Source organism: Schistocerca nitens, chromosome 9 (genome assembly GCF_023898315.1).
Source record: "Schistocerca nitens isolate TAMUIC-IGC-003100 chromosome 9, iqSchNite1.1, whole genome shotgun sequence".
NCBI lineage: Eukaryota > Metazoa > Arthropoda > Insecta > Orthoptera > Acrididae > Schistocerca > Schistocerca nitens.
The window spans coordinates 394,763,102-395,906,420 of NC_064622.1; the positions used below are offsets into that span (position 1 = coordinate 394,763,102).

The window sequence follows — 1,143,319 nt, forward strand, 5'->3', positions numbered from 1 at the left end:
ATTAAATGCTTTTAAAATCAAAATTCACACTGAAATGCTTCAATAACGCAACCTTTTATGTAACAAAATTGAAGAATATATGGAAATTCATATTGAGGAAGATAATTTGATAGTAAAGGAGCAAGAACAAAGATTCTATTTCTTCGTATGCTATCTGTACACATTTGGAGGAAAAAGAACAGGACTTAGTAGATCAAAAATTTCAAGAGAGTGCATGAACTTTAAATAATGTACAGCTTTCTAGGGATGAAGTAAATCATCCAAATACTGAATTTAAATGTTGTGAGGTGAGTTAGCTAGAACGAGTCAAGAAATCACAGAAAGTCAGTGTAGAGGGAAATCTTTAGATACAAATACAGTATTAGAACTACAATTAGGCAGTAGGCCAAAGCTATACAAGAATTTCCCAAAGTTTAAACCTGACCAAGATGTACACCCAACATACTTCTCTTGAGTTTTTTGGAGACCTTTATGTCAAAAGTTGGAGGATTCTCAAAAAATAGATTTTGTATTAAGTTATCTACTAGAGGGTGCTGCTGAGTGGCTGAGTGGGAGAATGCTCACTTGGAAGTCATGGAAGGATTTTCAAGACAAATTTAGACATAAATACCAGTCACAAACAATACAAGAAGAATTAACTTTAGAATTACTTGATCGATAGCACTACAGTAGTTCGTGGGGGGAAGTTTTCAAAAGTGTACTGAGTGACATTTAACATGATCTAAATATTTAGACAACCAACTGGACGAAATTCATTTAGGTAAAGTATTAGTGAGATGGCTGCCCTATTATGTAAGCAACAAAAAAAAATGTGCCATGGTTGGGCTATTGTAAATGAGTTGTTATCATTTGTGGAGAATCTAGATACCATGAACGATGAAAAGAATAGTCAAAATCAGGAAGATATGGGTCATGAAAATAGTAAGTTTAAAAAAAATACGAGAAGTACATTATTGTTAAGTGACCAAATATCTGGGAGGAAGGTCAAAACAACAACAACATGACTTTAAAATATGGACAGACAAACATTTAATAATAATGACAAAAAAGAAGGGGCTGCAATTGTACAACCATTTACGTCAACCCAAACAATTTTAGGGATGGAAAATGATCGATGTCCTGGTCAAAGGAGTGTGATGCAGGATGCATCAGATTGAATATAGGCCCATGTAGAAAAAGACTTATGGCTTTTAGTGAAATCACACTGTTAAAAAATTGCGACAGATGAGCGAGATAGAGATGTACCATAATTACAAAACCAATAGTGAATTGTAAAGTAAATGTATACGTAGACTTGGGAAGTGAAATTTCCATTATATTAATCCTCATCTGATTTTTTAAGACAGAAAAAAGTTTATCTGGTACTTCCTTATATGTAGAAGGCATTACAGAAGTTAAAGCTAAACAGATCAAACAAGAAGTACAAATACCGATAACACAGAATAATTTTACATTTATGTAGACCTGTTTAGTAGTATCTAATGTGAATCTGGAATTGCTACTGGGGATGGACTAGCTGATGACATACAGAATAATCCTTGATTTCTGTGAACTACTTTTAACATGTAATTGTAGAGACAAAATATACATAATACCATTTAAAGGAAACACTAATGGTAATACAGATGGAGATAACATCTGCTTAATAGCAACTAGTATGGTTATAAACTTATAGAGTACATTTGGAACACAAGGTGAACAAATTAAAGCTAAAGCTTATGAGTCTGAATTATTGAACAATTTACAAAAAGATGGTTTGTACAAAATATTACTAAAATGCACTTCAGTATTTTCAGATAAGCCTGGTTTACTGGGTGATTGATTAAATATTTAGTTTTAAGATCAAGGATGAAACTCTTTTCTTTTGTAAACAATATTCTGTACCCTTGAGTCCACACCCAACAATATGAGAAGAAATCAATAAGATTTTGGTTGAAGGAATAATAGAATGTAGGGTGAGTGTATGTAATGACCCGTTACTGGTCGTGCATAAAGCCATAGGAGAAGTACATCTGGTATTGGATGCATGGACTCTGATTCTATGTTTTCACTTTCATACTTCTCAACTTTGAGGACCAACTCTGAATTTCCTCTTTCCATATTTGTATGTCTCTATCATTGAGACCCTTCCCTATTTTTCATGTCAATAGCAACATTCATCGTGGAATGATAATGAAGTTTACTTCAGTGGACTGGCCAAGGAATGTACACATGAACACACACACATGCAAACTGTGTATAATCATGTACATGGTCTCAAGAGAGGAGTAAATGGGCCAAGTGTCAGAATAACAGAAGGATAAGAGGAACAAACTAATGTGTAGAAGGAAAAAGGTTTTGGAGAAGAGTAGTGATGGAAAGAACAATCAGGTAGGAGAACTGTCTGGTGAAGATCAGGAGTCTGTAGGAGTGTGGTGAGAGATGTAGAGGTAGGAAAAAGAAAAACAGAAGGGAGATGTACTGGAGAACTCAAGATAAAAGTAAAAAACACATGTGATGCACTTTATGGGAGTTTGTGGGTGAGTTATCCCAGAGAAGGGATAATTTCCAAAGTAAGCCTGTTCTGCAATTCCTGTTTTCAAGTTAATTTTATTCCCTCTCATTTTTCTATATCACACTGCCTTTACAATTTTCACTTCAACAAAGCCAAAAATTACATTGTTCTTCCAAAAAATAAAAACACATCTGATCACATCTGAGGCATGCCCTCTACTATTTCGCTCTGCGGTAGTAACAATATTCCACAGGTTTTACATATTCTCTTGACAAATGAAATTCTACACTCCTGTTTATTGACACATTCCTGGGGTCAGATACATCACATGATCACACTGACAGAACCACAGGCACATAGACACAGGCAACAGAGCATGCACAATGTCGGCACTAGTACAGTGTATATCCACCTTTCGCAGCAATGCAGGCTGCTATTCTCCCATGGAGACGATCATAGAGATGCTGGATGTAGTCCTGTGGAACGGCTTGCCATGCCATTTCCACCTGGCGCCTCAGTTGGACCAGCGTTCGTGCTGGACGTGCAGACCGCGTGAGACGACGCTTCATCAAGTCCCAAACATGCTCAATGGGGGACAGATCCAGAGATCTTGCTGGCCAGGGTAGTTGACTTACACCTTCTAGAGCACGTTGGGTGGCACGGGATACATGCGGACGTGCATTGTCCTGTTGGAACAGCAAGTTCCCTTGCCGGTCTAGGAATGGTAGAACGATGGGTTCGATGACGGTTTGGATGTACCGTGCACTATTCAGTGTCCCCTCGACGATCACCAGTGGTGTACGGCCAGTGTAGGAGATCGCTCCCCACACCATGATGCCGGGTGTTGGCCCTGTGTGCCTCGGTCGTATGCAGTCCTGATTGTGGCGCTCACCTGCACGGCGCCAAACACGCATACGACCATCATTGGCACCAAGGCAGAAGCGACTCTCATCGCTGAAGACGACACGTCTCCATTCGTCCCTCCATTCACGCCTGTCGCGACACCACTGGAGGCGGGCTGCACGATGTTGGGGCGTGAGCGGAAGACGGCCTAACGGTGTGCGGGACCGTAGCCCAGCTTCATGGAGACGGTTACGAATGGTCCTCGCCGATACCCCAGGAGCAACAGTGTCCCTAATTTGCTGGGAAGTGGCGGTGCGGTCCCCTACGGCACTGCGTAGGATCCTACGGTCTTGGCGTGCATCTGTGCGTCGCTGCGGTCCGGTCCCAGGTCGACAGGCACGTGCACCTTCCGCCGACCACTGGCGACAACATCGATGTACTGTGGAGACCTCACGCCCCACGTGTTGAGCAATTCGACGGTACGTCCACCCGGCCTCCCGCATGCCCACTATACGCCCTCGCTCAAAGTCCGTCAACTGCACATACGGTTCACGTCCACGCTGTCGCGGCATGCTACCAGTGTTAAAGACTGCGATGGAGCTCCGTATGCCACGGCAAACTGGCTGACACTGACGGCGGCGGTGCACAAATGCTGCGCAGCTAGCGCCATTCGACGGCCAACACCGCGGTTCCTGGTGTGTCCGCTGTGCCGTGCGTGTGATCATTGCTTGTACAGCCCTCTCGCAGTGTCCGGAGCAAGTATGGTGGGTCTGACACACCGGTGTCAATGTGTTCTTTTTTCCATTTCCAGGAGTGTATTAATTCACAAATGAAATCAGAAATAAACATAATAAATAGCATTAGATTGCATCATTAATAATAGAAATTTTAGGTGTGCCAAATATTTCATAATTTTAAATGTTTTTGAAAGAAAATAATTTCAGCTGTACATACAGAGCTAGTACACATCGATTGTAACAATGAAAATAAAGTAATTTCTTTTTATGGATTTTAGTCTGAAATATAATGCATCGTGTACAAAATTATATAAAATTCTTTTAGAAAAATGGCTGAGATAATATTAACCTATTCAAAATTCGAAAAAAAAAATATTTTTGGTGCGGACTACTTCTGTTGAGGAAAAGCAATGCTAGAGGAGGGTGTCCCTTTACAAAGGGCAGTTTTGAAAAATGTTCGTGAGTGTTATTATGTGTACAAGGGTGGACACCCTGGAGAAGGGGGCATTTCCTCCAGACTGATTAAATAAAATTGTTAAATTTAAGTAATTTACCCATTTCTGAGGGGACAATGAAATCTCACAGTGCTCTGACATTTGATCCTAGAGTTCTAGTTAATGTTTGTCTTCACCAAGAAAGAAAGAGATTTTTGTGATAAGTGATAAGTGATAAGTGATAAGTGATATGTTAATGGTAAAATGAAGCACAAAGAAATACTTACTGCAATGATAAACTTAAAGAAAAACTGAAAGTGATAGTGAAGCTATTGTGTCTGTTTATGTAACACTTGTGTAATAATTAAAGTTGAATGTGTGGTCACAACAGTTTTTCTCTTAGTGGAGGTATATATAGTGATATATCTGATTCCTTGAATGAGAGCTATCATGTCCTTAAATATATATGTAAAAAAAAAAATGTTTGTGGCTGAGAGTAGTCGATAAATGGCAAGCACCCCACTGTTGGGAGGTATTTCAAATCGTAGGTGCTGATACCAGAGCTAACAATGCAGTGAAAGCAGTCAGATGACCATATCTGCTGAGATGGAGGTAGGACTTCCATGGAGCAAGTGGTGCAAAAAAAAAAAAAGCTACATGAAATATAAGAACGTGAAATGGTAAATGAAAATAAAGTAATTTCTTTTTATGGATTTTAGTCTGAAATATAATGCATTGTGTACAAAATTATATAAAATTCTTTTAGAAAAATGGCTGAGATAATATTAACCTATTCAAAATTCGAAAAAAAAAAAATATTTTGGGTGCGGACTACTTCTGTTGAGGAAAAGCAATGCTAAGTTGAAGTCAAGTTGAATATCAGATCTGTTATGTACATAGTACAGAGAAGCAGTATATGAGTTGGTAGCTGTACTCATTTATCATGTATTGAGTTGTAATTTTGAAGATAATATTAGAAGGTGAACTGAACCTCACTTCTTATTTATGTGGTGGAGTGAACGATAATGAGAAGTTAATTTTCAGCAGCTTTGTCTCCAGCCTGTAAGAAAGTGAAGTCTGAGCCAAGATTGAGGAAGACGGCACACGGATTCAGGGCACAGACTAGCTGGACTCTTATTAACAATACTTAACACTGACTGAATATTCAGTAAGCAACATTCGTTGTACATAAAAGGATTGTTCAAGTGGCTACTTATTTAAGTGTTTGGTGCATGAGGTGAAGTAAAACAAACCACCATGCAGCCCAGGTCCACCTGAAACACTTCAGGGGCATTCACCTCTAATGTTTATCCCATACCAAAGTGTGACAGAAATTCTCAGGGAACATAATTGGGAATGTTGTAACAAAGATGTAGTTCTCGCAAGACCCCATTCACTAAATTTAAAGAATCTGCGTTCTAAAAATCTGTCAGAACATTATTCTGCCACCAACATACATTCTGTGTGGGGACGACATACATCCTCTGTGGGGATCCAAGGTAATAATATAAAATCAAATGATGGAAAACACAGGATGGAATAATGACGATTACGAAAAGGATAGATTGTTACTCATCATGCAGTGGAGATATTGAGTTGCAGACAGGCACAATAAAAAGACTACTAAACACATAAGCTTTCAGCCAAAAGGTCTTCATCTGAAATAGACAACATACACACACATTCACACAAATCCAGCTCACACACACATTACCACTGTCTATGGTTGCTGCGGCCAGACTGCAAGCAATTGTGCATGATGGGAGAAGCAATCTGGGTGGCAGGGTTAAGGAGGAGGCTGGGCCATGGAGGAGGAGGGAGAGGGAGAGCAGGGTATGGGTGAGGGATGGTAAAATGCTGTTTGCGGGAGCATATAGGGATGAGGTCAGTTAGGAGGTTAGACCTACAACAGGGAAGCAGGGAGGGGGGTAAAGGAGAGAAGTTCAAACACCATGGGTGCACTTGTGGAATAGAAGACTGTGTAGTGCTGGAGTGGCAATGGAAGGCTATTGGTGAGTAAAGGACAATGACTAACCAAGGCTGAGATCAGGAGGATTACAGGCATCAGGCATGACAGATATATTGCAGATAGGGTTCCCGCCTGCACAATTCAGAAAAGCTGCTGTTGGTACTAAGGATTCAGATGGTTTAGTCTGTGAAGCAGTGATCAAAATGAAGAATGTTGTGTTGGGCAGTGTGCTCAGCAGCTGGGTGGTCCATCTGTTTCTTGGCCACAGTTTTTCAGTGGCCTTTCATGTGGACAGTGAAATATGCTCACTATTTTTATATACTTGAATTTAGCATATTTCGTGACAGCACCCACTTTTCAATGGATGTATATAAGATGATATTGGACTTTTTTGTGTTGCTTCAGTTGTCTAGTGAAAGTGTGATTCCATAATGCTCTTTCGTCAGCTGTGGAAATGTCCTGGTTCAAGGCGTTTGCCTCATTTTTTGTGCTTCAAATACTATTTTTCCAAATGTGCTTCCTTCTTGATGTTTATATAAAAAAGTAGTAGAATAACTCATTTTTGCTGGTCACTTGCAAATTATTATAACGGGGACTTGTACATTGTTCCACCGTCACACACTGAGTGTTCACTGCCGACTGACTATGGTCAAAGACGACTCCAGTGTCAAAGACATTTCACACAACACACAAGCTTCCACTTGTAACCAGTCTCTTTGATATTATTTGTCACATCTACTAATATTAATCAATATGCTGTCACTCTTGAACATATAAGCAAATTAGCATAAAATAAGGCAAATTACAATTCACAAAAAATATTCTGACAAAAATATAAGAAAACATTTACAATTTGGTATCGACAAATCCGGTAGAAAATAACACATCTCCCAGATCCATTACAACAGGCAGCTTGTCATGTCCATGTAGAATGAAGCACAGTGGTTGCAGCTTAGCTTGTAGAACACATGACTGGTTTTACAGGTAGTCCTGCATTTGATGGGATAGGTGATGCTTGTGACTGGACTGGAATATGGGTAGTGAGAGGATGTATCTGACAGGCCTATTACAGGGATATGAGCTGTGAGGCAAGGGTATGGGAGCAAGGGTTGTGTAGAGATGGACAAGGGTATTGTATAGATTCAGTGAGTGGCACTGTGGGAGTGGCAGACAGGATAGTGGGTAGGACATTACTCATTTCAGGGCATGATGAGAGATAGTCTAAACCCTGGCAGAGAATGTGATTCAGTTGCCTCATTCCTGGGTGGTACTGCGTCATGAGGGAAATGCTCCTCTGTGGCCAGTCAATGGTATTTTACAAGCAAGTGGGTGAATGGAGAGATAAGGCAAGGGTTGGGGGGTGATTATGGTCTGTGAGGACCTCAGTGAGACCTTTGGTACATTTTGAGAGGACTTGTTCATCACTACAGATGTGATGGCCATGGGTGGCTAGGCTGTATGAGAGTGACTTCTTGGTATGGAATCAGTGGCAGCTGTCAAATTGAAGGTGTTGCTAGTGGTTGGTGAATTTGGTATGGACAGAGCTACTGATGTAGCCATCTTTGAAGTGGATGTCAATATTGAGGAAAGTGGCTTCCTGGGTTGAGGAGGACCAGGTGGAGTGAATGGGGGATAAGGCATTGAGGTTCTGTAGGAATGTGGATAGGGTGTCCTCACCCTCAATCCAGACCACAAAGATGTCATCAGTGAATCTGAACCAGGTTGGGGTTTGGAATTCTAGGTGATTAGGAAGGATTCTTCTAGATGGCCAAAGAATAGGATGGCATAGGATGGTGCTATGCTGGTGTCGATTGCCATATCCCAGATTTGTATGTAGCTAATGCCTTCATAGGAGAAATGATTGTGGTCATGGTGACCAGGAAGGAATTGTAGGTTTGGAATCCATTGGGCACTGGGAAAGGTAGTGTTCAACAGTGGCTACACCATGGGCATTAGCGACATTAGTGTAAAGAGAGGTGGCATCAGTAGTGACGAGCAGGGCATTGTGTGATAAAGAAACAGGCATTATGGAGAGTTGGTGGAGAAAATGATTGGTATCTTTTATATAGTAGGGCTGGTTGTGGCTAATAGGCTGGAAGTGGTGGTCTATGAGAACAGAGTCTCTCAGTGAGAGCACAGTAACTGGCCACTATGGAGTGTACTGGATGATTGGATTTATAGACTTTGTAATGCATGTAAAAGGTAGGAGTGTGCAAAGAGTGGTAAGGGTGAGAGGGGGGAGGGGAGAGAGAGAGAGAGAGAGAGAGAGAGAGAGAGAGAGAGAGAGAGAGATTCTGGGAAGAGGTTCTGGGATGGACCTCAGGATTTGAGGAGAGACTCGAGATCCTGCTGTATTTCTTGAATAGAGTCACTGTGGCAGGGTTTGTAGGTGGACAAATCTGACTGATGATGGAGTTGTTCTGCCAGGTAATTCTTACTATTCAAAACAACAGTAGCAGAAACTTTGTCAACAGGTAGGATAATAAAACTGGGATCAGATTTTAGGTGGTGGGTTGCAGTTCTTTTTGCAGGTATAAGGTTAGCTTGCATCTTCAGGGATTTGGAGAATGATAGTGAGGCAAGGTTCAAGTTTAAGAAATTCTAGAAAGTTAAAAGGGGGTGATTTGGGGGTAGTGGGGGTGAATCACTGTTGGAAGGAGGGGTGGTCTGAGTCAGGCATGGTTCAGTATTGGGCTGATTCTGATTGGCTGCCTGTGAAACCAGTCATGTGATCTACAAGTAAGCTGCCACCACTGTGCTTCATTCCATGTGGGCATGACAACCAACAAGCTGTCTGTCTATATAAATGGCCACCAACAAACTGTGATCAAGAAACAGCTGGACCACCCAGTTGCCAAGCACTCTGCCCAACACAAAGTTCTTCAGTTTAATGACTGCTTCACAGCATATGCCATCTGGATCCTTTCTACCATCACCAGCTTTTCTGAATTGCACAGGTGAGAAGTCTTCCTGCAGTATATCCTGTGTTTCCGTAACCCTCTTGGCCTCATTCTTTGTTTGTCATTGTCCTTCAGCCACTGGTCCCCTTCCCTGTTCCAACTCCAGCACTAAAAGGCCTTCTAGTCCACAAGCACTTTTACTTCTCTCCTTTCTTGCCCTGCCCCCCCTTCCCCCACCTTACCCTGCCCACCATCTAACCTCCTGACTGCACCTAGCTGCCCTATCCTCTCTCCACTTCATCCCTGTATGCTCCCACAAAAAGCATTTTATCATCCCCCACCTGTAACCTGCTCTCCCTCCCCCTCTCCTTTCTCCCACCATAAGATTGCTAATGTCTCTGCTATGTGATAATATGATAAGAGAGATAAGAGCATATTACAGAGGCATAAAGATAGTCCTTTTTCCTGTACTCAGAGTATGAATGGAAAAGGAAAGAAAACTGATAATATTGGTACAATGTACTTTACACCATGTGCAGGCCTATGGACTGTGTATGTAAATGTAGATTATTTTATGGCAGTCTATCTGAACATGAGATGTTTTAACACTGACGTGCAGGGCAAACAATTAACACAACATGGTATCCAAACTGGAGTACCCCAGGGAAGCATCTTGGAGCCCATATGGTTCAACCTGTACATTAATGACACAAAACATGACATCAATCATCTACGCAGATAACACAGCCATCCTAGTGCAAGATTGGAAACCATCGAACATAAATTCACGAATACAGATGGCACTCAGAACTGCTGAGCCTTGGTTGGAATGATGGCATATTAGACTAAACGCTGACATGTGTGAAGCAGTTCTGTTCACATGCAGACTGAAACTACTGTGCAAACATCAAAACTGTAGACAGGTAACACTGCATACATGCCCAATATGTTTCCAAGAGAAAGTCAGATATCTCGGTGTCTGGCTGGACCGGAAACTTACATGGGGGGACCACATCAAATATGTTGCCAACAGAGTGCACGCGAGGCTCAAACAACTCTACCCAATGCTCAGCAGGAAAGTACACTGAATAGGAGGATGTCAAGTTCCATATACATGGCACTGATGACATACGCAGCTCCCGTCTGGGAATATGCAGCTCCTACATGCCTACGCCGCCTGCAGATCATACAGAACAAAGTGCTATGCATTATTAGCAATGCTCCACACTACATACACACCATGGATCTTCACAATGAATACTGCCTTGAAATCCTCAAGGAAGTGTTCAAAAAACACGCCACATGACTAAACAGGAACTCAAGACACTCGAACAATCCTTTCATCCTTACTCTGGGAAACTATGATCACAACCATAGGTGGAAGCATAAGCTGTCAAAGTCACTACTAGCTAGAGCATAACCACCTATGGTAAGCTAACATACACCCACAAGTGAGAAACGTCGGCAAGCCCCTGCATATCAGTAACGTTGACTGGATATGCCAGCTGCTATTAAAGCTGATCAACAGGCTACAGCAGGGAAACTGACAAGCTCGCACACTGAGGCACAAACAAATTGCCAACATTACCCTACAATCTGATATATGACCTATAGCACACAAAATGATGATGAACGTAACTTTTACAGATATGCTGATGATGACCGAAAGATCAACACCAGCACCCAGTGGCAGCCGCCAAGTAACAGCACCACACAACGTCAAAGGTATCGACCTGCTTGATACCCATTAATAACAAAGTCTACCCTTACACGAGCTATCACAGGCAGAAAGGAAACCACTACTGCTCTTACAAACTGACCCAACTATCGCAGAGGATTTTTTCCCTTGGCTCTTGCCTTGAGACTTTTTTCCCTCTGCCCTTCAAACCACTCCCTTTTTTCAACTTTTGACCCAATCTATCTCCAGATGAGCACATATTAATGGTCAACCTTCACCAGATGTATACAAACATCACAGTACCCATGTCCTGTAGTGAAAACTAACCTTTTTGCATAGATGGCAGTAGACCTTTTAAGTTGGCCATCATGCCGGTTTGGGCATGCAGGTGTTCCACATCTTTTGAAGGAAAAAAAAACTTTTGGAAAAAAACTGTCCTAGCTTTCAGAACTATTTCCGTCCTCAGGGAGATGAGAGGGATAGCTGGGAAAGATTCAAAAGTAAGGACAGGTTGTTCAGATCCCAAGATTAGGGGGACACATATGTGGTCAAGACAATGAGATATCCTAACCTTATCTCATTCAGACTGAAAAGCAGAAATTTTCTCTTCCTGTTCCGCTATCTTCCTTTCTCTTCAGTACATCCTGCAAAACCAATGGAATAGTGTCATTTATTACTCAATTCCCAAAGCACTACAATCATCTCAATGGAATGAAACTACCACATCCATCAAATTGAACCCCACATCAAACAATTGTATGGTAATTCAGACAGTTTCACTCACAGCAAATAATGATTTGACAAAAATAAGTAAATTTAATTACCGAGAAATGGAAAAACACTTACAATGGCCCAGTCACAGGCTTACCAAAACAGCTAGCTCAGATGATACCTGAACAGGCCTACAGCTCTGTCATAACAAACAGTTTAAATTGAACACTGGCAATGAAACACATTAAGTAATTTTATACAAGGAAGAAAACTACTTAATAGGACCAGAAATACACATTTATGGTCATACACTAATGAAATAGTGCATGTTAAATTCCTTGGGCTCTATCTGGATAATGCACACTTGTAAATTATCTGAGAAGATCAGTTCAGTAGATGAAATTCTTTTATTTATTTTTCAGCCTCAGATTCAACCTATCAGGAAGTTACCATTAGATGGTATACATTAAAATAAGTAAAAAAGGAGATAAAAAATACTAGAAAACTAAGTTACAAAACTAAATCAAAACAACTTCTATACACAATTAAACAATAGAAGTCCATTCTGCCTGAGGCAGAAGAACAAATAGAAAACAACAAAGAACAAATAAAATATTTTCATTTACAAAATGGTCACTGTGTTCCTATAAGGCAGTATTTCCAAACTGTATTATTTCTGTATGTTTGCCCTTGGAAGTATCACTCATTGATGTTGATGTAAAGACAAGGATGTTGACTTAGTTTCCACATTTTCTCTTCTGGTTGTCAAATGAAGTATCTTCTGGGGCAATAATCAATAATTTTGCTGTAAATAGTAAAAATTAGTTTCACCTCAACTGTGAGTTCCACAGTGGTAATATGAGACATGAAAATAAATTTCATGCAGAGTTTGCCTCTTTATCTAGGGATCAAAATGGAATTATTTAATTTGGTGTGAAGAAATTACCATCCAACACAGAGTGAGAAAGTTGAAAAAAAGTTTTAAAAAATACCTCATCATCTACTCATCAAAATTATCCAGTTAACTAGATTTAATGATTTATCTTTATTGTTATCAAATTAGCAAGTATCAGTGACTGTACTGAAACTGAAATGATTGTATGGCATTGTTGGCCGGGATGTCACAGTCGGGTTCGGCCGCCAAGTGCATGTCTTATTTCAGTTAGCGCCACATTGGGCAACTTGCAGCTGATGACAAGGATGAAATGATGATGAGGACAACACAATACCCAGCCCCTGAGTGGAGAAAATCTCCAACCGTGCCAGGAATCGAACCCGGGCCCAGTGCATGGAAAGCAAGCACGTTATCACCCAGCTAAGCAGGCAGACAGCGACTATACTAAAGCTGCATAATAAGTAGTAGCTTATTGTAAACAGGGATCTCTTTTCTTTGAAATATACTAAAAATGAATTAACTGGAACCAGAAAAAGAGGGGTAATTACTAGCTAGTTAAGTCCCTGTACAGTTAATTGAGTCTGTGTGCTATGCAATAACCAGCTCCAGGTGAATTATTGTTTTTCCTCATCTTTATCCAGCTTCTTTTCTCTTTCAATATTATTGTCTTCAAGTTTCTTCCCTTTATTTGGCCCTTCTGTATATTCCTTCCATCTCCCAGCATTCTCTTTTTTCTTAGTAATGGCTTGCCATCTGAGCTCTCGGAATCCACACAGTAGCTTCTTTTTTCTATAAACATTCTTTTTATTTTCCTATACATAACTTACTTGACTTTACTCCTTTGGTCCCTTTGTGGGAATGGGGATCCAGGAGAACTCATCATTTGTATCTGCCTTTGACTGTTTTCCTCAATTCCAACCAGGTCTTGTCAACTCTCCCTTCTCCTTCCAGTGCCCTCTTGCATGTACCTCTGGACCTGTCTCTCTTCCTTATTCTCTGTGTATTCCATTTGGGTGCCTTCTTTCTGATTGCCCTGTGTGCACATCTATCTACATTTTCTCTCATTTATCTGTTCTTCTATATGTATCTGGTTGTTTTCTGCCAGAGTACCTCATTACTTATTTGTTTGGCCCCCAGATGTTCATGATGCAACTGGGGACACCTGTTTATGAGGTTCTGTAACTGTGATGTTATATTCTTGTCCAATTTCCAACTTTCACTAACATGTAGAAAGACAGTCTTCACATTTATGTTAAAATTGAATGTTTGTTTGTTGCATGTGATATTTCTCTTTCACCATATTGGATACAAATATCTGAAGGCAGCATTTGCTTTACTTATGCAATTCTTCACATCTGCTTCAGCTCTATTATCTTCTGTCGCCAAATTACTAAGGTGCAAGATTGGGTTGACAGTATCCACCTGTTGTTCCCCAACAAACAGAGGCTCTTCCATGTTTCCAGAATTTACTTTCATTTCCTTTGTTTCACCTATATTTATCTTGAGATCAAGACTCTCTACTTCTTTTTTCAGAGAGCTTCATTTAGCTTTCATATCTATTTTCCTTTGATCTAATTAAATCATGTCATTTGTGAAATCCAAATCTCCAGACATTCATGGATTGTCACTAGATTCATCTTCTCATGCCTGCGGTGACTCTTCTCATAACTGAGTCAATGATAAGCAGAAAATACACCCTTGCCAGACTCTGTTTGTTGTCTCTACTGATTCAAGAGATATCCCTTGAGTAGCACACAACATTTGTACATAGCCATCATACAGAACTGTGACGATGTTTAAGATTTCCTGCAGTACACCATATGTCTGCAACACTGCCACAGCACTTGATGTTTCACAGAATCAAAGGACTTTTCAAAATAATGAGTGCTAGGTATATTGTTGCTTGGAATTCTTTACCTTGCTCTTGATGATCCAAGAGTATTAATAAGATCAACACAACTGTGTTGTAAATTTACAAGTGAATCTTTAATCCTATTTAAGATAATTCTGGTGTGGTCATTACTGGGCACTGGCAGCAATTAATACCATACCATTTGTTACAATCCTATATGTTTCCTTTATCACCAACCCATTTTTCAGCTCATTTGGGGATTTATCTTCAAGCCAAATTTGCTTCAACAAGGAGTGGAGCATTTTAATCCTAATTTCTATATTGGCAATTAAGAGCTCCAGTGTTACATTGTCTAGGCCTGGAGCCTATGCATAGAATTTCATCCATTGTAGGACAATGCAGATTTATATTTTAATCCACAGTGATTTTACTTTGGGACATCTCTCACCTGTTTCTCTTGGTTGTCTTCACAATTTAACAGCTCCCTTAGATGGCCCTCCCATTTTTGTAGATGCACCTACTGGGTTTGCTATCATCCCATCCTTGCTCTTAACTGGTCCTTCACATCTAAAATTCTTCTCTGACAGCCACAGCTCCTTTATATTCTTCTGTCATTCTGCCTCTTCTGCTAACTGTGCCTGATCATCTGTCCATTTTCTTTTGTCTCTCCTTGTCCCTATCTTCACTCTTCTGTTTGCCTCAGTGTATTCTTCATGCACATCAGTTTTCTGCACTCTCATCTTACAAAGATTTTAGTTATTTTCTGCACTTACTTTCATTCTACATGTTATCAGTGATCCATTTTTCTTTTGATGTGTCTTAAATCCTAAGATGTTCTCTCCAACATCTAGATCATGGTCTCCAATTTGTTGTTAACCTACTTCAGTTCCTCCCTGCAAAAAGTTTTCTTCATAGATGGCCTGAAATGTGATTTTTAGTTAAAGGGCAAATGTTTCTTTGATCTGTTGGTCTTTTAATCTTCCCACATCTACTTTTTGTGGTATATGATTGAACTTGGATCAATTTAGCAGCATCTTCAACCTGAACTCTGCCAAAACTAGGCAGTGGTCACCTTCAACATCTGCTCCTGTTATTTTTCACATTTAACAGAGTGTGTCAAAACTTATGACTTACAGCTATATGATCTATTTGATTTGCAGTAATATGATCTGGCAAGACCAACATTACTTTGTAGCAGTTACTAGGTGGAAACAGTGTACCACCAATGGCTAGGTTCCATGTATCTGTCAGCAGTTCACCATTTAAATTTATGCTCCCTGTGTGGTGGAATTCATTATGTGTCAAAGACCTTGATTTTCTGAATTTGCTTTGGTGTTCAAGTCTTCCATTAATTTTTTTATATCTGTATGTTTAGTTTGTCTGCCTCCATAGTTGAGTGATCAGTATGACTCACATAAGGGACTCGGATTTGATTTCCAGCACCACCAGGAATTTTTCCTGGGTAGGACTGCTGGTACAAGCTGCACTTTGTCCCGTGAAGCCAATTGATGGCAGTTTCACCAGGAGATCAGTTTGCTGATTATGTGCCCCTCCATACTGCATCCAATGACACCACTGGCAAAAGATGACAGGACAGTCAGTCAGGCTCATTTGGACCATCTAGGGCCAGAGTGCGGAACCTTAATTTTTTAATGATTAGTTTCCCTAAGGACTCCTTTTAGCTCTATGTAAAGTGCATCTTTTATCTCTCTTTCAGCCTCTTAAGTAGATGGATAGTATTGAATTACAGTGATATTTCATAAATTTGTTTTCATGTTCACATGACTGGTTTCCATTCTAGTAAGCTCTTTTTGCAGTTTTTAGATAATAAGAGCCCTAAACCATTCATGTGCATTGTGTTCTTCACCTGTCTGCCCTGCATAAAGCAGCACTCTGCCCATTTGTGTCTTATCTATCCACATTCTGGCCATCTTATTTCACTTCACCCCAATATGTCCAGTCAGAAGTTCTCTATCTTTCTTTTGATGCATATCAATCTTTATGTCTCTCTCAATGTTCTTACATTCCAAAATCCAATATGGGTTTCCCTTTTGCTGTGGCTCACATATTCATCTTGCGTGCATTATGAGCCTATTAAGAAAGAGGAAAGACTCAAGGTACACAGATACTGGAGTCCCATTATTCAATGAAATACTATTGGAAGTAGCAAGAGGAGAAACACAGTGGTAATGACCAGGAGAAAGCCGTCAGATGTTGGCATAGAAAGTACTTATAATCTTTGGGTATGGTTTTGACTCCAGTCCCCCACCAGCAATGGAGGATGAAGCTTAGACAATGCCAGCCATTTGTGCTGACAAAATATCAGAAAAATCACAAACCAAATGACAGCTGCAGAATATGAGACAGAAGCCAGTAGGCAATACATCAACAAGTGGCCATGAAAGCCTCACTAATTTTAATTAAAAAAATCTTTATTTGGTATATTGTAATGTATTTTTATTGGTCCTGTTGCTATAAAAGCAGGTGAAAGTGATTTCTATGCATATATATTTTAAATATGTAGCCATACAGGTGCATGTGTGTTTGTATGTACGAATATGTAAGTGTAATCTGCAACTCTGAAGAAGGATTTATCCAAACAGTCATGTTTGCAACCCTATCGATGACTCAGCACCTCAACAGTTTGGTGAGTTATTACTTTTACTCCTTAAATTATTTATTTTCTACCAAGTAATTTATGAGTGAGTATAAACTTCATTTAATGAATAACTGTTTTTAATTTGTCCTCAAAAAATATATTTCTCACTATTGAATAATTTTCAAAAATTAAAATGTTTTGCCCAACCTTACATCTACAATGATTGTGTTGGAATCAATTTTCTTGAACTTCAATAAGTCTGAAGATGAGAGGAGAGGGATTAGCACATAACTGCTCTAGTAGTGGTGAAAATAATTATTTAACTTATCTTTCTTGTCAATGCCCATCATAGTTTCTTCTATCACTGGCACAGAAGTCTTGTGACATATTCTTCTGCTATGTGGAAGAAAGAGGTTTTAAGGTGTTTGCATCTGATACATTAAAGTCAATAACAAGATGTTGTTATCATTTGTATTCACTTTTAAACATTTTTATTCCACATTTGGAAATACTTTCAGTCAAATGACACATCATTCAGTGCTTCTAGCAACAACCATGTTCAGCTTGCAATTCGCAACTCGCAAGTTACTTGCTAAGAAGAACAAATATATTACATTACAAAAGGGTCTTAAACCTGACAAATTACTTGCATGTTAACAATTCTTACCAATGCTGTGTTGATAGTTAGTACTGAACAATTCTAATGTCAATAACTTTGAATGTAATTACAATTTTCAAATGAATCAGAAGTATAAAAAATAATTATATCACATTAATAACTTCTATGTTAAGCCCATCATTTGAACATAATTATTTCTTATATCTGAAAATTAATAAAATAATATTTCACTATCTGTTTGCTCAAAAGCTAAAGTTTATTTGACTTCAGAAAAATGTATGTGTATTTTGTGGTCTGATTGTCTTGTGTATCAGATGCTCTAAGTGAAACTTCCTGGCACATTAAAACTGTGTGCCCGACCGAGACTCGAACTCGGGACCTTTGCCTTTCGCGGGCAAGCGCTCTACCATCTGAGCTACCGAAGCATGACTCACGCCTGGTACTCACAGCTTTACTTCTGCCAGTACCTCGTCTCCTACCTTCCAAACTTTACAGAAGCTCTCCTGCGAACCTTGCAGAACTAGCACTCCTGAAAGAAAGGATATTGCAGAGACATGGCTTAACCACAGCCTGGGGGATGTTTCCAGAATGAGATTTTCACTCTGCAGCGGAGTGTGCACTGATATGAAACTTCCTGGCAGATTAAAACTGTGTGCCTGACCGAGACTCGAACTCGGGACCTTTGCCTTTCGCGGGCAAGCGCTCTACCATCTGAGCTACCAAAGCATGACTCATGCCCGGTTCTCACAGCTTTACTTCTGCCAGTACCTTGTCTCCTACCTTCCAAACTTTACAGAAGCTCTCCTGCGAACCTTGGTTCACAGCAGTACTGCAGCACTGACACACATCACTACAACTCACAACTTCATGCACCAAAGTTGACATCCCAGCCACAGCAGCTAAGATGTGTACCTCAATACATCTAGTGGTGGAATGTCGTACTGAGACTGGCTTGACCAGTACAATGAAATTCTTGAATATTTTGGATAGCACCTCATACAGGGAAGATCAGTTCATGTGCATACAGTGTAAATGTCAAAGGACTTGTACTACACCTCAGATTTGTGAGGAAGTAAATAGTATGAACAAGGTTTGAAGCGGTACGTAGCAGCCGAAAGCCATTATTATGAAAACAAAATAAGGTGAAATGAGTGCAAGTGGTACAGCAACATAAAAACTGGAGTGTACAGCAATGATCCAATGGGTTTTTTATGGATTAATTTAAGTTTGAAGCAGTAGTTGGAAGCCATTGTCGAATGTTTGCTCGTCGACTTCATGGAGAACATATGAAGTGCCATTGTGCGATGGCAATATTGAAGTGTCGGTCTCAGTGTGGGGATGTTTTGTGGGTGGTAAAGTTGGTGATTTAGTGAGAATGAATGGAACATTAAAGAAGGAAGGATATCTTGGTATACTGATCAACAATGCAGTTCCATCTGGCAAGAGAGTTATTAGTCATGGGTTTTTTCTGCAGGAGAACACTGATCTCAAACACATTTCTGAATTTTGCAGAGGGTATGTCAACAGAAAAGAGAAATGTGGAGAACTGAAGAATATGATCTGGCCAAGTCAGTCAACTGACTAAAATCCCATTAAACTCTTAGGGGAGGAACTTGACGGGGAGGTCAAAAAACTGCAGTCATCTAATGTTGAATATCTATGGAATAATTTAGAGACATGTTGGACTGAAATATCTGCAAAACACCACCAAATATTGTCTCCAGAATTCCAAGCTGTTCTGAGGGTAAAGGGTGGATACTTTGAAGAGGCTAAAGTCTAAACCATAATGCATTGCACGTAGAGACAACATTTATTTTGTTACTCTATTTAGTTTCTATGGAGTGTTTGTCCATTGAAATAATGTACATAGGTTCTTTTCATAGGTGTCAAAAACTTTTGACCAGTATTGTACGTGTTAACAAATTCCTTTTATTTTATCCCTCCCTAGGAGCCAACATTATGCAACACAGATGTGTCCTGTGGGCTGCTTTTCTCCAGGCTGCTGGTGATATGACAGCAGGAGATGCAGGATAAACAATATGCCCACAACGTAAGCACACCACATTTGTTGTGAACCACATTTCCTGTAGCCACCACAGTAACGTGTGACACTGGCTTTGCTGCTAGCTGCACAGTAGTTGCTACAATTAATGCTTTCATTGCAGGTGCCAGTTCTTCTACCACAGATCATATGCTCACCAATCTCATGGCAGCATTCTTCTGCCAGGTGGCTATAAAGAAAACCACACAGCCAGCCAGAGATATTTTGCATCAGGAGTCACCCCACACCAAGCAATTACCAGTCCCTCAATCAGAGCTGCCTTCACCCCAGCAGCCCTTCACATGGAGTCGATTTTGAGCCTTTGCTCCCTGTCTCATCCAAGTTCTTGACACTGCCTACCATCGTCTTCTCTCAAAGCTGCATGTCCGAGTCTTTACTCCACACCTTATTTTTGAGTTCTCCATACTACCACTGACACCTTCGCTGCAAGCCGCATCCAGAGTCTTCAACCTGCATCTCGTCTGAGTTCCCCACACTGGGCCCAGTTTTATCCACACTCACAGCCTGTCACTGCACAACTCCCTGTCACTACCAGGCCATTTGAGCAGTCACTGTATCCCACTGACAGAGCCCATTTGTCCACATCATCCACAGCAGCAATGCTACCTCCATCTGGCTACAAGCTCTGCTTTACCAGCACCCATCTCCTAGACCGTTGTCAAGCCCTACTGCTCTCCTGCTTCTCCTACATCAGTGACTATCAGTAGATTGGAAGTGAGTAGTGCGGAGTCAAATCAGAATGACTGTTTTGTTGTATTTCATTATTGAGAGTAAACAAAGTTCATTTATTCTTGTTAGCTGGAGTGTTAATTGGTGTGACTCTGTCAGTCATGACACAAAATTTATGATGAGGACAGGATTTCACGCTGCTAGTGACTGTTACACTTTTTCATACTTGCATGCCTGCCCAGTGTAGCCCCCCACCTCAGTACACTACTTAGGAGCGTCACAAGACTTTTTCTTCTCTCTCACCACTTACGTAACTCTCGTTTCAGTATGGCCCCACTGCCATCAACTGTATTGATATAGCTGCTGCTGCTACAGCACATGCCACAAAACAATGTACTTCTACAGAAGTTATCCTCCATGCTGCTCATCACCACGAGCAAAGCAATTGCCATTGTTCCCACCCAAGCTTGTCAGCACCCACAAGATGTCCCATCAGTGCATCAACAGCTGGTCAAGCCTGTCAATTCTCTGGCAAAATTCCACATGTCCATCACTTCCAGCTGAACCCATCACTTCCCCACCCGCATCCCACTGGGCTGTCAATTGCTTTTGTAGCCACCCCCCTGGATGCTCAGGTGTCACGTTGAGCTTCTGCAGAGGCACCTTCTCCTCTGATGCCACTGGCGAGTTCCAAGTGACCGGTTGCCATTGCCACCACCGCCACACTCCGCATGCCTGTCCCCTCACCATTTTTCCTGCATTGCTTCCTCCTGCCATATGCCTTGATCAAGCTGTCATTCCCATTTCCTGTTCTTTCCACTTTCATTTTCCTCCAGCATACATTAGTACACTCATGCAAGTATCAACATAAATGTCTGGCCTGCCCTTGATCTCATCACTGTTGCTGCCTTCCAATGGCTGGCTTACATTCCTTCATGATGATCTTGCCCAGGTCCCTGATCATGGAATCCCTTTCTTCTTGGTTGCATCAGTGCCAACTGTAATGTTACACAGGTGATACCACTGCAGGAGATACAGGATAAACAATATGACCACAATATAAGCACACCACATCTCCTGCACCACCATGGTAATATGTGGCACAAGCTTTGCCATTAGAGGTGCAAGACTTGCTGGAATTAGTGCTGCTGTCCTTCTTCCACAGATCAAATGCCAGCTTATCACCATGGCAGTATTCTGCTGCCAGGCTATAAAGGATGCTGCCCAGATGACCATAGCCATTTCACATTGGGAGTCACTCCAGACCAAGCACTGTTTGGAATCACCAGTCCCACAACTGGAGCTCTCTTCACCTCAGTGCAGTCCTTCACTTGGAGTCATGTCCAAGTCTTCACTTCACATTTTGTACAAGTTCTCCACACTGATTGCTGACTTCCGTACCCTGAGCCATGTCCCAGTCTTCACTCCATGCCTCTTTTGAGTTTTCCATACAGGCTGCTGACATTTTTGCTCTGAGCCATGTCTGCCGTCTTCACTCAGTGTCTCATCAGAGTTCTCCATACTGGACATAATGTCAGTCATACCTACAGCCCATCAGTACGTGACTTACATTCACTTCCAGATCACACCAGCCACATTCACGGCATGTCTGAAGGAGCCTATCGTTCCACATATCTGCAGCAGCCACACTACCTCTGAGCAGCTATGAGTTATGCCTCACCAGGATCACTCTCCTGAAGTGTCCTTGAGTCCTACCATTCTACCCCCAATACGGCCTCACTGACATCACCTTTGTCAGAATTCTCCCCGTGTTACAGCAGTCACTATGCGTGGATTGTAGTCAAGTAGCGGTAATTCAAGTCTGAATGACTGTTTTGTTGTATTCCATTACTGAGAGTAAATAAAGTTCATTTACTCTTGCTGCCTGGTGCATCTTAATTGGCATGGACCACTTGGCGACAGTACAAAATCTTTTTTTTTACAAATGCTTTCTATGCCAGTCTACACATTATAATCACTCTACTTCACCCGTCATCAGTTACTTTGTTGTCGAACTAGCAAAACTTATCGACTACTCTTAGTGTCTCATTTCATAATCTAATTCCCTTGGCATGATCAGATTTAATTCTGCTACATTCCATTACCTACATTTTATTTTTGTTGGTTTTCATCTTATAATATCGATTCAAGACACTATGTATATATAATAAAAATACAAAATGTAGACTAGCAATGGCAAGAAAACTATTTCTGAAGAAGAGAATTTTTTTTACATCATGTGTAACGATTAATGAGTTAGGAAGTCTTTTCTGGAGACATTTATGTGGACTGTAGCCTTAAGTGAAAATGTAACATGGACGATAAACTGTTCAGACAAGAACAAAATAGAAGCTTTTGAAATGTGATGCTACAGAAGAATTTTGAGGATTAGATGGGTAAATCATGTGACTAATGAAAAGGTACTGAAAAAAAATTGGGGAGAAAAGAAATTTGTGGCATAACTTGACTAAAAGAAATGATCATTTGACAGGGTACATTCTGAGATATCAAGGAATCACGCATTTAGTATTGGAGTGGCAGAGTGGGGGAGGGGGGGGGGGATTGTAGGGGAGACCAAGAGATGAATACAGAAGAAGGTTCCAAGAATGAAGGTTGCAGTAGTTATACAGAAATGAACAATATAGTAGCATGCAGAGCTGCATCAAACCAGTCTTCAGACTGAAGACCACAACAATAATATCCATTCCATTCATCTGCTCTTCCCTTACTTGCAGCCTTCCCCACTGGTAGTGCAGAAATTACTGGAACCAATAACAGCAGGAACAACAACAGCTTGATTGGCAACTTCTGGAACAACAGCAACAGCAATTGGTCATACTATAACAGCAAATAACATTGTTGTCTATCAGGAAAGAGATGGCTCCAACAGTCCTGTTATTTCTTTCATTCCTAGACAGTGTTGATGGATTAGAAATGTACTTACAGCACCTCAACCAACGTAAGCAGTGATCGGGTCGAAAACAATTGTTACATATTTGTGCTATACCAGAACAGTAGTATTGATAAAGTAACATATCCAAATAGTGTACAACATTTATTATTTAAGACCAAGGAATAACTAACTACTAGAAACCTAAAGAGTAGGCATATAACACTGAATGTATAATCATTGGGTTCAAATTAATGATTGAATATAATAGAGGGAAACATTCTACGTGGGAAAAATATATCTAAAAACACAGATGATGTGACTTACCGAACGAAAGTGCTGGCAGGTCGATAGACACACAAACAAACACAAACATACACACAAAATTCAAGCTTTCGCAACAAACTGTTGCCTCATCATGAAAGAGGGAAGGAGAGGGAAAGACGAAAGGATGTGGGTTTTAAGGGAGAGGGTAAGGAGTCATTCCAATCCCAGGAGCGGAAAGACTTACCTTAGGGGGAAAAAAGGAAAAAAGGACTGGTATACACTCACACACACACACATATCCATCCGGACATACACAGACACAAGCAGACATTTGTAAAGGCCAAGAGTTTGGGCAGAGATGTCAGTCAGGCGGAAGTAAAGAGGCAAAGATGTTGTTGAAAGACAGGTGAGGTATGAGTGGCGGCAAATTGAAATTAGCGGAGATTGAGGCCTGGCGGATAACGAGAAGAGAGGATATACTGAAGGGCAAGTTCCCATCTCCGGAGTTCTGACAGGTTGGTGTTAGTGGGAAGTATCCAGATAACCCGGACGTTGTAACACTGTGCCAAGATGTGCTGGCCGTGCACCAAGGCATGTTTAGCCACAGGGTGATCCTCATTACCAACAAACACTGTCTGCCTGTGTCCATTCATGCAAATGGACATCTCTGCCCAAACCCTTGGCCTTTACAAATGTCTGCTTGTGTCTGTGTATGTGCGGATGGATATGTGTGTGTGTGCGAGTGTATACCTGTCCTTTTTTCCTTTTTTCCCCCTAAGGTAAGTCTTTCCGCTCCTGGGATTGGAATGACTCCTTACCCTCTCCCGTAAAACCCACATCCTTTCGTCTTTCCATCTCCTTCCCTGTTTCCTGATGAGGTAACAGTTTGTTGCGAAAGCTTGAATTTTGTGTGTATGTTTGTGTTTGTTTGTGTGTCTATCTACCTGCCAGCACTTTCGTTCAGTAAGTCACATCATCTGTGTTTTGAGATATATGAATGTATAATCAAACACAAATGCTTCAAACACTGTGTGCTGTCACTACAATCATCACTGCAATGCCCGATCACTACATCACTTCCCTCCTAGTGTCAACAATATTTGATATTGAATCAAATGTGGTGTCATGCTCGTGTGATCACTTGCTTCATGGAGCCTGCTACAGTACTTTGTGAACTGCCATTCCTTGAGCATTGTTGTGGAGTAACATCTGCTGCTAAATCTGTGTGTTTATCGTTGGTTGATGGTTGTGGCTGGTTTTTAATGAGCTGGTTGCTGGTAGCTGATGCTGCAGTATTCCAAATGGGTGTGGTATCTGCTTTACCTGTGGCAGTGGGTGAGTTGCAAAATGTGGGCTACATGCTACAGGTGAACTATGGAGACTGTTGTGGGAATACCCACAATGTCGACCTTGAGTGTCTTTTTATCTTTGTTGAGGATTGTGCGCAGTCAATCATACTGAGATTGGAATGGTTTGTGTAATGTTTCCTGCTGAATAAAGACTTGCTCATAAATTGCTAGGTCTTTGATAATGAAAAGACAATAAATGAGTTGGCCCCACGATGCAACAGGGCAGAGTTGCTGGATTTGTGTCCACAGCTGGGAGACAAAGTTCAACACACCAACATAGTCATCAGGTGTATTCTTGAGGAATTTGCGTGTTAGTCATAGTGTTTGGCCATATACAGTGCAAGCCATATAAACCTTAACTATTTTAATGAGTCATAACATTTGGAGAAATAATGGGTTACATATGAAATTTCAGAAGATGATAATGCACAATTGGGAAAATATATATACACATACAAAGTCCTCACAGCAGATGTTGAAAGTGTCCTCCACCAGCATCAATGCACAACTGTACTTGTTTCACCATATTCCACAACATTCTGTGAAGTGTATCCTTGCCAATGTCACTTATTTCGTGTGTAACAGCCTCACAGAGTTCTGCAGTTGTCTGTGCTTTGTTATTGCACATTTGGCTTTTAAGTTACCCTCACAAGAACAAATCTGGGGGGTTAGTCAGGTGATCAGGCATAACAAATTTTTTGAGATTATTCAGTCATCAAAGAAACTGGTTACAAATTGCACGATGGAAGCATTGGATATGTGATACATTGCTCCATCTTGTAAGAAAAAACCTTCTGTAAGTTCAGTATCATCCAGCTGCTCCACAAATGTACTGAAGATTCCCATATAAACTGTAGTGTCTATGGTTATATCACAGAAAATGAGGCAAAAAATCCTCAAAGCTGGCAACATGCACCACAATCCAACCCTTTCATCAAGCAGTGGTGTTCTGTGAATGACATGAGGGTTTACACAAGCTCAGCTTTGTGTGTTGCTGTAACCTGGTAGATGGAACTGTACCTCATCTGTAAACTAAGTTATGGAGATTATGTCTATACATTGAATAAGAAAGCCCTGAAACCACTACAGTAATGCATTCTTTCGTCATGATTTGTTTGTAGCAATGATTGCATCTTGTGCACTCTGTATGGTCACAGTGCCGATTTCTTCACAGTTCTCTGACATATGCCATGTGAAACGCCTGTCTCCTGGCTCAATCAATGCATCTTATTTTTCCTTGGAGAGTTCTCCAAGCTCTTCAAACATTGTCAATAACTTCTACATTCAGTGATGGTCTATGCTAACAACTGTCACTGTTTAGTACACCAGCTGTCTCCAGTTTCCTTACAATCAATAAAATTGTTACCTTTGTAATACTCATCGGAGGTTCAAACGATGTATATAAAATTGAAACTGCAAATGCTACACGTTATCTTAAACAGTGTCTGAAGAACCTCACGCATACAAACGTGATAATCGTGAACACACCACATCGGCACGATCTGGATAACCAATCATGTGTAAATACAGAAATACAAAAAGCCAACTATCAGTTTGCCAAAATCTGTAGACGTTTTAAAAATGTTAAATGTGTTAATATAAATAATATAGGTCATAGATTCCATACACAACATGGACTACACTTAAACAGTATTGGGAAAGAATATCTGGCGAACATGATAATGAAGGAATTAAAACTACTTCAAAACACCTTCAACACAAAAACAACTGTTATACCACTATCAGTAATAGAACATTCCACAGTACAAGAAAAATCAACAAAGGCAGTCATCTCATCAGCAGTAGAACTGACATCAGCAGAACCTTCACCACCACCACCAACAATAAGAACAGGAGACACAGCAACAGTGGGACAGACAACAGCAAAGCCAACAACAGCAGTAACACGAGAAATGACAGTACCAATGGAGAAGCCACCAGCTAAACCACACCCCATCAGAAGGAGCCAGAGGACAAGAAAGTACATCACTCCAAAGGAGGATTTTTTATGGTTCAGCACCAAGAGGAGAAAAAAACTGGGACAAACCGGCGCAAAGCATCAGTCACTATCAACAAAATGCAAACGAAAGATACAGGCAAGGTAAGCTGTGCTCGTTTCTCAGTCTTTCATCAAAATATACAATCTGTCAGAAACAAAGTGCAGCAACTAGAAGTGGAACTACAAACTTTAAACAGTTCAGTCACATGCATTACTGAACATTGGTGTAGAGGAACTGAAATAACATTAATTAATTTAAAGTCATATATACTAGCATGTCATTATAGTAGAACCACCATTAGAGGTGGTGGATCATGTATATATGTTAAGCAAGGAATTGCCTATAAAATTAGAAATGATATTAATTCTGTAAGTGAGGAAAAACACATAGAAATATCAGCCATAGAGATAAGAAAGACAGATGAGGCACAAAGGTTAACTATAATATGTATTTACCGTTCACCCAGTGGTGATATAGATACTTTCACTGCAAAACTAATCCAGATTCTAGACATGGCTTCGAATCCTAAAGGGAAGGTTCTCATTTGTGGAGACTTAAAGATAAACACACAAAACCCAGATAGATTCTGTAACTTATTCTTGAATATATTGCGCTGTTATAAGTTATCACCATTAGTTAACAGAGCCACGAGGATAGTCAAAAACTCATCATCAACAACTGATCACATCATCACAGACATAGATAAAGAAAAATGTGAAATTATTGTAGATAAACTTGACCTTTCTCATCACTCCTGTCAAATCCTAAAATTAAACATAAATATAGACAATACAACTAAAACATACACATACAGAAGGGTTTTCTCCAAACCAAACAGATCAGAATTTTCCAAGCAAATAAACAGTATAACTTGGGAAGAAGTGTATGCTGAAACTAGTGTAAATAAGAAATTTTCTAAATTCATGTCACTATTTAAACTCAGATTTGATGAAGCATTCCCAAAGGTGCAAACTGCAGTACACTCACACAAAAGAAATACCTGGGTGACCAAAGGGATAAGGAAATCCTCTGCAACACTCAAACAACTGAACAGGTTAAAAAACTACCATAGTGATCCTGGTTTCCTAAACTACTACCACACATACAAAAGAATATACAGAAGAGTATTACGAGATGCAAAAAAAGCCCACAGTGACAGTATTATAGAAAAGGCAGAAAATGAAATTAAAGCAGCCTGGACTGTTACCAAACAGGAAACAAACAGTAATAAATTAAAAACAGTAAACATTCAAATTAAACATAATGGTGCTATTATACATAACCCAAATACACTAGTAAATACTGTAAAAACAGCCTGAACAAAAATTGAACTATATGGATAACTCAATGTTACTGTTACTGACTTCTACAGAAGAAGTAAGGATGGTTGTGAAGAATCTAAAGAATGAAACATCAGCAGGTTTAGATGAAGTGCCAGTGTGCTTACTGAAGGACTGCATTGACAGCGTACAACATCCTTTGGCACACATCATAAATGAATCTTTCACTGCAGGCTGCTTCCCAGAAAACTTAAAATGTGCAAAAGTCCTGCCTCTATTTAAGAAAGGCGATCCAGAAAATATAGAAAACTATAGGCCCATCTCATTACTCTCGTCCTTTTCCAAGGTAATAGAAAATATAATGAAAAAGAGACTAATGGATTTCCTAAACAAGTGCAACCTGCTGTGTAAAGAACAGTTTGATTTCAGGCCAGGAAGAAGCACAGGTTCAGCAGTAGCTCACTTCACAAATTTTGTCTTAGAAGCACTTGATGAAGGTGAACATGTAACAGGCATATTCCTTGACCTTAGCAAAGCATTTGACACGGTAGACCACAAAATACTACTAAACAAAATGGAGGCACTAGGAATAAGGGGAACAGTAAATAATTGGTTTCAATCGTACTTGGAAAATAGGGTACAGTGTGTAGAGATCTCACACACGAAGTTCAGCAGATTGACAGAACACATTTCCAAACCAGAACATATTAACATAGGAGTCCCTCAGGGAAGTGTGTTAGGGCCAATACTCTTCCTAATATTTATCAATGATTTTCCCCAGAGTGTCAAATATGGGGAAGCAATACTATTTGCAGATGATAGCAGCATCCTTATCAGTGATGAGTCACCAGACAAATTGAGAGACAAAGCTGAAGAAACTCTCGATCATGTATGCAAGTGGGTAGTAACCAACAAATTAACCCTCAATATTAAAAAAACAAACAGTATTAATTTCCACATAAATAAAAAACATAATAGCATAGGCCTAAAAGTTAAAGATGAACTTATAGATTGTGTCACAAACACAAAATTCCTAGGAATGCATGTTGACTCACAGCTTAACTGGACTGACCATATTGCAGCACTAGAAAAGAAAATTGCTACTGCTTGCTATGCACTCCGGATAATTATGTCGGTATGTAATAGTTCATGTGCTAAGACTACATACTTTGCATATGTGCATTCAATAATTAGTTATGGCATAACCTTCTGGGGTACAAATGTGCAGAACATACAAGCAATTTTCAAACTGCAAAAGAGGGCTGTATGAATAATAACAAAAAGCAGCAAGAGAGCTCACTGTACTGATTTATTCAAAACCATGGGAATCTTGACAGTACCATGTGAATACATCTTTCAGACTGTGATATATATAAAGAAACACATTGACCAGTACACACAAAACAGATCTATACACCAACACTGGACTAGATCCTGCCACCATTTGCATCTCATACGAAAAAACAAAACAAAAGCCCAAAATAGTTTATTATTTAATGGAATAAAAATGTATAATAGACTTCCAGAGGATATCAAAGCTGAAACTGGAATACATGCCTTTAGGAAAGCTGCAGAAAGTTATTTAGCAGATAAATGTTACTATACTGTCAAAGAATAATGTAAATGACATGTGTTCACCTCAATTCATGCAAGAGTACCTTTGTAAATTTATATTTATCTGTAATTAAGATTGGTGTGTATTTGTTTTGTGTAATCCATGCAAGAATACATTTGTAAATTTATATTTATTTGTAACTAAGATTGGTGTGTACTTGTTTTGTGTACAAACGATTAAGTTGCACCATAGAAATATGTACTACCAGAAGTACTATTATGTATATACTCATTCCATGTATACAGTTGACGACATCCGTACAACACAAGTTGTCTACAGATGAATAAATAAATAAATAAATAAAAAACAACATGCACATTGAATTCTGTCCAGGGTGCCTGTTGTGTTGTAACCATTGACTTTGGTTTCCAATACATTTTCTAAAACCCACTCTTAAAGCATGTACTGCATGTTTCTACCAGCTAAGGACTCCAAATGAATCATTAATTTGCTTGTTATTGTCATGCATCCTTAACTACACAATCACAGACTTCACAAACCACAACCGACATCGATATGACTGAATAAAAGCAGGGTAAAGAATCACAGCATTATACTGGACAAAGGCCTAATGTGCAGAAACAACCACCGCCATGACAACAACACACAGTACTTCTGATTCTCCCAGAGCTACTGCAATCATTAAAACAACTTTCCTGTTTCTACAAGCTTTCAGAAAGAAATTATGACCCACTGAAGTAGTTCAGGTTTATATGGATCACAGTCCACAAGATCAGCTGCTGTACCTATGAGGTCTTCTTTAACAGATATACGAGGTGCAACAATAAAGTAATGAGGCTGATTTTCTTTGCAAGATGTGGAAATGCTGCAGGCTTTTGTAGGCACAATATCTTTGACCTTGGTCTATAAGCTGCTTCTAGTCCAAGCAGCACACTGATGCAACTACTCAGTCATGAGTTGTGCTCTAATAAGTTAACACGTGTTTGTGTCTCTTGTCACGGAAATGGAACCACATAATATTGTGCAACGGCATGCAATTTCTTTCTGCATTAAACAGGATGAAAATACGACAGCAACTTACAGTAAGCTTCAGAAGGCTTTTGGAGAGGAGTTTATGTCAAGAGCTCAAGTTTTTCGTTGGCATAAAATGTTTAGTGAACGCAGAACGAATGTTGAAGATGAAGACTGCAGCAGACGACCATCAACCTCACGGACGGATGTCAACTTGGCCAGGGTGCGTGAACTCGTATGATCTGATCAAAGATTATGCGTGAAACTGATTGCAGAAGAACTGAATATCAATCGAGAAATGGTTCGTCTAAAAATAACTGAAAATTTTGGTATGAGAAAGATTTGTGCAAAAATGGTACCCAAAAATCTCACACCACAACAGCAAGAAACATGGAAAAATGTGGCAGCCGATCTGTTAGAGCAAACGGAAATAAATCCAGAATTGTTGAGCTGTGTTATCACTGGTGATGAAATTTAGTTTTTTCAGTACGATCCAGAGACAAAACCCCAAAGTTCGCAATGGTGTTCAAAGGTTTCACCCAGACCAAAAAAAGCTCACATGTCAAAGTAAAAAGTGAAATGCATGATTGTGTGCTTCTTTGATTCCAAGGGAATTGTTCATAAAGAGTGGATCCCTCCTGGACAAACAGTTAATCAATATTACTACAAAGAAATTTTAGAAAGACTTCGTAAAAGAGTTCTTCGTGTCCGTGCCAACATTGCTGATAATTGGATTCTGCATCACGATAATGTGCCATCCCGTACTGCTCTGTCAGTATAGCAATTTTTAACCTCAAAAAAAAAAAATCAGTACTACCACAGCCACCTTATTCACCACATATCACTCCGTGCAAATTTTTTCTATTTCCAAGAGTCAAAATGGCGGTCAAGGGACACCATTTTCAAACAACACAAGACATCCAAAAAGCTGTGACAAGGGTCTTGGAGGATATTACAGAAGATGAGTTCAACAAATGTTACCATCAATGGCAGAAGCGAAGGAAAAAGTGTGTGCTATCAAAAGGGAACTACTTTGAAGGAGACAACACTAAACTTGAATAAAATGGTGAGCAACATTTTTTTTTTTCCACATCAGTCTCATTACTTTATTGTCACACCTCATATGGCAGCTGAGTAGCATGAAGTGTAGTGTTTTCACCCTATGAAAAGAGTCATGTATCTTAATGATGCCTACAATTGTCAGTGCAGTCATTCCACAAGTCCATTTGCTGCAGGGTGGTAAGCTGTAGTGTGGATACATTTTGTGCCTAACACAGTGGTGAGTGCTTGAAACAAATATGACTTAAACTGATGGCCTGGATCTGTGGTGACACAAAGAGGCACACCAAAATGGGCAATCCATCCTTGAAAGAACGTGGTTGCCACTGTTTCAGAATTTATGTTATTCATAGGGAAGGCTTCTGGCCAAAGCAAAAAGTAATTGATCACCATAAAGCAGTAAGTGAAACCTTCAGATGGTGGTAACAGTCTGATTATGTTTAAATGGATGTACTTGAGTCATTGATTAGGTGCGGCAAACATGCTACATTGTGCTTTGACTGTCGAGTGATTTTATTCCTCTGGCAAAGAAATGCACTTTGCACAAACAGCTTGCAATCCTTGTTAATACTCAGCCACACAAAAGTGCACTTCACAAGATTTATTACGCTTTGGGCCCCCGAAAAGGCCAAGTTATGCAAGGATGTCATGGGTTGATGTTAAAACTGCAGGGGAACAAATGGTCATGTCTTCACTGTTGGGACATCACATTACATCTCTATGTTCCCCAATGTTACTGGGATGTGTTGGAAGTCCAGGTTGGTTCATTGCTCCAGTAGTGCACATAGTTATGGTTAAAGATGTTGTGGCTGTACAAGAGCTTCGTAGTTGATTGTGTTTGTGAGTATTTCAACGTAAGAGAGAGCATCCACTGGAATATTCAACTCACCTACACACATTCATAGATAACATGCATCATGAATTGGCTCATGTAACTTAGGTGGTGTAACTGGTAAGATGATGCCTTCTCAGGCTTCTGATGAAGCAAATATCACTGGTTTGCCATTGGTAATCAAAGTATTCTGCTGCCCCTTGAGCATATGGCAAAACTCTTTTATGGCAGCATGCAGTGCATAAAACCTGTGATCATATCTTGACCAGCCCTGCTGTGCTGGTGAAAGCTTTTGCCTGAAAAATGCAAGAGGTTTTGAGCACTGCTCTATTTGTTGCTGTAGTACAGGGCCTATCACCGTTGCTGGTGTATCTCCTATCACAGCAAGGATGGCCTGAGTGATTGGGTGCACTAACATTGTAGCTTCAGCAACGATGGTTCTCACTCTTGCAAAAGCTGCTTCAGTCTTGATGGTCCACAAGACTTCTTCCTTCAGTTTTGGAACACCAGTCAACATGCCATTTAATGAACCTGCCAATTATGTGTCATTATTTATGAAATGACAGTACAAATTTATAATGCCAAGCAATTGTTGCAGTTCCTGGACAGTAGCCAGCTGTGGGTATTTGCATATGGCTTCCACTTTCTCTTGTACCAGCCAGATTCCTTGGTCATCAATGGTGTATCCAAGGAATAGCACTTCTATCACTCCAAATATGCACTTTGAAGAGAGTGTGAATGGAAACAGTTGAAGATTTGGCACAAATTCTCTATGTGCTCTGATTCTGAAGCAGACATCACCAAAATATCATCAATAAACAATTAACAGAAATCAAGGACATGTGTTATTTCATCCATGAAATGTTGGAACATTTGTGCAACATTGCTTAGTCCAAACTGTATTCTCATAAATTCAAAGAGGCCAAATGGAGTAATAATGGCAGTTTATCTATATCTTTGGGTGTGACGGGTATCTGTTGATATGCACACACTAAATCAGTGGTAAAAAAGATGCATTTTCCACGTATGTTGTGTGTGAATTCCATAATTTGTGGCACTGAATACCTATGTGGGACTGTCCTCGCACTGAGTTGTCAATAGTCACTGCACCGACTCCAACCATTGTTATTTGATATGGCACATAATGATGTCACCCAGCTACTACCTAAAGGTCAAGAAATTTCTTGTGACAACATACACAAAAATTCTTGCTTCGCTACTATTAACTTCTCAGGTGTCAATTGATGAGGCTACTTGTAGATCAGAGGTCCTGGGGTAGTGAGTATATTGTGCAATGTAGTATGTTGTACAAGTATTAGGCTGTAGGATGGGTGTATGTTACTTAAGTTCTGGAAACTGCTTGAGAAGCTCTACATACTACAGTTCATCTGCAGTAGTACATACAGTAATACTAGTGACACAGCATAATCTTCCATGGCTGGTTAAACTGGTAGTAGTTTCAAGGAGACTGTGATATCAGAGGTTTGGTAGAAGGCTATAAAATGACAGTAAACTTTATTTTTTTATTTATTTATTTATTTAGCATCCAGTAGATCACACATGTGATATAGGATTTGTCATTTGATTACACGTAACACATAACAACACATACACATAATAAATTGACAAACATATACAAACAGCAAACAAATTACATACACATAGTACAATAGTAGTGTACAACAACATATTACCCAAAAAACAAAAGTACATGCTCACAATGAAAATTTTTAGATAATGAACTATGCCTTATACACAAAACTTGTTACGGATATACACAAAAATGTATTACGGATAGTTAACAGATTTTTCCTAAATTTCATAATTACAAAGTTGAAAACATCATAGGCTACAGGTTTCAATTCACAGTCTGAGACAGGTATTCATTTACACTGTAGAAGCATTTTTCCATCAAGTATTTTTTTACTTCATGCTTGAAATTATTTTTGCCTTTCAATTCTTTAATTTGAGATGGAAGTGCATTTAAAAGCTTTATTCCTAAGTGGCTAACATGTTTCTGACTTCTAGTTTTTGCTACATAGGGAATGTGGAAGTCTTTACAATGCCTTGTATTGTGATCATGGTAGCTTGAGTTGGTTTGGAGATCGCAGTTATTTTTACTTATCGTTTCCAGGCATTTGAAAATATATATTGATGGTATTGTAAGTATCTTTAGTTGTCTGAATAAGGGTCTACAGTGAGTTTGTGGTGGGCTGTGTGTCATGATACGAATGGCTCTTTTTTGCATAATAAAAATGTCATTTAGTCTTGACCTGGTTTTTCCCCAAAAACTTATGCCATAGCTTGCAACTGATTGGAAATAACTGAAATACACTGCTCTAATACATTCTTTGCTGCATACCTTGGATATTATTCTTAAGGCAAAACATGCTGAGCTAAGTTTCTGGGTAAGATACACACTGTGTTCATTCCAGTTTAAATCTTGGTCAATTCGCATTCCCAGAAACTTTGTAGTGCACACTTTTTCTATTTGTTTGCTATCCAGCATAAGGCACATATTTTCCCTTTGACACTTGCTTCCATACTGAATAAAGTTTGTTTTCTTTGTATTTAATGTCAGCTTATTTGAATAAAACCATGACTGGATGTATGAGAGCGTTTTCTCTGCTGTAGTACACAATGATTCTTTTATATCACTAATTATGATACTCGTGTCATCTGCAAATAGTAGAATTTTGGCTGAGCTGTCTGGTGCCCGTATATCATTTATATAAATTAGAAATAACAATGGGCCCAGAATGCTGCCCTGTGGAACACCTATTTCAATTTGTTTTGGTTCAGATACGAGTTTAAAATTGTGAAGATTGTTGGATGACCTCAGCTCAACAACTTGTGACCTGTTTTGCAGATAAGATTCAAACCATTTTTTAACAGTACCCCTGATGCCTATTGCTTCAAGTTTCTCTAGTAATATTACATGGTTCACAGTATCAAATGCTTTGGATAAATCTAGATTAATTCCAACAACCTGTTTATTTGACTCCAAATTTCTTACTATTTCTGTTGTGTAGTCCAATATGGCTGTTTCTGTACTGTGCCCTGCTCGAAAGCCATGTTGACTGTTATTTATTAGTTTATATTTTTCTAGATATTTTGTAACCCTGATTTTCATTAATTCCTCAATTATTTTGGAGAAGGCTGGAAGGAGAGATATAGGTCGGTAATTTTCTATTTTATGTCTGTCACCATTTTTGTATAGAGGTATCACTTTGGAGATTTTAAGTTTGTCCGGAAATATCCCTTCACTAAGGGACAAGTTTGCTATGTGCACTATAGGTTTGACAACACATGGAGCAATTTTCTTAATTATTGATACAGGTACATCATCCAAACCAGAGGACATTTTGGATTTCAAGCATTTAATGACTTTTAGAACTTCATGCTCATTTGTTGGCATTGCCATCATGCTGGTATTTACCATTGGAGTTGTCACTGTTGGTTGTTGCATAAATTTACTACTTAAAGTAAGGGGAATATTTACAAAATAATTGTTTACATAGTTTGCCATGGCATCTTTTTCTATGGGAATATTTTCATTATTTTTAAGATTGATTTCCTGTTCTTTAGTTTGACCCCCAGTTTCTTTTTTTACCATTTTCCACATCATTCTGGACTTGTTACTAGCTTGCCTTATTAATCTATCATTACTTAATAATTTTGCTTTTGCTAATACTTTGCGGTAAGTCTTTTTGTATGTCCTCACATACTCAACAAACTGCTGATCATGACATGTTTTTAACTTTAAACTTAGTAATTTCATGGTTTCACTTGACTTTTTAATTCCGGGTGTAATCCAAGTCCCTTTGGATCCAGATGATCTATAACTAAAAAGCTTTTTTGGGAAACACATTTCAAAGTATGTCATAAAAGTGGAAGCAAATATATTGTAAGCATCATTTGTGTTTGTTTGAGCCAGGACCTCTGACCAAACTGCATTTTTTAAATTATTTTTGAACTGATTACAATTTTCAGTAGAGAAAAATCGTTTGTACTCCTTTTTATTTTCCTCCTCCTTGGGAGTTGCAGTGAGATTAAAGGTTAGTGCATTATGATCTGATAATCCTATATTCACATTTGTAACTGCAACTTCACGTGTGTGCACATTTGAGAAGATGTTATCTATTAGGCTTTCACTGGAATCTGTTATTCTAGTGGGAGCTGATATGTGGGGGAACATGTTGAAGCTTTTTAGTATGTCTAAAAACTTGTTTTTTACTGGACTTTGGACCAATAGATTAATATTAAAGTCACCACAAAGAATTATGGTAGAGTTCTCATTTGAGAAAATGTTGAGCATTTCTTCCAAATTCTTAAGAAAGACTTCAGTATCTCCAGATGGTGACCTGTATATTGCTGCAACAATTATTTTCTTCTTTAAACTATATAACTGAATGGTTACTGCTTCAAAATCCTTTTCTATGATTAATGGTTTAGCCTCGTATCTTAACTTAAATTTAAGCTTGGGATTTAGATAAATGCATACACCACCACCTTTGGCATTTTGCCTACAGTACTGACTGGCAAGTTTATATTGGCTTAAGTTTATGCTGTTTAGTTCACTGTCCCTGCACCAATGTTCCATAACACATAAACAATCAATATGGTCACTGTTTGCTGCTACCTCAAGTTCAAGGTACTTGTTTTTAAGACACTGAATGTTCAGACTCATAATTCTTAGCTGATTTGAACAATCCAACTGACCTGTGACTTTACACTCTGTTGATGCATTTTCTCTTACACTGCTAGAAGATTTCATACCTTGTTGTGGATTCCTCTGCTTGCAAACATTTCCCTGTTTCCCTGTTACGTGCTGTTGTTCACTGTTTTGCCCCAGCAAAAATCCTGACTTCTCAAGGGTGGCTGCCTTCTTCTGGTGTGATGACTGCTCCTATTTCCACTGCTGCCTAAAAAATTTTCTGTGTGTTTCTTGTGTGTGGCTTCTGTTCGTTGGTGGCAATCAGCAGGTGAGTTAACTTCTGGAGCTTGTATAGGCCTAAGTTTTGCTTCATCCACATCTGTCCCCTTCGGTTTAAACCATTTCGTAATTTTCGTTTGGCTGACGACTTGATTGATTGTTTTTTGCCTAATCGGTTTGAACCACTTGGTAATTCGCGTTTGGCCGATGGCACAGCTTGTAACTCGTATAAAACACTTCTTAATTTCCGTTTGTTTGTCACTTATTCTTTTTTCTTCACTCTTCTTCGAAATGCGAGTACATATTTTTTCGGCTAGTAATTTCTTTCCTGGCGTATTTTAATGAAGTCCATGGACTGTATGGAACCTTCGCTCCAATCTGTTTATGTCTACAATATCGACATTCTTAAAGTTAGTGCATATTTCAGTGATACACTCGTTTGCAACATTAATTTCGCACTGAGAATGTGGTGTCCCACATATGCCACTATGAAATGCCACTTGAACTTACATAATAGGCCTATATTGAGAAACAATGCCACAAAACTGTATGTTTGAATCAAAGATCTGTTGGTGGCAAAAAGGCAGCAGCTGTCATGGTTGTGGCAAGGCAGACAAGCAGCTGGATATACCAACACCTCTGCTTCTGTGTCTACCAAGAACTGCTGCTTCATGTATCGCTCTATGATAAATAAGCAAAAGCTTCCATTAGAAGAACCAGTCGCCATCATCAAACTGACTCCCTGTTGCATTTCACATCTCACATGGGAGGGTTACATTTTCATGATTTCGAACCAAACTTCTTATGGCACCAACAGATTTTTGTAGTTGTTGGGTGTTCTGCATTTTGTCAAGGACATAATGTTTGTAAGGTGGGAACTTGTGCCATAAGCTTGGTGATTTCTGCTTGTGTAGATGTGAGGGCCACTACAGGATGTTGCCCATCCATAGGCCTACAGCTGCCTGTGGTAGGATACATCTCTGAAATGCGGTCCACAGTCTGAGTGAGTGAGTCTAAATCACTGGTGCACACTTTTAATATTTTCTGCACTTCAGGTCATAGACACAACATCCCATAGTATATTGTCATTGGTGGCGTTTCCTGCGACCATCCAAATGTGACAAAGCAACTGTGAAGTCATGCGATCTCCTAACTCCTCTGTAGACAATTATTTCTTGTATTATGATGGGCACATGATTAGTTGATCATTGTGTACCAATCAGGGCTTGGCAGCACAGCCAGAAAGGCTGACACCTCTGCAGCCATGCCCTCGTTCAGTGCTGTGACAACATAGCTATACTTAATCTCATCCACTGTTACCTGTACCAACACAAACTGCACAAACCATAAAATAGGTCTTTGCTGGCAGTATGGTGAAGGTTTAAATGATTATCTGCTGACTACTGTACCTATAGGCAGTTCAGTCATAGGTGGTGTGTCCCTCATGGGGATATGACAATGGAAACCTAAGAGACATTCAGCATGATATGGCTGATGCAGTTGTTTCACATGTCAGGCAGTCGAAACAGTGTGGTTGCTTTTGATCATATTGTGTATTCTGATCACACTGGGGTTACATATGTTATATATCTACACTATACTAGGATGGTAGTGCTGATAAAGTAATGTATTTCAGATAGCCTAAAACATTTATTATTTAATACCAAGGAACAACTAGCTACTACAAAAGCAAAAAGTAAACATGTATCATGGAACTTATCATGTAAATACTTTGAAGACTGGTGTTGTCACTAAAATCATCATTGCAATTCTCAATCACCACACAGTCATTTTTCCTACCCAATTTTGATTCCACAAGGAACTGTTGTACACATCAACTGTAGACTATTATAAGGAAGGACAGGAAGACAGCAGTCAGTCACAATTCCATTGGTTTTTCATTATTCTTGCATATGAACACTTCAGCTATAAGTAACCATCTTCAGTGCATCTGAATGGGTTATAATCCAACAAACTTGTAGTAGTATATGTCGCCATATGACATTAATGGTGCATGCCACACCAGTAACATATGTAGTGACATGTACTGCTGCAAGTTTGTTGGATTGTAACTCATTCAAATACATTGAAGATGGCTGTTTATAGCTGAAATCTGGATATTCAAGAATAATAAAAACCAATGGGATTGCTACTGACTGCTGTGTTCCTATCCTTCCTTATAATTAACAATATTAGGAAGACACACACACACACACACACACACACACACACACACACAAGCAAGCACACCTCACGCACACATGACCGCTATCACTGGCAGCTCCAACTATGCTTGCTTGTGTGAATGTGTGTGTGTGTGTGTTTCCTTTGCTGAAGAATGCTTTGGCTGAAAGCTATAATATGTAACAGTCTATTCATTGTGCCTGTCTGCAGCTCAGCAGGTCATCTTTTTACTGTGTAGCAGTCTATCTTTTCAGTAATATAGTTGATATTTCAAACTGGAGTTTCCTTTCTTATAATCATTTTTGTTTTTGTGGTCTTCATGTGTTTTTTTTTTTTTTTCTTTCATGGTCTTCATATGGTGTGTTGGTATTGCTCCATAAATTGTCCCCTGCAACAAATCTTGATAGTTTCACCTTGATTGGACTTTGTAAAATGTTGTCGGATCATTATGGGTGTCAATCCACAGTGGAGTATGCTATGTTGGAATTTTACTGGCATTGTAAATGGGAGTCAGAATTCCATAAGGACTGGGTCAGTGACCATCAGGGCCTAGTCTCCATTGTGTTATTTATATGCTCAGAAGAGACATGTTACAAATCATATGTTGACTTTATTATTTGCTCAGAAATATTCACCCAGTAAGGAAATGTGCACACAGGCCTTACAGCATTCAGACCCTTCTTGCAGTGAGGTACTTAAAATAGCTCCAGCTTTCAAATTCACACAGGAAACTGAAAGCCAGTGGAAGGCTCAGTCCATAGTGTCTGCCATCACCACCACTGTGATGGTCATCGGTTCCCATAAGCACAATATGAAATCCAACATGCACTCAGGCCACTCCAGTAAAGGTGCATGGTGCAAAGTGCAGCCGTTATCTACTCAGGTATATGCCCCCACAATCCCCTCTGGCCACTGCTATATGTGTTTCCCAATGTGTGTCCCAAGCAGCAATCAATCAGTGACAGCATAGTGAGGAGGAGCAGGCCAGATAGTATTTTACTTTAAACTACATTGATACTTCACAACAACAACAAGACAATGACATGGTTATGTTATTGTGGCTCCTCAAACGGAAGAAGAAGAAGAAGAAGAAGAATAAGAAGAAGACTAACAGTATTTTTGCTGCATGTGACAGTGATGGGTGTTACAGCATTTTAATTAAACAATTGCTTTCTGAATGACGACACACAATTCAGACTCTATTTTAGAAAAAAACATCAGATAGTTTGCACGTGTTTTGCATCTTATAGAAAGTGGTATACAAATAAAATCATACAACCAGTTGGTGCAACCCATCAGTGACATTGAAAAATTCGCAATGACACTAACTTTTTTCTCAATTCCACAAATTTTTGGTTAAAATTATTTAAAACAAAATTTTTCTTATTCTCACAGCTGTAATGGTATACCTGATCATACTGACTTTACATAGCATGGGAATTCATGTAATTCCTCATTTCTTATTAAGAGTAAATGTTTTCAAACAATAATTGAAACATTTCCTCTTACATGTTCTCATATTTCTCCTTTGAAGTGAAGACAGTGACATGTTTGGAAGACAAGTATTTATTGACACACTTGCATATTATCTGGATGTTGACTTTGGCATAATACTAAATTTCTGGGACAAAAGTCCTTGCTACCTCCCCTAAAATTGGTAAGTTCACAGCAATGAAGAAACAAAGAATATAATCAAGCAATACTTATTAAAAATGCTAGCTGCTTACAACATTTAGTAAGTTAGTAAAAAATTATTTTTTATTAAAAATAAACATATAACATTCCTAATATCTTCAGTCTGAGACTTCTCATTTTCCAGCTGCATGTCCATCACCAAACTGCATATTCCTTTTTTTTTTTTTTTTTCAACTCTGCTGAAATAGTGGGGTAACATGTCCTCACAGTTACATCCATATGTATAGGATTAAAACCATGTCATCTTCCTTCCCAGTTGCCTCTAGGTATTTTATTTTGCTTTCTTCAAATGCTTTTTCCCTTTCAATCTGCTATGTTTTATCCTCAGAACTTGTCGTCTTCCTTTTACATGGGATGAGGATCTTGATTCATCTGCATGGAAGTTGTGTGTCCTTCTACTGGAGCTTTATTCCCTTTCAACTCAGACTTTTCCAGATTAAGAGATTCAACATCTGTATTGCCTCAGAAATCAATCACCAGGTCTGAAACCGTACAGTCAATCTTTACTTCTGACTGAGACAGAGAAATATTCGAAACAGATCTGAACAAAACATATCTTGTTGTAACTTGTTACATGTTTCAATAACAGGTGAAATTTATTATTTGGGCTGGCAAAGAAGCAAAAACTATTGACAGGTGAAAACAGCATGCTTAACATCAACAAATTTACTTACTGTGTTTCAGGAAAGCTAAGTGATCATGCAGGACACATATCTTTGGCTTTACAGAGGCATTTGAGCCTGTTCCAAGGCTTCTTTCCTGTTTATTTCATTGATATGAATCTCAAATGTTTCTCCATCTTTTTGCACATTTTGTCTGAAATACCATGCAAATACAAGTTTCTTAAAAATAAAAGTTCACTGACTTAACTACATTTGTTCAGGTTCTTGGCAGCAGGAATTTCTTAAACATCAGCAGCATTTTCCATCAGAATCTCTGCAGGATTCTCTAATAGAACTGTGAAAGAAGTACTGTTACCACTTGTCGACAGACTTTCTCTGATTTTATTTGTCAGTTTGTTCAACAGAGAAATTTTTGCAAGCATAGGAATCTTTGAACAAACAGCAATCTCCCAACTGTGACAGTGCTGTAAATGACAAGTATAGAAGGATGATTTGCCCACCTAATTCTGGCACCATTTATCACGATCACCATGAGTATTTTTCTACTATTCTCTTGGCTATTGTCAATGCAAACTATTAGCTTTTTTGTGAACAATGAATCATATGGAAAAGGAGACAGTGGAATCTTACAAAAATCAGAAATAGGCAGCTTACTTAGCTGAACATCATTTTATCCTCCTCCGAATGACCTTCCAGTTTTTTATATTTTGACACAATACACCATTATAGGTGACACAGCACTCCATTTTGCTAAGCACATAATGAAACTGCATTCAGAAAGCAACAGCAGAATTTACAAAAGAATTTTCAATTACAGATCGTGTCAGACAAGAAGAGTCTCAGAAAACTATTTTGCACATCTTGCCCATGTTTTTAGAATATCTTGCAAATAAATTGGTGTGAATGTAACAAGCTAGTTTTTAGACCATGTTGCTTGCACAGTCTGTTGAGAGATGCCTACTAAAATGCTTGTACAGCCACCCAGTGGTAGTTTCTGACAACTGTAAGGTTTCATTATTAGACATCAATTTACTGTTTATTTCACAAATGAAGGTTCTATTCCCTGGCAATACAAACATTTATGTATGAGCTATTAGTAGCTGTAATAAAACCAAATGATAAGTAACATACTAAAATACAGGGTGTTCCATGAGGAATGGCAAATATGGACATGACAATGGCTATTCCAAGCAAAAAAGTCTAGTAAACATGAACTCTAAAATGCATACCTCAAGGGCTATGCACACTTCATCACCGCTACTGTGAAACAAAACTCTTCACTTCAGAATTCTTTGCATTTCATATTTTGAGAGGAGGTAGGATGGACCAAAACAAGAAGAAAAGACATCCCTAAAATGTATACCTTAAGAAAACGAGCATTTGTTCATCTTCTCTACTTTGAAACATGTCTCTTTTACTGAACAAGTACGTATATATTTTAGAGCCGATATTTACTGAGCATTTTTTTCTTGATTTTGTCTGTATTATCACTTCTCAAAATATCGAAATCAAAAAGCTTGCAGTAGAAGAGATTCATTTCACACCACCATAGATGAAGTAGTGTTCATAGCTCTTGAGCTATGCATTTTAGAGTCCATGTTTACTGAGCTTTTTTGCTTCCAATGATTGTTCCTGTCATATACCTGAAAACTGACCATTCCTTCTGGGACACACTATGTGACAATCTTGTTTTACTTAGATTGCTCATTTTGTAAAGTACTTCTCTGTTTCAGTTTTTATCATCACAAATAAAAGAGTAATGTGAAAATAGAGTGAGTGAGTTTATTTCCATCTTTTTTTTTTAAACTCAGTCAAATTTTTTGCTAGTATAAATCATTCTGAATTTCCTGAACTGCAATGAAATAAACTGCAATTTATTGGAAAAAATATACAGTGTATTTAATTTCCCGACAGCTTCAGTTGTTTACCATTTTCTTCCCAAACATTATCTTGGAATAAAATGTCCTTTTACTTAGGATTCTTCAAGCCATAGAGACACTGTTGTTGCAAGACTAACTCACACAGTATTAAATCCTGTGAATGGCTCATTTCCAGGTTTCTTTGGCTTGACATCTTCCAGCAATGCTACGCAAAAGGTCTGAGATACACTGTTTCCATAGCAGCATGGACCAGTGTTGCAGTACTGTGACAGCGGCCACACCAGACATGCATTGCTGTCCAAACTCAAACTGCATGTACATGGCCAGGCAGCCCCTATCATCACAGGGTGTCTCGACACAGTCATAGGTAGGGGGTGAACCTTGGAGAAAACACACACCTAGGCCATGCCAACTTCCTTCTCTTAAGAATGACAGGCTAAAGGCACACTAACAGGGTGCTGAATCTCTATTCAGATGGATACTGTTGTGGTGTCACCGCCAGACACTACACTTGCTAGGTGGTAGCATTTAAATCGGCCACGGTCCGTTAGTATACGTCGGACCCGCGTGTCGCCACTATCAGTGATTGCAGACCGAGCGCCGTCACACGGCAGGTCTAGAGAGACTTCCTAGCACTCGCCCCAGTTGTACAGCCGACTTTGTTAGCGATGGTTCGCTGACAAATTACGCTCTCATTTGCCGAGACGATAGTTAGCATAGCCTTCAGCTACGTCATTTGCTACGACCTAGCAAGGCGCCATTACCAGTCACTATTGATGCTGTAAAACATGTACCGTCAAGAGCGATGTTCACCAATTATGGATTAAAGTTAAGTATTCCAGCAGCTACGTACATTTTTGGCTATTCTCATTTCCGTGTCCTGTTCCAGACCTCACGCCAGCCTGTGTGAGCTTAAACGCGTGCCTTTCGGCTTCCTCCTAGTGGATTGGCTGTCTTGCCTAACCACAACAAGTGGTGACGAGGCCACTTCGCGTTCGTAACTATACTGCCCTGATTTACTTGTGTAATGGCTTCGCCACAATCTCCAGATGTACTGTCCGAATTTTATCGCTTACAGAATCAGCAGACGCAGGCCTTACTGGATGCCCTTGGACAGCTCGTCCAGGGTCAACGTGCAATGCAAAAAGATGCGGCAGCCGCCGCTCCACCGCTACCGCAGCCACAACACGCAGTTGCACCACCTTTTCGTCCTTTTGATGCTGCACTGGAAAGCTGGACGGAGTGGTCACGCCAATTTGGATTCCATCTCGCCGCCTACAGAATTCAAGGTAATGAGCGGCAGCCTTTTCTCCTTTCTTGCGTCGGAGTGACCACGTACCATGTGATAGTCAAATTATATCCCCGACGCGACGTAGCAACTCTGTCCTACGACGAAATGTTGTCTGCATTAGATGCATATTTCAAAGAATCAGTCAATGTAGTTGCAAAAAGGTATACCTTCTTTCGTACAAAACGTACGGCAGGTCAGACTAATCGGGAGTGGGTTGCAACCTTGCAAGGCCTTACTAGGGATTGTGCTTTTGAGTGTGAATGTGGACTCCCTTATTCAGATACTATGGTACGTGATGTAATTGCACAGAACGTTTCTGATGTTCGTATAAGGGAACAGATTTTGAAACTAGTCAATCCCTCCCTTCAACAAGTGATGGACATATTGGATCGGCAGGACACACTTGACGTTGCTCAGGAATCATTTGAAACTTCGCCACCCGTGTATCACGTTAACCGGCCCTCCGGGCGAGCTGCATGGAACAGTAAACAGTCCTCGCGCCCGGCCGTGCCAAAGCTGCCTGGCTCTCAGCCATGTGTCCCGCGCCGGCATGCAAATGCAGTGAAATCATGCCCGTGGTGTGCTACTAGACATTCGCGTGAGAATTGCCCGTCCCGCCAGGCTATTTGCTTTTTCTGTAATAAAAAAGGACATGTTCAAAGTGTTTGCCAGAAAAAAGCTCAGATCGGACACTCACAACCATTCCAGGCCCTTTGCTTAGCGCCGGAATCGGAATCGAACCAAGAATACTCAGGCTAGTGAACCTTCGCCCATGGAAATTCATGTAGTTCATTCCACTCCGCCCAGTGCCACTCTCTCTAACAGTGAATGTGTTCGTCCTACAAATAGTGTGCGTCGACATCGCCGGAAATCCCGTCAAGTCGCAAGTGATTCTGTACCAGTGCCAGTTCACGTTGCACGAGACAGTCGCTCTTGTTGTCAACAGGACAATAAACTTTTTGTAGACTTGGACATTAACGGCAAAGTGATACCATTCCAGCTCGATACCGGAGCTGCAGTTTCACTGATCAATCACGACACATACAAACAGCTGGGCACACCTCCGTTGCATGCCACAAATGTTAAGTTATGTAGTTATTCAGGACAAGCGATCCCTGTGTTCGGACAGTGCAGCCTTCTTGCAACATACAAAGGACAAACAAAACTTGTGTCATTGTACGTCCTTCGTTCTTCTTCTGCAGTGAACTTGTTTGGTTTCAATTCATTACAGTTGTGTAACTTGTCTATAGTAAATCAGGTCCTATCAGTGAATCAGACTGTGCCTTCAGACAGTGTTTCTCCTCTATGTGAAGAATTTGCAGACATTTTTGCACCGGGCCTTGGTTGCGCTAAGAACTATAAAGCACATTTGGAACTGAAAGTAAACACGCAACCGAAATTTTTCAGAGCGCGCAATGTTCCCCACGCATTGCGTGATAAAGTCGCAAAAACATTACACGATTTGGAATCACAAGGTGTGATTAAACGTGTGCAGGCTTCTCTCTGGGCATCACCCTTAGTAATTTTGCAAAAACCTTCCGGAAAATTGAGACTTTGTGTGGATTTCAAGGCAACGGTGAATCCCCAACTAGTGACTGCCACTTTTCCTTTACCCCGCCCAGAAGATCTTTTTGACAAACTGTGCCCGGGTAAATATTTTTTGAAGTTGGACCTAGCAGATGCGTACTTGCAAATACCGGTGGACGAAGAATCCCAGCGCGTTTTGGTGGTTAACATGCATCTTAGTTTGTACCGATTTAAACGACTGCCATTCGGGTGTGCATCCGCCCATGCATTGTTTCAGCAATATCTACAAACTGTTTGTGCGTCGGTACCTACTGCAGCAAACTATCTGGACGATATTGTGATCTCCGGAAAGACGAAAGAAGAACATTTAGCCAATCTCAGAACATTATTTCAGGTCTTGCGACATAATGGTCTTCGCTTGCGGACGGACAAATGTGTGTTTCTTGCTCGTGACTTACCCTATCTGGGACATGTCCTCAATGCCCAAGGCATACATCCCAGTCCAGAGCACCTCCGTGCCATACAAGACTTGCCTTCGCTGCAGAATTTGAAGCAGCTACAGAGTGTGCTGGGAAAAATCAATTACTATCATAAATATGTGCCACATGTTGTTGTTGTGGTCTTCAGTCCTGAGACTGGTTTGATGCAGCTCTCCATGCTACTCTATCCTGTGCAAGCTTCTTCATTTCCCAGTACCTATTGCAACCTACATCCTTCTGAATCTGTTTAGTGTATTTATCTCTTGGTCTCCCTCTACGATTTTTACCCTCCACGCTGCCCTCCAATGCTAAATTTGTGATCCCTTGATGCCTCACGACATGTCCTACCAACCGATCCCTTCTTCTAGTCAAGTTGTGCCACAAACTTCTCTTCTCCCCAATCCTATTCAATACCTACTCATTAGTTACGTGATCTACCCACCTTATCTTCAGCATTCTTCTGTAGCACCACATTTCGAAAGCTTCTATTCTCATCTTGTCCAAACTGGTTATTGTCCATGTTTCACTTCCATACATGGCTACACTCCATACAAATACTTTCAGAAACGACTTCCTGACACTTAAATCTATACTTGATGTTAACAAATTTCTCTTCTTCAGAAACGATTTCCTTGCCATTGCCAGTCTAAATTTTATATCCTCTCTACTTCGACCATCATCAGTTATTTTACTCCCTAAATAGCAAAACTCCTTTACTACTTTAAGTGTCTCATTTCCTAATCTAATCCCCTCAGCATCACCCGATTTAATTTGACTACATTCCATTATCCTCGTTTTGCTTTTGTTGATGTTCATCTTATATCCTCCTTTCAAGACACTGTCCATTCCGTTCAACTGCTCTTCCAAGTCCTTTGCTGTCTCTGACAGAATTACAATGTCATCGGCGAACCTCAAAGTTTTTACTTCTTCTCCATGAATTTTAACACCTACTCCGAATTTTTCTTTTGTTTCCTTTACTGCTTGCTCAATATACAGATTGAATAGCATCGGGGAGAGGCTACAACCCTGTCTCACTCCCTTCCCAACCACTGCTTCCCTTACATGTCCCTCGACTCTTGTAACTGCCATCTGGTTTCTGTATAAATTGTAAATAGCCTTTCGCTCCCTGTATTTTACCCCTGCCACCTTCAGAATTTGAAAGAGAGTATTCCAGTTAACGTTGTCAAAAGCTTTCTCTAAGTCTACAAATGCTAGAAACGTAGGTTTGCCTTTTCTTAATCTTTCTTCTAAGATAAGTCGTAAGGTTAGTATTGCCTCACGTGTTCCAACATTTCTACGGAATCCAAACTGATCTTCCCCTAGGTCGGCTTCTACCAGTTTTTCCATTCGTCTGTAAAGAATTCGCGTTAGTATTTTGCAGCTGTGACTTATTAAACTGATAGTTCAGTAATTCTCACATCTGTCAATACCTGATTTCTTTGGGATTGGAATTATTATATTCTTCTTGAAGTCTGTGGGTATTTCGCCTGTCTCATACATCTTGCTCACCAGATGGTAGAGTTTTGTCATGACTGGTTCTCCCAAGGCCATCAGTAGTTCTAATGGAATGTTGTCTACTCCCGGGGCCTTGTTTCGACTCAGGTCTTTCAGTGCTCTGTCAAACTCTCCACGCAGTATCTTATCTCCCATTTCATCTTCATCTACATCCTCTTCCATTTCCATAATATTGTCCTCAAGTACATCGCCCTTGTATAAACCCTCTATATACTCCTTCCACCTTTCTGCCTTCCCTTCTTTGCTTAGAACTGGGTTGCCATCTGAGCTCTTGATATTCATACAAGTGGTTCTCTTCTCTCCAAAGGTCTCTTTAATTTTCCTGTAGGCAGTATCTATCTTACCCCTAGTGAGACAAGCCTCTACATACTTACATTTGTCCTCTAGCCATCCCTGCTTAGCCATTTTGCACTTCCTGTCGATCTCATTTTTGAGACGTTTGTATTCCCTTTTTGCCTGCTTCATTTACTGCATTTTTATATTTTCTCCTTTCATCAATTAAATTCAATATTTCTTCTGTTACCCAAGTATTTCTATTAGCCCTCGTCTTTTTACCTACTTGATCCTCTGCTGCCTTCACTACTTCATCCCTCAGAGCTACCCATTCTTCTTCTACTGTATTTCTTTCCTCCATTCCTGTCAATTGTTCCCTTATGCTCTTCCTGAAACTCTCTACAACCTCTGGTTCTTTCAGTTTATCCAGGTCCCATCTCCTTAAATTCCCACCTTTTTTCAGTTTCTTCAGTTTCAATCTGCAGTTCATAACCAATAGATTGTGGTCAGAATCCACATCTGCCCCTGGAAATGTCTTACAATTTAAAACCTGGTTCCTAAATCTCTGTCTTACCATTATACAATCTATCTGATACCTTTTAGTATCTCCAGGATTCTTCCAGGTATACAACCTTCTTTTATGATTCTTGAACCAAGTGTTAGCTATGATTAAGTTATGCTCTGTGCAAAATTCTACAAGGCGGCTTCCTCTTTCATTTCTTCCCCCCAATCCATATTCACCTACTATGTTTCCTTCTCTCCCTTTTCCTACTGACGAATTCCAGTCACCCATGACTATTAAATTTTCGTCTCCCTTCACTACCTGAATAATTTCTTTTATCTCGTCATACATTTCATCAATTTCTTCATCATCTGCAGAGCTAGTTGGCATATAAACTTGTACTACTGTAGTAGGCATGGGCTTCATGTCTATCTTGGCCACAATAATGCGTTCACTATGCTGTTTGTAGTAGCTAACCCGCACTCCTATTTTTTTATTCATTATTAAACCTACTCCTGCATTACCCCTATTTGATTTTGTATTTATAACCCTGTAATCACCACCGAACTTCACTAATTCCCACTATATCTAACTTTAACCTATCCATTTCCCTTTTTAAATTTTCTAACCTACCTGCCCGATCAAGGGATCTGACATTCCACGCTCCGATCCGTAGAACGCCAGTTTTCTTTCTCCTGATAATGATGTCCCCTTGAGTAGTCTCCGCCCGGAGATACGAAAGGGGGTTCTATTTTACCTCCGGAATATTTTACCCAAGAGGACACCATCATCATTTAATCACACATGTGCCACATGCCTCTTCCATTTCAGCTCCGCTTCATCGCTTACGCCGTAAGGGTGTTCCGTTCGTCTGGACGACGGAATGCGAACGCGCCTTTCGCCAGTTGAAATCAGCATTGCTTTCCAATACTTGCCTTACGCCATTCGATCCCTGGAAGCCCCTTTTGTTGATGGTGGATGCATCGGATTTCGGGATCGGTGCTGTGCTTGCGCACAAAGATGGTACGCACGATCGCCCTATTGCCTTTGCGTCCAAATTGCTCTCGTCTGTGCAAAGACATTATTCACAGATCGAGAAAGAAGCATTGGCTCTCGTATTTGGTGTTACAAAGTTTCATGATTTCTTGTATGGTCGTCCTTTTACCATTATCACAGACCACAAACCTTTGACATCGCTTTTTCATCCGACCAAGCCTGTACCTCCACGTACAGCGCAGAAATTCATTCGCTGGTCTATTTTCCTCTCGCAGTACCGCTACGATATCTTGTATCGGTCCACTGCTAAGCACGGAAATGCTGATGCGTTGTCCCGTTTGCCTGTTGCTGAGGATAGAGCATTCGATTCCTCCGAACTTGCTTGCATGTTCATTGATTCGGAAACCGATGACGTGGTCGAATCGTTTCCGATTGATTTTCGTCATGTAGCTACAGCCACAGCTGCCGACCCTGTCCTTGCTACCGTTCTGCGTTTCGTTGCTATTCAATGGCCCTTGTCAAAGTCACGGATCGGGGATCCGTTGGTTCGTCGATTTTTTGCTCACAAGGAGAGACTTTTTGTACGACATGGTGTTTTGCTGTTGCGTTCTGATAATCAGTCTAGGGTCGTGGTCCCACGTTCGTTACAGTCCTCTGTCTTACGGCTTCTCCACCAAGGACATTGGGGTATAGTGCGAACGTAACAACTTGCTCGTCAGCACTGTACTTGGTTCGGAATCGATGCCGCGATTACGAATATGTGCTCTTCTTGCATGGTGTGTGCCGAATAACAATCAGCACCACCGCGGAAATTCTTTGCATGGCCAAAAGCCATTTCCCCTTGGCACTGCTTACACATCGATTTTGCTGGTCCCTTCTGGAATGCTCGATGGTTGGTTCTGGTCGATTCATTCCGTAATTTTCCTTTTGTTGTCCGGATGTCTTCCACGACGTCATCTGCCACCATCCAAGTGTTATCTGCTATCTTTTCCACTGAAGGTCTTCCGCAGACTATTGTTTCCGAAAATGGCCCACAATTCATGTCCGCAGAATTTCAGTCATTCTGCAAGGCCAATGGTATTCAACATCTGACATCCGCGCCGTTTTCGCCTCAGTCAAACGGTGCCGCTGAACGATTGGTCCGGACTTTCAAGTCACAGATGTTGAAGTTAAAAGAGTCGCATTCTCGGGAGGACGCGTTATTGCTTTTTTTGTCCTCGTATCGCTCTCAGCACCAAGATGGTTGCTCGCCGGCTGAGTTGCTCCACGGTCGCCCTCATCGAACCTTGATGTCTTTGCTACATCAGCCGCATCAGGTTCCTGTGCAGCGGCAGACACCTGCTTTTGCTCCAGGCGACGTCGTCTACTATCATAACTATCATGGTTCACGGCGTTGGCTCGAAGGACGCATTCTTCGCTGTCTCGGCCACGCTATGTATCCGGTTTTGGGGGCCCCTGGTGAGGTGCGATGGCGTCTCAACCAGCTGCGCCTCTGTCATCGCACGGGATCTGCCGCTCCCCATCTGCTTTCAGCGACGGTGCCGTCCGGTCAGCACCCTGGGGACCCAGCTACTGGCTCGCCTCAGCCCCATGTGTTACAGACGATGCCTTCCATTTTGCCCGATGGAGGTCGACCCTTTGGCCCCTCCTGTCTCTCTACGGGCACATACACTGCATGTTGACATGAACCCTGGAGCTGGTTTTCAGACGTTTCCTAGCTCCCCTCGGTCTGAATGGCAGGGCGCGGGTGGCACAGCCTCGCCTGTTGTTAGGCTCCCCACCTCGTCGCATATGTCAACATGGGGTCCTCCCCACGGCGGGCGGAAGCCTTATGCCACAACCGTCCGCCGATTTGCGGGGGAGGAATGTGGTGTCACCACCAGACACCACACTTGCTAGGTGGTAGCCTTTAAATCGGCCGCGGTCCGTTAGCATACGTCGGACCCGCGTGTCGCCACTATCAGTGATTGCAGACCGAGCGCCGCCACACGGGAGTTCTAGAGAGACTACCTAGCACTCGCCCCAGTTGTACAGCCGACTTTGCTAGCGATGGTTCACTGACAAATTACGCTCTCATTTGCCGAGACGATAGTTAGCATAGCCTTCAACTACGTCATTTGCTACGACCTAGCAAGGCGCCATTACCAGTCACTATTGATGCTGTAAAACATGTACCGTCAAGAGCGATGTTCACCAATTATGGATTAAAGTTAAGTATTCCAGCACCTACATACGTTTTTGGCTATTCTCATTTCCGTGTCCTGTTCCAGACCTCACGCCAGCCTGCGTGAGCTTAAACGCATGCCTTTCGGCTTCCTCCTAGTGGATTGGCTGTCTTGCCAAACCACAACAGCTGTCACATCCTCTTCTCTTATAAATTGTACTAATATGTTGCTTTAGGTTCTCCACTGCTATAAACAGTTTTGCAGGAGAGTAACTGCATATAGTGTTCATAACATTCATTTGAAAGGGTTTTTTTTTTTTTCCAACAGATGTCTCTTATGGAAACGTTTCAAGGAAATTCATTCTTAGCCATTACTTCTGGTAATGCAGAAAACATATCTGGGTCAGATGCATTCAAATAACTTGGCTTCTTCACTCCATAAAATGTACTTTGGTGTCCATGGAGATTCCATCCTGCTGCCTCATATTCAGATATGTTCATTCTTGTATTTGGATGGGCTACAAATGTAGCAGTATTAATTCATTTAAAACCAAGGTTCATGCCTCGCTTCTCACAAGTGAGGCCAGTACTGTACATCCTAAGGGACACAGGCAGAATTCTGCAGGTTGAAGGATCTCAACATGATTATTCTTGTCTCATTAAGCCAGTGGGTTTCTCCCCTCATAATAGTAAAGAAACTGGATGGCTGTCTCCAATTAAGTGGCAATTTTAAGGGCCATTAATGTCCAGGGCATCATGGATACTTTTCCAATTCCTCAATTGTAAGACCTGTTATCCAAGTTGAAAAAGAGTGACTATTATACTAAGGTTGATTTGTTAGAAGTGTAGTTGCAGTTACTGTTACACCCGAAGTCTTGGGACCTGTTTGTTGGTGCTCAAATCTCATTTGGTCTCTACAAGTATAACCAGCTGTTCTTTGACATTTCTAGTACCTCAGCAGATTTTCAGCATTGTTTGAAACAGCTGATACAGAACACTCCTTCATGCTGCAATTATTTGGATGACATTAGAATGACAAGGGCGTCCACCAGTGAACACCACTGGAACTTGCAATCTTTGTTTTCTTGATTATCTGCAAGGCTCAAATGTAATCTCTAGAAGTGCAATTCTTTTCAACAGTCCATTGAATATCTTGGATTTATAGTCAGCAAGCAGGGCATCCATCCTACCAAGCAGCACATCCAAGCAACAGAGAACATGCCCAGGTGCCAGAACCTCAAGGAACTACAATCTCTTATAGGAAAAATTATCTATTGCAGCCATTTCATTACCTATGTCACAAAAATATCCTAATCTTTCAATGCATTGTGGAAAGAAGTGGTTATATTCAAGTGGTCTCCAGAATGCCTTGTCCCTTTTTCACTGGGGAAGTCTCTTCTTCTTGCCACAGATGCTTCATAATATGGCATGGGTGCAGTGCTTTCCCACAAGGAAGCTAATGGCTCCAAGCATTCTATTGTGTCCATTTCCAAGACACTCAACACTGTGGAGTGCCACTTGCTCATAGACTGAAAAAGAGGAATTGACTACCTTTTACAGGTTCGTGAATTCATAACTATCCATACACTGTCAACTCCAGTTACTGACAAAAAACAAGCCACTGATCACACTGTTTTGATCATGTTGTATCCTTCCATCAGGACAGCACAACAGCTGCAATGATGACCATTGTTCTTATTGGTATATAGCTATGATGTCATTTATAAGCCGACAAGCCACCACATGAATGCCAATGCTTTAGCCAGGCTTCCAGCAGACCTGGATCCTAAATTTGGCACCCAGGAAGTCATTATATTTTTGCTGGGTTCTTGTTCTTCATTGACCCTTAATGATTTTCCTATAGATGCTGCATTGGCGATGGCCCAGACGAGGGTGGACACTATTCTCTGTACAGTTACCAAATGGATTAAGCAAGGTTTGTCTCAGTATGTACCCGCAATGGAACATAGTCTACTCAAAATATTTGTTACCTTAAAAGAACATGATCTGCCTCTATGAGGGTGTTCTCCTTCTGCAAACAGAACACAAACAACTTGTGGTCATTATTCTCTGGCTCTGCAACCCAGAGTCCAGATGTACGAGGGCGGTTCAGAAAGTAACCTCCGATTGGTCACAGTGCGGGTTGTGGGGGGAGTAGCGACGCCATCTGTGCGTTCACGCACTCAACAGGTCAGTCGACATCAAGCCGTGGTCGAGTGAACGTCGTACCTGCGCTAGTTTAGTTTTTGTGGCAGTTTGAAATGTGTGCTGCAATAGAAAACCCTGCCAAATGTGAAGTGCGTGCTGTCATAAGGTTTTTTACAGCCAAAGGATATTCTGCAGCAGCTATTCATCGTGAGCTTTGTGCCGTGTACGGACCAAGAGTTATGAGTGAAGGAGTTGTTCGTGAATGGGTACGTTTATTTAAAAGTGGATGAGAAAACGTTCATGATGAAGAGAGGAGAGGTAGACCATCATTGGTGACTGACGAACTCGTTCAGACAGTTGATGCAAAAGTTCGTGAAAATCGACGTTTCTCAATGTCGGAGTTGTCTACTGGTTTTCCACAGATTTCTAAGACTCTCTTGTACGAGATAGTGACAGCAAGATTGGGTTACCGTAAGTTCTGTGCTGGCTCCAGGCACAAGCGGGTGATTTTTATGCAGAAGTAATTTCAAAGCTTGTGAAGAGATACGATAAGTGCCTCAATCGCTATGGAGACTATGTAGAAAAATAGTGCAAAGATGTAGTTGTAAGATGTATATATTAAAATATTTTTATTTAACTTGGTGTATTTTTTTAAATCAACCGGAGGTTACTTTCTGAACGGCCCTCGTAGATCACTGCAGTGTACCCATATGAAACAGTTTCTGTGATTAACAATCCAATGAGGAGATGGAACAGGTGGTGCAGACCTTCAAAGAGAAGATGAGTACCCTGGGAAAATCCACCTCATTGAAGGATGCCCTCACCTCATTTTTGGCCACCTGTAAGGCTGCTGCTATTGCAGGCAAAAGCCTAGTGGAAATGCTGCGTGGGAGACAGGCCTGGACCTTTCCCCTTTTGCTCTTGCTGCCATTCTTTCATTTGTCCCAGTCTCTAGCCTGTCACTGGTATCAAATAGGCATCTTGTGTGGTCACAGTTGTTTGGACACCATCAGACCTGGGTTCCAGCCTTCATCTGAGGTCCACACGGCTCCCAGAGGTGTGAAGTCTGTGCCATCAGAAGTAGTCGCACCCCAGGACACAGACGGTGTGCTCATCTGGTCCATACAACCTGCAGGCACAATCACCTCCAGTCCTCCATTGGCACTGCTGGACCACAGTGACCAGTTAGTCCTGGATTGGACACTGGCAACTCTGACTTCCTCTGGAACAACACCAGCAACTGCAGACCTGCCTTCCATGAGTGGAAGCAGGGCAAATCCACTCCTGGTCACCACCTTTGGGGGGGGGGGGGGGGGGGGCAGGAGGTGAAGGAGGGGGAGGCTGCAACTCTCTCTGACAGCGACATGGAGCGATCACGGCTGTCGGAGACTGACCCTTAATTATAGCTGGCACCAATGGTGGCACCCTGATCTGCAAGCAGCCGTAGCAAATGGCACTCTGGGAAGCCAAGTCCCCAGATGGCAGTCGTGTCACTTCATGACCACCAACCAGCTATAACCATGTGCCCGCATCATTTTGGGAAACCGATTTGGTCCAGATTTATGGAGTCTGGAGGGCTTGGCCAGAAATGAAAGGGAGAGAAGAGAGAGCTCAAGATGACCAAGTGTTTAGAAAATATAGCATTTTTTGTGTGGGTCAGGCTTGACAAAAGCTATTTATGTAAGTGGAGTCACCAGGCAGTGGTTGGCACAGCAGAAAGAGTACAGAATGGTAATTTGAGGGTCATGGGCTCCTTTGATAGGCATAAACTTTTTCTTATTTTCAATTTTTGTATTACTTACATTCAATACTTTGTATTTATTAATATTTTCACAGAATGTTTTTGTAGAAATACTAAACAGCCAGTCAGTCACAAATTGGCAGTTTTATTAAAACTCCTTTACCATAATGAGATTTTCACTCTGCAGCGGAGTGTGCGCTGATATGAAACTTCCTGGCAGATTAAAACTGTGTGCCCGACCGAGACTCGAACTCGGGACCTTTGCCTTTCGCGGGCAAGTGCTCTACCAACTGAGCTACCGAAGCATGACTCACGCCCGGTCTCACAGCCTTACTTCTGCCAGTATCTCGTCTCCTACCTTCCAAACTTTACAGAAGCTCTCCTGCGAACCTTGCAGAACTAGCACTCCTGAAAGAAAGGATATTGCGGAGACATGGCTTAGCCACAGCCTGCGGGATGTTTCCAGAATGAGATTTTCACTCTGCAGCGGAGTGTGTGCTGATATGAAACTTCCTGGCAGATTAAAACTGTGTGCCCGACCGAGACTCGAACTCAGGACCTTTGCCTTTCGCGGGCAAGTGCTCTACCAACTGAGCTACCGAAGCACGACTCACGCCCGGTCTAGGAGTGCTAGTTCTGCAAGGTTCGCAGGAGAGCTTCTGTAAAGTTTGGAAGGTAGGAGACGAGATAATGGCAGAAGTAAGGCTGTGAGACCGGGCGTGAGTCGTGCTTCGGTAGCTCAGTTGGTAGAGCACATGCCCGCGAAAGGCAAAGGTCCCGAGTTCGAGTCTCAGTCGGGCACACAGTTTTAATCTGCCAGGAAGTTTCCTTTACCATAGTTTCAATATTTTTAAAAACATCCTTTTCAGAAGGTACTGGATTAGGTATTGTGGCAGAGGTATGTTAAAATATAACCAAAAGGCATCAGTCAAATATAAAATTTCACCTCCATAATAAATTCAAACATGCACATCATAGTTGTCGTATGGTATTTCATCACCCATGTACAACTAGTGCACTAGTGTCACATGCACAACACTTACACTATAGTGCAAGCTTCACGTACATGATCCCAGTGGACTAGCTATACATTGTTGAGGAAATACCAATTGACAACAACCATGTTGTACATATTTTATATTTGACTGATGCCTTTTGGCTATATTTAATGTATCTCTGCCACAACATGTGATTCAGTTGTCTGTCTTCCTGAAGAAAATGTTTTTATAAAAAATTTGCAACTGATTGGCTGTTTACTATTTCCACAAAAAGATTTCATTCTATGGTTGCTGCTCCAGCCATATACAAAATTTTAAAATTCCCATAAAAGGCATGAAAAGTAAAAGTAAAGGAAAATTTGGGATTATAAATAAATTTCAAGGAAGGGATTGTGTGCTTAAATGAGAACTTCATGTACAAATGTAGATAGTTTAATTAATTTAGAGTTGATGATTTACAAGTGCTGGCATGACATTCATCTTAAGAGCAAGGGACGCAGAAATTGTCTCAGCATCTTGACACACATTATAAAATTTGTGTTTCTACAATTACATGGTTGTTTTACAGCCCTTGTAGGAAAAGAAACTTGGTTTACATTCAGGAAAGGTTCTCTTTCATCACACAGTTTGGCATTTGTTTGGAAAGTTATTTGCAGAGTCCTTATGGATGCAGCAAGTACAAACCTTTCTTGCAAATTTATTTGCAATGCTAAATTTTTCTTTGCCTTTCCTTTTTCATGTCCTTTTATTAAAAATATTAATAAATACAATATTTTGAGCATTATTTCATTTTATTTGCAGTCTAAGTAATGTAAAAATTGACTCTAAAAACAAATAAGAAACCTTCTGAATAGAGATTCAATCCCACAACCTTTTGATTGCTATTCCATACTCTTTTTGCTGCAACTGTCACTAACTGCTAATTATGCTAATACAAATGGTTCATGCCTCACCCAACTCCATGGAAAATGATATTGTTCTGAAATGACTGGCCATCTGAAGCTCCTACTTCTGTCACTTTCATTTCTGGCCAAGCCCTCCACACACAATAATTTGGACAAAACCAGTAATGACAAATATATGCAACCCTCATGTCAGGATATGCATTCTCTCACATGATTTCTTACATGGAACTGTCACTTCACGAGCCACAATCAGTTGATTACTTTGGTTTTGACTCCAGACTATACATGGACTTTACTTTTGGCAAGCTACCTTCTATTTACGTGTTTGTATTAACTGTGTGCAACTATTGAGTCAGTGTGTTCCACCCAATAAATTGTGCTCATAATTGCAGACTTCAACATCAATGTTCCAAGATTCCTTTTGTCATTATTTTTCCCATGCTGAATATTGAGGTTAGGGCAATAGTTCTGTAGTTCCAAAAATGTCTAATTTTCCCTTCTTCTGTAAAGGTTTGACTTCAGCCAGTTTCAACTTGTCAAGGAATGTACAGTCTTAAAGAATACAGTTTATTAGATGAACTAGTGGTTTCACTAGTTGATGTTTGCATTTCTTCAGTAGATATAGAGCATGGCAATGTTTTTGTATGCAATAAGTAACAATATATTGGAGTTTTCACTCATAAACTATTGACCCTTTAATAGCTCAGTAATCCTGAAACTAGAAACTACTTGTTGACCCTCTAGACACAGGTTGTGTGACTGGTTCCACTACTGCTTTTCCAGTCAGGTTAAATTGTTCATCCTCTGACATGGCAGGCATGTGGACTGGACTGTAAAAGAAGATATCACCATAAGGCGAGTGGACTGTTTATTATAGGCAGGAAAAATAACCCTGCAAGCACACAAAGTGCATATTCAGCCAGGGAATAAAATGCTATAGTGGTTTGAAACTGCAATCAGGATTAGTTCTGAAAGAGGACAGTGTAACACAGTGAGTGAAAGATAGCATGGAATAGTGCACAAGAAAGCAAAAAAGAATATCAATGCCAAGAGGCCTCAGACTTTATGAAGGGAAGTGGATGGGAAACATCATCAAGACAGTGGAGGTGCAGCATAAAGTTGGACAAAATAGCAACAAAAGCAGTTACTCGCGAGTGCAGCAGAGGAGCACTGAAGTCAATGTACACAAGGACCCTGAAACTGGTGTACCTGTGGGCAGACATCAGACCCATAAATACAACACACTGTGCCTATGGCAGACAACTGGAGATAAGTGAATTTTCTTTATTGCGTGCTTGTGTTAAAAGATTCACAAGAATGGAATAGAGTGACAGTTCTGTAAAAGTGAAAGAAGGGGATGAGGTTCAGTTCAATGTGAGTGCCAGTGTCACTCGAATAAGCATTCCTGAACAAAAACCAGCAGGTGATCTAATAAACAGTGATTCTTCAGTTGATGATGTACCTCAGTTATCTCCAATTATGAGAGTAGAACTGGAACAAAATGTTTCAACATATGCAACTATGGGTGATAGTTGAACTTCTGACAGTAATCAGTTGAATGATTTTACTTATTCTAGTCTGTTTGATGTTAGTCAGTGTAATGTAAATGAACAAGAAACACGGGAAGCGGTTACCAAATTGATATGTTGCCTAGAAAGCAAACAGAACAGGGACTTGTATTGGGGGAAATAAACCAGTAAGCTTGCAAGAAATTTTTGCCTCATTAATGTTTAACACAAACAAAAAATTTTCAAGGGTAAATAAAAATACAGAGCAGCAGACTAGTAATCTTGATAAAACTGAATAATAGTCTGGTAATCTTAATGAGAAAATTGAACAACAGACTGGTAATCTTAATAAGAAAATTGAACAACAAACTGGTAATCTTAATAAGAAAACTCAACAACAGACTGTTAGTATTAGTTATTTGGCTGGTGTGCTTAAGAAATTTAAATCTGAAATTAATGTAAAATTGGAAAACCAGGCTGTGGAATTAAATAAAAGTGGGAGAAAGATTTGCAGTTGTTTGACATTAAGGTTGATGAAAGAATTTCTCAAGTTGAGAAAAACTGTAGGAAATCCTCAGAAAAAGTAAAAAGTGAATTAACAGAGACAGTGAAGAAGATAGCTACTGGGAGCAAGCAAAGGCAGATCAAATTAAAGAGGATGTACATCAAATTGAGCAGAAAGCTGCTGCTGTAGATTTTGTATGTGAAAAAGTCACAAAGCTTTGGACAGTAAAATTAATACCAAAAGTGCAAATTGTTTGAAATCTGTGAAGGCTGTGTCTGATCATCTGGAAATGATAGAAACTAACACAGATCATCTGACTAAACAGATCAAGAATGTAGAAACTAAATTACATGAATATGATAACAGACTGAGTAAGGTAAAGCATAATGTTAGACAGAATGAGATTTTCACTCTGCAGCGGAGTGTGCGCTGATATGAAACTTCCTGGCAGATTAAAACTGTGTGCCGGACCGAGACTCGAACTTGGGACCTTTGCCTTTCGCGGGCAAGTGCTCTACCAACTGAGCTACCCAAGCATGACTCACACCCTATCCTCACAGCTTTACATCTGCCAGTACCTCGTCTCCTACCTTCCAAACTTTACAGAAGCTCTCCTTGCCCACGAAAGCCAAGGTCCCAAGTTCGAGTCTCGGTCCGGCACACAGTTTTAATCTGCCAGGAAGTTTCATAATGTTAGAGTTGGCACTGACAGTGTTGGGTGTAATTTGGTTACAGAATCATCAAAAGTTGCTTCTGTTACAAATAGACAATTTTTACATTTTGATCCAATGAGAAATCTGCATGAAAAAATCTGGAATGATTTTGAAAATGCTTGTCTAATCTGTGACTAATCAGAAAAATATTTGTTTTATTCTTGAGTGAAGTTAGAACATGAGGTATGACTGCCACTGAGCAATATGATACACTAGGAAAATTTAAGAAAGCCTTTTTCAAAGAAAAGTGGAATAAAAAAAGCAAATAGAGTTGCAAAATAGTTTCTAATCTGGTGAAAATTTTAATCCTACAAAAGAGAGTGTGAAAATATTTGCTTTAAGATGAATTACTAACCTGTTATATTTGTCTAATAAATTAGGGCCTTAACAGATTATCATTTGCTCGGGTGGAAAGCTGCACATGAACTGGTGCAACAAAATTACTGCTGCTCCCAGAGACAATGTTAATAAGTTTATTAATTATCTGGAAATGGTGGAAAAATTGTTGCAAGAGGAGGAGTAAGCTAGTTGAAACTTCAGGCCCTGAAGTGAATTGTAAAACTACAAGAACGTAAATGTAAACAGAATGAGCATGTTCCATAATAATAATAGTGGGAGAGATGCAAGGGGTGGCATCTTGCTATGGCAAACAGACCAATTAACAGAGAGCAAGGACCTGTGCATAGATTTCATTCTCCAAGCCATGATGACAACGATTTTCAGAACAAACAAGAGGTGAGGTTACAGGTAGAAAATGAAGTAGAATCACAGAGTTTGGGAAACAATTTGCAGAATGGGGAACTGTAATGCCCTTGCATAACATGACATCAAAATATGAGAAGTTGAAAGTAATGGCAGGAGTAATGCAACTGAAGTATATGAGATTAATGAAGTCAGAATATGCATGTTTAATGGTGGCTTGGAAGAGTTTTTTAATAGGAAAGAACAAAGTAAACATTGCAGTACAAACAGTTGGTCAATAGTTTAAAAGAAAATGATGAAGCATATGATATATAGGAAAGTGGGTACAGTGAAATCATGATGAATCTACTAATGAAGAAGGGGAGAACATAGATGAGGGACTGCAGGAGCAAGATGAGAAAAGGGTGGAGGAAATATTGGAGGCAATTAATAAAGATTTATGTACAGCAATGGGAGATATGCAGCCAGGTGACGACAATAATGGGGGGGGGGGGGGGGGGTTTCAGTTAATTAGTGAGATTTTGCAGGAATGTGAAGAGAATGGGGAATTTGAAGAGTAAATGCAAAAATTATTTACTGTGAAAAGAGAAGAGGTAGATTTGGAGAAGTGTTTTGATCTGTCATTGATGGACAGATTGACAAATGTGAAAAGGATGGATAGTGAGTGAATATATGTGTAGTCTCTAGACATGGGGAAGGTTTTTATAGAAAGGAAGTTGTACATGATTTACCAGAAGCAGATTGAAATCAATAGTCATAGGGAAAATACAGGACAGCCAGTAAATTAATTTGTTGGGACAGGGTAAAGAAGTCCAGTGTTTAGCTGACAGTGATAGTCACTTTTGTGTTAATAGCAATGTTTAGATGCATTACCTAATAAGGAAGCATGAGTAATAATGCCTGTTATTGGCATACAAATAATTGCAACTACTGGAAAACTTAGGAACCCAGTTAATCTTGTAGTGATGATATTAACAAAAATTGGATACAGTTCTATCACAACTTTCTGATAATTCTGAGCTTCAGCGCTGACATTTTTGATTGGAGCTGACTTTTTTAATAAATATGATGAGAAGTTAGATTTTAATGAATATTCTGTGCCTTTGGAAGTAAGATGGAGAAGAGCTACTACACAATTTTCCAGCGAAAAGAAATTAACAGCAAAGGAAAAGGGCAATATTTCTGTACGATATTGTAGGAAAAAGGAAGAATTGGAGGGGTATAATGAATACGGTGAAGATGGGGGTGGGTCCAGGGGAACTGCCAGCACTATCTAGTAAAATAGAGTAAAAACGTAGAAGACATTCATGAATTGGATGAACACCAAAATGAAGAATGTTATTGGACTGTTAAAGAAGATACACAGTTTTTCAAAAACGTGTACCACTTGATGAACAGCATAAATAAGCTGTGAGTGACTTAATTCAAATATGGTAACTGGGAGATCATTGAGAAAGCTGTTAGTGCATATAATAAATAATCCTTTAATGGTGGTAATTAAGAAAAGATGGATCTATAAGGTTGGTGTTAGACACTAGGGCCTTAAATAACCAGAAAACACTGATGAGTTGTTGGAAAAATTTAAAGGGGTGAACACTTGGTCCCCTTTTATTTCTAATATACATCAGTGATCTGCCCCAAAGCATTCAGGAAGGTCTACCGGTAATGTTTGCTGATGACACCAATATACTGTTTCCATATCACTGTCATCAACTCAACTCCACAATTGCTGCTACAAATTGTAGTCTGGTAAACTGGTTGAACAAAAACAAACTTCTCCTAAACAAAGATAAAACAGTGTATATAAATTTCCACTCAACACAAAAGGTATTGTCTGTGATAGATGATATCAGGATTGAGAATGTGCCCATCCAGTGAGAAAGAGCCACAAAATTCCTTGGAGTATGGATAGATGACACACTACAGTGGGACATACATAAAGATAAATTATTAAGTAAAATAAACAGCTTGTGCTATGCTTTTAGTATTTTCAGTAAAATCTGTGATATCAAAACACTAAAATGTGCCTACTTTGCACTAGTACACTCAATAATTACATACTGCATTCCTTTTTGGGGCTTCTCCCATAAGAATGTATTTATTATGCAGAAGCGAATAATTAAGACAATGAAACAAGTACCCCTGTCTTCCACCACTAAACATCTCTTTAAGGAGCTCAGTATTTTGCCAGTGCCTTGTATCTATATTCATGAAACAGTGTGTTTTATTCATGAAAATCTCCATATATTTACAAAAAATAGAGATGTTCACTATCATAATACTCGTCATTACAATGACATATTTATAACTGATCAACAGCTACATAAAGGGCACAGTAGTGTAAGGTACAGGGGAGTACTTCTGTACAAGAAGCTACCTGAAAATGTCAGGTCTTGCTGAAAGGATTCAGATCCAAAATAAAGTCAATCCTACAGAAGCACTGCTTATATTCAGTGGAAGAATTTATGAATAGTAATCTAAAACAATTTTTGTAATGTATTTTACTGCATGTGTTAAAATATTACTTTCAACTGACTTATTTGACTCTATTCACAGATATAACTGTTCCATGTTCTGGCTCATCTGCACTTATGATAACACAATGTAAATAGTGTTACTCTGTAATCATTATCTGATGACTGTATGTAACATACCAAAAAAGTTATGATTTGCTATGTACAGCATATAATTTATATAAATGTACATCTTAAGAATGTCTATACTTATGCATGTAACTGAATACCTACAAAATAAGTGTATTTATGTATCAAAGCATGTTAAATGTAACTTATCCTACATCTATGTGTAATAACACAACACGATTTCTGGATGAATAAATAAATGAAATGAAGTTCTTTACATGAATGGATGTAACATGTTGCTATTGGAACTTACCATTAGTTAGTGAATCCACAAAGTATATGGCATTTTTGTTTGACTGTCCATGTTATCAGTACAAAGTTGAACCATTTGGGCTAAATATAAGTGTTTGTGCTTTTGTAAGAGCTAAGTCACAGGTCTTAGATGATGGATTACTAAGGCAAATAACAGTCTATGTTGACAATGTTTTAATGTCTACATTAACTTAGGAAGAAAATTGAATGTTGTTAGACAAAGTTTTGGAAAGGGGAAATGAAATTAAAATTAGATAAAACTGAATTTGTAAAAATGGAATTGAAATTTTTAAGACATATCATTACTGGGAAGGTAATTCTTCCAGAAAAATGGAAGCTATAGGGGAATATCAAGCTCCTACTTACAGAAAGAAGTTGAAGGGTGTATTTGGTTTATTCAGTGTCTATTGACATTTTGTCCCAGAACAGTTATTTAATGCTACATGCTTAAGAAACTTGCTGATGAAAGGTGTACCTTCAGTGAAATGTCAAACAGTGTTTGAATAGCTCAAAGAAGTTTTCCGTAACAGTACAGTACTACATCGTCCAGACTTTGCTAATGCATTTTGTTTAATGGCAGGTGGTACGTTTGTGGGTATGGGATTGCCAAAGAATAGTTTCCATTGGATAAAGAAGAGGATGAAGAAGTACACAAGACAATACCCTTTCCAAGCAAAGCATTACAGCAATCTGAGAGAAATTATTGCAGCTCAGAGCAGGACATGTTAGCTATAGTTTTTGCCTTACAGAAATTTTAAGAATATTTATTGGGGCACAAAGTGATTGTGTGCAGTTATCACAGGGCACTGACTTTCTTACAGATGTGCAAACTTAAGCACCAGACATTAACAAGATGGGGTTTATATTTACAACATGATATCAAGATAAAATACATTAAGGGGCCTGAAAATGTAGTCACAGATGCCTTATTGAGAAGTGTAGAGGATGGTGATGAAAATGAGAATACATTGTTGTTTAAGGAAGGGGTGCACATGTGTGCTGCAATGATGAAGGTAGATGAGAAAGATCAACTGAAGAGGGTCTGCAAAGAATTATGGTGGGAGCAGAATCAGGATGATAGCATCAAATTAGTTAAAAGTTATTTAAATGATTAATGGAAAATCTCATATAAAGATGTGAAACAAATACTAACAAAGAGATAGAGGGGCTGGCCAGTACTTACCTCAGCTCAGTACAGCCGATAGGTACACAAAAAACAGAACTGAAAATTTACGTTCCTAGCTTTCGGAACAAATGTTCCTTCATCAGGGAGGAGAGAGGGGAAAGAAAGGGAAGAAGGGAAAGTGGATTCAGTTACTCATAACCCAGGTCATGAAGCAACAGGGAAAGGAAAACAGGGAGGGTAGCAAGGATGGAGGCATGGTTGTCAGAGGGAAGCCAAAGATATTCTATATCTATAGAATCAGTCTTTCCTTCTCATTCCGTCCAGTAAGTCAGATCAGTAATTATTGTGTTGGGGATGCTAAACTTTAATAATCATTTGTTTACCATTGCCTCTGCCAATGTTTTTGCTTGTTGATTGAGAACTGCAACCATCACAATGTAATGTGAAAAGTGGTCTACATTCATTAACACACAGCAGTTACCTGCTGATATCAGGTCAAATGGACCCAAAGTGTCCATTCCCATCATTTTAAACGGCCTCCAGTAATCTTTGAAGCAGTATTTGTTGATGACTGCGATCAGCACAATGTGTACATGACATGCAACCCCTCCATACTGATCAAGTCCTGTCTCCTTGTCCTCAACCAGTCTTGTTCAGCAATTCAACAATCATCCTCTGTGAGTTGCTTACACATAATTGTGTGCTTCCTTCAATACTTTGTCCCTGTGGGTACGATAATGTGTGCCCCAAACTTTGTCATTCTAAACAATAACCTATTGTGCATAGTGAAATCCAGCTGTGTACTAAATAACTGGCAGTCCACATCAGTGGTCTGCAGGAGAGATGCTCAGTAGCTCGGTACGGGCTTTTGTTAAAGTTTCGAGAACATACCTTCACCGAAGAGTCAAGCAATATATTGCTCCCTCCTACGTATATCTCGCGAAGAGACCATGAGGAAAAAATCAGAGAGATTAGAGCCCACACAGAAGCATACCGACAATCCGTCTTTCCACGAACAATACGAGACTGGAATAGAAGGGAGAACTGATAGAGGTACTCAAGGTACCCTCCGCCACACACCGTCAGGTGGCTTGCGGAGTATGGATGTAGATGTAGATGTAGATGTAGATGTAGATTTAGATGTAGATGTAGATCTCTTGCTACTCTGCAAGGTTTCTGGAAAGTGCTCGTACAACCCTGATTTTCCTGCACAATTTATTGGCTTTACTGTGTCTCCTTACAGGTTTGTGTATTATCCCATAATCAAATTCATTTGACTTCAATGCCCAATGAATTAATCTGCCTGAAGAATCCTTCAACTTTAATAACCATTTTAATGCCACATGGTCCATTATAACTTCGAATTTCCTACCTTACAGGTAACAGTAAAAATAGATAATACCAGGTATAACACTAAATATCTCCTTCACCATGGTTGAGTAATTCTGTGTAGCTTTATTCAACTGCTTTGATGCATATCCTACTAGATGTTCTTGTCATTCACATCCTGACTTAGAATGCATTCTATCACCTGCTTGCTTGTGTCACAGCAAGATAAACTCTTTCCTGTAATTCAAAAATATTAATATAAGGCTAACTGTTAGCGTGTCTTTCAATTTCTCAAATGCGATTTTGCAGTCAGCTGTCAACAGGAAATTCACACCCATTTTTAACAAATGAGTTAATTGTCTAGTATTACAGCAAACCATTTCACAAATTTTCTATAGTAATTATATAGGCCTAAAATGATTGAAGTTGTTCCACAGTTTGCTGTGGTAAGAAATCACAGACAACACATACAGTCCTGGGTCAGTCTTCATGCCATCTTGGCTGATCATATGACCTAGATAGTTTATCTTTGTGGATGCAAAGTGATACTTTTCAGTAATTCAGTAATTAAATGTGCCAAACACAATCTTCCTCCAGTATTGCTGCTCCAGATATTAGGAAAACAAAATAATATAGTGTATACAGATCATATACTGTTGTGTCTTCAGTCTCCTCAGCACTCCATCTAATAACCTCTGGAATATGGCTGCTGCATTCTTAACCCAAAATAGCATCTGTTGATATTGGTAATATTTCCATGTAATAATAAATGTGGTTTTTGGCCAGTCTTCTGGAACTATTTCCAACTGGTGATACCCACTCTTTAAATCCATCTTTCTTGGAGAAGTATTTACATTGACCAAAGTTGTCCAATGTTTCTGCTATACTGAGTATAGCACATGTATCTATCACCATTCTTGCATTCAGATATTGGTAATCATAACAAAACCTGTATTTCTTCATATCATCTCATAATTTATTTGGCATGATGACATTGGTTTCCCCACGTGGACTATCACTTACCATAATGCCATTTTTCAACTGTTGACTGATAAATTCCTCCATTAGCTATTGCAAGTGCTGAGCTATTCTGTACAATTTATTGTAGACAGGTGTGTTACACCCTGCTGAGAGTTTATTTTATGTCGCATGTGCCCACTAGGTCCAGTAGAACTGAACATACCTCCAAATCATATTAACACAATCTCCACAACTGTCCTACCTTTCCCTTTCAAATGCTGTAGTTTCTTGTGTAATGCACATGAATTGACAGTTTACTTGTGACAAAGAGTTCCATTTGGTGTGTCTAAATGATCCTCATCCAAGACATCCAATTGGCAGTCAGTAATCCTTTTATGTAAATTGAAGGAAAGGTGCAGGGGAGAAAGGAAGAGAGAGGGAAAGAATTCATCATGTCAGCTGCATCAGTACTTTATAGGGAGTCAGCAACAACAAGTGAAAAAGTGTGCTGGACTCAGATTCAAACCTAAGATCTCCTGCTTACTAGGCAGTTGTGTGAACCATAGCATCACATGGACACAATCTTTATTATAACCAAAGGGTGGTTGGTTTCCGGTTCTGCTGAATAGATCAGGTGCCACTATACACAGGAGGTGGCTACATGGGTAGCAGGGGCTGTGTGGCACAGACTGGGTGGTTTTTTTTAGGTTAAAGGGTCTTGGGAAAACACAAGAAGGGCTTCAGTCACAAAGGGTGCAGGCCAAAGACAGGAAGAACGTAGGTACAGGAACTATCGGTATAACAGTTGTAAATTGTCATAGCTGTGTTGGGAAAGTACCAGAGCTCCAAGCACTAATAGAAAGCACTGATGCTCAAATCGTTATAGGCACTGAAAGCTGGCTAAAGCCGGATATATGCTCAGTTGAAATTTTTGAGAAGAACCTAACGGTGTTCCGAAAGGATAGGATAAACACGTTTGGCGGTGGCATGTTTGTTGATGTTAGAAGTAGTTTATCTTGTTGCAAAATTGAAGTAGGTAGTTCCTGTGAGTTAGTATGGGCAGAGGTCATTGTTGGCAACTGGAATAAAATAATAATTGGATCCTTTTACCGACCTACCAATTCAGATAATACAGTTGCTGAAAGGTTCAAAGAAAACTTGAGTTTGATTTCAAACACAAAGCCGACTCAAATGATTTTGGTGGTGACTTCAATTTACCCTCGATCAAAAATACATGTTTAATTCTGGAGGTATGCATGCAACATCATCCAAAATTGTGCTGAACACATTCTCTGAAAATTATTTCAAGCAGTTAGTTCATGAGCCCACACAAATAGTAAATGGGTGTGAAAACACACTTGACCTCTTAGCAACAAATAATCCTGAGTTAATAATGAGCATCAAGATGATACGAGGATTAGTGAACACAGGGTTGTCATAGTGAGATTGAGTATTGTAACACCCAAATCCTCCAAAAATCAACACAAAATATACATATTCAAAAAACCAGATACAAATTCACTTGACGCCTTCCTCAGAGACAATCTCCACTCCTTCCAAATCGATAATACAAGTGTAGACCAGATGTGGCTTGAAATAGTATCACAGAAACTGAGAGATTTATACCAAATAAATTAACAAACGATGGAGCTGATCCTCCTTGATACACAAAACGGTCAGAACACTGTTGCAGAAACAACAAAAGAAACATACCAAATTTAAATAGCCACAACTCCCCAAGATTGGCGATCTTTTACAGAAGCTCAAAATTTAGTGCAGATTTCAATGTGAGATGCTTATAACAATTTCCGCCGGCCGGGGTGGCCAAGCGGTTAAAGGCACTACAGTCTGGAACCGCGCGACCGCTACAGTCGCAGGTTCGAATCCTGCCTCGGGCATGAATGTGTGTGATGTCCATAGGTTAGTTAGGTTTAAGTAGTTCTAAGTTCTAGGGGACTGATGACCTTAGAAGTTAAGTCCCATAGTGCTCAGAGCCATTTTTATAGCAGTTTCCACAACAAAACTTTGTCTCAAAACCTGGCAGAAAATCCAAAGAGATCCTGGTTGTATGTGAAATATGTTAGCAGCAAGAAACAATCAGTGGCCAGTGCCTTCTCTGCATGAGAGCAATGGAGACAGTGCTGCCAAAGCAGAATTACTAAACACAGCCTTCTGAAATGCCTTCACAATAGAAGATGAAGTAAATATTCCAGAATTCAAATCAAGAACAGCTACCAACATGAGTAGCATACAAGTAAATATCCTCGGAGTGGTGAAGCAACTTAAATCACTTAATAAAAGCAAGTCTTCTGGTCCAGACTGTATACCAATTAAGTTCCTTTCAGAGCATTCTGATGCATTAGCTCCATACTTAACAATCATATACAACCGTTCGCTCGACAAAAGATCCGTACCCAAAGACTGGAAAGTTGCACATGTCACACAAATATTCAAGAAAGGTAGTAGGAGTAACCCACATAATTATGGACCCATATCATTAACGTCGATATGCAGCAGGATCTTGGAACATATATGGTGTTCGAACATTATGAATTACCTCGAAGAAAACGGTCTATTGACACACAGTCAACAGAGGTTTAGAAAAACCATTCTTGTGAAACACAACTAGCCCTTTATTTGCATGAAGTGTTGAATGCTATTGACAAGGGATTATAGATTGATTCCATATTTCTGGATTTCCGGAAGGCTTTTGACAGCGTACCACACAAGCAGCTTGTAGTGAAATTGCACGTTTATGGAATATCATCTCAGTTATGTGACTGGAGTTGTGATTTCTTGTCAAAGAGGTCACAGTTTGTAGTAGCTGATGGAAAGTCATTGAGTAAAACAGAAGTGATTTCTGGTTTTCCCCAGCCCTTTGTTGTTCCTTATCTATATCAACAATTTGGGAGACAATCTGAGTAGCCATCTTAGGTTGTTTGCTGATGATGCTGTCATTTATCAATTAATAAAGTTGTCAGAAGATCAAAACAAATTGCAAAACATTTTAGAAAAGATATCTGAATGGTGCAAAAATTGGCAGTGAGCCCTAAATAACGAAAAGTGTGAGGTCATCCAAATCAGGGCTAAAAGGAATTCGTTAAACCTTGGTTACACGATAAACCACTCAAATCTAAAGGCCGTAAATTCAACTAAATGCCTAGGAATTACAATTATGAACAACTTAAGTTGGAAGGAACACATAGAAACTGTTGTGGGGAAGGCTAACCGAAGACTGCGTTTCATTGTCAGGACACTTTGAAAATGTAACAGATCTGCTACGGAGACGGACTACACTACACTTGTCCATCCTCTGTTAGAATACTGCTGCGTGGTGTGGGAACCTTACCAGATAAGACTGACAGAGTACATCGACAAAAGTTCAAAGAAGGACAGCACATTTTGTATTATCGCGAAATATGGGAGAGAGAGTGTCACTAAAATGATACGTGATTTGGGGTGGACATCATTAAAAGAAAGGTGTTTTTCGTTGTGACAGAATCTTCTCACAAAATTCCAATCACCAACTTTCTCCTCTGAATTCAAAAATATTTCGTTGACACTGACCTACATAGGGAGAAACGATCACTATGATAAAATAAGGTAAATCAGAGCTCATATGGAAAGGTATAGGTGTTCGTTCTTTCCACATGCTATATGAGATTGGAAAATAGAGAATTGTGAAGGTGGTTAGATGAACCCTCTGCCAGGCACTTAAATGTGATTTTCAAAGTATCCACGTAGATATAAATGTAATTGAATGGACTATCTTGGTGCGCCTCTCACCCTACCCCACTCCCACACTCCCACCTATCTGCATTTCCCACCCTGTTCCCCTTGCTTTGAGATTCTCACAGGAGGTTGAACATGATTGTGCATTTGCCCTGAAGGTGGTGGTTTCATAGCACATTGAGATGAATCAATTATATGAATGCATGCTATTTTTTGGTCAAGTTCAAAAGAACAGACACCTTGTTGATCCACAGCTATGCTATATATTATGTAAACTGAAGCTGGTGTTGGGGGAAGGGGAGGAAGAAAGGAAAGAAAATGGAAGGAATTTGTAATGTCAGCTACATCGTAACTTTACACGGAGTCAGCGATGATGAGTGAAAATGTGTGCTGGACCAGAATTCGAACCCAGGATGTCCTGCTTACTAGGCAGTTGCATTAACCCCTGCATCACATGGACACAGTGTTTATTGTAATTTGCGCAGACTATCTCGGTACATCCCTTGGCCAACCAACACTCCCATCTAGCATAAGCTATCCACAGTGACTCTTGCTTGCTGCTCTGAGATGCCCACAGGAGGTCGAATTTAATTGTGCATACACACTAAAGGTGATGGATTCATAGCACATTGTGGTAAATCAGTTATATGAATGTGTGCTGTCTGTTCTCTCGGCAACATTCGGACATAGGTACAAAGAAATGATATCAACCCTTACAGTGGATTGTAGCCCACCAAGACTCTGAGCACTGATGTGCCTCATGTCCATAACAATTGCAAGTATTACAAGGCAATTTTTGACCCACCAAATTACAGTACTGGCATGGAACTAGACATAAATAACACCCTCTACAATTTCCTCTGAACTGAGACAAACTGACTGGTCCCTCAGGTTTACAAATTGTCCCTTCATGTCCATATGCATATCACTTCTGTCTATCAAGACCAAGTACAAAACAAAACAAAAAGGCTATAAAAATTTTGCTGTCCTTTCTTTCACATGGATACGGTTATAGCACTGTAGCATGTCAGAATACCTAAAACAATTTAGACTATAGATTAATGAATCTATGTTCCTGTCTCCTATCATTTTCTTTTGTTCAGAGTTTATCCATAAGTTGTTCTAAACGATAGTAGAATTTATCAACAGCTTTGGTTTGTGCTCCATACAGACAAACTATTATAAAACTGTTCTTACCTAGCTTAATTTTTCACTCTACTGACTCGAAGACCATCTCCAAAGCAAGTTCATCTACCCAATTTACTTTTTTTTATTTTTTTGTCATTACAGGCTAACTGAGTAACATACCAAGATAACTATTTATTTCTCTTTTCCTTCCTTTTTTTCCAATACATTTTCTCAGAATGAGCTCTTTTCCTCTCATCTGACCATTTGACACTAGTTGTTTTTCTGTTTGTTTTAGCTTCTTGAAAATCTTTGAATTTCTTGAATTCTAATCTGAACTTGTCTCTGTTGAGGAAGGTGTTCTGTTCAATCTGCATTTCCTCTAAGTCCTTTTGTGTCTTGCCTTTCCACCCATTTTATTTGTCTGTTTTCTGTTTTGAAAGAGTATGTGGCTTTTCTTTGTTAATCTGTCTTTCTCCATTCTCTCTGGATGGGCATATACTGTAATATGTCTTTTCCTGATATCGTCTATTATCTTAGGGTAAAATGAGTGCAATTTCTTATTTGGCTGCAAAACCCAAATTCCACCTTTGTTCTTTATTGGACCAATTTTTTTATTTATTTATTTTTTTTTTTTTTTTTTTTTTTGCAGAATTCTTTTTTAAATGTTTTCCAGACCTTCTAATGCCCTTTTGTATCCAGATAAAAGTAGTGTTTCCAACCCATAGAGGACTTCTGGTTTTACAACTGCATTATAATATCTTAATGCTTTCTCTAGAAAAACTTTTTTATTTACTGTTTTGTCACTTTCATGCATGTTTTTTTCATTTGCTCAATTCTGATTTCAACTGATTCTTTTTCACTTTCTATGTTTAAATTTTCAACTAGATATTTAAAGTCATCCATTTTCTTGAAATTGCCATAGTTGGTTTTTAAAATTCTTCATGAGTTACTTTCACTTGTCTGTCTTTCCAAATAATTTTTGCAGACCTGTCCTCTCAGCTGTTTCCTTGAGAGGTTCTAGTCTTTCTTTGCATTCTCTGAGGCACCACCTATTATTACGAGACCTTCTATAAAGGCCAAACAATTTACTGCTCCTGTCGATCTACCAAACGTTATTTAATTATTAATTTTTGCTTTTGTTCCTCTATTTTCCAGTTTCTTATAACTTTTTCAAGTATATGGTTGAATAATAATGCTGACAAGCCATCCTCTTCTCTGAGCCTTGATACAGTTTGGAAGGGACTAGAAGCTGTTCCAAGCATTTTAACTCTAATACCGTATTTGTAAGAATTTCTTCAGTTACTTCCAGAGTTTTCCTATCTACCGCAAATTCCTACAGGGTTTTGAGAAGGAAGTCTCTGTCTGTTGAATCATAAACCTGTTTAAAATTAACAAATGTTAGCACTATCTTTTTATTTGATATTTTCATACACCTCATTCTTTGTTTAAGGTTTAGAATTTACTCTGGACAGGATCTGTTACTCTTAAATCCAGCGTGATAATCTCCAATTTGTTTATCTAATTGAGGATTTAATATGTATCTTTGTCATACTGGTTTGTTTCATGATTTTACACTTTCGAAAAAATGTCTGTGGATCCCAATGGGTAGGATCTGAATCAACGCCCATTCCTCTCAGCTCTTATTATTGTTCTTATTATATCTGAAGATGGCAGAATGATCAATTTGACATTCAACCAAGTTGGGATTTGGGGAAATCCATATTTTTTGCTTTCTAGGTAGTTTTTTGAAGTGTGCTGTCGTGATTTTAAGATCGAATGACTTACATGTATCTACTAATGTTGAGTCATTTGTGTTAGGCTTCTTATCAGGTGGACAGTTTCCAATACTTTTGGGAATGATTTCTCCTTACCCAGTTGGGCACTGTAGTTCTCCATCATGATTATGATGTTGGTTTTGTGAACTTTCTACAGCCTGTTTTCCTGATCTTCCTAATAGTTTTCTACTTTTTCTTGTCTTCTTCATTTGTTGGTGCATGGGAATTGAATGTTAAGTAATATTTATTCTTTCGATTAATTGTTGAAACAGAGAGGCTTTCACTCAAGGAATCAAAATTGACATTTCGGATTATGCTTTTGTGAACTGCAAAGGCTGTTCCTAAAATTATGAAATTTGAGTTGGTAAGTCTAATTACTGGTTTACCTTTAAAAATTCGATAGTTTTCTCTTGCTATTGTTAGATTATCAGCACATCTTGCTTCTTGGATGGCTGCTATCAGGATGTTGTTGGTGTTCAAAAAGTCTGTCATCTGCTTGAGTTTCCCAACTTTGTAGAGGGAGTTAATATTCATGGTCACAAATTATATATCCTCTTAAGTTTGAGCTACAGGTTACAAACGTTTTTGGGATCTCTGGCTGTTGTATTTTTACAATAAAGGTTATTTCTAACGTAAATGTGTACGTCACCACCCTAGCATGCCTCCCTACAGTGTAAACTCACAATTTTATTACAATTTAATTTAAAACTATGGATCTCTTCAGTGCAGCACGCGAATTAATTCACAACATGTAAGTGCCACGTACCCTTTCATCTTCATGGGTGGATGCTGAAAGCTGTTGTACACTAGAACTAGACTTCGTTAGCTTTGACAGCTGTAAAATATTTCCGGGCCTCTCGAGAAGCAAAGGAGGAACTCTGCTTCTGAGTTGATCCCATATTATTACTAAATTGCAATTCCTTCATCTGGATGACAAAAGGCCTTGCTGCTCACAGACACTTATTAACTTTTTTGCTGTTCATGCCAGGAGGAGGAGGGAGGAGATTAATGTTTAATGTACCATCCACAATGAGAACATTAGAGACACAGCACAAGCTCGGATTAGGGAAGGAAATAAGCCATACCATTTCAAAGGTTCCATCCTGTCATTTTCCTGAAACAATTTAGGGAAATCACAGAAAACCTAAATCAGGATGGCTAGGTGCGGGTTTGAACCGTTGTCCTCCTGAATGTGAATCCAGTATGCTAATCACTGCATCACCTCGCTCAGTCTGTTGCCAGTAGTGTGCTTGCTGTGCATGGTGGGTCGTGCCTCATATCAGTTCTGGTTGCGCTGGCCATTTCTGTTCCTTCCACAACACTGAAAATCGTCTACAAACAAGAGGTGAACTCCCTCTCTGTTGTCATATCCTTAATCATCACTGTAAGTTTCGCTTCTGGAAGGTGAGCACAGAGAATGGAAAGAACAATTTCAGCACCCATGAGATGCTTAAGGTAGGATTGGTAATAGCAACAGCGTCCTCATCTGAAGTTCAAAGAAGATTCACTTCATTCTCACCATCACTACTTCTAAGTAACCTTTTTACTTCCAAGTTTGATAATCCATACATGCACATCTGCAAAATGCTTCACAACATATATAACTATAACCCTGAATGAAAGACAACTAACAATGCTTCTTCTGCCATCGCTAAGCAATATTATGAACAGTCCACATTTTAATGTTCATTAATAACATGATATTAATGTAGCTAATAGTATGAATAACAGCTTCATGAACCACTATCAAGATCAAGTCATGTATTCATGTTTCGCTAAAACATATATATCTGATATAAACATTTCCAACACTATTGACTCCTGTCACATATGTTTGTCGTTAGCACAGAGTATGCGAAATTTGCACCAGGTATATACACTCCTGGAAATGGAAAAAAGAACACATTGACACCGGTGTGTCAGACCCACCATACTTGCTCCGGACACTGCGAGAGGGCTGTACAAGCAATGATCACACGCACGGCACAGCGGACACACCAGGAACCGCGGTGTTGGCCGTCGAATGGCGCTAGCTGCGCAGCATTTGTGCACCGCCGCCGTCAGTGTCAGCCAGTTTGCCGTGGCATACGGAGCTCCATCGCAGTCTTTAACACTGGTAGCATGCCGCGACAGCATGGACGTGAACCGTATGTGCAGTTGACGGACTTTGAGCGAGGGCGTATAGTGGGCATGCGGGAGGCCGGGTGGACGTACCGCCGAATTGCTCAACACGTGGGGCGTGAGGTCTCCACAGTACATCGATGTTGTCGCCAGTGGTCGGCGGAAGGTGCACGTGCCCGTCGACCTGGGACCGGACCGCAGCGACGCACGGATGCACGCCAAGACCGTAGGATCCTACGCAGTGCTGTAGGGGACCGCACCGCCACTTCCCAGCAAATTAGGGACACTGTTGCTCCTGGGGTATCGGCGAGGACCATTCGCAACCGTCTCCATGAAGCTGGGCTACGGTCCCGCACACCGTTAGGCCGTCTTCCGCTCACGCCCCAACATCGTGCAGCCCGCCTCCAGTGGTGTCGCGACAGGCGTGAATGGAGGGATGAATGGAGACGTGTCGTCTTCAGCGATGAGAGTCGCTTCTGCCTTGGTGCCAATGATGGTGATATGCGTGTTTGGCGCCGTGCAGGTGAGCGCCACAATCAGGACTGCATATGACCGAGGCACACAGGGCCAACACCCGGCATCATGGTGTGGGGAGCGATCTCCTACACTGGCCGTACACCACTGGTGATCGTCGAGGGGCCACTGAATAGTGCACGGTACATCCAAACCGTCATCGAACCCATCGTTCTACCATTCCTAGACCGGCAAGGGAACTTGCTGTTCCAACAGGACAATGCACGTCCGCATGTATCCCGTGCCACCCAACGTGCTCTAGAAGGTGTAAGTCAACTACCCTGGCCAGCAAGATCTCCGGATCTGTCCCCCATTGAGCATGTTTGGGACTGGATGAAGCGTCGTCTCACGCGGTCTGCACGTCCAGCACGAACGCTGGTCCAACTGAGGCGCCAGGTGGAAATGGCATGGCAAGCCGTTCCACAGGACTACATCCAGCATCTCTACGATCGTCTCCATGGGAGAATAGCAGCCTGCATTGCTGCGAAAGGTGGATATACACTGTACTAGTGCCGACATTGTGCATGCTCTGTTGCCTGTGTCTATGTGCCTGTGGTTCTGTCAGTGTGATCATGTGATGTATCTGACCCCAGGAATGTGTCAATAAAGTTTCCCCTTCCTGGGACAATGAATTCACGGTGTTCTTATTTCAATTTCCAGGAGTGTATGTTGCAAGCAGTTAAAGGATTAAAACTTCAATCCTCTGGCTGCCAGGCTACAGAATGGTACTCACACATGCCTGGTTACAGGCTTGCCATGCAATGAAGAGTTTCTGCCTGAAGCTCAGAGGTGGCCTCCCAGTAAAGAGTCTGGGAGTAGAGCTAGATCTAAAAGCATTGTTGGCTAGTTTAATTCCCTCAAGATGATGGTAGCTAACCATCCACAAAAAGGCTAATACATTTTAAAATCTTTGAGGACTTCACTTTTAAACCAATCAAGGATGGCTTACAATCATAATTCCAGACACACTGCTGAATATTCAACACTGACACAGTATTACTCATTCTCAGAACTGAAAAAAATTAAAAATGAAACATGAAAAGTTAAGAGGGATGCAACAAGATTTCTGAGTTGTGAGTGCAAATCATGATCACAACCTATTTATCCATTTTTCCAACTGTAACACTGCATAACGATACCATAATACATGATCCCCAAAAAATTGCAAACTTTGTAAATCGATACTTATTTGTGGGGACTTCAATGTAGATTCTCTGAAAGAGGGTAATAGGAAAAATGACCTTGAAGTATTACTCGGTTCTTTCAATTTGACACCCGTTATTGATTTTCCTACTCGGGTGGTAAAGGATAGCAGCTCACTGATAGATAACTTCTTTATAGACCAAGATAAGTTTAACCAGATAAATGCTCAGCCTGTTGAGAATGGTCTTTCTGATCATGGTGCACAGCTAGTTACAATATATGACATAGCTCCATTCAGCAATACTAAACAGTCCTCCAAAGTAGTACGTTCAGTCAACGATTTAACAATTGCAAATTTCAGGGAAAGCCTACAGCAGTTAGACTGGCATGAGGTGTACCGTGAACCTGATGCCAATTTAAAATATAATTTATTTCATGACATTTTTGTAAATGCATTTGAAAACTGCTTCCCCAAGAAAATAGTTAAATATACTCGTAAGAAACCTTGTAACAAACCATGGCTTACTAAGGGTATAAAAATATCTTGTAACCGGAAAAGGGAAATGTATCTGACAGCAAGAAAGAGTAGTGACCCAGAAACTATCAAAAATTATAAAAACTACTGTGTTATATTAAGAAAAGTTATTAAAAAATCCAGGAGTATGTGTATCATGTCTGAAATCAGCAACTCTGATAATAAAATTAAAACAATTTGGAATATTATTAAAAGAGAAACAGGTCAACCAAGAGCAGAGGAAGACAGTATTACCGTCAAATTGAATGAAAACTTTACGAGCAAAAAGTCAGAAGTTGAAAATATTTTTAATGATCATTTTCTAAATGTTGTGGATATAGTAGGATCCAGGTGTTCATTAGAAGATGCTAGGCTGTTAATGGAAGAGGCCATACCTATGCAATTTGATACAATTGAAATCTCACCCACTTCTCCCTCTGAAATTAGGAAAATAATAAACTTGCTTAAAAGCAAAAACTCACATGGAATTGATGGCATTTCCAGCAAAATACTAAAAGCTTGTTCTCAATAGATAAGTAAGATTCTCAGCCACCTGTGTAATAGCTCTCTGGGACAGGGCATTTTCCCTGATAGACTGAAATATGCTATTGTTATACCTTTGCATAAAAAGGGGGATAGATCTGATGTCAACAATTACCGTCCAATCTCCCTTCTAACAGCTTTATCCAAAATTTTTGAGAAAGTAATGTATTCAAGAGTAGCTTCACATATCTGTAAAAATGAAGTACTAACAAAATGTCAGTTTGGTTTCCAGAAAGGTTTTTCAACAGAAAATGCCATATATGCTTTCACCAGTCAAATTTTGAATGATCTGAATAACCGAACACCACCCATTGGGATTTTTTGTGATCTCTCAAAGGCTTTTGATTGTGTAAATCATGAAATTCTGCTAGACAAGCTCAAGTATTGTGGCATGAGTGGGACAGTGCACAAATGGTTTAATTCGTACCTAACTGGAAGAGTGCAGAAAGTAGAAATAAGTAGTTCTCGTAACATGCAAAGATCAGCACATTCCTCAAACTGGGGAACTATCAAGAATGGGGTTCCACAAGGGTCAGTCTTGGGTCCTTTGTTGTTCTTATTATATATTAATGACTTGCCATTCTATATTCATGAAGAGGCAAAGTTAGTTCTCTTTGCTGATGATACAAGTATAGTAATCACACCTGACAAACAAGAATTAACTGATGAAATTGTCAATACTGTCTTTCAGAAAATTACTAAGTGGTTCCTTGTAAACGGACTCTCACTGAATTTTGATAAGACACAGTACATACAGTTCCGTACAGTGAATGGTATGACGCCATTAATAAATATAGACCTTAATCAGAAGCATATAGCTAAGGTAGAATATTGCAAATTTTCAGGTGTGTCCATTGATGAGAGATTAAATTGGAAGAAACACATTGATGATCTGCTGAAACGTTTGAGTTCAGCTACTTATGCAATAAGGGTCATTGCAAATTTTGGTGATAAACATCTTAGTAAATTAGCTTACTACGCCTATTTTCACTCATTGCTTTCATATGGCATCATATTTTTGGGTAATTCATCACTGAGGAATAAAGTATTTATTGCACAAAAGCGTGTAATCAGAATAATAGCTGGAGTCCACCCAAGATCATCCTGCAGACATTTATTTAAGGATCTAGGGATATTCACAGTAGCTTCTCAGTATATATACTCTCTTATGAAATTTGTTATTAACAACCAAACCCAATTCAAAAGTAATAGCAGTGTGCATAACTACAATACTAGGAGAAAGGATGATCTTCACTATTCATCTTCACTATTCAAGATTAAATCTAACTTTGGCACAGAAAGGGGTGAATTATACTGGCACTAAAGTCTTTGGTCACTTACCAAATAGTATCAAAAGTCTGACAGATAACCAACAAGTATTTAAGAAGAAATTAAAAGAATTTCTGAATGACAACTCCTTCTACTCCATAGAGGAATTTTTAGATATAAATTAAGAAAAAAACAAAAAAATTATTAAAAATAAAAAAAATTAAAAAATAAAAATAAAAAATAAAGAAAAACAAAAAACACAATAAAATAAAGTTGTTATATTAACTTAAGTATGTTGTTAAATTAACCTAATTATGTCATGTATTGGAAAATTCGACTCGTTCCACATCATTACGAAATATCGTATTCATGATCCATGGAACTAGTATTAATCTAATCTAATCTAATCTAATCAGCTACAATGGAAATTTGACAACACCAGCCTGCGCAGGCACTGAACTACACTGAAGAGCCAAAGAAACTGGTACACCTGCCGTAGGACCCCCATGAGCACACGGAAGTGATGCAACACGAAGTGGCATGGACTCGACTAATGTCTGAAGTAGTGCTGGAGGGAACTGACACCATGAACCCTGCAGGACTGTCCATAAATCTGTAAAAGTAAGAGGGGGTGGAGATCTCTTCTGAAAAGCACGTTGAAAGGCATCCCAGATATGCTCAATCATGTTCAAATCTGGAGAGTTTGGTGGCCAGCAGAAGTGTTTAAACTCAGAAGAGTGTTCCTGGAGCCACTCTGTTGCAATTCTGGACATGTGGTGTGTCACACTGTCCTGCTGGAATTGCCCATTGGACTGCACAATGGATATAAATGGATGCAGTTGTTCAGACAGGATGCTTACGTATGTGTCACCTGTCAGAGTCGTATGTAGACGTATCAGGGGTCCCATATCACTCCAGCTGCATACCATTACAGAGCCTCCACCAGCTTGAACAGTCCCCTGCTGACATGCACGGTCCATGGATTCATGAGGTTGTCTCTATAACTGTTCACATCCATCTGCTCAATACAATTTGCAATGAGACTCGTCCGACCCAGCAACATGTTTCCATTTATCAACAGTCCAATGGCAGTGTTGACAGGTCCAGGTGAGGCATAAAGCTTTGTGTCATGCAGTCACCATATCAATGATGTTTTGTCACATAGTTTGCATGCTGACAGTTGTTGATGGCCCAGCATTGAAATCTGCAGAAGGCTTGCACTTCTGTTATGTTGAACAATTTTCTTCAGTTGTCATTGGTCCTGTTCTTGCAGGATCTTTTTCTGGCCACAATCATGTCAGAGATTTGATGTTTTGCTGGATTCCTGATATTCACGATACACTCGTGAAATGGTAAGGAAAAATCCCCACTTCATCCCTACCTCAGAGATGCTGTGTCCCATCGCTCGAGCACTGACTATAAAACCACATTCAAACTCACTTAAATCTTGATAACCTGCCATTGTAACAGCAGTAATTGATCTAACAACTGCACCAGACACTTGTTTTCTTGTATAGGCATTGCTAACCACAGTGGTGTATGCTGCGTGTTTACATATCTCTGTATCTGAAGACGCATGCATATACCAGTTTCTTTGGCACTTCAGTGTATGTTCCACACACAATGATGCTGCAATGCACCACTGTTGAAAAGCTAACCAATATTGTGTACAACCTAAAAAATAAAACCTGTATTGGCCCTTCCGTGCACACCATAAATTAATCCTTCACCACAGATTGCTTCCCAGACACTTTAGCATACAAAGGTCCTGCCTCTACGTAAGAAAAGTGACCCAGAAAATGTAGAAAATTGTAGGTCCATCTGTTTACTGTCACTGTTCCCGAAGGTAATAGAAACCATAATTAAAAATAGACTCATGGGGCACTTAAATTACAATCTTATTAGTAAAAAAACAGACTGGTTTCAGTTCTTGTAAAAGCAGAGTTTCAGTATCTCAATTTACAAACATTGTACTGAAGGCACAAGACAAAGGAGACGATATATCAGGCATTTTACTTGACATTACTAAAGCCTTGATACAGTAGACCACACAATTTTGCTAAATAAACTGGATGCACAAAATAAGATATGTGGCTATTAAATACCATGATTGCACACCACCTATTGTGCAGCTGCATGGAGGGATGTTGACACTGGAATTCAACTGACTGAACCTTCAGAGCAGCCACAGTTTGTTTTGTCTTTCTGTCTGCTTTAGAGCTTTGGTAGTAGTATATTGTTCTGTAGCAGTGCCATGAGCAGGGTACACTTCAAAATCGAGCAGCGCATTAATGCCAAATTCCTCACAAAATTAAAAAAGTCACTAACAGAATGCTTTCATATGTAAAAGAAGGTATTTGGTGGTAAGGCTACGTCTGTGCGGAAGTTTTTGAATGGCACGGTTTTCAGAAGGTTGGGAAGATTTAAGACCATGAATGTCCCTATCAATCTGTGAGCTCAAGGACTGAGGCAAACTTTCAGAAATGAATGAAACTGTGCAGATTGACTGACATCTGAGCACTCGGATGATTGCAGTAATGGTGAACATGAACAAAGAGACAGTAAGACAAATTTTGCTTAATGAATTGAATGTGACACAAGTTTGTGCAAAACTGGTTATGAAAAATCTCTCTCAGGAACAAGAAGATAATTGCTCTAACGTCATGGAACAACTCAACAAAAAACAATACTTGCTCCAACATGGATCTTCCATCAACCAGAAACAAAGCATCAACTGATGCACTGGAAGAATCCCATACCACCAAGAATGAAAAAGTGTGAGTGAGCAAGTCAAAACTGAAGTCAACACTGATCATTTTCTTCGCTATCAGGGGAATTTTCCTGATTGAATAGGTGCCTGAGGGCCAAACCATTAATCATAAATACTACAAAGAAGTCATAATCAAGGTGAGGGAAAGAGTAAAGAAGAAAAGACTGGATTGTGGAAGAACGATGCATTGGTTCTGCATCAGGACTATGCACCACCCCACAATGCCATATCTATGAAAGAGTTTTTAGCAGACAAGAGCATTCCTGTGCTTGAACATACTCAGTATTAACCAGATCTGGCTCCTTGTGATTTTTATCTGTTCCTAAAAGTGAAAAATGTATTGAAGGGAAAATATTTTCAGTCTGTTGGAGAGGCAAAAATAAAAACTTAAGAGCTGTTGAAGAGGGTGACAATGGATGGCCTACAGCTTTGCTTTCAACAATGGGAGAAGCATGGAGTGGTGCATAGACAGGGGAGGGAAATATGTTGAAGCGTATAAAATTTAATTGTAATTTTGTTTGCAGTAAATCACACATCTGGCACCAGCCTTGTTATTTAGCTGCCACACATCTTGTAAGGATGGGTAGTAAATAAGTAGTTATGTTCATACCTCAAAAACTGAATGCAGTGGGTGGAGATCTCTCAAACTTCAGTCATACCATAACATTCTAATCCAGAATATGTTAATATTGAACCCCCTAAGGAAGTTTGTTTGGTCCAATATTCTTCTCGATATGCATCATCATCGACACACACACACACACACACACACACACACACACACACACACACATACACACACAAAATCTACCTTCTCTGCCTGCTGAGGCCAGATAGCAGCCAGAAATTGTGGTTTTCTTGTGTGTGTGTGTGTGTGTGTGTGTGTGTGTAGGGGGGGGCTTGTGTGGTCTAATTCCAATGAAGACCTTTTCCTTTTCTGCCGAAATCTTACTTGCTTGACAATCTTTTTGTTGCGCCTATCTGCAACTCAGCAGCTCTGCTATATGGTTAATAGCAACTACCCTTTTGATAATATTATCATTAGTCCATTCTGGATTTTACATTGTCTGATTGTCCCCAGAGTGTCATACATGGTCAAACAGCACTGTTTGCTGATGACAGTAATGTTACAATCACCAATGAGGCACCAATTACACTAAATGAAAAAGATGAAGAAAAAATTTTTAAAAAGACAATATTAATTTCCGAATATACAGGAAACCCAACATTAACAAACTAAAAGTGAAAGATGGGCTCATAGAATGTATATCAAGAACAAAATTTCGAGGTGTGTATGTCAGCGGAACAACTAAAGACCCTCAGGAAGTGAATAGCTTCAGCATGCTACACACTTAGAATACTAAATTCAGTGTATGATAGCTCGTGCAATAGAACAACGTATTTTGCCTATCTGCAATATATAATTAGTTATGGCAGAACATTCTGGGAACAAATGAGCAAAATATACAAACAATCTTTAAGCTACGAAAAAGGGGGCTTTATGAATTATAACAAAAAGTAGCAAAAGAACTGACTGCACTGAGCTGCCAAAATCCAGGGGAATCTTGACTGTTACATATGAATACATTTTGCAAACAATGATACAGTTAAAGAAATAGATTGACCAGCATCAATGAACAGGTCTGTACATGAAGATGGGGCCTGACCCAACAACCACTTACACCTCAGTAGGAAAAACAAGACAAAAGACCAAAATAGTGTGCTATATCATGGAATTAAATCATAAAAGAAATTCCCATAAGTGTTAAAAGACAAAAGCGAAATGTATGCCTTTAGGAGGACCCAAAAATGTTCTATTGAAAAAGCATGTTTATACCGTCAAGGTTTACCTGCAATGATATTTGAATTTTATTGACAATTATGCTAATGGTTTTACAGTATCTTCAATAGAATAGTGAAATATGAGTATCAATATGCAGAATAATGTATGTATGTATTTATGTGTCTGCAATTCTATATGTTCATGTATTTATGTTTTTATTGACAACATCCATAGAATTTATACTGTCTACAGATGAATCAATAAACAAACATACTGCTGAGGCTGGAGCAAGAACAAAAATGAGAAAAATCCACAAATAAAGAATAATGGACTAGTCTCCTTGTTGGTGATAACAGTAAAGGTTGGGAAAAAATCCTCAAGAACACTATTCCCTGGTTCAAAGTGGTTGCAGATATTTTCACAAGCCATTTGATGATGCTATACTTCTAAGTACTATTGAATGCTTTCCCAGAGTCAGTAACATTTATTAAGTGATTCCCAAGACTGTTGTATAATCCTGCCCAGCAGGAACATATTATCAGTTATGGAATGATTTCTTCTGAACCCACATGAAACTGGCAAAATTGCTACATTAATTTCACATTTAAAGCTTTCATAGTTTAAAAAGAACAAGACTTAAATTTATCACTCACCAATGATTATGAAAAATTATAGAGGAATCATTCTTTGATAAAGTAATGATTTCACACTACAGTTTTAAATCATTAATTGTGGACCATTATGCAATACATTCTCTTGGATACAAACTTCCAGCTGTTATCAGTACAACGGAAAACCAGCCAAAGTTGCAAATTTCACTTTTTTTGGTCACTCGATGACTAGTTTTGGGCCGGGATCTATTTTCAAAACATCGTAACATAGTCAAAAATGGTATTTCCGAAAGTGATGATTTTTGAAAATAAGGCCCCCAGCCTGAAACTAGTCATTGAGTGAATAAAAATGTGAAATTTGCAACTCTGGCTGGTTTTTTGTGGTACCCATTCTCTTAGATGAATATAAAAGAGAGAATGGGAAGTGTAACATATGAAGAGTGGTTGACAGTTACAGATATCATTTCAGTAACCTGTGGTTCCTCTCCGGGGGACACTGTCCGTGCCAGTGGTGAGGCTTGTGTGTTTGCATAAAGCTGAGGGCAATGCCGGCTGTGAGAACCTATGGTCGGTAAGGTCTTGGCTGATGGACCAGATTAAGTGTGTCCCACAACAACCTGGCATCCCACATCCATTCCTTGTTCTTTCCCAACTCCTCAATACCCAACCCAAGGTGTGATGCGATCCATGCTGAGGGGTGTGTGGCACATGGGAAGATGTGTCATGAATGGAGCCTCAGGGAGACTGGGCGACCTCCCTGAGTAACTAGCCTTGCACCACGTAGGGTTTCCATAGTGCGGTCCGATTACATCCCCAACTCTCGTTGAACCAAAATGGACACAAAAGAAAATAGCAGTGCTGAGGGACAATTTGAGACCTCAGACACCCAAACATCGGGGCTGGAACCATTGGAAAACGTGCCCTCAACTGAACAGGGGGACAGACCTGTTCAAGAAGTGGGAATGGTTACTAAGAAGTTCGACCACATCAAGATCAAATACTTGTCTGGGGCTCAGAGGAGGAAACTTCTTAGAGAACAAAAGCTAAAGGAAGGAAAAGAATGGCTCCCTAAATAAAAGTGGAGGGAACTAAAAGGGCTTGAGTCCAAGACCTCCAAGAAAAGACTGTCCCAGGGCAAAGGGGGTGCACAAACTCCTTCTACATTGAGGGCAGCCAGTAAGAGAACAAGGGAGGAATCTAAGACTCCCACTTCTCAGGATAAGCATATCCAGAAAAAGCTGAGGCAAGAAATAGAGAAACAGACTTATAGTACTGCAGTCTAGGTTTTTAGGATGGTGGTTATCCAGCAAGGCTATCCACTGGTCAAGATCACCTTGCAGATCGTGCAGATGGCTCTCTTTGAGAACATTAGGGGGGCGGGGGGGGGGGGGGGGATGCTGGTCCAGGTCCTAAATTCAGGAGAGCCTACCTGGATCACGGTGCTCTTACCTTTGTCTGTGAGGGGGTGGGTACAGAGGAATGGCTTAAAGAAAAGGTGCCCTGAATATCATTGTGGCAGGATGTGAAGCAGCTGGTATAGACAGCAGCTGAGCTCTTCAAGAACACAAAGATATTAATCTGAGTACCAAAACTCATTAAGGATACCTCTCCAGAGACTCTGATTGAAATAAGAGGGTCTCAAAACCTGAAATTCTCAACAGAGGACTGGAAGGTAATCAACAGGTTGCACCAAATGGCCAAACTCTTGTGGTGGAAGTCGGAGAGAAGTCCCTGAAGGCAATGCGGGAACAGGACCTGAGACTATTCTTAGGGTTCTCGCAGGTTGTCGTCAGGGTAACGAAAGACATCAGAAGCGACAATGGCGACAAGTTAAGTGGCCACTGCTGCCCTGAGTCCTTTTCTGGGAAGACAAGAAGTGGACATGGCCCTCATTCAGGAACCCTATTTATATAAAGGGGGAGTATCAGGCCTCGGCGGCACTGAAGGTAAGCTGGTTTATGCTAGAAATATAAGAAACTCCAAAACGTGCATTTATGTAAAAAATGGAATCCCCTTCATGTCGATGGCAGACTTTTGTTCAGGGGACTTAGTGACCATCATGATGCGACAACATGAGGAAGGTATCATGAGGGAGTTTGTAATGGTCTCAGCATACCTTCCTTATGAGGACAATGCTCCTCCTTCTCAGGAGATGAGGAGACTGACAGAAGCCTGTGCACAACAGGGCGACCAAGTATTGCTTGGATGCGACACTAATGCCCATAAATTAGTGTGGGGCAGCACCGACACCAACAGTAGAGGTGAGAACCTTCTCGAATTTCTTCTAGCTAATAACTTAGCAATCCTCAATAGTGGCAAGGAACCTACATTTAGGAATATAAGAAGGGAAGAGGTAATTAACATAACCTTCAGTTCCACTCTGATGGGTAGTTATGTCAAACAATGGCATGTGGCTTTAGAGCCATCATCATCAGACCACATGTATATTAAGTTCGAGGTTGAATTGGGCATTAGACAGGCCATGTCCAATAGGAATCCCAGGAAAGTAGACTGGGAGGTACAGGAGGGACCTCGAATCAAGCCTATCAGAAGTCAGTACTTCGATAAGAAATCCAGTAGAGTTTGAGGAGCTAGCAGAGGCAGTGACCTCTGACATCATGGCCTCATACCACAACAACTGCTCAGTCACTAAGAAGTGCACGAATAGGAATGTATCTTGGTGGAACAACAACCTGGAATCACAGAGGAAACAGGTACGAAGACCGTTTAACCTTGCGAGAAGGAAAGGACAATGGGCAGAATATTGGGAGGCCCTTATCAAATACATTCTTGCAATCAAGCAAGCAAAGCAAATGTCCTGGAAGGTGTTCTGTGAGGAGGTAGAGGTATGGCTGTTCAGGCCAGACTTCACAAAATCCTCACTAGGATACCAACTAATCCAGGAGGTACTTTAAGGAAAGAGGATGGGGAATATACAACAGCACATGAAACACTGGAACTACTACTCACGACTCATTTTCCTCAATGTACTCTGACAGACAACATAGACCAGGACAAGATCCCTGTGAGATATTGGTTTTCAGGTATTCAGAGGGAGAACTGGGAATCTGCCAGAGAATGTGTTGGCCATAGTAAAATCCAATGGGCAGTAGGAATATTCAAACTGTTCAACTCACCTGGTCCAGATGGAATTTTTCCAGTGCTCCCACAACAAGCAGGAGCGAATTTAATAAGAATCCTATGCAGGTTATTTAGGGTTATCCTAGCAGCAGAAATCAGTCCTAACGTCTGGAGGGAGGTGAAGGTTGTCTTCATTCCAAAGCCAGGGAGAACTGATCATACCAAGGCCAAGGATATGAGACCAATCAGTCTGTTCTCTTTTCTTCTTAAAACATTAGAAAAAACTGGTCAACATGCATGTCAGGGAGAGGAGGTTAACTAGGGCCCCTCTACACATAAACCAACATGCATACCAACCAGGAAAATAGTGTGAAACTGCACTCCACCAACTTGTTGTAGCTCTGTTCTCCATTAACTCTTCCTCCATCTCTTAAAAACCACTGAATATGTCCATCCATTATCTAAGAGTGGAACTTCGATTTTACATTCTCCACTTTTACACCATAAATTTGTAGCCTCTATGAAAAACCGGTAAGATCAACACTAAAAATACCCCCATTCCACATTTCTTCCTAGTAAGGTTTACCTCAATTCTAAGTTCTTACTCAACATCTTGCTTGGCTTCATCCAGTTTATCTTCCTATTGACATTTGATGTGAGTGAACAAGTTATAAGTGAAACTTCCTGGCAGATTAAAACTGTGTGCCCGACCGAGACTCGAACTTGGGACCTTTGCCTTTCGCGGGCAAGTGCTCTACCATCTGAGCTACCGAAGAACGACTCACACCCGGTACTCACAGCTTTACTTCTGCCTGTATCTCGTCTCCTACCTTCCAAACTTGACAGAAGCTCTCCTGCGAACCTTGCAGAACTAGCACTCCTGAAAGAAAGGATATAGCGGAGACATGGCTTAGCCACAGCCTGGGGGATGTTTCCAGAATGAGATTTTCACTCTGCAGTGGAGTGTGCGCTGATATGAAACTTCCTGGCAGATTAAAACTGTGTGCCCGACCGAGACTCGAACTCGGGACCTTTGCCTTTCGCGGGCAAGTGCTCTACCATCTGAGCTACCGAAACACGACTCACGCCCGGTACTCACAGCTTTACTTCTGCCAGTATCTCGTCTCCTACCTTCCAAACTTTACAGAAGCTCTCCTGCGAACCTTGCAGAACTAGCACTCCTGAAAGAAAGGATATAGCGGAGACATGGCTTAGCCACAGCCTGGGGGATGTTTCCAGAATGAGATTTACTGGCAGAAGTAAAGCTGTGAGTACTGGGCGTGAGTTGTGCTTCGGTAGCTCAGATGGTAGAGCACTTGCCCGCGAAAGGCAAGGGTCCCGAGTTCGAGTCTCGGTCGGGCACACAGTTTTAATCTGCCAGGAAGTTTCATATCAGCGCACACTCCGCTGCAGAGTGAAAATCTCATTCTGGAAACATCCCCCAGGCTGTGGCTTAGCCATGTCTCCGCTATATCCTTTCTTTCAGGAGTGCTAGTTCTGCAAGGTTCGCAGGAGAGCTTCTGTAAAGTTTGGAAGGTAGGAGACGAGATATTGGCAGAAGTAAAGCTGTGAGTTCCGGGCGTGAGTCGTGCTTCGGTAGCTCAGATGGTAGAGCACTTGCCCGCGAAAGGCAAAGGTCCCGAGTTCGAGTCTCGGTCGGGCACACAATTTTAATCTGCCAGGAAGTTTCATATCAGCGCACACTCTGCTGCAGAGTGAAAATCTCATTCAAGTTATAAGTGGCCCAAAAGACAGATGGTTCACACCACAGGTGGTGGCGGAATTAAGGGAATGTTGTAGGCCATTGTGGAGAGGGGAGATGTGAGAGAGGAAATGCTGCTGTAATCCACAGGAAATAGCCCTCTGCATCTTCTTGGACATCGAAGGGGCTTTTAGCAACACAGCCTTCGAATCCATGGTTAACGCAGCAGAGGTGCATGGCACAGAGACCATCATTTGCAGGTGGATTGGAGCTATGCTTAGTGGTAGAAAGGTAGAAGCCACTATGATGCAAAGAAAAATAGTGATCAACACCACCAGAGGCTGTCAACAAGGAGGGTTCATGTCCACTCTACTGTGGAACCTTGTGGTGAATGAACTCATTGTAGAATTAAACTCTAGACAGTACTTTTGCAAGCGATATGCAGATGATCTCGTCATAGTAATATGTGGCAAATTTTCAAGTAGTAGGAGCTATGGCACTATGAACATTGAACATTGTGCAAAATTGGTGCAGGAAACAGGATCTCAGGGTCAGTCCTAAGAAGACTGTTATAGTACCATTTATGAGGAAGCAGATCCAACACAAATATTGGAATCTCAAGCTTCTACCAGTGAAGGGGTAGTGAAATATCTAGGGGTAACCCTGGATCAGAAACTATCATGGACCCCTCACATAAGGAGCACCTGTTCCAAGGCGAAAGGTACTCTAATGAGTACCAGAAGAGCTCATGGTAAAAACTGGGGCTTACGCCCCAAGAGTATGTACTCGATATACATCATGTTAGTAAGACCTATGATCACTTATGGGGCTAAAGTGTGGTGGAAAAAGTTAGAACAGCAGGTAGCTGCTAAGGTGCTTGCAAAGGCACAGAGATTGGCCTGCTTAGCCATTACAGGCGAAATTAGCAGCACACCCACTACTAGGGTGGAAACCATGCTGGACATTCCCCCATTACACCTGTAGGTAACGATGGAGACAGCAGCTGGAGCACACAGATTAAAGGCTGGCGAAAACTGGAACTCAGTGGGGTATCCAGGATCTGACACTAAAATACTGAGTGAGGCAGAATAGGTATGGTTGGGGAAATCCCGGCCGACTATATAACTTCCAGCTGCTTCAACATGCCTTTCAATGAAGAAATTTAAAGTAGAGAGCTCTGGGAGAACAAATTTTGACACCATACTGGGGACATAGTCTGGTTCACTAACGGTTCGAAAACAGACCAAGGTGTTGGGGCCAGGGTATATGGAGTGCAGCCAAGGCTGAAGAGTACAATCTCTCTAGAGAAGATGGCGACTGTGTTTCAAGCAGAAATATTTGCTATCAGTGAGTGTGTGAAGGAGAATTTGTCGGGGTGCTACAGAGGTTGTAGCATTTTCATTTACTCAGACAGCCAAGCAGCCCTAAAAGCACTGGCAGCCTCTGTAACAAGATCAAAGATCATGGCAGAATGCCACAAAGTCCTTGTGGAGCTAGGGGAAATCAATAGAGTAAACCTATTGTGGGTCTGTGGTCACTCAGGGATTGGTGGTAATGAGCAAGGTGATAGGCTGGCCAGCATAAGGGCAATGACACCATTTACTGGACTGGAAGCTGACCTGACAATCACCAAAGTGATGATCAAAATAAAACTACAGGACTGGACTAGGAGATAGTGTATAGAATATTGGGCTAAGGTCCAAAAGCAAAAACATGGCAAGGTATTGATGCCGAAGCTATGTTCTAAGAGAAGTGTCTCAATCCTGAGCTTGAACAGAAGAGAAATGTAACTCATGGTTGGACTATTGACAGGCCATGGGAATTTCAGGAAACACCTACACAAAATCGGGATAATAGAAGAAACCCCAAATGTAGGATGTGTGATGTGGGCGAGGAAACCGCATCACATTTGATCTTCGAATGCGAGGCATTGGAAATTAAAAGACACAGAATATTCAAATCAACCAGACCTGAAGAAATTGTGTCTACCAAAGCACTGGTAAAGGACCTCCTTGCACTGTTCAAGGGCATTGGTTGGCTTTACTAGAGACATGTAGAACGATACTGCACAATAAACTCAGTTTCAGTGTGGGCAGCAGTGGGCTTGACCAATGTTGTTTTTGCTTCCCTGATAAAATCAAATCAAATCAAATCAACCTGTGGATGACTGAACATTACATCTTGTTGATGCATTTATTTAAACATCTACTTTTGTGATTGTTATGTTCTCCTTTGTATGGTGCAGTGTGCCCACACCAGTTGCATAATCAGCAGGCACAACCATTCAACAAGGCTGACAGTGACAACTGAGCTAAAGGGGAATTGCAGTCAACAGAACTACTTTGCCACGCCTTCTGCAGACACCAATCATCCGCCAGAAGTCATTACATCACGAGGAGAACCAAAGAGCAAGCAGCTCATCAGCCTGATCAGCGGCAACCATTCACATGGATTGAGTTTATTCATCCGTATGATAATATAACCAGCTCTGCTGGGCCTCTACAGTCAGTTCACGGCATGAAAATTCAACAGCTGGAGTCCACACTAAGAAGCCAGAAAGTAACCGTCTACAGCAGTCATCAGTGAGTGGTATCGCTGCCAGTACTTTGGACCTGCAGGAAGTCATCTCGGAAGATAGCTTGGTTGATAGTGATGTGTAAAAGGAACTATCAAACTTGTGGACTCAGTCAGGTTGCGGACACAGTTACTGGAAGTTAACTGTTCCAGGAAGCGCTACTTGTATTCAGTTATACCAGAGTTCTACATTCCACTTGAGTTTCCTAATAAATGCAGTTATTGTACTTGGACTATTTGTTTGCATAATTCTCTGACACACTACACTGGTGCAGACATTAACAGATGTTCCCACTTATGAGTGTGTAGTCTTGCCTACAATAGAAGACCAACTGCTTACATCGGTGGCAGTTGGTCATTGTAACACACCTATCAACAACAGAGGCACAGTCAACATATACAGGGTGTTACAAAAAGGTACGGCCAAACTTTCAGGAAACATTCCTCACACACAAATAAAGAAAAGATGTTATGTGGACATGTGTCCCGAAACGCTTAATTTCCGGTTAGAGCTCATTTTAGTTTCGTCAGTATGTACTGCACTTCCTCGATTCACCGCCAGTTGGCCCAATTGAAGAAAGGTAATGTTGACTTCAATGCTTTTGTTGACATGCGACTCATTGCTCTACAGTACTAGCATCAAGCACATCAGTACGTAGCATCAACAGGTTAGTAGTCATCACGAACGTGGTTTTGCAGTCAGTGCAATGTTTAAAAATGCAGAGTTGGCAGATGTCCATTTGATGTATGGATTAGCACAGGGCAATAGCCGTGGCACGGTACGTTTGTATCACGACAGATTTCCAGAATGAAGGTCTCCCGACAGGAAGACGTTCAAAGCAATTGATCAGCATCTTAGGGAGCACGGAACATTCCTGCCTATGACTTGCGACTGGGGAAGACCTAGAACGACAAGGACACCTGCAATGGATGAGGCAATTCTTTGTGCAGTTGACGATAACCCTAATGTCAGCGTCAGAGAAGTTGCTGCTGTACAAGGTAACGTTGACCACTTCACTGTATGGAGAGTGCTACGAGAGAACCAGTTGTTTCCGTACCATGTACAGCGTGTGCAGGCACTATTAGCAGCTGATTGGCCTCCACGGGTACACTTCTGCGAATGGTTCATCCAACAATGTGTCAATCCTCATTTCAGTGCAAATGTTCTCTTTACGGATGATGCTTCATTCCAACGTGATCAAATTGTAAATTTTCACAATCAACACATGTGGGCTGACGAGAATCCGCACGCAATTGTGCAATCACGTCATCAACACAGATTTTCTGTGAATGTTTGGGCAGACATTGTTGGTGATGTCTTGATTGGGCCCCATGTTCTTCCACCTACGCTCAATGGAGCACGTTATCATGATTTCATACAGGATACTCTACCTGTGCTGCTAGAACATGTGCCTTTACAAGTACGACACAACATGTGGTTCATGCACGATGGAGCTACTGCACATTTCAGTCGAAGTGTTCGTACGCTTCTCAACAACAGATTCGGTGACCGATGGATTGGTAGAGGCGAACCAATTCCATGGCCTCCACGCTCTCCTGACCTCAACCCTCTTGACTTTCATTTATGGGGGCATTTGAAAGCTCTTGTCTACGCAACCCCGGTACCAAATGTACAGACTCTTCGTGCTCGTATTGTGGACGGCTGTGATACAATACGCCATTCTCCAGGGCTGCATCAGCGCATCAGGGATTCCATGCGACGGAGGGTGGATGCATGTATCCTCGCTAGCGGAGGACATTTTGAACATTTCCTGTAACAAAGTGTTTGAAGTCACGCTGGTACGTTCTGTTGCTGTGTGTTTCCATTCTATGATTAATGTGATTTGAAGAGAAGTAATAAAATGAGCTCTAACATGGAAAGTAAGCGTTTCCGGACACGTGTCCACATAACATATTTTCTTTCTTTGTGTGTGAGGAATGTTTCCTGAAAGTTTGGCCAATACCTTTTTTAACACCCTGTATACAACAGTGATGCTTGTGCAGTGTTGGTTTTGCTATCACTTCAGTGTTGGCTGCCAGAGTGCCATTTCAATTCAAAACACGACATTGAAAGGGATACATAATTTCAGAACAACTGGATCTGTGATGTCAAGTACGGCTCGTAGAGGTGATAAAATTGTCAGGATTATAGAAATTTCCATGACAAATAGTCTATATAGAGATTAGTTCATGTCCGTCAATATTATAGTGCTTGTGACTCCGCCCCAAAACACACACACCTGTTTGTCACCTTTACACTTAGATCTTTTATAAACAGTGATTTTTTAATTATGGCAGAATGAGTCACTATGGCAATTTACGTTTGCTAAAAGTGCTGATGTTCTCATTATGAACAAAAATGTACTTTCCTACTTGTCAAGGAAAAAAGAAGTTCTGAAATTTGTCACAATTTAATTTTCAAAAACCTGAACTAAGACCTAACACTGCAAACACATCATTACTACATCAACTTAACTGAAGTTTAAAAGATCATGAGAATGTAACACAGAACTCACTATGTAACATGAAAACTCTGTGCTAGTTCTTGCTGCAATAAGAAGGTGCAACTTACCATTACCCAAGAGAATCAATAACTGTACTGATAAAATATCTCCTATTTATTCCCAGTTTCAAAATTTAGGGATGTGAAATTGAAATAGCCTGCTTCATGCCCCCCCCCCCCCCCCCCCAGCAACTTTCATCACCAAATATTTTAGCATGTGATTGTTTTCTGTGAGGTTCCTAGAACGTTAACGTCAAACTATACTCTTTTTTGACCCCAGGTGCAATCACAATAAAAATTCTAGTTATTCCAATTATTAGGCCTCATAGAACAGTGAATAAGAGTTAATTACTAATTTCTTGTAATATGGGTCTACATTTTGTATTAAAAAACAGAAAAATTATTTCCGAGTACAAAAGTGCTTGAAAAGGAAATGCAGCCATTCATACAATGGGATATATGAACAGTTGCATCATACTGATTGGAATTATAAGGTACTCCTTAAAATGATACTAATTCCAAGTCATCCAAAAATTACTGACGCTTTAAATGCCATCAAGCTCCTATGTTGAAATCTGTATACTCTGTTGATAAACAATGCACACAATATTTCTATATCCATAGACAAAATTTAATTAAATTTTGTACCTCTCCATCCACCTTCATCCTCCCCCCTCCAAACATACACATTTGTTTAAATTGCTACAACATTGTTAGAAAATATACCAACAATTTGATACATCATATACTTAAGGAACACTCCCTCAAATTGTTTTCTGTTTGTTTTCCATGCACATCTGTAACTCAGAATTAAGTGACAAACTGCAGTCACTTTTATCACAGGAATATTTAAATAAGAATCTCTCTACATCTAGCACCTTACTGAGTAATAATTGAGTTATACAGAGCAAGTCAAAAGTCACACTACATGCTGTTATATCTCAGAAACCCTGCAGGAATGGGGAAACCAGAATATTCCAGTAAGGTGTGAGTGAGGTGGTCTATCTTTTCTGGTATGTACCGAACATGTGCGCCATCTGGAAATCAGACATCCTAAATCTAAGTAAGGTTTTATTTTATTTTTTTTTTTTATCAAATAACATCAACATTTTCTGACAAGTTCATTACAGTAAACAGATTTGAAGTAGCTGTTAGAGTTCAAAAGTTAAAACACAGTTTGGCTGGAATTACAGGCTGGACTATTCTCCAGAAAGGACAGTCATTAAATGTGTCTGACATGGTGTCTCTCTCGATCAACGCATATCTGAAGGAGCTGAAGCCAGTCAGCATGCACTTGAGATGGTGTCTGTTTCTTACTTCCTCTGCATATACCAGTTCTTTAAATGACCCCACAGATAAAAGTCAAATCATGTGAAATCAAGTGATCTCAGTGGCCATTCCACAGAATCACATCACTCAATCCAATGACCAGGAAATTGACCATGTAACCACTGACAAACAACTGCTCCATAGTGTGGTGGAGCCTCATCCTGTTGAAACTACGTGGGGAAGATGCCATCTTCATTTACAACTAAGGGAAACACCACTTATTGCAGAATTTACAGTAGCATTGCACATTTAGGTCCTGGTCAATGAAAATGGGTCCAATTACATGGGTACACCATATTCCACACCACACAATAACCTTTACATAACCAATTACCTTGAATGGTTCCATGCAGTGTTGATTCACTCCAGTATCTGTGGCTCTGATGGTTAACTTCATTACTGACAAAAGAGTTTGCCATCTTCTGAAAAAGAGGCATCTTGTTGAACTTGCTCTAGGCCCCATTTGCAAAACTGCATACATCTATCTGGGTCATCCTCTGTTAGATGCTGGAGTAGCTAAATCTTGAATGGATGCCACTGAAATGCATGAATAATTCATACGATCAGTGACTGACTCATTCCAATTTCTGCTAACAAACGTTGTGTGCTGTGGTGTGGGCGATTCACGTAGGATGTCAAAACCATTGTTGAGGTTGTCTGATTAGTAGCACCTTTTGGTCAGCCACCTTGTGACTTGTCAGCCACAGTTCCAGTTTCTCAGAATTTTGAAATTAACCCCCTAACAGTGTTGGGTGAAACTGGAGGTCTTTCTGGGTGCAAGTTGTTAAAATCTGCCTCTATGACACAGAAGCTCCATTCTCCAGATATCAAAATAACCTCAGTTCTCTCCTCTGCAGCCAACGGCATTTTCAGTTAACTGCAACAGCAAAGTGTTGTAACTTTTGAACCATAACTGCTACTTCGCATCTAAATGAACTTTTCAGAAAATGCTGATGCTATTTGGTAAATCAGACTACCACTTTACATTAAAAAAAAATGACTTAGATGTGAGATGGCTGTTTTCAAGATGGTGCCCACATTCGGCACACACTTTAAAAGATAGACCACCGCACTGATAGCTTAGTGGAATATTCAGGTTTCCCCATTCCTGCAGGGTTTTTGACATAACAGGGTGTACTGCGACTTTTGATTTACCACGCACATGAGAACTCGTGCATCTTCACTACAGAAAAGATATAACGAAAACGTTATTTTAAGGAAGAAGTGCACAAGATATTGCTACAATTGTTTAAGTTTCATTTAGGCCCCCTATGGGCCACATATGACAATCTTGATGTCATTTTTTATCATTAATCTCTTTTCATTGTGATAGCATAGCTTCATTGTTCTGGTGATTAGCTTATCCTTTTTCCTTCATCAACTCTTCCTCCATCTCTTAAAAACCACTGAATATGTCCATCCATTACCTAATAGTGGAACTTCGATTTAACATTCTCTGGTTTTACACCATAAATTTGTAGCCTCGGTGAAAAACCGATAAGATCAATGCTAAAAATATCCCCATCTAACATTTCTTCCTGGTAAGATTTACCTCAATTTTAAGTTCTTACTCGACACCTTGCTTCGCTTCATCCAGTTTTTCTTCCTATTGAAATTTGATGCAAGTGAACAAGTTATAAGTGGCCCAAAAGACAGAGGGTTCGCACCACAGTTGGTGGTGGAATTACGGGAATGCTTTAGGCTATTGTGGAGAGGGGAGAGGTGAAAGAGCAAATGCTGATGTAATCCACAACACAAGTTGCAACATTTAGCTTCACTGTGAAATTGTGATACAACTACTGCTAGGTTGCTGTGGTAATGAAAAAACAAGACAGTCAACACAAAGTGTTCTGGACCGAGCCAATATGTGCTGAAGGGGCTCAGCCACCACCTTTTCTTTTGCTACTTGTAATTCGGCTTCATTTTTTGCATGTATTTCCAATGTACTGTATTCAGCAACAATATCAATTATCAAACCTTTTAATTTCAAACACTGAATCTTGAGGAATATGCCCGGTCATAATCGAGGAAACGTCGCACATTTCCGCCTAGTGAACTCTGATTGGCTGATGACTTGTTAAGTCACTGAATAGTCAGCACAGCCACCACACCACACCACACCACACTAACACACGTAAAATGAGCTCACCTACTGGATGTGTGGCAATGGCCTTGCCGCAGTGGATACACTGCTCCCTGTGAGATCACCGAAGTTAAGAGCTGTCGGGCGTGGCCGGCACTTGGATGGGTGACCATCCAGCCGCCATGCAGTTGCCATTTTTCGGGTTGCACTCAGCCTCGTGATGCCAATTGAGGAGCTCAGGAATAGTAGCGGCTCAGGTCAAAGAAAACGACCGGGAGAGCGGTGTGCTGAGCACACGCTCCTCCTATCCGCATCCTCAACTGAGGATGACACGGCGGTCGGATGGTCCCGGTGGGCCACATGTGGCCTGAAGATGGAGTGCTTTACTGGATGTGTGAAGACAGGGAGTGACCCTTCAGCGACAGGAGTGCAGGTAGGGGTGCTGAAAATATACTTTTCGTGCAGATGATGTGCTTTGACAGAGATGTCACACGGAAATAGAACAAGGATATTGCGATAGCACATTTTAAAGACTTTTGTGTTCAAATCAAACATGATACAGTTGCTACAACTACACGCACTACTCATGTATATACTTTGCACCACACATGGTAGATCATAAAGATTCCCAGCAGTGATAGAGGGCAATAAGCAAAACTGTAGCACCTAAGCTCTCTTTCAAATTTACATTTCGCACAGTGTACAGAAATTCACTGGGCTGATTTCTAATAACCTTGTAACATCAATTGGGGAAGTAAACTCATTTTTTCATATCTCTGTTTCTCTCAAGCCTAAAATAACACTTTAATTGTGGCGAGCATATCAAGTGTGGCTCACAAGAAAAGCATTAAACAATAACAGCAATGGTGACAAAGTATGTCAGTAAGCAGATGTCCACATTTATGTTTATGGTTTAAGCACTTAGCTGCTGTGGTGTTTTTGGTTTAGTTCAGCATGTTCATCCATTTTTCCTTTTTTCTGAGTGAGCACAAAGAATGAGCTCTCAAAAATGTGTTTTGAACATATAATCTATAGTTGTAGCAAGTCGGAAAACAGTTCAATTACCTTGTATCCAGATACGTGTTTCAATTTTTTGATCAGTTTTTGCTTGTTACACCTGTGTGATTTTTTAAAGAACTTATGTGATGTAATTCATTACCACAAGTAATTGTGTAAGCACTGTATCGTACATTTAATTTCCTACACTCACATTTTATACAAAGTATTGGAGGGGATTGTGATTTTTAATCTATATGCAAATTACTTGTGTTTTTGCTCATTTTGGGGGTTTTAACTTTTCTCAATTTTGAGTTTTTTTTAAGTCTGGACTGCACAAAAACGTAAAAAGAGGGGTTTCACTGTATTTACGATTGTTCAGTATGTTCTCTTCATCTATTCTTAACTTGATGAGATCAGTTATTACTTTCTGAAACGACATTGGCTATTTTCTTTTGGTTGAAAAAGCTGGGCCGGCCGCGGTGGTCTCGCGGTTCTAGGCGCGCAGTCCGGAACCGTGCGACTGCTACGGTCGCAGGTTCGAATCCTGCCTCGGGCATGGATGTGTGTGATGTCCTTAGGTTAGTTAGGTTTAAGTAGTTCTAAGTTCTAGGGGACTGATGACCACAGCAGTTGAGTCCCATAGTGCTCAGAGCCATTTGAAAAAGCTGGAAAATAGCTTGTTATCAACCATACTTAATTTAAAAAAAAACCACACAAAACAGTCTTCTTTTTCCTGTCAGCGCTACTACTATTATTTAAGCCACTACACCCAGCCTACAATTATCCGAGCATTCTTCTCTCTCTTTTTCTAATATTGTACAGAAAAGGAATAAAGCAGACGACTTCACTGAAAGGCAGAAGCACTGCATCAGTAGGCACACAAATGAAAGGTATGGAGCATACATTCAAAAGCCAGCTGTACCTGTTGTTTGTGTGCCTATCGACAACACAGAGCTTTTGTCTTTCAGTGAGGTGTCTCCTTTATTCCTCAATAATTCGTGTTTTTCTAATACCCCTCACATCTCATTCTTTCCAATCATGGCCACTGTTTTGCTGGAGTTTGACAACCGTATACAGATATTTGAATTTAGATCCACATGTCGCTACTTTGTTGTACATGTCCTTAACTAGCTGATAAGCAATTCCAATTTTCCTCATATATGTTGTTTTATCAGGACCTTGTCTGATCTGGTTTCTCGTATTATTTCTCCAAGATACTCAAGCTCTTTACCATCTAGATTTTTTTTCTGTTCAACTCAGAGCCAAATGGGATTTCTTTGGTGTTGATCACAAAATTCTTAAGTGAGATTTGTAGCTCTGTTGTTTTTTGCTATCTTTGCAACAGCTCACTTATTTCCTTCTCTATTTCCAAGTTTTTGGTGAAGAATGAAATATCATGTGCCACACAAATTATTCTATACCAATCTCCCCTCTTTTAATTTAGAAAGATTTTTAAGCTTCAATTCCTTCCTTTCTCTCATCACCTTTTTCACGACACTATTAGTATGGGTCTCAGCGATTTCTCGTCTCATTAAGCCTCGACATCAAATCTGAGATCTCTTCTATGCTCTTAATCTTTGATTTGGTGTTGGTAAGGGTCTATTTCATGAGACTCCTTGTTCTGCTATCCAGCCTTGTCTCCTATAGAACCCCACAGTCCAAACAACATTTGTACCAAGAGTAAAGACTTCCTTAAAATAAACAAAATCTGCTACAAACCTTACGTCATCCCATGATAATCATCTTTGTGATGTTCTTAAGCTTATGATCTGTCCAGCATATTATCTATCTTTCAACAGCTAATTGGTACCTGTGTAGCTGTTTATCAAGTTTTTCTCCTACCCTTGTTAGTAAGTGCTTTAGATAATAATTTATACATTCTGAAAGAAGGGAAAATCCTATATATATATATATTACTTACATCTTTCTTGATCTCCCACATTTTCCGAGAATGGCTGATTAATAGTGTGCTTACTGGTGAAGTGTTCAGCTATGTTGTTGATTTCATTTCGACAACTAGCCCTGTTGTCTTTTCAAGTGCTGCAAGCTGTGCTGTTGTGCATATTCACCACCTGGACTCCAACCCAACTATGAAATACTGTTGGTGTCATGATGTTATTTATAATGAACTTCTACTCCCAGCACCCACTATATGCTTTGATGCTCCATTATGATCTATCAATTTTTCTAATTTCTTTATTTCAAATTACTATTTATGTTGTCCCAAAAACTTAGCATTTGCACTGCAATTCTGGTCACACTGTTTTTCATTTAATAACTACAGCACATTTGAGGCATTGCTCAGTGAAAGCAGACTTGCTTTAGTGTCAGTCATGTGTGTCACTAAAGTTCTTGCACCCTCCTCAATATTCTGCCCCCACCCCCACCACGAGACACCACATATGCAAGGAATGCAGAATGAAACTGACTTTTCAGGACATTGATTGTCTTCAACATTACAAAGACTATCTCTGTTCCATGAGCAAAATACACTGTGCAACATGTTTCTGTGGCAGTCTTAATCTTTACAGGGATTGGGCCAGAACAAGGCAGATATGCAATTTCTTTCTTCTCTTTTTCTTTTCATCAATGTCGTTGATTTTGCATCAATGCTCACTAAATTTGTTGATGTGAGTACCCATTCCTTTAAAATAGTATTCACAGTGTGGTGCAGTTTTTCTCACCCAACAGAACAGGAAAACCCTGAGAGAATGTATGTTTCACAAAATAACAGTGCATCAAGTGGCATAGCAGGAGCCAACAGTCGAACTCCGCTATAAACAGCAGTTCATTTTGGAAAGTTCTGCACTATGCTACATTCTTCAGATGCAGCTTTATTATTTTTCAGTTCCTGAATAATTTTTGGCTACTCCCTGGATGTCATGTGGCATTGAGACAGGTATTGTTAGGTGAACCAACAGTTGAGCAGATGGACACACAACAACAAAAATATAACAACTATTTACAAAAGAGAGATGCTAATGTTTCTTTCACGGATACTATGTGAAACGGTTCTCAATAAGTACAATACATGAAACCTATTTTCATTTAAAATTCAAAGTTAATACCAAACTTGTCACAAACATAAATGTATATTGACTGAAGCCAACAAGACAATCTGACAACTTTAAACAGGTTGCATCACTGCACTGAATATGTGCGTAAGTCATATTTAGTTTAACACACTACCATTAAAATATACTTTAGTTATTTCTAAAAAGTAGGGCTTTACCACGAACACGGCCTTCAAGCTTCTCGTAATCTGTCCTGATTTTTATGTATTTCCTGGTTGACAACTCCTAATTTTCATTCTTAGTACTCAAAGCATAGGGTAAATAACTGATATTTTTCATCTGTGGTAAGGACTGATAAAAACCTCTGGTATTCTTTTTTTCTGGAAATTTATTTTTTATTGACTTTTTCTTGCCCAAAAGTCTGTGCCATTAATCTCCTTTCTGCAACCCAAGGAAAGTCAAAATACCGCTTTCTTAATCTTATCTCTATACACTATTGTACTCATGAATTCACTAAGAGATGTGCCAGATATTCTCTTATAATTTTCATAAACCTATGACCAATTTTGAAAATTTGTTATTCATATTCTTTGCAAAAACTATTTACTTTGTATTTTTCATCTCTCACTCTCTTTCTTTGCTCTGTATCCTGTTCATATCACTAATGACTGTGGAAAATCCCTTTCAGGATGCTAGACACTGCGTGACCATACACTGAAGTGTAATGCAAGTCTTGGATCACAAAACTGGAACTGAAGTTGTAAGTTGCAGAGCTTTGTTAATTATTACTCTGTATTAATAAATAATTGTGTTAAAAACAGTCACATAAAGTTTGACTATCTCAAAACTTGTATGTTCACCCTAAGAGAAACCACTAGCTACAGCTTTGCTTTAGTTTGGAACCAATAATACACACAAGTGCAAAATCAGAAAACAACTGTGTAATTCTGTTTTTTCTATGTGTACACGATGGTACACATGTCATCGTAGCATAGTTGCAAACTATATATGTTGAACAATACTAATATTGTGTCTTACTGCCTTTCTTTCTTCTATGAGCAGTAAGAAATCTGACACATTGTCAGCATGTATTTTGCAATAAAATATGCAACATTATTTTAAAGCTACAAATAAAATTACTTCTTACATTCACTCACTTTCTCTCTAAGCATGGTGGAAGATGCTTTTTTGCAATTTCTGAAATTAAATTTACCTGTTTTATACAGTTGATCAAACCATGGCACACACTCATCTTATTTGTTGGATTGCCAAGGGAAAAAAATTCTTCTGCAGTGTGTCTATCCTATTTCAGCAATTTGGATTTCACTTTGAATGCTAAATAAGTGATGTCTCCTACAAAATTACTCGATTACCATCATTGCAAATAAATATTTCATCTTCTGCGTTATCTTTCTACTGGTAGATTCCACTTGTGCACAGAGACATCACAAATTACAGTATGATTCAAGTATTTCAATGTTTATTAGCTACTGTGTGGATATACATCGGAAAGCATTGGAATCAGGCTGCCATGTTACAAATTCTGTAAAATCCCATAAAGGGAAATGATAAAGGAAAAACTGAAACATCAGTGTCAAATAAATACATATATAAATTATGTAATTTGTACAAGTTTCTTATGTACACAAGCCATTTCAATACAGCACTCTGTTTCATATGCACGCTGAAGAGAGTATATAAAAAAAACAGACACTTACAAAATATTCACAGATACTGTAATCCCTACGTTCTTACTTTCTAATATCTGCACAACCCAGATATGTATTGAAAGATGGTAAATCATTCTTACACTATACAATGAGAGAAACATGTAGCAACATTCCTGATATGGCAATAATATGTGCCTTTGGTAACAAATTATTTGGTTTAAAAAAACTCCCAGTTTATTCTTTTAAGCTGCAGTTCACATTCAAAATAACTCAGGAACTACAGACCCACCAACATAAGAACACTTCGGTCTTCCATAAATAATGGAAGATTCCTCATTTGGAATGTTTTGAATGCAATACTTACAGTAAAAATGAGAAATTAAGTACACACACATTTTACATACACTACTTCGTCATTTGCTTGCACTTGAGAAAGCTCATACACACCATTATACAGCCTAATAAAAGAAATAATAATGCATCCATAAGGACACAAAAGCTCTTTATATTATCTGTGGTCTATGTATTCATTCAAAATTTTATTAAATTTTTCTGGGAACTGAAAATTCTGAGAAAACTCTTCAAAGGAACAGATGCTATTACATACAATGATTGAGGAACAGCTTACAGAACTAGATTTTGAAAGCAGGTTTTATATGAGCAGATTATGAACTATATATTTTATGAAGTAATTTTTACTATGTTTGCTAAAAATTGGTAAATGATAGCACAAAATTTAAAAGAATGTCTCCACAACAAAGTAACTTACGAGTACAACGAAAGCTACTTCCTATAACTGTAGTTTAAATGCTGAAAAAATCACGTAGTTAACGTAAATTTAGCTCAATACAGGAAAGTATACATAATATCAAATTTATAAATGATATTACTGCTCAAGACTACCACAGACTAACACTTGACATCTAAAGCTAACACTAATCATGACAGCAGCTTCCTCACTGTGATGTAACTAGCCATTAATCAAACTGTAAACAAGAACAACAAAATTTAAAAAGAAATTAAAGCCAAGTTCTACATTACAAATAATTTGTCACATAAAATAATCTGTAATTCTCTTTCCACAATGCAATGGATACATCACAGTGCATTTAAATTCTTTAAATTACGAGAAACAAACACGTTATTTATAAATAAACTTCTTTTCTACTTCTATATTAATCTGGAAGTGCAATAAAGCTTCAAGTACAAAGGCGTGAGAACGTTTCGCATTAAGACGTATGCACATGGTCATCAAATGCAGTTATTAATAACACTTCTGGTACACAAGGTTTTGCTCCCAATTTCCTTCATTGGGTTAGTAAAACTTTTACAAATTTGTTTCCAAAACATAAATGACAAAACTGTGAACTGCAAAAACGATGGCAGCACAGTTTATGGCACACACCATTCTAGCAGAAATGCTGCACAGCAGCATTTGAAAACCAGTAAAAGCTGGCCTCTCCGAGAGATACTGCACAAGGCAAGCAAAGGCAAAAGGCTGTTCCAACTATGGAGTGCAGGTAGCCACCAGTAGACTTGAAAAACCTCCAGGCCTCCCCTCACTCCCATCCAGCTGAGCAATTGGTAAGCACTGATTCTGGCTCCAGTTCCAGCACTGCTACTCTGAGGGCGTGAGGTCTCTGTCATCATCGCCTGCGGCAAAACTGCGTTCCTCGCCTTCGGTGAGCAGCAACTGCTGCAGAAGCTCGTGCAATGGGTCGAACACTTTTCTGTAACCAGCTTGTGTCAGATGTAGGTAGTCATACATATCATGGTGTGAGATCGTGCCATCAGCGGCAACAAGGTCCTGCCCTGAGATCAGCATTTCACATCGTGGCTTGCCATGCAGTTGTTGGCCCAGCAGCTTGTTCACTTGCGTATTGCGTTCTCGCAGTGGGTTTGGATGCTGTCCACGAGGTAAAAGGTTCTGTAAAATACAATAAGAACAATTAGGCATTATTGTGACTGCTTTCTCTATTCTAATGAGTAACCTAAGATTGGCATTGTTTACTGAAACATCAGTTCTAAAAGTAATCTCTCTCTCTCTCTCTCTCTCTCTCTCACACACACACACACACACACACACACACACACACACACACACACACACAATGGTGAGAAGAAACTTTCCTTCTCATAATATATTTAAACATAGCACTGGTTTACAGTGTCTTCTGTTAACACAGTACAGCCGAAAGTTGAGTTCACATTACTTCAGCAGTGGATATTCTGCAACACAACAAGAATTTAGGCTTGCTATCTCAAATGATAAATGATGGCTTTTCTAATTATTAGAAGGGAACTAGGAAGAGCATAAAATGATGCTATAATTAGACATAAGCAAGCAGAAAATTCAACAAGCAAATCAGAATTTGGAATTACTCAACTAGTTATTGTAGCAAATTAAAGCCTACAACATTTTTCTAATAAAAATGTATTTGGTTAGTGATAAATTTATTTCAGACAGAAGAGAGGGGGTTAATAAATCAGCTAGTATGTTCTGAACAAAAAGGTTGTGAGTAGCACATTTTTTTCCAATTATACTGACGATCAGATCCATAAGGTTACAGATTTATGACGTATGCAAAATATGGCTTTACAGAGTAACCTGAAGGAAATTCAACAACCTGTGAGGTAAGAGAAATGCTCGTTTGAAGAAGGAAAAAGTCCTATACATTTGGTGCACATTGGTGTGTTTACGGGTGTTATGTGGTTTCTGTTTACTAGAATCTTAATAGGTCAGTCTAACAACTAAGAGGATCCACTGGGAACACTAAGTTCAGACCCTCCACATTCTACTACATGTATGAGGCAAAATAACTGCTCTTTCAGTAATCGATGGATAGGCTGTGATAGTATCATTACTGGCCAACACACATCTGCAGATTTAACACCATCATATGTAGTAATATTTGGACAGAAATAAAAGGATGCATAGCAATAGAAATGCAGTGAGGCAATCAATACAACATGTTGTTCTGAGAGTCCAGAGGTGCACTGAAGTTGACAGTGATACATACATACTAACATTTACAATACTAAAAAAGAGAGAGAGAGAGAGAGAGAGAGAGAGAGAGGGAATAAATAAAAAGAAAGATCTAAGCATTTTTAGCTCAACATTTTGCAATCACAATGACTTGACAGAGTGCGGGCATCAGGTCATCAAGGGTTCATCTTACAGAGGGTTGATGATGTGGGATAACCCATTTCTGCAACTTGTCTTCGACCTCCCAACCTCATTTTTGAGCCTGTTCAGTGTTTTCCACATGGCCCATTCTTTAGAGAGATTCAAGCCCACATAGATGCTTACCAACAATCATTCTTCCTGCAAATTCTTTGTGACTGGAACGAGAAAGGGGGGAAATGACCGTGGTACAAAAAGTACCCAAAGCAAGGTGGCTTGCAGAGTATAGATGTAGATGCAGTGAAACTAGCAGCAAGATTTTCCGACGGTGTTATCCAGTGGTGTTCTGATCCATCTTCCACATTAATAGCTGGGAACATGTCTAGTTGACATTCTGGAACTTTTTCTGGACATCAGTCACAAAGGAGGAAGGAGGTGACCATACAATGGGTGTTTATCAGAGGTACACACCTTACACCTATCTCTGCATGCAGTTCTCATGCCTGATGTCTGGGAGGGTCAATTCCAGCTAAGTGGTAGAGTTTATCCTGCAGTTAGGTTTCAGACATTGAGTTATTAGTCTACATGAATCATTTAGAGCAATATCCACTTGTTAAGCATGGGTAGAATTATATCAAACAGGACTAGCATATTCACCTGCAGTGTAGCATAATGATAAAGCTGTAGGTTTAATTGTTTTTGCTGGTGCACCCCAGGATATTCCAATAATTTTGTGCAGTAGGTTGTTTCTTGCGGATACTTTTTGTTTTACATTTAGTCAATGCTGCTTATCCAAGCCACTTGAAGCATCCTGAGAGCCCGCCATTTCTCAGATAGAATGTGAATTCCTGTGTTTTGCTGGGTTTGGTATCCACCACTATTAAATCTCTGCACCAAGAGGTGGTGGGCTCCATTATGCGCGGCTAATAAACTCATCGTTGCAACAGTTCTCTATGCGCGGCTCACTGTTAGCATCGCAGGCTGCCTTCAAGCACGCGCACTTCAAAGAACAGTGATTGGCCACCCAGAATATACAGCAACCCCAGCTGCCGGCTCCATTGACTATGGAGCCTTACTTAACGCCACCATCAACGTCAACAAACCAGTTCTCATCGTGTTATGTTCTCCTCCTCAACTCTGAATCGCTACACTACAATGGACTGTTTCATCTCTTGGACTGGTGTACCTACTGCTCAATTTTGACCCGGCAGTTCTCTGGACTTAGAATCTGGCTGCCATACTGCAACTTTGACTTCCATGTTCACTTGGCTTAATATGTCAATGGACTTACGATTTTTGCCGGAATTCCACATTTCACTTGTACTGCCTGGACAGTGGTATAACCACCATCAATTTACATTATTTTCATAAAGTGTTCAGCTACCACTTGGTGACAGAATTATTTGTATCAGTGTTGAGTTAACCAACTGTACAACTGTGACAAATTTATTGTGTTACTCCTGGTTGTAACACTGGGATTTGGTTTTAACTAGTTCTTTATCTAATTTCTCTGAAGCAGCATTACAATTTAGTTCCACCTGTTCAAAGGTCTCACTCTGGGAATAGAGGGCGAGGTCATCAGCATACATGAAACTTGCTGTGTTATTACACAGGGAGTGAAAAACCTTCTATTTTGAATGAGACCTTGAATTATTCATGTGAGATGATAATCTTTACTTATTCCATACATTTTGTGCAGGAGCATTTGATGGTTTATTGTGTCATAAGATGCTGTTAAGATCAATGTTACCTCAGTGGCTTTTTTGCCTCAGAGCCGACTTCAATATGCTAGGATAGATTTAATACCAATGCTGTATAGTCCTAACCCAGCCTAAATCAAACTTACTGTCTGATTAAGAGAAATTCAGCTGCTTCTAAGAGTCTATTACGGATCATTCATTCACAGATCTTGTAGAAACGACACAGAAGTGAGATTGGTCTTTATCTCCTTTGGAATGAAATATAAAAGAAATTAAACGAAGCACTTCATAATGGTGATACATTTTGCAATTGTAAATCAGGAACTTCACAAAATAAAATCACCTCACAGAACATTGAATTTTCCTCTTGGCACGCTATGAATTACTTTCTGTTGTATGTAACTGTAACACTTGGAAATGGACTTGGCACATTAACCAACAGATTTTTACAATAAAAAACTTCAAATGTGTTAGCAAGGAGAAGTTAATTAATTCAATGTTTTGTCTAAACTAGTGCATTGTAAAAGTGGAGAACAACTATGAACTAAACTTAACACATTGTAAACTTGGTGAACATATTACAAAAAACTCTACGGTAGAATTGTAACTTTTTTTTCACTCATGTTATTTCAGTGATAGTAAAATAGGAGCTGATATAAAACTGGTAAATGGAGCAGTCTACAGCCTGTCAAATATCTGGAAAGTTCTGAAGCGAATACCACGAAGAGGTTCCTTCATCTCCAGAATAAAATCAAAGTCCGGGGAGTATGGTGGATGGTACAGTACTTCCCAGTTCCATCGACTGAACAGAGCAGCCACAGCTTGCGCTGTATACGCCCACGCATTGTTGTGCAAAATGATGGGTGGGTTGCGCAGAAAGTGTCACCGCTTCTTTCGCAAAGCTGGTCACAGATGACGCACCAAAAATAAACAGTAACACTGTGCATTGAAGGTCTGCTGTGGAGTAACATAATGTGTTAGGATACGACCATCAGAGTCGTACACGAGAATCACCGTAACTTTCACCTTACTGGGACTCTGACGCACCTTTCGACTTTTGTGGCGACTCATAATGATGCCATTCGTTGGATTGGCATTTCCGTTTTGGCTCGTATGATGTGGCCCATGTCTCATCGAGTGTTACGATACGGAGTAATAAAGCCTCCCCTTCGCACTCATAGTGCTCCAACTGTGTCCGAGCAGCGCCGTAACGCACCCATTGCTGCATTTTCGTCAAGTCATGCGGAACCTATCGTGATGCTATTTTTCGCATGATCAGGTGTTCCTTCAGGATGCGAAGCACTGTCATATGTGCTAATCCAGTTTCATACGTGAACTCACGAATCATATGGCATCGATCACTGTCCACTAATGTGGCAACAGCATGCACTACTACTTCAGAGATGCTAGGACGACCTGCCCAATGCATGTCTGCCACAGTTTGCCAAACTTCGATGAAGGCTTTTACCCAACATGACCCCATTCTGTACGGCAATGCTAATTCCCTGCACGCCTCTTGAAGATCTTGATGACACTGTCGGGCTGTACGACTTCTGGTACTTTCAATCTTGATCCAACTCCATTGTCCCTGTTTCAAAAACATAGTGACATAGTTATGTTAGACCGCTTGCTCACAAGTGCCCATGTTTCTCTTGATTGTGCGCACGCCAGTGATGTGGGATGGGCGATTCCGTTAGCTTGGAGGTAATGTAAGTATGTCAACAACATTTGCTATCAGCGACAATAGTAGATTCCATTGCATAGTGTCTCCACAGCAGTGTTGCCACTATTTAAGTTCCAACCTATATATTTTGTCAGTCAATTTCTTTTCGGCCCTGTCTGATGTACCACTTCTTCACTAGTTAATCTACCCATACAATCCTCAGCATTTTCCTGTAGCATCTCATTTCTAACACTTCTATTTTCTTCATACCTGAATTGTTAATCGTTCACATTTCATGTCCATCCGAGGCTACACTCCACACAAATATGACAGATACTTGTAAACTAACCTCCGATTAGCTATTAAAAATAAATAAATGACTGAAACTCCATGTAGTTTATGTAGTTGGAACAGGAGACGTTGAAGGTCACGTTGTGTGTGTCAGATCTCTGTTTTGTTTGTCAGAGTGTCAGCAGCAAGAGACTGAAATGGACGATGTTATGTCAGTTGCAAAGTACATTAAGTCATTCGCTTCCTGCAAGGAAGACGTCAATGCTGCCATGATTCATCACTGATTGTGTCATTTGTATGAGGATGGAGTTAAAAGCAATGATGATGTGAGAGTGACACCGAAAATTCAAGTTTGGCTGACAAATGTGCATGATGAACTTTTACAACATGTTGAGGAAATTGTGCAGGTGAAACATTAGTTTGCAATTTCTGAACTTTCGGAAGATATGTCCCAGATGTCAAGAACAACCCTCTTTAACTTGATCAGAGAGATTAGGTTATAACAAGTTTTTATAACAACTTTTGTGCATATTTGGTAGCAAAATGGCAGAAATTCACAAAACTGAAAGAAAAGGTTTAGCTTTTATATTCTTTCAGCACTACCACAAAGAGGGAGACCAATTTATCAACAGAATTGTGACTGCGAATGAGATATGGCTGCAGCATGTGATCTATGAAACTAAAACAGTCCAAACAGCAAATGACACTAATGCTCCAAAGTCAGGTAAAGGTGAAGTCTGTTGCACAAGCCCATGACTGTGCTATTGGACTGGTATAGTGTAGTCTTTCTTTATTGCAGCAATAGAAGTGGACCTGGGCTATCCAGCGGGAATGGCAAGGAGAAATGTTCTCCCTTATCCAGGATTGAAACCAGGACCTACAGGACCAGAGTCTAGTGCTCTACCTGACAGATCAACCACATCACTTATTTCTTCCACCAAGCCCAAAACATTCAAGCAGATGCTGTCAAACTGCAAAACAATGGTTAAGGTCACAAAGAAATTTCAACAACAGATTTGATGGAGTAATGTGTATGACTACTGTGGCATTAAAGGTTTTATTGTAAGACATTCACAAAACTCTGAAGGTCAATCCAACAGAAACAGCACGAGTGATCATCCTTCACAACAATGCATACCCCATACCGCAAATTGAACAATGGAAGAACTCATAATTTTTGGTTGAACGATTTTTTAACATCCACCCTATGGATAATGATGATGATGATGATGATGCACGGCCCATACAAAGCCCCAATTTTCACACAGTCCAATCTAGCCACTGTCGTGAATGATGATGATGAAATGATAAGGCCGTCACAAACACCCAGTCCCCGGGCAGAGAAAATCCCCAAGATGACTAAAAATCAAACCCAGGACCCTGTGATCCAGAGGCAGCAACGCTAGCCACTAGACCACAAGCTGCGGACCATCCACCATACAGTCTGGACTTTTCATCTCTTCCCCGAGATGGAGGACTGACTGGTTATTCTGCACTTAATGACCAACCATGAGCTCAAAGACAATGTCAACAAATGGCTGAAGCATCAGGGGTCATCATTCTTACACACACACACACACACACACACACACACACACACACACACACACACACACATTTACTTTTCCTGCTTTTTAATAACCAATTGGTGGTTAATTTATGAACAGCCCTCCTACTTTCAGAAAATACTTCCTAAATATTACGTTAAAAACCAATGTTAACACATTCATCTTTACCAGAAATAATCTTCTTGCTACCGCGAGTCTGTATTTTACATCTCCTCCACTTCAGCCATTACCAATTGTTTTGCTGCCCAAATTACAGAACTCCTCTTTCACCATTAGAGTTTCTTTTCCTAATTTAATTCCCTTAGTAACACCTCATGTAATACAACTGTTCAAAATTATCCTTGTTTTAATTCTTGTTGATGCTCCCCTTGTAACCTCTTTTCCATGCACTATTAGTTCTATTCAACTGATACTTCAAGTCCTTTGCTGTCCCTGACAGAACTACAATGCCATTGCCAAAACATTACAGTTTTTATTTTCCTCCCACAGCTGTAAATGCCCTTTTTAAATTTCTCCTTTATTTAGTTTTACAGACTGAATAATATGGATATAGGCAGCTACAAACCTAGGTCACTCACTCCTCATTCACTGCTTCCCTTTCATGTCCTTTGACTCATATCTGCAGTTTGATTTCTCTGCTACTTTCAGAATTTAAAAACTTTTTCTGGTCAGTACAGTCAAAACTGTTCTCAGAGTCAATTAATGTCGTAATTGTTGGTTTGTTGTTCTTCAGCCTACCTTCTATAATACGTCTTACGGTCGGCATCGCCTACCGTGTTCCAACATTTCTCCAGATCCTAATATCACCTTCCCTATTCTCCTATTACTTCTATTTCTTCTATAAACAATCTGTGTTAGTAATTTTGCAACCAAGACTCATAAAACTGATGATTTGGTAATATTCACCTTTTTTCTTTGGACGTAGAATTATTACATTCTTCTTGAACTGAGAGGATATTTCGCCTGTATCATTCGAGGCCTGTTCAAAAAATTCCCAAACTTTGTCCACAAAATTTTTCCATGCTTACCTTTTACTTATTGTGCATGGTCTCCTCCACAGTTGATATGCCACTCCGAACACCATTTCCACTTCTGGAAACAGTCTTAGTACACCTCTTGCTGGATCGTACAAAGTGCCTTCTGTGAATTTTCTTTTATTTTGTCTATCATTGCAAATCATCTTCCTTTCAATGGGGAAATTAAAAAAAGTTCGCAAGGGCCAGGTCTGGAGAGTAAGGAGAAAGAGGCAGCACAGCGATTTCATTTTTTGTGCAATAGCCATGCACCAACGGGGATGAATGTGAGGGTACATTATCGTGATGCAGGAACCATGAACTGTCTCATCACATTTCAGGTCATTTCCTTCTCACATTTTCTCGCAAATGTTGCAACATATCCTGATAGTACCACTAACAGTTTGTCCCTGTGGCATGACCTAATGTTGAACTCACCTTTCAAGGTCAAAGAAAACTATCAGTGTTGCTTTGACATTTGACCTGACGAGCTTTTTTTGGTCTTTAAAAATCTTTTCCTGACCCTTTGTGAATACTGAACCTTGGTCTCAGCATCTTAACCATAGACCCACTCTCATCACCAGTTATGATTCTCTTAAGGAACATCTCATTCTCATTTGCACAATCCAAAAGCTCTTCACAGATTGCGAGGCGGACGGCTTTCTGGTCTTGGCTCATGAGCCAAGGGATGAACTTGGCGGAAACATGATGCATTCCAAGATGCTGTGCCAGGATTTCATGACATGACCCAGCTGACATGTTACATTCTTCTGCAACCTATCGGACGATCAGTCTTCAATTGGCACACATAGTTTCATTGATGTTCTTGACAAGAGCGTCGTCAGTAGACATCAAAGGGCATCCTGAACGTGGGCTTTCATCAAGCCTGTTTTAAAACTGTGTGAACTATTCTTAATGCTGAGTACGACTTAAGCACTCATCACCACAGGCTTCCTGCATCATTTGGTGTGTGCCTGTAAAGTGTTTCCTGAGTTTTACACAAAATTTAATGCAGATGCGTAGCTCCTCTGACTCTGCCATCTCCAAATTTGGGAACTGTGCGACATGATGTTCTACTCAGTACAGCACTGAACAATAACTAACAGCCATACAACAATGAACCCCCCCCCCCCCCCCCCCCCCCGGTTACACATGTGCAGGTATGCCAACCACATTTCGCTCCAACCCACAACTGGTGCAAAATTAAGAATGTTCCATAATTTTTGGAACAGACCTCATATATCTTCCATACTACGTGAATGAGTTTTGTCCAGCCATATCTTCTCACACATCCAAATAATTCTGAAGTAATGTCACCTATACTGAGAGCATAGTTTCAAATGGTCTGCCTAATGTGTTGCAAAATTCTTCTCACAGTATGATTCTCTCATGTTCATCTAGTCTCTCTTTACTTTCTACAATATTGTTTACAAGTTATTTTCTTTCATATAGCCCTTGTACAAATTCCTTTCATCTTTCAATGTTCTCTTGTTGGTTTAGTACTGGCTTGCCATCTCTGAGTTCTTCATATTTATATAGCTGCTTTTCTTTTCTATGAATGTTTCTTCTATTTTTTAGTAGCCAGCATCTGTCTTTCCCATAGTTGTGCATGCTTTGATAGTTTTGCATTTCTCCTGTGGTAATTCTCCATAGGCCATTTTGTATTTCCTGTCAACTTCATTTTTTAGATAACTGTATTCACTTGTGTCTGCTTCATTTGCTCCATTTTTGTATTTCTCACTTTGTTAAATGTAACATCTCTTGTTATTCAAGGATTTATACTGGGCCATGCCTTTTACCTATTTGACCTTCAGCTGTATGCACTATTTCATCTCGGAAAGCTAATTATTTGTCTTCCAATGTATTCCTTTCTACTCTTGCAGTCAATAGTTGCCTAATGCTGTAATTGGTACCCTGAACAACCTCTGGTTCTTTCGACTTATCCACGTCTCCTATCCCTCCTTAAGTTCCTACCTTTCTGAAATATCTTTACTTTTAACCTGTCAACAAAGATAATCGAATTTTGAAGATATAATGTAATTAGATAGATAAAAAAAATCTATTCACCAAGCAGCGGCAGGAGAAAAGTAAATGTGCTTGCTTTCGGAGCCAGTGGCTCCTTCTTCCGGCTGAAGGATTGAAGGGGAAAGAAGAGGGGATGAAGGAAAAGGATTGACGAGGTTTTAATCTGCAGTTTATAACCAATAAATTATGGTTTGAGTCCACATCTGCTCCTGGAAATGTTTGGCAATTTAAAATTGATTCCGATATCTCTGGCTTACAAAGATTTTATCTTTCTGAATCTTTTAGGTCACTTCCATGCAAACAACTTTCTTCTGTGATTCTTAAATCAAGGGTCTGCAATGAGTAAATTGTGCTCTATGGCATATTCTACCACGTGACTTCCCTTTCTTTACTTTCCCCCTGTCCATTTCTCCTATTTTCCTTTTTTTTATTCCTCTTCTTACTACACAGTTACAGCCCCCTAACATTAGTAATTGTCTGTCTCCTTTAATGAATTGAATAATTTATTTTACCTTAAACACTTTTTGCTTTTTTTATTTGTTTAATTCTTCAGATCTAGTAGGCATATTTGCACTACTGCAGTATGTCTTGGCTTTGTGTCTATCTTGACTATAATAATGCATGCACCACACTGTTCATAGAAGTTCATTTGCACTAATATTTTATTATTCATTATTAGTACTACTCCAGCAATGCCCCTATTTGATTGTACGCTTATAAACTAAACTCATCCTGTTTTTCCTGCCACAGCACTTTACTTATTCCAACTTTTTACAACTTTAAAATGGGAGATATTGTGAGAATTGATTACAAAATAGAAAAGCAACTATGATAGCCAAGTAGTGGAAAACAATTTGCTCCCCTACTAGCAGCAGTGTATTGTACGTCGCTGGAGCAGCAAGGGGTACCTAGTGACTGGAAAAATTTGCAGGACATTCTTGTTTTCAATAAGAGTCATAGGGCAAATGCATGTAATTTTAGGGCTAATTGTGGAGTTTATCTCTTTTACTTTTAAGTATTATGACATTTTTGCAGAACAAAAATCTCCTACATAATAATCAACATGAATTCTGCAAACAGAGATTTGTGAAACTCAGTTCGCTGTCTTCTTCCATGAGATCCACAGTGCTGTAGACATCAGTGCTCAGGTTTATACCATGTTCCTTGGCTTCAAGTAGGCATCTGACACTGTCCTGCTTTACAGTTTGCTGAAAAAAAATACGAGCTATTGAGTACTGGGCCAGAATCGCGATCAGATTCAAGACTTCCTTGCAGAGAGAACTCAACATGTCACTCTAATTCGACGAAATCAACAGAGGTTAAGGTAATTTCAGGAGGACCCCAAAGAACTGTGATACAAATGTTATTGTTTACAATATACTGTGGTATAGCACATCAATTTGGTGTACTGATGGGTTACACAAGCATCTACCAAACTGACGAATGATGATCACCACTATAAAAAGTTTGTTTAAGTAATGAATTGGTGTAGCTTGCTGTTCGGAATTGTGTTTTATTTATGTGCATGTATTCTGGAGTGGATCGGCGCAGTGTTTTTGCTAACCAGGACAATAGCAATCTTAGTATATTCGTGGAACCTGCCGCTTAGGCAGTTTATTCCACATGATCAGGTCCTGCCTTGGAGATACAGTTGAGCCACGGAAGAAGAATGTCCACGACAATCCCAATGATATCACAGGGACAAAGGAAAACTGTTGTATTGATGTTCAACTGGCCAGCTAACTTATATGAGAGTACAATATACAATACATTGTTTCTGAGTAGTGACTTATTTATTTCAAGAATTTGGATATTGGATTGTACTCATAACTTCAAGCAATAATCAAAGTACTTTGAGAAATGAAGTCTAACAGAAAGATATTGGCAAGTGTGAAAATATAACAAGGTGATCAAATGAATAACAGGAAATCACAGCTCACCTCAATATTTCAATAACCAGTCAAAGGACCAACGCAATACATAAATGATCCAGCAGAAAATGTTCACAGGTTTTGGAGTTGCTTACAAGGAGGTAGCAATGGCAGAAGACAGCAGTGACTTGGGCAAAAGGACCTGCATAGGACTGACGAATGGTGCAGGGAGTGGCAACTGACCCTGAAAGTAAGTAAATGTAACATACTGTGCATACATAAAAAAAGAAATCTACCACGGTACAACTACACCATTGGTGACAAACTGCTGGAAACAGTTTTTACCATAAAATATCTAGAAGTAACCACCCAGAGCAATCTTACATGAAGTGACCACATAAAACCAACAGTAGGAAAAGCCAATGCTAGACTGAGGTTCATAAGAAGAATCTTAAGAAAACTTAACTCATTCAAGAAAGACAGGGCTTACAAAACAGTTGTTCAACCGACTGCTCATCATCTTGGGACACTTATCAGGTAGAACTAAGAGAAAAGAATAAGAACATTCAACAAAAAACAGTGTGTTTTGTCACATGGTCGTTTTATCAGTGCATGAGCATTTCGGATATGCTCAACAAACTCCAGTGGCAGATGCTACAAGAGACACATACAGGGTGGCTGCTTAAACTTTGGAAAAAAATTCACTGAAAAGTCTAGATGTGAGGAGGAAGATAGTGCCAAAAAGCTACTGATAAATTAATAATGATCAAGCGGGGGGGGGGGGGGGGAGTAGAGAGTGGAGGGGGGGGAGGCAGCATACCACAATAATGACTTTCCTTTCCTTTCCTTTTTCCTTTTTCCTTTTAGCTCAGCTATAAACCATACCAGCCATGAGCAGTGGTATAACCGCAGCTTTTTAAACATCAATGATATTCACATAATTAACACATTTTGAAACACTTTAATGGCAGAAAAATTACAACACCAAAAAGTAATTAATGTCAAGTTATGAAATTTCATTTGACTTGGTAACATATTTAAGGGATTAACACTGCAAGATCACAGGTTAATGTAAGCACCAGGTAAGCCATTACAAATGTGAAATGCTGCTACATTAATAATCGGTATAACCTCCAGAATGATTAAAGAAATCATACGAACATGCATGTGTTGGATTGTACCAGTGCCTGATGTCAGTTTGTGGGATAGAGTCCCATGCCTGCACTTAGTTAATACAGAGATGGTTAATGCTGTTTGTGGATGATGATGGAGTTGTTGTCCAATAATGTCCCATATGTGCTCGATTTGAGAGACAGATTTCAAATCTGTGTCACAGATATGAGACACAGATCAAGCAAAATGTTGTAGGGTGTGTTGGGTTACAACAACTGTATGTGGGTGTTCACTATCTTGTTGGAAAACACTCCCTGGAATGCTGTTCATGAATGACAGCACAACAGGTCAAGTCACCAGACTAACATACAAATCTGAATTGCCCTTCAAGTAACCGATTTGTAACAGCTTGTTTTGTCACTGTGGTGCCAACTGCTGCTCAAATTGCTGTTGCAGATGTGGTACGATGCATCAGAGCCATACGCTAAACAAGATGTTCTCCCTCTCGGCAGTGCCACGTGGCCATCTGGAGCCAGTCTTCTTGCAACTGTTTATTCTCATAACCACCACTACCAGAAATCATATACAGTGGCTACATTCCTGCCAAGTCTTTCTGCAATATCACAGAAGAAACATCCAGCTTTTCATAGCCATGTTACACAACCTCATTCAAACTCAGTGAGGTGTGGATAATAGCATCTTTGTTGCCTTAAAGGCTTGGTTGGTTGGTTTGGGGGAGGGAACCAAACAATGAGGTCATCAGTCCCATTGGATTAGGGAAGGAAGTCGATTGTGCCCTCATAAAGATTATACTAGCACCAATATTATGTGACTGGTGCAAAATTTCTATAGGCATCATCTTCCAGATGTAGAAACACGCCTACCAACTTTCATTTATGTCACACAACTCCTCCTCGATGTTGCAAATTTTTTTTTTAAATTTTAAAATTTGTAATTTATACAACTCAATAAAATTCAGTTTCAGTGCTAGGTTAAAAACACAGAATTCCTTGAGATTTTATGAAGTTTCCGAAATTTCCAGGTAAAATGTAATTTCCTGAGAATTCCAGGATTTTCAGAGGAATTGCCACCTTAGGCACTGTGCATCACAGAGTGGTTTAATACTGAAATACCGAGCGAGAAAATTCTGGGAAGAGTCAGACAACATGATACTTCCTCCCACATACGACTCACGAAATGACCACAACGAGATAATTCAAGAAATTAGAGGTCTTCCTACAAACATCCTTCGCAGACAGCATTCGTGAATAGAACACACCACCCACCATCAGGTGGCTTGTGGAGTAGATGTAGTGGCTAGGGTTACTTCATGATGATGGACTTGGTCCAACAATTTTAAAGCCAAAGGTGTAGAGATACCATATATATCCTAATTAAAGACTACGTTTTCTCCTGAAATTTCAGTGCCCTGAAGTAGAGTGTCACCTTTTATTCAAGGAGTATAATGTGGAATTTTTCTTTTTTTTTTTCCACCAAATAGAACCCTGAGCTTCCATTAAGATGTAACTCTACTCTCTACCATGCCTACCACTTTAAACTCGAATGTACAGATGCACTTTGGTCAGTGTTGTACGATAGCAGGAAGAGTTTGTTGTAACAAAAATTTTCAGCAGTGTTGTTTGACTTTGGAGACACACATGTAAACTGCGTAGAATAGTGTGTAATGGATTGCGTTTCAACATTGAAATTTTAAACAGCATGCAGGAATTACTATGACACAAATTTCAAACTCATGGTTGTTCAGCATGCACAAGCAACAAACAACTGTGCTGCTTCAAGGAAGTGTGGAGCCACAGAGGCCAATGTTTGGAGGTGACAAAAGATGTCTGAAAAAACTCGGAAAGCTTTCAGTGGCTCACAAAGCAAATGTTTAAAAAATACTGAAAGGAATGTAGTGGCATTTGCACACAAGAAATTTAAAGAAGGAATGGAAGTTTCCTGTGATATCAAACGAAATAAAGCACATGAGCTGGCACAGGAACATTCTATCCAATTTGAAGTCAGCTTTTGGCATTGTACAAGGATGAAGCGACACAATGGACATGTGATACAATACTGAACATCCCTTGCTGGGCATCTTCCAGCATCATATGTGGAGAAGTTGGTTGAGTATCAACGACCTGTTACATGACAGAGTGAGGAACACATTTACCTCTTATGGCAAAACTGCAACACCGACTAGACTGCTGTTTACTTTCGACAAGCCATCCCGCATAACAGTTAAAGAGGAAGATGCCAAAAATGAGCTGATTCGCAATACGGGCAATGGGAAATCACAAATCACTGTGATGCTGTGTATGCTTGCTGATGGAACAAAGATGTGACCCTGCATCATCCTCAATCACAAAACTATGCCCAAGGAAAAGCTGTCCCCTGGTGTCATATTTCATTGCAACAGGAAAGGATTGCTGTTTCCAACCTAAGTGGATGGTGTGTTTGGATCATCCTTCACAGAAACTGCACTCATAACACAACAGCAGATCCCAAGATTTCATATGGTTGGTTGATTGCTTTTTCCTTTTTCTTTTTCTTTCTTTTTTTTTTTTTTTTGGGGGGGGGGGGAGGGGGGCAGAGCATGATCTAATACGGCATAAATCAAGGAAGGGACAACACAAACAGCACAGTTCAGTCAACAGGAATGGATAACGTGTGAACAAAGAGGGGAAAGAGGACTTCGCGGCAGCTGGAAAAAGAAAGAACAGTGGGAGCCGGGTGGAAACAGGGAGAGCGGATGTTGCCTAGAAACGCTACGCACGATGGGGCACCAGCACTGCCACCACCAACAATCTGTCCTGAGACCCACACAATACTGTACCATTATCATGATACAATGGGGTCAACAACAGGGAAAGAAGACACAAGAACAGGGGAAACAAAACAGTAAATCAGACTAGGCAGGATGTAGGGAAAAGGCAGGGAGAATCTGGCTGGTTTGGAGGCAAGGTCAAGGCCTCCACAACCAACACCTTCGCTAATTGAGGAACTCGAATTCCAGAGGAAAATTCAAGTACTTAAACCTGAGAGGACAAACCACTTTCACAAAGAAAACCAAGGACAGACATAGCCATGCGAGGGTCACTTGGTAACGCCCTAGACAAGGGAGGTGGGAGGGCATGTTTAGTGTGAAGGGCCAAAAGGCAGGGGCAGTACTGCAAAATATGGATCACCATGATGGAAGCCCCGCAACTGCGAAGGGGGACGAGGGGAGGCTCACTGTGGAGTAAAAAGCCATGGGTCATCCTAGTATGGTCAGTACAACGATGGCAAAGGATGGTATATTCCCGCCGGGAGAGGCAGAGGGAAGAACTACATGTAGTGGGAGTCTCCCTGATTGCACAAAGTATATAAGACAAGATGGTAGCCTCCCAAGAGTTAGCCAACAATTGAGCAAAAAGAGGTTTCATGTAAAGTCACAAATCCATCCCTGGAGGGATTGCGGAGAAGGGGTGGCAATTGGGGGGGGGGGGGGGGGGGGGGGTTGGTGGCTGATCCCTCAGCCAGACAATCAGCAAGCTGATTACCCAGGATACCTAAATGGCCAGAAAACCAAAGGAAATCAATCAAACAAGCAGTGTCACCAAAAACGTTGCAGATGGCACAGACCATGGGGTGTCAGGAGAAACAACAAGCAATAGCATGAAGGCCACTCATCGAATCTGTACGTAACAAAACTCAGGTGAATGGAGACTGTTTAATAAAGCAGAGGGAAGATAGATTGCCATAAATTCTGCAGTAAACACCCACCACACATGGCAGACAAGAGAATGTGTTCCATTCCAACAGAAGAAGGCATATCTCACATGACTGGATGATTTAGATCCATCAGTGTAAAAAATAGTGGCATCCTGAAATTCTGCTACGAGTATTGGAAAAAACAACGGAAGACCACTGGAGTGATGGAGGTTTTCGGACCCCGGAATAGATCAATCAGAATTCAGGGCCATAGAACCAACCAAGAGGGAGTGGTTGAGAGAGAATGTGTGGACGAAGAGAAAGAGGGGAGATGGGTGTTGTGGCAGGTAGAACCGAGTCGGAGTCCAACTGGTAAACCACCTGAAGGCGGGCAATGGGCAGGCAGGCGACGGCCTGAAGCCAAGAAAAGAATAGAATAGGAGGGACTAGCAGAGTAAGAATAGATAGAGATGCCATAGGAACCGTCAAATCGAAAGGGGGGGGGGGGGGAGAGGGGGAGGATACCAGTGTCAACCACAAAAGTATCGACAGGGCTAGTGCGAAAGGCTTAATGGATACCATGATGGTGAATCAGGTCCAAGAGAAGCAGTGTGGAAGGGGTAGCTGATCCATAAACTTGACAACCATAGTCCAGACAAGACAGAACTAATGTCCAGTATAGGCAGAATAGGGTCGAACGATCCACACTTCGAGAGGTGTGGGCAAGGAAATAATGAATAGTGAGTTCACGAAAACAGCCAACTTCCAGACAATGGATATGGGACTTAAAAGGAGAGAACAGAAAACCGTACGAAAGTGTCAACATGGAAGCTCGCCAGATGACATCGTGGAACTGAAGTTCTGCAGAGGCCACTGAGTGGGAGCTAGCCCAAATACAGAAATCATCCATACAGAGCAGGGGTGACCAACTGTCTGACAGAGGCCACAATTTCATTAATAGCAATGAGAAAAGTACACTTAATACGGAGGCCTGTGGAACGCCATTCTCCTGGGTCTGCAGAGATCTGAGAACAGCGCCAACCCAGACTCCCATCAACCGGTGGGATAGGAACTGACGAATAAAAATCGGAAGGGGGTACTACAACTCATAAGGAGGATGTGATGCTCCCAAGCAGTGTTGTACGCCATACGAAAATTGAAGAAAACTGGCACAAGATGGCGGCACTGAGGAAAGGCCTGCCGAAATGCAGTTACCAACTGAAAAAGATGATCAATCAAAGGCCGCCCGAAAGCTGCACTAGTAAGGAGATAAAAGGTCCCGAGATTCAAGGACCCAACTGAACTGAGGAGCTGCCATCCGTTCCAGTAACTTACAGGAAACATTGGTCAGGTTGACAGGCTGGCAACCACCAAGGGATGACTGATACTTGCCAGGCTTAAAGACAGGCACCACAATACCATCTCTGCATTGAGAGGGGAAAATGCCTTTGAACTAAATACGGCTAAACTCGTGGAGGAAGTACTGTCATTGTGGAGGACTGAGGTGTTGAAGCAATTGGTTATGGATGGAATCAGGGCCAGGAGTTAAATAGTGGGAAGAAGAGAGGTCCAGAAGGAGCTTCCATTCAGTAAAAGATTTATTGTAGGACTCTGCCTGACAAGGGGTCAAATATTAGCACAAAGATGCAGCCTGCACTTTCTGGAGGAAGGAGGCAGTTGATACCGAAGCCATCGCAAAATGGGTTATGAGGTGTTCTGTGAAAACTGATGGATATGTACAAAGGCCGTCTGGAAGGGCAAGGCCGAGAATAGTAGACTGCCGCTGACAACTTTGGAGGGTAGCCCACACACGTGACAAAGGAACAGAAGAACCTAGAGAAGACACAAAGTGTTCCAAACACACGTTTCCTGAGTTTGATTAAGTTAATGGGCTTTGGCGCTAGGATGTTTAAAGGTAATGAGACTGGGGGAGGATGGGTGTTGCTTAATATGTTGCAAGACACTACAACAATCACAGATAGTGGCGGCAATGACTGTGCTCCGCCATGGAACTGGCCAACGGTAACCGGGGCCTGTCAAGTGGGGAATGTCAACACTGGCAGCAGGGATTATCGTATCAGGCAGCAGGGATTATTGTATCAGACAGATCATAGACAGAATGAATACAAACAATGGAAAATCCAGGATGGAATGTAACAATACGAGAGAACGAAAGTTGCTACTCACCATATAGCGGAGATGCTGAGCCGCAATAGGCACAATAAAAAGATTCACACAATCATAGCTTTCCGCCATTAAGGCCTTTGTCAGCAGTACACACACACACACACACACACACACACACACACACACACACACACACACACACAAGCGCAACTTGCACACACATCTGCAGTCTCAGAGAGCTGAAACTACATTGCAAGCAGCAGCACCAGTGCATGATGGGAGTGGCGACTGGGTGGGGGTAAGTAGCGGAAAGGAGAGAAATAAAAATAAAAATAAAAGAAATTAAAAGACTGGGTGTGGCAGTGAAATGACAGCTGGGTAGTGCTGGAATGGGAACAGGGGAGGGGGCTGGATGGGTGAGGACAGTGACTAACAAAGGTTGGGGCCAAAAGGTTTATGGGAACATAGGATATATTACAGGGAAGTTCCCACTGGCGCAATTCAGAAAATGCTTGCGTTGGTGCAAAGGATCCATATGGCACAGGCTATGAAGCAGTCATTGAGATGAGGGGTATCATGTCTGGCAGCGTATTCAGCTACAGGGTGGTCCACTTGTTTTTTGGCCACAGTTCACCTGGGGGACTGATGACCTTAGCTGTTTAGTCCCCCTTAAACATCCCAACAACCACCCAACCACAGTTCACCAGTGGCCATTCATGCAGACAGACAGCTTGTTGGTTGTCATGCCTACATAGAATGCAGCACAGTGGTTGCAGCTTAGCTTGTAGATCACATGACTGGTTTCACAGGTAGCCCTGCCTTTGATGTGATAGGTAATGTTAGTGACCGGACTCGAGTAGGTGGTGGTAGGAGGATGTATGGGACAGGTCTTGCATCAAGAGGGGTATGAGCGATGAGGTAAGGGATTGGGAGCACGGGTTGTGTAAGGATGGACAAGTATATTGTGTAGGTTCGGTGGACGGCGGAATACCACGGTAGGAGGGGTGGGAAGAATAGTAGGTAGGACATTTCTCATTTCAGGGCACAACGAGAGGTAATCGAAACCCTGGTGGAGAATGTAATTCAGCTGCTCCAGTCCCAGATGGTACTGAGTTAACAGGGGAATGCACCTCTGGGGCCGGACTGTGGGAGATGGTGGGAGACTGGAAAGATAAGGCTCGGGAGATTTGTTTTTGTACAAAGATGGGAGGATAATTACAGTCAGTGAGACCCTAAGTATATTTAGAGAGGGACTGCTTGTCACTGCAGATGTGACAACCACAGGTGGCTGGGCTGTACGAAAGGGACTTCTTGGTATGAAACGGGTGGCAGCTGCCGAAGTGGAGGTATTGCTGGTGGTTAGTAGGTTTGATATGGACGGAGGTACTGATGTAGCCATCTCTGAGGCGAAGGTCAACCTCTAGGAAGGTGGCTTGTTGGGTTGAGTAGGGCCAGATGAAGCAAATGGGAGAAAAGTTGTTGAGGTTCTGGAGGAATGTGAATAAGGTGTCCTCACCTTCAATCCTGATAGCAAAGATGTCATCAATGAATCTGAACCAGGTGAGGGGTTTAGGATTCTGGGTTTTTAGGAAGGTTTCCTCTAAATGGCCCATGAATAGGTTAGCATAGGATGGTGCCATGCGGATGCCCATAGCCATACAACGGATTTGTTTGTAGGTAATGCCTTCAAAGGAGAAGTAATTGTGGGTGAGGATATAGTTGGTCATGGAGACTAGGAAGGAGGTTGTTGGTTTGGAATCCATGGGGCATCTGAAAAGCTAGTGTTCGATAGCAGTAAGGCCATGGCTCAGTATCTCCGCTATATGATGAGTAGCAACTTTCCCTCTCTTGTATTGTTACATAATCAATACAACCGAACAAAAAACATGGAAAACAAGCTGGGTGGTATATAGAAACCCATCAGCATGATAGAAAGCCCAGCAGGGTAACCTGTTCCTTGGGAGGTGGGGGGGGGGGGGGAGGGAAATGAGAGACTCAATGGGAAATAGTCACTATCACAGAGGTCACAATGTGGCGAACAGCGTAAGGAAGGAAGAAGAGGAGGGGAAGAGACTAAAAAAGCAGGTAAAGTGCTATATGCGACACTAAAATGAGTAGGGAAACCATTAATAAGAAGGCACAGATCATGGTCCACAAGAAATTGGTCACTGAAGATCCCCCGACTAGATGAAAAACCACTGCCAAGGAGGAGGAAGGGAGGTGGGACAGGGGGGGGGGGGGGGAGACATCTGCTGAAGGAGGGCAGTTAGGCCAACAGATGTAGGTGGCCTGTCTGGAGGGAGATACAGATTGGAAACCGTGACTGCAGAGTCCAAGTGGACGCAGACAGCAACTGCTTCCAATAGGGTACGAAGTGGGATCCATGTACCAACAATATCCGTATGGGCCAATGTAAAGATACCACCAGATGCCCTCAGAGGGGCAACCCATTTCCAACAGAAAGCACAGAACTCACAAAGGGTAAGTGAGTGAGCATCAGTAAAATGAGATTCCTGGGGAACTACGCAAGCTACAGAGTAAAAGGCAATAATGGATTGCAGCTCTGGGAGATGAAGTTAGTATGCTTTACAGTTCCACTGAATAAGTCAGAGAGGGTATACAAATGGGATGCAAATCGGCTGGAGTCAATCACACTGCCTGGTCACCAACCATCACCAACGAGGACAGGGAAACATCCATAAATAAGAGGTCAGATTCAGGTTGTGAGGGGGGAGATGGCAGCTCTGGGAGCACCAGGGGACCTTGTGCTGGGACTTGTATTTCTTCTTCTTCTTCTTCTCCTCCTCCTCCTCCAACTCCTCTTTCATATGTTGAGAATAACAGTGCACCAGTGCACAGAGGGTTTTTTTTTTTTTTTTTTTTTTTTTTGGGCGCTCAACTACTGAGGTCATTAGCGCCCAGTCACAATTGTTAGAGCACATAGAATCTAGTGAAACTCAAGGGGAGGGGGGGGGGGGGGGACACCAGAAAGTCCTGACAAAGATGCAGATAAAATAAGTAAAAAGGTTAGATGTCTTTGGACAAGCCAGTCAAAGTTATAAAACGAAGAACACGAGCAGCTTCTCGAGCGTCATCAGTTAAAATATCCGGTAAATTAGATGGCACGGACAGGACAACACGAGATTGACTAAAGCGGGGACACGACAATAAAACATGGTGCACTGTTAATGCCTGACCACAAGGGCACTGCGGGGCTGGGTCACCAGAGAGCAGGTAGCGGTGGCTAAACCGGCAATGCCCAATCCGCAACCTGGTCAGAAGGACCTCCTCTCGCCGAGATGGTCGGGAGGAGGTTGTCCAAGCAGTTGGGAACGGTTTTACTGCCCGGAGCTTGTTTCCTTCGAGGGATGACCAAGCATCCCACCACAACGACACAAGCCTCTTACAAACATCCCCACGAACGTCAGATGACGGGACACAATGGGAGGCTGGCCGAGGCAGGAGGACTGCAGCCTTGGCTGCAGCATCCACAGCCTCATTCCCAGGCACTCCTACATGTCCGGGAACCCACAGAAAGCTGACAGGAGAGCCATCATCAGTGGAAGAATGGAGACCTGCTGGATCCGTTGCACCAAGGGATGGACCGGATAGGGAGCTCCAAGGCTCTGAAGAGCACTGAGTGAATCAGAGCAGAGTACATACGATGAATAGCGGTGGCGGCAGGCATACTGAACGGCCTGATGGAGAGCAAAAAGCTCGGCCATAAAGCTGGAACATTGGTCGAGGAGCCGGTATTTAAAGGTGACGGCCCCGAAGACAAAGGCACAGCCGACACCATCGTCAGTTTTGGAGCCATCGGTGTAAATAAAGGTGTGACTGGCAAGTCGCGCACGAAGTTCGACAAACCGTGAGCAATATACTGCAGCCGGAGTACCCTCCTTCGGGAGCGGGCTGAGGTCGAGATAAATATGAACCGGAGCCTGGAGCCAAGATGTTTTTTTTTTTCTTTTTCTTTTTCTTTTTTTTTTTTTTTTTTTTTGTTTTAGGGCGCAAAACTGCTATGGTCATTAGCGCCCAGCCTGTGACTTAGGAAACAGTAAAAAAACCGAAACTGAAAATCAGCAGCAATGGGAACAAAGTCATAAAATTGGAGAAACTAAAAGCAGAAGGAAGGCTTAAAAATCCACTACAGAAAGGGGATGGTTGTCCCCAAAAAAAGCTTCAAATGACTGACGTCATTTCACTAGCACTAATAAACTGGAGAACGCGGTCGGCTGAGCGCGTGTCATCTGCTAAAATCAACGATAGATCAGGCGATAGCTGTAGACGGGCGCGTAACGGATTAAAATAGGGGCATTCAATTAAAAGGTGTCTTACCGTCCACAGCTGAGAGCAGTGGGGACAGAGTGGGGGAGGATCGCCGCTTAAAAGATGTCGATGGCTAAAAAGACAGTGCCCTATCCGGAGTCGAGTTAAAATTACCTCCTCCCGACGACGCGTTCGGGAGGAAGAAGTCCAAGCGCAAGGAAGAGCTTTCACTTCCCGCAATTTATTATTGGGAAGTGTTGACCAATGCGCATGCCATAAATGAGCAACTTTGCGACATAAACCGCTCCGTAGATCGGTGAAGGGAAGCGACGGAATAGCTGGCCGAGGAAGAGAGACTGCAGCCTTGGCCGCTATATCGGCCGCCTCATTCCCACAGATACCAGCGTGTCCCGGGAGCCAGAGGAACGCCACCGAGACGCCCCCCAGATGGAGCAAGCGCAGACAGTCCTGAATCCGGTGGACCAGAGGGTGCACAGGGTAAAGAGCTTGGAGACTGAGGAGAGAGCTGAGAGAATCTGAGCAGATAACGTACTGTATCCGCCGATGTCAGCGGATGTAGTGGACAGCCTGGAGAACAGCGTAAAGCTCCGCAGTATACACCGAACACTGGTCGGGAAGCCGAAATTGATTTGGGGTGTCGCCAACAATATAGGCACTCCCTACACCTAACAATGTTTTCGAGCAGTCGGCGTAAATAAATGTGGCGTCCGTCATTTGTGCACATAGAGCAGCAAATGCCCGACGATAAACAAGTGTAGGGGTACCATCCTTGGGAAATCGACAAAGGTCACGGAGCAGGCAGATCCGGGGACGGAGCCAAGGCGGTGCTGTATCCCAAGTTGTCAAGAAGGTTTTAGGAAAGCGGAAGGAAAGAGAATGGAGCAGTTGACGGAAGCGGACTCCCGGGGGTAGTAGGGAGGAGGAGCGGCCAGCATACCCTACATCAAATGAGGCGTCGAAAAAAAGGGCATGGGCTGGATTAGCAGGCATGGAAGACAGATGGCTAGCATAACGACTTAGAAGGACCGCTCGCCGATTGGACAACGGAGGTTCAGCAGTCTCAGCATAAAGGCTTTCCACAGGGCTAGTGTAAAAAGCTCCAGACACTAAACATAATCCACGGAGGTGGATAGAGTCGAGACGCCGAAGAATAGACGGCCAAGCAGAGGAGTAGACTATGCTTCCATAATCCAATTTCGAGCGCACTAAGGCGCGATAGAGGCGGAGAAGGACCACTCGGTCCGCTCCCCAGGAGGTACCATTCAGGACACGGAGGGCGTTAAGCGATCGCAGACAGCGAGCCGAAAGATAGGAAACGTGGGAGGACCAGCACAGTTTTCTGTCAAACATAAGACCCAAGAATTTAGCGACATCTGAAAACGGAAGGTCGACAGGTCCTAGATGTAAGGAGGGCGGAAGAAACTCCTTACGTCGCCAAAAATTAACACAAACGGTCTTACTGGGAGAGAAACGGAAGCCTGTTTCGATGCTCCAAGAGTGGAGGCGATCGAGACATCCTTGAAGACGTCGTTCAAGAAGGCTGGTCCATTGAGAGCTGTAGTAGATCGCAAAATCATCCACAAAGAGGGAGCCCGAGACATCGGGAAGGAGACAATCCATAATCAGATTTATAGCGATGGCAAACAGTACAACACTCAGCACGGAGCCCTGGGGTACCCCGTTTTCTTGGGAGAAAGTGCGGGAGAGAGTAGTGTTCACCCGCACCCTAAATGTGCGCTCTGCCATAAATTCGCGAAGAAAAAGGGGCAGCCGGCCTCGAAAGCCCCAAGAGAACAGTGTGCGGAGGATGCCTGTCCTCCAACAGGTATCGTATGCTCTCTCCAGATCAAAAAATATTGCTACCGTTTGGCGTTTCCGGAGAAAATTGTTCATGATATAAGTGGAGAGAGCAACAAGATGGTCAACTGCAGAGCGATGCTTTCGGAATCCGCATTGGGCAGGTGTTAAAAGACTGCGTGATTCCAGCCACCAAGCTAAACGGTAATTCACCATACGCTCCAAAATCTTACAGACACTACTCGTGAGAGAAATGGGGCGATAGCTAGAGGGGAGATGTTTGTCCTTTCCAGGTTTCGGAACAGGAACGACGATAGCTTCCCGCCATCGTCTGGGAAAAGTACTGTCGGTCCAAATTCGATTATAAAGGCGAAGGAGGTAACGCAGACTATGGGTTGATAAATGCAGCAACATTTGGACGTGGATACCATCTGGTCCTGGGGCGGAGGAGCGAGAAGAAGAGAGTGCATGTTGGAGTTCCCGCAAGGAGAAAACAGTATTGTAGCTTTCGCGATTTTGAGAGGAGAAAGCAAGAGGTCGCACTTCCGCTGCACGTTTCTTCGGGAGAAACGCTGGCGGGTAATTTGAAGAGCTCGAAATCTCGGCAAAGTGCTGACCCAACGAGTTAGAAATTGCGACGGGGTCCACTAATGTGTCATGCGCGACAGTGAGCCCAGAGACCGGGGAGAAACTAGGCGCGCCTGAGAACCGTCGAAGCCGACCCCAAACTTCCGAGGAGGGAGTGAAGGTGTTAAATGAGCTAATAAAGAATTTCCAGCTTGCCTTCTTGCTATCGCGGATGACACGACGGCATCGCGCTCGTAGCTGCTTATAGCGGATACAGTTGGCCAAAGTAGGATGGTGGCGGAAAACGCGGAGAGCACGTCGCCGCTCACGTAGTGCATCACGGCATGCCTCGTTCCACCAAGGAACTGGGGGGCGCCGGGGCAATTGGGAGGTGCGTGGTATTGAATGTTCCGCAGCTGTAAGAATAACGTCGGTAATATGTGTGACCTCATCGTCGACACTGGGAAAGTGACGGTCATCGAATGTCGCTAGAGACGAAAAAAGTGTCCAATCGGCTTGAGCAAACTTCCAGCGTCGCAGGCGCATATATGGCCGTTGACGCTGCAGTCTAAGGACACATGGAAAGTGGTCACTCGAGTGTGTATCATCAAGGGCGAACCATTCGAAGCGCCGAGCTAGCGGAACAGTACCGACCGCAAGGTCCAAATGAGATAAATTTGCCGTGGAGGCAGACAAAAACGTAGGGACCCCAGTGTTGAGGCAAACTAGATCTGCTTCGTGGAAGACGTCTAGCAATAGTGAGCCACGTGGACAAGGATGTGGAGATCCCCAAAGCGGGTGGTGGGCATTGAAGTCCCCAACCAGCAAATATGGGGGTGGAAGCTGACCAAGAAGATGAAGGAGATCAGCTCGTGCCATTGGTGTGGACGATGGAATGTATACAGTACAAAGAGAGAACGTGTATCCGGAAAGGGAAAGACGGACGGCGACAGCTTGGAAGGAAGTATTTAAACGGATTGGGTGATAATGGACAGTTTCATGGAGAAGAATCATGAGTCCTCCATGTGCTGGAGTGCCTTCAACAGAGGGGAGATCATATCGGACGGACTGAAAATGAGGGAGAACAAAGCGGTCATGGGGACGCAGCTTTGTTTCCTGAAGACAGAAGATGACCGGCGAGTAGGATTGTAAGAGGATCGACAATTCATCCCGATTGGCTCGAATACCGCGGATATTCCAGTGGATAATGGACATAGGGTGAACAGAAAATGGAGGAATGTGACCAAGGTCACTGTCAACTCAACGACTGCTCTGAGCTTGCGACCGACAGCATGGAATGGCATTCAGCCGAAGGCAGAAGATCCTGATCCATAGGTTGGTCAGGAGCAGCTCCTGCCACCAGCGACCGGCCGGTTGATCGGCCGCCAGTAGTGCGCCTCGGCGACACAGAAGACGGCCGAGGGCGACTTCCGCCAGGTGGTACTGTAGATGGGACACGCCTTGGCGGAGAAGGAGAGGAACTGGGTTTCTTTGTAGCCTTCTTGGAAGTATGATGTTTAGAGGAAGGAGGAACCGATGGTTGGGAAGTTGCCGTACGTAAAAACTCTTCACGAGTATGCTCTTTTTTCGAAGTCTTGGTGTCTGTCTTTTGGGCTCGAGATTTAGCAGAACTCGACGAAGGGTGAGCCAGAGAGTGGGCAGGCGAAAGTGGTGAGGTTGAACGGGCGATCTTTGCGCTGGCCGATCTGACGACCGTGGCACTAAAGGTGAGGTCGCAAGTCTGCGTGGCCGCCTCCTTTGTTGGCCGAGGAGAAGCAAGGACAGTGCTGTATTTTCCTTTCTGAGGCACGGTGGGCTGTCGACTGGCGAATAATTTTCGAGCAGCAAAGGTCGACACCTTTTCCTTTACTCTAATTTCCTGGATGAGCTTTTCGTCCTTAAAAACGGGACAATCTCGAGAGGAAGCGGCATGGTCACCCATACAATTGATGCAGCGAGGGGATGGAGGTGGACAAGCACCCTCATGGGCATCCCTGCCACACGTAACACATTTGGCCGGATTGGAACAGGACTGGCTGGTGTGATTGAACCGCTGGCACCGATAGCAACGCGTAGGGTTCGGGACGTAAGGGCGAACGGAAATTATCTCATAGCCGGCTTTGATTTTCGATGGTAGTTGAACTTTGTCAAATGTCAAGAAGACAGTGGGGGTTGGAATGATGTTCGTGTCAACCCTTTTCATAACCCTATGAACAGCCGTTACGCCCTGGTCAGACAGGTAGTGCTGAATTTCTTCGTCAGACAGTCCATCGAGGGAGCGTGTATAAACGACTCCACGCGAGGAATTTAAGGTACGGTGCGGTTCCACCCGGACAGGGAAGGTGTGTAGTAGTGACGTACGCAGCAATTTTTGTGCCTGGAGGGCACTGACTGTTTCTAACAACAGGGTGCCATTCCGTAATCTGGAACAAGACTTTACAGGACCTGCAATTGCGTCGACACCTTTCTGAATAACGAAAGGGTTGACCGTGGAGAAGTTGTGACCTTCGTCAGACCGAGAAACAACAAGGAACTGTGGCAACGATGGAAGAACTGACTGTGGTTGAGACTCAGTGAACTTACGTTTGTGAGCAGACATAGTGGAAGGTGAGGAAACCATTGCGGAAGAATCCCCGATGATTACCGGCGTCTCCGATGGCGCGCTCCTCCCTTGTGGGGGCCCTCTCTGAGGGCACTCCCGCCTTAGGTGATTGTTCACACCTCAGGTCACACCTCCTGACAAACGGACGGAGGGACCAATCGGCACTTTCGGAAGGTATCAGCTCGGGTAATCACCCCTCCCTGGGCCTGGCCGTTACCAGGGGGTACGTACGTGTCCTACCTGTCTACCCGGGGCGGGGAATTACGCATTACCCCGTCACCGGCTACGCATGGAAGTGCGTGGGTTGGCCTTCAGACACGCACAGGGAGGAAGAAAGAGAAAGGGAAAGGAAAGAAGAGAGGTCTCAAACGCCGCAGCGGAGAAGGTAGAGAGAAGAGGTGAGGAAAAGAGAAGGACAAAGGAAGGATGAAGACTTACAAGCAAGGAAGGAAGGCGAAGAATGTAGTATATGTACAAGCGTCCGTCTCCGGACGTAGGCACAAACCATAACCCCAGAGAAAGGGAAAGAAAGAGCCAGAGGTGAAGGGGGGGGGGGGGGGTTTGGCGAAGATGGGGGATGGGGAAGGATGCGGAAAGGGAAGGTATGCAGCCCGGAAAGGAAGGAAGGCCACATCAGCTCGGGGTCCCGTGCTCGCTACGCACGTATCCACAAAAGAGTTGTGGATCCCCTGGGGGGAGCCAAGATGGTGTCGGGCTCTCACCCTCTCTGAAGGTGGTAGGGAGGGCAAAATCCAATTGTCGAAGCAGGCGACGGAAGCGGACTCCAGTGGGCAGCAGGGCAGACACATACAACCCGTACTGACGGTCGAGAGAATCGGCGAAGAAGGACTGATAAGAGGGGTGGTCGGGCATTGACAACAGCCGGCAGGCATACCGACACAGCAGTACGTCGCGCCGGTAGGTCAATGGTGATTCGGCAGCTTCAGTATAAAGACTCTCGACGGGACTAGTGTAGAAGGCTCCGGTCGCAAGACGTAACCCCCGATGGTGGATGGAGTTGAGACGGCGTAAGAGGGATGGCCGAGCAGACGAAGCTCCCATAATCCAGCTTCGATCGGACTATGGACCGATACAAGTGAAGCAGGACAGTGCGATCCGCTCCCCAAGATGAACCACTAAGAACTCTGAGGACATTAAGGGAACGTGTACAACGGGCCGCCAAATAAGAGACGTGCGGAGATCAACAAAGTTTCCTGTCCAATGTGAGCCCTAGAAACTTAGTTGTTTCCACGAATGGGAGAACAACGGGACCGAGATGTAAGGATGGCGGAAGGAACGCTTTATATCGCCAAAAGTTGATACAAACTGTCTTCTCTTCAGAGAACCGGAAGCCATTTGCCACGCTCCACGAGTATAGGCTGTCTAGACAACGCTGAAGGCAGCACTCCAGGAGGCATGTTCTCTGGGCACTGCAGTAGATCGCGAAGTCATCAACAAAGAGAGAGCCTGAGACATTAGGGGGAATGCAATCCATAATTGGATTGATTGCGATGGCAAAAAGGGCTACGCTCAAGACAGAGCCCTGAGGCACTCCGTTCTCCTGGAGGAAGACGTCGGACAATACGGAACCCACACGTACCCTAAACTTTCGATCTGTTAAAAAGGAATCAATAAAAAGGGGCAGGCGACCGCGTAGACCCCACCTGTGCAAAGTGCAGAGGATACCTCCCCTCCAACAGGTATCATAAGCCTTCTCCAAATCGAAGAACACGGCTACCGTTTGGCGCTTTCGCAAAAAGTTGTTCATGATGAATGTCGACAAGGTCACAAGGTGGTCAACAGCGGAGTGGCAGCGACGAAAGCCGCATTGAACATTGGTAAGTAGCCGTCGAGATTCAAGAATCCAGACTAACCGAGCGTTAACCATGCGCTCCATCACCTTACAGACACAGCTTGTAAGAGAAATGGGGCAGTAACTAGAAGGAAGGTGTCTATCCTTCCCAGGTTTGGGTATAGGAACAACGACGGCGTCACGCCAACGCATGGGGACCTGACCAGTCCAGACGCGATTGTAGGTACGAAGAAGGAAGCTTTTGCCCGCCGGAGAAAGGAGTGCACAGAGGGAGAGCAGGCTTCTGTCAGATCCAGAACTGAAAGAGAGCAGGCGATCTTGGGTCACCCAGAATATGTGTCCTGTGGCCTGAGAGAAGCGGGGGTCCCAGGAAGGAGTCCCATCACTGGCAGGTGCTGAAGAAGGAAGACACTTCTTTGGCCAGGGAGGAGGAGACGAGAGGAGGATGGGGCTGGGGTAAGGAAGAGGGAGGACAGGGAAAGTGTGTAACAGAGGCAAAGGTAGAAGTCATGGACACAGTGTGAAGTCACTCAAATTCCTCATGAGCCTCAGTGTAAGACAAATTCTTGTATCCTCTTTTCTTACTTATAAGCCGAGCAATCTGGCAAGCATGGAGAGTGACAGTCGTCATGACAATGAACAAGCACAGGTGGCGGAACACAGCGGCTTGCCTCATGGAATGAGAGTCCACAGTCATCACATAGAGGATCAGCTGTATTTTGGGAAAGCATGTGTCAAACTCAAGCACCAAGAGCAACTCATGGGAGGTGAGACGTAAGGCTGCACATCACAAAAATAACACATAACCTTTACATTCTTTGGGAGTGTATCTCCCTCAAATGCCAGAATAAAGGCGCCAGTATCGGTATGATTTTCCTTATGACCTATTGGCACACGCCAATCAAAATGAACACCCTATCATTCCAGATTGGCCCGGAGTTCATCAGTTTGAAGGATGAGGTCCCTATGAAAAAGGACTCCCTGGACAATATTCAAATTTTGTTGATGTGTAATGGACACAGGGACACACCAAGATTATCACAACCACAAAGAGCTACAGACAGAGCAGCAGAAGTGGTTTTGATCAACAGAGAACCCGGACACATCTTACTGAGAGACACCATTTTGTCAAACTTATCTTCTATATTTTCCTCAAAAAATAATGGCTCTGTGGCAGTGAATGTGTCCACGTCCATCTTAGTACATACCAGAATGCAGGGAAAGTGTTTCACCCCAAGACAGTGAATCTGGCCGTCCTTCCAGGGTATAGCCACCGAAGAGGAGGCCGCAGGGTCATTAGAAGCAGCATTCAATGGTATGTTACCACTCGAAGAGATGGCCATAGAAGACTAGACAGATTTTTGGAGCTTGACACATTTTATATGCAAATTATCAGCCCTGCTATCACTCACTCTCATCAGGGGCTCTCCCCATGGGCACCACCCAGCCACTCCAAGAGCCGTCTGACACAGAGGCTGTTGTAGGGTGTTCCAATACTCTGGAATGACAAGCAACCACTCCTGTGGAGGCAATAGCTCAGATAACAGCAGTGTGATCGCTGCATTGTCAGAGGGCTTCGCTTGATGGCTACATACTACCCCAACACATGGACTGGCTACACATCCTGGTGACCTAGCGAGGCAGAAAGGACTACGGTGGGGAAGGAAGGAGTGAGAGGAATCCATGCTGTAGACACTAGGGAGGGAGTTCTTCCCCAAATGGCTCACACTACAGACATAAAATTTAAAAGTAGGGGGTCAAACCCCAAATGGTGATCAAAAAGGAGGGCAAAAGAGAAAAGACAAGGAGAATAAAACCGCAAGTAATAGAAGAAACCAAGTGGGTAGCTAGGTCGACATCAGTAAGAACACCGAGAGAGGGGAAGAAGGGGGCAGCAGGGAAGGAGCTATGAAGAGAAGAGAGGGGCACAGGGAAACAAACGCAGCTCGGGAAGGAAAAAAGTGGCTGCAATAGCTCAGGGTTCTGTGGATGCCATGCACAAGCTCACAAAAGAACCATAAACCCCCTTGGAGGACAGAAATTCGAGAATCCAGCATAATCTGTGGGCTACCATCCTTTCGAGCAGTTTGCGTAGTACAGTGAAAAGGCTAATCGGTCAGTAGATATCAATTGACATTGGGTTTTTGCCTGGTTTTGGGATTGAGAAGACGATATCTCGTCATTGCAAAGGTGAAACACCTTCTTGCCAAATACAGTTGAAGAAACCTCAGTAGATAGATTATTTGAGTAACATTCTGAGGCTTGATCATTTGGTTACAAATAAAACAGGACTTGTGGCTGAATCATGTGAAGAGTCAAGAGCCTGTAAAGCAGTTTCCAATGAGTGAAAGATTCATTTAATAATTTGGCGTGATGGGAGGGTGAACATTGAGAAGATACCTTCAACCTCTCACTTGTGCACTTGAAAAGTAGCCTGGTAAGAAGAGGACACTGACAACTTTGGAGACTGGGTCACAAGGTGTTCAACTAGAATTGATGTATTTGTGCAAATACCAGCACGAAGGAAGAAACCTGAAACAGTTTTTGATCTTTGGTGGCTCAGAGGGTTACGGAATTTGGTCCGCATCCGAGATGAAGAGGTGTATGTTTCCAAAAAAAAAAAGAGACTTAGCACTCTCAGCATTTTTTCTTACTGCATTTCATTAGAAAGTCGCCCTGAGAACACACACACTTAAAAGTGAGGACAGTGATATGTGAAGGATGTTGCCTGAGATATTGCAGGGCCCATGGCACCAGCCTGCAGCAGAGGGCGCCTGTAGAAAGGGAAGAGCAGCTCCAGTGGTGCAAGTGATCATGTTGAAGATGTCTCCCAAAACTTTTGTGATGCAATATGATGGGGGACTGAGGCAGAGGGGCATATGTAACAGCAGAGACAAACAACTGCCAGTTGGTTCTTTGAAGCACCCAACATGGTAATCGGTCAGTTAATTAGTGACAAGGAAGTGACAGGGTCATTGGAAAGTCGCAAGTATCATTGAGTAAACACCACTGAGTGAAGGGGAAGAGATCATAAGGTCAATAGCCAAAACGTGTAATGGACCACATTGAATTGAGAAGGAGTACTGTCACTGAGGGGACAAAGATCAAGAATGGAAAGAAACTGCTCAATCACAAGGCCGCTACCAAATAAAGTGGTGCTTCCCCACAGGGACTGATGCAGACTGAAATCCCCATGGTAATTAGGTGTCCTTGCCGGAGGTAAATAAAGTTTACAAATGGTGATTGCCACAGTCGTTCGCATTCACACGGCTTTGTTTCCAAAATAGTATGAAGGGGAATTCACTCATTGACAAAATTTTTGTAAACCAGATGCTCTCTCTACACCCGTGAAGTTCCAACGAAATGCACGGTATCCTCAAATATTTGGGAAATGGTTATCAGTGAAGTGTGTTTCTTGAAGAGCAACATGGATCACAGAGTACAGTGAGTAGTTCCCGAAGATAGTGCAGCAGGAGCTACGAGAACAAAGGGCGTATCAGCCCCATGCTCAAGTTTATTTTTGTGACTACAAAATGTTGATGCTGAAGGAGTAAATACAACAGGTACTGATGATGACCTTTCAATGTAACTGGACACCAACGATCATTTCTTTCTGAGCTTCATTACATGAGAGGCAATTTGTGACCTTCAATTCCTGGATTTCGTGGTCATTGAGTAGGTTTCAATGGACATGCAGAAATCTCCGCTGACAGCTTAATACATTCATAATTCTGATAAAAATTAAAATGAAGCATTAAGAATATTATACACTTACAATAACTATGAAATGCAAGTCCAAGAAATAAAAGTAAAAAACTAACACAATGAGATTTTAAATCATGTAAATAAAAATCCGTTTATGATACGACAGCAGCTCTTTGCTGTTATTACTTAACTTTTCTGCCAAAGCAGCAGTGAATGAAGTAGAAAAAAGATACCAAATACAAACAAGAGATAAAAGTCAATAGATATCAAAGGCTAAAATTCTATGACAAAACAGTCCTTGTGGTCCAAAAGAAGGCAGACCTTTAGGAACAGTTGAATGAAGCACCTTAATGCAGAATTTAGATTAAGGGTAAGAAAAAGTCTAGGAATCAGACCAATGAGAACAGCAAATAATTATACATGACGGTAGTATCTGTTCCCGAAAGAACAGTTACCGTGGATGACCATGCAGCTTTGCTAGAAATGAAATGATAATTAAATGGACACCCTAGCTGCAAACAGGCGTTGATGTACTTCATTGGGGACATGTTGAAAATGTGTGCCCCGACCGGGACTCGAACCCGGGATCTCCTGCTTACATGGCAGACGCTCTATCCATCTGAGCCACCGAGTACACAGAGGATAGTGCGTCTGCAGGAACTTATCCCTTGCACGCTCCCCGTGACATCCACATTCCCAATATGTCCACGCCACTACATTCGTAGTGCGCCTAATAGATGTTTGCCCATCATACTCATTACTCGTGGCAGATTAATCCACCAAGTCCCGTACGAGTTCGGGCATAGCGTGTGCGTTCGCACAAGAAGGTCAATGGCCGGGAAGCCATATTTTAACTATACATGACGGTAGTATCTGTTCCCGAAAGAACAGTTACCGTGGATGACCATGCAGCTTTGCTAGAAATGAAATGATAATTAAATGGACACCCTAGCTGCAAACAGGTGTTGATGTACTTCATTGGGGACATGTTGAAAATATGTGCCCCCACCGGGACTCGAACCCGGGATCTCCTGCTTACATGCTTCTTGTGCGAACGCACACGCTATGCCCGAACTCGTACGGGACTTGGTGGATTAATCTGCCACGAGTAATGAGTATGATGGGCAAACATCTATTAGGCGCACTACGAATGTAGTGGTGTGGACATATTGGGAATGTGGATGTCACGGGGAGCGTGCAAGGGATAAGTCCATGCAGACGCACTATCCTCTGTGTACTCGGTGGCTCAGATGGATAGAGCGTCTGCCATGTAAGCAGGAGATCCCGGGTTCAAGTCCCGGTCGGGGCACACATTTTCAACATGTCCCCAATGAAGTACATCAACGCCTGTTTGCAGCTAGGGTGTCCATTTAATTATCATTTCATTTACAGCAAATAATTGTCTGTTGTGGAAGATGCAGCAGAAAGAATTTTATAATATCCACTATCTGGTGAATGGAAGAAAATAATCCAAGGCAAGAAGAATTTATAAGCAAATTAATCCAGACATAGAAAGCTTTCCTTAACACAAGTGATCTAGTATTATCAAACAAAAATTCTATTTTTGATCTCTTATTACAAAATGTTGATATCTTTTTATTTCTAATCATTGCAACCACAGACCCTACATTTTTGTCTATTGTATAATACTTTACTAATTTCTGTATTTGTTTGTCTTGAGCACGGTACTGCTCTGAAGTGAAATGTGGAATGAGAGAAAACATGAAAAGAAAAAAATGGAATGATTTCATTGCATTGTTAAAAAATGAAGAAGAAAACTAAGCAAACAGATGATCAACAAAATGCCTGTGGTGGTTTAAGAATCATCTTGTCAATGTCATTTAATGAATGCAATTTTGTTATTTAGTGGTTTTCTATTTGATTTTATATGTATGCTGCTTGACTGTCAAAAATATGTACATCAGAGAGTTATTATTAAGGTAGGATAATAACATCTAAAAGAGCTGCCAAAAGCTGATGCTGCTGTGTTTTTGTTTCCATGTATGAGACCTAAGCAAGCAGACAATGGCGCAATCTAGCAATGCTGCAAGAAACCAGCCAATACATTTTTCAGACACCAGGTGTCAGACAGGGAACATCAACAGAACACACCCCCATCATTCCAACAAGATAAAATGCCAGAGAAGATCCCTCATCATTGGTGATGGCAAATGAATTAACCTTTGCAAAAGATTATTTGTGGAAAGTAGTTTATAATACTGGATATGATGCAACCAGCTGTTTCTTTTTTGTAAGCTTTCTTGTGGGTTAAGGTGTACACGTAAAAAGATGATATGTAACAACTGTGATTATTTATTTAACCGACTGGGCTTGACAAATAATTTTGGTGGAATATTGTAAAAGTAACTCGTGGAAACTGATAGAAAATCTTTATTGTAAAGTGTATTTGAGTGATCCAAATAAATGAGGCATTTCATTATAGTTTATGGGTTGGCAAATTAAAAAATATTTTTGTTTGTACACACAGTAAAATTTTTTTGAGATTATTAACACTATTGCAATTAGATATCTGCACACACATTAATGTGACTAGAAGTGAGGATTATACACATAGGTTTCTCCTTGACATACTGAAAGAGGGGAAACAATTTAAGAACTTTTTTCCCCATCAGAAACTTTCTGTAACCAACATAATACGTTGTATCAAAGCAAAAGATAATCTGAGGGTTTTGTTTAATCTTTTAAACTTTTGGTCTACCAACATCCAACTATGACACAGATGGGAGTGTTGGTGTGTACTACGCACATTAGATGTTTGTTTGTGATTAATCACTGCATGGTTATTTGGAGGTATTTTCAAACAACAACGTCACAATACGTTAGCACACTATTAAGTTAGTTGCCACAGCAATGAATTACTCTTAGATGCACACCCTTTGAGCCTCAGTATATAAATTCATTATACGAAGTGTTTGGTAAGGGCTTTTATTAAATAATCTCACAAAGTCAACTGCAGAAGAATAGAGAAGGAAAAGGGCCATCGTCTTACTGAAGGTACCCTCCATTATTTGATATAAGAAACATTAATTCTTGCTGGGATGATCAGATGGGGATTTGAATCACACCACTACTGACAAGGTGAGGTTCCCAGGAGCAGGAGTGACATTCTGAAACAACATTTGTTAGTCGTCGTCGTCGTCATCATCATCTTGAATAGTTTCCAGTGACAGACTGGGTCTGTTTGGATCATAAGCCTTGCTATATAGTCCAGTTTGCGCACCATCTTTTAGTGTTTGCTGTGGTTCAGGGGGGCTTGGTCAGGGCTGTCAGGTGTGACAGCCTTGGATGGTCTCCCTGACCACTGCAAATCGTGGAGCTCTGCCAAAGTGCTTTCTGATGATCTCACCCTCCATGCCCAGCGATTAACTGTACTTCAGTTGACAGCAGATGATCCATTGACTTTGCAGAAGCATTTGTAAATATTTCCCACAGTTTCTTTCTCTGCAGTGAGAAATTCAATGATGGCACATTGCTTATAACATCCATCAACTACAATGCCATTTTGAAACTGTCCTGCAGCTATGCTATCTACCGGAAGTGACGGAAACTTGGCACGCTCTCTCAGGAGACTTCAAATAATACATACAAGATGTTTAGCATTCATAGCATTGTTTTTGGCTGAGAAAAAAATGCAGTGCATTACTTTCTGGGCAACCCTCGTAGGTTCTGAAGAAAGGCAAGGAAAATTCCATGAAAAATCATTACCCAAAGAAGACACGGGTTGTGCAAGATATTTAGCAAGGCACAGAAGAACAGATAATTCTGTACCAGTACGAAATTCACACTTATTACTTGTGCCTGCAATTATAGTCTGAACACTATTATGAAAAGTATGCACATTTGTAAAAGGGTAGATCAACAGAGGATGAGCTGGGCAGAAACTTTTAGAGAAGATCCTCGTCCAGAAAGCTAGTTTCTTTTTTCTTTCCTCTTAAAAACAACTTCACTTACCTCTGAGTGCCCTGAAAAAAAGCCTCTGAATTACACTTCTGAACACTTCTTGCTTCCCCTCTCAATATTTCACTATCCTCTCAACCTGTACAATATCCTGAGTCATTAGTATGTCACTCCTGCTCCCGACCATGCATGTCAGCCATATTCCTGCAGGATCCAGGTGTAATATGTCTTAATATGTATGTCCAGCACCTACTCCCAACATGTCACTCACATTTCATAACTAATCATACAGTCTGTTCACAAGAAGGAGGACAAATCCTGAGAGGGTGGGGGGAGCACAGGAAGCAAGCTCCACCAATCGACTCCCTGTACATGGTCTATTGAGGTGTGAGGAGCAGTGAGGGGGAAACAAGCTGCACTTACATCATGCAGTCAGTGCTGGCACTACACTTGTGCCCATCGATCACTATGCTTGCAACAGCATATGTATGTTGCAGAACACTGTGCATGAAAATGGGATTTTTTTGGTGGTCAAACTTCAGGTTTTATTAGGGACAAGATGGTAGAGTCAAGTGTTTTGGATAGCCCTTGGGCTACATACCATTTATATACCTAACTGAAGGATCACCTTATTTCAGTATCCTACAGTACAGTGTCTAAGTACGAATATTATGCAATTCCTCTGTTTAGGCAAATGGAAAAAATAAGCTCTTTTTGCATCCGATGTGGTCGAAGACTCCAAGATGGCTATGCACAGCAAATAGCTCAAATTTTTATGTTATATTCCTAAGATCCAAATCTTTAACAACCTTTTTATTCATATCATTATCTTTTTCTGAGATACAAGGTTCAAAGTTATCCTACTTTTACACATAAAACACCTACATAGAATCTGATTTTTGGCGAAAACATTGTTTATACAAGGATTCAGCATGGAAAATATGCTGTGAAGTGTGTGTGTTGTCACCTGAGAAGCCCATGTTCTTGTACCAAAGTACATGCAAAATTTTCTTGCACCAAAAATCTTGTCTGAAGTGTAAAATTAATTTAACATAATTTCAATTTCACACAAGTAAACTATCTAAATTTTACTTACTAACACATTTCTATTCATATGAGTTACACACCCTGCTGCAGTAGGGAAAAGAAGGGAACCTGCAAAAAAATCGTCTTATCAGAGCACAAAAAGTATGAATATATTTCTGTTTATTTAAAAGATTCTAACTGAAAAGGAGGGTAACAGTTGCCTCATTCTACCTTGCTCAGCATCTTCAAAAATTTTGACATGTGAATGTATTCACAGTTTTTTATGCTGAGACAGAAGAAGATAGTAGCAGCAGGAAAGAGACAGGAAAGTAATAAATAGTGGAAGGTAGGTAGACAGTGGCTGTGTTATAGATAAAGCGAAGAGAACAATGGCAGTGAGAGAAAGAGAGGCACACAGTGGCATTGGAACATAGCTGACAGTGACAGAACAGTGCTAGGAAAAGAGTGAAGGAGATAGTGCTGGGGAGGGCAGTGGGGGTGGAAGAGAAAGAGAAAATGGAAGTAGGTGAGAGCCAGTGATAATGAGGGACAGGGTATATGACAATGAGGAAGAGAGAGATAGCGAAAGTGAGAGGAGACTGTAGTAGTACAACAGAACAAATAGTACTGTGGCTCTGCCACACGAGATAACGACAGAGACACACAAAGAGATAATGACAATGAGTTGGGCTAAATGAGTGAGTGAGAAAGGGCAACTGGGAGCGGATGGGTATGAGCAAAGTTGCTATGGAAGAAAGAGTCTTTTAAATAAACAGGAACTTTTCCCCCTTTTTGTTTGTGTTCCGATAGAAGCATTTTCCTGCTGATCAATATAATTTGTGCTCCAGTCAGTGTTGACAGAACCATCTACTGGCCACCGTACCAGCTGTCAACTGCTATGTGTTGTGCATCTATGAAAGAAAAACTGAGATTGGGGCAAAAACTGATAAAGGAGCATAAAAATACCGATAGCTTACAGGAGCCATGAAATAGAATTTCATATTTTCATGTTGAATAATGATGCTTGTTACTACCAATTCTGTACCAGTGCTCATGAGACTGTGATTCCTATAGTGATGTAAAAAAAATTGACATGTGACACGACTTGTAACCACATTCAGCACGCCAATTGAACAACTTATCCACTATGCTGTAGAGGAGTTTTGATAATCGTCATCGTTATTGTGGCTTTAGTCATGCAGTGAACCACAGGAAATTATTTTCTGTTGATTTCCCATAAACAAGGGCCCAACAGGGTAAACGATACCATACGTAGCTTTCCAAAAGGAAACTTGTAGTGGAAACAACAGAAGGAATTTTACAATCAACGATGGTGCTTTTACAAAAACACACAAACAAAATTGCCACTTTAAAGTAATTCAGACAAAGGGAAAAATAACTTGAAAGAACTGTCAATCTGAATTAAAATTTCTGGCAAAAAAGAGGCAAATTTCCCAGGATTATCTTTCCAAAATTTCTGAATTTTTGTCATAGTGCTCAAACTTTCTTCTACGAATGTCTTTGTTCATCTAATCAACTGAGAGATGGATAGACAACTCTTCTGTTTTCCCACTCATAACACTCAGTGACCCTATTAATTATTGTTCTTGCTCCATTCTGTAAGGTACTTAAATTTGCACTTCCCCTGAGGAGTGGAAAGTGTATTTGGTGCTGCCCATCACGAGCCAGCAACCAATTTGTCACTCATCACTAGAGGTATTAACTTGCAGTACAACACAACACTGCACAACAATTACTTTGCAAAGGCTACACAAGATTTCGTATTAAGATCAGAGATTGGCAGCTGTCAGACACAAAACACAAGCAAGCTAAAATCGACCAACTTCTGCTGAATTCTGCTGACTGAGAATTAGGGAGCCCTTGTTTTTCTCATTGTGAGCAGATTGTAGGGAGGGCCACCTGTGAGGTTGGACTGGATTGGACTGATGGAGTTAAAGTGAACAAACTGCGAGATCATTGGTCCCTCCATCCCATAATTGTCAAGCTGCAAATAGACCTCAGAGAGGAAGGAAAAATCTGGGTGAACGTGATTGTAAAGGACAATCAATAAAACTAAGAGACAGAAGCAAGAAGAAGTCAGAGAGGGGAAAGAGGTTGTAAGGGGGCCACCTGTATGAACAGGTACACCATCTACAAACTTTACTGCCATCACTAGTCTGTTCAAGAGCCAACCGAATCACCCAGTTGCAGGGTGTGTTGTCCACCATGATGAAGTCAACACCAACATCTGATTTACAAAACCACCTCCTGACCAAAAAGCTGTTCTGAACTGTACAGAATGACACTTTCAATATAGGCCCCATTCCCACCTCCCTGTCAGGGAGACATCTCAAATAGTCCCTGTGCTCCATGTGTGTGTCTTTTCTTCTGTTTCCAACCCACTGAACAATGCCACCACCATGCCAGCCAGTCATTCTTTTACTTTTATATTTTCTTCTAGCTCAGTACCTTCCTATCTTTACCTTTTTGTCTTACTCTAGACCATTCACCTCCCTCTTGTACTACTTTCTTGAAGTTCTCATACACTCTCCCCATCTCCTTATGTATGCCCAAGCTGCTCCCATGCACGCAATCATGTGTTAATACATTCATTTTCATCTCTCTTTCTACTTTCCAGTTATTGTGTCAGGATAGCAAGCTGTCTCCTCTATTCTGTAAGCAGAAATCTATTTTCATACAGGTTTTCACCCAAGATTAAGTTACTTATTACTTTTATTCTAGTGATAGTGTTGGTTAATTTATAACAAAATAGTACCACTACCACTCCATACATGACCCGACAGTAAGATCTGTAAATGGAGAGGTTCGAGTTGACATTTTTTACACTAATTATTGGTGGCTTGGGAGGAAAGCTACCATCCAAATGTGGGAGTGAACAAAGAAATCTATTTGAATCTCACTTTGAGTTGATAGCGACCTCCCAAAATAATCACAGCCTCTTCTAGGTGTGAAGACACAGTGGTAAACAATGAATTCCTCCATTCAGAAACATGATACACAGTGAACAAAGAAAGAATAAAAGTTCAGATATGTGATGGCCACATTATTATATTCAAAAATGCCAACAGTTCATTGTCACATTACTGAAAGGTAGTAAAGGGAAAACACAAGATTATGACCAAGTATTATTTTAACTATGATAAACAACTTACCAGTACGACAATGTAAGCCTCCGGTTGTTTCTCCTGTATTACATTCACAATTTCCATTATTCCTTCAACAATTTCTTCTGGAGCAAATCCCAAATTATTTGTTCCAACATGTAAAACAACAACCTGCACCAATCACAAAACAGTCAATGTTATTTTAGTTATCCATAACAACTCTCTACATGGATATACATGTTAGCATCGATGCTCCTGAAAATTCTACAAGGCGATGAAACTTAATTTCTCCGAGACTTTTAAGCACTATTACAAACAATTACAAAACTGAATACAGCACTATTAACATATGCCTTACTTCTTTTAATGAATCAAACTGAATACAAGCCTGAAGATGGAAGGACACTTTATCCTGAACTTATGCTATGGGGGTTAGGTGATAAAATTTCAGGCAGGAAGCGAAAAAACGTATATTTTCCACATTTAGTCCTGCATACACTAATCGAAAGTATCCAGACAAACATTGTCCAGTCACATTAATTTGACCATCTGCCACAAGCCTAAACAACAACTTTTTGCAGTGTGGACCACTGTCAAATTGCAGGAAGAGAGTAAATGATGTTCTGGAAAGTATCAACAGAGATGTGGAGCCATGTCAACTCCAGAGCCACGGCCAGCTGCATTTCTCAGTTGAGTTTGGCACGAACAGCCTAACTGATGTGGTCCCTCAGATTCTCGATTGGGTGAAAATCCAGAGAGTTTAGTGACCAGGGATTATGCCAAACTAATGATGGACATACACCATGAGCTGTGTAACACATTGCACTGCCCTGTACATAGACGCCATTGTCCCGAGGAAAACAACTGGGCATATGGGTGGACATGGTCTCCAAAGATAGATGCATACTTGCGTTGATCCACTTTACCTTCCAGAATAACTAGATCACCTAGGGAATCCCACAAAAATATTACCCGATCATAATGCTCCCTTTCTGGTCTGGTGCAATGATTGTTGCTGGGCGTTTGCTTTCAAACTTTCACATCATACACGCCAATGGTCATTTATCCCCTGGAGCAAACACGATTCTTGTGAAAAGGCTACCTGTCATCACCCAATGGACATAAAGTTGTGGCACTGGCTTGCATACTCTACTCTTTGTTGCAGATGAACAGTAGTCAGCATGGGTGATGAACCACGTGCTTGCTGCAGAGGACCATACACAGCAATGTTCGCTGAACAGTCATCAAGCAGACACTGTTGGTAGTCTCTTGGTTCATCTGGGCAATCAGTTGCTCAACAGTTGTGTCTATTCAGCTGTCTACACCTCCTAGTCATCGTTCACTCCTGACATCTGTGGCCCGTGCTACACCAGTTCTCTAGGTGCCCATTTTGGACTGCACCATTTTGCTATGCACAGTATATTTTAACCACAACAGCATGTGACCAATTTCCAAACTTAACTGTTTCAGAAATGCTTTCCAATGATCACATCCTTTGGAACATCTGGTAAGTCTCACTGCTTCCACATTATGACAATGACTGCACTGTTTTCCATGTCCTCCTGAAACAGTTTATGCACCTTCCACCATTAGTACTGCCAGCCATCGCTGAGTGATAATTGCATGTTGATACTGAACATAGTCAGTGATCACATTAATGTCACTGGACCATATATATTGCTGGACATTAATATGAGCTGTGAGATTTCTCAGGTTTTCTTGGCATGATTTATTAATAGTCTGTTTTCAGGTGAACTGCCAAGTTGCTGTTTCCATTTTAGGCACAATATTTCAATGACCGACCCAGCCATTTTTTTCAGGTGCTGCATGTTTTGCTGTGTACTCAAACCAAATGGTTAGCGTACAGTCAGCGAGAACACACAACATTATACTTGCAGCACCTGAGCAAGACAGCTGTCAGTCATTGAAATATTGTGATTAAAATTCACACAACTTGGCAGAACGCAAGTAAGCCCACTCTCAACATGGGGCGTGTCCACCGTTCGCCTTTATAATGGCTTCAACTCTGCTGGGGATACTTTCAATGAGGTGTGTCAATGAGTGAACAGGAATACCAGCCAACTCTTTCTCGGGAGCTGAATCCAGAGAAGGTAGTGATGTGTGCCACTCCATTTCAGGAATTTCGTTGTCCACAAACCATACCTCACAGATGCCACATTATGACAAGGTGCACTGTCATGTTGATACAGTCAGTCATCATTCCCAAACTGTTCCTCTACTGTACGCAATGAACAAAGCACTAAAATATGTTCATAATCTTTCATATTTAGAATTTTCTTAAGTGCAATAATGGGCCCATATCCTAAAAACATATTATACCTTAACACCACCTCCTCCGTATTTAACTGTTGGCACTGCACGTGATGGCACAGAATATTCTCCAGGCCTTTGCCAAATCCAAGCCCTTCCACTGAATTTCCACAAGGTATAACGTGATTCATCACCCCAAATCATTCACTTCCAGTCATTCACTAACCTGCGGTGTTGCTTTTCACGCCACTTCAAGTGTAGCTCAGCACTGACTAAGGAAATGTGTGGCTTATTAAGTGCTGCTTGACCACTGTACTCCATTCTTTTTCACTCACTATGCACAGGCACAGGCACTGTGCTACCTAAGACTACTGGTAGCACTTTGGCACTCGTGTAATTCCTTCTGTTGTTTTCATGCAATCTGTAGCAACCACCCTTCCCAATGCTCGACAGTCCCTAACCATCAGCACCTAAAGTCTCCTTAGTCTTGGTTCAGCTGTTAGGTTTGGTTTTGTTTTGCTTTAGGGCGCAAAACACAACTGGGGCCATACACACCCAAGTCAAAAGTATACAATACAAAGACAGAGAGGAGTTAAAAAATGACTATACATCAGTCCCAATTGACATAAGAGAAGAAAGCTAAAAACAAGTGCTTGGAGAAAGGGCTAAAAAAAAGACACCATACAGAAACAGAGGTCTAAAACTAAAAATTAAATGGCCTTCGCCATAGTGCTTTGGCAGATTAAAAGTAAAATGCGGTCGACAGCCCGTGCATCATTTGCTAAAACGGCCGATAACTCAGTCGGCAAAACCAAGCAGGAACGTAAAAGGTTAAAAAATGGACATTCCGTCAAGAAGTGGTTGACTGTTAAAACTTGGGCGCAATGTGTACAAAGTGGTGGGATAGAGCCACTTAGCAAATGACAATGGCTAAAAGGGCAGTGACCAATATGCAGCCTAGTTAAAATACCTACTCCCGGCGGGAGGGCAGAGAGGGCGTCATCCAAGCCACTGGGTGAGGCTTAATAAGCCAGAGCTTATTCCCCTGAAGGGAGGACCATTGGTGATGCCAAAGAGACACCACCTCCTGCCAGGCGGCAACACAGATCATTGGAGGGAATATCGAAACTAGCGGGCTGAGGTATGAGGACTGCAGCCTCGGCAGCAGCCTCATTTCCTGGCAGACCAACATGATCAGGAACTCACAGAAATATCACACTGGCTCCACCAAGAGTGAGCAAGTGACAGTTTTTCTGGACCCACTGCACTAATGCCGTGTCCTATGTGAGCGACAGAAGCGAGCAACAGTGCACAATAGCTTTAGATGACAAAACACAATCGCAGGTGTAGTTATGGAAGTGTCCTATGTGAGAGACATCTGTATCGCTGCCTGTCTCCTGCTGCAACTGGTGACTTTTGAATTCAAACGTGTTTGAATCTTGTCGCTGCAACACGCACGACAGAGAGCGACAGCCACGTGTCTTTTTGGCAAAGCAGTGAAGTAGACGAGACGGCAGCTATGAATTACTTAACATCCGATTTTAAGAAAACTACTCGGTGAAAAAATTGGTTCTTCCACATCTTATAGCTTGATATCTTTAAACGATAAAGGTCAGAATTTATTTTCATTACTCATCATAGTTACTGTGCTGCACAAAATTTAGTACATGGCTGCACGACATTTTTAAGAATTTGCAGAGGTAAAATCACACTGTGTAGACTTTCCATATAGTTCATTTAAGGCCATACATTATTACGTATAAAATGTAACCAATATGTCTAAATTGTATTTAAAACTGAGACCAGTATATTTCTTTTCGTTCTTGAGATATTGGTTATTATATCCGCGGACGGGTCGTTCGCGGCGCCTCTGAACCTTTCCTGTACTTCAGGAATCAAGTGGTCGAAAAAAATCATCGTATCTCATAAACAGTTCAAGATATCGAAGTGAGAAATTTTGGAAACGACAGCACACACAAACAACTATTTTATCATATGATTAACATGCAATACGTTTTTGTAAATGTGTGTGCAGAGCCAAAACAAGACTCCCTACAACTTAAAACATGAGGTTTTGTCCAAATTTTCATAGCTAAACAAAGGGAGATAAACAGGTAAACGGAGTATCAAAGTGACCAGCATGAGGTCTAGTTTGGCATGAAAATATTTAACTGCTTCAAAGTAATGAGAGTAATCAACGAAAGCTTAATCAATAAGCTGAGGAAAAATTGAAATATTTCACGAAAAGCTGCTGCCAAACTATGTAAATGAAATGTCAAAAATTTTATCTGTTCAAGACCTAGCTATTTTGACCATAAAAAGATACATTGGTGCGGTATTTGAATGTCAAAAAGGCTTCCTTAGAATCAAGTACATTAGGAAGGCAAATGAGGAGTCAGTCAAATCATGCTTTCTGAATAAAATTTGAAACTAAAAGATGAAAGAAATCAGTCAAATATTTTTTGAAATGATTTGTGTAAATACATGTTTAGATGCTCAAAATCATGAACAGAAAATAAGGTGCACCAAATGTTTCCCTAATATTTTTTATTTCATACTTTTAGACAAATCATTGTACAAAACGTTTGACTTTCTTTTCAAAAGTTCTGTAAGCTTCATTTTTACAGACTATTTAGAGTAATTGAAATGCTTGTCCTTAACAATGACTGCTGATGAATTATGTTCGCAACATCAAATATCTGTAAAATGCTCCTCTGCTCATTCACATGTATTCGAAGAATTTGACTGGTATTCTTCGTAATTGATATTTATGAAATTCTTCATGGAGATTGCTCCCTTTGTAAACTTCATGCACAGCATTTCTTTTCACTTTATTTTCTTAAAGTAAACCTAATTCCGTAGCCTTACTCTCCAGCCACAGTATTCTACAGGTTATGGACGCCATTTTATTGAAACAGATTGTTGGCTCTAAGCAGCCACCTTGTAGTGTGACACAGCTGCTCGAACACAGGACACCCAAGCTTTTCACCCGATGCTGCTGCTTGTCATTGGAGTGTCTTGTATCCAGAAGTCACTCGCGCTCGCTTGCTTCTGTCACTCACGTAGGACACGGCCTAAGGGACGGGCAGTGCACAGTGCACATAAAGTCTGAAGGGCACTGAGCGAGTCTGAGCAGAGGACAAAGTTGAAAAGGCTGTGTCATCAGATGTACTCCGTGGCCTAATACAGGGTGGGGAGCTCAGCTGTAAATACTGAGCAGTGTGCCGGAATCTGATATTGAAAGACACGGGTGCCAATGACGAAGGTACACCCAACCCCACAGTCAGTCTGAGAGCCATCAGTGTATGCGAGGTACTATCGCAAAGTTCCATGGAAAGGTCGTCAAACTGAATGCGATAGAGTGGGACTGGAGTAGTGTCCTTTGGAAGCGAATAAAGGCCAAAGTTAACATGGGTCATTTCACGAAGCAATTGTGGTGAAGGGTTCACACCCACAATGATAGTTGCAGATAGTGTGAAGTTAAGCCACCGTAGCAAGTGCCAAAATAGGATTCCAGGAGGTAACAGCAAAGAGGTACATGCCCCATTGTGGCAATCCAAGGAATCATCGAAGAAGGAGGCATGGGATGGGTGGCCATGCATGGCAGACAAACGGCATGTGTACCTGCTGAGTAGAAAGTCATGGCAGTAGAACAGTGGTAGTTCAGCAGCTTCAGCATACGAACTCCCAACCAGGCTAGTGTAAAAGGTGCCAGTGGCCAAATGGATGCCATGTTGGTGGATAGTGCTGAGACGGCATAAGAGGGATGGACGAGCAGACACATGAACAAAACACCCATAGTCGAGTTTCGAACAGACAAGGGACTGGTATAAAAAGAGGAGGATGGTTTGATCGACACCCCAGAAAGTACCATTGAGGACACGTGGGACACTGAGGTTCTGCGTACAATGGCTGCCAGGTAAGACACATGGGAGGACCAAGAGAGTTTCCTATTGAGCATGAGCCCCAGGAATTTCGTAGTTTTAACGAAAAGAAGGGCAACATGCCTAAGATATAAAAATGGTGGGAGAAACCAATTGCATTGTCAGAAGTTCATAAAAACAGTTTTGTCAGCAGAAAAGCAAAAGCCATTGTCGATGTTCCAGAAGTAAAGACGATCAAGACATCGCTGAAGATGCTGCTCAGTGAAACAGGTCCGTAGAGAACTGCAATAGACATCAAAATCATCAACAAAAAGGGAGCCGGAGATGCACAGCGGGAGGCAAGCCATTATAGGGTTAGAGGCGATATAAAAAGAGGATGACAATCAGGACAGAACCCTGAGGCACGCCATTTTCCTGGATAAGGATGTCAGACAAGGCAGAACCAACACACACACCTTCAAAACTCAGTCTTTTAAAAATTCCTGAAGGAAACAGGGCAGGCAGCAATGGAAGCCCCACATGTAAAGTGTATGGAGGATACCAGTTCATCAGCAGGTGCCATAGGCCTTCTACAAATCGTAAAACATGGCTACAGTCTAGGATTTCCGCAGATAACCATTCATGACATGGTTGACAAAGTAACGAGATGGTCAACTGCAGGACGCCACACATGAAATTCACACTGTGCATTTGTCAGTAAATTGCGAGACTCGAACCACCATACCAGCCAGGCATGAATCAACTTGCAAACACAGCTGGTAAGAGAGATGGGGCGGTAGCTAGAAGGAAGGTTTTTGTCCATACTGGTCTTAGGCATGGGTATGACAGTGGCTTCACGTCAACGTCCAGGAAATGTGCCCTCTGCCCAGATGCGGTGGTGCATGTTAAGCAGAACGTGCTTGCCCGCAAGAGAAGGGTGCTGCAACACTAGAATGTGGATGGCGTCTGGTCCCGGGGTGGAGGATCTGGATGAACTGAGAACATGCTCTAGCTTCCTCATAGTAAAGGCGGCATTGTAGCACTCACGATTCGGTGAAGAGAAGGGTATCGCCCAAGCCTCCTCTGCTTGTTTCTGATGGAGGAAGGCAGGGTGATAGTGGGAAGAGCTTGAAACTTACGCAAAATGGCGGCCCAAGGTGTTGGGGACAGCAATACGGTCCATGATGACATTGTCTGCTACTGTCAAGCCAGAAATTGGGGAATGTATCCTGGTCCCAGAGAGCTGTCCGAGCCTGGCCCACAGGATTGAGGAAGGGGTGGAACTGTTAAAAGAACTAGTGAATGAACTCCAGCTAGCTCTTTCGCTATCCTAAAGAACATGACAAGACTTTGCACCCATCTGTTTATAATGAATGCAGTTTGCCATCATAGGATGGCAGTCAAATATGCGGAGAGCACGTCTCCGTGCAAGAACTGTGTTGCGGCATGCCTCAGTCCACCAAAGGACAGGGACACAACATGGTAAAGAGGAAGTGCAAGGAATGGAGCATTCTGCAGCAGTAAAGATAATGTTTGTGACATATTCCACCTGTTAATCACAATTGGGGAAATACTGTTCTACGAAGGTCGTCAGGGAGGAGTAAAACTGCCAGTCAGCCTTAGTAAGTTGCCATTTGGGTGTGCACACAGATGGGGTGGGGGTCTGCAAATGGATATCACACAGGCAATGGTCACTGGAGTAGGTGTCAGAAAGAACGGACCACTCAAGATGATGGGCAAGCTGGACAGTGCAGAAGGATAGATTCAAGTGGGAATAGGTGTACAAGAAGTCAGAAAGGAAAGTGGGTGCTCCAGTGTTAAGGCAGAGGAGGTTAAGATGTATAAGGTCAGCCAAGAGGGCACCTCTCTGACAGGTCCTGGGAGAACCCCAAAGGGGTAGCAAATATGCGGGAGGTAGCTGCCCAATAAGCTGAAGGAAGTCTGCCCTGGAGGATCCTGCTCCATGGGGTCCACAGAGGCATTGGCTTGCTTCTGCAGTGGGTCTACGCTGAAAAACGGTTGGTGACGCACACCGGCGATAGGAAGGCAAGCCAGTCCAAGGTATCACGTGGCGACACTGTCAAAAAGGAGCTTCAAGTCAGCGAAGGAGAAGACCGTTTGCCTTTGGTGGACTTCCTCGAGCCTTTCTGCTTACAGGAAGACTCGGGTGTTGTTTGGCTGGAGGGACGGAAGAAGTCTTCACGGGAGTACTATTCCCGGACTACCGGTTGTGTAGCTGGTGGCTTCAGCCCTCGAGGTGAGAGAGTGATGGGAGGTGAGAGTTTGATGGCTTGTTGCACAGCTTGACGGGGGTATGGCGATGCTACCTTGACGCTGAGAGATTTTACAACCTCAGAGTTGAATTGGAGGCCGCATGTCTGTGTGGCCATATCCTTCATGGAACGAAAGGTAACAAGAACAGAACCATAGGCGCGAGACAGGAGAATGCAGGGTTTGCGGCTAACGAATAACTTGTGAGGGACTGGGTAAGGTACTTTTTCCTTTACCTGAATCTCTTGGACAGCCCGCTCATCAAAATACACATGGCAATCCCGAGAGGAAGCGGCATGGCCGCCATTGCAGTTGATACAGCAGGGAGGAGGAGGTGGCAATCGTCCTCTAGTGCATCCCTACCACAGGTTACATATTTGGTTGGGTATCAACAAGACGTTTTAGTGTGGTTGAAACGATAAGACAAGTTTCAGTGTGGTAGCAGCACATTGGGTTCGGAATGTACGGCCGACTGTGATGATTTCGTAGCCTGCTTTGATCTCAGATGGAAGCACCACTCTATCAAAGGTGAGAAAAAGAGTACCGGTGTGCATTAAGGAGGAATATACCTTTTTCATTACACAATGGACGACAATGACATCCTGATCAAAGATGTAAGATCAGATTTCAGTCTCAGTTAGACTGTCGAGCAGCCCTAGTGTAAATAACACCACAGGAAGAATTCACAGTTCTATGGACCTTGACAAGAACAGGGTAGCCATGGGAAAACAAGTGCTTGAGAATCAGAAGAAGTCTCCAAAAACAAAGTGCCATTCCGTGAACGAGAGCAGGATTTCACGGAACCGGCAATTACAGCAACACCTTTCTGAATAATAAACGGATTTACCGTGGCGAAGGACTGACTGCCATCTGTCATCAGTATGTGAGACCACAAGGAACCGTGGTGCAGCGGGAAGGGTCTTTGAATCATTAGCCTCATTACGTTTACGTTTCGTAGATGCTGATTGTAAAGATGATTGACTCATTGCGAGATACTGGCTCATTGTGAGATATTCCCCATGATTGCCAGCATCTCCAACAGTGCGCTCCTTCCAACTGGGGGCCCCCTTCACAAGGGGGTGCTACCGCCTTAGGTGATTGTTCACACCTCAGGTCACACCTCCCAAACACCTGACAGAGGGACCAATCGGCAATTTGGGAACGTCGCAGCTCAGGCAATCACCCCTCCTTGGGCCTGGCCTGTACCAAGGTGTACGTGTGTATCCTACCTGTCAAACCGGGGCTGGGAATTATGCGTACCCAGTCACCAGTTATGCGTGAGACATGCGGGCCAGCCTTCAGGAGCACACAGAGAGGAAGAAGAAAAAGAGGAACCTTGAACACTGTAGTGGAGGAATGAGAGGAGAAGGGAAGCAAAGAAAGGAAAAGGCAGCTAAAAACCATGGGGAGACTGTTCTTATGTCAGCGACAGACAATGCAGAACATTCCCAACAACACCCCAGACATGTTCCCCAACAGAGGGGAAAAAGAATAGCAATAGGATCGACACGCAGCACAGAAGGGAAAAAATGCTGCAAAGGCTGGGTCCCAGCATGAACCCACCAAAGAGTGGCGAGCCCTTGGGATCAGCTGCGGTTGTCCCTTTGCAGTTCCAGTTCACAATCACATCACCAACAGTTGACTGGAGAACATTTAGAAGGGTTGAAAAGTCCTTGATGGATTTGTTATTCAGACGACATCCTATGACTGGTCCACATTCAAAGTCTCTGAACTATTCTGACCAACCCATTTTGCCGTTACTACAAAGGTACAAAGGACACGGGCAAAAACTTACATAGAATAATAAAACCCATCATTATCTATAAAACGTAAAACTAAATTAGCCAATGAGGCATTGTCAGCTAAAATTAATGACAACGAGCCAGGTAACTGAAGAGTCTGTCACACGGCAGCCAAAGAAGGACAGGTCACCAAGATATGGGCCACTGTCAGCCAGGTGCCCCACCGACACTGAGGTGGGTCATCACAGCGCAGGAGGTAGCCATGTGTCATCCAAGAGTGGCCAATGCGGAGCCGACAGAGAACCACAGAGTTCCTGCGAGAGGCCCACATGGAGACCTTCCACACATTCGTAATTTCCTTAACGGCACGCAGCTTGTTGTGCGTACTGTGGTTATGCCATTCTGTCTCCTAAAGCCGCAAAACCTTGCAGCGCAATACTGAAGGCAGGTCAGTTTCAGAGAAGCCAATTTCCATAAGCGGGTTCCGCATAGCCTGTTTGGCCAGCCTGTCGGCAAGTTCGTTGCCTGGTATTCCGATGTGACCCGGGGTCCAGACAAACACCACTGAACGACTGGACCATTCCAGGGCATAGATGGACTCCTGGATGGTTCCTACCAAAGGTCAATAGCCTGTAGGCTGCCCAAGGAGTCAGTACACAGGAGAAATGACTCGCCTGGCCATGAGTGCATGTGCTCAAGAACACGAGATATGGCCGCCAGCTCTGCAGTGAAAACAATGCAGCCATATGGTATGGAGTGCTGTTCTATATGTCCTCCAAGAACACAGACAAAGTCAACATGATCATCGGCCATCGGTGTAAACCACTTCATGGTCCCGGTTCATGTCGAGAATCGAGAGGAAGTGACAGTGGAGAGTACAGGGTTCACTGAGTCCTTAGGGCCATGTGAAAGGTCCAGGCGAAGCCGTGGCCTAGGTGTACACCATGGAGGTGTTCGTGAATGAACTTCAAGTATAGGTGGTAAAGGCAAGGACGCCAGTTCGGAGAGAAGGGACTGCACACGAACTGCAATTATAAGCCCTGACCTGGGCCACCGATGCGGGAGATGAACCGCCGTGGGTGGGAAAAGGAGACGGTAATTCAGATGCGCAGGAGAACTACAAATGTGTGCAACATAACTAGAGAGCAATTGCACACGCCTAACCTGCAATGGCGGGACTTCGGCCTCCACCAGGACACTGGTCACTGGACTCTACCTAAGAGCTCCTGTTGCTAGGCAAACGCCACAGTGGTGCACTGGGTCAAGTAAACGAAATGTTGAAGGTGCCACCAAACCATAAACCACTGCCATAGTCAAGGCAGGATTGAACAAGCGCTCTGCAGAGCTGCAGCAGCGTGGAGCGATCTGCACCTCGGTGTTGCTCAGGCAGCCGAGGGCATTGAGTTGCTGCCAGTACTTCAGCTTAAGCTGACGAAGGTGAGGAAGCCAAGTCAATTGGGTGTTGAAAAGCTGCCCTAAAAATTGATAATGTCTCCACTCCAGAGAGTGGATCACCACTAATGCAAAGTTCTGGTTCCGAATGAACGGTACGACATCGACAGACTTTGTGGTCAGAAACTGAAAACCGTGGTCTAGAACCCACGACTGAGCCTTGTGGATGGCTCCCTGTAGGCACCTCTCAGCAACACCAGTACTGGTGGAGCAGTACGAAATGCAGTAGTCATCTGCATACAGAGAGGATGAGACAGACAGACAGCCCTACAGCTGCTGCTAGACCATAAATGGTCACTAAAAATAGATACAGAGCCCTGTGGCACCCCATTCTCCTGGATATTTGGGGAACTATGGGAGGCACCAACTCGGACATGGAAAGTATGAAGCAACAGGAAATTTTGGATAAAAATTGGGAGCGGGCCTCAGAGACACCACTCCTATAATGTGGCAAGGATATGATATCGCCAGGTTGTGTCATATGCTTTTCATAAGTCAAAAAAGACTGCAACCAGGTGTTGGCAACCAAAAATGGTTGCCCAGATGGCAGACTCAAGGGACACAAGATTATCAGTGGTAGAGCAACCCTGGTGGAAGCCGTCCTGACATGCAGCTAGTAGGCCACGTGACTCCAGGACCCAACCCAACCGCCAACACACCATACGTTCCAGCAGCTTACAAGGAATGTTGGTGAGGCTGATGGGCACACAGCTATCCACATCATGCGGGTTTTTACTGGGTTTGAGCATCGGAATGATGGTGCTCTCCTGCCATTGTGATGGAAAGACGCCATCGCACCAGATTTGCTTGAAGATGACGAGGAGATGTCGCTTGTAGTGAGATGGCCCAAGAGCAATGTCGGGGCAATGTGCAAGGGCACTGAGGAGCTGCCACTCTGTAAATGGGACATTATAGGATTCACTGTAAGTTGTAGTGAATGAGAGGACTTTACCTTCCAGCTGCCGTTTGAGAGTGTGAAAAGCTGGTGGTGATGATTTATGATGGAGGGCGCTAAACAGCAAGGTCATCAGCACCCTGAAAGGCTGAGGGTGGGGGGGTTATTCTCCGACACAGACTCGAGCAAAGTGCTCAGCAATCTTGATTGCGTCGATAGATAACACACCATTTATGTTAACACCGGGAACATCTGTTGGGGTCTGGTACCCGAAAATACATTTGATCCTTGCCCAGACTTGGAAAGGTGACGTATTGCACCCAATGGTCAAGACATGTCTCTCCCAACACTCTTGCTTCCGTCGTTTGATAAGTTGGTGAACGCGGGCATGGAGCCGCTGCTCCAGGGAAGGGTGCCGCTTATGCCGCTGTAGAGCTCGCCGACACTCCTTAATTGCTTCAGCGACTTCCGGCGACCACCAAGGGACTGCCTTTCGCCGGGGGCATCCTTAAGAGTGAGGGATCGCATTTTCTGCCACAGAAAGGATTGCTGTTGTCACCTGCTCAACCATCACAGCGATGTTCCTGTGTGGGGGAGATTCAACGGTGACAGCAGAGGGGGAAGTTTCCCAGACCGCCTTGTTTAAAGACCATCTGGGCAGGCGCCCGTGTTCCTGATGCTGCGGCAGTGACAGAGAGATGGGCAAGTGGTCACTACCACACAGGTCGTCATTTGCTCTCCAGTGGATAGATAGGAGAAGTCCTGGGCTGCAAATTGATAAATCAATGGCCAAGTAACTACCATGAGCCACACTGAAATGTGTGGCAGCCCCAGTATTTAAGAGGCAGAGGGCGAACTGAGACAGTAAAGTTTCAACATCTCTGCCTCGGCCAGTAAGCACAGTGCCGCCCCGCAACGGGTTAAGGGTGTTAAAATCTCCCAAAACTAGAAAAGGTTTGGGGGTTGATCAATCAGTGCAGCCAATACATTCAGGGGTACTGCACCATCTAGAGGAAGATATACATTGCAGACAGTTATTTCCTGCATCGTCCTTATTCTGACAGCCACAGCTTCAAGAGGGCACAGTTCACTATATACTGAGTTTAGGACAGAAACAGAAACTTCACCTGACACTTGATTATAGTCCCTCCAGTTCCTGTAATATTTCTAACCGCTGGGGAGGGCAGGGTTCCGCAATTCTGGGAACCAGATTTCCTGGAGGGCAATGCAGAATGCAGGTGTAAAGCTTAACAGTTGCCACAGCTCAGCCAGGCGGTGGAAAAAAACAGCCGCAATTCCACTGGAGGATGACGTCATTGTGAGACTGGGAAGGCATGGAACATTCAATGAGGCAGTTTGTGCCTAAGGGTCACCTGCTGCCACAGACTTATTGCATGAGCAGTCTATATCCACTGTGTCTGAGGGTCCAGCGAGATCTAGGTCCTCAGTGAATGCCAGAATCTCCACTTCATCCTCAAGTGCAGAGCTTGTAGGTAGCGGTGGTGTGGGTGCCACCGCAGTTCCCTTGGTCTTGGGGATCTTCTTTTTGGATTTCTCTCACTGCACCTTGGGTTTCCCTGGCTGGGAGGACTTCACTGATTCAGTCTCTGGGTTTGAGGATGAGTGTAAAGCCCTACGACTAGCTGCTTTTGGGTTCTTCAACCACTGGCGGGTGTCGTCTTTCCCACTAGCAGAAACCTGAGACCCCTTCCTAGCGAGGGGAGCTGAAGAAGACTTACACTTCTCTGGCTGAGAAGTGGGAACTGGTGTCTCCAATGGTTGGGGGGAGGGGGGGGGGGTGATGCTCCCAAAGTAGGTGGTGCAGGAGCAACAGGGAGGGAAGAGTGCCCCCCCCCCCCACCACCACCACCATCAAGGGGCAAGGTGTAGTCTTCAGGCTCTGATGGGTGACTGGGGACTAGGGTTGGCGGGGCTGATGGGGGCTAGAACTGTTGTAGCGGCGGCGTAAAACGATGTCACACGTACAGGATGTAAGCGTTCAAATTTCCTCTTAGCCTCAGTGTAAGTCGGTCCAATGTCTTTAACTCCATGATTTTCCTTTCTTTTTGGAGAATCCCGGAGTCACGCAAGCAAGGCGAATGGTGCTCTCCGCAGTTGACACAGATGGAAGGCGGGGCACATGGAATATTGGGATGTGATGGGCATCCGCAATCTCAGTATGTGATGCTGGAAGTACAGTCGGAAAACACATAGCCGAACTTCCAACATTTAAAGCACCGCATTGGGGGAAGGATATAGGGCTTTACACCATAGTGGTAGACCATCACATTGACCTTCTCAAGTAATGTTCACCCTCGAAGGCAAAGAGGAAGGCACTGGTGGCAACCTGATTATCCCTCAGACTTCAGTGGACACATCGAACGCTCTAAATTGGCGCGCAGCTCATTGTCAGACTGCAAAAGAAGGTCCCTGTGAAATATGATACCCCGGACCATATTTAAGCTCTTATGGGGCGTGATGGTTACAGAAACATCTCCAGCTTGTCGCAAGCAGGTACCGCCAGTGACAGGGCAGGGGATGCTGTTTTGATCAAGACTGACCCAGATCTCATTTTGGACAAGCCCTCCACCTCCCCAAACTTGTCCTCTAAATGCTCCACAAAAAACTGAGGCTTCATCGTCATGAAAGATTTCCCATCAGCTCTCGACATACAAGGTACCGGGGCAAATAAGAGCCTCTGCCATCCTTACTTAGCCTGACGTTCCTCCCATGGTGAGGCCAGGGAGGGGAACGATTTGGGGACGTACTTCCGTGCGTTGGATTGAGCTCGTGAATGCTTAGAGACTGTTGGTGTTTGACCACCAGCAAGAGATGATGTACTATACTTCATCGCATGTCATCCACCCTGATGCCACCCACTCCGACCAGGGGCCCTCCCCACGGGCAAAACCCAGCCGCAGCAAAGGTCACCTGGCAGGATGGCCATTGCTGGGAGTCCCGATGCCACAGAGTGACGGGAATCTACTCCTTGGAATATGTGGGGAGTGAACAGCGCAGGCATCAACAGAGCGATCCCTGTAAGGTCAGGGGGCTACAACCAACAGGGTACATTGCAGCCCCACCACAATGGACTGGCTACCGTGCTGGATATCAGGTGCAACCAAGCAAACAAGTCCATCATCATTATCAGTGTAGAAAACGATAGCGCACAGTTGATGGAAAAATATGCACCCAGGAGGGTGACCTCGCCTGACAGTTGGAGAATAAGCAAAAGTGCAGATCCACGTCGACGAATGATGCGATAGGTTGGTTGGTTGGTTTGGGGAAGGAGACCAGACATCGTGGTCATCGGTCTCATAGGATTAGGGAAGGATGGGGAAGGAAGTCGGCCGTGCCCTTTGAGAGGAACCATCCCGGCATTTGCCTAGAGTGATTTAGGGAAATCACGGAAAACCTAAATCAGGATAGCCGGACGCAGGATTGAACCGTCGTCCTCCCGAATGCGAGTCCAGTGTCTAACCATGATGCGATAGGTCTCAGCGCATGACGGACATGATGCACCATGTAAGGTGCCCTTCCCCAATTGGCTCGCTCTTTGAGAAAATTTTGAAAAATTGAGGTCAAACCCTACAGGGGCCCATCACATAAAGGTCAAAACGTGGGAGACTCCTTTAGTAGCCTCTTACAACAGGAAAGAATACCTCGAGCTTATTCTAACTCCCGGACCCACCCTGAGGGTAGTGATGGGTGACTTCAATGCAAAAGTGGGATAAGAAGAAGCCTTTAGAGAAACAGTAGGAAATGAAAGTCTGCATAAGGTGTCGAATAAAAATGGATGAAGACTTAGAGACTTTGCCATGGGCAATGCAAGGGTGGTGAAGAGTACATGGCTCCAGAGAAAGGACATAAGGAAAGCCACATGGCGCTCGCCAGATGGCACAACTTGTAATCAAATTGACCATGTGGTACACAGGGGACATGCGTCTGACATCCTTGAAGTTGATAGCTGCAGGGTGGCTGACTGCTATTCAGATGATTATATGTTACGAGTGAAACACAGACAATGCATAACCATCTATAGATCCTGAGGGAAGAGAAAAGCTCGGCGAAGATACAATGTTTCAAATTGAAAGAGAAGGGAGTACCAGAAAAGTACGACACAGAACTGCAGAAAAAGTGTAGGCTAAATGAAGCCAAGCTCTGGAAAACATCGAAGGGAAGTGAAGTATGATTACAGAGGCTCTACAAGAAGCTGCAGAAGTTTTAGGTTTAGAAGAATGGATGAAAAAGGCAGGATGGTATGATGAAGATCTTAAAAACACAGTGGAAGAGAGAAATGAGGCAAGGAAGAAAATTATTAACAGAACAACAAGATCTAACACAGAAGAATTCATGAAGAATAGGAAAGAAGCAGATCGGATTTGCAGCAGAAACAAACAAGAATTAGAGAGGAGATGGATTAGGAACTAGAAGAAGAGTATAATGATCAAGAAGTAAGAAAATTCTACAACAGAGTTCAGGAACTCAAGAAAGGCTTCCAACAACGTACGGTATTCTGCAGAGATAGAGAAGGGAATTTTATAAGAGGTGAAGAACAGGTTCTAGACTGATGGGCTGAATATTTCAGCGAGCTGCTGAATGTCATTACAAAAAGAGAAATTCTGGAAGAAAATGAAATAGAGGGTGACCAACTGTGGCAGAATGTTAGTCAGGATGAAAGACCTATACCTATACCAACAATAGAGGAAGTTAGGAAGGCAATTAAAAGCCTGAAGAATAATAAGGCTCCAGGTAATGACAACTTTTCAGCAGAGATGATCAAAGGTGGAGGTGAACATGTAACAAGATTGGTACATCAGCTGAGAGTGGAAATATGGGAAAAGGAAGAGATGCCAGACCAGTGGAACATGGCCATTATATGCCAGATTCGTAAGAAGAAGGACAAAGCAAACTGTATTGCGGTATTGCTTTAGTCAGCGTGGCGTACCAAGTATTAGCCACAGTCATTGCTATGAGACTTGCACCGATTACAGAAGAAATACTCAGAGACTACCAGTGCAGTTTCTCGACGGGGCAGATCAACAACTGACCACATCTTCACTATAAGGCAAATAATGAAAAAGTGTTATGAATATAACGTGGTTGTACACCAGCTTTCTGTAGACTTTAAGCAGGCCTATGATAGTGTTAAAAGGAAAAAACTATATGACACCTTAATGGAGATGGAATTCCCAAGTAAACTTATCAGACTGGTACAAATTACTCTCGCCAGCATAAAATGCCATGTAAGAGTAGAAGGAAAACTTTCTAAAGAACCTGAGATCAATCAAGGATTAAGATAGGGTGATGTAGTATCCACACTACTCTTCAACATCGTGTTGGAGAGAGTGATGTGAAGGACGGAGATTGAAAACCAAGGTGGCACTCTGTTTAACCATATGCACTAAAATCTAGCTTATGCCGATTATGTGGGTATGCTGTCTAGAAGCTTGAACTAAATGGAAGAAGGATTTGACAGACTGTAAAAGGAGGCAGAACAGTTGGGACTTAGAGTAAACAACACAAAAACAGTATCTCTTTGCTTCAAGGAAAAATGCTGCTGTTAAAGAGAAATATATTAAGTTGAACAGAGAGAATTATAAGAGATGTGAAAAGTTCCAATACCTTCCTGGGAGTGCTGGTTATGGAGGATAGCAGAATAAGAGAAGAAATAAAATCTAGGACTTCTGCAGGAATAGAGCTTACTGGGCCCTGATCAAGATCCTTCAGTCACATAGCCTAAGCAGAGAATCCAAGGTGACTGTCTACTGGACAGTTGTAAGACCAGTGGTAATGTATGGCTCAGAAACATGGGCAATGACTGTAGCAGAAGAAGAGCTCTTGATAAGATGGGAGGGGAAAGTATTAAGAAAGATTTTTGGAGCCCTGTATGTGGCGGGGCAATGGAAGATAAGGAGGAAGGAGGAACAAGGAACTGGAAGAACTGTATAGCAATCCTGACTTGGTGACTGAAATTAACTAACAGTTTGAGATGGCTGAGCCATGTAGAGCGAATGTCAGAGGCTCGAGCTGTCAAAAAGATTTACACAGGAAATCCAGGTGGCAAAAGGAGCAAAGGGAGACCCCGGAAACGATGAAGGGAGGATGTGGAAAATAATTTGAGAAAGATTGGAGTTAGCAGATGGAGGAAACAAACAGTAAATCTAAGGGTTGGGCTGTGATCATCGGAGAGGCCAAGGCCCTACATGGGCTGTAGTGCCAAGGAGTAAGTAAGTATGACGTACAAAACTTTTAGGCATGTTTGTTTATCACAACAAAATGTAAAGCCCAGGCAACAAAACACTCCCAGGAACTAAGTTTACACATTTTATTTTGAGAATCATTTCTAAAGTTTGCCCCTAAGAAGGGGCTAGAATAGCTTACTTTTATTATACATGTACAAATGTGTGTTGGCGACAGAAGGTAAACTAGGAGACCTGCACACTTAAAGCAATTATTACAGTTCTAACACTTTGAACTGTGGGTCCCTCCAAACAGAACAACTCTTATTAAAAAAGATGAGCCACTTTTGTGTCATTCTTTACACTGCACAGCCACCATACATAAAGCAGTTGGAGAAGAGATTTACTTTTAGAGCAGAGTTACAAACATTTCTTTTCGAGAAAGGTTTCTACAGTGTAAGTGAAGAGATTACAGAAATACGAGGCCCAGACTCAAATTAGGAAGAAGTGGGGCTCGTCCCCTCTATGGCCAACCTTGCTTTGAGTTTCCATTGTTTTCCCACACTGCTAAGATGAATTGTAAGGCCATGTCCAGCTTCCTGACCCATCCTTGCTTAATTCTATCCTAGTTTGTACACTTTTACATGTGTATATATTATTTCCACTTCCACTCACCAAGCAGCGGCAGGAGAAAAAAACACACACACACACACACACACACACACACACACACACACACACACACACACACACACACACACACACACACAGTTTAACTTCTACAAGCTTATGGAGCCCGTGGCTCCTTCTAGGCTGCCGCATGGTGAGTAGAGTTATTATCTATCCGTTTACATTGTATTGTCAATAATTGATTATTTATATTATTTCTGTAATATATCGGACTCGTCTGATACTGTTATGCCAAATGATTAAAGGGCAAATAAGTAGATACAAATTAATGATTTTTTCTTCAGGTGTTACAAAATGAACTTCAAGGCAGAAACACTACAATTTTATGCGGTTACAAACATACAATAACAACTAAAATAGATACTTATGGTGTGAAGGAGGATAATGAATGTAGCATTGCTACAAAAACAAATTTCCTTGCACATTTTTACACTATTATGTGGAACACAGGCGATGGAAAATGTTGCAAAATTTGGTTATAGTGGACTTCAAAACACAACTCTTCTGCTTCGACAAGAATAAGAAGAGTGAGTTGGCAGACATTGGTATTTAGCTGTCTTCTAAATTAGCTTGGAAGATCAGTTTTGTTGTGAGTTGACAAAGGCAATAAATTTGTCATGACACGTTCTGCAGACATATTTAGAATCATGACAAAACCTATCTTGCAATTGGTCTGATTTTTTCAGGTTTTTAATATGTCTGAAGGTATAATAACATCCCAACACCAACGTCCATGAGGGACACAATGATTTGGTAATTAATTTATACGACTGTATGACACGATAATCACAATAGTGATTACTAAGGGCTCAATTAGTTGCCACGTCGATAGCATCAATGGTCAGCAGCTGATCTCTGATTTGTGTGTGTTAGGTGACCATTCACCATCTCCAGAAAGAAATTTGAGAGAAATGTTGATCATAAAAATTCCACAACTTACAACGAATTCTTGCATAAGAGGGGAGGGGCCAACTTTGCATCCAAATAGGACAAATACTTCCAAGGACTCATGAAATAAATTTTGAATGGTGGATAACATGATTTTATACAATTTCTCACACAGAAAGTATTACAGACCCTTGAAAAATCTGGACAAGAGTGAGAGGGTCCTCAATTGCATTTATTTTTTCTTCATGTTTACCATAGCTATCTTTGACATTTCTGTAAGTGTGAATGAGAATACCATAGTGAAAAATTCAGTTTGCTGGCGGGAATACCTAGATAACTGAATGTGCATGCTGACTTGAAATTGTTCCATGGACTTAGCACAGACCTTGTAATTCACAGAAATGAAACAACTGCACCTACACAGAACCTTCACCATTCTTCACGCTTCTGAGAACAGCATTGGGTTGTACAGGCTGGTGTAAAACTAAAACCAAACAGTACTTATCAGATGGAAATGTGAACCAATGTCCCCTTGGTTTCTTTGGATTATTTTATTAATAAGTACACTGACAACTGCAACAAAACTATTAATGATTGATGTTCACAGTTCCTGTCATGTTGTTATAGTTGACATTGTGTTTGAACACACACACACACAATATTTTCATTACAAGGTCCTCACAATAGACAACACAACCATTTCATACAACCGGGGCCAAAGATAAAAAGAGTGATTACCTTAGGGTTAACATGGTCTAATTCTCCATTTTTAATCCGCCACAAAACATGCTGTGTTTGATCACCTCCAATACCGAAGTTAAGTGAATGCAGCGGTATAAAGTCTTTGATCCACATCTCACTGTTGACAAGGTTTTGTATAATTGAATCTCCGATGAATATTACTTCAGGTTCTTTTTCTTTGGTCTCTAGGAGGAACCTATTATGCTGAAAGATCGCAACAAAAACGATCTTACACAATACGAACTCAACCAGATTACAATAATATGACAGATGTAATACTGACACACAGGAACATAACCAATATACAACACCTAAGCCGGTTCTACTTAAATGATCTATTTACCATACTCAACCATCTGCCGTCTCCGTTTATATCTTCCGCAGGCACTGCTTGTGCTGCACGACTCATTTTGTCACTTATTTCACAGCCACTAGCTTCAATACTTCGTTGTTTTGAACTTGCAGCACCCAAACAAGTACTCCTAACCAAAGATGTTGGATTCTCAGTTGGCAACGCTGAATTAAAAGTCTTATCAGTGGTGTATGAAATATTCCTTGCCGTAAAAGAATAATTACAAATTGTCACATATTCTTGTAGTTGATAGTAATGTACGCAAATTAACGATGTTAGTGGAACAACTTCGTTGTTGAACAAATGAAGACATAACCTACAATATAGTAGGCTGTGAGTTACGTCAAGGAATGCAGTGTGTGGACCGGAACATGTGTAGCTGCGCACCCTACGTCATAGTGGGCGTAGCCAAATATTATTATGGTGTCTCTCGGATTTCATGAATTTCCGCGTATTTTACGTTCTGTTTTCGAATGAGCTGGACAGATAAAGCGTGTGTGAAGGTCACGCTTAAGTTTTTCACGTATTTGCAGGGATAGTTCTATTTTTAAAGGCAATTCAGCTCTGTCTCACCGACAGTTATTGAAGAGGGGACGACCTTCAATGTGAGCCTTACGGAGACTGTCGGAACTGAAACAAGAGAAATGTTTAAAATTCATGTTATACGCACCTTTTTTGTATAAACTGACATATATTATCATAATTCTAAACGAGTTACGATTACAAAAACAAGTTTATTCTTTAAACGGTCTGTTTTGTAAGCGTTAGTGAAAGCCGTCTCATTTCCGAATACCCCAGCATAACAAGAGCGGCGCAGCGGAGGAGATTGGGAGGAGACGACCGCCATTAATGACGAAGAGTGACACCTAGGTAAGCTGCCACTCAACTGTCGGTAGTGTTGTTTAGCACAGCGAGCAATTTTTGAAAATTAACCCACCCACGTAGCTTCGCTGCGGTAGTTGCATGTGCTGCAGACCCGGGTGCTTATCTCCTCGTAACTGTAGCAGTATACGCTGCATCAGAAGAAGTGAAATAAAGAGCGAACATTATTTGTAGTTAGGTATTTAGCCTTGGCGGACTGGAAGCTGTGTACTGACATGCGAAAGGCGCCGGCTGTGGTGTATTTATAGCGTGACTGCGCGTTGACGTGTGTTATTGTTGTGCTTCTTGTTGACGTCCGTCAATCATTCCGAGGCGGGATTTTCGGATGCGTCTACCATCAGTGACTGCAACTGGACATTGAAAGGTTTGTTGTCATTCTTATTTTCTAACTTAAACAAACAAAACTCATAAAAATAGTAGTTCTCTACATATTCGGACTAAATCATTATTTTTGTTTTGGGAAAGAAATATGAATTTTCATTTGTTAAAAAAAGTTATTGAATTCTCATTATGTCTGTTAAAGATTCATTATTTTCACTTCATCTGATCAAAACATTACTTTCCTTGGCCAAATTTTGCGGCTGACGGTAGGGGTACTCCTTTAGCATTATCTTTCATGGGAATATATTTAGTTGTGAAGATGCACTTATTTTTTGCGTTATTAATTCTGTAAATACAACTTTGTCTTGTATTGTTTTCCACACACTTTCAAACCTCAGGCTGTGCGTACGGCCTTCTCGAACGGGGACAAAAACAAGGACTTGTTTATGACGGATACGAATGTTACATGTAACTAATATGATTACTACTGTTGTAGTAGATGTGCACACTAGGACGTATTGGGTAAGAAAAACCAGCAGTAAGATTATAGAAATGATGAAGAGCGGAGAGGCAGTGTTGATCTCCCGTGGCTAAATAGTGTTATATTGCTGAAGGCCAAATAAAATGAAGGTACGCCGAAACGGCGACAACTCTTCCTGCAAACCGCAACTGAATCAACGCGCGCTCTTAGGTTGCATCCTAATTTTATCTTAATGGCAGTAATTATTTCCATGTTCTGTAGTAGACATGGACATCGGTGTAGCTAGCTCTGGAATTTTTGTTGGGTCGTTCGTTATAAACTGAGCGATCATACAATGGTGGTTCGTATCGGCACTGTCGTGTTATTTACACGAAAAGGATTAAATCACTGACTGCTAATCACCGGAAATCGGTGTAGTTTTATCCCCTTACTTCCTGGGTTATATAATCTTTCGACACTAGTTACTAAATATATAATAAATGAGAGTGCGAGCTTTCCTCCGTGCTTCTTGCTCGTACAGTTTCATAATTATAAGTGAAATATATAATACTATTGATGTTCTACAAGATTCTGTTGAATATCCACAATGTTATGCTTTTCGTTTATAATACATAAATAACCATTTGTTCAGTGATGATTAATACTGCTGATTAAAAACAAAAACAGCATAATTATTTTATGAGTAACAGGTAAAAATTGTGTTTCTTGCTTTTGTTGTTGGCAACGCTGAATTAAGTCGTATCAGTGGTGTATGAAATATTCCTTGCCGTAAAAGAATAATTACAAATTGTCACTTATTCTTGTAGTTGATAGTAATGTAATATGAGGAAGACTCACCCTGTAGAGCAACTAGTCGACGAAAGTGTTTACCCGAAAGCACTTTAAACCAAATGTTTAGATTTTATGCATAAGTTCCCCAATGATAATTACAGTTTTCAAGTTTTCCGCTTTGTTTGTATATCACAAAGTTGTTGATCAGATGGGAACGTCTAAAATATTCCGCCTCTTCATATGCGCGCCTCTCTCGTTCCTCATATTTTTCGATATTTTATCAGACAAGGCCATGGAAAATTTCCCTCGTCTTTCATCGTAGCTATTATGTTTCTTTGTAGTTTACCTCAATGAGGTTAAAAAAATGGAAAGCCTTGCAAAACAGTTTCAGTGTCTGTACGTCGACTTCGTTTTACAGAAATGACAGCTCTCTGGCAGCTCATGTGTGATCATACGTTTTGTTTTCTTTAAATAAATGGCAGAGAAGGGGGAAAAATCATTGCGTAATCGTACAGTTACCGAGTTCATATTTTTTTTTTATTGGCAATTCAGATGTCTCATAGGTTTTAATAAAAGAAAACATTTATCACTCGGTGGTGATAACTCCATAAAATAATTTGCGTGGCGCTAGGTAGAATTATATAGGAGCTAGATAGTATTCAGAATTTATAATGTAGATTTAACGAGAATATAGGTAGATTCTTCCAGAAAAAGTACTGTTCTGTTACTTCATAAATCTTGTATAAACAAGATGGATATCAAACCAGTATAAAGCAGATTAGTTAAAGGAATTTGATATGTTTTTCGTAGCTTTCTTGGAAGGTGAAACCGTATATACTTACAAAGTTTTCGCATTGTTTTCTCGTTATTCGTTAATGTTATGTACAGATAAGCTCATGGTTCGTTTTCATGTCGAGTTGTCGGTGTTAATCTTTGTCCCGGGAGACCCTGTGTGGGGTTGTACGGCCACCTGGTGCTAATCTTTCTATTTGACTTGTGCGTCAATGAAGATGAGATGAAATTATTTAGGACAATACAAACATTCGTCCTGGAGCGAAGAAAATCGCCCACTGGGCCTGGAATCGAATCCGGGACTTTGCGATCTTGAGGCAGAGACTTCTTTTGGTCACTATACCTAGGTTGATTAAGTGGTTGGTCGGTGATCTTTAGTAATTTGCTGTGACTGTCTTTTTTTATCGTAAAACTGTGTAACTTTTGTTCCGAGAAGCCCTCTTTTTGGAATGTCTTCACCTGCTGTTATGTCTTTTTAGTGCCAATCGACAAAATGTTTTTGTTGGTGAAAAAGTGGAAAATTGGTTTGGTTAATGTGTGTTCTCACATTCAGAAACTTAGATAAAAATATCGCTTACAAACTAATCTGTGAGTTTTTGTATATTTCTGTAAAACTCTTTAATTTCTTCATAATAACGTACAGTATGACAATTATTGAACTACAGAAAATGAAATCGTCATAACTTCTGAACGGTTTTCGTTAGGACATTCAAACTGCACCATTGTCAGCGGGGCATGATAGGAATTTTGGATGTGAATATGGTTTGGTTTAGTGACGAAGCCCACTTTCATTTGGATGGGTTCGTCAGTAAGCAAAATTGGCGCATTTGGGGATATGAGAATCCTCATATCGCGATCGAGAAGTCTCTTCGATGTTTCTTAATGGCGATGGCACAGTGACTACCGAACAGTACGTGAAGGTTTTGGAAGATGATATCATCCCCATTATCCAAAGTCACCCTGATTTCGACAAGATGTGGTTCATGCAGGACGGAGACCAACCCCATCCACATTCTGACTCGAGTATCCAGTGGCCACTGGCATGGGCTTCCATTGGCTGTCATTCTTCTGATCTGAACACATGCGACTCCTTTTTGTGGAGCTATATGAAAGACATAGGTGTACAGCAATAACCCAAAAATCACTGCTGATCTGAAAACAGCCATTCAGGAAGTCATCGACAGCATCGATGTTCGCATACTTAAGCGAGTCATGCAGAATTTCGCTATTCGTCTGCGCCACATCACGCCCAATGATGGCACACGTCTCGAATATGTCATAACCTAAATCCGAATATCTGCATTAACGTTTACATGTTGAATAAAGTGTGTGCACGCCGTAGGTTTTTTCATATATTTCAATAATTGTAATCCTGTAGTTGCCAAATGCACCTGCTTTCGATATCAAAATTTTCGATACGTTCCCCCCTTTTCGATTCGTTCTGTGCCCACAAATACACCGATGTTCTGCAAACCGCAGTAAACAGCATAGCAGGGATACTTCCCACTGTACCAGCTAATCTTGCTGTTCCGTTCATGTATAGAATGTGGGAAGAATGATTGCCTAAACGCTACTGTGCGTCTCGCATTTTTTTCTGATATTGCCCTCACGAACCCTTCAGGAGTGAAACGTGTCAGCAGTACTCTCTGAGTTATCATTTCAAGCCCCGATACTTTTTGAATGGCCTTTCGCGGGATGGTTGAATTCTACGTTATTGTAGTATTAGGATATTCCGTTTTGTGAAGTGCAAAATTTGCATTTCTGACCGTTTAAAACACGTTGTCGATCTGTATATCACTTTGAAATCTTATTAAAGCTGACAGAATATTTTGTATCATCTACAAAAACTATGTGGTTACTATGAATATTTTTTTGCAAGTTCGTTAACAATATACAACGACGGTCCCAGAACACTTCGCTGGAGGACTTATAGATCTGTCGATGGCTCTCCATCCAAGAGAACATGCTGTGTCATCCCTACCAGAAAGTCCTCTATCCAACCACAGATTTTGCTTAGTATCCATTACGATCAACTTTTGATAATAAGCGTAGGTGTGGTACTGAATCAGATGTACCAGTGTGCCTAGATCCATGGTTTTCCAGTTATGTGAAAAAAGCCCGAGTTGGGTTTCACATGATTGATGTTTAGGGACGCGTCCTGATTAGCGTGTAGGTTTTTTTCTGTTCGAGATACGTCATTACATTTGAACTCAGAATATGTCCTAAGATTCTACAACAAATGGATGCCAAAGATTCTGGACTATAGTTTTGTGGATCACTTCTGCTACCATCCTTATGGTCAAGTGTGATATGTACTTTCTTCCAACTACTGGGAACGGTTTTTTGTTCGAGGGATCTACTGTAGATGATAGTTAAAACACGGGCTAATCCAGTCGCAGATATGATATATAATGTGATAGGCATTCCATCGGCCCTCGAACTTTCAGTTTTAAAGTGATGCTAATATCCGTTTCACTCATCTTTGCAGTAGTACGAGAACGAAATTGAATTAATACTCCTGGATTTGTCTTTGTAAAGGAACCTTTGAAAACTGAGTTAAGCACTTCTACTTCTGCTTTGCTGTCCTCATTTTCCGTTCATATCTCATCCATGGATGTGTGGACACTAATTTTGTGTGCCACTGTTCCCTAAACATTCCACTCATGTTAACTCACAAGGAGTTCCACCTTAACTCCTTCCCTGACAACAGACGAAACTTCGCAGGGTGAAAGAAGGCTGAAAATAAAAGCACACCCATTTTGGCTTAGGTGCCGACACCCAATCGTTTTCGAGAAACGACTGTTAACATGTTTCGACGCTACTTTATCAGTATAGGTGAGCGTTAGCGTAGTGGTTAATAGCAGATTCGCATTTTTTGCGATTCGTTTTCAGATCTAATCGCAAACTTTCGAGAAAATGCTTCGAGACGCATGGTTGTTTGCCGCGAAACTATCGCCAGATCTCTTGGTATTTACCAGCATTAACGAGGTTGGTTTACTAAGAAATATGATTGTGGTACATGGGCCATTACACGTTGCTCTTGGTGCTCAGAATTTTTATGCTTTGAGTGGTTTTACTGGAGGGAATGCACTGGTTGTCTTGAAGTATAAGCATAAAATTTGAAGCAAAAATTCAGAGATTAGAGTTTGTGTGTTTGATTTTCAATTACTGTAAATTGTATAAAAATTGTGACGATGAAATCTATTTTTAATAAGACAAAAAAAGGAACTAAAGATTTAATTCGAACGCAGGGCGCAAAAATTGGAAACGGTGCTTATACCCACTACGCTGTCGACTTACTCAGCAGCGTGCATTCCGAATATTTAATAGTACCAAATCAATAATTCTGGAAGATACGGCTAATCGTTAGAAGTATGGAATCTACCGAGCTATATTGACAGCTTCGAAGGAAAGTACGTCAAGGTTAAAGCTCATGCCAACAACATTTTAAAATTTCAGTCATCTTGCTACCTGTTTTCGGATGCAAATGGTTTGCTTTCATCGAAGATCTGGGTGTTGGATATTTCAATAAACTCTGACATGAGTGAAATCGATGTGATAGTCCAAGCTGTTTGTTTTGTTTGAAGCACAATGTAGGCCACTCTATTGAGAACTCAAGCAACGTACAAACAGGGCTGTGAAATTGGTTAATCTGCTCTGTAGTTTCTTTCTTAGCCCAAGTGGAGCATTGTCTTTGCAGAACAAAATATATATGTAGCTATATCCCGAAAGGATCTGGTATTACATTGGAATCGGAAAATCCGTGATTTTTAGACATTTGCAGAAAGCCATAGTACGCAGCTCTGTTTAGTTACGTATCTTCATTCTTTTCCACAAACAAACGAATTCCAGTTACTGACTGTCTGATATTTCACTAGAAATTCTTTCCCACACTTTTATTTTTAGCACTCCTGTTATCGCATTCAGCACTGCCGTGATCGTAAAAACACAAAAATAAATACTGAACTTTAGAAGTTTGTCTCATTTTCCTAGATACAGAGATAATCGCGCAAACATTCGAAACTGGCGCGTGGCAAAAAGTGGAACACGCTGCATTCATCTGGCAGTGGTGCGGTATGCCACACGACGCAGTCAACGTCGCGCCCTGGTGAGGATCCTTTAAGGATCTCGTACACATCAAACATTTTGTCAAACTTTACTGTTTGCTAAATAGTTAACCGTGTACCGTGCTGTTTGACGTGTTTGTCAAACATAGAGCGGCATTTGAGAGAGATGTTCACTGACTGAAAATTAACAAAAAAAAAACAATCTGAGTTTTCCGGTCCTTCATCGGAAGATGTAGGCTACATGTTCCCTCGCTGTGGTATTGTAACGGATTGTCCATTAGAGGACTAAGCAGAAGAAAATAACTTCTCACATACTTACGTATTCTTTTTCGATGTGAGGGCGAAGTAACGCTAAACAAGTTGTTAAAATTTTCATTTTCCACTCGGAGAAAGTTCGTGTAATCATCGGGTTCCGAGTGTAACATTTTCTTTTAACAGGTTCTCATGTGTACATTTGTCACATTTTGAACCATTCCCTGGACCAGAGGCAATGCTGGAAATGTAATGTTTCCATAAGGCGAGGTTCAACAGCCGTAAAAAAGTATTTTATAAAATGGATTTCAACCATCAGCTATTTATTGTCCCATTAGTCATCTACCGGTTTCGGTTATTAAGCACCATAATGGTTAATAACGGTTAGATGACTAATGAGGCAATAAACAGCTGATGGTTAAAATGCATTTTATAGAATGCTGGAAAAGCTTTATCTGCATTACTAGACATTACCACTCGTGTCAAAATACAGCATACACGACAGGCACGAACAGCGTCTGCTTCAAACGTGAGGCTAAATTTACGGACATGTTGGATCGTGTACGGGCTAGTTTGACAAATCCGCGGATACATATGAGCGAATTTACAAATATGTATGTCGTGTGCTTGACGGTGAGTGCTCTATGTGAAGTTGCAAGGAAGATGCACGCCGCGCACCACGCTACTTGCCACTCCAAATGGTTCAAATGGCTCTGAGCACTACGGGACTTAAAATCTGAGGTCATCATAGACTTAGACCTACTTCAACCTAACTAACGTAAGGACACCACACACATCCATGCCCGAGGCAGGATTCGAACCTGCGACCGTAGCAGCAGCGTGGTTCCGGACTGAAGCGCCTAGTTTGGTTTGTGGGGCGCTCAACTGCGCGGTTATCAGCGGCCTACAAATTTCCAACCTTTGCTCAGTCCACACTTTATACTTTCATGAATGATGATGAAATGAAATGATGAGGAAGACACAAACACGCAGTCATCTCGAGGCAGATGAAAATCCCTGACCCCGCCGGGAATCGAACCCGGTAAGCGAGAACGCGACCGCGAGATCACGAGGTGCGGACATAGGACATCAGTTGTATTCTAGATTAGGACAATCGTTAGTTTGTGCAAGTATTTTACGAAATGCGGTAGCAGTGAAGTACAATGCTCAGTTTAAAAATGGGAGGACAAGAAACTTGCAACATCGTACAAGAAGGAAACATTCTTGAAAGGTGATGTGCTACAAACTTGAGATAATAACTGAAACCATAATTTTGCGGTTGCCTCTGGATGAAAAATTGATACCATCCAAAAGTGACGTTGCAAGGGAGTCGTCAACTTCTTTTGCTCTCGCTGTCGCCGCGCTTCACCTACGCAATCTTTGCTGAAGACAGAAAGACCAATTTCTGCCACAGCCTCAACCACATATCGATCGTGATCTTCACCTCCATTTGAATTTTTCAATCTCCGTTCGAAGTCTATGTTTATTGCTAGAAGTAACAGCAATAAAAAAAACGTAAATCGGATATTTCAGAAAATGGTTATTTTGAATCTGAAAACCGGTTGTTTTAGCGATAACCGCCAGCCCTACTCCAGACATCACATATTGGAGCGCTGTACTCATAACTGTCGGCCTCCGCGCCGTTGATAGCCCTGCGCACGAGCTGCGGTTCAAATTTATATTACAAAAATTTCTCAGTTTTGGTTTATATTTGGCAAGTTGTGTTGTGCTGTTGTTATTCGTCATAATGCAGGATGTCCCAGAAGGAATGGTCGTTATTCAAAGGCATGATGGGAACGATCACGTGAAATAAAAAACTCCGTGCAGATATTAGCCCTATTCCGAATGGTTTCCGAGATACGACACATTTAATGTAAATAGTTTTTTTATTCTTTGTATTATTATTTACTTGTTCAATGTTTACCACGTACCGCAGTAATGTAGAGGAAACCGAGATCAACAATTTGATGTAGGACACTTGTTGTTTATCAAGTCGAGAAACAACCTCAAATTGGCCTACGGAAACTTCGCGGTACGCGCATGCACGTCGCGCGAGGAATTCGGTACTCTTGTCCCTCTCTCGTTTCCGCTAGAGGCCACGGTTTTCAAGTTGGTCAATAAAAACGTACAAATGTAACATTTAATGTGTTCGATCACGGAAACCATTCGGACTAGGACACATGTCCATATAAAGTTTTTCTGCTTCAAATGAGCGTTCCTGCCGTATCCCTGAAAATTGAGCAGTCCTCCAGTGACACACTGTAACTGCGTACATGTGGGAGAAGCTCTCAGGAATCTCATTAGTGACCTAAGATATTAATGGTAATGTATTACTCATGTGATGATTTTACAATTGATGGCCTCGTTCACATTGTCTGACGGAAGGATGTCTACGTCAACTAGTTTCGTCGTATTTAGACCTTTATGCTGAATCCCATACAGTTCTAGGCGCTACAGTCTGGAACCGCGCGACCGCTACGGTCGCAGGTTCGAATCCTGCCTCGGACATGGATGTGTGTGATGTCCTTAGGTTAGTTAGGTTTAATTAGTTCTAAGTTCTAGGGGACTGATGACCACAGATGTTAAGTCCCATAGTGCTCAGAGCCATTTGAACCATTTGAATGCTGTGTATGGGGTCACATTTATACAGTCACTCAGTGCTTCAAATTTATGCTAGCGGTATACTTGGAAAATCCATGATAAACACAATTATTGGTGTGATTTCGCAGGAACTAGCTTTATTACCTTCCTGTTTTCTGCCGATGGAATTACGTTGATTGACTTAACGTTCCTGGAGTAGTGTTGTTCCTTTGCTCAGCACCCTTTAACCTTCGCACTACCGATGCTTTTTCCTTAATGTGTACACAAAGGGCAGGGGTACAATTTTCAAAAATTACAAGTTTCGTTAATTTTCGCTGACTTTTATCAGCAACATATTTTTTAAAGATATATAGATGTGAAAGAAGGCTCTTGAACCTGAAAATACGAGTATGACATTTGTTGCGAAGTCATATTCACTGCTAAGACTTAAGTTTCCGGGTAAGTTTGGGTGAAAAATTTAAAACAATTACGCAATCTGGCATATAAACTCATTGAAACAATAAACACATTTTTAAAAATTTTAGAATATAAAGTACATGACTAGATTACAATATTTTCAAAAAATGGTAATGCGATTAGTTTCTCTTGCTGCTGCTGCTGCCTCAGTTTCAATTTTTCGTCAATGGACGAAGAGGAAGACTGTGAGAAGCGAAGAGTTTATTACGGTTACCGTCCTCACTGAGTCACTTGCCATCGTGGGTGCCGTGAATAACATGTTCAGTATTTGTAAGGAAGTTTGATATAGCACTTGCTGCCAAAAGCAAAAGGTCCAAGATTTGAGTCCCCCGCTGGCACGCACATTTTATCTGCTAGGATGTTTATTTGCGGTGCAATATCGTAAAATTTATTGTCTCTGCTTCTCTCAAATAAAGATAGGTTAGTATCACATTTTACTTCCTCTCGTCCAGAAGCCAAGGATGTTGATGGTGATGAAAAATGGTTCAAATGGCTCTGAGCACTATGGGACTTAACTTCTGAGGTCATCAGTCCCCTAGAACTTAGAACAACTTAATCCTTCACTGCGTTGCTTTGCAGATGTGCAAAGCAAAGTTTCAGCTCTCTTTTCGCCGTTGTTCTTGAAGTTTAACGCTTGAAACTGCTTTGCTGATGTGCTATGTTGTATTATGACGCTAACTGATAAAATTCTGCCACTAGAATGGGCTACTGAGTGTATGACGCGACAATGTGTGTTGCTGTGAGTAGCATTGTAAGTCAGGCTGACATTTCTCTCTTTCGGCGGTGATTGTTAGTAGTTGAATTGAAGAACACGTGAATGCAAAAAATTTGTAGTGCTTCTACAACCTTTGGAGAGTATTCTGCTCCGTTCATCTTGTATTATTGCTAATAAATATGTGAGTAGTATACAAATCAATTTCGTTTGCATATGTGCAGTAGTGCGTATTAATACTTCTACCCACAATCGAACGATGAGAAAGTAGTGTTTCCTTCTTTCTGCTATTTTCTAGTTTATCATGACAGAGTGCTGTAATGGAGTCATTCTCGTATTTCGACAATGGATGACGTAAAGTGATGACGTATGAAGAATTCATGGCCCTAGAATGCCCTTCTGGCAATGTAGATGAGTTAGATTTTGACGATTCAGATGAAGACCCGACCATAAACGTAAATGACCTGGAATCTGCAGATAGTGATAGCGATAGTTTCCCATAGTTTTGCATAAATGCAAACTGAATAAAAATAATTTTTTTTCTCAGTTAAAAACATCTTATTTTTTCAACATTTTTCCTGACATTCTTGAACAGTTTGAAATAAAAAAAAATTTTTTTTAACTTCTAAAAAAAAAAGTGTGTAATGAAGGGTTAAACCTAACTAACCTGAGGACATCACACACATCCATGCCCGAGGCAGCATTCGAACCTGCGACCGTAGCGGTCGCGCGGTTCCAGACTGTAGCGCCTAGAACCGCACGGTCACCCCGCCGGCGATGGTGATGAACTAGTGCCTGTTGGAGAGAAAATAAACCAGAGAGTTAGAGAACCTAACCACGTCCTCAGGATTGTTACTGAACTGACATCGCCACAGAGAACCAGCAAATAGATAAAAACTTCACGCTGTCTCCCTGGACAGAGCGGACCTCAGAATGCTGAACGCACTCACTATGCCTCTGATCTTGCGTTGCGTAGCTTTCTTTGTTTCTACGAGCGGGGACTAGACAGATTTTCTACAAGGGGAGAGCACTTGTACGAATGGGACCACGAGTGAGACAATATGCCAGATGACACTAGCAAAAAATGGTACGAATGTTGGTTTCTAAGAATAAATAGGTGTCTCGTGTGTACGGTGATAGAAATTGTTTTGAAATATGAGTCACAGTTGGGCTCAGCTGCAAGACCCTGGTGAAGTCCTATGTAATGCGGAATTGTGCACTAGATGGCACAAGTGATACGCCAGTATAAAAGTAGGCGATGGGTATTGTGATGTCAGTAGAGAAGGGGTAGCAGCAGAGGGTGGTAAGGAGAGTTCAGTGAGTAGGACGTGGTCTACTGACTGGATGTCACCTGAGAAACAAATCCATCAGGGACATTCAACTCTTCTAAAACTGGCCAAGTGCACTGTTGGTGAAGTGATTGTGAAGTGGAAACGCGAAATATCAACTATAGCTAAATCAAGACCAGGCAGACATACTGACAGAAAGCGCTACCAGTAGTCCAGCTAGCACAATTACTGTGCGTCGGGAGTTGGAAGAAGAATGGGGCACAATTGTTCAGCAGCTCCTCATAAGCCACATATTTCTGTAGTCAGTGGTAAGCGACGTTTGAAGTAGTGTTAAGAGCGACGCGGTTGGACAGTGGATGATTGGGAACGAGTGATTCGGAAATGAAATGATCGTATGGCATTGCTGGCCAGGAGGCCCCATCCGGGGAAGTTCGGCCGCCGAGTGCGAGTCTTATTGTAGTCGACGCCACATTGGGCAACACGCGTGCCGATGATGAGGATGAAATGATGATGAGCACTGATGAATAACGCTATACCCCGTGGCAATCCGATGGAAGGGTTTGGATTCGGCGAATGCTTGGACAGTGTTCTCTACCATCATTTGTAGTGTCACCAGAGAAGTACAGAGGTGGTGGTTTTACGGTATGGTGGTGTTTTTCGTGATTGGGGTGTGGTCTCCTCACTGCGCTTAAGCAAACGCTAAATGCGGAAGTTTCATGAAGCAGCATCTGTGAGGCAGTGGTTTGCGGACAACGTTTCCGAAATGGAATGGCCTGCCTGATGTCCCTACGTGAACCCAGTGGAAAACCTTTGCGATTTGTTAGAACGTCGGCTTCGCTCCAGCCCAACATCACTAGCTTCTCTGGTTTCGGCTATAGGAAGAATGGGCTTCCATTTCGCCACTGACATTCAGGCATCTCATTGAAAGAGTCCCAGTGAAGTTCAAGCCATCATAAAGCCGAGGAGTGGACACATCCAGTATTAATGCCCAGTCATAGGTGTGCAGATACTTTCGATTAGATAGTATATTCTGATAATATGTTTTCTTGCTAGATGCGCTCTAAACACAGGATGACATTTAGGTGTAACAACAATTTCGCCAGCTTTTATAGCTGACGCAGGTGTTGGCAACAGCGCTACTGCCGCGATTTACAAACATGACCGTTAGTTTTTCATCTGTTTGTGGTCACTTTATGTAAACGATTTTATTACCGATTGTTTTATATTTTCTTGATGTCGCAGCGCTTTTAGAACCTAGACTCGTCTTCAGATGACAATCCAAATTACAGTAATCGTGAATTAAATGCATTAATTACGCAACAGCTTAACAAAAGAAATGTTTGAGGAGTGAGACATATATTAAGACAACAGTGTAGACAATAGCGAGTTAATATAAACTAATATCTAGTTGTTACTCGGTGTACAGTTACTTCAAGCATTATACGTAAAATGAAACCCACGAAAATGATCAGAAGTGGAAAATAACTTTCTAAAACTACTGATTGATGCCAAAACATGTGAATGTTTCAATTGTCAGAAAAAAATCAGCTTCAACAAATGTTTTATCTTTTTGCAACAGTTCGCATAGCTCTTTTAAGGTCTTGGTGAAATTTAACGGTCGTTGCTAGTTTCATAATGCGAGCAACAGATTCATCTCTTGCGTTTGCCGTTAAAAAACGTAATGGAGTGCGGTATGGCGACGTCTGAGGACACGGAAGGTGACTTGTGTAACACATCCATAGGTGAGGGAGAAGTTAGAGCGGTGTGATGTGATAGTAGTGTGTGTAGGAGCCCGTCATAGTGAAAGACCCTGGACGTCTTGTAACGAAAACCTCGTAGAGTAACAGTGACAACTAATTTTGAAGAAAGTCTCAGTGCATGGTACCTGCGAGACGTTTCTGCAAGACGACAGATTCATTTAACACATAACCTGTCCCACACATTAACAGAGAAGAGGTGCTCAGAATGGTTCCACAATAATTTGCGTTTTCGTCACATATGCTTTGCACGGTAAGCAATAACCTGTCAACAAAACTAGGTCGGTGAGAATCATCGCAAGCGCGAATCCTTGATGCCTGCCGGCCAGCCGTGGCCGAGCTGTTCTAGGCGCTTCAGTCCGGAACCGCGCAACTGCTACGGTCGCATGTTCGAATCCTGCCTCGTGCATGGATGTGTGTGATGCCCTTAGGTTAGTTAGGTTTAAGCAGTTCTCAGTTCTAGGGGACTGACGATCTCAGAAGTTAAGTCCCATAGTGCTCAGAGCCATTTGAACCATTTGAATCTTGACGCCTGTCCTATCAACCGTTACTTTCTTTTAGTCAAGTTGTGCAATAGTTCACTTTTCCCGTATTCGATTCAGTATCTCTTTATTAGTTATACGTTCTATCCTTTTGATCTTCACTCACCTCTGTAGCACAGATTTCAAAAGTACCATGTCTGTACTGCGTATCGTTCATAGACGCTAAACAAATATTTCCAGAAAAGACGTCCCAACATTTAAATTCATATTCTTTATAACAAATTTCTCTGTTTCGTAAACGCCTCCATTGCTATTTCGATTCTGCATTTTTATCCTCACTACTTCGGCGATCGTCATTTATTTTGCCACCTAAATTGCAAAACTCCATTATTACTTTTAATGTCTTAGTTCGTAAAATAATTCTCCCATTATCGCCTGATTCAATTCGTCTCTATTCCATTACTCTCGGTTTACTTTGCCGCCCCCCCCCCCCCCCCCTTCAACGTCTTTTCAAGAAACTACCAGTTTCGTTCAGCAGCTCTTTCTAATCCTTCGTCGTCCCGACAGAATTAGAACGCCATCGGCAGATTTCAATTTCTTATCCCGGAAATATAATTGTCTTTCCTTGACAGCTTGCTTAATTTACAGATTGAATAATATCGGCGATACGCAAGGCACGCTTAGTCGAAGGACTACGTCGTACCAATTGAATAATGTGGTTGGCTTGATCCACATTAGTTCAGCAGAATGTTGTTAAAATGTCTACCGATAACTGTAGAATTTACCGAATTCACAAGTAAAAATACTTAAATCTTGTTTTTTAGCATTATTCGCAAAAACGTAAGCATTTCCATTCCAAAATCTGTAAACAAATAAGGCATCGATCTATTCATCGTGCTTTAAGATATCTGGTGTTACTGAAATGCTTATACTCGAAATATTTTAAGTCAGTCATATTAATGCTGGAGTCTTGTTTGATGTAAACAGAGCCGTGTTCTGTGCGGAGAGGGCAGCCACCAGGGCAGTGCAACTCATTGACAGTCTCTGTCGCCTGATCTCTTTCCACGTGATTTTTACGTGTGGGGCAAATTGAAGGGTCAGGTGTACTCAGATAATCCTCACACACTGGAATATTTTCTGGACCAGTTTTAAATTATCCACCCAGTGGAATTTATGTTTTTTAGTTTAATAAACATGAGATTTAAATAAAAATGTTTCCACTACCGGCTTTCGAACCTTCATGATCGCAAAGCCCCTACACCACGCATTCAACGACCGGCGACTGTGCTGATAAATTCAAAATGTTTCATACTTAAAGGTGCTCATAAATATTCTAATCTTCAGTCGAGTTTTTTGAGAATTGCATCGTACTGGTTTAGGATGCATCGGTTGCTAGGTGCCCATCGGTTAAGGTTCTGTCAAAGCGGGCAGAAAGCGCTGTTGTTCGCCACAATCAGTGATATTCAACGTTTCCACTGCCAAATGTCGCTTGTTTTACTTGCAGTAGCTGCGTGTACTCGCGCCATCAGTGCACGCGGGAAAAGCATACTGCAGTGACCTGAGCAAGCAAACTTACGCTCTATTTTTGAACGCAGAAAATGTCAAGTCAGTTCCCGTGTGACGTTGGTAACTCTCACCGGAAGAACTCTGTTTCAAGATGCGTTGTGTCAAATAATAAGTAGTTGTAATGAGGCTGTAGTTCACTCGAGCTAGGAGAGGGAAAGAAATCGGCACTAGTGTTTTACAAGATGTAAAACTCAGCGTACAGTAATATATATATATATTTTAAGGAATTAATTAGAAACATGTATCGCTGCTAAATTTAGTGGGGGAATTGCACTGATGTACGAGAACCTACAGCGCTGCCATGTATCCTTTGACGTAATCAAGCGGAATCCATACGTTGAGTGCCCTAACACTAGTTATTCTGGAAATCAATTCTATCATTGTTAGAACAAGTTGTGGATATCCGTTAAGTTACGACGGTTTTCGGTCAACCATCCGACGGGCTGGAGCAAGAGCTTTTCCATGAGACGATATTTAAGATTTCAAAGTGGGGTGGAATGTGACTCAGCTACAGTGCGATTACAATTGGCATTGGGCTGCTGCTTTCCTTCCGCGGCCACAGCTTTCAATTTAGTAAACTCTTATTGTTATTGTTTCTGTCGTTGTTTTCCAGTATGAAGACTGGTTTGATGGAGATGTCCATGCTAGTTATTATGTGCAAGCCTCTACATCTCCGCATAAGTACTGCAACCTCATCCATTGGAACCTACTTAACGCTTTCAAGCCTTGCTTTCCCTCTGCAGTCGCTCCACCCTGCCCCCCCCCCCCCCCACACACACACACACACACTCTTCGTTTCAGTGCCAAATTGACTGTATCATGACGCTTCAGGATAAGTCCTTTTGGTCAAATTTTAACATAAATTTCTTTTTTCCCCAATTCGATTCAGTACATCCTCATTTCTTACTCGATATACCCATAATCTACAGCATTCTTCTGTAGCACCACCTTTAAAAGATTCTATTCTCTTTCTATATGAACTGCTTATCGTTCGCATTTCACTTCTAGACAAAGCTACACTCCAGACAAATAAAACTGGAAAAGACTTTCTAACATTTAAATTTACATTAGATGTTAACAAGTGCCTTTTCTTGCTATTGCCAGTCTGCATTTTATATCCTCTGTACTATTGCCGTCTTCAGTTGTTTTTCTGTCCAAATAGCAAAATACATCGACTAGTTTGAGTCTCGTTTCATAATTCAACACCATCTGATTTAATTCGAGTACATCCATTTACTCTGGTTTTACTTTTGTTGCTGTTCATCTTATAATCTCTTTTAAAGATACTGTCCATTCCGTTCAGCTGTTCTTCTAAGCTGTTTCCTATCTCTAACAGAATTATTTGTCATAGCTAGCTCTCCCAAGGGTCTCAATAATTACAAGAAAATGCCCTACTCCCGGGGCCCTGGTTTTCACTTAGGTCTTTCAGTTTTACATCTCCCATCCTACCTAATCCTTCATCTCTTTCAATAATGATTTCCCCACGTTGGTTTCCCTTGTGTAGGCCCTGTAGTATATTTCTTCCACCTTGCAGCTTTCGCTTCTTTCCTTCGTACTGGCTTGCCATGTTAACTCGTTACATTTGTACAGCTCCTTCTCTTTTCTCCAAAGATCTATTTAATTTTTGTATAAGCGGCATCCATACTTTTCCTAGTTATACTTGCTTCTGAAGCCTTGCGTTTGCCCTCTAGTCATTCCCGTTTATATCCATTTTGCACTTTCTGTCATTTTTTAGAGGTATGTATTCCTTTTCGCCTGTTTCATTTGCTGCATTTTGTATTTTCTCCTTTTAGCAATTAAATTCTGTATCTCCTGTTTTAGATGGGGATTTGCACTAGGTCTTATCTGTTACCTATTTGATTCTCTGCTGCCTTCTCCAATTCATCTCTCCAAGCAATCAATTCGTCCTATATTGTTTTCATTTCCCCTTCTTCAGTCTAACCTTGCTTAAAGCTCCCTGTGAAGGTCTCAACAACCTGTGGTTTTCATTTTATTCTGGATTCGTCTCTTTGATTTCCTAGCTTTTTGCAATTTTTTCATTTTTAATTTACAGTTCGTAATCAATAAATTATGATCAGGAATCCACTTCCTCCTCTGGAAATATCTTACAGTTTAAAATCAGGTTTCTGAATCTCTATATTACCGTAATATAATCAATGTGAAACCTTCCAGTGTCCTCAGGTCTCAACCACGTATACAACCATCCTTCATGATTCCTAAACCAAGTGTTAGCGATGATCAAATTGTACTCTGTGAAATATTCTACCAAGTGGTTTCCTCTTTCATTCCTGTCCCTAGTCCATATTCTCCTACTATTTTTTTTTCTCTTCCTCTACTTACTACCGAATTCCAGTCGCCTAACACAAGGAAATTTTCCTCTCCCTTAACTAGAAGAATAATTTTCTGTATCTCAAACATTCTTTAAAGCCCTTCATTACTTGCGGAGCTAGCTGGCAATTAACTTGTACTACTGTGGTGGGCGTTGGATTTGTGTCTGTCTTGCCTAAGATAATGCGTTCTCTGTGCTATTCATAGTAGCTTAACCGCTTTCCTATTTTCTTTTTCATTATTAGGCCTACTCCTGCATTACCCGTATTGGTTTTGTGTTAAGAAAGATGTACTACTGACCTTACCAGAAATCCAGTTCTTCCTGCACTTTACTTGTTCCTACCATATCTAACTTCAATGTGTTGTCCTATTTTAAATTCTGTAGCCTACGTACCCGATTAAGGGAATTAACATTCCACTCTCCGTTGCTTAGAATGACAGTATTGTTTCGTGATGACGACATCCTCCTAAGTAGTCCCCGCCCAAAGATCCGGTTGGCGGAATATTTTGCTTACATAATATTTTACCCAAAGGGATACCATTATCATAAACCCAAGCAGTGGAGCTGCGTGCCTTCTGGAGAAAATAACGGCTGTAGTTTCACCTATCTTTCGGCCGTTTGCAATACTAGCGCAGCAAGATCATATTGGCTGATATTACAATTCCAGATCAGCCAATGGACCAAAATGCTGGCTCTACAAATACTGAAGAGACTGCTGCTCCTCTTCAGGAACCACGGGTTAGTGTGGCATCCCTATAAGAATTCTTCCGTTGTGATTGCACTGATGGTGTAGTTTGTCCGTATGGTTGAGATGCATATTTTAACAATGAAAGTAGTTCCTAGCGCCTAACAATAACCATCACTGTCGCAGAAATATTGAGGACATTCGCTGTCCTGTCCTGTGAATTATTGAAATAGAATCAATAGCCACGAGGTCTGAGGCGCCAACCACGATTCGCGCGGCTCCCCCCATCGGAGGTTCGAGCCCTCCCTCGGGCATGCGTATGTGTGTTGTCCTTAGCGTAAGTTAAACAAAGTTAGATTAAGTAGTGTGGAAGCTTAGGAATCGATGGCCTCAGTAGTTTGGTCCCATAGGAACTTACCACAAATTTCCAAAATTTCCTAGAATCAGTTCCCGTTGCTGAGCTCTTATGCGAGAGGCTTCATGTTAGGAGGGTTTGTTGTCGATGGATGCTGGGCCGTTTAACAGCACGAAAACTGCTTGTTAGGCTTTATATAGGCATATCAAAACTGATCATTAATGCCAAGTCTGGCGACGAAATTCGGCTTTATCATGGACGAAGCATTTGGTGACGTTTTTGAATCGTTCCGTAACAATGACGAATGAGAAAGAAGAGAATAAGTAAACCTAACTTAACGACTTCGCATTGCAGCCTTCACCACAGCCAACCTTGAAGAATTTTTGACAATAATTGCTGATTGGTGTGGCGATAACGGCCTTGCGGAGCTTCCAGAAGTAGTGTAAGAAATGCTGTAAAAAGTGAGTCTGTCGCTATGTTTTCAGTTAATTCCTCCAAGACAAAACATTAATGTATTCTACGACGTCTCTCATGCTAACAGTGTTTTACGAAGCGATTTGGATCTAGGCACAAAGGCGTTCAATGCACAGCTCACATCTAGCCACATTTTTTTCTTTCTCATTCAGAAAGCCAAAGAAACGTCGGTCCTGGAGGTCGAGCGGTAAAGCAGGTGCCTGGAATCCAGAAGGTTGCGGCATCGAGTCGCTGTCGGACCACGGATTTTTCAGTCTACTTTTATCGTAGCATTCAGCTCTCAATGATATGGAGATTCCCCAGGAACGACGTTTGGTTCGGATTTCAATTTAAACGGTAGGATAACTAGGCCGAAGTGGCGCCCGTTTGAAAGACTTGCACTGGGCCATTGAGCCATTTATTATGGTAATGTAGATATAAAAACGGTTCGTATAAAATCTTCCTAGAAAAGTATATTTGGCATCCCCAGTAAGTTGTTCGATAAGGTGAATATTATTCGAAGGAGTCTACGTCAAGAAAATGTGAAGATAAGTATCGAGAAAAGTAAATTTGCTCTATTAAAAAAAAAAATCCAGGGTTGCACTTTCTAGAGGAGAAGCGTACGTTCTCGCCAACCTCTTCGCAGTAGTGTGTCACGAGCAACTGACGCAGCTTGACCCCCAAGCACGATCGCCTGATAGCGCGCTGTGGTGTCGGTGAATACTTGCTTGACGTGCAAGCTTCGTTGGTTTCGTTACGCAGACCGGTTGAGTGTTGACAAATCTCCAGCACTGCTCTAAGCTAACCTAACACTTGGCGGTACGGCGCTCAGTCCTTTTCATTTTCTACGCGGAGGTCGATGCACTCAATGTTACTACAAGTGGTAAGCGCCACAGTGCGCCCTCTATATATCGATTGTTTGCACGGTTGCAGGTTCGAATCCTGCCTCGGACATGGATGTGTGTGATGTCCTTAGGTTAGTTAGGTTGAAGGTGTTCTAAGTCTAGGGGACTGATGACCTCAGATATTAAGTCCCATAGTGCTTAGAGCCATTTGAACCACAAAATGGAAGATCTTTCGTAGATATAATGAGCGCTGAATAAGTTCAGTATATAGTAGTGTGGACGACTTATGTGTGGTTTTTATTGCTTTATAGTCAGCGATAAATCTGATGCCGCAAGAAACTGTTAGGTGCCGATGTTGGAGAACATATAGTCAGTAACATGCTCTTCCAACTGTCGGATTAGAGCCACTATTACTCCTTTCAAGCTGTTGTTTAGTTCTCCTCCAGTAAGTAAGTCTCCATATTCTTCGTATGACACTCTTCTGGGATTACCGCTCAGCAACTGACGTCGGCAATTAATAGTGACTAACTTAGCGCCCGCTGTTTCGCTTGCGTTTGCCTAGTAATTACAACGAAAATAATTCTGTAAACATGTATTACGCCTACTGAAAAATTAATGTATTAAAATCCGTTTCTTTTTCTACGCAATTCTGACAAAGGCGATTTGCTGTGGTGACTGTTAAATAGCTTTATTTGATTTAATTCACAAATTGCAACGCCTTTTTAATTTTTCACGCTAATTAAGGCCATAGAGGCATGGTCTTTTCCGGATGTATTTATAGCCAAAAGGCGATTCTCGTAGCTGAAGTCGGAGGTTTTTGTTGAGCCTGTCTTTTAAGTTGTGGAAACTTTCATCCCCTAACATATATTTCTTTATTTCTAAGCGAGAAATCAAATTCCTGTTTTCATAGATTTAGCTTTAAGGGGTTTAATATAACGAAATATGTTCGTAACATATTTTCATCCTCTGTTTCCCACCTTTAGCGGTTGAACTTCCGAAAACACTGAAGCACGTATCTTTTTATATCCAACTGAGAAGTCAAATACCAATTTTCATAGATATAGCCTTAAAAATGCTCACCCGCTGCTGGGTCGCTGTGTTTTCTTCGTGCTTTACTGCCCCTGTTAACACGTATCGATTAAACGAATATCGGACTAGGCTAATTAGGCAGCGCTCTGTCGAATGGTCACTTAACACTTCCGATTTAAAAGTAATTTTGTTTGTAATGGGAAATTAACCAGCACTTTTTGTTGACACTGGGCGTCGCATAAAAGACGTGACGAGCTGCACTGTTTGGTCAAAAAATTTTCTTCTGTAGCGCCAGCAGCATAATATATGTCTGATAATGACATGATTATTAGAAAGATGCACCAAAATTCCTGCTAGTCTTCATTCACGACACACTGTTTCGGCATTCATCGCCATTGTCAAGTACGTCTCGACTGATGTGACATCCATATTATAAAGTGACTGTTTTGATAAGATGGTAAATGACATAAATATATTGAAAATAAAACGTTAGTTTCGGTGTGAGTAGTTTTTCAGTTCCATTTTTAGGCGCCATATGTAATTTTACAGTAAGAAAATAAAAAATAACCCACTGAAGATAGCACAAAAAGTGTTGAAAAAGTCTGGGTAAAACAAAACTGAAAAGGTGTCTTACATAAGTCGGAATTCTTCGTCCTATCCTACATAGCATCATAGTCAGGCGGTTAGCAGTTTCAATCATGTAAGCCAAGAAAAAGATTTGAATGAACTTCGCAGAACCACGATTATGTGGTTTAGTGTTTATTTTTGTCATGACCTGCGATCACTTTTGAAGTTGTATTTTTCCATATGAAGGCAAACTACTTCCACTCAGGGTCGCAGTAGGGAACGGACATACTTTTAGCGCTGAACAATTCTGAAGGAAAACATTGCATAAACTGGACTTCTGTTCGGGAGTAAAACAAATGCCTGAAGAAGTATTTCATAGAACAATGTGTACGTAGTCTTCGAATTACTGTCTGGTTGTCGTTCTTCTCCCTTCGTCTACTTTGAGTCGATATAGGTGTACAAGATGTAAATTAAGTGAAAAACATTCTTCGAGTAACTGAATGAAGTGCAACGAGTAGCTGTTCGAGAATTTGTGAACGGCTACGTATTCCATTCACAAATGTGGTAGGCGATTTTACATCAGCGGTATCAACAGTAATCTCGACTCTGTCACATGAGGGGAGAAATTGTCTAACACTCTTTTTTACTGTAATTTTCGACATTATTTCTTAGCTAATGTTGATTGATAACCTACTCACTGGACCAGGACTCTCTTCTCATAGGAATGTAGTATCAGCAGTTCCAGAGTGATTATAGGACCGTTCTTTGGCTGTAAGCGTTAGAATATATTTGCAGCAGATTTGAGACCCCAGACAGATTCTCTGCACAAGATTAATTAACAATACCCTATGTCGCAGGGATGGTGTTGCGTCTTCACTAGTACCCATCGGATCTTTCAACGCCAAATGAGTGTTCATGAGTTTGACTAAAGACACACACACACACACACATGCGCACGAGGCACTGGCCCGTAATTTAATGGAATGGCATGACCTGTTCATAGACATTTGATGCCACATACCTCCGGAAACCTAAAACGACTTCTCGAATCCTTACCTCGAAGAATCACCGCTGTACTGTGTTCCAAAGGCGAACTAATACACTATTAAGCAGTTGACCACAATGTTTCGGTTCCTCAGTGTACGTCACAACACCCACTGAATTTCGGATATATATCTTTAAAACTCAGCGTTAAGTACAGTAGTTATTACAATAATCGAGCCCAAATGCCTGGAGCGTGAAACTCCTAACACCGAAAACTTGGACTTTAGACCCAAAACAAACGCGCAGTACCTCCACTGTTACAGGCTCCATTTGGCGATGCGGGATTAACTAGGAATGTGGGTTTCGTTGTTGACGAATAGAGAATAGATTAGAGCTTGGACCTGTATTACACACACATCACCAAAAGTTTTGCATCACCACTTTATTTCGAAACTCGTGGCGAAGAAAACGAAAATTGGCTCTGAGGCACGCAATTTGCAATGTGTGTAGACCATCAAATAAAAAATGGAAACAAGCATACATTTGTGCACCGTAAAATCTTCTGTTTGTGGTTCTTTTTTTTTGGGGGGGGGGGGTGAGGGGTGAGTTCACACACAACGAGCACTCCTTTATCGGATATAGGCTTGAGTCCGTCGTGGCGTATCGTTGATGAGATCATCAAAGCAGTCCTTTTCCAAATTGCCCCGCTCTTCAACGGTGATATGTCGCAAAAAGTACGTGGTCATTGTCGACGTCCTCTCTTCACTCGAGTCCTTTCCCCTTCCTCCATCCTTCCGGCCCTCTTCTTCTACCCCTTCATGGTCTCTCCCTCGCTTGCGGCTTTGCTTGGATTTGTCCTGCGACTCCAAGTCCTCCGTTCCACCTGCTAGTCTTCGTCAACAATTCATGGCTCTTCTTGCCTCGTTTCGCGATGCAGATGTAGTCTACACCGATGGTTGAAAAATGGTTCAAATGGCTCTGAGCACTTAGAACTACTTAAACCTGCCCGAGGCAGAATTCGAACCTGTGACCGTAGCGGTCGCGCTGTTCCAGACTGAAGCGCCTAGAACCGCTCGGCCACACCGGCCGGCACCGATGGTTCTGTGGTCGATGGACGCACTGGATTTGCTTTCATCCACGGCAGCATTCCCTGCATTGTGGGAGCAGTGTTTTCACTGCGGAGCTGGTTGCTCTTTATCGTGCACTCACTCACCTTTCCTCCTGCCCTGGGGAGTCATTTGTCATATGCAGTGACTCCCTGAGTGGATTGCAAGCACTCGACCAGTGTTTTTCTCGGGCCGCTTTGGTGCGCGGTATTCAAGATGCTGTTTTTGCTCTCGCCGAGTGTGGTCGTTCAGCGACGTTTGTGTGGACCCCGGGCCACATTGGCATTCCAGGAAACGAACGTGTCGATCAGTTGGCCAAGCAGGCCACCACTTCGCCACCCCTGGTGCTTGGTCTCGTGGAAAGAGACCTCCGGTCAGCCCTACATCGCAAGGTCCGCGATGTCTGGAGCTCTGAATGATCTGTCTTGAACACGCCAAATAAGCTCCGCATGGTAAAGTCGTCCACGGCCGTATGGAACTCGTCCTTGAGGAGCACGCGTAGGGACTCAGTTGTTCTCTCCCGTCTCCGAATTTGACATACGCGGTTGACCCACAGTTATCTCCTTCGCCGTGAGAACCCTTCCAAGTGTCGCTGTGATGCAGGGTTGACAGTGGTCCATCTTCTGGTGGACTGCCCTCTTTTAGCCCCCTTGCGGCAGTGCTTTAATTTCCCAGCTGCCTTTAATTCTAGGTTACGATACCTCTATAGCTGACTCAGTTTTACGTTTTATCCGTGCAGCTAGGTTTTATCACTCATTCTAGTGTGGGCGCTCTCGCATGATTTCTCAGGCTACTCCCACTCCAGCGACTTTTAATTGTGACGTGGATACCAAAATAGTGTCTTTTATGGTAACAAGTAGTGTTGGTACCTCTATCAACGCTTTCCAGCTAGAGGTTTTTCGTTTGTAGTTGAGTGGTTGACCTTTCACCTGATCCATCAACCACTGTAGTCTGTTTTACTCTAGTCAACTATTTGCTCTGCTCCTTTTAAGTGTCCTCTATTTTGTGTTATTGCGGTGTTCATTTTAGCTCTGTACCCCTTGGTGTTCCCTCCCTCTGGGTGCAGAGGTTAAGCTTTTACTGTATAGGCCTTTTACAAATATGTCTGTTTGGAACAGGGGACTGATGACCTCGATGTTTAGCCCCCATCAAACCCCAAAACCAACCAACCAACCAACCATTGTCGACGTCCAAAAACAGCTAAAATCAATCGGTCTCATGCACGTTCATTTGGGTTGCTGCCGGGGGAAGGCAGCTCCATTCTGGTAATCCTACCTTGTGAAAGAACACATTCACTGGAACAGCATTGAGCCCGCGAGTTATCATCCATCACGATAAAACTGTCACCAAACGTTGGTGATATGGTCCCAATGTCGGTTGCAGAATCTCGTCCCTGTACCTAGAGCAGTCAGATTGCTCTCAACAACTACGAGAGGTGAACGGTGGCCCCATGTAATGCCATAGCACAAGTGAGACACAGTGTTAGAAGCATTCGATATTACCGGGTTGTCTCCAAACACGTTATCTCCGATTGTTGGTGTACAAACAGCGGTCGTTAACAGCAACCCATTACCAATCCTGGGGCATCCCTTCTGCATAATCTCTTGCCTCTCTGTAACGGAATCCGCGGTGTTTGTCATGTACGACATGGTTCTCGTCATAGTCATCTAGATTGGAGATTGGCGTCTCCTAACTATGTGACGTGATGCATGATGTCCTTTAGCATCTTCGAACGACGAATCTAGTCCTGCAGTACCATCCCAGCGGTTCCTTTGATTCAAAAGTCGTAGACATGTCCCATCCTGTGCACCTGTCGAACGTGGACGACTTGCTCGGCGTAACTCCTCAAAATCACCTGTCGGTTGGAACTGATTCCATGTCCACACATCACTTTGACGACTGTCTTGAACACGTCAAACAACTTCACAAGCCTTTTGCATTTAACTTGATGATCCTGATTCGATCATTTCTCGCTATTGTTCTTGGTGGCATTATGGATATTCACTCTACTGTTCCACAGACGTCACTAATGCGTCCCTACTGGTGCTTTATTTTCAACAGAAATGCTGCAGTCCATTAGTGTGTGGCGTTCTACCTGTAGGCAGCACTCATGAGAACTTTTTGTATGTTTACAAACAACGTCAGGGGTGATCTTCCGGTGGGTATAGAAACAGTCGCAATGCAACATGGCTGGACGACATATCTGTGTGATTCAAAACTTTTGGTGAGTTGTGTGTATCAATTATAGCGTCGGACACCCAAACTTTTGGCTTATACGGAGCCACAACTACTTAAAACACGAAAAAATATATTTAAAGGAGTTATATTCTTACAGGAGATAATACAGTCAAAATTTTTAAAAAATATATGCCATTTAAATATATCTCTGGAAACAAGTGGTTGTTGAGATACTTTTACTTTTGTCGAGAACGGCCATACTCTACGATGTAAGTTGTCTTCCTGTTGGTGTTGATTGTCCATTTCTTTTTGTTTGTGTTTGTCCCTGTACTCTAGTCCTGTGCTACGATGCTCTTGTCAGACATTGTGCTACATTAGCTATTCCGTACGCATCGTTTTGAAGCTGGGATCAGAACAAGATTAGTGGTTCGCCGAGTGTGAACAACGCAAACAGCGAAATGGAGTCCGATTATTCTGTGCTGAAATACAGACATGGTATTCTGCTGTGGATTAACCAATGGCGTTAACTGACAACTTCGTGTCGTGTACGCCGAACGACAGACTCAACTTTCGACTTTAAAAACGTTCCGAAGGTTGTCCCGTCGACTTGCAGACAAGGACAAGGGATTGCGTGGGAACTCATAGTTTGCACACCGAATGAAGAGAGCTAGTGCTGCGACGAGTAGAAGATAGTCTTTCATCAAGTTTGCGTCGGATTGGAACTGATGAAAGCATAAACCACAATCTTGTGTGGTCGATTCTCCGGACCGTCCAGTTACTTTAATCATAGCACTTAAAACGCGTACAGGAGCATTTTATTTACAAACATTTGTGAATTCCTAAGGGACCAAACTGCTGATCATCGGTCCCTAGACTTACGTACTACTTAAACTAACTTATGTTAAGAACAAAACACACACACACACACACACACACACACACAAATATATATATGCCCGAGGGAGGATTCGAACCTCAGGCAGGAGAGGCCGCGCAATGCGCGACATGGCGACCCTAACAGCGCGGTCACTCCGCGCGGCTTTATTTACGAGTGAGACTGTATTCACACAGGGTGGAATAATAAATTACCACGTTAACCATGTGTGCACGGGCGACCATGGTCACAGGACATCAGTTTTTTGCTATATGTTAAAAAAGACGAAATTCCTCCAGCTGTATTAATGTGTTGCTTTTATTGGCGACTAGTTTCGATGTTGTTAAATCATCATCTTCAGGCCCATACTTGTTAACATATATTATACTAGCTGACGTCCCAAATCGTCCATTTCAATTATGGATATACGAAGATCAGTTTTTTGCTTCTGGACAAATTGCTCGCGCTGTTGCAGAAAACTACCATTGCAGAACTGCAGAGCGACAGCAGATAATAGTATATGTGCGACCCATCTTTAATCCCTTAGATTTCTGGCTAAGGATACATTTAACGGCACTGGCGTATTCCACATCTATAGACAACGTGGCCACCTTGCAGAGTCGTCGGGTGCCCCGTGCATGTCACTAGATCGAGTACAGTCGGGTGTGTTCGCATTAGTTCATAATTCTCAGAGAAGCGCTTAACCCTTCGACTACCATCGGGACCTGCGTGTTCCACAATAGGTTGAGAATCAGTGGGAATTTGCTGAGTATTGTTGCTATGTATCAATGTACCCTGGTATGGGAAGCCTGCTAATGGTTTGCAACTCTTGTAATTACAGATTGCACCTGTAGATTGATTGTGCTGTCCCCCAGTTTCATTGTTGACCCCCGTCTTCACATTGTCGCATCGATTTAGATGGCGCTTGCAGATAGGCAACCCAATTACCAGACCTGCAAAACTTGCTGCCATCGCGTACATTGCTTCAACAAATTACACGTGATTTTTGGCGTTTGACACATTATGTGTTAAAAACTTCGAGAAGTACTCTATCTACTGATGTATGTCACTTCTCTGTACGTCTCGTAGTTTTTGACCAGTCGTCTTCCGAAACCCCGGAGGTACTTATGAATAACCCTGTATGCCTCTGCGTTGGGAAATGAAACGGCGGGGAATACTCGTTTCATGTTGTTACGTCTGACTACGACACTAATTAAAAAAACCATAAATCAGTATCCCTTAAAACACCTGATAGTCAAAGGGTTTATTAAGAGAAGAGTGATAACTATATTGAGCATCTCCTGTAGTGAAACTTCCTGGCAGATTAAAACTGTGTGCGCCGACCGAGACTCGAACTCGGGACCTTTGCCTTTCGCGGGCAAGTGCTCTACCATCTGAGCTACCGAAGCACGACTCACGACCGGTCCCACAGCTTTACTTCTGCCAGTACCTCGTCTCCTACCTTCCAAACTTTACAGAAGCTCTCCTGCGAACCTTGCAGAACTAGCACTCCTGAAAGAAAGGATACTGTGGAGACATGGCTTAGCCACAGCCTGGGGGATGTTTCCAGAATGAGATTTTCACTCTGCAGCGGAGTGCTCTGTAAAGTTTGGAAGGTAGGAGACGAGGTACTGGCAGAAGTAAAGCTGTGGGACCGGGCGTGAGTCGTGCTTCGGTAGCTCAGATGGTAGAGCACTTGCCCGCGAAAGGCAAAGGTCCCGAGTTCGAGTCTCGGTCGGCGCACACAGTTTTAATCTGCCAGGAAGTTTCATATCAGCGCACACTCCGCTGCAGAGTGAAAATCTCATTCTGGATTTCCTGTAGTGTTGGTGCACAGGCAGCCAACATAGGTCGTAATTACCTCTACGTCAACAAGTATTTGTTTCTAGACATACGTTTAAAAACCTTTTTCTGCGCTGTCCACTCACATTAATGTAGCTATCTTTCAAACGCATGAATAACCACCTTTTCCAGCGCAAACCTCTGCGAGACGTGCAGGAAGAGTGACTGTGTTCCTGGAAGGTACTGATAGGCATTTGGAGTGCCGTGGCCAGTTGCGCTGGGTTTCTCGGTTGATGATCCGTGACACAAACAGCTCATTTTAGGTGGTCTCACAGAGTCTCGTCTGGGTTTAAATCCGTGGTATTTGGTGGCCGGAGGGGTACGGTAAACTCAGTCTGGAGCTCTTCGAACCTCGCGTGTGTTCTGCGACCTGTGTGACACGTTGCATTTTCCTGCTGGTGGATGTCGTTGTGCCGGGGAAAAACAAACTGCATGTAGGGGCGGGAGTGGTTCCCATGGATAGATGCATACTTGTGTTGATCCATTGTACCTTCCGAATGAAAAGGTCATCCAGGGAATGGCTCGAAAACATTGCTCAGACCATAACGCTCCCTCCTCCGGCCTGAACACTTCCGACTATTGTTGCTGGGTGTTTACTTTCAGACGGTACAAGCCGTACATGCTAACGGCCGGATGTCCAATGGATCATAAGACGGATTTATCCGAGAAGGCTAGCTGTAGTGCACCTCCAGTTGCGGTACTAGCATTCAAATTCCAGCCTTCGTCGCCGATGAACAGCAGTCAGCATGAGTGCATGAACCAGAGCCTACAGCAACGTTCGCTGAACAGTCGTTGAGGAGACGCTGTTGGTAGCTCCTTGGTTCATCTGGGCGCTCAGACATTCAACAGGTGCACGTCTATTCGCCCGTATACATCTCCACAGCTGTCGTCCATACCATTCATCCATGGCCCATGGTACAACACTGTTGACTCAGCGCTGGTTTTGGATTGCGCCATTTTTCATGCACAGTGTACTTCAGCCACTGCAGCACATGAATAGTTTTCTAACTTAGCTGTTTCGGAAATGTTTCCACCCTTGGCTCGAAACCCAATGAATATGCCCTTTTGGGCTTCGGATAAATCCCTCCGTTTACGCATTACGACAAGGTTTGCAAATTTTTCTGCGTCCCCCTCCCACCCCCGAAACGACGCGCTTTATATACCCTGCACTGCTAGGGCTGCCACCTGCCATGAGTGAATAGCTATTGCTAGTGTTGCCAACTTAGTGGATTTTCCACTAAAAGTGGTGGTTTCTGCCCTCCTTTTAGTGGCGAAATATTGCCTCTAGTGGCTGGTGGATTTTATAGTGGTTTAGTAGAATTCAGTTTCAGTTACTGAAAATGCGATCTATCAGCCATTAAGATATTTAGAAGACGAAGAAATATTGCGTAATCGGTGCATAACATTTATAGGAAGTCGGATTGAAGAAATAAATAACACGTTACCAGAAAATTTGACGCTGATGAAAAAAATTTCCAGAATAAGTGTTGAACAAGCACTTTATCACAAAAAGAAAATCTAATTGATAGCTCAGTTCAATAAAAGTGTAGAATTTATGGCAAGATTGAATGATCAGTGGTGACAAAGTATTGCATTTCGAAGATGCTCAAGAGGAATCCAGATTTGAGGAATTAGCGACTTCTGCGATTACTCTTCGAATGCCGATGTTGACAGTCTATTTAGCAGTATGAATGTAATAAAAAACAAGCAGAGGAATAGAATTAAGTTAAGTCTTTCAACTGCTATATTAAGAATACGCTGTGGTTTGAGTGAGGTTGCAAGGAAAATGCTGCAAAGAATATGAAATTCCAATAAACGTAAAACAAGTCGGTACCAAAGACCGGGAAGGCCACGGGAGTAGACAACATTCCATTAGAACTACTGCCAGCCTTGGGAGAGTCAGTCCTGACAAAACTCTACCATGTGGTGAGCAAGATGTATGAGACAGACGAAATACCATCAGACTTCAAGAAGAATATAATAATTCCAATCCCAAAGAAAGCACGTGCTGACAGATGTGAAAATTATCGAACTATCAGTTTAATAAGTCACGGCTGCAAAATACTAACGCGAATTCTTTACAGACGAATGGAAAAACTAGTAGAAGCCGATCTCGGGAAGATCAGTTTGGATTCCGTAGAAATATTGGATCACGTGAGGCAATACTGACCCTACGACATCTCAGAAGCTACATTAAGGAAAGGCAAACCTACGTTTCTAGCATTTGTTGACTTAGAGAAAGCTTTTGACAATGTTGACTGGAACACTCTCTTTCAAATTCTGAATGTGGCAGGGGTAAAATACAGGGAGCGAAAGGCTATTTACAATTTATACAGAAACCAGATGGCAGTTAACAAGAGTTGAAGGACATGAAAGGGAAGCAGTGGTTGGGAAGGGAGTGAGAAAGGGTTGTAGCCTATCCCCGCTGTTATTCAATCTGTATATTGAGCAAGCAGTGAAGGAAACAAAAGAAAAGTTCGGAGTAGGTATTAAAACTCATGGAGAAGAAATAAAAACTTTGAGGTTCGCCGATGATATTGTAATTCTGTCAGAGACAGCAAACGACTTGGAAGAGCAGTTGAACGGAATGGATAGTGTCTTGAAAGGAGGATATAAGATTAACATCAACAAAATCAAAACAAGGATAATGGAATGGAGTCGAATAAAGTCGGGTGATGCTGTGGGAATTAGATTAGAAAATGAGACGCTTAAAGTAGTAAATGAATTTTGCTATTTGGGGAGCAAAATAACTGATGATGGTCGAAGTAGAGAAGATATAAAATGTAGATTGGCAATGGCAGGGAAAGCGTTTCTGAAGAAGAGAAATTTGTTAACATCGAGTATAGATTTGTCAGGAAGTCGTTTCTGAAAGTATTTGTATGGAGTGTAGCCATGTATGGAAGTGAAACATGGACGATAAATAGTTTGGACAAGAAGAGAATAGAATCTCTCGAAATGTGGTGCTACAGAAGAATGCTGAAGATTAGATGGGTAGATCACATAACTAACGAGGAGGTATTTGAGAGGATTGGGGAGAGGAGAAATTTGTGGCACAACTTGACTAGAAGAAGGGATCGGTTGGTAGGACATGTTCTGAGGCATCAAGGGATCACCAATTTAGTATTGGAGGGCAGCGTGGAGGGTAAAAATTGTAGAGGGAGACGAAGAGATGAATTCACTAAGCAGATTCAGAGGGATGTAGGTTGCAGTAGGTACTCGGAGATGAAGCAGCTTGCACAGGATAGAGTAGCATGGAGAGCTGCATCAAACCAGTCTCAGGACTGAAGAAAACAGCAACAACAACAACAACAATAACAACAACCAAAGAATCGTATCAATCTGAAATCGAAGATGGTGGTGGTGGTGATTCAGACAAAAATTATTTATCTGAAGAAGACGAATTCATTTAAATAATTAGCTGTTATTATAGAACTTATTGTATGTTCCCGACCTTGACTTGCTGATTTATTTATTGTATGTTCATATAATGATTGTGAATATTTTATTACATAATAATAAAGGAAACTAATTACTAATATACTTTTTGTTTTCTTTCATAATAATTAAAAAGATTTTATTGGAAATTTTAGCGTGCAAAACTACTATTACATACAGTATATGCTGCATTTTTTAAACATGGTGTATAATATTAAGCGACTATCCCAGAACCATTTGCAGGCTTGCTATTTAATGGGTTTCAGGAAGGGGGAAAAATTGATTTTCAGTATTTCGCGTGATTATTGGCCGAGAAATTGAAACAAGTTTTTTTTGTTTTTTTTGTTTTTTTTAGTAGAATAGAATAAATTTTTAACGGCTTTCGAAAACTCATGAGACATCGAGCAAAGATATTATAGCCCTTATTAATGTTGGTGGTGAAACAGCCCTTGTTAATGTTGGTGGTGAAACTCGCTTAAATATTCGATAAAGGAACCAAATTTGAAAGACAAGATGGCAGAAATTGTCTTTTGCCGTGTTAGCTACGCCAGCTACCCCCTTGGCCCTGCTTTATGCGACATAGATACAGGTCTGTGGTCATTTATGTAAATGAAACTGTATGGGAACTACTAACGCTTAAGAAGCCTATTTCAAATGTGTGTACATACTCAAGTTTAAGTGAACGAGTTTTGTTGAAAGGTTTCATAAAACTATGGAGCCTGACATGAGAGCAGCACTGTGCGCTCTTTAGCCCGCAGCAGCCGATCCTGATAGCTTTGCCTCTGAATTTATCATGTATACATTTTTGGAAAAGTTTCAACGTCAACATTAACAAGCATTATGTAACTGTACCTTGTACTCAAGAGCTTTCGAATGGCACTAAAGTATATCGTTCCATTAAAAAAAAGTTGCCTCAATATGAGATAAAAGACACAGGAGCATTGAGCTACAACATACTTAAGTGTCCCTCTGCTTACTATCATTTGTCTAAAACCTCGTTTGGGTGTTTTTAACCGTTTAAGAAGTACAAGGGTTGTTACATATTAGATAACTCACCGTATAATATGTACACTGGTGTGCAAAACATAAGCAGTAACTTTTGCATGATGTGTCACTGTCAAGTAACAAAGGTCGATGAAACTGGAACCATACTTGGTAACAACTGCTACAGTATATACAGAAGCTAACTGAAAAAAATACGGAATGAGACGAACAGAAATGATACTTTGAATTTCAAAGACGGTAATTACAGTCACCACAATTCACGATAGTCCCCTGAATATTACAAAAGGCGGGACGTGATTCGTAATAGCATATGTGATCACCACAGGCGACAGTGAATGCTCTTCAATGTGCTCCCATCGTGGCGACAAGGTAGGTAAGCAGTTCTTGTGATAGGGCGCTCCATTTCTCCACCAGTGCGGTTGACAACTGCTGGATGCTCGTTGATGCATATGGACGTGCTGCAATACATCTTCTTAGCTCTTCCCGCATGTGGTCGATGGGATTCACACTGAAGCGACGAACGTCATCGAATACCGATATGCACATGAACAGATGCCGATAGTATCGCGTACACATGGTCAAAAGAGAAGTGCACTGCTGGAACCGTCATTTGTACTCATGTGCTTCACGTGAAAAGGTTTCCTACGCGATTGTGGCCGCACGACGGGAAGTTACACTATGAATGTGGTATGGTATTAGGAGCTAGACGCATGGGACATTCTGTTTCGGAGATCGTTACGGAATTAAATATTAATTGTGCCGTGAATACCAAATTTTAGCCATTACTTCTCACCAGGGACAACACAGTGACCAAAGGCATTCACATAACGACTGAGAGCAACGGCATTTGTGTAGAGTTGTCAGTGTTAACAGACAAGCAACACGGCGTGAAAGTCCGCAGCTCGTGGTCGTGCGGTAGCGTCCTCGCTTCCCACGCCCGGGTTCCCGGGTTCGATTCCCGGCGGGGTCAGGGATTTTCTCTGCCTCGTGATGACTGGGTGTTGTGTGCTGTCCTTAGGTTAGTTAGGTTTAAGTAGTTCTAAGTTCTAGGGGACTGATTACCATAGATGTTAAGTCCCATAGTGCTCAGAGCCATTTTTGAACGGCGTGAAATAACCACAAAAATCAATGTGGGACGTACGACGAACGTACCAGTCAGGACAGTGCGGCGAAATTTTGTGTTAATGGGCTGTGGCACCAGTCGACCGACGCGAGTGCCTTTGCTAGCAGCATGACATGATCTGCAACACCTATCCTGGGGACCGATGACCGTCGCAGTCTGGTCCCTTTAATTCCACAAACCAACCTATCCTGGGCTCGTGACATCGGTTGGACCCTAGACGACTGGAAAACCGTAGCCTGGTAAGATGCCTCCGGATTTCAGTTGCTAGGAGCTGACCGTAGGGTTCGAGTGTGACGCAGAACCCACGAAGCCATGGAACAAGTTGTCAACAAGGCATTGTGCAAGCTGGTGGTGGCTCCATAATGGTAGAGGCTGTGTTTACATGAAGTGGACTGGGTCATCTGGTCCAACTGAACCGATCGTTGACTGGAAATGGTTATGTTCGGCTACTTGGTGACCATTTGCAGCTATTCATGGACTTCGTGGCTCCAATCAACGATGGAATTTTTATCGATGATAATGCACCATGTCACTGGGCCATAGTTGTTCGCGAATCGTTTGAAGAACATTCTGGTCGATTCGAGCGAATGATTTGGCCACCCAGATCGGCCAACATGAATCCTATGATCATGTGTGTGACATGCTCGAGAAGTCAGCCGCGCGGGGTAGCCTCGCGGTCTCAGGTGTATTGTCACGGTTCGCGAGGCTGCTCCCGTCGGAGGTTCGCGTCCTCCCTCGGGCATGGGTATATGCGTGTTGTCTTTAGCGAAAGTTAGCTTAAGTTAGGTTAAGTAGTTCGTAAGCTTAGGGACCGATGACTTTAGCAGTTTGGTCCCGTAAGATCTTACCACATATTTCGAAAAGTCTGTTGGTGCAAAAACTCCTGCACCGAAGACATGTTCGCAATTATGGACGGCTGTAGAGGCAGCATAACTCAATATTTCTCCAGGGGACATCCAACGAGTTGTTGAGTCCATGCCACCGGTGAGTGTACCGTGTTTAAAGATTTGAAGATCGGTACGTCCATGCCAGTATTATGGGTCTCCACACAGTAAGACCTGGACCACCAAAGCGATCATATTCGACGTGCTGGACGTACTGTAATATGGTGAGACATGGGTATACATAATGCTCCCAGGAACGTTGGCGAAATGATCCGTTTTGTTAGTCCATTGCGTATTTCTTACAATTACTTCCTTACTGTATTGTAGCAGTTCTATCTATGTATGGTCCAAGTCGTGTCGAGCTGTGTTGCTTGGCACTGACAAATCATGCAGAAGTTACTTTCGTCCTGTAGTTTTGCAAACCGTTGTATAATATGTGGATGAGGCGCGAATGTTGCAGATAGATGTTGTGCTTGGCGGTTAGACACGATAACTAAGCAGTCTGAGAGCGACACGTGTGTAGTGGACTCACGAGTGTACCGACTTTGAAATTTGTGTGATAATCGGTGCTTTACGCATGGGTCATAGGTACGCATGGATCATAGCATATCTGAGATAACACAAGAATTCGGGCTTCCTAGGTCGGCAGTGTCGAGGGAGATCTTCAATATCGCAGAGACAAGTTTCTACACACAGGTCAACCACAAGTGTTTGAAGAATGGACGTGTCGTTTCTTCCGCAGAACCATAAGGAGCGATCTGTGGTCTACAGATGTCTAGTGTCCGCCCCTGGTAGCTGAGTGGTCAGCGCGACGGAATGTCATACCTAAGGGCCGGGTTCGATTCCCGGCTGGCTCGGAGATTTTCTGCGCTCAGGGATTGTGTTGTCCTAATCATCATCATTTCATCCCCATCAACACGCAAGTCGCCGAAGTGGCTTCAAACCGAAAGACTTGCACCAGGCGAACGGTCGACCCGACGGGAGTACCTAGTCACATGGCATTTCCATTTTACAGATGTCTAGTGAAGTTTTCACACGCCTATCAAGAAATATACATATTTTTCAGTATCCTTACAGATGTGCTATAGCCCTAGACTTCTATGTGCAAAATTTAAATAGCTCTGTAGAATTGCACGAAGAAAACAGTAGTAGGCCTATTCCGGAAAACTGTACTCTTGTAAAAACAAAATACTTGCCAATTTGCGAAAAAATTACGATCACAGTTCTGATTAGGTCCCTAAGAGTTCTACAAAAAATCTTAATGACATTTTTGGATATAATAGTTTACGAGATAATTGCAATAATTGGGGACTCCCTTTTACTGCATTAAAAAAAAAAAAGATTCGTTCAACAGATTTCATCATAGTTCTCGATAGCACCCCAAGAGTTCTACCGTTAATGATCAATTGACCCGTTACTCGAAACCTAAAACTTCGCCACCACGTATAGCAGGACTGTCCGAACGTAATTGGTTAGTAATCTGCGCAAGTTTACATATTATTTAGTCGTTTAATTTTAGTTAGCCATTTAGAGTAAAACTTTGACGATGTAGCTTTTGCAGCATTTTTAATGATCGTGGTAACGTTCATTTAATTTACAGCGCGAAGCGTTCCAGAATATAAAGTACTGTGTCGGTGCTGTGGTAAGAATTCTCGGTGCTCTTTTAATTTATTTACTGGAGGCAGCAAAATTTACTTTCGCGTTTGAAAGACGATCATGACCACATAACAGCACCTAGAACATTAAATGGGGAAAAATGATACATTGCAACTAAACCATGGTAGTGTGTTCTACCCTTCATTTTATTCAAAGGAAGTCATAATTTATCGGCTATGCATTAATTAATAACTATCATTATACCTCCATCGGTATGTTACATACAAAATTAAGAACAAAATAATGTTCTATACCCTACTGCAATCGCAAATTTGACAAGGGCTGGCCGGTGTGGCCGAGCAGTTCTAGGCGATGCAGTCTGGAACCGCGCGATCGCTACGGTCGCAGGTTCGAATCCTGCCTTGGGCATGGATGTGTGTGATGACCTTAGGTTAGTTAGGTTTAAGTAGTTCTAAGTTCTAGGGGACTGATGACCTCAGATGTTAAGTCCCATAGTGCTCAGAGCCATTTGAACCAAATTTGACATGGGTTTAGTAATAGATGTTTAAACAGAAGAACATCATGGAATTCTCTTAAAAGGCAAAGATTTGGACGACATGCCTTTAAAGCTTATTCGTAAAGAAGTAGATGACAATCAGACACCAAAGAACATATTAACTAAGACGTTCTGATAACCGTGACAGCATCGGGAAATTCTGCAGAGATATTCAAATTTTGCTATAACTGTAGCAATTCTCTCAAGAACTCTGAAAAAATCTATATCTCTCTAAAGTCGCGTGCCAACTTCACATGACTGTCTACAGTTACCCGTAGATCTGAATGCGGGGATCAGGAACGCATTTCTACCAGACTTTTACGGAGACAAATGCATCGCAGAGGCTTCTGCAAGCAAAACCCGACTGTCGCATCCAGTGCCTTTTCATGACTTTTGGCAGCTCAGTGTACACTGTGAAAGGAAAGTGATCTGCTTCACTATTATTTTAATATGTTGTGCTGTTTATCTATCTTCCTGTTTGGCTATACAGCCATAATCAAGGTTTCAAGCCTTTCATTCGACATGGTTACATTTATTTTAAAGTAATTTATTTGCAGTATTAACACATCAATTTGAAGGAGTAGGTCTGAATTATCTGCGGTGTTAGGTGATAGCGGCTGAATATATCTGATAATCTTTTGTGCAAACGTATTCGATGGCTTCTATACATTCGACGTACGTCTCCTATTGCTACGTTCTCGCATCCATGGAATTATCCCGTGCCTGTACTCCATGGTGAAGACTGACAGATGACCGTTGGGTTGTTTCATATAGTTGTATTTAGAAAACTGCTGAGATAGAGGAATAAGGTTACATTGCGTTTCACCTTCCTTCTAAGGTGTGTTGGTTTGCTCGTGCAACACACTGTGTAGCGACACGCCAGTTGGCAGCTTGCGCGGCCTTCGTTCCGCGTTTGCAGTGCCAGCGGTCGGTCGCTAACCCTGCAGGGCCGCTCATCGTGGCTTATCTCCGCGTGCTAGCCGACGAGACACCACACCACCAGGCGAGCGCTAATCTCACACCCTACACAACTTCGTTCCTTTGCTATGCTCTCCCCGTTTTTATCTTCTCCCTCTCTGGTTTCTAGCGATGATTTGACATATAGCGTCCACAGATGCTCTTCGGGACAGGTGAACTTAACCTACTTCAAAAGTGAAGAAATCTTCTGTAGCTCTTTGGTCGGTACCTTAGTTTTGGCAGGGATTATACAAAAGAACTAGCCATTGTTTTCGACAGAAGTCTGGTAGAGAAACCACGATACAAGAAGATACAGAGTATTGTTCAAGAAGAAGTTTATGCAGGCAGAAGGGTGCTCGACCAAGCACAATCTCGATGAAGGTGAAGAAGTGATTTTGTTTGGATTTATTGAACAATACTGACCTGGTGCAAGTATCAAATCATACATACAGAATGAAATGAAATGAAATGATGGTATGGCATTGTTGGCCGGGAGGCCCCATGCGGGGAAGTTCGGCCGCCGTATTTCAAGTCCTTTTTAGTTGACGCCACTTCGGCGACTTGTGAGTCAATGATGATGAAGAACACAACAGCCAGTCATCACGAGGTAGAGAAAATCCATGACCCCGCCGGGAATCGAACCCGGAACCCCGTGCGCAAGAAGCGAGAACGCTACCGCAAGACCACGGACTGCGGACCATACATACAGAGATATCAAAATATGAAATGAAATGAGCGTATGGCATTGTTGGCCGGGAGGTCTCATTCGGGGAAGTTCGACCGCCAAGTGCAAGTCTTATTTCAGTCGGCGCTACATTGGGCGAGTTGCGTGCTGGTGATGAGGATGAAATGATGATGAGGACAACATAACACTCAGTTCACGAGAGGAGAAAATCTTCAACCCAGCCAGGAATCGAACCCGGCCCCTGCTGCATAGGAAGCAAGCACGTTACCACTCTGCTACGCAGGCAGACATCGTAATATGAATAGTCTGAAGAATGATTTAAGATGATTTTACATGGTAGACACAGGTACATAACGTATAGGTAATGAATCTTGACATAACAGCTGTATACAAAGCAGAATATAAGAATAACTCAGTAGAGATTGGAAAACATACACCAGGTGATTAGAGCGTTTATGCATCCAAAAGCAGTTACCAGATTACGTATACACACGTTACTGTCTCGTATAATGTCAAAAAAAGGTTTTGTATTTCGGAGTATCTTCATGACACAGTAAATCCAGAGCACTTGTTGGAAGGGACTCCTTCAATTTCACAAGATTTTGTAATAACTTATTTTCTTGTGCATCGAAGAAACTGCACGAAAACAGAAGAAAGTGGTTTACTCCTCTCTCTTCCGACGGACGCAGAACATGATTATATCTTATTCTTATTTCTGTTCCCTATCTCACATTTTTTTTATTGTTTGTTGTTGCCTTGTACTGTTTCTTTGTGACATTCGGTGGATGATGATGTTAATAGATAAATTAGTAATAGCTTATAGAAGAAAGAAGCGGAGAGAAACGAACACTGTCGGAACAGTCACTAGTACAGGGTGTACATAAAGTCCGTAAATACTTTCATTTATTTATTGCACAAGAACAAAACATTGTACAGATATCATACACACGCCATTTTGAAGAGAAACCCTGAAAGTTTTTTCCACGTATACCGTTACAGCATAGTTTGGTAATTTGCCGATAGCACTAGTCGCAAACATGGCGATTTCAGGTGCGGAGCGAGCTTTCTGTGTGTTGAAGTTCGACAAAAACAAGTGTGCTACAGCTGTTCAACGTACGGTAAGAAGCCGCCAACAAGGAAGGCCATTTACCACTGGCACAACAAATTCGTTACGACGGGTTGCTTGTGCCCAGCAAAGAGAAGCTGACGTCCCAGTGCGAGTGAAATGAATGTGGAGCGCGAACGAAGAAATCGGTGCGTCGTGCATCCAGTGAACTCGAAATGGCAGTGTGGAAAGTCCTGCGACAGAAGCTATCTATGAAACCATTCAAATTGGAGCTAGTATAGAAGCTCAATGACGACGACAAAGACAAGCGTTTTGAGCTGCAACTAATGAATGAGGATGGGGATGGCATTGTTGGTCGCTTAATTTTTAGCGCCGAAGGCAATTCTCACACTACTGGGAAAGTGAACAGGCTTAATTGTCGAATCTGGGGTACAAAGCATCCACACGAATGCATTGAATTTGAGCGTGATTCCCCAAAGGTAAACGTTTTTCGTGCATTGTCACGTCGAAAACTATACGGACCATTCTTCTTCGCCGAGAGCACTGTAACTGGATGTTCCTGCTTGGACATGTTGCAGCAATAGCTGATGCCTCAAATACAATCGGTCTCTCGGTTCATCTTTCAGCAGGATGGGGCTCCACCCCATTTTCATCTTGAAGTTCGTGGGTACCTGAACACGGAGCTGCCGCATCGATGGATCGGCCGTGCTACGGAAGGGGACAGCTGTTTCATAAATTGGCCTCCCTTATCACCAGGTCTCACTCCGTGTGACTTTTTTCTGTGGGGACACTTTAAAGATCTGGTGTATGTACCGCCTCTACCACGTGATGTAGCAGAGCTCCGGGAGAGAACACGGGAAGTGACTGCCACAGTCGACGATTCCATGCTGGGACGGGTATGGCAAGAATTCGATTACCATATTGACATCTGCCGGGTCACTCATGGTTCGCAGATTGAATGTTTGTAAAAAAACTTTCAGTTTCTCTTCAAAATGCAGTATGTATGACAACCGTACAGTATTTAGTTCTTCTGCAATAAATAATTGAAAGTGTTCCCGGACTTTATGTACTCCCTGTATATGTTAGAGAGGGTGGATAAAAATATGGAAACATCGCAAGAAATGCATGCTTGAACATAAATGTAGATGCTAGCCAAGTCTGCAGGCTGGTTCAAATGGCTCTGAGCACTATGGGACTTAACTTCTGAGGTCATCAGTCCCCTAGAACTTAGAACTACTTAAACCTAACTAGCCTAAGGACATCACACACATCCATGCCCGAGGCAGGATTCGAACCTGCGACCGTAGCGGTCGCGCGGTTCCAGACTGTAGCGCCTAGAACCGCATGGCCACTCTGGCCGGCCAAGTCTGCAGGTTGCGCTGATGTGTTTCACCACGAACGACACCTGTGCAGTGTCTTCAATACGTTGCTAGCGCCAGTCGTGGTCAGAAGAGTGTTCTATGTAGTTGTAAGTCGATTATGTAGGAGCTTGTTGCATTCGAACGTGGACAAATTGTTGGTGCTTCTTTGATGGATGGCGTCTTCCGTAACCAGGGGAGACGAAGAGGCACCTATCGCAGATTTACGTCGTATACAGGCAAAATGGGAAAACAGCATCCACTAAGTCACATCGACTTCTATATTGTTACTCTGCAATTCACACTTAAATGCCTGACAGAGGGTTCATCGAACCATTTTCATACTACTTCTCTACCATTCCACTCTCGAATGGCGCAAGGGAAAAAGGAACACCTAAATCTTTCCGTTCGAGCTCTGATTTCTCTTATTTTATTATGGTGATCGTTTATCCCTACGTAAGTGGGTACCAACAAAATATTTTCGCATTGGGAAGAGAATGTTGGTGATTGAAATTTTGTAAATAGATCTCGCCGCAAAGAAAACCGCCTTTGTTTTAGTGACTGCCACCCCAACTCGCGTATCATATCAGTGACACACTCACCCCTGTGAGGTGACAACACGAAACGGGCTGCCCTTCTTTGCACATTTTCGATGTCCTCCGTGAATCGTACCTGGTAAGGATCGCACACCGTGCAGCAATATTCCAGCAGAGGATGTACAACAGTCTGTTTTATGGGTTTGTCGCATCTTCTAAGTGTTCTGCCAACGAAGCGCAGGTTTTGTTTCGCCTTCCCCACAATATTATCTATGTGGTCTTTCCAATTTAAGTTGCTCGTAATTGTAATTCCTAGCTATTTAGTCTAATTGACAGCCCTTAGATGTGTGCGATTTATCGTATACCCAAAATTTATCGGATTTCCTTTAGCACCCATGTGGATGACCTCGCACTTTTCTTTGTTTAGTGCCAATTGCCACTTTCGCACCGCAGCCAAAAGTGTGCGTCGAATGAACGTGACAAACGGTCATAGAAGAGGATTGTGACGAAAAATAAGGGGACGGCAGTTTCAAAAGCCGTTGCAGAACTGAACGTCGTACTCGCCGCCCTGTCAGCACCGAAACAGTACGAAGGGAGCCCCAGAAACAGGGAAGTGCATGGCGAGCTGGAATCCCACACCACTCATCAGTGGTGCAAATGCCCGTAAAAGGATAACGTAGTGCCGAATCCAATAAAAACTGTGGAGCAGTAGACGAATGTCATTTGCTGGGATGAGTCTTGTTTCACAATTTTGCCAACTTCTGGGCGAGTTTACGTCAAAAGAGAGAAAAATTGCACGGGTTCGGTGATGATTTGGGCAGCCATATCGTGGTATTTCATGGGCCCCATGGCTACTCAGCAAGGCTGCATGACTGCGAAGGATTATTTGACCATTTTGGCTGATCAGGTCCATGTCATGATAAAATGTTTGTTCCCAAATGGCAGCGCTGTGTTCCGCCACTGTTAACACGCGAGGATGAATCGTCGCGTCTCCCCTGTCCACAACAGTCATCATATCTCAATTTATTTATGGTCTACTTCGGAAAGAAATATGTGTGATCACTATCCACTGCTATCATCGTTACGGAAAATTTTCACTGTTTTGCAGGAAGTATGGTATGAGATACCTGTGGAAACCATGCATGACCTGTATCTATCCATTCTGAGACGACTGGTAACTGTTGTGAATGCCAACGGTTTTCCTACACGGTATGAGTTGTGTGTTTGCTGTTACCACTTTTTTGTGCATCCCCAGTAGACACCCTGGAAATGCCAATAAAAATTATTTTGTAATCCGTTGCTTCCTTCAAATTTTAATGTATCAAATTTATCTAGGTGATGCACCATCAAGAATGATAAATGAACGTAAGAAAAGTTCACATACCTATCAGAAGTTATGGTTTGTTGGAAAAAGATTAGTCCAACAGTTCGTATAACTCTTATGTCACACAACACTCTTGATTTCTCCCCATGCATGGGCGTTTCATCTAATTGATGACTATTTTCAGAATCCAACGTAGATTCTTCTGCGAGTGTACGTAAAACAATAAATGTAGTCACGATTCATTATAAAAAAGATAACTTCAGGCTCAACCTCTCCATCGTGCAGAAACTGTAATACCTAGTTGCAGTACTGACCACAAGCAACAGTACCTCCATTCGTCAGTCTGTGCTCTACCGTTACCTTGTAGGGTTTCAGTTTGAGTTTGTGCAATATTCTGTGAGCAGATGCGACTGAAGTACTAAGTGGCGCAACAGATTTGTCGGACCTCGTTAACTGACAGCTCCAAACTCGTCTATTTTACTCACGGTTAGAAACGGCACACCACCTGCAATGGGCGGGAGCATCAGGCTGTCATCGGGGCTGCCCTCGTAGTTAAATAGTTCCCGCACAACACAGGAGACAGCGGTTCCGTCTTACGTGAAATAGCGTGTATTGAAAAAAATTCTCACCAATCCACAGTAATAATAAAGTATCTGACAAAAGTGAAGCACTAAGAAGGTGAGGAATAAACGAAATGAAACTTCACGCTTTGACAGGGTGTGTGATGTTATTTTAGTGACTACGATATCTAGTCAAATTTACAAAGAACTTCGCTGTATAAGCCCATTTATCAGTATGACTTTGCACCACCTCTGATCTGGATGTATTGATGCTTCGATTCGGTTGAGACACGGGTCATAAAGCCGTCCTATCCTTTTCTGATGCCAGCTGGCCCACAACTGCTGTAACCAGTATTTCATTTCCTGGATATTGGCACTGGGATTTCCTAGCTGATCCCACACATTTTCTATCGAAGAGAACTGGGGAACTCTATGGCCACGGGAGTACGTCAGCATCACGCAGGCAGATTACAGAGTCAAGTGCCATGTGCAGACGAGCGATGTCCTGTCCCACCATACTGTCACGTGAGAAGTACCACATGATTACACGAGAAATTGCACTCCTCCTCCTCCTTTTCTTAGAACGATATTTTATATGAGCACCACAACTATGTAGCTATCTTTATGGGTAGTTCTAAACAGGTGGACTGCGTTTGTTCCTCTATCGTTTGCCCGGGATCGTATCCTCAGAATCTGACTGCCTCGAGAATTTACTGTCTTCGACGCAGAATTACACACGATCCTGCAGGCACTGGATCAGATGAGTCGTTCTTCCAGTGCTAAATGTCTTATCTGTTCCGATTCTCTGAGTTCCCTTCACTCTCTGCAGTGTTTGTACCCAAATGTGTTGTTGACGGCGACGTACACAGGGAGAAACGATCATCATAATAAAATAAGGGAAATCGGAGCTCGCACGGAAACACATAGGTGCTCGTTTTCCCACCCGTTGTCCAAGATTAAAATAAGAGAGAATTATTGTGAAGATGCTTCGATGAACGCTCTGCCAAGCACTTAAGTGTGATTTGCAGAGTATCCATGTAGATGTAAATAAGTTAGTCCAGAATATCCCGGATGCCCTCCTCCAACTACAACGACTGGGGAAGGAGGTGTTTTCTTTGTTGGATGTGAGGTCAGCCAGTTATGCAAAACACCGTTTTTCTCAGTACCCAAACATGTTTCGGCACCACTGTGCCATCATAAGTGGGTTTTCGTTTTTATTTATTCTTCAATGTGAACATTTTTGTTAAATGATTATAAAATTATGTGCATTTTTAGTTCAAACAACAGATCGTTTCTTTTTGTAAATACCTTTACATTTGGTGTGCTGAATTTTCTGGATCACTTGTGTGTTAATTACTACAAGTGGCTTGTCATCTGCAACCAAACGATGTTGATAAGAAAGTTTTTTTTTCCGGGAGTTAACCTATCTTCTAGAATATAATTGCGTTTTTCGCGATGTTTTCGCGCGCGCGCGCGCGCGCGCACACACACACACACACACACACACACACACACACAAAGATAAAATGCAAACAAATTCAAATTTGGCGCCGAACTCTCTGGTGAACAAATGAACACTGACTGGGCTGGGACACATAACAAACCATAATCACACTGTGTTCTGGTGAAGTGAAAAGTGTTTTACTACGTTATTTGTGGAAAATACTTGTTATAGTTACGTTTGCATCACAACACCTCAGCATTATGCGGAGAATGGAAGTGCTTGCCACACGAAAACGTAAGTAAAAACGAATATAGGCGCGAAAACATCGCGAAAAACTCAATTACCTTCTAGAAGATAGGTTAACTCCCAGCAAAAAAAAAAAAAACTCTTATCAACATCGTTTGGTTGCAGATGATAAGCTACCTGTAGTAATTAACAAACAACTGATCCAGAAAATTGGTGCACACCAAATGTAAAGGTATTTACAAAAAGAAACGGTCTGTTGTTTGAACTAAAAATGCACATAATTTTATAATCATTTAACAAAAATGTTCACATTGCAGAATAAATAAAAACGAAAACCCACTGATGATGGCACAGTGGTGCCGAAACATGTTTGGGGACTGAGAAAAAAGGTGTTTTGCATAACTGGCGGACGTCACATCCAACAATTTTAACTGCAAACACGGCCACATACAAGGAGCTGCAAATCAAAATGGTGGAGGTGTTTACTGTTGGGTACTATGGTACATGGGTACTGTAGGGAACGAAAGAACAGATCTAGCAGCCAAGGACGCGTGTCGTGAACCTCAGTTATTTCAGTGTGCCACCCCTGCACGCTATTACGTCGCTGTTGAGCTCCAGTCCTGCGTCGATGGGAAGACGAGTGGCTGGATGTGACAGACAATAAACTCCGTTTAGTAAAGTCTACAACGCGGCCTTGACGTACAAGCTTCCAATCACGTCGACGGGACGAGGTCCTCCTTACTCGTCTTCGCATAACCCACAGCCCTAGGTCGCAAGGCTTTTTGCTCCGGCCAGAGGACCCTCCACTGTGTGGTGCTTGTGGTGTACAGATCACTGTGCTGTGCACCACATTTTATTGGACTGCGCTTTAGTTTCCGACCAGCGAGTTGCGGCGGATTTGCCGCTGCACTTGCCTACTATTTTAAGTAACGTGCAAACGAATGTGGTTGGAGTTTTAAAGTCTTATGAATTGTCTAACATTTTTCCCAATATTTTTGGGGAAATGGTTTTAATGTGTTAATAGGGTGACTGGCTCAGCCATGGTTTTTTGTAAGTGGTCAGCAAGTGAAATTTCCTTATGTTTTTCTTTTAGTTCCGTTGTCATTTTACTTGCCTTTTAATTTAATGTGCAGCTACTTTTCCTCTTTCTGGGTTGTTTTACTAGCGCATGTGAGATATTTTGACTGTGTGGTCATTTCGAGTGCATGGGTGTACAACAATTTGAGAGGCTATCTCCACATTCTTTTGTCTTAGTGCGTGTAAGGGCACAGATCACCTCGTCGTTGAGCGCCCATCAGATCCAAACAAAGGTACCACATGAGGACGCAGGATATCCGTCACGTACCGTTGTGCCGTGTGAGTCTCCTCAGTCAGTGCCACCCTTCATCTGAAGATATTTGCGATGCCTTGCCACACCACGAGTCGGGGAGTAATATCGCTGTGCCTCTCCAAATGATTGTGAAAATGGGACCCTTTCCCAAGTCGCCGCCATACTCGCGGACGATGTTCTTCCAGGGTAGTGCACGGCAGCCATTCATCGCTGAACACAAAAGTGGCGGCATTCGTTACATGCTTACTGGTCACGTCACACGCCAGACGAAGTCGTTTGTGTTGTCGTGTTAATGGTAGCTTATGCATGGAGTGGTAATTCCCTAGTCCGGCTGTTGACAGGGAGATGGTGCGGGGTGACACAATGTTGCAGGCAATCCATTACTTTTTCTCGCCAGGCGAAGATGTGGAGGCGTTACGACGTTCTTGGTGCACAGTAAGGCTGTCCTTCCTACTGGTGGTCAGACGTGGTCCATCGGAACCTTGACGACGAGCATACCAGGCTTCTCATTTCCATTCAGTCCAACTTCGGGCCACACTTCACATTCGAATCCCCTACAAATCTGCATACTGCACTCTTCGACGAGCTGTCCCAATGGAGAACCACAATGAGACTCCCTTAAAGGTCTGTCTCATTGCATCTGTCGTTTCTCAGGCCTCTTAAATACATTACCATGCCTGGTAACAACACTAAATACGGACAACACTACTGCACTGCTGTGGGTTTTCTACCTGTCACAGAGTGTATTGCAACTTAAAAATCATTAACATACCACCTTTTGGGGGTGTAGGTATACGAATTTAGTTTGATATCCAGATATTTGACCATGTCTTCTGGGTGGTTCACTTTGTTTTGCCAGACATTGTACTTATCACGGCATCCTTACCAGGACTTCTGACAATCCTTGAAGGCTATTATTTATTATAGATCATGCAACTTGGAGACAAGAAAAGTGCGTTGTCGCGGGTTGGTTCGTAGTGTGTTCCCGTGTAGGCAGGTGTCTGTGGGTGGTCTGCTGTCAGTGTGAAGGTGTCTGAACTTACATCCACTTGGCCTCCTCTCCAGAAGATTATGTTTCCTTTTTTACAACCAACTCTGAGCAGCGCTTCGTATCAGCTTTTTTTGTGTGTCCTAAAAGTACGTTTGACGGTCGCATAAACGTTCGCGTTAGCTCCTTACGTCGTACCATCAGTAGCTGCAGCTGGCACACCTGCCGCGTCCAATTACGTGGTTACTTTTAGAATCTCCCAGCATTTATCTGGGAACTAAAAGGTACTCGTTATCGAAAGAGCCCTACGTCGACAGATGTCTCTTGTTTTTATGCACCGAGAAGTTTGTCTCCCCCTAGATTACCATCATGTGTCTCCACCCCTTTCACGTATGAGGTTCTTATATTCTTCAACAAAAGGTATAATAAAATAGGGAGCTTCACTTTGCGAGTGAAAATAAGTCCGTTAACTTTCCATGTTTTGCGGTTTTGCTTCGGACTAATGCATGGATGTTGCCTCCAGTTTCTTGGAAGTATTTTATTTATTTGCAGCTGTTAAGCTTTTACGATTAGTAATAATGCACGGGTATTGCAGAGGTTGTTGTTATCATACTTCAGTTTTTTAAGTGCCCTTACCTTAGTTATCGGCTGGATTTTAATTTCTCTTACTTCATTGTAAACCGGTTTCATGACCGGGGGAAAAAGTTTAAGGACCAGAAGAGAAATTCGAAAAAGTGCGCGCTTTTTGTTCTCTCTTCTGAGCATCTTACATTAACAGGAAAATATACACTGCCGGGAAAAATGCAGCCCCCTCAAGGACAAGGCATTTCATTGACAAGTGAGGTGACAGACAATTCCTCATCGTAGGAGTATACGATAACAAATTCAGGCCAATTGAAACTCGAATTTCACAGGTAAGTGTGTCGAAACAGTCGCATCAGTGCACTGGCGGCAACGCAGGTGTGTATTCTCGTATGCAAACGATGGAAGAATGGCATTGTGCGATGGATTGCCCCAAACATCCTGCGCCCTTTACTGCAATTCGGAAAAAGTTCTTGCAGGTCCTGCAGAACGACTAAATTCCATCTTCATAGTGTCCCATACGTGCTGGTAATCTTGCTGATTAAGACAATTTTTGTACACCACGAAGAGCACGTAAGTCAACAGCCGTATGTGCTGAAAAAGCACATCACCTTTCTGTAGAAGAAATGGATATAGCGCGGGGTAACAGCGTATGCAACGCAGCGAGCAGTGCTTGGTTTACTCTGCAGGAACACCACATGTGACCGCGAGTTGTAACAGATGGCCGGCCGGGGTGGCCAAGCGGTTAAAGGCGCTTCAGTCTGGAACCGCGCGACCGCTACGGTTGCAGGTTCGAATCCTGCCTCGGGCATGGATGTGTGTGATGTCCTTAGGTTAGTTAGGTTTAAGTAGTTCTAAGTTCTAGGGGACTGATGACCTTAGAAGTTAAGTCTCATAGTGTTCAGAGCCTTTTTTTTTTTTTTTTTTTTTTTTTTTTTTTTTTTTTTTTTTTTTAACAGATGGCCTCCTACACCATGAGCCTGGGATGGGAACTGCGTGTCGTGGGCGAATGCAACCCGGAGTACGCAGCGCGCCAGGTCTGCAGCACGCACGTATAGGTCCCTCAATCACATTCAGACAGCCCTCAGCCCTCTCTCACCACTGAAGACAACAGAGCCAATTCCACTCCAATCAACTTTCGTGGTACCAGAGTATCCATGTGTCAGTGGTAGCCTGGCTAGAGGAATACATGATCTTAATCCTGCTGCAAGCAGACGACTCCCAATGGTTCCAGATGACACAGCGGATTTGTATCAGGTTCGGTCGGCCACCGCTGCTCACACAGTGCGTTGATCTTGTGCGTGTGAACCTGATCTACAGGTGTGATAATGTTAAACAGATCATTGTTGAAAGCATCGGTACACAAGCCAAACATTGTGCCCAACATGCATAGCAGTCAGTTGGTAAGTCCATCCAGCTTCCCGCAAGCTCACAATGCGACCCTGTGCAGGGAAGCGTCCTGGGACATCTTCTGTTCCTGATCTATATAAATGACCTGGGTGACAATCTGAGCAGTTCTCTTAGGTTGTTCGCAGATGATGCTGTAATTTACCGTCTAGTAAGGTCATCCGAAGACCAGTATCAGTTGCAAAGCGATTTAGAAAAGATTGCTGTATGGTGTGGCAGGTGGCAGTTGACAATAAATAATGAAAAGTGTGAGGTCATCCACATGAGTTCCAAAATAAATCCGTTGGAAAAAGATTACTCGATAAATAGTTCAATTCTCAAGGCTGTCAATTGAACTAAGTACCTGGGTGTTAAAATTACGAACAACTTCAGTTAGAAAGACTACATAAATAATATTGTGGGGAAGGTGAGCCAAAGGTTGCGTTTCATTGGCAGGACAGTTAGAAGATGCAAGAAGTCCACTAAAGAGACAGCTTACACTACACTCGTTCGTCCTCTGTTAGAATATTGCTGCGCGGTGTCGGATCCTTACCAGGTGGGATTGACGGAGGTCATCGAAAGGGTGCAAAAAAGGGCAGCTCGTTTTGTATTATCACGTAATAGGGGAGAGAGTGTGGCAGATATGATACGCGAATTGGGATGGAAGTCATTAAAGCAAAGACGTGTTTCGTCGCGGCGAGATCTATTTACGAAATTTCAGTCACCAACTTTCTCTTCCGAATGCGAAAATATTTTGTTGAGCCCAACCTACATAGGTAGGAATGATCATCAAAATAAAATAAGAGAAATCAGAGCTCGAACAGAAATGTTTAGGTGTCCGTTTTTCCCGCGCGCTGTTCGGGAGTGGAATGGTAGAGAGATAGTATGATTGTGGTTCGATGAACCCTCTGCCAAGCACTTAAATGTGAATTGCAGAATAATCATGTAGATGTAGATGGCTGAAGTAGGTCATCAAGCATACGTACTCATCGGTTGGGCGTGGTGGTACCCTAGAAAGAATGCTGCAAAAAAATGGTTCAAATAGCTCTGAGCACTATGGGACTCAACTGCTGTGGTCATCAGTCCCCTAGAACTTAGAACTACTTAAACCTAACTAACCTAAGGACATCACACACGTCCATGCCCGAGGCAGGATTCGAACCTGCGACCGTAGCAGTCGCACGGTTCCGGACTGCGCGCCTAGAACCGCGAGACCACCGCGGCCGGCGAATGCTGCACACATTGTTCACCTCTAAATCAGCACAGCTGGTACCTGAATAGTGAAAACAATGCGTGCGTGTTGCTCCACTCCATCTATTCTATTGCAGCATGCTTGGCTTCTCTACCGAATTTTGTCCACAAGGTGGTCGAGACATTTCTGCTCAAGCCTGTACCGCTCTTTGACCCAGCCCTCCTGATGTCATCCAGTGTGTGAGACGAGTCCCGGCGACGATGCACTGTACCCTTGCATATTCAGTAGGATCCATCTCAGGCCATTTCATTCGGTCGCTAGCACATTGAAATCAAACTCGTCACGGAAATGATGACTTCATCGCATGACAATACGCTATCAATCCGTATATGATACGGGCAAAATATTGACCCACATTCCTGATGAATCGGTGAAATTGTGTCCTTGGAACATGCATTGGTAACCGGCCACCTACATCCATATTCTACGATTATCGTCAGTCTTCAAACACTGGTTGCAGTTGTCGGTCAAGGCGCGACGCGATTGAGCGAGGTTCCATTCCAGGTGTTTCCCACATTTTTCGCCCACCGCTGTCGATGATAGGATTGTTTTGTTCGTCGTACACTGTATTACTAAACGGTTAGCCAGATGCGCGATCCAAGTTACAACGAAAGGAAATATCATAGGGCATTGAAGGCCACATTGGTCGACTGGTTTGTCGTGATGAAATGATGAGGACAGCACGTTACCCATTCCCCGAGCGGAGAAAATCTCCGACCCGGTTGGGGATAGAACCCGGGCCGACTGCATGGCAGTCAGATTCGCTGACCACTCAGCTAAAGAATCGAACCCAGGTTGCCTGCCTAATTTTATTTTCAATATTTCGTATAATTATTGACCTAATTTAGAAATTTAAGATGCTTTCATAATCTACTCATTAAGTGGTATAATCTTCCGTTAAGTTTAACAAAATAAGTCAGATATTAAAGTTGGAAACTGCGTATATCTCGCGAGGCAGTACAACTCAGGGACCGCAAATTTTGCAGAAAATATTCGTTCAAAATTTGAGAATGAGAGCACTTAGCCACTTTGAATAAATTTTGCACATAATTTCAAACATTTGCTACACTTTTTTTTTCGGTTACATGCTTAACGTCAAATATTTAACACACTACCTGATTTTTAGAGTAATGAGATTTATGATACTGTTTTATACACGGGAGTTCGGTTCTTCAAAGAATTGCGGTTGGGGAGCTCACTAGCCGCCTCCTAGGAGTCAAAGTTGATCGTGTGGGTCGACGCAGTTCTCCAAGTTGCCTCAAAACAAGCCTTCCCCACGTGACATCTACGAGGCATAATTTTTAGCTAGCAGCTGGTATTGTTGATCGTGTGCGACCACTAGCAGGCAGATGTTCGATGTGTTGCCTCTCACGGTAGCGATTGAACGCTCGAATGGCATGGCTGTGATCTGTGCCAATGTGTCGGCCAAATTCCTGTACTGACAGTGCTTTTGAGCAAAGTGAAATGGCGCTCGCATTCTATGCTTGAAATGACCGCTCGAAGCTTGTTGCCAGACAGAGCAGTGTACAGGGTGTTTCTGGGTTTTAACGCTTTATAATATTTATTACATTAAACTTACAGTTATAAATGATATGTCGAATGAAAGAGCAACCCATACAGTTTTACCAAGAACCTTATAAATGTTCAGTGTGAGCACCATTTGTCACACAGCACACATCAAGTCTATAGCAGAGTTCTTCCCAAACGTTGATAAGTGTGTCTTCAGTGATTGTAGCAACAGCGGCTTCAATCCGGTTTCTTAATTCAGGGAGGTCTGCTGCTAGCGAAGGCACGTAGACACTAACCTTCATGAAGCCCCAAAGGAAAAAATCGCATGGCGTTAGGTGGAGTGAACGTGGAGGCCATGCAAAGCAAACCCTGTCATTGGGCCCCTTGCGGCCTACCCAGCGCTTGGATACATGGGTAAATAGACTTGATGTGTGCCGTGTGACAAATGGTGCTCACATTGAACATTTATAAGGTTCTTGGTAAAACTGTTTGAGTTGCTCTTTCATTTGACATATCATTTATAACTGTAAGTTTAATGTAATAAATATTATAAAGCGTTAAAACCCCGATATTCATTTATAAACAGCCTGTACACAATCCGCATTCTTCCGTACATTATCGAAGATACTGCGGACTTTACTCAGGAGCAACGGAAATGCGGATTTGCTTTTCCTACATTACGCAGGAGGCTGTACGCGGCGGATTACTGTGGGCAAAAGAGTATTGTGAAAGATGGTTCCGAGCAAATGAAGCACAAAAAATACAAAGTACGAGGGGTCTGCATAACTTGTATATATACCGCTAAACAAACTATCCCGGAACTTATTAGTTGACATTAATATCAGGTGTGTCCGCCCTTATAACGGCTTAAAATCTGCTGGAGATGCTTTCAGTGAGGTGTCCGAACGTCTGAGCTAAAACTAAGCAAGGTAGTGATGCAGGACGCTGCGGTCTGGAGCTAAGTTGACGTTCTAATTTATCTCAAAGGTGTTCAGTTGGGTTCAGATCGGGACTCTGGGCAGGCCAATCCATTTCCGGAATTTTATTGTCTGGAAATCATTGCCTCACGAATGCTGCTTTATGATATGGTGCATTAACATGTTGATACATAGCAATCATCGTCTCTGAACTGTTCGTCTGCTGTGCTCAGTACATTTTACCGTAAAATGTGTTTATATGCTTGCGCATTTAGCGTTTTATCATGGGCAATGAGGCCATATCGTAACCACGAAAGACACTCCCATCCAGTAACACCCCGTCCTCTGTGCTTCACCGTTGGCACTACACGTGACAGCAGGTAACTTTCTCCAGGCATTCACCAAAGCCAGACCCTGCCATCGGATTGCCACGGGGTATAGCGTAATTCATCACTCCAAATCACTGGTTTCCAGTCGTCCGTTGTGCAGTGGCATTCTTCCCACCACCTCAAGCGCCGCTCAGAAGTGACTACAGAAATGTGTGGATTAGGAAGAGGTGCTCGACCATTATACACCATTCTTTCTAACTCCCTACATACAGACATTGTGCTAGCTGGACCACTAGTAGCACTTTGGAACTCGTCAGTGATCCCTTCCCTTGATTTAATCGACTTTGTGACGTTCTCTCTTCGTCAGTACATGAGGTCTGCCCGGTCTTGGTTTAGCTACGGTTGTTTCTTCGGTTTCCACTTCAGGATGATATCAGTCACGCTTTAAAAGGGTTGAAATGTCCCTGGTGGATCGGTTACTCGGGTGACCTCCAGTGACAAGGCCACATGCGATGTCATTGAGCGCTCCTGACCGACCCATTCTGCTGTCACTGATGCTTCGCCGACAACACAATACTCCCGCCTCCTTTTACACTGGTAAGTCCGCCTCTCATGGTTCAAATGGCTCTGAGCACTATGAGACTTAACATCTGAGGTCATCAGTCCCCTAGACTTAAAACTACTTAAACCTAACTAACCTAATGACATGACACACACCAATGCCCGAGGCAGGATTCGGACCTGCGACCGTAAGCGGTCGAGCGGTTCCAGACTGAAGAGCGTAGAACCGCTCGGCCACAACGGCCGGCTTCCGCCTCTCATGATATGTAGTGGTTAATTCCGCACAACATAGGGATGTCCTGATACTTCTGATCACATAATGCATTCGATGCTAGCGAATGACCCTGTTACACATAAGTAATCTTCTTTGAATTTCTCACGTCTTTTCATACGTGCCGGCCCAGTGGCCGAGCGGTTCTAGGCGCTTCAGTCCGGAAGCGCGCTGTTGCTACGGTCGCAGGTTCGAATCCTGCCACGGGCATGGATGTGTGTGATGTCCTTAGGTTAGTTAGGTTTAATTAGTTCTAAGTGTAGCGGACTGATGACCCCAGATGTTAAGTCCCATAGTGCTTAGAGCCATTTGAACCATTTTTTCCTACGTTGTTGTTCCACGAATAGCTAATTCTACTAATCTGCTGTCTCATTATGATCTTCCATCATCTGTTGTGATTGGAAAGGTGTGTGGCAGAAAAGTGCTGTTAACTTCAAATATCAGGTATTAGACGTAGTTTTGATGTGACTTAATCTCATACGTTCGTTTCACTTTGCAATAAAGGAAACGTATACAGAGGAAAACACTGAAAGCTTCGGGGACAATACACGTCGTTGACTACCTCTTCCGCGTATTGCGAAATGTATTTCACCATAATATAACCGGACTTTTGAGTTTTCTGTCAATATAGAGGGTGAAGAAAAATCCGCGCACTCAGACTTCGCAGCGCGATTCCTCGCGTATTAGCAATACAAAAATGTCTCTCACAAAATTTCGTCCTGCGTATATTTCCGGCAATAAATGGACTTAAAAATTGGCAGTCTGGCAACACTGTAATCACATGTACGGTATCTACCTCTGTCAGCTTAAAGGAGTAGTATTGTGCAGTTGTTGCAGTGGATAGCGTTTGGTTTAGCATGCAGTAGGTCGAGGATTCGATTCCGGGGCGAGGCGTTTTTTTTTATTGCGGGTTCTATTTCGCTGTATAATACTGTAGTATACACAGTTTGTTAAACCTCATATACCCGATATTTACATAGTACATGTTTGAAAAGATTTACAAAGCACCTTGCTAGCCCTAGTGGTGACGTAAGGCCACAACGAAATGTAATGGACCTGAATGTGACAAGAATAATAGTTGGTACTAATAGATGGGATTATTGGGGGAGGGTACACAGGAAACAGGTTTGGAATCTAGTAAGTTCAATGGAATGAAACACTTCGCGTCAACGACGTGCAAAAGGCTTCTTTAAAAGCTGACCAGTGAAAACGGTTGTACTTCCATTTCTTTGTTCGTAGTATGTAAGTGCAAATGTTTTGTAGAAGACCCGCTGTAATCGCTGTATCACGATTAAGACACCAGGTAATGTACCACGCAGACTACATTTAGCAAATAAAAACAAATACACCTCGACTCAGAAACGAATTCTTGACCTCCTGCGCGTGCTAATCCAAAACGCTATCCACTGCAGCAACTGCTCAGCGATACTCCTATATGCTGACAGAGATAGTTACAGTATGTGTGATTACGGTGTTGCCAGATTACCAAACTTTAACGTCCATTTACTGTCTGACATATGCGCGAGACGAAATTTTGTGAGAGACGTTTTTGTATTGCGCCGCAAAGTAAGATGCGCGAAATTTTCTTTACCCTGTGGGATATGTATAATCGTGGAATTTGTTTGATTACGCACACTCTGCGTGAATTTCCAGGCAAAACAAATACCTCATTACACTTGATCAAAGATAAGTCGTTCATTATTGTGGGGGCGATGTGTGGCTCTTGAAAGGATTTGTTGCAGAGATGTTGCTACGCTGCTAGATGAACATCTACTACGACGAAAAAGTAAAGGAAGGGGATGAATCTAGATTGTTTATAAAGAAAAAAATAATCGTAAGGATTCTTAAGCCTCTGCCTCTGGGCATTGGGGTCCCGGGTTTGATACCTGGCCGGATCCGGGATTCTCCCGGCCCGGGTACTGGGCGTTTGTTGTCTTCATTTCATCATCAGTCTGAAAAGTTGCGAGGCTGAATAGTGAAAAGATTGGAAATTTGCATGGGCTCTGATAGCCGCGTAGCTGAGCGCCCCACAAACCAAATATCATCTTCATCATGTTTCGATTCTGTGTCTCGTAAAGGACACACTTATGAGTTGGGTTCTGTGTTGTAGTAGATTGCAGAGAAATAAATTGGAAACTGACGTTATGTGACGGGAACCATGGTGTCAGTTGTTATAATGACTTAATAAACACGTTTGTCTGGATCACTATTCCTTTTGTTGGTAATCACAGATTTCGATGTACCCATCAGGTTATCTTGATTATCTGTTGCTGTAAGGTGCAGTTTGTCAACAGGTGTATGAATAACATCAAACAGTTAACAGTTTTATATCATCAAATGGTTCAAATGGCTCTGAGCACTATGGGACTTAACTTCTGAGGTCATCAGTCCCCTAGAACTTAGAACTACTTAAACCTAACTAACCTATGGACATCACACACATCCATGCCAGAGGCAGGATTCGAACCTGCGACCGTAGCGGTCGCACGGTTCCAGACTGTAGCGCCTAGAAACGCTCGGCCGCTCCGGCCGGCTTTATGTCATCCATCCCACTGCTGAAAAATTGCACTTTGCAGCGCCAGATCTGAAGATGGTTTGCTGGATAGATAGAAACCCGTAATCGTTCATAAAAGAAATAATGATCCAGTCGGTGTTTGTTCATTCATTGAAGAATTAATTAGACTTAACAATCCTCAATCTTCATATACTGTAGTTTGTTACTTTCCCTTTACATTTCCTCGAAATATCGTAGTTATATGTGAATTCCCAAAGTTCAGAATATTTTGCTAGACGAGCAGATTGGTTGAAAGGGAGAATAGCGAATAGCGTACTCCCCTCACGTGATTAAAGTCGTGGTCTTTTACCCAGTTTGTCTTACCTCTACTAATAATATACAGCACCGCTGTGGAGTATGTTTTACACATCATACTTTCGTTCCTCCACGGCTGTGCTTCAACAGGCCGTGCATTATGAACAGGTGCTCGATCGTGTTGAAAGATGTAATCGCCATCCCTGAATTCCTCTTCAACAGTGGGAACCAAGAAGGTACTGAAAACATCAATGTAGTCCTGTGCTGTGATACTGTCACGCAAAACAACAAGGGACGCAAGCCCCCTCCATGAAAAACACGACCACACCATAACACCACCGCCTCCGAATTTTACTGTTGGCAGTACACACGGTGGCAGATGATGTTCACCGGGCATTCGCAATACCCACACCCTGCCATCGGATCGCCACATTGTGTACCGTGATTCGTCACTCCACACAATGTTTTACACTGTTCAATCATCCAATATTTACGCTCCTTACACCAAGCGAGGCGTTTTGGTATTTACCGGCATGATATGTGGCTTATGAGCAGCTGACCATGAAATCCAAGTTTTCTCACGTCCCGCCTAACTGTCATAGTACTTGCAGCGGATCCTCATGCAGTTTGGAATTCCTGTGTTGGTCTGGATAGATGTCTGCTTGTTATGGCCCTCTTCAACTGTCGGCGGTCTTTGTCAGTCAACAGATGAGGTCGGCCTCTACGCTTTTGTGCTTTACGTGTCCCTTCACGTTTCCACTTCACTGTCATATCGGAAACAGTGGACGTAGGGATGTTTTAGGAGTGTGGAAATCTCGCGTGCAGAAGTATGACGCAAGTGACACCCAATGACTCGACCACGTTCGAAGTCCGTGAGTTCCGCGGAGCGCCCCATTCTGCTCTCTCACGATGTCTAATGACTACTGAGGTCACTGATAGGGAGTACCTGGCAGTAGGTGGCAAAACAATGCACCTAATATGAAAAGCGTATGTTTTTGGGGGTGTGCGGATACTTTTGATCACGTAGTATATGGCGCTTTGTGCTGGCTTTGGCGAGGGTCTTTATACATTGGCCTTTGACTGTGAAAGGAAAGCTTGTGCGGTAAATACTCGATTATTCCTTGGTTTCTGCAATGTATTTCGTCAGCAATGAAATTTAGAAAGAGCTAGAAGCGGCAGGGAGAAAATCTAAATCATATTTTGGTGCTGGCAGTGTGACGGAAGTTATGTCACTGTCGTTAATTACACTTTGCCTTCTGTCTATCTATCTAATCCATTTATCTCCTAATTTTTATGATCATTAAAATAGTCGAGAACAGTTGACTGCGCCATACCAGTTGCTAAAATATGAGGATGTCATATGAATGGAATCAGAACTAAACCTTCCCCTGCTGTTCTGTGATGGCATTGGACATGGACTGCAAGAGCGTATTTTTCTTTACAATCACTTCAAACTTTGGCAGAGAAAGAATGTTGAATGATGGGTTCGAATCCAGTGCCGATAACATGTGAATACCAGTGCGCTAGTTAAGGGTTATGCTCAGTGCCTACAAACACCGCCACTGTTGTCTCGACTTTTCACAGCCATTCACTATTTTCACTGTTTAAGTTTATTGAAACAAATAGGTTGGTGCATAAAATCATAGCGTTTTTGTTTTGCATCTTGGCATTCCGGTTGCTATCGGTTTATTTATTGATTGTCATTTCGTATTTGTGGTTTACTGCTGCTATTCGAGTTTCCATATTGTCATTTTATCATTTGGATATAGTGAGTGGAGCTATGAACGCTAGAGAATGGAGTGCCAAATGGAAAAGTCGGAACATTCCTGACATATTCTTCTAGTTCAGTAGAGAATGACAGCAGCGGAGGCAGCCAGAAATATTTGCGCCATGTAAGGGCATAATGCCACTGGACAGAACTCTGCAAGAAAATGGTTTTCTTGTTTTAAGGGGGATGGTTTTGACATCAGTGATATCCACGTTCAGGAAGACCTTCGGGGTTTGATGAAGACCGTTTGCACACCTTAGACCGCAGTGATCCACATTAGTGTATTCGAGAGCTGGCAGATGTGGTGAACTGTGATCATTCACCATCGTGCGACATTTGCATGCAATGGGGAAGGTTCAAAAATGTTATACATCTGGCGAACAGTGACGATGTGGTGTAATACGAATTGATTCCCCGAGGTGAAACTATCATTGCTGACATTTATTGCCAGCAGCTGAGACTTCTTGCAAATGCAGTCCAGGAACAACGACCAGAAAGACAGCGTGAAGATAATGCTACCCCACGGTAACGCCCGTCGGCATTCTTGCTGGACTGACAAAAAACGCTGTACAAGAGTTGGGTTGGGAAGTCATTCCGCACCCACCTTATTCATATGACCTCACGCCCTGAGATTTTCAGCTTTACCGTTCTCTATCGAACAACGTTCAAGGAAATTTCCAGAATGAAAATGTCACTCTGCAGTGGCGTGTGCGCTGATAGGACACTTCCTGGCGGATTAAAACTGTGTGCCGGTCCGAGACCTTCAAGGAACTTCCTTTCCGGTTGAAAATACGCTCTGAATATTAGTCGACGAGTTCTTCGCCTCAGAACCACGTGAATCTATAGTCGGGAGATCGAAAAGTTACCCCAGCGTTGGCAGACAGTTTTAAATAGTGAAGGAGAATATATTATTGATGACTAAAGTCTCCGTTATGTGTATCTCTTGTATACTTCTGGAAAAAACGCTAAAAACGTATGCACCAACCTAATAGATAATTACATTGTGTTAGCTACTGTGTTATGTCCTAGGCCTATTCATTGTAAGCTTGTTTGGTGAACTGATGAGTGAAGTTCTCTTTAGTATTGAAGGAAATAGATATCGACTGATGTAAACTGTTAGGGCTATCATTTAATAATCTGTCGATGTCAATCCCGGTTTCTTTGTTACCAGGCTCTTATGAAACAAAAAAGACTCACTAGAAATTAAAACCCAGTAATTTTGAGAGTTCAGTGACCCGTGGCCATAACAATAACTGATAACACTTCTGATCTGGAGTAGCTCACCAGGAGGGAACGGTCGCAGCGACCGACCGCTGAAGAAACACAACAGATTGCCTAACTTTCAGTAATCCATAACGTTTCATCATACGTTATGATGCGACAGAAGGGGTGGATGCCCGGAGTTGCAGAGGAATTGTAAAGTAAGCTGTTAACTTCTAATAATTCAGGTCCTCAGTCACGTAAATCTCTATTAAGCGGGCGACTCCTGTGGTTAGCCGAATGGCTTGGCCAGCCTAATATAACATAACTTATAACTACATTCCTCACCTCGTTTCTCTGCTAACCAAGGTGCATCATGCCACTATACTCCCGCATTTCAAGGAGCCTCGAATGCTCTTAACAAAGTGCGTAACAGTATTTAACAAAGCTGTAGTTCCTTCTTTGTCTCGAAGATAAAATGATTCAGAGAATCGAACATGCAGAAAAATACTCGACCCCCTTTACCTACTGTCACATGTCAGAAAGAGCAGATGCCACGCGGGATCCACAGCTGTTTTACATGTTATGTAAACAGACATATAATTGATTCACCTCGATGGGTAATGAATCGACCACCTTCAGTGGGGATGCACAATTATTACGTTCGACCTCATGCAGGAACCTCAAACTATCGAGTATGGAGGATTGTGGATAGCCGGCACCAGGTGGGAATGTCGGTCGGCCGGAAGGCGTGCCGAGTAGTCCGCGCAATTGCGATAAACACTGTGTGGCGCTGTGGTTAACGCAACTGTCTAGTAAGCAGGAGAGCCCGGGTTCGAACCTCGTTCCGGTGCACATTTTCACTAGTGAACGCTGATTCCGCATGAAGTCCTGCTGCAGCTGACATCAGTATTTCCTTCCTTTCCTTTCCTTTCCTTTCCTTTCCTTTCCTTTCCTTTCCTTTCCTTACTCTCTCCCTCCACATTCAGTTTACATAACAAGAGCTGTACCTTGACAAAACAATTACTATGGGCTTTGCACTTCAACAGACGGCACGTGCTTTCAGTAACAGTCTAAGTATTAATCAGACCGCGAAGCATGAAAGATCGTAATTATTAGTTATGGTTGTATGGCGATCTTGTTACACTCTGCATGCTAGTCTGTCCTGTGCAAATCTCTTCATCTCTTCAAAACTACAGCAACCTATATTCATTCGAACCTACTTGCCGTATTCAAGCCTTGTTCTCCGTCTATTTTTATCCCTCACTCTTCCGTTACGAAACTGACCATTCCTTAATGTCTTAGGATGTGTGCTATCAACCGATCGCTTCTTTATGTTATGTTGCGCCGTAAATTTATTTTTTCCCCATATTAGATTCAGTACCTCTTCATTAGTTACTCGATCTACCCATCTGATCCTTAGCATTCTTCTGTACCATCAGTTCAAATGTTTCTACTCAGTAACTACGATGTCATCCCGACATTAAACTCCAATCATATATTCTTGTTTTTATGTCTTCTGTTGAACACTGCTGGATGGGCCGGTACAGAGAGAATGTGACATCCCAAATGTTTGTTGTGTATTTGGAGAAGCGTTATCTCTACAACATATCTTGTGCGGAATGACGCCATTTATAGGAGCAAAAGGGTGAATAATCAGCGGGGTTGAAAGCAATCCATGCAGTTCGATGCAGGCACTGAGGGACGATGACTGAAGTTAGAGTGCCGAAAGACGAACAGAAGTTGGTTATCCCAAGGAGAAAGAACTAAAAGTTGGAAGGAGGATGTTTCGCCATAGGATGCCTGCAAGGGAGAAAATGCTACACAACAGTTGGTGAAATTTAGTTAGCAAGAAGCGGCGACAACTGTAAAACTATCACAACTACATACACGTCAACATTAATATGACAGACTAATGACCTCAGCAGTTGAGTCCCATAGTGCTCAGAGCCATTTGAACATTAATATGACATTCCTGCTTGAACGACATTTGCGTTCTGTGTATATGGATACATGCAATAACAATACACAAGTAACGCATTATTCCTGTTAAGATTAATGGTGACAAACTCATTCGTTTGCGTCCTTTCTCTGACGCCACTTGGCATTTGGGAGCCTTGCATGTGAAGCGTCCTTGGTGTAACTGTACGTGAAGTTTTTGATATTAGAAGGGAGAAGGTGAAATATTGTGCTTCACACAGACTGCCCCCACTGGAATAGCACCAAAGGATCAGCTGGGTCATGGACTGTGTGGCTGGTCCCGGCGGAGGTTAGAGTCCTCCCTCGGGCATGGGTTTGTGTGTTCGTCCTTAGGATAATTTAGGTTAAGTAGTGTGTAAGCTTAGGGACTGATGACCTTAGCAGTTAAGTCCCATAAGATTTCACACACATTTGAACATTTGATCAGCCGGGCTTAACATCTACATCTGGAAGACGAGTCACCATCAACAGTGTCTCGTGACTGTATCGCTAAATGGAGATGATCCCGCAACACGAGGCTGTTGAAGGAGCGGGAAAAGGTAGTGTGTGGCAGTCAGCGAGCTGTTACGGTGCACTGTGATGGTGTTGTTCATTACAGTGTGGTCCGGAGACAACATGGGGATAACTTCTCATTTGGAGGGTGGAATTATAGAGACGAGTGTAGTCCAGGAGTTTGGTATTACTCACAGCATTGTTTCACGTGCGCGCGGAGCGTTTCGAATTACAGGCACTGCTATCCGAAAAAAGGGGAGGCTGTCGACCATGGTCAATAACAGGAGCGGATGACTGGTACGTACATCAGACAAGAAGGAACTCATCTCTTTGCCCGACGAACAGTACGTTGTATTGATAACAGCACATCAATGGCGCCGTTTGCGATGGTGCGAAGAGCGTAGGGAAAGGATCGACGAGGAGTGTGGTCGCGTGCTAATCTCGGATGAGATAAGATTCAAACAGAATAGCGATTCTGGGCGTACCCTCATATGGCGATAGCTAGGGCAGATAATACACCCAGGAACATAGTCGAACTTGATCGTTTTGGTGATTCAGGTCTTGTTGCATGAACGTACTGACCTCCAAACTTTGAACACGTTACAGGCAATGGCCAATGTGACGCTGTACTCCTTCACGATGTGAGTCTTTTTAGTGGTGCATTCGGCACTTCACAATTATGGGTGACAGTGCGCGAAAGCGCAGGTGGAGCAGCTCTTGGGACGACAGGATGTTCGACGAACGGAATTGAATCCTATTGAGCGTGTGATGCACTGGGGATACGTATTGCAGCACATCCACATGTATCAATGTCCACACAGTATTTGCCAAACACACTGGTGGACAAATACAACGTTTGGCCGCAAGAACTATGTACCAATCTTGTGACCAACATGGGACCACGTTGCAGAGCGTGCATTGCTGCCTGTGTCGATCACATATCATATTAAGAACCACGTCCTGGCTTTAGGAAGGTCCAGAGTACAATTGGTTCAAATGGCTCCGAGTACTATGGGACTTAACATCTGAGGCCATCAGTCCCCTAGAACTTTTAGAACTATTTAAACCTAACTAACCTAAGGACATCACACACATCCATGCCCGAGGCAGTATTCGAACCTGCGACCGTAGCAGTCGCGCGGTTCCGGACTGAAGTGCCTAGAACCGCTCGGCCACACCAGCCGGCAGGGTACAATTATCAATCGCGGTGACTTCAGTGTAATTATCGTCCTTGAATAAAAATGTAATTTTTATTCGTCTCATTGGGTATTTATTTCAGTTACCTCCTATACTATGCTGTAGCAATTCTTCATATGAATGGTCCCAGTTTCATCGAGCTATATTACTAGGCAGTGGCACAATATGCGAAAATCACTTCCGTCCATAAGTTTCGCATAGTAGTGTAATTGAATAAGTTGGATGTAAGTGATACTTTGAAATGAAGTGGTGGGCACAGGGGAGGCTAAAACTGATACGCTGACAATTATCCAATGCTACGTTTTGAAGTGGGTGGGTCGGTCTCGTTTGATTTGTTGACAAACGTGTCCGTTGTTTACGGCCGGTCGGCTGGCTGTGTGCAAAGAGGACTTGACAGTTTTCAGTTGGAATCTTTGTTTAGTTATTTGAAACAAAGTGAAGAGGAGGACAAGTTGCGGGCGCGTAGCTTTACACGTAAGGCTGCAGCTGCGGCGGCACGGCCCGGTACGGTACGACGGTGGGGTACTGCAGCCCTGGCACCGTCTGACACAGCGGTTGACAGTCGCGGTCGCGGCGCGCTATCGGCGCGTCTCATCGCTCCGTATCGATTCCTATCACTCGCCGCGCGCCGCTCCTCGTTTGTCAACGTGACGCGGTCTTGACGACTGCGGTTCCCCGGCGCCTTCTGCTACTCCAGTAAGCGTGCCTTCTCTTTGCAACAGGCTGCATCTGCACGTACTGCTGTACTCCGCAAGTGACCTTAGGGTTTGTGGTTGAGGGTATTCGCCCCCTCCTTTCCTATTCCATATGTAAATTGCTCGTGAAGAATGACAGTCGTAAACCTTGTACACTACTGGCCATTAAAATTGCTACACCAAGAAGAAGTGCAGATGATAAACGGGTATTCATTGGACAAATATATTATACTAGAACTGACATGTGATTACATTTTCACGAAATTTGGGTGCATAGATCCTGAGAAATCAGTACCCAGAACAACCACCTCTGGCCGTAATAACGGCCTTGATACGCCTGGGCATTGAGTCAAGCAGAGCTTGGATGGCGTGTACAGGTACAGCTGCCCACGCAGCTTCAACACGATACCACAGTTCATCAAGAGTAGTGACTGGCGTATTGTGAGCAGCCAGTTGCTCGGCCACCATCGACCTGAAGTTTTCAGTTGGTGAGAGACCTGGAAAATGTGCTGGCCAGGGCAGCAGTCGAACATTTTCTGTATCCAGAAAGTCCCGTACAGGACCTGCAACATGCGGTCGTGCATTATCTTGCTGAAACGTAGGGTTTCGCAGGGATCGAATGAAGGGTAGAGCCACGGGTCGTAACACATCTGAAATGTAACGTCCACTGTTCCAAGTGCCGTCAGTGCGAACAAGAGGCGACCGAGTCGTGTAACCAATGGCACCCCATACCATCACGCCGGGTGAGACGCCAGTATGGCGATGACGAATACACGCTTCCAATGTGCGTTCACCGCGATGTCGCCAAACACGGATGCGACCATCATGATGCTGTAGACAGAACCTGTGTTCATCCGAAAAAAATGACGTTTTTCCATTCGTGCACCCAGGTTCATCGTTGAGTACACCATCGCAGGCGCTCCTGTCTGTGATGCACCGTCAAGGGTAACCGCAGCCATGGTCTCCGAGCTGATAGTCCATGCTGCTGCAAACGTCGTCGAACTGTTCGTGCAGATGGTTGTTGTCTTGCAAACGTCCCCATCTGTTGACTCAGGAATCGAGACGTGGCTCCACGATCCGTTACAGCCATGCGGATAAGATGCCTGTCATCTCGACTGCAAGTGATTCGAGGCCATTGGGATCCAGCACGGCGTTCCGTATTACCCTCCTGAACCCACCGATTCCATATTCTGCTAACAGTCATTGGATCTCTAGCAACGCGAGAAGCAATGTCGCGATACGATAAACCGCAACCGCAATCGCGATAGGTTACAATCCGACCTTTATCAAAATCGGAAACGTGATGGTACGCATTTCTCCTCCTTACACGAGGCATCACAACAACGTTTCACCATGCAACGCCGGTCAACTGCTGTTTGTGTATGAGAAATCGGTTGGAAACTTTCCTCATGTCAGCACGTTGTAGATGTCGCCACCGGTGCCAACCTTGTGTGAATGCTCTGAAAAGCTAATCATTTGCATATCACAGCATCTTCTTCCTGTCGGTTAAATTTCGCGTATGTAGTACGTCATCTTCGTGGTGTAGCATTTTTAATGGCCCGTAGTGTATAACATCTAATTTCTCTGACTTCCTCGTTGTGGTCATTTCGCAGTTTGGGGGAGGAAGTAATATGCCCGACTCTTCCCCGAACGTGCTCGGTCGGAATATCAACAGTAAACGTCTCCATGATACCAACCCCTTTCTTGTAGCACCTGCCACTGGAGTTTGTTGGACATTTCCGTAACGCTCTCAAGCCGATTAAACGAGTCCGTGACGAAGCGCGCCACTTTCATTAAATCATCTCTTATCTATTTTATTCATCCAATGTGATAAGCATATCAGACTGATGAGCAGTGCTCAAGAATGGGTCGAGCAACTCTTCCTGAAGGCTATTCCTGTGAATGTCAGTGTGGCATCTGTGTATCCTACTCCTTGTTTTATGTGATCGCTCCACTTAAGGTCGCTGCTGATGGTTGTCCTAGGTGTTTCACGGTAGTTACTGTCGCCACAGTAGTGGATTTCTTCACCCATTTATAAGCAATATGTTACATTTATTTAGGTTCAGGATCAGGTGCCAGTCCCAGCACCAATCATCCTTTCTCTACAGGTCTTCCTGCAGTCTGCCCTTTGGCTCTGAGCACTATGGGACTTAACATCTATGGTCATCAGTACCCTAGAACTTAGAACTACTTCAACCTAACTAATCTAAGGACATCACACAACACCCAGTCATCACGAGGCAGAGAAAATCCCTGATCCCGCCGCGAATCGCACCCGGGAACCTGGGCGCGGGAAGCGAGAACGCTACCGCAAGACCACGAGCTGCGGACAGTCTGCCCTTTGTATCTTCTTATTGACAACCGCATCATCTGCAAACATCTTCATAGAGCTTTCGACATCGTCCCGCTAGATCATTTATATTACTTGTAAACACTAAGAATCATATCACACGTCATTATTTTTACATCTATCGATTTTGTTCCATTTGGATCGACGTGTTAAGTGTTATCTCCAAGGAAGTCCTGGTGCAAATATGATAGCACTAATCTGGTCCGATGCTTTGTAAGCTCGCATTTTGTGTTAATTAATAGCCAGTGCATAATTATATCAAAGGCCTTCATAAAGTCAGGGAACAAAATATCAATCTGGGCGTCTTTATCTACGGCGCTATGTGTCACATGGAAGAACAGAGCGAGCTGAGTTTGCAACATTTCTGTTTGCGGAATCCATGTTGATTTTTGTAGAGGAAATTTTTGCTCTACAAAAAATGGCATAATCTGTGAGCATAACATGTATTCCATAATTAGAAAGCTTTTGACAGTGTTGACCGTAATACTCTCTTTCAAATACTGAAGGTGGCAGGGTTGAAATACAGGGAGCGAAAGACTATTTAAAATTTGTACAGAAACCAGATGGCAGTTAGAAGAGTCGAGGGGCACGAAAGGGAAGCAGTGGTTGGGAAGGGAGTGAGACAGCTGTTTCACAGAGGAAGACTGTACTGTAGTTCCTTCTCTAGATTGTCGCACAGATGACAAAATGGTAGATATCGAAATAGACGACAGAGGGATAGAGAAACAATTAAAATCGCTCAGAAGAGGAAAGGCCGCTGGACCTGATGGGATACCAGTTCGATTTTACACAGAGTACGCGAAGGAACTTGCCCCGTTCTTGCAGCGGTGTACTGTAGGTCTCTAGAAGAGCGTAGCGTTCCAAAGGATTGGAAAAGGGCACAGGTCATCCCCGTTTTCAAGAAAGGACGTCGAACAGATGTGCAGAACTATAGACCTATATTTCTAACGTCGATCAGTTGTAGAATTTTGTAACACGTATTATGTTCGAGTGTAATGACTTTCCTGGAGACTAGAAATCTACTCTGTAGGAATCAGCATGGGTTTCGAAAAAGACGTTCGTGTGAAACCCAGCTCGCGCTATTCGTCCACGAGACTCAGAGGGCCATAGACACGGGTTCACAGGTAGATGCCTTGTTTCTTGACTTCCGCAAGGCGTTCGATACAGTTCCCCCACAGACTTTTAATGAACAAAGTAAGAGCATATGGACTATCAGACCAATTGTGTGATTGGATTGAAGAGTTCCTAGATAACAGAACGCAGCATGTCATTCCCAATGGAGAGAAGTCTTCCGAAGTAAGAGTGATTTCAGGTGTGCCGCAGGGGAGTGTCGTAGGACCGTTGCTATTCACTATATAAATGACCTTATGGATAACATCGGAAGTTCACTGAGGCTTTTTGCGGATGATGCTGTAGTATATCGAGAGGTTGTAACAATTCAAAATTGTACTGAAATGCAGGAGGATCTGCAACGAATTGACGCATGATGCAGGGAATGGCAATTGAATCTCAATGTAGACAAGTGTAATGTGCTGCGAATGCATAGAAAGATAGATCCCTCATCTTTTAGCTACAAAATAGCAGGTCAGCAACTGGAAGCAGTTAATTCCATAAATTATCTGGGAGTACGCATTAGGAGTGATTTAAAATGGAATGATCATATAAAATTGATCGTTGGTAAAGCAGATGCCAGACTGAGGTTCATTGGAAGAATCCTAAGGAAATGCAATCCGAAAACAAATGAAGTAGGTTACAGTACACTTGTTCGCCCACTGCTTGAATACTGCTCAGCAGTGTGGGATCCGTACCAGGTAGGGTTGATAGAAGTGATAGAGAAGACCCAAAGGAGAGCAGCGCGCTTCGTTACAGGATCATTTAGTAATCGTGGAAGCGTCACGGAGTTGATAGATAAACTCCAGTGGAAGACTCTACAGGAGAGACGCTCAGTAGCTCGGTACGGGCTTTTGTTGAAGTTTCGAGGACATACCTTCACCGAAGAGTCAAGCAGTATATTGCTCCCTCCTACATATATCTCGCGAAGAGACCATGAGGATAAAATCAGAGAGATTAGAGCCCACACAGAAGCATACCGACAATCCTTCTTTCCACGAACAATACGTGACTGGAATAGAAGGGAGAACCGGTAGAGGTGCTCAAGGTACCCTCCGCCACACACCGTCAGGTGGCTTGCGGAGTATGGCTGTAGATGTAGATGTAGACAGGGTTGTAGCCTATCCCCGATGTTATTCAATCTGTATATTGAGCAAGCAGTAACGGAAACAAAAGAAAAATTCGGAGTAGGAATTAAAATCCATGAAGAAGAAATAAAAACTTTGAGGTTCGCCGATGACATTGCAATTCTGTCAGAGACAGCAAAGGACCTGGAAGAGCAGCTGAACGGAATGGACAGTGTCTTGAAAGTAGGATATAAGATGAACATCAACAAAAGCAAAACGATGATAATGGAATGTAGTCGAACTAAATCGGGTGATGCTGAGAGAGTTAGATTAGGAAATGAGACGCTTAAAGTAGTAACTGAGTTCTGCTATATGGGGAGCAAAAAAACTAATGATGGTCGAAGAAGAGAGGATATAAAATGTAGACTGGCAATGGCAAGGAAAGCGTTTCTGAAGAAGAGAAATTTGTTAACATCGAGTATAGGAAGTCATTTCTGAAAGTATTTGTATGGAGGGTAGCCATGTATGGAAGTGAAACATGGACGATAAATAGTTTAGACAAGAAAAGAATAGAATCTTTCGAAATGTAGTGCTACAGAAGAATGCTGAAGATTGGATGGGTAGATCATATAAGTAATGAGGAGGCATTGAATAGAATTGGGGAGAAGAGCAATTTGTGGCACAACTTGACTAGAAGAAGGGATCGGTTGGTAGGACATGTTCTAAGGCATCACCAATTTGGTATTGGAGGGCAGCGTGGAGGGTAAAAATGTTGAGGGAGACCAAGATATGAATACTCCAAGCAGATTCAGAAGAATGTAGGTTGCAGTAGGTACTGGAAGAAGCTTGCACAGGGTAGAGTAGCGTGGAGAGCTGCATCAAACCAGTCTCTGGACTGAAGACGACAACAACAAATCGAAGTGTTTGTCCCAGGTAACCATTAAGAAAACGATACGTACTTAGTAATGAGACGAGCTAACGGTTGAATCCGTTCTTCGAAAATATTCAGAATATGTTTTCTAAACATTTTTCCACATTCACTTACAAAACAGGTTGTTATACCATGTTACAAAACGAAATACTACTTGAAAAGTCAATGTTTTACAGTATTACTCTTCCGCCTCCGAATTAACGAGTTCACTGTTAGTTATTGTTCAGTGCTGTGTTGAATAAAACGTCGTGACGTACAGTTTGCGAATTTCGAGATGGCAGAGTTAGAGGAGCATCTGCATTAAAGTTCGCGTAAAACTCAAGAAAACCTTTACAGAGATGCAGGAAGCCTACGGTTATGAGTGCTTAAGCCTTACTCGGTGTTACGAAAGATTCGTACGGTTTAAAAATGGCCTGGCGGAAGTTAAAGATGACCGTCGTTCAGGACGCCTTTCGACGTCGTCTGTCGCCGACGCTCCTGTTAGGAACGTCAACGAAGCTCTGTGTGTCAGTCGAAGACTGACTGACCGAGAGACTACAGAAGAATGTAACATTGCAGTTAGATCATGTCATGAAATGCTAACACAGCGACTTGGAATGCATCGTGTTGCCGCCAAGTTCGTCTCACGGTTCATGAGTCAAGACCAGAAAGCTGTTCGTCCCGTTATCTGCGAAAAGCCTTTGGATTGTGCAAACGAGAACGAGGTGTTACTTAAGAGAATCATAACAGGTTACGAGACGTGGGTCTACTGTTATGATGTTGAGACCAAGATTCAATCTTCACAATGGATGGGGAAAGATTCTCCAAGATAAAAAAAGGCTCGTTAAGTCACTTCAAAGGTCAAAGCCATGCTGATAGTTTTCTTTGACTTTGAAGGATTATTTCGTCGTGAATTCGTGCCAGAGAGACAAACTGCTAATCGATGGTACTATCAGGACTAATTGCGACGCCTGCGCGAAAATGTGAGGAGAAAACTACGTGAAATGTGGCGATACAACTCATGGTCACGATAACGCACCCGCACCTTCATCCTGTGCGTGACTGATGCACAAAAACTGAAATCACTGTGCTGACTCATCCTCCGTACTCTCCAGACCTGGCCCCTGCGGACTTCTTTATTTCCAAAGTTGAAAACCCCGTTAAAAATTCGCGCGATCCAGCATGAGGTTTACCAAGAGCGCTTCCGGTGTGGAAACGGCGTTGAGAGCGGTGCATCAATTGTGGGGGGAGAGTATTTCGAAGGAGACCGTACGCAATAAGTAAAATGTAAGCGTAAAACAAATTCGTGGACAAAGTTCCTGAATTTTTTGAACAGTCTTTGTACATAGTTGACATATTCTATACACTTTCATGATATTGACGTTGTATAAATTTAAGTTTTTACATCATGATAAAACTATTTCTGGATTGTCGCTTTCTGAAAACGACAACAAACCGCCAAAGCTGCAAGTGTGAATATTCACTGTAATTAGGAGATCTTTACATAATAAATTATTATACTCGCTTGAGTAGGAAGATGAAAGCCTAAGCATTACATTTTTCAAGCGTCACAAGACATTATAGAACATGTGCTCCATTTTGAAACGATGTCTGACTTTCAGTAGTCCTTTCTGTACTTCAACTACTTCAGTTCCTGTCGTGATTTAAGATCTGTTTTTCTATATAAAAGAGATTTTGGATTAAATTTCATTGATACTGCAGAAAATTTTAATATATTTGTTTATAAAATTATAAACAGCCGACCAGTTGCAATGGATAAAGAAATTCTTTACCTAGGTTCCGACAAATGTAAATTTTTCTTCAGAAGGTAACCTAAGAGCAATACATCAAAAAAGGCAGGTGGCGCTTACGCCGAGAAACTTACGCCCAGTGGCATATACAGCTAAAATATAAAAAATTACATTACTATATTAGTAAAGCCCACAAACGGTACACATGTCAGAACTTTAAAATTGACATTAATGGCTCTTGTCAAGAAAGAATTACGAACACTGGTACACGATCGTGTTAATACACATTCACAGGAAAAACAAAATTTTATAGCCAGGCAAAATGACATAAGGGCCGATGTAGTAGCAAACATACATCGTGACAAAACCACCATTACATAAGGGGTAGTGAGCTTATAGCACTGAAGGTGCATCATAGCTTCCTAAGGAAATAAACCACTACGGTTTCCAGCATTCATGTAATACCGTAAACATTACAGGTTTAAAGCCTTCGAAAAATTGTCTACAAGCAAGGTTCAACTGGTCGTTCAGTATATTACCGTCCTTGAACTCAAGATGTTTGAAAATTTGTAACTCTTCCCACAGATCTAATCTTATCTGTGTGGGATAACAGTGTCTTCTAAATGTTTTGGCGTATGACTGGCTATCAGGAGATGTTCAGCAAAGTAGAATTGTGTATATTCGCTCCTTTTTTACCTAATGAGTGTTCTTCATATCTTATTTTCACAGCTCTGCCTGTTTGACCAATATAATATGAAGGACAGTTGTTACAGGTTAGTTTGTAAACCCCTGAATTGGAAAACCAATCGCCGGCGATCTCTACTGAATCTACAAGATTTCTCTTTAAGCTGTTATCTGTAGATTGGTTGGTTTGGGGAAGGAGACCAGACATCGTAGTCATCGGTCTCATCGGATTAGGGAAGGATGGGGAAGGAAGTCGGCCGTGCCCTTTCAGAGGAACCATCCCGGCATTTGCCTGGACTGATTTAGGGAAATCACGGAAAACCTAAATCAGGATGGCCGGACGCGGGATTGAACCGTCGTCCTTCCGAATGCGAGTCCAGTGTCTAACCACTGCGCCACCTCGCTCGGTGTTATCTGTAGAGAAGGAGACGTTACAGTTATATTTTTTCATTAGAAGACGTTTTATATATTTGTTTATACCTCTTGGTGAGCAGAAAATTTTACATTCCTGAATGGAAGCATCTATAGGTGCTGCTGATCACATCTTGACACTTTTGTTAACGATTTTACGCTTCGATGACCAGTAAGGCCAAGAAGTAATAGCAGAAATGCGAGGTAAATATTTTCATTACATTTTACATTGTCTTGGTCATTGCCGTATCAGATACATAAAAAACTGCTCTAGTACATTATTAATATTAATGTAATAAATATCACCATCAAGTGCTGATGATCTTCTGGAATGTGTTGCATTAATATAAACTTCCGTAACCTTTGCATTTCTGCTGTTACAGATTTTCATTATCAGTCGCCGCGTGTCTAAAATTAATAACATCGTTCCCTAACGCGTCAAGACCGTCTGTAGAAGCTAGTTACTAGCTCGAAAATGAGTGACGAGTACACGTAGTAGCTGTCAAAAATTTTTAACTTTTAAAAAATCCCCAATGACTTAAGTTGAAAGAAAAAATTCTTCTTCCTTATTGCCGCAAGAATCACTTTTAGAGGGTGAGAAATCGTTAAATTTGTTGGCCGCTCCTAATTTATATCATGCTCAACTAAAGTTGGGAAAGTTTTGAAAGAGTCAGGAAGTGCGTTGCCGAGTGCTGACGTGGGTACTGGCTTAATCATTTCCCTACTTTCAAGGCGGGAGTTTCTGTTTAGTGGGCAATCGCGTACTTCCTAGAAAGGAGCGCATAGTAGCGCTTGGGGCCTAGACGTATAAGGGGTCCCATATTACTCCAGCCACACACGGCTCACACCATTACAGAGCCTGCACCAGCTTGAACAGTCCCCTGGTGACAGGCAGGGTCCATGGATTCATGAGGTTGTCTCCATACCCGTACACGTCCATCCACTCGATACAATTTGAAACGAGATTCGTGCGCCCAGGCAACGTGTTTCCAGTCATAAACTGTCCAATGTCTGTGTTGACGGGCCCAGGCAAGACGTAAAGCTTTCTGTCGTGCATTCACCAAGGATACACGAGTGGGCCTTCAGCTCCGAAAGCCCATATCTATGATGATGATTCGCATGCTGACACTTGTTGATGGCCGAGCGTTGAAATCTACAGCAGTTTGCGGAAGGGTTGCGCTTCTGTCACGTTGAACGATTCTCTTCAGTCGTCGTTGGTGCCGTTCTTGCAGGCTTTTTTTCCCGGTCGCAGCGATGTCGGAGATTTGATGTTTTACTGGATTCCTGATATTCACGGTACATTTGTGAAATGGTCTTACGGGGAAATCCCATTTCATCGCTATCTCTGAGATTTTGTGCCCCATCGCTCGTGCGCCGGCTATAACACCACGTTCAAACTCACTCATATCTCGATAACCTGTCATTGTAGCAGCAGTAATCGATTCCACAACTGCGCCAGACACTTGTTGTCTTATATAGGCGTTGCCGACCGCAGCGCCATATTGTACTTAATTACCTATCCCCGCATTTGAATACGCATGCCTATACCAGTTTCTTTGGCGCTTCAGTGTATTTGTTATGTGTAGCACTTTGGAAAAGCATTTCGAAAACTTTAATAATATTGTCCGAAGTTCTACACATAATGTTTTCCAAAGTGCTACACATAAAAAATATATATCTGTAGAATCTATTAAATGTAAGTAACAACTTTATAGTGGCCAACGGCCTTGCTGCAGTAGTAACACTGGGTCGCGTCAGATCACCGAAGTTAAGCGATGTCGGGCTGGGATAGCACTTAGACGGGTGACCATCCGGTCTACCGAGCACCGTTGACAAGCTGGGTGCAGTCAGCCCTTGTGAGGCAAACTGAGGAGCTGCCTGGTGGAGAAGTAGCGGCTTCGGACTCGTAAACTGACATAGGGTCGGGAGAGCGGTGTGCAGACCACATGCCCCTCCGTATCAGCATCCAGTGACGCCTGTGGGCTGAGGTTGACACGGCGGCCGGTCGGTACCGTTGGACCTTCATGGTCTGTTTCGAACAAAATAATAATAATAATAATAAAAACGGCTTTAAGCAGAACTTATATATAGTAAATATTTCGTATATAGTAAATATTTCGTGAAACTGTACCACATGTAGCGCTTATGTGCTGTCGTTTCCCATCGTGCCACAGATACACAACAAGCCTCACAAAGCTACAACAAAAAGTCTCTGAATGTATATATGTACCATCTAATGAGCTGCTAGGCAGCTCGAAACCGCACATCGTTTACTGAAATACATCTGTTTAAAAAGGCGACTGGCTGTGGTAATTTCTGAAAAGCTTTTCATATTACAGTAGCAGTGTTCCACAGCCCAATGGATAAAAGTTTCATTACAAGCATTTTCGAAAATGTTTTTATCTAATTCCTTACGCGTTTCTCTATTTCTTATATAATTTCCGTATTTGTTTAAGCATTTTTCATAACGTTCTACAGGCTTTTGTATCCCTCAGTCATAATCGTCTGCCGCCTGCGAGAATAACCGGTCTTTAACTGCTTCTTTCACTTTGTCAGCTGTTGCGAAGCGCTTGCTGCTGAGAAACTGTCTTATGTTGCGGAACAAATGAAAATCGCACGGCGCCTAATATGTGCTGTACGTTGGGTGGGCGTTAAAGATCTGATCAGATTTTGAGTGTGAATGGCAAAATTGGGTCTGGTATTGTAATGTAGCAACGAAACTCCGGACGTCAGAAGGTCACGCTGCTTATTCTGTATTGCACGTCGAAGTTTTTAGTCAGGGTAGTGCAGTAAGCGGCTGCGTTTGTTGTTTCCGCTAACTATATAAACTCGACTTGCAAGAATCCATGCCTGACTTAAAATACGGTTGCTATAATCATGTGTAGTGAGATGATCTGCTTGGCACTGACTTTGACTGAGGATGTCGTGTGACGCCATTCGATTGACTGACGTTTAGATTCTGGAGTCATGTGAGAAACCCATGTGTCCTACCCTGTGACAGTGTTCTCTAAAAACTCACCGCCTTCCTTATGATCTCGGCCAAAACTGAAGAGCACAAGCCATTCTTTACATCTTGTGTTTCTCGGTAAGCAACCTGGGAACCCACCGTACGCACAACTACGAAATTGCAACTTTTCAGAGACAGTTATGTGCAAAGTTGTTCTACGCACATTCAGAAAATCCAGTGCTAAATTGAAATGATGAATCGCTGCTCTTCACAAATATTTTCGTCCACAACTTGAACCAAATCTTCTGAGATCCTCGGGGTCGCTCTGATCGCTGTTCATCACAGACGTTTTCCCGTCCATCCTTGAAACCTCTCACCCACTTCAGCACTTTCCTGTCATTCATCGCATAAGACCTCACTTCTCTGTCCACGAATTTCCGCTGCGGCCATGTTCCTTACAGTGAAAAACCGAAGCACCGGCCGTATTTCACGGTCGGTGGGCTGATCAGTTGCTTTAATCGTGTTGAACTGACACTAAACAGTGTTCTGCGACAATACCAATGCAAACGGTGTCGTTTAACGAGCAAGGCATGTCGGGAGTCGGTGCCCCGGAGCGTTTAATGTCCGCGCGACATTCGATTAGCTACGGCGATTCGGAATAACCGTCGTACCAATCCTGACTTCAAGAAGAATATTATAATTCCAATCCCAAAGAAAGCAGGTGTTGACAGATGTGACCTATGAGTTTAATAAGTCACAGCTGCAAAATACTAACGCGAATTCTTTACAGACGAATGGAAAAACTGGTAGAAGCCGACCTCGGGGACGATCAGTTTGGATTCCGTAGAAATACTGGAACACGTGAGGCAATACTGACCCTACGACGTAGAAGAAAGATTAAGGAAAGGCAAACCTACGTTTCTAGCATTTGTAGACTTAGAGAAAGCTTTTGACAATGTTGACTGGAATACTCTCTTTCAAATTATAAGGATGGCAGGGGTAAAATACAGGGAGCGAAAGGCTATTTACAATTTGTACAGAAAGCAGATGGCAGTTATAAGAGTCAAGGGACATGAAAGGGAAGCAGTGGTTGGGAAGGGAGTGAGAAAGGGTTGTAGCCTGTCCCCGATGTTATTCAAACTGTATATTGAGCAAGCAGTAAAGGAAACAAATTCAGAGTAGGTGTTAAAATCCATGGAGAAGAAATAAAAACTTTGAGGTTCGCCGATGACATTGTAATTCTGTCAGAGACAGCAAGGGACTTGGAAGAGCAGTTGAACGGAATGGACAGTATCTTGAAAGTAGGGTATAAGATAACATCAACAAAAGCAAAACGAGGATGATGCAATGTAGTCGACTTAAATCGGGTGATGCTGCGGGAATTAGATTAGGAAATGAGACACTTAAAGTAGTAAAGGAGTTTTGCTATTTGGGGAGCAAAATAACTGATGATGGTCGAAGTAGAGAGGATATAAAATGTAGACTGGCAATGGCAAGAAAAGCGTTTCTGAAGAGGAGAAATTTGTTAACATCGAGTGTAGGTTTAAGTATCAGGAAGTCGATTCTGAAAGTATTTGTATGGAGTGTAGCCATGTATGGAAGTGAAACGTGGACGATAAATACACTCCTGGAAATGGAAAAAAGAACACATTGACACCGGTGTGTCAGACCCACCATACTTGCTCCGGACACTGCGAGAGGGCTGTACAAGCAATGATCACACGCACGGCACAGCGGACACACCAGGAACCGCGGTGTTGGCCGTCGAATGGCGCTAGCTGCGCAGCATTTGTGCACCGCCGCCGTCAGTGTGAGCCAGTTTGCCGTGGCATACGGAGCTCCATCGCAGTCTTTAACACTGGTAGCATGCCGCGACAGCGTGGACGTGAACCGTATGTGCAGTTGACGGACTTTGAGCGAGGGCGTATAGTGGGCATGTGGGAGGCCGGGTGGACGTACCGCCGAATTGCTCAACACGTGGGGCGTGAGGTCTCCACAGTACATCGATGTTGTCGCCAGTGGTCGGCGGAAGGTGCACGTGCCCGTCGACCTGGGACCGGACCGCAGCGACGCACGGATGCACGCCAAGACCGTAGGATCCTACGCAGTGCCGTAGGGGACCGCACCGCCACTTCCCAGCAAATTAGGGACACTGTTGCTCCTGGGGTATCGGCGAGGACCATTCGCAACCGTCTCCATGAAGCTGGGCTACGGTCCCGCACACCGTTAGGCCGTCTTCCGCTCACGCCCCAACATCGTGCAGCCCGCCTCCAGTGTTGTCGCGACAGACGTGAATGGAGGGACGAATGGAGACGTGTCGTCTTCAGCGATGAGAGTCGCTTCTGCCTTGGTGCCAATGATGGTCGTATGCGTGTTTGGCGCCGTGCGGGTGAGCGCCACAATCAGGACTGCATACGACCGAGGCACACAGGGCCAACACCCTGCATCATGGTGTGGGGAGCGATCTCCTACACTGGCCGTACACCACTGGTGATCGTCGAGGGGACACTGAATAGTGCACGGTACATCCAAACCGTCATCGAACCCATCGTTCTACCATTCCTAGACCGGCAAGGGAACTTGCTGTTCCAACAGGACAATGCACGTCCGCATGTATCCCGTGCCACCCAACGTGCTCTAGAAGATGTAAGTCAACTACCCTGGCCAGCAAGATCTCCGGATCTGTCCCCCATTGAGCATGTTTGGGACTGGATGAAGCGTCGTCTCACGCGGTCTGCACGTCCAGCACGAACGCTGGTCCAACTGAGGCGCCAGGTGGAAATGGCATGGCAAGCCGTTCCACAGGACTACATCCAGCATCTCTACGATCGTCTCCATGGGAGAATAGCAGCCTGCATTGCTGCGAAAGGTGGATATACACTGTACTAGTGCCGACATTGTGCATGCTCTGTTGCCTGTGTCTATGTGCCTGTGGTTCTGTCAGTGTGATCAAGTGATGTATCTGACCCCAGGAATGTGTCAATAAAGTTTCCCCTTCCTGGGACAATGAATTCACGGTGTTCTTATTTCAATTTCCAGGAGTGTAGTTTAGACAAGAAGAGAATAGAAGGTTTCGAAATGTGGTGCTACAGAAGAATGCTGAAGATTGGATGGGTAGATCACATAACTAATGAGGTATTGTATAGAATTGGGGAGAAGAGGAGTTTATGGCATAACTTGACAAGAAGAAGGGATCGATTGGTAGGACATGTTCTGAGACATTGAGGGATCACCAATTTAGTATTGGAGGGCAGCGTGGAGGGTAAAAATCGTAGAGGGAGACCAAGAGATGAATACACTAAGCAGATTCAGAAGGATGTAGGCTGCAGTAGGTACTGGGAGATGAAGCGGCTTGCACGGGACAGAGTAGCATGGAGAGCTGCATCAAACCAGTCTCAGGGCTGAAGACCAACAACAACAACAACACCAATCCTGTGGTCAGATATCTGAATCTTCTTGAGAGTAGTAAGATAGCTTTAGGGCACTGATAGACTTGGAGCCTTTCGGGTCAACGCCACTGTGGTGACTAGACTGTTTTTACGTGTGTAGCAGTGCAGAGGGGTAATGATGCTCCGCCAGTAAACGTTTCCGATTAAATCTGTGGAGAAGTATGTCGGATAAATTATCTTGCGGGCTGTACATGAGAGATTATGTGGATATGTTTCGCCCGACGCCATCGAAAGTCCGAAGTACGGGGGAAAGGAACTTTTCAGTGAGATGAGCTATGCGCTATAGACGTCATTTTTAGTTGGTCGAGGCCTACGAGAAAGACAGGCCGCGCGGCTCGTACGTCAGGAACGTAGGCCGAGCTCGCTCGCTTAACTCAGTAGAAAAATTGCGTTTCTACACCTGTTAACTTTTAACTGGGTGGGTATGTACAGACGAGAATTGCATCGTCTGCTGGAATCCATTGTTGTGGAATCTTATCGTTATTAGTCCTACAATGATAGAAAGTGCATAGGCTACTAATAATTTGGTACGGCTGTACTGGGGTACAGTAAAATTGAAATAATGTCAAAATGATTATCAGTTGCACAAGGCACCACAACATCTTGTATGAAATGAGGACTGTTACGCGGAAGAGACTGAATGCTACAAACAAGCCGTTATTCTAATTATATCGAGAACTGATCTTATATTTTGTTGTACGACCAGTAATCAGTAAGACTTCATAAGATTTGTGTAGAAGACGCAATTCTCGTTAGTGCGTGCACATCCAGTTGCGAATTTATAGGTTTAGAAACGCATTTTGTCTGCTGAATTAAGCGAGCGATCGAGCTCAGGCCTACCTTCGTGACGTACAGTAATGGAAATGAGTATTCAGACTAAAGAGCGTGGAAAAGTAAACTGCCTTTATTGACAATACGTATCCAAAAACACTACTTGGATATACACTGTACACATTGGTCAGTCGCCAATGCAGCTTTGCTGGTATATAGAACGAGAATGAACAAGCCTTTGCAAAACAAAATACAAAAACGTCTGCCAAGTTCTCTACTGCGCTGGGAATTAAGTATTCATACACCAACAGAAAATGACACTTCTAACAAAGCCAGAACGTTTAATACTTTGTATGCATACCATTCCTATGTATTACTTCTCGCAACCTCCGTGGCATGGAATGGACCAATTTTCTTGTAGTTTCCGACGTGATACCTTCCCACTCTCAAATGAGACCCTCTTTCAAAGAGGTCTTGCACTACGGATGTCGTGTTTTTTCACTCGTGTTTCCAGCTAACTCCACAAGTGTTCGATGAGATTCAGGTCCGGACTCTGAACCTGTGTTTTAAGAGTGTGTGGAGTGTTGTAGAGCAACCGCAGCCGGACAATTTGCGACGTATGTTTGGGATCATTGTCCTGTTGGAAGTAATAATTTCTGGGAAGACCCAAGGCGTCAACACTCTGTTGTAAATTTTTTGAGAATGTTCATATGCACAAATCTGTCCATGGTACTTTCCACAAACACTAATTTTCCGACACCGGAGGCTGACATACAGCCCAATACCATCACTCCACCACCTCCGTGCTTCACCGTGGGTTGAATGTTGTTTCGGTCGAGGTCTGTATTCGGTCTTCTCCAGATCAAGATCCTACCATCATTATGCACGATATTTAATATGCTTTCATCACTAAACAATACAGTATCCCAGAAGTTTGCTGCCTTGGATACATGCTGTTTCGCGAATTCCATCCGCCACTTCCTGTTCTTTTTGCTGATGTAGGGCTTTAGTCTCGGGACCCTGGCTCTGTAGCCCGAACGATTGACAATGGTACAAACTGCCCTTGGAGTGATGTCCTTTCGGATAGGACCGACGCTGTCGTTTTCGGATTTCTCTTGATGATTCTTAATAGCATTCTGGTCTCTCCTGTTGTAAGCTTCTGTGGACGACCGTGTCGTACACAGTTTATTACTACATGTCTGTCCTTATATCGCTTAATGATAGATTGCACAGTCGCTCGGCTTCGTCCTATGATGTTCGCAATTTCGGCATACGACTTGTGTTGAAGATATTGGGCGACAACGATGTTTCGTTCCTCAGTGGTCGTTTCCTTCCCCTTGCGGCCCATTCTGCTGTTCCACGGTACCCGCGTCCGACGTGCTGTTGCTTCACGGCCGCCACACGACTACACACGTGTGGCATGCACTCCGGGGCTGCGTCAGCCGTTTGTTTGGTTGAAAGTAGTCCGCTGAATGAATAAATTTTGCATTGTCGTAGACCGTGCGGAGTGTAACATATTTTAACATATTTTATTTTCCCAGAATAGACTCACGGCATACGGGAAGCTTGATTACCAAGAACATGGTTATCTGACGCTACATCATCGTACTTATTCGTATCGGCACTGTGGGTGATTTACTATCCCAACACACCATCGTAGTTTGTCACCACCTACTGTATGAATACTTATTTCCATGACTGTACGCGCCGTGGCCTGTCTTTCTCTCAGGCCTCGTTGATGGAGCGAGTGGAGAGCGAGTACGTAGAATGCTTCTCGGTCGAGGTGGCGGCCCTATTCCTCCACGGCGGGCCTCTGGCGTACGACTGACTACCTGGCAGCTTCCCGGAAAGCGTGAGAGGCGATGCGCCGCGAAGGAATGCAGTCGTCTTCCGCGCAGCCCCGGCATTCCTGACGGCTGACTGCCGAGTCTACAGCTGAGCCGCGGGCCGCACTCTGCGCCGTAAGTCGTAGTAGTCTGCCAACCCGACTCCATTTGTACGGATGCTCGATGTAGGCGTCTTCCGGATCAGAACCCTGTTACTCAGAAAACGGTCGAAACTATGCACAAGATTGCCCATGCTGACAGAGCCGACTATAAATTACCGCTGCATGTTGTAAGACAGTATCCTAAACCTATCGTCAAATCTGTTCTCGGTTTCGCTTTCAGCGTCTGGCCACACTGCCCACGACTGTAGTGCTACAGAACAACATTGCGACGAATACAGCGGAATCCTCCTCTTGAGGCTCACCAGAATATTTTGCACTATACCTGTCGACGGTTTACTGATTGCTTTCGGGATACGCTCTCATCAAAAGCATCCGAACACCTCTTGGTGGACATTAATACGGGATTTGTCTACCTTTCACTTTCATGTTGGCTTTAACTAGGCTGCGGGCGCTTTCAATGAGTTGTCGGAATGTCTGTAAAGGAATCTCGGCCTGTTCTTCATCAAGCGCTGAAACCAGGGACGGTAGTGATGTTGGACGGTGGGCTGTGGAGCGAAGTCGACATTCTCACTCATCCCAAAATGTTCCATTGGGTTCTAGACTTTCGGCAGACTAGACCATTTTAGAAATGTTAGAGTCGAGGAGCACGAAAGGGAAGCAGTAGTTGAGAAGGGAGTGAGACAGGGTTGTAGCCCATACCCGATGTTACTCAATCTGTTTATTGAGCAAACAGTAAAGGAAACAAAAGAAAATTTTGAAGTAGGAATTAAAGTCCAGGGAGAAGAAATAAAAACTTTCAGGCTTGCTGATGACATTGTACGAGGGTCACTCCAAAAAAAAAAAAAATACACACTTTTAAAAAAAATCCATCTTTTATTCTACATGTTTGAAAGTTTTACAGTGTGTAGATACATCCTTTAGGAACAATATTTTCATTTCTCCACATAATTTCAATCCCTCTCAACTGCCTTAAGCCATCTTGGAACCAGCGCCTGTATACCCGCATCTCCATACACCTTTTTCAACCTTTTGTGGTTCACAGCACAGGAATTCTATGACAGCACGTTGCTTCTGACGAACGTCAAGTGTAGCAGCCATCTTGAAGACTGCTGTGACGGCAACACTCACGGGAACAGGTTGAACTAAGTTTGAAAACAAGCGAGAAGGCTGTATCTACTACACACTGTAAAACTTTCACACAAGCAGAATGAAAACTGTATTTTTACAAAAATAGTGTGCATTTCTTTTGGAGGGACCCTCGTAATTCTGTCAGAGACGGCAAAGGACTTGGAAGAGCAGTTGAACGGAATGCACAGTGTTTTGAAAAAAGGATATAAGGTGAACATCAACAAAAGCAAAACGAGGATAATGGAATGTAGTCGAATTAAATCAGGCAATGCCGGCGGAATTACATTAGGAAACAAGATACTTAAAGTAGTAGACGAGTTTTTCTGTTGGGGCAGCAAAATAATTGATGATGGTCGAAGTAGGGAGGATATAAAATGTAGACTGGCAATGGCAAGACAAGCGTTTCTGGAGAAAAAAAAAAAAAAAAGCTCCGTCTTTAGGCCACAAGTGGCCCTTCCGGGACCGTCCGGCCGCCGTGTCATCTTCCGAGGAGGATGCGGATAAGGAGGGGCGTGTGGTCAGCACACCGCACTCCCGACCGTTAGGACGGTATTCTTTGACCGAAGCCGCTACTAATCGGTCGAGTAGCTCCTCAATTGGCATCACGAGGCTGAGTGCACCCCGAAAAATGGCAACAGCACATGGCGGCAGGATGGTGACCCATCCAAGCGCCGGCCACGCCCGACAGCGCTTAACTTCGGTGATCTCACGGGAACCGGTGTAGCCACTGCGGCAAGGCCGTTGCCCGTTTCTGGAGAAAAGCATAGATTTAACTGTCATGAAGTCCTTTCTGAAAGTATTTGTATGGAATGTAGCCATGTATGGAAGTGAAACATTGACGATCAACAGTTTAGACAAGAAGAGTTCAGAAACTCTTGAAATGTGGTGCTACAGAAGAATGCTGCAGATTAGATGGGTAGATCAGGTAACCAATGCGGAGGTACTGAGCAGAACCGGGGAGAAGAGAAATTTGTGGTATAACCTGACTAGAAGAAGGGATCTGTTAGTAGCACACATTCTGAGGCATCAAGGGATCACAAATTTAGTACTGGAGGAAAGCATGGAGGGTAAAAATCGTAGAGGAAGACCAAGAGATGAATACAGTGAGCAGATTCAGAGGTATGTAGGTTACAGTAGTTACTCGGAGGTGAAGAGGCTTGCACAGTACAGGGTAGCATGGAGAACAACATCAAACCTATCTTTGGACCGAAGACCACAACAACAACAACAACAAGATACAATCATCATCTCTGAGCTGTTCCCTTACTGTACGTAATGCTGAAAATGTGTTCGTACCCTTACACATTTAGCGTTTTGTTAAGCATAATGAGGGGACCACGCACTAATCACACACTTCCCTTTTTGCGCCACACATGACGGTAGGTAACGCTTTCCAGGCATTTGCCACACCCAAACTCTCCCATCGGACTCCACGGGGTACAGTGTAATTCATCACTCCAAATTACGCATTGGCAGTCATTCACTGTCTAGTGGTGACACTTTTTACAACAGCTCAAGCGTTTTTTAGCTTTGACTTAAGAAATGTGTGGCTTATGAGGAGCTCCTCGAACATTGTACCCCATTCTTTTCAACTCCATGCCAACAATCATTGTGCTATCTGGACTACTGCCAGCATTTTGGAACAAGTGTTTCCATCCGCTGATTCCTTGTGATGTTTGCAGTTACTCTCCTCAACGCTAAACGGTCCCTCTCCATCAGTACATGAGGTCTGCCTAGTCTCTGTTTAGTTCTGGTTGTCCATTTGCGTACCCGCTTCACAATCACATCAATAAAAGTCAACTTGGTCAGATTTACGCGGGTCTTACAAGGGTTGTTGTATGCGACATCTTCCGTGGATGAATTGTACGGCGCGTTCAAACAGAAACGAGCCGGAGGCATAATTACAGAAACCAGTACCTGTATGTTGGAAGTATTGACCCTGGCTGTTGAGACACTTGTCCCACTGAGACAAAAGGCGGTGAATGGCTGTCTCATAAAATTCCCAGGCCTGCGATGTTAACCAGTTCCGCACGTATAGCTGGACTTCGTCGTCCACACGAATGCAGGAAAGTTTATGCTGACGTTCTTTGACCAAGATGGCCCCCTCCTGATTCACTTCCTGCAGCACGGGACAACATCGAATGCCCAGCGTTACTCGCAAACCTAGACCACCCTTCGCCAAGCGATCAAATCAAAACGACCAGGCAATCTCACCCGTGGAATCATTCTGCTCCGCGACAATGCAAAGCCTCATACGACCAACACAGTCGCGGCACTCCTGCAGAAATTCAAATGGGTGGTTCTTGGCCACGCTCCTTACAGTCCCAACCTCTCTCTCTGTGATTACGCCATTTTTGGTCCCCTTATAAGGGCTCTGAGGGCAAACGATTCACCACGGACGACGACGTCCAGCTGTACCTGCGGAACTGGGTAACATCGCAGCCGCGGGAATTTTATGAGACAGCCATTCATCACCTAGTGTCACAGGGGGACAATTTTCTCAAAAATCAAGATTCATATTTCTTACAGGTACTTGTTTGTGTAATTATGCCTCCGGCTCGTTTCTTTTTGAACAAATGGCTCTAAGCACTATGGGACTTAACATTTGAGGTCATCAGTCTCTTTGACTTAGAACTACTTAAACCTAATTAACCTTAGGACATCACACACATCCATGACCGAGGCAGGATTCTAACCAGCGACCACAGCAGCCGCATGGTTCCGGACTGAAGCGCCTAGAACCGCTCGGTCACATCGGGCGGTTTTTTTAACACCCCTTATACATTACCTAAGTATTATTTAAGTGAATCTTAGTTCGACATCTACTTTTTCGACTGTTATACTGGTGTGTAAAACTTAAGGACTAAAGTAACTTCCGCATGATATGTCACTACCAAGTAACATAGCTCGGTGAAACTTGTGTCATGCATAGAAACAACTGGTACAGTGTAGTACAGACGATAACTGAAAGAAATACGCAATGAGACGAACAGAAATAATTCTACATACTTTTGTTGAAAGACAATTATTACACTGAAGTCATCGCGATTAAGCATGGTCCCCCAGACATTACAGAAGATGGGACATGGTGTTCCATAAGGAATGTAGTCATCACGGGCAGCTGTACATGCTCTGCAACGTGTTTCCGTGCTGACCAGTAGGCTGGTAAGCATTTCATGTGATAAGGCGTTCCATTCCTCCAACAGCGAGGCTGACAATTCCTTGATGATCATTGGCGCATGTGCATACGCTGCAATGCGTTTTCCCCAATGCATTCCCCACGTGCTCGATGAGATTTAAGTCGGGAGCACGGGCAGGCAAGCCTATTCGCTGAACATCCTCTTGCTCCAAGAGCCCCTCCACCCGCGAAGTTCGATTCGGTCGCGCACTGTCATCCATGAAAAGGAAGTCAGTACCGAATGCACACCTCAAAAGACGCACTGGAGACAGTGAAACAATAACGTTAGTGAGTATACAGTTTGTTCAAAGATTTGGAGGTCAGTACGCCCATGCAACATTAAACTTCCCCACACGATAAAACATGGACGACCAAAACGGTCATGTTTGACAATTTCACTGGGTGCATTACGTGCCCGCACCTCTCGCCATAGGATGTTAAGTCCAGAATCACTACAGAGGCCGAATCTGCTCTCATCTGAGAAGAGCGTGCGCCCCCAACCCTCGTTGGTCCAGTCTCGGTGCTCTTGGCACCATCCCGCAGACGGCGCAGTCAATGTGCGGGTGTTAATGGAACACAACGTACTGGTCGTCAGGCAAATACACCACCCCCAAGCAGTCGCCGTCGCACTATGAAGCATGAGATTGTCCTGAGATCAGTCCTGATACATGGGATTGCAATTGCATCCGCTGTTTGGCATGGGTCCCTTATTGCCTTTTGCACGATGTAGCGGTCATTGCTTCTGTAGTTGACCGTAGTGAACCACCTCTCCTTCGAGCAGCAGTGCCTGTAGTTCAGAACGCTCCGCATGCGCATGAAACAATACTGTGAGCAATACAAACTGCGCTACACCAGTCACACTTCGTCCATCACCCAGTTTCCCTATAACTTTTCGCCGGCCGTTGTGGACGAGTGGTTCTAGGCGCTTCAGTCTGGAACCGCGCGACCGCTTCAGTCGCAGGTTCTAATCCCGCCTCGGGCATGGATTTGTGTGATGTCCTTAGGTTAGTTAGGTTTGGCTCTGAGCACTATGGGACTCAACTGCTGTGGTCATAAGTCCCCTAGAACTTAGAACTACTTAAATTAGTTAGGTTTAAGTAGTTCTAAGTCTAGGGGACTGATGGCCTCAGATGTTAAGTCCCATATTGCTCAGAGCCATTTGAACCAACCCTATAACTTTTAACTTTTCCTCATGAGAAGTCATCCGAATTTTGTATCCGGGTCATGTTGTAATGAACACCACCACCACAGTAAATCGCAACTGCTCGCTAGTTTCCGCACACTATCTTTTCATGTTCCTTCAACTGCGTCATGTTGCGGGGACATCCCAGATTCATGCTGACGTCACGCAATGTAACGTCCAACTTTCTGTCCACGACTGGAATACTTCTGGCAACATGCTCCTACACTTTCATTCGTTTCCACTGAGTTGTTAATATTTTTGTTTCTTTATCTGTTTTGTCCTTAAGTTATGAAGTGCACTGTATTCGATTCCTTCTACGCAATGCGTAACATTTGTTTACGTTTAGGGTCAACTGCGAGTCCCTATACAAATTATTGATCCTCCGCATGTCTTCATGCGTTTCGTTAGTTATCTGGCGTTGCAACATCGTCTGCCAACATCTTCGTGATACTCGAACCGTCACCCACAGGGTGAATCACCCAAAACTCGTACCGCAAATATTGCGGAAACGGAATATGCTATTGATGATGTGCGGTTTTCGCAGAATGGATTAGTAGTCGGGGATTCGTGTTGTTAGCCAATACACAGTTTGTATTAACACTTAGAAAGTGTATTTTTTGTGCAAACGTACACTTTTTTAATGGAACAACGTCTTATTGACATTAACACACCAGAAATAGGATAAACTGGAATGTCAGTGGTGTTTGTTGCAGGAGTCTAGTGAGAGTCGTTCGCGAGATAACGTATTGTGAAAAGTTTCCACACTGGCACTTGTTCATGTCATTCACCCCGCGTAGTTGACAGGTGCGATGTTGTTTTGTTTTCTTACGGTGTGCTTTTATGTTCCTGTATTGTGACTTGTTAGTCAACTAGTGTGTGACAGTCCACTCAGTAGGTCGTGAGTGGACGATGGGTTTTACCAGTGCAGAAAAATCCGGTATGCTCATGGTGTATGGAGAGTGTAGGGAGAATGCAGTTCGTTCTTGTACTGTGTATGCTGCGAGATATCCCATCTCGGCTGTTATTTATCGACCTCTTCAACCAGTTACGTGAAAATGGTGGTGCAACACCTAGACAATGTAAGAGAAGGAAATAGAGGACGACAGAAGATGGGGAAATCAGTATTCTTGTTGCTGTTGCATTATATCTACATGTTAGCTCCTGCGCAATCGCACGAGGAAGTGGCATGAGTCAGGCAAGTGTCCTACGCATTCTTCATCGACATAGGTTCCATCCCTATTACATTTTTCTCTCCATCAAGAGCTGTATGGAAACGATTATGAGAACCATGTTAACTTATGTACGTGGCTATTAAGACAGGATACACCATACGTATCATGTTTCTTGTTTAGTGATGAAGCCAGATATACCAATCATGGGCAGGTAAACCTCCGAAAGACGAACTATTGCTCTGATGACAACCCGAATTAGCTTCGTCAGGTGGAACGTTAGCGTCCATGGAGTGTAGACGTGTGGTGTGGATAGTTAACCATCAGCTCATAGAAGACGGAACACTGAACGCGCACAAGTATCGCAACTAACAGACCATCTTTTAAGGATGCTAAAAGACATTCCTGTGCAGACTAGGAGGAACTTGTGGTATCGACACAGTGCACGAAGTACTACATGTCTTCACGAATTATTTCCAAATCGTTGGATTGGACTTGTACTTTGGTCGGCCCGTTCCCCGGATTTGACGCCCGTAGACTCTTCTCTGTGCGGAAAGCTGAAAGAAACTGTGTACAAGAATATACTAACTCCATCCGATAACAAGCAACGACGCGCCGGCCGTGGTGGCCGAGCAGTTCTAGGCGCTTCAGTCCGGAACCACGCGGTTGCTGGTTCGAATCCTGCCTCGTGCATGGATGTTCAAATGGCTCTGAGCACTATGGGACTTAACATCTATGGTCATCGGTCCGCTAGAACTTAGAACTACTTAAACCTAACTAACCTAAGGACATCACACAACACCCAGTCATCACGAGGCAGAGAAAATCCCTGACCCCGCCGGGAATCGAACCCGGGATACACGGGCGTGGGAAGCGAGAACGCTACCGCACGACCACGAGCTGCGGACGGGCATGGATGTGTGTGATGTCCTTAGGTTAGTTTGGTTTAAGTAGTTGTAAGTCTAGGGGACTGATGACCTCAGATGTTAATTCGCATAGTGCTTAGAGCCATTTGAACCATTTTTGAAACAACGACGTATGGCAGCAGCCTGCGCGAACATCTCCACTGAAATGCTAGCGCGTGTGCAGCAGTCACTCTATACCAGACTGGAAGCGTGTATTGTCGCTGTTGGTGGTCATTTTGAACACACCGTGTGGTGGTCAGTTGTTTCTACATCTACATCAGCCGGCCGAGGTGGCCGAGCGGTTCTAGGTGCTACAGTCTGGAACCGCGCGACCGCTACGGTCGCAGGTTCGAATCCTGCCTCAGGCATGGATGTGTGTGATGTCCTTAGTTAGTTAGGTTTAAGTAGTTCTAAGTTCTAGGGACTGATGACCTCGAAAATTCCCATAGTGCTCAGAGCCATTTAAATCATTTACATCATACTCTGCAAGCCACCTATTGGTGTGTGGTGGAGAGTACTTTCGGTACCACCGTCTGATCCCTCCAACCCTGTGCCACTCGCGAATAGTGCGTGGGAAGAATGATTGTCGTTAAGCCTCTGTGTTGGCTCTAATTTCTCGATTTTTCTCCTCTTGGTCAATAAAAGCGAGATGTATGTGGGGAGAAGTAATATGTTGCCCGACTGCTCCTGAAAAGTTCTGTCCCGAAATCTGAATAGTAAATCTATCCGTCTCTCTTGTAACGTCTGCCAGTGGAGTTTGTTTAGCATCTCCGTAACGCTCTCTCGCCAGCTAAACGATTCCGTGACGAAACGCGTCTCTCTTCGTTGGATCTTCTCCATCTCCTCTATCAGTCTTACCTGATAGGGATCCCAGATACATGAACAATACTCAAGAATCGGGCGAACAAGCGCCTTATAAGCCATTTCTTTCGTGGATGAGTTACATTTCAATAAGATTCTTCCAGTGAATCTGAGTCTTGTGTCTGCTTTTCCCACTATCTGTTTTATATGGTCATTCCACTTAAGATCGCTGTGGATAGTTACGCCTAGATATTTTACGGCAGACGCTGTCTCTAGCTGTTTGTCATCAATAGTGTAGCTGTACAGTAGTGGTTTTCTTTTCCTATGTGTGCGCAATGTGTTACGTTTATTTACGTTCAGGACCAACTGCCAGAGTCTGCACCATTCATCAATTCTCTGCAGGTCGTTTGCAAATTCTTACATGCGGTAGCGTTCTCGCTTCCCACGCCCGGGTTCCCGGGTTCGATTCCCGGCGGGGTCAGGGATTTTCTCTGCCTCGTGATGGCTGGGTGTTGTGTGCTGTCCTTAGGTTAGTTAGGTTTAAGTAGTTCTAAGTTCTAGGGGACTTATGACCACAGCAGTTGAGTCCCATAGTGCTCAGAGCCATTTGAACCATTTGAACCAAATTCTTACTATCTTCCGGCGTTGCTACTTTGGTATAAACAACTGCATCATCTGCGAATAGTCTTAGTTACTGGTCAGAGTCCACATAAGTAGTGTACGTACTTGTATTCTCCTTTAGTGTATGCTCCCACAGGCATTGTGCAAGTGTCGGTGCGGAAACGTTTCAAAACATGCTATCTCATAAACGACTCGCACAAGAATGCTGCAACAAACACAACTAACATTCTAATTTACCCTACTTTTAGGTTTTTTATGTCAATAGGCATTGTTCCAGTATTATTACAATTCGTGAGTGTATTTTTATTCTGTCTTGCAACTACAAGAAAATGCGTGGATTTTTTCCCCTCACCAGACGCGTTTTGCTTTATTGAGGTAAAGCACCATCAGTGGTCTATAATTAAAGGTATTTATAATTTGATTTGTTTTTAAGATCAAAAAGAGTTCGTTAACAATATGTTACTTTTTATTTACGGTGATTTCTACTTGGTTTCTCGCCTAGTTCGGGAAATGCCTTCTTCTAGCACTAATCAAGCCACACCAAAATATACAACCTGCACTACTAAAAAAAAGTGGCATTCAGTGACATACCACAACAAATTCACACTTGGACAGGTAACATATTCGAAAAGCAAGGCGTAAACGTTGCTTACAAAATAAACAACTCAATAAAAAAGCACATCCCAAAACTGAAATCAAAACTAGACAGATATCAACTGTCTAGTATCGACCAGCTCAGTTCGAGAGATTGTAAGAAAATATGCGTTGGAATGACTGGCAGGACATTTGACACAAGATATAAAGAACACATCAAGCATTTAAATACGGTACAAACCAGTCAACATTTGCAGATCATCTAAAACAAGAATACCATAGACAAAGCAACATTGAAAAAGATAAGAACATCGTAAGAATCAGTAAAGACAGACACCTCCTCCCTTTCCAAGAAAATTTCCACATACACGAAGCATTAACACAAAATAAACAGTTGCTCAATGACTAGATAAATATGGGAAACCAGACACTGTATTAAAAAAATTGAACATGTCACATGGAAGAGGTTCCCTGGATTTCCTGCGACGGGATTCTTTTGAGATATGTTGTTAATTCGAGAACTGTGTGATTAAGGAAAAAGGGTCCGATAATCATGCAGTTTTGTCCCTGTAACCCACTAAGCAACCTCCCTTTCCCACGCAACCCACGCCCCTCCCCCCCCCCCCCTCTCCAAATTTCATTTCACTTCTTGCTCCTCACCTTCTCCTCCAACTCACACCCACCACTATACACTTTTGGCCACTCATCATGGCTTCTCCGTCCCACACAAAAAATCATTATTCTTCACGACTCTTACACAGTATATAAATACACAGCAACATAAATGAGTAGAATTACGTACATACAATTAACTAAAATACAAAAAACACACAAAAGAGTATAGATGGGAGACAATGTTATGTTGGCAACTACTACAAAACACAAATCACGATACATACTTAAAAGTATAAAAATAAACAAAAAACAGTTGTGTGCGAAAAAATTGTGCTGTGTAAAACGTGAGAAATGCCTAATTCTGCAGTTCTAACGAAGGAAAACGCTAAAGATGTGCTAGCAGACAGCATTTCCCGACGCAGGCGAGAAACTAAGCGGGAAATCACCTTAAGTAAAAAACAGCATACTTTTAACGTCCGACCAGAGTGGCCGAGCGGTTCTAGGCGCTACAGTCTGGAACCGCGCGACCGCTACGGTCGCAGGTTCGAATCCTGCTTCGGGCATGGATGTGTGTGATGTCCTTAGGCTAGTTAGGTTTAATTAGTTCTAAGTTCTAGGGGACTGATGATCGCAGCTGTTAAGTCCCATAGTGCTCAGAGCCATTTGATCCATTTTTGAACTTTTAACGAACTGTTTTTGGAGCTTATAGCCAAATCAAATTATAAATATCTTCAATTGCAGACTACTAATAATGCTTTATCTCAATAAAGCGAAACGCGTCTGGTGAGGGGGAAAAAACACACAATTTCTTGTAGTTGCATCGACAGAACGAAAATACCCTCAGGAATTGTAAGGCAGTTATGGACAATATGGCTACCCAAAAGGAAGAAATTATTGCAGTCTGTTTATTGGCTAACAATACGAGTCCCTGACTACCAATCCACCCTTTGAAAATCGCACCTCAGTAGAACTTTCTATTACCGCAATACCTGCGGTGGAAGTTTTGGGTGATTCATCCTGTATATTGTGAACGGTTAGTACTCCATTACAGGATTATTTCTGCGTTTGATTTTTTAAAATATTCCCATCCAAACCCAATTAACGAAGGTGGATGCATTACTTTTCATTCAACCCTCGGATATCCTCGGAATGTCCGTTAGTCGGTATGCTTCCAACCTCAAAAACTACATCTCTTGGCTGCTGCTGCGAAAGACAGGGGCCAGATTCTACCTGGTGGGACTAAACTAAACTCCGTCCGAACAGGTCTTGGAAGACCCTAACGGTACTGACCGATTGCCGTGTCGTCCTCAGCCTAAAGGCATCAACTGAATGCGGATTGGAGGAGCAAGTGGTCAGCATACCACTCTCCCGGTCGTTGTCGGTTTTCGAGACCGGAGCCATTACATCTCAAACAAGCTGATCCTCAATTTGCCTCACAAGGGCTGAGTGCACCCCGCTTGCCAACAGCGCTCGGCAGAATGTTCACCCATCTAGGTGCTAGCCAAGTCCAACAGCGCTTAACTTCGGTGATCTGACGGGAACCGGTGTTACCACAGCGGCAAGGCCGTTGGCCGCCTGGTGGGCCATAAAAAGCAAATAATACCTTCGTTCCTCACTTATTTACCATCCTGTGTAGGCGCCAACTGAGGCGGAGGAGGCCGTTTTACTTATCGAAACTCCTCTTCTAAGAATCGTTAGAATTTTCAGCGGGTTCCATCGATTACAGACTTTGGAGAAATTACAAAGTTTTCTCATACTGCCCTGCAGTATGTAGGGAATAGGGTTGTGATTGTCTCTGTACCTTCCGATTTTTTAAGGCGGAAATCTGCATGTAAAGTGAAATTGATACAAAAAATGAAATACAATACAGTGTTAATTGCGACGAGGGTATCAAATATCCAATAGGAATATAAATTTGATTTTAATTATTTGTTATTTGAGCTCATGCGAGCGCTCATAAATGCGTCTCTGCACGTGTCCTATCCTGCGACTCAGTGTGCCCCTAGCTTTAACAGTGTTGCCGCTGGTCATTATTCTTGAGAACAGTGATACCGTCTCATGCAATTATTTTGTGATAAAAATTCAGACTTCATTGGCGTACGCAGAACTCTATGTACGTCAAATTACTGTAATCGCACGACGTGTTGTCCACTGTCTGAGGTGCGAAAGTTACGATAGTAGAAAAGGACCATGTGCGCACGCGCTAAAAAACAAGTAGCGGTAAGGTCGATGCCATCTGACGGGAGTACAAACTGCTACTACCACTTCTCGTGGCGCACGTATAGTATGCTTTGAGGCTAGGTTATTGTTGCCGGAGCCGGCCGGTGTGGCCGAGAGGTTCTAGGCGCTTCAGTCTGGAACCGCGCGACCGCTACGGTCGCAGGTTCGAATCCTGCCTCGGGCATGGATGTGTGTGATGTCCGTAGGTTAGTTAGGTTTAAGTAGTTCTAAGTTCTAGGGGACTGATGACCTTAGAAGTTAAGTCCCATAGTGCTCAGAGCCATTTGAACCATTATTATTGTTGCCGGCGATTTTGATGTCGCCCTAAGGGTTACGATAGTAGGCGCTTCGCAGAGGGTCATGCACTGGAGAGCAGATTAAAGTAGCGCGTACCTTTTCATTGGTTCAGATTGCTTTCGCGAGCTCCGCTGTCCATTCCGGTGGTGGAAAATGGCGATTACGGTGATTAGTAGCTAGTGCGAAACTGGTGGCCCAGCAAATCGCAGTCAACTAGCTGCGCCGGCAAACTGGTTTGCCTCTCGGTCACCTGCTGTTAACCCTTACCCACCTCGAGTCGATCCACGTCCCGACAAAAAGAAGAAAATGAGGAAAAATGGCGACGCGTTCCCTGGCGCGCTTAATCACGAGCGGCCGCTTCGCTTCGGTTGCTGCAGTTTAGGTCGCCTGTGCGAGAGGAAATAAGTAAGAAAATGGTCCGCAAAATTGTTGTGAGATAATAAAACGGATAGAGAATACTGCTTACGCTGTTGCCTAGTAATCATTCGGGCGACGTAGAGTATTTGAGTGTGTGTGTGTGTGTGTGTGTGTGTGTGTGTGTGTGTGTGTGTGGTGGGGGGACACATTGAAACAAACATAACAAGCGTATAAATAATTTGTACCTTTTCTGAATGAAATATTCACTCTGTAGCGGAGTGTGCGCTGATATGAAACTTCCTGGCAGATTAAAACTGTGTGCCAGACCGAGACTGGAACGCGGGACCTTTGCCTTTCGCGGGCAAGTGCTCTACCATCTGAGTTACCCAAGCACGACTCACGACCCGTCGCCACAGCTTTAATTCCCCCAGTACCTCGTCTCCTACCTTCTAAACTTAACAGAAGCTCTCCTGGAAGGTAGGCGACGAGGTACTGGCGGAATTAAAGCTGTGGCGACGGGTTGTGAGTCGTGCTTGGGTAACCCAGTCGAAGGGCCAATTGCCTGCGAAAGGCAAAGGTCCAGAGTTCGAATCTCGTTCCGGAACACAGTTTTAATCTACCAGAAGTTTGTACCTTTTCTGTTGTTACTTACGCAAAGTCTACGTCTCTAGTAAGTTTCTTTCCTTTTTGTTGGCTTCTGTCTTGGGTTCTTCGGTCGACGTTTGTTTGGCAGAGCAATCGCTACGTGAGGCCGACCACGTAGTAAAATTCGCCGACGCTGAAGTTCTGGCTGTGGAGAAGAGCTGTCATACCCACTTGTTAGGAGAAGCTATAGGAATACAGAAACATGAGAATAGCTTCAACACGAAAGAAGAAAGCCTCAAGTTGAACGGATCCTGGATTCCTGTGCTGCTACGAACGAGGAGAACCTCACAGGAAACGACTACGGAAAAGCCCTCGGACGTTAGCGCGCCAGGTACATACAGTCTGCGGCCCGCGAGCTCGACTCCGGCAGTGGAGGGTGAAGCTTTGACAATGTCAGCCACTCGTGCTGGCGAAACGTCAGAAAAATCACCAAACAAACTTCGGCCGGAGAATCCCGAGACAGAAGCTAACAGGCCTTTTGTCAACAAGTGGTCACGAAAGCCTTAACAATTAGGCATTTTACCCTTCGGAATCATCTCCCTTCTAGCGTCAACAGACATCCATTTCTGCATCATAATCTCAATTACATCGGGTCTGCCGCGCGGGGTAGCCGCACGGTCTGGGGCTCCTTGTCACGGTCCGCGCGGCTCCCCCCGTTGGAGGTTCGAGTAACCCCTTGGGCATGGGTGTGTGTGTGTTTTCCTTAGCGTAAGTTAGCTTAAGTTCGATTGAAGTAGTGTGTAAGCTTAGAGACCGATGACCTCAGCAGTTTGGTCCCATAAGATCGTACCAAAACTTCCAGCTCTCCATCTGGTATGTTGCACTGGTTTTTGGTGTACAGGGTGGCCGAGAAGTCCCTAACTATTTCTGAGATGGCGCACTGTAATTCATGAAATGTTCTCAATATGAAAGAATAGAAATGCGATGTGGAAGAACACATCGTAATTCAGTGAAATCACAGTCGTTCGACATGATAGCCCTCCATGTCGAAGCAGAGTTGCCAGTCTCTCCTCAGTGTACCTGAACCCCCTCTGGAACATTGCGTTTACGCAGGTGCTGTAAATCCTTAATCTTCACCTTGTACACTTGACTTCTGAAATGACCCCTTGCAAAGAAGTCCAAAGGCTTTAGACCAGGCAAGCTTGCTGTCCAGAACCGTAGTGAACCTCGTTCAGTCCAGCGCCCTGGGAACGTCTCGTAGAAATAATTACCTACAGTTCGATGAGGCGCTGTCAAATTGAAACACTGCCGAATCCAGATGTAGGCAAACAGCTAGCCTGCAGGAATTGTTCAAACATATCCACATACGATCATAAAACGATTCTTGCTTCAGCAAAAAAGAAAGGACTGTAAATACGCTTTTGGGTGGGTGAGTCACTGCCACACATTTAACTTTTGAATGTTACTTTCCAATTACACGGCGTTGTGTGGTTATTTATCAGTCCATATCATGCTGTTGTGAGGACTGACGGGAGCACAGGTATGAAAGCCAGGCTCATCGCTGAACAGGACGTCTGACAAGAAACGTTCATTGCTTAGTGCCTCAGTTAAGTGGTGTTACAAGGCCAAGCATGCTGCATAGTTTTGAAAATTTGTGGTAAGGTTCTATGGGACCAAACTGCTGAGGTCAGCAGTCCCAAGGCTTACACACTAATTAATGTAACTTCAACTAACTTACGCTAAGGACGACACACCCACCTTTGCCCGAGGGAGGACTCGAACCTCCGACTGGGGGAGCCGTGCGAATCGTGACAAAGCGCCTCAGACCGCACGGCTACCCTGCGCGGCTGCTGCATAGTCCTCAGGTTCAGTATATGGAACACTTGGATGCGACAGGCCTTTTCTTCGGTCGGAAGCGCAAGGTTTGCCACACGGTGGACTTGGACGTGCAATGCTCTCGGCTTATAGGACGTATCGGCGCTTTCGAACTCCGGTCGGTATCCAGTTGTACAGTATCCATATAGTCTTCTGCAGTGCTGACGTCAGTCCAGAACGTTTCTCGTCACAAACATTCCCAGTTCGCAGGAACTTGTTTTTCACGTTGGAACTGGCACATGGTGCGGCCCGGGCTACTGTACGGTAACGTCGACGAAACCGTTCTTGAACGTCTGCAAAGGACAGCCTATTGAGTCTCCAACACCACGCTGATTCGTTGTTCCGTGATCAACATCTTTCAGTAAAGAGACAAAAAGTAGCGTTGTCCCAAACATGATTAAGGACTTCAGTAATTAAAACTTCCGGGCTAAGAGGCCGTGGTCCAATAGCATTTCTACTATTGGACCACGGCCTCTTAGCCCGGAAGTTTTAATTACTGAAGACGCCGGCCGTGAAAGCCTACACGCTATGATGATTAAGGACTTCTCGGGCACATTGCAGTTGTCCACGTCTCCACTCCGTGCAGCGCTAATATTCCCTTACGTTGGCCTCGACATTATGTTTCTGTCTCAGAGGATTCCAGAATTTCTTTGTGAGCACCTCCATCCTTCTTGCTCTTTGTGATCTATTTTTGGATCCAGGTTTCCTTTACTTTTTACGGTTGATCACTCATTGTAAGAAAACCAATCAGGTACATATGGGTCTCAACGGGCCGTTGACATCAGGGGTGAACTCAGAATAGTGTGATGGGTGGAAGCCCACCTACATGCTACAGTGAAACAGCTCATTGGCGAAATAAATCTGAGCGCAATGGGCAATGAAACTTATTGGCTGATTAAAATTGTTTGCCGGACGGAGACTCGAACTCGGGGACATTGAGAACTGGTAGTCAGTACTTGGATAACGTCAGTCGGTGGAGAACTTGCCCGCAAATGGCAAAGGCCCCGAGTTCGAGTCTCGGTCCAGCACAGCACAGCTTCATTGTTTTCGTAGTAGTTGATTAGAAGATAGTGTAACTGTAAGGAAAAAAAATCGTCTACAAACGATCGAATTCCCTGCATTTCGGTTTTTGGATCTTCTACATGAATGAAGATAGAAACTTGGGGTGAAGTTTACCTTGGTGGCAGTTTATGCGGTTGCTGGTACAGGTTTCCTTGGTACAGATAGCTCGCTCGCTGATTACCCGAAGTGAGAGAACACTCCTAAAACTGCATTTTCAACAAGAATAACGCACTAGTACCTGCATATAAGACCATTCCTAAAAATGAGCTGGATATGTGATACACTCCGTCTATGTTCTTCTTTCAACAACTTAAGGTGAACGTTAGTAGTGAATGCTGTAACTCAAATGTACCCATTTATTGAGAATATTGTAAATGAATATTACATATTCAACCCAAACATCCTCAATAGCAGAAACGTGGTTTACTGCTACCGTTCCTTAAAGATGGCTGTTGATTGCATGCTTACAGGGTGGCGTTAGAACAGAAATGTGGCAGCACAATAAGATAAACGAATAACATTTATTAATAACATGTAACAAAATGCTGCTAAACTTTGGTACAGTTTGGTGCGTGGTATTGATGTCTGAAATATAATGATATTTTGACTACAGCATATAGTAATGATTGCTAATTCGGAAAGTAGTCCTGTAGGAACTATACTGTTGGCTGCAGCCACAGAACTGAACTGTCTAATTGCTGATTTGCAACTCTGTGTGTGTGTGTGTGTGTGTGTGTGTGTGTGTGTGTGTGTGTGTGTGTGTGTGTGTGTGTGTGTGTGTGTGTGTGAACACGACACGTTGTGTTTCTTGCCTGTCGGCGGAAGGATTCCTATGTCCGGCAGTGCAAGGCGGAAACAATATAGTTTGCAGTTGACAGTGCTACCGTTGGCAGAAGAGTACGATACGCTGAAAGCCGTAATGCGGAAGCAGAAAGAGGATCGGATTGTGAGTGGCATCTGGAGGCTGCTAATCGGAACTGAGAGGCGCCAGGTGAGTGGTTGTGCCTGTTGTGTACATTGTTGTGTACATCTTGTTGTTGTGTACATCTTGCTTGGTACACCACGGCACTGAAGAAGTATGACTATCGCCTGGTTGTTTGTCGCGCGTCCGGTGGAGGGCGCATTTAACATTTGTGGAAGTAAATGAAAGCATTGTTCTTAAACGTAATTGTAAAAAGTGCTTTCATGTTATACATGGTCCAGTCATTTCAATGTGACCACTGCCTATGTTCGACATCAACAGGCAAGTAACATTGACAGACGGTAGCTGGCAGCACTAGCAGTGGAGAGTATACAGAGCGCGCCGGAGGACGCGGAAAACAGTGCATATTTGTCGTAATGCGGAAACGGAGCTATTTATCTGATGTCCAAAAGGCCGTGATCATTGGCTTTCAAGATAAAGATGGGAGCATTTCCAAAACGGCTAATTTTGTAAATTGTTCGTGTGCCGCTGTGGTTGAAGCATACCGTGCATGGAAAAATGGCGCTACCGAAAACTGGCGCAAAGGCAACTGTGGTGCACCACAGGCCATACAAGACAGGAATGAACGACGACTGTGGGTATGTGTACGGGCGAGTGGAGGGGCAACTGTTGAGCAACTGCGCGTCCATATCAACAAAGGGTCTACGAACAGTATCTCCTCAATGACCCTTCACTACATGGGCTTGCACAACAGGCGCCTGCTGACTGCTGCTCATCGCCGACAAAGGCTTTAATTTACACGCTAATACCGCGAGTGTATGTCCAGTGAGTGGCGACAGGTGGCCCTTTCAGGTGGACACAATTTTACGCGCCATCGAGGCGAAACTTCTGGAAGCAAACACCCTGTAACAGTTGTCTATGTAATCCAGGCCAGAGGAGGGAGCGTTATGGTCCGGGGAATGTTTTCGTGGCAGTTCCCTGGGTGATCATTTTGGAAGGCACTGCGGACCAACCCAAGCATGCATCTATCCTTGGGGACCATGTCCACCCCATACAAGCAGTTGCTCGTCGCTATGGAATCTACCAGCATGGTAATGCAACATGTCACACACCCCGCAATATACGTGCGTGGTTTGAAGAGCACCTGTGTTTACCATACTTCTCTGGCCACCAAACACTGCGGTTTTAAACCCATTGGAGAATCTGTGGGACCACCTCGATCGAACTGTATGCGCCGCGGATGCACAACTGAGAAACTTCGCGCAGCTAGCCACGGCACAGGAGTCGGCATGGTTTCACATCCCTGTATCTTCCGGAACCTCATTGACTCTCTTCCTACACGTCTTGTTGCAGTCCGCACTGCAAAAGGTAGTTATTCAATTTTTTGACAGCTGGTCACATTAATGTGACTGGTCAGTCTGTGTGCATGCCCGTAAGGTATACTCTTGTAAAAGCTTATAGCTTTTTTTTTTTTTAAGTAAAGACCCTGTAACCAGTGAATGTGTTAAAATTTCCTCTAAGTTTCTATCTTCATTCGAGCAGAAGATTTGTTGTTGTTGTTTGCCACTACACTCCATTACCAAACTGATATTCCTAGACTCCTCTGTGAATGCATAGCCGCTCCTACTGTTGCTATTGCAGCATGCCGTACGGTGCGGCCATGGACGATAAATTGTGTGCCGTTATAAATGGAGATCGCGTCGCGGGGACGCAGTTCGGAAAACCGGTTGTCGCGCCTGTCACGGCCATCGATTTAGTGCCCGCAGTCAGATTTACTGGCGCGCAGTCGCCAACTTTGCTGTGCTTTGCCCCCCAGGACGTCTCGGAAGCTTTTTCAATTCTGCGCAGCGTTTCTTGCAGCGGAGCGCTTGCCGATTAGTTTTAGTCGGCGACGTCTACGCGCTGCCGTAGGACGAAGATCCAAATTGGCGCTCCGTCTACAACGTGAATGTGTGTGGCTTCGTTGTTATGTAATCACCAGTAGATTAGATTACATTAGTACTTGCTCCATAGATCATGAATGCGACACTTCGTAATGATGTGGAACGTGTCAGGTTAATAAAAGGTGTCTATACAAGAAATTACATTACACAAAATATTACATGACACTTAAATTTTTTGGGGGGAGTTGGGGTAATTACCCACTTACTATATCCGAAAATTCATCTAATAAGTAGAAGGCGTTGCCATTAAGAAATTCTTTTAATTTCCTTTTAAATGCTATATGGTTATCTGTTAGGTTTTTGATGCTGTTAGGTAAGTGACCAAAGACTTTTGTGGCAGCATAATTTACCCCCCTCTGAGCTAAAGTTAGATTTAACCTTGAGTAGTGAAGATTATCCCTTCTCCTAGTGTTGTAGCCATGTACAGTGCTATTACTTTGGAATTCGTTCAGATTGTTAATAACAAATTTCATAAGTGAATATATATATATATATTGTGAGGCTACAGTGAAGGTCTCAAGCTCTTTAAATAAGTGTCTGCAGGATGATCTTGGATGAGCTCCATCGATTACACGATTTTGTGCAATGAACACTCTTTTACTCAATGATGAGTTACCCAGAATATGATGCCATACGAAAGCAGAGAATGGAAATAGGCGTGGTAAGCTAATTTACTGAGATGTATATCTCCAAAATTTGCAATGACCTAGTAGCTGAACTCAAACGTTTCAGCAGATCCTCAGTGTGCTTTTTCCAGTTCAAACCCTCATCAATGCATACACCTAGAAATTTTGAATATTCTACCTTAGCTACCTATTTCTGATCGAAGTCTATATTCATTAATGGTATCATTCCATTTACTGTGTGGAACTGTGTGTATTGTGTTTTGTCAAAGTTTAATGAGAGCCCATTTGCAGAGAACCACTTAATGATTTTCTGAAAAACATCGTTTACAATCTCACCAGTTAATTCTTGTCTGTTGGGTGTGATAGCTATAGTTGTATCGCCGGCAGCTTTGCACCTTCGTGAATATAGGATGGCAAGTCATTAGATATATTAAGAACAGCAGAGGAGCCAAGACCGAACCTTGCGACACCCCATTCTTGATTGTTCCCCAGATTGAGAAATCACCAGTTTTTTGCATATTATGTGAACTGCTTATTTCAACTTTCTGCACTCTCCCAGTTAGGTATGATTTAAACCATTTGAGCGCAGTCCCATTCATATCACATTACTTGAGCTTATCTAGAAGTATTTCATGATTTACACAATCAAAAGCCTTTGAGAGATCACAAAAAATCCCAACGGGTGACTTCCGGTTACTCAGAGCATTTAATATTTCATTAGTCAAAGTATATATAGCATTTTCCGGCGAAAAACCTTTCTGGGAACCAAACTGACATTTTGTAAACCTTTATTTTTACAAAGGTGTGAAGCTACTCTACAATACATTACTTTTTCAAGAATTTTGCACAAGGCAGTCAGAAGAGAGATTGGGTGGTTGTTGTTGACAACAGACTATCCGTAGTCACAGACAAATCATAATTAAGAATAAAAATTGACATGAGTGAAGTCGATCCAGTTGTCATGCGTCCGCAAACGAACACTGCGAGATAACTGCCAGTGTGTGGTCACAAATCGCTATTGACTTAAGGGGCTCCGGAACGCCCTATACTTGCAATGTTAAAATAACGCTTATAAATTACATCTTTCCTCACAAAGTATTTGAGGTAGGAAGTTGAACTTTTTACAGATTATTTATTGGAATATGGGCTACAACTTAACACAGGGATTTTACAAAATTTTAGTTCAGTTATTAAAGATGATTTTTTTCAATTGTAATGAAAATTCACAACATTTTTTTGGAATTTTTTATTTATATATTCAAAATATGCAGTTTTTTGGAAAAAGGCTGTGTTAAATTATGCGGAAGGTACTGTGTAACATTTACTGAAAGTTCGAAACAAATATGTTTGGAAGATCCTTAGAAAACATGTAATTAGTATGAGAAAATAAAAGTTTTGGGAATCGAGCGACAAAGATTGGATTAACTTTTTAGTGCATTCCAGGTCCATAGGATGGATTATCTTCATCCTCTGCAAACTCCTCCTCCAGCTTCCTCTTGTTCCTCCTCCTGTTTACTCTTGCTTGTATTTCTAGACTCTTTACAGCCCTGTCTGCAGCCCGAAGGCGTTCCTTGTCTAAAGCAAGCATCGCTCGTACCATGTTAGAACCTATCTTCATTCCCATATTTCTAAATACCTTGCACCTTACAATGTTGCCATCATACACACCAAAGTGAAGTGTTTCTATTCCAACAAATACAGTCTTGGGGATTCTCGACCATATAACACTATTTACACTTTCATTGGGGTTTTGAGTTTTTCCGTGAATACACTTTTTCAACAGTTCAGGTGCTGCTAAGTCTCTGAAAATAGGTTTTATACTTTATCTCACATCACTAAAATGTACCTGATGAACACGGACGTTAATAATAACACCATTTGACAGCAGTTTAACAGCGCCACAGTGGGTCACGCCCATGTAGAACACATTTCAAAAAAAATTTAAAAATAGTTGTAGTCTTCGGAATTGAATAAATTATATATCTATTAAAAGGTAATAGTCTGCAGATTCAGAAAACGCAAAAAAGTAAAAATTGAACTTTTCATGATTTTAAGCCTTTCGGGAGCCCCTTAAATATCATATTGGCCAACTTATTTGAAATATAAGCCTTTCCATTAAGTTACCACCTAATTGGGCTCAAATTTCACCCGCTGCCTACATTAAGAAGTACAATACTGCTTCAGCATCTTACAGCTTACAGTTCACTGTACACTTGTACATGTTAAAAAGAAGTGTTGCCAAGTGTCGTCGCCGCGCGGGATTAGCCGAGCGGTCATGGGCGCTGCAGTCATGGACTATGCTGCTGGTCCCGGCGGAGGTTCGAGTCCTCCCTCGGGCATGGGTGTGTGTGTTTGTCCTCAGGATAATTTAGGTTGAGTAGTGTGTAAGCTTAGGGACTGATGACCTTAGCAGTTAAGTCCCATAAGATTTCACACACATTTGAACATTTTGAACAAGTGTCGTCTTCGCATTCGACGCGGTACTGAAGTGAGTCACGAATTCTATCAAACACTCCCAAATCATCTCGTAAAGCTCCACATGACTGTATTTAATTCGCTGCTCCAATTCTTAAGCCTTATAGGGAGCACTGTGCACCTCGATTTTGATATGAGCGCTGACAAAAACCCAGAGGATTGACGTCATGTAATTTTGGAGGCTCCAGTACAGGCCCTGCTGGACGTATCCATCATGCATCATATTGGCACTTTAGATATCATCTTACGTCAGCAACTGTCAGTGTCAAGTGCAAATGCAAGGTGTTTATAAATGAATATTGGGGTTTTAACGCGTTATAATATTTATTACATTAAACCTACAGTTATAAGTGATATGTCAAATGAAAGAACAACTCAGTTTTACCAAGATGCTTATAAATGTTCAATGTGAGCACCATTTGTCACACGGCACACATCAAGTCTATTTACCCATGTATCCAAGCGCTGGGTAGGCCGCAAGGGGCCCAATGACAGTGCTTGCTTTGCATGACCTCCACGTTCACCCGACCTAACGCCATGCGATTTTTTGCTTTGGGGCTTCATCAAGGATCGTGTGTACGTGCCTCTGCTACCAGCAGACCTCCCTGGATTAAGATACCGGATTGAAGCCGCTGTTGCTACAATCACTGAAGACACACTTACCAACGTTTGGGAAGAACTCGTCTATAAACTTGGTGTGTGCCGTGTGACAAATGGTGCTGACATTGAACATTTATAAGGTTCTTGGTAAAACTGTATGGGTTGCTCTTTCATTCGACATATCATTTATAACTGTAAGTTAAATATAATAAATATTATACAGCTTTAAAACCCCGATATTCATTTATAAATACCCTGTATTTATGTAATTGTTATGCAGGAAGTTTGCATTGTATTGTTCTGCCTTTTTTGCACAGACATGCGAATGATCACTCACACTTCTTGTTTGTGAAATCAATATGTTCTGATATGCAGGGTGTACTAAAAAAACGCCGATGACGTTTGGTACGAGTATGTTGTGGGGAGGAAGGCAAACTGATCGGTTTTCAAGAAGAAACCCCTATCCAGAAACACAGGGCTTGGGTATTGGAGAGCGTCGAAGCCTTCAGAACGAACGATTGTGGTGGTTGTTGCGATTCGTTTCGGTGTCTTACTGCGGAAGGTTTAGCCATCTGTGTACTGCGAATGGACGATCTGACTCTAATAGCCAGGATCGTCCAAACTGTGCCCCTGGGACGCTAGCGTTCGCGATCGCCCGCGATCGTGTTGTCACAGTGGCCGAGCCGCGCCGCTTAGATGGCCGTGCGGACCGCCCGAACGCCAGCCGATAGATACATTTGTTTTCCCGTTTTCCCTTCGGGCAGAGGATGTCTCACAAGTGCTTCAGCTAGAGCTGATTGACCTACAGTGCCATATCCGCCTCAAGGACCGCTTTCTTATGTGTAAAACTTTGGTTGACTTTTAGAGCTTTCTTCCACGAGAGAAATATCCTCTTTTGCACAAGCACGCGGCCAAAGTTCTCTCAATGTTTGGTTCCACGTATATTTGTGAGCGCTCTTTCTCTCTTTTAAAGCTTGCTAAAACTAAGAACCGTTCATTCCTTGGCGATAAAAATTTGACCAATTCTTTGAGGTTAGCAGTCTCACGGAATATTGTACCAAGCCTAGACAAAATCGTTTCCTCGAAAAAGGAAAACTTGTAAAATGTTAATTGTCTTCTTTAACAATGTTGACTGTAAGAATTAAAGTGCTTTACAACCTTAATTCTATTTTAATAAGTTTCCAAACTTGGCCAGTTAAAATTATTACGTACAAAACAGCAAACTAAAGATCCGATTTCTAAACTCTGAAAAGGGATACAAAAAATTGTAGCACGAAGTACAACAAAAAATACTTACTTGTAACTACTGACAGTAAGAATGAGACTCTATATCCCTTACATAAAATTAATTCTAAAATGGAATATTTTGTTTACGTTAGATTTGACCGCGGGACAGCCCAGCGCAGAGCAGTGCTGTGCGGTCTCACTCGGTCTGCAGCTCTCTCTCTCTCGCTCTCTCTCTCTCTCTCTCTCGTTCGCTCTCTCTCTCTCTCTCTCTCGCTCTCTCGCTCCTATGCCGACACCAGCGACACACGGTCGCGGACGGGGCGCTGAACTACACTGTCTTGCGCCCGCGGGGTGCGGGCGCGCTCACCGGGCGCATCCTTGGAGGAGCCTGTTAATAGCGTTCTTGCGGATGCGCTACATTCCTCCATACAGTCCTTGTGCGCAGCCGGCCGGAGTGGCCGAGCGGTTCTAGGCGCTACAGTCTGGAGCCGCGCGACCGCTACGGTCGCAGGTTCGAATCCTGCCTCGTCATGGATGTGTGTGATGTCCTTAGGTTAGTTAGGTTTAAGTAGTTCTAAGTTCTAGGGGACTGATGACCTCAGATGTTAAGTCCCATAGTGCTCAGAGCCATTTTTGAACCTTGTGCGCGTCCTACTACGGACCTTGTGTGGTCTGCCAGTGCAGCAACGTTGTTGACAGTAGTGCAACATTTACCAGTACACAGCTGCGGAAGTGACCGACATGGTGCTAACATATGGCAAAGCGGATTGCAGTGAGAGAGCTGCTGCAAGATTGTCAGCCGAACGTTTTCCAAACAGACGTAGCCCACATCATTTCACGTTCGCGGCCATCGAGATACGCCTCAGAGAAGCCGGAGAGTTGCACAAAGGTAATTTCTCCCTGAGGTGTGTCCATTGTACAGTAAAGTAGTAGAATTTTATGCTTGGTACTTGCGAATACTGTTCCCAGTCTACTGGTTATCGTCTGGTAGGTGCCGAGACGTGATGCGGATCGTTCACTCTCGGTCCGAACACTGAAGTTGGAGGAAGACTTGCTGTTAGTGTTCGAAGATTACCAATCCAGCAACGCTCGGCAGGTGTCACAGGCGCTACACGCGGGTGAAAATGTCATGTGGTATGTTGTCCATAACACCGACTCCATCCATACCATCTGCAGAAAACCCAGACATTACAGGAGCAGTTTGCGCAGTGGTATTTACAACAGTGCATACTCCAGCCACAATCCCCGAGCTTCGTGCTGTCCACCGATGAATGCACGTGTACTAGAGACGGTATATTAAACTTGCACGACATGCATGTTTATGCAGACGAAAATCCGCGTGCGCAGGTATTAACATCTGGCCAGGATAAACGTTGGCCATATCATTGGGCCATATTTAGTGGCGAACGTACTAACAGGACCGACCTACCATATTTATTAGAAATGTTCTGCCTACCCTAATGGATGTAGTGTCACCAAATGTTCGGATGGACATGTTGCTGCAACACGACGCAATTCCAGCACACTTTGATGTCTGTGTGCGGAATCTCCTCAACGTCGCACATCCCAGTTGATGTATTGGCAGAGGTGGACCAGTTCCGTGGCCAGCACAGTAACCAGATCTGACACTTCTCGACTATTTTCTGTGGGATAGTATGAAGAGTATGATGTACCACACACCTGTAATGTCAGCGGAAGACCTTATTGCTAGAGTCCATGAAATGGCTGAAAATGCTTCAAATTCAACCGCATGTACTAGTTCATGTGCTTGAGGCTTAGCACCGCCGATGTAGGCTCTGCATTGTCGTAGGAGGTACCCGGATCGAAGCCTGTTTTTAATGCAGGTAGTACAATGTGCTACTCATGATGGGTTTATTGACGTAATGTGAAACGCACACTCCTCTCAGACTTTGACACTCTCTAGCGCCCAGTCCGTGCATTTCCGGACGTGGGTTCCTTCTTGAAAACCAATCAGTGTGGTTCAAATCAAAAGGCTCTGAGCACTATGGGACTTAACTGCAGTGGTCATCAGTCCCCTAGAACTTAGAACTACTTAAACCTAATCAACCTAAGGACATCACACACACCCATGCCCGAGGCAGGATTCGAACCTGCGACCGTAGCGGTCGCGCGGTTCCAGACTGTAGCGCCTAGAACCGCTCGGCCATCCCGGTCGGCCCAATCAGTGTGCCTTCTCGCACAAGATACTAAGCATTGCCGGTGTTTTTTAAGACATCCTATATGTGTGCTACGTATCATACACGACATTACCTAGAGAAGCGCAGGAAAACATCTGTAGTAAACTGCTCTCCCACTACCACTGCGTTGATAGAGTTTGTTGAAACTGGTGGCACGGTGGTCCAGAAAAACTGCCGCACTTACAACGCACGACAAGTAGTTTCTTACTAATGCACCAATCTCGTTTGCTTTGTGCCAAAGTCTTATCCCAAATGTTTGTAAATTTGTTCACATGTTTGGGATCAAACAAATAAATTAAGGAGCACATTTCACTCAGCAATTATTTCGTAAAGCTTATGAAAGAGCAGTTTTGCCAGTCACTATAAACCGTCAAATAACACTCGCTTTCGTATTAGCTTCTCTGGCATCACTGATGATGTAAAAAATGAATAAAGAAATATTCTGAAATGGCATTTTTGTTGGTTCGATGAATCCCTCTTTACATTAGTTTTGTTGTATATTCGTGTCTGTTGACAATAAGAAAATTTTACCAGTCGCGCCTCGTCTAATGGGCGGTAACAAAAAGAAAAAAATTACTTCAATAATCCCCCATGTCTGGGGAGTTTGGAGGCCAGCGTAAGTGTGAACCCAGGAGAGTATTCCTGCAGCCACTCTGTAGCATTGTACTGTCTCATTGCCCAAGTCCGTCGGAATGCACAATGGACATGAATGGATGCAGCTGATCATCAAGCAGGATGCTTAGCACGCGTCATATGTCAGTCGTATCTAGACGTATCACGACGTATCACGTGTCCCTTATCATTCCAACTGCTCACGCCTTACACCATTACGCAGCCTACACCAGCTTGAACAGTCCCTTGCTGACCTGCAGAGTCCATGGATTCATGAGCAGTGTCCATACCCGTACACTTCCATCCGCTCGATACAATTTTAAACGAGACTCGTCCGACCAGGCAACATGTTTCCAGTCATCAGCAATCCAATGTCGGTGTTGACGGGCCCAGGCGAGGCGTAAAGCTTTGTGCCGTGCAGTCATCAGGGGTACACGAGTTGACCTTAGGCTCCGAAAGACCATATTGATGTTTCGTTGAATGGTTCGCACACTTACACTTGCTGATGACCGAGCATTGAAATCTGCAGCAGTTTGCGGAAGGTTTGCACTTATGTCACGTTGATCGATTCTGTTGAATCGTCATCGGTCCCTTTCTTGCAGCATCTTTTTCCGGCAGCACGATGTCGGAGATTTGATGTTTCACTAAATTCCTAATATTCATGGTACACTCGTGAAATAATCGGACGGGAAAATCCGCACTTCATCGCTACCTCGGAGATGCTGTGTCCCGTCGCTCTTGCGCCGACTATAATGCCACGTTCAAACTCACTTAAATCTTGATAACCTGTCCTTGTAGCAGCAGTAACCGATCTTACAACTGCGCCAGACACTTGTCTTATATAGGCGTGGCCGACCGCAGCGCCGTATTCTGCCTGTTTACATACCTCTATATGTGAATATGCATGCTTATACCAGTTTCATTAGCGCTTCAGTGTATTTTCACTATGACTGAAAGTAATATTGCAGGCATCCTTGGTTGCCCTGTTACTCCGTAAATAGCGGCTGCTAAGTCGAAAAAGTAGTAATCAGAGAACTGTATTGGGCTGTTGCTGGCACTGAACTAAGTCCCAATTCAAAACTGCCAGTGAGCCCGCGGCGTGTCGTCTTCTGTGCCTGACGGAAGTACTGTAGTTCACTGTTGACAACGCTCCCTTTGGCAGTTGCAACACTATTGACGAACGTATACGACGCGGTGGAAAAAAATGGTTCACATGGCTCTGAGCACTTTGCGACTTAACTGCTGAGGTCATCAGTCGCCTAGAACTTAGAACTAATTAAACCTAACTAACCTAAGGACATCACACACACCCATGCCCGAGGCAGGATTCGAACCTGCGACCGTAGCGGTCGCTCGGATCCAGACTGTAGCGCCTAGAACCGCACGGCAACTCCGGCCGGTGACGCGGTGGAGGACATGGTGCAGAAGTAGAAAGACTTCCGGGTTCCTGAGCACCATCTGGGGCCTTATGCAGAGAACTAAGAGGCACCCGGCGAGTGGTTGTGCCTGTGTGGTGTCGGTCTCTCGGGGTGTTTAGTGTGTACCAAGTTAGAGGTACACACCAACTAATTTTGCCTTTTTTGCAGATTTTAAATGTATCGGTATTAAAACGTATTGTCAGTCTTCTTACTGAAAAGATAACTAATGAAATATTTGAAAACATTCGCGGATCTTGCAGGGCAAGTGTATTGTCATTAAATTTCAACGAGACGCAGTACATATCGTTTAATACTACTCGTAGAACTCCACAGGCTGTAAAATTATCTAATCCAACAACGAAATACAAGAAATAGGAAGTCTGTTACTACAGATAGAACCTCAATTGGAAAACCAACTGCTTGAAAATAATGACTCGTCTTATTTTGGCTACATTTGAAGTACACATACTTACTAGTACAGGAGATTTGAAAATGAAGAAGCTAGTTTATGCTACGTATTTCCGCTACCAAATGTCATATACAATCGGTTTTATGATGAACTCAGCTTCAGGAATATTATTTAAGAGAACAGAATCATGTTGTGTCTTGTATCAGTTCTAGATCATCATATAGAGACCTTAAAAACGTGGTATTTTGCCAACTGCTTCACAATATACAATGTCATTCCGATTCCGTGATGATGATACAGCTTTCAGGGATGATGGAGAATGATAAAAATAAGTAGGCGATTCTGGTCCAGAATTGACAGAGTCGAAAGTTATAAGCGAAAATGATTGTGATACTTCTCATAGAGGAATACATGTAACGGCACTGTTGTTGCTGAGATTTTAGGGTAGGCAATCCTGACGAGCACTTAAGTGTAGAGGTTGGGATAAAAACTCAATTAATCCCACACTGGACTCGCACTCGGGAGGATGGCGGTTCAAAACCGCGTCCGGCCTACTGATTTAGGTTTTCCGTGATCTCCCTAAATCGCTTCAGGCAGATGTCGGGACGGTTCCTTTGAAAGGAGACGGCCGACTTCCTTCCCCAGCCTCCCCTAATCCAATGGGACCGATGACCTCGCTGTTTGGCCCCTCCCCCCAAATCAACCAATCAACTGATCCAATGCAGATGGCGTGCTATATACTGACATGAGCAGTCCTGTTGTACTGCAGTAGACTGTAGTCTGTGTTTGCTGTAACCAGATTCGGTAGTATCCGGTGACGAAACTTGCAGATATGATTTTCTATTTAGGCAAGGAAATGGAAGCAGCAGAGGAGCGGAAAGGTCGTGTAGGACCAGATATCCGCGAAGAAGACTGTTCCAACGATTAAGTGAAACAGGGCAATTAGGAACACAGTACAACGACCGACGACGAACGAAACAGACTCCCGACTTAGAAGATGCTGTGGTGGTCGAGTGGATGAGGAGCCTACAATCAGCACTCGACCAGCTGCACTTGAAATGAATTTTCTGCAGAGTACTGTGTAGCGAGTATTACGGGAAATGCAGCTACATCCCTATCATCCACAGGAAGTGAATATTTTGGCTCCTGCCGGCGGCGGCCCTCGTATCGTGTTCAGACAACGGTTCTTTTAGCTCCTAACAGTCGGTTCTCACTTTCCTGCGTACATACTTTTCGTGGATGAAGCCTGTTTCATCATAGTCGGAATGCTAAATAATCACAATAATCGTGTTTGGATCGATGAGAATATTCTCACTACAGTTATGAAGATCCATCCACACAGACCACCAGTCAACGTGTGGACAGGCATAGTCAGCGATTACTAGGCCCGCATCGTCTTTCTCCACACCAGTGTACACTAGACATACTACACAGATTCCTGTAACATATAGCACTTGTTATTCGCCAACGGACGTGGTTCCAACGTGATGGAGCCCCACTATACATTGGACTGAGGGTTCATGAACACCTGGATGAAACATTCCCTAAAACGTGTATAGAGAGGAGGTCCCATTTCGTGGCCAGCACGTTCACCTGACCTCACCTCACTTCATTTCTTATGAAGCCATTAGCATATTTCATTTTTGCAAAGATGTACTTTTCTTATGATGTTGCTTAAGCCCCGTCCCAGTGCTGTAAAAGATAAATATGCCAGTTTGCAAGAACATTGGATAATATTTAGGGGCTGCACACATTTATCACTTTTATCTTAAACTATCGAAATTTCTAATATTTAAGTGCTTTGTAGTAATGGGATTCTCATTTACTTGTTTCATTTTTTCCAGGTAACTGAACTTCAAGCTGGGAACAAAAAGAGGAATTTGGCTGCTGGAAAAGGTGCCTAGTGGTGAGTTTTAAAACCACCTTTCTTCAAAGGAACAAGTATTTTTAGTTTTTATTTGCTGTCACAAGGAAATGAAAGAAACACGTTCGGACACCGCTGAAACTACTAGTACTAAACTATAGGAAGTTTGGAGGAAAGCAAATATCCTTGCGAAGACGGAGGAGAATACCTGCGCTGCTATACAAGCTGTACGAAAAATGCCAAAATCTGGGTAAAGAGAAAGTGAGAACACAGATGAAGCAAATATGAAAGGCCAGGCATGGAAAGATTATCTTGTCGAGTTACTTGACATTTCCACGCACAGTGTGATGGACATGACTAGCGTATCAGAAGAATATAAAGAATTTCTTCGGTTACAAAGAGAAGAAACTATGAGCTCTCAATGATTGAAATGGACAAGGTTTTCGGCTCGGAAACGAGAACTAACCGTACAAAATAATAAAAACAAGATTCAGATAAGAATAAACATTACACAGCTAACGCTGAAATCAATAAGACAGTTATGCTGGAAGACTCACTGCTATCATCATCAGCACCTAGTGACAAATAGGCAGAGTTATCGTCTCCAGCAACGAAAAAATTACGTTCAAATCCTAGATTAAAACGTTTTGATCCGGCACTATACTTGGGATCGAGGACAGAGCTCCATTCGAGAAGCAAGTACTTCATTTACAGCAAATGCAAAGAGCCTCGGTCAAGATGATCCACAAATTTCCCCATCTCCAGCTTCCGTTTTCCGAGCTCGGGCGGTCAATAGTGAAATAGCAAAGGATATCGAAAAGTCGAATTTTGAAAATCCTCATCATTTGGCCTTGAATTAGGACAGCAAATGTTATCCTCAGTTGCCCAAAGGAGTGTCAGAACTTTGGAAAATAAATTTCCAGTTCTAGTGACTGGCAAAGATTTTGAGCATTAGCTTGTCGTAGCCGTTGCTCAGAAATGCTCTGGTGAGCAGATGGCCGAAGTAGTTATTCGGGGAGTTGATTGATTTGGGCTGTGTGGCAATATCATCAGTATACCTGTTGATACTACATGCCCAGAACTGAAAAGGAATTCGGACGAACATTGTCATTACACCCACGAACTAATATCGAAAGGAGTGTTCGACAAGTGTGTGGCATACCATCAAGTTGTTCAGACATCCAGATTTTGCGGAAGTTCCAAAGTCACTGGGCTTTACTTGATTGGAAGTCATATGCGATAATGCTGGATGAAGACAGCTTACTAGAAGAACAATGAGTGAAAATGGTTAACAACACCCAAAATGTCCTAAAAGACGAAAGTCCACCAAGAGAAAACTACAAAGAGTTATTACAGCTCCTTCTGTAAACAGAAGGCTGGTCTAAAAAAGTCTTATATGTCCTGAAACAAGGGCTCTAGATCAAGCAAGATGCATCGCAGAGGCAATATATGCACTTAATATTGTCATTTTCACAAAACAGTTGAATATTTCTCATCGAGAATTGAAAGAAATGAGACGGGTTGTACACTTTGTCAGCTCCATATTTGTTCGCTTTCGCCACAAGACAATTGTAAGTCAATATGCTCCAAAGGATGATGTGGGAATGCGACAGCTTCTGATCACTTAACGCACGTGCAGACGTCAGAAAAAGTGCTCTCACATTTGCTAAGAGACACTCTTAGTACCGTATCTGTCAGAAACAAACATACGGCTTTTTTGGACGAACATATTACTCAGGCTATTAAGGAAAAGATTACTTGGACACTAAACCTGCAAAGAAAAAGCCAATAAAACGATTAGGAGGTAACAATCTAGTTTTTAAAGGAAAAGACATGAGCCATTTCGCTACTAATAAAACAAAGACGTTCTTTGAATTGTTTGGGATCCTCGACGTGACAGAAAATTGCAGTGATTCTCGAAGAAGTCATGTGAATGGTCTTAAGGTAGTCAATGATATCGCAGAAAGAGAAACTGCTCAGACAAAAATGTTTAACAAATCGCTCAGGGACGAACAACGAAAACTCAGGGTAGTCGGGCATCACAGAAAAGTCGTCCCCAAGTGAACAAAAGAAGGGATTGCATCGTTCAAAGATGATCAATATGACACAGGTTTTGCCTATCACGATACCTATTATTCTTAGTGCGTAGTTTCAGTATTAAGTTTTGATTTCTAGTTTTCCCAATAAGAGTAATTTAAACTGAAAAATCATATTTTTTCCTAATTTTACAAATTTGATCAAAGTGTGCTACCTCTAAAAATGGTCCATTCTCCGTGAAGTTTGGCGTAACATCGTTTACATCACTGAGACTCGGAGAGTAAGCAGAGTAAATTTTATTTTTTTCATTCCAAAATGAAACACCTTAGGGGCCATGTAAAGAGTCTTGTGTACGAGACGCCTGCCAAGACTGAAGAGGATACCATAGCACGAATTCTCGTTGCCTGCGATACTGTTCAGACAACGCCGGGGATATTAGAATGGGTAGGACAGAACTTTGTGTGACGATGCATTGACGCTGTGGGACGCCATTTTGACCAGTTGTTGTAAATGTAGCTGCTTGTGTAACTTGTGCTGGTAAATAGAATTCATTATTACTTTACCGTAGACTTAAGATTTTCTATCTCTCTGACATCACGTTACGTACGCCGTTACTAGTCCATGAACAGGGGAAATTATCTAAGGGCACTGGGGAGCACTTAGCGGGAACCCTGTACGTCAATGATCAGGGCTCGGAAATAGTAGCGCTGCATGAGGTTAAGGCTTAACTTGCGTAGATTTTCGTTTATACCTTTCGACTTGGCCGTTTCAGGACTAGAGTACCCTACCTCAAATTGATTCATTTACCCTTCATCACCCCTGAAAGTTTGTAACGCCATAACGAAATCACTCTGTACATATCCACTAATGTTCTTTGTCATTGCCGATTTTTCCCTTTGCTCGAGAACTAAAAAAGCGTTAATATAAGACTAGGGCCAGAAACAACGTCTACAAAGACATCAACGGCTTAATATTAGTACAGAAAGGAGTTTGATAAATGGCTACACTTGTATTAAACAAACTGCTAGAGTATATTAAATGTCTTGAAAGCAGTACGGTGGAAGTTTAGTTTCTATTAGAGAGCTGTCTGTTGGACAACTCTTTCTGTTCCTTTGAAATTTTAATAGGGACTTTTAAAATTGTTTTAAGTTGTTTTAAGTTAACATTAGCACTGGAATATAATAATACTATTATTTTTATTACTACACAGTAGCCGGCCGGTGTGGGCGAGTGGTTCTAGGTGCTACAGTCTGGAACCGCGCGACCGCTACGGTGGCAGGTTCGAATCCTGCCTCGAGCATGGATGTGTGTGATGTCCTTAGGTTAGTTAGGTTTAAATAGTTCTAACAAGGGAACCTCCCCATCGCACCACCCTCAGATTTAGTTATAAGTTGCGCGTGGACTACTCAGTTTGTATATTTTGCTTATTTTTTTCATAGTTCCACACAACTTCTTCCTGTTTTCTCGATTGATCTGTGTTCAGTTTTTCAAGGCCTATCCACTGTGCCAACTTATAACTAAATCTGAGGGGGGTGTGATGGGGAGGTTCCCTTGTAAGTTCTAGTGGACTGATGACCTCAGATGTTAAGTCCCATAGTGCTCAGAGCCATTTGAACCAGCCACTACACAGTATTAGTTAATACAAAGATCAATTAATAGCCACGTTTTCCTGTTATCGTCTGCCAGGCTTCTCTGGTCAGAAAATATCCTACCTCCGTACACCCCTGCCTCATTATTTGGTTCATGTGGTCCTTCCAAGAAACTCGTGGTCTGCGGTGTTTGAGTCTACCCGGTGGAAGAGGATTTCTTTAGGCATAGTGAAGCTCTGATGTCAAATCCTAGTCCTCCAGCCCTGGGTTTGATCCGTAAAACATTTCAAGACTCCAGAATCTAAAGCGAAGTAACGAAACTTTGATGGAAAAACGTAACGACAGTAATATTTCACATTATTAAATTGTTTGCAGTTAAATAACATGTACAGCTTACCAGTACGTATGTGACATCCAGCCACTTTTACAGCTCTCAGATCCTTTGCTGCTGATTGTACATATCGAAATGACCACGCCGTCTCCATGGGAACCTTTAGCGCCGCCTAACCACCATCTTTGCTGCGATACACTCTACGAGTTTACAATAAATGCCTACAGATGGCTGTCGATGTACTCACAGCATCTTACGATTGGATATCTCTTTTACATATATTTTTTATCATTGAATGACGTAATACTGATTATAGCAGTTACTTAATATAATGTAAGGTAGTATATATTGATATGTTGTTAGCTTTCGTGTGACGGGTTTCTATATACTTTATTGTAAAAACCGTTTGACGTCCTGTATGCTTGAGTGGCTATCGCAGATGTAATTGGTGTGCAGTGGGCGGAGCATCGCGTATTTAAGCAAAGCGGCATCACTCTCCTTAACAAGACCGTGACGCTGTATTGAAACCTCCACAAAACCTCTCCTTAACGGGAAGTGTTCGTGGGGTGTAGCGCCTGCTCCGTTCACCCCCACCATCAACCATCATGGGTATAATTCCTTGTTTTATTATTTGATATGTAAGGTGTATTTTGTATATTACTACATAGCTACCTCTAGTTCTATTGTATGTACGTATTTCAGTGTAGGTCTGAAGAGGATCTAAAACAGACCGAAACCGGTCAGCTTATATAAATAGTTTATTGCGGTTGTGATTGTTCATATTCATTTTTATGTACATCTTTTTCCACATCTGAGATTCTCCGCGAGCTCTATGGGATACGAGTACTACGACTGTTTTATATATATATATATATATATATATATATATATATATATATATAAACAGTCGTAGTACTCGTATCCCATAGAGCTCGCGGAGTATATATATATATATATATATATAAAACAGTCGTAGTACTCGTATCCCATAGAGCTCGCGGAGAATCTCCCGCAGCGCCCTGGCACACCTTCGCATGCCAGAGTCCGTGACAGGCGTTTGTGTTAAACGGTGTCCAAGAAACCGCAGACTGGCTCCTCGTCCTCTTCCTCGCGACGTTATGTGGTGTGTAATGCTGCAGTTGCGACGCCATAAAAGGGGTGGTTAGAGGCTCTGCATGTCGGTGATGAGTAGCCCGCCACAGGCCAGTAAAAGGTGTCAAAACTGCCTGCTGGCCTCTCGCGCGCTGTCCACTGGCATTACACTGAACGATACCCTGCAGTTGCACTGCTCGTAAAAACGCTATTCACACGTTCTACATATGGACTACGAAGAGTGGAAAATGGACGTCGGTACACCGCACGCCACTTTCACCGAGGAACGCACATCCAAAGTGGCAGCACGTAAAATTTAAGATTTCGTTGTGAAAGCGCAGACAGTAATAACGCCGGCGGAAATAACTTTCATTGAACAAAAATAAAAACCTCGTACGATGCTGTGTAGCTCGGCAATTAGGTTAAAGTGCATTGACATCATGATGTTTCTTTACGAATTAAAGGAAAGAAAGTAAGAATTCCTTGTGTTTTTGATTAGCTGGATTTCCTGATCACATACTGATCAGGACACTCCGCCAGCCACAGACGTTTAGTAGGTACTCTCCTCAGATCATCAACTCACAGAGATAGTTTATATACTGAAGCGCCATAGAAACGAATATAGGCATGCGTATTCAAATGCAGACACATGTAAACAGACAGAATACAGAGCTGCGATGGGCAACGCCTATATAAGACAACGAGAGTCTGGCACAGTTGTAAGATCGGTTACTCCTGCTACAATGACATGTTATCAAGATTTAAGTCAGTTTGAACGTGGTGTTATAGTCGGCGCACGACCGATGGGACACAGTATCCCCGACGTAGTGATGAAGTGGTGATTTTCACGTACGATTATTTCACGAGTGTACCATGAATATCGGGAATATAGTAAAACATCAAATCTCCGATATCGCTGGTGCCGGAAAAAGATCCTGCAAGAACGGGATCGATGACGACTGAACAGAATCGATCAACGTGACAGAAGTGCAACCCTTCTGCAGATTGCTGCAGATTTCAGTGCTGGGTTATCAGCAAGTGTCAGCGTGCGAACCACTCAACGCAACATTATCGATATGGGCTTTCGGAGCCAAGGCCCGCTCGTGTACCCTTGATGACTGCACGACACAAAGATTTGCCCCTCGCCTGGGCCCGTCAACACCGACATTGGACTTTTGATGACTGGAAACATGTTGTCTGGTCGGTCAAGTCTCGTTTCAAATTGTATCGAGCGGATGGACCTGTACGGGTATGGAGACAACCTCATGAATCCATGGGCCCTGTGTGATGACTGGGTGTTGTGTGATGTCCTTAGGTAAGTTAGGTTTAAGTAGTTCTAAGTTCTAGGGGACTGATGGCCATAGATGTTAAGTCCCATAGTGCTCAGAGCCATTTGAACCATGGGACCTGCATATTAGCAGGGGACTGTTCAAGCTGGTGGAGGCTCTGTAATGGTGTGGGGCGTTTGAAGTTGGAGTGATTCGGGACTCCTGATAGGTGTAGATATGACTCTGATAGGTGACACGTACGTAAGCATCCTGCATGCATTCATGTTCATTGTACACACTGACAGACTTGGACAATTCCAGCAGAACATTGTGACACACCACACGTCCAGAACTGCTACAGAATGGCTCTTCTGGGTTTAAACACTTCCGCTGGCCACCAAGCTCCCCAGATATGAACATTATTGAGCATATGTGGGATGCCTTGAAACGTGCTGTTCAGAAGAGATCTCCACCCCATCGTACTCTTACAGATTTGTGGACAGCCCTGCAGGATTCTTGGTGTCAGTTCCCTCCAGCACTAATGCAGTCATTAGTCGAGTCCATGCCACGTCGTGTTGCGGGGCTGCGTGCTCGCGGGGGCCCTACACGATGTTAGGCAGATGTACCAGATTCCTTGCCTCTCGTACATTCGGTGCCCGTACCCTGCCACTGATAAATGCCCTCAGAAATCTTGATTGGTCGACTTTTGCTTTTCTAGAAGTTCTGGAACATTCAACGAGACCATACATGCAACACTCAGACAGACCTGTGAGGAGACTGCCTTGACTCAATGCGCAATCAACTGGCGTTAAGTAATGCCACTGTAGGAAAAGCAGTCTTGCAAAGATTACAAAGAGAATGACTGCAAGTGAGGGGAAAGGGGGAATAAACTTTGACTGAATTTCTAGATCGCATTTTTTTTTACTTACTACATATTATCTTCGAATCTACATAGGAAAGAAAAAGTAAGCGTAAATAAAGTGTGAGCATAGCAATGCGATAAGAAAATCATTTACTTAAAACTTAATGTGCGACATGAGAAACGCCTACTTTTTTTTAGTAGGGCAAGACACAATATGGAAACACAGGGAGAAATGTATGGTCTAATACAGTTGTAAGTGCAAGTCAAGCCAACAGATTGCGCTGTTGTATTTTAACCACAAGTGGCAACTGTGCCATGTCCTCAATACGTTCCAAGTGTCACTTGTAGTCAGGACACTGTCCTGTGTAGTTGTGAGAGCATTACGTCGGAGCTCCGTGAATTCGACCTCGGAAAAATTGATGGTGCTCGTATGGTAGGTGCTTCCGTCATGAAGGGATTTCAAGTGTCTGGTATTTCAAGAGCTACCGTATCGAAGATTTATACCGCATACGGGGAAAGCGGAAAAACATAATCCGTTGAGTCACAGCGCGGACGAAAGTGTGTGTTGAGTGATCGTGATAGATGGCCATTGAAGAGTATAGTCATGAAAAAAAGAGGACGACATCTGCAAAAACACAGAATAAGTGAATGTCTCACTCGCGAACCCGTGAGCACCAAAACAACACGAAGGGATTCTATAAGAAGGGAACTGCAGGGCGAGCTGGAATTCAAAAACCACTTACAAGTGATAGAAATGCCAGTAACCGTGGTATCGAAGCCAAAATACCTGGGCTACGGAGCAGTGGAAGAAAATAATTTGGTCGAATGAGTCTTGTCTCGCACTCTTTCCAGTTTCTGTTTTAGTTGACGTCTCAAGGTTATGATTGTGCAGCCATTTGTCGTATTTCGTGGATCCCATGATTAGTCTGCAAGATCGCATTCCCTGCCAAGGATTATGTAACCGTTTTGGCTGATCATGTTGGTTCCCCAGCGATGATGCTGTGTTTCAAGACGACAGGGTCCCTGTTCACACAGCGCCGCCCAGGACTGGTTTTATAAGCACGAGAATGAATTGTCGCATTGCCCGGGCCACCACAGTCCCCAGACGGCGATATTATTAAGCCTTTATGGTCTGCTTTGGAGAGAAGGGTGCGCGGTCGCTATCTGCCTACACCCTCGTTACCTGAACATGCCATTTTTTTGCAGGAAGAGTGATACAAGATTCGTCGCCTTCTTAGTTCTGGTTTCAAGAATGTTTCAAGCATACGAATGAAACGAACCGAATTAACAGTAACTGTGGCTCCGTTCTCTTCAAAAAAAATAGGGTCCAATAATGCCAACAGAGCCAAGAGCACACCAGACTGTTACTTTTTCTGAGTGTAGAGGACGCTGGTGGATAAGGTGTGGATTCTCTGGAGCCCAGTAACGTAGGTTTTGCTTATTCACGGTCCCGTTTAAATGAAATTGAGCTTCATCGCTCATCATTAAAATTTCATTTTCATTCGATCCCAAAATCACTTGCATTCTGTAAGCGAAGTCTTCTCGTACAGCAAAATCAGTTTCCTTAAGTTGTTGGACAATGAGCATTTTTTAGCGGTGGAATTTTAATTCTTTATGCAAAATTCGTCTAACCGATTCACGATTGATTCGTAACTCACTAGCATGGCGTCTAGCTGACCGTCCTGGGCTTCTGACTGCCGCTTGCCTTACCCTTTAAACATTTTCTGGTGTCGTTACTCTGCGTCTCGGGCCAGGATGCTTCTTATCCAGTACGTTTCCAGTTGATCTGAAGTTTTCCACCCATCTCAGGATTAAATTACAATGAAATGAACACCCTTAGCTGCTTACAGGCGTTGACATACGTCAACGGGGACAGATGAAAATGTATGCCCTGACCGGGGCTTGAACCCGGGATCTCCTGCTTACATGGCAGACGCTCTATCCATCTGAGCCACCGAGGATGGCCACAGAGGATAGCGCGACTGCAGGGATTTATCTGTGGCACGCCTCCCACGAAACCCACATTCTCAACGTATTGTCCCGCACTACATTCGTAGTGCCCCCGCCCATTATACTCATTACTCGCGGCGCGTTGCCGATTCCCGTAAGAGTTCGGGCATTGTTTGTGCATTCGCACGGAAGAAGAAGATGGTCAATTGGCCGGTGGGCCTTAACTATATATTTACTAAGATGGTATCGGTTCTTTCGGACATGTCCGAAAGAACAGATACCATCTTAGTAAATACATCTCAGGATTGTGTTACGGCTCGGAATAGCTCCATGTCGACCGACATTAAACCGCGCACGAAACAATCGCTGCGTAGCAATAATAGACTCACCACTTTTCACGAAACTGTCATAGACAAACACTCGACTTCGCAAGTCCCACTGCTCCATAGTGACTGAGTATGAAATGGCGTCTTGTGTGGATCAGAACTATCCCCACTACGACCACCTCCCACCACCGCGCCCTCAGTACTACGCAGTTCAAAACCGTCCGTCTCCCGTGCATCGCCCTGTATAAACGCAGATCTAATATCGAGAGGCCTAAATCCACAGGAAGTGTTGGATGTAATAAATGGCGTGCATTGACCCAAAAAGCGGATCCCGCTCCAATGGTACGGCACTAAGAAGAAGAAGAAGAACAAGAGGAAGATACGAGGGCAGTTCAATAAGTAATGCAACACTTTTTTTTCTGAAACAGGGGTTGTTTTATTCAGCATTGAAATACACCAGGTTATTCCCCAATCTTTTAGCTACACAACACTATTTTTCAACGTAATCTCCATTCAATGCTACGGCCTTACGCCACCTTGAAATGAGGGCCTGTATGCCTTCACGGTACCATTCCACTGGTCGATGTCGGAGCCAACGTCGTACTGCATCAATAACTTCTTCTTCATCCGCGTAGTGCCTCCCACGGATTGCGTCCTTCATTGGGCCAAACATATGGAAATCCGACGGTGCGAGATCGGGGCTGTAGGGTGCATGAGGAAGAACAGTCCACTGAAGTTTTGTGAGCTCCTCTCGGGTGCGAAGACTTGTGTGAGGTCTTGCGTTGTCATGAAGAAGGAGAAGTTCGTTCAGATTTTTGTGCCTACGAACACGCTGAAGTCGTTTCTTCAATTTCTGAAGAGTAGCACAATACACTTCATAGTTGATCGTTTGACCATGGGGAAGGACATCGAACAGAATAACCCCTTCAGCGTCCCAGAAGACTGTAACCATGACCTTACCGGCTGAGGGTATGGCTTTAAACTTTTTCTTGGTAGGGGAGTGGGTGTGGCGCCACTCCATTGATTGCCGTTTTGTTTCAGGTTCGAAGTGATGAACCCATGTTTCATCGCCTGTAACAATCTTTGACAAGAAATTGTCACCCTCAGCCACATGACGAGCAAGCAATTCCGCACAGATGGTTCTCCTTTGCTCTTTATGGTGTTCGGTTAGACAACGAGGGACCCAGCGGGAACAAACCTTTGAATATCCCAACTGGTGAACAATTGTGACAGCACTACCAACAGAGATGTCAAGTTGAGCACTGAGTTGTTTGATGGTGATCCGTCGATCATCTCGAACGAGTGTGTTCGCACGCTCCGCCATTGCAGGAGTCACAGCTGTGCACGGCCGGCCCGCACGCGGGAGACCAGACAGTCTTGCTTGACCTTGCGGCGATGATGATACACGCTTTGCCCAACGACTCACCGTGCTTTTGTCCACTGCCAGATCACCGTAGACATTCTGCAAGCGCCTATGAATATCTGAGATGCCCTGGTTTTCCGCCAAAAGAAACTCGATCACTGCCCGTTGTTTGGAACGCACATCCGTTACAGACGCCATTTTAACAGCTCCGTACAGCGCTGCCACCTGTCGGAAGTCAATGAAACTATACGAGACGAAGCGGGAATGTTTGAAAATATTCCACAAGAAATTTCCGGTTTTTTCAACCAAAATTGGCCGAGAAAAAAAATGTGTTGCATTACTTATTGAACCTCGTATTTACTGCAGCACCACCAGCCGGCCGGAGTGGCCGAGCTGTTTTAGGCGCTTCAGTCTGGAGCTGCGCTACCGCTACGGTCGCAGTTTCGAATCCTGCCTAGGGCATGGAAGTGTGTGATGTCCTTAGGTTAGTTAGGTTTATGGTTCAAATGGCTCTGAGCACTATGGCACTTAACATCTATGGTCATCAGTCCCCTAGAACTTAGAACTACTTAAACCTAACTAACCTATGGACATCACACAACACCCAGTCCTCACGAGGCAGAGAAAATCCCTGACCCCGCCGGGAATCGAACCCGGGCGTGGGAAGCGAGAACGGTACCGCACGACCACGAGCTGCGGACAGTTAGGTTTAAGTAGTTCTAAGTTCTAGGGGACTGATGACCTCAGATGTTAAGTGCCATAGTGCTCAGAGCCATTTGAACCAGCACCAACAACAACAGTAAGTCACTCGGTTTATCTAATTCCTTGAATTATGCACGTAGTGTCTACATAACACCTTCGGTTGTGAGTTCTGCAAGATCCATGAGCTATTTTATATTAACGCAACAAACCCTAACTCTAGGGCTATATTTTATTTTTGACACACGGATCTATGCCGACAATTTTTAAAACGGCGATGATACATTAGTCCTTACTAATTTAAAATTGTTATCTACTGAAGAAGACAAATTTATATTTGCCGAAACCTAGGTAAAGAATTTCTTTATCCATTGCAACTGGTCGGCTGTTTATAATTTTACACCCTTGAATCACTTTATAAAAAATTTGAGCTATTTTCATCTCCACTGCCTTCTTTTTTCAGTGTCTAGTTATGCACGTTTCCTTACCTGTGTTTGGAAAGTAAGCATCCAGGGGACATTTAGGCTTTAGAGCCTTTTGCTGCTTGTTGCAAAGAAATTCCGCTGAAGTTGTAGGTCATCGGTGTGGAAAGGCCAGGGTAACTAGTCTGTGTCATTGCAAAAAATGGTTCAAATGGCTCTGAGCACTATGGGACTTAAGATCTGTGGTCATCAGTCCCCTAGAACTTAGAACTACTTAAACCTAACTAACCTAAGGACATCACACACATCCATGCCCGAAGCAGGATTCGAACCTGCGACCGGAGCGGTCACGCGGTTCCAGACTGAAGCGCCTAGACCGCACGGCCACACCGGCCGGCTGTGTCATTGCAGGACAGCTCGTAAGTGACTACAGTATCAGTTTTCCGTTGATCAGAACCACTGGCTGTGGGACGAACAACTCTTACAGGTACTGTTGCAATATGTATTTCATCTGTTCACGGAGGAGTGACCTTTCTGAGTGGCTGCGGGTGGATGGAGAGAAAAGAAACAAACAGAGGGAAATTGCTGTTAACCTGTTTCGATCGCAGCTTATTTCGCAGTTCCCCGTCCGAGGTTAAATATACGGGTTTCCTCCTTTTAATTTCTGGATGTAAACTGTTTTATTATTAATAATTGATGGATGATTAATACGTTAGATAGCGGCCGTGGGCGAGCGCGATCTGTGCCGTTTAATAACAGTAAAAAAGGCGGCGCTGCGGTAATTGGCGCTGGCGGGGGAGGGAGAGAGGGGGGCGTTTTTAATTGAATCCCGGCCGGGTGCGGGCGCTGGCAGCGGGGCACCCGAGCGAGCAGAGTGCGGTTCACGGGGACGCGGCAGGCTGGCGGCCGAACGGAAGAAGCTGGCCGAACCCGCCGGCGCGGAACTGTTGCACCGTTTCACGAGGCTGTACTTTTACAAGCACGAACAGAATGCGGCGGTTATCTCGAGAGCCAGGATGGTGGGCCAGGCACTGCGATGCGGGCACGACTATCTGCAACAGCGGCGGTAGCAATATTCTGTCAGGTTTTGCGATTGCAGCCAGATGACATCGACGTCTTGTCACTGTACTTCGGCTGACAACCGTTAAGCCTCCTTCAGGTGATTGTTTTAGATTGGAGATTGGTAGTGCACGTAACAAACTTTATACCAAATCACGGAGGCGCATGCGCATAGGTAGCCGCTACATGAGCGTCCTGTATCGAGTTTAGCCAACACCGACTCAAAGGAAGGCCTCGGCGCTTGTTCGTGATGTCACGTCAGCTAGGCACGGCGAACGCCAGGTCTGTTGCAGGCATACTCATAATGGTGGTGTCTCCCTCTCTGACACAGGAAAATGTGAAACTATTGGCGGTAGTTGACCAACGCACATTGTTCTGAGACATTTCTGCAATCAATTAATTGTACAGTTCATTACAGTTCTTAAAAAATAGTGTACTCCTGAACTTAAATTTCCACCTGTTTTAAGGATTGACATACAAAAACAACTTCATGGTCCAGCAGCAACAGAATTCGTGCTTCTTTACCTTATTTGTAAATCTGAGGAAGTTACGCTTGTACTGGGTTGCTTTTACAAGAAACTGTGAACATATTGGTGCTCTTCTTTAGGTATCTTGGTTGACTATGGGGTGAGGAGCACTGAATGTTAATGAAATAGCTTGCGATTGTACACGTTGGGGAGGGGGTGGGGGACAGAAGAAGAGGCAAAAGAGAGATACTTGTTTTATCAAATAAAATTTTTTTATCTTATAAAGTTTCTCCTTTCAGTTGCATGAGGGGAATATTTATGTTTTCTAATGTGCTTGTTTAAAAAAGTTTAAGCTCAGAAGTATTTTCGATGTATGAAGCTATTTTGTTTCTTGTTTAGAATTCCTTTCGTTGAAAACGCTGTAATCTAATGACTGGAAATAGTTGGACATTTACACATGTAAATTAGTTCACATTTCCAGTGACGATGTCAAACGAAAATAAATAAAATGGTTCAAATGGCTCTGAGCACTATGGGACTCAACTGCTGTGGTCATTAGTCCCCTAGAACTTAGAACTAGTTAAACCTAACTAACCTAAGGACATCACAAACATTCATGCCCGAGGCAGGATTCGAACCTGCGACCGTAGCGGTCTTGCGGTTCCAGACTGCAGCGCCTTTAACCGCACGGCCACTTCGGCCGGCCAAAATAAATAAAAGAAATGAGTTCATTGTAAGGGGGTTGGGGTAAGTTTCGATAGCAAAATGGATCAAGTAAATATAGTTGCTTCAATGTAACATTTGCGAAGCTTGCAATGGGCAAAGCATCTTCTCATATTGATCTACGTTTGTTTCGACAGGATTCAGTAACACAGAACTATGATCTTCATTTGTAGCTTTACGATAGAAAGAAAATCTTTCATCTAAATAAAACTGCAGAATCCAGAACAATACCAAACAATTTGTCCAAAAATAAGAGATTTATAGTGATAAGCACGCCCAGGCGTTTCTGCCTGCAACAGACCTGGCGTTCGCCGTGCCTAGCTGACGTGACGTCACCAACAAGCGCCGAAGCCTTCCTTTGAGTCGGTGTTGGATTAGCGCCCTCTTCGAATATTGCTCCATCTATGGCGCGCAGGCGCATGCATAAACGCGATACTACAGTGTCCAATCACATTAATGCGCAAACGTGTCAAAAGCCTGAATAACCACCTTTTGCAGCAGCTAGGACCAGTGCAAGACGTGCAGGAAGGGAGTGAGATGCTGGGAGCTATCGATAGAAATTCGGGGATATACCGTCTCTAGGGCGGAGGTCAACTGTGCCAGGTTTCTCGGCTGAGGATCCACGGCGCGTGCGACACGATCGAGGTGGTGGCACGGATTCTCGATTAGGTTTAGTCTGGGGAGTTTGGTGGCCGGGAGAGTACGGTGAACTCATCCTGGCGCTCTTCGAATCACACCATACACTGCTGTGAAACGTTGCGTTGGCCTGCTGGGAGGTGCCATCGTGCCGAGGAAAAATAAATTGCACGTAGAGGTGGACGGGTCCCCAAGGATAGATGCATACTTGTGTTGATTCATTTTTCCAACGAGAAGGACACGATCACCCAGGGATGGTCCTCGAGCCGGGACACTTCCGACAACTGTTACAGGGTGTTTGTTTTAAGGGGTGTAGGACGTCAAACGGGACGACTTGGAGCAGGAGAGGCACCACAGGACATTTTATTTTCTACTGTCTATACTTTTACAAGTAAATTCATAAAACTTTGTCAGCGTGACCGGGAAGGATTCAGGATTCACACTCATAGCAGTGGGAGTGCAAAAACATTACAAAATAATTTTTTTAGATATGAAATTTCATAATTTTTTCACTTACTGTGGACTGCATTTGTTGCTATAGGTACATTTTTCTTCACAAGTAAGGGAGATTCTTTGATTAATTATGCACAGCATACAAACCATACTTACAGGTGTATGAAACTCTAGAATTTTCCAAATGTATTAAAAACTGTGGGAAAAATTGAGATAATTAACTACAAAATTTGATTTTTTTCTAAACATAAAGTTTAAAACGTAACAACTCATTCATTTTTTCATAAATTAAATAGATTCCAGAGTTTCAGACACCTGTAAGTATGGTTTGTATGCTGTGCAAAATTCATCGAACACTCTTACTTATGAAGAAATGCAGCCAATAGTAAGTGAAAACATGAAATTTCACATGTAAAAAAAAATTATTTTGTTAGGTTTTTGAGCTTCCGCTGCTACGAGTGTGAATCCTGAATCCTTCCTGGTCATGCTGACAAAGTTTTATGAATTTATTTGTAAAAGTATAGACAGTGGAAATTAAAATGTCCTCTGGTGCCTCTCCTGCTCCAAGTCAGCCCGTTTGACGTCCAACCTCCCTTAAGACGTTTAACGCCGTACACGCCAACGTCCATACAAGTCAATCATCTGAAACGGCCACCTGTCGCCGCTTGGAGAACGTCCAGTTTCGGTATTGACGGGCAAAATTCAACCTTGCTCGCCGATGAACAGCAGTCAGCATGGGTGCATAAACCAGGCCTTCTGCAGCAACGGTTGTTGAGGAGACACTAGTGGTAGTCCCTTGGTTTATCTGGGCGGTCAGTTGCTCGACAGTTGCACGTCTGTTCGCCCGTACACATCTCCCACCCGTCGTTCACCCCTGTCATCTATGGCCCGCGGTGACACAGCCTCGGCGCCGATTTTTTACATAGCGCTATCTTGCGATGCATATTATACTTTAACTGCGGCCGTTTCGGAAACGGCTCCACTCTTGGCCAAGAGAGAGTGATCATGTGTTTTCGGACGTCACACAAATCACTCCGTTTTCGTATTACGACAACGTTGCACTGTTTTCTTCGTCACCCGACACGCTTTGTATACCTTCCACTGCGAGTGTTGTGCTAACCGTCGTCTCTGAGTGGTTATTTTTTTTTAAATTCTTTATTCAACCAATGATATTTATACATAATAACCCACCACGTTATACATTAGTGGATCTTAATTACTAGTTATTTACATCGCAGCATTATTGCAATTACAGGTTTTCTACCTTCTATCTTGCTACAGGATGTGAGAGTGTTTGTTTGCTATGGGTAAGTCAACATTCTACTTTCTACTTTATCTACTCTACTGTCCTAACAGGCTACTCCTGCAGCGTTACAGATGTGCCAGATGATCTATAAACCTACAACATTTAACCGTGCCCACCGAGCTAACCCCAGTTGGTGTGCCCCTGGCACTGCGCTGGCCTTAACCTTTAATCTCTGCAGGTACTGTTAATAGGTGTCCTAAATTTACAGTCTACTTAAAAAACTACCTACCTACTATGATTCATTATCGGTGTGCATTGTGTCAAATCCGGGATTTTTCGCATCTTCCTCTTACTGCAAGACGTGGCGGATTCCGACCGTCACGGCGATCGGCCAGTCCACGCCCCGGCAGAATGGGATATGTGCGGTTGTGTTATATTTTGATCACGATTTGTAGATTGCCCCTACGATATTTTTGCAGTACCAGTGCATGGTGCACTTCTTGACTGGCCACGGACCTTATCCCACGCACTTAAATTGCGTGAGTCTTAGAGACACGTCAACATGTACATGTGGAGGTATGGGAACCCCCGAACACACGATCCTATTCTGCGGGAAATACAGACAGCACAGGAACACACCTGGGATACAACACCTACAGACAGAGGAACACATATACGACGCGATCAGAACACCTGAACTTTGGGACGAATTGAACGCACTAACAGACAAAATTTCTGATGAATGCCACAAAGAGTACAGGAACGGAAGACCACACAGACGGTAAACCCATATGCAGCACCCAGACAGACACCATAGTGTGGAAGAGGTAAACTAAGACTCAATATAAAACAACTGACACGCAATAGACTTACATAAGTAGTCCTGCAATGGACAATACCGATTAGATTAATGTATGAAATTAGGTATAAACAGTGTCGGCGCACCGTCGCAATTGCCATCAGCTACCACGGCACTTTAAACCTGTATATAAATAACCTGCTAGAAATAAATAGAGATATCAGTTGTTATAAATAGAATAGATTAGAACTTCCTAGGCTAAGGTTAGGAGACTGAGGATCAGAGGCTTGAAGATAAATCCCAAGGCGCTCATCCTCAGTACCCTAAGGTGGAGGGACTATCATCTCTTCCTTTCCTATCGTCTTTTCTCCTCTTCAGTCTAAACTATTCCTTGTATTTCCTTCTTCTAATCCAAATTTAATTTCGTAAAATTTTGTTAAAACGGTTTTGGGAAAACTGCCAAAGTAAAGAAAGAAATAAGAAGAAGAAAAAAAAAATAAGGAAAGACCCGCCTCCACGTGGCGGGACACGGGCAACGGTACGGCCGGATGCGGGAACTGGTGTGAGTTTCATCAACTACATCAGCACCCGTACACCGGTCGTAGCGGCCAAGTGGTCAAAATAGACCCACCGTAAGCACTTAGGTGGTGGATCGTAAAATCAGGGCGGCAAGTGAAGTGAAAAAAAAAAGAGTACCTTTGCCGATACCTCGCTGGCAAGACTATCAAAAATGGTTCTAGTGGCTCTGAGCACTATGGGACTTAACTTCTGAGGTCATCAGTCCCCTAGAACTTAGAACTACTTAAACCTATCTAACCTAAGGTCATCACATACATCCATGCCCGAGGCAGAATTCGAACCTGCGACCGTAGCGGTCACCCCGTACCAGACTGTAGCGCCTAGAACCGCTCGGCCACTCCGGCTGGCGACAAGACTATCGATGATCGTGAATATGGTTGGGTCCCTAACCAGATGGTATGTGTCTTTATTGGGCAATTGGCGTCTTAAATCGGTGGCTACGTCATCGAAAATGGGACACTCGTATATCACGTGGTCCGGAGTGTCAATTTCAGCACCACAGTCACACGAGGGGGTAGCCCTCTTTCCGAACCGGCAAAGATATGCCGGGTAGGGTCAATGACCTGTAAGGAAGTGCAGCAATCCCTTGTTCGGTTTGAAGTGCGAGAGTTGAAGTCGTTCCTTATGTTTGGCAGCAGATGGTATGTCCTTTTTCCTGTCTCTTCTTTGCCCCAGAATTCCTGCCACAGCTCTTCCCTTCTCCTTCTAATTGCGAATTTGTCCCCCACCCGCACCCCCAGAATGTTTTCTGTTTTTTTTTTTCAAATTTCCCGCTTTTAACCCAATACCAGACTGCTTGTTCTTTGATTTTAATGTCCAAGGGACATAATCCTAAGAGAATTAATAGTGCCACCCCTCCCCCCAGGAGATGTTCTGTAAGCACCGATCGAGTGTAAAAGCATATTGCGCTGCACCCACCTCGTTGCCATGGCAGACACGAGCCCTAGTGAGCATGTCTGCCCAGATCCCGGACCCGTAACCCACGACGGAGGCGAGAATGGTGTTGTGATAAAGTCTAATCAGATCTGGGGGAGAGGTGAAATCTCCCATGCCCAATCGTGATGAGGTTATTCAGGGCCTCTTAACGACCTGTGGGTTACCGTTTCTATACGTGTGGCGAAGCTCCATTTCTCATCTGTAATAACACCCAGATACCGGGCCTCGCGACGCCAAATAACTGTTGAGCCCTCAATCCTCACTGTCGGATTTCTGGCCAATTGCCCCTTCAGTAACGGGTACATTGATTTTTTGGGCGCAATTTTCATCTTAGTCCTTTGGCACCATTGTGTTAGTATTGTTGTATCCCTTTCGATATTCGGTTCAAGATCTTCGCGGCTACAGCCACCCACCAGCAGGAGGAGGTTAATACACTTCGACGTCGAACATAGGCAGTGGTCACATTGATGTTACTGGACCGTGTATATGAACACCTTCTTTCAGAACGCGAGCTCGCGGAGCTAAAATTCAAATGTCAAAATAGAAAAATTAATTGCGTCTAGACTTTCGTTAGGCTTAAAATGGTTTCTTTCTGAAGATATTAAAGAAATCACTGGGTCCCACGCCTGATCTAGTTGAAAGCTGCCGTCACGATTAAGATCTCCTGCCAAACGTATTACCACAGATTCGTTAACTAACTGAATCATAGAAGGATGTCGCCGAGTCCAAGATTTCTGTGCCGCGGCAGAATAATGCATTGAATGTCGCGTGGAGATGGCACCTTTCCACTGGATAGGGCGTGGTACCCGGCGATTTCTTTAATATCTGAATGTTAACTACCGGAGCGCGCAATCCGACAGAGAGCGTGCGTATAGTATCACCTTTACTCAAGCACCTGCGCTTCATATATGAAGCAATATCCAAAGAGGGCGCTGAACTCTACAGAGAGTGCTCATGTAACGGCAGCCTATGCGTACGCGTCTCCGCGCCAATTTGTGGTATAAAGTTAGCGATGTGACTAGCATTCTCCAGTCTGAAACATTCACCTGAAGACGGCTCACATGTCGACATCGTCTTGATACAATCTCGAAACTTTGAAACACTCTTTACTCCGGAAAAACTTATAGATTCAGGGGTACCAATAAACGAAAATCAAAAATGGTGTACATTTACTTTAGAAAAAAGAAACACCATTTAATTCTGTACAAGGCGAAGCAAGCCCACTGGACGAAATTTTAGTCACCACATTAAAAGGGCGAAGTGGTCGCTATGGAGCGCTGAAGACGGTGCAGTCCTTTCTTTCTCAGTTTTTATCTCACTCCTGAACCGGCGTATTTTGTCCGTCATTACCCATCGTTCCCTGCAGCTTACACGTATTTTACTGAGGATTTCGAACATCTTGCACTATTTTACATTGTGGAACGCTTTCTGAGGTCTACACTTCGATAAACATGGCATGATTTTCGTTAAGTCTTGCTTCGAATATACTGAGCGCTAAAGAATTACGTGTAGTTTGGTTAACAAATCTTTTGCCATGGAGCATGACGAGGTTCCGCTAGTAATGATTATCAGGTTCCACTGACAAACAAACATCCATTTCTTTGACTTGCAACACTTTTACCAATAAAGTTCAAATGTGTGTGAAATATTATGGGACTTAACTGCTAAGGTCATCAGTCCCTAAGCTTACACACTGTTGTTGTTGTTGTTGTTGTGGTCTTCAGTCCTGAGACTGGTTTGATGCAGCTCTCCATGCTACTCTATCCTGTGCAAGCTTCTTCATCTCCCAGTACCTACTGCAACCTACATCCTTCTGAATCTGCTTAGTGTATTGATCTCTTGGTCTCCCTCTACGATTTTTACCCTCCACGCTGCCCTCCAATGCTAAATTTGTGAACCCTTGATGCCTCAAAACATGTCCTACCAACCGATCCCTTCTTCTAGTCAAGTTGTGCCACAAACTTCTCTTCTCCCCAATCCTATTCAATACCTCCTCATTAGTTACGTGATCTATCCATCTTATCTTCAGCATTCTTCTGTAGCACCACATTTCGAAAGCTTCTATTCTCTTCTTGTCTAAACTATTTATCGTCCATGTTTCACTTCCATACATGGCTACACTCCGTACAAACACTTTCAGAAACGACTTCCTGACACGTAAATCTATACTCGATGTTAACAAATTTCTCTTCTTCAGAAACGATTTCCTTGCCATTGCCAGTCTACATTTTATATCCTCTCTACTTCGACCATCATCAGTTATTTTACTCCCTGAATAGCAAAACTCCTTTACTACTTTAAGTGTCTCATTTCCTAATATAATCCCGTCAGCATCACTCGATTTAATTTGGCTACATTCCATTATCCTCGTTTTGCTTTTGTTGATGTTCATCTTATATCCTCCTTTCAAGACACTGTCCATTCCGTTCAACTGCTGTTCCAAGTCCTTTGCTGTCTCTGACAGAATTACAATGTCATCGGCGAACCTCAAAGTTTTTACTTCTTCTCCATGAATTTTAATACCTACTCCGAATTTTTCTTTTGTTTCCTTTACTGCTTGCTCAATATACAGATTGAATAACATCGGGGAGAGGCTACAACCCTGTCTCACTCCTTTCCCAACCACTGCTTCCCTTTCATGCCCCTCGATTCTTATAACTGCCATCTGGTTTCTGTACAAATTGTAAATAGCCTTTCGCTCCCTGTATTTTACCCCTGCCACTTTCAGAATCTGAAAGAGAGTATTCCAGTTAACGTTGTCAAAAGCTTCCTCTAAGTCTACAAACGCTAGAAACGTAGGTTTGCCTTTTCTTAATCTTTCTTCTAAGATAAGTCGTAAGGTTAGTATTGCCTCATGTGTTCCAACATTTCTACGGAATCCAAACTGATCTTCCCCGAGGTCCGCTTCTACTAGTTTTTCCACACACACAACCTAAATTATCCTAAGGACACACACACACACACACACACACACACACACACACACACACACACACACACACACACACACACACGCCGGTACCAGCCGCACAGTCCATGACTTCAGCGCCTCTGACCGCTCGGCTAATCCCGCGCGGCACACTTTTCCCATCCGATCGCGTAAATCACGAAGGCAGTTTAGCGTTATGGTCTACGTTAGAGACTCACACTGCTCCTCTGACTGCGTGAGCCCATAGTGCAAGACTTTCGCCTATATGGCACGTAACTCGAGGAGGTATCAGGGATCAAAAAGTTTCCGTTCTTAAGGCCACGTTAACCGCTTGCGCCTGCATGTCTGAGCTTACATACCCGCATCGGAGTCGCACTGGGTTACTTATACGCTGCAGCAGTGTTCTCAAACGGAAACTTTTTGATCGTCCCTTATACGTTTTGATAACACGGACTACTTCAACGCAAACTTCAGGCGTGGGCTGCTCCAGAAAACCGACAAAAGTGAGACTGATTGGTCCTACTGGATCGTATTTAAAGATAATGTTCCGACAAGAAACTAGCACACGGTCGTGGTTATCATTATTTCCTACTGCCACCCGAGTAGGAGTGCCTAGAAAGAAAAGAAACCGACAGCACTTTTAAAAGCGAGTTCTAAGAAAAGTACACGGGAAGTTGATGACGTGGGCATTACCTGGCTTATCGTAACCACCAAAATTATCCCAGCAAACGTATCTTTGTTCTCTGAATGTCCTGCTTTATATAAAGGAAACTATCGAACGGTCACCGCCAGCTTGGTGGAAGTGAATTGCGAATTGAGAGAAGTTATATTACAAACCTCATTCAAAAATACTTCCTTACGAAACAAACACATTATCTTATTTCTGTCTCTCCCTCGTCTGGAGAAAAGACAGAATTTTATTATTTCGATACATTAATTAAAAACTTATTTCATAAACTACACTTGGAGCCTTATATTTACGTTATAAATATGTGTCCCTTTGGGTATCACACAACATACACGGAAAATTTCAGTGCTAAGTGTAGAACGGCATTTGAGAGTAACCACAAGAACACAACCAGCACAAGCACTGAACTATTGTGTGGAACAACCTACATACAATCCCTTCAGCCAAGGACAATAACGAACACTTCTTAAATTCGACGAACCCAACTAAATACTGATCCCTTAGTGCTGCATTACTTACAACAAAAATAATCTCCTTCACTTTAACGAAATTTACACACCTACTCTAAACTACAGCACAAATATATGGACTAAACAGGAGAAGACGACAAGACTCAATTACCAACATGACAAACAAATGTAATTGGTCATATCAGAATATGTATCAGCTAGTAAATGTAGTAACAGCTGGTAACAAGAAGCTTTGCAGTACTACAATCCAAATAATTTCAGACGCATTTTGAGTGTATCGTTCAACGGGCGATTTTCTACCCGTATTTCTGTCTAATCGAGACTTTGCCACTGTCGCCATGGCGCTAAACTCTAGCCTTTCTTCCTTCTGGATTTTTGTTATTAGTACCCAGTGATATTGAGCTGTCACACTTTTCGCCATACTAGGTGAGAGGGATGCACCGCGTGTCGTGTTTGTAACAAGTACTTAGTTTTTTGATTGTAAAATATAAAGATATCCACGAGTAATCGTTAAGTGTACTGTGAGCAATAGTGTCTGCGGCACAAACGTTTGGTGCAATTCGATGTCAGTTGGTTATCTTTAAAAAGGGAAGAAGAAAGTGGCGGAGTGTATCGTAGGAAAATAAGAAGCTTTACATGTTGAACATGCTGGGCCATAAAACTCTCAAACGGCGGCGATAAGCCTACGAAAGACGTTGTTATTTCATTGTATTACAGCGTCTAGATTGTGTGAAAAACAACGATGATAACAGAAAGATGACGTGTGCGTCTACTTAAAAAAATTATTTAACAAGTAACGTCATGATCAAAAATTTGCGTACCATCTTCCGTCTCGCGAAGACAGAGAAGTTCGATTTATAATACATACGCCAGTTCCCCCGACACAGTCCCCCGTCATTTTTTTTACAGTCTTTTTAGTACTTAGACTATTGTCCAAGTAATACAGACATGAAATATATATATAATAATATACAGATTAGTGTCTTTCAACCAACAAAGAATATTGTCCTGTTCCAAGGTTTATTCATGAAATATGTTCAGTAGCAGGAATCGCCGCATTGAAATGTGGGTCTCTTGTTATGCCAACAAGAATAAGAGAATCAGATGGGTGACTGCGTTTCATGACCTTTAAGGACACGTGTAGTTAATCGTAGACAGGTATTGACAGCCAAATGTTCTGAGCTGCATCAAAGCACGCAACTCGCTTCAGTCACGTCTAACCGAAAACATAAGAAGTTGTTTGTTACATACGAAGAAGGGCAATGGTTCATGTGGTGTCTTGTTATCAGACATATATGTTCAATATCTTAACTACCGAATCTCTTACAGAAAGTATTACTCTTCGCAGGAGTAACGTGGTAGATCTACCTACAACTCCCATTGTACTCTTACCGCTGAGATTGTATCAAGTAGACTTTCCATGCAAGACGAGTGGAAGAATATATTGAATGTTAGCTGATGACTGGCAAAGGCTCGAATTTCGTTAAGGTGTACCAGTATAAAGGGCGGTGCAAACGTTGCTACATGATGCAACGGACTCAGAAAGACTCTTTCTTCAGTTTGTGAACACCGCGCCCGCTGAGGCATAAGTGGTAAATAAATAGACGGCACTTAAAACGTTCTGTCGAGTGGCGCACTCATCCAGGGCTGCGTGTTTGGGTAGAGCTCGAGTGTTTCGCCGAGTGTCGGGGTACAAGACTGATCTGTTGGACAGGACTCCATTAGCGAGCCATGGCAGCGCGCTCGCGACCTTGAGGAAAAGTGATGTCTCATCTGAGACCAGCGTCCGTTGTCTCATCGGCAAGTTTACGACTTCCTGCTTTTGCCGATATGGTTAGGGGCATATATCACTTTGCTGCACTAGTACTTATTAAAAAAATAAGCTCTCACTAATGTCGATGATATGTTTTATCACTTGTCCCTATTTCCTTTAGCTACAGAGTCAGTGAGAGAGAATTAATTCTGTGCTGAAATTCGCATAGAACTGTGTTAGTAATCAGTTTTAGTGAAAGAAAAACATTTTGTTTCTTAAAATGTTATACAAGGGACGTTCAATAAGTAATACAACACGTTTTTTTGTCGGCAAATTTCGGTTGAAAAAGTCTGTAATTTTGTGTGGGGCGAAGTGGAATATTACCGCTTCAGCCTCTATAGTTTCACAAAGTTCCTACAGATGGCGGTATACCTTTTTTTTAAAAAAAAATCTTTATTTCAATAACAATAATAATTATACAACATAACCCACTTCCTTATATGATTAGTGGGTCCTAATTTGTTTAAACATCAAATTCTGCTAATTATAATTTAATTAATTTGTGAGCTACAGCTATAACTAATGACAATGGGCAGCTAAATTCCTACGAGTATTATTATTAGTATTTAGTGTATAATCTCTTAGCTAGAAACTCTACTGCCTGCAGCGTCACAGTTGTGTCAGAGATATATAAACCCACTTTAGTGCCTTGCCCATCGAGCTAATCCCGATGGGCGTGCCCCTGACACTGGGCAGCCAAGACGTTATTCGCTGCAGATTCCTAATAAATAATTTCCTAATCTAAGTTCTACTAACTAGTTCTAACCTAAGTCAAATCCGGTGCTTTGTCTAGTATTGGTGATATTGTTCCCTACTTCCCCTAGTCCTGTAAGTGGCGGATTCCAGACTACAAGAAAAGTCGGCCTATCCACGCGCAGGCGGTATAGGAGTAGGGCGCTTATTCAGTATTAAGTATGTCTTAATTTTTTACATTAATTTATGTCCCTCAGGTATTCCTTTAACACTTTTCGTGATACCTCATCTCCTAGTTTATTGGGAGTTTGAAAAGTGTCTTCTTGTCTTATTAGTTGGTATGTGTCACAGTCAGGTAATTGGTCACGTAATGTGGAAGCAACATCATTGAAAAGGGGGCACTCTTTGATTACATGATCGGGTGTACCCTCTGGTTCACCACATTCACACGCGGGTGTGGCCCTTTTCCCGAACCGACATAAGGATGTCGGGTATGGCCCATGTTCAGTGAGAAAATGGATCAGTCCTCTAGTGGGTTCAAAGTATCTCATTTTCAGTCGTTCCCTAATGTTTGGAAGAAATTAAAATGTTCTACGCCCTGTTTCATCCGCCTCCCATAGTTCTTGCCACAATTGTTCGCCCCTTTGCCGAATCTCACCCTAATCCTAGCCCCAGTGCCTAATATCTCTTCTGTCTTCGTGATGTTCCGTCTTAACCCAGAACCATGCAGATTGCTCTCTAATTTTGATGTCCAGGGGGCAGAGCTCCGTTATGTCTAATAGGGCTCCCCCTGGAGATACACTTTGCCTTCAAAATGGCGTCTGCAAAGAGGTGCTGTCGTTGTTTCTTTTGGCGGAAAACTAGAGCATCGCAAGTATTCATAGCGCTTGCAGACTGTCTGCGGAGGTCTGGCAGTTAACAAAAGCACTGTGAATCGTTGGGTGAGGCGGCTGTCACCTTTGTAACAAGGTCGCGCAAACCTATCCATCTCCCGCGTGCCGGGCGGGCGCACACAGCGTCATTCCTGCAATGTTGGAACGTACGTACACTCTCATTCGAGGTGATCGACGGATCACAATCAGACACCTCGTTGTACAACTGGGCGTCTCTGTTGGTAGTGCTGACACACTCCGTCACCAGTTGGGGTAGTGATAGGTGTGTGACCGCTAGGTTCCTCGCCTAACGGAAGACCATAAAGATCAACAGAGGACCATCTGTACGGAATTGCTTGCGTGTTACGAGGCTGATCGTGATAATTTTTTGTCGAACAACTTCACAGGCAATGAAACGTGGGTTTATCACTTCGATCCGGAAACAAAAGGCAATCTGTGAAATGGCGCCACACCACCTGTTCTCCGAAGACAAAGTTCAAAGCCGCATCCTCGGCCGGCATTCTGTTTGATGTCCCCTCATGGTGCAACGATCAAACGAACTTCGCTTTCTCTTTGACAAAGCAAGGCCTCGCGCAAGTCTGCGCACCCGAGAGATACTCAACAAAACTTCGTTGGACTGTTCTTCCTCATCCACCCCTACATCCCGGATCTCGCACCTTCCGACTCCAAACTGTCTGGTCCAATAAAGGATGCACTCCGCGGTAAGCACTATATGGATGTGGGAGGTTACTCATGCAGCAGCCGGCCGGAGTGGCCGTGCGGTTCTAGGCGCTACAGTCTGGAACCGAGCGACCGCTACGGTCGCAGGTTCGAATCCTGCCTCGGGCATGTATGTGTGTGATGTCCTTAGGTTAGGTTTAATTAGTTCTAGTTTCTAGGCGACTGATGACCTCAGAAGTTAAGTCGCATAGTGCTCAGAGCCATTTGAACCATTTGAACTGATGCAGCAAGATGTTGGCTCCGATGTAGATCAGCAGAGTGGCACCAAGGGGGCGTACAGCACGACCCAGTAAAGTGGCGTAAGGCCGTCACATTGAATGGAGATTATGTTGGAAAACAGGGTTTTTTAGCCAGAAGAATGAGGAATAATATGATGTTTTGGAATCCTGAATAAAACCAACCTGCTATCGGAAAAAAGTGTTGCTTTTCTTATTGAACATTCCTTGTAATTTGTAAATTTCTTAATGTGGCGCTTTCGAGACACTCAGAGTTTTCATGTTTCGGTTACTAAAGATGTAGTTTTGTATGAGACAATCAGAATACAAGAGCGGAGACTTCATTCTTGCTATTTCACATCTTATCTAGAGAACTCTAGCCTTGAAATGAAAACGCGGAGTTCAGAGAGTTATTTGGAATGCTCGGTAGTACCTAGAGACATCTATAGGGCTTAATCGACACGGCAATTAAGCGCAGTAGCGATAGCACTGGACTAGCATTCTGGAGGAACGAGGTCTGCAGCCCTGTCTGTTGCCTCGGTGGCTAGTTGTAAGTGGATGAGTTTCAGACTACAGATCCAAGGGTCCGGCATTCGATCCTCAGTCCGTCTTAGGAATTTGTGTCTCTCTTAACGCTGCTTTGATCTCTGGAATAATTTGTAAATGTGAAAAAAAGTGCTGTTGTACCGTAATTCAGAGTTCGTGTAAAATTAGAAGTCCCCCTATAACTTGCTGTCATTATGGAGGTTGGGGAAGGCTGGGGCATACAGCCTCCAGTAGGGCCATGTTTAGTAAAACCCAAAAACGTTAAAACCAATTTCTCTGCGTCGTGATGACTGGGTGTTGTGTGATGTCCTTAGGTTAGTTAGGTTTAAGTAGTTCTAAGTTCTAGGGCACTGATGACCATAGATGTTAAGTCCCATAGTGCTCAGAGCCATTTGAACCTTTTTTTTTAACCAAGCTCTTGGTTGAGGACAGCTTCATCTTACCCGCCCATCCTTAGTTAGCTTTTAAGTGGCGCTCCTGAAACCCAACTGGCCTATGTTGGGATGGTTCCTTTTTACAATATTATGTTTTGCTTCGTTCTGTGCGGTCCATTTGAGCAAGTGTTCCACAACTAACAACATCTATGTGTACTGTACATTAGACTCACGTCTTAATTTTTCTGCTGTTAAGTGAACAGTGTTACTGAACGATATTGATGATGATGATATATTGTAATTCTTCCACAAAAAACCAGGTCCTTACCGCCCGCAATAACATCCGTAATGAGACGAGTGTGATTAAAACTCAGCGGACTCAAAATATAATAATAGCCTAAAAGCACTCGTGCGGGACGCCGACCCCCTCCCCCGCCCTCACACACACACACACACACACACACACACACACACACACACACACACACACACACACACAAAATGGTTCTAAGTACTATGGGACTTAACATCTGAGGTCATCAGTCCCCAAGACTTAGAACTACATAAACCTAACTAGCATAAGGACATCAAACACATCCAAGCCCGAGGCAGGATTCGAACCTCCGACCGTAGCAGCAGCGCGGTTACAGACTGAAGCGCCAAGAACCGCTCGGCCACAGCGGCCGGCCACACACACAAAAACACATTCCCGACAGTAATAAAACTTTAGATAAATGAGAGAATGTCAGTGAGACCTCTAAAGTAGGACAACAGATTCTGGACTAAAAATACCATAAGCCAGCTATCCTGCAACACAGTAGAATCTCCAGCATAAAAGTATTATTGGAGAAGTTAAGTTTTGTAATTGTGGCTCAGAGAGAACCTGCGTGTTACTGAAGTTTCCAGAGAAGCAATACCTTAGATTTCCCGATTATCATAGTCAGTATAAAGTAGCCATTTCTATGTAAGCACGTTTCAAAGCGACGGAGTGCTTTCACTCTTTAGTAAGTGTCACTGAGTGTGTCGACAGTCACACTTCAAAATCTGAACGTGATTATCCACGGTAGATTTTAGTGAAATTTTACTACTATGCCTATTATCAGAACAGAATAGAGGAGATGCAACGTTGTATCGTAGTAGGGTAAACTACCGATAATATTACAGAGCTTGCGGGCGCATTGTAGTACGTGTGCAGTTCGTCAGGGTCCCTTGTGCTGCACGCTACAGATGTCAGGAAGGAAATGCGTTGCGAGCGTCCATTAGGTGCTGTGTAAAGCATTTTAAAGGCCTTGTTAGTGGGCGCTGAAAATTACAGTGCCCACGAGAAACAGTTCGCTTTTAATGGCGCCAGAATCAGTGAAGCGCGAATATCTTGGCTCCGCCGTGTAGCAGGAACAGGATTCTTTGCATTATATGGTTTATTTTTTGTTTCGGTATCAAGGTAGCGGAACAGTCGGTATGAGTAATCTCCTAGCAGAAGTGGGCTCACGTATGGAAGAGCAGTATTCAAATCTATATTTGGTCATCGTGATTTGATTATCATGGACCTCTTCGTTCACACTCAGTCCACCATCCCCCATCTCAGGCCTTGTGAACCATGCTCTTTTGTGGCCACGTATTACTTTCATTCGTTTGCTATTCCCATCATCCTTCTAGCGACGACAAAGGGGTCATTTTAGTCATTTCCTGAGCGTGTGCTGTATTGATACCAGGATTCCAGTTATGCAATATTTATACGAACAGATTCCTGTGCTTTCTTCTGAGCCGAATTAGCATCGATGTTTCCATTACATGGGCCTGTGACAGCAATAAAAATGTAAAGTCGGGATTATATATATATATATATATATATATATGTGTGTGTGTGTGTGTGTGTGTGTGTGTGTGTGTGTGTGTGTGCGCAGTGTGGAATCATGTTCTTGTTGAAGATGATAAGAGAACGGAAAGGGTGAAACCATGTGTCGGCCCTTAGCGCACTCGTCTCTTCGAGCATCAAGGTGGCCGCCGAACTGAACGTCCCCATCCGACGGACGATCACTGTCACCGGTGTCGCCACCATCCCTCCTGCAACCTCTGCCATAAAGGCAAAGAGAAAATTGTCAGTAGCACACGGCATACTCGGACAGTCAACCTTTCAAGTACCTGCCATACCAGACTGTGCTTGACTCCGGTGACCTGACGGGAAACCGGTGTGTACAGCGCGGCATGGCTGTTGTGCGTTTCCGTTGGTGCTTCAAGATAATGTTTCCTCATTTAGTGTCACTGCTGTATGTATATGCTCGTACCGTGCGATGGAGAGATAGGATAACATACAGGGAATCCTGCACATGCCGTTAAAGGTGTGCGTCTATTTAGATAGTGGCCCTACCAAGATTACCGAGCGACACGTTGCGCTAGTAAAACGCTGGATTTACGTTCAAGAAGACCGAAATTCAAACCTGACCCAGCCATCCTGCTTCAGATTTTCCCTTAACCCTGGGATTTTAAAAGGACGCAGCTTATTTACTTCTTCCATCCGAGTTCCGTTTGAAATAACCTCCTTCTCTCCTGGACGTAAAACCCAAATATTCGTTCGTTTGCCAAGATTGAGCAGCCTGCTATTGTTTAGTTAGTATCCTGTCGTAATGCCCTCAGCAGCTTGGTACCGTAGGAATTCACACACATTTTTCTTGTCGCTACGGGCGCTCGTGTGTCTTCAACTGTCAGACGCTAATAACTTTCACACAGTGAGTGTAAGATTGTGTTATTACTCTGGAACGTCTACCTATGATAAAAAATACATTAAATATTGATATATTTCAATTTTTTAACTTTAATCGAATACTTATATAGGTGTCGTCTTTCATACTAGAACGAAATTTGAATTACATTAATACCGTCAGCTGCGCACGTGCGTTGATATAGATCAACCGGGATCTCCTGCTTACATGGCAGACGCTCTATCCATCTGAGCCACCGAGGGCACAGATGATAGTGCGACTGCAAGGACTATCTCGCGCACGCCTCCCTCCATATAAGTTCATACTAGAATGTCGTGTTCCCAGTTTGGCACAGCTTTGCCACGGAAATACGAAAGAGGCCGAAGACGTCCGTCTTCTGGTCGGCTCCTGATCGTTGTCAGAAGGAGGCTAATTTTTGATTACGCAAAGGCTTCTATTATTTGGAAAAGAACAACCCGGATTCCTTTACGTGATCAGTATTAATTTTATAATTACCTAAGGGGCCTTTAACAATGAACAATAAAAATTGCGTTTGCAAATGAAATCATTAATAAATGAGGCGGCTATGAGTTGTATAGGAAACAAGGAACGGCCTTCTGTCTACGACCAGGATGCCGCAGTATTCTCTGCTATAGTAAAGGTTGATGACGTTTATAAAAATAATGACTTAGAGGTAAAAAAAAGGAAAGGAATAGAATAAGAATTCTGGTAAACACTAAACATATTCAAATAATTCTCACAAGCAATTAGGTCTTATTTATAAACAGTATAACTTACATAAGTAATTTTCTGACTGTGTTGGTGCGATAAGATTTCAGCCTGTCCTGTGATCGCTTCTTGGTTCACGTCTATATCACAAATTACACTCATTATCTTTCTCTTTCTTTCGATGCAACTCTTTCACTGTTTAACACTTTTATAATAACTTGCCGATTTACAGTATCGAACATAAATTACTTGAATTTTACCAATTAATAACTTGTCTGCACGCTGGCAAGACCGCTCATTTTTATGGCTCGCAATCGACCTTTTTTACCCTTTCACATTACAAGAAGTAGTGCGATAAAGTCTGAAGATCTACAAAAGTTTTTACCGTCATATTTTTTATTTAGATCGAAGCGGAACGCTCAGTTCAGCTTCTGTTAAAATGTTTCTCTGAATGCGCAGTCGATGTATTAGCGTTTGCGGTAGATGTGCATCTTTACAGGTACGCCAAGCCAAATGTCTTTCAAAGAATAAGTCTCATCTTGTAAGTTGATCATTTAATACGTAGCTGGTGAACGATTTTCCAAGGGTACTTGGAGCTTTCATACGACGGAAAGCCCAATAATATTACAAACGGGCCACCGGAGACTGCGAGTCCGTTACATCAGAAAATATCCTCGAACTACCTCCGAAAGTTTGTCAATGGAATTGCGGTTCACTCTGTAGAGGATGTGAACCTTAGTACTTACTTAGAGCCAAAAAATTGTCACAAAGTATGGAGGGCAGCAAAGTTCAAAAGGAAGGAAGGAAAAAAATGAGTATGGTTTACGTCCCATCAGAGACGTCCTGGAACACGGAGAAAAGGCTAAGAATGGAGGGAAGATTGTGGTAGGAAATCGGCCGATTTATTTTCAAAGGAACGATCCCGGCATTTGCCGTAAGCGGTTTAGGAAAACCACGCAAAATCTCTATCTAGACTGCCGATAGAGACCTCGCGAATGCGAGTCTAAAACAACTGCAGCATCTGACGTGGTATGAGTGGAATGACTGATAAGAAAGGTAACAGAAAATAAAGGACAACAAGACGGAGGAATGCAGCAAGATTGTGTGAACGTACAGCTAGTGCAAGCGTAATGAGGGAAGGGATGCAAGTCGAGCGCAAGCAGTGTAGCGCGCGGCGGTGGGTGACGTAAGCAGGACGCGGCGCAGGCAGCGGCGGGCTTTGGGCGGCGGCGGGGTCGCCAGCACTTGACCCGCGCTCCGCCAAGCCAAGCCAAGCCTAGCCAAGCCGAGCCGCCTCTCCCGCATTCCTCGCTCATTACGCAGGGACGGCGGCGCCGGACCGCGCCGGCACGGTCGCCAAACTTGCAGACTACGCCGGCGGCCTCCTTACTGTGCAAAAAATATTTAACCCGCTCCTTACGTCTTGCAGGTACTGCCCGACTCACATCTCGCCAACTATAGGTTGTTGCTGTCGTCGTCATCGTTGTTGTTGTTGTTGTTCTTCTTCCTCATTATCAGCCCTAAAACATCTTTGATGCTGACGCTTTCGTTACTCTATCCTCTGCAGTTTTCTTCATCTCAGTATAACTGTTGCATCCTACATCCATTTCGACATGCTTGAAGTACACTACTGGCCGTTAAAATTGCTACACCAAGAAGAAATGCAGATGATAAACGGGTATTCATTGGACAAATATATTATACTAGAACTGACATGTGATTACATTTTCACGCAATTTGGGTGCATAGATCATGAGAAATCAGTACTCAGAACCTCTGGCCGTAATAACGGCCTTGATACGCCTGGGCATTGAGTCAAACAGAGCTCGGATGGCGTGTACAGGTACAGCTGCCCATGCAGCTTCAACACGATACCGCAGTTCATCAAGAGTTGTGACTGGCGTATTGTGACGATTGGGACGAGACAGTTGCTCGGCCACCATTGACCAGACGTTTTCAGTTGGTAAGAGATCTGGAGAATGTGCTGGCCAGGGCAGCAGTCGAACATTTTCTGTATCCAGGAAGGCCCGTGCAGGACCTGCAACATGCGGTCGTGCATTATCCTGCTGAAATGTAGGGTTTCGCAGGGATCGAATGGAGGGTAGAGCCACGGGTCATAACACATCTGAAATGTAACGTACACTGTTCGAAGTGCCGTCAATGCGAACAAGAGGCAATCGAGACGTGTAACCAATGGCACGCCATACCATCACGCCGGGTGATACGCCAGTATGGCGATGACGAATACACGCTTCCAGTGTGCGTTCACCGCGATGTCGCCAAGCACGGATGCGACCGTCATGATGCTGTAAACAGAACCTGGATTCATCCGAAAAAATTACGTTTTGCCATTCGTGCATCCAGGTTCGTCGTTGAGTACACCATCGCAGGCGCTCCTGTCTGTGATGCAGCGTCAAGGGTAACCGCAACCATGGTCTCTGAGCTGATAGTCCATGCTGCTTCAAACGTCGTCGAACTGTTCGTGCAGATTTTTGGTGTCTGGCAAACGTCCCCATTTGTTGACTCAGGGATCGAGACATGGCTGCACGATCCGTTACAGCCATGCGGATAAAATGCCTATCATCTCGACTGCTAGTGACACGAGGCCGTTGGGATTCAGCACGGAGTTCCGTATTACACTCCTGAACCCACCGATTCCATATTCTGCTAACAGTCATTGGATCTCGACCAACGCGAGCAGCAGTGTCGCGATACGATAAACCGCAATCGCGATAGTCCACAATCCGCCCTTTATCAAAGTCGGAAACGTTATGGTACGCATTTCTCCTCCTCACACGAGGCATCACAACAACGTTTCACCAGGCAACGCCGGTCAAGTGCTGTTTGTGTATGGGAAATCGGTTGGAAACTTCCCGCATGTCAGCACGTTGTAGGTGTCGCCACCGGCGCCAGCCTTGTGTGAATGCTCTGAAAAGCTAATCATTTGCATATCACAGCATCTTCTTTCTGTTTGCGTCTGTAGCACGTCATCTTCTTGATGTAGCAGTTTTAATGGCCAGTAGTGTATTTAGTCGAGGTCTCCCTCTACTACTTCAATTCCCCCCCCCCCCCCCCGTCCCACCGCTCACACACTTCCTTTCATTACCAAATTGACTATTCCTTGTTCTCTTCTGTTTGTCAAGCTGTGCTATAAATTTCTTTTCTCCACAGTTCTTTTGTAGCACCACATGTCAAAAACTTCTGTTCTCTACAGCACACCCTTAGACGTAAGATCCACACACATACTGATACGTGCACACAGTGCGGCATGTACGGAATTGTTTGTGGCTTTGAATATAGACCAAACTCGGAGATATTTCGTAAACGATGCAGTGAAGACATCAATGCATACTATAGTAACAATATTACTCCGAATCGTCATAGTCAACCAGATTAAGTCACTGGACATCTGTTCCAAATAACTGAAAATTATCCTCAAATATTACTTTGCGTGGACTAAGGCTCTGAAATGGAGTTAGGTACACGAAGAACCACAAATTTTTATGAATGACCGATATATGGAAATAAGTTTTTTTTTCAAAAAAATACGCAGTTTATTGCCTGTTTCGATAATACCATAAACACCTGTATTATTCTTAGGCTTTGCGTAACAAAATTAAATGTGATTTAACTTAGGCCCATTTAGTATTTTTTGCTATCACTGTAATAGAAACAGTCAGTCTGTCCTAGTATTTGTCTTAATATAATTCAATATGTAATTCAAATACACTCAAATAAGATAAAAAACGACGCATCAGGAAGGAATTATCCAAAAGGAGTATAGAAATCGGGATATGGGATCTACGTATGTATACAAACAATTAATTACAGTTTCAGAAAAATTGGATGATTTATTCAAGAGGAAGAATTTCACTAATCGAGCAAGTCAACACACGTTGGTTCACTTCTAGCCCTTATGCAAGCATTATTGGACTTGGCATTGCTTGATAGAACTGTTGGCTGTGTTCCTGTGGGGTATCGTGCTAGATCCTGTCCAGTTGGTGCATTAGATCGTCAAAATCCCGAGCTGGTTGGAGGGCCCTGCCCACTTTGCTCCGAACGTTCTGAACTGGGGAGAAATCCAGCGACTTTTCTGGCCAGGGAATTGAAGGCAAGCATCAAAAACTCTCGCCGTGTGCGTGCGGGCGTTACCTCGCTGAAACATAAGCTGATGATGGCTTGCAATGAAGGGAACAAAACGGGGGCGTAGAATATCGTCTACGCATCGCTGTGCTGTCAGAGTGCTGCGGACGACAACCAAAGGGGTACTGCTATGAAGATAAATGACTCCGCAGACCATCCCTCCTGGTTGTGGGGCTGTACGACGGGCCACAGTCAGGTTGGTATCCGCCACTGTCCGGGGCGTGTCCAGACAAGTCTTCGCTGCTCGTCGGGGCTCAGTTCGAAGCGGGACTCGTCACTGGAGACAATTTTACTGCAGTCAGTGAAATTCCAGGTCGTTGATGAGTATGCCTTCGACATAAAATGGTTCAAATGGCTCTGAGCACTATGGGACTTAACTTCTAAGGTCATCAGTCCCCTAGAACTGAGAACTACTTAAACCTAACTAACCTAAGGACATCAGACACATCCATGACCGAGGCAGGATTCGAACCTGCGACCGTAACGGTCGCGCGGTTCCAGACTGTAGCGCCTAGAACCACTCGGCCACCCCGGCCGGCCATTGGACATAACAGTAGTGTTCACGGGGCTTCACGTTAAGTTCCCAGTTTAACGAACACTCGAGAATCCTATAACACCTTGACTGGGCTGATAACATAATTTATCTTAATCCTACAGAAAATATTGGGCGCTGTTTGGGACACTAGTGAAACGTAATAATCAACATCCTCGCAATCTGGTTGTTTCAATGGATCTAATAAGCAATGAGTGGCTTCCCCTGAATAGGGATACCGAAAGAAACTTGGGGACACTCTTCCTAACGGAACTGAGATCATTCTCAAGGCAAGAGACGTTGTTAAACGGCGTTACCGTGATGTTTCCCGCAGGTGATTAATTTTTTGCCCTGTGTGCTTATGCTTTCCACCACTTTTGTACCAAGTATCTGTTGTTATGGCTGTAGAAGATTATATCCTTTTGCCATTCCGGGACATCGACATTGGGTCCCTCTCCATGTTATTCATAGTATTACTTCCCAAGCAGGTTTCTGTGTCTGCCCCTCCAATTTCCGTCCCACGACAACCATCTGCATCACCATCTAGTTCCATGCTAATCTGCAGACGCTGCGCTTTATAGCTAGCCTCGGTAGGCTCGATCTAGCGAGGCCCAGTGATTTAAGGCATCGAACTCGCATTTAGGTGGAAGGGAGTTCAAATCCTCTTTCTCCAATCCAGGTTTAGGTTTTCCGTGGTTTCCCAAAATTGAGTGAGGCGAATGCCAGCACTGTTCTTTCAAAAAATTGGCAGCCTGTTTCCTTCTCTATCGTCATTACATCCGAGCTTATGATATCTCTTTAATGACATCGTCGTCGTCGGAATGTTAAAGCCTAGTATTCTTTCCTTCCATCGGTATGCTAAATGACAAACTTTGTGACTGCACGTCCTATATGTTCATGGTGTTCAAGTAGTTGTCTGTTTCAGACAGAACGGATGAAATTGTTTTATGATTATATGATTCCCCGAATAGTACGCCGAAGCATGAGATGCGAGGGTGGTTTTATGAGTCTGGTAAAAAAAGCAAGGGAAAAAATGTTTGTTTCGTAAGCAGCTCATTTTAATTCTCGACGTAGTCACCTTTGAGGGATATAGACTTAGTCCAGTGGTTCTGTTTGATTTTAAATGGGGTTGAAGTGTGCAGACCGAGCAAGCGCCACAAAGGAGAGGAGTAATGCAGGGGAAGTATGTTTTGTAACATGAGTCTCCCTCACTATGCATAGGTAGTTTTCTTATCTGAGAAGGAGTGGTGCGTAACAACATTTGCGATACATCACAAATTCCTCATTCATTCTCTCTCTCTCTCTCTCTCTCTCTCTCTCTCTCTCTCACACACACACACACACACACACACACACACACACACACACACACACACACACACACACACACAAACTAAATATCATTCATCTTCCATAATATTAAAAATAAAGTTGTTCCAAGAAAAGTCTTTCATTCTACAGTTCAGTAACGTGCTAAAGTTGGTGATAATGTGTTGGATCTTAAGCTCTTCATCCTGGTCCCGGCGGAGGTTCGGGTCCTCCCTCGGGCATGGGTGTGTGTGTTTGTCCTTAGGATAATTTAAGTAATGTGTTAGCTTATGGACTGATGACCTTAGCAGTTAAGTCCCATAAGAGTTCACACACATTTTTTTTTCTGTATCCTGTGGTGGTCCTCTGCTGGCCTCGGTGACGACGGCTAATCATTATCAAAGGATTTTCAAAAGTCTTTGTAGGGACGCGACTATAATATTAGTTTGTTCATATTGTGCAGGGCGGGCTCCAACATTATTCGTGAAAAGGAAAGTAGAGAGTATAGTATCGTCATTACAAGGGGTCTGTAGCACACGCTACTTTTCGTGAATTTGAAGCTTTTCTGGCAATAAGTCACTAACAGCATCAACGTACTGAATTAATCCAGTGAAAGCAGATCATCTGGCCCACTGCAGCGTTTCATTCCAGGCGCTAGAGGTTACTGCATGAATGCATGCCTCGATCGTGCCGTATAGTGACTGGGCGTTTGTCTCACACCGGAAGCTGCAGTCCTAGGGAAACTCCATTATTCCGGACCAACGCGTGCGCATCGAACGCCCGAAACATTTGCCTTCGAGGCACGAGCGACGCGGCCGAAATCAGGAAGCGTGTTCCACCATCCCTCGCTTCTTACCTTAAAGTTAAGAACGAACGTCGCTGTCGACATCCGTAATACCCGTTCATCGCATCCGGATGCGGGCGTGACTCGGCGAAGGGTGAACAGAATGTGTAACGAAGAGGCGCTATGGAAAACAACAGGGGGATTGAGGGTGCAGCGCCTTGCGTACAGAAGGAAGCCATGGGAACCGATGTTGAGTGAGAGGGGGCAGGGGGGGGGGGGGGCTGCTAACATTGTAAATTCTGCCGAAGAAACAAGAGAAGCAGGGTCTTTTCTTGGTACATCGTGATTTTGTTTTATATTGACTAGTACAGCTCAGCTTAGTACAATTCAATGGCGCGATAAGAATTACCCGCCCAGGCACAAATATACATTGATGAAATTTGGTTTTTGTTTTGTTAGTGTATGGCACAGATTGACCTGATCTGTGGAATATTTTCATGCTACTTTTTCAGGCAGTCATTATTTTGTATGTTTTGGACCATTCTCGCTGACGGAAATTTATCCAAAGCTGATGAAAAATTGTATAGAATTCATTCCTTCAGTTTCATCGATTAAAAAAGGACTGTTGCATTGTAAAGCAGCTGTATTTCTGTTGAAGATGAAGTACGTACTAAAACTGAAACCACAGATAAAAATATGATGAACGTATAGAACAGATATCGGCTGTTAAAAAAAGAGAAAGTATGGTACATGTTACTTGAAGAATGAACTGAGAGAAAGCATTGTAGTATTTTGCCGTGTTTGTGGAATGCTTAACAAAAGCGAGTGAAAAACGAAATTTTCATCCATATTTTCACCGTTTTAAAAAGAATTTAAGGGATTCTGTACTCCGATCTGTTAAGATCGTTATGTCGTGTGTCCAAGTCAAGAGCTTGAACGGAGAAAAAACCAGGCTGAATCTGCCAGAATGAATATAGCCAGTTGTTTATATAGCAAAAAAGGCATTGGTGTGCGTGATTACCTCGAAAGAGAAAATAATTTGCAAATAGTACGGAAATCTGACAAAAGATCTGGATTGTAAAACAAAAAAATAAATGTAAGAAGTAAATAAACCTTCACGTTAGCAGTTATTAGTGACTGACTAGTCAGTGTTATTCCAAATGGCTTATATGGTATGTGATGCTTTGGTATCTGCTTCAGAAAGAGATTTCAGCGATGTACCAAGCCCGTTAGTTACATAGCAGTCTCAGACTATTTAACACTTTCATGGCGGGCCCGATTCCCATGACCATAGACGTCCTGAACTACGACTCGCAGAATTATACCATTGCGCAGATACATTCAGTAGTATTTGTGTCTGCAAAATTTCGTGCAAAAAGAGGTTGTAGTAAAGGCGTTAAAATTAAAGCATCATGCCTTGAGACTCGGGCTCCGTTTCGTAAGTGTCAACTATTGTACTTCATAAGCACACAAGATTAAATAACAGCATTTGGTTCATGATTCGCCGGTTCTGCGCGTTACAGGGGCGAGTGTTATACAATGTTTTTCATTCAATGCTCAATCATCAATATTTCATAAACTGATAGGGAGACGATAGGTTATTACAGAGAGGGGAAATGATTTGTCCCACTTTTTTATTACAATTGTTAATTTTGTACGTTGTTCCTGTTGGATCTATGCTCTTATGACATTTGTAAAATCCAGAATGAAAAACGACCATCTTTAGTAATCCAACTGTATATTATTAAAATACACGATACATTTTGGACCCTGAAGACTCCATTTCAGACACTTAACATATCATGTACATTGGTTGTGCGTAGAAGTTCCTGGAGGTTCCACTCTCGTTTAGACGTGAGTTTCATGATGGCTAATTCCGCGTGCGTCAACGGTCTTATACAAGTATCACAATTGGACGCCACTTTGGCAACTCGCGTATCCCTAACATACTACAGGAATGCTATCGAGGAAAAGGACCTGCAGTTTAACTGAGGATCTTAAACACGTGTTGTTTCTGGAGAATTTTTACGTTACTGAGATGTGAAGACTACGTTAAAATGGGGGGGGGGGGGTAAAAAGTATAGTGGGAGACGAAGACTCTACTACAGTAAGCAGGTTCGAAGGGATGTAGATAGCAAAGTTGATGAGGCTTACACATGATAGATCAGCAAAGAGAGCTTCATCAAACCTGTCTTCTTACTGAAGACCACGACGACAACTTAAATATCCTGATGAGCATTACCTTACATCCATTTTATAGTGCTTCTTCTGGTGATGAGACATGTTTTCTACAAGATCTACATCTGTACTCCGAAAGTCACCTTATGATGTTTGGCGGAGGTTACTTCTGGTACCGCTATCGTTTCTCCGTTTCGTTGTTCCATTCGGAAATGGTACGTGGGAAGAAAGACTGTCGATAAAGCGCCGTATTACCCCTAATATCTCTGATTATCTCGCCGTGGTCATATAGAGCGACGTAGATGTAGCTAGATTCTCCTAGGGACGTACGCTCTCAACATTTCAGCAGTGATACCCAAAGCCTTTGTTCTTACGTCTGGCTCTTGAGTTTCTTGTACAGCTCCATAAGCTCTCAAGCTTAACTATGGAGATCAGTCATTAAGTTTGAATAACCAAACCGATAAAACAAAGTTACTTGATTAATTCTTTATTGGTTTGCAGCTACACATGGAAGTCCCCGCGCCACGGTACCGCATCATACCGCTAGAGGACCTAAAACAAAACTGGTGCAGCCCATCACCACGTTATCGCTGGGCTGTGGCAGAGGGATTCAGTGCGTAACAGGACTGCAGACGTGAACATGCAGACACACAAATTCATTACGTAACTTTATTTGTTCGATGTGAAAATTAAAAGTTTGATTACCGCTCATAATCGACGCCGTGACGAAACCCGCCGTTCTTCGTTGGTTCGTCTTCTGTCTCTTTTGCACTATCCGATCAAAAATATCCGGACACCTATTTGTGGACATTAATATGCCATGTGTCCATTCTTCCCCTCTATGGCGGTTTGAACTCGGCTGTGGACACTTTCAATGAGACGTCTGAACGTTTGTGGAGTAATGGCAGCCCATTGTTCATCAATAGCCGAAACTACACAAGGTAGTGATGAAGGACACCGTGGCCTGGAGTGACATTTACATTCTACCTCAGCTCAAAGCTGTTCCATTGAGACTCTGGGCAGGGCAGACCATTTGGGGGACGTTATTGTCCACAAACCCATCTCACAGATGCTGCCATATCACGGGATGCATTGTCAGGTTCAAACAATCAGTCATCGTTTCCGAACTGTTCCTTTACTGTATGCAGTACACAGTGCCGTAAAATGTGGACATATCCTTCCGCAGTTAGTGTTTTATTAAGCGTAGTAACGAGGAAAAATACCTTCACACCGTAACACCACCTCCTCCGTACTTCACTGTTGGCGCTACGTACGATGGCAGACAACATTCTCTAGGCATTCGCCAAACTCAAACACTTCTAGGGTATATCGTGTTTCATGACTCCGAATCTCTAGTTTACAGTCATTAACTTTACAGTGGAATCGCTCTTTATATCACCTCTTAGCGTTGAGTACAGAAATGTATGGCGTATGAGGAGCTGTTAACGCTCTGTGTACAGTTATTATGCTAGCTGCAATTCTGGTACCACTTTCGAGTGATTCCTTCCCCCGATTTCGTGCGATTTTTTACAACTTCCATCCTCTGTGCTCGACGGTTTCTGTCCGGCAGTACCTGACGTCTGACTGATCTTGGTTTATCTGTGGTTGTTCCTTCCCGTGTCGAGTTCGCAACCACATCGCCACCAGTCGACTTGGGCAGCTTCAGAATGGTCGAAATATCTGTAACGGATTGACTATTCAAATGACACCCAATTAATGGTCCTTTCAGTGCAGATGCACATTAAGCTCGAACTCTTACGGCAATCGGTGAAATGCCGCGAGTAACGAGTATAATGGGCAAGGGGCAGAACATCAGTACATCTACATCTACATTTATACTCCGTGTGTGGCGGAGGGCACTTTACGTGCCACTGTCATTACCTCCCTTTCCTGTTCCAGTCGCGTATGGTTCGCGGGAAGAACGACTGCCGGAAAGCCTCCGTGGGCGCTCGAATCTCTCTAATTTTACATTTGTGATCTGCTCGGGAGGTATAAGTAGGAGGAAGTAATATATTCGATACCTCATCTAGAAACGCACCTTCTCGAAACCTGGACAGCAAGCTACACCGCGATGCTGGGCGCCTCTCTTGCAGAGTTTGCCACTTGAGTTTGCTAAACATCTCCGTAACGCTATCACGCTTACCAAATAACCCTGTGACGAAACGGGCCGCTCTTCTTTGGATCTTCTCTATCTCCTCTGTCAACCCGACCTGGTACGGATCCCACAATGATGAGCAATATTCAAGTATAGGTCGAACGAGTGTTTTGTAAGCCACCTCCTTTGTTGATGGACTACATTTTCCAAGGGCTCTCCCAATGAATCTCAACCTGGTACCCGCCTTACCAACAATTAATTTTATATGATCATTCCATTTCAAATCGTTCCGTACGCATACTCCCAGATATTTTACAGAAGTAACTGCTACCAGTGTTTGCCCCGCTATCATATACTCATACAATAAGGGGTCCTTCTATGTATTCGCAATACATTACATTTGTCTATGTTACGGGTCAGTTGCCACTCCCTGCACCAAATGCCTATCCGCTGCAGATCTTCCTGCATTTCGCTGCAATTTTCTAAAGCTGCAACTTCTCTGTGTAGTACAGCATCATTCGCGAAAAGCCGCATGGAACTTCCGACGCTATCTACTAGGTCATTTATATACAGGGTGAGTCACCTAACGTTACCGCTGGATATATTTCGTAAACCACATCAAATACTGACGAATCGATTCCACAGACCGAACGTGAGGAGAGAGGCTAGTGTAATTGGTTAATACAAACCATAAAAAAATGCACGGAAGTATGTTTTTTAACACAAACCTACGTTTTTTAAAATGGAACCACGTTAGTTTTGTTAGCACATCTGAACATATAAACAAATACGTAATCAGTGCCGTTTGTTGCATTGTAAAATGTTAATTACATCCGGAGATATTGTAATCTAAAGTTGACGCTTGAGTACCACTCCTTCGCTGTTCGATCGTGTGTATCGGAGAGCACCGAATTACGTAGGGATCCAAAGGGAACGGTGATGGACCTTAGGTACAGAAGAGACTGGAACAGCACATTACGTCCACATGCTAACACCTTTTTATTGGTCTTTTTCACTGACGCACATGTACATTACCATGAGGGGTGAGGTACACGTACACACGTGGTTTCCGTTTTCAATTACGGAGTGGAATAGAGTGTGTCCCGATATGTCAGGCCAATAGATGTTCAATGTGGTGGCCATCATTTGCTGCACAAACTTGCAATCTCTGGCGTAATGAATGTCGTACACGCCACAGTACATCTGGTGTAATGTCGCCGCAGGCTGCCACAATACGTTGTTTCATATCCTCTGGGGTTGTAGGCACATGACGGTACACATTCTTCTTTAACGTACTCCACAGAAAGAAGTCCAGAGGTGTAAGATCAGGAGAACGGGCTGGCCGATTTATGCGTCCTCCACGTCCTATGAAACGCCCGTCGAACATCCTGGCAAGGGTCAGCCTAGTGCGGAATGTGCAGGTGCACCATCAAGCTGATACCACATACGTCGACGCGTTTCCAGTGGGACATTTTCGAGTAACGTTGGCAGATCATTCTGTAGAAACGCGGTGTATGTTGCAGCTGTTTGGGCCCCTACAATGAAGTGAGGACCAATGAGGTGGTCGCCAATGATCCCGCACCATACATTTACAGTCCACGGTCGCTTTCGCTCTACCTGTCTGAGCCAGCGAGGATTGTCCACGGACCAGTAATGCATGTTCCGTAGATTCACTGCCCCGTGGTTTGTGAAACCCGCTTCATCGGTAAACAGGTAGAACTGCAACGCATTCTCTGTTAATGCCCATTGACAGAATTGCACTCGATGATTAAAGTCATCACAATGTAATTGTTGATGTAGCGACACATGAAACGGGTGAAAGCGGTGACGATGCGGTATGCGCATGACACTACTTTGACTCAGTCCACCGGCTCTCGCAAAGGCCCGTGTACTCGTGTGTGGGTTCATGGCAACAGCAGCTAACACAGCAACTGCACCCGGTTCTCCTGTGACGGGCCTGTTACGGACCCGTTTGCGTGCTACGACCATACCTGTTGCATACAGTTGGCGGTAGATGTTTTGCAATGTGCGGCACGTTGGATGCTCTCTGTCCGGGTACCGTTCTGCATACACCCTGCAGGCTTCAGCTGCATTTCGTCGACACTCGCCATAGATGAGTATCATCTCCGCCTTTTCAGAGTTCGAATACACCATGGTCACAGTTCCTACAACACTACACTATCACAGACGTCTGGTAACACGGTGTACTACAGTTGGTCTGCGTGCGGAGACGAATGCAGAATAACAATAGCAGCAAGCGCTACATGCGGACACTGCGACAGCTAGACCAAACCACAACAGTGCACTACAGCCACACTCGTAAACACGGTCGTCATCGTAAACATCTCCCTGCAGATGCTGCTCGCCGACTGTGGCCCGTGTTTGTTACAACACGCAACTGAACGTCGAAGGTTTCAAGCGTCAACTTTAGGTTACAATATCTCCGGATGTAATTAACATTTTACAATGCAACAAACGGCACTGATTACGTATTTGTTTATATGTTCAGATGTGCTAACAAAACTAACGTGGTTCCATTAAAAAAAACGTAGGTTTGTGGTAAAAAACATACTTCCGTGCATTTTTGTATGGTCTGTATTAAACAATTACAGTAGCCCCTCTCCTCACGTTCGGCCTGTGGAATCGGTTCGTCAGTATTTGATGTGGTTTACGAAATACACTCCTGGAAATTGAAATAAGAACACCGTGAATTCATTGTCCCAGGAAGGGGAAACTTTATTGACACATTCCTGGGGTCAGATACATCACATGATCACACTGACAGAACCACAGGCACATAGACACAGGCAACAGAGCATGCACAATGTCGGCACTAGTACAGTGTATATCCACCTTTCGCAGCAATGCAGGCTGCTATTCTCCCATGGAGACGATCGTAGAGATGCTGGATGTAGTCCTGTGGAACGGCTTGCCATGCCATTTCCACCTGGCGCCTCAGTTGGACCAGCGTTCGTGCTGGACGTGCAGACCGCGTGAGACGACGCTTCATCCAGTCCCAAACATGCTCAATGGGGGACAGATCCGGAGATCTTGCTGGCCAGGGTAGTTGACTTACACCTTCTAGAGCACGTTGGGTGGCACGGGATACATGCGGACGTGCATTGTCCTGTTGGAACAGCAAGTTCCCTTGCCGGTCTAGGAATGGTAGAACGATGGGTTCGATGACGGTTTGGATGTACCGTGCACTATTCAGTGTCCCCTCGACGATCACCAGTGGTGTACGGCCAGTGTATGAGATCGCTCCCCACACCATGATGCCGGGTGTTGGCCCTGTGTGCCTCGGTCGTATGCAGTCCTGATTGTGGCGCTCAGCTGCACGGCGCCAAACACGCATACGACCATCATTGGCACCAAGGCAGAAGCGACTCTCATCGCTGAAGACGACACGTCTCCATTCGTCCCTCCATTCACGCCTGTCGCGACACCACTGGAGGCGGGCTGCACGATGTTGGGGCGTGAGCGGAAGACGGCCTAACGGTGTGCGGGACCGTAGCCCAGCTTCATGGAGACGGTTGCGAATGGTCCTCGCCGATACCCCAGGAGCAGCAGTGTCCCTAATTTGCTGGGAAGTGGCGGTGCGGTCCCCTACGGCACTGCGTAGGATCCTACGGTGTTGGCGTGCATCCGTGCGTCGCTGCGGTCCGGTCCCAGGTCGACGGGCACGTGCACCTTCCGCCGACCACTGGCGACAACATCGATGTACTGTGGAGACCTCACGCCCCACGTGTTGAGCAATTCGGCGGTACGTCCACCCGGCCTCCCGCATGCCCACTATACGCCCTCGCTCAAAGTCCGTCAACTGCACATACGGTTCACGTCCACGCTGTCGCGGCATGCTACCAGTGTTAAAGACTGCGATGGAGCTCCGTATGCCACGGCAAACTGGCTGACACCGACGGCGGCGGTGCACAAATGCTGCGCAGCTAGCGCCATTCGACGGCCAACACCGCGGTTCCTGGTGTGTCCGCTGTGCCGTGCGTGTGATCATTGCTTGTACAGCCCTCTCGCAGTGTCCGGAACAAGTATGGTGGGTCTGACACACCGGTGTCAATATGTTCTTTTTTCCATTTCCAGGAGTGTATATCCAGCGGTAACGTTAGGTGACTCACCCTGTATATTGTGAAAAGCAATGGTCCCATAACACACCCCTGTGGCACGCCAGAGGTTACTTAAACGTCTATGGACGTCTCTCCATTGACAACAACATGCTGTGTTCTGTTTGCTAAAAACTCTTCAGTCCAGCCACACAGCTGGTCTGATATTCCGTAGGCTCTCACTTTGTTTAACATGCGACAGTGCGGAACTGTATCGAACGCCTTCCGGAAAGGAAAATGGCATCTACCTGGGAGCCTGTATCTAATATTTTCTGGGTCTCATGTACAAATAAACCAAGGACCTCTCGTTCCGCAGCTGCTCACGCCAACCACGGGACCACGGCGCTCCTGAGCTCACACTGCCCGTCATGTTGCCTATCTTGCGCATGGACTACTTAGTTTGTATATTTTGCTTATTTTTTTCATAGGTCCACACAACTTCTTCCTGTTTTCTCGATTGATCTGTGTTCAGTTTTTCAAGGCCTATCCACTGTGCCAACTTACAACTAAATCTGAGGGGGGTGCGATGGGGAGGTTCCCTTGTGAGTAGACCGTGCGACTGCTACGGTCGCAGGTTCGAATCCTGCCTCGGGCATGGCTGTGTGTGATGTCCTTAGGTTAGATAGGTTTAAGTAGTTCTAAGTTCTAGGGAACTGATGACCACAGCAGTTGAGTCCCATAGTGCTCAGAGCCATTTGAACCATTTGAACCTTGTGAGTAGATTCTGGGTTTCCAGAGAGTGTGGATACGTTGAGAATTTGTGTCTGACGGGAGGCGTGGTAGGGTAGTCCGTGCAGTTGTGTTGGCCACTGTCTCAGGATGGCGTAATGGCCAGCCCATCTGCCTGGTAAGCAAGAGGCTAGGGTCCCGGTTCGGCAGAAATTTTCAGCTTTCCCTATTGAGCGAGCGAGCGGCCAGCTAATTCTTTAATTCGTTTGTGTCTCGGTTGTTCTTAAGTCACTTACTTCTTGACTGAAATCTGTTTCCTTAAGATACTTCCAGCGAATCTCAGCCTGGCATCTGGTTTCGCTACAGTTAGTTTTCTGTGCAGTAGTGCGAGACGCACATTCAACTAAATTCCCAGAACCGGCCGGTGCAGAGGCGTGACATTAGTAAGCCAAAGCCACCTCTCTGCGTACAAAAGGGCTATCTGGCGCTAGCCACAATAGCGGCGGGCAGTTAGTCTGCTGCCTCCTCGAGGCAGGAGGGCAGACGCGAGGGGAGGTCTGCAAGATGCTGCGATCTCCGCGGGAAGTCTAGGAGTCGGGCCGGCAATAGAAAGCAGGTGGCGCGGCCGCCGCAGGCGGGGGGCGGCGAAAAACACGTCTAACAGGCGAGGCGGCGCGGACCACGGCGAGCAGGGGCGCCGGAGCGTGCGGCCGCGACGAGCAACGCGACGCCCGCCCGCCAGACACCCGGAACCGCTCCACAATCACTCACCGCAGGCCAATTTGCTCGCCGCCGAGGCCCGCGGGAGGCAGTTCCGCCCTCCGACGCCCTGCGACTGCACCGATGAGCCTGCGAAACGCCCCGAGGGCCAGTTGCGGGGCATTTCACTAGCGAGCTGCAGCTTTAGCTGTTGGCGAAATAGCCGGCCGAAGTGGCCATGCGGTTAAAGGCGCTGCAGTCTGGAACCGCAAGACCGCTACGGTCGCAGGTTCGAATCCTGCCTCGGGCATGGATGTTTGTGATGTCCTTAGGTTAGTTAGGTTTAACTAGTTCTAAGTTCTAGGGGACTAATGACCTCAGCAGTTGAGTCCCATAGTGCTCAGAGCCATTTTGTTGGCGAAATGTGGTGTGCATCCTGGTGCATAGCGGAGCCAGAGGAAGGGCTAATGCGCGCCGACAGCGCTACGGAGGCCAGTCTCTTGTATTAGCTCGCTGGGTGCCGGATGTGAAAGGCGTCGTAGAATAGTGTCTACGAGCGAACGGCCTGCTACAAAAGAGCGTGTTGGGTCGATTCACGCGAAACCGTGACGTGACAGTGTCGTGACCGTCCCGAGCTTCATCCGGCAAACTTAAAAATATTCTTGTTAGGATGTGACTGCGCGTATTTGCACCCACCTAGCGCATGACCGTGCTGGTCGCAGAAGTGCTGTTGCCGTCACCGTATCGCGAGTGTCATATTTCTTGCTGTCAGTTTGGTTGTGCAACTCGTGAAATTTTGTAGTTTCCTAATTTTTTGTTTTGTGGTTCGTCGTTCCATCGGTTATCAGAAACACGAATGCCGAAATACCCCGTGTATTTCAAAGTAAGATTAAAAAAGAAAAAAAATTATTTCAATTGTTTGTTACAGACAAACTATAAAAGACAAACACATTGCGCATGTATCTGCATAGATGAAAGTCCGAAGGTATAAGTTCGCACAGACACTGTACAATACACTCAACGTGAGCACCATGCGTTGTTCGAGAAACATCGAAATGGTATGAGATTTTCACTCTGCAGCGGAGTGTGCGCTGATATGAAACTTCCTGGCAGATTAAAACTGCAGAGCGAAAATCTCATTCTGGAAACATCCCCCAGGCTGTGGCTAAGCAATGTCTCCGCAGTATCTTTCGGGAGTGCTAGTTCTGCATGGTTCGCAGGAGAGCTTCTGTAAAGTTTGGAAAGTAGGAGACGAGGTACTGGCAGAAGTAGAGCTGTGAGGACGGGGCGTGAGTCGTGCTTGGGTAGCTCAGTTGGTAGAGCACTTGCCCGCGAAAGGCAAAGGTCCCGAGTTCGACTCTCAGTCCGGCACACAGTTTTAATCTGCCAGGAAATTTCATCGAAATGGTGGTCTGCTTCATTCCACAGACAAATCAACACGTCCCTGGTTATGGAATCGACAGCATCAACAATTCGATTCCTCAGCTCTTGAAGAGTTCCTGCCAAAGGTGGAAGAAAGACTCTTGTCTTTTATGCAACCACACAGAAAAGATTGCAAGGTGTCAGATCTGGTGACCTGCGAGGCCAAAAACAATCAACAAGATCTTTTCGTCCACCTCTTTGCAACGTGTGGTGTAATTGTGCGTGTGTTGTGTTGTACAAGTTCAGCATGATTACAATAAAATTACGAAGGTGAGTCACATGAAAACCTTAAATTTGTAATAACAAATCGAAATTTAGCGCCGTTATCCTGTAAGTTGGTAAACGTGCTACAAACAGCGTGCAGAATGGCCTGTAGGTGGCAGTATAGTGCAGATGCGCACATACCGTCGCAGTATCAGTATAAAGATGGCCGCCCCACTTGCGACTTGTACCAGAGAAGAACAGGCCAGGCACAACGAGTTGCGACTCCACAGAACATTGTAGCAGTTGAAGCCATAGTGAAGGAAAACCGCCAAGTGACACTGAATGACGCATTGCAAGGAAAGAAGTTCCGTTCTAATGATGAGGTACACCACGCGTCGCACGAGTGGTTGCGCGGGCTACCAAAAGAATTTTTTTCTGAAGGAATTTATGCACTTTGTAAGCGCTGGAGGACTTGCATTGAGTATGGGGGAGATTATGTTGAAAAGTGATACAGCTTTGTGAAATCTCCAACTGGGAACGTGTAGCAATGTTGTCTGTCAAGAAGTGTAAATATCACTAAGTTCATACACAAAAGTAATCATTTATAAACAAGCTAAATGTATTATAAGCGACCTGAACTAAACAAGATTAATGATTTTCAGTAATTGTTAACATCGAATATAGATTTAAGTGTCAGGAAGTCATTTCTGAAAGTATTTGTATGGAGTGTAGCCATGTATGGAAGTGAAACATGGACGATAAATAGTTTGGACAAGAAGAGAATAGAAGCTTTCGAAATGTGATGCTACAGAAGAATGCTGAAGATTAGATGGGTAGATCACGTAACTAATGAGGAGGTACTGAATAGGATTGGGGAGAAGAGGAGTTTGTGGCACAACTTGACCATAAGAAGGGATTGGTTGGTAGGACATGTTCTGAGGCATCAAGGGATCACCAATTTAGTATTGGAGGACAGCGTGGAGGGTAAAAATCGTAGGGGGAGACCAAGAGATCAATACACTAAGCAGATTCAGAAGGATGTAGGTTGCAGTAGGTACTGGGAGATGAAGAAGCTTGCACAGGATAGAGTAGCATGGAGAGCTGCATCAAACCAGTCTCAGGACTGAAGACCACAACAACAACAACAACAACAACAACCACACGTACATAAAAAAAAATGGCTCTGAGCACTATGGGACTCAACTGCTGTGGTCATAAGTCCCCTAGAACTTAGAACTACTTAAACCTAACTAACCTAAGGACAGCACACAACACCCAGCCATCACGAGGCAGAGAAAATCCCTGACCCCGCCGGGAATCGAACCCGGGACACGTACATCACACTAATGTATTTTCTTGTCAAAATATTTCATGAAAGTTGTTACAAAAATATCAGGTTTCATACATCAGCAGCTAAGAATTTATATCACGTAAGTCTGGCCGTCACAGCACCTCTTCGTGCGACGACCCATTTCCTTACACGGACCTCTCTCGAAACTGCGCTACGGTGTCGCCACACGTCCGCGCCACATCCATTCTGTGTGCATTGCGCCCTGTTTGTTGTTGCCGTCTCTTGCGTGGAGGACAATTGGCAAAAATTCATCTAAAACTGACTTGTCTTCCTACCTTAAGGACAGACGTCCATACAGTGTGGGGGATGTGATAAGGGTAGAGGCTTTGTAAAGTCTACTTTTACATGTCTACTCCGCAAACCATCTCACGCCGTGCGCCGGAGAGGACTTTCGGTACCACAGCCTTACCCCATTCCTTGTTCCGTTCTCGAACGGCGCGTGGAGAGATCTAGTATTGGTAAGCCTCTGTATGAACTTGATTTTATCTGATTTTTCTAGTCGTAGTCATTTTACGAAACGTATTGTGGGGGTAAGCGATACGAGCTTGGAGAGACGGAGTTCAGAGGAGCATTGCTGCGTCTGTAATTTAATTCGGGCATTGCTTTACGTTAATTTAAGCCTGTCCCTCACGCCGTCAAGAATAAAAAATAGTTTAAATTGATTTAATGCTTACTTTATAACTTCGTCTTTAATATACTTCTGACGCTATAAATAGTTAAACTAAAATTCAGAAGGCACCTTTACAGTAAAAAAGTAGAAACTATATTGCACTGTTCGCTATCATTAAAGACCGTATCAGATGCTTCAGGGTTTTGATGACAGCTGCTGACTTGAGCAGTTTATTTCATGATACATAAGAACTGCACAACCAACACCGGCGCTGAATGAAACTTGCTCCCTTTTTTTACGTTCCACTAAATTTTAATCTCTATTGACGTACCTTTATCATAATTACCAGTTTAAAACTTTGAAGTCTAGCCACGCAGAATTTCCGCCGTAGAAAACCAGCCACTTATAACTTTGTTGAGGCTTTCGTGGCCACTTGTTGACAAACTGCCTATTGGCTTCTGTCTCGGGTTCTTCGGCCGACGTTCATCTAATGATTTTTCTGACGTTTCGCCAGCACGAGTGGCTGGCATTGTCAAAGCTTCACCCTCCATTGCCGGTGGTGCAGTTCACCACCGGCAATGGAGGGTGAAGCTTTGACAATGCCAGCCACTCGTGCTGGCGAAACGTCAGAAAAATCATTAGATGAACGTCGGCCGAAGAACCCGAGACAGAAGCCAATAGGCAGTTTGTCACTTATAACTTTACTTGAAGTGTTACTGGTACATATGTGTTTGACATGTCTGAAAGGGTAACACATACTAAAAAGACTAAGATTCAAACTTTATTTTTGGTATTATTTTAGTTCTTTGATAGACTACAAATTTTAAAATAATGACAGGAAGTATAATCATCCTTAAAAAAAAAGTGCAATTTCACACGTATTTCGCTGTTGTATGAAAAAGTCTGAAATACTTTGGTATACTGAGAGATAAGCCGGCAATCAAGGCAATACTAGTTTGTTTCTTTCCAAACAAATATTCGTCATGACGTCATCTTTAAAAAATTGAGACAAATAAAACGGAACTAAATTGAAATTACAGCAATGGTATCTGTAGCAGCAATATTGTGGCAGATTGTCCACCTGCATAGCTAAGTGGCCCTGGTTCTATTTCCGACCGTGTTTGATTTTCTCCTCTCGTGGACTGAGTGCTGTGTTGTCATCATCATTTCATCGCGACACGTAAGTCGCCCAATGTGGCGTCGCGTGAAATAAGACTTCCAACCCGGCGGCCGAACTTTCCCGAATGGGGCCTCACGGCCAACAATGCCACCAAATCATTCTTCTTTTTTGCAGATTGCAGTTTACCTGAATATGAATCTTCATCAGACTGTTCCACTCAACTATTGCTCCCTTCGACCCATAATCATTGAACTATTCCTCTTGAGGACTATTGCTCCCTTCGATCCATAATCTCTGAACTATTTCTCTTGAGCTTCCAAAATTTCTCGACCACTCGATAAAGGTATAGATATATTTGTAACAGAAATAAAGCGGACTGCGGAACCTAGTGAGTACACGCACGAAACTAATGACAGTGTCTTCACACATTGGCTCACACCGTGGCACATTCATGGAAACGCTGCTCTGGTGACTAATTATTAATTTTCACCATTGCATATTTTTAGCAAGTAAGTGCCAATGAAGAACTTTTTCAGTGATACAGATGACAAATATTCAGTGACTGGAAGAAGAACATTATGTAACTTACGATTGGTTTTGCTCTGAATCTGACAAAATTTTGTCCTTTTTCGATAACTGCCAGGAAAAATATAGTAGCAGATATTCCCTAAAAAGCCTACTGTAGACCGTGCGACTAGAGTGTCACCACCAAAAATAGTCGGGAATCTAAGTAGTAATAAACACGACATGGAAAAACAATAGAAAACTCAACTTCCAAGTAGCATTCAGGTTCACAAATAAAATCAAAATCTTTCCATAAAACCTCGTAAGACATGGACACTACTACAGAGATATTTCGCAAATGACAATCTGTCTGTCGCAGGATAACATAGCGAAACTTCGGAACAAGAACGAAATAAGGAGCTATCAGTTCTAAGACCCATAATATACATGAATCGTACCTGCCTTGAAAAAGCTCGAAACTGTGATTACCTTGCGTTTAATGTCACGCCGTCAACAGGTCGTAGTCTTGTGGTTACCATTGCTGACTCTCGATCACGGATCCCCAGGTTCGACACTCTGCCAGGTTGAGGATTTTTCTCTACTCAGTACTGTGTGTGTGTGTGTGTGTGTGTGTGTGTGTGTGTGTGTGTGTGTGTGTGACGCACAATTCTCACAAACGATGTCGAATAAAAAGGCTAGCATCAGGTGACCGAATTCCCCAGAAGGAGACTCCGGCCAAGAGGACTCGTTAGTCTCTGACGCCATGATAATTCGGACAGTGATGTAAAACCAGAGTCAAGACAAAACTCTCTACGAAAATACATAGAGTGCGAAAGTCAGCTACAAAAGTAGGATTGAGGCAATACGAATGGGAATTTTTTTCACCGAAGTTTGAAACTGAACTCATTGGACTTCATCGGTAATAAGGAAAGAAGACTTTATTACTTTCTCAAAAAAATCAATGTGAGAGTAATAGCAAAAACAGCATTACCGTGTTAAAAGCCAAAGAGGAAATGGAATTGTATTAATGGAATGATTTTAGCGAAACAGATCTGTGAATCTAAACTCTGATGATGCTGTAGCAGATAGGGCGAACCCTCCGGTGACGAACGACGCCCATACTCCCAGGTCAGGCGACGCGCTGATGAAAAACTGCTATCGCCCAGTGCGATTGCCGCTTTTTTCTGACCGGAATGTCCCCCTTGGGATGCGAGGCTGCATATTCTGACACACTTGCAGCGACAGAGGCGTCAGGGGGACAAGTATACGACATCGCTATGCCCCTCCTCTCGTTGTGTTCTCCACAAAACAGTTTTGGCACAGGTGTGTGCGATAACACGACGCATGGTTATTGTAGTGCTTCTATTTCTCCCTGCCTTTTACGAACACTCAGAATGTAGTAGATGAGTTGCGGTCTCTTCCGTATTCCATTCGTAGGCAGAACATTCCAAAATCATTTGAATCCATTACATTTCGCTGCAAGTCAGTTTTTGTCGCCGTGCCCGCCGATCGCCTTTGGATAACTCATATTGTTTATAGCATTAACTACGTATGTGTAAAATGATTTGACTGTGTAGAGCAGCTGACTGTAGTGAGTGGAATGCGGGCCAGCGGTGGTTTTGCGTTGTTATAAACGAGTTTGGATCATAGAATGTGTAGGATATGGTCCGATGTCCGCATATGTTTTGGAAGAGAAGAAAGGGACCACCGACCGTTACGTCTCTCAAAACTAGTGTAATGATGATGTCAATAGTGCCGAATACCACAACTCCGTAAGGCTTTGCTGAAAGGTATAACCAAAAAACGGCTCTGAGCACTATGGGACAACATCTGAGGTCATCAGTCCCCTAGAACTTAGAACTACTTAAACCTAACTAACCTAAGGACATCACACACATCTATGCCCGAGGCAGGATTCGAACCTGTGACCGTAGCAGCAGCGCGGTTCCGGACTGAAGCGCCTAGAACCGCTCGGCCACAGCGGTCGGCGGTATAACGAAAAGCGTCGATATATGGCATGGTACTCGAAACTGGGCGGCACCACCTCTCTTCCGCATCTCGGCCATATTATGGGTATTATAGTTTCCGACGGTGTCGTCATCGTCGTCGCCGGCGGCGCCGTCGTCTTATATACAGGGATTAGGCATCTGCCTGTTCCTTCTCTGAAAAGCTCAAGTCCATCGCTTCCTTGATCGATTTACAGGGACAAGCCTAAATATTACTACCGCTGCCCAATGTGCGGTTGAATGCTGCCTGGTGGTGTTGCGGGAACGTAACGCGGTAAGGAAAGTATGTAAGCGGATCAGAGACAGATGGGGGATGATTGTAGGACGATACAGGCCACATAGTGGGTAAACTACCCACATGAGAGGTTGCTATGGCGCAGCGCCTGCTAACAAGCATCTCGGAAATGGCGAATATGTTCGGTTGTTCGCTTGCTACTGTCGTGAGCATCAATGGAAAGCAGTTGAAGAACGAGAAGACTAAGATTGGACGACAAGATGTTGGACGTCCACGTCTCGTTACAGAACGTGTAGGTCGGAGACTTGCCGCCTGTATAAAGCAGGACAAACCGCGATCTGTGACACATGTGACAACTGGGTACAGTGCTGGAGCAGCCACAAATTTTACGGAGCACACCATTCAGCACATGTTGTTGAACATAGGGCTCCTCATCAAACGACCCCTAGGTGTTCGTGTGTTGATGCAACAACACTGTCAGCTAAAAATTTAGTGTTAAGGCCGGCCGCGGTGGTCTCGCGGTTAAGGCGCTCAGTCCGGAACCGCGGGACTGCTCCGGTCGCAGGTTCGAATCCTGCCTCGGGCATGGATGTGTGTGATGTCCTTAGGTTAGTTAGGTTTCAGTAGTTCTAAGTTCTAGGGGACTGATGACCACAGTAGTTAAGTCCTATAGTGCTCAGAGCCAGTGTTAAGGGGGTCATCAAGATTGGTCCGTCGATCGATGGAAGTGTGTTCCCACTGAGCTGAATCACGTTTCTTATTACAACAGGTTGATGGTCATGTCCAGACACGCTATATTCAGGCGAACGACTACTCGAAACACACGAACGCAGGTCGATGTTGGCAATATATGCTATGGAGGACGTTTACGTCGCCTTTCTTGAGACGTGTGGTATCAGTCCTAGGCACCATGACAGTTGCGGACCACCTGCATCCATCCATTCATGCTTGCTCTCTTCCCCGAGGGCGATGGCATGTTTCAGCAGGATAACTGTCTGCGTCAAAAGGCATGATAGTTGATGTCTCGTGCACCAAACTCGACTGGCCTGTACCCGGTAGAACAAATCTTGTACGTTATTGGGCACCAACTCTGCGTCCACAAACCAGTGACCCTTGATTTATGGGAATTGTGTGATCTGTGCATAGACACTTGGCCACACATCTCCAGAAAACTACCAGTGTCTTGTCGAATCGATGGAACGCAGTGTCGCTGCTGTATTGGATTCCAAAGGTGGACCAACACGCTATTGATCGGGTGGTCACAATGTTTTGGCTCGTTAGTGTATGTCTTTCTTTCTGTTCGAGTTGTAGTTAACCATCTAAAAAAAGCGCGCGCAAGTGTTCGCGGAAGTACGTGTTAGTCATTATCCCTTCACTTTCTGCTTATGGGAATTCCCAGATTCGCCCTTTCTCCAAGTATTTCACGTACCTGCCTCCTCTTTCCTTGTGTAGGCAATGAGAAACTATCCGTTGAACTGAAAACATCGCACTGGCGGCACTCCATACCGCGCAGGTTCGAATGGCTTTAAGCACTTTGGGACTTAACATCTAAGGTCATCAGTCCCCTAGACTTAGAACTAAGTAAACCTAACTAACCTAAGGACATCACACACGTCCATGCCCGAGGCAGGATTCGAACCTGCGACCGTAGCAGCCGAGTGGTTGCGGACTGAAGCGCCTAGAACCGTTCGGTCACAGCAGCCGCCCTACATAATTACGTCTTTGCTCCCTTTTGCTTTTCTAGGAATAGAGACTATATACGTGATGAAGTTATACCTCAAATACCTCGTGGGCTGTCTGAGGACGAAGAGGAAGGGATGGAGCCTGCATGCGATTTCACCGATGAAAGTGAAGGGAAGGAAGAAAGTGTGAACGTGGATTGCCACAGTAGCGACTCAGAACAATCGGGAGACGAACATTCCCTTCGATGATATTCAAAGCAATGATTACCGTTTTTACGCAGGAAAAGACAGGGATACACTTTGGATAAGCAATTCCATCTCTCTGTGGATTAAAACGAAATTACAAACCATTATAAAAGTATTTCTAGACGCAACCCGCGCGGCCAGAAATATTTCCTCGGAATTGGACGCGTTTATGAGATTCATTCCTACAAATATGATTGACAAAATTGTTGGTTACACAAACCAATATATTTCAGAATGGAGATGTACAATTCAGCATACGAGGAAAAGAGATTCTAGGTTTACTACTTCTTCGGAGATGAAAACTCCTTGTGGAGCTCTCTTCTGGATCGCTCTCAACAAAAGTAGCCGCTCCAGTGCCCGGAGAGCTTGTAAAAGTAATGGTTTAGGAGTGATGGCTTGCCGAGCTGTAATTTCCTACAATAGATTTATATTCGTGCTGAGAAGCATCAGGATTGATGAGAGGACGACCAGGGGAATATGAGGAAATATGGTAAATGAGCAGCAATTAGGGACTTTGAAAGTAACTGTAGAAACAATTACTCCCTATCAGAATCTGTGACCACTGATGAAATGCTGCTTTTCTCTCGAGGTTGGTGTAGTTCCATCCAATACATGCCTGCCAAGCCGGCAAGGTATGGTCTGAAATTGTACTCCACGCGCGACAGTAGAACATTTTATGTGCACAGTTTTGAGATATATTGCGGCAAACAAGGGGAAACTCCGTACTTTACGTACAACAAACCGTTTGACATCGTGAAGCGACTTGTTCAGCCCATCTTAGGGTCTCATAGAAACGTGACCACTGACAACTACTACACTGGTGCAGTTTCTTCTGGAGAACGATGTAACATTTTTTGGTACAATGGAAAAGAATGAAAAAAGAAATACTCGCAGTTTTTCTGGATCTGAAATCCTGAGAAAGGGGCTCTTCGCTACTTGGATTGCAGGACGATTGCACCCTGGTATCCGGTATGCCAAAGAAGGAAAAAAGTGTGTCCTCATGTTATTTATTATGCATAATTGGGGCGAAATAGACACAGGAACGGGAAAACCTGCTCCAATAACGGACTGTAACCGTACTAAAGGGGGCATGGATATAGTTGACCAAAAGTGTTCGCTTTATTAGACTTCAAGAAAAACGGAAAGGTGGCAGCTGGTAATATTCTTCAAATTTTTGAACATGGCAGAAATAAATGCACGTAACTAATACCAAAACGGAAAGGTGGCAGCTGGTAATATTCTTCAAATTTTTGAACATGGCAGAAATAAATGCACGTAACTAATACCAAATCGACAGGACAATCGAATGTGAAAAGAGAATGTCTGTGCCAGGAATGTGGCCAACACAAGAATAACAAGACTACTGTACATTTTTCGACATACGAACACTTTGTCTGTAAGAATCACTGAGCAGATTGTCCTTGGTAGTGTTGTAGTAGTTTGCGATTGCTGTAGTCGAAGAGAAGATGGGGAAATGGAAGTGCAGAGCTATTGATACTTATTGTTTTCATATTCATATATATTGTAATTTGTAACATCATTAGTTTTCAGTTAACATGAGAAACACATGTATATGATTCATACTGAAATTATTCAATATTATACATTATTGAAAGCAAAAGTATTGCTGTTATAATGCATAGTTATGTATCCATTTATCTTTATCCCATAAATTGGTACCGAAGTTAAAATAAATATTATTTTTTGGTGACATTTTATGTCCTTGTTTTGTACTGTCTTTAGACAAGTAATATGCTCACAAAATTATGCAGATTGTACCATTTTGGAAACGCGGCGCCTTCGTCCACACGCGGTGTCTCAGGAGACTTTCACGCACACGATATCTAGAGGGTTCAAGATTGTCCTTGGTAGTCTTTCATCTGTCATATTCAGATGTTGTTTCCACATGTTTCTTTATTCAGCTGTTTCTTCGTTAATAGTTTGTGCATTGAACTCATTTCGAATTCTTTCGTTTTTTCTTTTTAATCTCATCTTTTGCAGCTCTTACTCTCCTCGAGAGTCTCGTATCTGCTCCGTGCATTTTGCTACTTTTTCATTTTATTTAGGCAGCTCTCGCTTCCACATAGTGGTAGTGCTATGTCCATAGTTTCATAAAATTTATTTCTGTCCCTTTTCGGTTCTTGTAGTGCTCTGTTTATTGCTGCACATATGGTTTGAAGTTCTTGCTGATTTTCTACGTCATTATCATAATCATAACTTGTGTCGCAGCCCAGAAATTGAAAATCTGCCAGCTGTTGAATAATTTCGTTGCTAATTATAGTTTTTCATCATGTTGGCTATTTACCTTCAAAGGGCATAACTTTCGTCTTACGTAGTGGTACTTTAAGACTGGATCCTGTACATACTTGATTTAGAGAAAGCCAACTGGTAACTGGAAGTCATCATCATTTTGTTGTAGTATTACTTTATCACCTGCAAATGGTAATTTGCTTTAATTGATTTGTTCATTTAATTTCTGGATAGTTGTCAGATTTCCAATTCTAAGGACATTGTCAGTATAAATGTTAAAAAGAGTAGGTGAAAAAGAATACCTCTGTCTCACATGGCCGGCCTCTGTGGCCGAGCGGCTCAAGGCGCTTCAGTCCGGGGTCGCGCTTCTGCTACGGTCACAGGTTCGAATCCTGCCTCGGGCATGGATGTGTGTGATGTCAGGTTAGTTAGGTTTAAGTAGTTCTAAGTCTAGGGGACTGATGACCTCAGATGTTAAGTCCCATAGTGCTTAGAGCCATTTGAACCATTTGCCTCACATGATTTATTTTTATCTCATGTATCCTTTCCTCTCCTACGTTTATCACCATTTTCGTTTCACGATATAAGGTTTTTATTGCGCTTATCAACAATGAGAGATTTTTCAAAATTAATATAGCAGCGTGAGATTCAAGATTAAATGCTACTTGTTTTTCAGTGAGTAGTACTAAAAATACTGTCACTTCACGAACGTCCTTTTATAAGTCCACTTTGACTTTGTTAAATAAGTGCCTCAAAAATGGCTCTGAGCACTATGGGATTTAACTTCTGATGTCATCAGTCGCCTAGAACTTAGAACTACTTAAACCCAACTAACCTAAGGACATCACAAACATCCATGCCCGAGGCAGGATTCAAATTCCTTTTCTTCATCAAACACCCATCATCCTAACATCATACTGTCTGTACCATAACTTTTGATAATGGCTAATCCGTTGATCTTTTTTAATTATGTTAATTTTTGTTGTACCTTCTTCTAACGGATTTATTTTTCTCCCTGTGTGCTATAATTTGTGTTTGTGGGACATGTTTCTGACTGAAGTTTCTTTATGTACTTGGCGTAGCCGTGCGGTCTGGGCGTCTTGTCACGGTTTCGCGCGGCTCTCCCCGTCGGAGGTTCGAGTCCTCCCTCCGGCATAAGTGTGTATGTTGTCCTTGGCGTTTAAGTTAGTTTAAGTTGTGCATAAGTCTAGGAACTGATTACCTCACCAGTTTGGTCCCATACTCCTTACCACAAATTTCAATTTACGTGGCGTACGTTGCCTACCATAATTTCGCTTTTCTTGATAACAGTCTTCACCAAGTGGTGTGTCCTTCTGCAGACGCTCTTCATTTGCATTTGCTAATCTTTTACAGCGTGTTTTAATTCTTCATTCCATACTTTTAATTTCCTTCGGTTTTGTGCTTCAGTTATTTTCCCCACCGCTTCTTTTCTGCGTTTTTCGTAATGAACCCTTATTCACCAATATAATTCTTTGCCGTAGTGTGATCAAACTGGCTATTATCTGTCATGGCGGGAAGGAGCTGCGTCAAGCCATTTTTTTACAGCCTTTAGTTGCCAAATTGAATTTTGCTTTGCGACCATGTTTGCGCTGTTATGAAACTTCCTGGCTAATTGAAACTATGTACCCAATCCATGTACTCCTTCTTTAGCAGGCAGCGTCGTTACCAACAGCCCAAGTGACGTTGTGAAATTGTTGAGACTCGGGAGGAGCGGGGTTCGAATCCCCGTCGGACCACGCGCAATTAAGATTTGCCATGTTTTCCTAAACTATTAATGCGAATTACGGGATTTTTTTACTTGAAACGGACACTGCTGATTTCCTTCCCTGAAACTGATTTTGTGAGTTTGCATTAATCTCGAAGGTCCTCGCTGTCGACGGGAGGTTGATTTTCAACCTTCATGTCGTTATTAGCGACTGATCCATTCTGGAAACGTTGACGAACTGCCCCACATCATTATCCCTACATTTCCTTTCGACTTCTTAGTTACCACAGTGGATACCATGCATCATTGTAGGGTGAAGTAATGTCCTCGCGAACGACAGCAGAAGTATTAGATCTATATTCATAATGAATCTTTCACTTTGTATTGGAGTGTACGCTCTGTTGGAACTTTATATTGTACCTGGCGCCGGTCGTGTTTGTATGACTCTGCCGATAAGGCTAGAATCTTGATTTGTGTCCCTATTTTCCATAGTACATAATTTGAAATAAGCTTCGACTCTTCAGTTAATTAAATAAAATTTTAATGTTGCAGTTTATACGGCGTGATTCTGCTAAGCTGTTAAAAGGTTCAAGAAATAGCTGAGGCGAACAGCTTAGCTGACTTACCCTGTATATTGAAATACTTCCTGTGTGACGGACATTTTAGGAGTAGTAGCGTTGAAGGTGTTACGTAAGAATTCCACATTACCAAGAACAGGGACAGAAATCGGCAACATTCATGAGTTAGGAGCGATCACATCACCACTGCTTGTCTGCCTCTCTGTGATGTTCCTAGTATCTTATTTGGGAAGAATGATATTCAAATCTCGACAGAGATACTGTACGCTGATTTGGGTTGTCTGTTGTTTCTGTAATAGACTTCAAGAGAATTCTGGAACGCTTGCTCAACAAAATCTTTCGCTCAGTCCGTCAACTGAAGCAGCACTCAGTATCTAATGATTCTGTTCTGGGAGGATGTTACACTTCAGGACACTTGTACGTTCTACATTTCGGAAGAACTGACAGTACTGATCTGAATGCACATACGGTGGAGACTATAATAATTGCGTGTGTGTGTGTGTGTGTGTGTGTGTGTGTGTGTGTGTGTGTGTGTGTGTGTGTGTGAGGGGCAGGGGGTTGCAAAGCATGCTTCAGATCATCGCTTTTCTGTGCTTGAGTTTGCTTCTCCAAAGGATTTGTGAGCATTGCACTTTATCGGATCATTGTTCTTTGGGTCTATAGTTCTAGAATTGTGACAATTATAGCCGAAAAAAATATTAGTGACTAAGATCTTGTACTGATAATTCAGAAATTATTTCGTCTCTGATCTTCCCTACACACTGTCATTCACAACTAACGCCATCTTCCTTTTGTTACAGGTAACGAGAGACGCGTCCATATTAAGACCGTTCACGCCGGCGACCAGGCACGTATCGTCTGCTTATTTGCTGAGCTTTTTGTCGACACTTCGGTGAAGGAATGACATTGCATTAATTTCACATATTCATTTTTCTAAGTTGTTTTTTCCGAAACACTGCATCGAGAAGCCTGGCTTAGACGCGTCTGACTTTACACTGATGAGCCAAAACATTATGACAACCTGCTTAATAGCTTGTTTGTCCGTCTTTACAACGAAATACAGTGTGATTACAGTTAAACTTTGAAACCGCTGTAGAAATAATATCACTGGTCAGAACAACGTCGTATTGCAACGAAATGTTATCGGAGGAGGAGGACAACGTATGGCTGAAGAAAAATAAGTAGTTACAAAATGTCGTAATAGTTGGCGCTGTAATCATCATAATTTAATAGTGGTCGACTAAAAATGACAAATGAATCATACAACAATGCGTACGGTGTAGGTTTGACGTTAGACAAACTGTACTACTCAGTGAGCATGGGAGTAGAGATGTGATATTGTTAGTTTCGTAAGCCCATCCATCATGGCAAGGTCAGATCATATCGGACGGGAAAAATCGTTTTTTAATTGTCCTGAGGCCGAAAACCGCACCAAAAGCATCAATCAAAATCAATACGAGTTATTAATTTCCGTGTGACTGGCGCAAAACATGTTCAATATGCTGTCCACCGTTTTGTGCAACAAGTTGAAATCGAGAAACGTCATGTTCCACAAACGATCGAAGTATTTCCGGGGTCACGTTCAGAACGTGTTGTGCAATTCGTGCCTCAGTGTAACTAAGTTTGCAATCGGTACACTGAACACACCTTTCAGACAGCCCCACAGCCAGAAGTCACACGGATTAAGATCAGGTGATCGGGTCGGCCAGGCTGTAAGGAAACGGTGGCTGATAATTCTAGCATTTCCGAAAGGCGCTTCAGCAGCTGCTTAACTGGATGTGCAATGTGCGGAGGCGCGCCATCTTGCATAGAAATAATCCGATCCCCACATCCACGCTGTTGGAGAGCTGGAATGACGTGGTTGCGCAAAAGACACTCAAAGCCCCCTACCAGTGACGGTACAGATAACAGGACCAGAAGCACCTGTCTCTTCGAAAAAATATGGCCCTATGTTAAATGATGCCGTAAACCGGCACCACACAGTGACCTTTTTAGGATGAAGTGGTACTGGTTGATTTGCGTGTGGACTTCCCGTAACCCATATTCGACAATTCTGTGTATTGACATATCCTATCAGACGGAAGTCCACAAAATCTTCGACGGGTAATCATTGTCCTCTTCCATGCGAGCAAGAAATTCTAAAGCAAAGGTCTCTCTTGCTGGCAGGTCAACAGGAAGCAACTCCTCCACATGGGTAATTTTGAATGGATAGCAAAGAAGGATGTTTCGTAGGATTTTACGCACCGTGCTCACGGGTATGTCCAATGTTCGGGCAATTCCACGTGCACTACACGTTTGCACACCACCATTCGTCTCCTCCTGCATTGCTGCGGCCACTGCGTCCACTGACGTCGAATCAGTTCGTTTCCTCCCTCTACCAGGTCGCACACCAAAAGAACCCGTCTTTTCGAATTTCCGAATCATTTTCTCTAGACCCAGGATAATCATTGGACCAACGCCTTCTGTCAAACACTTCAGAGACCGGAACTTCTGCAGAGCGACCTGTGCGCAGTCATCATTCTTGTAATACAGCTTTACAAGCAGAGCCCGATCCTGCATTGAGACAGTCATGGCGAACGTCACAGACGCGAAAGGAGGAAAAACCGTGTACCCGGCGTGTTTATACCAACTTCAGTGGGTCGTGCGCATGACAGGTGTTTTTATTTACGTATTCTGACACATACAGCGCCATCTATTGATCAATTTTCACACTATTTTTTTCTTCTGCCATACGTTTCCCCCATTCTCCGATAATATTCCGTTGCAATTTCAAGTCATTCTGACCAGTGATGTTATTTCTACTGCGGTTTGAAAGTTTAACTTTAATTATAATCGCCCTGTACATCACTGATTCTGCGTATCAGGGATCCGACAGTTTGTTGGTATGTTTGTGGAGGTATGCGGCATTAAATGTCTACGCACAGGTCATGTAATTGGCGTAAATAACGATCCGCTGATTTGGGTACGCGGTGATGGCGTCCGATAGCAATCCAGATGGGTCCCATATGACTTACATCAGGTGAATATGGTCGCCGAGGGGTCAACGTGAGTTCACTATAATACTCCTCGTACCGCTATAGCACGGTTCTGTAGCTCCGAGACACAGACAGTTATACTGCTGAAATATGAAGACATCAAGCACGAAGGGATGCATATGGTTCGCAGCTGTAAGCGACTCTTCGATTACTATTACATGCCTTATGCAAGCGCAGGAGAATGTCTTCCGTAGCATAATACTGCTCCCACCAGCCTGCGTCCTTGGCGCGCTGCACGTTCGATCCGCCGTTCACCCCGATGGCGGAGTTTGTGAAGACGACCATCGACCTAGTGTAGCAAAAATGTGAATCCCCGAAGAGCTGACACGTTTGCGCTGATCTATGGTTGAATCCTGATGGCCCCGTGCCCACAGCAATCGTAAATGAAAATGTCGTATAGTCAACATGTGAACACATACGGATGGTCTGCTGCAGAGCTCCATGTTCAACAACGTACTATGAACGGTGTGCACCAGCATTGTGTTCTGTCGGCAGAGATGTCACAGACCACCATCTACCCTGTTCTACAGAACAGAAAAGCCTCCGAGCCCCATGTTCTGTGAAGAGTTGTGGACGTCCAACCATTTAGCGCGTTAGTGGTAGCTTCAGTGTCCTACCTTTTTCCGTAGATGCTCACGGTAGTAGCACGTGAACATTCGACCAGCTTCGCCTTTTTCGAGATATTTCTTCACTGTATCTGCCCTTTCTCGAAGTCGCTTATCTCAGTGGATTTCCTCATTTGCAGCCCATATCTTCGGTGGGGTTATCCCTCATCCGTGTCTGCTCCGCTTACATACTTTCGTTGCCGCGCCAGGCGCCTGCAACGCCACCAGGCGGCATCTAGCGTCGCGGTGGGCAGTGGTCATAATACACTCCTGGAAATTAAAATAAGAACACCGTGAATTCATTGTCCCAGGAAGGGGAAACTTTATTGACACATTCCTGGGGTCAGATACATCACATGATCACACTGACAGAACCACAGGCACATAGACACAGGCAACAGAGCATGCACAATGTCGGCACTAGTACAGTGTATATCCACCTTTCGCAGCAATGCAGGCTGCTATTCTCCCATGGAGACGATCGTAGAGATGCTGGATGTAGTCCTGTGGAACGGCTTGCCATGCCATTTCCACCTGGCGCCTCAGTTGGACCAGCGTTCGTGCTGGACGTGCAGACCGCGTGAGACGACGCTTCATCCAGTCCCAAACATGCTCAATGGGGGACAGATCCGGAGATCGTGCTGGCCAGGGTAGTTGACTTACACCTTCTAGAGCACGTTGGGTGGCACGGGATACATGCGGACGTGCATTGTCCTGTTGGAACAGCATGTTCCCTTGCCGGTCTAGGAATGGTAGAACGATGGGTTCGATGACGGTTTGGATGTACCGTGCACTATTCAGTGTCCCCTCGACGATCACCAGTGGTGTACGGCCAGTGTAGGAGATCGCTCCCCACACCATGATGCCGGGTGTTGGCCCTGTGTGCCTCGGTCGTATGCAGTCCTGATTGTGGCGCTCACCTGCACGGCGCCAAACACGCATACGACCATAATTGGCACCAAGGCAGAAGCGACTCTCATCGCTGAAGACGACACGTCTCCATTCGTCCCTCGATTCACGCCTGTCGCGACACCACTGGAGGCGGGCTGCACGATAAGTTCGTCGTTTATCCCACATTGATTTCTGCAGTTATTTCGCGTATTATTGCTTGTCTGTTACCACTGACAACTGTACGCAATCGCCACTGCTCTCGGCCGTTACGTGAAGGTCGTCGGGCCCCGAGTTGTCTACGGTGAGGGGTAATGCCTGAAATTTGGTGTTCTCGGCACACTCTTGACACTGTGGGTCTCGGAGTATTGAATTACCTAACAATTTCCTGAAATGGAATGTCCTATCCGTCTAATCTTCAACTACCATTCCGCCTTCAGAGTCTGTTAATTCCCGCCGTGCCGCCATAATAACGTCGGAAACCTTTTCACATGAATGGCCTGCGTACAAACGATAGCTCCGCCAATGCCCAGCTCTTTTATACGTTGTGCACACGATACTGCCGCACAGCAGTATATGTCCATCTCGCTATCCTGCGACATCAGTGTATACTAATTCAGCACAACATTGAATCATTATAGTGTAAAAATGGTTCGAATGGCTCTGAGCACTATGGGACTTAACATCTGAGGCCATCAGTCCCCTAGAACTTAGAACTACTTAAAACTAACTAACCTAAGGACATCACACACATCCATGCCAGAGGCAGGATTCGAACCTGCGACTGTAGCGGTCGCGCGGTTCCTAACTGTAGCACATTAATGTGTTCCACACTTCTCAGTATAGTAAGCATTCTGATGTGTACGTCAAACTTACTTAACGGAAATTTTTAGAGATGGACTGATTTTACACTATACATTATTTATATCGTATGAAGCACAAATGTGAGTCAGAACAATGAGAGAAGGTCCCAAGCGATGGAGTTTCCTAGAATAGCCACCATGTCGCTTTGTGGCAGCTTTCGGCAACTGCCGAAGTGGCCCCTGGTACTGCAAGTGAAATGACTCACACGTAAGCCAGCTACTGGGTCCACGGTGCCAGGAACTGCGTGTAATTGTACGGAAAACCAGAAAGGAAGGTCATGTCGCCATCTTCAGCCTTTGCAGGCGCCAGAAACGTATGTATCCTTTGAAGGGCTCTTGCGCATTGAACCGAAGTACTGGCACTCTGCCCTAAATGGGGAACAACAGTGACTTACATGAGTTATTATTCATATGTCAAGTGATATAAACAACAATCTTATACTTTTAACCACGCGGATTTCCGTACTGGCGCAGACCTCTATTCGATAAGTAAGCATCACTATTGATATCAACTAATATCCGCATCGGTGCAGACCTCCAGGAAGCTGAGTATCTCACAGTGCGCCTTGGTAGCACCAGGACGTCATAAACAGGGACTGTACAAAAATATGAAAACACCGCGAGAAATGCGTGCTTGAGCGTAAATGAAGATACTAGCCAAGCCTGCAGAAGGCTCGTTTGTATTTGACCACGAACGGCAAGTGTGTAATTTCCTCAAAATGTTGCAAGTGTCGGTTGTGTTCTGTGTAGTGTTCAATGCATTATGTTGAAGCTAAATGAACTCGAACCTGACAAATCGTTGGTGTTCGCATGAAGAGAGCTACTGTAACCTGACAAATCGTTGGTGTTCGCATGAAGAGAGCTACTGTAACTAAGGAAGCCGAAGTTTATGGTGTTTAAAGAGACACCGTATCGAAGATTTATATCGCATGCACGGAAACCGGAGAATCATCATCCGCTAAGTCACAATGTGGACGAAAGTGTGTATTGAGCAGTTGTGACGGGCGCTCATTGAAGAGAGGCGTGACGAAAAATAAAGAGAACGTCAGCTGCAAAGACTGAATGTCGCACTCTCGAACAGTGTCAGCATCAGAACAACACGAAGGGAGTTTCGTTAGCTGGAAATTGTAATTCTAGCTGGAATTCCAAAACCACTCATAAGTGGTGCACATTTACTTAACAGGAAAACGTGCTGTCGAAGCCATAAAACCAGAACTATGGAAGAATATCATTTGGTCGGATGAGCCTTGTTTCACACTGTTTTTGATTGCTGGCCGAGTTTACATCCCGATAGTGAAATATGATGGTATTCGGTGATAGTTTGGACAGCCATATCGTGGTATTGCATGGTCTCCTTGGGTACTCTGCAATGACACGCTACTGCCAAGGATTATGTGATCATTTCGATGATCTGGTTCATCCCCTGGTACACTGTTTGTTCCCCTATAATGACGCTGCGTTCCAAGACGACGTGGCACCTGTTCACACCGCTCGCATCATCCAGGATCGGCTTTGTCAGCAGGATGAGTTATCGCATCTCCCCTGACCATTAGTCACTAAATCTCAATATTGTTGAGCCTTACTGTCTATTTTGGAGAGACGGGTCCGTAACCGCCATCCACGTCCATCATCGTTATCTGGACTTTTTCAGGAAGAATGGTATAAGATTCCCTTGAAAGTCGTAGAGGACCTATTACTGTTACATGTGAGACACGTCCGAAAAACTGACAGCACACATTCATGATTATGCGGTCGCGTGTATACATGACGAAAAAGAGAAATACCGATGTCAGCAGCGTGAGCGCATTGAAATAATTCATTGGCGACAAGTGAAAATTTGTGCCGGGCCGGGCCGGGACTCGAAGCCAGACTCCCCGCTATACGCGAGCGGCCACCCAACAGCCGCCTCCGCGTTCTGAGCACGCTTCCCGTCTAACCCAAATTCCCAACCTGACGCACACTACTTCCGTAGCGCCCCCCTGACCACCATCCCGATTGCTCTCAGCAGGCACCATTCCCGCAAGACGTCGGACCCAGGGTGCATACGCGCTGAAGAAAATATGTCATGAAATGCCGTCAAGGCGCATAGATACTACTATTATATGTGTGGTATCCGTTCTTTCGGCCATGTCCTACATCTACTTTGCATTCAAGGACCATCACAAATTGCCATACGGAACTGATGACTGCGGGCCTGTGGTGAACGCTGTGAGAAGTGATCTTCGCAGGACATAACATAAGAATAAAGTATACGACTGGTGCGGGAAATTTTCACTCGAAGACCCAGGCAACCCGTAAAAATAGTCTAACGGTGCACACGATCCGTAATGTTATTTTAAAAAATTGAAATTTTACTCGTGGAAGCCACATAAGAGCCAGGAACTACACTACTGGCCATTAAAATTGCTACACCAAGAAGAAATGCAGATGATAAACGGGTATTCATTGGACAAATATATTATACTAGAACTGACATGTGATTACATTTTCACGCAATTTGGGTGCATAGATCCTGAGAAAACAGTACCCAGAACAACCACATATGGCCGTTATTACGGCCTTGATACGCCTGGGCATTGAGTCAAGCAGAGCTTGGATGGCGTGTACAGGTACAGCTGCCCATGCAGCTTCAACTCGATACTACAGTTCATCAAGAGTAGTGACTGGCGTATTGTGAAGAGGCAGTTGCTCGGCCACCATTGACCAGACGTTTGCAATTGGTGAGAGATCTGGAGAATGTGCTGGCCAGGGCAGCAGTCGAACATATTCTGTATCCAGAAAGGCCCGTACAGGACCTGCAACATGCGGTTGTGCATTATCCCTCTGAAATGTAGGGTTTCACAGGGGCAGGGATCGAATGAAGGGTAGAGCCACGGGTCGTAACACATCTGAAATGTAACGTCCACTGTTCAAAGTGCCGTCAATGCGAACAAGAGGTGACCGAGACGTGTAACCAGTGACACCCCATACCATCACGCTGGGTGATACGCCAATATGGCGATGACGATTACACGCTTCCAATGTGCGTTCACCGCGATGTCGCCAAACACGAATGCGACCATCATGATGCTGTAAACAGAACCTGGATTCATCCGAAAAAATTACGTTTTTCCATTCGTGCACCCAGATTCGTCGTTGAGTACACCATCGCAGGCGCTCCTGTCTGTGATGCAGCGTCAAGGGTAACCGCAGCCATGGTCTCGGAGCTGATAGTCCATGCTGCTGTAAACGTCGTCGAACTGTTCGTGCAGATAGTTGTTGTCTTGCAAACGTCCCCATCTGTTCACTCAGGGATCGAGACGTGGCTGATACGAGGTCGTTGAGATCTAGCATGGCGTTCCGTATTACCCTCCTGAACCCATATTCTGTTGACAGTCATTGGATCTCGACCAACGCGAGCAGCAGTGTCACGCAATCGCTATAGGCTACAATCCGACCTTTATTAAAGTCGGAAACGTGATGGTACGCATTTCTCCTCCTCACATGAGGCATCACAACAACGTTTCACCAGGCAACGCCAGTCAACTGCTGTTGGTGTATGAGAAATCGATTGGAAGCTTTCCTTATGTCAGCACGTTGTCGGTGTCGCCACCGGCGCCAACCTAAAAGCTAATTATTTGCGTATCACAGCATCTTCTTCCTGTCAAATTTCGCGTCTGTAGCACGTCATCTTCGTGGAGTAGTAATTTTAATGGCCAGTAGTGTATCTATTCAAGATTGTGACCGTGGGATTGAGTACGGAGAAATCATACTATCTAGCATGTTTCAGAGAATATCCCCAGCTATCTTAAAAAATAATCTCGAGTGATGTATTTGTGTTTCACATGGAAGGAATTGCAAATTACCATGATTCCCATTAATGGGTAAAAGATTCTCGACGTGCAATCGTTGAGAAAATTGCAACATTGGCATCAAAACAACGTATTGTTCCGTTACCTCTTCGGAACACGGTGAACTGAGGCCGGTACAAAGCCGTATTGGACACTCAGATTTCGCAATTGCGTCCATTTACAGTACCAATGAGCTTATCTTTAGTTCGCTGGTGTTCATCCACATTTTGCAGACATTGTACGGAAACAGCTCTACGACCGGCTTCCGGGACGGTGGCTGGGTTGCCGAGGTCCTCGTGAGTGGCCACCGTAGAGCCCCGATCTCAAAACGAGCTACGTCTTGTGTGTCTGGTCGAAGGAGGAAGTTTATGGGACCGAACTACGTAAGTTGGATGATTTGGATGCCCGCGTCTGGCATGTTTTCACCAGTGTACCAGAAGAGTTTCTGTTGAAATATGTTGATAACATTCGCAAACTATTGGAGAAATTGGTGGAAAACGTAGGTGCCTTTATCCTTCTTTCGGGGTGCACTCAGCCTCGTGATGCCAATTGAGGAGCTACTCGACCGAATAGTAGCGGCTCCGGTCAAAGAAAACCATCATAACGACCGGGAGAGCGGTGTGCTGACCATACGCCCCTCCTATCCGCATCCTCAACTGAGGATGACACGGCGGTCGGATCGTCCCGATGGGCCACTTGTGGCCTGAAGACGAAGTGCTATATCCTTCTGATTGTAATAAATCTCGGTTCAATCAAACAGACCAGTTGTTTTAGGAAATATTAGCAATTTCCCGTAGACACTTTCCGCCCGCTCTATATATGAATCCGTGGTGTTACATATTAAATTATCAAAAATATTATAACATTTCAGTACACCTGTTGTGAAAAGTCCGACTAGCTTAGAATGTGCCAGTATTTAGGCGTACGAAAATCAGTTTTGCGGTGTCTTTTGTAATCGATTCCTCCAGAGCGTGTGGATGCTGCTACAGCCTATTGATGGAAACCTTGCTGCCTACAAATAATCATAGACTTAGGAGACATAAATAGTGTTTACAATTTGATCGTCGCTTTGGCGCGTCAGATGTGAGGGTAACTACAACCGGTGGCCCATAAGCAGCGGCGCGGACAAGGTAGCGTCGCTGGGTTTATTTACGGCGGCGGGGCGCGCTGGAGGAGCCGTATACGATACCGGCAGCGGCCTCTAATAGTCGCTTTATGCCGCCAAATTGCCCATTGTCGCGCTTTAGTGGCACTTGAGTCTCGGCGCTCGTAAAGCTCGCGACACCTTTCCACGTTAAGCATTTACCTCGGCTTCCCCTTCCTCTACCCGCGGCCGTCCACAAACCCTTTTGCTCATACGCGTGCATTCGTGTTTCCGTGGATCGTTATTCGAATTCTGTTACACGCATCCAAGCGCACAAGCTTAAGGCCTCACCGTGAAGAGATTCGTCAGACTCGCATACTTTCCGCCTATGTAACTGTCTTAATTCCCAACGGGATGGTCGTCGTATTTTGTTTCGTTTCTATAAATTCCCTTAGAACCAGAAATTTTATCGATATTATCACTTTCAGAAAGAAATAATGAAAATTTTCTGCGGTAGTGGCTGGTTACTGAATTATTAAATGGGTTTGATTACTAAGGATAAGCACGATTAGCTGCCAACGGTTGTAGAGTGCCATTCTGGGTTTTGACCTGGAAACATTCTCTTACCTAGAGTTTACCTCTTATAACGCGATCCGTTGTTTTCATGGTTTAGTAAATTTATTTTTGTTTAACTTTGTCGCCACAGTTGTCAGTTAATACAAGGGGGCGATTTCGTTTACAGTGCCTTTTATTAATCATAATACAAGGAAGATCAAATATGAACACGGATATTATATTTTTTTTTTTTTGTTGAATCAACCAAAAGGAAAATGCCCACTCGTCATTAATATGCATACCCTCGTGATTTACCCACACAGTTTTCCCATCGAAATGACAAGTTTGTGATGCCAACCTCGAAGAAGGAAGAGGGACAAGTGCCAGCTACTTGCGCTCGAACTTCTCTCTTTGCGTTCGAATTCCTCTACCGTGCCATCGAACTAGTGTTCGCGAAGTTCTTTCAGTGATCCAAACATGTGGCAGAAGCAGGGTGATAAATATGGAATGTAAGGATGATATTGCAGACTTTGCCGATGTACTTCCGGCAGTTTTAAGATCGTTAAAGCAGCAGAGTGCGACCTTGCATTGTCCTACTGAAGACTCAGTTGCTGTCGTCCTTTGTTGCTGTCGTCCTTTGTTGCTGTCGTCCTTTGTTGCAGTTTGCAGCGTTTGTCTTGTAGGCTGGGTTCACTGTACTGAGGTCATGCAGGAAGTGCACTGGCAGAACGCTCCCGGAGTCCTAATAACAGGGCTACGAGTACCTTTGCAGTTGACATGCGTTTCCGGCCGGTCGGAGTGGCCGTGCGGTTCTAGGCGCTACAGTCTGGAGCCGAGCGATCGCTACGGTCGCAGGTTCGAATCCTGCCTCGGGCATGGATGTGTGTGATGTCCTTAGGTTGGTTAGGTTTAAGTAGTTCTAAGTTGTAGGGGACTGATGACCTCAGTAGTTAAGTCCCATAGTGCTCAGAGCCATTTGAACCATGCGTTTCCGGCCTTACACTGTCCGGATTCGCCTCGTTTCCACCGCTTCATACATTTAAGCCTTTGAATGGGTTTCTTGTCCAAACTGCGCTAATCGTCTTCAAAATTTTCACGTTTGGTGTCTTTTTTTCACCTAGAACTTGCTGGTTATGCACTGCGCAACACACTTGTTTACCACTGACTGACATTTGGTGGCCTGCCACGAGCGGTCGCTTCACACGAACTGCGCCATCACAACGCTATTCCAGCCATTCCCAGCATCATCACGGGGATGTCGCGCCCATTTCCGTCCACTGCCACAGCCGCCGTTGTTGCACAACGCTGGTCTAAAGGGAGCGCGACACAATATTAGGAGGTATCACATCACATGACATTCGTCACCTGAATGTTTTGAAAGACTAGACGGGTGTACGACGATAAAAACAGTGCTCTCGATTCTTCGTAGTCTCATTCTCCCGACGAGAGAATACAATTAATAATGTTGGCGAGCAATAGGTGATGAATAAACATATGATACGTATGTAGACAGCGTGGCATGTGGAGCTTTGGGTCGGTTCGAGGAGCGTGCACGGATAGCCGAAGTGCTTAAGGCGCCCGCTCGTTATAAGCAGGAAATCCGGGTTCGATTCCCGGTCCAGAACAAATTTTCATATGTCGGTAACAGGTAGTACATCTATATCTCATACAGCTGATGTTAAGGAATTCGCAGTCAGCGAATAATTTCGAATTCTTTTTTGTAAATTGGGAGAATCCGTAATTGAGATAAACTGGAAAAAAAATTCTACTACCTCCTCCGCATACATTATGAAGGGAATGAGTTAAGAGGAGCTTGCGTTCCTTGGGAATGGAGTAGGAAAGGCAATGATGCAGAGTTTGCTTTTGGAGTATATAACATTGAGGTAGGCCACATCGCGTAAGTCTGGTAGTTTCATCGTACAGCGTTCTCTTCGATATCTCATGACTGATATATTAATATCGGTGGATCCTTTCAATCGGGATTGTCATCCGATCACTCCTCATCTGATGCGAATTTACCGACATTACGTTGAACGCAGTATCTCTATATACACATGCTCCAGTCAAGAGCGTGAGAACAGCCCCCACCTGCTCTTTATATCCCCCTCCCTTTAGCTCTCTTGGAGCTTACTATAGAACTAAAGTCAATTGCAAATGAGAATAGCAACAATATATATATATATATATATATATATATATATATATATATATATATATATATATATATATATATGTGTGTGTGTGTGTGTGTGTGTGTGTGTGTGTGTGTAGGTTTCGTGAAATTAATTGAAACGACTACCAGCAATTCGCCTTCAAAAAAATTCGATATATTTACGCAGATTACAAGGGACTATAGACTGGTCACAGTAAACTCATAAATTTCCTTTGGCAGTTTTGATGGCGATTCCGCCGGTCGTGATTTGTGAGCGGTTGCGAACCAACAGCTGCAGAGAGAGCCGGTAGTCCTTGACACGGCTCCCAGGCTGTAGTTAGCGAGTGCGAGGGCTCGTTTCCCATTGTGCAACGCGCAAAATCTTGCACATTTTCTGTGCATCAGGTGTGTTCTTTCGCGGTAGTTTGGGCTAGCCGCCGATGTTGAAAATGAGCAATAGAAGCCATGCTAAACTGTTCATCCGTTGCGCTCATTCTTTTTATACCACCACTTAGGCTTCCTCTTGGAGAAATGCTACAGCGTGATTTACACTTCTCCATATCCAAGTTATAAAATATATTTTACTGTTACTTAAAGAATAAGCTGCATTAATGAACAGTCGATCATACATAGATGACGTATTTTACTTGCAAATGCTGATTGAAAGAAGAAGATAATTTCACCTTGCGTCACACCTCTCTCATTCATTGATTACAAAAACTGCAATGCCGGACGAAAAAACACTTGAGCCACTCGCGATGGCACTGTAGTGGATCCTGGCAAGCCTAGATTTGCTTCTGGAGGAGGTATTTACTAGAACTTGAACAGTCTGAAATACTTACCGTGGAATCAGTCCATATCCACAGAAATGTCTATGTTAATGCCGCTGAACATATGACTTTTATCACATGATATAATACAGAATGAAACTTTCATCCCAGTGTACAGTTGATTATGAACTTCGATAAGAGACCTGAGTTTCTCCTGGCGTATACAGCTTTCAAATAACTTCCGGAAATTCAGCCAGGTAACACTTCAGCGACCGCCGATATTTCGGCGGGAGAACACCCCGCCATTTTCAAGGCGAACTGCAACGGACAGGCGACGTACATGCAAATTTAAAACCTCGGTTCTCGGACTGATGCTGAGACTTTGCCATATCAACCAACTGTACATCGGGTGATTGATGATAATTCTAATGAGTCGACACCTAAGTCTAGTGCCTTTTTGCCTTACGTAGGAAACATTCCAACAAGATCGGTCGTATTTTACGGAAATACTATGTGAAATGTGTTTTCCGACCTCCATCTAAAATTAGAGCGCTTTTGAATTCCGTTAAGGATGATCTTGGTCTGCGTAAGGCGGATGTATATCGCATTCCTTGTAGCTGCGGCATGGCATATACTGATCAAACTATCAGGACCGTGGAGTACCGATGTACTGAGCATAAACGGCACACACAATTACAGCAGCCAAGTAGATTTGCTATTGCCGAACACTGCTTGGATACTGGTCACCCCATTTTGTATAATAACACCGAGACATTGGCATGCACGTCCAGCATTGCCTTAAGGAGACAGTTATTAAATTAGCGAGCATCCTCGTTAACAGGGATAGAGGTTTTTGTTTAAAGTTGGTTTGGAATCCGGCTCTCTCCCTTGTCAAAAAACAGAGGGACGGAGTCAATGCTACCTCACCTGCGAGTTCGTAGTCTCATTATCGATAGCTCTGACTTGGTCATCTTTGGTGACACTAGTGTTCAGTGTGTGTGTTATCTTTCCCGCATTAGTCCGAGAACCGAGGTTTTAAATTTTCGTGTACGTCGCCTGTCCGTTGCAGTTTGCCTTGAAAATGGCGGGGTGTTCTCCCGCCGAAATATCGGCGGTCGCTCAAGTGTTACCTGGTTGAATTCACGAAAGTTATTTGAAAAACTTCGATAAGGTTCTGACTGCTAATACAGTTTGTGCTGCTGGATGTGACTGACTATAAGACGAAAAGGTCGTCTTTAGCAATGGTTGCCGAGCCGGGGACCAAAACCGCACTCCAATCAATGAAACATACTGAGGGCGTCTAGGCAGATCTCTTTCACTCGCTGCTGCGTCGGGCAGCGACTGACCCTTACTTGTGGTTCCGACTAGGGCTGTCTATGAAATATCGATGTATCAATATTTTTCTCTAAAGTATCGATAAATATCAGCGATATATTATTTCCCAGTATATCGATATTGAAATGGCAATATCGATTGCCGATGTTTTTATTTTTTATATTTTTTCGCAATTTTCGGTAAACATTTGAAATTGTTCTTTTGAAATTGTAGGAGAACTTAATTTTTCTTCGACTGTGTGAGGCAAGTATCGGTGGCACAAGAAGATCCTCCGTATTTTGTTGATGTCATAAAAGGATTTTATCATGGTACGCAAATAATAGGTATCTGCATCAGTCACGTAACATGTCAGCCCTATAAATTATCCCCTACATTTTTTTTGTTAAATACGAGTATTTACATAGATAATATGACTAGCGAGTGGACGCTCACAGTAAGTCCAGGAATTAAAATAATACATCAAAGAATGCTGTACGCAACTGTTCATTTGCGGGCCTCTTTTTCCTGCGTCTGCGCTCTAAAGTTAAGAATGTATAGTGCGAGAGGACTCACTGCCCTTCCCTATTTTCACTGAAATGATACACCAGAATACACTGTATCTGACGGAAAAATTCTTTGACCATATTAAATGACAAGATACAATGAATTTCCGCTCACTGCAGAGCTTGCCACGCTAAAACACACGCTATAAATGGATCGGGTGATCTACCTAGAGGCACCCAAACGCAGCTATAGGAGTTCCCGACATAGAGCGGATTGTTCTTGACAGGTTAACTCGTCCAGCTGCAAAACGCAGCACTAGATGCCACTACAGGTGAACGTAACTCTCAGATAATAGATGTGTTGAACAAGTGTCTCTGTTGCAATACCTTGGCTGTCACGTAACTTACGGCATTGGCCGTGATATCTTTCACAAACTTGGTAAGTACCCGACCGTGTGTGGTACAATCCGAAGAACATTATCTACGAAAACAAGAAGAGAAACAAAATGACATTGCATAAAGTGATCACAGTGCCAGTTTTTCTCTATGGCTCTGATTCTTGGATATCGAGTACTAAATATCTTGGTATGATACAGGTATCAGAAATGTGATTACTGAGAACCGTGAAAAATTGCACGAGAGCAGATACGTTTAAAAATACTGACTTGCTGATAAAACTGAATATTTTTAAAACAATATAGAACCATCGAAAATACAGAGCAGAAGAAGAAGAAGGAGGGAGGAGAAGGTAATGTTAGATGAGTGGCCCTCATGAAACATTGCCGTATCAGGAGCTGTACTGTGCAAAACACTGCTAGATGCGTAGCAGAATGCAATTTTTATAGTAGGAATTAGTTACCTCTGAGCACATTGCTGATCGATGGGTTACGGAAGGAATGACTGCTATAAAATCTTATTAAGACTTGAAAATTTTCTCAATGAAGAATTATTTTGAAGTTCACTCAGTAATTTTTGACGGTGATTCGTTTTATTAACACGTATTAGAAGGGACAGTAAAATAGATAAAATAACCAGTAATGCAGTAACTCGCGCGCCGCCCCGGCCCGCGATTACCACTACCACCATGCAGCGCTAGTCAGTCGCTGCTGGAATACTGATGTTTTATTGTCCTTGTTAATACATGTCGATTAAACAAATGTTGGATCAATGTCAGTTTACTGTCATGTCAATGAAGCCACTGTAGTACGATTGAGGTTTGTGACGTGGACTGTTATCCTCCAGAAAGATGCTGTCGCCGTCGGGAAAGACATTAAACTTGAGGGGATGTAGATGTTCCACAAAAAATCATGGTTCCTGCGGTTATTTTCAACCACGGAAGCCCAGGTCAATGTCTCCCACGGTGTAATATTTTCCACACCGGCCTTCATTCGTGGCGCAAGGCATTTCTCGACCAGCCTGGTGCAACAAGAAACTTGACGACAGACGAAAGGTTCCTATTGATCCAAAGTCCAATAACAGTGATCCAATACTTACGGCACTCTTAGTCAATGATTGTGTTGCCTCAACCGGTGATCACATAGGGGTCGTTTGCTGCAGAGCCCCAGGTACAACAATGTCTGCCGAACGATGTACTTCGAAAACTTATACTTGACCCAGCAGTGTCCTTAGTTTCAGATTTGCCACAGATCAGTGTCTATCCTACACTACTGGCCATTAAAATTGCCACACCACGAAGATAACGTGCTACAGACGCGAAATTTAACCGACAGGAAGAAGATGCTGTGATAGGCAAATAATTAGCTTTTCAGAGCATTCACACAAGGTTGGCGCCGGTGGCGATACCTACAACGTGCTGACATGAGGAAAGTTTCCAACCGATTTCTCATACACAAACAGCAGTTGACCGGAGTTGCCTGGTGAAACGTTGTTGTAATGCCTCGTGTAAGGAGGAGAAATGCGTACCATCACGTTTCCGACTTTGATAAAGGTCGGATTGTAGCCTATCGCGATAGCGGTTTATCGTATCGCGACATTGCTGCTCGGGTTGGTCGAGATCCAATGACTGTTAGCAGAATATGGAATCGGTGGGTTCAGGAGGGTAATACGGAACTCCGTGGTGGATTCCAACGGCCTCGTATCACTAGCAGTCGAGATGACAGGCATCTTACCGCATGGCTGTAACGGATCGTGCAGCCACGTCTCGATCCCTGTGTCAACAGATGGGGACGTTTACAAGACAACAACCATCTGCACGAACAGTTCGACGACGTTCGTAGCAGCATGGACTATCAGCTCGGAGACCATGGCTGCGGTTACCCTTGACGCTGCATCACAGACAGGAGCGCCTGCGATGGTGTACTCAACGACGACGAACCTGGGTGCACGAATGGCAAAACGTCATTTTTTCGGACGAATCCAGGTTCTGTTTACAGCATCATGATGGTCGCATCCGTGTTTGGTGACATCGCAGTGAATGCACATTGGAAGCGCGTATTCGTCATCGCCATACTGGCATATCACCCGGCGTGATAATATGAGGTGCCACTGGTTACACGTCTCGGTCACCTCTTGTTCGCATTGACGGCACTTTGAACAGTGGACGTTACATTTCAGATGTGTTACGACCCGTGGCTCTACCCTTCATTGGATCCCTGCCCCTGCGAAACCCTACATTTCAGCAGGATAATGCACAACCGCATGTTGCAGGTCCTGTACGGGCCTTTGTGGATACAGAAAATGTTCGACTGCTGCCCTGGCCAGCACATTCTCCAGATTTCTCGCCAATTGAAAACGTCTGGTCAATGGTGGCCGAGCAACTGGCTCGTCACAATACGCCAGTCACTACTCTTGATGAAATGTGGTATCGTGTTGAAGCTGCATGTGCAGCTGTACCTGTACACACCATCCAATCTCTGTTTGACTCAATGCACAGGCGTATCAAGGGCGTTATTACGGCCAGATGTGGTTGTTCTGAGTACTGATTTCTCAGGATCTATGCACCCAAATTGCGTGAAAATGTAATCACATGTCTGTTCTAGTATAATATATTTGTCCAATGAATACCCGTTTATCATCTGCATTTCTTCTTGGTGTAGCAATTTTAATGGCCAGTAGTGTACTTCGAAGTGCGGGCAAGCCTCCGACTTGTAGATTGTGTGATGAGGCGTGGACATCCAACATCTTGTCGTCTAGTCGTGGGGTCTTCGTCCTTCAACATTCGACATAGATGCTCACGACAGTAGCACGCGAACAGCCGAAAAGCTTCGCAATTTCCGAGACGTCCGTTTCCAGACGCCGGGCCATAATAATCTACTCTTTCTTAAAGTCGCAACGTCAGTGGATTTCTCCTTTAGCGGCCATTATTGTTGCTTGAATGAATCTCCATTCACCTCTACTCCGCCTTTTTTATTTTCTTTACAGTGTTACGTGCCCGCAACGTTACCAGGCGGCCTTCGATCTCGCGGTGGACAGGGTCATTATGTTCTGGCTCGTAACTGATAGTAGCTACATTACTGCAAATTAAACAGGACAAAAAATAAAAATAATTAATATATTTTCTTAACGACGGAATAAAATTCGCTCCATATATATGTACTGGAACGTCTATGTCCATTTCGTCATCTATCGTTTAGGGTAACTGTAGTTTGTCTTACAAGCGATGCCTTCCTTCGTTTTTGTTATTCTCCGTCTTGTTACCGACATGTCGAAGTGAGCGTTTGATTTCGTACTGCATGTGTTGTCCGGTTGGTTCCTGGTCCGAAGTCTCTTTACAGCGATGTCTACAGCGGGAAAACACGACGTAGGATCTAAGTTTTCCACTGTGTGGTTATAGGTAAATTCTTAATTCACTGAGGACTGTGTCCAGAAATTTCACATAATATTAGGATGCCTTTTCAAGAAACCCACGACAGATGGAACGCAAGAGTTCAGCCAGTTCTGATGTATCCGATGAACCACAAGCACCGCATAAATCTGCGGCTCTCTTTTATGTGGAGCTCTTGTTTAGGGAAAGTAGTCAGTTTGCGATGCGCACAACAAAGCGATTAGGAGACAAGCCTATAATAAGAGGATCTTCGTGGAAATAGTGAATTTCCTATTTCTCTAAACTCGTGCGAGGCGATTTCGAAGAGTTGTGGCAACTCCGCTGAAGCGCATGGCGTCGGAGGAGTGGTATAGGGGGCAATCAAACGAATACGAGACAGATGGAAAAGAAGTAGGTAAACTATTTATTATCTCAAAAGTAAACGCCACCATAGGTAATACAGCTATCTCACTGTGTGACAAGACGGTCAATGCCTTTATGGAAAAATATTTGAGGTAGGCTATGGAACCACGACTTACCCAGGTGTGCAAGTCTTCGTCCGAAGCAAATCGACGCCCACGAACATCTTTATTCAGGGCTTCAGAAATATGGAAATCGCACGTGGAGAGATCGGAACCGTATGGAGTATGTGTAAGAGCTGCTCAGCGAAACTTATGCAGCGCAGTCGAAACGACCTTGACAACATATGGGCCCGCCCACATGTTTGGGACGAAGTGGTGCGAGCCTCGGTACAATCATGGTTCCGTAGGCAACCACATTTTTCCATGAAGGCATTGACCTTCTTGACTCGCACTGATAAATGTATTAACAGCTGTGGTGAAACAAAAAACATTTTACTTTTTTTCCATCTGTCACACTTTTGTTTGACTGCCCCTCGTAGTCGAAGAGCAACTTCGCCAAAAGAAATTATCAGCTACCTAGAATATATGACCTTTGAGAATTTCACTGAACCGTGTGTGCTTCTTTCGGGTCGTTTAACACCACTGTTAATGTTAGAAATAAATAAACAAAAATATTAATAACACGGTCTGGCTGAATTTACTGGATCGTGTACAATTATTTGACAGTTACTATAGCTCGCATTAGCGCTCTTGGTTTTTACTGAAGCCAGATTTCAGGCTTTTACTGAAGCCAGACTTCAACTGCTGCCCCTCGCATCTACGTGTCCACAATCGATGCGACGCTTACAGCCGTTAATGTCCGGATACGTGAGCGATCAGATCATTAATGACTTCCCGAGTTTTTGAGATACATTTTACCAAATCCTTGTGCTCGAGGGAGGTGATAGCAGATATTTCCGTGATGTTCGACGGATTTTTGCAAGTACTGTGCTCTGACTGACGACAGAGGATCGATGAAGGTTTTCTTCTAGGGCCACACTCTGCAAACTACTGTGAAGCGCATGGCACGGGGTGCTTCTAATTATATCAGTTATTTGTGCTTTTTTGTTCATGTATATTCTATTGATACATTCATGTATATTCTATTGATACATTCTGGCAGTAACTCATTGATTTCCTAGTTATGGATACTACCTATTTTGGTCGTGTAAGGTGCACAGTTTCACATTCCTGAACATTTACAGCAAGTTGCCAATCTTTGTACCACTTGGAAGTCTTATTAGGATCGATTGAATATTTGTACAGCTTTCTTCAGACAGTGTTTCACTGCAGATAACTGCTTTATTACTGAACAATGTGAGGGTGCTATTATGTTGTCTGCATGGTCATTAATATTACAGCATAAACAGCAAGGATGCCAATACACTTCCCTGGGGCACACTGGAAGTTACTTCTATCTCTGTTGACGACTGTCCTCCATCCAAGATAACACGCTGTGTCCCCCCCCCCCCCCCCCCCACACACACACCAAGAAATTCTCAGTCCAGATATATATTTCGCCTAATACCCCATACGATCGTACTTTTGATAAAAAGCGTTATGCTTGGTATTTAGTGAAATGCACTGCATCTATACGACTGCCTTGAGCCATGGCTTTTTTCAAGATGACGTGTGAGAAAAGTGTGAGTTGGGTTTCACATGATCGAGGCCTCGTTATTTTCGGAATCCACGCTGGTTGGTATGGAGGGGTAATCTGTTAGAGATACCTTATTAAATTTGAGTTCAGAATACATTCTGAGACTCTACACTATGGATTTAAAGCTCAGTGAGGATGCGGATGTATCGTCCGGTCTCCACAGATGTTGATTTTGCTAATGAATGCGAGCACGGATGTGGATATCCGCAATAATACTTTATGGCTAAAAGCAGTGAACAGTGGAAATATTACGATTGTGGTCTATTTTCGTGTTACAGGTGCTCGATAGCTACTATTATTTAAGTCGAGAATGAAATTTTCACTCTACAGCGGAGTGTGCGCTGATATGAAACTTCCTGCCAGATTAAAACTGTGTTCGCAGGAGAGCTTCTGTGAAGTTTGGAAGGTAGGAGACGAGATACTGGCGGAATTAAAGCTGTGAGGACGGGGCGTGAGTCGTGCTTGGGTAGTTCAGTCGGTAGAGCACTTGCCCGCGAAAGGCAAAGGTCCCGAGTTCGAGTCTCGGTCCGGCACACAGTTTTAATCTGCCAGGAAGTTTCATTATTTAAGTCATTGTTACAACATGTGCATGACTAATCTCGTAATTTTGACATGAATGCGTAATCTCACTGGTACGGTAGAGCGTTGTTAATATCTGCAAGTGCTAAACATGGCGATATTCCTGTTTTTCCACATAATTATAGGCCTACTTGCATCCTACTCTGTCGTGCCAGCAGCTGCTTTACATCTGACGCACTACTATTTAGTTTACAGTAATAGAGGTCACTTACGTAATTACTGAAAACTGCCAGCTGTTCTGCGACCTCCACCCAATAGAATCTTCGCTTCGTGATCTGATCCATGTTTGTGTATGACACACGATATAAATGACGTTCGGTGCAAAATTAGCGATGCTATCAACGTTTCTATACAAATATTTACATGTACGCAAAATGACGTTCGGTGCAAAATTAGCGATGCTATCAACGTTTCTATACAAATATTTACATGTACGCAATGTAACGCTTATTATATTGGGAAATGTACGACGTTAACATAATTCAGTATTTTGATGAATTAACGTACAATTGGAAAACGAACTACATTATAGATACTTGACAGTACGCAATATGCATCGACAGTTTGTAACAACTGGATTTGACTTTCCCATTTTGCGGAAGTATTCTGTAGAAGACTTTGCAAAATTGGTTTCAGTGATTTCGGAAGGAAGTATTGAGAATACACGAAGACAGCAAGAACCTTTATTGGATGATTAAACGATTGCAGAACAATTACTGGAAGCAGTTACTCCCATAAAATACTTAGGAATATGCCTGTGGAGCGATTTGAAGGCGAACGACCACGTAAAATTAATCGTGATGACACAGCTGCCAGACTGAGCGTCATTAGAAGAATCCTTAGGAAATGTAGTCCACTCACAAAGGAGGTAGATTACAAAACACTCGTTCAACCAATGCTTGAATAACGCTTGTCAGTTAGAGATCCGAATCGGATAAGATTGACGGGGGACATAGAAAAGATCCAAAGAAGAGCAGCACGTTTCGTTAAAGGTTCGTTTAGTTAGCGCGAAAGCATCTCACACCAGTGGCAGGCATTGCAGGAGAGGCGTTCTGCATCATGGTATGGCCTACCGTTAAAATTCCGAGTGCGTTGGTGCCTAGAAGAGTCAAGCAATGTACTCCTTCCTGCTACGTATGTCTCGCGGAAAGGTCATGAACATCAGATTAGTGTGTTTAGAACCACAGCAATCGTTCTTCCCGCGAACCGTGCGCGAGTGGAACAGGAGAAAGAGAAGTTGACTATGTTATGCAAAGTGCTCTCCGCCACACGCCGTAAGGTGGCTTGAGAAGTATAGATGTGGATGTGGAATTATGACAGGTAGTTGTAACTTCAGGAGCGTATCAAGAATAGAACTGATCATGTTGTATTAAAATATGGTTGGTTAGTTAGTTACTTGTTGTAGATCATCCGAAAGATTCATCTATCGAAATGTGGTAAGACTCAGTTTGCGGGATATACGTCAATGGACATATTATTTTTCTAGTCCTGCTCATGCAACCACACTGTAAAATTAAGGTGTGGTTTTTCCAGGCTACCAGTTTTCAAATAAAAATGTCAGCCAACATGAGTAACTTAGAAGCAGATACCGTTGGAGCAGTGAGGCAACTTAAAACACTTAATAAAAGCAAGTAAATTCATCAAAAGATTAAAATAATTGCAAAACGATTTAGAAAAGATATCTGTATGGTGCGAAAATTGGCAATTGACCGTAAATAATGAAAAGTGTGAGGTCATCCATAAGAGTGTTAAACGAAATCCGTTAGACTTCGGTACACGATAAATCAGTTAAATCTAAAGGCAGTAAATTCAACTAAATGCTAATGAATTACAATTACGAACAATTTAAATTGGAAAGAACACATAGAATATGTTGTTGGGAAGGCAAACCAAAGAGTGCGATTTATTGGCAGAACACTAAGAAAAAGCAACAGATCTACTAAAGACTCTGCCCACACTACGCTTGTCCACCCTCTCTTCAATGGTTCAAATGGCTCTGAGCACTACGCGACTCAACATCTGAGGTCATCAATCCCATAAAACTTAGAACTACTTAAACCTAACTAACCTCAGGACATCACACAAATCCATGCGCGAGGCAGGATTCGAACCTGCGAACGTAGCACTCGGGCGGTTCTGGACTGAAGTGCCTAGAACCGCTCGGCCACCACGGTCGGCCCCTCTTTTGAAGTACTGCTGCGCGATCTGGGATCCTTACCAGATAGCATTAACGGACTACATCGAGAAAGTTCAAAGAAGAGCAGCACCTTTTGTAGTATCGCGAAATAGGAGAGAAAGTGCCACGGACATGATACAGGATTTGGGGCTGACATCATTAAAACAATGGCGTTCTTCGTTGCGGCGAATCTACTCACGGAATTTCAACCAACATCTTTCTCTTCTGAATGCGAAAATATTTTGGTGACACCGACAAACATTGGGAGAAACGATCATCATAATAAAATAAGGGGAATCAGAGCGCGCATGAAAGGATATAACTGGTCGATTTTTCCGTGCGCTGTTCGAGAGTTGAATAATAGAGAATTACTGTGAAAGTGGTTCGATGTACCATCTACCACGAACTTTACGTGTGATTTGTAGAGTATCGATGTAGATGTTGGTAGAATAGAAGGAGTGGTCCAGAAGAAATGATTTTAAGGTAGGTTTAAAAGTTGTTTAGCTACCTGTCAGATACTCATGGTTATTAGACAAATAATAAAAAAATATGGTTGCTGCGTATTGATCTCCCTTCTGAGTCACTGACGGCTTTAATAAAGAATAATAAATGTCATTTTTTCTTCTGGTGTTGTAGGTATGGACATCACTCCTCTTCTAAAATTGTAATGGATTGCTTATGACAAATTGTATTGACGAAAATATGTTTTGTGATGGCGCAGTTAAAATGCCAAACTCCTAACGATCACGGATGAACACCACATATTATTCTTACTTCTCGATTTTGTGTCATCATTACTTGCTTGAACGTGATCGACCCATTAGTCTGTGGAGTGCAAATTACGAATTCCGCTTCATTCCGCATAAGAACATTCAGACCAGCCGCAAGCCTAGTGTCAGAGCGCCATCGCAGCCAATGAGTTAAAGCGATTTATAATATTTTATCAAAAAACTGGAGGATAGCGAATTGCTTGAACATAAATACAAAGATTAAATTCATTCCGTCAAGGGGAGCAATCCACCACACCAAAATTATAGACGCGCAGAATGTTTAACTCAAAATGTAATAAATTTGAATACATTAAGGAAGATGTTTGAGGTGTGTCATCTGACTGTTTGAGGAACCAACACTTGTGATCGTGCCACTTCGTAGTAATTGAATATTCATTTTTCGGCATCAGCTTCGCAACAGAGTTGCTTCTTACTAGCCACCAGGGTGCATCACGTACTAGAAATCCGATGTGGCACATCATATACGCAGTTCAAGTAGAAATATAAACTTAAAATTGTCCACAGACATTTATGTAAACAGTTAAACCGAAGAAACCAGCTTATTACCGCCGTTTCACCGTACCACTATTGTCACGTATTCCATTGGCTGTGGCGTCCATAAATAATAGTTAGAGAAGATCAGTGACACTGAATTTTTTATTTAGTGCCGCAGACGTGTTCAGGTGGATTTGATGATTAAGACAACTGCTCACGATAAGTAGGACATCAGTGTGTCACAAGTTTTGGTATCAGAATTGATAAATTTGTCCATGTTTGCGGTCTTACTGCCGCAGAACAATAGCGAACGAAATATTTCTTACATTATCACTTTAAACATAAATATACCAGACAATTTATAATCTTTGATTAAAATTCTTCGTGTGCTTGTATAGGAGTAAAATCCAAAACCTACAGAACAGCTTCTACTTCTTCCATATTCTGGTCATTTACATGCGCATAAGAGATATGTATATGCCCAGGAAATCCGTTGAAACAGAGTAAATGCCATGGTTGCATTACTTTGCAGTTAGAATTCCATCTATGGGGTTCTTCACATGCATCAGCAGCAACAGCAGCATGCGGATTAGTGTGTGTGTGTGTGTGTGTGTGTGTGTGTGTGTGTGTGTGTGTGTGTGTGTGATGGAGGGTTCATATTCTTCTTCAGTACTGCGTACCATTCCTTTAGTCTTTCTCTTGTTTATTCAAATGCCATACTGTTTACAGCCAATCCTTTCCATTTTGCCGAGGACCTTCTCTAGATGACCAGAGCAATATCATCAGCTGGGTATTGCGGAGTGGCTATCTTGTGTCCATTAATTTTGATCTCCACTTCAGTAGTTTCGCGAACTTGTTCTATAGCTTCCTGGATAGAATGTAAGAGGAGCGAAATCACGTCTTTATCTCACACCTATTCTAATTTTTGCTTCTCATTCATTATGAAAATTCGTAATACGAGCCAGTTCTTTCTCTGGAAACCGGATATCAACAGCATTTCTTCTGTTTTAGACCTGTTCTCCGAAGTCTCTTGCCAGATAACATTATCAAACGCCTGTTCCAGGTCCACAAAGACAACACAAGTAGATTTATTTTTCTGTAATTATTTTGTGATAAGAAGCCTCAGTGCCCGAAGCGCCTCTGTTGTTCTTTATCTCCTTCTGAATCCAAACCGAGCTTCGCTTTGCCTAGCCTCTGCCATTTTTCAACTCCCCTGAGAAATACCCTTAAAAGAATTGTTCATGCACGTGGTGCTGGGCGTAAGATTCAGTACTGCTCATGTTTAGTACCTGTATACCTGTCGGCGTATTCAGCAGGTATAAAGATACGCGAGACTATTTTAATTATTTGTATTACGTGGGCGGACTGCTTCAAATTGTGGTCGCAATACAAACAGACACCAGGGTCGCGAATGCAAGTCATAGGTTGAATTGTAATTTACATCTGCTGTCAGAAAAGAACGGGTGCAGCGTTATTCTATTACCGGGAAGGGCTTCGGGCTATGCGTGACGTACGTTGACACAAGTACTCCGTAAACCAATGAACAATACGTGGCATGCTACTATTACCACTCTCAATACGAGTGGTAGATCTCGTATCTTATATTCGCTGAGCGAGTTATACGATTGAAGCAGAATAATTGTGGTGGTAGCAGTTCTGCGAATTTACCCAGAAGCATGATAATAGCAGTGCCATTCTTCCAGCAGTTTCAGTTAGGTTCCTAAAGGATTGTTGTCATATTTTCGGATGGTCTGAAAATTTCTGTTATGTTTCTAATAGCGCATCTCATAATCTCTCTCATGGTCTTCATCCTGCCAATTACCTAACGGCAGCGAAACATCGGAGTTGTATTCTAGGATAAGACACAGTAGCATGCACGCCTGAGAATCTGATTTTACATCAAGTGCAAGCAGCTGTTTTCCACTACAAATAAATATTGGACGCATGCTTGGTCGAAATTTTATCTCAAAATTTCTACACTTCCGCTGTTGTTAATACAGATTCGCGCTGTCGTATAGTCTTACAGAAAACTATCGTACGAAATCGAAAACCAAGCTTGTAACTGAAATCAAAAGCCACTACCAGATAGGACGTAGCGTATTGTTGGTAACAGATATTTATAGTCAGGTATAAAAGAGTATGCATGCAAAGCTATTTAAAGTGGAACGATCACGTAAAATTAGTTGTAGGATGGTCAGATTTCGGACAGGTTCATTTGAAGAATCGTGAGGAAGTATAGTTCACCTACGAAATGTGCAATTTAGAAATCTGTTGGGACCCTTACCAGATAAAGCTGGTAGAGGAAACAGACGAGATGAGATTGAAGAAGAGCAGCGCATATCGTGAGGGGTACGTTTAGTAAGCGCGAAAGAGTCATGAAGATGTTCAACCAATCCCAGTGGCAGATCCTACAAGACAGGCGTTACGCATCACTGTGTGATTTATTGTTTAAATTTCGAGGTGTACGTTTCTAGAAGACTCATCCAGTGTATTGTTTTTGCTGTGAACATCTCGCGAAAAGAGCATGATGGTGAAATTGGAGGTATTTTGGATATATAAGATAGTAACTGTTCTCAAAAGAACAGATACCATTGATGACCGTGCAGCTCCTATAGAATAAATGATAATTAATTGAAACACTCAGCTGCCGACAGGTGTTGTTTATATGAACAACACCTGCCGACAGCTGAAGGTTTCAATTAATTATCATTTATTCTAGAGCAGCTGCGCGGTCATCAATGGTATCTGTTCTTTCGAGAATAGTTACTATCTTCATATATATAGTTTCAGGCTACCCAGCCATTGACCATCGTCTGTGCGAATGTGCACAGGTTACCCGAACTCTTACGGGAACCGTCACCTTAGTGTGCGCGAGTAATGAGTAGATGGGTAAAAATATATTAGGTACATTATGTATGTAGAATGTGGACAGTTGGGAATGTGTGTCTCACGGGAAGCGTGCAAGGGATAAGTCCCTGCAGTCGGCGCTATTCATCTGTGTCCTCGGTTGCTCAGAATGCCGGCCCTGGTGGCCTAGCGGTTCTAGGCACTTCAGTCCGGAACCGCACAACTGCTAAGGTCGCAGGTTCAAATCCTGCCTCGGCCATAGATGTGTGTGATGTCCTTAGGTTAGTTAGGTTTACGTGGGACTGATGACCTCAGATGTTAAGTCCCATAGTGCTCAGAGCCATTTGAACCATTTTTAAAAAGACCTTGACATCGTTCATGGACTATTGGCATTATCTACTAGAACAACACGAAATCATCCGACGCCACTCTAAATATAAAACGCATTTTGCGAACTTTCTAGGCAGCACGTTTCATAATCCCCCGAAGCGGTGGGGAGTCCCAGGCTTACGTTGTTTCGAGGGATAGTATATTACTCCCAGTGAAGTGACGAGGATGTCGCTTCGGCCCTATATTTCTTTCCTTTCTTTTTCATATATGATTTTTCTTTTGGGCCATTAAAATTAAATGAATAAATCAAATAATATTGTTCATAATAAAAAAAATTACGTACATGTAAAACGTTTCCTTCCCGCTGCCTCTCCCTTACCATGTCAGGAGACGGGGACACCGTGGGCAGGCCTCCAAGTACGACCCCTGCACACTCTCCCCCCAGACCTACTACACCTTTGAAAAGAAAAAAAACAGGATAGAGCGTCTGCCATGTAAGCAGGAGATCCCAGGTTCGAATCCCGGTCGGGGCACACATTTTCAGCTGTCCCCATCGAGGTATATGAATAAGGCTTTCAATTAATTATCATTTAGAGGTATTCGAGCTTACAATCGCTCTTCCGCGCACTATTCGCGACTGGAAGAGAAATGTGCCGTATGTTTAGTTAGAGCGGTGCAAAAGGTACCCTCCGCCACACAGCGTAAGGTGATGGGAATGTATAAATTTAGTTGTAAAAAGAAATGTGGTGGTTTTCATTCTGCACACTAGAGACGTTAATTAGTTTAGAAGAAATTTTTAAAAATGTTTATCGATATTAGTTTCGTTGAATGTTAACAGTGTGTCCTGCAGAATTTTGTAGAGACAGAATATTCTAGAGCATAGTGATGGCGGCAACGCTGAACTTGATCCGTCAGCGTTCGTTTGGCCTTATGACGAGAAACTAAATAAAAGTGGCGTGCCCACCTGCTGTGGGGGGCTGCCACTTTGTTGTTAACTTGGGTCCTTTACTAGCGGACGGCCAGCGCAGGTGGCGGCTCCGCGGGGCACACGTGTACCGTGTCGCCGCGCCGCGCAGCGGCGGTGTCGCACGTGCGGACAATGTGCTGATGGCGGCGACGCGCGCGATATTGGACTCACCAATCACGGCGCCGGAGGCGGGCCGGCGCGAGCCCGGGGCCCGCAGCCGCCGCCCCTCCCCTTCCCCTCCGCCGCCTCCCCACCCCTGGCGTCGCTGTTATTAAAAATTCCCTGCCGCTCCGCTCCGCCCTGCCCCGCTGCCTCGCTACTCCTGCTCTCCTACTCCGGCTCCTGCTCCTACTCCTACTCCTACCACCGCCGTGGCGTGCCGGTGCCGCGCGGGGCCAGCAAGTTGCGCGCGAGCGTCGTCGCGTTTGGTGTGCGCGGCCGCGGTTTTCATTGGATGGCTGCCCGGCGGCGCGCAGGTCGGTGCCGCGATAGCTGCTCGCAGCCCGCCAGCCCGCGCTTCGTTATCCGCTGCCCGGTGCGCGTGGGCGCGAGAGACTCGCTCGATTGCGGAATGCTTCTGCCCACCTACACACAGGCTTCCCGTACCAAACCGTGGTGAGTTTTAAGGCATTCCAAGAACTTCTGCCGTCACCCTTCGTCTCAGACGCTTCAAACTTTGCCTGGTGGCACGTAAAATCTGCTCCTTTCCTAGTAAATTATTACCGTCGTACGCCTTCATCATCAGATGCTCATCGGAAAGAAAACGCCTCTCCTATGGTTGCACCACGTCTGCTATCAGATCTGCGAGTGGTAGGGGGAGAGGATAGAGCATTGTGCGTATGCGCAGCACGACTAGCGAAGTTTCAGCGGCAAATATCAGCCCTCTCATAGTCAGTGTGTCAAATGTTGGTAGTTCAGGGTGCGGTGTCGACGCCAGCTGACACGCCTTCGAGTTGCTGCGACTTTTGGCGCGGGGACATTAGTTACCAACTGTGGAACTTTCAAAGGCAAGCGACGCTCGTACAAGAAATCGACCATAATATGACAGTTAACGAAATACGGGTCCGCCAGTGCTTGTCAAACGTTCCACTTCAAAGTGACGCTAGTGAGTAGGAGTGATCCATCTACTGAAGTGTCACATGTTACAGAAGTGATGATATGGATCGTTATTGGCTGTGGTGGAATGGAGAACATCGGAGTAAAAGAGTGGTCACTGTGTCAAGCGATCTCATTGTTAAACTACAAAGAAGTGACTGTGTAAGGAGGCCAGATGAGAGAACTACAAATTTTGAAAAAGTCGTCCGAAAAATGATCCGGTAACTGAGCTGGACCTCTGCTAACGTCGAGGACTTCCTACCGTTCTCGATGTCACCAAACTCCTGTGACTACAAAAGCATCAAAATTCTCGACTCGGTGTTTAACACCGTAGAAACAATATTATCGTAAGCTGGCATTTAGAACAGCTTGACGGCATTGATTTTTTGTAATGCTCAACAACAAATGTTGGTTTCACATCGGTATATTTACTGCTGCAGATCACGATTTTATATTCTTCAATTTACCAGTCACAGCGTTTTTCGAGAAATAATTCCCATTTCCGAATGCGTTTTTTTTTTAATTTGCATTGTGACCACGCAGCAGCTCAGACACAGAAACATCACATTTAAATCGCCATAAAATATTGAAATGGTATAATCATGTTGAAAGAATGGGCGATAATAGATGTAGAAATTATCTTTACATATCCTTAATCAAATGTAGTAGAATGCGGAAAGACAAATTTGGAGATCTTTGAGAGATGGGACAGGCCTGGCAAGACTAACTCTTCATGATGACGATGTAGTACAAAAACGTGTTTGATTTCGGGAATTATTTGTTGAAAAGTGTATTGCGCAGGATGAACAAATAATATCATGACTATCTGCAGCAAATGTTTAGGTATTAGAAAAAAACTGTGTTTAGAGATGCAGGCCATCAAAAGTTATTTTAGATTGTGTAACACTGAAACCTAGCGCTAGTTTCGAGTGCCGTTCTATCGTCTTTAGAGGTACGTCAGTGTACGTCGTTTTCAGTGGCGTTCAGTTTCGCGGATCTGCAGCTAGATTCTAAGCTAAACGCCATTGAAACAACAACTGTATAGGTAATAGCATGCATGGCACTGAGACGAAGTTCTGGGCAAACATTAAATGACTAGTCGCTATACATTATGTAATACAGTAATTTAATATATATCAAGAGACAGCGCAACGGGAAAGTTAACAGATACGTAAACTGCGTTTCAGAAATTAAATGTAGTAGAGGCTTTAAGAAACTCAATATGTGACTAACAGAAAAAGCAGAGGTTATGGTGTCTTAAATAATTTATTGTATGGGTAGACACGACGACAGGAGAAGCGGAAGACTGACGCTAGCAAACTTACGTTAGGCGCAGACTCTCCATTAGCCTGAAATATCAGACAGCACCATCGACTCAGTGTCTCTTGTGGGCCATGTCGACGCCATCGCGCGGCATCCAAGACAAACCACAGTGCTGAACAGCTATACGTTGATCATTTTTTTTACGTTGTGTTCCATAAAAGCATGCCGAGTATGTCAGCTCGAGTCCTAACACTTAACTTCACCTGGCTTATTTGGTTCATTTGTCAACTCGTAGATAATGCATACGGTTGACGATGTCGTAGACTGTCAGTGTGGACATTACTTCTTGATGCACATGTCCACCAGTATGCTAAATATATTGTTGTGTATATGTTCTTCGAAGTTAAGTCTTTCACAGTGCAGGAATGTTGCAGATGCGCATGTGCATCCAAGTGCCACTTGTAGTGGATGTTGTACGGGGTGTTCAAAAAGTCTCTCCGCACTGCGCGTGCCGTATGCCGCAGTGAATATACCGAAATGAAATTCAGTGAAATACAAGTTATTAATTTATCGAATATTGATTTTTACTTACAAATTTCCACATTATATGTTGAAAGTGTCGCCCCTGTTGTCGAATGTACAATTCAATTCGTCTAATCATGTTTCCAAACACAAGCTGTAACATTTCTTCTGTAACAGAAGCAGTGAAAGTGGATATTGAGTTTTCAGTTCATCCATGGATTTTGGACGGTTTCTATAGACAGTTGCTTTCGCTGCACCCCAGAAGAAAAACTCAGGTGGTGGTAGGTCAGGCGATCGTGGAGGTCAAAGTCCCTGTGAAATTATGCAATCACCAAAAACATCAGCAAGCAGTGACATTGAAACGCGAGCTGTATGCGCGGTTGCACCATCTGTTGAAAATAACCGTTCAGTATTTCACTTAACGTAAGTTCTCCTATGAACGGATACAGAATATCACTGCAGTATCGTTGTTCGTTTATTGTTTCGTTGAAAAATATGGGACCAACAATCCGACGTCTAGAAATTGCAACCGGCCGCGGTAGCCGAGCGGTTCTAGACGCTTCAGTCCGGAACCGTGTGACTGCTACGGTCGCAGGTTCGAATCCTGCCTCGGGCATGGATGTGTGTGATGTCCTTAGGTTAGTTAGGTTTAAGTACTTGTACATCTAGGGGACTGATGACCTGAGATGTTAAGTCCCCTAGTGCTCAGAGCCATTTGAACCATTTTTTTTAGAAATTGCAATCCAAACTCCTATTTTCACAGAATGAAGTGGTTCCTCATGAATACACAATGGATTTGCAGTACTCCACATACGAGAATTTTGCTAGTTCATGTACCCGGATAAATGAAACCACGCCTCATCAGTGAAAAATGTTTCATTAAGAGTATCCCTTCCATTTCGTTGAACGAAATTTTTGAACCATTGACAATAATGCAGTCTCTTGCCATGATCAGTATTTTTCAGTTCTTGCACGACTGTGACTTTGTTTATGGAAAAGTTCGAAGTTTTTCCTTACAGCTGTGTGGACCGTTCCGACCCTAACATCGATTTCCTGGGCATGTTTTCTTACTGACTTGTTCGGAAATTTCGAGTAGTTTATTCTCAGACAAAACGCTCGGACGACCACTTCTCGGTGCATATGTCACTGAACCCGTACTTCGAAATTTGTTAATCAAATCTCGCACAGTATCGCGATGTGGGAGTGTTGTCTCCTGGAAAACGGAATTAAATGTATGACGAACTGAAACTGTGTATTTACTGCCAGCTTTGAACACTTCTCCGACTAAAAACACACGTTCCTCAACGGTTAGCATTTTAACAGTGACAAAAACGAAAAAAAAAGAACAAAGGAACTGAACTTAAATGTTCTCGTCAACACACACACACACACACACACACACACACACACACACACACACACACCAACGATACTACTGACGCTGGCTGAGTTAAACGAAACAGTTGAATGTTGGGAGAATCCACGTATAGGGAAGTAACTGAGACAGGCGAACAATCGTACGGCACTCACGGCTGACAATCATACGGCACTGCGGAGAGACTTTTTGAACACCCCGTATATTTTCATTTTGGGCAAAACATTTACTCCCCCACTAGAATGACGATCTTAATCTTCAATATGTCGTACGTTGACCGCCATTTCAACGTGGGTTATCATGTAGACTCTTCACCTATGACGTCTTCAGTTTCTTCCTAATGATCATATGACGGTAGTAATGGTATCAGCACCCCTATTGACGGCCCGTAATTGAAAGCAGCCTCCTCTGTTCCGGGTGTGCATTTAAAATCAAGTCTTTATAATCAATTGTAAACTTACGTAAACCGAAGAAAATTGTCAAAACAAGTTCTTCAGAAGTTCCCTAGCATAGTTAATTGTCGTATACTGATCCAGTTAATTAACTCCTGTCAAAATAAATCGTGTAATTCTAGTCTACAGGTTTTGTAACGTACCCGATTATTGTGTGAAGGTGGAGCAAAACGTTTCTGTTCGAAGGTCGTACCATCCAGAATCTGTATGCCAATCAGGCAAAATCGACGCAGTTGGTGGAAGATACCCGTGTGGTAAAACACCGTCTCCTGCTGGGTACATAACTGTCTGCTCCACATACACGTCCGATAGGAATCGTAGACCCTTCCAGGCCTTTTTTAAGGGACCGAAGGAGTGACTATCGCATAGGGTGAGAGAGCAGGAGTGAAGGGCGGGTGCTCGATTATCTCCCACATGAGATGGCGTAGCTTCTGCGTTACGACATTTGCGATTTGGGGACGTGTGTTATCATGAAGCAGCAGCGCCCCTTGTGAGCGTACCATTCCACAACAGTTTTTAGACAGATACGCTGCCCCATACACGTTCTTCATTCTCCGATAGTTGTCTACTGGCGTTTGTCCTTCGGCAGCCAAGAAAATAACACGAGCACGTTGGTTCTGTTTGGACGCATTTGGTAATAATGTTCACGTTCCCGCATTTACCGCATGGACGTCGGAACGACACGAATACTACACTAATCTACTGCCTACATATCGGTGCTTATAAACTCGCACCGGAGTCGCACTACGTTGCATATACGCTGTAACAATGCCCGCAAACGGAAACTTTTTGATCGGTCCTTATATGTAGGTAAATTGCGATTAACATGCGCTTTGGTAAACGTCACCAGTGCGATGTAAAAATTTCAAGCTGCTCTCAACCCACAGATTGATTTGAACACTACAGTACCTTACTGCTCCTATTGTTTAACGGCCGGTCGGAGTGGCCGAGCGGTTCTAGGCGCTACAGTCTGGAACCGCGCGACCGCTACGGTCGCAGGTTCTAATCCTGCTTCGGGCATGGATGGGTGTGATGTCCTTAGGTTAGTTAGGTTTAAGTAGTTCTAAGTTATAGGGGACTGATGACCACAGTAGTTAAGTCCCATAGTGCTCAGAGCCATTTGAACCATTTTTTTATTGTTTAACGTGGACAGTTAACCAAGGTTCAACTTGATAACTTTTACATTAACAAATCACTGTCCAAATGTGGAGAAAGAAGCGATAAATGACAAAAAAATCCTAGGTCTCTTGAGAATTGAACCCAGAATTTGAATTTGTAGTTAGAAAATCACCGAGTCCCAGTATGGAAACAAAAAGGGGACAACTGGTGTCATTAAGATGGAAGACACCGAACGAGCTCGGCGAAGCGATTCGCAATCTTTCCGCCGTCCTCGGTCGAGAGTGGAATAGGTATGACGTCACTGATGCCTTCATGTTAGCCTGCTGTTCCTTTCGGAAACTCGAAGTTTATTCATTTCTGATAGCAGGCCGCCTTTGTCTTTCAATGGCGCAGTTAGTTTACTCAGTCCTCTTGCGAAAAGTTTAAACGACAATGATTTAAGAAAATAATGTTTGTTAGACAGTAAACTGCTTCCGGAACGTCACTGCAAGGAGGAAAAGACATCGGTTTCACAATGTGTTACCATTCTTTTCTTCCTCATTTTTCTTTCTGGTTTAAGGAAAAATTACTTCACATTCGCAATAACGAAGAGTTCCAATGACGAGACCGTGTACATATTACAGAATCAAAAGGACAAATAACTACGCTTTTTATAACGAACAAAATATAATTGTTCCAGTTAATATCATTAATATTTGCAGCCATTTTTCCACTGTTGCTGTTTAACTTATGTTTATAATGTTGACAAGAAAAATCATTTTTTGCAACTGAAAACTTATTTCGTTTTTAGCCAAACGTGTGTCGCCTATTCATATTGGCCATCATCAGTGGTCTATGATACAAAGAAAATTATTTAATTATATATTTTTATTATGAGTTCTGTAGTGATGCCTGGCAGCAAATATAAATAATATACATAAAATCTTATCTGTATGAGACCAGTATAGTCTCTGAAATTGGGTCATTTAATTTATAAATACTATTAATTTGGATAGTGGGCAAATGAAAATATCAGAAAAATAAAAAAAAATGTGATGTATGACAACCATATGTCTCTAATTAGATAATTTAAATGCTCGACCAGGAACACTAACAAAATATGTATATATAATAATTTTCTTTATGTTACAAACCACTGATTATGCCTACTATGAATAGACAAAACATGTTTGGTTAGAAACAAAACAATCATTTAGTTACAAAAGACAGAATTTCTTTTGTTTACGCGATGTGATCAAAAAGTAACGGAAGTTTTTGGTTTCTTAAAGTATCCTTATTTATTCACCAAAATCAACGTTTTCCCCCTTCAAAAGAATCGCCATCAGATATAATACTTTGTGCCAGCGCTTTTTCCCATTTTGGAAGCACTTCTGAAACTCGCTTTTCGTTTTGGTGTTCCGCTCCTTCAGCGATTCTGTTTGTATCTCATCAGTGGTGGCAAAACGACGTCCTTTCATGATTCTCTTCGGCCTCTGGAATAGAAAGAAGACGCAGGGGCCATGTCTGGTGAATATGGGACTGAGGCAACATAACGGTTTTTTGCCAAAAAATCACGAACAAGTATTGAGGTGTGAGCCGGAGCATTACCGTGATGCATTTTCCACGAGTGGTTTTGCCACAGTCTCGTCATTTTCTCCGGATTGCTTTATGCATACGGCACATAACTTATAAGTAGCACTTACTGACTGTACGACCATAAGGCATGAACCCGTGATGTTCTATCCCACATCGAGGAATACAGTGTGCAGAACCATCACATGTGATCGAACATGGGACTGCTACTGTCGCAGGTTCGAATCCTGCCTCGGGCATAGATGTCTGTGATTTCCTTAGGTTAGTTAGGTTTAAGTAGTTCTAAGTTCTAGGGGACTGATAACCACAGCAGTTGAGTCCCATAGTGCTCAGAGCCATTTGAACCATTTTTTTTTTTTGATCGAACGTGTCGAAGTTTTTTTCGGTCTTGGCTGTTCAGGCAGTGTCCATTAGGACGATTGGCCCTTTGTTTCATCACCCCTTATAACGTTCTTTAGAAGTTCTGGACCGTTGACAAATTCATTCAGCAATTTCTGAGCGATGTCTACGCTATCTCGTTTTTAGTCGAAATTTGGAACAAATTTTGATGCTACACGTTTCATGCCCGAAAGATTCGAAAAAATTGCTTAGCATGAGCCAAAGGATGTGCCGACAATATCAGCTGCCTCTGTGACAGTGATTCGGCGTCTTTCCAGAACCATTTCCTTAACTTCTTCCACCTTGTCGTCAGTAATGTATCAACTACCGCGTCCGGGCCGGTCGTCGTCTTCAACGTCCTCTCGACCCTCTTTGAAACCTTTATACCGCTCGTAAACTCTTGTCTTACTCATAGTAGATTCTCAAAAAGCCACAGACAATGTTTCGAGTGCGGTTCTGCACCTTATTCTATTTTTCAAGCAAAATTTAATGCAAATTCTTTGATCCATTTTTTTGTGAGTAAAAATTCCCCGAACACTGGCATACACGTATTAACTTTTCGATTTTCTACAATAAACTACATATTCAAACGTCAGGAACATGGTAAAAATTAGATAAAAAAGCTTTGAAAATAGGATGTATAAAACCCACGAAACTCCGAAATTTCCGTTACTTTTTGATTACACCTCGTACGTGATGAACATAATTGGTACTGTTAAATTACGTTTGTACACAAACAGACTTTAGGCATATTTAGGCTGGAAGAAGTAATGATTATTAAGTAGGAATCGGAAAATTTATGCCAGACCAGGAGTCGAACCCAGATTTCTTGTTGACTACGAACAATCGCCTTAACTTATAGGCTGCCTGAGCAAGCCTCCGGTCCGGACTCCAGCTTCATTGTCCCTGATGTGTAACGAACAAACATAGAACCAAAATTTGCAATTTAAAACACGGTGTCTCTGCAAACCACCATGCAAGTCGAAAGCGCGTCAAACACATTAACCTGGACGTTGATGGGAAGGTTAATATGGCGTATAAGCTTGAAAATTTCTCTAAATTTCTGCCGCATAGAAATAATTTTGGCGGCCTGTATGGACAGGATGGGAAATCATTTGGAAGGAGGTAACAGCTAGTTCATCATACTTCCTGAAATTGCTTCGTTTGAGACAGAGATTCGAATCAGACATAAATTGCGCATTTTATTAATACTTTATTAATTAAAATGGAACGTTATTTCACAACACTAGTAAGCTAGCAAGTTGTTCATCAAAATCTGTATGTTCTATGGAGACGATCGTATTTCATTCGAAGTCTTCTAGCAATAGACAGACTGGGAAAGAGATTGTTGTGTTTTACCGCTCTCCAATTGTTCCATGCTTTAGCATTAGTTTCTTGAGATATGTGGTGGAAGGGGCTCGCGAGTGTCCGTATTACGAAGCTTAAGCAAAATAAATTCGAGTGATCGTCAGTGAAGGAAATAGGTCGCCTTCAAGCCTCTTCATAATAAAAAGATTATGGGATAAAGACTGGGTTGGCAGAATTGCTACACTCATGCTCTTTTTTCTGTAAAAGTTCCTTACGTAGGCCTATCGTAACTAGATGGATATGAAGAGCACGTAGAAACGCGCCAGGTGATTATAAAAAGAAAGCCGACTTCGTGGCACTGCATCGTTAAAATTTATGACGTACGACTTTGCATAAGGCTGGAATGCAAATCTGTGAGAATCGGCAGCGGTTGAAGTTTAAGTTTGAATACCGGAAGACTGTGCAGCTCATTCCAGTCGAAGATACTTTTACTATTCCACGCGCGTATTTAGCGAATGTACTACTGATCAGACATGCTGTGTAAGTTACATTATAAAGCATTCGTGGACTTCGTGTACTGGGAATGATACGCCGAAAATCGAGGAAGGTTAAAGGTTTGTGCAGTAATTGGCAAATGGCTCACAGTGTCAATAAATACTATTAATGCGCAATGATGAACAGTATACTTTGATATCGTTTTTGTACAGGATTAAATCAAATAGACGAAGCTCTGTGGGAAATCGTTAGAAGCAAATGAATTTTTAGATGTTCTTGTTTTTGTAAGCCGCTTGCAATAATTTTTCAAAATGGTTCAAGTGGCTCTGAGCACTATGGGACTTAACTTCTGAGGTAATCAGTCTCCTAGAACTTAGAACTGCTTAAACCTACCTAACCTAAGGACATCACACACATCCATGCCCGAGGCAGGATTCGAACCTGCGACCGTAGCGGTCGCAATAATTTTTACATTACCAATTCTTGACTTCGGTGAATCTATTTACGGTCTACATACAGAATGTAAAAAATACGTATTCAAACTTTCAGAGTGTTTAGAAGAGATAAAAAGAAAAAAAAAATTTGACAAAAGTGTTACGGGTTGCGGGGTTTTAGCGCTAGGGAAACATGAAGGTTTTGACGCTAGTTACATTCAGGGACGGTGTTCAAACTTCTGGATGATGAATATTTTTGTGGACATGTTATTGAAAATGTCTACCATGGACATTAATGCACAACTGACATCTGCGTGCTAATAATTGTCTGACACGTTCAAAGCAACCAGCTGGGTCACGAGAGACGGCTGCAGTTTGAGCCAACGGGTAACCAGCTTTTCTTGTGTGCCCGTCGGTGTCTCGGTACAACAGACTTCCCCTCCCCCCCTCCCCTCCCCTCCCCCTACCGCACACACAAGAAGAAATACGTAGGACTGAAATCGGGAGAACATGATGGTTACTGTACTGGCCCATCCTTCCCAATACAGCAGTTGTGGAAAACGTTGTCTGAATGTTCTCTGACGCCAAAGGGGAAGTGTGGTGCGTCACTGCCATCGTTGTGTGACTGTTAGCGGGACGTTCTCCAACATTTCCACTAGTACTTCACGAAGAAACTGTTAATTTCCTCCACCGAGCGTGTTAGGCAGAACATACGGCCGAATCGGATGCTCGTGAACTATACCAGGTCACGCATTTATGTTGAGTCTCTGTTGATGGTGGAACACACGAGTTGCCTTAGGATTTTCCAGCTCCCAAACGTGGCTATTATGGCTAAACGTAGTCCTAAAAATACAGCTTCAAACCCTTCAAGGACATCTAGCGGAGAAACGGTGAACCTGTGACATTTTTGGCACTTAGCGAAAGTGCTTCCTTTCATCTCATCTAAAACACGCAAATTTTATGTATGTAGTTTTTTTTACACCCTGTATATTAGGTCTAGATGTCCAGGTAGAGGAAACCTTTGAAGAACAGCATGATGCGTGACTGGAAGTGTGGACCAATACGTTCGTAAAATAAAGATAATATCACGTCGTTACCAGAATCAAGTACAAGTTCGAAAACTGGATTGTCAACGAAATGCAACAGTTACCACTGAAAGCACGTTTAGTACTAATACTAACATACAGCCACAATAGAAGTGACGTCGTGCAGGGAGAATGTGGCTATTCATACAAACATCCAGTATTTATAGAGATACCGAATATTCCAGGATATACAATCATTACAAACGTAAGATATTTCAAGAACCTTTCAGAAATGATAAGCACTGAATAACAACTGCATTCAGAATGAGATTTTCACTCTGCAGCGAAGTGTGCGCTGATATGAAACTTCCTGACAGATTAAAACTGTGCCGGACCGAGACTCGAACTTGGGACCTTTGCCTTTCGCAGAAGAGCTCCTGTGAAGTTTGGAAGGTAGGAGGCGAGGTACTGGCAGAATTGAAGGTGTGAGGACGGTTCGTGAGTCGTGCTTGGGTAGCTCAGTTGGTAGAGCACTTGCCGTGAAAGGCAAAGCTCCCGAGTTCGAGTCTCGGTCCGACACACAGTTTTAATCTGTCAGGAAGTTTCAACAAGTGCATTGTCCAGTGCCGTGGACAACAGCACTTGGTTTCTCAGTTGAGGATCCACGGCGCCAACAGTCCAATCGAGGTGGTCCCATAGATTCTCGAGTGGGTTATAATTACATGAGTTTGATGGCCACGGTAAACTGGAGTACGGTAAACTGATCCTGATGCTCGTCGAACTATCGCATACACGGCGAGCAGTGTGACACGTTGCGTTGTCCTGCTCGTGGATACCACCGTGCCGAGGAAAAACGAACTACATGTCGGGGTGGATATGGTGCCAAGGATAGATGCATTCTTTTGTTGATCCATAGTGCCAGGAAATGCCACGGAAACATTTCCCAGACCATAACATTCCCTCCTCCGGCCTGGACCTTTCCTACGATTGTTGCTGGGTGTTTGCTTTCAGACGTTTGACGCCGTACACGCCAACGGCGATATTTCCGATTAAGCATAATACGTGATTCTTCTGAAAAGGCCCCATATCGCCACTGTGGCGCCTGCTGCGGAGAGCCAAACCGCAGCAACGCTTGCTAAACAGTCGTTGGAGAGACACTGTTGGTTCATAGGGCGGTGAGTTCCTCGACAGTTGCACGTATTTTCACTCGTACATAGCAGCCGTCATTCATAACTGTTATCCATGGCCTGTGGTGCACTGGAGTTGGCTCGGCGCCGATTTTGGACTGTGTAATTTTGCCATGGGCAGTATGCTTTATCCAAGGCGGCACGCGAACAATTTATAAACTTAGTTGTTTCGGAAATGCTTCCACCCGTGGCCCGAAAGCCATTGATCATGCCCTTTTGGGTATCAGATGAATAGCTCCGTTTCCGCATTACGACAACAACTGCACCGTTTTTCGTGTTCCCCGCCACGCTTTATATACCATCCGCTGCTAGAGTCGCCACCTGCAGTCTATGTGTGGTTTTTGCGCGTCGACATCGAAGAAGGCGGAGGTCACATTAATGTGACTTCGACCTTGTCATTGCTGGTGTCGACGCTAACCACTACAATGTACTGCATCCACTGTAGATCGCGGCAATATTAACCATTAATTATCAAAGATAGCCGGCCGGAGTGGCCAAGCGGTTCTAGGCGCTACAGTCCGGAACTGCGCGACCGCTACCATCGCAGGTTCGAATCCTGCCTCGGGCATGGATGTGTGTGATGTCCTTAGGTTAGTTAGGTTTAAGTGGTTCAAGTTCTAGGGGACTGATGACCTTAGAAGTTAAGTCCCATAGTGCTCAGAGCCATTTCTACCCCTTCATCTTGCCATATTTTTTCCACAGGGTGCTCTCCTCGCCGATTCTCCACATAACTTCATTTCTCATCAGTCCGTCAAATTTTCAACATCCTTCTATAACACCACATCTCAAAGACTCAGATTTTCTTTTCTTACTGTTTCCACACTTCCAAACATTGCTGTGCTTCAAACATAAATTCACTGAGCGAGATGGCGCAGTGGTTAGCACACAGGACTCGCATTCGGGAGGACGACGGTTCAAACCCCTGTCCGGCCATCCTGATTTAAATGAAATGATAATTAAATCAAGACCCTAAGCTGTCAAGAGGCGTTGATATACATCAATGGGGACAGTTGGAAATGTGTGCCCCGACCGGGATTCGAACCCGTGATCGCCTGCTTACATGGCTGACGCTCTATCCATCTGAGTCACCGAGGGCACAGAGGATAGTGCGACTGCAGGGATTTATCCCTTGCACGCTCCCCTAAGGCCCACATTCCCAACTTAATGTCCACACACTACATACGTAGTGCCCCTGCCCATTACACTCATTACTCGCAGCAGACAAACTTACCGAGTCCCGTAAGAGTTCGGGCAATGCGTGTGCATCCAGCACAGAAGAAGAAGGTCAATGGCCGGTTAGCCTGAACTCTATATACCATCTTCAAATACACTCCTGGAAATTGAAATAAGAACACCGTGAATTCATTGTCCCAGGAAGGGGAAACTTTATTGACACATTCCTGGGGTCAGATACATCACATGATCACACTGACAGAACCACAGGCACATAGACACAGGCAACAGAGCATGCACAATGTCGGCACTAGTACAGTGTATATCCACCTTTCGCAGCAATGCAGGCTGCTATTCTCCCATGGAGACGATCGTAGAGATGCTGGATGTAGTCCTGTGGAACGGCTTGCCATGCCATTTCCACCTGGCGCCTCAGTTGGACCAGCGTTCGTGCTGGACGTGCAGACCGCGTGAGACGACGCTTCATCCAGTCCCAAACATGCTCAATGGGGGACAGATCCGGAGATCTTGCTGGCCAGGGTAGTTGACGTACACCTTCTAGAGCACGTTGGGTGGCACGGGATACATGCGGACGTGCATTGTCCTGTTGGAACAGCAAGTTCCCTTGCCGGTCTAGGAATGGTAGAACGATGGGTTCGATGACGGTTTGGATGTACCGTGCACTATTCAGTGTCCCCTCGACGATCACCAGCGGTGTACGGCCAGTGTAGGAGATCGCTCCCCACACCATGATGCCGGGTGTTGGCCCTGTGTGCCTCGGTCGTATGCAGTCCTGATTGTGGCGCTCACCTGCACGGCGCCAAACACGCATACGACCATAATTGGCACCAAGGCAGAAGCGAGTCTCATCGCTGAAGACGACACGTCTCCATTCGTCCCTCCATTCACGCCTGTCGCGACACCACTGGAGGCGGGCTGCACGATGTTGGGGCGTGAGCGGAAGACGGCGTAACGGTGTGCGGGACCGTAGCCCAGCTTCATGGAGACGGTTGCGAATGGTCCTCGCCGATACCCCAGGAGCAACAGTGTCCCTAATTTGCTGGGAAGTGGCGGTGCGGTCCCCTACGCCACTGCGTAGGATCCTACGGTCTTGGCGTGCATCCGTGCGTCGCTGCGGTCCGGTCCCAGGTCGACGGGCACGTGCACCTTCCGCCGACCACTGGCGACAACATCGATGTACTGTGGAGACCTCACGCCCCACGTGTTGAGCAATTCGGCGGTACGTCCACCCGGCCTCCCGCATGCCCACTATACGCCCTCGCTCAAAGTCCGTCAACTGCACATACGGTTCACGTCCACGCTGTCGCGGCATGCTACCGGTGTTAAAGACTGCGATGGAGCTCCGTATGCCACGGCAAACTGGCTGACACTGACGGCGGCGGTGCACAAATGCTGCGCAGCTAGCGCCATTCGACGGCCAACACCGCGGTTCCTGGTGTGTCCGCTGTGCCGCGCGTGTGATCATTGCTTGCACAGCCCTCTCGCAGTGTCCGGAGCAAGTATGGTGGGTCTGACACACCGGTGTCAATGTGTTCTTTTTTCCATTTCCAGGAGTGTATATCAACGCCTGTCGACAGCTTAGGGTCTTGATTTAATTATCATTTCATTCTAAGAGAGCAGCATGGTATCTGTTCTTTAGGGTCTTGATTCAATTATCATTTCATTCTAAGAGAGACATGTCCGAAAGAAAAGATACCATCTTCATACGTCCTGATTTAGGTTTTCCGTGATATCCGTAAGTCGCTTCAGGCAAACGCCGGGCACAGCCGACTTCCTTCCCTAATCCGATGGGACCGTTGACCTTGCTGTTTGGTCCTCTCCCACAAAACAACCAACCAACCAACCATACATACATACACTCTTAGATATTTCTTCCTCAAGACCGATGTTTAACATTAGTAGACTTCTTTTGGCCAGGAATGCCGTCTTTGCTTGTGCTAGTCTGCCTTTTATGTCCCACTTGCTTCGTCCGACCTGTGTTATTTTACTTCCAAGTTAGCAGATTTCCTTCGCTTCATGTTCTTCGTGGTCCCCTATTTTCATTTTCAGTTTATCTCTAATCACATTTCTTTGGCATATCATTACTTTCCTCAGTTAGCTCTAAATCCTAATTCTGTACTCATTATACTGTTCATTCCAATGGAATGTCATCATCGAATCTTATCATTGATATCCTTTCACGCTGAATTTTAATCCCACTCTAAAACTTTTAATTTCCGTCATTGCTTCTTCAAAATAGATATTAAACAGCAGAGGGGAAAGACTGCATCTCTCGTTCTTTGCCTTCCATTCTTATTCTTCCCTCTTCGTTCTTACAAGTTCCTAAAAAGCACTGATAAATTAATTCGCATGTCGAAACAATTTTTTATTACTTCTGCCCACCGCCTGTGACTACAGTGGAGAAGCGTAACTGGCATCTTACACAGTATGTTGTACACCGTTCGATAATCTCATTAAAATAAATGTACATGTAGATTTATTGACTACTTTCCACCTGGATTTTATTGAAGGCCGGCTTCGGTAACGTATAACACATATGCATCATACCCGTAGATAGAGAGACTGACGCGTATGAAATTCACTTGAGAACTGATAAAGGTGTTCTGTTGTAGCAGAGAATAGGGAAATGCTGTAGCGCGGCTACACGCTGCGAGGCGGCCCGCCTCGTGTTCCCGCAAGCATGTCCAGATTGCTTGCCAGCTCTCTTCTCTCCAGATCTGGCTGCGTGCCACAAACGCTTCATAAACACTCGCAGCCACATCACAGACGTCCTCTGTCTGCCACTCCTTGCTCTTGGGCGTCAAGGGAATCACACCATACGGCCAGTTTTTTTGCGCTTGTCTCTCTAGGATCTAATTTTGCGTAGCAAATTCTGTAGTACTCCATGTGATGTAACGAAACAAGGCGGGTTCCATGACTTAGTAGGTGTCGGTCAAGGACGCGTATGCTGTTCCCCAGCATGAAAAGCTTCGTAATATTTTCTACGGCACTGTCCAACACGTTTCTTCTGACTTGCTCAGCTACGCCTGATAGGTTCCCTGTGCCATCGTGAACGTAAACGCTGACATCATAGTCACTGACTTATCATTCATCATCATCATCATCATCAGTGTTCCGTCCAAAGGCAGGTTTTCACATGGTAATTCTACATTCTCTCCTGTGTTCTGCCGTCCTCTTCAGGCCTACGTAATTTCCGCTTCCCTTTACGTTGTCTGTCATCTTGTATCTCCTCCTTCCTCGCAATCTCCTCGCACAAACTTACACTACTGGCCATTAAAATTGCCACAGCACGAAGATGACGTGCTACAGACGCGAAATTTAACCGACAGGAAGAAGATGCTGTGATATGCAAAATGATTAGCTTTTCAGAGCATTCACACAAGGTTGGCGCCGGTGGCGACACCTACAACGTGCTGACATGAGGAAATTTTCCAACCGATTTCTCATACACAAACAGCAGTTGACCGGCGTTGCCTGGTCAAACGTTGTTGTGATGCCTCTTGTAAGGAGGAGAAATGCGTACCATCACGTTTCCGACTTTGGTAAAGGTCGGATTGCAGCCTATCGCGATTGCGGTTTATCGTATCGCGACATTGCTGCTCGCGTTGGTCGAGATCCATCGACTGTTAGCAGAATATGGAGTCTGTGGGTTCAGGAGGGTAATACGGAACGCCGTGCTGGATCCCAATGGCCTCGTATCACTAGCAATCGAGATGACAGGCATCTTATCCGCATGGCTGTACGGATCATGCAGCCACGTCTCGATCCCTGAGTCAACAGATGGGGACGTTTGCAAGACAACAACCATCTGCACGAACAGTTCGACGACGTTTGCAGCAGCATGGACTATCAGCTCGGAGACCATTGCTGCGGTTACCCTTGACGCTGCATCACAGACAGGAGCGCCTGCGATGGTGTACTCAACGACGAATCTGGGTGCACGAATGGAAAAACGTAATTTTTTCGGATGAATCCAGGTTCTATTTACAGCATCATGATGGTCGCATCCGTGTTTGGCGACATCGCGGTGAACGCACATTGGAAGCGTGTATTCGTCATCGTCATACTGGCGCATCACCCGGCGTGATGCTATGGGGTGCCATTGGTTACACGTCTCGGTCACCTCTTGTTCGCATTGACGGCACTTTGAACAGTGGACGTTAATTTCAGATGTGTTACGACCGTGGCTCCGCCCTTCATTTGATCCCTGCGAAACCCTACATTTCAGCAGGATAATGCACGACCGCATGTTCCAGGTCCTGCTCGGGCCTTTCTGGATACAGAAAATTTTCGACTGCTGCCCTGACCAGCACATTCTCCAGATCTTTCACCAATTGAAAACGTGTGGTCAGTGGTGGCCGGCTGCATGGGCAGCTGTTCCTGTACACGCCATCCAAGCTCTGTTTGACTCAATGCCCAGGCGTATCAAGGCCGTAATAACGGCCAGATGTGGTTGTTTTGGGTACTGTTTTCTCAGGATCTATGCACCCAAATTGCGTGAAAATGTAATAACATGTCAGTTCTAGTATAATATATTTGTCCAATGAATACCCGTTTATCATCTGCACTTCTTCTTGGTGTAGCAATTTTAATGGCCAGTAGTGTAGTTCCTGGCTCTTGTGTAGCTTCCACGGGTAAAATTTCAATTTTTTTAAGTAACAGTACGGATCGTGTGCACGGTTAGACTATTTTTACGGGTTGCCTGGGGCTTCGAGTGAAAATTTCCCGCACCAGTCGTATATTTTATTCGTATGTTATGTCCTGCGAAGACCACTCTCACAACGTGCATATAGCCGGCATCAGATCTTTGGAAAATGAAAGTGGGAGCAGAGACAGAGACAAGAGGCCAGTCAAGGTTTCAAGAGCCGCGCGGGATTAGCCGAACGGTCTTAGGCGATGCAGTCACGGAGTTTGCGGCTGGTCCCGGCGGAGGTTCGAGTCCTCCCTCGGGCGTGGGTGTGTGTGTTTTTCCTGAGGATAATTTAGGTTAACTAGTGTGTAAGCTTAGGGTCTGATGACCTTAGCAGTTAAGTCCCATAAGATTTCATACACATTTGAAGACGTCGTTTGCCGTGCAGGAGAATGTGTTTTGCTTGGGAGGCAGGGCATACTGTAGACAGACTGAATTTTCGGTGCGACACGGTCGGATGGATATTGCGAAACGTAACATTAATCTATACAACTATCGTATGGGGCCTACCTCTTCTAGGAGTAACCGAGCGAGATGGCGCAGTGGTTAGTAAGTACATTGACTCCCATTCTGGAGGACAACGGTTCATATCTCCGCCTGTCGATCCAGATTTCGGTTTTTAGTGATTTCTCGTAATCGCTCCAGGCAAAACTGCACGATGGTTTCGTTCAAAAGGACACGGCGATTTTCTTCTCCATGCATCCGTTATCTGGGCTTGTGCTCAGTCTGTAATAACCGTACCTGTTGACGTGACATTAAACTCTTTAATTTTCCTTCATTCCTATACAAATACGAAAAGCAATAAAGGCTATTAACGGGATATTTTCCTGGTTGAATTGTAATCTCCGGGTTGAGGATGGTATTATGGCCTGTTTTTTTTTTTTCCACAAACAAGAGAAAAATATAATAAACCGTGTCTCATCGTTAAATGACATAAAATTCAGCTCTACTTTCACGTGATCTCTCAATTTTAAATTTCACTAATTCTATCAGTTTAGTCCAAACATAAGACTTTTTACGCATGATAGCTTCCAAATAGTAGATGAAAGCAGATAGTTGAATTTCACATTCCTAGACGTACGAGACGTTGGGCACTGTACCAAATTTTAGAGTTCAATCAAAATACTATCATATGGAGTATCTTCACAAATACGTTATTGGCCCGAGTATATCTAAATATTAAAGCAAGTACGTCATTTGTCCTGTGAATGTTTGACAGAAATGAAAGTAACGTCTGGTGTGGTTCGAGGAAATGTAGTAGGACCGCTAATGTTGAAATGGCTCTGAGCACTATGGGACTTCTGAGGTCGTCAGTCCCCTAGAACTTTGTACTACTTAAACCTAACTAACCTAAGGACATCGCACACACCCATGCACGAGGCAGGATTCCAACCTGCGACCGTAGCGGTCGCGCGGTTCCAGACTGTAGCGCCTAGAACTGCTCGGCCACCGCGGCCGGCTGGACCGCTAATGTTCGCAATCTACTTGAATTATATGGCAGACAGAAAGCAGGAATATTTAATTGTATACTTGCGGTACGTTTGTCTGCAGGAGAGATAGTGGGTATGTGATCGTAACGAAACACACGAAGCTGTCAACAGTATTTCCAATTAGTGTGCCGAATGACGGCTCTCTCTAAATGCACAAGTGCAAGAGGAAGGTGAAGAATATTATAGTATTCGATTACAACCTTTGTCACCAACTTTTGGAGCACTTCACATTGTTTAAAAATCTGGGTGTAATACTAAAAATCTGTGTGAAATATGGACGGCACACAAAATTTGTTGTAGGAAAGGCGAATGAAGGACTTTGTTGGAAGGCTTCTCAAAAAGTTATGTGCATATATTAAGGTCATTCAGAAAGAAACGAACCAGAGGCTGTAAAACGAAAAACGTTGAAGGGATCGTAATGCCACTGCTTTTGGGAGAAGGTGTGGTCCGTGTAACAGCGCTGACTGAAGTCCCAAGCTCGCCGGTAAAGACATGGGAGCAAGCCCACATGTTGACAGAGCGAGCGCTGCGCGCGTCGACCGTCCACTGACTGCATTCAGTCGCGTTGAAAACAGAGATAAGAAGGCAACAAAAGAAGAGCAAAGGAGTGTAGTGCGTTTCCTGACAGCGGAATAAGTACGGGTATGAAAAGTCATCAGATAATGGAACAAGTGGACAAGTGCATGGTCCGTTGCACGGGCCAAGGCGTGGCACAAGTGATTCAAGGAAGGAAGGAAGGATGGGTGGATGGATGGATGGATGGATGGATGGATAGATGGATGGATGGATGGATGTTGTTAGTCGATGAAGCACGATAAGGAACGCCATTCTGCATTGTTGTTGTTGTCTTCATCTCTTGGTCTCCCTCTACGATTTTTACCCTCCACGCTGCCCTCCAATGCTAAATTTGTGATCCCTTGATGTCTCAAAACATGTCCTACCAACCGATCCCTTCTTCTAGTCAAGTTGTGCCACAAATTTCTCTTCTCCCCAATTATGTTCAATACCTCCTCGTTAGTTATGTGATCTACCCATCTAATCTTCAGTATTCTTCTGTAGCACCACATTTCAAAAGCTTCTATTCTCTTCTTGTCCAAACTATTTATCGTCCATGTTTCACTTCCATACATGGCTACACTCCATACAAATACTTTCAGAAACGACTTCCTGACACTTAAATCTGTACTCGATGTTAACAAATTTCTCTTCTTCAGAAACGCTTTCCTTGCCATTGCTAGTCTACATTTTATATCCTCTCTACTTCGACCATCATCAGTTATTTTCCTCCCCAAATAGCAAAACTCCTTTACTACTTCAAGTGTCTCATTTCCTAATCTAATTCCCTTAGCATCACCCGACTTAATTCGACTACATTCCATTATCCTCGTTTTGCTTTTGTTGATGTTCATCTTATATCCTCCTTTCAAGACACTGTCCATTCCGTTCAACTGCTCTTCCAAGTCTCTGACAGAATTACAATGTCATCGGCGAACCTCAACGTTTTTATATCTTCTCCATGGACTTTAATACCTACTCCGAATTTTTCTTTTGTTTCCTTTACTTCTTGGTCAATATATAGATTGAATAACATCGGGGACAGGCTACAACCCTGTCTCACTCCCTTCCCAACCACTGCTTCCCTTTCATGCCCCTCGACTCTTATAACTGCCATATGGTTTCTGAACAAATTGTAAATAGCCTTTCGCTCCCTGTATTTTACCCCTGCCACCTTTAGAATCTGAAAGAGTATTCCAGTCAACCTTGTCAAAAGCTTTCTCTAAGTCTACAAATGCTAGAAATCTAGGTTTGCCTTTCCTTAATCTATTTTCTAAGACAAGTCGTAGGGTCAGTATTGCCTCACGTGTTCAAACATTTCTGCGGAATCCAAACTGATCTTCGCCGAGGTCGGCTTCTACCAGTTTTTCCATTCGTCTATAAAGAATTCGCGTTAGTATTTTGCAGCTGTGACTTATTAAACTGATAGTTCGGTAATTTTCACATCTGTCAACACCTGCTTTCTTTGGGATTGGAATTATTATATTCTTCTTGAAGTCTGAGGTTATTTCGCCTGTCTCATACATCTTGCTCACAAGATGGTAGAGTTTTGTCAGGACTGGCTCTCCCAAGGCCGTCAGTAGTTCCAATGGAATGTTGTCTACTCCCGGGGCCTTGTTTCGACTCAGGTCTTTCAGTGCTCTGTCAAACTCTTCACGCAGTATCGTATCTCCCATTTCATCTTCATCTACATCATCTTCCATTTCCATAATATTGTCCTCAAGTACATCACCCTTGTATAGACCCTCTATATACTCCTACCACCTTTCTGTTTTCCCTTCTTTGCTTAGAACTGGGTTTCCATCTGAGCTCTTGAAATTCATACAAGTGGTTCTCTTCTCTCCAAAGGTCTCTTTAATTTTCCTGTAGGCAGTATCTATCTTACCCCTAGTGAGACAAGCCTCTACATCCTTACATTTGTCCTCTAGCCATCCCTGCTTAGGCATTTTGCACTTCCTGTCGATCTCATTTTTGAGACGTTTGTATTCCTTTTTGCCTGCTTCATTCACTGCATTTTTATATTTTCTCCTTTCATCAATTAAATTCAATATTTCTTCTGTTACCCAAGGATTTCTACTAGCCCTCGTCTTTTTACATGTTTGATCCTCTGTTGCCTTCACTACTTCATCCCTCAGAGCTACCCATTCTTCTTCTACTGTATTTCTTTCTGCCATTCCTGTCAATTGTTCCCTTATGCTCTCCCTGAAACTCTGTATAACCTCTGGTTTAGTAAGTTTATCCAGGTCCCATCTTCTTAAATTCCCACCTTTTTGCAGTTTCTTCAGTTTTAATCTATAGTTCATAACCAATAGATTGTGGTCAAAGTCCTCATCTGCCCCTGGAAATGTCTTACAATTTAAAACCTGGTTCCTAAATCTCTGTCTTACCATTATATAATCTGTCTGATACCTTCTAGTATCTCCAGGATTCTTCCATGTATACAACCTTCTTTTATGGTTCTTGAACCAAGTGTTGGCTATGATTAAGTTATGCTCTGTGCAAAATTCTACCAGACGGCTTCCTCTTTCATTTATCTCCCCCAGTCCATATTCACCCACTATGTTTCCTTCTCTCCCTTGTCCTACTACCGAAATCCAGTCACCCATGACTATTAAATTTTCGTCTCCCTTCACTACCTGAATAATTTCTTTTACCTCATCATACATTTCATCAATTTCTTCATCTGCAGAGCTAGTTGGCATATAAACTTGTACTACTGTAGTAGGTGTGGGCTTCGTATCTATCTTGGCCACAATAATGCGTTCATTATGCTGTTTGTAGTGGCTAACCCGCACTCCTATTTTTTTATTCATTATTAGACCTACTCCTGCATTACCCCTATTTGATTTTGTATTTATAACCCTGTAATCACCTGACCAAAAGTCTTGTTCCTCCTGCCACCGAACTTCACTAATTCCCACTATATCTAACTTTAACCTATCCATTTCCCTTTTTAAATTTTCTAACCTACCTGCCCGATTAAGGGATCTGACATTCCACGCTCCGATCCGTAGAATGCCAGTTTTCTTTCTCCTGATAACGACGTCCTCTTGAGTAGTCCCCGCCCGGAGATCCGAATGGGGGACTATTTTACCTCCGGAATATTTTACCCAAGAGGACGCCATCATCATTTAATCATACAGTAAAGCTGCATGTCCTCGGGGAAAAATTACGGCTGTAGTTTCCCCTTGCTTTCAGCCGTTCGCACTACCAGCACAGCAAGGCCGTTTTGGTTATTGTTGCAAGGCCAGATCAGTCAATCATCCAGACTGTTGCCCCTGCAACTACTCAAAAGGCTGCTGCCCCTCTTCAGGAACCACACGTTTGTCTGGCCTCTCAACAGATACCCCTCCGCTGTGGTTGCACCTACGGTACGGCCATCTGTATCGCTGAGGCACGCAAGCCTCGCCACCAACGGCAAGGTCCATGGTTCATGTGGGTAGTTCTGCATCATCGATACTATTGTCCGGCATGTGGATGCCCTAATTATTGAAGACCGGCGAGTTAACGATGGCAGTCATTGCCACTGCGGTCGGATTGAGCGGTGAAATTTCAACGGACGTTCAGTGCTCCTTCGTACGCTTGTGTACGCTTCCATGAATTTCCTTTCCCGCACTTCCTCCGCTGTCACGAGACGCACCACATCTCTTTGCGTCCATATCCCCTTGGCGGCCAGTCGTGAACCTCAGCGTTCTTACAGGAACCACATATTCTTCCGTAAGCAATGGCATCACGACCACTTCGTCCGCCCCAGGTAGCTGAGTGGTCAGCGCGACAGAATGTCAATCCTAAGGGCCCGGTTTCAATTTTTGGCTGGGTCGGAGATTTTCTCCGTTCAGGTACTGGGTGTTGTTATGTCCTAATCATCATCATTTTATCCCCATCGACGTGCAAGTCGCCGAAGTGGCGTCAAATCGAAAGACTTGCACCAGGCGAGCGGTCTACCCGACGGGAGGCCCTGGTCACACGACATTTTATTTACGACCCCTTCAACGGTTTTCATTCTACTGTCTCCGGCTTGGTTCTATTTGAATGACTCTAGTACAAAGCGACCCGCATACAAGGCAATAGACAACGAAATTCGAGTGTATTGCTCCAGCTTTTGCAGTCCGTATCACTTAGGAGTGGCAATAGACATCGGACGAATTTAGAGACAGACTATAGGAGGAGGAGGATATTAGTGTTTAACGTCCCGTCGACAACGAGGTCATTAGAGACGGAGCGCAAGCTCGAGTGAGGGAAGGATGGGGAAGGAAATCGGCCGTGCCCTTTCAAAGGAACCATCCCGGCATTTGCCTGAAGCGATTTAGGGAAATCACGGAAAACCTAAATCAGGATGGCCGGAGACGGGATTGAACCGTCGTCCTCCCGAATGCGAGTCCAGTGTGCTAACCACTGCGCCACCTCGCTCGGTTAGAGACAGACTATAGGATTGTAAGAGGGCATATAGTCCGTACGAAGGCGTAACATAGACGCTGACTGGAACTTAAACGACAATCTTCGGAAGAAAGGTGACGTTCTCACGAGACCGTGTTGGGCACATTTACAGAACTGGTATTTAAGGACATCGTACCGCAGTTCTCCTGTCCTCCTCGTAAATATCACGTTGTGGTGATATGAAAAATATGAGAGGGGTTAGGGCGCGCGTCACGGCGAGTGTCAGTTCGTTCCTCGCTCCATACCCCAATGGCATAGGGCAACAATCGCTGTACCGAAGATCCCTTCGTCAATCTCAGTACAGTAGCTTACGAATTGCATATGTAATTATGCAGAGGTGGTTAACACACTGACTGCCGACCATTCAGACTGGAGTGCATCCGCACCGTTCTCTAATGTCTCGCAATCTGATCGGATTACTACGCGTCTGCAACAGCTTTTGAAAATGCGCCAGTATGAAGCCACTTGCGGTTCGTACTGCAGCTGATTACGCGTTGTTTCTAATTTTGGGTATGAATGTAGCCAGTATAGCGGTATCGTCAGGTGTCAATAATAGACGTACTGTAATAAAGAAGAAATGTGTGTTATACATAAAAGAATAGCGCGTGAATCAGAAATAGAAGACAGTGACTGCAGTAGCGATTTTTCCAACTCCGAAAATGGTAGTTGATGTTCAGATTCGGATGGAAATACAGTCTCCATTAAATTACAAAGGTGCGAGTAAGCATATGTTTCCAATCATAACCAATGAAGTACACAGGAGGATGAGACAATTAACTTTTGTGAAAGTTAGCAACTGCTGGTCTTCATAGGCGGACATTCGGCAAGTTAATTATTTTCAACGAAGTAAACTGTCGAGGGACAGTAATGTGATCATTTCCTAGATGTGACATGTATAGCACCTTCCTTGTTACGTATGCGTACAGAGATATTTAAAGTGGAATGACTACATAACACTAATTGCAGGTAAGGCAGGTGCCACTCTGAAATTCATTGGAGAAATGCTGCGGAAGTGTAATGCATCCACAGAGGAGATAGCCTACCAAACCGTCGTTTGACGAACATTTGAATATTGGTCGTCATTGTGGGATTCGTAACAGATTGGATTGATAAAGAAAAGGGACGAAACCAAAAAAAGAGCAGCGTGTTTCGTGAAGGGTTCATTTAGTCATCGCGAAAGCGGAGATGCTCATCCAATTCCATTTGCAGATACTACAAGAGGGGCGTTGTATATCACGATGTGGTTTACTGTTGAAATTACAAGTGTATACGCCCCAAGGTGAGACAACCAGTATCTTGCTCGTTTCTACATATATCTCGCGAGAAGACTGTTAAGGAAAAATTATAGATATTCGAGACCATTCGGATGCTTAACAGCAATTGAGCAATTGTTATTCACGCGCACTATCCGCGACGGTAATAGAATAGGTGACAAGAGATAGTGATACACAAACTTCCGCCACACACGATAAAGTGGCTTGCGGAAGATAAATGAGACTGTACACAGTGTGACCGAAAGATACGGAAAGGCCACTGGATCTGATCGTTGCCATCGGCTTCTGAAGCCTATGCGGTGCATTTGTCTCCGTACAGTCTTGGTAAAAATGGGTTCCTGACAACCCACTTTCAAATCAGAGGCAATCTAAGGGAAACATTTAAATTTGGCGCTATTCCACAAAGCTCCTTCTCCAATCAACTGCGGTAGTAACTTTCTGCGTCAACAGATGCCGACATCGATGTTCGTATAGACTGTGATAGAATTCTCGTATGCAGAAGGTGAAACGCTCATTCATATTCATGAAAGACAGAAAAATGTCTATGATGATGCAGCCGTGGACATCAGCACTGTTAGACAATGGGTAACGAAGCTGAATGTCATACACCGTACCGAACAGGTGGCGCAGTTGTTAGAACCCAGGACTCGCACTCGGGAGGACGACGGTTCAAACCCGCATCCGGCCATCCAGATTTAGGTTTTCTGTGATTTTCCTAAATCGCTTCAGGCAAATGTCGATATGGTTCCTTTGAAAGATCACGGCCTACGTCCTTTCTTGTCCTTCCCCATCCTTCCGTAATCCGATGGGACCAATGACCTCTCTGATTGGTCCCCTCCCCCGAATCAACCAACCAACCAACAAACTCCGTTCGCCGACGAAACTCGGAGCGGCAGGCTGGTGACTGAAGTGACTCCACGTAACATTCAGCGAGTCGATGACATCATTCTTGGTGACTGGCGGCTGACTGCAGACGATTTGTGTCGCGTTACCTCCCAAAGTAAAGATAGTGTCATGACGATTATGCAACAAGTGGGATACTCAAAGGATTGTACAACTTGATCGTTAACCGACCAGAATAAAAAGACAAGAAAAAAAGATGGAAGTGGGCAGAGATTATATTGAAAAGTCTCAAAATTAATCATTAGTGTTGTGAATTCCAACTATGTTGTTGCATTTGAAATTCTTGAGAAAAAATTTAGTAGGCAGCATTACTTTTTGACTGACTCGCGTAGAAATGTGAAATCGACTTGAAATATTTTGTTGACAGCACTAATTACTTCGTGTGAACAAAGGGGCCTGTTTTGTTTCACAAGAACGATATTTTCTGATACTGTGCTGGCTGTGGGTGAATAGATCGTTTTCTTAGAGGTATTTTATATTGTTGGAACTCATTAGACGATCCAAAATCCTATTACTTACGGAAACACATGTTTTTTCACACCCGTCAACAAAGATAAAAGTTTCACTTTGAAGTCTTACTTAAATTATGACGGCATATACGCAAGAATAGAATCAACTCGATTTTATCTGTCCGACAGCTTACCGTTTACAACCACGCTTCTAAAACATCTTAAACTGAGTCATTTAAAAATAAGTAGTACTAGCTATTTACTTTCAGATGTGGATAGATTGGGTTGTCATTCGTGAGGTGTGTTCGAGAAAATAGCAGTTGTCTGCCCTCCATGATCTGAAAGATGATCTCGGTTGACGGTTAAAGGGTTACAGCGGCGCTGGTTAATAGATTTGTAGTTGTTCCGTTACTTTACTCAACGTCACCCTGGTGCTGACATGTTGCATGGAGAAACCAGTGTGCTGCACCTGTCAACTGAGAAGAATAGCGTATTATGGCTAGACCTGTGTTGGAAGGGAGGGGTTGTAAATGGAAGTTGCATGTGGGAACTGGCCGAAAGGCCATTCTCATACTTTCATACAACCGGTTTGATGTGGTTTGCCCTCGGTTGAGACCCTCATGCAGTCATGCCTCCGATTATGTCTGTGGCAGTCTGACTACGACCTGGCCGTCAGCAGAATCCGCGCTGCTACAGGTAGGTGTCGAATGGAATGGAGCAGTTAATATTTAAGGATATTTCCAATTTTTAGGGGCCTCTGAAGGTAAATCCGACCGTTTACTGGTAGACTTCAGTACAGCAGTAGCTGTAGATTATACTAAACGTTACAGGTCAGGATTCTGAGACAGGGACTCAATTGGCAAGGTCGCCTTTCCACTTCCATTGTGTTTTGTTTTTAGTAAATTATTTAGGGTCGTAGTTCGATTTGTAAATTTGATTATATTCTCAAGAATGCTACCTGCGTAAATACATTATGGTATTTTTAACTAATGTCATGGTGGAGGCAACGAAATTTGTACTATTAAATTGTCCATTTGGGTAGCCTTGTAAATGATACAATAAGTAAAATTTTCTGTTACATGCACAATTCATTTAGTGAGTAGATAATAGGCATTAATTTGTTAATAAACGAAAAAAAGGTTTCAATGAAGTCATTCCCTTTGTGAAGTAGAGCATCGTGGGAGCTGGGGAAGACGCAGGATTTTTGAAGGTACAGATGCTGATTTCAGTTGCGTACATTCATCGGGGAACTTTTAGTAACTTATGTATTTATTTATTTTGCGCATTGTTGTACTTGATGAAGATAGCACGCGTCAGTCATGCAATGCCAGTTCAGTTATACAGGGTGGTTATAATTAAACTTTCATAACTTCAAAGGGCCACCATGAAAACGAGTGATCTTAGAACAGTGAGACTTCATGGAAATGTTTGTACGGACATGAGGAAGAGAAATAGCGAACAAACTATTGAAACAAACACGTTTTAATTTCCACATGAGAGGCTAACATTTGTTAATTACGTACCATGTCTACGTCCCAGGTTAAAAACGTCGGTCAATATGACGTCCATCTGCGTGCACGACTGCCTGGAACCGCACCAGAGATACAGTTTCACAATTGTTCGTAGCACTTTTCGAACTGTGGACTATGGAATGTTCGACGTCGTGACACAGCTCGTATACTGCTTGTCCGCACATTGCGTCAAGCATTCTCAGCCATGGCAACAGTAACTTCGTCAACAATTTATGGCGCAAATGGCCGTCAGTCCCTCCCAAGGAGCAATTTCCCAACCGCTAGTCAATTCAAACTTTCGAACCATGTTTTTCAACCCTCGTGCGGAAAGCACCTCTCCGTAGACCTTCAACGCGTCGATACTCACGGAAAGTAGCAGCACTATTGCTGATTTTTTTCCCCCTCGTTGACTGTCGCATCTATAATGCCCACTGATGCTTATGTTCGGACCTACCTACGTAGCATAATGGCAAGTCATGACACGAACACTACTGACAACGCAAACCCTTCAGCGCACAGTATGAAATAGATCGTTCCTATAAAGTTGGGTACCCAAACGGAAAACAGTTGTCCGTCTACATTGGCTCAGGTAGCGAAAATTCAATCATAAGCGCCCTGTAGACATGCAAAATAATTTAAACGTCGATTTTACGTCCTCTTGATTTTAGCCCCAACAAAGGGCGGTGATATCATTGACCCGCTGCTCTGTAGAATAAAAAGTATGTGAATGTCCACGAGGACTATTACGTAGTGAGTGTTCGTATTAATGGACAGGACTCCTTCTGCTGCCCTGCGTCCCTTTTCGTCCAAAGTGATCAGTCACTGCTCGCCATCCTGTGACAACAGTAACAGTGTAAGAAATCTCGACTAGGGAGCTATAAACAGCCGTGTATTCTATCAAGTGCCAGAAGAGTATGAAGATCTGAAATTTGTCTAATTTCTTATTTTTAAAGTAAAAAAGCTTTTTAATGTGATACGTTTTTAAAACGGATCAAAAAGTGTAAAATAGTTTTTTCTAACCCCATACAGTTTCCTAACCCACTAAAGATAATCCTGAAACTTTGTCCTCGGGAATTTATAATTGCTATAACACAACTTCCGAGATTTAAAACGAAAGACATGAGATGCTTACGGTTGATAACTGGTGCATGAGTAATTCACCTAAGTGCTAGCAGTTTTATTGTACTGCAAATGATATGAACTTTTGCCTGATTTATCTCAATGACAACTACTTCCCATATTCCTTTCTATTATCTTTTGCATGCACCCCACGATTTTCGTTTTAAATTTTATAAATATTGTCATAGCTATTAAAAATTCACAAGCACAAAGTTTCAGGACTATCTGTTTGGGGTTAGGAATCTGAAAAGGGCTGGGAGAAATTATGTTATATATTTTAATCCGTTTTAAAAACGTGTTACATTAATAATGCTCTGTATTTTAATAATTATTTTCTGCTTTTTAGCTGTGTGAGAGTGAAATTTTTCAAACGATTTCAGGCATTTTAATAAGATTACCGCAGAAACGCGTGGCAAATTTCATGAAAATATCAGTTTTTCTTCACTTGAGTCAGCCAACGTATTGTTTGCTGCTACGTATATGGCGAAAAGACCGTGATGGTAAAAATTAGAAGGATTAGAGCCTATTCCTGGGCTAACTGGCAATAGTTTGAAGCATCCCCAACTCTCTTGTGGTTCCCTTTTTAGGTACTCCACGTCGACGTCTGCTCGTAGATACGTATTGTCGGTAGGTTTTCGGCTTTACTTCCCGATGTGACAGCGACGACTCTCCGATGACGTGCGGCCTTGTGTTTTGCTATTACTGCGAGTCTTGTAAATATCGCTTTTATTTAGTAATTTGCCCTGCTATAGCTCTCCCCTTTTATGATTAAGACAGCTTGCGCCACCTTTCGGAGGGAGTGGGGACGTCAAAGAGTCACAAAAGTTCATATTAAGCAATCTTTAAAACACGTAAACGTTCACTTCAGTTAGCGTGTTAGTTACTGCCTACGCCTTCCGCTAGATGGTGCTGACTTACTGCTGAATAGCTTCGGTTCCGTAAAACCTTCACAAATTAGTACTAGGTAAATGAAATAAGTACAACACTCTTGTATTTCACTTTCACTCTATATTCACAGTTTGAGATGGTGATGGATGATGGCCTATTTAAAAGGTTCCTAGCCTGGAGGAATCTAAACAGTCCGCAAATGCCGATATGCACGCGCTCTACTTCCAGATTCGCAACTAACGGCACACTACACTTACAAAAATCCACACGTTAATATTGAATACTGGTACCTCTGAATTCACTCGTATCAGCAGATAATTTGAGTTTCTGTCGTCTGTATGTCCGTAAAGTTCCAATCTAGCACTATAGTCCTAAAATCCCCTTAATACTCCGTTGCTACCAACAGTCAGAGATCGTACACTACATCACTTTTAATCTCCGTAATATTCTAACAGTTTATCGTGGATCTTAACACGATAAAGTCCAATCTAATTATTGTCTCGCTGACTGACACGGGTTCCCCGCCTATAACGAAACAATCAAGGAAAAAAGGCGGCAATAATGACGATCAGGCCTTTTTATAGGTTTTTCATCACAAGAGTTTAACGTCACTGCCTTCTCCATGACGGAGATTCCGTGACATTGCTGTACTTACACGTTAAACTACTTGCTGATATACTATAATTTTGATCTACCATTACCGAACTCTGATTCTACACTATTTTCCCCTCTAAAAATTCTATTCTTAATTTTAAGTTATTCTTTCTTTAGCTTTTGTCACTGTAAACTGAACCGAGGTGTTACAAGTTCTTACCGCGAGTCCGTCAGCACACAAAGTAATGTTTGCTGCCGGCGCCTGTAACTTCAACGCTCTGTAGCGTCGTTGGAAGACGTTTCCGGACACTGGGTCCTATGCTCGATTTTTTCCTCAAGATACCCTCGACAACACCTCGAAGTTTGTCGCAAGATTTGTGGGAGACATTCAAGATGTACATGTAGATGTACTGTTAGTATTGCCGGATCATCAAGGTTTTGTGTAGCTGATTTCTACATCTACATACATACTCCGCAATCCACCATACGGTGCGTGGCGGAGGGTACCTCGTACCACAACTAGCATCTTCTCTCCCTGTTCCACTCCCAAACAGAACGAGGGAAAAATGACTGCCTATATGCCTCTGTACGAGCCCTAATCTCTATTATCTTATCTTTGTGGTCTTTCCGCGAAATATAAGTTGGCGGCAGTAAAATTGTACTGCAGTCAGCCTCAAATGCTGGTTCTCTAAATTTCCTCAGTAGCGATTCACGAAAAGCCTGCCTCCTTTCCTCTAGAGACTCCCACTCGAGTTCCTGAAGCAATTCCGTAACACTCACGTGATGATCAAACCTACCAGTAACAAATCTAGCAGCCCGCCTCTGAATTCCTTCTATGTCCTCCCTCAATCCGACCTGATAGGGATCCCAAATGCTCGAGCAGTACTCAAGAATAGGTCGTATTAGTGTTTTATAAGCGATCTCCTTTACAGATGAACCACATCTTCCCAAAATTCTACCAATGAACTGAAGACGGCTATCCGCCTTCCCCACAACTGCCATTACATGCTTGTCCCACTTCATATCGCTCTGCAATGTTACGCCCAAATATTTAATCGACGTGACTGTGTCAAGCACTACACTACTGATGGAGTATTCAAACATTACGGGATTCTTTTTACTATTCATCTATTTATCTGCAATAATTTACTTTTATCTATATTTAGAGTTAGCTGCCATTCTTTACACCAATCACAAATCCTGTCCAAGTCATCTTGTATCCTCCTACAGTCACTCAACGACGACACCTTCCCATACACCACAGCATCATCAGCAAACAGCCGCACATTGCTATCCACCCTATCCAAAAGATCATTTATGTAGATAGAAAACAACAGCGGACCTACCACACTTCCCTGGGGCACTCCAGATGATACCCTCACCTCCGATGAACACACACACCATCGAGGACAACGTACTGGGTTCTATTACTTACGAAGTCTTCGAGCCACTCTCATATTTGGGAACCAATCCCATATGCTCGTACCTTAGTTAGGAGGCTGCAGCGGGGCCTCGAGCCAAACGCTTTCCGGCAGTCAAGGAATATGGCATCCGTCTGATACCCTTCATCCATGGTTCGCAAGATATAATGTGAAAAAAGGGCGAGCTGCGTTTCGCAGGAGCGATGCTTTCTAAAGCCGTGCTAATTTCAGATACATTTCGTGATTGTTGTTCTCGAATAGTGCGAACGCTTGAATGCATTTGACGAGCAGCCGAAAGTCGCTCAGGAACGAGTTTGTAGCCGTTCGGCGCGGCTGGAAGGGAGGTTTCGCAGGGACTGGGGCCCGGTTTTCGCGGCGAGCAGACGGACAGGGTCCCCTCTAGGCCGTGATTCGTATAAAGGCGCAGACGACACTAGACACGCTTGCTACGAAATTAGCCGGGGCGCTCGGTGTGGCTAACTGTTGCTCGGCGCGCTTTATGAACTATAAAAGCGGAACGGAACGAGCGGCGACCGCGCGGGAGGGCGAGCCAAGACAGAGCGACGGGTGAAGCCTAAACTTAGGTCGCACCATTACCGCAGCCGCCCACGGCGCCACGCTCGCCAACCGCGCGTGACGAATCCCGACTCCCTATTCCACTTCTTTTTGCGGAGGCCGCGTTTTATTTGCTTTCCGCCGCGCGGCCAAAAAGAAGGCGACGCAGCGCGGAGACGCGGCTGTGTGTTTAAAATGTCGCCGCAGCCGCGTAATAATTCACCGCTCTCTCCGGCGGACGCGCCCTGCTCTTTGCTCCGCTGTTTGTTTTTGCTCCACTAAATCTGCGGCGACGCGGGACGTCTGTAGCGCTGAGAGGAGCTGCTCGAGACGACGCGCCGCCTGTCACTGCGGCCGCCCGTCTGAAGTCTTCTCTGGCCTCGCTTGTTTAGCAGCATACGCCACGCGTCCAACTTGAAATGCGGGACAGACTTGGTACGTGATGCAAATGTAATGCGCTGGCGTCTAATGCGGGATTGGCCTGTTACACTAAACAGTCTCATTAACGTGACGACCTGCCAGAGACCTGAATAAACACCTATTGCTGCGCGGACCGTTGCTATACGTGCAGGAAAAAGAGTCGGGGAGGTTCAAATGGCTCTGAGCACTATGGGACTTAACCTCTGAGGTTAACTTAGAACTTAGAGCTACGTAAACCTAACTAACCTAAGGACATCACACACATCCATGCGCGGCTCCACACTGTAGCGCCTAGAACCGCTGGGCCACTTCGGCCGGCAGTCGGGGAGGTTGTGGAAGGTACCGACAAGGACGTGGAGTCATGCCAACTCCACTGCCGTCGCCAGCTGCTGTATGTAACTCGGTTGAGGATCCGTGGCGCGAACAGCCCGTTCGAGGTGGTCCTACGGATCCTCGACTGCGTTTAAATCCGGGGAGTTAGGTGGCCAGAGCAGTACCGTAAACTCATCCCGGTGATCTTCGAGCCACGCACATACACTACGAGCCACGAGGGGCGTTTGAAAAGTCTGTACAAGGTCCGAGAGATTGCACCACCGTCCTGTATCGAGGTCATGTTTGTATTGTATCTTAACCGGGCACCTAGAAACGACGGAGAGGCTCCGTCCCCGCCGCAGCCGCAGTGCTCCACAACCCCACGACGACTACCGCAGTCCACTTCACCCCTCCGCCGCCCCCCACCGAACCCAGGGTTATTGTGCAGTTGGGCCCCCGGTGGACCCCCCAGGGAACGTCTCACACCAGACGTGTGTAACCCCTATGTTTGCGTGGTAGAGTAATGGTGGTGTACGCGTACGTGGAGAACTTGTTTGCGCAGCAATCGCCGACATAGTGTAGCTGACGCGGAATAAGGGCAACCAGCCCGTATTCGCCGTGGCAGATGGAAAACCGCCTAAAAACCATCCACAGACTGGCCGGCTCACGAGACCTCGACACAAGTCCGCCGGGCGGATTCGTGCCGGGGACCAGGCGATCCTTCGTGCCCGAAAAGCCGTGCGTTAGACCGCACGGCCAACCGGGCAGGCGAGGTCATGTTTAGTTAGTTTCATCTTTGGAAAGAACGCAAACCAAGTTTCAGCCATATTTGTCTATTTCTTTGTGTTTGGCATTCGTGTGAATGAAGGAAGACGAGTGATTGTCAAAAAATAGTCGAAAACGACTTTCGTGTGGGGATTAAACATTACTTTATGAAAGGCAAAACGCCTCAGGAGACTAAAGAGAAGCTTGATAAACATTACGGTGACTCTGCACCTTCGATTAGGACAGTTTATAAGTGGTTTCAAAATTTTCACAGTGGTCATATGGGCACAAATGATGCTGAACGTTCTGGACGCCCTGTGGAGGTAATGACTGCAGAAATCATTGATAAAATCCATGATATGGTGATGGATGACAGAAGTATTAAGGTGCGTGCGACTGCTAGTGCTGTGGGCATCTCGAATGAACGGGTACATAATATTTTGCATAAACATCCGCAAGATGGGTTCCGCGATTGCTCACGTTTGACCAAAAACGGAAACGTGTGAAGTGTTGCAAAGATTGTTTGCAGCTGTTCAGGAAGAATCCGAAGGACTTTGAGCATCGTTTCGTCACTGTGGATGAAACATAGATACAAGACTATACTCCTGAGACCAAACAACAATCTGAACACTGGGTTACCAAGGGAGAATCTGCACCAAAAAAGGCGAAGACCATTCCTTCCCAAGCGGTTCTAGGCGCTTCATTCCGGAGCCGCGCGACTGCTACGGTCGCAGGTGCGAATCCTGCCTCGGGCAGGGATGTGTGTGATATCCTTAGGTTAGGTTTAAGTAGTTCTAAGTTCAAGGGAACTAATGACCTCAGATGTTAAGTCCCATAGTGCTCAGAGCCATTTGAACCATTCCTTCGGCCGGAAAGGTTATGGCGACTGTCTTTTGGGATTCGCAAGGGATAATCCTCATCAACTATCTGGAAAAGGGTAAAACTATTGCAGGTGCATATTATTCATCGTTATTGGACCGTTTGAAAACAGAGCTGCAAGAAAAACGCCGGCGATTGAACCGCAGAAAAGTCCTTTTCCATCACTACAATGCAACAGCACACACCTCAGCAGTTGTGGTTGCAAAATTAATGAAAATAGGATTCCAACTCGTTTCACATCCCACCTATCCTCCAGACTTGGCTCCCTCGAACTACTATTTGTTCCCCAATTTGAAGAAATGGCTGGTGGGACAAAGATTTTATTCAAACGATGGGGTGATTGCAGCAACTAATAGCTATTTTGCAGACTTGGACAATTCCTATTATTCGGAAGGCATCAACAAATTTGAACAACGTTGCACGAAGTTTGTAAGTATAAAGGGCGGCTATGGCGAAAAATAGAAAAGCTTTACCCCACACACATAAGTAGTTTTTATTTTTGCATGGACTTTTCAAACGCCCCTCGTATGTGACCTGTTGCATTGTCCTACTGGTAGAACCCATCGTGCCGAGGAATAGCAGACTGCATGTTGGAGTGAACATGGTCCCTAAGGATAAATCCATACTTGTGTTAATCCATTTTGCCTTCCAGAATGACAAGATCACACAGGAAAAGCCACGAAAACATTCCCCAGACCGCAACTCTCCCTACCCCAGCCTGGATCCTTCTGACAATTGTTGCAGGGCCATACACGCCAACGGACATCTGTCTTATGGGGCATAAATGTGATTCATCTGGAAAGGCCGCCTCTCGCCACACGACGGACGTCCAGTTGGAGTGCAGTATTGTTGACAAATTCGAGACTCCATTATCGATGAACAAGTCAGCGTGGGTGCATGAACCAGGCGCCTGCTGTTGAGGCCCATATGCAGCAACGTTTGCTGAACGGTCGTTGAGGAGACACTTTTGATGACCCCTTGGTTGATATGGAGTCAACCTTCCACTGCTAGTTCTGCCACCTGCCGTCCGTGCACGTTGTTGTCGAAGAAAGGCGGCGGTCACGTAAACTTGGCTGGACCGTGTAGTTACCATATTGACACGTCTATCTACAGGGTGCGTCAAAAAAATGTATACACACTTTGAAGCGTCATAGAAAATTTATTTCCCGTTCTACAATGTTAAATTTCTGGAAATGGAAAGCTTAAAGTCCAGTTGGAAAAATAAATGCACTTTGCAAATGTGGTTAATGTTCAAACTGGTGGCCTTCAGCATCAATACATTTCTGAGTACGAGTCACCACTGATTCCGTACATTGTACCAAAGTGTTCGATGCGATTTCTGCGCACACCGCCTGAATCTCATTCCAAAGTGTGTCCAGGTTACGTGGTATACGTTTGTACACCTCATCTTTTACTGTGCCCCATAAGAGGAAATCCAGCGGCGTGAGGTCTGGAGAGCATGCAGGAAACTCGATTGGTCCCCTGCGTCCTATCCTCTGGCCTGGCGCATTGTGATCCAGGTATGCTCGTACATACCTATGATAGTGCGGCGGGGCGCCATCTTGTTGGAAATAAAACTCATCATTACCGTATAATGCACGAATGGCAGGTGATATGGAGTCAGCAAGCATTGTTAGGTACGTTTCTCCAGTAACAGTACCTTCAAAGCGAAAAGGCCCAATGAGTCCCCTTGCAGACAGACCACACCGCACATTTACACCAGGCAAATTCACAGCCTTTTCAACCGTAATGTGAGGATTATCGTCAGCCCAGTACACACAATTGTGCCTATTGACAGTTCCATTGAGTTTGAATTGGGCTTCATCCGACCAAATTATGCTAGCCATAAATCCCGGTTCTCGTCTCACCATCTCATGAACCCATTCACAAAATTCTAACCTTCGATCTGGATCGTCGTCACTTAGCTGTTGCACCAGCCTTGGAATGTACACACGAAACTTGCCTTTCTTCTGAACGCGTAGCACACTACTAACACTTACATTACTCTCACGTGCCGTTTGCCTTGTAGATTTTTTAGGCGAACGCTGAAACAGTTCCAAGACCGCAGCTGTGGAATCATCACTTGTAGCTGTACGAGGTCGCCCTGATCGACCTTTATGCACATCACACACTGTTCCATGAATTTCGAATTTGTCTCGTAGACGTGTAATTGTTAACCTTGAAGGTGGTTCTGTACCATACTCACTTCTCCACTAGCTACATTCTCAAGCTTCCAGTACCACTTAATTATCTGCTTCCGCGCTTCAAATGTCAAACGCACGTCCGCCATGCTGCAGTTACTTCCTTGCCACTGCTGCCACCTGTTGAAGAAACATAACATTACTTTCTCACAGATATTTAATCTTGTAGAACGGGAAATAAATTGCCTATGACAGTTCAAAGTGTGTTTACTTTTTTTTTGACGCACCCTGTATATCAGTAAACCTGTGTTTCTTTCAAGAATGGAACTCATGCGTATGAAACAGCTTCAAACTCTGATTACAACTGATTTTTTGTGTTAAATATTCGACGTTAAGCACGTAAGCAAGAAAATTTTTAGAAAATATCTGAAATTATGTTCAAAACCTGCTGCAAGCTGCTTAATGCTGTCTTTAGGGAACATTGGATGAATGTAGTAGACTGGGAGATTTGCGCTTCATTTTAAGCAAAAGCAAGTTTTTCACGCATCTCAGTGTTTATGAAGTCATATCTTCTGAATTGTGTCTCGTACAATGATATGTTTTTGCAAGTCCATTCAGCATTATATGTAAAGGGGCGATCAAAAAGTGTTTCGTTTGACATTGGCTTAGTTTCGCATAAGCTGGCAAAGTTTTGTGACACTATTTAAAAAATTAATTTAACATGCGATTATTGTGCAGTCTCTTTTCTTCGCACAGTTAATGGCATTCGTTAGGTGCTTCCGGCGTGGCCTCGGCCGAAGAAATATCAATAACTCCCTCGTCACTAGACGTATCGATTTGGGTTTGCTTCGTCGAAGTGTGTCTTGTTTGGAAGCAAACATTTTCCATTCGCTCGGTACTTGCTGTTTACAACAGTAATGCCCACTTCACTCGTCACCCTCTTTTTTGCATTCAGAACTGCTGCGTTCTGTCACAGCTTTGTTTTTTGTGCTAGTGTCAGTAGAATGGTAACTGCCATTCAGAGCAGTATTAATAGGATTAAGAAGAGTTGGTCGATATTCGCCTCTTGTATGGGTTCACTGAATGCAATGGAAGCGCGGTATAGCGTCGCCATGCTGAGCTGTTCCCATTGTTACGTCAGCCACATCAAAGTACTTTCGCATTACTCTGTCATTTGTCTACTACAGTCTTTTTCACTTCCAACCGAATAATCATAATTACATTATTATTCTGTAACGAGGCACCCGAGACCATGATTCCCATACGTCAATATATTCAAAAATATTCTTGGACAACCTCCGAAATTTTATCGATTTACTTGTGCTTCAGCTTGTATATCTAAGACAACGGACAAAAATAATTCATGGGTGCTGATGACGCTGCCATTCAGCACCCATAACCACTAATAACTGTCATCATCACCACCATAAAAGAAAGTCGAAAATAATTGTAAATTCAAGCACCCGCACGTTGCGAGGGATGGTGCAGAACGGAAGAAAATGCTGAAGTAAAATATTGTTCAATGTACACAAAGCGCAGTTCCACTCTCCTTGGCTGTGTGTAAGACGGTGCAGAACAGCGATATTACTTGGTGTCGCATCATCCTGTGACTTAACAGGTGGATCGCTCCATATTGTCTTACGTATTTGCCTACCACGGCAGACATTCCAGTAAGAAATTCACGTCAGAATTGCTGCCACAATATCATCACGCGGACTGTTGACAAGTATTTTCACTTTTAGCTAAAAATCGTTTCGCGTCTAGCCGATAGGTTGTAGAGGATGATGTACTGGTCTTTCTCGGCCACTCTTCAGAGGAACACATCGAAGGATAGACGGGTTGGTCAGAAACAGTTTGGAAAGCTTGTAAGGGTGCTGCAGGGTAGATTGTCCTAAGAAAAAATTCTTAAGGAAAAAATCTGATACGTTGCGCCCTTTCCGAGTTAATTAGCATTGAGATTAGCCAGTCAGGCGGTTGCGCGCGCAAACTCAAACGTCCCACCAGATACAGTGTCAGTTGTTCTCATAGCGTAGATGGCAGCGCACAGACTGCTTAGCCTTTGACTCCGGTTTAGTTCTTTCTACCGTCCCATGTCCAATTTTTGTATCGGTTTCTCGTTCGGGTTTAGGAAACTAAACAAAGAACATGTTTGGCGATATTTCCTGTGGCGGGCCGATTGATTTGCGCTCACAACGGCATGGCTGGCAAAATTCAATGTTAACTAATTCGGAATCGGCGCAAGTATTGAATTGTTTCCTTAATAATTATTTCTCAGCACAACTTACCATCCACCACTCTGACAAGGTTTTCAGGCTGTTTCTCACCATTCTGTACAGGTAAAGTCGAATGGTAGCATTGGCTGAGAGACTTAGTGTGGTTCAGCCGCGTAATTAGAAAGTTCTTCACATACAGTGGCAACTTTTTTTCGCGGGGTACGTTGTATCTAAAGCGCGTACGTTGGGTGCAAGTGACTGTGATCAAGCTATGTAGAATTTTCTGAAGTGTATGTATTGTTCTTCAGAAAGATTGAGCAGAAGATGGAACATAGACCCAGTTCTTCTCGAACAGCACCGAAGGACCTCAGAGCTTAACGACAGGCTGATCACCGTCAACAGAATTCTATGCCTACAAACTTCAGAAGAAGCTGAATCGCTTGCAAGAATGGATAGCGATTGCACACAAGAGAGTCTAACACACTTCGGCCTTCGATTTTGAACGGCGGACAAGGCACCAGCAGTGGGCAACGTAATGGTGCAAGCGTGTTACCTGGTCAGACGAATTGCATACCTACATGTGAGTGTTGCGCGGTGTCGTGTTCATCGAAGGCCTTAGACAGCCTTTCGTGGAATCTGCGTCCAGCGAGTGATCGAATAGGGGGGGGGGGGGGGGGGGGGAAGCATCACAATGCTCTTCAAATGTTTCAACTGGACAGATAATCTTTTTGTTGAGATGACTTATTCCTTGGATCATAGAGCTGTGTGAGAAGGATTTTCGCTTGGTCGTTCGTCTTAACGATAACAGTAATGTTGTCTGTCCTGTCCTTCACAATACCTACTATCGCGTCCGCTGGTCTAAAAATGTGGGTGGATGGCACGAGGAACAGACATTAGACGCACACGTTTGGATAGTCCGCAGAGTCCCTGATTTTGTGGGCCACGTTGAAATACGCTTTGTCTGAAACAAAGCACCAAACGTCAACGAAAGTATCTCCGCTGTTTGCTCGGATTGTTGTGGTAGTACTGTGTGTGCATTGACGTCTATAACTTCACGGTCTCCTGCAAACCATATCACATCATACAGCTGTTGTTATGTAGGGCCATTGATGTGTTAGGCGTTGCATGTACGAGACTCCTCATCCCCATTCTCTCTCTCTCTGTTCCTCAGGAGTTGCAGAAATACAAAAAATGGCTCTGAGCACTATGGGACTTAACATCTATGGTCATCAGTCCCCTAGAACTTAGAACTACTTAAACCTAACTAACCAAAGGACATCACACAACACCCAGTCATCACGAGGCAGAGAAAATCCCTGACCCCGCCGGGAACCGAACCCGGTTGCGGGAAGCGAGAACGCTACCGCACGACCACGAGCTGCGGACACAGAAATACAGGTAATAATGCTTGGTCTTTGAGGCTGGCACCGTGTTAAGAGTATCCAAACACTTTTGTATAAAATAGTGTGGATAGCTTAACGGGTTTTGATTTGTTATGACATATTTTGGGTTCCTGCTTCGGCATAGATTTTATTGCCACTGTGTGTCTGAAATGGTTTTTTAGGTCATTCATAAGAAAGGCGCGTGATTCAAAGCTGTGACTCGCGGTTCAAGTGGCTCTGAGCACTACTGGACTTAACATGTGGGGTCATCAGTCCGCTAGAACGTAGACTTACTTAAACCTAACTAACCTAAGGACATCACACACATCCATGCCCGAGGGAGGATTCGAACCTGCGACCGTAGCGGTCGCGCGGTTCCAAACTGAAGCGCCACAACGGCCAGCTGTGACTCGCGGTTCTGACCGTCATCGCGGGGTGGAATGTGGAGGGGCTGTGATGATCTTCCCATGTTGGACAGAATTGTGGTGAAATTTGGTGCCAGTGTGACAACATTAGCCGGCCGTAGTGGCCGAGCGGTTCTAGGCGCTTCAGTCTGGAACCGCGCGACCGCTACGGTCGCAGGTTCGAATCCTGCCTCGAGCATGGATGTGTGTGATGTCCTTAGGTTAGTTGGATGTAAGTAGTTCTAAGTTCTAGGGGACTGATGACCTCAGATGTTAAGTCCCATAGTGCTCAGAGTCATTTGAACCATTTTTTTGACAACATTAATCCACTTACCACGTCACATGAACTTCTGAGATCTGGCCTTTTTTCGGTATGTGTCGACACCTTGCTGTCTGACGCGTCGTCGAGCCCTGACGTGACGTCACAGGGCGCCACGCTTCTGCACCATTACAGAAGAAAATTGTAGTCATCTTCGAGCCATTTGTCACTCTTATGACTTGCAATGGAAGACAGTTACGGGGCTTCGAAAAAGTGCGCAGTGTATTTAGCTCTCATGCCTATTTGCACACCAAAGTTTACTATTGTTTTTGGATGCTAAGCATTTATTTTCATGTTTCAATCAGCCTTGAAGTGGTGGCTTTATCACTGCTTGTAATTTGATAAGGTTGTTTTTTATCAGAAATCGGTCGTTAGTAAATTGTAATGTAAAAGTGAAACTCATAACTGCATATTATACAGGGTCTATCAAAAAGAATCATCCGATTTGGCACGTCTACATTTATGAAACTAATAAACATATACGATTAATTTTCTTTTTGATGAACGGGAAACTCAAAAAGTTTTTTTTTTTTTTTCGTAGGTCTTCAATATTGCCTCCCTTGAGATGCACGGCGCATGTCAATGCGGTATTCAAATTGTTACCACACCACAGCAAGCATGTCTTGGTTTGAGCTTCCACAGCTGCTGTTACGCGATGTCTCGATTCATTCATTGTTGTTCGTAACGGAGACATAAAACGGAGGCATATAAACTCCCACAAGAAATAATCACATACAGTCAGGTCCGGTGACCTTGGGGGCCAGTAATGTAAGGCTGAATGATTTGGTCCAGTGTGACCGATCCACCGTTCAGTAATTCTTTGATTTAAAAATTCCCGCACTTCCAGATGCCAGTGTGGCGGTGCCCCATCCTGTTGGTAAATGAAATCGTTCGAATCAGTCTCCAACTGTGGGAAAAGAAAGTTTAATGCATATCGAGACATGCGCTTCCTGTAACAGACAAAGAAAAGTGGACCACATTCATGTTCTGGTGAAACTGCACAAAACACATTAAATTTTGGAGAGTCCCTCTCTCATGTTGTACAACGTCATGTGGTTGTTCCGTACCCCATAATCTCACATTATAACAGTTCACCTTTCGATTTAAATGGAATGTTGCCTCGTCACTAAACACTAAGCGTTAAAGAAAACTCATTCTCCATCTTGCCAAGAACGAAATTACAGAACTCCACACATTGTTTTTTTGTCACCTTCACGAAGAGTTTGCAGTAGCTGAAATTTGTATGGTTTTCATGTGTAAATGTTGACGCAACTCACGACAGACGGACATCGGGCGCATGTTGAGCTGTCGAGCTTCAGTATCAGACACTCAGGGATGGTTCGGCGATTTGCCTTTATACAGACAACCTGTTTCTCGGGATTGTTCATGCCATCGCCTAATTCTCTGTGCTGTAGCAGGATCCACACAATACCTAGTACGAAAGTCACGTTGAACAGTTATTACTGACCCGCACTGCGCAATACGTACAACACGAAACGCTCTCTGTTGTCCCGACACCATTTTTACTAGAATGCAAGTGGGCGTACACTGCTGTTACCTAGAGGGAACCATGTAAAATTCTAGAACAGTACGTTGTTCACGCACATATCTCTAATGACATAATAGTTATGGTTCTTTTTTTAAATCGGATGATTCTTTTTGATACACCCTGTATTACGATTACTTGCTTTTGCTCCGCAACACCACGGCAAATGTAACCAATATTCCGTATGTCTTGTTCTCTGGAAACGAATCACTGAGTCAGCCACAATTCCGATTGGTAAACGGGATGTGCTTACACTGAGTATCGATCAGGACGTGTGTGCCGCACCCAGCCCCCAGGCAGGACTTTGAACCTGCGACTGCATATCGCTGGCGCCTCGGCTAGTCCCGTGTAGTCGGACGTGACCATCAGGACTGACTAATAAATGAAGCTAAATTGTGCCGGGGGACTTTAATTGCACCGCCGACCAGCAAGCCACTTAGTTTAGATTTGCAGACGAGCGCAAGTAGTTTATGCTATGTTGATGAATAGAGGCGGCGGAGCTTTGATACTGGAAGATGGAGCCGACGGATTAATAACTGCAAAATACGAACCCGGGGAACGTGATAGAGGTTAATTCTTGACTCTTAACCCTTGTTTAAATGCACTTGGTCTCTCTGTTTGTGTGTACAGTAATCCTCTGGCAGCAATTTCGATTTCAAGCCATCTCGCCTTTAAATTTTTAAAATATTTTACCTAAACTGATTTAAAATATTTTAATAGCGGCATCGTTGTTGACGATGGCTGTCAGAGGCATGCAGCCGCAGTGCAAGACCACAGACTTTCTCGGACTGCACTTGATGATGTTCATTATTGATAGAACGTACATGATCGATTTGAAACTCACGTTCCCTCTTCAGATGTATATGGAAAACCAATCGCATCAGTATCGATTCAGTGAAAAATATACGTGCATGGATAGCCGATAACGAAACCCATCCTAACATACCACTTAAGCATGCGCGTCAAATCGATGTTTATTTTGTTTTACAATGCATACGAAACGCAAACTGACCATAAAGCGTGCCATCTTATTTAGACTTTTCATCCTCCAAACTATCCAGGCGAAACCACAGATTATTATTATTATTATTATTATTATTATTATTATTACTATAGTAAAGTCACGCTCACTTACGCTCTGAAAGTTAATGAGTCGAAATAAGAGTGTTGTACATATAAAACCCTTGATCTTTTTGAACCTAATATTTCATAAATAAGTAAGAAAACGTCAGCCGGCCGAAGTGGCCGTGCGGTTAAAGGCGCTGCAGTCTGGAACCGCAAGACCGCTACGGTCGCAGGTTCGAATCCTGCCTCGGGCATGGATGTTTGTGATGTCCTTAGGTTAGTTAGGTTTAACTAGTTCTAAATTCTAGGGGACTAATGACCTCAGCAGTTGAGTCCCATAGTGCTCAGAGCCATTTTTGAAGAAAACGTCATGTGTAAAATAAGAAGCTACGTAAAGAACAAGCGGTTTCAGCACAATAGGTTATCTTATGCTTCCTGCAACCCAAGTAGTGTATCACAGATGTTAGAACACATTGCGTGTTCCTCCCGACTGTAACTATGAATTAAACTGACAAAAATGACAGCATTGCCGCCACGACGAAAGGGCGTAGCTTGCTTGGTTCTGATTTGGTGTTCTTAACAGTTGGTGCCCTCATAACGATTCCAAATAAGCGGGAAATGTCGCAGTTTACGATTATTATCTTACGGGCGCAGTTATGACATGAATTGATTCACTGATCTATGTGACGTAATGGTTAAGGCGCTAGTCTCGCCTTTGGTAGGAATCGCATTCAAATACGTGTGTTGCTATTTACATTTAGGTTGTTTCCTTATAGGGATTGTGCTCCGCCTGTAACGCCATCGGCGTCGACGGTGCGTTTAAACTTTCCAGTTCATGTCTGTAGCCTCAGATTACAAGTTACAGAAAAACGGAAACAAGAGTAAAACCTAGCTCCACGTTGCACTGAGTGATGTTGCACTACTGTATCCGAGAGAGAAAGTATACTGTACCAATGATATTCCTAGATAAATGTTTATCTCTTTCCTTGCGGCGTCAGATTTCTTCGTGAACTCAAGCTTTCAATGACTGCCTTTACAGCCATCATGAAGATTTAAATGCGCCAGTATTGGAGTCTGTGATACTTCTGAATGGGTTTGGCCGAATTATGTCGGTGTCGACTTGAAGTTCATTGATTTTCACTAATTTGCTTGATTATTGACTGAATTTAAAAATAAGTTTCTGTCATAATCTAGTCATTGGGAGGTGTAATCTTACGTTAAAAGTTTAATACGCAAGCCAAGTACTACAGTTAGAACTGGGTGTTTTGTGTCTTCATATTCTGACGCCGCACAAACACCCGGACTTAATTCACCCAGTATTTGGCGACTTCCAGCATTACAGGTAATTTCAAACCTCCATCAATGTTTGTCGGCAGCATCAGGCGTGACGTTTTAATTTATTACTTCTTTACTATTAGCTGTATCCGCAACACTGTTTACAGACAGCATCAGCATATGCCACTAAATGTACCTGCGATATCTTATCATTGTACGACAATCTGATATCGTAAACATGTAGATGCGTGAGAACCTAGCGTTTGCTTAAAATAGAGCACAAATTACTCAGTCGATATTCATCCATAGGCTCATCATGAGAGCACTTACTGACTTCCAACGAACATGAAGCATAATTTCAAACCTTGTTTAAGTTTTTTCTCGCTTTCATACTCAAAGGCAAATATTGAACACATTAACTGGTTTATCTACATCCACATGGCTACTCTGCAATTCACAATTACGTGCCTGGCAGAGGGTTCATCGAACCATTCTCATACTACTACTCTCCCATTTCACTCCCGAATAGCGCGTGGGAAAAAGGAACATCTAAATCTGATTTATTTTATTATGATGATCATTTCTCCCTACGTAGGTGAGTGTCAACAAAATATATTCACATTCGGAAGAGAAAGTTGGTGATTTGAAATTTCGTAAATAGATCTCGCCGCAAAGAAAACCGCCTTTCTTTCAGTGACCGCCACCCCAACTCGCGTATCATATCAGTGTCACTCTCACCCCTATTGCGCGATTAACACGAAACGAGCTGCCCTTCTTTGGACTTTTTCGATGTCCACCGTCAATCCTACCTGGTAAGGACCCCACACCGCGCAGCAATATTTCAGCAGAGGACGGACAAGTGTAATGTAGGCTGTCTCTTTAGTGGATTTGTCGCATCATGTATTAAGTAATCAGACATTTAAAACTGTTTTTACATGATACAAAATTGTTGAGGCTTTCGTGGCCACTTGTTGACAAACTGCCTATTGGCTTCTGTCTCGGGTTCTTCGGCCGACGTTCATCTAATGATTTTTCTGACGTTTCGCCAGCACGAGTGGCTGGCATTGTCAAAGCTTCACCCTCCATTGCCACCACCGGCAATGGAGGGTGAAGCTTTGACAATGCCAGCCACTCGTGCTGGCGAAACGTCAGAAAAATCATTAGATGAACGTCGGCCGAAGAACCCGAGACAGAAGCCAATAGGCAGTTTGTTTTTACATGGGTGTTCGATGCTTTAAAGGATCAAGGGTTTACTGGTAACACACGGAAGTAGTATACTTCGTGTTATCATGACTGTTATATCCTGGCGATGTTGACAGAGGACTTCGTTGAAAGATGGAGTTAACAAACAAATCTACCACGCCAAGAAAACCGTGGTACTTTTATCCCGCTCGGATATTCGAGTCAGGGTAGTTCTTTAGGCCTTCAGGTGCGAAAATTCTCCTCATAACGTGGATGTTGGCAGTGCGTGGGAGTTTGGCTGGAGTTGCTGTTGTGTGCGACTGCCGTCAGCACGTTTTCGGCGGCCGAGGATAGCTCCGCAGCCGCGGCAGCATCTCCCATGTTCCCCCCCCACCATCACCGTATCCCCTTCCTCCCCTCCAGAGACAAGGAGCCGCGCTAAGCTGTCTCCGGGCGACGCTTTAGCGGTGTCGGCGGCGGCGCTCTGCAGCGCAGCGTGGGGAAGGCTCAGCATTCTGAGGCGCGCCTTCTGTTCCTCGCGCCGCTTCCGGGAAGGCAGGCGTGCATGGCCCTGCGCCGCGCAGATGACGCCGCGGCCGCCTTTTTGTCGGCGAAAAGCGCCGACTGCTGCGTGCGCTTGTTCGTGTTTTTCCCGGCAGCCGCTGGGCGGTTACGGCGTTGCGATGCGATGCGCGTTTGCGTCTCCCTTGCCCAAGCAAAGCCGCGCTTGGAAGAGACGGAACGCTGGCTGTCAAAGTTGCGTCACGAGCCCTGCTGTCTCTGCTGCTACACAACTGCTTCTTGGACTGTATCTGAACACAACTCGAGCTGTTCGTTCAGCTTAGGTCACAGTTCGGGTAATCTCAGGTCCTGTTCGAAGTTTTGATCGGCCTGCGATCTAGTGACTTCTGTTGGTACTATTACAACGAACAAGCTTTGCGTTTTTAATGCTCTATGAATTTTAATAACTGTGAAATACGGACTGAAATATCTTCTAGGGAGCAGGTCATGTGTAACAGCGGCAACTAATAAATAAATAAAGGATTGTGATCATGATTGCATCTAGTACTCGAGCTTTCGGTCGTCCCGCAATCTACTGACGTCTGACGGTACTATTTACAAGACGAGGTATTTCATTTTTTCGTCTTCAGTATTTGATTAACTGCCTTGATTGTTTCATCTGAATGTTGCTGTCTTGTATACAGACTGATTAAAATCTTCGTACATCCATATTGAAATTGGATGATAGTGGGACATCAGCTGGTATAATTTTTTTTAAAACTGAAACTCCTCCAGCTGTACTTAAGATCTCATATTTATTTGGCTACTAGTGTCGACGTGGCGTCAACGCTATCTTCAGGCCCGTACACTTTGATGATATCAGTTGTGTGTGGCTGAGTACTAGAAGTCCGCGGTGAGACTAACACGTGCTCAACATGAATCACGTGGAGCACGTGTTTTTCTTACCGCAGACTTATAGTAATCAGCCACACATAGTTGATATCATCAAAGGGTACGGGCCTGAAGATGGCGTTGACACACCGTCGAAACTAGTACCCAAATAAATATGAAATGTTAACTACAGCTGTAGGAGTTTCATTTTTAATAAAAATGATTAAAATCTGGTAACGTTTTTATCTGGTATTCTAATGTGTGAAAGAGACTGAATTGTTCAGTTCCAACCTACTTTATGACCGTCTCTCATAAACAAATAAAATATTATACTGGGTTCACTCAAGTGTACTTTCATTTAAAAATCAGCATAACTCTTATAGTAAAAACACGATACGAGTTCTTGTAGTTGTAGGATGTAATGCTGTTTAAAAGAAGGTGACATTTTCCACTTTTGCTGCATTAATTGTATTTGTTCTCAACTAATTTCAGCCTTGTAGGCCATTCTAAACTGATTTTTTGGTTCTACTTATAGAAGACATATTGAAATTGCGGCGGCCGCGCGGAGTGGCCGCGCGGTTTGAGGCGCCATGTCACGGACTGCGCGGCCCCTCCCACCGGAGGTTCGAGTCCTCCCTGCGGCTTGGGTGTATGTGGTGTTCTTAGCATGGGTTAGTTTAAGTAGTGTGTAAGTCTAGGGACCCGTGATCTCAGCAGTTTCGTCCCTTCGGAATTCACACACATTTGAACATTTGAAATTACGACGTCTTTCTGTGTTTCCTGTTCGTTTTGGTTCACAAATCCTGTCTTGTTTGTTGACAAGCTGTTAGTGGTGATTTGGGCTATAAAAAGTGTGTGCCAAGTGGATCACTCAACTTTTGACGCATGAACACGAAAAAAAAAACAACACAAAAACTGGCTTTTCTCTCATAGTACAAGGACGGTGAGGAGTTTTCGAAACACATTGTCACTGGTGACGTGATATGGATTTCTCATAATAGTCTAGAAACAAAACGCCAGTTAACAGAAGGACATCATTTCACGATTCCTAACAAAAATTTTTCAAAAAGGCCATAAAGATTCTGACACACTAAAAAATGATGGTCATGGTGCATTGGAATCGAAAGAGCTTTCTACTCACCGACATTGTACCTAGAGGAGAGACCATAATGTACCTGGAGGAGAGACCATAAAAGCAGCGGCCTATCTTAGACCCTCCACAGACTGCTGCGCACTGTTCAAAACACACGTCGTGGATTGATGTCCAGCGGCGTTATGCTTCTTCACCATAACATTTGCCAGTACTGTGCTGCGATGACGAAGGAAGTGATTCGACTAGTGGGAAGTTTTAGAACATCTGCCCGGTCTTGGTCCCGAGTGATTTCCATCTTTATCCCAAATTGAAGGATTTTTAGCCGGAAGCACCTGCTAAATGACAACGAGCTGAAAGAGGACTTGTGACTAATCCAGTCACTTGGCGGTAACTGAGTATGCTCAAAATGGCTCTGAGCACTATGGGACGTAACTTCTGAGGTCATCAGTCCCCTGGAACTTAGAACTACTTAAACCTAACTGACCTAAGGACATCACACACATCCATGCCCGAGGCAGCATTTGAACCTGCGACCGTAGCAGTCGCGCGGTTCCAGACTATAGCGCCTAGAACCGATCGGCCACCCCGGCCGGCAACTGAGCATGCAATTGACGTAGAAAAACTTGTGGTCTGCTACGGCAGTGTTTAAATTTGACAAGCAGATAAATGGCCAATATATCAAAATACTTTGTAATATAAGTTTTCTTTCATTTACTTGAATAAAACTTCTAAAGAAACAATCGTTCATTACGTTTAGAAAGAGTCTCGTATAAGCCGAGGAGATGATACATTTGTGTGCAGCAAATGAGGCAGAACCGTGGAAATTTAGAGCATGACACGCCGAACTCGATGAGAACCGCATCATGGCTTAGACCCGTTTGTTGCATTCATCCGTAACGGATGTTGAGCCACACATTTCTTTGCTGGTGTTAATTGATGCTACCAGCTCCTTGGTCATCGTCCGAAACATAGCAGCAGTCTCATCTGCTTTTGTGATTGCTCCTCGCGTCCTGAACAGGCGGGGCTGTTTTATTTCGTTCCGTTGGCAGCTTTGGAAACTTGACGCGGCCCATTTCTTTGGTTTTCCTGGAATTTGCGAATGACGTGCATTTTCCAGCGCTGCATGAGAGCGTGACGTGCTCTACTTGCTGCGGACCGTCTTTCTCCGAAGGCAGAAACCGGTGTACCTTTATGGCGCTGCCCTTCTTTTGTCGGTCTTGAAGTGAATTTTCTTGTCGCTGTATGGACAGGACACAATATAGGCGGTGACAAGCAGTTCGCTCCGCGTAATCTGCTGGTCGCGAACACTGCCAAGTTTCTTGCTCAGATTTACTGTATTTCCCGGAACTCTCGCTTTGTTTTGTCTTCCGAAAAGCACGTACGCTTCCAACTAATATTTCACGACGACCCCACAATAACGGAGAGCGACTTACATCGTGTCTCTCACAATTTTGAGCCTTTGTCCAGTTAATGGCCAGAAGGATCTCGGGACCAACGTGGTCTGCCATACGCTTCAAACTGAACAGCCTCGGAATTAGATCCTCAGCGACAGCAGTTGTGGAGAAGGACGGACTGTTGCATTTGTTGTCCTGTGACGTATCGTGAACGGGTCACATGGTTACTTCAAGATGCGTGGGAACTGATCCGCGTAGGTAACTGGAATTTCTTCATAATTCTGGGTGCTGTATTTTCGAGATATTGTTGGTTGGTAGATAAGCAGGAAGGGAACCAAACAGTGAGGTCATCCGTCCCCGAGATATTGTCTGAAGTTTGTAGCGGAGGACAATGCGAAGTGAGAGCCTAGTACGTTGCGTGCAAATTGCGTTCATGTTGTAATGTGTGACCCATCTAACTAAAATTTAACACGTTCGGGACTAAAGAGTGAGAAGTTACGAAGCTCAGACAGAATTATTTCGTTATAAGATGTGTGAAGAGCATACCAAGCTGATAGTCCGTAGTCCAAACGAGCGAACAACCACCGCTCGGCAAGCAAGAAAAAATCGTAGTGAGTGTGCCCACAAATAAAACAGGGTACCTGCTTGTTGACATGCGCCATATTGTATTCGGCCAAACATATGCAGCACGAGCTGTGTGTTGTGTGTTCACTGGTGATATACCAACTAAAGACAACCAGAAACCTACAAGTAATCGGTTGTTGTTTGTTTGGGAACCGTCCTGCCACAAGGTGGAATTACAGGACACACGTCACAAGGCCGCGCGCGTTGTAAGACACTTATCTGGAAAACTGTTCTTCCCCTCATAAATGAGTTTCATACGGAACACACACGAGCGCTGTTTCCTGTGCAAAAGAAAATAAAGAAGACGTGTCGTACCCGACCTCACCTTGTTGTAGGAAGATTAACAATACATTTCAGGGAGAATTAAAGCGATTCAATAAAATTTCATGTGAGTGAAAGATTTGGAGAAACCTCACGGACGGCTCAAGAATACCCGATGGACCAAGAAGAGAAACAGAGGCCATACTCCGCTTTAATTCCGGTCATGACTGCCTGTCCAGCTGTATAAGGTCTCCATATTGTCGTGTCCAGAATGTGTTCTGTGTCTCAAGATTGGTTCGATCATGAACAAAGAACATTTAAAAGAGTGTAAAAAATTAAGTGATTATAATTAACACTTAGCAACATTATACTGGGAGGCAAGTATGCGAAAGAGATAACTGAAGTACCAGAACATTGAAATAATAATAACGGACACCTTTAGAAAGAGAAGGTCAAAGTCTGTGGACATATCAGCAGGATGAATAAGAACAGGCTCCTAAGGCAAATCTTCGACATATCAAAACAGAAGAACGTATACATAAGCTAAAACACACAGAGAAAAGACTGCCCCCCTCCTCAGGGGCCTCAGCACTCTTTGGTGAGTTCGTGCTTGGCTATCACGGGCCCCAGCCTTTGCAGCACCTTTTCCGTTCCGTGCTGCGTGTCTATCCTCCTGCTGTTCTTTCTCCTGTTCCTTGGGGAATATGTCTGGGATATTTCTAGGAATGTGTTCTTATTTTCAGTAGCTGACGTCAGAACAATCCATCCACTGTCTTTTCTTTCCTTTTTCCTCCGTTCTCTATTTGCTATCCTTCATCCGCTTCGGCTTTGAGGTTCATTTCCTCTTCTTCCCTGTGAGCTCCTGAAGACCGGCACACGGGTCTGAATCGTAACAGCCCGCATCTCGTGGTCGTGCGGTAGCGTTCTCGCTTCCCACGCCCGGGTTCCCGGGTTCGATTCCCGGCGGGGTCAGGGATTTTCTCTGCCTCGTGATGGCTGGGTGTTGTGTGTTGTCCTTAGGTTAGTCAGGTTTAAGTAGTTCTAAGTTCTAGGGGACTTATGACCACAGCAGTTGAGTCCCATACTGCTCAGAGCCATTTTGAATCGTAACATGTGACTGGGTAACGCGTAATTCCCAGCCCCGGGTCGACAGACAGGGTTTCCACGTACCCCTTGGTACAGGCGAGCTGTTACCTTCCCAAATTGCCATTTGGTCCCTCTGTCAGGAGTTCGGAAGGTGTGACCTGAGGTGTGTACAATCACCGAAGGCGTGTAAGGCTCCCTGGAGGGGGGGGGGGGGGGGTCAGTCGGAAGGAGCGTGCCATCGGAGACGGTGGCAATCATGGGGATTTTGTCCCAATGAGCTAATCATCATCTCTGTCTACGTCTACTAAATGTAAACGGAATGAGGCTAAAGACTCAACGACTCCCAGTTGCACCTCTGACTCTTGCGGTTTCACGTACTGAAGAAACTCAGTCCTTTGATAAGGTTAATCCATTTATTATCCAGAAAGGTGTTCAAGCAATTGCTTGCTCTGTGAAGTCTTGCTCTCGTTTACGCACTGGCATTTTGCTTTTGGAGACTGTGATTCTCAAGCATAACAACTGCTTGAAACTTCGCCACTCCACAGCTATCCTGTTCGTGTCAAGGCCAATCGAACGCTGAGTTCTTCAAGAGGTGCTACTCAATGATATGACTAAGGGAGAAACTCAAAGTTATTTCCGTGATCAGGGCGTCACTGCAGTCCATTGGACGATGAAAAAAGGTTGATGGATCTCTGTGCGTACACACATTCTTCTCACGTCTCTTCGGATCAAAGATCAAAGCAGGCTATGAAGTCATCACGGTCAGGCCACACATTCTAAACCCAATGCGCTGCTACCATTGCCAACGTTACAATAAAACTCGAATATCCTGTCAAAACCCGGAAAAACGTGTTTCTTGTGGTAGGGATGCTCACGAGGGCGATTGCTCACTTCCTTCTCCCCGTTGTATCAATTTCTATGGCGACCATGCAGCTTCATCCCGAGATTGTCCCGTGTATCTTGATGAATGGGCCGCCCAGGAGATCCCGGTGAAGGAAAAAGTATCTTACCCTGTCCGTCGCAAGCTGTTGGCTAATCGGAAGCCCTGCGTTTTACCATCTGTCCTTACAGTACCGTTATTGATGGTGATGGTGATAGTAATATTTTTATATCTTTTGTCTGTAATGGTTCAACATCACATTCTCATGTTTTGTTAGAGATTGAACTCTACTGCTAAATTTGACATTCTACATCTACATCCATACTCCGCAAGCCATCTGACGGTGTGTGGCGGAGCAACTGTGTACACTGACTGAAGGGAAATGGAAACACGGAAAAATAATTAATGTAGAGTAATGAAATTTCGGGAATACGTTTGTCTAGGTAACATATTTAGGTAATTAACATTGCAAGATCACAGATTAATGAAAGCGCGAGATAAGCTATTGCACATGTGAAATGCTGGTATATTACTAACATTGTAACCTCCAAAACGTTGAATGCAAACTGAGATGCATGTGTTGTGCAGGTGCCGGATAGTAGTTGGTCGAATGGAGTTCCATGCTTGTTCCACTTGGTGACTGAATACAGGGACGGTTAATACTGTTTGTGGGTGTCGCTGGCGTTGCCTTCCGATGTTCCATTTGTGCTCGATTCAAGACAATCTGGTGGTCTGGTGACAGAGCAGGCCAAGGCCACATGTCGATATTCTGTGGGTTACACCAGCGGTATGTGGGCGAGCGTTATACTGTTGGAAAACACCCCCTGGAATACCGTTCATGAATGGCAGCACAACACGTCGAATCACCAGATTGACGTACAAAGTTGCGGTCAGGCTGGGGTAACCACGAGAGTGCTCCACCTGTCATGCGAAATGGTACCCCAGACCATAACTTCAGGTGTAGGTACTCAACTGGTCTCCTCCTAACAACACACCGCCATCACTGGCACCAAGACAGAACCAGCTTTCATCAGAAAACACATCTCCACCTCCCCTCCAATGAGATCTCGATTGACCCAACTGGAGTCGGTGGTTTGGGGCACTGGAACGCACGCTACAGGGCATCTGACTCTGAGCTGTCCTTGAAGTAACTGATTCGTAAGTTTTTTGTGCCAATGTGGTGCCAAGTGCTGCTCAAATTGCTGCTGGAGATGTAGTATGATGCGGCAGAGCCATACGCCGAACACTATTGTCTTCCCTCTCTGAATTGCCATTTGGCCGTCCGCTTTCTGCCGACCGTACATTCCCGTGCCATTGCTGCCAGCAATCATGTACAGTGGTTACATTCCTGCCAAGCCGTTCTGCAATGTCGCAAAAGAAACATGCGGCTTCTCGTAGCTCTATTACACGAACTCGTTCAAACTCAGTGAGGTGTTGATAACGGCGGCCTTAAAGGAATTCTTGACTACCATCTATTCACCGTGTCCAATCTCAAAGGTAACTACGTCTCACGATCATTACAGAGGTATTTAAAGCGCACCTGATTAGTGTCGTCACGGTGACGCCAATAGCGCCACTCTTACGCGCCCGACGCTAAATTTTAAGACACACCATGTTTCAGATGTAGAAACACGCCTGCCAGGTTTCGTTTATGTCGCTCAACTTCTTGGTGTTGCGATTTTTTTTTCCGTCGGTGTATTCACTCCAATATGATAACAAAGGCACCGGAGTTCAGCTGCAACTATAATTACTAGTCTCAATGCGGGGCCAACTGCTTTCTAAATGAGCGCTTTAGGTAGGCAATAAACTTGTCTTTTTTCTTCTGGTAAGGTGGTCAGGAACACACAGTTCAACATAGAGGAGAAGGGGGGAGGAACAGTTGACAAAGCTATGTGCTTGCTCTTCCGTCTCTGTAATTACAGTTTCTCTCATTAATTATATCAGAAATTGCAGCTTTAAAACGGCAATAAGTCCTGCGATAATTACCGCACACCCTCTGCACGTGCATTTATCGAGGAGTTAAATTCGAAAAATACCAAGGACTGCTGCAGATCGCGCGTTGACACTGGTATAAACGAGTCATATACGGCTTCATATTATACGCCCCTTAATAGTTTTAGACTACTGGTTGGCACTGCAACGGCTCAAATTGGTTTATACGACTGTGGTAATTATGGTCTCTTGGAAACTAAAGTTAAAGTGTATGTGTAGTCTAATAACATGCTCGGTGTGTGGACGAATAAAAGGGAAGGAAGATTATGGTTTTACGTCCCGTCTACAAGGAGATCCTTAGAGACGGAGTAGAAACTCGTCTGCTGGAATGACGGCGAAAGAAGGGTCAAAGGAAGTATTCCATCCAACATTTGCAATAAGCAAATTGCGGGAGCAACGGAAAACCTAAATATGAATGTCCGGGGAGAGGTTTTAACCACCTTCCTCCAGAACGAGAGTCCAGTTTTGTACCACTGCACCCCCTCGGTCGGTTCACATGCGCATACAATATAGGGAGTATAAAAGATGTGTTTGGCTGTGGGTTGAGTTAGTATTGTGACTACAAATGCAGTCAAAAGAAAACCATACAATTGTGAGCGTGCGTCTCCACACTTGGATATCCTTTGTCAAAGATGGTAAGACGCAGTCACTGCAACAAAAAGTCTTGTTATTCAGTGTAGGCTTTCGTGGTCGGCATTTGCGATACTGCTGATATTTGATCTCTGGGCATCAGTCTGCGGTCCAAGGTATAATTCTCTGTCCAACGTTTCGTCTTCCAATGCCGAAATCTTCATCAGAGGTTATAAAGACGCCGAAACACTCAAAACAAGCTCAGCAAGCCGAACTGTTCATATGTGTCCATGCAAGGGACGGGAAACCACCAACTTCGTTTCTCTGACACTGATTTTAACAAGATCTAATAATTACTACCATAGAAAGAACGGAGAGGCTGTAGAAATTCAGAAGCATAAAATTAATTCCAACAGCAAAGAAGGAGAATTCTAACTATGGACGTTGTGAGCCATAGTGCAAAATAAAACAAACAAAGACATTCTGTAGAGCATGTCGGGTTGCAATAGCGGTATGTGGGCCAGCGTTATCATGTTGGAAAACGCTCCCTGTAGTGCTGTTCATGAATGGCAGCACAACAGATCGAATCACCAGATTGACATACAAATTTGCTGACAAGGTGTGTTGGATAACCATGAGAGTGCTCCTGTTGCATACGAAATCGCACCTCAAATCGTAACTTCAGGTGTAGGTCCATTGTGTCTAGAACACACACAGGTTGTTTGCAGGCCCTCAGCCACAATGTGACCAACACACGGCCATAAATGGCACCGAGTCAGAAACAGCTTTCATCAGAAAACAAGACAGACCTACCCTCCAATGAGCTTTGGCTCGACACCACTGAAGTCGCAAATGGCGGTGGTTTGGGGTCAGAGGAATGCACAGTACAGGGCATTTGGCTAGGAGGTGCCCTTTAAGTAACCAATGTGATGCTAACTGCTCCTCAAGCTGCTGCTCCAGATGCAGTACGATGCGATACAGCCATATGCCGAACACAATTATTTACCGTCTCTGTAGTGCCACGTGGCCGTCCGCAGTTCTGTCTTCTTGCGACCGTACAACACCTGATCACCGCTGGCAGCGATAATGTACAGTGGCTACATTCCTGCCAAGTCTTTCTGCAGTATCGTAGAATGAACATTCCGCTTCTCGTAGTCCTTTTACACGATCTCGTTCAAACTCAATGAGGTGTTGATAATGGCTTGTTGTTGCCTGAAAGGCACTTTTGGCTGACATCGATTCACCAAGTCCAATCTCAAAGGTAACTTTCGGTCACAACAATTACAGCTTGTATTTAAACCTGATTTGCCTCCTCCCTTTTGTGCGACTGGCACGAAACTGTAATAGACATCATCCTTCAGATGTAAAAACACGCCTACCAACTTTTGTTTATGTCGCATAACTCCTTCTTAGTGTTACGTTTTTCTCCGTCATTGTGTAGGCGGTAGTACAAGTTTATATGCCAACTAGCTCTGCAGATGAGGAGGAAATTGAGGAAATGTATGATGAAATAAAAGAAATTATTCCGATAGTTAAGGGAGCCAAAAATTTAATAGCCATGGGTGACTGCAATTCAATAGTAGGAAAACAAAGAGAAGGTGAAGTAGTAGGTAAATATGGACTTGGGGGAAGTCGGTAGAATTTTGCATCTGTGAGAGATGTAATAGTGAAGTATGCAGAGGATAAGTAGGTAGAAAGACGAGAACTAGTAGAAATCCTTCGGCAACACAAAAGAGATCTTCAGGGAAAATCAATTTGGATTGCGGGAAATGTAGAAACACGTGAGGCAATACTAACCCTACGACTTGCCATAGAAGATAGGTTAAGGAAAGGCAAACTTACGTTTGTAGCATTTGACAAATGTTGACTGGAACACTCTTCCAAATTCTAAAGGTGGCAGGGGTAAAATACAGGGAGCGAAAGGCTATTTACAAGTTGTACAGAAACCAGACCGCAGTAATAAGAGTCGAGGAGTACGAAAGGGAAGCAGTGGTTGAAAAGGGAGTGAGTGAGGGCTATAGCCTATCCCCGATGTTATTCAATGTGTATATTGAACAAGCAGTAAAGGAAACAAAAGAAAAATTTGGATTAGGAATTTTAAGTTCAGGGGGAAGAAATAAAAACTTTGAGGCTTGCTGATGACATTGCAATTTTGTCAGAGACTGCAAAGGACTTGGAAGAGCAGTTGAACGGAATGGACAGTATCTCGAAAGGAGTAAATAAGTTATGTTATTTGGGAAGCAAAATAACTGATGATGGTCGAAGTAGGGAGGATATAAAATGTTGACTGGCAAGAAAAGCGTTCCTGAAGAAGAGAAATTTGTTAACGTCGAGTATAAATTTAAGAGTCAGGAAGTCCTTTCACAGAAAGTATTTGTATGGAGTGTAGCCATGAATGGAATGGAAACATGGACGATAAGCAGTTTAGACAGGAAGAGAATAGGAAAGAGAATACACGCTTTTCAAATGTAGTGCTACAGAAGAATTCTGAAGATTGTATAGTTAGATAACGTAACTAATGGGGAGGTACTAAATAGAATTGGGGAGAAGAGGACTCTGTGGCACAACTTGACTAGAAGAAGGGACACGTTCTGAGGCATCAAGGGATCATCAATTTAGTATTGGAGGGAAGCGCGTAGGGTAAAAATCGTTGAGGGAGACCAAGGCATGAATACACTAAGCAGATTCAGAAGGATGTAGGTTGCAGTAAGTACTGGGAGATGAAGAAGCTTGCACAGGATAGAGTAGCATGGAGAGCTGCATCAAACCAGTCTGTGGACTGAAGACAACAACAACAGCGACGACGTTGTAGGAGGTGTGATTGGAATGTTTTAAGAATGGGCTTGTAATTGTACAATGGTGGCACTTACATGGTACTGTGATGTATCTCCTTCAAAATAGATAGCCCCTTTATGACTGAACACACTGACTCCAACGGTGTTTCACTTTTGGAAACATTCCTGGAATTTTTTTTTCCTGAAGTGTGTTAAGGACGCTCTCCGTGTTTGCCTGGATGTCTTCAATCGAGTCAAATCGCTTCCCTTTCAGCGAAAATTTCAGTTTAGGAAACAGGTAGAAGTCCGCAGGGGCCAAATCAGGAGAATATTGCGGTTGTGGAAGCACAGGAATTTTAGATTTGATCATAAATTCAGCGATGGAGAAGGCACGATGAGCCGGAGCATTGTCATGGTGTAGCAACCAACTTCTGTCTTTCCACAGTGCAGTCCTTTTCTTCCACATCTTTTCGCGCAAACGCTCAAGGGCGCATTTGTAGTATTCCTGGTTAATTGTCTGTCCTCCAGGGGTAAGTTCATGATGCACAATACCGGTAAAATCGGAAAAAATCACCAACATCGTCTTCACCTTCGAACGACTTTGCCGTGCTCTTTTCGGTCGCGGTGAACGTGGAGACTTCCACTGCCTGCGAAGACTGCACTTCGGTTTCAGGATCATATCCATATAACCACGATTCGCCACTTGTAATGACATTATTTAACAAATCAGGATCATTTTTAGTCCGATTAGTCAGTTCTTGGCACACTTCAAGTCAGTATTGTCGCTGGTCACGTGACAACACTTTTGGATGAATTTTGCGGACACTCGATGCATATTCAGATCTTCAGTTAAAATTGTCTGAATTGCATAAACTTAAATAAAGTTCATCAGCGATCTCCTTAATTGTAAGTCTACGATCAGAGTGCGAATTTTCTCAACATTTTCATTCGTTTTTGAGGTGGAAGGACGGCCGGACCGTGGTTCATCTTCAAATGATTCGCGGCCATTTTTAAATCTGTTGAACCAGACAAAAACATTTGGCAGCCTCATACAATTATCTCCAAAAGCTGTTTATAATAGTTCGTAACTCTCAGATGCTGATTTTCCGGTTAAAAAAAAAAATTCACACAAACTCGTTGCTCCGTTTTTACGTCCATTTCCACGCAGAAAGAATCCGGCAACAAGCCCTAACACACCCGCGCTCAACGAGCTGCCACAACGAACTGAGGCCGGCCGCTGGTGGCGGAGCGGTTCTAGGCGCTTCAGTCTGGAACCGCGCGACCGCTACGGTCGCAGGTTCGAATCCTCCCTCGGGCATGGATGTGTGTGATGTCCTTAGGTTAGTTAGGTTTAAGTAGTTCTAAGTTCTAGGGGACTGATGACCTGAGATGTTAAGTCCCATAGTACTCAGAGCCATTTTGAACAACGAACTGAATAAAGAAAACGCAGTTTCCTGTCAGATGGCGTTGAAGGACAGGGCAGTGACTCACTCCCCACCTTCCGTGTACCTGCCCGCCAAACCAGGAAGCAGTAGCGGATCCATTCTTAAAAGTTTCCAATCACACCTCGTATATTAAACTCGAGTAGAGAAGATAAAGTTGGCAGTGTGATTTAAAACGCTAGAGTCGCACCTACTGACATCAAAATCTCGGAAAACAGAAGCACCGTTGCGCGTATTGTCCGCGCTGGCAGCCCCCTGCCCTTTACGCGCCAGAGGATTTGGCCGGATCGCAAACAGCGTAGACGCTGGGTGGAGTGCGCGCCACAGAGGGAGCGCACGGCGGAGAACATAACAAAAAACCCGCGAGCCGCGCGCTGCTCTGTTTTCGGTGGACACGCAGGCCATCGATCTCGGCGCGCGGCGGACACTGGATTCCCGGCAGACGCGACCCGCCTGCAGAAGCCGCCGCCGCCGCCAGCTTACTGCGCCCCACCCCCTAATGACGCGTGCCGCCGACAACGCCAGAGTCTCGCCGAGCGCACTCTTCGTCTCCCTCCATGTTTCCCACTGTTTAGCCTCGCTCGCATTTCGCGTCCGCATATTAAACAGCATCTTCAAAATGGAATGCACGAAACGAAGAGAACCGAAGCGTTCGTGTTGCGGTGTTACACAAGGATGTAGGAAATTCTGTGGACTGATAACAAAAGAAGAGGTTATTCGCAGAATCCGCGAGGGAGGAACATGTGGAAACTACTGACAAGATTAAGGGACGGAAGAGAGGACACGTGTTAAGACACGAAGAAAGAGCTTGCACGGTGCTTGAGGGACCGCTAAAGAGTAAGAACTGACGGAAAGACTAAGATTAGAACATATTCAGGTAATAATTGAAGACGTTCCCACAGAACACCAAAATATCAGAAGTTCAAGATCTATGCTACGATACGGAAACAGAGGACTACAGCGGCGCTAGTACTGGCCTCCAGTGAACTTTGAATACGAGAAAATATGGTGCGAAGTATCCCTATTTCTAATTCAAAATATCGAATTTAGATGACAATATTTTTCATTTAAGCTTTGTTAGTGGGCTTCGTTTGTCTGGTAGTAAAGTGCGTGCCTGCAAATCTAAAGGTTTTTTTGACCGTGCAGAGTAACTTCACTGCCACGTAAAATTTTGTAAATAACGTCGTGTTCGCCTTTTGACTGGAAAATTATTTATATGTAAAACCCAATATCGCAGTTAAGACCGTGTGGTTATTATCAGGCGGTAAACGTGTATCCTCAGGACATGTGGCCCCTGTAATTGAAAAAGTGTCATGATGATTTCTCCACTGGCAAAAGATTCCGGAATAGTCCCCCATTTGGATCTACGGGAGGGGACTGCCAAGAGGGAGGTGACCATGAGAAAATATTGAATAACTAGCGAAAAGCTAACGTTCTACGAGTCGGGGCGTGGAATATCAGATTCCACTGTTAAATGCAGAGGAGAGCGCGTATAGGTGGAAAGAGTACATTGAAGGTCTGTATGAGAGGGAAGATTTGTCTCCTGTGATACAAGAAGAAACAGGGGTCGATTTAGATGAGATACGGGATCCAGTATTGGAATCAGAATTTAAGAGACCTTTTGAGGACTTACGATCAAATAAGGCAGAGAGTATCGATAACATTCTATTAGGATTTCTAAAACCATTGGGGGAAGTGGCAACAAAACGACTATTCAAGATGGTGTGTAGAATGTTTGATTCTGGCGACATACCACCTGACGCTCAGGAAAATGTCATCCACACAACTCCGAAGACGACATCGAAAAAGAAATGATGGAGAAAAAAGAAAGGTGGGATTAAAATTCAAGGGGAAAGGATATCAGGGATACAATTCACTGATGAAATTGCTATCCTGAGTGAAAGTGAAGAGGATTTACAAAATGGTTCAATTGGCTCTGAGCACTATGGGACTTAACATCTGAGGTCATCAGCCCCATTGAACTTAGAACTACTTAAACCTAACTAACCTAATGACATCACACACATCCATGCCCGAGGCAGGATTCGAACCTGCGACCGTAGCGGCCGCGCGGTTCCGGCCTGAAGCGCTTAGAACCGCTCGGTCACCGGGGCCGGCCGATGTGTTAAGGCCAGTGGATGTTACCAAACCTACCGTTGAAATCTCTCTGGCGCTAACTTTCAACAAAATAGTGCAAGACCGCATGTTAAGCGTGCTGTCCTGACCTACCTCGCCATCATTCGCCAACCACTACGACTGATGAACTCTCAACTTGTAATGACGTACCTTTATCTGTCATCAAGGCCAGGTCGACTTTATGCACAGTCTTGCTAGAGACATTATTGCTGCAATTCAGTGTCCTAAATTTCGCACCCTGTATACCGATAAATCGTCTACAAATTTTATTATCTGTTCTTTTTACTATGCCGTATAAATACAATAAGTAAAATTTTGACCTTTTCTAAACGTGCTGGTATTTCAGTTTTAGTGGCCACCGGTGTATTTGAATGAATCATAATGTGGGTACTTATTTCACATGTCTTATCATTGGAAGCGAACGAAGACGTATTTGTCATATTTTAACTCGTAGGCCAATGATAAACGACTGCAGTGCAAATGATAGCCGAATCTTAAAAGCTTGAAGGTTTCGGGCGGCCCTAAGTTCGCACAGTGAAAATGTCAATTGCCAAAGGTCTCTCCGCCCTGGCACGGCACTACCCTTTGAATGGCGTTAACGACCACGAGGCACGGGACAGGGTACGAATACGTTAGGACAGACAGAGGAACCCCTACCCAGGAACCGTCTTTGTGCTCGAAGAACCCACATGCTGTTCATGCATCGAGCGAAGTGGCGCACTTGTTAGTACACTGACTCGCATTCGTGATAAGAGGTTTAGGTTGTTGTCGTTTACCTAGACAGAGTAAGGCAAATTTCGGGATGCTGTGTTCAAATATGACAAGACTGGGTCTTTCCCAGCTTTTTCCACTCTGCCTTGTAATGATCTCGACGTCGATGGGACGTTAAACATTGATCTTCCCTCTTTTTAGTTTACGCCAAGTGGTAAGAGATTCTTCAGAACCATAATGGTTTAAGCCACAATTCCATTAATTGTCGTTGATTCCTCCCGCGGTTTTTTTTTTTTTTTACATTCCGCCGCTGGTAGCTAGGAAAATATAGGACTGAAAACATAAGGGGTCAAGTACTGAGAGTTGTTTCAGTTTCTATACGCGGTTTCACTTGCGGTTGAATGAAATTAAGGTAGGCATAGCTGTAAATGGCCACTGGACTTGTAAATCAGACGGGTTTGAAGGTCACTGCCCGGACGTAACGTTTCCTACAGCTATGTGACGCACTTCCAAAGTCACACGAAAATGTGGACTTAAGATTTCGGAGCGTTGTTAGGTACAAAAATTTCGGTTATTTTCAGAAGAGTATCTCCTAGCTGCGTTCCAGTCTTGTAATCGCTTGCTTGCGGGCTTGATTCTCGCGTCGCGCAATCTATTTTGAAAACTTTTATTTGAATTCTTTGGTTATTATCAAATTTAAATTTGTATTTTTAAATAAAATAGATATTATTTGTGACTATGGCAACCAGTAGTTCACTACGACATAGGTTACATATTAAAATGACGGATGCATATGAGTATACTCATACAAAAGGTGACGTTGTGAATGTACGAGTATAGGAATACGCACTTGAAAATATCAAACAGCATCGAGCAGTTGGTCGTGGAACAAATGGCAGTGTTTGTATAATAGGCAGGGAGGAAAATGGGATTGTCTTCTATTATGTCGGAAGTCGTTTGTTACGCCATAAACCAAATTACACTTCTCATCAGAGTAAGTTGATTCTACTAGGGAGTACGATAGTAACGACACAGAGCGCTCTTCTGTTGTAGAGAGAGAGAGAGAGAGAGAGAGAGAGAGAGAGAGAGAGAGAGAGAGTAATAATCCGTTTTGGTTGAACGATAATCAAATTTTTATCCTCTATTTCATTCTATGTATGGTACAACCTATGGGCAGTAGCACGAGTGCGGACAGTAATAGTTCGATTTTTATACTCTTTGGATGCCTTCTTATACTTCCACAGTGGTAATGATAATCCCGGTCTCAGGGCTGAAAACTATATGTCTCAGGTTTCGGGCTTCCACAGACCTTAGGTAAGGTCGTGTAAATTACTTTTATCGTTGATATTATAATGTACAAACTTAAAGGGAAATTTAATATAACTGAAGTGTTTAAGATTCGTTCGGAATTTTATTTCTAGTCGGCATCTAGCTGCGGCCAGAACCTGTCGAGAAGAATGAATACTTCTCGCTTTCAGTCTATACAGATATATGAGCAGAAGTAGCGCGGTGTTCATCTCGGACGTTTTCTTGCATCAGTGCTGTAGTCCATTGCTCAGTGCGCTGGAAACCGTGTTGCAGATCCTCACGTATAGAATCTGTAAGTTCCTTACGTGGGATACAAATCCCCGCCCGGCAGTCCACATGCAGTTATGCCTTGGGTTCGCTAAATCGCTTAAGGCAAAATTAATGCTAGGTTACTGAGCTCCTAAAATAAAACATCATATATTTATATTTTCTGTTGGCACATCGTACACATAACGTCTCCGTGCGAAATGTTTATTTAATTGTCCTAATAGGCAAAAGCGAGGCTGCGAGGCTGTTTCCGCATGTGAGTCGCCGTGTTTCTGTTCGCAGTTCTCTGTTCTCCTTTCTCCGGCCGGGTGATGACCTCAGCGCTCTGGGTGCTACTTGTTAAATATGCACAGACCATTAATGATAGGCTCTCCGCGCAGTTATCGACAGATCGCTGAAAAGGCAGAGTGCTTAAAACTTTCGCCGAAAAGGGACCGGGTCGATGCATTTAAACGCTTGATTTATGTTCCTAGCCGGCGGTAGCTTTCGTGTTCGGAGGGGTGTCTGATGTGGTTTGTTCACCTCCTGCAATGCGTGTTCGAATAGCTATTTCAGAAGCTTCACATAAAGATCGCCTACCAGAGAGTCATGTGTCGCTGACATTTCCGTAAATTAATAATTCTGTAAAATAATACCGAGCAAATAGCAACCAATCTAAATTACGGTATCTCTTGTTAAATCCAAGATATGCAATTTTCACCACACTGTTTTGTTGAAGTAAGTCTTCTGTTTCGCGCTACCAACCAGTTTCGAGCATTGACTCATTGTCAAGTGCACATTAAGACGTGGACACGTTATCTTACGAGGGGAGGCCAAGACGTTGGGATCACAGATCTACTTCAGACTTTGTACACCTTTAGTAGGCCATTAAAACAATATAATGAGCAAGTAGTAAGGTGCACCAATGTGGCAATTCCGAGAAAATCGCGAGAGAAGTTTCGCGCGGCTGTTGTGTGCTTATGTATCTGTGCGTAGGTGGCGGACGATAGAGTTCATGGTGGTCAAGTGATCAGCGTTCGAGCCTCGTAAGACGAACGTATATGAGGCGCCGGTTCGACTCCCGGTCAAACCTAATTATTAATCTATTTTTTGAACCACTGATTACATTTCCATGGAGTATTTGCATGAAGTTTGAATTTATGTTTTCCATGTCTGTATAACAAATACTATCCTGCAACGTATGATATCGAGAGGACATCTGGCGAGTAATTGTACATTACCCTTGTGGTCTGGCACATTGTGACGTACTATATTACTGATTATGAATAACGTCATTCGCATCATTTTCCAAGGCCGTCGTTCGTCCTTGACAGTTTAATTACAAGTAGTAAATAGAGCAACTTTATGAAAATGCGGGTAGCGTTTTTTCATTATATTACCTCTCAAATGTCATATAAATTAAATAATGTGACCAGTGATGAAAAAATATAGATTAAAAATTAAGTGTTAACGACACTCTTGCAAGGAGCGGACGCTAATCACTTGACCACACTGACTTATTACGGCAACCGCCTTCGCACGGATACATCAGTTGCATAAATCCTGTGATTTTTTCGAAATTTTTCGAGATTGTCAGAATAGTGCTCCTTAGTACTTACACGTTACGTTATTTTAATAACTACTGAAGGTGCACAAAGTCTGAAGTAAATCCGTGATCTCATCGTCGTGGCCGCCCCTTGTTGATAAGCTCATATAAATGTCACACAGCTTGCACATTTACACATAGTCTGATTGTCAACGAACTTAAACTCGGAATGAATAACTAGAAAGCATACAGTACATACAAAAATGGGAATTCGGAGGTTGTGTCTATTGAGTACTATATTAAGCCTAAATGTGGACGGCCTGTGACACTCGATAGATATACCGGCTGCCAATAAAATGAAGCAACCAGAAGGAGAAAAAAATAGTTCAAATGGCTCTGAGCACTATGGGACTTAACATCTTAGGTCATCAGTCCCCTAGAACTTAGAACTACTTAAACCTAACTAACCTAAGGACATCACACACATCCATGTCCGAGGCAGGATTCGAACCTGCGACCGTAGCAGTCCCGCGGTTCCGGACTGCAGCGCCTAGAACCGCACGGCCACCGCGGCCGGCCCAGAAGGAGAGGAGGAAAGGGAATTGAACTTGACGGTTTGAGAAGGTATCTGATGATATTTCATTAATTATGGAATCGAGGCAGATCTACAAAAAAACTTGGCAGTATGAGCCCACGTAGTAGTATGACGTTGCACATTCTCTGGCCTGGACGGATACATTGATTCGGTTGGAAAGTGTGTCATAAAGCCCTTGTTCCCTCTCCTGAAGCAAGCTGGCGCACAACTGTTGTAAATGGTTCTTGTTATTTGCTGAAGACTGACACTGGGATGGCGTTGACGTGCGAGTTGACGCCACATATGTTCCATCGCGGTCGGAGTTGGCGAATCTTACTGTCCACGTGCGTACGTCAACATCAGGCAGGCAGTTCGTAGAGACACGTGCCACCTCTGGACGAGATCTGTTCGAAAAATGGCGCCACGAAATAGTCACATATGGAATGACACATGAGGATGCTGGACGTTCGTGACATACCGTTATGCCTTCACAGTTACCTCAATTCGTACCTGCCGTATCCAATGGCTGTCCACTCCACGACGCTAGGAGTAATGTCGCTGTGCCCTTCCACAGCTTTAGAAGAATGATCACCACCATACTCGCCGAAGGTAGTCACCCGGAGTAACGGAGAACCGGCTCTCATCGCTGGTCAACGCACCGCTCAACATGCAGACGTTTGCTGCGCTGTAGCGCTAACGTCAGCCAATGCAGGAATCCTCTTGCCTGCTAGTACCTGAGAAACGGTGCGGGATGGCACAGGGTAGTTCAGAGGGTCCATTACCTGTTCTCGGATGGCAGGCGCAGAAGTGAAGCGGTTACGATGTACAAAGGGCGTTCAACAAGTTTTGCACAGTCGTCTTTAATTTTTTATCTTTTGCAGGAAGAGAATGAAACTTGTTGTGAACATAATTTAAACATTTAGCTATACATTGAGCCTAATCAGTGTAGCCTCTATCTGTTGTGACACATCTGGCCCAACGTTCTTTCCATGATGTAAATGCACTTTGGTAAAATTATGGCGATTGACTTTTACACCATCGCTTGACGCAGGAAATAAGATCTTTCTCACTGTCAAATGTTTTACCGCGCAGATGGACCTTCAGACGACCAAAGAGGTAAAAATCAGACGGAGCCAAGTCCGGACTGCAGGGAGGATCAGGAACAATTTTACAACCCATTTTCCTGGTTTTCTCCTGTGTCATAAGGGATGTATGGGGTTTGGCATGGTGTAGTCTGATGAGCTGACCGTGAAGCTGTGGTCTGTGAGTCTTGATGGCACGTCGCACCTTGTCCAATGACAAACCGTAACGTGGAGACAGGTTCCAAAAAGTCAATGCAAATGACACCACACTGATCCCAGAAGAAGGAGGCCATCACCTTTCGGCCAGCTGTTCGTGAAAGTCTTGGTTTCCTCTTCCGAGGGGAATCCGGATGACAGCACTCCATGGATTGGGGTTTGCTCTCAGGTTCGGACAAAAACAACCATGTTATTTGCTGAAGACTGACACTGGGATGGCGTTGACGTGCGAGTTGACGCCACATATGTTCCACTGTTTCCACTCTTCAGCAAAGGTCTTCATGAGACCCTCGCACACAGTCTTCATCATTTTCACTTCTTTTTTCAATAATCTAGGCACCCAACGTGAACAGATTTTTCTGTACCCTAGTGCCTGTACCACTGATACCACTCTACCCAATGACAAACGAATCATTTCAGCAAGCTGTTGTGTCGTCACACATCTGTCATTTTGGATGATTTGGTCAATGGTCTCCTTATTCACACCACTCACTGCCGTCGATGGTCTACCGCATTGTGGATTGTCCAGTAGAGAGAAATCACCTTCTTTAAACCTCTGCAACCACCGCCGGATACTGCTGCGATCCACTGTGTCCTCCCCATAAACAGGGAGTAACTTCCTGTGAATCGATGTGGCAGAACCATCGCCGGTCTTGAAGAGGAACTCCATCACCGACCGTTACCGGAACCTGACATCTACTTCACGGTCCATTATGGCTCACCTGTAAATAAAATACTTTTACACACCAACTTATAGCTAAATGTTCCGAGTATGTTCACAAAAAATTTCATTTTCCTCCTGCAAAAAATAAATAAAAATTAGAGGCGGCTGTGCAAAACTTTTTGAACGCCCTTACGTCAGCCAATGCAGGAATCCTGTTGCTCCTAGTATCTGAGAAACGCTGCGGGGTGACACATGATAGTGCAGAGTGTCCATTACCGGTTACGATGTACTTGGTGCGCAAGAAGTCGATACTCCCTTGTGGTGGTCACACGTGGTCGGCCTGAACCGTGATGACGAGAATGCCATCACTCACGTTCCCGTGCAGTCCGACGTCAGGCTACTGTCACCTCCAGACACCCCACAAATCTGGATATTGCACAACTCGACCAACGGGCAATGGAGGACCTACAACGAGTCCCCTTTCAAAGTCCGTCAGGTGACGATAACGCTGCGCCATAGGAGTATGCAGCATGTCCATGTCCTTCATAGTGACCACTTAAGATCCGAATATGATCACGCCCCTGATATAACCTACCAAGGCTGGTAACGACACTAAAAACGAAAACAACACATACGCACTCAGTTGGCCGTTCTACCTGCCACAAAGAATTGCATCTCTAATAACTTACATGCACACCGATAGTGTGTACGTGCGTGCACTCTTACATTTTCATCCGATCATCTCTTCTGGGTGCTTCCCTTTTTTTGTAGGACAGTGTACTCAAATAGGATGATACGTCCAAATCCTTTTGTACACTTGAAATTGGCCAACAGTGCTAAATTAAATACTCATTTTAAGAAAACAGCCTGGTAGAAATGATATCTTTCTTTGAATCTATCGAGTCCGGATAAAGTACTAATGTGCTGATTCTGTACAGTCGACAAGCTTAAACCAATTTACATGTACAGTTAACATGCATTTGAATACGTTTCATAGTAACTCGCCAAAATAACGCATACAGTGCAATCTTAAAAGTACAACTGAGAAGCCAGAAGAGCCACTGAAGATACAAATATCTTTGCGGTCTGATTGGTATTACTGAAAGCTAATAGTATAAAGACTGCAACTCTTAAGTCGCAAATATTAGATCACAAATATTCACAATATTCAGTTGCTTATGAGATATATCTAAAATTACTTAACTACTGACCGTAACCTCCGCTAGAGGCGGTGTAGATGACCTACAGACGTGATTCGCGATCTGTTAACTGGTCGCCGGCGTCTATGTGCTACCTTTAAATGGCTTGCCTAGTCTGTTCAAATCGAATTTCAAGCGGCGTACAATTTCGTACCGCCGATCTATATGGAAGGCGTGAAATCTTGAGAGCTGTTTCTCATCTAACGAATGAAAATATTAAATGCGAATGAATTAACAAACTTGTGGGTATTTTCGCCACCAATCTTACCAAATATAGTGATGTACAAACTGCATAATTTAAACGTATGCTCAATTGAGATAATGTTGGCTACCCCCCTTAAAAGAGCACACTTGTCGTTTTGGAGCGTAGTGGACGGTGTAGTATTGGTATCAGGCGGCCATCAGACCCGCCACAGCTGATGTAATTCATGGCAGAGAAGGGATGTGTATGAGCAAGCCGGGTGTATGAGATCAGCGCGGTACAGTAGGTAGACATGTAGACATGGCAGAATGGCAGAAAGAAGCTGCTGTTGTTTGACTTGGCACATCGTGGATGAAGTTGGCCGATATGATGGTGTATCAACGTAGGCTGTTCAGCATGCCTACTACCAGACATGAGCAGCTTTTGATGACCCGCGGGCTATATAATGACACTTAAGGTAGGCCGCCTCGCCATGGCAACAATTCCACGCGTTTTTGAGATTACATCCATTTTATGTTCACCTCATCCTTAGACGTCTACAATTATTTAGGCATCGTAGCTTTAATTACGACGTTTTAGTACAACAGCTGTCTTGAAACCTTCCACTGTAAAATTCTGCAATGTCGTTAGTAAGGAAAGATCTGAAGACGTGATGCCAGGCGTCTTCAAATGTGAACACGGGAAAATAAACCCGTTACTACGACGAAAGGCGTTTACCACTGGCTGCCACGTAACTCGCCGTAAGAACGATAGCCATTGAAATATAACCCTCAGAGATCGGAGACGAATTTCACGCCTTGTCAGTGATAATCGCTTTTCAAACCATACAGGAATTGCTGCTGTCAGGGCTCATCTCAAGAAGTTTCTGAACGAAGATTTCGAAGAGACCAGCATGCAGTGGAGATTAAGAGTGTAGTTCCTCGCATAAGGCCGTTGTTCACAGCAGCACATGAAACCGCACGTCTTCAGTTGGCCAAATAACACAGAAACTAGGGTCGAACGAGTCACCATAATGAAAAGCTTAAAAATAATCGCTGATGTTCTATAGTCCGCGCAGTTTATTCAAGTCACGACTGATATCAGAGATGTATAAGACACAGCTGTACGTGGCACTAGTACAGCTGGTACCTTTATATGGCTGGGAAACCTAGGCGACATCAGAAGTAACTGACGAAGCAATGTGTGCTTTCGAGAGAAGGTACTTCGATAGATCTATGGACCCGTCTGCTGTGTAGTACCATGGAAGGAAGGTAAATGGGGACGAAGAACAAAAGACGACCTGTACCTGCGGTTTGGAAAGCCACACATTGGTGAAATATTTAGGCGGAAGAGGCTACAGTGGTTTGGCCACATCCTTTGAGCCGATGGATCTCTCCCATACCGCGTCCTCCATTCTCATCCTTGTGGAAAATGCCCAAGGGGACGTCTATGGACGCGATGGAAGGATCGAGTATTAACAACCGTCATACAAGTGGATCCGACAGCGATGGAAGATGTAGTTAAGAGACGAGCAGCATAGATTACCATCTTCTGTACATATATCCTCTGTTGTGATGGATGAGTCCATTTTTTATTGAACCTTTTGTAAAGTGTTCTTTTATTTTTTACCGTATACCGTGCTGATCTTTTTTGCCATTGTAGTGTGGTTATTTCTTTTGTTTTCTATGCTGTAGGCTTTAAAGGTTCGTTAATGAAATTAGTGATGAAATTGTTGTGCTTAATATTGTTGTACTGGCAATAAGCAATGTTCTTGATAGACTGTTGGACAGGTTCATGTAAGCAAATAACTTATATTATTAGATATATATTGAAATGAGTCGCCAAATTGCATAATTTATGATGTAACGGTTTCGAATTGCAAAAGTGCCACAGTCAGTAACTCCAGTAACGAGGATTTTTCCGTCTTTTTTAAAGCTAGCCGGTGTTTTTCAGGGGTGCGAGGCCTACTCGGGTGTATGTGTGATTGTTTTTCGCTAGCTTCCTGGACCCTCCCTCGAGCGCCTCCGCTTCCTTATCTGCGTTGCCACGCGTGCAGACGGAAAAGGGAGGAAAGGTAATCGATGTTATCCGGGAGTGAGGCGCCGTTCCCAACTTTCTCGGACGGCGGATGTGACTGGCTGGCTCCACCTGCCACGCCAAGGCTGACAATCGACACGCTTCGATTCTTCGGAAACGCATCTTCGATGTCACTGATGCAGGGAAGCCACCTTTCGGCGTGCAATCGATATACTGCTGCTACACTTGTAGACCTTTCAAGAAAAAGGAGCGCCGAATGAAAATGAGAAAATTGCAAATGAGCCAATTCGATTTAGTGGATTCACGTGGAGTTCACTGGTCGTGCAGCTGGGCTCAAGTTCTCTCAACAGAGCTTCTGTAGCTTGTAAGTAATGCTTCAAAAAAGATAGGAAGTGGCCGTTTAAACCAATTGTGGCATTACTGCGTCGACAAACACACGACTAACAAGGGGGAAAGAGTCATTTTTTATGTGTCAGGTTAGCAGCCTCTCAATAAAGAAAAACATTAAAATCTGTCCAACGTTTGCTTTCAGTATGACGTGGCGTTGGCACAGAAACGCATTCGCGCTGCGAGTGCTTGGCGAGTACATCCCATAGTTTAGAAAGTGCGGCCGTGTCGCTTGACTGACGCTTGCTGCATACTTCGACCGTTCTTCTTGCCAATTGTCTAATACGCAGCGTGCACTATTGGTGCAGGGAAAGTAATTCATAGTCAGGCGTGTGTAGTTGTGTGTAGAGCCATTTTCTTACGTCTATTTGAATAGGCCGCGCGGAGTGGCCGTGCGGTTAGAGGCGCCCTGTCACGGACTGCGTGGCCCCTCCCTCCGAAGGTTCGAGTCCTCCCTCGTGTGTGTGTGTGTGTGTGTGTGTGTGTGTGTGTGTGTGTGTGTGTGTGTGTGTGTGTGTGTGTGTTGTTCTTATAAGTCAGTTTAAATAGTGTGTAAGTCTAGGGACCGATGACCTCAGCAGTTTTGATCTCTTAGGAATTCACACACATTTGAGCATTACTTGAATAGGGAAACGGGGAAGCAAAAATCTCTAGAACCTGTGCTTGAGAGGGTTACAGGAACCGCTATCTATTCTAATCACTCAATAAAAAAGAGAATAAAGAAGGGGGGAAAACATAGTTATATGTACGAGAGGTAGTCAAAACGTCCCCGTAATTTCGTTGTAAATATTTGTTACCACAATACGGGTACATATCTAGTTAATCGCCTTCAAAATAGACTCTTCAACATACACATACACTTGTTCCACCGCTCCTGCCATTGCTGGAAACAGCGATGAAAGTCCTGTTTTGGTTTCTTCGGAAGTTCAGCCGTCGCTTTGGTTTTTACGTCTTTTGCGGTGGCAGAACTGTTATCTTGGAGGCCCCTTTTGATCTTGGGTGCTAAATTCGGAAGGCTGGTAACGAGTGGAATGTTCGTTTGTGCGAGCCATGTCCCCACAACAAGCAATGTGTGCGACAGTGCAGTGTCTTAGTGCAATGTCCATCCTCCTTCCCACTTCGTCGCAAGTTTTCCTTGGATTGCCTCCCTCATTCATTTCAAAACCTGCCCTTAGAATGGGCCGTTAAGAGTTTGTCTAGCTGGAACAAATTCGTCTTGCCCGCACCTTTTTTGTCGGAAACTGCAATGAGCATCGCTTTTGGTTTGGATTTGACATGACATGCTTTCTTTGGTCGAGGAAAGGTCGTTGTATGCCATTCTGGTGACTCCTTTCTTACTCCAGTCATACTCGTACACACTGGTTTTGTCACCAGTAACGGTTATCTCGAGAAACCTCGGGTCCTCGGTTTTTTTTTTTTTTCCAAAACGTTCAATTACAGTCAACAAACGAGTTTCCATTTGATCCGAAGACAGCATCCGCGGCAGAAACTTTGCAATGACACGTTTCATATTCAAATCATTTGACATGATTCTGTGAATGGATCCATGAGAGATCTACAGTTGGTGCACCAACTCGTCGATGGTTAATCGTCGATGTGATCTAATTAACTGTTTCACTTGCCCGGCTATATCTTCGTTCCTGGAGGTTGGTGGTCTTCCACTTGGGTGCTCGTCTTCCAGCGATTCCTGTCCATCGCGAAAACTTGAAAACCAGCGTTCCTGTAACCTGTTTGAAAAAAAAAAAAAGGTATTGCAAAGTGAACAACGCCGCTTACTACATTATTGGTAATGTATAATAAAGAACATGTGTGAGTTCACTGATAACCAGTTCCACAGCATTACCTACAAATAAAATATTCTTCTCCTGCTGCTGCTTTGGAATAGATCTGTGCAGCAGATTGCCCATCTGCTTTCTGAGCACTATGGGGCTCTGAGCACTATGCGGCTCTGAGCACTATGCGACTTAACTTCTCAGGTCATCAGTCGTGCCCATCTGCACATGAAAATTAACGTTTGTCCTTTGCTCGAACTGCGACATCGTGAAACAGATCGACGCGCACTCTTATCTGTAAGTAAACAACATTATGCAAATTATCGCAGACTGATCAACAATAATTAGTTAAATAAGAGTAAATAATTCAGACCCATACGAGGGGCATCAAAAAATTACAACAAAATTCCAGGGACGTTTTGACTGCCCGTTGTATTTCTCAAACCCTCACTACTTCAGAGAGACCCAGCGGCTGCAGCAATAACAAAAACAACAACAACAACAGAAGAAGAAGAAAATTTTATTTGTAGATAATGCTGTGAAATTGGTTATCAGGGAACTCACATGTGTTCTTTATTTTTTATTTTACATTGCCAATAATGTAGTAAGCGGCGTCGTCCACTGCGCTATATTTTTTACCTCTCTTTTTTTTGTGAGAATTCTACTTGGTAGCGCCGGCCGAAGTGGCCGTGCGGTTAAAGGCGCTGCAGTCTGGAACCGCAAGACCGCTACGGTCGCAGGTTCGAATCCTGCCTCGGGCATGGATGTTTTTGATGTCCTTAGGTTAGTTAGGTTTAACTAGTTCTAAGTTCTAGGGGACTAATGACCTCAGCAGTTGAGTCCCATAGTGCTCAGAGCCATTTGAACCATTTTCTACTTGGTAGCGGATCTTTAGCTGATCTTTATTTTTGCGATTATTTCTTTTTCGATAGTCTAGTAAGAAACTATTGACTATGAATGTTTACATGTGTCGAATTATTGGCCGTACTATAGTATTTCGCCCATAAGGAATGAAAGTAAAGTAAAAGGCGCTAACTTGAAATAACTTTTTACTGGTTGATTTTAACTGCATCCTAATAGCCAAAAATCAAACAGAAACACCTGCGATTACGCTCGGCGCTCACCTATATTCAGAGACGTAAAAAAATCTGGGAAAATTTATGATTGCTTTCAGTTTGCGGAGTAATTTTTTTCATCTTGAGAGCGGTATACTGACCACCGTAAAATTCTCTTCTATACTTCGACTAAGGCAGTGGTTATACTGCTTGCGGGAGGATCTAGCTGGGCGGGAGGATCTAGCTGGCTGCTCGTTGATGAAGCTGCAACTTATGAAATCTCATGGAAAGTCTCCACTCTCTGGCTATAGAAAGACCGGAATCAATGATAGGTCTTCAAGTAGATTCCATTAATCCATCCAGAAAACAATAGTATTATTCCCGATAAAAGCGACCGTGTCTACAGGTTCATGGTACCAATCCAGTTTGCATTAATCCGGACGATCTGTAGGATGCCGTAGTACTTCGTGATAAGGAATCCAAGTTTCGATGAAAATAATGACCAACACGTATCTTTTTGCATATAAATCAGCTTTTACCAGACAATATTTTCCCTACATAAATTCAAACAAGTTCTAGCAACGATTATTTGGTATTAATTACTTAAACTTTCTTGAGATCAAAATTTCTGAAATGGCGGCTTACAGTGCCTCGATTTTAGAAAGAACACTCTGTTTGACAATTGACTCAATTCCCCGACGTCTCGCACAAAAAATCGGCTACATTCCAGCGTGCTGTTAGCATTGGTAATTCACAGAATAATGCTGCTAGTACAAGAGCGCCGAGCGTAATCGCAGGTGTTTCTGTTTGATTTTTGGCTATTAGGATGCAAATGTCTCGAAATCTAAAGATGTTCTTAATTCTCGCGTAGCGACGCAGATTCCAAATAAAACAAAGAGGTCAAAATATTTTTCATTACAGTTTAAGGTTGTTGACCTTGCTCGTCTTACTAGAGATCACTGAGCGAGCATAATGAGATACTATAGTACTGACATTGCTTGTTAATACGATCGTTAATAGACTCGCTACCTGCAGCTTAAAAGTTATTTACGAGATATACTCTTGTGTGTAGACTATAGCTGTGGAACTGCAGCTTCCATACCTTGCGGTGGTCGTTCAAGGAAGCGTTGACAGCTGCCGTTGTCCCCTGACCTATCATGCTAAATTATTTTGTGCACTCGCTCTGCACGTAATTGTGAACACTTCATCTGCCAGCAAGAGTCCGAGGAATGTTGGAGTTGTGCTAGATGTCGGTATGTGGAATGAAGGCTGTTCTGATTCCAGACCAGTGTTCAGTGAAGAAGAATATTTGCTGCATTTGGTAACGTTCCCATTGACATGAATTACCCATTTTGGTAAACAGAAAGTACTTTATGGAGTGCAGAGGGATGAATTACACTTTTATCGAATGTATAGTTTCAAGTGGGCAGCGCATCGTAATGATCTTTCATACACTATATGATCAAAAGTATCCGGTCACCCCCAAAATCATACGTTTTTCGTATTAGGTGCATTGTGCTGCCAGGTACTCCATATCGACGACCTCAGTAGTCATTAGGCATCATGCGAGAGCACAGTGGGGCGCTACGCGGAACTCACGGACTTAGAACGTGGTCAGGTGATTGTGTCATACGTCTGTACCTCTCCTCAGTGCAGCACTCCGTGAAGAATGGGCTGCTATTCCCCAAGAAACCTTCCAGCACTTGATTGAACGTATGCCTGCGAGAGTGGAAGCTGTCGTCAAGGCTAAGAGTGTGTCAGCGCCATATTGAATTCCAGTATTACCGATGGAGGGCACTACGAACTTGTAAGTCATTTTCAGCCAGGTGTCCGGATACTTTTGATCACATAGTGTACACTTTATTTTCTTTTCATTATAGATCTTTCTGAACTGCATAGCGTTTAAAGAGAACGTGAATTACGCAGCGCTCAAACGATGTTTTATGCTCATGTCCTCCCATTTCTGTTATTTACCGTTTACCCCCTCTGTTCCCGAATTATACAGAATCTCACAATGTAGGAGCTACACTCAGTTCTCACTAACAAATAGCTAGAACTTCTCTCAGGCCAGCGTGGGATAGTACTGTACCATAGTACACTGAAGAACCAAAGAAAATGGTACAGTTGCCTAATATCGTGTAGGACTCCCACCAGCACGCAGAAGTTCCGCAACACGATTTGGCATGGACTCGACTAATGTCTGAATTAGTGATGGAGGGTTCAAATTTAATGGTTCAAATGGCTCGGAGCACTATGAGACTTAACTTCTGAGGTCATCAGTCTCCTAGAACTTAGAACTACTTAAACCTAACTAACCTAAGGACGTCACACACATCCATGCCCGAGGCAGGATTCGAACCTGCGACCGTAGCGGTCGCGCGGTTCCACACTGTAGCGCCTAGAACCGCTCGGCTACCCCGGCCGGCGTGATGGAGGGAATCGACACCATGAATCCTGCATGGGTGCCCATAAATCTGTAAGAGTACGAGGGGGTGGAAATCTCTTCTGAACAGCCAGTTGCAGGACATCCCAGATATGCTAGACAATGTTCATGTCTGGGGAGTTTGGTGGACAGCGCAAGTGTTTAAACTCAGTAGAGTGTTCCTGGAACCACTCTATAGCAATTATGGACGCGTGGGGTGTTGTATTGTCCTGCTGGAATTGTCCAAGCCCGGCGGAATGCACAGTGGACATGAATGGATGCAGGTGATCAGACAGGTTGCTTACGTACGTGTCACCTATCAGAGTCGTATCTAGAAGTATCAGGTGTCCCATGTCACTCCAACTGCACACGCCCCACACCATTACAGAGCCTTCACCGGCTTGAACAGTGCCGTGCTGACGACGTGCGGGGTCCATGGTTTAATGAGGTTGTCTCCATACCCGTACACGTCCATCCGCTTGACACAATTTGAATCGTCCGACAAGGCAACATGTTCCCAGTCATCAACAGTCTATTGTCGGTCTTTACGGGGCCAGGTGAGGCGTAAAGCTGTGTGTCGTGCAGTCGAATGCCGGGAATTTGCCACGCCGGACATTTGTCACACTTGCCCCTTCGCCAAGTAGCTTGAATAGCGATCCCTCAGGCATGGGACGCCCTTCCTCATACTACTTCTGTCCGCTTTCAAACCTCCGTCTCCACATCTTACTCGATACAACCAGTACGTAAGGGACCGTCTTCTTCGACATCTTTCCGAAATACAGAGCTTCTTTTCCGAAATCGAAATATTTATAACTTATGGGAAACGAAAGCAATACCGACGATTATGTCAGTATGTAATTAGTTCTGCTAAGTATAAATATAGATCCCTCTCTCTGTTTCTATCGCAATCCGTAAGCGTGAAAGGAAGCTACCGTACAGTCTATCGCCATGGGGGCAACAAGAAAGGAACGATGTAAAGAGAATGCGAATGTACGCTAATCATTTCTTTTTGATCACAGCAGGCGGGTGAGGAGGAGGAGGAGGGGGAGACAAGGGATCCAACCCTTCGGAGCAGGAAAAATCGTGGCAAATGTGCGGCGTGGCAAATGTCCGCACATCTTGTGCAGTCATCAAGGGTACTCGAGTAGGCCTTCGGCTCCGAAAGCCCATGTCAATCATGTAACGTTGAGTGAGTGGTTCGCACGCTGATACTTGTTGATGACCCAGCATTGAAATCTGCAGCAATTTGCGGAAAGGTTGCACTTCTGTCACGTTGAACGATTCTCTTCAGTCGTCGTTGGTCCCATCCTTGCAGGATCTGTTTCCGGCCGCAGAGATGTCGGAGATCTGATGCTTTACCGGATCCGTAATATTCACGGTACATTTGTGAATTGGTGGTACGGGAAAATCCCCGCTTCATCGCAGCCTCGGAGATGCGGTGTCCCATCGCTCGTGCGCCGACTATAACACCACGTTCAAACTCACTTAAATCTTGATAACCTTCCATTGTAGCAGCAGTAACCGATCTAACAACTGTGCCAGACAGTATTTTTGTTACATAGGCGTTGCTGACCACAGTGCCGTATTTTGCCTGTTTTCATATCTCTGTGTTTGAAAACGGATGCCTACACCAGTTTCCTTGACGCTTCATTGTAGTTCCATGCATTATAAACCATGCTATGAGAACGGTGACGTTAATTGGAATGGAAAAATGTACAAAAGGGAAAGAGGAATTTGGGCGCACTAAAGCAAAAATTATTTTTTTGATACAATCGTAAGAAGTAACATAAGACCGAGTGTATATAAGATGGTTGTGTGAGGCGTGTCCAAAAGGAAAGGTACGAAACAACACTGTGGATATAATTGAAGTATTTATTCAAAAGTTATCACCAGAGGCTTAAGCCCAACTATCCCACTGTTTCACGTGTCGAGGGATTTCCTGATCCTAGAATTCGTGTGGTTGTGACAGGAACCAGTACTCCACTGTGTCCTGCAGTTCATCGTCCGAGTAGAAGCGCTTCCCTTTGAGATTTAGCGGACCAAACTCATCGACGTTGCATGGAGGTATGTCCAGGCTGTAGGCGGATGCTCAGTCTGAACTTGGCACTTACACTTTGTCTGACCTTCGATGCATGTGGACGAATGTTATAATGGAGCAGAATCACTACCTCTGCTAGTAGCCCAGACGTGTGCTCTTGATGGAGTTAGACAGGCTACGGAGTGTCTCACAGTACACGACACTGTTAATGGTTTTTCCGTGCTCGAAGAATTCGATAGTACTGGACGTCGAAAAAGACCATGAGGACGCAGTTTTGAATTTTTTAGAGGGAGGTGACGATTCCTGCTCGCATTGCATGCTCTCTCGCTTCGTCTCTGGCTCGAAGTGATTTCTTACTACGTTATCTCAAAGCGGCAAATGCAGATTTCAACCAGTAGGCTATTACGACGTTTCATAACTTTCCATTTGAATTCTGCTTATAGTTTCTATAATTTCGCTATACTAAATAAACTTAAATGCAAAAATAGCGGTTCGGTGAAGTTTTGATTACAGATATCGTACAATTGCGATTGCGCATGATTCCTCACTCCGTGGTGTAGGTACCCGCAGATGTTAGGTAATTGTGCGGTTGAGAAGGAAAGCTTGTATTAAATACTAGCTGCAGTGCGCGGCGTTGCCCGGGATGTTTAATATCTGCAACTCAAAGTGATTACCCCCGTGCCTTGTTGATACTCGAATGCAAGCCGCATGGGAAACTACAGTCGCTTTAAATCTAAGGCCATATTTCAATCACCGGGTATCAGCGGAATGCGAGGATTGAACACGTCTTCACCTGCGGCATACCCTGTGACGATGGTGGCCCCCAGTACGTTCGCTAATAAGTTCTTCACGGCCAACCATGTTCCATCGTATATGAACAGCGGCAACCAATCAATAAATGAGAGTTGCCAATCAGATTTCTGTCAAATTCTCGAGCTTCCGCCCGTCTCACGACCTGGTGAAGTCTAAAGGTACTATCTACAAGAGGGTTATTGCCGCTTTAAGCGATAGGCATTACAGTCGGTTTTCCGCGATATACATCGATTGTTAGGCGTTTAATTTTCCATTAATTTTCTTCATGGTTCATTTGAATGTAGAAATTTGAAGTAAGTCGGCCAAGAACTTTGAAGAAAATCGGCCTATTACTTTCCGAGATTTTTGGTAAAAACGTTTCTAGAGCCTGTGTCCGCCCAAATGTTCATGGTGTAGAAATCTGAAGTAAATCGGGGGAGATCCAGAGTACGAAATCTTACATAGACAGTGATCTTCCTCTTGTCTTGAAGGTAAAGTGTGGCTTGAGTGCAACCTTCCGTCGCCACGGCATTTGGAGATGGAGGGTGGCAAGCGAATAGCCCCGGCCGCCCTTAACCCCCGGGACAGATGCCTACTCAAGAAAGCAAATAGGAATAATCTTCTGAATTACAATACTTATCACCAACGTCGTTTTGCAGGATTTTGAAACATGTATTATGTTCGAACATTATGAATTACTTCGAAGAAAACGATTTATTGATAAATAACCAACACGGATTCAGAAAACATTGTTTCTGTGAAACACAACTAGCTCTTTATTCTCATGAAGTATCGAGTGATGTCGACAGGGAACGCCAAAGTGACTCCATATTTTTAGGTTTCCAGAAGGCTTTAGACACCGTTCCTCACAAGCGTCTTCTAATCAAACTGGGTGCCTGTGGAATATCGCCTCAGTTGTGCGACCGGATTCGTGAGTTCCTGTCAGAATCGTCACAGTCCATAGTGACTGACTGGCAGTAATATCTTGCATTTCTCAAGGAAGTTTGTCGTCCTCTGCTATTCTTGATCAACATAAACGACATGGGAGACAATTTCAGCCGCCCTGTTAGAGTGTTTGCAGACGATGCTGTCATTTGGCATCTTATACAGTCATCAGATGATTAAATCCATTTTAAAAATGATTTAAACAAGATATCTGTATGATGCGAAAAGTGGTAACTGTCTCTAAATAATGAAAAGTGTGAAGTCATCCACATGAGTACGAAAAGAAATCCCCTAAATTATTTCGGTTACACTATAAATCATACAAATCTAAAGGCTGTAACTTCAACTAAATATTTGAGGATTACAAGTACGAATAACTTAAATTGGAACGATCACATAGATAATGTTGTATGCAAACAAAAGTCTGTGATTTACTGGCAGAAAACTTAGAATGTGCAATTGTCTTAGTAGACTACATTAGACTCTCGATCCGGCCATTTCTGGCACATACGGGTGCCGGATTAGAGGAAGTGCTGGCTTATTGAGTCTTTGGAATTTATTTTATTAATTTATTTTGTTTTTTATTTATTTTGAAAACGTAGGGCATATAGTGTACAGTACTTTGTTTTAATATTGTATCCTCCGGTTTTATAGAGTATATACTTTGTTAAATCAAAAACTCATTAATTTTCAAAGAAAGTGTTGTTGTTGTGGTCTTCAGTCCTGAGACTGGTTTGATGCAGCTCTCCATGCTACTCTATCCTGTGCAAGCTTCTTCATCTCCCAGTACCTACTACAACCCTCATCCCTCTGAATCTGCTTGGTGTATTCATCTCTTGGTCTCCCTCTACGATTTTTACACTCCACGCTGCCCTCCAATACTGAATTGGTGATCCCCTGATGCCTCAGAACATGTCCTACAACCGATCCCTTCTTCTAGTCAAGTTGTGCCACAAACTCCTCCCCAATTCTATTCAATACCTCCTCATTAGTTATGTGATCTACTCATCTAATCTTCAGCATTCTTCTGTAGCACCACATTTCGGAAGCTTCTATTCTCTTCGTGTCTAAACTATTTATCGTCCACGTTTCACTTCCATACATGGCTACACTCCATACAAATACTTTCAGAAACAACTTGCTGACACTTAAATCTATACTCGATGTTAACAAATTTCTCTTCTTCAGAAACGCTTTCCTTGCCATTGCCAGTCTACATTTTATACCCTCTCTACTTAGACCATCATATTATTTTGCTCCCCAAATAGCAAAACTCCTTTACTACTTTAAGTGTCTCATTTCCTAATCTAATACCCTCAGCATCACCCGACTTAATTCGAATACATTCCATTATCCTCGTTTTGCTTTTGTTGATGTTCATCTTATATCCTCCTTTCAAGACACTATCCATTCCAATCAACTGCTCTTCCAAGTCCTTTGCTGTCTCTGACAGAATTACAATGTCATCGGCGAACCTCAAAGTTTTTATTTCTTCTCCATGGATTTTAATACCTACTCCGAATTTTTCTTTTGTTTCCTTCACTGCTTGCTCAATATACAGATTGAATAACATCGGGGAGAGGCTACAACCCTGTCTCACTCTCTTCCCAACCTCTGCTTCCCTTTCATAGCCCTCGACTCTTATAACTGCTATCTGCTTTCTGTACAAATTGTAAATAGCCTTTCGTTCCCTGTATTTTACCCCTGCCACCTTCAGAATTTGAAAGAGAGTATTCCAGTCAACATTGCCAAAAGCTTTCTCTAACTCTACAAATGCTAGAAACGTAGGTTTGCCTTTCCTTAATGTAGCTTCTGAGATATCGTAGGGTCAGTATTGCCTCACGTGTTCCAATATTTCTACGAAATCCAAACTGATCTTCCCCTAGGTCTGCTTCTACTAGTTTTTCCATTCGTCTGTAAAGAATTCGCGTTAGTATTTTGCAGCTGTGACTTATTAAACTGATAGTTCGGTAATTTTCACATCTGTCAACAACTGCCTTCTTTGGGATTGGAATTATTATATTCTTCTTGAAGTCTGTGGGTATTTCGCCTGTCTCATACATCTTGCTCACCAGATGGTAGAGTTTTGTCAGGACTGGCTCTCCCAAAGCTGTCAGTAGTTCTAATGGAATGTTGTCTACTCCCGGGGCCTTGTTTCGACTCAGGTCTTTCAGTGCTCTGTCAAACTCTTCACGCAGTATCATATCTCCCATTTCATCTTCATCTACATCCTCTTCCATTTCCATAATATTGTCCTCAAATTCATCGCCCTTGTATAGACCCTCTATATACTCGTTCCACCTTTCTGCTTTCCTTTCTTTGCTTAGAACTGGATTTCCATCTGATCTCTCAATATTCATACAAGTGGTTCTCTTTTCTCCAAAGGTCTCTTTAATTTTCCTGTAGGCAGTATCTATCTTACCCCTAGTGAGGTAAGCCTCTACATCCTTACATTTATCCTCTAGCCATCCCTGCTTAGCCATTTTGCATTTCCTGTCGATCTCATTTTTGAGACGTTTGTATTCCTTTTTGCCTGCTTGATTTACTTCATTTTTATATTTTCTCCTTTCATCAATTAAATTCAATAATTCTTCTGTTACCCAAGGATTTCTACTAGCCCTCGTCTTTTTTACCTACTTGATCCTCTGCTGCCGTCACTACTTCATCCCTCAAAGCTGCCCATTCTTCTTCTACTGTATTTCTTTCCCCCATTCCTGCCATTTTTTCCCTTACGCTCTCCCTGAAACTCTTTACATCCTCTGGTTTAGTCAGTTTATCCAGATCCCATCTCCTTAAATTCCCACCTTTTTGCAGTTTCTTCAGTTTTAATCTACAAAGAAGTGTATACTGTACATAATTATACAGTCGTATCACTCACTGTGAAACATGTCCCTAATTTTTAATTGTCGCAATGACGATACGCGACGGTGGCATTCTTTATCACGCGACCGTTTTACAAGCATTACATCGGTACTGCATGTATCTCGTTGTTGCATAATGTATTCCAGGAAGACCTAAGCAGCTTCAGCACCAGCAGTGTGAGAAATCTTCATGCTCTCTCCTCATGGGTCCTCTTCTTTATCACTTTCATCATTACTTTCTTGCACGGTTTTGATTATTTCTTCATCTGTTAACGTTTGGTCCGTATCACAGTTTTCCTCATTCATCCACTCAGTAACATCATCATGAATTTCTTGTACTCCTGGAAGGTTGTGGAACATGTTAGTGTACAAAGTAATTGATAATTCCGAATTGACTGGCTCATCTCTGTCACTCACTACTGGATCCAACTCTGCACAAATGGGTGGCCACAATTTTCTCCAGTTATTCATTATGGTAGCGCTCTCCACTTTATCCCATACTTTGGCTGCTAGGAAAACAATATCACGTTCGTTAGTTGCTTTCCACGCCTTCAGTATAGTCTCGATAGTGTCGTTTTTACTTTCGTTCAGCAAGGAGACGAAAAGTGAATGTCAGTAATGACATTTAGTTGATTCCAAAATTCCCTGGTCCATGGGCTGAATTAGGGCTGTCACATTGGGTGAGAGAAACAGTGCTTGTATACCATCGGAGCCGAGCGGTTCTAGGCGCTTCAGTCTGGAACCGCCGAACGCTACGGTCGCAGGTTCGAATCCTGCCTCGGGAATGGGTGTGTGTGACGTCCTTAGGTTAGTTAGGTTTAAGTAGTTCTAAGTTCTAGGGGACTGATGATGACCTCAGCTGTTAAGTCCCATAGTGCTCAGAGCCATTTGAACAATTATTATTTTTTTTTTAAATACCGTCGGACTATAGAGAAACATCTGAAGGATGACTGGGACCATTGTTAATTATAAAGATAGCTTTCAGTGGAAGCTTTTTCTTCTTTATCTCTTTTCTCACTGTTAGTACAAACGTTTCATGGAACCACCGATAGAATATTCTTCAGAGCGCAATACTATGTCAGTGTGTTGAAAACGACGTGAATGTTGGCTTTTTCCAGTCACCATAAGCGGTGGTTTATGACTCCCATTTGCATTACGACACGCCATTAATGTTACGCGCTGTTTCTGTTCCTTGTAACCACGAGCTTCCTTCTCGTTCTTGGCAGCTAATGTTTTTGAAGGAAGCATCCTGTTTCATCAGCATTGTACAAGGCATCAGCAGTTAAATCTTCTTCCTCTATTATCTTACGTATCTTGCTTACAAACTCATCAGTGTCCTTATCGTTAGCTGAGCGACTTTCCCCGTTGACTGTCAGCTGCCTAATGCAACGTCGTTTTTTCCAGTATGATAGCCAACCGTCGCTCGCTGCAATCAAGTTATTACCGCCAAGTTGTTCGTTAAATGCCGCTGCTTTTTCTTTTATAATCGGGCCACTGACTGGACTTCCTTTATTGCGTTGTTGTATGAACAATCTATAAACAGCTACGTCCAGTTCTCCATTCTCACTCCTTCGCATAACCTTCCGTTTTCCCAACTCACCATCCATTTGTGTTGAGTACTGTCGAATAACATCTTCTTTCTTTTTGATGTCCTAAATAGTTGCTCGTCCAACATTGAACTCAGCAGCCATGGCTCTCTGCGAAGAACCTCCATTTAACTTATCTAAAATTTCGAGTTTCTGCTTGAGGTCTAGCGTAACGTGTTTCCTTTTAGAAGACATGATTACGAATTATAAAGAAGCCTACAATTTCAAAAACAGTTTATAAAGCATTGTTTAACCAAGTATTGTTAAGCAGAATAGTTCATTGTGCACGTGTTTTTGGATGAGCGCCGGATTACTGAGAGGCCGGACTACTGAGGGCCGGATTAGCGAGAGCCTAGTGTACTTAGTACTTACACCATGCTTGCCCGCATCTGATGGAGGACATCGACAAATTTCAAAGAAGGGCAGCACGATTTGTATTATCGCGAAGTAGGAGAGACTGCCACAGACATGATACGTGAACTCGGGTGGCAATCGTTAAAACAAAGGCGATTTTCGTTGCGGTAGCATCTTCTCGTAAAATTCCAATCATTAACTTTCGCCTCCGAATGCAAAAATGTTTTATTGCCGCCAACCTACGTACAGAGAAATAATCATTACAAAAAAGAGAAATCAGAGCTCACACAGAAAGATTTATGAAGGTGGTTCGATGAACCCTCTGCCGGGCACTTAATTGTAAACTGCAGAATAATCATGTATATGTAGATGAGTAAGATATACGGGTGAAAATAAACCAATAGTAACTGTAGATTTTATTTGCGTCACACTCATGCAATCCACAACCCCCAAGTGGCACCTGTCTTCTTGTCCCTTTTTGTTTCTTACAGTTGTCATAAGATGGCAGCAAGAGTCGTAAGTCGTCGTGTTTTCCGCGAACTTCCGGTATTGACTGAAGACAGTTACTCGCCTCGCGCAAATAACCCACCACTCTCTCTCTCTCCTTACTCTCCCCTCAGTACTCCATCCACTACACGTTTTCCATGGCTACAACACTGTCATCACAGGCATCTTTTACGTAGCTGGTTTCAGTGGCAAGTATTGGCAATTCCTTGCAGAAGAATGTGATGTGTCCGAAAGGTTAGTGCGTTGCACTGTGTCGCAGAAATTCATATATGCTTCTCACTGTGCATCAGTCATACAACCATCGTGCCTGATCCTGAATCGAAATAATATAACACTCGGAAGACAGACTGATATACAAACATGTTCGTGAAACTGGGATGTCCGATTGCAACTAACCTTTCAGGCATTCGTTTAATGTGAGAGCTTCAGCATTAAAAGGTTGTACAAAACTGATTGCATGAAGTGGAAGACTGGTCTAAAATTCGCCTGTTGTACGGGGTCCCGTCAACGGAAGTGTCATTAGATGTCGACTAGGTAATAGCAGGCCTGACGTAGATCTAGCGGTAATGTGTTGAAGAGTATTGCATCTTCTCGTTAAACTTTTGCTGTGCCCGCGCCTGAGCGTAGCGTACTAAACAAATAATAATTATTAATCCACAAGGATGTAGAAGCTCACGTCAAGATGCAGTGCGAGGAAGATATAAATCCGATAGCTGTGAATTCAGGACGTGAGAATTGTAGTGTTACCATTCTCGTGAGTTTGTGTTCCAAAAGCATTTTGTTCTAGTAACTTAACGGTTTTACCATCTTCATTATTTGCATATTGCAGCAATTGGAGGTAGTCCTTCCTCAAGGGCAGAAAATTTAAGAGCGCTTTACTGACAAGTCTCCACGAAAGATGGTATCGTTCGCGAAACAACCTAGTATTACTCCACTCTGCACAGTAATAACGCAGCACGCCACACAATAGCGCTGCCGCAATTTTGTCGTTTTCTTTCCGGATGGAGCATTCTGTGGCCTGCATAAAATCACTACCCTCGCACCTTGAAGAATACGTGTCCGCGTTCAACAAGATACCACTCCCAGTCTCCCAGCGCCAGTAATCTTGTTTTGAAGGCCAGCAGGAGATAGAGGTGTTGCTTGTCTTTGAAATCGATTTAGTTAATTTACTCACTCTGGCACCTGCAACTCGCTGCAGCAGTTTCGACCTTGCTTAGCGTGAAGACGGGTTTACACTACGGGAGATTTGGCTCGCGAAACAGTAGCGTGAGGCTGTTTCGCAAGACATATACCTCACCCTTTCATTTACACAAAGCGAAATGCTGTGTCAAACAGGCCCGAAAAGGGTGAACCGTCGCCTTGGACGACACAACCTTCGGCTGCTGTAGCCGTATCCTCCCTCATGGTGACACTATACGGGAAAACAAGCACGAAACGAGGTCGCCGCTGGTGGAGTAGGGAATTATTTCGTCAGTGATGCTAATATATTAACCAGCTTATCAGAGGAAACGCATCGTAGATACCGCAGGAACTTCAGCCTTGTGACTGGAGAATATACCGGGTGATCAAAAAGTCAGTGTAAATTTGAAAACTGAATAAATCACGGAATAATGTAGATAGAGAGGTACAAATTGACACACATGCTTGGAATGATATGGGGTTTTATTAGAACCAAAAAAATACAAACGTTGAAGAAATGTCCGACAGATGGCGCTTCATCTGATCAGAATAGCAATAATTAGCATCACAAAGTAAGACAAAGCGATGATGTTCTTTACAGTGCATGGGGGCTTAATTATTATGCAATGATTTTAGTAGCTGTGTGTCCCGTTACGAAGTCTCGTAACCGGTTGGCCCTGACTAGTATTAGTACGCAATCTGACTGCATAAAATAACAATAAAGAATGAAAGGAAATTTCCGCTAACACAATCGATTAATTAAGTCCCCTGCAACTATAAAAGCTACGAAACAACAAAGCACAAGTGTAACTGTTCTGTGTGTGGAAGTGTGATTCAACGTACATGTATGTGGCACGTTTCTTCCTCAGTACGACAAGACATTTTAAACACCATTTACAATGAACTTAGTGAAAAACCAGAAATACTATAATTGCACATAGAAACCAGAATTACAAGTCTAATACATGAACACGAGCCACATGCTTTGTTGATTGAACCTGTGACCAAGACGCATTGTCATTGAGGAAATGTGAAATAATTTTTTTTTTTTTTTTTTACCTTCATATATTTGACGAAAAATACACCGTGATCATTGCAACATCTTCCGTCTATACATTACACCAACCGAACAGCATCTACTGTCTCGCCCAAAAGAAAAACAACTGCACACGACATCCTCTAAACTAGTACTGATCTCGATATCCTCACAAGTACTGCCCACGGCAACCTCTGAACTACTACTGCACCAGTGGAGGCGGCGGAATAATAATCTCTGGCGCTGTGACAGTGCAGCCACCTTTCAACAGGAAATACTCAATATGTCCACCATCATTCCTCAACAATAGCTGCAGTCGAGGAATAATGTTGTGAACAGCACTGTAAAGCATGTCTGGAGTTATGGTGAGGCATTGGCATCGGATGTTGTCTTTCAGCATCCCTTGAGATGTCGGTCGATCACGATACACTTGCGACTTCAGGTAACCCCAAAGCCAATAATCGCACGGACTGAGGTCTGGGGACCTGGGAGGCCAAGCATGACGAAAGTGGCGGCTGAGCACACGATCATCACCAAACGCAAGAGATCTTTCACGCGTCTAGCAATATAGGGTGTTTTTTTCGGTTTTAATAAAACCCCATGTCATTCCGAGCATGCGTATCAATTTTTACCTCTCTATCTACGTTATTCCGTGGTTTATTAAGTTTTCAAATTTATACTGACTTTTTGATCACCCGGTACTTATTTCACATCTATCGGTGTCCAAGGTTGCTTTAGGTTTGTATTTATTCTCCAAAAAGTCGAAATATTTGTATGTGGACCACTTCGATCTGTATGCGTTCTCACTGCCTCTAAACAAGGTTTTTTATTAATTTAACTGTAAAAAAATAATACACGTATAAAATATAAAATAATGAACGTGCATACGCATACAGTACAAAATTTGCATACGCAATCCAGTGAGGCTGCTTTTATTCTCTCTCTACCTTTCACTTCTGTATTACGCCAACATATTTTTCTTTCTTGATTTCAAGGTTGACACTGAGGGATTACGCTCGTTTTGTTCCGCGCATCCTCCATTTTTACACGATTGTGATGGACTTTTTTTTAGGATACTACAAATGCGAATAGCTTTAGTAAAATTCGACAATGCAGATGCAAATCGCTTAGTTCATTGTCTCGTGTGCAAGGAGCGACTTTGCACTACGCGAAAAAAGAGAAACGAGACAGTTTCTTACGCGCCCTTGTAGGTTCTGGCTCAACGCGAAGCAGCCTCGCGCAAGTTTTGCAGTGGGTTGACGTTTACTCTGTGGAAGACTTGCCTCACGTAACTCTTGCACTATGCTGTGCTGTGTATCCACAGCTTTATATGTCTGCATGGAAATATTTCTGCATCAGTTTTTTTTCTTTCCTAGGCATACGGGATTGTTCAGCACTGACATTTATCTCTAGACGTGGGGCACAGACTAACTGGTTATTTTAAGTTTGCTTGGTTAGCTGTTGATGACGACAGAAGACAGATTTTATCTCGTAAACAAAGCAGTGTCTGAGCTGGAAGACGCGTTACGTGACAAAAATCAGTTGTACGACATGCTGAATGGAATTAGGAGTCTGATGAGCAAACACTGTGGATTGGGAGTAATCCGAAGAAAGTGAAGAATGATGAGGAGTAACAGAAATGAGGTCAGTGAGAAATCATGAGAATTGGGGATTACCAAGCAGCCGAAGTAAAAGAATTCTACTACCAAGGAAACAAAATAACGAGTGACGGACGAAGCAAGGAGGATATAGAAAGCAGACTAGCACAAGCAAAGAGGGCATTCCTAACCAGAGAATTCTACTAGTATCAGGCACTTACCGGCCATAATTTGAGAAAGACAGTTTTGAAAATGTACATCTGGAGTACAACATTGTACGGTACTGAATTTTGGATTGTGGGGAACCGAAAAAGAAGAGAATGAAGGGGTTGAGATGTGCTGTTATAGAAGGACGCTGAAAATTAGGTGGGCTGATAAAAAATTAGGAGATTCACCGCAGAATCGGCAAGGACAGACATATTTGGGAAACATCGACAAGAAGAACGAACAGGATGATACGGACTAGTGTAAATGCGTCAAGCAGTAACTTCCCTAGTACTAGAGACAGCTGTAAGAGGCTGAAAACTGTCGTGGAGGACAGATGTTGGAATATATTGAAGGGAAAATGTCAGAGGACATCGAATGCAAGTGCTATTTTGACTTTGGTACAGAAAAGGAACTCGTGGCGGGCCGCTTCAAACCAGACGGGTGGAAGAACCTTGTAAACTGCCCCCTTGTCAGTTTGTCAATGTACCGCTAAGACTGTCGGCCCGAGTTCGATAGTACTTGCGTATAATACCATGTCGAGCAATTGTAGCTTGATTTTTCTATGATTTTTTTCAGTCACTTTCGACAGATTGTGCTATTAAAATTCTGTGTACTGAACTCGATCAGTGTAGACAGCAGCTCCACGACTTCTTCAATGGTCAATAGTCGAGCCACAATCCAGGATGATTCACAATTTTTTTCAAGATTTTAATCGATTCGGGCCGTGGTATGAAGATCAGTGCGATATTTGTCAACAGTTGACATTCTGTCTCTTCTGCAACACGAAAACCAGCCACATTCTTCCCCATTACATAATCTTTGTAGTCCGTTTGAAACATTTCAAGAGTTTCTGTGTCAATACTTGACAGCTGCGTGCTGTTCACAAGAGTCAAAAATTACAAAAGACCTAACACTATAAAGAAAATCCACGCAAGCCGAATGTGAGATTCTTTAGCGAAGCTTGGCTTACTGACTCACGAATGGTATGTCTATATGTTCTTAACGGCGGAACGCTGTGCTGCTAAACATCACGTCACTCCGATTTCTTTTGGGTGCATTCTCGTGAAGCCATCCTCGCACGAACGAGGCAGCTGACGTTGACATGGACGGGAAATTCAAACTCACGAGAGAGAGAGCGCCCTACGTATGGAACGTGCTGGTTAACGTGATACGCGACTGCAGCGCTCTCCTGCAGCAGCTGTCAGCGTCTGCCGTTGAAGTTTGTTGAGCATCTCGGTAATGCTCTCGCGTCGACTACACGATCCTGCTCTATGTTGGTCTACTCACTCACTCACTCTGTCAGTCCTACAAGATAAGGATCCCAGATTGATGAACAGTACTCAAGAATCCGGTGAACAAACGCTTCGTAAGCCACTTCTTTCGTGGATGAGTAGGCCTACATTTGCTTAAGAATCTTCCTATGGATCCCAGTTTGGCGTATTCTTTTCCTATTATTTGTTTTATGTGGTCATTCCACTTCAGATCGCTCTGGATACTTAATCCTAGATACATTGCGATATATGTGTACGTCTAAAATTCCCAATAAAGATTTTGCGTACTTGTGGTTCCCGACAAAGCTGCGATTTCTGTCCATAGATTCCGATATGTATCCCAGTTACGATATTTGTCACCCTTGTTGTTGTTGTTGTTGTTGTTGTTGTTGTTGTGGTCTTCAGTCCTGAGACTGCTTTGATGCAGCTCTCCATGCTACTTTATCCTGTGCAAGCTGCTTCATCTCCCAGTACGTACAGTAGCCTACATCCTTCTGAATCTGCTTAGTGTATGCATCTCTTGGTCTCCCTCTACGATTTTTACCCTCCACGCTGCGCCTCACGCTGATGCCTCAGAATATGTCCTACCAACCGATCTCTTCTTCTAGTTAAGTTGTGCCACAAACTCCTCTTCTCCCCAATTCTATTCAGTACTTCCTCATTAGTTACGTGATCTACCCATCTAATGTTCAGCATTCTTCTGTAGCACGACATTTCGAAAGCTTCTATTCTCTTCTTGTCCAAACTATTTATCGTCCATGTTTCACTTCCATACAAATACTTTCAGAAACGACTTCCTGACACTTAAATCTGTACTCGATGTTAACAAATTTCTCTTCTTCAGAAACGCTTTCCTTGCCATTGCTAGTCTACATTTTATATCCTCTCTACTTCGACCATCATCAGTTATTTTCCTCCCCAAATAGCAAAACTCCTTTACTACTTTGTGTCTCATTTCCTAATCTAATTCCCTCAGCATCACCCGATTTAATTCGACTACATTGCATCATCCTCGTTTTGCTTTTGTTGATGTTCATCTTATACCCTACTTTCAAGATACTGTCCATTCCGTTCAACTGCTCTTCCAAGTCCTTTGCTGTCTCTTACAGAATTACAATGTCATCGGCAAACCTGAAAGTTTTTATTTCTTCTCCATGGATTTTAATTCCTACTCCGAATTTTTCTTTTGTTTCCTTCACTGCTTGCTCAATATACAGATTGACTAACATCGGGGAGATGCTACAACCCTGTCTCACTCCCTTCCCAACCACTGCTTCCCTTTCATAGCCCTCGACTCTTATAACTGCTATCGGCTTTCTGTACAAATTGTAAATAGCCTTTCGTTCCCTGTATTTTACCCCTGCCACCTTCAGAATTTGAAAGAGAGTATTCCAGTCAACATTGTCAAAAGCTTTCTCTAAGTCTACAAATGCTAGAAACGTAGGTTTGCCTTTTCTTAATCTAGCTTCTAAGATAAGCCTTAGGGTCAGTATTGCCTCACGTGTTCCAATATTTTTCCAATATTTCTACGGAATCCAAACTGATCTTACCCGAGGTCGGCTTCTACCGGTTTTTCCATTCGTCTGTAAAGAATTCGCGTTAGTATTTTGCAGCCGTGACTTATTAAATCCTTAGGATGCCACAAACTCTTTCTTTCTTGGACTAAAATTATCAGTTTCTCACCGTCCCTTTTTCATGTGTTAGGACATCGGCCGATTCCACCCAAGGAAACAATCTGATTTAAAGTTCGCCGTTTCTCGTCCGAAGTGTTGTACGGTCGGGCGATGAGGACGGCTGCATTGAGACCGCGCACGTGACAGCGTACTGATTTGAAAAGATCGACCGTCTTCGGCTGACTCGGTCGTCGTCGATTTCACTGTGACCGTGTGGGGCAACTAAAAAGCATTTGTGGCTGGATGCGTATTGCCCCCCCCCCCCCCTCCCCCCAACAGCCCTTAATTCGACGATAGCCATGTAGTCAAACGAGATCCGTCGTGGACAAAGTACCGTCGTATAGTGTTTTTGTGTATCACTGGCGCCCGTCGGCGTCTTCGACCGTGCCGTTATCGCGTCAGCCGAGCGCGTGGGACGCGGCCCGCAGGCGGGCGCGGCGCGCCGCGGTGCCTCATCGATTAGCGATATGGAAGAGGCGCTCCTCAGTTCTCGCGTAGGGCGGCGTAATCGCCGCTTGGTCACGCTCCAGTCTCCTCCAGAAGTGCTGCGCGCGCACGAGAGGCAGCGCGGCCTACAAGTACCGGCTTACGTCCGCTCAGCCCGGTAGCACGCCGACGTTTATCAACAAAAGTGGCATCATAAGGCCGTATCAGTACACCTACGTTCGGAGCATTTGTGGATTTAGAGAACGCCTTTGACTCCACGACTGAATGAGACATTAGCGTCGGCACTGTAATGGATCATAGCAAGACCAGATTTACTTCTTGAGGATGACTGGCTATTAAACACACATTATATTGTATTTTCGTCCCGAAAAACACACTGAAAAGCGTGATGTCAGGTTCTGGCCTACTTCATTGTGAATCTGGACATATAAGTGTGCACTTGAAGCTGAACTATGCATTTTAGTATAGTTACGAAATTGCAATACTCTTTTAATGTCCTCTGACTTGCTGTTTCTTTTATGACGAGTCGGACCTCTTAATGCTTTATACGTACGAACAGGCTTTCTATGTCAGCGTAGATGCATACCCACAGTCACGCCTGTTTTCTGGCGCACTGTGGCGAAACGAACCTATTTCCAACAGGTCTCGGGAAAATAATGCGAATGTTGGTTTGAAAAGCGTTACTTTCAAAGTAAATTTCCTTTTACCAAGATGAATTTTGTTAATTGTAGCCGGCCACTGTGGCCGAGCGGTTCTAGGCGCTTCAGTTCGGAACCACGCTGCTGCTACGGTCGCAGGTTCGAATCCTGCCTCGGGCATGGCTGTGTGTGATGTCCTTAGGTTAGTTAGGTTTAAGTAGTTCTAAGTCTAGGGGACTGATGACCTCAGATGTTAAGTCCCATAGTGCTTAGAGCCATTTTTGTTAATTGTATGTGCAATGAATTTCTGAAATCACAAAGCGTTTGACTCTCGTTTAAAACTTAACACTTGCAGCTCATCAGTTTTAGAGATCAATATTATATGAGAAAGTTTAGCTGTTCTTGTAGCTACACTACGTGTTTTAATTTCAATCATTGCCTGTTCTTGTTTGTGTGTTCGCGCTACTTACGTGGTGGTGCTATTTGGTGACTATATCACGTTTTCTGTGTTCTGAATATCTGCGTTCATCGGCTGGCGAGGTCACCTGACATGAGCTATGATTGGCCTACAAAAGCGCGTCGCAATTTCGATTTCAATGCTTCGGGAACTAACGTGCTGTGTTTGGTGGAATTCGAATTTATACTTTCGTAATACGGAAATATGCAGCGTACACATTGCTGCTGATCAAAAATCTTTCCTTTTTCTCTGGATTTCGTTTACTAAAGTGCTGGGAAGTTTTACCCCGGCGTATAAAACGGCTACCATTCAAAGAATTGTTAAGTTTTACAGTTCCGAGGGAAAGCATACTATCACTTAACACGGAAAAAGTTTGTCACCCGAGAAAAGTGTATTTTTTTAACCGAGAAATCAGGGAATTTTTTTCTTTGTCCGCGTATACACCTTGTGTGTGTGGGGGGGGGAATAGATCTATCGCAATATGGCAGTTCTCGACGACGCCACCCGGTTGCATCCCCGTAAGCTTTTTGAACACTTTCAGACTACTTCCCGACTTTTCCATTCTCGAATAGTGCATGTGAAAAATGGACGAAAAAATCTTCCCGTGTGACGTCTCATTTCCTTATTTTATTACGATGATCTATTTCTCCTTGTGTAGGTGAGAGCAACAAAATATTTTCACATTCGGAAGAGAAAGTCGTTGATTGAAGTCTTGTGAAAAGATCTTGCCTCAACGGAAAACGTCTTTGTTTAAACGATTGACACCCCAACTCTCGCGACATAACCGTGACACTTCTACCTACTGCGCGATAATATAAAAGGAGCTGCCTCCCTTCTCGATATCCTCCGTCAATCCTAACTGGCAAGGATTCCATGCCGCGCAGCAGTACTGGCAAAAAGCGATCACTTCATTGCAGTAACGCCTGTACAGTCAAATTAACGCTACAGCTGCTAGGCTATGTTGTTTTCAACGTCAAAGAAACCAAGCCTTGAATCATGGGCCTTATGGCTGCGTCACAGCGTGCTGACTACACATTTACGTGACGGTCCAAGGGACAAAAATTTAGTATATTCTTACGAGCCGCAAGGAGCATTCATTGGTTTGGATGTTTCAAAGAAATAAAGAAAATGATGACCGAAATAAAGAAAATTGGTTCTTTCGCTTAGCACTTTCAAGAAAATAGTAGTTTGTATCTTTGGATACACTGGAAATGTAGCAATCAGTGTTTTAGAGGATAGAAGAAACGGACAAGCATATGCAGTCTAGAAGATTTGATGCGTCTTCTAAGTGTTCTGTCAAGGAAACACAGTCTTTTGTATAATAATCGGACTATCTGAAATAATAATTAATCCCTCTAGATTTTATATTTTAGGCTGGACGTTGGTTTGCCAAAAAACTTCCAACCTCCTTCTGCCGTGCGGGGTTTGAGTTTTGGAAAATCCTTTCTCAGCTGGCATCCGCGTCGCAGAAAGAACATCCAGATTTCATGTTTCTAGTACCAGCAGTTGTGACTGCGTGTTGTCACGTTTGTCAGCCTGTTTCTCCTTTTATGTGTGCGGATTACAGAGCCCAAAGCCCAAAGTGGAGATGCCATACGTCCACGGGCACGGGCGGCGGTGTTTGCTGAGGCGGGGCTGCGGCGGCGTTACAAAGGGCTCCCAGCTGGAGCAGCGCGGCCGGCCGTCCCCTCAATAATTCACAGTATCCAGAAAAGAGCCCCGCTTGGCGAGCCGCCATCACAAGCCGGCCCGCTGCTGCCAAACGTCGCCGCCTCACGATCTCTCCACAATGGTTTGCTGCAAGCCAGCACTGGTCCAGCAACGGACACCTAATTAGCTGAATGAGATTTTCACTCAGCAGCGGAGTGTGCGCTGATATGAAACTTCCTGGCAGATTAAAACTGTGTGCCGGACCGAGACTCGAACTCGGGACGTTTGCCTTTCGCGGGCATGTGCTCTACCAAATGAGCTACCCAAGCACGACTCACGCCCCGTCCTCACAGCTTTACTTCTGCCAGTACCTCGTCTCCTACCTTCAAAACTTTGCAGAAGCTCTCCTGCGAAACTTGCAGAACTAGCACTCCTCAAATAAAATCCCACTAGGTTATATATATATATATATATATATATATATATATATATATATATATATATATATATATGCTGGACGTTGTTTCGGCAAGAAAACTTCCAACCTCCTTCTGCCGTGCAGGATTTGATTTTTGGAAAATCCTTTCTTAGCTGGCATCCGCGTCACAGAAAGAACATCCAGATTTCATGTTTCTAGTACCAGCAGTTCTTTCAGGCGTGCTAGTTCTGCAAGTTTCGCAGGAGAGCTTCTGTAAAGTTTGGAAGGTAGGAGACGAGGTATGGCAGAAGTAAAGCTGTGAGAACGGACGGGGCGTGAGTCGTGCTTGGGTAGCTCATTTGGTAGAGCACTTGCCCGCGAAAGGCAAAGGTCCCGAGTTCCAGTCTCGGTCCGGCACACAGTTTTAATCTGCCAGGAAGTTTCACCTGCCGACTGGCCTCTCTGCCTACCTACGACTCCTGTTCACGTAACGGGCGATGGCTGTGTTATCAGCATTTACAAGGCTATATCGTAACAATTTATTCACAAAAGAACCATTTATCGCTGCAGCACCACACTTCATCGATCTCACATTACATGGTGTCCGGGCTAGAGATATACAAAACCATTCGTTTTTATTTAAGTACTTATTAAGGTCTTCTTCTCCTTCTTCTTCGTCGTTGTTGTCGTCGACGCCTTGTCCCACGTCACGTAGGGTCGGCGTTGCTCTTCTGGATCCTTCTCCTTCATAGTACTCTATCCATTGCCTCTTCCTTCTTCCAACCTATCTCTCTTACGTCCCCGGATATCGTATCCTTCCACCTCATCTTTGGTCTTCCTCTCCTTCTCGCTCCTTCAATCTTTATATCTTCAACTCTGTTTCCCATATACTCTTCCCCTTTTCTCTGAGTGTCCGTACCACCTTAGTCTGCTCTCTTGTATCTTTTTCCCCATGGGTCCCACTTTCACAGCTTCTCTAACAAATTCATTTTTAATCCTGTCCTTTCTTGTTACCCCACACATCCACCTCAGCATCCTTATTTCCGCCACTTCCATCTTCCTTTCCTGGGCTACTGTGATTGGCCATGTCTCTGCCCCGTATATCATAGCAGGCCTTACCACCGACTTGTACACTTTCCCTTTCAACCCAATGCTCACCTTCTGGTCACACTACACTCCACTCATTTTCCTCCAGTCGTTCCAACCGCAATTTATTCGGTGTTGTATCTCGCATTCCAGTCGTCCGTCCCTCTGTATGTACGACCCCAGGTATTTAAATTTGCAGACCGATTTCAGCTCATCATCCTGGATCTTGAAAGACCTCATCTGCACATCCTTCAGTGCTAAGTATTCTTTGTTCTGCTAATTTTCATCCCTCTTTCTTCTAGTGCCTTCCTCCAATCCTCCAGCTTTTCCTCAAGTCTATCGATGCTCTGCTCACAAAGAACCACATCATCCGCAAACAACATATTTCACGGCGCTTCCTTCTTCACATCTTTCACCAGCACATCCATAATCAGGTCAAAGAGATAGGGTCTAAGCGCAGACCCTTGATGTAACCCTACTTCTACTGGAAACTCCTTTGTCATGCTCACACTACTTCTCACCTGTGTCATTGCTCCTCTGTACATTTCCTTCACTAACCTCACATACTTATCCATATTTCGTCCCTTGGGACTCTGTCATACGCTTTCTCCAAATCAATGAAAGCCATCTGTAGATCGGCTTGTAGCTCCCCGTGTCTTCCACTATCCGCCTTAAAGCATGTATTGCATCAGTCGTTCCTCCTCTAGGCATGAACCCAAACTGTTCTTCAAGCACCACAGTCTCCTTGCGTAATCTTGCTTCTATAACTCTTTCCCAAATTTTCATTGTGTGTGACATCAGTTTAATACCTCTATAGTTACTGCAGTCCTGCACATCACCTTTCCCCTTAAATATTGGCATCAGTACACTAGTTCTACACTTGCCTGTCATCTCCTCCTGTCGCCAAATCTTCTTCATTAAATCTCAAAGGAGCTCAATTCCCTTTTTACCGAGACACTTCCATATCTCAACGGGGATCTGGTCTGGGCCAACTGCCTTCCCATTTTTCATCTTCTCAACTGCCCGTTCGACTTCATCTCTACTTATATCCAACGTTAATCCTTCGTTTGCCCGTCCTTCCTCAGTTTTCACTCTTACATTTTCTTCATTCAGCAATTTCTCAAAATAATTCAACCACCTTTGGATTATTTTTCCATGGTCATGCAGAATTATTCCTGTTTCATCTTTCATTTGTTTTGTTGCTGTTAGATCCTTAGAAGCTTTATCTCCTGATCTGCCTACCCGTATCAGTTGTCTCATGTCCTGATTTTTCTGTAGTTATTCGTATGCCTCCCTTACTGATTCAGCTTTAGGTCCAACATTGTACACAGGTGCTCAAACATTTTATGAATGTTGATAAAGTTTAATGTGGGCATCGTTTTCAGCTCGACAGATATCGAAACAGTACTTCACTTCTCGCCACACGTTCATAACCATGACAGTTGGAAATGTGTGATAGGTTCCTATGGGACCAAACTGTTCAGGTCATCTGCCCCTAGGCTTACACACTACTAAATATAACTGAAACTAACTTACGCTAAGGACAACCCACGCACCCATGCCCGGGGGTGGACTCGAACCTCCGACGGGGGGAGCCGCGCGAACAGTGCAAGGCGCCCTAGACCGCGCAGCTACCCCGCGCGGCCATGACAGTTGCTATGGGCTCTACTACGGCGTAGATCCGTTGTCTCAAATCTACCGATCTCGAACTCTTGCTCTGTAAACAATATCCTTGATCCCCCCCATGTATCAGATTCCAGTGGAGTGAGATCGGGAGACCGAGGGGGCAAGGCAATGGGACCACGGCCACCCCATTCCCCCACACCCCAATTTCCTTCCGATCCAACGGTCAGGAAACGTCTGATGGAGAAGTGTGGTGACATCCCCCTTATATTGGGGTGGGGCACCATCCTGCTTGAAAATGACGTCGGGAGGCATATGTGGAATTGCATAATTCGCCAACAGGCCGTGAGAGGTGTGCCCTGTCAGTGTCGCCCCAACAACATAAAATGTCCAGTCTTTGGTTATAAGGATTTGTTTGTGTATAAATTCTAGCCCTGACACTCACTACTTAAAAACTGAACAGTAACCAGTTTTTTGGTTCTTACCGTTAGGGGGACCGCGTTTTAAGTCTTTTACAAAAATAATGATATAAGAAGAGACGGAAGCCAAGATGCTACTCAAACTGGAGGCACTAATGTGCATTTCGTGCAACTGTTTCAGCATCATGATCGGCGTCATCTTAATGCGGCTGTTAGGCGCGTTAACATGGGGCTGGGGAGGGCGCTGATGACAGAGAGCATTGGTCACATTTCAGTGGTGCCAGTTGGGTCTATCAGTAGATCGGGTTTCTCTAGGCATGGCCTGCACCTCAATGGATATGAGAAGGGGAAGCTGGCAAAGTTTATAGGCGACAGTGTAGTGGGTGGTGGTGGGATCACTCATGGTAAAAATCCGTGTAGTAGTTGGTGTTTGAGCTGCACCTTTTTCAGACTGAAGTCAGCTGATAGGTATACCTGCTTAAAGGCTCACCTTCAGAGGACATCATGTTTCCAAATAGAGAATTAGCATATTTCATCAAAATATAAGAGGTATTAGAGATAAAGGTAGTGAACTGCTTATAGAAATTATTGGTATGTCGGCGCACCACTTGAATAATTTGACAATTCAGAGGCTTCGTTCACCGGGATACCGATTACATGGCAGTTTTTCAAGTAGTTCCATGCGGGGTGGGGGAGTGGCTATGTATGTAAAAAACAGTATTCCATTTGAGTCCATAGATGTATCACGCCACTGCACTGAACAGATATTTGAATGTTGTGCAGGGGCAGTTGAATTTAGTGAAGCTAGTTGTTTGCAGGTTCCCTAACTCTGACTTCAGAGCATTTCTGCTCAAGCTAGAGAGGGCTCTTGATTCACTTTATGGAACTACCAGAAATTAGTTACATATGGTGACTACAGTATAAATTTTGTATGTGATGCAAGAAAAAGGATGTTGTTAGACCTCCTAAATTCATATGATCTGATGCAGACTGTTTTTCTTTTCAACTAGGGTGCAGGGGAACAGTAGCACAGGCATAGACAATATTTTATTCATTCTTCATCACTAGATGGGCATTCTGTTAGTAAAAAAAAAAAAGTCACATATAATTACAAACTACGTAGAAAACTTAATCCAACAGCAATAGAGAGTTTTTTTGTCAAGAGTGGCAGAATGTTTATAGTGCCAATAATATAGATGACAAATATAATGCTTTCCTTAACACATGACCGGCCTGTGTGACCGAGCGGTTCCAGTCGCTTCAGTCTGGAACCACGCGACCGCTACGGTCGCAGATTCGAATCCTGCCTCGGGTATGGATGTGTGTGATGTCCTTAGGTTAGTTAGATTTAAGTAGTTCTAAGTTCTAGGGGACTGATGACCTCATATGTTGAGTCCCATAGTGCTCAGAGCCATTTGAACCTTAACATATTTCTCATGCTCTTTGAGAGCTGCTTTCCGTTAGAACGTCCTAAACGGGGTATTAGCAGTAATAGGCACCCCGGGTGGCTGACTAGTGATACAATGTAGAACATAGCGGGAATTATATAAAAATGTTAGAAGTAGTCACAATCAAGCTACAGTAGCCCGTTACAAACCCTGCTTAAAAATGTTATTAGGAAGATAAAGAGTATGTCGTATGCAAACAGCTAATACACAGAATAAAATTAAGAACATATTGTTTGTTGTGAAGGAAGCGTCGGCTCAGCAGCACAAGGTCACGATATAAAGTCAGTTAGAAGTAAAAATATTTCTGTTACTGATAAATCAGATAGATATATGTACATTATTTAACAGTCATTTTCTGACCATTGCTGGTGAATTAAATAAAAATTTGGTTTCTACAGGGACTCATGTAACTTTCTTGGCAAATGCCTTTACGAGATTGATGTCTGAGTTGGGTTGTTTTGGGGGAAGAGACCAAACAGCGAGGTCATCGGTCTCATTGGATTAGGGAAGGACGGGGAAGGAAGTCGGCCGTGCCCTTTCAAAGGAACTATCCCGGCATTTGCCTGGAGCGATTTAGGGAAATCACGGAAAAACCGAAATCAGGATGGCCGGACGCGGGATTGAACCGTCGTCCTCGCGAGTGCGAGTCCAGTGTGCTAACCATTGCGCCACCTCGCTCGGTTTGATGTCTGAAATACTCCTCTATGATACAGAGAAGGGGAAGATTGAGTCAGTAATGAAATCACTGAATACTAAGGACTCTCATGGTTATGATGGAGTGCCTAGCAGAATGTTACAGTACTGCGCTGCACATGTTAGCTTTGTATTTAGCCATATTTGTAATTTTTCCTTCAGGAATGATCAGTTTCCTGAACGATTAAAGTACTCAGTAGTAAAACCGCTTTATAAAAAGGGTGAAAGGGATAATGTAGATAATTTTAGACCTATTTCTATACCATCCGTGTTTGCTAAAGCTATTGAAAAGGCTGTGCATGTAAGGATAATTGATCATTTTATATCACACGATTTGCTATCAAATGAACAGTTCGGCATTAGAAGTCGTTTGACAACTGAAAATGCTATATTCTCTTTTCTCAGTGACGTTCTGAATGGGTTAAACAAATAGTTTCGAACGCTACACATATTTTTTGATTTAACTAAGGCGTTTCATTGTGTTGATTGCAAAAAATTGCTCCAGAAGTTGGACCATTACGGAATACGGGGAGTAGCTCACAATTGACTCACCTCTTACTTTAGCAACAGGCAGCATAAGGTCATTATTCACGGTGTTGAGAATGGCTGTGATGTGGGGTCTGAGTGGGGTACGGTCAAATGGGGGTGCCCCAGGGATCAGTGTTGGGCCACTTCTGTTCCTTATTTATATATATGATATCCGTCTAGTATTTCGAGTAACTCAAAAATATTTCTGTTTTTGCTGATGACACTAGCTTGGTAGTAAAGGATGTTGTGTGCAACATTGGCTCGGTTTCAAATAGTGCAGTTCATGACATAAGTTCATGGCTTGTAGAAAATAAACTAACGCTAAATCACAAATGGTTCAAATGGCTCTGATCACTATGGACTTAACATCTGCGGTCATCAGTCCCCTAGCACTGAGAACTACTTCAACCTAACTAGCCTAAGGACATCACACACATCCATGCCCGAGACAGGATTCGAACCTTAGCAGTCACACGGTTCCGGACTGAAGCGCCTAGAACCGCTCGGCCACTAAGGCCGGCGCTAAATCACAGTAAGACTCAATTTTTACAGTTTCTAACACATAATTCAACAAAACCCGATGTTTTAATTTCACAGAATGGGCATATGAATAGTGAAACTGAACAGTTCAAATTTCTAGGTGTTCAGATAGATAGTAAACTGCCATGGAAAGCCCACGTTTAGGATCTTGTTCAAAGACTTAATGCTGCCATTTTTACTATTCGAACAGTATCTGAAGTGAGTTATCGTTCGACACGAAAATTAGTCTACTTCGCTTATTTTCATTCCCTTATGTCGTGTGGTATTGTACGAGGTATATCCGCAAAGTAAGTTCCGTTTGGTTCTATAAAACAAACGTGTACATATACAGAAAAAATATTTATTGTACAAAAATTTACAACTATTAAACTACTTTCCTACATAGCTTCCGAAGTTATGTGGCACTTGCCATAGCGTGGCACAAGTTTTTGTATGCCTTCTTCATAGAAGGTTGCCGCCTGTGTTTTCAGCCATGTAGTAACATGTTCTTCTAGCTCGTCGTCATCGTTGAATTGTTGACCACCAAGAACAGATTTTAGGTGTAAGAAGAGATGAAAGTCGCTAGGAGCGAGGTCAGGGCTGGGCGGAGGACGATAAAACGCGCCCCAGTGAAAATCCCGTAAGAGTTGTTTGGTCACATTTGCCGTGTGAGGTCGGGCATTATCGTCGGAAAAAAAAACACCTTTTGACATCAGTCCTCGGCGCTTGTTCTGTATTGCGCGGCGCAATCTCTTAATGGTCGCGCAGTAACCATGTGCATTGATTGTTTGGCCTCGTGGTAAGAAATCAGTCAGCAAAATGCCTATTCTATCCCAAAAAACGGTGCACGTTACTTTTCGAGGTGTCAAGATTTGCTTAGGCTTAACCTTCGTTGGGGATGAAGTGAGCCTCCATTCCATTGATTGCCGTGTTGTTTCAGGGGTGTCGTACGATACCCAAGTTTCATCCCCCGTGACTACCCGAGAAAGAAAATCATCGCCTTCTTCATTGTAGGGTGTCAAAAACTGAAGTGCACTGCCCATCCGTTGTTTTTTGTGTTGTGCAATAAGAATTTTGGGTACCCAACGTGAGAAAAGTATTCGAAATTTTAGTTTTTCAGTAACAATTTCATGAATTAGTGATCGTGAGATTTGCAGAACTTCCATAGCAAGGGCACTTAGTGTATACTTACGGTTGTGCTTAATCTTCTCTTCAGTTGTGTGAACCACTTCGTGAGTAATCACAGACGGGCGTCCGCTTCGTTCTTCATGGTTCACTTAATCACGTCCTTCACTGAACAGTCTGAACAGTCTGACCCATTGAATCACTCATAGCCTTTTTGTCCGTAGACCTCGCAGATTTGCCGATGAATTTCCTTTGGTTTAACTTTATCTGCATTTAGTAAACGAATCGCAGGTCTGATTTCGCACGCGGCGGCATTTTCAATTACGGGTGACATTATAAAGAAGCACTACAAAGTACACGTCGGAAGCAGCGATCTGAAAATGGCGTACATTTCTTCTCCTTGATTCAGAGTAACTGCCGCTCATGCTCGGAACTGCGATCGTAGCGCTGCCGCGGATAGAAATAGAAACGGAACTTACTTTGTGGCCGGCCACTGTGGCCGAGCGGTTCTAGGCGCTACAGTCTGGAACCGCGCGACCGCTGCGGGCGCAGGTTCGAATCCTGCCTTGGGCATGGTTGTGTGTGATGTCCTTAGGTTAGTTAGGTTTAAGTAGTTCTAAGTTCTAGGGGACCGATGACCTCAGCAGTTAAGTCCCATAGTGCTCAGAGCCATTTCATTTCTTACTTTGTGGACGACCCTCGTATTTTGGGTTAACTCTTCCCATTCTTAAAGGATATTTTTGACTCAGAAACGGTTGGTTCGGTCAGTAAGTGGTTTAAGTTGGCGACCCTCTTGTCGACTACTGATCACTGATATGGCCTCTCAATACATATATTCCTTACCATCGTTTCTTGTTAACAGTATCAGCTTATTCCGAAGAATAAGCAGCTTTCACTCAGTTAATACTCGGCAGAAATCCAACCTGCATTTGGATCCGACTTCCTTAATTCTTGTGCAGAAAGGTGTGCGGTATAATGCTGCATCCATTTTCAATAAGCCACCACAAAAATAAAAAAAAATAAAAATCTTAGCAGTAATCCATGCGCTTTCAAATCGATACTGAAGAGTTACCTCACGGGTCACTCCTTCTATTATGTCGAGGAGTTCCTTGAAAAATTAAGTTGATTCTTATGTTATATTGCTGACTGCGTTTACTGAGACTTATGGCTTGACTTTTTTGGGTTCATAAACATTTTATTTTTGTGTGTTATTACTTTTATGCTGTAATTTCATATACTGACACGTTCCATGACTTTGGACATTTGCTCCTCAATTTGGTCCTACGGAACATGTAAATAAGGCTTTGAAAATCAGGCAAGTTAAAGGCATGGACAGCATCAACATCGGACTCTTAAAATACGGTGGAACTTCTCTCGATATGAGGCTTCTAAATCTGTGTTGTAAACAGGGAGTCCTCTCAAGAGCATGGCACCAAGCAAATGTTATATCGCTGTTTAACAAAAGGACATAGAAGTGAATGCCAGAATGGCAGAAAGATTAGTTTACTGGACGCAACATGCACGCTTACGCTAGGCTCCTGAACAACAGATTAAAAGTTACACCACAGTGTTCATTAAGTGAAGAACAGATGGATTTTTACGTAAGAAGATTGACAACGGAAGCAGTGTTTGTAATGAAAGAGGTAACTGGTAAACATAAGCAATGTAACCGAGAGACCCATTTAGCATTTGTCGATTTGGGAAAAGCCTTTGATAATTGAGGAAAACTGTAGCACTCAGTGAAGGAAAGGGATTACCAAGTCCAATTATTAAACACATTAATAAGCGTATACGAAAACACAACACTTACGTTAGGTATAAATAAACAGCTAGCAGCAATTTTCATCCTCGACGAAACACGTTTGTCTGACCTCCGCCGTCTCGTTGGTGATGAAAGGTGTTGCCAGTTCCCCATTTATATACATGGTGTAACGAGTATAAGTGCGGATATTTCTATCGATGACTGAGGAAGATGTACTGAACAACATTACGTCAGTATTTACGTCATTTACAGACTAATAATTATACTTAGTACAAGACGTATCTTTTTTAGGTTGGCTAGTACCTCCAAGTACACGTGTCAAGAGCAAACTATTAATGCTTATTTTCCTCTGGGCAGCAGACCAGATGTTTGAAGTGTGGACACGTGGATGCAAAACAGTTAGTCTGATAGGCGTAGTCCTGGTACGACCATGCAGAAAACATCAGGTGGTAAATTATGTGAAGCGTTTGTGGGAAGACTGTTCGACGCAGAGGTAAAACAACTAACACACTGATGTCCGTACATACTAAGATATCTACATCTACATATATACTCCGCTAGCCACCAAGCGGTGTGTGGCGAAGGGCACAATTCGCGCCAAAGTCATATTTCCCCTTTTCTGTTCCACTCGCGGATCGCTCGAGGGAAAAACGACTGTCTGAAGCCGGCCGGTGTGGCCGTGCGGTTCAAGGCGCTTCAGTCTGGAACCGCGTGACCGCTACGGTCGCAGGTTCGAATCCTGCCTCGGGCATGGATGTGTGTGATGTCCTTAGGTTAGTTAGGTTTAATTAGTTCTAAGTTCTAGGCGACTAATGACCTCAGAAGTTAAGTCGCATAGTGCTCAGAGCCATTTGAACCATTTTTGACTGTCTGAACGTCTCAGTACGAGCTCTTATTCCCCTTATCTTTGAACGGTGATCATTGCGCGATTCGAAAGTTGGTGGTAATAATAAATGCTCTACATCCTCGGTGAAGATCAGATTTCAGCACCTTCTGTTTAGCGCGCCGTCTATCTGCAAGTGTGTCCCACTTCAAACTTTCTATGAGATTTGTAACGCTCTCGCGATGGCTAAATGTACCAGTCACGAATCTGGCCGCTCTTCTTAAGACCTTCTCAATTTCTTGAATCAGACCCAACTGTTAAGGGTCCCATACAGACGAACAGTACTCCAAGATTGGACGAAATAACGTATTGCAAGCTATTTCCTTTGTTGAAGGACTGCATCGCTTCAGGATTCTGCCAATAAACCGCAATCTAGGGTTCGCCTTACCCGTTACTTGCGTAATCTGATCATTCCATTTGAGATCATTTCGAATAGTCACACCCAGATACTTGACGGACGTTACCGCTTCCAAAGACTGGGTATTTATTTTGTACTCGTCCAGTAATGGGGACTTTAGCCTTGTTATACACGGTAGGTTACACTTACTAATATTGAGAGATAACTGCCAGTCATTACACCACGCATTTATTTTCTGCTAATCCTCATTGATTTGTTCAGAACTTTCGTGTGATACTACTTTCCTGTAGACTACAGCATCATCGGCAAACAGTATAAGGCCGCTGTCAATACCATCAACCAGATCGTTCATGTAAATCGTAAAAAGCAGAGGACCTATTACGCTGCCCAGGGGTACACCTGAAGTTACAAGATACCAACATGTAAAAATATTTGCACTTGTACCCGTTGCACCCTGAATATACGATTTATTGAAGAATGATCTTCAAAAAAGAATTTACCTTCTAATGACAATAGCCGAAGACGATACTACATTCACAAAGAAAATTAAAGTAACAGCTTTCAAAAGAAAGGACCCCATGATTACAAATGGATTAGTGAACAATAAATTAGTAGAACAGGTCAATCATCTTAATGATATGGGCGGTGACATCAGATACAAGTATGAGAAAGATATAGACAGAAAATTAGCAAAATTTTGAAACGTAAGTAGAACAGTAAACATGATCTTGGAAAAAAAACATAAGAAACACCATTATAAAGTAATGACCGTCCCATCACTACTGAAGTGAGTCTGCGTCAATAAGATACAGGCGGCTGAAGTCAGATTTGTTACGGCTGTTACAGGCTGTTTTAAAGTAGACAGATTAAGAATCGGCGACATTAGGAAGCAATTAAACATAATTAGCATAAAAACAAAATCGAAGACAACAGAAGAAAGTGGAGTGAATGTCTAGACAGAACGAACTGCGGTAGACCACCTTGCAAACTCAGTAATTATAATCCGATTGGCCGAAGGCGTCTGGGAAGGCCACGCAAGAGAAGGGCACCGTAACAGGCAAAGACAAAATACATTGGAATGCAGATGAAGAGATGAAATAAATAACATAATTTGCGAGAATCGTTTTATTTTTTATTTTACTCAAAATATTTACCTTTCAAATTTACCACTCGCTTGCGTTGGCCCCAGTTCATACTTTACACTTCGTTGTACGAACTTCAAAAAGATGATTCTATTGGATTCATCAGCTTTTGCAGTTGATGAAAATTTCAGTACACTTTTTTTTACGCATGGCAACAAAAAGAAGTGATTAGGCCGTAAATCAGGTGATTCCATGCAATGAACCATTAACTGTATTTTTTCCGCCTCAGATCATCAATGTGTTTGTGTGCTGCGTACACCTGTCATTCCCATGATCAAGAATGATGCGATGTTGTCCCATTCAACATTAACTGTCAGTATTGAGCCATTGAGTGCATAGTTTTTCTATCCTCTGAAACCGTGATTGCGACATGTCCAGTGTATCAAAGAAACAAACGATCATTTTCCTGAAAGTGCTAAGCGAAAGAACCATTTTTCTTTATTTAGGTCCATCTTTAAACGCCCCCAACGATGACTGCTCCTTACGGTTCGTGCAATGTTCGTCTCTTGTTACGGTGTATACTGATTTCGCATGTTCTCGGTCAAATTTTTTGAGCATTTTCATCCACCAATTGACACGCGCCTGTGTTAAAGCTTCAGTCGACCTCTGCGGAATCTATCGGGATCAGATCTTTGCATTACAGTGTTCGATGTGTCTAAGGATTTCTCTGTATACCTCTACTCTCTACCATCGCCTTAGTCACGCGTCGATCGACTTAAATCGTGTTGCACACTGCGTGCGTGTTTTCAGGGGTGCATTCTGCCCTGACTAAATTTTTATGGGTAACGATGCGCTACAGCATCGAGCAGCGCAATTGGAGGAGCTCTTGGAACGAGAGGACATTCGCCGAATGGACTGGCCTTTCCCTTCCCCCGACTTAAACAGCCTAGGTCACGTGTGGGGAACGTTGGTAAGACGTATAGCAGCACGTGCACATGCGCCAGCGACCAGCCTGCAGTTCTCAGTAGCGCTGTTGGAGATATGGAGAAATCGTTACCTAACTTGGGGTCAGCATGGGAGCACGTTGCAGAGCATGCACTGCCGTCCATGGTGATCACACACCCTATTAAGACCCATGTCCCTCCTTTTCTAATGTACAGGAGACCATCGTGAATTGCGATGACTTCAGTGCAATTATTGCTTTTGAATAAAAGTGTCCTTTCTGTTCGTCTCATTACATATTTATTTCATTTACCTTCTGCACTACACTATAGCCGTTCTTGCCGCGTATGGTCCACGTTTAATCGAGCTACACTATGTGATCAAAAGTATCCGGACACCTGGTTGAAAGTTACTTAAAAGTTCGTGGCGCCCTCCATCGGTAATGCTGGAATTCAATATGGTATTGGCCCACCCTTAGCCTTGATGACAGCTTCCACTCTCGCAGGCATCAGGTGCTGGAAGGTTTCCTGGGGAATGGTAGCCCATTCTTCACGGAGTGGTGCACTGAGGAGAGGTATCGATGTCGGTCGGTGAGGCCTCGCACGAAGTCGGCGTTACAAAACATCCCAAAGGTGTTCTGTAGGATTCAGGTCAGGACTCTGTACAGGCCAATCCATTACAGGGATGCTATTGTCGTGTAACCACTACGCCACAGGCCGTGCATTATGGACAGGTGCTCGATCGTGCTGAAAGATGCAATCGCCATCCCCGAATTGCTCTTCAGCAGTGGGAAGCAAGAAGGTGCTTAAAACGTCAAAGTAGGCCTGAGCTGTGATAGTACCACGCAAAACAACAAGGGGTGCAAGCCCCCTCCATGGAAAACACGGCCACACCGTAACACCGCCGACTCCGAATTTTACTTTTGGCACTACACACGCTGGCAGATGATGTTCACCGGGCATTCGCCGTACCCACACCCAGCCATCGGATCGCCACATTGTGTACCGTGATTCGTCACTACACACAACATTTTTGTTCAATCGCCCAATGATTACGCTCCTTACACCAAGCGAGGCGTCGTTTGGCATTTACAGGCGTGATGTGTGGCTTATGAGCAGCCGCTCGACCATGAAATCCAAGTTTTTTCACCTCCCGCCTAAGTCACAGTACTTGCAATGGATCCTGATACAGTTTAGATTTCCTGTGTGATGGTCTGGATACATATCTGATTATTACGCATTACGACCCTCTTCAACTGTCAGTGATCTCTGTCAGTCAACAGACGAGGTCAGCCTGTACGCTTTTGTGCTGTACGTGTCCATTCACGTTTCCACTTCACTATCACATCTGAAACAGTGGACCTAGAGATGTTTAGGTGAGTAGAAATCTCGCGTACAGACGTATGACACAAGTGACACCCAGTCACCTGACCACGTTCGAAGTCCGTGAGTTCCGCGGAGCGCCCTATTCTGTTCTCTCACGATGTCTAATGACTACTGGGGTCGCTGATATGGAGTACCTGGCAGTAGGTGGCAACACAATGCACCTAGTATGAAAAGCGTATGTTTTTGGAAGTGTCTGGGTACTTTTGATCACATAGTGTATGTTACTTGGCAGTGACACGTCATGCGAGAGCTGCTTTCGTCCTTAAACTCCCATCGCCATGTACGTTCCGGCCGCCCTTTTTTTATTGTTATCCTGCGATGTGTGTTACACGATACACTTTCACTGCAGTGTTTTTTGTGCCAATAAGGAGCTGTTGCTGAATTATCTAGCCGTCTTGAGTACTATTATGGCCATATCTGAATTATTTCCGTCCTCTGTACTGTCGTATTAGAAGAAAACCACACTGGCGTCCGTTGTCAGGTAACGGTCCTCGTCGTGTAACCACGACACGAAGATAATGCGGGCGTTCTCCTAAACATGAGAACCACATCTGCTATGTGCAAAGAATTAGGGAGATGAGCAACCATATTTAGCAAACTAAAGGTAACTCGTCATATGAAGATCTTGGTTGTTGTCAACCAATAACTGTTAAATAGAAATACGGGGTGTGACTCAGTGGATGTCATATGGCAAACTCAGGCAGTCGGTTCTAGGAATTTTTCTGATTCACATCCCTTCTTTCACCTCTACCAGTGACATAGTGTGAAAACTGTCTAGTTGTACCGTGCTGCCGGCCGGTGTGGCCTTGCGGTTCTAGGCGCTTCAGTCTGGAACCGCGTGACCGCTACGGTCGCAGATTCGAATCCTGCCTCGGGCATGGATGTGTGTGATGTCCTTAGGTTAGTTAGGTTTAATTAGTTCTAAGTTCTAGGCGACTGATGACCTCAGAAGTTAAGTCCCATAGTGCTCAGAGCCATTTGAACCATTTTTGCACCGTGCTACGAAGTCCGCGTTGAAGAGTAAGTCCCTGTATAACTAGGTGCGTAAGTGAAGTCGGAGATCAGAGAAAGGCAAGGGCATACAACCATCGTTAGGGGTATGCCTATTAAAATACTGTGGAGTTCAAATCAACGTTCGGATTGTCGGGAGCTTCGCCAAAACCTTGATGCGTTTTTTTATCTAAATGCTTTCCGTCTGCCGTTGTCATATTTTTAGAACGTGCCCAGAGGCTATATACATATTTTTATTATTAAGAAAATAAAATAATTGCTGGGGCTCGCAGCCGCTGTGTCGAATAGCATCAGTCGATGCTCGACCAAATAACTCCATAAACATTTGCTACGCCTGGAAAGCCTTAGAAAGTACGTTTTGCTTTAGTTGTTGTTTCATATTTCATTGTATACACGGAAAATTGCTGAGTTGTTTCTGATTCGGTGCTTTTGATAGCAAGTTTCACATTGTGTTTAGTTTATTTATTACAGGTAATTTTGCTACCTCTTCTTTCTCGGTTTGATGGAGAATGATTTCTCTATAGTTTGTGTAAATAGGAATATAGTCTGCACTGTATTTTGACACTCTGTAATACCTCTCTCCAGAGATAAACTGCAAAACATTTTTACACAGGTAAGTAGAATTAAGCCGTGCAAAGCTAGGTGTTCTGAATTGCGCTGTTTGACAGGTAAGCATAGCTTTACCTTTAATTCATCTCATTGCCTACTTTTCCGTGCATTGTCATTAGCTCGCAACGTCTGAGCTTTCCCTACACGGAAACTGTGCAGTATCGATGCAGAAATCCGTATTGCTTGTTATTTTATTTCTGTGTCCTGTTTTGTCATCTACATTTGCGCACTCAACATGAGATGCTGACTCTACACTGTTGCCATGCCGATATTAATGGCTATATCTCCATTGGTGGCAGCGCGGGATTAGCCGAGCGGTCTAGGCGCTGCAGTCATGGACTGTGCGGCTGGTCCCGGCGGAGGTTCGAGTCCTCCCTCGGGCATGGGTGTGTGTGTTTGTCCTTAAGATAATTTAGGTTAAGTAGTGTGTAAGCTTAGGGACTGATGAGCGGTTAAGTCCCATAAGATTTCACACAAATTTGAATTTTCCATTGGTGGCAGAGCAGTAATTACAATGCTGTTAATACGCCAGATCAGTGCGGAGTTGTTCTCCCACCAGAAGTTAAAATGGATGAAGGAATTCGGGTTACATATTAGTATTAGACAGTTAATTTGGTGCAACGTCTTTCACTAGGAACGCGGGGGGGGGGGGGGGGGGTGTAGTCTGTCGGTAAACCGAAGGGCGAGCAGCTATTGTGGTTGGAGAGCAGCTTTCCTCGGAAGACAGCTACAATTGATGTACAGGGCGAGCAGTAAATTAGTTTCCCGTCTAGCAATGCAGTGCAACTTGCAGTTAACGTAGTTCGTGTTCGTCTCTTTCGTTAACTATATGAATTATTAAGCTCTGTATTCTGTACAGTGTTAATGAATTTAGTCGGAAAATGAAAACTACTTGGGCACGTCTGCCCTCTGCGTGGCTGTTGATTCAAAAGGCGCCCTGCGGACGGATCAGTCTAACCTTGTTAAACAGCGGCCTGTTCGCTCTTCGAATTTTCCGACCTTAGGGGTGGAAAATCGAAAGCAATTAGGTACTAAAAGGTACAACAGCGCAGACAATTAAATATTAAATTCGTGGAACAAAAAGTGTGAACTGGTGTTTAGCCATTAATGCAGCGTGCACACTTGTTCAGCGTACCATAAAGTCGTTTCGAGCATAGAACATCCGCGCGCATTGTCACTTAACGGCTAATGACTCCTAGAATTGGCATGAACAACAGTGAGGTCATTCAAATTTTCAACCGCTGTCTTGTGACACAGCCTCGTAGTCTCGTAGGTGCTCCGAAGCACTTTCTTTTTTAAGAGGGGTAGGACGCCAAACGGGCCGACTTCGAGAAGGAGAGGCACCACAGGACATTTTAATTTGCACTGTCTATACTAAGGACATCACACACATCCATGCCCGAAGGCAGGATTCGAACCTGCGACCGTAGCGGTCACGCGGTTCCAGACTGAAGCACCTAGAACTGCTCGGCCACAACGGCCGGCTTGCACAGCTTACAAATCACACTTACAGGTGTATGAAACTCTAGAATTTATTTAATCTATGGAAAAATGAATGGGCTGTTACGTTTTAAACTTCTTGTTTACATTTTATACACTCCTGGAAACTGAAATAAGAACACCGTGAATTCATTGTCCCAGGAAGGGGAAACTTTATTGACACATTCCTGGGGTCAGATACATCACATGATCACACTGACAGAACCACAGGCACATAGACACAGGCAACAGAGCATGCACAATGTCGGTACTAGTACAGTGTATATCCACCTTTCGCAACAATGCAGGCTGCTATTCTCCCATGGAGACGATCGTAGAGATGCTGGATGTAGTCCTGTGGAACGGCTTGCCATGCCATTTCCACCTGGCGCCTCAGTTGGACCAGCGTTCGTGCTGGACGTGCAGACCGCGTGAGACGACGCTTCATCCAGTCCCAAACATGCTCAATGGGGGACAGATCCGGAGATCTTGCTGGCCAGGGTAGTTGACTTACACCTTCTAGAGCACGTTGGGTGGCACGGGATACATGCGGACGTGCATTGTCCTGTTGGAACAGCAAGTTCCCTTGCCGGTCTAGGAATGGTAGAACGATGGGTTCGATGACGGTTTGGATGTACCGTGCACTATTCAGTGTCCCCTCGACGATCACCAGTGGTGTACGGCCAGTGTAGGAGATCGCTCCCCACACCATGATGCCGGGTGTTGGCCCTGTGTGCCTCGGTCGTATGCAGTGCTGATTGTGGCGCTCACCTGCACGGCGCCAAACACGCATACGACCATCATTGGCACCAAGGCAGAAGCGACTCTCATCGCTGAAGACGACACGTCTCCATTCGTCCCTCCATTCACGCCTGTCGCGACACCACTGGAGGCGGGCTGCACGATGTTGGGGCGTGAGCGGAAGACGGCCTAACGGTGTGCGGGACCGTAGCCCAGCTTCATGGAGACTGTTGCGAATGGTCCTCGCCGATACCCCAGGAGCAACAGTGTCCCTAATTTGCTGGGAAGTGGCGGTGCGGTCCCCTACGGCACTGCGTAGGATCCTACGGTCTTGGCGTGCATCCGTGCGTCGCTGCGGTCCGGTCCCAGGTCGACGGGCACGTGCACCTTCCGCCGACCACTGGCGACAACATCGATGTACTGTGGAGACCTCACGCCCCACGTGTTGAGCAATTCGGCGGTACGTCCACCCGGCCTCCCGCATGCCCACTATACGCCCTCGCTCAAAGTCCGTCAACTGCACATACGGTTCACGTCCACGCTGTCGCGGCATGCTACCAGTGTTAAAGACTGCGATGGAGCTCCGTATGCCACGGCAAACTGGCTGACACTGACGGCGGCGGTGCACAAATGCTGCGCAGCTAGCGCCATTCGACGGCCAACACTGCGGTTCCTGGTGTGTCCGCTGTGCCGTGCGTGTGATCATTGCTTGTACAGCCCTCTCGCAGTGTCCGGAGCAAGTATGGTGGGTCTGACACACCGGTGTCAATGTGTTCTTTTTTCCATTTCCAGGAGTGTTGTTAATTATCTCAATTTTTACCACAGTTTTTAACAGATTTGGGAAATTCTAGAGTTTCATACACCTGTAAGCATGGTTGCTGTGCAAACTTAATCGATGAATCTCTCTTACTTATGAAGAAAAGTGTACCTACAGCAACAAATGCAGCTAATACCAAGTGAAAAAATGATGAAATTTCACATGTAAAAATAATTGTTTTGTTATGTTTTTGAACTTTCTCTGCTATGAGTGTGAACTCTGAATCCTCCCTGGTTATGCTAACAGAGTTTTATGAATTTATTTGTAAAAGTATAGACAGTGTAAATTAAAATGTCCTGTCGTGCCTCTCCTGCTCAAAGTCGGCCCGTTTCACGTCCTACCCCCATTAAAGGGTAACTGGGAGTTGTATGACGACTCAAATGGTACTTATCCGCCCCCTTACGCTGAAGATGGTCTCTAGAAGTCAGCAGGGAAGAGTCTCCCATGTTTTGCGCCGGTTTCGTGTGTATAGATTTCGGATTCCCCTCTTCGTTGCTGATGATGTGCAGTCCCTAGAGAAGGTCCTCCAACCTATCTTCCAGCTCTGAAGGCAGCATTTCGGCGAAGAATTCGTTTTCCAAGATAACGATGCACGAGCACACTGTGTCCGCCCCGTGAACACGATTCTCCAGGAGGCAGGAATAAACAGAATTTGATTAACTTGAGGCAAGTGCTGATGTGACCCGTATTGAGCGTGCTTAGACCGATTCAGACTTGTACTGCATCGCCGCAGGAAACGCACTGGATGGCCTCAGGAGGGCCGCCGTCAAAGTGTGGAACAGGTTTGAGCCTCAATCTCATAATCACATGTAGACAGCATTCAAAGAGGATACATGTAATCCACGAGGAAGACCAGCACGCAGTTGAATAAGGCTTATCAGTGACCTTGAAGTCAACAAAAAGTGGAAAATTGCAACCATTCACGTGTACGAAAACTAGTTAATGGAATGGACGGATTATTTCAGACTTTCCAGGCTCAACTTCAGATGGTGCGCTTCGTAATTGGTATCCACCTGACAGCTTCCACTGTGATTGCCATTGTCCACATTACTCATGGCAATACATTTAAAGACTTTTCATCTACATTCTTGTCACAGAGCCAGTATCCATATCACGCTATGCAAATAAACATGTAACTTCAACTTCAATGTGCACCATCTGAAGATTATTCTGGAAACGTGTGAAAAACCTAGTTAGTAGACTAAACAATTTGGAAAAAGTGACTGGTTGCAGTTTTCTGTATTTATATACTATTGAATGTTACCACTTAACAGATTTTGATTTCAGAGGTGGGCAAAGATGTGTATTTTTTAACAGTCTGCCTTCATTTTGATGGTTTTGTTTTTATTTCAGAGTTAAGTTTTTCCATTTAAATCCAAGCTTACACGCGCTTGCTGGTATGCGCGTGGCGCAAAACTATTCTTGAGCAATTTATTATCAGTCAAGATACAAAGTTAATTTTTCAAATTTGTTTTTCAACTTACGGAACATAGTGGTGCAAGTTCCGCAACTGTTGTATTATTCGGGATCAAATGACAACACCAGTTGCATTTATGTTTCTGTTTTTGATTCGGATACGGTGGCTAACCATGGGGGAAAAAATGCACTGCCTCAACACGCGTCTCACCAGTCTGCCTGTGTACTCCCACGACAATAGACATTAAGTTCATGTTGCGTATATTACTTTCTTAAATTGTGGCCGAGTTGCTATACAACGTCATTTATTTTACGAGGTTATTTTTATGTCTGTGGACGATTTGTTATGCGGCATCAGTTATTTTACTATACTTGTTTCGACTGTGTTCCTCGTTACTTTATTTTCATGTAGCTTATTCTATTTTTTAAGTTTATCCAGGCAATGACGGGAAAATGGGTTTGTTGGCCGAAATAATAATAATAATAAGCATTACGTGCAACTAACTTCGTCATTTGGTACAAAGGCTTAAATTTTCAGCATACCGCTGAAGGAAAGGGGAAAAAAAAAAAGGTTCGGTTTATGCAGATATGTAATTTAAAGGCAATCCGCTTAGTGCTAAGTGATCATTGATTGACCGTCGAAACTCTTAACGTTAGATGTAAAGTGTGAACGGCAGAGATCATAGTAGTAACTGTCCATTATTATAAGTCACGCGCAGTCGTGACAGAGCAGTCGGTACTGGACGAAGTGCGATGGTATGAATGGCCTGTGGCTGAGCGCAGCCTTCTCGGCCAGCGATCTGAGATTCTGGTCACGCGGCGCGTGGCCGTTGTCATGTGCTGCGGCTGGTGCATCCGCTCTGTAAAAGACGGCCGTGTTGTGTTGCAGGATGCGCGCCCGCTGTTAGGCCGATGGCCGGTGAGCGGAGGAGGGTGCGCTGCCCAGCTGCCTGAGCCCGCTGCCGTCTCCACAGCCGGTGAGTAGCACGGCCGCCGCTTGCACGGCGCTCTAGCTGCAGGTCCACACTTCTCCATACTGTTCAGGCATTGTTCTTGGTGGGCTTTCCTGGATCTTTTGTCTCTCAAAACAGTGATTATGTATTGGCATTCACATTTAGTTGTTATCTTCATTCCGTTTCTTGTTTTTCACCCTATAATACAAGGTGTCCACAATGAACTCCAACATTTATAAAATCTGACAGGAAATACAATTTATTGACGAACAAATACAGGGAAATCATAAAGTTTTCATACACGGGTGGACGGTTCAGTACAAGTGAACATGGGCGCCACAGGTAACGCGAAGAATATCAAGTCAATAATCGATTTCGTGCCATGTGTTGCGGAGCTTCTGTTCTGTGACAGAGTTGATGACAATTCTCATACGCTGTTTCAAGTCTTGCAGGTCCTTTACTGGTGTAGCGTATACCCGGGCTTTCACATAAACCCACACGAAAAAATCGAGAGGGGGTTATGTCGGGCGAACATGGTGGCCAAGAAATTGGACCTCCACGGCCCATCCATCGTTGCGGGAATGTGTCACTTAAAAATTTTTGGACATCAAGGCTCCAATGGGGTACTGCACCATCCTGTTGAAACATCACATTTGGCTGCAGGTCTGTTATCTGTGGCACGGCAAATTGTTCTATTATCTCCAGGTAGATGGCTCCATCCACAGTCGGCTCCTGAAAGAAAAACTGCCCAACATTGCGATTTATCATCAAACCACACCACACATTAACTTTCGGACTGTCGCGCATGTGTTCCCTAGGTGCATGTGGATTTTCCGACCCCCTGACACGTGAAAGGTTGCCTCGTCAGTAAATATCACGTGTGATAAAAACGTCTCGTCCGCGGCAATGCGATCTAACATGACACATGCAAATTCTTCTCGCTTTGGTCGATCATCAGGCTTGAGTTCTTGCACAACCTGCACTTTATATGCGTACAAACGTAATCGCTGATGAAGCACTTTGTGCACTGTTGAACGTTTCATACGTAATTCTCGTGCTGCCTGTCGCACTGACTTCTGTGGACTTTGTTCGAATGACCGCCGCACTTGTTCCACGTGATGTTTCGCTGATCCCAGGCTTACCACCACCATGCCCTTTCACAACACTCCCAGTAGCCAAAAACTGATCACTCCACTTGTTTATAGTGTTGAACGACGGGGGCGCCTTGTTGTAAACTCGACGAAAGTTTCTTTGCACTTGGGTCGCCGATTTTGTCTCTGCATACCTCCAGACCACTTGTGCACGCTCCTCCATACCCTCCATTTTGCTAAAACTATTGATTGCCGCTCCACTACGGCCACTTGGCGTATCAACTTTGCACACCGCAAACTTGTTGAGTTGCTCTGTCTGCCCCTTCAGGATTCACAGGTCCACCATCTGAAATGAGAAAGATATAGTATATTAAAATGTTGGAGTCTCATTGTGGACACCCTGTATTGCTTCAAAGACTACGAGAAAGCTATTGTCGCATTCGATTTTTTGGAACGTGTGCATCATACTCTGATGGCTCCACGGATAAGAGCGTTGCCCGCGAAATGCAAAGGTCTCGGCTATATGTGCGGTCTGTCGCACAATTTTTTCACGTCAGGACATTTCTTAGGTTTATTAATTCGATTTTCTCTTTAAATCTCTTTTACGTTCCCTGATCAATTCTAACCGGTAGTACCATTCCACATTAGTGTCGTATTTCAGCTACTAGTTACCAACTTGATATACGAGGGTGAGTCAAATGAAAACCTTAAATTTGTAATAACAAATCGAAATTTCGCGCCGTTATCCTGTAAGTTGGTAAGCGTGCTACAAACAGCGTGCAGAATTGGCCTATAGGTGGCAGCATAGTGCAGATGCACAGATACCGTCGCAGTATCAGTACAAAGATGGCCGCCCGACTTGCACAAGGAAAGAACAGCGTTCTGTTATTCGGTATTTGTGTAGTGAAGCTGTGAAACCTATTTAAATTCATCGACGAATGAAGGTTCAGTACGGTGATGCATGTTTGTCACAGCAGCAAGTCCACGAATGGAGTAGGAAGTTCGCAAATGGTGTGACTTCAGTGGAAGATGCTCCTCGTCCAGGTCAGGCACAACGAGTTGTGACTCCACAGAACATTGCAGCAGTTGAAGCCATAGTGAAGGAAAACCGCCGAGTGATACTGAATGACATTACAGCATGTTTACAGATTAGTCATGGGTCAGCACACCACAGTGAGCATGATGTGCTCCAGTTTCACAAAGTGTCTGCAAGATGGGTGCCACGGCAGCTGACTCCTGAAATGAGAGAACGACGTGTTGATGCTTGTGAAGAACTTCTTCGGCGCTTTGAACAAGAAGGTAATGGCTTCCTTGCAAGAATCGTTCCTGGGGACGAAACTTGGGTTCACTTCCACCAACCGGAAACGAAGAGAGCGAGCAAGGAATGGCGCCATTCCTCATTGCCTAAACCAAAGAAGTTTCGAACAGAACCATCAGCAGGGAAGGTTATGCTGACACTCCTTTGGGACGAAAAAGGAGTCATTTTGGAGCATTACATGCCTAGAGGGACCGCTGTCACCAGTGCATCATACACTGGTCTCCTAAAAAATCATATGCGGCCTGCAATCAAATCAAAGCGACGTGGATTGCTGTCAGCAGGTGTCCTTTTGCAACATGACAATGCAAGGCCCCACACTGCCCGTACAACAGTTGGAACAATCACAGACCTGCATTTTGAGTGTCTTCCTCATCCACTATACTCACCAGACCCTGCCCCAGGCAATTTCCGTATGTTTGGACCACTCAAAGAGGCAATGGGAGGAAAGAAGTTCCGTTCTGATGAAGAGGTACGCCACGCGGTGCATGAGTGGTTGTGCGGACTACCAAAATAATTTTTTTCTAAAGGAATTTATGCACTTTGTAAGCGCTGGAGGACTTGCATTGAGCGTGGGGGAGATTATGTTGAAAAGTAATACAGCTTTGTACCACTTCTGCACAATAAATAAAAAAAAATTTAAGGTTTTCATTTGACTCACCCTCGTAATCGTACAGTTTCAAAGCAAATATGAGGTACACTAATGTCAAAAAGATAAGCATTAGCACAAAAAGAAGACATATTGCCTTATCAGGGCGCCAGAAGCATTACTGAACAAGCTACAGAATTACAATACACTTGGCGCACAGGAGTGCCCAAAACATACTGTTAGAAAACTCCTGATCGCTAAGATACACGTAAGAAAATAACACATCAGGGAAATCTCTTCCACAAGAAAAGAAGCTGTTAACATAGAATTTGGTTACCCTAAACAGCCACAGATGTTGCACAGCGGCATGCTCTATACTAGATAGTTTAAGAGCTCTCTTGGTAGTCGATCCCATTCGTCAGCGAGAGCGGAGCGGAGGTCTGAAAGTGTCTGGGACGGAACATACGTCACATCCCGATTGCATCCCAGGTATGTTCTATAGGTTTGAGATCCGGGGACCTCGCTGGCCAATCCATGCGACGAATATCTTCACCCTCAACGAATTCATCCACCAGAGCAGCTCGGTGCGCACGGGCGTTATCGTCCATAAAGAGCAAGTCTGGACCAGCTGCTCCTCTGCAAAGGTGAACATGTGGTAGCAGTATCTCTTCCCTGTGCCTCTGAGTGTTTACAGTATTCCTGCGGCGACCAATGAAGATGCGCAACTGCGTACGGCCTTTCAACATGACGCCACCAGCACCAAACCGATCTCTTTGTACGATGTTCTTAGGGTATTATCGGTTGGCAGGTTCTCTCCAGAGTAATATGCAACGAGAATCATTTTGCACACTGAAACGGGATTCATCTGTGAAGAGCACATTTATACAGTCATTCAAGATCCAGTTTTGAATCTGGCCGGAGTGATCGTGCGGTTCTAGGCGCTGCAGTCTGGAACCGCGCGACCGCTACGGTCGCAGGTTCGAATCCTGCCTCGGGCATGGATGTGTGTGATGTCCTTAGGTTAGTTAAGTTTAAGTAGTTCTAAGTTATAGGGGATTGATGACGTCAGATGTTAAGTCCCATAATGCTCAGAGCCATTTGAACCAGTTTTGATGTTGCAAACTGCACAACACACGGGCCGGTTTCTGTGATGCACACGTCTGCCAAATAGCCCTGCTGTTCTAAGCGTCAGGTATACAGTTTATCGGGAAACAGCATCTCCTGAGGCAGCTGCAAGCTCCGCAGCCAATTGTCTTGTAGGTGTACTCCCATTTCTTTGGGCAGTTACGGCCGCATATTGGTTATTCTTCGTCGCCTTATACTGGTCTTTGACGAACATCTCCTGTGTTTCGAAACCGTCGTCAAAGACTGGAAACGACACTCTGAGGTACATTCAAGGATACTGAGACTTCGGTCTGTGTCTGGCATGCTTCCAGGCAGGCATGAATTCTACCCTGCAAAACAGGATTCAAATGGCGTCTCTGTGACATATTGTCAGCTCCCCCGACGGACAAACAAGACTGGGGTTTAAGAGGTCCCATGTACTGTGTGTGTTTATCTTTCGGTTACGCCGCTATTCACAGCACGGAGTACTGCTTGCCTACACGGAGCGAACGAGTAGGGTTAGTAGGTAAATATTTACGGTGATGTTGGGCGATAGCTCACCATTTCTCTTTTCATTTTCGTGTTTTAGTGATCATGCTTAACTTCAGGACACTTGTGTAGATTGAGACATAGTGTACGTTGTTAGTAAAAGTCCGTGATTAGCCAAGGTAGACTCACTGGATCGCGTTTGTTTCCAGTATCTTTAATGATTAGCTTAGAAATAATTTTCAAACAATGATTTAATTGCCTTAAAAGACGGTGCCCGTCGAGTTGTGCGTGCTGGTCATGATATCGGTAACTAGTGCTTTGTTATTTAATGTTCCCACTGGGTCCCAAGGTTTTTGTTAGCTATCGATTTTTTCATTTGTTACAATGATGTGTTACATTTTCTCTGCCTCGTGATGACGGGGTGTTGTGTGATGTCCTTAGGTTAGTTAGGTTTAAGTAGTTCTAAGTTCTAGGGGACTGATGACCATAGATGTTAAGTCCCATAGTGCTCAGAGCCATTTGAACCATTTGAACAATGATGTGTTGATGTGAGAAATACTGAGTTTCTCCGTGGTTCAGAGTCCACCTTAAGGCCCAAGTTGTTCTGTAAAAGGCTGAGTAAGCCACTTCCGAAGTCGGATAATGGCAAGGGCATACACCATCCAGTAGGATCTACAGTGTTCAATTAGCCTAAATGTATAAAAACTTTACTTTTTACTTTATCTTAATGAGGCGATAATTGGTAATTCAGGCCTGATTGATAAACATGCTGGTCAACCCTAATCCCTTTTGCTGATCGAGGAAGACTAGGAAAGGGGCCCTAATTAATAATTCGGATACAAAGTATAGTCAGTTGAAGGCTGGAGCTGAGGCCCAGGGTTGGAAACAGGATTCCAGATAGGATATAATGAAAATAGTCAAGTACGATGCTCTTTTTTCGTAAATAGCAAAAACAGCATATCTTTTGCGTAACAACGTTCGATTTAAATGGAATGATAAACCGTCATAATATGAGAATATGGGGTATGAAACAACCACATGAAGTTGTACGACAGGAGAGGAACTCTCCAAAATTTAATGTGTTTTGTGCAGTTTCAGGGGAAAAGGTATATGGTCCGTTTTTCTTTGCGGAGAACACTGTTACAGGAGGCACGTACCTCTCGATATGTTTGAGAACTTTCTTTGCCCACAGTTGGAGACTGATTCGAACGACTTCATTTACCAACAGGATGGAGCACCGCCACGCCGATATCTTCAAGTGCAGGAATTTTTAAATCAAAGGATTGCTGAACGGTGGATCGGTTGCACTGGACCAAATGATTCAGCTTACATTACTGGCCTCCAAGGTCACCGGACCTGACCGTATGTGATTATTTCTTGTAGGGGTTTATAAAAGACACTCTTTTATGTGTCTCAGTTACCAACCACAGTGAACGAACTGAGACTTCGCATAACAGTAGCTATTGAAGCCGTAACGTAAGACAGGCTCGCTGCAGTGTGGAAACAATCTGAATACCGCATTGACATATGTCAAGGGGGGCCATATTGAACAGCTATGAAAAGGTACGAAAAAAAACTGAGTTTCCCCTTCATCTCAAAACAAAATTCATTGTATATGTATGTTAGTCTAGAAATATAGACGTACCAAATCGGATGATTCTTGTTGATACATCCTTATTGAAAAGTAGGTCAAAGATCTCTAAGACAGTATTTTGGTGAACATCTTTGGGATAGTCCACTTCCCTGTATACAGCAAAAAACTTATCATCGAAATATTTTTGTACTATACGACGACAATACTGTGTAATGATCTTTGACCTACTCCTCAATGTTTTGTGCAATTGTAACACTTATACCTCTGATCTTCTCTTCAGTACTGCTCTGTTTACACATTTAATTAGCTTGTTTGCCTTTAATTTCCTGTGTGGTATACTGGAATTCATGAGATGCTCTGCTTATGAGACGTCGCCATTTTTTAAGTAATCGCATTGTTTTTGCACTTCTTTGGAAACGAATTTGTATGATTTCCTGTATACTACATGTATATTTTTGTGTCTTTGGATAGAATCCGCGAAGATGGTCTGTGACTGAAACCGGTCAATATTTGGGTTTCAAACAAAAATAGCAATTGATGCTCAAACATGCATTTTATACATTACTTGACGGCTGTTAATAGTCACCTTCCAAAAATGTTTTAACCGTCTCGGATGTGGATTTTGTTACTCGCTGTACGTTTCTGGGCGCCTTGTTAGTAGGCAGACTTCAAATGCGAGGCGCGATGTGGAGACGCTCGCAAAGCGCGTGGCAGTGGGGTTTTGGGTGCGTGCCACAGACAGGCTGCACCGGGGAGAGCTCAGGAAGCCGCGCCGCCCACCCCTTCCGCTCGTAACGCCCACGCCAGATAGCGGACAGCCTTCCAAAAGCCACGGCCGCGCTTCGCCGCATAATTTACTTCTTTGCGCCGCATTTAATGTTACTCTTTTCCTCGCCGTCTACCCAGAGACGGTGTTACTTACACTCCGACGACCATCAAACATTGAGAGCAAGAGAGGGAATTTTTGCGAACTACGCGACGCACATTTTTAAAAGTAAAATCCGATCACAAAAACAGAACATCGAACGTCAATGAAACTCCATATATGAGGGCGTGCCAAAAGTAATGCCTCCGAATTTTTTGCGTTCTCAGTATTACATCTGATGCATATTACTTCATCGACTTTCCCGCTTCGCTGACGTAAGTTTGAACCCTCTACCGCTAGAGGGCTCGGATTATAGGGTGTAACTTGTCAGTGTGTAACGTAACTATGTAATAGAGTTTCGAATTCGAAAAGTTCGCCCACACAAGGACCTCCCTCTCCTTCAGCACAGTGCAAGACCCCATACGAAAGCTACGACATTCGCAGCAACCCGACGCTTTGCGTTCACTGTCATCGATCATCCTCCATACCGTCCCGACTACGCCGCATCCGATTTTCATCTGTTTCCAGGAACTTAAAGAACACCTTTGAGGACTTAACTTTGATAGTGATGAAGCGGTACAAACAAAGTTGACACTGAGGCTCCGTCAACAAAATCAAACATTCTACAGTGACGATATTAACAAACTGGTCTCTCGTTGGGAGAAATGTGTTCGCCGCCGAGGTGACTATGTTGAGAAGCAAGTATGTAGGCATTAAGAATAAAGGTGTTGAACCGCGAATTTACTTTCAAACCCTTTTTCTTAAGAATTTACATTATTTACTAGCAATTCATCAAGAACATTAACACATTTAATCACACTATGTGAGCGTGGAAGTAGTTGCCAGTGGGTAACTGATGAAATCAAATCAAATTTCTTTCAACAAATTAGAATTTTATTCCTAACCCCCCCCCCCTTTCTTTTAGAAACAGATTTAAAATTATAAACAGAAAGCACCCTCAAAATATCAAGTTACAATTTATTCAGAGGCAGAAAGAACAAATTTGACAGTATGAGCTTTCGGGCTGAGGACCTTGCCGCTCCCTTTCGACACGGCCGTAATCACGACCGCTCAACAACAACCTCTGAAAGACTACACTGGTGAAAATCTGCAACACACCAGATTACCTTAAACTAAAAATTTTAACAACTCACACAAGCGTATAAACTATGCACCCTGTAGGAGGGATGGAAATGATACAAAACACTAGCATTAAAAGATTAAGCTGCCACCGAAGGTGCAACTTGATTTTAAAAAAAACTCTTACGGTGGGAGGGTGGTAAATTTATATACTAAAATAATTTAAATAAAAACCCATGAAATGCAGTCTTACATAAAATATACAAGGTTAGCCAAACATGTTCTACATTACATATATACCGCCTCTCAAGATGATAGGCAAGATAAAAACATATTTCAGGAATTCGGCCGTTATACTTGAAGCAATAAATTCGTGAACACCGAATCCGACAAACATGACAGAGGCAGCTATTAACGTATGGCAGATTGACAGGGAGATTACTGAACAATCCGAACCGCACGTTGCTCTAATCAGCCCCTACTCCACAAGGTAAAAACGGACCACCCAATTCGCAAATAACCACCTTCCCGCGGGTGGGCAAACGGAGAAGAGTGTTGGGACGACCCCAAAATAAAGCGGCTGGTGACCTCACCAAGAAAACAAGTAGGATTTAACAAGTAAATGAAACAACATATCACGAATCACTTAACTTCTAATAAACTGCGATTTCTCGAGAAGGCCTGGCGCAGCACCCCCAAATCGCTCTCGCGAACCGTCCGCTGCCAGCCGCTTGAACGGACGCAGGAAGGCGCGCCGATCTCCCGTCTCACGGCGTCGCAGCTCGCACCGGCCAGACCGATGTTGAGGGTTGACTCCCGTTGCTCTCGTATCGGCCGCGAAGCCACTACCCCTCGCTATACGGCGCGGCCCACTGGACTGACGTGGCGACCTCACATACGCCGACGCTCAAGACGGACAAGTCATCTTGTGTCTCAGTGCGCGACCGACCAACCGATCGATCCAACCGCCAATGACCATTGCCTGAACTAACTCGAGCAGACTGGCGGCCTAACACATACTAGTACTCCTGACGACAGACAGATACTGACTGACCCGGCTGACCAGACTCACCGCCTAGCGAGCTCATAGCGCCCCTTAAATGCACATGAGCAGGCTACCTTTCCCCTTTCCCACCAGAAGGAGACACAAAAGCTGCGATTGCCACAGCGGCACCACCGCCAGAAACGGAGGGCGACTGCTTCACACTACGCGCTGCGGCGCGCTCTTCAAAACAGTAATTTTTTCCACGGGTCAGGTGTGGCGTGTGAATCACTCATATTTTATTTAAAAGTATTGATTTTCCACATAAAAATTTGGAGGTATAACTTTTCAGCACGCCCTCGTACATTAAATTTCAAAAGTTCCCAGTATTCTCCAGATCGCATTTTGTACCGTGGAATCAGAATTCCACTGGTTGGGATTTGTTGTAGTATAGCGGTCAGAATTGTGTTCATTACACTATATTAAAAATAAGAAACAACTCGTTCCTCGAAGGGTACGGAAGTGTGCAAACACTAGTTCAAAGTTTCACGTTCTCTGGTCTTTTGACGACAGTTGGTCGTTATGTACTGCCGTGTATAAACGAGATTCATGTTCAGCTTTCCACGTCGTAGAGTCCGAACGACACTTCTTCAGTGTTTACACATAAAATACCGTTCATATTTTAATATCCTTGAAATCTACCAAAACCACACCTTTTAGTTGCAGAACACGCGAGACATAATTTTCCTGTACAGAATACATTTATTTGAACTTTTTTGTCTTTGTTGAATTGTGATTCTGTTGCTAAGTAAAGTGCTATGTAGGCTCCAGGTTGACTCAAGAAACTAACAATTAATCACGAGGTGCCGTTTTATTTTTAGAAATCGATTCAATAACTTTAAATAGGGTGCAATAAGATAATTTGTTCTCACAGTCCTTTTTGTTATGCTGTCACAAGCAACAAAGTAGCAGCTGTGGGAGGAAGTTGGCTTACTCTCATGCAAATGTTCTTACATGCTGCGAAAGTTGATTAGCTTACACAGGTATGTTTTATAGTCTGTCATTTCACTGGCCGAGGTGGCGCCAGTCATTTCACTGATCGAGGTGCCGCAGTGAGGTGGACTCACATGCTGTAGGACAAAGGTTCAAATCCCCGTCCGGCCATACAGATTTATATTTTCCGTGAGTTCGCGAAGTCGCTCCAGGCGAATGCCGGGACGGTTCTTTTGAAAGTGTACGGCCGATTTCCGTCCCAATCCTTGAAACATTGCGAGCTTATGTTTGCCTCTGACCTAGATGTCGACGACACTTTAAACTAATTTTCCTTCCTTTCTTCCAGTCGTATCTTACATTAACCTGTTCCATTGCTAATAAGAAGAGGAAGAGAAAGAGGACATAGAGGACAATTGAAATTTTACTCTGCTCCACCGCCATTTTGCACCAGGCGGAGGTATAGGAAAAATGCGTTACATGACTACTCGACACGGATTGTAGAAGCAGAAAAGTGTAACCAGCCTTTTCGTGGGCAGTACGTTAGAATACCTCGCATAACAAAACTCCCAAGTGTCATTCATGTAACTTGAATACGATGCGAGATGTAATTATGTATTATGATACGTCTTTTGAAGCACCTCCAGGAAGGGCTCTGCCCCTCGCATAAAATTAGCTATATTTTCTGTTTTCACCACTACTGGTTTTGGTTCATCCGCTTTTTTTGTCATTATCGACACAGTCGTAATTTATAACGCCATTTTTCCTTACATGTACTTGTTTCTTTGAGCTGTGAATTTTATTTTCACTTTTTTTTTTAATCTTGGATTTTAAGAGAGAATCTACGACATAACTACAGCGTTATAATGAGTCAGCAGCTCTTCCCAGTTTCTCCTCTGATATGACATGGGTAGCTACAGAGAAACACTTTCAAACAGCACGCGGATGTCCATTAGATATCCTGTTGTGTTGCGTTAAGAACTAAAGCTTTGTATAAGGGACAGTCAAATGAAGACGAGATTGGTGGGAAGAAACTAAGTAAACTGTTTACTATTGTAAAAGTAATAGCCATAACTGTTAATATATTTATCCCACTGTGAGACAAGATAGTCGAAATAGTCGTGGAGAAATGTTTGCGGTTCCCTACGGAACAATGATTGTACCCAGGCATGCACCTCTTCGTCCGAAGCAATGTTGCCGGCGTTGTTTCGATTACGCTGCTGAGGTTTCGCTGAGAAACTTTTTCGTATCATCCATAGTCTCAATCTGTCCCCATGCGTTATACCTATCTTTCGAACTCTCGATTTGCTTCGAACGAAGAAATGCACGCGCGTGTGCAATCATTGTTCCGTAGACAAACGCAAACTTTTTCCATGAAGGCACTGACCGTATTATGTCACAGTGAAATAAATATTTTAACAATTATGGCCATTACTTTTGAAATAAGAAACAGTTTATTTACTTTTTTAGCGTCTGTCTCGTTTTTATTTGAATGTCCCTGATACATAGGGAGGGCATTGACTTCAGTGTTAATTACATAAAAACATTTGGTGCAGTGAATCGCTTTACAATTAAAAACAACTTAAGCTGAAAACATCATGTAGAAACCGTTGTGGGGAAAGTAAATCAAAATTTTATTTTATTGACAGAACACTTAGACGGTGCAATAAATCTACAAAGGAGACGGTCTATGCAATGCTTGTATGTCTTTTTCCTGGAATGTTACTGCACAATATCCTTACGAGATTGGATTAACGGATGACATCGAAAAAGTTTGAAGAAGGGGACCTCGTTTAGTATTATCGTGATATAGGGAGGAGAGTGCCACGATTATGATAGGCGAGTTGGACTATCAACGATTAAAATAAAGTCTATTTTTGGTTGCAGCAATGTCTTTTAACGAAATTTAAATCACCAGCTTTCTGCTGCCAAAATGCCGGCCGCGGTGGTCTCGCGGTTCTAGGCGCGCAGTCAGGAACCGTGCGACTGCTACGGTCGCAGATTCGAATCCTGCCCCGGGCATGGATGTGTGTGATGTCCTTAGGTTAGTTAGGTTTAAGTAGTTCTAAGTTCTAGGGGACTAATGACTACAGCAGTTCAGTCCCATAGTGCTCAGAGCCATTTGAACCATTTTGCTGCCAAAATAGTTTGTTGACTTCGACCTACATAGGAGAAAAGACCATCCAGACTAAATAAATCAGATTTCACACAGAAATTTGTAGGTGTACGTGATTCCCACGCACTATTAGGGGGTGGAACGGTAGAGAAATAGTCTGAGTGCATGTGGCAAACTCTTAAGTGAGAACTGCAGAGTAGTAGTGTAGATGTTGTGGCGCATCATAAGGGGTGAGACTGGAGACTTTCAACAGCTATCTGTATGAACTTGCTTCCACTTAAATGTGAACGAGCTGGGTGACCTGGTGGTTAAGACACTGCGCCGTGATCGGGAGGACGAAAGCCCAGGCTCAACACCGCTTCCCTCTCTTTCACCTCCGGGAGTTTTGCCCTAAATGCATTTAGCAAAATGTTGATGCGTCCAGATATCTGCCCGAATGCCATATTATGCTCCGTCTGTAATGATACTGTCGTCGACGGAATGTTAACTCGATCTTTCTGTTATCCATATTTACTTGGAGCCCTGTCATTTCTGGCGACAGCCTTGCAGCAGCGATAACACCCGTTGTCGTCAGATCACCGAAGTTAAGCGCTGTCGCTAGGTCTGCCGAGGGCTGTTGGCAGCCGGGGTGTATTCAGCTTCTGTGAGACCAATCGAAGAGTTGAATGACTGAGAAGTAGCGGCTGCGGTCACGAAAACTGACAACGGCCGGATGCGCGGTGTACTGACCACACCATATCCGCATTCAGTGACACCTATCGTCTGAGAAAGACGCAGCGGTCGGTCGGTACCGTTGTGGCATTCTCGGAAGGAGTTTTTGTCATTTCCAGCTCTTCTAGCTTTGTTAATGTCTTACAAATGATAATTATTGTGCCTGGACGCAGGTGTTTGTAGTTATGACTCGACAGTGCATTTTTAATTACTTGTGTGCAGGGGATAAGCATCATAGCTTGTGGTGCAGACATGGACAGAATTAAGGCACGAATTTCGGGTGGCACCGCGGCGCGCCTCCCGCCAGGGAATTGGTCTCGGTCTCGGTGCGTTTTATGTTTTCCCCGTCGGCCCGGAGGCGTCGGCGGTGCCAAAACCGGCCGGCGAGTACGCGTCAGCCGGCGGCCAGAAAAACAATGGCGTGTCGGATGGCAGCCGCTCGCCTGCTCTGCGCTGCGTCGCTGGGCGGCGTCCAACGGCTGCGCTGCGGGCGCGCCCACCAGGTCGCCGGCGGGCCGCGCAAGGACGCGCCAGCGCTGCCCGCCAGAGGCCGCTTCCTGTAGCAGGAGCAGAGCACTGCGGTCGCAGCTCGCTAGAAATTGGACGCGCACGCCGCAAGCCACCCTGCGGTGTTCGGCAGAGGTGTACTACTGTCAACAAGGCCCCCTCCCCCACTCACCTTCTCTGCTCTCCCAGTGGCGAATGGTGCATGGGAGAACTTCTGTCGGCAAGCCTTCTCATGCATTTGAATCTTTCTAATTTTATTTTCGTGGTCTTTTAGCTGGATAAAAGTAGAAGGTATTAAAGTTGGAACGTTCCTTTCGTTCCTCCTCGAAGCTTCCGTGGCCTCACCCGAATTAACACTAGCGGCCGCAGCTCGAATCCACTTACTCTTGGCGATATGCACACGCAAAAATCTACTCCGCGGATTCGATTGAAAACGTTTATTGTTGAGTCCGAATTGATTCTCTGCGTTGCTGCAGATAAAGGCTTGCCAGCCTCGCTTTGACCCGCGAGACAGTTAAAATTACCACCAATCCAAGTCAACAATTAAGAGTCTTGAAACATCCTGGCAGATTAAAACTGTGTACCGGACCGAGATTCGAACTCGGAACCTTTGCCTTTCGCGGGCAAGTGCTCTACCAACTGAGCTACCCAAGCACGACTCACGCCCCGTCCTCACAGCTTTACTTCTGCCAGTGTCTCGTCTCCTACCTTCCAAACTTTACAGAAGCTCTCCTGCGAACCAAGCAGAACTAGCACTCCTGAAAAAAAGTAATTGCGGATACTTGGCTTAGCCACAGCCTTGGGGATGTTTCCAGAACGAGATTTTCACTCTGCAGCGGAGTGTACGCTGATACGAAACTTCTTGGAAGATTAAAATTGTGTGCTGTACGATGGACGGGGCGTGAGTCGTGCTTGTGTAGCTCAGTTGGTAGAGCACTTGCCCGCGAAAGGCAAAGGTCCCGAGTTTGAGACTCGTGCCATCGACAGCCCCCCTTCAGTTACCCCAAGCGGCGAATAAGGCAATCGCGGTGATGCATCTCGAGATCATATGGGCTAGGTAGAAAAACATTTGAGTGTCAGGAAAGTATGCAAAATGTGTTATTTAAGTTGTAACATCAAAATATCTCGAGTGCACTTCTCACTATAGAACAGTAAAAAGCAAATTGGAACAGGTGATAGCTGTCTACTACAGGTCACTGTCAACTTTCTACTAGACGGAGCTGTTACAAATGAAAAGGGCCAACTCCATTTTTAAACGGAACGCCTATTTGTAACTATTCGTGTTATTGAGTTTTAGTCCTACTGAATTTGCATTCATTCATTCAGTTAGTCTTCCGGAACAGTACAAAGTTGTCGGTTGACATTCATTACCGGCTCTTCTGTTTTGTCACGTCGAAGAAGATGAATGCCGAACGCTAACGAAGGTTTATTCAGCGCTTGCACATACAAGAGCGCGGAGCGAACTGCCTCCGGCCAGAACACATACAGTATATATGCAGCTACAGAATATTCCAGTACAATGATTCTTGACATTTGTGGACACTTCTAGAATGTACTCGAAACGAATATAGAAATTAAAATGGTTCAGTCCAGATGAGTTTTGAACTCACGACCCTTCATGCAACAGTTCAGTATCATAACCACTGCACCACGGTACTACTCGGCTTTTTCTGCGACAATATCTACAGACAAAGAGTGTTCTTCTTCATTTGTCATCAGTCTCTGTTGTACTACACCAGCGTACACCACACCTTCAGTCGTCTTTCTTGAAGTCTTTTGGTATAAGCGTTACTTTTCTTAATTCTCGGTAGTTAAAATAACGAGTGAAATGTAGTATTCTGTTGAACAAATGGAAATAATTGTAATTAACGTGGAATCCATAAGAAATATCTCAAAATGTTGTCATCCTTTATACTGAATGTTTTCCGGTGCTTACTCTTGCCGCCAGGTAAACCGTACGTCCGAAGAAAAAAACAACTAGATGATTTGTTACGGAAGAAAAGCGCTAGTTCCTGTTGCTGTAAACCTTCATGTAAGTTCTCCAAACGTCGCCGTGATAGACGCGCGCGCATAATCTCTTACGGTGGCTTGCAGAGTTTCGAAGAACAATAAAATATCTGCCTATGTCCTTGATTAAATACGGTTTGGTTTGGAAAAGCAGAAAGAAAATAGTGAGAGATCAAAGCTTCGAGTTGTCCTGTGGAATGTGAGAATGGCTCAATTGGAAGATATCTGCCCACCAAAAACAGAAATAACGATTCAGTTGCAATACATATTTTGGTTTATTATAAACGTTCGATCCGTAGATTTAATTTACCTAGGGATTATCGTCATCGGTGCAGTATGTCTTTCACTAGGAATTTCAACCTGAACCATTTCTGTGAAACTATTCCCTCTCCCACTTTGCGCGCGCGCTTGTGTGTGTGTGTGTGTGTGTGTGTGTGTGTGTGTGTGTGTGTGTGTGTGTTGGCGCGCGCGCGCGTATGTGTGTGTGTGTGTGTGTGTGTGTGTGTGTGTGTGTGTGAGAGAGAGAGAGAGAGAGAGAGAGAGAGAGAGAGAGAGAGAGAGAGAGAGAACAGTTGCATTTCATGGAAATAAATTTCTTGTTGATTTATTACCTTGACTTAGTAAAACGATTTAACAGGTTGGGAAGCAATGTACTATTAACAGCGATCATGAATCAGATACTATACGCACACAAAAAAGGCGGCGGCAGCCACCTGCAAGAGTACTTGCAGCCACCTGCAAGTACCTGCAAGAGTAGAACCTATCTATCGATCAGTTTTATTTAACAGGCAAGGATCTGGAAGGAGAAGTGTAGGAATGTGAGGACAACATACTACCTCTTGGCACGCGATATCTGCATGGTGAGTTTGCGTATTGGGGATGAAAAAACGTAAGTATAGCACGGTGCCAACAACGTAATCTCACTCAGGCCAAGGCAACAGCCACCCGGTTGAAAATTCTCTGCCACCAGAATCTTAATGTAATTGACGAGATTTACAGTTGTAGTACTCTATAATCAGTAGCACTGGAGTCTTGTATGAGTTTTCGTTGGCAGATGCACTGCAATTTTCAGGATTCTCCTGATTGAAGTTCTTCATCCATTTGCGTCCCTTACTGCTGATTTGTCATGTTCATTCCACTTGAAACTTCCTGGAGATTAAAACTGTGTGCGCGCCGTGACTCGAATCTGGGACTTTTGCAATACTCCAGAGTTGTGGTCCCGGTCTGACACACAATTTTAGTCTACCAGGAAGTTTCTTATCTACGCACACTCATCTGCAGAGTGAAAATTTCATTCCACTTAACATCCGTAATGTTGCCGCTCGATACTAAACCACTGTGACAGGCTCTAAGAGTTTAGTACTGGTGATGAAATCTGATACTATCGTTTTTTCCATGTTTGTATCAGTAACATTTATCTACATTCAGGAAGAGTTGACATTCAATCTACCAAATGTAAAGACTAAATATAAATTGTTCAGCATCTGCCGAAATTGTTTTCCTGCACTGCCGAAATTGTTTTCCTGCAGCAGTATCGTCAGAGAACAAGGTGTAATTTTCTTCTCTCTCTCTCTCTCTCTCTCTCTCTCTCTCTCTCTCATGAACGCTCGCAGTTCGCAGCAGTTGAGCACGTGGTCCAGGCAACAACACAACGTACGGCTCACGCGATTTCGCTATCCGACGTGATTACACTACAGTCGACAGAAGAAAAACATTATTTACGAGCTCGGATCCACATTCCATACTCCATTACGAGTAATGTTTTTGTAACAAGTATTTCCACTTTCGTCTTGGCTCGAAAGAAAGACTTGATCATTCAGAGCTGCTACACTCACGAGATTTGATCCCTTCAGCTCTCTGATTGCACTTAAAACTACTCCAGGACCGATCATGACCGAAAGTGTTCCCTCGTTGAAGCTTCTCGAAATCTTACAGGAACAAAATAAATTTTCGAGATAATATTTTAAACTATCACACAAAGAAAAACACGTTAGTTTCAATGGGAACAGCGTTTTGGTTTGTAACAAGACAAAAGTGGCCAGGTTGCTTCATGTAAACTTTGCAGCTAGGCTACGTCACGACACACGCCAAAGTCAGAACTGTTGAAGATTAATTATCTCCATCGTTTTGTACACGTCGGATTCCAGCCTACACTTTGAGAAGAACCATTTTCTGGAATTTCCAATCCAGAGAAATTTCACAAAATTTTTAGCGTTCAGCCCTTCACCCAATCAGACTATGGTTGCTAACTGATTGGCCTTTGTCTTAACGACAATCATTCATAGTATACAAAAACTTCTGCTTGATGCTACCTCATGGCAAAACCCAGCGTTACAAATTTTTTACGTTGACTCTAAGGACCAGATAACGAATCCAAAGCATTTACATTCAGTACTCAGGCTACCCTATATTTTTTCTGTCCGTTACCAGTTCTCTCACTTTGGTAGTGATTTGTAAATGTTAAAAAAAGTCAAGTTGCTGAAGCCTTGCAGTTTGAAATGCATTGTGGAGTGTTTTGACATTCTGTTCCGTCAAATGTAAATCGACCTTAAGACAGTTGCGCTAACGTCTCTGTTCGGCGACTGGGCTGTCGTATGGAATTATACAGTCTTGTTAAACCTTGTACCTCGACTTCTCCAAATCGCTTGAGAAACGCATCGTACAATCATGTGTCCTACAATCATGCGAAAGACGAACTTAATCGGTGACTCATGAGGTATATGCTTTCGTCGTCAGTGGCAGCAAGTTACACAAGTGCTGTGGTAGCCTCATGTCCCATGCTTAATCGATATTTATATCATAAGCAAGTTCACATTGCTTCCTGAGCCACTGGGTCCATTTCAGCTAAACTTAGTACGCGTATATCTTAATATTCCATTGTGGGGATAAAAACCTCCTACCACCCATTGGGGTATGATGAAAACGGGGTGACGTACAAGCATAAATCAGGACGTCTAGAACATTTCAGCCAAATTGTGTAGATACATGACTCATTAAGTGTATAAAAATACTGCGGTGGTAATAAATCCTTACCACCCGTAGGAGTGCGAGTGCGGATGGGATGGTGTGACATGTAAAAATGCAGCTGGTCGTAGGTTGTGTTCCAAAAATGAACAGCTTAGAGACAGAAGTGATGACACCTTCTGCAGGACCTGATCAGCATTTTGCAGGACAATGGTCAGGCGCGTACTGTGCAAGCTGTTACTAATTTGCCTCGTGATGACTGGGTGTTGTGTGATGTCCTTAGGTTAGTTAGGTTTAAGTAGTTGTAAGTTCTAGGGGACTGATGACCATAGATGTTAAGTCCCGTAGTGCTCAGAGCCATTTGAACCATTTGTTACTAAGTTGTTTGACTGATGGGGCTGCTAAGTGCTATACCACCTACTGCACTCCCCTGACTTAGGCCTTTGTGAGTTCAACTCGATTTCTAAACTCAAGGAAACACTTCACGGCATTCGCTTCAGAACTGCTACAAATTCGTCGGGCAATAGACCGCGCCGCTCGAACTGTCAACACAACTGGCACTGCTAAGAGTATCCTACGACTTCCACATCGCTGGCAACGGGTTACACACAATGCTGGTGACTACTTTGAAGCTCAGTAAAACATTGAAACACATATCTGTTTTGTACGAGCTGTAAATAAATAGTTGCCACTATTAAAGTTCCAACCCTCTTATTAAAGTACCACTTGTAAAAATATCTACACTTATACCCGTTACGGCGTATATACGTGAGACGTGTCAAATGTATATTGCAATACGTCACTTCATATTATTTATTGATATTTATATCTGATTATTACTTGCTATAGCATGGCTGTTTGGACAATTAGGCATCGGACATTCATAGACAGCCAGTTTTCGAGGGCAAACTTACTTCCAAAGTACTAGTGTTCATAACTTAAGTTCTAACCATTAGCCTCGACGCTTGCCCTATCTGTTCTCCTACACTGTTCTATAAGTTATTCCGTGCCAATAATTTTAATAATAATGAAGTAGTTGCAATATGATAACTCTTTTGTACGACACAGCTATTTTATTTCACTTGGAATTCAAGTACTATGGCCCTACTCGTCCAGATCGTAGGCGCACTACAAATACATTCACTCATCTGTCACGAGCTTAAGTGAATTTACCATTGCCGATTTTTTACCGTACGATCGTCTTTTAGTTAAAAACTCTACCAATGCGAAATTAATGTGGACTTCAAAATTATTATTTTGGCCACGCTCGCTTCTCTCACACACATACGCACCCTTCTTGCGTGTTGTTTCTGGCGCGACATGTCCGAAAGAACAGACACCGCTCATTCATATAATTGATTCGCCTAAATGGGTAATTGGTCCACTTTCTTCGGTGCAGATGCGCAAGTAGTGCGATCCCCCACCGGAATCTGAGTAGCGAGCATGGAGGAAATGGGAGTGCGGACAGGTGGCACTTGGTGGGTATGTGGGTCGGTCGTCATGCGGGCCGAAATAGTCCCGGATGGCGCAATGGTTAACGCACCTGCCTCGTAAGCAGGAGGTCCCGGGTTCGAATCACGGTTCGGCAAAGATTTTCACACGTCGCCCCTGACTCCGCACAGTGTCCTGATGTAGCTGACTTCATTAAACCCTTCCCTTTTCTTTGCTTTCTCTCCTCCTCCATCTTCAGTTTACAGATAAAGCCAATGTGTCCCTTCTAGAGCTATGGGGCACCACCGTCAATGATGACGCTGTGCTGTAGGAAAGAAGCGTAAGTGTCGATTCGATCTGTCAAATACAGACTGAGGTGACAAAAGTCATGGGATAGCGATAGCTGCATATACAGAAGGCGTACAAAAAATGTGAATGGGCAGTGCGTTGATGGAGCTCTCATTTGTACTCGGGTGATTTATGTGAAAAGATTTCCGACTTGTTTATGGTCGCACGACGGAACAGTAGTTGGAGCTAGAAGCATGGGACGTTCCATTTTGGATATCGTTAGGGAATTCAATGCTCCAAGATCGACAGTGTCAAGAGTGCGCCGAGAATACCAAATTTCAAGCATTACCCTTACCACTGACAACTGAGCATCAGAGAGCAGCGGCGTTTACGTAGAGTTATCACTGCAAACAGACAAGCAGCATTGCGCCGAATAACTACAGAAATAAATGTGGGACGTACGACGAGCGTGTCCGTTAGGAGAGAGCGGCGAAATTTGGCGTTAGTTTGTTGTGGCAGCAGACCGACATGAATTCCTTTATTAACAGCACGTCATAGCCTGCAGCGCCTCTCCTGGCATCGTGACCTTGTCGGTTGGACCCTGGACGACTGGAAAATCGTGGCCTGGCCCGATGAGCCCCGATTTCAGTTGGTAAGAGCTGATGTTAGGATTGAAGTGTGTAGCAGACCCCACGGAGCCGTTGACCCAAATTGTCAACGAGGCACTGTGCAAGCTGGTGATGGCTCTGTAGTGGTGTGAATGGAATGGACTGCGCCCTCTGGTCCAACTGAACCGATCTTTGACTGGAAATGGCTATGCACCGCTACTTGGAAACTATTTACAACCATTCGTGGACTTCGTGTTCCCAAAAAACGATAGAATGTTTAAGGATGACAATGCGCCCTGTCACTGGGCCGATATGAATAACATCGAACATTGATGAGGCACAATCGCGAGATCAGTTCGTGCACAAAATCCTGCAGTGGCAACACTTTCCGCAGTTATGGACGGCTATAGAGCCAGCAAGGCTCAGTATTGCTGAACCGGACTTCCAACGACTTCATTCCAGAATGAGATTTTCACTCTGCAGCGGAGTGTGCGCTGTGTAAGGTTCCTGGCAGATTAAAACTGTGTGCTGGACCGAGACTCGAACTCGGGACCTTTGCCTTTCGCCGGCAAGTGCTCTATCATCTGAACTACCCAAGCACGATTCACGCCCCGTCCTGACAGCTTGGAAGGTGGGAGACGAGGTACTGGCAGAAGTAAAGCTGTGTGGACGGAACGTGAGTCGTGCCTGGGTAGCTCAGATAGTAGAGCACTTGCCCGCGAAAGGTAAAGGTGCCGAGTTTGAGTCTAGGTCCGGCACACAGGTTTAACCTGCCAGGAAGTTTGACTTCATTCCATGCCACGTCGAGCCGCCGCACTATGCCGGGCAAGAGGAGATCCAACTCGATATTTGGAGGTGTCCCAGTGACTTTTGTCGGCTCAGTATATGTGTGAAATATGTGACATACGCGAACGCTGGCGAAAGCTAGTGTTCACTAAACGTTTCCTCGAATTAAAACATAAATCGGATAATTTGCAGCTTCGAGAACGGCCGTACAGTTTGGGAAGCGGCCGGATCGGGTGGCAGCGCACGCCCTCTAAGTCCCGGGATCCGGCGCGACGGCACCCCCTGCTTGTCGCGCCTCTCATAAGGGATGCCCGCCGCGGCGCCGTGGAGCGGGCGCGCGTGACGCGGGGCTGTTATTGTGTACTTTGCCCGCGGCCCGCCGGGGCCCGGATACATAAGCTGACGGCGCCCGCCGAGACCTGCATCGCTACGGCCGCATTTCGGCCGCCGCCGACGCTGCAGCCGCTTGGCATATTGGTCGCGCGCATCCCGACGCGCCGCGCCTCGCCGGTATTAACTTTCTTCCGCGCATCGCCGCCCCGGCGTCTCCAATTCTCCCCGCTGTCGTCCTCCTTCTGCGTCAAACTGGCCCCAGCGTCCGTTCCCGCCCAACTGCGCTCCCGGAGTTCCGCGGAAACGAAATCGCTCGCCGGTGATATCCTTACCGGACGGTCAATTTCCTGGGCTCTGGTATCGCAGGGAAAACTGGGGGAGCGATTTACCTAATAACGCAATCAGGTTGGGGGATATGAAACACGACGCTGCGATTCTCCACAAGTTTCTGTCGTAGCTCCTCTCCCTACCCGCATCACCAAGATATGCGTGGGCTGGCCTTTGTGTAGAGAAGTCCTCTACCGAATCTAGAGGATTGGTACAGAGACAGATGGCACAGTGGCACGGCACCAGACCAGAGGATAGAGATTCAACTGCCGGCCGGTGTGGCCGTGCGGTTCTAGGCGCTACAGTCTGGAACCGCGTGACCGCTACGGTCGCAGGTTCGAATCCTGCCTCGGGCATGGATGTGTGTGATGTCCTTAGGTTAGTTAGGTTTAAGTAGTTCTAAGTTCTAGGGGACTGATGACCACTGATGTTAAGTCCTATAGCGCTCAGAGCCATTTGAACCATTTAGAGGGTCAACTCCCCATCCGGCCATGCATATTCGGTTTTACGTGGATTCCCTAAATAGTTTAAAGCAAATGCCGGCATTATTCCATTGAAGAGAACTTGTACAGTGGTTGCACAGAAATATAGAAAAACAGCGAGAAATGCATGCTTGAACATAAATTCAGGTGCTAGCGAAGCCTGCAGGTTGCGCTGTTGTATTTGACCACGAACCACATCTGTGGAATGCCTCTATATGTTGCAAGCACCGAGCGAGGTGGCACAGTGGTTAGCACACTGGACTCGCATTCGGTAGGACGGCGGTTCAAACTCTCGTCTGGCCGTCCTGATTTACACTACTGGCCATTAAAATTGCTAGACCAACAAGAAATGCAGATGATAAACGGGTATTCAGTGGACAAATATATTATACTAGAACTGACATGTGATTACATTTTCACGCAATTTGGGTGCATAGATCGTGAGAAATCAGTACCCAGAACAACCACCTCTGGCCGTAATAACGGCCTTGATACGCCTGGGCATTGAGTCAAACAGAGCTTGGATGGCGTGTACAGGTACAGCTGTCCATGCAGCTTCAAGACGATACCGCAGTTCATCAAGAGTTGTGACTGGCGTATTGTGACGTGACCAGACGTTTTCAATTGGTGAGAGATCTGGAGAATGTGCTGGTCAGGGCAGCAGTCGGACATTTTCTGTTTCCAGAAAGGCCCGTACAGGACCTGCAACACGCGGTCGTGAATTATCCTGCTGAAATGTAGCGTTTCAGAGGGATCGAATGAAGGGTAGAGCCACGGTTCGTAACACATCTGAAATGTAACGTCCACTGTTCAAAGTGCCGTCAATGCGAACAAGAGGTGACCGAGACGTGTAACCAGTGGCACCCCATACCATCACGCCGGGTGATACGCCAGTATGGCGATGACGAATACACGCTTCCATTGTGCGTTCACCGCGATGTCGCCAAACACGGATGCGACCATTGTGATGCTGTAAACAGAACCTGGATTCATCCGAAAAAATGACGTTTCGCCATTCGTACCCAGGTTCGTCGCCGAGTACATCATCACAGGCGTTCTTGTCTGTGATCCAGCGTCAAGGGTAACCGAAGCCATGGTCTTCGAGCTGATAGACCATGCTGCTGCAAACGTCGTCGAACTGATCGTGCAGTTGGTTGTTGTCTTGCAAACGTCCCCATCTGTTGACTCAGAGATCGAGACGTGGCTGCACGATCCGTTACAGCCATGCGGATAAGATGCCTGTCATGTCGACTGCTAGTGATGCGAGGCCGTTGGGATCCAACACGGCGTTCCGTATTATCCTCCTGAACCCACCGCTTCCATATTCTGCTAACAGCATTGGATCTCGAGCAACGCGAGAAGCAATGTCGCGATACGATAAACCGCAATCACGATAGGCTGCAATCCGACCTTTATCAAAGTCGGAAACGTGATGGTACGCATTTCTCCTCCTTACACGAGGCATCACAACAACGTTTCACCAGGCAACTCCGGTCAACTGCTGTTTTTGTATGAGAAATCGGTTGGAAACTTTGCTCATGTCAGCACGTTGTAGGTGTCGCCACCGCCGCCAGCTTTGTGTGAATGCTGTGAAAAGCTAATCATTTGCATATCACAGCATCTTTTCCTGTCGGTTAAATTTCACGTCTGTAGCACGTCGTCTTTGTGGTGTAGCAATTTTAATGGCCAGTAGTGTAGGTTTTTCTGTGATTTCCCTAAATCGCTTCAGGCAAATGCCGGGATTGTTCCTCTGAAATGGCACGGTCGACTTCTTTCCCATCCTTCCCTATTCCGATGGGACCGATGACCACGCTGTTTGGTTCCCCCCTCCCCAAATCAACCAACCAACCAACGTATGAAATGTCAGTTATGGCCAGAGTAGTATTCTCTATACTTACGAGTGAATTACGTCGGAGCTAAATGAAATCGAATGAGGGTAAATTGATAATGCTCGTATGTTGGGTGCTTCCGTAACCAAGGCAACGGAAGTGTTTGCTGTTTCAAGAGGCACCGTATCGAAGATCTATACCATACAGGGCAAATGGAGAAATATCTTCCGCTACTTCACAACTCGGACGAAACTGTGTGTTTGAGTGATCGCGATGGACGCTCATTGAGTGAAAAATAGTTCGACGACAGCTGCAGACCTAACTACAAAACTGTGAGCACCAAAAGAACACGAAATGCTTCTAACAGGAAAAAGCGTGATGCCAAAGACATAAAACGTGGACTATAGAGCAATGGAAGAAAGTCGTTTGATCAGATAATTCTTGTTTCACACAGTTTCCAACTTCCGTTAATTATTCAAAAACGGTCTTAATCGCCTTTATTATTATTATTATTATTATTATTATTATTATTATTATACCGCCAACCAGTTTCAACCCGACGTAGGGGTCATCTTGGCGTTTACACCATTGGTCGACTGCTGGTGGTGTCACTCCTGTCTACATAACGGCAGGAAAATATAGTACCTGCAAAATTGTATCATTGTACGGCACATCTTTCAGAAGATAATTCGTGATAGACATGCATATGCTAAAAAAATGGCGATTGATTGAAATAGCGCGCAGTAAAACTTCAGTATCACGGATGACGTTTAAATACAGGGTGGCCCAAAAAGGATGGTCACATTTTAAATAACTATAACTCCATCAGTTTTACAAATTAATTTTATTCAATTACGTAACTAAATGCTCCCAGGCACCCAATTACAAGAACTAACCACAAAAAATCATGTACGGAAAATGACTTCCGGAAGATGGTGTCCTTCCTCGGTGATGCATTCCACAAGTCTTTCCTCGAAATTTTCCATCACTTTCACTACTGTTTCTTCTTAAATTGCCATAATTTCCGCACTGATTGCCTCCTTCAGATCAATTAAGTTTCGGGGCTTCTGTACGTAGACTTTTGACTTTAGGTATCTCCAAAGAAAAAAATCACAGGCTGAGAGGTCAGGTGATCTCGCTGGCCAGTGGACATCTCCAAAACGCGAGATGATGTGGTGGGGGAACATCCGCCTTAAAACACACATGGAGTCATTGGCTGTGTGGGCCGTGGCCCCGTCCTGTTGAAACCAAATTCGATCTCGATTTACATGTAACTCTCGCAGTTTCGGCACCAAAAAGCTACGTAGCATGTTAACGTAACGTTTCGAGGTCACTGTGACTGTAGCGTTGTTCTCCTCAAAAAAATAAGGACCAACAATCCCCAATCTTGAAATTCCATACCAGACTGTTACCTTAGCACTATGAAGAGGCTTTTGGTGCAATTCTCTGGGATTATCTGCTGCCCAGTACCTGCAGTTTTGTTTATTGACATAGCCGTCTAAATGGAAATGGGCTTCATCTGACATAAGAAGCACAACATCATTATTAGAGTACAAGATGTCAAGCATTGATTCACAAAATCGTCTTCGCTGCTCAAAATCACGATCATACAGCTTTTGCGTGATCATAATTTTGTATGGGTGAAACTGTAACTCACGGCTTAAAATACGCTGCAACGAACTACGGCTGAGGCCTAAAGTTTGAGCACGACGCCTAGTGGAACGACGCGGGCTTTGCAGCACTGACGCTCTAACATCATCAATGTTCTGTGGAGTAACTGCCGTACGTGTACGCCCTGTAGATTTACCACTTTTGACAGACCCTGTTGTCCGGAATGCAGTCACCCAACGTGATATGGATCTGCGATCTGGAATGGGTCCATCACGCGCTACACCAAAACGTTGTCGAAACAATCGTTGCACAGTAATAAACGATTCATCATTTCTGAAAAACTGTTCCACAGCAAAAACACGATGCTCGACCGTCCACTGCGCCATCTCGTGGCAAACTGGGTGTAATGGCCGACTTGCAGACGGCCGGCAGTGGTCCCCCCTCCTCACCTTTCAATGGTACTACGCAGTTCAAATCCGACCATCCTTTTTGGGCCACCCAGTATGTTAGACATTGTGATCAAAAGTATCCGGGCACTCCCAAAACATACGTTTTTCATATTAGATGCATTGTGCTGCCACCTACTGTCAGGTACTCCATATCAGCGATCTCAGTAGTCATTGGACATCGTGAGAGAGCAGAATGGGGCGCTCCCTGGAACTCAAGGACATAGAACGTAGTACGGCCCAAGTGGCCGAGCGGTTCTAGGCACTTCAGTGTAGAACCGAGCGACCGGTACGGTCGCAGGTTCGAATCCTGCCTCGGGCATGGAAGTGTGTGATGTCCTTAGGTTAGTTAGGTTTAAGTAGTTCTAAGTTCTACGGGGCTGATGACATCCGATGTTAAGTCCCATAGTGCTCAGAGCCATTTGAACCATTTGAACTTGAACGTAGTCAAGTGATTTGGGTGTCACTTATGTCATACGTCTATACGCGAGATTTCCACACTCCTAAACATGCCTAGATCCACTTGTTTCCAATGTGATAGTGAAGTGGAAACGTGAAGGGACACGTACAGCACAAAAACGTTCAGGCCGACCTCGTCTGTTGACTGACAGAGACCGCCTGCAGCTGAAGAGGGCCGTAATGTATAATAGGCTGACATCTATCCAGACCATCACACACGCATTCCAAATTGCATCATGATCCATTGCAAATACTATGACAGTTAGACGGGAGGTGAGGAAACGTGGTTTTTATGGTCGAGCGGCTGCTCGTAAGGCACACATCACGCCGATAAATGCCAAACGACGCCTCGCTTGGTATAAGGAGCTTAAACATAGGACGATTGAACAGTGGAAAAATGTTGTGTGGAGTGACGAATCACGGTACACAATGTGGCGATCAGATGGCACCTTCTTGCTTCCCACTGTTGAAGAGCAATTCGGGGATGGCGATTGCATCTTTCAACACGATGCAGCATTTGTTCATAATGCACGGCCTGTGGCGCAGTGGTTACACGACAATAACATCCCTGTAATGGACTGACTTGCACAGTCCTGACCTGAATCCAATAGAAGACCGTTGGGATGTTTTGGAACGCCGACTTCGTGGCAGGCCTCACCGACCGACATCGACATCTCTCCTCAGTGCAGCACTCCGTGAAGAATGGGCTGCCATTCCCCAAGGAACCTTCCGCGCACCTGATTGAATGTGTGCCTGCGAGACGAAGACACACATCTTCACATGTCACTGACTGTAAGTCCAGTATTATTTCAATGTACGATGCATAGTTCAGGAAATATGACGTCATAGACATTTACATACATGAAAAAGTAGCTTTTGGTTAAAATGGAGCGCAAATTACCCCGGTTATAATCATGCAGTGTTTTATAATGGGAGTACGTAGAGACTTCCAACAAACGTATGCATAATTTCAGATCGTTCCTAAACCTTTTCTCGCTTACATGCTGAAAGCCAAATACTTGACATATTAACTCTAGTAAAGTAATCAGACGTTTGAAACTGTTTTATACAGGAGAGTTCGATTCTTTAACGAATCCTAAGTTCACTAATATTCAATTAACTGAGCCATTCGTGCGCGCATCCCGGCGCAACTGAAAGCAACTGTTCTGTTTCAAAATGGCTCTAAGCACTATGGGACTTAACATCTGAGGTCATCAGTCCCCTAGACTTAGAATTACTTAAACCTAACCAACTTAAGGACGTCACACACATCCATGCCCGAGGCAGGATTCGAACCTGCTACTGTAGCAGCCGCGTGGTTCCGGACTGAAGCGCCTAGAACTGTTCGGCTACAGAGGCTGGCCGCAACTGTTCTGGCTTCGAGTTTCAACGGGTATAAGAGTCGCAAATAGTGGGAAAGGTTTCTGCTGATCTATCGTAGCTGGCGAGACATTTCAAAGGTACAAACAGAATGTGATGTTGCCGTTCACGAAAGCACGTCATGGCGAAGGGTGAGGGTCGGCTCGTGGCTTTCACCCCGAGAGCAGCGTTGGTGGTTCCGACTAGCGACTGATAGCAGGACGTAACTTGCCGTAACGAGTTTGACACGGTTCGACGGCGGCCTTCTGATTTGTAGCCTGAAACAAGTAGGAAGACGCCCTCGTAGCCGCGGGCGCGGAGGCGAAAAGTGGATGGGAGAAGAGGGGGAGAACGAAAATGATGGAAAGCGGAGATGAGGCCCAGCTATGGGCAACAGAATACATTATGCAGATTGCCGGGTTTATTATTTCGCAATAAAAATGCGCCACCGCTGCGGCTCTTGTGGTGCTCAATCGCTTCAGATATCCCATGTACTGAGTTGGAAACGGGAACAATTCGAGACTCTTTTTTTGTATAATGAGTGTTTTTTGTACTTATTATCGTGAGCTGTTTCTCTATTAATAGCGCGGCTTTGTTATTTGCGTCTAAGTGATAATTACGTTTTTCCTTGACCATTGTTGCTTAGATTTATTTAGCAGTGACTTCACCAGGGCATCGAATGTTAAATGGCATGCGATTTAATATTTGTCGGTATAGTTGTAATTACGCTAATCGCAGTTTCCACGCGCACTCCACAATAGCGTTGTGACATTCGATCGTGCAGTAGACTGCTTGACGTGTGATAACTGATCAGCCATTGGGGGGAGGGGGGGGGGGCTTTTCATTTCAATTCCCGGGTTAAAACCCAACCCCCAGCAGGGTTTCAGTCTCTCCTTTCCTTCCCAACTACGCCAAGAAAAATTCCACAACACACAAGCACAATTTTGGGAAAAAGACTTGTTGGAGTGATTGCAACTTGAGTGATCATACCACGTAATGTATGAACCGGACAAGTGACTGTCAGAAATCCACTGGTAAACGGTTCGGAATTTGCTGCGTGTTTCAAAGTGATTATTCGCCTATCTCAGACATGGAGTATGTCTATTTTTGTGCTGTTGTTGCGGCTTTGAATGATGCGTGTGAGATAGTAACTTAAAGAACTGAAGCATCCCGAAGAGATGGTCGGATGTCAGCGTAATTTCGTACACGTACACACCATCAGCGGATATGTGAATGATTAGAGTTGTGATTTTTTGTGACGGGTAGAGTGGCGCCGAGTGCATTAGTGTTTCTTCGAGTTTAGCATTGTTACCAGGCATGGTAGGGTATATAAGTGGCCTGAACAGCGTCAGAAGTTGAGTGAACTCTGAAGAACACAGAGATGTCGCATACCATCGTGAGAAATGTTGTCAGTACGTGACAGAGTTTGAAACGGGCCTTATTGTGGGTCTCGATCTGACTGGCTGGTCGAGTTGTGCAATATCCAGATTCTTGCGGCATTCGAATGTGACTGTGGTCCGATGTGGGACAACATGGGAAAGTGAGGGCAGACACACTGGTCGTCGAGGCTACGGTCGAACGTACCTGACCACCCCAAGAGATGAGCGCCGTATTGTGTACCAAACAAATCCCAGCTCCTTTATATCAGCGCACGCTATCTGAGAACAAGTAATGGACTTCCTGCAACGCTCTTTATCATCGAGCAACACTGGTGAGAGACTATCAGCTGCCAGGATAAGGAATTAGCGTAGGCTGCCGTTAACACTTGCGTTTGGATTGGTGCCGTGCTGGAAGGCATGTACTGCTGCTGCGGAATGCCGTCACACTGAGTTGTGCTATGAATCGAGGTCCTGCACTATCCTGGATGACCATCGTCGGCGAGTGTGGCAACGGCCTGCCGAAAGGTCCCTTTCTTTCAGTGCTTTGGAGAGGCGCAGCGGTGTTGGCTCCTGGCATCATGGTGTGGGGAGCTATCGGGTATGACTTTAGACCAGGGCTGGTAATGGATGAAGTAACTGTGATGGTACAACGACACGTCACAACCATGCGTCCTCGTGTGTTACCCCTATGCAACAATATCCTAATGTCATTTTCAACCTGGCAATGCTTGTCCATACGTGGCGCGTGTTTTTGTGAACGGTCTGTGTGATGCCGAGGAACAACCTTGGCCAGGACGATCGGCAGAACCCTCCGCGATGGAAAATGTGTCGGTCCAGCTCGGACGTCAGCTCAGTCTGAGTGCCAGTATCCAGGATCTCAAGGACCAGTTACAATAGTCGTGGGCCGGCTTGCGTCGGAAGAGGATACAACGGTTTTATGACACCCTTTCCGACTGTATAAGTGCATCTGTACAAGCCAGAGGGGCTGAAACGTCATACTGATAAGAGGGCTCATACTGCCAACATATTAATAAATTAAACTCCACTAGACGAAATAACATCCTGTGACTCTTGTAAAGTGTCATTTCGTTTCCTCCTCGCTCTCTAGGTGCGTCATTGTATCGCCTACCGAGCGAAGTGGCGCAGTGGTTAGCACACTGGACTCGCATTCGGGAGGACGACGGTTCAATCCCACGTCCTGTCATCCTGATTTGGGTTTTCCGTGATTTCCCTAAATCGCTTCAGGCAAATGCCAGGATGGTTCCTTTGACAGGGCACGACCGATTTCCTTCCCAATCCTTCCGTAATCCGATGAGATCGATGACCTCGCTGTTTGGTCTCTTCTCCCCATATAAACCCAACCCAACTGTACTGCCAGGCACTGTATTTGCATCTTAACCGGCGGCACAGGTGTCACTAGATACCCGGGTAAAGTCACTGTGGCCATCAATAGCAGCACAAAATAGGCATTGCAATTTTACTCCTTAAATTTTTGCCATATCTACAAAAGAGCTATATCACTGAATTTTTGTCATACATATTTATTATTCTGGTGCGAAAAAATAAGCTAGTTCAATAAAAACCTGTGTTAATGCCTCTATCTCCGTGATTCACGACGTTGCCAAAACGCTTTGATCTGCGTTTTACGAGCTCCTGGCTACTAGGCTACAAATATCTTCAACGAATGAGTTATTTGAAGCGAAACTGTCATACGTGGCACTCTGTGTGTGTGTGTGTGTGTGTGTGTGTGTGTGTGTGTGTGTGTGTGTGTGTGTGTGTGTGTGTGAGAGAGAGAGAGAGAGAGAGAGAGAGAGAGAGAGAGAGAGAGAGAGAGAGAGAGAGAGAGAGGAGATGATGATGATGATGATGATGATGATAGCAGTTTTCGAAACACATCGTAAGCGACGGACTTCCATAAAACGAGGTCACTTCATTAGAAAACTGCTGGGAAGCGCAATGTGATCTTCACACGGACGCTTAGCAGTGGCCGGCCGAAGTGGCCGTGCGGTTAAAGGCGCTGCAGTCTGGAACCGCAAGACCGCTACGGTCGCAGGTTCGAATCCTGCCTCGGGCATGGATGTTTGTGATGTCCTTAGGTTAGTTAGGTTTAACTAGTTCTAAGTTCTAGGGGACTAATGACCTCAGCAGTTGAGTCCCATAGTGCTCAGAGCCATTTGAACCATTTGCTTAGCAGTGCTTCGTACAAAGACTGGCAGTAGACCCTCAGCATAAGCAAATGAAATTTCTTGTGCGTAAATAGTTCATATGCCTGTTATTGCTTACTTAAAAGTAAGGGGAGCAGTTATTTGCACCAGTCACAACAATAAGATATCTGGGGTATCTATCCGAAGTTATTTAAGATGCATGGGCCACATAAATCGAGTTGTGGAGATCGCAGATGCCATACTGATATCCACCGGATGAATCGTAAGGAAGTTACATTAAGTCATGAAGACGTCAGTTACGACGCACATTTTTGAGCTGTTCTCGAAGATTGTTCATATGCCTAGGGCTTTAGTCAAGCTGCAGAAAAATAGTTCAAATAAGAGCTGGTTTTTTACCGTCGTCTTCGAGAGCCTACGTTCGAACAAGAATAACGAGACGTGTATTAGTCCAATTGAAGAAATATGGGGCCATACTGAGGCCTACCGAGACGCACACGCACTATCCACAAATGGAATAGGAAAGAGGTAAAGCCGGCCAGGGTGGCCGAGCGGTTCTAGGCGCTACAGTCTGGAACCGCACGACCGCTGCGGTCATAGGTTCGAATCCTGCCTCGGGCATGGATGTGTTTGATGTCCTTAGGTTAGTTAGGTTGAAGTAGTTCTAGGGGACTGATGATCCCAAAAGTTAAGTCCCATAGTGCTCAGAGCCATTTGAACCAAAGAGGTAAAATAACTGTAGTGGACATTGCATCCTTTGCCATACGGCGTGTGGTAAAAATCGGGAATCTGTTGTAGATGTAGGTGATCTCCTCGAACTTTACTCCTCTGAGAACTTTTGAGAACATATTTCTCCCACCAAGGTACCATCCACAACTGATAAATACCGAGTAGGTCGCGTGTATAGACATCAGGATGATTTATTTTATTTTTTTTTATTTGTGTGAAAGAGTGGGGAGGAAGCAAATAAAAGTTGTTGTAATTGCCCCTTCCCAAATCTATTCCGAGCATTATGCTGGTGAAGAGTACTTGGTTACGGCGGGGATTTCACGTGACGAGGGAATAGCTGATTCCTATTACTGAGGACACGCCTGATGAAGTCGACCGCGACGCTGCGTTACGAATATCGCGTTGGCGACGCAATTAGTATGCGGCGCAGCTCGGATCGATTTCCTCGGTGAGCTGTTTTGGCTCGTTGACAGGCATTACTTCGCCCACGTCCGTCCGCCTCTCCATCTCGTTTTGCGTAGGTGCGAAAGTGGCCCAGCTGGTCCAGCGGTATAATTACCTTTCCCCGCTCTCTTATCTTTTATACATACTTGTGCAGGCTGCGAGCGAGCTGTCGTGCGGCGTAATTTAGTGCCCTTCGGTAGCTGCCGGTCGCTATTAACTTAGAAGACGTGATTACTCGCCGTTGATTGCGTCCGGCGTTACTTCGGGGCGAAGACGAAATTCTTGGTGATCCTCATCTCCCAAGACAGGAAACCACAAACCATTCAGTCCGCAACGGACACGTTAACACTTCGTTGGCCTCTAGGCAGCATAATGAAGTATTTGCACGCGAGTCTCGTTTCAGAACGCTCTACAGCAAGAGACACGCGAATGTTAGGTGCTACTATTGATGGGCTGAAGTATTAATTACGAGTAATAGCTTACAATCGAGAATGAATTTTTACTCTGCAGTGTAACATGCGTCGTTTTGAAACTTCCTGGCAGATTAAGTGTGCCCGACCGGGACTCGAACCAGAACCTTGCACTTCGCAGGCCTCACTCTTACCGACGGAGCTATCCAGGCCCGACTAACGGCTGTCCTTACAGTTTTACTTCCCGTCTCATCTTTTCAAGTTCGCAGAAGTTTCCAGAACAGAAACTGTCCTCCAGAATGTGGCTAGGCGAATTGGCTCAGGTACAGCCAAGGAGATTGTTACCAGAATGAACTTGTTTCACCAGCATGCAGCTCGCGGCTAGCGTTTCTACCTCTGGATCACGGGGTCTCAGGTTCGATTCCCGGCCGGGTCGGGCGGGGATTCTATCTGCCCGGAGACTGGTTGTTTGCGTTGTTTCATCATCATTCGGGAAGTGGCGAATTTGTACGGACGCTGATTACCACGATGTTGACCGCCCCACAAACCATCATCATCATCATCATCATCTTGGTTCTTTAGCAGAGCTTAGCCAGTTATCCGCAATATCCTTTCATACAGGAGGGCTAGTCGTGCATGGTATGCAAGGGAACTTCTGTGAATAGCTCAGTCAGTAAGTCCATTGATCACGAAATAAAAGATTTCGGCTTCAGATCCCGCTTCGGCTCACAGTTATAACCCGCCAGCAAGTTTCAGTAGGTTACAATGTACCGTTTCTCTAATCAGGTTAATAATTTCCAGGAATCTATTAATTCTTCGTCCTTTTCTTGGTCTTTATTTCATACCTTAACGGGTTCGGCATGTTAGTTATTCGATTTCGCACTGAGTCGTCGCGCGCACGCCGCCCTCCCCCCCCCCCCCCCACCCCACCCCAGCGCACCACACACACACACACACACACACACACACACACACACACACACACACACACACTCACGGGAACGAAATTTGTACCCCATCTATCTGCGTCTAGATTCTGTCCAACTTACAGTGTGCGAACTTTTTCGAAATGTTTTCGAATCATGTAACTGAGGCGATGCGTCATGGTACCAGGCCGGTACTCACCAGCCTGTTGTTGAAAACTGCCCAAAAACCACATCCAGACTGGCCAGCACAATGGCTGTCATCGTTAATCCGTCGGACGGATTCGATACAGGGCCGTCACAGCTCCCCGAATTCCAGAAACGGCGTGCTAAGGCGCGCGGCTACCAGACAGGTCGCCAGGAATCTGTTAATTACTGCATGGGATTCACATAGGCCGTGAAGTATGCTGAAACCAGCAAAAGAGCCCGCACTATTGTAGCAATATTTTGGGAAATGTGTCATGCGGGTGAAGAAATCACTTTGAATTTAGATTCATTAAGATTCTAAACAAAGTATTCGTGATTTCTTCAACCAGTAAGAGTTCTCATTTAAATCTACACGGTCTTGTTTACACATAATTGAATGTCTAATTACTGCACTCGACGTTGTTGCCGTGCATAACGTTTGCATACACACGCGTATAGGACTGCTAAGAAGAACGCAGAACAAACATGCCACGATTTCCGCGTTGGAATGGCGGTAGACTTTTGCGCAGTGGACAACAGTGGTCTCGGTAGTCCGCCCATAGTAAAGAAACGTATATCTTCCAGCCACGAGTAACACCCTGCCCGTGCAATATGCAGTAAATGAGGCATAGTTTGCAACGTGGAACGGCTGCAATGTAGCCTTTGGAAGTAACGTATTTGGTGCAGGTGCGCGAATAACACCCGGGCGTTGTGGAGCCATCTAAGCGTAATAGGTTACCTATTACACCGAAAAGGCACAAATGATATTTATTTACTTAAAATTACTGAAATTTTAACACAAAAGCATTGTAATAAAAAGCAGTAGCTTTCTCTTTGCTGTTCAAAAAAAGGTTGAATGGTGAAAACTCGCTTTTATTTTGGTGAATCCTATTGTATTAAAATTTAATAGGGCCAACATGGAGCGTATTATTTGCTTCATAGGTACGCCTCACTCCTTAGACGCTATCCTGTTGACCGCAAATGGAACTGTTCAGCGGCAAAACTTGTTAGCGCCAGGCCTGATGGTTTAGAGCGCTGTTATACACAGTGGTTTGTGGTCTACGATCTGAATAGCAGTTATTGCATCTGAGTGGCTTTAAACGCCATGATACTGCTCCTCTGTAAGAGAACTAGGTATTCCTTATTTTACAAGGACAGTTCCATTCTGCATGTCAAAGGCTTTTGATTGTGTGAATCATAAAATTCTTCAAGATAACCTTAAGTATTGTGATACGGGTGGGACAGTGCACAAATGGTTTAATTCATATTAACTGGAAGAATGCAGAAGGTTGAAATTATCAGTACAGATAGCCTACAAAAACCAGCAGAGTCCTCTAACTGGGGATGTATCAAGAATGGTGTCCCACAGGATTCAGTCTTGGGTCCCTTATTGTTCTTAATATATATTAACGACTTGCCACTCTATATTCATGCACATGCAAAGTTAGCTCTTTTTGCTGATGATACAAGTATAGTAATCACATCCAAGAAGCAAGAATCAGCCGAGGAAATTGCAAATAAAGTCTTTCAGAAAATTATTAAGTGGTTCTCTACAAATCGACTCTCACTAAATTTTGAGAAAACACAGGTCATACAATTCTGTACAGTAAATGGCCTAACACCATTGATAAATATAGACTATGGACGGAAGTCTGTTGCTAAGGTAGAATACTCAAAATTTCTGGGTGTGTGCATCGATGAGAAATTGAACTGGAAGAAACACATCTGTGATCTGCTGAAACGGTTATGTTCAGCTATTATGCAATTAGGGTTATAGCAAATTTTGGTGATAAACATATTAGTAAATTAGCCTACTATGCTTATTTTCATTAACTGCTTTCATATGGCATCATATTTTGGGGCAATTCGTCATTAAGAGAGAAAGTATTCATTGCACAAAAGCGTGTAATCAGAGTAATAGCTGGAGCCCACACAAGATCACCTTGCAGACATTTATTTAAGGAGCTCGGGATATTCACAGTACCTTCGCAATACATATATTCACTTATGAAATTTGTCATTAATAACCCATCCCAATTCAAAAATAACAGCGAAGTCCATAGCTACAACACTAGAAGGATGATATCCATTATTATCGATTATATCTCACCTTGGCACAGAAAGGGGCGAATGAATTATGCTGCCACAAAAATCTTTGGTCATTTGCCAAATAGTATTAAAAGTCTGACATATAGCCAACCAACATTTAAAAGCAAATTAAAAGAATTTCTGAATGACAAATCCCTCTACTCAATAGATGAATTCTTGGATATGAAGTAGTAACTGTAAAAAAAATTAATTATTTTGTGTAAAGAAAACTTACGTTAAAGTGACACGTTCCACATCATTACGAAATGTCGTATTCATAATCTATGGAACAAGGATTAATGTATGAATGTATGTTGGGTGTAGCCGTGAGACTCGCGGTGGGAGAGCCGAAGCTGTTACGGCGACCGCTCGCGTAAAGCGGGAAGTCCGGGTTCGAGTCCTGGTCCGTCACAAATTCTCACTGTCACCATTCCATTATTCGGCTGGAGGTGGTTCATATTCGCAACTACGAACACATTTCATGAAGTATATGTTGTTAATTTTGTTTACTTCCCCCTTTTTTGATTCACCGGTCATCTGATTGGTTTGATGCGGCCCGCCACAAATTTCTCTTCTGTGCCAGTATCTTCATCTCAGAGCAGCATTTGCAACCTATGTTCTCAGTTATTTGCTGGATGTATTCCTCTGTCTTCCTTTACAGTGTTTACGCTCTGCATCTCCCTCTAGTGGCATAGAAGTTATTCCGTGACATCGTTATACATGTCGTACCATCCTGTCCCATTTTCGTGTCAATGTTTTTCTTATATTCCTTTTCTCTCCGATTCTGCAGAGAATATCCTCATTCCTTACCATAGAATAATGTATTTTTCATATTTTTCTTCTTTCTTTAGTAGATTGAATCTGTCTGAGTATCATTTGTAATGTGCTGATAATTACGCTTTCGGTTACTGTTTACTAGGCATCGAATCATAAAGTGGACGAGTGCGCTTGCAGCTATCTCGGTAAAACTTTTATGGCGGCTGTGAACAGCGCTGAGCTTGGAAAGTACACCTTTAGGAAAATAATTTGCCGCAGGCGTGCAGTAAAGCCGTTTCACATCTCAATTTGTGCTGTCGTATCGTGACCAAGCGACAATATGAATCTGTGACCTCTCTCACTGTCCATCGTAAAACGAAAGCGGTACATTACTTTTCTTTCGGCCTTATACCAGCCTCAGCCAATGCAACTCCCGTGTAAACAACTGCTGCACCAGGACATCGCCTAGGAATAATCATCTTCCTACTCATACAAAAACATAGCTGACAGCGTTTATTGTTAATTCTCGTTAGCAACTAGAGAAACGAGCGTTCAGAATTCCGTTTAATCAGGTTCTGTCGTCTGATTTTGTGGCAGAATAATGAGCTTCCTACCCACCACTCGTGTTATGCGATGTGCTCTCTAAAACGTATGACGAGTTCTCTTTCTACGTCAGTCGTCTGATTTGTCTAGAGCAATTGCAGCGAGTGATTGTATATGATCTCGCCTGCTTCCAGCGTAGCCGACAATTCTTTATTGTAGCCAACCAAGGAAGGTGGAGCAGTAGTAAGACGCTAACATTCAGAAGTGCAGTGCCTTAGATACTCGTCCTGCCATTTTTTATGGTTAACCTAAATCGCTTGCTGCAAATGCCAAGTTAGTTCCTTTTAAAGGGCATGTTGAATTCCTTCGGCAGCCTTAAAACTGTCCAAGTTTGTTCCCCATCTCTAATGCTCTCGTTGTCGACTATAAGTTAAGCCCTAATCTTCGTTCTTTCTTTTCTGTAATTTAAGCAACTAACGTACATATTTCACAGGGTAGCACACATCCAAGAGCATAGCTCGATTTCTGTGGCTGAATGCCCGTTATCGCCCACCTATACTGTGTATAACCTAACTCGCGGGAAAGTGTATTATTCTACCTGGTCGGCCGGTTTACAGTTCTGGTGATCTAAATTGCTGTTGTTATGGCCTGATGATTGGTCCTGTTCTCATTTGGCACAGAAAATGACACCTATTTGCACTACTCCACAGTACCTAGCTAATATCCGACTCTTTATGAAATTATTGGTGTAGAGTGCTGATAAGCGACGTGTCATATCAGTAGGCTCATCGGTCTCATGGGAGCTTTTTTATAAGGGGAAAATCTACTGGAGTCTGTCTCTATGCTGTCAACGCTGTCGATTCTCAAAGGCGGACAGGTAGCCAAAAGACTACGTGTAAGGTTGGTACAAGGTACCGACCAAACCACAAGTGGTCAAACGGCGGCCCGCGGGTCGGATCCAGCCTGTGGTTGGGTTCATTCCGGCTCGCGGAACCATTTGCAAAGCTAACGTTCCTCGATTAGGGTTGCCTATTTCATCACCATGTTTTGCTATTCTTTCCCGTATTAACATGGGTAAATAATTCTGTCCATTAAAATGAAGTATTCTTGTTCTTAGGCGTAATTTGTCGGTGTGGCGTGTCGGGAAAAGTGTGTCAATATAACAGTGCGTTACCCAATAATCATTAAAGTCACAGTTTTGACTTTATGCGCTAGGAGCGCGGGTCACCAGAGGTTACTAATGCCTTTTCTAAACGATTATTATCGTGGGCGGAGAATAATTCTGGTCGATGCGACCTAAAATGTCATCACCATTGCTTGTCACGACTGAATGCCACTAGAGGGGTGGCCGCCCGTATGGAATGTGAAGAGACTCAGCAAGATGAGGCGGTACTGTAGTACTGGACCGATGTTCAGGATAACGAGATTAAGTTTCCCATCTGTTGTCCAGACTTAACTTTTCCTTGATTTCCTTAAATCGTTGAAGGCGAATATCGCGATGATTCCTTTGAATGATCACGGCAAATTTCCTTCCTTGTCATTGTACAGTTCAGGCTTGTGCCACGTGTCTAATGGACTCGACGGTCGTTACATCCTAATCATCGTTTTCCTTGCAAGCAAGCACGGGAGTTGCACAAAAGGCAGAGGGAATCAGACGGCGCATATAGTGAAAAAGACGGGTCCTCTGTTTCCACGCAGATTAATTATTTATTTTGTATTTACACGTCAAGTTCCGTAGGGCCAAATCGAGGAGCAAATCTTCAAGGTCATGGAACGTGTCAGTACATGAAATACAACATGAAAGTAATAATAGATAAAAATAAAATGTTTGTGAACCGAAAAAAAGTGAAGCCATAAGTTTGAGTAAACGCAGTCAACAATATAACATAAGAATCAGCTTAATTTTTAAAGGAAGTCCTCAACAGAATAGAAGGAGTGGCTTGGTTCAAATGGCTCTGAGCACTATGGGACTTGAATTCTGAGGTCATCAGTCCCCTACAACTTAGAACTACTTAAACCTAACTAACCTAAGTACATCACACACATCCATGCCCGAGGCGGGATTCGAACCTGCGAGCGTAGCGGTCGCGCGGTTCCAGACTGTAGCGCCTAGAACCGCTCGGCCACTCCGGCCGGCAATAGAAGGAGTGACCCATGAGGAAACTCTTCAGTTTCGATTTTAAAGCGCGTGGATTACTGCTAAGATTTTTGAAGTCTTGTGGTAGGTTATTGAAAATGGATGCAGCAGTATACTGCACAGCTTTCTGCACGAGAGTTAAGGAAGGCCGATCCAAATGCAGGTTTGATTTCTGTCGAGTATTAACTGAGTGAAAACTGCGTATTCTTGGGAATAAGCTGATATTGTTAACAAGAAACGACAGTAAAGGTATGTATATTGAGAAACCAATGTCAGAATACCCAGACTAGTGAACAGGTGTCGACATGAGGTTCGCGAACATACACCACTTATTGCCCGAACTGCCCCTTCCTGAGCCAAAAATATCCTTTTAGAATGGGAAGAGTTGCCCAAAATGTAATACCATACGACATAAGCCAATGAAAATGAGCAAAGTAGATTAATTTTCGTGTCGAACGATCACTTACTTAACATACCGTTCGAGTACTAAAAATGTCACCATTAAGTCTTTGAACAAGATCCTGAACGTGGGCTTTCCACGACAGTTTACTGTCCATCTGAACACCTGGAAATTTGAACTGTTCAGTTTCTCTAATCATATGCCCATTCTGTGAAATTAAGTAGTCAGGTTTTGAGGAATTGTGTGTTGGAAACTGTAAAAACTGAGTCTTACTGTGATTTAGCGTTAGTTTATTTTCTACAAGCCATGAATTTATGTCATGAACTGCACTATTTGAAACCGAGCCAATGTTGCACTCAACATCCTTTACTACCAAACTAGTGTAATCACCAAGCAGAAATATTGTAGAGTTACCCGCAATACTAGAGGGCATATCATTTGTAACACCGGTTCCCGTCAGGTCACCGAAGTTAAGTGGTGTGGATGACCATCCGGTCTACCGAGCGCTGTTAGCAAGCGGGGTTCACTCAGCCCCTTGTGAGGCAAATTTTGGAGCTACGTGACTGAGAAGTAGCGGCTCCGGTCTCGTAAACTGACATACGGCCCGGAGAGTGGTGTGCTGACGACATGCCCCTCCGTGTCCGCGTCCAGTGACGCCTGTTGGCTGAGGATGACACCGCGGCCGGTTGGCCTTCATGGCCTTCGGAGTTAGCTTTAGAGAATATGTGGGACCACCTCGATCGGGCAGTTGGCGCCACGGGTCCTCAGCCGAGAAGCCTAGCACAGGTGGCCACGACACTGGAGTCGCCGCGGCTACGCATCCTTGTTGATCCTTCCAGAACCTCATTGACTCGCTTGCTGCACGTCTCGCGGTGCAAAAAATGGTTAAAATTTTCTCGAATATTCTGCTAAGCAGGCTTACACCATATGCAGATGAAATTGTGGGGGATTACCAAGCCGGCTTTCGGAGGAACAGATCAACTACAGACCAAATATTCACCCTGCGTCAAATTTTGGAAAAGAAATGGGAATACAATAAACCAGTTCATAATCTTTTCATAGATTTTACAAAAGCATATGATTCAGTATTGCAGTCAAAATTGTACAGAATTCTTTTGGAACTTAGAATACCAAAGAAGTATGTTAGACTTATAGACGAGAGTTTGAAAAACACAAAAGGTAGAGTCAGAAGAATTTCTAATAAAGAACGGACTTAAGCTACTTTTTAATTTAGTCCTAGAATATATTGTACGAATGGCAGCAGATAATTCAGAGGGTGTGGAGTTAAATGGAAATATCAAGATATAAGGGTATGCAGATGATCTAAACATCCTTAGCGATAGGAAAGAATCTGTAACAGCAAATGCGAATGCGTTAGTCAAGGCTAGTGAAGATGTAGGTCTAAGGATAAGTGAAGACAAAACTAAATACTTGGTTACTACTAGAATGCCAACAGCAATAGATCAGGAAATGTTAAGAGTTGGAGACATGCAGTTTAAAAAAGTGAACACATTTAAGTATCTAGGCGTGGACATCACTTCGAGAAATGAGATTGAATCCGAACTGAAGAAGAGATTACGGGCGGAAAATGTGTCTTACTTCTCACTGAATAGATTACTTTCATCACGGATATTGTCTAGGAATTTAAAGATTAGAGTATACAAAACTATTATTCTACCAGTTATGCTGCATGGGTGTGAAACTTGGTCTCTCACTATGTAAAGTGAAAAGCCGTTTCGAGTATTTGAAAAGAAAATTTTGAGGAAAATTTTCGGAGCAAAAAGGGATGACATTAGCGGAGAGTGGCGAAAACTGCATAACGGAGAGGTTCACGAACTCTATTCAAGCCCTGACATAATCAGTATCATCAAATCACGTAGGCTGCGATGGGCGGGTTACGTAGCTCGAATGGATGAGGGCAGTACTGGTAGGGTACCTAGAGGGAAAACGTCTTATGGGGAGACAGAGGCGTAGATGGGAGGACAATGTGAAGGCTGATTTGAGGAGCCTAGGTATTAGAGGTAAATGGAAGGAAATAGCCCAAGACAGGGACAGATGGCGAAAATACGTTGCTGCGGTAATGGACTCTCGAGTCCGGTATGACCAGTGAGTAAGTAAGTCAGACTTTTGGCAGGTGGCCACAGAAATGCGGCTGCACAGAGTAACTTTCGATTCTATTTCAGCCCCCTGAAGCTTCGGAGCCATCCTGTACGATAACAGCGGGAGAGAAGCCCCGTGCGACGTGCTGATAGAAGCGGCAGAAATGCAAAGCGCTTTGTGCGGTGGCGTGGAGAGCCAGGTCCGGCGGCCTTTTAACCTTTCTGAAGCCGTGACGGAAGCGCCGCCAGCAGCTAGGCCCGCAGTACGGGAACGCGGCGCCGGGCCGGACCGGTCCGCCCAAGGCCGCAGCGGCGCGTAGCAGCGTGGCGCGGCGCGGCGCACTTTGCATCCAGCCGCGCTGGCGCTGGCTCTCCTCCAGCTGCACTGCCCCCGGCCACCCGCCGTCACGATTTATGCGCTCCACCGGAAAGGTGCCTCACTGCAAGGCACCACACGCTACCTCACAAAAACACTCGGCAACGTCTGGGCCAAGTACAGCGGCCCACCATCACTCTTTCAGAAATCCAGAGATGTTACAGAAAGCAATATCTCGATCAGCTGACGGACGGCATTCGTCTACGAGTGTCTTATGGAATAAATACAGGGTGTTACAAAAAGGTACGGCCAAACTTTCAGGAAACATTCCTCACACACAAATAAAGAAAAGATGTTACGTGGACATGTGTCCGGAAACGCTTAATTTCCATGTTAGAGCTCATTTTAGTTTCGTCAGTATGTACTGTACTTCCTCGATTCACCGCCAGTTGGTTCAATTGAAGGAAGGTAATGTTGACTTCGGTGCTTGTGTTGACATGCGACTCATTGCTCTACAGTACTAGCATCAAGCACATCAGTACGTAGCATCAACAGGTTAGTGTTCATCACGAACGTGGTTTTGCAGTCAGTGCAATGTTTACAAGATTTCCAGAACGAAGGTGTCCCGACAGGAAGACGTTCGAAGCAATTGATCGGCATCTTAGGGAGCACGGAACATTCCAGCCTATGATTCGCGACTGGGGAAGACCTAGAACGACAATGACACCTGCAATGGATGAGGCAATTCTTCGTGCAGTTGACGATAACCCTAATGTCAGCATCAGAGAAGTTGCTGCTGTACAAGGTAACGTTGACCACGTCACTGTATGGAGAGTGCTACGAGAGAACCAGTTGTTTCCGTACCATGTACAGCGTGTGCAGGCACTATCGGCAGCTGATTGGCCTCCACGGGTACACTTCTGCGAATGGTTCATCCAACAATGTGTCAATCCTCATTTCAGTGCGAATGTTCTCTTTACGGATGAGGCTTCATTCCAACGTGATCAAATTGTAAATTTTCACTATCAACGTGTGTGGGCTGACGAGAATCCGCACGCAATTGTGCAATCACGTCATCAACACCGATTTTCTGTGAACGTTTGGGCAGGCATTGTTGGTGATGTCTTGATTGGGCCCCATGTTCTTCCACCTACGCTCAATGAAGCACGTTATCATGATATCATACGGGATACTCTGTGCTGCTAGAACATGTGCCTTTACAAGTACGACAAACATGTGGTTCATGCACGATGGAGCTCCTGCACATTTCAGTCGAAGTGTTCGTACGCTTCTCAACAACAGATTCGGTTACCGATGAATTGGTAGAGGCGGACCAATTCCATGGCTTCCACGCTCTCCTGGCCTCAACCCTCTTGACTTTCATTTATGGGGGCATTTGAAAGCTCTTGTCTACGCAACCCCGGTACCAAATGTAGAGACTCTTCGTGCTCTTATTGTGGACGGCTGTGATACAATACGCCATTCTCCAGGGCTGCATCAGCGCATGAGGGATTCCATGCGACGGAGGGTGGATGCATGTATCCTCGCTAACGGAGGACATTTTGAACATTTCCTGTAACAGTGTTTGAAGTCACGCTGGTACGTTCTGTTGCTGTGTGTTTCCATTCCATGATTAATGTGATTTGAAGAGAAGTAATAAAATGAGCTCTAACATGGAAAGTAAGCGTTTCCGGACACGTGTCCACATAACACATTTTCTTTCTTTGTGTGTGAGGAATGTTTCCTGAAAATTTGGCCGTACCTTGTTGTAACACCCTGTATACAGGGTGTCCGAAAAGACTTTCCCTGATTACATAAATTGATAACCCAGGCTAGAAGTAAGATTCAAATATGAAACTTGTGTCGAATTCTTTACAACTACCACAGTTTTTTTCTGTTTAGGTTCGCAGTACGAAAGTAGTGGATGAGGTGCAGTGTCCAAGAAGCCATGTTAACCAATCAGGAGAAGGCACACTGTGTCCTGTGTACCATGAGACGCGATCACCAACCACAGTGCAGAGACACTTCCAAACAACATTTGGAAGGAATCCACCTGATGTCAAGAGCATTAAAGCCTGGTATGAGAAGTATGAAGTCTGATGGTATGAAAGGGAAGCAGTGGTTGGGAAGGGAGTGAGACAGGGTTGTAGACTCTCCCCGATCTTATTCAATCTGTACATTGAGCAAGCAGTAAAGGAAACAAAAGAAAAATTCGTAGTAGGTATTAAAATCCGTGGAGAAGAAATAAAAACTTTGAGGTTCGCCGATGACATTGTATCTCTGTCAGAGACAGCAAAGGACTTGGAAGAGCAGTTGAACGGAATGGACAGTGTCTTGAAAGGAGGCTATAAGATGAACATCAACAAAAGCAAAACAAGAATAATGGAATGTAGTTGAATTAAATCGGGTGATGCTGAGGGAATTAGATTAGGAAATGAAATGCTGAAAGTAGCAAAGGAGTTTTGCAATTTGGGGAGCAAAATAACTGATGATGGTCGAAGTAGAGAGGATTTAAAATGTAGACTGGCAATGGCAAGGAAAGCGTTGCTGAAGGAGATAAATTAGTTAACATCGAGTATAGATTTAAATGTCAGGAAGTCGTTTCTGAAAGTATTTGTATGGAGTGTAGCCATGTATGGAACATGGACGATAAATAGTTTGGACAAGAAGAGAATAGAAGCTTTCGAAATGTGGTGCTACAGAAGAATGCTGAAGATTAGATGGGTAGATGACATAACTAATGAGGAGGTATTGAATAGAATAAGGGAGAAGAGGAGTTTGTGGCACAACTTGACAAGAAGAGGGGACTGGTTGGTAGGGCTTGTTCTGATGCATCAAGGGATCTCAAATTTAGCATTGGAGGGCAGTGTGGAGGGTAGAAATCGTATAGGGAGACCAAGAGATGAATACATTAAGCAGATTCAGAAGCATTTAGGTTGCAGTAAGTACTGGGGGACGAAAAAGCTTGCACAGGATAGAGTAGCATGGAGAGCTGCATCAAACCAGTTTCAGGACTGAAGACCACAACAACAACAACAATAACAACAACAACATGAGAAGTTCAAGAACACAGGATCGGTTGCTGTCCTTCCGAGATCTGGTCGACCAAGAACCTCAGCATTCAGGGTGGAAGCTGTAAGGCAGTCTTTTCTGCGAAGTCCGAAGAAATCGGTGCGCAGGGCCTCACGTGAATTACAGATGCCAAAAAGCTCTCTCCATGACATTTCACACACAAATTTATTGTTTCGTGCATACGAAGTGCAAATCGTTCAGGCCTTATTGCCCAATGACAGTACACGTCAATATGACTTTGCGGTCGAAATGCTATCACGTATTGAGGACGATGATGGTTATCTCAGACGAATTGCCTTTTCCGACGAAGCGACCTTTTTTGTCAGTGGAGTAGTGAATCGCCATAATGTGCGCATTTGGGGGTTCACAACCCCCTGGCGAGGTCTTGGAGTGCACCAGAGGCAGTCCAAAGGTGAATGTTTGGTGCGCGCAATTGCACGATCGAATTATCGAGCCATTCTTCTTCGCTGAGGCTACCATCACATCTGCAGCGTATCTGGACATGTTGCAACTGTATGCTGTTCCTCAGCTGCTTCAGTATCACCCCGATGTCTTGTTTCAGCAAGACGGTGCAACGCCTCATTAGGGTTTGAACGTCCGTGCCTATCTCGATATTACCTTTCCTGGGCGATTGATTGGTCGTGATAGGCCATCGGTTTGGCCTCCACGCTCTCCTGACATAACCCCATTAGACTTCTTTTTATGGGGTTATGTCAAGGACGAGGTCTCCCGATCACGTGTACCAGATCTTGAAACCCTGCGGCAACGGATAACCACAGTCGTTGAATCGATCCCTCCAGTGATGTTGACTACTGTGTCGAAGGAAATTGAATATCGCCTAGATGTGCTACGTGCTACCAAGGGTGCTCATGTGGAAGTTTACTGATGTGTGAAAAAAACTTTGATAGTTTGTAAACAGTTAGACTCCAGTTTCATATTTGTATCTTACTTCTAGCCTCAGTTATCAATTTATGTAATCAGGGAAAGACTTTTCGGACACCCTGTAAATTTTTCTACACTGCCCCCCAAAATATGTGAAGCACGCAGAAGACATGGTCGGACGTCAACGTACGAGGGCATTTAGCAAGTAATGCATAATTTTTTTTCTCCGCCAGTTGCGGTTGAAAAAATGTGGAATTTGTTGTGGGGCATCGTGGAACATTCCCGCTTTAGCCCCTATGGTTTCATGAAGTTCCGATAGGTGCTGGAGCTATATGTAGCCTTGAAAATTGTATCTCTGACGGAGGTGCTTTACATGCAGAGAGTTGTCATTCAGTTTCTTTTGGCGAAAAACCAGAGCATCGCATATATTCGTAGGCGTTTGCAGAATATCTGTGGAGACCTGATAGTGACCAAAAGCACGGTGAGTCATTTGGCGAGGCGTCTGTCATCATCACAACAAGGTCGCGCAAACCTGTCCGGTCTCCGGCGTGCCGGCCGGCCACACACAGCTGCGATTCCTGCAACGTTAGAACGTTAGGACTCTCTCATTCGATGTGACAGACGAATAACAATCAAACACCTCACTGTACAACTGAACGTCTCCTTTCATAGTACTGACACATGCGTTCACCTGTTGGTTGGGTTGGGTTGTTTGGGGAAAAAGACTAGACAGCGAGGTCATCGGTCTCATCGGATTGGGGAAGGAAGTCGGCCGTGCCCTTTCGGAGGAACCATCCAGGCATTTGCCTGGAGTGATTTAGGGAAATCACGGAAAACCTAAATTAGGATGGCTGGACGCGGGATAGACCCGTCGTCCTCCCGAATGCGAGTCCAGTGTCTCACCTGTTGGGTTACTCAAAGATGTGTTCCCGCTTGGTTCCTCGCTGCCTAACAGAAGGCCATTAAGAGCAGCGAATTACCACCTGTGCGGAATTCCTTGTGCGTTGCGAGGCTGATCGTGTCAATTTGCTGTCGAACATCGGCACAGGTGATGAAACATAGGTTTATCATTTCGAACTGGAACCAAAACAGTAATCCATTGTGTGGCGCCACACCACCTCTCCTCCGAAGAAAAACTCCAAAGCCGAATCCTGAGCCGGTAAAGCATTGGCGAAGGTCTTCTGGGAGGAATTATTCTGTTCGATGCCCTGCCTCACGGTGGAACAACCAACCCTGAATTGTATTGTGCTATCCACAGGAAACTGAAGAAACGACTTCAACATTTTCGTAGCCACGAAAATGCACGCAAACTTCCGGAAATTTTGGAAATTTGTGGTAAGTTCCTATGGGACCAAACTGCTGAGGTCATCGGCCTTTACGTAATCTAACTAAGGACAAAACACACACACACACACACACACACACACACACACACACACACACACATGCCCGGGGGAGGACTCGAACCTCCAACGCGGTTACCCCGCGCGGCACACACGAACTTCTCCTTATCCTTGACAACGCACCCGAGAGGCGCTCAATTAACTTCATCTACCGTACAATCCGGATCTTGCACCTTCCGACTTCCGTCTGTTCCGTCCAGTTAAAGATGGTTCAAATGGCTCTGAGCACTATGGTACTTAACTGCTGAGAACATCAGTCCCCTAGAACTTCTTAAACCTAACTAAGGACATCACACACATCCATGCCCGAGGCAGGATTCGAACCTGCGACCGTAGCGGTCGCGCGGTTCCAGACTGTAGCGCCTAGAACCGCTCGGCCACTCCGGCCGACAGTTAAAGATGGACGTGGACTATGGGGAGGTTATTGATGGAGGAAGACGTTGGGTCCGACGCCGGCCAGTACAGTGGTACCATGCGGGCATACAATCTCTCTCAGTAATGTGACGTAAGGCTGTCCCATTGGGCGGAGATTATGACGAAAAGTAGGGTTTTGTAGCCATGAGAGTAAGGAATAATATAGTGAAACTGAAATAATATAGTGTATTGGAATCCTGAGTAAACCGACCTGCTTTCATAAAGAAATGTGTTGCAGACTGGAGTCTGTTATTTATTTCTGAGACAATATTGACCTGTCCAAAATTCGGAAAATAATACTGGTATAGACAACTATTGTTGAGGAAAAGTAATGCTAGAGGAGGATGTCACGTTACACCACTCTAGTTTTTTGTTACAGAGGGTGGTTACACCCGTTAGTGAATAACCTGAGGTGCCATCCCGGCACCCACTAGACCCCGATCTGCGGAAGAAAACTTAGGTATTAAGAAGTTTGTCCCATTGCAACATCCGTGATTCGAAGAGAGAAAACTAAAGAATGCTGGTGCTGTCTGTGGTCTACATCACACAGCGATCGGCACGATGTAGCATAAAGATTCATAACTAAACTGGAGGGAGGGAGGGAGGGAGAGAGAGAGAGAGAGAGAGAGAGAGACGGGTAGGCGGGAGGGAATTCCTTCTCATCACAGTTAATGAAGTTGGGTTTTTAAACAGCAGCCTTCATGATGCTCGAGGATGAACGCCAGTTATTAACCTTGCAGCACGTTTCTGTGTGGAATTGTTCCAGGTTCAAAATGGTTCAAATGGCTCTGAGCACTATGGGACTTAACATCTAAGGTCATCAGTCCCCTAAAACTACTTAAACCTAACTAACCTAAGGACATCACACACATCCATGCGCGAGGCAGGATTTGAACCAGCGACCGTAGCGGTCGCGCGGTAGCGCCTAGAACCGCTTTTTTTTTTCTTCCATTTTGTTCGTTATTGATCCTTGTGTTTGGTCGTTGCGGACGTCGCAAGACATCCTGTTCAAGTTCGTTGGTTGATCGTTCCACTCAGTTTTTTTTATTACAGAAGCCAACCGGCTCTCTGACCGAACACGCTGAGCTACCGTGCCGGCTAAAATGAGATAGAGCCAACAAGAACCGCGCGGCCACCCCGGCCGGCCAATTGTTCCAGGAAATATACCAATGCATTAATGAGTGAAAATATGCATGGTAAGCTATTTTTTGTATCCTATCATCACTAAAATCGGAATTAGACAAAGAGCAAGTGTCGGTGAATGCAAGCGTTTGGAAAGATGTATAATAAGCGATTCCGTATTAAAGTATCTATCAACGTGCACATCTTGGAACTTGCAACTATCAGTTTTATGTGTGCTTTCCGCCGTTCTTTATTTTTGTTGGTGATATCATCTTAGAAATGACATTTTGTAACAAGTAAGCGTGCTGTATAGTTTGCTTTTAATTGTACGACCGGCACATTACAAAATGTATTTTCTAAGATTTATCAAAGCTGTAAAACACGATCAGCAAAAACTATTTTGGTGATGATGTGTCCCATCTTTTACAGAACTAAATGAACTGTGTTTTCTGTAACTAATAAATAATTTAGCGAGTCTCAATCAATAATTTATGTGAATATTTCGTTTATTGTTTTTTCTGTTGATATTTTATTTTTTCTTCTGCTGTATCTCTGTTCGGTTTGGTTATGATCAGCCATCAGCAAAGAGCACTATTTATGTTTCACTCATGTAATACGTACTATGACCAGACAAATCTACAGTCGTTCAGTCATAACCGTGGGTCATTTTATTCCTCTCTGAACTACAACATGTGAAATATTACTTTAGTTTATTACATGAATTATAAAAAATTACTTAAATTGATACAGTCCTGTGCTACAGGACTGCTTGATAATTTAAAATGGTCATTGACTATTAAAGCATAATATGATGCACTAATTAACAATTTTTTCCTTGAAGCACAACGTTAAGTATTTACAAAAGCACATTTCTATATGAGACTTGAATAACTCTTTTGCCCTACTCGATGATGTTGACTGCTTCAGCTGAGGCCACAGAACTGAGCAGAGCGCTTCCGAGTTCGTCTCTATATTGACCTCCGAACTAGGACGCTGTTGTGCTGAGAGAGAGGGAGTGTCTTCTTCAGCCCCTCCAATTTGTCGTTGTGGATTGCAGCGAGACATCGCTAATATCTTTAGTATCGGTATCTCTGTTGCTGACTTTGGTGTGGAGCCGCGATCTTTCGACTATACTCCGACACGTAAGTAAGAACTGGAGCAGTATCAGTATTGAACCCTGTGAAACACCAATGGTAATTTGTCCTTATCAGAGAAAGGTCCATTATGAAAATGTATGAGATGTTTGGCAATGGGGGCTTTGTCTACGAATTTCATTGATTTTTTTTTTAATTTATTGGCGTTCGTAACACATCCATACAGCCATCTCAACACTGGAAATGTTCACAAGAGGTGGTTTTAATAATTCATAGTGTATATAAGTTTAAGCCGTAACCTGGTACGCTGTTACATAGGCTTGCTTAACAAAGGACAGATTCCGACATAGTTACACTGAAACGAGTACAGTTTCATTGATGAAATTTGACAAATTTAAAGTGACATGTACTTAATGATGATATTGGTTTGTGGGGCGCTCAGCATCGTGTTCATGAACGCTTGTACAAGTTCCAGATCTTTCCATTTCCAGTCTCGGCACTTCTCGAATGATGACATGTATTTTCATATCCCATCGCTCCCAGTTTACACATTATGACAGCATAATGGTTGATGTGTCCGTGGTTCTACAGAAAATGTTGTTACACAGAGTTTATGTTAAACTACACAGCGGACTTAGAGATGATGTAAACGACGTACAGAAGTGATGTACGCAGGTGTCGTGAAAGGCCTTTGTCTATCAATTTCCTTCATGTAGAGTGATGTGATATGTTGAATAAAGTGGCCAAGTCCAGTAAAACAGAATACAAGCACTTGCTCTTACAGCCATGTAATCATAATTAGTGATGATTTTATGTATGCATATTATATTGCAGCAGGAAATTCTAAACGCTCATTATAGCTAGTTAAGGGAATAGAAATTGTCAACTCGACGACATTTTCCCTCGATTAGTGTGGTGTCGGTGTAGCTGCGTGGGATCGCAAGCCACGATAATCCGCGGCGGCAAGAGCGCCGTTTTCACTTTGTAGTGACCGTTGCGGGGGCAGATGCCGCCCTACTAATGGCCAGGGTAGGCGGTCGACTCTAATTGGATGAAAAAGCGAACCGCCGCCAACATCTGTACTGCGCAGAGCGCTCCAAATGTCTGGAATTATTAATTAAGCGTCGGAATTTCTTTTATCGGGGATAGCGCATTTTAATGAAAAAGTAATTAAAGCCGTCCCCAGGGCGCGCTTATCCTCGTCGGAAGTTGGCGTTATTAAGTTGGCCCCCTGGCCCTGCGTGCATGGCACCCGCCTTCAATCCTCGCATTGTTATTAGGGCGGCCTCGCTTTGCTTGGTTCTGCAATCTCGACCTGCACTCCTGCAGCCTGCATGCCGCAATTTCCAACTGGAAGCAGTTTGCGAGCGCATGGAAACAGCAAATTCAGGGTGAGTTACTTTAACAATTTCAAATATCCTTGTGTTGTCTATCGGTTTTTAGTTACTAGTGATATCAACTACGTCTACGTACACATTCCGCAAGCCGGCCGCTGTGACCGAGCGGTTCTAGGCTCTTCAGTCCGGAAACGCGCTGCTGCTACAGTCGCAGGTTCGAATCCTGCCTTGGGCATGGATGTGTGTGATGTCCTTAGGTTAGTTAGGTTTAAGTAGATCTAAGTTCTAGGGGACTGATGACCCCCAGACGTTAAGTCCCATAGTGCTTAGAGCCATTTGAACTATTTGAACATTCCGCAAGCTATGATGCATGTAGGTGGGGGGTTCCTTGTACCACTACTGGTCATTCCTTTGTTCCAGCCGCATATGCAGCGAGGGAAAACGATTGTCTTAAAGTTTCCGTATGAGCCCTGATCTCTCTTGTCATCGTGATCTTCACGTGAGGTGCACCTTGATGGAAGTAGAATTGTCCTGTAGTTAGTCACAATTCCCGGTTATCTACTTCTTTTTAGTAGTGTTTCATGAAAAGAACGTAGTCTTCCCTAAAGGAATTCCCGTTTAGTTGACATAGTATTTCCGTAATACGTGTTAGTTAAACCTACCAGAACGAAATCTGCAGAACGCCTTTGAATTGCTTCGATGTCGTCTTTTAACCCAACATGTTGGGATCGCAAACATCGAGCAGTATTCAAGACTGCGTCGCGCAACTGTTTTATACACGAACATTCGCCTTCCCTCCTATCGTCCTTGGACCACCTCCGCAGCTGAGTGGTCACTGTAGATGGCTGACATGCAGAGGACCCGGCTTCGATTCCAGGAACTGTCAAGGACTTTTATATGCTGGTAGGCCGTACGGGACGCACTCAGCCTCGTGATGCGAATTGAGGACCTACTTGAGCCAGTAGTAGCTGCTTCGCGGCCTGGAAATTCTGCTAGACAGCCGATAGAACATCTGCATGAAGCCCAAGGCCAGGATGACACGGCCACCGGTAGACATCCTCTGGGCCTCCACAGTCTGGCCTTATATCGTCGTTCAATTTCATATGGCTTTGCAACGATACGCCAAGATATTTAACCGGCATGACTGTGTCAGTCGGCCGGAGTGGCCGAGCGGTTCTAGGCGCTACAGTCTGGAATCGCGCGACCGCTATGGTCGCAGGTTCGAATCCTGCCTCGGGAATGGATGTGTGTGATGTCCTTAGGTTGGTTAGGTTTAAGTAGTTCTAAGTTCTAGGGGACTAATGACCTCAGATGTTAAGTCCCATAGTGCTCAGAGACATTTGAACCATTTGTAATTACCTGTACTTACCTTATTTTGGCTAATAAAAAATAAAGGCATGAGGGCTGATTCGCCCTCATAATTAGCCTACGTCGTCGGTGCCAAGTCCGATAAAACAACTGATTTCACTTCAGTATTACTCAAAAAATGGTTCAAATGGCTCTAAGCACTATGCGACTTAAATTCTGAGGTCATTAGTCGCCTAGAACTTAGAACTAATTAAACCTAACTAACCTAAGGACATCACACACATCCATTCCCGAGGCAGGATTCGAACCTGCGGCCGTAGCAGTCGCTCGGCTCCAGACTGTAGCGCCTAGAACCGCTCGGCCACTCCGGCCGACTCAGTATTACTTTCTGCGGCTAGTTAACCTTATTAATGGAAATGGATACTAGCATGAAACATAGAATTGCCAATCTTGTACGCCATACGCTGTGCTGATCGATTCAGGTAGCTGCTAAGAAACATTTGTCCGTAGTATCTGTGTGACGCTTTCGGCAGTAATGTTACTAGCTGCATGATCACCATCACTGATGTTGCAGTTCAGCAGCATGACCCTCGTACGAATCATCCAACTTCACCAATTGGTCTGATATACTTAAATTTTCCTCGAGACAGTTGGGCTCGCGACGTTTTTTTGTCTTCGGCAGCACAAATGTGGACTGTATTCCTACTGAACAGATTATTCAAACTATTGCGGTTAAGGAAATGAGTGTGTTCGACAAGCTAATTTAAAGAACTTTTTGGCCGACTTGTACTAGATAAATTGTGTACCGTCCCGCTAGCGGCAGTAGTAAGCAGAAATCAACCTATTAGAACAGATATTTATCTTGATTCTGAGAAACTATCCTGTGGGTTACAGTTTTATTGATGGTACTGGTCACCCCTCACTTTTAGACTGTTAGCTTATTATATCCGGAAAATGGGTCAAGTTTTTTTAACTTCAACGTTAAATTTAACTACAATAATTGGAAAATATACATGGTTAAGTTGTCTTAGCAATAAACAACTGCTTTGTTACTGTCAGTCCATAACAAGCGTGTAATATGTAGTTACGTTATTTAGCTTTTCATGTTTCACCAGGAACTGCAAAACGCTGGCGAGCTTTGAAAAATGTGAAGTAGTATCGTTTGCTTGCAGATCTTAGTAGTTTTTCGTAGTCACAGCGAGCAATAATGCGATGGTGTTATCGAGAGAGTTAGCGGATAGTGTGCATTTTAGCGCTAGAGCTCATCGAGGCAAATTACGTTTGTAATGAAAACCACTATACATTGTCTCATAACGGATAATTCACGTATTTTCTTTGTTACGCTGTGTCATATGATAGTTACTTCATGTGACATTACGATAAAACACACGGGCTGCACACAGGAACACCAAGTGCACTGCACACGATGTTGACAGCGTAGTTTCGGGGGTTATCATTATGCCACATCCATCCGCTGCAGCTCGGTTTGGTTTTGATACGTTTGGCCCTCATGCAATAACAACTATGTCTATCATTCGTAACCATAAGGCATCGTTATCTCCTCGTGCAAAAGCTGGTCAGACATCACAATTCCATCAATGTGTCCGTGAGATAGTGCGGGACAAAATTAGGCCTATGTGTTTGATCTCCACGTATCCAGACGCAATCATATACTTAAAGGGCGTCGTCCCAAACGTTCCTTGCTTTATTACTAGTGAAACGTGTACTTGCTTCTAGAAATAGACATAGTGACTATGTTTATTGCTTCAAGCAAATGATATCGAGATTACTGGTAGTCCATTCTAAATAATGCGGTTCACATATCAGTCGTCATGGAGAGTGAAGTCTTCCGATCGCCCTTAAGTACAAACATCTGCAAAATATTAATATGGTCGTTGGTATTTACCGGACACATGACGTGGCAGTTTTAGGTGGGGTATTTAGAACTATGCTCGCGTTACTGATAGAAGATAGACATGAACTACCTCGTTTCGTACACTGCCAATCTCAGGAAACAATTGAACTGTAGACCGAATGCTTTGTTGTTTTGAAATGAGTGAAGAGACAGTCCTCACCCGTGACGGGATTGGAGTACGATCCTCGCAACACCAGAAGAGATCGGCGATCTCTACGAGCATTATGCTAGTTCTGCTTCCGCAGGAGCACAGGACACGCACGTAGGCTGCCAGCCCTGCGGGAGGGAGGTGCGACTTCTTCCTCGACTGCGCTCCTCTCCGCTCCTCTCCTCTCCATTCCTCTAAGTCTATTCACTGCGTAGGTGTTCGTTCACTCTCGCAAGCTGCAAATTTTTTAAAACTTTTCTTCAATGCGAGATGCCTTTAATAGGTTCCACAACGAAACATTGTCTCGAAATTTGGTAGAAAGTCCGAAGAAATTCTGGTCGTATGTAAAGTACACAAGCGGCAAGACGCAGTCAATACCTTCGCTGCGCAGTGCCGATGGTACTGTTATCGACGACTGTGCCGCTAAAGCGGAGTTATTGAACGCAGTTTTCCGAAATTCCTTCACCAGGGAAGACGAATGGAATAGTCCAGAATTTGAAACACGAACAGCTGCTAGCATGAGTTTCTTAGAAGTAGATACCTTAGGGGTTGCGAAGCAACTCAAATCGCTTGATACGGGCAAGTCTTCAGGTCCAGATTGTATACCGATTAGGTTTCTTTCAGATTACGCTGATACAATAATGGTTCAAATGGCTCTGAGCACTATGGGACTTAACATCTGTGGTCATCAGTCCCCTAGAACTTAGAACTACTTAAACCTAACTAACCTAAGGAAATCACACACATCCATGCCCGAGGCAGGATTCGAACCTGCGACCGTAGCAGTCCCGCGGTTCCGGACTGCGCGCCTAGAACCACTAGCTGATACAATAGCTCCCTACGTAGCACTCGTATACAACCGCTCGCTCACCGATAGATCTGTACCTACAGATTGGAAAATTGCGCAGGTCGCACCAGTGTTTAAGAAGGGTAGTAGGAGTAATCAATCTAACTACAGACCTATATCATTGACGTCGGTTTGCAGTAGGGTTTTGGAACATATACTGTATTCAAACATTATGAATCACCTCGAAGGGAACGATCTATTGATACGTAATCAGCATGGTTTCAGAAAACATCGTTCTTGTGCAACGCAGCTAGCTCTTTATTCGCACGAAGTAATGGCCGCTATCGACAGGAGATCTCAAGTTGATTCCGTATTTCTAGATTTCCGGAAAGCTTTTGACACCGTTCCTCACAAGCGACTTCTAATCAAGCTGCGGGCCTATGGGGTATCGTCTCAGTTGTGCGACTGGATTCGTGATTTCCTGTCAGTTCGTAGTAATAGACGGCAAATCATCGAGTAAAACTGAAGTGATATCAGTTGTTCCTCAGGGATGCGTCTTGGGACCTCTGCTGTTCCTGATCTATATAAATGACCTGGGTGACAATCTGAGCAGTTCTTAGGTTGTTCGCAGATGATGCTGTAATTTACCGTCTAGTAAGGTCATCCGAAGACCAGTATCAGTTGCAAAGCATTAGAAAAGATTGCTGTATGGTGTGGCAGGTGGCAGTTGACGCTAAATAACGAAAAGTGTGGGGTGATCCACATGAGTTCCAAAAGAAATCCGTTGGAATTCGATTACTCGATAAATAGTAAAATTCTCAAGGCTGTCAATTCAACTAAGTACCTGGGTGTTAAAATTACGAACAACTTCAGTTGGAAAGACCACATAGATAATATTGTGGGGAAGACGAGCCAAAGGTTGCGTTTCATTGGCAGGACACTTAGAAGATGCAAAAAGTCCACTAAAGAGACAGCTTACACTACACTCGTTCGTCCTCTGTTAGAATATTGCTGTAATGTGTGGGATCCTTACCAGGTGGGATTGACGGAGGACATCGAAAGGGTGCAAAAAAGGGCAGCTCGTTTTGTATTATCACGTAGTAGGGGAGAGAGTGTGGCAGATATGATACGCGAGTTGGGATGGAAGTCATTACAGCAAAGACGTTTTTTCGTCGTGGCGGGATCTATTTACGAAATTTCAGTCACCAACTTTCTCTTCCGAATGCGAAAATATTTTGTTGAGCCTAACCTACATAGGTAGGAATGATCATCAAAATAAAATAAGAGAAATCAGAGCTCGAACAGAAAGGTTTAGGTGTTCGTTTTTCCCCCGCGCTGTTCGGGAGTGGAATGGTAGAGAGATAGTATGGTTGTGGTTCGACGAACCCTCTGCCAAGCACTTAAATGTGAATTGCAGAGTAGTCATGTAGATGTAGATGTAGATGAAAAAATTTTATGATAGGGATGAACGACGGCAGTGGCGATTTACTCGGGCGAATAGACGCCCAGCGGTTGAGCAACTGACCGCCCATATGAACTAGGAGGCTACCAACGGCCACTCCTCAACAACCGTTCAGCGAACATCGCTGCGCATGGGCCTCTGCATCAAGCACTTGGTTCATGCAACCATGCTGATTGCTGTTCACCGGAGACGAAGTCTAGAATTTGCACACCACTACCCCAACTGGATGTCCACTGAGTGGCAACAGGTAGCCTTTTCAGATAAATCACGTTTTGTGCTTCATCGGACAGATGTGGGTGGCGTGCTCGGCTTGAAACGCCTGAAAGCAAACACACTGCAGCAATCATCGGAAGGGTCCATGCCTGACGGCCTTCCCTGGGTGATCTCGTCATTCTGGAATGCACAGTGAATCAACACAACTATGCATCTATCCTTGTGGACCATGTCCATCCCTACATGCTGTATGCTTCTCCTCGGCCGGATGGATCTACCAGCAGGACAGAGCATCGTGTCACGCATCTCGTAGTGTACGTGCGTGTTTCGAAGAGCGTCTAAACGAACTGGCCTCCAAACTCTCCAGAGTGTAACCGAATCGAGAATCTGTGGGACAATCTCCATCGGACTGTTAGCGCCATGAATTCTGAACAGAGTAACCTAGTGCAGTTCACCACGGCACTGGAGTCTACAAGACTCCACATCTCTGTCGGTACCTTCCTGAATCTCCTTGACGCTCTTCCTGCAACTGCGCTTTGTAAAATATGTTTATTCAGACTTTTGTCAGGGATCACATTAATCTGACTGCATAGTTTTCCTACAGACAGAAATACATATTTTGCACTTTGTACCATGTATCTATGACAGTAAAGTGGAGTCATATACACTACATACGCTTAAATATCTCCTGAAAATTCCGTATTCGACTTTTTTTGTAGTTCCCGACACGGACCATAATTTGCTCCGTCATTCACTTCGCAGCAGGTAAACTAACTAATTGACAGCACAACAGAACAGTATCTTTGTAGTGGTTACTACGTCGCTGTAAGACCTATGCCGTATTATTATTGTTAGGGTCAGTGGTGAGAGACAAGGCCTGAAGTTGTCCAATTTTTGCCAGTTCAGAAATGAGAAGCCAGGCAATCAAGTGATTTACATATAATAAGTATTGAGCACACATTTTAACTTGGTTTATTTTATAAGGCGGTGCAACCTGTGGGCGAAGCAAATGTCGCTAGAGAGCGGATTGGCGAAGAAGCAGCACGTTTTATAACAAGTATGTACCCTCAGTGTAGATGATGATGATGTCCCATACTCCGAGGAGCGTAGGGGACGATGCGGGAGACCCGCACCGCTGTACTAGGCAAGGTCCTAGTGGAGGTGGTTTGCCATTGCCTTCCTCTGACCGTAATGAGGATGAATGATTATGATGAAGACAACACAACAACACCCAGTCATCTCGAGGCAGGAAAAATCCCTGGCCCCGCCGGGAATCGAACCTGGTACCCTGTGCTCGGGAAACGAGAACGCTACCGCGAGACCACGAGCTGCGGACTCAGTGTAGATAGTTAGCTTTATTTTCTGAGAAGCTATAGGCAGCGCTTGAGACGTACTTAGTTGATTCATTATTCTATTTTAAAAAAAATTGTTAGAAAGAAGCAGTACCAGTGGTTTCAACGATTTATTAGTTCGTGGTTTAATGAAACACCTAAAAAAACTGAATATCATTGATCATTTGTAATTTAAAAAAAAGTGTTCAAAGGAAATTCTGTGTTGATAGAGGCGGTGGCGGTAGGGCTGGAGAGAGCGGGGTACGAACTAATCTCTGATTGATTTCGGGGAGTGTTGGGAACCATTTAACTAGTGTGTGGGATGGGGATGAAGCTGACAGAAACCACACTGGGCTGACACCGCAGTGCGCCGATACACCACTTGTTCTCTGCTCGTTAAGATCGCCGTAGAACGCTTCTTCCTATTCCACAGGCGTGCGGAGGGGACGCAGGGGCGTGAAGGGAGAAGGGGAGAATCTCCTGGAAACAAGTTTGTTAAAAGTGCATAAAATAATCATAATATGATGATTGAGGAAGTTGCGCGCGGTCTGGCGGCGTGAATATTTTATCGCGGGAGCGTGCCGGTTTCCCGGGAAGAGGACGGGGAAAAAAGAGAGGTGTGTGGCAGCGCCTAGGCGAGATCTCGCGCCGCGAGCTGTGTTTGCTGTTGCCCGCGGCCTTGGTTCTGACTTATAATATTCGGCCGAGAAGGCCGGCGACGAAACCAGCTCCGAGATCCCGCTGATAAGAACGTAAATTGTCCACCGGCAGTCCGCTGCGCGCAGCCGTCGGACGCCGAGCGTCAGGTGTTGAACTCTTTATGGACTGTCTCATGTCGAAGACTTAGATCGCTCTTTCCTCTTCTTAACTGCCTGGTTCTCCTTGAAACACTCTGCATTTGAACTGCAACTGCCTGCACAGTGTGAACGAGTCCAGGTTTACTCCAAAGCTGTTACAATTTATGTGATGAAGGTGTCGCAGTGATATATTCTGACTGTTTCGGGCTCGACATCCAACTGAACAAAATAAAGGCAGAAACAACACAACGGCTTTGGCATAGTGACAGATTTACATCTTTTCGTAAATTTTATCGAACTATTGTAAGACTGAAACTGCACGTAGTCGTGAATTTACCTCAAAATCAAAAAAATGGTTCAAATGGCTCTGAGCATTATGGGACTTAACTTCTAAGGTCATCAGTCCCCTAGAACTTAGAACTACTTAAACCTAACTAACCACACACATCCATGCCCGAGGCAGAATTCGAACCTGGGACCGTAGCGGTCGCGTGGTTCCAGATTGTAGCCCCTAGAAGCGCTCGGCCACCCCGGCCGGCGCCTCAAAATACTGTTGGATATACCAAAAATGAAGGTAACATGTGAAACCAAATTACGCAGTAACTGTCTACTACCTATCAATACGATATACGCTGCCTAAGTAATTGTATGCAGTACTGGGTAACTGTATTTAGCTTCACAGATATTACGAGGGATGCTCAAAGGGCATCCGCAGAAATTTGTCCTACACGGGACAAAATTCTTAACTTAGTAATTTTGATATAATTCAGTGGATGTCTAGGAAACCATGTTGTACCCCAGTAACTATATTTGAGAAGAAGTAGAAAAAAAATCATCCATTTGGTTCTTGAAGTTATTTGCTTCGACACACAAACGGTAAACATATTTCAGTAGTATGGGCAAAGTTCATCTTGTAACGTTGCTACGAGCAATATGAAAATGGATGACATGTTTTTGATTCAACGATCTGCAATTACATCCTCTTACGATTAGAGTCAGGGTTTCTAACAGTTGCGAAATAACGCACGAAAGTATTTAATAAAAATTCCCGTAATATACAGCGAAAACTAAAAATGAAAAATCGGCTATAAAATAGGAAGTAAGAACGGCTGTGCAAACCCTGTTATATATATAAAGGGAATAAACTTCAGAAAAGATTTATTCAACTTTGATGCATGCAAAACTTTACATCTAATCACGTTAGTGGATTTATTGCATTACTTGCATTACGCTTCATATATATGCATTTTTTAATGTTGACTGGTGTAGCTAAGGTTGAACAAAATGTTTTGAAAGCTATATTGTTATGTTGATTAGGTAAAGTGTAACGCAGAGCAAAATAGTGCTTCAGATGTTCTGTGCACAGTCTCCCCCACTAAAGTACAACTCACAGATCGTTCATACAACCATGTGAAACGGAGAAAAGATCTGTTGGATGCGGTTGAACTCACGCGTCACATTGTCCTGAATATCGTTTATGTCTTCATGTCGGTTTCTGAACTTAGCGGTTTTATAATAGGTTCGTACTGATAATATCAAGTCTCGTCTTCCCTGACGGTTTTTTCAGTGAAGCATTGCACACGTTTTGCATTTCAATCACGCCGCTTTAGCCCAAGAGCCACGGCGGGCGGGACAAACTTCGCACACACTTCATTCATCTTCAGAGGATTCTGGAGAATGTTTTGAACATTGATTTAGAGATGTTTCTCTATTACTATTTATGATACACCTCAATTTACACATTATGGTCACACGTCCACTACTTAACAATGCCTGCTCAAAACTGACTAGTAGTAGAATGCACGTTTGTTGTTGATAGATGTCAGTTGAAGTTGCCACCGTAGTTACTGCGCGGACGACGCTTGTACGACAGAAAAAAATCAGTCTAGGAACTTTTTGCACTACGACGTGTTACTCCTTATTGGTCGTTCGACGACGTGACAAAACGGAGAACTTCTGGTGCACAGTCTTGTTAAAATAGAAGAACAATGCGAGCATAACCTTCACATCTGACAGCATTTGTCGAGCTTTCTTCGGCCCTGGCGATCCAGGATATCTCCACTGGGACTGGGCCATACTTTCGAAGTCATATCTGTAACCAAAGCTTCGTCACTTGTTGTGAGAGCGTAGTTCTGCATCGTTGTTGAATCCATTTAGCTGCTCTCGAGCAACGCGAATTTACCGCTGTTTTTGTTGGAAATTCAACAGTTTTGGAAGAAATTTTGCTGTCACACGTTAAATATTCAAAACACCTGAAAAAAATCATATCAACCAATATTCATATGCCACTTACCTTCAGGATTCTGATGTGTAGATCTGCCATTCCAGCATTTCATCGATTGATGATATGCTGGGACGTCTGGTACGCTCGTCAACGTCAACGTCTTTACTCCCTTCTTCGGAACGCTCATAACACTCGTAAACCCTTGTTTTACTCACAGCATTCTCAGCAAAAGCAATATTTCTTTAACTTTACTCTGTGTTATTCCTTGTGACAGCAAAATGTAGTACAAATTATTTCATTCGTTTTTATACAAAATAATTGTCAGTACTACGAAAAGCCGGCCGTGGTGGTCTAGCGGTTCTAGGCGCTCAGTCCGGAACCGCGCGACTGCTACGGTCGCAGGTTCGAATCCTGCCTCGGGCATGGATGTGTGTGATGTCCTTAGGTTAGTTAGGTTTAAGTAGTTCTACGTTCTAGGGGACTGATGACCACAGATGTTAAGTCCCATAGTGCTCAGAGCCATTTGAACCAAGTACTACGAAAACACATGTAGTGTTTTTGACAAGTGTTTACAGACCAAGTATCCAACAAGGCGAACGCTGGACAGATGCTTGTCAGACATGCTTACCAGCACAACGAAAACATCGCGTGAATCGGACTAATACAACACGTGAAACTACAAAATTTCCGTTACTGTTTTAACACATTTTGTATCTGGAATGGTCACAGTCTGTTTCCGTCTCTAATGCCACTTTCTGAACTATCAGCGTATTTGCATACCTAAATAAGTACATATTCCTGCTACTGTATTGGTGAATTCCACGTTGAATACATGCTTTAATTTAAGCATAAGAGGGACTAGCAGCTTACGAATAATTCGCCCTTTCATAGGCGTTCACGTCTTCTTGTCCAGTACCTGTACGTTCCTGTTAATTTGTTGCGTGTCGCACATCTTCCCTGTGAATTCCCACATTACATGTAGTCACTACATTCAGATTAAAAGTTTCATTGCGAGTATAGAAGGGTCCACATCCAACGAAGCCATCACCCGCCAAGATAAATTGAATTTTGAGGCGGAAAGAAGATCTTGTGGTATGAGTTGGGTGCGTGTTTTATAGGAAAAATCCATTATCAAGATATTTCAGAAAAATTTCGTTGGTTTTTGACATTCCAGAGAGAAGTAATTAACTAAAGCATGAATATTTTCCGTCGTCGAATTAATAACCAAACAACGCCGCATTCCGTCGAGAAAGAATGTTCGATATCGGTTTCAGGTTGGCTGTCGCAGATACTTCCAATACTTTTACCGCCCCCAGAACTTGGGGAGAAAATATTGCAGGTAGAAGGGGGCTGAGCCTGTGACGGAGTGCTAGCAGACAGCGGTTGGGAGTTGAGCCATTGCGTGTTTAATTTCAGGTAGTAAAAATGTTGTTACATTGCAGGCTGCTGTAAAGCGAATTGATGTTTTTTCGATTTGTCAGATAACGTCATAGGCGTTTCTACCCCGGTTTACAAGGAACATTGAAGGCTTATCGTCGTAATTGTAGCCGCAGAAGCTACATGGTACCCTCAAAGTTCCATCACAGACACCAGAAACAACTGGGTGGCTCAATCCCTAGCATTACAACCGTACAGACAGTAGAGGATGCTAGACTTATTGACCTGAGATGAGGGCCAGTTGTCGGAAATTAAAACTTTAAAAAGTTACGATTGAAGGACAGTAAAACCGCGAGTAGTCGACAGGATGTTGGAAGTTGACACCTCATTACAGACGGGTTTGCTCTTTCTGTAAAGAAGGATATACGGTGATCTGTAGCACATCTAGCCGGCCGGTTGTGGCCGAGCGGTTCTAGGCGCTTCAGTCCGGAACCGCTCGACTGCTACTGTCGCAGGTTCGAATCCTGCCTCGGGCATGGATGTGTGTGATGTTCTTAGGTTAGTTAGGTTTAAGTAGTTCTAAGATCTAGGGGACTGATGACCGCAGATGTTAAGTCCCATAGTGGTCAGAGCCATTTCAACCATTTTGTAGCACATCTGACGGCAGAATGCAATGCGGGGAACACCCGGTTCAGCGCACATTTTTCAACATGAGGCTCCACAGCAGGCGATCTCTTCTTGTTCCCATGTCGACGCAAAGACATTTTCAAGTAGTGTTGTAGTGGCCAGTGTAGCATCGCTATTGGACCGTCGATCAACAGCAACATGTCGCTTGTTGTGATAAATCGTATAAGGGTAGTCAGATTAAAACCGAACACCCTCCAGGATGGTCCATGGTTCCATTCAAAGATAATCACCACACGCGTTATTTATTACACTGAACGCGGTCGGCCGCTGACGGATCCACAACCACACCCGCTCTTCCAGTTCTTCGTCCGACTGAAACCGAGATCCATGCATGTCTTTCTCCAGGTCCCCAAAGTCGTGAAAAATCACACGTTTAAAGGTCCGCGCTGTACGAAGGATGTTGCAGTGTTTCCCAACCAAAATGCTGAAGCATGCAGCCTTCACAAAGGATGGGTCCCCTCCACGCCCACACCAACGTGGTGACCATTCAAATTTCTGAGTTTTGCCGACTGACTGGTCGGGTGTCTGAGAGCGACTTATATATTGTGAGAAAGGGGGGCGTGGTTCAGGTGACACGTGATGAGCAGTGATAATCCATAGCAAAGATAAGGTTGACTCTCGATTACCACCTTGTCAAAGATAAAAATTGTTAGCAATTTTGTAGAGCCACTGTCCATATATCGCTAAGTTTCATAGCCTCCTCTTTCCTATTAAAATTATCGTGATGTTTATAAATTTCAATAGCTTCTCTATATAGCCGTGGATAGTAATCTAACGTTGCAGATAAAACTTCGGTATCCGAAAACTTCACTTGGTGGTTGCCTGTTTGAAGAGCATGTTCCGCTACAGCTGATTTTTCTATTTTTCCTAGTCGACAAAGACTTTTATGCTCTTTCAGTCGCGTGTTTACGCTTCTTTTGGTCGTACCAATATAAACTTTACCACAGGTACATGGAATTTTATACACACCACATGTCGACAGGGGAGGGCGTTTATCCTTCACAGATCGTTTCAAAATTTGTTGTTGTTGTTGTGGTCTTCAGTCCTGAGACTGGTTTGATTCAGCTCTCCATGCTACTCTATCCTGTGCAAGCCTCTTCATCTCCCAGTACCTACTGCAGCCTACATCCTTCTGAATCTGCTTAGTGTATTCATCTCTTGGTCTCCCTCTACGAGTTTTACCCTCCACGCTGCCCTCCAATACTAAACTGGTGATCCCTTGATGCCTCAGAACATGTCCTACCAACCGATCCCTTCTTCTAGTCAAGTTGTGCCATAAACTCCTCTTCTCCCCAATTCTATTCAATACCTCCTCATTAGTTATCTGATCTACCCATCTAATCTTCAGCATTCTTCTGTAGCACCACATTTCGAAAGCTTCTATTCTCTTCTTGTCCAAACTGGTTATCGTCCATGTTTCACTTCCATACATGGCTGCACTCCATACAAATACTTTCTGAAACGACTTAAGTCTATACTCGATGTTAACAAACCTCTCTTCTTCAGAAACACTTTCCTTGCCATTGCCAGTCTGCATTTTATATCCTCTCTACTTCGACAATCATCAGTTATTTTGCTCCCCAAATAGCAAAACTCATTTAATACTGTAAATATCATTTCCTAATCTAATTCCCTCACCATCATTCGACTACATTCCATTATCCTCGTTTTGTTTTTGTTGATGTTCATCTTATATCCTCCTTTCAAGACCATGTCCATTCCGTTCAACTGCTCTTCCAAGTCCTTTGCTGTCTCTGACAGAATTACAGTGTCATCGGCGAACCTGAAAGTTTTTACTTCTTCTCCATGGATTTTAATTCCTACTCCGAATTTTTCGATTGTTTCCTTTACTGCTTGCTCAATATACAGATTGAATAACATCGGGGATAGGCTACAACCCTGTCTCACTCCCTTCCCAACCACTGCTTCCCTTTCATGTCCCTCGACTCTTATAACTGCCATCTGGTTTCTGTACAAATTGTAAATAGCCTTTCGCTCCCTGTATTTTACCCCTGCCACCTTCAGACTTTGAAAGAGAGTATTCCGGTCAACATTGTCAAAAGCTTTCTCTAAGTCTACAAATGCTGGAAACGTAAGTTTGCCTTTCCTTAATCTTTCTTCTAAGATAAGTCGTAGGGTCGGTATTGCCTCACGTGTTCCAACATTTCTACGGAATCGAAACTGATCTTCCCCGAGGTCGGCTTCTACCAGTTTTTCCATTCGTCTGTGAAGAAGTCGCGTTAAAAGGCTTAAAAACACACACTACAGTGGAAGACGGACGTTATTCGGGTAAACTCCCCCCCCCCCACCCCCCCACCTCCCAAATTTGCAACCAAGACTGTTTTTAACCAATATGCTTTATTATTATTTATTCTTTAGATGGAATGCGGTAACTTCGGTTTTGAGTCACGCTTAAGTCTCCATTTATGGAAGTAATGACTCAATTTCATCACATAACTTGTCAGCACGTTCTCATAGTACTGAAGATATTTATTATCGTTGCTTTTGTGCCTTGAAAATGACGGGATGTTCACCTGCCCAAATACCGGCGGTCATCGAAGACGCCACCCGGCCGCATTCTGATACGTTGAGCAGTTTGAATAGTGCGCGCAAACCGTACCAGTCACAGCACTGGTGTCTAAGCACAGAACCTGTCAGCCAGCTGAGCCATTGCGGCGGCTTGTAATGTGGCGTTTACGGCGACAGCGTGTGGCGGTGACTCGGAGAGAGCGAGACGGCCTCTGACAGGCGACGGCCCGCAGGCAGCACGCGTGGGACGAGCCGCGAGGTCGCAACAGCGCCCGGCCGAGGCGGGGGCTAATGCTGATTGAAGGCCTGTAATCTCTCGCACGTCGTAAAGTATTTTAAACGGCCGCGCGGCCGCCGCGGTAATGGAACAGGTTCTCAGCGAGCCACTAAATTACAGCCTGCCCTGCCCCGCTCTGCCCGCCGCTGGGCCGTCCCCTGGCCGGCGCGGCCGCCGTCGCACGGCCGCCTAATCACGTGCGCCACGCACCGGCCGCACGTCGCCCGCGCTCATGTCTATACGTGCACCACAGGCTCGTCACCTTTCAAAGGCCACAGGATAAATCACCGAACCGAACCGAACTCATGCTCGGCCTCTCTGTCATCCTACAGGCAGTATCGTACGTCAACCGTGAATTTACTTTCAAAATCTTTTCTTAAAGAATTTACTTTATTTACTAAAGTGCGCGTCATTTACGACGGCGGCCGAGTTTAGGTTCTTTCTGCGCATCTGACGTCACAAAACACAGTCAGCCAGTGAACAGAGAACGACGTTGCCAGAGCTCGACTGCAGTGCAGAGCACGGACGAGTGGCTTCAGCTTTAGAAACGTTCAGTCATAAATAAAGTAACTGAACAAAAGCAATGTCTTGATAGCAGACTTCTTTGATAGAAAGTTTGGAAAAAGCATTATTTATACCAATTGCTTCATATTCTACTAATTAATTAAACCAAACAAGCAATAAACCTCCTAATTCAGGCGATAGCAAGGAAAGGTGTTTGTATCATTCTCACGCACCGCATTTTCGCAATAAAGAACAGCCGCAATTGTTTATTTCCTATTGTACTTCGACGAAACGTGAATAATTCATAGTCATACCAACATTGTTTGTCGGTATTTTGCGTGATGTTTTACAGTCCTCCAGGTGGTGCTTACAAGGGAACCTCCCCATCGCACGCCCCTCAGATTTAGTTATAAGTTGTCACATGAAAACCTGAACACAGATCAGTCGAGAAAACAGGAAGAAGTTGTGTGGAACTATGAAAAAATAAACAAAATATACAAACTGAGTAGTCCATGCGCAAGATAGGCAACATTAGGACAACGTAAGCATAGGAGCGCCGTGGTCCCGTGGTTAGCGTGAGCAGCTGCGGAACGAGTGGTCCTTGGTGCAAGTCTTCCCTCGAGTGATTAGTTTACTTTCTTTATTTTCGTAAAGTTATGATCGTTCGTTCATTGACGTCTCTGTTCACTGTAATAAGTTTAGTGTCTGTGTTTTGCGACCACACAGCAAAACCGTGCGATTAGTAGACGAAAGGACGTGCCTCTTCAATCGGAACCGAAAACATTTGATCGCAAGGTCATAGGTCAACCGATTCCTCCACAGGAAAACACGTCTGATATATTCTACACGACACTGGTGACGGCATGTGCGTCACATGACAGGAATATGTTGTCGACCCACCTAACTTGTACACTTGGCGAATGGGTAGAAAGATTCTTCTACCTTGCCCGATTTAGGTTTTTTTGTGGATGTGATAATCACTCCCAAAAAGTGATGAAAACATAAGAGTTTGTGACATAAACTGAAAATAGAAAATTAAATTTTTCACTCGAGGGAAGATTTGAACCCAGGACCTCTCGTTCCGCATCTGCTCAGGCTAACCACGGGACCACGGCGCTACTGAGCTCATCTTATCCTTGATGTTTCTTATGTTACACATGCACTACTCAGTTTGTATATTTTGCTTATTTTGTCATTGTTCCACACAACTTCTTCCTGTTTTCTCGATTGATCTGTGTTCAGTTTTTCAAGGCCTATCCACTGTGCCAACTTATAATTAAATCTGAGGGGGGTGCGACGGGGAGGTTCCCTTGTTAGAACAACGAGCTGTGTTAGCATAATGGTTAAGGTATTTGGCTGCTAAGCGAAAGGTTTTGAGTTCAATGTTCGGTGCTTAGTATTTTCTTTATTTAAAAACAATATCGAAGTGTCTTACTTCATGAATTTTATTCGTTTGAACGTAATTTTTTGAAATTTCTAGTTCTTTGTCTCTTTATTATAATCATAATAAGTTTTCGGTTTTTCTAATTTTGTCCTCCAATATTTCTTTTCACAGGTGAAAAGGCACACATACAATATTCATGTTATCTGTTTGGTTAGTGTATCTTCTCTTCCGCAGTCGTTGTTTCACTATTCATATTGAGATATATTCTTCTGCGACAGTATTAAAAGTATTATTTAGAGCAGAATTTCGGCTCGTACGTTGCCGAGCTACTTGATTGTCTGACGCTATTCTTTGCTTCGCTGCTTTGGCAACATCATCATGTTCAATGCGTTCGTCAACTGATCTATGTTTTGGCAAGTATTTGCTGTCCGTTGTGACAAACACACATTTTTTGCGCACTGCGCCTCACTGACATTATGTTTTAGTTTTTATGTTTTATTATGTCCACAATTCAGTTTTGTGTACTTCGCCAACTTTGTTTTAATCAGAACTTTTTAGAAAAAAGCGAAATGACTCTGGTATAAATAAAACTTTTATTACAGTCTCGAAAGACGCAATATTTCTCAATATTACATACGACACCTATCTGGTACTTAAATTAAATGAGATATTGTTATACAGTAAATTTTATATGAAATTTAGGTATCTTGTCCACATTTCATTCTCAACATTGTGGCAAATAAAATCGACCATACGGAAAGTATAACGCTATGGACTTTTACCTCTGCAAACTCTTCAAAATTTCGTACAATGGTTTACTACATTTAATGCTGCACAGGAACTGTGTTGAACATCGAAACAAAATTAAGTCATTTATGGGGGGAAGGTATCAGTCAAGAAGATGTGTAAAAATCAAATTTTTTGGGCCAAATAGTTTTTGTGAAATCGAATGATAAGTGTGTCAAAGCAGGCGACCAGTGTAGTGATGACAAAATCGCACACAGCGCGGAATGCTGGGAGCACGTCTCTGTAGCAGCGAAAGGGTTAATGCGGCCGTGGTGTCTTTACTTCATAAACTGCGCGCTCCCCCCTAAACGTAAGTTTGCGAACTATACTATGGGGCTGCTCCTCTTGGCGCGTGCGTCGTTTGCAACTGGCAACGCAGCTATCTCCCGCGTCTGGGCGGGCATGCGCGAGCCGCCAAGATAAAAGAACTCAACTATAGCGATTCATCAAGAACATTAACACATTTAATCACACTAGGTGAGCGTGGAAGTAGTTGCCAGGAAGCAATTGATGGAAATGAAATTACCTTTAACTAATGGGAATTTTATTCATAAAAGCCTTTTCAAAAACAGTTTTAAAATTGATAAGCAGAAAAGCACCCTCGAAATATTAAGTTACAATTTTATTTATATGCAGGAAGAACAATATTGACAGTATGAGCCTTCGGGATGAGAAGCTTGCCGCTCCCTTTCAACACGGCCGTAGTCACGACCGCTCACAGCAACCCCTGAAAGCCATTAATTAAAACTTCCGGGCTGAATTGCCGTGGTCCATATATAAAACTGCTTCTCCTTCCTGACGTTTGCTCTTTGATGGCGCCACCACTCATCACGTGCTTTCGACTTTAAAACTATCTCTGGCTAGTGCCATCTCTCTTGATTATAGGTAATCGATAGTCACTTCGTTGGTACAGAGTCGACCGCCAAATCTTGTCTAATTTTAATCCTTCTTCTTTTTTATTAAAATTATTTTCATGCTTGTAGACGCAATGGTTCTGGTGCGTCCCGGCTGTGCTACAAGCCGATTAACTGTAGTCTTCTAAACCGTTTCGCCAACTCATTATTAATCCACCATGTTTCAACCTAATCTAGTCCTCGGGCTACGCTACAGATTAGTGTGTCATTACGAATAAGATTTAATATTCACATTTGTTGGCTTTGCCAACTCACAACCAAATTGTCACTTTTCAGCCTAACGTAGACAGCGTGCAAAACACCGCAAAACAATCTTGTCATCTCAAACTAGAGTTCAAAAACTAATATGAACGAAAGAAAATATGGTTTAATGTCTTTTCTCTTCCTGTTGGTGCTTCTATGACGTCACACGTCAAACTGCCATTAATGCCTCGGAACGAAGCCCACATCCGATGTATGTCTGTTCAGTTTAACTAAGTATTCTAATATCAGACTTTTGTGCAGCAGTAACGGACACGGAAAATGAAACTATAAAGAAATCCGCAGTGATCTCTAAGATACTGTACCCGCTATTGTCTGTATCACTCAATTTCCCCCCCCCCCCCCTCTCACACTCTCTCTCTCACTCACTCTCTCTCTCTCTCTCTCTCTCTCTCTCTCTCTCTCTCTCTCACACACACACACACACACACACACACACTGATGAACGAAATAATTTCGTTCCCTTCGGTTCAGTAATCACAGAATTTCTGTCTCTTGAGGGATTTCTCTGGAACAAAGCGATCATACGTAATACCATTCCACCATTCTTCTGATCGCATCATGCATTATGGCGGATGAAGTCGTTGCTCGTAATTACGTCTCATGCCTATTTCGTCGTCTGACGTATCTGCATTAGACTGAAAGTGACGGTGTAGACATGCTGTAAAGCCGTACCATACATAGCATAATCGATTGGTCGTAATAGCAAAATCAACTATTGTTCGAAAATACTTTGTTCATCATAAATATCGGATAGAAATTGGAATTTACAATAAAAACAATAAATTTGGACGTACACGGCATAGTTGTAACATAATTGGTATTAAATGGTAAAACACTTGCTTGATCGCCATTGTAATTTTGTCTTCTCATGTCGCGTTTCAGAACAAGCCCATCAGCAGATCTGTGGCACGAAACATTTAGTGCGATCATATTCGCAGATCTCGTTAGAGGCTGTCTAATGTGATGAATGAGTGTTATGAATAAAAATACAATGATGACAACAGAGAAATACGGAAATTTTGCAATATCCCTGCTGAATCTTTGTGAATCCTGTTTCTGTTATACAGTTCAAAAATGGTTCAAATGGCTCTGAGCACTATGGGACTCAACTGCTGAGGTCACTAGTCCCCTAGAACTTAGAACTAGTTAAACCTAACTAACCTAAGGACATCACAAACATCCATGCCCGAGGCAGGATTCGAACCTGCGACTGTAGCGGTCTTGCGGTTCCAGACTGCAGCGCCTTTAACCGCACGGCCACTTCGGCCGGCTGTTATACAGTTCAAGATTGGTAAAGGATATCGCTAACTGCCACAAATACTTTTAGGGATAGTGTTTCTCGAAGCCGTGCTTGGAAATGGCTGTTATAGAATGCAAAATAAAAATGGGTTAAACTAGCTTCTAAAAATAATATAATCACCAACAGGAGTGCATGCATCAGTCTGCCTGTACTTAGTACCAATAAATAAAGCGCACCATTTCGATCATTATATGCAGTCTTCCTTTAATCCATTTGGCAGTTCTTGGGAGCAGTCACAATGCAGATCCCTCAATACGGTTGGGTGTCTTCCGTCGTCCGCCTCGTCGCGAGGAGTCAGTTTTAGGAAAGCGGCTTATTGTGCACTGTCTTTTCAGGCACAGTCTTCTGTTAAGTGGCGACATCGTATCACTTTGCTCTCGTGATAACCATCCGCTATCGGTACGTCACTTTCTTACCCATTGTCCACTTTTTTGTCCCCTTAAGCTTTTGTGTGTTGGGCATCTGAGCTATCCGATGTTCTAGCAGATACAGCGGCAGAATATAGGACGCCTACTACCGTTTACTCGCCGGAGGACGTGGCGAAGAAGCTTACGCATTTTCAGATTTGAAAATGTCCGTTCAAATTTGATGAAACTAGTCGTCACTGTATAAAGAATTGCGATCTTGGCAAATAAAGTGTTCGTGTAAGAAGACTTCAACATTCACAATTACAGATCGTCTCCTACAAGACTGATTATGTCAGGTAATCAGAAGTTAGAAGCTTTCACCGAACGAGGCGCTCTAGTTGTTTGAGCCCATCTTTGTTACTTTTTAGCTAGCGTTCCAGGGTCACTGTCGTTAGTCCTAGTTTTACCCATCTACTAATGCGCTGTAGACTCCGGACTGCTTTCTTCAGAAAGCTGCTTTTTAAGCTACGGTATGGTTATGCCCCCACCGCTTTGCGTCCCTTTTTAGCATATGTGTATCAGAGGTAACGAAATGTTGACTGACCGACGTTCATTTGAGGTTCTTCACATAACCGCTTCATACAATACTAACACGGGCTCCGCGATTCATTAAGCTATTACTCCAGAAAGTATTTTATATAGGGTTAGTCAGTTTATTTCGGGCTCAGCAAGTAATTTTAGATCATTAAGAAAACGCAGTCATGCCGATCTATATTACTAAAATGCTATCCCGGAACACAGTACTAGTTGCAGCGTAGGGGCAATAAAATTATGATTATAATATTTCGCGTATTTATTGAACGAATTTAAAAACTTAAAATGCTGTCATACACTACTCATCAAGACGTATAATCTTACGTTTAAAGTTTAACAAAGTAAGGAAAGTATTGCAGTTAGAAAGTGTGTTGTTTTGAGGCAGCGTAACTGACTGCGCACAAATACACCGACTTTTTTATCCATTTTTAGGGAGTGAGAGCACTTAGCGACTTTCAACAAACTTTACACGTAATAATCTCGAAGTTTAACGAAACTTTTTCTTCCTGGCAACCCCAACAAAATAATGAAACGAAAAAGTTCATCGCTTACTACATTTTCACTCTTCATGCAGTGATGTCCTTAGGTTAGTTAGGTTTAAGTAGTTCTAAGTTCTAGGGGACTGATGACCTCAGAAGTTAAGTCCCATAGTGCACAGAGCCATTTAATACAGCAACTCTTTTGTAATAAGACATTTTAAGCTGTTTTATACGTGCGAGTTCGATTCTTAAAAAATATCGGGTTTACTGGTCAACTTATAAACGAGAAAAATGAGAAACTTCCTGGCAGATTAAAACTGTGTGTCGGACCGAGACTCGAACTCGGGAAACTACCGAGTTCGAGTCTAGGTCCGGCATACAGTTTTAATCTGCCAGGAAGTTTCATATCAGCGCACACTCCGCTGCAGAGTGAAAATCTCATTCAAGAAAAATGAGCTTCCAAAATCATATTATAACGTTGATTCTATAGCCAAGAAAAAGTGTAAGAGGGCCTAACTGCGCATTCATCTGCATGCAAAACGTAGAAACAATGGTGCGGGAGTTCGGCCGACGCACATCACGCTTTCCAGTTGCTGGCTTTGGTCCGGACCAGTTCCCAGCGAAGTGGCCCGCTGCTCTGAGCGTGATCCTGTAACTCTGGCTGGGAGTTCCGGTAGGCCTCGGTCGTATGTCACGACAGCTGCAGCTGAGACGCCGAAATCAAAGCAAAAAATGCGAGACGGCCCACGGAGCGCAGCTGTCGGGCCTGCGAGCGGCAACTTGCTGCGCATTCCGCCGCTCTACTGTTACACCAATGTGCGGGTCAAGACAGGTCTCGCTGCAGCTGCCTGTCGCCCGACAGGGGCTGCGTGCTGGATGCAGTCCCACCCGTTTCAGTGTGATGTCCGCGGCGTGGTTGTTTAGTGTGATCTGCCCGCATTCAGTCGGTACCGACGTACGTGGTGCTGTGATTGAAGACACTGGCCTCGCATTCAGGAGGACGGCGGTTCAAATCTGCATCCGACCAAGCAGATGTAAATTTTCCCTTATTTCCGTATTTCGCTCTAAGTACGGTAATTTCGCGCAGCAAGTGTATACGAGGTGTGTTCAAAAAATATCGGTAATTTCGTAATTTCGCTGTTGTGTTAGTCCGAATCGCGCAATTTTTAGTTGTTACGTTGGTAAAAATATCTGAAACGTATTGTACATTGGATGTCAAATATCTCTTCAGTTGTTAATGTCACATGCGTTTGTTTACGAGTGGCAGTGATTGATGTGTTTCAAAAATGGATCAGAGAATTTTCATTAAATGTTGCTATAAAAGTGGAACAAAATATAACAAAGTTTTAGAAATGTTGAATAGTGTTTTTGGTGAGTCTGCTATGAGTAAAACTAGGCTTAAGAGTGCTATAAGCGTTTCCAAGATGCCAGTGAAGACATTGCAGATAACGAGGGGTCAGGACGCCACAGCTAATCAACACCTGATGAAAACACGAAAAAAAAACCGAAAGAAATGATTATGAACGATCGCCGAATCACAATAATAGAAGTTGCTTATTAAGTTAGCATATCAAGTGACTCATGTCAAGAAATCTTTCCGGAATTTTTTGGGTTCGAAACGTGTGAAACAGTTCATAGGTTCTGCATCACGATAATGATGCACCTGCTCCCACTTCATTGTTTGTTCGTGAATTTTTTGCTAAATAACACTGTGATGGTGCTCCAGCCTCCATATTCGCCAGATATGGCCTCGTGTGACTTTTTCCTGTTTCCCCAGCCTCCATATTCTCCGGACATGGCCCCGTGTGACTTTTTTCTGTTTCGAAAAATAAAAAGAATCTTAAAGAGCCGTCGTGTTACAAGCATAGATGAGATTAAAATTGCATCGCTGAAAGAACTACGTATTATCCTAAAGATACAGTTCCAGAAGACGTTTTTCGGGAATGGGAAGAATAAATGGCGTATGTGTATAATATGTAATGGGGACTTCTTTGAAGCAGAATGAATAAAACTATTTCCAAGAAATGCAAATTCCTGATACTTTTTGAACACACTTCTTGTGAGAGGCAGTCAAATAAAAATGAGACACATAAAAAAAGTAAGTAAACTGTTTATAATTTCAGAAGTAATCGTCGTAAGTGTTAATGCATTTATCGTAGTGTGAGACAAGACGATCAGTGTCTTCAAAGAAAAATGTTTGCGGTTGCCTACGGATCATTGTACCCTTGTACTCAGGAGTGCATCTCCTCGTCCGATGCAAATGTACGGCGACCAATGTCTTCTTGAGGGCTCCAAACTTAAGGAAATCACGCGAGGAGAGATCGAGACTGTATGGAGGATGCGTAACGGCTCTTCACCTAAGTTTCTGCAGGGTAGTCGAAACAACCTTGGCAACATATGGGCGGGCATTACCCTGCAACAGAATGATGCTGTCCGTCAACATTCCTGAGCGCTTGCACTTGGCGCGCTTCGTATTTTGTAAAGTGTCCACGTACCGCTGTACGTAGATTGTGGCGCCGTGTTCCAGGAACCTAATGAGCAGCGGGTTGACGACGCCATGCTCTCCATGGAAAGATTCGTTTCTGCTTGTGCTTTGATGACTCTGCGTTACATTTAGCACAGTATTGCATCGTTAACGTAAGGTATATTTTTCATGATATGTCATTAACCTGTGCTAAAATGCGCAAAGCTCTGTTGAGTCAGCTGTGGGAAAGCTAATTTCTACCCTACATCTATACTCTGCAAACTAATGTGAAGTGCATGGCAGAGGGTACGTCCCATTGTACCCGTTATTACGGCTTCTTCACATTCGTTGCCTTATGGAGTGCGGATAGAATGTTTAAATGCCTCTGTGCGTGTTATAACTAGTTTTGTTTTACTTATTATGTTATTCTTAAATGTCTGTATTGACAGATCACGTTATGGAATGTTCCTCAGACTTGTGTGTGTGTGTGTGTGTGTGTGTGTGTGTGTGTGTGTGTGTCTGTAAGTTTGAGTCGGTCCTGGAGGCGTGCGCTCGGATAGCCGAAGCGCTTAAGGCCATCACCGATAAATTCTTAAAATTGTGTTTCGTGGTTCGTACCGCAGCGACACATAGTGAGTTGTAGTATAATCGTAGATTCCGCACATGCAATTGGTCTGTGAAACTTTCACGGGATTGTTTGTGCTTATCCCTTGTTTGTCGTATTTGGCACAGGTCACACAATTAGATGGGTCGCAAATTCTTTTTGTAAGCAGTCTCTGTTGTAGACTGATTTTTTTTAGTGTCCTACTAATGAATCGAAGTCTGCCACTTGCCTTACCTACTACTGAGCCACTGTCGTCATTCCATGACATATGCTTACAAACTGTTACACCCAGTTATGAGTTGACTGATACGAGTTGTGTTTCAGCATTGACGTTGCTGTCATAGGATTGTTTTTATTTTATTTTTTTTTAATTTTACTTTTTTGTGTAAAGGTTGCAAGTTTACTTTTCTGAATATGTAAAGCAAGTTGCCTATTTTTGTACCACTCTGAAATCTCTTCAACTTCTGATGAATATTTGTGCAACTTTTTTCAGTCTGTATCCATTTTAACATAACCAAAATCCTATAAATGGAACGAAAATAACGCTCCTGGTCTATTTCGTAAGAGTAGTGGCAGACCAGGTACCATCCACCATTGGCCAATAGATGGTTAATTATTTCACTTTGCTTTGATAACATTCGCAATCTTTTGATACTCTCCTATTTTTACAGCAGAAATTTGTGTTTAGACGCTGTGCAGCCTAACATAGGCACAAGTTAACCAAGAAATGAGCCTAACAAAAGCATGAAGATGTGAAAATACTTTTAGGTGAAATGTAGACTCGGGAATATTCGACTACTTTTATTAATTGTTTGACTGATTTAGTAGTCTTCTAGCCTACTCCTTCGAAGAAGTCACAGTATATTTCTGGATGTATTTGGGCTATGATCTGGTTCCCATTCACTTTATGAAGTGTGGACCCTGCACTGATGTATTATCTAGTGATTCATATATTCAAAATTAGACATTATCTACAGAGAAGATTCATTGTGCACAATGTAATAACAGTCCATGCGGAAAATGTAGTAATTTTAAAATAACTGGGAATGTTTCCTGTATAGCGCCATTTCTCTTTACTAACCCAAACTGCATGGACAATACAATTAACGGCCCTTTGCTCTGCTTCATCACATGGAGGATTTAAAATGGGTGTAGTAAAAAATTCCATTGATAACCAATAAATGTTTGTTCAGATCGTTAGGTTTAAAATTATACGGCTGGCAGACGACCCCATACTGTTCATTTTGAGATTAGGAACTAACAGTCAGAAACGAATATTTAGATTTTTACTGAGATGAACTCTTTGACCATGTTATGGCGACAACTTAAGCTCCTAGCAGCTATCCGAGATGACAACAGCTCAATGAATGCACTACAACAGGACATAGAATTTTACCGCACCCCATCGAATACAGCTGTTGCCTGTGTAATTTTGTATCAGCATCGCTAATGGAGATCATTAGTGGTTTACTAACGCGTTTCCCTCACCCATAGCTCATTCATGACCTCGTGCTAACGGAAATCATTTACGATAGTTTTTTCTGGATGCATGAGAGGAGAGCCTGTTTTCATCGGTCCCTAGAACTGTTGTCTGTGCCAAAGGTTAATCTTTCAAATCATTGTAACTCATCTCACTCTCTGTACTTAATCGCAGAATATATCTGACCCTTTACTGAGAGTACCCGTTGGACGAGGTACACCTGCTGTATTCTTACTGGAATTGGTCTAAGCGGTAGTCACTGTTTTGTATGAGGAAGCACGTCATCACCCATTGCAAATTACAGAGGAGAGGCTAAACTTTTTTCGCCTGTTGCTGTTGACACTGTTCCCCCCATCGACCGAGCAATAACGTTGGTTTGGCCAGTCGAATTTAAGCTCTGCCATCGAAAAATTGTTGGAGTTTTGGAAACTGTTTTAATTACTCAGTCACGCCTTCATTATAATTAATTCAAAATCACACAATACATCAAATTTTGAGTCGATGAAGTACTAATAGGTTACGGTTCGATGAATGAGTGTTCTGAAAACACTGTATCAAGAAAGATATCGTTCTAACTTCTGGTGCAGTTCCCATTTTGTCTCCACAGTACATAAAATATGTATGAAACGGCCACATTTGAAACAAAATGTTATATGATTGAAACTGTAGAGATAAAACATTCCGCACGGTCTTGGGCGCCGTGTCACGGTTCAGGGCGCCGTGTCACGGTTCGTGCGGATCCCGGGCATGGCTGTGTGTGTTGTCTATCGTTAGTTCGGTAGTGTATAAGCATAGGGACCAATGACATCAGCAGTTTGGTCCCATAGGAACTTACCGCAAATTTCCAACTTTTTCATAAAACCTGATTTTCGGGGTGTTCAGGAAGCTGGTAAAAAGTACAGACCTTCAGCGAATTGAAACCCATTAGTACTTAATGAATTGAGAATTTAGTGCAGAAGGTGATCTATAATTTTGTATTGTAGTGTTTTTTTGAAAACCATTTTATTTGCCAAGATCACTACGTTAACACAATTAGTGCATTTATAGTTTCGGTAATATGAGATCCATAAAACCGAGGAGTGGTAATTATATCATACAGTAATTACACCACTCTTTGGCATGAGGATATACAATATGCATAAAAAAAGTCGAGGCATTAGAATGACTTGCCACGTGTTCTATCATAAGGTATTAACGACTTTGAGATGCTTGGCACGAATAAGACACAAAAATGTCACATCTTGCCGTTTAGTGGTATAACGCCATGTTGCCTGCGATAGAGTACTACAATTCAGAATTTAATGCTCTCTATTTTATGTATTAGTGTACCCAAGACCGGTTTAAGGCCCAAGCGACAAGCCGTCGCTTGGAGCGCCTAGCTCAGAGGGGCGCAAGAGGCAACACAAATGCAAGATTCCTATACAGTACGTATCACAATTAGTAGCGGCCGCTTCTGGCACGAAGCGCCATGGGCGCTGAAGTGGAGGATTTGAATAAAGTGCGTATCGCAATTAGTAGCGAAAACTGGCACGAGCGAAAGTGTACGAGAGAAAAGGGGACGTTAAATGATAAGTCGCTTGTGTGGAAAAATGGTCTGGAATCGGCCATGGGTGTATCTTTTTTTTTAAAAAGGTTAGTTTCTGAGAAACTTTAGATAAACTGGAAGAAATGGAAATAATATTTTCAAGACGCTGACGTTGGTTCCACAGGGAAATCGGGCCAAATTAAGATTAATCACAAAGGAGGCGCGTACTTGAGTGATTACGCCAGTGTTCAGAACTCTGCCACTTTTTTGGACGCATCCCATTTTTTATCGCATTTTATTGACCTGTGTCGTGCTAGTCTCACAGCCATGCCGCAAGTGTTGACGGTGAGCAGGTGCTGCTAGACAAATCGTCGCTCTTTTCATAACGCATGTGGATAGACGAGTCTCTCTTTCTTTTTCTTCTCTGTCTTCCCTATATCTTTTGTGTAGCATTTTTATATTATCGACGGACGGGGAATCCCTGTGACGACGTGTGTTTTTGAATCACAGCCGGCGACCTGCAGCGAGACTGGGCGCAGGCCTGCTTCACCTGCGGCGGCTGTGAGAGCTGGGCGCCTGAGGGAGGAAGCAAAGTGGCGGGCTTCCTGCAGGCTTAATGAGCCGGCCTGAGTGGAGTGCGTGTTACATTATTGAAAAGTGTTGTGGTGCGTGGGTCCGAGCGCAGCGCCGCGCCGCGCACTACCTGGCCGTGCCGCCCCCACTCAGCAGAGAGGCTCGGCCCTGCCGCCACAGGGCGGTCCGCAAGTGCGTCCGACCCCACACCTCCGCCTCAGGTCACGAGTAACAGCCCTCAGCCGACTGTGTGCTGCACGCCGTGAATTCATAGCCTTCACACCAGAGGGCGTGTACTCTCACCAACACGTTCTGTCTTCAGCTAATCTTATCATTTCTGCATACGAATAGCAAGGGCTGTTTGCGTACACTCTACAAACCTCCTTACGGTATGTGGCGGCTTCGTGTACCAAAGTTATCTTCTCTTCTTCGCCCCCATCCCCTCTCCCCCAACAGTGTTTGACGAGGTCATTAAGTAAATACTGCCTTGTAAATCAGTCACATACACTAGGTATCTACATCTACATGGATACTCTGCAAATCACATTGAGTGCCTGGCAGAGGGTTCATCGAACCACCTTCACAGTTCTCTATTATTCCAGTCTCGTATAGCGCGTGAAAATAATGAACACCTATATCTTTCCGTACGAGCTCTGATTTTCTTTATTTTATCGTGGTGATCGTTCCTCTCTATGTAGGTCGGCGTCAACAAAATATTTTCGCATTCGGAGGAGGAAGTTGGTGATTGGAATTTCGTGAGGTGGATTGGCAAACAGATTGCAGTGACAGACGGGACCGTGACTTATGAAAATGAAGTGGAAGTGTACGGGTCATGTAGTCCGCCAAATGTATGGTAGGTCGTGCCGCATTTAAAGAGAGAAGAAACGACCGTTACAACGATTTAACTAAAGGAGTGTAGGGAGCAACATTTAAGCTTCTTACCTACGTAATACCATGCATGTAAAATTTTGGAGCAGCACACAGGGACTGGACAAAAGTATGAAAACAACAAAAACGCAACGCATAACCATGCGTAATACAGTGTAGGAAATAAGTTTTCATTCATAACAACTTCCGCCGGCCGAAGTGGCCGTGCGGTTGAAGGCGCTGCAGTCTGGAACCACAGGACCGCTACGGTCGCAGGTTCGAATCCTGCCTCGGGCATGGATGTTTGTGATGTCCTTAGGTTAGTTAGGTTTAACTAGTTCTAAGTTCTAGGGGACTAATGACCTCAGCAGTTGAGTCCCATAGTGCTCAGAGCCATTTGAACCATAACAACTTCCAGTCGCGTAGGAATGCATAAATACAGGTCCTTATGGTTTTCAAGGGACACTTGAAGCATTGTGTTTGCAAAATAACGATAGTAACGACGATGGATAACGTTCGCACATCTGTCTCTCCCAAACAGACCCTAAAGGCTCAAGAATAATGAGACCAGATGGCTGTGGTCGGCGGTGGAGTTACAAAACCAGTCCTGGACGAGGCGAGCTGTGAGAACATTGGCCCTGTTGTCTTGAACTCCGCATCGCCATTGGGGAGCAAACATTGTACCAGGAGATGGAATTCATCAGCCAAAATGATCACATAAAACTTGAGACCGTGTAGAATAGCCATGAGGCCCATGGGATACCACCATGTTTCACTCTTGTCATGTAAACTCGGCCAGTAATTGGAAACTGCGTGAACCAAGAGTCATCCGACCAAATGACTTTCTCCCATTTCTGTGAGGTAGGCCAGGTTTTATGGCTTCGGCACCACGTTTTCCTGTTACGGGCGTTTGCACCCACCGACGAGTGGTTTGGCATTCCAGCTCGCGCTGCAATTTTCTGCTTCTAGAGTTCTCTTGGTGTCCTGACAGGGTCCTCGAGTGCGACATTCAGTTCCTCAGTTATTTCTGCAGCTGTTATCCCCATATTTTTCGTCTCAGTCCACTTCAGTGACCGCCTGCCACCATTACTCAACACACCCTTTCGTCTGCTTTGACACCTAGCGGATGATGTTTCTCCACTTTTTCTGTATGCAGTATAAATCTTCGATACGATGTCTCTTGAAACACCAAACACTTCGACTACTTTGGTTATGGAAGCACACACCATACGAGCACTTAGCTCCCACATAAGTGTTCTGGCCACGATGGACACTTACACGTGCAACGCACTGAGATCATTGCACACCGCTTCTGGCCAAATATAGCACCCCAACCTACAGACTTGCTAGCATCTGCATTTTTGTTTAGGTCTGCATTTCTCGCGGTGTTTCCGTATTTTTGTGCAACCCCTTTATATCCAGCAGCGGATTTCTCGGCTGCTACTACAAGAAGAATAACAACTGCTGCTGCCGATGACGATGATGATTCGTGCTACACCCAACTCTGCGCTTATGGTTTACCTTTGTGTGTTACTGCTGCCCGAGCGGTTCTAGGCGCTACAGTCTGGAACCGCGCGACTGCTACGGTCGCAGGTTCGAATCCTGCCTCGGGCATGGATGTGTGTGATGGCCTTAGGTTAGTTAGGTTTAAGTAGTTCTAAGGGACTGATGACCTCAGCAGTTAAGTCCCATAGTGCTCAGAGCCATTTGTACCATTTTTTTACTGCTGCTACATTAAAAAAGTATTGTGGATGAATTTCCCCTCTTTAGTAAGGATTTTTCGTTAATTTATTTACCCGCCGATTATTCCTGGTATCCCTTCATTTCGAACTTAGCTAACCATTTAATGTTTGATATGCTTCTGCGGCACTACATTTCTAACGCTTCCAGTTTCTTTTTCTCCAATTTTTTTATGCTACTCCATTATGTTCCATACAATTATTTTCTCCAGACGTACACATTCAAGAGATCTTTCTCTCAGTATTTTGCAAATATTTAATCCCTGTAACATTTAATGTTAAAGGAACTTCTGCACACATCCGCCAGTCTGATACCTTCCTTGTTATGGTTCCTCTGGAATCTCACGCTGCAGGCGTGATTTGTTTCAAGCCTTTCGTTACTCTGTACCCAGTTTTTACGTTGCGTTTATCGTTCTTCTCCTTTCTCCTCTTCAGCAATTTGGCTTTGGCGTTGTTTATCCTTGTAAACAAATTACGTTTTACTCTCTGTTCATCCGATGTTCTATGTATTCATTACTTTCCACGGTAGATTTACGAATATCTTGCATTTTTATTGCTTTTCTAACGTCCTAATTCACCCTCTTCATTGTATCTTCAACATAAAATTAAACGTTTCAGTAAAGGTGGTCTTCCTTCGATTATTCTCACTTGGTTTTTGTGGGCGTCGTAAATAACTAATTTGTCTCTATGCTGTTCCTCCATTATCTCCAGTATTCCTAACATGTCGTACCACCATATACTATTAAGGATTTCTGCAGCTCTAAGAATATTGATAAAATATCCTGATTTATCTTCATTCTAAGTGATATAATTAGATATTAAGTTTAAATTTCATTAGGTGTCTTAAGGATCACGCATTGGTTCACACTGAATTGTAAAGTTTTGTCGTAATTTCTCGTTACAATAACCTCACAGGAGCACACTATAGGATTTGCATTAGCGTGAAACATTGTTTCAATGCCTGACCATTCAGTAAGGGAAGGTAAGTGCATGTGTAATCAACGCGATGTCTACAGACATTAAACTGTAAACGACATGCACGAGGGGTCTCAACTTTACGTCGTTTGCAGCCTGTCAGAGTTGTATAATGCGTGGCAATGATTACCATGATTGTAACACGCTCTTCGCTTACATCGGATAACTACCACGGTATTAATTCCATGCGCTATGTGAAGAGCGAGAAACGACTGTGAACGACCCTTCATTAGGCAAGTTGCCATCAATTGCAGAGGGGATCTAATATGGCATTGTGGCACTGCTGCGTTACGAAAAGCAGAAATAATCCCTCAAGATAATATAAATGCTAATGTACGGAATTGTTGTCTGCGTAGCGCCTTAGCGGTTTCACCGCCTTTGTCGTAAAGATTTTCTTTATTCGCATTGAGACAAACGTTGTTTAAAGAACTTTATCGTGAAACCACAAAAAGCCGTTGTGATGAATATTTATTTTCAGGTAACTATTTTGGGTTAAGAAATAAGCTGAAGAATGGCAAACCTATATAGCATTTGTTAATTTTGACAAAGTTTTTGACAATGTTGGCTAGAATACACTGTACAAAAACCAAACTGTAGTTGTAACACTCGAAGCGCATGAAAGGGAAGCACTGGTTGAGAAGTGAGTGAGACAGGTTTGCAATCTGTTTCTGATATTTATTCATTCTGCACACTGAGCAAGCTACAAAAGAAGCTAAGGAGATATCGGGAACGGAATTGAAGTTCAGGGATATGAAATACAAGTTTTAAGTTTGTCCACGAGATTGTAATTCTGTCACAAAAGGCCAAGGACGTGGAAGATCAGTTGAACGGAAAAAGTAAAACAGGGATATGAACTATAGTTGTTACATCTGGCAATACTGAGAGATGAAATATCGATGATTTTTGCTATTTGGGTAACAAAAGTACCCGATGATTGTCGATGCAGACGGGATATAAAAAGTAAATTGTCAGCAGCGAGAAAAGTATTTCCGAAAAAGAGAAATTTGTTTACATCGAATATAATATTACTTGTTAGGAAATCTTTTCCGTAGGTGAGATAAACATAAGAAGAGAACAAAAATTTTTGAAACGTGGCTCTACACGAGGACATCGAAAATTAGATGGATAAAGTCTGTATCTAATTGGGCTTGAAAGAAGTTTTCCCAATAATTTGTTTCAAGCCCAATTAGACACAGATATGGATTGAAATAATGGACTTGTTTACAGGACGCGTCATGGAATCGTTAATTTGGTAATTGACGGAAGTGTGTGTGTGTGTGTGTGTGTGTGTGTGTGTGTGTGTGTGTGTGTTTGGGGGAGGGGCAGAGACAAAAACTGTAGAGAAGATCCAAGGCTTGACCACAGTAAAGAGATTCAAATGAATGTTGGTTGCAGTAGTAATTAGTAATACAGAGATGAAGAGGCACAGGATGGACTAGCCTGGAAAGCTGCATCAAACGTGTCTTCCTATTGAAAACCACAACAACAATTTCCTTTAAGCTAGGTCATCAATGTAGTTATCTACCCATGGAGGTGACGAAGGTAGTCGCCTAAGAGAGACAAGTTGCCTGGAAATACATACTGATTTTACGACAGCTCTTGGTGGTTCCAACATGTCGTACTTTGAATTCATTGAAGTTGTTCTGCACTGTCTACAGAAAGAAGTATGACTGTGATTAGATTTGATACAGACACTGACACTCCATTTCCGAAGGACTTGTCTTTCGCAGATGTTGGTTGACGGTGGTATACGCAGACATGACGGTCATAATTTTGCAAGCTAAACTGGGTATCGCCGGGTAAAGAGGAAGATCTTCCATTAACCTGTAGGCCAATATAGGAGTACGTGGTGCTGACTGAGAACACCTCCTCGTCTGTTACAGCCCTTTCCCATTCCTGCGAGTTTAACAAATTCATGGCAATGACACATTTTCAACAATCGTAACTCATTTCTACGGATTATTTAGACTGATCTGTTTAAGTAATTCACACGTTTGTGTAAACAATGGTCTCACCAAATTTTATTATTTAGTGCAAGTTGTAGGAAATCTTTCACAACTGTATTGGAAACCACTCCAATCCAATTAGTCATGAATCGTTCTTGAAGCGACGAAAGGCGCCTGTGTGAATGATCGCCTCATGTAAACGCATTTATGTCGGTCTCTCGAACGCTTCAGTAATGCTGCACTGTAACCTCCGAAATTTGTTGATGGAGTTTGTGTTACCCTGATACATTACCAGTCGACAAAAGGAAAAAAAATTCACGAAATAGCATTTTCTAGGATACAGCCTTTGTAGATAAACTACTGGAGGATTCCTTCAATGAATCTGAGTCGTAAATCTGCCTGTACTACAGTTAGTTATATGTGGTCGTCCGATTTTAAATCACTCCGTACGGATACTCCCACATACTTAACGAGAATGAGTGCTTCCAGTGATTATTCGGTAGCCATGTAATCATACAACAATAGGGATTTCTAGCTGTTTATGCACATTACGTTTCATTTGTTAATGTTGAGCTTGAACTGCCAGTCCCTCCACCAAACGTCGACGCTCTGCAGGTCTTACTGAATTTCGCTACAGTATTCTACCTGTAATAACGTTTTAGCCATCGATTGTAATTCTCGTTGGTATCCAACTGTTGGTCAATTTCAAAGCCACATTACGGAGTGTGGCGGTGGGTACCTCGTGTACCACAGTTACTTCCCCCCTTTATTGTTCCAGTCACGAATACACAGTGGGAAGAAGGATTGCCGATAAGCCTCCGTGTGGGCTCGAATCCTGCTAATTGTATCTTCGTATTCTTCTTCCAAGATATACGTAGGAGAGCAATGCACTGGCCGACTCTTCTAGCGACGCACGCTCTCGGAAGTTTTAACAGTAAACCACACGATGATGCAGAACGCCTCTGTGTCAGCCACTGGAGTTGGCTGAGAATCACCGTGACGCTTTCGTGCTTAGTAAATGGACCTGTAACGAAGCGCGTTACTCTTCTTTGGGTATTCTCTATTTCCTCTGTCACCCCTTTGTAGTATGGTTCCAAGACTGACTAGCATTATTGAAGTATTGGCCGAAGGAATGTTATGTTAGCTACGTTTTTCTTTTTTTTCCCCCAATCAATCTTTTAACTGTTCTGTGCCAACCTCTTCGTCTCAGAGAGACACGTGCAACCTGCGTCGTCAATTATTTGCTGGATGTATTCCAGTCCCGAAATTTCTTCCTCAAATTGTGATTTATGTTTGATACTAGTAGACCTCTCTTGGCCAGGAATGCCTATTTTGCCAGTGCCAGTCTGCCTGTTGTGTCCTCCTTGCTCCGTCCGTCATGGGTTATTTGCTGCCCAGGTAGTTGAACTTCATGATCACCAACTTTGATATAAAATTTCTCGCTATTCTCATTTCTGTTACTTGTCATTACTTCCTTCGATCTACTCTCAATCCATATACTGCACTTGCTACACTGTTCATTGCATTCAGCAGATCCTGTAATTCTTCTTCACTTTCACTGAGCATAGGAATGTCATCAGCGAGTCTTATCATTGATACCCTTTCGCGTTGAATTTTAATTCCACTCTTGGACCTTCCATTTATTTCCATCATTGCTTCTCCGATGTACAGGTTGAACAATAGTGGTGAAAGACTACGTCGATCTCGTAAACCCTTTTTAATCCAACAAATTCGTTCTTGGTCTTCCAGCCTTATGGTTGGCTCTTGCTTTCTGTACATAATGTGTATTACCCGTCTTTCCCCATAGTGTACGCACTATTTCTTCAGAATTTCAATGATAGTGCACAATTTTACATTGTCTAACGCTTTTCACAGGTCGACAAATCCTATTATCGTGTCTTGATTTTACTTCAGTCTTGCTTACTTTATCGACGGGAAAGTCTGAACTGCCTCTCTGGAGCTTTACCTATCGTAAAGCCAAACTGATCGTCATCTAACACACCCTCAATTTTGTTTTCCATTATTCTTGTCAACAACATGGATGCATGAGTTGTTAAGCTGATTATGCGTTAATTCTCGCACTTGTTGGTTCTTGCTATCTTCGGAATCGTGCAGATATTTTTCAAATGGCTCTGAGCACTATGGGACTTAACATCTGAGGTCATCAGTCCCCTAGAACTTAGAACTACTTAAACCTAACCAACCTAAGGACATCAGACATCCATGCCCGAGGCAGGATTCGAACCTGCGACCGTAGCGGTCGTGCGGTTCCAGACTGAAGCGCCCAGAACCGCTCGGCCACACCGGCCGGCTGATATTTTTCCGAATGTCAGATGCTATATCGCCACACTCATACATTCTACATACCAACGTGAATTGTCTGTTTGTTGCCACTTTTCCCAATGATTTTAGAAATTCCGGTGGAATTTTCTCTATCCTTTATGGCTTATTTGAGTTGAACTCTTGCAAAGTTCTTTTAAATTATTACTATAGTAATGGATCCTGTATCTCTTCCTTATCGACTCCTGCTTTTTTTTCCCTTATGTCATCAGACATGTCATTCCCGAAAAAGTGGGCTTCAATGTGTTTTTTCCAACTACGTACACTCTGCTACACATTTATCACAGGTATCCTCATTGCACTCATAATATTGCGTCCCTAGCTATTAATTTCAGCGAAAGTTGTTCTTTTGATTGTCCATATGCTGAGTCTGTCCTAGAAATTTTGCGGAAATCACTGCTCCCAATGATGGTTCTGCAAATGTGTATCATTAAAGGGTCTCTCTGGATATTTATTCGCAGTACGCTACATCATTAAAGGGTCTGGAATCTGGGATCTCGTGAGCGAACGGAGCGCTCTGGGCTGGGGTGTTCGGCGGAAGAGACCAAACAACGAGGTAATCGGTCTCATTGGATTAGGGAAGGAAGTCGGCCGTGCCCTTTCAAAGGAACCATCCCGGCATTTGCCTGGAGCGATTTAGGGAAATCACGGAAAACCTAAATCAGGATGGCCGGACGCGGGACTGAACCGTCGTCCTCCCGAATGCGAGTTAAAGGGTCTCTCTGGATATTTATTCGCAGTACGTTACATCTGTTTGTGTTGAGGGTCAATTGCTACTCTCTGCAACAAGCGTCGGTCCTCGGCAGCTCTTTCTGCATTTCGCTACAGTTTTGTAGCGTAGCAACTTGTCTGTATGCAACACTATCGTTCGAGAAAAGCCTCCTTATCTACTAGGTCACTTATGCATTCTGTCAGAAGTAATGTGCCTATAACACTCCTATTAGGCACACCTGAAGTTACTGTCACGTCAGAATGACATGCTGTCTTCTGTTAGCTAGAAACGCTTAGCTGATCGTATATTGTTCATTAGGTGACAGTGCGGAACTATATTGAGCGCCTTCCGGAAGTCCAGAAGCGTAGGTTCAATATGGGCGCCTGTATCTATTGCCTTTTGAGTCTCGCCTATAAATAGAGCCAGGTGGGTTTCACACCATTGTTGCCTCCGGACCACATATTGATTGCTACAGAGAAATTTTCCGGTATCCAGCGAATTGTCCCCTAGAGCTTCTGGCCTAATACACACATTTAAAGCCGCACGGGATTAGCCGAGCGGTCTCGGGCGCTGCAGTCATGGACTGTGCGGCTGATCCCGGCGAAAGTTCGAGTCCTCCCTCGGGCATGGGTGTGTGTATTTGTCCTTAGGGTAATTTAGGTTAAGTAGTGTGTAAGCTTAGGGACTGATGACCTTAGCAGTTAAGTCCCATAAGATTTCATACACATTTTTGAACACACATTTAAAACCAAAAACGTTGCTTGAGGCTAACGCGTCAACAGTTCACACGGCCTCCGCGTCGCTTGGTAGCGAGTCCACCACGTTATCTCGCAGCGCAGCTAGTCGCGAGTTACTGCTGTTTCTGAGATTTTCGCCCCTTTATTTACCCAAACTAACGCATTCCCGCTTCGGAGAAATCGGCGTGTCCCGTCAACACTCGAGAGCTGGCTCGCCAGGTAACTAATGAATCCGCGCCGCGCGCCGGAGTGGGGTCGGAGCCTCTCTCTGGCGAGTAATTGGTGCGCGGCGCCGATCGGCCGTCCAGCTAACGAGCGGCGCGGCGTCGCGAGCTGTGCCTAACGACGCCCACGCAACGCCCCCCCCCCCCCGCCCCGCCCCCCTCCCCTCTCGCCGTTAATAGGACGCTGCGCGTCGCAGCCCGCGTGCTGTGCAGATGGTTTTAATCAGGCGCCGCCGCCGACTGCTCTCTTCACGGCGCTGCTAGCGCGTGCCCTCCCGCCAGAATCAACCCACTTCTGCCGGGGGCGCCAGTCTTGTTCATTAGTAATCACACGTCAGCCCGGCCTGCCTGCTCTCCCAACTTTGTCTCGTGCCGCTGGGTAACCGGGTGGAAACCTACCCACGTGGAATAGCGATCCAAATGTACATCTGCGTCTACATCCACACCCCGCTAGCTGCCTGTGTAGCGTGCGGTACTTCGTGTACCGCTGTCTCCAGCCCCCCTCTTCTCCTCCGCATCCTTTTCAGTTCCAGTCGCGAATACTCCGCGGGAAGTACCATTATTGCGCATCGCCGTGAGCGCGCCCATCTCACTTTACGTTCCTGATCTTCTCGCGACATACTGGGTGATTAACAGAGAAAGAACACATTTCAATTACACTACTGGTCATTAAAATTTCTACACCAAGAAGAAATGCAGATGATAAACGGGTATTCATTGGACAAATATATTATACTAGAACTGACATGTGATTGCATTTTCACGCAATTTGTGTGCATAGATCCTGAGAAATCAGTACCCAGAACAACCACCTCTGGCCGTAATAACGGCCTTGAAACGCCTTGGCATTGAGTCAAACAGAGCTTGGATGGCGTGTACAGGTACAGCTGCCCATGCAGCTTCAACACGGTACCACACTTCATCAAGAGTAGTGACTGGCGTGTTGTGACGAGCCAGTTGCTCGGCCACCATTGACCAGACGTTTTCAATTGCTGAGAGATCTGGAGAATGTGCTGGCCAGGGCAGCAGTCGAATATTTTCTGTATCCAGAAAGGCCCGTACAGGACCTGCAACATGCGGTCGTGCATTATCTGCTGAAATGTAGGGTTTCGCTGAGATCGAATGAAGGGCAGAGCCACGGGTCGTAACACATAATGTTAAAACAACAGCTGGTTCCTCAAACTGGGGGGCTATCAAGTACGGGGTCCCACAGGGTTCTGTCTTAGGTCCTTTACTGTTCTTGATATACATTAATGACTTACCATTCCACATTGATGAAGATGCAAAGTTAGTTCTTTTTGCTGATGATACAAGTATAGCAATAACATCCAAAAACCAAGAACTAAGTGATGTAATTGTAAATGATATTTTTCACAAAATTATTCAGTGGTTCTCAGCAAACGGACTCTCTTTATATTTTGTTAAAACACAGTATATACAGTTCCGTATAATAGTAAATGGCACAATTCCAGTAATAAATATAGACTTTGAACAGAAGTCTGTAGCTAAGGTAGAATTTTCAAACTTTTTAGGTGTGTCCATTGATGAGAGGTTAAACTGGAAGCAACACATTGATGGTCTGCTGAAACGTCTGAGTTCAGCTACGTATGCTATTAGGGTTATTGCAAATTTTGGTGATAAGAATCTTAGTACATTAGATTACTATGCCTACTTTCATTCACTGCTTTCGTATGGCATCATATTCTGGGGTAATTCATCGTTGAGTAGAAAAGTATTCATTGCTCAAAAACGTGTAATCAGAATAATTGCTGGAGCCCACCCACGGTCATCCTGCAGACATCTATTTCAGGATCTAGGGATCCTCACAGTAACCTCACAGTATATATATATTCACTTATGAAATTTGTTGTTAATAATCCAGCCCAGTTCAAAAGTAATAGCAGTGTGCATAGCTATAACACCAGGAGAAAGGATGATCTTCACTATGCAGGGTTAAATCTGACTTTGGCACAGAAAGGGGTAAATTATGCTGCCACAAAAGTCTTTGGTCACCTACCAAACAGCATCAAAAGCCTGACAGATAGCCAACTAACATTTAAAAATAAGTTAAAAGAATTTCTAGATGACAACTCCTTGTACTACTCATTGGCTGAATTTTTAGATATAAATTAAGGGGGGCAAAAAAAAAACAACAACTTAAACATTAGTGTCATGCAATATTTTGTGTAATGTAATATTTTGTACAGACATCTTTTATTAACCGACACGTTCCACATCATTACGATTTGTCGTATTCATGATCTGTGGAACAAGTATTAATCTAATCTATGAGATGTAACGTCCACTGTTCAAAGTGCCGTCGATGCGAACAAGAGGTCACCGAGACGTGTAACCAATGGCACCCCATACCATCACGCCGGGTGATACGCCAGTATGGCGATGACGAATACACGCCTCCAATGTCCGTTCACTGCGATGTTCAAAAATGGTTCTATTGGCTCTGTGCACAATGGGACTTAACAGCTGAGGTCATCAGTCCCCTAGAACTTAGAACTACTTAAACCTAACTAACCTAAGAACATCACACACATCCATTCCCGAGGCAGGATTCGAACATGCAACAGTAGCGGTCGCGCGGTTCCAGGCTGACGCGCCTGGAACCGCTCGGCCGCTCGGGCCGGCCACTGCGATGTCGCCAAACACAGATGCGACCATCATGATGCTGTAAACAGAACCTCGATTCATCCGAAAAAAGTGACGTTTTACCATTCGTGCACCCAGGTTCGTCGTTGAGTACACCATCGCAGGCGCTCCTGTCTGTGATGCAGCGTCAAGGGTAACCGCAGCCATGGTCTCCGAGCTGATGGTCCATGCTGCTGCAAACGTCGTCCAACTGTTCTTGCAGATGGTTCTTATCTTGCAAACGTCCCCATGTATTGACTCAGGGATCGAGACGTGGCTGCACGATCCGTTACAGCCATGCGGATAAGATGCCTGTCATGTCGACCGCTAGTGATACGAGGCCGTTGGGATCCAGCACGGCGTTCCGTATTACCCTCCTGAACCCACCGCTTCCATATTCTGCTAACAGTCATTGGATCTCGACCAACGCGAGCAGCAATGTCGCGATACGATAAACCGCAATCGCGATAGGCTACAATCCGACATTTATCGAAGTCAGAAACGTGATTGTACTCATTTCTCCTCCTTACGCGAGACATCACAACAACGTTTGACCAGGCAACGCCGGTCAACTGATGTTTGTGTATGAGAAATCGGTTGGAAACTTTCCTCTTGTCAGCACGTTGTATGTGTCGTCACCGGCGCCAACGTTCTGTGAATGCTCTGAAAAGCTACTCATTTGCAGATCTCAACATCTTCTTCCTGTCGGTTAAATTTCGCGTCTGTAACACGTCATCTTCGTGGTGTAGCAATTGTAATGGCCATTAGTGTATTTATTGCAGACAAACTACGAAAGATAGAAACACACAGTGTTATGTCACTGGATAGAGGAAGGTGCAAAGTTTTCGCAGACATACCATAACATACACTCATTTTGAGCAACATGCGTTGTTCGAGTAACATCGAAACGTTAGTCCATTTCATTTCAGACACGGATCAACAGGTCCCTACTTACGGAATCGACAGCTTCAACAATTCGATTTCTCAGCTCTTGAAGAGTAGCTGCTATGGGGGGAACAGAGACTGTCTTTCACGTACCCCCACAGAAATAAATCCCAAGATGTAAGGTCTGGTGATCCGGGAGGCCAAAAGCAATGCATAACATCTTGTTGTGCGCCTCTTCCAGTCCAATGTTGTGCGAAGGTGTTAAGATAACGCAGCACTTCAGGGCGAGAGTGAGACGGGGCGCTGTAGTGCATAAAAATGGGATCATTGGAAACTTCGTGAAGTTGAGGTGGCGGCTAATTTTACAGCATATCCAGGTATAACATTCTTGTCACAGTTTCCTCCACAAAAAAAGGAAGATCATAAACTTCGCGAACAGAAACGGCACAAAACGCATTTAGTTTCCGGCAGTCTTTTTCGTGTTCGGCGTCGATGTCAGCGTTTTGTTAGACACAAATTCTTACATTATGGCGGTTTACTTTACTCGATAGATGGAACGTCGATTCGTCCGAATAGAGGAGTCACCCGAAGGAGGTGACACGTTCGGAAGAAGTGTCCTCTGCCATAACCTAGAGAACTGAAACACAAAATTCGTACCTTCTGTTATGGTCGTCGGGACGCAATTGCTGCAGTAAATGCAACTTGTAACACTTCATAAGCAGGCGTCGCTTCACAATACGCCACAGCGTTATTTGAGGAAGCTGAATTTCTTGGCGTGCCCCTCTTGTGGACTTCCGACGGATCCGTACGAACGCATCTCGGGTACCCTAGACATTTTCGTCACACGTGCGTAGCCGATCCAGTGCATCCACCTTCCAAGAATTTCGTATGCCAATCACAAACCTGCTTGAGCAGCGTGGCGATGTGAATGGAATAACAAGAGTTCCGATGTACTATTTCTTCACATCAGCATTCTTCAAAAACTGTTGCTGAAAATGAAGGATAAAAATCTACATGACAAGACTGGTCCTTACGGTGGGCGGAGACGCGTGGGGGAAATGCTGATGTAATCGGCGTTCGGCGCTACCAACAGAAACTATAACGTTTGACTACACCACGCAATTTTGACACTGCAACTGCTAGGTCGCTGGCATTGGCAGAAATGAAAAAACAGAGAACTCGACATGAAGTGTTCCGGACAAATCCGATATGTGACGAAACCTAACGGCGGACCCATCGGTCATATTTTATTGTGCCACTTGCATGCAATCACCATTTTTAAGAAAATGGTTTAGATGGCTCTGAGCACTATGGGACTTAACATCTGAGGTCATCAGTCCCCTAGAACTTAGAACTACTTAAACCTAACTAACCTAAGGACAGCACACACATCCATGTCCGAGGCAGGATTCGAACCTGCGACCGTAGCAGTTGCGCGGTTCCAGACTAAATCGCCTAGAACCGCCCGGCCACTAAGAAAATGGTTACGCCAAGCTTATTGGCGTACAGAATATTTAATAATAAATGAATACATACATATACAGCTCTAAAACCGGCAATATATTTGAAATGTGCAGCCGATATTTTTATAGGCTGTTACGTCGACATTTTTCCGTTGACTTATCGATACATTTTTGCGCTACATCGTGGGCACAAGTAGTGAAGTTTGTTTAAATGTCGATATATCGGATTCTCGATATTTCTAAGACTATCAACAGTCCACTTAAGAAGTCGCTGAGGTCTCGTGAACGAAGCATATTAGTTTTACTGGTTCTGTAGTGGCAACACATTATTCAACTTCTATACTGCCGGGTTCGCCTCTCATGACACGTAGTGGTCAATTGCGCACATGCGGGTAGCGGACACTTTGATCAGATAGTGTGCTCTGCTCTCTGTTATAGTTGTTGCTAACTGTGATTGGACCGCTTTTGTGTATTGCTGTTTTATGAGTTCAAGAGCACGTCTACTGGGGAACTAGGTCGTTGCACAACTTTAATTAAACGACAATAAACTTGGTGGTGTTGCTTCGTAATTGTTCTACGGTTTTTTGCATATAATGGGGGGAAGTTTTCTGTGTGTTTGCGTGACAGGACTTGTTTGGTTCTCGTATTTGCTGTGAAAATAATATCACAATACTTCTCTCACCATAGTTAAAAGAATTTGTAAATTCTGGACATTATATTGAATATCTTCAATGAGGGGATAGGAGGCAGACGACACTCTTCATAAAGCATCTGTAAATTATTTGGTGAAGTTTTTGGGAGAAGAAATGGCGGACATTAGTAAGTTGCAAATTTAATTTTACGCTGGAGTAATTTGTTTTGGTTATTTTTGAGTAGATTTGAACCGTAGGGTTTTTGTCAAGTAGTAAAAGAAACAGCAAGCAATAAGATGCCGTGGAGAACAAAATGCAATGGAAACCGGCATTTGACGTTTTATTTTGCGCATGTGGACCTGGGTTGGTTTAAATATAATGCAAACTGAGAAATAACTACTTAAATAAAGTGATGATAATGTTCTGAATAGCAGTTCTAAAAATCAGAGACAGCTCGGGCAACATTTTGCCAATGTGCTACAATGTAGTGCTCTGTAGTTTTTGACTTACAAGGGCAGTAACCGTAACTACCTTGAATACATATGTATTTTACATATAAAAATTGAACTGTTTAAATATATTTAAGTTTTATGATGAATCGTGAGGAATAAAATAAAATGAGAAAAATTGATAGCGGCAAGAATCGAACTAGAGCTGGCGAGTTGCGAGTCAGTGTGCATAAGCATATTTTTGGGAGTGGTCAGCGAGGGGGCGGTGTAGAGTATGGTGGCAGAGAGACACAGGTTCGCCACCCGAGGCCTGGTCACTGTTTCGCCGTGCTCACGGGTCCTGAACAGGGGACCACACGGCCACGGCGCTGTTAACCCCCACTGCTTCTCAAGGATCTCTCGTTCTCTACGCTTGCACAGTATGTTACACGCACTTTGAAAGAAAAATACTGACCTGGTGGTTGTGAGCAGCTTAACAATCATAGTGCCGGAACAGATGACGTCACAACAAGAATGTGCATTCGAAAACAGAGAGCTGCGTCCCTTCTCTGAGTTGATAGTATCGCGGCTGATCATCATTTCAGCACTGGGTACTGGTTTCCAGTAATCGCAGAGAGAGCTCTGCAAAACATTTTCCTTCCATTTTATTTGTGTATCAGCACGCATTCAAAGAGAGATGGCGTAATTTTAGTACGATTTCCGCATCGAACTCTAGGAGAAATGACATAATTTAAGCGAGATATTTATAGTGAGCTGTAGCACATTAGCACATGGTAAGCGGCTGCCACTGTCCAAAATGTACCTGCATGTGGCTGTTGTTGGACAGTGACAGAAAAGGAAAAAAAAAAAAAAAAACTACAAGCAAAAGTGACACTTGAGGACTGCAAAAGACGCAAGGGAACAATGATACTGCGAACGAGAATGTATGAACGTCATTTCAGTTTCCATTCTTAAAGTAGTTTGGGAAGGTTGAGGGTGAATAAGAGTAGTAGTTCACGAAACGAAGGTTCAGCATCTCACTCCGAAGATAACGCTTTTCAACGGACGGAGCGCCAGACAGTATAGCAGAATTTCGGAGGTGTGTAATTTACGGCATTAAAATTCAGGGCCTGTCACGCGGCAGGGCCTTGTATGGCGGAGTTAGACCTATCTAGAATTACCGCATAATTAATAACTGTGAGACGAGCGTAAAGTTATGCGGCGAGGCGAGTTACGGCGGACGGGTCGTCCGGCTGATACGCTCTTTACACGCGGCCGAAGAAAAACCGGCCGCAGCATGCAAATGGGTTCTGGCCGGCAGGGCTGACCAGGACACAAAAGAGTCCAGGGCGGGCGAGAGGGCAGTCTGTGCACTGCAGGTTGCTGGTCACTGCTCGGCGGAGGAATACGGAACGTCGCGTGTGCGGCAGTTCGCCTCCGTGATGCTGTGGTGTTCAGCCTGCAGGTAACCGCATCGATGCTCTGTAACGGAAAATGGAAGGTGAAAAGAGGTGGCTGGGTCTAAGTGCGGGCTACTAGTTTTTGTACCGTGGTGATGATGTATCTATCGCTTGGTGACAAGCTCTGTGACTATCGTCACGTTTCTGAAGTAAACAGCGTGTCCACTCATTAGTTTTTCATTTTTGAGCACATTCCTATAAATTCAAAGTGAAAGGTACTTACAAAGTTTGTGACTTGAAGGATTCAAAATTGTTTTTAGTCGTAATTTTTTTTTTACTAGTTTCGTTCTGTGAAATCATCATCAGATCCGTCTAGAAAAGACAAAAAGAATGCGCAAACTTATGACTGAGAGTATTACGCTCGCACAGTAACAGCATTGATAAAAACGTTAACGCACATGACCAGAGAAGTAGCTAAAAGGCAACCACAGCTGCTATCCTAACGGTTAAAAAAAAAAAAAAAGCTTGTAGCCAAGGTAGGCAGCACGAAGAGATGTTAAAAAATCTACGATAAAAATTTGGTTAATACAGATGAGCCGTTGAGTAGGGTCACCGTTAACATACTGTGCTTGTAACTGCAGCGGAAGCAACTGAAGAGGCTTGGCTGTTGGATGTTGCATCCTGCGCGCACAATTTGCAATAGTGTGCTAAAAGAACAATAGTAGGAATGTTATAATTCTGCGAGGGTTGGAACTTTAATAGCGGCAACTATTTATTTACAGCTCGTACAAAATAGATACGTGTTTCAAAGTTTTACTGACCTTTAAAGTAGTCACCAGCATTGAGTATAACCCGTTGCCAGCGATGTGTAAGTCGTTGGATACTCTTAGCAGTACCAGTTGTGTTGACAGTTCGAGCGGCGCGCTCTATTGCCCGACGAATTTGTAGCAGTTCTGAAGCGAATGCCATGGAGTGTTCAGTTTAGAAATCGAGTTGAACCCACGAGGGCTTAAGGCAGGGGAGTGCAGTAGGTGGTATAGCACTTAGCAACCCCATCAGTCAAACAAATTAGTAACAGCTTGCACTGTACGTTCTTGAGCATTCTCCTGCAAAATGATGGTCAGGTCCTGCAGCAAGTGTCACCACTTTTCTCTATGCTGTTCATTTTTGGAACACAACCTACGACCAGCTTAGAGGCAGAAGCGATGACACTTTCTGAAAGACCTGACATCATTTTGCAGGACAATGCTCAAGCACGTACAGTGCAAGCTGTTACTGACATCTTTGTAAAAATAAAGTTTATGTTGTGCATGAATCGGCGCTTAGAGACAACCTGCGCCGTGCGGGATTAGCCGAGCGGTCTTAGGCGCTGCAGTCATGTACTGTGCGGCTGGTCGCGGCGGAGGTTCCGAGTCCTCCCTGGGGCATGACTGTGTGTGTTTGTCCTTAGGATAATTTAGTTTAAGTAGTGTGTAAGCTTAGGAACTGATGACCTTAGCAGTTAAGTCCCACAAGATTTCACACACATTTGAACAGACAGCCTGCACGTGTTCAGTTCTGACGGTGGTTCCTAAATGAAGTGGTATAAAACTATTTTTCATTTCTTCAGTCATGACTCGTCCATTATGTATTGTGAACTAACGCATAGATGAGGTTTTCTCATGCGTAATGTCGTACGTTCTGTTCAAATAGTCATAGTGTTGCGACTGCTGTTTGGTGCACAGTTTCCGAGCGAAATTTGTCTTAACCATCCTGTACCAGTTTGTTACGTTTCAGAATGCTGCAGGGATAACACAATCACCTGGCAGTGCACCGCCCTAGTCCCTTCGGCTCCCTCCGTGTCTCTCCTGCTGCAACGCGGTGCATAACTTGGTTCCAACGATTGTTCAGCTGCAGCGCCCTGTTCCTGCTGTGAGCCTGCACTCACTGTCAGCACCGAAAGGCAGTTTGCATGCGAGAGCATGCATAGCTGCCAGCCGTGGTGAAAAAAATATCTCCCTGTGCTCCCAAGTACCAAACACGTAGGTTGTTGCAATCCAGTTACACCACTTCACATGCCCGAATCTTGTGATACGGGGTAAAGATGCAGGAGCTTATCTGTTGAAATTGTCCCTTTGAATTCAGGCGAATACATGTACCTCTAGTAGATACTGTTTCGTGAGTGATGGTTAGAATTTTCTATACCTAGGCAATTGAAATAAGTGTAATACGTAACTAAAATAACGGCGCGACTGCGGTGTAATGAGAACATCAATTTACAGCTGATTTTAGATGAACGCCTTCGGTTCTCATCCGTGGCACCCTCACGGCACGGCGGTACGTCGACTATATTCTACACCCCGTTTTGTTGCCCTTCATTGCAACCCATCCTGGGTTTAAATTTCAGCAACATAACGCCCGCCCGCACACGGCGAGAATTGCTACTGCTTGGCTTTATGCTTGCCAACCCAGCCTTGCCCAGCAAGATCGAGGATCTCTCCCCAGTTGAGAACGTTTGGAGCATTATGGGCAGGGCCCTCCAATCAACTGCGCATTTTGACGATCTAACGCACCAATTGGACGGAATATGAGACGATATCCCTCAAGAGAACATTCAACAATTCTGATCAATCAATACCAGGCCGAATAACTGCTTGCATTAGGGCCAGAAACGTACAAACTCGTTATTGACTTGCTGAATTTGTAAAACACATTCTCTTTAATAAAGCATCCAGTTTTTCTGAGATTGTAATCGTTTGTTCGTCTGTGCATGTACATCATATCTAGCGAATTCCGTCCCACTCGGGTAATTCATCCGTGGTGTGTCTTTTCTTGTGTTAGAATATATGATGGAGTGGTGTTTGGACGCGTGTGGTTAAGCTCGGTCATCTGCAAGAAAAACAGGCTTTGTTAAAAGTTTAGGAATGTCTAATTTGTCTTGCGACACGTTAATAAAATGTATTCTTCAGTTACAAATTGTAAAATGACTACATTTTGACTTTGCTTCATCGTGTGACCTTGGTAGATGTACACATGATTATGCAGTATTTTAGAACTCAGTTTCGTATTTATCTGTCAGAAAGTGTTCAGCAAGTAACACGACAATAGCCGGAATCCCTATGAACTACCGACTGCCGGCCGGAGTGGCCTAGCGGTTCTAGGAGTCTGGAACCGCGCGACCGCTACGGTCGCAGGTTCGAATCCTGCATCGGGCATGGATGTGTGTGAAGTCCTTAGGTTATTTAGGTTTAAGTAGTTCTAAGTTCTAGGGGACTGATGACCTCAGCTATTAAGTCCCATAGTGCTCAGAGCCATTTGAACTACCGACTTTTTTATTTTGATGAGATAAAAAGCCTTACCGAGGTACACTGTAATTCCATAAAAGCCTCTCAAGAAAAAGCAACAGACACAAGATCTGCGAGCTATTGCTGTGCTGGGGCAACAAGATCGCATGAAGACTCCAGTTTTGGTTGAACTATCAGAACTTAAGTGTCTAGTTGTGGTTTGACAGGACACAACTAGGTTACTTTCACGCCCGCTACTGCAGCACACATGGAGAGAGGAACATGCTATTTGTGGAAACACAGACAAGGGAACAACGCTCCACTTCTGTAACTGCGTATTTAATCGCTATTGGAAAAGGTGTACTGTATATTTTTCTTCCGCCGTAACTGTCTGTCAGATTTCCAACGTCTCCAAGATCACACACAGTGTAATGGCCAAGTCCAAGTGGGAGTAGCTTCAGCTTCCGCCCTATGGCCTGGACATGTCGCCGTGCGACGTCTATGTGTTTGGTACGCTAAAAATATCTCAAAGGGGAAGGGCTTCAATTCGGTCGACGGACTGAAGTACACAATGATGTACTCTGGCTCCTGTAAAAGCTGTATGAATTCTGAGAACAGGGAATCCTTCGGTTCGTGAAACAGCGTATGCTGTGCTCTGAGCTGTGGTGATTAATTTTGCGTCAAGACTTCAATTATACCTATAGTGTTGTACCTTTTCTTTTGAACATCCCTCATACAACTGCATAACATCGCGGTAGGCTTCAACTCTTACTCCCTTCTGAATCACTGATTAAGTTTCATGTCCTTCGACTCTTTATAACTACAGTCTGGTTTCTGTATTAGTTGTAAACAACCTGTCACTTCCTGTATTTTTTTTCCTGATTCCTTCAGAATTCCGAAGAGCGTATTCCAGTTGACACTGTCAAAGTTTTCTGTACATCTGCAAATTAAATGTAAGTTTTCCTGTCTTCAGCCTGTCTTACCAGATAAGATGTAATGTCAGTATTGTCTCGCGTGTCCTATATTCCACCGGGACCCAAACCGATTTTCCCGCAGGTCGGCTTGTTCTGATTTTTCCATTCTTCTGTAAGTAACTGATGTGATATTTTGCAACCACGACTTAATAAAGTGATTGTTCAGTAATATGCATACCTTTCTGCATCTGTCTCCTTTTTAACTGAAATGATTACATCATCCTTGAAGTCCGGAGGTATTTCGCGTATCTGATATATCTTGCGTACCAGGAGGAATAATTTTTGTATAATTGGTTCCGCTAAGGATCTCAATAATTCTGAGGGAATGACGTCCACTCCAGGCGTCATGCTTCGATTTAGATCTTTCAGTGCTGTGTCCAATTCTTCTCTCAGTATCATTATTTTCATTCTCATCTCCCCCCTACTTATTCTTCCAATCCCTTAATATTGTCTTGTAGTTCGTTGCCGCCGGTGTATTCATTTCAGAGTCCGTATTATTCCTAGAAGACTGATGTAAGGGTTTTATAGTAGAACAAATATATAGGTTTACATCCTATTACTCCGTTAAAGGAAGATATCGAAACAATTCTGAGGCGTGCTGCTAGATGTATTACCGGTATGTCCAGTCAACAAGCAAGTGTGAAGGATTTGCTCGTGAACTCATATGGGAATCCCTGTAGGGAAGCAGACGTTCTTTTCACGAAGGTCTCTTAAGAAAGTTTAGAGAACCGCCCTTAATGACAGACTGCAGAAAGCCTACCGCGAGCAACATACAGGGTGTTTCCGTAAGAGCGTGCAAAAATTTAACAGGGCGTGGAGGATGCTCCACTGAACAATTTGACGTAGAGAACCTGGGATCGGAGAGGCCAGCTTAAGGAGATAATAGGAATAAAATCACATTTCTGTGTACTTTTTTATTTACAGTAGTTACAGTTAACTGCAAGTACCATCATTGACACAATGAACGTACCATTTGCACTGTGCTGAAACTGATGGCCATCAGCCTCAATGCAAACATGATATCGGCGAACAAGATTTTGACGCACCCTGACAACTGTCCCTGATGTGTTTCGAATCACATCACAGACAGCTACAATTCTGGCAACTAATTTCACCTCCGTAGCCTCTGGGGTCTCATTCACAAGTGATTTTACGACGAATACTTGCCGTGGGTTCCTTTACAACACGTTCGACCACCCTCTCTTCAGAATCAGGTATGCGAGTGGTCCTCATGTTGCCAGGTCCCTCGTTTCTTCTCTCCAATGAACCAATTTTCCGCATTCATCGATCGAAAGAAATAAACACTCGTCGTGATGGATGATGCCTGTTAAGAAATCATTCTCTGTACAGCCTCTCAGCAGCAAGAGCATTGCAACATACGCCCCCGTACACAGGACGCACGTCAGAGTTCTACTTCATCGTATTGTACTGAGTAATGAGTGGGTCGGTCATTTATTCGTAGCACGTTCTGTCATGAAACAATGTAAATACGATACAACAGAGCCACATTATGGACAAGTAAAGTAGAGAAAACCTGCATCATGAATTCCTAGTAATCAGGCTCGTCCTTGTTTCCTTGCAGTAAAAAAAAATGTGCCTGTAAATAAACAACACAGTACATGTAAACTTGTACGCGTGTTAGTTGTAAATAAGCTGGAAAACAGTAAACTAGGCAAAGCAGTAGACGAGTTTACTTCCATACCTCAAGCTGGCTTTCCCGACCCCAGGTTTCCTACCTCAAATTGTTCAGTGGAGCATTCTCTATGTCCTGTTACATTTTTGCAGCTCTTACGGAAACACCCCGTATATCTAGCGTAAGGACCTCAAAGACAAGAGGAATCGGGGCTCATACTGAGACATATAGTCAGTAATTTTTCCCTCATTCCGTTTGCAAGTGGAACGGCAAAGAGAATGTTTTGTAAGGACCACTGTGCCGTACATCGCATGTGGTTTTGCAGAATACGTATGTAGATCATCTGCATTCTGTTACGACCCCTTTGCACCGAATCTAACACGAGTGGATACGCGTTCACAGACAGTTCGCCAGTGTTCACTATAATTCGCTTCTATCTGTGAGCATGCGTTTACATTAGAGGGAGCAGAAGAGATCACGAGACAAAGAGCGTAGCTTATTAGGACAGGATACAACACTATATAGTTAGAGCCACGATGCAAAACATTAATACTTGGCGAGGGTTATTATGCGTAGAGGTTTTGACAAAATAAGCAGATTGTAGTGAGACAGGAAGAATTCAGACGTCTCACTTTGTGCGTAAACCTGAAATACGTGATTATAATCCACGTAACACCGAATTGCACGTCCTATTTTCCGTTGCATTAGTCCAAAACTGCACATAATTAAGTCGGTTGACGCTTTTCGCTGCCTCCTTCTTATAGTTGAGGAAGAAATTTAAAAGCAGAACGCTAATTACGATAACCAAAATGCCCTTAAGACTGGCTAGCATTACACTCAGGTTATATCGGAGAGTTTCTGCTCTCTACAGTCAAATATGCGAATTATTTCAGGAATTTAATTAAAGTGTGCAAGAGGAAGAAAACGTCAGTGTTAAACATAGTACATAAACCGCTCACATAGGCTACCTGATAAAATTTGCTATATAGTTTGCTAGACAGCAGAGAGCGTGGGCCTGGGTAAACCATTATTTATCATGAAATGTCTCTAACATAACATAGGCCGTGTAACTAAAGTTACCATAAACGTAAGCAACGAGAATGATCAAATATTTCGTATATTTTTATTGTTAATCAACATAATATTCGCCCTCGTTTACTTTCAAGAAAATTTATTGTGCTTTTTCTGCTTAATGAAAAGAATTACAAAACTTGTGCTAATCCTTTCCTTCCTTTCTTCCCCCTCCCCACCCACCTTGATGGAAGCATGTAATGAATTTATCGTCTTCATCACGTTCCCATTGGGACCTTTAGTGCTGCGGCGAATTTGTATCTACCATATTCCCTTCTCTAAGCATTCGTGCTGTAGCTCTTCTCAATACGTGAAGTACGTATCTATATATATTGTTGTATGAGCAACGTCAGATTCTTTGACGACCACTCCATCGCAACGCAGCTCATACCGTCAACAACAGCAACAGTAGACAAGACAGCAGACGAAAGCTTTCTGTATTTATAGCGCCAGAGCGGAGGGAGTGCGAACTTCCTTTGGTGGATCGCTGAAAGACGGACAACCAGAGGAACTCAAGTGAACACAAGCGAATGCTAACCGACCACGCCCGAATGCCGTTTGCTCAAGCAGGCCTAGCATTTACGCCAGAGAGAATTATATGAGAGCGAGGTGTCTGTTCTTTCGGAAGTGTCTGCAAATACAGACACCACGCGCAATCCGCAGCTGTGACACACATTGTGTAAGCTGAAAGTGGAGGGGGGAGAAAGGAAAGGAAATGGAATTATAGATGTCAACTGCCGAATCAGGAGCGACGAGTGAAAATCATGCGGACCGGGATTCGAACCCGGTATATCCTGCTCACTAGATAATTGTGTTAACACTGCGCCACCCGGACGCAGTGTTTACTGCAATTGCACAGACTACCTCGGCGCGCTTCCCGGCTAACCCACATTCCCACCTAGTGCCACCTATGTGCAGTCCCCGTCCATGTCCAACATGCTCGCTACTTCGAGATTTCCGCAGGCAGTCGAAAGTAATTGGGCATCCGCACTGAAGGTTGAGGATTCATTACCCGTCGAGATGAAGCAGTTGTGTGAATCAATTATACGCATGTGTGACTACTACTAATTGCACTGATAACGCTAAACACTGTGGCCACCTACTTGAAAACGTGTTCGTTCATATCTGGAACGCAATTCAGCAATGATTCTGCGTGTCAGTTTTCCAGAGGTTTGTGGCACACTTCCTGTAATTCATGGTTGGGTGTTTTGTGGGCAAGCTGGCGCTCTGTAGAGTGCCAGTTGGGTTTCGTCGGATTCAGATAAGCTGAATTTGATGGCCAAGACCTTTCATTTGTGCTTGGTATATAGTTCTTATGAAAAATTGAACATTAGTAGCATAGGTGACAGAAGATGGAAGGCGCCAAAAGGGACACTTCCCTCACCCCTGGAGTACAGGGTTTTTATTCATAACAGAATTCTCACTCACTTGTAATTTTCGTGATTCTGCAAAACCTCTCGTTTAGCCAACTGCGTTATGTGGCTGATCGCAGTGAAACAATATAAGGCGGCGTCTGAAAAACCGGGACCGAGTACAGACTGTTCGCCAATTAAGCACGATTAGTTGATCGCTTCAGGCAGTATACATAAACATGTAGTAATTAGGCTGTGAAGAAATAACAAATAAGCTAATGCAAACAACAACTTCTAAACAATAGATGACGAGTCTAGCACTCGGAGCTGATTTTTTGTGCGCCACCTTGTACCACTGAAATAATATTGTAGAAGTTATCATATTCTCTTTACAAAATGTGACACTAGACACTCGATTATGGAGCGCGGGCTTCATTCTGTTGTAAATCTTTCTGCCTTCCATAACTATGAACACGCTCTTTTACCTTGGATAAAAAAAAAGACGGAAAATGGTCACTTGTGTGTGCCGTGCCGACTTCCCTTTGCATATGTAATAACAAAAAAATCTTGCCTTTTTACAAGTATTTCTTCTGCTGTTTATCGAAATAGTGAAATAAGCTTATATGCCGGTTTGTTACCTGAAAAGATGTATGTATTACATACCACGTAATTTTTATGTAATTTATGTAATTATAAAACACATTTTAATTACCAGTCATGGACGCTGAATAGAATACGAAAAGAACCAGGCGTTCAGAGTTCAAAAAAGGTCTGAAATAGATCTAGAATGGGCGTGCACAACGAACGAAACGAACAGCTCGATACTGAACTGTGAGCAGTCGGCTGTGGAACTCCGACGAGTGGCCACGAGAAGGAGGCCGAGTCCGGCCGAGCAAGATCGAGACCGAAACCGAGACAGACGGGAACGGGACCGAGGCTGGAACGAGATCGACGGTTTCCCGTTCCCCGGAACTACAAGTAGAAAGCCGCGACCGAAGTGAACTATGAAAGACCCTTCCTTAGAATTCCTTGCTCGCTCGTTCCGTTCATCTTGATGAGCCGTTCCTTTGGACCCGTTAGTTCGCGAACGACCCATCTCTAGATTCCATTGATCCGCGGTCCAATCTCGATCATCCCGTGCCCACTATTACCGTAATGGACGATGTTGTTGGGTCAACATGGGAACACATAGGCGTCCTCTGCTGCGGAACACCGTGTCAGCATTGTGCGCTCAACGGTGCACTCAGAAACACTTCTGCCCGAGCCAGTACTATACGTCGTCGTCAGATCTGCCACAGATCGCCGCCTATTCAACTTTTGAGAGCGGGCAAGCCTCTGATCCCTGTGTTCTGTGATGAGGTGTGGACATACACCTTCTTGTCGTCTATTCGTGATTCAGCATTCTTCAACCACTTTTGATAGATACTCGCGACAGTAACAGTCCAACAGCCGACCATCTTCGCCGTTTCCGAGATGCTCGCTCCCAGGCATTGGGACACAACAATGTGGCTTATGTCAAAGTCGTCTCAGGCGGTGGATTTCCGCATTTGCGCCACTTATCGTCACTAGAAAGATTCCCCTTTCGTCTCTACTCCGCGTATGTACTTCTCTTACCGCGTTACGTCCCCTCCGCGTCACCAGTCAGCATACAACATCGCTGTGGGCAGTGGTCATAATATTTTGGTTCATCAGTGTATATCAATGCGTGGTGCCCATTCTTTTGGACCAGACAACACACATCCGTATAATTGATTCGTCTCGATGTCGTCCTGAACGGGGTGACTTCAACAGAAACAAGCTAACTTCAGGTGTGCCCCAGGGCAGCGTAATAGATCCTCTGCTTCTTACGGTTTACATAAACGATCTGGTTGATGGCACTGACAGCGGCCTTAGACTGTTTGCCGATGATGCCGTAGTTTACAGGAAAGTAGTATCACACGAAAATTGTGAACAAATCAATGAGGATTTGCAGAAAATAAATGCGTGGTGTAATGACTGGCAGTTATCTCTCAATATTAGTAAGTGTAACCTACTGCGTATAACAAGGCGAAAATCCCCATTAATGTACGAGTACAAAATAAATGCCCAGTCTTTGGAAGCGGTAACGTCCGTCAAGTATGTGGATGTGACTATGCGAAATCTCAAATGGAATGATCAGATTACACAAGTAACGGATAACGTGAACTCTAGATTGCAGTTTATTGGTAGAATCCTGAAGCGATGCAGTCCATCAACAAAGGAAATAGCTTACAATACGATAGTTCGTTTAGTCTTGGAGTATTGTTCGTCTGTATGGGACCCTTACCAGTTGTGTCTGTATCAGGAGATTGAGAAGGTCCAAAGAGGAGCGGCAAGATTCGTGACTGGTACATTTAGCCATCGCGAGAGCGTTACAGATCTCATAGAAAGTTTGAAGTGGGACACACTTGCAGATAGACGGCACGCTAAACCGAAGAGGCTGCTCACTAAATTCCGAAATCCGATCTTCGCCGAGGATGTGAAACATATATTATAACCACCAACTTTCAAATCGCGCTGTGATCACCATTCAAAGGTAAGGGAAACAAGAGCTCGTACTGAGGCGTTCAGACAGTGGTTTTTCCCTCGCGCGATCCGCGAGTGGAACAGAGGGGGGGGATTATGACTTAGGCGCGAATTGTGCCCTTCGCCACACACCGCTTGGTGGCTAGCGGAATATATATGCAGATGTAGATGTAGAAGGAATTGACGGCTTTCAGTGCGGATGCTTACGTTCAACCCCTTGCGACAATTTCGAAGTAGCGATCATAGAGGACATGGACGGGGATTACGGATAAGTGGGGCTACGCAGGAATATGGGCCGAGATAGACCGCGAAGGTGCACTGAACTCTCTGCTGGTTGGCGCAGTGGTTACCGCAGCTGTCTAGTAAGCAGGAGATCCCGAGTTCGAATCCCGGTCCGACACACATTTTCACTTGTCGGCGCTGATTCCGCATTATGTCCCGAGCCAGCTGATATCAATAGTTCCTTCCCCCTTCCCTTTCCTTTCCATTCTCCCCCCTGTGTCTTCAATTTACGCAACGAGAGAGAATTATGTTGCATGTTCGCTTAGGTGTAAAGGGGGCTTTAGGAATACATAATTTAAAAGACACACACACACACACACACAAACACAGAAATTCTATCACGGTCTGCAGAGTGTTCGAGTGTTAACAGTGTAGCGTACAGGTTAAGTGATGTTGGGTTATGGAAAGGGTATTACTTGTCATCTACTTCGAATGGTATGAAAGCGCTTCTGTAACTCGGTCACGTGACTAGCAGGTTTGGTTGTGTTGGAGGCGAGGCAGGGCGGCGTCTGGCAAGCGCGGCGCTCTGCCATGACGTACGGCGCGAGGCGAACCTGCGCGATAATGGGAATGGATCGGCGGCCGCCGTTTCACAAATCACGGGGACAGGGTAGTGGGTGGGGGGGAGGGGGGCAGCGGCTGACGTTGATGGGCAGCAGGCGCGGCGCGGCACCTGTTGCTACGCTGACCGTCGGGTCGGCCCGTCAGCTGAGCACGGCCGCGCCATCAGCTGAGCGTGTTATGGGCTTCCTGTCTGGCTGCTCCAATCTCGTTACGTGAACGGGTAAGTCCAGAAAATTGAGCCCCAAAACCGTCTCATAAGGCGGACGTCTTTGTTAACCTGAATTCTCTGATGTCTCTACACGATCCGTTTACCAAGAGGATGTATTATTATGAATTTCTCTTGTAGATGTGGTGTAATTAAAAACAGGACTTTTTGTAAATGAAGTGAAATGATCGTATGACATTTATTGGCCGGGATATCGCCTTTGGCAAGTCTTTTTAGTAGACGCCACTTCGGCGACTTGCGTGTCAGTAATGATGAAAATGATGATGAAAGACACACAAAATCCAGTCCCCTGCCGGGAATCGAACCCGGGCCCCCTTGCGTGGTAGGCGGTAACGCTACCGCTGCGCTATGGAGGCGGACAGGTTGTATTTTTGCCGTACGCATTTCGCATGTTTTAATTTGAGACGGTTCCTCAGTGACCTGTAATGCGTAGTTTTTGTATTCGTGTTTACAGATATGTCCGAAAGAACAGACACCATATCCATATAAGTATATAGTTCCGGCAATACTGGCCATGACCTCCTTCTTCTGTGCGCATGCACACATATTCCCCGAACTCTTACGGGACTTGGTAAGAATGTCTTCCACGAGTAATGAGTGTGTTGGGGTGGGACACTACGAATGTAGTGTGTGGACATAAAACGTGAGAATATACATTTCCATTTCTAACAGGTGCTAATGTTTAATAGCTTCCGAAGAAGGATTACGTTGAAACCTATAAAGAATAAACACTCGCCTGTTTAAACTATTGGCTGTACCTAACTACTTCGTCGAATAGACCTATAGTGGAGGAATTGTAGTAGGCAAGCGAATAGTTCGGCAGCATCCTCAAACGTGACTCTGGCCGATGAGGCATATAAATATATGGTCGTGGAACGAGGGAACGTGATAGGACGGACGCTTTCTTGCTTGTCTTCCAGTGTTGACAACTCGTGGGCCTGAGTGCGTCGTACCGATCAGTTGCTATGGCACAAATTTCAACTGAAGTAACATGCATTCGTTAATGCACTTTATCATCTTCAAACGGGGTACATATTTGAAGCAAGGAATACGAAATCAAATTAAGGCTGTTGTAATACTTACAATGTAGTGAGTAGAAGGAAATGACATTCCAAACACTTAGAAAACATTTGTGATCGTGTCTCATGTTGCATAATGCATTTCAATTTAAGTACAATTACTTTTTTTAACCAATAATCATCTGCACACACAGACAATACAACACGTCATCGAGCAATCGCAGTTTCACAACTTTGGAGTCACTGAGGGTAGCAGCAATTTGAAACAGAGAACAATCGACACGAAGTGTTCCGAATGGTACCGTCTTTAACGATCAGTACTTTGAGGCAGTTCCAGTGTATCGCGTCCTTGGTATATGTAGTCTGTTGGGGTCTTATAACTAATTCGTGTAGTTTATCGTGATTTCCCTAAATCGTTTCAGGCAAATGCCGGGATGGTTCCTTTGAAAGGACACGGCCGATTTCCTTCCCAATCCTTCCCTAACCCGAGCTTGCGCTCCGTCTCTAATGACCTCGTTGTCGACGGGACGTTAAACACTAACCACCACCACCACCGTGTAGTTTATCAATTAATTATAAGATTGGTATACGAGCGGCCCGAAGTGTCGCTCCACAGTGACAGTATCGGTTCATGAGCAAAAATGTTTGATGACTACTGCTGTAGACCACTCCATTAGTCGGATTTCCAACTCCTGGGGAAAGTGTTCATGAAACAGGCGCCGTCTGATTGTTCATTATCGTCTTGAAATAGGAATCCAACGCCGGGCCGCTGGTTGTAAGGCTGAACAGTAGCTTAGAGGAGCCTCTCACGATACTGCACAAACCTCAAATTACCCCCATTAAGCAAATATGTGACCATCCTTCAATTTTTATACAGTAAGGAAATATCTCAGATTTACATACGTCTCATACTTGTTGAAGATGGGGTATTGAATGAATGTATTTACGCTCTAGTTGAGGCGACAGGAATTCAAAGCAGCTTATCACACCTACAAAGTTCCTACTGTAACATGTTTGCTGGAGTTGATGTGCTAAGACAAATGACAGTTGCCAGAGGTCGGGCGACGTTACCTGTGTTCTCACGCTAAACAATTTTCCTGTAGAAATTAGCATGCAGTTTGACTTGGCGAAGACGTATCCTCAGCGTTCAGGAAGCTGTAAATTGTGACGCATAAGTCAGTGGCCAGTTTCTTCATTTTAGGAAATCTTTTCATGGCCTTTAAAGTACTCATATGGTGAACATAATGCATCTCTATAGAAGCTATAATAGAACATAGCAGGATTGTGGAGGGCACTGATACAAATGAATTGCGTCGTTCCCCCCCTTGGTACATGTTGCGCGTAGACGGAACTCTCACGTTGATCTGTAAACTGTTTTGTTTGTACTGATATTTGAAGTCTTTTCGGTTGTGTATGTTTCTTTCAAAGTGGGTCATCTGCACTGCTGTTAAAAAAAAATGTGAAGTGGTGTGCTCAGCCATAAGAGTGGCTTTGAACACTGCAGTGCCGCACCGGACATAATCCTAGTATAGGCGGTTACCTTCCTCCACTCTCTGAGCTGACTTACTCAGCCAATTTTAAGGGGACGTTCAGTGTAATGTGAACTCTGAACCAAAGTGCATCTTCGTACTTCCCACATTAACAAATCGTTGACAGAGATGAAACAAGCGATAAAATTCTATGACTGTCTGAGGATTGAATCCCAGACTTCCGAAAATATTTTCTGGTATTTAACCACCAAGCCACACTGACATAAAGCCGTGTCGTAAAGTCACTGTGAAGGGAAACCCATCCAAAGGTGCTGAACGTGTGTAAATAATTTACGCGCTCTTGTTTTCTATATAAGGGAGGGAGGGAGGAAGGAAGGAAGAAAGATTAGAATTCAACGTCCCGAGGTCATTAGAAACGTTTCAAGGAAGGGGAACCATCCCGACATTCGCGTATAGTGATTTAGGGCACTCAAGGAAAAATCTAAATCTAGATTGCCGGACAAGGATTTGAACAGACGTCCTCCAGAATGCGAGTCTAGTGTCTAAACTCTGCGCCACATCGCTCGGTTTTTTCTACATACATAAAGGAAGGTTAGACAGGGTGAGCAGCAGTCTGGACTTTTTGGTGATGACGCTGTAGTGTACGTCATCGTTGAATGACTGTAGCAGGACACAGGATCACTCGAACAAAATTTCGATGTGGTGTAATCAATGACAGCTTGCTCTCTATGCGGAAAAATGCAAGTTAATGTAGATGACTAGGAAAAATAATTCTGCATTGTTAGAATACATTATTAGTGGTATGCTTCTTGGTACAGTCGCATCGATTAAATATCCAGAAGTAAAGTTGCTAAGCGACATGAAACGGAACGAGCGACTAAGATCGGTTGTAGGGCAGGCGGATGGTCGTCTTCAGTTTACTGGAAGAATTCTAGGAAAATGTAGCTCATAGATAAGAGAGACCGCGTACTGAACACTTGTCGGACCCACTACTGAGTGCTTGAGACAACCAACAGATCGCATTATAGAAAGACATCGAAGCAATTCAGAGGCGTGCTGCTAGATTTGTTACCGATAGGTTCGATCAGAAATGTTCCGCAAACGCAAATGGGAATCACTGGAGAGAAGAAGACGTTCTTTTCGCGAAATGTAGTTTGTAGGACCGACATTTGCGACAGACAGCAGAACGATTCTACTGTCACCACGGTGCAGGTTGCGTAATAATCACGAAGAAAAGATAAGAGTAATAAGGCTCGTATGAAAGCTAATAGACAGTCGTTTTTCCCTCGCTTCATTTGCGCGTGAAACAAGATAGGAAATAAATGATAAATTGAAACACTCAGCTGCCGACAGGTGGTGTTGATATACCTGGATGGGGACAGCTGAAAATGTGTGCCCCGACCGGGACTCGAACCCGCGATCTCCTGTTTACATGGCAGACGCTCTATCCATCTGAGCCACCAAGGACACAGACGAATAGCGCGACTGCAGGGACTTACCGCTTGCAAGTTTCCCGTGAACAGTTACTATCTTCATATATAGTTAAAGGTTACCCAGCCATTGACCGTCTGTGCGAATGCGCACAGGTTGCCCGGACTCTTACGGGAATCGTCACCTTGGTGTTCTCGAGTAATGAGTGGATGGGCAAATATCTATTAGGTACATTACGTATATAGATTGTGGGCAGTTGAGAATGTGGGTCTCACGGGAAGCGTGCAAAGGATAAGTCCCTGCAGTCGCGCTATTCGTCTGTCCCCTCGGTGGCTCAGATGGACGCCGGCACGGTAGCTCAGCGTGTTCGGTCAGAGGCTTAGCTGTCCTCTGTAATAAAAAAAACTGAGTTAATGGGTCAACGACGAATTGAAACGGCTGTCTTGCGACGTCCGCCCCGAGCAGATGCAACGAACTAAAACGAACAAAATGAGGTTTTTTTTTTTTTTTAATGATGGATAGAGCGTCTACCATGTAAGCAGGAGATCCCGGGTTCGAGTCCCGATCGGGGCACATATTTTCATGTGACCCCATCGAGGTATATCAACACCTGTCGGCAGCTGAGTGTTTCAATTATTTATCGTTTATTCTACAGAAGCGGCAAGCTCGTCAGTGGAATCTGTTCTTTCGAGAGCAGTTACTATCTTCATATATAAGATAGGAAATGACTAGTGATGGTACAAGGCAGCAACCGCCGTGCATATTGTGGTGGCTTGCGGAGTATGTATGTAGACGTCAAATTGACGTTGTTTTTCACAGTTCATGTTTTTGGGCATCTGCGCCACGCCTTCCAATGAGTCAAACTCATCTGTGACCACTGGTGATGCCCTACTTTGTATACGTTCAGTATCGCTTGTTAGTATTACTCGATGTCGATCTCATACGCTTGAGCAATATTCTAGGATGGGCCGGACGAGTGTGTCGTAACAAGTCTCCTTTGTACACTGATGGCATTTCCCGAATATATTAGCAATGAATCGAGTTCTACTGCCTGTTTCATCTGGTCGCCATACTATTCACTGACATGTTATTCATCATAACAGAGTACAAGTGAATCACTTCTTTCTTTTCACATTGTTGTTGTCAATGAGCCAGTTAAATCGTCTTCGTTGTTTAAGTGGCACCAGAGCGCGGCATATAACGGTCTTGCAGTACTGCTCGTACATGAGAGAGCATACAATGCGGAAATTTCCAATAAAATATCACCTGGAAAGTAGGAGCTAGTAATAAAAACTAGTTTAAAATACTAAAGGGGGATGAATACAATGGTACCGATACATATAAAGAGCCCAAAAACGTAGATATTTATTGCAGTGGTCGCGTACAGCCAACAGTTTGAACAAACAACATTTCGCCTCAGATTTGTAACGAAACTGTCTGGTATCCAGCCACTTGGTGATAATTACTTCTCTCAGTTCTAAGAGTCTACTGCGAAGTCGTAATAGTGACGAAGGATGAAACGGATGGACACACACACACACACACACACACACACACACACACACACACACACACACACACACACACACACACACACACCTTAAAATGACTGGCAGTGGTATAAGGTATTTTCCGGCATGCACTGTATGGTGGCTTGCAGAGTATGTATGAAGATACAGATTTCCAACATAAGACAAATGGGGAATGCACTGTTAAAGGTGTATGAAGTAATAACAGTGAGAAAGCTTTGTGCACTTTATAAATGCAACCCAGTGCAAATGTGAAAATGAATTTCGCAGCAATAACATCGGGGAAGTTTTTAGAAAGAATCAAATTAGCTTTGTGCCCAGATTTACTGATGCGGATGAGACTTGGGTGCACCAGAAACGACTCAACAATAGAAGCAACGGATTGACACCAGCGGGCCTCCACGAAAACAAAGTTCCTTTCGTACTGTGGAAGGGAATTATTCTCGGCCGGCCTCGATGGCCGAGCGGTTCTAGGCGCTTCAGTCTGGAACCGCGCTGCTGCTACGGCCGCAGGTTCGAATCCTGCCTCGGGCATGGATTGTGTGATGCCCTTAGGTTAGTTAGGTTTAAACAGTGCTAAGTTCTAGGGGACTGATGACCTCGTATGTTGAGTTCCATAGTGCTCAGAGCCATTGCATTATTCTAATTGATTACGTTGCAAACGGTAAACAGTAGTTTGTGACGAGGTCATTAGAGACATGGAGCACGAGCTCGGAAGGGGGGAAAACAGTTCTTACGATTTTCAAACTAATCGCACAGGCACTTGGCTTACGTGCTTTAAGGCAATCACAGAAAACAAATTTGGATGGGTTAGATGACGAATTGAATACTGGAAATTATATTATTAATTTTGTTGTTATTGTTGTCATTACTGCCTCCGATCATTTTATTCATTGACATGTAGAAGTCATTTCAAATTGTTACACGTATACACAGATTTAGACAATATAGAAACGAACTTTCTTCGTAATTGTGTAGAAAAAACACTGAAAAATCTTCGGTTCTAATTCATATGACGTCAGTTTTATATGCAGGGTGAACTAGAAATCCATTGACAAACTGTCAGAGTATTATTCTATAACGGGCCCATTCTCTACGGCTACTCATTAGAGAGCTATATCAGTTATTGCACCAATTAGCTTTGTATCTTTATTGCACAGAGAACAGTGCAAATGTCGACGATATACGTTGCGTGTCATGTTTGGAAACGGCCATGTTCCTTTCACTCACGATCCTTACCGTTGACAACACACTTGGTTCTCAAGCTTGCACTCAGTACTGCACTGTCCGGTCTCAGGTTTATTTTTCTGACCGATTTAGGTGAAGGTTAACCGTGATACACAGCAGTGCGGGTAGGTTTGCCGATGAAGAATCAGCCGATATGCGCCTCATAAATGGGTTCTCTGAATGCAGTAGAAAAGCGACACGACGACGCGATAGCAGTCACATGAGTCGCCCACGAAAACCGGATCCTTTCGTGTTACGGCGTTTTGGTGATTGCGTATTACAAGCTTTTTCACTGTTGTGAGAGATTGTTCTGGTAACAAAGCCGAATAAATCATATTTATGTTATTATTCTGTTACTAGCCACCGGAGACCACAGAAGCACAAATTCCTTATACCAAAACACTCAGATAATATAATTGAACGACCTCCGAAATTTTGTCCGTCGAGTTATGGTTCGCCACTGTCGTCACACAATAGTTGTTGATCGCCATGCTCATTTAAAATAGCTTTCTGGACGCCCAACTGTATGGAACAATAAAAACAAAGCAGCAGCAACAGAACCATTCTTGATATTGAAGATATAGGAAAACACGTAACACACGTTCGTGACAATGTGGTAGACCTATGTCAAAGTAAATAGTTCATGTACTCTTTAATGCTATCGCAACTGTTTGATATTAGCAGCGTTTTCAACTCTTTCTGAAATACACCTGACCTTTTTCTCGCCTGTTCAATTAAGTTACGGAGGTGCAGCCGGAAGACGACGTCGACAACGGCTGATATTTCGGCATGAGCAAACCCTGGCGTTGAAAATGGCTGCATTCCTGTTATTTGCATATACCAGGAGAAACTCAGGTCTCACGTTGTTCCTGCCTGTTCTGCAGTCACTTCTTTGGATATTATTATGGGCTATAGGGCATACTTTACTAATATTAAGCTTTGCAATGTCTTTTCTTATAGAAATCATTCCTAGCTCTAGTTTAATAATACTTGTCATTTAGTACTGAAAACTGCTCATGTAATTTAAGGTAGCATACCTATGTCCCTTCCATACTTTGTTTTGACTGCTGTGTCTGTTTTTAAGACCTTCAATAACTATACTTGAAGGATGGAACAAGCAGACAAAATGCATTGGTCTAAAATGCACTGTTAGGTCGAAAAAATGCATTTTTCCTTGAAAAGTTTCATTACAGGTGACAAATATTCTCGCTATTAATGCTACAAGAGTAACGGGCTCATCTGTTACTCACAAAATACGCAAACGAACTAACAGGCAACGTCAGTAACTTTCGGGATGCGTTGGCAGGCGACCCTCACATGTATTGAACAGTAATACGTATAAATGTATGGTGCTATAGTTTTTTCTTATCCCAAGGAAACAGGACGCTCGAAACGAAAGACAGGTAACATCAAACAACCTTAATATCAGTGTTGCACTACTGTGCACAGTATTTGCGAGGAGTGAACTAGGTGGGGTAAGTATGAATGTTACCAGCAAATATCGTGCTTTTTATATGTGCTAAGCGTATGTGGGATTCTTACACGCACCGAGAAACTTTAAAAACGGGGAAACATAGTATGGACAGTAACAGTAGAAAGCTTCGTGCAAAAGTTGTGGCTGATTCGTTAAATAGTGAGCAAAAGCAAATGTTAAATGGATTCCCAATCACTTTTGGACTGTTTTAGAACGAATGAAACTGAGTGAGCCCTGATTTGTTGATATGGGCGAGACTTGGGTTCATCACTTTAGTACCGCTTTTGCGAAGTTGTTACATGAGCACATCCTTACTCTCATGGTTATTGACTACTGCTGTGGAGGACCGGCTCTCTATTTCCGGTGACTGTATCCAATGTTTCTATGTTATGTAGACCCAGTTACCGTCCTACGGTCAAACGAGAAGCTACTTTACTAAATAAAATCGAAATTGACTCATAGTTCGATGAAACAGGGTCAGTCGAAAGACTTGTACAATGAAGGTGGCCACATAACGTTCTTAATTTCCATACGTATCTAATGTCATAACATTTTACACCAAACGTTGCAGTTTAGCTGGTGGCTGATCTTTTATAGCTCTCTGCTCAATACTGTTGCCCCGTTCCGCAAATTTAATTGAGTTAAGTCCATCAAAGTTCATGTTATTGCTCATATTCCTTTCTCTCATTCGGGACATTTATTTTCAGAGAACTTACCCTTTACGTGATTTAGCTCCCCTCAGTCTTTCAAACACTGAAAATGCACTCGTGAGTTTGATCCAAAGAGTAGGCCTAGTCTCTTAATGCAGGCAAAGGCGCCAGAACTGACAATCAGAAAGGCAGTGTTTATGTGGATAGCACTTGTATTTGATGATAAACTCTTTTGAATTGCTAGGAATTCCTCTTAAATTTCTTCTATGATTGATATGTGCAGCCATCCAGGGACATCAATGGCATTGTGAAGGAGCTGTCAGGGGAAGCCACGGAAAGCTGCAGACTTTCATTTCTCTTATCACTACAGACTAACAAACATACGAATACATGGGGCTGTCGAGTTATCTCTGTCCGCTTCAGTGTCGGACGTCAAGCGATATACTGTTTCCTAGTTTTGATTCTGATGTTGGACGAGCTCCAATTCATTCTTATTAATAAAGGATATAAATTCCATAAATAAGTTTACGATCACTATAAATTGTTGTCATTCTTTATTATTATATAGCTAGATCGGCTTCGTGGTCAGTTGGTTCGTCGTGCAGATTTCTATGTTGCCATTCGTGCTTGCTATCTAAAACTTCCCGCCGGAGGTTTGAGTCCTCCCTCGGGCATGGGTGTGTGTGTTGTTCTTAGCATAAGTTAGTTTAAATTACTTTAAGCAGTGTGTAAGTGTAGGGACCGATGACCCCAGCAGTTTGGTCCCTTAAGAATTGACACACATTTTTTTGTCCAAAACTCTGAAGCAATTGGATCTGTGTTGCCGTGTTTGTTCTATTCTGTTGACTGTCCGTTTTTCGACGAATTTCCGTCATTATCTACGTGGTGAGAGATAGATAGATAGATAGATAGAGAGAGAGAGAGAGAGAAATTGTGATCGTATCAGCTTCAAGTATTCTGTCTAACTGGTATTCGTGCTTCGTCAGAATGCTTGGCTCTGAATTAAATTGGAGTTAGGTTATCGAAGATTTGCTTGACATAGCCCCATTCTGTAACGATGTTTTGTCTCGTTTGTGATTTTTGCGAATGTCCGTTAATCTCATTTCCCACCTAAACTAAGAGCAGCTAGGGAGGTCGTAGTTGGCAAAAGATTGAAATGGTTAATCGAATCTTAAGCCCATTTCCTGTCCCTTAATTTCTATTGCTCTTCTATTCATCAGACTTGATTGCCTTCGTAGTTTGGCTCTTCTTCTTCTTCTTCTTCTCTCTCTCTCTCTCTCTCTCTCTCTCTCTTCCCCCCCCCCCCCCCCCCCCACACACACACCCTGCCAAAATACTCATGGAAATTCATTGAAGGACGACAGTCAACAACGCCCAATCGGAACAGGTTTGGCAACGCAGAATTCGCGCCTCCGGAGGGCGCGGTGATTAACTTTTGGCAATCACGGGAGACCGGTTAGATGAGTCAGTGCCGTGGCAACATTCGGCCGAACCACCTGTGTGAAATAGCCTGGCGAATAACAAACGTCGTGTGGCACGTAAGCCGCTGGAGTCGAACCTGGCTGCGAGCCAGTGTCTCTGCAAAACAGTTTCTTGCTCCTCCTCACGTCGTTGAGTTGATCCAACTCTCTCATCCCAAAAAAAAAGGTGCAGATAGTAACCACGAATAGCAACCTAGAAATCATTGCGACGAACCAGTTGATCAAGAATTTCCATCTCGCCCGTTTTACGATCACAGTCATTTATTTCAAACGACTAGCTGATTTTGGCGATGTGCTATTTTTAAGTGCTTTCTCATAACCTCGTGATTTTACACAGTCAACCTGTGAGGGTGTGTATTTATGTCTGACATTAAATATACAAATGCTGGCTTAATCGACGTGTACGAGAACAGCGTCCCAAAAAATGGTTCAAATGGCTCTGAGCACTATGGGACTCAACTTCTGAGGTCATCAGTCCCCTAGAACTTAGAACTACTTAAACCTAACTAACCTAAGGACAGCACACACATCCATGCCCGAGGCAGGATTCGAACCTGCGACCGTAGCGGTCTCGCGGTTCCAGACTGTGGCGCCTAGAACCGTAGGGCCACTTCGGCCGGCACACCGCCCCATACTCATCAGCAATGTAAAATATTACTGCTGTATTAGCATATGTATGTAAATATAAAAACTTAAGTTATATTACTCAGAACATTGCTCTCCATTTGTTGATATGACTGTGTGAAATCAAGAAGAGTCACTGTAAATTTACGAGGATATGAGTAAGCACTTGAAAATGGTCGTGTGAATGAAATGACTGTGATCCTGTGATTATACGACGACTATTTTTCTTCAAATTTCTATCGATTGCGAAATTTAAAAAATACAGTAAAGCTTCGCGCAGATGTGTTGGGCTGTGTCTCTGATAAGCCAGTCTGTCGCGTCACAGCGCACTTTTCGGTTCTGGTCGCACACTGAGTACTTAAAAATGCCTAGAGAGTAGCGTATCCCGCCAAGTGTGAAGACCTGCTGAAGGGCTTCGCCCGATTTCATGCAGCCCACATAATATAACGGTCATGCGTATCCTACTTCATGGCAATTCTCTGCCGCATATTGCAGGAGCAACGAAGACGCACTTGTAGTGATTTCGATGGATGTGTTTTGTCACCTACCACACAGCCCGGCTTTGGCTCCCTCTGATATTCATCTCTTCTCTTAGATGAACCGCTAGCTATGACGACAGCATTATCCCACAGACAACGAGCTGCAGACCAGCGTAGGGAATTGGCCGAAACCACAGGCGGCTTTCCATTACGAGGGTTACTAATATATATGTGGTGTCTGCTCTTTCGGACATGCCCGAAAGAACAGATAGCATACAAAGCAGTTGTATACATATATGGTGAACATAATATACGGTCGTCAGCTGCATAAGGTACTGAAATAATTCAGTGGCGACAAGTGCGGACTTGAACCTGGATTTCTACCTTTATGCGAACTTTCGTGTTAATGGATCATACTATCCGAGCACACTTCCCGTCCAACTCAAATTCTCAATTTGTCGCACGCTATTTCTGTAGCACCCCTCTGTCTACCATCCTTATTGCTTCCAGCATTTAGTTTGATTCCCGCTAGAGGTCGGGCCTAGGGTGCGTCTCCACTGAAGATATTTTATGAAATGCCGTTCAGGCATATAGATATTTCTACTATATGTGTAGTGTCTGTCATTTCGGATGCCATTGAATTATTTCTGCGTCTGACGTAGGTATTTCTCTTTCATCATATATGTATGCGGCCACAGAATCATGAATGTGTGGTGTTTGTTCTTTTGGACATTTTCGAAAGAACGGACGCTACGGTTATAGTAGTAATATCGATACGCCTTGATCGCATTTCAAGATGTACTTTCGATGTGGATGCATCCTAGGTCCGACCTCTTGCCGAGAATCATGCTAAATCTGCGAGCAGTGAAGATGGTAGACAAGAGGGCGCTACAAAACTAGCGCGTAACAAATTGAGAATTTGGACTGGACGTGACGCTTGCTCGGGTAGTTATGGTTACCAGTTCGTGAAGCAGGATATCTGGGTTCGAGTCCCCGTCCGGCACAAGTTTTCACTCGTCGCCACTCAATGCCCTCACTGAGCTGACCTCGGTATATCTCTTTCATCGTATGACGAGGGTATTAGAAAGCTGGTACAACGCTACGACAGATATCTAAGTTGGAGCAGTGACTATATGGAGAAGTAACTACAAGTTATAGCTAATTGTTGCAAATAAAACATGTTTGATATTCACTGTTTTTGATGTTTGATATTCATTTTGTGACCGATAGGAAGCTGAAAAAAAGGGAGGAAAAAAATCTGCAGCGAAGGTGAGAAACAGAATTGTCTGTTAAAAAATTCGTGGTTGTGGCACGCGAAATTAAAAGAAAGAAACTTACTAACACAGAAACGTTGATACTTTCGCTGATTTTATGCCGAACAGTATTTATGTCCTGTGTGATACACGTATGGAGTCAAACTTTGAGGTCAAGATCTCGAAGAACAGATTGGTCTAGAACAGGCTACATACAGACTGGTCCAAAAAAATATATCCACTGTTGAAAAGTCCATAACTTGCAAACTGATTGACGGAGTTATCTCATTTTCGGTGAAAGTGTAGTTTAAAGTCCAACTTAAAGATATCACTGTAGGTGTTCGAAATGGTCACCATTAGCATCCACACACAAACGATGCCGCCGAACTGCAGCACGAACTACTGACTGCAACGTGTTCAGCTGGATATTTGCACATGAATATACGATGGATTCTCGAAGTTCATCCAATGTGCGTGGCTTTTGTCGATAAACGACGTACTTTAGTGTTCCCCGCAGGTAAAAGTTCAGAGGAGTTGGTCTGGGGAACGTGGTGGATCACAGACTTCTGTGGTGAGCGAGTGAATTGTTGTAACACACGACGGGACTTGTTACTGTTACAGGTCGTCCAGATCGTCGTTTGTGCACATCTTTAACACAGCCTTCGGCTTCAAATTTGTCTCGAATGCGACTAATCGTTAAACGTGTCGGTGGCTCTGTTTGATACTCATTTCGCCATTGCCGTTGAACCACTTTAATGTTTTCGCACTTAAAATACCACTTCAAAACTGACTTCCTTTCATCGAATGTAAGCCTTGCGCCAGCCATGTTTACTCGAGTAACTGTAGTTCAATTCTTTTATCTTGGCGGCTCGCGCACGCCCGCCCAGACGCGGGAGATTGTTGCGTTGTCAGTTGCAAACGATGCACGAGCCAAGAGAAGCAGCGCCATGGTATAGTATTGTTTGCAAACTTACGTTTAGGGGGGAGCGCGCAGTTTATGAAGTAAAGCCACCACGACCGCATTAACCCTTTCGCTGCTACAGAGACGTGCTCCCCGCATTCCACGCTGTGCGCGATTTTATCACTGCACTGCTCGCCTGTGCAGACACGACTGCTTTGACACACTTATCATTCGATTTCACAAAAACTATTTGGCCCAAAAATTTGATTTTTGCACATCATCTTGACTGATACTTTCCCCCCCGTAAATGACTTAATTTTGTTTCGATGTTCAACACAGCTATTGTGCAGCATTAAATGTAGTAAACCATTGCACGAAAGTTTGAAGAATTTGCAGAGGTAAAAAGTCCATAGCGTATACTTTACGTATGGTCGATTTTAGTTGCCACAATGTTGAGAATGAAATGTGGAGAAGATACCTAAGATTCATACAAAATCTACTGTATATCAATATCTCATTCAATTTAAGTACCAGATAGGTGTCGTATGTAATATTCCGTCTTTCGCGACTGTAATAAAACTTTTATTTATAACAGAGGCATTTAGCTTTTTTCTAAAACGTTCTGATTAAAACAAAGTTGGCGAAGTACACAAAACTGAATTGTGGACGTAATAAAACATAGAAACTAAAATATATTGTCAGTGAGGCGCAGTGCGCAAACAATTTGTGTTTGTCACAACGGACAGCAAATACTTGCCAAAACATAGGTAGACGAAAACATTGAATATGATGTTGCCAAAGCAGCGAAACAAAGATTTGCGTCAGACAATCAAGTAGCTCGGCAACGTACGAGCCGAAATTCTGCTCTAAATAATACTTTTAATACTGTCGCAAAAGAATATATATCAATATGAATAGTGAAACGCCGTCCGAAGTGGCCGTGCGGTTCTAGGCGCTGCAGTCTGGAACCGCGAGACCGCTAGGTCGCAGGTTCGAATCCTGCCTCGGGCATGGGTGTGTGTGATGTCCTTAGGTTAGTTAGGTTTAACTAGTTCTAAGTTCTAGGGGACTAATGACCTCAGAAGTTGAGTCCCATAGTGCTCAGAGCCATTTTTGAATAGTGAAACAGCGACTGGGGAAGAGAAGATACACTAACCAAACAGATAACATGAATATTGTATGTGTGCGTTTTCATTGTTTTTAATTGTTGTGAAAAGAAATATTGGAGGACAAAATTAGAAAAACCGAAAACTTATTATGATTATAATGAAGAGACAAAGAACTAGGAATTTCAAGAAATTACATTCAAACGAATAAAATTCATGAAGTAAGACACTTCGATATTGTTTTCAAATAAAGAAAATATTAAGAACCGAACAGGGTTTGAACTCTGAACATTGCATTTGGCAGCCAAACACTTTAACCATTACGCTAACGCAGCTCATGGTATATTTAAACTCCTGGAGGATCACGCAAAATACCGACAAACACTATTCGTAGGACTATGAATTACTGACGTTTCGTCGAGGTACAATAGGAAATAAACAATTATCGCTGTTCTTTATTGCAAAAACGCTATCGCCTGAATTGGGAGGCTTATTGCTTGTTTGGTTTAATTAATTAATAGCATATGAAGCAACTGGTATAAAGAATGCTTTTTCCAAACTTTCTATAAAAGAAAGTCTGCTATCAAGACATTGCTTTTGTTGAATTACTTTATTTATGACTGGACGTTTCTAAAACTGAACACACTCGTCCGTGCTCTGCGCTGCAATCGAGCTCTGGCGACGTCGTTCTCTGTTCATTGGCTAACTGTATTTTGTGCCGTCAGTTGCGCGGAACGAACGTAAACTCGGCCGCCGTCGTAAATGACGCGTATTGTAGATGCAACTAAGAACAAAACACTGACTATCTGGCGACTGTCATCTGACAAAACAAAACAACGCAATACAACGCTTGTGTGGCGATTGCCGGAACTACAAACTATTACACTACCAATTGGACCCCTCTGTATGTCTCTGTAGCAGCTTATTCTTGCGGATGTCTACAGATATGCTTGCCGGATATCTGCATTGGCGCAAACTTTCACCGACAAAGTAACTTTTAACGGTGCACATCCACGATCCCTTAGTGATTGTTTCGGTACGGCCAGCGCGTTGGCGCCGTAGCCAGGTGTTAGTACTTCGTTGACACCCTGTGCGGGAACAAGACTTCCACCCCAAGCCCAGTCGTTGTTGCCGGTCCCTCGCCAATAAAAGCGCGGACGCCGTCCTCAGTTATAATAACTGGCTGTGCGCCGCCAAGTGCAGTGGCGGCGGCTCTCCGAGGGGATTCGCCGTGCTCGCGGGGCTTCCTGCCGAGGTGGTCGGGCGGCCGGCCGGCTCGCACGCACCCGCCAGCGTCGGCTTTTCATTACGACCTTGTTTATTGGCGCCGGGGATCGGCTCTCGCGCTTTGCATAATTCTGAACAGCGAGCGGGGCGCACCGGCGCTCTGGGCGCCGCCTCGCGACGCCTCGCCTCGCCTCGCATCGCCTCGCCTCGGCTCTACCCCGTCGTGTAATCCGGCCCGGACCCTCGCCACAAAACCGCGGCGACTGCAATTACGGCCGTGATGGCCTCGGCCCCCGGCGCCGAATTAACCGGTTAATGAAAAGTGGTCATTACGGCGGCGCCGCCCTGCATCCGAATGCGGTTTTTTGCATTCCCCAGCGGACGGCGCATCCTAATGGCCGTGCCGCGTTATTACTTATTTATGAATCCGGGCTCGCTTTTTTTTCTTTTCTTTTCCGTTTCGGCTTTCTCTCCCGAGGTGCTCCTTCATCCTCGAACTGGCGGCCCATTCTTCAAAGAGTAACGGCACTCTTGTTCTTGCTTCCTTATGTGCCAGGTGGAATCCTTCGGTTTTGTGTTCCGCGTGCAGCATTGTACTAATAGAAACCGCGAGCCACTGCGACAAGACTCGTACCTTCCTGTCCACATGATATCTTTTTCTCGCCCATTCGGTAACAGCGTGGTGCTGAAAAGTGACGCCTTCCAATCTTTATTCTGTTCTCAATATCGGTTGAGGTGTTAACGTGTCATGCATATTATTCTGTCAATTTTCCCGAATCGCAGACGCAAGTTTCAGCCCTCTGCCACCAGAGGGCACCGAATTGCCACTTCACGAGTAAAATAAGGCATATGGCCGGCCGGGGTGGCCGAGCGGTTCTAGGCGCAGGTTCGAATCCTGCCTCGGGCATGGATGTGTGTGATGTCTTTAGGTTAGTTAGGTTTAAGTAGTTCTAGGCGACTGGTGACCTCAGAAGTTAAGTCCTATGGTGCTCAGAGCGGTTTGAACCATTTTTGTTAAATAAATAAATACAGCTTTATATTCCTCTGTGAGCAAGCTGGCTCCAAATGACCGTTACTTACGGTTCCCTTCGCAATGTATGATCTCAGACTGGTTGAGTTGGACAGTGGGATGGTCCTGCTTTCAAGACAGTAGAGGTAGTCGTGAAGGGCTTCATAGCGAAGTTCATTGACAAGGCTTGACACTCGTCGTCAGTTTCTGGCTATCAGGCTCCTTTTACGACCTTTATTTCTACGCCATTTACACGGCTGCAAATGGCATGTCATTCATTGTAGACATGTAACGTAATCCGCGTTGATAAACCAACAAATCGGGCCGCTTCATTTATTGTGGTCATGATCACGTCCAAACACGATCTGTCCATTCTTGCATTCTGTCACGTCGTCACATCATATAGCAGTGATTGTGTAGAACTGGCTGGCAGATACATACCACCTGACTACCATGAGTAGCGTCAGCGATGGGGGGTGATGACCGCGTAGTATCAGTCCTTCACCGTCTACGGCACTCCAAGAGATCAGTGCTTTCTTTTAAGGAAGTAACTAATATTTTGTACTTCGATTAAATGTGAACGGCTTCTTCACCTCGGCAGTCGCCGTGTAAGATTACACTGCCGACCGTCTTTTAGCAATTTATTTCAAGAGCCACGCGGCCTTAATCAGTCGAAGTGTGAGCGGCGATCAGAAAGTTTCCATTCGAAGGCAGTGTAGACCACAATCGGTATGCCAATCAGGAAAAATCGCCGTTAGTACTGAAGCACTCACACCACGGTGGCACCAGGTTGAATACATCCATTTGGTAAAACCGTATCCTTCTGCGCGAAGAATTCCGTAATTTCGTGATGACATGCTCGTCCGTCAGGAAGCGTAGAAGCATCAAGGCTTTTCTTATGGGACCAAATGCGTGACAATCGCATGGGAGGGGGAGGGGGGGTGCACATACGCATTTCATTCTGCGAAGGATGGCTATCGGTGTTTGTCATTCGGCAGTCAACAAAAAAATAAGCGCACGTTAGTCCTGTTTGGACGCATTTGATGATAACGCGCCATAGTTCAAGTTCCCGCATTTATCGCACTCACTTTCGTAAGACACGAATATCATACTAATCCCTTATCACTTGCCTACATGTCATTGATTACATACCCGCATCGGAGACGCGCTGCATTTCATATATTCTGCAGCAACGCCCTCAGATAGAAACTTTTTGATCTCCTCTTTTGTTTAATGAGGAAAGCGCTATTAATTAATCTCAGGGTGGAGACCGACAGGGCGGTATTACGAGGTGAGTTATAGTCTCTTCAGCTACGACTGATTTCCTAATTCGTGTATAATCATTGTAGTTACTTACAGAAACAAAACTCCTCGTTGACAGAACTATTGCAGGATGAGACGAAGACGAGAAAAATGACGCGACGTGCTGTTGGCTGTAAGCGCGCGCACGTATACCAAACGATACACTAGCGACATTAGCTGTTTTCCTATGGAGCTATTTCCGGCGTTACTCCTTATTTTGTTTTACCTGCATTTCAATAATATGTCTACACTGCGAAATTGGTCTGGCTTCCATGTGACTGTGTATCATGTGTGCATTTCCAATGTGTGAATTGGTTGTTGTCTAACCGAGCACTGTTAGTGCAGGTACGTCACAGTTCAGTGAAGAGCTACTGAAGTCGTAAGAAATATATTTTGTTTTCCAGATTTTATATACAGGGTGATTATAATTAAACTTTCCGTTGCCCACATTCGACAATTCTGTATATTGACATGTCCTGCTAGATGGAAGTGGGCTTCGTCTGTCCACAAAATCTTCCACGGCCAATCATTGTCCACTTCCATGCGAGCAAGAAATTATAAAGCAAAAGTCTCTCTTGCTGGCGAGTCAACAGGAAGCAAGTGTTGCACATGGGTAATTTTGAATGGAACAACAAAAGATGTTTCGTAGGATTTTACGCACCGTGCTCACTGGTATATCCAATGTTCGGGCAATTATCCCATGCAGTACACGTTTGCACACCAACACTCGTCTCCTCCTGCATTGCTGTGGTCCTTCCACTGACTTCGAATCAATTCGTTTCCTCTCTCTAGCAGGTTGCACACCAAAAAACCCGTCTTTTCGAATTTTCGAATAATATTCTCCAGACTCACGGCAGTCATCGGGCCAGTGCCTTTTTTCAAATCCTTCATTGTGCGGAACTTCTGCGGAGCAACGTGTGCACAGTTATCATTCTTGTAACACAGCTTTACAAGCAGAGCGCGATCCTGTATTGAGACAGTCGTGGCGAGCGCCACAGTTGCGAAAGGAGGAAAAACCGTGTACCCGGCGTGTTTATACGTTCAGTGGGTCGTGCGTATGACAGGTGTTTTCATTTACGTATTCTGACACGTACAGCGCCATCTATTGATCAATTTTCATATTATTTTTACTTCTGCTATACGTTTTCCCCTTCTCCGTTGCATTTGACGTTATTCTGACCAGTGGTGTTATTTTTACAGCCATTTGAAAGTTTAATTACAATCACCCTGTATGTGTTCTTGTAAATGTTTTTTATTGTAACTGTAACTGGCCTAGCTTGAAAATAAACTTCCTACTTCGAAAGTGTTCGCCAGTTTAATAAAGCGCAACTGTAACGAAATTGCAATAGAGCGTTAGAAAAAGAATAAGAAAATAGTTTATCGAGAATGCTGGGTCAGTGAGGGTTGTAGAAATGAAAATGTAAACATAGGATAGGAGAAGTTGTAGGGCAGGATCAAACTAGGGAAAAGACTGATTACTCAAAATGAAAGTGTTAAGCAGAGGTAGTCCGGCTGGCCGTGCTTCCTCATGATACGGTCGGCGCTGCGTATGGAGCAGGGCAAAGGCACGTGGCCGTCCGCTGATGGAGCAGCCTAATTCGAGGCGTCATCAGCGGGCCGCCGCCGCAGCCGTCCGTCACGACTGCCCAAATTGCCGCGCGGCTCGCGGCTGGCCGCCAGATGCGGCTGCACCGCCCAAAGGCGGCCGGTCGGTCGCGCCGAGAGACGTCCGCGCAGGCCGAAACGTACACATTGCTACTATCGAGGCCCACGAGAAAGGCAGGCCTCGGCACCTGCGTCACGATGGTAGTCCTGAACTCGCTAGCTCGCTCAGCTCAGCAGACAAAATGCGTTTCTAAACCTGTTAACTCGCAGCTGGGCGTTTAAGTCCTAACGAGAATTGCATCTTCCACTGGAATCTGCTATTACGAAGTCTTACTGATTAACAGTACTACAGCAAAATTTAATTTAAGATCAGTACTCGATATAAATGGTATAATGGCTTGTTTATAGCATTTAGTGTCTTCTGCTTAACAGTACTCATTACATGGTGTAAGTGGTGCCTTATGCAACTGATAATCATTTTAGCGTGATTTTATTTTATTGTACGCCGGTACAGCCGTAACAAATTATAATTAGGCCCATGGACTTCCCATAATTATAGGACTAATAACAGTAAGATTCCATAATAGCGGATTCCAGTAGAATATGCAATTCTCGTTTGTACGGACACGCCTAGATACAGGTATATGGGGCAGTACACAGAATACTTCATTTTTCTGTTTACAACGTACCACAGTGGTGTAGAGGGAGTCGAGACGAATGAATTGACAGAAGGCACTTGCCGTGTACCAAGCCGGGAAACAGCCTCAAATTGTCCTACAAAAGCCACATTAGCTTTAGCGCATGCGGACCGCATGGGAATTTCAATATCCTATCGATCTCTTATGCCACCGGCTTAGTCGGCTATTTTGTTACCGTTATTCTTTAAATTTTCCTGTGATGGTAATCAAAGAAAAACAAACTTTTGTAAACGTTATGCGAAAACTAATTACGTTTACAATCGATCTGAGATTAACTTTTACAAGCACAGTAGACTCATAGCAAGAAGGCTAGAAAAACAAAAAAATTATTTGAAATTTCCTGGCGGATTAAAAATGTTTGCCGGACCGGGATTCGAATTTCACATTTTCTAAGTGCAAGAATAGGTTTTTTTTAACATTCCTGCACGATTTTAGACAAAATCTTGAGTGGCGTCCTAAGGACAGATGCGTACTTCTGTTGACCCATTGTGAATTCCAGACTAAAGAGATCATCCAGGGAATGCCACGTAAATATTGCCCAGGTCATACGACTCCCTCCTCCGGCCGGGACGCTTCCGACGATTGTTACAGGATGTTTCGCTTTCAGGTGCTTCACGCCGTATCCGCCAACGGCCATCTGTCCGATGGAGCATAAGACGTGATTCATTCGAATAAGCCACCTGTCACCACACAGTGGACATCCAGTTACGGCATCAGAAAATTCCAGCGTTCTTCGCTAATGAGCAGCAGTCAGAATGGGTGGACGAACCAGGCGTCCGCTGAACGGTCGTTGAGGAGACACTGTCGGTAGTCCCTCGGTTCGTCTGGGCAGACAGTTGCTCGCCCGTACACATTTCGGCAGCCGTCGTTCACCTCTGTCATCTATCGACCGTGGTGCGCCACAGTTGGCTCGGCACCAGTTTCGGATAGCGCCATTTTGCCATGCAATGCTGCAGTTTACAAGCTTTAGATACTTACCTCTTTCGGAAATGCTTCCACTCACGGTTGGAAAGCCAATGATCACCCTCTTTTTGGATGTCAGATAAATCGCTGCACTGTTTCCGCTACGCGTGCACGCTTTATATACCCTCCACTGCTAGTAGTGCCAGCTGCCATCTGTGAGTGATTATTGAACGCTGTTGTTGGACATAGGCGGTGATCACATTAATGTGACTGGACAGTGTACGATCACTGATATGAAACTACTGTGGCACTGACTGTTATTAGACAATGTGATAGGTTACCAAAGAGTCACACATAAATGCTTTGCAGATTGGAGTAAATTCTCTGATGATGGAGGCGCCCAACCGTCCGAAAGCGTAGTAGAAATAACATAGACTGCGACTAGTTAGAGTAACTTTCAGTTCCTAAAAGGACTACATTTAAAGTTGTTTGCAATATTTTAATGTCCGCAGGTAACCGGTGCGGATATGGGCCCAAGCAGATGAAGCGAGGATGCGGAACGCATTTTCCGTATCCGCGCATACCTGTCGCGGTAGTCACTTTGAAGGAATCACTTTTGCACTGACTACGACGAAATCCCCGATGTAGACGAGCGAGTACGGTTTGGAAGCCCGGGCGCCGCAACACGAGTGCAGAGCGTCACACAGCGCGGAGCTGGGAGGAGCAGCTTGTGCAGACCCGACGTCCCTGACTGCGCCCAGCCGGGACCACCCACGGCGGCCGCCGTAAACCCCGGCCCGAGGCGGCCCTCATCCATCCCCCCAGCGCTGCCGCCGTCGCCAGGAAGACGCGTGTCCTCCTTCCTCAATGGCAACTCATCACCCGGGGAACGAGTCTTGCTTAACCGACCGTCCGTCACCGAGTCCAAAGTCGGACACGAAAGGAAAAGCACAGCTGCAGCTCACGTAGTGTTATCATTCGAGGCAAACTAAAGGAAATACTCCAGTGCAGCGTCGACATGTCCCAACACCCTGGATGCAAGTCTTGTGTTTAAGAGTACACGGAAGAAAGCGTGAAAGGAATGTTTCTACAGAGTGCTGTCGAATTAAGTGCAAAAAAAAAAGTTAACCCTGTCAAAAACTGAGCACAGATCAAGCTTGAAAACAGGAAGAAGATGTACTGAACTGTGAAAAAGGGCAAAACAGCCAAGCATCAATGGTCCAAGGACAAGAAATGCAATATTGATTTACATAAGATGGTGATGGCGTCGTGGTTGAGTAGTCACGGTGTTAAAATGTCAAGCGGGCGAGCCGTGTTCCTAACTCACTCGCGTCATTTGTTTTTATTTTTTGTTTCACAATATTATGAACTGTTCGTCCGGTCATTGAAATGTTTGTTTTCTTTCTGTAGTCATTGCAGTTGTCATACTACACAGGGTGTTTATAAAAGAACATCGGGGTTTTCACGCTTTATAATATTTATAATATGAAAGAGCAGCTCAAACAGTTTTACCAAGAATCTTATAAATGCTCAATGTCAGCACCATTTGTCACACGGCACACATCAAGTCTATAGCCGAGTCCTTTCCAAACGTTGATAAGTGTGTCTTCAGTGATTGTAGCAACAGCTGCTTCAATCCGGCTTCTTAATTCAGGGAGGTGTGCTGGTACTGGAGCCACGTACACACGATAGCATGGCGTTAGGTCGTGTGAACGTGGAAGCCATGCAAAGCAAGCCCTTTCATTGGGCCCCTTGCGGCCTATCCAGCGCTTGCGTACAGTGAAGTTGAACCAATCGCGTACTGCGCTATTATTTAACATGTATAAGGTTCTTGGTAAAACTGTTTGAGTTGCTCTTTCATTTGACATATCATTTATACCTGTAAGTTTAATATATTAAATATTATAAAGCGTTAAAACCCCGATATTCATTTATAAACACCCTGTATATTGGTTATAGAAAATGAGTCATGTGCTAATAATATGTTACCGCCGCAAGTAAACGTGATGAGTAGTGAGAGCAGCCGAGATACTACGTAGACGTTTCACAAAAATGAAAACGACAAATAAACGGGTGTGAACTATGTTACAACAAAGGAATTCAAGAGTCAAGAATTACAGAATGGAACACAACTTCGAAACCGTTAAAAACATGTGTTTTGGCAGGGCACAGAGAAACTGGGTGATTGTCAAACTGTTGCGTTCATTTGCAGCGTATGTGACACATTCATACGAACACCTAAATCGGGCAAGGAGGCATATCTCACTGACTCACCAGACGCATAGAGGTGCGTTGATAAGAGATTCCTGTCGTATGACACACGTACTGTCACTAATACCGTGTATGAGACATCAGACGTGTTGCCCGGTGGAGGATTCGGTTGACTTGTCGCCTTGTTGTCAAATGTTTGCGGTTCCCATTCGAAAGCCACTTCCTTTCGGCTGCTGCCAATAGAGCAGTTGTGCAGAATCGACAGACATTATATGTCCCTTCCTCACACTTCGCTGTTGCAAACGGACGTTACTCCACAACACAGACACAAATTTGAATATAGTGAACACAGGAAAAGGAAAAAAATTCACGAAGGAGGACTGAATACGGCTCACCCGTGACCACTTGTCCGCTACGCCATTGCTGTTTGAGGTTGCCCTATACTGAACTTGTCGTTCTTGCGACAGTTCGCGTTTCTATTTTGCTTATTTTTCGCAGTTCAGTACACCTTCTTCCTGTTTTCATGCTTGATTTGTGTTCAGTTTTTGACGAGCTGTCCACTGGGCCCTCTCACCACAAAACCTAAGGGGTATGCGATACGCAGTTTCAGTTGTCACTACCAGTTGAAGGTACTGCTTCCAGGGGCAACAGATTAACGCCCGCATTTAAAACGTCAACATAATTTACTCATTACGAAGTATAATCTTACGGTGAAGGTTTAACACAGTAAAGCCCGTCTCACACGGAGCAAGGTTCGCCGCAAGTTTGCGAGATGGCGTGCATGCCTGCCGGCTTGCAGGGAAAGGAGCCGGCTATTTTTCATGCCGAAGCTCTCCCACGGTGCAGGATCGTCAGCTAGTTGTGTTGTGATCGGCTGCATGTTGTATCGAACGAAGATGGCTGCTTCAGGTACAGATGTTCAGAGCAAACTGGCGTTATTAGCTGTTTTGGTGCTAAACGATGCAGAAATGCATGCTAATGAGAGAAGAAGAAAGAAAGAACGGACGAAAAACTGGATTAAGAGGAGAAACGCTGGAAAAGGTATGCTCTCCATGCTTCATAAAGAGTTGAGGTTAATTCGCATAACACCTACTTCTGTTTGAAAAGTGTCACCATTTCATTACTGTTTGATTTTATAAATATACCAATAATGACTGTTATATACGACTTTATTTTATAGGATAGAAGATCGTAAATCCTTTGCAAATTTTATACGAATGGATGTATTGGTATTTGCAAAACGAGTGCCTCTGCACGCAAGTGTTTATTATAATAGTTTGCGCTTTTCACGACGTACAGACACTGTACATATCAATGCTCCAGTCGCTTCCTTGGACCACTGCGGTGCCATTATTTAATAATTATAAGAACTTCCTACCGCACAACAGCAGAAAAGCGACTATCAACAAAGGCTTCCCGCCCAAGCTTTCCGCGTCTGACGTCACAAGCGAAACGCCTCATGATTGGCCAACGCAGGTAGCACGCAGGGAACCTTGCAAGAAAAATAGCACCGGACCTATCCTGGAAATCTTACAAGGTTCCCAGCAAGGTAGCCCGCTAGCAGACGACGGAGCCCGCAAGGTAGCCGCCGCGCGAGCCAGCAAGGAAACTTACAGCGAATCTTGCTCCGTGTGAGACGGGCTTAAGACAGGTATTACAGTCAGAAAACTGTGTAGGGGAAAGGCTTGTAACGTAAGCCAACATGGACAGGATGCTTATAATTTAACTTTCGCGACTTGAGAGAGCCCCCGATGAACAAATGAGTGATCGTAGGACAATGAAACTTCATGGAAACATATGTGTGGACATGCAGAAGACAAATAACGAGTAAGCCATTGAAAGAAACACATTTTAATTTCCACATGAGAGGGATAACATTCGTTAATTGCGTGCGATGCTTACGTTACAGGCTGCATCCACGACAACTTTTAACTCCACTAGAGACTGCTCTACCGCTGCCCGAAACGAAGACGGGCCATGGAACGTTCAGCTGTCGTGGCACAGCTTATGAACTGTTTGAACGTCGCACACTGCGCCCAGCATTGTTCACCACGGCAGCGGTAACGTCTTCAACAATATATGGCGCAATTGTCCTCCGGCCTCTCCCAGGAGCAATTCCCAAATCGCCATGTTCCGAAACACGTTCTTCAATCCCGCTGCAGGAAGAGGAGCACTCCGTACATCTTTAATGCGTCGAGGCTCGCGAGTAGCAGCAGCACTATTGCGGTTTTCCTGATAAAACTGCTTTACTACTAAAGGCCTCCTCACCTTGTCCAGACACATGTTGCTAGTCTGCAAATGTAATGCAACATGATGCTTGTGTTTCAATCCTACTTCGCTATGCCGGTACCGGCGCCTAGCGGCAAGTCGTGACACTAACAATACCAACAACGCAAAGTCTGAAGCTCATTCCTATAAGTTGGCTAGCAATGCGGTAAATAATTTTCCGTCTACACTGGCTCAAATAGCGAAAGTTTAATTGCAACCACCCTTTAACTTGTCCCAGTCTTATATCTCTGGTCTTTACTTTTAACTTTAGTCTTTTTCACACTAAACGTTGCCAACTATAAGATAGGTATACCTAGCTTTCGTTGTACAAGCAAAGAACAATAATTTCAGTTTCCTAGACATATCTTTTTTCAATCTAAAGTTAAATTTTTCGTTTCTTAATTCAGTGTTATTCCTCATATATACGCACAAATAAATTTAAACCTAAATGCTTAATAGTTATGTTAGACATTTATCTTAATAAGCATGCTACTTATTTTCCCGCCACTATGTTACGTTAACCATTTATTGAAGTGGGAGGAAAATTGTACCTTGAGCCAGTTGGTAATGTTGCACCATGATCATGGCCCAAGGTACCTTTTAATAGACATTTATTACATGACATCAGAGATTAACAATATAGAAATGCCACACAGACTTAAATAAATAAAAGCAATTGGTTGCATTTAAATGTTTATTTATAGGTCTAGTTTGGTAACCAGAAAGTTACTTTTGTGTGTGTCCATTTGGATTTTTATTTTATTACCCTGTGTTTGTGTTCAAATTGTTCTGAGCACTATGGGACGTAACGTCTGAGGTTATCAGTCCCCTAGAACTTAGAACTACTTAAACCTAACCAACCTAAGGACATCACACGCACCCATACCTGAGGCAGGATTCGAACCTGCGACCGTAGCGCCTAGAACCGCTCGGCCACTCCGGCCGGCTTGTTTATGTTCAGCTAAACCTATAAATAATATATATTCGACTACCTATTTTAAGATAATCCATTGCAAACGCTAAATACTGATACACTAATAACCGGGGTAAACGCCAGAATGTTGAACGCAAGCTTGCAAACGTGCATGCATTGCGTTAACAGATGCCGAATGTCAGTGTGTGGGATGGAGTTCCATGCCTGTTACACTTGGTCAATCAATGCAGAGACGGTTATGATGTTCCATATGTGCTCGAATGGGGGTAGATCTGGTGATCGAGCAGGCCAAGGCAACATGTCGATACTCTGTAGAACATGTTGGGTTACACCAGCGGTATCCCCTGGAATCCCGTTCATGAGTGGCAGCACAACACGTCGAATCATCAGATTGACGTACAAAGTTGGAGTCGCGCCGGGGTAACCACGAGAGTGCTCCTCTTGTTATGTGAAATGATGCCCCAGACCATAACTTCAGATGTAGGTACTCCTCCTAACAACACACCGCCATCACTGGCACCAAGACAGAACCAGCTTTCATCTGAAAACACATCTTCATCTCCCCTCCAATGAGATCTCGCTTGACACAACTGAAGTCGGTGGTATGGGGCAGTGGAACGCACGCTACAGGGCGTCTGATCGGAGCTGTCCTTGAAGTAACTGACCCGTAAGTTCTTTGTGCCAACTGCTGCCTAAATTGCTCCTGCAGATGTAGTATGATGCGCCAGAGCGATAAGCCGAACACTATGGTCTTCCCTTTCTGAATTGCCATTTGGCTGTCCGGAGGTCTGTCTTCTTGCGACCGTACATTCCCGTGCCATTGCTGCCAGCAATCATGTACAGTGACTACATTCCTGCCAAGCCGTTCTGCAATATCGCAAAAGAAACATCCGGCTTCTCGTAGCTCCATTACACGAACTCGTTCAAACTCAGTGAGGTGTTGATAACGGCGGCCTTAAAGGAATTCTTGACTACCATCTATTCACCGTGTTCAATCTCAAAGGTAACTACGTCTCACGATCATTACAGAGGTATTTAAAGCGCACCTGATTAGTGTCGTCACGGTGACGCCAATAGCGCCACTCTTACGCGCCCGACGCTAAATTTCGAGAGACATCATGTTTCAGATGTAGAAACACGGCTGGCAGCTTTCGTTCACGTCGCACATCTCCTTCTTGGTGTTGCGATTTTTTTTTCTTTTTTTTTTTTTTCGTCGGTGTATTGACTCCATAACGATAACAAAGGTATCGCAGTTCAACTGCAACTATGATTACTAGACTCGATGCGGGGTCAACTGCTTTGTAAATGAGCGCTTTAGATAGGCAATAAACTTGTTGTCTTTTTTCTTCTCGTAAGGTGGCCAGGAACACACAGTTCAACATAGGGGGGAGAGGGGAGGGACAGTTGACAAAGCTACGTGCGTGCTCTTCCGCCTCTGTAATTACAGTTTCTCTCATTAAATATATCAGAAATTGCAGCTTTAAAACGGGCAATAAGCCCTGCGATAATTACCGCACACCCTCTGCACGTGCATTTATCGAGGAGTTAAATTCGAAAAATACCAAGGACTCCCGCAGATCGCTCGTTGACACTGGTGTAAACGAGTCATATACGGCTTCATATTATACGCCCCTTGTGATAATAGTTTTAGATTACTGGTTGGCACTGCAATGGCTCAAATTGGTTTATATGACTGTGGTAATTATGGTGCACTGGCAACTAAAGTTAAGTGTATGTGTGGTCTAATAACATATTCGGTGTGTAGACAAATAGAAGGAAAGGAAGATTATGGTTTTACGTCCCGTCGACAAGGAGATCCTTAGAGACGGGTTAGAAATTCGTCTTGTGGAAGGACGGCGAAATAAAGGTCACAGCAAGTATTCTATCCAACATTTGCTATAAGCAAATTACGGGAGAAACGGAAAACCTAAATCTGAATGTCCGGGCAGAGGTTTTAACCGCCTTCCTCCAGAACGAGAGTCCAGTTTCGTACCACTGCACCGCCTCGCTAGGTACAAGTGTGCATACAATATAGGGAGTATAAAAGATGTGTGTGGCTGTGGATTGAGTTAGTGTTGTGACGAAAAATGCATTCAAAAGAAAGTCATACAATTTTAAGCGTGCGTATCCACACCTGGATATCCTTTGTCATAGATGGTAAGACGCAGTCACTGCAACAAAATCCTTGTTATACAGTGTAGGCTTTCACGGTCGGTATTTGCGATACTGCTGATATTTGATTTGTGGGCATCAAGCCCCGGTCCAAGGCATAATTCTCTAACGTTTCGTCTTCCACCGCCGAAATCTTCATCAGAGGTTATAACCACTCAGACAGACTCAAAACAAGCTCAGCAAGCCGAACTATTCATATGTGTCAAAGCAAGGGTTGGGAAACCACGAAATTCGTGTCTCTGACACTGTGGTTTTAACAAGGCCGTAGAAATTCAAAAGCTCAAAATTAAAATATGTTTGAATGTGTGTGAATTCCTAAGGGACAGAACTGCTGAAGTTCGGTCACCAGTCTTACACACTACTTAAACTAACTTATGCTAAGAGCTACACACACACACACACACACACACACACCCATGCCCGAGGGATGACTCGAACCTCCGGCGGGAGGGGCCGCGCACACAAAATTTTTTTTCAACAACAAAGAAGGAGGACTACCTGGACACGTTGTGGGCCCTAGTGCAAAATAAAACAAACAGAACCAACTGTTCCCCTCTACAAGCTACACCACAAACGTCGGCAGCCGTCTGATGACGTTATGAACCGACCGTTGGGTGGATACAATAAACAGTTGGGCTTGTTGAGCTAGTTTTGAGTCTGTAACAGCTGTCTGAGCCGTTAAAACCTCTGATGATGTACCAAACAGTGGAAGACGAAACGGCAGACAGAGAATTATGAGTTTGACCACGGCCTTATGCTCATAAATCAAATATTGCTAAAAGTCTTGTACCCTTGACCGGAATTCAACTTTCGCAGAACACTCTAAATAAGCACAAAGATACAAAGATACTAAGCAAAAGAATGTCTACTTATAGCCATCTATTACGAATTTCTGTATAGCACCTCTGCCTTTGCTACGACCAATGTCACACAGGTGTAGCTAAGAAACAGGCTGCGTTGGCTTTAGAAGCCGGCGTCTTAAGTGAGAGCCTGACATGATTATGCAAGGGAAAATAAATTTTACAAGAAAAGTTGTAGCATATTTATGTATTAATTTTGCCGACACATTTCACGGCTTAGTACTCCATTGTCAGATACATGTCTTCTACATTACCAGGCCTGGTGTTCGTAAGTACACTGTTATCGAAGTGTTTCGAAGTGAGGGCTAAAAATGTGAAACATGAATAACTGATACGATTAATGTGAACATGTCAACCTTTTTATTGGTAGACAAGGGCAGACACACACGGATATTACAGCAAATTTTCACTCTCGCAACACTTCTAACTAGTAATTTCGTTGTCTTGGAATCAGCGTGGTTGTGGTCAAAGTGACGAGCAAAATGTTAAAAGGGTACGTATATGAATATATAGGGTGAGCCAGAACTCCACCGACAAACTTTCAGAGGTTGTTTGTGGGATGACTTCTGAGAATTTTGGTTCAAGGGAACCACGGTCTCCAGTGGTTCATTACAGAGTAATAATGTAATTGCTATGTATTTGGTTTGTTACCGCAATCACCCTTGTTTCCGTGAAAACACTTTTACAACAGTGAAGAAGCGCCTGTAATATGCAATAAACAACATGTACAGTACACAACAAACAGTAATGCACCAAGCCTCAGGCAAAACACTGCACTGTGATGTGACTCCCATCGGTGCGAGAACAGCTCAGCATAGCGCCGTTGTGCTGCTCTTCCACCGCACTCAGTCAACCCACACACGAGGTGCAGATCGGCCAACTCTCGATCAGCAAACCTATCCATGGTACTGCTGTGTATCACTGTCAAGGCGCACGTAGCACTAACGGAAAAACAGACCCGAGACACACTCGAGCAGTACAGAATGTGAGTTTGAGGGTGAAAAGGAAAATGGGTACTACCGTTGTTAGCAGCAGGTACTATGAACCACGACAGTGTTGCACTTGGCCTCCCGTGGTCGCTATCGAAAACATGCGGTGACCTTACAGTAAACAAGTACAGTGGTGGATAAGGAAAATGCATCGCACTGTCAATAATTTGCGGGCACATGTGCATATTCTATCAAGTGGTTCAGCGTGTACTCGTCAAATATATATAATTAATCGTATGGCTAGGGCACCACGTCGGGCAGATCGTTCGCCGGGTGCCGGTCTTTCAATTTGACGCCACTTCGGCGACCTGCAGTTGATGAGGATGATGATGATGATGATGATGACAACACAACAGCCAGTCCCTAGGCGGAGAAAATTCCCCGACCCAGCCAGGAATCGAACCCGGGCCCAGAGGATTGACAATCCCTTACGCTGACCATTCAGCTACTGGGGGCGGACAATATCACAATAAAAGCTAACGATAAGCCGACCGAAGCGCCCTCAGTCTCAGATGCAATAATATTGTGGTCGACTAATACCGTGAGCGATTGGAAACAAGACACAGAGCACGTGAGCACATATCGTCGACATTTCCGCTACTGTGCACTATTTTCGGTGCAATTAGCAGCTAACTGTGGTAAGAAATCAAACGAAATGCAATAACTCTTTATCGAACCGCAGGAGAGCGTGGAGTTCTTACACCAAAGTATCAGAAAGTATCCATGACAAACCTCTGAGAGTTTGCCGGTCGAGTACTGGTTCACATTGTGTAAGTATTTTCTATCGCAATTACAAAAAATGTAACAACAAATGAAGTATCGCTACACCACACCAGACATTCATATTTGTTCGATGAAACATCGCAGTTTAAAGAAATTTATACTACGTGAAGAGTTCTATTGTTTAATAGAGATTACTGCTTCACAGTACTTAGTGTCAGGTGAGCCCCGTATCAAAAGACGTCGTAGCTGTGCTGAGAGTGTAGAAAACTAAACTGACGAAGGATATAACAAGCGACATGTTCGTGGAGAAAAAAAAAGACACTAAGTGAAATCCCATATTTCTCTGCCTCGTGATGACTGGGTTAGTTAGGTTTAAGTAGTTCTAAGTTCTAGGGGACTGATGACCATAGATGTTAAGTCCCATAGTGCTCAGAGCCATTTGAACAATTTTTGAAATCCCATAAATGGAATGCTGTAGTTGGTGAAGACGAAAAATATTACTGGTATCGGACAGTCGAATGGTCTAACGGTTCATAGCCGCAATCAATCGCACTGGACTTGCAGTCCAAGAAGGAAGGAAGATAATGTAATACAATTTACAGCAACTCTATAAAGGACCGCATACCAAAATTTATTAATTAGTTGTCTACTGAAGTGCTGACGATTTACAGTCGACTATATATATATATATATATATATATATATATATATATATATATATATATATATATATAAGATAAAAGTAAGCTGCAGCTTAGGGCATATCTGCCTTACATTATATTTAATTATAAAACGTTTAACCCCTTTTCAGTTTATTATGCATGTACAATAAAACCGTAGTTAGAATTGTAGCTTCTTGGAAGCGAGTTGCTTAACTAGAGGAAGGAAATGAAATAAAGAAACGTCCACCTAAGTACTTGGCAGTGGGGAATCCAGACTTCCTTCATAAATAGGGAGTTTCATTCTGCCTTGCGTAGTGAGCGTATGTATATTCTGAGATTTATCTACCGTCACTCTGTGATGTATGTAATGCTAATTTCAGATGGTGGCATGAAGATCAGGCATTTTGATTGCAGACTCAGTGGGTAAGGCTTGGGAATGAAGGAGTCGCTTCGAAACTAGTCGCCAAAATATTTGTACTCCAACTTTGACAGGTCTGTAATAAACTCTTCGTTAGTTGTCTTTTTGTTTAATTATCTTTCTACTGTTCCACAGAAACTCTGAAATTTTGTTGTTTTATTTTTTATATCTTTATGATGGTCAAAAGAAATGTTCCAGCTCAATTACTTTTCCTTTAAAGTCGCTATTCTTAATGGAATTATTCGTTCCAAAATACATGAAAACTTCATCGACTAAAAGACAAACACTATTAATAATATTACAAATATATTATACATGGCAAACAGAAATTTTTTTTTTTCATACAGAATGAATCAAAATTCACACGCTTGAACGCCACAGACCTATTTCTTACATTTCAGTAGTAGGAAAATGTCCTTAAAAAATTTCGTACCCTTTTATATTTACAGTAGAAAGTGGACATTCATGAAAGGTAACTTGGCTACACTGTTATCACTTGCACGACAAGTGGCTCCACTGAATTATGTGTGGCTGTGCTGTGGTTAGTTTTGTCTAGGAATATGGTATTCGAGTTTGATTCTGGATCCACGTTTATTTTTATTTTCTGATTTTGATCAGCCACTAAGGTATCATACGTAGATATCATCCCACTGGCGTCCCACAGATGGTAATGGCAACGCAAGTTTCCGTCAGACGCCGATAGCGGTCGTGAGGGATCGGAGGGCCCAATGGAGCACACCCGCTGAGCCACGCCTCCAGCGGTTTCGTACCACGAACGTCCTCTGCCGCCGCGGTATGGGATGGTCGGCGGTAGCCACACAGCCCATTCGCTACGAGGTGCAGCCAAGTCGCCACTGAGACGCAGCCCAGTCGCGGCCCTTACTATCGTTCGTATTTAAGAGAGCCTCACAGTACGATGGTCTTGTTATTGTATTAGCTTGGACTTAACTGCTACATATTCATTCATAAAGATCGTACCCCGGGAGAAGCCTACAAGTTAAGTCTAGCTTCTGTTTACTGTGTTTACTTGTTCGCTATCATTCCTGCTCCTCTCCAGCTGTCCTACGACGACATCTGCTGCACAGCTCTGTAGCCCACCTCTCGTTACCGTTGTCTACGTAGTAGTACTCAATAAATAAGACTTCAACGGGTTGAACACAAACCCTGCCCAACCAAACTGAGTAAGTTCCAGCGCGGTTAGCCGCCAGTTTCTGCCACAAACGACGTCCACTGATGTTTCATCAGCACGTGGTCACGATGGTGTGACTGGATAGTAGCCGAGGCCAACGAGAAAGGCAGGCCACGGCGCGTACGTTACGAAGGTAGTCCTGCGCTCGCTCGCTCAAATCAGCAGACAAACTACGTTTGACGCTTGATGTGCGGTCTTAAGGGAATTTCTGACTAATTCTAGTCTGATCTCCGTTGTGATTACACCGATATCCCAGATTATTTCACAGCGTCTCGTCTCCGGATGCAACTTGGCCAATACCCTGTACGGTGATTGCCTTGTTTCTAAGATTCGACATTTACGCGCGCGTCCGAAGTGGACGGCAGTCTGTACTTTCATACCACGCTGCGATTATCCTAACCAGTAGCAGTGCTTATAATTAACTTCCTGATATATTGCTTAATACAGTTAATAGAACGCATGTCAGCTCCATGCATTTGCACGTAATGACTTCACGCAGTTCTCTAAATTAAAAAATATCTGTTATATGGGGACTTCTCGTCTCTGCTTTGCGGTAGAAATTATTCCGAGCGACTGGAGCGTTGTATGATGGACAGTAGTGAGGGATAGCTACTTTGCCACTTCGTAATGGTATAATGAAGTTTATAACGCAGCGGTATAGCCAAATTAAAAGCCTCCCGGCTTAGGACGCCTTGTCAAGGTCCGCGCGGTTCCCCCTTCGGAGGTTCGAATCCTCCCTCGGGCATTGGTGTGTGTGTTGTCAAATGGTTCAAATGGCTCTGAGCACTATGGGACTCAACTGCTGAGGTCATAAGTCCCCTAGAACTTAGAACTACTTAAACCTAACTAACCTAAGGACAACACACACATCCATGCCCGAGGCAGGATTCGAATCTGCGACCGAAGCGGTCGCGCGGTTCCAGACTGTAGCGCCAGAACCGCTCGGCCACCAGCGGCCGGCTGTGTGTTGTCGTTAGCGTAAGTTAGATTAAGTATTGTGTAAGCTTAGGGACCGATGACCTCAGCAGTTTGGTCCCATAGGCTCATACCACAAATTTCCAAATTAAAGTACAAGTTTCAGAAACTTTTTGGTAACAAAAAGTTTGTGACCATAGATGTAAATTAAAGGAAACTTATTGTATACACGGGTCACTGTTTTATTCGCGACAATGTCGCAGCTTGTGAAACTAGTGCCATGTCTGGCTTACGACAGAGTCAAAAGGCTCTGTAAACTGAAGCAGCAAATCAGTACCGATATGTTAACAAAAAGTTTGTGACCGTAGACGTAAATTAAAGGAAACTTATTAAAGTACTAGGCGTTACACGAAGAAGGGCTTTCATTGCATAGTGTAACCTCCTGTATTACACGTATAAGAGTGACCGAAAGGTTTCCGTTTCAGGGCGTTACCGCAGAGTATGTACAATACAGTGTAACTCCGTTGCAAAAAAGCGCCGATATGGTAGTGACATTCGCGCCATTCCGTCGTGTGTGCGATAAATGCGGAAACGTGAACTATTGCGACGTTATTACCAAATGCGTCCCAACAGGACCGACATACTGTTGTTTTTTCTTGGGTGCCAAAGAACAAACACCGGTAGACATCCAGCGGAGAAAGAAAAATGTGTACGACGCAGCATGTCTGCCGAAAACCGCCGTCGTGGAATGGTGCGCCTAGTTTCGTGCTTGTCGCTATTCGACACGTGACGGTGGTCGATTTAGGTCAGCCATGTTCAAGTGGGAGGCATTGGAGCATCAGTCCTGTAGGCTTGAGCTGTACGATGCGATTGTACACTTCTTCGGTCCTTTAAAAAAGGCCTTCTGAAAATGACGATTCCTGTAAGAGGATGTGCAGCAGGCAGTTGCAGACTTACTCACGCAGCAGAACACAAAGTTTCACCAAGAGGGTAACTTGTCGTCTTCAACATAGCGCGTCGGTGGGATGATTGCGTGAATGCCCACAGCGATTTTGCTTGATTGGCGTACCGATTCTGGACTGCACGGCCCGCGAACGGAAAGTTTTTGATTGTCCCTTAAAGTTTATCTGTCATGGTTACTAACTTAAAGAAAAAAAAATGTTTTCACTTAGAAACGTCATAATATTTTGTTGCTATAATTTTGTTGTTTTCTTATAATATCTTCATGTTTAATATCTTAACCTTTATTTCAATGATACTAACTACCGACTTGTATTCTTACCGAGTTAGGTTATTGGCTCTGAGCACTATGGGACTTAACATCTGTGGTCATCAGTCCCATAGAACTTAGAACTACTTAAACCTAACTAACCTAAGGACATCACACAACACCCAGTCATCACGAGGTAGAGAAAGTCCCTGACCCCGCCGGGAATCGTTAGGTTATTCTGTTGTGATTATTTGCAGCTTTGATACGACGTCCTTGTGCTTGAAATGGGATAGTTTTATTGAGTGGGTTTAGAAAACATCGTTCCTGTGAAACACAACTAGCTCTTTAGTGACATTAATTGTTGAGTGCTATTGACAAGGGATTTCAGATCGATTCCGTATTTCTGGATTTCCGGAAGGCATTTGACACTGCACCACACAAGCAGCTCGTAGTGAAATTACGTGCTTATGGAATATCGCCTCAGTTTGTGATTTCCTGGGACAGAGGTCACAATTCGTAATAATTGACGGAAAGTCACCGAGTAAAATAGAAGTGGTTTTCTGGCGTTCCCCAAAGTAGTGTTATAGGCCCTTTGCTGTTCCTTATCTATATAAACGATTTTGGAGACAATCTGAGCAGATGACGCTGTCGTTTATCGATTAGCAAAGTCATCAGAAGATGAAAACAAATTGCAAAACTATTTAAACACGGTATATGTATGGTGCGAAAATTGGTAGTTGACCCTAAATAACGGAAAGTGTGAGGCCATCCACATGAGTGCTAAAAGGAATCCGTTAAACTTCGGTTACACGATAAATCAGTCTAATCATAAGCTGTAAATTCAACTAAATACCCAAGTATTACAATTACGAACAACTTAAACTGGAAGAAAGACATAGAAAATGTTGAGGGGAAGGCTAACTGCGTTTTATTGGCAGGACACTTAGAAAATGTAACAGACCTACTAAGCAGACTGCCTCCAGTGCGCTTGTCCGTCCTCTTTTTAGAATACTGCTGCGCGTGTGGGATCATTACCAGATAGGACTGACAGAGTACATCGAAAAAGTTCAAAGAAAGGCAGCACGTTTTGTATCATCGCGAAATATGGGAGAGAGTGTCACAGAAATGATACAGGGTTTGGACTGGAAATCATTAAAATAAAGGCGTTTTTCGTTGCGACGGAATCTTCTCACGAAATTCCAATCACCAACTTTCTCCTCCAAATGCGAAAATATTTTGTTGACACAGACCTAAATAGGGAGGAACGACCATTACGATAAAATAAGGTGCTGCAGTCATGGACTGTGCGGATGGTCCCGGCGGAGGTTCGAGTCCTCCCTCGGGCATGGGTGGTGTGTGTTTGTCCTTAGGATAATTTAGGTTAAGTAGTGTGTAAGGTTAGGGACTTATGACCTTAGCAGTTAAGTCCCATAAGATTTCACACACATTTGAATATTTTTGATAAAATAAGGAAAATCAGAGCTCGCACGGAAAGATATAGGTGTTCATTCTATCCGCGCGCTATAAGAGATTGGAATAATAGAGAATTGTGAAGGTGGTTCGATGGACCCTCTGCCAGGCACTTGAATGTGATTTGGAGAGTATCCATGTAGATGTAGATTTTGTACGTATACTAGAGAGAAAATTTTGTTTTCTGGAACTGTTGGAAGGATTATCTTTTTTGCCTTAGTGTTTCTACGAGACAGCTTCCTCGAATTGAAACCTGTTAGTATCTAATCGACGTAGAATTAACGCACTCTATTTTCCCAAGTTCCATCAATTTTTCGGAGATATCGCCTTTTTAGGATCTACTTTTGCTGGCCTAGAAAATTTTTGGCCGGCGAATTTAATGTTTTGTGTGTTGCCACAAAATGACTCATTAAACGTGTTAGTAAGAGCAGAGCGGCAGTGTTTTCTCTAATGCCGTGTTGTTGTGTTGTGTGTGCAGACTTGGGGCTGGTCCCGGGCGCCGAGGGACGATGATCGGCGCCGCGCCGCCCGCTCCGGCGCCACGCGTCCTTCTGCTCCCACCCTCACAGGTGAGTAGCGGCCGCTTCCTGCACGTTGTCCGCGCTTAACCGTGGGCGCAGCCACCTTCCGCAGTGCAAAAGCACTAGAACTGGCGCGTTTCGAAGCACCAAACCAACTACACAACTGCTGAAGCGCCTAAACAAAAATATGGTTCAAATGTCTGAGCACTATGGGACTCAACTGCTGTGGTCATCAGTCCCCTAGAACTTATTACAACTTAAACCTAACTAACCTAAGCACATCACACACATCTATGCCCGAGGCAGGATTCGAACCTGCGACCGTAGCGGTCGCGCGGTTCCGGACTGTAGCGCCTAGAACCGCACGGCCACTCCGGCCGGCGCCTAAACAAATCTTTTTATTTGCAATGCGAATGTTGTCAGACATACTACGTCCGAACAGGCCTCGAAAAGTCCAACAGTATCGACCGACCGCCGTGTCATTCTCAGACGACGGGTGTCGCTGGATGTAGAGAGACAGCGCTCCTCTGGCCGCTGTCACTTTTCGTGACGCGAGCCGCTACATCGTGATCGAGTAGATCCTAAATTGACCGCAAACGCGCTGAATGCAGCTCGCTTGCCAACAGCGCTCGGTACACTCGAATGGTCACCCATCCAACTCTTGGCCAAGCCCGACAGCGTTTAACTTCGGTGATCTGACGGGAAGCAGTGTTATCATTTTGCAAGGCCGCTGGCTTATCAGACATAACGTTATATGAAAATAAAAAAGCTAGGGTGCTGTGCTTACTTACATTCCATAACGTCATGAGTGGTCTGTGTGTGTGTGTGTGTGTGTGTGTGTGTGTGTGTGTGTGTGAGTGCGTGTGCGTGTGCGCGCCGCGCGCAAGCAGTTTTTTTCCTCTTTTTAAAGCCAAGCTGAAGGTTTCTGTGAACGCGAGAACATTCTGCAGATGCCTGTTTAGGGTGCTAGGAATACTACTACTGCTTCCCAGTATGTTTAAAAAATGGTTCAAATGGCTCTGAGCACTATGGGACTCAACTTCTGAGGTCATTAGTCCCCTAGAACTTAGAAATGGTTAAACCTAACTAACCTAAGGACATCACACACATCCATGCCCGAGGCAGGATTCGAACCTGCGACCGTAGCGGTCGCGCGGTTCCAGACTGCAGTGCCTAGAACCGCACGGCCACTTCGGCCGGCCAGTATGTTTATTCCTAATTAAATTTGTCATTATGAATATCTCTTCCTCAATACAATGGCTCATTTCATGGAATCAGTACTATAAATAAGAGTAATTTTCACAAAGATTTAAGGCACTTAAGGTGGTGGTGGTTAGTGTTTAACGTCCCGTCGACAACGAGGTCATTAGAGACGGAGCGCAAGCTCGGGTTAGGGAAGGATTGGGAAGGAAATTTGCCGTGCTCTTTCAAAGGAACCATCCCGGCATTTGCCTGAAACGATTTAGTGAAATCACGGAAAACCTAAATCAGGATGGCTGGAGACGGGATTGAACCGTCGTCCTCCCGAATGCGAGTCCAGTGTGCTAACCACTGCGCCACCTCGCTCGGTGGGCACTTAAGGGTCCAGAAAAGTGTCCGCAATTCTCGAGCGCACATTTTCGGTAACTTGCAAGCAGCCACAAAAAGTTGTTGTTGGTGGCCAACTGTTTCTACTCCACTGACGAATCTCTTAGAAGAATCAACCGATGTTTATGTGTTAACATGCCGGCCGGAGTGGCCGAGCGGTTCTAGGCGCTACAGTCTGGAACCGCGCGACCGATACGGTCGCAGGTTCGAATCCTGCCTCGGGCATGGATGTGTGTGATGTCGTTAGGTTAGTTAGGTTTAGCAGTTCTAAGTTTTAGGCAACTGATGACCTTAGAAGTTAAGTCTCATACTGCTCAGAGCTATTTGATCCATTTTATGTCTAACAGTATCAAATAATGCGAGTATTACGTTCAGTCTGACTTCTGTACCAATTCAGTCCAGTAGTGCGAACATTCTAAATAAGTGTTGTAAAATGATTTTTCTGTTTGCCATGCATTGCTACAATAGCCCAATGATTATCATATGCGCCTCAGTGTATCGAACATTTACATGTTTTGTGACAAGTTACCTTTTAAACAAAAATATGTTAGAGATTTTGTTTAATCATTCCACATGGATGAGGGCCGTTTCACTTGAGATCTGTCGAGGGCACATTACCATATTTGTTTTTCTTTGTAAATATGTGTTGTGTATCCTTGTTTTTATCACATGTTTACAGCCTGGAGAGTCTCCTCACTTTGGATCTGTTGGAACGGAAAGTGCATCTAATATAATTATCATCACAATTACTCTACATGAATTTTGTAAAAGGGATTAAAAAATTGTAGTCACTTCGTTTGCAACCGTATGTTCCCAGACTGGGCCTCCACATCATTCGTCCAGCCTGTAAAATGAAATGAAGTAAGTCGCCGCATACAGTTCGTGAACTAGCAGTGTCGCGGCAACAGCTATTCGCGTGCGCAGACCGTGTCCCTCCAGGAAGACTCACCGGGATACAAACATCTAATTAGCGCCACTGGGCACTTCGTGAACATAGTTAAGAAATGAGTCACTCTCACAGCAATGGTAAGAGATAATGCATACCTCCTACGGAGATGCTCCGGAGTTCGAATCTGGTCCAAGGCATATTTCTGTGGCTGACGTTTCGTCTTTTAATACTGGATTCAGGTAGCAGTTTCAAACTTACAGCAAGCTCAGCAAGCTGAACTGGATATACGTATCCACGCAATAAAATTTATAAAGGACACACATGCCGGCCATAAAAGTCTTAAGTTATATGCATAACATTAATCCACGAAATAAATGGTTTTAGCTCACCCTCGCGATTTAGGAGCTGCAAAATGAACAAAAGTTTTTGGAAATAAATATCTTACATTCTCAGAACACTTCGTTTTGTAAAGAAAACAATTGGCTTCTGAAGACCAACATAGTATACTTTTTCAGTAACAACGCCTCGTAGAAATTATATTGTCCAATCATACCTACCTTGTCATGGAGTTGCAGCCATTGTGAGCACAATCGCTAGAAAGGTGTTTCAGGAAATTTGTGGGCTGAGGTAAAGAAAGTGGTATCGTTTTGTGCAGGGTACCGTAATTTAATACACTTTCTCGATGATGAAATAGAAGCATTCAGACCGTGGTAGTACTGCTGTATCATCTATGTGCTACAAGCAGGCCCTGAGGACGACACGTGTGAGTTTGGGCGTTGGCGCTCTGGAACATTGCCCCAGGGAGGGGGGCCAAGAATGTTTGTGTAGCTGCCTGCAGGATACCTTCAACATTACTGCTTAGTTGTGACTACGATGCCCTGTTCCTCTTTTGTTCATATTAGCTTTTGGGAAGAAGTATGTTTCAGTACTACAGCAGCGCACAATCAATTTTGGCAGCCGAATATCTAATATTGCTATCCGTAGTCGTAAGGACCCAACTGTTCACTTCTGCCGCCGTATCTCCTCTTTCTGACGGGAGCAACCGGCAGAATAATAAGGCACCTTGCGCTTATCTGCGACACTGGATTATAAGGAGCGAAAATAACTTCCGTTTGAGGTTGATGCTACAGTTTATATGAAACGTAACGCGACTGTGATATGGGTATATAAGCACCGACATAAAGGCAAGGGATATATGTCTCCGACGTACATGCGATAAATGCGGAAACGTGAACTTTGGGCGAATTTGGTAATAACGTCGCCAAACAGGACCAACGGGCCACGGTTCTTTTCTTGGCTGCCGAAGGACAAACACCGACAGAATGAAGAGTGTATTTATGGCAGCTCTGTCGAAAAACACCGCCAAGAGGTGGTGGTGCTGCTCCATGATATGCGTGCTGAAGTTACGCCAGTTCAAGTGGGAGTCACTAGAGCACTCGCCCTATACTCTTCCCTCTCCCCATGCGATTATCACGCCTTCGTTGTCTTAAAAAAGGCCTGGAGGGTCGACTATTCCTATTGGACAACGATGTGTAGTAGGCAGTTACGGACTTCTTCACACAACAGGACACGGTGTTTTTACCAAACAGGTAAAAACGCTTGGTGGATGAATGCCTCAATGCTCACAGCGATTTTCCCTGATGGCATACCGATTGTGGACTATACGGTATTAGGACAGAAGCTTTTTGATCGTCACTTACACGATGCGTTTTGAAATTTTACCTCTGCAGCATCGCGTTCGGCATTTCGCACATGCGTGCTGTGTACCGCACTCTGTTGGCAAGCCCAGAGACCATTACAGAGTTATTCTGCGTGTTTACGTTTCTTGTGACTTTTTTGATTGCTACCGTCTGTGATTCGTTGCCTTAGTGTTAAAGGCTTGAAAGTCACTGAAATTCATTGTCAGATCAGTGAAGTGTATAGAGAAAATATTATGAGCGATGACATGTTACGGAAATGGGTCCGAGCTTTTAAAGACGGCCGTAAGAATGTGCGTGATGAGGAACTAAATGATGATCTTCCGTCATTACTGACGATTTAATGCAGAAAATGGATGAAAAAGTGAGAGAGAACAGACGCGTTACGACTGTGACGTCATGTGAACGACTTTCCTCAGGTGTCAAGAAGTGTGCATCATGGAACTGTTACAGAACGTTTAAATTATCGAAAGTTATGCTCACACTCGGTATCGAACATACTGATTGAAGTGCACAAAAGACTTTCCTAGAACGATACAGTGATGAAAGGTTTTAAGCCAAATTGTCACAGGCGACGAAGGATGGGTGGCTAACGACACACGTGAATCAAAGCAGCAATCCATGAAATGGCGGCATTCAAAATCACCCAAGAAAGCAATTCAGCCCGGAAAATCATGTTTGCTGATTTTTGGGGCGGGGAAGGGGTGTTGTTTCTGGACTTTTTGCCTCGTGGGGACTCCTTAAATTCTACCACTTACTGTGATACCTTATAAAAACTGAATCGTGCAACTCAAATCCAAAGGCGTGGCATGACGAGTAATGGGGTCGTTTTGCTTCCTGGCAGTGCCCATCCACACACGGCTAATCGAACTCTGGAGCTGATCGGATCATTTGCATGGAACAACTTAATCACCATCCTTACAGCTGAGATCTAGCGCACAATGACGACAACGTGTTTCTGCATTTAAAGAAGCGTCTGGGTGGTTAGCACCACTACGATGACGATTTCCAAACGACCGTGCTACAGTGGTCGTCAAATCAGGCGGCAGATTTTTACGAGGATGGTATTCAAAAACCGGTTGTGCGATACGATAAGTGTCTTAATATTGGCGAGAACGTGTAGAAAAGTAGATACCATTTAAAAATAGAATCGCTCAGCCAACTCGTCGTCCAAAATCGCAAGCCAACATAGATCCTTCGTCGAGAACAAGCAATGACCGACACATTGTGCGAATATAGTTTACATTTAATTTTTCTGTGTCATCCTCGTAGATATTGACACAGACAAAAGAGGTAAAAAAACATCGTTCTCGAGAAGAAATTAAGAGCACATGACCTGTCGATATTGACAGTGCCATTAAGCTAGTGTAACCTAATGGTTCGAAACCGAAACAAATTTGCAGCTGCTTGACACGTCCGCAAACAATAATTCGTGAATATTTTTCGTCGGTCTGCGATCTTTACTAAGTACGACTGACATAAGAGATAAAGAACACTCAAAGACAGACTTCGCGCTTCGTCACGAGTTTGTTCAGTCAGAACCAGAACACCACAGAAGTGTGAGACGCTAGTTTCGTCCGAATTTCGGAGCTTCCGTGGCGTTGCGCGAATTTCCAATCTTGGCCGCTCTCAGAGCGCGCGCGCGCGCGCACACACACACACAGGATCACTCACTCACTATGCGATGTGTTACGCGCGAGATTAATACGCGACGTACTGTTCCACAGATTTACTCGGAAACATTTATTGCCGTAACCGGATTATTTCTGTGCACTAATACGCTTTTGAAATCACTCTGAGGGTCGCCATCCTCACCCACGAGAAAAGGTCAAAACTTCTCACTACTCCATCGCCCTGTAAAACGCAAGAATAATGTTTAGCGATTCGTTGACAACGAAGTCATCAGAGACGGAGCGCAGCTTGGATTGATTCAAGAATGGGAAAGTAAATGGGCCGTGCTCTTTCAAAGAAACCATCCGTCATTTGCCTGGGGCGATTTAGGGAACTCAAGAAATAACGTGAATCAGGATGGTCGAACGCGGATTTGAACCGTCGTCCTCCCGAATGTGAGTCCATTGTGCTAACCATTGCGTCACCTCTCTCGATCAATGTCCTATAGCTGTCTAACTACTCTCATCTCGAGATTCCCACTTCTGGACTGGAATGTGTTCATCGCAACAACCCAGCATACTGCATGCAGCTGTCTCTTAACAACTTCTACCGATAACTTCCACAGCAAAACAGGAATATAGTTCAAAGATAAAACTGAAAGAGTGACATAAAACCACAACATTCAAATTTCTACTGAAACTAATATAATTGTTTTGCTTGAGTGATAACATCCCCAAGTCTGTCTCGTCCAGTAAACATCAACGTGGAAGTAGTTGCTCCACAATGTACGAGGCCGGGATGAAAAGTAATGCCTCCAAATTTTTTATGTGAAAACTCTTAACGCTTTGTAAATAGAAAAAACTTTATTAACATTATATATGCCTATTCTTCATGTCTACTTGTTTATTTCTCAACATATCCTGGAAACGAACACACATCTCTCAACGAGAGACCAGTTTGTTGATACCGCCACTGCAGAACCTTTGCTGACGGAGCTGCAACCTCACCACTGCTTGCATTGCTTCACCGCTATGAAAGTGAAGTCATCCTCCAAAGTGTTCTTTACTTTTTGAAAACAGATGAAAATGGGATGGGCCAAGTCGGGACTATATGGCGGATGTTCGCTGTTAGTGGCGCCAAGGCGCCGGATTGTTGCAGATGTCGCAGCGGTCGTATGCGGTCTGACGGTGTCATGCTGAAGGAGAGGGTGCCCCGTGTGTGGACGAAGTTTTCTGCAGTTAGAAACTCTATTATAGCACGCTGTTCCTCACGCACCGACACAGTTAGTTACACACCGCCATGTTGCACGTTTCAGTTCGAAGCCCTCAGCGGCAGAGGGCTGCAAATATGTGGACGCGAAGGATAAGCGTATAGAATGTTAATAACTTCTGTTTTATTTAAAAAGGTTTAAACTTTTTCACATGAGAGTTCGGAAGTGTTACTTTGCGCCTTCCGTCGCAGTATGACGTGTTTGCCTATTGAGCGTCTGTACGCTGGCCACACGGCAACACTCGCCTAGAAAACCGGAATACATGGTGTTTTAACATGAATTTATGGATTTTAAAGCTTTGTAACATCTATTAAATTGAACTTACAACTATAAATAATACATCAAATATAAGACCAGATCAACAGTTTTTCTCTATCAGACACTCTGACTATAAACCAGAAGTTAAACTCCGAAGCCAAACCTTGAAGTACTGCAGCACTCCGAGTTAAGTAACTCGGAATAAAACTCGATAGGTCCCCCCTAAGTTTCCGGCAATATCTCTCCAACGTGGCTTCAAAAGTGAAGACCCATAATAATATCATTCAGAAGCTTGCTGGTATCTCGTGGGATTGTAGCGATCAAACCCTAAGATCAACTGCTTTGGTACTGTCATACTCTATCGCTGAATACTGTTGTCCAACTTGGATGAACAGTGCTCACTGTAGCAAGCTAGATGCGCAACTCAGCCAGACCATGCGACTTATCGCAGGCTGCATACGTAGCACTCAAACTGCATGGCTACCAGTTTTAAGTAACATCCAACCTCCAGCTCTACGAAGATCAGATGCTCTCCTGAAGACCTGGAGAAACATTCAGAAGAACCCCCAGCTACCCTTACACGGCGATATACACTCCTGGAAATTGAAATAAGAACACCGTGAATTCATTGTCCCAGGAAGGGGAAACTTTATTGACACATTCCTGGGGTCAGATACATCACATGATCACACTGACAGAACCACAGGCACATAGACACAGGCAACAGAGCATGCACAATGTCGGTACTAGTACAGTGTATATCCACCTTTCGCAGCAATGCAGGCTGCTATTCTTCCATGGAGACGATCGTAGAGATGCTGGATGTAGTCCTGTGGAACGGCTTGCCATGCCATTTCCACCTGGCGCCTCAGTTGGACCAGCGTTCGTGCTGGACGTGCAGACCGCGTGAGACGACACTTCATCCAGTCCCAAACATGCTCAATGGGGGACAGATCCGGAGATCTTGCTGGCCAGGGTAGTTGACTTACACCTTCTAGAGCACGTTGGGTGGCACGGGATACATGCGGACGTGCATTGTCGTGTTGGAACAGCAAGTTCCCTTGCCGGTCTAGGAATGGTAGAACGATGGGTTCGATGACGGTTTGGATGTACCGTGCACTATTCAGTGTCCCCTCGACGATCACCAGTGGTGTTCGGCCAGTGTAGGAGATCGCTCCCCACACCATGATGCCGGGTGTTGGCCCTGTGTGCCTCGGTCGTATGCAGTCCTGATTGTGGCGCTCACCTGCACGGCGCCAAACACGCATACGACCATCATTGGCACCAAGGCAGAAGCGACTCTCATCGCTGAAGACGACACGTCTCCATTCGTCCCTCCATTCACGCCTGTCGCGACACCACTGGAGGCGAGCTGCACGCTGTTGGGGCGTGAGCGGAAGACGGCCTAACGGTGTGCTGGACCGTAGCCCAGCTTCATGGAGACGGTTGCGAATGGTCCTCGCCGATACCCCAGGAGCAACAGTGTCCCTAATTTGCTGGGAAGTGGCGGTGCGGTCCCCTACGGCACTGCGTAGGATCCTACGGTCTTGGCGTGCATCCGTGCGTCGCTGCGGTCCGGTCCCAGGTCGACGGGCACGTGCACCTTCCGCCGACCACTGGCGACAACATCGATGTACTGTGGAGACCTCACGCCCCACGTGTTGAGCAATTCGGCGGTACGTCCACCCGGCCTCCCGCATGCCCACTATACGCCCTCGCTCAAAGTCCGTCAACTGCACATACGGTTCACGTCCACGCCGTCGCGGCATGCTACCAGTGTTAAAGACTGCAATGGAGCTCCGTATGCCACGGCAAACTGGCTGACACTGACGGCGGCGGTGCACAAATGCTGCGCAGCTAGCGCCATTCGACGGCCAACACCGCGGTTCCTGGTGTGTCCGCTGTGCCGTGCGTGTGATCATTGCTTGTACAGCCCTCTCGCAGTGTCCGGAGCAAGTATGGTGGGTCTGACACATCGGTGTCAATGTGTTCTTTTTTCCATTTCCAGGAGTGTATTAATAGCAGAACATCAGCGTCTGAAGTCAAGAAAACAACCTTGGCGAACTGCACGACTTCTTGAAGCCTCCGACTTTAACATCAACGAACTCTGGAGAAGTCAGTGGGAAGAATCGTCAGTGTTCAACGGTCATCTGGTTGAAAAGCCTTCCATGCGAGTTCCAGGTTTCACACTACCCAGACGCCAGTGAAGAACCATCAACGGCATCCAAACAGGACAAGGGAACTGCAGATATCTAAAGCACAAATGGGGCCGGGCAACATCTCCAGATTGTGATTGTGGAGCTGCCCTGCAGACAATTAATCACATTGTTGGTGAATGCCCGAAACGAGCCTTTGGGGGATCAACAAATGACATCCACCTTGCATTACCTGAAGGGCTCAAGTGGATCAACAGATTGGACTTAGAAATGTAAGAACTTGTGTAATGTGTAGATAATTTAGCATAATACTTTGAACATTTGATTCTGTACATGTATTTTGCTTGTCATTTCTTACAGTGTATACTCTTAAAATTAAGTATTTGATCCAAGCTCTGTATCATCATACGATAAATAAATAAATAATAATAAAGCAGTTTTTCTTATATGTGTTCAATGTGAACACCATTCGTCAGACATAGAGTCGATAGGCAATTTCTTCCCAAACCTTCGTAAGTGTGTCAGGAGTAAATGTTGCAACGGTGCTGTTTCTAAAGTTGGAGAGATCAACAGGTAGCGGAGGCACATACACATAATCCTATACGAGCCATTAAAGGTAAAAATTCCAGTGTCAGGTCGAGTGTGAACGTGGAAGTCGTGCAAAACAGGCTCTGTCATCCGGCTCCTTGCGGCCAATCCAGCGATCGAGTGAAACATCGTTTAACCAAACGCGCACTGAGTTATGCCAGTCAGGCGTCGCACCTTCTTGTTGCCAAATAAAGTTCTGTGGTTCAGCTGCTTCCATTTGATGAAAGAGCGATAGTTCCAGCGCATCAAGAAAAGAAACACTAGTTACAGTCGCTTCGCCAAAAAAGGTAAGGCCCATAAACTTTCCGGTGGGAAATGTCACAAAAACACCCAATTTAAATAAGTCTCGTTGTAAATGTACCATATGGTGGGGATTTGCTCACCCCCGTATGCGCACATTGTGTGTTCACATTTCCAGTTAGATGAAATGTCGATTCATCACTGGCGATGTCACGGTCCAGAAAACCTTCGCCGTGATGCTGCAACATTTCGTTGGCGAAGTTTGCACATAAACCGTAATCTGTAGGCTAGCCTTCCGGACTAATTTCTAGCGGCTTTGATTGAAACACTCTCCCTCGTTCAGCAAATTCTACATTCACTCTTGGTCGTTCCATACTCTTCCCTTTGCGCACATGCATACAAAGAAAACTGATTTGCTCTCTCGTTTGATGTATTGTGTGTGTGAAATCTTATGGGACTTAACTGCTAAGGTCATCAGTCCCTAAGCTTACACACTACTTAACCTAAATTGTCCTAAGGACAAACACACACACCCGTGCCCGAAGGAGGACTCGAACCTCCGCAGGGACCAGCCGGTTTGATCTATTCAAATGGCTCAGAGCACTATGGGACTTAACAGCTGAGGTCATCAGTCCCCTAGAACTTAGAACTACTTAAACCTAACTAACCTAAGGACATCACACACATCCATGCCCGAGGCAGGATTCGAACCTGCGACCGTAGCGGTCGCGCGGTTCCAGACTGTAGCGCCTAGAACCGCTCGGCCACTCCGGCCGGCGTTTGATGTATTGTTTACAATTGCAAGTTAAATGTAATAAATTCTAAAAAGCCTTAAAATTCGTAATTCATTTTGAAACGCCCTGTACTTCAACCCGAAGTAGACTATCGCGTACAGAAACGCACTTTCGAAAGTCATCAGTTTTCCATACTGCAAAAAATAACTCGGTTGATGACGAAGGATCATCTTCTCCGGTTTATGAGATTCACTACGAAACCTCGATTCCACCAGAGAAGGCACATGAAGGCGATTTCGCGAGTTGTACTTTTCGGCCAATCAGACTCAATAACTGCGTGCAGGCGATTTCACTGGCTAATCCTCGCTCGCGCTACTCGATCCACTGCACAACACCGCATGCTGCCAGGACTTGTGAAATGTATATTTCGCCGGAAGTGATTGGATAACACCTGTCACACTGGGAAAAATCGCTCGCCCTTGAGGCAGACTTTTTGGTCTCTTCCACAACCCGTTTAGTAGGGCCCATGACATCCAAGCTAACTTCCTTTCCCCGGATGAATGCCGCAGACAATAGTCAGGATGAAGTAACAGGGGCCGGCCGGTGTGGCCGAGCGGTCCTAGGCGCTTCAGTCTGGAACCACGCGACCGCTACGGTCGCAGGGTCGAATCCTGCCTCGGCCATGAATGTGTGTGATGTCCTTAGGTTAGTTAGGTTTAAGTAGTTCTAAGTCTAGGGGACTGATGACCTCAGATGTTAAGTCCCATAGTGCTCAGAGCCATTTGAACCATTTGAACTTACAGGGCTGGGTAGGAAGTGATATTTGCAAACGCTCAAAGAAGTCCAATGGATTGTACGCGCGCCATGATTTTCGCGACGTCAGGTACAAATGAAAGTAAAGAAACTCATTATTTCCTGTTAGTTGTAGCTCGCATAATGACGAGCGTAAAGTTAGGAAAATTCAAGCGTATACAGAGCAGTGCTGACAGTATTTCTTGCCGCGCATAATCCGTGAATATAAGAGGAATGAGGAAAGTGTTCTACGACAGTATGCTCCGTCCGCCATGCACCGTGCGATGGCATGCTGAGGCGTAGTTCTAGCCCAACTTAAGAAGTAACCCACGTTTTCCGGTCTGTTGACTCTCATGTTATACACTTGGGACAGACGAGATAATGCAGAAATTGTAGATCATCACAGTATACGAGATGGACGTTCGTAAGTACAGACAGACATTGGCTCGGCAGTGGCGGAACACAGTCGGGTAGTCCCGCAGAAGCAGGGTCAAGAGCGACAGCTGCCGCCACAGAGATAACCTCCGCTGCTGTTGCTGCTGGCGTCACCCCTCTAAATAACCGACGTGCTGCCCAGAGCTGTCACTTACACTCTCCCCTCCCCTACCCCACCCCACCCCACTGCGCCTCCTGACCTACCCTGCGGCGTGACGCGCGTGTCTGCCGCGAGCACACTGGACGTTGTATTTCCGATGCACTGTCTGTCATCGCCACTGCGCGTGCACGAGTTTCCTCGAGGCGCACATATTTCACAGTGTACCTCGTTTATAATCTGCTTCTGGCACACGAGGCAGGATCAGGTTTTGTGCCATACGATAGTCCCACAGTGCTCAGAGCCATTTGAACCATTTCGAAGACGGACGCGTGCCTGATAACATTCCTCTCCGCTTGTTGTCAGTTATCCTGATGTATTCGCTGAGCAAGATCATCGGTTGATTGCTTGCATCGTGAACGTCTGTACGTGTTGCTTTTAAGTTCCTGCACCATTGCCAGTCTCTGCTGTTGTGCAAGACAGTTACATTATTTGGGGTGAATGAAATCAGGCGGAACCACTCAGCATGAAGAAATCGATTGAAAGTACACTTCACACTTGGCAAGAGATTCTATTGTGCTTGACATGTTTATGCTCACTGTGCAGGCAGAACTGAAAAGTGCAACGTGACGCGATCGTCACTCAACTGGAGACACTGTGCAACACTTCTGCGCAAAAATTCATCGGATATTGACTGGGTTTTATTTCGCGATCGATCAGACCTCGAGAGGGAAAAAAAACTCTCGTATTTACTACACATTACATGCAAATAAAAAGGTTTCTGCGTCAGTCACTTGTTTATTATGCCACTACGCCTTTCGATTCACACCTTCACCTTTATGTGGAAAATTATTTATTTACGAGGCTGGTGTTGGTGAGGAGTACAGACGTCTTCTGACAGTCGCAGACCAAGGGTAGTGTACGTTATTTTGCGTCTTTCGCTAATGATAAAAATTATTCATTTAGAGAAGGCACTTTAGAGGTTAAAAAACATTAATATCTGACATCGAATTTTACTTACGGGAACAGAACAGTTGTAAAAGGTCTACATACTATTGCCTCTCCTCTCCACTGCACATTATATTTGCACTGTCCTTTCAAAGATGTTGCACAGGTTAAAGATATGTTTGTTTACATTGAATACAGGGATACAAGATTAAATTGTGTCTACAAAAATATGTTTTCCTTTTTATTTAAGTATATGAGTGGCTGCACCAGAATGCTAACATGTTCACAAGTCAGTTATTATATTAGATAACTGCACATTTTATTTTTTATGTGAATGTGCTGCAGCATTGGATACAAAAATAATGATTAAATAGTTATGTACGTAAATATGTTTTCCTTTTGTTTATAAAAAAATTAATGGGCTGCTCTTGAATACAGATATGTGCACACTTTAATTATTATATTACTTTCTTATATATAAAAAGATCACAACAGATCATACATACCTATTGTAGGTTGAACTTATTGACGGATGAATGGGAGTGATTACATTAATTGCTGTGCATTGAAGCAGTAAATTCTGAAAATACCTGAAGTTCTTTGCCAAAGCTTTTGAAACGGTTGGTTGAGCCTATTTCACTATTGTCATTGAGTAGGCGTTCCCCACGTTTCTTTCTGTATATATAGATTTTTAATTCTTCAAACAGAGACATTCTGTGTCCTTTATTCAGTGTATGTAGTTTTCCAAGGTTGCTTTCTACATTGTTAAAAGAATGTCCTCTATCTTTTATATGGGGGGCTGTTGCAGTTTTGTGTGGCGTGTTGTATTGGAAGGTGTTGATGTGTTCTTTGAATCTGGTGTGGAAGTTATGTACTGAGCCGAGCACTTGCAACATATGATTTTATATACGCCAGAGGATGAAAATTTATCTTAAATGCTTTTTAAGTTATGAGGAAGTCTTTAGCATATCTTATTGTTTGTTTGGAATGCAATTCTTATTTTGTGTCAGTCGAAGATATTTGTAATTTTTTGGGAGATGCATGTTGTCAGTGTTCTTTCCTGGTTTTTGGTGGTTATTTTGTTCATTTTATTTTTTATTTTTTAACTAAATTGTCTATTAGTGTGGATTTGTACCCGTTAGATACAGCTATTTGTTTTATGATTTTTATTTCATTTTGGAGGCTCTCTTCAGTCAGTGGGATTTTTAGAGGTCTGTGAATCATTGAATGGTAAGCTCCTAGTTCGTGCATGTTGGGATGTCAGGAGGAAGCACGTGTGTTGTGTCTGTAGTGGTTGGCCTCCTGTAAATCTCGAAGACACATTTGTTATCTTGATTGCAGATGGTTAAGTCTAGGAAGTTAATGGTGTTATTTATTTCCTGTTCACGGGTGTATTTAGTATTCTTGTGCATTTTGTTGAATGTTTGGAGAATGTCTTGGACATCTTTATTTTCTTCATAAATGATCGGAAATGTATCGTTGACGTATCTTCTGTAGAGTGTATGTTTTGTGTATGTTTTGTGTATGTTTTTGGTTTTGTCTACTTGCACATGAACTTTTTGAATGCATGTTGGCTTCTTTGTGAAAAGTTTGTGCTCTAGGTGGTTGAAGAATATTTCAGCTATAGTTCCTGATATGCTGGCAACCACAGCTAGCCCATTTGTTTGTTTGTAGATTTTTCTATTGAAAGAGAAGTAATTGTATTTCTATACCAGTTCCAGAAGGTTTAGGATTTCTCTGATTTGTACTGGGGAGAGCTTCTTATATTTTATTAGGTTTTGTTTAATAACAGCTAAAGCATCATGAATGGGGATGTTACTTTACAGATTTGTTACATTTAGAGAGATCATTTGGCGTTTGTTTAGTGCTGCGTATGTTTTTGAGATCACTGGCAAATAATGACTCACTGGAAATATTCCTGGAAAATTGTACATAACTGCTAGCTCCTTAGAATCATTCAATTTCTGCTTTGCTGTTCCTCTTGTCTATGCTTCAGAGATTATACAATTTCTGTGTCAACAGCAACACTCTCTTTGCTCAAATTACAGACTTTGCTGGCACGTTACACAGCTTCATTGTATACTACCACACATTTTTAATGATTCAATTCGGTACAGAGCGAATACCTACGTATAACAAACTTGCACATGTGCTTTGCCCTCAACACTATGCATGTAAGCTACGTTAACGCTGTGTAGCTACATCTGGCGAGAAGAAAAACGTATGTCCGGTACAGTGCGATGTTGTGCATACATTCAACAGAGTAGCGGTTACTCGTAGTTGTTATTGAAAGGAGCATGTTTCGAATTTGGTTTTGTCTACTGAGGATCAGATTCCTCGAAGAAAAGCGTCAGAGGCAACTCATGGAGTCGTAACGTTACTCTGTCTCGGATGACGTTGCTATGTCGATCGTCCTTTGTTTACAGCGAAGCAGCAGCGCTAGGAGCTGTCGTCTTACGGAGAACGCTACGACAGACTGTCGGCTATACGCTAGAATTTTTGCATCAGCCAAGATGTGTTCGGAGAGGGGACAGAGTGCTATCCTAGGCTGCGGCTGAGGTAATCCTCGCTATTTTCCTGCACTGTTCGCGTAGAGTAAGTGCCAAGATGAAACAGACTTACAGCATGAAAGAGGTATACAATAACGACCACATCGCCAGTCACCTGTCACCCAGATTGATTTAAAGAACGTTTATGAATCAGATTTTTTTATTGTAAGCAACATGAGGGGTCTTTGGAGGTTTGGAAGTCGATGATGTCAATTTAATGATATAATTGGTTACATACTGAAAAATCTGTGTTTTACTACGCGACCATTTTACAGTATGAAATGTGAGATGTGCTTTAAATAAACGGTTGCTTTGAGATTTGTTAACGTAAGTAATTGTGAAAAGAAACTTAATCCAAAAGGAGTAAGGTATAGAGAACAACTATTGATTCACATGTTACATTTATGACAGTCAGGGCGACACGTAGATTGCATTTAATAATACTGATCCAGCCTGGTTCTCTGTCACTTTTGACTGTTGGGAGCAAATTAATTTTTGGTATCTGTTATTGTAAAATTTTTTGTGATCTTAAAAGTCTAGCGATTGATTCTATAATTGAAACGTTGTGTGTAACTGAGTGGTTTACTATTAAAACTTCGAGAGCGTACGTTCCGAGCTGTTGTTCACCATAATCAGTATCAGAACTGGCGCAGTTTTCACGTCGCATAGTAGAAATTTGCTGCCTGGAAATGGAACCATTGCGGAAATGCTGACCGTAGGACACTCACTTCTATAGGTGCAAGAAAAGATGGAAATCGCTGGGAGCAAGACCAGGACCGTACGGTGGAAGATAAAATAGCTCTCAGCCGACCTCCTTCACACTACTTGTACGCCGAGCTGTAAGTGGGCGAGCAATGTCATGGAGCACCTGCACAGGGCGTTGTCTCTTGTTTGGATTGACACATCGCAATTTCCGCTCTGTTTCACAGTAACGGTCAGCGTTCACTGGTTCACCTCTAGACAGGAAGTCTGTGAGCAGAATGCCCTTCCTGTCCCATAACATTGTACACATGACATTCCGCACTGTCACAGTTCGTTTGCTCTCTGTCTTGACCGGAGATCAACAGTGACGCCAATACATGGGTTACCGCTTGACTTCGGGGTAAATTGAGCAGCCCTGGTCTTATTGTCCGTGACGAACCTGTCGCGGGAGGACGCAGCCGTCGTCACGCTGATCCTAAGTGATTCATTTTGTGTTCGGGTGTCAGGTTTTTCGCCACCTTTCTTGCACATATTTATCTGGGCAGCAGACGCTTAGTTACTATTTCATACTGCAAGGATCGTGATATCTGCGGAAAATGGTTGCCGAGATCGATAATCGTGGAGCCGCTGCCGCAGCAGCTCCACAAGGCCGTCACCGATGAGGAGCGGTTGCCTTGGCCCCTTTCAGTTAAGACAAAAAATGGTTCAAATGGCTCTGAGCACTATGGGACTTAACATCTATGGTCATCAGTCCCTCAGTTAAGACATCTTTGGAAAATTGCCGATACCAGCGATACACCGTATATTTGCTCATGACCCTCGGCCCGTACTCGCGACACATTTTCGACGTATTTCACTCATCGCTATGTTTTCTGCATCAAGAAACTTGATCTCAGAACGAACTTAGCAGTCGGCGGAGGACGTATAAGAGCCGCCATTTTCACCCACTGCTGACAACAGCCGCTACATATAATTACGGAGTAGCTTTGTCACGCATGCGCAGTGTTTCCGGCTAAATGTATTTACTTTAAAAATAGGCTTTGAGCACTATGGGACATAACTTCTGAGGTCATCAGTCCCCTAGAACTTAGAACTACTTAAACCTAACCAGCCTAAGGACATCACACACATCCATGCCCGAGGCAGGATTCGAACCTGCGACCGTAGCGGTCTCGCGGTTCCAGACTGTAGTGCCTAGAACCGCTCGGCCACACCGGCCGTCTTAAAAATAGGTAAATTTCATTTATAGATGACCCTCGTATATTTTGCGAAAAAAACCATGAAAGTAAAATTAGCCACGCGAGACGAGCTCACAGGGAGGCTTACGAACTATCGTTTTACCCACGCGCCATCGGCAACTGGAACACAAAATGGAGGAAGAGAGAGTGGTACACCACGAACCATCCGTCGCATTGCTTGCACAATCTTCAGATTTCTTTCCGTGGCTTCACTATCCGACCTGCTTTAAAAACTACTTCATTTCAGTATAACTGCGTGCTTCATCGCGAAGTCCAGCTAATGAAGCACACGGGAGTGAGTGCATATCCCGACAATCTTCCATGTTATGAAAGACGTTTCTATCTGAGTGTTGTTTTCGTTATGCAGTCTTTTTGTGAGTGAAGTCGTCAGCCGCGGCGTATTAAAATACGTGCTATAGAGCTGAATTTGTTACAACAGCTCTCGTTGAACTACAAAATAAGAAGCTTGTCGATTATTTTCCACGTCGATGAACATTTGTGAATGGTGCCAACAATTTGCTGTCGGCTAATCACTGAGGTCAGGGCGCGTGATGTGATGTCGCTCATTAACAGTGTCGGAAGACTTATAATTGGCTAACATCAGCCTCATTTGCGTATCAGCACAGACTTTTACAGCAGTATCAAGTTAACGCCTTACACTACTACGATGATAAATGCTTTCGGTTAGGTTTCCGATGATTCCGCAAGATGACCTTTGGTTGACGTTAGTGACACGGCAAATAACGTCGCAATTTTCATTGTTTATTTTATTCGAACATTTTATTGTTATACTTAACATAAGAGATACAGTTTACTTCTTTCTGTGGAACCGCATGTTGACATAAATACGCCAAATAAATATTGGTTCTCGTAATTCTGTGAAATACCGGGACTGGAAGCGGAAAAATTCTGGTTCTATGCAACAGTATTCTAAAAACCGCCGCGATTTCAGTGTTTTAAATATCGCCCAGATATCCAGTTACAAGTAAAGGGTAAAACTGACATTACTGTGAAACTACGAAACTGGATGCTGTTCTTGAAAAACACACTATGTGATAAAAAGCTGCAAACGACTTAAAAGTTCGTGCCGCCCTCCATCGGTAATGCTGGAATTCAGTATGGTGTTTGCCCACCCTTAGCCTTGATGACTGCTTCGACAGTCGTAGGCATACGTTCAATCAAGTTCTGGAAGGTTACTTGGGAAACGGCAGCCCATTCTTCACGGAGTCCTGCACTGAGGAGAGGTATCGATGTCGATCGGTGAGGCCTGGCACGAAGTCGGCGTTCCAAAACATCCCAAAGGTGTTCTAAAGGATTCAGGTAAGGACTCTGTGCAGGCCAGTCCATTACAGGGATGTTATTGTCGTGTACCCACTCCGCCACAGGCCGTGCATTATGAAAAGGTGCTCGATCATATTGAAAGATGCAATCGCCGTCCCCGAATTGCTCTTCAACAGTGGGAAATAAGAAGCTGCTTAAAACATTAATGTAGGCCTGTGCTGTGATAGTGTGACGAAAAACAACGGGTACAAGGCCCCTCCATGAAAAACACGACCGCACCATTACACCACCGCCTCCGAATTTTACTGTTGGCACTACACACGCTGGCAGATGACCTTCACCGGTCATTCGCCATACCCACACCCTGCCAACGGATCGCCACATTGTGTACCGTGATTCGTCACTCCACACAACGTTTTCCCACTGTTCAATCGCCCAATGTTTACGCTCCTTACACCAAGCGTGGCGTTGTTTGGCATTTACCGGCTTGATGTGTTGCTTATGAGCAGCCGCTCGACCATGAAATTCAAGTTTCCTCACCTCCCGCCTAACTGTCTTGGTACTTGCAGTGGCTGCTGATGCATTTGGAATTCCTGTGTGATGGTCTGGATAGATGTCTGCCTATTACACATTACGACTCTCTTCAACTGTCGGCGGTCTCCGTCAGTCAACGGACGAGCTTGGCTTGTACGCGTTTCTGCTGTACCTGTCCCTTCACGTTTCCACTTCACTATCACATCGGAAACAGTCGACCTAGGTATGTTTAGGAGAGTGGAAATCTCGCGTATAGACGTATGACACAAGCGACACCCCATCACCTGACCACGTTCGAAGTCCACGAGTTCCGCGGAACTCCCCATCAGCTCTCTCACGATGTCTAATGACTTCTGAGGTCGCTGATATGCCGTATCTGGCAGTAGGTGGCAGCACACTGCACCTAATATGAAAAACGCATGTTTGTGGGGGTGTTCGGATACATAGTGTACTTTCTTCGTTAGGACTTTCATTCCTGTGTGCATTAGTGACAATGTTCATTGCGGCTTCGATTTACACGCAATGCATGCATCTTTATTTTAAAGAATTACATCTTGCTTTCAACTGTTAGAATTTTATTTTGCGTTTTTGATTTCAGTGTTAGGCAATTTTTAAGCATAAGATTTTGACATTTTAGTTGCTCCACCGAGCAGGGTGACGCAGTGATTAACATATCAGTCTAGTAATGTGAAGAAGAGCAGAGGAACTCTACGTCGTTATCCTGATTACAGGTTTTTGTTCTTCTGTTTAGGTCTCATCATGCGAATGCAAATTTACTTCTTTTTTGTGTTGCGTTAATTTATCGTCGATGAATATGTCAGCGTGTGGGAGAGAAACTACTTATATACAGTGCCCCTCCTAAGAATCGTCAGGCGCATTTTCTCTGGTGTTTCAGCAGATATTTGCAATTTCGTTTTTGCACTGTGTAGCTGTAGCCAGGCCAAACAAATACTTGCCCACCCTTGGTCTAGTGCTTTATTTGTTTGATCGATATGTTTTAACAGTGACAGCAAAACTCGAAAAATAGCCAATACTCAATCAGCGACAGCATTGCGCTGGCCCGCGCTAATTGCTACCGCTGGACATGCAGCCCTATTGTTTATTAGTCATGTTTTACTGTCCCTGTTAATACATATCGGTCAAATAAATGTGAAACTAGAGTGATTTGGGAGCGCACTATCGAACGTAACATTCCGATTTAAAAATAATTTTCTTTCTAATAGGAAACAAACCGACGCTTTATGTTTACAACGGGCGACGCATGGAAGACGTGACAAGTAGCAATTACTTTGGCTAACTCCGGCTACACAATACAAGTACAGTGATTTGCCGAAACACTAGAGAAAATGGGCGTGACGAGTCTTAGGAGAGACACCCGTCGTTATATCTAAGTCTAAAGTATGCATAAATTAATTTTTTCTGAAATTTTGTAAGTATATAACAAATTATAAGCAAAGACATGAGTGCTCTTCGCCACTATATACCAGGCGCCTGTCCTAATAGTCTTCAGGTGTACTTTCTCTGGTGGGTCGTTAACGTGTTTCCAGAATCGTTTTTGATTTGTGTATATGGTATTAACCCAAACAAATTTTGCTCATTATCTGTTTGAAGCAACGACAGCCTTGACGGAAAGGTCGATTTGCTTCATCTCTGAACATTAATTTTTTAAAGCGGAAAAATTGAGTGCATTTCCAAGTGATTTGCTCCAAGTCAGTCCATTACGATATTCGTTATAACGATATGTATTTGTAAGAACATTTTTTTATTACATTTAGTATTACACACAGCCCCCCTCAACTGAACAATTCAAGATGGGCGTTATTAGCAGGCAAGTTAAACAGGGATAGCAAAACAGGAAGAACGATCAGTATTCTAACAATGACTAACTAGCGCTGCTGGTTGGCGATAATAGACAGACAGCGCGGCGCGGGCCAGCACCCAAGGTGGGTCTTAACTCTTGGGATTAGTCTCCCTCTAACTGTCACTTCCTTCCCTAATCGAAGATAAGCAGTTTCTTACCTCCAGAGAAGTTCACCTGTCACCAAGACTTTATGGCGTACCGAATACCTGCTGTCGTATCGGAATTGTAGCTTTTAAAGTGCAAAATTGGGTGCACTTTCAAGTGAGTTGCACCAAATTAGTCCATTACGATATTCGTTGTAACAATATATATCTGTAAGAACATTTTTATTACATTGAATATTACGTACAGCCTACCAACTAAACAATTCAAGATGGGCTTTATTAGTCTCTAGGCAATACTATTTTCCAGAATGTTCAAGGGGATCTCATTTGTGTCGGTCTAGCACCAAGCTGGGATTGTGGGGAACGAAAAAGGCGACAATTGGCTAAGGACGCGACGACGAGTGGTATACAAGAACGATGCATTCCCGCGGAACATCTAATTGTTGTGATTAGTTCTTTTCACTGATGAGTCCCGTCTTGGTCTGGAGAGTGATTCTCCAAGCATTCGCGTCTGGAAGGAGCGTGGAGCACGATTTCGGCACCCAAACATTGTGGAAAGAGTCCTGTATCGAGGAGAATCACTAGTAGTGTGGGCAGGGATTACGTTTACCACTCGAACCGCTTTTCATGGAACTGCAAGGGTGAATCGGCAAGGTTTAACTGCTGTCAGGTATCGTGACGAGGTCTTGGGACCTCATTCGCGGTTGTTGCGAGGTGCTGCGGGCCCAGACTTCGAATTGATGGACGATAACGCTCGACCTAATAGAGCACGGGTGGTTGATGTTCTCTCGGAAACAGAAGGTACTGCATGCATGGCGTGGCGTACTCGTTCTCCCGATTTGAATCCCATGCTTGTCTGGGATCCATCACGGCTTGCATCACGTCAGCATCCACCAACCACTCTCCAAGACTGCGAGCAGCTCTGCAGGAAGAATAGCCTTTATTGCCTCAACACGAGACTGATCACATCATTCACCGCATGCCCTGTCGTTGTCAGGCCTGTATTGCTGCCAGAGGTGGTCACACACCATATTGAGCACATTAACCAGTTGTCGGAATGTGTGTGCAAATCCGTTAAGTTGAAAAAAAAAGGAAGAATATTTTTGTCTACCGTAATGCATATAGCAGTTATTTGTGTTGTGCATTGTTTCTACTTTAGTATCACCTGTTGATACTGTTTCGTGGCAAAATAAACCCCTTTGTTGCTTTTATTTTGGACACCAGTACAGGTGGCAGGCAGCTCGTAGTGACGACCTCGGGCGTGTGTGGCCTCGACTCTCTCGCGTCGATACTCTGTCCTCGCGACGCTACAGAATTAACAGCAAGGCTGGACTCTGCGAATATGATTCCAAGGTAACGGAGGTCAGAGGTCGGTGATACGTAGCATAGCGGCCGACCACTTCGCCAGTTTTGGGTGTTCACGTTAACAAGGGACGAATAAGCCACGATAAACGAATGAGACACAACTGAGAGGAGCGATCTGACGAATGAGGCGGAGCGCAGTGTCTCCGGTCGTTTTATAACATGAATCGTCCACCTGCATGTATAAATCATAACTTTTGGTCCTAGGGTTGCGCAAACGTGAGGATAGGTACACTGCACACCACAATTAATGGGTCACTTTTTCAAAACCCAGGAGTTGTCTTCCGTTGCGACGCAGGTTTGAAATTTGTCTTAAAGGTGTCAATACGATGCAGATACGTGGTGCCATGCTACGTCATCCTCGGACTCGGCTACGCTACAAACAGCAATGTGTCGACACATACGAAAAAAAGGCTACAGCTCAGAAGTTCATGTGAGGTGTAAGGCGGGTTAATGATGTAAAATTAGCATGGAATTTCACCATAGTTGTGCCCAACGCGGCCGTGGAGGCGTCACACGCTGGGAAGGTCGCCACGCGCCCACTCCCATATTACCAACATCTCACACCTTCAACGCCCTCATGGAGGGGGCGTCGGGGCTGCGGCTCGTGAATCAAGATCCACGGTGCCATCGTGCGTTCATTGAGCACTTTCAAAATGTTTCTCTACAGAGGTAGCCATTCGTTGGTTCTTTGACACTGCAGTGACAGGCATCCTTCTCGAAATCCCTCAGATTTCGCATGCGCCCAGCAGGCGCTAGTTAAGCGACGTGGCGGCTCCCACCTGACGTGTGTTGGAGCGGTTGCCTGTTAGCCGGCGCCTAGGAATTCGTGAATGACTGTATCTTTACGGGGGAATTTTTGAAGTTCCAAACAAAGACGTGCGGGTGGCACTGAGGGTGGGTCGTCTTAAAGGCATCCTTTTCTGTTTTATGCAAAAAGAATGGTCCAAATGGCTCTGAGCACTATGGGACTTCTGAGGTCATCAGTCCCCTAGAACTGAAAACTACTTAAACCTAACTAACCTAAGGACATCACACACATACATGCCCCAGGCAGGATTCGAACCTGCGACCGTAGCGGTCTCGCGGTTCCAGACTGTAGCGCCTAGAACCGCACGGCCACTCCGGCCGGCTGTTTTATGCACACCCATGTGTCACAGTATCGCACAGTTCCCCTGCCCCCCCCCTACCCTCCGTGATCACGCCAGACGAGTGTGCGAAACAGGAGGGCTGAAAAAGCATAAACACCTCTTGCTTTTTTGGATCACGTTCAAATTTCATGGAATGGTTTAATATCGTCCTTGATGAAACCCACCTTTATACCATACCAAAAACTGTGGTCGCGCTACACTTCAGAAAGATGCGATCACTTTCAGTAGGGTTGCAGGCCCACAGTGTCCTTACATCTACATCCATACTCCGGAAGCCACCGTAGGTGCGTGGCCGAGGGTATCCCGTATCACTACTGAGCATTTCCTTTCCTGTTCCACTTCCAAACAGAGCGAGGGAAAAATAACGGCAGCGCGGGATTAGCCGAGCGGTCTGGGGCGCTGTAGTCATGGACTGTGCGGCTGGTCCCGGCGGAGGTTCGAGTCCTCCCTCGGGCATGGGTGTGTGTGTTTGTCCTAAGGATAATTTAGGTTAAGTAGTGTGTAAGCTTAGGGACTAGCAGTTAAGTCCCATAAGATTTCACACACATTTGAACATTTTTGAAAAATGTATATGCCTCCGTGCAAGCCATAATCTGTCTAACCTTATCTTCATGGTCTTTATGCGAAAGGATTCAAGGCGTGTCTCACTGCGAACCGTCGTTTTCGACCGCGAAGAGTGTGGCACTCAACGCCCCAAAGGAAGGCGTTGTTTCATTGGTGCCCCTTACGCCGCTCCTGAGGCCTCTTCCTGTCGACCCTGAGTGGTGGCGTGTCTGAAATGTCTTACTCGGCCACCTAGAGGAAAACCGCGTGATTTCAACGATGGGAATCGCAGTTCTGACCTCCTTCGCACAGGCGACAAGAGGTGAGATGCGGCTAAGAGGGAGTATGATGACCTTTCCATCGTGTGATACGTGCACGATAGTGAGCGCCAGAATTGCGATGAAATTTTTTGTCAGTATGAAATGGGATGAGAGATTCCGCCTTATGCAAGACACCTTTTTTTCTGTTTTGTTTCGCCCTTACAAGTTTCAGCACTTTTGTGCTATCTTCGGTGGGTTTGATTTTTATTTTTAACTGTAAAATTGGTGTTACATATTAACATTTGTGTCGTTTATAACATCATGTCGAAGTTCCATTTATAGCTTAATTGGCGAAAGATGGATGTATGCATTAATTAACATACCTTACATGATGCTATTGTCCATTTATTTTGGTAGCTATTCTGCTACACAATATGCAACTTGTCACCTGCAAACAGCAAAATGTAATTTATTTTTGTTTGTTATGCATTTACGAACGGAAATAAGTCTGTATCATGTTTTTTGTGTGCAACTTACAATTTTGAAATTGTGGTGCATTCTCCTGTGTTGCCGGCCGGAGTGGCCGTGCGGTTCTAGGCGGTGCAGTCTGGAACCGAGCGACCGCTACGGTCGCAGGTTCGAATCCTGCCTGGGGCATGGATGTGTGTGATGTCCTTAGGTTAGTTAGGTTTAAGTAGTTCTAAGTTCTAGGCGACTGATGACCTCATAAGTTAAGTCGTGTAGTGCTCAGAGCCATTTGAGCCATTTTCTCCTGTGTTGTTGGCGAAGTAAATAGGCTTACTTTGTGACCTACGGTCGCTTGGCACTGCACTTTTTCCGTTTCTCAAAACGTAGGCGGAGTTTTCACTGCCATTACGTGTTGCTGTGGCTGTGTGGTATTCATTTGTTTCGTAGCGTGTTTGGCTGGATGAGGCGCGCGAATTTGAATTGTATTTGCGTCGGTGGTGTATGGTTTGTGTGAGTGTGCGTGTGTGTCTTGAGAACTGGGGCAAAGAGAGAGAGGGGGGGGGGAGACTTTTTCTTTTTCTTTTTTTCTTCTTTTTTTTCATGAGTGGTTTTGGTGTGAGTGTTATTTGTATAGTTCTCCTATTGTGGCGAAGAGGGTTTTGTTGCACACTGATGTGTATTCATTGAGTACTTTCTTTTCTTGGGCTACTGATTTTTGGATGTGATAGTTTTCTTCTATAGTTAACTTTTGGTATAAGCTGCTACTAGTTTTTAGGATGTGTAAGTCAGTTTCAATGTTCGTTGGGAATTGATTGTGTGCTATCAGGTGGTATTAACAAGAAGAACTGACCACAAGATGATTATCAGTATGAAATCGTTAAACCACCGTATACCTCACAAGAATTTCTCAGCTGTAGCTTTTTTTTCCCCATGTGCCGACACCTTGCTGTTAGATGGTGACGTCACAGAGCACCACCCTTTTGCACCATTACAGAGGCAGGTTGTCACCGCCTTTGAGCCAAATTTCAAACTTATCCGTCGCAGTGGGAACAATTACGCAGTTTCTAAACGTGACGCTTAGCTGTGTTCCACTGTGTAGATAAATGTCTCCTTCCGCGACTGCTTGTGCCACGAACTAATTTTTAACGAAACAGTTTTCCTAACCGTATTGGGATTTTTATTAAACCTTAGTCGCATAACTATTCAGAAATCACCATCTGAAACTTCTATCGTTTCACAATACATTTACGTTTTCTGAAATTCGCGCGGAATTAATTTATTGGATGATATTGGCATGTTGAATTTATGCATCTGAGGTTTTCTCCACTCGGGCACTGGGTGTTGCGTTGCCCTAACTTTCTGTCGTCATAGTTGACATTCCACTGTTGAGATGGCTGAATGGACACTGTCCGAAGGGCAACAAATTGTGAAAAAAGTTTATGTACTTTCTCAATATACATGTAATGACCCTGTGATCACAGTCATTCGATTCGTAATTTAATCAGCTGTCACAGTCTGATCTGAATTTAGTTGTATTCATTTTTCTTTGTATGGGCTGCATGTACTGGTAATGCTTGATTTGGCTTCACCAATGCGAGTGCTAATCGCTTTGGAAAGGTGTGGTCCACAAGATGAAGTAGTCAAGAAAATTGTGGTGACCAGCCTTTTGGTGTGTTATCAATTGTAATAGCGAATGATTCAGAGCAAACCAGGTAGGCACAGAACAAAGGTAGCCAGCTACGTTTTGTGTGTGTGTGTGTGTGTGTGTGTGTGTGTGTGTGTGTGTGTGTCTCAGAGAGAGAGAGAGAGAGAGATTGTGGAGGGGGTGGGGAGTGGAGGGTGGAGAATATTGGCAACCGGTTGGTTAAACAAGCGTGAATATGTAATCAGAAAAGTCACCAAACCGCATTGTCATAGACTAAAAGAGGCTTAACATTTTCAGAGTTCCCACGTTCCCAAACGGACCAAGAAAGATAGAACTTCTTCAACACAAACGCATCACACGTTGTAACCACGATATTGCGGGATAGGAAAGGGGGAAAACCAATCTGGTACACTGTGTACCTGTCAACAAAAACAGTGTGATGGTAAAACGGAATGGCCTTTCGAACTGCGATAGCTCGAATGCGAAATTCCGTTGTTTCATAGCTCATACGGACTTGTATCTGGTTTAGAACATTACTTTGTTGTGTTATTATTATACAGGGTGTTCCACCTAATGTTAACACTCTTTAATGTTTCGCAGACACATTGTTTAGCAAATAATGTTAAACAAATATTTTACTGTATAGTTAATACTCGTGGAAGGTATGCACCGTTATACTGAAGTAACTTTAGGTTGTTAAATAGGTCAGTGTGCTAAGTAAATGAAGTCTTCAACGGTGTGTGTTCACTCTATTAACATTTCCGGAACGAGAGGCTGTAGTTGATACGTAAACAGGTTGTTAGTTTGTTATCTTTGGAGATGTCCTTCGCAGACGAGGACGAAATGTTGGTGAATAGTTTGATGCACTGACCACGAACTCTCAGCCCGAAAGTCTTTACACAGGGAGCTATGTATCTTTTGGTGTAATTCGATAATTCTTGTTAGGGGGCTGTGATATAAAACTTGTTAACATTTACAGTTAGACATTTTGCGAAAAATGGATGGAAAACGCGTGAACTGTACAGCCGAATTTGACAGCACGGAACATTAATACTTCAACACTCAAGTAAACAGCTCAAACTTTACGACTGCACTGGACAATGGACAGTTGTTTCATCTTCAACTAATAAGCCATCGACGGGAAGTTGAGCACTAAACTTTCTTCATCTCCATTGTTGTTGTCTTTATCTGCAAGTTTAGCACGTTTCACGTGTATTTTTGTGAAAAACTCCGTTACAAGCGTAACAAGTGCCAAATCGCTATAGACCTTTGTTATTAAGTACTGCAAATATCGTTTTAAAAGCAGTATTTGCTTCTGTACCTAGGTATGTGAGAACGTAGTCTCAGAGGCAGCTGTCCTTATTTTTCGTACGATTTTGGGCACGCTGTGACTATTCGCGGGCCGTAAACAACGTATTTAACTGTACATTCCACAATTCCAAGAACTAATAGAATCAAAAAATGCTCCATGCAATCATGTACTTCTGTCTTCCAGTGTAAACTGTCAACACATCTGGAACAAGACGCAGTGGTTGTTCTAAGCGTGTTGATAGTCTACGTTGGAAGGCAGGAGAATTTCAAAAGCATTTCAAAATTTTAGTTATTTACGGTTGTGAAATGCGCAGTTAAATGTGTCTTTTATGGCCTTAGAATGGTCATAGTGTGACAAATGGATTGTAAAAATAACTACAGCTGTGTATATATTGGCGCAGTTCCTAACCTTTATTAAAGTTGTTCAGCACCAGCGACACGAAATACAATGTAGACGTGGTCAACATCAAAACACTCGCTCGTTGCCATATTATGAGTTACTGAAAACCTTGTTAGCTGCTTTTGCTTTCATCACGTACACATTTAGTAAGAAAATCTGCTTGTGCTGGGCATACCTAGCTAGATGCCGCGCTCGAGGAATGAGCCCCGCGCCGTCCAGAATGTGCCTTTTTGTTTCTTTTCTTTCTTTTTTCTGCTGACAGTGTTTCTCATATTTCCTGCGGGCTAACGTGGACTTGGGACACAAGCGCCTCTGGACGGACTCCTAGTGTGCGACGGGAAGCTACGAGATTGGGTTTAAGAATGACGAGCCGCCATAAAGCCTTGTACTTAATAAAACTTTTAATAGGACATTCATTCCGCCTTGTGCGGAGCAGCGTAAACTTATTTGGCAGAGCGCGCTGGCATGCAATGTCCGCGAGGCAGCAGGAGCAAAAAGAAGTAGGAGGAGGTGGAAGAGGAGAGCAAAAGAAACGGCGCAACGCTGAGCTTTTGTTTGACTTTGTTTGCTCTCTGCGGGGCGGGTTGCGTATCAGCTGATAGACGAAACATCCGCCCGTCTTACAGGCGCCATCCAGTTCGTTGTCCACAGCGGGCTTCTGTCCCCCATCCCCCCTCTCCTCCCCGCTACCCTGTTCCATCCCAGTAACAAAATACAATCCTAACTGTATAAAGAAAAAAGGGTCTGACAGAAACGCAGGCGGACCTGTGTCGCGATCGTTTTACTGTCCATCTTTGACGGTGGTCAGACAACAGCCCATCCACCGTGCTTGCTACCGCATTATGGTGGGGTAAGTTTACCAAGTTTTCTGCTGCTGATAGAGGAAGGTCACTGATAGTATCGGAGACGTAAGGTTTTCCGAAATTATAAATTTTTTGGAGGTTGTATTCCAAAAAATTTTTCAAATTAAACAGCACTATAATACGTCACGTAATAGAAATATAAAACTCATTGTCCTAAGAATATAAAATACTGGCCATTAAAATTGCTACACCAAGAAGAACTTCAGATGATAAACGGGTCTTCATTGCACAAATATATTAAAATGGTTCAAATGGCTCTGAGCACTATGGGACTCAACATCTTAGGTCATAAGTCCCCTAGAACTTAGAACTACTTAAACCTAACTAACCTAAGGACATCACACACACCCATGCCCGAGGCAGGATTCGAACCTGCGACCGTAGCAGTCCCGCGGTTCCGGTCTGCAGTGCCAGAACCGCTAGACCATCGCGGCCGGCACACAAATATATTATACTAGAACTGACATGTGATTACATTTTCACCCAATTTGGGTGCATAGATCCTGAGAAATCAGTACGCAGAACAACCACCTCTGGCCTTAATAACGGCCTTGATACGCCTGGGCATTGAGTCAAACAGAGCTTGGATGGCGTGTACAGGTACAGCTGCCCATGCAGCTTCAACACGATACCACAGTTCATCAAGAGTAGTGACTGGCGTATTGTGACGAGCCAGTTGCTCGGCCACCATTGACCAGACGTTTTCAATTGGCGAGAGATCTGGAGAATGTGCTGGCCAGGGCAGCAGTCGAACATTTTCTGTATCCAGAAAGGCCCGTACAGGACCTGCAACATGCGGTTGTGCATTATCTAGCTGAAATGTAGGGTTTCGCAGGGATCGAATGAATGGTAGAGCCACGGGTCGTAACACATCTGAAATGTAGCGTCAACTGTTCAAAGTGCCGTCAATGCGACCAAGAGGTGACCGAGATGTGTAACCAATGGCACCCCATAGCATCACGCCGGGTGATACGCCAGTATTGTGATGATGAATACACGCTTCCAATGTGCGTTCACCGCGATGTCGCCAAACATGGATGCGACCATCATGATGCTGTAAACAGAACCTGGATTCATCCGAAAACATAATGTTTTGCCGTCCGTGCAACCAGGTTTGTCGTTGAGTACACCATCGCAAGCGCTCCTGTTTGTGATGCAGCATCAAGGGTAACCGCAGCCATGGTCTCCAAGCTGATAGACCATGCTGCTACAAACGTCGTCGAACTGTTCGTGCAGATGGTTGTTGTCTTGCGAACGTCCTCATGTGTTGACCCAGGGATCGAGACGTTGCTGCACGATCCGTTACAGCCATGCGGTAAGATGCCTGTCATCTCGACTGCTAGTGATACGAGGCCGTTGGGATCCAGCACGGCGTTCCGTATTAGTCTCCTCAACCCACCGATTCCATATTCTGCTAACAGTCATTGGATCTCGACCAACTCGAGCAGCAATGTCGCGATACGATAAACCGGAATCGCGATAGGCTACAATCCGACCTTTATCAAAGCCGGAAACGTGATGGTACGCATTTCTCCTCCTTACACGAGGTATCACAACAACGTTTCATCAGGCAACGCCGGTCAACTGCTGTTTGTGTATGAGAAATCGGTTGGAAACTTTCCTCATGTCAGCACGTTGTAGGTGTCGCCACCGGCGCCAACCTTGTGTGAATGGTCTGAAAAGGTAATCATTTGCATATCACAGCATCTTCCTCCTGTCGGTTAAATTTTGCGTCTGTAGCACGTCATCTCCGTGGTGTAGCAATTTTAATGGCCAGTAGTGTACATTCATTCCTTTTTTAATATTTTTCCACTCTTTAAATTTCGATCGTTTAAGGCTCTACAGGGATGTATCGAACATGAAACAGTAACGTGTAAAACCATCATTTTTGTTACAAAAGAGTATCAACTTGATCATTAAAAGTTATAAAAAGCAAGTTACATATCTACATCTACATACATGCTCCGCAAGGCAGAAGGTATCTTGTACCACTACTGGTCATTTCCTTTCCTGTTCCACTCGCAAATAGAGCCAGAGACTCCGTACGAGCCGTAATTGATATTATCTTCGCGGTCCTTACACGAAATATATGTTGGCGCAATAGAATCGTTCTGCAGTCAGCTTCAAATGACGGTTCTCTAAATTTTCTCGATAGTGTTCCGCGAAAAGACAGAGGTTTCACTGTCGGAGGAAGTACGTTCGAACAAGCAAGAGCCGGCCGGTGTGGCCGAGCGGTTCTAAGCGCTTCAGTCTGGAACCGCGCGACCGCTTCGGTCGCAGGTTCGAATCCTGCCTCCGGCATGGATGCGTGTGCTGTCCTTAGGTTAGTTAGGTTTAAGTAGGTCTAAGTTCTAGGGGACTGATGTCCGGGCCGGCCGAAGTGGCCGTGCGGTTAAAGGCGCTGCAGTCTGGAACCGCAAGACCGCTACGGTCGCAGGTTCGAATCCTGCCTCGGGCATGGATGTTTGTGATGTCCTTAGGTTAGTTAGGTTTAACTAGTTCTAAGTTCTAGGGGACTAATGACCTCAGCAGTTGAGTCCCATAGTGCTCAGAGCCATTTGAACCATTTTTGACTGATGTCCTCACATGTTAAGTCCCGTAGTGCTTAGAGCCATTTGAACCATTTTGAAGAAGCAAGAATTCATAATAAACTTGTGAAGTTTAAGTTCTGAACAGAATAGATCTAAATCAAAATTAGTTTATCCTTAGCATAATATTTATCACGACTTGCGAGTATATGGACACAATTCTCGTGGGCCCAATCCTCAAAAACGTGGCATTGACTCCAGTCTTCTTCGAAGGATTCTTTGGTCGTACAGTGTCGTTTCCTCTTCATAACTCTGAGATCTCTAAAAAGTCTTATTATGTTCTGTAACAGGTTTCATGGTCACCTCATTGTTTTCCCGAAAGGCTTTAAATCTATCACCTAGTTTACATCTTGGAACGGAATGTGCTTCACTTGCTTCCGTCATTGTCGTTTCAAGACGTTTGGCGTTTTCTGTTGCTTCCTTCGTGTTATTTTCTCCCCATTTATATCATGGTTTCTCTACATTTGCATGTAAAAAAATAAAAAAATAATAAAAAAGACGAGGTACGAGTAAGACTTGCGCTCTGAAAATTCCGTAAAACCTTAATTATGTGTTCAGACAGTTCATGAGTCCTGGGAATCAAGAATCTTGACGATTTTTGCCTGTTGCCGATATTGATACTGCAAGAAATCGGTGCCGGGTATTCATAGACTTGTGAGAATGTTTTAAGTTTGAAGTCGGATACTAAATGACAAAAGAAATATTTTTCGTGTAACATAACTACAAATTAACAATATTAGGATATTTTCTTTACGTCTACGGTGAACTGTGCTTCCTGCAAACTTCGGTGTTTCTAGGTCAACGGCAAGTACGCTATATGTTTTGATGAGTGAGTTTGCGCGTAACGAAATCTGTGCCATAAATGGCCATATCTTTTGATTGCATAGACTTAAGACCTTCAGTTTTCAACACACCTAAGGGACCGTATACCTTAATATGTGACATAAATTTTAATTGATTTATCTGCTCATTCCTGACAAAAACTGTTTTTAACAGACAGACAGACAACTAAGTGATCCTAGGGTTCCGTCCTTACCGATAAGATAGCGAACCCAAGAAACCATAAAACTTAAAGTTTTTGTGCTATCTGTTTTGTCCGATACAACCGAAATTGCTTTGTCATTCAACTCGACCATGCACTGTATAGTGTAACATTACCACAGTTCTTGGGTTGACATTGTCACAGCCTACAGTATAGAAAATAATATCAATTGTATCTTTTATAAATGTGGTATCACATATCGATACCAACCTCGGGCGTCACAGTCGGTAACGGAATCGCAAATTTTCGTCTGACGCCGATAGCGATTGCACGGGATCTGACTGACCCAATGTTGTGCACCCGCTGAGAGCGTCATTTGCCGCAGCATTATAGGACGGCCGGCGGCAGCCCCTCGCCCCGATCGCACTTGGGGCCTCTTCACTACGACACGTTCTTTCGTGCTTAATACAGTGACCCTCTTCCTTGTACGCATTTTCGTAGCTGGACTCTGTTTCTTGCTGCATTACTCTTCATATGCTTGGAAAAATACAAGATCAGCAAGTCTTCTGTTTGTGGTATCATCTTGTTCGCTAATCATTTCTGATTCTGTCCAGTTTCCCTACGACGACGGTTGCTGCTCCACTCTGTAGCCCACCTCTCCTTCCCATGGTGTATGAAGTCGTAAACAATAATATAAAAATGAAATGTTACTTACAAACAAAACGCAACTCTGTAAAGTGAACTTCGTGCACTGCAAAACTCACTATAAACAGGTAATTTGATTCCTCTCCTAAAAGCATAGTTGTTCTGATACAAATTCGTGTGAGCGGTCACACCGCAGGTCCCGACTGGTGCTCCGAGTAGCGCTGGAGTTCAGGAACAGCTGTCCTCCAATACGGATGTAATTATGATAACTGCGCCTAGTGCTAGTTGCATCCATACAAAAAATCTTTGAAATTTGCGGTCGGTGTTCCTGTTTACTAAGCCGTAGCTTACCTTGCGGGCTTTCAAATATAAAAATGAAATGAGGTAGCCCTCAACTACGTACCCTCAGACTCAGAGTTGAAATACTAAAATATTTGGCTGGTTTCGTTGTCTAGCGGCAGGGATACGTAGTTGCCGCATTACAAGGCAAATACTGCTGAGTCTACAGTATACAATATGAATATACACATGAATCGAATGGTCGAAGGTTCCTGTCACTCGGCAATTGCGAATTTTGAATGTAACATAGAAATTTATAAGTGAAAGATTGCAATTAACGACTTTAAATGATGAGTACGATAGCAGAAGTACCTTCAAGAATGCTGTTTATTACTGCAAAATACTTATTGGTGTCGATGGTCCAGCAATTAAATAAAATATAAGTTGCATAACATGGAAACAGTAGATTCCTAATTCACGTAATTAGTTGTGAACAACAACATAGCTCGCGAGATATTCACTTGTAAAGGCATACTACGTCTTCACTGCAGAAGCCACGGAAATCTCACAAGTGCACACGTCGGCACTACTCTCCCGCGACCACGCGCAAAACTGCTCCACTCTCCAAGTCTTTCCTGTGACCGTACGTCGCTGCTTCCCCGTCCATCCCTCCCCGTATACTGTGCGATCTGATGCTCCTCCCCCATTTCCATACAGTCTCTCCATTCTTTGGAAGTCGCCTACCGTAGTAACGAGCGCCGGGATTGGCTAGAGCACTCCAGCCATGCCTCCAAACCAACGCACACTCACAAACATATTGAAAACACATACGAACTACTGGATTTACATTTAAATAACTTGAAATTAAATAAATATTCCTACGGCTGGACCACAAACACGCTCTAACACACATTATTAAATACATAAACAAATTAAATAAACATATATCAAAGGAATTGCAGGCCAGTAGCCTAATGTCTCTGTGCTTTCTAAAACACAGTAAATATTTGACCAGTTTCTTCATGAATAGTATATATTGGATATAAACAAAGACATAGACGAATAAATATATTTATAAGCGTGCTGCTACCGTTTTTTCGTGTAACTATGGAGTACTTATTGCCTGACGCGATCGATAGTAATCGGCCACTTTGACCTCCTATGACTCCAGTACTATTCAGGTTAAATGTCTGTAATTCATACTAATTTAGGTTTACAAATGTGTGTGGAATCTTATGGGACTTAACTGCGAAGGTCATCAGTCCCTAACCTTACACACTACTTAAACTATCCGAAGGACAAACACACACTCCCATGCCCGAGGGAGGACTCGAACCTCCGCCGGGACCTGCCGCACAGTCCACGACTGCAGCGCCTTAGACCGCTCGGCTAATGCCGCGCGGCTTAGGTTTACACTAATAGCTTTCTAAAGACAAGTCGGTCGACAAAACCGGATGAACTGTTTAGATTTTGGAAACTCGTTGCTGGGTGTTACTTGTACAATTTACAATCAGATACTAAACTTTAAACTAATAAAGATATTGAAAATCTGATTACACCATCAGAATCGTCGTGCAAACATTTGTAATGTATATGTTTGTTTTTAAGGTATCATGATTCCTCTGGCTATTATTAATTTCTGCATGAACTGTGAAATGTCTGCCATTATGGTTTCACAAAGCCCGCCGTCTTGGCACTCCCGGCATACAAATCTCCTTCATCGACACAAAGCACAGTCCTCGTCACAGCGTCAACATGGAACTCCCAGCCACGCAGTCGGCCTGGACCACGCGTTGGGGCTACCCCCTCTTGTTCCGGCCGATGCTCGGCACCACACGGCCGCTGACGAGCCGCGGCCTGCCGAACGGTCACGCCAACTTAGAATATTTTCAGGGCGCGACAACTCGCTCGTTACCTCACAACCTGCACCCCGAGTGTCCTCGCCTCTCTCCACACTATAGAAACCACTGTACATCTGCTGGTGATTTCAGTATTGGCTTGGCAGCCAGTTGTAGCGACGCTCCCGTTAGCCACTGACGCCAGGTGCGACGTTTGCGCAGTTTTCCGTTTTTGAGTGCGAAAGACGTTAAACCAATCGACATTCATCGACAGTTACAGAAGTTTATAGAGAGTCGTCTGTGGATGCCAAAAATGTCCGCAAGAGCTGTAGAGTGTTTTCAGATGGCCGTACTGAATTTATAACGAGGAAAGAAGGGGAGACCACCAATTCGCGAAGAGACAATTGCAAAGGCTGAACAAATCGTGCTCCAAGATCTGTGGATCACTCTCAGTGAGCGCTTTATTCCTGAGGACTGAAGTGTTGAAATATCGGAAGGTGTGCGCAAGATAGGTCCCAGGATGCTAACAGAAGACCACAAACGGCAACGCTTTGAAACTTCTCTCCAATTTATTCAACGTTACGCAGGTAAAGAGGACAACCTTTTGAATTCAGTAGTCACGGGTGATGAAACCTGGGCGTTCCACTACAACCTTAGACCAAACATCAATCCGGTGGCTGGTGACATTCCGATTCAGATTAATCCAAGATTCAGATTGATCCAAGCCGCGGAAATTCAAAGGAACACAGTCTGCCGATAAACCCATGTCAACCATGTTTTTGGATCTAAAGGGGATATTGTTGGTCGACTTCATGGTTAGGTCGGACATTAAAAAAACTCGAACGGGCGATTCAAGAGGAATGTTGAGCAACGGCATAAGCCTTCTGTACGACAATGCTTGCTGTCCCACATCACCCGTCCATCCGCCGATCTTCGGTCACAGTTTGGACGGGACATCCTCACCCATCCACCCTGTAGTCCGGACTTAGCGCCCCAGTGACCACCACTTGTTTCTCAAGTTGAAAGAACACTTGTCTGGAAGGCGCTTCAGTGAAGACGAGGTGAAAGATGAGGTCTGATGCTTTTTCAGTAGCATGGCGGCGGGCTGATATGATATGTTATTACGAAAACTGCTACAGCGGTTACAAAAATGCATCGATCGAAAAGGCAATTACATGTAAAAATAGAAAAACGTTCAAGCTTCAAAACTGTGTACAGTTTATTGTAAATAAATGTTCCTTTATATTTTTAAAAAAGCAAGTTGGACACCTTACTTCTGGGATCGCCGTTGTACATTGCACGCAGACTCACCGTGCGGTTCTGGCGGTATATGAGCAAATGCAGTGTCGCGCACAACCGAAGTGAAGTGGTGCCAGCAGTTTCAATAAACCGCTCACACCTTGGTAATGCTGAAGGAAGAGGGTCCGTCGACATCGGCCACAGTCGACAATGTCCAGGGAGCCGAGGAACTTTTGTGTAAGCTGAAAGAACATCTGGGGAAAAGAGATTTCCCAACAATGAGGACGTTTCCACAGCGGTTCTCGAATGACCCCGTGATCAAGGAAGGAATATGGAGCGTCGAAGAATTGAACGATTAGTAGGATTTCCGATCGTAGCTTACAGATACTAGGCGACTGTGTTGAAAAATAGTGTTACGTGTCTGTGTCACTATGAAGTGACACAGCATTCAGTAAGAGTTACTGTGCCTGTCATGATAATGTGTAACTTTTTTTAGTTACCTCGTATTATAAACGCCAGGACTACCTCAGAAAAGGTACCGGCAGTGTTGTCGTGAGAATCTGAAAGTGCATTGAAGCCAGAAGTAGAATTTATGAAACTCAAATTTGAACGTATTTATTTCTCTTTGCTTAACAGATCCAGTGGGTATTTGCAGTTACATTTTAACAGCTGTGTCTCTGAAACTAATGAAAAGTGAACTCATGTAATATGGAATATTTTATTCGAATTAGTCTGTACATCCGCCTCCTAAAACAACTGCTGTGTCTCAGTCCATCTTTTCATTATCGTACAGTAACAAATGCAGCGTCGTTGAGCTCGGAGATTATCGGTCGTAGCGGAATTGTGCAGCCGGCGTGATTTACGAAACAAATATAGTCGTCGCACGGTCTTCCCAGTTGCCCTTCTGTTCTCACTGGCATTCAGCGGATAATCTACAGCTAATTGGCTTTCAAAACCATCTGGATGAAGAAGAAGATGTAACTCGGGGAAGCGATAGTTTGTGGAATTTTCCCATCAGCAGTGCTGATTTAAGGTCATTCTCCTGCACTGGCTGTGGCAGCGTTCCCGACAATCTCTCACGAGGCCTGCTACGCCCATAATGGCTGCTAAACGCCGATCCCATAACTACGGCTAACGGTCCCGCCTTGTCGCTGCCGCTTTGACCCTCGCCACAAATTGCTGTGTAGGAGCACCAGCAGAGCGCCGCGCTTCGCGTGGGCCCAGTCCGGCATCGGCCGACTCTGCGCTGTCGGTGTTCGGAACACCTGTCCGGTTTTAAAACCATTCGCTTCCGGTGCACTGCGAGATGCTCTGTCACAGAAGATTACTCCAACTCGTTGACAGCTCAGTCAGTAAGAAACGGTTTTTGAATCTGTTATCTGCACAGTGGTGTCATTTGGGTTGCATGTCATAGTTTTATGTACCATACACTAATGTATTGGCGGACAGGGACAGTCTAGCACTGCAGAGGGTCGTTATAAAAATCACATGAAATAAGAGGAAGGAATCACTTATGAGTTCGAAAACGCTACCATCAGTCCATCTGGCACAATGACTGTGAGTAGGGAGTTCAAAAGAATGGGATCCAATACTCGAGCATATCTCGTAACGCGCACACTTTTGTAGTAAATCCTAAGCGACGCTTGAGGTGTAAAGAGCGACGCTACTGGCTTGTGGATAACTGAACGTATTTTCTGTAGTAAGGTTCTGTGTAGTACGGACCTAAATGATTTTCATTGTGGAAAAAAATGAATCTTTCGGTTTGTTCCTAAATTTGGAAGAGGTCCATTTTTTACAAGTATATCACCCACTTGAGCTGACTGTTAGAATATGTTGTAGAATTTTGTTACATCAGAACTTTCATAAAGTAGAGCTATGGTTACATTGATCAATGTAACTGCCTTTTGATGGGTGCAACATGTTTTCCATTCGCTTGACAAGTTTTGCCACGTTCCTGGTAGTACTACCGTGGAAAGAACACTCGTCGTACTAACCTAGCCATTGCAAATTACGAATGAAGTCAAAAGCACGTAAGTAGAACATACACACACACACACACACACACACACACACACACACACACACACACACGAGAGAGGGGAGAGAGAGAAAGAGAGAGAGAGAGAGAGAGAGAGAGAGAGACGACTGGACACCAAACTGTCAAACAGACATTGTGTAAAGTCTACTCGTGATTACAAACCTCCATCCGTTTTCGGTGGTTTCCCCTAATTGCTTACTGTAAATGGCCGTGTTCTTACCTGCAAAAGGACGCGGCTGTATTCCTTCCCTACGAGCTTGTGGTCAGCCTCTGGTTTCTAGTTATCTCGCCGTCGATGCAACGTTAAACCTTGGTCTTACTGCGTTCCTAATTTATTTGCCATAACTTGGAAGGTACAAGTGAGTTTTGTAACAGCGTACTGTACAGTATTATCGTCGTTCTCGCACCTCCTGACAAACCAGCCCCTAACCGTATTTGCAGCATCACTTTGCTCACGCTACCTTGATGTTATTAACATCAGCTTACAAGCGTGAGGTCGGAAACCTGTAAACAGTGTTTGGAGAACTTTTCATCTTTCTGAGCAATCGAGTTACACACTTTCTGGCTCTTGTTCAAAAGCGTTGGACACACATCCAGTTTTTCTAGGCGAGTATGACTCTCTGAGTGTACAGGGCATTGAGTCTGTCGTCATTGACTGACATGTGGTAGTTTGCAACTGTGTGTGTGTGTGTGTGTGTGTGTGTGTGTGTGTGTGTGTGTGTGTGACGAATGATGATATTCAAGTAAAGAACTGTCTGGACGATCTCCATCTAACATCTGTCGTGTTTTGACAATACACAAAAGGAGGCTTACTAGGCAATGATTTTTCATCGCGTGTGTTGGATGCCATGTCTATAAAGTCGGCTACAAAGACCAGGCGTTTTCCGCGGTACTTTTAAAAAATTGTATCTTCAATCTTGGATATTTTCATAGTTACCGCGATTAAATCCATTGTACGTGCGATCAGTTTATCATCTCGTTTCGTGCTCCGTTATTGCTACGACCTTTCAGCTGGCTCTCAGAATTGAGAGTCTTAGTTATCACCCCCCACCCCCAATGAACCATGGACCTTGCCGTTGGTGGGTAGGCTTGCGTGCCTCAGCGATACAGATAGCCGTACCGTAGGTACAACCACAACGGAGGGGTATCTGTTGAGAGGCCAGACAAACGTGTGGTTCCTGAAGAGGGGCAGCAGCCTTTTCAGTAGTTGCAAGGGGCAACAATCTGGATCATTGACTGATCTGGCGTTGTAACAATAACCAAAACGGCCTTGCTGTGCTGGTACTGCGAACGGCTGAAAGCAAGGGGAAACTACGGCCGTAATTTTTCCCGAGGGCAAGCAGCTTTACTGTATGATTAAATGATGATGGCGTCCTCTTGGGTAAAATATTCCGGAGGTAAAATAGTCCCCCATTCGGATCTCCGGGCGGGGACTACTCAAGAGGATGTCGTTATCAGGAGAAAGAAAACTGGCATTCTACGGATCGGAGCGTGGAATGTCAGATCCCTTAATCGGGCAGGTAGGTTAGAAAATTTAAAAAGGGAAATGGATAGGTTAAAGTTAGATATAGTGGGAATTAGTGAAGTTCGGTGGCAGGAGGAACAAGACTTCTGGTCAGGTGATTACAGGGTTATAAATACAAAATCAAATAGGGGTAATGCAGGAGTAGGTTTAATAATGAATAGGAAAATAGGAATGCGGGTAAGCTACTACAAACAGCATAGTGAATGCATTATTGTGGCCAAGATAGATACGAAGCCCACACCTACTACAGTAGTACAAGTTTATATGCCAACTAGCTCTGCAGATGACGAAGAAATTGAAGAAATGTATGATGAAATAAAAGAAATTATTCAGATAATGAAGGGAGACGAAAATTTAATAGTCATGGGTGACTGGAATTCGAGTGTAGGAAAAGGGAGAGAAGGAAACGTAGTAGGTGAATATGGATTGGGGCTAAGAAATGAAAGAGGAAGCCGTCTGGTAGAATTTTGCACAGAGCACAACTTAATCATAGCTAACACTTGGTTTAAGAATCATGATAGAAGGTTGTATACATGGAAGAACCCTGGAGATACTAAAAGGTATCAGATAGATTATATAATGGTAAGACAGAGATTTAGGAACCAGGTTTTAAATTGTAAGACATTTCCAGGGGCAGATGTGGACTCTGACCACAATCTATTGGTTATGACCTGTAGATTAAAACTGAAGAAACTGCAAAAAGATGGGAATTTAAGGAGATGGGACCTGGATAAACTGAAAGAACCAGAGGTTGTACAGAGTTTCAGGGAGAGCATAAGGGAACAATTGACAGGAATGGGGGAAAGAAATACAGTAGAAGAGGAATGGGTAGCTTTGAGGGATGAAGTAGTGAAGGCAGCAGAGGATCAAATAGGTAAAAAGACGAGGGCTAGTAGAAATCCTTGGGTAACAGAATAAATATTGAATTTAATTGATGAAAGGGGAAAATATAAAAATGCAGTAAATGAAGCAGGCAAAAAGGAATACAAACGTCTCAAAAATGAGATCGACAGGAAGTGGAAAATGGCTAAGCAGGGATGGCTAGAGGACAAATGTAAGGATGTAGAGGCTTTTCTCACTAGGGGTAAGATAGATACCGCCTACAGGAAAATTAAAGAGACCTTTGGAGATAAGAGAACCACTTGTATGAACATCAAGAGCTCAGATGGCAACCCAGTTCTAAGCAAAGAAGGGAAAGCAGAAAGGTGGAAGGAGTATATAGAGGCTCTATACAAGGGCGATGTACTTGAGGACAATATTATGGAAATGGAAGAGGATGTAGATGAAGATGAAATGGGAGATACGATACTGCGTGAAGAGTTTGACAGAGCACTGAAAGACCTGAGTCGAAACAAGGCCCCGGGAGTAGACAACATTCCATTGGAACTACTGACGGCCTTGGGAAAGCCAGTCATGACAAAACTCTACCATCTGGTGAGCAAGATGTATGAAACAGATGAAATACCCTCAGACTTCAAGAAGAATATAATAATTCCAATCCCAAAGAAAGCAGGTGTTGACAGATGTGAAAATTACCGGACAATCAGTTTAATAAACCACAGCTGCAAAATACTAACACGAATTCTTTACAGACGAATGGAAAAACTAGTAGAAGCCGGCCTCGGGGAAGATCAGTTTGGATTCCGTAGAAATACTGGAACACGTGAGGCAATACTGACCTTACGACTTACCTAAGAAGAAAGATTAAGGAAAGGCAAACCTACGTTTCTAGCATTTGTAGACTTAGAGAAAGCTTTTGACAATGTTGACTGAAATACTCTCTTTCAAATTCTAAAGGTGGCAGGGGTAAAATACAGGGAGCGAAAGGCTATTTACAATTTGTACAGAAACCAGATGGCAGTTATAAGAGTCGAGGGACATGAAAGGGAAGCAGCGGTTGGGAAGGGAGTAAGACAGGGTTGTAGCCTCTCCCCGATGTTATTCAACCTGTATATTGAGCAAGCAGTAAAGGAAACAAAAGAAAAATTCGGAGTAAGTATTAAAAGCCATGGAGAAGAAATAAAAACTTTGAGGTTCGCCGATGACATTGTAATTCTGTCAGAGACAGCAAAGGACTTGGAAGAGCAGTTGAACGGAATGGACAGTATCTTGAAAGTAGGGTATAAGATGAACATCAACAAAAGCAAAACGAGGATAATGGAATGTAGTCGAATTAAATCGGGTGATGTTGAGGGTATTAGATTAGGAAATGAGACACTTAAAGTAGTAAAGGAGTTTTGCTATTTGGGGAGCAAAATAACCGATGATGGTCGAAGTAGAGAGGATATAAAATGTAGACTGGCAATGGCAAGGAAAGAGTTTCTGAAGAAGAGAAATTTGTTAACATCGAATATAGATTTAAGTGTCAGGAAGTCATTTCTGAAAGTATTTGTATGGAGTGTAGCCATGTATGGAAGTGAAACATGAACGATAAATAGTTTGGACAAGAAGAGAATAGAAGCTTTCGAAATGTGGTGCTACAGAAGAATGCTGAAGATTAGATGGGTAGATCACATATCTAATGAGGAGGTACTGAATAGGATTGGGGAGAAGAGGAGTTTGTGGCACAACTTGACCAGAAGAAGGGGTCGTTTGGTAGGACATGTTTTGAGGCATCAAGGGATCACCAATTTAGTATTGGAGGGCATCGTGGAGGGTAAAAATCGTAGGGGGAGACCAAGAGATGAATACACTAAGCAGATTCAGAAGGATGTAGGTTGCAGTAGGTACTGGGAGATGAAGAAGCTTGCACAGGATAGAGTAGCATGGAGAGCTGCATCAAACCAGTCTCAGGACTGAAGACCACAACAACAACAACAACAGTTATCATCAAGAGGCAATTTTGCTAGAAGTATTAGTAGTAGTTTTATTCATCCGTGGATCGCCTTAAAAGAATATTGCGTGTCATTGTGGTAAAAAAAATGAAAATAACGTAATTCATTTACACAGGCATCTACGTATTTACAGTTCTAGTTCAACAAGGGTATGATAAAAAATAAAATTTATTCAAACAGTTGGTGTACGCAGCCAGTTATAAATGATGCCCTTTAGGAACTCTTTATTTGTACTGCTACTATTGCTCCCAAACTTCTTTCAATATTTTAATTTATTTTTTTTACCCCACTCCTATTTTACAAGTTGCGTTTTTATAACAAATTTCTCCACGCTGTAGTGTCATTTAACAGTGCGTGGGCGTTATAGGCCGTACTATTGTATGCTTTAAATAAGACGACTCAACTGACCCGTTGGTGAGATAGGTGAAAGAGGTGGCAAACATCGATTCAGTGGTGTGTGTGTGTGTGTGTGTGTGTGTGTGTGTGTGTGTGTGTGTGTGTGTGTGTGTGTGTTGGGTTGGAAAAATGCAATCAGTCTACGAAGGAGACTGCTCATAAAACACTCCTGCGACTCATGCAGTATTTGTTAACTGCGTGGGACCGATATGCGGTAGGATAAGCAGAGGCTATTGCAAGATGCAAAGAACGGCAGCACGTATGGCCACAGGTTTTTCTTACCCATGGGAGGGCGTCTCGGAAGTGCTGAAAAATTCGAACTGCCAGCCGCTTGAAGATAAAACCAACTATCCCGGGAACGTACTAACAAAGATTCAAGAACCAGCATTAACTGAGGAATCTATTAATGTGCTTCAGCCTGCTACGTGTCGCTTCCGTTGACCGAGACAAGATTAAACTTCAGGGTGATCAGTCGTCAACGCAGCCGCTTTCGCAACGTGCGATCGGCTGGCGAGGCCGGCTGCTCTCCTCGCGGCGCGGGTGACAGCAGGTCCGCAGTAAGTCAAGTACAGCTTCTCGCGTGAGTTATCTCTAACATACTCCAACAAAAACACTTCAAAAGTAAAATAAATTACGCAAAACTAAAGCAAGGAGATGCTGGAACTGCCTCCATTCGTTGTTGGAGCATGTCTGATACTTGCTTAGAAAATTGCTCACTACACTCTGCAGTTCCCTTTGAGAATTGACAGTAATTTCTGGACGAATGTTAGTTTTAAGTTCATCTAAAGTGTGTGGGTTTGAGTTATACACTTTCTCTTTTAATGCTCCCCAGAGATAAAAATAGCAGGAGTTAAATCGGGGGAACGAAGAAGCCGTGCGTTGTTAGCGATAACTGTATCTTGAAACACGCCATGAATTTCCTGTAATGAGAAGTTGGGTGCATGTACCGTCGCAGAGTCCCGCTGAAATGTCGTTAAAGCACGGTCTGTCTCAGTTAATTGGTCAAAAAAAGGCCTCAAAATGTTTTCCACATATCTCTCACTATTAATTATTTCCTGAGAAAAAAGGACATTCCATTCTATCACCGTTTATACCGCTGCACACTACTGCTTTTTGATCATGCTGGGGTGCCTCGTGTGTTGTGTTAGGCGTTTCAGAACTCCAGTAACGGTTATTTTGTGAATTAATGTGTCCACTTAGGTGAAATCATGATTCGTCCGAAAAGAAAGTTACTTGGGGAATCACTTTCTCCGTGATGCACCCTGTTCAGATCCCATTCAGAAAACCACAATCTTCTTGCAGAGTCACACTTCAGTAACTTCGTAGCCATTTGAACAGAACATATGAAAATCCCATTTGCCGCACGGGATTAGCCGACCGGTCTAAAGCGCTGCAGTCATGGACTGTGCGGCTGGCCCCGCCGGAGGTTCGAGTCCTCCCTCGGGCATGTGTGTGTGTGTGTGTGTGTGTGTGTGTGTGTGTGTGTGTGTGTGTGTGTGTTTTTGTCCTTAGGATAATTTAGTTTAAGTAGTGTGTAAGCTTAGGGACATGACCTTAGCAGTTAAGTCCCATAAGATTTCACACACATTTGAACATTTGAAAATCCCATTTGCTGAGAAAGTCGTGGAAATGAATTTCTAGGAGACCTTTCCAGAGCATGTGTAATGTTATCCAGAGTTTCCTGTCAAGAACACGTCCAGTTCCACGAATATTGTTGACAAATCAATGAATCGTACTCCGATTAGGAAACTGAACATCAGGAAATTCCTCTTGCAATAATCTTCTTATTACATGCGCTGATTCTGTAAGCATGTATAATTCGTACATGTATACACTTCGGCGAATAGAACAGTTGTATTTTCCCATTTCACTTAAAACACTTCTCACTCAATCCACTTGTGTTGCGTCGCCTAACAAACGCGTGCTACCTGCGCGAAGACAGCTACACAAACTAAGGCCTCGCAGCGGAGGGGAAATAGGAGACTCCGCGCCAGCGCTGCCGCCGAAAGGCTACCGGTGGGAACAAAATCCCCACCAGGCGGTTGCGTTAAGGATTGATCACACTGAAAATGAATTTTCAGTCTCAGGCAGTGTGCATTGATTTGAAACTTCCTAGTAGATTAAATCCGGATGCCTGCCGGAATCGAACCTGAGACCTTCGCCTTTTGCGAGCAAGTGCTCTAACGACTAACCTATTCAAGCATGACTCTGGATGAACCATCACACCAGTATTTCCTCCGCTTTCTGTTCTCCTATCAACTTCACAGAATTTTTCCTGCATACGTTGAGGGAGAATAGCACTCCCCGAAGAAAGCACATTGCGGAAAATGGTGTAAGCGCGGTCTATGCCCCAGGCATGGCCAACTTTGGTGACCCGAGGGCCAGATTCACTTACTTACTTAAACATCGCAGGGTCCGTCGTCACATGACGTGACGTTAAATGTTTGAGATAACGCATCAGTATGAATGGCACCAGTTTCCCCACACTCCACGACAACGAATTACGCCTCTGAACGCGAGTTCTTAAGAGTATGTTCATGTTAGTCCCATCTTCGTATGTTTAGATTTAGTTACGACATTTTACTATAGTTGTCGTCTATACTTCAGCTGCAAAATTCTGCAATGCCATTGATAATGAAACGGTGTTGGTTTTAATGGTTGTAATGCTAACACTTCTGCCGTTATGTTGAACTCCGCATCTACACCACGATCACAAGTTACTAACTGAGCTGTGTGTCTCAAATTAGTGGTCTCGTCCAAACCGACCCCAAATAATAACTAGTTTGTTGACCAAGGTATGGTTTCAATTGGGACATTTCGCAGCTAGTCGGTAATTATCGTTCCATTGTCGCCTTCTGCCAACGTTTGCGATCTATCAGCGTGTAGCACAGACGTAGACAGTAAGCAGGAAATAACGGGTGTAACGCGTATGTGTTGTTACCAAGGATCGAGAAGCGAAAATGTTTTTCTCCGCACCCCTTCACGGCAGTGAGCTATTTCCCTCACTCTTCGCACATACTTGTGCTCATAGACCGTAACATGCCTCCCAGACGGAGTACAATGCGAGCGCCTCGCTCTCTGTCATGCGGGTTTCTTCCGCAGGGTGGATTGAAACCAATTGTGGGAGCGATCTGTGGTCTAGGGCAGTGGTTCCCAACAGGTGGTCCGACCCCCAGGGGTCCGCGAGCTATGCCAGAGGGGTCCGCAAGATGCTATTAGAATAAAAAGTATATTAAATATATTTCGAATGGTAACAGATTTTTTTGTTTTGGCCGCTTCCTGCATGAGCAGAGCTTTAGCGAACGCTAACTTCTGCGTGTAGCGTCTTCATAGAGCCAAGGTCACTCTGGCGCAAAACTAGAATTAGATAGAGGCAAATAGTTCTGCTGTATGCCGTTAGACTGCGCTCGCTGCCTCTTTGCAGCTGACAACTGACAGTCACTCTACACACAAACTCGCATTTCAGACAATTGGCCATTGTTAATTTATTGCCAGTGCTTTCACAGACCGTGTTGTTTACATATTCAGTATTCTAGATTAAAACAGTAGTGTTTGTAAAGCTTTGTTTTTTCGCGGAAGCTACAGTTCGCGTGGTTAAAAATGGATCGTTGGTTAAAAAGTGGTTCGTTAAAACGAGAAAGGCCTACAGATGAAGAGGAAGGTAATGCTTTTGATGTTCAAGCAAGTCAGTCCGTGACTTTCTTACCGAAGTTGTCAGTGTCCATTCAACCTAAATCATCAACGTCCCTTGAACCTAACCCTTCCAAGATCAGTGTTAAGCTTACTGGAAAAATTAGAAAATATAACTCTGATTACTTGGAAATGCAATCTCAAGTGTAGTAACTTGAGAAACCAATACACTCAGTTTTAATTATTTCCTGCCATTTTCAGTTCATACTCAATTTTTTTTAAGGAGATTGTTATACTAAACACCCAGAATTGAAGACAGTGATTTTGAGCAATAATCAAAAATTTAACAATAATGATGGCTAAATTGAAAAAGTTTTAAGCTCAATATTTTTTCAATAATGAATATGTCAATGGTTTTGCTAACAAGGGAACCTCCCCATCGCACCCCCCTCAGATTTAGTTATAAGTTGGCACAGTGGATAGGCCTTGAGAAACTGAATACACATCAATCGAGAAAACAGGAAGAAGTTGTGTGGAACTATGAAAAAAATAAACAAAATATACAAACTGAGTAGTCCATGTGAAGATAGGCAACACAAGGATAATATGTGCTGAGGAGTGCCGTGGTCCCGTGGTTAGCTTGAGCAGTTGCGGAGCGAGAGGTCCTGGGTTCAAATCTTCCCTCGAGTGTAAAGTTTACTTTCTTTATTTTCGCAAAGTTATGATCTGTCGTTCGTTCATTGACGTCTCTGTTCACTGTAGTAAGCTTAGTGTCTGTGTTTTGCGACCGCACCGCAAAACCATGCGATTAGTAGACGAAAGGACGTGCCTCTCCAATGGGAAACGAAAACATTTGATCGCAAGGTCATAGGTCAACCGTTTCCTCCACAGGAAAACACGTTTGATACAGTCTATACGACACTGGTGACGGCATGTGCGTCACATGACAGGAATATGTTGTCGACCCACCTAACTTGTACACTTGGCGAATGGGTAAAAAGATTATCTACGTTGCCCGATTTAGGTTTTCTCGTGTATGTGATCATCACTCCCAAAAAAGTGGTGAAAACATAAGAATTTGTCACATAAACTGCAACAAATGAATGCAACAGTTTCACAGTTTTCTCTGTGCTCTGTCAAAACATGTTTTAAACGTTTTCAAATTTTTCCGTGTGTAGACCGCAAAATCCTGCATATGTCCAAGCAAATCTGAACATGTCCTGGAATTTTTGAGAGCGAAGTTGATTATGTGTGAGTGCTTGAACTTTGATAATTGTCTGAAAATAAAAAAAATTGATAATTGTCTGAAAATAAAAAAATTAACTTTTTACTCGAGGGAAGACTTGAACTAAGGACCTCTCATTCCGCAATTGCTCACGCTAACCACGGGACCACGGTGCTCCTCAGCCCATACTATCCTTGATGTTGCCTATCTTGCGCATGGCTTACTCAGTTTGTATATTTTGCTTATTTTTTTCATAGTTCCACACAACTTCTTCCTGTTTTCTCGATTGATGTGTGTTCAGTTTTTCAAGGCCTATTCACTGTGCCAACTTATAACTAAATCTGAGGGGGGGTGCGATGGGGAGGTTCCCTTGTAAGTACCAAAAATAGAAAACGTATAAAAAGATCCTTAATTTGGCTTTTGTAGGTACTTGATACTATGATGACAAGGTACCAATCATGCTCGATGAGGGGTCCTCGAGAAAATTTTGTTGGGAATCCCTGGTCTAGGGGATTGTTTGCAGCAACGTTCGACGTCTTCCAACGCGCACAGAGTCGTTCGAGCAACCATTCTTCGCATGATAAATGCACGAATGGAAGACAAAGATCCTATAATGTGTGGTACAGTAGAAAGTGACCTTTGTCGTGTGCTTCACAGAGATCAGGTGGAGGGAGACGTAGACACGCACTGGCGTGAGAAACCGCGGGTTGTATAGCGGGCGCCCGAATCGCCGGCGGTGGCCCACCGCGGCCCGGAGAATGGCACGCGTTTCGGCCGGTGGGGGCGGATCGGTGGCGCGGCGTACGGTCCCGCAGGTGCGGTGCCTCGGGCAGCAAAGCGGTGGCGGCTGCGGCGGCAGCCGATCAGTCGATAAAGTAGCGGCCACGCCGCCGTAATAACGGGCCGGTCGATCAGGAATTGCGCCTTCCGGCACGCGGGGGAGGCCCGGCCCAGCCCGCGCTGCCGGCTCAAATGCTGCAGCCCCACACACGGCACGACAATGCAGGCACCTGGCCGCGCTGCAAAACCTCCAGGAGCGACAGCTCGCCTGAGACACAAACCCTGAGACGAGTAGGCTGTAGAACAATAGAGGGAATCATTACAGAATTTGGCGCTTTTTATTCGTGACGGGAACATCAGATTACGACTTAAAAGTAAAGAAAAAGAGGTGCAGATTAAGGCAACGGAGCAGTAAAGTACACTGAGAGCGCTGCAAACACTTACAAGCTCGTTAGTAAAAAAAGGAAGAATATCCTAAATGTCTCCGATCATTGTGAACGTAGAGAGTGGCCAGAAACAGTGTGAAAAGCTTGTAAGGGTGCAGGGGGAGGTTGTGCTCAGAAATACAGGTTGTATTAAAAAAGACATCCAATTTAAAAAATCGTAACTATTATGTTATTTGAGATATGTGCATGAACAACGTGCTGTTGGAAAGAGCAAACTCTCGAGTTCTACGTGGTTCCCGCTAGGTTTTCCAGAATTTGTTTTGTGCAGTTCCACGGAAAAAGGTGTATGGTCCATTTTTCTTTACATCTACATCTACATACATACTCCGCAATCCACCATACGGTGCGTGGCGGAGGGTACCTCATACCGCAACTAGCATCTTCTCTCCCTGTTCCACTCCCAAACAGAACGAGGGAAAAATGACTGCCTATATGCCTCTGTACGAGCCCTAATCTCTTTGTAGCCTTTCCGCGAAATGTAAGTTGGCGGCAGTAAAATTGTACTGCAGTCAGCCTCAAATGCTGGTTCTCTAAATTTCCTCAGTAGCGATTCACGAAAAGAACGCCTCCTTTCCTCTAGAGGCTCCCACCCGAATTCCTGAAGCATTTCCGTAACACTCGCGTGATGTTCAAACCTACCAGTAACAAATCTAGCAGCCCGCCTCTGAATTCCTTCTATGTCCTCCATCAATCCGACTTGATAGGGATCCCAAACGCTAGAGCAGTACTCAAGAATAGGTCGTATTAGTGTTTTATAAGCGGTCTCCTTTGCAGATGAACCACATCTTCCCAATATTCTACCAATGAACCGAAGACGACTATCCGCCTTCCCCACAGCTGCCATTACATGCTTGTCCCACCTCATATCGCTCTGCAATGTTACGCCCAAATATTTAAAACATTACGGGATTCTTTTTCCTATTCATCTGCATTAATTTACATTTATCTATATTTAGAGTTAGCTGCCATTCTTTGGCTAGAACACTGTTACAGGAAGCACATATCTCGATGTGCTTGAGAACTTCCTTTTCCCACAGTTCCAGACTGCTTCGAACGACCTCATTTACCAACAGGATGGGTCACCGCCACACTGACATCTGGAAGTCCGGGAATTTTTAAATCGATTACTGAACGATGGATCGATCGGCCGTACTGGATTCAGCCTTACATTACTGGCCTCCAAGGTCACCGGACCTTACTGTACGTGATTATTTCTTGTGGGAATTTGTAAAATACTCGGATTATGTGCCTCTGTTACCTACAGCAGTGAATGAAGTGAGACATTACATAACAGCAGCTGTGGGAGCTATTACTCAAGATATGCTCGCTGCAGTGTGGGAACAATTCCAATACCGCATTGAGTTACGCCGTGCATCTCAAGGGAGGCATATTGAACATCTTTGAAACCGTATGAAAACCAAATTTTGGAGTTTCACGTTCATCAAAAAACAAAATTCATTGTATATGTTTATTACTTTCAGAAGTATAGGAATGCCAAATTGGATGGTTCTTTTTGAAACCCCTTAATTTTTTAGAAAAAAATTCGATAAGTTGCACCGTTCCGAGTTATTTAGCATTAAATATAGTCAGTCAGAGAGTTTGCTCTCAGATTCAAGCACTTGCACAAGCCAAAATGCGTTAATGCACAGACATCTGTGGATGGGTGAGTTACCACTTCTTCCCGTGCTCATTACCAGTTAAAATGTACCTATTTCGGAAGTGATCAATTTCAGTTAGGTGAACAAAAGTTCCGTTTGTTCGGTTTGAGGACACCAAACGAAACCACGTTTGGCGACACCGCCTCTGGCAGGCTACCTGAACTGCAAAGATCTGGTTGGCTAACTTCAGTACTAAATATCTCTTCTTAACAATTGTTCCTCAGCACCATCTCCCCTGCAGCGCCATTACAAGCTTCTCTGATATTTCTGATCACCTTTTATATGTACGTTCATGTATCTGAATGTACTTGTGGCATTGCGACTATTCAACAAACGCAAATGCGATTGTATCACAACGAAATTAGTAACAGTTGTCAGCTGCAAAAGAAGAAATTAAGATATGTATTGTTTAGCGTCCAGTCAACGACTACGTCATCAGACACGGAGCACAAGTTCGGAATGTGGCAGCAAAGGAAAACTGTATAGTGAACTAGCGACCGCGGCAATGCTTTGCAACTATTGAATATGTATGGGAAACGGTTATACGACCTTATCTCCATTTCCCTCTTCTCTGTGTTCATATCCTCCTCCCGCTCCCATATCTCACCATCTCCTCCTCCCCCCTGTCTCTCTCACCTCCTCTTCCCATCTCTTTCTGTCCATCACCTACTTCTTTCTTTCTATGCCAATTTTACCCGCCCGTCTCTCTCTCTCTCTCTCTCTCTCTCTCTCTCTCTCTAGGGTATCTATCTCCTTTTCGTCCGTCTCCTTGACCTTATTTGGAACTGATGTCGGTTAAAATGGATGGGTAAGTCATCATTGGTATACAGAATATGAGACACCTCTCATGTTGCTCAATCTGTGAGGACAGTAGTTTCAGTGTTTTCCATAGCTTTAACCTGCAAACGGATCGTATTAAAAAGTTTCGGACGATTCAGATTGCAGCTGGTTCTAGGCGCTTCAGTCCGGAACGGTCTCAGGTTCGAATCCTGCCTCGGGCATGGATGTGTGTTATGTCCTTAGGTTGGTTAGGTTTAAGTAGTTCTAACTTGTAGGCGCCTCAGTCTGGAACCGCACGACCGCTGCGGTCGCAGGTTCGAATCCTGCCTCGGGCATGGGTGTGTGTGATGTCCTTAGGTTAGTTAGGTTTAAGTAGTTCTAAGTTCTAGGGGACTGATGACCTCAGATGTTAAGTCCCATAGTGCTCAGAGCCATTTTTTTTTATATTTGTCCAGTTTATGTGAACTCCACACGAACTTACTGCTTACATCTGATAAGGTAATTTTACGAATGTACAGCTGTACCTATTTAACAGTGTTATATAGTTGTCTTTCAATGTTTGTGGCAAATGGCCTTGCTGCTGTGGTAACACTGGTTACCATCAGGTAAGCGATGTTAAGCGCTCTTGGGCTTGGTTACGACTTGGATGGGTAACCGTTCAGGTCTGTCGAGCGCTGTGGCGTGCACTCAGCTCTTGTAAGGCCAAGTGAGGAGTAGTGACTCACGATAGCTGTCAACAGCCTGGAGAGTGGTGTGCTGAACCCATGCCCCTCGTTATCTGCATCCAGTGACGCCCAAGGACGATACGGCGGTCGTTCGGTACCGTTGGGCCTTTGGAGACCTGTTCGGACAGAGTTTTTTGAATGTCATTTTAGAGGTATGATCTGAGTTATAAAAAATGAAAAATTAAGGTGCCGTCTCTCGCACTAATGCCACGTCTTGGCTACCACTTCTGTCTTTGTAATTAAAGTATACAACATAAGCGTTCAACAAGAAAAGCTGTGACATACGTTGAACACGACTTTAATTTGAATTAAAAGATCATAATCTTCCTCCTTGAAAACAAGTCTTGAATAGTCACAAACAAAATAAACTGGCTTGAACACAAAACAGCACTTCAGCTGGAAGGCGTGTTAATGGAGGAAACAGAGTTCTGAACTGAAGCTCTTGGCACGCTTTGTGCAGAGACAAAATTGTGAAGGGACTAATTGAATCACAGGTCGCGATGAGGAATTTTCGAAGTCTCGCGGAAGCGAATTAAAGACCGACACTTAAATATAATAAGTCCTCTGGTTGGTCGTCAGAGCATCATCATCTCCTGAAAGAGCACGTGGCAGGCTCTGGGACGCGCTGGCTCAGACGGCGGTAACTGCGATCCGCGGACTCTGAAGTGAGCTCCTGATTGAAGAAATGCTTAAACATTCGGCACCTGACCCAGGAAGCCCACTCGGAGTGAACTGGCCTCGCAGGGCCCGCGCGCCAGCCGAAGTACGGCTGTATGCACCAGAATACTGTCAAGTGGCCCACGTAGGAAAGATGTCAATGGGACCAGCGATCTCTGCTGGTGCTACGGTCGTCATCTGGTGGCCGTGTGTCGTGTGGTAGCTTTCGAGTATTGTCTGTAAGGAAGTTGGCTGCCTGCATAACTTGGATGTAACGTGGGTTGCTGGCAGAGTAGGTGTAAGCCCACGACATAGCATTAATTTTTTTTTCTTTTCTTTAGAGGAATTGAAAGTTTTGCTTAGGCTTAGGCTTTATTTTTACAATATTTGACGATGTTTTACAAGTCCCTTTTTTGGGAGTGAACATTTTAAAATCGCTTAACCGTGAAATTTTTAATCTAATTTATAGGATGTGCCAAAAGACACTTCCCACCGTAATCTAACTGAATACAAAACAAACAGTTAAAATTCTGAAATAACAGAACACTTTATTGCAGTAACAGGTTTAATTATAACATTATTTCTCGAATTGTCTCCTATCTTCGTAGATACATTTCTTCCGACGACCTGGGGCACTTAAGTGTACTTGTTTACTCAGTCATTTATTAGAATGAGCTGCGCGGGATTAGCCGAGTGGTCTAGGGCGCTGCAGTCATGGACTGTGCGGCTGGTCCTGGCGGAGGTTCGAGTCCTCCCTCGGGCATGGGTGTGTGTTTGTCCTTCGGATAATTTAGGTTAAGTAGTGTGTAAGCTTAGGGACTGATGACCTTAGCAGTTAAGTCCTATAAGATTTCACACACATTTGCACATATTAGAATGAATGTCTTCAAAAGTGTTGTAAATAGCCGCTATCAACTCCTCAATTGTTGTGGTTTTGTAGCATACACTTTATCCTTAATACACCATTGGCCATTAAAATTGCTACACCACGGAGATGACGTGCTACAGACGCGAAATTTAACCGATAGGAAGAAGATGCTGTGATATGCAAATGATTACCTTTTCAGACCATTCACACAAGGTTGGCGCCGGTGGCGACACCTACAACGTGCTGACACGAGGAAAGTTTCCAACCGATTTCTCATACACAGACAGCAGTTGACCGGCGTTGCCTAGTGAAACGGCGTACCATCACGTTTCCGACTTTGATAATGACTGTTAGCAGAATATGGAATAGGTGGGGGTCAGGAGGGTAATACGGAACTCCGTGCTGGATCCCAACGGCCTCGTATCACTAGCAATCGAGATGACAGGAATCTTATCTGCATTGCTGTAACGGATCGTGCAGCCATGTCTCCATCCCTGAGTCAACAGATGGGACGCTTCATTCGATCCCTATGGAACCCTACATTTCAGCAGGATAATGCACGACCGCATGTTGAAGGTCCTGTACGGGTCTTTCTGGATACAGGAAATGTTCGACTGCTGCCCTGCCCAACACATTCTCCAGATCTCACACTAATTGAAAACGTCTGGTCAACGGTGGCCGAGCAACTGGCCCGTCACAATACGCCAATCAGTACTCTTGATGAACTGTGGTATCGTGTTGAAGCAGCATGGGCAGCTATACCTGTACACGCCATCGAAGTTCTGTTTGACTCAATGCCCAGGCGTATCAAGGCCGTTATTACGGCGAGAGGTGGTTGTTCTGGGTACTGATTTCTCAGGATCTATGAACCCAAATTGCGTGAAAATGTAATCACATGTCAGTTCTAGTATAATATATTTGTCCACTAAATACCCGTTTATCATCTGCATTCCTTCTTGGTGTAGCAATTTTAATGGCCAGTAGTGTATAACCGCAGAAGAAGAAATCCTTTGATGTAAGGTCAGGCGATTTGGGTAGCATTTCTATTGACCCTGCCCATCCTGTAATTTTCTCACCAAATATCTCATTAAAGTAGTTCAACAGCTGTTCTGTAGTTTGGCAAGGATGTATGATGTTGAAAGTAAAGCGAGTTGAAGTCGTCGCAGGTTATTCATAGTCCCAGAAAGGCGTAGGGTGTGAACATTTCTGGGTAGTTCCCTGCAATTACCGTTTCACCAAGCAACCAAGGCCCGTTTATTCCACGACGTAAGATATTATCCCAAATGGTAACTCCAAGTGCATTTAACTGCCTCTCATAAACAATTCTATGGTGCTTTGTATACCAATACGTACAAGTCAAAAACCACCACTTTTATTTCCAGTATGTATACACAGTACACAACACGCAAAATTTATAACTTTCATTCTCACAGACAAACAAGATTACCTCAATGTTTTCAATGGGTTACGATGGGTAGTGACTTCTGCCCAACCTAATATTACAGAAGCCAAAACAACGTTATAAATAAAGTAATGGCTCTGAGCACTATGGGACTTAACATCTGAGGACATCAGTCCCCTAGAACTTAGAACTACTTAAACCTAACTAACCTAAGGACATCACACACATCCATGCCCGAGGCAGGATTCGAACCTGCGACCGTATCGGTCGCGCGGTTCCAGACTGAAGCGCCTAGAACCGCTCGGCCACACCGGCCGGCATATAAAGTAATACATTAAGCAATCTAGACTAATATATTCCCAAAAAAAACTGACAAGCTCGACGGATAAAATATTAGTCACAGACTCTAGAAAGGACAACAATCGCTTTAGAGTGCTGTTTCAGTTGACGTAATTATATCTTCGTCAGTAGACAATGCAAACATCTGACTCAATTGAAAGCTGATGAAAAGTTGAAACGTCTCTTGACATAAATGAAGCTGTACAAAAGGCGGCTGATTGAATTTCATGAAGTAAGACTTAGGAACAAGTGTGGAATATACTGAACTCATAATTTTGACACGTCCTTATCACAACGGCGGATCACGAATTATGAACCATAAAACGAGCCAATCAGTTCACACTGTCCTCGGAATACTGTATGAAAACAGTTTTTTTTTTTTTTTGGTGTTGAATGACATGCGCTGCAGTATTGCTCTACTTCTTTACGAGTATTCTCTTCAGTTTTGGCCATTTCTCTCCAGTTGCTTTGATTCTTAGCGACTAACACGGCCTTAGGCGGCCCATCTCTTTATTTACCATATATCACAATAGTTATTACAGATGCTCCGGCTGAAACATCATCAAGAAAGTACCCTTTTCAATCTACGATGAACAGACTCATGTGGTAGGTTCTCGTAGGAAGAAGAATCGGATAGAATGTGGTGTGCTGGAACACGGGATTGTAGGAGCATTAAAAAGGCAAATAATTGGAATAATTAACGATTTAGGTAGTGATTAGGGTTGCCTATAATTGGGAGCTTAATTGCGGTAAATCGTAGACATATGTGAAGCTCATCTCGATGTGCAGGAAAAACCTGGATAGGTAGAGGATTTCTTTTAAGTGCTGTTTATTTGGTTTCTGTAAAATTTACATGCAGTGTTTCTGTGTCTTACTGAAAGCGTGTATTAAATACTAATTTGAAGTGCAGTCGTTGCTTTTTCTCCTATCGGCTGAAGGAATCTCTTACGAAGTAGTCTTTGGGAGTGAAAGAGCTATTGCTGTCAGTGATTGGAGAATGCCGAGTCTATTCGCATGAACTAGTATCTCGCCAGTCGATCGATCGCAACTTGGAAACCTGGAGCTAGTGTAATTGCACGGTCTGGGAGCAGTTACTTCGTGTACTGATTGCACAGCACGGTGTAGTTACCACACGCCTGACCTTTCCCGAGTAGCGTAGACGTTAATTTACTGGTGCACTCTTTGGTATCAACCCCCCTTTTGGGTCGCTCTCTCGACGATCGCCACTGAAGTGGGTACTCAATATCTGAGGCCGTGGCTGTTTTATTGCCGCGCTCGGTAATAACCATTTAGGCTCCATCAGGAAGGTGCTTGCCAGGTTGCGGGCGAGCTAAAACGACTGACGCTTAGCGAGATTAACACAATCTCTTTATCCCGAGGCGAGGATAATGTCGCGATAGAAGCGATCCTCGACTTTTTGCTGATCATCTGTATCTGACAGTGTCAGAATATTACGACCGAAAGTGAGTTAGCGATTGTCATCCATATTTGTAGTAAATACGTCTATAACGCTTTTGAAATTCTGTCCTCAGTACGTCGCAGGCACTAAGGCGTTAGTTTATGGTATCCTGGTAGGAATTTAAACTGAGTCAGATACGGGTGAGTGATTACAGAGACGTTTTTTTTGCAAAGGTGATGGCGTAAAACATCATTCTGCGTTATGACTTTCATCTTCCCGAAGGCGTATAAGTTAACGTAAAAAAAACACCGGACCTCCCTTACTAGAATTCAATCTACTGCTATAGTTTATTTCGTTATGTAATTAGTATAAACTTTTTGTTCTCTTATTCTCATTTATATGACTGCAACGTCCTTTGTAGGGTTTGCTTCTGTTTTTAGGCACCAAACAAACAGCAAACAGCAAAAATTAAAAATAAATAAATCATTCTGCGTTAGTAACACGGTACTACGCGTTTCAAGAGTCGCAAACCATTTTTTCTCCCCACAGTAAAAAAAAAAAAAAAAACTCAAGCATCTAACATGTAATTGTGTTCTTTAATTCACGGAATTTGGCGAACTGTAAAATGCTGTGTGTTATCGGTACTGCTGTATGAATTGGGATCTTAGATAATTAAAGTGTAATCCATGGACAGGCTGCATGTGTTTGAAATTGGGTTGTACTGCCACATGCTGAAGATTCCATATGTCCAGAGGTGAGGTTGAAACGCTTCCAATTAATTTTGGGATTGTTGGTGATCGAAAAATGAAGCAGCCTAATCTTTTATTTTAATGACAGTGGACTAATGGATAATAGCTGATCGGTTTTAACAGTCGCGCTATATTCGAGGAAGAGGTTCTGCAATAATTGAGGTCACGAAAGTTTGTACTATGTAAAGGGATGTGTCCTCGTTAGACACAGTAGGAGACCGTCGGTGTGTTTGATGTAAACTCTATTCACGTATAAGCTCAACACAGGTCAAATACATCGAAATATCGTCACACGCTGTTGTAATAATCTGCACATGTTACGCTCACTGCAATCCCTTGGCCTGCACCGTAGAAGCGACCGTGTAATATCAGCACTCCGTACTTATGATTACTTTTTGGTCAAAACACTTTGCCACCGTTCGGTATAATTCTTACGGTTTGCTGAGTGTCCACCCATGGCGATTGAGGACATAGGCGGTACGATGTGCGTCTTCCTGCTACACCATTACAACAGCCGCTACTCACTAACTGCATACGACAATATCAGTCGCTGAGCCCAGTGGGCGCTTGGCAATCGATTCTTTACGCTACGTGCCCTCAACCTCTGCGAGCAAAAACATGGTTATCTCTGAATAAGGGATCGTGGATCGCGTACAAGATATTTCCTACATTTAAATTGACAGATATACTCCGCAAGCCAATATACAGTAGACGGTGGACGGTACCTTGCACCACTGCTAATCATTTGCTTTCCTGTTCCAGATGCAAATGAAGCGAAGGAAAAAAAGGCTATATGCTTCCGTACGAGCTCTGATTTCTCTTCGAAGGTTTCCCTTAATCCGACTTGGTGGGAACTCGAAACACTGCGGATACCACTGTTTCCGATGAACCCTCACCGTCCAGCACAACGCACCTTATTACTTAAGTCTCAGAAGCAGTCACATGTCTGAGAACCTATTCCTTGTGTTCGGACCTTCAACAGTCTGCATTGTGGCACTTTACCGTGCTGATAAAAATTTCATTACCACCACCATACGCAGAAAAGCAATGTATTTTGGCAGATTTGTCAAAACTAATAGTACAGCTGTATGCAACTCATCATCGAAGAAAAATGTGGAACTGGTCGGAGAAGAGTTTCACTGTCGCAGAATCTCCGAGAGTGGTTCTACAGCCCAAATATTGCCACATTTAAGAAAAGAGAAGAACTTAATATGGTTATGGCCTACCTTCTGTGAGGAATGGCGCTCGAAGGAGAAAGACTAAGTGTTACACAAGACGATTAGCAGCAGTTTCTAGTAGTGGCTTCGAAGTCTTTGACTGTAAGAGCAAGCGTCTGTCGTCAGTATGGTTGCTGTTGTACATAGTTCAACTAAATACGTAAACGAGCGAAGGAAGAAGACGGACGTGTGCATGGTATAATTCTGCACCGAATACCTTACGGGCACTGCATGAATTTGTGTATCGTTTTTTCAGTCACAGTCAGCACAGAGCTGTCCGCTGTAGGTCAAGAAATAGAAAAGTCATACTCTTGACGAACGAAGATCTAGCATGGTTTGCGCGAAAACTTTGGAATTCTAAGCATTTTACTTCGAAATCATTTTGAGTGGCACCACCAAAAATATCAGAGGCTATCAAAAAGTTTCCGTTCGAAGGCCATTCATTCCAGAATCGGTATGTCGGTAAGGTAAAATCGCCATGAACTTTGAGGTTGGGTTGGGTTGTTTTGGGGGGGGATACCAGACAGCGAGGTCATCGGTCTCATCGGATTAGGGAAGGACGGGGAAGGAAGTCGGCCGTGCCCTTTCGAAGGAATCATCCCGGAATTTGCCTGGAGCGCTTTAGGGAAATCACGGAAAACCTAAATCAGAATGGCCGGACACGGGATTGAACCGTCGTCATCCCGAATGAGAGTCCAGTGTAAACTTTGAGGTAATATGGAAGTACTCGTATGAATTAAAAAACGCCCTCAGTCACAAATTTTCGTGTTTTGTTGAATACACGATGCGTTTCGGACTCTGCGGGTCCATCATCGGTGTAAATCGTCTTAATACATGATTTATTTTTGCTCTTGAATGAGGCCATGAAGAGATTTGATATTAGGTTATGAATTTCGTAAGCCAAATGCAGAAAATATGTGCGAAACAGGAAAAATAAACACGCGATCCGAGAAAAGCGTTTTTAACTTTTTGACACAATCATACATTGGTTCCTCCATCCTGTCCATGCATATCACTTCACCCAAGAGGCACGACTTTCACAAGCAGCGTAAGCTCCGGTTACTTTTATAAGGTTTCGAAATGAACACTACAGACAAATGGCTCCAAGTACTATGGGACTTAACATCTGAGGTCATCAGTCCCCTAAGACTTAGAACTATTTAAACCTAACTAACCTAAGGACATCACACACATCCATGCCCGCGGCAGGATTCGAACCTGCGGCCGTAGCAGCAGCGCAGTTCCGGACTGAAGCGCCTAGAACCTCTCGGTCACAAAGGCCGGCACTACAGACAAAAATAGTGATTTCAGCACCAGGAACGACAGCCGCCTATGGAGAAAGTTTCCCTTCTCTGCATAAAAACGACTGCTGATCGCACTGAACAAGCTTTGCCAAAGCATGAGGTGGTTTCTGTAAGCACCTCACAGATGTTCTTCAAAATGGTATGATCAAAGATGAATTTATTCGTAGTACCAGAGATCTAATTATTAAACGATTCACATATGGAGGGAATAATATTTTTCGCATTTGACTTAACGAAATTCATAACCTAACATTAAACCTTTTCATGACAAGAACATGCATTTCACCTCATTCAAGAGCAAAAATAAATCATGTATTAAGACTATTTACAACTGATGATGGACCCACAGGGTCCAAAGTGCATCATGTATTCCATAAAACACGAACATTTGTAACAGAGAGCGTTTTTCAATTCATACTTCCAGTATAGTGAATACAATCACGATTACAGCTGCAAATTATGGATAAAATTAAATGGAGGTAATCATCCCAAGAATGCACAAAATTGAAGATACCTGTTTGGTAAAACACAGTGCACTGCTGCGTGAAGAAGTCTAACTGCCTGCTGTACATCGTCGCCCGACGGGAAGTTCAGACACATCCAGGCCATTTTAAGGGACCAAAGGCGTGATACCTGCATGGGGAGAGATGAGGACTGTAGGCTCGACCGTCTCCCACGTGAATTGGCTTCTGTTTTACGATATTTGCGATTGGGGTCGTGCGTTTTCAGATCGGCACACCATTCCACAACGGTTGCTTTCGACAGACATACTGCACCATGCACATTCTTCATTCTCCGATAGATGTCTGCCAGGGTTTGTCCTTCGGCAGCGATCAAAAGAATAACAACACGTTGGTTCTCTTTGAAGGCTTTTGGTACCGTCACCATAATTCACGTTTCCGCATTTATCGCACACACATCGGAAAGACACGAATGCTACACTAATCCTTTGCCTACATGTCAGTGCTTATATACATGCATCGGAATCGCGCTACGTTGCTTAGCGCCCTCGAACAGGAACTTTTTGATCGCAAAAAAAAACCTTATCATTTTTTGTGAAAAATGCGCGGTCGACATCGCTTGCTGTCCTATAAGTCTTGTGTTAAAATTATATTAAAACTTCCGGGTTGAGAGACGTCATGCTTAACACAGTGCTACTCACTGTCGTTTCGTCCCAATGTAAAGGAACTGTCTTCAGAGAGGGAACACTGGTAACTGTGTAGAAAATTCGTGGGACTCAGAAGTGGCGTTACGAGCTGCATAGAGGCACTACAATTCGTCATGTGGTACAAAATGCATATGATTGTGTCTCGCAGGTGACATCATGCTCGACTGCAAGTAATTGTGTAAGTTACTCTTCCCTTCTGTTAAGATATTATTATCGTGTTCATAAATTTCTGCTGCCTCTCTATGGAAACTTTCATTCTAGAGCGCCAATCCCATGAGATTTTGTTCTGTGTTTTCCCTTGTGTTAAGCTAAAAGGATATGACACTTCTTTTCGTTGTTCCGATGTACACTCGACCACAATTCCGCGAAGTGTTAACACAAGGAATTCTATTTTCCTGATTGGCTACAAAATATTTTAAACACCTCATGCTTTGCCAAAACGTCTTCAATGCGACAAGCAGTCTTTTTTTTTTTTATTCAGAGAAGGGAGACTTTCTCCGTGGTGGCTGTCGTTCCTGGTGCTGAAATCATTGTTTTTGTCTGTGGTGTTCATTTCGAAACCTTATAAAAGTAACCGGAGCTTACGCTGGTTGTGAAAGTCTTCATTGTCCAACGAGTCTTTCGACCATGCGATCGCTCTGTCCGTGCAAGACTCGTGCGTCAAGCTATCATTGACACCATTACGTGTGAGAGAACTGAATGACCAAGGGAGACTTGAAGTGATGGCGGGTCCAAGGCGTAGTAACACTGCAAGCGGATTGATGTATACTAAAATTCCAGAGATATGCATTGAATTTCCGGAAATATACAGTGTGGGAAATATACATCAAAAATAAACACTCAGGCACTTAAAGGGAAGAATCGATACAAAATAGGAACTCCTTATAGACTTATAGAGTTTTTATTAGCAATTTTTAATATGTACGGTACAACTTCACCTTGCTAACGATTATTTATCGTGCCTGTTGCAATTTTTTGTGAATACACTTTTCACGTTTGAAAAGGTTCGAGTCTCTCGCATGAATATTAGGGCAGAACTCCGATGCGGCAATGTCACTGTAGCAGAATATGCAATTACATTCTTATATCCCCTGTAGCATCGAACTGAGATACCGAATAAAACGTAATTCAGTTTTTGTTTCTCCAGCTTTCCCATCATATTAGAAATTGAGTGTCAATATTTATGAGTGAGTGCGATACTCGTTGGTATTTCTTGAGCATACGGCAAAGGAAGTCCTGTTCCCTCTAGCAGTTTGATTGCTGGTTCTAGGTTAGTGAATTGTGATTTGATGGATACAAATCCTCTTAGAAGGTCTGCTTACTCACATACTTGAATGGCTACTTGGATGCTGTAATGCGGCCCTGAATTCAGTACAATCAAAATCTATGTAAAAACTAAATTAGAATTGTAAACACCAATAGTTTCACTAACTGCCACTAGAGCTCATTTTAAATATTAACCCACAAACTGCTACAAAACTGCGAGCATCCACGCGTTTTCTGGACTTGTAAATACTCGTGTGTGACCACTTCAGATGTGTTGCATGGCAACATTTTGTTTTACAACGCCTCTTTTTCAGTATTCACTCACAGAAAGTCAGATGTATCAAATACCATTTATAAAAAAAGGATATGCATTCAAAATACAATATACGACAACGTCTCTAAAAATAAATGACAGTTAAATACGACGAACCGCACAATTATCCGTCCTCATTCCCCTCCCCCCAACCCGCGTCCCTGCCACTCTTTCATGGACATTCCTAATCAATGGCGCCAATATGTTGCTAACAGCGAGGAGGTATAGTCGTTAGCTGTTTTTTTTTTCGGCAATTTTAATATCTGTGATAAAATTAATGTTCCCACCGATTATATGGTTCGTAGCGTAATACGGTTTCTGAACGCTATCGAAATTTCGGCGCACAAACAACAGAAGTTTATGGAACTGTGTTCAGTGAAACTTCAGTTTGAAAATGGAACATCATTTATAAAGGCAGGCCGACTTTCAGATGCGACTGACTAACTCAAATGAAGGTTGAGGAAACAGTTTAACAGGATGGACGTTTCAGTATTGTTGGACTGAGCTTATGCTTTCCTCAGATTTCACAATTACTCTTTATCGGACTGTGAGTTGTGATTTGAGCTGTAGAAAAGTGTTTGCTTGGTGGGTTCTTCAACTTTTGCCAGGTGAACACAGAACCAAATGGTTCAAATGGCTCTAAGCACCATGGGACTTAACATCTGAGGTAATCAGTTCTCTAGACTTATAACTAGTTAAACCTAACTAACATAAGGACATCACACACATCCATGCCCAAGGCAGGATTCGAACTTGCGACCGTAGCAGCAGCGCAGTTCCGGACTGAAGCGCCTAGAACCGCTCGACCACAACGGCCGGCAACACAGAACCATCGAAAGGAAGCTGCACTGACTTTTCTCACTCGGAACGACAGTGATGACGAGTTTCTGATCCACATCGTAACTGGTGACGTAACCTTGATTTCGCAGGAACAAGGCATCTGTGGAATGGCATCACTGCACGATTCCCAACGAAAAAAAAGTCCAAATAAATCCTGAACACCAAAAAGGTTATTACCATAGCGTCTGGGATCGAAATGGCGTCCTACTCATCCACTTGTTGCCTGGAAGAGAGAGACCATAAATGCAGCACTCTGACCCTTCACAGACTAAGATGCGCTGTTCAAAACAGGCAGTGTGCATTGGTGTCCACAGGCATTGCGCTTCTTCACGCAGTTACAGCGGGAATTTTTTGAATATCCGCCTTGTAGCCCGGACTTGGCCCCGAGAAATTATCATCTTTATCCCAAATTGAAGGAATTTTTTGACGAAAGATACTATGGAAATGACAACGAAATGAGAGAGAACGTTAGGGACTGGTTCAGCGACTGGCGACAACTGAGTATGCAGAAGGCAATGTTTACATTTGAAATGCGACTACGTAAGAAAATAAGTGCGATATCGAAAGATGTTAGGAATTTTCTTTCACTGTCTTTAATAAAAATGTCTGGAAAAACAAACGTTCTTCAATTTTACAACGACCCTCGTGTGATACCTGTATGTACATACAATACTCCGCAAGCCACGATATGGTGAGTGGCGGAGGGTACCTCGTACCACTACTAGTCATTTCCTTTCTTGTTCCAGAAGCAGATAGAGCTAGGGAAAACTGAATATATGTCTCCGTGCAAGCCGGGAGGACGACGGTTCAATCCCGTCTCCAGCCATCCTGATTTAGGTTTTCCGTGATTTCCCTAAATCGTTTCATGCAAATGCCGGGATGGTTCCTTTGAAAGGGCACGGCCGATTTCCTTCCCAATCCTTCCCTAACCCGAGCCTGCGCTCCATCTCTAATGACCTCGTTGTCGACGGGACGTTAAACACTAACCACCACCACCACCACCACCACAGTGCAAGCCCTAATCTCTCTAATCTTATCTCCATGGTCCTTAAGCGAAAGTCTTCTTTCCTCCAAGGATTCTCACTTGAGTTAACGAAACATCTCCGTAGTTGTTTCGTATTCATGGAACCCATCCGTAGCAAATCTAACAGCCCACTCTGAACAGCTTCGATGTCCTCCTGTAATCCGACCCGGTGAGGATCCCGAACACTTCAGCAGTACTCAACAGCCAGCCGCACTAGTATTCTTTAAGTGGTCTCCTTTACAGAAGAACCACAATTTCGTAAAATTCTTTCAATAAACGGAAGTCGGTCCACTCGTCTTCCTTACTGGCTCCTTACATGCTCGTTCCATTTCATACCGCTTACGTTACGTTACGGCCATGTAGGTAAACTCGTGCACTACTAATGCGGGTTTGTTTTTCCTACTCATCCGCACTGACATTTTTCTACATTTAGAGCTAGCGGCCATTCATCCCACCAACTAGAAATTTTGTCTAAGTCATTTTGTATCCTACTGTCACTCAACTTGGACACCTTCCCGTACACCACAACATCATCAGCAAACAACCAGTCCGCAGCTCGTGGTCCAGTGGCTAGGGTTGCTACCTCTGGATCATGGGGTCCCAGGTTCAATTCCCGGCCGGGTTGGGCATTTTCTCTCTCTGTCCGGGGATTGGGTGTTTGCTTTGTCCTCATTATTTCATCATCATCTCATCATTGCGTAACAGTGACTGGATTGGACTTTGAAACAAATTAGACTATGAAAAAATTGGGACTTCGTACAGTCGATGATGACCGCGCTCCCCAAAAACCAAATATCATCATCAGCAAACAACCACTCTGTCCGCCAGATCACATATATAGAAAAGAACAGCTGTCCTGTAACACTTCCCTGGAGCACACTCGTAATGATACCCTTGTCCGTGATGAACGCTCGCCGTCGATGGCAACGTTCTCGGCTCTGTTACTTATAATGTCTTCGAGCCGCTCACTTACCTGGGAACCTATTTTGTATGCCCGTACCTACGTTAACTGTCTGCCATGAGACACTATGTCAAATGCTTTCCGCAAATCTAGGAATACGGAATCTGCCTGTTGCCCTTCATAAATCGTTAGTGATAAAAACATACTAGCTAAGTGGCCTTGCATAAAAAGTTCTCGGTTCACTTACCGTGTCAAATTCGGATACAGTTCCAAGCTTTCGATGATACCATCCATCATGATCGTCGAGGACTAAAACTGACTGTCGACAACGGGCAGGGTTACCTCTGTATTACCCACAGGACGACATCCGATAGGCTGGATTACGTCATGGTGGCGCGTACGGAGATGACGCCATCTATGTCCATAGATTTTGTTTGCGTAGAGGGCGCCACCTCTATACACACCTTCACGACGTAATCCTTGCCAGTTCACGACAGTCGGTTTTAGTCCCTGACTACCGTGATGTGGGGAATCATCGAAAGCTTCGAATTTTATCCGAATGTGACGCAGCAAATGAACTGAGAACTCGTTATGCAAGGACTCAGTCGCGAAATCATCGTTGCCGTGTAAGTAAGGGGCAATGCCGTAGAGCGTGAAACCTCCACTTAGAAAAATTTATGAATTACTGTGCTGATAAACCTCTTACGTTATTTGATTTTCAAACAGCTGAGCAAAACTGAACGTACTGAGACATTTCTCTCTTTACTTATTCTGATCATCACTGACACACAATATTTTTAGCACAACGCAATCTGACTTTCAATAATCCCTACAAAAGAATGGCCCTGACTAACAATAACCTATACCTTTCATGAATCACTTACCTCACAAAAATCTTCGTTACTCGAACTACTGCAATACAGCGAGCGCCAATACTGCCAGCTAAATAAAAGATTCTAAAGACTAACTACTGATAGGCACAGTTAGCAAATGAAAGATTTTCATAGAGAGCAAACAATGTATTTACCTTAATAATGTTCAAAAGTCGTCATATATATAAGTTCATGATATCCAGTATTACAAATTTACTCTTTCTGATGGACACACGTCCATATCGTCCGCTCTCAAAATTCTTCCATCAAAATGGTTCAAATGGCTCTGAGCTCTAGGGGACTTAACTTCTTTGGTCATCAGTCCCCTAAAACTTAGAACTACTGAAACCTAACTTACCTAAGGACGTCACACACTTCCATGCCCGAGGCAGGATTCGAACCTGCGACCGTAGCGGTCGCGCGGTTCCAGACTGTAGCGCCTAGAACCGCATGGCCACTGCGGTCGGCTTCTGCCATCTCTCTCCCCACACCCACCACTGCTGGCGGCTCACCTCCAACTGCGCAACACTACGCGCTGTTCACATCCAACTGCCCAGCACTACAATAGCTAATATTACAACAATGCCAACCAGCCACGGACTTCACACAGCACAGTCAGTGATTTTCATATAGAGCGCTACGTGGCGTTACCAACATAAAAACCTAAACAGCCCACTTTCCCGAACCTGACGACTTATTTGTTTTTAGCTCTTTTAGTTGCTTCTCAATCCCAGGGGTGCCTATTCTATTTGGGTGTCTGTAGGACGGTCAAACGACAGTATGTTTATATTATCCTCCTGCGTGAACGACGCATACACGTAAAAACTCGCCTTCTAATTGACATCCCTGCTGTCCACAAAATTACATGCGGACTGTGAGTCGTATGTTCAGATGTCGATATACGAAACACTTGTACAGTCGCTGCGCTTTGTAGACCTGTGGCCGGCGAGGAAAAACCTGCTGAAGAAACGTGTAATTACGCTCATTGGACATGCCGCTATCGGCAAGGCACTGTCGTCGCGGCTCGCATGAGCGTGGAAGAGAAGAACGGGATGAAAGGCGGAAAGAAGAGGAGGAGTGGGAGGAGGAGAGAGGAGCAGGAGCAGAAGCAGGAGAAGGGCGCTCGGCTGCGGATCGATAAGCGTCGCCGGCGTCACGTCACGTCACGTCTGGGACGGCTCCCTATCATTAGCCGCGGGAAGAGCGCAGCGCCGATAAAACGATAATTTTCCCCGCGCGCGGCCGCCTTACGCGGGAATCGCACGCCTCGGCTCGCCGAGGATTTCACGGCGGTAAGCGGTCGGCCGGCCGAATAATAAAAACGGCCCACCGGTAATGGCAGCGTACTCGCCCACCTGCTATTTGCCCCGGAACAATTTATTTGGCGCCGATTTACACCGGGAGAGAGGGAGAGAGCGTACGAGGAGATGAAGAACGAGCATTCCACTTACTGCCACGTGTGAATCGTCGCCGCCAATGGCGTCATATTTCATCTTTTACGGTTGTTACGAATACGCGAGTGTAATTTGGAAACTCCTTGCGTGAAAAATGAACGGTTTGTGTATTCTCCAAATTGTTTGTCATCATTTCACCCGGCCGAATGATTATGACGTCAGGCGAGTACTGCCCGCCCGTGCCCACTTCTTCACGCACTCGTTGGACGGGAATTCGCTTTCACTATGGAACGTGTCGGCGGGAACAGGTGGTTTGCACATGAATAATTTATGCACTGTCCAGGCAGTAGGTATAATTTCCCGCTGTCGAGCTGCAATATTGTGAATTGTGACCAGTTCCTAGCTGTGACGTATACAGCGCGTAACTCATTACGTAACGTGATGAGGGGCTGGCGAAATAATTACTGCGCACGCATTTCTTTCTTCCTAAAATTTAGAGGAGATGGCGAGCTCCAATCCGCATACACTTCTAGTTTGTTGCAGAAATGGGAGCAATCCGTGATCTCCTAATGTAGTGTTGCAGCGAGAGGAATGACATTTGTTGGCTAATCGTAGAAATTGAAATGTATTGTTGAAGAAATGCCCTCGCGAAAGACTTCTTCCTTTCTTCTTCTACTGCTTCTTTCTTCACGCTTTAGACTGTTCAGCCTGTTGTGAAAATTTACATGTAGTCTAGTCTTCACGTATTTTGTTTAGCCGTCCGTTGTGGCCGGGCGTTTCTAGGCGCTCCAGTCCGGAACCGCGCTGCTGCTACGGTCGCAGGTTCGAATCCTGCCTCTGGCATGGATGTGTGTGATATCCTTAGGTTAGTTAGGTTTAAGTAGTTCTAAGTTCTAGGGGACTGATGACCTCAGATGTTAAGTCCCATAGTGCTCAGAGCCATTTGAACGTATTTTGTTTGGTCCTTGACTTCGACCTCTTGGTTGCTACGTGCATCAAATCATTTTAGAAGTATGGATCATTCTATCTAAATGGTTTGTTCATTTAGTTCTGCAGTCCTGGATTTGTTTTTGTAGCCTCGCCATTATTCCTGTTCCTGTATATTTTCCTTCTAGTGCAGAGGTTCCCAAACGTATCCTCTGACGGAACACTTTGAGAATCCTGGTTCTCTGATGGAACAACTTGTTTATTTTCAAGGTTAATAAAACTAAAAAAAATTTTTAAATGAGAATAACTGATTTTTATCCAGTGATTACTTCAGGTTTAAATGATGAGTAATAACACAGAAATCATGATAAATTTCTAAAAAAAAGCAACAACAAAATTTCACCCGCGCCCTTCGTACAGACGACGACGACCACCACCGCCGCCGCCGCCACCACCACCACCACCACCACCACCACCACAACAACAACAACAAGTAGTGTGCCAATTTTTTTGTATCCGCTGTCATAAAACATCTGTGTACAAATTAAGAACACCAGGCACTGAATTCTCCTACCAGTGAACCTGTTTCCTTCACAAAATTTAAATGACTATCTGTGTGTTACTGTATACAATTTTAATTACTTGAGTCAGATGTGATGGCAGGTCGCTTGTCTCTCTCTCTCTTTCTGTCTTTTTTCTTTCTTTCCTTACGAAATGATCCCCACTTCTTGAAGAGCTTTATCAAATGCTTTAGCGTAATATATACTCGTAAATAAGTGAGTTTCTCTTTAACTCTTTTGACTTTTTTAGTTACTGAGCTAAGGATAAATGTGTCATGTGGCATGACTTATTGTCTGTGGTACCTAGTCCTTAACTTGTACCGTTAATCCACGTTGAAGACAGTTCGTATCGATTTAGCTACGAATCCATTCTTGGGAATCCCAAACACATGTACAAGATGACTTCATATACGAAGACTTGGATGTTGTTGTTGTTGTGGTCTTCAGTCCTGAGACTGGTTTGATGCAGCTCTCCATGCTACTCTATCCTGTGCAAGCTTCTTCATCTCCTAGTACCTACTGCAACCTACATCCTTCTGAATCTGCTTAGTGTATTCATCTCTTGGTCTCCCTCTACGAATTTTATCCCCCACGCTGCCCTCCAATGCTAAATTTGTGATCCCTTGATGCCTCAAAACATGTCCTACCAACCGATCCCTTCTTCTAGTCAAGTTGTGCCCAAACTTCTCTTCTCCCCAGTCCTATTCAATACCGCCTCATTAGTTACGTGATCTACCCACCTTATCTTCAGCATTCTTCTGTAGCACCACATTTCGAAAGCTTCTATTCTCTTCTTGTCCAAACTAGTTATCGTCCATGTTTCACTTCCATACATGGCTACACTCCATACAAATACTTTCAGAAACGACTTCCTGACACTTAAATCTATACTCGATGTTAACAAATTTCTCTTCTTGAGAAACGCCTTCCTTGCCATTGCCAGTCTACATTTTATATCCTCTCTACTTCGACCATCATCAGTTATTTTACTCCCTAAATAGCAAAACTCCTTTACTACTTTAAGTGTCTCATTTCCTAATCTAATTCCCTCAGCATCACCCGACTTAATTTGACTACATTCCATTATCCTCGTTTTGCTTTTGTTGATGTTCATCTTATATCCTCCTTTCAAGACCCTGTCCATTCCGTTCAACTGCTCTTCCAAGTCCTTTGCTGTCTCTGACAGAATTAAAATGTCATCGGCGAACCTCAAAGTTTTTTTACTTCTTCTCCATGAATTTTAATACCTACTCCGAATTTTTCTTTTGTTTCCTTTACTGCTTGCTCAATATACAGATTGAATAACATCGGGGAGAGGCTACAATCCTGTCTCGCTCCTTTCCCAACCACTGCTTCCCTTTCATGCCCCTCGACTCTTATAACTGCCATCTGGTTTCTGTACAAATTGTAAATAGCCTTTCGCTCCCTGTATTTTACCCCTGCCACCTTTAGAATTTGAAAGAGAGTATTCCAGTTAACATTGTCAAAAGCTTTCTCTGAGTCTACAAATGCTAGAAACGTAGGTTTGCCTTTTCTTAATCTTTCTTCTAATATAAGTCGTAAGGTTAGTATTGCCTCACGTGTTCCAACATTTCTACGGAATCCAAACTGATCTTCCCCGAGGTCGGCTTCTACCAGTTTTTCCATTCGTCTGTAAAGAATTCGCGTTAGTGTTTTGCAGCTGTGACTTATTAAACTGATAGTTCGGTATTTTTCACATCTGTCAACACCTGCTTTCTTTGGGATTGGAATTATTATATTCTTCTCGAAGTCTGGGGGTATTTCGCCTGTCTCATACATCTTGCTCACCAGATGGTAGAGTTTTGTCATGACTGGCTCTCCCAAGGCCATCAGTAGTTATAATGGAATGTTGTCTACTCCCGGGGCCTTGTTTCGACTCAGGTCTTTCAGTGCTCTGTCAAACTCTTCACGCAGTATCGTATCTCCCATTTCATCTTCATCTACATCCTCTTCCATTTCCATAATATTGTCCTCAAGTACATCGCCCTTGTATAGAGCCTCTATATACTCCTTCCACCTTTCTGCTTTCCCTTCTTTGCTTAGAACTGGGTTGCCATCTGAGCTCTTGATGTTCATACAAGTGGTTCTCTTATCTCCAAAGGTCTCTTTAATTTTCCTGTAGGCGGTATCTATCTTACCCCCTAGTGATACATGTTTCTACATCCATACATTTGTCCTCTAGGCAACGCTGCATAGCCATATTGCACTTCCTGTCGATCTCATTTTTGAGACGTTTGTATTCCTTTTTGCCTGCTTGATTTACTGCATTTTTATATTTTCTCCTTTCATCAATTAAATTAAATATTTCTTCTGTTACCCAAGGATTTCTACTAGCCCTCGTCTTTTTACCTATTTGATCCTCTGCTGCCTTAACTACTTCATCCCTCAGAGCTACCCATTCTTCTTCTACTGTATTTCTTTCCCCCATTCCTGTCAATGGTTCCCTTATGATCTCCCTGAAACTCTCTACAACCTCTGGTTCTTTCAGTTTGTCCAGGTCCCATCTCCTTAAATTCCCACCTTTTTGCAGTTTCTTCAGTTTCAATCTGCAGTTCCTAACCAATAGATTGTGGTCAGAATCCACATCTGCCCCTGGAAATGTCTTACAATTTAAAACCTGGTTCCTAAATCTCTGTCTTACCATTATATAATCTATCTGATACCTTTTAGTATCTCCAGGATTCTTCCAGGTATACAACCTTCTTTTATGATTCTTGTACCAAGTGTTAGCTATGATTAAGTTATGCTCTGTGCAAAATTCTATAAGGCGGCTTCCTCTTTCATTTCTTCCCCCCAATCCATATTCACCTACTATGTTTCCTTCTCTCCCTTTTCCTACTGACGAATTCCAGTCACCCATGACTATTAAATTTTCGTCTCCCTCCACTACCTGAATAATTTCTTTTATCTCGTCATACATTTCATCAATTTCTTTATCATCTGCAGAGCTAGTTGGCATATAAACTTGTACTACTGTAGTAGGCATGGGCTTTGTGTCTATCTTGGCCACAATAATGCGTTCACTATGCTGTTTGTAGTAGCTAACCCGCACTCCTATTTTTTTATTCATTATTAAACCTACTCCTGCATTACCCCTATTTGATTTTGTATGTATAACCCTGTAATCACCTGACCAAAAGTCTTGTTCCTCCTGCCACCGAACTTCACTAATTCCCACTATATCTAACTTTAACCTATCCATTTCCCTTTTTAAATTTTCTAACCTACCTGCCCGATTAAGGGATCTGACATTCCACACTCCGATCCGTAGAATGCCAGTTTTCTTTCTCCTGATAACGACATCCTCTTGAGTAGTCCCCGCCCGGAGATCCGAATGGGGGACTATTTTACCTCCGGAATATTTTACCCAAGAGGACGCCATCATCATTTAACCATACAGTAAAGCTGCATGTCCTCGGGAAAAATTACGGCTGTAGTTTCCCCTTGCTTTCGGCCGTTCGCAGTACCAGCGCAGCAAGGCCGTTTTGGTTAATGTTACAAGGCCAGATCAGTCAATCATCCAGACTGTTGCCCCTGCAACTACTGAAAAGGCTGCTGCCCCTCTTCAGGAACCACATGTTTGTCTGGCCTCTCAACAGATACCCCTCCGTTGTGGTTGCACCTACGGTACGGCCATCTGTATCGCTGAGGCACGCAAGCCTCCCCACCAACGGCAAGGTCCATGGTTCATGGGGGGGAGACTTGGATGCCTCAGCAAAATAATACATTGTCCACCGAGTACAGAGAACAGGAAGACCGCGATAAACACATCCCTGCCCTTACAATTCATGCATAAATGACTAGGACGTCTGCAGGATCATCTCGTTCGTCACGCTGACTCTATGAACTCTTCAGTATGCACTCTTCAAGCAATGAAGGGAAACGCCCGTACAATGTGATCCCACATACCTGAAGAAATTTGCTGCTGTGTCCGCTGAAAACAACTGCTACTCAGGATGCTAGCGTGTGGTCATAATAATGTCGCTTGTCAGTGTGTAACTCAGCTGTGATAGCCGAGTGTATTTGGTTACGCTATTGTTTCTGAAAATGACAACACAATGAAGGATGAATGCAAATGATGTAACACAGAAAACAGGAGAGCAGTGCATCTGCGCTTCAAGTAAACATCATAACAAGTGTTTTTGCATGTGGCGTGTTGCCACAACGGTACTGCCATAATAAACAACAAAATATAAGGGGCATTCAAATGAAAGTGAGGCAGATGGGAAAAAATAAGTAAACTGTTTATTATTTCAAAAGTAATCGCCATAACTGTTAATATATTTATCCCACTGAGAGAAAAGACGACTTACGCTTCCACAGAAAATGTTCGTGGTTGCCTGCAGAGCCATGACTGTAACCAAGCTTGCACCTCATCGCCGAAAGCAAATCGGCGGCCACGAATGTCTTCCTTCACGGCTCCAAGAAAATATAGAAATCGGATGGGTAACCAGCTTAGCATTCGGCTAAAGGCTTTGAGAAACCTCGTAAAAATCAGCTAGGACTATCTCCCAGATCAACGATCATTAACCTGGTGCACAGAGTCGATGAGGATCCAATTCAACTCACTGTAGCTTTCTCTAAACGCCATACAGGATGTTCAGAGGGTGATAGTACCTTATGGAAGAATGTTGTGTATTATGTCAGTTACGATCCTTGTTCAATTGAGGAAGAATTTGGCTACGAAGTCTTTCGCGACGTATTTCTTGAATAAAAGTCTCTCGGTGTACATGCCGTGTCAAGGGATTCAAGGGCACCACTTCACTACGCGCCATAACGCTGTTGCTATGACGTATTCCAGCCAATCAGAAGCCGTCCTTTGCATATAAAAGTGAGAGCCTCGCCAGTTTACGACAGTCAGTTTTAGCCCTGACGACGACCATGGAGGTGGTGGTCGAAAGCTTGGAGTTTTATCCTGAATTGACGCGACATGTAGACCGAGAGACTTTTATTCGAGGAAGAATTTGGTTACACATAACGGGAAAAAGTATTGATTGCTATCAAGTAAATTATACAAAGTGTAATGAGGGCTAAAAAGTGTTGGAGACGGTATAGAAGATGAAATTCGGAACGTTTTGGTATGAGGAACGTATAACCAGAAATGTTAAATAAAGTTTCTACAACATTACGCGCTTCCAATACATTCGGTAGGTCAAATGAAACACCAGAACACTGTAGAGTTCCATTGACAGAGTAGCAGAGTATAATCAAATACTGTAAATCGAATCAGCGACTTCACTGCTTTAGAATAAATGTTCATTGTGACGACCGCCAACTTCGTTTCATAATGTGCAACGACGAACCATGCTTTGTCTGATTTCATGTAAGATTCCAGGTTCTCCTCTGGTTGTATCAAATGTTGTCAAGATGTGCTCTTTTACCTCAGGTACTTTCCTGCTGATGATGAGTACACAATGGATTTTACATAATCCTAGAGAGAAAATGTCAAGAGCTGGAAGGTCAGCGGAATGCGCAGGCCAAGGGACTGAACGTTCTATTCCAATTACAGTCCACCTGAAGTTGTCAGCGAGATACGCCCGGCACTACGATTAAAGTGCTCTGGAGAACTATCGTTTTAAAACCACAAAATAGTGAGTATTTGCAAGGGAACGTCGTACAGAAATTCAAATACCATGCACCATTCAAAGAATTTCGTAAGACGAGTTGTCCAGTAAGGTGCTCTCCAAGAATTCCAGCCCACATTTTCACTGAGAATCTCATATGGTAACTTCCCGTATAGATAATACGTAGATTATCAACAGTCCAGTGATGACTGTAGAAACTTTATTTTACATTTTAGGCTCTAGGTTCCTTATATCAAAACATTCTATATTTCATCCTCTACAATACCCAACATTTGTAAAAAGTCGTCCTGTTACACCCTGTAGTGACATATTCCAAAGGTAATTTGAACTATTTTTTATCTATAAATGTGGAACGAGTTAGTAAAGGATGTATGTGACTGACAAAAAAGTGAACAATCCAGTAGGGGAGGAGCAAACGAAATGAAACGTCAGCCATTAAAAAATCGAGTCGAAGTTACAGAGAACTTCGCTCTATGAGCCTACTTATCAGTACGACATAGCCCCCCCGCTGGCTTGGATATTTTTAAAAATATCGGTAATACGATATATCGATAAATCGTATTACCAATATTTTTAAAAAAATGTGATCGATTCTCAGTGTGTAAAAAGGTTCAAATATAATAATATACAAGAGTATCGATATTTTGACAGAAAAAATACCGAATTACTGGCCTATAAAAATATCGGCTTCACATTGTAAATACGAGTATACTGCCCGTTTTAGAGCTGTATATCTAAGTATTGATTTATTATTAGATATTCTGAACTTCAACAAGCTAGGAGCCTGCTTATCCCCCTTAGAGCAAGAACTGAAAGGAAAACAATACATGTTCATGCTTGACGACAACTACTTTGCTAATGATGGTACATCCATGTAAGTGACACAATAAAAGGTGCCCGATTGGTCCGTCGTTTGTTTTGTTACATACCGGATTTATCCGGAACACTTGATGTCGACTTCCCCATTTTCTTTTTTTTTTTTTTTTTTTTTTTTTTTTTTTTTTTTTTTTCTCAACGCCAGGGACCTAGAAGTTGTAGCGTCAAAATTTCGTGGTGAAGCTAAACGTTGCAGTTTCTGTTGGTGCGCTCAGAGCCGATAACAGCATTTCCCCTCGCACGTCTCCGTCCACCGCAAAGCCCAATCTTGTAATTTAGATTTTTGTTCATCGCTTTCAGCAACTGTTTTTGAAGAACGCCGATGTGAAGAAATAGCACACTAGTTTCGTTAAAAACTGTTAAACACAACTGGTGTACTTCTTCATGTCGGAAGTCTTGTTATTCTATTCACATCGCCAGCCCCCAGTGCAATCGGACTACTTCTTTTGTGCCGCCTATACCCGCTTCACACAGACAAAGAGAAACACTGAACGTGATGAAACCTCAAAAAGAAATAAGACTCCTTCACAGAGTGAAAGTAAAATTATGTTCTACTACAATTTCAAAACAACTACTTCAAATACGAGGGACGTTTAAAAAGTCCGTGCAAAAATAAGAACTACTTATGTGTTCGGGGTAAACTTTTATTTTTCGACATAGTCTCATTTTAGACTTATACTCTTCGTCCAACGCTGTTTTAATTTGTTGATGCCTTCCGTATAATAGGAATTGTCTAAGACTGCTATTAGTTGCTGCAATCATCTCCTCGTTTGAATAAAATCTTTGTCCCCCCAGCCATTTCTTCAAATTGGGGAACAAATAGTAGTCCGAGGGAGCCAAGCCTGGAGAATAGGGGGGATGTGAAACGAGTTGGAACCCTATTCCCATTAATTTTGCTACCGCAACTGCTGAGGTGTGTGCTGGTGCATTGTCGTGATGGAAAAGGACTTTTTTGCCGTCCAATCGCCGGCGTTTTTCTTGCAGCTTGGGTTTCAAACGATCCAAGAACGATGAAGTACATGCACCTGCAATAGTTTTACACTTTTCCAGATAGTCGATGAGGATTATTCCTTGCGAATCCCAAAAGACAGTCGCCATAACATTTCTGTCCGAAGGAATGTTTTCGCCTTTTTTGGTGCAGATTCTCCCTTGGTAACCCATTGTTTAGTTTATTGTTTGGTCTCAGGGGTATAGTAATGTATCCATGTTTCATCCACAGTGACGAAACAACGCGGATTCTTCCTGAACAGCTGCAAACCATCTTTGCAACACTTCACACGATTCCGGTTTGGTCAAGCGAGAGTAATCGTGGAACCCATCTTGCGGATAACTTCTCATGTCCAAATGCAAAATATTATGTACACGTTCATTCGAAATGCCCACAGCACTAGCAATCTGACGCATCTTAACTCTTCCGTCATCCATCACCATATCATGGAGTTTATCAATGATTTCTGTAGTCGTGACCTCCACAGGGCGTCCAGGACGTTCAGCATCACTTGTGCCCATATGGCTACTCCGAAAATTTTGAAACCACTTATAAACTGTTCTAATCTAAGGTGCAGAGTCATCGTAATGTTTATCAAGCTTCTCTTTAGTCTCCTGAGGCGTTTTGCCTTTCATAAAGTAATGTTTAATCACCACAAGAAATTCGTTTTCAACCATTTTTTGACAATCACTCGACTTCCTTGATTCACACGAATGTCAAACACAAAGAAATAGACCAATATGGCTGAAACTTTGTGTGCGTTCTTTCCAAAGATGGTACTAACTAAACATGACCTCGATACGCGCCGGTGGTGCCATCTCTCGGACATTGCACGGACTTTTCCAACGCCCCTAGTATATACCGAAAATTGTGAAAGAAATATAATATAAAATAAAAGTTTAGGCAGAAGAAGCATCGCCCACATATTATCAACACTTTTTAGAAAAAATATCGGTATGTTGGTCTATCCATATTTTACCAATAGCCGCACTGATTAGTTTGAGAAGAGGGTCATTAAGTAGGTATCGCCTCATTAAGCAAGCTGTTGCAACGTCCTTGATTTCGTAGGTACTGGCACTGTGACACAGTTAGAGTCGAGCTGGCCCCATACACGTTCACTGAGCTAGGTGGCGCAACGGTTAGCACACTGGTCTCGCATTTGGGAGGGCGACGGTTCAAATTACCGTCCGGCCATCCTGATTTCGGTTTTCTGTGATTTCCCTAAATCGCTCCAGGCAAATGATGGGATGAAACTTCCTGGCAGATTAAAACTGTGTGCCCGACCGAGACTCGAACTCGGGACCTTTGCCTTTCGCGGACAAGTGCTCTACCATCTGAGCTACCGAAGCACGACTCACGCCCGGTACTCACAGCTTTACTTCTGCCAGTATCTCGTCTCTTACCTCCCAAACTTTACAGAAGCTCTCCTGCGAACCTTGCAGAACTAGCACTCCTGAAAGAAAGGATATAGCGGAGACATGGCTTAGCCACAGCCTGGGGGATGTTTCCAGAATGAGATATTCACTCTGCAGCGGAGTGTGCGCTGATATGAAACTTCCTGGCAGCGCACACTCCGCTGCAGAAACCTCCTCCTCATCCTCCTCCAGGCACGTTCGGTGGGGGACATAGTACATCAACATCACGCAATTCATAGAGATAACGTACCATGGGTGTACGAGCATTGTCCTGTTGCATGAGCCGTAACACACGAGAGGCACAGTTTTCGTGATGTATAAATGTTGTGCCGTCAGAGTTCCCTCAACAACTACGAGCATACGCGGCGGGTTTCCATACGAAAAGGCCAGGAGCAACACGGGTATGCCTCTACAAAACATTGGAGGAATGGAACCTCTCCCCAGGTCGGCGCCATACTCGACGAAGATCAACCCAAGTACTACAGAACCGCGATTCATCGCTGAACACAATGCGACACCATTCATCAGCAGTCCATGTTTCCTGGTTATTTCATCACTCCAAACGCACCCGTTGGTGTTGTGGTTTTAACTGCTTCCTACAGATGACACGGTAATTCCCTAGTCAGGCTCCTGCTAGGCTCTGACCAGTAGAGTGGGATGACATATAACGTTGCAGTTGTTCGCGAATGACAGGCGTTGCTATGAAGAGGTTACGATGCGCTTGGTGCTGCCTAGTGGTCGTTGAGCGGCTCCTCGACGAATATGGCTACCCTCACGTTCTCATACAGTCCAACAGCGGGTCAGTGTCACATTTGAATGGCCCACTAATCTGGATGTTGGATGATACGACCCGTCGGCCACAATGAGGGCCCCATTCAAAGCCTGATAACGCTGCCTCCTAATACACTCTAGTGGCCGTTCCACCAATCACAAAGAATAATTTACCTACCCGCCGAAGGTATGTACTAGTACGAAGTTCCACTGACATCCGACAAGATCTTCTGGCTGCTTCACTTTTTTTTTTTTTTTTTTTGTCTGGCTGTGTATATACATGACTAGCTTAGCACCCACTGCTTCGCTCACGTAGACTGCAAGGTCTGCACAGATTGGTTTTTGTTTAATCGAATTTTTATGTTGTTCGCAAAGTGCAACACCTACACTTTTCACGCCAATTAAGGGCTATACATCATGGTCTATTCTGAATGTACTTCTGACCAAAAGCCGATCCTGGTTGTTGTAGTCGGAGGTTTATGTTGATCCTATCTGTCGAGTTCTTGTTGTGTTATTTCCATAGAAACTTTCGTCGCCTAACACGTATTTCTTTTTTCTAACCGGGAAGTCAGACAACAGTTTTTATAGATTTAACTTTAAAAATGTTGTAATATAACAGATTAATTTCTTACAAATTTTCATCCCCTGTTTCACTCCCATAGGAGTCGAATTTCCAGAAACAACGTATTTTTGTATTTCTGTAGCTTTGAAAATGCTTGGGTAATGAAATAGTGTCATAAAACTTTTCTCCCCTGTTCATTTCCTTAGGCAATTTGTGAAAAGGTATATTTTTTTATTTCTGAGTAGTCAGATACCGATTGTTTCATTTCTGAGAAGGCAAATACCGATTTACATAGATGTAAGTTTAAAAATGCTCTATGGGTGTTTTTCGTGGATGAGGTGTGGTCCCCTTATTGTGCTTAATAAAACGCTAGATGCTGAAGTATATGAATACATCTTACAACATTGTGTATTGCGTGGAGTGGAGGAACTGTTCAGAGACGATGATTGTATCAGCGTGACAATCGCCATGTCGTAAAACAGCATCTGTTAGGGAGTTGCGTGCGGTTCTAGGCGCTACAGTCTGGAGCCGAGCGACCGCTACGGTCGCAGGTTCGAATCCTGCCTCAGGCATGGATGTGTGTGATGTCCTTAGGTTGGTTAGGTTTAATTAGTTCTAAGTTCTAGGCGACTGATGACCTCAGGAGTTAAGTCGCATAGTGCTCAGAGCCATTTGAACCATTTGAGGGAATTGCTTATGGACGATATATTTCCTGGCATGGACTGGCTTTCCCATTGTCCCGATGTGAACCAAATAAAGGAACTTTTTGATAAGTTAGAACGTTGATTTCGCTCCAGACCCCAGGGTCCTACATTAGTATCTTCTCTGGTTTGGCTCGAGGAATGAGCTGCCTTTCCTCACAGACATTCAAATAACTCAATAGAAGCGCCTCCACCAAAGTTCAAGCTGTGCTAAAGGAGAAGGGTGGAGCACATCCTATACTCATGTCCGCTGATTGGGGTCCCGATAGTTTTGATCAGATAGTGTACTTTGGTTCTGTTGCGTCAGATGGCATAACGCGAGTGACACCATCTTTTAGCTTGGAACTGAGTTCTCCATACCTGGGAGATGTACGTCTGATGGAACTGTTGCTCAGTGCAGGCCAATCAGTACGTCGTCCTCCCCATTTCGTTTCCTACATCTCTGCCCCCTTGTAATGTTGGTGCCCTGCTTCTTATTCCCCTACCCATGTGGTGATCCCTCTTATTGTTTTCTTTTGCTCTTCCTCAATTTTGTCGCCCGTAACAATTATTCTCTCCCACGGAAACGGTCTCCAGGTCACGCGCGCCAGCTGCGACACCAGAGTTACGCCACTGGCTTACTCTGTTGGCGAAGTGCAGAAAGTCTTCTGCACCATTTGTTAGCAGCAGACACAGTGGCTGCGCCAAAGACTGAGACAGCGTGGAGTTTTACAATTTCTCCCTCGTCGTCGTCGTCGCTGCCCAGCCCTGCGGATCCCTCCGCCTGGCTGCTGCTGTATTTATTCTCCGACAATGCGCGCAACGCGCTCCGCTGATCGCCCTCGGGAGCCTCAAGCAACGAGTGCTGCGCTGAAGCCAGGATGCCCTGTGGTTCAGATGAACTCGTCGCCGCTCGGCGCCCCAGTACGGAGCCGCGTCACCGTGAGGTCAGCTGCCGACGCCTGATGCACCGGCAGCTGGGAAGCCGTCAGTCGCGATGTCCGCGAGGTCCCGTCATGGGCGGACCACGCGCCGTGGTGCCGGGTTGCCGTGAAGTCCGGGCGTCAGTCCTCGGCGCCGCCTGTGACCGAGACGGCGCTGCGGCCGGTCCTGTTGGAAGTTCTCGCTGTAGTTAGTCAGCCATGGTGCCGATCGAACTCGGGCCGACCTCCAGATCTGAAGTTGACATCTGGCGGCGAACAGATGACTCCTGCGAGCTGGAACAGACTTCCAGAATCGTCACCTACGAAGATTGAACATTTGGACACGGACCACGTCCGTCCTCAGATACGAACTGCTTCCTATGGCTTCTGTCTGTTGCTGCCTGCGCTCCACTATTAATATCCGGCAGGAGGACGTTTTTTACCCTCGGTGGTAGCTTTTTGTTATTACTCCCGCAATATATTGCAGCGTAACTTAGCGTGCTGGCCCCCTTACTCAGCACTCTCCAGGCTTCGCTCGGCGCTCGGTCTGTGTGCGTCCTTGCGTCAGTATGTTTGTAGACTGCTGCTGTCAGCAAGGCTATCTGTGCCTGCCTACTTCGCAACGCCTCGGCCGCCGGCGTGCCTCTGTTTTGCCATTCTCCACTGCGTGAAGCAACGCTTACTACATGTGGCTACAACAAAAGAAACTGAACACCGTGTTACTGCAATTCTCCAACAAACGTTACAATTTTTGTTTTCCCACAGGTTTGGGTAACTTCTTGAGCAGCCTGTACTAGAAGTACAACTCAGACTGCCAAGGCCTCGCAGTTCCAAAATAAGGCGGGAGTAATTGCTCTTGGTACGAAGTGGCTGATTGGGCCGTGCAAGTATGATGTCTCGGCTCGGGGCCAGTGACTGATGACCAGTCCGGCCACTATAATGGCGGCCTTCTCGGAGGAGCGTCCCCTCTTCTGGCGGCCTTTGAAGCGCCGATTAACAAGGGCCAGACGGCGCGAGATGTAGCACCGGTGGGGCGCAGGAAACGCCGACTCGCCGTCGCAGGCTGCAGCCGCCCTTCCCTTCCCGTCCCTTCCCTTCCTTCTGGCGGGCACCCCGCCAGCAGTCACCGGTAAACACGGCTCCTCTCGCTCCGCTCTGGCTTAATTAACTCCGTTGGCCCCTCACAAAGAAAACGCGCCGCCGCCAGAGCAAAGAAATTTTAATTGGTGCGCGAAATGTAGCGCAGGGGCTCGGACCTGCCCGCTCCGCCCTCTCAAAGAGTGTTTCGCTCGCTCACTGCCCAGTGCGCGCTGGTTAGCTCTTACTGATCCGTAATACCGAAAACCCGTCTAGTGTAACACGTCTAGAACCGGGCTACACGGAATCAGTAGAAATCCACTGCAAATTGCAAAGCACGCTAGCTAACCGCAGCGATGCACCCCTCCTGTTCAGAAGTAATGACATTACAACTGTCAAATTTTTTTGGACGATGTTGCATCAGTCTACAATAACGTCTCCTGTGGTAGAGTTGGCGAGATACGTGAAATTTCTGCTCCATATTACACCAGTACACTGTGTATGTTGTTCCACACGTTCACGTATAGGCATACATCATTGACGTCAATCTGTTGTAGAATTATGGAACATTTTTTATGCTCAAGAAAAATGACGTTTTCGGAGAAAGAAAATCTCCTATATAAAAAGCTGCATGAACGCAGATAGACATCTTGCGAAACTCAGCTCGCTCTGTTCCTCCATTAGATCCGTAGCACTGTAGACAATGGCACTCAGGTTGATGTGTTTCTTGACTTCGCCGCCATCCCGCACTGTCTTTTACAGAAAAAATAAGAGCTTACCGAGTGTCGGCCCAGATTTGCGACTGTATTCAAGAATTCCTTGAAGACAGAACTCAACTGAACAACATTGACAGATGTTCGTAAAGGTAATTTCCGTAGTATCGCAAGGAAGTGTGGTAGGACCTTTACTGTTTACAGTATGTATAAATCATATGGTAGAAAGCGTTGGAAGCTATTTAAGACTGTTCGTAGTAGCAACTCCTTAAGAAAGCATTGATTTCCAGAATGACCTGCAGAGGACTGTAAATGGTGGATGCTCTGGCGGTTGATCCTGAACGTCCATAAACGTAACATATTGCGCATACATAGGATAAGAAATCTACTACTGTTCAACTACGCTATTGATAACAAATTGCTGGAAACATATCTATTGTAAAATATTGAGGAGTAGCCATCCAGTGGCATGGCCACATAAAACAAATACACGGTGACACAGAAAAACGGGAACATTTCCACATTCCAATAAAACTAGAAGTGATGAAGGAAAGAAATTGCATTCATAGTAATTGAAACCTTACAACTTCGCCATTTAAGAAACATTGATGGCATTTTTATTTTTAAAAATTACGTCCTTTAGATGGCGTCCTCCTGTATGAATACATTCGTGAAATCTACTGTTGAGATTCCTCATTGACCGCTGCAACATCTCAGCTGGGATACTGTGATCTGCATCCCGAATTATCTGTTTTAACTCATCCAGGTTTCTTGGTCGAGTCGTGTAGACTTTGCTCTTGAGATAGCCCCACAAGAAAAACTCACAAACGAATAAATCTGGCGATCTAGGAGTCCAGGGAATGTTACCGAATCTACAGATCACACGGTTGCCAAACAATTCACGCACATATCCCATTGATTGCCGTGCCGTGTGTTATGTCCCTCTGTCCTGTTGAAACCAGGCTTCTTGATCGTTTGGAAAGTTGTTTGTAACTTCTCCACGTAACGATCGGCATTGACAGTTATTGTGTGTAACGGCGTAGCCAGACGTGACCATCGACCTGTGTAAAAAGAAACATGATTCATCAGACCAGGCGATATGTCTCCATTGATCCACGGTCCAATCTCGATAATACCGTGCCGCTACAACAGTAACTGAAGATGTTCTTGCGTCAACATGGGAACGCGTAGGGGTCGTTTGCGGGGAAGTCCTTTGTTCAGAAAGTATGTGCTGTATATGCTCCGCAACACATGTGTCTGCACCAGCATCGTACTCAGTCATCAGATGTGCTGCAGATCACCGTCTATCGTTCTGTACAGAGCGGGCAAGCCTCCGACCTCTACCTTATGTGATTAGCCGTGGACGTCTGACACCTTGTCGCCTCCTCGTGGTTTCACTGTCCTTCAACCACTTCCCATAGATGATGATGACAGTAGGACGCGAACAGCTGATAATTTTCTCCGTTTCCGGGTTGTTCGCTCCGAGGCGCCCTCTATGAAAATCACTTTCTTGTGGTTTCCAGTCCTAACACTGGTTTGATCCAGCTCTCCATGCTACCCTAGCCTCTGCGAGCCTCTTCATCTGCGAGGTGTTGCAACCTGCATCCTTCTGACTCTGTTTACTGTGTTCACCTCTTGATCTTCCTCTACGATTTTTACCCCCCCCCCCTCCCCCTACACACACTTACTCACACTTCCCACCATACTAAATTGGTGATCCCTAGATGTCTCAGAATGTGTTCCGTCAACTCTATCCCTTCTTTTGGTCAAGTTTTGCCACAGACTTCTTGTCTCCCCAATTCTGTTCAGTACCTCCTCATTAGTAATGGGATCTAGCCATCCAGTCTCCGGCATTCTTCTGTAGCACCACGTTTCGAAAGTTTCTATTCTCTTTTTGTCCTAACAGTTTGTCTTTCATGTTTCACTTCCATATATAGCTAATCTCCAGACAAATACTTTCAGAAAAGACTTCCTAACACCTAAATCTGTATTCCATGTTAACAAATTTCTCTTCTTCTGAAATGCTTTCCGTGCCTTTGCCAGCCACATTTTATATCCTCTCTACTTCGGCCATCATCAGTTATGTTACTGCTCAAATAAACTATATGATCAAGAGTATACGGATACCCCCCAAAACATACGTTTTTCATTTTAGGTGCATTGTGCTGCCGCCTACTGCCACGTTCTCCATATCAGCGACCTCAGTAGACATTAGACATCATGAGAGAGCTAATAGGGCGCTCCGCGGAACTTACGGACTTCGAACATGGTCATGTGATGAGGTGTTACTTGTGTCATACGTCTGTACGCCAGAATTCCATACTCCTAAACATCCCCCACTGTTTCCGATGTGATGGTGAAGTGGAAACGTGAAGGGACACGTACAGCACAAAAGCGTACAGGCCGACCTCGTCTGTTGACTGACAGAGACCGCCGACGTTTAAAGAGGGTCATAATGTGTAATAGGCAGACATCTATGCAGACCATCACTCAGGAATTCCAAACTGCGTGAGGATCCACTGCACCTACTATGACAGTTAGGCGGGAAGTGAGAAAACTTGGATTTCATTGTCGAGCGGCTGCTCATAAGTCACACGTCACGCCGGTAAATGCCAAACGACTCCTCACTTGGTGTAAGGAGCGTAAACATTGGACGATTGAACAGTGGAAAAACGCTGTGTGGAGTGGTACACAATGTGGCGATCCGATGGCAGGGTGGTGTTACGGTATGGTCGTGTTTTTCGTGGAGGAGGCTTGCACCCCTTGTTGTTTTGCTTGGCACTATCACAGCACAGGCCTACATTGATGTTTTAAGCACCTTCTTGCTTCCCACTCTTGGAGCAACTTAAGGATGGCGATTGCATCTTTCAACACGATCGAGCACCTGTTCGCTATTCGCATCCTGTGGCGGTGTGGTAACACGAAAATAACATCCCTGTAATGGACTGATCTGCACAGAGTCCTGACCTGAATCCTATAGAACACCTTTGGGATGTTTTGGAACGCTGACTTCGTGCCAGGCCTCTCCGACCGACATCGATACCGGGCGGCTTCCTCTTTCATTCCTTTCCCCCAGTCCATATTCACTTACTATTTTTCCTTCTCTTCCTGATCTTACTATCGAATTCCAGTCCCCCATCACTATTAAATTTTCGTGTCCCTTAACTATTTGAATAATTTTTTTTATGTCGTCATACATTTCTTCAATTTCTTCATCATTTACGGAGATAATTGACATATAAACTTGTACTACTGTGGTAGGCGTCGGCTTCGTGCCTGTCTTGGCTGCAATAATGCGTTCAAAATGCTGTTCATAGTAGCTTACTTGCATTCCTGTTTTCTTTTTCATTATTAAACCGCTCCTGCATTACCCCTAATTTGATTTTATATTTATAATCCTGTATTCTCCTGGCTAGAAGTCCCGTTTCTCCTGCCATCGAACGTAACTAATTCTCACTAGGCCTAACTTATGTCGGTGGATTTCCCCATTTTGCTGCCCGTATGATGATCACTTCATCTCTGCTCCGCATATGTACTTTGCTTACCGCATCACGTGCCCGTAATGTCATCAGGTTCATTTTGTCTCTCGTTGGCTGGGATCATAATGTTTCGGCTAGCCATTGTATCTTTCATGGTGTTTATCCCATTAAACGGAGACCGCCGTCTTCAAAATTCTGCAAATTTATTTTAGTGGGAGTATTCTACTAAACCACAGGGTCATATAATTAACGTCGATATGCAGCAAGATTCTGGAATATATATTGTGTTTGAACATTATGAATTACCTCGAAGAGAAAGGTCTATTTACACGCGCAGTCAACACGGATTTAGAAAACCTAACTACTTCTTTACTCACACGAAATATTGAGTGCTATTGACAACGGATTTCAAATGGATTCCGTATTTCTTGACTTCCAAAACGCTTTTGACATTGTGCCTCACAAGCAATCAAATTGCGTGCTTATGGAATGTTGTCTCAGTTACTCGACTGGATTCATGATTTCATGATTTCGTCAGAGAGGCCACAGTTTGTAGTAACTGACGGAAAGTCATCGGGTAAAACAGAAGTGATTTATGGCGTTCCCCAAGATAGTATTACAGGCCCTCTGCTGTTCCGCATCTATATAAATGATTTAGGAGACGATCTGAGCAGCCGTCTTAGGTTGTTTGTAGGTGATGCTGTCATTTATCGTCCAGTAAAGTGATCATCAGATTCAAAACAAATTGGAAAGCGAATCAGAAAAGATATATGTACGGTGCGAAAATTGGGAATTGACCCTAAATAATAAGTTTTAGGTCATCCACATGAGTGCTAAAGGGAAACTTCGGTAAAACGATAAATCAGTCAAATCTAAAGGCAGTAAATGCAACTAAATGCCTAGGAATTACATTTACGAGCAACTTAAATTGGAATGAGCGCACAGAAAATTTTGTGGGGAGGGGAACCAAAGACTGCAATTTATTGGCGGAACACTTACAAGATGCAACAGATCTACCAAAGAGACTACCTACACCATGCTTTTCCGTCCTCTTTATTACTGATGCGCGGTGTGCGATCCTTACCAGACAGGATTTAACGGAGTACATTGAGAAAGTTCAAAGAAGAGCAGCACGTTTTGTATCATCGCGAAATAGGGGAAAGAGTGTCTCTGACATGATAAAGGATTTGGGGTGGACACCATTAAAACAAAGGCGTTTTTCATTGCAGCATAATTTTGAAATTTCAATCACAAACTTTCCGCTTGAAATGTGAAGCTTGAAATGTGAAAATATTTTGTTGGCGCCGACCTACATAGGGAGATACGATCATCATAATAAAATAAAGGAAATCAGAGCTCGCACGGTAAGATATAGGTGTTTGTTTTATCTACGCGCTGGTTGAGGTGGGGATAATAGGCTATTATTGTGAAGGTGGTTCGGTGAATCCTCTGCCAGGCAGTTAAGTGAGATTTGCAGAGTATGCTTGTAGATTTAGATGTATTTAACTTCGTCTCTGGTTTCTTTTCCTGTCGCCACATTCGTCTATTCCGAGGCATTTCCAAAACAGTGCACACCCTACTGCAGAGAGAAAGATTTATTCCGGAACAATGCCCTAGGCTATGGTCCTGCCACATATCCTCGATATGCTTGTACTGGCAGGGTGCAAAGCCTCAAAACGATCTACGGCTTATGGCGCGCTTAACTTTTTGTTCGGTACCTTGTAACTGTAAAATGCAGTGTCTATAAAGTCCTGATATAATTTTCTAAAAAATCATAAATCGGGAACTATTAGAGAGAGAACACAGTGTTTTACTATAAAACGTTTAGCAGCTCTCAAAACTTTTTTTTGCCGGAATTTTAGTGTGAGCCGCACTTGTTGCGTAGAACATAAGCGAGCTATTCGAGTTCCAACCATGTACGGATCAGCTTTTCTGCTCTAACAGTTCTGATTGCTCACTCATTCGTAAACGAAGGCTGGGAGTGTCGTCGATTGGTGTTGTATTCTGCAAGTGCGTACAGATGTGGCCAATAGGCTGTATTCAGGAGCAGGTGACCATCCGGTGTTTACGAGTTTATTATTAAAACTGAATCATGTCTTGGTTTATTATGTATCATTAATGGGTACAGAAATGAAGTTTGAAATCTTTCGTACAAGGTGAGTTCTTCATAGCCGGAGAGAAGTGGAAGGAAGATCTGAATGTACCGAGAGGTGGCTGAGAAAAACACGACCAAACCTCACTCACCCACACCCATGAACTCGCACTCGCGCGCAACGTGACCGATTCCGTTCCTGTGATTGGCTTTGTCCTGTACAGTTCTTTGTCTGACAGCGGCAGCGACGCTTTGTCGTGGCGTTACTTTGCCAGTACCAGTTCACACTTCCATCACGTGGACATAGCGTGAAGTGGCTGGCACCCGGCTAATGTCAGACATCCGCTAGCCCATACCCTTTTGTAACTCAGGAAAAACTTCAGGAGGTATCCATGAATGCAAATTTAAAGATATAAATCAATTTATTGCGTATTATGCGTGCCTGTGTCGTACAGTGTACACGCTATCCGTGACTTGACCCCACATAACGAAGTCTCATTGCGTTATATCTGGAGAGCGGACATGCGGTGGGACCCTCACGATCCATCCACCTCTGAGGAAATGTGTAATTTAGTCACAACCCACACGTTAAAACTGGAATGTGGGGTTCATCATCATGTTGGATGATGCTAGACCACTGCAGCTATTCGATCTGTGGTAACAGGAACTGTTCGAGCGTGTCCAGATAAACATTTTCCGTTGTGGTTTCGACTGCGAAGAAAAAGCGGCCGGCCACATCGAACATTAAGCTTCGGGCTGTCACGGATGTGTTCGTGTGGGTTTTCAGAACTCCAAATTCTAATTTGTGGCGACTCGCATGTCCAGATATGTGGAACTCTGCTGCATCTGGAAACATGCAATTTTCGAGGTAATCAGTCAGCGACTATGGAGGCGAGCAGGAAATACCCGAATTCTTACCTCAGAGGACGATCGTTTGGTTTTAATGCGTGGACCATTTTCACTTTGTGTGCAAAAAGCCGTAAGCGCTTGTATAACAGTTCGTGGTCAGTTGATCTTGCTTGCTGCAATTCGCGTGATGCACGGCTTATTGACTTCGGGAGGTGGGGGGGCGGCTTCGTTGATATGCGGCTTGCGCTCTGCCAACGCGTCCTTAAGACACAAGGATACGTCCACTTCTTCGAAGGTCTTTGACACTGTTGTCTCTCTAAGGTTTTTGAACCACTTCATTACGGGTTTTTTTTCGGTGGTATCCTTCCATTCTGGCGTCGATAACATTGTTCAACAGCCATTTTGCATTTTCGGTGTGTGATATCAGTTAGTATGTATCTTGGTGTGCAGAGATTGAATCTATCTTTCAAAATGGTCTAACACGTAAGATTTGAGGTTTGGGACCATTTGTTGTTTATTTGCAATATTTCTATGTTTATTGCTCTTTTGTTTAGATGTTTGAATATTTTTAACAGGAGTGCTAGAAGATCTACTAATTGTCACTATATGTAGATGGTAGGTGCAATAAAGAAATGGCAAGCAAAAGACGAGCACCATTGTCACATTTTTCGAATAGCAAAGAAGAATAAAGTTGATTATTTGCTGTGAGCTAATTTAGACCTTCATTGGCGTCATGTTTATATGAACATATTAAATAGTATTGACCTCTAAAGTTCTGAATATTTATTTTTTGTTAGTTTTCAAATTCAAATGGCTCTGAGCACTATGGGACTTAACATCTGAGGTCCTCAGTCCCCTAGAACTTAGAACTACTTAAACCTAACTAACCTAAGGACATCACACACATCCATGCCCGAGGCAGGATTCGAACCTGCGACCGTAGCGGTCGCGCGGTTCCAGACTGAATGAAGCGCCTAGAACCGCGCGGCCACACCGGCCGGCTGTTAGTTTTCATTTATCAATTTTCGCCAGAATTGTTTTTGATTTTCCAGTGTATCTTGGAAATGTGACGTGATAGAGAAAAGCTGATACTACCAGTGAATGCAGGACCACAAAACTACGTAAATCCACACAATTACAAACCAGATGCAGAAAAAAAGTTTAAATTTAGCGACCAGCGTATAACCGCAGTACCGTAATCACAGATTTGGATACTACGTACCAGATGACATGTTGCGCCTTCTCCTGGCCTGGAGCCATTTTGATGCACTCCTAGTCAGGTCTGAAACAAAGAACAAGGAAGAAAATTTTGAGAGCTACTAAACGTTTTACGACGAATCACGATTCTCTGTATCTCAGAGCTTCGAAGTTGTGAGTTTATGAAATGACAGCGAGACTTTATGGTCAAGTAACGGCATACTAAGCTCATACTAGCACAGTTCCGCCGGCGTAATTTGGAGCCGTCATACTTCTAGGGCGCAGCAGGACGCGTTAGCAAACAGAGCGACGGGACGCGAGAGCGCATCGCAGGTTGCAGTTAACAGGCGCTGCGGGCTGGATTACCGCGCCAGACGGGCAGGGCAGCGTCGTGCTGTTTTCGCTCGTAAATCGCGGCAAAGTGTTATATTCCCGGCGAAGCGATTTTGGCGCGGCAGTAGTGGCACATAAAACGCGAGCGCTTGCTACCTGTTGAGCCAGCCTGATACGTGATGTATTTTTATGGAAGCGATAGTGTGTATGACGCGGCTTTATCTGGTGGCGATCGGTCGCCTGCCGCCGCCGTGTTTTATTAGGCAGGCGCCACAAACGCAGCCACAGGTGTGGCGGCGGGTGACAGCCGGGACACTGCTCTCAGCAATTCCAGAGTCTGACCAGCAGAATTCTGGGTAGCTTTGTACGCTGCCTCGTACTGGAGGTTGCGTGGAAAATAAAAATAAAATAATTCCGTACTGTTAAGGCAACATAGGGAAAGATTGAAATTGATGTCACAGGTAACTACAGTGACACGCATACTTTTCCAATCACTGATTAGTGCATGGCAGAGGGTACCTCCCACTGTACCACGTATTAACGTTTCTTCCCGTACTGCTCGCTTAACGTTTCTTCCCGTTCTGCTTGCATGTGAAGCGCGTGGAAAAAACAGCTTAAATGCCTGTGTGCGTGCTCCAAGTAGAATACTCTTGCGAGCTTCACGAAAGTGGTTCGTAGGATGCTGAAGTGGCTGCTGGGCTGTTTGGAGAGAGAGGTATTGGGCAGTAGTGGTCCAGAATATGTCCAGTGATGTTTGCCGCTAGTGTGGAGCAGTGTCGTTGTTTATTATGACTTACGCCACAGCGATTTTTGAATTATATATATTAAACTAGCCCCTCTCCTCACGTTCGGTCTGTGGAATCGGTTCGTCAGTATTTGATGTGGTTTACGAAATATATCCAGCGGTAACGTTAGGTGACTCACCATATATATATATATATATATATACACATATATATATATATATATATATATATATATATATATATATATATATATTGTGCAGTGAATTACGTCAAAACAGTGCCAAAATAAATAATGCAATATTGCACAACAGCTCCGTCAGTGATGCAAACGAAGCTTCTGGGACGCCAAAATAGCTGTGTTGTCACTCACAATAAACGAGACACACCTACAGGGTGTTTCAAAAATGACCGGTATATTTGAAACGGCAATAAAACCTAAACGAGCAGCAATAGAAATACACCGTTTGTTGCAATATGCTTGGGACAACAGTACATTTTCAGGCGGACAAACTTTCGAAATTACAGTAGTTACAATTTTCAACAACAGATGGCGCTGCAAGTGATGTGAAAGATATAGAAGACAACGCAGTCTGTGGGTGCGCCATTCTGTACGTCGTCTTTCTGCTGTAAGCGTGTGCTGTTCACAACGTGCACGTGTGCTGTAGACAACATGGTTTATTCCTTAGAACAGAGGATTTTTCTGGTGTTGGAATTCCACCGCCTAGAACACGGTGTTGTTGCAACAAGACGAAGTTTTCAACGGAGGTTTAATGTAACCAAAGGACCGAAAAGCGATACAATAAAGGATCTGTTTGAAAAATTCCAACGGACTGGGAACCTGACGGATGAACGTGCTGGAAAGGTAGGGCGACCGCGTACGGCAACCACAGAGGGCAACGCGCAGCTAGTGCAGCAGGTGATCCAACAGCAGCCTCGGGTTTCCGTTCGCCGTGTTGCAGCTGCGGTCCAAATGACGCCAACGTCCACGTATCGTCTCATGCGCCAGAGTTTACACCTCTATCCGTACAAAATTCAAACGCGGCAACCCCTCAGCGCCGCTACCATTGCTGCACGAGAGACATTCGCTAACGATATAGTGCACAGGATTGATGACGGCGATATGCATGTGGGCAGCATTTGGTTTACTGACGAAGCTTATTTTTACCTGGACGGCTTCGTCAATAAACAGAACTGGCGCATATGGGGAACCGAAAAGCCCCATGTTGCAGTCCCATCGTCCCTGCATCCTCAAAAAGTACTGGTCTGGGCCGCCATTTCTTCCAAAGGAATCATTGGCCCATTTTTCAGATCCGAAACGATTACTGCATCACGCTATCTGGACATTCTTCGTGAATTTGTGGCGGTACAAACTGCCTTAGACGACACTGCGAACACCTCGTGGTTTATGCGAGATGGTGCCCGGCCACATCGCACGGCCGACGTCTTTAATTTCCTGAATGAATATTTCGATGATCGTGTGATTGCTTTGGGCTATCCGAAACATACAGGAGGCGGCGTGGATTGGCCTCCCTATTCGCCAGACATGAACCCCTGTGACTTCTTTCTGTGGGGACACTTGAAAGACCAGGTGTACCGCCAGAATCCAGAAACAATTGAACAGCTGAAGCAGTACATCTCATCTGCATGTGAAGCCATTCCGCCAGACACGTTGTCAAAGGTTTCGGGTAATTTCATTCAGAGACTACGCCATATTATTGCTACGCATGGTGGATATGTGGAAAATATCGTACTATAGTTTTTCCCAGACCGCAGCGCCATCTGTTGTTGAAAATTGTAACTACTGTAATTTCGAAAGTTTGTCTGCCTGAAAATGTACTGTTGTCCCAAGCATATTGCAACAAACGGTGTATTTCTATCGCTGCTCGTTTAGTTTTTATTGCTGTTTCAAATATACCGGTCATTTTTGAAACACCCTGTACACACCAGCAGAAGACATCACTGAACATTAGATTCTCGCCAACCACTGCATGCCCCCTTTCCAAATACGCCGACAGTCACTCCAGCAACGAATAGGAAAATAAAAAATTCTACAGTAATTTAGTATAAGACAGTTTATTTCTAAGCAACAATTTTCTGTATACATAAACGCGTGAAGATGGGCGGAACATGACAAAATGAGTTGGAATATATTAATCATAGAACAAATAAGTGACTGGTAGCAAAAAATACAAACAATTAATTATTCCACCCAGTCACGCTTCCCAACCGTAATCAGTATCACCACAACACGCGTTGCTGGTTTAGTGTTTTCAACTTATCCGTGCCGCTCTTACACGAATCAAATAAACAGTGAACATTCGCACTGTCCTTCTTTATATACCACCGTTAGTCCTTTTTGTATGGTTTAACACACGTGAGCAATATTCTTGTGTCGGTCGCACGAGGACTTTGTAAGCAATCTCTTTTGCAGACTAACTGCATTTACCCACCTTCTTACCGCTGACCTAATATCTGTCACCTGTTTTACCTACAACAGAGTCTATGTGATAATTCCATTTCATATCGCCTCACATCGTCACAACCAGATATTTTTAAGTGGACCGACTGCATTTGTAACTTGATAAAATTGTAGTCATAGGATTTCGTTTTGCGAAGTGTGTAATTTCACGTCCCTGAACACCTTTGCTAGTTGCCAGTCCTTGCACTGATTTTGAAATATTCTATCAAGATTTGTTTGGATGTTTGTGCGGCTTCTATCTTTATCAGTACTAGTAATGTATATAAACGTTTACTTCCTGCGTTGCTGAAATCAAGTAAAAAACAGCTTCTTCAACACACCTTCATTCCTTTTTGTGATCTCATTTTGTGGAAACAGCTGTTTGTTTCAAGAAATTCACTTCATAGGCTGTCAGAATTTTCGTATCGTTTGCCTTTATTGCCAGGCATCGCTTCATAGCACAACAACGTTCTTGTTAAGGTCTGATAAAGACGTATTCTGTTGTGTTTGTTTTCTAGGAAGGGTTTCAACACATTATTAATCACTCCCATTGTTTTTGTACACCAGGTGGCTTTCTCAGTTCGTCTGTTTCTTCCAGAAAGGGTAGTTTACAGCCTAAACATGTGAAGACATTCACTCTCTTTAGAATTTCAGTTTTCAAACTGATCTTATTTTGTACTGGGTACTATCCACAGAAGGCCACAGTTTTTGTTTTTCGATGTTGATGTCCCTCCTCCCCTCTCTCTCTCTGTTTCCATTTTCTGTCAGACCTACCCGGTAAAGGTCCCAGATTGACGAACAATACTCAAGAGTCGGTCAAACAAGCGACTTGCAAGCCATTTTTTTTTTTCGTGGAAGAATTACATTACCTTAAGATTCTTCCTCGAATATCATTCTGGTACCTGCATTTCTTATTATTTGTTTTATGTGGCCATTCCACTTAACGTCGCTCTGGATAGTTAATCCTAGATATTTTACGTTTCTAGGCAGCTTCTCATCAATAATATAATTATACAGTAATAGATTTCTTATCCTTTGTGTGCGCAATATGGTACATTTATTTAAGTTCAGGGTCCACTGCCAGAGCTTGCACCACTCATCAATCCTCCGTAGGTCTTTTGAAAACCAATACTGTCTTTATGTGTTGACAACCGCATCCTCTGCGAACAGTCTTAAAGAGCTTCCGACGCTTTTACTAGATCATTTATATGCATTGTAAATAGTAATGGTACTACGGAAATTACTTTCACATCTGTCGATTTTGTTCCGTTAAGAGGGACTAGTTCCGTAAATTTTCTGCCTATTATAGATACGTTGCTGGGGAACATGATTATCTATTAAGGGTGGCTGAAATATCCTCCAAAGCTGTCGAGAAGCAGTAAGATACCAGACCCATCATTGGACTTGCTTCCTACCGGCCAACAACCGACGGGAAGGACATAACTTCGTGCTTTCAAGTCTCGAACGCTAAACAATCGAATTGAGCCCAAATTATTAAGTGAATTCAGTTAATCAGTCGTGTAGTGTTTAACGTTGACTACTTCGTAGAGTTATGTACTTACATGGATATGGTGTCTGTTCTTTCGGACATGACCTGCAGGCGTCTAGAACGAAATTAGAATTACATATTAATACCTTCAGCTGCTGACGGGCGTTGATATATATCAACGGGGACAGGTGAAAATGTGTGCCCCGACCGGGACTGTAACCCGGGATCTCCTGCTTACGTGGCAGACGCTCTACCCATCTGAGCCACCGAGGGCACAGAGGATAGCGTGATTGCAGGGACTTTCTCGCCCACACCTCCCGCGAGACCCACATCCTCACGTTTTATGTCCACACACTACATTCGTAGTGTCCCTACCCAACCCACTCATTACTCGTGGAAGACATTCTTACCAAGCCCTCTAATAGTTCGGGTAATATGTTGTGCATCCGCACAGAAGGAGGAGGTCATGGCCGGTATTGCCAGAACTATATACTGATATGGATATGGTGTCTGTTCTTTCGGACAATGTCTTCCACGAGTAATGAGTGTGCTGAGTAGGGACACTACGAATGTAGTGTGTGGACATATACGGTGAGAATGTGGGTCTCGCGGGAGGCGTGCACGAGATAGTCCCTGCAGTCGCACTATTCTCCGTGCCGTCGGTGGCTCAGATGGATAGAGCGTCTGCCATGTAAGCAGGAGATCCAGGGTTCGAGTCCCGGTCGGGGCACACATTTTCACCTGTCCCCATTGATATATATCAACGCCCGTTAGCAGCTGAAGGTATTAATATATACTTCGTAGAGTAGCTTACTGTTCTTGTGGCCTGTTATTGTGTTAGCTACGCTGAATGTTCAATGTGTGTGGCTGATATTACGTGTTTTTTTTTGGACGTAAAATACCTTGACCATGTAGTTGTGGAGTATTACAGGACAGGCCTAACGAGCGTTTTGTATTAATCGGTTACTTCGGGAAGACACTAGGCACGATGGCTAATGGGAGTAACAGATTCGACAAAAGTCACAAGGTATTGTGCGACCTTGCATAGGTATTCGCTTGGAGTGTGTCGTCGTTCCGCGTTGTTTTCCTTGTCCTTAGTTTTGTTTCGGGTGATGCACGTGCTACGGCTTGCGAAAGTCAGTACCGTCTGCTAATAAAGTTAGAGTAATGTCGCGGCGAGGATAAGCTGTAAGTGCCAATCTATTATGTTCGATTTCTTTCGATTCAGGTAGCTCCCATCAGCCACCGCGCACAGTTTCTTGAAGAAGTGCGCAAATAAGTATATAGCAGCGTTTCTATTGTAGCACTGTCGACGTTTCCTCTCGTAAGCTTTTGTTGTCCTGTCACTGCTTTGGTCTTATTACTGGGTCATATACATTCTGTTTCCGTAACAGTGTGGAGTGTGTGGTAAATTATAAGAACTGATGTTGCTCGGTTGGTTGATTTGGAAGGAGGGGGCCAAACAGCGAGGTCATTGGTTCGATCGGATTAGGAAAGGATGTGGAAGGAAATTGGCCGTGCCCTTCCAAAGGAACCATCACGGCATTTGCCTGAAGCGATTTACGAAAATCACAGAAACCAAAAAGCAGTATGGAGGGACGCGGTTGATGTTGTTCGATAGCTCAGTGGCATACGTCAATGTTTCCTGCAGCGGAGCGACATCGATAGCAATGTGGTAGATCTAAATGCCCATTTGCTACAGAAGAGCGACATCGATCGACAGCATTCAACTTGATTTACATGCCCATTTCCTGCAGAGGAGCGACATCAACAACAATGTGCTCAGTCTACATGCCCAAACTATTCCAAGACGAATACTGCAGTGCGAAGATGGCCATCAGCGAACAAAGTGTAAAAGAAGAAAAACCATCCTCAGATATCTTCGGAATGCTATCTCTTGTAACATATATCCACTGTCTTTATTACTGGAAGTGTAGTATGAAGTTGTCTGACTCTACCAACGACAATCCCGAACACAATCTTATCACATCAGATATTTGCGATGTCTGCCAATTTACCGACGACTCTCTGCATCCATGTATGTGTGGGAGAGTAACGCTAGAGACGCTCTACGGCGTTTCGAATTGACGTCACTACTTTCAGCCCAGTCTGCCTAGCAGGAGGTCAGCAGCACTAGACAGTCGCCCATCCAGCCGATTCCGACAGTGGATTCGCAAAACGGATTGACAGCATTTTCTAGCAATATCAATTGGCTTGCATGCAAAAAAACTACAACATAACGTTGACGTCCTGTGGATAACGACCATTTCACCAAGACTTGACTGACCAGCAGTTCCAGGAAGAATTACTTCTGTTCTGGGCTGGAATCACACTTTCAGGTCGAATTATTTGTCTGTGTAGCGGGCGCTGAAACTTCTATGGCCTTTTAAGGCGTCGCACACTAACCAGTCACCAAAGACCTCACTCAGAAAGTTTCTTACTGAACATTTTTACTGAAGTGTCAGTGCTTTAATAAAGTGTAGAAAATTTATGTAATGAGTATATTAAGGTTTCTGTTATGCGATTGCATAAATTATTGAGTAAAAAATTGGTGCTTCCCATTGACGTTTTCTTCCTCCAGTCGGTACAAGTATGTTTTCTGTTACTTGTCACTTGTTTCATCAAGGATTTTTGCTGTTACTTATGGCTTATTGCGTCACAGTACTGATGTTCACGTAAGAATTGTGGCGATGCGCAATGGTAGGTAGCAGTGTAAAGCGTGACGCTCCATCCAGTAGCGTCATTACGTCGCGCGTGTCTGCATCGTTCGCTTCGGAATACGCATTGAACATTTAGCATTGATTTTCCTGTGTTCGTTGTGGCTGGCACAAAGCAGACGCAACAAGTTGTTACATTCAGAAGCGACGGCGATAGTTTTCCGAGCCTCTGTGGTGTTCTAGGAGAGAAAGTAGTCCAACGTGGCACTCTCTCCGCGTTCCCAGTTAGAGTTTACGCCGAATCCACATTCTGTGCTCATTAGGCTGTTCATTCCATTAAACGCGTCCTGGTATTCTTCCTCACTTTCACTGAGGATAGCAGTGTCATCGGCGAATCTTATCTTTCATCGGCGAATCTTATCATTAATATCTTTTCACTCTGAATTTCATTCCGATTCCCGAACCTTACTTTCGTTTCAGTCATTGCTTCTTCGGTGTATGGATTGAACAATAGGGGCGGAAGCCTGCATCAGCGTCCTGTATCCTTTTTAATCTGAGGGCTTTGTTCTTGGTCTTCGATTCTAATTGTTTCCTCGCGGTTCTTGTACATATTGTTTATCATCGATCTTTTCCTGTAGCTTTCACATATTTGCTTGGGAATTTCAACCATGTTACACAATTTTTCACTGTACAACGCTTGTACATTGAATGATCATGGAAGTGGTAAATTCGATTCAAATTATCCTGAACCACTGGACTAATTTCAGCCCAACTTGATTGTCTGCAAAGAAGCGCTGTCGGGATAAGAAGAACCCACCTATGAAAGGGATGAGGTTGGCGGCGGGGTGAAAATGCAGTGTAGTCCATGATGCACGAATAGCCATACTTTAGTCATCCAGCATTAGAAAGTGAGAGCACTTAGACATGCGACAAACTTCGCACATAATTTCAAACTTTTACAAAACTTTTCGTCACTAACGATCCACACATAATGAGAAAGGAAAAAAGTTTATCGCTTACTACATTTTCGCTGCTCATGCAGTAAAACTACTGAATTACGTTTTAATTCATCAATTCTTTGGGGTTGTATATGTGACACATTTTGCACACAGTATTCACATATACCAGTGAACGTAACGGAAACAGTATATCATTGTACGATTCTTAGTTCAGGAGATTTGATGCCATAAACACTGAGATGAGATGCGTGAAAAACTGCATCATCATGCATGATGTTTTGATTTAATACTAGTCAGAACACATTGCTCAAACAGTAACCACGTGTAAGACTGCATGCACGAGTGGGGTACCTGGGAAATTGTACAGCCCATGCTTCAGGATATACGACCTCATTAACATAGAGCTACGTGAAAATGAAACGAGACATACAGGTCAAATACATATACAGATATGTGAAAAATTGTTAAATATATGCGAAATATTCTAGACGTGTGCGTGTGCGGGCAAACCCACGGGGGAAAAGCTCATCCTAAATTCCTGGAACGATTTCAGTGAAATTTGGTACACATGGTAGTGACAATCTGGAAAGTAATATCTATTGTTAGGGGTCAGAACCACCAGCGTCCGATTGGAGTGAGCATGATAACGTGGAGTGGATGGGGGAGGAGGAGACTGTGAAACAGCGTGGGGGAAGGAGACAAGGCACAAACAGGAGGAGGAGGAGGAGGAGATGGACAGAGATAAGGGGTGGGGAAATGAACAGAGAGCGGAGTGGAGGTGGTGGATAGAGAAGGGAAAGGAGGAGATGGACAAAGACAGGAGGAGTAAGAGAGTGTCAGAGAGAGATGGGGGGGGGGGGGGGGGTAGGAGGAGATGAACTAATAGAAGATTGGAATAAATACATACCCGAGCAAATGAAGCTCCCGGTAACGCCTGTATAAGACAGCAAGTGTCCGGCGCAGTTGTTAGATCGGTTACTGCTGCTACAATGGCAGGTTATCAAGATTTAAATGAGTTTGAACGTGACACTATAGACAGCGCACGAGCGATGGGACACAGCGTCTCCGAGGTAGCGGTGAAGTGGAGATTTTCCCGTACGACATTTCACTAGTGCACCGTGAATATCAGGAATCCTGTAAAACATCAAATCTCCGACATCGCTGCGGCCGGAAGAAGATCCTGCAAGAACGGGGCCAACGACAACTGAAGAGAATCGTGGAAAGTGACATAAGCGCAACCCTTCCGCAAATTGCTGCAGATTTCAATGCTGGGCCGTCAGCAAGTGTCAGCGTGGGAACCATTCAACGAGACATCATCGACATGGGCTTTCGGAGCCGAAGGCTCCCTCGTGTATCCTTGATGTCTGCACGAGACGAAGCTTTACGCCTCGCCTGGGCCTATCACCACCGACATTGGACTGTCGATGACTGGAAACATGTTACCTGGTCGGGCGGGTCTCGTTTCAGGTTCTATCGGGCGGATGGGCGTGTACAGGTATGGAGGCAACCTTATGAATCCATGGACTCTGCATGTCAGCGGTGGCTGTTCAAACAGGTGGAGGCTCTGTAATGGTGTGAGGCGTGTGCAGTTAAGGTGATACGGTACGCCTGATACGTCTGGATACGACTCTGACTGGTGACACGTACGTAAGCATCCTGTCTGATCCCCTGCATCTGTTCATGTCCATTATACACTCAGACGGATTTGGGCAATTCCAGCAGGACAATGCGACACCCCACACGTCCAGAATTGCCACAGAGTGGCTCCAGGAACACCCTTATGAATTTCAACACTTCGCCACCAAACTCCCCAGACGTGAACATGCCTTGCAACGTGCTGTTCAGAAGAGACCTCCATCCCCTTGTGCTCCTACGGATTTATAGGCAGCCCTGCAGGATTCATGGTTGCAGTTCCTTCCAGCACTACTTCAGACATTAGTCGAGTCCGTGCCACGTCGTATTGCGGTACTTCCGCATATTCGCGGGGGCCCTACACGGTGTACCAATTTCTTTGGCTCTTCAATGTATATAAGCTGTAAGTTACTCGTACGAGGCCGTCGTCTTTGCAGTGAACGATAATGGGTGTCCAGAGACTTTTGGGTACGAAGCGTACCTACGTCGCTTGTAGTGAAGAAGATAACACGGTGCAGGGAGCGCCATAAAGCGCCTGCCGCGCGCGTCTGGAGCAGAGCCGGCGTGTGGCATGTTCCGGCATCGGCGTGGCGGCTCGGGTGCGGGCGCCTGAATAATGCAGCCCCGTCAGCGGGCGCGTGTTAATTAAGCCGCGCTTCATCGCCCGCCGCAAAAGAACAACCGAAATTATAAAAGGGAGGCAGGCCAAGGCGGGGCCGGAGGGAGCCGGGGCTGGCCGCGGCTGCCGCTGCTCGCGTGCGCCGCCGGCTGCAGTCCAAATGTAATTTCCTGCGAGAGCCGCCAGAATTAAAACCCGCCAGCTGCCCGCCGCCGTCTGATTTGGCGCATCCTCGCTGCACCTGCCGCTGCGACGCTGCGCACACCGTGGCTGCAGATCGTGTCTGCAGTCTCTACTGCGGTGCCGTGCTTCGTGAAAAAATACGCTAACACATGTGTTGCACGAACGAAACTCGTCCAGCGACGTGAACTATAAGAAACTGCTTCATTATCTGAGTAAAGAGCGATTCACATTGGACGTCAGCTGAACGGAACTGCGACGCCAGTACTGCGATCACGCAAGTAAATACGTCAACAAAACATCACATCGGTCGGGTCGGTACCGAACGGTGAAAATGGGGTTATAAGCCGCTAAACACAAATATTTTTGCGCTCGTTTAAAATTTCGTAATTCCGAATTAATCCAGAAGAATAGTCGACATGTAATCGCTTTTCACAGCGATATTAATTGCAAGCACCCTGTAAAACTCTACACGGTCCTGACAAATGAATGTGACCACCAACTATCAAATGGTTGAAATGGCTCTGAGCACTATGGGACTTAACTTCTGAGCTCATCAGTCCCCCAGAACTTAGAACTACTTGAGCCTAACTGACCTAAGGACATCACACACATCCATGCCCGAGGCAGGATTCGAACCTGCGACCGTAGCGGTCGCGCGGTTCCAGACTGTAGCGCCTAGAACCGCTCGGCCACACCGGCTGGATGACCACCAACTATGTTCGGTGTCAAAGTGCCATAACCATAGGTGGCAGCAGTAGCAGTAGAGGGTATATAAAACGTGTCACGGTACGCGCGAAACAGTGCAGTTGTTGTAATGCGGAAACGGAGACATTTATCTAACATCCAAAAAGCGCATGACTGAAAGCGTTTCGGAAACGGTCAACTTTGAAAACTGTTCGCGTGCCGCTGATTAGAGTACACCGTGCTTGGCCGGCCGGTGTGGCCGGGCGGTTCTAGGCTTCACTCTGGAACCGTGCGACTGCTACGGTCGCAGGTTCGAATCCTGCCTCGGACATGGATGTGTGTGACGTCCTTAGGTTATTTGGGTTTAAGTAGTTCTAAGTTCTAGGGGATTGATGACATCAGATGTTAAGTCCCATAGTGCTCAGAGCCATTTGACCATTTTTTACACCCAGCTTGAGAAAATGGCGCTATCCAAAATCGGCAACTGTGGTGCACAACGGGCCACATAGATGACACGAGTGAACGACGGCTGCGGGTACGTTTACGGGCGAATAGAGGTGCAAGTGATGAGAAACTCCCCGGCCAGATTAACCAAGGGGCTATTAACATTGTGTCCTCAACGACCGTTCAGGGAACGTTGCTGCGTAAGGGCCTCCGTAATAGCCGCCTTGCTCGTGCACCTACGCTGAATTCTCTTCATTGCTGACAAAGACTCTAATCTGCATATTAACACCGCAACTGGACGTGGCAACTGATGAATCGTGAAACTTCCGGGCTGATTAAAACTGTGTGCCGGACCGAGAGTCGAACTCGGGAACTTTGCCTTTCGCGGGCATGTGCTCTGCCAACTGGGCAACCCAAGCACGACTCTTGACCCGTCCTCACAGCTTCAATTCTGCCAGTACCTCGTCTCCTACTTTCCAAGTTTCATATGACCGCACACTCCGCTGCAGAGTGAAAATCTCATTCTAGATTAATCGTGTTTCCCGCTCCATCGGACAGATGGCCGTTGGCATGTACGGCTTGAAACACGTGAAAGCAAACAACCTGCAACGATCATCGCAAGGGCCCAGGCCGGAACAAGGAGCGTTATGGTCTGGCGAATGTTCTCGCGCCTTTCCCTGGGCGATATAATTCTGGAGAGCATAGTGGATCAACACAAGCATACATCTATCGTTGGGGACCATGTCGACACTTAAATGCATTTTGTTTTCCATCGGCACAGCGGTATCTACGAGCAGCCTCTCCCACAGGTCACAGTGAGCGTGCTTGGTACCAAGAGCACCAGGATGAGTGTTTCCGTACTCCTTAGGGCAACAAATTCCCCGAACTGAGAATCTGTAAGACCATCACGACTGAACTGTACGCGCCATCGATCCTGACACGAGAAACCTTGAGCAGCTGAGTAAGGCGATGGAGTCGGCATGGCTCCACATTCCTGTCAGTATCTTTCATGATTGATTCTCTTCCTGCACCCTCCACAGTGGTCCGTGCTGCAGAAGGTGGTTATTCAGCCTTTTGCCAGGTGGTCATATTAATGTGACTGTATTTATATCACGTGTCCCTTCTATGAGTCGCCAGGCGTATTTGCTCTGTTGTTTTGGCAGATATCTGCAATTTTGCTTTTGCTTTGTGTAGCTGAAGTCAGCTCAAGCAAATGGTGCTCCTTGCGTCTTTCATGTGACACCCAATGTCGACAGAAAGCATCGGTGTGTTTCCCGTTACAAACAAAATGATTCTTAAAGCTGAATTTCATGTGCCCATTCCATAGAGTGGCCACGAATCAGCGTAGTGAAATACTCGTTTCATCGGTATTTATGAACAGGGAGAGTAAAACATGAAGAATAACCGGTACTCTGGCAGCTACAGCACTGTCCTGCCGACTTCTATCGCCATGCGGCAGCGCTTCTCAGTTGCTGCTGGAATAGGTAAAGTGCCGACATTTCCAGTGAGTGCCTAATTCCGCGTAGCTGAAGATCTCGCTTGTTTGGAGCTACGTTCCGTACCAGTAGCGAAGTTCATTCTATACGCCATTGTGTGTTTGGTGCCGGTGGTGTTAATGTTTCGTTTTCCACAGCTTTTTTTTTAATTTTGTGATCAAGAGATACGTTTTCTACAGAATTCAATTGGAAGTCCTTCCTCGAGCCGGGTAACACGTACTTTCAAAGTATTTCATATCAGATCGTAATATGAACATGCTCTTTTTTATGTAACAGATAAAATAAACTTCCAGCGTTCACTTAAGGGTTAGGTTGTGCCTACCTGGAAGTACGGCGTGGTCGCTAATAGCGGGTAGCAGTAAGTTGCAATATTTCTGGTACCCGAAATTTGGCGTCAGTTTATACAAACAGATGTTCTGACTTTTATTCTAGATGCCACCTTTCCAGTGTTTGATAGACAAGGCTTTGGGTCATTGATGGCTTCGGCATATTGCATAGATGGAACAATGGAAGTGGCTGCATATGGTTGCAAAAAGTGTGGGATCTATCCTTCTGACCCCCGGTTTTTTCATCTGTGGATTTTCCTCCTCAGCAATCTGCAGAAAATGCGGATAAGGGTTCACAAGCCACAGCAGGCCCACTGTCGACTGAAGTTAATAGAATACAAAAAACAGGTTTGTACTTTTGAAATGAGCCCATCTGCTGTACTTTTCGTCATCAGCCCAACACCATAAGCAGGTAAATCAGTAATGTTGACGTCATCTCCTTTTAATAAGGCTTTGGAGCAATCAGTGCATAAAGGGAAAAAGAAAGCAAGTACCAAGACTACAGGGAAGACACCACCTTCAACAAAAACTGCTGCGGGAGCTTCATTTGATGCATCTGATACACCTTCAACATCTGTGACTACCAAAAGGAAACTCTTCGTAAGAAAGAACCAGAGAGCCACTAAACAGCAGCATCGTGCTGAGGAAGACTGATTCAAGCGTTAATGAAAGCGATGTTGAAAGATTCATCATCTGAATACGAAGAGGACGAGGAGTGCGTTTACTGCTATCAGCTACGGTCACTTGGCACTTCTTAGGAGACCTAGATTAAGTGCATCGGTTGCTTTCGCTGGTGCTATCAGCTTTGCGTAGGTGTCGACGATGATAGTTAAAAAGTTTCTAAATGTGAATTCGGTATCACAAAGCACAAAGACAGCATTTTTCTTGTTATGGTTGATATAACTGCAGAGTAATAGGCAGTTATGCAGCACTCTTTATCTTTGAAACATTTGGTGCGAATAAACGCTTCGTCACTGATTCTTCAAATTTTAGTATTCTTTTTACAACCCGTGATTGGGAAACCTGGAATTAGGAACAAAATTTTCTGAACGGAAAAGTTATACGTTTTAATTCTGTATTCAGCAGTTACACAAAGAGAAAATATTCGGAATTTTCAGGGTCATAGTTAATATTCCCTAGTAACAGTATAATACATTTTCCGTAATTTAAAGTCTGCTAATTTACTAGTAATTTTAAAATTACTGCCCCTGTTAACACATACACATTAAACGAATATCGCAATAGACTGTCATCCCTCGTTGTCATTGCAGTTGTCGTCCTTCACTCAAAAATAAAGTCTGTTGTGTACATACGACGCAAGTGGGTTGCTGCTACGCGGATAGGTGCGACGAGGATAGGTTATTTCCCATGCTAGCAAACGACGTCAGTGTCAAAACTTTCTTCCTGAGAACCCTTGTTCATGTTCCGCAACTGCTCTCCAGTAATCAAACATTTTGAAGGCCGACACACTCGTTCAGTAACTAATGCAACAGTTTTTTTTTTCGGAAAGCGGATTGGTTTGATTCAGGATCCCAATACACCTTATTAATCCTCACTCTTTTGACTACAAAAACCTATTTTTCATCATTATCTCCGTTCAATGTGATGGCCTTATGCAACCTTACTGGGAGAGCCTGTATGTCCGCATAGTACCACTGTACTAGCCAACGCCAGAGCTAATGTCTTTCTGCATCAATAACCTTCCCATCATCGACGTACTGCTTCCTGCATCCTTCATTGGGCTGACCGATGGAAGTCGGAACGTGCGAGATCCGGGCTGTAGGGTGGATGACGAAGAACAATCCAGTGAAGATTTTTGAGATCCTCTCAGGTATGCAGCGAATGTAAGGCCTTAGGTTGTTATGGAGAAGTTTGTTTGCATTTTTTGTGGCGACGAACACGCTGAAGTCGTTTCTTCAATTTCCCGAAGGTAGCACAATACATTTCGGAGTTGATCGTTGCACTGTGAGGAAGGACATTAAAGAGAACAACTCGTTCAGAGTCCCAGACCGTCGTCATGACTTTACCGGCTGAGCCTCCGCCTTTGAACTTTTTCTTTGGAGGATAGGCGGTGTGGCGCCACTCCACGGACTGCAGTTTTGTTTCTGCTTCGAAGTGATGAATCCATGTTTCATTGCCTGTGATGATGATCGACCAAAGATTGTCACGAATAGCCTCGTAACGGGCAAGCAGTTCCGCGCAGATGATCTCTTGTTAGGCAGCGAGAAACCCAACGGGCACACACCTTTCCAGTACCAACAGAGACGTCCAGTTATGCGACGAGGTGTTTGTGATCCGTCGATGACAGAATGTCCGCACATCCCAGCAGTGCAGGAGTATCACCTGTGTGCTGACGACCTGCACGTGGAAGATCAGACTGGTTTGCGCGACCTTTTTGCGATGATAACAGACGTCTCGCCCAACGACTCGCCGTGCTTTTGTTCACTGCCAGGTCTAGGTAGACATTATGCAAGCGCCTACGAATATCTGCGATGCTCTGGTTTTCAGGGAACAGAAACTCAGACAGCTCTCTGCTTGGAACATACATTATGTGATCAAAAGTATCCGGACACCCTCAAAAACATACTTTCTTCATATTCGGTGCATTGTGCTGCCACCTAGTGCCAGGTACTCCATATCAGCGACCTCATTAATCATTATACATCGTCAGAGAGCAGACTGGGGCGCTCCGCGGAACCCACGGTCAGGTGATGCGGTGTCACTTGTGTCATACGTCTGTACACGAGATTTCCACGCTCCGAAACATCCCTAGGTCCACTGTTTCTGAGGTGATAGTGAAGTGGAAACGTGAAGGGACACGTACAGAACAAATGCGTACAGGCCTACGTCATCTGTTGAGTGACAGAGACCACCGACAGTTGAAGAGGGCCGTAATGTGTAATAGGCAGACATCTATCCAGACCATCACACAGGAATTCCAATCTTCATCACGATCCACTGCAAGTACTATGACAGTTAGGCGGGAGGTGAGAAAACTTTGATTTCATGGTCGAGCGGCTGTTCATAAGCCACACATCACGCCGGTAAATGCCAAACCACGCCTCGCTTGGTGTAAGGAGCGTAAACATTGGACGATTGAACAGTGGAAAAAACGTCGTGTGGAGTGACGAATCACGGTACACAATGTGGCAATCCGATGACAGGATGTGGGTATGGCGAATGCGCAGTGAACGTTACCTGCCAGCGTGAGTAGTGCCAACAGTAAAATTCGGAGGCGGTGGTGTTATGGTGTGGTCGTGTTTTTCATGGAGGGGGCTTGTTGTTTTGCGTGGCACTGTCACAGCGCAGGCCTACATTGATGTTTTAAGCATCTTCTTGCTTCCCACTGTTGAAGAGCAATTCGGGGATGGCGATTGCATCTTTGAATACGACCGAGCACCTGTTCATAATGCACGGCTTGTGGCGGAGTGGTCACACGACAGTAAGATCCCTGTATTGGACTGGCCTGCACAGAGTCCTGACCGGAATCCTATGGAACACCTTTGGGATGCTTTGGAACGCCGACTTCGTGCCAGGCCTCACCGACCGACATCGATACCTCTCCTCAGTGTATCACTCCGTGAAGAATGGGCTGCCATTCCCCAAGATAACTTCCAGCACCTGTCATCGAGGCTAAAGGTGGGCGAACATTATATTTAATTCCAGCATTACCGATGGAGGGCACCACGAACTAGTAAGTCATTTCAGCCAGGTGTCCGGATACGTTTGATCACTTAGTGTACCTCCGTTATAGACGCCATTTTGTACGCTACGTGTAGCACCGCCACCTATCGGTACTGCATGACACTATAGGGGCTGAAGCGTGAATGTTTGCGAGGTTCCATAACATATTCCGCATTTTTTCAACCGAAATTAGCCGAGAAAAAAAGGGCCGAGAAATAGAAGTCTTACGTTGCTTGTTGAAAGCCCCTCGTAGTCCGAAACTAAGGTTTTCTCAACGAGAATATGTCAGTTCCCTGTCGTCTCAGCGGGCTGCAGCCTTGACTATTGTGTACGACAGAGCCAGTGTCGAGGGGAAGGAGCGTTTTGTCCTGCCTGGAGACGATGGGCCGGTCTTTGCGTAGTCTTCATAAATACGTTGTTGTTTAGGCCAGCTATGCTGATTTTAAGGTCGGTTGACGTTCCCAAGAAGACGAGTATTTTGCAGCCCATCTTGGAAATAATGAAAGTCGTTGCAGGGGGATCTCTTTTGTGTAGTGTGCTTTTGCGGGAGCAGGAAATGACGAATGGAAACACCTCAAACGGTTACTGACGCTGCTTGGAAGTCGCGAAATCGGGAAAAGTTCGTCCGCTGCCATCGCAGGGTTTAGCAGCTGAGGCAAGTCTTGTGCCTTCAGGGCGTTGGTGGTGTTTCAAAACCTAAGTCGAGAGTCAGTGACCCTTCATTATCAACAAAGTTATTGTTTTCAAATACAGAAAGACTGTAAGAACCGTCAGTGCATCGAGTTGCTCGAATACTTTTCCGGTTTTCTCGGTGTGTTTTGCGGTTTAATGGGCGTGCAAGTGCTCGCTAGGAAGAGGCAGCTTATAAGAGCGTGACGCCGTTATCTAGCTGGAGGTAGTGTGTAACGAACGAGGCGGACTGGCCGAGGTCTAATTGAAGGCAGTAAATTACATTGGTTACCGTGGGAACTTGGAGTTCATTGTTTTTGTATGCCTTTGGACCAATTGACGTCGAACTTTATTCCTGTTTTCTTGTTGTCGGGATTATCCGCGGCAATCGCTAGCAGCCAGCCGTTGGCGGTGTTACTGCTAGGCAGCGTACATTTTCCAGTCCAGTGGTCGGATCTCAGAATTTTTCATCTCAGTGTTACAGACCAGACGTGATATTATCGGAGGGACATTTCCTTTATTGGCACATTTATAGGCCATATGGAATGGTAACACAGATGCTCGTGGAACTTAAATGGGAATCTTTGGAAGAAAGAGGACGTAGTTAGAGCGAAACACTGTGCTAAATGTATGGAACCTTATTCAAAGACGACTGACTGTGTGACTATTCTGCTGCCAGCATTTGTGCATCTCACGTGAGAATCATGAGAAAAAATAACTGAGACTAGGGCGTGTACACAGGCATGCAGTGAATTTCCCTCTCTCAGTATGCTGGTGCAATAGGACAGAAAATTGCTAATACTGGAAAAAGGTACCCTGACCCACGCACTGTACAGCGGCATACGGAGTACTTATGTGACATTGACCCGAAAATATGGTGCATCTTAATTTTTAAAGGGGAAATTTAAAATAATCTTCGCAATATGATCACCCATATTCACATTTTTGTGTTGTAATATAGATAAGTTGCACAGAATTACGCCTGCGAACTACTCAAGCATCAACTTTCAGAAATTTCCCAGCTTCTGGTCTGCAGGGTTTCTATGATGAGACGACAGTACTCAGTTTATTCTCCATCGCGACCCAGCACAGCGCATAAGACTCGTCCCAACCAAGTTTTCTGATCATTTCTCTGTTACATTTACTCTTCGCATCAAAAGTTTAATTTGTAAAGATAACCATTTATTCTCACATTTTGTCCATCTGTAGCTGTTGACACAAAGAAGTGTACTGCAATCTTCAGGAACACGGAAAAGTGCCAATAATTCTTTATATCGAGTACTTTCGTGCCGATTCCCACACTTTTCTAATTCATATTTTTCAGCGGATACTCTTATTCATCTCAGTACTTTACAGCAGGTATCGTATCGAATGATACTATTAATGGTTAGATACATTATTATTATCTACCCAAAATGTTAGCATCGTGACTCAGTTCAAACAGTTTCAACAGTTGGATTCCCAAGTACCAACCGGCGAATAGATGAACAAGCGGTGTGCATGCGGGCTACAGGAAGCGTATATAAAACATTTGCGACCCTTCGCCAGGAGACAGAATGACGCCTTGAAAACTGAAACTTGGCTGTATTTTGATAAAGTGTATAGTAACGAAATGAGGTGGAAAATCTATTCCAAAAAAATTGAAGTCTTTGGAAAATAATACAAAAGCCATGTCTAAACTGAACTGAAAAAAAAATGGAAATCCAAATTCGGGGAAAGATATTACATAACATTAGATTTGCTGTGATATTGTTTTGTTTGCAAATGCGACAACTTGTGAATATGAAAGGAGACTTAAAACCAGAAATATTTCGACATACTAAATTGAGCTCGCAAGCTTACGGAAAATACTCTTCAAACTCACAGTAGCTCAGAGAGGCAAGGAAAGATAAATGTGTTGGAGTACACAAGGAGAGAGAGAAAGAAAGCTGTCGATATCAGACGTACAACAAAGGTTAGTGATATAGTGGGTAGTGGTGGTAAGTTCCTGTGGGACCAAACTGCTGAGGTCACTGGTTCCTGGGTTTACACACTACTTAATCTAACTTACGCTAAGGACAACGCACATACCCTGCCCGAGGGAGGACTCGAACCTCCGTCGGGGGGGGGAGCCACGAGAACCGTGACAACGCGCCTTTGACCGCGCGGCTACCCCGCGCAGCACGTAATGGGAACAGTAAATACCTTGAAATGGTAATGAAGTGATCGTGTCGCTAGAAGAAATGATGGGAGGTTGTTAAAATAAATACTAGATTGGAGCCCGATTTGACGAAAAAGAGTACCTGGATTCAGTACCTGGATTCACTTGGCAATGGGACGCTGAAGTTCGGCAGAAGTAGAAGAACCTGCTGAGATCCTATTGTGCACGCCGACTCAAAGAGGCCACATCACCGAGTCAGTATGATACATGACGAAATTATTGGAAAAGGGCGTAAATCAAAAAAATATACTTTTAAGGTAATCAAGTTTCGAAAATTGCGGTTTTTAAAAGGGAGAGTCATGAATATTTTTATCAACGAGAAGTATCGTTATTTCAGTCTACCGATTTTTTTTTTATGAATAGGATACTGTTTTTTCGAAACTACTCATCAGTGAAGCAGCAATAGATTTCGTTCGATACTGTTCCTCAGTCGTGTTATCCCAGCGCCTTGCAGAACAGCCGCCTCATCTGTTGGCAGCACGGTTGCTGAGCGGCGAGTGAAGGAAATCGTGTGAAGGAACGCCGCTTGCTGGGAACAGGTGCAACTTCTCGCCATCCCTGCCCATCGGATCGAGCGGCTCCATAGACGGGCTGGCCCGGATGAGGCGGCACGCTTTGTGCGAAAAAGCACACACGGCGACGTGCGGCCTGCTGCATTATTCATACGGCGACAGGCAGGCACGCACCTGGTCGCCAGCGCCAGCTAGTGGGCGGCCGGACCAGATGACACTTAGCCTGCGTTCCTCATTAGGACCCGCCTTACACGAGCGACTTTCTGCTCAAAATAGACTGACTACTCGTCGTAAGTACGCGTCACGTGCCTGCGTGTAGATCACCGCCAACCTCTTCGCGACTGCTCAGGGACGTAAATAAGGGACGTAAATAGTCAAATGACTGTACCCAGTGTAGAGTTCTACCATTTGGAGTATGCTGCAGACTGCGCATGCGCGAAAACACGGGAATGTGGCATCTTTTGTCGCAATAGTTACGCATTGTCGTAGTAGTTATGTAGATGTGAAGAGAACAGCGTACAGATTCGCATCAAAGCAGTTTTCGGACTGAAGGCACAAAATCATTGAGTGTATGAATTAAACCGGGTCTTAGAAACGACGGAGAGGCTTTGTCCTGCCGTAGCCCTCAGTGGTTCACAACTCCACAGCAGTCCACCCACCCCACCGCCGCCCCACAGCAAACCCTCGATTATTGTGCGGTTCGGCCCCCAGTGGACGCACCCCGCCGTCCCTCCCCGGGAACGTCTCATACCAGACAAGTGAAATCTCAAATGTATGCGTAGTAGAGTACAGTGTACGGCCGGCCGAGGTGGCCGAGCGGTTCTAGGCGCTACAGTCTGGAACCGCGCGACCGTTACGGTCGCAGGTTCGAATACTGCCTCGGGCATGGATGTGTTTGATATCCTTAGGTTAGTTAGGTTTAAGTAGTTCTAAGTTCTAGGGGACTGATGACCTTAGAAGTTAAGTCCCATAGTGCTCAGGGCCATTTGAACCATTTGAATTATAGTGTACGCGTACGTGGAAACGATGTTTGCGCAGCAATCGCCGACACATAATAACTGAGGCGGAATAAGTACAACCAGCCCACATTCGCCGAGGTAGTTGGAAAATCGCCTTTAAACACGATCTACAGGCTGGCCGGCACACCGGACCTCGACACTAATCCGCCGTGCGGATTCCTGCCGGGCACCGGCACGCCTTCCCGCTCGGGAAGCAGTGCGTTAGACCGCGCGGCTAGCCGGGCGGGCACAGAAACAATATTATTAGATGACTAGCCAGCACGTATGCAGCCAGAGATCGCAACGGTATTTACGATGACTGTGTCGGCAGAGGTGATTTTAGCTTTACTGCAGATTCCCTCCGCGGCAGCCGGAAATGACTGCCAGTAATAACTGCTTACGTATTTCGGTGAAAAATGCCCATCGCAGCCAGGAAACCACATAGTTTGTCATTAGCTTCAGTGAAAGGAACTCGCAGGCCTCTTTACCATCGATTGTAAGACAGAGCCAGCGTTTTTGTTGTACGAGGGCGAAGATCAAGCTGTAACAGCATATTCCAAATTCTTCCACAGGTTACACTGGAAAAAATACTGCAACCAGCCACAAATTTTTTGAAATGATTTTGTTGTACCGTTATTAGGTTCGGGTGTATGAGTATCTTTAGATGGTATCGTCGACTTCTTTGCAAAAAATGGTTCAAATGGCTCCAAGCACTATGGGACTTAACGTCTGAGGTCATCAGCCCCCCTAGACTTAGAACTACTTAAATCTAACTAACCTAAGGACATCACACACATCCTTGCCTGAGGCAGGATTCGAACCTGCGACCGTAGCAACAGCGCGGTTCCGGACTGCAGCGCCTAGAACCGCTCGGTCACAGCGGCCGGTCTCCTTTGCAAGGATTACATTTATGTCCTTAAATATAAAAATATTTTACTCTTATATAAATGTAAAACTATGTAATCACAAAAATTTGTTGTACGCATTGTATCAAAAAGAATCATACGATTTGGCACGTCCATATTTCTAGACTAATAAACATATACAGTGAATTTTGTTTTTTGTCAACGGGAAACGCAAAATGTTTTTCTCTTTCATACCTTTTCATAGGTGTTCAGTCTGCCCCTCTTGAGATGCACGGCGTATGTCAATGCGGTATTCAAATTGTTCCTACACTGCAGCGAGCAGTTCTTGAGTTACAGCTTCCACAGCTGCTGTTATGCGATGTCTGAGTTCGTTCATTGTTATTGGTAACGGATGCACATAAACAGAGTCTTTTATAAGCCCCCACAAGAAATAATCACATGCAGTCAAGTACAGTGACCTTGGAGGCCAGTAATGTAAGGCTGAATCATTTGCTCCAGTGCGACCGAGCCATCGTTCAGTAATCCTCCGATTCAGAAATTCCTGCACTTCCAGATTCCAGTGTGGCGGTGCCCCATCCTGTTGGTAAATGAAGTCGTTCGAATCAGTCTCCACCTGTGGGAAAAGAAAGTTCTGAAGCATATTGAAATAGGTACTTCCTGTAACAGTGCTCTCGGCAAAAGAAATGAACCATACACCTTCTCCCGTGGAACTGCACAAAACACATTAAATTTTGGAGAGTCCCTCTCATATTGTACAACTTCATATGATTGTTCCATACCCCATATTCTCTCATTGTGACGGTTCACCTTTCCATTTAAATAGGATGTTGTCTCGTCGCTAAATACTAAGCATGGAAGAAAACTGTCATCCTTCATCTTGCCAAGAACGAAATTATAGAACTCCACACGTTGTTTGTCACCTTCACGAAGAGCTTGCAGCAGCTGAATTTTGTATGGTTTTATGTGTAAACGTCGACTCAACAAACGCCAGACGGACATCGGGGGCCTTTTGAGCTGTCGAGCTGCACGGCCAACGGATTTCTGCGGGCTCCTTACGAAACTATAGCGGACGTTCAACTTTTATGCCAGACACGGAGCGGCCCGGCGATTTCCCTTTACACAAACAATCTGTTTCTCGAAATAGTTCATGCCATCGTCTAATGCTCTGTGTTGCAGGCGGATCTACGCAGTACCTTGTACGAAAGTCACATTGAACATTGAACCCGCAGTGTGCAGAACGTAGAACACGAATAGTTATGTTTTTTGTTTAATCGGATGATTCTTTTTGATACACCCGGTATTTTAGGACGGAAATGAAAAACTTGCAAAGAAGCCAACGCTACCGCCTGACGACAGTATCACGCCGGAAACTAATTACGGTACAACAAAATCATTTAAAAAGACTATAATATAACCAACTATGAAAACTTTATAACCCAATTCAATTATTCATCTCTTTTAGATGAGATCACAACCCCAGGATAGAAGCAAAACTTTGGGCCCTTGTCCCATCGTAGTTAGAAAGTTCTTCGCTGATGCATAACTTTAGTCCTGTCATTGCAGTGTGATTACTGAATTGTGTAATAATGTATGTAATTTGTTAAAAATGGTCATTGACGTAATTGTACATTAAGCTATGGATCGGTAACTTATGAAGTTGAGATGGTTATCTTTGATTTGTCATCATGTTTATCTGTGCATTATCATCATTGGGAATCAGTCATGAACTTGAAAATGGGCTTATACCCGAAACCCAGGTTTTGCATTAACATTAAGAATGAAATTGTGAAATAAGGCAAAAATCAGTGTTTGTTTTGTTAAAAATGGTTCAAATGGCTCTGAGCACTATGAGACTTAACATCTGAGGTCATCAGTCCCCTAGAACTTAGAAGTACTTAAACCTAACTAACCTAAGGACATCACACACATCCATGCCCGAGGCAGGATTCGAACCTGCGACCGTAGCAGTCGCGCGGTTCCGGATTGAAGCGCCTAGAACCGCTCGGCCACAACGGCCGGCATTGTTTAGTTTATTGCTCTAATTAGTCACCACATTGAAGGGTTCACTGCTAGTGAGAGGTGGCTTACTAACTTACCATGAAGCTAACTTAATTTTCAAGACGATTTATAGAGAAATGCGGTCGACGATGATACAGTTTGTTTAGCACGGAAGATAATAAAGGAACGTGAAATTTTCTTATATATTCTCTGAATTTTGTATGTGTCACTCATTCGAAATATTCAGGAAGTAAAAAAACAAGTACCGTAGATAAAAAAACCAACTTTCTTTTAATTTGAGTTCTAGTTGTTACTTCCTGCTTAACTTTGTAAAGAGATATATTGGCAGCCAAAAAGATGAAAACTACCCTTATCAGCAGGAGGATGAGAAAATGAAATCAAACTTCATGGGTTCAGAAGATACGTGATGTTACTGCTGTGATATAAATTCGAGTGAAGTATGATGTTGCATCCTGTCTGGCCTGGATGAATGCGGTGAATCATTTCGGAGCGGTGTCATAAAGCAGGTGAATCCTCTCTTGAGACAAGCTCACCCAACCCACAACTGTTGTAACTGGTCCTTGATATCCTGGAGACGCACTGGAACAGAACTGACTTCCAAGCTGGTCCTACACGTATGCTGCATGGAGTCCATTCCTTTTTCTGGCAGCTGCAGATGTGAAGGGTTACGGTGTGCTTGCTGCACAGTATGGCGATCCACCTTTGCGGTGATCAGACATTGTCGACTGTAGCCTTAAAAACGAGTATGCCTGCCTTCACGTTCCCATTGGGCCAGTGTCACATCCGAATGCCCCACATATCTGAATACTGCACGATTAGACCAACCGACCAAATAAAGACCACAATGAGGTCCGTTTCAGCCTCAATCAGGTGCTAACAGCTTCTCACATGAGTAAGCAGCACCTTTGTGTCCTTAACAGTGATTATTCAACACCTGACACAGTTCACGGTCCTTATACACTGAGGTAACAAAAATCATAGGATACTTCCGAATGTCGTGTCGGGCCTCCTTTTGCCCAGCGTAGTGCATCAACTCGACGTAGCATGGATCCAACAGGTCGTTGAAAGACCCCTCCAACCATGCTGCCTCTATAGCTGTCCATAATATTGGAAGTATTGCCGTTTCTCGAACTGATCTCTTCATTATGTCCCATAAATGTTTAGTAGGATTCATGTTGAGCGATCTGGATGGCCAAATCATTCGCTCCAATTGTCCAGAAGGTTCTTCAAACATATCGTGAACAATTATGGCCAGGTGATATGGTGCATTGCCACCCACAAAAATACCATTCTTACTTGAGAACATCTGAAGTCCATGAATGGCGCAAACGGTCTCAAAGTGGACAAACATAACCGGTTCAGATGGACCAGAGGACCCACTCTATCCAATGTAAACACAGCCCACACCGTTATGGAGCCATCAGCAACTTGCACAGCGCGTGGATGATAATTTGAGCCTGTGGCTTCATGAAGCGTACGCCGCACTCGAACCCTACAATCAGCCCTCAGAAATTGACATCGGGGCTCATCTGACCAGGCCACGGTTTTACAGTTGTCTAGGGTCCAACCGATATGATAACGATCCAGGAGAGGCGCTACAGGCCACGTCGGGCCATTAGCAAAGGCACTCGCATCGGTCGTCTGCTGCCATATCCGATTAATGGCCACATTTCGCCCCACTGTCCTAACGGATACTTTCGCCGGACGCTCCACATGGATTTCTGTCGTTATTTCAGTCTGTGTTGCTTGTCTGTTACCACTGACAACTCCATGCAGACGCCACCACTCTCGGTCTTAAAGTACACCTGCTCTTTTCCTAAAAGGACAGCCGTTACTGTCTGTTTTTGTACAGGCTGTTTTGTGTTACTGTTCCTGTATTTCCGCTAAGTGTGTTTTATTGACCTAACTTTTGATAATTTCCTCTTTGCGAATGGAGCATTGAGGCGTTTGTATGCTGCCTATCTCACTGCCGAAGCAGGTCGGGCCACCGAGTGGCCCGTCGTCGGTTCTGCTGGTTTCCTAGACTTAGCCGATTGTCAGACTGCCGCTACGCTTCATAGAACCGTCGCGTCGGGCAGTCTGTTTCATGCGATCCCTTGTCATGGGGATCCCTGTTTTCCTCGTGCAAAGCCCTGGTCGGGTAGTCTCGCGGTAAGTGCAAGGTGAGTCGCAGACCTCTCCCTTGCACCCCTTGGAGCTGTCATATGTGTGTATCGCTGCGTTGCCCCACACTGCAGATGCGTATTCGAACACTGGTCGGGTCAGTGCCAGACATAGTATAACTCCGCCGTGTGAAGGAAACGTTGGTTCTGGGCTTAGTAGGGATATAGTGCCTTCAAACGTGCATGTGCTTTCCCCCCAGATCTCACGGATATGCGGCTTCCAGGTGAGGTAGCCGTGCGAGACCAGGGGATGGTCGTAAAGTAAATACGGAACAGGTCAGGCCGCCTTGGTGCAGGTCTTGCTACATTCGGCGCCACATTGGGCGACCTGCGCGCCGGATGAGTCCCTGAGCGGAGAAAATCCCCGACCCAGCCGGGAATCGAACCCGGGCCCGTAGGACGGCAATCCGCTACGCTGACCACTCAGCTATCGGGGCGGACGGTCGTAAAGTGAAGGCCGTCGACCACTGCATTGTCCATGATGAGAGGTAATGCCTTAAATTTCACATTCTCGACGCACTTTCGACATTGTGGGTCTCGCAATATTGAATTCCCTAAAGATTTCCGAGACGGAATATCCTATGCGTCTAGTTCCAATTACCATTCCGCGTTCAGAATCTGATAATTCTCATCGTGCGGCCATAATCACTTGGGAAACCTATACACATGAATTACCTCAGTACAAATGACTGCCATCGCCGTCACAGGTGGCGCTGCCGTCTATGTGTGTGCATATCGCTTATCCAACGACTTTTTTACCTACCAGACGTGGTAACAACATAAACACGAGCACCACTACTGAACTCCGTTGGTCGCTCCGCCTGTCGCAGAGAACTGCAACTCTAATCATTTATGAGTACATACCCTCCGATTGTATTACACTGACATTGGACGATGTATTCTGGGTGCTTCACTTCTTTTGCCACCAATGTATGTATATTATTGAAGGAAGAGTACTGTTTTCAGCTAATACTTTTTACTCGTTTTTTTTTCTGATTCCACCGTGCTCAGTCGCACTTTCATTAAATCGAACTTTCAGTTATTTTAACTTCTCGTTAGGTCTCTTCAACTTGGATTATAGAGCGTCACTGTAGTACATTTAAGCAGCGTGTGCGTGAATAACTGGCGGGGGAGGCGGGGGTGGGCGGCCTTGGCGCTGGCCGCGCTCCTTCATTATGCATTGTCGCCATCGCCGTCACCGACGGCGCCGCCGCAGACGCGGGCGCCTTCCGCCCCCGCCACCACCGCCGCCGCCGCCGCCGCTACTGCCGCCCGCGCCGGTCGATAAAACTAACCCTGGCTGGCGCATCCTTTTCTCCCGCGGCGCGGCGCCTGGCCGGATCCCCTTTGTCGGCTGCCCGTCGCGGCACAGTCGATAAATCTCGCCGCCGGCCTTCCGGAGTGGCACACACGCTAGCGGCTATGTGACGGTTCCGGTTCCAATAAGGGAAGCCGGCCGAGTGCCCGCCCGTGTCCGGGGCTCTTCTTCCTCGCGCTCCGTCTTGTTAGGCTGCAGGAATTCCGCCGCCGCCGCAGCCTGAGAAATGGTCGGCCACCAGTATCCATGTTTGTGGACTGGCCGAGGTAGGCTCCCAGCGGAGGAAAGAGCGGTTACTGTCGAATAAAACGAAAATTCCTACACATCACGACTGTCGGGAATGAGACACATCTCACCTCTGCCGAGCCGCACCTCTTCCTCGCGATTACGTGGTGTCCGTACTAATACTGTCTTTCGGTGTGCTGTGTTATTTGGAAGAAGATAGTTTTGTGTTTGCCGTGAACAAGTTGCGTGGTTGCTCTCAGGTGGATGACGAGGACTTACACACCATTGTGACAGGAATAGCGCCCACAGTAAATTCAAAAACCATCACTCCAGGAGAGAGTGGCGTTGTATTCACATCAGCCCATTTCTTAAAAGGCAGCAAGATGGTAAACACCACTGGGGTGACGAAAGTCGTGGGATGGAGATATGCACATACAGAGATGGCGGTAGTATCGTGTACAGAAGGTATAAAAGAGCAGTGCATTGGTGGCGCTGTCATTTGTCCTCAGGTGGTTCATGCTAAAAGGTTTCCGACATGATTGCAGCCGCACAATGGGAATTACCAGACTTTCATTCAATTTCGGAAATCGTTAAGCAATTCAATATTCCGAGATCCGCAGTCTCAATGCCTAGAATACCAGATATCAGCCATTACCTCTCAACATGGACAACGCAGTGGCCGACGGCCTTCACTTTACGACCGAGCGCAGCGGCGTTTGCGTAGAGTACTCAGTGGTAACAGACAAGCAACACTGCGTGAAATAACCGCAAAAATCAATGTGGAACATACGACGAATGTATCCGTTAGGACAGTGCGGCGGAATTCGGCGGTAATAGGATATGGCAGCAGACGACCGACGTGAGTGCCTTTGCTAACAGCGTGACATCGCCTGCAGCCTCACTCCTGGATTCCTGACCATGTCGGTTGTCCCTAGACGACTGGAAAACCGTGGGCTGGCCAGATCAGCTCCTATTTCAGTTGAAAAAGCTGATGGTAGACTTAGAGTTTGGTGCAGACCCCACGAATACATGGACCTAAGTTGTCAGCAACAAATCGTGCAAGCTGATGGTGGCGCCTTAGTGGTGACGGCTGTGTTAACATGGAATGGACTGGTTCCTTTCGCTCAACTAAATCGACCAATGTCTGGACATTGTTATGTGCGGCTACTTGGAGACCATTTTCAGCCATTCATGGACTTCATGTTCCCAAACAACGATGACATGTCAGCAGGCCACAATTGTTCACTTGTTCACGACTGGTGTGAAGAATATTCTGCACAGTTAGATCGAATGATTTGGCCACCCACATGGCCCGACAGGAATCCCATCGAACGTTTATGGGACATAATTGAGAGGTCAGTTCGTGCACATCCTGCACCTCCACACTTTCGTAATTATGGATGGCAATAGAGGCAGCGTGGCTTAATATTTCTGTGACGGACTTCCAACGACATATTAAGTCCTTGCCATGTTGATTTGCTGCTCTACGCCGAAAAGAGTAGGTTCGGCAAGATATTAGTAGGTATCCCATAACTTTTGTCACCTCCATGTGGTTCAGAACCGGCAACTAGGAAGGATCCTGCCAAGAAGTTTCGAGTGAGACAAAAGGTCAACGAGGGCCTTTGGCGTAAAGGGAATAATGAGTATGTTTTCATGCTAAGACATTACCACGATGTGAAAAGATATGTCTGAAGAAGACCCAGAATTGGCGAAGTTGTCCTGCTTTGAATGACCTGAAACACCGGCACTTATTGGAAAGGGAGCAGTGGTGGAAGAGGTCCGGCATAGCAGAGACAACAAAATCGGGTGCATGATTGTCAAGCAGCCAGATGGAGAGAAGACTCGTCGACAGGTCCAGCTGGTCATCCCACTTGGAATACACCAGACAGGGAAAATGTTAGGGAGAGTGAGAAGAGATACTTACGCCATCTGTTGCCACTTTCTAGCAAAAAATATTGTAGTAATAACACCAACGACGTTCTACCTGCCTCGTTGTCAGTATCTCCATGGTGTGTAGTATCACCCGCGGTCGCAACTAGAATTCGTACACACTCAGCGATGTGCAGCACGCGAGGGAAATTTCGCGACGTATTGCTCCATATATTTACTCGGAAGCGTTTATTAGCAGGTCCAGACTAATCCTTCGCACTGCTAAAGTATTAAATCGGTCATAATAATAGTTGCTAACCTTGCTTTGAACCGCGAGTCAGCTTTAAAAGTGTCACTTATCACTAATCAGTGCCCTGCAGCAATCCAATTACTTTCAAAAAGGGTCTCAGATCAGACCGTTAGATTAGAAAACGAGCACTAGTAACAGGGACTCCAGTTAGCTTCTAGCAACTCCCGCCGGTAAGTTCTATCAATAAAATAACGACTCCCGCCGCCCCCCCCCCCCTCAGGTTTCCGGTGATACAAATATGTTGTCTTCTTTTAGTCCCATAGAAGTCCATCTCGTTCATTAACTGACTAAGTAACATCTCCAGACAGTTCACGGGTCTTCCTACCTAGGACATATACGTCCACTAAACTGCAACACTCACCTGTAAGGACCAATCAGATTAAAACGAGCCACATGGAGAAAAATTAAGAAAACTGATTATTACTTCAAAAGTAGTCGTCATAAACACCAGTCAATGCCGTCATGGAAAATGTTTGCGAACACCTCTTCGTCCGAAACAAATCGACGGCCACGATTTTTTTTCTGCAGGGCTCCAAAAATATAGAAAACGCATGGGGAGAGTTCGGGGCTGTATGCCTCCATGTAAAGGAAACAGCATCATTCTGTTGCAGGATAATACCTGCTGCCAAGGTTGTTTCAACTGCGCTGGGAAATCCTTACACATCCTCCTCGCAGTCTCGATCTGTAGGCAAGCGATTTCCACATGTTTGGAGCTCTGTAGAAAGACATTGGTGTCCGTAGATTTGTTTCGGGCGAATAGATGCACGCCTAGGTAAAATCATGAATCCGTAGACAAACACAAACATAGTTCCATGAAGGCGCTGGCCGTCTTGTTCCATGAAGGCACTGACCGTCTTGTCTCACAGTGGCATAAATCTATTGAAATGAAATGTGCGTATGGCAGATTTGGCCGGAGTCCCCTTTCGGGGAGTTCGGCCGCTTGGTGCAAGTATTTACATTTGACGCCTGATGATGATGAGGAGGAGGAGGAGGAGGACAACACATCACCCAATCCTCGAGGGAAGAGAACCACTTTTTTCGAATAGAACAGGAAAGAAAAAGAATCGATGTTGCGAACACTGCTGTAGAAGCTTCGCTCAAATAACTGGCATCAATAAAAAATTCCCCACCGAACATCAGAGAGGCCCAAACCTCCCCTCAGAGCGTACCCGAAAAATTGATTTTCGCCATATAAACCTGCCCGATAATCGTTGGAACATTCGGTACATCATTGCAAGAAAGGGGAAAATTTGTGCGAGAAAATGGGCTTCGCTCCACACATAATTTTCCAAGGGCTGAACCTTATGAGGTAACGAGAGGGAGCGCTTGTCTTCAAGAATCCCTCCTTGAATCCTATCCGTGACGGACTTCCAATCTAACGCAGCCATCTTCGTCGGATATAGATCAATAAGAATGTCCAAAGATCGATGGCGAGCGACCACCACAGTCCTGGAATCTCAATCCCGTCAAATCCCCGCAAAGTGAGTAACGACATTTGCGGTCGTTAACCGGTGCTCCCATAAGACGACAAAGTGGATCCAGAAAGTCCTTAACCACCGGTATGTCGTCATGAGTATGAGGAATACCATAACTTCATCGACATACACGCAGACGATAAACCTTTCTCCCAATAACGACCAATCACCCAATCGAGCAGCTATGGACCACAGTAAGTGTTCCAGAAATAGCTCCATAGGGGACTCACTTGCAGGACACCTCGACACGTCAATAGACGCTTGAATATCAACAGTTACAGAGGTGAACATCCGTCGTGCAGCATCATTAAAACCAACAGCCGTTAACACTCAAAACAGAAAATCATAGCTAACTCGGTCAAACGCATGATTAAAATGCTCCCTACACAGAAAGAGTGGAAGCAATCGAGATGAGCTCACGACTTCCAGCAACGGGAGTCTGGAGAGGATGACTAGGGAGACAACTTTGATAACCGACTAGCAGCTGTTTAACGCCCACGCTACGATTTTATAATAAAAATTGATTACCGTTGTTGGGTCGGACGTGATCCACCGACAGACGTCCCATCTTTTTGGGAATTAAAACAATTTTTCCGATCTTAAAGGGTGCTGGGATGCGTCCTCCTTGCACCGCTTCATTCGTCACAGATGTCAGCGTATCTCCTATCGGAGAACAAAATCGAACATAAAATTCTTCTTGAAGTCCATCCAAACTTGATGATTTGCGAGAAGAAGAGCGAACTACAATGTTAGGTACCTCATCACGTTAAATGCTGCCAAAACTCATCATGGAGAGCTGGTGTGACAAGGAGGGAAGTAAAATCAGCAGACGGTGTACCGTCTGATTTCACTCCAGTGTAAAGGTCGGAAAAATACAGGGAAAGCTCACGCATTATATCAGACTGGGATGACCACTCACGTCCATCTATAGAAGGAATGGTGAGACACGTCCTTTGAGATCGCTTTCGAAGCCGAATTATATGATACAGAGACGCCAACGTAAAGTCCTGTAGACTCAACGACGCCACCATACCATTAACTACACAACAATGATTATAATTGGGAGTCTGATACACAGGGTGTAAGACGCAGTTGAGATCACCCCTTCCCTCCCCCCCCCCCACTTCCAAATCAAAATTTTTCTCAGATTTTGACGAAGTAAATAAATGGCATCTTCCTTATAATAACGCGAGCGGTCATATGTCCGACCAGAAAGAAATGGAGCATAAAGAAAAATTAAGGCGAGGTCATAAAAACTACACCCTATACCCCGACCGACGCAAGCGTTTCAAAGTCCGTCAACGGAATACCGTTCCGATAAAAGCACGGCCACACCGGTAGAACTTTCCGGCGCAACATTAAAAAAATTATACAATACCCAGGTAGACAACACACATCAAATAACACTTCTTGCAAATACATGACATCAGCTTGAGAATCACAAATAAACTGTCGTAAGGCAGCAAGCGGTAATATAGAGCTTATCGTATCAACATTTGGGGTAAGAAGCGTACACCCCTGCTTTAGTTAACAACATGTAAGATATGAAAAAAGAAGCAGGAAACCGAGCGAGGTGGCGCAGTGGTTAGCACACTGGACTCGCATTCGGGAGGACGACGGTTCAGTCCCGCGTCCGGCCATCCTGATTTAGGTTGTCCGTGATTTCCCTCAATCGCTCGAGGCAAATGCCGGGATGGTTCCTTTCACAGGGCACCGCCGATTTCCTTCCCCGTCTGTCCCTAATCTGATAAGACCGACGAACTCTCTGTTTGGTCTCTTCCTCCAACACAACGACAACAAGAAGCAGAAAAGAATTTATGCATCACGCCCCGCTCTCCACAACACCGGCAGATGGCGAAGAAGAAGGTACATGATTTGAATCCTCCCCACCGGAAGGTTCAGATCCCATGCTTTGTTTTTTTTCGCCGCGACGTTGCACGCTCATGTTGAAAATATTTTTCTCAACACTCCGTGACAACAGAACTTCTTGACGCGGTAGGGTAGGAGGCTCATCTTGTGCCGTTGCGTGGGAGGGGGCGGGGGAAGGGGGAGGGGGGGGGAGCTATCTCCCCTCCACTCAACGGAATGCGAGAAACACAACCGGGAACGTTGAACATAATCATCAGATAAAAAAGAGACAGGCAGTGCAGCGGCTGCAGTAGTCTGCATATCTGACTACCCAGAAGAGAATCCGCCGTAACTTGTTGCTCCACCATATCAGAATGAGGAAGGGATGATACTGCACTGTAAAGGCAGGACAGCTGAGATGTCTTCGTTAAAACATCGAAACCCACCGGAACAGACGTTTCTACGTGGGAGAGAAAGCAGATGGAACTTTCATTTCAATATCAGCAATACCAGCCACATCATCCCCGGCGAAACAAGAACTAATTCAGACATTTAGTGTCATTATTCAAGGCATCATGACGGGAAGAAGCAGCCTCCTCTATCACCTTGTAGAAGAGGAGGTATTCTGAATCCGCCGGCGTTTAAATAGTGCTACGAGTGCCGGCGCCTTAGCGGTAACACGGACGCATCTGAACGTGCCGGTAACGGCCGAAAGTCGCGTGAAGTCGGGAGGTAATGTCCCACTAGTGCTTTCTAAAGCTTGAGAAGTACTGACAGCAGAATGCTTAGACACTAATTCTGCTAATGTCAACGGACAATGTTTTCCATAGGACGACTTCAAAACCGTATCACGGTGCGGACAATGGATCTGAGATGACCGCTTTGATTGCAAAGGAAGCAAGTTCCTTCTTGCTGTGTATACGTAGCATGAATCCGGTACAAACATATAGGTGAGAAGGAATATTCCTTTGAACACACATTTCTACCGTTCGGACACCATCGTAGCATTGCAGGCGATATTATACGGACAAACGTTACCGCCGGATATGCCGAACGACTTCAAAAGTAGGCACCTTAAGAAATGTGCCGTCCACTTCGTGTCGAAGATTGTAAACTCTAACCGGAATATACTCGATCGCCGCATTTGCAATGACACTGGACTAACGGAACCATCACGATGTGTAAACATCATGTGAGAACCAACCCAAGAGAGAAGCCGGTCGACTTGCAAAGGATCTTGAAACGTCACAAAAAATGCATACAAATCGTAATCAAAGTAAGTAGTACCTACCTGATCAGATGTAACGCGAATGTATCGACCAACCAGTGGTGAATTTCTAAAGAGCCTGGTTGAACATGACGCGTTTGTCAAAACTGAAACAAATGGTATCCCAACGAGGAATATTCTTGGAACATTCGTCAGATATCATGGCGTGGACAGAGAATGCCGTCGCCAGGGAACAAACCAACAACAAAGTCCGCTAGGCGAGAAGGATGCGACACTGGCCGACACACACACACACACACACACACACACACACACACACACACACACACACAACTGAGTAAACAGAATTTCATATGCGGCGCTGCGGTCCAGGCGGAAGTAAGGCAACCTGCTCGCACGACGCTCAAGTCGCGACTGTTTTACTCAGTTACGAAGGCGGACAATAAATACATTAACAATTATGGTGACTACTGTTGAATTAATAAACGGTTTACTTACTTCTTTTTCCATCTGCCTCGTTTTCAGGTGACCGCGCACAGCAGCGTACTCGCGAATTCATACGAAACTCCCGACACAACCAGTGCAACGCCAGTGTCACTGAGGACCACTCACTCCCGATTTGATACACTTAGAAATTTTAAAACCTCACTCCGCCCCACAGGTCCAACGACTCCTTTCTGACTTGAGATTGCGCGAGCTCCAAAACGTCTCCACAAAATTGTTTTAAACTTGAACTGTTAGTGATGTTCAATTTCCAATGTAGTACTATCGGATCGCAGGATCTCTCTGAAGCACGTTAGTGCAGTTTTTATTAGTTGTTTAGGAGTAGTGACAGTTAAAACCCTTTCTCACAGGTCAAAGCTACGCTGTCGACCTTTATTTAGGGTGATGTAGTCGTGTCGCAGTGCAGAGGATTTATCTGTATCTGCCAAGAAATTACTACAGCAAAACAACTGACGATGGCCGAAGTACACACGATATAAAATTCGGATTAGGTACAGGAAGAAATGCGTTTCTGAAAAACAGGTATATATTAACATCTAGTGTAAATTTGTATTTAGGAATCCCTCTCCGAAGACGTTAGTATGGGATGTATCCTGGCACGGAACTGAAATGTGGTCATTCGAGAATAACCTTTTGAAGTGTGATACTGCAGGTGAATGGTGAAGTTTAGCATCCTACTTGACAAAGCTGGCGTTCTTAATTTAACTATATGAAGTGCATCTGTACGTAATCCCAGTCTAAAACAGAACTGCCTCTTTATCATTCCGCTGTCTCTATCTTCCGCTTAGCGCGACATTCGAAACTGACTTTGGCGGCAGGGGCTACGAGTGAAATGAGCTTCCTACTTGATTGGAAAAAAGAAAAAGAAAAAAATCCAAAAGATGAAATAATTTGGTTTGAACTCAGGAGATGTGTGTCACTACACGACGCTTTGTGTCGCAGTCAGTTGCGGCCGTAAACCGTTGAGGGACAGCAGCCACCCGCATGCGTGGCCGCAGCCGCCATGCAGGAAGGAGTAATTGACTCCCCCTCACGCAGTAAACACACACTTCACGCTCCCGTCCCTGCTCGGTCCCAGCTAAAACGCCCTGAGCACAACACAGACAGAGTGTTTCTTTACGCACTCTTACCGAGGTGTCAAATATTTTTTGCTTCCAGTAACGTGCCTCGCAGATGAGCTCACCACTCACCAGACAAAGAATCAGTCACAACCAGGAGACGTCAATGTCTTTAGCCTTTATAATGGCTCCAGTTAAGCAAGGAAGAGAGTCCGCAAATTTCTTTTGGTACGCCATACCCAGCTGCAGCCATAGGCCTACAAAATACCTGGATGTTGACTGCCACTTTTCATCCTCTTTTCCAAATAGTCCCAAACATTTGCCATGGGATTAAAATTGGGTGGTTTGGCGGGCTAGTGCTTGTGCAGTTTTGTTGCCTGAGCGTTTGTGAAACCACTAACGTGTGCGTGCAGTCTTGTGAATATGGCTGTTGCCATCTCTGAATACAGGAGTGTCCACAGCATACCTGTCATGAAGATGAAGAAAGGGCAACACCTGAACACTGGGAATATTAAAAAAAAAAATCTTGGTCTTGAGTGGGCCAAGTCATGGTACGACAAACGCCCCCAAAACTTCACAGAAACATTTCCGGCCTGAACCACTCCCCCCCAGCACTGCAGTTTAAACGCCTCGTTGGTGCAATCGCATTATTTCAAAACAGGCAAAATGACCATTCGAACCCCACTACACGCCGCCAGTCAGCTACTGTCCAGCTTGTGTGTTGTTTGGCAGCTCTATGTGGTGCTGTGAGCAACGGCCTTTTGCGTGGTATCTCAGTCCCAAAAGTGTAAAACATGTTTCTATCAATGTTTGCTCGGAAACTGGTTGAGGTGCACCTCCATTCACTAACAGTAGAAATGACAAGGCGTGACACAAGACTCCGATCCCTGTCAGGATCCTTTTACGACCACTGATCTTACACTGTGTTACATGACTGCGAATGGTAAACCATTCCTATTCGATACGTTGGAAAGTCCGCATTAATATGGCTCTGAGCACTATGGGACTCAACTTCTGAGGTCATTAGTCCCCTAGAACTTAGAACTAGTTAAACCTAACTAACATAAGGACATCACACACATCTATGCCCGACGCAGGATTCGAACCTGCGACCGTAGCGGTCTCGCGGTTCCAGACTGCAGCGCCTAGAACCACACGGCCACTTCGGCTGGCTCCGCATTAATACACCAACAAGTCGTCCGTATTCATTCATGGTGTGGTCATGGGCGCGTTCAGCGCAATTCTACCTTTCTGCCTTACTGTAGCTTACTGCGCTTACGCCATTCAGCCGACTGGCACATACGCGTCACTTCTGCGGTGGAAGGCCACATGAGTGCTGGATCAGTTCTACATCATACACTGCTCTCCAAGGCACATATCTGCTCTCCTACTGAGTTAAATAATATTCTATCCGGTGATTTTATGTGCCATTTCATCTTCTATGTAAGAAGTTCAGTTGTCCGTTGTATATCTACATTCGGCAAGACACCGTATGATGTGTGATTCAAATGTCTCTGAGCACTATGGGACTTAACTTCCGAGTTCATCATTCCCCTAGAACTTAGAACTACCCTAACTAACCTAAGGCCGTCACTCACATCCATGCCCGAGGCAGGATTCGAACCTGCAACCGTAGCGGTCGCGCGGGCGTATGATGTGTGGCGCGGGGGTGTAACTAGTACCACTATATGTCCCCCCTTTTCTTCTGAGCAATTCACGAATGGCGCTTGGAAAGAACGACTGTCCGCAATGCTCTTGTAGTGACTTGAGGAAGGAACAGCCGGACAAGACACAGACAGCAACATTTTGCGACATTTTATGAGTTGTTAACCAGGAGCGAATTGTATTGTTCCATATGTGTGCTTTGGTAGTTTGGTGTCTTGACTTTCTACCTCTTAATTTAATATTTAGTAGAAGTGGTAAAGGCTGCTAGGCTTACTTGCGAGATGAAAGCACAGCTCACCATTTGCCGCATAGTCGACAAGACTGCTACAGAGCCGAGTGGATGGGAGAGTCTGAATCAGAGGCTCAGACGGTTTTGCAGCCGTGTAGGCTGCAAATTCCTCGAGTTGCGCCATAGGATAGCTGGGTTTCGGGTTCCGCTGAATAGGTCAGGTAACCACTACGCGCGTAGCACAGGTGCTATGTGGCGTGGACTGGACGTTGTTTTTTTAAGGGTTAGATGGTGTTGGGGAAACACAAAGAGGGCGTCAGTCTCAATGGGTGTAGGTCGAACACAAGAAGAACGCAGATCTAGAAACCATCGGTATGACAGTTGTAAATTGTCGTTGCTGTGTCGCGAAAGTACCAGAGCTCCAAGCGCTAATGGAAAGCACTGATGCTCAAATCGTTGTAGGAAATGGAAATGCCGTGTGGCTAGCGGCTCCCGTCGGGTAGACTGTTCGCCTGGTACAAGTCTTTCGAGGTGACGCCACTGCGGCGACTTGCGTGTCGATGGGGATGAAATGATGATGATGATGATGATGATTAGGACAATACGACACCCAGTCCCTGAGTGGAGAAAATCTCCGACCCTACCGGGAATCGAACCCCGGCCGTGAGGTATGACATTCCGTCGCGCTGACTACTAAGCTACCAGCGGCGGACGTTATAGGAAGTGAAAGCTTGGTACAGCCGGAGGTAAGTTCAGCCGAAACTTTTGCGAAGAACCCAACGGTTTTCAGAAAGTATTAGCTAAACATAGTTGGCGGTGGCGTGTTTGTTGTTGATAGAAGTAGTTTATCTTGTATCGAAATTGAAGTAGATAGGAAATTTGTGGTAAGTTGCTTTGGGACCAAACTGCACACACACACACACACACACACACACACACACACACACACACACACACACACACACACACACACACACACACGCACGCACGCACGCACGCACACCGTTGCCCGAGGGAGGACTCGAACCTCCGACGGGGACAGCCGCGCGAATCGTGACAAGGTGCCTCAGAACATATTTAAGTGATTAACGTTGCAAGATCACAGGTTAAAGTAAGCACGAAATAAGCCAGTGCAAATTTGAAACCGGTGTAACCACCAGAATGCTGAATGTAAGGATGCAAACGTGCATTCATCTAATGTCGGTTTGTGGAATTCTTTTCCATGCCTGTTGCACTTGGTCGGTCAACACAGGGACGGTTAATGCTGTTTGTGGATGACGCTGGAGCTGTCGTCCGACGATGTCCCTTATGTGCTCAATTGGAGACAGATCTGGTGAGCACGTAGGGTTACAACAGCAGGATGTGGGTGAGCGTTATCCTGTTGGAGAACGTTGCCTGAAATGCTGTTCATGAATGGCAGCACAGCTGGTCGGATCACAAAACCGACACACAAATTTGCAGTCAACGTGCGTGGGGTAACCACAAGAGTGCTTGCGGTGTCTTACGAAATCGCAGGTTGCTTGGCTTTTGCGCCAGTACTGGGCTTCCCATGCATACGGGCAGTGGCAAGAAGAGCGTTTCTGAAGGAAAGAGATTGGTTAATATCGAGTATAGATTTGTAAGTGTTAGGAAGTCTTTTCTGAAGGTATTTGTCTGGAGCGTAGCCAAGAATGGAAGTCAAACAAAGATGATGAACAGTTTGGACAAAAAGAGAATTTTTGAAATGTGGAACTACAGAAGAATGATGAAAATTAGATGGATAGATATCGTAAATAATAAGGATGTACTGAATGGAACTGGGGGGGGGGGGGAGAAATTTGTGGGACAACTTCGTTAAAAGTAAGGACCGGTTGATAGGACACATTCCGAAGCATTGTGGAATTTTCAGTTTGGTAATGGAGTGTAGTATGATCAAGGATTCAGCGCAGTAAGCAGGTTCAGGTGGTAGTAGTTTGCAGTGCCGAAGATGCACTCGATAGACTAGCGCGGAGAGCTGCATTAAATCGATCTTCCCACTGAAGGCGACAACAATCACAAAATGCAGTTAGGCGTAAATCGTAATAATGACACTTCTTTTTAACATTTGCGTACGAAACCTCGAGCACATTTCCGAGGAAAAAAGCTCACTCTTCTCATTCCAAGTCCAATAAATTCACGAGCCCTTCTAAACTGGACAGAGGTCCCTCGGCTGGAAGGGCGGCAGGCGGAAGTAGCCATGAGCCGTGGAGTTATTAGTTTGGTCGTTATTAAAGACTGGGCGAAAGAACAGGCGACAGGACGCACGTGGGCGGATTGCGGTGCGCGGACTTCGTCCCGGCCGGCGGGGATGCCTCATCGCCGCGACCCGCCGCCCGCAATTAACGGCGGACCGCGTCTCGTTTAATCGCGTTTCAGAGCTCGAATCCTCGTCGCGCCGCGTTGCAGCTGCGCCGGCTACTTGGCAGAGCTAACAGGCGGTGGGCCGCCAGCCGCCTTTGATGTGCCCGCCAGCGGCCGAGGCTGCGTCCCGTGTTTGCTCTGGGAACAAGCTGCACGTTTGCTTTGGCTCAGCTACTGCTCATTCTTCTCGGCTGCCGCCTAATGGATTCACTGTCCGACGAGGCGATTCTCTTCTCCGTGTCGCCCTTACAGTTGTAGTACATGCCGCAGCTCGCAAAAAAAAAAAAAAATGGTTCAAATGGCTCTGAGCACTATGGGACTTAACAGCTATGGTCATCAGTCCCCTAGAACTTAGAACTACTTAAACCTAACTAACACACACATCCATGCCCGAGGCAGGATTCGAACCTGCGACCGTAGCGGTCGCGCGGTTCCAGACTGTAGCGCCTAGAACCGCTCGGCCACTCTGGCCGGCGCGGCCATTGAGGAGACAGTGTTGGCAGTCGTCCATTCGTCCACCTGTGCATCAGTTGCTCAGCAGTTACACGTCCATTCTCCCGTACACAGATCCGTAGCTGTCGTTTTCGTACCTGTTACTCTTGGCCTGAGGCGTACCACACTTCCCTCGGCACCGGTTTACGATAGTCATTTTGTCTAGCCGTTTGGGAAATGGATCTTTGACCCGAAAACTAATGATCGTGCGCTTGTGAATGTCAGATAACGCGTCTATGTTTCCGTATTACGACAGGGATGTCCTGGTCCCGCGTCTCCCCCCCCCCCTCCCCCTTCCTTCCTTTTCTTCTCTTTCTTCCATCGGTCTTCTGACTGGTTTGATGCGGCCCGCCACGAATTCCTCTCCTGTGCTAACCTCTTCACCTCAGAGTAGCACTTGCAACCTACGTCCTCAATTATTTTCTGGATGTATTCCAATCTCTGTCTTTCTCTACAGTTTTTACCCTCTACAGCTCCCTCTAGTACCATGGAAGTCATTCCCTCATATCTTAACAGATTTCCTATCATCCTGTCCCTTCTCCTTATCAGTGTTTTCCATATGTTCCTTTCCTCTCCAATTCAGCGCAGAACCACCTCATTTCTTACCTTAATCAGTCCACCTAATTTTCAACATTCATCTGTAGCACCACATCTCAAACGCTTGGATTCTCTTCTGTTCCGGTTTTCCCGCAGTCCATGTTTCACTATCATACAATGCTGTACTCCAGACGTACACTCTCAGAAATTTCTTAAATTAAGGCCGATGTTTGATATTAGTAGGCTTCTCTTCTGCCCCTGCGCGCTTTGTATACTCTCCACTACATGCCTGTGCGGCTGGTCCCAGCGGAGGTTCGAGTCCTCCCTCGGGCATGGGTGTGTGTGTTTGTCCTTAGGATAATTTAGGTTAAGTAGTGTGTAAGCTTAGGGACTGTCCGATAAGATTTCACACACATTTGAACATTTTTTTCACTACATACCGTCCATGAGAGGTTATTGCTCGTTGACGTCGAACATAGGCGGTGGTCGCTGACTGAACCTTGTACAACTGATTCATTGCTGTGGATTAAGTTGTTCCAGAACGATTACCACGTAAATAATGACACTGATGTATCTTTAGGAGTACAAAGTTCAGCATGAAAATTCCTAGACAGGTACGTGAAGAAGAAAGGAACGTTGCCAAATTTTAGTTATTGTTTGCATCCCGTTTTACTCAAAAGTTATGAGATGCCCATTAAATATCCAGACCAGAGATTGGGTGAAGACATTCATGTAACAGACGTAACCGTTAGAGACTTGTCAGTCTGCTGTCTCACATTAACTGAAATCACTCAAACCTGGATAGTGAGTGGAAAACTTACAAGTAGCAGATACTATGTTTTTGTTGTGATGAATGCGGAACAGCGTGGGCACGTGCTCTGGCGTACATAGGCGTTAAATGTATAAGGACATTGCCTAGTACCTAAAGCTGGCTGCGAAAGTGACAGTTCTTTTATTGTACTTTTCAGCCTTAGGTTGCATAACTAACAGCATTACGCTACCCCACCGTCCTGCGTCTGTGGCGCGGTGCATGTTTCGAGCAGACATTTGCCTGTATGACACCGTATGCGGACGCGACCGTCCACCATGTGAAGAAAAAAAAAGTGATTCAAGCGACCAAGTGACGCGTTACCATTCATCCACTTTCATTCATCCAGGGTCCACTCTCGATGGTGCTGCAATTGTCATTGACGTTGTCGTTGGCTCAACATAGAAACACGTAAGGGTCGCCTGCTGCTGGACGCCATGCTCAACAATGTTCTCCGAAACACTTGTTCCTGCCCAGCATTGTACTCTGCCGTCAGATCTGCTACATTTCACCGCCTATCCTCCGTTACAGGGGAGACAAGTTTCCGAACGCCGCCTTCTGTTATGATAAGGTGTGGGCGTCCAATACTTTGTCGCCTGGTCATGGTTCCACCGTCCTTCAACTACTTTCCGTACATGCTCAGGTCGGTAGCATGCGAACAGCAGACCAGATTCGATATTTCAGAGATTCTCGTTAGCAGGCGGCTGGGCCATAACTATCTTGTCAGAGTTGCAGACTTCCGTGGTTTTCCCCGTTTGCGACCCTTTTGTCTCTGCTCGCATACTTTTCTCCCACGTTGTGTGCCTGCAGCGTCAACAAGCGCAAAGTGGACTGGGGTCATAATCACTCCCTCATCGGTAAACCGTTTTATTAGTTCGAATTCAAAACTTCTGTAGCTTCATTTGACTCTGGATAAGGAAAACTGGGAAGCAGGACTGCGAGGTTCCTGACAGGTACGCTCGAGTAGCATCTCCTACAAGTGCTCTGTGGATAAACCGCCTCTAATTGATGGTAACTCTCTACTGTGTATGGTTTATCCTATCCCAGAAATACACCACCACACAATCTTGAAGTATGTGTGAAGCAGAGAAAAATTATCATACCAGAGCACAAAAAGACGAATATGCTCCTGTTTATTAAAAGACTCTGAAAACTGCCGTACCAGCTGCTACATTTTATCTTCCTCAGCACTTTAAAATTTTTCCAAACAAATTGGCATGCGAACATGGTTGCGCTATCTTTAACATGCCAGCTCAGCTCACACTCCCACTCGCTTTCCTACCTGTAATTCGCTCACACCCACTCACACGCTGTAAATCGCTCGTACCCCTCCATTCCCACTTGTTCATTGTCACTCACTCATTCATCACAGCTTGTTATCTTCTTGTGTCTATCTAACGGTCGCTTTCTCCTGTCACACAGGCACAGTCGGCTTCTGTCATTGTCTCCCTTTGCGCTCTCTTTCTGCTACTGTATCATTCGTCCCTTCCCACTGCTGCTGTCTCTTCTCACTGTCTCTTATGCTGTGTCTTCCTCGTTGTCATTGTCACACACTGTGTCTCTCATTACGACTGACTCTCAACCGCTTGCACTTCCTCCTTTTCTTTATTCCTGTCCCACTGGCACTCTCTCCTTAACTCTTTTCCTAGCACTTTTCCGTCACTGTCTTCTATGTTCCACTGCCACTGTGCCTCTCTCTTTATCTCACACTGATATTGTCTCCTTCGCTCTTTCTATGGCCCATCCGCTGACTACCATCTTCCAGTATTTATTACGTTTCCGTCAGTTTCCCACATCCACTGTCTCCTTCCTTCTCAACATAAAAAAGCCGAATATGTTTTGCTGGAAATTTTTAAAGTTAGGAAGGTAGAATGAGGCAGCTGGTAGGCCACTTTTCAGTCTTAGTCTTTTAATAAATACGAGGTTATTCTCCTTTTTTGTGTCCCCAATAGGATCCTTTTTCTGCCGGTCCCTTACTTTTCCCTGCTACAGCAAAACATGCCACTCATATGAACAGAACTTTATGGGTCAGTAAAATTTTGATAGTTTATCTATGAGAAATTGAAATAACGCAAAACTATATAATTTTAAACCACAGACCAGATTTTATGTGGACAGATATTTCACATGTGCTTCAACAGTAAAACGATGGGGTTCCAAGAAGCCGTCTGATGAAAACGGACACACTTTATAGCATATTTCTCCGTGCCATGTCACTTTATGAACTACGTTTTCGCCTCACACTGCATTTTACGCACGTATTTGACGTGTCCAAGTAGGATAACTTTGCAGCTATGTAACTCTGAAACGAACAAAGATATCAAGAAAATTTTCAAGGTTTTTCGGCATTGTGATCTGATGACTATATCGTAAAAATTACAGCCATTTGCTATGCGTATACGTCTCGGAATGCGCGGCTCTGTTTAAGGGCTATCCCCGAATAAACCTCGAGGTATGAGCCACGAAAAATAACGTTTTTATGCGTGGCGTTTCGAAACATACTGGTAGCGCACGCTGCCACGTGCGTACCGATAATTTGTCGTGTAGCTGGTAGATAAAAGAATCCAAGCAGAGCTGAGTTACTTAATCCGTGGAAGTCGCACCACTGTGACCACTCCACGCATCAGACGCCCGTGTTTTGTTGCGTTGCGTAGCGCCGTGCCGCCAGGGCCCGCCTCTTCTTTCGGCCCAACCCCAGCGCCGCATTTCCCGCGCTCTCGCTCCCGCACTCAAACGCGGCGCGCGCGTCGGCCGGCATTCCGCGGCTGCCGGGACGTAGCGTCCCGCGCCACGCGGTCGATCGCTCGATAGTCGCCGCTGTCGGCGGTCGATACGGCAGCGGACTCTTCCCCGCGCGCGCCGCGCCGTTTCCTGACAAACATCGTGTTTGCCGCCGACGCTGTCCGCTGCGCGCCGCGGCGGCAGATTTACGCCGTCGCCGGTGGTAGCGCGGCGTGTAGGCAGTTACACAGCAGAAAGACAAATATCCGCCGCCGCGGTCACTCTCAAATAAAGACCGTCCTTGTCGCTCCGGGTGCTCGCGCTTCCATTTACAGAGAAAACGATGACGTCGTCCGACCACAGCCAACAGCAGCACCTGTGTGTGTTAGCACAAGAGCTGCCACAGACGACGTACTGAGTGTAGCCGGGAGAGCAATGCCAGTTTGCTACCGGTATTCTACTGATGCACACTTCATTGTTATTGCCTCCCACCCACCCGCTCCACATACACACAAGCACTAGCATTGCTCTTTCAGTGACGTTCTGTAGGAACACTGTGGCAGCTAACACCGTACAGGAAAGACAAAATTGGCTGTATCGTTAGGACGCAGCGCGAATTTTCCAAGGTTGTTTTGTCAATTTGCCTTTTGTATTTCAGCCTCAGGTCAAACAAATGGTGCCATCTCGAAGAATTGCCGAGGTTCTATATAACGTACTCACATTATCTGACGACGGCTTTGTAATGTGTCGAAACCGGTTATGATACCATTTGTGTGGTCCGAGGTAGCAATATACAAGACAGTTACTGTCATTCCATAAGTCAGTATGCCTAATTTGTTTTTTTTTTTTGTTTTTTTTTTCTTCAACTGCAATTTGTGGCTTACGTGGAACATATCACTTGAAGTTACCTGATTACACTTGGGTGGTAAGGAGAAATCAAGATGGTGCTGAAAAACGGTGGTTTGCCCGAATGTCTCATTTATTATTTTATTACTAAAGGAAATAAATTTTCTGAATTAGTCTGCGAACATTATGGTATTTGCAGCTACAGCTGTTTGGATCATTTATATACACACATCAAAAATAGTTTTGCATCAGCCCCATTCCCAGAACTCCTGAAGATAGAAGTTAACTGTCGATACTGTATCACAGACACAATCCGGGACTGTTAAGAGATGTCACCAAACCCACTCAAAGATGTGAACAACCGTGCATGAGCAGCGCGTATTAGTCGGAGGGGGTCCGACAGTCGATCAGTTCCAGTCATTCCGCCAGGAAGGAAGTACACGGCTCGTGTTGTCTGTTGTTCAGCCATGCCTAGACGGTTAATACCGCTGTTCGATCGCGCCCGTATTGTTACTTTGTGCCAAGAAGGTTTCTCAACAAGGGAAGTGTCTAGGCATCTCAGAGTGAACCAAAGCGATGTTGGTCGGACGTACAGGAGATACAGAGAGACGGGGACTGTCGATGACATGCCTCGCTCATGCCGCCCAAGGGCTACTACTGCAATGGATGACCGCTACCTACGAATTATGGCTCGGAGGAACCCTGACACCACCATGTTAAAAAATGCTGTTCGTGGAGCCACAGGACGTCGTGTTACGACTCAAACTGTGCGCAGTCGGCTGCATGATGCGCAACTTCACTCCCGACGTCCATGGCGAGGTCCAGCTTTGCAACCACGACCGTCTTTGCAACCACGACACCATGCAGCGCGCTGCAGATGGGCCCAACAACATGCCGAATGGACCGCTCAGGATTGGCATCACGTTCTCTTCAAAAATGGTTCAAATGGCTCTGAGCACTATGGGACATAACATCTGAGGTCATCAGTCCCATAGAACTTTTTTTGTCATCAGTCTACTGACTGGTTTGATGCGACCCGCCACGAATTCTTTCCTGTGCTAACCTCTTCATCTCAGAGTAGCACTTGCAACCTACGTCCTCAATTATTTGCTTGGCGTGTTCCAGTCTCTGTCTTCCTCTACAGTTTTTGCCCTCTACAGCTCCATCTAGTACCATGGAAGTCATTCCCTCATGTCTTAGCAGATGTCCTATCATCCTGTCCCTTCTCCTTTCCACATATTCCTTTCCTCTCCGATTCTGCGTAGAACCTCCTCAATCCTTACCTTATCAGTCCACCTAATTTTCAACATTCGTCTATAGCACCACATCTCAAACGCTTGGATTCTCTTCTGTTCCGGTTTTCCCACAGTCCATGTTTCACTACCATACAATGCTGTACTCCAGACGTACATCCTCAGAAATTTCTTCCTCAAATTAAGGCCGGTATTTGATATTAGTAGACTTCTCTTGGCCAGAAATGCCTTTTTTGCCATAGCGAGTCTGCTTTTGATGTCCTCCTTGCTCCGTCCGTCATTGGTTATTTTACTGCCTAGGTAGCAGAATTGCTTAACTTCATTGACTTCGTGACCATCAATCCTGATGTTAAGTTTCTCGCTGTTCTCATTTCTACTACTTCTCATTACCTTCGTCTTTCTCCGATTTACTCTCAAACCATACTGTGTACTCATTAGACTGTTCATTCCGTTCAGCAGATCATTTAATACTTCTTCAATTTCACTCCGGATAGCAATGTCATCAGCGAATCGTATCATTGATATCCTTTCACCTTGTATTTTAATTCCACTCCTGAACCTTTCTTTTATTTCCATCATTGCTTCCTCGATGTACAGATTGAAGAGTAGGGGCGAAAGGCTACAGCCTTGTCTTACACCCTTCTTAATACGAGCACTTCGTTCTTGATCGTCCACTCTTATTATTCCCTCTTGGTTGTTGTACATATTGTATATGACCCGTCTCTCCCTATAGCTTACCCCTACTTTTTTCAGAATCTCGAACAGCTTGCACCATTTTATATTGTCGAACGCTTTTTCCAGGTCGACAAGTCCTATGAAAGTGTCTTGATTTTTCTTTAGCCTTGCTACCATTACTAGCCGTAACGTCAGAATTGTCTCTCTCGTCCCTTAACTTTTCCTAAAGCCAAACTGATAGTCAGCTAGCGCATTATCAATTTTCTTTTCCATTCTTCTGTATATTATTCTTGTAAGCAGCTTCGATGCATGAGCTGTTAAGCTGATTGTGCGATAATTCTCGCACTTGTCAGCTCTTGCCGTCTTCGGAATTGTGTGGATGATGCTTTTCCGAAAGTCAGATGGTATGTCGCCAGACTCATATATTCTACACACCAACGTGAATAGTCGTTTTGTTGCCACTTCCCCCAATGATTTTAGAAATTCTGATGGAATGTTATCTATCCCTTCTGCCTTATTTGACCGTAAGTCCTCCGAAGCTCTTTTAAAATCCGATTCTAATACTGGATCCCCTATCTCTTCTAAATCGACTCCTGTTTCTTCTTCTATCACATCAGACAATTCTTCACCCTCATAGAGGCTTTCAATGTATTCTTTCCACCTATCTGCTCTCTCCTCTGCATTTAACAGTGGAATTCCCGTTGCACTCTTAATGTTACCACCGTTGCTTTTAATGTCACCAGAGGTTGTTTTGACTTTCCTGTATGCTGAGTCTGTCCTTCCGACAATCATATCTTTTTCGATGTCTACACATTTTTCCTGCAGCCATTTCGTCTTAGCTTCCCTGCATTTCCTATTTATTTCATTCCTCAGCGACTTGTATTTCTGTATTCCTGATTTTCCCGGAACATGTTTGTACTACTTCCTTTCATCAATCAACTGAAGTATTTCTTCTGTTACCCATGGTTTCTTCGCAGCTACCTTCTTTGTACCTATGTTTTCCTTCCCAACTTCTGTGATGTCCATTCCTCTTCAACTGTACTGCCTACTGCGCTATTCCTATTGCTGTATCTATAGCGTTAGAGAACTTCAAACGTATCTCGTCATTCCTTAGTACTTCCGTATCCCACTTCTTTGCGTATTGATTCTTCCTGACTAATGTCTTGAACTTCAGCCTACTCTTCATCACTACTATATTGTGATCTGAGTCTATATCTGCTCCTGGGTACGTCTTACAATCCAGTGTCTGATTTCGGAATCTCTGTCTGACCATGATGTAATCTAATTGAAATCTTCCCGTATCTCCCGGCCTTTTCCAAGTATACCTCCTCCTCTTGTGATTCTTGAACAGGGTATTCGCTATTACTAGCTGAAACTTGTTACAGAACTCAATTAGTCTTTCTCGTCTTTCATTCCTCGTCCCAAGCCCATATTCTCCTGTAACCTTTTCTTCTCCTCCTTCCCCTACAACTGCATTCCAGTCGCCCTTGACTATTAGATTTTCGTCCCCCTTTACATACTGCATTACCCTTTCAATATCCTCATACACTTTCTCTATCTGTTCATCTTCAGCTTGCGACGTCGGCATGTATACCTGAACTATCGTTGTCGGTGTTGGTCTGCTGTCGATTCTGATTAGAACAACACGGTCACTGAACTGTTCACAGTAACACACCCTCTGCCCTACCTTCCTATTCATAACGAATCCTACACCTGTTATACCATTTTCTGCTGCTGTTGATATTACCCGATACTCATCTGACCAGAAATCCTTTTCTTCCTTCCACTTCACTTCACTGACCCCTACTATATCTAGATTCAGCCTTTGCATTTCCCTTTTCAGATTTTCTAGTTTCCCTACCACGTTCAAGCTTCTGACATTCCACGCCCCGACTCGTAGAACCACGGGTCCATCCCCTAGAACTTAAAACTACTTAAACCTAACCAACCTAAGGACATCACACACATCCATGCCCGGAGCAGGATTCGAACCTGCGACCGTAGCGGTCCCGTGGTTCCAGACTGTAGCGCCTAGAACCGCACGGCCACACCGGCCGGCACACATTTTCTTCACCTATGAGTGTCGCACGTGCCTATAATCAGACAATTGTCGATGGACGTGTTTGGAGGCAACCCGGTCAAGGCTGAACGCCTTAGACACACTGTCCACCGAGTGCAGCAAGGTGGAGATTCCCTGCGATTTTGGGGTGGCATTATGTGGGGCCTAAGTACGCCTCTGGTGGTCATGGAAGGCGCATACATGAATGCCATCGTCCGACCGATAGTGCATCCATATCGGCAAGGCATTCGTCTTCATCGACAATTCGCACATCTCCTGAATGACTTCCTTCAGGATAACGACATCGCTCGACTAGAGTGGCGAGCATGTTCTTCAGACATGAACCCTATTGAACATGCCTCGAATAGATGGAAAGGGCTGTTTATGGACAACGTGACCCACTAACCACTCCGAGGGGTCTGCGTCGAATCGCCGTTGAGGAGTGGGACAATCTGGATCAACAGTGCCTTGATGAACTCGTGGATAGTATGCCACGACGAATACAGGCAAACATCAACGCAAGCGGACGTGCTACTGGGTATTAGAGTTACCGGTGTGTTCAGCAATGTGGACCACCACCTCAGAAGGTCTCGCTGTATGGTGGTACAACATGCAGTGTGTGGTTTTCATGAGCAATAAAAGGGGCGGAAATGATGTTTATGTTGATCTTTATTCCAATTTTCTGTGATCCGAGGTGATGCAAAACTCTTTATGATGTGTGTATTTATGAGGTCGTTTCGGCTGCTGCAATCGTCAGGTCAAAATGATGAATGAATAGATGCTCCGCTTGGACAAAGGTTTTATACGCGCTCGAGTTACATCAGTGTGACCACTCTCTATATTCGACGTCAGTGTGCGATATCATTGGCAGATGGCAGCACTGGCAGTGGAGGGTATATAGAGCGTTTCGGGAGTTGCGGAGAACAGTGGAGTTATTGTCGTTATGCGGAAACGGAGCGATTTATCTGACGTGGAAGAAGATATAATCATTGGCTTTCGGGTCAAGGGTGAAAGCAATTTAGAGAGGGCTAAGTTTGTCAACAGTTCGCGTTCCGCCGTGGTTAAAGTATACTGTGCGTGCCAAAATGGCGCTATCCAAAGCCGGCGCCGAGGCACTGTGTAAGCCACGTACCTTAGATTACAGGGGTGAACAACGGCTGCGGAGATGCGTATGGATGAACAGACGTGCAACTGGTGAGAGCAATTGACCGCCAAGCGGCTACCAGCAGTGTCTGCTCAACGACCATTCAGCGAACGTTACTACGTATGGGCCTCCGTAGCAGCTGCCTTGTTCAAGCACCAAAGCTTGATTCTGTTCATTTGTGAGGAGGGCTGGTAATTTCACGCCAGAACCGGAACTGGGCGTCCACAGAGTGTGGACAAGTAGCCTTTTCAGATGTTCTATCGGACAGATGGTCGTTGGTGTGTACGGCGTGAAACGTCTGAAAGCAACCACCATGCAACGATCGCCGGAAGAATCCAGTGATGAAGACGCCTTTATTCGCAAAAAAATCATGAACTGTGAGGCGAAGTGCTTGGAGGGCCAGTCAACAGAAGGGATGTACTTTGATGTTGACTTTGATTGTGCTCTTGGTTGGCAATTGTTCCAAGGGGGTTGAGCAAATGGCAGTATTTGCGTAACAACGTGGATATAGACGGAATGGCCACATACATTACCTTTTTTATAGTCGATTAGTATTGTAAACTGATGTACGACGCAAACTTCGGACGTACTGCTAATTTGGTGAGACGCTGTGAAGCACAGTGGACCTCAAAACCGAGGAATTGAAGAACAAAGCCGCAAGGTAGTAAGATTATAGTTTAATATCCTGTTGATCTCGGGGTCGTTAGAGGGGAAGTGCTAAGGCAGTTAGGGACGGCTAGCGAAAGGAATTAGCAGGGACCCACACCGGGTGAGTTATCGAAAGGACAAAAATGTGGATTACTGGATGGGATTTACGCCACCGCGTCTTTCTCAGACAGACGGGTTTGCTGAATGATTGCTTTGCCTCCAGATAACAAAATGGTTCAAATGGCTCTGAGCAGGTTCGAATGCTGCCTCGGGCATGGATGTGTGTGATGTCCTTAGCTTAGTCAGGTTTAAGTAGTTCTAAGTTCTAGGGGACTGATGACCTGATATGTTGTCCCATAGTGCTCTGAGCCATTTGAACCATTTTGTGACGTTGATGTGACCCGCCATGTGTAGGTAGACCAATGCATCCTCTGATTGTGGTTTTGCCAACTTTTGAACTTTTTAAGACAAATATAAGAAATCATGTCTCCAAATAATACGATTGATTTTGCATAGTTTAAAACTATAATAAAATAAGTATTAATAACTGTTCCATGTTGGCATTTACATTGCATCTTATTAATCTTTAAAGGAAGTATCTTAACATTCCTTGATTTGTTCCGTTTATAGCCTACAGGTTTCTTTACTTGTGTTTGATATTCTATAAGGTAATACACAAGACAACAATCTGAGTTTCTTCTACATTTTCAGCATAATCAAAAGACTTTCTTGATACTCATGTATCCGTGGAGTAATCCTTAAGAATTTAAAACCTCTGTATTTGCACTTTATCTAGTCTTGGCCACCGGCGTAAAAACACTTTTAATATTATGTTTTCTTAAAATTCTTCAAAATTTGGATGATATACTTCCCGCAAAGGGTAAATAAGCAACAGATTCAAAAGTATCCTCTATTGGCTCGCGAGACGGACCAAACTGAAGAGCACGGCATATTTGTTGTTCCGTGTATCCATTCTGTTTTTACGCCGGTGGCCAAGACTACAGCCCTTCTTGGCTCAGGTAAAGATAATTTGGGCCTGAGGAGGCCCGGGGTTTATGAAATTCCGTGTCACTGTGGAAAGAAGTATATTGGTCAAACTATTCGAACTATTCAGGACCGGTGCGTGGAACATCATCGGCACACTCGGTTGTTCCAGCCTGAGAAGTCGGCAGTGGCGGAACATTGCCGTAACGAAAGACACAGGATGATGTATGACAAGACACAATTGGTCTCTCCTGCTTCTCGCTATTGGGAATGTGTTCTTAAAGAATCCATTGAAATTAGATTATCCAGTAATATTATTAACAGGGATAAAGGTTTTCTTCTAAGTAAGACATGGAATCCGATTTTGTCCGACATTAAACAACAACGGTCTTCTTTTCGATCACTGGATTCTTCCAACTAGTGCTGTTGCGATTTATCGTTTAGGCCGTCTTCTCCCAGCGGCGCGCTGCGTGTCTGCTTGCCGCCTTGAGGCGCTGCCCATCATCTCACGCACGCGCGGAGCTTTCTTCATGGTGTATAAAGGTTTCCGTCGCTATAGCTGGAATTCAGTTCCGGCGAGGCAGTGCACTAGCATTAACTCACCTGAAGATGGCGGCCAGCTGGTCCGCCGAAATATTATATGGCTGCAAACCCGTGAAGAATATCAATAAAACTCATTTACTTGCTGCTCTTCGTGCCTCTATTTCTAAATGAATTCCTCAGCATCGCATGGATTAATTCATTTGCAAACGTGGTGTTTGGAAATGACACTGCCGTAGGCTGCCCGCTTGTGTCCCTGTCTCTCTCTGCGGTAATCTGCCTGCGCGAGCTCACGCGAAGCCAGGTAGGCACACGCTTGCGGAAGTTTTCCGGGCACGGAGTTCCGGCGTGAGTACGGAAGAGGCGGCAGCATTCGCAGCGGTGGCGCGCTCCCGCGGGCTCAGGCGGGCTTTCCTCGCGACCGACTGGAGCGCGCGCGTAATCTCGCGGGCACGCCGCGCGCGGCATGCGAACGGCGCGCCGGATTACCGCGCAAAACCTTATTAATTACCGGCGCGAGTGGACTATCAAAACTGTTAGGGCGGTGCGCCGCGGCGGAATAACGAGCGCCTCTCTGCAGGTGCCACGTCGTGTCGCGTGTCTGCCGCCGCCGCCGCCGCCGCCGCCGCTCTCTCCGTAATGGCAGACCCGTATTTAAGGCGCTTATTATGGCAGCGGTCAGCTGAAAGACGATCTTCCAAACACTTTCCACCACTACCATTACAGCCGTCTTCCCGACGACGCCCCTTAAACATTTGTCCACCAGTGTGGAGTCTATTATGTTAATTTACTGAATACAGATGAAGTCGCATTTGGGTGGGGAAATATTCTAGTCTCTAATTAGATGTTTCAAAATCTATGGTCCGGGATAATAATAGCCGAGGCGTTAACAGAATTTCCCCCTGCCCTGCTCTCAGTCCAACGGCTAGAAGGCCATTGAGGACAGAGCGCTTTTTAAGAATTGAGGTGCTGGCAGAGACGGAAATTGTGTGATTGATTATTGCCGATCGCAGTTTGCACCAACGATCACTCCGTCGCCCGTCTGTTTTCATTTTACAGGTCCGTCTTGATCGCACAAATTGTTACACTTCACTGTTACCGGTTTCGGCTACTGCCATCTTCAGATCTGTTACAAATAAAAACTGTGTGTAACCAAATTCAGTTTGCTGACGCTAAATCTATACAATATTGATTAAAAACAGTCTTCGTTGCAATTTTAGTTTTTTATTTTTCAACGACTACCTGAGCCCCCATCTTACTCTGTCATTCGCTCCTGTGAACGGGAACACGTTATTCATACCTTGGTTCCTCTCGCGTCCATCTAGAAAAGATAACCTGAAGATGCCTAAATAAGGCGAAACGCGTCGTTGAAAAATAAAAAAAAACTAAAATTGCAGCCAAGACTGTTTTTAACCAATACTGTTAAGCACTGGTATGCTGTAGGCCACATATGGATTGGAAGAATTTCTAATATACAAGTCCTGGTGCTACATAAGAAAGATAAAAAATGTTTACATGATTAACAAAATGGCTCTGAGCACTGTGGGCCTTAACTTCTGAGGTCATCATTCTCCATGATTAACAACCATGTACACCGACCATGTTGTTGTTGTTGTTGTTGTGGTCTTCAGTCCAGAGACTGGTTTGATGCAGCTCTCCATGCTACTCTATCCTGTGCAAGCTTCTTCATCTCCCAGTACCTAGTGCAACCTATATCCTTCCGAATCTGTTTAGTGTATTCATCTCTTGGTCTCCCTCTACGATTTTTACCCTCCACGCTGCACTCCAATACTAAATTGGTCATCCCTCGATGTCTCAGAACATGTCCTACCAACCGATCCCCCCTTCTAGTCAAGTTGTGCCACAAGCTCCTCTTCTCCCCAACTCTATTCAAATCTCCTCATTAGTTATGTGATCTACCCATCTAATCTTCAGCATTCTTCTGTAGCAGCACATTTCGAAAGCTTCTAACTGTTTATCGCCCATGTTTCACTTCCATACATGGCTACACCCCATACAAATACTCGCAGAAACGACTTCCTGACACTTAATGTTGTGGATTGGCAGGAGAGCCAACCCAGGATTATAGAGGAAGCCGAAAGGCACGCGTTTTAGCTCACGCAGGCTGGCGTGAGGTCTGGAACAGGACAAGGAATTTAGACTAGAAAAAAAAGGATGTAGCTGGTGGAATACTTAACTCTAATCCATTAATGTTGAACGTAGCTCTTGTCTGTACATTATTTACAATATCATTAGTAACTGAACATGGCGCCTTGCTATGACGTAGCTGAAGGCTATGCTAACTATCGTCTCGGCTAATGAGAGCGTATTTTGTCAGTGAACCATCGCTAGCAAAGTCGGTTGTACAACTGGGGCGAGTGCTAGGAAGTGTCTCTAGACCTGCCGTGTGGCGGCGCTCGGTCTGCAATCACTGATAGTGGCGACACGCGGGTCCGACGTATACTAACGGACCGCGGCCGATTTAAAAAAGGCTACCACCTAGCAAGTGTGGTGTCTGGTGGTGACACCACACTTAAATCTATACTCGATGTTAACAAATTGTGCTTCTTCAGAAACGCTTTCCTTGCCATTGCCAGTCTACATTTTATATCCTCTCTGCTACGTCCATCATCAGTTATTTTGCTCCCCAAATAGCTAAACTCGTTTACTACTTTAAGCGTCTCATTTCCTAATCTAATTCCCGCAGCATCACCCGATTTAATTCGACTACATTCCATTATTCTCGTTTTGCTTTTCTTGATGTTCATCTTATATCCTCCTTTCAAGACTGTCCATTGCGTTCAGCTGCTCTTCCAGCCATACATACCATAAAATATTCTGACGTAAAATCGACGTCAAGCTAGACATGTAAGTACATGGTATGTGCTGGTGATGATCAAAATGTAACAGATCTGAAGATGGCAGTAGCCGAAACCGGTAATAGTGAGGTGTAAAAATTTGTGTGAACAAGACGGACGTGTAAAATAAAGTGCCAAAAATGTGATCATAGATTCATATTCAGACTTTATGTCTTCAATTGATAAGCCCGTCTGTCTGTCTATCAGTTAGTAAACACTTGTTTTTTTTTTTTTTTTTTGAACGAATAGAGATATCAAGTTGAAATTTATACCAAATACTAAGGTCTACGGTCCCTTCGCGGTGTGAAACGTATTACGTCAGTGCAGTCAAATGATAGTCATTTATTTTGTTACTCAAAACTCACTTATCAAAACCTATAGAGGAACTATGTACCGGGTGGTTATAATTAAACGGTAGCTACTCACGAAGGTGCAGGGTGGGCTGAAATTATCGTATGACAGCAAAGCACAGTAGATATGTTAATGCGATTTACGGTGGAAATTCTGGCCATCTGGTGCAAATCCGACACAGCACAGCATCTCGTCGCCGTCTCCTATGCTCATATTGAACGAATTGTGTAAGCGGCGGTTAATAAAAGAAATCGACATTGCGCTTTCGTCACTTGTTTCATCTTTCCAACTCAGGACGCTTTCCTAATCCATTATCTATGGAAACATTCCTATACATCTTTCTTGCATTCACGGCGCCAGATTTGCACTCGATGGGCAAAATTGGAACCAATTTTTATCAACCTATATAAATTCCGTATTAACGCATTATGATATCTATAATGTTCGCTGCCATACGATAATTACCGCTCCCACTGGACCTCAGTGAGTACCTACACTAATTATAACGACCCAGTGTATACAACCGACAAACTGCAAAGACGAATTTCTGACTGGAAATGGAGGGAAGAAGGTCTCATGAACATGTGTTCGGAAATGGACGCTATGCATGCGACGACAACAAATCGTCCCGGATGATGATGGTGATGATGTTTGGTTTGTAGGGCGCTCAACTGCGCGGTCATCAGCGCCCGTACAAAGTTCCAGTTTTTTACACAGTCCAATTTTTACGCAATCTAATCTAGCCCCTGTCACGGATGGTGGTGGTGGTGGTGGTGGTGGTGATGATAACACAGACACCCAGTCCCCGGGCAGAGAAAATCCCCAACCCAGCCGGGAATCGAACTGGAAACCCGTGATCCAGAGGCAGCAATGCTAGCAACTAGACTACGAGCTGCGGACGCGCCGGAACAAAGTACAGAGCTGCATCACATCCACGGCACATCAGCTGTTCCAAGTGGCCTCCATGAGACTGCAGGTCACAAGGATAGTAGCGGTTGTCATGCAGAATACACATAATCGTACTTTGGCTTACACCATGATGGCGGGCCACTTGCCTAGAGCTTGTAGTAGGCTTCATCTCAATATCCCGTAGAACCTGGTCCTCCAGATCTGGTGTACGCACAATCCGCCGCCTCATAATCACACAACCGGCCAAACAGGTCTTGAAATTTTGTGTGATGTGATCGGTGTCTGTGAGGGTACTAGTTTTGGTATAGCCGTGCTGCCTCTGCTTGCCCATACACAGACACCGTATCGACTTGTTCCCGACTTGCATGACGGACCATTCTGCTACTTACAGTGCACTGCGTCCATCAAGCAGCCTGCAATATACAAGGAACACACGGCACGTGGTTAGAAGAACTGTCGTTCTCCAGCGTGATCTACCGCGGCAACGATGCATTTCCAGACACGTGTTCACAGGACGTTTTTTTCCTCCGTTTCCAACCAGGAATTCGTCCCTGTAGTTTGTAGGTTTTATTAATGTTCACATTATATATATGTCGTCGCTGGTGGTCTAGCGGTAACCTGCGTGCCTGGAAACCGAGAGGTCACGTGATTGATTCTCGGTCGGACCGCGGAATCTTCAGTTTCCACCCACACTTCACCTCATCCTCATGTGAGGCGTTACCAGAAACAACGCATGGTTGGGATTCCATGTGGAACTGTAGGTCCCCATGCCCCGGATTCACTGCAGGACACGAAAGTCGCCAAAGTGACCTTCAGTAGAAAGGCTTGCACCAGACCATTGACCCAAACGAACTAATTGGTTGGTTGGTTGATTTGGGAGAAGGGGACCAAAGAGCGAGGACATCGGTCCCATCGCGTTAGGGAAGGAAGTCGGCCATGTACTTTCAAAGAAACCATCCCGGCATTTGCCTGAAGCGATTTAGGGAAATCGCGGAAAGTCTAAATCAGGATAACTGGACGCGGGTTTTAACCTTAGTTCTCCCGAATGTGAGTCCAGTGTGCTAACCACTGCGCCACCTCGCTCAGTCGAACTTGTTATTATTGTCATCTATGTCCGCCCCTGATAGCTGAGTGGTAAGCGCGTCGGAATGTCATATCTAACGACCCGGGTTGGATCCCCGACTGGGTCGGAGATTTTCTCCACTCAGGGACTGGGTGTGGTGTTGTCCTTATCATCATTTCTTCCCCATCGACACGCAAGTCGCCGAAATGGCGTCAACTCGAAAGACTTCCACCAGGCGAACGGTCTACCCGACGGGAGGCCCTAGCCACACGGCATTTCCATCTTCCATTCTCATCTATGTACACGATCAAGTTTGTACGAACTCTCGGGGTGTAAGTCCTTCTCGCACTTGTCAGGTTTTTTTTAATAACGTCCCTAGATTCTGTACTCTCGTTTTATGTCATTTTTCTATTTTTATCCTTCAAAACTGTTGTAGTATCGCTGATAAATGACCTTCAGCAGATACTGTGCTGAAAACTTCACAACTTTGTTTCATAAAATCGAAAGCACTTGTTCGAATGTACGATTGCTGAGCGAAGTATTTTACCACTAGTGTAGTTGACGGAATGTGGTTTAACAAGTCAGATAACGCTGAAAATTGTTTTATAAGCATACCGGGAAAAAAAATAGTCATCCACTTTCAGATATTGCTCTTATACCATGAACGCCCCTCCCTTCCCCGTCCACCTGTAGCGTTAATTCGTTGAAGAAAAAGAGGCCGCAAGTTTCTTCAGGTATGCCACATCCATGCGAAGTTACGCACTGGAGATAAGGTCTCGTGCAGCTACCAAATTGTGGGAATGTTGACTACTACGTTTTCCCCCTTCCTGTTTCAAGTAGCTGCAGACATTTTCTACGGGACCCACATCGGGTGGTTCGTCAAATCAATAACGCGTGTGTGGAGCCTTGTGAAGACGGCTGTCGTCACCTTGGGAAACGGGAATTTCCACAGCATAATCATCAAACAGGTGTAGAAAAAGGCAACATTTGGTCGCTGAGAATGTTGAAATAAACATCCTGATTTATGTTCGGTCAGCAGTCATGTCAGGAGAACACTCCTAAATCTTCACAAAACCACCTCCGGACTTTCTACACACTACACGTGTAATGTCTTATGGGACATCGGTGCACTCGACCCCTTCAAAGGAGGCAAAATCGCCACTCGTCAATCCATACTACAGCCTGCTAATATCCAGTTCCTCTGTTGTATGGAGTATTGAAGACATGCAGTTTCCGAGCCGCTGAGAGCCTTTTGCGAGTTACTGGACTCCAAACGTCCATCGTAAGTATAGGTACGACTCGTCTCTGGTCCCTATCGGTTAGGATTTTTGTACGACCACTAGCCGGCCGAAGTGGCCGTGCGGTTACAGGCGCTGCAGTCTGGAACCGCAAGACCGCTACGGTCGCAGGTTCGAATCCTGCCTCGGGCATGGATGTTTGTGATGTCCTTAGGTTAGTTAGGTTTAACTAGTTCTAAGTTCTAGGGGACTAATGACCTCAGCAGTTGAGTCCCATAGTGCTCAGAGCCATTTGAACCATTTTTTTTTTTTTTTTGTACGACCACTATCTTGCGCCCTGGTTCACGGCTGCAAGTGAATAACAGTCCTCATAGATACGCGAAACATTCCATGTTTACACATCACGATACGGATTTCAGTGCATCCGTATTAGGTTGCCATTCTCTACCAGTCTGTACAGACTCCGCGTCGATCCAGTTTGTGCCACTATTTGATGAATGTATATGTTCCCCGAACTCCTTGCGCTGTCAGGAAACACACTACACCCCTTTTCTCTTCTTTTGAAACTTGCATTTCTCTGGTTTCAGCACGACAGAGTGCAGTGTACGTTCGATACATCACATAGGAGTGCACCCATGTCCCTGAAGGCGAGATTGGGGTCTCTGCGTTCTTATAGCGACTGCGCTTTCCTCTGTAGGCAATGCCATTATGGTCCCTTTAGCGGTTTTCATTGTACAGCCTCCGACTCATTTCTTTTTAATAACTGTGATAGGTGTAGACTATAGGAAAAGAAGAAGAAACAATAAGAATGGAAGATCAAAAACGAAGTGATCATGTTAAAAAAGTTGTAAGGCAGGGATGCTTTCTTCCTCCCCTATTGTTCAACCTTTACAGGAAGCAGTATTGTTCAATCTATGCAAGGAGCAATGACGGAAATAAAGGTAAGTTTCAAGAAACGGATTAAAATTTAGGGTGAAATTATATCAGTGATAAGAATCACTGATCAGATTGCTGAGTGAAAGTGAGCAAGAATTGTAAGATCTGTTGAACAGGATTAACAATGTACTTGGCACAGAATATACAGGATGATTAAAAAAAAAACGTTTACACTACTGGCCATTAAAATTGCTACACCAAAAAAAAAAATACAGATGATAAACGGGTATTTATTGGACTAATACACTCCTGGAAATTGAAATAAGAACACCGTGAATTCATTGTCCCAGGAAGGGGAAACTTTATTGACACATTCCTGGGGTCAGATACATCACATGATCACACTGACAGAACCACAGGCACATAGACACAGGCAACAGAGCATGCACAATGTCGGCACTAGTACAGTGTATATCCACCTTTCGCAGCAATGCAGGCTGCTATTCTCCCATGGAGACGATCGTAGAGATGCTGGATGTAGTCCTGTGGAACGGCTTGCCATGCCATTTCCACCTGGCGCCTCAGTTGGACCAGCGTTCGTGCTGGACGTGCAGACCGCGTGAGACGACGCTTCATCCAGTGCCAAACATGCTCAATGGGGGACAGATCCGGAGATCTTGCTGGCCAGGGTAGTTGACTTACACCTTCTAGAGCACGTTGGGTGGCACGGGATACATGCGGACGTGCATTGTCCTGTTGGAACAGCAAGTTCCCTTGCCGGTCTAGGAATGGTAGAACGATGGGTTCGATGACGGTTTGGATGTACCGTGCATTATTCAGTGTCCCCTCGACGATCACCAGTGGTGTACGGCCAGTGTAGGAGATCGCTCCCCACACCATGATGCCGGGTGTTGGCCCTGTGTGCCTCAGTCGTATGCAGTCCTGATTGTGGCGCTCACCTGCACGGCGCCAAACACGCATACGACTATCATTGGCACCAAGGCAGAAGCGACTCTCATCGCTGAAGACGACACGTCTCCATTCGTCCCTCCATTCACGCCTGTCGCGACACCACTGGAGGCGGGCTACACGATGTTGAGGCGTGAGCGGAAGACGGCCTAACGGTGTGCGGGACCGTAGCCCAGCTTCATGGAGACGGTTGCGAATGGTCCTCGCCGATACCCCAGGAGCAACAGTGTCCCTAATTTGCTGGGAAGTGGCGGTGCGGTCCCCTACGGCACTGCGTAGGATCCTACGGTCTTGGCGTGCATCCGTGCGTCGCTGCGGTCCGGTCCCAGGTCGACGGGCACGTGCACCTTCCGCCGACCACTGGCGACAACATCGATGTACTGTGGAGACCTCACGCCCCACGTGTTGAGCAATTCGGCGGTACGTCCACCCGGCCTCCCGCATGCCCACTATACGCCCTCGCTCAAAGTCCGTCAACTGCACATACGGTTCACGTCCACGCTGTCGCGGCATGCTACCAGTGTTAAAGACTGCGATGGAGCTCCGTATGCCACGGCAAACTGGCTGACACTGACGGCGGCGGTGCACAAATGCTGCGCAGCTAGCGCCATTCGACGGCCAACACCGCGGTTCCCGGTGTGTCCGCTGTGCCGTGCGTGTGATCATTGCTTGTACAGCCCTCTCGCAGTGTCCGGAGCAAGTATGGTGGGTATGACACACCGGTGTCAATGTGTTCTTTTTTCCATTTCCAGGAGTGTATATTATACTAGAAGTGACATGTGATTACATTTTCACGCAATTTGAGTGCATAGGTGGTGAAAAATCAGTACCCAGGTTCAAATGGCTCTGAGCACTATGGGACTTAACATCTGTGGTCATCAGTCCCCTAGAACTTAGAACTACTTAAACCTAACTAACCTAAGGACATCACACACATCCATGCCCGAGGCAGGATTCGAACCTGTGACCGTAGCAGTCGCGCGGTTCCAGACTGAGCGCCTAGAACCGCTAGACCACCACGGCCGGCTCAGTACCCAGAACAATCACCTCTGGCCGTAATAACGGCCTTGATACGCCTGGGCATTGAGTTAAACAGAGCTTGGATGGCGTGTACAGGTACAGCTGCCCATGCAGCTTCAACACGATACCACAGTTCATCAAGAGTAGTGATTGGCGTATTGTGACGAGCCAGTTGTACGGCCACCATTGAAGAGACGTTTTAAATTGGTGAGAGATCTGGAGAATGTGCTGGCCAGGGCAGGAGTCGAACAGTTTCTGTATCCAGAAAGGCCCGTACAGGACCTGCAGCATGCGGTCGTTCATTATCCTACTGAAATGTAGGGTTTCGCAGGGATCGAATGAAGGGTAGAGCTACGGGTCATAACACATCTGAAATGTAACGTCCACTGTTCACGCGAACAAGAAGTGACCGAGACGTGTAACCAATGGCACCCCATACCATCACGCCGGGTGATACGCCAGTATGGCGATGACGAATACACGCTTCCAATGTGCGTTCACCGCGATGTCGCCAAACACGGATGCGACCATCATGATGCTGTAAACAGAACGTGGGTTCATCCGAAAAAATGTCGTTTTGCCATTCGTGCACCCAGGTTCGTCGTTGAGTACACCATCGCAGGCGTCAAAGGTAACCGCAGCCATGGTGTCCGAGCTGATAGTCCCTGCTGCTGCAAACGTCGTCGAACTGTTCGTGCAGATGGTTGTTGTCTTGCAAACGTCCCCATCTGTTGACTCAGCGATCGAGACGTGGCTGCACGATCCGTTACAGCCATGCGAATAAGATGCATGCCATCTCGACTGGATGTGATACGAGGCCGTTGGGATCCAGCATGGCGTTCCGTATTACCCTCCTGAACCCACTGATTCCATATTCTGCTAACAGTCATTGGATCTCGACCAACGCGAGCAGCAATGTCGCGATACGATAAACCGCAGTCGCGATAGGCTACAATCCGACCTTTGTCAAAGTCGGAAACGTGATGGTAGGCATTTCTCCTCCTTACACGGGGCATCACAACAACGTTTCACCAGTAACTGCTGTTTGTGTATGAGAAATCGGTTGGAAACTTTCCTCATGTCAGCACGTTGTAGGTGTCGCCACCGGCGCCAACCTTGTGTGAATGCTCTGAAAAGCTAATCATTTGCATATCACAGCATCTTCTTCCTGTCGACTAAATTTCGCGTCTGTAGCACGTCATTTTCGTGGTGTAGCAATTTTAATGGCCAGTAGTGTACAAACTAACATGGCACATCGATCATACAACAAGGATCAGTAATCAAAGAGCAACGAGAGGACGCAACGGCCACGAGAAGACAGTGGTTTCTGCATGAATCAGGTGCAGACCGAAACATCACAGCGAGTGTCCTCTTCGGCAACAAGACTGCGTTCTCACTCGAGGGTGTGATGAACATTCACAAACTGCATACGTGGGTTTACGTCAAGCCACATGCTACAAGTACCCATGCCTAACATCGCAAATTTACCCTTAACGTGTGGGCTGGCATCGTCGGAGACGTGTAATTGGACCGTGCGTTCTTCCGGACCGATTTGTTGGTCTCACGTATGTCGTATTCCTGCGAGAGATTCTGCCGGACATGCTGAATTATGTTTCCGTGCCTATTCGTCGTCGCATTCGATTTTAGCGGGACGGAGCTCCCGCTCATTTCAGCAGACAAGTGAGGGCACATCTGCAGGCAACATTTCCCGGGGGCTGGATTGGTCGCGGTTGGCCAGTCGTATAGCCTCCACGATCATCCGATCTGTCTCCAGTCGACATTTTCATGTAGGGGTATCTGAACAGCCTTGTATATGAAACACCTGTTACAATCGCCGGAGGACCTAGTGGGCAGAATTGTTGCGGCAGCGGCATGTCTTCGAGATACGCCACGTATATTTGAGAGGATTCGTCGTTCGCTGCAGCATCGGTGTCTGGCGTGTCTCGATGCATCTGGACAAAACTTTGGGCATCTCCTGTAGCGGACGTTCATTGGTAGCATATGACTAAATAAGTGCAACGCCATTTAGTAGCTCCGGGTGGCCTTTGCGACCCCTGGTTCCTATGTGATTAATCCTTGTTGTATGCCTGATGTGCCATGTCAGTTTGTAAACGATTTTTTGAATCACCCGTAGACTGAGAGCTAACCGAAGAAATTTGAAAGTAATTAAGAACAGTAAAATTGAGATTTGCAATTAGCTAAACATCAAAATTGCGGATGACGAAGAACACGAAGTAAAGGAACGCTGCTTCCTTGGTAGCAAAATAGCACGTGACCGACGAACCAAAAATGACATAAAAGTCAGACTAACAAAGGCAAAGAGGTCAATACAGATCAAAAGAAGTCGACTAGTATCAGACATACACCTTACATTGGGGAAGAAATTTCTGAGACTCCAGCATTCCGTGGAAGTAAACCATAGACCACGAGAAAACCGGAGAAGATGAGCATTCAAGCGTTTGAAATAGCGCTATAGAATGATGTTAAAAATTAACTGCACTGGTAATAAGAAATCAGGAGATTATGTGCATTGACAACAAGAAGGAACAGGACGATAGGACATGTCTTAAGACATTAGGGAGTAATTCTTATGGTATTGCCGGCCGGAGTGGCCGAGCGGTTCTAGGCGCTACAGTCTGGAACCGCGCGACTGCTACGGTCGCAGGTTCGAATCCTGCCTCGGGCATGGATGAGTGTGATGTCCTTAGGTTAGTTAGGTTTAAGTAGTTTTAGGGGACTGATGACCTTAGATGTTAAGTCCCATAGTGCTCAGAGCCATTTGAACCATTTTTTATGGTATTTCTGGGAGTTTTGAGGGTAGAAACTTTAGGGGAAGACAAGAGATTGGAATATATCCGTAACAGTAGAGTACGTTGGATGCAAGTGCTGCTCTGCGGTGACGAGGAATCTGTAGCGGGCCTCGTCACAGCGGTGAAATACTACTACTACTACTACTACTACTACTACTACTACTTCAACTAATTATTATTATTATTATTATTATTATTATTCATTGAAAGAGATGGCGTCCTGGCACACATTAATGGACCTCTCTTTGACAATACAGAAAGATAGAAGGCCACGGTTATGATGTACATTCAACGACGACGTCAGAAATGCTGCGCACGCTCATATAGGACATGTACCGGGAAAGAAATCATTGCGTCTTTTTCGAAGATTCTCTTCCGGTATTCTCTTTAATCGGCTTAAAGAGAAAACGGACAACTAAAAGGAATATTAGGTCAGATATTTGAATAACTGAAAGGAAAGCTACTCTGTCGCGTTGACTATTCTACCACTCGCTGAGATCTCGTTCCGATAATACTGCGGAACTTTAGTATTCTGGAGTCGAATGCTCAAATTAGCTGACACAGGAAGTTTGGGACGGATATGTTCGTCAGCATGCCTGTGGCATTTAAGTGTTTATCCGCTCTGAGATGTTGATCAACTACTTGGTGGTTTCCTGCTTTTTTTCTCGCAAACTAATTGCGTGATCTGGCTTAGAATATCTCGTCGCAAAAATATACGTTTTAACAGGCTTTCGCCTATTAGATGGCGGTGCCATAACAGAGCTGTAGCACATCGAAATTAAGTTTGTATGTTTTTCTTTATTTTTCATCACAAGCAGATACGTAAATGAATCTACAAAAACGTTTGTAATCTTTATAAAATTTTTTACTTGTCGCTTTTTCATATTTTTGTACCTTCGCGTTCAACACTTCACCTCTTGTATTAGACGGTGAATGCACACCACTTTCACACATATCTCCACTCATGAATCACCTTCTCAACTTAAGTACTACATGCTATGTATCTAAGTTTCTTCCAAGTTATCTCATCAAATTTCTGTAAAGTTTTATTCCCCGCACTCCTCACTTTTTCTGTGTTAAGCGTTTTATTGATAGTTATCTACTTTCTGATGAAAAGTAGTAGTTCGAAATGGTCCATGCAAGTTTAAACCAACATGCCCTAATTTTGTAGGTGGTTGCTCCTTAGCAGTATCTTTTACAGTCTAGTTAATGCGGATATGCTCTTTTGGCACAATGAGTGGCTTAGTTGAGGGTAGAAACCCATCGAGTTAGAGTTCGAAGACTTGCGGAGCAGGCGTTGAATATGTGAAACTTGCGAACTTCCATACTGTTTATTATTCCACATTAAAAGGTAGATTCCTACACAACCGACTGAGCGAGTGATCCATGTGGCAAGTTGGAGGAAAGCAATGGTGTACCACGTCCAGCAGGGACGTGACTAGTAACACATACTGATCATCTGATGTGTGAGTACTGTGTGTCGGCTTGGAGAACAGCTTTTTACGAAAATAACAGTCAAGTAATACTGGTATAATGTGTTCAATCGGGAATGTTTCATGGTGCGTTTGAGTGTGTAATTATGTTATTTGATAACGGATGACTGAGTGCTAACAGTGTGTTGGTGGCTGTTGAGCTTGATGTTTCGGGAGCCATAAAAACAAAACAAGAAAAAAGAAGCTGGGTACAATTAATAATAGATACATTTCAGGCGATTTTTTTTTGTCTCGCCTACACATTTTCGCACTTGGCGCGTGAGCTCTGTCTTAACGCCTTTTACAAAGATTCAACGCATTTACAAAGATGCGTGGATTCTTATTTTACTAATAGTTAGACTGTAATATCCGCCTGCATTTGTAGCAAAATGGTTCAAATGTCTCTGAGCACTATGGGACTTAACTTCTGAGGTCATCAGTCCCCTAGAACGTAGAACTACTTAAACCTAACTAACCTAAGGACATCACACATTCCCGGGTTCGATTCCCGGTGGGGTGTCCTTAGGTTAGTTAGGTTTAAGTAGTTCTAAGCTCTAGGGGACTGATGACCATAGATGTTAAGTCCCATAGTGCTCAGAGCCATTTGAACCATTTGACATCACACACATCCATGCCCGAGGCAGGATTCGAACCTGCGACCGTAACGGTTTGAAGCACAAAGAGGTATTAGCTTTTAGTATCTACACTCCCACTCGAACACTAAAGGGAGTATATTAATAAAAGAACGAGCAGAATAGCTAAATCAAATGATTATAAACTACAAGCAAGCGACTGAATACCTGTTGCCTTTACGTCGGACGAACAAATTCGTCCTAGTTCATCGCGTGAAGCTGGGGTGAACGAACGAGTTTCTTTTTCAGAATTGCCGTGACAAGTGGAGCATTCTTTTGCGTGCCTTAAGACAAATAAACATGGTCCTAGCTGTCATTGCCATTATGTAGACAGAGCGGAACAATACCTCAGTAGCAGTATTGCACATATGAAACAAGCCGTATTTAATAATAGCTTGCTTTATATGTAAGTTTCCCTCACGAAGCTAGCACGAATTTTAGGAGCAATATGGATAGCACGAAGCACTCACTAACGAGTAGCGTAAGAATAAGAAACGGTTTCCAGACCGTCTGTTCCGGGAACAAAAATGTTTTGTGACCACTAGGGACTGTTCAAAACTATTCGATGAAAGGATGTTTCTGCTTTTTCAGCCATCACGTTTCTCACCGTCCTGTGGCGTGATCACGTGGAGAGGGCATGTGATATTGACACATGCATGAATAAAATGGCAGAGGATTCCTCTAGCCACCCCCCACTCCCCAACCCCCACGCCCGCACCCGCTCGCATCCAGTTTGGAAACATCCTAGGTGCCACCATGTACCTTTGTTGAGCACTTTATAAAAATAAACCTCTACAGAGCCAATCCCGACCGATTCCTAGGCGACTGCGGGCAGCCCCGAGTGATACTACGCTGCTGCTGTATCGCCTGCCTGGGTATGCAGAATCTGACCAGTGTCCGGAATCGGTCAAGGGTTGTCTCTGAACGGGTAAATGTTTAAAGTACTGAAATAAAGGTGTACAGGTAGAGCACAGGGTGTTGCCTCTGAGGAGGAGGGGGGGGGGCGGTATTTAGGGGACTAGTTTTATTCACGTACGTGCCAATATTGCACTCCCCTTCCTCTCCTCTCCTCTCGGCCGGCCTTTGTGGCCGTGCGGTTCTAGGCGCTTCAGTCCGGAACCGCGCGTCTGCTACGGTCGCTGGTTCGAATCCTGCCTCGGGCATGGATGTGTGTGATGTCCTTAGGTTAGTTATGTTTAAGTAGTTCTAAGTTCTAGGGGACTGATGACCTCAGATGTTAAGTCCCATAGTGCTCAGAGCCATTTTTTTCCTCTCCTCTTCTCACCTCTCTTCTCCCCCCCCCCCCCCCTCATCCACCCTCTTCGTGATCACACCACAGGAGGGATGAAAAAGCATAAACACCATCTACTTGCGGCTTCGGATCACGTTCAAATGTCATCGAATTGCTTTGAACGGTCTGTAGTGGTTCCACCCTGTCACACGGCAAAACTGGTGACGCTACATTCAAAAGGGGTCAGATCGTGTTTAGTGGGGGGGGGGGGGGGGGGGGGGGGCAGCGACATAATATCGTGAATGGAAGGTTGAAATGTTTTCATCGACCATCCATACGAAAACAGCGTGATATTAATGAGTACCGTGGGATGAGATATGGGTAGTGATGAGCTTCCCATTGCGTGACACGTCCACAGTGACGCTAGGCAGAATCTTGGTAAAATTTGGTGCCAATTTAACACCATTAACCCAGGTTACACCTCACATGAACTCCTCTGACCTTTTGAGTGCTGTGTGTATATCTTGCAATCAGAAGTGTCGTCGTGGCGAAGCGTGTCGTCGCAGTGTGGCATGCTTTTTCACTACTACAGAGTGCAGGGTACAAGGTGAGTGGTGGTCCCAATAGAAACACTATTGGCAGCTAAGAGTTTTACTGAATTCAGTTCATGACGTAGTGAGACGACTATGCTTCACTCTGTTGCCCCTTGCTGCTGATGATGAGCAGGCGGTGGCTGCCGGGATTCTGCGATGTTGACACAAGTCCCGTGTCAGCCGGCAGCCTTTAGATAAAGCCATTGACGTGAGCTGTGCACTCGTTTCCTTGGCTTCGTGGAGGACCGACAGCCCGCGCTCGGCTCCCTCACCATGGCCACGTGCGCAGACGGCTGTGCGCAGGGTACGACTCTGTGTCTGGCAGGAGTCTGACGGCGGCTGGCGTTGTGCCACCAAGTCTCTCTAGGAACTCAGCATCGGCGACAGCAGGCGCGGATGGCAGGTCGGCACGACTGTGGCACTAAGTCGCGTGAAGGACTTAGTGTTGACAGCAAGCGAAGGCTGCTCTCGAACCCATGGTTTCTTGCAGGCTGTGCCTCGTCGTCTCACTGCCATTGTAACTCTGGCGTGGTGGTGGTGGTGGTGGTGGTGGTTTCCGGCGATGAGAAGTCATCTGCGTCGAAACTCAGACTTGTTTCTATGCCTGTGACACCCATTTGTTTCACTAATACCCGGCAGCTAGTCCCTTCACCTATAACGACAGACTTGCCCCGGTGTGGTGACACCACCCCGCTGGATACACGGTTTCCGCTATGCGGTTCAGTTTACTACTGCACTCAGCTGTCCTGACTGCGCAATGCACTGGCGAGTCTGTTATCGTGACTCATATGTCGCCACACAAGCAACTAGCGACTCGCAGTTGTTAACGGAACGCTCCACAGTAGCTTACACACGACTTCTCATTATTTTCACTAAAGACATATTTTCTACTCAAAGAAAAAATAGCGGCACTACAAGAGGGAGGTTGTAGGCACATTTGAGCAAAATGGGGAATACGGTGGGGTTTCAAAACAGTGATCCTTTAATTCTTTTGCGCAGTGTACGAAGAGCTGAAGATGGCTGTAGACGTCTAGTCGAAGATTCAGCTACTTAAGAAATGAATGAAAAATGAGGACGTGTCACACGGCAACGAATGAACTCACTCACGACGATTATGAAAGGCTTCTACTTCATGTATACTTTCATTATTTACGGCAGACCGAAATCGGTTTGGTCCATGATCACAGACACTTCAGTACGGCATTGCACTTGCCTTCTCTGGCTTCTGTATTGTAAATCATAATAAGACAATACAAAATAAGTATGTACACAATTCTTTTATATTCACACAAGAATTGCCGGCCGGAGTGGCCGTGCGGTTCTGGGCGCTACAGTCTGGAACCGCGTGACCGCTACGGTCGCAGGTTCGAATCCTGCCTCAGGTATGGATGTGTGTGATGTCCTTAGGTTAGTTAGGTTTAAGTAGTTCTGAGTTCTAGGGAACTTATGACCACAGCAGTTGAGTCCCATAGTGCTCAGAGCCATTTGAACCACACAAGAATTGATGGAAAAATACAAACCATTAAATCTGTGAAATACATACCCTTTTGACTCTGAGTATATCTTAAAATCCACTCTGCTTGATGTCACTTTTAATGTCTTCCATGACTGCTTCAGATGTCCTAATCGTGAAGCAGACCTATGAATATTGCATGGTAGACCGTTGGAGTGTAGCGCAATAAATAAGAAAAGTTCCAGCAGCGCACAACTGTATTGATGCGAAAGAAAGTAGCTTACGTCGCGATCCAACCAGTAAATAGAAGCTCCACTTTATATCGAAAAGTTATGGCGAACAGGAAGCTGGTAAACATTTCGGATACCAACCATAGTTCAACTTCTTCCCACTTGCACTGTGTAGGCATGAAGGATAACTCTTTCTGTGACAGTGAAGACAAAGGAGGAGGAGGAGGAGGAGGAGGAGATAAGAACTACTTGGTATAATCCAGCAGTTTCTTCGAAGCACAGCGAAACCTTTTACTGAAAAACTCTTTGTATTTGAAGACGCTCCTTCCAACAGGTACTCAAATATAAAAACCCTTTTTTATTTTGTACGATAAAGTACTGTGTGTGTCTGATCTTCGATGTTCTATATGTGGTTGCATAAACACTTTAATCTCAAAGCATATGACTCCTAGACTCACGGTCGCAGGTTCGAATCCTGCCTCGGGCATGGATGTGTGTGATGTCCTTAGGTTAGTTAGGTTTAAGTAGTTCTAAGTTCTAGGGGACTGATGACCTCAGAAGTTAAGTCCCATAGTGCTCAGAGCCATTTGAGCCTAGTCTCAGTTCTTTTTTGTCCATAGTTGATATTATGTCATGGCTATGAGTATTGTGCCAATGTCGGCACTGTAAAACAGTATTAAACCATTCCAGAATGAATTTTCATTCTGCAGCGGAGTGATTTGAATATTAAATCATCGTTGAAATTATTTATGCTGTGTTTCCTGGTTTCCCAAGCCAACTAAATAAAATATAAAAATAATTTGCAATACACAGCATCTGCTTTTTTCATGCTGTATACAACCTATGTTTCGTGGACGTAACGAACGGGCTGTGCTTGATAAGACTTGTCTCTGCGGAATCACTGTTGGTATTACAGAGGAGGATTTATTGAGATTTTTTAGAATAATTTTGTGCCCTAAATGTGAAATCGAAATAGTGAGTAAATCTCTTTCATTTTTGTAATATTTTTGTAAGGGCGCCTGTAACATACCTCCCCTCAACCACCGTCCTCGGTGTTCAGTAGTTGTATCACAAATTATCATATTAGTATCACTACCATTGTCATTCTCGTCGCCGGCCGGCGTGGCCGAGCGGTTCTAGGCGCTTCAGTCTGGAACCGCGCGACCGCTGCGGTCGCAGTTTCGAATCCTGTCTCGGGCATGGATGTGTGTGATGTCCTTAGGTTAGTTATGTTTAAGTAGTTCTAAGTTCTAGGGGACTGATGACCTCAGAAGTTGAGTCCCATAGTGCTCAGAGCCATTTGAACCATTTTAATATCATTGCCATTATAATCCTAGTCATTATTATAACCAGATGGTAAAATCTTTTCCCTTGGGAAGTATCGGCCAAAGAGTGGAACACACTAGTAGTCGTATCACAAATTATCAGATTAGTATCATTCCCATTTGTAATATTAGTAATTTTCGCCTCACAAACATTAATATACGCTCAATAGTAAACGCCTGATGGCCTAAAGTTACCGAACAGTTGTAAAGTAAAAGAAATGAACCATCGCATAGCAGAGACAGAATCTATTGTTCTTTATCTTTGTCGTTCTTGCGCGGTGCCTGTAAATCTCTATGTACATGTCTCGTTTAGTGGTATAAAAAAGAATTCTGTTGTTTCAAGACAAATGAGGCATTGGGCGCCTCATCTTTTACTGTTTGTATTCCATGAAAGCCGGACGCGGACTTGTTGCGTTCCGCGTCGGTATTTTATATTTTATGTGAAAATATTCAGTAAATATGCTAATTGTTATTTTTCTAATCAGAAAACAAGTAGTTTCTTGTAGTTGATTACGAACAGACAGCATCAAGAGGACATTTTGTCTGTTATGTATAAAGTATTTAACCAGAATGGTCATCTATTGTAATTTGATATGAAAAGGTACGTAGAATTAAAAAACGTGTGTTAAAGATAAATGTGCTTATTTTAGTAAATTAACCTTGATGATTCCATCTCCTCATTTACTTGAATGTTAATTATTTTGCGTTAGTTCATCACCAGAAATTACAATCACGCTGATGGGCCGAACGCAACATCAGGCAGAAGTAACATTATCGTTTTCCTATTATCAGCTGTTTTTTTTTAATTGTGTAGTGTTGCATTTCTTTTAAAGTCTATAAATCTTCTGGTCCCTTAGTGTTGTCCCGGGTATGACTACATCGCGACTATAAAAATGCACAGACATGATAACGTTTCTACCGAACGATCTCAAATAAATCAATCTGCTGCTCTTGTTCAAAATAATCCAACCAGGTATTTAATGCTCAACGTATGTTATTATAATAGTGTACTCAATCTCAGATTCTATTGCCAAGTGGCCCACCAAAATATTAACTTTTTCGACATTTTTTCAAAAAATGTAATATAACAATTCTTTTTCTTTTCGCCCCCCTCCCCCCAAGAGCAACGCTACACATTGTCATCCTCGTCATGATTACATGTTACAATCTCTCTTCATGGACGTGTTGGCCAGAGAGTGAACCACGCTGGTAATTGTATCAGAAATTATAATGTTAGTATCATCGCCATTGTCATCCTTGTCAGCATCATAACCAGTACATAGAATCTCTTCCCTTGGAAAGAGTTGGTCAAAGAGTTATCTGCGCTAGTACACGTATGACAAATTATCGCGTTGGTATTATTGTCGATATCGTCCTCGTCATCATCGTAACCAATGGTAAAAATCTCGTCCCTTCGAAAGAAATGGTCAGAGAATGAACCACCGTAGACTCTTATCTCGAGTTATCGCATTAGTATCATTACCATTATCACCCTCGCCATCATAATAACCAGTTGGAAAGAGTTGACCAGAGAGTGATTCGCGCCAGCTTCGTTCACTGGCAGCCACACAGCTTTGTGCTCCGGTCCATCCTTCCCGTTCCGGCAACGGCTCGATCGGGGGCGATTATTAATTGTGGCGGACAGGCGCCATAAAATACCAATTTGGCGTCTTTATTTAACAAGTGGCGGCGCTGTCGGCGGCGGCGGGAGGTGGCCGGCCGCGCGGGCTGGAAATGAGGCTCGCTCCGAAAGGGAAAACAGGACGGGGACGGCGCCGTAAAGCATCAGCTATCATTTTATGGGGCCATTAACAAACAGGTTCTTAAGCGGGCGCGCCGAGTCCATTCTATTTTATGCGGCCACTTGTCTCTGCCCGCCGCCTATCAGCGATGTAATGGCACACTTCCTGCAACTAACGAATACCTTTTCACGGCGGCAGATACCGCAAAAACAAAAGGAGATTAGAATCGCCTCGCGGTGCGCCGTGCTGCGCAGCGCCGCTCCGTCCGAGGGGGAGTTTGCGCTCCTCCTGTCTGGCGCTGAATAACGAGGAGAAATTTGTTCGCGTCCGAGAACAATTCGTTGTCTTAGTCTGTTCAGTTAATACATCTCACTTCTCGATAACACCTCTGTACGAACCAATTAACGATTATATTTACATGCTAGTGTATTCTTACTCTGTATATTTTTTTGCTTTGGATACGGATGAACTGGGAAGATGAAATACTGAAGGCAGCAGAGAAAGGAATCAGCGATCCCTACGTCTTTGTCAGTTCTGCTTTCCTGGAAGCACAGAACGCGGACGTAGGTTGGCAACCCTTCGAGAGGGAGGCGGGCGTATTCCCCCTCACCGCTCCTCTCCCCTCGGACAGTTAAAGTTCTCTTCTGTTTACGGTCGTGGTCGACTACAACGATATACTGTTCGTGCAATAGAAACATTAAAGAGGACTTTGAAAAATGAGAAGCAGCTTTATAAACGGATCAGCAGCAATCTAATACTAGGCAAATAAGGAAATATACGAGGGTAATCCCAAAAGTAAGGTCTCCTACTTTTTTATAAGTACATAGACCTGTTTATTTCTATAATGTTTTGCAGCAGTTTACAGTTTGAACATTTAGCTATTTTTCGATATAATCACCATTTCTGTCGATGCATTTTTGTAGACGCTGGGCAGTTTTTGTATGTCCATGTCATACCACGTATGTCCATGTCATACCAGCTCGCCGCCAAGCTGTTCAGAAAGTTATGAACCTCTTCCTTCACCTCATCGTCGGAGCTGAATCGCTTTCCGGTCAAATGTTCTTTTAACCTAGGGAACAGGTGATAGTCACTGGGCGCCAAGTCAGGACTACAGGGTGGATGGGTGATTATGTTCCACTGAAAGTGTTGCAGGAGAGCAACGGTTTGCCGAGCGATGTGTGGGCGAGCGTTGTTATGGAGAATGTTTACGCCCTTGCTCAACATTCCTTTTCTCCGGTTCTGAATTGCCTGTTTGAGTTTTTTCAGAGTCTCACAGTACCAAAAATATGGCTCTGAGCACTATGGGACTTAACGTCTGAGGTCATCAGTCCCCTAGAACTTAGAACTACTTAAACCTAACTAACCTAAGGACATCACACACATCCATGGCCGAGGAAGAATTCGAACCTGCGACCGTAGCGGTCGCGCGGTTCCAGACTGAAGCGCCTAGAACTGCTCGGTCACCCCGGCCGGCTCTCACAGTACCTGTTAGCGTTAATTGTGGTCCCAGCGATTCAGCTCCGACGACGAGGTGAAAGAAGAGGTTCATAACTTTTTGAACAGCATGGCGGCGAGCTGGTATGACATGGGCATACAAAAACTGCCACAGCGTCTAGAAAAATGCATCGACAGAAATGGTGATTATGTCGAAAAATAGCCAAATGTTCAGGCTGTAAACTGATGTAAACCATTGTAGAAATAAACAGGTCTATGTACTTATAAAAAAGTAGGAGAACTTACTTTTGGTATTACCCTCGTAGTAAGATTATGTACAGTGGGGTCTATATGAGGGAAACAAACTTCTGGACGATACCTGTATTACAGAAAGCGGAGAGGAAATAGGTGAGGATGAGATGGGAGATGTGATACTGCGAGAAGAATTTGACAGAGTACTGAAAGATTTAAGTCTGAATAAGGACCCTGGAACAGACGGTGGTCCATTGCAGCTAATGAGAGCCTTGTGCCAGCGAAAGACTATTTGTGCGAAACCAGACCACAGTTATAAGAGTAACAGGGCATGAAAGTGACCCAGTAGTTGAAAAGGTAGTGATAGAGGGTTGTAGCCTATCCCCGGTGTTATTTAATCTGTACACTGAGCAGTTAGTAAAGAAAACTAAAGAAAAGTAGGGAAAGGGATTTACAGTTTAAGGAGAAGAAATAAAAACTTTTCAGTTTGTCGATGACGTTGTAATTCTGTCAGAGATGCCAAAAGACGTGGAAGACCAATTGATGGAATGGATAATGTCTTGCAAAAGAGGTTATAAGAACATCATCAATAAAAGTAAAAACACGGATAATAGAGTTTGGTCGAATTACATCAGGTGATGCCAAGGGAGTTAGAGTAGGAAATGAGACCTAAAAGCAGTAGACGAGTTTTGCTATTTGAGTAACAAAATAACTTATGATGGCAGAAGTAGAGAAGATATAAAATAGAGAATGGATATTATGAATGTAAATTTAAGTCTTACGAAGTATTAACAGAAGGATTTGTCTGGAGTGTAGTTTTTCACGAAAATGGAACGCGGAAGATGATCAGTCAACGCATGAAAATAATAGAAGTTTTTGAAATATCGTGCTGTAGAAGTATGCTGAAGATAGATGGGTATTTGGAATAACAAATGAGAAGCTACTTACTCGAACTGGGGAGAAAATAAATTTGTGCCACATCTTGGGCGAAAGAATGGATCTGTTTGGAGTACACATCGTGAGGCATAAGGAGTACTGAATTTGGTAGGGGAAGGGAAGTGTGGGGGGTGGGTAAAATGCAATAGGGAGATCAACGCATTAATGTAGAAATCAGGGTCAAACAGTTGTAGTTGTTTGGAGATGAAGAATCTTGTACACGGTAGACAAGTGTGGAAAGCTGCATCAGACCAGTCTTCATGCTGAAAGATTTGAGCAACTACGACAACAATAACAACTGACGAAATGGACTGATTTCCGTCGACCCTTTGTATGTGGACATACATAGATCTCACTGTTTTCTGTTTTTTATTCTCTTCTAGTTTCATGACCTTATGTCCACATGTAATGTATACATACACATTAACAGTTGCCAGTTTTTAGAAAGCTCACCAGGCAAAATTGTCGTCACCCTCTTAAAAAGAGCAACTGGTAGCTTTGATGCGCTGTAGGCGGTGATCACGTGACCCTCCAACGTTGTCATAAGCCACGGCTTTGAAGTGTTATGAATGTTGCTGTACGGAATCAGCACAGAAAGTTGAGTCGGTGTGGAGACGTGACAGAAGCGAGCAGTCGTGTTTGGACGTACCCGCGAGCATGCCGCAAATCCAGTGTCTAACGCGTCTGCAAGGAGTGATTATTGCTGGCAGGCATGTTATTCGGTGTAAGAAAATTAGTCGTTTAAAGATCCTAACCGACAGGGTGCAGAGACGAGTATCACGCTTTATCAATGGCATTCGGGTTTATACCTGTCACGCAGTGAATGTAAGTCCATCTCCGTTTCTGAGCTAAGTTACGGTGGGAACTGCATGCATTGGACACTGCGAGTCATGTGCCTCGCGAAAGGCCGTGGCTCACAGCGGCACATAAAGCTGCACGTGTTCTGTGAGCCAAATGACAAACCTGCCACTAGCTGATTGGAGGCATGCACAGTACGCGGCGAGAAGAATGCGCGCGCCATGAATGTGGCTGCCAGTCGAGTGACGTTGTTCTATACTTCGTTCGTCATAAGAGTAAACCTGATGTAAACAAACACAGAGCGGTGATTGGTCAGCAGCTGCAACACACGCACTCTGGTGATGTTTCGCTCTTGGAAGTAGGTCCTACTTGTGTATTAGATATCTTATTACTAAGTTACTTCATATGAAACTAAGATATTCTAATTTATTAACAGCCATCAATGTTTTTCTTAATAATACTACGACTATATGAATTTTGTTTCAAAGATCGTGTACAATCGCAGTCCCTATAAACGCTACTTGTGCTCTAATTGTAACTCATACGTATTGTGAAAATGGCTGATAGCGCTCTCTGCTTCGTAATGAAATACGCTCTCGGAACACCGTTAAAAATGGAAAGAAACAAGTCGTTTTTAATCTTTTTCACAATATTATAGATAAATTCGGCTTTAAAGTTTTTCGTGAAACTGTATTTACTAAACATGAGGCATACGGCAGCGTAAGATTTCCGGCATAAACGGAAACGTTGTAGACAGCTAATGGAAAAGTCTGTGAGTCGCTGGTTCGGATCACGCTTTGACCTTTTTTTTTCAGTTCGAATACCTACATCATTTAAATAGGAAATTCATCAAACATTTGCTAACTGACACATGCTTAATCATCATTTTTGTGAAGAATGCACGTCTTCTTGTTTCTAATTACATATCATACGCGAAATACCAGTTTTCATTGCAAATATAAATTCTAAATTAACGATATTTTATAAAAGATTGTTAATACACAATTAAATTTTTGGGATAAAATTGAAGAAAAAACAAATACTCTTTATTTGTTGTCCGTCCATTGTTTCGTACCACAGATATGGCCTCACCATGGGTCTCATACGAGCATGAGTAATAATCGTCGTTGAAACATGAAAAATTATAGTTTTTCACGGCATCCGCAGCGAGTTAAGGGATTTGTCGCGAGAAATAACAAGACATTTAAGCTACCAGACGTACTGGAAATAACGCACGAGGTTTGTCACACGTCACTGCCGAACGCTGGCGAAATGCAGAACACGTAATATATGAAGAGGAAAAAATGCGATTTTTGGATAGCTTTGTGAGTTCTGTTCTTGATCGCCTCGTTGTCAACATGTATTGCTCGGATTCGGATATGGAAGGAGTTCCTCAGAGGTTACCGACAACTGACAATAAGTAATACCTTCAGTGGCTTCAATATTTAACTGCATGGTGAAATGCCTGCTATATGCTTCTACGCCACACATAGCTCACTCAGAAAAATTACCCTTTTTTAAGTTAGGAATTTTCATACTCTCGTTTTTAGTTACAATACTATATTAGTTAAGGACGAACGCTTGTTAAGTTTTCCGCCTGGTCAGCAAAGAAGCATATTGCCGCAGTTTTGCCATGTATTATTTCATTCTTTTTAAAAATTAAATTGCTTTCGAAGCTATATTGTTTCTTTGCTCGTCTTAACTGCAACTGTTCACATCACTGCAGGTTAGTTAGACCAGCTGGCTGGGCAGCGGTGTTAAAGGTGCCGGTAAAGCTGTTATCCCGTATCATCGTTGAGTCTTAACGCACAGCATGAAACGTATCCTTATTGTAGTACCTGACTCTACTCAAAACAGTTTGGTTTCTGCTCCGACAAACCAGTGAGGATCGAGCAACCGCGGAAGAATACATAGTGTAATGTATGTATTAGGTTTATTCTTACGATGAACACAGTATAGACAGGATAGCGCGCGCTGTTCTGAAAGCATTTTCATGAACGCTAGTGCGCGAAAATTCTAGTTACGAGTGGCTTTAAGAGATTTGGCTGCGTGGGGTAATCATATTAAATCGTCTCACGTCTTTAATACACTGAAATGTCGATCAAATTCTCCATTTGTGTACATGGAATCAATAACTGCTGTATCCATAGTTTATTAATACTGTGTATGCAACTAATGAAACGTAGTTTTTCGTTGCCTTATATGTTTCGTTTTATTCAGTTAAAACATAGCCAGTGGTAGGACTTTCTCATCCGCTTCTTGCTTTTAATATGGATGTGATTTCTGCTTTCTACATTCTGCATTCACTTCTCCCAAGGAAGTGTTATAGGCCCTCTGCTGTTCATGATCTACATGTGCGATTTAGGAGACAATCTGAGCAGCCCTATTAAATTGTTTGCAGATGACCGTCTTGTTAAGTCATCAGATGATCAGAACCAATTGGAATATTTAGACAATATATCTGTATAATGCGAAAAGTGACAATTGATCCTAAATAAAACAAAAGTGTGCAGTCATCCACATGAGTACTAAAAGAAATCAACTAAATTGCGATACACAATAAATCACGCATATCGAAAGGCTGTAAATTCAACTATGTACTTCATATTACAATTACGAATAACTTTAATTGGAACGATCACATAGATAATGTTGTGGGGAAAGCAAATCAAAGAATGCGATTTATTGGCAGAACACTTAGAAAAAGCATCAGGTCCCCTAAAGAGATTGTCTACACTACTCTTCTCCGTCTTCTGTAGTATTGCTGTGCGGTGTGGGATCCGCATCAGATCTGATTGACGAACGACATTGAGAAAAGTTCAGAAAAGCGCAGCTCTTGTTGTATTACCACGAAATAGGGGGAGAGTGCCAGGGATATGATAAGGCGAATAGTGGTAGCAGTCGTGTTTAAATATGTGATGGCGCCTACCTACGTAGGGAGAAATGATTAAACGTAATGAAATAATAAAAATCAGAGCTCACAAGTAAAGATGTGTAAAGAAATAGGCTGAAGGTGGTTCGATGAAGCTTCGGCCAGGTACTTCATTGTGAATTTCAGAGTAACCATATAGACGTAGATTCTTGCTCCATGTCGTTCTTGCCCACTAATTCAGCTAATCTTAATCCCATAGAAAGTGTGTAGGATTGTTTGGAACACCTCTGCGGAATGTCATCATCAACGAGCAGCTTCAGTTGGATATAGCAGACGGGAAGAAATTTGTGGAAACACTTTCTCATCTAATCGTGCCCATTATTAAGGCTATCGTTACATATTATGGGAATGACTAATTATTTGTGCTGTGTGCATATTATATGTCTGTAGTGATAGACGCACCATTAACAGTATTAGTACAATTTTAAAAATAAAATGTAAACTAGATTACAAAATTTATAAATTTGCAATAACTTTCGCCATATGTGTACACTGCAATGTGTTTATCCTTTAGTCTTCTTTCGGCTTGTTAGCCCGAATCATTGCTCGGGTAATTATGTTTTTGCTTTTTCGTGTCTTACTGACTTTTCGTCTTGCTTCTCCTATATTTTCTGATTACTCCTCTGAACAGATACCAGTCTGTCTTTTTTTGTGAGAGACAGCTGTAATATATCATAAACCGTACGACTGCAAGTTAATTTCTTTGTTGAAACGTATGGCGGGGAGTTAAATGGTTGCGTTAAATAACTTGGGGCCAATCCAAAAGTTTGCATTCCTTTACTTTCACTGATTTCTTCGTGACTTCCTTATAAATATTGAACAGATTATCTGTGAGCTGACAATGGCAAAAAGAAGGAATATCAGCGTTTTACGTCGCTCGACAACGTGGTCATTAAGAAACCTAGCACAAGCCCAAATTACGAAAGTATGGGGAAGGAAATCGGCCGTGCCTTTTTTTAAAGAAACCGTCTTGGAATTTGCCTGGAGCGATTTAGGGAAATCACAGAAACCTAAATCTGGATGGTGGGTCGGGCTGATTTGACCCGTCGTCCTGAATGCGAGTCCAGTGCGCTAACCCTGCCCCATTTCTCTCGAGCCGCGCTATGGGCGCCTTGCCACGGCTCGCGCGGCTCCGCCCCCCGCCCCCCCCCCCCCCACTCCCCCCGTAGGTTCGAGTCCTTCCTCTGGCATGGGTGTGGGATCCTGCCCACTCGTTTAATACAGGGTGCCTAGGAAGCTGTTTTTCGGATAGCTAGACAACATTCAAGCAAATATTGGAGTTTATTACAATAAATTGAATTGACAATACTTAACTTCGCCTTTTTACAACGAGGTGTCGCAAGCAATTGGCGACATGCAAATAATCAATGTCCTTCGATATATGCAGTTTCCATGCAAGCAATTAATATAGATCACAAGTTACGGCTCGACTGCTAGTGCGGCTCTTGTAGTGCGACCGAGTCTATCTGGAGAGGCGCTTAAATTCTCTTCGTATTCGTGCCGCTCCTGTCGTGGCGGCGTCCTAGTCAGCGTTAGAGCTCCTATATAGGAGCCTTAGTCAACGTTCTATTGGCTGACGTCGTCTCACAGCCTTCTCTGCTGTCCCAGTCTTCATCGTTGTGCTGGCGCTTGTCGTTACGCCGGAATAATGGATGTGTGTGTTGTCCTTAGCATAAGTTAGATTAGGTAGTGTGTAAGCCTAGGGACCGATGACTTCAGAAGTTTGGTCCCATAAGAACTTACCACAAATTAAAAAAAGAAATCCCTCGGACCGACTATGACATCTCACTTGTTGAAAGTGTGGGCGGTAATGGTTCAAATGGCTCTGAGCACTATGCGACTTAACTTCTGAGGTCATCAGTCGCCTAGAACTTAGAACTAATTAAACCCAACTAACCTAAGGACATCACACACATCCATGCCCGAGGCAGGATTCGAACCTGCGACCGTAGCGGTCGCTCGGCTCCAGAATGTAGCGCCTAGAATCGCACGGCCACTCCGGCCGGCAGGGCGGTAATCGTAATGAACTGATATCTTTCTATTGTCTTCGTTTTGTCATTTGGTAACAAATAAAAATGCGGCAGTGCCTGAGATGTAATTGCTCAGGCTAGCTCATAATAGCTCATAATTGATCGCAAAATACACTAAGACGAAAAATCAGATACACTCGTTTCGGTTGTTATTTCACGCAACGTTGCTTTTTTGTAAGTACTAACAACTTCACTATTTTGAATGGTGGAACTAAACTGATTGCTTACATTCTCATCCTTCAGGCGATGCGCCGAATCACGTGGGGTAGTGATAGTCCTCTACGAGGATGAAAACTTTAAAAATGCAATGAAATTGCTAAAAGTTGTTATTCGCCAATTGACAGGAGTAATAATCGTGTTTAAGCAGGAGTAATCTTCGTGTTTAAGCAAATGACGAACATTTGGAAACATGCGTAAATCAAAAGATCGTCGCCCCATTGTCAACTCGCACCTCGTTGTAACAGCGATCTCTGATATGTATTTTGAGAGGTGAGAGGTGGAAATGCCTCGCAGTACAAAAGCGCAGTATGGCGATTCGTGTGTGTCTCTGCAATAGGTGTACGACTAGCGCGGAAAGTTTAAAACAGGCGTAACTTCGCAGTGTCAGAGCTTGTGAAGGAAAACAGGCATATTTGTGTAGGCGATGTAGCGGGTATTTTCGATATTGGTATACGTTCAGCTCACTTTATTCTCTGTAATGTGCTCTGATTCAATAAAGTGTCCTCAATATGAGGGCTACATCAGATGTCTGCTGAAATCGTCGCATCTGTGCCTTTGAGAAAGTTTTGCTACCTTTCCGGGTCAGAGGTAATGGAATTCTGGACAGAACTGAAGAAGGAGATGAAACCTTGATGCTTTATCACCAGCCTGAGACGAAATAATGAGCAAGGAATGACGCGATAGATGTTCTTCCAAACCCTATAAATTCTGCCGTCAACCATCGACTTATGCAAAGCAGTAATTTTTGGTAAATTATGTAGAAATGGAATAAACAGTGATCAATAATTCGTACTCGAGTCTGCTGCGAAATAACTTTCGTCCTGCAATTGGGAGTAATAATGACCAATTAGCCGTACCAACAAAATACGATATGAAATTTGAATGTCTCGAACGCCCACCTTATTCAACACACGTCCCGAGTGACTTTAGTGGCTGCATTCACGACCAAAAGAAATTCTTTTCGCGACGTATATATGCACTTTCGAAGCGGTGGAATGCGTGCATTACATACCGTGGGTAGTACGTTGAAAACTGATATACGTTTCATTTTTCAGTATTACCTTATTTGCATAAGGATAAGTAATTAACGCTTACGTTTGAATCACCCTCGTAGATTTAGTAGTTCCGTGATTTCCCTAAACCGCTTAAGGCAAATGTCGAGATGGTTCCTTCTGCAATCCTAGCGTGTGCTCCGTCTTGAATGAAATCTTCGTCGACGATACGTTAAACCTTAATCGTCCTTCCTTTTCGAGGCGATGCATTTCTTCGCCTCCGTTTCCACCCTCCAGATGCAGACACCTCAGAGTGGTCTCACTCAGTTGTATTGCAGGTCTCTTGCGGCTCATACCTGGGCCGAAATGTCTTTCTAACGTTGATAGCAGCACACAGACACATCTTGACATATTAACAGGATGTAAACTCTCCTTGACATATTAACAGGATGCAAATTCTCTAGTACCAGATAATGAGATTCACTTAAGATTGAGATTCTTGGACACTGAGTGAGCGAACTACGAGCTAAAAATATACAGTAGGCGGCAACTGCTTCCGGATAGCAGGAGTTACAGAATCTGAAGTGCAGCAACTCTGAAAAATTTAAGTGCTGAGTTGCTGGATATGATAGGCCAGGAGAGACAACTAAAGCGGTTTGAATGTCGGGCGACTGTCCGAAGATTAGAACTACTTAAACCTAACTAACCTAAGGACATCACACACATCCATGCCCGAGGCTGGATTCGAACCTGCGACCATAGCAGTCGCGCGGTTCCGGACTGAAGCGCCTAGAACCGCTCGGCCACAGCGGCCAGCTCCGAGGATAACTAATATAGTTGAAAGAAGGAGGTGGTGGTGGCGACCAGAAAAAGACGAGGACGACCAAGAAGCATTGCGAATCTAGAGGCTTTCCGTGTGAGAGCAGTAACTTGGACAGGACAGGGCGAGGCAGCAAGGCACTGATATTCCTCGTATTCTGTACAAAGAAAATTTTGGCTCTTATTAAATGAGTAACCTATTTTCATGTAGTAGAATTAAAATGAATATGGGATCACATAGTATAAGCACGTAAAAGAATGGTTCTGGAAGAATGGGTTGTTACGTTCTTACGTGGGCCGTGGCCAAATTGTTTGTTAAATTAGTGATCTACAAGTTGCGTTTTCGGCGGAAAGGAACATGAATATACAACATCCCGACGATGAACTTATAAGAGAACGGGAAAGCTAATCGGCTTTGTCCTTTAGAGAGGAATGCGAGACCAACGTCTTTATCAGTGCTGCACCTCGCTTTCTTCCGGCTCGTGACGAGTGTCGCCACTTTTTGTACGTGAACAATTTCACATCACCCAGCGGTTTTAATTCCGTTTGGAGCTATACAGGATCTATGGATTGTGCTTGAACAACCTTTTAAAGTATGTTCCTGATATGAAAACGGCAGAAAATGTCATGTATACATGTGCCCAGAAATGAACTGCTTTTAATTTCTTATTCATAGAACGTCGCCCAGTGTCACATCTGTTTGTAATGGTAATTTCATAGAATGTTTTATTATTGCTTGAGAGTCTTACAAACTCGTGGAAAGCGCAGTCCTCTTGGCCACGCTCACACACACACACACACACACACACACACACACACACACACACACACTAGTATAATGATAGATTGGCGCATTCTTTTAAAACCCCGCGGATAGCGTGGAAAATTTTTCGCAGGCTTCCATGACACACAAGCGTTTCTGCATATGAAATGGCCGTTGTATAAATAAATTCTTTTAGGGTTCCCCTTACATAGAAATTTAAAGAAATGCAGGAAGAAAGATGTTTTGGCCATAGAGCTGGTCCACCTGTACATATCCATTCGTCTTGATAAATGTCGACCGGTGCATTTGCGACAGTATGAATGAAAAGTGCTACGTAGTGCGTAAAATATATAATTATTTTTACTGCATGATAACATCACGTAAAGCGTTATTTCAGTAAATAAAAGTCTAAGCATTTCTTCATACAGCAAAACAAGGAACAAGTCTGCAAAACTTGTACAAGTGGTTTTGATACACCCTAAAAAGATCTCAAACTAAAGCGTGCGACATCTGGTACTAACATTAATAATTGCCATATATGCAATGCTCATAACTTTATCTGCTGAGATATTTAGTCAGCTGTTTTTAGGTGGACCTATGGCCATTTTAACGTTGTTCGGGAACACTTTAAGAGGAGAGTATAGTGATATGACGCATTCTCTGGCCTACTGTGAGATGAGAAAAAAAGACATAGGATAGGCGCCTATGACCTTGTTGAAATTGACGACAGTGTATCTGCCTTGAGCCATAAACAAACGCTGCTCTTTCAGTCGTTTTCTTCCTCGTCCGTTATGAAATCGGCTATTAACAGGCTCGATAACTTGAATTTTGTAGGCCGGCCGCGGTGGTCTCGCGGTTCTAGGCGCGCAGTCCGGAAGCGTGCGACTACTACGGTCGCAGGTTCGAATCCTGCCTCGGGCATGGATGTGTGTGATGTCCTTAGGTTAGGTTTAAGTAGTTCTAAGTTCTAGGGGACTGATGACCACAGCAGTTGAGTCCCATAGTGCTCAGAGCCATTTGAACCATTTTTTTTTTTTTTAAATATTGTAGCATCAGTTTCGTAACTGTATTTCGCAGTACCTGACTTGTTGAAGAAAATGAGGTACCGGTACTGTTACCTCCTGGGGGGGGGGTTTAAGATTTAGACTTCTTAGAACTTTCTTTTTACGCTTTTTTGAGGGTTTTAAAAGTGTGAATACAGCGGTTTTGCTTTTTGTTTCACTCGCAGCCAAAGTTCTGTCGTATCGCATCTTAAACTCTGCAGTTTTAATTTTTTTTTCGTCAAGAAGTACCGGTGCGTACGGTCACAAATCAGACACTAGACTTCCGTAATTTTTATTTCGAAACAAAAATCCTGTAGATTATTTAGTGATAGCTGTTACAAATTTATATTTTTTTATAAAATTGTACAGCAAAATGTGTACGGTGTCTTTAATTTGTTTAAATAAAATGTGTAACTTGTGTGTTGTGATGTAAGATAATTCCGTAGTGTTGTTTTATGCCATGGTGTTAATACTGCACAAAAACGAACGCGATATATTTGTAAATATTATGCAGGTCGATAATGTAAAAATCGATTTTAACTTCAATTATCTATTTGATACTGCATGTTGGTGTGTTGTAACTCCGCGTATATCAGAGGTACGAATATGTTTTCTAAGTATTGTGCTAAAAATAGCGCAGGGAAGCCTAGAAAAAGAAACAGCAGCACCGAGCAGCGAGAGCAAACATCGAGGCTCGTATTTGCTTTATGCAGTGCAAAATCTAAATAAGCAGTCTCCTTGGATTTACATGAAAACACCTGCAACCATTAAAGACTGCCATAATACAGAGGGGGTCCAAAAAATGTATCCACTGTTTAAAAGTCCATAACTGGTGAACTAATTGACGGAGTTGTCTCATCTTTGGTAGTGTAATATTTTGTAGATCCGGCAATCTCCAGACAAGCGTTTTATTGCGTTGTTTTGTTTTGTCTGATGACAGTCGCAAGGTAGTGTTTTGTTCTTAGTTGCACCTAGTTACTCGAGTAAAGATGGCTGGCGCAAGGCTTACATTCGATGAAAGGAAGTCAGTTTTGAAGTGGTATTTGAAGTACGAAAACATTAATGTGGTTCAACGGCAATGGCGAAATGAGTATCAAACAGAGCCAACGAGACGTTTAACGATTCGTCTCATTCGAGACAAATTTGAAGCCGAAGGCTGTGTTAAAGATGCGCACAAACGACGATCTGGACGACTTGTAACAGTAACAAGTCCAGCTAACTCCCGTCGTGTGTTACAACAATTCACTCGCTCACCACAGATGTCTGTGAGACAGTGTGCCTGTGAAACTGGGGTGAGTCGCTCAAGTGTTCGGCAAATTTTGAAGACAGCAAAGTGGAAGTGCTACATCCCACGATTGCTACACGCAATGAACGAGGACGACCCAGATCGTAGAATGGAGTACTGCGAGTGGTTTACTAACATGGTGCGCAACGATGAAGAGTTTGCAGAGATGATTGTGTGGTCTGATCAGGCACAGTTCAAACTCAATGGTACAGAAAATCGCCACAATTGCATCTACGCCGGCCGCGGTGGTCTCGCGGTTCTAGGCGCGCAGTCCGGAACCGTGCGACTGCTACGGTCGCAGGTTCGAATCCTGCCTCGGGCATGGATGTGTGTGATGTCCTTAGGTTAGTTAGGTTTAAGTAGTTCTAAGTTCTAGGGGACTGATGACCACAGCAGTTGAGTCCCATAGTGCTCAGAGCCATTTGAACCATTTTTGCATCTACTGCGCCGCCGAAAATCCGAACGTCCATGTAGACAAAGCCGTGAATTTGCCAGGAGTAAATGTGTGGTGTAGGTTCTTACCGGGGCTTGATTGGGCCATTCTTCTTTGATATCTCGACGAAACTCTACCAGGAAGATGGATAGGCCGTAGAGGTGCTGTGGAGTATCCACCACGTTCTCCAGACCTAACTGCTCTGGACTTTTACCTGTGGGGAACACTAAAGGACGTCGTTTGTTGACAAAAGCCACGCACATTGGATGAACTTCGAGAATCCATAGTATATTCATGTGCAAATATCCAGCTGAAAACGTTGCAGTCAGTAGTTCGTGCTGCAGTTCGGCGGCATCGTTTGTGTGTGGATGTTAATGGTGGCCATTTCGATCACCTACAGTGATATCTTTAAGTTGGACTTTAAGCTACATTTCCACCAAAAAGGAGACAACTCCGTCAATTAGTTTGCAAGTTATGGACTTCTCAACAGTGGATACATTTTTTTGGACCCCTCTGTATAAGGAGGAATCAAACGAAGAGGTACGAAACGTCGTAACAGCCAAACAGGTTGAAATTTGCGTATGCCGCTTTGGGATAATTTAGTGAGACATCTAGGGACGCGAATGTTGTTTCCCCATCTCCCTCTTTAAAGTTCAAAGCTGTGGTCTCAGCAGGCATGGCGGTAGAGTACTCATCGAATTCCTCGAGCATTGAAATACTGTGTACTGTGAGTCGCTCCCTAGCCTACGCTATAAGTCCACCAAGAACAAACGACCTGGGCTGCTCACGAAGGTGATGTGAGAGAGCGATTCTGTTCCACGATAACCGCGCATCTGCACATTTCCAAGGTCACACAAACTGTAATGGCCGAGTTCAAGTAGGAGCAGCTTGAGCACCCGCCCTACTGCCCGGACATGTCGCCCTGCGAATTTCATGTGTTCGGAGCGCTGAAAAAAATATCGGAGAGAAGCGCTTCAACTCTGACGATGAAGTGAAGGACAGAGTGGAGGACTGGTTCCTGTCACAGCCACAGGAATTCTGGGAACAGAGAATCATTTAGCTCATGAAACAGTGGGATATCCCAGGCCTCTGGTGATTGCCTTTTAATAAAGGCTTTAGTTATACCCACAGTGTTGTTTCGTAACGTCTCGTTTGAACATCCCTCGTATTACTTTCTAGGTAGTATACATTATACAATCGTGTTCCTTGTCCATTGCGGAGAAAATAAGAAAAATACCATTTGTATGCTTAAACCTCACTGTGTTGATAATTTCTTTTTACGTTTACTGCAAAATCGCAAGCATCATACCACTATACTTGCCTTTCTAAATGCTGTTAAAACAGAACACGTTTCTATTTCAGAAATACATGTTTGCTGCAGTGTCGCGATAGATTGATGAACGTAGACCATCCATCCAAATACTTGTTTACTTGGCGAATTATCAAAGTTGCGGAAATATTTGACGTTAGCCGCCTAGATGCCCCCGATAGTACAGAAATGATTAGGAATTTAACTGTCTGGTACTTCCAAAAAGCTGTATGTTGCCAGGTTGACACAGATACTCTAGAGTACATCAAAGTTGTCCTCTCGAAAATTTACAGCACAACTCGGCACGATTTCGCAGCACCGTAAACCATGTTTCCAAGCCTACAACAAACAGATACCGTTACCGATGTACGGCTGTATACGGAACAGTTTTTTGGAAATCGGAGCGGCTCGCAGCGCAAATAGTATCTATGCGGCGCACGCCCGTGTTTACTGCAACTCGGTGGACACGCTGCCGCTGCTTGTCGCCTGGTTCCCGCATTCGAAAAGAAAAGAGAAGCGATATCTCTGTGGACACACACACACACACACACACAGTGCAAATATTTGCGGCTGCCGAGGTAGCCGAGCGCCTATAAATTACCGGCAAACACGCTGGCGGAGCCGCCCATTAGATGGCACCTCCTGGCTTTGCCCTGCCCTGTTACCTTTTTTTTCGCCTCCAGTGCAGCGCGCTCGCCCCTGTGTATCCACTGCAGCACCATCCGCACTCTCCACACGTTGATTTGCGTGTCTCTGCATACACTCGCGGCAGCCCTACAGCCATCCGCCCTGGATTTATTTCGATTCGTAAATGATAGTCTGGGTAAATAAATTAAATTTGGTAATAGCCCCACTGTTGACTCTTAAAGAATGTCCGAGCATACGCATACGTGACTGGCACGAAGGGTTCTTAGGTGATACACTGAGGTGACAAGATGGACTCAACAAGGTGTTGAAATTCCCCTGCAGAAATATGGAGCCATACTGGAATGAGATTTTCACTCTGCAGCGGAGTGTGCGCTGATATCAAACTTCCCTGCAGATTAAAACTGTGTGCCGGACCGAGACTCGAACTCGGGATATTTGCCTTTCGCGGGCAAGTGCTCTACTATCTGAGCTACCCAAGCTTGACTCACGCCCCGTCCTCACAGCTTTACTTCTGCCAGTACCTCGTCTTATACCTTCCAAACTTTACAGAAGCTCTCCTGCGCAGGAGGAAACCATCCCGTTATGTTCGACTACAGCATTAGTACTGTTCTGCTTGACACAGTCACACCGATTAAATATCTTGGCGGAACGTTGTAAAGCGGTATAAAATGGCAATAGGGAAAGCGAATGGTCGACTTCGGTTTACTGGGAGAATTTTGGTAAAGTGTAGCTCATCTGTAAAGGAGACCGCGTGTAAAATACTAGTGCGGTCCATTCTAAATACTGCTAGAGTGTCTGGAGTCTCCATTTGGTTGGATTGATGGAAGACATAGAGTCATTTCAGAGGCGTGCTGCTAGGTAGGTTGTTCGATCAACACAAGAGTATTATGGAGATGCTTCCACTCAGAAGGTAATCCCTGGAGGAAGGACGACGTTCTTTTCGTGAAACAGTATTGAGAAAATTCAGAGAACCGGCATTTGGAGCTGATTGCAGAACGATTCCACTGCGGCCAACGTACATTTCGCAAGTGGACCACGAAGACAAGGCAAGAGAAATTGGGGCTGCTACAGAGGCAGATAGACAGTCGTTCTTCTCTCGCCCCCTTATGCGAGTCGAACTGGAAAGGGAACGCCTGTCGTTTACCACACGGTGGCTTGCGGAAAGTGTATGTAGATGTAACAGACACGCACCTTATCCCGAGTTAACCGTGCCCGGTGAAAACTAATATGTGATTATTCGTTCGTTGCGAAACGCTTCAGAAAACTATGTTCATACAAAAGCGTTACGCCGCGTGTGTGCACATGTTTTCATAAAATGTGCTCTTGTTGTTCTTGAAGTATGTTCCATTTGCGAATATGATTTTTCCAGAATGCATATTCATTCTACGGTGGTGTGTGCGCCGATTTGAAACTTCTTGACATATTAAAGCTATGTGTGCCGGACCAGGTTTCGAACTTGGGACCTTTACCTTTCATGGGCAAGTTCTCTACCGACCTGTTTTTAAACATCGACTGGGTTATTCAAGCGCGACTGAAGACTCACCAGTAACTTCTTGAATAGCTCAATCGGTACAGCTCTTTCGTCCGCAAAAAGCAAACGTTCCAAGTTCGATCCACAGGTTCAAATGGCTCTGAGCACTATGGGACTGAACATCTGTGGTCATCAGTCCCCTAGAACTTAGAACTACTTAAACCTAACCTAAGGACATCACACACATCCATGCCCGAGGCAGGATTCGAACCTGGGACCGTAGCGGTCGCGCGGTTCCAGACTGAAGCGCCTAGAACCGTTCGGCCACACTGGCCGGCTGTTCGTAAACCTCACGGAGCATACGCGTTATGGCTTAACATGTGAGAAAGGGAATTAAAGTGAAAATTTTTAGATTTTTTACATATCTTTATATCTACGGAAGACCAGACATAACAAAAGTGTCGAGCTTTGTGAACGACATATTTGCGAGATGTTTTACCTTTCATTGAAAACGAGAAGTAAAATTCCTTAAATGTGGTAGAACAGGTGTACACAGATTTGTATTGCTTAGTACCAAACGTAAGTTGCAAAGGCAATGAAACAGTGTCAACACTGTGGAAACGATGATTCCTCGTCACTACCTCACGCCGATTTAACGAAGCATTCTTCCTTCCCACAGCAGACCACGTGGTAACTAGCAAGCCCCTGTCGGTCAGGCAACCCGAAGCACCATGTGGAAGTGAGGAAAGCTGCATTGCCTTCTGCTATATAACCTTTCAGAACTGAAAATCGTTTTTATATCCAAATGTTTCTAGCGTTCGGTGCAGCAGTGAGTTAGATCATCAGGCATAGCTGTTGAAATAGGCTGTAGAGACAGTAACTTAAAATAGGCGGCAGCCAAAACACTTTGTTGACCGCTAGTGGCATCTACGAGAAGTGTTCACTAAGTAATGCAACACTTTTTTTCTCAAAGCATGTTGATTTTGTTCTGGATTCCAATACACCGTATTATTCCCCACTTCTTTGGCTACAAAACCCTATTTTACAAGATAATCTCCATTCAGTTCGAAGGTCTCAGGCCCGCATTGTACCACTCTACTGATCGGCGTCGGAGCCAACATCTTGCTGCATCAATAACCTCCCCAAGATCCATGTAATGCATCCCGCCGAGTGCATCCTTCATTGGGCCAGAAAGATGGGACTCAGAAGGTGCAAGATGCGGGCTCTAGGGTGGATGAGGAAGAACAGTCCAATGAAGTTTTGTGAGCTGTTCTCGGATGCGCAAACTTGTGTGAGGACTTGAGTTGTCATAGAGAAGCAGAAGTTCGTTTGTCGCGATCGATCACAATGAGAGTGTCCGAACGTTCCAGAATTTCAGCAGTCTCAGCATTGTGCGACCGGCCGGTACGCGGGAGATGAGACAAGTTTGCGCGACCTTGTTGCCATAGTGACAGACACCTCCCCCAACAACTCACCCTGCTTTTGTTCTCTGGCAGGTCCCCATAGAAATTCTGCAAGCGCCTATGAATATCTGCGATGCTCTGGTTTCCGCCCAAAGAAAGTCAATGACAGCTCTCTACTTGGAACGCACCTCCTTTCTAGATGACATTTTGAAGGCTACGTACAGTGCCACCACTTCGGAACTTCATGGAACTATAGGGGCTGAAGCGGGAATATTTCACGGTGTCCCACAACAAATTCTGCATTTTTTTCAACCGAAATTGGCCGAGAAAAAAAAGCTGTTGCATTACTTATTGAACGCCCCTCGTATATGAACCCGGGAAGAAACTGCAACTGAATCATGGAAATTCAAGGTACTAATGTTAATTACCGCACATGCCTTTTATTGATTCATTTATTCTGGTCTTCAGTCAGAAGACTAGTTGATACAGCCCCCCCCTCCCCCCCCCCCCCCCGTTAGTCTTTTCTGTGAAAGCCTAATCATCTCTGCATAACTACTATAATGTACAGCTATTTGAACGTATGCATTTTAGTCAGGTTTTCGTCTCTCTCTACGGTTTGTACCTCCCCCTCCCCCTCCACACACACACACACACACACACACACACACACACACACATTCTCTCCCTCTTCCTTCCATACCACACTGACGCGTACCTGACGCTTCAGGATGTGGCCTATCAATCGATCCCTTCTTTCAGTCAGATACTTCTTTTCTCCCTAATTCGTTTCAGTATCTCCTCATTAGGTATTAGATGTACCCATCTGATCTTCAGCATTCTTCTGTAGCGCATTTCAAACGCCTCTGCCTTCTTCTTGTCGCAAATGCTTATCGTCAACGTTTCATTTCCGTGCCAGGTTACACTCCAGACAAATACCTTCAGAAAAGACTAACAGTTACATTTTTATCCGACGTAACAAAGTTCTGTTTTTCAGAAACTCCTTTTTTTTATTGCCCAACTCTATTCATATCCTCTCTACTTCGGCCGTCGTCAGTTATTTCACTGCGCAAATATCGCTTGATTTAATTGAAATACATTACATATCGTTGTTTATCCTTTTTGATGTTCATTTTATAACCTCAAAAAACTGTAAATTTCGTTTAGATGCTCTTCAAAGTCATTTGTCACCTCTGGCAGAATTACAATGTCATCGGCAAACTTTAACGTTTTTAATTCTCCTCTGAACTTTAATTCCTTTTCCGTATACTTCCTTGGTTTCCTTTAGTTCAAAATGGTTCAAATGACTCTGAGCACTATGGGACTTAACTTCTGTGGTCATCAGTCCCCTAGAACTTAGAACTACTTAAACCTAACTAACCTAAGGACATCACACACACCCATGCCCGAGGCAGGATTCGAATCTGCGACCGTAGCGGTCACGCGGTTCTAGACTGAAGCGCCTAGAACCGCACGGCCACACAGGCCGGCGTTTACTTTAGTGCTTGCTTCAGTCCATTATCCGAACGAGACATAGTTTCGCTTTGCTCCTTCCCTGGAAATAAAAAACTAAAGTAAGAAATGTCGTTTCAGTAAAATCCTGCCGGGTATATGATGGCACATTACGTTGTAATATTCTCCGATGTTTCATCCACTGTTGTGTTTTTTACCAGATGTATTCCACGCACGCGTTGACAGCGTCTGTTTGAAGATATTACTTACGTAGTATTCTTCAGTGCTGGCCTGTTTGAGAGTGGAAGGGTGTGACCTCACTATTGCCAGTCATGAAGGTTAAATGCAGCTTTGATGTCAGCATTACCCATGTTGGAACACACTTAACACCGGAGAAACAGCTGATAAGTCGCACTCGTGATTCTGCATTGTTTTTCTTAGCGTGGTCTTCTGATAACACTGGTTGACGTTAAGGGTTGACAATGATTTTTTTTTTCCCCTTAAAGGTAAAGTGTTTTTCTGGTGTATTTTCGGGTGCTGATGTCAGGTAAAGCACTTAGAATGTTCAGTCACGTGCAGTCTTGATATAAATTTAGATTTAAGTACGCTAAATGTAACTTTTTGACAGTTATAATAAAGCCAATATTATTTTGTGAAGGTTTGCAATGTAACCCGCTAAAAAGATTGTTTAATTTTATAGTCTACAATACAATTACTTTTATATTTCGGTGATATTGTAATGTTTGTTTTACACATCGTTTTCCACGCAAACTTCAGCAACGGGTTATAAATAGACTAGTGCCTCCTTTTGTGAATTTCCTGTGTTGAGGAAGTTACATTTTGGTAAACGTGCTACATAAAAGGAGCAGCGGACAATCGATCAGTTGTGGGAACAGCGGGCGGTCAGACATTTACCAAGGAAAATTTCCATACAGCCGTATGTTCTGAGAAGTTGTTTTATTTAGACAACCAGTTCGGCATCTCGATAATGCCGTCTTCAGGTCCCTATGAACTCCATGTATAGTCAAATTTATCGATATTTGCATAAATGGAGCCAGCAGTATCTGGATTCCGTGAATTCGTTTTAGAAGTGTTTAATTTGAAGATTTGACCACAAGTCTTCGAAGTAAATTTATTCAAATTATTAAGGTATACTAGGTGTCCCAGGCACATCTATCACTCCTTTTTCTCGATAACGGTACGTCAAAACGCCTTCGTGCAAAGTACGCCTAGGCTAATTATTAAGGACAAATTCCATCGTGAACCTCGCTCTGCTGCGTGTGTAGTGGAAACTGCAGGAAAGAAGTTCAGTTTCAGAAATAAACTGGGAAGATGGTCAAAATTAAGGTGTGACTCTTCAAACTTTCCCGGCGGATATGTTGTAAACAGTCTTCACGGGTTTGCCGCCGGATCACGTTGTGCAAACTCCACAGTATTTCCTCGGAGCAACTGACCGACATATTCAGTTGGTTCAACATTGCTGGTGGCTAGGTACAACTGACGGTATCCGCACGTCGACGCCCCGTTTCTAGAACACGCGCGCGAAGAATGCGCAGGCGCGGAATTCGCGCAAGCGCAAATGGTTTGCAGGTAGATGGTGTCATGTTCAAAGGCTCTCTGCCCAAAATTGCAGAGCGGCTCTGTGTTTACTAACAGAGCGGCCAGACGTTACTTACCAAAGACAGTACTAGACCAATGTTATGACGTGTCTGTTATCGAAAAATCTTGATGTTTCGTGTCGTGATTTAATAGCAGACAATGCAGGGTATCAGGGTGTGCTGAGTTGAAATCCAGTCCCTGTTGATGAGATTATCGGCTGTGCGGATATGTTTTGCTTCCTTAATGACGCAATCCCAGAGAGATTATGCCGGGGATAAACCTTCCGTCTTTTCATAAATCATGCGATGTCCTTTATTCAAACAGTGTTCAGCAGTTGCCGACTTTTCCTGGCCGCACTGTTAGTAAACGCAGCGTACAGCGCACGCGCAGGAGAGCCGCCTTGCGATTTTCGGCAGAGGGCGTTTGAATATGGCACCACCTATCGCAAATTATTTGCACATGCGCGTTTTCCGCGCGTGTTCTAGAAATGGGGCGTCGACGTGTGGATACCGTCAGTCGTACCTAGCCACCAGCAACGTTGAACCACCTGAAGATGTCGGACAGTTGCTCCGAGGAAATATTGTGGAATTTGCACAACGTGATCCGGCGGCGAACACGTGAAGACTGTTTACAGAATTAAGGTGTTTGAATTCAGCTCTCATAACTGCTACCATGATCCCAGACCACTGCTCAGACCTCAAACTCAGTGAAAAAAGGGTCAATGAAAAGGCTTTTTTTATCTTTTGTGGCTGAGGTATATGCTGTCATGAAAACAATGTTTCTGGCGCAGAAGGAATGAGTAATACTTTTAGCGTTCGTTATAAGACGCTGAAAGTTTCTAGCTTAATGGATATTCTTACAGATTTCCTTCCAGTGTTACAGAGAAGGAAAACTTTCTCTTATTCTTTTTTTGTCATTTGCATAGGGAAACAATTAATGAGTTTTCAAATTGTAATCGATATCCTTGTTAAGAAATAATTACAAATGAACACGAGACTTCCTGGCAGATTAAAACTGTGTGACTGACCGAGATTCGAAGTCGGGAGCTCTGCCTTTGGCGGGCAAGTGCTGTACCAACTGAGCTAACCAAGCACGAGTCACGACCTGTCCTCACAGCTTTACTTCCGGCGCTACCTCGTCTCCTACCTTCTAAACTTCACAGCAGCTCTCCTGCCCAACTTGCAAGACTAGCACTTCGGAAGAAAGGATACTGCGGAGACATGGCTTGGCCACAGTCTAGGGGATGTTTCCAGAATGATACAAATGAACACCTTTACCTGTTTTCCATTCAGCACGCCAAGCGTTTAAACCGCTTTTTCCATTATTCTAAGAATATTAGTGACGCTTCTTCGTGTATTTTGAGTACTCCGATGCATCTCTGCAGCTAGCAGCGGCCAGAATTTGTAGCCGAGGGATTCTGTTGATGCACTGTACCTTTTATACGTCCTACAAAAAACTCCAACACATCGGCTAGGACTAATTTTGTTTAAAGGAAACCTGACCACAAAGGAAGAATGAGCTGGGCATATCTTTTGTAGTGATATTGAAAAAAAGGAAGATCGTGTTTAATGTCCCATCGACATCGACGTCATTAGAGACGGACTATAATCTCGGATTGTGTCAGTGTGGAGGAAAGAAATCGAGGTGCCCTTGCAAAGGGCTCCCAACCTGGAGCGATTTAGGGAAATAACGAGAAACTTAAATCCGGATGGCCGGACGCGGGTTCGAACCGTCGTCCTCCCGAATGTGAGTCCGATGTGTTAACCACTGCACCACCTCTCTCAGTTGTAAGACTTTTTGCAATTAAAATGGAAAGAAAGTGTGCTACCCATAAAGGGAATTTAAGAAAAACTCCTTTTCTCTCTGTTTGCACCAAACTGAGAACCACACGAGCAAGTTAGTAATTGCAACATTAAAAGGGAGTTCTTATGCACCCCATTATTTTTTACAAATTTCTGCTTTTTTATTTATGCATTGTTCACCATCTCGTTGCCACGCGGATTTTTGTGATGGTACTGTCGAATCGGTCCACTTCACCACAGAATACTTTCCGAACCAAAAAAAGTCTTCAGTTTGAAGAGTTCTATTCAAAAATGGTTCAAATGGCTCTGAGCACTATGGGACTCAGCTGCTGAGGTCATAAGTCCCCTAGAACTTAGAACTACTTAAACCTAACTAACCTAAGAACATCACACACATCCATGCCCGAGACAGGATTCGAACCTGCGACCGTAGCAGTCGCGCGGCTCCGGACTGAGCGCCTAGAACCGGTAGACCACCGCGGCCGGCAGTTCTATTCAACGACAGTAATTTTGTACCATCTTACCTCCTGACAATATACCTCTTTGTCTCCAGCTTCCAGCATAATATAGGAAATTGGAGTTTCTTCAGTGAACTCGTTCTCAGTGGTTGAACGAAAGGTTTTTTTACGTTCGATGCTGAAGTGCTATACCGGAACATGGAGAGCCTCGGCAATTCGGTTCGTGTGTAATGTGGAATTTAATGTAGACTGGGGCGGCAGTGAGAATTGGGATCGAGTAGGGCGGCGTGCCAGGGTAATCCGCGCAATTGTGTGAACTGCTGTGCCTTGGTGGCTTAGTGACTGATGCAGTTGCTTAGTAAAACGGAGACCTGGGTTCGATTCCAAGCCTTGGTACAAATTTTTACTCTCCGCTTCAGTCTGTGTACATAAAATCATATTTGTATGAGACCAGTAAAGTCTCTGAAATTGTGCCATTTCATTTGTAAACGATAACGCTAAATTTCACATGCACTGGTCGCGAAAAGAAAGGTCTGATATGTTAGTCGTCGCTTTTTTTGTGGTTTTTGAGACTGCTCTCCATCTCTTCTTGCCCTGCAGCAGGCTACCATCTCAGAACGCCTAACAGACCCATAGTCATTCCAATTTTTGTGCATGCCGTTTTCCTCCCGCCGTTGTTCCTTGTACCAGTTCTCTCTCTCTCTCTCTCTCTCTCTCTCTCTCTCTCTCTCTCTCTCTCTCTCCTATCCATTCTATTTTTAATTTTTATTTTTTTAAGATCTCATTGAAACGCGCTGTACGCTGCATGTTGCTCAGCTTAAACGGTGCCACATTTGGGTTTTGTACCGTTATGGAATATTTGGCTCTCCTGATCATTTAATTTTCCGAGCTTTTGCGATTTACTCAAATGCATTATTTTATTATTTGTTTTGAACGATACATTTGCTTTACAAACATGTGTGTGCTGTGGGTTTACATTTAATCCTCGCCACTGATACCTGCAGCTGCCTCTTTTACTGTTTTATGTACTGTTAGTACATACATTGTATCACAATGCACTTTTTCCAGACACTTAACCCTTTCATTTTTTGCGTTGCGTTCACCGTTAATGTAACATTAAAAATTCAGTAATTAACCTTGTTTCGTTCAGCGTATCTTTGCGGCTTTAGCCTTTAGAAGTTTTCGAATCTTATAACGAATCTTCAGTCCAAACTGGTATTCCATGTCAGATCCCATGTTTGTTCTTACCTCTGACAGCTGCTTTATTTTTGCTTTGCTCTGAGAACAAGTTGTTGTAAATATACAATGCATTTTACTGTTTCCATCTCCAGTCAAATTATCGTCTTGCAAAATCTCAGATAGTATCGTATCTTCTGTAGGGACTGAGTTGATGTAAGCCTAGTTTTCACTTGTGGTGGTTCTCTGGAGTTGTTATCCTAGCTCGAAGAACTCAAGAGAACACAATGTAGATTAGAGTTCTTCACTGTTTATACATTTCTTGTTGTCCTCAGGTATTCTATATGTTCAGATTTCATTTAATATACACACATCAAAAAAAAATTTGCATCACCTCGGTTCCGAGAGTTCCGGAACCTGTACAGAAAACTGGACTAGAGATAAACATCATTTCCGCCCTATTTATTGCTCATGAAAAGCCACACTTCGCATGTTGTTCCATCATACAGCGAGACCATCAGAGGTGGTAGTCCAGATTGCTGTACACACCGATATCTTTAATATCCAGTAGCACGGCCTCTTGCATTGATGCATGCCTGTATTCGTCATGGCATACTATCCACAAGTTCATCAAGGCACTGTTGATCCAGAATGTCCCCCTCCTCAACGGCGATTCGGCATAGATCCCTCAGAGTGGTTGGTGGGTCACGTCGTCCATAAACAGCCCTTTTCAATCTATCCAAGGCATGTCCGATAGGGTTCATGTCTGGAGAACATGCTGGCCAATCCAGTCGAGCGATGTCGTTATCCTGAAGGAAGTCATTCACAAGATGTGCACAATGCGGGCGCGAATCGTCGTCCATGAAGACGAATGCTTCGCCAGTATGCTGTGCACGATGCGGGCGCGAATCGTCGTCCATGAAGACGAATGCTTCGCCAGTATGCTGCCGATATGATTGCACTATCGGTCGGAGGATGGCATTCACGTATCGGACAGCTGTTACGGCGCCTTCTATGACCACCAGCGGCGTACGTCGACCCCACATAAAGCCACCCCAAAACATCAGGGAACCTCCACCCTGGTGCAGTAGCTGGACAGTGTGTCTAAGGCATTCAGCCTGAACAGGTTGCCTCCAAATACGTCTCCGACGATTGTCTGGTTGAATGCATATGTGACACTCATCGGTGAAGAGAACGTGACGCCAATCCTGAGCGGTCCATTCGGCATGTTTTTGGACCCACCTTTACCGCGCTGCATGGTGTGGTTGCAAAGATGGGACCCGCCATGGACGTCGAGAGGGAAGTTGCGCATGATGCAGCCTATTGCGCACAGTTTGAGTCGTAACACGACGTCCTGTGGCTGCACGAAAGGCATTATTAAACATGGTGGCGTTGCTGTCAGGGTTCCTCCGAGCCATAATCCGTAGGTAGCGGTCATCCACTGGCGTCGTAGCCCTTGGGCGGCCTGAGCAAGGCATGTCATCGACAGTTTCTGTCTCTCTATATCTCCTCCATGTCCAAACAACATCGCTTGGTTTCACTCAGAGACGCCGGGACACTTCCCGTGTTGAGAACCCTTCCTCGCACAAAGTAACAATGCGGACGCGATCGAACAACGGTATTTACCCCCTTCCTGGAACTGATCGGCTGTCGGACCCCCTCCGTCTAACCGTCTAATAGGCGCTGCTCATGCATGGTTGTTTCCATCTTTGGGCCGGATTAGCGACATCTCTGAACATTCAAAGGGACTGTGTATGTGATACAATATCCACAGTCCAGGAGTATTGGGAACCGGGGTGATTCAAAACTTTTTTTTGATATGTGTACATTGTCTTAGCAAGTTTTGCGAACGACGTGAGGCAGTGCTACGCAAGTAAACTCCACTGCCGAAGCCGTGGTAGTGAATTCCAATCTGGTTTGAACACGATTTCAGAAATATTGTCACGTGCTGTTTCATGCTGTTGTAATTAACCGATCGAATGGTGAACAGAGAGGAAGATTTTAACCGAAGAACTTGATTTACTTCTTACAAACATTGTGTTTGATACCATATAGTCGCGTAGGGTCTTAAGAAACGTCTTCCGAAACTAGTAACAAAGAAGCAGGAAACTCACTTCGCTGGAGGATTGGATTTGTAGTGTATGCTGATGTGCCCAAGAAAACGCTGCGAGAAAATATAGTGAATTGATTTCGTTCAAGTGATATCTCCGAGACAGAGAACATAAATGAAATTAACAGTCTGCAAAAACAATCTATACTGTCGCATCTCTGATAATGCTGATTTTTGGAGTGATTTGAATTGTCTCTATAGATACGTGTGTGAATATCTCCGAACATGGCCACTGCAAAACTGAATTTTTAGAGCAATAATTCATTTGTTGCTGCACAGTGAATCCTAAGTGGAAGAGAGAGTTACTATATTACCGTGTCAGCAACGCTCATGATAGCGGTGTTTTCACTAAATATAGTGGATGGAAGAGACTCTGACCGAAAAGTGTGGCGTTAGCTGCCCCATTGTATCTTCATCAGCACCTCTGAGAATTTTCCCAATAATTTTGACATACGCTCTGTTTAACATGTAACTTACCTATCACTCCCGCAAGCTCCCGTAGCTGCAACTGTCACATACCCACTAGTCCTGCAAGTCGCTCGTACCCAGCCACTCTCACTTGCTCATTCTGTCACTTACTCAGCCCAACTTTTTGTCATTCCCTCTTTGTGCACCTCTAACCGTCACTGTCTCCTGTCTCACAGCCAGTCTCCTTCGTTCTGTCCTACCTTTAGTATCTCCTGTCACTGTCTCCCTCTTCTACTCTCGTACTGTTATTACCTTATTCATTTATTCGCACTGTTGCTGTCTCTTCTCACTGTCACTATCTCTCTCTTCCCATTTATCATTGTCACAGACTCTGTATCTCATTATCACTGGGTCTCACCTCCTTCTTTTCATTTCTCTCCCACTGGCACCTCCATCACTCCTTTCCTAGCACTGTTCTGTCACTGTCAACTATATTCCAATGCTACTATTTTCCTACTTTTCTCTCACACTGCTATTATCTCCTTCGTTCTTACTATTTCGCAACTACTCTACTGTCTTTGTCTCACTGCCACAGTCTCCTCTCTCAGCATAAAAAAGCACGAATATGTTTGGATGCCATAATTTTTGGGAACATTTTTAAAGTTGGTGAGGCAGCTGGTACCCCACTTTTCAGACTGAGACTTTTAAAGTACACAAGCGGCAAGACGCAGTCAATACCTTCGCTGCGCAGTGCCGATGGTACTGTTACCGACGACTGTGCCGCTAAAGCGGAGTTATTGAACGCAGTTTTCCGAAATTCTTTCACCAGGGAAGACGAATGGAATATTCCAGAATTTGAAACACGAACAGCTGCTAGCATGAGTTTCTTAGAAGCAACTCAAATCGCTTGATACGGGTAAGTCTTCAGGTCCAGATTGTATACCGATTAGGTTCCTTTCAGATTACGCTGATACAATAGCTCCCTACTTAGCAATCATATACAATCGCTCGCTCACTGATAGATCTGTACCTACAGATTAGAAAATTGCGCAGGTCGCACTAGTGTTTAAGAAGGGTAGTAGGAGTAATCCATCGAACTACAGACCTATATCATTGACGTCGGTTTGCAGTAGGGTTTTGGAGCATATACTGTATTTAAACATTATGAATCACCTCGAAGGGAACGATCTATTGATATGTAATCAGCATGGTTTCAGAAAACATCGTTCTTGTGCAACGCAGCTAGCTCTTTATTCGCACGAAGTAATGGCCGCCATCGACAGGGGATCTCAAGTTGATTCGGTATTTCTAGATTTCCGGAAAGCTTTTGACACCGTTCCTCACAAGCGACTTCTAATCAAGCTGCGGGCCTATGGGGTATCGTCTCAGTTGTGCGACTGGATTCGTGATTTCCTGTCAGGAAGGTCGCAGTTCGTAGTAATAGCCGGCAAATCATCGAGTAAAACTGAAGTGATATCGGTTGTTCCTCAGGGAAGCGTCCTGGGACCTCTGCTGTTCCTGATCTATATAAATGACCTGGGTGACAATCTGAGCAGTTCTTAGGTTGTTCGCAGATGATGCTGTAATTTACCGTCTAGTAAGGTCATCCGAAGACCAGTATCAGTTGCAAAGCGATTTAGAAAAGATTGCTGTATGGTGTGGCAGGTGGCAGTTAACGCTAAATAACGAAAAGTGTGAGGTGATCCACATGAGTTCCAAAAGAAATCCGTTGGAATTCGATTACTCGATAAATAGTACAGTTCTCAAGGCTGTCAATTCAACTAAGTACCTGGGTGTTAAAATTACGAACAACTTCAGTTGGAAAGACCACATAGAAAATATTGTGGGGAAGTCGAGCCAAAGGTTGCGTTTCATTGGCAGGACACAGAAGATGCAACAAGTCCACTAAAGAGACAGCTTACACTACACTCGTTCGTCCTCCGTTAGAATATTGCTGCGCGGTGTGGGATCCTTACCAGGTGGGATTGACGGAGGACATCGAAAGGGTGCAAAAAAGGGCAGCTCGTTTTGTATTATCACGTAATAGGGGAGAGAGTGTGGCAGATATGATACGCGAGTTTTTTTCGTCGCGGCGAGATCTACACTCCTGGAAATTGAAATAAGAACACCGTGAATTCATTGTCCCAGGAAGGGGAAACTTTATTGACACAATTCCTGGGGTCAGATACATCACATGATCACACTGACAGAACCACAGGCACATAGACACAGGCAACAGAGCATGCACAATGTCGGCACTAGTACAGTGTATATCCACCTTTCGCAGCAATGCAGGCTGCTATTCTCCCATGGAGACGATCGTAGAGATGCTGGATGTAGTCCTGTGGAACGGCTTGCCATGCCATTTCCACCTGGCGCCTCAGTTGGACCAGCGTTCGTGCTGGACGTGCAGACCGCGTGAGACGACGCTTCATCCAGTCCCAAACATGCTCAATGGGGGACAGATCCGGAGATCGTGCTGGCCAGGGTAGTTGACTTACACCTTCTAGAGCACGTTGGGTGGCACGGGATACATGCGGACGTGCATTGTCCTGTTGGAACAGCAAGTTCCCTTGCCGGTCTAGGAATGGTAGAACGATGGGTTCGATGACGGTTTGGATGTACCGTGCACTATTCAGTGTCCCCTCGACGATCACCAGTGGTGTACGGCCAGTGTAGGAGATCGCTCCCCGCACCATGATGCCGGGTGTTGGCCCTGTGTGCCTCGGTCGTATGCAGTCCTGATTGTGGCGCTCACCTGCACGGCGCCAAACACGCATACGACCATCATTGGCACCAAGGCAGAAGCGACTCTCATCGCTGAAGACGACACGTCTCCATTCGTCCCTCCATTCACGCCTGTCGCGACACCACTGGAGGCGGGCTGCACGATGTTGGGGCGTGAGCGGAAGACGGCCTAACGGTGTGCGGGACCGTAGCCCAGCTTCATGGAGACGGTTACGAATGGTCCTCGCCGATACCCCAGGAGCAACAGTGTCCCTAATTTGCTGGGAAGTGGCGGTGCGGTCCCCTACGGCACTGCGTAGGATCCTACGGTCTTGGCGTGCATCCGTGCGTCGCTGCGGTCCGGTCCCAGGTCGACGGGCACGTGCACCTTCTGCCGACCACTGGCGACAACATCGATGTACTGTGGAGACCTCACGCCCCACGTGTTGAGCAATTCGGCGGTACGTCCACCCGGCCTCCCGCATGCCCACTATACGCCCTCGCTCAAAGTCCGTCAACTGCACATACGGTTCACGTCCACGCTGTCGCGGCATGCTACCAGTGTTAAAGACTGCGATGGAGCTCCGTATGCCACGGCAAACTGGCTGACACTGACGCCGGCGGTGCACAAATGCTGCGCAGCTAGCGCCATTCGACGGCCAACACCGCGGTTCCTGGTGTGTCCGCTGTGCCGTGCGTGTGATCATTGCTTGTACAGCCCTCTCGCAGTGTCCGGAGCAAGTATGGTGGGTCTGACACTCCGGTGTCAATGTGTTCTTTTTTCCATTTCCAGGAGTGTATTTACGAAATTTCAGTCACCAACTTTCTCTTCCGAATGCGAAAATATTTTGTTGAGCCCCAACCTACATAGGTAGGAATGATATTCAAAATAAAATAAGAGAAATCAGAGCTCGAACAGAAAGGTTTAGGTGTTCGTTTTTCCCGCGCGCTGTTTGGGAGTGAAATGGTAGAGAGATAGTATGATTGTGGTTCGATGAACCCTCTGCCAAGCACTTAAATGTGAATTGCAGAGTAATCATGTAGATGTAGATGTAGCATATTCGCCATTTTTGTGCCCCGATAGGAGCGTTTTTCCGCTGGTTCCCTTCTTTTCCTTACAGCACGGCATGTCACACATATGAACAGAACTTTATGGGTCCGTATGATTTTGATTGTTCCCTTGTGTAAAACTGAAATAATGCAAAACACCTCAGATCGGATTTTACGTGGACAAAAATTTTGAACTTGATTTAGTACTACAATATGGACTTTGCAGAACTGTTCTGGTGAAAGCAGAGACACTTTACAGTATATTTCTCCGAGATACGTCACTTTAAAAACTATGGTTTCGCCTCACACCAGACTTTACATGTAAAAGTAAGGTAACTGTGAACCTCACTATCTGGGAAATGATTAAAGATATCAAGAAAGTTTCCAAGGTTATTCGAGGTCGGGATCTTAGTAAGATGTCGTAAAAGTCTTAGCCATTTCTATGCATAGCTGTCTTGGAATCAGCGCCTCGTTGTGGTACGAAAAAGATAGAAAAAGCCTTTTTTGAGATATTCTAAGGAACTGCGATTGATCTAATGGTGCCTCCATAAGCCCCTTAGTGCCCGCCGTAGACTACAACAAATGCAGAAAGAACCAGTTCTGTTTGCTCCATTTGCCTATTCAGGAGGAACTGTGTAATATTCGAACTTCGACCCAGTACTTTAGGATAGCAACACTAAGGCGATGCTTCTGTTGGGTATACAAATAGTCGCTAGCGCAAGTACAATCCAAAACACTTGACCGTAACTTTTTATCACCTATAGATCCCAAGCTATGACCTCCAGAGGAACCACGTTTGTATGCGCGGGGTTTTGGAACATATTAGGTAACACATGAGTGCCGATTGGTCTAGGCGCATAGTCGTAACCGGAAACAAACATTAACTTTGGAATGTGCCTTGTGCATTCTAAAGAAGGCTTGATGTAGTTCTCCATGCTAGTCTATATGGTGCAAGCCTCATCATCTCTGAGAAGCTCCCTCAACCTACATTCATTTTTTACCTGCTTAGTGTATTCATGCCCAGATCTCCCTCTACAATAATTAACCCTCCCCACTTACCTTTATTACCAAACTGACTATTTTCCGAAGCCTCAGGATGTGTCCAATCAACCGATCCTTTCTTTTAGTCAAGTCGTACCACAATTTTCTTTTCACCAATTTGATCCAGCAGTCTCACATTAATTATTTTACTTCCCATCTAGTTTTCAACATTATTCCATAGCACCATATTTCATAAGTTGTCTTCTCTCAATCGCTTGTCCTCTGCGGTTAATTCCGTACAAGGCTACAATGCACACAAATACCTTTAGAAAAGATGTCCTCACACTTAAATTTATATTCGATGTTAAATAATTTGTCGTTTTGAGCAACGCTTTTGTTGCTTTTTACCAACTTGCACTTTATATTCTCTTATTTCGACCATTATCAGTTATTGTACTGCCTAAACAGCAAAACTTATCGCCTAGTTTTGGTGTCTCATTTCCTAATCTGATTCGTGTCTCATTTCCTAATCTGATTCTATCAGCGCCACCTGATTCAATTCGATTACATTTCATTATCCTTTTTTTACTTACGTTGATATTCATCTTATAATCTCTTTTCAAGACACTATCCATTCCTTATGAAGTCCCTTGCCATCTCTGACAAAATTACAGTGTCACTGGCAACCCGCAAAATTTTAATTTTTTATCCTTGAATTTTAATTTCCTTTTTAAATTTCTGTTTGGTTTCGTTTATTGCTTGCTCAGTATGCAGACTGAATAATATCAGCGATTGGCTACAGTCCTGTCTCATTTCCTTCTCAACTGCTGCCTGCTTTTCGTGCCTATCGCCTCTTCATAACTTGTTTGATTTCTGTGCATATTGCAGATAATCCTTCGCTCTCTGCATTTTATCACTGCTACCGCCAGAATTTGTATGTGTGTGCGTGTGCGTGCGTGTGTGTGTGTGTGTGTGTGTGTGTGTGTGTGTGTGTGTGTGTGTGTGTGTGTGTTCGCAGATGAGGCAACAATTAATTGACATCTGCTTTTGTTAAAATATTATGTCAGTGACATAGCTATTAAGATCAGTACATTTCTTTCACTGTACAAATTCGATGCCATAGTTTATACACGGCGATTTAGCTGCCCATACATATGGGTTTTATGCAACCCGCAGTGGCTTCAAATACTACGTGCAAATTTTCATCTTCACTCACTTACTATGCAGAAACGAGGGGTCTGTTAGTCCTACAGAAAAAATGAACAGGACCATTTTGTAGGGAACTGAATGCAGTTAAATTTTGTACTGGTATACGTTTCTGCTAGAGGCCATAGTTTCGAATTATTCAAGGAAAACATACAGAAGTGATGTTCAAACTCGAAAACTGTGGGCTCCTGCGAAAACGTATCCCAGTACAAAATTTAACTACGAACAATTTCCTACAAAGATGTCCTATTGATTTTTTCTGTATGACTACTAATTTGTGCGTAGCGAGCGAGAGAATAAGAAATATCGCCTATAGCAGTGGTTCCCAACAGGGTTCCGCGAGCTATGCCAGAGGGGCCCGCAAGATGCTATTAGAATAAAAAAATATATTAAATATATTTTGTAAGATAAGAGATGTTTTGTTTTGGCCGCTTCCTGCACGAGCAGAGCTTTAGCGAACGCTAACTTCTGCGTCTGGCGTCTTCCTAGAGCCAACTGACACTAGCACACTCTAGCGCAAAACTAGAATTAGATAGAGGCAAATAGTTCTGCTGTATGCCGTTAGACAGCGCACAATGTCTCTTCGCAGCTGACAACTGACAGTCAATTTACACAGAAACTCGCATTTCAGACGACAACGGCCATTGTTAATTTATTGCCAGTGCTTTCACTGACCGTGTTGTTAACATATTCAATATTCTGTATTAAAGCAGTAGTGTTTGTAAAGCGTTGTTTTTCGTGGAAGCTACAGTTAGCGTAAGTAAAAATGGACCGTTGGTAAAAAAGTGGTTCGTTAAAACGAGAACGGCCTACAGAAATAATGGACTCAAAGGTCAGATTGAAATCATCTCATTAAGGACTGAAAATTAAAACTAACTGTACACTGATGGAGTACTCTGTTGTAACTCTATTTTTTCAAATAAATAATACCTTTTATGAAATTAGTGTTTTCTTATTTTTCACACATGTCTACTCAATGCAATCTCAAGTGTAGTACACTTGAAAGGCCAATACACTCAGTTTTAATTTTTTCCTGTCATTTTCAGTTCATACTCAATTATTATTATTATTATTATTATTATTATTATTTTTGACGGGGTTTGTTATACTAAACACCCAGATTTGAAGACAAAGATTTTGAGCAATAATCAAAAATTTAACAATAACAATGATGGCTAAATTGAAAAAGTTTTAAGCTTAATATTTTTTGAATAACGAATATGTCAATGTTTTTCCTAAGTACCAAAAATAGAAAACGTATAAAAAGACTCTTAATTTGGGCTTTTTTAGGTACTTGATACTGTGATGTAACAAGGTACCAATCATGCTCGATGAGGGGGCGGGGGGCTCTCGAGAAAGTTTTGTTGGGAACCCCCTGGCCTATAGTATTTGAAGGCGTTGCAGGTTACATAAAACCCATAGGCAGGGGCAGCGGAATCACCCGATGTAGAGATGTCCTATCGTAAGGCGTGATGTACAGGAAATCAGGACTGCGTAGAGCAAGCAGCAAATGAGTGCAGATGTTGGTCTCATTACGCTTTAGGCATGTATACGGGAATGAAGCAGTGCAACGAGCGGCGGGAAGAGAGCTACTGTTGTCGGGGCTCTGGGCGTTATTTAGCCCGGCGCGGCGTCTAATGCACGGGACATCTGGGCGAACGCGGGCATGACGCTTTGCATTTGTAACAAGAGCCGGGCGCTCCCCGAAATTTAAATTTTTATGCCGAAACTTGGCCGCTCTTAGGGGGGCCAACATTCGCCTCGTGTCCGGAGATAATTAGCTTCGGAGTCGCATCCCGGTTAAACTTCAGCGTGCGCGTATAAATTGCATCCGACCTGACTCATGGGGCGGAAGACCTTTACTTGTGCGGGGGTGGCACTGCCCGCAGGTTAAGTAGTCTTCCGGCGAGCGTGACGCGGCGAGTGTGAAAAGCTTAGTTTGCAGTAGTTGTTAGCAAGTAATTGGCTCTCGATTTGATGATCAAGCCGCATAAATTGAGTCTAAATTATATACAGGGTGATTCAGCCTCATCCATGGGTTTAATCCAACCCGCAGTGCCTCCAAAAACCACGTGCATCATTTTCATATTCTCTCGCTCGCTACACGCAAACTATTAGTCTTACGCAAAAGATGAACGGGACCTTTTTGTTGGGAATTTAACGTAGTTAAATTTTGTGCCGTTGTACATTTTCGCCAGAGGCTGGAGTTTTCAAAGTATTAAAAAAAAAACAAATAAATAAACAAACAAAACTGGCCTCTAAATGAGTTTTTCTTGAATAACTCGAAAACTGTGGTCTCACGTGAAATCTTATACCAGTATAGAAATGTGACTAGATTAAATTTCCTACAAAATGTCCTGTTAATTTTTTCTGTAGAAAGAATAGATTGCTTGTAATGAGCGAGAGTATACGAAAATCTGTCACATGATTTTTGATGGTGTTGCAGGTTGCATAAAACCCATCGATAGGGACAGCTGAATCACCAGGGTTGCTCATTACTCCACCCACTTACCTCTTCTCTCATAGACACTGCTAGAAACCTTAATCAGTTAAAGTGTTCCACTGGCTACCTTATTCAAGTGATCTCTCAAGTTTTCTCGGTGTGATTGATTAATGGTGTGCTTCGGAATGTACAGCCGACTTGTTTCCATTGCATTCACAATAAATCGACGACCAGCCAGTCTTCTTCTTCAGGTCCTGTGAGTTACGCTGTTACGTTTACTAGCTGCCTGGACGCCAATAAACGAGACGGAGTTTTTAATTAAACAAGACTCGGGGTCCGGCACCTGATTTATTAGTATCTCTCCGCTTCCAGAGCCGGAAGAATGTATGTTCCACGCAATATCAGTGTAAACTCCGAAAAACAACTTCCAGTAGGCCTAGAGGGCGTCGGGGGTCGAATCCACAGTCAACTATAACTAGGGGCGCCAAAAACCGACAATAATTCACAGCTTAGTTGGAGTCCTGGCAGAAAGTACATGTAGCCTGAAGATGCTGCTTTAACGAAGCGAAACAGGTCGTGTGAAAAATCATCAGTTAATACCGGGTGGCGGTCTTTTTTCAAGTTCAGTTCAGTAAGTTGGTATAGGCTTTCTTTTCCCAGGTCAGCTGACCTGTCGTGAATTTTGTGCGTAAAATTTTTTACTGTCTTCTGTATCGTATTGTGTTACCGCTACTTCTTTCAGGCCTTTTTTTACTGCACTGATCCATTTGACATTTTGGCACAGACGAACAGTCCAGCGTAGAAAATTGTCGGAAAGGGTTCTATGATGAGGGTATTGGAAAGTTGGTAGAATGCTACAACGGATGTCTTAAGTAGGGGTGGCGTAGAGAAGTATCTGCAAAGTTTAGCTAACTGTTGAAGATAAAGCAGTTTTGATTTTCTCTGAGGTTTCCATTTCGCGACCGATTGTTCCTTACTTTCTAACAGTCCTCGCTTTTCGATTTCCTTATTTACACATAGTCTGTGCGTTCTTTCTTCAATGTAACTTGAATCTTTCGTTCTCTCCTCCTGATTTCTTCAGTGGTTTTTTTTTCTGTTTAAAACGAATGTTTCAGCGCTATAAAGCCGTATTGGTTTATAACTGTGTTGTAGTGAATTTTGTGCACCTTGCGGCAGTAGGCATAATTCGAATCTATCTTTAATAGAACCGAGTGTAATTTCTAGGTTTCTGTGTGTTGTTTGTGCAGACGTGCGCATGAGTGTCGCGGGAGATGCAAGAGGGCAGCGCGATGGTGACGCCGGGCTATGAGCAGACGGAGAGCGGTGGAGGCGTCGCCATGACACAGGCTGGGGGCGGCGCCGAGCAGCAGACTGCGGCCGGGGGCGGCGCCGCGGCGGGCGGGGGCGGCGGCGGCGGAGGAGGCGGCGCGCCCGCGGGCTTCGGCCCGCCCGACCAGGCGCAGTTCGAGGCGGACAAGCGCTCCGTCTACAAGTCAGTACCCGACAAACCGTACATCCGACGCCTATACATTTGATTTTAGCCAGTCTAATCATTAAATACGACGGTCATTCCAAAAGAATTGCACACTATTTTTGTGAAAATACAGTTTTCATTCTGCATGTGTGAAAATTTTACAGTATGTAGATACATCCTTCCCGCTTGTTTTCAAAATTAGTTCAACCTGATCCCGTGAGTTGCGCCGTCACAGCATGTCTTCATGATGGCTGCTATACACTTGCCGTTCGTCAGAAGCAACGTACTGTCATTGAATTCCTGTGCTGTGAAAACGAGACAGTGGGAAACATCCACAAAAGGTTGAAAAAGGTGTATGGAGATGCTGCTGTCGATCGAAGTACAGTTAGTCGATGGGCAAGCAGGTTACGCGATGAAAGCGTTGAGGATTGTCCTCGCAGCGGCAGGCCTCGTACTGCACACACTCGACAATGTCCAAAGAGTTAACGTACTGGTGAATGCTGACAGACGCATCACAGTGAACGAATTGTCACGCTACGTTGGGATAGGGGAAGGAAGTGTATGCAGACTACTGAAAAGTGTTGGCGTTAAAAAAATTTTGTGGCAGGTGGGTTCCCAGGATGTTGACAGTGGCTTTCAAAGAAACAAGACAAACGGTCTGCAGCGAACTTTTGGAACAGTACGAGAATGGTGGAGATGAATTTCTTCGAAGAGTTGTGACAGGTGGCGAAACATGGCTCCATCATTTGTCACCAGGGACAAAGAGACAATCAGTGGAGTGGCGTCATGCAAATTCACCTAAGAAAAAAAATTCAAAACCACACCTTCTGCTGGAAAAGTTATGGCTACGGTGTTTTTCGATTCCGAAGGACTCTTGCTTGTGGACATCATGCCAAGTGGAATCACCATAAATTCTGATGCATATGTGATGACACTGAAGAAACTTCAAGGTCGCCTAAGTCATGTTCGACCACATGTTTCTTTTGGAGTGACCCTTGTAGTTTGTCGAGAAGACAAAATGAACAATAAATCACTTTGTTATTCTGGGTGACATCAAGGAGGACAGCAGATAACATAATTTTTGTTATTGTAAGTAAAACGTGTATTTGGAAGAACACGTAATTAAATTTGTTCGTTTTTTGGGGCGGCGGGAGGGGAGACTCGGGTGGTTTGGAGGGTCTAGAGCAGGGCCGGCCAGAAATTCTGCACGCGTGCGGTGCTCCTGCACGTGTGCAACTTCCGGGTCACAGCGTGCACGCCGCAGCCGTCAGCGTTCATGTAGTGTATGTTTCTACGCACAGGTGTCGCTTTATCCACTTGCTGGGATACTCTGTACCGGCGCATAATAGTGCTCTTTCCACAGCTTGCAAGCCAACCATGGGAAGGTATTTCGCGTATTAAACATTTAAAATACTGTCACAGTCTACTCATTGAGACATTTACTTTTATGTTAACAGTTTAACCCAGTAAGACATGTAATACAGTTAATGGGTTTTTATTAATGCAGCTTGACTGACTGCACGTAAATACGCGTAATGTTTTTGAGCTAGTATTTAAGAAAGAGAGCACTTAGCGACTTCTAACGAACCTTATTCACGATTTCAAATAACATGAAACTAATGCAAGGGTTTCTACAACTAATTCTCGGTGCTCTCAGTTACACCCACATAATTTCTGTCTCACTGATCTCTGAACAGAATGATAACCGCAGACCTCTCGATGATCACCTGTTATTTCGATACCATTATTGCTATATCTTTCATCAGTTCCGTCTGAAATCTGCATAATAACCGACAGTTAGATGAATGTTATGTTTTATCGACTTCAGCTGAGCGTAGCCCTTCACACATTTTTAAAAAAAAAAAAAAAAAAAAAACACTTTTCCTCTTGCTTGTACCACATAAACAGGGAAGTGGAGCCGTCGCCGTTCATTTAGGACACATGTCTAATAACAGATGTCGCTGTTGCTCCCTGTCGCACACGTGCGCACATGTGCAGCACTTCCGCACGTCTGCAAACTGTGCAGCGTTTGGCCGGCCCTGGTCTAGAGGGAGGGTGCTTCATCATGGTGTCATGTGGCACACCACGATTCCTCTATTGTGCCATCTTCTTCATCTCAGAGTAGCAGCTGAACCCTCACCCTCAATTATTTCCCCGATGTATTCCAATCTTTGTCTTCCCCTACAATTTTTACCCTGTACAGCTCCCCCAAATGGTGACTGTTTGCGTATTGAAGCATGTAGTCCAGTTTGTGCCAAATTGTTTTTGTGTTACATGCCGCCATCATGCTGTTGCAGTTTTAGTGTTCAGAAGTGTACATACAGGGTGATACGTAAATAAGGAAAAATATTTCGTGCATTGTGTCATACATTATGCTATGAAAGTGGAATCCTTTGTAGCTATTTCAGTAAACGGAACAACTAAATTTAATAAAATCTTGGAATGTGAAGGGAACTTTTGAGTAGTCCTATGTGCCTGCAAAACCTTGGAGGAAAGAGCGATAACATGAACACAGAAGTGCAATTTTCCCTGTCTTTACAGAACTGGCTAATTCAGATCATGATTTTGGTGTGTCGTGTGACATATGAGGGTAAGGTCTCTACATATTGATTCCGTTATTTTGTAAACAAATAAGTTCATGTGAAAAACGAAAATTGTTCTTGACATGTTGCGCACAGTAGTATGCAGCCCTCAGGATAGTTTTCATCATTTATGACTGACCGTGTATAAGAAAATGGATGAATCTGTGTGTGGGTGTACAGTCCACAATAGCTGTGGAAAGTACGGGGCAATTTCAACCAAACTTGTTGCACTTAGTGCCAGGATATCATTGAAATGGGTGTAAGACACCACTAGGACCCTATGATGGTAAACAGTGTGAATTTAAAATTCTATTACAAAACTCTCACAAAAATTATGTGGTAGCTGAGGAATTGAAGTTTAGTGATAGGTTACATTGAGTTTATTTATTTATAGTTAATTCAGATGTTTATTTGTAAAACAAAATATTTTATGAAACAGGTTGGAATATCAACTCTATAAGCAAAAAGACTGCTTGCTACTCACTGCAAAGATGACATGGTGAGTTGCAGACAGGCACAATGAAAAGACTGATGCATTTAGCTTTTGGCCAAAGCCTTCTTCAGAAAAGAAAATGAAACACACACACACTCTCATTCACACAACCAAGCACACCGTGTGCACACATGATTGCCATCTCTGGCAGCTCTGACTGAGGTCTGCTTACTCGGGTGAATATATGTGTGTGTGTGTGTGTGTGTGTCTGATTTTTTCTGGGAAAGGCTTTGACTGAAAGCTAAATGAGTAATAGTATTTCCACTGTGCTTGTCTGCAACTCAGTATATCATCTTTACAGTAAGTAGCAATCGAAATATTTTATTATTATTATTATAAGTAGTGGTGGCAGTAGTAGTAACAGTAGTAGTAGTAGTAGTAGTAGTAGTATTGTGTCAAAAGCGTACACATGTACACAGTTATCAAACAGTATATTACATAAAATTTGACTAAAGCCTGGCTACTTCTAGTGTGTTCTCCAAAGCTTGAAGTATGTCATCTTCCATGCATGAGGTAGACGCAGTTGGCTCTGAAGAATATGTTAATTTGTCTGATCTTCTCCACAGTCGCACTTGACATTGTCTTCTTTGCCATAGCCCCATCTTGCCACATTGGCATTGGATCTGCCCACTCCTGATCCCAGTTTATTCAAAGAATTCCATGTCACAGCCTTACCTTGTCCCTTCCAGGTAGCAGAGTTTCAGATTTTTCCAACCGTAGGGAAGAGGGATCTTTCACTTTCCACAGTTCCAATGAGGCTGTTTTGTCTGTGACTATGAGTACATCTGATTTTTCTGAGAAAGCTCCTCCTGAATTTCAGTCTTTGCATGTGCATTTCATGACCATATAATAGTTGAGTTACCTCTTGCTCCATGTTCTTCCTTTCGTTGTTCGCACCTGTTTCTCTTCAGACATAGGCTAGAGCTATTCCTGCCAGGTGGCAAAGTCACACAGTTGGAGTAGATTTTAAACAGCCTGGTATAAGACTGCATGTGGCGTTAATGGCTACATCCACCTGTTTGGTGTGATTTGGGTACGTCAAACATAACATGCATACTCTGCAGTGAAATAACACAATGTCACTGCAGAAGTCTGAATTGGTTTGACTTGACTAGCCCACTGTGAACCAGCCAACTTTTTAAGTAGATTGTACATAGTGGCAACTTTCAACTTGTTTTTCATGCAGAACGTCACATATGTAAGAAATCTAGGTACTTTAGATTATTACATTGCTCCAGTGTAATCTCTGACGAGATCACATTTAATTTCTGAGCAGCCAAATGGAAAGCACATACTTGTGCCTTAGAGGGATTTGGTTTAAGCTGGTTTGTACTGTAGTATCTTGATACTTCATAAAGAGCATTAGTGTGTGTGTTTTCCATCGATTCAAAGTCCCCGGTTACAGGAGTCAAGGAAAACACTTTATTAATAATTATAATAGAAAGTAATATCACCAGTTACTGTTACATTTTCAGCAAGTACACCAAGTCCTTTCATCCATACAAGTATTTTCTCATCATTAGAAACTTTCCTACAAGAACGGGTATACAGAGTAAAAGGCATATTACTGTAAACAAAACTAGGTCTACTTTGCGTCTTCGGGTTGATTCCACAGTGCCAGGTCTTGTAGGCGATGACATCTTGGCCGGCAAAAGATTCTAGTCCAGGTAGCGATGCGTTCTCACAGCGGACAGTTGTGAGTATAAACCACCCACTGCCAGCTGCTCCAGTCGCAACGTCGAGTGAAACATTAACTCGACATCCACAAAAAAAAAAAAAAAAAGTCCATTAAGAATCACAGATTGTGCAGTGCCATTTCCTCCTAGTATATTTTCCAAGCTAATTATGTGTTTATAAACTGGCATGCGGTGGCGACGATGACGATAGACACGTCGAAGAGGCATAGTGCTTCAATGCTGTTGCAGATACAGCTCACAGCGGAATGATTTGTGCTCTGAAATCATCAGCATACAACAAAACTCCTGGTACAGGGGGCCATAGGTAGGTCGTTTGTACATAGATACTGAACCACCTAAAACTTGCACTGCAGATATTGCGGAAATGGAAACTGTTATTGTTCTGTGGTTTTCTAAGAATGGGTTCTTAGTCAAGGGCTTGTATTGTTAGCCAATCAACAGACTGTAGTAATATGTAGACAGTGTCTTTTTTGTGCAAACATACACTTTTTTTAAATGTAACAATGTGTATTGACATTAACAAACTGAAAGTAGGGCAAACTGGAATGCCTGTGGTGTTTGTTGTAAGATTTTAGTGTGCATCGAGTATGAGATAGCGTTTTCTTAAAAGTTCCACATCGACATTTGTTTGTGCCATTTAACCTGAGTAGTTGCTAGGTATGATGTTGTTACATTTGCGTACAGTGTGTTTGTGTGTTTGTGTGTTCCTTGAGCTCATTGCTACTTAGTGTGTGACAGTCCAAGTGATAGTTCGTGAGTGGATGAAGGGATTTACCAATGCAGTAAAAGCTGACATGCCTGTGGTGTATGGAGTGTGTAGGAAATATGCAGTTCATTATTGTGTGATGTATGTGGCAAGATATCCCAACAGACATCAACCATGTCAACAATTATTTATCAACCTGAAACTTCCTGGCAGATTAAAACTGTGTGTGGGACCAAGACTCGAACTCGGGACCTATGCCTTTCACGGGCAAGTGCTCTACCATGTAAGCTACCCAAGCACGACACACGCCCTGTCCTCACAGCTTTACTTCCGCCAGTACCTCGTCCCCTACTTTCCAAACTTCACAGAAGCTCTCCTGCGAATCTTGCAGAACTAGCACTCCTGGAAGAAAGGATACTGCGGAGACATGGCTTAGCCACAGCCTAAGGCATGTTTCCAGAATGAGATTTTCACTCTGCACACTCCGCTGCAGAGTGAAAATCTCATTCTGGGAAGATCCCTCAGGCTGTGGTTGTCTCGTTACTGGTCAGAATCCACATAGCTAGTGTATGCACTTGTGTTGTTCTTTAGTGTGTGCTACCAAAAGCATTGTGCAAGTGTCGGTGTGGGAACTTTTTTAAAATACAGTATCTCATAAACAACTCGCACTAGAATCCTGCAACAAACACCACTGATGTTCCAACTTAACCCTACTATCAGTTTGTTAATGTCAATAGACATTGCTCCATTAAAAAAAAAAAAAAAAAAAAAAAAAAAAGCGCACAGGCACTAATTTAATTGATTGTGCATGAACTATTAGACATAGAACATTGTATATGGTCTTAAAGGAGAATGGAAGAGAAAAACACTTCATTTACATTTATTTTGAATTTGTGAAATGTGTGAATTTTAAATGGACGTCCATTTTATGTATTTTTGTGTTCATTATAAGAACTGGAAGACAAATTGAGGCCTTATAAGCATGCACAAAAGGGCACTCCTTGTCATTATGCTATGGACAATTGTGGTGGTAATGTGTATGTTGGAGTTAGGTGGTTAGACCTTGTAAAGTGATAGATTTTGGGTGGCAAGTAGCCACAAGAATACTTCAAAACTCATTTGCGCTCAGAAAAATTTTGCGCTGAGTGGAACTTGGGATCTATCAACCAGTTAAAATTTTAATTTTTAGGGAGTGTTTGAACTTTGTTTTATTTTGGCTGCATTTTGAAAATATTACTGGTTAGTCTGTTTGAATCTACTCATGATTACAGAAGTTTTGATATGTTCAGTACCAGAGTTAGTAAATAACTTGTGACTAGTTTCACCGAATGGAACTTTTTTTTCGTGACTCATTGATGTTTAATTTATATCTGGTGAATCTAAATTGCAGTCACACAATCTTTACTGAATTTTACTATTATTGTTATTACTTACTATTGTTATTTTATTTATGCTGAAATGTGTATTTGTAGGACCACTGTTAGATTATTTGTGTGCTTTAACTGACTGAGTAAATCATAAGTTTTCTCAGTAAGAAAAGCTTTGGTGTCACCCACATCAGTTATTCTAAAGAATACAACCCTTTTTATCATTTTATTAATATCTTATGTTATTTCCACTTGTATTTTTATTTAAATTAACATAATTTGCTAGTGCTCAGACAATTTAGACTAAAGGATCACAAAAAAACTATTTTTGTAGCAAATTTAGCTACTGGGCATGAAAGCAGACTGAGCAAGGTGCAACCCTATGGGGATATTGAGCCACCATTTCAAATTCAGCCGTGCATTTCCTAGCTGTGTGTGTCTGAAGTGTATCATAACGCTTGTTGTTGCAATTGATTACTATTACAGAGCAGCTTTGGAGAGGAGGGGAGGAGGGAGATTAAGAGAGAAGGGGGAATGATGCTTACAATCAAGTAATTGGTGTTTACATGGCAAATTAGTTTTGTTGTTAACAAGACCAAATTTTCTTTTGCTGAGCGAATTATTTCATGTGGAGATCAACGCTCTGTCGCGGTAAAAGCATTGACTGCTTTGTATCTTATTGCGATGCCAGTCAGTCATCAGAGTAGGAAACTGCACTGGAGCTTAGGGTAGTAAGAAACATGTAATAGAACAGTGGACCTTTGTTTTGCACAGTGTGGCACAATGCAGAGCTCTAATTGTTAACCAATGGCCAAGAGAGCTAGAGATTTATGTCCAAATCGTGCTCAAGTGTATTGTTTTAATTTTCTTCCTATCTGGCTTGCAGTGCACAATCTAGCATATAATGAAAGATTTCATTCTAAATAGCAATTACATATGCAGAATCAATTGGTGCAAAATGTGTGTCAGTTTTTTTCAATATAATGTGTGTTCAACCAGCACAATATAGCTATCCAGAGAGTCGCACACGTGCACCTGTATGTGTTTTTGTATATGTGTGTTTTTTTTTTTTTAAAGCTGTTCAGAGAAGCATGATGGATATAACATTGTATGCACTGGCTCAATAAAATTAGTGTTAATAAGGCCAAACTTTCTACTTTTAAAGGCATCCGCTGTTTCCTCTCCTGGCCTTGCTGTTTGAGCGCTGTGAACAGGCAACTCAGTCAGCTGAGTGTCCCAATTCGGAAAGCTTTAATATGGATATCCAAGCCTTTGTACAGCACCAAGAACGGGACCGCAAACCCTTCCTTCTCAACGACCCAGAGGTGGATGGCCTTGTAAGTACTAAATGTGACATTTTATAAGTAGTCCAGTGATGGAGTAGTATGGCTGATTTACTGGTTCATTATGATGTGCATAGAATGTGACATGGCATATAATGTGATGTGGACCACTGCAGTGTAAGAGTGATAGTGGGAATTTTACAAATTTACTTGAACTCTGTCTACAGCTTTTCAGTGTAGAAATAAAATGAAAAGTCCTCTGTGCGACATTTCTTATTATCACAGTGTTTGTATGTAGTCAAATCAATATCTGTTTCTTTTTCAGATGATTAAGGCAATACAGGTGTTACGCATCCATCTCTTAGAATTGGAGAAGGTGCAAGAGTTGTGCAAGGACTTTTGCAACCGCTATATTACGTGCCTCAAGGGCAAGATGCAGAGTGAGAACCTGTTGAGGTCGGACTATGCCAGTTATGACAGCAATAACCACAGTGGGAGCCACAGTGGCAGCCATAGCAGTAGCTCAAACTCCAACAGCCCTGCTGCTGGGGGCAGCGCGCCTTACCCTCCATCCCCACATCCTCTCCAGGTATGTAACAGATGCTGATGGGTCCATAACTACAGTCAAACTGCTGTGCTGCATACACTAATACTAGTACTGTTAAAATCAGTAGCAAGTTTGATTGTGTGTAAGGTTGAATTTTTGACTGTTCAGCTGCTAGATGTATTTACAATCCAGTTCTACTGTAATACCACATTTTTTCTGTTTTTATGGTTAGTATGGCATTTGAATTAGTTATACTAGCACATGTTTGACATTGTGTCAACTGTTTGGGGTGAACTGGATTGTTATATTATTCTTAAAAAATCAGGTTTGCCAAAATAGCTTGTAAATCATTTTATTGATTACCAGTTTTGACAGATCTGTGCTGTCATTATTGGATCTTGAAACATATTAACAGAAGTTAATGATCTTCACCAACTTGCAAGCCACATAGTTACATTGTGTCACTTTACAGTAAAAAGCAACAAGGAAAATCAGCATTTCAGACATAAAATACCACAAATATAAAACACATAATCACATTGTGCTGATGTCCTAGCCCATTCATTCACCTAACACCATAATGTTTGACGTGCTGATGTTACTTACTACTCTTTACTGTAAAGTGATGCAACACTATTATGTGGCTTGCAAGTTTGTAAGGATAATGAATTTCTGTTAAATGTTAGAGGATCCGATGATGACAGCACAGATCTGTTGAAACCGTTGATCAATAAAAATATTTACAAGCAATCGTAGCAAATGTGATTTTTAATGAATAATATTTTAATTAGTGTGTACATTTTAATTTTTGTAGTATTATGGTAAGCCAGTTTAACTCTTAAGATGCTTCTCTCCCACTGTACCCTCCTTTATATATATATATATATATCTATAAAACAAAGATGATGTGACTTACCGAACGAAAGCGCTGGCAGGTCGATGGACACACAAACACACACACACAAAATTCAAGCTTTCTCAACAAACTGTTGCCTCATCAGGAAAGAGGGAAGGAGAGGGAAAGACGAAAGGATGTGGGTTTTAAGGGAGAGGGTAAGGAGTCATTCTAATCCCGGGAGCGGAAAGACTTACCTTAGGTGGAAAAAAGGACAGGTATACACTCGCGCGCGCGCGCGCGCACACACACACACACACACACACACACACACATATACAGACACAAGCAGACATATTTAGAGACAAAGAGTTTGGGCAGAGATGTCAGTCGAAGCGGAAGTGAAGAGGCAAAGATGATGTTGAATGACAGGTGAGATATGAGTGGCGGCAACTTGAAATTAGCGGAGATTGAGGCCTGGTGGGTAACGGGAAGAGAGGATATATTGAAGAGCAAGTTCCCATCTCCGGAGTTTGGATAGGTTGGTGTTGGTGGGAAGTATCCAGATAACCCGGACGGTGTAACACTGTGCCAAACCGCCACCGGTGTAAAACCTGTCCCATGCACCCTCTCACCACCACCTACTCCAGTCCTGTAACCCGGAAGGTGTACACGATCAAAGGCAGAGCCACGTGTGAAAGCACCCACGTAATCTACCAACTGACCTGCCTACACTGTGACGCATTCTATGTGGGAATGACCAGCAACAAACTGTCCATTCGCATGAATGGACACAGGCAGACAGTGTTTGTTGGTAATGAGGATCATCCTGTGGCGAAACATGCCTTGGTGCACGGCCAGCACATCTTGGCACAGTGTTACACCGTCCGGGTTATCTGGATACTTCCCACCAACACCAACCTATCCGAACTCCGGAGGTGGGAACTTGCTCTTCAGCAACATCATCTTTGCCTCTTCACTTCCGCTTCGACTGACATCTCTGCCCAAACTCTTTGTCTGTAAATATGTCTGCTTGTGTCTGTATATGTGTGGATGGATATGTGTGTGTGTGCGAGTGTATACCCGTCCTTTTTTCCCCCTAAGGTAAGTCTTTCCGCTCCCGGGATTGGAATGACTCCTTACCCTCTCCCTTAAAACCCAAATCCTTTCGACTTTCCCTCTCCTTCCCTCTTTCCTGACGAGGCAACCGTTGGTTGCGAAAGCTAGAATTTTGTGTGTATGTTTGTGTTTGTGTGTGTGTCTGTCGACCTGCCAGCACTTTCATTTGGTAAGTCACATCATCTTTGTTTTTATATATATATATATATATATATATATATATATATATATATATATATATATATATAAAGTTTGCTGTATTCCTCACTTAGATGTGCAGGAACATTTTAGGATCTTTGTCAAATTGTCTTGTCAGTGAAAGGAATTTCTTAAATCAAAAGTCAAAGTCAGGCCTTTACCCAAACAACAATGCGGGAATTTTACAGAGCTGTTCTTTCTTAGGTGCTAGGGAAAGGACTGTCCAATGCCTGATCCTGATCTGCTCTGCAGTTTCAAGGGTGTTTCTGAACTGGATGGCTGTGATGAGTGTTTATTCACTGTTATCTTGTTTCACATGTTTTGGGCACTTCTGATACTTTCTCTTATGCTGAATGATATGACACAGAATTAAGACTCTGGCCTCCTTCTCAGGAGCAACTGACATCAGAAACAGTCATCCTGATTTAGATCTCCGGAAGGGTTTGTAAATCAAATCTGGCAAATATTGCAATCTTTCCTTCATCAGGCTGTGTCCAGATTCCTCCGTCATTCCTACTGAACTGACTAAATTCTCTGCTTAAAAAGATCTAATTGTTAAAGAGAAGTTTAACTCTAAAAAGCCCTCACATCCTTTTCCTTCGAGTTTTGTGGTGCAGTGAGTATGCTGCTGTACTAAATGTTTCATTTCTTCTTCCTCACATTAGTTAATTATTTTTCACTTTTTGTTTTTCTAATACACGTGGTTGTACAGGGTGATTTAAAAAAAAAAAACATTTACAGACTGATATTGCACATCAGGCATACAATAAGGATCATTAATCACCCAGAACCAGGGATCGCAAACACCACAAGAAGGTGCTATGGTCACGTGTGGGCTGAATCATTGTGTTTAATTGGACTGTATATTCTCCTGGACCAACGTGGTGGATGCATGTATCTCTTATTCCTGGGAGAGGTTCTGCTGGACATGCTGAATGATGTTCCCATGCCTATTTGTCATCACATTCTATTGCAGCTCTACAGAGCCCCCAGCATTTCAGCAGACAAGTGAGGGCACATCTGCAGGCTACCTTTTCTGTCTCCAATTGATTTTTTTCCTGTGGTGATATCTGAAGGGTTTTATGTATGAACACCCATTACATCATCATATGATCTAGTGGGCAGGATTGTTGTGGCAGCAGGATGTCTTTGAGATACACCAGATATCTTTCAGAGGGTGTGCCATTCAGTGCAGCACTGATGTCTGGCACGTCTTGAAGCATCTGGACAAAACTTTGTGCTTCTCCTCTAGTGGGTGTCCATTTGTAACATGTGACTAAATAAATGCAATGCTATTTAGTAGTCCCAGATGGCCTTTGTGATCCCTGGCTCCTATGTGATTACTGATCCTTGTTGTATGCCTGATGTTCCAAGTCATTTTGTGAACGTTTTTTTGAGCCACCCTTTAAATCAGTATAGTCCCTCATTATCGCAAATGTTTAGTGCTTTATATGTTGAGTACTGCAGAGACCCACCTTTATTCACTGTGGCCAGTCGCATACGAGATGGTAAACAACAGTTTTACTTGTAGTTAATGATGTGTGCTACCTTCAGGGTCTGTAACCCATTAGTGGAGGAACCGTAATCGTCACCAGTGGACTGCACCCCCACGAGTCACCGCGTTGGTACGTGTTTGACAGGTGGTGTCCTCTGCAGGGGGCGTTCAGCTCGCAGCTGCCGCTGCCGCCGGGACAGTGCTGATGCCTCAGCACCCGCAGCACATCGTGGCTGGTGGCGGTGGTGCAGCGACGGGCCCGGTCCCCGTTCCGGCCCATCAACAGGCGAGTGCTGCGGCGGCGGCAGCCGCAGCAGCAGCTGCGCAGCTGGCTTACCAGATGGTACACACGCCTCAGGGGCTCGTCGCTGCTCCGGTGCACTTGCCTCCCACTTCTGCTGTTGCAGTTCCCCCTTCGCAAGGTCCACCACTGTCACCGGGTGTTGTCCACGGTAGCACACCACTGTCTCAGATTGGCGCCAACCCGTGTCCACCTCCGTCTGATGCCAGTCTTCTCCAAGGTTAGATATATTTTTTTTTTCTCAACTGTAATTATGCATCTGAACTGGTGCCCATTAACGACAGTTAACTTGTTGGTTTAAAGAGGGGAGGAAATGTTAACACAGCTCTGTTTACTTTCAACTTCTGACCATGATCTGCTGAACAGCTGCTGTGACACTGTGACTGTTAGCTGAACTACACAGAACTGATTGATAATAAAGCAAGAAAAGCTTTCTATCTGGCAAAGAATTCTTTCATAGTGAGACAAAAGATTGGCATTTTGTTAGTCTATCATTTGCAAAGGCGGAGAGATTCTGTATAGATGGTTGTGCTCCAAGTTCTCATGATTGAGAGAAATGATGCACAGTAGTTCAGTTGATCATATCTTGTATTTGTTGTCAAAATAATTTACAGAACAGTCTTCAGCAGCTCATACACAATTGACATCGTTACCAACCCCAGCTATACACTGATGTGACAAAAGTCATGGTATGCCTCCTAATATTGTGTCGGACTTCCTTTTCGGTGGGACAGTGCAACATTTTCAACACGGCATGGACTCAAGTTGTTGGAAGTTCCCTGCAGAAATATTGAGCCATGCTGCTGCTGTAACCGTCCATAATTGCAAAGTGTTGTCAGCACAGAATTTTGTGAAGAAACCGACCTCCTGATTATGTCCCATAAATGTTAAGTGGGGTTCATGTTGGGCAATCGGGTGGCCAAATCATTCTCTTGAATTGTCCAGAATGTTCTTCAAATCAATCGCAAACAACTGTGACCTGGTAACACGACACATTGTCATCCATAAAAATTCCATCTTTGTTTGGGAACTTGGATCCAGTCCATTCCATGTAAACACAGACCACACAATTATGGAACCAGTACCAGCCTGCGGAAAGACTCATTGACAACTTGGGTGCATGACTTCATGGCATCTGTGCCACACTCGAACACTACCATCAGTTCTTACCAACTGAAATCAGGACGCATCTGATCAGGCCACAGTTTTTTGTTCATATGGCATACAACTGATATGGTCACAAGCCCAGGAGACGTACTGCAGGCGATGATGTGCTGTTAACAAAGGCACTCATCTCCTGCCATAGCCAATTAACTGCATATTTGGATGCACTGTCCTAAAGAATACATTTGTCATACATCCTACATGGATTTCTTTGGTTATTTCACACACCATTCTTATCTTTTAGCACTGACAACGCTACACAAACACCGCTCCTCACGGTAGTTAAGTGGTGAGAGGTAAAGCCTGAAATTTGATATTCTCGACATGCTCTTGACACTGTGTATCTTGGAATATTTAATTCCCTAATGATTTTTAAAATGCAAAGTCCCATGTGTCTAGCACCAACTATCATTCTGCATTCAAAGTCTGTTAGTTCCCATTGTGCAGCCATAATTATGTCGGAAACATTTTCACATGAATGACCTGAGTACAAATGACACCTCTGCCAATGCACTGCCTTTTTATACCTTTTATATGCATACTGCCACATCTGTGCATGTACATATTGCTACCCCATGACTTTTGTCATATCAGTGTATATAGTATGTTTGGGGAAAATGAGACTATTTTATTTGTAAGTTAAAAATGTGAGGTCATCCTAAAAATTACTCAAGTAGATTCTGAGAGGGGGAATTAATGTAGTATGCAAGAGGCTAACCCTGTTATTACTTATTGTCTGTGATACAGTGTGCTAAATATAGGGCATTTCAGTTATAGTCTTTTGTGGTGGTGGTCTTGTTAATAATGGTGGTGGCAGTGGCAATCATATTAATGTAAGTTATGTAGAGTAATTTGAGAACTGTGATATTTTTCTCAAATCATAATGCAGGGCTATGGAGCCATTACTTCTTCTTTGTATCATAGATGTTGATAAAATGACAAGAAAAATTAAGAGAAAACCTGTTTCAGCTGTCTGTAATAAAGAACTAGTAAGAAAGGAGGAAGACAGAAAATCTGAAATTTTGATCAAGAGAATAATTGATCAACAGCTAGATTAAAAAAAGAAAAGCATGCAAGATAATGGTCTAACCAGATACCTTGTACATACACGTGATCTGCTTGACCTAGAATGCTTGCATAGAGCTACAGTATGAGTCATTTCATCTGACAGTGCTCCAACAAGTTAATATGTAATGTTACAGCTGAAGTAAGGGTTAGCATTGGGAAGTTTTCAGTTCTGAATGTGCTAATTTTCATCATGGTTTCAATTAATCCTATGAATAGTGATATGGCATATGTTTATTCTTGGTGGAGTTATTCTGAAGTAATCATCTGTACCAGTATGCACTATTGACTGGCAAAACCATTCACCTACCTCTGGCTACCAATTGTACTTTCTGTGCTTACTCGAAACATTGTAACTTCCAATCTCTGTAGAGGCTTTCATGTGTTGCTATACAACAAGCACTTAAATAGTGTCTTGTGGATGCAAGATTATGTCATCTCAGTACATTGCTGAATCCATAGATATGTCAAATTCCATGCTATATCAGTACTCCAAGTAATGTTAATTCTATAACAAAATATGAGAATTTGTGGAACTTAGAAGGTTCAGAGCTTTGAATCTGCATGTTACAGTGCTGAGACAGCTGGCCAGTGAAAGGCAGTTATCTGGATTCATGTTTAGATTAAGCACACAGATGTTCATCCAGTGAATATTGTCAAAATATTTATAGTAGTGGGTGATGAATATATTTGGGGTTGGGTATGTGAATTTATCATACTAACAATTCCAAAATTCAATGGTAGTGGTAAATGCATTTCAGCACATTGGACAGGTATAGTGCCTTTGGAGGAACAACCCTTGTCTGGTGATAGCTGTTACAGATTCTGTGCTTCAGAGTAACAGTACTTTCCAGTAAAATTGGGGACAAACTATCTCCATCCAAAATGTTGATGCAAAGGTCTTTTAAGATATTGGGTTAAACTAGCTGGAGGGCATTTATGAATTCACAGATTTATTACTTGCTAAAGTACACTAAAGTACATCATATCATGAAGTAGTATGAAATTGTATGAGCTCACTATTTTCAGGTGCGTGGTAGGAGTTTACTGTCTCATGTCATCAACTGGCATTCTGAGATCTCTGAATTTTTATTCTGTCCAAGAAATCTATTAGTGGGTGATAAATAATACAAGGAATAGTGACATGGTACTACTTGTGAAAGAATCTTTCCCTCCTCTCTCCCCACACACTCCTCTGTTCTCGTAGGTTAAGTGTCATTTTGCTTTCAGAGCTATTTAAGCTCTCCTCTTCAATCAGTTAAATACAAATATGTTGACATGAGCAGAAGTTGAAACTGGGGACATATGTATGTTACTGAGTGAGTGAAAGAAGTAAGAGTGTATTGAAAAAGTACTGAAACGTCCTGAGCAGTATAACACTCATTCTTAATTGGAGTAAACCATGAAGTCATCACTTGTGATTTTATGCAGTTTTATTAAGAAGGAGAATTCCTCTGAACTACTCAACTTTTTACCTTTTACAGTATTGTGGTATAATCTAAACCATAGTTGCTAAACTGCATCTTCTCCTCTTCCGCACCTTGTTTCTCTCTCTCTCTCTCTCTCTCTCTCTCTCTCTCTCTCTCTCTCTATTTCGTATTTTTTTCTATGTGATATAACGATTAACACTACCAGTACTATTCTTATCAAGCTCCTATATACGCTAGTTAATTTGTAATGACTTGCAAGCAGCTGTTATTGTTTCTTCATTTTTTCTCCCTTGACACTGCAGGTCAGCTATCTCCCGCACCTACTACCCCTGGCTCAGTGGATGATGAAGATGACTACCTGGGCAAGAAAAAACAGAAACGCGGTGTTTTGCCAAAGCATGCGACAAGTGTCATGAGGTCATGGCTCTTTCAGCACTTAGTTGTAAGTACATTATCAGAAAATCCCTGATCTTGTGTCCAGTTTCACATAGTGTTTATGTGTACATTGTGAATGTTTGTGGTGCACCATTATAATAAGAAAATGAACAGTGAATAGAAAGGACTGAGTGAATGAATAAGTTTTAGAAATATGAAAGCAGTATCTCGATAACATTATTTAATTAAAGGGAGAGAGTGGAGAAGAAGAGGAGGAGGAGGAAAAACACACACAGTGAGTGATGTATCATTATTTTTGCCTGCAGCACCCCTACCCCACTGAAGATGAGAAGCGTCAAATAGCTGCACAAACCAACCTTACACTGCTCCAAGTGAACAACTGGTTTATAAATGCTCGGAGACGTATTCTTCAGCCAATGCTTGATGCTTCTGCCCCTGGTGGGGGTGATAGTGGTGTCAGTGGAGGTGCAAGCCATCGTAAGGCCAAAAGTGGAGGAAGTACAGGAGCTAGTAAACAAGCAGCTGCCCAACGTTTCTGGCCTGATAATATTGCATCTCTGCAACCACAGCTCACGGAGTCTAATGGCACTGTGCATACAGGTAAGTTATCAATTGTGGTATTTTTATATAAGTAGCAGTTGAAGCATAAATACATATTAGATATGTGCACTAAAGAGACGTTGAAACTCTTTAGATGTGGGATTGTTGCATTGGATTAATATTAGTACCTAATACTAGATGAGAGTTACATGAGACTTCATACCATTTTGTAATAAAAGCAAAAAGAACTATAAAAAAAATGTGAAAAGTAGAAATGTGAAACGTGATCAATAATTCAAATTTTTGGAAACCATGTGTCAAAACGGTAGATGAGAATAATACTGTGCACAAACAAGTATACTGAAAAAAAGTAAGATAATAGGTAATCATTCTTTCAAGGGAAATCCCCATCACAAAAATGCAGATGTCAGGGCAAATAATCCACCACGTAGTCATGCCCATTGTCTTTTGGCAACAAATTGCTAGGACAATTCATGATACACCACATGATTCTCCCACATTACTTAGCATAAGTTTCTGTCCCTCATTATATTGACAGACATGGAGTTCTCCTCCCTTTGCTTACTGTAGCATCTGGAAATAATCTGTCACATGCATAAGTGCATAAGGTGATGTGCTGTACATAACACATTCAGTAGCTGATAGTCCCAGATTGTATACAATTAACATTTATTTTCATTTCACACAAAAATGCAAAAGTACAAGTGGTTGTTGTTTTTTATGTAGGAGACATGATGTTTCTCTGCCCATCGATCATTTTCAGAACATCTTCATTCTTCTGTCCAGCTGGTCCTCACCAGCCTTCTCTTAAGTAACATTTCCATCAGTTTTAAGTGCTTTGTGTCTCTCTTCAACAGTGTTCAGTACCCCCTGCCATGTAGGAGCGCACTCCAGATGAATGTCTTGATAAATTGTTCTTTTCTACGTCAGACAACTTGTTCACTACTAGTTGTCTTCCTTCATAAAAAGCACAGTAAGTTGTTGCATGCATCAAACCAGTCTCAGGACTGAAGACCACAACAACAACAAGTTGTTGCAATTCTTTTTTTTTATTTCTGAGCTTCGTCTGTATATTCTGTAGGTAAGGTACCTAAATAAAAACAATTCTCAACTTTTTCTACTGTATTTCTTCCAGTTTTTCTTGTACTATGGTAATTTTGCTTTTATTATTAATTTTGAGTCTGAATCATTCCACTTTTGTTGCAAATTTAGGAAGTATAATCTGCATCCGTTTTTCATTAGCAGCTGTTAGGGCTGTATCATCTGCAAGTTTTATGCAGTGAATGGAAATTCCATTTACTTTAACTCCAGGTGTTTTTCCTTTGAATATCCTTTTAGCTTATTCATGAAAAGGGATTAAATCGTTCTGATACCAGCTTCAGATATTTTTGTGTTTATGTTTTGCCATTAACATTTTTGTTTTTAATGCTAAAAACATAACAACTATAAATGAACATTGTGGAGCTCAGAGTGGTGACTAAGCAATGATATTTTGCTACAGATTCGTCGCTGATGAGTTCAGGTGCTTTGAGTAGTGAAGAAAGTGATGGAGGCAGCAGCCAGGAAGAAGACGAAGATGATGAGGATGCGGACGGTGAAATGGAGAGCTGTCACGGGGGAACGTATCGGGGAAGTAGAGGGGTTATGCCGAGTGGTGCAGACCTCAAGCTGGAGTGCAGCTCGGAGGACTCTCAGCAGTCGCAGCAGCAATGACACATGCAGCTCGGGCTGCCCGCGGCTGCAGCCAGCCACTGAACCACACAGGGGGAGTGGGGTGGGCGAAAGGAGAAGGACGAGAGGCCACCACACATGCATTACAAGTGCTGGGTGACACACGGTGGCAGTGGCATTGCTTCTGTGTTCTGGTAGGTAGCATTTTAAGTAATAATTGCCTGTTAATAAGTAAATGAGGAAATACAGTCATCACCAAATAATATTTTTTGTAGTATTGCACAGCTTTGAATAGGAAAGTGGTGTAGTGTGCCAAGAACCAGCTACAAACTATTTGTCCTTGCAAGGTTTTCACCAACTAATAGAGAATAGATACTCTCTTCTTTGATGACAAGAAGGATGCTGTTGTCAGTGATCATGGCTAGTTAAGCATCATATTTTAAGAAGTAACAGCAACAATTTCTTGAGATAAGTAGGGGCAGAAGCAGAAACAATACCATGGTGTGCACTACTCAGTATTGCCAGTACCAGGGTAGCTAACACCAGAGAGTGTGGCATGGGACAAAGGCAGAGCGCTCACTAGTAATGCCACACTTTTTGTTAAGAACACATCACACAGGTGCCCTCTTAGTTGTGCACCATTATAATGGGAAGAAAGTACAGGTTACACGTCTCTACAAGAAGGTTAACAGGAGTGCCGACCATTGTCTTTGACATGCATCTGTTGAAATATAATGATGTATTTCAAACAAAAGACCTCCTCCATGACACCCAGCATTTATTCTGAAAACATTAATCGTGCAAAACCCAACTTACACTTTTCTCAAATGATATCCCGAAAGCTGTGGAACAAGACAGTCATGTGGATACAGTATCACTTCCAAAAGAAGCATTTGACTCAGTACCACACCTAGACTTATTATGAAACCATATGGGGTACAGAGTGAAGTTTGTGAATGGATTGGTAGGGATGTGGCATGTTGTCTTGGATGGAGAATAATGAACAGATGTGTCCTATTGAGACTTTTTTCGTTGATGGTCTACATTAGTGACCTGGCAGACAATATTGATGGTAACCTCAGACTTTTTACAGATGATGCAGTTTCCTGCAGAGTGATTCTTATTAATGTTTAGAAGCCTCTGAAGCGACATGGCTGATGCTGAAACACGTAGTTTAATATAAAACATAAGGGGCGTATGGGGTCAGGAAGTACCCTGAGAGTGAATGATAAATGTTGATCATGTGATGTCAGCAGACAACATAACTCGCTGCATGTGCAGTGGTTGAGCCTGTTGGTCTGTCACACCTGGTCATCTCAGTGGTAGTGAAGTATTCATGTTGGTCTGGCTCCCTGACCCACATGCACGACTATAGTGCATGGGTCACAGGATTTGAGTTTTGTGCATGACAGCAATTTTTTTTCTTCTTCTTTTTTTTTTTAAAAAGTAGGGTTGTAGCCTCTCCCCGATGTTATTCAATCTATATATTGAGCAAGCAGTAAAGGAAACAAAAGAAAAATTCGGAGTAGGTATTAAAATCCATGGAGAAGAAATAAAAACTTTGAGGTTCACCGATGACATTGTAATTCTGTCAGAGACAGCAAAGGACTTGGAAGAGCAGTTGAACGGAATGGATGGTGTCTTGAAGGGAGGATATAAGATGAACATCAACAAAAGCAAAACGAGGATAATGGAATGTAGTCGAATTAAGTCGGGTGATGTTGAGGGTATTAGATTAGGAAATGAGACACTTAAAGTAGTAAAGGAGTTTTGCTATTTGGGGAGCAAAATAACTGATGATGGTCAAAGTAGAGAGGATATAAAATGTAGACTGGCAATGGCAAGGAAAGCGTTTCTGAAGAAGAGAAATTTGTTAACATCGAGTATAGATTTAAGTGTCAGGAAGTCTTTTCTGAAAGTATTTGTATGGAGTGTAGCCATGTATGGAAGTGAAACATGGACGATAAATAGTTTGGACAAGAAGAGAATAGAAGCTTTCGAAATGTGGTGCTACAGAAGAATGCTGAAGATTAGATGGGTAGATCACATAACTAATGAGGAGGTACTGAATAGGATTGGGGAGAAGAGGAGTTTGTGGCACAACTTGACCAGAAGAAGGGATCGGTTGGTAGGACATGTTCTGAGGCATCAAGGGATCACAAATTTAGCATTGGAGGGCAGCGTGGAGGGTAAAAATCGTAGGGGGAGACCAAGAGATGCATACACTAAGCAGATTCAGAAGGATGTAGGTTGCAGTAGGTACTGGGAGATGAAGAAGCTTGCACAGGATAGAGTAGCATGGAGAGCTGCATCAAATCAGTCTCAGGACTGAAGACCACAACACAACAACAACTGTGTGTTCGCATTGAAGTAAGATTTATTATTTTATTTATCAGCATAGCTGTCTCTGCTGGTTTATTGCAAAGTACTGAATTGCATTGTTACCAGTAAATGACCTATGTTACCTTACGAAATAATGTCTGTAAAAAAAAAAAAAAACCAATACAAAAGAAACACAAAACAAGAACATTTTTCATTGGTTGCACTGAGGACAATAATTTTGTAACTTCAGTGTTTACAACAGACCACATTTACAAAAGCTGTTTAAAATTTGTACCATTTGTCCAAATGCATGTATTGCACCACTCAATCATCCCTTCATGCCCAAGTCCAACTGCTGCACATGCACATGTAGTGAAGTTCGTCATCTGATGATGATGTCATATGTCTAATATTTCTCATCCACTTTTGTTGTGTTTCCCGACATATGCAGCCCCATGTGTCTTATATTAAATTACTTGTCTCAGCATCATCTATGACAATTTGGGAGTTTTTAAATGTTAATAAGAATCACCCTGTATAATGAAATACTGTTTGAAACATTCTGCCCAAATATTCAGTCATATCTTCATAAGATTTCAAAGTGGGGCCACTTGCTTTAAATGTTCAGAAAAGCAAAATTGGGCACCTCACAGAATGAAAAAATGTAGTGCCATATGACTACAATACCAGTGAGACAGTTGGAATCGGTCAGCTTGTACAAATATCTGCATTTAACAGTTTGTATGGACATGAAATGGAATGATCAAATAGGTTTAGTTGTATGTGTAGCAGATGGCATACTTCAGTTCCTTTGTATGGTACTGAGAAAATGAAGCCAGTCTACAAAGGTTATTGCCTACAAAACACTTACACAACCCATCCTATAATATTCCTCAAGTTCCAAATAGGACTGATAAAAGTGGTATTTGAACATGTACAGCAAAGGACAGCACAAATGGTTACAGATTTGTTTGACACATTGGAGAGCCTCACAGAGATGCTGGAAAAGCTTAACTGGCAGATAATTGAAGATAGATAACCACTGCAGTGCGAAAACCTACGCAAAATTTCAAGAAATAGTTTTAAGTTAGGAATCCAGTAATGTACTACATCTTACTATGTATTGCCCCTGTATGGATGCTAAGACAAGACTAGCCTTATTACAGTGTGCACAGAAGTGTTCAGGCAATGGCCATCAAACAGACGCCCACATGGACAACAGGTAATAAGTATCCCTGGTGTAGAAAAACAACTGAAAGAGTTGAAAACAAATAAGTCACCCGCTCCAGGTGGAAACCCAATTCAGTATTTCAAAGAGTACTCTATGGCATTGGCCCCTTACTTAGCTTGCTTTATTTGTGAATCTCTCGTTCAGTGCAAAGTTGAAAGTGACTCGAAAAATGCACTGGTGACTCTCACATACAAGAAGGGTAAAAGAAAAGACCCGCAAAATTACAGACCAATATCCTTCAAATCAGTTTACTACACAATTTTTGAACATATTCTCAGTATAAATATACTAATTTCCTTGAGACTGAGAAGCTTATGTCAACAAATCAGCAAGGTTTATGAAAGCATTGCCCTTGCAAAACTCAGCTTGCCCTTTTCTCGCATGATATACTGCAAATTATGGATGAAGGGCAACAGGCAAATTCCATATTTCTAGATTTCTGGAAAGCGTAGTGCCCCACTGCACATTATTAATGAAGATGTTCCCAGATATGAGAATAGCTCAAAAATTTCTAAAGTTATAGAACCCATTATACTGTCCTCAATGGTGAGTGCTCATCAGAGACCAGGGTATTGTCAGGAGTGTCCCTGAGAAGTGCGTGGCATTATTTTTTACATACTTAAATGATCTGGCAGACAGATGAGCTGATGATGATACGGTATATGGGAAGGTGTCTAAATTGAGTGACTGTAGAAGGATACAAGATGATATAGACAAAATTTCTAATCTGTGGGATGTACGGCAGCTAGCTCTAAGTGTCAAATACCATCAGTTAAAATGTATGAGTAGAAAAACAAGCCCTTAATGTTCAGATGCAACATTAATAGTGTCCTACTTGTCACAGTCACATTCTTTAAATGTCTGGGCATAACACTGCAAGGCGATATGAAATGGAGCAAGCATGTGAAGATTATGGTTAGGAAGGCAAATGGTCGACTTTTAGTTTATTGGGAGAATTTTTGGAAAGTGGGGTTCATCTGTAAAGGAGGCCACTTATACACCACTAGTGCGATCCATTCTTGAGTACTGGTCGAATGTTTGGGATCCCTACCATGTCGGTTCATACTGGTAGATTTGAACAACATGCAAGTATTATGGAGATGCTCAGAGAACTCCAATAGGAACCCTGGAGTGAGTATGTTTTTTTTTTTTTTTTTTTTTGTGGGTGGGGTGGGGGGAGGGGGGGACACTATTGAGAAAATTTAGAGAACCAGCATTTGAAGTTGACTACAGAATGATTCTACTACTACCAACATATAGTGCGTGTAATGACCACAAAGATAAGGTAACAGAAATTATGGCTCATATGGAGGCATATAGACACTTGTTTTCCTTCACTCTATTTGTGAGTGGAACAAGAATGGAAATTAGTGGTAGTGGTATGGGTACCATCCCCCATGCATTATATAGTGGCTTGGGGAGTATGTCTGTAGATGTAGATTTAGATGATTATATCCTTGCTCCATATGTGGATCAAAACGGAAGGAGCATTTGGCTGTTATTAACAGTTCAGGCACGTAGATGGAAATGTTGCTGAATGTAGCTCATGGGGTTCTACTCGCATTCTGTAGCAATAGAGACAAAAGCGTCAATAACATGCAGGTCATATTGGTAGGTGTAAATTTATTTACAGTTCCTATTTGTAATTTTTGTGACGGCCTTCGTAGCGACAACACTTCGCTGTAGAAACGGCCTACGAAGTCACCGCCACACTTTTAATAGCGGGCCGACCGGTCCGCTGGAACAGTGAACAGAAAGATGAAAACCCAAACACTCGGATTAAATGAAAGTCGGTACTTATCTTTATTAACGACGATACAGAACACAGTGGTGAACATGGTCTACAGAAATCTGTCCAGTTCGAGTCGGAGCGGCTTGGTCAGCGTCGGCTGACGACAAACAACAACTCTGCTGCGATGAACACACAACTGACTAGCAGGTACACAATTCGGTGGCGAGTATACAACTGAGCGGCGAATCCAGAACTGTCCTAGCGCTCGCGACTCCAGCGCTTAAGAAGCCAGAAGCCAGCGGTGGCGCGCGCAGACTTGCGGCGATTTCCTGTATCGCTGGCGCTGCTTATGCGGACGGCGTCCGGACTTTGATGCTGCCAACCTTTTTGGCAGCGGGCTCGGTTGGCATTACTGGCTAGGATATAACAGTAATATGACGTTCTATCAGAACTACTGATATCTTTGGGAGAGCCAGCCATGACAAAGCTATTCCTTTTAGTGTGCAAGATGTGTGAGATGGGCAAAATTCCCTCGGACATAAAGAAAAATGAAATAATGCCACCACCAAAGAAAGCAGACGCTGACAGGTGTGATTATTACTGAACTATCAGTTTGATAATTCATGGTTGCAAAATACTAATATGAATTCTATATGGAAAAACTGGTAGAAGCTGACCTCAGGGAAGGTCAGTTTGGGTTGTGGAGATATGTAGGAACATGAAAGGCAATACTGACCCTGTGACTTCTCTTAGAACATAGCTTAACTACATTTATGGCATTTGTAGACTTAGGGAAAGCCTTTGACAGTATTGGCTGGAATACTCTCTTTGAAATTCTGAAAGTAACATGGGTAAAATACAGGGAGCGAAAGACTGTTTTCAGCTTGTACAGAAACCAGACAGCAGTTATGAGCTAAGAACCATAAAAGGGAAGCAGTGATTGAGAAGGGAGTGAAGCTTATCCTCAATGTTATTCAAACTGTACATTGAGCAAACAATAAAGGAAACCAAAGAAAAATTTGGAGTAGGAATTAAAGTTCAGGGAAAAGAAATAAAAGCTTTGAAGTTTGCCGATGGCATTGTAATCCTGTCAGAGACAGCAAAGGACTTGGAAGAGCTGTTGAATGTAATGGGCATTGTCTTGAAAGGAGGATATAAGATGAAAATCAACAAAAGCAAAAAAAAAAAAGTATAATGGAATGTAGTCAAATTAAATCAGGTGTCAAATTAAGTAAGGTGACATTGAGGGAATTAAACTAAAAAATGAGATTCTAAAAGTGGTAGATGAGTTTTGCTATTTAGGCAGCAAAATAACTGATGGTGGCTGAAGTAGAGAGGATATAAAATGTAGACTGGCAACGACAAGAAAAGTGTTTATGAAGAAGAGAAATTTAACATTGAATGTAGATTTAATAGTTAGGAAGTCCTTTCTAAAGGTATTTGTCTCAAGAATAGCCATGTATGGAAGTGAAACATGGACGATAAACAGTGTAGACAAGAAGAGAATAGAAGCTTTTGAAATGTGGTGCTCCAGAAGGATGCTGAACTTCAGATGGGTAGATCACATAACTAATGAGGAGGTACTGAACAGAATTGGGGAGATAAGAAGCTTGTGGCACAACTTGACTAAAAAAAGGGATCAGTTGACAGGACACATTCTGAGACATCAAGGGATCATCGATTAAGTGTAGGAGGGAAGTGTGGAGGTAAAAATCATAGATGGAGACCAAGAGATGAATACAGTAAGCAGATTCGGAAGAATGTACAATGTGGTAGTTCTTTAGACATGAAGAGGCTTGTGCAGGATGGAGTAGCATGGAGAGCCGCGTCAAACCAGTCTTCAGATTGAAGACCACAACCACAACAGCGACAACAACAGCTTGTAATACGTAATGCCAAAATACTGAAACAAGCTATTTAGTATCTAATATGCTGAAATTTCTACAGGTATTTGTTAAACTTCACAATAGAAATGAAAATTTTTGTAAATTGCTGAAAATTTACAGTTTTTGTTTCTGTTGTTAAATATTAGCATTATTAATTAGTTCTACAACAAGCAACAGTATAATTTGTCAGTATATTAACAGTTTCCAGAATGAAATTTTCACTCTGCAGCGGAGTGTGTGCTGATATAAAACTTCCTGTCAGATTGAAACTGTGTGGCGGACCAAGATTCAAACTCGGGATCTTTACCTTTCGTGGGCAAGTGCTCTACCACCTGAGCTACCCAAGAGCGACTCGCGCTCTATCCTCACAGCTTTACTTCTGCCAGTACGTCATCTCCTACCTTCCAAGGTAGGAGATGAGGTATTTGGAAGGTAGGAGATGAGGTACTGGCGGAAGTAAACCTGTGAGGATGGGGCATGAGTCATGCTTGGGTAGCTCAGATGGTATAGCACTTACCTGCGAAAGGCAAGGTCCTGAGTTCAAGTCTTGGTCTGGCATGCAGTTTTAATCTGCCAGGAAGTTTCATTTTAACAGTTCTAATCTCAAAAAAGTACTCATAATATCATGATAGGTTGCTGACATGCTGCCTCCTTACATTGCTGAGTGTTTTTTAGTTACGCAAAAGGGAAAGCTCAACTCACATTGCTGTCAGAATCTAATTTGGAATAGTCTCCTTCAGTAAAGCTGAAATTGTCTCTTCTCCCTCCCGAATGTACCAGGTGATCAAAAAGTCAGTGTAAATGTGAAAACTTAATAAACCACGGAATAATGTAGATAGAGAGGTAAAAATTGACATACATGCTTGGAATGACATGGGATTTTATTAGGAAAAAAAAAAGTTAAAAAAATGTCGGACAGATGGCGCTGGACAGCAAAACGTCAGTGACTGCGCATGACAGTCATGTATAAAAGGAGCTGTAATGAGAGAGAGAATCAGATGCGCCAGCAGTCGCAGCATGTTGATGTTACCTGAAAAGGTGCTTTTAGTGAAGCTGTATTATCAGAATGGGGTATGTGCTAGTTTAGGAAGGGGATTTGAACGGGTAAAGGTCCGTTGACAAATGCAGCTGTGGCGAGAATGATTTCGAAGTTCGAAGCCACGTGTTGTTTAGACGATAGACCCATAGTGGCCGACCAAGCACAAGGCGTAATGCTGCTGAGACAGTTTAGGAAGAAATGGAGACTGTAGCGGGTTCGGCTATGCACAGGGAAGTCAGCGCTCATGCAGTCGCACATCGCACCGGCATTCCATACGCTACTGTTTGGTTGGCACTGAGGTGTATCCTCCGATGCTATCCGTACAAAATCCATTGGCATCATGAACTGTTACGTGGCGATTTAGTGAAGCGGAGGGCATTTGCGGTGTGGGCATTTCAAAAGATGGGGAAAGATGAGGATTGGTTGAGTAATGTGTTGTGGACCGACGAAGCTCATTTCACGCTCCGAGGGTCTGTCAACACCCACAACTGCAGAATTTGGGCTACCGAAAATCCTAGAACTGTCGTGTAAAAGCTCCATTGCACGACGAAAAAGTCACGGTATGGGTAGGATTTACCACATCTACCGTTATCGGGCCTTTTTTCTTCGAGGAATTGCGCAATTCTGGTTTTGTAACTGCTACCGTGACGGGTGTAGAGGTATGCCGATATGTTACAGAATCGCATCATCCCCAGCCTGGCTGATAAACACTTGCTGGAACGTACGGTGTTTATGCAGGATGGCGCTCCACCCCATATTGCTAGACGCGCGCAAGAGATCTTGCGCGTGTCGTTTGGTGATGATCGTGTGGTCAGCTGCCACTTTCGTTATGCTTGGCCTCCCAGTCCTCAGACCTCAGTCCGTGCAATTATTGGCTTTGGGGTTACCTGAAGTCGCAAGTGTATTGTGATCGACTGACATCTCTAGGGATGCTGAAAGACAACATCCGACGTCAATGCCTCACCATAACTCCGGACATGCTTTACAGTGCTGTTTCCAACATTATTCCTCGACTACAGCTATTGTTGAGGAATGATGGTGGACATATTGAGCATTTCCTGTTAAGAACATCATCTTTGCTTTGTCTTACTTTGTTATGCTAATTATTGCTATTCTGATCAGATGAAGCGCCATCTGTCGGACATTTTTTGAACTTTTGTATTTTTTTGGTTCTAATAAAACCCCATGTCATTCCAAGCATGTGTGTCAATTTGTACCTCTCTACCTACATTAGTCCGTGATTTATTCAGTTTTCAAATTTATACTGACTTTTTGATCACCCGGTATAATTAAATTGTGAGTTCTTCCAGAATGTCTTTGTTTTTGGCTGCCTTTCTGATGATACTTACAGTGCTATTTACAATTTTCGTATAGGTTTCTCTGGTCATTTGATTGACAGTTGCTACGAGGATATTTTCAACTTCACAGATGATGAAGCTTTTATTGTTTGCAGTAGCTTAATTTGTTGTTTCTGCTCTTACCCCTTCAGTGGCATTGAAGTGATGATTGTACAGAGAAAGCGGAAAGATTTCATGCCCATGCCTTTTACCAAAGTCAACAGTTACTAATGTTGGAAATTGTGGTGTCTTTTGTGCTACAGTTTTGAGCAATTCAGCCTTTCTCAGATCTTTTCTGAAATCCCCTTTTCGTCATTTCAGGCACTAAATAATATCATCTTTTCTAGTTGGCAAAGTTGGTGTCTTGCCATGAACAGCAGAATCATACAGGGCATTTTCCGTAATGATCAATGATGGACTTGTCTGATTTGTCATAAGCGATGTCTTGAACCACTTTTGAAAAATATTATTGTTCATCTCATCATGGTGTGTAAAATAATAATTTGCCTTTCTTTTCTAACAGGCACTGCCATGTTTCCCTCGGGTATTCCATCACTTCATCCTCAACATAATGGTTGGCATTAATCCAAGTTTCATCTGTCTACACCATATTTTTGAATCTGATACCCATGATCTGTGCAGAAATCTGCATTGCTGTGCAATAGCATATGTTCTTTTGATTACTGTTTTGCATCTGTTAAAAAAACACTGCTTTCTGAAGTGGTGCTAGTAATTTAGACAAAGTGGGATGTTTCCTTATCTTACTATAGCTACATATATGACAACGAATAGTGTCGTCCAAAGCTATCACTTGCTTAGTCCTTGACTGCACCTTTCCTGATGTGTGCAACTTTGCTGTGCCACAATGTAGACTGTACTGTTCTTTTCCTGTATTTACAATAGTGTTCTTGTTTATTTTCAATGCTGTTGCAGTCCTCTTCATAGTATGAGCAGTAGGACTCTCCTTTTTCCTTTTCTTTCTCAAAGTAGTCCCTCAGTGAACACACGACTTTGTGGGCCTGGCTGTGTAACACACTTTTCTTCCTTCGTTTCTTTTCATGTGTTGAACTGGCAGCATTTATCACACTGGGCATTGTTTGAAATGAAACAGAAGTGAAACAGAAGTAAATACACATTGAAAACAAACAAAAAAAAACTATGAACTGAATTATTTAGACAAGTGACAAAGTGTCAGCACCAACTGCACGTGAGACATACTGGTACGTTTCAGACATGTCCACATCAGGCTGGCAGAGTGGCATTGTGACTCACGCCACCTGCTCAAGTGCAGTCCATTGTTGGCTGGCTACCTGCACTCGCTAGGAAACAGAACCGTGCTACTGAACAGCCAGTATCAAAGACTCGTTACCCAGACTACAATAACTGGTACAGTGAGAAATACCCTCTGCAGTGCACTTGATAGTGATTTGCGGAGTGTAGATGTAGAAACACATGTACACCATATGCCCAAAAACACAAGATATCTACTTTCTATAAAAAAATAAGAAAAATGACTCAGTTTGCAGAAAACACTGAGGTCACAAACATCACCACTACCTTCATATCCACCAACAGCTGTAGTGGTCCAGCTTCTCCTAGTAACTATACTCACAGATTTTTGGGTTTATGCTTGTTCAGGGCACATGTCGTTGTGCGAATAGTGGGAAATACATTGCATACAGCAAGGAGTTTCTATTAAAATTTGAACACATCTGACATCTGTAGTACACACTGTGTTGAAAATGCCCTCTGTTAGAAAGACACTGTGGTGCAACATCTCCTATGTTGTGAACAACAAATCTGTTTAAGGAAAAAGAAACACCAAACTTTGGGAACTCCAGGTAGGAATATCAACAATTTAGGAAAAGACAGATTGCTACTTACCGTAAAGAAAAAATGTCAAGCTGCAAACAGGCACAATTAAGACACTTAGATAAAGCTTTTGGCCACAGCTTTCATCAGTAACAGCCTTCATCAGAAAGACACACACACACACACACACACACACACACACACACACACACACACCAGCTAAACACAAAAGCAAACACACCTAACACACACACATGACCACCAACTCCTGCATCTTGGGCCAGAATGCAACTATCATGTAGGATGCAAGAGCAATCTGGAGGAGGCAATGAAGGGGAAGGGATAGTAGTGCACAGGTGGGGAGGGAGACGAGCACTGTCTGGTGGAGTGTACCAACAGGTGCATTGTCAGGAGGTTGTGGGGCAGGGAGTTGGAGAAAATAGGAGCAAAGAAGGATAGGAGCAAGGAAAGATAGGTGGACGCATTGGCAGAGGGCTGGAAATAAACTGGATGAGAGATGACAATGGGGAGGAGATGATAGGACAGTGGGGGTGGAAACTATTGGGTTGAGGGTGTGGGGACAATATGTTACCGTAGGTTGAGGCTGGGATAATTATGGGAGTGGAGAAGCTGTTGTAAGGATAACTCCCATCTGTGCAGTTCATAAAAGCTGGTGGTGGTTCACGTTATGCCACAGGGTGGTCTACTTTGCTGTTGGCCATAGTGTGGAGGTGGCCATTTATCGTGGTGGACAGCTGGTTGGTAGTCATGCCAATACAGAAAGCTATGCAATGATTGCAGCAGAGCTGGTAAATGATGTGGTTGCTTTCAAAGGTGATCTGGTACCTGATGAGGTAGGATAAACTGTGACAAGACTAGAATATGAAGTGCTGGGTGGGTGGATTGGGCAGATTTTGGACCTGGGTCTTCTACAGGGATATGATCCTCCACAAAATCCAGAGCCAAAACATTCCATGTAATACTGTTGTTAACCTTTCCACCAAAGCCCTCAGCTCCACAGAAGTTTCGGTCCTATCCAACCTTAAGCCCTACACCCAAATTTAACCATGTGTGATTTGTCAAAACCTACTCTCCTCCTCCTGATCCCTGCAATAAATAATTTCTTTGCCACCAATCCTTCCAACCAAAACCATCCAACTGTGATCCTCCTCCCCCTCCCCCTGGACACCATACAGGAATTCCTTACCTCATCCTACATGCAGACAAAGGTTACATCACTGTTGTTACAAATCGCCGTAACTACCTGGTAGGAAGCCTTCGCCAATTATCTGACTCCTCCACTATAAACTCTGTCAGAGTGATCCCATCCCAGAAGTTCAACACAAACTCCAATCCCTGCTTAAAGCCTTAGGCCTTTCCCAGAACATCTCCCCTGAATTCATTTCCCTCCTCACCCCTGTGATGCCCTGCACTCAGCTCCTACCTCCTACATGCTCCCCCAAAAACCACGAACCTAACAGTTCTGGGCACCCCATTGTAGCTAGTTATTGTGCCCCCGCTGAAAAAAATTTGGCCCTCATTGACCAACACCTCCAACCAATTGCCTGTAATCTAGCCTCCCATGTCAAAGACACTAACCACTTCCTTCACGACTTTCCTCCATCCCAACCCTTTACCTTCTGCATCCCTATTCGTCACTGTTCATGTCACCTCCCTATACACAAACATCCCTCATGCCTATTGAATACTACTTTCCCAATGCCCTTCAGACTCCAAACCCACCCCTCATTCTTCATGCACCTTACTAACTTTATCCTAATGCACAACTACTTCCCATTTGAAGTGAAGGTATATAAACAAGTCTGCAGCACAGTCGTGGGCACTCGCATGGCACCCTAATATGCCAGCAGTTTTATAAGCCATCTAGAGGAGAACTTTGTATCCTCCCACTAGTCTGATTCAGGTTAATTGATGATATCTTCATGATCTGGACTCAGGTCCAAGACACCCTATCTTCGTTCCTTCACAACCTCAACACTTTCTCTCCCATCTGCTTCATGCAATCCTCCTCAACTCATTGTGCCATCTTCCTAGATGTTTTGACCTCCTCATCTCTGATGGCTCCATCTGCATCTCTGTCCACATTAAGCGCACAAACTACCCAACAGTACATGCATTTTGATAGCTGTCATCGCTTTCACACCAAAAAATCTCACCCATACAGTCTGGTCACCTGTGGATGGCGTATCTGCAGTGACAAAAACTCCCTATATCAGTATGCTGAGGGTCTCACAAAGGCCTTCACAGACAGGCACAATCCCCCAGACCTAGTCTGCAAACAGATCTCCCATGCTATTTCCCCTCATATCCCTCACCCTCCCACTACCCCCAAGAACCAGCCACAAAGGAGTGTCCCCTTCATCACCCAGCACCACCCTGGACTGGAACAACTGAACCACATCTTTGCCACAGCTTTCATTACCTATCATCCTGCCTGAAATGAGGGACATACTACCCGATGTACTTCCCACCCCTCCTAAAGTTGTGTTCCATCACCCACCCAATCTCCACAACATTCTAGTCCATCCCTGTGCCATTCCCAATCCAATCCCTTATCACAAGGGTCATACCCCTGTGCAAAATGTGCCCCATCCACCCACCCAGCACTTTCTACTCCAATCCTGTCACAGATTTAGCCTGATCCATCAGGGTCCAGGGCACCTATGAATGCAGCCATCTCATTTACCAGCTCTGCTGCAATTATTGCACAGCTTTTTATATTGGATATGACTACCAACTATCTGTACACTAGGATGAATGACTTTTCTGAACTGAGCAGATGGGAGTTACCCTTACAACACATTCTCTGCTCCCATAAGTATCCTGGCCTCAACTTACAGTGACATACTGTCCCCACACCCTCCACCCAACAGTTTCCAACCCCTTGTCCTATCATCTCCTCCCCATTCTCATCTCACACCCTGTTTATTTGCAGCCCATCTTCCAAAGCATCCGTCCATATTTCTCCACTCCTCTCCTTTTTTGCTCTTTTTCACCCCACCTCCATGCCCCACAATCTACTGATGCTGCACCTGTTGATAGTCTAGTCCCTGCACAAACTACCAGATAGCATTCATCTCTCTCTCTCTCTCTCTCTCTCTCTCTCTCTCTCTCTCTCCACTCCATACACTACTATCCCTTCCCCTTCATAGTCCACTCTAGATTGCTGCTTGCATCCCATGTGATAGTTGCATTCCGGCCCGAGATATGGCAGTTGGCGGTTGTGTGTCTCTCATTTACTGATGAAGGCTGTTGCCAAAAACTTTTATATTGTTGAAGAAGAAACATCTGTTGATCTTTACTGCTCATCTTTGCTATTGGGACAAAAATAATAAGAAAATTAAGTGTTAAATGGAATTAGCAGCATATTAAAAAGCCTCCTCAGATCATTGTTGAAACCTCTGCTGGTGTTTCTGAAATAAATTGTTTTTAAACTCCGGACAGATGTATTGGGGATGATAAATAATTTTCAGTACCTAAATAATTCAACTGTATATCTGATTTGAACCAAGCAGGTACAGAGATTTTGTATGGTTTGTATTGTTTGTAATTTTTTCAAGAAACAACCTTTTTTACCATAAACGTCACTTCATCATGACACTTTATTTCAAATCACACTATTTTGATTCTACATGTAGTCTTTTACCTATGTTCAGTATTGCCCTTTGCTTCATTATAGTTAAATGAGTAATAATGTACATCATAACCAGTTGGATTCTTAAGTTGACAGTGTTTGAGGAAATTTGAGCAACCTATATTGGAACTACAGAAAATAATCATAAGAAAGGTGTATTGTATATACAAGAAAATTGTGTTGCCCATTAACTAAGAAAATCTGAAGTTATTAACACTTCCCTTCCTACAAAAGTACGCAGTGGCAACTTGTGAAAAATTATACCAATATGCTACAATGTGGTGGCCTTCTGACTTAGAGTGGTAGTAATCAAAACTGAATTGAATATATTAATTTTACACATATAAATTAAACTGTTTAAATATAGTTAAATTTTATGATTAATAGTTTAACACAGCAAAGGATTTAAAATAAATAAAAGTTGTTGTCAGTGGGAATCAAACCCAGGTCTGTAAATTACCAGTCCTTGCTTTGGCCCACTTGCCCACAGTGCCATCACAACAACTGTTCTATAAAACGCCATCATACACCACACTTGTGCAGTACACTACACACAACTTCAAAGAAAAATACTGACATAGTGCTGTGAGCAATGTAGCACTCATAGTGCCAGAATGAATGATGTCACATCGGAGAATGCATAGTAGAAGACAAACAGCTGTGATGCTTCTCCTAGTTGATCATAGCAGAACTGACCATCTTTTTTTTTTTTTTTTTACACTGGTGTCTAGCTATTATGGAGAGAGCGCTACAAAAGTATTTTAATCCATTTTACTTGCATACCAGCATGCATTCAAGGAGAAGTGCATAATTTTAGTGTGATATTTGCAGTGTGCCATAATGTATTAGCATATGATAGCCGGCCATCACTGTGTTTATAGTATTGTCTTTTCACATAGCAGTTTAAAATTATTCATGGAAACTATTTTGATAACTCATATAATATGAGGAAAAAATAAATTGCTACTTACCATAAAATTAACACATTAAGCTACAGACAAGCACAATTAAAAGACATTTACATAAAAAAATGTTTGGCCACAGACTTCATCAGAAAAGCAAAGAGAAACACACACCATTCATTCACACAAGCAAGCACACCTCACATGTGACAGCCAACTCCGCAGCTCAGACTGCCCAAGCTGCCAGAGTTGGTGGTCATGACTCCATGAAGTGTGCTTGCTTGTGCGAATGAATGGTATGTTTCTCTTTGTTTTTTTTTTTTTATGAAGGCTGTGGCCATAAGCCTATGTGTAAGTGTCTTTTGATTGTGTCTGTCTGCAACTTAATGTGTCCTGCCTCTGGCATGGATGTGTACGATGTCCTTAGGTTAGTTAGATTTAAGTAGTTCTAAGTTATAGGTGACTGATGACCTTAGAAGTCAAGTCCCATAGTGCTCAGAGCCATTTGAACCATTTGAACTCGCATGCTCAAATCAAATAACTAAGACGTGTGTATTATAACTAAATCACAATTTAAATTAATTCAATTCACAATTCTCTGGACTATTTTCTGTAGATTTGGTGGCTGATACAATAAACTGAGAAGCTCCAAGAACAGCAGAAGATAACCTCATAACATCTTGTAGCTTATAAAAAACTAGATGAAAGACTAGCAACATTTGTATGTTTCCTCCATGTGCTACTGTATTTGTACAGACCATGATAACTTAGGACATTTCTACATATGAACTTTCATGTTTATTGTCTTTAATTTGTGTGGAATCATTATTTTAAAACTTTGTGTAGCATTAGATACACTGTCAAAGTGAAGATACATGGGAATACTGTTTTAGGATAAATAGACTGGAACTGTCAAAAAGAACACAACTCAGATTCAGAAACAGTAGACGTATGCAACAGGTGGGACTGAGCGTTAACTGCGTACGTAAAATTAATGTAAGTTGAGGTCCAATTTTGCTCACAAATACACGCAGATTATGTTCAATTGGGACCAGAGACTAAAGAAAGCAATGTAATTCGGAAGAAAAATGTTTTATAAAATGATCAACTATACAACAAATTATACACTGGGGGAACAAAAGTCACAGGATACCTCCTAATATTGTGTCGGAGCTCCTTTTGCTCAGCATAGTGCAGGAACTGATCTCTCGATTATGTCTCATAAATGTTCAATGGGATTCATGTCGGGCAATCTGGGAGGCCAAATTATTCGCTTGAATTGTCCAGAATGTTCTTTAAACCAGTTGTGAACAACTGTGGCCCAGCATTGTCATCCATAAAAATACCAGTGTTGGGAACATATAGTCCATGAGTGGCCAAACATAACCATTTCCAGTCAATGATCAGTAAAGTTGGACTAGAGGACCCAGTCCATTACATGTAAAAACAGCCCACACTATTATGGAGCAACCATCAGATTGCACAGTGTCTTGTTGACAACCTGGGTCCATGGCTTTGTGGGATCTGTGCCATACTCAAACTCTGCTGTCGGCCATTAAGTGAATGCCATTAACCACTGCGTTGTTCCCTGGTGAGAGGTAATGCCTGAAATATGGTATCCTTGGCATAATATGGACACTGTGGATCTTGGAATGTTGAATTTCCTAACGATTTCTGGGATGGAATGTCCTATGCATCTAGCTCCAACTACCATTCCATATTGAAAGTCTGTTAATTCCCGTCATGCAGTCATATTCTCGTCCAAAACCTTCTCACATGAATCACCTGAGTACATACAACAGCTCCGCCAATGCACGTTTTACTATCCCATGTCTTCTGTTACCTCGCTGTATTACAGTACAGTATCGTGCACTAATGTAAAGCGAAGTTAATGTGATGTAGAAGGCTTCATAAAATCTAACATTGTCTAACGCTGAGTCAGTTTCTATTTTTTTCTTCTCTCACAAAATTTCCTCGTAACACACTAATAAATTTTGTATTCCGTATTTTGTAGCAGAAATGTGCATTCCATTGGAGTCTGTTTTTTCTAAGATTTGTAATTCTTTTTTAATTCAACTGAGGTTGTCTGTCAAATATGCAACTAGCATTTGATTGTCTGATTGAACTGGGTCTAAAGAATCAAACTGTTTAATGTTTTGCTCTTGGTCACACATTCCATTACCAATTTTCAGCTCCTAATTGTGTGAATCCAGCATTTCTTGATCATCATCATCATTCACCTCTAAATTTAATAGTCTGGCAGGATCGACCACTTCTTCAATTACATTATCAACTTGATCATGATCTGACACTGATTCTCTGTTTGCTCTATTTTTTTTTTTTTTAATTTCTAAATCTATTTAAAAGATTTTGATTATTATTCTTATTTGATTCATTGGTTTAATTTCTTTTTTAAATTTCTAATACTTTGCGCATCATTTTCATCATTGTTTTTTATTTGCTCTTATTTTTCTTCCTATCATTCTTTTTTCATTTGGAATCTGCCTGTATTGCCTGTAATCTATAATCTGTAATCTAGTGTCAACCAGAACCCTTTATATCAGTTGGTAAAATGGCAGCTCGTGGAGGCAGTGTGAGGGTATTTTCAAGTAACCAATGATAGTGAGAAATTACAGTTTGCTTTTAGTGCTAAAATTTAAATTTTCCTGTCTTGAGTTTGCTCGTATAGGTTAACATTAATCACCATGGACAAAGTGATCGTGATTTTAGTTCTGCCGCAGATTGTTGAATGCTATTTTTTGCACATCATGTGGTTGAGATTAGGTTGGGACACGAGTTTAAATTCAGAACTACAAAATGCATCATCTGCCACAGTTCAGTCATTGGTCACTTAAAATCAACCGTCAACAGACAGTATTTCATTTCCGTCATTCCTTGTGGTGGCCACGTCCAGCATTGCTCACAATCTGTGTTACACATCAACAGCATTTGTGAAGTTAAGCACCATGTTTGTGTGTCATCTGTAACTGAGCTAAGATGAGTGGGAATGGGATTGGAATTGTAACAGTATGAAACACACTTCAGATCAACACACCTTAAAAGAAAATATGGTGAGAAAGAGGTTGAAATGATTGCTCATTTTAAAAGAATGGAAAAAGGAGAACCAACAACAAGAGATCTGGAATGGACAGAATCTGGAAGAAGACCAATCGGAGGACCACAAACAAGATGGAGGGATCAGGTAAAGGATGATGTGATGTGAACTGGAGAGGACTACAGTGGGAGGAAATACTGAACAATAGACTGAGGGAGAAAATTTAAGATTGGAAGAGGCTTTGCGTAAGCAGAAAATTTTTAGTAAGAAAAAGAAGAAGAAGAAATTTAAAACCATAAAATTATAAGGACAGATCAATGAAATTAATTTAGTTCCCAACCCATGTTTTGGGCAATTAATTTCTTGAATGTATTTTCACAAAGAAATAGATAATAACGAAAATTAACACAAATCAAACAAACAGTCTTTCTGACTTTTCGAACTACTAGAGCCTTTCTCGGAGATGAGAGAGGGATAGAGTGGGGAAGTTTGGAAAGGAGTCATCTTTTGTGTCTTGCCAACTATAAGTCCTAGACTTGTTGCTGAAGTGGATTAAGAGCTATGTAATGATTCTAATACAAGTTTGTTTGCTCAGCTATTGTTTTGCACAAAGAATCGACTATAGATTCTGTTAACAACCAGTCACATTATTCTATATATGTGACACATTTACAACATAGAGGAGGCACACTGAGTTGCATACAGAGTTTCATATGAAAGAATCCTCCTTCCGAAATAGAAAACACACACATGGTCATGCAAGTGCAATTCATGTACACATGGTGATTGACTGGCATGCACTGGGGCCCAAGTGCAGACTGCAGCTGCATCTGACGTGAGCATCAAACTGCATCCTAGAATTTCCATTGTTTGACATTTATACCACTCTTATCAGTCATCAAAAAGCAATGTTGAGCTGAGTCAAAGTGCACAAAATCTTATTACAGTATCTGTTGCAGTGTTGTATTGCTGCCAGATGATTTTGAATCCACGTCACGTATCACTTTCCTCAGCGTTTTTACCTTGGTACACACACTGGTTTGTCACTAAAGTTGTCATCACTTTATAAAAGTACCTTTCTGTTTTCAATTTGACAAATGACTCCTGTTCTCCATTGCATCCATTAGCAAGCACAGGGTTGTCACTAAAGTTGTCATCACTTTATAAAAGCACCTTTCTGTTTTGAATTTGACAAATGACTCCTGTTCTCCAGGGTTGGATGCATGAAGCATGCTCATGAAACAAATGTTAGAAATAGCTGAGAACATGCTGTCTTCACTGTTACAAGGTACCATCTAGCAGAATAAACTTTATCTAATAGCAGAACAATATCAGTTGGCCTGTAACTTGTCATTCTCATTTACTACAAGGTGCAGAATCACGCAGACAGATATATCAGTCATACCCACTTAAAGGCCTAATGTGTCAGCAACAATGTGCTTCTAAATCAATATGCAGTGACACTCACTGAGTGAATCATTTAAATGTAAAAATACTTTTTCTTCAAAATTTTTGATATGTGTAGTACTAATATTTTCACTGACAATTTCTCTGTATAATGGACGAAGCAGTCTAGTTGCAGGAAGGAAACATAAAAATAAAATTTTAGCATACCCCATTTACCTTTTTTTAAAAAAAAAAGAAAGAAAAAAAATTAATTTAATGAAATGTTTAACTGTTGGGGAAAACTGTGATTGAATTAAGAACAACATAAATAAATAAGAATTATCTTACAGTTAGTTAATAGTCTCTCTCTCTCTCTCTCTCTCTCTCTCTCTCTCTATGTGCGCGCATTTGTGTCTGTGTGTGTGTGTGTGTGTGTGTGTGTGTGTGTGTGTATTTGATATTGCTCAGTGTATCTTCATATTGTTCTAATATATTTCTCTCCTCTCCTCTCATTTCAGGAATTGTATGGATTCATTCGCTTGCATAATCTTGTTTTGGCGCCAGCAGCAGAATTCTATTTGGAGTACCAATCTATGGCCAAGTCAACATAGTGTTTTGTGCTTGAAGTTTCTGCGGTTTTATTCTATTCTCAAGTGCTTTTTTTGCATAAGTAATCAGTCTGATATACAGGTATTCCCTTATTTATTGATTGAAAACAAAAATTTGGTTGAAACTAATAAAGATAATGTAGAATATTTACTTCACAAAAGTTAAGAATGTGGCTTTATTAGCAACAGACACTGTGTCCTAATCAGCAAAATGAATGAAAGGAAGTACAGCAACTCATTCCACAGTGTTACATTACTCCTTTTAAGTTGATGAATTTGTAACATTAATGTTTTTACTACCACTGCTCATCTGTGGAAGATTGTAATATGGTAGATATACTATGTAACAAACCTCATAGTTACATTTTATAGCTCTTGGTTCTCTATGTCTCATTTTGAGCTTAGGAATATCCTCACTCTCTATATCTCTCTCCCTTTCTCTCTCTTAATCTTTACATATTTGGCCTTACACTGGGATGATTTAAAAACCATGACACTCCATAAATTGGCATATTCTTTGCTAAAATCATATACAATATGTCAACTCGTCTCAAACTGGTATTCTTATTATATTGTCAAACCAGTAGTTTGGTGTGAAATCTAAACAGCGTTTATGGGGATGTGACTAGGTAGAATTGTCCAAATTGGCCATTATTTCAATGAGTAACCTCCCTATGATTCTCAAGGCTTTAAAGACACTAAACTTTAGTGCCTTGAGAATGTTGGGGAGTTTACCAAACAGTATTAGGTTATCTGGACAATTCTACATGGCTCTATTCCTGTAAACTATTCAAACACAGTAATTTAGTAACTTGCTTTCCTTACCAAAATGTTGATTTAATTCCTGTCTGTGCCATATTCATCCACACAGTATTTCTTTCATGAATGCTGGATTAAAATTGAAACATTCCATCAGTTGGTGTTTTATGGCAGAAGTTTGTGTTGTCATCAATGTGAATGAGTGAGTGAGTTGCTGTTTCACTTTTGGTGGTTTCGTATAAAAAAAAACCTATTTTATGTAATATGTGTGATGGACCTAATCAAATAGTGCTCCCCTGCGTGTGGAAGAAAAAGAATATGTACAGCGTATATGTTTTTGAGCACTGATTATTACGGAAAATAATCAGTTTCTTTCGTGGCACGATGAAATGAATGTACATATGTACAGTAGTTGCATTTGTTAAGATTTAAAGTCTTGTGTAATCTTTAAGGTACGGCCTGCCTTGCCTAAAGCATGGCTCCTCAACAGCCACTTCATGTATACGTAAAATGTGCAAGCCTGTTGCCAAGAAACTTCTTAAACAGCCTCTTGCTACAAAGTGTCAATATCCATTATTCGGTGTAGTGTGTGGCACTTGTTGTTTATTTATAAAGTTTGAAACCGTGGGTCACAGTGACCTAATCTCTGTAGTGGCATAGTTGTTTCTTGGCAGCATGGCTGCACCTTTCCAAAGCTAGTTCCTCTAAATAAGATGAAAAAATACCAGGTATACGCTACATTTAAGAAACTTGAGATTACTGTCTGGATGTATTTAATATAAATGGTATACCAACAAAAATTGTTTGATGAGCCATATTAAAAGTACTATTTTAATTATTGTGATTATCTTGTATTATAATCTGATAAAAAACCTGTTCAAAAGCCACTCATATTGTTGATGGCTTTTCTGTTTGACCTGAAGAGAAACTGCATTTTGTACTTCTGCCCATACATCCATTTTTTCATCTTTCTCTCTGACACTATTATCTAGTAGTAGTACCCCTTTTCAAAGATTCAGTATACTGACGTACACAGTGTTAAATTTTTACCATTAAAACCGCCCAAGTTGCTCAGATAAAGTATTATTAATAACTGTAATAATAATTAAATGGTTCTCTGTAAAAGTATACGTAGCTCCAAAGAGATGGAGAATCTCTTTGCTGTATATTTAGGACTGTATTGGAAAAATTTTACAGAATTGATGCTTTCAAGTGTTTGCAGATTTTTAATGGTCATTGTGCTCTTCAGTCAACTAAAACAAACAGAAGAGGGCCTTGTGTCCACCACTTACCTTGCTGAAAAATTAACATGGTGACAGAACTTCCCATGTGATTAAATTGGAAATCTTTGATTTACATTAATTTTATTTATATTAATTTTTGTCACTGCCAAAATGGAAATAAATTACTGTTACCAAAATAGAAATGAGGAAAACAGTTAAGTGTTATCAGTTAGTTTTTCATTTGCTGGTACTCAGAATAGTTCATACACTGCATTACAAATGACAACTGCTTACATGTTGTTGAAGAACACACTGTGTGTTTATTGTCAGCAGTGGAGACACTAATACATGATTTTTGTTGGCCATCATGGAATGCTGTTTCTAAAGCACAGGGAAGTTGTGTCATAAAACCAGTGTTTTAGCAATGTGCTATTGTGATAGTTACATATTCACAAAAGCTTATAATTAGATGTAACAGTGAAAGGTGCAAATAACTGCAATAAGAATGCTATTGATACAGAAAAGAAATTGGCTTTAAACAATTTCATTTAACCAAATGCCTGTTGTAGGATGACATTTTACTTTGAGATATTGTATCTCAGCAGACCCATTTATGTTACTGTAGTAATACTAGTGAAGGAAGTATTAACGTATGCTGGGCCAAATACCTTTCTCTGTAATATTTCTGTTTTTTAATTAAAAAAAATTGACAGTTGAAATTGGATGTGTGGAAAAAACTGTGACTAGTGTGCTATGCCAAACTAAAATTGTCTTGAACTTTAGTCCAAGAGTATACGATAATTATAGGAGAATTTTCAGTACAATTGAGATTATAAGTAGCCCATAAGACTAATTTTGATAAGTTGTTATTTTGTGCCTAGAATAATGTGAAAGTTTCTTTTGCTGTCAAAAAGTCTGTTGCCACTGTTGAGGTAATAACTGTCAGAAGTAAGGATAATGATAATAATGTAATGTATAGATAACTTTTTAAACTTATTTTGAATCTTATACACTAGAGTATACTACAAAACAAGTCTTCTATGCACTAAGGAAACATATGGTCTGACATTAAAATTTGTGACATGTTTAGCCTACACATTCTAAAATAGACGTATGTTATGTGCCATTGTTATTTGCCATGTTATGGGAGATCTAACTTTCCTGTAAAAAAAAAAAAGTTACGTTTTTATTGCATTGTGGCTCTGTGCATGGCTGTTCAATCATCCTTTTTGAAAACTTTATCTCAGAATGCTGATGACATGTGAAGGAAATTGGCTTTAAGTAATTTCAACTAAATTAAATGCTTGTGTAGAGTGGCATTTTCTTCTGAGACATTGCATACTGGCAGAACCATTAATGTTAATGAAGGGAGTATTAATTCAAACTAAAGAAGTCATCGACATCTGACATTAACAAGTGAAATGTTCTTACAGCTTTTAAATTGCCAAACTAATATACACATCAGACTATCAGATGACTTGCCACAAACGGAAGGGGGTTGTCTTGAAATGTAACAGGAATTGTACACAGTTTAAAGCTGTACTGTTTTAAGCCTCATTAGTATTAATTTTTAATTTCATAATTATTTTTACAACCACTTTGGTGAGAATGTGTATTTAATTTGTACTGCATGTGCAGGTTTTGGAGTAACTCACTGTTTTATATTTATTGCACAGAAAAACTGTGCAACAAATTTTCCGTAAATCTATTTGCAGCAGTGCATGCAAATATTATATAACTTGTGGTGCACTTGTATTATTTAAATTAGACTCGACAAGAAATCTTGCTACAAGACAAGCTATGAATGATCAATAATAATCGTAATAATGATTCAAGTGTGGTATTGTGAATCTGCACATGTAGGCCCCTGCTGCAGCATCTTTGCAATGTCTGTTACAAATGGGCAAGCTGAGTAGGGAGCCCTGTTCTGTCCTGTAAATTGTACACTGTGAAATAGTTTGATAATGATAATATGTCAATCCTGGATATTTTCTATCTAATGCATTGTGGCCATTTTTCCTTCGAAGGATACTCCCTCCTTCCTACATTGATCAGTAAGTGTGCATATGTCAACTTTCATAGCAGATTCCACTTGTGGGAAGAAAGGGCAATCAGCTGTTCTCATCACCCACACACTTCAAAAGCACGGTTACATTTTTTTCTTCATTTGCATTTACTTCATTACAGACTTCCCTGCTACAAGCATAACAAATATTTTTCATACAAATTTTTTAAATGGTTCTATTGTTGGAATTATAAAAATTAAATTATTATTAATCATTTCTTTTGGAAGACAATCCTTGTAAAGAAAATCTGAAGCAAGCTCAGAGTGTTCGCAGTTTGCATCTCACCTTGAGAAAACTGCTTGTCATCACTGTAGCTGAACTACAGTTGTGATATTTTTTTACTAACAAAATTGGGGATTGCAATGTGAGGCAATCTAATAAGAATTTTTCAGAAGCATGATGGTTATTATTTTATATCTACTGTTTACCTTAGTCGCAGAAAAAACACACATGCAGGAGCCACAAGGACTGAAAAATTTATTGCTCTCTTATCAACACGAAGCAAAACATTTTATGCATAAGTAGGTTAAGAAGCCATGGTGCTGTTCAAAGTATACGTACATTCAAGGTATAAAGAATTTGTTATGTATAAGAATGATTCCGATCCCGCCATGTCTTAATTTTAAGATTCTATCTTTGATAAAATGTGCAGTCATTGTGATTTGTATGCTAGATAATTAGTGTGTATATAACACTTTCATTTGTGTCATTTTTGTCAAAGTTGAAGGATTTTGTAAATGGTAACAATCTAAGTGTCACATAACAATCTTTGAGAGATTTTTTCTTAATCTTTTCTCCTGTGCCATATCAAATTAATTGCTGCTGGGAAGTTCATTTTAGTTGGTTTGGCTGCTATTAATTTAAATTTTATGTGAGATCTATACCTGTAACTAAGTGCTGGTTATTAGTAAAATATGCTCATCATAAGTGTTGAAACTCAGGGAAAAGAAGATTAAATTTGCTTTGTTTCTTGGTAGCAGCTGTGAGTTTTGCAGTCATTAATTTTGTGAGGTGACACTACTGAACAAATGCTTAATTTTTTTCATGTGTGTGTGTTTGTGTATGTGTATGTATGTGTGGATGTGTGCATGTGTGTTACCATTTACAGAGTGTTTCTTTTGCAGTACATTGGATATATATATATATATATACGTGTAATTCATACCAGTCTGTGATAAGTGCATGAAGGGACATTAACATATTGTGAGATACGTTTCTGATGGTGAAATAGTATGGGAGAGCACTCTGTCATTTTATTTTTAATAGTCATTGGAATTGTGTTTATGATGATAGATTAATTTCATATATGCTCTGTATTTCACATGCAGTGGCATAATTCTGAGAGTTTGTACTTCTCTTAGGACATTTGTTTTTATACTTTTTGTTTTATTTCTTCATTGAAAACTTCCTAAAATACTCCTCTTAGTGAAACAGTATCCTCTTAATTTTTTCATTAGTGGACAGTATTGTAACTGTTACTTTTTTGAAGTTGTGATTAACAATTTTGTATTTAATGTTGTGAACTCTGTTGTAAACAGATTATTGATTGGTGGACAAGTGATAAAATTTGCATGTCTATAATTTCATCTTTTTATTTTTCATCTCTCATAGGTACATACATTCTGAGAAGTGCATATAAATAATTCATTCATGCCACTGAGTTGTTCACAATAAATCAGCTTTGAAATATTCGTGTTGACTTATTATATGTGTAAGATCTTTAAATTATTCCTCTCATTCCATCAATCCTTATCCTGCTGTCTCCAGCCATCCATTGTAAAGTTAGGATAGCATAGGAATAATTTTGTTGTTTATCATAAATATTATTGGTCACCCAACTGCAGAGATAGTACTATAGTTCTGGCGTGCTACAATATTATTAACAGATCAGAATTAGGTTTTTACTGAAACATCAAATTTCAACAAGTAAGTTGTTGAGAACTGAATTTTGATGTAAAACTTATAACTGTAGAGAATTATACAGGGAATATATATAATTATACATATAGAAATGGAAAGGGCAAACTGAAATCACTGTAGAAAATAGGGAAGATTATAAGCAGTTAATTTCTCAAATTGATTCAAACAATATAATGCATAGAAGGGGGTAGTTATTTTACCCTGAAAGGCATCCTGTTAGATAATTTTGCATTATGAATATAATGTTAATATTTGGTAGGTGTTAGTTAACTTTGTTACTCAATTAAGACTCGTACAAAAAAAGGTAGCTTTAGTATTGCAGTGCTTGATGTTCTCTAATATTGGGTAATGGCTAATACAACTAAAGGCCTTGATCTGTAGAGTTATAGATGTCTGGAGAGTGCTTGTAGAATAAATAACATTTCATTTTGGATGAATTTTCTGGCATTTGAACCTGTATTGCCTAAATTCTCTCTCACCAATTTGTCATTTTTAATGCCCTTTTTTTTATTGGTAAAGTTAATATTCTACATTGCTGAAGAAGTTGCCCACACATTCATATGGATGCAAAGAAAGACTGGCAGCAGACCTGATATCAAGCAAAGTTGAGTGTAGGTAAATTCCTATAGAAATAAATAGTTACTTACAAACTGTGTTACACAGCCATTTGTCACACATAGAATTATCTAGAAGTTCTGCAAACAAATCTTAAATATGTTGTGAAAATCATTTAGTTATTTTCAGGACCTCTTGAAATTTCACTCCTTTTCTCTTATCACAGGTGACATTTTTCACAAATGAGTAGTCTCCATATCCGCATTGTTTGATCACATTTTTCATTTAATAGGGCTTGTACCAACCTTCTTCATGTAGAGCCCTCTGCAGAACCCTAACTTTGAAGCCAACAATAAGTCACAGAAGTGGTTGTCATGGTGTAATAGTCCGTTCTTACAAAGCTTTTTGAAAACACTGAGAAGTTTGTATGCCTCTAAACAGGTCTTACTAGTAATAACGTTTCTGCAGTTTTACTGCAATATGATGTACTCAAAATGTCACTGCAGATTACAAGGGCTATTTAAAAAAAGATTCACTGCTCTGCACAACATTCCAGTATTTGTTTTCTACCTTTTCTGCAGCAGTGATACATATCTTATCCCTTTTTAATCAGCCAACTAGTTCAAGCATAGAGTGTGAAGAAAATAATAATAAAAATGTTGAGAAAATGTGCAATAGTGGACTGGGCACCTGCCAATTATAGCTGTAAGAAATAGCTGACATTTTGATATATAATAAGAAATATCATGGTGCATTTTACAAGAAAAATGAACTATAAGAAAGCTTTGTGCCAGATAGATGTTACATTGGTTGAATGCTGTCCAAAAGAAAATATTCCAAACAAATTTCTCAGCGAAGTATAGACCATACTAAAAATAATCAAACCGATTTTTTGCATTGATTTATTACTGCCTGAGACATGGTTCTAGCACTTCATACTATACTGAAGTGCCAAAGTATTTGGCATAGGCATGCGTATTCAAATACAGAAATATGTAAACAGGCAGAATACAGTGCTGCAGTTGGCAACACCTGTGTAAGACAAGTGTCTGGCATCGTTGTTAGATCAATTACTGCTGCTGCAATGTCTGATGAGAGAACCACGAGTTCCTGCTGCTAATATGGCGGAGTGCACCGTTCGTTTATTACATATTTTTACAAGCTTCAAACAAGAGTGACTTATTTTCAGTTACCTGTGCAGTTACTAGTATATTTTTTGTAATTTCTTGCATGCTCGAGTGCTTACTAGGAACAACCTACGTCACACAAGAATCAAAGCAAGAGTCCATGGCAGTTGAGAAAGGCCATCGTTTTGCTGCAAGACAATGCCTATCTGCATGTGGCGAATCAGACCAAAGATCTCATCACATCTTTTTGATGGGAAACTCTAGATCATCCTCCGTACAGCCCCGATCTTGTGCCCAGTGACTACCATCTGTTCCTGCACTTGAAGAAATACCTGGGCAGTCAGCGTTTTCATGACGATGACGAAGTCGAAACAGTGGTGATGCAGTGGTTAACAAGTCAGGTGGCAGACTTCTATGAGAAGGGTATTCAAAAACTGGTACAACATTATGACAAGTGCCTCAATATTGACGGAAATAATGTACAAAAGTAGATTAAGGTACAGGCTTTCATGTAAAAATAAAATTATTGAGATATATTAGCACGTCTTTTTTTAAATTTCAAAACGGTACTTACTTAAAAAACATGTCAGAAGTAGTTTACCTTGTAGTGAAGTTGAATTAGATAGTTCCTGTGAAATAGTATGGGTAGAGGTTATACTTGACAATCAGACTATACTATTAATCGGATGGCCGAGTCCCATTTCAAAAAGGTACCCCACCAATACAATTATAGTCGGTTGTGACTTCAATCTACCCTCGATATGCTGGAAAAATTATATGTTTTAAGCTGGCAGCAGGCATAAAACGTCATCCAAAACTGTACTGAATACTTTTTCAGGATATTATTTTGAACTATTAGTTCATGAGCCCACTCCAAGCATAAACGGAAATAGTATCGATGACAATTGAGATGTATAAACCACATAAATTAATAAGTGATGGTACTGATCCCTCACGGTACACAAAACAGGTCAGATCGTTGTTGCAGAAGCAACGAAAAAGCATGCCAAATTTAAAAGAATGCAAAATCCCCAAGATTGGTAAAGTTTCACAGAGGTCTGAAATATAACGCATACTTCAATGCGAAATGCTTTTAATAATTTCCACAATGAAACTCAGTCTCAGAATCTGGCAGAAAACCCAGAGAGATTCTGGTCATAAAGCACACCAGTGGCAAGACGCAATCAATACCTTCACTGCGCGATAACAACGGTGAAGTCACTGATGACAGTGCCACTAAAGCACTGTTATTAAACATGGTTTTCCGAAGTTCCTTCACCAAAGAAGACGAAGTAAATACTTCTGAATTCCAATCAATAACAACTGCTAAGATGAGAAACATAAGAGTAGATATCCTCAGTGCAGCATAAAGCAGCTTACATCACTCAATGAAGGCAAGGCCTCCAGTCCAGATTGTATACCAGTCAGGTTCCTTTCAGAGTATGCTGATGCAATAGCTCCATATTTAGGAATTATATACAACCGCTCACTCACAGAAAGATCCATACCTAAAGACTGGAAAATTGCCCAAGTCACACCAATACCCAAAAAGGGAAGTACGAGTTATATGCTGAATTACAGGCCCACATCACTAACTTTGATTTGCAGTAGGGTCTTGGAACATGTACTGTAATCTAACATTATGAAGCACCTCGAAGAAAACGATTTATTGATACATAGTCAGCACGGATTCAGAAATTATCGTCATTGTGAAACACAACTAGCTCTTTATACTCATGAAGTAGTGAGTGCTATCAAAAGAGAATGTAAAATTGATTCCATATTTTTAGATTTCCAGAAGGCTTTCGAGACCGTTCCTCACAAGCGTGTTCTAACCAGTCTGCGTGCCTATGGAATATTGCCTCAGTTGTGTGACTGGATTTGTGATTTCCTGTCAGAAAGGTCACTGTTCGTAATAATAGACAGAAAGTCATCGAGTAAAAACAGAAGTAAAATCCGGTGTTCCGCAAGGAACTGTTATAGGCCCTCTATTGTTCCTGATCTATATTAACGACATATGAGACAATCTGAGTAGCCCGCCCTCTTAGATTATTTGCAGATGATGCTGTCATTTACCATCTTGTAAAGTCATCAGATGACCAAAACGAATTGCAAAATGATTTAGATAAGATTTGTGTGTGGTGCTAAAACAGGCAGTTGACCCTTGACATAGAAAAGTGTGAAGTTATTACTAAAACAAATCCGCAAAATTTTGATTATGCCATAGGTCACACAAATCTGAAGGCTATAAATTCAACTAAATACTTAGGGATTACAATTACAAATAACCTAAATTGTAACGATCACATAGATAATGTTGTGGGTAGAGCAAATTAGAGACTGCAATTCATTTGCAGAACACTTAGAAGGTGCAGCAGATCTACTAAAGAGACTGCTTACACCACACTTGTCTGCTCTATTCTGGAGTGTTGCTGTGTGGTGTGGGATCTGCATCTCGTGGGACTGACGGATGAGGGGAGATAGTGCAACGGACATGATACATCAATTGGAGTGGCAATCATTTAAACAAAAGCGTTTTTCACTGCGACGGAATCTTCTCATGAAATTTCAATCACCAGTTTTCTCCTCCAATTGCAAAAACTTTCTGTTGGCACCCACCTACAAAGGGAGAGATGATCATCAAGATAAAATAAGAGAAATCAGGGCTCCCACAGAAAAAATTAACTGCTCGTTTTTCCCGCGCACCATTAGAGAGTGGAATGGTAGAGAGACAGCTTGAAGGTGGTTCATTGGACCCTCTACCATGCACTTTATTGTAAATAGGAGAGTAATCACGTAGATGTAGATGTTATCAAGATTTAAGTGAGGTTGAACATGATGTTATAGTCAGCACATGAACAATGGGACACAGCATCCCCAAGGTAGCGATGAAGTGGGGATTTTCCCATATGACCATTTCATGAGTGTACCATGAATATCAGAAATCCGGTAAAACATCACTCTCTGATACAGCTGCGAGCGGAAAAAGATCCTGCAAGAATGGGATCAATGAGGACTGAAGAGAATCGTTCAATGTGACAGAAGTGCAACCTTTCTACAAGTTGCTGTAGATTTGAATGCTGAGCCATCAACAAGTGTCAGCGTGCAAACCATTCAATGAAACATTATCGATATGGGCTTTCAGAGCCGAAGGCACACTCATGTGTCCTTGATGACTGCATGACACAAAGCTTTACGCCCCGCCTGGGCCCACCAACACCGACATTGGACTGTTGATGATTGGAAACATGTTTCCTGGTCGAACGAGTCATGTTTCAAATTGTATTAAGCAGACTGACGTGTACAGGTATGAATCCATGACCTTGCATGTCAGTAGAGGACTGTTCAATCTGGTGGAGACACTGTAATGGCATGGGAGTGTGCAGTTGGAGTGTTACAAGACCCCTGATATGTCTACTGACACGTGACACATATGTAAGCATCGTATCTGATCACCTGCATCCATTCATGTCCACTGTGCGTTCTGATGGACTTGGGCAATTCCAGCAGGACAATACATCACCCCACACATCTAGAATTGCTACAGAGTGGCTCCAGGAACACTCTTCTGTCTTTAAACACTTCTGCTGGCCACCAAAGATCCCAGACATAAACATTATTGAGCATATCTGGGATGCCTTGCGATGTGCAGTTCAGGAGAGATCTCCAGCACCCTCATGCTATTACGGATTTATGGACGCCATCCAGGATTAATGGTGTCAATTCCCTCAAGCACTATTTCAGACATTAGTTGAGTCCATGCCACGTCATGTTGTGGCACTTCTGTGTGCTCGTGGGGCCCCTACACAATATTAGGCAGGTGTACCAGTTTCTTGCACTTGAGGGCAATATTATGGAAATGGAAGAGGACGTAGATGAAGCTGAAATGAGAGATATGATACTGCATGAAGAGTTTGACAGAGCACTGAAAGGCCTTAGTTGAAACAAGGCCCCGGGAGTAGACAACATTCCATTAGAACTATTGACGGCCTTGGGAGAGCCAGCCCTGACAAAACTCTACCATCTGGCAAGCATGATGTATGAGACAGACGAAGTACCCTCAGACTTCAAGAAGAATATAATAATTCCAATCCCAAAGAACGCAGGTGTTGATTGATGCAAAAATTACCAAACTATCAGTGTAGTAAGTAAGTAATAATCAGTGTAGTAAGTAATACTAATTCTTTACAGATGAATGGAAAAACTGGTAGAAGTCAACTTTGGAGATCAGTTTGGATTCCGTAGAAATGTTGGAACACGTGAGGCAATACTGACCATATGATTTATCTTAGAAGATATATTAAGGAAAGGCAAACCTACATTTCTAGCATTTGTAGAGTTAGAGAAAGCTTTCGACAACGTTGACAGGAATACACACTTTCAAATTCTGAAGGTGGCAGGGGTAAAATACAGGGAGCAAAAGGCTATTTACAATTTGTACAGAAACCAGATGGCAGTTATGAGTCGAGGGGCATGAAAGGGAAGCAGTGGTTGGGAAGGGATTGAGACAGGGTTGTAGCCTATCGCTGATGTTGTTCAATCTGTATATTGAGCAAGCAGTAAAGGAAACAAAAGAAAAATTTGGAGTTGGAATTAAAACCCATGGAGAAGAAATAAAACCTTTGAGGTTTGCTGATGACACTGTAATTCTGTCACAGACAGCAAAGGACCTGGAAGACCTGTTGAATGGAATGGAGAGTGTCTTGAAAAGAGGATACAAGATGAACATCAACAAAAGCAAAATGAGGATAATGGAACATGTTGAATTAAAGCAGGTGATGCTGAGAGAATTACATTAGGAAATGAGTCTTGCTGTCTACGGAGCAAAATAACTGATGACAGGCAAAGTAAAGTGGATATAAAATGTAGAGTGGCAATGGCAAGGCAAGCGTTTCTGAAGAAGAGAAATTTATTAACATCAAGTATAGAATTAAGTGTCAGGAAGTCTTTTCTGAAAGTGTTTGTATGGAGTGTAGCCATGCATGGAAGTTGAACATGGACGATAAATAGTTTAGACAAGAAGAGAATAGAAGCTTTCAAAATGTGGTGCTACAGAAGAATGCTGAAGATTAGATGGGTTGATCACGTAACAAATGAGGAGGTACTGAACAGAATTGGCGAGAGGAGGAATTTGTGGCAAAACCCAACTAGAATAAGGGATCGGTTAGTAGGACATGTTCTGAGGCATCAACGGATCACTAATTTAGTATTGGAGGGCAGCGTGGAGAGTAAAAAAAATCGTAGAGGGTGGCCAAGAGATGAATACACTAAGCTGATTCAGAAGGATGTAGGTTGCAGTAGGTATCTGGAGATGAAGAAGTTTGCACAGGATAGAGTAGCATGGAGAGCTGCATCAAACCAGTCTCTGGACTGAAGGACACAATAACAATAACAACAACAACCAGTTTCTTTGGCTATTTAGTGCAGAAATGAATCAGCCATACAAGAAATTCTCAAAAGCCATTGAGCCTACAACAAGATGTGTGGAGTCTGCCAGAAAATTTGTGGTCAGTATTCTCTGGCATCTACGTTGGATTCTTCTTATTAAATATTTGGCAAATTGTAAAACAATTACTCCCTAAAATTACACGTGTCTTTTGTACCAACTGGATGCCCAAATACACAATAATGCTCTTCAAGTATCTACTGTCTTTTTTTTTCTTAAAAAAAAAAAAATTCTTCAGGAGAAATCACTTGCCTACGAGGATACTTTACGAACAGGAAAATTGAGTGATCTTATGTACTACATATAAAACATTCACCCTGTTCACAACATATGGGACAGTCGTTACTGCTAGCAATAAACACACTCTGATAATCAACCCCTTAATGCTGTGCATCACAAATTCATGTCACACCAAGTGGCACTAATAAATGGAAAAAAGTTTATTGGTTTTGAGTGCTGGTGACAATAGGTGCAGATTCCACATGAATCTACCAATGTATCTGACAAATGATCCCATCTCTGCGTGTTTTGCGTATTTGTATAGCAACATGTTGTTCATGTGTTTGTTCATGACACACACAAAAGAAGTTATCGCCACTGTTTGCACAAATATAGCTAGAGACAGATGTATGTTCAGTTACAAAAATTATTTATTTGTTACATAGTATGTATGATGTGACATAATCACGTTTTGATGTGATAAATTAATTGCTCATGCAACTGCATTTGAAAATAAGGTTTTTGTGAAACAAACGTCATTAGCTGTTTGTATACTTCTGTGATTGCATGCAAAAGATGAAATTAGGTTAGTGAAATCAAACATTTCCATTGATTTGTAGCACCAGAATACCTCAGTGACCAGCTGCGTTCATGCTAATGCTCTGAAGCTTTTATGGTATTTGTGATGGAACCCCAAAGTTTTATGCTCCAAAAAAAGGTAATGGAGATTTTAAAGCTCGTATACCAACTGTGGAGAGGGACTATGACAATTTACAAATTCCCCGTAATAAACAAAATTATTTACTGGAATTCAAATCCAGACTTGAAGATCCCTCTACAAGCTGGCAAAAATCATGACAAGAAGAGAGAGAGGCCTTCAGCCAGTATAGAGACAGAACTGTTATGCAAGAAGTGTCAGAGTCAAAGAAAACTGGTTCCAGTTAAATCTGCCCAACTGATGCAACACGTCATTGGCCTCAGTTTACAGACACAAGATCAAACTGTAAAGAATGTGTGTAGTAAGTGTAATGTTCATCTGCATCTAAACAAGAGAATACACTGTTTCTGAGAATTTTAGGAATGAGGTTATATTGTTTTGTAGATGGTTATTTAAAATGTGTGCCACCATGTATTATTTATTTTCAGTCATGTAAATCCTATCAATGTATCACCAAAACGTTAAACACAAATGTTTTACTAAAGAAAGTGTTGTAAGTGTTCAATTTCCAAAATGCCTTTTGTCACAAATATGCAACATATCCAGTTATACCTGACAAGTACAACATATCTTAGAGTTGACCTTACATGTTCATTACCATTTAGAAAACATTTCTTTCAGTTTTTCTTCACTAGATTTTTTCTTTCAGTTCATTGTTCTACAATGAACTATGTCTTGTTACTTTTCTTGCAGTGTATCTGAATTGTGGAACAGAATAGACCTTAAAGTGCAGAATAACTGGGTTAATTGTAGACCTAATTTTTATTAAAATGAGGCATTGCAGACAATTCATCTGAATGGCAGTATCACGAGTGTTTGAATTCTGTTTTGAAACATTATTCTAATGGGATTCACCGCTTGTGTGGTTATCTTAAAAAGACTGAACAAATCAAAAGATTTAAATATATATAGCAATACCTCTGTCTGACAACCACTACCACAGTGTTGCAGGGCAGTGCTGGCTGCAACAACTACTGACATACAACAGTGGACAGAAGCTTCAATGAATGTTACACCAGTGGATGTGTTGGTCATCAGGAGCTTCAACATTAGGTAGGGACAGAGGCTCTCTGGGAAATAACAGACAAGTAGGGAAGGCCAAACTGCACTCAGTATAGAATGAAATTTTCACTCTACAGCGGAGTGCGCGCTGATATGAAACTTCCTGACAGATTCAAACTGTGTGCCGGACCCTTGCCTTTCGCGGGCAAATGCTCTACCAACTGAGCTACCCAAGCATGACTAACGCCCCATCCTCACAGCTTTAATTCTGCCAGTACCTCGTCTCCTACCTTCCAAACTTCACAGAAGCTCTCCTGCGAACCTGGAGAACTAGCACTCCTGGGAGAAAGGATATTGCGGAGACATGGCTTAGCCACAGCCTGGGGTAGCTCAGTTGATAGAGCACTTGCCCGCTAAAGGCAAAGGTCCCAAGTTCGAGTCTCGGTCCGGCACACAGTTTTAATTTGCCAGGAAGTTGCACTCAATATGTTTGCAAGTGGGTGTCGTCTGAGATGGGGAGGAGCCTCCACTGACAGCAATTGAATGATTAGATTAGATTAGTTTTCATTCCATAGATCCGTGCTGAGGAGATCTTCGTGGATGTGGAACATGTCAATTTTTTATTTATTTATTTTTTTTAAGCTGAAATAACAATACTAATAGTATGAATATATACAATACATCATTTGTTTCTATTAAAAAATTCGTCAATGGAGTAGAAGGAGTTGGCCACTAGTAAGTCTTTCAGGCTCCTTTTAAACTGATCTTTATTTGTAACTAAATTTTTTATGTTTACTGGCAAATTATTGAAGATGAGTGTTCCTGAGTTGCATTGGCTGCAACCAGTTGCAAGTCACAGCTCGTGTCAGCACAACTGATACTTGCCACCATGGTTCAGAGGGCATAGTCTTTTAGATATCTGGCTGAGTTAGTGGAGATAGCTAGCCTTGCACAGGAGATGAAATAAGTTTCATGATGTGCAGTGCCATACACAGAACTGATTGTGTTCATCTGATTTGAACCAAATGAAGCATTTAAACCAAAGACTCGTACAATTCTTTGGAAGTATTGGATTGAGCTTTTTAACCTGCACTACAGAGGGAGAGAATTCGATTTCCCTCAGCAGGTCAGCATGCAATACACAGAGGAAGTGGCTACATATGTAGCAGAGTGTATATGGCATGTATATAAAGGATTTTTAATTTAGAAGATTTCCTCCATACACTCAGTTATGAATTATATACGACAATCTGAGAAGGGAGTAGATCTTTCACATTAGTCACAGAGAACATTCATCATTGTAAATCAGAATGAGAGAATGTTAATGTAGAGTTAGTTAGCTGCTGAAGTGTCAGCAGAAAGGTCTCACAATTAGGGTTAGCAATGCCCAGATAGCACTAAGAACAGAAACATGGCTGAAACCAGAATAGCAGCAACATTTTTAGTTCTTGTTTTAATATATGTGACAAATATAGTCTGAATAGCAATGGGGTGGCATATTTTTCACCAGATGTAGCTAGATTGTCTGGTAAGAATCTTATATGCTTACTGCTCTGCAGCTTTTAAGTATCTGTTAAAAGATATCTTGCTGTACACCATGAGATGCATGTAAAAATATTTAACTGCCAGATCAGTATTTAACATCATATATATTTCATACTTGACACACACTTCATCTGATATGGACAAGCACACTGTATGCCACTGATGTTGGGCTGTACGCCCAAATACCAGTTTGGCAATCAAGTACTTTTACAAATAGCTTGTATGGTATTTGGAAAGATGTCTTTTTAACAAATTTTATTATAGCTTCTGAATGTAAAATAACCTGGGTGCAGATAAGAGTCAAAGTTGGGCAGAACATGGTTATGGATGATTGTTTTGGAGATCAACTGCATCTTGATCTATTGTGGCAGAATGCTACAGAGTAAACTTGGAGAATATATCTGGTAAATATCCTGATTACACTATTTTAATAGGGATGGATTTCAACCTGACAGCTATAGAATGGGAGAGGGATTTATGCAATATTGTTCTGAATGTCTTTTCTAACAATACCCTCGAGCACTTAAATAACTGGCTCATGAGAGTTATGTCATATATCTCCTAGGAAGAAGAAGGGTCATCCAATAGTCACACAAAACTATCAGCCTATATCTCTGACATTGGTCTGTTGTAGAATTTTGGAACATATTTTATGCTCCTCAGTTCATTACATTATGTTTTATAGATCATTTGAAAAATTCTTGTATCAAAATGATGTGGAATGAGACAAGTTACAGGATATGTATACATGGTTAGTGTTAACATTAATGAACATATTATTATGTAGTCCTATTCATATAACCACACTTAAAGACAAGTTATTTTTTCTTTCTTTACAGGCTACTAGTTTTTAAATAATATTTTTCTGTAGAATTGTAGGAGTTACCCACGAGAAAGGATTTTAGATTAGATCTACAACATGTGAGACATGTCATGTTATTGTGGAAATGATCAAAAATTTTTGTTGCTGCACATGGAACTACTTTGCTTATGTAGTATGACATTTCTGGAGACTGAAAATCTGCTCTGTAGGAATCAACATGGGTTCCGGAAATGACAAGGTGTGGAACCCAGCTTGCTCTGCTAATCCATGAGACCCAGAAAGCAGTAAATACTGGCACTCAGGTTGATGCGATGTTCCTTGATTTAGGGAAGATTTTCAATACAGTCATGCACTACCACCTAGTGAACAAAATCAGAGGGAATGAAAGATCAGACCAGCTGTGGGACTGGACTCAAGAGTTTCTAGCGAACACAACACAGCACGTCATTCTCAACAGAGAAATCTTCGAACACGCACCTTCAGATGTCCCCCAAATGAGTGTTACACAACCATTGCTTTTCACAATATGCGGGGTGATTCAAAAGTAGCTGTACACACATTGTATGGGTAATTTATGCATCAAAATAAGAGTAAAATGTTAAAAAAGTTTGATTTGATGTTCCCTAGGTCTGCAGTAGAGTAGGGGTCACAAGTGCACCAAAAAACAACACAAAATTAATTATTCTCGGAAAGGAATGACATGAAGGGACCTGAAATTCAACTCAACTATATACTGTACATTTACCCCAGAAAATGTTTAAAATGGTGCCCACGTAGATGAAGACAATGACGTACTTGGCATTTACCACACTTGAAATATCACAGTGTCTGTTCATCTCATTCTGCATAGTCATTTTCAGTTCTCTGCTGTAGTTGTGCTACATTCTCAATGATCCACACAGGAGCTCCTTGAGATGGCCCCAAAGGTAGACATCCAGGGGGTTAAGGACTAGAGGTCTAATGGGCCACGCAATTTGTCCTGAGTGACCTATACACTTATCACGATAAGCGACAGTGAGTTTATTTGAAGTCATTATGCAACAGATAGTGATAGTATATACTGAAGAGTCAAAACATTATGAACACTGCCCTCCATGCAACTGAATGCTACCTGGTGGCATTATGAGCATGTGATGTGGTAAGGAAGGTATGAGGTGCTTCCATGAAGTAAGTTTCCCTGAGGTCATCGACAGAAACAAACACAGTTTTATTAAAAGATTTACTGGAACAGATACAAGAAGCATTGAGCTATTTTTGAATATATTCACCACTAGAATTCAGGCATCTATCAAACTGTGGGACCAAGTTTTGTATCTATGTATCATAGAAGTCTGTCACCTGGGATTGGAACCACTCTTGACAACCATCTCTGCCTCTCAATTAGTCTGAAAATGCTAACTCCACCTGGACATGAATTTCTTGAAGTTCCAGAATAGATTAAAATCTTCACAGTGATGTCTGGGCTATAGGGTGGATGATCAAACACATGGCAGCTAATCGTTGGCAGGAGCTCCGTTGTCTTTCAAGCCAATTGTGACCAAGCATTATCAAGCAGCAAACAACACACCAACACTAAGCACCTCATGCTGCTTGTTCTGAATGACCTGTCCCGATTTCTGACAATTCTCCATAATGTGTACTCACAATTTTTGCACTTGGTCACCTTTAATGCCTATGGTGTCCTGCTGCACTCCTCATCGTGAACTTTTGTTTGCTCATGGTGTTAGGCCCATAGGCCTGGTACAGCTGATGGCGAATTTCAATTGGTGCTATGTTCTGTGCATTCAAAAACTTTATCAACAACTGCATTTCACACATGGTGGGAGTTGGAATATGAGTCTGCATTTTCAACTGCTGCTACAAAATTACTGTGAGGCCTCAGAAGTTCTGTTAGCACATGTGCCACACAATGTTATTACTCTATCACGTATGTGCTCTTGCTTTGTGCAGCGTACGGTTTACTATCTGTGGAATGGGTGGGAAAGTTGCTGTTTGGACACACCTATATAAGCAGAACAGAGGCGAATGGGGAATCATTGAAGTGACAATGTGGGATGCAGGTGGGGAAAGCTGCCGACATAAGCAATTTTGACATAGTGCAAAGCACTTACGACAGAGCATCTTTGAAACCTCAAACCTACCAGCTATTTGAATGCTACTTGTATGAGCATCTGTGGAAATAATTAGGTCCGGAGGCTTGCCTGCTCTGTAAAGCAGGATAGGCAATGATCTGTGGCAGATCAGATGGCTGAGTACAATGATGGTGCAGGCACAAGTAGTTTGGAGCACACTGTTCAGCACACATGAAACTCTGCAGCAGATGACACCTATGTGCTTGGATGTTCACTCAATGACACCATTTACTAGACCATGGATCAATAGAAATATTTTGCCTGGTTGGATGAATCAGTTTCTTGTTTCACCAGATCAACAGTCGTGTCCAGATGCACCACCATCCAAGTGAACAGCTGCTCAAAATGTGCACCATACCATGGACACAGGCCAGTGGAGGTAGTATTATGCTATATACAATGTTCAGCAGGGCTTCCATGGGGCCTGTGGAAGTAATTTAAGGCACCATGAAAGCTGTGGACTACATTAATTTAGGTTGTTTATAAATAAGTTATACAAAAGCAACCTGTAATCGTGAAAATGGGTAAACAACTTACATAAATGTTGGATACAGCACTGAGTGCAGTGTATCTTCAACTTGAATTCTTGCTTAAGACTGTTAGTTCCCAACATTATAACTAGTGGCATGCATGAATAAGTTATTCCAACAGTCACCAAGGAGTTGTACAATGGTGCAGAGCATGTGCAGTGTTGTTTATAGTTTAGTGAATCCAAATCCACTACTGCAACTCAGAGTAAATTCAGAACCAAATATCAGAAGCCACCACCTCAAACACAAACTGATATTAACTGGTATAATCATTTCACTGAAACTGGCTGTGTATGACAAACTAAGTCCAGTCAGGTTTGGCCAGCTGTCTCTGATGCAGCAATTGATTAAGTTCAGTAGCCTTACACTCGTAGTGCAGGCAAATCAACAAAATATGCCAGATTACACTAGTGTATGCCTAGAATTACAATGTGGAAGGTGCTACAGAAATGCCTGTAATTCAAACCCTACAAATTGGAACTGTTCACGGCTTAAGAGAAAGTGACAAAGGAAACGATCTGAGTTTTGTGTAGATATATTTAACAAAATACCACTGAAGAAGATTTTCTGAATAAACTCATGTTCAGTGATAAAGCCACATTCCATACATGTGGTAAAGTGAATCAACATAATGTTCAGATGTGGGTGAGCAGAAACTACATCATGTAATCGAAAATGTACAGGATTCGCCTAAGGTAACTGTTTTTTGCACTATAAGCTGTAAAAGATTTACAGTCCTTTCGTTTTTGCCAATTCAACTCTAATTGGCTTATCATACCTGAACATGCTTGAATATTAACTAATGCCTCAATTACAACAGGATACAAGCACAGAATTTACTTTCCAGCAAGATGGCACACCACCACATTATCATTGTGAAGTTATCACATACTTCCTTGGGGATGTGCCGACTTCTATTGGATGTGATGGAAAAATATCCTGCTCATCAAGATCACCTGATTGAACTACAATGGGCTTTTATGTATGGGGTTACTTTAAAGACAGACTCTTTCCCTTCACTTATGGGAAATGATGAGCTGCGACAATAGATAACATAATGAGTTGCCAGCATACATCAAGACCTGCTTCGTGGGATTTTGCAGGAAACTGATTATAGATGGAATATCTGTCATGTTACATTGAACATTTGTAAATAAAACTTGATGATACTGCATTCAGTGCTGTATGAAGTATTTCTGAATGTTATTTATCTTTTTTGCAACTGAAGATTACTTTTGTATAACTAATTTATAAAAACCCTATATCATTGCAGACCACATGAACCTCTTAATTTCTGATGACTTCCTTGAATTCTATGGCATCTTCTAGCAGAATAAATGTCTGTGTCACAAAGTCCTCCATTTGGCTCTTTGAGCAAGATCTACAGAGGAGGGTGTCATCACAAGAAAAACAAAACTGTTATTCTACATTTTCCCTTAATCAGATGGGTAGGTTAGAAATTAAAAACAGTAAATGGATAGGTGGAAATTAGTTACAGTGGGAATTAGTGAAGTGTTGTGGCAAAAGGTACAGGACTTCTGATGAGTTCAGTACAGGATTATTAGAACAAAATCAAATAGGAGTAATGCAGGAGCACGCCTAAAGTCAATAAAAAAATAGCAGTGTGGGTAAGCTACTACGAACACTACAGTGAATGCACCATCATAACCAAGACAGACACAAAGAAAACACCCAGCATAGTAGTACAAGTTTATATGGCAACTAGCTTTGTAGATGATGAAGAGATTGAAGGATTGTGTGACAAAATAAACGAAATTGTTCTGAGAGTTAATGCAGACAAAAATTTGACTGTGCTGGGTGACTAGAATTTGATGATTGGAACAGGAAGAGAAGGAAAAATAGTACGAGGACACAGACTGAGGGAAAGGAATACAAGAGGAAACAATATGGTAGATTTTGCACAGAGTGTAATTTAATCATCACTAACACATGGTTTAATAATCATGAAAGAAGGTTATGTACATGGAAGGGACTTGGGGTCACTGGAAGGTTTCATATCCATTATGTAACAGTAACACAGGTATTGAAAACCAGATTTTAAACTGTACGACACTTCCAAGGGCACGTGATGACTGACCATAATTTATTGATTATAGACTGCACATTAAAACTGAAGAAATTGCAAAATTGTAGGAAACTAAGGAGACAGGATCTGGACAAATTTAAGGAACCAGAAGTGTTTGAGAGCTTAAAAGGGAGTAACATGCAATACTGAACTGAAACAGGGGAAATGAATTAAATAGATGATGCATGGGCTGCTTTGAGAGATGAAAAGGGAAGGGAGCCAAGAATCACACAGCTAAAAGAGACAAGGCCTAGTAGAAAACCCTGGATAACACAGGGGATACTGAATTTAACTGAAAAAAGGAGAAAATATAAAAGTGCAGCATAAAAGCAGGTGAAAGGGAATACAGACATTTAAAAATAAGATTGACAGAAAGCACAAAATGGCAAAGCAGGAATGGCTAGAGGAGAAATGCAAGACTGTAGTAGCATGCATAGCTAGAGGAAATATCTATGCCACCTACAAGAAAATTAAAGAAATCTTCAGAGAAAACAGAAGCAGCACTAAGAATATCAAGAGATCTGACAATAAGTTAGTACTAAGTAATTAGGAGAGAACTGCAAAGTGGAAGCAATGCATAGAGGATCTACATAAGGAAAACAAACATGAGGACAGTATTATAGAAAGAGGAGAGGATTAGGTAAAGAAGAGGTGGGAGGTACGATAATGAAAGAAGAATCTGGCAGATCCCTCAAAGACCTATGTGGAAAGAAGGTTCCTGGAGTAGATGACATTCCCTCAGAATTATTAGGATGCTTGGAAGAGCCAGCTATGGCAAAATAATTCTTCTTTGTGTGAAAGATACATGAGATTGGCGAAACAAACTTGCACTTCAGGAAGAATGTTATAATTCCAGTTCTGGGGAAGGGAGATGCTGGCTGATAAATATGAATACTTCAGAACAATCAGTTTAGTAAGTCTTGGTTGCAAAACATTGACACAAATTCTATGCAGAAGGATGGAAAAACTGATAGAAGTGGACCTTAAGGAAGATCGGTTTGGGTTCCAGAGAAATGCTGTGATACGCAACACAATATTGTTTCTATGACTTATCCCACAAGAAAGGTTCTAGAAAAGCAACTTACATTTATAGCATTTATAGATTTATGGAAAGCTTTTGATAACAGGACAAAATGCAGGGAGAAAATGTTATTTACAACTTGTACAGAAACCAGACAGCCGCTATGAAAGTTGAAGAGCATGTCAGGGGAACAGTAATTCAGTGTTGTTGTCATCACTCATATCATTCAACCTACACTGAGCAAGCAGTAAAGGAAACCAAGAAGAAATTTGGAAAGGGAATTAAAGTACAGGGAAAAGAAATAAAAACCTTGATGTATGCAGATATCATTGTAAATCTGTCTGAGATTGCAAATCGAACAAAATTGATAGTGTCTTGAAAAGAGTTAAGGTGACCATCAAAAAAGTAAAGCAATGGTAATGGGGCAGAGGTGAATTAAAACATGTGATGCTGAAGGAATTAGGCTAGAAAATAAGACACTAGAAAGCAGAAGATGAGTTTTGATGTTTTGGCAGCAAAATAACAGATGATGGCTGAAATAATAGAGAGTATATAAAATGCGGAGGATATAAAATGCAGCAAGATAAGCATTTATGAAAAAATACCTTTGTTAACATCTTGTATAAATTTAAGTGTTTGGAAATCTTTGCTGAAGGTATTTTGTCTGGCGTGTAACCTAGTACATAAGTGAAATGTGGAAAATAAGCAGTTCAGACAAGAAGGGAATAGCAACTTTTGAAATATGGTGCTACAGACAAATTCTTAAGGTTAGATACACAGATAAAATAATAAATGAGGACATACTGAATTGAATTGCCAAAAAAGGAAATTTATGGCACAGTTTGACTGAAAGAAGGGATTGGTGGTAGAGCACATCCAGAGGCATCAAGGACTTGTCGATTTGGTAGCAGAGAGAAATGTATGTGTGTGTGAGGGGGGGATTGCAGAGAAAGACCAAGGCTGGGATTCAGTAATCGGGTTCAGATGTATGTAGGTTGTGGTAGTTACATAGAGGTGAAGAAAGTTGCACAGGATAGACTAGCATGGAGAGCTACATCAAAGCAGTCTTCAGACTGATGACAACAATGACAATAGCAAACATAGCTTAATCTGATCTCAATCTCTCCAGTGACATTTAAATCACACATTTTGATTCATCTTTCATTGAAAATATTTTGTGACGTAACATTTAACTAACCAGTAATGTATATACACATGTTTCTCCATAACATTCATTTCGCAAATTAGTAGTTTTTGATTGAATAAAACTGCAAAAAGTCACATAACTGCAATTTTGGTTGCACAGGTGTTGATAAATTATCTGTATAGATTAAAAAAATACTTCACTATCAACAAGTGGAGAAACTGCCAGAGAGTAGTGAGAAATGGTTGACAGTGTGAAGACGCTGAAGCAACCAGCTTGGATGAAGATGTGGCTAATCTTTAGTGCTGTAGTAGTTATCCCTGTTACTCCACAATGGAGAAAGAGTAGCTGATCATAAAACTCAAAATTGATTTGGCAGGAACACAAGCAGAATCAGAACAGCTGATAGCTACTGTTGACAGCATTGAGTTTAGGATGGGGAGAGATAACTGGACTGTGGACAGAATTGCAAGATAAAGCATGAGATCCAAGAGATGTTACAAGTCTGCTAGCTGTAGTCTAGATGTTTCCAATGGCTTCACTGCACTGAGGACTGTCGACAAAAAGAGTTCAGGAACATTCTAACAAGACAGAGAAAAAAAATTACATTAAATCTAGTAGTAGCAGAGGATTAGAAAGACCAAGGGAGTCATTTTGTAGGGAATAGTCATGGAAGGGAAATATCTCAACTAACACAGAACTCTGTGGGTAGTGAATACCAGGTCACTAGTATTTTTAAGTCAAGAACAGGGCTCAGTGAGATCAACTGTGATTTATATTCTCCGTGGAAATATGTTGGTGTAGTGATTATTGGGGGTGCCGGGAACAGTTAAGTTGCAATCTCAACTACACAATCAAGAACACTGTTGGTAGTACTCCCACACAATTACGATGATTGTGTCACTCTGGACAATACAAGAAGCACTGGATGAAGCATACTGTTCAACATGTGAATATATAGAGTCAGGGGTTGTTCAGCAGATTAAGCTGATCAAAAATGGGTGCGACTGATGAATTACACCTCACACAGTTATGTACATGTGATGTGGCCTATATCTGAATGTTTTCATAAGAGATTACTTGCATCACTAATTTCCAGAAGCATTCAATGGAATCAGGGCACTGTCTGTCCTATTCCTGTGGTTTCCAATATTTTAGTTAGGCATTTTTAGAGCAAATGTTTCTGAAACATCACTGCCAAATAACTATAAGCACATAAAATTTAGGAAAAAATGTATTTGTACAGATGTGCTACTTATAGTGGAACATCAATTGGAAGTCACAGAAACTGAATGGCTGCACCTAGTGGATACAAGTTAGTGTCAAATTATTGTTGGCACAATACAAGGAAAGGGGGAATGACTATATACACAAAAGCACAATAAAGTTTCCGGTCATGAACCTAAATGAGCACTAAATTGAAGTGCATTTCAGTAATAGACTCAGAAACATACAAGAGAACAATTCTGACCATCTGCTCGTCCCCAACAGGAAATATTTAAAACTTTAGTAGTCAGTTAGAGAGGACAGTAAATAAGACTTAGCAAGAAGAACTGAAAAGTGATTACATGTTGAAATTATTCATTTGATCTTGTGTAGTCCTTATTGAGTGTTACTTGTGTCTAATTTTGATCTGATCCCCACATTAATGTTTCCAACAAGAACAGAAAGGTATAGCAAAACATACAATGATAATTTATTTCTAAGTGGAACTGGCTTTATCAAACAAATGTGAGCCCCATAAATAATTTATCTGACCACAGCGGTCAAATGACAGAATTAAGGAATCTTTATCAATCAGTTTTAACTATGAAAGGAAAAGGAAAATTTCACAGGCTTCTAAATGCTATGTTTCAATGTTCAGGGGGAATTTATTGGATAAAAAATGGGAAAAATTTTACCAAGGATACATAGTAAATGAGAAATTTAATTATTTCCTAAAAATATTGTTACAACACTCTGAATCCAATCTTTCTTTAGAATGTGTCAGGTACAGTTAAAATGGATGCTAAATAAAGCAGTATTGTATAATTCTCCACTGTATCACCAAAAAAGCAAAAATCATGTACCATGCACAATAAAAATTCAAGAATCAGGCAAGGACAACTTGGTGTATTATTACACATGAAATTAATAAATTTGGTAGGGCAAACCCTATTCAACTCCTTGTTGTTAGTAGCATCAAGGATGGTGACATTAAAATCAAATCAGATACTAAATTCAATAAATTTGTCCTAACAATAACTGAAAACAAGGGGCCATAAAAGATCCATCACAAGTAGATTAATGATTTTTACTTCGATAGCATCACACACTCCACAAACAGACATCAGTTTTGACAAATAATCTATCAGAGGAATCACAAAAATCATTAGGTCAATGAAAAGTAGCAAATTAGCTATGATGGCTTCTCTGCCAAAATACTAAAATCTTGGGCATACTTGATAGTGTCCCCTCTTGCATGTTTTAAAAAACTTTTATAGATAACTCACAAAGGAATATTGAACCATCTTTTTAAGAAAAACCTTTTAACAACAGCTCAGTTTGGATTCCTGTTTTACTACTCAGTTTATTCACCACTGACCACTTACAGTGGAATAGGTTTGATCGTTAAATAGACAATTAAGAATAATTTCTACAGTGAACTTTTCACAATTCAGTTCCATATCTTTTAGAAATATCCTAAAGTACTAATGTCAATCAAGTTTATTTAAAATATTTTGGCTAGCTTGTAATATGAGTATTTGCATAACCAATCATACACATTAACTTTGAAAATATTATAGGGCAATGTCCGAGCAGGTATTGGAAGTTTATTGTTTTGTGTGAGTCTTCCGTCTTTGTGAGCCTGTGTCTCAGTATATCAAGATTCAGTTTGCCTCTGGTCATCTCTCTGGTGGTGGACTCATTTATTTTGCTTATGGCACAAAGCAACCCTTTGTATATGTATAGATTAACAACAGTTAATATCTGGAGCTTGATACAGAGGGATGGCAGTGTTCCTTAGGGGTAACTTCGCTCATTATTCTAATTACATTCTTTAAAAAAATTTTCAGAATTCCACTGACATAGCCGGAATGTCCCAATAGCAGTATGCCGTAGTACATGTGTGATTGAAATAGGCCAAAATATGCAACCTTCAGATATTCACCAGTGACTACATCTGTCAGTTTCCATGTGAGACAGCTTGTTGTTGTTGTTGTTGTTGTTGTTGTTGCTGTTGTGGTCTTCAGTCCAAAGACAGATTTGATGCACCTCTCCATGCCACTCTATCCTTTGCAAGCCTCTTCATCTCTGAGTAACTTCTGCAACCTACAGCCTTCTGAATCTGCTTAGTGTATTCATCTCTCAGTCTCCATGCTTCGCTCCAGTAATGAATTAGTGATCCCTTGATGCCTCAGAACATGTCCTACCAACTGTTCCCTTCTTCTAGTTAAGTTGGGCCATAAATTCCTCTTCTCCTCAATTCTATTCAGTACCTCCTCATTAGTTACATGATCTATCCATCTTATAATTAGCATTTAAAAAGATTCTTTTCTCTTCTTGTCTTACCTGTTCATCATCCGTGTTTCATCCACACATGGCTATGCTCCATACAAATACTTCCAGAAAAGACTTCCTGACACTTAACTCTATACTCAGTGTTAGCGAATTTCTCTTCTTCAAAAACGCTTTTCTTGCCACTGCCAGTCTACATTTTATATTCACTCTTCTTCGAACATCCTCGGTTATTTTGCTGCCCAAATAGCAAAACTCATATACTACTTTAACTGTCTCATTTCGTAACGTAATTCCCTCAGCATCACCTGCTTTAATACAACTATGTCCCATTGACTTCATTTTGATTTTGTTGATGTTCATCTTACATCCTCCTCTTATGACAATGCCCTTTCCATTCAACTGTTCTTCCAAGTCCTTTGCTGTCTCTGACAGAATTACAATGTCATCAACAAACCTCAAAGGTTTTATTTCTTCTCCCTGGATTTTAATTCCTTATCCATATTTTTCTTTTGTGTCCTTTACTGCTTGTTCAATGTACAGACTGAATAACATCAGGAATAGGCTACAACCCTGTCTCACTCCCTTCTCAACCATTGATTCCTTTTCATGCCACCTGACTCTTATAACTGACTTCTGGTTTCTGTGCAAATTGTAAATAGCCTTTTGCTCCCTTTATTTTACCCCTGCCACCTTCAGAATTTGAAAGAGAGTATTCCAGTTAACATTAATTAAATTGATACTTTGGTAATTTTCACACCTGTCAATACCTTCTTTCTTTGGAATTGGGATTATTATATTCTTTTTGAAGTCTGGGGGTATTTTGGCTGCCTCAGACTTCTTGCTTACCAGATGGAAGAGTTCGGTCTTGGGTGGCTCTTTCAAGGCTATCAGTAGCTCTAACGTAACATTGTCTTCTCACAGGCCTTGTTTCTACTTACGTCTTTCAGTTCTCTGTCGAATTCTTCATGCAGTATAATATCTCCCACCTCATCTTCATCTATGTCCTCTTCCATTTCCATTATATTGACCTCAAGTACATCACTCTTATATAGCTCCTCTATATACTCCTTCCACATTTTGGTTTTCCCTTCTTTGCTTAGGGCTGGTTTTCCATTTGAGCTCTTGATCTTCATACAGGTGGTTCTCTTTTCTCCAAAGGTCTCTTTAATTTTCCTGTAGGTGGCATCTATCTTACCCCTAGTGATATATGCTTCTACATCCTTATGTTTGTCCTCTAGTCATTCCTGCTTAGCCATTATGCACTTCCTGTCGATCACATTTCTAAAACATTTATATTCCTTTTTGTCTGCTCCATTTACTGCATTTTTATATTTTCTCCTTTCATCATTTAAAGTCAATATCACTTATGTTACTCAAGGATCTCTACTAGCCCTCATCTTTTTACCTACGTGATCCTCTGCTGCCTTCACTATTTCATCTCTCAAAGCTACCCATTCTTCTTCTACTGTATTCCTTTCCCCTGTTTGTGTCAATCTTTCCCTAATGCTCCCTCTGAAACTCTCTAAAACCTCTAGTTCTTTCAGTTTATCCAGGTCCCATCTCCTTAAATTCCTACCTCTCTGCAGTTTCTTCAGTTTTAATTTCCGGTTCATAACCAATAAATTGTGGTTGGTGTCCACATCTGCACCTGGAAGTATCTTACAATTTAAAAACTGGTTCCTAAATCGGTCTCTTTCTATGATATAATTGATCTGAAACTTCCAGTGTCTCCAGGTCTCTTCCACATGCATAACCTCCTTTCATTATTCATGAACTAAGTGTTAGCGATGATTAAGTTATGCTCTGTGCAAAATTCTACCAGGTGGCCTCCTCTTTCATTCCTTTCCCAGTCCATATTCACCTACCACTTTTCCTTGCCTTCTTTTCCCTGCTATCAAAATCCAGTCCCTCATGACTATTGAATTTTTGGCTCCCTTAACTATTTGAATAATTTCTTTTATCTTATCATACATATCAGCAATCTCTTCATCATCTGTGGAGCTAGTTGGCATATAAACTTGTACAACTGTCGTAGGCATGGGCTTCGTGTCTATCTTGGCTACAATACCAGGTGTACCGGCATGAAATGAGCGTTAAGATACAAATGTGTCGATAGGGAACATTTGTTGTGAACGAGCCTTAATTTTTTTTTTGTTTGGTCGGTATGACATCTGTGAAAGATATTTAGTATACATCAAGTCATGGAACAAACAACATCATATGTTTTCATCATATTAACAATGTCAAATTTTGTAACAGAAAGTGATGATTTGTGGAAAGCATTAATTTTTTGTTTTCATTTGAAAAAAAGTGCTTCAGGGTCACATCAAATGTTTGTCGAGGCATATGGTGATCATGCTATCAGAAGCAACATGCAAAAGATGGTTTAAATGGTTCAGAAATAATGATCTTGATGGAAGAAATGAAGAACATTACTGGCGATGAAAAATGGATTTATTTTAAGAATCCTAAATGGGAAAAATCATGGGTTAATCCAGGACAACCATCAACATCAACTGCAAAACCAGATCGATTCAGCAAGAAGACAATGCTCTGTGTTTGGTGGGATCAGAAAGGCGTGGTGTATCATGAGCTTCTAAAATCCGGTGAAACTGTGAATACTAATTGCTACAGACAACAAATGATCAATTTGAACTATGCTTTGATCAAAAAAAGATCAGAATGGGCCAGAAGACATGGCAAAGTAATTTTTTTACACAACAATGCTCCTGCACAAAAAGCAAAACTGGTTCAGGATACAATCAAAACACTTGGCTGGGAGCTGCTACCCCACCCGCCGTATTCACCAGACTTGGTCCCTTCCGACTACCATTTGTTTTCATCAATGGGATACGCATTGGCTGAGGAACACTTCGATTCCTATGAAGAAGTCGAAAATTAGGTGTCTGATTGGTCTGCTTCAAAAGACGAAGATTTCTAATGGCGTGGTGTCTACAAATTGACAGAAAGGTGATCAAAATGTATAGAAAGCAATGGTCAATACTTTGAATAAAATGTTTTTACTTTTCAATTCAAAATTAGTGTTTCATTTTCACAAAAAAAAAGAAAAATGGAATGTGTTCACTATGGTGTTCCTAGTAGCTTATCAGCGTTCCTATTTTTTTATTCGTTATTAAACCTACTCCTGCATTACCCCTATTTGATTTTGTATTTATCACCCTGTATTCACCTGACCAGAAGTCTTGTTCTGCATGCCACTGAACTTCCCTAATTCCTGCTATATCTGACTTTAGCCTATCCATTTCTCTTTTTAAATCTTCTAACCTACATGGGCGATTAAGGGATATGACATTCTACGCTCCAATCCATCGAATGCCAGTTTGTTTCTCCTGTGAGTTAGCTTATTCTTGCTGTTCCCTTGCAAACATGGCTAATAAGATCCTCCCAGTTTAATTCAAGTCAATGTGAAATCCTAACAGAAAAGGCTTCTCAGAAAAATCAACATATGAGCTAATGAACTCAGTTCTGACAGAAGCAAACAAGAAAAATTACTCTGATGGTATTTTATGTGTTCTTACCAAGACCTTGAACGCATTATTGTGGCCAAGATAGACACAAAGCCCATGCCTACTACAGTAGTACAAGTTTATATGCCAACTAGCTCTGTAGATGATGAAGAAATAGATGAAATGTATGACGAGATAAAAGAAATTATTCAGGTAGTGAAGGGAGACAAAAATTTAATAGTCATGGGTGACTGGAATTCGTCAGTAGGAAAAGGGAGAGAAGGAAACATAGTAGGTGAATATGGATTGGGGGGAAGAAATGAAAGAGGAAGCCACCTTGTAGAATTTTGCACAGAGCATGACTTAATCATAGCTAACACTTGGTTCAAGAATCATAAAAGAAGGTTGTATACATGGAAGAACCCTGGAGATACTAAAAGGTATCAGATAGATTATATAATGGTAAGACAGAGATTTAGGAACCAGGTTTTAAATTGTAAGACATTTCCAGGGGCAGATGTGGACTCTGACCACAATCTATTGGTTATGAACTGCAGATTGAAACTGAAGAAACTGCAAAAAGGTGGGAATTTAAGGAGATGGGACCTGGATAAACTGAAAGAATCAGAGGTTGTAGAGAGTTTCAGGGAGAGCATAAGGGAAGAATTGACAGGAATGGGGGAAAGAAATACAGTAGAAGAAGAATGGGTAGCTCTGAGGGATGAAGTAGTGAAGGAAGCAGACGATCAAGTAGTGAAGGAAGCAGACGAGAGCTAATAGAAATCCTTGGGTAACAGAAGAAATATTGAATTTAATTGATGAAAGGAGAAAATATAAAAATGCAGTAAATCAAGGAGGCAAAAAGGAATACAAACGTCTCAAAAATGATATCGACAGGAAGTGCAAAATGGCTAAGCAGGGATGGCTAGAGGGCAAATGTAAGGATGTAGAGGCTTGTCTCACTAGGGGTAAGATAGATACTGCCTACAGGAAAATTAAAGAGACCTTTGGAGAGAAGAGAACCACTTGTATGAATATCAAGAGCTCAGATGGCAACCCAGTTCTAAGCAAAGAAGGGAAGGCAAAAAGGTGGAAGGAGTATATAGAGGGTTTATACAAGGGCGATGCACTTGAGGACAATATTATGGAAATGGAAGAGGATGTAGATGAAGATGAGATAAGATACTGCATGAAGAGTTTCACAGAGCACTGAAAGACCTCAGTCGAAACAAGGCCCCAGGAGTAGACAACATTCCATTAGAACTACTGTTGGCCTTGGGAGAGCCAGTCATGACAAAACTCTACCATCTGGTGAGCAAGATGTATGAGACAGACGAAATACCCTCAGACTTCAAGAAGAATATAATAATTCCAATCCCAAAGAAAGCAGGTGTTCACAGATGTGAAAATCACCGAACTATCAGTTTAATAAGTCATGGCTGCAAAATACTAACGCGAATTCTTTACAGACAAATGGAAAAACTGGTAGAAGCAGGCCTCGGAGAAGATCAGTTTGGATTCCGTAGAAATGTTGGAACACGTGAGGCAATACTAACCTTACGACTTATCTTAGAAGAAAGATTAAGAAAAGGTAAACCTACGTTTCTAGCATTTGTAGACTTAGAGAAAGCTTTTGACAATGTTAACTGGAATACTCTCTTTCAAATACTGAAAGTGGCAGGGGTAAAATACAGGGAGCGAAAGGCTATTTACAATTTGTACAGAAAACAGATGGCAGTTATAAGAGTCGATGGACATGAAAGGGAAGCAGTGGTTGGGAAAGGAGTGAGACAGGGTTGTAGCCTCTCCCCGATGTTATTCAATCTGTATATTGAGCAAGCAGTAAAGGAAACAAAAGAAAAATTCGGAGTAGGTATTAAAATTCATGGAGAAGAAGTAAAAACTTTGAGGTTCGCCAATGACATTTTAATTCTGTCAGAGACAGCAAAGGACTTGGAAGAGCAGTTGAATGGAATGGATAGTGTCTTGAAAGGAGGATATAAGATGAACATCAACAAAAGCAAAACGAGGATAATGGAATGTAGTCAAATTAAATCAGGTGATGCTGAGGGAATTAGATTAGGAAATGAGACACTTAAAGTAGTAAAGGAGTTTTGCTATTTAGGGAGTAAAATAACTGATGATGGCCGAAGTAGAGAGGATATAAAATGTAGACTGGCAATGGTAAGGAAATCGTTTCTGAAGAAGAGAAATTTGTTAACGTCGAGTATAGATTTAAGTGTCAGGAAGTCGTTTCTGAAAGTATTTGTATGGAGTGTAGCCATGTATGGAAGTGAAACATGGACGATAATTAGTTTGGACAAGAAGAGAATAGAAGCTTTTGAAATGTGGTGCTACAGAAGAATGCTGAAGATTAGGTGGGTAGATCACCTGACTAATGAGGAGGTATTGAATAGGATTGGGGAGAAGAGAAGTTTGTGGCACAACTTGACTAGAAGAAGGGATCGGTTGGTAGGACATGTTTTGAGGCATCAAGGGATCACAAATTTAGCATTGGAGGGCAGCGTGGAGGGTAAAAATCGTAGAGGGAGACCAAGAGATGAATGCACTAAGCAGATTCAGAAGGATGTAGGTTGCAGTAGGTACTGGGAGATGAAGAAGCTTGCACAGGATAGAGTAGCATGGAGAGCTGCATCAAACCAGTCTCAGGACTGAAGACCACAACAACAACAACAACCAAGACCTTTGATTGCATAGATCATAAAGTTCAGCTAGGGAAATGGAACAACATTACAGGTATCACTTTTTCATGGATGAAGTGTCATTTAGACAATAGAAAACAGACGGTCACATTAGTGAATAATATAAAAGCAATTACATTAAATTTGGTGTCCAACAAGGTTCAGGGCTTGGCTCACTCCTGTTCTTATTACACATAAATGAATTTCCTGGGACACTGGAGGACACTTCAAAAACTGTAATGTTTGCTGATGACAAGTCTCAAGACTCTGGGTGGTTAGACATAGCTCTGCATGCGAAAGACATCACTTAATGGTGTTATGCACACACCTGCAATGCAGTCAATGATCAGACAATTAGCTGAATCAGGAAACTTACAAGTATACTGATAAAGGACCCAAACATGTACCAGACAGTAAGAAATAATATAGCAGGCTTGCAACTGGTAAACAGTCAACAGCTGAACCGTTAATCTTACAAAAACTCATACAATTCCAGACAAACAAAAATAACTTACATGTAACAAAATCAGAGATCAGTGGGCATACGATGTATGAGGCTACATGTGTGGAGTTCCTAGGAATCCAGTTAATTTCAATATGTAAACATAATATAACTCTGATCATTGTATAATGGCACAAGATGTTGTAACCATTCAACAGAAGGAAGAACTGTATTAAAATCTTATAAAATGATGGAATCTATTGTTCATAATATAAAACATTTTTAATTTACCAGTCTTCAGTCTATATTCAATACATTTCATCATATTTTAAATAGTTCACATTGACCAACCCTGTGTACATGTTTAGTTGTCAAACAGACCTCATCAGAACTTCTAACTAGTTTTCCTGCTGTGGTCCATTCAATTCTCTCCATACCAATTACTTCATCTGGCCTCAATCTTTCTTCCTCATTTCTCACTTCTCTTTGATTATTTCCATAATTATTATGATAACCTCCAGGACTCCATTCACCTCTACCTCCAACTGGTGGTCTTCTAAAATTATCTCTCCTACTGTCTTTTTGTGTATACAGACACAAGCAGACATATATGTGTGGATGGATATGTGTGTGTGTGCGAGTGTATACCCGTCCTTTTTTCCCCCTAAGGTAAGTCTTTCCGCTCCCGGGATTGGAATGACTCCTTACCCTCTCCCTTAAAACCCACATCCTTTTGTCTTTCCCTCTCCTTCCCTCTTTCCTGATGAGGCAACAGTTTGTTGCGAAAGCTTGAATTTTGTGTGTATGTTTGTATTTGTTTGTGTGTCTATCGACGTGCCAGCGCTTTCGTTTGGTAAGTCACATCATCTTTGTTTTTAGATACAGTCAATTTAATTAAGACAACTGAAATTATATCCCTTTCCATTATGGATCATCTAAATATAAATCCTTTCCCAGTAATTCTGAAAGAATTCTTTATAACTGTGATGTTTACTCTCAACAAAATTTCATCCCATAAAATTATCACTACACATACTGTTTTGCACAGTTTTTGACCAATAGTAGCTAAGAAAACAATTACTACATCCTCCCCATACTTTACAAAAAGAACTCATTCTCATTCCCCATAACAATGCAATGCCTTCCAATAATAAAGTACCCAATTTTCCTTCTATCATCCCATGCTTTTACAAAGCAATGTAATTTTTTTTTTTTTAATACAAAAACAATGTGAACGGAGACCCCTATTAAAAATTGATGGACTTGGCACACTCACAAGAAACTGTCATCAACTGTGTCACAGCTGCTTATTTCTGTTTGGTTCCTTTCTTGTAAATATCAGGCATGTAACATTTCCTTAATACTGTTTTGAACTTGCTCCCATATTCATTTAATTCCTGGCTGTTAACATCAATATTTCCAGTTACTGATTGTTCAGTTTCTTTTATTTTTATAGACATTTGACTTGCGTTGTTATGACACTCAGTTTTGACATTACCTAGTTTACAAGAATTTTCACATATTTTTTGGCCTACCTCTTTAATTTACGACTTAGAATTTGTGATTTTGTTATAACAAAATCTAACAGTGTGATCTGGTGTAGTTTTTTCTCAACATTAGATGTTACTTCATTAATCTAGCCACTGCATTGCAGGATTTTATTTTCAGTACTACTAATTCTTTCTGAAAATTCTCTTTTCATTTTCTTTAGCAGTTTACTAAGCTGATCAATTTTGGTGCTTGTCTTCCTATTTCCTTTTATGAAAAAATGGTTCAAATGGCTCTGAGCACTATCGGACTGAACTGCTGAGGTCACCTGTCCCCTAGAACTTAGGACTACTTAACCTAAGGACATCACACACATCCATGCCCGAGGCAGGATTCGAACCTGCAACTGTAGCGGTCACAGGGTTCCAGTCTGTAGCATCTAGAACTGCTCGGCCACTCTGGCTTGCTCATTTATGAACTTTTTCAGCTTGCCATCTCAGATCTTAACATCATATTTTGGCTGTACACAAGACTTTGTCAGCTGATCAGTTCACTCATTAGCTTTATCGTTTTTATTATAAGTTTATTTTTAAACTCATTATTACTTTGGTCAAGCTTATAATAAAATTTCCTACACAAAACTTTTGACACTTGTCTCATTTCAAATAATAGGTCCATAAGACTAATATTTTCTGGTGTTCCAATATTAATTTCATCGCCACTGCTTGACACTTCCACTGATTCCACATGATTTACACCATCATCAACATCTTGTTCCCCATATGCCTCAATGTTATCACAAGCTATGAGATATATCATTTGCCTCAAAAGTTTCATCATATGGTACATTACAAAATTACTTGAAAGTAATCAAGCATCATTCTAATGATTAACTAATTCATGAATAGTATCCTCATTGTTAGGAACGCTTCCCTGGGTGACGATCTCATCACCTGTTTCTTCATTGACTGAACTCATCTTGCCTGATTTATAAGAGTTATCATTTATAAAACACGAAATGTTTAACTTTTAAAATTACAAGATTTAATTCCCTCACATTGAAACAAAAGTTCCTTTCTTTAATTGTTTTGTAAATACAATTTATATATTTGGAAATTTGGAAATTTGTGGTAAGTTCCTATGGTACCAAACTGCTGAAGTCATCAGTCCCTATGCTTACACACTGCTTAATCTAACTTTAACTTATGCTAAGGACAACACACACATTCATGCCCAAGGGAGGGCTCGAACCTCCGATGGGGGGAGCTGCGTGAACCGTGGCAAGGCGCCTCAGACCGCGCGGCACAGTTTATATAAATTACTGCAAGGTCAGGCATTGCCTTGATGCTATCATGAAAACTGAAGCCACATGTACCGATCTGCCAGTTACCGGTAGTCTGCTGCTATTGCGTGGAGCACTTGATGTCACACATACCATCTGTCAAGTGCTGTTAATGCCACCAAGCTGACACAGTGCTGCCGATCTGATTTTTCTGCCAGGTCACCATCAGTCACCAGCAATGCACTCTTGTCGTCGCCACACTCGAAATCTTCCTTGCCATCCAATGAGCATGTTGTCTTCCATAAGTAGTTCCACTTGCAGTTTGCATGCTGTCATCAGATTACAACTGTGGGAATAAACATCCACTCACAGCTCCTAACATGCATTATGTCCCATAACAACAGTGCACAACTAATGTCTTCTGCTACTATTCACCGTATGTTATTAACATTACCACAAGCAGTATGCAGGAATATTCGATGTCACTGTTCATAACAATGTGGCCCTCAAAGTTGAAAGTTTCTCATAATGTCCAATGTGCAGCTTATTCAACTTTGCCACACTTATTATTAATTATTCAACACAGTTCCTACCATAGCAACTAGTCTTTGTTCAATGGCAGTTTACAAACTTCACATTTAGTATTTATTGGTCAATGTTTCCTGCTATATTAATAATTTACTGTTCACTGGCTGTATTAAAAATTCAGATGCAATATTTACTGTTCAAACATTTCTTGCCACGCCAAATCCACACTCTCTGATAGGTAATTCCATGTAAAATCAACTGTTCAAAATGTTTCTTGCCACAACAATCATTCACAGTCTGTTGGCTGTTTCCTCTGTGTCCTCATATAAGGGATGCCAAGTGTGACAGTTACCCTTGGATAATATACCCCCCCCCCTCCCCGTACCTAACCTGTTAATTAATTAGGGTGAGCCACGGAGTGCTCCCGCTATGCCACATTACTGTGTCGGACATGCTAACAGTGCAAGTTGTTCCTCATGAATCGTTGTTGCATGTGGAGGACTACGTTGACCAACTCATAAAGTCCAGCACAACTGCAAGTTCCCTAATTCCTCACCTAAACATTTGATTATCTTGTGTCTTTTAAAGTTGTCTCGATGTCCCAGTTGGCCTTCTTGTTAGCCAGTTGTGACTCCATGCAACCACACAACTGACAGTGAAAAATGGAATGCCAAGTGCAAAAATCTCAATGCTACTTTAATGAAAGTCTTGAAATAACCTGATATCACCTTGTTTTTTTTTAATAGAATAATCAAGGAAAAACAGTCTTTAGAGCCAGTCTAATGGAAATACTTGAATGTAAGTTCACAGATTTTAGTCATCACATGCTGAACACCATTTTGACTACATGCAATTATCTCCACATGAACCTAATGACAGTTTGAAGTTGTTTGGTTGCAAATTTGCATGCAAACATTTTCTGAGGCGCTTTTACACCCTAAATCACTTTTATGCAATCAGTCTATTAAACAAATGTGGTGCCTCTCCAGAACCTAGTTCAACACTGGGGATATGCAATAGCTTCAGTGTTTCACACCCAATGACTGACAATCTGAAATAAAATTCTAATTAAAATGTGAATTTGATTGTGGAGTTAGTGAAATTACAGTTAACAAGCAGAGAGTGTGTATAATTCTGACAGTCTAGCTGGAGTTGTATGTAAATAGTTAATATTAATAAACAATGTTATGGTTAGCTGCAAAGCTTTATAGTGTGAACCAGTTGAACCAGTTTTCTCTGTCTGCTCCAGTAAGACATGTTTCCTGCTCACACAATCTGTTCTCGTGCTCCGTATCAACGTGTTTTTTTTATGGGGTCAGGATTCCTACTGATACCAACTGCTTGCTGGCTTAAAGCAGCATCAGCCTTCTACGCTGCACGATGAAGTCTATGAAATATGGATCAACTTGGGTCCTAAGTGCCCCTTAGTTCTGCCATCACATTTTATTTGTTCATTTTTAGTTCTTTCTTTAGCTACAGTTATACACTCTGCCTTGCATTATTCAGTACAGAGAAAATGAAAACACAAATGTTACTTGCCGATATTGTTTTTCTCACAATTTAATCATTACACATAGAATTATGTCTTACTTAGTAACAGGTTAGTCATCACTCAACCTGGCATTATAATTATAACACAGTGTCTACTCAAAAGATTGTTCAAAATCTTTCAGTTTTCGTTCAGTAAAGAAGTGGTGTTGTTACTCATACTTTTGACATCTGTTCATCTACTACTATCTGTTTAAAAGATACATGGATATGAGAATAACAGTAATTAAGGAGGCACCAAAACCTGAACAGCGCCAATGGGAGAAACTTTGTTGGAGCTAGTAGGGAACTTTGCGAGTTACAAGGTGGTGTGAGCAGTCATTATCAGCAGACACAGGTAAAAGCTTTATGCACGGAGGAGGCACTGACGCAATTCATTCCTCCTGCGTCACCACACTTTGGCGGAACATGGGAAGCAGGAGTACCAGTTGCAGCAGACGATGGGAACCATATGTCCAACTTTCGAGGAGATGATGACCCTGACTTGCCAGATTGAGGCTTGCTTGAACTCTCATCCTCTCACACCACTGTCTTGTGATCCTACTGATCCCCAAGTCCTCACCCCAGGTCATTTCCTGACTGGAGCCGCAATAACGTGCATCCCTCAGCCAGATCTAGGTACAGCCAACCTGAGCTTGCTCACAAGGTGGGAACGACTGCAGAAAGGCTTCCAGATCATTTGGCGGCGCTGGTCATCTGACTACTTGCATCATCTGCAGCAGTGGGCCAAGTGGACGGTCCCTAGTCAGAATGTGCAACCTGGTGCATTGGTCACAGTAAGAGACGATAACCTGCCACCGTTATGTTGGAAGCTGGCCATCATTGAAGGAATACGCCCTGGGAGCAATGGAATGGTGCGAGTGGACACTATTCACACACTGCAAGGGGTTTTCAAGAGACCAATCTGCAAGCTATGTCCTTTACCGAGTGATGTGATACAAAAGTGAACAGTGTATTTATGTTTTTTATTTGTGTGGTTTTCTTCTTTTGTCCTATGCGCCTTGCAGCAGACTCAGTGTATTTTGTCATGTTTTATGTTTAAATGTATATTTGTTTACGTGATTATGATTTCGAGATACCAGTTACAAACTCTATGGACAGAATACCTGATTGAAGGATACAATGTTGTGTGTATTTACTTGTGTTATTTTCTATGATTTAGTAGGTCTTGGGTTACTTATATTATGCTGGAAACAAATTAATATTTTTTTGGCGGCCGGTATGTTCGGTCGTTACATTTGACTGAGTCTCTGGACAGTACTGTCCTCTCTGGAGGTATTTGTACACAGGGGCGATTCTAGAAGTCGGTCAACGGGGGGAGGGGGGTAGGATAATTTGGGGGAGGGAGGGGGGTGGTTGGAGGAATGGAATATGGCTTAACAAAAGGAGAGTTGGGGGTCCTCTACCGACACATTCGTAAAATTTGGTGTTCCATAAGTAGTTTTTGGTAACTGTTTTGCAAAAATGGTTGGCTCTGAGCACTATGGGATTCAACTGCTGTGGTCACTAGTCCCCTAGAACTTAGAACTACTTAAACCTAACTAACCTAAGGACATCACACACATCCATGCCCGAGGCAGGATTCGAACCTGCGACCGTAGCAGTCGCACGGTTCTGGACTGCGCGCCTAGAACCGCGAGACCACCGCGGCCGGCAACTGTTTTGCAGTTCAGGGTAAAAAATGAGTATTCATAAATAGTAAGACGCCTATTTTAAGTTAAATGATATTAATTCAAATGGGTTCAAATGGCTCTAAGTACTATGGGACTTAACATCTGAGGTCATCAGTCCCCTAGACTTATAACTACTTAAACCTAACTAACCTAAGGGCATCACACCCATCCCTGCTCGAGGCAGGATTCGAACCTGCAACCGTAGCAGCAGCGCGGTTCCAGACTGAAGGGCCTAGAAGCACTCGGTCACAGCGGCCGGCTGATATTTATTGGTTTAGGTAGTAAGCTACTTGCCGCTCTTATTCTTTTGTTAAAATGAGTTTGGAATACCTTGCAACCTATATTGCTATATAATAATAATAAAAAAAAGATTGAATCTGTTGGAGTAATATATTTGCTGATTTCTGAAGTCATTTTATCCAGTGTAATATGATACAGCTTTAGCCCCCCCCCCTTGCCACCGCCCCTGTTAGGACACGAGAGACAGTGGTCAGTGGGCCACCCCTCAAGGGCACCTAACGGTACACTCGCCGCGGCGAGGGAGAGATTTGGCTGTGTTGAATGGGCTGGCGGTCGAACAACAGTCCTTACTCGTGGCCGCGCGCATCATGTAAACGGCAAAGATGTATATTTTGATTGTTAACTAACCCAGGAATAATAAGAGATTATCTCAACTCTCGTCTTTCATTACAATCTGAATGGATTCGAATCATTATACGGTCCTCTTCAATTCATGGTCCTCCGGTACATTTACGTTTTCGTCTGCGGATGCTAGTAGTATTATGTTTATTTATACATTAAAAACCCGAACATAATCGTGTAGTGCATGTATTATTGCATTACACGACACGTTTCCTTTACTGTGTCTCAAACGCTGTAGTTTAAGGTGAAACTGCACCTGTAATTTACAGACTTAAAAATAATTGCCAGGGCAAGTTATTGTAGGAACGGTGACTTGGTTGAATTACTTTTCTCGTTGAGCCAGTGTGCTTTTTGATCTTGCGGATCTGGCATTCACAAAAATTTATAGGTGGAAGCGGCGTGGGGGTAGGTTGCAAGACACCATCATTGTCATTTTCGATGTAAATGATCTGATTTGAGACATCACGCTGCAAGAGCTTAATTTTACAGTTGACACAAAAAACATTATATCCTTGTGCTCCGATGGTTATCCACTCAATATTTGTTACGCGTACATTACTTCAATACTTAAAAACAACAAACGATTATACAGCAATTTCTAAAGCCATAGTATAGTCTCACTGCAATCAGCCACGTACTGGTACATTTGGCTGAACGAGAGGTTTGGGTTTTAGCGGAGTCAGGAGAACTCACTGCTAGAAAGACTTTTCCAATGAATAAAAATACCGTACACCAGATTCCAAGAGGGAGGGGACGGGGTGGAGGGACAAATACCTATGTATTTGCTACATACACCTATGTACGCTGACAACCATTTCCAATAATGTATCAGATGTTGGACCATCAACACATAAAAGTTATGATTATCTTTTTTGTTTAGGTCTCTCTGAATTCTCTCAACAAGTTTTCGTGAAATCTTTGACGTTCCAATTTTTCGGTCACCTTATTCCCTATTGCAAGAAAGTTGAGCAATTATCACAGCAGCAGCGTCTTCGCGAACAGCAATATTACTGGTGTAGAGGTCGTATGCACAGAAATCCATAGGTCGCTGGTTCGAATCCGGCCCGGAGGAGAATTTTTCCTTCTACTTAAAACACTTTACAGATGTAGAGAGAATTTTAATATATAGAGATGGGTGCAATACGTCTAATTTTTACGTTTATCGTTAACTTATTGTATGATACACTACAAATGACTGACGAGTAATTAAATAAGTAATCACTGGTTGTTGTTTGTTAAAAAATGCTGCTGCTGGACAATGGAATATGGCCAAAGAGCGATTTGTTAAAATGATGAGAATAATAAATTAATGTCTACAGTACTAAAGTTGCATCGCATGCTATATATCTTGTCGTTGTTGGTAACAGTTGCCATCGTACACCAGCTGGCAATGTCTGTAACTGAAGACAGCTTCCGACTGATACGCTGGAGCTCAAAAATCTGGCTTGGGCACCCTAAGACACGAAAACACAAAGTTTCCGTATAGTAAAAGTTGCCCACTGAAGAGGCCATTGAGGCAGATATTGAAGAGGTGATCGAGACAGATACGGCTTAACGTACACGGGAGAAGGATCATAAATTGAACTAATAATAGTAACATCATGCAAGTATGAGATCTAGAACTTTTAGGTGCAAAAAGTGGCAAAGTAGGTGTGACACATCAAGTAAAAAAAGTGACAATTGCAAAAGCGGTTTTTTTTCTGAGATGTGTAAGTCATGAATCACAAACTTCCCAAACTCTGAAGGACTGAAAAATATAGCGATGCACGTCTCTGAACTCACTGGCCTAATCCAGTTAATCATTCCGAAAACTGTTGAAACATATAGCAGCCAGCTATTCTTGAGTGAGGCTCCATCTGCGATCAGTTGGCAAATATTTCAAATATTTGTGAATAGAAAAGTAACTTTATACTTCGACAGACACAAGACATGGGTACACTGAAAAAGAAAAAAAAATCTAACTGGAAGCTGAGAGGACCGAAATAGTTTTTCAAGTTATTAGATTTTCATGTTAAACGATGGATGCGATACGTGATTGCACGTGAAAATCAATCGGAGAAGGCAACTTATTCGGAATAAACCATCAGTTTCTGAAGTAAAACCATGTATTTATCTAGCAACAAGGATACACACTGCTGTTAATGTATCTTTATTAATTTGTAGAAGCTTGTAATTGTTGCTGATGGGTATTTTAAATTTTGTTTCAGGAAATAAAATGAGATCCAAAAGACAAATAAGTTACGTGAATCTGATGGCAATCATGAGAAGTGTGGTGCGAGTGTACAGACTGTCTCTCACAGAATTATGGGCCTTACGAATAAAGTGAGACGATTGCAGATAAAACTGAAGCGGAATGAAGAAAAGGTGGCAACAATGGCAGAATTGATTACAATGCTGAATTAATGAAACTGTGTAAATGACAACCTGGAAAGTATTCTTCAGGAACATTTTAATGGCTTTCCTTTAAACTTTAAACTGAAAAACAGTGGTGCAAAGAAGCAATCCACGCGATACAGTGAACCAACCAGACAATCTGCCGTCACTATGCGTTTCTATTCCCCCTAGATTTGTACGCTCTTATGTTTCTTTTGCTCCACCCCAGTATTCTTTGTGGTTTGGTGTCATCAGCAAACTGTGAACCTGGCTATCTACAGGAGGTTTCCAGCTATATAAAACGTAATACCAATGACAAATGATATCTTAAAAAATGTGCTCTTACTTTTGATAGTACAGTATATAAATTAGGAATCAGCTTGTGTGGAACACAACAAAAAAGTGTAAGAAGGCTATGTTGAATATTATTTATGACGTACAAGGATATGTTGTGAGAAAGATTACGCAATTGTTAAGATGGGCTGAGTGCAATGAACTTATTACTGTTCCGTGCATTTGCCAAAATGATCACACTTATTGCAAGACTCCTGTGTCAAATGCAGCAGCCTTTACTATGAAGGTTGACAGGTTAACAGAGGTGGTTTGCTTCACGCAGCTGTAGCAGTGTTTCAAATAGCGCGCCATACAGAAAAATGCTTTCGTTCTGCTCTAGTGAGATTTAAACTCACAACATTTTTATGACAGTCTTATAAATTCTATTTGTTATTTATTTGGTGAGCAACCCAGTGAAAATGGCAAAGCACATACGGTATTCTATGCCATTGACTGTGAAGACATGTATGAGTCACAGTTAATACGACGTATTGCTAACGTGTATCTACAGATTAGATTAAAGACACTCACAAAAGAAACAAGAGGTGCAGCACAGGGTAACTATCTGGCATGAGGCAGAGGTTGGGGAAGCTAAATGTATTTGCCAGTGTATAGCTTGCGGATATATATTGAATGAACGAAAACAATAAATTAATTGGACCACCTCATCTACTTCTACATGGATACTCTGCAAATCACATTTAAGTGCCTGACAGAGGGTTCATCGAACCACCTTCACAATTCTCTATTATTCCAATCTCGTATCGCGCGGAAAGAATGAACACCTATATCTTTCCGTACGAGCTCTGATTTCCCTTATTTCATCGTGGTGATCGTTCCTCCCTATGTAGGTCGGTGTCAACAAAACATTTTCGCATTCGGAGGAGAAAGTTAGTGATTGAAATTTCGTGACAAGATTCCGTCGCAACGAAAAACGCCTTTCTTTTAATAATTTCCAGCCCAAATCCTGTATCATTTCTGTGACACTTGCGAGGTGCCGGGGCTAGCAGTGTATTTATCACTAAATTCTACCAGAATCCACATATGTAAATCATGCTCTAAGCCCCCCCTATTCTAACTCCGACTTTTGCTGTTGCACAAGGATAAAAAAAATACGCGAACTGACTCTAATCAACCCTGCCAGTGGAGTAGAAGAGAGTTTGGCACCTGCAATAATTTAATTTGATAAATAAATTAAATAAACAAAGGTTTCATTAGCATAGTGAGGAATGATAGGGTTGCACTATCGATTAACAGAATGAAAGTTCTGTCCAAAATAACAATATGATTTATTAAGACTAAATACAAATTAATAAACAAAAACACATGAATTCTAATTTATGATACATTAAATTGGCTCGAATTGGAGACTCATACAAACACTGTAAAGGTGAAGTTGTCCCTAAACTAGATCGTGAGGTTTAAGACGAGGTGGTATGTGGAGCCAATTCCTTGCCACTCAAATCTCAAGAGAGACACACAGCTAACACAACAGTAATTGCTGCTACTCAAGACAGAACAAAGTTAGAAAAAGACGAACAGGCGCGCTCTGCTGAGCTCTGATTATCACCTAGGAAAATCCCTGTCTGCCGGTGCTGCGGACATACATTACCAAACTGTCTTCTTGACTGCCAGGACACGATCTGGCGTACCGGAGCCGTTGGCTGGTTGCTTCGACGTCCTCGACCGAAAGGCGACTGCCGACTACCAAGAGCACCCGTACAGGCCGTACACACAACATTCCCGCCCCCACGACAGTGGCCGTGGTTACGTTCCAATCAGCAACTCGAAAACCGGCGGAAATTCCACTCCATTGCCGGGGCACTACCATTCCACCAATGGAGATTCTTGGCGCCAATTTCTGTGCTGATTTTGCTCCGTCACGGAGCTATGCCCTGAGCACGCCAATCACAGTCCTATTTTGCAGAAAGCGCCGGAATTTTCCCGCCACAGCTGCCTGGGTACATAAGTCATTCCCACGCCTCGCTGGTAGCCCGCCAGAAAGTGTTTTCGCTAAGCTTCTGCGAAGCAACGGAACCTCCAGCCCAGCCGCCACTTCCGGCTCCAAACGGGCGCGTCTCCTGACAATGCCGGCGTCCGGAAAGCATTCACTCGACCCCCCACGCCTGTCGGCCTACCCTTTCAAAGTCAGAAGAGCCCGCCTGTCACTGGACCACCCGGGTGACGAGAGACGCTGCATGGGAAGTCCGTGTGTGAAGGAATAGCAGCCCTCCACCGCATGCAAATAGAGAGGAGAGTCGTAAGATAGAAATATGAGAGGGGGCTCATGCCACCTCTCATAGCCCCTACGCCATTTTAGATTGTAATTGGTGAGCGGTTGGCTCACTTAGGAGCAAGGTAGTGAGTCAATTGCCCAAGAACAATCTCGCAACTGGCTCCACATGCCGCACTCTATAAAGAAAATCACTGCAACTGAAAAATGCAGCTCATAGAGGGAGGATTATTTATGATGTAGCCAACTTCACCTTCTTAATATGGAACACTAACACTCACATCACACATCCATACCCAGGGAGCCCCTTCCAAACACCGATTCACGCAGACATTCACGCTCTAAATATGGCCCGGGCATCTGAGCCAAATATGGAGCAGTTTATTCTTTACAATCAGAGTCGGAGTGCTCCGCAATTAAATGCCCAAGATGTTACAACAATTTTAATCATTAAACTAACCTGAACTCACTCACACATGATACTATTTAAGTTAACAATCTCTTTGTGAGCTTTCAGAATCTAATTACAACCTCCGATTCATTCTGTCTCCCTGCAGCAAGAATAACCTTTACAAAATGTTCCCTGAACTGATGGTCCATTCACAATGACAGTGGTGGTATCTGCTTCAGTTTATGGGGACTTCAGGCACACTGTTCGCATACACACAACAATAAATACAAAATACAAAAAAAACATGGTGTGGAGAACAATACAGTAATTTGTAATAAGAATTACAGTGTAAAACACAAACACATACAAGGTATAACATACATTACAAAACCAACACTAGAGAAAGAAATTTAAGAAAGAAAAGAAAAAAAAGGGTTCATGGGGCATCAAGTTGTGCGTGCACATTGCACAATGTTCAAGACTGTGCTGAGAATGAGGCACTAAATCACATTGTTAGAAATATCCGTAGCACTTCACTAATTACACAGTACTGACATCACATAAGGCTAAACGTCGGGTGTTGTTGCTACGTTGTGGCAACAGCAATAGGGAGTTCTGGAGTGTCTGCAGTATGCTGTTGAGATTGTAGTCAGACCCACGCATATGATCACGGCAGTACGGTAGGAAGACACAGTGATAGGCTCTCCTCACGTCGATTAATTGTCTCTGAGGTCTACTCGTTGGGATACATCACTAGTCTAGGTCTCTTCTCTCGCTGGACAGAACTTTACGTTTCCCAATATTGCAGTTCGACGAGGGATGATGGCACGTGGAGTGACTCCACAAGTGTGTGAGGTCATCCATACAGGATCGAACTAGGAGCGACTATTGTTAAAACTGCTCTCTAATAGAGAGGGGAAGTAAGAAATGAGACCATACATTTGTTAGTGTGGCACGATACTGCTTTGTGTATGCAGATCGGCCAATGCTAGTGAGTTGTAAAAACCCAAACAGGTGAGTATATAGCGTCCCTTTCTGTCCTGAGGCACATGAGGCGCAGATTCTGACACGATATGTGATCTTCTTCGTGTACTCACGACAACGTGGTCTGCCGCAGGGAATCCCTCCAAACGGCTGCCGCGTCCGGAGAGCTAGCAGGCTGTCGCGTGTGGGTCGCGTGTCAGTGTCAACGGCCAGCCCCACTTTCGCTTGTGGCCCGGCGAGGGCTGTCTGCCGCCTAATCCCTCAGGTACACGGCCCCGTGCTGTCAGCTCGTAGGACCGGATGCTCTCGCCCTTCACGTCAGGTGGGGTGCTGACGCTCTTTTCTTGCAGGTAGCCACAGACCTCTTGTTCCTGCTCCGGCCAGCCTCCGCATTGCCACGATCCCCGTCATCTGCACAATTCTTACAAAAATCTTATGCCTAACTTTTTCCCATGACCTTCTATGTTATAATAAATTTACATAATGAAACATTGATGGTCTGTCATTTCAGACACTCTTATTTTACTTTTATAGTTATTAATCTATGGCAATCATTATAACATCTAATCTAGACATGGAAATAATTTATTTTGATATATGTGTAGAGACCGATCTCAGTATGTACATGGTGTGTGATAACTGATGCTTTGTAATGGATGAACAACTAAATGTGCGGGCCCGCACTAATATTACTATTAATTATATAGATCGACAGTAGACATGCTCAAGAATTAACTACCATATGCCAGCGATCTACATTCTATGTCTTCTAAATAAATTATATTATTATGCAGGCTGAAGTTTTACTGAGCTATAAAGAACATGCAACTATTGTACGTTCGAACATGCAACTATTGTACGTTCGCTCTCCGGTCGTCCCTCCATCTCGGGTCTGTGGTTTCATGACCTGAAAAATAACATCCCAACAGGCGCGCGCCAAACACAACACTTGTGGTAGAAAACCCCCACAATATTAATCTAGTTATTGTTAAATCCTAAAGTTTAATTTATCCTAGAATATGGTACTCTCTCTATTATTATTATTATTACTTTTTTTTTTTATACAATACTCTTACATAATTCCTGTTACGTTGAGATGTCTCGCTGCTCGCCGCTATTGCCGACAGTGATGTGCGCGCCGTACGACATGACCTCCGAGTTTTCATTCCGCCTCACTGAAACTCCAGAGACTGGGTTAGCCATGGCTATACACGACAATAAATTTATAGTTGCAACTTCCTTCTCTATCTGATGCGGTTTTCGGGATCAAAGCACACCTTTCCAGAAGCAATGTAATATGACCGAGCCAGGGGTGGTTCCTGTTGAGGATTCAGTCGCCCAACACACGCCAGCTACACAGTATGTCACGAATATCCAAGTATAAGTCCCTGGTTATTCATCTGTGACAGTCACGAGCAGCACGCTAAATCCCCAACCAGCACATTGGCATGGTAGGCTTTATGCTCGCATTTCTCTCGTCTAGGGCACCATTGGAGTCAAACGCTCACAGGATCACCCCGACTTGCCAGACAACGATGCTGGCGCAGCTCTGCAAAAAAAAACTATACTGCCCATATTCATCCTCGAAATCACGCAATATACCACAATCTTGCAGTGCACTGACGCGTGCCTGCAAGCATTGGTATGAACGACTCACGAACTGGTTGTGGCCGCTATGGAGCGTATCACGACTTCTCAGAACGCTTCTAAGAGCACGTTCTTGTATGCGCCCGTTTGTGCGACATCTCGTCACTCATCATTATCCCTCAACATGGACACCAGATAGGAAGGGACAAAAACATTGCTCATGAAAAGGTAGTGTCTCCTACTCCATCGACATTGGAGATCGCGAACATAAACAAAAAGAGGATAGCAGCAGTAAATTCTTATGCAAGACAACGCAGCGTGTTAATACTTTAGCAATCTTAATCTATTAATGTAACGATTATTGTTCCCCGAAGAAAGGTTCATACATTTGCCTATTCTAATATGTACACCACTTAAACTACTATTATTCCACGAACTTCTTTGTGTGAGAGAAGTGGTGGAGTCCTATGGACTAGCGTCAATCCCTTCTTAGACTCCCCCTCCTCTGACGTGCATTAGGATTTGGAGGTCTAATTTCTATCTCCCGGTTCTCCTGTTGTCCTTGATTTCGCTCTCTCCAATTACGGTCGCTTTGCCGTTCGTCATTCCTCCTGTCCCAGATTGCTTGTCTACATTGACCCTGTTCCCTGACGTTTTGGTTTCCGTGTCTCTGGTTTCCATAACCTTGAATAGCGTAACCTTGATTTCCGTAACCCTGGTTTCCTAACTGACCAGTCCGATTATGCGATCTGTTGTCGATTTCCCTTGCTGGCCCGTGGTATTTGTTATTTTGCGCCTTCTTCCTGTCCTTTGCGTCTTGTTTATCGAAGACTACTTCGAGTTCGCGCAGTAGACTCTTGAATGCATCTATGTCAGATCCACACTTCCCGACAAGTGTCTGTTGATACCTAACTGGAAATTTGGAAAAGCAAAATTTAATGATTTCTCCGTTGCTATATGGACTATCTAAAAATTGATTCTTCTTGAGTAAATCATCAAAAAATTTGGTTGCGCTTCTATGCCCGGACACTTCCAGTTCAGGACAAAATATTATTTCCTCTTTAATCCTGTCTTGCGTTTCCTTTGACCAGTAGGTCCGCAGGAATGCACCAACAAATTCCTGATAAGTCCGAGACGTCACTGCCACACCCCGCATCTTTTCCGCGGCTTGGCCTTCGATGTGTCCACACATGAATTCTAATTTTGCCTGGGTTGGCCATGATGCCGGTAATGAATTTGTGAACTGCATCACCCAGCTCTTCGGATGCATCGACCCTCCATTTTCTTTGAACTTCTGGAATTTTAGTATCGACAGGAAGTGATTGTGATCAAAATCCGTTCTGATCCTCGCACTGTTGTTGTCACTCGTTTCCGATACTTGCACGTCTGCTGAGTGTCCTGCTCTATCTTGCTGATAACTGTGATGTGCTACCTCTGTATCACAGTGGAAGTGGCACTCAGAATTCACTCTCCTAAGTGGGCTATAATTATTGGAGCTATTACTCGCTGTTTCTGCGTGTGCAGTGTTAGTTCCGCACTCGGTCAATGGGCTAGAGCACGGCGGGCTTTTCCTCGGAGACACAATTCTTTGTACTCCATCATTGGTACCCGAACGCGCAGTGCTCGTGTGCCCGTTTTGCTCTAGTTTTGCTATCCGACTCTCTACTTCTTCCATTCGTTTCGTGGTGTTCGCAACCGCGATATTACCTTGAGCTTTTAAGAATGCTAGGGATTTTGAGTGGGATTGTGTTGTACGTCGCAAGCGCCCTGCGAGTTTAGAAGTTGATTCCGCGACTTTCATTGCCCCTATTGCTGCCGTTTTGGCTAGGCCTGCTACTTTTTGTGCTACCATTGACATTTGTTTTGCTTCTCCACATTCTTTCTTTATTGTTAATAATTCCCCACGAATTTCCCCTATATGCGAAATTATTGCCTCCGTGTCCTTCTTACGCTGTTCGTCAGCTTCTTCTTTCTCCTTCTTACGCTGTTCGTCAGCTTCTTCTTTCTCCTTCTTACGCTGTTCTTCAGCTTCTTCTTTCATTGATCGTAGGAAGCTCAGTATTGGGTTAATGTCATCATTTTGATCCTCGTCACACATGGGTGATGTAACTCTGGACACCTGGGCGCTAGAGCTCTGACGTGGCCGAGCTGGCCCCTGTCTGCTCTCGTTCGTTTGATTATAAACTTCTGCTACCGTCTCGACCTGTGTGACTGTCTCTGTTTCATCCTCTACCTCACTATCATAATCACGGCCGCAACGCTGCTCTAAGATCGCATCCAAATCACCTTCCTCATCAATGACCCTGGCGTCCTGTCCTGCTAAAAATGTGCCCATCTCATCTCCGAACCTATTCCCTTCAGTAAACTGCCCCTTATCCATTATTCTATCCTCTTTTGTTTTAGCTTCGATCGATAATAGTTGTGCCTTACTTCTCGTTATCATTCATGAAAAACAAATTTATCTAGAATGCACAATTAAATTAATCTACTCCATATATTTTTTCACATAGACATAAAATTTCAACAACGCTGTTCCAACGCTGTAATCACAAACACAATTTGATGTGGTACAGAAACTGCACACAAATCCGACAAAGTGCGATGTGGTACGGACACCACATCAACGAAACACAAAAAACAATGAACAAAAAAAAAAATATATACACTGAAAACAAAAACTGTAATCATGCGCCGCTACTTAAAACTAAACGCGGAACTACCAGAAAAAAAAACTTGGGTATTAATCAATAAAAAAAATTAGAGAAAAAAAATTTGAATGTTCGTACTAAGAATACTGTTTGTTAATCAGTGATTCTCAGGAAAGATCCGAGGCTAAGGGTCGCCATATTATGCGAGGTGCCGGGGCTAGCAGTGTATTTATCACTAAATTCTACCAGAATCCACATATGTAAATCATGCTCTAAGCCCCCCCTATTCTAACTCCGACTTTTGCTGTTGCACAAGGATAAAAAAAATACGCGAACTGACTCTAATCAACCCTGCCAGTGGAGTAGAAGAGAGTTTGGCACCTGCAATAATTTAATTTGATAAATAAATTAAATAAACAAAGGTTTCATTAGCATAGTGAGGAATGATAGGGTTGCACTATCGATTAACAGAATGAAAGTTCTGTCCAAAATAACAATATGATTTATTAAGACTAAATACAAATTAATAAACAAAAACACATGAATTCTAATTTATGATACATTAAATTGGCTCGAATTGGAGACTCATACAAACACTGTAAAGGTGAAGTTGTCCCTAAACTAGATCGTGAGGTTTAAGACGAGGTGGTATGTGGAGCCAATTCCTTGCCACTCAAATCTCAAGAGAGACACACAGCTAACACAACAGTAATTGCTGCTACTCAAGACAGAACAAAGTTAGAAAAAGACGAACAGGCGCGCTCTGCTGAGCTCTGATTATCACCTAGGAAAATCCCTGTCTGCCGGTGCTGCGGACATACATTACCAAACTGTCTTCTTGACTGCCAGGACACGATCTGGCGTACCGGAGCCGTTGGCTGGTTGCTTCGACGTCCTCGACCGAAAGGCGACTGCCGACTACCAAGAGCACCCGTACAGGCCGTACACACAACATTCCCGCCCCCACGACAGTGGCTGTGGTTACGTTCCAATCAGCAACTCGAAAACCGGCGGAAATTCCACTCCATTGCCGGGGCACTACCATTCCACCAATGGAGATTCTTGGCGCCAATTTCTGTACTGATTTTGCTCCGTCACGGAGTTATGCCCGGAGCACGCCAATCACAGTCCTATTTTGCAGAAAGCGCGGGAATTTTCCCGCCACAGCTGCCTGGGTACATAAGTCATTCCCACGCCTCGCTGGTAGCCCGCCAGAAAGTGTTTTCGCTAAGCTTCTGCGAAGCAACGGAACCTCCAGCCCAGCCGCCACTTCCGGCTCCAAACGGGCGCGTCTCCTGACAATGCCGGCGTCCGGAAAGCATTCACTCGACCCCCCACGCCTGTCGGCCTACCCTTTCAAAGTCAGAAGAGCCCGCCTGTCACTGGACCACCCGGGTGACGAGAGACGCTGCATGGGAAGTCCGCGTGTGAAGGAATAGCAGCCCTCCACCGCATGCAAATAGAGAGGAGAGTCGTAAGATAGAAATATGAGAGGGGGCTCATGCCACCTCTCACACTCTCTCCCATATTTCGCGATAATACAAAACGTGCTGCCTTTCTTTGAACTTTTTCGATGTACTCCGTCAGTCCTACCTGGTAAGGATCCCACACGCGCTGGAGTATTCTAAAAGAGGACGGACAAGCGTAGTGTAGGCAGTCTCCTTAGTAAGTCTGTTACATTTTCTAAGTGTCCTGCCAATAAAACGCAGACTTTGGTTACCCTTCCCCACAACATTTTTTTGTGTGTTGTTTCCAATGTAAGCTGTTCGTAACTGTAATACCTAGGTATCTAATTGAATTTACGGCTTTTAGATTAGACTAATTTATCGTGTAACCGAAGTTTAATGACTTCCTTTTTGCACTCATGTGGATGAACTCACACTTTTCGTTATTTAGGGTCAATTGCCACTTTTCGCATCATTACGATATTTTTTCTCAATCGTTTTGCTGTTTTTTTTTATCTTCTGAAGACTTTATTAGTCGATAAACGACAGCGTCATCTGCAAACAACCGAAGACGGCTGTTCAGATTGTCTCCCAAATCGTTTATATATATAAGGAACAGCAAAGGGCCTATAACACTACCTTGGGGAACGCCAGAAATCACTTCTGTTTTACTCGATGACTTTCCGTCAATTATTACGAACTCTGACCTCTCTCATAGAAAATGACAAATCCAGTCACATAACTGAGACTATATTCCATAAGCACGCAATTTCACTACGAGCCGCTTGTGTGGTGCAGTGACCTTCCTTTGCCAAATTCTTGCCTGTAAATAGTTAACATAACAATCTGTAAAGTGATTCATATTAACATCAAAGATTTTTCTCCTGTTAGCAGTTGAATTAGCAAATAAGTAGTGGCTTAGCAGTTTTATTGCCTAATGATGTTTACACAATTTTTCTCATTAGGTGTAGAGAGAAATGCACTTTGCATCAAATGCGTTATTGTGTGAAAGTTCGCCACATATCTGATGAGGTAACTATGACAAGAAATTTTTCATGTCAATATTTTGGCCATTTGGTATCGCTATATAGTTTCGTCACTCAGGAAATAAAAATGCGAAAAAATGAAAGCAGACAGTATGTTCCGCGGAGGTAAGATTTTTGAGAAGCGTAATACGTCAGCAGCCTTAGCGGCAGAACGGACATTACGTATGTAAACACAGCAGAATAATTTAAGAATGAATCTTGCAGGGAAAGATTAGAAGGTACAAGGCAATAACTATCAAGTCCGCCTGCTTAGCTGGAGTCGGCCGGTGTGGCCGAGCGGTTCTAGGCGCTACAGTCTGGGACCGCGCGACCGCTACGGTCACAGGTTCGAATCCTGCCTCGGGCATGGAAGTGTGTGATGTCCTTAGGTTAGTTAGGTTTAAGTAGTTCTAAGTTCTAGGGGACTGATGGCCTCAGCAGTTAAGTCCCATAGTGCTCAGAGCCTTTTTTTTTTTTTTTTAGCTGGCAGCGGGCTCGGGTTCGATTCCCGGGCTGGAGATTTTCTCCGCTCGTGGATTGGGTGTTGTGATGTCCTCATCATATTTAATCCTCATCACCGGCACGCAAGTCGCCCAGTGTGGCGTCGATTACAATAAGACTTGCACTTGGAGGCCCTACTTCCCCAGATGGGGCCAGGTAACAATGCCATTACTTGTCCCGGCGGAGGTTCGTTCCTCCCTCGGGCATGGGTGTGTGTGTTTGTCCTTAGGATAATTTAGGTCAAGTAGTGTGTAAGCTTAGGGACTGATGACCTTAGCAGTTAAGTCCCATAAGATTTCACACAAATTTGAACATGCGAGGTGCCGGGGCTAGCAGTGTATTTATCACTAAATTCTACTAGAATCCACATATGTAAATCATGCTCTAAGCCCCCCCTATTCTAACTCCGACTTTTGCTGTTGCACAAGGATAAAAAAAAATACGCGAACTGACTCTAATCAACCCTGCCAGTGGAGTAGAAGAGAGTTTGGCACCTGCAATAATTTAATTTGATAAATAAGTTAAATAAACAAAGGTTTCATTAGCATAGTGAGGAATGATAGGGTTGCTCTATCGATTAACAGAATGAAAGTTCTGTCCAAAGTAACAATATGATTTATTAAGACTAAACACAGAATAGTAAAAGAAACACAGGAAATATAATACATCAAATTGGCTCAAATTTGGAGATTCATACAAACACTGTAAAGGTGAAGTTGTCCCTAAACTAGATCGTGAGGATTAAGACGAGGTGGTATGTGGAGCCAATTCCTTGCCACTCAAATCTCAAGAGAGACACACAGCTAACCCAACAGTAATTGCTGCTTCTCAAGACAGAACAAAGTTAGAAAAAGACGAACAGGCGCGCTCTGCTGAGCTCTGATTATCACCTAGGAAAATCCCTGTCTGCCGGTGCTGCGGACATACATTACCAAACTGTCTTCTTGACTGCCAGGACACGATCTGGCGTACCGGAGCCGTTGGCTGGTTGCTTCGACATCCTCGACCGAAAGGCGACTGCCGACTACCTAGAGCACCCGTACAGGCCGAACACACAACATTCCCGCCCCCACAACAGTGGCCGTGGTTACGTTCCCATCAGCAACTCGAAAACCGGCGGAAATTCCACTCCATTGCCGGAGCACTACCATTCCACCAATGGAGATTCTTGGCGCCAATTTCTGTGCTGATTTTGCTCCGTCACGGAGCTATGCCCTGAGCAAGCCAATCACAGTTACTATTTTGCAGAAAGCGCCGGAATTTTCCCGCCACATCTGCCTGAGTACATAAGTCATTCCCACGCCTCGCTGGTAGCCCGCCAGAAAGTGTTTTCGCTAAGCTTCTGCGAAGCAACGGAACCTCCAGCCCAGCCGCCACTTCCGGCTCCCGCGGGCGCGTCACCAGACAATGTCGGCGTCCGGAAAGCATTCACTCAACCCCCCACACCTGTCGGCCTACCCTTTCAAAGTCAGAAGAGCCCGCCTGTCACTGGACCACCCGGGTGGCGAGAGACGCTGCATGGGAAGTCCGCGTGTGAAGGAATAGCAGCCCTCCACCGCATGCAAATAGAGAGGAGAGTCGTAAGATAGAAATATGAGAGGGGGCTCATGCCACCTCTCAAACATTTTTTGAACAATGCCATAGGGTCATTTCCTTTCAATAACTGTGAACTATAAACTAAACACACACAGCGTCATACAGTGTTCATAAATGGTAATTGTTATTTTTTCTGTGTAGCAGAACAATTTGACACTTTGCCCCGGTTTGACATGGCGACTGTGACGTCACGCGTCTCTCCAGTTCAGTACTGGGCTCATTGGTAGTATCCAATACCCATTAGTCAGTTGATAAAAGCAGTTCGAGCTTATGTGTCCTCGGAGACTTTCGCGGCGGCATGTCTGAATAAAATCTCCATTTTCAAGCCGCGTCGAGGGCGCTGCCACAAACGAATACGCCGCTGCCAATGACAGCAACCATCCCCTCTCCGGAGCTCCAGCGGCGTGTGTATCTGAGTTCAAACATTCATGCACTGACCCCATTTTTGTGTATTTGCTAGCTGAATAATACAGAATTGTTAAGGCTTTCGTGGCCACTTGTTGACAAATTACCTGTTAGCTTCTGTATCGGGTTCTTCGACCAACGTTCGTCTTGACGATTTTTCTGACGTTTCGCCAGCACGAGTGGCTGTCATTGTCAATGTTCCACCCTCCATAGCTGGTGGTGGACTAGAGCCGAGTTTTTTCTTTCTTTTTTTTTTTTAAAAAAAAAGAGGTGAAGCCCCTCCACGCCCACATCAGCATGATGTCCTACTCAAAAGGTCTGCTGCCATCTCTGCATAGGAGTTAGTTTTCACTAAAGTGAGGCGTTGCAGGATGTGGGTACTACGATGTTTGCGTACGTCTGGTTAAGGTTAACCATTAATACGCTCTCATCTGGAGATAGATTGGGCCCATGTCGAACGAAGGGTAGCGATTTGAAGGGCAGAGGAAAAAATGTGCCAAGGCAAGAGCCAAGGGAAAAAAAAACCTCTGCGGTAGTTATAGGTCGGGTAGTAAGAGCAGTAGCGGATGTCTTGCTGCCTGCGATAGGTCATGCAAGGGTAGGCTTTGTTAGTAGTGGGCATCGTGCATGTCGATACCTTTGACGTTGTGCGGTGGTGTTGCTCAGAGGCTGCCGCTGGGTGCCGGTGTTGAGCTCTCGGTCAGCGTCAGCAACCTGCAACAGTTAGGTTTATCATCGTTTCGTGTCCGATAGGATGCACAGTGTAGGGTGATGCTGGCAATTTGTTTGTGCGTCAGTGGGCGAGCTCGTCGGTTTCCCTGCTGTAGCCTGTTGGTCGGCTTTAACGTTGCTGATGTGCAGGGGCTAGCCGACGTTTGTCGCTTGTTGGTGTATGTTAGCTTGCCATAGGTGGTTATACCCTAACTAGTAGTGTCTTTGGCCGCTTACGCTTCCGGCTATGGTTGTGATCGTAGTTTCCCGGAGTAAGGATGAAAGGATTGTTCGAGTGTCTCGAGTACCTGTATAGTCGTTTGGCGTGGTTTTTGAATACTTCCTTGAGGATTTCAGTCTGGTGGTGTAATGATTAGCATTTCTGACTAGAGCCGAGCTCGCGGCCGCAGACTATGCAGGTATGTAGTGGCGCCGAACGTCCAACGGCTCCTCCGCGGTCATTTCCGGCGCTGTTTCTTGCTACCTATGACGGTAGTTCGCTGCAGCACAGGAAGCCAGGATCCGTTTACCTTGAGGCTTTCTTCTTTCGTGTTGAAGCTATTCTCGTGTTTTTGTATTTCTACAGCTTCTCTGAACAAGCAGGTATGATAGTTCTTCTCTCTCCAGCCATAAATTCCGTGTCGTGGTCGGTCTCGCACAGTGCGTGCTCTGACACGGCCGATTTCTACACCTGCTCCAACCTGCAATGTCGCTTATGTTCCGTGATTCTGGAGTTGATTGATCGTCCAGTCAACCCGACATAAACTTATCCGCATTTGCATGGGGTGCGGTATATTCCCGACGTTGCAAATGGGTCCCTTTTCTCCTTTGCCGTTCTGAGACACTGTTTGATCTTTTTTGTCGGTTTGTAAATAGTCTTTACGTCGTGTTTGCGCAATATACGGCCGAGTCTGTACGTCACACTGGGAATGTATGGCAGAAAGGCCGTACCAGACATTTCTTTCTGTGATTTCCCACTCTGCCGAGTAGTTTGGCTCTCTTCTAATATAACTTGTGCAGTACCCACTGCTCCTCAGAACACTTTCCATATGTTGCATTTCGTGTCTGAGCGTTACGAGAGTGCTAATTATGCTTCACTTCTGGCTCGGTTGGTTGTTTGATAGTTTGTGCAGGTATCGGTCCGTGTGTGTCGGTTTGCGATACACGCTGTGTCCCAGGTTTTCACCATCCCTTGTCGCCAGCACATCTTTTCTACGAGGGTCACTTCAAAAGAAATGCACACTATTTTTTTTTAAATCCATCTTTTATTCTACATGTTTGAACGTTTTACAGTGTGCAGATACATCCTTTAGGAACAATATTTTCATTTCTCCACATAATTTCCATCCCTCTCAACTGCATTACGCCATCTTGGAACCAGCGCCTGTATACCCTCTCGGTGCCGGCCTGAGTGGCCGAGCGGTTCTAGACGCTTCAGTCTGGAACCGCGCGACCGCTACGGTCGCAGGTTCGAATCCTGCCTCGGGCATGGATGTGTGTGATGTCCTTAGGTTAGTTAGGTTTAACTAGTTCTAAGTTATAGGGGACTGATGACCTCAGAAGTTAAGTCCCATAGTGCTCAGAGCCGTTTGAACCATACCCGCACGGTAAAATTCTGGACCAACCTGTTGCAGCCATTGTTTGGGAGCGTGCACAAGGGAGTCATCATCTTCAAACCTTGTTCCACAAGAGAGTCTTTTAGTTTCCCAAAGAGATGATAGTCACATGGAGCCAGGTCATGGCTGTAAGGCGGGTGTTTCAGTGTTGTCCATCCGAGTTTTGTGATCGCTTCCATGGTTTTTTGACTGACATGTGGCTGTGCATTGTCGTGCAACGGCAAAACATCCTGATGCTGTAATTTACCGTCTAGTATGAGTTGCAAAGCGGTTTAGAAAAGATTGCTGTATGGTGTGGCAGGACGCAGTTGACGCTAAATAACGAAAAGTGTGAGGTGATACACATGAGTTCCAAAAGTAATCCGATGGAATTCGATTACTCGATAAATCTACATCTACATCTATACTCCGCGAGCCACCTTACCGAGTGTGGCGGAGGGTACTTATTGTACCACTATCTGATCCCCCCTTCCCTGTTCCATTCACGAATTGTGCGTGGGAAGAACGACTGCTTGTAAGTCTCCGTATTTGCTCTAATTTCTCGGATCTTTTCGTTGTGATCATTACGCGAGATATATGTGGGCGGTAGTAATATGTTGCCCATCTCTTCCCGGAATGTGCTCTCTCGTAATTTCGATAATAAACCTCTCCGTATTGCGTAACGCCTTTCTTGAAGTGTCCGCCACTGGAGCTTGTTCAGCATCTCCGTAACGCTCTCGCGCTGACTAAATGTCCCCATGACGAATCGCGCTGCTTTTCGCTGGATCATGTCTATCTCTTCTATTAATCCAACCTGGTAAGGGTCCCATACTGATGAGCAATACTCAAGAATCGGACGAACAAGCGTTTTGTAAGCTACTTCTTTCGTCGATGAGTCACATTTTCTTAGAATTCTTCCTATGAATCTCAACCTGGCGCCTGCTTTTCCCACTATTTGTTTTATGTGATCATTCCACTTCAGATCGCTCCGGATAGTAACTCCTAAGTATTTTACGGTCGTTACCGCTTCCAATGATTTACCACCTATGGCATAATCGTACTGGAATGGATTTCTGCCCCTATGTATGCGCATTATATTACATTTGTCTACGTTTAGGGAAAACTGCCAGCTGTCGCACCATTCATTAATCCTCTGCAGGTCTTCCTGGAGTACGTACGAGTCTTCTGATGTTGCTACTTTCTTGTAGACGACCGTGTCATCTGCAAATAGCCTCACGGAGCTACCGATGTTGTCAACTAAGTCATTTATGTATATTGTAAACAATAAAGGTCCTATCACGCTTCCTTGCGGTACTCCCGAAATTACCTCTACATCTGCAGATTTTGAACCGTTAAGAATGACATGTTGTGTTCTTTCTTCTAGGAAATCCTGAATCCAACCACAAACCTGGTCCGATATTCCGTAAGCTCGTATTTTTTTCACTAAACGTAAGTGCGGAACCGTATCAAATGCCTTCCTGAAGTCCAGGAATACGGCATCAATCTGCTCGCCAGTGTCTACGGCACTGTGAATTTCTTGGACAAATAGGGCGAGCTGAGTTTCACATGATCTCTGTTTGCGGAATCCATGTTCGTTATGATGAAGGAGATTTGTATTATCTAAGAACGTCATAATACGAGAACATAAAACATGTTCCATTATTCTACAACAGATTGACGTAAGCGAAATAGGCCTATAATTATTCGCATCTGATTTATGACCCTTCTTGAAAATGGGAACGACCTGCGCTTTCTTCCAGTCGCTAGGTACTTTACGTTCTTCCAGAGATCTACGATAAATTGCTGATAGAAAGGGGGCAAGTTCTTTAGCATAATCACTGTAGAATCTTACGGGTATCTCGTCTGGTCCGGATGCTTTTCCGCTACTAAGTGATAGCAGTTGTTTTTCAATTCCGATATCGTTTATTTCAATATTTTCCATTTTGGCGTCCGTGCGACGGCTGAAGTCAGGGACCGTGTTACGATTTTCCGCAGTGAAACAGTTTCGGAACACTGAATTCAGTATTTCTGCCTTTCTTCGGTCGTCCTCTGTTTCGGTGCCATCGTGGTCAACGAGTGACTGAATAGGGGATTTAGATCCGCTTACCGATTTTACATATGACCAAAACTTTTTAGGGTTCTTGTTTAGATTGTTTGCCAATGTTTTATGTTCGAATTCGTTGAATGCTTCTCTCATTGCTCTCTTTACGCTCTTTTTCGCTTCGTTCAGCTTTTCCTTATCAGCTATGATTCGACTACTCTTAAACCTATGATGAAGCTTTCTTTGTTTCCGTAGTACCTTTCGTACATGATTGTTATACCACGGTGGATCTTTCCCCTCGCTTTGGACCTTAGTCGGTACGAACTTATCTAAGGCGTACTGGACGATGTTTCTGAATTTTTTCCATTTTTGTTCCACATCCTCTTCCTCAGAAATGAACGTTTGATGGTGGTCACTCAGATATTCTGCGATTTGTGCCCTATCACTCTTGTTAAGCAAATATATTTTCCTTCCTTTCTTGGCATTTCTTATTACACTTGTAGTCATTGATGCAACCACTGACTTATGATCACTGATACCCTCTTCTACATTCACGGAGTCGAAAAGTTCCGGTCTATTTATTGCTATGAGGTCTAAAACGTTAGCTTCACGAGTTGATTCTCTAACTATCTGCTCGAAGTAATTCTCGGACAAGGCAGTCAGGATAATGTCACAAGAGTCTCTGTCCATGGCTCCAGTTCTGATTGTGTGACTATCCCATTCTATACCTGGTAGATTGAAGTCTCCCCCTATTACAATAGTATGATCACGAAACTTCTTCACGACGTTCTGCAGGTTCTCTCTGAGGCGCTCAACTACTACGGTTGCTGATGCAGGTGGTCTGTAGAAGCATCCGACTATCATATCTGACCCACCTTTGATACTTAACTTAACCCAGATTATTTCACATTCGCATTCGCTAATAACTTCACTGGATATTATTGAATTCTTTACTGCTATAAATACTCCTCCACCATTGGCGTTTATCCTATCCTTGCGGTATATATTCCATTCTGTGTCTAGGATTTCGTTACTGTTCACTTCCGGTTTTAACCAACTTTCCGTTCCTAATACTATATGCGCACTATTTCCTTCAATAAGCGATACTAATTCAGGAACCTTGCCCTGGATACTCCTGCAGTTTACCAATATTACGTTAACTTTTCCTGTTTTTGGTCTCTGAGGACGGACGTTCTTTATCAACGATGCTGATGTTCTCTCTGGTAAGCCGTCAGGTATTTTATCGTTTCGCCCAAGGGGGGGTCCCTCTAACCTAAAAAAACCCCGTGTGCACGCCACACGTACTCTGCTACCCTAGTAGCTGCTTCCGGTGTGTAGTGCACGCCTGACCTGTCTAGGGGGGCCCTACAGTTCTCCACCCAATAACGGAGGTCGATGAATTTGCAACCATTATAGTCGCAGAGTCGTCTGAGCCTCTGGTTTAGACCCTCCACACGGCTCCAAACCAGAGGACCGCGATCGACTCTGGGCACTATGCTGCAGATATTAAGCTCAGCTTGTACTCCGCGTGCGATGCTGGTTGTCTTCACCAAATCAGCCAGCCGCCGGAAGGAACCAAGGATGGCCTCAGAACCCAAGCGGCAGGCGTCATTCGTTCCGACATGTGCTACTATCTGCAGCCGGTCACACCCAGTGCGTTCAATAGCTGCCGGAAGGGCCTCCTCCACATTACGGACGAGACCCCCCGGCAAGCACACCGAGTGCACACTGGCATTCTTCCCCGACCTACCCGCTATTTTCCTGAGGGGCTCCATAACCCGCCTAACGTTGGAGCTCCCTATAACTAATAGGCCCGCCCTCTGTGACTGTCGGGACCTTGCCGGAGAATCGGCCACTGGCCCAACAGGCGAGGCATCCTGTGGTGGCTCGGAAACGATGTCATCACCACTAGGAAGCACCCCGTACCTGTTGGAAAGGGGTAAGGCAGCTGCCACGCGGCCAGATCCCACCTTCGCCTTTCGGCCAGGCACGCGCGAGCCCACCACTGTCCGCCATTCACCCTGGAGTGATGGCTGACCGGTAAGATGCTCACTGCCGGAAGACGCAGCGACATCAGGGGTTCCATGTGATTCCAAGGCCACCGAAGTAGGCATAGGTCTCACCACAGTTGCCCCAACGCCACTACGAGCCGACGCCTGCGCCTCGAGCTCGATGAGCCTAACAGACAAAGTCTCCACCTGCCCCCGAAGAGTGGCCAATTCTCCTTGCGTCCGCTCACAACAACCACAGTCCCTACACATGACTATGTTTACCCTACTCTATACGGTGACAAATTCCCAAGATAATCTTCTGATGAGCTACTCTGATAATCAAGAAACACTCACTGAAATACGAGACGCGAAAACTACGCTAGGTTTTCCCAGAAAAACTATTTAAAAGCTAAGCGCAGCAAATAAGTACAAAATAAATTTCTCTCCTAACGATCAAGAACTGTTAGTTTCTATGCAGAGCAGATAAACACAAATAGAATCCCTTCCTTAGTGGAAGGTCGTAAACAAAATGCAAAATAAACGCTTTATACAAACAGTACTCGCTGCTGCTGGTGCTCTCGCTCTGGCTGTCACAAGACAATTCTCAAGGCTGTCAATTCAACTAAGTACCTGGGTGTTAAAATTACGAACAACTTCATGTGGAAAGACCACATAGATAATATTGTGGGGAAGGCGAGCCAAAGGTTGCGTTTCATTGGCAGGACACTTAGAAGATGCAACAAGTCCACTAAAGAGACAGCTTACACTACACCCGTTCGTCCTCTGTTAGAATATTGCTGCGCGTTGTAGGATCCTTACCATGTGGGATTGACAGAGGACATCGAAAGGGCAGCTCGTTTTGTATTATCACGTAATAGGGGAGAGAGTGTGGCAGATATGATACGCGAGTTGGGATGGAAGTCATTAAAGCAAAGACGTTTTTCGTAGCGGCGAGATCTATTTACGAAATTTCAATCACCAACTTTCTCTTCCGAATGAGAAAATATTTTGTTGAGCCCAACCTACATAGGTAGGAATGATCATCAAAATAAAATAAGAGAAATCAGAGCTCGAACGGAAAGGTTTAGGTGTTCGTTTTTCCCGCGCGCTGTTCGGGAGTGGAATGGTAGAGAGATAGTATGATTGTGGTTCGATGAACCCTCTGCCAAACACTTAAATTTGAATTGCAGAGTAATCATGTAGATGTAGATGTGGTCGAACACGACTCAGTAGAGCTTGAAGTTTCTTTAGTGTCGTAACATATGCAGCAGAATTTATGGTGGTTCCACTTGGCATGATGTCCACAAGCAAGAGTCCTTCGGAATCGAAAAACACTGTAGCCATAACTTTTCCAGCAGAAGGTGTGGTTTTGAATTTTTTTTTCCTTGGGTGAATTTGTATGATGCCACTCCATTGATTGTCTCTTTGTCTCTGGTGAAAAATGATGGAGCCATGTTTCATCACCTGTCACAATTCTTCCAAGAAATTCATCTCCACCATTCTCGTACTGTTCCAAAGTTCGCTGCATGCTGTTTTTCTTGTTTCTTTGTGAGCCACTGTCAACATCCTGGGAACCAACCTGGCACAAACCTTTTTTAACGCCAACACTTTCAGTATTCTGCAAACACTTCCTTCCCCTATCCCAAAGTAGTGTGACAATTCGTTCACTGTGATGCGTCTGTCAGAAGTCACCAATTCGTTAACTCTCTGCACATTGTCTGGAGTGTGTGCAGTACGAGGCCTGCCACTGCGAGGTCAATCCTCAATATTGCCGTGCCCGCTTTCATCACGTAACCTGCTTGCCCACCGACTAACTGTACTGCGATCGACAGCAGCATCTCCATACACCTTTTTCAACCTTTTGTGGATGTTTCCCACTGTCGCGTTTTCACAGCACAGGAATTCTATGACAACACGTTGTTTCTGACGAACGTCAAGTGTAGCAGCCATCTTGAAGACACGCTGTGACGGCGCCACTCACAGGAACAGGTTGAACTAAGTTTGAAAACAAGCGGGAAGGATGTATCTACACACTTTAAAACTTTCACACATGCAGAATGAAAACTGTATTTTTACAAAAATAGTGTGCATTTCTTTTGGAGTGGCCCTCGTACTTCTAGGTAAACGGATCCTGACTTCCCATGCTGCAGCGAATGACTGTCGCAGGTACCAAGAGAACCGCACCGGAAATGAACGCGGAGCTCTTGGACGTTGGCGAGCCAGGTACATATAGTCTGCGGCCGCGAGCTCGGCTGCAGTCCCCCACCAGAAATGGAAGGTGAAATTTTGACAGTGCCAGCCATTCGTGTTGGCGAAACGACAGAAAAATCATCAGACGAACGTTGGCCGAAGAACCCAAGACAGAAGCCAACAGGCAATTTGTCAACATTTACGGAGTTGCATAGTGGCCAGGGCTCGACATCTTCAGAATAGACATTGTATTGAAGAGTGACAGATTTATAAATCTTTTGTATCTGTATATGTTTCAACATTCAAACCTACTGTTAGTCACCGACGCTTCAAATTAAGCAATAAATTTATTAATTATTTTTCACTGTTTGATATAAGACGTAAAATAAATTAGTATATGAATTCTCTGTTCATGAATGGCATTTGTTCCTCGCTCCTGTTTCCACTAAAGAACAACGCAGCGTGTAAAGGAACAAAAAATGTTTTCGTATAATGTTTTGTGCAATCACCGACTAAATCTCAAAAAATCTACGAAGGATCCAGAAAAAGTTGAAACTGAGTAATTTACTTCAAGTTCTAAATGAAAATTATCCTGATAGACGACTGGAATTCTGAAATCTGTACACAATCCGACAAGAAGCCAGTACCAAGTTTTACGAAAAGCATTCTTTGGAACAATGAATCGGCTTTTGAGGTGAACGGCAGAGTAAACGGACAACAAACAATATCTACTGGGATTCTACAAATCCCAAATTAAGGAGTTTTTGTGACATCTTTTCTGAATGAGAACTTCGATGATTGGACTAGCACACTGTGTACTACTGAACACTACTGTGTACTGACGTTCAATAAGTAAGGCAACAAACTTTTTTCTGAACTAATTTCGGTTGAAACAAATGCGGAATTTGTTGTGGGACATTGTGGAATATCTTCTATTGTTTCATGAAGTTTCGACAAGTCGTGGCGCAAAACGTAACCTTCAAAAAAATGGTTCAAATGGCTCTGAGCGCTATGGGACTTAACATCTGAGGTCATCAGTCCCCTGGAACTTAGAACTACTTAAACCTAACTAACCTAAGGACATCACACACATCCATGCCGTAGCGGTCGCGCGATTCCAGACTGAAGCGCCTAGAACCGCTCGGCCACACCGGGCGGCTGTATCCTTCAAAATAGCGTCTGTAACGCAGGTGCGTTCCAAGCACAGAGCAGTCATTGAGTATCTTTTGGTGGGAAACCAGAGTACCGCTTCCAGAGCGTCTACGGAGACCTGACAGTGAACAACAGCAAGGTAAGTCGTAGGGCGAGGTGTATGTCATCATCGCAACAAAGTCGCACAAATATGTCCGACCTCCCTCGTGCCGGCCGGCCTCATACAGCTGCGACTCCTGCAGTGTCCGAGAGTGCAGAAATTCTCATTTGAAATGAGCCACAGATAACCATCAGACACGTCGCTTCCCAACTGGACGTCTCTGCAGGTTGTGCTGACGCACTCATCCACCAGTTGGGGTATTGTGTATTGAACCGGGGACCTAGAAACGACGGGGAGGCTTTGTCCCCTCGTAGCCCTCAGTAGTTCACAGCCCCACAACAGGTCACAGACGTCCACCTGCCCCACCACCGCTCCACACTGAACTCAGAGATATTGTTTGGTTGGGCCCCCAGTGGGCCCCCCTGGGAACGTCTCATACCAGACGAGTGTAATCCCAAATGTCTGCATGGTAATTATGGTGTACGCATATGTAGAGACAGTGTTTGTGCAGCAATCGCCGACATAGTGTAACTGAGGTGGAATAAGAGGAACCAGCCCGCATTCGCCGAGGCGGATGGAAAACCGCCTTAAAAACCATCCACAGGCTGGCTGGCACACCGGACCTCGACACTAATCCGCCGTGCGGATTCGTGCCGGGCACCGGCACGCCTTCCCTCTCGGGAAGCAGCGCGTTAGACCGCATGGCTAGCCGGGCAGGCGTACCAATTGGGGTACTCAAAGATGTGTGACCACTGTGCTCCTCGCCGCCTATTGGAAGACCATATAAAGCAGCGAAGGACATTCCGTGTGGAATTGCTTGCCACTCACAAAGCTGATTATGACAATTAATAAATAATAAGACACCTATTTTAAGTTAAATGATATTTATTCAGATGGGTTCAAATGGCTGTAAGCACTATGGAACTTAACACCTGAGGTCATCAGTCCCCTAGACATAGAACTACTGAAACCTAAGTAACCTAAGGACATCACGCACATCCATGCCCGTGGTAGGATTCGAACCTGCGACTGTAGTAGCAGCGCGGTTCCGGACTGAAGCGCCTAGAACCGCTCGGCCACAGCGGCCGCCTCTACGAAAGTACTTCGAGAAATATGCATATCAATAAGGCAATATAATGAGGTGATCCCATGCCAGTAAAAGATGTTATACAAATTTTAAAAGCAAAATTACCTTTAAATTTAAGAGAAAAGCTATTGCATGCTCCTGAAAATGACATTGGGAAATTCATGTCTGTTGCTGACTCGATAAGCTTGTTACATGCGGATACAAAGCCGTGGACTCACAACAACGGACATACTAATGGTAAGAGCAACGCGTACCTCAATCACAGTGGTAACGGGAACCAGAACCGAAACCAAAACAGTAACAGTAACGGTAATGGAATGGAAATAACCGAAATGCACCCCAGAAAGGCTACAGAAATAACCATGCACAGGAAGGCAGCAACCGACAGCATTTCGGCAAGGAAAGAAGGTATGATAATCCATTTAACCTCGATTATCGGAATGACAACCACAGTATTAATAAGGGTAACGACATAATGCCATAAACGTGGCCAAACAAAGGGGCAAAGCAATTGGCAGTCGAATACTGCACCACAAAATCGAATACTGCACCACAAAACAGAGTGCCGACAGCATTCGTTGCAGAATAACAACTCAAACCAAAGTAATCAGAATAACAGTAATAATACTGTGAACTGGGGAGTACTAAATCAACATGTGAGGCTAGCTGAAGTGATTGAATGTAATCAGAAATCAAATAGCCTACCAACAAACTAATTTCGATCACATCAAGCCCTCGTATAGTGGTCGGGAATAGTGCAGGGGGCAATACCCAAAAAACAGATCAAGCTGATCCATTAACACAGTGGTAGAGGCTGCATTTGAAGGTGCAGTAGGTAAAGTACCTACAGTAGTAATAATTGACACCGGTACCTCGGCCAACATTATTTTTTTATAATTTGTTTGAACAAATATGTGAGAAGCGTACTCCTCTCATATCAGCAGTCCAGTATTGTACATTTATTGGTATGTTAGGCACCAGGTCGAAGAATATTAGTTCGCTGACTCAGTTATAAGGCCTCCGATTTTTTTTCTCCGGACTGGAAAGAGATAGAAACATGTGCATTGTTTTAAAATGAGGCCGCGTTCATTGTCAATACGTCCCAGAGATGGCAGCACCGTACGGCAGATGGAATTTTACCGCCAGCGGCGAGAATGAGAACTGTTTTAAATACTTAAAATGGCGACGTTTTCCTTACTTGAACAGCGTGCAATCATTCGTTTTCTGAATTTGCGTGGTGTGAAACCAATTGAAATTCATCGACAGTTGAAGGAGACATGTGGTGAGGGAGTTATGGATATGTCGAAAGTGTGTTTGTGGGTGCAACAGTTTAATGAAGGCAGAACATCGTGTGACAACAAACCGAAACAACCTCGGGCTCGCACAAGCCGGTCTGACGACATGATCGAGAAAGTGAAGAGAATTGTTTTGGGGGATCGCCGAATGACTGTTGAACAGATCGCCTCCACAGTTGGCATTTCTGTGGGTTCTGTGCACACAATCCTACATGACGACCTGAAAATGCGAAAAGTGTCATCCAGTTGGGTGCCACGAATGCTGACGGACGACCACACGGCTGCCCGTGTGGCATGTTGCCACGCAGTGTTGACGTGCAACGACAGCATGAATGGAACTTTCTTTTCATCGGTTGTGACAATGGATGAGACGTGGATGCCATTTTTCAATCCAGAAACAAAGCGCCAGTCAGCTCAATGGAAGCACACAGATTCACCGCCACCAAAAAAATTTCGGGTAACCGCCAGTGCTGAAAAAATGATGGTGTCCATGTTCTGGGACAGCGAGGGCGTACCCATTGCGTTCCAAAGGGCACTACGGTAACAGGTGCATCCTACGAAAATGTTTTGAAGAACAAATTCCTTCCTGCACTGCAAGAAAAACGTCCGGGATGGGCTGCGCGTGTGCTGTTTCACCAAGACAACGCACCCGCACATCGAACTAACGTTACGCAACAGTTTCTTCGTGATAACAACTTTGAAGTGATTCCTCATGTTCCCTACTCACCTGACCTGGCTCCTAGTGACTTTTGGCTTTTTCCAACAATGAAAGACACTCTCCGTGGCCGCACATTCACCAGCCGTGCTGCTATTGCCTCAGCGATTTTCCAGTGGAAAGAAGCATTCGCCGCTGTCATGGAATCATGGCGTCAGCGTTGTGAAAAATGTGTACGTCTGCAGGGCGATTACGTCGAGAAGTAACGCCAGTTTCATCGATTTCGGGTGAGTAGTTAATTAGAAAAAAAATCGGAGGCCTTGGAACTTGAATGCACCTCGTAAATATCGACAGAAAATGGAGGATTTTACTGCACGTTCCTGGTGGTGGAGAATTTGTCAGCCAACCATATTATTGGTGTAGGATTTCTGCAAGAGAAGGACGCAAAAATCGACTTCTCGGCAGAAAAATGCTATATTACAGTTGATGGAAAAAAATATAACTCTAGATTTGCTCAAAACAAAAGCTCACCACGGCAAATTCTCTCAGTGAATGAAAATCAACTGACAGGTGGTAGTTCAATTGCTCTAGCTGATGTAACCATGTGTGCTAATGTTGGCAAAAACGAGCAAGATCTCGAGGCAATATCACCAGACAAGATGTTAGAAACAGATTACTTAAGAAAGCAGCAGAGAAATGAGCTATACAATCTCTCGTATAGATATCTACAAGTCTTTGCAGAAAAGCAAGATATAATAAAAGAATATATATAACATATACATACAGGGTGTCCCAGCTATCTTGTCCACCCAAAATATCTCTGGAACAATAACAGCTGTTGGAAAACGAGTTTCACCGGTATCAACGTAGGGCTGGGGCCCATGAATGTTCATATTTGGAAACATTCTAAAACGAAAGCATATGTGTTTTTTAACACAAACTTATGTTTTTTTTTAAATGGACCTCCTATATTTTTTCTTCAGCAATCCATAGCATGACAAAGCACATACACAATGGCGTTGATTGCATTGCAATATTCCCATTACATCCCGAGATATTAAGACGCGAAGTTGACGCTTGAAACACCCGACATGCGCTGCTAGCGCACGTCCTGAGGCTCAGGCGTGAACCCCATGCTGCCCGTAATCGCGATGTGATTGACTTGTGTAATCACACCTCCATACTTATCAAGAAGTCCGAAACAAATAATACGGTCTGCTGCCATCAACTCTCATAAGCACATAATGGTTTCCCTCTTGCACGTTTTACGTATCTACGTACACAATATGAACCAGTTCCGATCGGTGTACACCCGTCAGGTTGTCTTATTTATCCTGCACACCCAAAATAAGGTTTATCTAATGCGTTATATGACGCGCAGGGCCTGGCTCTACATAGTCAAGTGTCCAACGTAGTTCCCACTACTGCCACAGTTACCACTTCGCCTTGTTTATGATTTGCGACCCATGCAAACTCCTGTACTCCACCACCCTTCGAGCATCCCATTTGTTGTTGCTTTGGCGTGCAGTACACCGCTTGCCAGTGTAGTCGTGCATCAGAGTAATCTAGTGTGTTGTGGAACTTATACTGTACAGTATAATGTACACACATGAAGATATGGTAGAAATGCTGCTGATCTATGGAGAATGTACGTTGACGGGAAATACGTTATGAGATTGCTTGTTTGTTGATAGTACTGTTAGCGAACATTATGATTATTAAGTTAATATGTCTGTTTTCTACCCTACTCTACATACCTGTACTGTACCCTGTTGTAGGTGGACGAAATGCTGTTCAGGCAGAACGACTGTACAGAAGACGATTCCCTGACAAGCCATCGCCTTCGCGCCGGATGTTTGGTCGTCTCACATCTCGTCTATGTGAAACGGGAAGCTTAAATCCAAGGCCTCGACATCGTCCTAGAACACGCACAGATGAACGTGCTGAAGTTGCTGTGCTCGCTACCATAGCTGTGAATCCTCAAATCAGCACACGTCAAATTGAACGTGAAGTTGGTGTGTCGAAATCAAGTGCACAGCGTATTCTTAAACGTTATAAATTTCATCCTTACCATGTTCATTTACACCAGGATCTTCATGGAAATGACTTCCGCAATAGCGTAACATTTTGTCGGTGGGCTCAGCAAAAAACTTCTGACTAATCCAAATTTTTTTTGCAGATGTTCTCTTTACCGACGAGGCATCATTCTCCAAGAAAGGAATTGTAAATATGAGGAATATGCATTATTGGTACGCAGACAATCCAAAATGGCTCCGTCAGGTAGAGCATCAACGTCCGTGGAAAGTTAATGTTTGGTGTGGGATTGTTGGAGATACCATTATCGGACCTTTCTTTATAAATGGCATCCAAAATGGCAGACAATACTCCAGATTTATACGACACATTCTTCCTGTTCTCTTGGACACCGTACCTCTGAACCGGAGAATGGTCATGTGGTATCAGCATGACGGATGCCCTGCACATAACGCCTTACGAGCACGACGACTTCTGAACGTAAGTTCCCTGGTAGGTGGATTGGACGAGGTGGCCCAGTTAGGTGGCCTGCCCGATCTCCGGACCTTACACCGCTGGATTATTTTCTTTGGGGAGCAGTGAAGGATGCTGTTTACCAACATGAACCAACAACACCAGAGGACATGAAGCAACGCATTATTGATGCTTGTACAGCCATCAAAGAGGAAACAGTAGCACGAAGTAGGGCATCCTTCATCCGCAGAGTGACCCTATGTATGCAAGCCAATGGGCATCACTTTGAGCATGAGATGTGAACGCTATGTTTAGTATGTAGTGCTGGTATCACAGTGGAAGTTTCTACAAAGGGCCATTTTACCCAGTGATGTTAAGAAACATTTGTTTGCAACAATTTGTCACTTAACGCATTAGATAAACATAACATTGATAATTATGTGATAATAAAACTAATTGGTTAAACATGTTTACATTCATCTTCTGTGTCCTACCTGAACTTCCCAAATCAAAACATTTTTACCTAAACAACGGTAAAACTTTTGGTCCACTTGCTCGTTTCACTAAAAACATCAACATGAATTTTACCATTACGAGTGAATGATTAACTGTCACCTGCGCTAGATCTACAGTAAAGTAAAGTTTTAACGTTGAACGGCATTACCATTTTAGTAACGGATTAACGATAAGCGAAGTTAACTTTGTGACTAACGTTGCGGTACACAGATATGTTACAGAACCGCATCACCTCTAGCCTATGGGATAAATACCTTTTGGAATGTACGACGTTAATGCAGGATGGCAGCAGACCGTATTATTCGTTTCGGATCTCTTGATAAGTATGGAAGTGTGATTACGCATGTCAATCACATCGCGATTACGGGCAGCATGGGGTTCACGCCTGAGCCTCAGGACGTGCGCTAGCAGCGCATGTCGGGTGTTTCAAGCGTCAACTTCGCGTCTTAATATCTCGGGATGTAATGGGAATATTGCGATGCAATCAACGCCATTGTGTATGTCCTTTGTCATTCTATGGATTGATGAAGAAAAAATATAGGAGGTCCATTTAAAAAAACATAAGTTTGTATTAAAAAACACATATGCTTTCGTTTTAGAATGTTTCCAAATATGTACATTCATGGGCCCCAGCCCTACATTGATACCGGTGAAAGTCGTTTTCCAATAGCTGTTATTGTTCCAGAGATATTTTGGGTGGACAAGGTAGCTGGGAAACCCTGTATATAACTCAACAGCAAAAATAAAGAAAGAATAAAAAAGTTAGAATTTGCATATAATTTAACACAAATACAGAAATAAAGACCATGTTCCAACCGAACAAACCTAAACCAAAACCAAAACCAAGAAGATTTCCAAGAGTAAACACTAAATTTCTCATGCAAAATCAGGACAAATTCTGTCGTATACTGAACACAGGAAAAATGGATGATTGGGAAGAAATTAAAGAAACAATGCTAGAGTCAGGTAAAGAAATGGGGCAGCCACGAAGAATACCAAAACACAGATGGTGGAATGAGCTGTGTGATGAAGCAATTGACAATCGACCAAAGGCATGGAAAAAATGGAACAGTAATAAGAAACACGAATACTGGGAAGAGTTTAAAGAGGAACTGAAAAAGACAGCAAAAATTATCAGATTAGTGAAAAGAAAATATGACAAAGACAGATTAGAAGAAATCGATTCAGACTTTAAAAGGAACAACACTAGAGACTTCTATAACAGTTTCAGAGAAGTTTTAACAGGATTCCAGTCGCCAAGTTTACATTTTGAAGATAAAAATGGAAAAATGGTTTTAAGCAATAAAGAGAACTGCCAAATTTTAGCTGAATACTTTGAAAATCTATTAAATTTTGAGGAGCCTAATGACAGGTTACAATTTCAAAAACCACAACATGAAAATCCACCATCGGAACCACCTGCAGTAGAAGAAATAGAAAAGATTATCAAAGCATTGAAGAATAACAAAGCACCAGGTGAGGATCGGATAGTTGCAGAAATGTGGAAACTAGAGGGCTTATCCGCATGGCAGAAAATTCACAAAGTAATTAAAGACATTTTGACAAAAGGAATCACACCCAGTGACTGGAAACAAGCATTGATCCACCCTCTCCATAAAAAAGGAGATAAAACAGACACCAACAACTACAGGGGCATATCCTTGTTACCAGTAACATACAAAATACTTTCTAAAGCACTTTTAAATAGAATAGAGGAACAAGCAGGACCTAATATAGGAGATTATCAAGCAGGATTTAGAAAAGGTAGATGATGTGCAGAACAGATTCTTAATTTAAAAACAATTTTGAGAGTTAGAGCCATACAAAATAAAAATACGGTAGTCACTTTCGTAGACTTAAAGAAGGCCCACGACTCAGTTGACAGACCAACACTATTCCAAATACTTTCTGAATCAGGGATACACGAAAACACCAGAAGACTTGTTTAACAAACGCTCACAGATGCAACATCAAGAATTAAGTTTCAAGACGAAATTTCTGAACCATTCAAAATCAAAACAGGAGTTCGACAAGGAGACAGACTGTCCCCAATTCTCTTTAACTTGGTTTTAGATAAAATAGTACAAACATGGGAAAGCACATTAGAAAAACAGAGGCACAAAGGGTATAAGCATGGGCCAAGGAAATAACAAATTTGAAGTGAAATGTTTAGCCTTTGCGGATGATATGGCATTGATAACTGAAAACCGAACAGACGCAACAGTTATGCTTGATCTGTTACACGAGATTGCTGAAAAGACTGGGCTAAAAATATCCTATGAAAAAACCGGGTATATAGAACACAAACATAATACAGAAAAGTTTATGAAAACAAAGTATGGAAAAATTAAAAGACTTGATAGATTCAAATACCTGGGGGAGTGGATCCAAGCCAATGGACTGGATAACACAACAAATAAAGAAAGAATAAAAAAGTTAGAATTTGCATATAAATTAACACAAAAGTACTACAATAAGAAATCAGTACCCATACAAGCGAAGATTAAACATTATAATTCAGTTATTAGGACGCAAGCAACGTATGGATCAGAGTGCCTGACATTGAATAAGAAAGATGAATTAAGAGAACTAGAAAAAAGAGAGAGAAAAATACTAAGAAAAATTCTAGGTCCTGAGAAAAACAAGGAAAATAGGTGGATTAAAAGGAGAAATGAAGACCTATACAAAAAATACAGAAAAGATCACAGATACAATGAGGAAGAGACGACTAAAATTTTATGGACATTTAAAAAGAATGGACTACACGGATTACAAAGAAAATTAATAATTACATTAGTAAGCTGAAAAAAACTGTAGGATGGATAGAAGCAGTAAAGAAAGACGCCAAAAAAATAGGTGTATAATACGTGACAGGAATCACTTTAGGCTACTTGTAGAAAACACAAACTATGAAGAAGATGAGCCAAAACCTCGACCCAAGAGAGTGTGGATAGATGAGCAGAGACGAGCAGTTGGCGAGAAAATGAAGAAGTACTGGGAAGAACGGAAGAAAAGGAACTCCATAAGTCTTAAGTCGTATGCGGTCCATAACTGGCCAAATTCGTAAATAAAAAAAGAACCATGCAACTTAGGCCTCACGAAACGTATTGTTGCACAACCTACTCGATTCCCTGGACCAAGAGAGATGCCCTTAACAAAAAAGGCAAGAAAATTCCAGAGTGGGTAATAGTAGAAACATCCTTATCTCCATACTAAATAAGAAATTATTTCATAAATATGTCATTTGTATCTCATATATCTATGTAAACATTAGTTTCTATTTTCATGTACATAGTATAGTTAGTTGTGAGAAGAAAAGTCTCAAAGCAATTATATGAATACTGTAAAGAGAAGATAAAATGCATTTAAAGGACACTAAAATGACTTTGTCGAAATTTCATTTTATTTGCATAACCAAAACCTGTCTTATAAAGCCATATCACGTAATGAATTTTAAATAGTAGATAGTGTGTCAGTTTTAGGATTATTCATTTGTACTTTGGCTCCAAAATATGCGATTACTTTTAAATAACTGTGCGCTATTCATGTGCCACAAGCTCAAGATAAAGAAGTTCTGAATGACAGTGTATGTACTCATGTACATAAATACTAAGGGGCATGTTTTCTATTGCATTATGTCCTGTGTCAATGTATTAGTCAGCAGGCAAGGGACTCAGGTCATCTATCTTGCAATTAAACTATGTTCTTATTTTGACACTTACTGATGTCCTTGGACATCAGTTTTGCATTTTGGAGTTATTTTTTTTTTGTGTGCTTTCTTATCGGTATAGTAAAAGATTGGAAATGGCCCTTGAACTGGGTTTTCCTTGGAATAAAGAAATAAGCTGACTGCCATATACGAACGAAGCACATATTAATACAAGTAAAGCACAGCAGCATACCACATAAATAATGACCAAACACAGTTCTCATCGAGAATTTTCAAAGATATTACAAAAAATGATATAATTAATGTTAATTTACAGTTATATTCCAATGTAAACGTTAGCAAAGAGTGTAAAGGTATGTAGTATCAAACGATTTTCCACACAGCGAACAAACAAGCTGTTTTGGAGTTTAGAAAAAAGGCGTAGCTCCTATATCTGCGTAATTTGACTCAAAAGGCCGTATGTAATTGCAAATGAGTAACAAAATGAATGCCAAAGTCAGTGCTATTGAAAACTTTCAGAGAAAGCTGTAGTACCTGAAATTTGTGTGCAATTAAACAAAGTTGTGCAAGGGTAATAGTCTGTGAAAACAGTGAACATTCTAGTGTTGCAAAGTGCATAATAACGTTGACGCTTAGGCCTACCTTCAGTGAAATTTTCAATCACGTGTATAGGTGCAGCATCCTTTGTAGAAAATCTTAGGTAAAGCATAGCTACGAACCGAGTGTACACAGCGTGCAACGTAAACCGCACGTCGACAATGTTCCACGCGAAGCTCTGGATTGTCGCGATGGAATGCGAGCCGCGTGATCACCCAGTACTCGCAGCATTTCAAAACATAGAGACCTGTCACCGCTGAGCTGCAATATTAACGCTCTTTTAGTGCAAATAGTGATAATGTAATATGCCAATGCTAATTGCAAACAAACTATCATGATGTAATCGGAGAGAAACGACAACGTGGACAACGGTACAGAAAGCAAAACTTTACTGCGACAAACAAAAGAAATAAATGGACATAACTAACTGTAAACTATCACCGAGAACAGAGTATACAATCATTATATGCATCCATAGTACAATATATTCACTAATACACCCTCTTTCAGCCAAACCGCATAATTATATTCAATCAATGTATTCCATGTACCCTATACCCGAGATACCTGTCCTATGGAAGAGCAAGTAACCGGTATCTAGCAGGTGTCCTATGAACTGATGCCCATGAATTTTGTAAACAACAAATGAAGTGACTTTAGTTAAATGTTGATCTTCAACAGTCAAAACCCTGTGATCTCAATATTTATGGGACATTTTATAAAGTCACTAACTTTTACACGAAATTTACTCAAAGTAGGCCTAATGTAACTATGCGAAACACCTCCAGATAATATATCAATAAGCATACAAAGATCATAATGAGTAATTAGTATAACCAGCAGTGAAACAAGGTCCCCAACAAGGGCACCAGTCTCTTTTGCTCTGATCTTTTGCTATTCTCTTTTTGCTCTTTATTCTCTTGCCATTGTGCTTGTCTCTCCTGGTTAGCTTGATTCATGTTATGTAATAAATCCTTGAATTTGATGAAATGACCATAGGAGATCTTTCTTGGACTGTTACTTGATTATTTGAAACTGTAACTGTTATTAGTAATCAGAATATCAAGTGCGTGTATTTGAATATCGTGCACATCACATAGAGGATCTTTTGTTTTAAGTAGTAGGTATGAAATGTTTGCTGTGTGGAATAGTGTAAGTTGGCTTTCATTACTTTAAAATATACTGTTGAAGTTTAAACACATTTCATTTACAAACCTGTACTATCATAATTTTGTGGGTTTTCTTGAATACAGAAGCAAATCTTTTGGTTATTGTAGTCTGCGTGCGCAATTTCATGTGCCATAGTCTTTTGTTTGTGAAATACGATAGAACCTGCAATTATTTTAATATTACGAAGTCTGATAATCAGTTTAATACTAATTTGTGCAAGGAAGCATATTTGAATTCACAGCCAGTAACAAATTTTACCAAAAGATTTGCTCTCCAAGCCAAAACTGTGTCCATTGCTACTTTCAGAAGAAATTGCACTGGCTTTTGTAAAAGTTCAGAATTAAATCAGTTATTTAATGAAAGAGGCCCCAGTTTCTTTTAAAATTGCCACAATTGCTTTTCATTTAAATATAAAAATAGTTCACAACCGGAAATCGCCTTCCATATTAATTGCAACTAAAATAATCAAATATCAGTTAATGGGAAGTGACAGTAAAATTTCCAATCAAATTAGTCTACAGTTCTACAATTAACAAAGCGCAAGGACAAACTTTAAAATATTGTGGTATCAGCCTCAAATAGTCCTGCTTCTCTCATGGTCAACTATACATAGCTTCCTCTCAAGTAGAAAATTCGAAAAATTTATACATATATACCCTTGATAACAAAATGAAAAATGTTGTTTATAAACAAGGATTGCAAATAGTTAGAATACCTTTCCAATAAAAATTTCTATCTCTTACACTTTAACAAGTATTGTAAATAGTTAGAATATGTTCTCAACAAAACTTTTTCACCTCTTATTCTTTAAAGTTTACCCTTTTACTTCAACTACCACACAATCTCATATTAACTCCCTGAGACAAGCCGGGCACATCAGCTAGTCTCTTTATAATTCCATTTGCTGTCTCTATTATATCACCTAGGTACTTGAAATTTTCCATTTTCTTGAGGTACTTGTCCTTTAATATTTATATCCGTTGCTGCTCTCCCCTTATTCCTAATTGCTACCATCATTTCACACTTCCTTCCATTAAATTTCGATCCATACTGTATCACCATGTACACATACTCCAACAGATTTAGCCTTTCTTGTACCTCTTCTTCTCCATTTGCCCACACCATTAAATCATCTGGAAATACCATGGCTTTGAAATGTTCATCTTCTATTTGTGCTGTCTACTGCTGCTCTTCTTAATCACAATAAAAGTTCGTTACTTTCTAAAAATGAAGTCAGAAACCTGAGCAATGAATTGGTTTGTTCTGTAGTTCTCCTGCATCGTAAGAAATTGGAGCATAAAGGGGACCTACTGAGTCTGTTAAGATCTATTTAACTTTTCTGTCATAATCCATTATAGTTTCACATAGGCTTGATGGTCTAAAAGATATAAGCGATATAATTCCTTGCTGTAGGTTTACAGTATGAGTTTTTCATCTGTGCTAGGTCTTTAGTGTTTCCTCCACATCTCGTCCAGTAAATCTCTCCTGATGTGGTGTTCTGCATGCCTTTTCCAAACTCTACCTCTTTTTCTAAAACTTTCCAGTCCTTTTCCTTGACCCCTCTTTCTTCCCCTTCAACCCTTCTGCTGGAAGAAAGAGCCACTGGCTGCAAAAGCTTGCATAAGTAAAACCTTTTTTTATGTTTATGTTCATCTGCTGCCACTTGGTGAGTAGATTTCTTTATGTATCCAGTTACATTTCAATGTCAAAAATTAATTATTTTCGTTCTTAAGTCTTGATACCGAAACCTATCATTTCCAAGTGGCCAGCGATGCTCATGTCACACCATAGCTCAAAGATGTTATAATCACATATTAATTATTTGCGTCAAAAGATAAAATTTATAAATCAGTGAAATCTTATAATTTTCACGTGGCAAAATTTCTTCAAATTGTAGTCTAATATTTAGTTAAAAAGTAAAAATAATAATTTTGGATCTCTTCAAAAGCTTCTTTCTAAATTAAAATGAACGCAACTTCTCACATTTTGAAATAATTTCTTATTTCAAATTTTAGTGTATTTGTACCTAAGTGAAATAATTTTTATAGTTTCCTTAATCATAATAAAGAAAACCAAAAGGAATATGATTTGTAAAGTGTTTTTGCGCACTGTATAAACTCGTTGCCTGAGTGTATCGGGTACTCCAAGTGTTCGTAGGTATCAAGTACTCCAATAGTGCAAAAAGAAAAATGATCTGGAAAGATTTTCAGTTTGCGGTGAAAATAAGGTTATTGACCAGTTGCATTATCTCGTCCATAATGATAATGAAAAGTATCAGAGATAGTGCACTCACTTGATTCAACCTATTTTTCTGTTCTAACCAGTATGTCTTTTGCCTTCCTACTTTTGTAGAACACACAAGTCCTCGTTGTACTACCTTTATTCTTCTCATAGTCAGCCTTCCAATTGCTCTTTTCTGAAAATCTTTCCATATCATGTTTCTTTTTGCACTATCATATACCTTCTCAGTGTCCAGGAACACCATTACTAAATCCTTACTTCATTTGTAGTTTCACTCTTTGGAGCTGTCTTACACTAAAAATTAGATCCTCTGTTGACCATCCTGGTCTAAACCAATATTGTCCCTCTCATAGTCCTCTTCCTACCATCATCTATATTCTCTTCTCGAGGATCTCCCCAAACATCTTGGCAGCATGGCATCACAGTAATTCTCCTATAATTTTGACATGGTTTCCTGCAACTCTTCTTAAAAATTTGCCCTTTGTTTCCATTTTTCCAGTCTGTGGTCGTCCTCCTTTCTTCCCTATTATTCTCTTGACATAATGGAGTCACTGCGCTCCAACAATGCCAGCTGCCCTTATCATCTGCATACTTACTTCATCCCATCTAGATGCTTTTCGTCCTTTCACGTTCTTTATCAGTTTCCCACTTCAGGCTAGGTCCGTCTCAATATCCTCTACATCGCCAACCTCTTCATCCTTCTCATCCATGGTTGCATTGAGGTTTAGTAATTCTTCGAAATATTCCTTCCACATACCCTTGATTTACTGTACATTCTGAACTTCTTTTTCTTCTTTATTGATCATCGTGATATTTTCCGTCATGCCTCCCCTCTTGATCTTAAGCATTCCTTAGAGGATTTTCTTGCCCACCATTGTCCTCTTCCATCATTTTAGGCCACACCTCCATCCATTTACTCTTGTCTCCTGTCGCCAGTCCCTTAGGTACCTTCTTCTTCTCAGTGTATTCCCTCCTTGCTTTCCCTCTTTTACCTGGAAACCATATATGGCATGCTTTGTTTTTCTTTGCAACTTCCTCCCTTATTCTGTCTTTCCATCATGGTGTGGTTTCGCCTTTTCTTATCACTGGGTTTTCCACACACTTTTTCTACTGCTTCCATTATCATTGTTTTGAACCTTCCCGATTTCTACTCTACTGACTTATTTGCACCACGTGATATGTTACTCTTTACTATTTTCTGAAATACTCATTTGCATTTCTTTTTTTAAAATTTCCATACTCTTACCCTTCTTTCCTGTGTCCTGCCCCCTTTTCCTTATCACAGTTTCATCCAAAAAACCATCGAGTTATCTTCTGATTTTTCTTCTTCTTAAAGTAGGTGCTGCCAACTGCTAATCCATTCCCTTTGCAAGTGTCCAATAATTTTCGTTCTCCATCAGGTTACCTTCCATTCAGAAGGCTGTTGCATGCAGCGACTGTTATATCGACTTGTCAATAATAGATTTCAGCTATCGGTCATCCTTTTGAAATTTTTTATTGGCAGATCTAGATTTCAGCTAGAGACTAGCCATTCTCAATGCACTATCATTTTTGATCAATGCATTGAGAATGACTAGTCTCTAGCTGAAATCTAGATCTGCCAATAAAAAATTTCAAAAGGATGACTGATAGCTGAAATCTACTATTTATAAATTTTCGTTCTTCTCCTTATTCAAATGCAAGAGATAAGATTTGAATAAACAAACATATATATATATAGGCATGCCCTATAATCATTACATATATATTTATATACCAAATGGTGATGTAGTGGGTATATAAAATGCGTGTATTTGAAGGCAACATTGTGTCAAAATTTCAAAGAAATTGGTGAACAACAGTTGGAGATTTATGTTTTTGAATGAACAAACATTAATATTTTATTTATACAGGGTGTACATAAAGTCCAGGAACACTTTCAATTATTTATTGGACAAGAACTAAACATTGTACAGATGTCATACATAATGCATTTCGAAGAGAAACTCTGAAAGTTTTTTTGCAAACATCCAATATGCAAACCATGAGTGATCCGGCAGACGTCAATACGGTAATCGAATTCTTGTCATACCCGTCCCAACATGGAATCGTCGACTGTGGCAGTCGCTTCCCGTTTTCTCTCCTGGAGCTCTGCTACATCATGTAGTAAAGGCGGTACATACACCAGATCTTCAATGTGTCCTCACAGAAAAAAGTCACACGGAGTGAGACCTGGTGGTCAGGGAGGACATTTCATGAAACACCTGTCCCCTTCTGTAGCACGGCTGATCCATCAATGTGGCAGCTCCTTGTTCAGGTACCCAGAAACTTCACGATGAAAATGGGGTGGAGCCCCATGCTGCTGAAAGATGACCGGAGAGTCCAATTGCATTTGAGACATCAGCAATTGCTGCAACATGACCAAGTAGGAATATCCAGTGACAGTGCTCGTGGCGAAGAAGAATGGCGTGTAAAGTTTTCGACATGACAAGGCACAAGAAACATTTACCTTTGGGGAATCACGCTGAAATTCAATGCCTTTGTGTGGGTTCTTTGTACCTCAGATTCGACAATTATGCCTGTTCACTTTCCCATTAGTGTGAAAAGTGGCTTCGTCGCTAAAACTTAAGCGATCAACAATGCCATTCCCATCCTTATTCAATTATTGCAATTGCGAACAAAACTCAAAACGCTTGCCTTTGATGTCGTCATTGAGCTTCTGCACTAGCTCCAATTTGAATGGTTTCATAGACAGCTTCTGTCGCAGGACTAGGCACACTGTCATTTCGAATTCACTGGGTGCACGACGCACCAATTTCTTTGGACTCATTGTGATCGTCTCTCATACGCGCTCCACATTCACTTTACTCACACTGGGATGTCCGCTTCTCTTTGCCGGGCACAAGCAACCCGTCGTAACGAATTTATTGTGCCAGTGGTAAATGGCCTTCCTTGTTGGTGGCTTCTTACCGTACTTGGTTCCAAACATCCTCTGAACATCTGTAGCACACTTGTTTTTGTCGAACTCCAACACACAGAAAGCTCGCTCGGCACCTGAACTCGCCATGTTTGCGACTAGCCCCAAATATCGGCAAATTACGAAACTACGCTGTGGCGGTATACATGGTCTTACGTTAAATTCGTAAACGGATCGAAGCCATTTGTCCACTCTGTGACCGTAATCGCAGTGAAACCGAACGTATCACAGATAAGGCAGAAATACTAAACGTCTTTTCGAAAACTGTTTCACAGAAGAAGAGCACACTGCAGTAGCTCCTCCAAGTCGTCGCACGAACGACTGAATGGCTGATATAGAAATAAAATGGCTCTGAGCACTATGGGACTTAACATCTATGGTCATCAGTCCCCTACAACTTAGAACTACTTAAACCTAACTAACCTAAGGACAGCACACAACACCCAGTCATCACGAGGTAGAGAAAGGTACAGAAAAGCCACTGGACCTGACACCAATACAATTCTACCTAGAGTATGCGGTAGCACTTGTTCCTTTTCTAATAGCAGTTTACCGTAAATCCTTGGAGGTGCGAAGCGTTTCTGATAATTGGAAAAAAGCACGGGTCGTTCCCATTTCAAGACTTGTTTTCGAAGAGACGCGCAAAACTACAGACCTATATCTGTGGAAGGTATGTTGTAGAATGAAACATGTTTTATGCTCGCGTATTTCATTTCTGGAGACCGAAAATCTCCCAAGGAATCAACATAGGTGTCGAAAAAGACAATCGTGTGAAACCCAAAAAGCAGTAATAGAGACGAACAGGTTGATGACCATAGATGTTTCTTGACTTCCAGTTTTACACTGCTGTCTAATGAACAAAACTCGAGCGTATGGGACATCAGACAGCCTGTGTGATTGCATTTAAGAGTTTCTAGCAAACTTAACACAGCACGTCACCCCCAACGGAGAGAAATCTTCAGACGTAAATGTAACTATTGGCGTGTCTCAAGAGAGTGTTATACACTGAAGCGCCAAAGAAATTGGTATAGGCATGCGTATTCAAATACAGAGATTTGTAAACAGGCAGAATGCGGTGCTTCGGTCAGCAACGTCAATAAAGACAACAAGTGCCTAGCGCAGTTGTTAGATCAGTTACTGCTGCTACAATGGCAGGTTATCAAGATTTAAGTGAGTTTGAAAGTGGTGTTATAGTCGGCGCACGAGCGATGGGACACATAATCTCCAAGGTAGCGATGAAGTGGGATTTTCCCGTACGACGATTTCACGAGTGTACCGTGAATATCAGGAATCCAGTCAACAGATCTCCGACATCGCTGCGGTCGGAAAAAGATCCTACAAGAACGGGACCAGCGACGAATCAAATGGTTCAGATGCCTCTAACACTATGGGACTTGAAACTTCCCAGCAGACTAAAACTGTGTGCCGGACCGAGACTCGAACTCGGGACCTTTGCTTTTCGCGGGCAAGTACTCTACAATCTGAGCTACCCAAGCAAGACTCACGACCCATCCTCACAGCTTCAATTCTGCCATTAGGTGGTAGAGCACTTGCCCGCGAAAGGGAAAGGTCCCGAGTTCGAGCCTCGGCCCGGCACACAGTTTTAAACTGCTAGGAAGTTTCACACTAGCGCACACTCCGCTGGAGAGTGAAAATTTCATTCTGGAAACCATCGGACTTAACATCGGAGGTCATCAGTCCCCTAGACTTAGAACTACTTAAACCTAACTAACCGAAGGACATCACACACATCCATGCCCGAGGCAGTATTCGAACCTGCGACCGTAGCAGCAGCGTGGTTCCGGACTGAAGCCCCTAGAGCCGCTCGGCCACAGCGGCCGGCTCCAACGACGACTGAAGAGAATCGTTCAACGTGACAGAAGTTCAATCCTTCCGCATATTGCTGCAGATTTCAATGCTGGACCATCAACAGGTGTCAGCGTGCGAACCATTCAAGGCAACATTATCGATATGGGCTTTCGAAGCACAAGGCCCACTCGTGTACCCTTGATGACTGCACGACACAAAGCTTTTCGCCTCGCCTGGGCCCGTCAACACCGACATTGGACTGTTGATGACTGGAAACATGTTGCCTGGTCGGACGAGTGTCGTTTCAAATTTTGTCGAGTGGATGCACGTGTACGAGTTTGGAGACACTCTCACGAATCGATGGAGCCTGAACGTCACCAGGGGACTTTTCAGGCTGGTGGAGGCTCTGTTATAGTGTGGGGCGTGTGCGGACTTGGGGAAATCCTGCAGGACAATCGACACCCCACACGTCCAGAAGTGCTACAGAGTGGCTAAAAGAAACACTCTTTTGAATTTAAACACTTCCGCTGGACACCAAATTCAAATGGCTCTGAGCACTATGGGACTTAACATCTATGGTCATCAGTCCCCTAGAACTTATAACTACTTAAACCTAACTAATCTAAAGGACATCACACAACACCCAGTCATCACGAGGCAGAGAAAATCCCTGACCCCGCCGGGAATCGAACCCGGGAACCCGGGCGCGTGAAGCGAGGACGCTACCACGCGACCACGAGCTGCGGACGACACCAAATTCCCCAGACCCGAACGTTATTGAGCATATCTGGGATACCTTGCAACACGCTGTTCAGAACGGATCTCCACCCCCTCGTACTCTTACGGATTTATGGGCAGCCCTGCAGGATTCATGGTGTCAGTTCCCTCGAGCACTGCTTCAGGCATTAGTCGAGTCCTTGCCACGTCGTGCTACGGAACTTCTGCGTGCTCGCGGGGGCGCTACACGATATTAAGCAGCTGTACCAGTCTCTTTGGCTCTTCAGTATAGAACCATTACTTTTCGCAGTATGCGGGGTGCCCCCAAAGTTCGTTAACATCTGATAATTGAATAATTCATGAAATTATGTAAGCAGAGAGGTTGTAACCTTCCCGTATATAAAATTTCCGGTACGAAATTGACTGAGAATTGAAACTGGCCCTGTAAAATCACCCTGAATAAACTGAAAAATTCTTAGCTCATATTGGTGTCGCCGCATAAAGCTGTCTATATATCTGCTCCTAAATGGCACAGCTTAGTGCAATGCTGGCCTATCTACTACTGCTGAATAACATTTGTCTCAGATTTGCATTATTAGAAAAAAAAAAACTGAGTTTGCTTGTTGACACAGCTGCATAGCTGGTCCTCTGATTTAACAACACATGACTGTGATCTGGGAAAATTTGTAAAATATTTAAATTCAAGTAAATGACTGGTAAAAAAGTTAAGTTCTGAAAAACCTTATTATTGAAAACATTTGTGCAAACCATTAAATAAAAAATTGAACATTACAAGTCTCACTTAATTAGTGCTGACAAATCACAAAAAGATTGAAACAAATTCATATTAACATCCCAGACAACAAATTTACACTGCATGGCAATGAACTGCGCTGCACCAGCGGCGACTGCTGTTGCTCTTATATGGCTAGCAACTGTACTGTAGCGGTGAGCTACTACTTCTCCGTAACATCTAGCTATAGCGATTGCTCCATAACAATGAACTACTGTGACTGCTCTGTAGGAGCGAGCGATTATTACTGCTGCCGACACTGCTCTGACCTGCGATTCTATTGCAGCAGAGATGTTTTTATTTCGCAGGCAGCGCGTGAGCAATACATCGAAATTACATTTGCTCCAGTAGGGTAGTTAACAGCAAACCTCTTACATAATGAACCCCTTACAAGGCAAAATGCTTGAAATGAGGGGGGAGTTCATTGAAACCAAGAAAAGTGCACAAAATGACCAACAGATGGCTTCATATAATGCAAAAGCAATAATTAGCATAAATATTGAATTTCAGCAAAGACGACGTTCTTTATAACAAATGCTCAACGTGTCTGCCGTCATAGCCGAGGAACAATGTTCGTAACAGCACTGTGCAGCATATCAGTAGATATGGTGAGAAATTGCCGTCGGATGTTGTCTTTTAGCACCTGTAATGAGATCGGACGATCGCGGTAGACTTGCTACTTCAGGTAACTCCACAACCAATAAGCACACAGACTGTGATCTGGGCCTCCTAGAGGCCAAGCGTGACTGAAGCGGCTGCTCAGCACCCGATCCTGTTTTACACGTGTAGAAATTCTCTCAATATTAGCAAGTGTAACCTACTGCATATAACAAGGCGAAAATTCCCATTAATGCACGAGTACAAAATAAATGCCCAGTGTTTGGAAGCGGTAACACCCGTCAAGTATCTGGGTGCGACTATTCGAAATGATCTCAAATGGACTGATCAGATTACACAAGTACCGGGTAAGGCGAACTCTGGGTTGTGGTTTATTGGTAGAACCCTGAAGCGATGTAGTCCTCCAACAAAGGAAATAGACTACAATACGTTAGTTCGTCCAGTTTTTGAGTTCGTCTGTATGGGACACTTACCAGTTGGGTCTGATTCAAGAGACTGAGAAGGTCCAAAGAAGAGCGGCAAGAACCGTGACACGTACATTTAGCCATCGCGAAAGCGTTAGAAATCGTATAGAAAGTTTGAAGTGGGACACACTTGCAGATAGACGACGCCATAAACGGAAGGCGCTGCTCACTAAATTCCGAAGTCCGATTTTCACCGGGGATGTAGAGCATATATTATTACCACCAACTTTCAAATCACGCAATGATCACCATTCAAAGATAAGGGAAATTAGAGCTCGTACAAAGGCGTTCAGACAGTCGTTTTTCCCTCGCGCGATCCCCGAGTGGAACAAAGGGGGGGGGGGGGGGGAATATGACTTTGCCGCGAATTGCTCCGTCCGCCACACACAGCTTGGTGGCTAGCGGAGTAGGGATATATACAGGGTGTTTCAAAAATGACCGGTATATTTGAAACGGCAATAAAAACTAAACGAGAAGCGATAGAAATACACCGTTTGTTGCAATATGCTTGGGACAACAGTACATTTTCAGGCAGACAAACTTTCGAAATTACAGTAGTTACAATTTTCAACAACAGATGGCGCTGCGGTCTGGGAAACTCTATAGTACGATATTTTCCACATATCCACCATGCGTAGCAATAATATGGCGTAGTCTCTGAATGAAATTACCCGAAACCTTTGACAACGTGTCTGGCGGAATGGCTTCACATGCAGATGAGATGTACTGCTTCAGCTGTTCAATTGTTTCTGGATTCTGGCGGTACACCTGGTCTTTCAAGTGTCCCCACAGAAAGAAGTCACAGGGGTTCATGTCTGGCGAATAGGGAGGCCAATCCACGCCGCCTCCTGTATGTTTCGGATAGCCCAAAGCAATCACACGATCATCAAAATATTCATTCAGGAAATTAAAGACGTCGGCCGTGCGATGTGGCCGGGCACCATCTTGCATAAACCACGAGGTGTTCGCAGTGTCGTCTAAGGCAGTTTGTACCGCCACAAATTCACGAAGAATGTCCAGATAGCGTGATGCAGTAATCGTTTCGGATCTGAAAAATGGGCCAATGATTCCTTTGGAAGAAATGGCGGCCCAGACCAGTACTTTTTGAGGATGCAGGGACGATGGGACTGCAACATGGGGCTTTTCGGTTCCCCATATGCGCCAGTTCTGTTTATTGACGAAGCCGTCCAGGTAAAAATAAGCTTCGTCAGTAAACCAAATGCTGCCCACATGCATATCGCCGTCATCAATCCTGTGCACTATATCGTTAGCGAATGTCTCTCGTGCAGCAATGGTAGCGGCGCTGAGGGGTTGCCGCGTTTGAATTTTGTATGGATAGAGGTGTAAACTCTGGCGCATGAGACGATACGTGGACGTTGGCGTCATTTGGACCGCAGCTGCAACACGGCGAACGGAAACCCGAGGCCGCTGTTGGATCACCTGCTGCACTAGCTGCGCGTTGCCCTCTGTGGTTGCCGTACGCGGTCGCCCTACCTTTCCAGCACGTTCATCCGTCACGTTCCCAGTCCGTTGAAATTTTTCAAACAGATCCTTTATTGTATCGCTTTTCGGTCCTTTGGTTACATTAAACCTCCGTTGAAAACTTCGTCTTGTTGCAACAACACTGTGTTCTAGGCGGTGGAATTCCAACACCAGAAAAATCCTCTGTTCTAAGGAATAAACCATGTTGTCTACAGCACACTTGCACGTTGTGAACAGCACACGCTTACAGCAGTAAGACGACGTACAGAATGGCGCACCCACAGACTGCGTTGTCTTCTATATCTTTCACATCACTTGCAGCGCCATCTGTTGTTGAAAATTGTAACTACTGTAATTTCGAAAGTTTGTCTGCCTGAAAATGTACTGTTGTCCCAAGCATATTGCAACAAACGGTGTATTTCTATCGCTGCTCGTTTAGTTTTTATTGCCGTTTCAAATATACCGGTCATTTTTGAAACACACTGTATGTAGATGTAGATGAATTTGGTGTTGTGCACCATCGTGTATAAAAGTCGTACCTTCCAGCAGGTGTTTATTAGCCAGGCTAGGGATGATGCTATTCTGTAATGTATCGGCGTACCTCGCACCCGCCAAGCTGACAGTCTGAAAAGCGGCACCCCTGCATTAACTCGAAGAAAAAAGGTCCGATAACTATTGATGAGTTAAATCCACACTACACTGCGACTCTCTCGTCACGCAGCTTGGTTTCCACGACAGTTATAGGATTTTCGGTAGCCCAAATTCTGCACTTTCAAACACGACTCTCATGCAGTGTCACTGACGTGTTGCTGTCCAGCGCCATCTGTTTGCCGGGTTTTGCACTCGTTTTTGTTTTCAATAAAACCCTACGCCATTTCAGGCATGTGTATCAAGTTATACCTCTCTACCTACATTATTCCGTGAATTACTGCATTTTCAAATGTTTCCGCACTTTTGGGTCACTCTCTGTATAAATGACTTAATGGAGCCGGAAGTTCCATGAGGCTTTTCGCGGATGATAATGCTGAACACAGGAAAATCGCAGCGCTAGAAAACTGAACTGAAACCAGGATGACTTGCAGAAGTTCGATGTTTGGTGCAGGGACTGCCAATTGATCCTCAACATAAACAAATGTAAACTCTTATGCATGTTGTTGTTGTTGTGGTCTCCAGTCCTGAGACTGGTTTGATGCAGCTCTCCATGCTACTCGATCCTGTGCAAGCTTCTTCATCTCCCAGTACCTGCTGCAACCTACATCCTTCTGAATCTGTTTAGTGTATTCATCTCTTGGTCTCCCTCTTCGATTTTTACCCTCCACGCTGCCCTCCAATACTAAATTGGTGATCCCTCGATGTCTCAGAACATGCCCTACCAACCGATCCCTTCTTCTAGTCACGTTGTGCCACAAGCTCATCTTCTCTCCAATTCTATTCAATACCTCCTCATTAGTTATGTGATCTACCCATCTAATCTTCAGCATTCTTCTGTAGCACCACATTTCGAAAGCTTCTATTCTCTTCTTGTCTATTTATCGTCCACGTTTCACTTCCATACATGGCTACACTCCATACAAATACTTTCAGAAACGACTTCCTGACATTTAAATCTATACTCGATGTTAACAAATTTTTCTTCTTCAGAAACGCTTTCCTTGCCATTGCCAGTCTACATTTTATATCCTCTCTACTTCGACCATCATCAGTTACCTTCCTCCCCAAATAGCAAAACTCCTTTACTACTTTAACTGTCTCATTTCCTAATCTAATACCCTCAGCATCACCCGACTTAATTCGAATACATTCCATTATCCTCGTTTTGCTTTTGTTGTTGTTTATCTTATATCCTCCTTTCAAGACACTGTCCATTCCGTTCAACTGCTCTTCCAAGTCCTTTGCTGTGTCTGACAGAATTACAATGTCACCGTCGAACCTCGAAGTTTTTATTTCATCTCCATGGATTTTAATACCTACTCCGAACTTTTCTTTTGTTTCCTTTACTGCTTGCTTAATATACAGATTGAATAACATCGGGGATAGGCTACAACCCTGTCTCACTCCCTTCCCAACCACTGCTTCCCTTTCATACCCCTCGACTCTTATAACTGCCATCTGCTTTCTGTACAAATTGCAAATAGCCTTTTGCTCCCTGTATTTTACCCCTGCCACCTTCAGAATTTGAAAGAGAGTATTCCAATCAACATTGTCAAAAGCTTTCTCTAAGTCTACAAATGCTAGAAACGTATGTTTGCCTTTCCTTAACCTTTCTTCTAAGATAAGTCGTAGGGTCAGTATTGCCTCACGTGTTCCAACATTTCTAAGGAATCCAAACTGATCTTCCCCGAGGTCGGCTTCTATCAGTTTTTCCATTCGTCTGTAAAGAATTCGAATTAGTATTTTGCAGCTGTGGCTTATTAAACTGATTGTTCGGTAATTCTCACATCTGTCAACACCTGCTTTCTTTGGGATTGGAATTATTATATTCTTCTTGAAGTCTGAGGGTATTTCGCCTGTCTCATACACCCTGCTCACCAGATGGTAGAGTTTGTCAGGACTGGCTCTCCCCAGGCTGTCAGTAGTTCTAATGGAACTATACGATTGCAGAACAGTCACTGGAAGCAGCCTCATCCATAAAATATCCATGATTACGCATACGGAGCAAGCTGGAGTGGAACGACAACATAAAACTAATCGTTGGCCAGACAGTCATTGAAATAATCCTCATGAACTATAATCTACAACAAGGGAGGTAGATGACAAAACATTCATTCGGCCAGTAATTGCGTATTGCACGGCAGTCTGGGATAAGTACCATATAGGACTGATAGAGGAAATAGAGATCCTAAAAAGAGCTGCGCGTTTCGTTACAGGTTCATTTGGCTAGCGCGAAAGCCTCAAAGATATTCTCAGCCAGCACCACAGGCAGACACTGCAAGAGAGTCATTCTGAATCATAGTGTGGTTTACTGTTAAAAGTACCGAGAACGTGGCCGGCCGCAGTAGCCGAGCGGTTCGAATCCTGCCTCGGGCATGGATGTGTGTGATGTCCTTAGGTTAGTTAGGTTTAAGTAGTTCTAAGTTCTAGGGGACTGATGACCTCAGAGTTAAGTCCCATAGTGCTCAGAGCCATTTGAACCATTTGAACCGAGAACGTACTTCCGTAGAAGAGTCAACTGATATATTACTTCCTTTTACGAATATCTCGCGATACGACCATGAAGGTAAAATTAGAGACTCGAACTGACATGGAGGCTTATCAGCAATCGTTTTTCCCGTGAATCATTCGTGACTGGAACAGGAAGAAGGGGAAGTAAGTGGTACATAAACTACGCTCCGCCACACACCGTAAGGTGTATTGAGGAGTATCGCTGTAGATGTAGTTTCAACACGCCCTGCGAACTTACTTTGCAAAACGTCATAAAGGATCAGGTAGTTATCGAGTGTAGATACAGGAACCTATACGAAAGGCAACAGTTTTAACTCCTGCCGGCAGCGAGAGCTTATCGGAAAAATTCCGAAATACAGATAATTACAGGCTAATACAGAATACGCAGATTTCTGTGATTCACGGAAGAACAGTCAGCGGCGACGTTAAACAGGCGACAGCCGCAACGTCGTTATCTGGGCGTGAGCTGCAGATAAGCAGATATCGGGGGCAGCTGGCCACAGTCTGCTCCAGGTAACCGAACAACTCCAACCATGAGGTGAGTCCAGCGTATAGCTTCTGTTGTATAACATCTCTGCTGTTGCAAATCACGGATGTCGCTACTCATGAAAGCTAATTCGTTGCCCCATGAGTGGCTACATCTGCTCTACACTGCTATCCTGCGCTCATTCGCGTGGTGCGTCGCACAACTCTTCCAAATATAGCACCAGTCGTCCTTTCTTGATACGTACAAAGAGTGTTGGTGATTATTTAACACATGTAAGCAACGTTGTTGACTGGGGGAGAAATCTCTACTGTGCTAGCAAAAAGGTTCTTCCCTTTATTATTTAGCACTAATTTATTGCGATACGTTTTTGTTTTTCTAGCTGATACTGCGCAGCTGTACTGCGCAGCTGAGTCTCTAGGAGTGGTTCAGCCTATCGGTGAACACACGTTCGGTTGACGTCAGTTTTGTGTATTCTGTGAAGCTGCAAACCTGAGTGGAAAAAAACCTGAATTGTTTCATAGATAGAAAACGAATTACAAAGCCCACAAAATCATGTTCGTCGAATAACACAACGCATACGCCAAAAGTTCTTTGCTAAATAGCCATTAGAGATGTTAAAGTTAGTGTTGTGACCCATTCCCCTTACCACGCAGAGATTGATTCAAATTTTATCAGCGATTTTGTCGGCTGAAGTTCAAAATAATTTATGGCGTAGGTTGTAACACTACTTCAGTCTACATAATACAAACTTAGAAATTATTTTCTGTTTGCTTTGGTTGACATTCTTCTGTATTTTAGAAAAGACTATGTGTTATAGGTTATCTCACAAACAGGATTTCGAAATATGAGCCATTTTCAGGTAATGATGTACGGGCTATGGTAAAATTGCGCAATATTTAGACTTAGTTCGATATGGTTATTATACGAAATGTGACGTCATCCTTTGATACAAACGACGAGATAATTTTTCTTATACAGATGAATTGAAATATAGCGTACCTCACACTGCACGAATTGTCCAAAAACACACGTCGTTCAAAATGTACTTTTTTTACGGATACATGTCATAGTTCGAAGCCCACTTCATTAGTTTAACTACGCTCGCCGATAAGTAACAACATATTTACAGAATACACTTTGAACAGTGTGTTTCATATCAATAGCTTTCAATTAACTTTCGGGAAATAACCGTAACCGGCCGCTGTGGCCGAGTGGTTCTAGGCTCTTCAGTCTGGAACTGCACTGCTGCTACGGTCGCAGGTTCGAATCCTGCCTCGGGCATGGATGTGTGTGATGTCCTTAGGTTAGTTAGGTTTAAGTAGTTCTAAGTCTAGGAGACTGATGACCTCAGATGTCCATAGTGCTCAGAGTCATTTGAACCATTTTTGAAATAATCGTAAAATTTTTGCGTTTGTGTTTTTCATTCATATTTTCCGGAAAATCAAGAAATCGATGTAATCAAACGAATTCTGTCCTGTGCCATCAACGTATTACAGTGCCTCGGCGCGGGTGACAACGGTTTCCTCGATCATCTCATCTTCGCTCACTTCCTCCACCGAACGCACTTTGTTCACTATATTCGCGTCACTTGAGTCCACGAACACCGGTTTATTGGCATCGCTTTTTAACCACTCGCGGATGATTCATCACACACGTGTTCGCAGCCTGAAATTTGTTTCGCAATATCGGTCAGACGAGTGGTAATATCACATTCCTCACCACTATTACCTTCAAAGCCATTTCCAGCTGAGGACGTTGCAATTTTCTTTCACGAGCAAGATAATAGTGGTGTCTTCACATTGTACAAAGCTTTGCAAATACAGTGAACTGCATCGATACATTCATAGATTTCCAGAAACTGCAGATGTCTGAATCTTCTTGCGCAAACTATTTCATGAGATCCGTATTTCATCGCCTCCGCCATCTAACTTTGGTCCAGTAACGCAAAGAAGAAGGTACTTCACAAACAAGCACATATTTCGCAGGATGACGAAATGCGTTGCCCTTTCAGAGAACACCTCATTAAAAAAAAAAAAAAAAATCGCCCAATGATGCACGGACATCTTCAAATCGAATAAACCCCAACTTGGTTATCGGGAACTTGATGTACACGAATATGGTTGAAAACGAGGTCGGTGCTCTTTTGACAGTAAAGAATATGTATTGGCCCACATTATGGTGAGTTATCATACTGAAAATAATAAATACCATAATCGAGATCGCGAAATGATTAAATTCGTAACCGTCCATGACGAACATATTTCTAAAACTCAGTACTTGGCTGTCGGATGCATTCAAACTCAACAGCATCTATGAGTGTACATCTGCATCTATAAGCGGGTATACAGGGTGATTTTTTCCACCGTGTACAAACTCTAGGGGGTGATCGACGAGAGGATATGGAGCAAAAAAGGTCTAATGAACTTATATCCGGAAATGCATGGTTTCCATGTTAGAGACCATTTATTCAATCATACTTTGTTACAGAGACCGCGGTCTAATGCGCGCTGCACCACACAGCTACGGTTATAGTATGCGTCGTTTCCTCCTAGAGGGTGGTACTGTTCCTCATACGTCATGCCCTAGCGCCCTCTCCTGTCATAGTAATTGGTAACGGTGTGTCCGTTTCACATCGCTTGCTGGCTCACCTTGTAGCGGATGTGATAAGTCGCTGTACACAACAGCTCCGTATTCGAATCGAGAGCTTGCTGACACGGTGTTTACTTACAGAAAGTCAAATTGCAACGGGCGGCGGGCAGCAAGGTTGTATTACGAGACCTATCTCCGCCGACAATACCCATAGTATTCAATGTTTGCAGCAGAGTTTCACCGTTCGCCTGAGACAGGGTCGTTTCAAGAAGTAGGAAATCATGAAGGACGCACCCAAAATGTTAGGACACCAGACTTGGAGGAAAATGTGATGAACACTGTGGAAGGCGACCGCCCGTGTCAGTACCATGTAGCTGGTCTGCCAGTATAGGGTAAGCCAGACGACCATGTGGAACATTCTCCATGGCAACTGTTACTACCCTTATCACTTAAAGCGTGTGCAGGTCTTACCAGCGACAGACTTTCCACGTCTGGAGTTGTTTTGTCACAGGGTCTTCGTCAGGCAACCACGCTTCCGGGATTTTTGCCATCTATCCTATTCACAGATGAGGCCAGCTTTACGTGGAGTAGTACCTTCAACGATTATAACAGTCATCTGTGGGATAGTATGCATAACCTTCATGGTATGGTGACGGCGAATCATCAGCATTAGCGTAGCCGGAATGTGTGGGCCGGCATAATTGGCGACCGCTATTCGTCCACGAGACTCAGAGGGCCATTGACACGGGTTCACAGGTAGATGCTGTGTTTCTTGACTTCCGCAAGGCGTTCGATACAGTTCCCCACAGTCGTTTAATGAACAAAGTAAGAGCATATGGACTATCAGACAAATTGTGTGATTGGATTGAAGAGTTCCTAGATAACAGAACGCAGCATGTCATTCTCAATGGAGAGAAGTCTTCCGAATGAAGAGTGATTTCAGGTGTGCCGCAGGGTAGTGTCATAGGACCGTTGCTATTCACAATATACATAAATGACCTTGTGGATGATATCGGAAGTTCACTGAGGCTTTTTGCAGATGATGCTGTGGTGTATCGAGAGGTTGTAACAATGGAAAATTGTACTGAAATGCAGGAGGATCTGCAGCGAATTGACGCATGGTGCAGGGAATGGCAACTGAATCTCAATGTAGACAAGTGTAATGTGCTGCGAATACATAGGAAGATAGATCCCTTATCATTTAGCTACAAAATAGCAGGTCAGCAACTGGAAGCAGTTAATTCCATAAATTATCTAGGAGTACGCATTAGGAGTGATTTAAAATGGAATGATCATATAAAGTTGATCGTCGGTAAAGCAGATGCCAGACTGAGATTCATTGGAAGAATCCTAAGGAAATGCAATCCGAAAACAAAGGAAGTAGGTTACAGTACACTTGTTCGCTCACTGCTTGAATACTGCTCAGCAGTGTGGGATCCGTACCAGATAGGGTTGATAGAAGAGATAGAGAAGATCCAACGAAGAGCAGCGCGCTTCGTTACAGGATCATTTAGTAATCGCGAAAGCGTTACGGAGATGATAGATAAACTCCAGTGGAAGACTCTGCGGGAGAGACGCTCAGTAGCTCGGTACGGGCTTTTGTTAAAGTTTCGAGAACATACCTTCACCGATGATTCAAGCAGTATATTGCTCCCTCCTACGTATATCTCGCGAAGAGACCATGAGGATAAAATCAGAGAGATTAGAGCCCACACAGAAGCATACCGACAATCCTTCTTTCCACGAACGATACGAGACTGGAATAGAAGGGAGAACCGATAGAGGTACTCAGGGTACCCTCCGCCACACACCGTCAGGTGGCTTGCGGAGTATGGATGTAGATGTAGATGTAGATGTAGATGTAGACCGTATTTTGGGACCAGTCTTCCTCCGACGTCGCCTAACAGACCGGAACTATTGGCGTTTCTTGCGGGTGACTTTGCGTCCCCTGCTGGAAGAAGTGCCATTGATGATTCGAAGGATTATGTGGCTGCTACGTGATGGTGCTCCAGCCCACTTCGCTGTTAATTTCCGGACGCATCACAGTCGTGTCTTCCCTGTTTGGACCGGACGAGGGAATCCAGTTGCATAGCCTGTTCATTCACTGGATCTCAGCCTGTGCGATTTCTGGTTATGGGGCCACTCAAAAGTATCGTGTATGCATAATCCATTCCAGATGTGGAACAGCGTATTCATGCTGTCTTTGACACTGTTTGGTTGAAGCCTGAACGTTGTGAACGTGTGACACAGAACATGCTACGGTGTGTACACGCATGCATTGAGGCACATGGAAGCCATTTTCAACATATACGGTAACTGTGGCTGCATGGTACAGAGCGTATTAGACCGCAGTCTCTGTAACAATATATGATAGAATAAATGGTCTCTAGCATGGAGACCATGCAGTTCCGGACTAGGCCCTTTTTGTTCCGTGTCCTCCAATTGATCAACCCTTGAGTTTGTACACGATGGAAGGAGTCTTCCTGTATGAGAACCGACATGTAAGTGATCAGTGTAGCATTCATGTCTTTGTGACGTGTGCACGGTAAATGCGGAAGCGTGAACTATGACGACGTTATTACTAAATGCGTCCGAAAATGGCCAACGCACTGTTATTTTTTTCTTGGTTGCTGAAGGTCAAACTCCGGTAACCATCCATTGGAGAATGAAGAATGTGTATGGGACAGGATGCCTATCCAAAACCAAAACTGCGACGAGTGGTGCTGTTTCTTCGTGATAACGCACGTCCATATCGCAAATGTCGTAACGTAGAAGTTACGCCGACTCAAGTGGGAGGCACTTGAGCACCCGCCCTACAGGCTCGATTTCTCCTCGTACGATTACCACGCCTTTGGTCCCTTAAAAAAGAGAATTAACGGTCGACGATTCTTGTAGGACGATGATGTGCAGCAGGCAGTTGCAGACTTCATCACGCTGAAAGGCACAGTGTTTTACCAAACGGATATCTTCAACCTGGTGGGATGATTGGCCTCAATGCTCATGGCAGTAATGGACTGTACGGCCTTCCAACGGAAACTCTTCGATCATCCCATATATAGGGTACGGCAAATACAAGTGGTCCGTAGCACAGAGTTCCACGGTACGAGGCGACTTTTTTTAAGTAAGGTCCGTTTTGCTGTAGACACTAGTAGTTCGCGCGCATACCGCAACGAGCGCGTGCGTCGTGTAGCAGCATGCCTCGGGAACAACTGTGCTCAATTTCAGCTCTGTAGCTAACCTGTACGGTTCTGTTCTGAGCTTTTAAAATGTTTAAGACTATCAACTCCCCCGCCGTGTTTGAGATTCGCTCATGATACGGTTTTTGTCAGCAAGGAACGTGTCTGCTGCAGAAATTCATCGACAGATTTTCGAAGTGTACGGCGACACTGCTATGAGTGAAAGCAAAGCGCGTAAGTGGGTACGAGAATTCAAAGATGGCCGTGACAATGTCCATGATGAGGACCACTCCAATCGCCCTTCTTTGATTACAGACGATTTGGTGGTTTCACTTGAAGCGAGGATTCGTGAAAACAGGCGCTTCACAATAACAGGTATCTCAAACGAATTTCCTGACGTGTCGAGATCAATGCTTTACAACATTGTTTCTGAACAGCTAAAGTTTAGGAAACTGTGCTCCTGTTGGGTCCCGAAACTCCTGACAGAGAACTACTAAAACCAAAGATTTGAGTGTGCGATGAAGTTCTTGACTCGTTATCACGAAGAAGGTGACTGCTTCTTGAGTCAGATCGTAACTGGATCCGAAACATGGGTTTCGCATATCACGCCCGAATCGAAGCAACAGAGCATGGAATGGAAACACACACACTCGGCTGTAAAGATGAAGGCCAAACAGACTATGTCCCAACACAAAACCATGACGTCGGTGTTTTGGGATAGGAATGGTGTTTTGTTGGTCGACTTCATGCAACGAGGAACCACTATCAATTCAGAAGTATACTGCCAAACCCTGAGAAAGCTACGCAGAGCGATTGAAAACAAAAGACGCAGCATGCTTACAAAGGGAATTGTCCTTCTCCGTGACAATGCAAGACCTCACACTGCAGGTCAGACCCGCGATTTATTGGACAGTTTTGGCTGGGAAGTTTCAGACCAACCACCCTACAGTCCTGATCTTACACAGAGCTATTACCATCTGTTCCTCCACCTCAAACAACACCTCAGTGGCAACCGTTACAATGATGACTGCGGCAAGTTTTTATCAAGAGGGTATTTTAAAATTGGTTGAGAAGTATGCTACGTCTTTGAACAAACTTGGCTACTATGTCGAAAAATAGAGTGAAGTACACTACTGGTCATTAAAATTACTACACCAAGAAGAAATGCAGATGATAAACGGATATTCATTGGACAAATATATTATACTAGAACTGACATGTCATTACATTTTCACGCAATTTGGGTGCATAGATCCTGAGAAATCAGTACCCAGAACAGCCAAATCTGGCAGTAATAACGGCCTTGATACGCTTGGGCATTGAGTCACAGAGCTTTGATGGCATGTACAGGTACAGCTGCCCATGCAGCTTCAACACGATACCACAGTTTATCAAGAGTAGTGACTGGCGTATTGAGACGAGCTAGTTGCTCGGCCACCATTGACCAGAAGTTTTCAATTGGAGAGAGATCTGGAGAATGTGCTGGCCAGGGCAGCAGTCGAACATTTTCTGCGTCCAGAAAGGCCAGTACAGGACCTGCAACATGCGGTCGTGCATTATCCTGCTGAAATGCAGGGTTTCGCAGGGATCGAATGAAGGGTAGCGTCACGGGTCGTAACACATCTGAAATGTAACGTCCACTGTTCAAAGTGCCGTCAATGCAAACAGGAGGTGACCGAGACGTGTAACCAATGGCACCCCATACCACCACGCCGGGTGATACGCCAGTATGGCGATGACGAATACACGCTTCCAATATGCGTTCACCGCGATGTCGCCAAACACGGATGCGACCATCGTGATGCTGTAAACAGAACCTTGATTCATCCGAAAAAATGACGTTTTGCCATTCGTGCACCCAGGTTCGTCGTTGAGTACACCATCTCCCGCGCTCCTGTCTGTGATGCAGTGTCAAGGGTAACCGCAGCCACGGTCTCCGAGCTGATAGTCCATGCTCCTGTAAACGTCGTCGAACTGTTCGTGCAGATGGTTGTTGTCTTGCAAACGTCCCCATCTGTTGACTCAGGGATCGAGACGTGGCTGCACGATCCGTTACAGTCATGCGGATAAGATGCCTGTCATCTCGACTGCTAGTGATAGGAGGCCACTGGGATCCAGCACGGCGTTCCGTATTACCCTCCTGAACCCACCGATTCCATATTGTGCCAACAGTCATTGGATCTCGATCAACGCGAGCAGCAATGTCGCGATAAGATAAACCGAAATAGCGATAGGCTACAATCCGACCTTTATCAAAGTCGAAAACGTCATGGTACGCATTTCTCCTCCTTACACGAGGCATCACAACAACGTTTCACCAGGCAAGGCCGGTCAGCTGCTGTTTGTGTATGAGAAATCGGTTGGAAACTTTCCTCATGTCAGCACGTTGTAGGTGTCGCCACCGGTGCCAACCTTGTGTGAATCCTCTGAAAAGGTAATCATTTGCATTTCACAGCATCTTATTCCTGTCGGTTAAATTTCGCGTCTGTAGCACGTCATCTTCGTGGTATAGCAATTTTAATAGCCAGTAGTGTATGTACTTTATGAAAATAAACTTACTTTTTTGAAATAACCCTGCGTTGTGTACTTATGTTCAGACGGTCCTTACTTAAAAAACACCCTTGTACATAGGAACCCAGCAGAGGAAAGGAAATACAGTACTAACCTGACTACGGCACATATTGAAAGTGACTGTCATTCATCTGGCACTAGCCAGCAAATCATTGAAGGCGGATCGAAGTTGGACCGCTGGAATTGCTGCAGTCTCGTCCGAAATGTTCTGCTGCAGTTCTTGAAGTCAGGGTTCTTGCAATACACCTTAGACTTGAGGGCTCCCCACACAATGTAATCGCACACTGACAGATCAGGCGATCTGGGAGGCCAGCTATGGCTGCGACCAGACTGACCTCTGCTAACAACGCTGTCAGGCGTGAAGACTGTGTATATGTGCTCCAAGTCTGAGACAGCTGTATGGGCAGTTGCTCCATACTGTTGGAAGTAACTATTGACCTTTTCCTCCTCCGTTAATGCCGCCACAAAGGGTTTCTAAATGTTGGCAATGTAATGCGCCAAAGTCACCGTCTGATGAAAGAAGATGGAACGAATAACGCGGCTTGCAGACACTGCACAGCATGCTTCAACTTTATGTTCATGCAATGGTGTTTTGTCGAAGTTATGCAGATTCTCCGCTGCCCAGAACCTGTGATTCTGTGAGTTGACATAACCACTCAGGTGAAACCAGGCTTCACCAGACATAAAGAACAGATCCATGTCCAAGACATTTATTGTTATATCAACGAACAGCCACTCACAACAGTGGAGGCGCTGAGAAGCATCTGATGGTTTTAATGCATGAGCAACAGACACCGAGTAGGGATGCATGTGCAGGTCCAGGTGGGGTATTCATCCGCATGATCGACGAGATTTGCCGGTTTCTTGCGACAGGTGTCGGGTTGGTTTGGTAGGACTCTGAAGTATTTTCTGGTGAACTGCAACCACATTTTCTGGTGTGCGAGTATATTTCGAAATGTTTTTTGGCATGTTCAAAACAGATCCACTCTGGTGCCAGTTTTGGACCGAACACCGCAAGGTACTCTTTTCTGGCACTTTGACACCATTAAACTTCTGAGCAAACAACTGATCGCACCGTTGCCACGACTTTCTTGTCATGTAACGGTTCACAACAAACACCCGCTGCTCCACTGTGAGCACCATCGTTCCATTTGCACTGCTCCACTCAAACTGACACAGCCTGCTCTGCTCTCTGAATCGGTGCGGATCACGTGGAGGGTGTCCACATGGTGTGCACGTCACAGGGTGTAGTTAAATGCATACATGCACGTCCAATCGTATCCACTCGTCCAATCCACTTTTATTTGTCCCCACTCTGTATATGATTGATCCGCAATTCACACTTAAGGATTCATTCTCAACCATTCCAGTCTCGAATAGCTCGTGAGTAAAATTAACATCTAAATATTCCTGTGCGAGTTCTGATTCCTTTTATTTTATCACTATGATCATTTCTCCCTATCTTTTGGCTTTCGAAGTAGAACGTTGGTGTCTGTAATTACGTGAAAAGATCTCGCCACAAAGAAAAACGTTTCTATCACAATGATGGCCACCCTACGCGTCTATCATATCCGTGACACTTGAAACTTCCCCTTTGAATGTAAAGAAAGACTGTGCTGCTAAACTTCTACGTTATTTGATACAGAAACAGCTGAGTAAAACTGAATGTTCTCAGACAGTTTTCTCTTTACTTATTCTGATCATTTCTAAACTGACACACAATATTTTAGCGCAACGCAATCGGACTTTTAATAATCCCCACAAAAGAATAGCCCTTTATGAATCACTTATCTTCGTTACTCGAACTACTGCAATACAGCGAGTGCCAATACTGCCAGCTAAATAAAAGATTCTAACTACTGAAGGCACTAACTACTGATAGGTATATAGTTAGCAAATGAAAGATTTTGATAGACAACAAACAATGTATTTACCTTAATAGTGTTCAAAAGTCATAATTTGTATATAAATTCTTTACATCTATTTTGACAAATTTCCTTTTTCTGACTGACACACGTCCAGATCGTCCGCATATACACTCCTGGAAATGGAAAAAAGAACACATTGACACCGGTGTGTCAGACCCACCATACTTGCTCCGGACACTGCGAGAGGGCTGTACAAGCAAAGATCACACGCACGGCACAGCGGACACACCAGGAACCGCGTTTTTGGCCGTCGAATGGCGCTAGCTGCGCAGCATTTGTGCACCGCCGCCGTCAGTGTCAGCCAGTTTGCCGTGGCATACGGAGCTCCATCGCAGTCTTTAACACTGGTAGCATGCCGCGACAGCGTGGACGTGAACCGTATGTGCAGTTGACGGACTTTGAGCGAGGGCGTATAGTGGGCATGCGGGAGGCCGGGTGGACGTACCGCCGAATTGCTCAACACGTGGGGCGTGAGGTCTCCACAGTACATCGATGTTGTCGCCAGTGGTCGGCGGAAGGTGCACGTGCCCGTCGACCTGGGACCGGACCGCAGCGACGCACGGATGCACGCCAAGACCGTAGGATCCTACGCAGTGCCGTAGGGGACCGCACCGCCACTTCCCAGCAAATTAGGGACACTGTTGCTCCTGGGGTATCGGCGAGGACCATTCGCAACCGTCTCCATGAAGCTGGGCTACGGTCCCGCACACCGTTAGGCCGTCTTCCGCTCACGCCCCAACATCGTGCAGCCCGCCTCCAGTGGTGTCGCGACAGGCGTGAATGGAGGGACGAATGGAGACGTGTCGTCTTCAGCGATGAGAGTCGCTTCTGCCTTGGTGCCAATGATGGTCGTATGCGTGTTTGGCGCCGTGCAGGTGAGCGCCACAATCAGGACTGCATACGACCGAGGCACACAGGTCCAACACCCGGCATCAGGGTGTGGGGAGCGATCTCCTACACTGGCCGTACACCACTGGTGATCGTCGAGGGGACACTGAATAGTGCACGGTACATCCAAACCGTCATCGAACCCATCGTTCTACCATTCCTAGACCGGCAAGGGAACTTGCTGTTCCAACAGGACAATGCACGTCCGCATGTATCCCGTGCCACCCAACGTGCTCTAGAAGGTGTAAGTCAACTACCCTGGCCAGCAAGATCTCCGGATCTGTCCCCCATTGAGCTTGTTTGGGACTGGATGAAGCGTCGTCTCACGCGGTCTGCACGTCCAGCACGAACGCTGGTCCAACTGAGGCGCCAGGTGGAAATGGCATGGCAAGCCGTTCCACAGGACTACATCCAGCATCTCTACGATCGTCTCCATGGGAGAATAGCAGCCTGCATTGCTGCGAAAGGTGGATATACACTGTACTAGTGCCGACATTGTGCATGCTCTGTTGCCTGTGTCTATGTGCCTGTGGTTCTGTCAGTGTGATCATGTGATGTATCTGACCCCAGGAATGTGTCAATAAAGTTTCCCCTTCCTGGGACAATGAATTCACGGTGTTCTTATTTCAATTTCCAGGAGTGTATTAACATCTCAAAACTCTGGCATCTCTCTCCCCACATCCACCATTGCTGGCGGCTCATCTCCAACTGCCCAACGCTACACGCTGTTCACATCCAACTTCCCAACACTACACTAACGAACAATCGAACGAGTCCAACCTTTCAGAGACTGCACACAGCGCAGTCAGCGATTTTAATACAGATCGCTACGTGGCGTCGCCAACATAAAAACCTAAACAGCCTACTTACACACTCTCTCACTTAATTTCATGATATTACAAAACGAATTGCATGTCTTTGAACGCCTTCCATGTCCTCCACTAATACTATCTGGTAAGGATCCAATAGCGCGCAGTAGTACTCCAGAAGAAACCTATTACTTACTAAAGTCGATGATTATAGAAACTGGAAACTCGGATATTTACTATTTTGTCCTATTTATTGGATTAATAACGGAAAACTTGTTGTTGGACCGCCGGCCGGTCTGGCCGAGCGGTTATAGGCGCTTCAGTCTGGCACCGCGCGACCGCTACGGTCGCAGGTTCGAATCCTGCCTCGGGCATGGATGTGTGTGATGTCCTTAGGTTAGTTAGGTTTAAGTAGTTCGAAGTTCTAGGGGACTGATGACCTCAGAAGTTAAGTCCCATAGTGCTCAGAGCCATTAGAACCATTTGTTGTTGGACCACGTGTATAATGCAGATAAAAGCTCTTTGTTAGCAGTCACCTTAACAGCAGATTATTCAAGTAGGGCTGGTAACGCGACACAAATTCCCGTTTTCACTCCGTGTTATCTGACTGAAAATCTGGATCGCACCAAATGACGGGTTTGCATAGTCTAATGGTATGACTATTGCTCTAAAAAAGCTGGAAATCGATGTTCCAGTCCTGGTCGTGACACAAGTATCTAATCGTCTGTCGATATGTACGTAAGTTACATAATGATTGAGGGGGAAGATCACAGGGCATAGCACTGAGACGATCAAGGAAGCACCCAAAGAGGGAGCGAACGTGAAGAGATTGTGTTCACTCTGTGGTTCTTTTACAAAAGTGTTGTCTGTTGCGAAGTCACATACGAAGGCTGACCAAACATTCTGTGCTGGTAGACGACAAGAGGATCGTGCATCCACAGCTGACACTTCACGAAAATTACATATCTCATTCCTCATTTGCCATTCACGTGATGGAAATCCTTGGTTTGGCTTAGGTATTTTTCCTACATTTCAGCTTAGGTTAGATGAAACACAATCTGATTGCCATTCATTTGTGACCGATGTAGAAATACATAACCTTTTACGAGGGTTGCCCAGAAAGTAATGAATCGCATTTTTTTCTTCAGCAATTCTTTATTGAAAATAATGAGAATTACACACACGAAAGAATGGTGTTTTATCTACACACCCTACCTCCAGCGCGAAACAAGGCCGTGTATGCCCTGTCGGTACCAATTCCCGTCCTGGTGGCGGAGCCAGTGTGCACTCTATGAATCATCTCCTCATCGTCCACAAAATGTCTTCCACGAATGGCATCCTTTAATGGCGAGTGACAACATCAGCTCGGTGCAACATGTCAGCTGTGACAGACGTAGATGGTCTCCCCGACTACTGTGAATTGTGAAGCTCTGTCGAATCGCCTTCTGATGACCTCATCCTCCGTGCTCAGCGACTAACTGTACCTCTGTCGACAGCAGATGCTCCACGGACTTTGCACAAGCGTTTGTTAATATTCCCCACAGGTTCTTTCTGTGCAGTGAGAAATTCAATGACGACACGTTACTTGTAACGTATATCACATGCAGGCGCCATTTTGAAACCGTCCTGCAGCTACGCTATCTGTGGGAAGTGACGGAAACTTGGCGCGGTCATTCGAGAGACTTTCAATAATACGAGTACATACGTAGCGTTTCGCATTCGTAGCATTGTTTTCGGCTGAGAAAAAAAATGCGATGCCTCACTTTCTGGGCAACCCTAGTATTAAAACGCCGTTTAATAATGTACATCTTTTCTCATTGTGCCCTGAACGTTTTATGGTTATGGGATAATACGTGTCGATACAAGGCTGTGAAACGCTGTGGCCAACAAGTTATTGAATAGAATTCAACCAGTAAACCTAAGATTCCTTAAAGCATCGAACTTCCACGAATAAAACGCCTTCAAACATCTGATTAATTTAAAAATGGGGTAATGTTTTAAATATTTGACATTAAGCAAGTAAACGACAAAAAAATTTAGGAAAGATTTGAAATTATGCTTAAAATGTTTATTGGGAATCGCTAAATGCTCTCATTATAAAACATTGGATGAATATGCTATGGGTAACCTGCCCTTCATTTGAAATAAAAGCATGTTTTTCATTCATCTCAATGTTTATTACGTCGTATCTCCTGAACCATGTATCGTACAATGATACACTACTGGCCATTAAAATTGCTAGACCAAGAAGAAATGCAGATGATAAACAGGTACTCATTGGACAAATACATTATACTGCAATTGACATGTGATTACATTTTCACGCAATTTGGGTGCATAGATCCTGAGAAATCAGTACCCAGAACAACCACCTCTCGCCGTAATAAAGGCCTTGATACGCCTGGGCATTGAGTCAAACAGAGCTTGGATGGCGTGTACAGGTACAGCTGCCCATGCAGCTTCAACACGATACCACAGTTCATCAAGAGTAGTGACTGGCGTATTGTGACGAGCCACTTGCTCGGCCACCATTGACCAGACGTTTTCAGTTGGTGAGAGATCTGAATAACGTGCTGGCCAGGGCAGCAGTCGAACATTTTCTGTATCCAAAAAGGCCCGTACAGGACCTGCAACATGCGGTCGTGCATTATCCTGCTGAAACGTAGGGTTTCGCTGGGATCGAATGAAGCGTAGAGCTACGGGTCGTAACACATCTAAAATTTAACGTCCACTGTTCAAAGTGCCGTCAATGCAAACAAGAGGTGACCGAGACGTGTAACCAATGGCACCCCATATCATCCCGCCGGGTGATACGCCAGTATGGCGATGACGAATACACGCTTCCAATGTGCGTTCACCGCGATGTCGCCAAACGCGGATGCGACCATCATGATGCTGTAAACAGAACCTTGATTCATCCGAAAAAATGACGTTTGGCCATTCGTGCACCCATGTTCGTCGTTGAGTACAACATCGCACGCGCTCCTGTCTGTGATGCAGCGTCAAGGGTAACCGCAGCCATGGTCTCCGAGCTGATAGTCCATGCTGCTGTAAACGTCGTCGAACTGTTCGTGCAGATGGTTGTTGTCTTGAAAACATCCCCACCTGTTGACTCAGGGATCGAGACATGGCTGCACGATCCGTTATAGCCATGCGGATAAGATGCCTGTCATCTCGAGTGCTAGTGATACGAGGCCGTTGGGATCCAGCACAGCGTTCCGTATTACCCTCCTGAACCCACCGATTCCATATTCTGCTAACAGTCATTGGATCTCGACCAACGCGAGCAGCAATGTCGCGATAAGATAAACCGAAATAGCGATAGGCTACAATCCGACCTTTATCAAAGTCGGAAACGTGATGGTACGCATCACATCAACGTTTCACCAGGCAACGTCGGTCAATTGCTGTTTGTGTATGCGAAATCGGTTGGAAACTTTCCGCATGTCTGTACGTTGTAGGCGTCGCCACCGGCGCCAAGCTTGTGTGAATGCTCTGAAAAGGTAATCATTTGCATATCACAGCATCTTCTTCCTGTCGGTTAAATTTCGCGTCTGTGGCACGTCATCTTCGTGGTGTAGCAATTTTAATGGCCAGTAGTGTATTTTTGCAGGGGCAATCAGTAATTTATGTAGACACTGTCTGCAAATTGTGTTACAAATAGAGATGCCAGTAAACAAATAATAAATTAAAACGTCATGCCTGATGTGGAAGTTGTACTGCGCGCCACTTAAATTCGAAATTAGTTTTTTTAGGCACATAAATGTCTATGACGTCATATCTCCGGATCCGTGTGCCGTACAACGATATAATGTTGCAGGTACATTCAGTGGTAAATGTTGATACTGTCAGTAAACTGTGTTGGTAGTGGAGTCCGTAGAAAAGATATAAAAAATTAAAACGTAATGTCTGATGTTGTACATTCACCGCGTTAAGAGCGAAAATGTAGTAAACCGTAAGCTTTTTTCATTTTATCATTTTGTGGCAACCATTAGCGGGAAAAAAGTTTCGAAACGGTTTAAAATTATGTGTAAAGTTCGTAGGAAGTCGCTAAGCGGTTTCATTCCCCAATACTGTTTGAATAAAAACCGGGTATTTGCGCACGGACAGTTACCCTGGCTCAAGACAAACACACAATTTGTAACTGTATAACTCTTAATGAGTAGGTTATGGCAGCTTTTTAACTTTTTGAATTCTCTCGGTAACTATGCGGAATACTGGAAATCAAACTTTTGTTGCCCCTGAAAACCGCTACTTAGACAACCTTCAAATAGTACTGGATTCCGGGTTGCAGCATAGTCACTAAATAAATAAATGTCGCGTGACTAGGGCATGCCGTCGGGTAGACCGTTCGCCGGGTGTAAGTCTTTCGATTTGACGCCATTTTGGCGACTTGCGCGTCGATGGGGATGAAATGATGATCATTAGGACAACACAACACCCAGTCCCTGTGCGTAGAAAATCTCCGACCCATCCGGGAATCGAACACGGGCGCTTAGAATTGACATCCTGCCGCGCTGACCACTTTTTTTTCTTTTTTTTTTTTTTTTGATCTCATTATTTTAGCATTCGTTCGTTGCATATTCTCGGGGCGGACGTCGTAAGACACCCGTTTAAGGTCGTCGTTGATCGATTAACTCAGTTTTTTTGTTACAAAAGGCAGTTAAACCTCTGACCGAACACGCTGAGCTACCGTGCCGGCTGCCCACTCAGCTACCGGGGGCAGACAGTATAGGGAACATTCCCATGTGTGGTCTTAATGAAACTTGGAGGGTGTGTAGACAGGGACAAATAATGCAACATGCATTTTTTTATTTGTATCCAGTTCCACTTTTAAGAGAGAAAATACACACCGAAAAGCATTTTTGCATGTTTAGAGGGGATATTTCGAAACGATGATGTATAAAAATGTTTTTCATGTAGAAGTTGATACGTAATTAACAGTCTTGAAAACTGTATAGGCCGGCCGAAGTGGCCGTGCGGTTAAAGGCGCTGCAGTCTGGAACCGCAAGACCGCTACGGTCGCAGGTTCGAATCCTGCCTCGGGCATGGATGTTTGTGATGTCCTTAGGTTAGTTAGGTTTAACTAGTTCTAAGTTCTAGGGGACTAATGACCTCAGAAGTTGAGTCCCATAGTGCTCAGAGCCATTTGAACCATTTTGAAAAACTGTATAACCAGCTTTTGTAATAATTTGGATACCCCACCAACATTTATGAATTTGGAAAAATGAAAACTTATGTTACAACATAAATTAAAGAAGCTTTCAAGCCACATACATCCATGTGTAATAAAGTTAGCTTATGAAACATCATTTTTGGAAAATAAGCTGTACACAATGTGGCGGCGGTATATTTTCAACATTCCTAATTAAAATATCCAAATACTCATTATTATTCCAATTATTTATCTTACTTACACATTCTAAGACAAAAAACACACACCACGAAGGAATTATCCGAATGGGGTGGAAACTAGTAGATGTGATGTACATGTATAGACAAATGATTACAATTTGAGAAAAACTGGGTGATTAATTCAAGAGAAAGAGCTTCACGAATTGAGCAAGACAATAACGCACTTGTCCACCTCTGATCCTATGCAAGCAGTTGTTCGGCTTGGCACTGGTTGACAGAGTTGTTGGACGACCTCCTGGGGGGATACAGTGCCAAATTCTGTCCTTCTCTTCTGTTGTAGTTGTCCCAGAGTCCACGATTCACATCCATACAATGTAGTGCCCCAATCGTACAATCACACAAATTTCTTTCTCAAATTATGGCGAATGTTTGACACTAGTGGCCTTGTTTTGGCCAGCGCCAGTGCTCTTTTTGTTGGCTGAGCTACTTTTTATGTCCTCTTCAACATGTTCATTAAAAGTTAATTTGATTCCAAGGCAACATGTTTCATGACTGAAGGCAGCAAAAAGGCAACATTCACGAGAACCATGTCCGTCATCTTCGCTGTTATGGAGTATACTGCCTGTAAACTGGAATGGCTGCCATTACTGGTAGTAAAACTGTTGGCAGTACGTGGTGACACGCCCGAAAAATCGGAGCTATTCTCATTTCCATAGAGTAATGTAATTTGGTGCGTGCAGCGACCGTTTACTACTCATCCACGATATTATTGCACTTGGACTGCGGTGGCCGTTACCGAAAACGTGCGGTGTCATTACAGTAAACAGGTTTTTTTGATTGTTACACACACTGTGTAAGTCCTAATAGCTTTACTAGCAACTTGTCAGGTCGTTAAAGCAGTTAAGAACATTCCGATAGCCTTAAAGCGCGCAGGTAAACATACGACCCGACCGAAGCGCTCTCCGTCCTAGATGCAATAATACAGAGGGGTCCAAAAAAATGTATCCACTGTTTAAAAGTCCATAACTGGCAAACTAATTGAAGGAGTTGTCTCGTCTTTGGTAGTGTAAGTTCAGGCAAGCGCCGCACAAGCGTTGTACTGCGTTGTTTTGTTTTGTCAGATGACAGTCGCCAGATACTCAGTGTTTTGTTCTTAGTTGCACTTAGTTACTCGAGTAAACACGGCTGGCGCAAGGCTTATATTCGATGAAAGGACGTCAGTTTTGAAGTGGTATTTGAAGTACGAAAACATTAATGAGGTTCAAAGGGAATGGCGAAATGAGCATCGAACAGAGCCACCGACACGTTTGACGATTCGTCGCATTCGAGACAAATTTGATGCCGAAGGCTGTGTTAAAGATGTACACAAACAACGATCTGGACGACTTGTAACAGTAACAAGTCCAGCTAACTCCCGTCGTGTGTTACAATAATTCACTCGCTCACCACAGATGTCTGTGAGACAGTGTGTCCGTGAAATTGGAGTGAGTCGCTCAAGTGTTCGGCGAATTTTGAAGACAGCAAAGTGGAAGTGCTACATCCCACGATTGCTGCACGCAATGAACGAGGACGACCCAGATCGTAGAACGGAGTACTGCGAGTGGTTTACTAACATAGTGCGCAACGATGAAGAGTTTGCAGAGATGATTGTGTGGTCTCATGAGGCACGGTTCAAACTCAGTGGTACAGTAAATCGCCACAATTGCATCTACTGGGCCGCCGAAAATCCGAACGTCCATGTAGACAAAGCCGTGAATTTGCCAGGAGTAAATGCGTGGTGTGGGTTGTCTTACCGGAGCTTGATTGGGCCATTCTTCTTTGACGGTACAGTTACGGGTGAGGTGTACCTTCAGAAGCTTCAGACATCCATTTTCCATGCCATCCGAGACTTGTAAGGAGACGGAAGGGTTTACTTTCAACAAGATGGTGCCCCAGCCCACTACCAAAATCGTGTTAGGGCGTATCTCGACGAAAATCTATCAGGAAGATGGATAGGCCGTAGAGGTGCTGTGGAGTATCCACCACGTTCCCCAGACCTCTCGTCTTTTACCTGTGGGGAACACTAAAGGACGTCGTTTATTGACAAAAGCCACGCACATTGGATGAACTTCGAGAATCCATCGTACATTCATGTGCAAATATCCAACTGAACACGTTGCAGTCAGCAGTTCGTGCTGCAGTTCGGCGGCATCGTTTGTGTGTGGATGTCAATGGTGACCATTTCCAACACCTACAGTAATATCTTTAAGTTGGACTTTAAGCTACACTTTCACCAAAAATGAGACAACTCCGTCAATTAGCTTGCAAGTTCTGGAATTTTAAATAGTGGATACATTTTTTTTTGGACCCCTCTGTATTGTGGTTGATAATTTTAGGGAGTCAGGCTCACTTGTCAGTTTCCAGTACGTCAGTTTGTTCGAAACGGCGAGGCAGCTGCCTGACAGTGTAGTTTCGGCAATCTAACGTACATATTTTTTATTATCGCTGCGAGTCACGCTTTAGATGGTTCAGTAGAGCTTAGCCATCGTATTGGAACGACATAACAGCAACACCTGACACCAACAGCGTAACAGCTGATACAATACAATGCGTTACGGACTCTGGCTCTCTCTTTCCTGGAACACGTGTTACAGAAACTACTGTGCTGTAACGCCTTACAGTTACAGTACGTACTGCGCATCAAACATTAATGCAACTTATAGCGTCGGAATCTTTTATGTGAGGAAAATTGAAGTCCACAAGTAAATAAACAAAGTAGAAGGGACTCAAACTCGAAGTTCCAGAAGTTGAGCGTGCGTCACAGGATGCAATCAGTAACACGTGATAACGCCTTGAACAAGTTCCGAGTGTTCACGCGATATAGGTCACTGCAACACATACTTTTTTCTTTTTTTGTTGGGGTCATCAGTCTTCTGAGTGGCTCCATGCGTCTCGCCGCTAAGTCCTCTCTAGTGGCAACCTCTTCATCTCAGGGTAGCTCTTGCATCCTATGTCCCCAGTTATTTGTCGGATGTATTTCAATCTCCGTATTCCTATTCAGTTTTTACCTTCTGCAGCTCTCTCGAGTACCATGGGAGGTGTTCCCTGATACCATAACACGTTTCCTATAATTCTGTCTCTTTTTGTCAGTTTTTTCTTGTGTTCTTTCCTTCGGCGATTCTGCAGAGAACTACCTCATCAGTGCACCTAATGTTCAACATCCTTCTATATCTGCACGTTTCAAATGCTTCGGTTCTCTTCCGGTCCCACCGGTGTGGCCGAGCGGTTCTAGGCGCTACAGTCTGGAACCGCGAGACCGCTACGGTCGCAGGTTCGAATCCTGCCTCGGGCACGGATGTGTGTGATGTCCTTAGGTTTAAGTAGTCTTAAGTTCTAGGGGACTGATGATCTCAGAAATTAAGTCCCATAGTGCTTAGAGCCATTTGAGTCATTTTCTCTTCCGGTTGCCGCACAGTCGTTGATTCACTACCATACAATGCTGTGCTCGAAACTTACATTCTCAGAATTGTCTTCCTCAGATTAAGGCAGACATGTGATACCAGCAGACTCCTCTTGGCAGGAATACCCTCTTTGCCTGTGCTGATCTGCTTCTTATGTCCTTGCTTAGAACGCACAGATATCCAGACCAAATGTTTCCGCGTCTAGCAGCCCGTCGTCAAACACCGCTGACAAAGTCCCATGGGAGTACTGAAGGGCGAGACGACGAATTCGACAGAGCCAATGGACTGGTGCGCATTCTTAACCAGAGCCCAGCGGCAGTGGCCGTGAGAAGATGGCGGCTTTAGCTGCGGTCACAGCGGCACCGACTTCGGTTGACCCCGCCAACGACCGACGTCGGCAGAAGACGGCCGATCTTTTCAAATCAGTACGCCACTACGTGCGCGGACACAATGCAGCCGGTCTCTTCGCCAGAACGTACAGACTTCGGGTGACAATCGGTGAAATTCAGAACAGTTTTGTTTTCTTCACGGCCTTGGCGCAGTGGTAACACCGGTCCCAGTCAGATCACCGAAATTAAGCGCTGTCGGGCTGGGCTAGCACTTGGGTGGGTGACCATCCGGTTTGTCCAGTGCTGTTGGCAAGCGGGGAGCGCTCAGCCCTTGTGAGGAAAACTGAGTAGCTACCCGACTGAGAAGTAGCGGCTCCTGTCTCGCAAACTGACACACGGCAGGGAGAGCGGTGTGCTGACCTCATACCCCTCCATATCCGCATCCAGTGACGCCTGTGGATGACACGGCGACCGGTCGCTACCGTTGGGCCTGCATAGCCTATTCGGGCGGAGTTTTGTTTTCTACGGTCGAAACGGCCAACGTTCTCAGACACGAAGCACGGACTGAGAGAAGCTGAAAAGTTTAGTCCAAGAATAGAGTAGTCTGCGGCATAATCGGATTGTAGCTCGGAATATATGGGCTCAAATCGCAACTTTAATGGAAACCACAAGTACGAAAATTTTTATCGGATGTTTCAAGTGTATTTTTATTAAAAATGAAATTCTTCCCGCTTACTTCGCTACTAGTTTCGACGTTGCGTCAACGCCATCACTTTGATGAAATCAGTTGTGTGTGGCTCAGTGTAGAAGTCCGCGGTGAGATCAACACGTGCTCCACCTGCATCCAAACTGAATCCTAGATTTCGTGTTGCTCTTTGCAGCAGAGATTTCGCAGCTGCTACTAACGCAGTGGCGGACCGCATCCAACCAGACAAAAAAAAAAAAAAAAAAAAAAAATTTCCTTAAACTGATCGTCTGGAATTCTCAACATGGATGGTTCAAATGGCTCTGAGCACTATGGGACTTAACTTCTGAGGTCATCAGTCCCCTAGAACTTAGAACTACTTAAACTTAACTAACCTAAGGACATCACACACATCTATGCCCGAGGCAGGATTCGAACCTGCGACCGTAGCGGTCGCGCGGTTCCAGACTCTAGCGCCTAGAACCGCTCGGTCACTCCGGCCGGCAATTCTCAACATCAGCAGCCTTAAAAGGTAACCCATATTAGTTGCGAGAACATTTTCACAAGGAAAAATTAGAGCTGCATGTCAAACACCAGAAATCTGAATTGGAAAGAAACTAGCTAGAACCATTTACTAGTAAAGAAAACATGTTCGTCTTGCAGCAAAAATTACTTAAGAGAGAGATTAAAAGTTTTTCTTCTGCAAGGTTTCTTGTTACAATGCTTTTGTTAGCTCTCATTTATTATCGAAACAGAATGGTAGTATATTACATATTACGGCGTGTAGTGATACTGTAGTCGTTTTCTCAATGTATTTTTCCAAGGCAAATTATCGTTTGAACATAAATACCTTGTCTATGGGGCATGCAAAGAGCAGTATCCTCTGTATAAATGTATCATCCAAAAATGAAGCATTCACAATACAGTTACTTGATAGATAACTGCCAACACATGCATATCTTGACTACACCGTAACTGATACAAAAGTCATGAACATATAACTGCATTTAGTTTCTGAACTATCTGCAAAAATATAAAACAAATAATGTTTGAGGTACACTTTCTATCTAGTACTCGATTTGAAATTGCGTAGTCTAGCATGAAAACACCTATAAAACACTGGAAATTAAAAGCTCTTTCAAGCCTTCCTTACCTTCTTTCATTTGTTTATCTGTTGCAACGATGCACTAAACGCAAGTAAACGAGTGAGAAAAGTACGCAGCAGCCTAGAAAAATGAACATTAACTGCGAAACGAAGTGAAACAATAATGAAATTCATTGGCACAGCCCTTCTCAGCTCTTTCAAACATTTTCAGATGAATAAAGCACATCGATATGTCACGATTTGAATATCACATCACTGCGCAGAAATTCTGATCATAAATTTAATAAAACGCCTCCTTTAGTTATTAGATTGACGAATGTTACATCTTAAGACGATTTATGTTTACACATTAAAAATTCTTGTTGCTGCCCCTCTCCCTCCAGCAGAAAGCACAGCATCGTTAAAAAAAAAAAAAAAAAAAGGTTGAAATGGCTCTAGGCACTAGGGGACTTAATATTTGAGGACATCAGTCCCTGGACTTAGAACTACGTAAACCTAACTAACCTAAAGACATCACACACATCCATGCCCGGGGCAAGATTCGAATCTGCGACCGTAGCAGCAGCGCGGTTCAGGACAGGAGCGCCTAGAACCGTTCGGTCACATCGGCCGGCACAGCATCGTGTCCTACGAAAAAATGTAAATGTCGTACGACACTCATGACTCGGAAATTCCACATGTTCTACCTCCGCGCACTTTGGCCCTTTTCCTTGCGGATATATGAGAATATATGTGCTTTAGAGTGAAGATGAGTGCAATGGATGCGTGTATAGTGTAATGTTATGTTCGTGTTACATGACGATGATGATGATGACGATGATGATGAGAGAAGAAAGATGATGAAACCCGGTGCCAGCACATAGCCTACTTGTCTGGAGTAGAACAGAACAAAGGGGGCCGCCGAGTTTAACGTCCCCATCCGACGGACGGGTCACCAAGAACAGTATCACTTGCCTTTACTTCATGATACAGTGCGAAGAAATTTGGAAATTAATCAGGACATTGGCGCAAACATTGGGGATAATGAACTTTACTCCACCAATTCTCCTCCCCTTGCTGGCGAAATACTGGTTGTGAAAATTTCATGTGCCGTTGGGACTCGAACCAGTGAACGTACGGGTCGAGCGCCACCGCACAAGCATGCGTTAGCACCCTCCGCTATACACGTAACGGGAGGGCCCCCACAGGACTGACACGTGTGGCTGCACCAAATCACAACGGCAAGCGGAGAGGAAAAGAATAGCTGTACTTTTCCTGTGCAGAGCTTTTGCAGTGGCGTCAGAAGTAGTTTAACTTGTCGCGAAATTGAAGTAGATACTTCCTGTGAGTTAGTATGGGGAGATGTCATTGTTGGCAACCGGAATAAAATAATAATTGGATCCTTTTACCGACCTCCCAATTCAGACGATACAGTTGCTGAAAGGTTCAAAGAAAACTTGAGTTTGATTTCATACACGTACCGCACCCATACGATAATAGTTGGTGGTGACTTTAATTTACCCTCGATATGTTGGGGAAAATGCATGTTTAATTCCGGAGGTACGCATAAAATATCATCCGAAATTGTGCTAAACGCATTCTCTGAAAATTATTTCGAGCAGTTGGTTCATGAGCCCACGCGAATAGTAAACGGTTGTGAAAACAAACTTGACCTCTTAGCAACAAATAATCCTGAGTCAATAACGAGCATCAAAACCGATTCAGGGATTAGTGAACACATGGTTGTCGTAGCGAGATTGAATATTGTAATCCCCAAATCCTCGAAAAATAAGCGAAAAGTATACCTATTCAAAAAAGCAGATAAAAATTCACTTGACGCCTTCCTGAGAGACAATCTCCACTCATTCCAAATTAATAATAAAATTGTAGACCAGATGTAGCTTACATTCAAACAAATAGTATCGGCAGCAATTGAGAGATTTATACCAAATAAATTAACAAACGACAGAGCCGATCCTCCTTGGTACACAAAACGGGTTAGAACACTGTTGCAGAAACAAAGAAACAAACTTGCCAAATTTAAACAGACGCAAAATCCCCAAGATTGGTGCTCTTTTACAGAAGCTCGAAAGTTAGCGCGGACTTCAATGCGAGACGCCTAAAAAAGTTTCCACAACGAAACTTTGTCTCGAAAAGTGGCAGAAATTCCAAAGAGATTCTGGTCCTGTGTGAAGTATGTTAGTGGCAAGAAACAATCAATCAATGCCTTCTCTGCGCGATGGCAATGGAGATACTATCTTTGTGGCCGAGCGGTTCTAGGCGCTTCAGTCTGGAACCGCGCGACCGCTACGGTCGTAGGTTCGAATCCTGCCTCGGGCATGGATGTGTGTGATGTCCTTAGGTTAGTTAGGTTTAACTAGTTCTAAGTTCTAGGGGACTGATGACCTCAGATGTTAAGTCCCATAGTGCTCAGAGCCACTTGAACCATTTTTTTGGAGATACTATCTAAGACAATGCTGCCAAAGCAGAGTTACTAAACACAGCCTTCCGAAATGCCTTCACAAAAGAAGACGAAGTATATATTCCAGAATTCGAATTGAGAACAGCTGCCAACATGAGTAACGTAGAAGTAAATATCCTCGGAGTAGTGAAGCAACTTAAATCACTTAATAAAAGCAAGTATTCTGGTCCTGACTGTATACCAATTAGGTTCCTTTCGGAGTATGCTGATGCATTAGCTCCATACTTAACAATCATATACAACGGTTCGCACGACGGAAGATCCGTACCCACAGACTGGAAAGTTGCACAGGTCACACCAATATTCAAGAAAGGTGGTAGGAGTAATCCGCTAAATTACAGGCCCATATCGTTAACAGCGATATGCAGTAGGATTTTAGAACATATATTGTATTGAGTGCTACTGACAAGGGATTTCTGTTCGATTCCGTATTTCTGGATTTCTGGGAGGCTTTTGACTCGGTACCAAACAAGCGGCTCGTAGTGAAATTGCGTGCTTATGGAATATCGTCTCAGTTATGTTACTGGATTTGTGATTTCCTGTCAGAGAGGTCACAGTTCGTAGTAATTGACGGAATGTCACGAGTAAAACAGAAGTGATTTCTGGCGTTCCCCAAGGAATGTTATAGGCCCTTTGCTGTTCCTTATCTATTTAAACGATTTGGGAGACAATCTGAGCAGTCGTCTTCGATTGATGACGCTGTCTTTTATCGACTAACAAAGTCATCAGAAGATCAAAACAAACTGCTAAACGATTTAGAAGAAATATCGGAATGGTGCGAAAAGTGGCAGTTGACCCTAAATAACGAAAAGTGTGAGGTCATCCACATGAGTGCTAAAAGGAAATGGTTAAACTTCGGTTACACCATAAATCAGACTAATCTAAAAGACGTAACTTCAACTAAATATCTAGGTATTACAATTACGAACAACTTAAATTGGAAGAAACACATAGAAAGTATTGTGGGGAAGGCTGCATTTTGTTGGCAGGACACTTAGAAAATGTAACAGACCTACTAAGGAGACTGCCTACACTACGCTTGTCCGTCCTCTTTTAGAATACTGCTGCGCGGGTTGGTTCCTTACCAGATAGAACTGACGGAGTACTTCTAAAAAGTTCGAAGAAATGCAGCACGTTTTGTATTATCGCGAAATATGGGAGAGAATGTCACAGAGATGATACAGGATTTGGACTGGACATCATTAAAAAAAAGGCGTTTTTCGTTGCGACGGAATCTTTTCACGAAATTCCAGTTACCAACTTTCTCCTCCGATGGGAAAATATTGTGTTGACACCGACCTACATAGGGAGGAACGATCACCACGATAAAATAAGGAAAATCAGAGCTCGTACGGAGAGATATAGGTGTTCATTCTTTTTCGCGCGCTATACGAGATTGTAATAACAGAGAATTGTGAAGGTGGTTCGATGAACCCTCTGCCAGGCACTTAAATGTGATTTGCAGAGTATCCATGTAGATGTAGATGTAGTTGTAGATGTAGAAAAGAAAAGTCCGACGTGTCACGTGGCCGTGATGTCGTAGGATCTTCGACGGCGAGCAGTCTAGGGATGCGATATCAGTGCATTTGATCGTGGGCAGACAGTGTGTGTCCGATCCGTAGGATACTCCATACCTGAGCTCCTGTGCGCCCTCGGCTTTTCACGTGTCTCCAAATCAAGGATGTGCCAGAAGAGCCTCGATTAGAGGAAAACCGCCGCCATCACAATCAGTGATCGTGCGCAACAATGTGTTCACGAAGCGGTCGTTGTCGAATGTTGTGGATGGTTAGAGCGAATGTTAGCACACTGGACTCGCATTCGGGAGTACGAGGGTTCAAACCCGTCTCCGGCCATCCTGATTTAGGTTTTCCGTGATTTCTCTAAATCTTTCCAGGCAAATGCCGAAATGGTTCCTTTGAAAGGGCACGGCCGATTTCCTTCCCAATCCTTCCCTATTCCGAGCTTGTACTCCGTCTCTAATGACCTCGTTGTCGACCAGACGTTAAACATTAATCTCCTCCTCCTCCTCTAGAGCGAATAGAAGGGCCTTAGCGCAGTGTCATCATCTTCATCATCATTAGTTGATTTATTGATTCCTGAGTGTTGTGACCTCATTTCTTCATTCATTTCTTAATTAACTGGATCTATGAATAGATTCCTCCATCCGCAGCGATCCTCGACTCTTCTTAATATAACGTAAAGAAATAGGCCGGTAATTTTCTTCGCTTGATCCAACTATCTACTTGCGGCTCCTCTGTGTGATCTTCTGTTTTCGATTTTGTCTTGCACGATGGGTCTTTCCAAATTTCCACCTTCTCTGCTCAAGGAACTGGAATAGCTTTTGGTGACATGGAAAGACAAACTTCTTGTGATGCTAAGTTGTTCTGTAACAGAAACAGTAGTTCTTTCTGTCCAAGGTAAGCGTAAGATGTTCTTCCAATGTGACATCTCGAAGACATCAATTCGGCTCTTGTCACTAACTTTCACAGTCCAGGTCTCGTAGTCGTATAAGAACACAGGGAACACCTACGATTCTATCAAGCGCATGTCAATTTTTTTGAATAGTGAATAGCTCTGCCATATCTCAGTGAATTTAACCATTGCAACTCGGCCAAGGATGATTCGTCGTTTCATTTCTTCATGACAATTTTTCGTGTCATTGATAAGATAACCTAGATATGCATTATGATTCACTACCTTCATACCCTTTGAGCTACATCTAAGTTGGATCTGATGTTAACCTTCTCGTTGGATAACCATTAACTTGGTTTGCAAATAATAGATTTCAGCTATTAGTCGTCATTTTGAAATTTTATTGGCAGATCTAGATTTCAGCTAGAAACTAGCCATCTTCAATGCACTATCATTTTTGATCAATGCATTCATTGAAGATGGCTAGTTTCTAGCTGAAATCTAGATCTGCCAATAAAATTTCAAAATGACGACTAATAGCTGAAATCTATTATTTACAAGTCAATAACAATCGCTGCGTGCAACAGCCTCTGAATGGAGGGTAACCTGACATTAATATGATGTTTCTCATGTTTATCTCTAGATCGAAATTTAAACTAAGAGGCTTCACTCTGGAGAACAGATCGCCAGTTCTTCCCCCCTTACTCCAAAGACGGAAAGCGTAGACGGTTGGTTTTCCTGCCACAATTCCAGCCGTTCAGTGTGCAATTAATATGATCCATAACCACCTCCTTTAAAACGGACACATCAGATTCCGCCTGCCATCCTCTCCAATCTGAGCTTCATTCCTTTCCAGCGTCTATGACTGATTCCGGTTTGCCGCATTGAGAATGCAACATGGAATTATTCTTGACTAACGTTCCGCCTCGGCTTCGTACTGGTAGCACCAACTATTTTGCGGCCGGATAACTACAGTAATTCCGGAGATCAGCCTTCACATACAGCAGAAAAACGAGGCGAGAAACTTTAATTTGCGTTACGTAAGTTATAGATGAGATCCGGAGGCAGGTAATAAAACATAGAAGAACAGAAATAAGATGCTCATGTGCACTAAAATTCGTATTCCATGTTTCTTCTCGTGGTAGCTGGGAACATAAGAATGGAAACGAAGCGAAGAATTCACAGTTAACCTTTATCGATTAGACTTGTCATTTTACCACAGCAACACACCACTCGATAATATGTTTTCTCCTTAAGGTTGTTTCCACATTTCCTGTTTGGCACGCTAACGGTCATATGGAAAAGCCAAGAGATCACTTGCATCAGTGAAGGGACCATTTCTCCTCACAGCATAGTAATGTCTTAGCTCTTAACAACTTGTAATTATGATATTTGAAAAGGTTTATAAGAGACAGCTACCAGTCACAAAACCATTTCATACTTTTAAAACAATGAATATGGCTTTAAATTACTTCAAGGTAGTTACGACAACAAGAAAATTAAGTTGTTTCCAAATCTGCTTTGCTGATGAACATAAATAGTAATGACTTCGATAACCATCACTAGGAGAACCAGGTACAAGGTTCGAAACTTTGCAATTTTTTGATCCACAGAACCCTACCCATGTCCTATTTAAAAATGAGTTCGGTAACGTCAACAGAAGGTAAAAATTCAACCCTTTGGATCTCTGCAGTGTTAACCTTGTCTTGGAGCACATTTAACATAACTGCAGGATTTATGGAGGAAGTACATTCTACACTCTTGTCTCAGGTAGATAGCTGACTGACTTATTTGTCTTTGCCCAGTTAGTACTCCGTTCCAGGAACTGATGCCACAGAACAACGCAAAATGTGCCGGAAGTAAAACACGATTTTATCGTTTCCCCGTTAATCATTCACAGTGATGAGTGACGTTCGAAAGCCGAGTTATCTTTGCCGTGCACGGTACATCCCCGTCAGTGAGCACCGCTTTTCGAAATCTCTGGCTCACATGTGACGTTGCTACTGACGCTGCCAGCAGAGATGATTCATACTCACTGTTTGCTATTCGACAAAATGGTGCTTTTTCACATTCTGCGCCGTTTAGACCAGCAAATGTGTATGAATAATTCTTGTATTTTCAGTACTACGAACCACGATGAATGACAGTGGTAACTGTGATTATACAGAATGAGATTTTCAGTCTGCGGCGGAGTGTGTGCTGATATGAAACTTCCTGGCAGATTAAAACTGTGTGCCGGACCGAGACTCGAAATCGGGACCTTTGCCTTTCGCGGGCAAGTGCTCTACCATCTGAGCTATCCAAGCACGACTCACGCCCCGTCTTCACAGCTTTACTTCTGCCAGTATCTCGTCTCCTACCTTCCAAACTTTATAGAAGTTCACCTGCGAACCTTGCAGAACTAGTACTCCTGAAAGAAAGGATATTGCGGAGACATGGCTTAATCAAAGCCTGGGGGATGTTTCCAGAATAAGATTTTCACTCTGCAGTGGAGTGTGCGCTGATATGAAACTTCCTGGGACCTCAGATGGTAGAGCACTTGCCCGCGAAAGGCAAAGGTCCCGAGTTCGAGTCTCGGTCTGGCACACAGTTTTAATCTGCCGGGAAGTTTCAACTGTGAGTATACTTTGTGATGAGGGAGATAGTGCCAACGGCCTTGACGCAGTGGTAACACCGATTCCCGTCAAATCACCGAAGTTAAGTGCTGTCGAGCTGGGCTAGCACTTGGATGGGTAACCATCCGGTATGCCGAGCGCTGTTGGCAAGTGGGGTGCACTCAGCCCTTGTGAGGCGAACTGAGGAGCTACTTGACTGAGAAGCAGCGGCTTCGGTCTCGTATACTGACATACGGCCGGGAGAGCGGTGTGCTGACCACATACCCCTCCACATCCGCATCCAGTGACGCCTGTGGGTTGAGGATGACACGGCGGCCGGTCGGTACCGTTGGGCCTTCAAAGAGAGATAGTGTGGTGCCTACTAAGATCCCAAAGGGACTGGATACGAGTGCCAAGCCTTGTTAATAACAGATGGAAACCCTCCCCGAACTGCTGCTGTCAGTGAAAGCAACTCCATGTAGACCACTTCCGAGCAAACATCGCGTACGGAATTGTATACTAAAGGATGTTTGCACCAGGGTATCACGCAGAAAGACGTTGGTCACAGCAGCATATAAAGCTGCATTTCTTGAGTGGGTCATCAGCAGCGCCTAGTCTTATGGTTAGCGTTACTGACTCTCAGTCAGGTGGACCCAGCTTCGATTTCGGCCAGGTCTGAAATTTTCTACGCTCGGGACTGGGGGTGTGCGTGTTGTTCTCATCATAATTTCATCATCGAAGCGCAAGTCGCCGTAGCAGCGTCAAATGAAAAGACTTGCATCAGACGCGCGAACATCCCAGCTGGGGCCTCCCGGCTAACAATGCCATACATACATTTCATTTTGGTGGGCCAAACAACGCAGTAGGTAAACTGTACCACAAACGGTAGGCATGTACTGTGACCCAACGAGTCGCTATTTTGCATTTTTGTAAGGGGTCGATTGCAGCGACGGCCTAAGGAGGCGATTAACTTGCAGTTTATGGAGGTTGTCGTTCAGGACGGAGTTGGATCTGTGAAGTTTTTTGGGTGATTTTCGTGCCATGACTTGGGCCCCCACATTGACGGTTTCCTTGAACATGTAACAGGACGTGTATTTCAAAATTTTCGGTGACCAAGTGTTCCCTTTCTTCTATATCTTCATGATGGTATGCTGTGGACAGTTCCGTCTTCCAAGATGACAACAGCCGTGTTCACAGGGCTGCCCGCATACACTACTGGCCATTAAAATTGCTACACCACGAAGATGATGTGCTACAGACACGAAATTTAACCGGCAGGAAGAAGATACTGTGATATGCAAATGATTAGCTTTTCAGAGCATTCACACAAGCTTGGCGCCGGTGGCGACACTTGCAACGTGCTGACATGAGGAAAGCTTCCAACCGATTTCTCATAGACAATCAACAGTTGTCCGGCGTTGCCTGGTGAAACGTTGTCGTGATGCCTCGTGTAAGGAGGAGAAATGCGTACCATCACGTTTCCGACTTCGATAAAGGTCGGATTGTAGCCTATCGCGATTGTGGTTTATCGTATCGCGATATTGCTGCTCTCGTTGGTCGAGATCCAAGGAGTGATAGAATATGGAATCGGTGGGTTCAGGAGGGTAATACGGAACGCCGTGCTGCATCCCAACGGCCTCGTATCACCAGCAGTCGAGATTACAGGCATCTTATACGCTTGGCTGTAACGGATCGTGCAGCCACGTCTCGACCCCTGAGTCAACAGATGGGGACGTTTGCAAGGCAACAACCATCTGCACGAACAGTTCGACGACGTTTGCAGCAGGAGCGGGGACGAACCTGGGTGCACGAATGGCAAAACGTCATTTTTTCGGATGAATCCAGGTTCTGTTTACAGCATCATGATGGTCGCACCGGGGTTTGCCGACATCGCGGTGAACGCACATTGGAAGCGTGTATTCGTCATCGCCATACTGGCGTATCACCCGGCGTGATGGTATGAGGTGCCATTGGTAACACGTCTCGGTCACCTCCTGTTTGCATTGACGGCACTTTGAACAGTGGACGTTACATTTCAGATGTGTTACGACCCGTGGCTCTAACCTTCATTCGATCCCTGAGAAACCCTACATTTCAGCAGGATAATGCACGATCGCATGTCGGAGGTCCTGTACTGGCCTTTCTGGATACAGAGAATGTTCGACTGCTGCCCTGGCCAGCACATTCTCCAGATCTCTCACCAACTGAAAAGTCTGGTCAATGGTGGCCGAGCAACTGGCGCGTCACAATACGCCAGTCACTACTCTTGATGAACTGTGGTACCGTGTTGAAGCTGCATGGGCAGCTGTACCTGTACACGCCATCCAAGCTCTGTTTGACTCAATGCCCAGGCGTATCAAGGCCGTTATTACGGCCAGAGGTGGTTGTTCTGGGTACTGATTTCTCAGGATCTATGCACCCAAATTGCGTGATAATGTAATCACATGTCAGTTCTAGTATAGTATATTTGCCCAATGAAAACCCGTTTATCATCTGCATTTCTTCTTGGTGTAGCAATTTTAATGGCCAATAGTGTACATTCTTGGTTTGACGAACACACAGCTACTCTATCGCACGTCGTATGGCACCTTACATCGCCCGATATTAATCCCGCAAAAATTGTCTGGTTCTGTTTTGAACGTCAGGTGCATCGTGGCAGTCAGCTTCAGCACAGATTGGTGGCCTTCAGTACTGTATCTAACCATTGATGAGGTGGCTCCAGCTGGATACGCCATACCTGTAGAAACTTGTGGATTTCCTTTCTCCCCGAATTAAGACGGTTATCGAGGCTACACGTTATGTTTGCATTTGTACAGTATTTTCGGTAATCCTCCATCTTCCTAATGTGCTGTTTCCATTTTCTTTCTCACGCCTCTATCCATTCGTATGAAAGGCATTCATCCTAATCTACGTTCTTGGTTCTTAATTTCATTTTCGGTTTTACGTATCACGATAGGTGGTTGAGAAAGTTCATTCCACACTCTGGGTTCTCAGTGTATCCTATTTTGTTGTTATTAATTTTTAACTGCCATACATTGCAAATGCGCGTGACAGTCTTTCATAAAATTTTAGGATTGTTTCCTTCCCATATCCCAGTGGGTAGTGAGGATACATTGTATCAGATTTGCTGATGGCTGCGCAATAGTTGCAGACTCCGAAAAAGAAATGAACAGAATGCTTGAAGTCCTATCACAAACTCATAAACTACAGAAATTAAAAGTGAACAAACAGAAAGCGAAAGTAATGTTTGTACAGAAAAATATGGGAAACATTCAAATCAACATATAAACTGATGACATCAGAATTGATCAGGAGACACAATTTCCTTTCTCGGTATTATAATCACAGAGGACAACAGACGAATAATGAAAGTGAAGAGAAGGATTGCATTGGCAAAACAGCTATTTGTAGCTGAGTAAATTATTTTAATCGGCACACATACGAATATAAATACTGGAAAATCCTTCGAAAAATCATTAGTTAGGTTAACACTGCTCTGTGGAAGTGAAAATTGATCTCTGAGTAAATTTGAAAGGAATCAAATTGAACGTGTTGAAATACGGACACGTTGGAAAACTTGGAAGTCTTAAAGGAAGTCAACGAAGGGAGAATATTATTAAAGGAAATGTAAAAGAGAAAAATAAAATTTATTGGATATGTCATCAGACACAACAGTTTCATCATTAACGTTGTTGAAGGGAAAGTGCTGGGAAAGAAAGGAAGATGATGGCCTAGGATAAAATATTTGAAAGACTTCGAGAGGAGGGTGAGATGTGACAATTGTATGGACCTGAAACGAACTGTCAATGACAGAAGATAGTGGCTGGTTTTACAGGGCTTCAGCCTTTAGAATATGTGTATGAGTGTTCCTTCCCCGCCTTTCTCTGAAACGTTCGTCTAATAGTACCATTCATTAGGTTACATTTCCGTCTGACGATGAAAATCAGTATTATCTTAATACGACATACTGAATCCTTAGTGTTTCATATATTATTTTTCTTGCCAACAATTTTTTTCTATTTATTTCGATTTTAGGCCTAATTCTTTTCTCCACAGAATGCTATCAAATTTGTTTCACTCTGTGGTATACGCAAGTTGTACAAAACACAGGTATTTTGTAAATGAGATGCTGCTCTTTGTAGATCATTTTCAGTATCAGTTATACAGACCTGGTAACCTGCAGATAGCATCGCCGGTAGATAGTTAGTAGATTCCGCGAATAACATGGCTGGGAATTTACTCATTCGAAAAGAAGCGTTTACCCCCCCCCCCCCCCCCCCTTGAGTACCTGTGGTTTCTGACTGAAACCACCATTTTATTATTATTTTTTATTTGAAGTACCACTGCCTTCGCACGAAAACGCCGATGTTATTGCAAGACAAAGACCTCTATAACTGTACAGTGAGGTACTTCAACGAATGTACAACATTATAGCAGCCATTTACAGCGTTCAAAGCAACAGTCCGTGTGAGTGTTGTGTTTCGTAATTGTAGGAGATTGTGACCTTTTTTCCTTCTTTTTTTTTGGGGGGGGTGATTATATTGAGGAGATCACTGACAGTGAAAGTAAATATATATAAAGTTATAAAGTCATTTAACGTGAATTTGAGTTTGTACTACGGGTTTTATATGCGGTTTTGAAATGAAACTACTGAGGCAGTATACATTTTTATATAAATTTATTGAATTTAAAGTCTATTTTTCCTTATTATTAAGGATTACAACTTTTTTTAGTCATTACAAGTTCATGGCAGTTTCGAGATGTGGGATTGTTTCTAGGAAAAATGCGAACAGACGTGTGATTAAAAACTGTGTGTCCCATTGATTCCAAAATGAAACCTCCTCCATAAACAATTAATTGTTTATTTTTTGCCAATTTCTTGTTTTTTTCCTTGTTAGGGATCCTTTTGTGAAAAATTGTCAAATTCTATTTCAAAGTGAGACCGCCTCTTTAAAAACAACTCCTTGTTTATTTTTTACGTTTCTTGTTGTATTTGTAGTTTACAATGACAATCAAGGTTAATTTTGCGAAAAAATTTAAAGTACTAAATTAAAATAATATCTGCGGCGTAAAGGGTTTAAGCACAGCCTTATAAGACAGTTTGCACCCAAGAGAAAAGTCAGTGGTACAATCAACGGATCACAGCTCTACGATCGTGCCTCGCCACAGAAAACAGTTTTCCACCGAATCGTCGTTAACAGCAGGGAGAAGAAAAAGATCATTACGTTAACTTGGTACTGCCGAAGAGTCAACTCTGAAATCATTTTCTCCTGCAGCGTATGACAGCGCTCCAATTGTTACACTATCTGGTTCATATCGCCATCTCTCCCTCAAACACGACGGGGCTGCCATACTGGCAGAAATTACAGTATGCTTTGTTGCGTAATAAGTTACTTGGATAACAAGTAGTTAACCAAGATGTGATGCGTTTTAATGCGAGTTGGAAACAGAAGTCAAAGGCAATTATTCTCAGCGCTAATAGACTATCTAAATCCATTATTTGTCCGTGCTTGAGGACAACGTTTTATAAGAGAAAGTGGCTGTAGGTGGCTCAAATATGCTTCAGATTGCGAGTCTCCTTCCGGTCGTGTCAAAAAGTCGGCTGCAGCTTGTCTCTGTTACCATAACTTAAATGCCTCGATTTCGCAGCTCTACAGAAACTCGCTCGCCGTCTGTAATTTCAGATGAATGTTACAGGACGTGACAACCGCAAGGCCCGCATGCCTTCTGTCCGAACTTGTTCTTCGATTCATATCTTCCGAAGCTTAGCACAGCGAGTGATATCTAATCTTTCAAAAGATATCTTTAACCTACGTGAAACTGCACGCGCCTGAACTTACGTAAAGATGAACAGTACCTCGAGGACTTGAGACGTAGTTGAACATTACTGAATTTTACTAACATGCCGGAAACCAGAGAGTTTTCGCAGACAATAGGGGTTGTTCTTTACACTTTAGTCATCTTATCGTCGCTAACTCATTCTTTCTATACACTACTTTTCTAAATCGTCATCGTTATCAGCTTTATAGCTTAGTAGGCCAAGTAAAATATGGCCGATCACAGGAGATATGAATACAAACTACACTCCTGGAAATGGAAAAAAGAACACATTGACACCGGTGTGTCAGACCCACCATACTTGCTCCGGACACTGCGAGAGGGCTGTACAAGCAATGATCACACGCACGGCACAGCGGACACACCAGGAACCGCGGTGTTGGCCGTCGAATGGCGCTAGCTGCGCAGCATTTGTGCACCGCCGCCGTCAGTGTCAGCCAGTTTGCCGTGGCATACGGAGCTCCATCGCAGTCTTTAACACTGGTAGCATGCCGCGACAGCGTGGACGTGAACCGTATGTGCAGTTGACGGACTTTGAGCGAGGGCGTATAGTGGGCATGCGGGAGGCCGGGTGGACGTACCGCCGAATTGCTCAACACGTGGGGCGTGAGGTCTCCACAGTACATCGATGTTGTCGCCAGTGGTCGGCGGAAGGTGCACGTGCCCGTCGACCTGGGACCGGACCGCAGCGACGCACGGATGCACGCCAAGACCGTAGGATCATACGCAGTGCCGTAGGGGACCGCACCGCCACTTCCCAGCAAATTAGGGACACTGTTGCTCCTGGGGTATCGGCGAGGACCATTCGCAACCGTCTCCATGAAGCTGGGCTACGGTCCCGCACACCGTTAGGCCGTCTTCCGCTCACGCCCCAACATCGTGCAGCCCGCCTCCAGTGGTGTCGCGACAGGCGTGAATGGAGGGACGAATGGAGACGTGTCGTCTTCAGCGATGAGAGTCGCTTCTGCCTTGGTGCCAATGATGGTCGTATGCGTGTTTGGCGCCGTGCAGGTGAGCGCCACAATCAGGACTGCATACGACCGAGGCACACAGGGCCAACACCCGGCATCATGGTGTGGGGAGCGATCTCCTACACTGGCCGTACACCACTGGTGATCGTCGAGGGGACACTGAATAGTGCGCGGTACATCCAAACCGTCATCGAACCCATCGTTCTACCATTCCTAGACCGGCAAGGGAACTTGCTGTTCCAACAGGACAATGCACGTCCGCATGTATCCCGTGCCACCCAACGTGCTCTAGAAGGTGTAAGTCAACTACCCTGGCCAGCAAGATCTCCGGATCTGTCCCCCATTGAGCATGTTTGGGACTGGATGAAGCGTCGTCTCACGCGGTCTGCACGTCCAGCACGAACGCTGGTCCAACTGAGGCGCCAGGTGGAAATGGCATGGCAAGCCGTTCCACAGGACTACATTCAGCATCTCTACGATCGTCTCCATGGGAGAATAGCAGCCTGCATTGCTGCGAAAGGTGGAGATACACTGTACTAGTGCCGACATTGTGCATGCTCTGTTGCCTGTGTCTGTGTGCCTGTCGTTCTATCAGTGTGATCATGTGATGTATCTGACCGCAGGAATGTGTCAATAAAGTTTCCCCTTCGTGGGACAATGAATTCGCGGTGTTCTTATTTCAATTTCCAGGAGTGTATGTAGGCTTCTAAGAGATACAGCCAGAAAAGAGCAACTTGGTAACGTATATTCGCGTGATTAACATAGTACTGGAGACTTCTAAGTAACTAAATTAAACTGTTATAATGAACCTTATTGTTTTTGCGTTCTTAACTGAAAATATTGTGACCAAAATCGGAGGAATTACGTCATGGCGTTGTTGATACTTAAAAAACCTCTTGTTTGAGGTAAATAGGTAAGTAATTCATAATTGCAATTTTGGGCCTCGGTTCACTCTTACGTGGTAATGAAGTGCATCAGAACGTCAAAAATCAAATGGTTCAGATGGCTCTGAGCACTATGGGACTTAACATCAAAGGTCATCAGTGGCCTATAACTTAGAACTACTTAAACTTAACTAACGTAAGGACATCACACACATCCATGCCCGAAGCAGGATTCGAACATGCGGCCGTAGCGGTCACGCGGTGCCAGACTGAAGCGCCTAGAACCGCTCGGCCACACCAGCCGGCTCAAAAATCATTATAATCTTCCTTTTTTGGGAGCTGCAGTTTGTGATGCCACGCTCTTTAGAGGTGGCGGACATTAATGAACAAATTAGAATAATTAGAGCATGGGAGGCCTTTTAGACCAGAAATAACACAGAAGTTCGATTTTATTAATGAAAACTTAAATTTTATTTTTTTATTTTACGAAGGGTGACAAAAGATGCTAAATACACTGGCGTGCAGAACTTAAGGGCGTAAGTAACTCTCGCATGGTGTGTCAGTGCCAAGTAACATAGCTGAGTGAAAGTTGGACCACAGATAAAAAGAACTGCTGTAGTACATTACAGTTTAGAAGATATCTCTAAGGAATACACACTGAGACGAACAGAAATGACACTTTTAATCAAGGGCAATACTTACACTGAAAGCACCACACTACAAAACGCTGGACATAGATCTTAATATGGTGTGTGATCATCGCGGACGGTAATGCATACTGAAACTTCCTGGCAAATTAAAACTGTGAAGCACAGGTACTCGAACTCGCGACCTTTGCCTTTAGCGGGCAAGTGCTCCACCGACTGTGCTATCCAAGCGCGACGCACGACCCGTCCGCACAGCTTCAATTCTGCCAGTACCTCGTCTCCTAGTTTCCAAGTTCCCGAGTTCGAATCTCTTTCCGGCACACAGTTTTAATCTGCCAGGAAGTTTCATATCAGCGCACACTCCGCTGCAGAGTGAAAATCTCATCCTGGCGATGTATACTGTTCGATGTGCTCCAATGCTGGCCACAAGATTGATACGAAAGTCTTGTGGTAGGGCATTCCATTCCACGATCAGCACGGTGACAATTACTGGATGGTCGATGGTGCCTCCAATATGCACCCCACGCCTGCTCGATGGTATGTAAGTCGGGGCAACGGGCACGCCAGTCCACTCGCCGAACATCATCTCGTTCCAAGACTCCTCCACGTGCGCTGTTTGATGCGGCCGCGCATTATCACCCTTAAAACTGAAGTCAAGGCAGATTGCTCCGCTGGAAAAGCGCGTACATGGGGAGTGAGTAGAGTGTCACAGTAACGCTGACTGATGAATGTACTGTGTCCAAAAAAATAGCACCGTTAAGGCTCCCCACAACCTGGGCCACCAAAACGATGTTCCTGGGTGTATTGCGTGTGGCCACCTCTCCCTATGTGTGAGAGCATCCACCTCTGTCGAGCATGATTATTTTGGTGGTCCAGATACACACGTCAAAAAAAGTTTTGCATCTGCTCGGTTCCGAGAGTTCCGGAACTTGTACAGATAATTGGAATAGAGCTAAACAGAAACATCATTTCCGCCCTTTTTATAGCTCATGAAAACCACACATTCCATGTAGGACCACCATACAGCGAGACCTTCAGAGATGGTGGTTCAGATTGCTGTACACACTGGTACCTCTAATACATGCATTGATGCATGCCTGTGTTCGTCGTGGGATACTATCCACAAGTTCATCAAGGCACTGTTGGTCCAGATTGCTCCACCCCTCAATGGCGATTCGGCGTAGATCCCTCAGAGTGGTTGGTGGGTCAAGTCGTCCATAAACAGCCCTTTTCAATCTATCCCAGGCATGTTCGATAGGGTTCATGTCTGGAGAATATGCTGGCAACTCTAGCCGAGCGATGTCGTTATCCTGAAGGAGGTCATTCACAAGATGTGCACGATGGGGCCGCGGATTGTCATCCATTAAGACGAATGCCTCGCCATTATGCTGCCCATATGGTTGCAAAATCGGTCGGAGGATGGCTTTCACGTATCGTACAGCCGTTGCGGCGCCTTCCATGACCACCAGCGGCGTACGTCGTCCCCACATAATGCCACCCCAAAACAGCAAGGAACGTCCACCTTACTGCACTTGTTGGACAGTGTGTCTAAGGCGTTCAGCCTGACTGGGTTGCCTCCAGACAAGTCTCCGACGATTTTCCGGTTGAAGGCATATGCCTCACTCATCGGTGAAGAGATCCTGAGCGGTCCATTCGGCATCTTGTAGGGGCCCATCTGGACCGCGCTGCATGGCGTCATGGTTACAAAGATGGACCTCGCTGTGGACGTCGCGAGTGAAGTTGCGCATCATGCAGCCTATTGTGCTCAGTTTGAGTCGTAACACGACGTCCTGTGGCTGCACGGAAAGGTTGCTGCCAGGGTTCCTCCGAGCCATAATCCGTAGGTAGCGGTCATCCACTGCAGTAGTAGCCCTTGGGCGGCCTGAGCGAGGCATGTCATCGACAGTTCCAGTCTCCCTGTATCTCCTCCATGTCCGAACAACATCGCTTTGGTTCTTTCCATGACGCCTGGACACTTCCCTTGTTGAGAGCCCTCCCTGGCACAAAGTAACAATGTGGACGCGATCGAACCGCGGTATCGGCCGTCTAGGCATGGTTGAACTACAGACAACACGAGCCGTGTACCTCCTTCCTGGTAGAATGACTGGAACTGATCGGCTATCGGACCTCCTCCGTTTAATTGGCGCTGCTCATGCATGGTTGTTTACATCTTTGGGTGGTAAACTGCATAACAGAAAGAACTAAGCAGACATGCAATATTGAAGCCGGCATATAAAGACGACCACTCGTGACAAGCACAGGCGTAATAAGCACACAGATAAACAAACACCACGCTAATACCGTGTAACGCTCCCTCTCGTCTTCATAATGGTCGGAATTCCACGAGGAAGAGAGACCACAAGTTTCTACAGGTACGCCATATCCAACCGTAGATTCTCGTTGGTGATAAAGTCCCACAGAAATATCAAATTTAGGAGATGCGTTTCATCCCATGTTCCAAACAGTAGCAGACTTCTTTTATGAGATTTTGATCGGATGACGGCCAGCCAGTGTGCGACGAGGGCACCTGAGTTTGTTCTTGAACTGAAGAGAGTGTCCACAGGATACTCAACATGTAGATATAAAAGAAAGATCAACATGTGCTCACAAGGAACACTGAAATAAACATTCTTATTCATGTTCATAGCAACCTCAATGAACGGTCTCATGCCATGTGCAACGCCGCTGCTTATTGTTCGTCTTACAGAAGTAATGTCCACTCACCTTGCGACTAATTTCATCTTCTGCAGTCCACACACCTTACCTGTTAGAAAATGCGTAATGGTCGTCAGCTAGTGAAGGCTGTAGCGTAAACTAGCCGCACCATACGCCTCTATATGTTGCGAGAAATGTTTTCTGGTATCAGTTTAACCCAGGCTGTTAAACAGTAGACAGTCTGTGAGTGAAAATTTAATGTGTTGTCACTCGTTTGATGCAAGAAAAAACAAACCAAGCCTATGGTAATCTTAAGTTATAGTCTCGCCACTGGCACGCAATCACAGTCACCCGTAATAGCCAGCTTATGGCATTATAAAAGGGCTATTCAGAAAGTACGAAACGTTTCCGTTTGACACCGCTAAGAGCGCGCCGATCGCGTATACAGGGTGGTCCATTGATAGTGACCGGGCCAAATATCCCACGAAATAAGCATCAAACGAAAAAACTACAATGAACGAAACTCGTGTAGCTTGAAGGGGGAAACCAGATGGCGCTATGGTTGGCCCACTAGATGGCGCTGCCACAGGTTAAATGGATATCAACTGCGTTTTTTTTAAATAGGAACCCCCATTTTTTATTACATATTCGTGTAGTACGAAAAGAAATATGAATGTTTTAGTTGGACCACTTCTTTCGCTTTGTGATAGATGGCGCTGTAATTGTCACAAACGTATTAGTACGTGGTATCACGTAACATTCCGCCAGTGCGGACGGTATTTGCTTCGTGATACATTACCCGTGTTAAAATGGACCGTTTACGAATTGCGGAAAAGGTCGATATCGTGTTGATGTATGTCTATTGTGATCAAAATGCCCAACGGGCGAGTGCTATGTATGCTGCCCGGTATCCTGGACGACATCATCCAAGTGACCGGATCGTTCGCCGGATAGTTACGTTGTTTAAGGAAACAGGAAGTGTTCAGCCACATATGAAACGTCAACCACGACCTTCAACAAACGATGTTGCCCAAGTAGGTGTTTCAGCTGCTGTCGCGGCTAATCCGCACATCAGTAGCAGACAAATTGCGCGAGAATTGGGAATCTCAAAAACATCTGTGTTGAGAATGCTACATCAACATCGATTGCACCCGTACCATATTTCTATGCACCATGCACCATGCGCATGACGACGACTTTGAACGTCGTGTACTGTTCTGCCACTCGGCACAAGAGAAATTACGGGACGATGACAGATTTTTTGCACGCGTTCTATTTAGCGACAAAGCGTCATCCACCAACAGCGGTAACGTAAACAGGGATAATATGCACTATTGGGCAACAATCCACGATGGCTGCGACAAGTGGAACATCAGCGACCTTGGCGGGTTAATGTACGGTGCGGCATTATGGGAGGAAGGATAATTGGTCCCCATTTTATCGTTGGCATTCTAAATGGTGCAGTGTATGCTCATTTTCTACGTAATGTTCTACCGATCTTACTACAAGATATTTCACTGCATGACAGAATAGCGATGTACTTCCAACATGATGGATGCCCGGCACATGGCTCGCGTCTGGTTGAAGCGGTATTGAATAGCATATTTCATGACAGGTATTGGTCGTCGAAGCACCATACCATAGCCCGCACGTTCACCGGATCTGACATCCCCGGATTTCTTTCTGTGGGGTAAGTTGACGGATATTTGCTATCGTGATCCACCGACAACGCCTGGCAACATGCGTCAGCGCATTGTCAATGCTTGTGCGAACATTACGGGAGGCGAACTGCTCGCTGTTCAGAGGAATGTCGTCACACGTATTGCCAAATGCATTGAGGTTGACGGACATCATTCTGAGCATTTATTGCATTGATGTGGTATTTACAGGTAATCACGCTGTAACAGCATGCGTTCTGAGAAATGATAAGTTCAGAAAGGTACATGTATCACATTGGAACAACCGAAATAAAATGTTCAAACGTACCTACGTTCTGTATTTTAATTTAAAAAACCTACCTGTTACCAACTGTTCGTCTAAAATTGTGAGAGCCGGCCGCTGTGGCCGTGCGGTTCTAGTCGCTACAGTCTGGAACTGCGTGACCGCTACGGTCGCAGGTTCGAATCCTGCCTCGGGCATGGATGTGTGTGATGTCCTTAGGTTAGTTAGGTTTAAGTAGTTCTAAGTTCTAGGGGACTGATGACCACAGATGTTAAGTCCCATAGTGCTCAGAGCCATTTGAACCAAAATTGTGAGACATATGTTTGTGACTATTACAGCGCCATATATCACAACGCGAAGAAAGTGGTCCAACTAAAACATTCATATTTCTTTACGTACTACACGAATATCTAATAAAAAATGGGGGTTCCTATTTTTAAAAAAACGCAGTTGATATCCGTTTAACCTATGGCAGCGCCATCTAGCGGGCCAACCACAGCGCCAACTGGTTTCCCCCTTCAAGTTAGACAAGTTGCGTTCTTTGTAATTTTTCGTTTGACGCTTATTTCGTGATATATTTGGCCCGGTCACGATCAATGGACCACCCTGTATTTTAGTATGTGCGTGCTCGGCAGCTCAGTCGGCATCCGTCTGTGACAGCGGGAACGACTCTGCGCGTCTGGTTTTTTTCGATATTCGAATTTGAAATGTGCGCTGCAATCGAAAATCCCACCAGTTGTGAGGTGCGGTCCCTGATACGGTTTTTGTTGGCTAAAAACCTAAAATCCATAGAAATCTATCGTGAACTGTGCGAAGTGTACGGAGACAACGTAATGAGCGAATGTTGCGTCCGGAAACGGTGCATTCGATTTAAAAATGGCCGAACCAACGTTCTTGATGAAGAGAAGTGTGGGGGCCCAAGCACTGTGACCGACGATCCTGTCGCTAAAGTTCATGATACGATTCGTGGAAACTGTCGCTTCACAATAACGTAGCTTTCGATTTCTTTTCGACAAGTTTCACAGACTTTGTTCTATGAAATTGTCACTCAAATGCTCGGCTACCTCGAATTTTGTGCACGATGGGTGCCCAAAATGCTTAGAGAGCACCATAAAGAACGGAAAATGGGGGCAACGTTGACATTTCTGAAGACCTACCAAAAACATGGTGTTTCATTACTGGATCGAATCGTATCCGGTAACGAGACTTGCGCGAAACAGGTCAATATCGAGGCAAAATTACAGTCCATGGAGTGGAGGCACACAAGGTCCGCCCCAAAACCAAGAAAATGTTTGCAAACCTTGTCAGCTAGGAAGTTGATGGCGACAGTGTTTTGGGATAGACAAGGTGTGCTTCTTATCGATTTTCTCGAACGTGGAGCATCCATAAATTCTGCCCGGTACTGTCAAACTTTGCACAGCCTTAGAAGAGCAGTTCAAAAGAAACGCCGAGGAAAGGTGACGTCCAAAATTTTGTTCTTGCCCGACAATGCCCGAGTTCACACCGCAAACCGCACTAAAGAACTCATTGAAATGGGAAATTTTCCCTCATCCGCCCTACAGCCGCGATCTTGCACCAAGTGACATCCACTTGTTTCTCAAGATGAAGAATTGTATTCCAACGCAGAGCTTTGATGACGACTGAGAACTCCAGGTGGGCGTGACTCACTGGCTGAAGTCTCAGGCGGCAGAATTTTACGACAGAAGGTCTTTCAAAGCTTGTCAACCGTTATGATAAGTGCCTCAGTGTGTTTGGTGTCTATGTGAAAAAGTAGTATGTCCGTCCCTCTTTCAAACGTATATAATAAAATGTGTTTCTTGTACTTAGCTTTTTTTAAGCCAAAACGTTCCCTACTTTCTGAATAGCCCTCGTATTACACAAATTGATCCCTTCGAATGTTCAGTCCATTGTCACGATATGTATAACACGACACGCGGATTTTCGTTAAATAGTAACAAACGGCACCAATAATCGGACAGTTTGTTTGAAAAAAGAAGGATCTCTCTTTTTGTTCCCATCCAAAACGAAAGAGTTTTTTATTTGAAAGAATCCCCCATTGAACTGACGCTAGTCATGTGGCTGAAGGCTTCTTTCATGATTACTTCTTCCGGTACTTTTCCTGAAAATGGATTTCTTATCTGGAGTGGCCGTCACAAAATTGGACACCTCAAGGTTACGCTGCCCGCACTCCACAGGCGCTCAGCGCTGTGATAGGCCCGCCTCACAGCTTTCTTGCCGCCTATACACAATTGACAGTACGTCAGCGCCAGCTGAATGTTCTGTCTGCCTGTGTTATGGAGTGTTCCCAAGTAGTTTCAGTCTTCCGTGGAATGGTACATTGACGTAGTCAGCGAAATCCAGCAGCAAAGGCCTGAACAGAAGGTGAAATGACATTCGAAAACAATCTAAAACTGTCGTAACGAATGTACTGGAGTGTAGGAACCAGTAACATTATAAATTTTGCGCGCGTTCATAAATTGACCAAAAACCCCTTGTGCTATCGACTGTACTCCATATTAACAGTGCAATAGCGTCGGCAGAATGCCTGGATGTGAGCATGTGTTTTGATCCTACAAAAAAGTGATACAAATGAAAACGGAAATCTACGGAATTTGACGACTTTGAGAAAAACTTAGTGTGCGGAACTGTACTTAGATACCACGACCGATGATAGTATCCGATGAATGGAAAATTACAGGGTGATTTCGGTTAAAAAAATTATTATTGCTGAGAGACCTCCTTTCGTTGTCTTCTCCACTACCTTGGTATTTGATTCAAAAAGTCTAATTTTTAACTCTTAAAAGGAAATAAGTGCCTGAGGGACATGTATGCACTTATAATGACGGGAATGCCTCTGTAGCTCCACATAATTTCTTTGTCAGTCTTGTCGTGTGACTGACTGTTGACGGTGACGGTTATACATCAAGTAATTGTTGTTTTCTCAAATACCACAGTTTGAGACACATACACTGAAGAGCCAAAGATACTGGTACACCTGGCCAATATCGTGCAGGGCCCCCGCGAGCATGCGGAAGTGTCGCAACACGACGTGGCATGGACTAATGTCTGAAGTAGTGCTGGAGGGAACTGACACCATGAATCTTGCAGGGCTGTCCATCAATCCCGTAAGAGCACGAAGGGGTGGAGATCTCTTCTGAACAGCACGTTGCAAGGCATCCCAGATATGCTCAAAAATGTTCACGTCTGGGGAGTTTGGGGGCTAGCGGAAGTGTTTAAACTCAGAAGAGTGTTCCTGGAGCCACTCTGTAGCAATTCTGGACGTGTGGGGTGTCGCATTGTCCTGCTGGAATTGCCCAAGACGTAGGAACGCACAATGGACAGCAATGGATGCAGGTGATCAGACAGGATGCTTACGTATGTATCACCTGTCAGAGTAGTATCTAGACGTATCAGGGGACCCTTATCACTCCAACCGCACACGCCCCACACCATTACAGAGCTTCCGCCACCTTGAACGGTCCCCTGCTGACATGCAGGGTCCATGGATTCATGGGATTGCCTCCATACTCGTACACATCCATCCGCTCGATACAATTTGAACCGAGACTCGTCCGATTAGGCAACATGTTTCCAGTCGTCAACAGTCCAATGTCGGTGATGACAACCCCAAGCGAGGCGTAAAGCTTTGTGTCGTGCAGTCATCAGGGGTACACGAGTGGGCCTTCGACTCTGAAAGCCTATCTCGATGACGTTCCGTTCAACGGTTCGCACGCCGACACCTGTTGCTGGCCCAGCACTGAAGTCTGCAGCAATTTGCGGGAGGGTCCCTTCTGTCACGTTGAACGATTCTCTTCAGTCATCGTTGATCCCGTTCTTGCAGCATCTTTTTCCACAGCGATATCGGAGATCTTATGTTTTACCGGATTCCTAATATTCACGGTACACTCGGGAAAGCCCGCATCTCGTGGTCGTGCGGTAGCGTTCTCGCTTCCCACGCCCGGGTTCCCGGGTTCGATTCCCGGCGGGGTCAGGGATTTTCTCTGCCTCGTGATGGCTGGGTGTTGTGTGATGTCCTTAGGTTAGTTAGGTTTAAGTAGTTCTAAGTTCTAGGGGACTGATGACCATAGATGTTAAGTCCCATAGTGCTCAGAGCCATTTGAACCATTTTTGAACACTCGGGAAATGGTCGCACGGGAAAATCCCCACATCATCGCTACCTCGTAGATGCTGTGTCCCATCGCTCGTGCGCCGACCATAACACCACGTTCAAACTCACTTAAATCTTGATAACCTGCTATTGTAGCAACAGTAACCGATCTAACAACTGCGCGAGACACTTGTTGTCTTATATAGGTGTTGCAGACCGCAGCACCGTATTCTGCCTGTTTACGTATCTCTGTATTTGAATACGCATGCCTATACTAGTTCCTTCGGCGTTTTAGGGTATTTCCAGTAATGCAAGTTCTGTTGTATGTCTATTAGACACGCTTTTCCAAAATCTTTCCTTTTACTTCTGGTGAGTAGACCTACATGCAGCTAACTGCTTTTGATTTTAGACATTCTGTTAAGTTACAAGTCCTAGCATTTTGTAATATATTGTACAGGTGGAATATATTGTACAGGTGGTTAAAATGGAGCAGGTTCCATCTACATCACGAAAAATAAGACAAAAAAAGTATTGAAAGCGGATGATCCAAATTTTGAGGGGAAATTTGCAATGGTGTGGGAAGATGTAGATGAAGAGGACATGGATGTAGAGGATTTATTTTCTTACTATTCCGATTGTGACCCTTCCTTTTCTGCAGAAAAAGCAACTTCCAGGTCTTCCTCTCATGAACAAGACTCTTATGCAGGCGTTGACTTTTCGTGCACAGTTGAGCACTCAAATAACGGTATGTCAGTTCAAAAAATGGTTCAAAAAAATCTGAGGTCATCAGTCCCCTAGAACTTAGAACTACTTTAACCTAACTAACCTAAGGACATCACACAATCCATGCCCGAGGCAGGATTCGAACCTGCGACCGTAGCGGTTGCGCGGTTCCAGACTGTAGCACCTAGAACCGCTCGGCCACTCCGGCCGGCTATGTCAGTTCCCTTTGTTTACAAAGGCAAAAATCGATTTTGTTGGGAATCAAAAGAACCAACAAAAGTTACACGAGCATCTCGTAATAACATAACCCAAGGAATACCGGGTATTACAAGAGCTGATAATCCTAACATAGATGATATTTGGTCTTTGACATTTGATGATGAACCCATAAAGGTAATTGTGAAAGGGACAAACGTTAAACTGGAACAATACGGATACAGGATTGACGTACACCAGCAAAGTAACTACAGATCTACTGATCTGTCTGAAATAAAAGCATTTATGGCGCTTTGTATGCTGACTTCCATCTGTAAGTCTGGACACGAAAATACGCTATCACTCTCCTCTAAATTGGTTCAAATGGCTCTGAGCACTATGGGACTCAACTGCTGTGGTCATTAGTCACCTAGAACTAAGAACTACTTAAACCTAACTAACCTAAGGACATCACACACATCCATGCCCGAGGCAGGATTCGAACCTGCGACCGTAGCAGTCGCACGGTTCCGGACTGCGCGCCTAGAACCGCGAGACCACCGCGGCCGGCTATCACTCTCCTCTACTGACTTTACTGGAAGACCTATATTTAGAACCGAAATGTCAGTAAAGCGGTTCCAAATCTTGTTACTCTGCTTGCGATTTCATGACCCTGAAACAAGAGAAATACAGACGAAGTAAGACAAAACGCACCAATTTCGGAAATTTTCTTCCAAATCCGTCAGTAACTGTCTGAAACTGTACTCACTTGGAGAATATACTTGCGTAGATGAAACGCTCGTACCGTTTCGTGACAGATGCTGCTTCAAAATGTATTTTCCCAAAAAGTCTACTAAGTATGGAATAAAAACCTGACAGATACCCGTACACCATACTTGTACAATGCCGACTTATATGCTGGTAAGGATTCTGATGGTGCTGAACTGGGCAATGAACAAAGAAAACTTGGTTCTTCGAGTAGTGCAGCCAACTGTAAATAGTAACAGAAATGTTACTGCTAACAATCGGTTTTCCTCTTTAGAACAGGTTAGAGGACTTCAGAGCAACGGGTTCATATATGTAAGTACACTAAAGAAAAATAAACCGGAAATTCCAATTGACTTCATGCCTTCTGAGAATACGGATGTTGGCTCTTCTCATTATGGATTGAGTGATAAAATTACTCTGTTGTCAGTAGTCCGTAGGAAGAACAAAGCAGTAATACTATTGCCCAGTACGCATTTCTCAAAAGCAGTGGATAAAGTGACAGGGAAACCGGAAATTGTGTCCTTTTACAACACCACCGAAGGTGGAGCAGACACACTGGACCAAATATGTGCTAACTACTCATCCAACAGTAAATGCAGACGCTGGCCTCCAGCAATGTTTTTTATCTTGAAAATAGGTTACCTTCCTCCAATTTGAGGGGAGATTTGAGAAAAATAATTGAAAATATCCTTGAAAAAGACTAAAAGAAGAAGAAAGAAGAACAAGGGAGGGTGAAGAGGAACTGGACAGAAAGAGGAAGTGCAGTTTTTGTGCATACCAGAACAACAGGAACACGGCATATAAATGTCTCAATTGTGAATGACCTGTACGCCTGGAATGTTCCAGAAAAATGTGAGTTAAGTGTTTAATGGATTAATTAATCAAAAGTATTTATGAATTTGAAGCTTTTCCCTTACTTTTCTTTACACAATTCACGTATTTTTGTAGAGTTCTATTATATGAGTATTCATGAAAGTTATACATATTTGAATTGTTACTTATCAACTGTGTTCAGTGAGTTATTGTTCAGTTTGTTCATTGTACTAACAGATTAAAGTACTACTTTGCGAGAAAAGCAACATTTATTTGGTTTTCTTCAGTACCGTGTCTGGCAGACACACGTTTCCAGTTAAGTAATAAAAATCGTTCTTCCCATTAAGGGATAATAGAATACAGACAGACTGTAGCAGCAAGGACAATAATCTTGTACTATACTTCGAGAAAACTTGGGTCTCACAAACCACTCGCAAAAATACGAGGGCAGTTCAATAAGTAATGCAACACATTTTTTTTCTGAAACAGGGGTTGTTGTATTCAGCATTGAATTACACCAGGTTATTCCCCAATCTTTTAGCTACACAACACTATTTTTCAACGTAATCTTCATTCAATGCTACGGCCTTACGCCACCTTGAAATGAGGGCCTGTATGCCTGCACGGTACCATTCCACTGGTCGATGTCGGAGCCAACGTCGTACTGCATCAATAACTTCTTCATCATCCGCGTAGTGCCTCCCACGGATTGCGTCCTTCATTGGGCCAAACATATGGAAATCCGACGGTGCGAGATCGGGGCTGTAGGGTGCATGAGGAAGAACGGTTTTGTGAGCTCCTCTCGGGTGCGAAGACTTGTGTGAGGTCTTGCGTTGTCATGAAGAAGGAGAAGTTCGTTCAGATTTTTGTGCCTACGAACACGCTGAAGTCGTTTCTTCAATTTCTGAAGAGTAGCACAATATACTTCAGAGTTGATCGTTTGACCATGGGGAAGGACATCGAACAGAATAACCCCTTCAGCGTCCCAGAAGACTGTAACCATGACTTTACCGGCTGAGGGTATGGCTTTAAACTTTTTCTTGGTAGGGGAGTGGGTGTGGCGCCACTCCATTGATTGCCGTTTTGTTTCAGGTTCGAAGTGATGAACCCATGTTTCATCGCCTGTAACAATCTTTGACAAGAAATTGTCACCCTCAGCCACATGACGAGCAAGCAATTCCGCACAGATGGTTCTCCTTTGCTCTTTATGGTGTTCGGTTAGACAACGAGGGACCCAGCGGGAACAAACCTTTGAATATCCCAACTGGTGAACAATTGTGACAGCACTACCAACAGAGATGTCAAGTTGAGCACTGAGTTATTTGATGGTAATCCGTCGATCATCTCGAACGAGTGTGTTCGCACGCTCCGCCATTGCAGGAGTCACAGCTGTGCACGGCCGGCCCGCACGCGGGAGATCAGACAGTCTTGCTTGACCTTGCGGCGATGATGACACACGCTTTGCCCAACGACTCACCGTGCTTTTGCCCACTGCCAGATCACCGTAGACATTCTGCAAGCGCCTATGAATATCTGAGATGCCCTGGTTTTCCGCCAAAAGAAACTCGATGACTGCCCGTTGTTTGCAACGCACACCCGTTACAGACGCCATTTTAACAGCTCCGTACAGCGCTGCCACCTCTCGGAAGTCAATGAAACTATACGAGACGAAGCGGGAATGTTTGAAAATATTCCACAAGAAATTTCCGGTTTTTTCAACCAAAATTGGCCGAGAAAAAAAATGTGTTGCATTACTTATTGAACTGCCCTCGTATGTTTTGCTCAAATTCAACGGATGTGCCTACAGTTACTTTTGTGTAGCGTATATCGACGATTTAGTTGATGGGTGCAGTGGTGAGGGTTCAGAAAGAGGTGCATATAAAAAAATTGGGAAAGTAAAGAATATTCTCTGTCATATTAAACCGAACTCTCGGAACTAAAATCCTAGAGGCGGCAAACAAATACTGACGCACCGAGTCAGTCGAAATATGTCAGTGGTTTTCATCACTTACACTTCCGGGCTGAGATGCCGTGGCCCATACATAAAACTCTCCCCTGACGTTTCGCCTTCGACTGCGGAAGGCATCCTCCGAGGACAATGGGCGAACTGCAACGAGAGCGCAAGTGAGCGCCCTATATATCCAAAGGGCGCCGCTGTCAATCACGTGACGTCGGCTGTGCTGTGATCTCTGATATTGCCAACTTTCTCAGCTGAAATTAATGGATTGTCACGCTGTTGCTCCAATGTTGACATCCATGTCTTATCCAGCTTAATGCCTTCATCTTTTCTATTAAAATTTTGCAGTGTTTGGCAATCTCAATGGCCTCTCTGTACATTCGCGCATAATAATGCGTCGTCTTTGCTATGACGGTCGTCTCACTAAACTTTATTTCATGATCACCTTCCTGAAACACATGTTCCGCTACAGCCGATTTATCAGTATGTCCGAGGCGGCAGTTCCTTTTATGTTCACCCAGACGGGTGTTGAGGCTTCTTTTTGTTGTGCCTATACAGATCTTTCCACAACTGCACGGAATTTTATAGACACCTGGTGTAGCTAGAGGATGTCGTTTATCTTTAGCGGATCTTAAACATTCTTTTATTTTCGTGGTGGGTCTGAAAACAGTTTCCACATCGTACTTGTTTAAAATTTTTCCAAAGCGATCAGTGACCTTACTGATAAATGATAAGAACACTTTCCCCTTGGGTTGGTTTCGATCTTCGTCCGTCCTGGTTGTCAGTCTAGGGCGTAGTGCACGATCTATCTCTCTGTTGGAATACCCATTCTTGTTGAAGGTCGCTCTAAGGTGTTCAATGTCATCATCTAAGTGAGCTGGTTCACATATTTTGTGCGTCCTCTTTTATGTCTTGGGTGGTGTTACAATCTTTCTGCAGATAACGATCAGTGTGTGTGTCTTTTCTGAAAACCTTATGACACAATGATCCGTCCTCTCGTTTGATTACAGGCACATCTAAGGAGTTCATGTGACCATCGATTTCCTTTTCCATAGTGAACTGAATTCTTGGATTAATGCTATTCAGATGTAACAGGAAGGCATCCAGTTCCTCTTCCCCCATGGGTCCATATAACAAATGTATCGTCTACATAACGATACCATCTGGCTGGTCTTTTTCTAGCTGTTTGCAGCGCCCGTTGTTCAAAGTTCTCCATGAACAAGTTAGCCACAGGTGGACTAAGAGGACTTCCCATAGCCACCCCGCCAGTTCATAAAAAACATTATTATATTGAAAATAAGTTGTTGTAAGGCAATATCTGAATAATGTCAGAATATCACTAGGAACAATGTCCGCTATACATGTGATCGCTTCATTCACTAGGATCATGGTAAACAACGACACCACATCAAAACTGACCAGGATATCATTAGGGCCCACACTAATTTCCTTAATAATATCGATGAAGTGATATGAATTTTTAACATGACTGTCAGTTCCACCAACGTGAGGTTTCAGCGGCGAGGCAAGGTGTCCGGCTAATTCATGGGTGGGAGACCCTATTGCGCTGACTGTAGGTCTCAAAGGTACCAGCGGTTTATGGACCTTGGGTAACCCATAAAGTCTCTGCGAGTAAGCTTCTGATTTAAAGAGTTGCTTCTTGTCGACTGAAGAGAGGGAAGACGTTTTCACCAATTGACTGGTCATTTTTAAAATCTTCGTTGTCGATGTATGGACCACGGCATCTCAGTCCGGAAGTGTTAAGTGATGACAACACCTGCCGTGAAAGCCTTCATTCTATGATCATGTCAGTGGTTCTGTTTTCTCACAGGTTGATTAAAACAATTTTTTTCAAAATATCTTGCAACGTTAGTTTTTATTTTTTCGTAGCAGTTTGCAAGAATTTTATTTTGGAAAGTACTTCACTATATTCAGACTGAAAATAGGGGTGTCTAATATTTCTTTCGAAATTTTTAGTAATATGTGATATTATCACTAATTGGGAATGGTGTAAGACGATGAGATGGCCTTGAGGATCCTATTTTCGTGATGACCACTATAGTCATATTTTGTGTAACCTTCCGAATAGTTCTTTTCAAAACTTTGAGGGATCTCTAAATATGTAATGATGTCTCGAACCGAATGTTCCACGGATTATAGTAGTACGAACTTTTAACATATAAATTCTTTTCGCACCATGAGAACATATAATCTCTACCTTACTGCAATTTGTAAGAAATACTAAAGTTAATACAACAATTAAAATGAGGGATTTAAAGATCAGAAAATAAATTTAAAAACAAATTAAAAGAATAAAAATGAAGATCACTAGCATTCTGATAATAATTTAAAAAAAATTAGCGTTCTGTATATACTGAACTTGCTACCCTTAGCGTACGAATCTGGAGCCTTAGCCGTTATACTACAGAGCTGTTGCGTAAATAGGTATTGCTTTTAATGGCTTAGTGTCTCACGAGAAATTATTTTTGTCACATTTTCACATACGACGATCCATTAGGGTGGATGGCTGGAAGATGTGAAATCTGGCACTCAATCTTACACCAATGTATGGGTGGTTTTAAAAAGTCAATCACACTGGTGTCTCAGTGGCAAATAAATCTTTACTATATTTGGAAGCAAATGAATTACAACGATAACATGTTCTTATCAGATCAAACAGCGATAATTATTGACACCTACACTGTTTGTATACGTTTCACTTAGAACCTACCTCTTTTTATAACTTTGTAGCGCAAATAATCTTATGTTATTCTTCAGTGCTTCTCGTCAATAACTAAATAAAATTATATTTCATTCTCTTAGTATCTCCTACTGTTATTAAACAGTAATATCAGTCCACAGCGACCGGCGAAGAAACAAAAACAAAAGAAACCCAAAAACCGCGAAACTACAGCACATTATACGACAATAGATCACCAACGATAAAGCAGCCTTCACTCCAGAGGTCTATAAGAATAGTAATTACGCTGCGGAAGGAGAGTACTTACAAAATAAATAATATATCTATTAATAACCATCTTATTGATAATCATAGAACCCTACTCCAATTGATGGGGTTATAACGATAGCTCGGACAGCATTAGGGAATTTATATGTATGTTCTGAGTTGTTGTCACTTACGACAGGAAATGTACAGTGCGGCCAGCGCTCACTTTTAAAAATGAGCTAAATATTGTTACTATCCGTATTAGATTTGGACATCACAATCTTTCCAGTTGACGTAGGTAGAATATCATTCATATGTAACCTGACAGATTTTTTTGGATCCTGGCGCGAGACACGCTAATGCGCGAGGCCCATAGCATTTGCTAAATCTTGCTACGTGGCTAATTGGGCACTGTCTGGGATGTGTACACGGCGACCGTTCGTGTTAGTGGGAAATTCGTGTTCGAGCCCCAGTTCGGCACAAATTTTAATCTGTTAATAATGATTTATAGAGTTGGTGTATAATCATTCGCAATATGTGAATGCATTTCATTAATTTAATACAGCTGTAGATCGTCGGCAATGTCTGTTCCGCCAGACACGCATGCACGTCTGAAGAACATTGCATTGGACTATGCATACACTGAATAATATAGACATTGCCAACCTGGTGGATATAAGTAAGTTAGTTATATGTTCCATAGATAATTTGAACGATTCTCTTACCGACATATATACATGTATACATGATTAGTGCTAATAGTAATGAACACATTTTTAGTCATACTCAAGCAAGTACACTTACAAAAAGGATTTTTTTCGTCTACGGAATAGGAACGGTCCAGGATAAATGATTTTAGATTAGATTTAAAACTTGCTTTACTTTCATTCACACATTTTAAGTTGCCAACTGACCGAAAATTTTTGTTGCTGAGTACTGAATTCGTTTCCGAGCCACTAACACAGCTTTCATAACAGGCAATAAAGGTCGTTTTTTCCTCTCGTTTTGTAGGTGTGGACAAGACCATTCTTCTCAAATTGTGATGGATTGTTTACAACGAATTTCACTAGCATGTGTATTACTATGGTGCAATTAAAACGGTCTTGGAGGGGTACCTACATGACGACTGCGAGTGAAAACCACACATTTTTTTTCTTACTGCTCGATTTTGTGCAATCAATATTTCCTTTTTAAGTGGTGAGTCACACAAGAAAATTATTCCGTATGACGTTACTGGATGGACATATGCAAAAAAATGTCAGGAGTTTGATTCTTTTGTTTCCAACACTAGCAATTATACAAAGAAAAAAAATAGCTGAACTTAACTGTTTGAGAAGGTCAATAATATGCTACTTCCAGTTCAAGTTCTCATCAATGGCTACACTCAAAAATTTGCAGCGTTCTACCTTGTTTAGTGACTCCTCTTCATTTGCTACAACTATTGTTGTTATGGCTCTACTCGTACAGAACTGAGTATAGTGTGTTTTCTCAAAATTTAGGGACGGTCTGTTCTCAGAGAACCACTTAATAGTACTTTGAAAAACATCGTTAACAATCTCTTTTGTTGTATCTCTCTGATGGGATTTGTATTATACTACTAGTATCGTCTCAAAAGGTGCCACTTCAGCTTGTCGAATATTAATTGGAAGCCCTTTCAGATGTTCAGGGTGTCCCATGTGGAATGGTAAAGTGTAATAAACACGCACTCTAAAATACGTACCTTAAGAGCCGTGACCACGTGTTCATCTTCGATACTATGAAACATATCACTTGTATTACAAACTCTTTGCTTTCCATATTTTGAGAGGTGGTAGTATGGAGAAAAACGAGAAAAAACGTTCAGTAATCGTAGGATCTAAAGCGCACCCTTTAATGAGAGCTTGTTGATCTTCGCTATTGTGGGACACATCTCTTCTACTGAACGAGTGCTCACAGATCTTAAGGCACGCATTTTAGAATAAGTGTTTACTAGACAGTTTTCTTTGTTTTGGTCCCTACTAACTCCTCCCGAAATATGAAAAGCAAAGGGCTTGCAGTAGGAGAGATTAGCTTCACAGTACAGAAGACGAAGAAGTACCCATAACAGGTCTTAAGATATGCATGTTTAGTAGACTTCTTTTGCTTCGAATGATCGTTCCTGTCAAATTCCTGAATATCGACCATTCGTCCTGGAACACACTCAATTCCTTTGTCCCCTATGGGGGCATAGGGCATCCAGGAGAACTCGCCATCCGTCTCTGTCTTTGATCATTTGCCTCAATTCTGCCCAGGTCTTGCCAACTCTTTCTGTTTCCCCTTCCACTGTCCTCTTCCATGTGCCCCTAGGTCTCCCTCTCTTCCTTGTTCCCTGGGGATTCCATTCCAATGCTTTTTTCTCGATGGCTCCAGCTGGTTTTCTCAATGTGTGCCTCAACCACCTCCACTTTCTCTCTCATATCTGGTGTTCTATAGGTATCTGGTTTGTTATTCACCAGAGCTCCCCATTACAAATTTTTTCTGGCCACCAGATATTCATGATGCGACGGAGACATCTATTTATGAAAGCTTTGTAACTGGGATGTTACCTTTTTATCCATTTTCCAGCTTTCACTGGTGTTCAGAAGGATAGCCTTCACATATGCATTAAAAATACGGATTTTTGTTTCGTACCTGATATTTCTATTTTTCCATGTTGGATACAACTGTATGAAGGCAGCATTTGCCTTCTTATGCGGTTTTTCACGTCATTTCCAGCTCAACCCTCATCCGTCACTACACTGCCCAGATACAGGAATGAGTTGACAGTCTCCAACCGCTGCATCCCTATTAACATTGACACCTCCATGTTCCCTGAATTTACTCACATTTCCTTTGTTTTGCGTATGTTTATCTTGAGGCCAACATTACCTTTCAGGTAATAAAACTATATCGTCTGCAAAATCCAAATCCTCCAGACGTTCATGGATCCCCCATTGGATTCCTCGTCTCCTGCCTGCTGTGACTCTTCTCATAATAGTCTAGAACAAGCAGTAAAAGTGTTGGTGATAAATGCAACCCTGCCAGACTGCAGTCTTTACTTTTATGGGCTCTGTCATATTTCCTTTGTAGAGTGCGCAACATCTGTAGCCGTCATATAGATCTTTTATGATGTTTAAGATCTTCTGTAGTATACCATACTCCAGCAATACCTACCAGAGCACTTTACTTTATGTTTCACGGAATCGAAGGCCTTTTCAAAATCAATGAATGCCAGGTACATGATTGAGTAGGACTGGACCCAAAATTGAAACCTGTGGGACTTACTTTGTGATGCGGATAGGCCAAGCTATACTACTGCCCATTAAAATTGCTACACCAAGAAGAAATGCAGATGATAAACGGGAATTCATTGGACAAATATATTATACCAGAACTGACACATGATTACATTTTCACGCAATTTGGGTGCATAGATCCTGAGAAATCAGTACCCAGAACAACCACGTCTGGCCGTAATAACGGCCTTGACACGCTTGGGCATTGAGTCAAACAGAGCTTGGATGGCGTATACAGGTACAGCGACCCATGCAGCTTCATGATACCACAGTTCATCAAGTGTAGTGACTGGCGTATTGTGATGAGCCAGTTCCTCGGCCACCATTGACCAGACGTTTTCAATTGGTGAGAGATCTGGAGAACGTGCTGGCCAGGGCTGCAGTCGAAAATTTTCTGTATCGAGAAAGGCCCGTACAGGACAGGCAACATGCGGTCGTGCATTATCCTGCTGAAATGTAGGGTTCGCAGGGATCGAATGAAGTTTAGAGCCACGGGTCGTAACACACCTGAAATGTAACGTCCACTGTTCAAAGTGCCGTCAGTGCGAACAAGAGGTGACCGAGACGTCAAAGCAATGGTACCCCATACCATTACGCCGGGTGATACGCCAGTATGGCGATGACGAATACACGCTTCCAATGTGCGTTCACCGCGATGTCGCCAAACACGAATGCGACCATCATGATGCTGTAAACAGAACCTGGATTCATCCGAAAAATGACGTTTTGCCATTCGTGCACCCAGGTTCGTCGTTGAGTACACTATCGCAAGCGCTACTGTCTGTGATGCAGCGTCAAGGGTAACCGCAGCCACGGTCTCCGAGCTGATAGTCCATGCTGCTGCAAACGTCGTCGAACTGTTCGTGCAGTGGTTGTTGTGTTGCAAACGTCCCCATCTGTTGAGTCAGGGATCGAGACGTGGCTGCACGATCCATTACAGCCACGCGGATAAGATGCCTGTCATCTCGACTGCTAGTGATACGAGGCCGTTGGGATCCAGCACGGCGTTCCGTATTACCCTCCTGAACCCACCGATTCCATATTCTGCTAACAGTCATTGGATCTCGACCAACGCGAGCAGCAATGTAGCGATACGACAAACGGCAATCGCGATAGGCTACAATCCGACTATCAAAGTCGGAAACGTGATGGTACGCATTTCTCCTCCTTACACGAGGCATCACAACAACGTTTCACCGTTGCCAGTATCTGTACGAGAAATCGGTTGGAAACTTTCCTCATGTCAGCACGTTGTAGTTATCGCCACCGGTACCAACCTTGTGTGAATGCTCTGAAAAGCTAATCATTTGCATATCACAGCATCTTCTTCCTGTCGGTTAAATTTTGCGTGTGTGGCACGTCATCGTCTTTGTGTAGCAATTTTAATGGCTAGTAGTGTAGTTTGTGCGAGCTCTACCTGTGACAGCCTACTGGTTGGGAAATGGAGGCTGAAATAATAACAGGGTTGAACTTGCTGTGTGCAGACTGGTGACAGTGACGGCGGCGGCGGCGGCGGCGGCAGCTCTGCTGGTGGCGGCGGCGGCGGTGGGCGTGGTGCAGGCGGAGGAGATGTGCGGCGTGTGCGCGTGCGCCAGCGGCGGCGCCGCCCCCGCACTCAACTGCTCCGGCCGCGGCCTGCAGCGCCACTTCGCCAACGACAGCGAGAGCGAGGAGGCCGGCTGGCTTTGGGCGGACGACATGCTCGGCGTCGTCTCCGCCGACTTCTCCCACAACGACCTGGTGAGTCCGGCGACTGTGGCACGGGCTGGACATCGCACCAAAATAGTCTGAATCCTTCTGAAGGTGTTATGCCATACCTCGCAAAGTACCAACCCAAATTCCATCACGTACGCTGGAGGAACATAACAGAACCTTCGTACAAATGATATTGTGGAGACATGGCTTAGCCACGTTGTAAGAGATTATTTACAAAGTGGATTTCCACTCTGCAGAGAAGCGAGAGCCGATTTGAAACTTCCTCGCGGATTAAAAATGTTTGCTGGACGACGACTCGCACCAGAGACCTTTGCCTTTCGCTGGAAAGTGTTCAACAGACTGAACTATCCAACTACCACTCACGATCCGTCCCCACAGCTTCATTTTCGCCAGCACCTGGTCTCGTACGTACCAAGCTTCACAGAAGATCTCGTGCATTCCTTGCGGGACCAGCTCTAGGCCACAATACACGATCCCACTCATTCCAAAGGAAGAGCTACCCACATTATTTGTGCAATGATATGCTCTCTTATTCACAAACTGGGCATTCAATATCAAGAAAGGTCACCGCTCTTGTCTAAAAACGAGATGTACGTTATACTGTGGATTCTTAAGGATGGTACCAATACTAATGGATGAATTCGAATCATCAGTAGGTACAGGATTCGCGAACTGCTCCTCAACTGAAGAAGGCGTCACGTGAAAGGTTACCCCCGCCCCTTCCCCCGCACAATGGCGCCTGGTTTTCAGAGAAGCTGCCAAGTATACTTTGCATAACATAAATCAAATTTTGATCAGAATGGATTTGCAGAGTGCACCATCTGTCCAAAAAGTTCCGGGACTGTCCCTGGCGTATAAGCTTCGTCGGCGCAGTCTCTACAGTTGCAGTTTTAACTAATAACAGTCAACAACAGATCTGCGAAATTTCAAACAATTCCAACAGGAATCCTTCTGAAGTGAACCAGCGACTACAGAAGAAACTCGTTATGAGCAACGCGCTATAATTGATTTCACTGGTGGCCACCCTATCACATGACGACAAAGTACAGAATGGGTTTCTGTTGGCTCACCAGAACTGAAGAAGATGCAAATGACAAATCCAGTAGCACGTCCTCTTGCATTGATGCATGCCAGTATTCGTCGTGGAATACTAGCAAGTTCATCAAGGCATTGTCGGTCCAGATTGATCCACTCCTTAATGGCGTTTCGGCGTATATCCCTCGGAGTGGTTGTGGGCTACGTCGTCCACAAACAGCCATTATCAATCTATCCCAGGCAAGTTCGATAGGGTTCATGTCTGGAGAACATGCTGGTCATTGTAGTCGAGCGATGTCGTAATCCTGAAGGAAGTCATTCACAAGAAGTGCATTGTGGGGGCGCGAATCGTCGTTCGTGAAGACGAATGCCTTGCCAATATGCTGCCGATATGGTTGCACTATCAGTCGGAGGATGGTCGGCCCCACATAATGCCACCCCAAAACAGCAGGGAACCTCTACCTAGCTGCACTCGCTGGACAGTGTGTCTAAGGCGTTCAGCCTGACTGGGTTGCCTCCAAACACGTCTCCGACGATTGTCTGGTTGAAGGTAAATGCGACACTCATCGGTGAAGAGATCGCGGTGCCAATCCTGAGCGGTCCATTCGGTAGAGTGTGCTATATTATTTGCAGTATCGGCGCTCTGCCTGTTTGTCATCCTGACTGCTACATTGTGTGCTGACCTAGTTGGACTCGACTTAACGCTGGATGGAGAAAACTTTAAGAAAATTTTGCATTTGCCCATGATATCTTTCTGCAGTGCAACGATTACATCTCTACATTTTGTAATCTTCCTCTGGTAGTTTTCCTTCACCCCTCAGTTATGAATGATGGTTTCTAAAAAAGTGGTTCAAATGGCTCTGAGCACTATGGGACTTAACATCTATGGTCATCAGTCCCCTAGAACTTAGAACTACTTAAACCTAACTAACCTAAGGACAGCACACAACACCCAGCCATCACGAGGCAGAGAAAATCCCTGACCCCGCCGGGAATCGAACCCGGGAACCCGGGCGTGGGAAGCGAGAACGCTACCGCACGACCACGAGATGCGGGCAATGATTGTTTCTCCTAGACATTTATTTATTTATTTGTTCTCCACATTATCTAGAAAGCTAACATGGGCCATACATTTTTGCAGATGGTAATAAATATATCTCTTAATTATTTGTTTCTGGCACTTATAAATATTTCTAAAAATCTAGTTCTACAAAAGTGCTATTACTACAATTTCTCTACACTACAAAACTACAATTTAAAATAACATTAATCAATTAACTATATATGACGGTAGTATCTGTTCCCGAAAGAACAGTTACCGTCGATGACCATGCAGCTTTGCTCGAAATGAAATGATAATTAAATAGACACCCTAGCTGCAAGCACTTAATTGGGGACATGTTGAAAATGTGTGCCCCGACCGGGACTCGAACCTGGGATCTCCTGCTTACATGGCAGACACTCTATCCATCTGAGCCATTGCGTCTGCAGGGACTTATCCCTTGCACGCTCCCCGTGAGATCCACATTCCCAACATGTCCACAACACTACATTCTTAGTGCGCCTAATAGATGTTTGTCCATCATACTCATTACTCGTGGCAGATTAATATGGGTTCCCGGCCTTTGACCTTCTTGTGCGAACGCATACGCTATGCCCGAACTCGTACGGGACTTGGTAGATTAATCTGCCACGAGTAGTGAGTATGATGGGCAAACATCTATTAGGCGCACTACGAATGTAGTGTTGTGGACATGTTGGGAATGTGGATCTCACGGGGAGCATGCAAGGGATAAGTCCCTGCAGACGCACTATCCTCTGTGCTCGCGGTGGCTCAGATGGATAGAGCGTCTGCCATGTAAGCAGAAGATCCCGCGTTCGAGTCCCGGTCGGGGCACACATTTTCAACATGTCCCCAGTGAAGTGTATCAACGCCTGCCTACAGCTAGGGTGTCTATTTAATTATCATTTCATTAATCAATTACCCAACTATTAACACTAATTCAGTGCTACAGCTTCTGTTCTGTTTCTGTTCATATTTATGTTAATATTTAAACTGTTCACATTTGTTTCCACTGCTGGATCCACCCTCATATGCTCCGGTCAACAGATATCGTCTACTGGATTCTTTGGGCTTAGCGCAGTATGTCAGCAGTGTTTTCACTTTACATGTGATTCTATATTACACTACACCGTCTTAGGATTCACACTTATGTGATCACTTGCACCAGCGCAATGTAGATTCTTGAATAACTATTTCATTCTTTGGTAGCCAACCTCAGCTGTCTTCTCACAAACTGTTGAGTATCTCGTCTAGCTGGGATGGCGGCTTACCGCCGTGTGGTTGAGTGCCTTGCGAAGTCTTCCTTGGGCTTACTGGACACTGCGGCTGCAGTACCGCTCAAGATGCTACAGGACGACTCATTCCTCAGTGCTGCTCTGAGATCCAACGTACTTAATGGCTAACGACTATTATCCACCGCGTCTTTGTAACGGGCACAGTCCACAATGTGTGGGTGCTCTGGAGTGCCCACATTGCCACAGGCGGAACTATCATTAATCTGCCTTTTGATATTGTACGTAGCGTATAGGCCATGTCCAGTCAGGTAACGTATCAGTCTACTTGACGGCTGAAGAAATCTCAGTTTTGTCTGTCCCTGATGTTAGGGCGAAATTCGTACATTCTCCTTCCAGTTACAACATGCGACCTTGTATTAACTTTCTTGTACTGGTCTCAGTTACGAATACCGTTCGTATCTCCATTTAATTGATTTTCTTTAAACAACAAAATGCCCTCCTTTTCCTGATTTCGGAATCCAGTAGGTATGTTCCTGGAGTTACTGACAACGCATCACTGGGGGTTAGTGCTGTAGGCGCCCATTACTCCTCGTCGAACTCTTCTGCTGGCTTCATAAGCTGCACTCTATTAACCAAAATGCTCAAACCTTATCCTCCGATTGATGCTAATCTAGATTCATGGTATGCTGTGACTGTGTTAAAGGGAAGTCGAAATGGCCTATCTGCGATGGTTATAATTTTGTTCGTCATGTCACTACCTTTTCTGCCTGCCTCCTCTATATGATAAGCAAACTTGCGACGTTCGTTCTAGAACATCCCTAGATTCCTCGTTAATGCGCTTCTTCTAATAGTTATATTGTTTAATTTTACCTTAGGATTTCTTCCTAGATTCCTTTTCAGCAAGAGATACGTGGTTCTGTGAGGTGCCAGCTGAAATTTGACACTTCTAACCATCCTTCAAGCTTATGGAGTGCCGGATTACATTTGTCTTCTATAATTTTCCTCGAGTAATCGCTTACAATGAACAGTAAGTCATCTGCAAATGCAACCAGTCCGCTTACGTTACCACTGTCATATAACTTCGATAATATAGATTCCAATGCTATATCCCGTTACTCTGGACCGCACACTGACCTCCATGGACAGCCTTTTGTTCTGGTCTTCATTTCATTTCTGGAGCATATTACAGTTGCATGTCTGCCGCAGCAATTGTTTCTCAGGCAGTTGTACAGAGACTCTGGGTACACTACATCTCCCTAAGGCGACCAAAGAAAGACGGCCACAGTAGGTTATCGAAAGCGCCAGTAATACCAATCATCATCGCCAGAGCGTACGTAAAATCAGTATCTGTCAGTAGGAAGATCGCCTTATTAATTGTGTCTTCAGTTGATTTGCCTCTTCTAAACTCTTTACTGATGAGGCCTCAGCCCTTGCACTAGTCTGTGAGCTTGTACTCGTTTGCATAATAGTATTTGAGATATCTCTCCAAAAATATTCAAAAGGCAAATTTGTCTCTAGGATTTTAGTATCATTGGATCCTGGTCTTCCGCTTTACTGGTAACCACTACCTCAGCATTCTTGCACAGTGCAGGATCCTTCCTTGCAAGAGACACTCATTGTATAGTTCACACATGTGGATATCTATCTGATCACATAAGGCTTCCATTACTTCGGCGGAGATCCCATCTGCTCCTGGAGATTCATACTTTTTCAGTCTGAGAATATTTGTCTAATTTCTTCTTGTGCGAAGGGCTACACAAGCTAATTGTTTCTATAGTCCTCCCATAACATACTTCGTAATGTACGCTGATCTTCTTTCTCGTTGTCTTCTTCGTCGTCAGGAATCAGTGTTTCCATTAGCAGGACCGGTGACAGTTCCCAAGTTCCTGTTATCGTCCCATCGTTTCATTTGAGTGTGGACAAAACTGTTTGCGATCGTATTTTCTCGCATACTGTTTTGTATGGCATTCCCCAGCGATCAGTTTCCAAGTCAGTCTCCACGAACTATCATTCCATTTTTGTCCTCCACAATTCTTCCTTAAAACGTTGTTTAACGTGCCTGCATCTATGGAGCCTTCGGATTCTTTCTTCTTGGCTCATGCTGCTCTGGTCTAGCTTCTGACTCTTCTTGTTTCACATATTAATTTTTGGAGATCCTCGGTCCATATGCATGGTACTCCCCTAGAAAGGTGATTTCCCTAAATCACTCCAGGCAAATGCCGGGATGGTTCCTCTGAAAGGGCACGGCCGAATTCCTTCCCCATCCTTCCCTAATCCGATGAGACCGATGACCTCGCTGTCTGGTCTCCTTCCCCGAAACCAACCAACCAACCAACCCCTAGAAAGATCCCTCCTGGTAGGTACCGACGCCTCCATTGGAACGTGTATGGTCGATGTCTATTCTTCACCTTTAACGTCTGCATCATCACCCAGAGATGGACTTTCTGGACACTGAAACACTCTTCTCAGTTAGACTCCTTGATGTTGTATTTCGGCCTTATGCGCTCGTTTAGAACCTCGTATTTCCCTTCCAGTGATGATATAGTGTATTATATTGTAATCGCTCGGAATCATTTCACTCTCAACCTTCCAGCCTGCCACACGGCGCGCCGCTGCCATATTTGCCTGATATTTGACGTCCCTCCGACACTCCCTTCATACATTGGCGGATTGGGAGTTGTATTCAACACCCGTACGTTGTGCTCAATGATGCTGTCTTCTATCTACCTTCCATGATCATCAGTAAGGCGGCTATGCCACAATACTAACTTCGCGTTTGCATCAATGGCGTACAAAAAAATGGTTCAAATGGCTCTGAGCACTATGGGACTTAACACTGTGGTAATCAGTCCCCTAGAACTTAGAACTACTTAAACCTAACTAACTTAAGGACATCACAAACATCCATGCCCGAGGCAGGGTTCGACCCTGCGACCGTAGCGATCACGCGGTTCCAGACTGAAGCGCCTAGAACCGCACGGCCACAACAGCCGGCAAATGGCGTACAGAAGAGTCTTAATTCGTCCTGGGTGACTAATGTCCTGTAACTTTAGCAGATAGTCATCGATCTCGTCACTTAACTGCAAATACATAGAAAAACCAGGATGCAACTCTCCTTTCCTGTTAACATTTCCACACAGATAACGTGTTCTGCTCAATAATGTGATATTTTTGTAACTGTGATGGCTTTGTTAAATACTATACTACTGACCACTAAAATTGCTACACCAAGAAGAAATGCAGATGACAAACGGGTATTCATTGGACAAATATACACTACTGGCCACTAAAATTGCTACACCAAGAAGAAATGCAGATGATAAACGGATATTCATTGGACAAATATGTTAAACTAGAACTGACATGTGATTACATTTTCACGCAATTTGGGTGCATAGATCCTGAGAAATCTGCACCCAGAACAACCACCTCTGGCCGTTATAACGGCCTCTATACGCCTGGGCATTGAGTCAAACAGAGCTTGGATGGCGTGTACAGGTACAGCTGCCCATCCAGCTTCAACACGATACCACAGTTCATCAAGAGTAGTGACTGGCGTATTGAGACGAGCTAGTTGCTCGGCCACCATTGACCAGACGTTTCCAGTTGGTGAGAGATCTGGATAATGTGCTGGCCAGGGCAGCAGTGAAACATTTTCTGTATCCAGAAAGGCCCGTACAGGACCTGCAACATGCTGTCGTGCATTATCCTGCTGAAATGCAGGGTTTCGCAGGGATCGAATGAAGGGTAGAGCCACGGGTCGTAACACATCTGAAATATAACGTCCACCGTTCAAAGTACCGTCAATGCGAACAAGAGGTGACCGAGACGTGTAACCAATGGCACCCCATACCATCACGCCGGGTGGTACGCCAGTATGGCGATGACGAATACACGCTTCCAATGTGCGTTCACCGCGATGTCGCCAAACACGGATGCGACCATCATGATGCTGTAAACAGAACTTGGATTCATCCGGAAAAATGACGTTTTGCCATTCGTGCATCCAGGTTCGTCGTTGAGTACACCATCGCAGGCGCTCCTGTCTGTGATAAAGCGTCAAGGGTAACCGCAGCCATGGTCTCCGAGCTGATATTCCATGCCGCTTCAAACGTCGTCGAACTGTTCGTGCAGATGATTGTTGTCTTGCAAACGTCCCCATTTGTTGAGTCACGGATCGAGACGTGGCTGCACGATCCGTTACAGCCATGCGGATAAGATGCCTGTCATCTCGACTGCTAGTGATACGAGGCCATTGGGATCCAGCAGGGCGTTCCGTATTACCCTCCTGAACCCGCCGATTCCATATTCTGCTAACAGTCATTGGATATCGACCAACGCGAGCAGCAATGTCGCGATAAGATAAACCACAATCGCGGTAGGCTACAATCCGACCTTTATCAAAGTCGGAAACGTGATGGTATGCATTTCTCCTCCTTACACGAGGCATCACAACAACGTTTCACCAGGCAATGCCGGTCAACTGCCGTTTGTGTAAGAGAAATCGATTGGAAACTTTCGTCAGCACGTTGCAGGTGTCGCCACCGGCGCCAACCTTGTGTGAATGCTCTGAAAAGCTAATCATTTGCATATCACAGCATCTTCTTCCTGTCGGTTAAATTTCGCGTCTGTAGCACGTCATCTTCGTGGTGTAGCAATTTCAATGGCCAGTAGTGTATAATGAAGTGCCGACCACGAGTAAATTTGTCTGTTCTTATTGAAACGTCCCCTTAAAAAAATTAATGAATTACTGTGCTGATAAACCCCTTACGTTATTTGATTTTCAAACAGCTGAACGTACTCAGACATTTCGCTCTTTACCTATTCCGATCAACACTAAACTGACAGCCAACATTTTTAGCGCAACGCAATCTGACTTTCAATAATCCCTACAAGATAATGGTGCTGACTAACATTAACCTATACGTTTCACAAATCACTTACCTCACAAAAATCTTCGTTACTCGGACTACTGATATACAGCGAGCGCCACTACTGTCAGCTAAATAAAAGATTCAAACTACTGAAGGCACTAACTACTGATAGGCATAGTTAGCAAATGAAAGATTTTGATAGAGAACAAACAATGCATTTACCTTAATAGTGTTAAAAGTCATATATATCAGTCCACGATATCCAATATTAGCAATTTACTCTTTCTGATGGACACACGTCCAGATCGTCTGCTCTCAAAATTCCGCCATCTCTCTCCCCACATCCACCACTGCTGGCGCCTCACATCCAACTGCGCAACGCTACGCGCTGTTAACAGCCAACTGCCCAACACTATAATAGCATATACTCCAACAATGCATACCAATCACCAATCACAGCCTTCACACAGCACAGTCAGTGATTTTCATATAGTGCGCTACGTGGCGTTACCGACATAAAAACCTAAACAGCCTACTTACATTATGATATTTCCATACTTTGTCCTGTACTGGAAAGGTGCATTCTCGATTCTACTTCTTTTCGTTTTGGCCATCTGAGGACCACGTTAATTCGCGTCAACTTCGTTTACCAATATTAGTTCATTCTCATACTTGGCAACCTTCGTCGCTCTTCTGTCAAAAAAAAAAAAAAAAAAAAAAAAAAATGGTTCAAATGGCTGTGAGCACTATGGGACTCAACTGATGAGGTCATAAGTCCCCTAGAACTTAGAACTACACTCCTGGAAATGGAAAAAAGAACACATTGACACCGGTGTGTCAGACCCACCATACTTGCTCCGGACACTGCGAGAGGGCTGTACAAGCAATGATCACACGCACGGCACAGCGGACACACCAGGAACCGCGGTGTTGGCCGTCGAATGGCGCTAGCTGCGCAGCATTTGTGCAGCGCCGCCGTCAGTGTCAGCCAGTTTGCCGTGGCATACGGAGCTCCATCGCAGTCTTTAACACTGGTAGCATGCCGCGACAGCGTGGACGTGAACCGTATGTGCAGTTGACGGACTTTGAGCGAGGGCGTATAGTGGGCATGCGGGAGGCCGGGTGGACGTACCGCCGAATTGCTCAACACGTGGGGCGTGAGGTCTCCACAGTACATCGATGTTGTCGCCAGTGGTCGGCGGAAGGTGCACGTGCCCGTCGACCTGGGACCGGACCGCAGCGACGCACGGATGCACGCCAAGACCGTAGGATCCTACGCAGTGCCGTAGGGGACCGCACCGCCACTTCCCAGCAAATTAGGGACACTGTTGCTCCTGGGGTATCGGCGAGGACCATTCGCAACCGTCTCCATGAAGCTGGGCTACGGTCCCGCACACCGTTAGGCCGTCTTCCGCTCACGCCCCAACATCGTGCAGCCCGCCTCCAGTGGTGTCGCGACAGGCGTGAATGGAGGGACGAATGGAGACGTGTCGTCTTCAGCGATGAGAATCGCTTCTGCCTTGGTGCCAATGATGGTCGTATGCGTGTTTGGCGCCGTGCAGGTGAGCGCCACAATCAGGACTGCATACGACCGAGGCACACAGGGCCAACACCCGGCATCATGGTGTGGGGAGCGATCTCCTACACTGGCCGTACACCACTGGTGATCGTCGAGGGGACACTGAATAGTGCACGGTACATCCAAACCGTCATCGAACCCATCGTTCTACCATTCCTAGACCGGCAAGGGAACTTGCTGTTCCAACAGGACAATGCACGTCCGCATGTATCCCGTGCCACCCAACGTGCTCTAGAAGGTGTAAGTCAACTACCCTGGCCAGCAAGATCTCCGGATCTGTCCCCCATTGAGCATGTTTGGGACTGGATGAAGCGTCGTCTCACGCGGTCTGCACGTCCAGCACGAACGCTGGTCCAACTGAGGCGCCAGGTGGAAATGGCATGGCAAGCCGTTCCACAGGACTACATCCAGCATCTCTACGATCGTCTCCATGGGAGAATAGCAGCCTGCATTGCTGCGAAAGGTGGATATACACTGTACTAGTGCCGACATTGTGCATGCTCTGTTGCCTGTGTCTATGTGCCTGTGGTTCTGTCAGTGTGATCATGTGATGTATCTGACCCCAGGAATGTGTCAATAAAGTTTCCCCTTCCTGGGACAATGAATTCACGGTGTTCTTATTTCAATTTCCAGGAGTGTACTTAAACCTAACTAACCTAAGGACAACACACACATCTATGCCCGAGGCAGGATTCGAACCTGCGACCGTAGCGGTCGCGCGGTTCCAGAGTGTAGCGCCAGAACCGCTCGGCCACCAGCGGCCGGCGCTCTTCTGTCCATGATCGACAGGTTGATAGAAGATATAGAGAAGATCCAACGGATAGCAGCGCGCTTCGTTACAGGATCATTTAGTAATCGCGAAAGCGTTACGGAGATGATAGATAAACTCCAGTGGAAGACTCTGCAGGAGAGACGCTCAGTAGCTCGGTACGGGCTTTTGTCAAAGTTTCGAGAACATACCTTCACCGAAGAGTCAAGCAGTATATTGCTGCCTCCTACGTATATCTCGCGAAGAGACCATGAGGATAAAATCAGAGAGATTAGAGCCCACACAGAGGCATACCGACAATCCTTCTTTCCACGAACAATACGAGACTGGAATAGAAGGGAGAACCGATAGAGGTACTCAAGGTACCCTGCGCCACACACCGTCAGGTGGCTTGCGGAGTATGGATGTAGATGTAGATGTAGATGGAACTTTCCTGAGTTTAATACTGCCCTGGAAACGTGCGAAAGGTTGAAAATTTAATTTGAAAATAACTCAGTTGTAAATCTCTGGTCTCTGTTATTCCGATTTCTTCCAGATCTCTTTCTACCTCTTGGATACAGCGTGCTTTCGTCCTTCTTGACAAGAAACTGTATTTTTTTATGTGTCAACTCCGCCTGGTTCATTCTCAGGATGTGTCCGAGGTTATTACTATTTTTATTTTTTCGTGTGTTTTATTTTTAGTTGCTTAACGTAATGGCATGTTGCGTGATGTGTTATGATGTTACTATGGTCCTGTGGGACAAAGAATATATGAATGTAAAGAAATCTTTGGAATACAAAGTGCCTACACATATACTGGGAAGTCTGCCTGTGGCAGGTGCGCGTGCACAAGTTCCCCACGCTGCCTGCGCTGCGGGTGCTGGACTTGTCGCACAATCGGATCGAGGAGATCGACCCGGCGGCGTTCGAACAGCTGCAGAACCTCACTGAGCTCGACCTCAGCAACAACGAGCTGGTGACCGCCGCGCTCAAGCCCATCGTCTTCCAGGTGAGTTCCCAGCTGCCGACGCAGACATCCTGGCTTTGGTTCTTAGTTCAAATTGTTCAAATGGCTCTGAGCACTATGGGACTCAACTGCTGAGGTCATTAGTCCCCTAGAACTTAGAACTAGTTAAACCTAACTAACCTAAGGACATCACAAACATCCATGCCCAAGGCAGGATTCGAACCTGCGACCGTAGCGGTCTGGCGGTTCCAGACTGCAGCGCCTTTAACCGCACGGCCTGGTTCTTAGTAATAATAATGGCGTGTGACGAGGGCCTCCCGTCGGGTAGACCGCTCGCCTGGTGCAAGTCTTTCGATTTGACGCCACTTCGGCGACTTGCGTGTCAATGGGGATGAAATGATCATGATTGGGACACCACAACACCCAGTCCATGAGCGGAAAAAATCTCCGACTCTGCCGGGCCCTTAGGACTGACAGTCTGTCGCGCTGACCACTCAGCTACCGGGGGCGGACTGGTTTTTAGTGACCGACTTGGTATTCTCTTGGCTCGGAGGTGTGGAATGGGTTCACTGGAATGGGCAGACTCTTGTCGCAATGAATGAAAGGCGGCATTGAGACGCAGTCACATGAAGTGGCCTGAAGTCGCAAGTTTCGCACCAGACTGTGAGCCATTTTTTAATTCATTACTCTTTCGACAGGTTTTAAGCTGCAAACCATCTTTTCATCTTCGCTTAACTACCACATTCAACTGTAATATGTTTAGGATATTCCAGCCTTTGTCCACTCCTACTGTTTTGTACCCTCCTCCACCGCCATGTTAACCATTCTCACATACTTAGCAGATATCCACTAAATTTCTTCTTGTAAATTTTTTTTTGTATATTTATAGACGCAATCACATGTTTATGACACAGTCATAACCGGTTTCGGCCATACAATGACCGTCTGCAGATTCTAAAACAATACAAAAGAAAATTTATATTAAAACTTAAAAATAAGTGCAATATTAAACCACGCTTATTAGTAATCTAACAGAATTTATGCGAAATGCATATCGTTCATACCTAAAGGCGGCATACAGTGAAGACAGGTTCATGAGTTGTCAAACCAGCTATAAAATGTAAAACACCGGTCTTATATAGATATAAAAATTTTGTTAGATTTTGTTCACCCTCTTTGCGCTAGATGCGCGCGTCCTCTATAAGATAGTCTTAATTTTTCAAAAGCCTAAAACGTACAAATTTACTATTAATATTTAGGTCAAATGTACATAAAATTTAACTTTACCGAACAGAAATGTTATTTTACTGATTTAACGATCTGTTCTGTAATCTTAAATTTTACGTCTATTTGACCTAAATATTAATAGTAAATTTGTACATTTTAGGCTTTTGAAAAATTAAGACTATCTTATAGAGGACGCGCGCATCTAGCGCAAAGAGGGTGAACAAAATCTATATAAGACAGGTGTTTTACATTTTATAGCTAGTTTGACAACGCATGAACCTGTGTTCAGTGTATGCCGCCTTTAGGTATGAACTATATGTATTTCGCATAAATTCAGTTAGGCCGCCTTTAGATATGAACTATATGTATTTCTCATAAATTCAGTTAGATTACTAATAAGCGTGGTTACATATTGCACTTATTTTTAGGCTTTAATATAAATTTTCTTTTGTATTGTTTTAGAATCTGAAGATGGTCATTGTATGGCCGAAACTGGTTATGACTGTGTCATAAACATGTTATTGTGTCCATAAATAAACAAAAAAATTAAAAAAAAGAATCAATCACGCACTCCATAGACAAAATGTTTTTTCCAAAATTTTCTTCTTGTCAGCCTCTTCCGCACACTTCTTCTCTTACCTACACTTCTTAAAATATCTTAATTCAGTACATTATCAGTCCACTTATTTAACATTCTTCGATGACATCACATTTTAAATAGCTCTAGTCCCTGACGAAATCAAAAATAAATGGTTCAAATGGCTCTGAGGACTATGGGACTTAACATCTATGGTCATCAGTCCCCTAGAACTTAGAACTACTTAAACCTAACTAACCTAAGGACATCACACAACACCCAGTCATCACGAGGCAGAGAAAATCCCTGACCCCACCGGGAATCGAACCCGGGAACCCGGGCGCGGAAAGCGAGAACGCTACCGCACGACCACGAGCTGCGGAGCCCTGACGAAATCACCTAGTGCTTCCACTCCGGTGGCTACACCGACATTACTCAAGCTTTTGATGTCACTCTCACGTTCTTCTGGAATGGTGTCAAGATTGCGAGGACGCCCCGCCGGCCGCGGTGGCCGTGCGGTTCTAGGCGCTGCAGTCCGGAACCGTGGGACTGCTACGGTCGCAGGTTCGTATCCTGCCTCGGGCATGGATGTGTGTGATGTCCTTAGGTTTAAGTAGTTCTAAGTTCTAGGGGACTGATGACCTAAGATGTCAAGTCCCATAGTGCTCAGAGCCATTTGAACCATTTGAGGACGCCCCCTACATAGATCCCTAAGCGGCAGCCGCATCACCCCACCACCGCCCCTGCACCCGGGGTCAGTGTACTGTATTGGGTGGAGGGGACCACGGTTCCACTCTCATCGCATTCAGTCTTGCCCAGGTCAACGGTGCATCAACTGCTGGTCGCGGTCTGTGAGTGCAGCTGCTATAGTTGGAGTCACGAACGATGGCGGTAGAGTTTAGGCTTGTTCTACGCACCTACGTCACGAATTCTCCGACAGCCAATGAGCTTTCAGTAGTGTTCTGAGCGCTCTGTTGTGATTGTCGTAGCTAAAGCGAGCAGTAAACGTGATTGTTTAGCTGTTTAGTGAATTTCGATGCTGTTTGTTGTGAGTTGTCATCAGTGATTGTGGTGGTAAGTGATAAATTCTGCATAAGAAGCGAGAGACATAATTTGCAGGATATACGCTTTTTCCAAGCAGAAAGCACGCGCTTGCGCGTGCCGCAACATCACTTAGAATCGTCAACAATGCAGTCGGTGCCTCGATTTGAACGCACCGCCATCGTTCGTGGATCGGACTATAGTACAGTGTTCCATGCCGATCTTAGCTGATATCCTTCGTCCCTGTTGATGAGATTGTCGTCGAGCCTTATTCAACTGATTTTCAGTAATGCTCATCCAAAAGCCAAATCTCGGCACAACATTTTTTTCTCAAATTTTAAGGTGTATCCCTCGTGAAGGCTGTGTTCTGCCACTGTTAATTTATCTTTATGTCACAGACGTACGCAGGTAATGTATGGCATGCATTGTCGTGGGATACAGCACTGTGTCTGACCGATGTACTGGATGCTACACTCATAAGGGATGCTTTATATACCAAGTATTTGCATTTGCAAACCCAAACATATCTTTCGTTTTTCGTGGTGGTCGAAAGACGGCTTTGATGTTTTTTCCAAAGGTCTATGTAGAGGATCAAGACGAGTTACTCTACCGCTGCGTGGAACACATTAGATAGGGCATAAAGATAAGTCACCATTGGCAAAACACAGCCTTAACGATGTACATGCGAAATAGTTATGCGGTCCCTTCTTCTTGTCAGTGTTTTCTATATACAGAGGAGGTGGCAGGGTGGGGGGCTTGGCTTGGGGGCTACAGCCTCCCCCACCCCCCAATGGAGTATCATATTACACTGGATAAAATGACTTCAGAAATCAGCGAATATATTACTCCAACAGATTAAATCATTTTTTAAAATAATTATGTAGCAATATATTTCAAATACATTTTAACAAAAGAATAAGAGCAGCAAATAGCTTACTATCTAAACCAATAAGTACCATTTAACTTATAATGGGCGTCTTATTATTTATTAATACACATTTTTTACCCTGAACTCCAAAATAGTCACCAAAATCCACTTGAAGCAAAACCAAATTTTACCAATTTGTCTGTGGAGGACCCCAACCCTCCTGTTGCTAAGCGATATTCCATTCCCCCAAAGCCCCTCCCCCCATTAGCCCCCCCCCCCCCCCCCCCCGACAAACTTCTTGAATCGTCCCTGTCTATATATTCCTTTCTTCACTGATTCTGCAGAGCACCTTCTCATTCCTTATCTTGTAAGTCCACTAACTTTCAACATTCGTCTGTAGCATACATCTCAGACGCTTCGAATCTCCTCTGTTCTGGTTTTCCCACAGTCCATGTTTCACTACCACACAATACAGTGCTCGAAATGTACCTTTCTTTCTCAAATTAAGGTCGATCTTTGATACTAGTAGAATTCCCTTGGGGGTACCTATCCTCAGCTCCACACATTGATCGAGAAACTAACCCTGAAAAATCTGGCGGGTCAGACACTCCAAAGATGGACAATTTTAGCCACTGACCATCAGTAACTCATACTGCGGACCAGTGTCCATGGAAAATTGTGTGGAGGCTGCTCCACTGAAGAATCTGAAGGGTGAGCGTAGACCCAGGGTCCAATTCAACCACAACTGGCACTGTTGAACCTAGGTGCTCAGAACTTCTACAGCACTCCTGCTGCCAAGACTTCTCCCCTCACCAAGAACACTCTACTGCGTATTCCTGCCGCTTCTGTACCCATTTTATGCTCAAAGGACAGGATGGGTGTCCAAAGAGAGTATATGGGTACATGACATACAGTGTCCTGGGGCTTCATTGTGGCTTGTAAGGATCTTATACTAGCAGATGTTGACATTTCAGATTACTTACCTGGTGCATAAGAAGCACAGTACTGCAAGAGCTACATACATAAAATAACTACTGACTTGACAGTGTGATGTGTTGATGACTGTGTACGCAGGGCCTGTACGCGATGCCGGAGTACATGCCACTCAAGTCGCTGCGCAGACTCAGCTTGGCTAACAACGTGCTGCATGCACTGGACTCGGACGTGTTCGACCATATCGAGAAGCTGGAAGTGCTCGACCTGAGGGGCAACAAGTTCAGCATCATCAGCCAGGTCACCGCAGACGCCATTGGATCGCTCTTCCACCTCAAGGTATGTGCCTGTGTAACTGAGAGGGTAGTGATATATTCTGTACAGAGAGGGACGGAGAATACTTTGCAGCTGCAGCAGTATGATCTCTGCCTCTGTCCCACACCTCACCCTCCAGCTGCTGCTTACCTTCATAACTGGCAACGTTGGGCTAAGTGTCATGCTCGGCCACTGTTTCAGCTTCTGACTCTCCCTAGAACAAATGGTATATGATCAGGATACCACCACTATCGTTTCTTAACATAGAACTTGTCGTGTTTCTTTTATGTCACTCATAAGGAACACCATCTTTTAACTAACATATATTGAGGTGACAAAACTCATGGGATAGCGATATACACATATACAGATGGCGTTGGTATTGCGTACACAAGGTGTAGAAGGCAGTGCACTGACGGAGCTGTCATCTGTACTCAGGTGATTCATGTGGAAAGGTTTCCGATGTGATTATAACTGCACGATGGGAATTAACACACTTTGAACGCAGGATGTTAGTTGGAGCTAGACGCACGGGGCAGTCTAATTGGGAAATCGTTAGGGAATTCAGTATTCCGAAATCGGGAGTGTCAAGAGTGTGCCGAGAAAACCAAATTTCAGGCGTTAATTCTCACCACAGACAACGCAGTGGCCGAGAGCCTTCACTTAACGACTGAGAACAGTCACGTTGTGAGGTGTTGACAGTGCTAAGGACAAGCAACACTGCGCGAAATAACCGCAGAAATCAATGTGGGACATACGACGAACATACCTGTTAGGATTGCATTAGGGAGGACGACGGTTCAATCCCGCTTGCGGCCATCCTGATTTAGGTTTTCCGTGATTTCCCTAAATCGCTCCAGGTAAATGCCGGGATCGTTCCTCTGAAAGGGCACGGCCGACTTCCTTTCCCGTCCTTCCCTAATTCGATGAGACCGATGACCTCGCTGTCTGGTCTCCTCCCCATAAAGAACCCAACCCAACCCTGTTAGGATTGTGCCGTGAAATTTGGCGTTAATGGGCTATGACAGCAGACGTTCGACATGAGTGCCTCTCCTAATAGAATGACATCATCTGCAGCGCCTCTCCTGTTCTCACGACCATGTCAGTTGGACCATAAACGACTGGAAAACCGTGGCCTGGTCAGATGAGTCCCCCTTTCAGTTAGTAAAAACTGATGGTGGGGTCAGAGTGTGGCGCAGACCGCACAAAGCCATGGACCCATGTCGTCAACGAGGCACTGTGCAAGCTGCTGGTGTCTCCATAATGGTGTGGGCTGTTTTTGCGTTGAATGAACTCGGTCCTCTGGTCCGGAAATGGTTATATTCGGCTACTTGGAGACCATTTGCAGCCTTTCATCAATTTCAATTTTTATGAATGATGATGTGTCATGTCATCAGATCACAATACTTCGTGATTAGTTTGAAGAACATTCTGGACAGTTCGAGCGTATGATTTGACGATGCAGATCGCCCGAAATGAATGCCAACGAATATTTATGGGACATAATAGAGAGGTCACGTCGTGCACAAAATCCTACAGCGGCAACACTTTCGCAATTAGCAACGGCTATAGAGGCAGCATGGCTCAGTGGTTTGTTGAGCCCTTGCTGAGTTGCTTCACTATGACGTGCAATAGAAAGTCTGACACAATATTACGAAGTATCCCATGATGTTTGTCACCACAATGAAAGTGCTAAATGTTTCATGCCACACTGCTACTACGGTCGCAGGTTCAAATCCTGCCTCGAGCATGGATGTGTGTGATGTCCTTATGTTAGTCAGGTTTAAGTAGTTCTAAGTCTAGGGGACTGATGACGTCAGATGCTAAGTCCCATAGTGCTTAGAGCCATTTGATCAGTTCTTTGCTCTATGCCCACGTCAAAGTGGACACTACAGACAGAAGTGGCCGAATGATGTTGTTGGCTGAAACGACATGTGGTACATTGCTCCTTGCAATGTGTGTCGTCACACCACTCAGCTTCTTGCATGCAAGCCACTGTAACACATGGCTCTAAAACACTGCCTAACAAAAAAGTAGTACACCCAGAGGACAGCGTCAAAATGGCTCTGAGCACTATGCAACTTAACTTCTGAGGTCATCAGTCACCTAACTAACCTAAGGACATCACACACATCCATGCCCGAGGCAGGATTCGAACCTGCGACCGTAGCGCCTAGAGCCGCACGGCCACTCCGGCCGGCGAGGACAGGGTCAGATGACGATGCACACACCTTCGGCAGTCATGTAATAGGATGTCCACCAGTGTGCATTAATTTTGTACATGTTTAGTGTTGTTGACAGGCCTGGTACGTTACATAAGGGACGTCAACAGCTTGAGGTGTTGAGCAATCACTGTGAAGGAGACGGAGATGTCATGCACTCGTCTGAGTATTATCAGCACTTGACGAGTTATAAAGGGGCGTCATTGTGTGTCTCCATTCGACCAGTTGGTCGAATCGCGCAATTTTCAGATTTGTGGGCCATTTGAATGTCATAGTGGCCCAGTGTTGGATTGCATAGGAACGTGAGTACAGGCATACTCTTCTTCAAGACTCCGATCGAGTAAGTCTGGCTGCCATAAGGGAGGATCGCTGTGTTGTGCACTAACCACATCGTAATCTCTTCACATCTGCGCCTGTCATCCGAGAATAAGTAATGGACGCCCCGTAACATTCAGTGTAACCCAAGTCACTGGTTGTAGACTAGTAGTCGGGAATTAGCGTTCCATTTGTAGGCTGTCTGCCCCGATAGCTGAGTGGTCAACGTGACGGATTGCCGTCCTACGGGCCCGGGTTCGATTCCCGGCTGCGTCGGAGATTTACTCCGCTCAGGGACTGGGTCTTGTGCTGTCTTCATCATCATTTCATCCCCATCCGGCGCGCAGGTCGCCCAGTGTGGCGTCGAATGTAATAAGACCTGCACCAAGGCGACCGGACGTGCCCCGCAAGGGGCCTCCCGGCCAATGACGCCAAACGCTCATTTCATTTCATGTGTAGGCTTCCATTAACACCATGGCAGAACCGTCTGCATTTGGAGTGGTGCTGTGACTGGGAAGCGTGGAATTCTGACGAGCGGCGTCGCACTCTCTTTAGCGATTAATCGTGGTTCTGCACTACCTTCGATGAGCATCCTCGCTGAGTATGGGAGCGACCTGGGAAGATGACTCTTCTTCCAATATTTTGGTGAGGCGCAGTAGATTTACTCCTGGCATCATCGTGTGGGGAGCCATTGGGTAGGGAATTCTGATGGTACAATAGTGTGTCACAGGCATCCTGCGTCTTCATGTGTTTCCTCTCAAGCGAGAGTATCATGGTGCCCATTTTCAAAACACAATGCTCGCTCATATTGCGAGGTGCCAGGGCTTGCAGTGTATGTAACACTAAATTCTTCGAGAATCTTCATATATAAATGATGCTCTAAGCCCCCCCCCCCCCCTATTCTAACTCCAACTTTTGCTGTTGCACATGGATTAAAAAGAAACGCCAACTGACTGTAATCGACCATGCAAGTGGAGTAGAAAAGAGTTTGGCACCTGCAATAATTTAGTTTGATAGACATTAATTAAATAAAGGAAAGTTTCATTAACGTAGTGAGAAATGATAGGGTTGCTCTACCGATTAACAGAATGAAAGTTCTGTCCAAAATAACAATATGATTTATTATAACTCAAAATAATAAACAAAAACACATGAAACATTTACAATACATCACATTGGCTCAAACTGGATACTCAAATAAATGCTGTGAAGGTGAAGTTGTCCCTAAACCATATTGTGACATTTATGACGAAGTGGTATGTGGAGCCAATTCCTTGCAACTCAAGTCTTAAGAGAGACACACAGCCAACCCAACATCAATTGCTGCTACAGTAGTGAGAATTCAGACAATGAACACCCAAGACAGAACAAAGTTAGAAAAAGACGAACAGGCGCGCTCTGCTTAGCTCTGATTATCACCTAGGAAAATCTCTATCTGCCGGTGCTGCGGACATACATTACCAAACTGTCTTCTTAACTGCAAGAACACGATCTGGCGTACCGGAGGCGATGGCTGGTTGCTTCGACGTCCCGTCGTGGTGATGATAATGTCGCGAGTATAGCCCGAAACTAATTATACTGCACTGGTTGTTCCAGATTAAAGACTTCCTAGCAATACAAATGCGCCTCTGAGGGAGACGAAGAAGGCTCGCCACACAATCACTGACGGTACAGTGATTGATTTTAACAAGCGAAGTCACACTGTAACTCCGATACAGTCAACTTTAGCCAAAACTGCTCAAGACAGACAACATTTGCCGCTTGTACGCAGAACGCTCAATTGCCAACTGTACTCGGAAAGTTACGTTGAAGTCGAAACTTCAGCAACTTCGTCAAACAGTTACAATTAAATAAAAGTATATTAGACAGCCAACGGAAGGCAGGCTGTCCAGAGCAGCGAGAGCTCAGTCTTGTAACCTACTCCGACCGAAAGGCGAGAGCCGACTCCTTACACGAGCACCCGTACAAATCGAACACAGAACATTCCCGCCCCCCACGACAGTGGCCGTGGTTAACCGTTGCAAACAGCAACTCGAAAACCGGCGGAAAATTCCACTCTATTGCCAGAGCACTACCATTCCACCAATGGAGACTCTTGGCGCCAATTTCTGCGCCGATTTTGCTACGTCACGGAGCTATGCCCTGAGCAAGCCAATCACAATAACTATACGGCAGAAAACGCGGGAATTTGCGCGCCAAGGCTGCTTGGGAACACAAGTCATTCCCACGCCTCGCTGGTAGCCCGCCACAAAGTGTTTTCGCTAAGTTTCTGCGAAGTAACGGAACCTCTAACCCAGCCGCTACTTCAGGCCCATGCGGGCGTGTCTTTTGACAATGTCGGCGGTTGGAAAGCATTCACTCGACTCCCTCACACCCGTCGGCTTACCCTTTCAAGATCAGCAGATCCCGCCTGTCACAGGACCACCTGGGTGACGAGAGACGCTGCGTGGGAAGTCTGCATGTGAAGGAATAGCAACTTTTCACCGCATGCAATTAGAGAGGAAAATCGTAAGATAGAAATATAAGAGGGGGCTCATGCCACCTCTCAATATCTATGAACTATCTGTGTGATGTTGAGGTTCTTCCATGGCCAGCAAGATCGCCAGATCTGCCCTAATGGAACATTTGTGAAACCATATCCGGAAGTCAACTCTGCCCTAGTGCCAGAATCCAGTTACAACAACTGTGGGCCATTTTGCCTCAGAAGACGATGGAACGGCTGTAATATCTTTCCCAACCGAATCCAGGCCATAGGTGGTGCAACGTCATACTGGTAAGTGGGCTGAATTCGCCTATTTCTTTGTAAACTTGCTCAGTTTTGTAGTCACTGAAAGAATATCACATACAGCCTCATCCCGTGAACTTTCATTTCATTTCTGTCTCCCTTACTGGGTCCTTCACGTTTTTTGTCAGGCAGCTTTTTATAGACATGGTCAGGCAGTACCACCATTCTAAGTACAGTGTCCCATAAAATGGCTGCTCCATCTTGTGCATTTAGTCTGCTTACTCTAGTCAGGTACTATTCGGCTGCTACCAGGAAGAGCATAGCTACGGAACTGTCCTCGAGTTGGACATTGGCTGGACTTATTCACATGTTCTGTTGACGACTCAGCCATTCCCCGCCTATCTGTATCAGTACGCTGCTATCAAAGCTTTATGTGTATTTTGTCTTGTGTTCTGCCAATTGCTATATGCACTTTATCACTTCCTTTCCGGCCTGTAACAATAGCGGCTATAGTAAGCGCTGACGAACGCGTCTTTGCCTCAGAGTCTGGACCTGTCGTTCTGCGACATCGAGGCACTGCCGGAAACGTTCCTGCACCCGCCGAAGGACCTGCAGCAGTTGTGGCTGGCGGGGAACCGTTTCACGAAGCTGCCGGACGAGCTCAAGAACTCACACAACCTCAGCCTCCTGGACCTCAGCCAAAACCCAATCCCGGAGATCTCCAAGGCGCAGTAAGTATCGAGTACAACGTTGGGTGTCGTTGCAGTATTTCATAAGGCTACCACACGACTCTAGAACATGCACGTAACAGCCTAGTGAACACTGCGCAGTAACGGCAGTCAGCACTCGGAAGTAACTACTACTAAGTGATAAGTCAACCAGGGAGAGGTAGTGGGACAGGGGTTCGTATGGTTCGGTGCACGCTGGGCCAACTACACTCATGCTCATAAATTAAGGGTAACTGCAGAATGTGGTGCCATACAACGTGGAACTACACAAAACTGGCACTAATAGCATAGGCACATCGGGAACACACACGACACTAATCTGCAAGTCCACAGTATTGCTGATAAGTTAAGAAAACTGTCCCGAAACACATGTGTTACAAAACGCCACTGTTTCCTGCGCATGTAGCCAAGGATATGATCACCATGCACACATACACAGGCCGCACAATAGGTTGGCATACTCTGGATCAGGTGGTCGAGCAGCTGCTGGGCTCTGGGCTACAGCCTCCCATTCTTGCACCAGTGCCTGCCGGAGCTCCTGAAGTGTCGTAGGGGTTTGAAGACGTGCAGCGATACGTCGACCGAGAGCATCCCAGACGTGCTCGATGGGGTTTAGGCCTGGAGAACAGGTAGACCACTCCATTCGCGTGATATCTTCTGTTTCAAGGTACTCCTCCACGATGGCAGCTCGGTGGGGCCGTGCGTTTCCATCAGGAGGAAGGTGGGACTCATTGCACCCCTGAAAAGGTGGACATACTGGTGCAAAATGACGTCCCGGTACACCTGACCAGATGCAGTTCCTCTGTCAAAGACATGCAGGGGTGTACGTGCACCAGTCATAATCCCACCCCACACCATCAAACAACGACCTCCATACAGGTCCCTTTCAAGGACATTAAGGGGTTGGTATCTGGTTCCTGGTTCACGACAGGTGAAAATCCCGCGAGAATCACTGTTCAGACTATAGCTGGACTCGTCCGTGAACATAACCTGGGACCACTGTTCCAATGACCACGTACTGTATTCTTGACACCAGGCTTTATGGGCTCTCCTGCGACCAGCGGTCAGTGGAATGCTCCTTGCAGGTCTCTGGACGAATAAACCATGTCTGTTCAGTCGTCTGTAAACTAAGTGTCTGGAGACAACTGTTCAAGTGACTGCAGTAAGGTCCCGAGCAGGGATACCTGCAGTACTCTGTGGCCGTCTGCGGGCACTGATGGTGAGATATCGGTCTTCTCGTGGTGTTGTAGAGTGCGGACATCCCGTACTATGGCGCCTGGACACGTTTCCTGTCTGGTGGAATCGTTGCCATAATCTTGAGATCAAACTTTGTGGCACACGGAGGGCCCGTGCTACGATCTGCTGTGTTTGACCAGCCTCCGATCGCCCTAGTATTCTACCCCTCATAACGTCACCAACATGTGCTCTTTGAGCCATTTTCAACACACAGTCACCATTAGCACGTCTGAAAACGTCTGCACACTTACTCGCTGCACCGTGTTCTGACATGCACCAACACTCCTTTGCGTATGTGGACTGCTGCCAACGCCACCGTGCCACGACCGCGGGTCAAATGCACCGCATGGTCATACCCAGAGGTGATTTAAGCCCACAAACCGCCGACCAGAGCGCTGTTTCACCATGTATCAGCATTATCCTTAATTGATGAGCATGAGTGTAGCTTCAAAACCTGGACATAGTAGAAAAAGTATATAACATCCTACAAAAATGTGTTCTTTGTGGGCTTATGTTGTCGCTGTTTACGAATTCGATGCCGGGATTACAAAATTGAAATGGGCGGATTTAGTATGGCTGACCAAAAGTTGTAAGTTCAAGGGATTCGAGTTAAAATGAAAGTGAAAGGTATTTTAAGATCGCTGATAACAAATTAGAAGCCGAAACAATCGTACTGAAATTCTTTAATCGACATTTTACATTTTTTTCATAGAAATCGCAGTTAAATTCGTCGCTTGCGTCATTAACACTATTAGAAAGTTCACTGTCGGGTTGTGCACTGTCGGTTCGGAAAGCAGATCTTCTTCCTCGGGTGATTTCTGTTTACCTTCTTCAGTTGCCATTTTCTGGAAGTTCGAGGTGAGTGGATCCTAAGACGCCAGAAGCCGAGGCAATACACCATGCATCATTCTCTCATGGGAATATTTGCGCGCGAAATTGGGAAGCGACCCTTGAGTTTCCTTTCCTACCGTGAGTCGATATGCAAATGACTTACTTACTGAACTCGGAATTCCGTTACAAATTCTCCCAATGCTATTCTTAAGCGCTTAATGACATCTGAATATGCAGTACAGGCCTTTGTTGAAGAATAGGGTCGGCCGGAGTGGCCGAGCGGTTCTAGGCGCTTCAGTCTGGAACCGCGCGACCGCTACGGTTGCAGGTTCGAATCCTGCCTCGGGCATGGACGTGTGTGATGTCCTTAGGTTAGTTAGGTTTAAGTAGTTCAAAGTTCTAGGGGACTGATGACCTCAGAAGTTAAGTCCCATAGTACTCATTTGAACCATTTTGAAGAATAGGATTGGGTGAGGTTGCTTGCCCCATAGAAAAAGTAGTGATGCATGTAAATTATTAACATCAACGTAACCCCACCAAAATTTTTGACTAGGTTGTAGGATGGGTCAGTGTATCAATACATGTAGTCCAAAATATTTAACTCCATGGCAGTACAGCCTCATTGCTGACCCTTAGCCAGCTCTGCCTGATGAACCGCAAATTTGTTCGCGTCAGTGCTGCTACTTGTCATTACTGCCATAATTAATTACTCAAAAATGCAAAGGGGCGATTGATGTGGGCCTTGCACTCCAAGTTCACCATCCATGTAGGTTGCCACCTTGCAAAATCTTCTCGGTAACGTCGGACATCCTTATTCCGAGCTTCCTGCGCATCTTCACTTCGACCATCATCTGTCGGCAAATGATGGTTGAAGTGCTCACTATAGCAAATATCCACTAATACCAGTGCCGATGGCCCCTGTTTTGATCACAGCCGAGATAGAATCTTCATACGTCGGTCAGGGGCCTCAAAATTGCGCAGTAAAACGTTGAAACTGGTTGCCAAATAAAATAATTTTGGATACAAGTCAGCTGAAACGTGTTTAATTTGATATCCTCATTCGTGAAATGGTTCGGGAAAATCTCCACTTCGTCACTATCTCGGAGATGCTGTGGCTCATCGCTCGTGCGCCGACTTTAACGACACCACGCTCAAACTCACTTAAATCTTGATGACCTGTCATTGTAGCAGCAGTAACCGCTCTAACAACTGCGTCAGGCACTTGATGTCTTATATGAAGGGCTTATTTCACTAGTGGTACAAGTCCATTACCTCCACTTTTCTGTCTATAATGCTTCTGAAATTAATGTTCCGAACAAACAGAAAGAAAGGTTCATCTCTAACAAGATGCCAAATGCTTGAATAGTTCTGGTATCTCAACTGCAGATTTTTCAGCGCTCATTTAACTTTAGGACTCTGTATTTCACAATGAACAAAAATTGACTTGTACCACTATTGAAATAAGCCCATCATATAGGAGTTGCCTATCGAAGTACCGTATTCTGCCTGTTTACATATCTGTGTATTTGGATACACATGGCTATACCAGTTTCTTTGGCACTTCAGTGAATTATCTATTACATGCACCCTCCGTTTCTCGTTTCAAATTTTACAAGTATATTTGTAGCTATTAAAAATTCTTAAGCACAAATTTTCAGGAATATCTGTACAGGGATAAGAATCTGGATGAGGCTACGAGAAATTATTATATACTTTTTAATACGTTTTATATTGAAAAACATAAATTAAAATAATTATTTTCTGCTTTTAGTCTTGAGTATGTGAAATTTTTCAGTCGATTTGAAACATTTTTTATAAGATTACAACAAAGACGAGTGGGAAATTTTAGCTTTAGTTCAGTTTCTCTTCACCTGAGTCAACCGATATACTACTTCCTCCTGCTCACATCTTGGGGATACCCCATGGAGATAAAATCAGAGGGATTCGAGTCCACACGGGGGCTTAGCAGCAGTCATTCTTACGGCGAACCTTTCACGACTAGCCAGCCGCTGTGGCCGAGCGGTACTAGGTGTTTCAGTCCGAAACCGCGCTGCTGCTACGGTCGCAGGTTCGAATCCTGCCTCGGGCATGGAGGTGTGTAATGTCCTTAGGTTAGTTAGGTTTAAGTAGTTTTAAGTCTAGAGGACTGATGACCCCAGACGTTAAGTCCCATAGTGCTTAGAGCCATTTGAACCACTTGAACCCTCACGACTAGAACAAGTAAAGGGGGAAATACCTGTGGAAATCACCCTCCGCCACACATCAGTCACGAAAGCGCTGTCATCTGGTTCTGACCTATATCGAATTTTTCAAATTTGTAGCTGGCTGGAAAGTTAGTTTAAAATCAATTGGAACATTTGTACCGAAGAGACCAACAGACGAGAAAGCGATCCAATAAAAACGTGTTAAAAAGTGCCACTCCTGCAGACGAAGAACGATGTGAGTACATGATGGTCAAGAGATGTGCTCAGAACAACAGTGAGGTGACAAGAGCAGAACGGCACCCCAAGAAGATCGTGGGATTGGTCGACTGACGAATAGACAGACGGCAAGAGGTTACAGCAGGAGTGTCACGAAGAACCGTCAGCAAGCTGGGTTGAGGTATGAGTTGTTTTGCATTGTTTTGTGCCATCACCATACCACAGACATCAGGGACATGCATGGTGTAGAGCCAGCTACATCGAGTGGTCTTCTGTGGCATTCAGCGACGAGTGTCGCTTCTGGTTGTGTCGGTCAGATAGACCCTAACGTATCCGCAAACGACCTGATTAAAGGTGAGTGAAAACAACGATTCTTGAGATCTATACCTCTACAACTCCTGGATGATATGGAGACCAACTGGATATGACAAAAAGACTTTTTTGATAATCTTGAAGGGAGGCCGAATGCTTGCCATTATGCGGCAAGAATTCTTTGGACTTCTACATCTACATCTACATTTATACTCCGCAAGCCACCCAACGGTGTGTGGCGGAGTGCACTTTACGTGCCACTGTCATTACCTCCCTTTCCTGTTCCAGTCGCGTATGGTTCGCGGGAAGAACGACTGCCGGAAAGCCTCCGTGCGCCCTCGAATCTCTCTAATTTTACATTCGTGATCTCCTCGGGAGGTATAAGTAGGGGGAAGCAATATATTCGATATCTCATCCAGAAACGCACCCTCTCGAAACCTGGACAGCAAGCTACACCGCGATGCAGAGCGCCTCTCTTGCAGAGTCTGCCAGTTGAGTTTGCTAAACATCTCCGTGACGCTATCACGCTTACCAAATAACCCTGTGACGAAACGCGCCGCTCTTCTTTGGATATTCTCTATCTCGTCTGTCAACCCGATCTGGTACGGATCCCACACTGATGAGCAATACTCAAGTATAGGTCGAACGAGTGTTTTGTAAGCCACCTCCTTTGTTGATGGACTACATTTTCTAAGGACTCTCCCAATGAATCTCAACCTGGCACCTGCCTTACCAACAATTAGTTTTATATGATCCTTCCACTTCAAATCGTTCCGTACGCATACCCCCAGATATTTTACAGAAGTAACTGCTACCAGTGTTTGTTCTGCTATCATATAACCATACAATAAAGGATCCTTCTTTCTACGTATTCGCAATACTTTACATTTGTCTGTGTTAAGGGTCAGTTGCCACTCGCTGCACCAAGTGCCCATCCGCTGCAGATCTTCCTGCATTTCGCTGCAAATTTCTAATGCTGCAACTTCTCTGTGTACTACAGCATCATCCGCGAAAAGCTGCATGGAACTTCCGACACTATCTACTAGGTCATTTATATACATTGTGAAAAGCAATGGTCCCATAACATTCGCCTGTGGCACCCCAGAGGTTACTTTAATATCTGTAGACGTCTCTCCATTGAGAACAACATACTGTGTTCTGTTTGCTAAAAACTCTTCAATCCAGCCACACAGCTGGTCTGATATTCCGTAGGCTCTTACTTTGTTTATCAGGCGACAGTGCGGAATTGTATCGAACGCCTTCCGGAAGTCAGGGAAAATGGCATCTACCTAGAAGCCTGTATCTAATATTTGCTGGGTCTCATGAACAAATAAAGCGAGTTGGGTCTCACACGATCGCTGTTTCCGGAATCCATGTTGATTCCTACATAGTAGATTCTGGGTTTCCAAAAACAACATGATACTCGAGCAAAAAACATGTTCTAAAATTCTACAACAGATCGACGTCAGAGATATAGGTCTATAGTCTTGCGCATCTGCTCGACGACCCTTCTTGAAGACTGGGACTACCTGTGCTTTTTTCCAATCATTTGGAACCTTCCGTTCCTCTAGAGACTTGCGGTACATGGCTGTTAGAAGGGGGGCAAGTTCTTTCACGTACTCTGTGTAGAATCGAATTGGTATCCCGTCAGGTCCAGTCGACTTTCCTTTGTTGAGTGATTTCAGCTGCTTTTCTATTCCTTGGACACTTACGTGCGAGGATTTAGAGGAGGAACTGCAGTGCGGTCTTCCTCTGTGAAACAGCTTTGGAAAAAGGTGTTTAGCATTTCAGCTTTACACGTGTCATCCTCTGTTTCAATGCCATCATCACCCCAGAGTGTCTGGATATGCTGTTTCGATCCACTTACTGATTTAACGTAAGACCAGAACTTCCTAGGATTTTCTGTCAAGTCGGTACATAGAATTTTACTTTCGAATTCACTGAACGCTTCACGCATAGCCCTCCTTACGCTAACTTTGACATCGTTTAGCTTCTGTTTGTCTGAGGGGTTTTGGCTGCGTTTAAATTTGCAGTGAATCTCTCTTTGCTTCCACAGTAGTTTTCTAACTTTGTTGTTGAACCACGATGGGTTTTTCCCGCCCCTCCCAGATTTACTCGGCACGTACCTGTCTAAAACGCATTTTACGATTGCCATATCTTTGGTAAGCAGGATAGCAAATTGTATATTACAGCAGGATAATGTGAGGCCTAACACTGAAGTTCACAGACAGATGTACGGACCCTTGGCTGTCCTGCCAAATAACCTGATTTGTCATCTGTAGTCTGGAAAGCAATGCCAGCTAGCATACCAGCCAACAATGTTAATGAACTGACACATGAACTCTTTCAGGAATGGGAAGGTATTCCTCAAGATGAAATACAGGAGCTGTTTGCTTCCTCGGCACAATGAATACAACATACAAGGGTTCCACAAAAATATGGGAACACCGCGAGAAATGCATGTTTGAATATAAATGCAGATGCTAGCTCAACCTACGAGTGCCGCTGTAGTATGTAACGGCGAACGGCACCTATGCAGTGTTCTCAACACGTCCCAAATGTCGGCCACGGTCATAACACTGTTCTGTGTGGCTGTGATTGCACTGCGTCGGATCTAAAGGTATTAGGAAGTGGTGAAATTGTTGGCGCTCGTATGGTGTCTGCTTCCGTTATCGAGGTAGCCGAAGTGTTTGGCGTTACAAGAGGCACCGTATCGAAGATTTATACCACGTATAGGGAAAGTGCAAAAACGGCATCCGTTAAGTCGCAACGCGGACGAAATTGAGTGTTGAGTGATCGCGACAGACGGTCATTGAAGAGGACTGTGACGAATAATAAAAGGATGACCGATGCACAACTCACTGCAGAACTGAAAGTCGCATTGGCGAAGCCTGTGAGCAGCAGGACAATATGAAGGGACCTCTGTAAGCAGGGAACTGCAGGGCGCCGGCCGCTGTGGCCGAGCGGTTCTAGGCGCTTCAGTCTGGAACCGCTCTGCTGTACGGTCGCAGGTTCGAATCCTGTCTCGGGAATGGATGTGTGTGGTGTCCTTAGGTTAGTTACGTTTAAGTAGTTCTAAATCTATGGGACTTATGACCTCAGATGTTAAGTCTCATAGTGCTTAAAGCCATTTTTGAATTGCCGGGCAAGCTGGAATTCCAAAACCACCCATCAGTGATGCAAATGGCCACAAGAGGAAAACATGGTGCTGAAGCCGTGCAACCTGGACTGTGTAGCAAAGAAAGAAAGTCATTTGGTCGGATGAGCCTTGTTTCGCACTAACTTTTGGCCGACCTTGCGTCCGAAGAGTGAAACACGGTGGGTGTTCAGTGGTGATCTGGGCAGCCATATTGTGCTATTCCTTGTGCCCCGTAATTATTCTGCAAGGTCGCGTTACTGACAAGGGTAATCTAGCTATTTTGCTTGATCACGTCCGTTCCCTAAATGGCGGCGCTGTGCTCCAAGACAACAGAGCCGCCGTTCACTAAGCTCACATCCTCCTGCATTGGTTTTGTGAGCACGAGGATAAATTGTCACGTCTCCCCTGGCCACCATAGTCAACAAATCTCAGTATCACTGAGCATTTGTGGTGTACTTTCGACAGATGGGTGCGTGGTCGCTATTCACCTCCATGATGGTTATCTGAGCTTGCCTCTATTTTGCACGGAGAATGGTACAAGATTCCCTTGAAAACCGTGAAAGACCTCTACGTATCCACTCAGACTGTTGGAAGCTGTCTTGAATTCCAAAGGGTTTCTTACGCCATATTAGGTACGGTACTGTGTTATGGTTTTGGTGTTTCTATATTTTTGTCTGCCCCTCCCCCTCCCCCCGGCCCCCGTACACTCACTATTCACCTCCATGATCGTTATCTGCACGTCATTGTGAAGAATTCCTTCATGTTCCTGAAACACATATTGTCGTTCACATGGGTGTCACACCTTATACTGACGCTGACGATGGACACCACTTCAGAATGGAATGTAAGTTTAATCATTTAGTACACATTACGTAATGGACATCTCCACAACGTTTGATGAATTACGAAGTGATGTAAAACTTTCACTTTCACTTTCAATTTTGTGTCAGTGTATTTCAAATTCACATGCTGAAGTACGAGGGGCGTTTGAAAAGTCCGTGCAAAAATAAAAAACCATTTGCATGTTGGGGGTAAACCTTTTTTATTTTTTGACATAGTCTCCTTTTAGACTTACACACTTCATCCAACGCTGTTCCAATTTGTTGATCCCTTTCGAATAATACACTACTGGCCATTAAAACTGCAACACCAAGAATAAATGCAGATGATAAACGGGTATTCATTGGACAAATATACTATACTAGAACTGACATGTGATTACATTTTCACGCAATTTGGGTGCATAGATCCTGAGAAATCAGTACCCAGAACAAACACCTCTGGCCGATATAACAGCCTTGATACGCCTGGGCATTGAGTCAAACAGAGCTTGGATGGCGTGTACAGGTACAGCTGCCCATGCAGCTACACGATATTGTGACGAGCCAGTTGCTCGGCCACCATGGACCAGACGTTTTCAGTTGGTGAGAGATCTGGAGAATGTGCTGGCCAGGGCAGCAGTCGTAAATTTTCTGTATCCAGAAAGGCCCGTGCAGGACCTGCAACATGCGGTCGTGCATTATCCTGCTGAAATGTAAGGTATCGCAGGGATCGAATGAAGGGTAGAGCCACGGGTCGTAACACATCTGAAATGTGACGTCCACCGTTCAAAGTGCCGTCAATGCGAACAAGAGGTGACAGAGACGTGTAACCAATGGCACCCCATACCATTACGCCGGGTGATAGCCAGTATGGCGATGACGAATACACGTTTCCAATGTGCGTTCACCGCGATGTCGCCAAACACGGATGCGACCATCATGATGCTGTAAACAGAACCTGGATTCATCCGAAAAAATGACGTTTTGCCATTCGTGCACCCAGGTTCGTCGTTGAGTACACCATCGCAGGCGCTCCTGTCCGTGATGCAGCGTCAAGGGTAACCGAAGCCATGGTCTTCGACCTGATAGTTCATGCTGCTGCAAACGTCGTCGAACTGTTCGTGCAGATGATTGTTGTCTTGCAAATGTCCCTATCTGTTGACTCAGGGATCGAGACGTGGCTGCACGATCCGTTACAGCCATGAGGAGAAGATGCCTGTCATCTCGTCTGCTAGTGATACGAGGCCGTTGGGATCCAGTACGGCGTTCCGTATTACCCTCCTGAACCCACCGATTCCATATTCTGCTAACAGTCATTGGATCTCGACCAACGCGAGCAGCAATGTCGCGATACGATAAACCGCAATCACGATGGGCTACAATCCGACCTTTATCAAAGTCGGAAACATGAAGGTACACATTTCTCCTCCTTACACGACAACGATAGTTCAGGTATACATGCCGACGTCGCAAGCTGAAGATGAACAGATAGAGAAAGTGTATGAGGATATTGAAAGGGTAATGCAGTATGTAAAGGCGTAAGAAAATCTAATAGTCATGGGCGACTGGAATGCAGTTGTAGGGGAAGGAGTAGAAAAAAGGTTACAGGAGAATATGGGCTTGGGACAAGGAATGAAAGAGGAGAAAGACTAATTGAGTTCTATAACAAGTTTCAGCTAGTAATAGCGAATACCCTGTTCAAGAATCACAAGAGGAGGAGGTATACTTGGAAAAGGCCGGGAGATACGGGAAGATTTCAATTAGATTACATCATCGTCAGACAGAGATTCCGAAATCAGATACTGGATTGTAAGGCGTACCCAGGAGCAGATATAGACTCAGATCACAATATAGTAGTGATGAAGAGTAGGCTGAAGTTCAAGACATTAGTCAGGAAGAATCAATACGCAAAGAAGTGGGATACGGAAGTACTAAGGAATGACGAGATACGTTTGAAGTTCTCTAACGCTATAGATATATCAATAAGGAATAGCGCAGTAGGCAGTAGGCAGAGGAATGGACATCTCTAAAAAGGGCCATCACAGAAGTTGGGAAGGAAAACATAGGTACAAAGAAGGTAGCTGCGATGAAACCATGGGTAACAGAAGAAATACTTCAGTTGATTGATGAAAGGAGCAAGTACAAACATGTTCCGGGTAAATCAGGAATACAGAAATACAAGTCGCTGAGGAATGAAATAAATAGGAAGTGCAGGGAAGCTAAGACGAAATGGCTGCAGGAAAAATGTGAGGACATCGAAAAAGATATGATTGTCGGAAGGACAGACTCAGCATACAGGAAAGTCAAAACAACCTTTGGTGACATTAAAAGCAACGGTGGTAACATTAAGAGTGCAACGGGAATTCCATTGTTAAATGCAGAGGAGAGAGCAGATAGGTGGAAAGAATACATTGAAAGCCTCTACGAGGGTGAAGATTTGTCTGATGTGATAGAAGAAGAAACAGGAGTCGATTTAGAAGAGATAGGTGATCCAGTATTAGAATCGGAATTTAAAAGAGCTTTGGAGGACTTACGGTCAAATAAGGCAGAAGGGATAGATAACATTTCATCGGAATTTCTAAAATCATTGGGGGAAGTGGCAACAAAACGACTATTCACGTTGGTGTGTAGAATATATAACTTTGGCGATATACCATCTGACTTTCGGAAAAGCATCATCCACACAATTCCGAAGACGGCAAGGGCTGACAAGTGCGAGAATTATCGCACAATCAGCTTAGCAGCTCATGCATCGAAGCTGCTTACAAGAATAATATACAGAAGAATGGAAAAGAAAATTGAGAATGCGCTAGGTGACGATCAGTTTGGCTTTAGGAAAAGTAAAGGGGCGAGAGAGGCAATTCTGACGTTACGGCTAATAATGGAAGCAAGGCTAAAGAAAAATCAAGACACTTTCATAGGATTTGTTGACCTGGAAAAAGCGTTCGACAATATAAAATGGTGCAAGCTGTTCGAGATTCTGAAAAAAGTAGGGGTAAGCTATAGGGAGAGACGGGTCATATACAATATGTACAACAACCAAGAGGGGATAATAAGAGTGGACGATCAAGAACGAAGTGCTCGTATTAAGAAGGGTGTAAGACAAGGCTGTAGCCTTTCGCCCCTACTCTTCAATCTGTACATCGAGGAAGCAATGATGGAAATAAAAGAAAGGTTCAGGAGTGGAATTAAAATACAAGGTGAAAGGATATCAATGATACGATTCGCTGATGACATTGCTGTCCTGAGTGAAAGTGAAGAAGAATTAAATGATCTGCTGAACGGAATGAACAGTCTAATGACTACACAGTATGGTTTGAGAGTAAATCGGAGAAAGACGAAGGTAATGAGAAGTAGTAGAAATGAGAACAGCGAGAAACTTAACATCAGGATTGATGGTCACGAAGTCAATGAAGTTAAGGAATTCTGCTACCTAGGCAGTAAAATAACCAATGACGGACGGAGCAAGGAGGACATCAAAAGCAGACTCGCTATGGCAAAAAAGGCATTTCTGGCCAAGAGAAGTCTAATAATATCAAATACCGGCCTTAATTTGAGGAAGAAATTTCTGAGGATGTACGTCTGGAGTACAGCATTGTATGGTAGTGAAACATGGACTGTGGGAAAACCGGAACAGAAGAGAATCGAAGCATTTGAGATGTGGTGCTATAGACGAATGTTGAAAATTAGGTGGACTGATAAGGTAAGGAATGAAGAGGTTTTACGCAGAATCGGAGAGGAAAGGAATATGTGGAAAACACTGATAAGGAGAAGGGACAGGATGATAGGACATCTGCTAAGACATGAGGGAATGACTTCCATGGTACTAGAGGGAGCTGTAGAGGGCAAAAACTGTAGAGGAAGACAGAGATTGGAATACGTCAAGCAAATAATTGAGGACGTAGGTTGCAAGTGCTACTTTGAGATGAAGAGTTTAGCACAGGAAGGGAATTCGTGGCGGGCCGCATCAAACCAGTCAGTAGACTGATGACCAAAAAAAAATCACGAGGCATCACAACAACGTTTCACCAGGCAACGCCGGTCAACTGCTGTTTGTGTATGAGAAATCAGTTGGAAACTTTCCTCATGTTAGCACATCGTAGGTGTCGCCACCGGCGCCAACCTTGTGTGAATGCTCTGAAAAGCTAATCATTTGCATATCTCAGCATCTTCTTCCTGTCGGTTAAATTTCGCGTCTGTAGCACGTCATCTTCGTGGTGCAGCAATTTTAATGGCCAGCAGTGTAGGAATTGTCCAAGTCTGCAACATAGCTATTAATTGCTGCAGTCGTCTCCTCGTTTGAAAAAAATCTTTGTCCCGATAGCCATTTCTTCAAATTGGGGAACAAATAGGAGTCCGAGGGAGCCAAGCCCGGAGAACAGGGGGGGGGGGGGTATGAAACGAGTTGGAATCCTATTTCCATTAATTTTGCGACCACAGCTGCTGAGGTGTGTGCTGGTGCATTGTCGTCATGGAAAAGGACATTTTTGCGGTCCAATCGCCGGCGTTTTTCTTTTGATCGGTTTTCAAACGGTCCAACAACGATGAATGATATGCACCTGTAATGGTTTTACCCCTTTTCCAGATAGTAGATGAGGATTATCCCTTACGAATCCCAAAAGACAGTCGTCATAACTTTACCGGCCGAAGGATGGTTCAAATGTGTGTGAAATCTTATGGGACTTAACTGCTAAGGTCATCAGTCCCTAAGCTTACACACTACTTAACCTAAATTATCCTAAGGACAAACACACACACCCATGACCGAGGGAGGGCTCGAACCTCCGCCAGGACCAGCGAAGGATGGTCTTCGCCTTTTTTGGTGCAGGTTCTCCCTTGGTAACCAATTGTTTAGATTGTTGTTTGGTCTCAGGAGTATAGTAATGTATCCATGTTTCATTGACAGTGACGAAACGACGCTTACAGTCCTGCGGATTCTTACTGAACAGCTGCAAACCATCCTTGCAACACTTCACACGATTCCGTTTTAGGTCAAGCGTGAGCATTCGCGGAACACATCTTGCGGATAGCTTTCTCAGGTCCAAATGGTTATGCAAAATATTATGTACCAGTTCATTCGAGATGCCCACAGCACTAGCAATCTCAAGCACCTTAACTCTTCTTTCATCCATCACCATATCATGGATTTTATCATTGATTTCTGGAGCCGTAAACTCCACAGGGTGTCCAGAACGTTCAGCGTCACTTGTGCCTATATGGCCACTCCGAAAATTTTGAAACCACTTATAAACTGTTCTAATCGAAGGTGCAGAGTCACCGTAATGTTTATCAAGCTTCTCTTTAGTCTACTGAGGTGCTTTGCTTTTCATAACGTAATGTTTAATCACCACACGAAATTATTTTTCGTCTATTTTTTGACAATGACTCGACTTCCTTGATTCACACGAATGCCAAACACAAAGAAATAGACCAATATGGCTGAAACTTGGTGTGCGTTCTTTCCAAAGATGCTACTAACTAAACATGACCTCGATACACTCGATGCGCGCCGCTAGTGCCATCTCTCGGACTTAGCACGGACTTTCCAAACGCCCCTCGTATTAAGAAATCGTAGCCCCAGGAATGCTTCCCCACGTGCGAGTAACTGCTTTCCTAAGCTGGGAACGTGTAAGGCGAGAGCCGGTGCTGAGTGTTGCTTCCTGCGCCTTCCCAGGCCGTTCCCGGCGTCCCTGGAGTCGCTGACGACGCTGGTGATGACGTACATGCCGGCGCTGCGCGTCGTCGACGGCTCGGCCATGGCCAACCTGACGGGCCTGCGCGAGCTGCAGCTGCACCACAACCCGCGCCTGTCCGAGCTGCGCGGCGAGCTGCCCTACTCGCTCCGGAAGGTCAGTCTTTCCGCCCCACCAACACACGTCGCAATTTGGTGCCCTAAGCCTTGTACCATACTAGAGACGAGACGTTGTTTAATGTTGTCGACAAAAATCTAGAAAACTTCTAGGCAAATGCACTTCAAATTTTTACACAATTTCTGTGAAACATTTGGACAGACATAGGCCATATATTTTTTAATACACGAGGGGCTGAAAACATAAGGATCCAAAGCACAGACACAAAGTTTTGAGAAAAATAGACCTTTGTGAAATGCACATTTGCAGGGAAAGCACCAGTCTCATAGGTCCGACTTGTCTTTTAACCAATTATCATCATTTACATTTTTATAGAAATTTACGTACCAACTTTATGTTATCAATAATTCTCAATTAATATTTACGATTATTATTATTATTATTATTATTATTAATATTGCTCCAAAACATTTTAATTTATAGACTAGTAACAACAGTGTCTTTTTGATTGTTGTGTAGTTTGTAATTAATCTGATACTAGAATCAGAATATAAAGAACTATTAAATGCACCACACACACACACACAATTATAGCCTATCCCTACACTTCATGGTCCTCGTTGACATCATTTTCGTTAAGCATATTCTCCGGCTTGAGGTTCACATGAAACTGTCTGCTCACTTCAGGCGTGAAATCTAGTGGTTTAGTACAAGTTTATGCGTTTCAAGTTTGATCTAGCAGTTCTGCCCAGTCTTTGTGTTTCAAGTTTGACGCTTCCTTTCCACCTACATATTTGGGCATTAGATTTTGCAAGTCATCCGTAAACTGAGGGGAAATAAAATCTGGTCTGCCTCGGTGTGACTTGAAGGAAACAGTGGGCTATGACGACTTCAGAAGAATTTGTTATTTTAAACAAAAGTTCACTGAAAACGGTTGAAAATTTCACCACTGTAAAATTTCGGAATTGTACATTATTACCACAAACATCAACTTTTATTTCGTAGTGAAGTCAGTTACACTCTTAAAGGTTGTAAAATCCTCAGCATCCAGTTTACACTGACTGCTGAAATCATGGAATGTTAAGTTGTGGTGGGGCATTCCTTCAAGAACTTCCAGTTTTTGCGAAAAAATGGGCATCAGTGTACCCATTGAGAATTCCTGCACCAATGTCCTATGGGTCCATATGGAAATGAATATATGAACATCAGATTGTTGAGACAGTTTTTCGCAAATGTACATGTGTACAGTATAGGGGCACAGCACTGATAAACCTGGTCAACAGATGTGAGAAGCGGGCATACAAGCTATAATCTCAAAATCGACGTAGGTGTGCTTTAGGCCCTTATGGTTCTCAGCGCCTCAAATGAATAACATACGATAGGGAAACCTTGTCAGCAAACATCTCGATTAGTTCTTCATTGATTTACTTCAAATCTTTGGACTATACTCTAATAAGCATTCAGACAGACACTGGCTATGTAATTTTTTGAAGAAGAAAGTTCAGTTTTTATGACAAGGATAGACTCCTACTCACCATAAAGATGGCACTAGGAGTTGCAGACAGTCACAACGAAAAGACTTATACAATGAGCTTTCACCCAAAGCCATCCCCAGAAGGGAAAGGTAACACATACACATATTTACAGAAGCAAGCACGCCTCACACACACATGACAGCTGCCTCCAGCTGCTGCGTATTTGTCCATATATATACCCCCTCAAAGGACAAGTAGCTCTGTGTTAGAATGAAGTTAGTAACAGCTGCCATCCCTTCCACATCAAAATATCCCTCCCGTACTGCCAGGCCACCTGGCGACATTGGGTCTGCAGTAACAAGAACTCCCTTGCTCAGTATGCTGAAGGTCTCACAAAGGCCTTCACAGACAGGCACTCACCCCCGGACTTAGCATGCAAACAGATTTCCCGAGCCATACACACACACACTCCCAATCATCCCACCGTCCCAACCATACACATAGGAGCGCCCCCTTCTTCACTTAACACCACACAAGACTGGAACAACTGAACCACATACTTACAGGGCTTTTATTACCTGTCATCATGCCCTGAAATGAGGGACATCCTATCTGATATCTCACCACCCCTCCTAGTATGAAGCCCCGTCGCCCACCCATCTCCACAACATCCTAGTCCATCGCTATACTGCTCCCAATCCCAATCCCTTGCACAAGGATCATATCCCTGTGGAGAACCTACTCGCAAAATCTGCCCAATCCATCCACCCAGCACTTCCTACTGGATTCCTGTCACAGGCTTATCCTACCCCAGCAGACGCCAGAGCACCTGCGAAACTAGCCACTTCGTATACCAGCTCTGCTGAAATCATTGCACAGCTTTTTGCATTAGTAGGGTTACCAACCAGCCGTCCTCCAGGATCCCACCCTGTGGTACAAAATTCATCTGAACATAACATGTTTCATTTCAATGGCTGCCTCACAACTTGGGTCATCTTGATCCTCCTCTCCACCACCAGTTTTTTGAACTACTCATATGGAAGTTACCCTTACAGCACGTTCTCCATTCCTCAAACCAGCTTGGCCTCAACCTACGGTAACCTATTGTCCCCACACCCTTCAGATAACAGTTTTCCCCTCTCCCTGTTGTGTGCTGCTCTGCCAGTCTTTTTCGCTTCTCTGTTCCTCTCCCTTCCGGCTCCCCGTTTCCTCCCCACGCTCCTGATGCTCTGCCTGGAAGTGTTGTCTTGCCACCATCCAGTCCCTCCACACTCCCCCAGGCAGCACTCACTCCTCTTCCTTCACATATACCCTTCTTTGCCACACTCCAGGTTGCTGTTTCCGTTGTAGCAGTTGCATTCTGGCCGTAGCAGCCGGATACAGCGGTCACGTGTGCGTGCGATTTGTTTGCTTGTGTGCCTGTGTGTGGTCTTTTTCCTTTCTGGAAACATTTTGTTCATTGTGCCTGCCTGCAGCTCAGTGTATCATATTTACGGTGAGTATCAATCTATCCTTTTCACAATATTGTTTGTATTCCAACCTGGACTTTTTATTATTTGAATGTACAGGTTTTTTGCTAAAACCGAATGCGGGAGAAAATGTGTTGCTCTACTGTGCTGTGAAAATGTTTCACTTAGCTTTCTTCCTCGCTGTCAGTTTTAACAGTGGTAGCAGAGCATTTAAATCAATAGGCAATTTTTTCTCCGATATATATATTCTTCCTCCCTATTAATAATTTTAAAAAATTGTATTCACAACAATGTGCTGTTTTGTTTCGTTTCTTGCAGTTGTGTTTATGCTTTATCGGCTTTTTTCTAGAATCCTATGGTACATGAATCTTTCGAAACTTTGCAATCTTACCCATTCACAGGCTAAAGCTACGCGAAATACTCTCATTGAAGCTACTATGCTCACAGACCCAGCTGGTGGAGATGCATCTCTCATAACCTGTAGACCAGTGACTCTAGCTGGTCTACCCATTCATTTCTAGCAAATTCATTCTTGAATCAAGGTTTTGTTTGAAATAACAATAAACAAGGCTCAATGTCAGAGAAAGAGAGAGAGAGGGGGGGGGGGAGGGATGAAGAGGGACATGAGTGGGGGGAGGAAATGGACAGAGAGAGGGGAAAGGACGAGATGGACAGGGAGAGGGGCATGAGGAAGTGGACAGACAGGGAGAGATGGAGATGGCTAGAGACGATACATCAAATTCCCATACAAATTTACCGACTGCGAAGCATTGTCAGGTTCGCTAGTTTCTAATAAAAGATTGTGGAAATTACGAAAGCATATATTTTCCTTAAGGTTCAAATATATTTATGAGAAACGTATCCACATTCAATCGTGAAAAAAAGAAAACTCGATGTGTGGAAACATCGATGTATTTTTCGATGTATCGTCCTGACATCAATGTGATTTATTGCACCGAAACGAAAGTTGTATTTTTTAATTTCCATCCCAGTTTCCTTCATCCATGGGCAAAGAGATTCTGACATTTTGTACTTACCGTATATATCCAGACCAGTACAGAATATCTCTACCCATGTATTGCGAATGCAATGTTAGTTCCATTGTGCTGCCCGATGAGAGTAATTTCGATTATGCTATCGAAGTTTTATGGAGAGAGTGACTATTGAAGTCTTAGTTTAGATTTTAAAGTTTTTGGTATACTGCTTTAAATATATTACTTTTAGTGAATTTAACTATGTTATCTCAGTCAGCAGATTAAACAGGAATTGATGAATAATAAATAATACACTCCTGGAAATTGAAATAAGAACACAGTGAATTCATTGTCCCAGGAAGGGGAAACTTTATTGACACATTCCTGGGGTCAGATACATCACATGATCACACTGACAGAACCACAGGCACATAGACACAGGCAACAGAGCATGCACAATGTCGGCACTAGTACAGTGTATATCCACCTTTCGCAGCAATGCAGGCTGCTATTCTCCCATGGAGACGATCGTAGAGATGCTGGATGTAGTCCTGTGGAACGGCTTGCCATGCCATTTCCACCTGGCGCCTCAGTTGGACTAGCGTTCATGCTGGACGTGCAGACCGCGTGAGACGACGCTTCATCCAGTCCCAAACATGCTCAATGGGGGACAGATCCGGAGATCTTGCTGGCCAGGGTAGTTGACTTACACCTTCTAGAGCACGTTGGGTGGCACGGGATACATGCGGACGTGCATTGTCCTGTTGGAACAGCAAGTTCCCTTGCCGGTGTAGGAATGGTAGAACGATGGGTTCGATGACGGTTTGGATGTACCGTGCACTATTCAGTGTCCCCTCGACGATCACCAGTGGTGTACGGCCAGTGTAGGAGATCGCTCCCCACACCATGATGCCGGGTGTTGGCCCTGTGTGCCTCGGTCGTATGCAGTCCTGATTGTGGCGCTCACCTGCACGGCGCCAAACACGCATACGACCATCATTGGCACCAAGGCAGAAGCGACTCTCATCGCTGAAGACGACACGTCTCCATTCGTCCCTCCATTCACGCCTGTCGCGACACCACTGGAGGTGGGCTGCACGATGTTGGGGCGTGAGCGGAAGACGGCCTAACGGTGTGCGGGACCGTAGCCCAGCTTCATGGAGACGGTTGCGAATGGTCCTCGCCGATACCCCAGGAGCAACAGTGTCCCTAATTTGCTGGGAAGTGGCGGTGCGGTCCCCTACGGCACTGCGTAGGATCCTACGGTCTTGGCGTGCATCCGTGCGTCGCTGCGGTCCGGTCCCAGGTCGACGGGCACGTGCACCTTCCGCCGACCACTGGCGACAACATCGATGTACTGTGGAGACCTCACGCCCCACGTGTTGAGCAATTCGGCGGTACGTCCACCCGGCCTCCCGCATGCCCACTATACGCCCTCGCTCAAAGTCCGTCAACTGCACATACGGTTCACGTCCACGCTGTCGCGGCATGCTACCAGTGTTAAAGACTGCGATGGAGCTCCGTATGCCACGGCAAACTGGCTGACACTGACGGCGGCGGTGCACAAATGCTGCGCAGCTAGCGCCATTCGACGGCCAACACCGCGGTTCCTGGTGTGTCCGCTGTGCCGTGCGTGTGATCATTGCTTGTACAGCCCTCTCGCAGTGTCCGGAGCAAGTATGGTGGGTCTGACACACCGGTGTCAATGTGTTCTTTTTTCCATTTCCAGGAGTGTAGTTTTTTGCCCTTCAAATAAACTTTGAACATTTTGAGTACATCTCAGCTTGTTCTTGACGAAAAAATGTATAACCAATGGTAACCTACAATAAGTAATGCAACACTTTTTTTCTGAAAACAGGTTGGTTTTATTCGGATTCCCATACATCACGTTACTCCCCCTCCTTTGGCTACAGAACCCTATTTTTCAAAAGAATCTGCGTTCATGCGATAGACTAACGCCACCTTACTGGGAGGACCTTTATAGCCCATGGTACCACTCTGCTGGTCGATGTCGGGGTCAGCGTCTTGCTGCATCAGTAACCTCCCCATCATCCACATACTGCTTCCTGAGGAGTGGATCCTTTGTTGGGCCAAACAATTGGTCCTTCGTTGATCTTTATGGTGTTCTGTTAGGCGGCAAGGGACCCACCACCGGGCACACATCTTTGAGTACCCCAACTGGTGGATGAGTGTGTCAACATTACTAAGAGACGCGTTCATTTAAGCAGCGAGACGTTTGATTGTGTTCAGTCGATCACCTCGAATGAGAGTGTCCGCACGCTCCAGCACTTCAGGAGCTGTGTATGGCCAGATGGCTTTCGGGAGATCGGACAGGTTTGCGCGACCTTGTTATGATGATGACCGACGCCTCGTGGTGCTTTCGTTCACTGCCAGGTCTTCGTAGACATTCTGCAAGCGGCTATGAATATCTGCGATGCTCTGGTTTTCCTTCAAAAGAAACTCAGTGACAGCTCTCTGCCTGGAACGCAATTGCGTTACAGAAGTCATTTTGAAGGCTATGTATAGCTCCAGCACCTATCGGAGCTTCATAAACGTGTAGGGGCTGAAGCGCCAACATTCCCCGATGTCCCTTAACGAAGTCCGCACTTTTTCAACCGAAATTGGTGGAGAAAAACGTCCGTTTTAGTTATGGCCCATTTTTGTCTGTTGCGGTTTATTTATTCAAAACTAAAAGAACAGAATGGGAGACATTTGTCGTGAAATATCATGTCTGCATATGACAGAAAAATCTCTGACTGAAAGATAATGCTGCAACAGCTATGATTTAAATGTGTCGAATGACTCGTTAGTAAAAGCGTTTCGTCAGTTCAAGGCTGAAACGCAATCAGATGTTTCGAAACAAACATGGTATCGAACAATTCATATTATGAATTTGGACCACTTCCTGGTATATTACAAGGCTAATCCAGAAACATTTGCCAGTGGAGAGATCACTATGAAACTTCTTATTAGTTACAGGATTCATTTTCTACATATTACATGCCTTTATGCAGCGGTTGCACTTCTTTTTGCTTCCTCATGCCACTAATCTTAACTGATTCTTCTGCCTTTAGCGACAGTTTCCCACCGTAAGAGTAAGAGGGTGCCTTGAGTCTCTGTCTTCTCCTCCACGCTCCTTGATAAGGCCGTTGGCAGTCTGAAGGTGACTATTTATACCAGGAGTCTTCGCCTGCCATTGCTGAAGGTGTTTACTTAAGATCTGATCAGTGGCAAGTGTCAGACTTGCGACCCAGGACTTTCGAGTAGTAGTCGAGGGCGCCACAATTAGAGCACGGTGAGGTTGTTGGACTAGTAACAAGTAGCTCGTAGCGTCTGGTCCACCTTTTTCCCGAATGAAGGAGTCAGTGCGCTGTGGCAGAGGCTTTACGAGAGAGAACCTGATCCATGACTTGATCAATTGCCGAGCAACACTCAAAGAGTTTGGTTGTAGTTGTATCGAAACCCCATGCATATCGCTCGACATCGTCTCTGGTATGTTCAATAACACTGAGCACCTACATTGGTTAGTGTCATAAGAGACGAAGAACACGAAAGGGAGGCAGTAGATAAGAAGGTAGTGGGACACAGCTCTGGCCTATCTGCTAGATTATTCAATCTGCAGTAAAGGAAACTGATCAACAAGTGACTGAATTAAAGCCTCAGTCCCACATAACGATTTTACATAGGACCAGAATAATCTCGGGTTCTCTCCAGATTTTCTGCTGAAGTATGGCGGTGGTAGTAGTTGTATGCTTCGCTCACAGATCTTTTCGCAAATGCACGAATCTCCACTAATCTTTGCTTGTCGTCATTTGCGCGTTCTCTTTTTAACCGAGAGGGCAACAGCCTACGCTTCCTCAGCAGTTTCCGAATCTCGTTATTAAACATGGTGGGTGTTTCCCGCGACCGTACATTGCCGTGACAACCGCTGCCAGCAGTCATGTACGAGGGTTGGAACTTTAATAGTGTTAATTATTTATTTACAGCTCGTACAAAATAGATACTTGTTTCAAAGTTTTACTGGCCTTCAGAGTAGTCACCAGCATTGTGTATAACCCGTTGCCAGCGATGTGGAAGTCGTGGGATACTCTCAGCAGTGCCAGTTGTGTTGACAGTTCGAGCGGCGCGGTCTATTGCCCGATGAATTTGTAGCAGTTCTGAAGCGAATGCAGTGAAGTGTTTCCTTCAGTTTAGAAATTGAGTTGAACTCACGAGCGCTTAAGTCAGGGGAGTGCAGTAGGTGGTATAGCACTTAGCAGGCCCATCAGTCAAACAAACCAGTAACAGCTTGTAGCCGGTCGGGGTGGCCGAGCGGTTCTAGGCGCGTCAGTATGGAATCGCGCGACCGCCAAGGTCGCAAATTCGAATCCTGCCTCGGGCATGGATGTGTGTGATGTCCTTAGTTTTAGTTAGGTTTAAGTAGTTCTAAGTTCTAGGGGACTGATGACCTCAGATGTTAAGTCCCATAGTGCTCAGAGCTATTTGAATCGTTTTGAACAGCTTGCAGTTTACGTGCTTGACCATTGTCCTGCAAAATGATGGTCAGGTCCTGCAGAAAGTGTAGTCACTTCTGTCTCTATGCTGTTCATTTTTGGAACACAACCTACGACCAGCTTAGACACAGAAGTGATGACACTTTCTGCAGGACCTGACCATCATTTTGCAGGACAATGCTGAAGCACGTACAGTGCAAGCTGTTACTGATTTGTTTGACTGAAGGGGCTGCTAAGTGCTATACCACCTACTGCACTCCCCTGACTTAAGCCCTCATGAGTTCAACTCGATTTCTAAACTGAAGGAAACACTTCACGGCATTCGCTTCACAACTGCTACAAATTCGTCGGACAACAGACCGCGCCGCTCGAACTGTCAACACAACTGGCACTGCTAAGAGTATTCTACGACTTCCACATCGCTGGCAACGGGTTATACACAATGCTGGTGACTACTGTGAAGGCCAGTAAAACTTTGAAACATGTATCTATTTTGTACGAGCTGTAAAGTTGCCACTATTAAAGTTCCAACCCTCGTATATTGGCTACGTTCCTCCCAAATCTTTCTCCAACATCGCAGAAGTAACACGCAGCTTCTCGTAGCCGTATTACACGACCTCGTTCAAACTCAGCGACCTGCCTTTATCGCCTTAAAGGCATTCTTGACTAACATCAACCCACCACATTCAATCTAAAAGGTAACGAACGCTCACGACCTTTACAGCATGTATTTATATCAAACCTGATTTTCATCCTCATAGTGGCGACATTAGCGCCACTCTTCTGCGACTGGCGCGAAATTTCAGTAGACATCATTTTTCAGACCCAGAAAACTCTCCCACCAACTTCAATTTATTTCGCACCATTCTTTTTGGTTTTCGTATCTTTTTCAGTCGGTGTAGTAATAATTAAAAGACACGACGGAAAATTATATGCTGTAGCAGTTTATCATATTGAATGAGAAGACTAGATAGATAGATACGAGGTGTGGCTAGAAAAAAACCGGACTAGTACTGGTGAAACAATAAAACGAATGCAATAAGGCTGAACGTCGCGTGGCCTGTCACGTGACTCTCGCTCCGCCTACTGCTCGAGTTTCATCTGCCTCCTGCACTCAGTCTGCCCGTGGCGTCTGTTTTAAGTAGTTGACGTTTTGTCTGTGCGTCGGAAAATGTTGAGTGTACAGAAAGAACAGCGTGTTAACATCAAATTTTGTTTCAAACTAGGAAAATCTGCAAGTGAAACGTTTGTAATGTTATAACAAGTGTACGGCGATGATTGTTTATCGCGAACACAAGTGTTTGAGTGGTTTAAACGATTTAAAGATGGCCGCGAAGACACCAGTGATAACACTCGCACTGGCAGACCATTGTCAGCAAAAACTGATGCAAACATTGAAAAAATCGGTAAACTTGTTCGACAAGATCGCCGTTTAACAATCAGAGCAGTGTCTGAGTTAACAGGAGTTAACAAGGAAAGTGTTAGGCAGATTCTTCATGAAAGTTTCAACATGAACAAAGTGTGTTCAAAAATGGTTCCAAAGTGTCTCAATTGAACAGAAGGAACGCCGAAGAATGATTTGTTCTGACATCCTGGAAAACATTGAAAGTGATCCCACCTTCTTACAAAATGTTATTACTTGCGATGAATCGCGGTTTTTTACTTACGATCCCGAAACTAAACGTCAATCGATGCATTGGAAAACTCCTGGTTCTCCACGACAAAAAAAAGCACGAATGTCAAAATCGAAATTCAAGGCAATGATGATTGTTTTTTTTGACATCAAAGGGATTGTGCACATTGATTGGGTACCAGAGGGACAAACAGTGAATCAGCATTACTACATTAGCGTCCTGGCTACCCTACGTGAGCGAGTACGGAGAAAACGGAACGATTTGTGGAGAAAAAGTCATGGATCCTTCACCAGGACAATGCCCCAGCTCACAGTGCGTTGTCAGTGAAGACGTTTTTGGCAAAACACAACATTCCCATCTTAGATCATCCACCCTACTCACCTGATTTGGCCCCCTGTGACTTTTTTCTTTTCCCTAAAGTCAAGTCAGCTTTGAAAGGAACTAGATTTGAGACTGTTGAAGCAGTAAAAGAAAAAGCGACGGAAGTAATGTATGGATTTACCGAAAATGATCTGCAGCATTGCTATGAACAGTGGAAAATTCGTATGGAGCGGTGTAGAGACCGAGGAGGAGAGTACATTGAAGGAGATAACATGAAATTGTAAATAATTGTAAATAAATGTTTTTTCCAGCATCAGTTCGGTTTTTTTCTAGCCGCACCTCGTAGATAAACAATAAGGAGGGAAAGCAGATGTAGACTGATGCTTTTCCCGGCAGATATGGCTGAACGACAACAACTTGAGCCGGCTGGAGGGCGCGCAGGAGCTGGGCCGCTCCAACATGCTGAAGCTGGTGGACATCCGCTACAACCCGTGGGTGTGCGACTGCGACACGCAGTGGATGGTGACCGTGCTCACGCCCCTCATCAACCGCACGACGCCGGAGCTGCTCACAGGCGCTGGGTGAGCCTCTCTTCTCTAGGGTTTTCAGGTCATAACCGCACGAATTCCCACCTGCGTTCTGTACGCAGTCATGGTCGTGTTGGCTCCTGGTCCGGGAGTGTGAAGTTTGGAACAAGCCGTAACCTACAGCAATACATTAACAGTTTTACAGTTATTAGGTTGGTGCATAAGTTCGTTGCGATTTTGTTTTGCGTGTTGGTATTCCGGTTGCTGTGGGTTTATTTATCGATTGTCTTTTTATTTGTAGTTCAGTGTTGCTATTTGAGTTTGAGTTCATATACTTTCATTTTGTCATTTGCAGGAGATTGTGAGTGGAGAGTTGGACGCTAGAAAATGGAGTGCCAAGTACAGAAATCGGAATATTTCCGACATATTCTTCTGTTTGAGATCAATAGCGGGGTGACAGCAGCGGAGACAGTCAGAAACGTTTGCGCTGTGTCTGGGAATAATGCCGCTGGACAGAGTACAGCAAGAAAATGGTTCTCTCGTTTTAAGGAGAGTCGTTCTGACATTAGTGACTGTCCTAGTTCAGGAAGAGCTTCGGGGTTTGATAAATATCGTTTAAACGCGTTAATCCACAATGACCCACGTCAGTGTACTCGACAACTGAAGATGTGATGAACTCTGATCATTTCATCATCGTGCGGCATTTGCATGCAGTGGGAGAGGTTCAAAAACTGGGTGTATGAGTACTGCATGCACTAACAAGGGGAGGCCGCCAATTGTAAAATTCAAATTCGATTCATACTGCGCATAATAAAAGCTCATGGCCAGAGGTGTAATGTGGCAAAGCACCAAGATGCACTTCTCAGCCGTTGTCGAGAAAATCGACAGTTAAAAGAAACCGTTGCGGTGAAATACTCTCTACGATTAATAATTTTCTACAGCGTCGTGGCGCAGGGTAAGCGCTCGCGTTCGTAATACGAAGGTCGCCGGATCGAATCTCGCGCCATGCAATTTTTTTTATTATTAGTTTTTCGTAATTCAAATATATATATATATATATATATATATATATATATATATATATTGTCACCTTTTCCGCTCTATATATATATATATATATATATATATATATATATATATATATATATATATATCGGAGTTTATATTTCATACCTTCCGCAGCAAATTTGTGTTCGTTGGGTCTCTATTCTATTTCGAACGCTATACGTATTGGTTTCGGAATACCGTTTCTACGTCTTCCGTTAACTATACGTGGTTAACATTATGAAGACAATTAATAACATTTGTGAAATATAACTTTGTTTGCGGAAAACATAATGATGTTCGAAGTCGCCAGTTTTTCCACGACAAACGACTTTCAACAACTTATTATATGCATAATTGTTGCAACAGATTACCGGGAACTATATATATATATATATATATATATATATATATATATATATATATATATATTTGAATTACAAAAAACAAATACAAAAAAAAGGTTGCATGGCGTGAGATTCGATCCGGCGACCTTCGGATTACGAACGAGAGCGCTTACTCTGCGCCACGACGCTGTAGAAAATTATTAATCGTAGAGAGTATTTCACCGCAACGGTTTCTTTTAACTGTCGATTTTCTCGACAACGGCTGAGAAGTGCATCTTGGTGCTTTGCCACATTACACCTCTGGCCATGAGCTTTTATTATGCGCAGTATGAATCGAATCTGAATTTCACAATTGGCGGCCTCCCCTTGTAAGCCAAAATCACAATAATTAGCTGGTGATCATATGTGCGTCTCTGCTTGCTCGTCAACACCGACCTTTCCTATCCTGTATCGTTACATATGACGAGAAATGGGGCCTTTATGCAAACGTAAGGAAAAAACGAGAAAGGAATGGTTGAGTACAAACAAAGCAACAACTCCCGTACAAAGACCTGCGCGCATCCACAAAAGATAATGTAACACATCTGGTGCGACACCAACGGTGTTGTAACCATAACTGCCGAAATTTATTGTCAACAACTGAAGCGCCTTGCAGATGAAACCCAAGAACAGCGTCCAGGAAGACTGCGTGAAGTGTGTTACTCCACGATAGACTGCTAGAACACTATGCAGGAGTAGTGTTTGAAGTCCTGCCGCACCCGCCTTATTCACCTGTTATAGCGTCCTCAGATTGTCACCTTTTCCGCTCTCGATCGAACAGCCTTCAAGGCAATTACTTTCCGGATGTAAATGCAGTCAGAACGTGGCACGACGAGTTGTTCGTCTCAAAATCACGTGATTTCTACAGTCGCGGAATCTAAAAGTTGGGGCCGGAGTGGCGAGCTTCAGTCCGGAGCCGCGCGACTACTACGGTCGCAGGTTCGAATCCTGCCTGGGGCATGGATGTGTGTGATGTCCTTAGGTTAGTTAGGTTTATGTAGTTCTAGGGGACTGATGACCTCAGATGTTAAGTCCAATAGTGCTCAGAGCCATTTGAACCAATCTAAAAGTTACCACAGCGTCGGCAGACTATGGTAATGTTGAAGGAGAATGTACTATTGATCACTGAAGTCTGTTATGGGTATCTGTTGTGTTAATTTAACTTATAAACTTATGGAGAAACAATGCGAACTTTTGCAAGAACCCAATACATTATTTACTGATCATCAAACATTGATATAACTGAAGGGGACTATGAATGGCCTATCTCGCTAATGTTAAAGTTGCTAATTTCATGACGCAGTCTTTCAAGAATTACTACATGCAACTTAATGAAAGTTTTGCACTTTCCTTAAACATGCTTCGTGTACTTACCCTTTCAGTGTGGTTGAAGTATACATTCCAGGAGGTAGGATAGCATTTTTTTCTGTTTTATTTCTTGTTAAATATTTCCTTAAATTTTTGTGCGTTTTACTAGAATCAGACAAGATATCTTTACCATTCGATAGGTCTGTATCATAAGGGTGTCATAACTTAATTTTAAAAAATATCGAAAGTCGATCGATCTTCTGTAGTTCCTGAGAAAATTATTTTTCCAGAAACTGCAATTAAAAATTAATTTAAGTTAAAACATTTTAATACAAACAACAGCTAAAACGTGGCAGCACTGCAGTCTTCATCTTCTACATTGTTCGAACGCATCCTCTACCTCCCCTTAAAAGATCTTGCTCGTTTGACACTTTTTTAGCTTGTAGCTCAGCCTTGTCAACTCGCTCCATCTCCAGTGCCTCCAGCATAGCCCACATGTTCCAACCAGTCTTCAGTCGCAGCTCCTCAAAGACTTTCAGTCTACAACCATCATTAAATGCGATAATAGCATCATATACACCAACCCTCAATGTATGGTACCCCACAAATACATTTTTAGACACTCTTGTGAACACTGTATTGTTGAATGACTCATTTACATTTTGTGTTTTCCCTGTCAGATAATTCTTCAAAAGACCTGGATTTGCCGAATCTCTATAAGTGGTTTATAGTCAACGCAACAGCCTCAGTAAAGAGTTCTTGTGGGAAATTTTTTCTACATGTCCAGTTGATTCAGCTTTCTTACATTTACATCACTCGCCTGAACGAAGGTTGTGGATCGGCCTGTCACCTGTTGATATTGTATGGAAAAAGGATGCCCACACAACTTTTTTCATACCATCTACTTGTTTTTATTGCTTCTTGTGGCTTAACTATAGTATTCTGGTTGTTGATTGATGGCATTGTCTAGCAGACGACTCCTAATAGTCTTGCCGTCAGATAGGCGGGACTTCAACAGCTCCTGTTTCCTGCATTATAGCAAGAATGTCGCATGCACAACATATACAAGAATCACAACTGTTCTGTCAGTCCTTCCACCTTATGCAGAAATATTTCTACTAGTACTGAAATCATGCCACGCCCTTCTATGCGTTATGGTTCTTGAGATATTAATTTTTAATCGACTAATGTTTTACGAAATCCTAGAACTGTCCTGACCTATTAATTAAATTAGGTTAAATATACTCCCAGTCAGCCAAATTTAATAAATCGTACACCAAGTTAATCAGCAAATGCCGGATTATGTTTCTATACGAAAAAAAAAAACAGAAATTAAAATTCTTCAACAAAATAGTCATTTATACTCCCCTTAAATCGACGGATCCTTGTAACTGGGAAAGTCTATCACAAGACGGAATCAGTTACCCTTGACAGTACGTCAGCAAGTCGACCATGGTCGACACGACATTAAAGGAAGATGAGAAGCTCAATTTGGCGGATCCCAGTGGAGCTGAGCGACGTCGTACTCAAGAGTTGAGCGGCAGTGGCAGTGAGGAGGCGGTGGCTTACTGTAGCTGGCGGTGATCTAAGAAGGCGGTGGCTTAGTGTAGCTGGCGGTCATCTGACCTTCGCCTGCTCTGTAGCCGGTTATATTGCCACCAGTAACACCTCTATCCCCGATTCTTTAAAGAATCGAACTCCCTTGTACGAAACGGCTTCAACGTCTGATTATTTTATATATAAGTTAATGTATTTTCAGAAAAGCTAGTTTTTTCACACGTCTCAATGTTTATGACGTCATACATCCTTCCCTATCTGTCGTACAGTGATATAATTGCACTATTTAAGGGCTTTGGTTGGCTTTATTAGATATGCAGGGAGCGATACCGCACAATAAACTTTGTTTTGGTGCGGGCAGTGGCGGGCTAATCCTAAGCTGTTTTAGCTTCCATGTCAAAATCAAATCAAATCAGCCCTGGGAAATACTCCCGGTACACATTTGATAGCAGGCAGAGTTGATATGCGGCTGTCTTGGAGAGAATGGAAGGAGGAAGTACCCCCGCATGTATCCAGGATTGAACTAGGGACCACCAGCGCCGGACACTAGTGGTCTACCTACTAGACTACTATGGCCACACTACAGGTAGATACTGTCTACAAAATTTGTTGTCAATAGGGTTAGTGGTAAAGCAGTAATAAATTAAAACGTTATGGCTCTGAGCACTATGGGACTTAACATCTGAGGTCATCAGTCCCCTAGAACTTAGAACTACTTAAACCTAACTAACCTAAGGACATCACACACATCAATGCCCGAGGCAGGATTCGAACCTGCGACCGTAGCGGTCACGCGGTTCCAGACTGAAGCGCCTAGAACCACACGGCCACACCGGCCGGCTAAAACGTTATACCTGATGCTTAAGTTTTACTGCGTGCTCAGTTAAAAACAGCAACAGATAATTTTTTTTCTTTTCATTATTTTGTGTCTTTGGGAAAGGGGGAGGGGAGTGCCAGTGAGGAAAAGTTTCCGAAAGGTTTGAAATTACGTGTAAGATTTCTTGCAAGAGCCAAGCGCTCCCATTGTCAAATCCTGGATGAATATAGTCTAGGTAATTTGGGCGGCATGAGTTACACTGCCTCAAGACGCAGACTTGATTTCTAACTCTAATACTTGACTCATTACGTTAAACCATCAACGTATGATAGTACCTCTTAATGTGTAGGTTATGACAGGATTTTAAATTTTTAAATTCGGTCATTAATTAATTTACACGAAGTACTGAAAAATCAAATTTTTGTTGCTCCTGGAGGCCATTAGATAGCCAACCCACACCTGCGACAGGGTGGTCACCTTAGCCGTTTAGTAATATACACTGGTGTGCAAAATTTAAGGGTCAAATTAACTTTTGCATGACATGTCACTGCCGAGAAAAAAAGCTCTATGTAACTTGGACCATGCGTAGAAGCAACTGCTACAGTTTAGTACCACAGGTATCTAAAAGAAATACACAATGAGACGAAGAGAAGTGACACTTTCATTCAGAGGCAACAATTACACCGAAGTCATGCTGATTCATGATTGTCTCAGAACATTACAGACGGAGGAAATAATTCTCACTAGGGTGTGGGCTCACCACCGACAGCAATCTACGAAGAAGAATGTGCTTCCATTCTAGTCAAAAGGTTGGTTATGAGATCTTGTGGTAGGGTAGTCCATTCCTCCACCAGTGTGGATGACAACTGCTGGGTAGGCCGGTCGATGTGGCCGAGAGGTTCTAGGAGCTACAGTCTGGAACCGCGCGGCCCCTACAGTCGCAGGTTCGAATCCTGTCTCGGGCATGGGTGTGTGTGATGTCCTTAGGTTAGTTAGGTTTAAGTAGTTCTAAGTCTAGGGGACTGATGACCTCAGAAGTTAAGTCCCATAGTGCTCAGAGCCATTTGAACCATTTGAACTGCTGGGTAGTCACTGGTGCATGTCGACGTCCTACAGTACGTATCCCCAATGCATCCCACAGGTGCTCAATGGGATTTAAGTCATTTGAATGGGCAGGCCAGTCCATTCCCTGAAAATCCTCTCATTCCAGGAGCTGCTCCAACTGTGCAATTCGATATAGTCATGCACTGTCATCCATAAAAATGAAGTGACAGCCGAAATCACACAGTGAAGGAGTACAGCATAAGAGCACATTGAACTGCATGCATTGCTGCCCACAGTTATCACACATCCTATTAAGAGGTCCCACCTTTTGTAACGTCCAGGGGACCATCATAGACCACGGTGACTTCAGAGTGACTATCACTTTTGAATAATGTTGCCATTTCTGTTGTTCTAAACACGTTTCTCTTTCAGTTACCTTCTTTCATATACCATAGGGGCTCTTTCAATGTGTGGTGGTCCAAGTTTAATCGAGCTCTTTTACTCGGTTGCGACACACCATGCGAAAGTTACTTTTTTGCTCACCTATGCAGATTTTAGGAGTTCCCTAGGTAGTTAACATGAATAGCTAATGGTCATGTTGCGTAATTGCCGCCCTTGCAATGGAGTCACTATAGCTATGCTGTCTCTGCCATTGGTGCATCTTCATCCATCAGTGGCTAAGATACAAGAGAACACACACACTGAACATAAACTTGAACAATGAGCATTCATTTTCCCAATTGACTACAGAGGCTTCTAGAGGGTTTGTTTAAACAACCCACCAGGTGAGGACGACGGTTCAATCCCGCGTCTGGCCATCCTGATTTAGGTTTTCCGTGATTTCCCTAAATAGCTCCAGGCAAATACCAGGGTGGTTTCTTTGAAAGGGCACAGCCGACTTCCTTCCCCATCCTTCCCTAATCCGATGAGACCGATGACCTCGCAGTTTGGTCTCTTCCCCCAAATCAACCCAACCCAACCCCATCAGGTGAAGCCTACAGACTCGGATGTTGAGAGCTGTCTGGCTTAGGTTGCTGTGTGTGTGGCAGGTGCGAGCATCCGGAAGAGATGCGTGGCAAGACGTTCGCGTGGATGTGGCGCAGTGGCTACAACATGCGCTGCCTGCCCACTGACGGTTCCAAGCCGGAGCGCGACGCAGCCATGCTGGTGGGCGTGCTGCTCGGTCTGCTGCTGGGCATGGCGCTGCTCGGCGTCGCCATCTTCCTGCACCGCCGCCGCCTGCTCCCCACGTGCCTCACCTGCGAGACCGGGCCAGCCGCCTTCTCCAGAGGCTTCTACAAGCGCGCTGGGCCTGCCACTGACGAGATGTACTAGCCGGTAAGTGGTACAGTCGTGCTGGAATCTGTGCATCATGATCATCATCCTCATCTTCAACAACCTCATCTTCAACATCCTCATCCTCAATATCCTCATCATCATCTTCCTCAGCATCCTAATCCACATCATCTTCCTCTGCATCATTCTCATTCTGATCATCCTCATTCTCATCCACACCATCCACATCCTCATCCACCTCATTCTCATCTTCAACATCCTCATCCTGAATACCCTCATCCACACCATCATCATCCTCACCATCCTAACCCACATCATCTTCCTCCACATCATTCTCATTATGATCATCCTCATTCTCATCCACACCATCCACATCCTCATCTACCTCATCCTTATCTTCAGCATCCTCATCCTCAATACCCTCATCCACACCATCATCTTCTTCACCATCCTAATCCACATCATCTTCCTCCACATCATTCTCATTCTGATCATCCTCATCCACACCATCCACATCCTCATCCACAATATCCTCATAGACACCACTCTCATTCATGCCATCCTCCTTATCATCCTCCTCCTCCTGCTCCTCCTCCTCCTCATCATCATCATCCCCTCCTCTCTCTGACCGCATGAACGGTCCGCTACTATCTCCCAAAGACTTTCCAGGCTGAAATCTGTCACTTCTGATTTCATCAATCCATCTCATCCTTTGCTGCTTCTTTGTGCCTTCAATCTTCTGCAGCGTTATGGTCTTTTCTGCAAATCATTTCTTCTCATGATTAGCACCTACAACAAGTACTCGTGCTGTTGGACATGAAATGGAGGTCACTCATCGGTTAGTCTTGAGATTTTGAGGGATGACGGCCAGCATCCATTTAGTTTCCACACTGTCCAAGACCTAAATCCTGTGGCAGACTATGAACACAGGCTAGGGTTTTGCCGGTGGTTTCTGCGACGTGTTGCATGAGATCCCTACTTCCTCGCCATTGTGTTTTTTACCAAAGAGTACACCTTCCATCGGGATGGCCTTTACAATACTCGAAACGTTCATTACTGGGCAAGGGGAAATCCTCACGTTACTTACGTCCACGGACACCAGGAAAGATTTCGATTTTTGCTCAACATTTGGGCAGACAGTATGAGTGATAATCTCATTGGGCCGATCCGTCTACCTCTTCAACTTACTGGGGCAAATTACCTTCACTTTGCAAGAAACTGTAGCCGGCCTGCTGGAAGATGTTCCCCTGGATTTAGGTCTACGCATGTGGTTGCAGCATGATGGGACGCCCGCACATAACAGTCGTGCCGTGCGTATATATTTAAATGAACTCTTCGACGGCTGTACATAAAGTAGGCTAGTTTTTGTTTCAGTATCAGATCTTCCAAGGAACAATTTTCTGTAATACCGACCTATTTGTTCTCCTTGCAGTCAATGGATCTTTTAAGGAGTTTCCTCCAACACCACAATCGAAGGGAGTCCATGAAGCTCAGCTTTTCTTATGGTCCACTTCTCGCACCTGTACATCACAAATGGAAAGACCATAGTCTTTACTAAACGGATCTTTGTTGTTAATCTCTACTCCATCAAACAATGTCAAAGTTGGACTTCGCCTTTCTGCCAAGTAACAAGCATCTCTTGATTTCGTGGCTGCAGTTAACATCAGCAGAAAAAAAAGTCTGCGAGCTGAGATAGATGAAAATACAAACTATCCTCATTGTTTCTCCTCCTACAGGCCATCAATTGATAGTTACAGTTGCCATAATTTACGTTTTCTTGAAATACAACATTAGTCTAGCCTCTGTGCGTTCTTCTTTCACATTCAGTATCTTTAACTCTTATTCAATTTTGGCCATCAGGATGGTATCATCTAAGCGTATTTATCTTTATTCTAACTATTTTAATTACATATGTTTGTTTTAATTCCTGTCTCTTCTTCATCTAAACTGACATTCATCATAACGCTCCCTGCTTACAGATTGGCTAAATAAGGTGACAGTATACAGCACGGCCTTCACCTTCCTGAATCTTGACTCACTTAGTTGCTCCACATACGATTCTCACTATGCCCTCTTGGTCAGAGTATAAAATCCATATGAGGTAAGTCAGGTGATCTGTTAATCCCACTGTTTTGAGTACATCCCTAATTTGTTGTGTTCGACAGTCAAAGGTTTTAGCATAACCAATAAATCTGAGGTACACATCTTCCTGGAATTCTTTTGTCTTCTCCATAATCCACCGGATGCTGGAAATTTGTGGATTACTTCCTTTACGATATCCTGCTTGTTCTTCAGGTAGCTCTCGGTCTATGTAATGGTGATCGGTTCCAGAAAGAAATCTTCACTCTGCAGCGGACCGAGTTCAGGTCTCGGTCGGGCACACAGTTTTAATCTGCCAGAAAGTTTGAAGGGATTGGTTGATAGGACACATTGTAAGACATCAAAGGATCACTAATTTAGTATTGGTTGGTTGGTTTTGGGGAAGGAGACCAGACAGCGTGGTCATCGGTCTCATCGGATTAGGGAAGGATGGGGAAGGAAGTCGGCCGTGCCCTTTCAGAGGAACCATCCCGGCATTTGCCTGGAGTGATTTAGGGAAATCACGGAAAACCTAAATCAGGATGGCCGGACGCGGGATTGAACCGTCGTCCTCCCGAATGCGAGTCCAGTGTCTAACCACTGCGCCACCTCGCTCGGTATTTAGTATTGGAGGGAACTCTGTGTGGGAGGGGGGAGGGGAGAGGGGTAGGGGGTAAAAATTGTACAGGAAGGCCAAGAAATGAGTGCAGTAGGCAGGTGCAAACGGATGTAGGTTGCAGAAGGTATTCGAGATGAAGAGGTTTGCAGAGTAGCGTGGAGAGTTGCATTAAAGCATTCTTTGGACTGAAGACCACGATGACGATAACAACAATAACAACATCAGAATATCCGAGGACGGAGGAGTAAGCTTAATGAATTGCTTATATGTGTTGAATAATTAGAGCTGAGTAAACCAGTTGATATAATCTGCCTCTCTGAACATCCTGTGGACACTGCTATAGATATATTAAATGTCACAGGATTCCAGTTACACTATGTGATCAAAAGTATCCGGACACGTGACTGAAAATGACTTACAAGTTAGTGGCGCCCTCCATCGGTAATGCTGGAATTCAATATGGTGTTGGCCCACTCTTAGCTTTGACAGCTTCCACTCTCGCAGGCATACGTTCAGTCAGGTGCTGGGAGGTTTCTTGGGGAATGGCAGCCCATTCTTCACGGAGTGCTGCACTGAGTAGAGGTATCGATGTCGGTCGGTGAGGCCTGGCACAAAGTCGGCGTTCCAAAACATCTCAAAGGTATTCTATAGGATTCAGGTCAGGACTCTGTGCAGGCCAGCCCATTACAGGGATGTTGCTGTCGTGCAACCGCTCCGCCAGAGGCCGTGCATTATAAACAGCTGCTCGGTCGTGTTGAAAGATGCAATCGGCATCCCTAAGTTGCTTCAACAGTGGGAAGCAAGAAGGTGCTCAAAACATCAATGTAGGCCTGTGCTGTGATAGTGCCACGCGAAACAACAAGGGGTGCAAGCCCCCTCCATGAAAAACACAACCACACCATAACACCACCGCCTCCGAATTTTACTGTTGGTACTACACACGCTGGCAGATGACGTTCACCGGGCATTCGCCATACCCACATCCTGTCATCGGATCACCACATTGTGTACCGTGATTCATCACTCCACACAACGTTTTTCCATTGTTCAATCGTCCAATGTTTACGCTCCTTACACCAAGCGAAGCGTCTTTTGGCATTTACCGGCGTGATGTGTGGCTTATGAGCAGCCGCTCGGTCATGAAATCCAAGTTTACTCACCTCCCACCTAACTGTCATAGTACGTGCAGTGGATCCTGATGCAGTTTGGAGCTCCTGTCTGATGGTCTGGATAGATGTCTGCCTGTTACACATTACAAACCTCTTCAACTGTCGGCGGTCTCTGTCAGTCAACATACGAGGTCAGCCTGTACGCTTTTGTGCTGCACATGTCCCTTCACGTTTCCACTTCATTGTCACATCGAAAACAGTGGACCTAGGGATGTTTAGGACTGTGGAAAGCTCGCGTACAGACGTATGACACGAGTGACACCCTATCACCTGCCACTTTCGAATCCCGTGAATTGCGCGGAGCGCCCTATTCTGCTCTCTCACGAAGTCTAATGACTACTGAGGTCGCTGATAGGGAGTATCTGGCAGTAGGTGGCAGCACAATGCACCTAAAATGAAAAACGTATGTTTCTGGAGGAGTCCGGATACTTCTGATCACATAGTGTAGCTTCTTTCTTCTGAACAGAAAATACAGAGAACAGAGTAGTTGCCACATTGTCAGAAACTGTTTTGTTTTCAAGAATATTGATGTTAATAAAATTTTCTCAGAACAGCGCTTATAAGCTTGTGCAACAGAAGTAGTATTTCATAATAAGTCGATTGTCATGGTAAGTATATACTGATCACCTTAAGGAAATTTTAGCCTCTTCATCAAAAGGTCTGGAATCTCTGTCGTCCCATCTCACAGTAAAAAACAAGGAAATAGTGGTTCCTGGTGGTTTTAATGTGGATTTATTGAAAATCTCTGTCAGCGAGCAAGTAGTGCAACCAGTAAAACTATCATTCAATTTAGTTCCTACTGTAAACTTCGCAACTACGATATGTAAATTCTCTGAGATTGCTATTTACAATATGTTTGTAGACAATCTTGGGAAAAGAGTCATATCACAAAACCAGTAGTAAATGCGCTATCTGATCATGACATGCAGCATCTTGTGTTAAATGTTGAAAATCTATTAAATCTGAGTACAGGAGCGTAATTGATCAGTCAAAAATTGAGAAATTCAGGAAACTGGTCAAAGACATGAACAGCATAAATATTTACAATAGTTCTGACTCAAATGAAAAATACAAAGCACTCATTAATAAAGTTACTTTCACTTTTGAAAATTGTTTTCCCTAAGAGGTAGCTCAAATCACACACAATCCAAAAAATAAACCGTGGGTTACACAAGGAATAAAGATATCATGTGGGTCAAAAAGGAGACTATAACTACTATCCACGAACAGCTCTGATGTTAGCATTGTAATGCATTACAAAGAATACTGCAAAATATTGAAGCAAGTAATTCAGAAACTGAAGCAGCTTTATTATGAGAAAAGATAATTACATCGGGCAACAAAAGAACTGCATGGGATATAGTGAAGACAGAGGCAGGTGGGGCCAAAAAGGAAGAGGAACAAATAGCTCTAAAAACAAATGAGACTTTGGCAACAAGTGCATGTATTGTTGCAAACCTCTTAAGCAAGTACTTCATTCATTTTACTGACAACTTGGGGTTATCAGGTACGGTGAACAATGCAACGGAGTATCTGAGACCAGTCTTTAAAAATAACTTCGGTTAAGTGGAGATGTCACACACATCTCCCAGAGAAGTAGCATTCATCATAAAATCCTTAAAATCTAAGTATTCTAGTGATAATGATAACATATCAACGAAAACAAAGGGTGTCACTGCGAAATACCTGTGCACTAAGCAGTCAGTCTTCATCTTGGGTCAGTTTCTTTTTCCTGTGTACATTAATGATCTCTCAACTGTTACATTGCCAGGTGCTAAATTTGTTTTGTTTGCAGATGATACAAACATTACAGTAAGTATCAAGACAAGAACAGATTTAGAAATATCTGCTCATCAAATTTTCACTGACATTAATAAATGGTTTAAAGCTAATTCACTGTCATTAAACCCACTACATGCAATTCAGAACCTGTAACAGATTTGCTTCCAGCTTGTGTATAACATATGAAGACATGCAGATCAAAGATGTTGACAGTGCTAAATTTCTTGGATTACAACTCTAAATTCAGTTGGAAAGCGCATACCACAGAACTGCTTAAATGCCGAAACAAGTTTGTATTTGCAGTGAGAATGTCAGATGTAGGAGATATAAATATAACAAAATTGCATACTTTGCTTACTTTCATTCTATTACGTCATACAGGATCAAATTCTGAGGCAACTCATTAAAACGAGCAAAAGTTTTTAGCGTGCAAAAGCATGTAATGAAAATCATTTGTGATGTAAATTCTAGAACATTATGTGGAAACCTGTTCAAGGAACTTTGTATTCTAACAACTGCTTCTCAGTATATTTATTCCTTAACGACATTTGTTGCAAGTAATATATCTCTATTTCCAACCAATAGCTTAATACATAGTATCAATATTAGGAATACGAACAATCTACATAAAGACCTCAAATCACGTACCTTGGTGCAAAAAGGGGTCCAATAATCGGGAACACACATTTTTAAAAAAATGCCAGCAACCATTAAACACTTGATTTCAGATGAAGCACCGTTTAAGCAGAGTTTGAAAGACTTTTTGACAGGTAACTCTTTCTACTCCATAGATGAATATCTTAACAGGGACTGTTAGACCAGCTTAAGTAAATATGTCTATTAGATTTCAGTTTTGACAGCACTTGGTCCCAACAGTCCAGATTAGGTATTTATATATGATCAGTTTATTAACAGTGCGTTACAATGTTTCGTTCTGACATCGTATTAGTTCTGTAAATATTAGCAGTTCAGTTTACTGTAATGTACTCATCTATTTTCACAACCTCCTGACAAATAACCAGAGTAGTAAGTATTGTATTCAAATTTTTATGGTTTTTTTATGTTATACTTTCTGACATGTTCCACAACCACGAGAATCATCTCATTTTTTAGGTCTATGGAACGAAAACTGAATCTAATCTAACAACAACAACAATGGAGGAAACGCTGAAACTACGTCAACGAACGTAAAGTCCCTGACAGCCATAAGCAAATTGTGAGTTCCTTACATTTGTGAAACGTGGATAAATTTCTGCTGAGGTTGGGGCAGCCCAATGATAGTTGTGAATTGCTACCCGCCACTCGCACGATCGTTTTGATGGACGTGAGGATGGAGTAATACGTTTACTTAGCGGCTAAAAATATCTTATCTAAAAATAATACGGGCATTGTGATTGCAATTGCTGAAGATGATGAGAAACTGTTGGCTTCTTCCAACATTTATTTAGGATTACAGGTAGCGTAAGTTTATGCCTTTTCTGTTAGCGGTACGGCATTATAAACCAAACCTTCATTGTACACTAACAGTCTTTATATGCCTGAGAATGCAGTAGGTTTAGGTAAGACCACAATCTATTTCTGAAATCAATTTGATTTTTTTTAAGTGCTTGAACGTCTGTTCACAACTTAGATTGTAGCTTTGTGTTCTCTTTGTAAATTTCTCCAATTATTATTGACTTCTTCGTTTTCGAATTGTACTTTTAATGATGTCATTAAATTAATAATTGCTATTTAGTCATTGTATTTAAAAAGTCAAGTCATTGCCACACAGTTTTGTCTTGTTATTTGTTGAGACTTACGTCTTAACTAATACGAAAGAGCCGAAATGAGTGATATCTGTTGTTAACTAACACACTTTTTTAGGCTGCCGTTCGCTGAAGAGTTTAGTAAATATTTTCTCGTTTTTAAGTGAGAATAAAGACGTAATAATTATTAAAGAGTAGGGTAAAGAAGGGTTACTTTACTTTACTATTGTGTTTCCTGATTCTAATTTGTTTTCTTCTTTTTCAGGTTCTACTCGCGTCATGTCATAGCCTGGAGCTAGGCGACAACGAGTATCACCTGTCTAGTCGAACAGACTACAGTTACGAGCAGTTCGCATTTTTAAGTCATTTGCGAGCGTCGATGTTATGTATAAAATGCTTAGAAATAGAGACATTCGGTGCTTCAGGATTTGATGCTCAAAGTTGATATACACATCTCATTCAACGAAGTCTGATTTATAATTTCTCTCGTTTTCATTTTCTCAAGTCAGAATGAGATTTTTTTTTTTTAATTTTCAATGGGCGACGACAATTATTACGTATTTGTATAAATGTAATTCATCAGTTGTTTTATGTCTATTAGGAGACTGAAGTTCTCATGTTCTTCTACTTATGAATATTATTAGTGTATTATACGCTGCTGACGTTAAACATGAGCATCAGTTCAAGATTTCTATCCGCAGAATTTGACATGAACTTAATTTATAATGGTTTGCTCAAAGAGTTACCATGTTCTGTTAGCTTTTGGAAACGTATTAGAGAGTGTATTGTATTTGTTATATGTAGGACAGTTCCATTTTCAATAAAAAATTTTGTGTAAAACTGTATTTTACTGGCTATCCAACATGCCAACAGGAAAAATCCGGATGCAATTCTAAAGCAAGTGTGGTAGAGTGCAGCAGAGTACCAACTGCGGTATATTATGAAATCGGATTGTATACAACATTAAAAAGCTAAAACTTTACAAGCAAATATGCACGAAAAATGCTTAAAATATGCATGAAAAGTGTCGAAACATACAAGCTCTAATAATAGAAAACATAGTAGTTGCTGCATGCGATATATCTTGAAGTCAGACCTGTGCATATCGATTGCGATAAAGCGAAAAATCGGAATATTTAGAATGCTTGTTCTGTGTATTTTGTGGTAGAGGTTAGGCAGTGCTCTCTTTGAGATCAGTTTTTAAAAAACTGCAAAACGAAGACGCACACCGTGTTTCAAATATTGTTCCTTGCTTGCTATTGTCGGAAACAAGCTAATGCGATACGAGTTAGTTACCGAGAAACAATCGATACGCATAGGTCCATCTTCGAGATAAATCACACACAGAGGGGCACGCACAAGATCTCCGTAATATTTTATTTCAAAAACAACATGCAGTCAGGAATATTTTGGACAACGTCAAAATTTGATAAATATTATCGGACTAAAGTATCGTTTATAAATTATTTTACACTTTCGTACTCTTGTAAACATAGACAGTTAGGTACTGCTCCAAATTTTCGGCACTAAAAATATTTCTATAAGCAGAAAAAACCGTTCTACATCAGCTGAAGTGGGCAATATTTCAATTTGGGTACTATGTTGGCACTTATTGTTTCTGGCAAGACTTCACCCGACCAATTAATGAAACTATCAGTTTGGGACAAAGATTCAAAAGGTGCGTTAAGGTTCAAAGGGTTTCCAAATTTTTCTTTAAGTTTTCTCTGGAATACCTGCGGCAATGAGGAGTTCACTAGACTAACTCTATTCATTAACTGAATAGATTCATTCCACGCCGAACCCTGAGATTCAAGCTTTTTAATATTCCCAGGTGTATGGGAAAAACGAGTGCTAATCACAGCAACGTTTTTTTAAGGCTGGAATCATTAAGTGCTTCCTTGCACTGGAAAACTGCCAAAGCCTCTGCACTATCGGAGTCGTTTACTACACCTCTGATGGGCTAGAAATGCTCATTGAAACACTACACAGCTTCGACCCACGTATCCAACGACTTACCACTAGTTCGAAGGGTAAAGACACATTTGATAATTTTCCTTGGTGGGAGCAGGTGCCTTAAGAAACACTTTCTCTGTGAATCACATCAGTTTGTTTATATTCGCAAACGTGGACCGTACTTTCTCAGCAGGGCGACGTACTCCGTGAGTAAAGCACGTCACATGAATCAAATTGGGATAAAATACTTGGAGGTATTTTTCTGCTTTGGCAGCATCTGACAAACACCCTTTCATCTGCAGAACATTCTGGAAATATTTTCCTAATATCTTCATTCACGAATCTGGCGATCGTAGAATGATTTCTCTTTTCAAGTTCTTTGCAGGCCACTAAGTAGGAAGAAGAAGGCTCTTGTTTTAGCTCACCAACTATTAAATTTGCAATCTGGCGGCCACAAGCGCCGGTAATTTCGTAAACAGGAATCCAAATAGTGCTGTCCTTGAGTTCATTGCGTATTTCTTCCAGAACGTGTTGGTAAATTGTCGGTATGTAATTTTTACGCAGTGTTGATTCATCTGCTCTATGTCGATTTAACCAATATTTGTGAAGAAAACGTTTGAGGATAGTGTTTGTAAGTTTGTGAAGAGGAATACTACTTGCAATGAATGCTTCTCATAGATCCATGACTGGAGCATGGTGCACAACACGTTACAAAATGGTTCAAATGGCTCTGAGCACTATGGGACTTAACATCTATGGTCATCAGTCCCCTAGAACTTAGAACTACTTAAACCTAGCTAACCTAAGGACATCACACAACACCCAGTCATCACGAGGCAGAAAAGTCCCTGACCCCGCCGGGAATCGAACCCGGGAACCCGAGCGTGGGAAGCGAGAACGCTACCGCGCGACAACACGTTACACACTAGACGTGAAGACGGTAAACTTTGTACAAATAAAACGATAACTAAATTGAAACAATGGACGTCCGACTAAGAACTTGCATAATTTAATTTTTGCCGATGCGTCCGATACGACCGGGGTTGGGATTACATACTGAAATGTGTTGCATTGTTAGGCTGTATAAAACATTTTGTCAGTTATAGATTTAAGACGTCAGTAACTACCAAGCTAAACTTTAAACATAAAACCAGGTCTGAAGATGTCAAAGACCACCGGTAAATATTTCAAAGGCCACCGGTAAATATTCATACCATTACTCACTCGTTCGCTGTTATTTCAAGCATATCGACATTTAAAACATAAAAATGGCGTTCAAACTTACCAGAGAAACTATTTTGAATATATTAACAGCAATAAAATCGATTGTTCGTAGTAAATTTAAGACCGTCGGTACATAAATTTACCACTGTCAATTAAAAAGTTAACATGATGTCGAATGACATTCTCAGGCAAGTGAACTAACAATTCGGTACACAATAGCATGTTAATAATGGAATTCAATTTTGTACAGGCATCGTGAAAAACTAACGAAAGAATGATAGCATTATACTTTCATTCGTCCATAACTGTAGATCCACAATTTTTCTCGATGTTAAGTCGAATTTACATGTTGGTTAATCGTTGCTTGACTGACGAAACTGCATTTTCAAACAATGGAAAATCCAGGATGGAATGTAGCACTATTATGAAAAGGAAAGTTGCTACTCACTATATAGCGGAGATGCCGAGTCGCAGATAGACACAACAAAAAGACTGTCACAAATAAAGCTTTCGACCAGTGAGGCCTTCGTCAAAAACGGACGACACACACACACACACACACACACACACACACACACAAACAGGCGCACACACACAAACAGGCGTAAACAAACGCAGCTCACACAGGCGATTGCAGTCTCAGGCAACTGAAACCTGAAAACCTGCGTTTTCTCTATTCTTCTTTCGTTTGGAATAAAATAGAGTTACAAAACAAAAACGAATTTGCAGTGTGCATTTAACTGACTATATTCCATTACACTAATTCTATGTCAGCATTACTATACGCTATCATTTTATCATGGTAAATAAATAAACACATTTACAACTACAGTTACAGGTATGAGCCACTTTTTATAAGTTCATTAAAACTCATTGGTTTGAAATAATAGTAGTAGCAGAAGTATACACTGACGGAAAAAATCGCAACACCAAGGTTGCTATAATTGATACGCGTATTTGTACCTTTGAAAGATTACGCCTACTCAAATTTCACGCCAGTAGCTTAAGAGCGGCGCTAGTAATGCCACTATGAGGATGAAAATCAGCTTGCTTTAAATACACAGTGTAACGTGCGTGAGCTTTAGTTACCTTTGAGACTGGAGGTGGTGAGCTGATGTTAGACAAGAATGACTTTAAGGTGACAAAGACGCCATTATCAACATCTCACTGAATGTGAATGAGGTCCTGTAATAGGACTATGATAGCTGACTTTTACTTCTACGATACTGCGGAAAGACTTGGCAAGAATGCTAGCACTATACGTGATTCTTGGCAGCGGTGGTCACTAGAACGTGCCGTCGCAAGAAGACCGGTTTCGGGCCGGCCACGTGGCACTGCCCGGAGGGAAGACCGTCGTGTTCGATATGTGACCACGACGCGTCGTACTGCATTTGTAGCAGAAATCTGAGCAGCGGGTGGCACCACAGTGACACAACGAACTGTTAAAAATCGGTTCCTTCACGGACAGCTCCGAGCTAGACGCCCTGTAGCTTGCATCCCACTGACTCCAAATCACCACCGTTTGCAGCTTCAGTGGTGTTACGCAACAGCTCATAGGACGGAAGAGTGAAGGTCTGTCGTTTGTTCTGGTTTTGCCTCGGTGCCAGTGATGGCCATGTGTTAAGAGGGCCTGCAAACAACCTGTCTGCGTTCTAGACACACTGGACCTACACCCAGAGTTATGGTCTGGGGTGGGATTTCGTATCACCGTACGAGCAGCCAGACTGCAAATTTGTACTTCGAGCTGTTGTACTACCAATCATGAACAGCACTCCAGTATTCCCAACAATAACCCCCGCCCACATAGCACTGTTGTAACCCAACATACTCTACAGAGTGCCGACGTGCTGCCTCGGCCTGCTCGACCACCTGTCTCCAATCGAACACATACGGAACGTCATCGAACGACAACTCCAGCGTCATCCACAAACAGCATTAACCGTCCCTGTATTGACCGCCCAAGTGTATCAGGCATGGAAATCAATCCGACAAACTGACTTCCGGCACCTGTACAACACAATGCATGGACGTTTGCATGCTCCTAGTCAATATTTTGCCGTTTACGCCAATTATTAATGTACCACCATTTCACATTTGCAATGGCTTATCTCACGCCTGCATCAATCGGCGATCTTGCTGCGTTAATCCCTTAAATGTTTTACCTAAGTAAATGTATTCCAGAAATTGCGTTAGTCTACATTAATTATTTTTTGTAGTTGCGATTTTTTTCATCAGTATATCTTACTGTTGCATGATGGGAGAAAGCTTCCAATATTAATTTAAATAATGGTTCAAAGATACAACGTCAGTTTGGTTAGACATCGAGCATATACACATTGTCATAAAAAAAGTTAAGCACCGAGAATGGGAGGTGGAAAAGGAATGAAAGTTCACGGGTTGAGAGGAAATGTAATGTTATTTCAGTAATTACAACATCTTATCAAATTCACAAAGAACTTGAAAGTATCAGTCCACTTACCAATACCCCCTCTGGCCTGGACTCATGAGGTGGAAGTGTGTCATAAAGCCATTGTATGCTCCGCTGACGCAAGCTGCCCCACGACTGCTGTAACTGGTCGTCAATATCCTGGATACTTGCACTGAGCTGGAGTTGACATCGAAATTGGTTCGATACATCTTCTATAGAGGACAGGTCTGGGGATTTTTCTGGCCATGGCAGAACGTCAACATCACACAGACAGTTGGCAGAGACATGTACCATGAGTGGGCGAACATTCTCCTGTTTCAAACTGACACCACAATGCTACTGCACGAGAGGTAGCACATGTAGACGCAGGATGTCTGATACCTACCGCCGTTTCATCAGAGTGCCCTCATTCACTACCAGCTTTGACTTGGAAGTTGTACCCTATGGCTGCCTGCTCCATCACCCCTGTGCCGTGTAACCTCCCCCTCCCTTATCGTCCTTAATGACAGTGAAAAATTAAACCGCGTGTACCTAATGGAAATTTGGGAAAGCAATCGTCACCGAAGTTAATCTGTCGGTAAAGAGGGAGGAAAGGGTTACATCTAAATGAAAGGAAAAATGCAAATGAAACTGGTGGAAATTAATTTTGAAAAGGGGTAAAGTTAATAAAGAAAGTAAATGTGCGGCCGTTACGTTAACAATTAACTAGCGGTAATTAGATATTTGAGATTTGGGGCAAATTACGGTCGCCAGTCCTAAGGACAATTACTATAGTAACTGAAAAAGAAAGGTTATTACACATATAATTAGCACTAGAAGCGTGGAAACTGAAGGTTGACAAGTGTAGTGTGAAAACTGAAAGTTTGTCAGAAGTAATAAATTTCGCTACACTTAATTTAGCAAAAGAATTAATAAAACCGGAAAATCGAAAGTTAATTTAGTGACTGAAGTTAATAGTGAGCTTTCTTTCTGAAGCACATCGAAATTCAGTAAAATACGGTTAGTCTTGGACTACCTCAACAATCATTTCAAAAGCAACTTGAATCTACGCAATTTAGAAATAAGAGATTTTACTTTGAACTTGAATTAAATGATTCTGAACAATTAACAATAGTAAAATTTAGTACGTACCAAGCTGAGCTGCAGTCACAGGTAAGCTAAAATACGGTAACAAAACTCGCACTCTTAATTTGTGCTTGTGTAATCTAAATATTGTAGCCAGCTATGAATACTTAAAGTGAACTTTGAAATTAAAGCAGTGAAATGGAATTATGCTGGCGTTTGAATTTCAACGACACTCGGGTTCATTTCGGAAAAGGAAGGGACCCTGCTTGGCAATGCAATTGGGACAATGAGCAACAAAGGTTCGTGCTACGTTGCTGTAATTTTGTGATTTGAACAGTTTGAAAAGTTTGAAAAGCTGAGGTCTGCCATACAGTTCTAAAACTTTACGTGCTTCCAGTCTTCCTTGTTGGTTGATTGGAGGTTTGAAGCCGTCGATCGAGGAGGCGGCGACAGTCACTCATTGTCGGCCGTTGCTGTTGCAGAAGCTGGATGTTGGCGCGCCTTCTTCTCGACACGGTCACCAGACGAAACGGGCTCTTGATGTGCGCCAGCTAATGCTTCCCGTCCGCGACACCATGTCAGAAACTATCATCGCAAGTCGAGCGCAATTACATGCTGCCAAACCCCGAAAGCGCGGCACCTCGCGGGAGCTTCACACAACACACCTGCTCCACTCGCTACTCCAGCCAGCCTCTCTCATGCTCTCGCTCCACGCGACAGAGTTAACACTACCAAAGATCCTACACACTTTGATTCTTCACACGACCTATCGATGTAATCGTTCGATAGCAGTTTTCCTTAGGCAAGACCCAGCGTAAAAATACAAATAATATTTACGAAACAAACCAATTATACATCGACATAAATGCATAAATATATATATACAAATAGTAAAACAATTACAATATGTAAAGACACAGAAATGTCATATATTCAGGTAACAAAAATAAGGAAAAAAAATTATAGTACAACAGATGGAAATAGGAGGATATGCATTTCCGGCGTTACAGCCTCTCCAAAACAGTGAAAAAATGGGACCTCTCCCAGCTCGCCGCCAAACTCGCTGACGATGGTTATCCAGGATAATGCATAACAGCAATTCATCGCAAACACGGGTGAAAACTAGCTCGCGCCCGTAGTGGAATTTACACGTGTACACTGGGTGAGAAAATGTGAGCCAGGAGAGGAAATTAAGTAAAGGTCTGCCACAGGGCTCCGTCTTAGCCCCCCTGTTATTCAACCTATGTATCTCTGCTCTCCCCAATACCAAGTAAAAAAAATTCTGCTACACGAAGGATATCGCTCTTGCCTGTGGAACTAAAAGTCTCGGACTAACGGAGACAACTCTCACACAACAACTAGCCGTTGTGAGCTGCTCATTTAGGAAGTGGCGACGTAAGTCCATTATGAGTAAAACTGAAGATTGTATATTCCATCTGAAAAACAAACAAGTCAATGAGAACCTGAGAGTGAAGCAAAAAGGAAACACTCTTTGCCGTAACAAGTACCCTAACTACTTTTGTGTCACACTTGACCATACGCTTTCATATAGAAAACATCTTGAAGATACTGCAGCCAAGATAGAAACTCGTAACGATATTATTAAAAAATTGTGTGGAATGACATGAGAAGCTTCAGCAGACACCTTCCGCACATCACCCATTGCACTGGTCTTCTCAGCAGCCGAGTATTTTGCCCCATTGTGGCTAAACAGCTCCAACACCAACTCGACTGATGTCCAATTTAACGACACTATGCAGTTAACAACTGGGACAGTCCGACCAACGCCGATTTATTGGCTTCTTATGCTGAGCAACATCTATCCACACGCAATCGGTAGAGCAAGGTCTAGCTTAGGGAATACCGTGAGCTACAGGAGAACTGGAATTATCCATACAGGAAGTCATAACAGGTCTACGACGAAATAGACTCCGTTCACGAAAACCACTATTAGGGCAAACAGAACAGCTAGATGCCATTAATATCCGCGTGAAACACCTGATGTAACTGTCATACTGCTGGCACAGAACTCAACAGGAAACTATGGATAAAATTGAACAGAGCTTACACTGGGCATGGACAATGCTCTCTTTACAAATGAAGTGTTACAGAGTGTCTGGTTTGTGAATTTGGGGCTCCGAACCACACAGTCAACCACATTAGAAATGAGTTGCGTTCTTATCAAGGGAGTTGAAGCGATCTAATGAAAGCTGATGATACACCTCTTATATGGATTAGGAACTTATTGACATTTAGTTCAAATGGTTCAAATGGCTCTGAGCACTATGGGACTTAACAGCTTAGGTCATCAGTCCCCTAGAACTTACAACTACTTAAACCTAACTAACCTAAGGACATCACACACATCCATGCCCGAGGCAGGATTCGAACCTGCGACCGTAGCAGTCCCGCGGTTCCGGACTGCAGCGCCAGAACCGCACGGCCACCGCGGCCGGCTGACATTTAGTTATTACATATACTATGTTATATACATGTATTTTTAAACTGTATATGAGACATAAAAATAAATAAAAATAAATCGCTGAACACGAAGCAATGCCATTAATCAGCAGGCCACACTTCCCAGTCATGCCACCACTCCAAATGCAGCTTTTTGTGTTGTGGTGTTAACGACAGTTTACGCATGAGACGAATTTCCTTTAGTCTGTTTACTGCTAGTCTCTGACTAATGGTGCGGGGTGATACAAAATATTGCTGGCTGATACTCCATAGTGGTGGTCATACGTGGTCGACCAGAAACTTGACAAAGAGCATGCCTGTGCTCACGCAATAATGCACTCCTACATCGCGCCACTGTCATATCTGAATGCACCACAAATCTTGTTACTGCAGTCTTTGAACAACCGCACAAACGGAGACCCAAAATGAAGCCCCTTTCAAATTATATCACGTGCTGATAACGCTGTCTCACGCGAATACCCATTATCTCCGTGCTCTTCACAGTGATCACTCAACATCTGCCGCTGTTCACGCCCCTTATATACTCTACCAGGCCTGGTAAGGACACTAAATACGAAGAACATTAATGCACTGGTGACCGTTCTACTTGCCACAGAGAACTTCAACTGCAGTCGAATATCCGCCAATGGTGCGTACTTATACGAATTACACTGACATTCGAGCATATCTTCTGGGCGCTTCACTTTTTTTGTCAGTCAGTGTATTTATAAAACTAAAGTAACTAATAGGTTAAATTTTATTCATGAACTATATATGCTTCTCAACAACAGGTTCAGTGCATTCATTGCTATACATTGTCTAAGCAGACTGCAGAACTATTTTTATGATATTTCTTCAGTATGATAAAATGTCAATGTATATTAATGATCACATTACATTGTTATTGCAGCTGGTTCAATGGAATGTAATTAATTTTAAATAATTGCAGTTTGTTTCACAAACCATATACTATAATTTAAAATGGAACGCTTATTCTGAAACGGATACTATGATTTAAGATATCTGATTGAATCATGATCAAAGGTCCCGAACGACCTGAATTGTGTTCCACCTGATTTTCATGCAGCCCCCATAACGTTAATTTCTTGCAGCTCTTCTAATCTCTTTTCGCTACAGCCGTTTGACTATACCCAATGGTTACCACAACTCAGCACTAGAATATACTGCTCTGTAAGGCAAGAAGTACACAAAAAAATGGTTCAAATGGCTCTGAGCACTATGGGACTTAACTTCTGAGGTCATCAGTCCCCTAGAACTTAGAAAAACTTAAACGTAACTAACCTAAGGACATCACACACATCCATGCCCGAGGCAGGATTCGAACCTGCGACCGTAGCGTAGACTGTAGCGCCTAGAACCGCTCGGCCACTCCGGCCGGCAAGAAGTCCATAGATACAGATACTAACATATTACAAATATCAACGATCACCTTATTAGAGATGAGACAGTCCTTGGCGCTTGTGAACTCAAACTTACCACCCAAACTGAAATTTCTAAAATTTTACCACTCTCGTTTGCATCTGAGAAAATTGATGTCCCTATCTCAGCCACATAAATCATTCCGTAGTCGTTACTCAAAACTAATTTTTTTTGTAAGAGACTTTTCAAGAGCATCGGGACCCAAAGTTCTACACTGCTGGCCACCGTAAATGCAACACCCTGTAGGAAGCATCCGAATCAAGTGAAATTTACACCATGAGTTTGCAGCGATGAGATATGCAACTGATTAGAATTTCAGCGCAGACGCACATCACGCGCGCCTGTGGCGCCACCTCATAGCACCATATAAGGCTTGGCGATTTCGACGAGTGTACGTTCGGCACGTGTGTTTACCTTGTGGTTGTTTCACAAGACGATCAGTTATGCCTCGTAGACAACAGCGAACATCTTTTGATCAAGTATCCGAGTTCGACAGAGGAAGGATAGTGGCTTACCGAGATTGTGGATTATCATACAGAGAAATCGCTAGTCGTGTTGGACGAAACCAAACAACTGTAATGCGGATATGTGACCGTTGGATGCAGGAGGGTACGACGGACCGACGTGGTCGATCGCATTCACCTCGGAGCACCACTGCACGTGCTGATAGTCAAATTGTGCGCATGGCAGTGACGGATCGCTCAGTGACATCCCGAACCATAGCACAGCACATTGCGTCTGTAACGCATCATCCAGTGTCTGCGCGTACCATTCGACGCCGTTTACAGCAGAGTGGTCTGTCCGCAAGACGTCCATTGCTTCGTCTACCATTGACGCAGAACCACAGACGTCTCCGTCGCCAATGGTGTGATGACAGACGGATGTGGACGGCAGAATGGAATGACATTGTCTTTACGGACGAGGCACGCTTCTGTCTGCAGCACCACGATGGTCGGATTCGAGTGTGGAGACACCGTGGAGAGAGGATGCTGGACAGCTGCATTATGCACCGCCACACTGGTCTTGCACCGGGTGTTATGGTATGGGGCGGTATTGGATATTACTCTCGCACGCCTCTAGTACGCATTGCCGGTACTTTAAATAGCCGGCGCTACATATCCGAGGTGCTGGAGCCAGTTGTCCTTCCGTACCTTCAGGGCTCGGCCACAGCCATATTTCAACAGGATAACGCGCGACCACACGTGGCACGCATTGTCCAAAGGTTCTTCGTCAATAACCAGATTTAATTGCTTCCCTGGCCGGCACGACGGTCGCCACTTATAACACTACAACAGCGTATTTACGTAGCTTATACTATGAAGTACCAAGTTTGGTTTATTACGTATTATATCCCCAACAGAACAAAATCGTCCTGTCACGGAAAAGCCACGTATAACACTCCTAACTGCTGTTACTACTGCACCATAACCTCAATGCTAGAAACAGGTTGTGACATAAAACTCTTTTGTAAAAGCAATTATAGTGCAAATCAACAGAGCAGTGTTACCCTCTGAGAGGAATTTTGTTATGTTGACCGAGTTGTCCCTAACGGAAGTGGCTTATCGGAAATGAAAGTCAGAATTACGTAAATATTTGAACAGTAACAAACGAAATTTTGATTATCTGCACTGTTTAATGAATAACGAAACCGGTCGCCAGCCTAACTAGGCATGAGAATGATTAACATTCTCGTTCAAGAAAATAGTTATTAGTAATTATAACGGACAAACACAACCTAGACTTGGGAACACGCGAGTGCAATGAACTCTGACACACCTATGTTTTAAGATTGAAACCAACAGTTGGAACAGCACAAACTATTTGCAAAATTATAACAGCTACCGAAACACACTATTACTTTCAGGGTTTACACAAATTGAGTAGTCTTTATACTGTTAATATGCACACAAGACAGACAAACACTTAGTAATCATGAACATATAATTTCCTACTATGCAATTTTCCACTTTTAGTGGCATGAGACATAAAATTAACATTTATGTAAGATACTAGCTCACTTTCTGCGATTAACAACAGGTAGTAATGTGATCACTTACTAAGCAAAACTTTATAAACCTCAGTCTTGAGAAATTTTAATTTGAATTTGGCAACAACACATTAATAATCAGTTTTACTAGGAAAATTATTTCAGCAAGCATCATTAATTATAACTCACTCTCTTGCCACATTAACTTTAACTTTATTCTGTCCAATAGGTATTAATTAGCAAACTGAGTTTTAACGTACTTTCAGTAAGGGTACTCGGTAATCACTTTAGTTCGAACGGAAAGGACCCTGAGAGGTGTTATGATGAGGAGAAAAGTCAAGGTAGGTACATAAATTCAGATATGAATTTATCTTATATTTCAGCACAATAACACATCCATTACGCTGATCCTTCACTGTACATCATTATAGTGTTATGTTGCAATGATTGCGCAATGTGGTGGCCACAGCATGTTAGTAGGTGGAATTGCAGGCAGAATTGCTGGACTCTTGGTGGCGAAGATAGATACAAATTCCAGAATAGCCCAGCTATTTATCCATCCATCCGAGGCATCGGGAAATAACAGAAAAGCCTCTCTCGAAACCAGCACTATGCAACTTTTACACGGCAGTGCACGGACTCGTAGCTCATCTCTGACTGCTGGCTCGTCCCCGACCGACTGCTCGTCCCCGACTGACTACCAGTTCCACCTTTTCCACCTAGGCCAACCACAATTTGCGCGCGCTACACAGTTCCGTTCCCGGGGGGAAATCACAACAACTTTTACATATAGAATAACTAAGAGCCCTAAGTGAGGATCAGCAATTTACATAACAGCAACCAAATGCATTAAATAAGACAGAACATTTTCACATATTGACACTTCTACAAAAAATTATTCACACAGAATTACAATTATATACAGTAAGTTTTGTTCCCTCCAAATGGGACAAAGAATATAAATGACAGATATGCTACACAGCATACAATCAAATCATGACATCAAAGTTTGTATAAAGAAAGGAATATACAATTTTATATTATCGATTCAAACAAACACATTTACCGAAGCTCAATGATGAAACATAAAATGAAACAGAGACAAAATAGATCAGTAGAGCATTAGAGCCATGGTGTTACACGCTCTCCGGATCTTTCGCCGATAGAAAACATGTGGTCCATGGTTGCTCAACGAGTGACCCAGATTACATCCCCAGCTGCCACACCAGATGATCTTTGGCAACGTGTGGAAGCTGCTTGGGCTGCTGTACCCCAGGAACACATCCAACGTCTCTTTGACTCAATGCCGAGACGTGTGGCAGCGGTGATCTGCAACAATGGCGGCTACTCTGGCTACTGATTCTGGCAGGAACCACATGTCACAGACGTCTGTAAACGTAATCATTTGATACTTGGTCAACATGTTATCTACAAAATAAATTTTGTTGTGCTACCTCTTGTCTTTCTTGGTGTTGCATTTACGGTGGCCAGCAGTGTATGATAAGTCCAAGTATTCTTACTCCCTAAAAGGTTTTCTATCCACCTATTAATCGTCGTTGGCTTGGCGGGTGGTTTTGCATAAACTGGTTAATGAACTAACCAGTTGGAAAGAGCGTGATTAACAGCGTCAAGCACTGTATGGAAACCTCACCATCAACAATGTATCATTAGTAATTTCACTGTACTGAAGATGGCACGCGGATCAAAGGGCGATCTGCAAAATGATGCCTCCGAATTTTTTTACTGTGAAAACTCTCTAAGTTTTTTTAAAAATAAAACAGACGTTAGTGACATTATACATCTTTATTCTCCACGTGTACGTATTTATTTCTCGTCCGCCCCTGGTAGCTGTGTGCTCAGCATGACGGAATGTCATACCTAACGGCCCGGGATCGATTCCCGGCTAGGTTGGAGATTTTCTCCGCTCAGGGACTGGGTGTTTTGTTGTCCTTATCATCATCATCATTTCATCTGCATCGACAAGCAAGTCGCCGAAGTGGCGTCAACTCGAAGGACTTGCACCAGGCGAATGGTCTACCTGACGGGAGGCCCTAGCCACACGGCATTTCCATTTATTTATTTCTCAACACTGTCACCCTGGCGACGAACATTTTTCTCCCTACGAGAGACCACTTTGTTGATACAGTCACTGTAGAACGTTTGGCTTTGTTGATGGAGCCACAATCTTACCTCTGCTTGCACCACTTCATCATTATCAAAATGAAGCCCTCAAAGGGGTTCTTGAAGTTTTGGAAACAGATGAAAATCGGATGGGGCCAAGTCAGGACTGTATGAAGGATGATCGATGACAGTGAATCCAATGCCCCGCATTATTTTGCAGACGTCGCGGCGCTCGTGTATGTCTGGCGTTGTCATGTTGAAAGAGGAGAAGGTGCTCCATGTGGGGACGACCTCTCGAATTTGAAACTCGATTGCAGTACGCTATGTGTCACGCACTGACAGTTATATTACGCACCGTCATGTTGCAAACTAGAAATCGGAGCCCTCTAGCGGCAGAGGGCTACAAATATGTAAACATGAAGAATAAAGATATAGAACGTTGATTACGTTTTTCTATGTAACAAGTTTTAATAGTTTTTGCACACAACTATTCGGAGGCATTTTTCAACAGGCCATCGTAAGTGCAGTGCGCAAGTTACACATCGCCCTTGTTTTGTATCACAATGTGACATTAAAAATTACGAGCACCTAGTTGTTTATAGGTTTCAACTCTAAAAGAAATGACGAACTGTTTCGTTCCGGGTATGGATTCAAACCCAGCACGTATAAGCAGTGCTAAGCGAAGTTTTAGTGCCCGACCGAGTCTTGAACATAGCACTGCTTGTCTTTGCTGATGTGGCATATAGAGACGTGAGTACCTCATTTATAGCCAGTATTGGTACCAAATCTGAACTTGAAATTATATGGCAAAAGTATCTTTAATCCCCAGGGACACCTATACAGCAATTAGTGTCCCTGTTAACAAACCACAAGTAACAAACATGAAATGACACGATGTAAATTTTTGTGTTAGATGGGGACTCTAACGCAGTATGTAATCGGATTGTCAATTAAGCATAATAAAATGTCAATATCGAATTTTCTCAGCAGTAGCGAGATGCTTGAACCTGAAATGACGAGAGAATAATTTTTTTCCTTCGCAGGATTCGAACATGAATCTGAAAAGGTCTCAGAACTCCCAACGGTACCGACCGACCGCCGTGTCATCCTCAGACGACAGACATCACTGGATGTTGATATGGAGCATGTGATCAGCAGGTTTTGTGACAGCAACCGCTATTTCTCAGTCAAGCAGTTCCTCAATAGGCGTCTCTAGGGCTGAGTGCACTCCGCTTGCCAACAGCACTCGGCTGCCGGCATCATTAACTAAAAATTACTCGCTTAAGACAGGTTATTGGCGACAGGGATTTTACATCCCACCACTTCCGCCTCTGTCGTAGCCCAACCTAACCTCAAGTCGGTAGTGAAAGGATCTCATATTTAGAATGAATTTGGAAAGACAGTGCGATCCTACAACCTTCAGTTGGCATAACTAGAGGTGAATGGGATCTGTTGGTGCCTATTAATAACTGTCACCGGAAGTGGAAATGAAACCCAGACCCGAGGTATATCAACTCAGGATCGATCCTCAGACCATTCGACTTCCACAGGTGCACAGGTCATGATTTTGTCGCAACGCAGTTTCGACACACTGGAGTGGTTTGCAGCCTGCCCAGACTTTCATTTCCTTCTTCGAATGATCTGCCATAACCAGCTAACTGCCTTGCCTACCCAGTGCGTACATTCCAGCTGGTTTTGTAATTATTGAAATAAAATCACGTGACGGGCATCTACACCAACTAAAAACACAGTAGAATGCGGAAGTTTCGAGAGTAAGTGTTGCATTTCGCTTGAGAGACTCTGCTGCACTATCTGTTAGTGGTAAACGTCGCGAATTGCGAAAGAAAGACTGAGTTACTGAATCACTTCTTCCGTAAGCTCAGAGATTATTTACTTAATTTTCTGAACCTACTACACAACAAAAATTAGGGAAAACATCTCCTTGAAAGAGTTGGTGGCTACCTGTCCTGACAGCAACAATTTCTGCTCCCCCAGCCTTGTGTTGGCGTCAGCTCACGTGATCTACGTACATAGCGACTTGAGAGTACGATGTACCGGGTGATCAAAAAGTCAGTATAAATTTGAAAACTGAATAAATCACGGAATAATGTAGATAGAGAGGTACAAATTGACAGACATGCTTGGAATGACATGGGGTTTTATTAGAACCAAAAAAATACAAACGTTCAAAAAATGTCCGACAGATGGCGCTTCATCTGATCAGAATAGCAATAATTAGCACTACAAAGTAAGACCAAGCAAAGATGATGTTCTTTACAGGAAATGCTCAATATGTACACCATCATTCCTCAAGAATGGCTGTAGTCGAGGAATAATGTTGTCAACAGCACTGTAAAGCATGTCCGGAGTTGTGGTGAGGCATTGGCGTCGGATATTGTCTTTCAGCACCCCTAGAGATGTCGGTCGATCACGATACACTTGCGACTTCAGGTAACCCCAAAGCCAATAATCGCACGGACTGAGGTCTGGGGACCTGGGAGGCCAAGCATGACGGAAGTGGCGGCTGAGCACACGATCATTACCAAAGGACGCGGGCAAGAGATTTTTCACGCGTATAGCAATACTTTTTTTTTGTTCTAATAAAACCCCATGTCATTCCTAGCATGTGTGTCAATTTTTACCTATCTACATTATTCCGTGGTTTATTAAGTTTTCAAATTTATACTGACTTTTTGATCACCCAGTACAATGGACTTTCCTGTACAGTGGTAAGCATACGATTCTTTAATATTGCAATATAGCTTTCAGATTGAGATTTTTTTCGATGGTTCAAATGGCTCTCAGCACTATGGGACTTAACATCTGAGGTCATGAGTCCCCTAGAACTTAGAAGTACTTAAACGTAACTAAACTAACGACATCACACACATCCATGCCCTAGGCAGGATTTGAACCTGCGACCGTAGCAGTCGCGCGATTCCAAACTGAAGCGCCTAGAACCGTTCGACTACTCCGGCCGGCTTTTTTCGATGAACTAAGTGTACACAATGCAGTAACAACAACGGTGTAGCCAGTGCTGACATAGCATATGACGTGATCAACACTAAGAATTGTAGCAGAACGAGAAGACTGTTATCTGACATGAAATGACGTATAAATTACAAATTATACTGCTCTATGTGCAAATAATCAAATGACAGCAGTAAGTAAATGAAACCAAAAGGCATAAGGTTACCAGATTAAGGGGTCGATAAGCGAATGGAACAGATTGTTTCGATGAGTAAAATATGAAATGGCTGCATTCGTTTCAGTACCTTTCATGCACAAAAGAATAATTACAAATCTCAGGATCGATCTGAGTGGTCATGAACACGATTCAGTTATTAGGGGGAATGGGGGGGGGAGGGGGAGGATGAATCATCTCACTATTCTTCGTGGTCATTTGTCGTGTGGTGATGACGGCGGCAGGTGCTGTGTCGGGATGGCGAATTGCTTCAGAGCGGTGTGGTGGCGAGTCCGTTGCTGTCCTCGGTGGTCCGCGGCTGTGCACCGAGAACCAGGAGCAGTCTCCATGTTGACAGGTCGCCGTGGGCTGCGTGGGCGAAGCTGCGATATCGCGATGTCGGGAGTGGGATGTGCGCGATGTACGGAAGAGACCCCACGACCGCTTGATTCCCCAGTATCTCACCGACTGTCCTCTCACTCCTCTCCTCCATCTCTCGACTCGTCGAATTTGTCCTCCTCTCGACGGTGTCATTCGTGGACTACATTTCCAATGCCGCACAAAATCTGATCTCCGTTTCCTGACCGTACCTCCCAGTGCACGGTGGCAATTTTCTAGCTGGTGGATGACTCGAGCATTGGTGTCTTTCCCAACTTTTCTGAGCCGTGATTTATTTTCAAAGAATATTCTTAATAATTTATTTTATTTACTAGCGATTCACCAAGAACACTAACATGTAAGCCAGGGAGTAGCTGATGAAATCATAGTCAAATTCCTTTTAACAAATGGGAATTTTATTCACTTTAATAGGGCCTAAAAGCATTTCTTAAAAGAAACAGATTTAAAATTATAATCAGAAAGCACCCTCTAAATATCAAAGTTACGATTTATTTAGAGATAGAAAGAAACAAGTTTTGACTATGAGCTTTCGGGCAGAGAACCTTGCCGCTCTCTTTTGACACGGCTGTACTTACGACCGCTCACAACAGCCTCTGAAAGACTACACTGGTGCAAATTTGCAACACACCAGATTACTTTAAACTAAGAGTTTTAACAATTTACACAAGCACACAAACTATGCACGCCCCCGTAGGAGGGATGGAAATGGTACAAAACACTAACAATTAAAATATTAACCTTGCCAACGAAGGTGCAACTTGACTTTAACTTCTAAGAAAAGTCTTACAGTTAAAGGGTGGCAACTTTATATACTAAAATGATCATTTAAATAAAAGCCCATGAAATGCAGTCTCATATAAAATTCTACAAGGTTGGCCAAACAATAGTTAAGATGCTCTACAGTACACAGATACCGCCTCTCAAGATCATAGGCAATAATATCAAAGTTTCCAAACATCAAAACATATTTCAGGTATTAGGTCGTTACACTCCAAGCAATTCGTTAACACACCAAATCCGACAAACATGACAGAGACAGCTACTAACACACGGTAGATTGATAGGGAGATTACCGAACAACCAGAACCGCAGGTTGCTCTAACCCGCCCCTACTCCACAAGGGAAAAACAGACCACCCAATTTATAAACAACCACCTTCCCGCGGGTGGGCAAACGGAGAAGAATGGTGGGACGACCCCAAAGCAAAACGGCTAGTGACCTCACCAAGAAAACAAGTAGAATTTAACAAGAGTAAATCAAACAACATATCACCAATCACTTAACGTCTAATAAATTGCGATTTCTCGAGAAGACCTGGCGCAGCACCCCAAATCGCTCTCCCGAACCGTCCGCTGCCAGCCGCTTCAACGGACGCAGGAAGGCGCGCCGATCTCCCGTCTCACGGCGTCGCAGCTCGCACCGGCCAGACCGATGTCGTGGGTTGAATCCTGTTGCTCTCGTGTCGACCGCCAAGCCACTACCCCTCGCTATACGGCGCGGCCCACTGGACTCACGTGGGGACTTCACACGCGCCGACGCTCAAGGCGGACAAGTCATCTTGTGTCTCAGTGCGCGACCGACCAACAGATCGATCCAACCGCCAATGACCATTGCCTGAGCAAACTCGAGCAGACTGGCGGCCTAACGCGCAGATGCAGGAACTAAGCCCCGACCAGGCGACCACTCCCTGAGTTCTCTTACTGGGTGAGTGGAAAGACTCATTTTGCCGGCTTTAAAGGTTGATCCGAACGACATACTAGCACTCCGAACGGCAGACAGACACTAACTGCCTAACAAATGCGGACGAGAGACAGACTAGCAAGCTGGGGACGAGAGACTGACCCAGACTGACCGTCTGGCTAGCTCATAGCGCCCCTTAAATGCACGTGAACAGGCAACCTTTCCCCTTTTCCACCAGAGGGAGACACCAAAGCTGGGATTGCCACAGCGGCGCCACCGCCAGAAACGGAGGGCGACTGCTTCACACTACGCGCTGCGGCTCTTCAAAACAGCAATTTTTACCACGGCCCATTTTACTGATGGGTTTGGTGGCACGTGGTTCCGATGGTTTTTTTTGCATTCCGAAATTGCTGTGAAAGCAACCGCGCAACACTTATTTGTAACAGCTCTCTCTGCGTGAGGCCTCGGCAGTCTTATGTCTGCGGTTCGTCTAAGAATCCACTGGCGTTCGTAGTTTATAAGCAACCTTCTTACTGTTCAGCAAACTTTTTTTACGCTATCTGACTCCTTCTGAAGTTCTTGTTTTACAAGCCTCTTTCTGCGAATCGTTGGCGAAATGTGTCTATGCTCCGCCCCTGGGCCTGTGGGGTGCTTGAGGTCCTGACACATTCTCGCTTTCTAAGGCAAGTAAAAATGGCTGCTGCCGCCCAGAAGATCCACACACCTGCACGTGTGAATTCTTGACGCTTTTGTGGCTATGCTCCGTCCCAGTGGCTCCAGGGATCCATCAGTTTTCCAAACGCATCGCACTGTCCTCACAAGGCGTCCATTCTTAAGCGAGGCTTGAGCACCTGCCCTGCCAGGCTACCATAAACGGAAATACGTCTAACATGTGTAACATTTTGTTCTCTTTGGATTCAATAGAGAGGTTAAAACAGTAGAGGATAGAGTGGATGAGGCGTGTGCTATCGAAGAAATCATGTCAGAAAGTGGTTTTCTATCTCCACACAGGACTCTTTTGACATGAACTATTCGTCACACCCAGGAAGCTCAACGGCTGTAGCTTTATCACTGTCACGTAAGAGGTAAAGCGCTGCTCTCCTGAGAAGCTGGAACCTACAACCATGGCAGTCTCGACTTTACAGCGACCACCTGCACGTTCAGTGCTTACTCATTGTCCTAGCGATGGCCGATGCAGACAAAACACAACGAAAGAGACGAAATTCTGTGTGTAATGACCTTCCTGGACTAAAAACATGCATTTGATAGATGACACATCATAAGTGAAAATCGTTTATAATATTTAATTGAAATACCAAGAAAATATCAAGTGAATTTAGCAGGCTAAATCTATGTCACTCCAAGAAGTAACTCAGCTATCACAGGGTTGCTGGACATATTCTGCAATGTTGTGAAGTTCAAATCATCCTCGCACCAGGAAGGAATGTTGTTCCACAGCCAAAGCGTTTCTTGAGCACGCCAGCAAGCCAAGACTAAAGCTTGCGTTTCAAAGACGCAGCATAAACAGCTGCCAAATTGACAGATACCTGAAATGCGAAAGGTGTAAAAAAATCTTTGTAAGGCAATTGAAACACCATAAATTAAGAGCTGGGGAAATTAACTGGATGGTCCTCCTCATCATAGCTGTCAGTATTTTAGCTGTGCTTTAGTCTCAAAGTTATCAGAATTTTCATGTGAGGATTATCAAAGAGTAATTGTTAACACAGACTGCTACGTTAAGTGCCACTAAAAAAAATAACTCTCTGTTCATTCTGATGAAGAGCGCAATGAGAGAAAGTCCTTAAAGAAAAATAAATTTAATAAAGTAGCCTGGAGTGGCGTTTACACATAGCAAGGAACAGCAACATCTGGGGACACGAATGCAGCAGTATATATGGGCAGACGGTGCTGAAATGTACAGAGACTTCCGGATGCTGTAGATTCATTATGTTAAACTATCACAATTCATTAAGAGTGTTCACTGTCAACCAGATTATTACCTAAACTTAATTTCTGGCGTTGAAAGAATTGCTCAACAATGTGTGAACAGCATCAACACTTTTGTATCTCACACACAACACAACCCTGTCACCTTCTAGTTTCTCAGATGGAGCTAGCCACCTGAGCCAGCATTATGTGTAAAGGGCTGAGGCTGCCGCTTGTGACTGACAGCAAAGCATAAATAGCCCGCGTGGGAACACGGCTACAGGTGGCGTGGGAAGCGTCACGGTTGTGGTGGAGATTGCAGCACCGGCACTGAAGACGTTGGCGGAGGTGGTTGTAGTGTGCTGTGCCCCCCTCAGTTCTCCAAGTAGTTGCCGGAGGCTGTTGGTCTAAGCCTTCAGTGACTGGTGGCCCGGCGCCATGCAAGATGTCTTTCACTGTGGCATCACTAGAGCTGTCAGACAGGTGTTGTTGTGTTTACCCATCTTGTTGCAACGCCAGCTTATTCTCCTCCCTCCTTCCCTCATGATCCTAGTTTATTTCTCTATTAGTTGATTAACCTCTCTGACTGCACGCCTCTTCTCTCCCTCCCCCCCCTCTTTTGAAATTCTTTAGCGATAGTGCCTGTGCACAACCGCCAAATATGCTTGAAGAATTTGTTTAGTCCAGCGGAAAACAGTAGAATGCAGCCACTATGGCTACGTGTCTCGGATCTCATGACAGACCAGAACTCTAATACGAGAACTGTGGCAGTCAGAGTTTAGGTGATGTAGCACAACCCGGAGAGCCTCTTCAAGACCCATTTTGGGCCCACATTAATCTCAGATGGTCTCCTTCCACTGACTACATAGCGAGGGGCAAGGATGACAGCCCCCCTCCTGAAGCATTTCCTTAAGCTACCCATTTACAGTCCAATGAGTCAGTCAGCTCCCCCCCCCCCCTCCTCCTTGAGTAGGTTGCTGACCTACCTGAATGTGTGTGGACACACTGCGACTCCCATGGCAGCTTTCGTCATACCACAACAGAAGGGAAATGTGCCGAGTATGGGGAGGCAATTAGCGGTCGATACTAGCAGGTAGCAATGCGCTGATGAAATGACACTCCTGGAATATGGACCCCACACACATTGGGGCCGATCCACTTGGAAGGGGGAAGTTGGCCAACTTGTCGGTCTGTGAATGGGTGACTTTAAAGCTGCTACCTGCTAGCCCCAATCGTTACTTATGACCGCACACTCCGCCCTTCTCCCTTTTTTTTTGCACAGCTGTCACCTGACTGGGCGCAGGAAGGGTCTGCCGCACAGTCGCAGGGCGCTCAAACACAGTCTGGCCGGTTGGCGACCAGCTCAGCGGGTCGGCCTGTGAATAAACGGCCTAAGGAAACACTTCAGCAGGGCGGCTGTTAACACCACCCCTCGCCACGCGGTCAGTGACAGGAGACCACCTGTGGCTGACTTGGATTTGAAACAGGCCCTGAAGATGGTCGCCAAGTTGTGTTACTTCACTGAACTAACTGTCGCAGCTCTCGTATCCCAAGCGGCCTGAATGAAAAGAGCTTGCTCCGGCTTGCTGCGAGATAAATATTGATAGGCCGTCGGGATCTCATATCAATATTCTATCCAGTATCAGATTGTGGGGAGATGTAGAATACCACCTTAACTGCAGGGAGCCACTGCGCAAAGGTGGTAGTAATCGCAAAATTAAGATTAGAATATAAACAAAGATGTGTATTCTGAAATCCGTGCAGAACAAAATACAATGGAGGGCAGCATCCAACGACAAAAAAGAGCACTGACCTGTAACTGAACAAGCTTAAATTGAGAACAGTTTAGAGAGAGAATACTGAAGGATGAGAACTAGGTTTACGCAGCAAAAGAGGGGTGGCAGACTTCGATGAAAATTAACTCGCGGCTGGCTCTGTTGCTCCTCTGTAGTGTAGCGAAATACCCGCGATCACCGGGTGACCGAAACGGCGATCGGGTCTGAGCGTCATTACTACACTCCTGGAAATGGAAAAAAGAACACATTGACACCGGTGTGTCAGACCCACCATACTTGCTCCGGACACTGCTAGGGGGCTGTACAAGCAATGATCACACGCACCGCACAGCGGACACACCAGGAACCGCGGTGTTGGCCGTCGAATGGCGCTAGCTGCGCAGCATTTGTGCACCGCCGCCGTCAGTGTCAGCCAGTTTGCCGTGGCATACGGAGCTCCATCGCAGTCTTTAACACTGGTAGCATGCCGCGACAGCGTGGACGTGAACCGTATGTGCAGTTGACGGACTTTGAGCGAGGGCGTATAGTGGGCATGCGGGAGGCCGGGTGGACGTACCGCCGAATTGCTCAACACGTGGGGCGTGAGGTCTCCACAGTACATCGATGTTGTCGCCAGTGATCGGCGGAAGGTGCACGTGCCCGTCGACCTGGGACCGGACCGCAGCGACGCACGGATGCACGCCAAGACCGTAGGATCCTACGCAGTGCCGTAGGGGACCGCACCGCCACTTCCCACAGCAAATTAGGGACACTGTTGCTCCTGGGGTATCGGCGAGGACCATTCGCAACCGTCTCCATGAAGCTGGGCTACGGTCCCGCACACCGTTAGGCCGTCTTCCGCTCACGCCCCAACATCGTGCAGCCCACCTCCAGTGGTGTCGCGACAGGCGTGAATGGAGGGACGAATGGAGACGTGTCGTCTTCAGCGATGAGAGTCGCTTCTGCCTTGGTGCCAATGATGGTCGTATGCGTGTTTGGCGCCGTGCAGGTGAGCGCCACAATCAGGACTGCATACGACCGAGGCACACAGGGCCAACACCCGGCATCATGGTGTGGGGAGCGATCTCCTACACTGGCCGTACACCACTGGTGATCGTCGAGGGGACACTGAATAGTGCACGGTACATCCAAACCGTCATCGAACCCATCGTTCTACCATTCCTAGACCGGCAAGGGAACTTGCTGTTCCAACAGGACAATCCACGTCCGCATGTATCCCGTGCCACCCAACGTGCTCTAGAAGGTGCAAGTCAACTACCCTGGCCAGCAAGATCTCCGGATCTGTCCCCCATTGAGCATGTTTGGGACTGGATGAAGCGTCGTCTCACGCGGTCTGCACGTCCAGCACGAACGCTGGTCCAACTGAGGCGCCAGGTGGAAATGGCACGGCAAGCCGTTCCACAGGACTACATCCAGCATCTCTACGATCGTCTCCATGGGAGAATAGCAGCCTGCATTGCTGCGAAAGGTGGATATACACTGTACTAGTGCCGACATTGTGCATGCTCTGTTGCCTGTGTCTATGTGCCTGTGGTTCTGTCAGTGTGATCATGTGATGTATCTGACCCCAGGAATGTGTCAATAAAGTTTCCCCTTCCTGGGACAATGAATTCACGGTGTTCTTATTTCAATTTCCAGGAGTGTAGATTGTGCTCGAAGGAGAGAACCTATAAAATAGTAAAATAACGTTCGCAAAAAGGATTAATATAATAATGCTGTCCAATATGATAATAATAGAACCCAACATCTTTACAGTCACTCTTCCATGAAACCCTCCACAGAATATTGAAACGAAAAGTCAGATCAGCTGTCACCAAAGTTTCCAACCACTCGCTAACAGGTAGTATACCCCCCCCCCCCATCCAAAAAAAAAGAACAACTCGTCGTCTCTATTCCCCCCCCCCCCTCCACCCCTCTATCTCTCACTCATACACACACTCGGCATAAACTTCATAAATAGAAGTTAGTCTCGAACATATACTTAGGTTTGCAACAAATAGGTAAACATACCAAAGAGGATGGACACTACAATTGGCATACCGACAATCTTTCTTTCCACGGACAATGCGAGACTGGAATAGAAGGGAGAACCGATAGAGGTACTCAAGGTACCCTCCGCCACACACCGTCAGGTGGCTTGCGGAGTATGGATGTAGACGTAGAAACACGTATTGGAGTCGCAATATTTTCGTTGTGAAAAACAGTATCCGACTAAATAGTTGTATCGAGTGACAAAAGAACAATAGTACACCACAAAAAAGAGTGAGAAACACGGTGAACAGTGTCAGGAGGGCCAGAACACAAAGTTATGATTATATAGCAGCGATAAAAATGGTAGTGCGACCTCCAGACCAGATGCGAGGACACGCAAATGAGAAAATCGTAAGTAATTACATTTTTAAGAAAAAAAATCGCGAAGTGTGTGTGTGTGTGTGAAATCTTATGGGACTTAACTGCTAAGGTCATCAGCCCCTAAGCTTCCACACTACTTAACCTAAATGATCCCAAGGACAAACACACACACCTATGCCCGAGGGAGGACTCGAACCTCCGCCGGGATCAGCCGCACAGTCCATGACTGCAGCGCCCCAGACCGCTCGGCTAATCCCGCGCGGCAAAATCGCGAAGTGAACTGTTTAATAATCTAAAACTAACAAAACTGTATCGTTATAGATTCCACTGATGATGCCTTAGAACAGGAAAAGGCGAAACGCGTATGGGGTAAATAAAGTAACTAGCAGCAGGAAAAGGCAGTTTTATTTACAAAACAAGTATTTATATGCTTGCTGTGGAGGATGGCCACACAAACAAACTTGGTAATCTACAAATCCTTTGTCCGAAAGGTTTCCTAACCTGGTGCATCCTCAGTCGTTGGAACGGTGGCCCTCTGTATTTCTGTGCACTTCAAGACCAAGAAGACGATCCATTTAAGCATGGATATTGTAATGGCTATCACTTCAATTCCTCTCAAAATGACGGCAGCCACAATCCGTTTATCTGCTATAACCAAGTTTCGAATTCGAGCAGTTCGTCCACACTTGGAGTACCCTCTCCTTCAGCATGGCACTGTCAGACCACACACGACTGCTGCAACATCTTCAACAATCCGACGCCTTGGGTTCACTCTCACAGACCCTCCTCCACACAGTCTCGACTTGGCCCCATCTGATTTTCGTCTGTTTCCAAAACAGAACACCTTTGACGACTTCACTTTTATATCACAGTCGAGGCTGTGGCTCTATCAACAAAGTCAAACATTCTACAATGATGGTATGCACAAACTGGTGTCTCGTTGGGAGAAATGAGTTCGTCTTCAGGCTATTGTCAGTGCAATGAAATGCAGCAACTACAGCCAAACTGTTAAGATGCGGAGAGAGGGTACTTCTTTTAGTGATTGATGATGAGCCTTCTTGATGCAGTTTCTACAGGGACCAGACATACGTGCATTTCATAGAAGTTTCCGGACTGTCCTCAGACCTAAAAACGTGTTGTCTCACTTCACCTGAGAACCTCGTATAGTGGTTGTATTGGAAATGTGAGTGACCCTCTTAGCTCTGAACCAGGAACCAACTACCTCCAACACGTTATGTGCTGTCTTTTTCGTGGCCTGAAAAGCAGAAATCATCGGCACACCAAACAGCTTCACTGCTGAGTGCTTTGATAGACGGGCTTACGCTTATCTGTCTTATCTAAGATTAGTCACGAGTACCGTTCGACTTTCTCCTCTGCGCTGTTCACTCTCAAGTAAGCATTGAAATGTTAAATGGGTTAACGCTAGATCGAGGAACCTCCCTTTCAACTTTAACGGGGTTTGTTTAGCGTATACAAATAGCTCACTTCACGCCTTGAATGTTACCCACTCCCGAGGGCATCACAAAGTGCCGCTGTCGTCAAACAAAGGGAAGAGGGGGCGGGGGGGGGTCTTTGCTTGGATGAACGGGGTTCAGATCCCTGTTTGGTCGTTAGTTTATTTTTCTAAATTATGGCAGAACGATTCTTGTTGACGCCTAGTACCTCAAGTTATGTCTTCTACATAGTAATGTGTAGTTTCTATACCAGAGAGGACTAACAGCGGATGTTGAAAATATATTAGGAACGGCGGCGCGAATGGTCACAGCTTTGTTTGATCCGTGCGGCAGTGTCAGGCGAATGCTGAAGCAACTGAACTGGCAGAAGCCTGAAGAAAGACGCATAAAATCCCTGAAAAGCCTGCTTATAAACTTTCACGAACCAGCTTCAAGTGATGAATCTAGGAATATACAGGGTGATTCAAAAAGAATACCACAACTTTAGGAATTTAAAACTCTGCAACGACAAAAGGCAGAGGTAAGCACTATCTGTCGGCGAATTAAGGGAGCTATAAAGTTTCATTTAGTTGCACATTTGTTCGCTTGAGGCGCTGTTGACTAGGCGTCAGCGTTAGTTGATGCTAAGATGGCGACCGCTCAACAGAAAGCTTTTTGTGTTATTGAGTACGGCAGAAGTGAATCGACGACAGTTGTTCAACGTGCATTTCGAACGAAGTATGGTGTTAAACCTCCTGATAGTTGGTGTATTAAACGTTGGTATAAACAGTTTACAGAGAATGGGTGTTTGTGCAAAGGGAAAAGTTCTGGACGGCCGAGAACGAGTGATGAAAATGTAGCACGCATCCAGCAAGCATTCGTTCGCAGCCCAGGAACATCGACTCGCAGAGCTAGCAGAGAGCTGCAAATTCCACAATCAACTGTATGGAGAGTCCTACGAAAAAGGTTAGTTATGAAACCTGAGCGTCAACTACCCGAGGCGATGGATCGGCCGCCAGGCAGCCCGTGACAGAGCACTTCATCACTGGCCTCCAAGAAGCCCTGATCTTACCCCCTGCGATTTTTTCTTATGGGGGTATGTTAAGGATATGGTGTTTCGGCCACCTCTCCCAGCCACCATTGATGATTTGAAACGAGAAATAACAGCAGCTATCCAAACTGTTACGCCTGATATGCTACAGAGAGTGTGGAACGATTTGGAGTATCGGGTTGATATTGCTCGAGTGTCTGGAGGGGGCCATATTGAACATCTCTGAACTTGTTTTTGAGTGAAAAAAAACCTTTTTAAATACTCTTTGTAATGATGTATAACAGAAGGTTATACACTCCTGGAAATGGAAAAAAGAACACATTGACACCGGTGTGTCAGACCCACCATACTTGCTCCGGACACTGCGAGAGGGCTGTACAAGCAATGATCACACGCACGGCACAGCGGACACACCAGGAACCGCGGTGTTGGCCGTCGAATGGCGCTAGCTGCGCAGCATTTGTGCACCGCCGCCGTCAGTGTCAGCCAGTTTGCTCCATCGCAGTCTTTAACACTGGTAGCATGCCGCGACAGCGTGGACGTGAACCGTATGTGCAGTTGACGGACTTTGAGCGAGGGCGTATAGTGGGCATGCGGGAGGCCGGGTGGACGTACCGCCGAATTGCTCAACACGTGGGGCGTGAGGTCTCCACAGTACATCGATGTTGTCGCCAGTGGTCGGCGGAAGGTGCACGTGCCCGTCGACCTGGGACCGGACCGCAGCGACGCACGGATGCACGCCAAGACCGTAGGATCCTACGCAGTGCCGTAGGGGACCGCACCGCCACTTCCCAGCAAATTGGGGACACTGTTGCTCCTGGGGTATCGGCGAGGACCATTCGCAACCGTCTCCATGAAGCTGGGCTACGGTCCCGCACACCGTTAGGCCGTCTTCCGCTCACGCCCCAACATCGTGCAGCCCGCCTCCAGTGGTGTCGCGACAGGCGTGAATGGATGGACGAATGGAGACGTGTCGTCTTCAGCGATGAGAGTCGCTTCTGCCTTGGTGCCAATGATGGTCGTATGCGTGTTTGGCGCCGTGCAGGTGAGCGCCACAATCAGGACTGCATACGACCGAGGCACACAGGGCCAACACCCGGCATCATGGTGTGGGGAGCGATCTCTTACACTGGCCGTACACCACTGGTGATCGTCGAGGGGACACTGAATAGTGCACGGTACATCCAAACCGTCATCGAACCCATCGTTCTACCATTCCTAGACCGGCAAGGGAACTTGCTGTTCCAACAGGACAATGCACGTCCGCATGTATCCCGTGCCACCCAACGTGCTCTAGAAGGTGTAAGTCAACTACCCTGGCCAGCAAGATCTCCGGATCTGTCCCCCATTGAGCATGTTTGGGACTGGATGAAGCGTCGTCTCACGCGGTCTGCACGTCCAGCACGAACGCTGGTCCAACTGAGGCGCCAGGTGGAAATGGCATGGCAAGCCGTTCCACAGGACTACATCCAGCATCTCTACGATCGTCTCCATGGGAGAATAGCAGCCTGCGAAAGGTGGATATACACTGTACTAGTGCCCACATTGTGCATGCTCTGTTGCCTGTGTCTATGTGCCTGTGGTTCTGTCAGTGTGATCATGTGATGTATCTGACCCCAGAAATGTGTCAATAAAGTTTCCCCTTCCTGGGACAATGAATTCACGGTGTTCTTATTTCAATTTCCAGGAGTGTATTATGTTTCTTTCATTAAATACACATTTTTAAAGTTGTGGTATTCTTTTTTAATCACTCTGTAGTATAATCCACAACGTATCAGTGCTATAGGGACGGTAGGACAAGATTAGAATGAGAAATAACCCTAATAACTGGTCCAGTGGGAAGTACCCTCAGTCATAAACTTCACATTGGTTTGCAGGCTATAGATGTAAACACAGACAATGTCTGTGCACGAAACATCGTCTTTTCCATCTTTTAGTTCTTTTGGTTTCCGTGCTTCCAAAGTAATTTGATATCAGAAATCCAGCATATATGTGACTCAATTTATTTTTCCTTGAGCAACATGCACTTCAGTATCTTACCTCAAGAGGATAGTTAATTTATTTCAAAGCAAGAGTCTTTATGCCTTCTTGTGACACTTCTTCATACAATTGGCCACAATACTATGTATACAAGACAGACACAATATTTGGATTTCATATCTGAATTCCACTAAAGTCTGTGACAAACTTTTGCTGTAAGGTTTGCAAAGTCAAATGCCTTTTTATAATGTTAGGTGGAACTTTATGTCCAAAAAATTGTTTTTAAATTATATTGTTCTTAAGTACGAAGTACTCCAAGTTGCCTTACATATACACTGATGAGACAAAACATAATAACCACTGGCTACCGCGAGGTTAAAAGCCGTCTGGTGATGATGTGGGCACGTGAAGTAGCAAGGAAAGTGTGAGAGCGGAACAGAAACGAATGGGGATTCACCTATCGGTGATACGGGCCGCAAGTGGAAGAGTCCACGGACATAAGCGACTTTGACAAAGAGCGGATTGTTATGGCCCATTGCTTCGGAATGAGCATCTCGGAAGTGGAGAAACTCGTCGGCTGTTCGAGTGCTAATGTCGGGAGCATCTAAGTAAATTTGCTGAAGGAGAAGTAGGCGACAAGGTGTTGGATGTTCACGCTTCATCACAGAACATGGAGGTCTGAGGCTTGCCCGCTCTAGGTGACGATGTGTCATATCTGACGACAGAGTGTAATGCTGGCGCAGGCCAAGTGTTTCGGAGCGCACCATTCAGTGCGCGCTGTTGGACCTGGGGCTCCTCGGCAGATAACCCCTACATGTCTTCACGTTGATTCGCGACATCGTCAGTTACGGTTACAGTGTCCAGGCCATCACCGAGAGTGGAAACGAGTCGCCTGTACAGATGAATCACGTTTCTTGTTACACCAGGTCGATGGACGTGTCCAGCCAGATACGCCGTCATCCTGGCCGCTTGGTGCAATATTATGCTATGGGGGCATCCGCCTGGGCTTCCGTGGGACCTGAGGTAGTAGTAATCGAAGGCACTTTGACAATTGTGGACTACGTGAACGTTATTGCGGAGAAAGTGTATCCCTTCATGCATGTTGTTTTCCGTGAAAGCAGTGGCATCTTCCAACAGGATAACAGTTCGTGTCATTACATCTACTTCTACGTGGATGCTCTGCAAATCATATTTAAGTGCCTGGCAGAGGGTGCATCGAATCACCTTCACAATCCTCTATTATTCAATCTCGTATAGCTCGTGGAAAGAACGAATATCTGTATCTTTCCATACGAGCTCTGATTTCCCTTATTTTATCATGGTGATCGTTTCTCCCTCAGTAGGTCGGCGCCAACAAAATATTTTCGCATTCGGAGGAGAAAGTTGCTGGTTGAAATTTCGTGGCAAGATTCCTCCACTACGGAAAACGCCTTTGTTTTAATATCATGTCCAAGACACTCTCTCCCCTATTTCGCGATAATACAAAACATGCTGACCTTCTTTGAACTTTCTCGATGTACTCCGTCAATCCTATCTGGTACGGATCCCACATCGCGCAGCAGTATTGTAAAAGATGACGAACAAGCGTAGAGCACGCAGTCTCCTTAAGAGACCTGTTCAAATGGTTCAAATGGCTCTAAGCACTATGGGACTTAACAGCTGAGGTCATCAGTCCCCTATACTTAGAACTACTTAAACCTAACTAACCTAAGGACATCACACACATCCATGCCCGAGGCAGGATTCGAACCTGCGACCGTAGCAGCAGCGCGGCTCCGGACTGAAGTGCTTAGAACCGCTCGACCACAGCGGCCGGCAAGAGACCTGTTACATTTTCTAAGTATCCTGCCAATCATATGCAGTCTTTGCTTAGCCTTCCCCGCAACATTTTCTGTGTACTCCTTCCACTTTAAGTGGTTCGTAATTGTAATTCCTAGGTATTTAGTTGAATTTACTACCTTTATATTTGAGTGATTTATCGTGTAACCGAAGTTTCACGCATTACTTTTAGCGCTCATGTGGATGATCTCACACTTTTCTTTATTTATTGTCAATTCCCAATTCTTGTACCATATAGATACCGCTTCAAAATCGTTTTTCAATTTGTTTTGATCTTCTGATGACTTTATTAGTCGATAAACGACAGCGTCATCTGCAAACAACCGAAGATGGCTGCTCAAATTGTTTCCTAAATCGTTTATATAGATAAGGAACAACAAAGGGTCTTTAACACTACTAGGGAAACGCCAGAAATCACTTCTGTTTTACTCGATGACTTTCCGTCGATTACTACGAACAGTGACCTCTCTGACAGGAAATCACGAATCAAGTCACATAACAGACGATATTCCATACGCACGCAATTTCACTACAAGCCGCTTGTGTGGTACAGTGTCAAAAACCTTCCGAAAATCCAGAAATACGGAATCAATCTGAAATCCCTTGTCAATAGCATTCAACACTTCATGTGAGTAAAGAGCTAGTTGTGTTACACAAGAACGATATGTTCTAAATCCATGTTGACTTGTGTGTCAACAGAACGTTTTCTTCGAGGTAATTCATAATGTTCGAACACAATACAATATATGTTCCAAAATCCTGCTACGTGTCGGCGTTAATAATATGGGCCAGTAATTTAGTGGATTATTCCTACTGCCTTTCTTGAATATTGGTGTAACCTATGCAACTTTCCAGTCTTGGGTACGGATCTTTCGTCGAGCGAACGGTTGTATATGATTGCTAAGTATGGAACTATTGCATCAGCATACGCTGAAAGGAACCTAATTGGTATACAGTCTGGATCAAAAGACTTGCTTTTATTGATTTAAGTTGCTTCACTACTACGAGGATATTTGCTTCTACGTTACACATGTTGGCAGCTGTTCTTCATTCGAATTCTGGAATATTTACTTCGTATTTTTTGTAAAGACATTTCGGAAGGTTGTGTTTATTAACTCTGCTTTGGCAGCACTGTCTTCGATAGTATCTTCATTGGTATCGCGCAGAGAATGCACTGTTCTGTCTTGCCGCTCGCATGCTTCATATACGACCAGAATCTCTCTGGATTTTCTGCTACGTTTCGAGACAATGTTTCGCTGTGGAAACTATTACAAGCTTCTCGCATTGAAGCTTCTGTAGAAGATCGCCGATCTTGCAGATTTTACGTCTGTTTAAATTTGACATGTTTGTTTCTGCAACTGCCGACACCATCAGAACCCTGCTTTGGCAGTTGGAAGAGAGTGAACTCGCGTTGATGTATTGGCAACTAATTCGCCTGATCTGAACTAGGTGGAAAACATCTGGGACGCTATCGGGCGCCAGGTTTGCGTACGCAAGTCACCAGCCCGTAATTTACGGGAACTACGTGACCTGTGCGTAGACGTCTGGTGTCACATACTTCCTGGAACATACCAAAGGCCCTGTCGAACCCATGTCACGCCGAATCGCTTCCGTATTGCGTTCCAAAAGTAGACCAACGAGATCGGAAGCAAGTTGACATGATGTTTAGGCTAAGCAGTGTGTAGCTTTTATTATCGATAGTGCTGTAGGATGTGTCTCATTCCAAGGCTTGCAAGTTGTAGTTGGAACAATGTTCTGTGTAGTTGTGAGTGCGTTATGTCGCAGCTAAGTAACATCGAACGCGGGCAAATTATATGTGCTCCTATCGTGGGTGCTTTCCGTAACCAAGGTACCCGAAGTGTCTGATGTTTCAAGAGGCATCGTATCGAAAATTTATATCCGCATACAGGGAAAGCGAAAAACATTATCCTCCAAGTGACAAAACGGACGAAAATGTGTGCTGAATTATCTTAACAGACGGTCGCTGAAGAGGATTGTGACGAAAAATAAGAGGACGATAGCTGCGAACTACCGAAGCCTTTCAGTACCAAAACAGCATGAAGGGAGCTCCATAAGCAGGGAAATGCAGCAACGCGAACTGGAATTCCAAAACCACTTATCAGTAATGCAAATGCTCCTAACATAAAAACGTACATCTGACTGTGAAGCGGTGGAATTATGTCGTTTGGTCTGATGAGTCTTGTTTCACACTGTTTCCAACTTCTGGCCGAGTTTATATCCCGAGAGTGAAACATGGCGGGGTTTTCGGTGATCATTTGGACAGCCACATCGTGGCATTACATGGGCTTCAAGGTTATTCTGCAATGCTGCATTAGTGCCAAGGATTATAGGACCAGTTTGGCTGATCAGGTCCATCCCAAGACATGGCGTTTCTTCCCCACTCGAGATGCATTTTTCCAAGACGACAGAGCCACTGTTCACACAGGTCGCATAGTTTGTCAGCACGAATATGAAGCGTCGTATCTACCCTGCCCACCTCAGTTACCACATCTCAATATTAATACTATTGAGCCTCTGCCAGTATTTTGCAGGAAGAATGGTATATTATTCCTCTGAAAACGATACACAGCCTGTATTGACCCTTCCGGGAGCACTGGAAGCTGTTTTGAATGCCAACGGCTTTTCTGCACCGCATTATGCCTGGTAATAAGTTGTGCTTTTGCTGTTTCCGTATTTTTATTCACCCCCTGTACAATATCACAAAAATATTTACAGTTTAAGTTCTTTGTTAGATGCCTCTGTTAAACTTTGTGTAAAGTATATTCACCCTTACCATTGTGAGGAGGCAATGTTACGTGCCTGCACTGACACAGAAATACGTGTTAAATTAACGTACATGCGCATAAACAGATGAACACATCAATAAATTATACAGGAAGAATTCTGTCCTAGTTGCAATAAAGATGGATTTATTAGTTCTATATTTGCAACGCGTTGCGCCTTTATTGAAAGGCGGCCACATGGAGAGGTGGCCACAGAAACCCCACGTGTAGAGTAGGGAGGATACCAGTCCTGAGGTATCTTAGGCTTTCTCCAAATCGAAAAACGCGGCCACAGTCGGGGCTTTCCGCAGAAAACCGTGTCATGACATGGGTGGACAAAGTGACAAGATGGTCAACTGCACAACGGTGAGCTCAAAATCCACACTGTTCAGTGGTTTGTAAATTGCGAGACTCGAGCCTCCAAATCAGCCGGGCACAAATAATACATTCCATCACCTTGCAGAAACATCTGGTGAGAAATATGGAGCAGTAGCTGGCATGAAGGTGTTTGTCCTTAATGGGCTTAGGTATGATTATGACAGCATCTGAGAAACTTGCCCATTGCCCAGACGCGGTTGTATTTATTAAGCAGAAAGTGCTTGCCTGCAAGAGAAAGGTGCTCCAACATTTGAACGAGAACCGCTTATGGTCCTGGGGCGGAGGATCGGGGTGAAGTGAGAGGATGACCTAGCTCTCCCTTAGTAAAGGTGGAATTGTAACACTCACGATTCTGGGAAGAGGAGGGCATCCCCCTAGGGTCCTCCACTCTTTTCCAATGGAGGAAGGCAGGGTGATAGTGGGAAGAGCTCGAAATTTCCGCAAAATGGCGGCCCAAGATGTTGGAGATAGCAATAGGGTCCATGATGACATCATATGCTACTGTCAGGCCGGAAACTGGGGAATGGATCTTGGTCCCAGAGAGCCGTCGTAGGTTGGTCCACACGACAGAACAGGAAGTGGAACTGTTAATGAAATCCCGCTAGCTTTTTTGTTATCCCGAAGAATGTGACGACACTGTGCACGCGTCTGTTTATAATGAATGCAGTTTTCTATCATAGGATGGCGGTTAAAAACGCGGAGAGCACGTCTCTGCGCGCGAATTGCGTCGCGACCCGCCTCAGTCCACGAAGGGACCGTGACAAGGCGTGGCAAAGGGGAAGTGCGAGGAATGAAGCGTTCTGCGGCGGTAAGGATAAGGTTTGTAAGATATTCCACCTGGTCATCACAGCTGAGAAAACCGTGTTCGTCGAAGGCCGCCAGGGATGAGTAGAGCCTCCAGTCGGCCTTAGTAAGCTGCGATTTGGGTGTCCACAGGAAATGGTCGCTTGAGTATGTGACAGTACGGACCACTCAAGGCGGTGGGCAAGATGGGCAGTGCAGAAGGATAGATCCAAATGGAAACAGGTGTACAAGGAAAGGAACATGGGTGCTCCTGTGTCATGGCAGAATCGGCTAAGTTGATTAATAAGGTCAGCCAAGAGGCCACCTCTCAGACTGCTTCTAGGAGAACCCCAAATGGGATGGTGGGCAGCAGAAATGGGTGAAGTAGCTGTCCAATAAGCTGGAGGAAGTCGGCCCTGGTGACACTGAATGATGGAGGGATGTAAATGGTACAGAGGGAAAAGGACAAGTGAGGAAGGAAAAGGCAAACTGCAACAGCTTAAGGACGGCTGCAGCAGCAAGACTTCCCCATGAGATGGAATGCCACTCTTAGGCGGAAGGTTAAAATGGACCAGGAAGAAACGCGAAAGCTCAAAGCAGTCTTGAGGACGCAATTTTGTTTCCTGAAGGCAGTGTACAAGGGGACGCTGCAATTCTAAAAGCAGCCACAAATCCTCTTTGTTGGATCGAAGGCGGTGAAACTTTCCATTGTAAGAGTGTATTGATCAGGAAAAAATGAAGTGCTGTCACCTTGGCGGCTGCTGAGTGCCAGCTTGCGAAGACTCGCTGCTACAGGGCACCGAGACAGGAGAATCCTGATCCATGAGGTCCACAGAAGCGTCGGCTTTCTTCTGCTGTCGGCCTGCGGAGTCCTACGCAGAAAAACGGTTGGGGGTGCACACTGGCGACATGGAGGCTGAACGGGCTAAGGTATCACATGGCGACACCATCGAAGAGGATCATCAGGTCGGCGATTGAGAAGACAGTTTGCCTTTGTTGGACTTCTTCGAGCCTTTCCGGTTAGCAGAGGAAGACTCATGTGTTGGTTGATGGGAGGGTCATACAAGCATTCCTTCTGTCCTATCCAGCCTGCCAGTTGTGTAGCTGGTGGCTTCGCCCCGTTAGGTGAGTGAGTGATAGCTTGTTGCATAGCTTTACGAGGGGACTACGATGCTACCAAGACACTGGGTGATTTCACCTCAGAGCTGAATTAGAGGTCGCATATCTGTGTGGCTGTGTCCTTCATGAAGCGAGATGTAGCAAGAACAGAACTATAAGTGGCAGACAGTAGAACACATTGTTTGCGAGCAACTGGCTAAGGAACGTTTTCCTTTACCCAGATCTCCTGGACAGCCCCCTCATCGAGACAATCTCGAGAGGAAGCGGCATGGTCGTCATTGCAGGGAGGAGGATGTGGACAATCGCCCTCGTGCGCACCCCTACCACAGGTTAAACATTTGGATGGATATTGACAAGACATTCAAGTGTAGTTGAAATGATGACACTGGTAGTAGTGCGTCGGATTCGGAATGTACGGTTAGCCTGCTTTGATCTTGGATGGAAGCACCACTCTATCAAAGTGAGAAAAAGTGTGTGTGTGTGTGTGTGTGTGTGTGTGTGTGTGTGAGCACTAAAGAGGCATCTACCTTTTTCATCACCCAAAGGACGACTATGATACCCTGATGAGAGAGGTATGCTTGGATTTCGGCCTCAGTCAGACCGTCGAGCAGCCTAGTGTAAGTAACACCACAGGGAGAATTCAGTGTTTGATTGTCCTCGATATGAACAGTATAGCTGTGGAGAAGTGAAACAGCAAGCAGTTGTGCTTGAGAACTAGAAGTAGTCCCCAAAAGCAAAGTGCCATTCTGTAAACAAGGGCAGGGTTTTACAGGGCTGGCAACTGCATCAATACCTTTCTGCGAAGGACTGACTGTCTTCAGTATGTGAAACCACGAAGAACTGTGGTGCAATTGGGTCTTTGAATCGTTAGCCTCATTCTATTTACGTTCTGTAGACACTGATTGTGAAGATGATTGGCTCATTGCGAGAAAATCCCACATGATTGCCAGCGTCTCCAGTTGCACGCTCCTTCCAACTGGGGTCCCCCTTCACAAGGGGGCGCACCCGCCTTAGGTAACTGTTCACAACTCAGGTCACACCGCCCGAACACCTGATAGAGGGACCAACTGACAATTTGGGAAGGTTGCAGCTCAGGCAGTCACCCCTGTCTGGACCAGGCCTGTACCTGGGGGTACGTACGAACCCTACCTGTCGAGCCGGGGCTGCGAATTACATGTTACCCAGTCACCTGTTATGTGTCAGACGCATACTGCTGCCTTCAGGAGCGCACACGAAGGAAGAGGGAAAAAGAGGAGCCTCAAACTCTGGAACGGAGCAAGGATTGGAGAAGGTGAACGAAGAAAGGAAAAAAGAATGAAAAATAGTGATGAGACTGTTCTTATGTCAGCTAAGGACAATGCAGAACATTCCCAAAAGCACCCCAGACATTTTCCCCGTGGGAGGGGAAAAAGAGCAGCAAGAGGATAGACATCCAGCACGGAAGGGAAAAGATGCTGCAAAGGCTGGGGAGCCATGGTAGATTTCTCCCCCGTGTGAGCAAAAATCTTAATTACTAACATCAACATATTTTGTAATGAACTGTTTTTGGATGGAGAAAGCAAGGCAAATGGTATATATGTTCCATTAAGACCACTGTTGTAATTTTACTTCAATAAAGTGAAACACATTTGTGACAAAAACACCCATTTGGTTCAAATGGTTGAAATGGCTCTGAGCACTATGGAACTTAAGATCTGAGGTCATCAGTCCCCTAAAACTTAGAACTACTTAAACCAAACTAACCTAAGGACATCACACACATCCATGCCCGATGCAGGATTCGAACCTTCGACCGTAGCGGTCCCGCGGTTCCTGACTGAAGCGCCTAGAACCGCACGGCCACCGCGGCCGGCAAAACACCCATTTCCTTGGAGGCGCAAGACAGATTTAAAATACTGGCAGAAGTAAAACTGTGAGGACAGGGCGTGAGTCGTGCTTGGGTAGCTCAGTGGTAGAGCACTTGCCTGCGAAAGGCAAAGGTCCCGAGTTCGAGTCTCGGTCCAGCACACAGTTTTAATCTGCCAGGAAGTTTCAGATTTAAAATACTTTCGCTGATTTCAGCAAGAACCTCAGAAAAAAGTAGGACTCGTGAAAGAAGTGTATAAGACAGAGAAGAGTTGTGCACACTAACACTACGGGTGACCACCGATAAAATGTTGGCTCTCCTGTGTTCATTATTGTAGGTTATTAGTCATTGTGCTATGTCTGTTACTTTACAGGTATTATGTGATTTTTATTTCGAGAAATATATGAGTACATCGCGTACAAATCGCCAGCGACTGCCACAATTTTCTTCTTATCGTCCATACTTTCTAATACATAAATTATTCTTAAAGTGCCAAAATGTACTAGAATAAATGAAATGTCTGTAAAATGCCGCACTGTACAATGTACTTGTACTTGCGGCGAGACAGTCGCAATTTCTGAAATCCATTGCCAGTGGCCTCTGGCCTACCGAGGAGCTCCGCAGTCCTGGGTCCTTGGTTAAACAGCGAAAATCTGTAGCATTACGCCACACACACACAGACTCCGACTGCAGGCAGATCGGTGAGACTAGATCCGATGGGCGGGGCTTACAAATTAGTGGGAAATGGTGGGCTTCACATCAGCAGGCCCGATCCGGTAGAGATCCCCAGAGAAATGGCCTGCGGTTTTGGCCCATCGTGTAAGTCCCATTGTGTGTCCAGCTACTCACGTGTCGCAGACATCATGTTGATGAAATGAGACAAATGAGTTTTTTCCAGTGTTTTTTTTTTTCAAATTTCCCTATTTCCCTGACTCATTTGAAATTCCGTGATATTCCCACGACAGTGCTTTGAAAATGCCTACCCTTTTGTCTGAATTATTTGAAAGTGGTAATTTTGTTTGTGTGTGTAAAATCTCCATAATTGATAACAGGAATTCCTGGTACTGTTTCCTTTTCGAGGAGTTAGTTTTGAAGTCACATATGTAGTTGTGTAGGTTAGGGCCCAGGTATTATTGCACCCTGCAACCGTTACCCTAGCCGGCAGTCGTTTACGAGTGATAAACAAAAAAACGAATTTCCTATGATCCACTACATGACCAAACCCGCAATAACAACGGCTATAATTGCCACAGTGTAAGTATTACTACTGGATCTTTTTAATTTCGATATGTCTATGAGAACTGATATACGATTAATAGCAGCATGCACTGTTATTCGGTACCAAACCATCAGTTTCGATAACACGAATCCAGTAGACTGTTGTTACGCCCGTGTTTCAATTTTTACTTTCGTAGACATGCAATAGATAGCAGTTGACAGCTGGTTGTCCGCAGCTCGTGGTCGTGCGGTAGCGTTCTCGCTTCCCACGCCCGGGTTCCCGGGTTCGATTCCCGGCGGGGTCAGGGATTTTCTCTGCCTCGTCATGACTGGGTGTTGTGTGACGTCCTTAGGTTAGTTAGGTTTAAATAGTTCTAAGTTCTAGGGGACTGATGACCACAGATGTTAAGTCCCATAGTGCTCAGAGCCATTTGAACCATTTGACAGCTGGTACGGTGCCAATAGGTGGAACTGCCAATGTTGCTTGGGGGCACAAACCGACATGTGAGCTCCGGCGAATCGACGTGCAAGTACTGTTAATTCACTTTACGAGAATGTTGCGAACTATTTCAACAATACTGACTGGGTAGGTATCACCGTCGTCTCTTCCGAAGAAATACTTCATCCTAGCAGGTTCTTGTTTAACAGGACTTGCGGGCATTAATTGCGCAACTGTGATAAATAAACCTGCCCATAATCTCCCGTTATACTGTGTTTTTCGGATCTCAACATATAGTTATCGTCGTCCGTTGCTACAACCAGCGATATGCAATTAATGTCATGAGTGGAACTATGTAATGTATTTCTCTGAGCTAACGTTACGTCTGTGTCAAAACTTATGGCACCTTTTCACTTTAGAAAACTCTAGCTCACCAGAAGAGCACGTAATAGCCTTTCAGAACTGACTATGGATGTTAGTACGCCGGCCGGAGTGGCCGAACGGTTCTAGGCGCTACAGTCTGGAACCGCGCGACCGCTACGCTCGCAGGTTCGAATCCTGCATCGGGCATGGATGTGTGTGATGTCCTTAGGTTAGTTAGGTTTAAGTAGTTCTAAGTTCTAGGGGGCTGATGACCTCAGAAGTTCAGTCCCATAGTGCTCAGAGCCATTTGAACCATTTTTTGATGTTAGTACTCTCTCTAACACCCAAAGTCACTTCACAGAAAATCAGTCTGTAAGATAGTCCACTTCCCTTTTTCTCAGCCTCGTTCAATTAATGATGCAACTTCTGTTTAATAACATGATATAATTTAAGATTCAAGACGGTAAGCATGTAGCATAAGCACTATTGCAACAAACAACTTCTCAACACAGGTTTTAAATTTCCATTATTAATTACTTCCGTTCAGTTTTTGTTCGTTCTTCATAACACATCTATATTGTGAAAGTAATAACGGAAACTCCGGTTAGAACATGTGAGTGCGACTGAATGCTGTGAGGACAAGCAAGCAAACCATGATTCATGAAATAAGATCATACAATGCTTTTTCATCTTTTTATTTTTTTTACAGTACTATACCCTATCTTCTTTAATAAGACCGCTGTCCCAAAGACGATGTCTTTCAGCTTGGCAACGCCGTCGGCTTCGCGCGTGTGGTGACCAGCTTTCAATGACGCCGCACCTTGTTGTGGCAAGTCCGCTGCCGTTGCTCCAGCGTCCTCGGACCCATGTAACAGAAGGAAACAGCAACGCACGGTACACACTGTTTCTGATATAAAACTGTACATATCACATGTGTACTCATTTTTGATAGTATGGCCCAATGCAGTTCAATTACGTTTCCTTTGACATGAATGTTACATTTTATGTATACAGAAGGATCCAAAAAAATGTATCCACTGTTTAAAAGTCCATAATTGGCAAACAAATTGACGGAGTTGTGTTATCTTTGGTAGTGTAATAGTTTGTAGTTCCGGTAATCGCCACCCAAGCTTTGTATTGCGTTGTTTTGTTTTGTCAGATGACAGTCGCCAGATAGTCAGTGTTTTGT

General features: G+C 43.6%; 4 protein-coding genes and 1 non-coding gene across 5 annotated transcripts; 3 read left to right on the forward strand and 2 right to left on the reverse strand.

The window, feature by feature from the left end:
• Nucleotides 1-32,862: 32,862 nt before the first annotated feature.
• Nucleotides 32,863-66,558, reverse strand: LOC126204266 (uncharacterized). The gene is made up of 2 exons (XM_049938655.1): nucleotides 66,513-66,558; nucleotides 32,863-33,257 (listed from the first exon to the last, which is right to left on the reverse strand). Exons 1-2 carry the CDS (start codon nucleotides 66,556-66,558, stop codon nucleotides 32,863-32,865), a joined length of 441 nt encoding a protein of 146 aa, XP_049794612.1.
• Nucleotides 66,559-105,106: 38,548 nt separating this feature from the next.
• LOC126203978 (platelet-activating factor acetylhydrolase IB subunit alpha1) lies at nucleotides 105,107-169,846 on the reverse strand. Its single transcript, XM_049938397.1, has 4 exons — nucleotides 169,547-169,846; nucleotides 169,201-169,407; nucleotides 148,257-148,379; nucleotides 105,107-107,104 (listed from the first exon to the last, which is right to left on the reverse strand). Exons 1-4 carry the CDS (start codon nucleotides 169,610-169,612, stop codon nucleotides 106,796-106,798), a joined length of 705 nt encoding a protein of 234 aa, XP_049794354.1. The 5' UTR covers nucleotides 169,613-169,846; the 3' UTR covers nucleotides 105,107-106,795.
• A 95-nt stretch (nucleotides 169,847-169,941) lies between these two features.
• LOC126203979 (homeobox protein PKNOX1-like) lies at nucleotides 169,942-890,949 on the forward strand. Its single transcript, XM_049938398.1, has 12 exons — nucleotides 169,942-170,801; nucleotides 493,926-494,013; nucleotides 641,329-641,419; nucleotides 845,128-845,233; nucleotides 845,303-845,372; nucleotides 853,365-853,536; nucleotides 853,808-854,071; nucleotides 857,822-858,197; nucleotides 861,939-862,078; nucleotides 862,338-862,632; nucleotides 864,095-864,458; nucleotides 885,140-890,949. Exons 4-11 carry the CDS (start codon nucleotides 845,152-845,154, stop codon nucleotides 864,304-864,306), a joined length of 1,611 nt encoding a protein of 536 aa, XP_049794355.1. The 5' UTR covers nucleotides 169,942-170,801; nucleotides 493,926-494,013; nucleotides 641,329-641,419; nucleotides 845,128-845,151; the 3' UTR covers nucleotides 864,307-864,458; nucleotides 885,140-890,949.
• On the forward strand, nucleotides 513,910-513,982 carry Trnat-cgu (transfer RNA threonine (anticodon CGU)). Its single transcript has one exon. It is a non-coding gene; the product is annotated as a tRNA-Thr (tRNA).
• Nucleotides 890,950-978,244: 87,295 nt separating the features above from the next.
• On the forward strand, nucleotides 978,245-1,101,723 carry LOC126203276 (leucine-rich repeat-containing protein 15-like). The gene is made up of 9 exons (XM_049937532.1): nucleotides 978,245-978,376; nucleotides 1,037,892-1,038,147; nucleotides 1,049,496-1,049,666; nucleotides 1,054,412-1,054,609; nucleotides 1,060,391-1,060,578; nucleotides 1,075,009-1,075,183; nucleotides 1,085,907-1,086,091; nucleotides 1,093,243-1,093,531; nucleotides 1,101,149-1,101,723. Exons 1-8 carry the CDS (start codon nucleotides 978,372-978,374, stop codon nucleotides 1,093,526-1,093,528), a joined length of 1,464 nt encoding a protein of 487 aa, XP_049793489.1. The 5' UTR covers nucleotides 978,245-978,371; the 3' UTR covers nucleotides 1,093,529-1,093,531; nucleotides 1,101,149-1,101,723.
• Nucleotides 1,101,724-1,143,319: the final 41,596 nt, after the last annotated feature.

Excerpts from the sequence above, each read along its gene's own strand:
- LOC126203276 (XM_049937532.1), top strand. Across the intron at positions 1,049,667-1,054,411 it reads TCAAGCCCATCGTCTTCCAG|GGCCTGTACGCGATGCCGGA; the intron begins GTGAGTTCCCAG and ends CTGTGTACGCAG. Across the intron at positions 1,054,610-1,060,390 it reads GATCGCTCTTCCACCTCAAG|AGTCTGGACCTGTCGTTCTG; the intron begins GTATGTGCCTGT and ends TCTTTGCCTCAG.
- LOC126203978 (XM_049938397.1), bottom strand. The coding sequence starts at position 169,612 with ATGAGTCGTGCAGCACAAGCAGTGCCTGCGGAAGATATAAACGGAGAC. Across the intron at positions 148,380-169,200 it reads TAGACCATGTTAACCCTAAG|GTTGTTGTTTTACATGTTGG; the intron begins GTAATCACTCTT and ends TGATTGGTGCAG. Across the intron at positions 107,105-148,256 it reads AGGCTTACATTGTCGTACTG|AACCTTTTACCTCGTGGACA; the intron begins GTAAGTTGTTTA and ends TGTATTTTACAG.
- LOC126204266 (XM_049938655.1), bottom strand. The coding sequence starts at position 66,558 with ATGATGGGAATGGACACTTTGGGTCCATTTGACCTGATATCAGCAG. Across the intron at positions 33,258-66,512 it reads ATTTGACCTGATATCAGCAG|GTTCATTAAATGGCATGTTG; the intron begins GTAACTGCTGTG and ends CATAATTGGCAG.
- LOC126203979 (XM_049938398.1), top strand. The coding sequence starts at position 845,152 with ATGCAAGAGGGCAGCGCGATGGTGACGCCGGGCTATGAGCAGACGGAG. Across the intron at positions 854,072-857,821 it reads CATCCCCACATCCTCTCCAG|GTGGTGTCCTCTGCAGGGGG; the intron begins GTATGTAACAGA and ends CGTGTTTGACAG. Across the intron at positions 862,079-862,337 it reads GGCTCTTTCAGCACTTAGTT|CACCCCTACCCCACTGAAGA; the intron begins GTAAGTACATTA and ends TTTTGCCTGCAG.